Genomic DNA, 1,153,433 nt, shown 5'->3' on the forward strand with positions numbered 1-1,153,433 from the left:
GACAGTAAACTTAGTGCAAGAAAGTGTGAGAGAACCCTCCAAGAAAAAGCTCTTTGGAATATGAGCCAAGGATTACGCTGACTACTTTTAAAGGTCACCAGCCGCCACTAGAAGTAATGCCATCACTGGTAAGTGAGCATACTATGCTGATATGCATCCCGGATGTACACAGTACCCACTGACCAATGTTGCGCCCAATCGGTGCCCAGGGTGAACTAAAATCCATCAAACAGATCAGATGGTCACTGGAGGCCCAGGACAGCTTAAACCACCTGGTAGAGCACTATTTGGAGGAAGTCTCGAACAAGACCAGCAGGGACACTGTCAGTACCGAACTATACCCAGATTTGAAAACAATACTTCATGATGCTGCAAGGTCTGCTATGGCACCGTCCAAGTCCAATGCAGTCCTATTCAGAGTGCCCAGTTTGAAAAAAAAATAGGCCGCGGAAAACAAAATTAAATAAGGCTTTGAGAACCCAGTGCTACAGCAAAATAGGTAACCTGTCCACCAAAAATAAAATTAGATCATTAAGAACTTTTCACAGGAGAAGGATATATGGCAAAAACAAGAGAAAGGAAGAGGCAGAAATCAAATGGGCAAGATTAAATGAAACTATAAGGACAAAAGACCCAAGGAAGTTTTGGCCTCTAATAAATGGCTTGCCAAATGACAAACTTCAGATAGCAGCAATTAACATCGCACCAGTCAGCTGGGTGAAATATATTGATAACCTCTACCTCGACAATAGTCAAATGAGCCGCTCACCTTTTCCGCCTTGCCCTACGCACCAAGGGACCAACCTAGCAAGTGACTGTAAAGTATGTTGAGGAGAAAATTAGTTTTACGCCTCAGTCCTTAAATAGGCACCAGACAAGTGGGCAAAAATACTGACTACATTCTTCAACTCATACCTTGCAAGCAGCTATATCCCTGACAGCTGGAGGGGTTCCCTGTTAGTTCCAATTCTTAAAAAGAGTAAGTTCAAATTCCCGGCGAATTTTAGAATGGTTGCCCTCCTTGATGTTGAGTGCAAATGTTATGGTCGAATTCTGAAGCAGGAGGTGATAAAATGGATCAAAGAAAGCGAAATAATTACTTTCATCCAAACAGGCTTCCAAAGAGGATGTAACATCGAGGACAAGTTGGCCTGTTAATGCATCTGATGAACGTGACCATGGCGAAAAAAGACAAATTACTGTACGCGGCATTCATTGATTTTACCACCACCTTAGATCATGTGTTCTGAGAAATGCTCGAGATCAAATTAAACAAATGGGGCGCCCCTGCATCATTGCTAAAAGCTATAACTATATTGTATTCAAGCGTATGGGGTAAAACTAAAGTCAGCACCAATTGGATATGGTCTACTGAAATCCCACCAACAAATGTGTTAAAACAAGGGTGCATTCTAGCCCCCTTGTTATTTAACCTGCATCTGGTTGACTTTAAAGGGCATTTGGACGAGGCAAGAGCTTTTCTTCCCAATCTAAATGGCCAGAAAACCCAAGTGCTACAATAAGCAGACGATGCAGTGTTAATTGATCACACCGAGTTGGTCTTCAGAGATCCCTTGCCCCATTGGCCCATTATTGCGAATTAAAAAACAGGTCCATTATTTAACCAAAACAGAGGTTATGATTTTTTTTAATCATAAACTGATTGAAAATGGGTCTAGGTGTCTACAAAAAGGTACTATTGAGAAGGAGTTATCTTATAAATATCCATTGATATCGCTGAATGAAAAAAGCCAAATTGCACCACATGTCAAGGCCCCAAATGTACCACTAACTCTTTAATTTAGTCATTTTGCAAACTGCCCAGGTCATGGTTGTGCCCAGTTTAAGTGCCTTTGTGAAAGTGGTCATCAGCAAGTTAATGCTGTCAGTAGCCCATGGTCGGCTGGTCTTTAAAAATAGACTGGTCAACTGCCTGGAAATAATTAACATCTACTGCTTTAGAAAAATTATTTCGTTACCAGATTGCACTACACAAGTCCAAATCCAACTAGAACTTAATTTGACAAGGCAGCACTTGTTATTGAATGCAAAGTTCCTCTGCTACTGTTTAAAATTGAAAAGGGCCTCGACTGGGACTATAAAACAGCTTCTTTGGCCGGCAATAACAGGAAAATTCTCCATGGACAGTTCTTAGACACTTGTTGAACAGCCTAGAAGCCCACGAGTTGTGACCTCTTGATCTCCTACTCAAACAGACCTGGAAGTTCTTATCAAAGCAAGAAAAAATAATTTCTGCAGATCTACTGAAGGAATTTTTTTAGCCCCTTTCTATAGCATTGGAAAAACAGCTGATGAGACTAAGATTTTGGCTGACCCCCCTAAAATCATATTGATATGGTAGGAGGGGCATCGTTGCGACAATCAGTGTAGGCTCTGTCATTTGGGTTCGGAATCCCTTATTCATGTGGTTTGCATTTGTAAAAAGTTATTAGCATCCAGAAGACTTTGGTTACACCCAATGTTTAGATCACTGAATATAGTTACCTGCAATGAGCCAAACGAACGTCGTTTAAAGGGGAAATCCACCCACTTGCCCTCCCGTTTTCTGAAATTTCAGAAAACAATTATTATAGCCTTGTCAGTTGTCCCAGATGAACCTTCCTTAGGAGTCCTGAATCATCCCCGGTTTCATTTTGCTTTGAAGCAAGCTCGACATATGGGATACCACGTTAATTAGGAGCCCCGAAATCTCTCCCGTTTTGGATTTCTCCTGAAGAAGGTTTGCTATAGGGATAACGGGAGAGATCATTCGTACCTTACACATTGAGGCAGCAGTCTAGTAACCTTCTCTCGAGGAGTGAATCAGCCTTTGGTCGCAGAGTTTGCACTTAAAACATTTGAATTAGCACTTCTAAAGCACTTTAATTAAGCACTTTAATCGACATTCTAATTCCAGTTGCTGCACAGCTCAATTTATGATTAGACCTACACTTAGCACCTCAACATTTTTTAATAGCCCCCTCGTTGTCCCAACTACCTTTTATATTTGGTATTGAATGGTGTTTTCCCAGTCTCTTTTGTGATTTTAATTTGTGGTTTTTGGCTGTATCGCAGGTGTATGATGAATTTTAATATTAAATGTCATGTGATCGATTGTTGTAGTGCTTTTTAACAAATGCTCCATTTCATTTATTATGCATCAGTGACGCTCTCTCAAATGATACCTCACTCTAGCTGCTTGATCTCTGGTATTGTGACCTTGCAACCAACCAACACTGGTATGTTGGTTCATTACCAAATCAGAATGTTAGACCCTTTGTATTCGGCAAGTGTAAGATTTTTTTAAACGAAGTTTTAATTTTACCTGCGAATCATATTAGACCAACTGAGATTGTATTGTACATGCATGTTAAATATTCAGTGCTGCGTGATTTGTGTCCTGCTATTTTAATGTTTTTGTAAACACACCTACAGATGTAACAATTCAGACTATTCTAGGCCCCCAAAGCCATAAGAATGGCTGAGGCAGCAGATATTAGTCATTAGTCATTTTTAATGTATACTGAATTAATAACCAACTGTTGTGCTGATCTGTAAGTTAGACAAACAGTGCCACCAAGTGGCAGACTGTTATAAGGGCCGGTGTTGAAAATTGAATGCTGGTGTCAGCACTGGAAACCACCGGCTCAAATTAAGCACTGATTTGGTAGTTAGATCCAGGGTGTCAAGTTGGGTGTGGCAGTGCCTGTTTGTGATCAGCAGCTTTTGATATAGGCTGAAATAGGTGATGTCAAAATGCAGTTTGTAGATCACACACACGTCTCTGCAGCATACATATTATATCCCTGAACTATGATAGTATGATGTGAACTAGCTACCACAAGAGTACACATACACCAACACATAAACACCCTCCACATACACCAAACACACAGTATTTTATATTATTTTTCTTACAACATACGGGGCTCATGCATTTTATCCTAAGTTGTTTTTCATATAACATACAGGGACCCAGCACTTGGCAAAGGGCTTCTCTTTTTTATGTTTGACCACTTTTGTCAAGTTCTAACAGCGTTTTATATGGGCGATTGGGGTGTGCACAAGAATTAATACGTTTACAGTCATTTACATTGAGGCAGTTAATAACAGGTGTTACTCTTACTACACTCGTGGTACTAATCCGGATGACCTCCAAAATGTAGAAAAAACAGAGTTGGTCCATCTGAGATTCCAAACTTAGTTTTTTTGTTTACATAACCCACATTAGTGAGAGAAAGAGTTTCTAGCAAATGGTAGGAACTGGACAACGATTCATGAACATTTGGAGAATGCTGTGCGCAGGTTGAAAAGAACAGTTGTCTTGGATGTTAAAGTAATTTTTATGAAAACTGCAAATAACTCAGTTTGGAGATTTTAGCACACAATGGGATGTTGAAATAGACATACCTGAAAGAGCGCTCCGTAGTCAAGTGCATAACATTGGTTATTATACATGCACACTGTGGATGTCTCAGTACAAATACTCCAAAATTCAATGGAAATCAGGTTAAAGGTACACTGTGAAAATTATTTAGATGTCTCAGTAGGGTTGTACAAATGCTTTCTGCTGGCCAGACGGAGGTGCTTTCTAGGAACGTGGGAAATGACGCATTATTCAAACCATGGCATCTCTGTAGATGTTATGGTACTATAGTATGGGTAGGAAGAGAGGTTCATATTCGCATACAGACTGGAGATTCACACCGCACTATGGTAAATGTAGTTTATGTGGGGGAGAAGGCATTTTAATTTTTTTTATGATTTTGGGCCCGATTTAGAACTTGACAGACGAGTTACTCCTGTTCACCCAAATGTAAATCCCATAGGATATAATGGAATTTATATTTCAGTGGATTTATCACCATTGTGATGGAGTAACTCGTCCACCAAGTTCTAAATCAGGCCCTTTGTCTATTTATATTGCATTTAGGAAAAACATTGTGTTGTTTAGTCACAGCCATTTTGCATACCCACAATATGCTTATGCTTAGACAGAGAGTGTACTTGTGCTTCTAATGTATTCATTAGGGGTGGATGAAAAGTTCCAGTCTGCGGAGTTCGCTAAATTCTGCCATCTGGCATGTGGCAGAATTATTTTTCCATTTGTGCATGCAAGACTTGTTTTGGCAAGCGCTGGCAAACGCAATGGGATTTGCAGGTTTTCTAGCGAGCACACACAAGATTTGCTGCCCGCTGGCGGAGCTTCCGGTTGCCGCTGAGCCTTCTGGCACCATTTCCATGATGCTGATAAGTGGCTGCGGTTGCATCTTGAGCAGACTTTCTACTGAGAAGCAGCTAAATCTACTCAAAAAGATATTTTCTATGGAATATTCTACTCCAACTGTCCATACAGGTTGTTTTTTAGTGGGAAAAGCCTTTTTTTAATTTTACATCTCTTTTTTCAACAGGACAGAAGTATTCCAGAGACTCCAAGGTCCTCTTCCTGACCCGTGTGTTCTCCATCTCCTTGTCACTTTTCACTTGGATTTTAAGGTGGAAGGATCACTCGCTGTCTTCAATTCCAGCTGCATATATACCATTGGATTTTAAGGAATTTGTTTATGTGATACCACAAGTAGGTTGAAATACTTTTGTGTAAGGGTGTTGTTTGTTTGATAGAGGCATTCACCAGTACCAGTATTTATTTGTACTTGTATTCGATGTTTAAACTTGATTGTGGCTATGGTGGGTGGTCTGGAGTTTTAGTAGGGGCCTAGTTATTATTTTGCATTTAATTTGTCATCAATTGTAAGGAAAAAGTTTGCACAGTTAAGCACATTTTCTCCATGTGTATTAAATTTGCACTATTCATTTATTTTACTATGTGGGGTAGTCTGCCCCGTGGCCATACAGCCAGTCCTGGTAATGGGTATATGAAACAACTGTTTCTGTCATGTATGTTTTTTTAAAAACATCCTTTAGGACAGGGATGGCATTGAATTGAATTCAAAATGTGAGTTTTTTTAAATTTCATTTTTTTCTGCAAAAAGTGTATTTTGATGAGGTAATATTTGATACTGTGGGAGGATGTGTGTTGTAAACGTTTTAGCTCACTAAATTTCCATTTTTGGTATTGCTAAAATAATGGTAGTGTTTTATTCATTGTTTTTATGCCTCCTTTGTCTGGCCAGTGTGTGTGTGTGTTTGCTGCAGGCCACTGTTTGTCTTTGTTTATTCTCCATGCCATGTGGCTGGTGCCATTTTGTGTAGTCAGTGTCCATAGGCTTGCATGCATTTTTTGTTGTCCTTACCTCCTTGCTTGTTGTTTTACCATCTGGCTGGCAGCTATTTTGTGTAGGAAGTCAGTATTCTTTTGCCATGGGCCAGCATATGTTCTTTGTTCTCTAATGCCTCTTTGCTTGCTGTTGTTTCTGTTTGACCATGAGTATAGTGGCCATTTTCTGCAGGCAGTCAAGCGTGCTTCTGTCATAGACCTGAATGTGTTCTTTGTTCTTTAGTGCCTCCTTGCTTGCTGATGTTGTTGTTTGACCATGTTCCTGGTGGCCATTGTGTGCTGGCAGTCAGAGTTTGCATATTTTCTTTGTTCTCCAATGCCTCCTTGTTTGCTATTGTTGTTGTTTGACCATGTAGCTGGTAGCCATTTTGTGCAGGCAGTGAGTGGGCTTTTGCCGTAGCCCATCATATATCCTTTGTTCTACAATACCTCTTTGCTTGCTGTTGTTTCACCATGTGAAAGGTAGCCATTTGGTGCAGGCTGTTAGTGTGCTTTTGCTATAGGTCTGCATGTGTTGTTTGCTCTCCATTGCTTCCATGCTTGCTGTTGTTGATGTTGTTTGACCCTCTGCCCAGAGGCCACTTTGTTAAGCCAGCCAGTGTGTTTTTGCCATAGGCCTACATGTATTCTTCTTTGTTGTCTATGCCTCCTTGCTTGTTGTTTGATCATGTGGTAGGTGGCAATTTTTTTCTGAATCCACCCAGTGTGCTTTTTCCATAGGCCTGCATGTGTTCTTTGTTGTCCATGCCCGAGTCCCTGCTTGTTGTTTGACCACACGGCCAGCAGCCATTTTGTATAGGCAGTCAGTGTGCTTTTGCCATAAGCCTGCATGTGTTATTGTTCTACAACGTCTCCTTGCTTGCTGTTGTTGATTTTGTTTGACCATGTGGCCGGCAGCTATTTTATGCAGCCAGCTAATGTGATTTTGCCATAGGTCGGAATGTTTTCTTTGTTGTCCATGCCTCCTTGCTGCTTTTTGTTTGACCATGTGGCTGGTGGCCATTTTATATAAGCAGTCAGTGTGCTTTTGCCATTGGCCTGCATGTGTCCTTTTATATCAGTTTAATTAATATGCTTGCAGATCATTGTAGTATATGCATGAACAATGTTTAATATTGTATGTAGTTTTTTCCTTTTTTCACCTGCCCCTCCCTGCCTCTCAAATTTCAAAGGGCTCCTCGTAGCCCCCTAGTATACTAGCAATTCTTTTTTTTTTTTTAATTTATTTATTTTTTATTTTATTTTTTCATTTTTATCTATTCGTTTATTTATTTAAAAAATATATATATTTTAAATGTTTTATTTAAAAAAAAAGTTTCCCTCTATCCACCCCCTGCCTGGCATGGGTGCCTACACACCAGCACTAGTCTTTTAAGGATTGTCATTACTCATTTTACCCTGGACCCCTACCTGACATAGGTGCACAGTCTCACACACATCAACATTCATTTTTTAAGGATTATTCCATTTTCACCTGGACCTCCCCACCTGCCACAGTTGTCTCCCCTTAAATGCACCTAAAGAACAAGCATTGTCAAGCCAATAGGTTTTGCCTATACAAGAGCTATTGGCTTTGGCAATGTATTTTTCCATGTTGTACACCACTGTGGCTGCTGTTCAGCATGGCTAAAAGTTGGTGGTGTGGAGTGGGAGAGTAGAGTGTCATAGAGTGGATTTATTGGAATGTCGTAGAGTGGAGTACGAGGAATAGGGTGCTGTAGAGTTGAGTAGAGGGGAATAGAGTTCATTGGCAGAGCGTGTCGTAGACAGGAGTGGGGTGGAACAGGGTGGAGTGGGTTGGAGTGGATTGAGGTAGTGGGGCCGATTGGATTGGAGTAGAGTGAGGTGGAGTGGATTGGATTGGAGTGGGGTGGATTGAAATGGGGTGAGGGGAGTGGGATTTGAGTGGATTTGAGTGGAGTGGATTACATTGAATTGGGGAAGGTGGTTTGGCCTGGAGTGATAGGATTGGGGTAGGGTGGATTGGATTGGGGTGAGGTGGATAGGACTAAAGTGGGGTGGATTAGATTGGGCTGGACTGGGGTGGATTAGATTGAACTAGACTGGGGTAGATTAAATTGGCCTGGATTGGGATGGATTTGATTGCTGTGGGATGGATTGGATTGGATTTGTTTGAATTTGATTGGGGTGGGCTGGATGGTTTGGAGTGGGGAAGGCTGAATGGATTGGAGTGGGGTGGTCTGTACTGGGATGGGGTGGGTGGGTGTATTGGATTGGGATCGAGTGAGTGGATTAGAGTAGAGTGTGGTGGATTTGAGTGAGTGGGGTGGATTGGGATGGGGTGGATTGGATGGGAGGTGGGTGGATTGAAATGTGGTGGGGTGGATTGGATTGGGGTGTGTTGGGCAACAGTGGGATGGATTGGATTGGAGTGGGGTGGGGTGGGGTGGAATGGACTGGATTGGTGGGGTATGTTGGATTTGATTGGGGTGGATTAGATTGGGTGGATTGCATCGATATAGGGTGGATTGAAATGTGATGGAGTGGATGGATTGGATTGGGGTGCAGTGGACTGAACTGGGATGGGATGGGGTAGATTGTGGTAGAGTGGGGTGGACTGGAGTGGAGTGGGGTGGATTGGAGTGGGGGAGAGGGGATAGAAATGGGGTGGGGTGGGGTGGACTGGAGGGGTGGATTGGATTGGGGTGGGGTGGATTGTACTGGGGTGGGCTGGGTTGGATTGGGTTGGGGTGGATTGGAGTGGGGTGGATTGGATTGTGGTGGAGTGCACTGAGAATTGGATTGGCATGAGTGAATTGGGCTGGCATGGAGTGAATTGGACTGTAGTGGGGTGGACTTGGGTTTGTGGATTTAATGGGTTGGACCGGGGTGGATCAGATTAGGGTGTATCAGATTGGGTGAATTTGAGTGGATTTAAGTGAAGCAGATTGGATTGAGTGGGGTGGATTGGATTGGGGAGGGTTTGATTGGGGTGAGGTGGATTGGATTGGGGTAGAGTGGATTGTATTTGGGGGTGGATTGTATTGGGATGGGGTGGATTGGGTTGAGGTGGGGTGGGGTGAATTGGAGTGGGATGAGGTGTAGTGGAGTGATTTGAAGTGGTCCGGACTGGAGTGGGATGAATTGGATTGGAGTTTGTTGGATTAGATTGGTAGAATTGGTTGGATTGGTGTGGGGTGGATTTATTGGAGAGAGGTGTACTGGATTGAGGTGGGGTAAATTAAGGTGGTTTGGAGTGGGTGGATTGGACTGGAGCAGGGTGAATAATGTGGACTGGACTGGACTGGAGTGGGGTGGATTAACTTGGATTGCATTGGAGTGGGGTTGATTTAATTGGAGTGAAGTGGCCTGGGTAGCGGTGGACTTGATTGAAGTGGGGTGGATTGGATTGTATTGGAGTGGGGTAGATTGGACTGGAATAGGGTGAATTGGACTGGAGTGGGGTGGAATGGACTAGAGTGGATTGAGGTAGTGGGGCCGATTGGATTGGAGTAGAGTGAGATGGGTGGATTGGATTGGAGTGGGGTGGCATGGATTGAAAATGGGTTTAAAGGGAGTGGGATTTGGGTGGATTTGAGTGGAGTGGATTACATTGGATTGGGGAAGGTGGTTTGGCCTAGAGTGATAGGACTGGGGTATGGTGGATTGGGGTGGGGTGGATGGGACTGGAGTGGAGTGGATTAGATTGGACTGGACTGGGGTGGAATAGATTGAACTGGACTGGGGTGGATTAGATTGGAGTGGGGTGGATTGGATTTGTTTGAATTTGATTGGGGTGGGCTGGATTGTTTGGAGTGGGACAGGCTGAATGGATTGGAGTGGGGTGATCTGTACTGGGATGGGGTGTATTAGATTGGAATAGAGTAGAGTCTGGTGGATTGGAGTGAGTGGGGTGGATTGGGGTGGGGTGGATTGGATTGGGTGGGGTGGATTGAAATGGGGTAGGGTGGGTTGGATTGGGATGGATTGGATTGCAGTGAGGTGGATTGGATTGGAGTGGGGTGGATTGGATTTGTTTGAATTTGATTGGGGTGGGCTGGATTGTTTGTAGTGGGACAGGCTGAATGGATTGGAGTGGGGTGATCTGTACTGGGAGGGGGTGTATTAGATTGGAATAGAGTGGGTGGATTAAAGTAGAGTCTAGTGGATTTGAGTGAGTGGGGTGGATTAACTTGGATTGCATTGGAGTGGGGTGGATTTAATTGGAGTGAAGTGGCCTGGGTAGCGGTGGACTTGATTGAAGTGGGGTGGATTGGATTGTATTGGAGTGGGGTAGATTGGACTGGAATAGGGTGAATTGGACTGGAGTGGGGTGGAATGGACTAGAGTGGATTGAGGTAGTGGGGCCGATTGGATTGGAGTAGAGTGAGATGGGTGGATTGGATTGGAGTGGGGTGGCATGGATTGAAAATGGGTTTAAAGGGAGTGGGATTTGGGTGGATTTGAGTGGAGTGGATTACATTGGATTGGGGAAGGTGGTTTGGCCTAGAGTGATAGGACTGGGGTATGGTGGATTGGGGTGGGGTGGATGGGACTGGAGTGGAGTGGATTAGATTGGACTGGACTGGGGTGGAATAGATTGAACTGGACTGGGGTGGATTAGATTGGAGTGGGGTGGATTGGATTTGTTTGAATTTGATTGGGGTGGGCTGGATTGTTTGGAGTGGGACAGGCTGAATGGATTGGAGTGGGGTGATCTGTACTGGGATGGGGTGTATTAGATTGGAATAGAGTAGAGTCTGGTGGATTGGAGTGAGTGGGGTGGATTGGGGTGGGGTGGATTGGATTGGGTGGGGTGGATTGAAATGGGGTAGGGTGGGTTGGATTGGGATGGATTGGATTGCAGTGAGGTGGATTGGATTGGAGTGGGGTGGATTGGATTTGTTTGAATTTGATTGGGGTGGGCTGGATTGTTTGTAGTGGGACAGGCTGAATGGATTGGAGTGGGGTGATCTGTACTGGGAGGGGGTGTATTAGATTGGAATAGAGTGGGTGGATTAAAGTAGAGTCTAGTGGATTTGAGTGAGTGGGGTGGATTGGGGTGGATTGGATTGGGTGGGGTGGATTGAACTGGGGTGGGCTGGGTTGGATTGGGTTGGGGTGGATTGGAGTGAGGTGGATTGGATATGTGGTGGAGTGCACTGAGGTGAGGTGAATTTGATTGGCATGGAGTGAATTGGGCTGGCATGGAGTGAATTGGACTGTAGTGGGGTGGACTTTAGTTTTGTGGATTTAATGGGGTGGACTGGGGGTTGGCTCAGATTAGGGTGTATCAGATTGGGTGAATTTGAGTGGATTGGAGTGAGGCAGATTGGATTGAGTGGGGTGGATCGGATTGAGTGTGGTGGAATAGGGTTGGGTAGATTGGAATGAGTGTGGTGGATTGGATTGGGGAGGGTTTGATTGGGATGAGGTGGATTGGATTGGGGCAGAGTGGATTGTATTTGGCGTGGATTGTATTGGGATGGGGTGGATTGGGTTGGGGTGGGGTGGGGTGGGGTGGATTGGAGTAGAGTGAGTGGATTGGAGTGGGATGAGGTGTAGTGGAGTGATTTGAGGTGGTCTGGGCTGGAGTGGGATGATTTGGATTGAAGTTTGTTGGATTAGATTGGGAGAGTGGATTGGATTGGAGTCAGGTGGATTGGATTGGTGTTGGGTAGATTTATTGGAGAGGGGTGTACTTGATTGAGGTGGGGTAAATTAAGGTGGTTTGGAGTGGGTGGATTGGACTGGAGCAGGGTGAATAATGTGGACTGAACTGGAGTGGGGTGGATTAACGTGGATTGCATTGGAGTGGGGTGGATTGGATTGGAGTGAAGTGGATTGGGTAGGGGTGGACTTGATTGAAGTGGGGTGGATTGGATTGGAGTGGAGGGGGGTAGATTGAACTGGAATGGGGTGAATTGACTGGAGTGGGGTGGACTGGACTAGAGTGGATTGGAGTGGGTGGGGTGTATTGGATTGGATTAGGGTGAGGTGAGGTGTATTGGATTTGAGTGGGGTAGATTGAAATGGGCTGGCTTGGGGTAGATTGGATTGGTACGGGTGGATTGGATTGGTTTGGGGTGGACTGGATTGTATTGGGTGGATTGTGGTGGTTGGGGGGTGAATTGGGATGGAGTAGGGTGAGTTTGATTGGGGTCAGGTGAAGTGAATTGGATTAGAGTGGGGGAGGTTGTTTTGAATTGAAGTGGGGCAGATTGAAGTGGGGCAGGTTGTTTTGGATTGAAGTGGGCAGATTGGAGTGGAGCAGAATGTTCTCAATTGGAGTGGGGCAGATTGTTTTGGAATGGAGTGGGGGCAGATTGGAGTGAGGCAGATTATTTGATTGGAGTGGGGCAGATGGTTTTGGAATGGAGTGGGGCAGATTGTTTGATTGGAATGGGGCAGATTAGAGTGGCACAGATTGTTTTGGATTGGAGTGGGGCACACTGGAGTGGGGTAGCTTGTATTAGGATGGATGGGAGTGGGGTCAATTGGGTTGGAGTGGGATGGAATGGATTGGAGTGGGGCACATTGTTTTGGATTGGAGTGGGGCAGATTCTTTTGAATTGGAGTGAGGCAGACTGGAATGGGGCAAATTAGAGTGGTGCAGATTGTTTTGGATTGGTTGGGACAGACTGGTTGGGACAGATTCAAATGGGACAGATTGTTATGAATTGAAGAGGGCAGATGGGAGTGGGGCAGATTGGAGTGGGGCAAATTGTTTTGAATTAAAGTGGGGCAAATTGGAGCGAAGCAGGCTGAAGTGGGGCACATTGTTTTGGACTGGAGTGTGTCAGGCTGTTTTTGGATTGCAGTGGGGAAGATTGGAATGGGGTGAATTGGGTTGGAGTGGGGTGGATTGGAGTGGGCACATTGTTTTGGAGTAGAATGGGGCAGATTATTTTGGATTGGAGTGGAGCAGACTGGAATGGGGCAGATTGGAATGGTACAGATTGTTTTGGATTGGAGTGGGGGATATTGGAGTGGGGGATTCAAGTGGGCCAGATTGTTATGGACCGAAGTGGGGCAGATCAGAGTGGGGTGGATTGGAGTGGGGCAGATTGTTTTGGATTAAAGTGGGGCAGATTGGAGTGAGGTGGACTGGAGTGGGGCATATTGTTTTGGACTGGAGTGAGGCAGATTGCTTTCGATTGGGGGGAATTGGAGTGAGGCAGATTGTTTGGATTGATTGGGGCAGATTGTTTCGGACTGGAGTGGGGCAGATTGGAGTAGGGTAGATAGGAATGTGTGATATTGTTTTGGATTGGAGTGGGGAATATTGTTTTGGATTAGAATGGGACAAATTGTTTGTGATTAGAGTGGGGCGAATTGGAATGGGGCAGATTAGATTAGGGTGGGTTGGGAGGATAGGGGTGTGTTGGAGTGGACTGGATTGGAGTGAGTGGTTTGGATTGGAGTGTGGTGGGGCGGATTAGTATGGGGAAAAGTTGGGTGGATTGGAGTGGGTAGATTGGGGTGTATTGCACGATTATGTGTTAAAGCATCACTTCAGAAATTACACATAATAAAGAAACAATGTTGCTTTTCAATATTTCAAGAAGAGCACCCACAATATTTCGAGAAGAGGGCCCACGAGCATAAACAAAAAAAAAAACCTGAGTCAAAAGTGAGAAAAGACAACTTGGCAAAATAAAAGAAAGTTAGCTTTAAAAAAAAAAACGTTGCTATTTTGTTTGTCCTGCTGGGCACGTTTTTGCCATCTGTTTGCAGGGCACTACAAGTTACAAAGGGCAAAATAGGACATCAATCACGTCGGGAGCAGCGAACGGGTACTAATTACGTTGACTCAATCAGTGCTTGGTCCCTGCTCTACACAGGGGAATGGAAATGATGGCATGCCTGCTTTGACGAATTACGAGGCTGTAAAGAAGAGTGCCATGCAAACCATCAAATGGTGAGCTACAGGCAGGCTTCAAGCCATTTTCTGTACACAACAGTGTATCCCAAGCGCGACGTATTCACTAGCGCATGCACTCACAGGCTCGACCCTAAAAATGTTACATCTGTATGTTGTTATCCTGATTGAAATTAAATATTACGTTATGGTGATGTGGTCTGACTTTAGAATGGATACAGTAACCACATTAAATTATATTGTTTGTACACTGAATAATTAATGCTGTAAAAGTGCCACATTTCACTCAATGTTTTTCTTTCTTGTTTGCTTGTAGGTGCACAACTGACTTCACCCACAGAATACTGCCAGGCTGAAGGCTGTCACAAAGTGACTTGACACCAACACATGAGTCCTCCAGTCTCTTCCGCTTGTGCAGCTAAGTGCCACTGCCAACTGACAGAGCTTGAAGACGGCTCAAAGAAAGGTGCTGCCAAGAAAGTAGCAAGTGAATGCAGAAAAAGCAGACTTCCACCACTGGCATGCCGCCCCAAACCTTTTTCTGAAAACGTGTGCCTGCCGCACCTCCCTCAAGACAGCAAACTGGGAGCAGCACATCCGCATCAACAGCACCACCCCAACCTAAACCCAATGTATCTCAGCAAGGCAGTCACTGCTATCAGGGAGACAAACAGTGAGTCTGAACTGGAGTTCACTCAGCTACAAACTAGTACCCAATCATCATAGGAAACTGAGCCAAGTCGACAACAGAAGCCACAGTCTGCAATTGTATGTCTTCCAGATGTAGGAGCTGAACAGGAAGTTGAGCTTCCTGCTATGCAAAATGTAACTCTTCCTGAACGATTGGCTTCCCAATCTCCAAAGGAAGGGTACTCCCCCATGTTCTCCAAGCCCCCCCCTTCTGATGAACTGGACATGGATTGCACCCTGGTTGAGTCCGAGACCCGCCACAAAAGACAAGGGAAAAGGATAATTCCTGAAAGCCTTTGAATTATGGAAGGGGAGAAGGCAGACAAGCCAGTCATTGTCATGGGTCCTGGGTCTGAGGGCACTAACACTAACCCTCCTATTCAACCTGTTCCGAGAGATGTGTTGCTGGTACCACCACCACTGCCAGGTTCCATATTTGTTAAGCCCCTGGTGAGACCTGTATCTCAGCTGAAGTGCGCAATGCAGAGAGGCAATCGTCAAAATACCCACCTACCTCCAGTTCTTCGAGCATTGGCAGTGGCACCAGTGGCCCACTAAAAAGTTTCTCTTCCCCAGTTTGGGACTTCTTTATGATAACAACCAGGAGGATAATGTTGCAATATGCTTCATTTGCCACACAGTTCATCAAAGTAAACCCAGTTTACACTATGGTACTGGAGGCGAAATGACCCATATGAAAATACATCACACAATCTAGTGGGAGGAGCACCTTAAAAATTGCTGCAGGTAGTGATGGTGATGAGAGAGGGGATTCAGCTCTGATCACATTGGGTAGTGAAGGTGATGAGCAAGAAGACAGTGAAAGCTTTAAACAAAGCAGCCCTGTCCCCAGCAGTGTGCCAGTATCACCTGTCTTAGCAACCTCGAAATGGCACAAGAGTCAACTGGAGACATCACAGCATACAGTGACTGCCAAAAAATGCTAATTGAGTCTACTACCACCTAGTTCTTAGAAGTCTCCTGAGTGGCACCAGAAAAAAAAAAAATCCAGGCTACTATTACGGGCATGTTTAGGCAGGAGGGGCCCTGCGAACATAACCACCCAATGGCTTGTTTGTACAGTGAGAAGCTGGTTAAAATATTAGCACTGGACCTCTTCACTTTTTCATTCATGAAAGGAGTGAGATTTTTAGAACTTGTGGTGGCATCTTACCAATATGGAAGGTTCCTATTTTGCCAGAGTTGCAGTTCCAGGCCTCTATTAGGATGTGCTGCAATTGGTTGGACAAGCTTAGCAGTAGAGTGCTGTTCACACTATTCACCTGATGACAGACATGTGGACCAGTTGTCAAGCAACTGATTACATGTATATCCTTGCACACTTGGTCTCTTTTGCGGGGGTTAGCTAACGGCTGTCTACAGGTCTCAGCACTGAAAAAACTTTTAAGGGCGTACGGCATCATGCAATAGTAGCTATGTTCGTCATGGAGAAATTTTATACAGCTGCAAACATCTCAGAAGACTTTAACAGCAAGGTGTTTGAATGGCTACGACCCAGAGGTCTTACGATTGGATTTGTTGCCAAACAATGGCAGTAGTAAAGTTAAAGCCATGGCAGATGGTGGCAATTTCAGGGTCCTGTGTTTGAAGCATTGCATCAGTCTGGTTGTGTAGGTCATTTTCAAAAAAGAAGACATAATCAGAAGCATAAAGACCATCTGTAGGAGAATCTGCACTCATTGCAGCCATTGTTTTAAAGCCCGGAAACAGTTGAGGATCAATCAGCGTGCTAATAGAGTACCAGCTGAAGCCCTCATACAAGAGGTGCCAACATGTTGGAACTCGATCTATTAAATGTTGCAATGTCTGTTTGAGCAGACAAAGCAATTGGGAAAAACATGACCATGGATGCCGACAAATGGGGCCTACTCAAATGCCTGGCACAGATGCTACTTTCTTTGGAGGTTTTCTCATAAGAAGTCAACAAGGAGGACAGTATGATGAGCCAAGTTATCCCATTGTTGCATCTGCTACAGGACCATTTGAAAAAGGTGTTGCAAAGATTCTCCAGTGTGAACGGCAACAGAGAAGTGCATGAGTTGGCTGAGGGCCTAATCTTTCACTTGGCTGATAATCCAAGGATGCAAAGAGAAATTGTGTCATCCAAAGAGTGCATCTGTGCCACAATACTTGGTCCACGGTGCAAAAATAAAAATACTGGCCACTTGAATTCCTTTTTCAGAAGGGGATGTTTCACTATACAAGATGTGGGGTGTTGAGCAAGCAAGATACCTGGAAGAGGAACAGCTAGAAGTGTGAGGCCCAATCAGATGTTCTGGTGTGCAGCCTTCAACCTCCAGAGAGGGCAGTGTTGTTGTCTCACAGCAGCCAACATCAACAATAAGAACACCGGCAACAACAGCAACAGAAGAATCAGACCCAACCTTTGTAATAGCTTAGTTTCAAGCGGCAGGGCTTAAGTCAACTGCAGAGGTGAAGGCAAAAGAGGGCGAGCAAGTGGGAGCACCAATGAACCTTCAGAGTGTGTTCCAGGATTATCTGGATGACCCAAAAGCGATCTCTGTGTATCAAAACCGATTGGTCAATTGCGATGGAAGATGCAGCAATGGCCAGAGCTCAGTAGGCTGGCAATAAAGTATCGGGCTTGTCTGGTAGTCAGTGTACCTGCTGAGCAAGTTTTCAGTGCAGCTGGGGCACTGTCAGTACGTTGAGTCTCTCACCTCAAAACCTGGAGAAATTGACCATGATTAAAATGGACCAACACTTCATTCTACACAATTACACTGTTCCAGAAACACCACAAGAGGAGCAGGAAGACGAGGGAGATTGGTCAGACTCAAGTGCATTAGCTAGCTGACTGACTTGTGGACAAGCCCCCTGAGTTTGAGGACAATCTCTACTTCACTGACTGAGTAGGCCGCCATGAAACTTTCTGAGTACTGTTGAACTGCATTTCCCAACAAAGAAAAAATGGATATTGCTAGAGGAGCATTATATATTTTGTTTGTGTCTGACTTATGCAGCCCCACAATTTTTAAGCTCATGTATAGCCGGATTGGAGTTGTACCAGTGTGTAGTGAAGAAGCCTCCCTATTCCCTTCAATGACATTGGTGACATTTCCTGCCTCCATCACATGCCTATCTGTCTTTTTCCACCCCCTAGCAGGGATGCCCCAGTAAAGATCATTTGATTTATAAGACTGTCAAATGCAACTGTTTTCTTGCTTGCATCAAAGAGGAGATACACCATCATGCTTGGATTGGAACAGGTAACTATTGCACCAATGATGAGTGATATATCATTGAGTGATTTTGAATGATTATTGATGATTCAAGTGGTGGCAAAAAGTGAGGGAGGGTGTTCAACTAATTTGTAAACTTGATTTTGATGATTTGTAATGTTTGGGGTCTAATGGGTGATCATTTTTCTTGAAGGTTATTTGCTCTTTCATACTTAGTGAGATTTTCTTGCAGAGTCCACTCCTTTTTTTCTGGTTCTTCCGAGACCAGACCAGAAACTTTAGTTCACAAACATAATCTACACAAAATACTAAAATTTAGTTTCTCTTCTTGTTCTTCAACAGCAATGCATTATAGGTCTATCTTGCTTGGGTCGGGATGGTGTTAGACTGATTAGTTACTCAGAGTCAGGAGAAGAATGAAAGGACTCAGGGTGGGACTACCTCAATAGCCAGAAGAAGGAAGTTATCAACTTCAAAGGGAAGCCAACCAATATGATGAAGACTCTAAGGCCTACTAAGCTTTGTAGACTGGAGAGAAGTGTGTTGATTTGGGAAAGTGTGTGTGCTGGCTCAAATGTGAAACTCCTCTTATGTGGTTGTGGTTGGGAGGGCTGTTCGTTGTAACTGGAGACAGACTTGTGATGCAACATCATCATCATGTGATGCATGCACTTGGATAGATGTTATGGTGACACTTGTGAGATTGATCAGCCTAGTACGTGCAGCCACTTGTCCATGATTGGTTGTAAATTGCTCTCACTTCTCAGTTAATTGATCGCACATGAGTCATATAATGAATGATTTCAGCAGCCTATGCTCTTGCTCTGCCTCTAAGTCTTGGTATACTCTTCATGAAGCTTACCTTCTGTCCTTTTCCTTGACCGTACAATATTGTTTCTGTTTTACAATCTGCAGATCTTCTCTTGTCCTACACGAAAGGTGAAAGCTCCATAACACTACTGTTTACCATACTGGACTGGTGCAGCCAGGCACCCAAGACAGACATTCCGAGAAGAACGCAGACTGTCTGCATTGCATTTAACTGAACAGTGTCATTCCTTCATTTCCTTCCACAACAGATTGATGATGATGATGTGCTGCTCATCATCCTGAAGAATGTTGTTGTGTAGTGTTTGTCTTTGTCACACCTCTCCCCCACTCTCCTTTCCCATCCATTCATCAAATCCCTAAGCCTCTTCCCCCGGGCTATGTGATTGATTGAGGTGTGACTTAGTTTACACCCTAAATAGATTACACACTTAGTGGGGTGGATATGGTGAAAGTGATACCAACTCACTGTGCAGGATCTTCTGTTACCTAAGTAATAGCCCAAACAGCCGCACCTACTCACCCAGGCATAAAAGGGATACATATTTTACATATATAACATCAATTTTCAACATCATCATTCTGGCCTTGTGTTGTGTAAATGCTTAACTTTGTCCACACCTGACTCTGAGTCCACTTCTCATGACTCAAGGATTTCGTAGTTTAGTTTTAATTAAATACTAGCTCTCCATTGCTCAGAAGAAGTTACTTTTGCTAATTTGTGGTATAATATTAGGTCTTCTTTGTTGTGTCATAGTGGTAGGCTAGTCTCAGTCTTTATAAAGTTATGAAATAAATATAACCAACTAACTTCAGTTTTTTTTTCAATCTAGTTGCCTGTCATGGATAATCCTTTAAATTAATCCTACAGTTTACTTTCATCTAGTTGGCATTGGGACCTCACTTATGCCTTCCCTATTAGCATGCTAGACTGCTACTACTACCACCACCATTAAGAAGGTACCTTGGGAAGCCCTACAGTAAGGTTTTGGAAGATCGAAAGAGGTAGCAGCTGCAGCCTCATCTACTCAGGTAAGATAACTACTGCAGATAAGTAAGTTCTTGTTTATCTAGATTGTTGTAGGCAATATAGGCAATAGCAGCAAACCCCATATAGTCAGTATAGTTCCAGAGGGTAGTAGGGCAAAGGTATAACTAACTATAACTAACTGGTATACACTCTGAAAAGCAGATTAAAAACATGCTATGTGAAAAGGCAGCAGTGCAAAGTAAAAAAAAAATACAAAAGCATATTCCAGGCATAGACTATACGAATAATGTATTCTTTTATATTTTAGTTTCATGTTCAACAATACAAAATAAAACATCCTCCCACAACAGGCCCACCCCTCTCCTCAAACAAATCACCCTGTCACCAACGAATGTCCAAATAAAGTCCAAAGAAAACTAGTCAAAAAAAAAAAAAAAGTCCCAGTCCCTTCCCAATTCCCACCCTCTCCACCCACAACAAAAGTCCCTCCACCAAAGCAAAAAATAAAAAAAGTACTTCAGAAGAGGGCATCATCAATGCAGGTCCCAACCTCCTGCTTGAGACTTGCCACCTGCTGGCAAAGCAGAACCAGTTTGAGATGTTGGGAGCAGTCTGGGTATGGAAAGCAGCAGTGGTGGTTCGGGTGGCTCTCAGCTGCCGGTAGCCCTGGTGAAGTTGCGCCTGAGATGGAGGCACTGGTGGCTGGCTGGATGAGCTGAAGCCCGTGGCAGTGTCACATGACCCTTCAGCATCCTCCTCCTCCAGAACCACCAGACAACTGTATTCTGCCTGGATGGCCTCCATCTTCTGCTGACACAGCTGCGCTGCCATCTCCTGCCACATAGGTGGTGGTGCCGGAACAACAGGAGTAGCTGTATTAAGGAAGAAAAAAAGAAAAAACACAAATTGTAAACAATGTTCTATGCAAACACTTTAAAATTGTATGGAAGCACAGTGGCAGTACATTGCTGGTCCCCTATGGCCATTGCAATTTGATGTGATTAGGAGTCACCGGGCCATTTTTTACCCATACACATAAAATCACTGACTGGCTGCAAGAAAGTTAGCCAGAATATAATACCACTAGATTAAAAAAACAGTATTTTTTTTCTTTTAAAGGATTTCCTAATAAAAACCTAAGTAGACACTTTGGCCCATATTTCTACTTTTTTTTAGCACTGCATTTGCGACATTTTTTGATGCAAAAGCAGCACAAACTTCCAAAATACAATTGTACAAACTCCTGTCTAGAGATATACAGCGCTAGCTGCACCCACTAAGGTGAAAAACTACAGACTACAAAAGAAGTAAGCATGAATTTATACTGCATTTACCATAATGGAATAGAGCAAACTGCATGCTGGAGTGTGAGGCAGTGTGCTCCCAACTGTTTCCTGTTTAGAAAGGCTTCCTTGAGCCAGAAAGCTGACGAGCTTTGGTTGATGTAAACGTGTGCCAGTGAGTGGTACTGTGACCTGAGAGGACTTTGGCAGCATTTCCAGCAACCCCAGCAAAAAGCCTGCTGCTCTCTACTGATGAAGGGCTACACCCAGACACATGGCTCTAGAGATATACAGCACTAGCTGCACCCACTAAGGTGAAAAACTACAGGTTACAAATGAAGTAAGCACAAATTTATACTGCATTTGCCATAATGGAATGGGGCAAACTGCTTGCTGGAGTGTGATGCAGTGTGCTCCCAACTGTTTCTTTTCAATTCCACCCTGACTCCAAAGTGACTGATAAATATTAATGCCACTATGTCCCACACATCATGTATGAATTGCAGATATCCTGTCTGCCGTAAGTAGATGATGGCACTGCAGTACACGGAAAGGAATGAGATATAGATTTTATTTGGCACGTTCGTCACAGAGTATCCCATCCGCAAAATTCAAAATCAGGCACTTAGTACCTCATTATGACCCTGGCGGTCACCAGACCGCCAGGGTCACGGTCACGGTCGGACCGCAGCCACAGTGGCAGTCCAACCGCGACATTACGATTGTGGCAAAAGTGCCATGGTCGAATCTCCAGTACCGCCAGTCGACAGCCTGGCAGTCTCTGCTGTTGTAATCTGCGAGGGCAGCGCTGCTTGCAGCGCTGCCCTGGAGATTACAAGTCCCCTTTCTGCCAGCCGTTGCATGGTGGTAGCCCTGCCATGCAAAGGCTGGCGGAAAGGGAGTGCTGGGGGCAATTGGCATGGGCAGTGCAGGGACCCCCATGGACAACCCTGTCACACTTTCCACTGCCTGAATTACGGGCAGTGGAAAGTTCAATGGGTGCTGCTGCACCTGCCACACTGCCACTTTGGCGCCAGCTCAATTACGAGCCGGCGTCAATGTTAAGGCCCTGTTAAACGCAGGGCCGGCAGCTGGAAATGCTGTTTCTGCCTGCCAGCCCTGTGGTGAACTCCTAACAGGGCCAGAGGTGTTCTGGCCGCACAGGCGGCCTGATGGTGGTACAAGTTTGGTAGGTGGTCTCCGCCGCCCGCCAAACTCATAAAGAGGGCCTTAGTCCCACTTTACACCCTGGCCTCACCCTCCACCACAAATTATTTTCAACAAATGTATTTGTAGGGTAAGAAGGAAAGGAAACTTAACTTACTCTATTGCAGTGTAAGTTAGTGGGATTAGGCCGGGTAGGTAAAGGTTTTGCCACAGAATAGTGTGGTGTTATTGATCCTCACGTGCTAAGCTTTGGCTTAGTCAGTCACTGTTGAGGAATGTAAAAACTTGAAAGGGAAAACTTTGAACAGGCGTAAATTAGTTATGGGAGCCATTAAATATATGTACATAAATGACTAGGAAAGAAAAATGTGCCACATGCCAAGAATGGATTTTTCATTTTTTTGGTAGGCTGGGAGTGAAGTACTAGGAGGTGACTGGGTGGGTACTGGGAGGGAAACACCTTGTTTTCAATTTGTAGTGCATTGAAAACTTTGTAGATGCTGCACTAACTGAAGGAGATGCACATTACACAGCCAACAATGCAGTGCCGAACTGAACCATGCTGCAGACGGGTCATGAATGGCAAATTGCCATGGGCAGGGAGGTGATGTATGATGATGGGAGGGATATATATGTGCCTCGCTTAACAAATACAGTGAGTATAATCTACTATTTTTCACTTTTACTGCCCCTTCAACTGCCTCTGCTGGTGCACTGGTCCGTGTGGCAAGAGAAAACATTGCACATTTTAGATGCAAGATACACCTCCCCTTATTATTATTTTTTTCTAACAAAATAGAACCACAATACATCACTACAGTTCAGTTAGCGGTTTTTTCTATTGAAAATATTACTTTGAGCATTTTGTTGGTTGATAATGTTATGAAAGCCAGGTAGTCAAGCCAACCAAGAACTTTTCATAATAGAGGGGCAGACCTGATGACTATGAGTTATTGAAGTGCAATGAAGGAGTGGAATAAATTGGTCAATGAAGGACATATGGTCTTGGTTGCCAAATGTAATGGAAACGCATACTACTTTCCTTGCCATGCTGCACTGTCAGGGAGACTGCTAGAATAAAATGAATGATAACACAAAACTACATTGGGGGTGGGGGGTCCACCATGGCCACACTCTTGTTTTACTGTTTGAACATGAGCAAGAAGAAGAAAGCCTTCTCAACAAACGTGTAGAGAAAAATAGCTTACTTGGGCCTGCAATATTCACAGTAGAGGACCTAAAGTCTGTTTTCTTAGTCTTGCAGTACCAGTCCACAAGATGTATAAGGGGAGAGGGAAAGCTTAGTAGTAAACCAAAAGAAAGGTACAGACTAGTACTGACAGGAGGAAGTCAGCTACTGAAATATAGAAAAATGAATAATGCAGGGATAACAAGAATTTAACTTACATTGGATAGAGGAGGAGTTGTAAAAAAAAGGAGCCAGTATCGAAAAAATTAAACAAGGCAAAATTATTCTAAATGGGGAGAGGTAAAAGTTAGGGAAATAAATAATAACAGAACTTACTGAGGCTAGCGAGTCCATTAGGCATGACCACGGTGCTAGTGGTGGAACTTCCAGCCGCAGCTGCACTGGTGATGGCAGCCCCTTCACCCTGACCCTCTTTCGATGGTGCCCTCTTCTTGCCCTTTGGTGCTGATGTAAGAAATAAAGAAGATAAAAACATAGATTATTGGTACGGTTAATCTCCCAAAACCTATTTTGACAGGCAAAGGGAAACACAGTAACATTCTACTTTTCTAAATGAGACTGCTTAAAGTACTAGTATTGAGTAGATGTATTACCCTAATTTCCTACACCTAAACCATATTCCTAATTTCCGAAACCTAAACTACATTTGGATATACTAATGCATCGCAATAAGTGATTTTTATTTCTCACCCCCTTTGATGGGCCAACTCAGTCTCTCTTTTCAATCCATAGTGTGTACTACACAAGACTGAGCAATTGGGACTGTTTGAGCTACATAATGAAAGGCATAGAGAATGCTAACTCACTGATATTACAACCAATATCTTAGTGACAGGAGGACAGAGTCTGCATGACGTCTTAAAGATTGAGCCCCAGAGAGCACCTAAGAGTATGATTAGGTAGTGCCAAGCACAAGGCTAGCTAAAGCTGGATCAGATATTTGTAACGTTTCGTAAACTGAACCTACTTCTGAACGTGAGCAGCATTCTATTTGAAATAAATAAATATTGCCATTTTAGAAAACAAACAATAAATAATTACTCCCTGCAACCTCGAAGTCCAGCAGGTCAAGCAGGTCCTGTTCCCCACTGAATATGCCACCCAGCAAAGCATCAGCTGCTGCTTAGTGAGCTAGACCCCAGTGCTCCGGCACACACACTGACACTCTCCCACAGGGCGTACCCCCTCCAGGCCTACCACTTGCTCCCAGCATGGAGGGGAGAGGGTGCTGCTCATAAAAAATATTTAGCCACCTGCACCTCAGAAAAAATCGGCAGAGCTTCAGTTGTGGCTCGCGGTGTGCTGAAGGGGGGGCAGTGGGAATAAACATCAAATAAAACATTTTTTTTAAAACACTTGCCTGTATCGTTACCCTCATTGCTGCTGACACCACCGCACCACTCCTCTGGGACAGGCTCTCAGCCTGCCCTGTGGCCAATCCTGACACTGCTCAGAGCAGCTTCAGAATTGGCTGGGTGCACCCAGCCAAGCTGCTCCCAGGCAGACTGTGAGCCTGTGCATGCTCTCTCCAGCCCGGCAACCCAGTGCCGGGCTCGACTGAGCCCTGGGCGCAGATATGTTTGGTGGCCCGAGACGGCCGGCCAAACACACATGCACACTGAGAGGGAGTGCTGTGCACTCCCCCTCAGTGCTCGCCAGAGCCCCTGGCCCTGCCCCTTTACAAGAAAATGATAATAAACACAGTTTATTATTGTTTTCTTGTAACGGATTCTGCAGCTGCCACTGCTGGCTGGGGAGCAATGCTTCTCTGCCCTAGCGGAGGAGCCGCCGTTGCAGAGCTTCATTCCCTGGCAGCAAAGTGTGAGGCTAGCAATTCCTCAAACATGGCACTGGATCACAAAAGAAGACGGAAAGTAGGAAGGACATAAAAGAAGAGAAAGGGAGGGAAGTTGAAAGGACGAACAAAGGAAGTAGAAAGGGAAAAAAGGTACAAAAAGTCAAAGAAAAAGAATACAAACATGTAAAACACACAAACTCAAAGAGACACACTGATAAAGAAAAGTAAATGAGGGGTGGACGAGTGGGATGGGGGAGTATTAATAAGATATTAGAGGGATACCAAAATCAGGCCCAGCACCATGCAGAGAGCAGTATGCAGGCAAAACAAAATGACCACACCCATGTGGACTGTGTGGTGCCATTCACACTGATTTTTCAGTGCAGAACGCAATACTGGCACAAAAAAGCAGCGTGAACTGACTAGCTGAGCATTCTTCTGCCTGTTCTTTTGTCTGCAGAAATTCCACTGAGTAAAACTCTGCAAGTTCTGCCCAGTTCTAGTATTCTTTTTGTACTGGCACTTGTAAGTGGGGATTTACAAATAAATAGCTCAGCATCTAAGAAATCTATATTATCAGTATCTTTTCAAGGCCCTCTTGATCCTTCTTACCTGCTGAGGCTACCCCTTTCTGACTTCCAGTGTCTGTCACTTGCTTCTCTTCAATTGCTGTCTATGAGGCAACAATGCATAAAAAGTGTTGGATTCTGGGAGTTGCTACTATTATCTGCTCATTGACTAATGCAGTTGAAGTGCTGTCTCACTGAGTACCTATGTTTTATATTTTTGATTTAATAAACATGTTTAGACTTCATGTAGGTGTGAAGACCTAGGCTTTCTTTCACTTAGGTCAAGCAAGCCTCAGTGGCATTACTTAGTGAATTAGACAAGCTCTCTGTATCTACGCCAGGTATCAGTCAATAACACACCGTTTAGAGTCCATACTATTTTTAATTTGGTCACTGTTATCATTTCTCAAATGAACAACACAGCACTTTACCTGAACATTGTTTTCACCTGAGCAGGAGCATTCCCAGCAAGGGTTGCCTTAAAGAGGGCTGAATGGTGTGCGTGGACCAGCTGAGATAACATCAAGACTTCAGGGCTTTATGTGAACAGAAGAAGTTTATTACAAGCTTTTTGAAAGCACAGTTCATAGTTCACATTTCTATAGTAAATATTTTTTTTACATCTTTGTATTTACATACAGTTATGGTCTTAGGCACAAGGAAAGTGTGATTTACCCAGGACAACCAAATAAATCTGATCTTAGCTCACAGGCCTGACCATTAAAGATCAGCACCTCATCAACCAAAACACACCTTTGGGGGTGTGTGGCCAAGATGGCAACCAGAACAGACTCAGGCCCTCATTGCGAGTTTGTGGACCGTCGCGGTGGAGATGGCGGTCACACCACCGCAGGCCTAGCGATGCAGACCGCTATATTACGAGTACTGTGAAGGCACCTGCAGTACACAGTCAAGTTTCCACTCGGACCGCCATTGTGGAGGGACCACTGTTGCCGGCGGAAGGCCTCTTCAGGCCCACGGTCAGACAGTTTACACCCTCTGTATTATGAGATTCCACACCGCCAGGGCTTCTGGGGCGGTCTAACCGCTGCGAAAACCATGGCAGAAACTAACAACAGAAAAGGAAGTACCCACCTTCTGGAGCACAGGCACGTCCGTAGGCACCATGACACGCGAATTGCAAGTCTTTCCAATGCACCTGCTGGCCACTGACATCCAGGACCAGCGACGCCGACATACATACCAGCCGTAAGTACCCCAGCCTAGCACACACTGGAGGGAAGGACATTAGCACACACACACACATGCACAAACGCGCATTCACCACATATACATGTGCAAGGAAAGCCAGGACAAGCTATGTAGCATCAACACCAACAGTGCCATTGTAGATAAATATAATTTGATACATAAAAACCGTAATGAAAACAACTATTCACATAATGCCACAAGGGGCAGTGTATGAGTGTCCAAATGTCCCAGGCACACTGGGCATTTGAGGAGTGCCCAACTTGACTCCTGACTGCAATGTGCAGACCTCCACAGGGCAGGGGCATCAATGGGGCATGCAGGCACTTCAGGGATGGGAGGTTGGGAGGCTGATGGGTGTGATCAGGGTTTGTATGGGGGGTCCCTCCTCTTGTTTCTAGGCTTCCCCTCCTTACTGTCCTGCTTTATGGGGGATGTCTTAGCCTTGCCCCTCTTTCCTGCCTTCTTTGTTGGGATGGCGGTGGAGACCACGACAGCAGGGGACCCAGATGCAGTGGTACCAGGCCTGGAGGTGTGAGGGTCAGGTCTGCTTGTTGTAGAAGAACTGCAGACTGCATGGCTCAGCCCAGAGGAGGACAGGGAGGTGGAAGGCAGGAGTCTGGGAAGGGTAGCAGGGCTTTTGGGGGAAACAGGGACTGGACCAGAGGACGGGAACAGAGAAAACTTATGTAGGAATCTTTTTGTTCAGGGCAGTGGGCAGGTCATGGGTAAGGCGTTTGGGAGTTGAGGGAGAATGGATGGTTGACAGGTGTGTACATGGATGTGGTTTGGGTGCTGGTGCGTGGGTGTATGATATGTGTGTGCTGGGTGTGTGTGTTAGATGTACTGGGTTGAGGAGTAGAGGAGACACAGGGAGATGGCAGGGGTGATGTGTGAGTGAATGTTGGGTGGAGTGTGCAGGTAGGGTGGATGTGCTGCATGTGGGTGTGTTAACTGTTAGACATGCGGATGTGGTGTGTGGGGTGTATGTATGTATGGGGGTCTGTTGTTGTGGTGACGGTGGCAGTGACGGCACATGTGGCTGAACCTGGGACTGATGATGTGGCGTCTGCAGGTGTGAGTGGCGATGTGACTGTGAGAGGGGAGCAGGTGGGGGAGTCAGTGTAGGGAGTGGATGTTGTTGTGTGTGCATCTGAATGGTGGGTGTGTGCATGGCGGTGGTAGCATTTGTGGTGCATGTGATTGTCATTGCTCTCTGGGTCTGTTGCAAGGGATTCATGCTGGTAAGAAAGTGTACTTTGGATGGGAAATGGGAGAGGGATGTGGGAGTGGGAAACAGGTAGTTGGAGAGGGAGGGAAGAAGAAGAAACACTGGCTGCCGTCAATGAGGAGGCACCGTGAATGCCTTCCAGGAACGCATTTGACTGTTCCATCTGGAATGCCAGTCCCTGGATGGCATTCACGATGGTTGTCTGCCTAACAGAGATGGACCTCAGGAGGTCAATAGCCTCCTCACGGACGGCAGCAGGGCTCAATCGGGCAGGGGCAGAGGTGCCTGGGGCGAAGGAGATGCCCACTTTCCTGGGTGAGTGGGCACAGGCCCATTGGGTCATGGCTCTTAACGATCTCAAGACCCAAACTAAATACTCTACGGGCGTTTGGAGGCATACTTGCAAAGACACATAACCCATGCACATATAGCTGTGTGATGTGAAACCTCAGACTTCACAGACTACACATACTCCACATGCCAGCAGACAGCAGATGGGGATATGGCCCCAGCCACACTGTTTGGATAGTTGGGACTACAATGTGTGTGAACTCCAGAAGCAGGGACCCTGTCCACATAAAATACCCTGCTCATCTACTACACAGTTGCCATGTCATTGATACTACTTAGCAGTTAAGTTAACATCAACTCACATCTTGCATGGCCTTTTCACACATGTATGTAGCACATCTGGCCTCAGTGTGTCCCAAGACTAGTCCCACAGTAGCTACCTAGCACACATTCCACAGCCTTCACACACTGCACAGGTTGTACCTATCACTCACCACATAACCTATGTACGAATGTGAACTCACCCCCTTGTGGCTGCTGTACTGCTCTCAAGCGCCCATCCACCTCAGGGTATGCCACCGCCAAAATGCAGGACATAAGGAGTGGTCAGGGTCTGACAGGCACCTCTTCTTTGTTGGGAGGACATTCCCAGCTGGGCCTCACCGGTCTTCCTGGCCCAGCGTCTCAGGTCCTCCCACCGCTCCCTCAGTGGTTGCTCCGCCGGGTATGGACCCCCAGGGTCCACACTTGCTTGTCAATGGCATACCAAATCCCCTTCTTCTGATGGGCGCTCACCTGCATGGATGACACGGAGAAAATGAGACAGTCATGTAGCATGGCATCTTGGGGACTGCATTGGGCACAACACATCTCATGAACATACACACATTTCAACATTCCAGTTTTCTCACAGTCCTCAGGCACGTCCTTCCACAAGTCACTCATCCTCATCCCAAGGCCCCCGTCCACATTCGTACCACTCACAGACAGTACAATCACACCTGCTGCCCTGTTGCCCCATACAACTGGGTATACAGGGGTAGAATACCCTGTACAAGCTTCTCTAGTTCTTTATGTGAGAATGCTGGGGCCCTATCCCCTGCAGCACGTGGCATCTTGGCTACCAGGCTCAGCACACAGCAGCACACGTAGTGGAGGTCTTCTCAGCACGAATGCCAGGAGTGAAGTGAACATGAGCACATGAAATGACGGTTACGCCCTCCGCGGACATCACCGTCACCGCCGGCGGTGATCACCATTGGCTCATGTCTCCCACAGGCAACCATGTTAACCAATGAGGAATTGCACGGAGGTTGTGACCACCTACCACCATAACGTCTTAGGCCGGAGGGATTTGCTCACTTCTATCTGTCCTGTGCATGCAGGAAAAGAGGCTTCCATTTTAATTCTACAATGTTTATAGAGGGGGTTTATGAGTTGCATCATGGATGTATTACAGTGACCTGTGCACAGCTCCACTGTGTCCACACAGTCCTTAATGCACATAATGATTGCTACTCCGTCCTATTCCCAGGTACGGTGGAAGAATGATGGTGAGGAATGTTCCAGTCTACAGGCCCCTGGTAGATCTTACCACTCTTGAAGAGCGGCACGTCATCCAGTGCTATCGGCTGAACCATCAGACCATCACGGAGCTTGTGAGGCTGTTGGAACCGGATCTGCGGCCAGGTATTCGTCATCCCAATGCCATCACACCCACAGTGCAGGGGTTGGCAATCCTCCACTTCCTTGCCTCAGGGTCCTTCCAAATTACAGTGGGCTGGGCTGCTGGAATGTCCCAGACCATATTCAGCCACGTCTTGAAGAACATCCTATGTGCCCTACTCAAACATGTAGGCAGCTATATCAGGTTCCCCCAACGTGACGATCTGCCCACTGTGAAGGCAGCCTTCTATGCTGTAGCACATGTGCCACATGTGATCAGGGCTATTGATGGGACCCACATTGCCCTGGTGCCACCCAGGAGGAGTGAACAGGTGTTCAGGAACTGTAAAAACTTCTACTCAATCAATGTGCAGGTGGTATGTCTCACTGACCTCTATATCACACAAGTGACTGCCCGGTTCCCAGGTTCAGTGCATGATGCCGAAATTCTGTGGAAAGTAAAAAGAACAGTTGATGGACGGGATGTAGATCAAATCAAACATTCACCCCCACTCCATCATTTGTGTTTGTTTGCTTTTGTCTCCATAAGTGCGCTGGGTATGCCCAGACGTGGGTCTCGGACTCACTGCGCCACTGAATTCAAGCTAGCCTGGCTAATGAAGGGTGATACCCTGATACCGGTTGCCTGTCTCCGTCCAGGGAAGACCTGGCCTGGCAGTTCGGGCTGGACTGTTCCCATGGGGAGCAGGGTCAAGACTGATTTTCATTTGGCTGGGTCCAAACGGGGGTGGCATGGTGAGCAAAAGAGTTGATAGATGAAACCCAGATCTGTGACTGGGGGTGAATGTTTGATTGGTTCTGCATCGCATCCTTCATTTGTGTTTGTTTGCTTTTGTCGCCATAAGTGCCCCGGGTATGCCCAGACGTGGGTCCCGAGCTCACTGTGCCAGTAGATTCAAGCTAGTCTGGCTGATGATGGGTGATACCCTGAAACCGGTCCCAGGATGCTTGTTTCTGGTCCAGGGAACACCTGGTCTGGCATTCGGGCTGGACTGTTCCCATGGGGAACAGGGTCAAGACTGATTTTCATATTGCTGGGTCCAAACTGGGGTGGCATGGTGAGCAAAAGAATTGATGGATTAAACGCAGATCTGTGACTGGGGGTGAATGTTTGATTGGTTCTACGTTCCTTCCATCATTTGTGTTTGTTTACATTCTGTGGAACAGCAGCATCCCACACCTGATGGCACCACTGCAAAGGGATCATGTCTGGATCATCTGTATGTATTGTGTCATATGTGTGCCTCTGTATACTGAACACTCTACACACCTGCCCGATTTACCTACAGTCTTCAATATGCCTATTACCTCTGTGCACACAGGTGACTCTGGTTATCTCCACCTGCCACGGCTACTGACACCTCTCAGGCATCCGACTACAGCAGCTGAAAACCATTTCAATGAGGCCCATAAAAGGACTCAACGTCATTGAACACACCTTTGGAGTGCTGAATCCAGATTCCGGTGCCCTACTGTACAGACCAGCTAAAGTGCGCCAGATCAATGTAGCGTGCTGCGTGTTACAAGTTTGGCTCACAGATGTCACATCCAATTACTGGATGATGAGGAGGATGTAGCCGTGTCAGTGGCTGATGAAGGGGACATGGGGAGTGATGAGGAGGAGGATGAAGAGGATGCATCTGATTCCAGAGCAGAGCTGATACAACAAATACTTCCACTGATATGTGTAAAAGCCATGCTATGCAACCAGTAGCAATGTCTGCCATGTGCACGGCTGCCACCAGGGTTGTTCAATGTGGGTTTTGGGTGAACCCATAACTTTAGATGTGGTGCTGTTATCTGTATTTCAGAACTTGAAAATGATTACTTCCCTGTCTGGCACTATCACATACATTGGTGGGACAATGGTCTGCCTGTTACACATGTGATGGCTGTCTATTTTGTAATCATGGTAGATAAAGACGTAGGCAGTAACTGTGCTCAAAGGTGTTTATTTTTATAAGACAAGTGCAAGGGCTTATGAGTGGGGTCATGGTGAGTGGAATCACAAGAGTACATGGCCCATCTGTGGGGAGTCAAAGTCCAGTATGATGGTCATGTGAAAACGGAGTTATGACAGTGGACAGTCAACAGGGTGTCGCTGTGACACACAAGGGGGTATGTTCTGAAGTAGCTCACTTCCCGGCGGTGTTCTTGGCATCAGTGGAGGCTGGATGTCTGGTTGAACTTCCTCACTTGCGTGGGGGCTCCTCAGCTACAGGGGAAGGGGTGCTGGTGTCCTGCGTGTCCTGTGGCAGGGCCTCCATTCCACTGGCTGAGGCTGACGTGGAGGGCTCAGATGTGATCTGGCTAATGGTAGTGGCTTGCTGGTGGGAGGTGGATTGATGCAGGATTATGGTAAGTGCTGTCAGCACCCCTACTATGGAGGCCATGGTGGCGTTGTGGGTCTGCCACTGCCGCATGGCCTCCTTATGGTTCTCCCTCTGAAGACTCTGGGTCTCCTGCAGGGTAGCAAGGATCTGGGCCATGGTGTCCTGGGTTTTGTGGTATGCACCCAGAACTTGGGTGAGGGGCTCCTGGCCAGTCTGATGTTGTTACTGCCCCCTCCCTTGGACCACAGATCCTCTCCCACTACCGCTGGCCCCTTGTGCCTGGGGCCCTTGCACAGTGTGACCACTCCCAGTAGCACCAGGGCCTTCATTGTCTGGGGCGGGTGCCCTTGACTCAGGCCCCTGTGCTGTGGGGCACACCTCTAATTGAATGGTCCCTGAGGCACAGGTTTGGGGTGGAGGGGCTAGATGTGGTGTTGTAGCCACATGGGAGGGTGAGTCCGGGGTGTACAGGTTGGGGCTGCTGGGGGTGGACTGGCCAGTCGTCCCAAATGTCCCAGGTAATTTGTCATCCTCCAGACATCCATTGGGGCCTTCATCCTGGGGAGGGCTGTCCGACCCTGCCATCCTCTGCTGGGTGGCAGTAGCAGGGTAAGCTGTGGATGGAAAGGGTGAGAGTTAGTACGTGGATATGTCATTGTAGTGTCATGGTGTGCTGCTTGCAGTGGGTAGATTTGTTACCCAGGGATGGCTATGACATTTGCAGCAATGCAGACACTGCATGGTGAATGGGCTTTGGGCCATGCTTTTCATATCATATGTAGTTGTAGGTTTGCTGTTTGACATTGCTGTAATTGCCATAGTAGTGAGGCGGTGTTGGCTAGCAGTCGGGGTGGGCTGTGGGATGTGGATGATTGTCCATGCAGGTGCTCCACAGTAAGATGTGACTCGGATCCGGCGTGCGTAGTGATGGATTGTTGGAGTGGTAGTTGAGGAGATTGTGAAGGTTTAGCGTGCATTGTGTGGGGTGGGTGTGTGGATGGTGGGTGATGGGTGGTGTGGCATGCAGAGTAGGAAGGTGGGGTGATAGTGTGGGGTGCAGTCTTGTTGTTTGTGATAGTATGGGGAGTGGTGGGTGTTTGGGAGGCATGCAGGACTGGAGTGGTTAGTGCTCAGTGGGGGAGTTGCTTCCTTACCAGAGTCAATCCCTCCGATGATTCCAGTCCAGGCCCTACGGATGCATGTTGTCCAAGACCTTCTTCTCCCAGGATGTCAAGTCAAGGGAATGAGGTGGGGGTCCACCGCCAGTCTTGTTGAGGGTGATATTGTGCCTGGACGCCATGGAACAGACCTTCCCCCTGAGGTCGTTCCACCTGTTTCTGATGTCCTCGCTTGTGCGTGGGTAGCTGCTGACTGCATTCGCCCTGTAGATGATCCTCTGCCCTAGTTTGGTTTTCCTGGCCATAGATGTTTGCTGGACTTATGCTCCCATTAGTTGTGGCTCTACTCTGATGATCTTGTCCACCATGACCCGCAACTCATTGTCGGTGGAGCGTGGGTGCTTGTGGTATGGCATGTAGTGGGGGTGCGTGCACCGTTTAAAATAAATGCTCAATGTGCAGTGGTTGTGGGTGGTGTATCTCTGGGTTGTGGTGGTATTCGCAAGGGTGTGAGGGCATGTGTCTTATGGTGCAGTGAACAGGTGTTTGCAGTGTGTGTATGTGTTTCAGGTGTGGGGTATTCAACCTGTTCAATCTGGTATTGCCTTCTATTGGCGGTGATTTTCTATACCACCGCAGTGCGCACTGCCAATGGTTTCCCTCTGTGCATGTTCTACTGTGCTGAAATGTGACTCATAATGTGGCGGCCGGAATGGTGTTGGCGTGGCGTGCCCAGCGGGCGGACTGTCGCTTTTCGCCATCAGTGGCACTGGCGGTGTTGAATTTCTGGCCGTGTTTTGTCGGCTTGGTGATTGTGACTCGTAATACGGTGGCCACTGTACCGCCAACACTGGTGGGATGGTGGTGGCATTTTTCATGGTGGTCTTGCCCGGAGACCGCTAAACTCATAATGAGGGCCTAAGTGTACTAAGTCCGTACGAGGAAAAATTCTATGGCATCCAGCTTGCAGGTACCCACCGCCTCACTGAAAATGCTGCTGGTGTAATCCTTAAGGATTTTCCTGCTGTCCGTGGTCTTGCTGAGCTTCCTGGATGCTGCCAGGCGAGGTGCGGCATGGAAGGGACGGTGCTGCCAGATCATGGCCATGCACTGGGTGCGACAACACAGAACTGCATTGGCTCTGAACCTCAGAGCCCAGGGGAAGGGGATGGGAGGATCCTCATCATAAACTGACGCAGGAGCTGCAGTACGCACAGCTTTCGGAAGATTTGGGCTGGGTGCAGCCTAAAGCAGGGGAGTGAGCTGAATCACTGAATGGGCCCAGTGGAGGTAGGAGCTGCGCTGGCAAGGTCCGACCCAGCAAGTGGAAACTTGAGCACTCAACTCACCGGAACGCAAGGTAAGGTACCATCACTACATGAGTGTAACTCCGGGACTTGGGTTAATGAGACCACATGACCAGCATGTGCCATGTAACCCTGGTACCTCCAACAGGGCTGCTAACCATTTAGTGTGAGTGCACCACCTGGATGACGATTAGACACCTCCAAGGCCCCTCAACCAGCATAATTCCTTGAGATAACAGGATTTTTACCCTGTAAGTGACCTGGAGCATGTGGGCTGACTCGCTTCTCCACCCTTTTTTCCCACTGGACAAAGCACAGCAACAGGACTGCTGATGTGCGGAGGCTCAGTGCTTGTGAAGCGATGGGAAAACTGCACTGGAAACAAAAATACACACAGTCACCATAGAGGTAAACCTGCTCAGAGCCGACCACATAAAATTAACAGAACAAGTGGATGACGAACCAGCAACAACATTGATTCCCCCACGATGAAAGATACCCAAACCGAACTACTAAACATTAAAGTGAAGGTGAAAGAACTCCACTCCAAATGGGTGTGGAAGGATGCTCAGGGAGTAATAATATTCACCTGTTGGAACAGTTGAATGCGTGCTGAAGGACCAAATGTGGAACTCTCTTTTGAGTCATGGCCATCAGAGACGGTACTGGCTGGAAGCCTTCCATAATTATTCTCCATTTAAAGGGCACACAGATTCCTGGGAACACCCCAGCAACCAGGAGCTGCACCGCACGCCATCATTGCCAGGGTGCTCAGTTACAGAGACAGAGATCATATCTTGCAGCTTTTCTGAACCAAAGGCCCATGGCTTTTAGAGGGTATGTTTGTGACGGCCAACTCAGACTACACTGCAAAGCTACAAAAGTCATGCAACTCTTACATCGCAGTCAAACAACAGCTGCACAGGCTTGAAATACACCCTCTTCTTCCCGCTAAGCTGCAGGTGGTAGAAGGAGATACTGCACACTTCTTTTGATCTTCAGAGGTCCTGGTAGCAATCAATGGGAGCTGAAATCTATGCGTGGAATGCCGACTGGAGCAAGATGGGACCAAAACAGAGGAAATAAAGAGACAAAGCCAAAAGTCCCAAACTCACCCTACTGATGAGCAGGCAGCAACAACAAGAGCACATGTGGTAGCGGAAGTAACACAACACAGCAGAAACTTTTTTTCTGTACTGGAGTCGAATCATGGATCGAAATCTGAAACAGGAACCAAATGATCCATTGCCTCCAGTGGGACATGACAACAAGGCCCAATCCTGACCCCCAGAATAGCAGATGACAGCCTAACAGGTCAGACCACGCGTTCACATTTTGAGGACAATGCATGAGGCATTGCTATGATGGACAAAAGTAACATTGAATGGGGCTTGCTTGAGATGCTGACGGGTCATCAGGGGCCTTCAGCATTGGAGCGATAATTTAATTAGTGACAGACACCCACGTTCCGAACTGGAAACGGACATGGTCCTTTTGAATGCAATTTATGTCTTACAATCATTAGAACTTTTTGGCAGATTGTACGAGATACACCCTGCCAGGAAAGGTGATGTTGGGGAGATATTATTACAATTGTACCTGTTCTAATCAAGGCACATTATGCAAAACTGACTGTCATTAATCCTTTTCTGCAACCTCTGACAAGTGAGATCATGAAGGGTTGCATACATGGTGCTAAAGGGCCACAGCAGGAGCAGACATAAAGAAGAGTAGGCTCACTGTGGATACACTTGGGACACACGAAGGCAGGAGGATAACTGGGTGGCTACCCCTAAATATAACTTTTCAACATGAAACATAAGAGATGTGGCCATGCCAAGAAAACGGCACAAAGCATATACATATCTAAAATGCTGATGTATACATATAGCTTGCTTGCAGGAAACACACCTGGTACACTCAGAGTTCCAGAACCTGCATAAGCAATGACAGTGACGGATTTATGGTACGTCCTTTTCGGCGTTCACTCGAGATGGGCTGTTCTGGATTACATTGGGGGTCCCATTTGTGATGGATGTGAGTAAAATAGATCCTGAGGGCAGATATGTGATCGTAGAGGGATGGATGGATGGATGGAGATTTCTTGTCATTGTTAGCAATTTACATACCAAACAGCAACCTCTCAGTTTTTCTGGACCAGTTGATATCCGCCCTCATACACAATCCACAGGTCACATGCATTTAAGATGGATACTTTAATTGTGTTCTGGACACATCTACCCCTTCTCCCCCCATACTAAACACTAAATGCCATAGACAGACACAACACTATCATCACTGGATAGATAGTAGGCAGGTGTATGATGTGTTGAGTTTGATACACCCCAGCCCTAGAGAATACTTATTCTGTTCTCCAGTGCACCACATCCACACTTGACTAGATCTGTTTTTCTACAGCGAAACGCTGGGCTGCCTGTGCTCCACACATCTGGACGCAATGATGCTACAATGGGGCAGAGAAAGACCTACAATACTGATCTTGAAGCTAAGAACAGAGGTATTACACCACTCGCTAGTCCGTGAAATTATAGGAACACACACTTGACAGTATTTTAGCAAGAACAAAGGAAGACCTCTTCTAGGGCAAAAGAATGGGAAGCATTTGAAGTGGTTGTACGAGGACGACATTGCATGAACACAACACAGGAAATACAAACTCCTGCAACATGGAGACGGGGTGAGAGCAAGCAAGCTGCGGAGGGAAAAGACACAGACCCCAACTGGTGCTACTAGAGCCTTGGCGGGTATGATTGCCAACTCTCAGGATGACATAAATTTTGTTTACTACTTCAAAACAAAACACGCAGACCACACCCTGACCAAATATACATATATATGCAAGAGATGCCCGTCTCCTAAATTGACCCACTGCAACGTAGTGAACTGGGGGGTCTCCTACTGATAGAGGAGATTCCACCAGCCATATGTCAGATGGTGAGAAATAAAACCTCAGGAATAAATGGGCTTCCTATAGAATTTTACTGAATTTCAGTGTTCAGCTAATGCCAAAACAGCTTTATGTTTATGAGGTAGTGAGGGCAGCATGCCTGCTCCTAGAATCCCTCAGAGAAGCTTTCATAGGATTATACAACGAAACAACGACTTCAAAAACAACTACTGCCTTAACAACGAGGTCGGAACACCGACCTCGTTGCTACTACTAATGATTTTACCATGAATGCCTTAACAACGATATTTCGTTGTAAAGGCATTCCTGATAAAAGCATTAGTAATAGGCACCATTCACCCTACATCCCTCACCCCATTCCCCCAACCCCACCCCAAAACCTAAAACCCCCTGACCCCCCACCCCCTCCCCAAAACCAAAAACGCCCCACCCCCCCAACCCCACCCCAAAACCTAAAACCCCCTGACCCCCACCCCCTCCCCAAAACCAAAAACGCCCCACCCCCCCAACCCCACCCCAAAACCTAAAACCCCCTGACCCCCCACCCCCTCCCCAAACCAAAAACGCCCCACCCCCCCAACCCCACCCCAAAACCTAAAACCCCCTGACCCCCCCACCCACTCCCCAAAACCAAAAACGCCCCATCCCCCAACCCCACCCCAAAATCTAAAACCCCCCACCCCCTCCCTTCTTTGTACCTTAACCACGCATGTTCGTTGTTCAGAACATACGTAGTTAAGGCACAAAAAAACGGAGTTGTGGTTAAAAAAAGCGTTGTTGCGCTTTCGTAAACCACGACTTTCATTAAAAAAAAGTCGTAAAAAGGGATGTTTCCCCTTTGATAGTAGTGTTACCTAGGCCAGGGTGTGATCCTTCCGATGTGCAATCTTATTGGCCTCTAGCTCTCCTCAACCTAGATTATAAAACACTAGGGACATTTACTGGCAAAAAGACTGTTACCCGTCTTAAGGTCATTGGTCCACGCAGACCAAAATGGTTTCATACCAGGGAGGAACACTTTTGTAAACATTCACCACCTGCTGAGCTTGATGAGGGCAAGTGAAGCAGCCCTCAGGAATGCCTGGCTGTATCCCTGGATATTAAAAAGGCATTTGATAGCTCCAGCTGGGCCTACCTCCTAGCAGTTCTTGAGAGAATGGGAATGGTCCCAATATCCTTAACTGGATACGGACGCTAGTTTACAAAGTAGTGGACCACACCATGTAGAGTATAAAGTACATATGACTTGTGTCAAATAAAGTATTTTAGATCTGTATAGATAACATAAATTGATACATTATTAGTGGGATGATTAGTCAAGAAAACAAAAAACAGAAAACGGTGTTCATTCCTCTATTCTTCTAAACCACATAACACACATATATTAATAAAAATCTAGAATTTTTAATAAGTCAATATAAGAAATAAAAATACAAACAATCATGTACACTTATAACAAACATGATAATGTACAGAACAAAAACAATATGAACATATAAGACATACTAATGGATTAATTTCGGTCTGTTCCCTTTGAGGCGGATACCAGATATTCTTGGGGTCCAGCACCACAGACCAGGTTAGAATGGTGCTACAATATAATTAAATACTTAGGAGTTCACTTATACTACACTGACAGCGATCTTATAATCATCAGTCTGGCCAGAGTGCTCACATCAACCAATCGAGCCATCCCATTTTGGACTACTCTTCCACTCTCCTTTATGGGTCGGGTGGCAATAGCTGAAACGTTGATACTACCCAGACTACTATGCTTCTTTTCTGCCTTGCTGATATTCCTTCCAAGATCCTTTTTCAACTGCCTTCAGTCTCCTATTGGATGTAATGTGGGGAAATAGGAAGGAAAATAGATGTGCTGCACTTATTGCAGTGCCTACTGCAGGAAGGGAGCCTGGGTGCTCCCAACTACTCTTACACTATGCAGCAGCAGAACTTCAATGGTCCATGTGCTGGCTAAGAGAGAGTCACTGAGCGGAAAGAGCTGATCTTGATAGGTTCTTAATGGCGATATAATCCCAGCCTGAACAATGAATCCCTCGTAAAATAAAACTGCCCAAGAAGACTGACCTGTTGTGGACAGCGAGAAAATGTTGTCATAAATATATTCACAATTGCCCCACTGGTACCACTTTGGACAATGCCCAAACTAAAAGCTGCCACGCTGACATACGATGTGAAACCCTGTAGGGACACCGGGGTGACACCATTTGGAAATGTATATACAGAGGGGAGACTGCATACATTCCAAGACATTTGTGACAGGTACGACAGAGAAATAAGGTGCTAGACACTTTATAGCATATAGTGCAATACAACACGCAGGAGGCATCCGGTGGTGAGAGGGTCAATTGGAGGTGGCAATGTCAGCGCCCCTGCAGGGCTGTTTTCACATCCACTTGTAGTTAAGCGATCACAGCACTTTACCACCTACTTAACACACAGGAAAACACTGCTCACCCAGTACTCGGAGCCAAATGGGAAACCGACCTGGGCTATGAAATCTCCAATGAGAAATGGAAGAAAATCACAGGGCAGGCCAAGAGGGTTTCTCCGAGTTTGAGATTTCAGTACACTTAAATCAAATACTTTCACTGGACCTAGGTCACCCCAAAACACATAACCAAATCCTTGAGTTAGCATCCTCAGAATGCCCGCAGGACCGTCAAGCCAAGGATGGATTTTACCATATGGTCTATGTTAGAAATGGGGTTTTTGGTTGGCAGTCAGGTTGCCCTCCGTCCAAGCAAGAACCCTCACTCTAGTCAAGGTAAGTCACACACAATCCAAAATCAGCCTGTGCTCACCCTCTGGTAGCTTGGAACGAGCAGTCAGGCTTAACTTAGAAGGCAATGTGTAAAGCATTTGTGCAATAAATCATACAACACCATAGCAAACACCACAAAAATACACCACACAGTGTTTAGAAAAATATATAATATTTATCTGGGTATCTTCAGGTCAAAACGATCAAAGTTGCAATATGAATTTGTAAAGATATCACTGAAAAGTGATATAAAGGGGGTCATTCTGACCTCAGCGGTAAAAGGCCCTTACCACCGGTCAGAAGTCCGCCATACTACCGCCGCGGCCGCGGTCGACCGCCACGGTCATTCTGACCACCAACTGTGAAACCGCCAGAAATCCGACATCCAAGGAAGGCCGCCACATCAGCGGGCCGTGGAAAACTGGAGATGACCAAACCTCCACCGTCACGCCAACACAAACACGCCCATGCCATTCTGACCCACGAATCCACGCGGCGGTCTTTCAACCGCGGTATTCCATTGGCGGTACACACCGCTGCACTCAAAATACACACACAGCTCCTAAACACTGCCACATTGGACAATTTGAAATACGCACACCTGACACACATACAAACAACACTCCCACACATCCAATCAACTATAAAACACACACCCACATCACCCACAAACCCCCACTAGTTGGAAATCGGAGCGAAGGCGAGAGCGAGAGCGAGAGATAGCGATAGCGAGCACAGCATTAGAAAACCCCAACACACACAGGAACACAACTTCATCACCCACACCACATCTACGCACACATCACCACATATCACCACGCACATCACCACAAACACCACCCCACACCTCATCCACACCACCCCATGGCACCCCAAAGACACCCAAGGTTTTCGGACCAAGAACTCCGGGTCATGGTTGAGGAAATCATGAGGGTTGAGCCCCAGCTCTTCGGCACACAGGTGCAGCACACCACCATAGCAAGGAAGGCTGAACTATGGCAAAGGATCGTAGACAGGGTCAACGCAGTGGGACAGCATCCCAGAAATCGGGAAGATATAAGAAAGCGATGGAACGACCTACGGGGGAAGGTGCGCGAGATGATCTCCAGGCACAACATCGCTGTGCAGAAGACTGGCGGCGGACCCCCACCCACCCCACCCCAATTCACAGCATGGGAGCAAGAGGTGGTAAACATCCTGCATCCTGATGGCCTCGCTGGAGTACAAGGAGGAATGGACTCTGGTAAGTAGAATCTCAACCACTTCACCCCCCCCCCCAAACACCAGCATGCCAACCCCCCCCCTCACCCCCAATCACACCCCCCAGCACATAACCTCCCTGCCAATGTCTCACCAGCACAACCCACCCTAAACAACACCAACCCCTGAATGCCAACACAAACCATAGACAGCCACCACCAAAGGCTGACCCAACACCCCAACAACAACAGGGACCTGGGGGCAGTGGTAGTGGGCACACCGTCCAGGGGACAGAGGCCCGGGGAAACAGGGCAACTGGGAGGGCTGCTGTGCGACAGGGGGGGGAGGACAGGCATAGGGAACCGACTCTCCAAGAGGCCCTCACCACCATCATGGGAGCGTATCATCACTCCCAGGAGACGATGGCGACGGTACTGGCCAGGTTCACCGAGATCCAGGCACAGCAGGAGGAACGGTACATGGGGTTCAGCAATGAACTCCGGGCCATCGCTACCGCAATGGGGACCATAGTCCAGGCCCTAAACCGCATTGAAACCACATTGCGGGACCATGTGGCACCGCAAAGGGCCCCTGCCACTAGCCAGGAACAGCCTACCACTTCCGCCGGCTCTAGTGGTCAGGAGGCCCCCACAGAACGACGGGCCACCAGAACCCCACCTCCTGCTGAAGAACAACCACCCCGCAAGAGGAACCTGAGATCTCAAAGGAAGACAGAGTAGGATGCCAGGACCCCCGCCAGTCTAATATCCCCCCGGATGTCATTCCACTGTCCCACAGTGTCACCCTGTCCAACCTTGAACTGCCCCTGCTCCATCCTTCCACTGCCATATGAACAATGCACCTGTGCGACCGAGAACTGGACTCTGCCATGGACATAACTCACACCCTCACCCTTCACCGTTTAATATCATGTACCAAAATATAGCACTAAAAATAAATCACTCATTGCACATAAATCATTCTGGAGTCAGCCTGTATTATTTACAAATGTATAACACATTACTTATCAATAATGTTCTGTTATATATGTGTGGACAACATACCGATGTCAATAAGCATTAGTCCATGGGCTAACCAGGCAGAAGTCACGAAGTGGGTCATACAGCACTGAAAAGGGAAGGGAAAAGTAAACTTCAGGTAAAAAGAACTGGGGGGCAATACACAAAGTAAAGATGCAGGGGGCATTCACTAAATGGTAAATGGTAAATGGCGTGGGAGATTCCTACCTGTGTGCTACTGAAAATACTGTAGGATAACTCTGTCCCTGTTGTCTGGGTCGTCCTCTTCGTCTTCCTCCTCTTCACTCTCCGCAGGCTCCACAGCTGCTTCAACACCACCATCTGGACCATCCTCCTGCAGGAAGGGCACCTGACGTCGCAATGCCAGATTGTGAAGCATACAGCAGGCCACGATGATCTGGCACACCTTCTTTGGTGAGTACATCAGGGATCCCCCTGTCATATGTAGGCACCTAAACCTGGCCTTCAGGAGGCCAAAGGTTCTTTCAATGACCCTCCTAGTTCACCCATGGGCCTCATTGTACCGTTCCTCTGCCCTGGTCCGGGGATTCCTCACTGGGGTCAATAGCCAAGGCAGGTTGGGGTAACCAGAGTCACCAATTAGCCACACACGTTGTCTCTGTAGCTGTTCCATCACATAAGGGATGCTGCTATTTCGCATCACATACGCGTCATGCACTGACCCAGGGAACATGGCATTCACATGGGAGATGTACTGGTCAGCCAAACAGACCACCTGGACGTTCATCGAATGGTAACTTTTTCTGTTTCTGTACACCTGCTCATCGTCTTTTGGGGGTACTAAAGCCACATGGGTCCCATCAATGGCACCAATTATGTTGGGGATATGTCCAAGGGCATAAAAATCACCCTTCACAGTGGCCAAATCAACCTCCTCAGGGAATACAATGTAGCGCCGCATGTGTTTCGTCAGGGCAGACAACACTCTAGACAAGATTTTTGAAAACATAGGCTGAGACATTCCAGATGACATGGCCACTGTTGTCTGGAATGAGCCACTTGCCAAAAAATGGAGGACTGACAGAACCTGCACTAGAGGGGGAATTCCTGTGGGTTGGCGGATGGGGGACATCAGGGCTGGCTCCAGCTGGGCACACAGTTCATGTATAGTGGCTCGGTCAAGCCGGTATCGTAGTATGATGTGGCGTTCTTCCATTGTCGACAGGTCCACCAGCGGGCGGTACACGCGAGGATTCATCCTTCTCCTCGCAAGTCCCAGCGGACGGTGCCTAGGAAGGACAACATGGAGCACAGAGTCAAGCAAGTCACAGGTACATTCACCACTGCATGCACAGTACACGATAAGGTATGGATGGCTATGTTTGGATGTGTGGCAATGCAAGGCCTAGGCCTGTGTGACGCAGTTGAAATTAAGCCATGTGGGCCCTTGAAATGGCGGCTGCCTGACCGGTGAAGTGGGACAATGGGATGTGAGGTCAATGCGCTGGCGTGGCACACCGTGGCGGTAGGCGGTCGAAGACCGCTATACGAACCCGCATTGGTTAACATTGAACCCTATGGGATTCAGGAGCCAATGACGATGTGCGCCGCTGGTCGCGGTACGCACCGCCGCGGTACGCACCGCCGCGGCCGTGACCGCCATTTTCTATCTGCCTAATCACTCGATACCTGATCATCCACAGGAGAGGACCTATACTGCAAGTGCTGCTGTGACCTCGGTCTGGAAGTGACAATGGCTGCTGCGACTGGGGAAAGGGCCCCTGCCTTCACGTCTGAAGAGTTGGATAAACTAGTGGATGGGGTCCTCCCCCAGTATGCGCTACTCTACGGTCCTCCAGACCAACAGGTGAGTACACTGAGTGCACATTGAATGGGTTATGGCTGTGTGGAGTGGGTGGATGTAAGTTGTTGGGGTGGGGAGAAAATGAGGACTGCAACGCACAACAGATGAGAAAATGGGCCACATGGCAAGGTTGGGGAGGGGGGGGCATGTACTCCAAACATGCCGAAAATTCACGTTTTCTCTTTCCCACCCTGTACATGTCTAACAGGTGAGCGCCCATCAGAAAATCGACATTTGGCGTGCCATCGCCAAGGAAGTCCGGGCCCTGGGGGTCTACACCAGACGGGGCACCCACTGCCGCAAGAGGTGGGAGGACATCCACCGCGGAACCCGAAAGACCGCCGAGTCACTGCTGGGGATGGCCTCCCGACCTAGGAGGGGTGCCAGTCGTACCCTGACCCCTCTGATGTCCCGGATCCTGGCGGTGGCCTACCCTGATTTGGATGGGCGCTTGAGGACATCACAGCAGACACAAGGGGGTGAGTACCTGCACATTCTGCTATCCTTAAGCGCAGTTGAGGCGTCTGGGTGGGGGAGGAGGGCCGTGGGTGACACTAGGCCAGGGCGCATTCTGTAGTGTAGTCCCCTCCCTTAGACATGGCCCTGTGCCCCCGCACCCCACCTCTGTAGGGTGCCAAGTACAGCTATCCATGGTCCTGCATCACCCATGTGCGCGTCTGTTGTCCCTAGACCTGTTGGCCTAGTCAGAAGTACTGAGTAGTGTACCCCAATTTCGCGGCTTAGTGCATGAGGCACCTGTGTCTGTCCTCTCCGCCAACGGTATTGACAAGGCATACACTCAACTTTGTATTATTTCTCCCCCCACCTTTATTCTTTGTCTTCTTGTGCATCAGCATCATCAGGCGGAGGAGAATTGGCGTCGGAGCACGAGGGAGCTGCAAGTCACAATGCCCCGGTGGGCACTGGAACAGACACCGAGGGCACCAGTGATCCGGAGGGCGAGGGGAGCACCACAACGGGGACCGGTGAAGACACCAGCGACACGGACACGTCCTCGTTTGGGAGCTCCCTAGCGGGGGCGGCAACATCCGGGCCCCCCGCCTCCACAGGTACAGCCGCCACCCAGCGCTCCAGCTCCGCCCTCCCAGCAGCCCCTCAGCCTTCGCTCCGTGCCCGCTCGCCCAGGCAGGCGGGCGTCTCCTTCGCCCCAGGCACCTCAGCCCCTGCCCCAGTTACCCCTGCTGCCCTCAGTGCGGAGCTCATTGACCTCGTGAGGACGCTCATTGTTGGGCAGACTACCCTTTTGAATGCCATCCAGGGGGTGGAAAGGGAGGTGCATCGGAGCAATGCCTACCTGGAGGGCATTCATTCGGGTCAGGCTGCCCATCAACGATCGTTCACTGCTCCGGCCTCAGCACTGACGGCAGCCATTGTCCCTGTCACCAGCCTCCCTCTTCTAACTGCCTCCACCCTTTCTCTGTCTCCTGTCCCTCAGCCTATCCCATCCACACCATCAGACCAGCCTGCACACACCTCAACACCCAAGGCCAGATCATCCAGACACAAGCACCACAGGCACACAAGCATTCACCCCAGCAACACCCAGATGCAGACATTCCAACAGTCACTACCACCTCTGTGTCCCCCTCCTCCTCGTCTCCCTCCTCCCTCCCTGTGACGTCTACACTCACACCTGCATGCACACCACCATCAGCCAGTGCTTCCATCACCAGCACACCCTCCACTACAGTCCTCACACGTGCAGTCACCACCCCCACTGCCATCTACACGTCCCCTGTGTCCTCTCCCACTGTGTCTGTCACCCCCTCTTCCAAGACACATAAACGCAGGCAGACATCCAAACAACAGCCAACCACCTCACGACAGCCTACGCCTCAGTCAGCTGCACCCAAAGACAGCACACCTGACTCTCCTACAACCACATCCTCTTCCTCCACTTCCATCACCACTACTCCTACCCTTTACCTTGGTCCTAAGAAATGTTACCTCTCTAATCTTAACCTCTTTCCCTCCCCTGACCCACCCCCTCCATCGGTTAAGAGTCCCAAGAGCACCTCAGCCACCACCAGCCCAGCTTCGAGGGTCCAAGTGGTGCATGGCTTCTGGAGTCCACCCTTTGGAGGCAGTGACACTTCACTGAGCAGCAAGGGGACATCCAGCCCACCCCCAGGCAAGAGGACACGTAAAGTGAAGGGCCGCCGTGAGAGGACTGAGACGGCTGCCCCCAAGGAGCCAACAACGGCCACTTCACCTGCCACAACAGCCAGGGGAGGCAAGGGCCCGAGAGCCCCATCTAAGGAGCGAAAGGGCAGCAGGGCGGAGAGGTCATCCATCAGGAGCGCGGAGCTGGAGGGCCCCGCAAGCCCCATCCCGCCTGCAAGGGACGACAGCAAAGGGCCCAGGACTCCGTCCCAGAAGGGGCCTGCCACTGCACATTCGGAGGGCGAGTGATCAGGGTGTCCAGCCCAGGTCTGGCTCCCTAGACTTCCTGGAAGAGGACCGCTGAAGAGGGCACCGCCGTGCAGAAGAGCACCGCTGAAGAGGGCCCGCCGTGCAGAAGAGCACCGCTGAAGAGGGCCCCGCCGTGCAGAAGAGCACCGCTGAACAGGACCCCGCCGTGCAGAAGAGCACCGCTGAAGGGGGCCCCGCCGTGAAGACAGGCACCGCTGAAGAGGGGCCCGCCGTGCAGAAGAGCACCGCTGAAGAGGGCCCCGACGTGAAGACAGGCACCGCTGAAGAGGGCCCCGCCGTGCAGAAGAGCACCGCTGAAGAGGGCCCCGCCGTGAAGACAGGCACCGCTGAACAGGGCCCCGCCGTGAAGAAGAGCACCGCTGAAGAGGGCTCCGCCGTGAAGACAGGCACCGCTGAACAGGGCCCCGCCGTGAAGACAGGCACCGCTGAAGAGGGCCCCGCCGTGCAGAAGAGCACCGCTGAACAGGGCCCCGCCGTGAAGACAGGCACCGCTGAACAGGGCCCCGCCGTGAAGACAGGCACCGCTGAACAGGGCCCCGCCGTGAAGACAGGCACCGCTGAACAGGACCCCGCCGTGCAGAAGAGCACCGCTGAAGAGGGCCCCGCCGTGCAGAAGAGCACCGCTGAAGAGGGCCCCGCCGTGCAGAAGAGCACTGCTGAAGAGGGCCCCGCCGTGCAGAAGAGCACCGCTGAACAGGGCCCTTCCTGTCAAGCACCGCTCCGCTGGGCCCCGCCGTCTCAAGCACCGCTCCGCTGGGCCCCTCCTGTCAAGCACCGCTCCGCTGGGCCCCGCCGTCTCAAGCACCGCTCCGCTGGGCCCTTCCTGTCAAGCACCACTCCACTGGGCCCCGCCGTCTCAAGCACCGCTCCGCTGGGCCCCGCCGTCTCAAGCACCGCTCCGCTGGGCCCCTCATGTCAAGCACCGCTCCGCTGGGCCCCGCCGTCTCAAGCACCGCTCCGCTGGGCCCCGCCGTCTCAAGCACCGCTCCGCTGGGCCCCGCCGTCTCAAGCACCGCTACGCTGGGCCCGCCGTCTCAAGCACCGCTCCGCTGGGCCCCGCCGTCACAAGCACCGCTCCGCTGGGCCCTTCCTGTCAAGCACCGCTCCGCTGGGCCCTTCCTGTCAAGCACCGCTCCGCTGGGCCCCGCCGTCTCAAGCACCGCTCCGCTGGGCCCTTCCTGTCAAGCACCGCTCCGCTGGGCCCCGCCGTCTCAAGCACCGCTCCGTTGGGCCCCGCCGTCTCAAGCACCGCTCCGCTGGGCCCTTCCTGTCAAGCACCGCTCCGCTGGGCCCTTCCTGTCAAGCACCGCTCCACTGGGCCCCGCCGTCTCAAACACCGCTCCGCTGGGCCCTTCCTGTCAAGCACCGCTCCGCTGGGCCCCGCCGTCTCAAGCACCGCTCCGCTGGGCCCCGCCGTCTCAAGCACCGCTCCACTGGGCCCTTCCTGTCAAGCACCGCTCCGCTGGGCCCCGCCGCCGCAAGCACCGCTCCGCTGGGCCCCGCCGTCTCAAGCACCGCTCCGCTGGGCCCTTCCTGTCAAGCACCGCTCCGCTGGGCCCTTCCTCTCAAGCACCGCTCCGCTGGGCCCCGCCGTCTCAAGCACCGCTCCGCTGGGCCCCGCCGTCTCAAGCACCGCTCCGCTGGGCCCTTCCTGTCAAGCACCGCTCTGCTGGGCCCTTCCTGTCAAGCCCCGCTCCGCTGGGCCCTTCCTGTCAAGCACCGCTCCGCTGGGCCCCGCCGTCTCAAGCACCGCTCCGCTGGGCCCTTCCTGTCAAGCACCGCTCCGCTGGGCCCTTCCTGTCAAGCAACGCTCCGCTGGGCCCCGCCGTCTCAAGCACCGCTCCGCTGGGCCCTTCCTGTCAAGCACCGCTCCGCTGGGCCCCGCCGTCTCAAGCACCGCTCCGCTGGGCCCCGCCGTCTCAAGCACCGCTCCGCTGGGCCCTTCCTGTCAAGCACCGCTCCGCTGGGCCCTTCCTGTCAAGCACCGCTCCGCTGGGCCCCGCCGTCTCAAGCACCGCTCCGCTGGGCCCCGCCGTCTCAAGCACCGCTCCGCTGGGCCCTTCCTGTCAAGCACTCCCCAGGATATGGCAGTGGGCATGGTGGCCCCTTCGTGGGTCTGGCGTCGTGGACTCATGTGGCTGAGGTGCCCCCCCTTCCCTTCCCCCTGAGGTGCCTGTAGTTTTGTCATCAGATGCCCCTGCAGTGTTCTCCCCAAAGGACTCAGGTCTTGTGTGTGGGCTTTGCCCTTGTGTTGCTACACTTTGGCCCACGGACAAATCGTTACTACGTAAAATGTGCAGGACTGATTTCAGCAGTTGTCCACTGCTGTGTATATTGACTTTATAGATGTAAATATTCTGGCTAGTTGACCAATGCTTATCGGAGGCTATTTTGGACATAAATATTTATTGACAATTTTGAAATGTCATTGCATTTTTTACGGGGGTTTGGTTGGTGTCACTGTGACTTGTTGCTCTGCATTGGTGTGTACATATGGGGGGGGGGTTGCATATGTGTGTGCCCGTAACCTTTCGTCCTCCCCCCTCCCGTGTGTCGTAGGTGCTGTACTCACCGTTGACGTCTGCGCCGGAGTTCGTACTGTGGTAGATGAGCAGGTAGACGAGAGCAGGTATGATGTTCAATTCGGGTTCCATGCTGTCCTCCGTACTCGTGGAGTGCGTAGAGGTGAGCGTTTTCACATTCGTAGTCTGTTTCCGCCGTGTTTTTATCGGCGGGGCTCCCGCCCCGGAAAAGGTGGCGGATTGGTGGGTCATGATAGTGTGGGCGGTACATTGTCTGCCGCCTGGCTGTTGGCGGTGACCGCCTGGCTGTTGGCGGTGACCGCCGCGCTGTTTGTCGGTCCCGCCGTGGCGGTCGGAGTGTTAAAGTGGCGGGCTCTGTTGGCGGTTCCCGCCAGGGTCAGAATTCCATTTCTTGGACCGCCGGCCTGTTGGCGGTTTGGCCGCCGCTTTATCACCGACCGCCAGGGTTAGAATCACCCCCAAAGTGTCTTAAATCTTTAGAAAGTAAACAAAGTCTCTTTCAAACACAAAGTACCTGGTTTCTGGTGGAAAATCCCCTCAGAGGGCCACAGGAGAAGAGGTGCGTGGAAAACTGGTGTGTGCGTCGATTTCTCCTCAGCACACACGGACTTGCGTCGTTATTTTCCACGCGGGGAGTCGGGCGTCGTCTTCCGGCGCGCGGACAGTCTCTTACTGTGGTTTGCGGGGAGTACCAGATGTCCCGGGTCTGTGCGTGGATTTTCCTGCTTGTTCTCCGGCTGCGCGTCGGTCTGCGGGGCTGCGCGTCAAAATTACGATCTCACGGCAGGCGTTGCGTCGATTTCTCCTCTAGACTTCGATCTGCGGGGCTACGCGTTGAAATTACGATCTCACGGCAGGCGTCGCGTCGATTTCTCCTCTAGAGGTCGGGCGGCGTTGTCCTTGTGAGGCCGTGCGTCGGATCTTCGATCGTCCCAAGAGCGTTGCGTCGATCAGCGTCGGAGTGCGGCGTTTTTCTCGCCGCGAAACAAGCTGTGCGTCGAACTTTTCGGCGCACGGAGCGTCCAAGTAAAAGAGGGAAGTCTTTTTGGTCCTGAGACTTCAAGGAACAGGAGGCAAGCTCTATCCAAGCCCTTGGAGAGCACTTTCACAGCCAGACAAGAGTTCAGCAAGGCAGCAGGGCAACAGCAAGGCAGCAGTCCTTTGTAGAAAGCAGGCAGGTGAGTCCTTTGAGCAGCCAGGCAGTTCTTCTTGGCAGGATGTAGTTTCTGGTTCAGGTTTCTTCTCCAGCAAGTGTCTGATGAAGTAGGGCAGAGGCCCTGTTTTATACTAAGTTGTGCCTTTGAAGTGGGGGTGACTTCAAAGAGTCTCTAAGAAATGCACCAAGCCCCCTTTCAGTTCAATCCTGTCTGCCAGAGTCCCAGTAGGGGGTGTGGCAGTCCTTTGTGTGAGGGCAGGCCCTCCACCCTCCCAGCCCAGGAAGACCCATTCAAAATGCAGATGTATGCAAGTGAGGCTGAGTACCCTGTGTTTGGGGTGTGTCTGAGTGAATGCACAAGGAGCTGTCAACTAAACCTAGCCAGACGTGGATTGAAGGGCACAACAAGATTTTAGTGCAAAGAAATGCTCACTTTCTAAAAGTGGCATTTCTAGAATAGTAATATTAAATCCGACTTCACCAGTTAGCAGGATTTTGTATTACCATTCTGGCCATACTAAATATGACCTTCCTGCTCCTTTCAGATCAGCAGCTGCCACTTCAACAGTGTATGAGGGCAGCCCCAATGTTAGCCTATGAAGGGAGCAGGCCTCACAGTAGAGTAAAAACGAATTTAGGAGTTTTACACTACTAGGACATATAACTACCCAGGTACATGTCCTGCCTTTTACCTACACAGCACCCTGCTCTAGGGGTTACCAAGGGCACACATTAGGGATGACTTACATGTAGTAAAAGGGGAGTTCTAGGCTTGGCAAGTACTTTTAAATGCCAAGTCGAAGTGGCAGTGAAACTGCACACACAGGCCTTGCAATGGCAGTCCTGAGACAGGGTTAAGGGGCTACTGAGGTGGGTGGCACAACCAGTGCTGCAGGCCCACTAGTAGCATTTAATTTACCTGCCCTAGGCACATGTAGTGCACTCTACCAGGGACTTACAAGTAAATTAAATAGTCAATCATGGATAAACCAATCAGTAGTACAATTTACACAGAGAGCATATGCACTTTAGCACTGGTTAGCAGTGGTAAAGTGCCCAGAGGTCAAAAGCCAACAACAACAGGTCAGACAAAATAGGAGGAAGGAGGCAAAACGTTTGTGGATGTCCCTGTCAAAAAGCCAGGTCCAACATGACCCCCTACCAGCCTAAAGCCAGGGGAGAACAATCACTATCCTGATGTACTTCCCTGTTTGAGGCGACAGAACAAGGACCCAGGCCCACAACAGCAGGGGCATGCTCCAGTTCTTCGCCTTCCTGACTCCAATTGGATCACTCTGTCCATACTCTCAGGGCCCACTAAGCCAACCCATGGGGAACCTTTCTCCTTACCTGCGGATCCCATCTGTGCAGCACCTAACCTTACTTTGCTCACAGATGTATCCCAGGAGCAGGATAGTACCACCATGACCAACACAGTGGTGTTGCCCACTCTACCCCCGGGGTGTGACACTTGTCCCCTCCCCAGGGATAACTGTCCACCCGGACAGCAAGCCACAGTGATTAATGACAGCTGCCAGGGATGAGAGCCAGGCCCCAGGCCTCTCAAAGCTCTCCAACCACTGTGGCTGTGGAGAGTGGGGGGCGGTAGCCCCAGGTGCTGGGCACCCTTTAACCACCCTCTCTTCCACCAGGTCAGGGATGACAGCCTGAACCCTGGTCCTCCCCTCTGGGGCTCTGTACCCTCCCTCCTGGAGCGGTACCCCCAGAGTCCAACATGGTCAGGGTGCTTACAGAAGTCGCCCTGTACCATTCCTCCACCAGTGCAGGGCTGTTAACCTGCAACTGGCCCTCCAACCTGGGGTCTGTACCTTCAGGTTGGACTAGGGCCCGGGGTGAGGCTTCCCTCCCCCTGCCCTCCCTTCTGGGGTCCAGCACCCTCCAACTAGGAGTGGCCTCCTCAGAAGACAACATGGTAGGGGCACTGTTATCAGTAGCCCCTCCCTCCAGGTCCGGGGGGACACCCTGAACCTGGTCTTCCAGCCCAGGGTCTGTACCCTCAGACTGGATCACTGCCTGGCAAACCAGGACTTCCTGGGAGGCACACCTACCCCCCACCAGGTCAGAGTTTAACCTCTGCACCTGACCATTCAACTCAGAGTCACCACCCTGAAGTTGAACAATTGCCTGGCACGCCAGGACTTCCTGGAGGGCACACTGACCCTCCACCAGGTCAGAGTTTAACCTCTGAACTTGGCCATTCAATTCAGAGTCACCACCCTGAAGTTGAACAATTGCCTGGCACGCCAGGACTTCCTGAAGGGCACACTGACCCTCCACCAGGTCAGAGTTTAACCTCTGAACTGGGCCATTCAACTCAGAGTCACCACCCTGAAGTTGAACAATTGCCTGGCACACCAGGACTTTCTGGGAGGCACACCTACCTCCCACCAGGTCAGAATTTTACCTCTGAGCCTGGTTCCCCAACCCAGGGTCACCACCCTGAGGTTGGGCAATTGCCTGGCACGCCAGGACTTTCTGGGGGGCACACCTACCCCCCACCAGGTCAGAGTTTAACCTCTGAGCCTGGTTCCCCAACCCAGGGTCACCACCCTGAGGTTGGGCAATTGCCTGGCACGCCAGGACTTTCTGGGGGGCACACCTACCCCCCACCAGGTCAGAGTTTAACCTCTGAACCTGGTCATCCAACCCAGAGTCAACACCCTGAGGTTGGACAATTGCCTGGCACAGCAGGACTTCTTGGGGGGCACACCTACCTCCCACCAGGTCAGAGTTTAACCTCTGAACCTGGGTATCCAACCCAGAGTCACCACCCTGAGGTTGAACAATTGCCTGGCACGCCAGGACTTTCTGGGGGGCACACCTACCCCCCACCAGGTCAGAGTTTAACCTCTGAACCCGGTTATCCAACCCAGAGTCAGCACTCTGAGGTTGGACAACTGCCTGGTATACCAGGACTTTCTGGGGGGCACACCTACCCCCCAACAGGTCAGAGTTTATCCCATGAACCTGGTTAGCCAACCCAGAGTCACCACCCTGAGGTTGAACCATTGCCTGGCAGGCCAGGACTTCCAGGGAGGCACACCTACCTCCCACCAGGTCAGAGTTTAACCTCTGAGCCTGGTTCCCCAACCCAGGGTCACCACCCTGAGGTTGGGCAATTGCCTGGCACACCAGGACTTTCTGGGGGGCACACCTACCCCCCACCAGGTCAGAGTTTAACCTCTGAACCTGGTCACCCAACCCAGAGTCAACACCCTGAGGTTGGACAATTGCCTGGCACAGCAGGACTTCTTGGGAGGCACATCTACCTCCCACCAGGTCAGAGTTTAACCTCTGAACCTGGGTATCCAACCCAGAGTCACCACCCTGAGGTTGAATCTTTGCCTGGCATGCCAGGACTTCCTGGGGGGCACTCTCACCCCCCACAAGGGACACACTGTCCCCAAGGGCCACACAAGAGTCTGGTTGGCGCAGGTCTCCCGACCTCTGCCCATCCGGCAGAGTCTGGGTTTCCCCCAAACCAGAAACGGTTTCACCTGGGTCATTCCTGGGGGGCTCTGCTCTCAGAGCTGTCCCCTGACTCTCAAGGTCCTCCACTGGGGTCTGCAACCCCCTCTCAACCCTATGTCTGGACTTCTGCACCCCCTCACTAGGAGGGGTACTGCCAGGCACCAGAACTGTTGGGATGCTGGCTACAGTCACCCCCCCAAGTTCTTCTGACACTGCGGGGCTTCCCTCAAAAGGTGGCCCTACGGTACAGGCTAGGCTTCCCTCCTGGTGTTCCCTCATGGAACCCTCTAGGACCTGGGACCTACCTGGGACACTACAATCCTTTCCCACCTCACTCGGTTGGGAACCACCTATACCACTCCCTTCAGGAGCACCCCCAAATGCCTCTTCAGACTCTCTGGTACTCACCCAGAAGTCTGCCTCCATTGTAAGTTCCCTGGGGTCAGAGAACTCACACTCCACCTGGTGTTGGCGTAGCTCTGGAAAATAAGGACCAGACATATGCTCTCCAGCAATTACGTCACTCTGCCCTTCACATGTATTAACCACAGTACCCTTCACCCAACCACCCAGCAACTCAGCCTTGGAAAAGCACTCTACATCACCCTCCTGAGACTGGTGAGACAGTACCTGTCTGTCCCTGACACTCAACCCATACTCTTCTGGGATGTCTCTACACTCTATATCCAGGACGTCCACCAGGGGGGAACCCTTTTCTCTGTCACTCACTGCTAGAGTCAGTAAAGTGTTCCTCCCCCCAGTAGGAATATGACTCCCTGTGCCAGTTCCCCAATCCTTCGCAGGGACCCTATGCATAACGGGAATTACCTCATACCCTTGAACCACCTGGGGTGTGTCAACTCCCTTCTTCAAGTTGGGCACCACATCTCTGGGCTTGTGCCCTTCTTCAGCAGTACTGGATGCAAGATTTTTGCTGCCACCATCTGAACTGGACTCAGCCCTTCCGGCCTCCAGTTTCAGCTCTTTACAGCTCAGCTCTTGAGCTGCAATCTTTTCTTCTTCCAGGGCTAAGAGACTTGCTGCCTCAGCCCTTTCAAGCTGCTCATCTAGCTCTTCCATACACCGCTCTAGAGCTAGGAGCCATTCATCTCCCACTGGTTCTCTTTCCTCATCTGAGTAGTCTTCCTCCTCATGTGAGCAGTCTTCCTCCTCATGTGAGTAGTCCTCCTCCTCATCTGAGGGGTACTTAGTCATTTGGTTTCTTGCTGCCTCTCTCTCTGCCCATCTTTCTTCCCCCCAGACTATGTAGGCATGTAGCATCTCCGCCTTAGTAGATCTCCTTGCTACAGGAAGGCCCCATTTTCTGCAAAGCTTCCTTAGGTCAGCCTTAGTTAGGTGGTCAGTAGGCACAAAGAATGAGTAGGTAAGCAATCTCATTGCTGACAAAGTCTTACTGGCAAGAACCAAAATCCAAAGTCCAAAATATCAATAGTATATCCAGGAGGACATCAGAGAACCAAAAGCAAAAAAGATGAAAAATCAAGTTGACCTTCAACTGTGGGTTGGTAGTGAAATACTTAGCTACTGTATGTCACTGCACAAACACAAGTCCTATCCTCACAGCTGATCACCAATGTTAGAAATGGGGTTTTTGGTTGGCAGTCAGGTTGCCCTCTGTCCAAGCAAGAACCCTCACTCTAGTCAGGGTAAGTCACACACAATCCAAAATCAGCCTGTGCTCACCCTCCGGTAGCTTGGCACGAGCAGTCAGGCTTAACTTAGAAGGCAATGTGTAAAGCATTTGTGCAATAAATCATACAACACCATAGCATAACACCACAAAAATACACCACACAGTGTTTAGAAAAATATATAATATTTATCTGGGTATCTTCAGGTCAAAACGATCAAAGTTGCAATATGAATTTGTAAAGATATCACTGAAAAGTGATATAAAGTGTCTTAAGTCTTTAGAAAGTAAACAAAGTCTCTTTCAAACACAAAGTACCTGGTTTCTGGTGGAAAATCCCCTCAGAGGGCCACAGAAGAAGAGGTGCATGGAAAACTGGTGTGTGCGTCGATTTCTCCTCAGCACACACGGACTTGCGTCGTTATTTTCCACGCGGGGAGTTGGGCGTCGTCTTCCGGCGCGCGGACAGTCTCTTACTGTGGTTTGCGGGGAGTACCAGATGTCCCGGGTCTGTGCGTGGATTTTCCTGCTTGTTCTCCGGCTGCGCGTCGGTCTGCGGGGCTGCGCGTCGAAATTACGATCTCACGGCAGGCGTTGCGTCGATTTCTCCTCTAGACTTCGATCTGCGGGGCTGCGCGTTGAAATTACGATCTCACGGCAGGCGTCGCGTCGATTTCTCCTCTAGAGGTCGGGCGCCGTTGTCCTTGCGAGGCCGTGCGTCGGATCTTCGATCGTCCCAAGAGCGTCGCGTCGATCAGCGTCGGAGTGCGGCGTTTTTCTCGCCACGAAACAAGCTGTGCGTCGAACTTTTCGGCGCACGGAGCGTCCAAGTAAAAGAGGGAAGTCTTTTTGGTCCTGAGACTTCAAGGAACAGGAGGCAAGCTCTATCCAAGCCCTTGGAGAGCACTTTCACAGCCAGACAAGAGTTCAGCAAGGCAGCAAGGCAGCAGGGCAACAGCAAGGCAGCAGTCCTTTGTAGAAAGCAGGCAGGTGAGTCCTTTGAGCAGCCAGGCAGTTCTTCTTGGCAGGATGTAGTTTCTGGTTCAGGTTTCTTCTCCAGCAAGTGTCCGATGAGGTAGGGCAGAGGCCCTGTTTTATACTAAGTTGTGCCTTTGAAGTGGGGGTGACTTCAAAGAGTCTCTAAGAAATGCACCAAGCCCCCGTTCAGTTCAATCCTGTCTGCCAGAGTCCCAGTAGGGGGTGTGGCAGTCCTTTGTGTGAGGGCAGGCCCTCCACCCTCCCAGCCCAGGAAGACCCATTCAAAATGCAGATGTATGCAAGTGAGGCTGAGTACCCTGTGTTTGGGGTGTGTCTGAGTGAATGCACAAGGAGCTGTCAACTAAACCTAGCCAGACGTGGATTGAAGGGCACAACAAGATTTTAGTGCAAAGAAATGCTCACTTTCTAAAAGTGGCATTTCTAGAATAGTAATATTAAATCCGACTTCACCAGTCAGCAGGATTTTGTATTACCATTCTGGCCATACTAAATATGACCTTCCTGCTCCTTTCAGATCAGCAGCTGCCACTTCAACAGTGTATGAGGGCAGCCCCAATGTTAGCCTATGAAGGGAGCAGGCCTCACAGTAGTGTAAAAACGAATTTAGGAGTTTTACACTACTAGGACATATAACTACCCAGGTACATGTCCTGCCTTTTACCTACACAGCACCCTGCTCTAGAGGTTACCTAGGGCACACATTAGGGATGACTTACATGTAGTAAAAGGGGAGTTCTAGGCTTGGCAAGTACTTTTAAATGCCAAGTCGAAGTGGCAGTGAAACTGCACACACAGGCCTTGCAATGGCAGGCCTGAGACAGGGTTAAGGGGCTACTGAGGTGGGTGGCACAACCAGTGCTGCAGGCCCACTAGTAGCATTTAATTTACCTGCCCTAGGCACATGTAGTGCACGCTACCAGGGACTTACAAGTAAATTAAATAGTCAATCATGGATAAACCAATCAGTAGTACAATTTACACAGAGAGCATATGCACTTTAGCACTGGTTAGCAGTGGTAAAGTGCCCAGAGGTCAAAAGCCAACAACAACAGGTCAGAAAAAATAGGAGGAAGGAGGCAAAAAGTTTGGGGATGTCCCTGTCAAAAAGCCAGGTCCAACAGTCTAGGAATGGCCGGGGTTACATCAAGCATGGGAGAGTCAGTGATGGAAACAGTAACGGTGTCCTGGTAGATTGGACTATGTCGAGGACACCAGAACTGTGTTTGCTGAGCCTAGTGCCAAGAGCAAATACGGACAAATATATGTGTAGATTTATGGGTTTCACTCTCATATTGTTAAAACGGCACAGTGTAATGGCGTGGAAAGCCAGCAAACAGCCAGACAGAAAGATGTCTACATGACCTACACAAATGCGCCACAGCAGAATCAGATGTTATTACAATACTGTATGCCCACCTTACCTGTTGACCCGGGCTGGTTTTGATCAGTTTTCATCCACTGAGCGTCCGGATTGATGTACTCCACAAAGCTAATTACTGTGTTCATCTCCGTAAGATATGTTTCATACATGTCAGCATCCGGGATGAGATGGAATGAGAGGACAGAACGGCTACTGGGAGATCTGGCCTTCCTACGGTTGGGGCGTGGGCTCTGATCTTCTGGACTGGAATCCTGACAAAGCCAAAACACGCACAATGGCTTGCACAAACTCTTAGACAACTAACAAACAGGACTCTGTGGTCCGAACACATAAAGACACAAAAAGTAGTAGTATATACCTCGTTCAGCTCTCGTTTTAAACTCTGCGTCCTCTTTGTTTGGATTGTTGAAGACACAGTCTAATTGTTCAGATTGTATTCCTTGCTGGTAACAGAGCACTGAGGGCCTCAATTACACTCTTTTGGCGCAGGGCAGCACCACATCCCTTGTTGCTGTGCTGCCCTGCGCCAAAAGAAAAGGCCAGGAATGAACAAAGGCTCAGATTTAAGAAGGTCCTAGCGCCACATAAGCCTAATTTTTTTACGCTAATGTGGCGTTAGATTGGCAAAAATGCCTCACCAAATTTACAAAGTGGTGAAATGCACGCATTGCGCCACTTTGTAAACCCTTGAGCCACATTATGCCTGCGCCAGGCATAGTATATGCAAGAGGGCGTTCCTCTGTTAGGAGGCCCAGAAAAATGGGGCAATGGAATCTCTGAGATTCCACTGAACCATTTTCCTCGTCATTTTTAACACCTGCTCAGTGCAGGCGTTAAATTGAGGCACACCATTGTTTATAATGGGCTTCTATGTACTTTGCAGGATTAGTGCCAACATTTTTGGTTCTAATCCTGCAAAGTACCAAACTAGTATCAAAAATTATGACGCTATTGATCTTAACATGTGCTATGGTGTGCCATATCATTAATACGCTGCGCATATGATGGCAAATATGGCGCATTTCTCTCCTTTCAACCAGCGCCTTTGCACAAATTTCAGCTGAGCACCAACGCAGGCAACCTTGCACAATGGTACAAGGGTGTCTGTGTTGCTGGCATGATTGTTTTTGTGCAGGAAGGGACACCTTTTGCACAAAAACAATAAAAAGAGGTGTTTTCCTCATTTTATGTGTGCTGCAGTGCGACTTGCGCTGTGTTGTCTCACTCCATATCTAGAAGGCCATTAACAGCGACACAGGGTGGCTTTACGTGGCTTTGTAGATATGGCTCTTCAATGTGCGCCACTGAAGCGTCAGAAAAGTGACGCTCCATTGGCACACAGGTGCTTGTAAATAAACCCCTAAGTTGTTAAGGGACAAAAATCCCCTGCAAGTGGTCACATTCAGGATATGAATCTCAACTGTCTGAGGTAACAGTATTTTGAGAGGCTAGAGGTGTGCGAGCCACTGAAAGCTGGAGCTTGAAGCCTGGCACGGCTCAGCTCGAGGTCTTCTTGGCACCTCAAGTGCATTAATGAGCCAAACTTTCATGTGGCTTCTGCCTGCTCCCTTCACTTTACCCGAGATGTGGTATTACAACAAAAGCTGCCGACTTTGGAATTGGGGAAGCGGGTTCAAGTCTCAGCATGGCCTCCACATCCTCTGATTCTTAGAAATCGCTTTTCCCTGTACTTATAAAACAATAATGTGAGTTCCAGTGGCTTCGGATAGAGTTCGCCTAAATACAAGTTACAGAAAAATTCACCAACAGGTTAAACCAATGCATTAACATAAAAAGGAGAGACAGGAGGATACCCAGTTAGAGGCTGATTTGTACACAGTGAAACCAGAAAACCTGGATAAATCACAGCTTCCTCTTTTAAATTATGTTATCCTAGGCTAATATTTTATTTCACCAAAACTCTGTTTTAGGGTCAAGCCTGCAAAACTATAAACTAGCACATGCACCTTACTTGTGAGACATGTTGTTAACAAAAAAGAGCTTGGATCCTGCCTGTTACTTACCATTTGTTGGCTTGTGTGGCACTCTTCTTTACAGCTCGTAATTGGTCACTGCAGGTCTAGCATCATTTCCGCTCCTCTCTGTGGACCAGAGACCAAGTACTGATTGATTTAATTTAACCAGTGCCCGTCCGCTGCTCCTGACGTGATTGAGGTAGCCATGTACACAGAAAGCATGTGACTGGCAAAAACGTGCACAGCAGGACAAACAAAACATCAAAGTTTCATTTTTTAAAGTAAACTTTCTTTTATTTTGCCAAGTCTTCTTTTCTCACTTTGCACTAATGTTTTCTTTTGTATTGCTCGTGGGTACTGTTCTCAAAAGATAAGGGTTATCCTCTTCTAAATATTCCAAAATGACATTGTTTCTTTCTTATGTGTAATTTTGAAAGAATTCTCTAGCACATAATCGTGCAGTCCACCCCAGTCCACCCAACTCCAATCTACGGCAGTCCAATCCATGCCAATCCATCAACCTCACGCCACACCAATCCACCCCACTAAATCCAATCCACCCTCCACCAATCCAAACCACTCACTTCAATGCAAACAGTTCATTCCAATCCACCATGCGCCAATACTCCCAATCCACCCTACCCCACCCCATCCCACTCCAATCTGCTCCATTCTAATCCACCCCACACTAATTCGCTCCACTCCAATCCAAAACAATCTGCCCCACTCCAATATTCTGCACTCCAATCTGCCCCACTCAAATCCAAAACAATCTGCCCCACTCCAATCTGCCCAACTCCAAATCATCCCACTCCAATCCAAAACAATCTGCCCCACTCAAATCCAAAACAATCTGCTCACTCCAGTCCACCCCACTCCATTTTGCCCCAATCCAATCCAAACCAAAACAATCCGCCCCATTTCAATCTGCCCCACTTCAATCCAAAATAATCTGCCCCACTCTAATCCACCCTACTCCACACCAATCCACCCCACTCAATCCAATCCAGCCTCCACCAATCCAAACCACTCACTTCAATGCAAACAGTTCATTCCAATCCACAATGCGCCAATACTCCCAATCCACCCTACCCCCCTCTCCACCCCACTCCAATCTGCTCCATTCTAATCCACCCACCACTAATTCGCCCCACTCCAAAACAATCTGCCCCACTCCAATATTCTGCACTGCAATCTGCCCCACTCCAATCCAAAACAATCTGCCCCACTCCAATCTGCCCAACTCCAAATCATCCCACTCCAATCCAAAACAATCTGCCCCACTCGAATCCAAAACAATCTGCTCACTCCAGTCCACCCCACTCCATTTTGCCCCAATCCAATCCAAAACAATCCGCCCCATTTCAATCTGCCCCACTTCAATCCAAAATAATCTGCCCCACTCTAATCCACCCTACTCCAATCTGCCACATTCCAATCCTAAACAATCTGTCGACTACAATCTGCCCCGCTCCAGTCCGCTCTACTTCAAAACAATTAACCCCCCTCCAATCCGTCCCACTTCATCCCAATTCATGCCACATTAATACACCACAATCCAGCCCACTCCAATCTAATCCACCCCACACCAATCCAATACACCCCAATGCAGCCGAATCCACTCTGCCCCACTCAAATCCAAAACAATCATCCCCACTCCAATCTAAAACAATCTGCCCCATTCCAATCCACATAATATTTCCCACTCCAGTCCAAAACAATTTGCCCCACTCCAATATGCCCAACTCAAACCAAAACAATTTGCCCCACTCCAATCCACAACAATCTGCCTCACTCCAATACAAAACGTTCTGCACCACTCCAATACAAAACAATCTGCACCACTCCAATACAAAATAATCTACCCCACTTCAATCCAAACAAATCTGCCCAACTGCAATCCAAAACATTATGCCCCACTCAAATCTGCCCCCCTCCAATCCGCCCCACTCCAATCCAAAACAATCTGCCCCACTCCAATATTCCACACTCTAATCTGCCTTACTCCAATCCAAAACAATCTACCCACTCCAATCCACCCCACTCCAATTTGCCCCACTTCGATTCCAAAACAATCTTCTCCACTCCAATCCACCCACTCCATCTAACCCACTCTAATCTGTCCCACTACAATCTGCCCTACTCCTGTCCAAAACTATCTGCCCACTCCAATCCACCCCACTCCTATCGGCCCCACTCCAAAACAATTGGCCCCACTCCAATCTATTCCACTCCATCCACATTCACCCCACTCCAATCCACTCACTCCAATTTAATCCAACTCCCTCCAACCCAATACACCCCAATGCAGCCCAATCAAATCTAACTCCAATCCAAAACAATCTGCCCCATTCCAATCCAAAACAATCCGCCCCACTCCAATCCAAAACAATCTACCCCACTCCAATCTGCTCCACTCCAATCCAAAACAATCAGCCCAGTCCATTCCAAAACAATCAGCCCTGTTCCAATTAGCCCTACTCCAATCCAAAACAATCTGCCCCACTCCAATCCACCCCACTTCAATCCAAACCACCCCACTCCCATCTACACAACCCCACACCAATCCACCCAATCCCAATCTACCCTACTACAATGCACCCCAGCCCTCGCCAATCCACCCCAATTTAATCTACCTCAATCCAATCCACCGCCCACCAATCCAGCTCACCGAACCCCAATTCAATCCACCCCACCCCAAAACAATCTACCCCACACCAACCCGATCCTTACCAATCCAGTCAAACCCATTCTACCCCACTCCAATCCACCCCATCCCACTCCACCACACCCCACTCTACTCTAATCCATCCCACCCAACTCCAATCCAGCCCACCCCAATCCGGTTACCCCACCCCAATCCAATCCCCCCCACTCCAATCTGCCCCACTCCAATCCAATACAATCTGCCCTCTCCAATCCACCCAACTCCAATCTGCCCCACTCCAAAACAATTGGCTCCACACCAATTCATCCCACTTCATTCCAATGCACCCAACTCAAATCCACCACAATCCACCCTAGTCAAATCTATTCCACCCCTCACCATTCAAATACATCCCAATGCAGCCCAATCCAATCTGCCCCACTCCAATCCAAAACAATCCACCCCACTCCAATCCAAAACAATCTGCCTCACTCCAATCTGACCCACTCCAATCCAAAACAATCAGACCCACTCCAATCCAAAACAATCTGCTCCACTCCAATCCAAAACAACCCGCCCCAATCCATCCCACTTCAATCCAAACTACTCCACTCCAATCCAATCCACCTACACTGATTCAATCCACCCCAATCCAGCCAAACTCAATCTGCCCCACTCCAATGCACCCCAATCTAATCCACATCAATTCAAGCCACCATCCCAATCCAGCTCACCCCACACCAATCCAATTTACCCCAATCTAGCCAACCCCAATCTACCTCACTCCAATCCACTACTCTTCACACCACCCCACTCCAATCCACCTCAATCATCCAATCCAGCCCACCCTAATCCGGTTTATCTCACCCCAATCCAATGTATTCCACCCCACTCAATCCAATTCAGCCCCAATTCAACCCACCCCACTGAAATGCAATCCACCCTACTGCAATCCAATCCACCCCACCAGACCCCATGCCAATCCAATTCACCCCACTCCAATTCACCCCACTCTATTCTACCCACTACAGTCCACCTCACTCCAGTCCAGCCCACACAAGTTTATCCCACTACAATGCAATCCACCCCACTCAATCCATTTCACCTCACTCCAATCCACTGCACCTCAATGCAATCCACCACATCCCAATCCCTCTCCACTTCACCCCAATCCAACCCACTCTACTCCACCCCAATCCAATTCACCTCTCTCCAATCCACCAATCTTTTCAATTGGTAGATCAATGTAATCTACCCCATCCAGTCCACCCCACCCCACTCCAGTCCATCCCAATCCCTCTCCACTTCACCCCAATCCAACCCACTCTACTCCACCCCAATCCAATCCACCTCTCTCCAATCCACCAATCATTTCAATTGGTAGATCAATGTAATCTACCCCATCCAGTCCACCACACCCCACTCCAGTCCATCCCAATCAAATCCACCCCACTTCAGTCCAGTCCACCCCACTCCAGTCCGATCCACCCCACTCCAATCCAACCCATCCCAATCCTCTCCACTCTAATTCACCCCTCTCCAAACCATCTGACTCTAATCCAATCCACCCCATCCCAATCCAATCCGCTCCACCCAGTCCTATCACTCCAATTCAATCCACCCACCCAAACCAATCTAATTCAACCCACTTAAATCCGCCCCACTCCAATCCAATCCACCACATCCACTCGGCTCACTTCAATTCACTCCACTTCACTCAATCCAACCCACTCTAACCCAATCCACCCCAATCTACTCCAATTCAATCAATCCCACTACCTCAAGCCACTACAACCCACTCCACCCCATTCCACACCACTCCGTCCTATGCCACTCCACTCCACACCATTCCACTCTACAATACTGCACTCAATGACACTGCACTGTACGACACTCTCCGCCACTGAACCACTGAAAACTACTCCTTTCTACTCAACTCTATGAGACTCTAAGCCCCCTACTCGACTCTAGGACACTCTGCTCCAACAAATTCAGTCTACAACACTTTACTCCCTCCACTCCACTCTAGGACACTCAACACCACTAACATTTAGCCATGCTAAACAGTAGCAACACTTGTGTACAACATAGTAAAAGCATATTGCTAAAGCCAGTAGCTCTTATATATGCAAGACCTATTGGATTTACCAATGCTTGATTTTTATATAGCACAAACTCAGCCCAAGGACAGTGGAGCACTTTACATAAGCACCAGTTATATTACACAAGGTTACATTAATTTTTTAGGCATGGGGAGATTAAGTGATGTGCCCAGAATCACATGATGTTCAGCAATGCCGATCTTGAACCTGATTTTTCATATTTGTTATGAAAGCGCAAATATGTGAGTTCACAATACCAGCTGTACATAAAGCTATTATTTAAAGAATAATAATGTTGATCTACAATAATAAGGACCACATAGAGGGTTCACATGACAACTGTCCTGCCTCTTGGTTCACTAATGGCACTGGTTACACACCAACGCACCAAGGGTGGGGATTCAGAACCACACCTCCCGGGTAGTTCCTTACTAGTTACGATTCCGTGCACAGCATCCTTTGTCTCAGCCATTGGAATGATACTGCAGCTTTCCAGACACAAATTAAGATCTTCAACAGAAAGGTGCGCCTAAACAAATGGTCAGTCCACAATTCCATATAATTTTAAATTGTTCCTTTATTGTATTTCAAAACTGTTGTCTTGGATACTTTTATGGATCAATTTTTAAATACTTACAAGGAACAATTTGGAATGATACGGAACTGGGAACTGACCATTTTTTGGGGTGCACCATTCTGTCAAAGATCACTAATGGCACTGGTGCCAGTGTGGGGTTGGGGATAGGAATAGTTCTATGTTCAACTTTAAAAAGTATTGCTTTTTAAGAAGTGCTTTTTAGTGCAGTGTTATAATGCGGTGTATAAATGTCAAAGATTCCATATGTCAAAGAAATACAGTGACTTTTGAAGAGACTTTACCATATTTTAACTGATATTTGTTACATGTAGGGCTCAGCTTGTGCAGGGGCTCTAAGAGCAATGCCAGACAGACCCTTGGCTCGGCCCTGGCTCGACTCTCCTTGTTAATTTATTGGTTTGCCCAACTTTATTCAAGGCTGCGAAACAACTTTTCTGTATATTGTCTTGATGAGCATTATCTCTCTTTTTACTGAAAATTTCCTTTATTCCCATCGCACTAACTACATTTTTTTTAACACACTCAGTAGCCTCCTCACATGCTTAATATGGGCGGGACACTGACCCCGCATAAACTGGAATACAATGACACTCCCATTCCAATGAGGCCATTTCGGTGTTCCTGACCTTTACCTCACTATTTAGTCGCCCAAGTCCACTACACATGCTTATGGTACCACCCGGATGCCAGAATCCAATATCTCAAGCCAGAACACTCGCTAATTTCACCCACCCCCATCTCTGCCATGGTACCGTGGGGCCTCCCTAGGAACCCAAAAGAGATACAGACCCTTCCCACTACATGCCAGGCCTGGACCAAGTTGCAACGGCACTTGTGCTATGACACACTATACTCCCCGCATATTCCTTTCTCCACAACCCATGTTACCCCTGGCCTGTGAGTGCTTAACTCTACAAACTCTCATGACCCATATGCTTCACAGTGTTGGAGATATGTTCTCTGACTCCGTGGTGCAAACAGTGACTGACTTAATGGCAGAATGCTCTACCTTTCACATGGACCAGTTTATGTTACACTGTCTTCATAGCACTGTATGTGCCACTTTACCCACCTATCCTACCAAATCCAAAGATTCCTACCCTCTTTCTTTACTGATAACTACCCAGGATAACACCCATCTCATCTACCAAATGTACCACTGTTCTCTCCAAATACGCCCCAGTGGTGCATATCGCTTAAGGGCTTTCTGGGAAAAAGACCTAGGGTACCCCCTTTCTGATCAGATTTGGTATTAGTGCTGTGCTCAAACAAAGATGATCTCCAATAACTACTAGCATAAACTCATCCATTATAAATATTTACACTGCACCTACACTACCCCTCAGGCTCTCGCTAAACTTGACCCAACAAGATCCCATCTCTGCCCAAAGTGCGCAGTGGAGCAGGCAGACTTTGTGCACCTGTCCTGGTCTTGCTGAGACATATCCAAAATTTGGACAACTATTTTTTCAACATTATCCTGCATGGTTGAACCGGAACTCACCCCAGATCCTCTAACAGCCTTGCTGGGGTATGTTAAGCCCCTAGCTCCCTGCACATGCTGCTTTCCCGCACTGGTACTGTTATTGGCCAAGCAGAAAATTACCCTGCACTGGGGCAGCAGTACTCACCCCTTGGCACCTCCCTGGTTGCAAGACCTCACATACTGTAGCACCACTAGTGAGCTTTGCACATCTCTACAACCCCTATCCTCCAGACCCAAAGAGATAAGGCAACCACTTTGCACCTATCTCCTCTCTCAATCCCCCGCATCCCTCTCAAGCACACATGATATTTCCTCCTCTCGCATGGATGCAGGCAATCCTGTCACAGGATACACATGCAGGTTCCTTCACGGTCTCACCTAGCCCTTATATCACCCTCCTCTCTCCCCTCCTGTGAACATGATTTTTTTGTTTTTCAATGCTTCTCTTTTCCTATACAAGATGCACATTACTTTCCCTATCCTCTCGCTTATATTGATGATTGTACCATGTGCCTTTAGGGAGGGCAAATCCATGACATATCATCCACTGTACTTTTGTTTTTGTTGTTGTTATAGTTATGTTTCCTGCTCTGTGTTAACCAAATAGCTCTTAATAAACACATTTAAAAAAAAAGAAAACATCCTTTATTAGCATGGAAGCAAGCAAAAAATGTGCACAAAATGCACTTGCATTTTTTCTTGACTTTGTTGTATTTTGAGCTGGTGCCTCATTGCAGAATGATAAATACTAGAAAGAAGGCTGGACTCTAGTTTGCTGTCGCTCATGATGGGGAGACAACCAGGCGGGGCCTTGGTCAGGGTTTAGCACTACCATACCCAAGATGGTACCCAGTTCTTGTGGGAGTGCAAAATCCTTTGGGTGTCTTAAGGCTTGAAAATGAGACCCAGGAAAACACGCCTTGAGGTCATCTGATCAATGAGTGTGCATCAAGTGTCTGTTGGATTAATTTTTGGGTTCTTTTTTTTTTTTTGTCCTCATCTCACTAATCCATGCCAATAAAGGAAGGATCCACTACCCATTAGACCCCAGGTGTATAGCTCCACAATAATAACGGGCCACTCCACCTGCCTCTCCCTTCCGTGGATCCCTCCGCATCCTTGGCTACCCCTTACAGACTATCCGTCTGGTGCCAAACCACAACAATACACGGAAAGGGGGACAAGGTATAATCATCGGACTTCATATCTGATACTAAACACCACCAATCAAGTGAAAGTTTGACAATCTGTTGGATTAATTTTTGGGTTCTTGTTCTCTTTGTGGGTATTGTAGAATGCCACCTGGCCTCTACTATACTTTGTATCACCTACACAACTGGAGGGCAGGGAGCGACTCAAAGGTATAAATAAAGGCTGGGTGATCACTTGTGGTCACTCTGCGATACCCAGCTATTTGTGTCTGTGTCCATTAATTTAGAACACTGTGCACTGTAACTGTGGAGGCCTGTTCTGCCTGGCACAACATCCTGATATTGGACAGATGCCACAATCTGGCAGGCAGAAGGGCTGAGTGCATGGAGGTGGCGCTAGTGAGAGGCACAGCCCCGCCACCTGTGACCCGGAGAGTCAAGATCAAAGGTGAACAAGTCAATGCCATCCATCCAGAAATGGTCACCACACCAATCATCTCTGTCATCACCTAACAGCATTGGAAAGGATGCAGACTGATCCACACCAAGCCCAATGTGTGCCCAGCGGAAGGGAAGTCATGCTCGAAGTGTGGCCCTAGGAACCATTTTGCAAAAGTATGCAGAAGTGGAGGGCCAAACATAAGCATGGGATACCGGGGGTGGGGACATTCTACCCTCCTCGACAATGATGAGGCAAATCTTTGGTTCACCCTGATGATGACGACGATGATGAAGTGTTGTTGGTGTCTTTCACTGGGAGAACCACCACAGAAGACCCTCGCTCACGTGCAAGGTGCAAATTAGTTCAGCCCAGATCACTGCCCTCATCACCACGGGCATGTCTGTGAACGTTATGGACTCAACCCAATTCCGCAAACTCAAGCGGCAACTGAAACTGGCACCCATCAAACTCAGTGGTTCTCCAAACTCGACCTCAATGCAAGTTACCACCAGCTCGAGCTTGACAAGACAAGCAGATATATAACAATGTTTTCAACTCATGTGGGCCTCCGCAGAGACTGATGCCTTGACTTTGGGATTTCATCTGCTGCTGAGTCTTTCAAGACGTCATCTGGGAAACTCTGTCAGGGATGTTCAGCGTGCTGAACTTGAGCGACGACATCTTGATCTATTCTGACTAGCTAGAAGACCACCACGTGAGGCTGAGGGCCACATTAAAAAGACTAGCAGACTGTGGGGTGAGCCTCCACATAAAGAAGTGCTCATTCTACACAAATGAGTTTGAGTTCTTCAGATAACGTTTCTCAAGAAACGGACTGCAGGTCGATCCAAAGGAAGTAGATGCTATCTGGACTGCAGCCTCATGAAATGCTTCAGAGGTGAGAAGCTTCCTGGGGTTGACCAATTACAGTGGACAGTTTATACCGAATCTGGTCACACTATCAGAACCCCTCTGGGCCCTGACAAAGCGCGACTGCCTCTGGGCATGGAACATCAAGGATGATTGAGCATGCAGGAAGGTGAAGGAGGCACTTCTGGAATATGCAAAGGTGGCATACTTTTACCTTAAACGCAGGACAGAGCTGGTGGTAAATGTAAGCCCTGTGGGCCTTGGTGCCAACCTGCTGCAAGAAAAAGAGGGAGAATCATGGGTTCCTATTGCCTATGTCAGCCTACGCTTGACACAGTATGCCCAGATCGAGCACGAGGCACTGGCAATTCGATGGGCCTGCAGATACTTCCACCTGTATTTCTGTGGGCAGTAGTTCCAGGTGGTGACCGGCCACAAGCATTGATCCCCTTTTTGCTGGCACCACCAGAAATGGATCACCCCACCTAAGAGATGGGCTATGCAGCTCCAACAATACTCCTTCGAGTACACGTACCCACCGGGGGTCAATAATCTTGACGACTACCTATACAGACAGCTGGCTACACCAAAGGATAACAGTGCCTCAGGAGAGGATGAAGGTGCCGAGGAATTTGTGAGGATGATAATCCACAAGGTCTACCCACAGGTGATATCACTAGCAGAGATCTAAGAAGCCTCTAAAAGTGATGCAAGTATCTCCAAAGCATAAGAAGTGCTCCTCAAACCTCAATGGCAAAACTTCCTGGATGGAACAAGAACCCTCACCACTGACAAACAAACAAAGATGAGCCACCTATGGAGAATGCGAGACAAGCTCAACATGAGTGAGGGAGTTCTACTTCTCCGGGGATGACAGATTGTGATGTGGAGAAGCCTGTGGGCATGAGTAGTTGAGTTGGCACACCAAGGACACCAGGGCATCGCAAAGACCAAAGCCTGTCTCAGAGACAAAGTGTGGTCCCTGGCATGGACAAGTAGGTCAATGAGAAGGTCCGAAGCTGCCACTCTTGTTCCAACATGAGTGGGGATCCACTAGCTGCCCAATTAATCACTGAAGAAGCCTGCACAACACCGTGGTCAAGTGTGAGCACGGACTTTGGCAGTTTCCTTGATGTTTGGCTCACTACTGTAGTAGTGGACAGCCATGCTAAGTACCCTGTGGTGGGAATAGTATGATCCACAGCCTTCAGGTACACCAAGCCTGCACTGAAGAAAATCTTTGCAATACTCGGATTTCCGGATAAGATAAAAACAAAAAATAGACCTCCTTTTCAGGGGCAAGAATTCAAGTCTTATCTCAACAGTTTGAGCATAAGGCATTGCAAAGTGAACCCACAGTGGCTGAAGGCCAATAGGGATGTAGAGCATTTCATGCGCACCTTGAACAGAAGGCTCCAAATCTAAATGGAGTGCGGAGAAGATGCTGAGGGCTGCCTGCACCAGTTCCTGAGAGCCTACTGGTAGACCTCACACAGCACCCCATGGTGTGTCCCGAGTGATCTGTTTAAGAGGAGATGCGCTCGAGACATCATTCCGGTTAGACCTAGCTGGAGGCCACATTTATTGACACTCAAGCCACACAAGAGAAGAGGCAAGCCATGAACAACAATGCCAGCCAAGACCGGAAAGCTGTTGTCTTGGACCTCACGGTTAAGGACAAAGTGATCATGAAGGACTGACACTTAGGATGGAAGTTCCACACTCCATTCGAAAAGGAAATGTGGGAGATCACCAACATCCAGGGAACAATGGTAACAGTCCAACAAGGTCTGTCCATGGTATCAAAAAAAATATCCTGGTTCAAGAAAGAAAGGTCCATAGAGAATGAGCAGGACAATGGCTTGGAAGCAGTGAGTGATGCTTACAAGCCAGAGATGGACATGTTCAGCACCTGCATGGATGCAAAATCAGCTAGGCCAGACCGAGGGGGGGTGGTCCTGCAAGAGCCAAGTAACCAAATGCCTGCTTTCCAGCTGGGCATGAGCAATGAACGAACCATGAGTTAGTGAGCCAGTGGTTGCAGCCAAAAGTATGGATTACGGCCAATGCAACACCCAGGCAGAGACTGATAGACCATATGTGTCACATTCAAGTTCAATTAATGAATAGTTATCATTCCACAAAATTAAATGTTGAGAGGAATGTAGAGTGCCACCCGACCTCTACCATACTTTGTATCACCTACACAATCGGAGCGCCAGGTGCAGCCGGGAGGTACGGAATGTATAAATAAAGGTTGAATGATCACTTGGCCACATAAAGGTTGTGGTCACTTTGAGGTACCCAGCTATTTGAGTATTTGTGTTGATTTAGAATGCTGTGCTCTGTACCTGTAGTAGCCTGTTCCCCTTGTGCCACCCAACTTTACAGATATGGGCATGCTTGTCAGCTCAGGGGACTTGGGTTGTGACGCAGACAGAAGTCTACATCTGGGTTTTCAGATAAAGCTACACTTTTGCGGGCCCTGGTTGTCAGCGTACATGTGTGAATGAGTGTAGATGGTGGTAGTCATTGACATAGGACAAGCGCTGGTCTAGGAACTACCAGGAACTGGCTGCAAGGAGATCTACTACAGCTGCTTTTACTAGCTCTCAGTAGCCTGTGAGGGAGATATTCTGTGTGGAGTAGTGTGGTGTGGTGTGGTGCAAGATGTTTTGTCAGGATCCTCATCTGCTGTTATGCCTCTGCTCCCAGTGCTGACGTGACCTTTGTACCCAGACTCCTGTCCCCTCCTGCCCATGCCACCCTGGATAACCAACGCCGCAGGAAGAAAGGACAGACTAATGTTGAGCCCCACAGACTTCATATGCAAGACAAATCTTGCCACTGCCTTCATGCATCATGTTCTAGAAGTGGGGTTCAGTGTATGATGAGCAGCACTACCAGGGGCGTAGGTTGGTCAGTAAGATTTGGGGGAGGTGAGCTTCAGATTTTCCAACCATGATGCTGGCATATAGGCCCTCATTACAACCCTGGTGGTAAATCCTGCTTTCCGCCGTGCTGAAGACTGTCAACATACTGTTGCAGCGGCGGAAATCCGCTACATGTATTACGACCCACAGCTCGGAATCTGCCACATTACAGACACCCACACAAGTCCGCCACACCAAAGGTCAGTGATAAACTGGCGATAGCAAAACCCTCCCCGTCACGCCAACAAGAATACGCCCACACTATCACGACCCATGAATCAACGCAGCGGTCTTTCAACCGTGGTAATCCATTGGCGGTACACACCGCCGCACTCAAAATACACACACATTTACAAAACACAAATACATTAGACAATTCGAAATGCACACACCTGATACACATACACACACCACACCCACACACCCAATCCAACATAAAGCACACACCCACATTACCCATAAACCCTTACAACCAAAAATTTTAAAGAAGGCCAGAGAGAGAGATTAGCTAACCCAACACCAGCATCCACAGACACACAACACCATCACTTATACAACATCCATGCACACCAACACAGCCCCTCACACATCACAACAGACAGCACCTCACACATCACCCACAACACATCATGGAACCTCAAAGACACCCCAGGTTTTCTGAGGAGGAGCTCAGGGTCATGGTGGAGGAAATCATCCTGGTAGAGCCTCAGCTATTCGGATCACAGGTGCAGCAGACATCCATTGCAAGGAAGATGGAGCTATGGCGGAGAATTGTCGACATGGTCAACGCAGTGGGACAGCATCCAAGAACACGGGATGACATCAGGAAGAGGTGGAACGACCTACGGGGGAAGGTACGTTCTGTGGTATCCAGACACCAGATTGCTGTACAGAGGACTGGCGGTGGACCCCCACCTCCTCCCCCACAACTAACAACATGGGAGGACCAAGTCTTTGCAATAATGCATCCTGAGGGCCTTGCAGGAGTAGCAGGAGGACTGGACTATGGTAGTCATATCTTTACTACTATATACCCCCACCCTACCTGCATGCCATTACATACTCCCACTCTTACCCTCACCCCATCACACCATCAACTCCATATGTCCCACTATCACAACCCACACATCTCAATAGAAAGGCCCTGCATGCAAGACCTATGCATGGACCACGTCACCAAAGCATATCCAGTGCAGAAATCCACACATACTCCAAACCAAATATCACGAAAGAGCTAACACAATGACGCAAGCACAAGAGTAGAGGGTACCTCACCCAATGCACAAGATGGCACACGCAGATACTAAAATTATGCATTTACACCCCAACAGGACCCATACCGAACCTCACTGGACAGGAGGTGCCAGACATATCCAGTCCCCCCACAGAAGAGGCCCACAGTGATGACAGCAGCTCTCCACGCCTGGATCAAGGTGACCAGCCCAGCCCATCAGGGACCTCGGGACAGTCGGTTCTCCTGACACAGTCCCAAACCACCACAGAGCCTCCCCCCTCAGGAAACACCAGCACAGCACCCACCCACCGGGCCCATCCCTCTGTCCCCAGGACACGTCAATCAGCAGTGTGTCCACCAATACAGGGACCCCAGGCAAACCCACAAACCCAAGACAATCAGGGACCTGGGGTCAGTGGCAGTGGGCACACAGTTCAGGGGACAGAGGCACAGGATAACAGGGAAGCTGGGAGGACTGCTGTGTGACAGGGGGAGGACAGGCCCAGGGAACCCACTCTCCACGAGGTACTCTCCAACATCATAGGAGCATACCACCATTCCCAGGAGACCATGGGCACGGTACTGCCCCAGTTTCAGGAGACCCAGCGGCTGCAGGAGGAACACTACCTTGGGATCAGGGAGGACTTGAAGTCCATTAACACCACCCTGTTCACCATTGCAGGGGTGCTGGCAGACCTTGTCAACACCATGAGGGACCCAGTGGCACACAAACGGGCCCCTGACACTAGCCTGGATGATGAACAGCCCTCCACCTCCGCCGGTGCTAGTGGACAGGAGGCACCGCCACAGGACCAACAGGCCACCAGCACCCCACCCCTGCAGAAGGAGAACCACCATGCAAACGGTCCCTGAGATCCAGGAACAAGACAGAGAACATTGCCAAGACCCCCGCCAGGAAATAAGACCCTCCTGAATGTCACCCTTCTATCCCATTTTGTCAACCTGTCCACGTTAAACTGCCGTAGCTCCACTTCCTATGCCCCATTGGACAATGCACCTGTGAGACCGGACTCTGCCATGGACATTCCTCCACCATCACCCCAGGCCATTTCACACCCCCTCCACTTATTTGCACAGAAATAAACACCCTTGAATCACAAAACAATCTGGAGTCAGTCTGTGCTTTCACAAATGTGTAATTGCAAAATCTCTGGAATATAGCAATGTCAATGTACTTGTTCACATACCAATGTTACACAGCTGTAGGCCAGGAGTAAACATAGCAGAGGGCAAAATTGGGACCCAGAGCTGTGAAATGGAAAGCCAAAGGGACAAGTCAGGGTCCATGCACAGAGTGAAAAATGCAGACGTATGCTAGCTCCTACAATAGTATGAGATGAGGGAAACAGTTCCATCTTCTTACCTGTGTCTCACTGGAAGTATTGCATGATGATGTTGTTTCGGTTGTCTACATCTTCTTCTTCTGCCTCCTCTTCTTCACTGTCCACAGGCTCCACAGCTGCCACAAGACCAACATCAGGCCCATGCTCCTGCAGAAAAGGTACCTGGCATCGCAAAGCCAGGTTGTGCAACATACAGCAGGCCACGATGATCTGGCACACCTTCTTCGGTGAGTAGTATAGGGATCCACTTGTAAGATGGAGGCACCTGAATCTGGCCTTCAGGAGGCTGAAGGTGCGCTCGATTATCCTCCTAGTTCGCCCATGTGCTTCATTGTAGCATTCCTCTGCCCTTATCCTGGGATTCCTCACTGAGGTCAGTAGCCATTACAGGTTGGGGTAACCAGAGTCACCTGCAAATATCGAGGGACAACTGTTAGACATCCTCCAAACATTAGGGAATCTCCCATACCCAGACACCTAATGAAACTGTGTGGGGACTTTAGGCTCACCAATTAGCCATACACGGTGCCTCTGGAGTTGCCCCATCACATTAGGGATGCTGCTATTTCTCAAAGTGTAAGCGTCTAGCACTGAGCCAGGATACTTGCCATTCACATGGGAGATGTACTGGTCTGCCAAACACACCATCTGCACATTCATAGAATGGTAGCTTTTGCGGTTTCTGTACACCTGTTCATTCCTGCGGGGGGCAAATGCCACATGTGTACCATCAATGACACCAATGATGTTGGGGATATGTCCCAGGGCATAAAAGTCACCTTTCACTGTGGGCAAATCCTCCACTTGAGGGAAAACGATGTAGCTGCGCATGTGTTTCATCAGGGCAGACAACACTCTGGACAACACGTTAGAGAACATTGGCTGGGACATCCCTGATGCCATGGCGACCGTTGTTTGAAAAGACCCACTGGCCAGGAAATGGAGTACAGACAGGACCTGCACTAGAGGGGGTATTCCTGTGGGATGGCGAATAGCTGAAATCAGGTCTGGCTCCAACTGGGCACACCGTTCCTGGATTGTTGCACGATCAAGTCTGTAAGTGATAATTATGTGTCTATCTTCCATTGTCGACAGGTCCACCAGGGGTCTGTACACCGGAGGATGCCGCCATCTCATCACCTGCCCCAGCGGACATGCCCTATGGAGGAGAACGGTGAGCAGAGGATCATACAACACTTAGGTATCACAATGTTTTTTTGCAAAAACGTTACAGTTTCTCCATGTGCCTTTGCCTGTCCGTATTCCTGGCCTAAATACGTGTGACGCAGTTATTTGGCCTGCCATGTGGCCCCCTGAAATGGCGGCTGCCTGACCCGTAAGGTGGGAAAGGGGAAATGAGGTAACTGCGTTTGCGTTGTACACCGTCGCGGTAGGCATTGGTTAACATTGGGCCCTATGGGTTCCAGGAGCCAATGACGATGTACGCGGGTGGTGACGGTACGCACCGCTGCGTACGTGGCTGCCATTTTCTAACTGTTCACTTACTTGATACCCGACCTTCCACAGGAGAGGACCTACACTGCAAGTGCTGTGACCTGTGTCTGGAAGCGATGATGGCTACAGTGTCTGGGGAAAGGACCCCTGCCTTCACTTCGGAGGAGTTGGAGAAACTAGTGGATGGGGTCCACCCCCAGAACACGCAACTGTACGGTCCTCCAGACAAACAGGTGAGTACACTGTGAGCTTGGTGGATGGCACATGATTGTATGGAGTGTCGTGGATGAAAGAGGGAGGGGGACAGGCCAGCATGTGAGGATAGTGTGTATGTATGTCTGGGCCAGGGTGGGAGGTGTTCAGGCAATGCGTTAGTAGAACTGTATGGGATAGTAACATTCATTCTTACTTCACTTTTCCTCTAGATCAGCGCCCACCAGAAGAAGGGTATTTGGCGTGCCATTGCCCAGGAAGTGCAGACCCTGGGGGTCTACCATAGACGGAGCACCCACTGCTAGAAAAGATGGGAGGGCCTGCGCCACTGGAGCAAGAAGAGGGCGGAGGCCCAGCTGGGGATGGCCTCCCAACATGGAAGGGGTGCCCATTGCACCATGACCCCCTGATGTACTGGAGGTGGCATATCCGGAGTTGGATGGGCGCTTGAGGGCATCACAGCAGCCACAAGGGGGTGAGTACACTCTCATTCAGCTGACTCTGCGCGTTTGACGAGGTGTCTGGGTGGGGGTGGTGGCCTGTGGGTTACCCTAGGCAAGGGCATACGCGCAAAGGTAGATCCATTGTTTTGCAGCCTCATTCCCAGTCCAACCCCAAAGGTGGTATTTGTCCTCTACACCTAGTCAGGCTCCCATGGGTGCCCACTGTGCATGAAATGGGTCTAGACAGAGTCCACCTTGGGCATGTGCTTTTCCCCTGCACTGTTAGTGCATGGCTTAGTGCATAGGGCTGCTGCCTCTGTGTTGTGTCCGCCAACAGTAGTGGTGTTGCATGCACTGATCATGTGTCTCTTCTGTCTTTCCCCCCCTTTTTGTTTTGTTACCCTGTTCTTGCATGCATTAGCATCATCTGGCGGAGGAGCAGGAGGGAGCTGCATCCCACATGGCCCTGGAGGGTTAAGTAACGGAGTCTGAAGGCGCCAGTGGGACGGAGGGCGGGGGGAGCTCCACGACTGGGACAAGAGCATACACCAGCAACAGCGACTCTTCCTCTGATGGGAGCTCCCTTGCGGTGGCGGGCACCTCTGTGCCCACCGCTTCAACGGGTACAGCCGCCACCCCACCTACCAGTACCGCCCTCCCAGCAGCCCCTCAGCGTGTGTCCCGTGCCCACTCACCCAGGAGGGTGGGCATCTCCTTCACCCCAGGCACCCCAGCCCCTGCCCCAGTCAGCCCTGCTGCCCTCAGTGAGGAGGCTATTGACCTCCTGAGATCCCTCACTGTTGGGCAATCTACCATTTTGAATGGCATCCAGGGTGTTGAGAGGCATTTCCAGCAAACAAATGCATACCTGAAGGGCATTCATTCTGGGCAGGCGGCCCAACAGAGAGCATTTCAGGCTCTGGCCTCAGAACTGATGGCAGCCATTTTACCTGTGTCCAGCCTCCCCCCTCCAACTTCCTCCACCCAGACCCAATCCCCTGTACCTCAGCCTATCCCAAGCACACCATCAGACCAGCATGCACACTCATCAACACACAAGACTGGACATGGCAAATATAAGAACCACACATCCCACAGGCACTCACACAAGCACCATCCCCATGCAGGCACACCAACATCCACTGCCTCCACTGTGTCCCCCTCCTCCACGTCCTCCTCCTCCCTCCTTGTCTCGTCTTCACTCACACCTGCATGCACTACATCCTCATCCACTACCTCCATCACCAGCACGCCCATCACCACACACCGCTCACGTGCACTCACCATCCCCACTACCATTCACACATCCCCTGTCCTCTCCTAGTGTGTCTGTGAGCCCTCCTCCCAAAGTACACAAATGTAGGCACACACCCACCCAACAGCCATCTACCTCACAACAGCCTCCAGCCCATGCACCTTCACCCAAATTCAGCAAGCGTACACCTCCTACAACCACTACCTCTTCCTCCACTCCCAAACCCCCTCCATCTTCCCGTCCCAGTGTGTCTAAGAAACTTTTCCTGGCTAACATTGACCTCATCCCTACACCTCCCCCCCGTTCTTCCCCTAGGGCCAGGCTTTCCAGGTCCCAGCCCAGCACCTCAGCCACCAAATCCCCAAGCACAGTGGTGCCAACAACTCCAGTCTCATCGCGGGCGCCACCCATCAGGGCTGCCAGTGTGCCACCTAGCGAGGCCAAGGCGCAGGCCATTCCGCCACCTGCCAAGGTGAAGAAGGTGCCCACATGCCGGAGGGAGAAGCCGCACCTACCAGCAAGCAAGGACTCCTCCAAACCAAAAGGGGACAGTGGCAAGACACCAGCAGCAACATCAAGGTGAGGAAGGGACACAAGCCGAAGAGCAGGTCAGGACAGGGCACGGTGGCTCCGACTGAGGGACCAGAGTCACCCCTTCTGTCAACCACTACACCAACCTGTACGGCAGTGGACACCGCCACCTGCACCGCTACCTGCACCGCTACCAGCACAGCCACCAGCACCGCCACCAGCACCGCCACCTGCACGTCTGCTGCCTCAGCAACAGTCCCCAGCATCATCCCCAGTGGGCAACCATCCGAAGCTGCAGGAGACGTCCTGCTGTGTCCCTCAACAGGTGCAGACACATGCACCATCGCCAGCACCTCCGCCACAGACACCGCCACAAGCACCGCCACCAGCCCCGCGAAGTGCTCAGTCAGTGCCACCACAGCTGACATGGCAATCATCCCCAGTGGGCAGCCGTCCGAGGCTGCAGGAGACGTCCTGGACCCTGCCCAGCATCCATGAGGCATGACTGTTAGCACTGTTTGTACCAGCAGGTAGCAGGCGAAGTCACAGCAGGGTGGAGTGTGTCTCTGCCTCCATGGCGTATCATGCTACCTGTTCCCAGGCAATCTCGTGGCGCACACACCCATGTGAGGGAATGGGACCTGCCACACTGCATGTGAAGCACTCTGGGCACCAAGCCCCCTCCAGAACCAGTGGAGAGATACATCCACTACCTCAGTCCTTGGCAGGATGAAGCACTCTGGGCACAAAGCCCCCTCCAGAACCAGTGGAGAATCACATCCACTACCTCAGTCCTTGGAGGATGAAGCACTCTGGGCACAAAGCCCCCTCCAGAACCAGTGGAGAGATACATCTACTACCTCAGTCCTTGGCAGGATGAAGCACTCTGGGCACAAAGACCCCTCCAGAACCAGTGGAGAGATGCATCCACTACCTCAGTCCTTGGCAGAATGAAGCACTCTGGGCACAAAGCCCCCTCCAGAACCAGTGGAGAATCACATCCACTACCTCAGTCCTTGGCAGAATGAAGCACTCTGGGCACAAAGCCCCCTCCAGAACCAGTGCAGAATCACAACCACTTCCTCAGTTCTTGGCAGGATGAAGCACTCTGGGCACAAAGCCCCCTCCAGAACCTGTGGAGACTGACATCCACTTTTGAGACTGTGGCTTTGCACTCCCCAGGATAGAGCAGTGGGCAAACCACCCACTGGAAAGACTTGTGAGACTGTGGCTTTGCACTCCCCAGGACCAAGCAGTGGGCAAACCACCCACTGGAAAGACATATGAGACTGTGGCTTTGCACTCCCCAGGATACAGCAGTGGGCAAACCACCAACTGGAAAGACTTGTGAGACCGTGGCTTTGCACTCCCCAGGATACAGCAGTGGGCAAACCACCCACTGGAAAGACTTGTGAAACTGTGACTTTGCACTCCCCAGGACCAAGCAGTGGGCACACCACCCACTGGAAAGACTTGTGAGACTGTGGCTTTGCACTCCCCAGGATACAGCAGTGGGCAAACCACCCACTGGAAAGACTTGTGAGGCTGTGGCTTTGCACTCCCCAGGATACAGCAGTGGGCAAACCACCCTCTGGAAAGACTTGTGAGACTGTGACTTTGCACTCCCCAGGATACAGCAGTGGGCAAACCACCCACTGGAAAGACTTGTGAGACTATGGCTTTGCACTACCCACGATACAGCAGTGGGCATGGAGCCCCCTCGTGGAGCAGTGGCGTCGTGTGTTCATCCGACTGAGGTGCCCCCCCCCCTGAGGTGCCTGTTTCATTTCGATATGATGGCCCTGTAGTGTTCTCTCCGTTTCGAGTCAGGTATCTTGTGTGGGCTTTGCCCATGCATTTTGGGACACTGATCCACGGACGATGTTTGAATAATATCCGGACTTGTGTAGTTAGTGTACATATTTGTACATACTGATTTTTGAACTTGCACTATTTGATTATTATTGATTACAATCGTTACAATCATTTCCTTTTGTCCTTGGTTCTTCCAGGGGGTGAGGGAGTGTATATGTAATGTTGTGTGTATGGGGTTGTGGGTGAGGGTGGGGGTATTGCATGTTGCGTGTGTGTCACTCTCTTTTCCCTCCCACCCTCCCCTGTGTTGTAGGTGCAGTACTCATCGTGGTCGTCGATGGCGTCTTTCCTGCTCCTGATACAGAAGGAGGAAGACCAGCATGGGCAGGACGTGTAGTTTGGGCTCCATGGCGTCCTGGTTCCTCGTTGGGTGTTGAGAGGTGAGTAGTTTCCCTTCTGTATACTGTTTCCGCCGTACTTTTGATAGGGTTGGTACCACCCTGGAAAAGATGGCGGATAGGCCTCTTGTAATAGTGTGGGTAGTACTTTGTCCTCCACCTGTCTGTTGGTGGTGACCGCCACAGTGTTTGTTTCTACCACCGTGGCGGTCGGAGTGTTAAAGTGGCTGTCTCTGTTGGCGGTTTCCACCATGGTTGTGATTCCATTTTTTTTCCGCCGGGCTGTTGGCAGTTTTACCGCTGCTTTATCACCGACCGCCAGGGTTGTAATGAGGGCCATAATGTTAAAATGCATTATATGACAAGCAGGATGCATGAGAGGGGCTGAAGGGACAATGGATAGGGAGACAAATAGGTTTGGTAAGGGCACTACATGAGAGAAAACATAACATTTTGTAAACTAACCAAAATTATTGAAGACTAGATTTCAAAATAGAGTGGGTAAGGTGTGTGTGTAGTTTTGTCTGTATGTAAAAATTCCTGCTGAAATCCAGAAGCCACCTCACCATACACAACTGAAAGCACCTGTACCCAAATATTTAACATAAAATACATTAATTATGAAGGTGCAACACCCCAAACAACCCTCTGAAGCTATGCCCCTGAGCTCTACCTTTAGTGACTCTAGAGACCAAGGAGGCAGGATGCACACAGGTATGATGGAATACCATGGGACTCACCGACCTCACCATCATTTGCAAATACATTATCAAAGTTAAGTTGTTTTCTTTTTTTCTCTGTAGCATCAGGCTCCTTGAGAGCTCTCTACTGCTCAGGCGTTTACCTTAGCATTATAAGCTCCCTATTGTGGACTGGATGGTTGGAGCACGTGGTGCAAGTCTTACGAATAAAATGAGTAACATTAAAAAATGAGAGATGGCTCATTGTGAGGGGAATCCCTTCATATAAGATAGTGGCTGCATCACACTCAGGTGGTCCCATCATTATATATAAGGAGATTTCACTTACAATGTTCGTCTGTCTAGATTTGTTTTCAACCTAGATCAAGTGCTTGCTGGCCACAGCTGGGAAGCTGCTCATCTGTAATATCCCAACAGCAGTTTATTGGAAAGATTCCATCAAAGGCTCTTTTGCTAGTTACTGTTGTAAAAGTTGAAACTGTGCAATACAGAGGTGAATGTGAAGGATACTTGATATAAACCTTGGCTGAAGAGAGTAGATCCTAAAAACGCTTGTTGCTAAAATGATTGAGCGACCTCTGACCCTGCATCCTTGCAGGCAGGTCACTTCCTCCTCACCCCTGCTCTGGTAAGTGCTGCCATTGTTTTGGGCTTATTTGGGCTTGTCTGGGCTTGTCTTGGCTTGCTTGGGCTTTTTGGCTTCTCCTCTCCCAGAAGGCCCCGCCCCCCTCCCACCTCCTCAGAGCTCTTCCCACTCCTGAATCCTGCTGCCTCCGCCCCGCACTCCCATTGGAGGTTTCCCTCCCTCCTCCCAGCTGCCACTCCCTCTCACCTCCCCTCTTATGCCGGCCACAGCGCGGGCGCGCCGCTGGCGCACTGAAGGCGCACCGAAGGCACGCCAAAGGCAAGCCTGTCTGCGACCGTCTGCGCCAAGACCGCGCCCAGTGCCAGACTCCCTGGCCAACACGCCTCCCGCGCCACCAAACACCTTTACACTGCAAACGAACTCCACGCCCTTAATCCAGGACACTCCTCCATCTGCTTTCAGTCCACACCGACGCGCACCAAAGGACCCTTCTCCTGCAAAGCCTGCAATTTCACCTGCAACCTAACCTCCAAACTCCAAATCAAAACAGACAACCTCCTAGGATGCATCCTACTTAACACCTGCTCCATCCACAAACATGCAATTGAACTCTGGGACCTCCTGACCACATACTCGCCCGACGTCGCATTCCTCACCGAAACCTGGATGAATTCGGCCTCAGAACCAGACGTAGCCATAGCCATACCAGAAAACTACAAGATCACCAGAAGAGACTGAATCAACAGACCAGGAGGAGGAATCGCCATAGTCCACAAAAACACCATAAGAGTCTCCACCAACACCCACGACACCATCAACTCCGCCGAGCACCTCCACTTCAAAATCCACATCAACGCCAACAACACACTCAGAGGAACACTGGACTACAGACCCCTTGGACCCAGACCGCAGTTCTGTGACAACATCACCGACGCCATCAGCTCCCAAGCCCTCACCTCAACAGACTACATCCTCCTTGGTGACCTAAACTTCCACCTAGAAAATAACAACGATATCAACACCACCAACCTAATCGACAACCTCGCCAACTTCGGCCTCAAGCAACTCATCACTACACCCACCCACTCCGCAGGCCACACACTCAACCCCATCTTCTCAGCCAGCAACCACGTCTCGTTCAGCCACACCATCGAACTCAGTTGGACAGACCACCGCTGCATCCACTTCTCCTACCAAAAACCAGTCACTCACCACTACAGCACACAACCCCCCCGACGCAACTGGAGCAAAATATCAATGGATCAACTGATCTCCACTCTCGCCCGGGACCCCGGACCCCAACATAGCCACCACCAACCTGCATCGCTGGATAGAAGATTGCGCCAACACCCTTGCACCGCTCAAAAAAAAACCAAACACCTCCCACAGAATCAAGGCCAGCTGGTTCACCCCAGAACTACAGGAATCCAAACGGCTATGTCGCAGAATAGAAAAAAACTGGCACCTTGACCCTACCAACTCCAACCACATCGCTTTCAAGGATGCCCTACGCAAACATCACCAACTGATCCGCACCACCAAAAGGACCCACTTCAAAAACCGCATTGACGCCAACGCTCACAACAGTAAAGAGCTCTTAGGCATCGTCAATGAGCTCTCCACCCCCAGGACCTGCTCCGACGAACCCCCGCCATCACAGGAGTTCTGAAACTCACTGGCAACCCACTTCTGTCGAAAGATAGAAGAAATCCACAATAGCTTCAAACCCCAGACCCACCAGCTGACTACAAACACCCAAGAACCCAATGCTCCAAGCAACACCCACCTCCTCCACACCTGGACCCCCGTCAACATAGAGGACACCGCCACCACCATGGCCTCCATCCACTCCGGATCACCATCAGACCCCTGCCCACACCATATCTTCAATAAGGCAAACATCATCATCGCCCCCCACCTCTCCAAAACCATCAACAGCTCCTTCGAATCAGCCACCTTGCCAGAAAGATGGAAGCACGCAGAAATCAACGGCCTGCTAAAGAAACCAAAGGCAGACCCAGACGACCTCAAAAACTACTGTTCGATCTCCCTCCTCCCCTTCCCAGCCAAGGTCATCGAAAAAATTGTAAACAGCCAACTATCCCGGTTCCTGGAAGACAGCGAGGTACTCGACACCTCCCAATCCAGATTCCGCAGAAACCACAGCACTGAGACTGCACTCATTGCTGCCACAGACAACATTAGGACCATGCTCAACGAAGGAGAAACAGCAGCACTCATCCTCCTGGACCTCTCCGCAGCTTTCAACACGGTATGTCAACACACTCTTCGCACACGCCTCCACAACGCTGGAATCCGCGACAAGGCACTCGACTGGATATCGTCATTTCTCTCAGGCAGAACCCAGAGAGTCTGCCTCCCACCGTTCCTGTCAGAAGCCTCCAGAATCATCTGTTGCGTTCCTCAAGGATCTTCGCTCACCCCCCGCTCTTCAACGTTTACATTGCCCCCTCGCCAAAATCGCACGAACCCACCACATCAACATAGTTTCCTACGCAGACGACAATCAGCTCATCCTCTCCCTCATGAAACACCCTACAACTGCAAAGAACAATCTCCACAACGGACTTCACGCCATTGCCAGCTGGATGGAATCAAGCCACCTCAAGTTAAACACAGACAAGACAGAAATCCTCATCTTTGGAACCAACCCCTCAACTTGGAATGACTCCTGGTGGCCCACCACCCTAGGAACCACGCCCTCACCCACCACCCACCCACGCAACCTAGGCTTCATCTTGGACTCTACACTCACCATGACTCAGCAGGTCAATGCCATCTCCTCTTCCTGCTACAACACCCTCTGTATGGTCCACAAAATCTTCAAGTGGATTCCCGTTGAAACCAGGAAAACTGTCACCCACGCCCTGGTCAGCAGCCGATTGGACTACAGAAACGCCCTATATGCAGGAATAACAACCAAACTCCTAACAAACCTCAAAGAATCCAGAACGCATCCGCCCGTCTCATTCTGGACATCCCACGCCGTGACCACATTTCCCCCCACCTCAGAGACCTTCACTGGCTGCCAGTATCAAAGAGGATCACCTTCAAACTCCTCATCCACGCACACAAGGCCCTCCACAACACAGGCCCAGCTTACCTCAACGACAGACTCACCTTCCACGCCCCCACCTGCAATCTTCGCTTTGCCAGCCTCGCCCTCGCCTCCATCCCCCGCATCGGCCGCACCACCGCCAGAGGAAGATCCTTCTCTCACCTAGCCGCCAAGACCTGGAACTCCTTACTGCTCCACCTTCGCCAGACCCAAGACCTCTTGATATTCAGGAAACACCTCAAGACATGGCTCTACGACCAGTAGCTCCGCCCCTGCGCCTTGAGACCCTAATGGGTGATTAGTACGCTCTATAAATCCTTGATTGATTGATTGATTGATTGAGCTCAAAGCCTACTCTCTCTCTCTTTGAAAGTGTTGTTGAATTGAGAAAAAGCTGTCTGTAACCATGCCTTAAAACGACTTGTTTATTAGCTACTAATGCATGCCATGTTATAGTCTAGCAGTGGAGAGGAACCTCTTGACTGGCAGCAGACAGAGGTATGAGGGATGCCAGGCAGGGGGCCGTCTGCACTATGTGATGCGGCAGGTAGAGATTTGCATTCAAACACATAAAGTCATAACATTTGATTTAATAGATGCCCCGCAATTTCAGTTAATCTTGGACTTACCATGGCTAGCAAAACACAATCCTGTCATTTACTTGGGATAAAATAACAGTTATTTTCCCCTGTTTGCTAATCCCGGTGCTATTCACCTGATAAAGTAGATCTTGGGGCAAGAGATGCAGAGTACTTGTTTTCTCTTGGCCATGACCACAGAAAATAGCTAGCAACAGACACCATTTACTCTTCAGCAAATGATTCCATCGGAGTACCATGATTTTCTGGTTGTTTTCAGCAAGACTGAAGCAGAGACATTGCCTCTCCACCATTCATATGATTGCCAGATTGAATTGGAACTAGGGGCACTAGTATCATGTATCCACATCTATGCTTTAACTGATCAGGAAACCAAGCATTTGTGACAATATACTGATACCTACTTAGCCAATGGGTTAATCAGACCATCTCTGTCTCCCGCTGCCTCTTTCCTCTTTTTGTACCCAAGAAGGGGGTGAGCTGCGCATGTGCAATGACAATAGAGCATTAAACCATATCACCATAAAAATAGACCTTGCCTTTGATTCCAGTTTTGGTAGATCAGGTTAAGCGTGCTTCAATTTTCTCTAAGATTGATTTACGGGGAACATACCATCTAGTTCAAGTTTGAGAAGGTGATTAATGGAAGACAGCCTTTTGGAAAACATTTGGCCTATTTGACTATCAAGTTATGCCTTTTGGTCTTTGTAACACCCCATCTGCCTTCTAGTTGTTTTTTTTAATAAATGATGTCCTGTGCAAATTTATAGATTTGTTTGCTGTTGTTTACATTGACAACATACTTATCTTTTCTAACACCTTTTCTGAACATGTTCATCATGTATGTTAAGTATTGCATAGATTAAGAGAGAATCATCTCTTTGCAAAGGCCGAAACGTGTAGCGTCTATGTAAACTCTGTTAAATTTCTGAGATTTTTCATCTCTCAACATGGCCTTCAAAAGGATATGAGTAAGGTTAAAGCAGTGATAGACTGGCTCACCCCAAAGACAATTCGTGCCATACAAACGTTTCAGGGTCCTGCAAATTTTTATTGATGTTTTATACAAGGTTTCTCAAACATAATAATAGCCATCACTTGGATATTGAAGACAAGTATACCATATCATTGGGCAGCTGAAGCAGAAGATGCATTTGACAAATTGAAAGAGTATTTTATTACATCACCAATTTAAGGCATCCATGTACAACACAGTCCTTCTATGTAGGAGCTGATGCTTCTGATTTCACAATAGGAGCTATTCTATCACAGCCACATCCAACTGCTGGGTAATTATATCCTGTGGCCTTCTTCTCTAAAATAAATAAGCCCAACTGAATGTAATTAACGACACCATCACTGATTAGGAATTACTAGCTGTTAAGGCAGCATTCAAGGAATTAAGACATTATCTTCTGGGTTACGACACACCCAGTCACGGTGTACACTGATCACAGGAATTTGATGTTTCTTCGTTCAGCAAAAACATTATCAGCAAAACAAGTAAGATGGTCACTCTTTGTTTCATATTATGATTATGTTATTACTTATCGACTGGGTAAACAAAATGGCAAAGCAGATGGATTTCTAGTGCCAATAGTGCTATTAGAAAGGATCATAGGCGCATTGACAAAACAGAGATTCCGAACACTGGAAGAAGAAAATAAGGCTTCTCTTACACCACAAATGATACAATCATGGGACTCTCAAGGAACATCTTGAAGGTACAATCAAGGGTTACTATGGTACAAAAATCTTTTATATTCACCAAATCAAGAACTTCGGTTACAGGTTCTGCAGGAGACATGCGACTCCAAGACTGCAGGGCAACCGCGGGGTGACAAGAACTGAAGATTTGATCAAGAGAAATTACTGGTGGGACAATCTAAGAAACAACGTACAAAATTAAGTAAAGACGTGATATCTGTGTACAGGCTAAAAGTGTCTTGTGACATCCCTTACGGATTCTCCGCGACCATGGCACACGGTTACTGTTGACTTAATTGTGGATCTGCCTCCAGATCATGGTTATGACATGATCATGGTGGTTGTGAAAGCCATTTCGAAGATGGCACATTTTAACTCTACCAAACTTATTCCAACTACAGTACAAATAATTACATTATTTTTATAAAATATTGTATGACTACATGACCTTCCTTCTGTAATTCTGTCTGATAGAGGTTCTCAATTTGTTTCACATTTTTCCTGATTTTCTAAGTCTTTGGTTTGTATGTTCAAATTTCCTCAGTCTACCACCCTAAAAGTGATAGCCAGACAGAGCGTGTTAATCAAGATCATGAAACGTATGCTGTTTCATACAGTCACAAAATGAATATATGGATTTAGTACTGTTAGCAGAATTTTGTCAAAACAATAATAGACATCCTGCCATTGGATATTCTCCGTTTTATTGATTGGCAGTTTGCCATCCACACTTATTGCCTGAGGAAATTTATATTACTGGACATCCTCCCACGGGGGATGAACGTTTAACTATGTTATCTGTTATTTATAATTGTATTGTATTGTAATAGTATTTATATAGCGCTTACTACCCCTGACGAGGCGTCAAAGTACTTTTAGGGAGTAGCACGCTATTCCAGAACCCAACAAGAATTAGTGATGGATTAGTATTGGGAAATATGAGTGCAGTTTTAGTATTATTATGAGTTAATTTGAGCCGCGGATATGAGAGTTTGTTAGTTAGATTGACTGAAGTAATGGAGGGGTGGAGGTGGAAAGAATCCAGAAGTGTTAATTGGGAGTATATGGTAATAAGATTTAGGCTTGGTATGAGTAAAGGAGGATGGAGGAGGGAGGAGGGAAGAGTCTGTCGAAGGGGTTAGGGAGATCATAGTAGCAGGGTGAGATAAATGAGGGTGAATTTAGTAGGGTTGTTTGGGAGTTCATGGTAGTAAAGTGAGGTTTGGTGAGTTAGATGTGGAAGCGGAGGGAAGAGCTTAGGCAGAGTTATTTAGGAGATGAAAGTAGTAGAATGGATTTGGGAATGGAGGATAGATTAATAGAGACATGACATATGATGATGGGTAGAAATGTGTGGTACAAGATGAGAGCAGGGATTCATAGATATCTAGTATAACAACCCACCCAGGAGCCATGCAATGACCCACGAACATGCCAAGCACAGAACAACATACACTTATCCATATATATATATATATATATATATATACATACACACACACATGAATACACACACATATGCACACATATATGTACATACAATACATATTTAGAACCATACTTAGTTAAACAGGTTTAAAGAGTGTGTGTGTAGTTTATTGTTATGACATAGCAGCAATACATATTTTCTAAAGAACTATACATAACTAGAAATACAAACATAATTAGAAAAAATATTTATAAACATAGGCATATGCAGTCCATAGTTGTTTGAATATGGTGGTTATGAAGGAAAGAGCCAACTCTTTAGTAGTTTTCTGAAGACAAGAAACTTATCTGTGGCGCTAATAGCTGGGGGTAATGAATTCCATAGTTTGGCTGCTTGAATGGAGAATGATGTACCACCTATAGTAATGTGGGCAAGCAGTTACGCTTATCAAGCAGTTAGGCTTATCAGAGTGCAGTGCTAAGCATTTGTTGAACTCACAGAGGCAATAAATGAGACACACTCAAAGAATAAATCAGAGACCAAATTAGAAAAATAACACTTTTTTTATATATGTTTCAAAGTAAATAACTACATGGTGACTACGTATCATGCTATCAGCTACTTGTTACTCTGAGTGCATGAACAATCATCTTTCCACGCATGCATACACCGCGTTATCACAAGAAAATACTATAAAGCCTGTACTGCGGGCTGAGGTATTGCAATACTGGCACAGAATGCATCGTTCACTTTTTATATAGTAGTGAGCATGAAGCATGCCGCCTGCAGGTTACTGCAACACTGGATTACATACACAACAAATAAGGCTTAAGGCTGGGAATATACTGCTTTGCCCACTCTATTGGAGCTCAGGCTCTGGGGCCATCAGCCTACTTCTACTCAGCTCCAAATGAAAGATCAGCATCACTAGGCTATATTCTGACGATAGCTTACAGCAAACATGCAGCAGGAAACGATTATCACGCCTGAAGCAAGCAAAATTACCCACCTACTACATGTCAAATTGAAAACTAAACAAATAACACCAAGTTCTAACTAAAAGCGAGACCTATTGTCTTTGTCAATGAATGTTGACCCAGCGTTGCTCAAGGGGCCTGCAAGGCGAGTCGCATCCAACATGCAAGTAAGTCGTCTAAGGGGAAGAGACCTGAGTAGCCTAGAACGTCCTTACCGTTGGGTTAGTGTGAAGTTAGGAGAGCGTGATTTGGCATTCAGCCCCTCCCACCGTTAACCATAGCTTAATTTCATGGAAGCACTATTTTGATGTGGAAATAGCCCCTTTATTGCCACACATCACAGACTGTTCAGATGGAGCCTCACCCCCTCCTTGTCTTACTGTCAGGTGAAGAGGGAGGGGCATCCTTGTCACTTATAGTAGTTTAGAGGGCAGGACACACAGGATACTAGACCCATTATCCCTTCACCCCTCCATCAGCTCAGATTCTCCTGCTGGTTCCCTCTAGGAACTTGGCTGAATGGGGGGATTGAGCTCCAAAGGATAATAAGGTATTAGATGCACTAAAACAAGCTAAGGATTATTAAAAGAAACATGCTGACATGAAAAGATGGCCCCGTCTATATACAAGGTCGTAGATGCAGTATGGCTTTCCAAGATAGCTAGAATTACATGGCAAAAAAGAATATTCATCTTCAGTTTATTGGTCACTTTTCCATTATTAAGTTGATAAATCCAATTGCCATCAAACTAGCTTTACCACCAACAATGAAGATCCATCCAGTGTTTCATGTGTCATTGACCAAACCAGTGAGTTCAGGTACTCTGTTAACACAGCCCCCAGCTCCAGTGATGGATGGCACTGGTGTAGAATGTGAAATCCAGTCTATAAAAGATTCACGAGTAGTCAAGGGGAAGTTACGCTATTTGATACATTGGAAAGGGTATGGATTGAAAGAAGACTTCTGCAAACCTGTTGATAATGTCCATGGCACCTTCTTATTAAACCTGATTCATCATACGCATCCAAATAAACCAGGCCCTTGGATATGGCCTTGTAGGAGGGGTACTGCCACAATCATAAACACGATTATGCCACTGCCCTGTTTTACACTAGAAAATGACAGAAATGAGCCTTTTGTAAAGCATGGTGTCACAGGTAGAAATGGGCAAAAAACATAACATAATGTTAAGCAGGTTAAAGGGGGGTCATTGCAGCAGTTAACACATACACACACCAGCCTACATTTTGTAGCACAGTGCAAGCTTCAAAATAATAACTTAAGTTTAAAACCTTAACTTGATTTCATTCAGCTAACCAAAGTCAGAGTTTGAATCATCACATCATCTGCAGAGCTCTGTAAAAAAAATGAAACTGATGAGTCATCTTCATAGGAGACTTAAGTCACTTCTGCTACTTCGGATCGTTAAGCAGCTCGGAGACAAACATTTCTTGCTTCCCAAACATGCAAGTTAGAGAAGCCCGCTGTTGTTGTACCTGATGTGATGTATTCTTTTCTTCAAGGAGGTCAAACTGTTTCATTTTGTTTAATTGTTTTTCTGATTGGAAGAAAGATTTATGTTCCTTGAACTCTAGAGGAAGCTATAAGATAACTGTTGTTTACAGAGAGCTAAATGAGCTCTGAGGCAAGTTGCCAAACAATTCTTTATATGGATTTCTTGTTTTGTCAAAGATTAACCCTTCATCATAATTGAAACTTTGGTTTGTTCCTTATCCCACTCCTGTTGTGCTTGGTTTGTGTTTTTAACATGTTACAGACCGAAAGTAATAGGCATTTATACAGACCTTATATTTATTATTGATCTTTTAGGAGCAATATTTAAAAGACATCAGATGTCAGGGAAACCAACCCTGAGCAGGATAAGATATTCTGACAGGTTTTCAAATAAGGTTAAATTGCTACAAACTTTCATTAAAATATTTAATCTGATTCTTATTAGAACACTTACATTCTTTTGTGCATATTTTACAGCTTACAAGGTGGTATTCAGTTAAGTGTCCTGTATGAGCAGCAATCAGAAGCACATCAAAATCTACTACACTGCAAGCACATGTTTCTTCTTCCCCCATCCTATTTCCCCCCTGGGGTTTCCTTTAGTTCATTTGTGTATTTTGAGTGAGGTACTGGAGACTCCGATAGGAGAGTAAGGGCATTTACATTTTTCCATGATTTTAATACTGAGGTGAATCAGGTGAGAACCGTGACAAATTCTCATCAGTTATCATCCTATTAACAGGACTTGCCATTGTCCAAAAAGCCTCTTTACCTGTGAATTCCATCCAAAGTTAAACTGTTATGGAATTTAAGTCTCTACTTGTCTAATGCATTTCACCCCCATCTTTCACATCTTCAGTCCTTCTGATTTACAGACCTTCCATATACAACTCTGAACGTGCTGTTCCCTTAGTTGAAAGGGACGATTACATACCCGGTTTCATAAGGCTGACCTGTACTAGAATTAGTACTTCATCTTTAACCTTGAATATTAACCAATATCAACTGCTCTTTAGTTCTACACATACCGCCAGGCAGACATTTGACACAATAGAGGATCATCATAAAATCATCAAAGTTAATGGAAACATTTCCATCACCTAGACCAACTATTATGGTGTTCACTTAGTTAGTTAGTGAGATTGTACATAAGCACAGCATGCTCCATGCCATGGGTCTCTTGGTTCAGAAAGCAAAATAATGATATCAAAGTCAGACAGAAGATCTTACACTATCATCCGTGAGGACTACTATCCCACAAACTCCACAATAATTGGTAATGCCTGATAAAAACGTGACCTGAGTTCCTTTTACTTTTAACTAACCAACTCCTTTCCTAACAACCCAACAATAACAGTGCAGCAGATCCTCATCTAGCTGACATGCGTTCCTGACAACTGCATCCTTTTCAAGACCTTCTCTACTACTCAGCACCATTGAAAATGGTTGAAACCTGATTTAAGATGTCTAGCAACAAAGAAGAGAACCATGGAAAAACACTGGAAGAAAACTTATACTAAATTCCAACACTACTGCAAACATTTTAAGGGGAGTATTTAAAAAACCACTTTCCATTACTCCCTTGCATCTCAGAAGCTATGTGACGAGCAAAGGAACTTTACAAATTCATTACCTAATTTCAGAACCTGGAATTCACTGTCTCTATAGTTGCTCACTCTCAGGAACTGTGCTACATCTTGAAGGTAAATGACATTGGAAAATAACTTGAAGAAAAAGCCATACAAGATAAACCATTTAAATCAAATCTCATTCTTGACAATCACTGAGGTTACTCTCCTTCAACTTACGTTGTGTTACTTTATGTTATGTTTTGTTATGTTCATATTTATTTGTTTAGTTCATAACTACTGAGGTTTCTTGGCGCTCTTGTAGCTTAACAGTGAAATGGTGATTAATGGTCATGCACAGGGAAAATAAGGAATAAGTAGGTATTGAGCAGAAAGCTTTTTATGGATTTCCTGAAACAGCACTGAAGGCTGGTTTCTCAAATAAATAGGCAGTGCATCCCAAAGTTTTGTCACAGAGGCACAGAAAGATTTGTCACTGAACCCGACTGTCCTGACTGATGGTACTTAAAGGGAAAAACTTTTCTCAGAGTGCAGAGGCATTTTTGTGGGATATACTAAGAGAGATTTTCGTCCCAAGAATTATGTATTTTTTAGACAAACACATTTGGGCACCGCAGCTATGCTTTAAAAAATATGTTTTTGTGCACAGGTAGTCAATGTAAGGCTTTGACGGCAAAGGAAATGCTGTATTATTTCCTAAGATCTTCATAATGCTTCAGCTCGCTCACTGTGTGAAGTTGCAGATGAGCAATTAAGCCTATGTGGGCATTTTAAAGTGTTGTATTATCACAATTTAAGTGTGATTGAGTTCATACAATAATCACTGGCATCCTTCATTCCTTATCTAAAAACAGACATATTTTTTAAAGGTTTTCAAATGTTAAAAAATGGGTCTTTGCAACTTTAGTAACACCGGCTTGAAGTATAAGGTCAACCTGAAATTGATTTCCTAGGTTCTGGACTTGGGTGGCAGCTACTGGAGAAGTAGTTCAGTAGTAGGCCAGTACGGGTCTTTCATCTTAATTTTAGGAGATGTTAAAATAATCTCTTTTTTGCTGGTGTTTAGTTTCAAAAAGTTGGAGGCCATCCACCAACAAATTGCCAACATACACTTATGAAGCAGAGAGTGTGAACATGACTGGGGCAAAACACCAAAGACCAGCTGAGTGTTGTCAGCATAATGTAAATGTTAACACCTATCTGATGTAACAAAAAAGTCTAGGATTTCAGATACAGGTAACAAAGCAAGGAGGACAGGATGAACGCCTGGGTTACACCACAGTCAATAAGTCTCCATAGGAATGAATCCTAATATTTTGCTGTTAGTTGCTCAATAAGCCTTTTAGCCAGGCTAATGCCACAGCTGTTAGTCTAGTGAATAAAATGTTATGGTTAATGGTAATGAGGGCTGCAGAGGACCCAAGGATGACTAAAGTTCTCAGCACATGTGCACCCATCAATAATTCACCCAACCCAAATAGAGTGGCTGTTGCCCCAGGTGGGCATCGGGGCACTCACTTAATAAAACACATGCCAGCTCCCACTGGAACACACAGCGGGTGCTGGCTGGGGAGCCGGCGAGAGCATGGGGGCACTGGGATTCTTCCTTTGGCCCCCAAATGAAATTAAAAAGGTGGGTGTCCCAGGTAAACACCAGGTCACCCACAAAAATATAAACAACAAAAAAGTGAATAATAAACAAGTGTCAGGAGCCACTCATTTATTATTCACTGCTCCTTGAAAGAGCGTTCCATAATGCCCTGCAAGGGCTGTTTACACTTTCAGTTTCAGCTTGGTGATGTCCCTAGAAGGGGCAGATGCACCACTAGGCATTTGTTTTAATGTTGTAGGGGCCTGCAGGGAATGCAGCAACCCCCAGCAACATTACAAAAATTAAACAGTTAGTATCCAGGGCCACTAAATCCATGACTCCAGGAGATCTTACCATATTTTTCAAAAACACTTCTAGCTCAATTCTGTGCGCCTTCACTAGAGTGCAGGGCCATTTTGAGGTTACTTTTAATATTGTGTTTTGTGGGCTGAAAACTGTTAAAAGAAAGACTTAGAGACATGTAAGGTTTAATTTTTGAATAAAAAAACATGTTACGAATATTTATTTTAACATTTTTCAGCCCACAAAATGCAAACATAAAAACTGTGTTAAAAAGTGGCTCATAGGCATGTTGAGTTAATTTTTTTAATTAGACATTTATTAAACATTGCATTGTGTGAAATACTGAAATATACATTTGATCAAAAATATTGGTGATTTTTGAACAGAGATTATAGACCTGCTTTATATATATTGATGTGCACACCTCTCGATAAAGCCAATAGCCTACTTTTCATATTTTAGTTTTTGTGACACTTTGACAAAGTCAGTAAGACTGCATGATTGCACCCAGGACCTGTGAGACCAACTGCATGCTGCGCATGCCAGAAGGCGGTGTGCTGCGGAATGCATGTAGGGGGTTGGGTGCAAGGCCTGAACACAGGACAGGCCTTGCACCCAACCCCACACTGAGAACAGACAAAGCTAGTGCAAAGCAGGAGATAGGGCACTTGCAGGGGGTTAGGCACCCAACCCCATGTTGTGAACGGCTGAAAGCAGTGCGCTGAATGGCGTTGCTTGCCTGCACTGCCTGGCCCTGTAGCCAACCTCAAGCCGCACACAGCCAAAGGGCGTGAGCAGCATGGGGTTTCCATTACATATGGTAATAAACGTATCTTTATGTAACAAAAAACCTAGAAAGTCACTGAAATAAACAAAGGTTAAAGTTACCTTATAGATAGTTGAAAATGTCAGCTAATACCGTTTTAAACTACTGAAACCACTGAAATTCACCAGGTATAGATATCTCAAGCAGCCTTAACTCATGCCCTTAGGAAACTGTAAGTTGGCCCAGCGGGGATGTAGGCCGCAACACGGGAGCTGGCTCCAAATGGAGCTGGTGGTGTTGCGGCGGTGCGACGGGTGCACTTGCACCCGTCGCGCTTTTCACTGTCTGCTATGCAGTCAGTGAAAAGCTCCATGGGGCAGTGCCAGTGGGCCCCTGCACTGCCCATGCCAAAGGCCTGGGCGAGGGGCCCCGCAACTCCCCTTTCCGCTAGCCTTTTCATGGCGGTTCCTACCGCCATGAAAAGGCTGGCTGGAGGGGGACTCATAATCTCCTGGGCAGTGCTGCAAGCAGCGCTGCCCTGGGGAATTACAACCGCCGGGACCAACGTGGCGGTAAACCACCGGAACCAACGTGGCGGTAAACCACCGGGACCAACGTGGCGGTAAACCACCGGGACCAACGTGGCGGTAAACCGCCGGTCCCGGCGGTGCGACCGTCATAATGCCAAGGATTGCACCGCCAGCCTGTTGGCGGTGCAATCGTCGAAACAGCCCTGGCGGTCTTTGACCGCCAGGGTTGTAAGGAGGGCCTCAGTTTCTTAAGGTGTAATTTCTTTTCCTCCAGGACACCCTGGCTGCCGAGCATGGCAGACAAATCAAAAGCATAATTAATTTTGTTAATTATTATTCCATTTCCCCTGGACCACCTTGCAACCGTAGGTTATTTCATGGATTATTCCAGAAAGTGGCCAGTGAGAAGAAGCAGCTTTCCTCCAGTGGTGCTCCAACTGCAACCTTTTTCGGGAGGCATGTGCCTGCCACACCGGCCTCCGGGAAGGAACCTGCGAGCAGCATTCCCATATCAACAGCACCACCCTAACCCAAGCCCAAGGCCATGTGTACCAGTGTGGCAGCCACAGCAATCATGGCAACACCGACGAGCAGTGATGTTGAATTGGATTTGTCCCTTTCGCAAAGTAGTACCCAATCATTTCAGGAAACAGAGGAAAGTCGATAGCAGCCGCAGCCAGACCTTCCCGAAGTTGGAGCAGAACAGGAGGTCAAGCTTCCTGCTGAGCAACAACCTCTTCTTTCAGAGTCAATGGCTCCCAGATCTCCCAGTAAGAAAAAGGAAGGGTGCTACTCCACCATCTTCTCCAAGCACCACTTCTGATGATGATGATAGGGACATGGAGTGGACACTGACAGAATCCGGAAGACACCAGAAGAGACAAGGGAAAAGTTTCAGAAAGCCTTAGAATCATGGAACAGAATGATGATGAGGAGGATGATGACGATGAGCAAGTCATTGTGGAAGCTAGCCCAGAGGAGTCTGACATTACTATCCAACCTGCTCTGAAGGATGTGGCACAGGCAGCATCGTCAGCTCCCATATTTGTAAGCCTCCAGCAGAGACCTCCACCAAGATGTACCTCAGTAGAAGTATGCACTGCAGAGAGGCAACTGACACACCCACCTACATCTAACTCTTCTTCAGGCATTGGTAGTGGCCCAATAAGAAAGTACTCCTCCCAGTTTGGGACTTTTTTTTCACAATCAGCAAACAGGAGGAGAACATTGCCATATGCTCCATTTGCCACAAGAGTGCTCGTCAAGGTAAGCCAGGTTCACATTGTAATACTGGAGGCCAGATGACCGATATGATAAAACATCACACAATCCGGTGGGAGGAGCACCTTAAAAAAACGTCTCAACATGGTCGTGGTGGTGATGGTGAGGAGAGCCAGAAAACATCAGCTACAACTTGTCAAATCATGGTTGAAGGTGAGGAAGAAAAAGGTGTCATCCTCATGCAAAGCAGCCCTGTCCCCAGTGCAGCAGAATCACCCACCTCGGCGACCTCAAAATGGCACAGGAAGATTCAGAGTCAGATGGAAACACCACAGCATAATGTGACTGCACCACAACGCGCATTGAGTCTACCACCACCTATATCTTAAAAGTCACATGTGTCACTGGCCCCACAAAAGAAGACAATCCAGGCTACAAATATGGGCATGTTTACACAGGAGGGGCCCTACAACCACAAACCCTGAATGGCACATTTGTGCAATGGGAAGCTGGCAAAAATGTTAGCTTTTGACCTCTTCCCTTTTTCTTTTGTGGAAAGAGTGGGATTCTTAGAGTTTGTGGTAATCCTCTGCCCGAAATGGAAGGTTCCAAGTCGGATCTAGTTGCCAGAGTTGCTGTTTTAGTGCTGCATCACGATGTGCTGCAATTGGTTGTACAAGCTTTACAGCAAAGTGTTGTCCACACTATCCACTTGATGACAGACACGTGGACCAGTTGTCAGGCGATTGATTACATGTGCATCACTGCACATTTGATCTCTTTTGTGGGGTAAAGCAAAAACTATCTACAGCTCTTCGCACTGAAGACATTTTCATCTCGTCCAAAGAGTACATCTGTGACACCCTGCTTGATCCACACTACAAAAAATTATTTCCGCTTTCATTCCTTTTTCTGAAGGGGATGTTTCACAATACAAGAGGTGGATTGTTGAGCAAGCAGGAGAACTGGAAGAAAAACGTCTGGAACTTAGAGTCCCACTCCGTAGTTCTGGGGTGTTGCGCCTTCAACCTCCACAGAGGGCACTCTTGACTCACATCCACCAACAAGAAAACCTGTGACAACAACAAAAGAATCGGACCCAATTTCTGCATAGGCTTGGTTTCAAGTGGCAGGTCTCAAGTCCAGTGCAGAGGCAAAGGAAAAAGTAGTCGAGCAGGTAGAAGCACCAATGGTCATTCAGAGGATGTTCCAGGAGTATCTGAATGACCAGAGTTGTATGTGGATCAAAACCCATTGGTCTATTGGTATGAGAAGATGCACCAATGGTCAGAGCTCAGCAGGCTGGCAATAAAGTTTCTGTCTTGCCCTGTGGCCAGTGTGTCTGCTGAACGTGTGTTTAGTGCAGCTAGTGCAGTTGTTACAGTGAGAAGGATCAGTCTCTCACCTCAAAACGTGAAGAGATTGACCATGATCAAAATGAATCAGCATTTTACACTACCTGAATACACCGTTCCTGAAACACCACAGAAGGAGGAAGAGGATGATTGGTCAGAATCAAGCATGTTAACTGACCAACTTCTGGGAGAACCACCAGAGTTTGAGGACAAACGTGACTTCCCGTATTAAGCATTCCAAGGCCACCATGAAACTTTTTTATTATTTCTCTTTCAGCTTCTTTTTCTCTTTCTTCCTTTGCAAAAAGAAATGCTAGTGCAACATTATGTTTGTGTCACATTTATGCTGCCCCCTCTATTGATTTTATAGTCACATATAGGCCTGGATTGGAGTTGGACCCGCGCGCAGTGAAGAAGCCCGACATATCCTTCAGGACATTGGAGATGATGCCTGCCTCCCTCACATGCCATTGCCTATCCTATTTTTTTCCATCTCCTAGCAGGGCTGCCCTAGAAGATCATTGATTAAAAGACTGCCTGTGCCAATGCCTAATTCCAATATGTGTATACCATCAGAGAGGAGATATTCTGTTGAACCACTGTGCTTGGATTGAAAGAGGTAACTACTAAGTAACTATTGCACTGAGTGGAGATATATTGATTGATTGTGTATTTGTGAGTGATGACTGATGTATGTGGTAGTTGGCAGTGAGGGAGGGAGTTCAACAAATTTGTAAACTTGTTTCCAATGATTTGCAATGTTTGGGGGATTATGGGTTATCATTTTTTCCTGAAAGTGATTGGCCTATCAAAAGTAGTGAAATTTACCTGCAGGGTTTACCTTTTTTCTGGTTCCTCAGAACAGAACATCCACTTCAGTTACCAAACACAAATCTACACAAAAAATACTTGTTATGCTTCTCTATTTGTTCTTTAACAGCAGTGCACTTCACAGGTCTGCCTCGCTCTGTTTGGGACTGAGACGGATTTACTCTGAATCTAGAGGAGGAAGATGGAAGGACTCAAGGCGGGACTACCTCAACAGCTAGAAAGGAGAAAGTTATCGTCTTCAAAGAGAATACATGATGATGTTGAAGACTCTGAGGCCTAGTACTCAGCTCTATGAACTAGAGAGAGTTGCTTTGATTTGGAAATGCTGCTGAGTATGTGTTTGCTGCATTGCTAGCTCAAACAAGAAACTCCTTTTACATTCTTGCTGTGACTCTGAGTCTTCTTGGTGCAATACTGACTCCTCATGAAGCTTACCATGCTTACGTTTGTCCTTTTCCTTTACTCTGTAATACAGCTACTGTTTTTTTTAACACACAGGCCTTCTCCTAGTCCTCTCCTGTACAAACAAAACTTGCAGACAGCTCAAGACTCCAGCTTACCTACCGATCAGGTTCAGACAGACACCAGAGTGATGGACATTCCAAGAAGACTAGAGATGCATCACTCAATTTGGCAATACAGTATCATTTTCCTTTTAACAATCATCATTTTATAACTGATTTGGTTACATTCAATCTTCTATATTTCAAAACTAGAAGACATAACACTTAGGATATACTATCTAAGGTCTCTCTGAGGCAGAACAACTGTTTCCAATGCATTTACTGAACTGTGTCATACTTAATTATATCTTCGTTTCCTTCCACAACAGATTGATGATGGTATGCTGCTCAGTGATCCAACGAATACTGTTGTAGTTTCTTTTATGTAGTGATTGTCTTTTTCACACCTTTCCCCATATCCCCTTTCCCATCCATTAATTGAGACACTAACACTCCTTTCCGGGCTGTGGGATTTATTGAGATATGACCTAATTTTACACCATAAATGAATCACACACTTGCTGGGGGGATGTGGTGAAAGCAACACCAACTCACTGCATGACCTTCTACCTTCTATTACCTGAGCAATATTCCATACTGGCCCCAGCAATATCATCATCCATGCCTTGTGTGTGTGTTCCGTAAATGCTTAACTTGGTCCAACCACTCTTGAGTCTGAGCCCACTTCTCCTGACTCCATGATTTCATTTACTAAGTTTAGTTTTATAGCTCCCCATGATTGCTCAGAATAAATTGATATTGCTAGATTTTATTATCATATGGTCTTCTTTGTTGTGTGTCTAATGCTGTCATTGTGGTAGTCTAGTCTCAGTCTTCCTAAATTTATGACATATGTCCACAAACTCGCTGTTTTCCTTCAATCTAGTTGGTAGTGATGGATAACCCTTTCATTAATCTTGCAGTTGGCGTTCACATAGGTGGGAGTGGCACCTTCTGTCTTCCCTGTTAGCACGCTAGCCTGCTACTACTGCCCCTACTACCCCCTTAGAATGCTACCTTGGGAAAAAGCCTGCAGTAAGAAGACTCCCTCAGTTCATCTACTCAAGTAAGGGAAGAACTATAGATTGAAGTGAACTTGTTTAGTTAGTAATTAACTCCTACTGAAGGAGATGTTATCTGTGTGTACTGTGTTTTAGGCAAAATAGGCAAGGGCAATCATTCCCTAGTGTTCAATATATAGATGCAGAGGGCACTAGAGCAAGGGTATAAGTAAATGGCATACACTTTTAGCAGATTAGAAGAACAGGCTACACTAAAAGACAGCAGTGCAAACTAAAAGTCTAAAGCATCAAAATAAAGATCTGAGGCGCCAATGAAATAAAATAAATTATCCCCTTTAATTATTTACAAATGGAAAAAACTCCCTCTCCACCCACAACAGTCTCACCCCTCTCTCTGACTAAATAACCCCATCCCCAAAAATTCCAACCCACAAGTTCTGCCCACCAAAACAAAAAGATAAAAAAAGGGATTAAAAGAGGACATTGTCAAGATGGGTCTGGAGCTGCTCCAGACTGTGCTCAGTGCTGGCGAGCTGGCCCTCCATCCAGTCCATCTGCTGCAGGTTGTGTCTGCGCAATGCCCTGATGGAGCAGGAGGTGTGCTGTTCTGGTGGGTCTGAGGCAGCTGTTTTGGCCTCTTCCTCGTCCAGGATCGCCAGCTGCTGATATTCAGCCTGGGAGTTCCCCAGCCACTGATGTTGCAGACGGGCCACTATCTCCTGCCTGGTTGGTGGTCATTGAGCAGGAGTAGCTATATCTAGAAAAAGAAGAATAAAAAAGAAAAATTGTATAAAAATGCTCTGAACAAACACTTCTTCAAATTATAGGTAGTGGGTGGCACAGTAGCACTACATTGCTGGTCCCATAGGTATATTGGAATTTGATGTGATTATAATTATGAGAGTCATAGGACCAATATTTTATTTGTTTTCCTACACATCCTGCACATAAAAAACACTGACTGTCTGGTAGAAAATAATTCAGGCAGAATAAGACCAGCTTAAAAAACTGTGATTTTATTTTTTTCTTTTAAAGGCTTTTCCAGTAACTAAATAGACACATTTAGTCGAAAGATTAAAATGAATTACCTCTCATTTATGATGAGTAAGGCATTATGCACTTTGTGTCAAATAATTGGAGGCAAGCTAACCAGCGCTTCAAGTACTTTGCTACTGTCTGCAGCTTGGGCAGCTGTAGCTCACAATTATCTCTCTTTAATTCCAATGGCCCTGCTCTTCCCCACATGCCTTTCACTTAGTTTAGTTTCTACCTGAACTCCAAAGAGGCATATGAATAAATAAAATATGAAACACAGGTCATGTGTAAAATGTGGATATATTAATCCTGTCTGCCATAAGTAAATAAATGGGGAAAAGGAATGGGCTAAATAGATCATATTTGCCACGTTTGTCACAGAGTATCCCCTTCACCAAACTTGAAATCAAATCGGGCACTTACTAGTCCCATTTTACTCACTGGTCTCGCCTACCATCACAAGTTCTTTCCAACAAATTAATTCGCTGGGCAGTGAGGAAAGTAAAGAAACTTGACTTACTCTTCTGCAGAGTAAGGCAGATGGATTAGGCAGGTGGGTAGAGCTTTTGCTACAGAATAATAGAGGGGCATCATTGATTTCTCTACAGAAGGAGAGCTCCCTTCACCAAAATTCACAATACTTTATCCAGCCATTCACCATTCATTCATCCACCCTCTTTCAATTATCCTTTCACCCATCCATCCATTTACCCAATACCAATACTCACCCACGCATCCTTTTCAACCACCCACGCACCCTTTCCTTTCAGTCTTTGCAGCCATCCTCTATTACACAAAAAGAGAGATCTGGGAGTATCTCATGCCCATACTGTCTCCCTGACACAAGAATCAACAACACAACGCGTATGGGGAATTTTGGGAACAGGCTAATCTGTCCCATTCAACTAGTCATCAGATCACGGATGTGGTGATCTAATTATCAGCATGGAGTGTGGTTGTGGTGGCTGTGTGCTCTATAAAGGACGGGGCTGTTCCCCTTACGGAATAGGTGGTCTCACACATATTATAGTGTCATGCTTCATCATTTGACCACCAATCCCCACCCGGGTAGGATGATAGCACCTGGGCGGACTCAACCTCATCATTAAAAGAACTCTGAGGGAGTACTAAAATTAATCTTTCTGGATAAAGCGGGGATCCAGTTGACTGAGAATATAAGCTAAAATTACCTAACAGATCACCTGGTGTATCCTATTTCTTATTGACGGTATTTGTTGGTAAGATTAAAAACAACTGGGACACTCTTGAATATAATGGTTCAAGGTGTTGTCTAAGTCTATATGGCCAACATGTTTCTGCCCTCTCCTATAGCCAAACTGGTGTGGGGCATTCATCAGGTCCTAGGATCCCTCCTATATATGGGGATGGCTGGCTGAGCTAGAAAGTGAGCTAAATCGTTAAAATGCACATTGGGCCTACCTGAGGGAAAATTCAGTTAAGGAAGTCCTATAAGGGAAAGATAATAGTGGAATAAATTAAGAACACAGCGTGCACATGTTCGTGTGGGTAATCACTGCAAGCCACTTCACACAAATTGTGAAAAACATGCTAAAGGTGATGCGTACAACCATTGCTGTACACGGCTCATGTGGGACCCTAAATAACATACAAAGGGCATGATCTCTTACCCTATAAGGAGGGGCAATTAGCCCCTGGTCTGGGAAAGGGCAGGGGGTTGCCCCTTGTAGTCACACTCTGTGAAGGAATGAAGATACGAATCAGAAAGAAATACTAGTGGGGTATCATGACATTAGGTCAGAAATGCGGTACTCTAAATGAGGCAAAAAAAACTAAAGAAAATATGTCTAGCACATAGATGTCATAGATGACTAGTTACTGTCAATATAAGCATAAGTCAACACCGGAGAAAGGAGACGCAGGGAACTGCCCAAAACTCAAAACACAAAATTGGAAACCATAAGACGACAGTGAAGAGTAACAGAATACATAAAAAACATAATAAACAACATAAATCTTATCTGGTGGTGGGAAGAGGTCCCAGAGCGTCTGCTTGACGTGGCTCCCCATGGTGAGGCAAGAGGACCTACTACTCCAAAGGTGTCAATCCCAACCTAGACAGGTAAAATGTTACTCGTCTATGTGGTCTTATGGTTTCCACTTTTGTGTTTTGAGTTCTGGGCAGTTCCCTATGTCTCCTTTCTCCAGTGCCCGTATATTTTTCAGGCACCCCAAGGGACACCATGACCTGGGGCCCTCGCTGCCTCCCTGTGTGTACACCGATGACCGCCACTTTGGAAGGTCATCGTTCTAGTGTTTAAAATGTTTGACGCGCCCACCAGCAAGGATGCGTGAGCAGCATCTCACTTAAATACCAGATCCCAACGCGGATCGCAGTGCTTTCGGACCCCGGTGAGGTGAGAATTAGGCTGTAAGCGGGAGTGTCACTTTGAAGTAAGTGAGCGCAATGCCTCCGACCACTTGCCACAGTGGCGGCGCACTCGGTGAGTCTAACATTGCTGCATATGTATTTTTCAGTGTGTGACTACAAGCACACACCCCTCCCGGAGGATCTAATAGGGGATTAGCGTAGACATAAAAAGTAGGTCACGCATGCACCACGTTTGTTTTCCTAGAGGTGCCTCACGTGTGTTGCAGTGTTTTTCTATATGTAGTATGTCCCGTATTTGTCTTTCTATGTGTTTTACAAGTGCCAATGTGCTGGGTGATGGTGCCAATAGCACCACACCCCTATATGATGCAACTAGCAACTTTTATTCTTTCATCCTTCCACAGGTTTTCCAGCAGAACATCGAAACTAATGGGTACTAATGGGTATTACTTTTTTCTAGTTGTATATCCCTAACCATACCACAAAGCATGTAGTATTAGTGTTTTCACTAGTGGTAGGTGTACAAGGAGTGACACTAGTGAGTCCACCTTGGTCCTGATGAGGAGTCTAGGGGTAGACTCCAAAACATGCCGACCGCTTAGGAGGCAAGGTACATAATATACCCCCCCAACACCACCTTTTTAACCATACCACCCCTGTGAGACATATTAAATTAGTAATACCATCCAGAGGGAAGTATTTTTAACTCACCAAAAGAACCCACCACTCCTATCCCTTTTAGCATTCACATTGATGAAACCATAAGTGCTGCCACATATTTTGTTGGTCGCAGCACACCTCGTTCTGTAGCACAATGGAAGGAAACCCAATGATGAAGCATGCCACCAAGGGGTAACCCTGGTGGGTGAGGGTTTTCATATATAAAAAAAACTTTCTTTTCACCCAGGGGAAGTCCCTTTGGACCCACCCTTTATAGAGCACACAGCAACCACCACCACAACACCCCATGCCGATAATGAGATCACCACATCCGTGATCTGATGACTAGTTGAATGGGCCAGATTAGCCTGTTCACAAAATTCCCCATATGCTTTGTGTTGTTGTTTTCAGCCATCCTTTCTTTCACCCTTCCGTTCTTTCACGTTTCCATCAAGCCATAATTTTTTAGTGTACATTATGTATGCTTTTGCTGAGTTGCAGATAGAAGAGACCATAAATAACCCAACCACCACTGTAGCTGCAACATAGGGGACTTATGAATCCAATCAGGACAATGCCCTTATAACTAGTGAGTAATAGTAATTGTCAATAAGCAAGCAATGTGACTTACCATCGCCCATCCCTCCCATTGTGCCTTCCCCTGCTCCATCTGCTCCTGCAGTGGAAGAACTTAAGCTAAATCCACTGGTTGGTGTGGCTATAAAAAACAGTACACAGTTTTTAGATGTCAGGTACACCTCCCATTATTCATTTTTTAAATATAAAAAATGCAACCGCAATACATTGTTACAGTTCAGTTAGCACTGCAATATCTTCTCTCAAAAATATGACTCTGAATCATTGAAGAGTAATGAAGGGGTGGAATACAAAATGGTCAATGGAAGAAAGAAAAAAAAGATAATGCAAGGATAATAGGAATTAAGCAAAACTTGAATAGGGGAGTTGGAAAAAGGGAGACAGTATAAAAAATAAACAAGGCAAAATTAAAAGTAGTATAACCCGCCAGTGCAGAAATAAAGAAGATTAAAAAAATACTTTGTGGTACGGTTTCTCCACAAATGTATTATATAACAGCCAAATGCAATAAGATTATACTTAAATCATATCACTCATGGTAGTATGATCAACTATCATTGTATTGACTATACTCCTAAAATCCCTATTCCAAATTTCCTTAACAAAAGAACCATTTGGAAATAATACATTGCAAGAATGATCTTTCATTCTATTCTCATTTCTCAAGCCCCTTGATGGATCAACTCAGTCTCCCTTTTTTGCCATGCATGCATACTGGCATCACTGTGAAATTGCTTGGGACAGTACGAGCTACATAAAGATACAGAAAATGCTAACTCACTGATATCACTAATTCGCAATGGCTTCTTAAATAATCAGTCAAAGTGACTGCCTACGAGTACGATGATGTAGCGCAGAGCAACTGCCTAGCTCTAACGGGATCACATAATAAATAATATTCTTAACATAAATCAAACATAACTTACCTCTGGAAGCCGCATGCTATTCGTAAAAAGTGTTAGCGTTGTAGAACACAAACACAAAAAATATATAATCCTCACCAAGCCCCGGGATTTCGATGCCTAGCAGGTCGAGCAGATCCTGCTCACGGTAGATTATATCCGCCCAGAGGTGCGTCAGCTGCTGAGTGGGGTGATGGACCTGGGTGGGGGACCTGACCAACCAGCACACTCTAGCTCAAAGCTACCAGTGCTCCCGCAGGGGGTAAACGCCCCCAGGCCTGCCGCCTGCCGCCTGCTGCCAGCATGGAAGGGAAGTGGCACTGCACAAAAAACATTGCTGCCACCTCCTCCGCACTGGAGAGTTGCTGAGGCTGTACCGCTTGATGGCGCCGCTCACAAGGTAGGCAGTTGTGGTTACTCTGCTCTGCCATGGTGCTGGGTGGGGTAGGGTGAAGAAGAGAAGAAAAGAAACAGAAGGAAAAAGAAGGAAGAAAGAAATAAGGGTAAAATAAAAGAAGCAAAAAGCAACAAAAACACACAAAAAATTAAAACAACGTAAAAATATTCAGACACAAAGAGACTCAAATACAATAAATAAAAAATAGAGGTAGATTAAGTGTCAGAGTGGAGGATTGCAAAGATTGAGGTGGGATGAAAAAACAGGCCCAGAACCATAAACAGAGTGAAAAACAAGATGGTTGCGCCCATGCGAACCACATTATGCCTTTCGCATGTGATTTTGAACGCGAGTACGTACTTCACGTTACGTCAAACACAACGTGAACAGGTGCAATGGAGTACTCCACTCGCTCTAGACCTCCAATTCTGCGTAGTGCCACTCAGTGCACTCCGTCCAGGCCTAGTAAAAACCCTAAATTGTGAATTTTACTGTGGGAACATCAGTAGCCCCATTGGCAAGTATAGTGTTACAGGCTGACACCTCAGCCTTGCTAACATCTGAATGGGACTACTAATCCTCCTACTGTAAGGTATCAAAAGAATCAGTGCATTAAATCTGATTTAATGGTTAAATCAAATTTAATGTCACTGGATGGAAAAGTTCAACTTTAGAAGATGCCACTTTAGTTGCCCATGGTTTCCAGTGTCCATTTATTGTTATACTTAGGTTTTGTCCTGTGACAGCTTTCTGACCTCCTGGGGAGACATGCTAATGATGTCCAGGACAGGAGACAATAGGGACCTGCATGGGTGAGAGGTGCTACATCCCTCTTGCAGGAAACCACACTGGTGTTAGCCCACAAGCTGAGCATCAATGGAGAAAGGAGAAGCTGCTTTTGAAAGGCAAATAGCTAACAGTTGGAAGAGGGCCTATTGTTTAGCAGAAAGGCTGGCACTAGGGATAGGGAAGGGGGGCCAGTTGTCAAACCCGTTTCCAGGGACATGTAGCCTCTTTGGTAGCCACATCTCTGGGTTGGGCTAGGGAGCTCTGGACGATGAGAGAGGGCTTCTGCCATGTTTAGAGTGGACAGAATGGTGCAGCACCATGGATCAGGACCCGTTGCTCAAAGTTCCACTCGAGTTCTGTGAGCCCAGGAGAGTCGTTGGAATGCAGCTTGGTCGCTCAGAAGACGAGTTATCAGCCAGGGATGGATTTGGTTGTGACCCCGAGTTTTGATTCAGCTAGACTTTACAAGGAAAAGGCATTTCTGATTTGCCTATAACTTTTGACCCTATGGACAGAATTGCACCAAATGTGACAGTTGCTTCGCTGAACTCCAGTTTGCCAATTTTTATGGAAATCTGAGCATAGGAAAAAAAGTAAGAGGGGGTGACTAAAATGTGTTTTCCAAATGTATTTCCATAGGACATTTTGCTTGCTCCTACAGCCAAACCGTTGTCTGGATTTACACCACACTTGGCCTGAAAGTAGAACTTTGTGAGAGATTTGTTGAGATATTATTGAGATATTAGCACTTGAAGAACGATGCTGGTGGGCTTAAAGGGTTAGGGTTAACACTTCTACAGTTTGTCAGTTGCAAACTCATTTGTTGATTTATTTACAATTTTAACATGGCTTGATAAATACATAATAAATTTGGCAGACAGTATGTTGAGATTACCCTGGGTGTTTCAAATTTCTGCAGATCCATCAAGGGGGGGTACAGTTAAAAACGGGGAGCACAACAAGCATTGATTTGCTTGACGTTAATTTGTTTGACAATTTGTGTAACATCTGCACTAAAATGGGCAGAAGCTTCAAAGAATTCGATAGAAAGTTGGGGTAATAAAATTTTTGATCTACTAATAACATGGGCATCAAATAGGCAGAGACGTAGCTTGTTAAGCCTACTCTTGCGTTTCATTCTGGTTCGTCAAGGGTGTAAGCAGATGTTAAGGTGGGGGGCAAAAGAAGTGCACACAAGTGGGCAGACATTTAAAAGAATTAGCTTCTATTGAAAATGTCAACTTTTGGGCAGATCAGTCAAGAAAGGGGAAAAGATAAATGGGAAGCAATAAATGTTTCATTCATTCACTGCTAACTTTGGTACTGTTTGATGAAACTGCATGAAATGTAGCTGCCTGCCAGTTAAACCCAGTGCATGACCAGGCAATGTGTGCAACTATCCCCATTACATAGAGTTGAACCTGATTCGACGCAGAGCCTTGCTGAAGGGCGTAAACAACGCTGAATGAGTACAAGGCACAAGGCAGGTGAATGTAGTACACCATAACAAAACTGTAGGAACGTGGAGTATTATGTGGTGTGGGGGTTAGTCCTCACCATGTAAAACTCTCACAATACCTGAGAGATGATCCTTGGATCACACTAGTAAATCCCTAGCCCAGTTCACCTAGTGTAGTAAAGAGCAGTCAAGCTTTATTGAGAGGAACATGTGTTAAGCATTTCAGAGCATCAACATGGACGATAAGTAATTGACACAACTCAAAGAAAAGCAGCACCAATTTATAAAAGTAGAGCTTTTTTATCTTAATTTAGAACCAAATCAAACAGAATTATGCAGAGTTATATATTTTAAAAGCAAAATTAAATTGCAGCAGAGCTGACATTTAAACGTTGCACTGAAGTCTATATAGAAATAGCACTAGTTGCAAAACAGTATTTAGAAAGCCAGTTGCATGGAACCCTTTTGGGGTTAAGGTTAGGTAGTGCCTATGACCCGATCACGACAGTCAGTACTGGTTTACCTGGCCTGTTTCATCTGGGTGCATAGTTGTCCTGACTGTCTGTGGTGCTGAACAGGACTCTCATTGAAGTCAATGGCAGGGAGCCACTGTTGACAAAAGACTACCTGGAGGTTGAGTTGTGGGGAACCCTTAAAGGGTTAAGTTTGTGTGGGTCCTGGGACTAGGCCATGACAATCAGTAGAATTCTACCTGGTCCTTGGCATCCAGGTGAAGAGTTGACCTGGCTGTCTGTGGTGCAGAACAGGACTCACACTGGTGCTGGTTTTACCACTTACATGACAGAGGTAACTTGGAGGCAAGCAGGACTACAACTTCCAGAAGACACTGGACCACCTGGCTTTCGTCGCTCCTGCAGCAGGCCCAAAGTCCAGTGAAACTTCAGATCCTGTAAGTGTTTTTACTGTCAGTTTGCAGGGGACTAGTGCCACTAATCCATGGTAGTCTGAGGGTGCCTCTGGCTTCCACATGGGTCCCTCTGGTTGGGAGTGTCAAGTTTCAGCCAAGTACGAGGGTCGTTCACACAGTTCCCTGTCTGTTGCCTCAGAGACAGAGTATCCCTTTTTTGCCTTGGTGCACTGGGCAAAGACCGGTTGTCGGTGATGTAGAACTCTTTCTGGTCTTTCTAAGAAGTTGGTCAATCGGAACTGAGGTTCTGGTGTCAGCGGTGACCCTTAAATCCTGGATTTATGGGCATTAGAGGTGTGGAGCAGCCCTCCTACTGCCAGCTCCTACTGCTAATCCACTCCTTAGTGGTGTGGCGTATATCACCATTAGGTACCCAGAACCCTCTATTCTGCCACTCCTAAGATGACAGAAATCACAATTTAGTGCCCAGACCAGGCTGCTCTTCCTAGAGATGTGCTCAACCTGCTGGAGGTGTGCACTGTCCTGTATACCTAATGTCCCACCTGACCATGAGCAAATGTGCCTGGGGGTTGGAGGAGGGCTCTTTCCTCTGCTGGGAGACAGTACAGATGAAGGGGAAGCTCACTGCCCAGATGGCTCTATTCATCAGCGCGGCTGGGGACAGGAGGGGGAGACCTCCTTCCTGCCTCAGCCTTTGTCTCTGACTCCTGGGAGTGCCCATGCTGCCTGACAGGAGGTCAGAAACCTGTCTTGGTAGAAGCAAGTGCAGGAGAAAGCATGGGCTGAATGGCCAGCGCACAAAGAAGGGTGGCAAACAGGTGGGAAACCTCTAGTGTGCCAGCTGGGTACATTCAGCCGTCACTCAACACCAGATTTGTGTTGGGGGTGAGAAAGCAAGTTGTTTGACATCAAACTCGATATCTAGACAGTTCCATAATGGAGATAGCAGCCTGGGTCTGCTCGGGCTTAAGTCCCATGTTATCCTATGGACCGGCCTGCACTTATAGTTTACTTTAATGTAAAGGACACTATAAAGACATACAAGCTTGTGCTTACAAGCCTGCTCCTTAAATATAATGCACCATGCCTCCTGGGTTGCAGAGGCCTTCCTTATTGTTATTTCACATATTTATATGACAGTGCATGGGACTGTGCAAACTCATGGTGAGGGCACAGTCGAGTTCAAGCAGTTTGCCCCGCTCTGGCAGTCTGCAATGGCAGGTCTGCCGTCAACAATTTGTATGGGTCACCTTGGGTGGCACAAACTCATGATGCAGACCTGGTGACCCTTTTACCACCTATGCCCTGGTTACCCTTGGTACCATTTACTAGGAGCTTACAAGGGGGTAAAGTCTGTACCAATCAGGGAATTACCAAGTCGACAAGTCAATTTAGAGAGAGCACAGGCATTGTGGCCTGGTTAGCAAGCTTACAGTGCACTAACAGAGTCATACACATCAGCATTGGGGCAAAAAGTAGTGGATGACCATACATAAAGGGGCACTTTCCTTCAGAAACCTGTGCAATGCATTGAAAAAACAAATTAAAGGTCAGTTAGGCATCAGTGAGCACGAAAACCAAAAAAAGCCATGCAATTCACTATTAATGGTGTGCAATCCTCAATGCACACCATAACTCATGCCCAATACACACCATACTGCTATACTCAGTACAACCCTTTGCTGACGGCTTTTTAAAAAGGCTGTCTACAAAGAGCAAAACAAAGTTATAATCCTTGCACCAGGCTTCAAAGTTAGACTAATGTCTTGCTTGATTTGCCTAATAGATGGATGCCTTGAACTCTCAAAATACATAGCTACTTTGCTAGAATAACCTCTACGTGAAGCTAGGCTAAAGTTCAGCTTCTTTAAAATATTGCATGGTTGGTTTAGGAGATGGCCTGGTGTGTCATGAGTACCTAAGGTACTTACACCTTATACCAGGTCCAGGTATCCCCTCTTAGTGAAGTGTAGGCAGTGTCTAGAAGCCAGGCTCTCTAGAGGAAGCTGTGGACAAGTAGCCAAGGCTTATCTAGGAGACGTGCAAAGCTCATGCAATACCAATGTAGTCACACAGCACTTACACACATGAAAGAAAACACCAAGTTGTACAAAAATATAGGTACTTTCCTTTTTGGAACACAATGCCACAAAATACTAGAAGGGCAGCCCTCCAATAGGAGGTAAGTAACACACTAAATATATACACTAGTAATCAGAACCACACAGCTCAGGATGAGGGGAGATCCACGCAGCCGGTCGTTGTTGCAGCAGGTGCCTGCGGATGCAGGGGAGTGACACCTTCACTCCAATGGAGATTCTGTCTTCTTGTGCAGGCTGAAAAGTTGCTGTCTTCTGAGGATGCACAGCTGGGGAAATGTTGCAAAGCTGGCAGGACCGTGGAAACAAAGTTGCAGAAGAGTCTTCTTCGTTGATTGCAGCGTTGTCGGTTCCTGGAGGGTCCAGTCGTTGTTCCAGTGGCCAGAAGTCAAAGTGGAGGTTGAAGAGGAATCCTGCTAGAGTCTTGAAAGTCAAATCTGAGGAACCACCCAAGAGAGAGACCCTAAATAGCCCTGAAAGGGGGATTGGTCACCTATCCAGGTAAGCACCTATTAGGAGGGGGCTCTGACGCCACCTGCCTGGCCTGGCCACTCAGATTCTCCCAGAGTTCCCTGTCAACCTTAGAAACAAGATGCCAGAAACCAGGGACCCTCTGGAGGTGCTTTGAGCACCACCCCTGGGGTGGTGATGGACAGGGGAGTGGTCACTCCCTTTTCTATTGTCCAGTTTTGCGCCAAAGCAGGGACTGGCGGTCCCTGAACCGGTGTGGACTGGTTTATGCATTGGGGGCACCAAATGTGCCCTTTAAGGCATACCAGTGGCTTGGTGAGGCTACCACTCCCAAGTCAGTCACACCTATTTCCAAAGGGAGAGGGTGTTACCTCCCTCTCCTAGAGGAAATCCTTTGTTCTGCCTTCCTGGGCTTGATCAGATCAAGCAGCTGGAGGACAGAAACCTGTCTCAGGGGTGGCATCAGCTTGGGCTGCTTGGAAAACCCTGTAAGACTGGTGGTAGTATTGCTGGGGGTCCTCTAAGGAGCCCCCAGATTGCATGGAATCATACTTTCAATACTTGCAACAGTATTGGTGTATGATTCTGAGATGTTTGATACCAAACATACCTAGGTTCGGAGTTACCATTATGTAGCTGGACATAGGTACTGACCTATGTGCAGTACAAGCATAAAATGGAGTTCCTGCACGCTTGAAGCCCAGGAAAATGGAGCTGGAGTTCCTGGGGGCACCTCTGCTAGTGAAGGGGTGCTCTCACACACAGGTACTTGCACCCTGCCCTCTGGGCTTAGAGGGCCTACCATAGGCCTACCATGCGGTGACTTATAGTGACCTTGTGCAGTATGCAGACTTCAATGGCAGGCCTGCAGAACCCTTTGCATGGGCTCTCTATGGGTGGCAGAATAACTGCTGCGGCCGATAGGGATCCCTTGGAAACCAATGCCCTGGGTGCCTAGGTACCATATACTAGGGACTTATATGGGGGACCAGTATGCCAATTGTGGGAAGAAAAAGGTACAGTTACCAAGTTAAAAGGGAGAGAGCATAATCACTGGGGCCCTGATTAGCTGGATCCCAGATGCCACAGTCGAAAACACTGAAAATGTGGGTAACCATGCCATGAAAGAGGGCACTTTCCTACAGTTGGCACCTGGCTCCAAAGAAACTGAGATTAGCTAAAATGTGTACATCTTTGGATTGCTGCCACTGTGAGAAAAGCGGGAGAAGTATGCCCAGCCAGTTATTGTTGTACCTCTCTTTGTTCACTTTCTGGCAGAAAGTCACAGGGAAAATGAAAGGCAACAGTTCATTAGCCTTAAACGTCACACCAAAACTAGTATTATTACATGATACCTCTGATATTTCTAGTTTGACTTGCCACCTGAAACAATGGGTAGACATGGCAATTGAAGTGGCTAAAATGTGCATTTTAAGACACTGGATGCACTCCAACACATGAGAACTGGTTACAAGACATGTCAATAACAGCAATACATGAACATATAATCTACAGACTACTGAACGAGAAAAACATCTTTGATAGAATATGGAACTCATTCCTTTCCAACCTAAATAGATGACATGTTCTTTTATACACCTAAGACTACGGATCTTGGTTAAGATTGTTTCTGATCTCTTATGACATCCTGAATACTTGCCTCTAACAGTTAATACCAGCTAATGGTTATTCATAATATGTATATTGATAAGTGAGATAATTATTGTTCCTTTTTGATATAAACACTAAGGGGGTCATTCCGACCCCGGCGGTCCTTGGGGATGCGGGAGCACCGCCAACAGGCTGGCGGTGCCCCGCAGGGCATTCTGACCGCGGCGGTTTGGCCGCGGTCAGAACAGGAAAACCGGCAGTCTCCCGCCGGTTTTCCGATGCCCTCAGGAATCCTCCATGGCGGCGCAGCTTGCTGCGCCGCCATGGGGATTCTGACACCCCATACCGCCATCCTGTTCCTGGCGGTTCGCCCGCCAGGAACAGGATGGCGGTATGGGGTGTCGTGGGGCCCCCGTAAGAGGGCCCCACAAAGAATTTCAGTGTCTGCTCAGCAGACACTGACATTCGCGACGGGTGCAACTGCACCCGTCGCACCTTCCCACTCCGCCGGCTCCATTCGGAGCCGGCTTCCTCGTGGGAAGGGGTTTCCCTCTGGGCTGGCGGGCGGCCTTCTGGCGGTCGCCCGCCAGCCCAGCGGGAAAGCCAGAATGGCCTCCGCGGTCTTTCGACCGCGGAGCGGCCATATGGCGGTTCCCTCTAGGCGGGCGGCTCCCGCCGCCCGCCGGGGTCTGAATGACCCCCTAAATATAGCAAAGTGGATTAGGAGCTGCTGTTAGAATCCTTTGTCATAATTTTCTTTATGTTGTTTATGTCAAGCAGCAGGAGGGCAGAAACCTGTCTCAGGGTGTGGCAGCAGCTTGAGCTGCCTGGAAAACCCTGTAAGACTGGTGGTAGTATTGCTGGGGGTCCTCTCAGGAGCCCCCAGATTGCATGGACTCATACTTTTAATACTTGCAACAGTATGTTGAATAACATTGTTGTGAGCATAATCTCTTGTATCCTGTAAAAAACATCAAAGAATTGCAATGGGTGTACAAATCCAGAAGATCACAGGCAGCTCCAGCACTAGTTGCATTAGAGAGGGTCATGTGATGAAAAAAGTATCACTAACGTCACAGTCACATTCGTTCCCTCTTCTCCCCACCCAACATTATTTTCCAGCAACATCAGGTGGAGGAGAAAGGGGAAATGCTAAAAGAAGTCCCTATGGCCATCACAAGGACATACCATTCACCCTCCATGCCTGTACTCACTGACTCACTGTAAAAAGAGGGAAAATAGCACTTGCTGGGGAAGCATAACTGTCTAAATACGGAGAACTCCATCTCTGAGATTGAATTATTATAAATGCTTCCTACGATAGTACATAACTCTATGGCGAGGTGAAGATCCTACTCATCCATGTTGTTCACAAATACTCCCAACCTGGGAGTTAAGCTTTCATCCATGAAATTAGATTTGACTCAACTCAAGAACACATCTCCTCTTCAAATGCAGATATAAATGGATACCTTGTGCCTCCTTCTGTTGGATCAAATATACCTTTTGACATCTGGTTATCTGTGATAATTAGAATTGCCTTTTCCTGTAAATGAGGAACAAACTCTTGAAGACACTAAAATATGACTGACAGCTCTATCCAACTGAAGTAAAGACAAGCTTCCATTCTTGACCACGCCCCTTGAAGGTGAAGACACTCCAGAGTAGCTTACCACCACAGCACTTTGGCACTCATGGTTAAGAACTTCAGAAGTGGAAAAACGAATTACATCCTTTACTGAAGACACTCTATAACTAACCACCACTCAAGATGGCTCAATGGATTTAAGTGTTGACGAGCCTCGGGAACTACTGTTTTCTTGACGGCAATATCACTCTGGACTCTGAGACACTTTCTAGCTACAGCATCTTGAGACTTCAAGAGTTCCTCTGCTGGCTGTTTTTGACATGTATCCTGGCAAAAGTAAAAATGTTAATGTCCCATATGAATATGGCCTCAATGAAGGTTCTTTTGTGAGCAAATATCAGCTATCATTTTTCTGCATTTAGAAGACACCCCAGTTCCTTCAATTGCTGCATACTCGTCTAAATATGGATAAATCTATATTTCTTCCATCTGGTGGGAAGCGAATACCTTCACGCTCACTGGTACCATTCTGAAAATGTTAAATATAGGCCCTCATTACTGTTTTGACGGAAGCACCGCCAACAGGCTGGCGGTGCTTCACATGGGATTATGACCGCGGCAGAAGCGCCGTGGTCGCACCGCCGGGACCGGCGGTTTCCCGCTACATTGGTTCCGGCGGTTTCCCGCTACATTGGTTCCGGCGGTTTCCCGCTACATTGGTTCCGGCGGTTGTAATCCCCCAGGGCAGCGCTGCTTGCAGCGCTGCCCAGGGAATTACGAGTCCCCCTCCCGCCAGCCTTTTCATGGCGGTATGAACCGCCATGAAAAGGCTGGCAGAAAGGCAAGTCGCAGGGCCCCTGGGGGCCCCTGCACTGCCCATGCTTCTGCCATGGGCCCCTGCCACAGCCCCATGGAGCTTTTTACTGTCTGCATAGCACACAGTGAAATGCGCAACGGGTGCAACTGCACCCGTCGCACTGCCGCAACACCGCAGGCTCCATTTGAAGCCGGCTCTCGTGTTGCGGCCGAGATCCCCGCTGAGCCGGCGGGCGGAAACTAGGTTTCTGCCCGCCAGCCCAGCGAGGATCTCCAAATAGACACCGCGGAAGTGCGGCCGCATTGGCGACCGCGCAGCGGTTTCACCAAAGTTCTAATGAGGGATATAGTCTCCTCAGCTGTCTCCTTCCCCATGTCATTAAGGGAAAGCCAATTAATTTGTGATCCAAAATGTAAACTAACCTGGATTCTTTGGTTCCGATCCAGTTTCCAAAGATTTAGAAAAAATGACTCCTCTCTGCAACAGAAATTCCAGAATCCATGGCATATGGACAAATCAAATCAAATGACACAATTGAGATAAACGATTTAGCAACCATGAAATCCAGCAAGAAAGAGGGATCTTCACCATTTGAATACAATTGAAGATATATTAGAACTCTTTGAAAAGCAATTGTGCAGCATAGACAGGACACTACTTGAACAGCTAATTTTGAAGCATTAAATGATTTCTTAACAGCCGCTTCCACCTTCCTATCTATTGGGACTACTAAGGGAGCTTACTGAGATGCCAATAAGAAAGATGAGGTCTTCCTGGAGAAATTGTCTAGGACTGTACTTTGTGAAGGTGTTTCTAGTTTCCTAATTGATTGCCGAAGGCACATACTCCCAGTAGTCACAGTGCAGTACTGCAATTAATATCCACTTACAAGTGTCTCCTTAATCCTTTTACCCCTTAACCCCCTCCCTCCCAGTGCTGAGTCCTTTTAAGGCTATATGGGGTAGTTTGCACTTAGGGGTCTGTAAAGTTTTTTCCAGATAAGGTATCTGGAAACAAATGTATGCCCTTTTTTCTAACATCCTGGGGATTCTAAAGGCGCCCATGGTTTGTTAATTCCCCTGGAGAGGAACGAGACAACGGTCAAAATATAGAAAAACTTTAAAGGAAAAGGTGCTTCCAATAAAAGTGTTTTTTTCTACAAATGACATCCATGAACTGTTTGCTGTAGTAAAGTCACCATCTTCCAAGCTTTCAGGAACATGCAGAGCTGAATCAAAAAACCTAATTTTGTACCTCAGTTTTGGCATTTTTCTAAGAGGTAGCACATTCTCCCTATTTTTTGTTCTCTCAGCCTACTTCTAATCTTTGGTGGAAACCAATGTGTAACCCAAGGGTAATCCAGAACAGCTATAGATTTTTTTAAAGTAGATACAATTCTGAAATCAGCAAGGGGCCATATGTGTAGATCCCTCAAGGTTTCCCTAAGAAAAATAACTGCTGAAATAAAGAAATATTGGAAATGAATAAGAAAATATCAGCATTTGTGACAGCATTTTCATGGCCACGAGGATATATACGGTTTGTAGGCTTTCGAAGAACCCAAAGTACACAAAGCCAACTCATGAGCAGCACATAACAATGGGTTTTCATTGAGTTCCACGTAAAGACCATTTTATATAGCGAAACAGGCAGAAAGAAAAATGGGTATCAAGGAAACCAATGTATTTCTGTAATGGGCACAAGATATGTAGTTTAGGATCAGTGGTTATTTTTACATCTCTGAAATTGTGGGTGCCCATACCTGCATATTATTTACAGGGTATTTTTCGAAATGTCATCTTTCTTATACAGTGGCTTGCATTTGAAATGTTCTACTATTCTGTGTGGTCCCACAAGTCTTCCTATAAAAATGATACCTCACTTGTGTGGGTCGGCCTAGTGGCAGCAACAGGAAACGGCCCAAAACGCAGCATGGACGCATCACATTTTTCCACCAAAAACTGACCCTTTTTTCCAATTTGGGTAGCTCTAGATTTTCAATTGTAGCTCAACGGGTACATAGGGTACCTAGGGAAACCTAGCCAACCTGTACAGGTACGGGTATCCAGGGTGGACTGACTTGCTTGGGTCTTACCACATTTTTCTACCCAGAATCCCTTGCAAACCTCAAACTTTGACTCAAAAAAACAAATTTTCTTCTCATTTCTGTGATGGAAGGTTCTGAAAACTGTGGGGAGGCACAAACATCCTTCTACTTGGCATTCTCCAAACCTCCGATAAAAATGACACCTCACCTTTGTGGGTAGACCTAGGGGGTCATTCAGACCTTGGCGGAAGGCGGAGGCCGTCCGCCAAGGTACCGCCGACAAATGACCGCACCGCGGGCAAAAGACCGCGGCGGCCATTCAAACATTTCCGCTGGGCCGGCGGAAATGCCCCTGCAACGTGGACGCCGGCTCAGAATTGAGCCGGCGTAGTTGCAGGGGTGCGACGGGTGCAGTTGCACCCGTCGCGTATTTCAGTGTCTGCAACGCAGACACTGAAATACTAAGTGGGGCCCTCTTACGGGGGCCCCTGCAGTGCCCATGCCATTGGCATGGGCACTGCAGGGGCCCCCAGGGGCCCCGCGGCACCCCCTACCGCCATCCTGTTCATGGCGGGTTTCCCGCCATGAACAGGATGGCGGTAGGGGGTGTCTGAATCCCCATGGCGGCGGAGCGCGCTCCGCCGCCATGGAGGATTCAATGGGGCAGCGGTAAACCGGCGGGAGACCGCCGGTTTACCCTTTCTGACCGCAGCTGAACCGCCGCGGTCAGAATGCCCTTGGGAGCACCGCCAGCCTGTTGGCGGTGCTCCCGTGGTCGGTGACCCTGGCGGTCACAGGCCGCCAGGGTCAGAATGACCCCCCTAGTTCCTGCAACAGGAAATGATCCAAAACGCAACATGGACGCATCACATTTTACCAATGAAAACTGACACTTTTCCCCAATGTGGGTAGCTCTAGATTTTGGACCCTAGCTCAGGCAGCACGTAAACAAACCTAGCCAACCTGTAGATTTTTTTAAACTAGACACGTAGGGGCATCCAGGATGGGCTGACTTGCATGGCTCTCGCCACTATTTTTTAACCAGAATTCTTTGCAAACCGCACAATTTGTCTGAAAAAAAACAAATTTCCCTTGTGTTTCTATAATGGAAATTGCTGGAATCTGCGGGAGCCCCAAACTTCCATCCACTCAGTATTTCCCAAGTCTCTCAATAAAAATGGGACCTTACTGGTGTGGGTAGACCCAGTGACCACAACAGGCAAAACAGCCCAAAAAGCAACATGAGCGCATCACATTTTTCTCCCGAAAATGTAGCCTTTTTTTCCAATGTGGGTAGCTCTAGATTTTGGACTCTATGCCAGCCAGCACCTAGATAAATCTAGCCAACCTGTACAATTTCGAAAACTAGACACCTAGTGGTATCCAGGCAGGGCTGACTCGTGTGGGTCTCACTACATTTTTTTACCCAGAATCCCTTGCAAACCTCAAACGTTGAATACAAAAACACGTTTTCCTCAGATTTCTGTGATGGAAAGATCTGAAACCTGTGGGGAGCCACAAACCTCCTTGCACTTGGCATTCCCCTAAGTCTCCCAATAAAAATGGTACCCCACTTGTCTGGGTAGACCTACTGCCCCAACAGGAAACATCCCAAAATGCAACATGAGTGCATTGCATTTTTCCACCAAAAACTAACCCCAAGTCTCCCAATAAAAATGGTACATTACTTGTGTGGGTAGGCCTAGTCCCATAACAGAAACAGATCAAACCAAGGTCAATGAAAGAGTGATTCTGTTAACTGGTTTGAACCATTCCTGTAGCTGGCACTAGGCCCAGCCACATAAGTGGGACAGCGTTTGTAATAGCAAAAGTGGGGTAATGCAGAGTGGTAGGAATTTTGTGGATTCCTGTGGATTCCGGAATTTTCCCTTGCAGAAATAGAAGATAAGTTTGTGATTTCAGTCAGAGTTTGAGATTTGTAGAGCATTGTGGGTAAGAAAATCTTGTGGGATCCATGTAAGACACACCACCCCTGACTCCTTTGGTTGTCTAGTTTTAAAAAATGTTTGTGGTTTGGAGGTCTGAATAGGTGGCTCAAACTCAGGTCTTCAGCTCCTGAGGTGGGATCACCATACAAGATATTGGGGGTCATTACAACCCTGGCGGACGGTGTTAAAGCGGCAGTAAGACCGCAAACAGGCCGGCGGAAAAAAAGGGAATTATGACCGTGGCGGAAACCGCCAACAAAGACAACCACTTTAACACTCCGACCGCCACGGCGGTACAGACAAACATTGCGGCGGTCACCGCCAACAGACAGGCGGGAGACAAAGTACTGCCCACAGTATCACAACCTACCAAACCCCAACCCTTTCCGGGGCGGATTCAACGTGGATAAAAACACGGCGGAAACAGCCATTTCAGTGGGAAAACGCTCACCTCTACACACTCCACGAGGAAGGAGGGCACCATGGAGCCGGAACTCCAAATACTCCCTGCGATAGTCTTCCTGCTCCTGTATGATCATCATCAACGCCGGCGCCGAAGACAACGGTGAGTACTGCACCTACTACATAGGGGAGGCAAAACTCAGGGACACACACACGCAACACCCCCACCTCCCACTCCGACCCTCACCCCCTACAACACACACACCAATGCATATCCAAACATAACAGTAACAACCCCAAAAACCCCCGGAAGAATGCAAAGACAAAAGGAAATAAGTGCAACCATTGTTTTTTTGTTTTTTTAAATGTGTTTTTATTATTTTATCAGCCAAGTGGCAACATTTAGATGAAATTTAAGAAGTTACATTATGCATCATCGAACATTATACATATAATTATTGCGTATGGACATATCGCAAGTCCCGTGTGATTGCACCAATATCCGGGTTGGGCCTTGCGAGTTGCGCGATCACACTCAAGGTATATTCGACATGTGCGAGATTGTTCAAGAAACAAGAAACATAGAGAAGAGAGAGTTAGAAAGGAGCTGAGGCGGCCCCGGCGGCCACGCACCGATGGAAGGGGGGAGGGGACCAACAGCAGGGTAGGGGGAAGGCCCAAGAGGTCGGGGAACCAGCCGCCGGGGGGGGGGGCAAGAGGCGCACAACACGAACCGTATACTACAATTGCGCGAGCATCCCTGCGGTTTCGCCGCGTCAGCACTTAACCAAGCCACCCCAGGACCGCAGGGGACCGGCCCATTGTTGGCCGTAGAGCACCGCGCACGGGCATCGGGCCGCAGCAGGAGGGGATCAGCAGGGTGCGAGGACTCCCAGCCCCAGTACCCCCCAGCGCACCCCAAGACTCCAGCGATGCGCCCAGGGGCACACGCGAAGGGCGTCGCGATTTATATTGGTTCTTTTTTATTATTTAAAAAAAAAATGTATTTGTTTATTTATTTATTTATGTATCTATTTTTCTCTTTCTTTTCTCTTCCTCCTTCCTTATTTTCCCCTTCTCCTCCCCCGCTTGCCCAGATCGCCCCACGCACTAACGCCTCACTACGGCCATTGCAGTAATGTCAATTATCCCTTACACATTTGTTTAGGGAGGGCGTTCAGCGTCTTTATTTTCTGCAGCTGTCAAGAACGAGTTCCACACCTCTAGGCCTTTAACTAATATACCTTTATCCAGTAGATTCTGTAATGTCTGTGTTTATGCTTTGGTCCAACGTATTACCTCTTCACGCCACTGGGCAACACTGGGAGCGCCGGGGGCTTTCCACTTCATGGCGATAAGGCGTCTATACAGCACCAGCGCCAGGGCAATGCATTTATATGTATGTTTGCGTTTCTTGGGATGAGGTGTACGCAACTCCCTCCTGAACCTGCCCAGTAGGCACACCTCAGGAGTGGGAGATAATGTGGTATTTGTCCATTCAGCTTGTAACGTTATTATCTCTATCCATGTGTTCCTGATCGGGAGGCATTCCCATGTCATGTGGTAGAATGTGGCCTCTTCTGTGTCGCATCTGGGGCATGTCTGCGGTGATCGGGGAAACATGAGTGTTATGCGGTGTGGTGATAGATAGGTCTGATGCACATAATTAAACTGTGTGTATCGGAAGCGAGGGTTGCGTGAAAGCTCGCGAGTCATTTTCATCGCTTGTTCCCATGAGTTAAGGGATAGTGGTTCCGGTAGCACGCGATCCCATTTATTTTTTGCATGTTCCTGTTTGTGTTCAGCCTGGGTGGCGAGGATGTTGTATATATTTGAAATGCTAGATGGGGCGTTTGTGCATCCCATCAGTTCGTGTAGCAAAGGGGAGACATCCGGTTCAGACTTGCCTTTTCTCCAGCACTCTCTCATTACCTGCCGAATAGCTCCATAAGCTATAAAACCTCCCCGGCCAAGCGCGTGCCTATCGGCTAGTGCTTCATAGGTTTGAAGTTGCCCATCCTGGTAGATGTCTCCCAGTGTGTGTATGCCCCTGCTTCCCCATGTGTTCAGGCCCACTTTGGCTGCTATTTTTGCTAATGTCGGCTGGGCCAGCAGTGGGATCCTCGGTGAGTACTGCGGGTCTTTTGCGTTTTGCAACGCATATCTGCCCCAAGCCCAGTGTGCAGTGTACAGCAGCATATTGCTAGTGTTTACTGGATCAGTGCGATTCATGAGGTATTGCATTATTTCTGTGCCTTCGAGGTCCAGCAACACCCTCTGAGTTTCGGCCCCGGTTGGGTTTCCAACCCATGTGGATATCCATTGTATTTGGGCAGCTGCGTAGTACGCTTCAAATTTGGGGGCGCCCAGTCCTCCCAGTTTGAGCGGTAGGAGTACTTTTGTTAACGCAACGCGTCTGCGGCCATTGCCCCATATTAGGTCCGTTAGTAAGCCATTCAATAGTTTAAAAAAGGAGCTCGGAAGTATCAAGGGTAATGCCATAAAATAATAGAGTAGTCGGGGCAATACTATCATCTTTGCAATAGCTACTCTGCCCATGGGAGACAGTGGTAGTGAGCTCCAGAAGGGCAAGGAGCCCCTCGTTGATCTGACCACTTGGCCAAGGTTACCATCACTGAGATCTTGACTGTCATGGTATATATTTACACCTAGATATTTAAATGTTGAGTAGCACCATTTCAAGCCTCCCAGACCCGTTGGTGTTCTCAGTGCCTCGGGGACCGGACGCATAGGAAATATGCAGGATTTTGTCCAGTTCACTGTTAATCCGGCCACCGAACAAAATTTTTCTAGGAGTACCAGCAGGCCCGGTAGGGCTCCCACGTGATCACGTAGGAAGATCAGCGCATCGTCCGCATATAAGGATACTATCTGGTGCGACTGGCCATCCAAGACACCCCACGTGGGGGCCATTATGCGAAGGCGAGCGGCTAGAGGTTCAATAGCTCATGCGAATAACAGTGGTGAAAGCGGGTATCCCTGTCTGGTGCCTCTACCAATGTTAAATTTTTCGGAGATCGTGTCGCCCGTCTTAACCCTAGCATTTGAGTCAGTGTATAATGTTCTCACCCAACCAATGTATACTTGCCCGAACCCCATCCGCTTGAGTGTCTCTGTTAAGAAAGGCCAGCCCAACGTATCAAAAGCTTTTTCTATGTCCAATGATACTGCCACCTGGCGGCTGCCTTCTACCGGGGAGTTTCTCATAAGGCGCAGTAAGTTCCTGATGTTGCCGAATGTATTGCGACCGGGTATGAAGCCTGCCTGGTCCCGATGTACCAGCTCTGACACATAAGGAAGCAGGCGGTTAGCTAGTATTTTGCCGAGTAATTTGCAGTCAGTGTTTAGTAATGATAGTGGCCTATATGAACGAACATCCAAAGGGTCACGGCCTGCCTTTGGTAATACTGCTATCAGAGCCTCACGACATGTTTCAGGGAGCTGGCCCAGTTCCAGCGCTTCCTTTAGCATTGCTAGATATGGGGCTAAAATCTGGGATTGGAACGTGCTGTAGTATTCTATGGGTATGCCATCGCTGCCGGGTGCTTTGCCGTGTGACAACTGCAGCAATGCTCGTTGGATTTCAGCTATCTCAATTGGGCTGTCTAGCTCTATGGTTTGACCAGCTGTCAGGCTGCTCAGGGTTATATTGCTGAAGAAGTCGTTTAATTGGGTATTAGTAGGTGGAGGCCGTGCCTGGTACAACAAGCTATAATACTCTTTGAAAGCATTATTTATCTCTACCTGTGTATTGACTATCCGACCTGATTCCAGGCGGATAGCGCCTATGGGGGCGTTCCGGTGTTCGCTCTTTATAAGCCACGCTAATAGTTTACCGGATCTGTCACCCTCCGCATGTGTACGGGCCATGTGATGTCGATAGTCGAAGTGTCTGAGGCGACTGTCTGTCTCGGACCATTTGGAGCGCATGTTAGTGAGCACGGCCGCTGTTATGGCACCTTTAGCGAACCCGCCCTCAGCTAACTGAATTTCTTGTTCTAATGCTCGGAGTTCGCGCATCAGTGTTTGCCGCACTCCCACTGTGGTTGATATGCATACCCCTCTTATGACTGTCTTATGTGCATCCCATTCGATGGCTCTTGAGGTGGCCGTCCCTTCATTCGATGTGAAATATGTTGATATGTGTGTAGCAATGTCCTTCCTAAAAGGGGGGTCTTGTAAGAGTTGCGTTTGCAGTCGCCAGGTAGGAATGCATGAGCGAGGTCTGCCCCATCTTATTTGGACTATGAGTGGACAGTGGTCTGAGATTACCCTAGCGGAATACTCCGCTCTCGTTACTTTATGCGTTAGATTCTGTGAGGTGAGGATGAGGTCTATACGGGTATGTAATAAGTGTACTGGGGAATAATAGGAGTACACATTTTCATGTGGATGCAAGTGTCTCCATACGTCGGTCAGTCGACGTTCTTCCATCCATGCGCCCAGCATTTGGGAGTTTTTCATTGTTGGTGCGGCCACTAGCGGGGGATGTGATCTATCCTTATCTATGTGTGGGACACAGTTCATGTCCCCCCCCCATATGCATGATGAATTTAGATCATTGGTTAATTGTGAAGTCTTGGTTTGTAAAAATTCACCTTATTTGATGTTCGGTACATATAGCCCATTTATCACGAGTTCCTCCCCATCCAACAAGCCCTTTAGTTGTATAAACCTGCCCTCCTTGTCTTTTATGCTGTGTTGTACTGTGTAAGGGACACCTGGCGCTATCCAGACCAGCACCCCTCTGGCGAAGGATGAGTCACCAGCGCTGTATATTGAGCCCATCCAGCGCTTCTCTAACCGAACAGCCTCTGTGGGCGTAATGTGTGTTTCCTGTAGTATTGCTATATGTATATGGTGGCGTTTTAGGTACGCATGTATTCTGTGACGTTTGCTAGTCCCGGCCATGCCCTTCACATTCCAAGTCATGAGATTATAACTGGGTACCTTATTCATTGTGTTATGCTGAGGCGCAGGGAGCTATCTGATCTGTACCCGCCACGCCCATCCCCCACGGCCCCCCCGGCCCCATCCCCACCACACCCCCCCCGGACCCCAACCCCCCCGTCCCAGCCCCCCAGCTCCGAAGCATAAGGAGTAAGCCCATAGTGAGCTAAAGATAGAAAAGAAAAAGATAGATATAACAACCAAAAGGATATTACGGACTGTATAAGTCCGTTAAATAAAGTGGCACAACCGGTGCCTAAGGTGGCTTCCAGAGAAGTCAGTTCCATTCGGATACCGTTTAGGTATAAGGGGTCGTGGGTTACTTGACGTCTAGCCCTTGGGTGGCCCACTTGTAGGATACTTCACGATTCTGCAGTCCCATTCGCCTTTGTACAGTTTTTGCGGATTCAGTTGTAGTTACTCATATTAATGGCTGTTATTCGCTGTGGAACTCGGGGCGAGGGTCCCGATGTTGGTGTTTTGCAGCACCTTAATTGCTGTCGCCGTCGGCGAGGAGCCACGGATGCCAGAACTCCACTTTTAAAGTTCGTCCGCCAATCGTGGCGTAAGATCCGGGCCCGCCAGCAACGGGGAGGGGGATGGGCTTGTGTCTCCCCCGTGTGAGGCGGTGTCGTTGGTGTCTGTTTCACTCCTTGAATCCAGCGTCCCACGAGCGAATGAGTTTGTTTCTTTTAATATTTGTGCACGGTCCAATGCTATTTGCGCTTTTGTGGGGCGAGAGGATGTTTTGGTGTTTTTTTTCTTCTTTCTGTTGTTAGCAATGGTCCATTCTTCCGATACTGTATCTTCCTTGGCCGGGTCGGCCAATCCTTTAGCATGGATCCAAGTCCATGCATCTTCAGGAGTGGGGAACATTAGGGTTTTCTCGTCCATAACGATGCGCAGTCGTGCTGGGAACATGAGGGAGTAAGTGATGCCTTTCTCTCGCAGCAACTGCTTGATCTTGCTATACGCGATTCTCCTGCTTTGTACCTCCATTGTGTAGTCAGGGTAGGCAGTTACCCTGCTGTTCTCCATCATGATCTGGTCAGACGTTCTGAAGTGCTAAAGGACCAAGTCTCTATCCCTATAATTTAGGAAGCGAGCTATTAGTGGTCGGGGCGGTGCTCCCGGCCTAGGTGGTCTGCTCGGTATTCTGTGTGCTCTTTCGATCACTGGTGTTGTGGAAGGGTACTGCTCTTTAAGTGTGTTCCTCAGCCAGGTCTCTAAGAACACCTCTGCCTTAGGGTGTTCGATTCTCTCAGGAACTCCAATGAATCTGATATTATTCCGTCTGGAGCGACCTTCAGCTTCCTCTGACCTGCGTTGTAGTTGAGTTATGTCTAGTTCAATTTTTTGCATTCTAGTTCTCATTTCTACTACTTCTGGTTGGATAGTTTTCAGTGTCGTTTCAGTGTCGTGGACCCTTCCAGTTAATTTGCGGTGGTCAGCACGCAGCAATGAGACTTCCTGTACTGCAGCGTCTATTTTCCCTTCTAACGAGGATTTAGTGTCCATTATTGCTTGCATAATTTTGTCAAATTGAAGGGAGTGCGTGCGTAATGTTTCATTCAGCTGTAGCTGTGTGAGCGATTGCGTGTCCGCATGGCAAGTCGGTTGGGGAGGGTCTCCTTCTCCCGTGGACCCCGCTTTGGGGTGTTTTGGTTTGACCATGATTTCCTTACTGTTCTACACCAGTGCGTTACGACAGAGTTACCGGTCAGCTGTTTGCCGGGATTATCCTCCCACGACTTCGGGCTTCCTCCAGCGCGTCCCTTAGTTCTCTGAGGTTCAGGAGGGAGTTGCGTATCCTTTACTGATATTGGTGGCAGTTTAGTTTCACCGTTTTCTTACTCTGTCTGTTTTAGTTTGGTGCCTAGCCGATCCGTGCCGCATGGCACCCGCTGCTCCCGGTAGTCAGCAGGACCCAGATGAGCCCGATGTCACGCGTGGTGCTCCTCGCCAGGGGGGGGCAGCTCAATATTCAGTGCTCCCGGAGATTCCAGGTTGAAGGCAGTAATAGTGCCGTTAGTGACACCGGATGTCTGGTGGAGACGACGAGGGAACGGGGCAACGTCGCGTACCTGCCCATCCAGGAAAGTCATGGGTAGAGTTTACTACTTCCCCAATTCACTGTTGTCCACTTCGCATGAGCAGGCCTCAAGGGGGAGAGAGCGATCCCCCCCCCAACACCGCGAACCGATCCGTGTCGCCGAAAAGGGTGCAGCCTCCCGTCGTTCAAACAAGCCTGGGCGCCCGGGGCCCAGCAGGGGATCCCCCGAGCGGCCGCACTGGAAAGCGTGCGCGCGACGGCCTCTCCTTCACCGCATCGCCCAGGCCTACTGCTGATTTAATTTGAGTTTGGCTTTAATGGCCTCAGCTCAATCGGGCCGTGCTTATATTCCCCAGCCGGGTAGGGAGCCCCGCAGGTCGAGGAGCCCCAGCGCCGCCGCAGTCCTTCAAATCGCGCGGCGCCGGGCGCTCCGAGAGCTCCGGCGCCGCCGCAGCAACTCCGTCGCAGGTAAAGGGCCGCGGACAGGCGCACCGACGCGGCGCGATCCCCGGGGCGCGAAGCCCTCGATTCTCCGGCAGCCTCCGGCTCCCCGCGGGTCTCCCCAGACCAGCGCCGCACACCAGAGGCCCAGGGGTGGAGCCGGCCCACGGCCCCGGGCAGCAAGCTCACCAGCCGCGGCCGCCGGCATGACAGGCCGCCAGCTCCTCCTCAAGTCCCGATGCGACCCCGGCGTCACAGAAAGGGTCGCTGCATCGGCTGGTGGTGCTGATACGTTGGGCGGGCGGCACCTTCCTCAGGGAGGGCGATGGGCGCCGCACTCAGGATATTATTGTGGGCCAGGCACGGAGCTGCAGTATTATCCTGCCGCTCCGGTCGCCATGTTGGCCACGCCCCAAGTGCAACCATTGTAATGTAGCAAAATACAGTAAGCAAATATATACAGATATATATACACATTCAACAAAATATACATCACGATTAGTAGTGCAGGTATGCACCATTCAATATCCGTGGACCACTGGGCCCAAAATGCATGGGCGAGGCCCACACACGATACCTGAGCAAAACGGAGAGAACACTGCAGGGGCATCAGATCGAAATACAACAGGCACCTCAGGGGGAAGGGAAGGGGGGGCACCTCAGCCGGATGACAGCACCACGCCAGATCCACAAGGGGGTTCCATGCCCATTGATGTATCCTGGGGAGTGCAAAGCCACAATCTCACAAGTCTCTACAGTGGGTGGTGTGCCCACTGTACCATCCTGGGGAGTGCAAAGCCACAGTCTCTCAAGTCTCTACAGTGGGTGGGTTGCCCACTGTTCAATCCTGAGGAGTGCAAAGCCACAGTCTCTCAAGTCTCTACAGTGGATGGTTTGCCCACTGTACCATCCTGGGGAGTGCAAAGCCACAGTCTCTCAAGTCTCTACAGTGGGTGGGTTGCCCACTGTTCAATCCTGGGGAGTGCAAAGCCACAGTCTCTCAAGTCTCTACAGTGGGTGGGTTGCCCACTGTACCATCCTGGGGAGTGCAGAGCCACAGTCTCTCAAGTCTCACAAGTGGGTGGTTTGCCCACTGCTCTATCCTGGGGAGTGCAAAGCCACAGTCTCTCAAGTGGATGTCAATCTCTACTGGTTCTGGAGGGGCTTTGTGCCCAGAGTGCTTCATCCTGCCAAGGGCAGAGGTAGTGGTTGCCCACTGTACCATCCTGGGGAGTGCAAAGCCACAGTCTCTCAAGTGGATGACAGTTTCCACTGGTTCTGGAGGGGGACTGGTACCCAGAGTGCTTCATCCTGTTAAGTACTAAGGTAGTGGATGCTGTTCTCCGCTGGTTCTGGAGGGGGACTGGTGCCCAGAGTGCTTCATCCTGTTAAGGACTGAGGTAGTGGATGCTGTTCTCCACTGGTTCTGGAGGGGGACTGGTGCCCAGAGTGCTTCATCCTGTTAAGGACTGAGGTAGTGGATGCTGTTCTCCACTGGTTCTGGAGGGGGACTGGTGCCCAGAGTGCTTCATCCTGTTAAGGACAGAGATAGTGGATACTGTTCTCCACTCGTTCTGGAGGGGGACTGGTGCCCAGAGTGCTTCATCCTGTTAAGGACTGAGGTAGTGGATGCTGTTCTCCACTGGTTCAGGAGGGGGACTGGTGCCCAGAGTGCATCACTCTCCCCGTGACGGTCCCAGTTCCGTCACTGCCCCTGCCGCCCATGGGCTAGCGGTGCTTGAGTTGGCGGTGCTTGCCCTGTTCAGCGGTCCTTGCCCTGTTCAGCGGTGCTTGCCATGGTGGTCTTTGCCCTGTTCAGCGGTGCTTGCCCTGTTCAGTGGTGCTTGACTTTGCAGTTTCTGACCTGTTCAGCGGTGCTTGCCATGGCGGTCTTTGCCCTGTTCAGCGGTGCTTGCCCTGTTCAGCGGTGCTTGCCATGGTGGTCTTTGCCCTGTTCAGCGGTGCTTGCCCTGTTCAGCTGTGCTTGCCATGGCGGTCTTTGCCCTGTTCAGTGGTGCTTGCCCTGTTCAGCGGTGCTTGACTTTGCTGTCTATGACCTGTGCAGCGGTGTTTGCTATGGCGGTCCCTCATTGCCCAGCGGGGCTGTGGCTGCCGGGGCCCTCCTGGGCACTGACTCTGGCGGTGGTCTCCTGACCACTGACGATGGGACTGCCCTCCTGGGCACTGACTCTGGCGGTGGTCTCCTGACCAGTGACGATGGGACTGCCCTCCTGGGCAATGACATTGGCGGTGGTCTCCTGTCCAGTGACGATCGGGCTGGCAGTGGCCTCCTAGGCAGCGGGGATGATGGCGGCCTTCTCCGCCGTGCTGCTCTTCCCAGACTTTGGCGCTTTCTTCTGCCCCTTTCCCACCTTGGGAGGAGTCACAGCTGAGTGGACACTCCCCCCGGGACCCTTGTGAGCGGCTTTGCTGGCTGGAGTCTTCCCTCTATCCCGTCGGGCACTGTCCAACTTCTGGTGCTTCACAGGGGGGGGGGACTGGCTGTGCTTTGGCTCTGTGTCATACTGGCTGTCCTGGTGCCCGGTGCACTCCACATACCTCTAACAGGCACCACTGGTACCAGAGATTTTGTGGCTAAGGTGCTAGTACGGGAGTTATGAATTGGAGGGGGGGGTGGTGGGAAAGAGTTCAAGGTTGCTCAGGAACACTGGTACGGGTAGCTGGAGGGGGTCTGGGAGTGGAGGAAGAGGAGGTGGTTGTAGGTGTAACTTTTGATGATTTGGGTGCAGGTGCATGTGCTGGAGGCTGTCGTGAGGTGGATGGACGTTGGGTGTGTGTGTGCCCGCGTTTGTGTACTTTGGGAGGGGGCGTCACAGACACACTGGGAGAGGACACAGGGGACGTGTAAATGGTAGTGGGGGTGGTGAGTGCAGGTGAGGGGGTGTGCTGGTGGGTGTGCTGGTGCAGGTCCTAGTGACTGCAGTGGTAGTACATGCAGGTGAGAGTGTAGACGACACTGGGAGGGAGGAGGGAGACGACGAGGAGGGGGACACAGTGGAGGCAGTGGATGTTGCTGTGTCTGTATGTGTGTGATGCTTGTATGAGTGTCTGTGGGATGTGTGGTGCCTATGTTTGCCTGAACTTCCCTTGTGTGTTGACATGTGGGCAGGCTGGTCTGATGGTGTGCTTGGGATAGGCAGAGGTACAGGGGATTGGGTCTGGGTGGAGGAAGTTGGAGGGGGGAGGCTAGAGACAGGGACAATGGCTGCCATCAGTGCTGAGGCCAGAGATTGCAGGGTTCGATGATGGGCAGCCTGACCAGAATGAATGCCCTCCAGGAATGCATTAGTGTGTTGCAACTCCCTTTCTACACCCTGGATGGCATTCATAATGGTAGACTGCCCAACAGTGAGTGACCTGAGGAGGTCAATGGCCTCCTCACTGAGGGCAGCAGAGGTGACAGGGGCAGGGGCTGAGGTGCCTGGGGCGAAGGTGATGCCCACCCTCCTGGGTGAGCGGGCATGGGGCAAAGGCTGAGGGGCTGCTGGGAGGGCGGTGCTGGTAGGGGGGGTGGCGGCTGTATCTGTAGAAGGGGGGGGCACATATTTTGCCACCACCACAAGGGAGCTCCCATCGGAGGACGAGTCTGTGTCGCTGGTTGCTGATCCGGTGACCGCCGTGAAGCTCCCCTCGCCCTCCGTCCCACTGGTGTATTCAGAGTCCGTGGTGTGGCCCTCCATGGCCATTTGGTAAGCAGCTCCCTCGTGCTCCGGATGCACAAAAGAACAGGGAGAGCACAAAAAGGGGGGAGGATGACAGAAGAAAGACAGGTTGAGTGCATGGCTTACCGCTACCGTTGGCGGACAATACAGACACAGCAGCCCCCTGCACTACGCCGCGCTGTTGGGCTCTACAGATGCAGTTCCTGGGATATGGCCTACATGGCGGACATCAGCACACATAGATGACACAGGGGCATGCATACCTGTACTTGGCACTCTACAGAGGTGGGGTGGAGTGCCACATGGCCTGCATTACGGAGGGGCCTAGCCTACTGAAGTCGCCCTGGCCTAGGGAAACCCACAGCCCTCCTCCCCCACTCAGACACCTTCACTGCATGCAAAGTCCGCAGAATGATGTTGTACTCACCCCCTTGTGTCTGCTGTGATGCCCTCAAGCGCCCATCCAACTGAGGGTAGGCCAACGCCAGGATCCGGAACATCAGGGGGGTCATGGTGCGACGGGCACCCCTCCCACGTTGGGAGGCCATCCCCAGCTGAGCCTCCGCCGTCTTCTTGCTCCAGCGGCGAATGTCCTCCCATCTTTTACGGCAGTGGGTGCTCCGTCTCTGGTGAACCCCCAGGGTCCGGACGTCCTTGGCGATGGCACGCCAAATATCTTTCTTCTGGTGGGCGCTGACCTACATGACATGTACAGGGGAAGAAGATAAGTCATTACCAACTGCACTGTCGAAGTGAGTGGCCCACATCCCTGCCCTTGCCATGTGGCACATGCATTCACAGTCCTTCATGCTCGCAGAACTCTGCCCCCTTCCTTCTTACAACCAGCCCTCTCCACCCAGACATAGCCCATACAACTTGCACCTTATGTACTCATCTGTTGGTCTGGAGGGCCGTAGAGTAGCGTGTACTGGGGGAGGACCCCGTCCACAAGCTTCTCCAACTCCTGTGCAGTGAAGGCAGGGGCCCTTTCCCCAGACGCACGAGCCATTGTCTCTTCCAGACCGAGGTCACAGCAGCTCTTGCAGTATAGGTCCTCTCCTGTCAAAGATCAGGTATCGAGTGATTGAACAGATAGAAAATGGCGGTCACGTCGGCGGTGCGTATCATCACCGCCGGCGCACTTCGTCATTGGCTCCTGGGACGCATAGGGTCCAATGTTAACCAATGCGGCATTGCGCAGCGGTCTTCGACCGCCTACCGCGACGGTGTACAACGCCAGCGCAGTCACCTCACATCCCATTGTCCCACTTTAGAGGTCAGGCAGCCGCCATTTCAGGGGCCCACATGGCTTCATTTTCAACTGCGTCACACATACCTAGGCCTGGACTCAACACACTTACGGACAACTTTTTGGATTATGTTTCGTGTTCTGTGTAGCTGTGGGTACATACCTCTAAGTTGCTTGACTCTGTGGTCGCTGTTGTCCTTCCTAGGCACCGTCAGCTGGGACATGTGAGGAGATGGCGGAATCCTCCGGTGTACCGACCACTGGTGAGACCTGTTGACAATGGAGAAGCGACATTTAACCATCACCTACAGGTTTGACCGTGCCACAATCCAGGAACTGTGTACCCAGTTGGAGCCTGACCTGATGTCAGCAATCCGCCATCCCACAGGAATCCCCCCTCAAGTGCAGGTGCTATCACTGCTCCATTTCCTTGCAAGTGGGTCTTTTCAAACAACAGTGGCCATGGCATCAGGGATGTCCCAGCCTATGTTTTCCAACGTGTTGTCCAGAGTGTTGTCTGCCCTGCTGAAACACATGCGGAGCTACATCGTTTTCCCTCGGGTGGAGGATTTGGCTACTGTTAAAGGTGACTTCTGTGCCCTTGGACATATCCCTAACATCATAGGTGCCATTGATGGGACCCATGTAGCTCTTCCCCCCCCCGACAGGAGTGAACAGGTGTACAGGAACCGGAAGAGTTATCATTCCATGAATGTACAGCTGCTATGTTTGGCAGACCAGTACATCTCCCAGGTAAATGCTATGTTCCCTGGCTCTGTGCATGACGCCTACATCCTGCGGAATAGCAGCATCCCTTATGTGATGGGTCAACTCCAGAGGCACCGGGTGTGGCTATTAGGGGACTCTGGTTACCCCAACCTGTCATGGCTACTGACCCCAGTGAGGAATCCCAGGACCAGGGTAGAGGAACGCTACAATGAGGCCCATGGGCGGAGTAGGAGGGTGATCGAACGCACCTTCGGCCTCCTGAAGGCCATGTTCAGGTGCCTCCATATGACAGGTGGTTCCCTATTCTACTCACCAAGGAAGGTTTGCCAGATCATCATCGCCTGCTGTATGCTTCACAATCTTGCTTTGCGACGCCAGGTGCCTTTTCTGCAGGAGGATGGTCCAGATGACGGTGTTGTGGCAGCTGTGGAGCCTGTGGACAGTGATGAGGAGGAAGCAGAGGAAGAAGACATTGACAACAGGGACTCAGTCATCAAGCAATATTTCCAGTGACACACAGGTGAGAACACTTTCTTGCCTACTAAAAGTACTTTCACACTTCTACCTCTATCCTGTCTGTCAATTTCAAGCAGTATTTGGTAACTGAGTTGTACATTTCCATTACGGTTTCACAGGTGTGGTTACCAACGTGTATCATCTGCTTGCATCCTTCATGGACTTGTGATGTGTGACATAGGTATGTTGACATTACATTTGAGAACGGATTTTGTCACTGTCATAGCTAATACACATTTTCTAAATCACAGACTGACTCCAGATTGTTTTGTGCTTTAAGGGTGTTTATTGAACTGCTAAATATTGGAGGGGGTGGTAAAATGGTGAGGGGTGATGGTGGAGGAATGTCCATGGCAGAGTCCAGTCTCTTAGTCTCACAGGTGCACTGCCCATATGGGCATAGGAAGTGGAGCTGGGGCAGTTCCAATATGGACAGGGTTACAAAGTGGGACAGTGGGATGACAATCAGGGTGGTCTCATTTCTTGGTGGGGGTCTTGCCATCGTGCTCTGTCCTGTTCCTGGATCTCAGGGACCGCTTGCGGGGTGGTTCTCCGTCTGCAGGGGGTGGGGTGCTGGTGTGGTGGTCCTGTGGCGGGGCGTCCTGTCCACTAGCGCTGGCGGAGGTGGTGGGCAGTTCATCGTCCATGCTAGTGTCAGGGGCCCCTTGGAGTGCCACAGTGTCCCTCGTGGTGTTCTGCATGTCCTTCAGCACCCCTACGATGGTGCCCAGGGCGGAGTTGATGGTTCTGAGTTCCTCCCTGAACCCCAAATACTGTTCCTCCTGCAGGCGCTGGGTCTCCTGAAACTTGGCCAGGACCGTAGCCATCATCTCCTGGGAGTGGTGGTATGCTCCCGTGATGGAGGAGAGGGCCTCGTGGAGAGTGGGTTCCCTTGGCCTGTCCGCCCCCTGTCGCACAGCAGCCCTCCCAGTTCCCCTGTGTTCCTGGACCTCCGTCCCTGGACCGTGTGCCCACTACCACTGCCCCCAGGTCCCTGTGGTTGTTGGGGTGGTGGGTTATCCTGGGTTCCCTGTAGTGTTGGACACACAGCTGATTGACGTGTCCTGGGGACGGAGGTATGGGCCCGCTGGGTGGGTGCTGTGCTGGTGTTTCCAGAGGGTGGAAGGTCTGTGTTGGGCTGTGCCTGTGCGAGGGGAACCGACTGTCCCGAGGCCCAAGATGGTCCGGCTGGTCATCTGGATCCAGTTGGCCAGAGCTGCTGTCATCACTGTTGGCCTCTTCTGTTGGTGGGGTGGAGATGTCTGGACCCTCCTGTCTGGTGACGTTAGGTAGTGGTCCTGCAAGTATGCCCAACCATCAGACACTAGCACCCCAACAGTTTGTGCATTCCCCCCCCCTGCGCAGAAGCTAAGACCCCATCCTGGACAACTGTGGAGCCTCTCCACACTAGAACACGCTAGTTATCGGCGTAGGCAATAACTCAAACATACTGATTATATTGTCCGGACCTGGAAGTGTACGAGGTGTTCTTAGTTGTTTGTTTATCTTAATTTGTGCGAATTTAAAAGATCTACTTAAACCATCAATATCCTGTCATTGATAACACATGTATGTAGCACAATGTTTGGTTCTCTTGGAAAAATCAATAAAAACATGTTAAAAAAAAAGGTAGTGGCCCTGCAGGGGTGTAAAAGCATGATTATTGCATCTGTGTGTGTCATGGTGTGCAATGGGTGGGTGAGCGTGTACCCCAGTGCTACAATTCCTGTGTGGGGGCTTGTGTGATGATGGTTGGGGGGTGTTATGGGTATGTGCAGTGGGCATGCTTTAGTGAGGGGTGTCCATGCTTTGTTGTGTCATGCAGGGCTTGGTGTTGGGATGGGTGGTTTGTGTTATTAGTACATTAGTGAGGAGTTGGAGTGATAGGGGAGGGGAGGGGGTGAGGGTGGGGGTGTGTGATAGCATGCAGGTAGGGTGGGGGATATGATAGTTAAGATTTGACTTACCAGTGTCCATTCCTCCACCGACTCCTCCGAGGCCCTCAGGATGCATAATGGTCAAGACCTGCTCCTCCCATGTTGTTAGTTGTGGGGGAGGAGGTGGGGGTCCGACGCCAGTCTGCTGAACCGCGATGTTGTGCCTGGAGACCACGGAACGCACCTTCCCCCGTAGGTCGTTCCACCTCTTCCTGATGTCCTCCCAATTTCTTGGGTGCTGTCCCACTGAGTTGACCCTGTCGACTATTCTTCACCATAGCTCCATCTTCCTAGCTATGGAGGTGTGCTGCACCTGTGATCCAAATAGCTCTGGCTCTACCCGTACGATTTCCTCCACCATGACCCTAAGCTCCTCCTCGGAGAACCTGGGGTGTCTTTGGCGTGCCATGGGGTGGTGTAAGTGATGTGTGGGGTGGTGTATGTGGTGATGAGTGTGGTGATGTGTAGTGGTGTGGGGTGTTTTGTGCGTGGATGATGTGTGTGTGCCTCTGTGTGGTGGGGTTGTCTATGCTGTGCTCTGTCTCTGGCCTTCGTCAAAAAATGTTGGTCGTAGGGGTTTGTGGGTAATGTGGGTGTGTGTTTTATATTGTGTTGGGTGTGTGGGAGTGGTGTTTGTATGTGTATCAGGTGTGTGTATTTTGAATTGTCCAATGTGGCGGTGTTTTGGAGATATGTGTGTATTTTGAGCGTGGCGGTGTGTACCGCCAATGGAATACCACGGTTGAAAGACCGCCGCGTGGATTCGTGGGTCGTGATAGCATGGGCGTGTTTCTGTTGGCGTGACGGTGGAGGATTTGTTTTCGCCAGTTTATCACTGACCTTTGGTGTGGCGGTCTTGTGTGGGTGTCTGAATTTCGGCGGATTCCGAGATGTGGGTCATAATAGCTATGGCGAATTTCCGCGGCCGCGGCGGTGTATTGGCGGTCTTCTGCACGGTGGTAAGCGCCTTTTACCGCCAATGTTGTAATGACCCCCAATATGTTAGAAAGGGAACTCAAAAAGTTGAGAGTTGAAGAGACCAGACTGAAGCTTAAACAGCAACAGCTGGCCTTAGATAGGGAATCCTTGGACCTGGAGAAGGAGAGACAGAGATTGGGGTTAGGACCCCATGGTGGCAGCAACAGCAGTATTCCTGACAGTAATCCTGTTAGAGAGCATGATTCCAGGAATCTGCACAAGATAGTCCCCCCTTACAAGGAGGGGGATGACATCAACAAGTGGTTTGCACACTTTCAAACCAAGTAGAAATGTTGGTGAATAAGTCCTCCCACGAGGCATTTGTTTGACTTATTACACTTACTCTCGTTCTCATGGGCAAATTAGGGTGGTTCTTGTGTAGTATACATAAAGTCCCTAAAAAGCCCTTCAAAATCTAGTCAAGGCTTTAACATTTTGCCACACAGGGTACTCCATGATAACATGGCATATGCTCCATCCACTATTATGTGAAGTGTGGGGACTATAGTGCACTTGTCAATCAGCAAACAGAACACCTACGATGTTCTGACGCTGGATAAAAGTGTTGATCAGGCCATAAGGAAGTTGATGGTTTCCACAAGAAGAGGAACTAAAGTTCTGAGGCTGCTTGCCTAGCAAAGTAGTGGCCCAGGGGAGGTAGATATCCATGCACAGCCCCTGAAAGGTTTACCTAACAGCCGCTCCACCTCAATTTCCCAGTACTTTACTTTTGTAAGATACAGCATAAAACAAGTAGGAAAACAAAGCGCTGGCTGAGATGGGCACTGGGAACAGTAAACACAACTCTCCTGCCTCTTTCCCTGCTTAGAGCAGACTTTACAACAACAACAACATGGTCAAGCCTTTTTAGGTGTTTCTGAAAGGCGATCTGCGAAGTGTCACTCCTGCAGCCTTGCCACTTCCTCCGGAACATATGAAGGGGAGGCTGCTGCTTCTGTAGCAAAAAGACTTTAAATGACGGCCAATTAAAACTCATGGAAAGACATGAGTCTTCCTGTGGTTGTCTGACGATAAACAACATATGCATTGTGTGTTGCGATCTGGATCAGGTGGGTAAACAGGTTCTTGTACCAGGTGCGAGTTTTACGACTAGCATTGTATGGCTGAAGAACCTGGTCGTTCTTATCCACTCCGCCCATTTACTTGTTGTAATCAAGTAAAAAGGTGGGCTTGTGAACGTCAGCCATCTGACCCCAAACCTTCACGGGAGAAGCGCTCTCTTCATGAATTGTAGTGAGTATGCATATCATTTGAGATGTCATTAGTGATGTCATTAGTGATGTCACTTCCCATGTCATGAGTGATATATTATGTGAGGTCATAGGCAGTGCATTGCAGGGGGTGGCTAGCTCAGGTTACTGTAACTGCTGAATTTCACTGGTTTTGAGCTAGTTAAATGTGAGCCTAACTATATTGTCACTGTAACGTTCGTTATTTTCAGTGAATTTCTAAGGTTCTTTTTATTTTATTTACTAAGTATAATGTCCCTGTAACCTTTGGTGCTTTTTCAGTGAATTTCTAATTTTTTTCAAATGTTGTTTCATAACTATAAGTGAATTGCTAAGGGTTTTTAAGTGTATTTCCAAACTGTAACCACCAACCATTGACAGTGAGTGTATCTGTGAGAGCATAAGTGTCTCAGTAGGTCTATGAGTGTGTGTGAGAATGTCTGAGTGGGTCTGTCAGTGGGTGTTTGAGTGTCTGACTAGGTCTGTGAGTGGATGCCTCAGTCTCTGAGTGCGTGCATGAGTAGCTAAGTGGTCTGTGAGTGAGTGTGTGAGCATCTGAGTAGGTCTGTGAGTAGGCACATGAGTCTCCGAGTGTGTCGGTGAGTGAGTGCATGAGTTTCTCATTGGGTCTATGAGTGAGTGCATAAGTCTGTGAGTGGGTCTGTGAGTGGGTGCGTCAGATTTAGTTGGTCTGTGAGTGGGTGTATGAATGTCTGAGAGGGTAGGTTAGTAGGTGCATGAATGTCTCAGTGGGTCTGTGTTTGAGTACATGAGTCTCCGAGTGGATCTGTGAGTGGGTGCATGAGTGTGAGTGAGTGTCTGAGTTTGTCTGTGAGTGGGTGTGTGAGTGTCTGTGTGGGTGTGTCAGTAGCTGTGTGAGTGACTCGGTCACAAAGGAACCAGACCTGCTCGTTTATCCAAAAAGAGTCCACAGTTTTGCACAGAGTCAATCCAACTGGATTACTTTCTACTGGTTAGTAAGTAAGTTCTACTGTGTTGGGTAATTGGCCAGTGTCAAGGAGGGAGGCCACATGGCCCCCCCATGCCAGTTTTGGCCCCAGGGACCATATCCCCCGGGTCCCACTACAATTCAAGGGGGAAGGGGCCTCCTCTCCTTGGGACAAGTTTGAACCCGTGGACCCCATCCCAGGCCATATGTCCTGGGTGCCCCCAGGGGTGCCCACAGTGCAATGGGACCATGGGGAGGCCTCAAGGTTAAACATGCAGCTCCCTGTGTGCAAGAGCAAGTGTTTCATCTCTTTCCCTGCTAAGGTGGGGCTGTGCGGTTCCCCTCATTAATTTCATATTAAGCCCTGGGGAAGTGGTGGTCCCCAGGGAAGTCAGGAAGGCCACATGGGCCTCCCCATTCCAAATCACAATTTTGACCCAGGGAGGTGGTTGTCCCCAGGGCACGGGGCCATGCATCCGCTACATATTTTAACATAATCACGCCAAGGAGGTGGTGGTCCCTGGGGCTCAGTGATCCTGAGGAGAGGGGCCCAGTGTGCCACCATCCTTTTTTAAAGAAATGCCCCCAGGCCCTGGCCCACCTAGGGGATCTATTCAAAACAAGTGCAGGAGCCTGCATTTGTTTTTATTTTTTTTAATTTTCACTGGTTTTATGGCTCCACCGTGATTTCAGATAAACTTTTTTTTAAAAGGTTTTTTTCCCCCGGTGGGGTTCCCCTGGAACCCCAACACCAGAGCCAAGGGGTCAGGGTGTCCATACCCTGCCACCTTTTTTTGTTTGTTTACGTTTTTTCTGGGACTCGGCTGAAGCTGAGTCCCAAGATGGATGCCATCATTTCCTAGTTGACGTTTTGGAAGCCAGTGAGATCTCAGCACGAGATCAGGAGTATTCGCAAAGCCTTCATGCCTCCAGATATCTACATTTATTTTTCTTTTAACATCTCAAAAACTACTGAACGGATTTACACCAAACAACAAAAAGGCTTCGTTCTGGACCAATAGCTTCCTTTTTGGCAAATTTGGTGTAATTCCGTCCAACAGTTCAGGCTGTAGTCATGTTCACAACCCCTATGGGAATTATGGGTGCTTTGATGGGTGAGTGAGTGGGTGCATAAGTGGGTATAGGGCTATCTGAGAGCATGAGTTGTGAATGGGTGAGTACCTAGATGCATGAGTTACTGTCTGGCTGAGAGACAGAGTGTCTGAGTAGCTCCATCAGTGAGTGAGAGGGTGCATGAGTGGCTGTATGGGTGAGTGACACAGTGTGTGAGTGGTTGCATGGGTGAGTGAGTGGGTGTATAAATGAGTGTATGGGTGAGTGGTAGGGTGTGTGAGTGGTTGTATGAATGTGTATTGTTTGCATGAGCGGGTGTTAAAGTGAGTGAGATGGTGTGTGAATGGTTGTATGGGTGAGTACATGCATAAGTGGGTGTATGGGTGAGTAATTGGGTGCCTATGAGAATGTATGGGAGAATGAGCAGTGGCGGCTCCTCCGTTTGGGCGGAGGAGCATCGCACCCCCGCCCGCACCCCCGCCAGCAGCGGCAGCAGCAAGACCTTTTATCGCTTTCTTTAATAGGGGTGGGCCACAGGGGTAACGTGCACTGAGCACTCCCCCTTCACAGCGCATGTGTGTTTGGCCGGCCGTCTCAGACCGGCCAAAAACACATGGCTGTAGGCTCTCTCCAGCTCAGCAATACAGTTGCTGGGCTGGAGAGAGCCTTCACCGGCTCCTAGTCTGCCTGGGAGCGCCCTGACTGGGCCCTTCCAGCCAATCCTGACACTGCTCTGTGCAGCATCAGGATTGGCACAAGCTGGGAGCCTGTGCCTGTAGAGGCAGAGGAGCGTCGAGGGACAGAGGAGCACTTTAATGCAATTCAATGTTTATTCTCTCCTGCCTCCCCCAGTCTCCCTGCCCCACCCCTTCCACGGCCCTCGAGCCGCTACTGAGAATGAGTGTATGAGTGTCTGTATGGGTTCGTGAGTGGGTGCATGAATGGGCATATGTGTGAGTTAGTGGGTGTTTGAGTGGGTGTATGGGAGAGCGAGTACATGAGTGTTTGCGTGAATGAGTGACTGAATGCATGAGTGGGCCCATGTTGTGAGAAAGGGCCTCTTTTGACATGGTAGACCCCCACTTTGTGCCTGGAAAATTATGTGGTTTCAAACTGTGAGTGCCCTGGGCCCCTGCTAAACAGGTTCCCAGGGCCAGATTTCTATCTCCAAAACTGTACTGTTTGGCACTATAGCCACCCTTGTAAGTCCCAAGTAAATGGCACACCTGGTACCTAAGGCATGGGTACTGAAGTGGGTCCCCCAGAGCTGCAACACCCATTGTGCCACACTGAGAGGCACCACACCAGCCTCATGCAGACTGCCACTGGCAGTGAATAACAAGGTGTATTTAAAAGGTACAAATTCAACATGACATTCACCCAGAGTGCCCTGTCCACTAACACTGCATGCACTATAGGTAAGTCACCCCTCTGGCAGGCCTTGCAGCCCTAAGGCAAGGTGCACTATAATGCATTTGAGGGCCTATGTATGCATGAGCAAATATGCCTCTACTATGCCTTTACAAAACCTTAAGACATAGGAATTGGGCAGGGAAACCATAGCAAATACATGTGCTGGACACAGGTCACTACTGGTTCCCCAACTACTTGATGGCCTCTCTGAATACTGGGTTGTTCAGTACCAAACAAGTTAGAATAATAAACTCACACTGATGCCAGTGGTGAATTTATTATGCCATGTACCCATAGGGTACCTTAGAGGTGCACCCTGAAAAACCTACCAGCCCTGGCATGGTTTCTGACTGTTTTTTACAAGCCTGTCACCACTAGACAGAAGTCTGGACTCCTGGGGAGAGAGCCTCTGCTCTCAGGATTCAGAACACAAAGCCTTTCCTAGGTAGGTGGAGGTGTTACACCACCTCCCCAGAGAGGCACTCTGGCCCAGCAGTTAGCTTCAAATACTTTACTGCCTTTGAAATCTGACCTCTGCTTCTGCTGCTAGCAGCAGATGGGCACCCAATGGTTTTACCCCCACTTTGTGTGGGAAAACTAGCAAGGACAGGAAGAGTGGCCATCTCCAGTATGCATCACCCCTCAGATGTGGCAGGTGAGGTGACCACTCCATTTCATTTTCCTCCATTTTGGATGGCATGAAAAGAGCCAATCAGGGTTATGGATGTGACCCCTCCCACAGGAAGTGGTCCCTTATTGGGTGTAGCCACCCTAGGGAAGGTGGCCCATTGGCTACTACCAGGTACTCTCCCTAAACCCACGTAAATGCAGTATTTAGAGGGCATGCCTAGAGCTGCAGATCAGATTTGATGGACACAAGAAGACCAGAAACAAAGAAGACCCAAGCCACAAGAAGAGAAGTTCTCCTTGCGCAAATAAAAAGGTTCCAAACACTGCTTGCCGCTCCTAGGACTCAACAGTTATCACTGAGGTGTCACCTGGAAACGTGAAGGACTCTAGAAAACCCCAAAGCATTTCCAGTCTTCTGAAAATCACCAAGAACCTTCCTCAGAGTGAAGGCATCACTGTCCTGTAATGTACAAGCAAGGAACCAGTGAAGTCCAGTTTAATGATTGGCTGCTGACCAACTAACTGACCTCAGCAGCCCAACCATAACATACATGACAGACCCGAAGGACAATACCTACCAGTGTGCCAAGTTTGGTGGCACTGGGACTTTCACGCTGTGGGATGTACCATTGCCCAGGATACTAGACCTCTAACATTGAACATTGAGAAAAAAAGTCCACTCCAGACTCTCCAAACCCCAGAAGCAAGCACCAGTCAAGGGACTTCAGGACACCCAAGAACCACCCCCCAGAGTGGCTCTGCTAACCGATAATCTACCCTCCAAGTGACCTGCTCCTGGCTCCAAGGACTCAAAGACTCCTGGCTGACCTATTTACCCTGCACCAGGGCTCCCTGGCCCCTGTATTGTCAGACCAGCTGTGTGATAAGGGTCACTAACCCCTTGCAAACTCTGCCCTCCAAAGGAACCCACCGCGGGCTTACCTGTGAGGCTCTCACCCTAGTAGTCCCGAACATAAGTGGGTGTATGAGTGAGTGACTGGGTGCATAAGAGGATGTATGGGTGAATGAGTGTATGAGTGCCTGTGTGGGTGTGTGAGTGGGTCCATGAATGGGTGTACAGATGAATGAGTGGGTGTATGAGTTGCTGTATGGGTGAGTGAAAGGGTGTGTGACTGCTTGTATGTGTGAGTGAGTGAGTGCATGTACGGTTGAGTGACTGGGTGTACGGACGCATATATAGATGACTGAGTGCAGGAGTTCCAGTTTAGGTAATAGATCAGTATCAAGAAAACAAATTGCTAGCAAGACATCTGAAATACTTTCTATGGATGAACACTGTCCCCATAAGCGTCTGAAACAAATGTTTCTCTGCTACTACTGCTATCTTCATAGATTTAATGACATATGTTTCCAAACACTGTTGGAAAAAAAGAAGAACATAAATATGTTAGGATTATGCTTAGAAGAGATCTGATACAAAACAGTATACATTGCTGATGTGGCAGCAGTATATGACATTTTACTAAAACATTGTATTTTCCCTCTTTCCTGTTCTGTCTGTATACTAGTACATATAAACAGAGTACTGTATATATTGAACAGTGGGGAAAAAACAATCAAATAGATTGTAAAATAAAACTTCAGAACTCCACAGTATTTCACTACAAATAAGTAATACTGTGAATTGCACTCACAATTTTTACATTATTTAATTAAGCCACACTTACTACAGTAACCAAAAGACGGTATGCTAAAAACATTTTGGTTATTATTATAGCTGGTATAAAACTACAGTAACCAAAAGACTGTGGGGGTGATTCTAACTTCGGCGGGCGGCGGAGGCCGCCCGCCAAAGTTCCCCCACCAAAATACAGCTCCGCGGTCGAAAGACCGCTGAGGGTATTTTGGGATATGCCCTGGGCTGGCGGGCGGCCGCCAAAAGGCCGCCCGCCAGCCCAGGGCAAATCAACCTTCCCACGAGGACGCCGGCTCAGAATTGAGCCGGCGTAGTGGGAAGGTGCGACGGGTGCAGTGGCACCCGTCGCGTATTTCAGTGTCTGCATAGCAGACACTGAAATACTTTGTGGGGCCCTCCTGGAGGATTCTGCAGGGCAGCGGGAAACCGGCGGGAGACCGCCGGTTTCCCGCATCTGACCGCGGCCGAACCGCCGCGGTCAGAATGCCCTGCGGGGCACCGCCGGTCTGTTGGCGGTGCTCCCGCCGACCCTGGCCCCAGAATGACCCCCTGTATGTTAAAAACATGTTAAAAACATTTTGGTTATTATTATAGCTGGAACAAAACTATGAACAAATATAATCCACTCTTGAATATTCCACATTCTTTTGTAGACATCCCCCCCTAAGAGGTCGAATTATGTCTTAAAGAATGATAATCAACATAGCGAGAAGAATGTATATTCATGTTCTTCCAGAAACCCTATGAAGATATTTCATCCACACTTCATTTTTGGATATCCTTTTGTTGACATCACCACTGAAAGGCTGAATGATGTCTTACACAGTGATAATCCACGTAGAGAGAAGACCATATAGTCATTTTCTTACACAAATCCTATGAAGATATTTCATCCACACTTCATCTGTGGATATCTTTTTGTTGACATTACCCCTGATAGGCTGAATGATGTCTTAAACAGTGAGGATCCACGTATAGATGAGACCTTATAGTCATTGTCTTCCAGAAATTCTATGAAGATCATTCATCCACAGTTCATTTTTGGATATCCTTTTCTTGACATAATCCCTGACAGGCCGAATAATGTCTTAATCAGTGATGATCCATATGGAGAGAAAACCATATATTTCTCTTTTAGCAGAAATCCTTTGTACACATTTCATCTACACTTCATTTTTTGACATTGTTTTCAAGACGTGACCCCTGATAGGTTGAATGATACATTATGTATTAATGATCAACATAGAAGACTGTGGGGGTCATTCTGACCCTGACGGGCGGCAGAGGCCGCCCGCCAGAGTTCCCCCACCAAAATACCGCTCCGCGGTCGAAAGACCGCTGAGGGTATTTTGGGATTTGCCCTGGGCTGGCGGGCGACCGCCAAAAGGCCGCCCGCCAGCCCAGGGCAAATCATCCTTCCCACGAGGACGCCGGCTCAGAATTGAGCCGGCGGAGTGGGAAGGTGCGACGGGTGCAGTGGCACCCGTCGCGTATTTCAGTGTCTGCATAGCAGACACTGAAATACTAAGTGGGGCCCTCTTACGGGGGCCCCTGCAGTGCCCATGCCATTGGCATGGGCACTGCAGGGGCCCCCAGGGGCCCCGCGGCTCCCCCTACCGCCATCCTGTTCCTGGCGGGAGACCCGCCAGGAACAGGATGGCGGTAGGGGGTGTCAGAATCCCAATGGCGGCGGAGCGCGCTCCGCCACCATGGAGGATTCACATGGGCAGCGGAAAACCGGCGGGAGACCGCCGGTTTTCCGCATCTGACCGCGGCCGAACCGCCGTGGTCAGAATGCCCTGCGGGGCACCGCCGGCCTGTCGCCGGTGCTCCCGCCGACCCTGGCCCCGGCGGTCTCTGATCGCCGGGGTCAGAATCCCCCCCTGTATCTTATAAGGTTTTCGACAAATCTTTCTTTTCTTTTTTTCTTTTTTTTTTAGGTTTTGAAATATTTATTAACATTAAAGCATACAATGCCAACACTCAAACATCGATATACAGTGTACATTGGCAGTAACCCCGATTCCCGCTCTGCATCATGCCCAACACCCCACCATGGCAGCGAACCCATACCTGCAGTAGCTACAAATAGACATAGTAGCTCATGTCACAACTGTTAACAATGCTCAGCACTCCGAACAAGTCCTTTGAGGTGACCTGCCCTCAGCTGCATAAAGAAAGGAGGTAGTCAATAGTAGATAACATAACAGTAGACATAGGCATTCACAAATTTACTTTTCAGCACCCCAGTGGATGGCAGAGACACAGCAGACCCACCAGCCAAGGTTGTATGGTCCCCAAATATCCCAGGGGCGACAACAGCTGCAAAGGAGTGTGCCATTTGTGTCCGATTGCACATTGCAATATGTCATATCCCTTATCCACTCCCCCAATGTTGGTAGGGGCCCTCTGTCCCAGCGCACAGGCACCCGTCTTTTTGCCAATAGCAGCCCTATTGCCATCAAACACCTAACCGTGAGAAGCAGCTGCTTACCATAACCAAGTAGTGCCAGCATAGGGTCGGGCTCCATCGATTCATCAACAATAATACTCAAATCCCTGAAAACAGCTTGCCAGAAGTGATATATACCTGAGCCACCCCAAGCCATGTGTAGAAATCCATCTACTTCCTCTGAGCACTTGGAACACATCGTATTATCTCACAGCCCATACCTGTGTAATCTATTCGGGGTGTAAGACACCTGGTTAAGATATTAAAAATGTATGAGTCTATGCCTGCCATTGAGGGAGATGTTTTTTGTTATCATGCAACAGTATCCCCACTGTTTATCATCTATTAAGGTTCCCAGGTCATTCTGCCATGCTAACCGAGCCCTGGACACCCCCGGCCTACTTGCCTCCTGCGTTAAGGCGTACAGCCTCGATATGACATGACAAGGAGTGGAATGCTGCAACAGTGACGTCAGGCAGTGACAGGTGAAGGTTCAAGCAGATAGTCCCCCAATCCCACATCCCGGTATGTACTCTGTGGTGATAGAACCTCATCAATGGAGTAATATACATTTCGCCATGCTGCACTTCCCAGGAAGTGGCCATCAACAAACATGTCTCCCATGGTAACAATACCCAAAGCCCTTAGAACTTTAATAGCACCTTGCTCTTGTGTCAGTGGGAACCAAGTGCGCCAAGTCAGAGGCACCACAAGTGAGTACAGCAGGGATCCCGTCTGCCTCTCCAATAGTTTCTTCCAGGCAAATGAAGTCGTATCCAGCAAATCCAATACTCCATACCACTGCATCAGGCGACCAAACAGGAACCAAGGCAATTTGGTTGGGGCTGCCATCCCACGCTCCAGCCGGAAATGTGGCAGATCTGGTGGGCCATGTATCCAGTAATGTGCAAACTGAGACTGAGCAACCTGGTAATATGCCTCCAGGTCAGGTGCACCAAGACCCCCATATCATACAGAAGGGTCAAAGTCTGCTACCTCGCTCTGGGTTGCTTACCTGCTCACAGGAGAGCCCTTAATCTATCAAATATTGAGTGAGAAAGGATAACCGGGATATTCAAGAACAAAAACAGAAATTACTGCAGCACCACCATTTTCATAATTGCCGCCCTCCCCCCAAAGGAGAGAGGGAGCTTGATCCAGTGCTCAAGTGCTTCAGACAGGCCCAGCATAACTTCGCCATAATTGTCCTGCAGCACTATGGTCAGATCTGGGTGAATGTGAATCCCCAAATAGCAAATGGAATCCTCCATCCACTGCAACGGAGTGGTACCAGCCTAGTGATAGTAGTAAGACTTATCCCAGTTTATGCAAAGTCCAGTGTGACTCCCAAACAGTGCCACTTCTGCAACACTGGTGTTAAATTACGTTCTGGATCCTTAACAAAGAGCAAGGTGTCATCTGCATATGCAGATACTATTATTGTGCAATATGGGAATTGCAAACATCCATGCGAATAGTACTCCCTCAGCGCACTGTCCAGTGGTTCAGTGACCAGAGCATGAAGTAGAGGAGAAAGGGGGCATCCCTGCCTCATTCCTCTCTCTCTATAGAAATAGGGGGAGTCACTATACCATTAAGCTGAAGCTGGGCCACTGGCCGAGTATAAAGAACTCCGACAAACTATATGAACGTGTCTCCTACTCCAACACGTCGCAAAACCGCCTGCATGAAGCCCCACTCCACAGAATCAAATGCCTTTTCAATGTCCAAAAAGACTGCAACCGTTTTAACCCCCAGGTCTATATGCTGCAGTACACAAAAAAGGGTTAGAAGATTGAATGATAAATTGTGCCCTGGTGCAAACCCTGTCTGTTACACACCCACCACACAAGGCAAAAGGGGCGCCAGTCTGTTCGCTAGGATTTCAGCATGCAATTTGGCATCTACGTTAATAAGGGACAGGGAGTCTATATGAAGAGCAGCGGTCCTCCGATTTACCTGCCTTTAATAGATTCACCAGCAATGCCTCATGCATAGCGGGGGGCATACACCCATCAGCTGCCATCTCCTTGAAGAGACTGACCAGGTGCAATACAAGCAAGTCCTGGTAGGCCTGACAAAAAGCCACAGTTAGACCATCAGTGCCTGGTGCTTTTCCAGCAGGCATGTCTTTCAACGCAGCTTTAATCTCTTCCAGCCACAACAGGGCCTTTAGCCTATCCCTGTGCTCTGCTGTGAGCCAAGTCATGGCTATATGAGTGAGGTAGTAGGTAACGGCAGCCTCATTAAACTGTAAATGAGACTTCTATAGGTCCATATAATAGTCCCACAATGTGGACATTGTTCCTGCGAGAGGGGGCCTCTAAGTCCTCAGCCTTAGCCTGCAGGGTAAGAAGGAGTCTAGCCACCTTCTTCTAGGCCACCACCACTAAAAGCAAATCTTTCTTAAAACTTTGGCTGAAGAAATAACAGGTAAGAATTAGGAAGTTTGAAAGGTATTTTTTATTTGAACTAAAGACTACTGTCATTGCACTCCGTTTGAGTCTTCAAATATTCAGTATAGTGACCAGATGTAATATTAAGGCCTTTGTAATCTCGGTGTCCAAATTTGTTCCATCTGCATATTTTGATCACTCTTTTTTTATTAGTTTATCAAAAAACACACTATTGGAATCTATCAGAGTTAAGTAGAAAAACCGCATAGATTGGATGTCAGTGGTAGATGAGAAAGAACATTATTCACATTCATGGTTCCATGTATAACTCAGTCCAAATCTGTCATCAATATTTACTCCAAGGACCACCATAATAAATTCCTGTGCATCTTGTTGAGTTTAAAGTAAGTACTTAAGATCCACTATATTTGTCTACTAGTTCTCAAATGCCTGGAGTAGAATGTGTTACACTTCTGTCACAAGATAAAAGTTGAAGGCAATGAAACAGTGCTGTGTACAATATGTTGCGTGGGTTTTCTTGAATTGCATTTACAACAAGTGGTAGATGGAAGAGAACATTGAGAACAACGTTAGCATAGCAGTTTACACCATTAGTGTTATTCAGTGCTAACCTACAATATCTCCATCATTTTCCAATTGTCTTTTCTTGACACCTTTTTGTTTAGCCTTGTTCTCTTGTTCTCTGTCTTTTCTGTCATTTTCATTGAATCTGTTGTCAGTTCCTGCTTAGGATATAATACCCAATTTTCATAAAAAGGATACTGTCCTAAATGAGGAGCATATTTAGTTCTTAATCTGTTGTACTTTCTTATGCAATTTGCAACTGCACTAAGCGTCTTCTCATCAAAATCAACCAGAACCAAACCAGGGAATGTTCAAACTCATGACAATGGTACATGCGACATTCCTTCTTTAAATCCATTACTTCCAATATTAATAAATGCAGCATCAAAACTTAAATCTTGAGACTTTTGGATAGTTACAGCATACAGACTGGGAATGGGGACTGGCAACTGTTTTTGCTGGACATGTCCACCTTTTACAAGCAAAAAGCGCACAACACATCATCTAATTTGCTTAACACCATCAACCTGATCAACCTTTGTAGCTAAGAATTCAACCATGTCACGGTTAGGGTATTTAATGACTACTATAACCTTACCCATTGCACCATTTACTCATTCTTCTTCAGCACTTAAATTATGTCTTAAAATTACTGTTTTTGCAGACCCATACACACTTCTCTAGTCCAGCAAACCTGGATACAGATTTCTCCAAGGAGTTCAATTTATCTTGTAATTTTGCACTGAGTAGTACAGTTAATCCTTGGTGTTCCAATTTGTCGATATCAGTCACCTGTAAAATTTCCTCATTCTACAATTTTAGTAATTCTCTTCATTAAATACAGCACACTTTTGAAGTATAGGCATTAAAGAAACTATGGATGTTCCTTGTTTACAGAATTCTAACATTGGCTCTCCCGTCACGCTCTTACAGGAAAACAGTTTCTTAATAAACCAACTTTCCTACTTACATTTCCCCTCCTCTGTCAGAACTCCTATTCTAATGTCCTTGAGAATGTTTTCATATTCCATGTCAAAGGCTTGATGCACATTTTTCAGAAGTTCCTTGTATGTGAAATACTGCCAAATGTTTACATTGCCAATGCTTCCCAAAGGGTTCTGAGTTTTTTCATGTGAAAAAGTTCTGAAAACAGGCTGTTCTTTTACAGGAGTGAGTTGTAGTAGGCCACTAAAAACAATTAAATGCTTTCCTCCAAACAAGACATCGTTAAAATCTGTTGCATTCTCAGGTGAACAAAGGCAAGAATGAGATTGGAAACCATGCTTACCTCATCAATAAGTAAAAGCTTCAATTTCTTCAAAGCTCTTGTCATCTAATGACAGGTTTCACCAAATAACTTCTGGTTTCTAGCTTATTATAATGCTCTACTGGTAGCATAAGTAAGCTATGTCAAGTTATTCCTTTGATATTGTGTGCAGCTAATCCTGTTGGTGTTGTTACTACACACAATAAATTTGATTCTGTGGTCTGCTGTGGATAAGTGGAGAGACCTTTTATTAAAAAAGCTTGACCACTGATACATAAAAGTAATGGCTTGGGTGATGAGCAATTGCATTCTTTCTTTTTGTGAAGAATTACATTTTCATTTTGTCTTTTACTTCAATATAAATATCCTTCTGTTCATTGTTGAGTTGGGCAATTAACTGGCATACATCCACCATGTAGGAAAGTGTCCCTTGTTGCAGTTACCCCCCTACACACACTTTTTGCCTGATATTGATGCTGACTTGACTGAGAATGTGCTGGGACCCTGGTAACCAGGCCCAAGCACCAGTGTTCTTTCCCTAAAAATATACCATTGTTTTTTTCACAATTGGCACACTCCTGGCAGACAGATAAGTCCCTTGTAAAATGTAGCAGTGGTACCAAGGGCCCTGTGACCAGGGAAGGTCCCTAAGGACTGCAGCATGTGTTGTGCCACCCTAAGGGACCCCTCACCTAACACATGCACACTGCCATTGTAGATTGTGTGTGTTGGTGGGGAGAAAAAGGCAAAGTCAACATGGCATCCCCCCCAGGGTGCCGTGCACACAAAACACTGTCTGTGGCATAGGTAAGTCACCCCTCTAGCAGGTCCTAAAGCACTAAGACAGGGGGCACTATACCACAGGTGAGGGCATAGCTGCATGAGCAATATGCCCCGACAGTGTCTAAGTCCATTCTTAGACATTGTAAGTACAGTGTGTCAAAACGAACTCCACAGTTCCATAATGGCTACACTGAATACTGGGAAGTTTATTATCAAACATATCAGAATAATAAACCCACACTGATGTGTTGGATTTATTGAAAAATACACACAGAGGGCATCTTATAGGTGCCCCCTGTTTGTTAACCCAACTGCTAATGCAGACTGACCGGTCTTTGCTAGCCTGCCACTTTCAGACGAGTGTCTGACCACCTGGGGTGAGTGCCTTTGTGCACTCTGTGGTCAGAAACAAAGCCTGTCCTGGGTGTAGGTGTTTCTCGCATCCCTCTGCAGAAACTGTAACACCTGGCGGTGAGCCTCAAAGGCTCAAACCTTGGGTTACAGTGCCCCAGGGCACTCCAGCTAGAGGAGATTTCCCCCTCCAACAAAGCCCCACTTTTGGCAGAAAGTCCAGTGGGAAAATTAGGAAAACAGGGAGGAGTGACCACCACAGCCATGACCACCAGGTGTCCAGAGGTGAGGTGACCCCCTCCCTGCAAAATCCTCCATCTTGCTTTGGAAGACAGGGACCAGTAGGGATAGGAATGTGCCCGCCCCAAATGAAGTGGGCACAAGGAGGGTTTAGCCACCCTCAGGGACAGTAGCCATTGGACACTGCCCTCCGACCCCTAACACACCCCTAAATCTAGGATTTAAGGGCCTCCCTGAACCCAGCTCACCAGATTCCTGATGATCTCACAAGAAGAAGAAGGACTACTTAGCTGAAACCCCAGCAGAGAAGGAAAGGAGATAACAACTGACATGGCCCCAGCCCTACCGGCCTGTCTCCTGCTTCAAAGAACCTGCAGAAGAAAAGAGACGCGTCCTGCGGGTTCAGCAACCTCTGAAAAACCTCCGGAGGACAGCCTACATCACAGAGAATCAAGAACTCCTGTGGACAGTGGCCCTGTCCAAAGAAGAAGAGAAGAAGAAACCTCTTCTAAAGGACTCCCACTTCACTCCAGAAGCATGAGCCCTAACCACTCTGCACCCAACGCCCACGGCCCGAGTCCAGGTGGCCCAACCGACCAGAGAGGACTCCCAGGCGACATCGACCAAGTGCCCACCCTGGGTAGACCTCTCCACCCCTCCACGACGACGCCTGCAGAGGGAACCCTGAGGACGCCCTGACCGCGACTGCCCTAGATGAAGATAACCAACGCCAAAGGATCCACTGCACCCGCAGGCCTTGGAGAAATCGACACCCAGTGCAGCGACAATCAACAGGCAGCCCTCTTCCCTGTCCAACCAGTGGTGTGCCCGAGCCCCCCTCCCGGACATCGCCTGCAGTGCCTGAGTGACCCCCGGGGTCCCCTCATAGACTTTAATTGGAAACCTGACACCCTGTTTGCACCCTGCACCCAGCGGCCCCAGTGCCGCTGAGAGTGTGGGATTGCTGCCTACTTGGGGCCCCTCCAGTGCTCCTCTAATTCCCCCTGGTCTGTCCACTTACTTGCTGGCAGACCGAATTCCGAGTACCCCCTGTCTCTATAGGAGCCCTCATTAAAAAATTGCTCAACTTTGACCACTGCACCCAGCCGGCCCCGTGTTGCTGGTGGTAGGTGTTTGGGGTTGACTTGAACCCCCAACGGTAGACTACCATAGCCCTGAGACTGGAACTGTAAGTCGTGTACTTACCTCTAAAACTGTACTTTATTTTCTTTCTCCAGGAACTGTTCTGAAAATGCAGTGTCCACTTTTAAACTAGATATTCTCTGTTTTCATAAAAACTGTTTACTTAACTAAAGTGAAACAAAGTTACATTGATGTCTGTGCTAAGTACTTACCTGCAACAGTATTTACTTCTGAACTGAGTCTTGTGGTTCTAGTAATTAAGTAACAAAAACATATTTTTCTATATAAAATCCTATTGGTCTGGAGTTAAGTCTTTGAGTGTATGTTTCTTCTATTGCTTGTGTGTGTACAACAAATGCTTAACACTACCCTCTGATAAGCCTAATTGCTCGACCACACTACCACAAATAGAGCATTAGTATTATCTATTATCGCCCTTGTCAAGCCTCTTGGGGAACCCCTGGACTCTTTGCACACTATATCTCATTTTGATATAGTATATACAGAGCCGGCTTCCTACACACGGATTCCTATCTCGCTTGTTCCAATGGAGTTTCCACTTTATTCATAGCTATTGCAGCTTTGTTTTCAATAATAGGTTGTCTAAGAAGATCTTGACTTGCTGGTGCTGAACTTTGGCTGCTTTGAGAACTATCCTAACCTACTTCAGCAGCAATCTTTTCTTCTTTCTATAGCTCATCATTTAAGATTTGTAATTAGCTTGTGAAAACGGAACACTGAGTAGTATCTTTGAAAGCAATAAAAGAATCTTCATGGCAGTCATACTCTCCAAGTAATTCCAATTCACTTCGCCAAAGCTTGAACAGTTGAAGAAGAGCTAAGTAGAAAAACTCTCTTTTGTCAGGAGGTTGCCAACTACATTTTTGGTGGTTAAATAGATTTCCTTTTGCATGTTTGACTAAACAACCGTCAGATCCATGTAATGCATATTTCCTTTCTACTATATATTCACCTTCATTGCTTCGATATTTGTAATTTTGAAGAATTTCACAAAGGCACTTGTCTTTTAGATGTGGACTTATTCTTTGATAGTATATATCCAACATATTTCATTTCATAATGTCTGTACTTTGTGGTTCAAACTCTGCTAGGTACTGAATTTCTGGGAAAGACTTCAACACTTTGTTTCATGTATTAGCTAGACCAAGACTTACCCAGACAATTTCTTTTGATTTTGAGAAAAAACTTGCCAAACTCATCCTGGTACATGCTTCATAGGATCCCACGTCCCTATGGGAAATAATTTTCAAGCTAATGGAATACAATTTCTTGCTAAGTGTCTTCTCTGCAGAAATCTCCTCTCACATCTCCTTCATCTCTGTCTTTTCAGATTTAGTAATAATTGATGTAACATACTGAGCCACAGCAAAGTTGTCTGCAACAAATTGTATGTCCATATTAGCTTTCTCCATTTTCAAAATCACAGGGTTGTAGTAGTTAAAATATTTTGAAGCCTCTGTTCTTTTTAGATTATATGTGTTCTTTGGTGATTTCCATGTCAATGTATGACTGTCTGAAGACAATAAGCTGTTCACTCTTCATTTTTACTTGACAGGTTTTGAAAATCCAAATCTACATCTTGTGTAAACATTTTCTTTGGAACTGTGTTTACGATGGCAGTACTTCCCACATCTATGCATTTGGAAATGCAAAACTTGTTCTCTGCGACCTCTTTCACCAGTGTGTTTTGGTATGGTACGTGTACCATTATGTTCTATGAAAGATAGTACAGACTCATTAGTGTCTGCTCCAAATGTGGGTGTGTCTTTTATCCATAGCAGCATGAATATGAGGTGCACCTCTTGCCTGGTACTCTGTCAATCAAAAGAAATCAGTTACTTCTCCAAGAGGAGGATTGCTTTTGTTGCAGATAAAAGCCAGCATTGCTTGGAACCTGTGGTTGAAATATCAACAAACATTAGCAGGATCTAATGAGCAAAGTTCTCCAGCTGTCTTGATGTCTTTTAGGTTTGAATTTGCCTCTCTCAAGAACTGAAGGAGGTTGTCCCACACATACTCAGCACAACTGAGTGTCAGAAACCAGGTTGTTACACCCACGTTTCTCAGCATTCTTTTCAGTTCTCCATGACAGTGGAAGCAATATTCGCTGGTGCAATGTTGGTACGTCATTAGATTAATCAAGTTGTATTCTATGTTTTCATCCTTTTCTTGAACTTTGTTAACAAAATATCTTGCAGAGAGATTTTGAAGATTACCTCTGATTTTTCAAATGTGATTTACTGCATACGAAAGGCCAGACAAGTCACTCTCAAATAGAAGGTGAAATATGTATGGGATACACCATCTGAATTATGGATCCTCTGAATATAATCATACTGATCAGTATTCAGCTGCTGGCATTGTATGGGCAGACTGCAATGCAGGGATATTTTTGACGCACCTTCCTATGACGCTGATAAATGACATGCCGCCAGCTTTACGGCTGAAATCAACGCTTGACCTGCATTGCGGCTGGAAGATCAATGCAAGGTGGCTGGAGCCGCTAACGGAGGCTGATAACGATGCAAACCCCGTGCAGCACAGTTTTGTGATACAGTGCAAACCAATTTTCCACGCATCGTCCCTGGGCGTCAAAGTCAACCCAACTCTGCGTGGATCCGGGGTGCCTAATCCAAAAATCGATACATTGCTCTCTTTCGGGACAAAAACAACGCAAAGCCGACCCGACCAGAGAAGGAAACGGCGCACGGCCTCACTTGCGATTAAGGAATCAACGCATTGCTGACTTTTCTGATGCACGCTCTCCTGTGCGGCTTTATTTTTTATGCTAACCAGGTACTTTATGTACCAACAACATTCTCACTGTTTTCTAAGGATTAAGACTCCTATTGTTTTTAAAATTTATACTTTGACTTGTGTATCTTGGATTTTTGTCATTTTGGTCTTGTTTTGTTTAGATAAATATTGCCTATTTTTCTAAACCTGTGTTGTGTTATTTTGTAGTGTTTTCACTGAGTTATTGTGTGTGTTGGTACAAATACTTTACACATTGCTTCTGAAGTTAAGCCTGTCTGCTCGTGCCAATCTACCAAGAGGGTGAGTGGGGGTTAACTGAGTGTGATTCTCCTTTACCCTGACTGGAGTGATGGTCCTTGCTTGGACCGGGGGTAACCTGACTGCCAACCAAAGACCCCATTTCTAACACACGCTATATCCCAAACACTGTTTAAATTAAAAGGAACATCTGATTTTATTTTTAACACAAATTTCGGAGTCGCATCTCCGTTACAGATCAGCAAACCAAAAGCACAAATTCAATGCACAACACCCAACATATTGTTCATATGTCTTCGTTTCACTCTTTCCATGTCACAATACATTTGTGAATACCTCAGTGGAAGTCTAACGGGGTCTGTCTGTGGGTGCATGAAGTAACGGGTCTGTGACTGGGAGCATGAGTGTCTGAGTGGGTATGTGTATAGGTATGTGAGTGTCTGAGTGGGTCTTTGAGTGGCTGTATGAGTGTCAGTGGGTCTGTGAGTGAGTATGTGGCTTGGTTAGTGGTTCTTTCAGTGTGTGTGAATGTAGGAGTCTGGCTCTCTACATAGTATACAAAAATGATGTGCACTGTGCAGAGTCCAAGCAACCTCACACCTTGGTATCCAGAAGTAATAAGTAGACCACCTAATGCTCTATTTTAGTGGTAGCTTGGTTGAGCAGTTAGGTTAATCCAGGAGATGTGCTAAGCATTTGCTGAACCCCTTGTATCAATAAATATGGACATACAATCAAAGGAATAACTCAAGACCAATTTACAAAAATACTTTTTAAGTTAGGATTTTTCAAAGTTTAGCAAAAATAGTAATTTTGTGCATAACTACATATTTTAGGAATCAATGGGAAAAACTTAAAATGCATGCCATTGCTCTCACAAGTGTCACCTTCTGTTTTAGGTCGAGGTCGTCGAGATGTCCTATGGTCTTTTTTCTTCTTGCATCGGGACTTGTGTTTTTGAGCCTTGGGTCTTCTTTATGGTTGGTCTTCTTGTGCCGTCAAATCTGATGTGCAGGTCTAGGGATGCTAACTAAATACTGCATTTAGTGGGTGGTGAAGGAAGTACCTGGTGGTGGTCTATGGGCCACTTACCGTAGGGTGACTACGCCCACTATGTGACCAGTTCCTGTGGGAAGAGGTCACATCCCTAACCCTGATAGGCTATTTTCCTGCCATTCAAGATGGAGGATAATTAAATGGAGTGGTCACCTCACCTGCCACATCTGGGGGGGGGTTGGTGCAGGCTGAGGAGGCCACTCCTCCTACTCTGACTAAGTTTTCCTGCTGTTGTTCCTGCTCAAAGTGGGGGCAAAACCATTGGAGGGCCATCGGCTGCTAGCAAAGGAGTCAGAGGTCAGATTTCAAAGGCGGTAAAGTCTTTGAAGCTAACCGCTGTGCCTGGGTGTCTGTCTGGGGGAGGAGGTGTAACACCTCCAACAAGGAAAGGCTTTGTGTTCTGGCTCCTGAGAGTGGAGGCTCTCACCCCAGTAGGCCAGATTTGTGTCTGGTTGTGGCAAGCAACCATGCCATGGCTGTTAGGTTTTTCAGGGGGTACCTCTAAGGTGCCCGCTGGGTACATGTTATAATAAATCCAAAACTGGTATCACTGTGGATTTATTATTCTGAGTTGTTTGATACCAAACAAACCAGTATTCAGAGAGTCCATCATGTAGCTGGGGAACTCGTAACGACCAGTGTCCAGCACATGCTTTTCCTATGGCTTCCCTGTACACTTACTATGTCTTAAAGTTTTGCAAAGACACAATAGGGGCATATGTGCTCATGCAAATATATGCCCTCACATGCATTATAATGCACCCTGTCTTGGGGCTGTAAGGCCTGTCAGATGGGTGACTTACCTATAGTGCATGCAGTATTAGTGGACAGGGCACTCTTGGTGAGTGCCATGTTGAGTTTGAAACATTTAAGTACACCTTGTTATGCACTTGCAATGGCAGTCTTCATGAGTCAGGTGTGGTGCCTTTCAAAGAGCACAATTGGTGCTGCAGCACTGCAGGCCCTCTTCCGTATCTGTGCCCTAGATACCAGGGGTACCATTTACTAGGGACTTACCAGAGTGGCTGAAGTAGCAATACATAATACAATTTTCGGTGAAGCGATCTGGCCCTGGGAACCATATCAAAAGAGACCCTTTCTTACAGTGTATCAGTGTCAGTGGGTCTTGAGTGGGTGCATTGTGTGTGAGTGGGTTTGTGATAAGATGTGTGAGTATTTGACTGGGTTTCTGGGTGGGTGAATGAGTGTGTCAATGGGTTTCTGAGTGGGTGCATGAGTCTCTGAGTAGGTCTTTGAGTGGGTGCGTGAGTGTATGACTGGGTCTGTGAATGGGTGTGTGAGTGTGTAACTAGGTTTGTAAGTGGGTGCATGAGTGTCTCAGTGGATCTCTGAGTCAGTGTAGGAGTGTGTCTTTGAATGGCTGTATCAGTGTCTGAATGGGCGCATAAGTGTATGTGTGGATTTGTGAGTGGGTGTGTTGAGTAGTTCTTTGAGTGTATGAGTGTCACTGTGTCTATGAGTGGGTGCATGAGTGTCTGAGTGGGTCTGTGAGAAGGTGCAAGAGTGTCTGAGTGGGTCTATGAGTGGGCACATGACTGTGTAAGTGGGTCTCTGAGTAGGTGCATGACTGTCTGAGTGGGTCTTTGAGTGTGTGTGTGTGAGTGTTCTGTTGAAGCAAAAACAGCTCAGGTCAGCTCAGAAACCAAAGACTAGTCTGCTCTTGAGTTTAGAGATGAAGTAATTTATTACGTGCACACGGAGAAGGAACAGCCTGGGAGATCAAGCCCGAACAGTCCAAAGAAGGAAGTAATACATGATCTTTTATGCTATCAAACCACAAAGAAGTTTGTACATTGCATTGGTTCTTAACATTGACGTATGATCATTTCTTAAACATTGCTAAAGGTGTTACTGTTAATTCTTCATAATGCACAATATTTAGTAAACTAAAGCACAGGCAAGGAAATTACAAAATATGTCCTACGGGTCTAATATTGCGTGATACATTTTTCTACAGAACTAAGAACAACACGTACGCAGGATGGCACATTTCTAAAGAAAGATTGTTTCAGCTAGCATGCAATAATACTTTATGGAGGCTGTTCTAATAGCAAGCCTTGCAACTTAATGGGGGTCATTACAACATTGGCGGTAAAAGCCACTTACTGCCGTGCAGAAGACCGCCAACACACAGCCGCAGCAGCGGAATTCCACCACAGTCATTATGACCCACAGCTCGGAATCCGCCAAAATTTAGACACCCACACACCAAAGGTCAGTGATAAACTGGCGATAACAAAACCAACACCGTCACGCCAACAGGAATACACCCACACTATCACGACCCACTAATCCACGCGGCGGTCTTTCAATCGCGGTATTCCATAGACGGTACACACTGGCGCGCTCAAAGTACACACACACTTACAAAACAATACCACATAGGACAATTCGAAATACACACACCTGATACACATACACACACCACTCCCTCACACCCAATACAATATAAAACACACACCCACATCACCCACAAACCCCTACTACCAAAAATTCCGTAAGAAGGCCAGAGAGAGACACCACAATCTACAAACAAGCATTCACAGGCACTCAACACCATCACCCACATAACATCCAGGCACCTCACACAACACACCACTAAATATCACCCCACACATCACAACACACACCACCCCATGGCACGGCAAAGACACCCCAGGTTCTCTGAGGAGGAGCTCAGGGTCATGGTGGAGGAAATCATCCCAGCTATTCGGAGCACAGGTGCAGCACACCTCCATAGCTAGGAAGATGGAGCTATGGCGAAGAATAGTGGACAGGGTCAAGGCAGTGGGACAGCACTCAAGAAATAGGGATGACATCAGGAAGAGGTGGAACGACCTACGGGGGAAGGTGTGTTTCGTGGTCTCAAGACACCACCTTGCGGTTCAGAGGACTGGCGGCAGACCCCCACCTCCTCCCCCACAACTAACAACATGGGAGGAGCAAGTCTTGGCTATTCTGCATCCTGAGGGCCTCCCAGGAGTAGCTGGAGGAATGGACTCTGGTAAGTCAAATCTTTAATACTATATCCCCCACCCTACATGCATGCCATCACATACCCCGACCCTCGCCCTCACCCCCATCAATCCAACTCCTCACAAATGTCCCAATATCACAAACCACCCATCCCAACACCAAGCCCTGCATGGAACAACAAAGCATGGACACCCATCACCAAAGCATGGCCACTGCACATACCCATACACCCCCCTAAACCATCATCACACAAGGTCCCACACAGGAATGCAAGCACTGGGGTACACGGTCACCCACCCATTGCACACCATGGCACACACAGATGCAATAATCATGATTTTACACCCCTGCAGGACCCCTACCCAACGTCACAAGACAGGAGGGTCCAGACATGTCCACACCACCAACAGAAGAGGCCCACAGTGATGACAGCAACTCTGTCCAACTGGATCTAGACGACCAGCCCGGCCCACCTGGGACCTCGGGACATTCGGTTCCCCTCACACAGTCACAGGCCACCACAGAGATTCCCCCCCTCTGGAAACACCAGCACAGCACCCACCCAGCGGGCCCATACCTCTGTCCCCAGGAAACGTCAATCAGCAGTGTGTCCACCACTACAGGGAACCCAGGCTAACCCACCACCCCAACAACAACAGGGACCTGGGGGCAGTGGCAGTGGGCTGCTGTGCAACAGAGGGAGTACAGGCCCAGGGAACCCACTCTCCACGAGGGCCTCTCCAACATCATGGGAGCCTACCATCTTTCCCAGGAGACAATGGCAACAGTACTGGCCAAGTTTCAGAAGACCCAGCGGCTGCAGGAGTAACAGTATTTGGGCTTCAGGGAGAAACTCAAATCCATCAATTCCACCCTGGTTACCATCGTAGGGGTGCTGAAGGAAGTCCTCAACACCAGGAGGGACACTGTGGCACAACTAGGGGCCCCTGACACTAGCCTGGACGATGAACTGCTCACCACCTCCGCCGGCGCTAATGGACAGGAGGCACCACCACAGGACCACCACACCAGCACCCCACCCCCTGCAGATGGAGAACCACCCCGCAATTGGTCCCTGAGATCCAGGACAAAGACAGAGAACGATGCCAAGACCCCTGCCAAGAAATGAGACCACCCTGATTGTCATCCTTTTGTCCCACCTTGTCACCCTGTCCATCCTCAAACTGCCCCAGCTCCACTTCCTATGCCCCTTTGGACAATGCACCTGTGAGACTAATAGCTTGGACTCTGCCATGGACATTCCTCCACCATCACCCCTCACCATTTTACAACCCCCTCCAATATTGAGCACTTAAATAAACACCCTTAAAGCACAAAATAATCTGGAGTCTGTCTGTGATTTCAAATTAGTGAATTAGCAATTACAGTGACAACATGCTCTTTCAAATGTAATGTCAACATATATTACACAGCTCTAGTCCATGAGGAAACAAAGCATATGTCACACAGTGGGACCCACATCTGTGAAATCGTAAGGGAAAGTGAAAACTCAGTGACCATACATTGGGTGAAAAGGACAGACAGTAGAGGTAGTAGTGTTAAAGTACATGTACCAGGCAGGTTTGTCTTCTTACCTGTGTCTCACTGGAAGTATTGCAGGATCACTTAGTTCCTGTTGTCGATGTCCTCTTCTTCTGCTTCCTCGTCTTCACTGTCCACAGGCTCCACAGCTGCCACAACACCTCCATCTGGACCATCCTCCTGCAGAAAAGGCACCTGTCGTCACAAAGCCAAGTTGTGAAGCATACAGCAGGCCACGATGATCTGGCACACCTTCTTTGGTGAGTAAAATAGGGAACCACCTGTCATATGGAGGCAACGGAACCTGGCCTTCAGGAGGCCAAAGGTCTGCTCTATAATCTTCCTAGTTCGCCCATGGACCTCATTGTAGCATTCCTCTGCCCTTGTCCTGGGATTCCTCACTGGGGTCAGCAGCCATGACAGGTTGGGGTAACCAGAGTCACCTGCAAATGGCGAGGGACAACTGTTAGACACACACTAACTCTTAGGGATATCCCCGGACCCAGACAAACTATTCCCACTGATTTGGTTCCAGGTGCTCACCTAGTAGCCACACACAGTGCCTCTGGAGTTGCCCCATCACATAAGGGATGCTGCTATTCCGCAGGATGTAAGCGTCATGCACTGAGCCAGGGAATTTGGCATTAACATGGGAGATGTACTGGTCTGCCAAACACACCATCTGCACATTCATTGAATGGTAACTCTTCCGGTTTCTGTACACCTGTTCACTCCTGCGGGGGGGTACCAAGGCCACATGTGTCCCATCAATGGCACCTATGATGTTGGGGATATGTCCCAGAGCATAGAAGTCACCTTTCACTGTTGGCAAATCCTCCACCTTAGGGAAAACTATGTATCTCCGCATGTGTTTCAGCAGGGCAGACAACACTCTGGACAACACTTTGGAAAACATAGGCTGGGACATCCCTGATGCCATGGGCACTGTTGTTTGAAATGACCCACTTGCAAGGAAATGGAGTACTGACAGCACCTCCACTTGAGGGGGGATTCCTGTGGGATGGCGGATAGCTGACATCAGGTCTAGCTTCAACTGGGCGCACAGTTCCAGGATTGTGGCACGATCAAGCCTGTAGGTGATGATTACATGTCTTTCCTCCATTGTCGACAGGTCCACCAGTGGTCTGTACACTGGAGGATGGCGCCATCTCCTCACATGTCCCAGTGGATGTTGCCTATGGAGGAGAACAGCGAGCACAGAGTCAACCAACTCTGAGGTACTAAACACAGCTTGCTCAGAAAACTATCCATAAACCAAAATTTGCCTGTATGAGTGTTGAGCCAAGGCCTAGGTATGTGGGACGCAGTTAAAAATAAAGCCATGTAGGCCCCTGAAATGGCTGCTGCCTGACCTGTAAAGTGGGACAATGGGATATGAGGTAACTGCGCTGGCGTTGTACACCATCGCGGTAGGCGGTCGAAGACTGCGGCGCAATTCTGCATTGGTTAACATTGGACCCAATGGGTCCCAGGAGCCAATGACGATGTACGCCGGCGGTGACGGTACGCACGCCGTGGATGTGACTGCCATTTTCTATCTGTTCAGTCACTCGATACCTGATCTTCGACAGGAGAGGACCTACACTGCAAGTGCTGCTGTGACCTCAGTCTGGAAGAGACATTGGCCCGTGCGTCTGGGGAAAGGCCCCTGCCTTCAGCACGGAGGAGTTGGAGAAACTCGTGGATGGGGTCCTCCCCCATTACACGCTACTCTATGGTCCTCCAGACAAACAGGTAAGTACACTGGGAGCATGCTGTATGGGCAATGCCTGTGTGGAGTGGTGTGGATGAAAGATATGGGGGGAATGAGGCGTGCATGAAACGACAGTGAGTGCATGTGCCACATGCCAAGGTTAGGGATGCGGGCCAATGTCTATGACGGTGCAGTTGCTAATAATTTCTCTTTTTCCCCTGTACAATTCCTGTAGACACAAGAAGAAGGATATTTGGCATGCCATCGCCAAGGACGTCCGGACCCTGGGGGTCTACCACAGACGGAGCATGCACTGCTGGAAAAGATGGGAGGACATTCGCCGATGGAGCAAGAAGAAGGCGGAGGCCCAGCTGGGGATGGCCTACCAACGTGGGAGGGATGCCCGTCGCACCATGACCCCCCTGATGTTCAGGATCCTGGTGGTGGCGTATCCGGAGTTGGATGGGCGCTTGAGGGCATCACAGCAGCAACAATGCGGTGAGTACACTCTCATTCTGCTGATTCAGCGCGCACTGTGGGTGTCTGGGTAGGGGAGGTGGGCTGTGGGTTCCCCTAGGCCAAGGCGAGTTTGCTAGTTAAGTCCCCTTTTTCAGGCAGACCCTGTGGCACCCCACCCCACCTGGGTACAGTGCCAACTACACCTAGTCAGGCTCCTGTGACATCCATGTGTGCAGAAATCGGCCATAGCCTTGTAAGCCATGTCCCAGGGATTGAATAGTGGACCCCAAGTGTGCAGCGTAGTGCAGGGGGCTTCTGTGTCTGTCGTGTCCGCCAACGGTAGTGGTAATACATGCACTCAACATGTCTTTCTTCTGTCTTCCCCCCCCTTTTTGTGGTCTCCCTGTACTTGTGTGCATTAGCATCATCAGGCGGAGGAGCAGTGGCACCGGAGCAGGAGGGAGCTGCATCCCAGATGGCCCTGGAGGGCAAGACTACGGACTCCGAATTCACCAGTGGGACGGAGGGCGAGGGGAGCTCCACGGCGGGGACAGGAGCAGACACCAGTGATACGGACTCCTCCTCTGATGGGAGCTCCCTTTGCGGTGGCGGGCCCATCTGTTCCCCCGCATCTACAGTTACAGCCGCCCCCCCCAGCGCCGCCCTCCCAGCAGCCCCTCAACCTTTGCTCCGTGCCCGCTAACCCAGGAGGGTGGGCATCACCTTCGCCCCAGGCACCTCAGCCCCTGCCCCAGTCACGCCTGCTGCCCTCAGTGAGGAGGCCATTTACCTCCTCTGGTCCCTCACTGTTGGGCAGTCTACCATTTTGAATGCCATCCAGGGTGTAGAGAGGCAGTTGCAACAAACCAATGCATTCCTGGAGGGCATTCATTCTGGTCAGGCAGCCCTTCAGCGAGCTTTTCAGACTCTGGCCCAGCACTGATGGCAGCCATTGTCCCTGTCCCTAGCCTCCCCCCTCCAACTTCCTCCACCCAGACCCACACCCCTGTACCTCAGCCTATCCCAAGCACACCATCAGACCAGCATGCACACACCACAACACACAAAGGAAGCTCAGGCAAACATAAGCACCACACATCCTCAGGCACTCACGCACGCATCAGACACATGCAGACATACCAACATCCACTGCCTCCACTGTGTCCCCCCCTCCTCCTCATCTTCCTCATCCCGCCCAGTCTCGTCCCCACTCACACCTGCATGCACTACATCTTCAGCCACTACGTCCATCACCAGCAGACCCACCACCACACCCGCTCACATGCAGTCACCACCCCCACTACCATTCACACATCCCCTGTGTCCTCTCCCAGTGTGTCTGTGAAGCCACCTCCCAAGGTACACAAACGCAGCCACACACCCACCCAACAGCCATCCACCTCACGACAGCCTCTAGCCCATAAACCTTCACCCAAAGTCAGCAAATGGACACCTCCTACGACCACTACCTCTTCCTCCACTCCCAAACTCCCTCCATCTACTCGTCCCAGTGCTCCTAAAAAACTTTTCCTGTCCAACCTTGACCTCTTTCCCTCACCTCCCCCACCCGGTCAGTCTCCTAGGGCCCAACTCTCCAGGTCCCAACCTAGCACCTCAGCCACAACATCAGCGGGACCAGTGGTGCCAGTAGTCACCGGATTATGGAGTGCACCAGGCAGCAGGGCAGGCAGTGTGGCAAGGAGCCACAGCACGGACAATCCCCCACCTGTCAAGCATCAAAAGTTGGCCAGTGCCCGGCGGGAGAGGGGTAAGACACCAGCCACCAAAGCCGCTCCCAGGGGTACAGGTGGGAGTGTGGAGTCATCTGCGACACCTTCCAAGGTGGGGAAGGGGCACAAGAAAACCAGCAAGTCTGGGAAGATCAGCACGGCGGAGAAGACCGCCATCAGCCCGGCTGCCCAGGAGGCGACCGCCAGCAGCCCCACTGCCCCAGACAGGACCGCCAGCAGCAGCTCCTCTGCCCAGGAGGCGACCGCCAGCAGCCCCACTGCCCCAGACAGGACCGCCAGCAGCAGCCCCGTTACCCAGGAGGCGACCGCCAGCAGCCCCACTGCCACAGACAGGACCGCCAGCAGCTGAACGGCTGCCAAAGACACCGCCGCCACAAGCACTGCTGGCAAAGACACCGCCGCCACAAGCACCGCTGCCAAGGACACCGCCGCCACAAGCACCGCTGCCAAAAACACCGCCGCCACAAGCACCGCTGCCAAGGACACCGCCGCTACAAGCACCGCAGGCCCCTGAGCGCCAAAAGCTCTGACGCTACTGAGGCCGCCACAAGCAGGATGAGGCACTCTGGGCACCAAGCCCCCTTCGGAACCAGTGGAGATTGACATCCACTACCTCTGTCCTTGGCAGGATGAAGCACTCTGGGCACAAGGCCCCCTCCAGAACCAATGGAGGTTGACATCCACTACCTCTTCCCTTGGCAGGATGAAGCACTCTGGGCACAAAGCCCCTCCAGAACTAGTGGAGATTGACATCCACTTGAGAGACTGTGGCTTTGCACTCCCCAGGATACAGCAGTGGGCAAACCACCCACTGTAGAGACTTGAGAGACTGGGGCTTTGCACTCCCCAGGATGGAACAGTGGGCAAACCACCCACTGTAGAGACTTGAGAGACTGTGGCTTTGCACTCCCCAGGATTGAACAGTGGGCAAACAGCCCACTGTAGATACTTGAGAGACTGTGGCTTTGCACTCCCCAGGATTGAACAGTGGGCAAACCAACCACTGTAGAGACTTGAGAGACTGTGGCTTTGCACTCCCCAGGATTGAACAGTGGGCAACCCACCCACTATAGAGACTTGAGAGACCGTGGCTTTGCACTCCCCAGGATTGAACAGTGGGCATGGGGCCACCTCGTGGATTTGGCGTTGTGCACTCAACTGGCTGAGATGCCCACCCTTTCCCTTCCCCCTGAGGTGCCTGTTTTATTTCTATCTGATTCTCCTGCAGTGTTCTCTCCATCTTGTTCGGGTATCTTATGTGGGCCTCGCCCATGCATTTTGGGCCCAGTGGTCCACGGACTTTAATGGTGGAATACCTTGGACTTATATTATTGGTGTATATATTTGTTAATAGTGTATATATATTTTTTGAATACTGAATTTTAATATATTACAATCATTCACCTCATTTCCTTTTGTCTTTGCATTCTTCCAAGGGGTTGGGGGGTGTAACTGTTGTCGTGGGTGAGGGTGTTGCGTGTTGTGTGTGTGTCACTGTTTTTTCCCTCCCCCCTCCCCTGTGTCATAGGTGCAGTACTCACCGTGGTAGAGGAGCAGGAAGATAAAGGCTGGAAAGATCTGGAGCTCTGGTTCAATGGCGTCCTGGTTCCTCGTGGGGTGTGCAGAGGTGAGCGTTTTCCCTTCGAAGTCCTGTTTCTGTCGTGTTTTTTTTCGCGGTGAATCCGCCCTGGAAAAAGTGGCGGATTGTTGGGTTGTAATTCTGTGGGCGGTTCATTGTCCTCCGCCTGTCTGTTGGCGGTGACCGCCGCTGTGTTTGTTTATACTGCCGTGGTGGTCGGAGTGTAAAAGTGGCTGTCTATGTTGGCGGTTTCCGCCACGGTCGTGATTCCATTTTTTTTTCCGCCGGCCTCTTGGTGGTCTTACCGCCACTTTAACACCGACCGCCGCGGTTGTAATGACCACCAATGTGTTCTGTGCAATAGTAAAATTTAAGTAACCATAGTTCATGTAGGTCATTAGTTGTTCAACAGAAAACAGACCCAGTTGTCATTGTGTATCACAGGGCCCAACAGGCCCAAAATGGGTACCAGGAAAATGCGATTCCACATTCCTACCTATGATACTCAATGACAACCTAGACTTCCTGATGGAGGGGTGCCATTTTTGTGGTGTCACCCCTCCTGGCGTTGCCTTCTCTTCCTAGTTGACAGTGATTTGCTGTAGCCTTGCTGCAGGCATTTTCTACTAGTATTGTCAAGAAAGAGGGACAAACTCTTATCAGCACACAGAGTTATGAGTGCCACTATCCCTATCACCAGCACTTCTATCAGCCATGATCCCCAACCACAGAACAAGGCCCCAAATGTCCCCAGTATTCCTCCTACCTCTGTGTAGTGCCCAGGGCTGTTGCTGTGGAGCTCGCCAATGTTTCCACTAATCCTGCTAATTTGTGTATTTGATATTCTGAATGCATGACCCCTAGTGGTGGCAATAGTACTTCTAACGTAGCTATAGCCTTATCAACCAAGAGGGGGTCCTCCTTCTGCGTATTCACCGAGGGGCCTTATCCATTATGTGGGACAAACTTGGCACATCTGAAATGCATGGTAATACAAACGCCGGGTAGCAGCTTCCCCGCCACCCGGCTGGGAGCTTAAAGTATGCGGAATTTCCACACACAAGAAATATGCCCCGTGGCTCTAAGAGGCTCACTGATAAGCTCTTGGGGCAGTCCAGTATTTTGTCTAAATTGGAATATTTGTGGCATTCGCTGACGCCTACATCTATGTGGATATTGTAGTATATACCGGCATTTATACATGTGACTGATGTTGGAGAGAACAGGTGTAAGTATGTAAATGCATTATTCAACTTATTTTTCATGATGGCACTGCCCGTGTGGTATCAAATGGACCATGGTGCCTTTTTCTTCTCATTTATTCTAAGAAATGGGGTGTCCACCTCTTCAGATGTACCATCTTTTACATACCCCTTGTTCCTTTCTTCATTAAATGTGGCGAGGAGTTCATTCTCTCCCAGTCGAGAGCCCAATTTCTCACATACTATTTCATTTCCCTGTCCGTTTATTTTACAGTCTCTCTTTCTTTCTCTATATGGTCTAAAATTCTCAAAAAACCTTTTACTCGTTGTGCCATAAAAGCCATTTTTCACCTCCTTTCGTACCCTGGTGTGGCTTTTTATTTTTCCCTTGAGTTTCTTTTCTAAAATATTGTTCACCATATGGCATGCAACATATTGGCTAAGTGGAATTTGAGTGTAATTTGTAGTCCCCTGAACAGTAGTGGGCAGGTGGGTGCATATATGGCAATCTGAGACATTCGCAACTCCTGTATACAATCTAACCATTTGTACAAATGCGTTATCAGCATAAGTTTCTGCATCCTTGCCCCACAATGTCTGTCCCCTGCTCCCTACCTCTTACAGCAGGTCTGTGTACTTTCCTTCTAAAGTATTTGCATGCCCTTGTTCACTTTTATTTATATAATTGTCCTCATCTAAAAATAGTATATAAATTTCATTTGCATCTACTATAATTATTATTGACAATATTGTTCCTGGAACTGGGGTATGTATGGCAGTCAATACTGCAGGCCACTTCCTTTCTTCTTTCTTTCTTCCAGGCATTATCCTTCTTATTGATGAAACAGTATCATGGTCTATAGCTGTACTCGGGTCGTTACCTGGAGTCTCAAGTGCAATCCTTATCCTGCTCTCTTCTTTCCTCTTGTTCCCTCTTTGGTACCTCGCAGTGTGACATCAGAGGTTAACTAGCACTTGACTAGTACCATCCAAGGTACTTTGTAGATGTATTCAAACAGGACCCGCTTGCACCCTGTGTCTTCTGAGGTGTGCAGCACGAGCTGTCCTATGAAGAGCCACCACAGGACCCGCTTTCACCTCCTTGCTCCTGTAGGGGGTGCAGCACAAGCAGTCCCGTCAGTGTTGACTTGTCTGGCTGGTCAATCGAATATTGTACCTCTACAGTGGTGGAGGGCCTTTCAGCGGCACCACAGGTGGCTGTTGGAGGTCTGTTGGTCTCCCGGCCTTCTTGGTGTGTGAGCTGTGGGTCCAGGATGTCATCCCCTCACACTTGACCGCTGTAGCTGGGGTCAGTAGGATCTGGTAGGGTCCCTTCCACCTTGGTTGTAGACAGTGGCGCCCGGTCTGGGCATTGACACACATCCAATCTCCAGGCTGCAGTTTGTGATCTGGAGGTGATTCTTCTTCTTCTGGCAAGGCCTGCAGTAATTGGCAGTGGAGATAACATAATGTCTCTGTTATTTTTCTGCAATATTGTAACAATATATCATCTGTCACTGCCAGTGGTGCGAGGAACATATGGCCTGGTATGTGCATGGGGCGCCCAAATACCAACTCATGGGGGCTTAATTTTGTAACCATGTCAGGGGTGCTTCTCATAACAAGCAACGCCAGCGGTAGTGCATCAATCCAGGATAGTTCAGACGCCGCACATATTTTCCCTATTTTGTCATTTAGTACCCCATTTTTTCTCTCAACAGCTCCCGCTGCAGGTGGGTGGTATACACAGTGCAACTTCTGTGTTATTCCTACCCTTTACGAAGGCCCTGAATCACATGTTAAATGAATCCTGGTCCATTGTCAGAACATAAAAGAGTCAGTACCCCAAAGAGTGGTATTAGCACTTTTAGAAAGCATTTAGCAACTGTGCATCGCAGTTCTTGGTGGGGTACGCTTCAGTCCTTTTGCTGAACTTGCAAACTATTACTAAGACGTATCTAAATTTGTGCATGGGGGGCATTTCAATGAAGTCCATTTGAAGACTCGCAAAAGGTCCGTGTGTCGGTGGGAAGTGGCCTGGAGCAGTGGGTGTCCCCTTGCCTGTGTTGTACTGTGCACAGATAGTTCACTTCTTACACAAATGTTCTGCACATTGCCGGAACTTAGTATTGAACCAACACTGGAAAAACAGATGGATCATCCCATCCCGCCCCACATGTGAGGAGCCATGAAAAAGGCAGGTCATGGAGGGGAGTAACGTGGATTGCAAACATATCTTACCATTTGTGGCTACCCAAACCCCCTCTTTATTCTCTATATAGCCGGCCCTTCTCCATTCTTCTCATTCTTGCTCCCTAGCCACTGTTGAACATTTTTAGGATCAAAGTTTGTATGTTTTCCCTTGCCATTGGGGCAGGCGTGACCTGTACCATTTCATAGTCGCACCTGCTTAGTGCTATCCTCCTTGATTCCCTGTCAAGGAGTGCATTTCCCATGGAAATGTAATCCCTAGCGGAGGTGGGAGCTGTACATTTTACAATTGCAATCCTTTTTGGCAAATGTAGAGCTTGCAACAAATCAGCAATCAATAATGCATGCTGTATGCGTTGGCCAGCCGAGGTGAGTAATCCCCTCATTGCCCACAACTGGCCAAAATCATGTGTGACACCACATGTATAAGTGCTAGTAATTCTGCTTCCTGAGCACTTTTTATTGTGGGTAGCCTCCCTCCTTCCACTAATCTTCTGGCCGTCCCTACAGCATAAGTGGCCTACAGCGTCCCAGTGTGCTCCCTAATGCATGACCCATCGACAAACAAATCACCCGCTGCATCTGGGAATGGGGTGTCTCTGATGTCTGGTCTCACCTTTGTGTGCCTGTTGACTGCTATAAGACAGTCGTGGAAGGAGTTGTCTATGGAGGGGTCAACATGGTCATGTTCCGTAGGCAGAAGGCAGGATGAATTCAATGTGGTACACCTCTTAATAATTATGTGCGGTGCTAGCAATGTTAGCTCACATCGTGAGAGGCAACCATTTGTTAGATGTTGAGTCTTAGTGGTAGTTAATAATGAGTCAACTGCATGCGGGATATGCCACACCAGTGTGTGTGCCACTACAATATTCTCTAATTGTTCTACAGCCAGGGTGGCTGCTGCTACTGCCCTCTGGCACAACAGAAGGCCCGCCGCTACTGGATCTAATGTAGCCGAATAATAAGCCACTGGGCAGTAGAAGGCGCTGTGCTTGTGTGCCCATAATCCCAAGGAGCAGCCTCCTTTCTGATGACAAAATAGGTGGAATTCTTTGGTATAATCTGGGAGGCCAATTACTGGTGCTGCGCACAGTTCCCTCTTCGACTTTTGGAAAGCGTCCTCACAATCCACTGGCCATGGTACCTTGTCTGGTACTTCCTTGTTTGTGAGGTTCTGGAGTTGGTGTGCAATCAGGAAGAAATTTGGAATCCAATGTCTGCAGTAACCTGCCACCCCAAGAAAAGCCCTCACTTCCCTCTGTGTTTGTGGCTTGGGTATTGTGTTATAGTCGCCATTCTGTCTGGCAGCAATCTCCTTGTTCCTTGGGCCAGTTCACTTCCCAAGTATCGCACTTTCGATTGACAGAATTGTAATTTCTTTGGAGAAACCTTATGGCCCTTCTTTGCCAGGAGACATAATAGGGCCATGGTATCTTGAACACATGTCGTCCATGCCGGTGAGGCCAGTAACAACTCATCAATATATTGTACCAACGTGGACCCTCCCGGTAGGCGCAACAATGCCAAATCTGTTCGTAGTGCATTGGAAAATATCGAGGGGCTGTCACAAAACCCCTGGGCTAACCTTTCCCATGTTAGTCTCCTTGCTTTAGAAATAAAAGTGAAAAGACACTGGGATTCCCTATGGAGAGGCACGGAAAATAAAGCATTGCTGAGGTCTAAGACAGTGAAATGCCTTATTGAGTTCTCGCAGCTCTTGAACAAATCAGTACACTGGGGCCCCATCAGGCCCCTTGGTGGCCATCTTAACCAAGAGAATTGAGTATTGCAGGGGCTACTTCGTATCTCCTGCAATATCCCTTTCTTCAGGAGGTCCTTTATTACCGGGGCTATGCTCTCCTCCCCCTCTTTAGCTATTTTGTATTGAGGTACCTGTGGCAGTGATGCCCCAGGGTGCAGTGTCACCCGCACTGGGGGGTAGTCCAATATCTTCCACACATCCTTCGGACCCTGTGCCCAGACCTCACTAGGGACCGAGTCTTGTAACTCTAGTGGGAGGCCCTGGACTTGCACATTTTCTTGGAGTTCGCATCTCATAAATGCCTGTAACATTACCCCGTTCACCTTGCTTTACAGAAATATCCCTTGAGGTGAGCAACTGATAGTACACTGTGGGGGTCATTCTGACTCCCGCCGGGCGCGGTCACCGCGCGCCCGGCGGGAGCCGCCAAAATACCGTACCGCGGTCGGAAGACCGCAGCGGGTATTTTGAGTTTTCCCCTGGGCTGGCGGGCGGCCTTCAAAAGGCCGCCCGCCAGCCCAGGGGAAAACGACCTTCCCACCATGAAGCCGGCTCGTAATCGAGCCGGCGGAGTGGGAAGGTGCGACGGGTGCTACTGCACCCGTCGCGTATTTCACTGTCTGCTATGCAGACAGTGAAATACAAGCGGGGCCCTCTTACGGGGGCCCCTGCAGTGCCCATGCCATTGGCATGGGCACTGCAGGGGCCCCCAGGGGCCCCGCGACACCCCCTACCGCGGGAGACCGCCGGTTTTCCTGCACTGACCGCGGCCAAAGCGCCGCGGTCAGAATGCCCTAAGGGGCACCGCCAGGCTGTTGGCGGTGCTCCCGTGGTCGGTGGCCCTGGCGGCCACCGGCCGCCAGGGTCAGAATGACCCCCTGTAACTTGCATAGGAGGTCCCTTCCCAGCAAGTTGACTGGGCAATGTCTACCAAAGATGAATTGATGTTTTACAATGATGGGGCCTACTTTAAATTGCAGTGGCTGTGTTAGATATTCATTCACAGGTTGTCCTGTCATTCCTACAGCTGTTATTTGTGTAACCGATAGTGGTGCATCTGGAAGTTCAGATGCTTTCAGCATTGACCTGTTTGCTCCTGTGAATGGTACTGTTTTACTCAACACTGTCCCATCTATATATGGCCCGTCTTGATCAACTGATATTACCGGATCAATGAAGTATATGTCTGGAGGAGGCGGATATGGGAACCCATTCTCCTTCCTGTTCCATTGTCCAACACTGGTCCGAGGTGGTGGTGGGGGTTGAGATGTCTGTGGCCTATCTTAGTGTGTGCCGTTGGCGGGGGCATCAAATACATTTTCAGTGCAAGGCAGGGCAGTGTTCCGTGTTGTTGTCTCGGCTGACTCCTACCTCTCAGGACCTTGGTTAAAGGGGGGTATTCTGCTTTCCAGTGTCCTTGCTGGTTGCAGTGAAAGCATGCGGTGCCCAGAGGGGATTGGGAGGATGCTCGCTCATTTTGACCACTGCCCCATCCTCTGCCCCTCCCCCTGCCCTGGCTACTGCTGTAGAACCGCTCCTGCACCACCATTAACTTAGTCTTGTCTCTTTTTTTCTTTTCTTCATCTGCCTTCTGCAGATGTGTTTGAAAATCTGTGTAGTAACTGGCTGCTGCTAATACCTTGTCTAGAGGTTTGTGTTGCCAGCATACAAAGGATGTTTGTAAGTGCGTCTGTATGGGCTGTTGTAGGGCATTTACAAATGTAGTAACAAATGCTGGCATCGCCTCCCCTAGTGGATTTTTCATCCTGCTGCTTTGCTGGTATACCTGAAGGAGACGATCATAGGAACTGTTTACACTCTCATTTTTCTCTTGCTTCGTATGTATTATTTTTGACCAATCTAACTTTTCTGCTGGCACCTTTCCCTTTACATATTCCAATATCTTTTTTCGTGCCTTCTCTACTTCTTCTCCTGGTACACCCCCTTTTCCCCTCTGTGGCTCCTCTGTTGGCCACCCCACGACTTTCTTGCAGTCCTCCCATAAGTCTCTTCATATTATTAAATTAAACAATGTATCCAAGTCTTTCCAAAGTAACCCTCCTATTGCCACTACCCTATTCAGTTCTGTGTACCATTTGCAGGGTTCCTCTCGTAATTTGGGAGAGTCCTTGGTGAATGAAAATAAGTCACTCCGAGTCCAAGGTATACAGACGTAAGACCCTGTAGATAGCATTGGTACTTCTCCTAGGGGCAGAATTTTTACTGTCTCCGAATCTGTTCCTGCTTCTAGACCCTTGATAATCTGTGCTGTGTTGATGCCCTCCATCAACTATTTCCACTTCTGTAACTTTAGTTCTGCATAGTTCAATTTCTCTGTCAATTTAGCATTGTCCCAGAAATGCAACTCTGCATCTGTAAAACTCAGCTGGGAGATGTCCCAGCTGTACTTCTGTGGCAGTGGACCTGTTCTTTTGGTGTGTTGTATGTATTTCTGATGTACTTGAGGAGCCTGGGCCATTATTTCTGCATGCGCTAAGGTTATTATTTCTTCTCTGTATGCCCTGGTATTATCCCTTTCTTTTTCTGCAAGTATCGTCCTTTTATCAATGAGATCAGTCAGTATGGCACGAGATTGTGCGCTTTCTGATTTGAGAAACAATTTCTTCGGTAATACAGGAGAGCTGCACGGTGTGCTCTCCTTTGACTAGCTATTTGATATGCTGTTTCTCCTGCACCCTGATATTGCTGGAACTTGTAAAAAGTCTGTCAGGAGGTCAATGTTGTGTTGTGTATGGTGTGCATAGATGCATATGTCCCATATGACCTTCTTCATTTCCTCAATTCCCATGTTGCAATCCCCAGAGGTATCTTCAAACCTCTGCATCCAATTTTTTTTTATCAGGGATGGCTCTTTGCCACCCTTTCCCTCACTTTCTCCTAGTAATTGTTCGCTAATCTTGCTCAGTTTTCGTGCAGCATGGGCTGCTTCCTTTTTTATTTCCTGAAGCGACAGGCGGTCTGTCACAGCTTCGAGTTCTGTCTTTCATGCTTCCTCTTTTACCAGGTGCTTTGCCAAGGCACGAGCTACCGCCTTCTCAGCTGAATACAGCTGAGGAGGTTGGGTCCCTGTTGCGGAGCACTCGAGCTGTTTTCTTTTTTTGTCCGAACCAACTGTCTTGTTGCTATTTCCTAGCCTCCCCATCAGTATGCCTTCTATGAGTGGGTCCTCCCTCTGCTCCTCTTTCATCCCTTGTGCATCTTGTTCATGTGATGGTGCACTTACCAAACGAAGAGATGGGAATGTCCCCACTACTTCAAGCGTTTTTTCTCTTCATCCCTTCAATTTTTCTTTCCCTTTTTTATCTGAGTAAAACCCTTTTTTCAATTCAAACAACTCTTTATGCACTTTCTCTTACACATCACTGGTCGCATGCAAATCATGCAACACTGCATCCCACATCCAGAAGGCGTCCCATTCTAAAGTCCTTATTTTCCTCCCTTTGAGAATCAGAAAATATGACAACTTATTCATGTCATATGTGCCAGTCTTAGAAAACTGCAAATCCGATTCCTGTCCGTCAAAGTATGCCACTTGTCATGGAACAGTAATGTCTAAAGCTCTTTTTTAATAGCTACTTGATGCGCTGGGGAATCTTTAGGGAGGTTCGGATTTTGGGTATCCATCTGTTCCTTACTAAGAGGGTTCCTTACGACTTATCCGCAACTTTCCCTTATGACGCTACACAAACAACTTAGTTGTATTTGACGTGGAAAAACAAAAAGGATGTCAGCAGACTGTCCTTGCCACTCATTCCCAGTAAAACATGAGAGAGCAGACAATGGGTATCTCAAGCAATCAGACAGTCATCTGTCAGCAGCGTTTGTTATTAGTGAAGCAGATAGTGCATTTCAATTTTACCACACTACACTCTGTTCTTGTTCGCCGTAAGCATCCACAAGTTGGAAAGAGGTAGAGAACAAAGGTGCTGTCTCACCGGCGTCTTGTACAGCCAGACTGAAAGACGAAAGAAAGGTAAGGAAAGAAGTTCAGAATTCCACACCCTTGGGATCCTGAACAAAAGCATGGGGCGGCTGTATGAAATTTAAACCCAGCTCAAATCCATGGGTTGTAACACACAGGCGAGGCATAGGCGGTGAACTCTACACACAATTTCAATCCGGCCAACATAACACAAAAAGCAGGGGCTGGCCCTGAACCGTGCCTCCTACCCTTTGCATTGGGAATTCCTAAGAGTGGAGTACCTTAAACACAATGTGAGGGAAATAATCACACAATTTGTTATTACAATTGCAAGATGACAAAAGATATCTAATGTCATGTCTGTTATGTTTTCTACGTTACGGTCTCTATGGGGGTCATAATAATAATTATAAACATACATTTTGGTCCTGGTATAATAGCAGCCACAGTCTGTCAGTTCCTACCATGTACCAGTATACCCCAATGTTATTTCATCAACCTCTTCTACCAGGAACCCACTCACATTCACCCTGAGGTATACATTTTGAACTCATCCATATCATGAAACGTAGGCAACCGAAAACAATACAGCACACCACACCGTATGTAACACATTGAGGAGTCACTCATACTCCCACACCATTCAAAATAACGCACAATCCACTGGTGGTACGCAAACAGACACAAATCTGTATAAAACAGACAATAATCACAGAACTTCAATGCAATCGATAAAACAAAAATCATCAATGAGCCGGGCACCTCCTGCCCGCTCCACTGGAGTGGAGAACTACCACTCAAAAACACCTGGGCACCTCCTGTACCCTATACTGGGGTGAAGAACTACCACCCCTTCTGGCCAGAGTATTCCTCCCAAGTCCCTCTGCTGGGGATGCCAGTGCCTTGCACCCGACCCCTCCTGGCTGGAGGCACTGGTGTAACAGCTCCTCCGACTGTGACCCTAGACAGCTCCTCCAGTTGTGTACAACACGCAGCCCCACCGGCTGGTGTTAACCACAAAGGACATCCATACCATATACAAAATTGCAAAGAAAAAAGGAACTAAGCACTGAAAAGGAAAGGGAGGAGGAAATGCTCTAGTGAGAAAAAAATAATAACATTAATACAGAATCCCAAAATCTGATGAGTGGTGGATGGTCACCATCGGAAAATCCAAAGCAACCAGTGGAGGGGAGCAAATGTATTGGCACTGGCATGCCAGTCATGGCAAAGGAAAAACATAACAAGAAAGGAGAGCAGGCTGAATGAACAGGAACCCTCAATATCAAAAGAACTCCCAGCTCCATTTAAGAAGTTAATAAGGTGCTCCACCTCGTTCCACCCCATCCCCCCTTTAAATACACACCACACAACCCACAAAATGGGTGCTAAGAAACGCAAAATGAGAGGCGACCAAAGAAGTGACTGATACTCACGAGAGGCGCACGGTGGAAAAGCCACAGGTGCGGGTCCCCTCCCACATGCTGCCGCACTGGGGATACGGTCAATCTGAACACCGCATTCTTCACCAAGATGTTGAAGCGAAAACAGCTCAGGTCAGCTCAGAAACCAAAGACCAGCCTGCTCTTGATTTTAGAGATAAAGTAATTTATTACGTGCAAACGAAGACTGAACTGTCTGGGAGATCAAGCCTGAACAGTCTAAAGAAGGAAGTAATACATGATCCTTTATGCTATCAAACCACAAAGAAGTTTGTACATTTCATTGGTTCTTGACATTGAAGTATGATCATTTCTTTAACATAGCTAAAGGTGTTACCGTTAATTCTTCATAACGCATTATGGGGGTCATTCTGACCTCGGCGGTAAAAGGCCCTTACCGCCGGTCAGAAGACCGCCATAACACCGCCGCGGCCGCGGTTAACCGCCACGGTCATTCTGACCCACAACGGCCAAACCTCCAAAATTCTGTCCTCCACTGCAGCCCGCCACATCAGCGGGCAGCGAGAAACTGGAGAGGACCAAACCTCCACCGTCACGCCAACAGAAATACGCCCATGCCATTACTACCCACGAATCCACACGGCGGTCATTCAAACGCGGTATTCCATTGGCGGTACACACCGCGGCGGTCAGAATACACACACATCACCAAAACACAGCCACATTGGACAATTTGAAATACACACACCTGATACACATACACACACCACTCCCACACAATCAACCAACTATAAAACACACACCCACATCACCCACAAACCCCTGCGACCATAATTACTGAGAGAAGGAGAGAGAGACACAGCAGACAATCCAAAGCAAGACACATTGAGGCACACTACACCATCACACACACCACATAGTAGCACAAAGCACCACTCACCAACATACTCCTCATCACATACACCACCCCACACCTCACCCACACCACCCCATGGCACCCCAAAGGCACCCACGCTTTTCGGACCAAGAACTCCTGGTCATGGTGGAGGAAATCCTAAGAGTGGAACCCCAGCTCTTCGGCTCGCAGGTGCAGCACACCAGTATAGCCAGGAAGGCGGAGCTATGGCAGCGGATCGTGGACAGGGTCAACGCGGTGGGACAGCATCCCAGGAATAGGGAGGACATCCGCAAAAGATGGAACGACCTACGGGGGAAGGTCCGATCGATGGTCTCCAGGCACAACATCGCGGTCCAGAAGACTGGCGGCGGACCCCCACCCACCCCTCCTGAATTCACATCGTGGGAGCAAGACGTCTTGAACATCCTGCATCCTCAGGGCCTCGCAGGAGTAGCCGGAGGAATGGACTCTGGTAAGTCCAATCTCAACTACTATATCCCCCCCACCCCACCAGCATGCCAACCCCCACCCTCACCCCCAACCCCCCAGCACACATCCTCCCTGACAATGTCTCACCAGCACAACCCACCCATCCCAACACCAACTCCTGCATGCCAACACAAATCATGGGCACCCATCACCTAAGCATGACCACTGCACTAACCCCCCCCCACTAACTACCCTCACAACACCTCCCTCAAGGGAATGCCTGCACTGGGGGACAAGGGCACCCATAACACGCACGCTATTGTACACACAGAAACAATAACCAAACTCTCTTACCCCATGCAGGACCCGAACGACAACACACCAGCCAGGAGGGTCCAGAAGTGTCCATCCCACCACCGGAACAGGCCCACACTGAGGATAGCAGCTCTGTCGACAGTGAACCTGATGACCAGCCCGGACCATCGGGGACCTCTGGGCAGTCGGTTCCCCTCAGGCAGCCACAGGCCACACCAGACCCCACCCCCTCTGCCAACACCAGCACAGCTCCCACCCAGCGGGCCCATGCCTCTGTCTCTAGGACAGCTCAATCAGCGGTGTGTCTGCCACTACAGGGCACCCAGGCTAACCCAACACCCCAACAACAACAGGGACCTGGGGGCAGTGGTAGCGGGCACACCGTCCAGGGGACAGAGGCCGGGGGAAACCGGGCAGCTCGGAGGGCTGCTGTGAAACAGGGGGGGGAGGAGAGGCCCAGGGAACCCACTCTCCAAGAGGCCCTCACCACCATCATGGGGGCATACCACCACTCCCAAGAAACGATGGCGACAGTACTGGCCAGGTTCACTGAGATCCAGGCACAGCAGGAGAAACGCTACATGGGGTTCAGGGAGGAGCTGAGAATCATCGGGACCGCAATGGGGACCATCGTCCTGGCCCTCCACAGGATAGAGGACGCGTTGCGGGACCATGGTGCACCACACAGGGCCCCTGTCACTAGCCCGGACCAGGAACAGCCTACCACCTCCGCCGGCGCTAGTGGACAGGAGGTCCCAACACCTCAACAGCCCCCCAGAACCCCACCTCCTGCTGAAGAACAACCACCCCGTAAGAGGAGCCTGAGACCAAAAAAAAAGACAGAGTAGGATGTCAAGACCCCCGCCAGCAGGACATACCCCCTCAAGTCTTCCCACTGTCCCACATTGCCACCCTGTCCAACCATGAACTGCCTATGCTCCATCCTTCCACAGGCAAAAGGACAATGCACCTGTGAGACTGAGAACTGGACTCTGCCATGGATATTCCTCCACCCCCACCCATCACCCTTAGAATCACATGTACCGATATCTAGCACTGTAAATAAATCACATTTTGCACACAAATCTGTTTTGAGTCATGCTGTATTATTAACAAATGTATTACATATTACTGTTCGATTTCTGTTCTGTCAATTAGTCATGACAACATACCAATGTCAATACGCTGTATTTCATGGGCGAACCAAGCAGAAGTCAGGTACTGAGTCAGACAGCACTGAGAAGGGAAGGGAAAGGCAAAAATTAATGAAAAACATCTGTGGGGAACTACAGAAAGTACAGATGCAGGAGGCTATAAGCAATTGTGAAATGGCGTGGGTGATTCTTACCTGTGTGTTACTGGAAATACTGTTGTATCACTCTGTCCCTATTGTCTGTGTCGTCCTCAGAGTCTTCCTCCTCTTCACTCTCCACAGGCTCCACGGCTTCTACAACACCACCATCTGGACCATCCTCCTGCAGGAAAGGCACCTGGCGTCGCAAAGCCAGGTTGTGGAGCATACAGCACGCCACGATGATATGGCACACCTTCTTTGGTGAGTACATTAGGGATCCACCTGTCATATGCAGGCACCTAAACCTGGCCTTCAGGAGCCCAAAGGTTCGCTCAATCACCCTCCTAGTACGCCCATGGGCCTCATTGTACCGTTCCTCTGCCCTGGTCCTGGGATTCCTCACTGGGGTCAATAGCCACGGCAGGTTGGGGTAACCAGAGTCACCTATTAGCCACACACGCTGTCTCTGTAGCTGGTCCATCACATAGGGAATGCTGCTATTTCGCATAACATACGCGTCATGCACTGACCCTGGGAACTTGGCATTTACATGGGAGATGTACTGGTCAGCCAAACAGACCACCTGGATATTCATTGAATGGTAATTCTTCCTGTTCCTGTACACCTGTTCATCGTCATTTGGGGGGACTAAAGCCACATGGGTCCCATCAATTGCACCAATGATGTTGGGGATGTGTCCAAGGGCATAGAAATCAGCTTTCACTGTAGGCAAATCACCCTCCTCTGGGAAAATGATGTAGCTCCGCATGAGTTTCATCAGGGCAGACAACACTCTGGATAAGATCTTGGAAAACATAGGCTGAGACATCCCAGATGACATGGCCACTGTTGTCTGGAATGAGCCAGTTGCAAAGAAATGGAGGACAGACAGAACCTGCACTAGAGGGGGAATTCCTGTGGGTTGGCGGATGGGGGACATCAGGGCTGGCTCCAGCTGGGCACACAGTTCATGGATGGAGGCTCGGTCAAGTCGGTATCGTAGTATAATGTTGCGTTCTTCCATTGTGGACAGGTCCACCAGCGGCCGGTACACGCGAGGATTCCTCCTTCTCATCGCTAGTCCCAGCGGACGGTGCCTAGGAAGGAGAATATGGAGTACAGAGTCAATCCACTCACAGGTACGTACAACACAGCTTGCACAGTACAGGTAAATGTATGGTTTGATATGTTTGTATGTGTGCCATTGCAAGGCCTAGGCCTGTGTGACGCATTCGAAATTAAGCCATGTGGGCCCTTGAAATGGCCGATGCCTGACTTGTGAAGTGGGACAATGGGATGTGAGGTAACTGCGCTGGCGGGGCACACCGTGGCGGTAGGCGGTCGAAGACCGCTGTGCGAAGACGCATTGGTTAACATTGAAGCCTATGGGTTTCAGGAGCCAATGACGATGTGCGCCGGCGGTCGCGGGACGCACCGCCGCGGTACGCACCGCCGCGGGCGTGACCGCCATTTTCTCTCTGCTCAATCATTCGAGACCTGATCATCCACAGGAGAGGACCTATACTGCAAGTGCTGCTGTGAACTCGGTCTGGAAGTGACAATGGCTGCTGCTACTGGTGAAAGGGCCCCCGCATTCAGTTCAGAAGAGTTGGAGAAGCTCGTGGACGGGGTCCTCCCCCAGTATGCGCAACTCTACGGTCCTCCAGACCAACAGGTGAGTACACTCAGTGCACATTGAATGGGTTATGCCTGTGTGGAGGGGGGGGGGGATGTAAGTTGGTGGGGTGTGGAGGGAATGGGGAGTGCAACGCACGACAGATGAGAGAATGGGAACCATGACAAGGTTGGGGAGGGGGGGGCATGTACTCCAAACATGCAGATATGTGACGGTTTCTCTTTCCCACCCTGTCAAACAGGTGAGCGCCCACCAGAAAATCGATATTTGGCGTGCCATCGCCGAGGAAGTCCGGAACTTGGGGGTCCACAACAGACGGGGCACCCACTGCCGCAAGAGGTGGGAGGACATCCGCCGCGGAACGAGGAAGACCGCAGAAACACTGCTGGGGATGGCCTCCCGACCTAGGAGGGGTGCCAGTCGCACCATGACCCCCCTGATGTCCCGGATCCTGGCGGTGGCCTACCCTAATTTGGATGGGCGCTTGAGGACAGCACAGCAGACACAAGGGGGTGAGTATCCGCACATTCTCCTATCTGTATGCGCATTGGAGGCGTCTGGGTGGGGGAGGAGGGCTGTGGGTGACATTAGGCCCGGACGCTCTCTGTAGTGTAGTCCGCTCCCTTAGGCATGGCCCTGTGTCCCCGCCCCCCACCTCTGTAGGGTGCCAAGTGCAGCTACCCATGCTCCAGCATCACACATGTGCGCGTGTGTTGTCCCTAGACCTGTTTGCCTAGTCAGAAGTACTGAGTAGTGTACCCCAAGTTCGCGACTTAGTGCACGAGGCACCTGTGTCTGTCCTCTCCGCAAAGGGTATTGCTAAGGCATGCACTCAACTTTGTTTCATTTCTCCCCCCACCCTAAATCTTTGTCTTCTTGTGTTTTAGCATCATCAGGCGGAGGAGATTTGGCGTCGGAGCAGGAGGGAGCTGCAGGTCACCAGGCCCCAGTGGGCACTGACACAGACACCGAGGGCACCAGTGATCCGGAGGGCGAGGGGAGCACCACAACGGGGGCCGGTGGAGACACCAGCGACACGGACACGTCCTCGTTTGGGAGCTCCCTAGCGGGGGCGGCACCATCTGTGCCCCCCGCAACAACAGGTACAGCCGCCACCCAGCGCACCAGCACCGCCCTCCCAGCAGCCCCTCAGTCTTCGCTCCGTGCCCGCTCGGCCAGGAAGGCGCGCGTCTCCTTCGCCCCAGGCACCTCAGCCCCTGCCTCTGTTACCCCTGCTGCCCTCAGTGCGGAGCTCATTGACCTGGTGAGGACGGTCATTGTTGGGCAGACTACCCTTCTGAATGCCATCCAGGGGGTGGAAAGGGAGGTGCCTCGGAGCAATGCCTACCTGGAGGGCATTCATTCGGGTCAGGCTGCCCATCAACGAGCGTTCACTGCTCTGGCCTCAGCACTGATGGCAGCCATTGTCCCTGTCTCCAGTCTCCCTCTTCTATCTGCCTCCACCCTTTCTCTGTCTCCTGTACCTCAACCTATCGCATCCACACCATCAGACCAGCCTGCACACACCTCAACACCCAAGGCCAGCTCATCCAAACATAAGCACCACAGAAAACACAAGCATTCACCCAAGCAACACACAGATGCAGACATATCAACAGTCACTACCACCTCTGTGTCCCCGTCCTCCTCGTCTCCCTCCTCCCTCCCTGTGACGTCTACACTCACACCTGCATGCACCCCAACATCAGCCAGTTCTTTCACCACCAGCAAACCCTCCACTACAGTCCGCACACCTGCAGTCACCACCCCCACTGGCATTTACACGTCCCCTGTGTCCTCTCCCACTGTGTCTGTCACCCCCTCTTCCAAGACACATAAACGCAGGCAGACACCCAAACAACAGCCAACCACCTCACCACAGCCTACGTCCCAGTCACCTGCACCCAAGGACAGCACACCTGGCTCTCATACAACCACATCCTCTTCCTCCACTTCTCTCACCACTACTCCTACCCCTTACCTTGGTCCCAAGAAAAATTACCTCTCCACTTTTTACCTCTTTCCCTCCCCCGACCCACCCCCTCCAACTGGGAAAAGTCCCAAGGGCACCTCAGCCACCACCAGCCCAACTACTACAGTGCAAGTGGTGCATGGCATGTGGAGTCCACCCTTTGGCGGCAGTAACACTTCGGTGAGCAGCAAGGGGACAGCCAGCCCCCCCCCCAGGCAAGAGGACCCGGAAATTGAAGGGCCGCCGTGAGCGGACAGAGACGGCTGCCCCCAAGGAGGTGACTCCGGCCACTTCACCGGCCACAGCAGCCAGGGGAGGCAAGGGCCCGAGAGCCCCATCTAAGGAGCGGAAGGACAGCAGGGCGGAGAGGACAACCACCAGGAGCGCAGAGCAGGAGGGCCCCACAAGCCCCCTCCCGGCTGCAAGGGACGACACCAAAGGGCCCAGGACTCACTCCCCAAAGGGGCCTGACACAGCACGGTCGGAGGGCGACTGAGCAGGGTGTCCAGGCCAGGTATGACTCCCTTGACATACTGCAAGAGCACCGCTGAACAGGGCCCCGCCGTGAAGACAGGTACCGCTGAACAGGGCCCCGCCGTGCAGAAGAGCACCGCTGAACAGGGCCCCGCCGTGCAGAAGAGCACCGCTGAAGAGGGCCCCGCCGTGAAGACAGGTACCGCTGAACAGGGCCCCGCCGTGCAGAAGAGCACCGCTGAACAGGGCCCTGCCGTGCAGAAGAGCACCGCTGAACAGGGCCCCGCCGTGAAGACAGATACCGCTGAACAGGGCCCGCCGTGCAGAAGAGCACCGCTGAACAGGGCCCCGCCGTGCAGAAGAGCACCGCTGAACAGGGCCCCGCCGTGAAGACAGGTACCGCTGAACAGGGCCCCGCCATCTCAAGCACCGCTCCGCTGGGCCCTTTCTGTCAAGTACCGCTCCGCTGGGCCCCGCCGTCTCAAGCACCGCTCTGCTGGGCCCTTCCTGTCAAGCACCGCTCCGCTGGGCCCCGCCGTCTCAAGCACCGCTCCGCTGGGCCCTTCCTGTCAAGCACCGCTCCGCTGGGCCCTTCCTGTCAAGCACCGCTCCGCTGGGCCCCGCCGTCTCAAGCACCGCTCCGCTGGGCCCCGCCGTCTCAAGCACCGCTCTGCTGGACATCGCCATGTCATGCACCGCTGCGCTGGGTCCCGCCGTCTCAGGCACTGTTTATGGTTCACTGTGCCCACCATGCCTCCTCCTTGACCAGTGGACTCTGTAATCCACCTGAGAGACTGTGGCTTTGCACTCCCCAGGATGGCACAGTGGGCAACCCACCCACTGTAGAGACATTGAGAGACTGTGGCTTTGCACTCCCCAGGATTGTCCAGTGGGCAACCCACCCACTGTAGAGACATTGAGAGACTGTGGCTTTGCACTCCCCAGGATGGTCCAGTGGGCAACCCACCCACTGCAGAGACTTGAGAGACTGTGGCTTTGCACTCCCCAGGATGGTCCAGTGGGCAACCCACCCACTGCAGAGACTTGAGAGACTGTGGCTTTGCACTCCCCAGGATGGTACAGTGGGCATGGTGGCTCCTCGTGGATCTGGCATCGTGGACTCATGTGGCTGTGGTGGCCCCCCCTTCCTTTCCCCCTGAGGTGCCTGTAGTTTTGACATCGGATGCCCCTGCAGTGTTCTCTCCAAAGGACTCAGGTCTCGTGTGTGGGCTTTGCCCTTGTTTCGCAGAACCTTGGCCCACGGACATGTTAGATTCGTAGGATGTGCAGGACTTGTTACTTCAGTGATACACTGATGTGTATATCTTTTTGGTTTTTGTAAATATTTTTCACGGTTGCTCAATTATTTCCAGGTGCTATTTTTTGAACATGAAAATTTATTCAAAATTTGGTTGTGTCATTGTATTTTTAAAGGGGCTTTGTGTGGTGTCACTGTGACTTCCTGCTCTGCATTGGTGTGTACATATTGGGGGGGTGGGGGGGTCGCATGTGTATGCCCATAACCTTTCTTCCTCCCCCCTCCCGTGTGTCGTAGGTGCAGTACTCACCGTTGACGTCTGCGCCGGAGTTCGTACTCGTGGTAGATGAGCAGGTAGACGAGAGCAGGTATGATGTTCAATTCGGGTTCCATGCTGTCCGGATTCCGCGAGGAGTGTCTCGAGGTGAGTGTTTTCCATTGAAAATGTCTGTTTCCGCCATGTTTTTATCGGCGGGGCTCCCGCCCCGGAAAAGGTGGCGGATTGGTGGGTCGTGATAGGGTGGGCGGTACATTGTCTGCCGCCTGGCTGTTGGCGGTGACCGCCGCGCTGTTTGTTTGTTCCGCCGTGGCGGTCGGAGTGTTAATGCGGCGGGCTGTGTTGGCGGTTCCCGCCAGGGTCAGAATTGCATTTTTTTTACCGCCGGCCTGTTGGCGGGTTGGCCGCCGCTTTATCACCGACCGCCAGGGTCAGAATGACCCCCTATATGTCGTAAATTAAAGCACAGACAAGGAAATTACAAAATATGTCCTACGGGTCTAATATTGCGTGATACTTTTTCTACAGAACTGAGAACAACACATACACAGGATGGTACATTTCTAAAGAAAGATTGCTTCAGCTAGCATGCAATGATACTTCATGGAGGCTGTTCTAATAGCAAGCCTTGCAACATAATGCGTTCCATACAACAGTAAAATATCAGTAACCATAGTTTATGGTTACTGATTTAGCCATGTAGGTCATGAGTTGTTCAACAGAAAACAGGCCCAGTTGTCATTGGGTATCACTGGGCCCAACAGGTCCAAAATGGGTACCAGGAAAATGCGATTCCGCATTCCACCCTGTGATACTCAATGTCAACCTAGGCCCATATTTATACTTTTTAGCACCGCATTTGCGTCCTTTTTTGACGCAAAAGCGCCACAAACTTACAAAATACAATTGTATTTTGTAAGTTTTTGCCGCTTTCGCATCAAAATATGACGCAAATGCGGTGCTAAAAAAGTATAAATACAGGCCTTAGACTTTGTGATGGAGGGGGTGCCATTTCTGGGGTGTCGCCACTTCTGGTGCTGCCGTCTCTTCCTAGTTGACAGTGATGTGCACTAGCCTTGCTACAGGCATTTTCTACTACTATTGTCAAGAAAGAGGGACAAACTCTTACCAGCACACATAGAGTTATGAGTACCACTATCCCTATCACCAGCACTTCTATCAGCCATGATCCCCAACCATTGAACAAGGCCCCAAGTGTCCCCAGTAATCCTCCTACCTCTGTTGAAACTGACACTTCCTTCGCCCCCTTTTCAACCTTCCGTATATTTCCTATTGCCCCTCTTATATTACCACTGTTGTTCGGAATATACATGCAGCACTCTTGATGGATCACCTGACAAAAACACCACCATCTTTTGCTAGAATGATGTCTAACGCCATTCTATTTTGAATCACAAGAGCTCTTAGATCTGTAGGTTTCTCAGTAATATTCCCTAGGGCTGTTGCTGTGGAGCTCGCCAATGTTTCAACTTACCCTGCTAATTTGTGTATTTGATATTCGGAATGCATGACCCTAGTGGTGGCATTAGTACTCCTAACGTACCTATAGCCTTATCTATCAAAGAAGGGGTCCCCTGTCTGCGTATTCTCTGGGGGGCTTTATCCATTATTTGGGACAAACTTGTCACATGTGAAATGCGTGGCAATACAAACGCTGGGTAGCAGCTGCCCTGTCAGCCTGCTGGCAGCTTAAAGTAAGTGGAATTTCCACACACAAAAAAAATGCCCTGTGGCGCTGAGAGGCTCACTGATAAGCTCTTGGGGCCGTCCCATATTTTGTCTAAATTGGAATATTTGTAGCGTTCGCTGACACCAACATCTATGTGGATATTGTGATATATACCGGCATTCATACATGTTTCTGATGTTGCAGAGAACAGGTGTAAGTATGTAAATGCTGGGCATAATTCACTATTCAACTTATTTTTCATTATGGCGCTGCCCATGTGATATCGAATGCACCATGGTGTCTTTTTCTTCAAATTTATTCTAAGAAATAGGGTGTCCACCTCTTCAGATGTCCCATCTTTTACATACCCCTTGTTCCTTTCTTTGTTAAATGTGGCATGGAGTTCATTCTCTCCCGGTCGAGGGGCCAATTTCTCACATACTGTTTCATTTCCCTATCCGTGTATTTTACGGTCTCTCTTCTTATCGCCATAAGATCTAAAATTCTCAAAAAACATTTTACTCGTTGTGCCATCAAAGCCTTTTTCCACCTCCTTTCGTACCCTAGTGTGGCTTTTTATTTTTCCTTTGAGTTTCTTTTCTAAAATATTGTTCACTTTATGGCATGCAACATATTGGCTAAGTGGGATCTGTGTGTAATTTGTAGTCCCCTGGACAGCAGTGGGCAGGTGGGTGCATATATAGCAATCGGAGACATTCGCAACTTCTTTATACAATCTAACCATTTGTACAAGTGTGTTATCAGCATAAGTTTCCTCATCCTCACCCCATGATGTCTGTCCCCTGCTCCTCACCTCTTCCAGCAGGTCTGTGTCCTTTCCCTCTGAAGCATTTGCATGCCCTTGTTCACTTTTATTTATATAATTATCCTCATCTAAGAACGGTATATAAATTTCATTTGCATATACTATTATTATTATGGTCAATATTATTCCTGGAACTGGGGTACATATGCCAATCAGTACTGCGGGCCACTTCCTTTCTTTTTTCTTTCTTCCAGGCATTATCCTTCTTATCGAAAAAACAGTATCACTGTCTGTAGCTGTTCTCGGGTTGTTACCCGGAGTCTCAAGTGCAATCCCAATGCTGCTGTCTTCTTTCCTCTTGTTCCCTCGGTGGTACCTCGCAGTGTGACATTAGAGGTTAACTAGCACTTGACGCCAACTAAGGTACTTTGGTAATGTCTCTGTATTTTTCTGCAATATTGTAGCAACAGATCATCTGTCACTGCCAGTGGTGTGAGGGACATATGGTCTGGTATGTGCAAGGGGCACCCGAATACTACCTCATAGGGGCTTAACTTTGTAATCCTGTTGGGGTGCTTCTCATAGCAAGCAATGCCAAGGGCAAGTGCATCAATCCAGGATAGTTCAGTTGCCGCACATATTTTCCCTATTTAGTACCCCATTTTTCCTCTCAACAGCTCCCACTGCAGGTGGGAGGAAATGCTCTAGTGAGAAAAAAATAATAACATTAATACAGAATCCCAGAATCTGCCGAGTGGCGGATGGTCACCATCGGAAAATCCAAAGCAACCAGTGGAGGGGGCAAAAATATCGGCACTGGCATGCCAGTGACGGCAAAGGAAAAACATAACAAGAAAGGAGAGCAGGCTTAATGAACAGAAACCATCAATATAAAAAAAAAAAACAGCTCCATTTAAGAAGTTAATATGGTGCTCCACCTCGTTCCACCCCATCCCCCCCTTTAAATACACACCACACAACCCACAAAATGGGTGCCAAGAAACGCAAAATGAGAGGCGACCAAAGAAGTGACCGATACTCACGAGAGGCGCACGGTGGAAAAACCACAGGTGCGGGTCCCCTCCCACATGCTGCCGGACTGAGGAGATGGTCAATCTGAACACCGCATTCTTCACCAAGATGTTGAAGCGAAAACAGCTCAGGTCAGCTCAGAAACCAAAGACCAGCCTGCTCTTGATTTTAGAGATAAAGTAATTTATTACATGCACACGAAGACTGAACTGTCTGGGAGATCAAGCCTGAACAGTCTAAAGAAGGAAGTAATACATGATCCTTTATGCTATCAAACCACAAAGAAGTTCATACATTTCATTGGTTCTTGACATTGAAGTATGATCATTTCTTTAACATAGCTAAAGGTGTTACCGTTAATTCTTCATAACGCACCATATATCGTAAATTAAAGCACAGACAAGGAAATTACAAAATATGTCCTACGGGTCTAATATTGCGTGATACTTATTCTACAGAACTGAGAACAACACGTACACAGGATGGTACATTTCTAAAGAAAGATTGCTTCAGCTAGCATGCAATGATACTTCATGGAGGCTGTTCTAATAGCAAGCCTTGCAACATAATGCGTTCCATACAACAGTAAAATATCAGTAACCATAGTTCATGTAGGTCATGAGTTGTTCAACAGAAAACAGGCCCAGTTGTCATTGGGTATCACTGGGCCCAACAGGTCCAAAATGGGTACCAGGAAAATATGATTCCGCATTCCACCCTGTGATAATCAATGACAACCTAGGCCCATATTTATACTTTTTAGCACCACATTTGCATCCTTTTTTGACCCAAAAGCGCCACAAACTTACAAAATACAATTGTATTTTGTATGTTTTTGTCGCTTTTGCATCAAAATATGACGCAAATGCGGTGCTAAAAAAGTATAAATACGGGCCCTAGACTTCGTGATGGAGGGGGTGCCATTTCTGGGGTGTCGCCACTCCTGGCGTTGCCTTCTCTTCCTAGTTGACAGTGATGTGCACTAGTCTTGCTGCAGGCATTTTCTACTACTATTGTCAAGAAAGAGGGACAAACTCTTACCAGCACACACAGAGTTATGAGTACCACTATCCGTGTCACCAGCACATCTATCAGCCATGATCCCCAACCATTGAACGAGGCCCCAAGTGTCCCCAGTAATCCTCCTACCTCTGTTGAAACTGACACTTCCTTGGCCCCCTTTTCAACCTTACTTATATTTCCTATTGCCCCTCTTATATTACCACTGTTGTTCGGAATATACATGCAGCACTCTTGATGGATCACCTGACAAACACCACCATCTTTTGCTAGAATGATGTCTAGCGCCATTCTACTTTGAATCACAAGAGCTCTTAGATCTGTAAGTTTCTCAGTAATATTCCCCAGGGCTGTTGCTGTTGCTGTGGAGCTCGCCAATGTTTCTACTTACCCTGCTAATTTGTGTATTTGATATTCGGAATGCATGACCCCTAGTGGTGGCATTAGTACTCCTAACGTACCTATAGCCTTATCTATCAAAGAGGGGGTCCTCTGTCTGCGTTTTCTCTGGGGGGCTTTATCCATTATTTGGGACAAACTTGTCACGTGTGAAATGCGTGGCAATACAAACGCCGGGTAGCAGCTGCCCCGCCAGCCTGCTGGCAGCTTAAAGTATGTGGAATTTCCACACACAAAAAATATGCCCCGTGGCGCTGAGAGGCTCACTGATAAGCTCTTGGGGCCGTCCCATATTTTGTCTAAATTGTAATATTTGTAGCATTCGCTGATGCCCACATCTATGTGGATATTGTAACATATACCGGCATTCAGACATGTTTCTGATGTTGCAGAGAACAGGTGTAAGTATGTAAATGCTGGGCATAATTCACTATTCAACTTATTTTTCATTATGGCGCTGCCAGTGTGATATCGAATGCACCATGGTGCCTTTTTCTTCTAATTTATTCTAAGAAATAGGGTGTCCACCTCTTCAGATGTCCCATCTTTTACATACCCCTTGTTCCTTTCTTCTTTAAATGTGGCAAGGAGTTCATTCTCTCCCGGTCGAGGGGCCAGTTTCTCACATACTGTTTCATTTCCCTGTCCGTGTATTTTACGGTCTCTCTTCTTTTCTCCATATGATCTAAAATTCTCAAAAAAGTTTTAACTCGTTGTGCCATCAAAGCCTTTTTCCACCTCCTTTCGTACCCTAGTGCGGCTTTTTATTTTTCCTTTGAGTTTCTTTTCTAAAATATTGTTCACTGTATGGCATGCAACATATTGGCTAAGTGGGATCTGTGTGTAATTTGTAGTCCCCTGGACAGCAGTGGGCAGGTGGGTGCATATACAGTAATCTGAGACATTCGCAACTTCTTTATACAATCTAACCATTTGTACAAGTGTGTTATCAGCATAAGTTTCCTCATCCTCGCCCCACGATGTCTGTCCCCTGCTCCTCACCTCTTCCAGCAGGTCTGTGTCCTTTCCCTCTGAAGTATTTGCATGCCCTTGTTCACTTTTATTTATATAATTATCCTCATCTAAAAACGGTATATAAATTTCATTTGCATATACTATTATTATTATTGTCAATATTATTCCAGGAACTGGGGTACATATGCCAATCAGTACTGCGGGCCACTTCCTTTCTTTTTTCTTTCTTCCAGGCATTATCCTTCTTATCGAAAAAACAGTATCACGGTCTGTAGCTGTTCTCCGGTTGTTACCCAGACTCTCAAGTGCAATCCTAATGCTGCTGTCTTCTTTCCTCTTGTTCCCTCAGTGGTACCTCGCAGTGTGACATTAGAGGATAACTAGCACTTGACGCCAACCAAGGTACTTTGTAGATGTACGCAAACTGGACCCGCTTGCACCCTGTGTCTTCTTAGGTGTGCAGCACGAGCAGTCCTATGAAGATCCACTGCAGGACCCGCTTGCACCTCCTTGCTCCTGTAGAGGGTGCCGCATGAGCAGTCCCACCAGTGTTGATTGGTCTGGCTGGTCGATCAAAGATTGTACCTCTACAGTGGTGGAGGGCCTTTCAGCGGCACTACAGGTGGCTGTTGGAGGTCTGTTGGTCCCCTGGCCTTCTTGATGTGTGAGCTGTGGGTCCAGGATGTCAGCCCCTCACTCTTGACAGCTGTAGCTGTTGTCAGTAGGATCTAGTAGGGTCCCTTCCACCTTGGTTGTAGACAGTGGTGCCTGGTGTGGGCCTTGACCCACACCAAATCTCCAGGCTGCAGTCCGTGATCTGGTGGTGTTTCTTCTTCTGGCAAGGCCTGCAGTACCTGGCAGTGGAGATAACATACTGTCTCTGTTATTTTTCTGCAATATTGCAGCAATAGATCATCTATCACTGCCAGTGGGGTGGGGGACATATGGCCTGGTATGTGCATGGGGCACCCGAATACTCCCTCATAGGGGCTTAATTTTGTAATCCTGTTGGGGTGCTTCTCATAGCAAGCAATGCCAAGAGCAAGTGCATCAATCCAGGATAGTTCAGTTGCCGCACATATTTTCCCTATTTAGTACCCTATTTTTCCTCTAAACAGCTCCCGCTGCAGGTGGGTGGTATGCACAGTGCAATGTCTGTGTTATTCATAACCCTTTACAAAGGACCTGAATTACATGTGAAATTAATCCTTGTCCATTGTCCGAACTTAAATGAGTCAGTACCCCAAAGCATGGCATTAGCTCTTTTAGAAGCATTTAGCAACTGTCTGTGCATCGCAGTTCTTGGTGGGGTACGCTTCCGTCCATTTGCTGAAGATGTAAACTATTACTAGGACATATCTGAATTTGTGCGTGGGGGGCATTTCAATGAAGTCCATTTGAAGACTCTCAAAAGGTCTGTGTGGTGGTGGGAACTGGCCTGGAGCAGTGGGTGTACCCTTGCATTGTGTTGTACTGTGCACAGATAGTGCACTTCTTACACAAATGTTCTGCACATTGACGGAACTTGGTATTGAACCAACACTGGGAAAACAGATGGATCATCCCATCCCGCCCCACATGTGAGGGCCATGAAAAAGGCAGGTCATGGAGGTTAGTAACGTGGATGGCAAACATATCTTACCATTTGTGGCTACCCAAACTCCGTATTTATTTTCTCTGCAGCCGCCCCTCCTCCATTCTTCTAATTCTTGCTCCCCAGCCTGCTGTTGAACACTTTTAGGATCAAAGTATGTACCTTTTTCCTTAGCCAGTGGGGCAGGCATGACCTGTACCATTTCATAGTCACACCCACTTAGTTGTATCCTCCTTGCTTCCCTGTCAACAAGTGCATTTCCCATGGAAATGTAATCCCTAGCAGAGGTGTGAACTGTACATTTTACAATTGTAATCCTTTTTGGCAAAAGTGGAGCTTGCAACAAATCAGCAATCAATGATGCATGCTGTATGTGTTGGCCAGCCGAGGTGAGGAATACCTTCATTGCCCACAACTGACCAAAATCGTTTGTGACCCCGAAAGTATATTGGCTGTCTGTGTAAATGTTTGTCGACCTTCCTTCTATCAACTTGCAGGTTCTTGTAAGTGCTACTAACTCCGCTGCCTGAGCACTTTGTATTGTGGGTAGCCTCCCTCCTTCCAATAATCTTTTGACCGTCCCTACAGCAAAAGTGGCCTGCAGCATCCAGGTGTGGTTCCTAATGCATGACCCATCTACAAACAAATCACCCTCTGCATCAGGGAATGGGGTGTCTCTGATGTCTGGTCTCCCCTTTGTGTGCCTGTCGACGGTTATAATGCAATCATGGACGGGGTTGTCTATGGAGGGGTCATCATGGTCTTGCTATGTAAGCAGAAGGCTGGAGGGATTCAATGTGGTACACCTCTTAATCATTATGTGTGGTTGCAGCAATGTTAGCTCATATCTTGAGAGGCGAGCATTTGTTAGGTGTTGAGTCTTAGTGGTAGTTACTAATGTGTCAACTGCGTGCGGGACATGCAACACCAGTGTGTGCCAGTACAATATTCTCTGATTGCTCTACTTCTAGGGTGGCTGCTGCTACCGCCCTTTGGCACAATGGAAGACCCACAGCTACTGGGTCTAAGGTGGCTGAATAACAAACCACTGGGCGGTAAAAGGTGCAGTGCGTTTGTGCCAATACTCCCAAGGAGTAGCCTCCTTTCTCATGACAAAATAGGTGGAATTCTTCGGTGTAATCTGGGAGGCCAATTGCTGGTGCTGTGCCCAGTTCCTTCTTCAACTTTTGGAAAGCCTCCTTACATTCCACGGGCCATGGTACCTTGTCTGGTACTTCCTTGTGTGTGAGGTTCTGGAGTGGGCGTGCAAGCAGGGAGAAATTTGGTATCCAATGTCTGCAGTAATCAGCCACCCCAAGAAAGGCCCTCACTTCCCACTGCTTTTGTGGCCTTGGGTATTGTGTTATAGTCGCTATCCTGTCTGGCAGCAATCTTCTTGATCCTTGGGCCTGTTCATGTCCCAAGTATCGCACTTTTGATTGACAGAACTGTAATTTCTTAGGGGAAACCTTATGGCCCTTCCTTGCTAGGTGACATAATAGGGCCACTGTATCTTGACACATGTCGTCCGTGACGGTGATGCCAATAACAAGTCATCAATATATTGTACCAACTTTGGACCCTTCTGGTAGGCGCAACAATGCCAAATCTGTTCGTAGCGCATTGGAAAATATCGAGGGGCTGTCACAAAACCCCTGGCCTACCCTTTCCCATGTGAGTCTTCTTGCTTTAAAAGTAAAAGCGAAAAGATACTGGGATTCCCTGTGGAGAGGCACGGAAAAGAGAGCATTGCTGAGATCTAAGACAGTGAAATGGGTGGCTGTGCTTGGGATGTTGGATAGGATGGTGGCTGGATTTGGAACCACTGGGAATTACAGTATAACTGCCCTATTGAGTTCTCACAGATCTGTAACAAATCGGTACACCACGGCCGCATCGGGTCCCTTGGTGGCCTTCTTCACTGGGAGAATCGGAGTATTGCAGGCTCTACTTCGTCTCTCTCGCAATATCCCTTTCTTCAGGAGGTCCTCTATTACCGGGGCTGTGCCCTCCTCCCCCTCTTTAGCTAGTTTGTATTGAGGTACCTGTGGCAGTGATGCCTCTGGGCGCAGTGTCACCCGCACTGGGGGGGTAGTCCAATATCTTCCCCACATCATTCGGTCCCTGTGCCCAGACCTCGTTAGGAACTGATTCTTGTAACTCTCGTGGGAGGCTCTGCACTTGCACTTTTTCTTGGTGACCGCATCTCATAACTGCCTGTAACATTATCCCGTTCTCCTTGCTTTCCAGAAATATCCCTTCAGGTGAGCATCTGATAGTACACTATAACTTGCATAGGAGGTCCCTTCCCAGCAGGTTGACTGGGCAATGTTTACCAAAGATTAATTGATGCTTTACAATGATGGGGCCTACTTTAAATTTCAGTGGCTGTGTTAGGTATTCATTCACAGGTTGTCCTGTCATTCCTACAGCTGTTATTTGTGTTCCCGATAGTGGTGTAGCTGGAAGGTTGCATCCTTTCAGCATTGACCTAGTTGCTCCTGTGTCTGCTAAGAATGGTACTGTTTTACTCAACACTGTTCCATCTACATATGGGCCATCTTGATCCACTGCTATTACCGGACCCATGAAGTATGTGTCTGGAGGAGGCGGATAAGGAAGCCCATTCTCCTCCCTGTTCCATTGTCCACGGCTGCGCCGAGGTGGCGGTGGCTGCGGGGTTTGGGATAGCTGTGGCCTGTCTTGTTGTGTGCCGTTGGCGGGGGCATCAAATACATTATCAGTGTAAGGCGGGGTGGTGTTCCATGTTGTTGTCTTGGCTGACTCTTACCTCTCTGTCCCCTGGCTAAAAGGGGGCATTCTGCTTTCCGGTGACCCTGCTGGTTGCAGTGAAAGCATGCAGTGGCCAGAGGGTGTTGTGAGGATGCTCGCTCATTTTTCCCCCTGCCCCGTCCTCTACCCCTCCCCCTGCCCTGTACCGATGTAGAACCGCTCCTGCACCGCCATTAACTCAATCTTGTCTCTTTTTGTCTTTTCTTCATCCACCTTTGGCAGATTTGTTTGATAGTCTGCGCAGTACCTGGCTGCTGCTAATTCTTTGTCTTTAGGTTCAAGGATGTTTGTAAGTGTGTCTGACTGGGCTGTTGTAAGCCATATACAAACATAGTGACAAATGCTGGCATTGCCTCCCCTAGTGGATTTTTCATCCCACTGCTTTGCTGCTATACCTGAAGGAAACGATCATAGTAACTGTTTAACTCTCATTTTTCTCTTGCTTCGTATGTATTAATTTTCACCAATCTACCTTTTCTACTGGCACCTTTCCCTTTACATATTCCAGTACCTTTTGTCTTGCCCTCTCTACTTCTTCTCCTTGTACACCCCCTTTTCCCCTCTGTGGCTTCTCTGCTGGCCACCACACCATTTTATTGCAATCCTTCCATAAGTCTCTTGGCACTATTAGATTAAATAATGTATCCAAGTCTTTCCAAAGTAGCCCTCCCATTGTCCTATTCAATTCTGTGTACCACTTGTAGGGTTCCTTTCATAATTTGGGAAAGTCCTTGGTGAATGAAAATAAGTCACTCCGAGTCCAAGGTATATGGACATAAGATGGTGTAGGATCATCTTCCCCTGTAGATAACGTTGGTACTTCTCTTAAGGGAAGAATTTTTACTGTATCCAAATCTATTCCTGCTTCTAGACCCTTGATAATCTGTGCTGTGTTGATCCCCTCCATCAACTCTTTCCATTTCTGTAACTTTAGTACTGCATAGTTCAATTTCTCTGTCAATTTAGCATTGTCCCAGGAATGCAACTCTGTATCTGTAAAACTTAACTGGGAGGTGTCCCAGCTGTACTCCTGTGGCAGAGGGCCTGTACTTTTGGTGTGTTGTATGTATTTCCAATGTACTTGAGGAGCCTGGGCCATTAGTTCTGCATGTGCTAAGGTAATTATTTCTTCTATGTATGCCCTGGTATTATCCCTTTCTATCTCTGCAAGTGTCATCCTTTTATCAATTAAATCAGTCTGTATGGCAGGACATTTTGCGCTGTCTGATTTGAGAAACTTTTTCTTCGGTAATACAGGTGAGCTGCACGGTATATTCCCCTTTGACTGGTTATTTGATATGCTGTTTCTCCTGCTCCCTGATATTGCTGGAACTTGTTGTAAAACGTTTGTCAGGAGGCCAATGTTGTGTTGTGTATGGTGTGCATAGATGCATATGCCCCATATGCCAGTCTTCATTTCTTCAATTCCCATGTCGCAATCCACAGAGGTATCTTTAAACCTCTGCATCCAATTTGTTTCTAACAGGGATGGCTCTTTGCCTCACTTTCCCTCACTTTCTCCTAGACATTGTTCACTAATCTTGCTCAGTTTTCGTGCAGGATGGGCTGCTTCCTCTTTTATTTCCTGCAGCGACAGACTGTCTGTCACAGTTTCGAGTTCTGTCTTTCGTGCTTCCTTTTTTTACCAGGCGCTGTGCCAAGGCACGAGCTACCTCCTTCTCAGGTGAAGACGGCTGAGGAAGTTGGGTCCCTGTTGCTAAGCACTCAAGCTGTTCCTTTTTGGCCGAACCAACTGTGTTGTTGCTATTCCCTAGCCTCCCCATCAGTATGTCTTCTGTGAGTCGGTCCTCCCTCTCATCCTCTTTCATCCCCTGTGCATCTTGTTCCTGTGATGGTGCACTTACCACAGGAAGAGATGGAAATGTCCCCACTTCTTCAATCATTTTTTCTCTCCTCCAATCCCTCCAATTTTTCTTTCCTTTTTTTGTCTGAGTAAAACCCTTTTTTCAATTACAACAACTCTTTATGCACTTTTTCTTTCACATCGCTAGTCGAACACAAATCACACAACACTGCTTCCCACATCCGGAAGGCATCCCATTCTAAACTCCTTATTTTCCTCCCTTTGAGAATCAGCATCTGTCGCAAATATGACAACTTAGTCATGTCATATGTGCCAGTCTTAGGAAACTGCAAATCCAGTCTCCTGGCCGTCAACTTATGCCACTTGTTAAGGAAAAGTAATGTCTGAAGCCCTTGTTTAATAGCTACTTGATGCGCTGGGGAATCTTTAGTGGGGCTGGGCATTTGGGTATCCCAATGTTCCTTACTAAGAGGGTTCCCCATGACTTATCCACAACTGTCCCTTATGACGCTACACAAACAATTCAGTTGTACTTGATGTGGTAAAACAAAAGGATGTCGGCAGTCTGACCTTGTCGCTCAATCCCAGTAAAACATGAGGGAGCAGACAATGGGTATCTCAAGAAAGCTGTCACTCAGTGGGCTGAGGATTCAAAACCTTGTTTGCTTGGCAGTGTGTTTGTTTATTCACTAGTGTTCTGACTGTTAAACCTTCCTAGTAATGGAGCATTCAAGATTATTTCCTATCACATGTGTAGGTTAAATGTCATAGGTATTTCTGGAAACAGCAGCATAAGGAGTCATCTTTGGTGTAATGGTTAAGGTCACAGACCCTCACACTGAAAGTTGAGGGTACCATTCCAGGTGGTCTGTGGTCTTTTCCCTTCCCTTCTTTAATTTATTTTAAACTTCAAAAGTTAAAGGTTTATACTGAAAGTGATCTCACTCGTTTTAAATGACAAATACACTTTTCTTTTTCATTTTTCCTAAAATTTCTCATTCCACATATATCATTCATCAAAGCCTAAAAACCTTCCCTATCTCTCAAGTTCTTTCTGTCACTTTCTTTCTCTTAATTTCTCTCCCCTCTCTCAATCTCTCACTTTCCATCTCTCTGTCTTCCATCCAATAATGGGATGGAAGAAAGAGATCGAGAGAGAGATTGTTATTGCAATGGTCTCTCCATACAATGACTTCAAAGAGTCAGGCTAGCAAGAGGTTTAGTATGAATGGTATAGTTAATGGTATAGCTGCAGAGCAGAACATAGTTACTTGCAGTGTGTTTGTTTATGCTCTATTGTTGTACTGTTAAACATCCCTAATGATGGAACATTAAAGTTTTTTTCCCCTTAAAATATGTGGGCTGAATGTCATAGCTAAGTCTGAACACTGCATTATAAGGAGTCACATCTGGCCTAGTTCTTAAGGTCTCTGACATGCACACTAAAGGTTAAGGGTTCGAGTCTGTGGTTATTTCCTGCTTTCATTTATTTTCAACTGTAAATATTTAAGTTACATACTGAAAGGCCATCGCACTCTTTTTAATTGACAAAAACATTTTTCTTTTCAATTTGTCCAGAAATATCTCATTTTAAGTATATCATTCATCAAAGCCTAAATTGCTCTCTCTCAGTCTCTCTCTTTCTCAGGGGTGGGTGCCCTAAGGTAACCATAATTCATGCCTTCGCCATGCACAGCTAATTAGTCCAGATATATCTTTGATAAAATCCTTGATAATATCACTTTAACATTTGTTGTAAAATTCTTCATACAAACAATGTGCATGGCGGGGAGTGACTTAAAATAACTATAACTGGTGAATACATTGAGAACCTAACTATAATGGCCCTGTAACCTTAGGTTTTTTAAGTGAATCTACAGATATTTTTTTTTTTCACTGAAAAAACAAAGCTTACGTGGACATTATAATTAGGCTGACATTTCAAACATAAAAAAACATGGAAATTCAGCTGGTATAGTTAAACTCACAAAACTATAACGTATGCCCCTGCAATGCACTGCTAATAACTTCACATAAAACATCCTTCATGACATGGCCGGTGACATCACTGATGGCATCATCTCAAATGGCATCACTGATATCATCCAGTGAGTGTGAGTGTTTTGTAAAAGTTTCAGAGACTTAAACATATATAAGGTACTATTTGTTGTATCAGAGAAATAAGTGATAGTAATTGTAAAATAGGTAATATGAGTGTCTATGTTACTGTGTGTATAAGTGTATGAGTTGATGTCTTAGTTGGCTGTATGTGTGTCTGAGTGGATATATGAGTCCCTCTATGGATATGTAAGTGCGTTTGTGAGGAGCTATATAGGGCTGTCAATGGGTGTGTATGTGATTGTATAGGTCTGAGAATGGGTGTGTAAATTTATTTTGCATTTATATGTGGTAGTGTGACTGTTTGCATGGGTTTGTAAATGTTAGTATGGTTGTATGAAAGGGTGAATGAATTGTATATTAGTGTGTGAGTGGCAATGTGAGTAGTTGTATCAGTGTGCGAGTAAGAGTTTCAATAGCTGTGTAGATGCACGAGTGGGTGTGCAAGAGGGTGGATGAGTATGTGAGTTGTTTTGCTATATTGGTGTGTGAGTTTTTGTAAAAGTTATTCTTTGAGTATGTGAGTGGGTGTGTGACTGGTTATTTGAGTGGGTGTGTAAGTGGCTGTATGAGTGTGCAAGTGAATATTGGGTGTGAGTGTTCGGGGGTGTGAGTGGCTGTATGGGGTTGTGAGCAGCTGTGTGAGTGGCCTTATAGGTGTGTAAGTGAATGTGTAAGTGGTTGATTGCGTACCTGAGCAGGTGAGTGAGTGGTTGTGTGTGTAAGTGTGTGTGTGTGAGTGGTTTTATAGGTGTATCAATGGGGGTGTGAGTGGTTGTGTGAGTTGGTATCTGAGTGGTTTTGTGGATGATGTCATCAGTGATATCATCAGTGATGTCACCGGCCAATGTCATTAGTAATGTAATATGGGAGATCATAAGCAGTGCATTGAGGGGGCATAAGTTATAGTTAGGTGAGTTAACTATAACTGCTGAATTTCTATTGTTTTGAACATTTAAAATGTCAGCCTAACTTTAACATCCCTGTAACCTTTGTTTTTTTCAGTGAATTTCTAAGTTATTTTTAATTCTATTTCCTGATTATAATGTCCCTTTGACCTATGTTTTTTTAATGAATTTCTATGTTTTTTTAAACGCAGCAGAGGATTGTCTGCAAAACCCCTTGCATGCTTCCAACCGTATGTTATGATGGGAAAGCAAGGAGAAAGCAGTTAAAACTAAGGCAAAGCAATGAGAAGGCATAACATAAACTGGGAAAAAAGAAAAGAGAAAGCAGTGAAAACAATGAAAAACAAGGTGAGGACACATAAAATAAAGGAAAAAAATCAAGTCAAAAGCAGTGAGGGTGAACATTTCTGAAACCATATGATCGATCTGGTATATTTGTTGCTACAGAAATCAATTGGTTTACAATTTTGGTGAATCCGCTGATCCGTGGTCGAGATCTGCGGATCCGCTCGATGACAACAAGAAAATATCCCTTTCTTTTGGGTACTTTTTAACCACATCTAACTCTTTTATTAGACCACTCCAAAAGTAGAAATTTTTCTGCTGTCTCTTGTAGGAGAAGGACTGAACATCTATTGCTCCAGAAGAAAAATGGCAGAAAGCAAACCTCCTGCTCCATTTCAGGAACCAGAGGAAGATCCTAAAGTTCAGGGAGAGGCATCCACCTAAAAGAAGGAGAGTAATGTGTGGCAGTGGTTTTCTATCCCATGGGGAGACAAAAGGTTGTCTGCACGGTTCGTGGAATACAAGCTGTGTGGGAAACAACTGGCTAGAGGAACATATAAGAAGTACAGCCATGGTAACTTCCTCTGTGTTGAAGCACATTAAAAGCATTTGTGAATGTGCTTATATTTGGATGGTCAGGAAGAAAGCAACATTTACAGGTGGCACAGGAGCCCCAACATCTGGAGAAGCTCAACCTCCTGTTCAAGTTACCATGCCAGCTCGCTGCGTTGAGTTAAGAGGCATGGTGACACAGTGTGCCAAGTGTCACCAACTCATGGCACTTAAAACTTCTGATGTTGTGATGTTTTTTTATATTGCTAGTTGTTTTTGTTGTATTTTGCTGTTAGTGTTGTAGCACACTGTTTTTTTGGCCATCCAACAGTTTTGCATGGAGTTCATTTGCAATTTTGGCATTCTTGTTTCAGAAAATGTGAAAAAAAAATGGTTCTTGTTAGAACCACCATTTAATCCACCAAACAGCTAAGTCTGTCTCCTTTTTATTATTGTTAATTATGTGTGTGTTATAAGATGTGTGTATAGTTTACTATATTTTAGCAAGTTCAAATGTGTGCCTGGGTGTGTTAGTGTGTGTTTCAGTGTACCTGGGCTTATTAGTGTATGTGTCAGTGTATGTCTGGATATGTTAGTGTTTGTCTGGATATGTCAGTGTATATTACAGTGTATGTCTCATTGTGTCGGTGTATGCATTAGTGTGTACTGTGGTTCTGAATGTATGCATTTTTGTGCGCCTTGGTGTCTCAGTATAATTATCAGTATGTGCCTGGGTGTATGCCTGAGGTTCCCAATCTGTGCACCGCGGCACCCTGGTGCGCCTCCAAAACTACCCAGGGGAGCCGCAGTGTAATGCCTCAATATTCCGAGTGCAATTGCTTTCGTTTTTCAAGCTGGCATTCAAAACTATGTTTTGCTATAATGAAACTCCCTGTAGTAGCACTAGATGGCAGTGCGACATGCAAAATAGCACAGGAATTGCTCCTATCTGTCAGATCAGTTAACACAAACTATGAGCAATGCAGAGATATAAACACAGGCACGTATTGGACTTAAGTATGTACGGTGTCACTTTTAAGGAAATTGTGGTGTTGTTTCAATAATATATTTTATTTAATCCTGAAGGGCACTGTCTTTAGTCTTGTTAATGTTAGTTCGTGGGAAGACTTTTTAACATCTTTTGTAGTGTATGAATAAGTTCTTATAACTATGATAGTATGCAATATGTTTAATGCATAACTGAGTTTTTTTTTTTTTGTATGTGGACCTCCATCGGAGTTTTGTACCATAATAAGAACTGAATTGACACACGACTATAGTGAGAAGGAATCAGAGACTGCAGACAAATACTGAGGCCTGAGACAGGATGTTGTGTAGCCGTTTAAGTTATAGCTCCATGCACATTAGTTTAACACACTAGGCCGCTGTGCACTTTGAACTAGATATATTTTATTCGGCATCGCACTGTTATTTTTACAATACCCAGTTTTACAGTCTTGTTTTATTTTCATCTATCTAACTGTTTTTGCTTAGCCCAGCACTGTGTTCTCAAACAAGACATTCTTGATCACTTTGTGCTTCAGTCAAGGCTATAGTTTGGTACATTGCCGGTGAGTGTGGTAGAAGTTTAGTCTCCAACATTAGTAGAAAATACACATCATTACATAGAGACATTTTCTTAGAACATCAGCTGTGCTATTATAAAAACACTTCCTAGTCCCATTACACGTTAAGAGGGAGATTCCAGCCAGGGAACCACGACTGTATGCAGATTGCTGAATGCTTCACTGCAGATGCTAACGCAGACTACAGGCCTTTGCTCAGGTATGAGGGTTGATGTCCTCCTGGGGGGATTAGAGCTTAACATGCTGTGCTCAGATTATGATTTAGATACGAAATAGTCCTTAAATCCTAGTGACAATATGACAGCATTATTCTTACGCTTCACTCTCCTCGTCACCATTTTAATATTGTCATGTTGTGTCATCCTGGTTATTGCAGCTCAGGCTTTGCTATCCACAATGCAGTTGTTTTATTAAACCAGTCATGAAAACTTATACTGCTTCTTATTGTAATTTATATATGAGACCGAATTGTGAATGAGAAAACCGGATGCGACCTGAGTGACCACGACTTCCCTGAGAAGCCTAATATGTCATACGCTTGGCTGCCCAATTATGCCTATCTTCTGGTAGAGATGAGGCACTGCTAGTTAGCAGGAGCAAAACCCGGATTTAGGGCGACAGGTCCCCACCACAGTGGGTCAGACTCAGTCTCCCACACCGTGGACGATGCTGCTGCTCAAAATCCAGTAGTCTCATTAGAATAATGAGAGCCTACGCGACATGGTGCTGCCAATGTTTGGTCCTCCGGAGTATCTCTGTCTCATTATATATAATGACACCTCAATGCCGTATGCAGAGACGTCCGTGGTGCTGAGGATTTCAACCACAGCTGTGTAGGTAATCCTACTACAACTGGCGGTTGTTCAAACTTGAACTTTAAAAGGAAACCCCATTTTGGTGTGCCTTCTCTGAACTCATAGTGTTACTATCATGGCGAATCCCCAACAGGTACAAATAGCTGTTAATATGAGACAAATGGCCTAACGGCCCAGGGAGGTCCAGTCACATTCATGGTGGATGCCCATGCAGCTTATAGAAGAGAACAAACAGCAACAAACTCCTAAGAAAGAGAGGAGAGAATCTCCGCATATGGAGACCCCACAAAATTCGTTCCTTTCAGGACTCATCAGAAAAAAGAAATGAGAGAGGTGGCCGATCAGAGCGAAGAACAGAGTACGTGAAACCAAGACAGGAATCACAACGCTCTTCGGAGGTTTCTGTTAAAAAGGAAGAGAAACCCGCCCAACAAAAACAACAATTTAAAAAGAAAAAAGTGGCAGCAGTCGCAGTCCGACATGCCACACAGGAAGAGGGTCCTCTTGAAGAACAAGAATTGGGCTCTAGCCTTGCTATACAGAGTGGCAGAGGTCACATAGTTCACCGGAATCTTCTAGAGCACCTGGGGTGAAAGCAACTGATCACTTTATACAAGTAGAAACTGCGGACATGCATGTCTCCACGCCTGATAGGGTGTACAAAGTAACGCTACAGTTAGAAGGAGACATTGAACGCACAATAGATGCAATCTTTTGGGATCGCCTAGTAAAGTATATGATGTCTTGTTGGCCGAACAAGATTGGCCGCCTGACTTTGTCCGTACCTGCCCATATGGAGAAGATGTGATTAAGCCTTCTTTCTCGCCCCTTGTTCCAGAGGAACTCGCTGAATCCTATTCCATTGAATGGGCTTTGGCACAAGCACCTGCATTATACAGAAATCACGTGGGATGGGATAAAGAATCCCCCTACCATGTAATCCCAATTAAAAACGAACCTCAGCCACAACCGCAGTATCCTATAAAACATGAAGCAAAAGCACCAGTGAGAGAAATATTAATGCAATTAGAGTACCAGGGTGTGATAGAACCCTGTGTCTCACCAATGAATAACCCATTATTCTCTGTAGCTAAACCAGACCATTCATACAGAATAGGCTTAGACTACAGACATTTAAACAGTCATACACGTACCTATGCTATCCAAAATTCACATACCACAGCACTAATGAGCAACATAGTGCATACAAAATACTAAACAACACTAGACATTTCCAATGGGTTTCCTGCCAGAATATAGCACCTGAGAGTAGAGACTTAACAAGTTTCAGCGCACTAGGCTCCCAGAAAAAATTCTGTTGTTTACCTCAGGGGTATAAGAACAGCCCAGGACTGTTCGCAGCTCGTGTCACTGTTCTATTGCACGAGATTGACCCTGAAGCATTGTCCTATGTAGATGATATATATCTCACGGATGATGAACTATTACAACATTTAAGATGGGTAGCCCGCATTGTTGTAGGGCTTACAAAATTTGGCTACAAATTTAACTTCAAAAAAACAAAAATAACCTTCCTCAGCGTCCTGTTCCTAGGATATGAGCTGTCAAGTGAGGGGAAGAGCCTAGCGCCACAATTCTAAGAGAAGTGCGCACAGTTACAACCACTGAATACGATTAAAAAACTCCAATCATTATTGGGTTTCTTAAATTTTGGCAGAACCTACATTCCAGATTATGCTACATGCATAAAACCTTCATATGACTTAATAGGACCAAATGTTTCAAGTAAATTCTGGACAATTGAACATACACGCATTCTTCAAGAGTTGCAGGCAGACATGATTGCAGCACAACATTTACACACAAGAGACTATAAAACACATTTGGTCATCAGAGTAATAGCTGGGGCCATCGGTTTCACCTATGTGACGTTTAATGAAGGTGAGACAGTCCCGATTGCATACAAATCGCATTTGTACTCAACAGCAGAACAACGCTTTGCTCCCACAGAGAAAATTCTCACTGCTGTACAGATGGCTGTCATTAAAGAAAGACCTCTTGCCCAAGGAAAACGCATTATTGTCGTTTCTCCAATCCCAGCCCTATAGGCTGTTACAAAAGCTAGCGTTCCAAACGCAAAAGCATTACATCCACGTTGGATACAATGGGCTCCGTCTCTGACAGCCACTGATGTAGACTACATTTTTGACCCAAAGCTACAAACTCAGGAATTTCTACAATATGAAATAGAATATCCAGTTCCAGCAAATACTTTGTCTATTGATCAGTATCATAGAGTCATGTACACCGATGGCTCTGCACAACCTGCAATTGGAACTAAACATCAATATTCTGCTGCTTGCGCAGTCGTAAGTGGCTATATGGAGGGTGATAAATGTTGTCTTCTACATACCTTTACACAGACCCTAGGGGATTGTACAGCACAATTGGCTGAGCTAAAAGCTCTGCTGATGGCACTGGAACACACGAATCCTGCACAGCCTACGCTGATTGTTTGTGACTCATATTACTGTGTCCAGTCCTTTAATGAATACCTGCATTATTGGCGCCAGAATGGGTTCAGAGATTCCAAAGGCAACACCATTAAACATAGACTACTGTGGGGGAAAGTAGCTGACCTGAAAGAGATGCTACCAAATTTCCATCTTGTACACACACTTGGACACCAGCGCGCTGGAATACACGTTGCTGGAAATACACAAAGCCGCAAAGCCAGAAGTGGCTGTGGCTGCCGTAGCTGCAGTGACTCGTTTGAGTTCAAAACCGGACGCAGACATCTGGTCTGCCGTGACAGCTACGGCTGATGGTACACCCTATCCGAAAGGATTTCCTAACAAATATCACTATCGTATGGGAGGTATGCTGAAAGCTGAGGTTAAGATACCAGGCGTAGGTGTACAAGACATCCGCAACAAAGTCATAAGATCAAAATTGATTAAAGCAGCGCATGAGGGGGTGGCATCTGCCAATGCTGGTGTGGCGGCTACTATTTCGATCTTGCAGGCCCGCTATTGGTGGCCAGGTCTCTACAAAGAGACTAAGCAGTATGTCCTTTGTTGTGACATCTGTCAACAAATAAAAGTTTCCACTCCCAAGCGCCTGCGGCAGACACCTCTCTTAATTTCAAACAAACCATTACAATGTGTGTACTTGGACCACTGTGGTCCCTTATCAGATGATAGTGCATACAAATATATCTTAGTTGCAGTTGATTCATGCTCCAGATTTGTATGGGTGTGGCTACAACGCTCGGCTGACGTTCGGACTGTCATTAAAGATTGCGAATCTTTATCGGTACATATGCAGTTGCAGCTTTCCATTCGTACCAGGCCCCTGCTTTTGCCTCAAGGGCATTCAGGGTGCCATGGCTTCGTAGGGGGTCCAACTCCAGTACTTGTCTCCATTTCATCCCGAGGGAAATAGTGTTGTGGAGCGACTAAACCGTGATTTAAAGCAATCCTTCACAGTCAGAGTCTTAGGTACGGTTCGTAGTTGGCTTAATCACCTGTATGGAGTCCAGAGAGCACTAAATAATCTGCCTAGAAGGTCCCTGGGGGGTCGTACTTCAAATGAGTGCCTGTTCGGAACTCAAATTTATGTTCCGGATCTTGATGGTCCTGGCGTGGAGGCAGCAGAAACACCTTTTGACATAAATGAACGTGTCACTGTCTTACAGGAATTGCAATAGTTCTGTGATGATAATTCTTCCAAAACTGCCGCCTCCACAGGAATTGATGTGCCTGAAACATCTACCGGCTGGATTCACAGAGTTAGGGATTTTGTACGTGAAAAAGTCGCAGTGAAAAAGGAATTTGGCCCTTCTGATTGAGCACCAGTCCCTGTACTAGGGATACACTGTACCAGAACTACTATTTTACCACCGTTGGCAGGTGCCAAAGAAAATCGTTTTGTCTCTATTGACAATGTCAAACTACATCATGTGGCCGATCCTGCACAGCTGACCAAGAGGAACATCCAGAAGTTCCCGAATCCCTCTCCCTACTGGCAAAGAAGTTCCTCTACAAGTTGTTGACACCAACACCGACACCTCTCAGAGCATAGGGAGGGTGGAAGATGATCTTGCATTAGTTCCACTAACGTAAACTAATTTAGAAACATTTGACTGAGTCAACTCATCTTCAAGTCAAGCGGATGGTGCTGTCTATGGTGTGCCACCACAGGAAACACCAATTCCACCACTGACAACGGCTTCGCCATTTGCACGAACTGCCTCTGGTTATTTTGCCAACTTCAACGATGATTTCTCAGTCTCATTCGCCTCTTCGACAGCTGATTTGTCAAGTACACGTAAGCTAACAAACTGGCTTAAAGAAACGTATTTTATTTTTCCATGGAATTATCTATGGCTCTCTTTGACTGTCCTAGCCTTTCTACTTTGGATTGGTTTTGTTATTATTTTTCTCTTGTTAATACATGGTCATTTTTTACCTGAAAGATCGACAGTTGAACTGGTGGAAGAGGTTTTGAAACCACATTTTTCTTCACATAAAGTACGAAGAGACTTATCCTTTGTGAACATTTCCGCAGTGCCAATTCCTCATGGGATTGTTTGGGACAAAGTAATGTTTGATATATATGGTCCCACGGAAGTTATTCAAATACCGTATGTGTTCAAATTATCAATGAATGATATAGTGATACCAGGCATTGTTTCTGATGATTGGAATGTGAAACCAGTTGATTCCATGATGACTGAAATTGCAATATTATACTGTCTTTGAAAAAGAAGATGTTTACCAATTTAAAGAAAATTATGGTGATATGTTTAGCTATAATTACTATGGGCACCATTTCAAACATAGAGCGAGCAGTCCCAAAACTGTATTTAATTACACTCAATGGGAACATTGCCGAACTCCACCGCAAGGGAGTTCCAAAACATATTCTGAAAAGTTTGCATATTTTTCTGGGCACAATCAAAAGAATGCTGAGTCATATTATTTTAAGGTGCCACCTACTAAGGATATACACATGTTATTGACCAATACGAAGTTTACATATTCGGAATCCTTTGTTTCCCGGTTATCGATAGAAGGCATTGAATATTGGTCCAAATCAATTGATCTGAAAGTGTCTGGTGAACAAAAAATTGGCAAATTAAGGGAAAAGAAACATTGTTTAGAGCATGCCTCATTCCTGTACAAATGATCTTTCTAAATGAAACAGTGCAACAAACGAGTTGTTTAGACTTAGCAACAATCAAGGAATTAAACATGCCCAGTATACCTGGCCCCGCAAACGTTTACAAATGGCAAACATATACAAATGCAACTGAAGATGAGCTCGATGAGTGGGTCAAGAATGGTACGTTTAATGCTTCACTGACACATCCAGGTGTGTTATTGTATGCACCATTGTGTTCTTGAGTGTGTCAGTGTATATGTCAGTGTGTGCCTGGGTGTGTCAGTGCAGCAGTAGTGTGTGTACGGGTGTGTAAGTGTGTATCTAGGTATGTTAGGATCTGTATGAGTGTGACCTTGGGTTTTTCATTGTATACATGAGTGTGTACCTTTATATGTTATTGTATGCAAGATTGTATGCCTGGGTGTGTTAGTCTATATTTCGATGTGTGTCTGGGTGTGTTAGTCTAAGCATGATTGTGTGGCTGGTTGTTTCAGTGTATGCATCAGTGTATGTCTGGGTTTGTAACTGTATGAATGACTCTGTGCTTGGGAATGTTAGTGTATGTAAGATTGTGTGTCTGGGTGAGTTAGTATATAATTTGATGTATGCCTGGGTGCGTCAGTGTACGTATGATTGTGTGCCTGGTTGTGTCAGTATATGCATCAGTGTATGCCTGGATGTGTTATTGAATGCTTTACTGTTTGGCTGGGACTGTCAAATTCTGCATTTGCATGTGTCTGGATTTATCAGTGTGTGCCTGGGTGTGTTACTGAATGCATTAGTGATTGGGTGAGTGTGTCAGTGTATGCATTGCTGTATGCCTGGGTGTGTCAGTGTATGCACTGGTGTATGTCTGGATGTGGTACTGTATGCATGAGTGTGTGTATGAGTGTGTCAGTGCCTGCATCACTGTATGAGTGTGTGTGCCAGTGTATGCATTTGTGTGTTCTTGGGTGTATCAGTGTCTACATCAATGTGTGCCTGGGTGTGTCAGTTGATGGATTAGTGTGTGCCTGGGAGTACTATTGGATGCATTATTACTTGGCTGGGTGTGTTAGTATCTGCACCGGTATGTACTTGGGTGTGCCACCTTATGTGTCACTCTGTGCCTAGGTGTCTCCGTGTATGCATGAGTGTGTGTCTACATGTGTCAGTGGCTGCATAAGTGCGTGGGTGTGTCAGTGCCTGCATCAGTATGTTCCTGGGTGTGTCAGTGTCTACATCAATGTATATCTTGTTGTGACCATGTATGCACCAGTGTGTGCTTGTCTGTGTCATTGGATGAATTATTGTTTGGCTGAGTGTGTTAGTACCTGCATTAGTATGTGCCTGGGTGTGTCACTGTATGTGCCAGTGTATGCCTGGGTGTGTTACTGTATGCATGAGTGTGTGTATGGGTGTGCCAGTGTCTGCAGCAATGTATGGCTGGGTGAATCAGTGTATGCATGAGTGTGTGACTTGGTATGTCAGTGCATGTACATGTGGATATATCAGTGTTTTCATCATTGTGTATTAGTGTATCACTATAATTACCTATGTCTGGTGGGGTATGTTTACGGAGGGCATATGAATGGAGAAAGACATAATTGGTTATGTACATTACTGCAATAAATGGATCCGTTAATCTGAGTAAAAAAGAAGAAAACATAAATAGAAGTTAAAACTTCATATTATTGATGTCATCATTAAAGTTTCATAATCTGTAATGAAAAAGGTGTATTTCATAATAAATCACAACAAAATGTGTATCTTTGTGAAGCATAAGCATTTTATTTTCCGTTTTTTACTGTACTTAACTTCCATATTTATACACAATAAATTAAGTTTTGTGTAGAGTCTCATTGAACAGTGGGGAAAAAAATAACCATATAGCCTGTAGAAAAAAAAACATAATTTCATAGTATTTGATTGTAAATTAACATTACTATGTATCGCACTCACTACAAATAATTAGCTAACTGTTTTGCCAATACTTATTTCCTTATGTAATAGATATATGATTACGTTAAGTATTTTTATTGAGTGTTATAATACAATTAATATGTATGAAAGATAGCAGTACATGAAAAGCCTTATAAAGACATCATTCCTGGTAGGCCGCATGATGTAATGGAAATTGCAATCCATTAACCAGGAGTAGAGTATGTCAGTGTTCCAATTCTAATTCTTTTTACAATTTGTTTTATGATAGCTGTTGTTGCAGTATCTGTTTGATTGCGAGGTTCTTGTTATGACTTTTTGTTCATCTGGTTTAACTTTTTAAAAACAAGTTCAATATCCAGAAATATGTTTAACTTTAATAACTTTGGCAGTATTTCTTTCTCTATAAAATAGTTGTTTGTCCTGGTATTTAGTTTGAGATATCTGTTTCCAATTTACTGGTATCTTTGTTGTTTTGTTCAAGAAGTAAGTGCATATCAGTATTTGGAATACCTTATGTAGACATTAACCTTTGCTAGGCTGTATGATATCTTAACTGATTGTATTAGAAGTTCCAGAAGTCTACTATTTCATTTTTTCAGTGCTAATCCTTCTTAGAATTTAGGTTCAAGAAACAGAAGGTAGGAATTTGGTATTTTATAAGGCAATCTTTGCTTGAATGTAAAGTTGCTGTTGTTACACTTTGTCCATCCAATTGTATTTTTAAGTAGATGGTATAGTATCCAGATGTAATACTTAGTCCTTTGTGAAAAATAATAGCTATATGTTTTACCAGAAAAAAGAGATTTGGCCAGCTTTAAAATTTGTAATTTGTGTTTTCAATTTACTTGCATCTGCTGTGCATTGCTGTAGCATTAGGACTATGGGGGTCATTACAACCCTGGCGGACGGTGTTAAAGCGGCGGCAAAACCGCCAACAGGCTGGCGGTCTTTTTTTGAGGATTATGACCATGGCGGTTACCAGCATGGTCATCCGCCGCTTCTCCGTTCCGCCCGCCAGGGTGGAGACGACCGCTGGGCTGGAGACCTGGGTCTCCAGCCCGGCGGCCGTGACAATACCGCCGCCGGTATTTTGACCCGGCTTACCTCCGTGGATTTCCAGCGGTAGGAACCGCCATGAAATCCAGGGCGGTAAGCACTATCAGTGCCAGGGAATGCCTTCCCTGGCACTGATAGGGGTCTCCGTCACCCCCACCCCCACCCCGACCCCGACTCCCTCCCCTACACCCCCCACCACTCCTGCCACCCCCCAAAGGTGGCAGGACCCCCCTCCCCACCCCGACCCCCGACATTACCTTACACATACACACCCGACACGCACGCAGGCACCACCAACATACATACGCGCACACACACCGACATACATGCCAACATCCACACACACAGTCAGACACGCACACCCACATTCAAACATACATGCACACATCCATACAGACATACCCACAGACATACACGCACTCATTCCCAAAACATGCAACACCCCCGCAAGCATACGGCACTCACACACCCCCTCTACATACACCCACGTACACCCCCATGCACCCACACAACACACAAACCCCCCCACCCCCTCCCCTAACGGACAATCGACTTACCTGTTCCGTCGATCCTCTGGGAAGGGACGGGAGCCATGGGGGCAGCTCCGCCGACACCACACCGCCAACAGAACACCGCCACAGCTAATCACAGGACGTGATTCGCTGGGCGGTGTTCTGTTGGCGTGGCGGTGGAGGTGGAGCAACCTCCACTTCCCTGCCGCCCGTCACTATGGCTGTTGGTGGCTCTCCTTCGGAAAAACGATGTAGAGCGGCCAACAGTCATAATACGCTGAGCGGAAAACCGCCACCACTGGCGGTCTTCAGCACGGCGGTCCCTCAGCGGTCTTGTAAAAAGACCGCCGAGGTTGTAATGACCCCCTATATGTTTGCCAATTCTTCTTATATTCAAAGTTGAGAGAAGATCTGATTGACATTTTGTGCAGGTATTATTCTGTGAAGATTCTTTAAACAATTTGTCAAAGCTGACAGTTTTACAGTCTGGTGGAATTAAGTAGAGAAATTGTTTTGAATCTATTTGTGTTTTGAAAAAAGATCCATTTACACATCATGCTGCCATAAGTAACTAACTCTAAAAAGGTCATGAATGGGTACCATCGATTCTTCTAAGATTCTAAACAGTACTATCAAGAACTCTTGTGCATCTTCTTAAGTTTTTCGTGTGAAGTGAACAGATCCTGTGCACAGATTTGCAAGATCTCTCATACAAGATGCAGAATATATTTTTGTGCTATCACTATACAAGCATTCTAAAAAGGTGAGTGCAGAGCACAATCTTTTATCTTTTTTCTATTCAATCACATGAACCAGATAATGAAAAGATAATAGTGGACTGAGAACCACATTGGCGTAGCAGTTGACTCCAGAGGGGTTTCACAACTGGTAACCAACAATATTACCAGCTTTGTTAGCATTTATTTCTTCAAAACTTCTTTGTTCTCTTCTTGCACTTTTTCTCAGGAATATCACTGTGATCCTTTGAAACTTTTCATTTTGCTAGGATTCTAGGGTTTTTGTAAACTGGATACTGTCCTAAATGACGACCATACACACTTCTCAAGAGGTTGTACTCTTGGACACACCGTGAATCAGCATTTACTTTACTGTCATCAAATTCTATGAGAGAACCAGACAAAGTTCTAAACCTGACAATGCTACATATGACATAGCTTCCTTGAAGACGGCACTAATATGTTAATGAATGCTGCATCTACACTTAAAACTTGATATTTATGGATTGTGAAAGCATATGCTAAATACACTGGGAACTGCTTTCTCGGAACATACAATTCTTTTACAAGCAAGAAATGTGCAACAGACCTTGCTATTTGTTTTACACCTTTACGTTGATCAAATTTAATTGCTAGGATTTCAACCACATTCCTGTCTGGAAACAAAATGAAATCAATTATTTTACCCATTGCATCATTAACTAAACCTTCCTAGGCATTTAATTTACGCAGCAAAATTACCCTACATTTTTTAAAACGTGTTAACACTTTTCCAATCCTGCGGTTTTAGAAATAGACTTCTCCAATGAATCCAATTTTAATTGTAGTTTTTTAGTTAACACTACTGTCACTCCCTGGTGTTCCATTTGATCAATTGCTGTCAGATCCAAATGTATTTTCTCTCCAGTTGTGGTAATTGTTCAATAAAAGAGGAAAGTTCCTCAACAGTATCATTGGTTTACTTTAGAGCCTTCCTTGGGCACACATATTTTAGCTTAGGCCTGCGGCTGTGCCCTTTTACCTAGTTTCATGCTTCATTTCATGTATTCACTTTACTTAATTGTAGCATAATTGGCTTTTAGCAGGGATGTTTTATTTTTCTAATTAGCTGCCTTCATTGCATGACAGTTCACCATGTACCTCTGCCAAAGGATTGCTCAAGGCTGTACCTGATAATCTATCTAGTATTGCCACCACATGAATGCGCAACCAACCTTGACCCTTACCACATCAGATCTGTTTCTCAGAATACACACATTTTGTTATAAAAACATTACACAGGCCAGGGACAGTTAGAGAGGTCATTCCAACCACAGGAGCCATCCTATGCTGTGTGCCACTTCTTTGCCACTTTGCTGACCTACCCCCTGCCTCTATACACAACTGAGGAGACGGCGAGCAGACCCCAGTTTTTCAGATATGGGGCAGGTGTTCCTTCCATGGACTAAATACAGGCAGAGAAGGGCTATTTCCCTGAGAAGTGAGAATGTCATTCCTCGGGCTGCCACAAATCAACTTTACTTTCTAGATTTGGGTGAGGTGCTGCTAGCTAGCTGAAAGGGTTAGGGAGACAGTGCTAGATGGTGTGGGATTGACTCAGTCACCTACTCGCAGTGGTGCTGCTGCCCGAAACCAGCAGTCTTACCTCCATGGTAAGAGTCCTATGACAAGAATAGGCATTAGACACATAATGGAGTTATGCTGTTGAATAAGCTGCACATTATCTGTGCTGCAGAATTGTTTGTTGGAAATACGTTCTTTATAAGGTGAGTTTCCAAGCAACATTTTCCTTCTTTCGAGAAAACTCCTACTATAATTTCCTTCATAACATTTGCCTATTCCATGTCAGATATTTGACACATATTTCTAAGTAGTTCTTTGTATTGGAGATTTAACCAAATGTTTACATTTCCAATACTTCCAAAAGGATTTCAAGTTTCTTCCTGTTGAAGTGTCTTAAACACAGACTGTCCTTTCACAGGGGTAAGTGGTAATAAATCACCCAAAACAATTACATGCCTTTCACCAAAAAGTACACATAATCTGTCTTCAGAATCTGTTGCATTCTGAAGTGGACAAAGGCAAGCATTAAGTTTGAGACCATGCTCACCTCACTGATGATTAAAGTTTTAATTTCTTCAAAACTCTGGAAAGTTTGTGACACGCTTAACCAGATAACTTTTGGTACTCCTGTTTATTATTGTGTTCTACAGGTAGCATAAGCAGTTGATGCAAGGGAATTCTTTTAATGTTGTGTGCAGTTAATCCAGTAGGTGCTGTCACTGCACACAATAAAATTTAATATGTAGTTCTCTGCAAGTAAGTGGTGAGAACTTGGCATAAAAAGCTTTTCCCAGTGCAAGCTTGACCGCTGACATATAATAAAATTGGCTTGAATGTTGAATATTTACATAGATTTTTTTCATGGAGGAATCAATGCTCTATTTTTTCTTTCACTTCAATATGTATTTCTTTCTGATCATCATTCAGTTGTCCACCTAAGTGTTCCAAATCAACATTTTCTTCTCTTGCTTGTTGCATTGCATTGTCCACCTCATTCGTGGCTATAGCAACTTCATTTTTAATTATTGGCTGTCCAAGAGGATCTTGACTTAGAAGTCCAGAACTATGGCTGCTCTGTGAACTGTCCTCTGCTATCTTAATAGTGATTGCTTCTTCCTGTTCAATCTCATTATTTACCATTTTTAAGTAGGTAAGAAAGACTGAACTCTGAATGCTGTGTTTTGCAGCATTAAAAGAATCTTCACAGCAGTCATACTGTCCAAGTAACTCCTTTTCAGAAAGGCAAGGCTTGAACAGTTGCAGAAGTGCTAAGTAGAAAAAACTCTCTTTTCTCAGGAGTTTGACAACAAATTGTTTTGTGGTTTGTTAAACTACATTCTGCATGTCAAACAAAACAACTGTCACAACCAATTACAGCATATGTTCCCTCATCTACATTTTCTGTCACATTACTTCTGTACCCATAGTTGTAGGAGGCTTGCCCTCTATATAGTGTGCAAAACCAGGCACACTGTGTGGAGGGTCCGGGCAACCACACATTGGTTTACAGAGGGAAAAACTAGACCACCTAATGATCTATTTTTCATGGTAGCTTGGTCGAGCAGTTAGGCTAATCTTGGAGAAGTGCAAGGCTTTCATTGTACTCGCAGTATGAATAAATGAGGCCACACACTCAAAAGAATAACTCAGGACTAATTTACACAAATACTTCAGATTTCTATATAATTTTTAAGACCAAGATCATCAAAATCAGGTAGGTACTTTTTAAGATATGAATTTTCAAAGTTTAGAAAATGTCTCAGGTCTGTGCGTAAATACGCACCATAGGAATCAATAAAGAAATGCTTTACAAATGCATATAAAATCAGGCAATGCGTTTACCAATGTTTCCTTTTGGTTGCAGGTTGAGGTCGTCAGTGGGCCCTGTGGACCAGCTGGAGAAGTTCAGACAGCTCAGAGTTACAGTGAGAGCAGCTGCAGAATATTGTGGTGCAAGGCCACTGCGGGGGACCAATTGGAAAAGCACTGCACAGGTGGACTTCAAGGTGAGTCCTGTGGGTCCCCTTGGAGTGTCGAGGTTGCAAGGGGTGGGGGACCCTTATAGCACATCTGGATCTTCAGTGCAAGGCACAGGGTAGCAAAGTGCAGAGTGAATCAGTGAGCCAGGAGCTGTGCACAAAGATGCCCTTGGAAGCAGGAGGTAGGTCACTTTGAGGGTCACTTGCAGGTCAGCAGGGCACTCTGGTGGGAGGTCCTGGTGTTTCTTGAAGTCCCTCAACTGGGGCATCCTCCTGGTCCTGGTCCGTCTGGACTGGACTTCTGGGTGTCCGACGTGGAGTGACCAGTACCAGGGACTATTGCATGGTTTACCAAATGGGGGTAGCAGTGCCACCAAACATGGCACACTGGTAGATTTTGTCCTTGCAGTCCATCTGATGGAATTTGGTCCAGCCGCAGTGTCCGGTTCCTTGGTTGGCTGCCGATAAGTGAATTGGACTTTACTGGTCTTATGGTCTTTGTTGCAGGAGAGTGATGTCTTCACTCTGGAGGGAGATCTACAGCACTTTTTTTTTAAAGTGGAGGTCCTCTGGGGGTTTGTCCAATATCCAAGCAACCTCTTAGTGATGATTTACGAGTCCTGGGTGTGGTAGGCAGTGGTTGGCACCTTCTTCTTGGTACAGCAGGACTTCAGTTCTCAAGCCTTGGGTCTTCTTTATCGCTGGTCTTTTTTTGTCCTTGGAATCTGAATCTCTGGTTTAATGGGGCCCACTGAATACTGTATTTAGTGGGCATTTAGGGGAGTACCTAGTAGTGACCAATGGGTCAATTACCTTAGGGAGGCTACACTCACTAAGTGACTACTTCCTGTAGGCAGAGGCCACTTCTCCACACCTGATTGGCTATTTTCCTTCCATGAAAGATGGAGGAAAATGAAATGGAGGGGTCACCTCACATGCAACACTTTAGGGGTGGTGCAAGCTGGGCCTGACCACTCAGCCTGTCCTTTGTGTGTTTTCCCATCTTTGCTCTCATCAAAAGTGGGGGTTTGCAACAGGGGCGCCCATCTGCTGCTAGCAGCATGCTTAGGGGTCCAGTTTCATAGGTGGTAAGCCCTTTGAAGCTCGCTAGTAGGGCAGTGCACATTCCCACCCCAGGGCTCCAGAATCTTGTCTGGTGGTGGCAGGCCGGTTGTGACCAGCCAGCAACCATTCCAGTGTTGGTTAGCTTTGCAGATGCCACCTCTAAGGTGGCCCTTTTGTACATTTTGCAATAAATCCAATATTGGTACCAGTTTGGATTTATTATTCTGAGGTTCTAAGTGGCCATCATGTAGCTGTGAAACTCGCACTGACTAATGTCCAGCACATGCATTTAAAATGACTGCTCTGTTCACTTACTATTACTCATGCAACTATGCCCTCACATACAGTATAGTGCACCCTGCCTTAGGGCTAGAAGGCCTGCCAGAGTGGTGACTTACCTATATTTCATGCAGTATATTATGGACAGGGCACACAGGTTGTTTGCCATGTCGCAGGGCACACAGGCTGTGTGCCATGTCGAGTTTGCATTTTAGGATTGCACCAGGACACTCAACCTGCAATGGCAGTGCTGGGTGCATCTGGATGCATGGCCCTAGAGTGTGCCACAATCTGTGCTGTTGCCCTCAGGGGCCTACCCTTGGTACTTCATGTCCTGGGTACCTAAGTACCAATAACTAGGGACTTATAGTGGCAGCTAAGCGGGTTGCCAATTGTGCCAATGCATTACAACAGTTTTGTGAAAGAGATCTGGCACAGGGAACCTGGTTAGTATGGGCCCTGGGCACTAACAACTTTGAGACTACATCAAATACCAAGCAAAACGTGGGGGCTAACCAAGACAAACGAGGCCTTTTCTTACAAGAGTGTTGCAAAACCTCATAATGACATGTTTTCTAGGTGTGGACTTTTTCTTGGATAGAAACTATCCTATATATCTGTTTTCAATATATATGTTGTCTCTGGATCAAACTCTGCTTGGTACTGAACTTCTGGGAAAGATTTCAAGACTCTGTTGTGTGTGTTGGGAAGACCTAGACTGACCCAAACAATTCCCATAGACTTCAAGTACAAGCTAGCTGAACTCAGCCTGTCACAGAACTCTAAGGAGCTTATCTCCCTTTGCGAAAGCATTTTCAGGCTGAAGCTGTACAATTTTTTGGTTAGAGATTTTTCTGCAGAAATTTCCTCCCACATTTCCTTCTGTAATATATGAAGTGATATAGTGGGCAATAGCAATGGGGTTGTCTGCAACAAACTGTATATCCATTTTTGCATTCCAAAATTTCAGAATGACAGGATTATAACCAAGAGGCCTCTGCTTGTCTCAGATTATACATATTTTTGGTGATTTTCCTGTCAGTGTATGTCTGACTGCAGATGAAACAACTGTTTACTCTTCCTTTGGAAATGATAGGTCTTGGAAATCCCAAGTGACACCTTGTATAAAATGTTCATTTGCATCTGTATCTCCGAAAACAATACTTGCCATATCTATGTGTTTGAAACCGTAGCACTTGCTGCCTTAGGTCTTTGTCATCATTGTGTTTTGGAATAGTGCATGTAACATACTGTTCTATGAAAACAGTACAGAGTCATCACTGTCAGTTCCAAATTTAGGTGCATCTTCTGTCCATAAAAGCATGTGAATATGAGGAGCATGACTTGCCAGGTCTTTACGCCAAAAGAAATCTGTAACTTCATGAAGAGGAGGATTTCTTTTATTGCAAATGAAACCCAGCATGGCTTGAAAATTGTGCTTAAAATACCTATACACTTTAGCAGGATCCAAAGAGCAAAGTTCTCCTGGTGTCTTCAAATTAATATCCTTAATGTTAGAGTTTGCAACTCTTTTAAACTCATTATCATGCCATGCATACCCTGCGCACCTAAGTGTGACAAACCAAGCAGGTGCACCCACTTTTCGCAGCATACATTTAAGTTCTCCATAATGACGATGCCAATACTCGTTGGTACCACACGGGCATGCCATCAACTGAATTAAGTAAGTATTCCAGATTTCCGTCCTTACCTTGTACTTTGTCAACAAACTCTCTTACAGAGAGATTTTGCAGATTAACTCCTGTCTTTAGAATGTGGTTTACAGCATAAGACAGTCCTGACAAGTCACTCTCAACTAATAGACTGAATATATAGGGAATACACTGGCGAAATCTAGGGTCATCTGAATATAGTATTCTTGATCTGTACTCAGCTGCTGGTATTTGTACAGGTCAATCATCATATCGGCCACCTACTGAAGTGGGAAATAGCTCTGGAATACAGGGAGTCTCTACAGTTTTTTCCCCACACATTCATTGGAGCTCCTTTAGCTTGTTTCATTTAAAACAGATCAATGGCATCACCAATATCTTCTTTGGAACTAAGTCAATAGATACTGTAGTGCTCATATGTTCTGATATCTGTGTATAAATGTTTTCAGTCTGTCCACTTGATTGTAATACTTTATCATCAATACAACTTACATCTTCACAAATATCAACATTTTATTTAAAAAAAAACGTTATTTTCTTTCAAGTATAATGTGGCTTTTTTTTACTTTACTTTACTTTAACTCTTGCCAGATTTTTTTATTTTTGGTGGACACACCATTTAAAAGAATTATGAGTGGTTCATCAATATCTGTCTCAAAACCCACAGTGTCAACATTTTGTTTAAAATCTAAAGGTAAGTTGAAAAGTCTTTCTTTAACCCCTTCGCTGCCAGGCCTTTTCCCCTGAGGTGCCAGGCCTTTTTTTTTGCTATTTGGGGCAGTTCGCACTTAGACCCTCATAACTTTTTGCCCACATAAGCTACTCACACCAAATTTGCGTCCTTTTTTCCAACATGCTAGGGATTCTAGAAGTACCCAGAGTTTGTGGTTTCCTCTGAAGGAGACCAAGAAATTAGCCAAAATGCAGCGAAAAATTATTAATTTTTTTAAAAAGGGAAAAAAGGGCTGCAGAAGAAGGCTTGTGGTTTTTTCCCTGAAAATGGCATCCACAAAGGGTTTGTGATGCTAAAATCACCATCTTCCCAGCTTTCAGGAACAGGCAGACTTGAATCAGAAAACCCAATTTTTCAACACAATTTTTGCATTTTACTGGGACATACCCCATTTTTACATTTGTTTGTGCATTCAGCCTCCTTCCAGTTAGTGACAGAAATGGGTGTGAAACCAATGCTGGATCCCAGGAAGCTAAACATTTCTAAAAAGTAGACACAATTCTGAATTCAGCAATGGGTAATTTGGGTAGATCCTACACCGGGTTTCATACAGAAAATAACAGCTGAAATAAAAAAATATTGAAATTGAGGTGAAAGAAAAACCAGCCATTTTTCTCCACGTTTTACTCTGTAACTTTTTCCTGCGATGTCAGATTTTTTAAAGCAGTATACCGTTACGTCTGCTGGACTCTTCTGGTTGCGGGATATATAGGGCTTTTGGGTTCATCAAGAACCCTAGGTACCCCGAGCCAATTAATGAGCTGCACCTTGCAGTGGGTTTTCATTCTATACCGGTATACAGCAATTCATTTGCCAAAATATAAAGAGTGAAAAATAGGTATCAAGAAAACCTTTGTATTTCCAAAGTGGGCACAAGATAAGGTGTTGCGAATCAGTGGTTATTTGCACATCTCTAAATTCCGGGATGCCCATACTAGCATGTGAATTACCGGGCATTACTTAAATAGATTTCTTTTTTACACACTATCTTAAATTTGGAAGGAAAAAATGTAGAGAAAGACAAGGGGCAATAACACTTGTTTTGCTATTCTGTGTTCCCCCAAGTGTCCCGATAAAAATGACACCTCACTTGTGTGGGTAGGCCTAGCGCCCGTGACAGGAAATGCCCCAAAACACAACGTGGACATATCACATTTTCCCAAAGAAAACAGAGCAGTTTTTTGCAAAGTGCCGTCCTGTGGATTTTGGCCTCTAGCATAGCCGGCACCTAGGAAAACCTACCAAACCTGTGCATTTTTTTAAACTAGATGCCTAGGGGAATCCAAGATGTGGTGACTTCTGGGGCTCTCACCAGGTTCTGTTACCTAGAATCCTTTGCAAACCTCAAACTTTGGCCAAAAAAACACTTTTTCCTCATATTTCGGTGACAGACAGTTCTGGAATCTGAGAGAAGCCACAAATGTCCTTCCACCCAGTGTTCCCACAAGTCTCCCAATAAAAATGGTACCTTCCTTGTGTGGGTAGGCCTAGTGCCCGCAACAGGAAATGCCCCAAAAACACAACGTGGACACATCACATTTTCCCAAAGAAAACAGAGCTGCTTTTTTGCAAAGTGCATACCTGTGGATTTTGGCCTCTAGCTCAGCTGGCACCTAGGGAAACCTACCAAACCTGTGTATTTTTCAAAACTAGACACCTAGGGGAATCCAAGATGGGGTGACTTGTGGTGCTCCCACCAGGTTGTGTTACCCAGAATCCTTTGCAAACCTCAACATTTGGCTAAAAAAACACTTTTTCCTCACATTTCGGTGACAGAAAGTTATGGAATCTGAGAGGAGCTACAAATTTCCTTCCACCCAGCGTTCCCCAAGTGTCCCGATAAAAATGATACCTCACTTGTGTGGGTAGGCCTAGTGTCCCCGACAGGAAATGCCCCAAAACACAACGCTGACACATCACATTTTCCCAAAGAAAACAGGCGTTTTTTGCAAAGTGCCTACCTGTGGATTTTGGCCTCTAGCTCAGCTGGCACCTAGGGAAACCTACCAAACTTGTGCATTTTTGAAAACTAGACACCTAGGGGAATCCAAGATGGGGTGATTTGTGGGGCTCCCACCAGGTTTTGTTACCCAGAATCTTTTGCACAACCTCAAAATTTGGCAAAAAAAAAAACCTTTTTCTTCACATTTCAGTGACAGAAAGTTCTGGAACATGAGAGGAGCCACAAATTTCCTTCCACCCAGTGTTCCCCCAAGTGTCCCGATAAAAATGGTACCTCATTTGTGTGGGTAGGCCTAGCGCCCGTGACAGGAAATGCCCCAAAACACAACGTGGACACATCACATTTTCCCAAAGAAAACAGGCGTTTTTTGCAAAGGGCCTACCTGTGGATTTTGGCCTCTAGCTCAGCTGGCACCTAGGGAAAACTACCAAACCTATGCATTTTGTAAAACTAGACACCTAGGGGAATCCAAGATGGGGTGACTTGTGGTGCTCCCACCAGGTTGTGTTACCTAGAATCCTTTGCAAACCTCAACATTTGGCTAAAAAAACACTTTTTTCTCACATTTCAGGTGACAGAAAGTACTGGAATCTGAGAGGAGCCACAAATGTCCTTCCACTAAGCGTTCCCCCAAGTCTCCCGATAAAAATGATACCTCACTTGTCTGGGTAGGCCTAGTGCCTGCGAGAGGAAATGCCCCGAAACACAACGTGGACATATCAAAATTATCAAAAAAACAACAATTTTTTGTGAGGGGGTGGGGGCACCTGCGTTTTTGGTCCTGGGTTCAGTAGTATATAGGGAAACCTATCAGACCCAAACATTTATGAAAACTAGACACCTGAGGGAGTCCAGGGCGGTGTGACTTGCGTTGATCCCCCAGTGTTTTCTTACGCAGAATCCATTGCAAGCCTCACAATTTGGCTAAAAAAACACTTTTTCTTCACATTTCGATGACAGAAGGTTCTGGAACCTGAGAGGAGCCACAAATTTCCTTCTATCCAGCGTCCCCCCAAGTCTCCCGATAAAAATGAAACCTCACCAGGTGCCTGCAACAGAAAAAGGCCAAAAACCTGTAGAGATTGAGGGGATAGCACAGCGAGTTGACAAGCACATATTTTTCTTTCATACATCTTTAGGCTCACTCTGCTTTGGGGACCCACACAAGTGAGGTGTCATTTTACTTGGGAGGCTGAAGGGAATGCTGGGGAGTAGGAATTTTGTGCCGGAGCCATGATCCTACAAAGAAAAGTCAGGAAAATATGCTTTTTGAAGCAAATTTTGAGGTTTGCAGAGGAGTCTGGGTAAGAAAATGTTGGGGTATCCACACAAGCCGCACCTCCCTGGACTCCTTGGGGTGTCTAGTTTTAAAAAATGTCTGGGTTTGGTAGGTTTCCCTAGATGAAGGCCGCACCCGGGACCAAAAACATAGGTGCCCCCTCACCCCAAACACAGGTAGTTTTGTAATATATAATTTGATGTGTCCACGTACTTCTGTGATCTTCCAAACACTAAAATTGTGAAAAGAAACACACTTAGGTTATGTTAAAAAGACCCCTCACCCATCCACCAAGTTGGTGGCATGATTCTTCATTGGGGTCCCACCTGAGACACCTAGCGTGTCACAGGTGTGTTGCCACGCCTGATTACAGCGGAGCAGGTATTGTCATTTTTACCACACATGCTGGTTGGATTTGGCACGAGGGTGAGTGATGGTTCAGTAGATCAAATGTTATTAGCAAGAGATTTCACAAAAGTGAAATGCACTGTTAATAACTGAAAGGCCAAAAAACTGAGCCAATGACTCACAGCTCGTGAGCTGTAAAGCCGCATCAAACCAACAACCGTTTTATATTACAGTTCACACACCTTTATATACATGACATGCACAAGACCATTCACGCTGCCAGCCACGGGCCCAGCACGTTACAACACTTCCGTCGACAGACAGCGCCACTCAAGGGCCCATCTCTTACATACGCTCACTTGCCTGATACAGCAATCACACTAGCTGATGGGAATGTGTGGACAGACGTTTGGCTGGCACCACCACCCAGGCGCCACTCCACACACACCGCCAGCCAAGCGCTACTTCACGTGCACCACCAGCCAAGCGCCACTCTACACACACTGCCAGCCAAGCGCCACCCCACACACACTGCCAGCCAAGCGCCACCCCCCACACACTGCCAGCCAAGCGCCGCCCCACGCACACCGCCATCACTTTTTTTGTTTACAAACAGCAAAGAAACCACTAATAATAAAATAAGTACAAAACTACAAACACAAAAGCTTTCACTGAAAACATGACAGAAATGTGAAACTGAACATCTGAAAATATAAAACAGGCAGTTTACGCTGACGGTATTTCCCCAACAAATGTTTTGGTGTGGTAACTCCTGAAACAGCCGGCCACACACAGCCTAGGCTTTGAAGGGCAATTGGGGCAGTACATCCGGCTATCCCTCCAGATACCTCTTCGGGCACATTCTCTACATTTCTTAGTGGGCAAGTCTTTTTTGGGAGTGGGAGGAATGTGATCTGGAAAGTGGCGATCTTTCAATCTAGCCACATCCTCCACCACTGCTAATCTAGGAACTCTTGCCTGCTCCACCACAATAAGGCTCTCTATCACTGACTCCTGAAGTTTAACCAATTTCATCCTTGACTCAGGTGAACAATCCTTGAACACAATAAAAGCATTAAAAGTTGCCAAATGAAATAAATGTAGGGCCAACTTTTTATACCACGTGTAAGACTTACGAAGAGCAGTGTAAGGTTCCAACCTCTGATCTACTCTATCAACACCACCCATGTGCCTATTGTAGTCCAAAATGCACGTAGATTTGCGCACTTCAGCAACCTGATCCCAAACAGCCCCGGGGGAAGTACTCTCATTATGGATGGTAGATAGCATGTACACATCCCTCCTGTCTGAAAATTTCAGAGCTAGCAGCTCATTATTCCGCAAGGCACTGAACCGTCCCCTCTGAGGTTTTTTACAGACAAGCTCCCTTCGATAGCCTTTCCGGTTAGAACAGATTGTACCACAAACAGCAGTGTCCACTCTAAACAACTCCTTGAACAACTGCACTCCAGTGTAGAAATTATCTACGTACAAATGGTGACCTTTGTTAAACAGTCATCTACCAAGTTTCCACACAATTTTCTCGCTAACTCCAAAAGCGGGCGGACAACCAGGGGGACAGTAATGGAATCCCTACCAGTGTAGACCCGGAAATTATACACATATCATGTACTGCTTTCTGACAGCATATACAATTTAATTCCAGACCGTGCCCTCTTACTAGTAATGTACTGCTTAAAAACTAAATGCCCCTTGAACAGGACAAAAGACTCGTCCACACTTATCTCTTTGCCTGGAACATTCACCTCTGAAAACCGATCAACCAAATGATCAAGGTCAGGCATAATCTTAAAAAGACGGTCACAATCAGGGTGATCTTGTGGCAAGGCTAAAGCTTTGTCTACAAAATGCAGCATATGATGAAGAAGCAAATAGCGATTACGAGTCATAGTTGCAGGAAATATAGCCATTGCCGTCAAGGGACTCGTAGACCAATAAGAAGCCAGTGACGTCTTTCTTATCAACCCCATCAAAAATCATCTTCCAGATATGTGGGAACCCACTGAGTAGCTCTAGACTGAGGCCTAAGTCTGGCAGCATTGTCCCTCAAATATTGCCCCGCATACAAATTAGTCTGCTCAACAGAATATGACACTAAACCACTACTACCTAAACAACTACTACTTAAACAACGACTTCCCAACACCGAAAAAACCTATAAAACAAATTATTTTACAACAAAGTCTAAACAACGAAAAAAAACATTAACTAAATTATTCCTGAACAACGAACACCTATTTAACGACCACGAAAACCACTAAATCACGAATCTTCCATTAAACGACTACTATGTAAACCACAACTACCTAAACAACGACTCCACAAATAACTACTACCTAAACAACGACTACCCAAAAAAAAAATTACCTAAATAACGACTCCCCAAATAACTAATAACCAAACAAACTACTACCCAAACAACGAATACTTAAACAACGTATCCTAAAATAACTACTACCCAAACAAACGACTAGCCAAACAACGAATACCCAAACAAATACTACCCAACACCGAAAACGCCTAAACACCGAATATATTTAAAACGAACTCCAAACAACAAAAAATATTATTAATGAATACCACAACTAAACAATAACGATTAATAAATAAAATATTAAAACCACTACAGTACTACGTCAAAAAAAAACGACATTGAAAATAACAATATATTTCCTACATACAAAAACACAAAACATCACAAAAATCCAAAACATATAAACACCGTTTTAAAACAAAATAAATAATACTTAAATAATTATAAATAACACTAAAAAAAAAACTACATAAAACGATAGTCCTACAACACTTTCTACATAACCCAGGAAGTACTTCCTCTACTGAACAAACGAGAACGAACATAAAAAAAATACAAACTGCAAAACAAATACACTCCACAATTATATAAATCTAACATCACAAACGAATTCACAATAAAAAAACACATCCAAAACACATTCAATTTACAAATAAAACAATAGTTACAAAAACACATATAAATACCAACTACCTCCATTTTCTACTCATTACTACACCGAACAACTTACAGAGAAGACGAGCATATCATTACGGAAAATAATTAAAATATAATTTATCCAACACCGCCATCTACTGAGATAACAAGGTAAAATATCCATAAATAAATATAAAGAAATTAACTAACCTATACCACAGTGGTTAAAATAATATATAATTAACATACCTTTCGTACTATTTTGTTACAGGTATAAATATCAAGAATCAGACCAAAAAAACACAACACCTTCATCATCAAAGGTAAACCATGACCATTATTCAAAAACAATTTCACTAAACCATAAACAATTGCATTAAAAAAATTGTTAAATAACGGATACCATAATATAATTAAAATATATATATTAAATATTAAAACTACAAATTAGTTAAAAAAAGAAATAATTCACCTAATAAATTTAACCAAAAACCAAATATTATTCACCAAATTTGAAACCTACTAAAAAAATTACTTCTAAATCAAAATAACTAAATAATTAATAAAACAAAAGAATAAACTAAATAATACACTTTTTCTTATTTCTTTCAGACTCCAAGAACCCAAAAAAACACCAGAAGACATAAAAAATTGAAAGAAATAATTAAAAAAAAAATAACATCTGAAATAAGAAAAAAAAACTCAAAGTAAGTATAATATTTTCATTATAACATACAACCAGATTTTCTAGTTAAATAAAACTAAACAAACATTCTTATTCAAATACCCCTTAACATAACACCAAGCACACATAAATTCTATAAAATTAAAAACACTTCACAAACACAGTACATATATTATATAAAAAAATAACTATAACAACTCCACCAAACACTTACCTCTAAACAGCTGCTGCACAATAAACATAAATAAATTTTACAACAAAACACCAACTTCCAAAACAACTAGAGCCTTAACAACAAGGACAGACTACCAACCTTGTTCTTACTACTAACAATCTTACCACAAATTCCTTAACAACAATATTTCATTGTAAAACCATACTTGAAAAAAGAATTACTAATAAGCACCATTCACCCTACATCCCTCACGCCACCCCCCAACCACACCCCAAAACCTAAAACACCCTGACCCCCCACTCCCTCCCCAAAACCAAAAACATCCCAGCCCCCCAACCCCACCCCAAAACCTAAAACCTCCTATCCCCCACCTCCTCCCCAAAACCAAAAATGCCCCACCCCACCAAACCCACCCAAAAACCTAAAACCCACTGACCCACCACCCCCTCCCCAAAACCAAAAACACCGCACCCACCCAACCCCACCCCAAAACCTAAAACCCCCTCACCCCAACCCCCTCCCCAAAACCAAAAACACCCCACCCCTCAACCCCAACCCCAAAACAAAAAACCCTACCCCCACCCCCTCCCCAAAACTAAAAACGTACCACCCCCCAACCCCACCCCAAAACCTAAAATCCCCTGACACCACACCCACTCCCCAAAACCAAAAACGCCCCACACCCCGAAACCCACCCCAAAACCGAAAACCACCTCACCCTCCACCACTTCCCCAAAACCAAAAACGCCCTACCCCCCCAACCCCACTCCAAAACCTAAATCCCCCTCACCCTCCACCACTTCCCCAAAACCAAAAATGCCGCACCCCCCATCCCCACCCCAAAACCTAAAACCCTCTGACCCTCCACCCCTTCCCCAAAACCAAAAACACTCCACACCCCCAAACCCACCCCAAAACCTAAAACCCCCTGACCCTCCACCGCCTCCCCAAAACCAAAAACACTCCACCCCCCAACCCACCCCAAACCCAACCCAAAACCCCCGACCCCAACCGCCTACCCAAAACCAAAAACGCCCCACCCCCCCAACCCCACCCCAAAACCTAAAACCCCCTAAGCCCCACCCCCTCCCCAAAACCTAAAACCCCCCACTAACCTAATTAAACCCCTTGTCATCTACATTGTCCGCCTTCACCAACTCCCTTCTTTGTACCTTAACCACACATATTCATTATTCAATACATACATAGTTAAATCACAAAATAACATATTCATTGTTAAAAAAAGCATTGTTACACTTTCATTAACCACAACTTCGTAAATAAAACATCATAATAAAGGATGTTTCCCAAAATGTACTATAACAACTCCACCACATACTTACATCACAGCAGCTGCTACACAGTAAATAGCACTAAAATTACTATTCCTATTCCACCAAGCACTTACCTCATATCACATTACAAATACTCAAAACATTATAAAATAATCAAAGCAACTTCACTAGATACTTACATTAACATAAGTGCTACAGAATAATTATTAAATAATATACTATTACAACTCCACCAACTACTTACCTCATAACAAAAACTAGGAACACAATAGACCCACAAATACAAATCTAAAAGCAAAAATGACTTACCTCAATAAATAACACACAATCACCAAATATAAAAGATAACAAACCACCTACACCAAATACTTACAAATAGAATACATTATATATTAATTAACTTACTAAGTGGTAAACTAAATCCACCACAAATTTAATAATAAAAACTGCAAACTTCTTTTAACCTATTTCTTTTATATTATTTACAGATATTTCACAAATGGCATCACAAGGAGAAGCAAGTTACATAACCTCAAGAACCGGAAACCAGCTACTAAAGTATGAAGGTTATCTTTTTTGCAGAGACAAGGTTGTCAACCTCAGGAGCTATTGGAGGTGTGTACAATTCTACTCTTCACATTGTAGAGGCAGAGCTGTAACTCTAGAAAACACCGTTGTTAAGACAAGAGATCACAACCACTCTGCCTCTGCAGTAGAAATTGAAATAAGAGAAAACATACAAAAAATAAAAAACATTGCACATACCTCCAATGACTCCTGCGGACAGGTTATAAGGGAGGTAGTACAAAATATTCCAATACAGATTTCCGGTAGCATGCCTTCTGTACCAAACCTTAGGAGAATATTTCAACGAGAAAGACTGGCAAGTAATCCCCAACATAGAACACCACAAACCTATGAAGACATTAACATCCCCCCAGAACTAACAATTACCTTCTCCAAAGAAACTTTCCTCATTCACAACAACGAAAACCCTCAAAAAAGAATACTAATATTCAGCACAACATCCAACTTACTAATCCTACAAAATAGTGAAATTTGGATGATGGATGGAACCTTTAAATCTACACCCCATCCATTCACTCAAATTTACACCATACATGCCACAAACAATAACACTACAATCCCCCTAGTGTATGCATTACTGTTTGATAAACATTCCTCTACTTACAGTGAATTTTTATCAACAATCAAAAACAAAACATTAAATAAAACACCTGGAAAAGTAATACTAGATTTCGAATTATCAATGATAAATACAATACTAAAGATATATATCCACAAACCCAAATTCAAAGATGCTTTTTCCACTTTTTACAAGCATATTGGCGTAGAATACAAAAATCATCTCTAAGTAGAGAATATTTCTCAGATTGCATACTACAATTTGAATTCAAAAAAACTCACAGCATTATGCTTTGTACCACCTACAAAAGTAGATGAGTATTACACCGCAATAACAGAGTCTAACTATTATACACAAAATGAAGACAAATTAGAACCCTTACTAAATTACTTCGAAGAAACCTGGATTGGACACCTAAACAGATCTGGTCGCAGACGAAAGCCAAGATTTCCAATAGAATGGTGGAACTGCTACCAAACCTGTTTAAAAGGTGGTGCAAAGACTAATAATGCCATAGAAGGATGGCACAACGCTTTCAATAAAGTAATAGGTAAACCCCACCCAAACCTGTATCATTTCATGGAAATTTTTAAAAAGGAACAAAGTTTCCAAGAAATGAGACTTGCTCAATCACTGTCAGGTAGCCTGAATCCACGCACAAATGGATGATTAAATAAATTAAAGAAATTAAAGAAATGACCGAAAGAATTTTGGCAAAAATACAACAATTTGATACAATAACACCATCAGACTACCTCAACAGTCTAGCATATATTCTACATTACTAACAACAACTAACCTACTGAAAAAATTACTTGCCAGTTCTAAAAAAAAAAAAACACTGTGAATTAAATTGACATTTTTTTAAAAAAAATTACACTAAATTTGCACAACAAAAATTGTTCCTACCTTTGAAGTTTTCATGTCTTTATCCAAACACATGATGCTGAATAAATCTTCTTCATTAATATAGAAAGAAGCATCTCATACTGAGAAAAGAAAAAAAAAACATTAATCATCCAAAAACAATTAAAAAATATTCATATTAAATGGAAGATAAAAAAAACAACTCTATATACTATAATAACAATCAAAGAAATAAAATATAATACTTTACCAAACCAGAAATTCGAAAAATATCTAAAAAACGTAAAATACCAAATATACTTTTTTTTACCAAAAAAAAGTAAAAAAATTAATCACATACTAACCAAAGCCACATCATTAATTAAAACATTAACTATCAAGAAAAAGACATGAAAACGATATAAAGGATACTACTAACACAAAAAAAAAATAATCACAAAACCTATTACAATAAACTAATTTTTTTTTTCATAAACCGAACAACTGACTCCCTCAAAAATCCCCAAACTAAATTTATCAAAAAAATATTCAATTCTTTCCAACTACTACAAAAGCAGTATAATCATTTATAAGATATAACACTGCTAAACAAATTTGTTTACTTTTACGAAACCACTATCGTATACAAAAATATACGAAAAGAAATAATTAAACATAACAAACATAACAAACACCGAAAATCTACTACCTACCTTATAGCTACCTCCGACAACTATTTCTGTAATAAAAATACCCGACTACATACTATAAAAAAAATTATAATCCCACTTACCTGAACGAGGTCTCCGCTTACGTCTTATCTTGACCGCGACGCTCCTCCGACTGAATACAGAAGACGTCAAACAACGTAAACATGGAAGAGCACTAAAAATAGAAAACGGACTATTTCACTCATAGACTATAATAGGGAAAATAAGAAAATAACACAAAAAATAGATAAAGAAATATAAATAAATAAGTAAAAAAATTCTATAAATATGTACATTTTTTTTTTGCATTTTTGAAACTTGCTTATGTTCAAAATAAAAAATATTTTTAAAAAAATGAATGGTATTTAAAAAAAAAAAAGAAATTAGCATGAAAAAAAACATTATTGCACACAAAATCTATATAAAATCTACAAATAATTATTTAACTAATTAATTTTTAGAAATAATATTAAGACAAATTAATATATATAAAAAATTATACATCCTAAAAAATATTAAAAAAATATGAAGAATATTCATTACATCACATCAAAAAAAAAAAAAAAAAAACATTTTAACAAATTTTAAAAATCACAAAAAAAAATTACAATCTAACAAATATAAAAAAAATAAAAAAATTACAATTATTATATTCCAAAATCTACTATACCAACTACTATACTATTAAAAAATAAAATATAAATTTTTAAACATAACTATTTTTAAACTAATTTATTTTTACACCTTCAATAACAACAAAAAATACAAAACCTAAAAATATAACACAACAAAAATAATTCACCCATAATAAAAAATTATAAACTATCAATACATGTCCAAATCATAATTCACCAATAAACCAAATTGCATCCCAAAAATAAATAAATAACATAAATAAAAAAAAACCTCAAACATAGAAAAAAAAACGTAATCATAAAAACAATACCCCAACCATAAACCCTACATCCCCTATATCCCACCCCTAATTCTAAATATACTTTCAATTAAACAAAATAAACAATTAATCAAATACAATAAATAATACCAAACTACTAATATACTGCCAACCCATAACTCTTAGATCCCATATATCCCACCCCTAAACCCACAACATAAATGCCAAATTGTAATAAAATACAACTACTTAAATTAATACCCAAATATTAATACACTTCCCCACCAATAACCCCTACATCCCATATATCCCACAACAAAACCCACAACAAAAATTACAACAAATAAAAAACACAAGTACTTAAAATAATACCTGAGTATTAATACACCTCCCCACCCATAACCCCTACATCCCACATATCCCACCCCTAAACCCACAACATAAATTATAACATATAAAAAAACACAAGTACTTAAATTAAGACCTGAGTATAAATACACTTCCCCAGCCATAACCCCTACAACCCACATATCCCGCCCCTAAACCCACAACATAAATTACAACATATAAAAAAAACACAAGTACTTAAATTAATACCTGAGTATTAATACACTTCCCCACCCATAACCCCTACAGCCCACATATCCCGCCCCTAAACCCACAACATAAATTACAACATAAAAAAAACACAAGTACTGAAATTAATACCTGAGTATTAATACACTTCCCCATCCATAACCCCTACATCCCAAATATCCCGCCCCTAAACCCACAACATAAATTACAACATATAAAAAAATCAAGTACATACATTAATACCTGAGTATTAATACACTTACCCACCCATAACCCCTACAGCCCACATATCCCACCCCTAAACCCACAACATAAATTACAAAATATAAAAAAACACAAGTACTTAAATTAATACCTAAGTATTAATACACTTCCCCACCCATAACCCCAACATCCCATATATCCCACCCCTAAACCCACAACATAAATTACAAGATATAAAAAAACACAAGTACTTAAATTAATACCTGAGTATTAATACACTTCCCCACCCATAACCCCTACATCCCACATATCCTGCCCCTAAACCCACAACATAAATCACAACATATAAAAAAACACAAATACATAAATTAATACCTGAATATGAATACACTTTCCCACCCATAACCCCTACATCCCATATATCCCACCCCTAAACCCACAACATAAATTACAACATATGAAAAAACCCAAGTACTTAAATTAATACCTGAGTATTAATACACTTCCCCACCCATAACCCCAACATCCCACATATCCCACCCCTAAACCCACGACATAAATTACAACATATAAAAAAACACAAGTACTTAAATTAATACCTGAGTATTAATACACTTCCCCACCCATAACCCCTACATCCCATATATCCCGCCCCTAAACCCACAACATAATTTACAACATATAAAAAAAAACACAAGTACTTGAATTAATACCTGAGTATTAATACACTTCCCCACCCATAACCCCTACATCCCATATATCCCGCCCCTAAACCCACAACATAAATTACAACATATAAAAAAACAAAAGTACTTAAAATAATACCCAAGTATTAATATAATACCCCACCCATAACACCCACAACCCATAGAATCCATTACTTAATCCACACAATATACTTTAAAAAATTGAACATATAATAATTAAACCCTAAACAAATAAAAAACAAAACACAAAACTCACCTTAAAATTAATCAAAAAATAATTGACTTACCTTAAAAATCGTTGTTCTGGCATTAGTTGTTAAGGTAAAATCGTTGTTAAACCAGTAGTTGTTCAAAACTTCGTTGTTAAGACCCAGTAGTTCTTCAAGATTCGTTGTTAAAGCAAGTAGTAATTCAAACGTAGTTGTTCAGGTTGTTACCCGTCTCAACAATCTCTTCCAAAACTACATCGTCCATAAACAAGTAAAAGAAATTGACAGGCAAAAAGTTTTCCGCATTGACTCTACACCCTGGGAGACCAGTAAATGCAGGTAACTGTGGCTGCTCCATGTTTGGGGCAGGTCTTCTAAGGAAACCTTTCAGTCTCAGGCTGCTGCACTCTTGGCACATCAATGTCCTCCTCTAAAACAGGCCCTTCATCTGCACTGAGAGTGGCTTCCTCATCAGAAGAATCCTCTCGGACAGAAAACTCACTGCCAGAATCTGTCACTTCCTCCTCTGCCTCAGATGCAGAGTCAGTGTCATAATCATGGTCAGAAGACGACTCAAAAAGCATGCCAACAACCTGCTGAATGGTCACTCTGCGGCTAGCCATGATCCTTTCTAACAACAAATGGATTGTAAACAACAACCAGCACTAAATTAAGTAATAAACAAAGTGTAGCTTTATCACAAAGTTATGTACTAAAAAACTATCCCACTCACTTGCCTGAAAAAGCTACTCACCAGCAACTACTCTGCACAGACACAGCAGTCACCAATGATATCCCACTAAAAAGAAAAAAGCAAATTAGACATACGACAACACAAATATCATTGTGCTCAAATCTAAGGACAATTTCACACACAATCCTGCACTTAGTACACCACATACAAACATATCATTCTTACCTAAAACATGCAACTATGCAAACCGCAGGACAACTACTGCCAAAACCACAAGGATCCACAGCAAAGTAAGCAAAAGTTTTGAACTAGAACAAAAAGAAGAAATAAACTGTTATAATCACAAATACAAATACTTAGCCCGTTGACAAACATCCCGCCACCAAGAACTTAGAAATTGTCCCTGGTGCCTAAGTGGCTTCTGCCCCCCTTGAGGGCAGATGGGCCTAAAAAACAAATAGGCCGATCTGCCCCCAAGGGGAGCAGAAATGGCCATCAGTAATATGCCCCTCTTTGGGGGGCGACCCTTGCCAAAGGGGCCCCCCTCACACAAAACACACAAACACACAAGATCCCTGGTGCCTAAGTGGATTCTGCCCCCCTTGGGGGGAGATGGGCCTAAAATAATAGGCTGATCTGCCCCCCAAGGGGGCAGAAATGGCAACAGCTCTGTACCCCGTTTGTGGGGGCAATCCTGGCCAAAGGGGGCAAAATGGGGCACCCCCTGCACAAAAACACTTAGGGGAACAAAACTAAAATTCCCTCACGTCTTGGTGGCTTCTGCCCCTTGGGGGCAGATAGGCCTAAAAAAATAGGTAGATCTGCCCCCAAGGGGAGCAGAAATAGCCATCAGTAATGTGCCCCCCTCTGGGGGGCGACTCTTGCCAAAGGGGCCGCCCCCCCCCCACACAAAACACACACACATACACACACACTAGATCCCTGGTGCCTAAGTGGATTCTGCCCCCATTGGGGGCAGATGGGCCTAAAAAAAATAGCCCAATCTGCCCCCAAGAGGGGCAGAAATGCCAACAGGTCTGTTCCCCTTAGGGGGGTGACCCTTGTCAAAGGGAGCACCCCCAGCACACAAAAAAACAAAGGAGACCAAAAAAAAATCTCTGATGTCTTGGGGGCAGATGGGCCTAAAAAAATAGGGCGATCTGCCCCCAATGGGGCAGAAATGGCCATCGGTAACATGCCCCCTTTGAGGGGCAACCCTTGCCAAAGGTGCCGCCCCCCACACAAAACACACACACATGATCCCTGGTGCCTAAGTGGATTCTGCCCCCCTTGGGGGCAGATGGGTGTAAAACAAAAAGGCCGATCTGCCCCCAAAGGGGGCAGAAATGGCCAACAGCTCTGTGCCCCTTATAGGGGGCAACCCTTGCCAAAGAGGCGAAAGGGGGCACCCCAGCACAAAAAAACAAAGGGGGAAAGAAAATCCCTGGCGTATTGGTGGTTTCTGCCCTCCTTGGGGGCAGATGGGCCTAAAAGAAATAGGCCCATCTGCCCCCAAGAGGGGCAGAAATGGCCAACGCTAATTTTCCCCCTTTGGGGGGTCGACCCTTGCCCAAGGGGTGCTCCCAAGACACAAAACACACACACACAACACAATCCCTGCGGCCTAGTGGGTTTCAACACCCCCCAGGGGCGAGATCGGCAAAAAATTTGTCCGATCTAGCCCCAGGGGGGCCAAAACGTATGAGAAAAATATTGCCCCCGGGGCACCGATCCTTGCCTAAGGGGTCGCTGCCCAAAAACGTCATGAAAAATAAAATCCCTGGTTCCTAGTGGGTTTCGACCCCCCTGGGGGCAGATCGGCCGAAAAAACGTCTGATCTGCCCCCAGAGGCGGCCGAACCAGGATTTATTATTGCCCCCAGGGAGCGACCGTTGCCCAAGGGGCCACTCCCCAAAATAAAATCCAGAGGAAATCCCTGGTGCCTAGTGGGGATTCCTGCTCCACGATCGTGGGCCCCGTCCGCAAACGTGGAGCAGGAATTCATTGAAAACAGGCACGGGGGAAAGGGAAAAGAGGATGACTCACCTCTAAAAGGTCCATTCTCTCGACGCGCTGGAAGCAAATGGCTTACAGCGCGTTCTCTGCAGCTTCTGATGACGTCGGCGCGCTGTGAGAGTGCTGATGTCATCAGATTGCCAAGGCGGGGTTGGGGGTGCAAGGGGAAGCGATTCCCCTTCCATCCCCGACTGGGGGTGTGGGAGGGAGGCCCACGGGGGAGTGCTAGTGCTCCCACGGTGTGCCGGGTGCAGGATGAGCTGGTCTCGTCCCAGGCACACGGGAACCATGTGCCTGGACGAGATCAGCTCACCCCAGGCATCCAGAGGGTTAAGTTCTTTGTGTAACTCTGTTGGTGGTAGTTTCCCTGTCCTCAGTTCCATTCAAACTATTGCTTGAAATGGATGTATAGTTTGTATGACTATTGCTACATAACCATTTTATTGTTGAAGTTCTTCTGGGATCAATATCAATTCTAATCTGTTATGTACTGCTCTAGCTGGCATTTTATTATCATCTAACTTATCATAACAATACTTACATATTGTTTCCTTTGATGCTAAATCAAAGTGTTTCTCTACAAATAAATATGCACCAAATTCCTGCCTCCTATCTCAGTTTTTTTGCTCAGTTTTAGAAAATACAACTACTTTACAAGTTTGGCTTTTGTAATGTGTGGTGACAATAAATACAAACACACTCTGGTTTCTCTGAAGTTACTATGTTAAACTTTGCTATCTCATGTGCAAATGTTATAATAGTAATCTGTGTCCTGTAGCTCTACACCTCTAGTCACTATCTCCTCATTTTCCCTACACTCCTCTTCAGGACCAAAGAAACAAAACTGAACATCTTCACAAACGTTCTCCTCCTCTGCCACAGTACCTTTCAATACAGCTCTATTCATTCACCTCTCCTAACCATAAAGCTGGAGTTTTCACATAGTAGACTCCCAAGTAATTTTTTTTATTTTTGAATGATGCACTGCTAACATTTTAAAGTGATGAAAAGTGCTTCTGCACACTTTCTTTGACAGAAATGCCAGTGAATGCCCTTGTAAGTTAGTGCATTCCTAACTTTACATGGATCTAATCCTTGCAGCATTACAATTTTCTTTTTCAGACTTCTGCATGAAAATTATCTTAGGAAGGTTCTCAATTTATCAACTGATTCCTGATAGACAGTGCAAATACTGCTACAGCTCCATTTGTACACAGGGGCCCCTCTACACCTTCTTTGTACCTCTTCAGCTATCACTTTCTCTACCTTCCTAGGAACTATTTCTTCTTTTTCTATGGAGCTACCGTCTTTTACTTCATAACAATGATCAGTTGTGTCAACTGCATGCACTAATGTGTACTCTTGTAAGTAGTTCTCTTCATTAAAAAATAGCTCTGTACTAGATGTGTGCTTCCATTCACCTTTAAATAGTTTACAAAAATTACTTTTGTTAATAAGCCTTTTTCCTAATGTTTTTCCACATGCACAATACTGTTTTGTCTAATGTCTTCATTCTGTTCAATATTAAGATATAAAGATTCCTCTTCACAGCAAATGCTTTCTCAACTATAGTCTCAATATGTTACTTTTGCTAAAGTACAGCAATCCTCATCTTAAACTTCTTCAGCAAATTTTGAATTATTCTATTTTGAAACATTGCTACTCTTAAGTCCTTGAACTGTTTCTCTCACCAAGTCGAAGTCTCTGTTTTCCTATTCGATTTCCTACTTTTAACACCATGCACTTCTTGCTGTTTGTCAATACTTTTCAAACATTCCTTTTTAATTGACATCTTTCCCTCATTTTACCAGAGTTTCATTTTTTCCCTCCCCAAATTTTCCACCTATCTTCCTTTTTACGATCAGTTGTAACCAGATAGGACTGTTGTTTCTGGTTCTTCTTTGTGTTTTGTTAGGCATTGTCAATCTTCTTTTTTAAATGGAAGTAGGTATCTGCAAAACAAATAAAAAATACATTTACCTGTCTGTGAGTGTGTGTATAAGACTGTGCCTGGGTGTGTTACCCTATGCATCACTGTGTGCCTGTTTGTCTGAATGTATACATAAGTGTGTGCTTGGTGTGTTATTTGATGCATTAGTATCTCCTTGGATCTATTAGTCTATACGTCACTTTACACCTGGGTGTGTTAGTGCATTCCTAACTGTCTGCCTGGGTGTGTCATTGTCATTCATATATCATTCTATAGCTTAGCTTCATTACTGTGTATTCATTACTGTGATTGTGGCTGTATCCGTGTATAAATGAATATACACCTGCTGTGTCAGTGTCTATATCAGAGAGTGCCTGTCTGCATCAGTGTGTGCCCGAATATATTTAAAGGACTACTTGTGTAAATGGGTAACTAGCTTGCATCAGTACTTGCCTACATATCTGAGTGAGTGTATATATCCCTCTACAGGTGTGCCACTGGAATTTTAAATAAATATGGCAGCATACCTCTGGCTCTTTTTGTAAGTCTATCTGCCTCCAAATGTGTATGTTAGTGACTGTATGAATCGTTTGCTGGCTATGTTGGGGAGTACAGGGGTATGTAATTGTGTGTGCAACTGGCTCAGATACTGCTGGATGTATAACTGCTGTCTGAGTGTGTGCATGAATATATAAGTGGCTCTTTCATTGTGCGTTTGTGTGTACATGTGTGTGTGTGGCTCTATACTTTAGTAAATAGGGATGTGAGTTGCAGTATGGGTGGGAGGATGTATATATATCTAGGCACAGGGATCTGCAAGTGCATGTCTAAGTCAGTGAAACTCAGATGGACATGTTGTTCCTTTTCATCACAAAGGACCCTGCTCTAGTGACTATCTACAGCCTACCTGAAGGTGAGGTTTGTGTAGTAAAAGGAGAGTTTAAAGCTTGTCAAGCAGGTTTTCTAATGCCAAGTCGAGCTGACAGTAAAACTGTACACTCAAGCTCTGCAGTAGTATGCCTGAGCCATGTTTAAAGGAATACTTGTCTGAATGAGTGCATAGGTTGTGTGACTACTTGACTACATATCGGAGTGACTGTATCAGTTCCCAATTGGCTCTTATACTGCAGCATACATACCTGCTGTCTGGGTGTGTGTATGAATGTATATGTGGGTCTTTCCGTGTCTGACTGGGTGTGTGAGTGACTCCATCCCTTTGAAAATAGATATGTGAGTTGCAGCATGGGTGGGAGACTCTATATATAACTGAGCATGAGGGTCTGAAAGTATACATCTAACTCAGTGAAACTCAGAAAGATGTTTCACCTTTTAATCACAAACAATCCTGCTCGATGGTCTACCTACAGCCTGGGTGAGGGATGAATTTTGTGTAGTAAAAGAACAGTTTAAGGCTTGTCAAGCGGGTTTGCTAACGGCAAGTTGAGCTGACAGTAAACCTGTGCAGTCAGTCTCTGCAGAACTACATATAACTCATGTTGTGTCAGTACTTGGCTATATATCTGAGTGACTGTATATGTTCCTCTATGGGTGTGCCACCAGATGTTTAAGCAAATATGCCAGTATATTACTGACTCTTTTAGTAACTCTATAGGTCTTTAAGTGTGTATGTTAGTAGCTGTTGAATGGCTTACTTGCTGAGTTAGTGAGTATGGTGGTATGTAACTGTGTGTGCAACTGGCTCTGATAATGCAGGATACATAAGTGTGTGCTCAGTGTGCTAGTGAATAAGGTAGTGTGTTTGTGACTTTGTTAGTGTATACATAAGTGTAATCATAGGTATATTTGTGTATAGACCAGTTTCTTTGTATTTTTTACCATATGTGTATGCATCAGTGTTTGCCTTTAATTTCTTCTTTGGTGATCATTCTACTTTTCATTATTTTTATCACATACCCTCTATTTATATACCTTTTTGCTTCTTACCAACAACCAACTCACTTTCATTCACCTTACACACACTCATGCCTTTCTAACACATTTTAAATTAAACTACATTATAATTCACATACCTGTTAAGTGTGTTTGTTGGTCTGTATGTTGTCTCTCAGTATCAGATAGAATTTCTTCTCACTGAAAATGTGCATGGTACAAAGCTGTCATACAAGGCAACCATTAATGGCAACCTTTTTAACTTTGCTTTCAAGGTTACTCAATCAGAAAAACAATCATAATCTCCCTTTCATATTTAACTTATGTTATGCCATTTCTGAGTGGTTACTATAGTTAAACTTTTCCAACACTTCTGAAAAGATAGCCCAACTTGTTAGGAGTTTTGGGTAGATTCGCGGATCCACCATGGTGCTCAGCGCAGCCCCCCATGTAAATTTGCAGTGGATCTGCATATCCATGCGGGAGTACAAAATTCATTTTCACCATCTGTTTTCAAACAATGTCATTTATAATCCTATTTGCAAAAATAAATGTACTCATTTATACCTTGTAATTAATTTATTGCACTAGAACTGTAAATACAAACTAACAGTCTAGTTTTTTTTATTTCCCTTCCCCCTTGCTCCTGTAGCTGTGTTACCATGTTAACGTATTTTGAAACAATCTCTTTTAGCAGTAGGTTACAAGTTCATAACAGTTTCTGAGAGCACCGTGCTTACTTCTAAACCAAATGTAGGAGGTGTGGTTGAATATTTGAAATAATAAACATATCCTAAACAACAATACTTTTTTTAATTTCCCCAAAGCCAATCTGACATCTACTTCCTTTTCTCACAATTTCACTACCTAGTTTTAATCACCAACATATGTACAACAACCTATCAAATGTCTTCTTTCAAATTGTAACTAGTAGCCTCCATTTCAAGTGCATTTCATTTCAAAACAGCCACATTCAGATGCAGCCTTGTACTGTGTGATACTCCAACTTCCCTCCAAAATAGTGTGGAGTGTGAGTTATAGCTTTGTTTTTTTGGGTGAGAGAGAGTGCTACAAAGAGTGGCATTAACAGGGACCTGGGTATATCTAATGTGGATGTCACTTGGGTTGGCCAGAGAGGGTTAAAGTGTCTTCAATTGCTCTCTTTGGTTGAAAGCATTAAGAATTGCCAACATCCATACCTCATGATTGTGAAATGCGGTGGCCATGACCTGGGCACAGTTACTGAGGTAGGATTGGAAATCCTAATGAAAGATACCTTTGGAAAATGAATGGCACTTTCCTCATACACCACATTTGTTCCTTCTAACATTTGTCAATAGTGGAAGTGATCAAGTGAATTCAATCCTCAAGTGAACAAATCCAGAAAACATGTTGTTAGACCTGACAGCCCTAGGGTGGTCAACCCTAACTTTTTGCCTGCCTCCCTCCACTTTTTGGACACTGTTTTTGCTGGTTTTAGGACTTTATCACTGCTAACCAATGCTAAAGTTCATATTCTCTCTCCCTTAAAACATGGTGACATTGGTTCATACCCGATTGGCTTATTTATTCTACTTGTAAGTCCCCAGTAAAGTGTTCTACATGTGCCCAGGGCATGTAGATTAAATGCTACTAGTGAGCCTGCAGTACTGATTGTGCTACCCACATAAGTAGCCCCGTAACCTTGCCTCAGGCCTGCCATTGCAAGGTGTGTGTGTGCAGTTTCAATGCCAATTCGACTTGGCATTTAAAAGTACTTGCCAAGCCTTAAACTCCCCTTTTTCTACATACAAGTCGCCCCTAAGGTAGGCCCTAGGAAACCCATAGGGCAGGGTGCTATGTAGATAAAATGCAGGACATATACCTGTGTAGTTTACATGTCCTGGTTGTGTAGAACTCCTAAATTCTTTTTACACTGCTGTGAGTCCTGCTCCTTTCATAATATAGAATTAGGACTACCCTAATGTACTGTTTGAGTGGTAGATTCTGATGTGAAAGGAGTAACAAGGTCATATTTAGTATGGCAAGAATGGTAATACAAAATCCTGCTGACTGGTGAAGTTGGATTTAATATTACTATTTTAGAAATGCCACTTTTAGAAAGTGAGCATTTCTCTGTACTTAAATCCTTCTGTGACTTACAATCCACATCTGGATGGGTTACTTGTGCATTTCACTCGGACAACCCCAAACACAGGATGCTCAGTCACACCTGCACACATCTGCATACTGAATGGATCTTCCTGGGATGAGAGGGTGGAGGGCCTGACACTTATATGTCAAAGGACAGTGGCCTCCCCTCACACAATGGACTGCCAACCCCCCTACTGGGACCCTGGCAGACAGGATGGAACTGAAAGGGGACCTTGTCCACTTCTAAGCCACTCTGAAGTCTTCTCCACTTCAAAGGAACATTTGTGTATTTAAAAAGGGCCTCTGACCCTACCGAATCAGACATGTCTGGACAAGATACCACTGTTGAAGAAACTCTGAACCAGAACCAGCAACCTGCCAAGAGGAACTGCCTGGCTGCCCAAAGGACTCACCTGCCCCGCTGTTGCCCTGCTGCCTTGCTGCCCTCTGGCTCAGCTAAGAAGTGATCTTCAAGGGCTTGGATAGAGCTTACCTCCTGTTCCTTGAAGTCTCAGGAACAAAAAGTCTTCATCCTGCAAAGAACTCCTTGTGCGTCAAAAATATGGCGCACAGCCTGCATCGTGGTGAGAAAATCACTGCACACCGAACCAGAACGACGCAGCCCAGGTCCCCAAGAAGAGATAGACGCTGCACCAGCATTGCGACTGGAACCTTGACGCACAGCCCACTGGATCGACGCATAGCCGTAACTACAAAGCCCGACTTCCTGCGAGAAGAATCAACACAGCGCCTGCCGTGCAACAGAAATTTCCCTGCATCGCACACCGGATCGACACAGCTCCTGTGACTTCATCCTGCATGCCCAGGATTTATTTGCATTGTCTGCAGGGTGTCCGAATACCCAGCAACCTGAAGAGGATCCAAGTCTGCATGCCGGAAATCTATGCACAGCCTTCCCTGCATAGAAAATTATCGACACATCGTCTGTGTGTGCCCGGAGAAACCGGCGTACACCTCCCCGTTTTCCATGTATCTCCTCCTCTGCGGTCCCTTGTGGAGAATTTGAACGCACACCAGGTACTTTGTGCTAGCAAGAGACACTTGTGCTTTTTAAAGACTAAATCATCTTTTTATCATTTTCTAAAGTGATGTCTCAATGTGTACAAATCTTGATCGTTTTGACCTGCACTTAATCAGATAAATATTCTAACTTTTTCTAAACACTGTGTGGTGTTATACGGTGTTATTGCACGATTTATTATACAAATACTTTACACATTGCCTTCTAAGTTAAGCCTGACTGCTCAGTGCCAAGCTATCAGAGGGTGGGCACAGGTTAATTTGGATTGTGTGTGTGGGGGTAACCTGACTGCCAACCAAAGACCCTGTTTCTAACACATGTTAATAAAACTGTTTCTGCATTCCTCAAAGACCATAACATGGGCTCTATATACCACAATAATTTACAGTTTGATATGGATGGTATATATAGAAATGATGGAGTTCACCTGACAGACAAGGGCAACAGGGTGTTCCTCCAGAACTTGAAAGACTGCATCCTGTTTCATGTGTAGTTATCACCTAAATATCATAAATACAAATGCTCTTTTTAGAGCCAATCCTTTTACTATAGACATAGTTATTTATTTTTGTAATTCTTATTTTTGTAAATCTCATTCAGATCCGCGGATCCACCAGCAGATCTCTATAACGAAAAAATACATTTTGGGGCATTTTCTATCCATTACTTAATATTGTGCTACATTTATAGCAAGCCCCTGGGGTCAGGGAACTTCCACCCTAGTCCCTTCATATTCACTTCGGCCAATATTTTAGCCCCGGGACCCTTTTCAGATATAACAAAATGGTGGCTGCAACTCTCCCTGTCAGGTTGTGGCCAGCCATGAAGGTGTGAGTGTCTGTGTGAGTGTAACAGTGCATGTGAGAGTGGGTGAAAAGGTATGAGAGAGTTTGTGGGAGTATTTGAAGGGGTGTGAAAGTGGGTGTGACAGTGGGCGTAAGAGTGTCTGGTTGTGAGAGTGGATGTGACAGTGTCTGTGTTTGAGTGTCTCTGTATGAGTGTGTGACTGGGTGCGAGAGTGTATGTTTGGGTGTAGGATTGTCTCTCAGAGTGGGTTTGAAACTGTGTGGGTGTAAGAGTGGGTGTGAGAGTGTCTGTGGTTATCAGAGTGGTTGTGAGAGTGTGCGAGTTGTGTGTTTTAGTGTCTGACTGAGTGTGAAAGTTTAACCCAGGCTGTCACAGTGGTTGTGATAGTGTCTGGATGTGAGAGTGTCTGCCTGAGTGTCAGAGTGGGTGTGAGAGTCTCACCCTGGGTGTGAGAATGGATGTAAGAGTGTGTGTTCTGCTGTCAGAATGGGTGTGAGAGTGTCGATCCGGGTGTGAGAGTGGGTGCGAGAGGGTCTGTCTAGGTATGAGAGTGTTTGTCTGGGTGTGAGAATGGGTGTGGTAGGGTGTGACAGCGGGTGTGAGAAGGTCTGTATGGGTGTGAGAGTGGGAATGAGAGTGTCTGTATGGCTGTGTGACTGAGTATGGCAGTGTCTGTCTGGGTGTCACAATGGGTGTGAGAGAGTCTGAATGTGAGAGAGAATGTGAAAGTGTCTCTATGGGTGTGAAAGTGGGTGTGAGGGTATCTGAGTGTGAGAGTGGGTGTAAGAGTGTCTGGGTATATCAATGGGGGTGGGTGTCTGGGTGTGACTTTGGGTGTGAGTATGGGTGTGTGAGTGTCTGTACTGATGTGTGACTGGGTATCAAACTCTCACCCATGGTGTCCCATGGATGTGAGAGTGTCTGAGTATGAAAGTGTCTGGGTGGGTGTGTGAGTGAGTGTGAGAGTGTCTGAGTGTGTGACTGGGTGTGAGAGTGTCTCGGTTGTGAGACTGGGTGTGAGAGTGCCTGGATGTGAGTGAGTGTGAGAGTGTCTGGGTATGAGAGTCAATCAATCAAACTGTGCTCATATAGTATGACTTATCACCCATGAGGATATCCAGGCACTGGGCTGAGGGTCTCTGTTGAAGAGCCAGGTCTTGAGTCCCTTCCTGAAGCCTGCCATTGAGGGTGATGTACAAAGGTGGAGGGGGAAGGGCATTCCAGGATTTGGCATCGAGGTGAGAGAAGGATCGTCCTCCAGTGCAGCAAAAGCAGTTGTGAGTCCCCGAGGGGGGCGGAGCAGAGGTTTCTGGGTGGCTGGTGGAATTTTAGGCGGTAGTTCATGTAGGCTGGTCCCTGGTGATGGAGGGCTTTGTAGGCATCAGTCAGGAGCTTGAAATAGCATCTTCTCTGGATGGGGAGCCAGTGGAGGTCTCTCAGGTGTTGGGAGATGTGTGGGTCCTTTTGGACAAGTTGAGGATCAGTCTGACTGCAGTGTTTTGGATCATCTGGAGTCTTTTAATGAATTTGCTGGTGGTGCCTGGATACAGTGCGTTACCGTAGTCCAGACAGCTGGTGATGAGTGCCTGTGTCACTGTTTTTGTGGTGCCAGAGGGAAGCCATTTGAAAATTATTTGGAGCATGGGGAGCATGTGTGAGCAGGCTGAGGAGATGGCGTTGACCTGTTGTTTCATGGAGAGTTCGCTATCTAGGATGATGCCAAGGATGAGGGCATGATCTTTTGGAGTGGATCAGAGTCATGATGATCACCAGGAGTTGATCCAGTTGGAGGCGTGGCTGCCAAAGATCAGTACTTTGGTTTTGTCTGTGTTGAGCTTCAGACAGCTGTCCTTCATCCAGGGTGAGACTTTCTTCAGTTGTGAAAGTTAGTTGTCAAAGTAGTAGGGTCTGCTGAGAGTCAGAGGATGAGCTGAGTGTCATCCACGTAGGAAATGATGGTGTGGACTCTGGCAATGTCTTCTAGTAAGTCTATCGGCATCATGTAGATGTTGAAGAGGGTAGGATTCATGGACGAGGCTGGCAGGATGCCTCAGATGGGGTGCTTTGGCTGAGCGGTGAAAAGAGGGAGACAAATCTTCTGTGTGCGCCACAAGAGGAAGGATGCCATCCATCAAAGAGCATTGTCTTTGATTCTGCACTGGTGCAGTCGGTTGATGAATGTGTAGTGGGAGATAGTATCAAAGGCAGCTGAGAAGTTGAGGAGGATGAGGGCAGCAGATTCTCCTCTGTCGAGTAGGGTGCAGATGCCATCTGTCATTGCCATCAGGACTGTTTTGGTGCTGTGGTTGGCTCTGAATCCTGAATGAGAGGGGTCTGCTAGGTTGTATCTCTCCAAGTGTTTGGTGAGTTGGAGGTTGATGTGCCCAGGACCTTGGTGGAATATGAGAGTAGTGAGATGGGGCAATAGTTCTGGAGGTCATGGGCGTCTGCCTGGGGTTTATTGAGGAGGGATTGTACCTCTCTGTGTTTCCATGCATTGGGGAAGGTGGCTGTGGTGATGTCAGGATACTTCAATTCGATTTCCTCAGAAGCAGAAGATAACTCCTCAGTCCCGACCCGAGCTACTCACAACAAATTTTAATCCTTCGTGCTGAGTACCCCGAAGGGAGAAGGGGAATGAGATTGTAGAGAGACTGCCACAGAGATGATGAACATCAGTACTCAGTCTGCCTCTTCACGTCTAAGATTGGATGCAGCACCTGCAAGAGTCACAGTCGCAATTACTAGGGACATACAATATCAGTTTTACACTTTCTACTCTTAACACTTAATTCTCTTTAATTCTATTATTTCTTCACTCACCCTGAGTTCTCTGTAGCCTTGCTTCTCTCTATGAATGATAAGCTCTTCTTAAAAATGCTTATTACTGATTCTGGAAGAACTTCTCAACCTTTGTTAGAGATTGGTTTTATGTTGCAATATATATATATATATATATATATATATATATATAGTTGGTGATAATGCATTCTCCAAATCAGCTGATGTGAGTTGGTTTCTACTTTACATTAGAGAGTTCAATTACGCTTATTGCATTGGTAATTCTTGCTTGTGAAAGTTTGTTTCTCCTGTCTTATTTTGACTTCTGTCAATACTTGCATTTGTAAATGCTTGTTTATTAAAGTTCGCTTCTTCTTTCTTACTTCGACATGTGTTGAGAACTTGTATTTGTAAATGCTTGTTTATTAAAGTTAGTTTCTCCTTTCTTACTTCGACATCTGTCGATAACTTGTATTTGTAAATGCTTGTTTATTAAAGTTCGTTTCTCTTTTAAACTCTACTTTGGTTTATTACCGTTGCATTTGTAAATGCTTACTTGTTAACATTCATTTCTCCGTTAAACTCTGCCTTCGTTTATAACCTTGGAATTTGTAAATACTTGCTTGTTAAAGTTCGTTTTTCTTTTGACTTTGGTATCTTAAACAGGAACCTTGTAAACATAAGGTTTATTCATACATTAAACTCTGTAGCCTTGCCAAACCTCCACTGGAACGGTCTACTATCAAACTCCTCAAATAAACCTTGACAATATTTATCACGTTTTCTCTGAAGCGCGCTCTCTCTCCACACAGCTGATTCCTGTCAGACCTCAGTTGAAGTTCCAAGCTTCCAGCTGGTGAGCTCGTAACCTAGCAACCAACCGATTGCAAGACTAGAACTGTAACTAACCTTCAGGACTCACGACGGCCATCTTGAATCTTCTTTTCTTGATTCTTCCTTTGAAATAAGCGCAAGATTACTCTGCAAACCTTCTTCCAGTTTGGGCTTTGCTGTCTCCACTGAGGAAATCTCTTTGCTTTTCTCAAGCATTTCTTTGATTTGATTTGGCAAGTTTGTGTGGTCATGACAGTACTCCCCCTCAAGGAACAGTTCTCCAATTTAGGTTTGCTTGGGTAGGTTCTATGAAAGTTTCTCACTAATCTTGAAGCATGTACATACTCGTGTGGCTCCCAGGATCGTTCCTCTGGACCATAACCTTTCCAATCAATTAGATAATAAAGCTTGCCATTACGGATTTTGGAATCTAAGATTTGATTGACCTCATACTCTTCTGCAGAGCTAATCTGGATAGAACTTGGAGGGGAGTTTTGACGTAAATTTGGAGGACTGTTCTTTAACAAGGAGGCATGGAAAACAGGATGTATCTTTAGATGAGCTGGCAACTGCAATTTAACTGCCACTGGATTGATCATCTTGTCAACTTTAAATGGGCCTATAAATCATGGCTGAAATTTGCGATTTCCTTTGAGACGTAAACGACGAGTGGATAACCAAACTTTGGGGGTCATTACAACATTGGCGGTAAAAGCCGCTTACCGCCGTGCAGAAGACCGCCAATACACTGCCGCGGCCGTGGAATTCCGCCACAGCTATTATGACCCACATCTCGCAATCCGCCAAAATTCAGACACCCACACAAGTCCGCCACACCAAAGGTCAGTGATAAACTGGCGAAAACAAATACTCCACCGTCACGCCAACAGAAACACGCCCATGCTATTACGACCCACGAATCCACGCGGCGGTCTTTCAACCGCGGTATTCCATTGGCAGTACACACCGCCGCGCTCAAAATACACACACATCTCCAAAACACCGCCACATTGGACAATTCAAAATACACACACCTGATACACATACAAACACCACTCCCACACACCCAACACAATATAAAACACCCACCCACATCACCCACAAACCCCTACGACCAAAAATTTGAGGCGAAGGCGACAGAGAGAGAGCACAGCAATAGACAACCCCACCACACAGAGGCACACAACACCATCACCCACACAACATCCACGCACAAAACACCCCACACCACTACACATCACAACACTCATCACCACATACACCACCCCACACATCACCTACACCACGCCATGGCACACCAAAGACACCCCAGGTTTTCGGAGGAGGAGCTCAGGGTTATGGTGGAGGAAATTGTACGGGTAGAGCCACAGCTATTTGGATCACAGGTGCAGCACACCTCTATAGCTAGGAAGATGGAGCTATGGCGAAGAATTGTGGACAGGGTCAACGCAGTGGGACAGCACCCAAGAAATCGGGAGGACATCAGGAAGAGGTGGAACGACCTACGGTGCGTTCCGTGGTCTCCAGGCACAACATCGCGATTCAGCGGACTGGCGGCGGACCCCCACCTCCTCCCCCACAACTAACAACATGGGAGGAGCAGGTCTTGACCATTATGCATCCAGAGGGCCTCGGAGGAGTCGGTGGACGAATGGACACTGGTAAGTCAAATCTTAACTATCATATCCCCTACCCTACCTGCATGCTATCACACACCCCCACCCTCACCCCCTCCCCTATCACTCCAACTCCTCACTAATGTACTAATAACACAAACCACCCATCCCAACACCAAGCCCTGCATGACACAACAAAGCATGGACACCCATCACTAAAGCATGCCCACTGTACATACCCATAACACCCCCTAACCATCATCACACAAGCCCCCACACAGGAATGCTTGCTCTGGGGTACACACTCACCCACCCATTGCACACCATGACACACACAAATGAAATAATCATGCTTTTATACCCCTGCAGGACCACTACATAACGTCACCAGACAGGAGGGTCCAGACATCTCTACCCCACCCACAGAAGAGGCCCACAGTGATGACAGCAGCTCTGGCCAACTGGATCCAGATGACCAGCCCGGTCCATCGTGGGCCTCAGGACAGTCGGTTCCCCTTGCACAGGCACAGCCCAACACTGACCTTCCACCCTCTGGTAACACCAGCACAGCTCCCACCCAGCGGGCCCATACCTCCGTACCCAGGACACGTCAATCAGCTGTGTGTCCACCACTACAGGGAACCCAGGATAACCCACCACCCCAACAACAACAGGGACCAGGGGGCAGTGGTAGTGGGCACACGGTCCAGGGGATGGAGGCACAGGAACCCAGGGGAACTGGGAGGGCTGCTGTGCGACAGGGGGCGGACATGCCAAGGGAACCCACTCTCCACGAGGCCCTCTCCTCCATCATGGGAGCATACCACCACTCCCAGGAGACGATGGCTACGGTCCTGGCCAAGTTTCAGGAGACCCAGTGCATGCAGGAGGAACAGTATTTGGGGTTCAGGGAGGAGCTCAGGACCATCAGCTCCGCCCTGGGCACCATCGTAGGGGTGCTGAAGGACATACAGAAGACCATGAGGGACACCGTGGCACTCCAAGGGGCCCATGACACTAGCCTGGATGATGAACTGCCCACCACCTCCACCGGCGCTAGTGGACAGGATGCCCCGCCACAGGACCACCACACCAGCACACCAGCACCCCACCCCCTGCAGACGGAGAACCACCCCGCAAGCGGTCCCTGAGATCCAGGAACAGGACAGAGCAAGATGGCAAGACCCCCGCCAGGAAATGAGACCACCCTGATTGTCATCCCACTGTCCCACTTTGTTACCCTGTCCATATTGGAACTGCCCCAGCTCCACTTCCTATGCCCATATGGGCAGTGCACCTGTGAGACTAATAGACTGGACTCTGCCATGGACATTCCTCCACCATCGCCCATCACCATTTTGCCACCCCCTCCAATAATTAGCACTTCAATAAACACCCTTGAACCACAAAATAATCTGGAGTCAGTCTGTGATTTTGAAAATGTGTATTATCTATGTCAATGACAAAATCCTTTCGAAAATGTAATGTCAACATACCTATGTCACACATCACAAGTCCATGAAGGATGCAAGCAGATGACACACATTGGTAACCACACCTGTGAAACCGTAATGGAAATGTACAACTCAGTTTCCAAATACTGCTTCAAAGTGACAGACAGGATAGAGGTAGAAGTGTGAAAGTAAAGGTACGAGTAAAGAAATATTGCTGTATGACAGAGTCCCTGTTGTCAATGTCTTCTTCCTCAGCTTCCTCCTCATCACTGTCCACAGGCTCCACAGCTGCCACAACACCGTCATCTGGACCATCATCCTGCAGAAAAGGCACCTGGCGTTGCAAAGCAAGATTGTGAAGCATAGAGCAGGCGATGATGATCTGGCACACCTTCCTTGGAGAGTAGAATAGGGAACCACCTGTCATATGCAGGCACCTGAACCTGGCCTTCAGGAGGCCGAAGGTGCGTTCGATCACCCTCCTAGTCCGCCCATGGTCCTGAAATTCCTCACTACGGTCATTAGCCATGACAGGTTGGGGTAACCAGAGTCCCCTAATAGCCACACCCGGTGCCTCTGGAGTTGACCCATCACATAAGGAATGCTGCTATTCCGCAGGATGTAGGCGTCATGCACTGAGCCAAGAAACATAGCATTTACCTAAGTGATGTACTGGTCTGCCAAACATACCATCTGTACATTCATCGAATGATAACTCTTCCGGTTCCTGTACACCTGTTCACTCCTGTGGGGGGGGACCAGAGCTACATGGGTCCCATCAATGGCACCTATGATGTTAGGGATATGTCCCAGGGCATAGAAGTCACCTTTAACTGTAGCCAAATCCTCCACCTGAGGGAAAACGATGTAGCTCCTCATGTGTTTCAGCAGGGCAGACAACACTCTGGACAACACGTTGGAAAACATAGGCTGGGACATCCCTGATGCCATGGCCACTGTTGTTTGAAATGACCCACTTGCTAGGAAATGAAACACTGATAGCACCTGCACTTTAGGGGGGATTCCTGTGGGATGGCGGATTGGTGACATAAGGTCTGGCTCCAACTGGGTACACAGTTCCTGGATTGTGGCACAGTCAAACCTGTATGTGATGATTAAATGTCGCTCCTCCATTGTCAACAGGTCCACCAGCGGTCGGTACACCGGAGGATTCCGCCATCTCCTCACATGTCCCAGGTATGTACCCACAGCTACACAGAACACGACACAAAATACAAAAATCTTCCTGTATGTGTGTTGAGTCCAGGCCTAGGTATATGTGACGCAGTTGTAAATGAAGCCATGTGGGCCCCTGAAATGGTGGATGCCTGACCTGTAAAGTGGGACAATGGGATTTGAGGTAACTGCGCTGGCGCTGTACACCGTCGCGGTAGGAGGTCGTAGACCGCGACGCAATGCTGCATTGGTTAACATTGGACCCTATGGGTCCCAGGAGCCAATGACGAAGTGCGCCGGCGGTGATGATATGCACCGCCACGGACGTCACCGCCATTTTCTATCTGTTCAATCACTCGATACCTGATCTTCGACAGGAGAGGACCTACACTGCAAGTGCTGCTGTGACCTCGGTCTGGAAGAGACAATGGCACGTGCGTCTGGGGAAAGGGCCCCTGCCTTCACTGCACAGGAGTTGGAGAAGCTCATGGACGGGGTCCTCCCCCAGTACACGCTACTCTACGGTCCTCCAGACCAACAGGTGAGTACATAGGGTGCAAGTTGTATGGGCTATGCCTGGGTGGAGAGGGGTGGTTGTAAGTAGGAAGGGGGCAGAGTTCTGCGAGCATGAAGGAGTGTGATTGCATGTGCCACATGGCAAGGGCAGGGATGTGGGCCACTCACTTCGACGGTGCAGTTGCTAATGACTTCTCTTCTTCCCCTGTACATGTCATGTAGGTCAGCGCCCACCAGAAGAAGGATATTTGGCGTGCCATCGCCAAGGACGTCCGGACCCTGGGGGTCCACCAGAGACGGAGCACCCACTGCCGTAAAAGATGGGAGGACATTCGCCGCTGGAGCAAGAAGACGGCAGGGGCTCAGCTGGGGAAGGCCTCCCAACGTGGAAGGGGTGTCCGTCGCACCATGACCCCCATGATGTTCCGGATCCTGGCGGTGGCCTACCCTGAGTTGGATGGGCGCATGAGGGCATCACAGCAGACACAAGGGGGTGAGTACACTCACATTCTCATGACTTTGCGTGCAGTGGAGGGGTCTGGGTGGGGGAAGAGGGCTGTGGGTTTCCCTAGGCCAGGGCGAGTTCCGTAGGCTAGGCCCCTCCGTAATGCAGGCCATGTGCCACTCCACCCCACCTCTGTAGAGTGCGAAGTACAGGTATACATGCCCCTGTGTCATCTATGTGGGCAGATGACACTCATCACTGTAGGCCATATCCCAGGAACTGCATCTGTAGAGGCCAAGAGCACGGCGTAGTGCAGGGGGCTGCTGTGTCTGTATTGTCCGCCCACGGTAGCAGTAAGCCATGCACTCAACCTGTCTTTCTTCTGTTTCCCCACCCCTTTTTGTGCTCTCCCTGTTCTTTTGTGCATCAGCATCATCAGGCGGAGGTACAGGGGCACCGGAGCACGAGGTGGCTGCATCCCACATGGCCATGGAGGGCCACACCATGGACTCAGAATACACCAGTGGGACGGAGGGCGAGGGGAACTTCACGTCGGTCACCGGATCAGCAACCAGCAACACGGACTCGTCCTCCGATGGGAGCTCCCTTGTGGTTGTGGCACCATCTGTGCCCCCCACTTCTACAGGTACAGCTGCCACCCCCCCTACCAGCACCACCCTCCCAGCAGCCCCTCAGCCTTCGCTCCGTGCCCGCTCATCCAGGAGGGTGGGCATCACCTTCGCCCCAGGCACCTCAGCCCCTACCCCTGTCACCTCTGCTGCCCTCAGTGAGGAGGCCATTGACCTCCTCAGGTCACTCACTGTTGGGCAGTCTACCATTGTGAATGCCATCCAGGGTGTAGAAAGGGAGTTGCAACACACTAATGCATTCCTGGAGGGCATTCATTCTGGTCAGGCTGCCCATCATCGAACCCTGCAATCTCTGGCCTCAGCACTGATGGCAGCCATTGTCCATGTGTCTAGCCTCCCCCCTCCAACTTCCTCCACCCAGACCCAATCCCCTGTACCCCAGCCTATCCCAAGCACACCATCAGACCAGCCTGCACACACGTCAACACACAAGGGAAGCTCAGGCAAACATAGGCACCACACATCCCACAGGCACTCACACAAGCATCACCCACATGCAGACACAGCAACATCCACTGCCTCCACTGTGTCCCCCTCCTCGTCGTCTCCGTCCTCCCTCCCAGTGTCGTCTACACTATCACCTGCATGCACTACCACTACAGCCACTAGGACTTGCACTAGAACACCCAGCACCACAACCCGCTCACCTGCACTCACCACCCCCACTACTATTTACACGTCCCCTGTGTCCTCTCCCAGTGAGTCTGTGACGCCCCCTCCCAAAGTACCCAAACGCGGGCACACACACACCCAACATCCATCCACCTCACAACAGCCTCCAGATCATGCACCTGCACCCAAATCATCTAAAGTTACACCTCCTACAACCACCTCCTCTTCCTCCACTCCCAGACCCCCTCCAGCTACCCGTCCCAGTGTTCGTCAGAAACTTTTCCTGAGCAACCTTGACCTCTGTCCCACCCCCCCCCTCCAATTCATAGGTCCTGTACTAGCACCTCAGCCAAAAAAAGTCTGGTACCAGTGTTGCCTGTTAGAGGTATGTGGAGTGCACCGGGCACCAGGGCAGCCAGTGTGACATGGAGCTAAAGCACTGCCAGTCCACCCCCTGTGAAGCACCAGAAGTTGGACAGTGCCCGACGGGAGAGGGTGAAGACTCCTGCCGGTAAAGCCGCTCACAAGGGTCCCGGGGGGAGTGTCGAGTCAGCTGTGACTCCACCCAAGGTGGTAAAGGGGCAGAAGAAGTCGCCAAAGTCTGGGAAGAGCAGCACGGCGGAGAAGGCCGCCATCCTCCCCGCTGGCCAGGACGCCACCGCCAGCCCCATCGTCACTGGTCCGGAGACCACCGCCAGAGTCAGTGCCCAGGAGGGCAGCACAATCGTCACTGGTCCGGAGACCACCACCAGAGTCAGTGCCCAGGAGGGCAGCACAATCGTCACTGGTCCGGAGACCACCGCCAGAGTCAGTGCCCAGGAGGGCCCCGGCACCACAGCCCAGCTGGGCAATGAGGGACCGCCTTGGCACACACCGCTGCACAGGTCAGAGACAGCAAAGTCAAGCCCCGCTGAACAGAGCAAGCACCGCTGAACAGGGCAAAGACCGCCAACTCAAGCATCGTTAGCCCATGTGCGGCTGGGGCAGTGACGGAACTTGGACCGTCACAGGGAGCGTGATGCACTCTGGGCACCAGTCCCCCTCCAGAACCAGTGGAGAACAGCATCCACTACCTGAGTCCTTAACAGGATGAAGCACTCTGGGCACCAGTCCCCCTCCAGAACCAGTGTGAGTCCTTAACAGGATGAAGCACTCTGGGCACCAGCCCCCTCCAGAACCAGTGGGGAACAGCATCCACTACCTGGGTCCTTAACAGGATGAAGCACTCTGGGCACCAGTCCCTCTCCAGAACCAGTGGGGAACAGCATCCACTACCTGAGTCCTTAACAGGATGAAGCACTCTGGGCACCAGTCCCCCTCCAGAACCAGTGGAGACTGTTATCCACTTGAAAGTCTGTGGCTTTGCACTCCCCAGGATGGTACAGTGGGCAACCCACCCACTGCAAAGACTTGTGAGACTGTGGCTTTGCACTCCCCAGGATGGTACAGTGGGCAACCCACCCACTGCAAAGTTTTGTGAGACTGTGGCTTAGCACTCCCCAGGATAGAGCAGTGGGCAAACCACCCACTGCAAAGACTTGTGAGACTGTGGCTTTGCACTCCCCAGGATGGTGCAGTGGGCAACCCACCCACTGAAAAGACTTGTGAGACTGTGGCTTTGCACTCCCCAGGATGGTACAGTGGGCAACCCACCCACTGCAAGACTTGTGAGACTGTGGCTTTGCACTCCCCAGGATAGAGCAGTGGGCAAACCACCCACTGCAAAGACTTGTGAGACTGTGGCTTTGCACTCCCCAGGATAGAGCAGTGGGCAAACCACCCACTGCAAAGACTTGTGAGACTGTGGCTTTGCACTCCCCAGGATGGTACAGTGGGCAACCCACCCACTGCAAGACTTGTGAGACTGTGGCTTTGCACTCCCCAGGATAGAGCAGTGGGCAAACCACGCACTGCAAAGACTTGTGAGACTGTGGCTTTGCACTCCCCAGGATAGAGCTGTGGGCAAACCACCCACTGCAAAGACTTGTGAGACTGTGGCTTTGTACTCCCCACGATGGTGCAGTGGGCAACCCACCCACTGAAAAGACTTGTGAGACTGTGGCTTTGCACTCCCCAGGACTGAACAGTGGGCAACCCACCCACTGTAGAGACTTGAGAGACTGTGGCTTTGCACTCCCCAGGATATGGCAATGGGCAAACCACCCACTGTAGAGACTTGAGAGACTGTGGTTTTGCACTCCCCAGGATGGTACAGTGGGCAAACCACCCACTGCAAAGACTTGAGAGACTGTGGCTTTGCACTCCCCAGGATACATCAATGGGCATGGAGCCCCGTCGTGGATCTGACGTGGTGCTGTAATCCGGCTGAGGTGCCCCCCTTCCCTTCCCCCTGAGGTACCTGTTGTATTTCTATCTGATGCCCCTGCAGTGTTCTCTCCGTTTCTGGACAGGTATCGTGTGTGGGCCTCGCCCATGCATTTTGGGCCCAGTTGTCCACGGACATTTAATTGTGCATAGCTGCACTACTAATCGTGATGTATATATTTGGAATGTGTATATATTTATGTATATATGAGCTTACTGTATTTTGATACATTACTATGGTTGTACTGAATTCCTTTTTGTCTTTGCATTCTTCCGGGGGGGGTTGTGGGTTGTTACTGTGATGTTTGGAAATGCATTGGTGTGTGTGTTGTAGTGTGCTGCGAGGGTCGGGGTGGGGGTGGGGGTGTTACGTGTGTGTGTCCCTGACTTTTGCCTCCCCTATGTCGTAGGTGCAGTACTCACCGTTGTCTTCGGCGCCGCCGTTGCTGATGTTCGTAGAGGAGCAGGAAGACAATCACAGGGAGTATTTAAAGTTCCGGCTCCATGGTGCCCTCCTTCCTCGTGGAGTGTGTTAAGGTGAGCGTTTTCCCATTGCAAAAGCTGTTTCAGCCGTGTTTTTATCCACGGTGAATCCGCCCTGGAAAAGGTGGTGGATTGGCCGGTTGTAATACTGTGGACGGTACTTTGTCTTCCGTCTGTCTGTTGGCGGTGACCGCCGCGCTGCTTGTCTGTACCGCTGTGGCGGTCGGAGTGTTAAAGTGGCTGTCTATGTTGGCGGTTTCCGCCACGGTCATAATTCCCTTTTTTGTGCCGCCGGCCTGTTTGCAGTATTACCGCCGCTTTAACACCGTCCGCCAGGGTTATAATGACCCCCATTGTCTCCTTTCGAATAAATGGGTCTCTCTCTTCTTTTTCTATCAGCCTGAGTCTTATATGAATCTTTTCAATTGATCATCATGATAAGCCTGAAGAATTTTTTCTTGCAGCTCCACAGTCGGAACATACAGTGCACTTTTAAAGTATGGCAAACCATTTTTGATTTCTCTTCTTTGGCCTTCTTTGGACCACTTCAGCATTCCTTCGAATGTTAAGTTTTCTTGAATTTCTTTTGTTAAATCTTCATACAATATTGCAGATATGAACTTCTCTTGTGGAATAATCAGTTCTTTTTCTGGAGGCTCTTTAACTACACCGGTATCAATTCGAGATAGAGCATGTGCCTTCCCATTTACTTTTCCTGGTCTGAAAGTGATAACAAAATCAAAGTCTGCAAAATATAGGGACCAATGCAGTTGCCTAGCTGTTAGAGTTCGAGCTGATTTTAAAAACTGTAAATTTCGGTGGTCCATGTAAACGGTCACTTTATGCTTAGCTCCCAAAATGTAATGCCTCCACTCACGAAAAGTTTCTTTGACTGCTCCTTATCCGCAATTGAATAATTTATCTCTGGTGGTGTTAATTTTCGAGAGAAATAGGCCACTGGATGTAATTGACCTGTATCTTTATGACGCTGGGAAAGGATACCTCCTATGGCAACATCTGAAGCATCTGCCTCCACATAATATGGCTCATCCGGATTGAGGTGGAGCAAGATTGGAGCTGAGACAAAGGAATTCTTCAAAAAATTAAAAGCATTTTCAGCTTCTTTTGTCCACTCAAGCTTCACTCCTTTCTTCAACAATCGAGTAATGGGTGTAACTGTTTGAGAAAAATTGGATATGAATCTTCGATAAAAATTAGCAAGCCCCAAGAAACTCTGGATCTCTTTGACATTGCAAGGAGAAGGCCAATGTTGCACTGTCTTTATCTTGGTAGGATCCATACTAACTCTCTCTGGTGACTAAATGAATCCTGAGAACACAACTTGTTCCACATGAAATGCACACTTCTCCAATTTTACATAGAGATGGTTTTCTTGCAACCTTGTGAGGATGGATTGAACATGGGAAATGTGCTCCTGTAGATTGTCGGAAAAGATTAAAATGTCATCTATATAAACCACGGCAATCCGGTTGAGGAATTCTCGTAATATATCATTAACGAAATGCTGGAAAGCAGCTGGAGCATTGCATAACCCATAAGGCATCACTTGACATTCAAATAATCCGTATTGAGTCTGAAAAGCGGTTTTCCATTCATCCCCTGAAGCCACTCGTATCAAATGATATGCTCCTCGCAGGTCCAGTTTGGTGTAGATTCTAGCATTCTTTACTTGATCTAATAAAACTGACACTAAAGGCAGTGGGTATCGATTCTTGATGGTAACCTGATTGAGGGCTCGATAATCAATTCAAGTTCGAAGACCCCCATCCTTCTTTGGTATGAAAAATAGTGGGGATGACACTGGGGATTCAGAAGGACGAATAAAACCATTAGCAAGATATTGATCCAAATACTCCTTTAAATGTTGGTTCTCTGCTTCGGTCAATGCGTATATTCTGCTACATGGCAATATCACACCTGGCTCCAGTTCAATTTTGCAGTCGTAGGGTCGATGTGGCCGCAATTTCTCAGCCTCCTTTTCATCAAAAACGGCGACTAAATCCTCATATTCTTTTGGGATTTTTGTTGTTTTTAGTGCACAGATCATTGAAGAGTGTGATGATAAACAGGCCGCTTGGGACTTGGTGGACACCTCTACTCCATCATGAAAGCAATTCTCTTTGCAGTAAGAGGAATTCATCTTGATCGTTCTCTTGCTCCAATCAATTTGTGGATTATGTTCTGTAAGCCAGGGCAGACCCAAAATGAGTTGAAATTGTGGAGCATCTATCAAATTAAAGATTATCTGCTCCTGATGCCCACCAAAACCTTGCATCTGAATTGGTTCGGTCTCATGGGAAATGGGTCCTGGAGAAAGATTGGTTCCATCCACAGCTCTTACTACTTCCAAAGTAGATTTCTTGATAAATTGAATACCCATTTTACGAGCGTATTTGATATCACAGAAGTTGCCCGTAGCTCCAGAGTCTATCATAACTGAGATCCCTTGAATTTCCTTCTCAAGGGTCTTAACTGATACTGTTTGTACCAAATGTGGCGCTGCGGTTTGTAAGGTATTTGCCACTCGTTGATCTAAAGGAGTTGTCTTGGGTTCTGCTTTCATCAGGGCAACTCCCTCTACTGATGAAGCTGGCCTTTTCCCGACTGAACAGCTTTGGGTTTCTTGGGACACTTTTTAACAAAATGACCAGATGCACCACAATATACACATAGTTGATTCACTCTTCTTTTCTCTTTTTCTTCCTTAGATAAAGGACCTCGGATGGAACAAATTTGCATTGGTTCTTCTATCGTTATCCCTTCTCCGGCTCTTGTATGATCATTTCTTACACGATCAATTCTCAGGGGAAATGGTCGATATTCTCTTCTCTTTTCTGCTCTTCGTTCGGTTAACCGGTGGTCAATCTGTAACACAAGATCAATTAACTCCAAAATTTCAGTGGGTCTATTTGGAACTTGTGCTAAGGCATCTTTCAATTCATCTCTCAGTCCACGATAAAATATGGCGGCTCTTTTTGACTCCGGCCAGGCAGTCTCTACAATGAGTTTATTGAAATGAGTCAGACAGGCTACTAGATATTTATTACCTTGCCTGATTTCCAATAGTTAATTGTCAGTGGCTTGAGCTGCAGTTCGCCTATCAAATATTCTTAAGAACTCTTCCTTGAAATTTTGGAAATTATATAAAACAGGATCATTTCTGGAAATTATTGGCATGGACCATGCGGCCGCATCACCTGTCAGATAAGACAATATAAATGCCACTTTGGACTGGTCTTCGGAAAAAAAGACTGGTCTACATAAAAAATGCAATGAGCATTGGGTCAGAAAAATCTGCGCCTTATTTGGATCCACACCGAAGCGCTCGGGTTGAGCCAAAGGAATAATAGGGGAAACCGCATGAATTACTTGAGTGGATATACCTGCAGACTGTGAAGGGCTAGGGATTTGTGAAAACACAGATTCATTTGATTTAGCGGTGTTCCCGAACTCATTTATTCGCTGTTTTATTTGGACTGTTTCTTCTATGATGTTATTTAATTGTTTCTGTAACCCTTCCAAAACGGTGGCTAATGCTTATATATCAATTCCTTCTGCCATTCTGCTCAGGAGGAAATCTGTTTTTCCCTAAAATTAGGGTGATGGCACTTCAATCTGTCAGGATACTTCAATTCGATTTCCTCAGAAGCAGAAGATAACTCCTCAGTTCCGACCCGAGCTACTCACAACGAATTTTAATCCTTCGTGCTGAGTACCCCGGAGGGGGAAAGGGGAATGGGATTGTAGAGAGACTGCCACAGAGATGATGAACATCAGTACTCAGTCTGCCTCTTCACATCTAAGATTGGATGCAGCACCTGCAAGAGTCACAGTCGCAATTACTAGGGACACACAACATCAGTTTTACACTTTCTACTCTTAACACTTAATTCTCTTTAATTATATTATTTCTTCACTCACCCTTTGTTCTCTGTAGCCTTGCTTCTCTCTATGAATGATAAGCTCTTCTTAAAAATGCTTATCACTGATTCTGGAAGAACATTTCAACCTTTGTTAGAGATTGGTTTTATGTTGCTATATATATATATATATATGTATGTATATATATATATATATATAGTTGGTGATGATGCGTTCTCCAAATCAGCTGATGTTAGTTGGTTTCTACTTTACATTAGAGAGTTCAATTACATTTATTGCATTGCTAATTCTTGCTTGTGAAAGTTTGTTTCTCCTGTCTTATTTTGACTTCTTCAATACTTGTATTTGTAAATGCTTGTTTATTAAAGTTCGCTTCTTCTTTCTTACTTCGACATGTGTTGATAACTTGTATTTGTAAATGCTTTGTTTATTAAAGTTTGTTTCTCTTGTAAACTCTACTTTGGTTTATTACTGTTGCATTTGTAAATGCTTACTTGTTAACATTCATTTCTCCGTTAAACTCTGCCTCCGTTTATAACCTTGGAATATGTAAATACTTGCTTGTTAAAGTTCGTTTTTCTTTTGACTTTGGTATCTTAAACAGGAACCTTGTAAACATAAGGATTATTCATACATTAAACTCTGTAGCCTGGCCAAACCTCCACTTGAACGGTCTACTATCAAACTCCTCAAATAAACCTTAACAATATTTATCACGTTTTCTGTAAAATAGTCTTCAAGTGTAATTGTACCTCACAGGAGTTTCTGCTCTGAAGTGCGCTCTTTCTCCACACAGCTGATTCCTGTCAGACCTCAGTTGAAGTGCCAAGCTTCCAGCTGGTGAGCTCGTAACCTAGCAACCAACCGATTGCAAGACTAGAACTGTAACTAACCTTCAGGACTCACAACGGCCATCTTGAATCTTCTCTTCTTGATTCTTCCTTTGAAATAAGCGCAAGATTACTCTGTAAACCTTCTTCCAGTTTGGGCTTTGCTGTCTCCACTGAGGATATCTCTTTGCTTTTCTCAAGCATTTCTTTGAGTTGATTTGGCAAGTTTGTGTGGTCATGACAGGTGATGGATGTGTTAAGGATGGTGGAGAGCTGGTAGCTGATCTTGTCACTTCTGAAGTTGAAGAGTCGATGGAGGCACAGGACAGTGAGTGCTCCTGAGTGAATAGAGTTTATTGGGGCTTTGGTGTTCACCATGCCGAGTAGTTCCCATGTGGCGAACAGGAGGTCTATGCAGGCTTTTGCAGCAGTGGGGATGCTGAGGTCGGTGGCTTGGGGCTCCAAATTTCTGTAAATTGTATTTATCTTGTGGAAGTGGTCTGCAAGAATGTCGCAAAGATCTTGTGAGGAAGGGATTGTGTTTTCTGTGGCCAATGGGGAGGTGAACTCTGACGATGCAGAAGACTTCCTTGGTCTGGTGATGATGGGCTCGATGTGGTATGTCAGGGTCTTCTTTTTCGCGGCTTTGAGGAGATGGTGGTAGTTGTTGAGGGCAGACTTGAAGGTGGTTTGATCACTGCTGTTTCTGCTCGAGCACCATTTTCTTTCCAGTTGTTTGCATTGATGTTTAGGTGCACTGAGTTCTGGGGTGTACAAACTGGCTTATTTGGTGGGTCCGTTCGTTCTGGCTGGTTTGGTTGGGGTGACTCAGTCAGCGACACAGGTGATAAAGGCGTTGAAGTTCTCTATTGTTTGATTGAGGTTGGTGGAAGCGTCAGGCTGGGAGAGGCTACGGGTGTCTGTCCATTGGTGTTGGGTGATCTCGGCCAAGCTGTGGAATGGGGTGCTGTAGCAGTTTGGTGTGGTGCGAGGGGATCCAGTGATGGTAAATTATACAATGTAATCATCGGACCATGTAAGTTCTGTGGTGTGGCTTTATCTGATTCTGTTGTTGGATGTGAAGATGGGGTCCAGTGTGTGTCCAGCTCTGTGTGTGGGGTCTGAGACCAACTGCACAAGTCCAATGCTGTTCATATGTTTCAGAAGGTCAGTGGAGTTGGAATCTGTGAGGTCGTCCAGGTGAAAATTAAGGTCTTCCAGGAAGATGTAGTGTTTGGATTCAATGACGAGCTAGGTGATGAATTCTGTGATAACATTGCTGGGGCCGGTCTGTGGTCCTTGAGGTCTGTTTGCGAGGGTGTGTCTGATGGTGGTTTTGTTGTCAGTGTGGAGCTGGAAATTCATGTGTTCCATGAATGCATGGTTTCATCTTCGATGGTTGTACAGATGATTGCTTCCCTGTGTACAATGGTGATGCCATCTCCGTGTCTGTTGGTGCGATAGTGGTGTTTCATCTTATAGCCACAGGGAGTGGCAGTGGCGATGTCTGGGGCTGACACAGAGTGAGACAGGTCTCTGTGATGAAGGTTACGTCAGGGTAAGGGTGAAAATGGTGTCCCAGACTTAGGTGCCGTGTTTGCACAGCAATCTGGCGTTGATCAGGAGGCATCTGAGTTGATCCAGCGGGCCTCGGCTGGCATACGCAGTGTTAATGCGGGATCCTGTGGAGATGGTCGGACCATGATTGCAGGTGAAACAGCAGTGGAGACAGGTGAACGGTCCCACTGTGGAGAGAGAGATGCAAGGCAACTGTTGTTACGACTGGGGTCTAGGGTATGGAGATTGGCAGCGGAGTACATGTCTAGAGGGACAGGGTTCCTGGCGCCACGCACTGTCCAAGCACAGACGGGTTCAGATGGGCTTGCCTTTGGTGCGCCTTCAGTGTGGCAGCACTGCACCCTCCATTAAGTAGGACCTGGGAGGAGTGCTGGGGAGGTGGGAGAGTGGGAAGCTGGAGAGCGGGTAGCAGAAGAGCAGGAAAAATGGCGATCTGGTACAGCTGGGAAAAAAAACAGATGGCAAAGCTCCTGAGGGCTCTGGAGATCTTAGCGCTGATCCTGAGGACCCTGAGGAGGCTGTAATGCAAGCACTTACTGCTGCTGACTGGCTGTTATGTTAGGGCAAATGTCCGGTAGCTGGCAGCAGTCAGGAGGAGGGGACTGACGTTTGTGGAGCTGGACTGGACCTGCTCAATGGAACCACACTGCGGCCTCCATTAATTAGATCCTAGGAGGAGGGAAAGGGCTCCGGGGAGGTGGGAGAGCAGGAAGCGGGAAAAACAGTGATCTGGGGCAGCAGGGGAAAAAAACAGATGGCAAGTTTTGGAAATGTTTTTAATCCTGTGCTTAATTTCGTTTTTGCTGGCTTTAGGACTCTGGGCACTTTACCACTGCTGACCAGTGCCAAAGTGTAAGTGCTCTCTGTCTAAATTGTATTGGTGATTGATTTCTCCATGATCGGCATATTTAATTTACTAGTGAGTCCCTACTAAAGTGCACTATGTGTACCCAGGACCTGAAAATAAAATGCTACTAGTGGGCCTGCAGCACTGATTGTGCCACCCACATGAGTAGCCCTGAAAACATTTCTCAGACCTACACTACAGTGTCTGTCTGTGCACTTTTAAACTGCCATTGAACCTGATAAGTGCACCCACTTGCCATGCCCAAACATTCCCTTTTGCTATATGCGAGTCACCCCTAACGTAGGTCCAAGTCAGCCCAATGGGCAGGGTGCAGTGTATTTAAAATGTAGGACATGTACTGGTGTGGGTTACATGTCTTGATAGTGAAATACTGCCAAATTCATTTTTCACTGTTGCAAGGACTATCTTTCCCATATGGTTACATAGAGATTGCCTTGAAATATATTTTTAAGTGTAATTTCCCATTGTGAGCAGATAGAGATTTGGAGTTTGGGGTCTTTGAACTCACAATTTACAAATACACCTTTTGGTGAAGTTGGTTTTTGAATAGGTTTGTTAGAAAGTATACATTTTCTTGCTTAACCATTCCGTGCCTCTGCCTGTCTGCTGAGTACATGTCTGGGTCAGGATGACAGTTGGGCTGTTTGTCACACGAAGGAAGGTGTGTCCTGCATATCCTGATTGCCCTTCACCAGGCTGATGGGTTTTCCTGAGCTAGAGTGGTGGGAGGAGCTGACACTTGCACCTGAATCAGGCTGTGCTTGTCCTCACACAAAGCAGTCTCCAACGCCCTGTAGTGTGTTTGGGACCAGGGAAAGGCAGGGTCTTGTGCATTACAAAGATCTCTCTTTGAAGATTGCCTACTTCAAAGACAGAAATGGGTGTAAGTAATGGACCTCTGACACCACATAGAACCCTACTGGACTGAGGACATTCTGCCAACTTGATGCTGATAGGAGGGCCTCCCAAACTGTCTGTTGCTTTGTTGTGCTGGCCTGCTGCGTCTGTCCTGGGAGTGAAAGGACAGGCCTTTTTTTTCTACACCCTGCTTTCCAAGGTTCTCCAAGGGCTTGAACTGAGCTTGCCTCCTGTTAAGAATTCTCATGGCCATCATAGACTTCACTTGCCAGCAACTGGGGTCTCTTGCTGAGAGTTCTGACTTGCCAGGTTTTGCCAAAACCAGCTCCTGGGCCCTTGGAAGTGCGCTCTAGTGTAACCAAGAAGAAATGAAGCACACCGACTCCAGAGCGGCTTCGGAACCGGAAAGGTATATAGGCATGTTCAGCCCTTTATTTACTGGTTTTACACATTTCTATGCATTCCATGGAGTCAGGGAACCTCTACCCTGACCCCATCATCTCCATTTCACCCCACCGTTCAACCCGGGGACGGTTTCTTGATAAAAGAAAATGGCAGCCACAACTTCCGTCAGGCTGCAGCCAGTCAATAAGATTCTTGCATTGGCACATGGATCTGCCACTGATTGATCCGCAAAGCATCTGCATCCCTAGATCGCTCTATTGCTATCTCTAAAACTACTGAATGTATTTACACCAAATCACAAAAAGACCGATCTTCGCACCAAGATCTAGCTTCCTGCCAAATTTGGTATAATTTCATCCAATTTGGGTAGTAGTTGTGTATAAAGACCCTATAGGAAAATGCATGGGGAAAACATGTTTTGGGACCCCCAACCCTCCCTCCACTTGACAAATCATCCCAAAACGTTCAAGACAGCAGCTGAACAGACTGTCATATTAGTTTTGAAAATTTTGTGAAGATTCGTCAAACTGCACCAAATGTATTGGCAAAACATGCTTTTCCTATGTAAACTAGGTCCTAACTATAACTACCTACTGGCGACGCCCAGTAGGTAATGTATATATTTTCTACTGGCGGGGCTAGAGTTATAGTTACCTTAGGGCAGAGTAATAGGTACTTGAAATAACTAACTATAACTGCTGAATTTCTATGGTTTTGCACATTTGGAATGTGAACCTAACTAGAACATCCCTGTAACCGTTGTTTTTTAAAAAGTGATTTTCTATGTTTTAGTTAATTCGATTTCCCAACTATAACATCCCTGTAACCTTTGCAGTGTGTGTGTATATATATATACATATATATATTTTCCTCCAAACGTCCTGCTAATGCTGACTGCTACCACCAGCGATGTTGGTGCACAGCTCCGGGTGCAGGATCCGTGTATATTCACCAAACTTTCCCTATCCATGTTAAATCGAAGGAAAATGCCGGCACTCCAGACTTCATTTCAAGTCCATTATTTTTTTCAGTATATGACTGTACACACAGCAGAAGCATTTCAAAGTTCTAGGGCTGACACGTTTCAACCATGTCCGTCTTATTCATAGCCCACATTAACCAATTTCAAAAACAGACCCATCACCTCTCAACCTTATATCCTGTTAATTTAATAAACATAAACAAAATGCTCACACTAATACAATATGCTTATAACTTAAACTCATTAGATTCATTAAATTCATCAATACATTATTTTCTCTCATTTCCCTCTTTCAATTTCACTTTTTTATTTTATTTCTTCCTGCCAAAATACTAATTATGCTACCCTTTCCAATTTAAATAATGTATTCCTCTTATCATAAATAATCATTCTACTTCCTCAACTAAATACAAAAACTCTTGTTTCCTTCATTAATTTTAAATTTTGAATTGAGGGAAAGTTTGGTGGGAAAAAAAAAGATTTCTGCCAATCCATTCAAAAAGCAGAAAAAAGAAATCGCACCCAACGTGTCAGCTTCTCAGACTTCCCCACGTGAAAAATAACAACGCAAGTCCGTGTGTGCTGAGGAGAAATCGACGCACACATCATTTTTCCACATATCTCTTCTTTTGCGGCCCTTTGCGGAGATTTTCCACTCCAAACCAGGTACTTTGTGCTTGAAAGAGACTTTGTTTGCTTTTTAAAGACTTAAGACACTTTATACCACTTTTTAGTGATATATTTACAAATTCATATTGCATCTTTGGTCATTTTAACCTGCAAATACCCAGATAAATATTATATATTTTTCTAAACACTGTGGTGTATTTTTGTGGTGCTATATTATGGTATCGTATGATTTATTGCACATATGCTTTACACATTGGCTTCTAAGTTAAGCCTGACTGCTCGTGCCCAGCTACCAGAGGGTGGGCACAGGCTAATTTTGCATTGTGTGTTACTTACCCTGACTAGAGTGAGGGTTCTTGTTTGGACAGAGGGTAACCTGACTGCCAACCAAAAACCCCATTTCTAACATTAGATATGTTGGATTTTTGTTTGAATAACAATTTCTTTCTGTTTAAGGACACGTGGTATCGCCAGTTGATTGGGACAGCGATGGGAAGCTGCTTTGCTCCAAGTTATGCTGGTATTTTCATGGGTTGGTGGGAGGCTACTCAGGTATGGGTAGAGGAGAATGAGAAGTGGACCAGGCATATTTCGATTTGGACACGATATATTGATGATCGTTTTATGATCTGGGAGGGAACACGTCAGGATTTGGAAGAATTTCTGGATCATATTCCCCAAAATACTTTGAATTTGACTTTTACTAGAAAAATACATCCTACAAGAATGGAATTCTTGGATGTCTTGTTGGAAATTCAGGATAATAAGTTACAAACCAGGCTATTTCGCAAAGATACAGAGGGTAACAGCATCATACATGCAGCCAGTCATCACCCTACCAAATTGAAATGGAGCATCCCATATTGTGAATTGCTCCGGGTTAGAAGAAATTGTAGTACTCTAGAGTTGTGTAAAGAGGAGGAGACTAGGGTGGTGAGAAGATTGCAAGCAAGGGGTCCAGATAAGGTATTACGAATAGCCAGTGAAAAAGTAACAAAGATCAATAGGGAAACCTTATTGACGAAAACTAAAAAGAAAGACAATGTTATCCCCGAGATGAGGATTATCACGATTTATAATAAAGCTAGTCCAGCAATCAGAAGGATAGTGGTGAGACATTGGCATTTGGTTAAGCATGATCCTATTATTGGGAAAACTTTGGCTCCTTGGCCTCAATTTACATAACGCAAGGCAAAATCATTACATGACATTCTGGTTCAAAGCTATTTGCGTGGACCAGACAATAAGAATGTTAGTTGGTTTAATCAGCAGAATGGCTTTTACAAGTGTGGTAGATGTAAGGCGTGTAGGAACAGCAGGAATGTCAAGGTGTATAAGACAGTTTTGATTGAAACCAGAAGGATCAATAAAGCCATTTCATGTGTCTCAGATTATTGTATTTATATACTACAATGCCCTTGTGGGCTACAGTATGTTGGGAGTACCATTGGTCCTGTGAAGAAGAGGATTTTGGAACATTATAGGGCCATTAAGAATTATGATATCTCATACCCGGTTGCGATACATTGGTCCAAGACGCACAATAGAGATGCTGACTGTTGGTATATTTTGGTACTGATAGAATTGAAAGGAACTTATGTGGAGGGGACCGGGAGAGACTCCTTAGGATAAGGGAATCAGAATATATTATTCTCCTTGGGACCAAGACACCGGGGGCCTTAACGAGGATGGTGGACTTTATGTACATGTAGGGCAAATGTGACCATGTAATCCAATATATACATAGAGTCTCTTTTTCCTTGATCTTCCCAAGTAGGCGCTTTAGTTAGTTTTTTTTAATGTCAGGTAGTGATTAGAACTTGTGACATTTCCATTTGATTAATTTCATTAGTTTAATGGTCAGGCAGGAAGGTGCCTGTATTTCAATCCCAAAGATATTTGAATTGTGGCCACTTGGCCTAGACTGAGCTTTCTATAATGGATTTGCAATGCCTTATTAATAATGGAACGTGGTTTGATGAACTTATTCATGTGCTGGAAATATCACTTGAGCAATGTAATAAATGCCTTGGATTGTCTGTTAAGTTTTATTTTAATTTATTCTAATTTTTTTAATTTATTTTTCTCCTTGTTGTGTAGTAGGGATTTCCCTGTTTGTGGTAGTATTTTCTTTATGTCTATGAACAAGGGCTATATAAGGTCAGAGGGAAAAGTGCACAGGTTTTTTCAATTTGGCCATGATGAACACACTTTTGTGTTGAAACGCGTTGCCATCTTAGTAGTATATACTTTTTTGAATCAGATTGTTTTTTTGAATTGCTATTTCAAATAAAGCTTTGTGCTTGAGAAGCTGACACGTTGGATGCGACTTCTTTTTTCTGCTTTTTGAATGGATTGGCAGAAATCTCCTATTCATTTGTAAACGGGTGCTACACCCGTTTGTCTGCACCTGCCTCTTTTGGTGGATGTAGCAGGCTGTGAGTGGAACCTTTATTTGTTATTTTATATTATATATATATGTTATTTTAAATATATATATATATATATATATATATATATATATATATATATATATATATATATATATATATATATGTATATGCCTCCCATGTATATTACTTTACTTTTTTTAAATATGTGGTTGCCCTGTGGGAAGCGATTGGCCGTCAAGAGACGCACACATTTATTAAAAAATAAAAAAAGAATTTAGGGGTCCACGGGGGTCAGCCCATGCTCAAAAGGGTCGACCCCTGTCAGTTCTATTTTATTTTTTTCATGTTGTTACTATAATTTCCATTCCCCCAGGTGAGCAGGAGCGGTTGTGGGTGGATCGCTAGATCCAGCTAGAGCCCTGTTGCTAAAAAAGGAAACAAAAATCAGGGCCAAAAATGCATGAAAGAGAGCAATGAACTTTAGAAAAAAATGTGTTACATTGCATCTTTCTCAGACCAAAGCCTTTTTATACATAAAAAACAGGCAGGAAATGACATTATCTGACAAGAATTTGACATCATCTTGGATTGGTGATTTCAGTCAACAAATTCTGGGAAGGAAACCATCTTGGGTAGTAAATGCTTTAACACTAGTTTTGATCAATACTCCAGAAAAATGGTGGGTTCTAGGATTGAAAGACATGGGAAGAAGATCCTCATGTTTGTCATCCTTCCTGTCCTCCATGTTTCCTTAACTTTAGCTTTAGCCCGGTGCTCCACTTGACAAGCAAATCATATCCAACACTGGCTTGGTGTAATCAAAGAAGACTTCTCACCATGTGTTAAGCAAGATGACCTACTGTCTTCTCTTCCATGGGCATGAGGACAAGTGTGCACACTATCATCTGTGTTGACTCAGGTGCCCATATGTAATAGAACGTCCTTCTAATGCATACTGCCCTCCTCATAAAGACCTGGATTTATCGGGTGGCCACTGGACAAAACAACAAACCATCAAGGTAGAATGGAATGAAGAAGCCCTCCCCCTGACAATTCACTAGATGGATATTCTATCACTTGTATCAAAAATTGAAGACAATCTCTAGAGATTAGGGAATCACTGATTTCTTAAAACTCCTATTTCAGTCGAACTTGCACCACAATTGGTGGTGGTTCTTGTAGGAGACTGGTTCTCTATATAGTGTATGAAAAATGACATGCACTGTGAAGAGTCCAAGCAACTCCACCTTGGTATACAGAGGTAAAAAGCAGGCCACCTAATGTTCTGTTTTTGTGGTAGTGTGGGGGAGCAGGTAGGCTAATCCAGAAGATGTGCTATGCATTTGTGGTACTCACAGTATCAATAAATGAAGACACACACTTTACAAAAATATTGATTTTTAAGACCAAGATCATAATTTTACCGTAAGTACTTTTTTAGTTATGATTTTTCAAAGTTTAGAAAGTGTCCAGTTTTTGTGCATAATTAAGCACCACTGGAATCAATGGGGAAAACATTAAAAATGCATATAAAAACAGGCAATGTTCTCACAAGTGTCACCTTCTGTTATTAGGGTGAAATCGGGGAGAAGTCCCATGGTCCAGCCAGAGAAGTTCGGGCAGTTCCTGGTTTGAGCGGGAGCAGCGGCTGAAGTTCTTGAAGTTGGTGCATAGAGGAGAAGGGGGGCACTTAGAAACACACTGCACAGAGGGACGTAAAGATAAGTCTGCCAGGTCCCCTTGCATGGGGGAGGTCACAAGGGCTTAGGGACCATGAGCGCACAGCTGGTTTGTCAGTGCAGGGACCAGGGAGGCCTGTTGCAACGCAGATAGGTCAGCCGGGAGTTGTGCTTCTTTGAGTCCTCACTGTAGGGGCAGGCAGCTTTGAGGATGGATTGCAGGTCAGCAGGGCCACTCAGGGGTGGATCTCAGGTGTCCTGAAGTCCCTCAGCTGGTGCTTGCTCCTGTCCTTTTGAGAGTCCAGAATGGACTCTGCTTCTGGGTGTCTGACTTCTGGGGTCGGGTATCCCAGGTACTGGTACGCCGCAGCCCTAGAAAGTCCTAGTGCCAGTAAACTTGGCACAGCGGCCAGGTCTTGTCCTCTGGAGGTGTATGTTTTTTGACTGGGCTGCTGGGCCCGAGCCGTTAGTCAGCAGCAGGTCAGTAACCCAGACTTCATGGGTCCCTTGTCTGCAGAAGAGTGATACGGTCGGAGAGACGGCCTTGGCAATTTATTGAAGGCTGAAGGTGCTCTGGGGTTTTCTAGAGTTCTTCAGGTTTCCAGGCAACGCCTCCGCGGCAATGATAATGCCTTAGAGCAGCAGGCAGGGATTCGGGCCTTTTTAGGTCAAGCGTTAGCGTTCGACCTGCTGTATACTTTTAAGCATACTATACTGTGAGTTCCAGCGTTTTCATTTGTTGGTTCCAGTGTCCTTCAAAAACCCTTGCTTGCTAGTGGTCAGTCCTGCCTCTTTGTCCTGCCTTTTTCTCTTTGGGAGCAGTACAAAGTACTGTATAAATATGCTATGTCCCGATTATCTCTTCTGTAAGGGACTTTTTTTTTGTATTTGCTCCCCATGTAAACATAAACCAACAGCAGAGTGGGGCTTTTCCAGGGCCAGCTCGCACTCTTCCTCTTCCTGTTTTCAGTCTGTGGCAAGAAAAGTCCAGTCAGCAATTGACAACGCTAAGAGCTCTAACTTGAGCAAACACAAGACCACTGCATTCCAAATGTTTTTTTTCTTGCTGTCTGACTAATGCAAAGGCATTAATTTACAACTCTAACAGCTCTAACTTGAGCAAACACACTACCATTGCATTACACTCTTCTGTAGCACGTAATAAACAAGTGGGCATCCGCCCTCCCTTCCACCACCAGGAACTGCATGTAGGCACACTCAGCTCCACGAAGAGAAAATGTGACAGCCTGATTTACAGCCTTGTTTGGCCTTCACTACATTTCGAATCTCTGACCCTTGCTCTGCTCAAGGGTCAGGCAAAATCACTCGCTTTGGAAAGGCACACACGCTAATGTGCATATGCCTGCTGTCACAGGTTTTACAGAGCTTTCCTGATATCAGCTCTAGTCCTCTGTGCCCTGCAACAATGAAAGGTCATGCCCCCTTTGACATAGTGCAGCCTCACTAATTAAAAACAGTCTGGGCGCTTTAATACCTACGTTAACAAGAATGTTGTCAATCAGCAAGGCTTCAAAGAACATCTCACTTTCAAGATTAGCTCAATTTTGTTATTGTCTTCCGAATTTGACAACGATCTTCGTAGGTTTTTGACAGGCGATAAAGTACAGCTAAACAGAGTAAGCCCCCAGTAGTGGGTTTCGATTCTTGAGAGGAGAAGGCAGTTAAAAGGACAGCTGCTGGTCCCATTCAAGAGTAGAATTATGTTTTGCTGTTTCGCTCTGAGATTTGAAAAACAATCCCGGATCACGTGACAAGAGGGAATATTTGTCACAATCAGGCCTGCAGTGCGGAGGTTAAAAATAAGAATTTTTTTTTTTTTAAAAGGGACATTTTCAGTTTCTGCATGAAATACAAGCAACATCCCTCCTTTAAAGTGCTTAATTTTTGCTGTTGCATGTGGCATTGAATGGAATGCTTACTTAAGCTGTGGAACCAAAACACCATAGTGCCAATCTCTACGTTCCCGCTTAAAGAGGCAAAATCCTGGGCAAAACCCGGTCTTCCTTCTCCGTTTTGTTCGCTGCCAAAAAGCAATGCGTGTGTCCAAAGACCACCTTAAGGAGAGGTGTGTGTGCTGGCGGGGAGGGGAGCGGTTTAAACCACTTTGGATTTACTACATGATGAAGGGGGGCTTTCGGCCCACGGTGAGTAAATCAAAGGAGGGTAGAGACGCCACCTAGCTACAAGGGCACAAACCCTGCAAACAGCGATCTGCTGTCTCTCGGGCTAATGCCTTATTTTTATGCGACTGATAATAGCATTTCAAACCTATTGCTGCTTGTCATTATATAATGTCATGCTGTAGAAAGAGTGAAAGGAAAGTGTTTTTTGCCGCTATTATTTCCCACGCGAGGTACTAGTATTTTATGTAAAGAAGTTTCTCATCCGTTTTTTAACACCCCAATGTGTCTCTTTCCAACAGAAAGGAATATTTCCCACCGCAGGATGCACGGCTAGCCGATGTTTATCTCTAAATGGTGGTGCAATGTCAGTTGTGGAAATTAGAATGGTAAAATCAAATATACATTATAATCTTGGCTTTGCCCTGTCGCCAGACTCCGTGATCTTCGGCATAAGAACACGACAGCTCAATATGGTTCAGGCCACCGTGATAAAATGACAAAACCCAGCACTCACAGAAAAATGAGCATAGTAGGAGCTATATTTCAATACAGGCATGGGCTTTTAAAGCACGGAGAGAGTAAACACATTTCAATAATTAAAACATAGCTCGTTGATATAGCCCCCTACCCCTAAAAGAGTAAGATGTGCCACAGTGCAAATAAAAGTGACATGCAGCAAACTGGGTGGGGTCGACTAGAAAATGACCAGGTTTTACATTAAAAGCATCCAGGTTAACCCTCTCAAGGGAGAGTGAGTGAAGGGCTTCGACTGCACATCGAAGTGCCTGTTCTGCTCCTACCAGACTGTAGTGTCGGGAGCCGCCGTTCTTGAATGCCTCGCGCTGTGAATTCTGTGCGCGCACAGAGGCATTCGAGAACGGGGTGGAGAGGACGGTTATTGAGACGGACTAGGCAGCTGCACGTCTCCCTTCTGCGTTATACTTAAACGAAATAAAGTAATTAGAAAGTCTCTTCAGTGTCAGCAGATTCTTACAATTGGCGACGAGGAAAGTATCGACCCTACCGTGTTGTTGAACGTTGCGGCATGATGAAGAGCAGCAAATCTTGACAGTTAAGTGCTGGGAGGCACTCACGCTGCAGCCGAAGAACATCTTTCCTGTAAGCTGTTGTGAGTTGGGTGCTGTGCAGCATTTACTGGGCAGCTGATGATCGTCTTCATTGTGTGGGTGTGTACTACTACTGGTACTGCCTCTAACCATTACGTCATTCAATCTCAGCGGCCATTTTGGATTGGTGATGGTCGGTCACACGTCACTTAAAAGCGGCAGCCATTTTAGATTGGGACAGTTCTGCTGACAGAGGGGCAGCCATTTTAAGTCACACGTGAACAATTTGGAAGACATTTTAAATTGGGACAGTTCATTTAGATTTGAAAATTGGTTTATTAGTAGGTTAACTCATCATTTAAACCATTGTTAATACTGTTAACAGTTATATTAATCTTTAGAAGGGAGACAGTGCAAATACATGGCGGCGAACAACCCTTGGAACTTTTCACCACCACAATCATTTATTCCTGTTGCTGGTACACCAATATTGAAATGGGAAGAATGGAGTGAATATTTCAAGAATTATATTTCTGCCATTGAGGAGGAGGAAGAACTTCCTGCTGAGAAAAAATATAGTATTCTTTTGCATTGTTTAGGACCAGGTGGTCTGAAATTTTTTAAAAATATTAATAAGAAACTTAGGCTAGCTGGTGATGGTGACCTGTATAAGAATGCACTGGAAGACTTGGATAACTATTACAGACCTAGAGTTTGCATAGCTGTGGATCGCTATAAATTTTTTCATCGGAAACAAGGGAAGGAGGAACCAGTGGAGGATTACGTGTCTGCCTTGAAGAATTTAGCAATTAATTGCAGATTTGGCGATTTACATGATGAGCTTATTCGTGATCAGATTGTTATGCAATCATCAAACTCGAACATTCAAGACAATCTGTGGGCCAAAGGAGAAAGCTCTTTGCAGGAAGTCATTGATATTGTAAAAAGGGCAGAATTGACGGGAAGGTGTGCGAAAGAAGTTTTAAACGAAAATAGAGGAGAGGAGACCATAATTGCAAGAGTGAAAGGAAAAAAATATAATACAGATTCTAAAAAGAGAAGTGCAGGAAGAATAGGAATAGAATCTAAGAATTATAAGTCAAATGATAAAAAGAAGTGTTATAGATGTGGCAGTTTTGACCACTTGGCAAATGATAAATTGTGTCCGGCAAAGAAGCAGAAATGTTTAAAATGTGGAATTGTAGGTCATTTCCAAAAAGTTTGTCAGAGAAAGGGTGGAGGTAGCAAGATCCTAGATCTTGAAGACACAAACTCTTCAGAGGATGATGATGATTTGAACATGTGTATTTTGTGTGTAAATTCTTCTGATGAAGACACTATTCTTTGCATGAAACAAGAAGAGAAAAATAGAATGAAAAAACCAAGCTGTGAGATTATACTGGGAGGTGTGACTATGCGCATCGTAGTAGATTCAGGGTCTCCATATACTATTATTAATCAAAATGTGTGGGAGAGGTGTCTCAAGCTCCATTGAAACAGGGTCAGGAATTGGTCAACTAGTTCTGCAAAGATTCTCTAAAGTTTTCACAGGGAAGATTGGAAAAATGAAAGGCTTTATGCACCTCATTCATTTAAAAAAGGATGCGGTACCACAGGTGCATAAAGTAAGAAATATTCCAATTCCCCTAAAAGAAGATGTTAAGCTGCAATTGGGTAAATTACAAGAAGAGAAAGTTATAGAACCCATTGAATCTTCTGAGTGGGTGGCCCCATTGGTCGTGGTAAAAAAAGCTAATGGGGGTTTAAGATTATGCATTGACTTGAGGGAACTTAATAAGAATATACTAGTTGATCAATTTCCCCTACCACATATTAATGAAATGCTATCACGCACTAGAGGAATGAAATGGTTTTCCACTATTGATTTAAAAGCGGCCTATCATCAGGTACGGTTACATCCCAGTTGTAGGGATTTAACTGCTTTCATCACACCTTTTGGTTGTTACAGGTTTCGGCGAGTACCATTTGGCTTGGCGTCTGCAGCAGCCATGTTTCAAAGGTTGATGAACTCAATTCTTGCAGGAATAGATAATAATATGGTATTCCAAGATGATATCCTAGTGATGGGCAGGTCAAAGGATGATCATGATCGGACTTTATTTAAGGTATTGAATACATTGGATGAAAAGGGCCTGACAGCAGAATTTAGTAAATGCAAATTTGCTTGTGACCATGCCAATTATTTAGGGCATGTTGTATCTGCTCAGGGAATTAAACCCAAGGAAGAGTTATTGTCCGCAATAAGCAAAGCACCTAATCCTCACAATAACGATGAGGTCCGTGCTTTTTTGGGTTTAGTAGAATTCTATTCCAAATTTGTTAAGAACTTTTCTACGAAAACGTATGATCTAAGGCAACTGCTTAAAGCAAAAAACAAGTTTTTGTGGACAGACGCATGTCAAAATGCGTTTGACATGTTGAAAAATGATATTTGCAAAGCTCCACCATTGCAAGGCTTTGATTCTAGTCTTAAGTGTGTTATTACAAACGATGCTAGTTGCAAGGGAATAGGAGCAGTTCTCACTCAAATTAATAAGGAGGGGATTGAAGATACTATTGCTTTTGCCTCACGTTCATTAACTCCTCCAGAGGAGAAGTATTCAGTTATTGAACGAGAGGCGCTTGCATGTGTATGGGCATTTGAACATTTTAGACAGTATGTGTGGGGTACTACAGTCATATTAAGATGTGACCACAAACCACTGGTGAAAGTTTTAACCACGCAAGGATTGTATAAAGCTTCTCCCAGGCTTGCCAGAATGTCTGTGCGTTTGTTTGATTATAATTATGTGGTACAATACTTACCTGGAGTGAAGAATACGGTTGCAGACTTCTTAAGCCGCATGCCCTTGCCATCTAGCAACAGTGGAGAGTTTCAGTATACCGATGAAAATGGTAAAGATGACATGTGGGTAGCTGTTGTGGAGGAAGGTTTATGTAAAGGTATCATGCGAGATGAGTGGAATACAGAGCAGAATTTGGACGAGGTGATGGAAGAATTGAGTATCATGATAACTAAAGGGTGGCCGTTAAAGAAAATGATTAATAAAAATTTGCTACCTTTTTGGGAAGTAAGGGACGAATTAACCATAGAAGAAGGTCTATTTTTAAGGAATGGAAAGGTAATACCTCCCTTCACCTTAAGAAGGAAGATTCTTAAGATTTGTCATGAAGGCCATCTAGGCATTGGTAAAACTAAGAATAGAGTGAAACAGTGGTACTGGTGGGCGGGGATAGATAAGGAGGTAGAAAAAATGGTGAGGGATTACCATGTTTGTGATAATGCAGATAAAACGCATGTAATGTTGAAACCGCCTTTACATCCCATTCCTTCTCCCAACATGTCATGGGAAAGAGTAGGAATTGATGTCATGGGTCCAATTGGTGAAGGTGAAGAGCAAACTTTCCTGTTGGTGCTTGTAGATCACTTTTCCAAGTGGCCAGAGGTTGGTATTGTAAGGAAGGCTGATGTAAGTAGTATCATCAAATTTATGGATAACATTTTTGTAAGAGAGGGTTTACCAAAATGTATTGTGTCGGACAATGGGTCACAATTTACGTCCTCTGCTTTCCAAGATTATGTGGAAAGAAATGGAATAAAACATCATACTACATCAATTTATCATCCTGCAGGTAATGGTTCTGTAGAAAGGTTTAACCGTGTACTTAAAGGAATGATTCAATGGTCTAATTGCAATAATTTGGTTTGGAAAACAGAGTTATGGAAAACCTTGTGGGCCTTTAGAATTACTGCGTGTAATAGTACCAATGCTAGTCCGTTTGAACTCATGAGGGGTAGAACTCCCATGTCTAAAGATAATGTGGGTTGGCTCAAAGCTGCAAAAAGAGTAGAATGGAGTCCGGAGGAGGTGAAGACAAATATTGAGAAAGCTCAGGATAAATATAAGAAGTATTATGATGACATACACAAGTGTAAGGAGGTGAAGTTGTGTGTTGGAGATGTGGTGAGAGTCAAGAGCAATAAACACATTATTAAGGGACAAAGTAAGTTCTCTTGCCCCATGAGAGTAATCGCTGTATACAATAATTCGGCACGACTTGATGATGGTAAAGTGTGGCATATGTCGGCTTTGTCATTGTGTAAGAGTACCAGAGTTGTCTCGGGAATGGACTCAAGAACGGAGATGCCGAGGAGTCATATGTGGAAAGAATGGTTAGAAGAGAAGAATGAGGGAAGAGAAGAACGTGTTCATCAGTGTCAACATAGAGTGGATTCAGAGAGTACTGATGATCGCCATCTTCCATCAAATGACCTGAGATCATCTAACTGTTCCAGAGACTTTAGTGACCTGGAGGGAATAGGCTGTAGGAGTGGAAGATGGAGTAGATTTGGCAGGAGAATTGTAAAACCAAAGAAGTTAAAAGACTATTATTCATAGTAATGTTCTATAGAAATGGGTTATTGGAGTGTCCAACTGTTTTATTTATAGAGAACGGTTTATTTATAGATAGATATATAGTGTTTTTGCTTATATGTTTGTTTGTGAAAAGAGAGAAGATATGTAGTGTCGGGAGCCGCCGTTCTTGAATGCCTCGCGCTGTGAATTCTGTGCGCGCACAGAGGCATTCGAGAACGGGGTGAAGAGGACGGTTATTGAGACGGACTAGGCAGCTGCACATCTCCCTTCTGCGTTATACTTAAACGAAATAAAGTAATTAGAAAGTCTCTTCAGTGTCAGCAGATTCTTACACAGACAGACAGGAGGGAGAAGAGGGCAGCGAATGAGACCTTCATTTAAGGAGACACTGCTTTTAACTGCACGCCTTCAGATACGTTTTAGACTCGTGAGAACCCTGCAGCCTGTGAGTACTTTGGAAAGATGTCCCTTTAACTTGTGTACATTCCCACGCAACCCGACAGCTGGCCTGCTCTACATTCCACTGACAGCATAGGAGGGAGCAGTGCAGAAGTGGCTCATATGACCACAGCTTTCCCCACTCTCCGTCACATAAGTGTGTGTCTTGTCTCTTAATGGCAAGCTGCCTTGGAAACAAAACAGGGATGCCTCCATCGCCTATTCTGCCCCACTTCACATTCGCTCTCGAGGGTTGCATCCTCATAGCCTATTGCCCTTTTAAAATGTTTCTCATACCCCGCTGTACATCACTCAGCGTGGTGCTCCTATTAACACCTCACATACAGGTGATTTTCCAGGTCAGGGGCACGCTGGAATTATGTGGCAGAGAGGACCAAACTATGCAGCAAGTTTGACAAATGTATGTGGCAAGAAAAATCCAGTTATGTATTTATAATGCCAATAGCTCTAACTCCAGCCAATGAGAGTATTGCTTGTTCTTTGTGCAGCACAACTTCAGTTCTTGTGCCTTTGGTCTTCTTTGTCCTGGTCTTCTTGTGTCCGTTTAATACAAAGTTCTTTGTCAGGGAATACCCTCTATATACAGCATTTAGAGGGCATTAGGGGGATTACCTGGATGGGGCCAATGGGCTATCTACTTTAGGGTGGCTACACCCACTAAGTGACCACTTCCTGTGGGACGGGGGCACATCCTGACCGGCTTTATTTCCTACCATCCAAAATGGATGAAAAAGAAATGGAGTGGTCACCTCACCTGAGAGGCGGTGCAAGCGGAGGGTGGCCACTCCTATTCTTGCTAAGTTTCCCACCAGTTTTCCTGCCTAAAGAGGGGGTAGAACCATTGGGCTGCCTTCTGCTAGCAGCAGAGGTGAGGGTCAGGTTTCAAAGGGGGCCTTTGAAGCAGACTGCTGGAGCAGGATGTCTGCTTGGGGGAAGGAGGTGACATCTTTGTTTAGGAAAGGCAGATTCTTCTGGCTCCTGGAACAAAAGGCTATCATCTCAGGAGTCCAGTCTCTTGTCTGGTGGTGGCAGGCTGGTTAAGACCAGTCAGCAACCATGCCACAGCTGCTAGGTTTTGCAGTGGGCACCTATAAGGTGCCCTCTGGGTGCATTTTATTATAAACCCTGCACTGGTATCAGTGTGGATTTATTATACTGTTTGATAAACACCCCAGGGATCAAAGAGGCCATCAAGTAGCTGCAGAACTCATTGTGACCAGTGTCCAGCACATGCATTTGCTATGGCTTCCCTGTACACTTACTAAGATTTGCCAAAGACATAATAGGGGCATATCTGCTCATGTATGCATATGCCCTCACATGCATTAAAGTAGTAATCAATATAAATATAATTGCGAATTATGAAAGATAAGATAAATTGTAAAGGATCAAGGCAACTTCAGATAAAAAGCTACAGGATTAATCAGAAGAGTAATGAGAAAAGTGGTGTAGTTAAACTCGACTGCAAATGTGAACAGGAGAAAAATGGAAAAGAACAAAATCTTAACTCCAAGCGCAAACAAGAAGTTATTCTAGAATTGACAGATGTGCTGTTGACCTTAGAATAACAGACTTTGAGACCCATATTTTTTCTTTCTGCATGGTAAAGGAGGGAAAACTCTTGGATGGAAGCCTTGCAAGCAGAAAAATTGGGAATTCTTTGCAGCAGTATGTCGCACTGTTTTAAGAAAATTCACCTATTGACACACCCAAGGCCCACTCATACTGGAGTTGCATTGCAATAACAGCACTGTTCCAAACTTTGATTAGTTTGCTGTCTGGTCACTAGATTGGTGGTGATAATCCGGAGAAAGCGCTTGTTCAATTCTTAGTGCCTTGGAAAGAGTTCTCCAGAAGCACAACAGATATTTGATTCATGCATCAAAAATTATATGTTTTGGACCATGAAGACAAATGTCCATAAAAACAACCATTTTATTCAGCTACTGGTAGATTAGGCAGAGAGGGTGTGTAACAATGTTATGAGTGTGAGGCTAGACGATATTTTCTTGATCAGAATAGGCCTTTTCCAAGGGAGAGGGCAGCAGTGTGGGCTGCTCTCAAACCCTGAAAGACTGGTAGGAACAATACCGGGAGGGAGTTTTTTTTTTGGGGGGGGGGGGGCGCACAGGGGGTCCTTGAGGGAGCACCCATAGTGCATGGAATCACCACTAATACTGGGATTAGTATTGGAGTATGATTCCATGTTTGATACAAACATGCCTAGGTTCAGTTACCATTATGTAGCTGGACTGCTCTGATCTGTGGTCAGTACATGGGTGCAATGGCTTCCCCACACTTGCAAAGTCCAGTGCACTGGAACATGATTTCATAAGGGTACCTCTGCTCATGCAGGAGTACCCTCACACACACGGTACTGCACCCTGCCCTTTGGGCTGAAAAGTGCTACAATGGGAACGCCTTGCAGTGACCAGCAGTAAAAGGGTGCATGCACCTTTCCATGCAGGCAGACAGTTTGCATGAGACCCCATGGGTGGCATAATACATGCTGCAGCCAGGGGGACATCTGGTGTACCAATGCCCTGGGTACCCAAAAAAACCAATATACTAGGGACTTGCAAGAGTATGCCAATTGTGTGGTGTTAAGGGTACCAAAGCAACCAAATTTAGGAGTGCACAATCACAGAGGTTCTGGTTAGCAGGACCCCGCTGAAAAATCTAAGCAGTGACTGGCAAAATGTTTGGGTAACCACGCCAAAAAAGTGTGACTTTCCTACAACTAGCATATGATCTGTCCACCCATACCTGAAGTACATCAAACAGGCACTCAACTCCCTAACGGAACTCAAATGCATATAAGCTTATCTTATCACCATAGGCCGATATAGAATCTGCAACTGCATTTTTTCCTTCCTGTGATTATTGTAGGTCCCACTTAACTAAAGAGAACCACAGCTTTTGTATCCACCATTGGCCAAGGATGGACACATTCAGCAGACACTGCCCTGTCCAGCTCTGCACCTGTGCCCCTCAATAAACTGACACTTGCTGGGTCTTACGACTGCATTACTTCAGCATTTGCAGACATTTAAAGACAAATGCTACTTGTGGAACTCCCAATTACTGGGCCATCTACTGAATAGGTTTCATCCGAGCTCAAGCAAGCGCTGTCACGTGCTAAGATCTTTTGTAATAAAAACCTAAAAAAGGCCTTAAGCCTGCACATTATAGTTGGCGGGTTTTATGATCACCTAATTTCTTGCTGCTCATTGGCGAGAGCGTGCTAGCTTTCAGCAGGTTTGGTTTCTTGAAGTCTTTATTAGGGTCCGCCCAAGCTGCTCGCACTGTTTTTTGTTTTTAACTTTGCGTGCAAGCCATTTTGATTACAGGCTGGTGACAACTTTGCAGCATTGCCTTTTACCTACCCAAATGAGGTAAAAAAAAAAAAAAAAAATCTAAAAAAAAGTCCGGCTTACTTGCATCCATCCCTGAACCCTAACATCACCCTTACATATAACCGGAACCATAAAACACCCTTACCGTCATCCCTAAACTAGCATTTTCATATTAAAAAGGTGCCTTCACCAAAGAAACCCTGAATGGTTGGGGCGCCACCGGTTGTTTCATGTCCTGTATCTTTGGCATGCCCTTCCCCAGTTTGGCACTGCAGGCAACCCCCCCCAAACTTTTGGGGATCAAAAGGGGCCCTCACACCCGTTTTTAAGTGGCACTCATTGCCTAATTTGTCTAACCCAGCTCCCTCAGGCTAAAACTTCCTGCTCACCATAGAGAAAATATTGCTGGATAAGCATACTCTTGTCTTTTAGCTTTACGTTTGACATGGTGTTATTGTCAAACATCCCTGAAAATGTTTGCTAAGGCAGCAAGTAGTCCTGTACTAAGAAAACTGGTGTCCCTTAACAGCTAACATTGGCTGTGTCATAACACTTCTCCTTTCAGCCTTGTACTGCTGCTGTACAACAGTTAAGACACTGGCAAAGCCAATTGCTCTCCCATAGGTATGACTAATCCATACCGCAGCCAAGTCTTTCTGGCTCTCAAAGCACAAGCCAAGTGTTCAAGGGGGTGGGAAAATGGGGAATGGTTGGAAGAGGGGTAAGAACTTTACAACACCCATATACTTCTCCACAAATCTTGCTTTGGGTACTAGCGATGCCAAAGCTTTACATCCAAAAAGCTGAGGCCCGTGTGTGTGTGTGTGTGTGTGTGTGTGTGTGTGTGTGTGTGTGTGGGGGGGGGGGGGGGGGGGGAAAGGGAGGAGATGAAATGCAATTGCTATACAACTGCCACACTATAGCCAGTAACCACAGATTAAATTACAGTTTTGAAACAGTAGGAACCCTCTTTAAAACAGTAATATAAGAGTTCAAAACTGGTATCAATATTCGCATAGGCCTCCAAAAAAAAAAAACAAGAGTCGTCACTGGCTGCCCGTTATATAAAAGCAGTTCTCACCAACACGTTGGCTGAGGGTGCACAATAGGTTTAAGCACATGGGTAACTATGGTCTATAGGTTATTTTAACCATTCTCCAGTAGGCAGACGGAGAACCAACATATATGCATATTAAAAAACAACGTCTTAGCATCTTTGTGCTCTACGAAGTTTATTTATTCAAGTGCTCTGATCAATGTCCGTGTTTAGATTTTGTTGAAAGCAGCTACATCCATGGATTGCACAAAATCTTCAAAAGCCGTTATTTTCTCTTCCAAGATGTCCGTCCCGACTTTGTCATCCTCAACAACGCACTGGATTTGTAACTTCTTAATACCATAACCCACAGGTACAAGCTTGGCTGGAAAACAAGAAAAAAAAAAAAGTAGCGTTAAAGCGAGCCATCTAATTTCTGTATCGTAGAGCCATAAATGTATGGCAGAAGACAAAGGTATGAATAGGGGTAGCAGGGTAAAGGTGCCGTACTACACTGACCTTTTGGAGTACATCTACTGGGTGAACCCCCCTCGTTTTGAAACAAAATGTGGACGTGATAACGGATTCCGCGTGATTATTCCAAGACAAATTGAGACTGGGCAAGATGCCTATACACCGATGCCAATAATCCAGTTCAATTTGGCATCTTGCATGTCTCAAATTATTTATGCATTAATGTAACCACAGCTTGCATGTAATTTGAGCGGTGACAAGTGTATCACAAAATTATTGGCTTGTGTCAGAAACAAAATAATCCATCAGCAACAATCAGACGAAAGATGGTGATGTATTTATATCATCATGCAACAAGCCATTTAGAAATGGAAAATGCCAATAGGTTTCTACTTACACGACCCCCATAGTAAGCCATCCATCTGAATGCTGCGTACACATTCTTCTAGCTTCGCCATATCCGTTTCATCATCCCAAGGCTTCACATCAAGCAAGATTGAAGACTTGGCAATTAGTGCAGGCTCTGCAGGTGTTAAAAAAAACATTTGTCATCTTTTACACAAATCAATGGTGCATGTACTCGTTTGCAGGGCAACTGGAATTACGCTATTTATGCAACTTGTGAGACAGTATTTTTGCCATTTTATCGTTAACTGTCTGAATGACCGATAGCCCCACTTTAAGAATGCCATGCAAATTTTGCCTCCAGGAAAGACCACAATACAAGTATTTGCGATGCAATGGGTCTCGCGTTTGCTAGAGTTAGGGCTATTAACGTTGTAAATTCTTAACTGGACTTTGCGTGCCACAGTTTGAAAATGAAAAGTAACAGTTGACGTACACGAGTCGATGCAAAGCGCCCTGGCCGCGAAGGAGACAAAAGGAAAAAGTTCCCTCGCAGTCAAACTATCGGCAAACGTGAAAATATCCATTTAACAGGGTCGGAGTCCAAGGGTCTAACAAAACCGCCCCAATATGAGAAACGTAAAGCATGTACCAATAATAAAAAGATTTTTGAAAGGCAATATAAACGCGTGATAGTGATCGGCATGGTTAAAAGCTCACAGACCGATTACAACAGGTCAAGGCTCTGGAGCGCTCGACCTTACATAAAAAAGGAGAACTTATATTGATCCGTCAGTGGGGGCTATCCATTTATCACTAAGGGCAGCTATTTAGACAGGAAGGCCACCCCCCCCCCCCCCCAACTCGAAGCATGACGCCTGGTGGATAAGGTTAAAATGTTAAGTCCCCAGACCAAGGTATCACTGGTGCCTACTAACTTATTCTTAAGTGACATCCTGTGCACCATTCACGAGGTAGCATTGCTGGTAGTTTCTTTCTTGGACAAGGAAGGATACTATCTCCTTCCCCTCGAGTATATTTTGCTGCCTTTAGATATTTGACTCAAACATTTGTACTTCCGAAAAAACAAATTTAGCATATTGAGTTAAGAGCAAGTTAAATACAATCATGCACACCTGGAAGGCCAAGATGAATCTCTGTATTCAGTTTCATACAATGAACTTAAGCCACTGAAGCAGGCCAGTCATTTTATGTGTATGTCGTACAGCTCTGGCCCTTCCAGGCTCCCTGGAAGAGTTGTAGTACAACATTTTTTTTACCACAGGAGGAATACTGACACTGCTATTGTAAAGCAGTCTCAGACCAGTATCTGTGGACAATATACGTTCTGAACTCAACTCACAACTGCTTACTTAACCACGTTAATCAGCACGTGGACAGCATGCACGATTGTTCAGTATTGCTTGCGTTAGATTAGATATTTTACTAAACTGCACACTGTACTACCAGTTGTGCACCCTTCTCATTAGAAATGTAGGCTCGCTAGCTCTTCAGTTAAAGCAAGGTCCATTTTAAGCTCAGACAAGCTACTGATCATCTTGAATTGAAAATGTAAGGGATACAATAAGTGCGAAAAGGCTGGCCATTTTAGTAGAGCCCTGAACTCTGCCGTGACATATGGGCCCCTCATTATTGCACCTGGAGTCTAACAAGAGACTAACAAGTCTGTTTTATGGCTGGTCATTGTGCTGGGAGCAGCGTGAGGCTGCATAAAAAGGTTGTTTTAGAGGAGCGCTAGAATAAGACACCTAACCAGACAATTATATTGGCCTCAAGAATACCGTCGGCAATTTAAGTGAAGTTTTATTGCTGTAAGATAGAAGCTGAACAAAACCCATCTTTATTCTGTCGTTTTTCTAGGTGAAAGTTGATATGGCAACTTTTTTGCAGTTAATGGAAACGTTAGAACCCTTCTGCATGCTTCTGAACATTAATATAATAGGCCTTTAGGAAACCTTGTTAATATTAAACTGATTCTAACGTCTTTACAGAAATATTTAACAGCTCGTGGTGTTCAATTTTGCACGGGAGATTCTATTTTTATTCTTCATGTACTCCCTCAGATGAAAGCTACGCACCAATGACATGAGTGTTTTGGGGAAAGCAGAAGGTGGTACCATCTCTTATGAGGAATTAAGTATTCCCTGGCTGACAGGATATTTATTGTAAATCACCTCCGAGGTCGCTAATCTTAAGGAACTTAACCTTCAGACTTCTCTATACGGACATGGAACGCCCCGTGGAGTTGCAATGTTCCCCATGTACAGCCACCGATACATTATGTCGTGTAGCACAGACTACACTAAAAGCTTGGACCAATTTAACAGTAAACAGCAAGGCTCCATATCTAACGCTTCACACATTGCCTTCTGATGAAAAAGTGAGCGCAATTCAAAGCCACTGCCATTTATCAGAGTGCTGTGGAGCCAGACCCCTAACATTACTTCTAAAGGCTTGGCACAATGCTGTAGCAGGTTGTTGTGACCAATTGTTGCAATGCATCTTCTCCATAATCCCTGCTGCACAGCCAGTGCAAGTGTGATGTAAAAAATGTGGACAAGTGCCTGTCTGGGATGAATGCGAGCTGGAGTGTGGTCTCCTGGTGGGGTTTTTACTAGCTTGCATTAATCATTATTTATTACCAGTCACTAAGAAATTTTGCACAATAACCTTATAACCTACGCAAATGACTACCCAATTTCCTACATGCAAGAAGGCTATCTTTATTTAGGTCATAGCTCTTCGGATTGACGCCCCCACAAAGCTAGAGTTAAAGTTTCACTGTTGAGGCAGTCTGCCTGGCATGCTCGAGCCCATTTTTTTTTTTAATCTGGCACCTTGCAGGCAGCCTCTGCCCCAAACAAGAGCTAAAATAAATTCATAGCGCCAAACGCCTGCTCCCAGAAAAGTGTTAGTTTGTCTACACAGTGCTGGTAAACACCCCAAACCCTTTCGGGGTTATAGTGGTGGCAATGCTTTTAATCATACAAAACATCTCATTTACACCATCACTTACAAATATAGCTATTCAAATACTTACTCTTGGATTTCTTAGATTCATACTGTGCCAGTCGCTCCTCCCTTATTCTTTTTGCTTCTTCGCTTTCCTATGGGGGAGGGTCACAACAAATTAGTCTAGAACACTAAAAGAAACTCACCATAGCACAACACAGACTGTTAGGTCAGAGAAAAACAAATGCATCATAAATATCAGCCGAAAGATGGTGATTTGTTTTATTCATCATGCTTAACAGCAAAGTAAATATAGGAACATGGAATCAGTTCCGAGTCGTCAGGTTAGTGTTCTAAGAACACAGAATTATCTTTAATAACTCCACGCAGAAACTGTTCCACATGCTGACTAGATCAGCACCAGCTTTAATCACGTGCGATAAGGGTGGTTTGCACAACTCACCTCCTCTTCGTCGGACCCAAATAGGTCAATATCATCATCATCATCATCCTCCTTAGACTCCGCAGCTGCACTTCCTGTTGTGTCTTCAATGTCGGTGGGCCCATACTTGCCCAATGGTTTCTTCACACCTGGCAGACTAGAAATACATTTTCATCAAATTTAAGGCAATGCAAAGATAATGCACCTGTGTGCAGTGTATGTAAAAGCCTCTGCACTGCCTTCTGACTCCTAAGCTCCGTTTAAAACAATTCCGGATTTAAGTACAGACAACTACTAGGGATTTGGCAACTTGAGTGTTTGGTAAAGTGAGCAACTGTGCTGCCTAGGAGAGGCTACAGCAGCACAAGGCCAACTAATAGAACATGCAACCCAAAACAGATTGCAACTACGTGTGCAGTACAGTCACTTAGGGAAGGTAAGGAAAATGAATTAGGCCTTTGTTGAAATTCCATGTTACTCTTGATGCGAAAAGACTACGCAATTACACCCGTTCGCTTAACTGAGTAATTTGGCAAGAAATTCCTACCTTAGGAGTAAGAAAAAAAAAAGACAGTGAACGCAACCAGGTGCTGCTGGTCACGTTCAGTTGCATTTGGCGCGATTTTCTTCATGTGAAATGCATTCAAGGGTCCACTTTGAACTACAAAGATACCAATAAATATGTATGCTCTTTGCAAAAGAGCAGCCTTACTACACTACAGCAAAATATACTAATTCAACCACTCCTAGACAGTGGAGTACCAGCCTATAAGTCCTCCATAAGCTGATGGGCCGGGTTATAGTAGTAAAAAAAAAAAAAAAAAAAAAAAAAAAAAAAAAAGGATTATATACACCCCCCCCCCACCCACCAGTGCATCAAAAGCGTTCAGGTGCAACCAAGAAATAGGTCACGCAGACTACTTTTTTTATGACGACACCTCTGCCACTGTACAAGCACAGGCTCCTGTGAAGCCAATGCAGCTTTGTGTTGCATATTAAAAACCTAGACAATCCAGCGAATGCCGTATACGGGCAGGTTAAAGGAGAAGGGCGTAGACTTGTTTTACTATTGCAGGAATCAACATACCAGTACAGGGACTTATTTACAAGTTACTAAATAAAGCTACGTAGAAGTGAAATGTACAGTGGTTAAAAACAGCCAGCCCCCTCACCAGTCATTCAAAACATTTATCAGGATTTGTCCAAATAATAATGCATGTTAACATCCCCATACTCACTGAAACCCCATCAGACTTAATACCGATGCTTTAGATATGTTTTTTTGCGGGTTACTGTCAAAATAACATAAGCATGTTTCATACTAATAGTCAGTGTATGGGCATTCTGCACATGAACCACAGGAACCGAAAGAAAACTGACAAATAGTTGTGAGGGCTGAAATTACATTATTTCATGTATCCCTGTTGGTTTACCACAGAAAGAGTATTAACACAGAAAATAACTTGTGACTCAAAATGTACCTACTTGATTGGCCACCATCAGGCGAAGTTATTCATGAATAATATATTAACAAATATTAAGAGTTTCTATATCTATTGAAAATGTAGAAATCTGCCATACTTGCAGCTAAACGTTATGAATTTTACTTAGGCTAACTAAAATGACTTATTAGTGAGGCCCTAGCGGAAACTAAAATTTTGCAAAATACTGAATAATGCAATGTTGGTAAAATGATCTTATGTCTGCTGTATAACTAATCCTTTTTCTTAAACTTGTCCAAAACCTGTATTAACAGAATTTATTTATTCCGTGGAAATGTGCATAAGCCTGAAAGTTTATACACCATTGTAGCTGTTGACCTGAAGCGTTTGGGAAAGCAACGCTCTCATGAACTAACAACGGGCCTACTGAGAGGACAGACAGATCTACAAATGGATTCTTTTGGCATCAAGTGATGTATGCTGAGAACCAATCAAAGATGTGTTTAAGGCTGTCTAGTGTATCTCTGATTTGGATAGAAATTATTGGACAACAGTTTCTCACAAGATGCTTCTGAGAGAAGACAACGTGGGACAATGTTAACTTAACTAAACTGTTCTTGGAGTTCTGGGTTCATTTGTTTGCCATTATTCCCATGTCACCCCATGACAATCAGCCACTTTGCTATTTTGAGTTTATTTCTTATGTTCTATGCAATGATGCTAGTGCATACTTTAGCACTCTATGTTTTATAGCCTGTAGTGCTCTGCTGCCTGCCTTTAATATTAACTTGATGGTTTAGAGAACTTGGATCCCTATTTCTGAACCATCCCTTTCCTCTGTCCTGATGCTGATAGCCCCCTGAAGACAATGGCGCTTATGGATCCTTAAGGACAGGTATATTATGTCTTTTCTAGGTACATACTACTGCCTTTTGATAGAGCCATAGCTAGATGGCTTTCAAGTTTGTTACTAAACCTTATGTGCAGCCCAACATGCTAATCTGGAGTTCTCATTTTGACAAATCTGACAACATTCAATTGCGAGATCACATATACATTATTTCCATTATGCAGTTACGCTTGCTATTGATTTGTACTGTCGCTATTGAGTGTGTTAATGCTTTGATAAAGTCAAGATTCTTTAGAAGTTTCAATCAACCAGTGTTGTTCCTGTATCTTCACCACATGGTTTTAAAACTAATTTCCATAATCTTAACATTATTAATACAGGTAAATAAATATTCTAACCAATACTAAAAGGTGTGGTTGGTCATTACCGAATGGGTCATGGTGCCTAGTCACTGACTAAGGTGTTTATTTGATGATATTCATGTGATGTATAGTTCACGATGTGATCATTTTAAACAAATCAAAATGTCCCATCGGCCCAAGGACACGTCCCCTTATTATTAACATAAATAACCATATACAATAAATCTAATGATCTCAATGATTCGCCGAAAAATTATTTCTCATGATATATACACACACACAATACCTTGCTTTTTGTTTTTCATAAGATCTGATGTGATTGTACCACCGAAGAGCATGAAAAAGATCCGCTGGTGGAGCACAAGATAACGCTTCAAACACAGCAACGTCTGCTTGTGATGGTACAAACCTATAAAAAAAATAAAAACGACATTATTAACGCAAGGCTGTCAGTTTATTTCGTAGCCGGGATTTAAAAAAAAAAAAAAAAAAAAAAAAAAAAAAACACACACACACAATCCTAGTTTTGACCCAAATAAAAAAAAAAAAAAATGATCCTTAAGTAGCACTTCTATGGTCAACTACGCTGGATGGCTTGTTAAGTACTTCCAAACAGAAAGTACGGCAAGATAAACCAAAAAGAATAAAACGTGGTCTGAGCGGGGCGCGAATAAACGTATTTAAGGGCACATTTTAAACATCTTAATTGTTAGTGCGATAGAGAAGTAGTAAGCGAAAAGTTTACGCATGCGAAAACATTTCCCTTGTGCAAGGTTTTAAAAAATATATATATATATCCACATGGATATAACCGGGTCATCAGAAAAACGACATTTTTGGTGTGGTGGAGAATGGGGGGGGGGGTGGAGGAGGTTAAATACTCTGCAGCCACAAAACCATTTTACCGGGAACAGACACACGTTACATCGAAACGTTGACCCAAACTACAGACGCCATCTTGTCTCATCTACGTACAACTAATTCCACAACCATGCATTAAGTAGTTTTTACATCGCACTCTAATATGAAAAATATATATATATAAAACGCATTTACTTGCGGGACTGACCCCTCGATGTAGCTCCGGTCTGCAAGGAAACTGTTTAGCACCTGCAGACCAGCAGAGGATTTCAGATCGCCAAAGCCCATGGTGGCTAAAACAGACAACCAAGCCGCTCACTTGCACAAAAAAAGAGAAAGAAAACAGGCCCGTCGCCTCCTTTATATGGCAACGTCACCACGCAGCCGGAAAGACTATAGAGATATCAGCTAGGTGGCTAGAAAAGAGCTGCTGAATGATCAGTGTCTCCGGGGCTCCCTTGTTACGCCCCGGGGGTACTACTGTAAAAGTGATGTGGACGCTATTCTGATTAACACGGATTTCTTGTGTCTATTTACTATGTCCATGCTCAGTTTCTCCGGAGAGTACCGATTACTACCGAAGACAACCGAAGTTGCCATTTTGTCCGCTCGGGGGTGAGCCGGTCAAATAACCTTAAGGTGAGAGTAAACGTTGTTGGGGGTCGGGATGCTTATTCTAGGTTACTGCATATTAATCCGCTTCAAGACCCATACAGTGATAGAGTCAGTCTGGAATAGAGAGGCCCACGCTCGTCTTGCACCTAATGTGCCTCTGTGCCCTTGGTGGAAGAAGGTTGTTGATGCTATCGTCTTGCTTAGCAGGGAGTAGGTTTGTGAAACGTAGCATACTTTTTTTTTTTTTTTCCATTATTCCGCGTTATAACTTGTCACATTTGCACTTTTGTTTCTGCATGGCACACTGTACAGTGCGTGCTCTTCTGCTGAGCACCTGTGTGTTGTCAGTGTATAGTAAATCGTCTACTAGCCGTTTTTCCCCTTGTGTTATTCACATACGCTACCATCCGTGTGCAGTATTAGCCGAAAGTGTGTGCTTTCTTTGTGCGCTCCGTTTGTGGAGGTTCCTCAAATCAGGTGTTAGTGCATTATACTTGTGCTTTGGCTATGCATTGGTTTTGTGTGTTTTTCATTTGCATAGCACTTGAGTAGAGTCCTTTACCATTAATCCATGAGCACTGAAGAGGTATATATATATTTTTTTTGCGGACTATCGCTGTACTTTAAAGTCTCTTTTGGGCACAGTTAGATTGTGTCGTCACTGCACCTATCCTGAACAAACATTTGGAACCTAGGGTGCACCAACCATAACTTTCTAGCGACACCCAGACCACACTGTGTCGTCATCAATTTACGTTCCTAGTACCTTCTGGCTTTGGGGCAAGTTATCTATAGTCCAACACCTACTTGCCATTTGTAATCGTCACAATAAATTAACCCAACTCCATAATCCAGTGATACTTGTCAGCTTCAGAATTGCCTTTGACGCAAAAACACTCTTTTAACGAAGAGTGCCTATATAATGCGAGTTCTTTAATCATTGGTCTTAACAATGCATAAAGCAGTGTTATAAACATAGTATAACAACATTTCAAGGTACTGTAGGAAAAGCGAACACATATCTTACAGTATCTGAAGATTTTAAAGTGAATTCAATATTTTCAGTTTTTTTAAACGCAGTGGGTTATTTTTTAACACTTAAAATTCCAAGGAGAATTTAAGATGAGTAGGGAGTGTCAGAATTTAAATGAAAATGCTTGCTAAGGTGTAGTGAAGATGGGACGGAAACCAGAAACTTTCCAGAACAGTTTATTAGCCACAACCTGAAATAATGTAATCCTCCTAAGCCAGCCACAGAGTAACTGGCTCAGGTAGAACCAACGCTTCTCAGGGAACAATGTTCTACATTCCACTCCTTAACCCACTATAGTACCACACACCCCTCCCTTTATGCGGAACCTATAAAATAAAGAGAAACCAACATTAAAAAATGCAATGCCATAACATAATAAAAGTTGACATACAATTCACCAGCACCTCTGTACATATGCAGTAAGTACAAACATAAAATCAAGAAGAGATGCAAAAGATTAACTCTCCGGAACATAGTCACTCAAGTAAGTGGGAGTTATGAGAATGCTGAGATCTTTGGAAACAAGCCCCTCACCAACCTCCCTCCTGGGGAACGCTCCTGCCCAAGCCTCCAACATTCATACCTTCACCACTTCCCAAGCACCCAACCAAACTTCCTGTCAACTGTTTGTCACTCAACATGATGCAGTTTAGACCTTCATCATTGTATACTCCTTTGTCCTTTACTTCACCACCCTTTTGATAAAATGCTTTGCGTCTATTCCACTTGTTCCCATTGTTAAGAACAATGTAATATTTGTGTTCCCCTTTCCCCTTGTAAGGGCCCCAAAGCTTAGAAAGCCCACCATTCACTCTACTATGCTTCAGTTTCACCCAGTCTCCAACTTGAATTATGTCACACCTTGAAACGTTCCCTTGCCTCACACTCTCAAAAGGAGAAACCTTAGTTACACTATTTTGTGTTATGCAGTGAGCCCACACCATGCTATTTTATTTTCCACATCCCTGCCTGTTTGAATCGTCATGAGAATTGCTCCTTTAGCCAAGCGATTGCCCCCCCACACCCTCCAACCATGCCATTTAACCAGAGGTTATAAAGTGCTGTGCAATGATGTTTTATGCCACACTGTTTCAAGTGTGACGTTATAGGGTAAGTTCCATAGTCGCACAAATTCTGGCCTTGCCAGCTCAAAGCAACTAACAATCACAGAACATTCACATTTCCATCACAATTGAACTTTATAACATTCCAAGGCTCCATATTGGAGCTTAAGGTTACATTTTAAAATCTATTACATCATGTACCATTACAAGATATGACTTCATTTTACTTGAGGTAAGTTGAATCCCATTGTCTGTGATAAGCAATTGAGGAAAACCGTATCCAACACCTCAATGGTGCTTCTAGTAGTCTCCTCTTTCATGAATGTAAGAGTGCGCCTCATGCAGTGGACATCCACTATAAGCAACGCATTCCTGACCTCACCACGTATAGGTCCAATAAAGTCCATGCAAACTGCTCCAAGGCTTACCTGGATCAACAATATGCCCGACACAGCAACCAATTTTTTAGCCTTTTTTCACATTCTCTGCGCATAACACACGCTTCGACCCACTTAGTGATCATGACATCCATCCCTGACCACCAAAAAATCTCTCAGGCTCTTTTCTTAGTTATAGTTTGACCTAGATGCTCCTCATGGGCCAGGTCAGAAATCCTTCTCAAACCCTTAAGTGGCACAAATTTGTCATTCCTTATAAGCACCGACCAATGCTTAAGGTCAGTTCATCCAATGTTTTCACAAATGGTCTCACGGAAGGTGAAACTGTACTTTCTCTGCGCCCTCCTTCCACCACCATCTGTTTGACTACTTTCAAGACCAGATCTAACTCCATGCAGTCATTCCACTCTTTGGATGTGAACGCTCCATCTGCACATTCTTCCACATCCATTTACCATGCCACCGCTCCCTCTCCTTAGCCAGCACATTTTCTTTGTCCACCTCTGACCACTCCAAGGACATTTGTGACAGACAGTCGGCTTGAGCATTACACCACCCAAGAGCATGCTCTGCTTTGTACCTATGTTCCTGCAACGTGAAAGTCAATCTTGCCATCCTGCTCTTCCAGGTGACAAGATTAAAGGTTTGTTTTGAGTATGGACACACAACTCCAACCCCCACAGAAATGTCCCAAAGTACTCCACGCTGCTGCTAACGCCACACATTCTATGACTGAGTAATTACGTTCACTGTCAGTCAAGCAGCGTAAAGTAAGCTCCACCACAATTTCCACCCGATCATGACATTGAGATAAAATGGCACACACCACAGACACTGGCATCCACTGTCAAAATAGTCCTAAGGCAAGTGTCAAACAGTTTTAAGATACCTGCCTGACATATCTCTTCACAAATCTTGTCAAGACTCCTGTTGTTGCTCTCCCCAAACAAACATAACCCTTTCCTGAAAAGATGTCTAAACTTCGGAGTCTTTTCTGCAAAATTGACCACAAACTTAAAATAGTACTCTATCAGTCCCATAAAAGAACGTAACTGATCTGTAGGTGTGGGAGCTGAAAGAATAGCCTTAAATAAGTCCTCCTTGGGCTTCACACCCTCACCTGAAATCGTATGACCCAGGTAATCAATTGTCTCCACCAACAACCGGCATTTCTCCCTCCTCAGGGTCAACCCTGCTCCCTTCAGCCTGCCCAAAACCAGCCTTAATATGTCATTGTGTTGTAGCACAGCCTTTCCAAACACCAAGATGTCATCTTGGAAATAAATGGTGTTCTTAATGCCTTTGAAAATGTCCGACATCATGCGTTGGAAGACTATTGCAGCCGAGGCCGACCCGAAAGGCATCCTCGTGAACCTAAAAGTTCCCTCCATAGTGACAAATGCAGTCAAATCCTTTGAGTCCTTGTGCAAGCAAATCTGGTGTTGAGCACCCTTCAGATCAAGTTTGGAAAATAACTTAACACCGTTAAGCAGCATGAGAAGCTCACTGATATTTTGCAAGATGAATTTATCTGTCACAATGCTCTGGTTGAGACTTCTAAAGTCTAATGAAAACCTGTTTGCCATCTCTTTTTAGTGATCACAACTGGTGAAATCCGGCAGGAGGCTTCCACAGGCTCGATAATGCCTTATTTAATCATCTTATCAATCTTATCTTTCACTGCATCCCTTACTACCACTAGCACTGTATTCAGCTTGTGCTTCACACGTACTATCCCCTCCTTTAAAACAATCTTATGAACATATCCCTTCATTTTTCTGAAAGCGTTTGTGAAAACATCTGCCATCTCACTTAATACATCTTCAACTCTGACATCCTCTACAATAATGACTTGACTGGGCGCCTGTGGGTAAGTCCTTATGTGCAATTCATACTGATGTACCCAACCTAAAACTGGTGGGCCATTCTCCACTATGTACACCCTTCCCTTTTAATGTGTCTGTCCCTAAACTGGAACACAGCCTGAAACTACCTGAACACAACAATTGGTTTTCCCTTGGTACGCTCTGGGATAGATAACCTCAGGTAAAAGTGGTACAGCATGCCATTCCCTCTCAAACGTACTCTTCGGAATAATGGTTAAGAGAGATCCGGATCAGACCAACCTTGTAGTCAGCAATCTCAAACATAGCTTTAGGGCTGACATTTATCTCTCCTCCTGATTCTTGATCCACCACTAAGTCTAGATCTTTCTGCCTCTCCTCCAAAGCCCCTTCTGTGACTGCCACCCTTGACTTGTTCGGTTCCTTACAAACACAGGCATAATGTCCCTTGCGATGTACTTCCTACACTCCTTACTGGCTGCAAAACAATTTTTGGAATCTCCTGTATGGAACATACTTCTACACCTGTTGAAAGGTTTACCACTTTTGATTACATTGTTATTTATCCCTTTGCTACCATGGCTTACAGCCCCCATGGTCTCTAGACAGTCCTCTTTTCTGTTTAACATAACACCCTCCTCTCCAATACTCGCCAAGTCTTCCGTTCCAATCTCCTTCATACAAAGTTCGGATTCTTCCACAACCTTTGCTATGGCCAGAGCATCTTTTAATGAAGGGTTCTTCACAGCCCATAACAGTTCCTGCATTTTTTTTATTTGTTCTTGCACTGGACAAACAACTGATCCCTAATTAGGCCATCAGTCATCTGTACAGCAAGTTCTCGAAGATCAGAAACAAATTCATCCAGGGAAACTCCCGTTTTTTTGCGGTCTAGTGTAAAATTCATATCTGAACATCACAATGTTCTCTTGCTATGCAAACCTATGTTCCAAGCGTAACCTTGCTTCTTTATACACATCTTCCACGATTTGACCTTGATCATCCAGAGCAGGTTGAATGAATTTGAAGATGTGATACCCCTCTTTCCCCAAAGTACTTAATAATAATGCTTTCTTCCATTCCGGATTGAATCCTTGACCATCCAGAGCAATCAAGTAATTCACAATTAAGTCAATTCAGTCTTACCATTGCATTGATAAAGGCTTGGGGGAAAAAAAACTTGTAGACACATTTATTCTTGTTTTAGATAGTAATCTTTTTAAATCTCATTTGATGATCTGTGGGCCCAAAACAACTAAGACCAGGACACTGTGTATTAAAAACAAAATCATTGGGAGAGTTTATCACTTCTCTAGCATGGGGATTATGTTTGATTTAGCTAGTACCTGGTCTCTTTTCCATGAAATTTGCCCAATCTGTATGGTCTGTTTTAAAATTTGCCTCTAAACTGACACTGACACCTTTTGATCAGATGTTAGCGACTTATAAAATTAAGTGTGCCTTTATTTTGTGTTGTGGCACTGGTATTTAAGGGTATTCCTCGAGTGGCAAAATCCAACAGTTGGATCAGCAAATAAAAAGAGGAAAAAAACAACCATGTCATTATGTAGTTGTGCACATCCATGTTGCAGTCACTGTCACACTGACTCATTTAGTATGTTGTACATCATGGCAAAGTGTCAATGCCAATAAGTCCCAGAGGTGAGAAATGCGGGCTTTGCCAATGCTTGTTGTTTTCTTTCTTTCTGCTTGGTTTGTTGTATACTGCTCAGCCAGAGCGTAGCCTTTCCTAGGCAGTTCCAGTTGCATTTGTAGGTGTTAAGATAATATTTTAAATTAAATGGTTTTTATATTTTTCTGCACTTACCTAGAGTTGCTGGTCATGATTATGGTGCTTAACTAATCTCTGTATGCTCACTTTTTTCATGCATGAAGTGCTCAGCTGCAATTTTTGATCCTTGTAAATGTATTGCAATCAAGATTGGTGTGTTATGATGAGATGTTTTGTACTTCTGCCATTCATGTTTTGGTGCGCCACAATGCTGTTGATTTTGCAGTAAGTCTCTAACTATATGGCTTTGGTGTCGTGTTATGCACATCTGTGGATTTTGATCCTCACTGCAGCTTTAAGGTTTGGACTCTCAACACTAGATTAGCTACACTTTAATGCTAGAGAGAAAAACATTTAATTAAATTATTGTTTTTCTAGTTCTTTTAACCGGATCATGCCAATGCAGATTTGAATAACAATGTGTTACTTATTATAAAAGAACAACATAGTTTCAGTGGTAATCCCTTGACTTTCTCAGGCGTCTATATACTCCTTTGCCACATACTTTATGCAATGCTTGCACAAACATTGCAAGACCATTTCCGTCAACAGTCACTTCTTGTGTCCATGATTTATTTACATATATATTAACTAAAAAAAAAAAACAAAGGTTACAGGGATGTTATAGTTAGGTTCACATTTTACATGCACAAAACCATAGAGTTACCGTTAGTTATTTCAAGTGACTGTAACACGTACCCTAAGGTATCTATAACTCATGCCCTCACCACACACTGCTAATTGCCACATATTGCATCACTTGTGACATCTTATGTGATATAATTGATAATATTAGTGCAATATTTGCTGTAACATAATTGATATGAAAACCTTGCATGGCAGGGTTGCGAGTTATGGTTAATTGAGATAACTATAACGTCACTGTAACCTTTGGTTTTTTAGTGAATTATTACGTTTTTTTCCCAAATTTTATTTTCTATCTAGAACGTCCGTGTAACCTTTTGATTTTTTTTTTTCTCATTGAAAAATGTGTGTGTATGTATATACAACATCTTATGGTTTATGTCTGTATCAGTAGGAAAGTCAAGTTAAATAATGTGTATTACTATGCAAAGAATTTATCCCTGAACAAATAACTAGGCCTTTACTGCAGAATACAATTAAGTGTGTGTCTAAGGGCTGGTAATAACCCACCGGTTATGCAGTTTTGACCCAAGTTGCATGTTAGGGCCCATATCAAGTGTGGTAAAAACACCTTATTGATTGCTGTGATGGCAACCAGGTGCGGTGGATGCAGCTGCTACCATTAGGTCTCACCTTGGCAAACTGACACAGCAGTTATTTTTTCTGTTTTACTGCAGTCATATGCCACAAAAAAGGAAAACTAAGCATACCATAATCTAAATTCGACCTAATTAGACTTCTAATACACTGAAACATGTGATGCTTAATGATTTAAAAAATACATTTTTTGGTGTGTTTTGCATTTTATTTGTACAATTATTTATGAAAGAGACCAGAATAAATCCCCGTCTAAGGACTTTCTCAAATCATAGTCGGCTACAATGTTACGATATCATTTTACTACAAACATTATGTATTTGCAATGCAGTAGGTCTTGCGTTTGCTTGAGTTAGAGCTATTGGTGTTGTAAATGCATAACTGGACTTTCCTTGCCACATAGATTGGTCAACTCGCTGCATAATTTGGTCATCTCTGCCTCATAATTCCAGTGGCCCTGCATATAACTAAAGCACTTCCATTTACCTTCTTCCTCTATCTGCAGCAAAAAATGAAACTATTGCTATTTTTCATTTTATTTATATTATCATTTTGGGGTCCCCCCAACCTAGTGTGTGGACCCAAAGATGACCTAAACAGAAAAAGTGTCATGCTGAATAGTTTGGTGGTAGTCCCATTGTCCTAGGACCACCACAGGCTGAATTAAGGGCCAGAATGTTTTGTAAAAGAAATGCTCCTCAAAGCGTTATGAGACAAGTTTCCTGAGAGCATTGAATATTGTTGTATTGTCTCTCTCTCTGTGCTGCGATAGCTACATTGAGGATTTCTGTTTTTTTTCTGTTTAAAATGGGCCAGTTTGTATATTTTTCAACTGCTAAACTTGTATGTAAGTGGTACTCATATAGAGCGCTCCTCTGACAACTTCGCGCTATATGAAACTTCCCCAAAAAATATCCCTCCAGCTTGCAGCCTTTGGGTGCAGACACCACAAAGAAACAGCATGTCCAAAAACAAGGAAGAGGAAGAAACAACATACGGACATGGAGCTCGAAGTGGAGAGGCAAACGAAGAAGTAGTATACTGCACAAAGCAGCCTGAAGGCGGGACAAACGTAAAGCATTTACCTACAAAATCAAAGGAATTTCGAAAGGCAGGCCAAGGAACGAATGAAAATTATGGGCGTGGTGAAAGCCCACAGAGGTAGATTACAACATGTCAGTCAGTGCATGTGCGCTGCCTAGGCTCAACCAAAAGAGTAGTGCGGGCCAGCTGAAACTTAACAGTAATATAAAGCATACACAGAATTAAAAGCACACTAAACCAGCTTTGCAGCTGAAGAGAATGGGGTTACTTTTAGGCAAATGTGCACATGCTTTGAGCAAAGTGTAGGGTACCAGTGGGTATAGCTCGCTATTCTATTAGCACCAAAATAAAGAGTTCTTAGATTCATTTAATTCTGCTTGAAATGTATATTTTTATGGTTGATCCTCTCCATTCCAGCTCAAGTTTAAGTAAACATATGGTTGTTTGCTAGTCATCTTATGTCTCGTGATATTTTCAGGAGTAATGTGTGTGGGCTGCATTTAAGAAACTGCATGGGATGTAATCTGTAAACAAGGCAAGGCTATTTAAAGTGGTTATATAATGATGTGACTGCTTTTTTTGGACCTACTTGGGCAGTTTGTATGGTAATGATTGCCACTTCTCTGAGGATTGGCAATGAATCTGTTATTTTTACTCAAAACAGTTAAACAAGCATTGGTAATACCAGTAGGTCTGGCTTATGAACGAAAGTGCCTTTTGTGTCATTGATGGGTTAAGGCTCTCAGCAAGTCTTCATAAATGCACCATGGCACTTATCTTTGCACTCATGCATCCATTCATCACTCCACTGACTCATTTTTGCATTTATTCTTTGACAAAACCACAATAAACATCCACAAAGTCAGCCATATATGCAAGAGAAATAAAAAGAATACAAGTAGAAAGAAGAAAAAACACTGCCATCGAGGTGCGGTCTGCATGTGTTTGTTATAACAAAATTAAACGGACCAGTCAGTATATGTCTTGCAAAGTTATTGTAAATAGTCTACCGTTGTTTAAAGTTTAAGCATGGCCATTATATGTAGAACTCTCTTTGGCATCTTGGGATGGTAAAATGATAAACTGTGAACAATAGACTTCCATAATAGTATCCTTCTTTAGAGGAAGTGGCCACATGGGATATTGCGCACTGAGATAAAATGAGTGTCAAACAAGTGACCCGTTAGCACTTTTTGGAGACCTGTAGTATGCTTGTGAGGAATATTAAAACCTAAAGAGGAAAAGCAAATAAATGAAAGAGAAACTATAAAAAGAGAAAATTGAAAACCAATGGAATGTCCAACCAGCCATGACACTGAAGTACACTCATTTTCAGGTGGATTTACATACGTAATCAGAAAATTACGTGATTTACAGGTTAAGAGAGCCAATGACTGCTGCAGACTAAATCTTTGCCTATTCAGTTTACTGTCAAGGTTGGACCAATGTATAAATGACATTCAGACAGACCAGTGGCAGAAAACAACTGACCCAAAGGCCCTCTATATATATATTTACATAGATGCCTAAGTATATTTATGCAAACAGCTGAGAGGTTCTAGCAATTACAGTACAAATCATCTCCCCTAGGGTTTGTCAGAGAAGGTAACCAACACCAAACTCCTTTCTGCAAAGGTAATCTGTAGCATTTCATGTAACAAAATACCTATCAGTAGGCTTTAGTACAGAAAAATAACAATCCACCCTTAAATGTCTATTAAATTTATGTTTTTCACAACTAACCAACATCAGGCCTACTGTATTTACCATAACTTTAATAAACAGATCAGGCCCGTGACCCCTGAAATATTTTGCCCTAGCTGTTTTTAGCTTGTCCCCATAACCAGCTGAGGACTCGTGTGCTGAGGTTAAATTTTTCCACAAGGCAACCATCTGGCATGGTCATAAAATTGGTTGTATGATGGAACCACATATGCAGGAACAACGCATGCCTTAATGCCGTCGGAACCACGACTGTGTCGTTTCCACTCATGCTTTTACCACGCATGCCTTTTGTAGGAAGTTGGCTCTGTATGTGCTATTTCAAAGTAAGGAATAGCATGCACAGAGTCCAAGGGTTCCCCTTAGAGGTAAAATAGTGGTAAAAATAGATAATACTAATGCTCTATTTTGTGGTAGTGTGGTCGAGCAGTAGGCTTATCCAAGGAGTAGTGTTAAGCATTTGTTGTACATACACATAGACAATAAATGAGGTACACACACTCCGAGACAAATCCAGCCAATAGGTTTTTATATAGAAAAATATCTTTTCTTAGTTTAATTTTAAGAACCACAGGTTCAAATTCTACATGTAATATCTCATTCGAAAGGTATTGCAGGTAAGTACTTTAGGAACTTCAAATCATCAAAATTGCATGTATACTTTTCAAGTTATTCACAAATAGCTGTTTTAACAGTGGACACTTAGTGCAATTTTCACAGTTCCTAGGGGAGGTAAGTATTTGTTAGGTTAACCAGGTAAGTAAGACACTTACAGGGCTTAGTTCTTGGTCCAAGGTAGCCCACCGTTGGGGGTTCAGAGCAACCCCAAAGTCACCACACCAGCAGCTCAGGGCCGGTCAGGTGCAGAGTTCAAAGTGGTGCCCAAAACACATAGGCTAGAATGGAGAGAAGGGGGTGCCCCGGTTCCGGTCTGCTTGCAGGTAAGTACCCGCGTCTTCGGAGGGCAGACCAGGGGGGTTTTGTAGGGCACCGGGGGGGACACAAGCCCACACAGAAATTTCCCCCTCAGCAGCGCGGGGGCGGCCGGGTGCAGTGTAGAAACCAGCGTTGGGTTTGTAATGTTAGTCTATGAGAGATCTCGGGATCTCTTCAGCGCTGCAGGCAGGCAAGGGGGGGGGGGTTCCTCGGGGAAACCTCCACTTGGGCAAGGGAGAGGGACTCCTGGGGGTCACTTCTCCAGTGAAAGTCCGGTCCTTCAGGTCCTGGGGGCTGCGGGTGCAGGGTCTCTCCCAGGTGTCGGGACTTTGGATTCAAAGAGTCGCGGTCAGGGGAAGCCTCGGGATTCCCTCTGCAGGCGGCGCTGTGGGGGCTCAGGGGGGACAGGTTTTGGTACTCACAGTATCAGAGTAGTCCTGGGGTCCCTCCTGAGGTGTCGGTTCTCCACCAGCCGAGTCGGGGTCGCCGGGTGCAGTGTTGCAAGTCTCACGCTTCTTGCGGGGAGCTTGCAGGGTTCTTTAAAGCTGCTGGAAACAAAGTTGCAGCTTTTCTTGGAGCAGGTCCGCTGTCCTCGGGAGTTTCTTGTCTTTTCGAAGCAGGGGCAGTCCTCAGAGGATGTCGAGGTCGCTGGTCCCTTTGGAAGGCGTCGCTGGAGCAGGATCTTTGGAAGGCAGGAGACAGGCCGGTGAGTTTCTGGAGCCAAGGCAGTTGTCGTCTTCTGGTCTTCCGCTGCAGGGGTTTTCAGCTAGGCAGTCCTTCTTCTTGTAGTTGCAGGAATCTGATTTTCTAGGGTTCAGGGTAGCCCTTAAATACTAAATTTAAGGGCGTGTTTAGGTCTGGGGGGTTAGTAGCCAATGGCTACTAGCCCTGAGGGTGGGTACACCCTCTTTGTGCCTCCTCCCAAGGGGAGGGGGTCACAATCCTAACCCTATTGGGGGAATCCTCCATCTGCAAGATGGAGGATTTCTAAAAGTCAGAGTCACCTCAGCTCAGGACACCTTAGGGGCTGTCCTGACTGGCCAGTGACTCCTCCTTGTTTTTCTCATTATCTTCTCCGGCCTTGCCGCCAAAAGTGGGGCCTGGCCGGAGGGGGCGGGCAACTCCACTAGCTGGAGTGTCCTGCTGGGTTGGCACAAAGGAGGTGAGCCTTTGAGGCTCACCGCCAGGTGTGACAATTCCTGCCTGGGGGAGGTGTTAGCATCTCCACCCAGTGCAGGCTTTGTTACTGGCCTCAGAGTGACAAAGGCACTCTCCCCATGGGGCCAGCAACATGTCTCGGTTTGTGGCAGGCTGCTAAAACTAGTCAGCCTACACAGATAGTCGGTTAAGTTTCAGGGGGCACCTCTAAGGTGCCCTCTGGGGTGTATTTTACAATAAAATGTACACTGGCATCAGTGTGCATTTATTGTGCTGAGAAGTTTGATACCAAACTTCCCAGTTTTCAGTGTAGCCATTATGGTGCTGTGGAGTTCGTGTTTGACAAACTCCCAGACCATATACTGTTATGGCTACCCTGCACTTACAATGTCTAAGGTTTTGTTTAGACACTGTAGGGGTACCATGCTCATGCACTGGTACCCTCACCTATGGTATAGTGCACCCTGCCTTAGGGCTGTAAGGCCTGCTAGAGGGGTGTCTTACCTATACTGCATAGGCAGTGAGAGGCTGGCATGGCACCCTGAGGGGAGTGCCATGTCGACTTACTCGTTTTGTCCTCACTAGCACACACAAGCTGGCAAGCAGTGTGTCTGTGCTGAGTGAGAGGTCTCCAGGGTGGCATAAGACATGCTGCAGCCCTTAGAGACCTTCCTTGGCATCAGGGCCCTTGGTACTAGAAGCACCAGTTACAAGGGACTTATCTGGATGCCAGGGTCTGGCAATTGTGGATACAAAAGTACAGGTTAGGGAAAGAACACTGGTGCTGGGGCCTGGTTAGCAGGCCTCAGCACACTTTCAATTGTAAACATAGCATCAGCAAAGGCAAAAAGTCAGGGGGCAACCATGCCAAGGAGGCATTTCCTTACACAACCCCCCCCCAAACGAAAGAGGATGAGACTAACCTTTCCCAAGAGAGTCTTCATTTTCTAAGTGGAAGAACCTGGAAAGGCCATCTGCATTGGCATGGGCAGTCCCAGGTCTGTGTTCCACTATAAAGTCCATTCCCTGTAGGGAGATGGACCACCTCAACAGTTTAGGATTTTCACCTTTCATTTGCATCAGCCATTTGAGAGGTCTGTGGTCAGTTTGAACTAGGAAGTGAGTCCCAAAGAGGTATGGTCTCAGCTTCTTCAGGGACCAAACCACAGCAAAGGCCTCCCTCTCAATGGCACTCCAACGCTGCTCCCTGGGGAGTAACCTCCTGCTAATGAAAGCAACAGGCTGGTCAAGGCCATCATCATTTGTTTGGGACAAAACTGCCCCTATCCCATGTTCAGAGGCATCAGTCTGCACAATGAACTGCTTAGAATAATCTGGAGCTTTTAGAACTGGTGCTGAGCACATTGCTTGTTTCAGGGTGTCAAAGGCCTGTTGGCATTCCACAGTCCAGTTCACTTTCTTGGGCATTTTCTTGGAGGTGAGTTCAGTGAGGGCTGTCACAATGGATCCATATCCCTTCACAAACCTCCTGTAATACCCAGTCAAGCCAAGGAATGCCCTGACTTGAGTCTGGGTTTTTGGAGCTACCCAGTCCAGGATAGTCTGGATCTTGGGTTGGAGTGGCTGAACTTGGCCTCCACCTACAAGATGGCCCAAGTAAACCACAGTTCCCTGCCCTATCTGGCATTTGGATGCCTTGATAGAGAGGCCTGCTGATTGCAGAGCCTTCAAAACCTTCTTCAGGTGGATCAGGTGATCCTGCCAGGTGGAGCTAAAGACAGCAATATCATCTAGATAAGCTGTGCTAAAGGACTCCAAACCAGCAAGGACTTGATTCACCAACCTTTGGAAGGTGGCAGGGGCATTCTTTAAACCAAAGGGCATAACAGTAAACTGATAATGCCCATCAGGTGTGGAGAATGCTGTCTTTTCTTTTGCTCCAGGTGCCATTTTTATTTGCCAGTACCCTGCTGTCAAGTCAAAGGTACTTAGAAATTTGGCAGCACCTAATTTATCAATGAGCTCATCAGCTCTTGGAATTGGATGGGCATCTGTCTTGGTGACAGAATTGAGCCCTCTGTAGTCCACACAAAACCTCATCTCTTTCTTTCCATCTTTGGTGTGAGGTTTGGGGACTAAGACCACTGGGCTAGCCCAGGGGCTGTCAGAGTGCTCAATTACTCCCAATTCCAGCATCTTGTGGACTTCCACCTTGATGCTTTCTTTAACATGGTCAGATTGTCTAAAGATTTTGTTCTTCACAGGCATGCTGTCTCCTGTGTCCACATCATGGGTACACAGGTGTGTCTGACCAGGGGTTAAGGAGAAGAGTTCAGGAAACTGTTGTAGGACTCTCCTACAATCAGCTTGCTGTTGGCCAGAGAGGGTGTCTGAGTAGATCACTCCATCTACTGAGCCATCTTTTGGGTCTGATGACAGAAGATCAGGGAGAGGTTCACTCTCTGCCTCCTGATCCTCATCTGTTACCATCAACAGATTCACATCAGCCCTGTCGTGGAAGAGCTTAAGGCGGTTCACATGGATCACCCTCTTGGGGCTCCTGCTTGTGCCCAGGTCCACCAAGTAGGTGACCTGACTCTTCCTCTCTAGTACTGGGTAAGGGCCACTCCATTTGTCCTGGAGTGCCCTGGGAGCCACAGGCTCCAGAACCCAGACTTTCTGCCCTGGTTGGAACCCAACCAGTGCAGCCTTTTGGTCATACCAAAACTTCTGGAGCTGTTGGCTGGCCTCAAGGTTTTTGGTTGCCTTTTCCATGTACTCTGCCATTCTAGAGCGAAGGCCAAGTACATAGTCCACTATGTCCTGTTTAGGCTCATGAAGAGGTCTCTCCCAGCCTTCTTTAACAAGAGCAAGTGGTCCCCTTACAGGATGACCAAACAGAAGTTCAAAGGGTGAGAATCCTACTCCCTTCTGTGGCACCTCTCTGTAAGCGAAAAGCAGGCATGGCAAGAGGACATCCCATCTCCTTTTGAGTTTTTCTGGGAGCCCCATGATCATGCCCTTTAATGTCTTGTTGAATCTCTCAACTAAGCCATTAGTTTGTGGATGGTATGGTGTAGTGAATTTATAAGTCACCCCACACTCATTCCACATGTGCTTTAGGTATGCTGACATGAAGTTGGTACCTCTGTCAGACACCACCTCCTTAGGGAAACCCACTCTGGTAAAGATACCAATGAGGGCCTTGGCTACTGCAGGGGCAGTAGTCGACCTAAGGGGAATAGCTTCAGGATACCTGGTAGCATGATCCACTACTACCAGGATATACATATTTCCTGAGGCTGTGGGAGGTTCCAGTGGACCAACTATGTCCACACCCACTCTTTCAAAGGGAACCCCCACCACTGGAAGTGGAATGAGGGGGGCCTTTGGATGTCCACCTGTCTTACCACTGGCTTGACAGGTGGGGCAGGAGAGGCAAAATTCCTTAACCATGTTGGACATATTGGGCCAGTAGAAGTGGTTGACTAACCTCTCCCACGTCTTGGTTTGTCCCAAATGTCCAGCAAGGGGAATGTCATGGGCCAATGTTAGGATGAACTTCCTGAACAGCTGGGGCACTACCACTCTCCTAGTGGCACCAGGTTTGGGGTCTCTGGCCTCAGTGTACAGGAGTCCATCTTCCCAATAGACCCTATGCGTTCCATTTTTCTTGCCTTTGGACTCTTCAGCAGCTTGCTGCCTAAGGCCTTCAAGAGAGGGACAGGTTTCTTGTCCCTTACACAGCTCCTCCCTTGAGGGTCCCCCTGGGCCTAAGAGCTCAACCTGATAAGGCTCAAGCTCCAAAGGCTCAGTTCCCTCAGAGGGCAGAACTTCTTCCTGAGAAGAGAGGTTCCCTTTCTTTTGCTGTGTTGTAGTTGGTTTCCCAACTGACTTTCCTGTTCTCTTGGTAGGCTGGGCCATTCTTCCAGACTCCAGCTCTACTTGTTCACCCTGTGCCTTGCACTGTGCTCTTGTTTTCACACACACCAGTTCAGGGATACCCAGCATTGCTGCATGGGTTTTTAGTTCTACCTCAGCCCATGCTGAGGACTCCAGGTCATTTCCAAGCAGACAGTCCACTGGGATATTTGAGGAGACCACCACCTGTTTCAGGCCATTGACCCCTCCCCATTCTAAAGTAACCATTGCCATGGGATGTACTTTTCTCTGATTGTCTGCGTTGGTGACTGTGTAAGTTTTTCCAGTCAGGTATTGGCCAGGGGAAACCAGTTTCTCTGTCACCATGGTGACACTGGCACCTGTATCCCTCAGGCCCTCTATTCTAGTCCCATTAATTAAGAGTTGCTGTCTGTATTTTTGCATGTTAGGCGGCCAGACAGCTAGTGTGGCTAAATCCACCCCACCCTCAGAAACTAGAGTAGCTTCAGTGTGGACCCTGATTTGCTCTGGGCACACTGTTGATCCCACTTGGAGACTAGCCATACCAGTGTTACCTGGATCGGAGTTTGGAGTGGAACCTTTCTTGGGACAGGCCTTGTCTCCAGTTTGGTGTCCATGCTGTTTACAGCTATGACACCAGGCCTTTTTGGGATCAAAGTTTTTACCCTTGTACCCATTGTTTTGTGAAGAGGCTCTGGGCCCACCCTCCTGTGCAGGGTTTTGGGGGCCTGTAGAAGACTCTTTACTATTTTTAGTTTTGGTTGTCTCATCACTCTTCCCCTGGGGAGTCTTTGTGACCCCTTTCTTTTGGTCACCCCCTGTTGAAGTCTTGGACACCCTTGTCTTGACCCAATGGTCCGCCTTCTTTCCCAATTCTTGGGGAGAAATTGGTCCTAGGTCTACCAGATGCTGATGCAGTTTATCATTGAAACAATTACTTAACAGGTGTTCTTTCACAAATAAATTGTACAGCCCATCATAATTACTTACACCACTGCCTTGAATCCAACCATCTAGTGTTTTCACTGAGTAGTCAACAAAGTCAACCCAGGTCTGGCTCGAGGATTTTTGAGCCCCCCTGAACCTAATCCTGTACTCCTCAGTGGAGAATCCAAAGTCCCCAATCAGGGTACCCTTCATGAGGTCATAAGATTCTGCATCTTTTCCAGAGAGTGTGAGGAGTCTATCTCTACACTTTCCAGTGAACATTTCCCAAAGGAGAGCACCCCAGTGAGATCTGTTCACTTTTCTGGTTACACAAGCCCTCTCAAAAGCTGTGAACCACTTGGTGATGTCATCACCATCTTCAAATTTTGTCACAATCCCTTTGGGGATTTTTAACATGTCAGGAGAATCTCTGACCCTATTTATATTGCTGCCACCATTGATGGGTCCTAGGCCCATCTCTTGTCTTTCCCTTTCTATGGCTAGGAGCTGTCTCTCTAAAGCCAATCTTTTGGCCATCCTGGCTAACAGGAGGTCATCTTCACTGAGAGCATCCTCAGTGATTTCAGAAATGTGGGACCCTCCTGTGAGGGACTCACTATTTCTGACTAACACAGTTGGAGACAGGCCTTGAGGGGTCCTGTTCTCCCTATTTAGGACTGGAGGAGGGACATTGGCCTCCAAGTCACTAATTTCTTCCTCTGTGAGGTCATCATCAGAGGGGTTGGCTTTTTCAAACTCTGCCAACAGCTCCTGGTGCTGAATTTTGGTAGGTCTGGAGCCAATGGTTATTTTTTTGATATTACAGAGAGACCTTAGCTCCCTCATCTTAAGATGGAGGTAAGGTGTGGTGTCGAGTTCCACCACATTCATCTCTGTATCAGACATTATTTTGCTAAGAGTTGGAAGACTTTTTAAAGAATCTAAAACTGTTTCTAGAATCTAATTTCAAACTTTTAACAAACTTTTAAACTCTAAAAGACAATGCTAAACAGGGACTTAACACACAAGGCCCTAGCAGGACTTTTAAGAATTTAGAAAAATTTCAAATTGCAAAAATCAATTTCTAATGACAATTTTGGAATTTGTCGTGTGATCAGGTATTGGCTGAGTAGTCCAGCAAATGCAAAGTCTTGTACCCCACCGCTGATCCACCAATGTAGGAAGTTGGCTCTGTATGTGCTATTTCAAAGTAAGGAATAGCATGCACAGAGTCCAAGGGTTCCCCTTAGAGGTAAAATAGTGGTAAAAATAGATAATACTAATGCTCTATTTTGTGGTAGTGTGGTCGAGCAGTAGGCTTATCCAAGGAGTAGTGTTAAGCATTTGTTGTACATACACATAGACAATAAATGAGGTACACACACTCAGAGACAAATCCAGCCAATAGGTTTTTATATAGAAAAATATCTTTTCTTAGTTTAATTTTAAGAACCACAGGTTCAAATTCTACATGTAATATCTCATTCGAAAGGTATTGCAGGTAAGTACTTTAGGAACTTCAAATCATCAAAATTGCATGTATACTTTTCAAGTTATTCACAAATAGCTGTTTTAACAGTGGACACTTAGTGCAATTTTCACAGTTCCTAGGGGAGGTAAGTATTTGTTAGGTTAACCAGGTAAGTAAGACACTTACAGGGCTTAGTTCTTGGTCCAAGGTAGCCCACCGTTGGGGGTTCAGAGCAACCCCAAAGTCACCACACCAGCAGCTCAGGGCCGGTCAGGTGCAGAGTTCAAAGTGGTGCCCAAAACACATAGGCTAGAATGGAGAGAAGGGGGTGCCCCGGTTCCGGTCTGCTTGCAGGTAAGTACCCGCGTCTTCGGAGGGCAGACCAGGGGGGTTTTGTAGGGCACCGGGGGGGGACACAAGCCCACACAGAAATTTCACCCTCAGCAGCGCGGGGGCGGCCGGGTGCAGTGTAGAAACCAGCGTCGGGTTTGTAATGTTAGTCTATGAGAGATCTCGGGATCTCTTCAGCGCTGCAGGCAGGCAAGGGGGGGGTTCCTCGGGGAAACCTCCACTTGGGCAAGGGAGAGGGACTCCTGGGGGTCACTTCTCCAGTGAAAGTCCGGTCCTTCAGGTCCTGGGGGCTGCGGGTGCAGGGTCTCTCCCAGGTGTCGGGACTTTGGATTCAAAGAGTCGCGGTCAGGGGAAGCCTCGGGATTCCCTCTGCAGGCGGCGCTGTGGGGGCTCAGGGGGGACAGGTTTTGGTACTCACAGTATCAGAGTAGTCCTGGGGTCCCTCCTGAGGTGTCGGTTCTCCACCAGCCGAGTCGGGGTCGCCGGGTGCAGTGTTGCAAGTCTCACGCTTCTTGCGGGGAGCTTGCAGGGTTCTTTAAAGCTGCTGGAAACAAAGTTGCAGCTTTTCTTGGAGCAGGTCCGCTGTCCTCGGGAGTTTCTTGTCTTTTCGAAGCAGGGGCAGTCCTCAGAGGATGTCGAGGTCGCTGGTCCCTTTGGAAGGCGTCGCTGGAGCAGGATCTTTGGAAGGCAGGAGACAGGCCGGTGAGTTTCTGGAGCCAAGGCAGTTGTCGTCTTCTGGTCTTCCGCTGCAGGGGTTTTCAGCTAGGCAGTCCTTCTTCTTGTAGTTGCAGGAATCTGATTTTCTAGGGTTCAGGGTAGCCCTTAAATACTAAATTTAAGGGCGTGTTTAGGTCTGGGGGGTTAGTAGCCAATGGCTACTAGCCCTGAGGGTGGGTACACCCTCTTTGTGCCTCCTCCCAAGGGGAGGGGGGTCACAATCCTAACCCTATTGGGGGAATCCTCCATCTGCAAGATGGAGGATTTCTAAAAGTCAGAGTCACCTCAGCTCAGGACACCTTAGGGGCTGTCCTGACTGGCCAGTGACTCCTCCTTGTTTTTCTCATTATCTTCTCCGGCCTTGCCGCCAAAAGTGGGGCCTGGCCGGAGGGGGCGGGCAACTCCACTAGCTGGAGTGTCCTGCTGGGTTGGCACAAAGGAGGTGAGCCTTTGAGGCTCACCGCCAGGTGTGACAATTCCTGCCTGGGGGAGGTGTTAGCATCTCCACCCAGTGCAGGCTTTGTTACTGGCCTCAGAGTGACAAAGGCACTCTCCCCATGGGGCCAGCAACATGTCTCGGTTTGTGGCAGGCTGCTAAAACTAGTCAGCCTACACAGATAGTCGGTTAAGTTTCAGGGGGCACCTCTAAGGTGCCCTCTGGGGTGTATTTTACAATAAAATGTACACTGGCATCAGTGTGCATTTATTGTGCTGAGAAGTTTGATACCAAACTTCCCAGTTTTCAGTGTAGCCATTATGGTGCTGTGGAGTTCGTGTTTGACAAACTCCCAGACCATATACTCTTATGGCTACCCTGCACTTACAATGTCTAAGGTTTTGTTTAGACACTGTAGGGGTACCATGCTCATGCACTGGTACCCTCACCTATGGTATAGTGCACCCTGCCTTAGGGCTGTAAGGCCTGCTAGAGGGGTGTCTTACCTATACTGCATAGGCAGTGAGAGGCTGGCATGGCACCCTGAGGGGAGTGCCATGTCGACTTACTCGTTTTGTCCTCACTAGCACACACAAGCTGGCAAGCAGTGTGTCTGTGCTGAGTGAGAGGTCTCCAGGGTGGCATAAGACATGCTGCAGCCCTTAGAGACCTTCCTTGGCATCAGGGCCCTTGGTACTAGAAGCACCAGTTACAAGGGACTTATCTGGATGCCAGGGTCTGCCAATTGTGGATACAAAAGTACAGGTTAGGGAAAGAACACTGGTGCTGGGGCCTGGTTAGCAGGCCTCAGCACACTTTCAATTGTAAACATAGCATCAGCAAAGGCAAAAAGTCAGGGGGCAACCATGCCAAGGAGGCATTTCCTTACACCTTTACAATGAAATTAGTTGTAAAAGGATGCCTAGTAAAGGCATGTGTGGAAAAAGCTTGCAAAACGGCGTGCGTGATTCTGTCATGCAACCCCCACCCCCCGCCCTCAGGCTTAAAACTACCACCACCCGTAATACCTGACCTACCCCGCCCCCCCACCTGCCCTGAACACTAAAAAAAAAAAGACTATCCTGACTGCCCCAACCCGCCCTAAACCCTAAAAAAAAAAGAAATTACCACCACCCATTCCCCATAAAACTAAATTACCCTGACACCCCCCACCCACCTGGAGCCCTAAAGAAATAACTATCCTGAACCCCCACCCCCAAAAAGTAAACTACCAGACCCTCCTACCCGCCCTGAGCCATTAAAAAAACAAAAACTATCCAGCCCCTTAAAACTAAATTACCCCGATGAGCCCTTAAAAAAAAAAAAAAAAGTACCCGGACACCCCCACCCACTCTAAGCCTTAAAACTACCACGCAACCCTGCCCCAACCCCACTTACTCACCGCGTCCTCTCCCAAACCTTCCTGTTCTCTCCTCCCGCACTTCCTTAAACCTACCCCACCCCTTTAAAACTAAACTACCTTGCCCCCCACCCTAAGCAAAAAAATAAAAAATTACCCAACACCCCCCCAGCCCCGACCCTTAAAAAAATGTAAAACAAATATTCCGCCCCCCCCCTGCCCAGCTCCACTTACCTCACTGCGTCCTCTCCCGATTACCGCATGGCTTTTTCTGTGCCTTAGCCACGCACATGCGTAGTCAAGGCACAGAAAAAGCCATGCGTTTGTGCAGGCAAGCGTGATTATGCTTGCGTGGGAAATGTCCGCATACTTAAGAACGTGTGTTGTTAAGGACCCCCATAAAATTACTCTGTATACAAAAGTGCAGTTGGCAAAACAAAATACTGTCTCTCCTGAGAGCACGTAACAAGGATTTGGACGGCAAATGTTCTAGACCCACAGTTTGTCAGAATCCAGCACCAAAACCCTTGCCTATTACGGTAGTTAATCTGTGAGATTCCATGTAACGCATTACCTATCTTTAAGATTTAATACAAAGTAATAACAATCTACCCATAAATGCTTACTGACTTTAACATAAGCTTTTCATAATCAGTATATCAAACCTACTGCCTTTATCGTAATTTTTTATTGTAAAAAAAATCATGTTAATCATTGGCTTGTCGCCATAACAGATTCTAGCCAACAGTACTGATGTAAGCTTTCCACAGGGCTACTATCTGCCATACAGTCATATAAGTACAAATGCATACAAAATTACAGTTGGTAAAGCACTATCTCTCCTAAGGGAGCCTAACCAGGATTATTGTAGTTCATATCATCTATCTCCAGGTTTGTTCGGGTTGATCATCAACACCAAACCATTTCCCAGCAATACCTGCCTATTGGTCTAGCACAGTTCACTCTTAAAGCCTTTTATCTTTAGCACATGCTTTCACAATAAGTACGTCAGGCCTACTGGCTACGTCATAATGTTTGACAGTGAACAGATCAGACCTGTGAAATCTGTCACCACTTCTCAATTGACAGGTAGAGCCTTCACCCTTTCTCATTACACCTTACCCAACACCGGCCTATTCAATTGATCATAAACTGGCAATCATCATGCATACAGTTACAAAATTACCAATATGTTGAAAAATACAGTGGGTAGCAATGCCAAAAACTTGCCTACTATGATCATCTGTGAGATTAAATGTGAACTCAACGTAACTTGGTCTCCTCTTGCCTACAAAAATGATTGCCATTGTGTTTGTGCTATATAAAACTGCAAAGCAATGCACTATTTAAAACTGTAAAGCAAAAACAATAAAAATTCAGGAGGCATGTGAAATATAGGAATGAGCATGTGGCTGCTAGGCTATGTATAAAAGAGGCAAGCAGCAGTAACAAGGGAGGTGATGCCAGGATGGGTCAATCAGCAAAGGGGGAAGGGGTGGGGAGACAGGCAAGCAATGATGGGAGGATGCAACAACTATGTCTTTTTTTTTGTTTAGTGAACTGTGGGTATTTGTTGTAGATTTACTGTCAAAATCAACAACAGTTGATAACTAGCCACTCAAGTTATGAGCGGTTTATTCAGTCTAAAACCGTGTCCCTGAATGTAATTTATTTCAAATATTATAGGAGTTTTGTAAGTGCTGGCGTGTCACCTTCGTGTTACTTCAGAGTGCGGTCTATGGTTTCAATGCCTTTGTAGGCTAGGAGAAGGACAAAACAGTCAATGCTGCCATCTAGTAGTGACCATAGAAAGAGAATTATGTAGCTGCAATTCATTTAAATGGTACAGGCGGTGCCAGAAATAATTGCCTAGAGAAGCTTCCCAACTGCAGTGCTTAATATAAGCCGGTGGGTGGCAGTGGGGGCAACCGGCACATATTTTTCCACACCAGACGTTACTTGAGTGGAAGTAAGGGAGTGTTCCAAACCAGAAATACAGGGAGTAAAAAAAGAGACACAAGAACAGTCTGAAATGAAGACAGCTGGAATAGTGGATTAGAGGCATGAGGTGGTTTTTAAGACTACCTTCCTTGGTTTTCAATGTACTTGTGTTAAATTACATCTTCCATGGGCTCCTAAGCAAAGCAACCAGCACTTTATTTTTTATTTTTTTTGTTCTATACAAATTAAGTACTGCCTAACTGCCACTATGTATAACATTTAATGAGGAGAATGTGAAGTCGCCGCTTAGAAAGGCAAATAAACTGTAGTGAAGCCATTTTAGTGATGTTTGTGGGCACGTTATTTTAGCAACTAGGCCTGCTGTCTGTGCCCTTAAACCTACTAACATTTCATTTTATTTCGTTTTATTCTTTTAAAACGATCACATTTATGGTGGTGTTTTTTATTTTCCTTTATCTCGCTGTCCTTTTGCTTAGGAAAGCATTTACATTTCTTAGCACAACATTCTTTAACTCTGCTGTCTTCAAGGCTGCAACAAGGTAGGGTTGCCGGCACAAAGTGGTACACCTCGTCTCTTACATTTCACAGAAACATACATATTTTTTACGTGGGGATACTTTCTCAAGACATTAGCTGTTTTATTATAAAAACCTTTCTCTGTCCCCTGCACGTTAGAGGGGGGGGGGTTCCAGCCAGATGACCACTACCGCATGCTGTCTGACTAAGCTACAGCTGCTTGCTGAGACTGTTGGTTCCCTTGCCTATATAGTGGAAGGTGTCTCAATAGATGACAGGCTCCTTTGCTACTTTCATACCCATGTATGCAGGAAGATGTCTTCCTTGGGGGTACTGAAGGGCGGATTATAGCTTATCCTGCTGTGCTCTAAAATAGAACATTAGTGGCGTATGTAGGAATCTTGTATAGTGACAGTGTGGTGGAACTTTTCTTGTGTTTCCTTTTTTATTGTCACCATTCTGCTTCTAGTATTTTTTTTCAGCATAATTATTGCAGTTCATGTAATTTTGTTTAGGACGCAGCCGATTCAATAAATCTTATTGAACCATTCCCTGCTTCTGTTTGTCTTTGCATGTGTGAGACAAATGCAACTGACAGAAAAGGTTATGATCTGATCCATCACGATTTCCCTGAGAAGTCGCAATGTCATGCGCCCGGTTGCCACAGATCACCCCTGCTCTTGGGCATAGGTGAGGCTCTGCTAGCTGGCTAGAAACGGGTTAGGCCGGCAGATGTCCCTTGGTTTGTGTTCAAACTTAATTCCCCAGAATTGAGGCGATGCTACTGCCTAAATCCAGCTGCCTCATTTGTACTGTGAGAACTAACAAGAAGTTGCGCCACCAACGTTTGGTCTGGCACCGATTTGCAGATCTTTCTGTCCCACTTTGTGCCAAAGGCACCTCAATACTATCTACAGAAATGTCCGTGGTATTGAGGTGTTGTGTATCCATTTTAGTTATAGCTCCATGCACGTTATTTTAACACACTAGGCCGCTGTGCACTTTAACCTAGATATATTTTATTCAACTTCGTTTTATTACTGTTACAATAACCATTTTTACTGTCTTGTTTTATTTTCCGCTTATCTAACTGTTTTTGCCTAGGCCAGCACTCTATTCTCAAACAAGACATTCTTGATCACTCTGTGCTTCTTCCAAGGCTAGAGCACAGTACATTGCAGGTGAATGTGGTAGAAGTTTAGTTTCCAACATACGTAGAAAATACACATCCTTACGCAGGGACATTTTCCCAGAACATCAACTGTGTTGTTATAAAAACACTTCCTTGTCCCTTACACGTTAGAGGGAGATTCTAGCCAGGGAACCACAACTGTATGCTGATTGCTGAATGTTTTGCTACAGATGCTAATGCAGATCGCAGGCCTTTGCTCAGGTATGGGGGTTGATGTCTTCCCAGGGGAACTTGAAGGGCAGAATTAGAGCTTAACATGCTGTGCTCTATCCTAGCCTAGGTAGGAGCTAGTCCATTGACTATAGTGACAATATGATAGCATTGTTCTTATGCTTCACTCTTCTCGTCAGAATTTTAATACTGTCATGTTGTGTCGTCCTGGTTATTGTAGCTCACGCTTTGCTATCTAAGATGCAGTCGTTTTATTAAACCCATTATTGAAACATATACTACCTCTGTTTGTCATTTATATATGAGACTGAATTGTAAATGAGAGAAACTGATGAGACCTGAGTGACCACGACTTCCCTGAGAAGCCAAGTATGTTATGCTCTTGGCTGCCCAGTCATCCCTATCCTTGGGTGGAGATGAGGCACTGCTAGCTAGCCGGAGCAAAACCCGGATTGGAGTGACAGGTGTCACCCGCAGTGGGTTAGACTTAGTCTCCCACGCCACAGGCAATTCAATCAAAATCCAGTCGTCTCATTAGAATAATGAGAGCCGACGTGACATGGCGCCCAGCGTTTGGTCAGGCTCTAATATTTTGGGTCCTCCAGAGTATCTCTGCCTCATTATATACAATGACGCCTCAATACCGTATACCATGGGTACTCGCAAAGATTTTCCCGGGGGCCAACATTTTGGTCTGTGATGTGACCGAGGGCCGCATTTAACCCCTTAGCTGCCAGGCGTTTTCCCCCTCCTGTGCCAGGCCCTTTTTTGCCTATTTGGGGCAGTTCGCGCTTAGGCCCTCATAACTTTTTGTCCACATAAGCTAACCAAGCCACATTTGCGTCCTTTTTTTCCAACATCCTAGGGATTCTAGAGGTACCCAGACTTTGTGGGTTCCCTTGAAGGAGGCCAAGAAATTGGCCAAAATACAGTGAAAATTTCGTTTTTTTTAAAAAAAATTGGAAAAAGTGGCTGCAGAAGAAGGCTTGTGGATTTCCCCCTGAAAATGGCATCAACAAAGGGTTTGCAGTGCTAAACTCAGCAGCTTCCTAGCTTTCAGGAACAGGCAGACTTGAATCAGAAAACCCAATTTTTCAACACAATTTTGGCATTTTACTGGGGCATACCCCATTTTTGCAATTTTTTGTGCTTTCAGCCTCCTTCCAGTCAGTGACAGGAATGGGCATGAAACCAATGCTGGATCCCAGAAACCTAACCATTTCTGAAAAGTAGACAAAATTCTGAATTCAGCAAGGGGTCATTTGTGTAGATCCTACAAGGGTTTCCTACAGAAAATAACAACTGAAAAAGAAAAATATTGAAATTGAGGTGAAAAAACATAAATGTTTCTCTACGTTTTACTCTGTAACTTTTCCCTGCAATGTCAGATTATCGAAAGCAATATACCGTTACGTCTGCTGAACTCCTTTGGTTGCGGGGATATATAGGGCTTGTAGGTTCATCAAGAACCCAAGGAACCCAGAGCCAATAAATGAGCTGCACCCTGACGTGCGTTTTCATTCTATACCGGGTATACAGCAATTCATTTGCTGAAATATAAAGAGTAAAAAATTGCTATCAAGAAAACCTTTGCATTTCCAAAAAGGGCACAAGATAAGGTGCTGAGGAGCAGTGGTTATTTGCACATCTCTGAATGTGAATTATAGGGAATTTCTCAAATAGATGTCTTTTTTACACACTCTCCTATATTTGGAAGGACAAAATGTAGAGAAAGACAAGGGGCAATAGCACTTGTTTTGCTAATCTATGTTCCCCCAAGTCTCCCGATAAAAATGATACATCACTTGCGTGGGTAGGCCTAGCGCCGGCGACAGGAAACACCCCTGTAAAGAAATGGCTCCCTGTTGCAGTTACCCCCCCCCCACTTTTTGCCTGATACTGATGCTGACTTGACTGAGAAGTGTGCTGGGACCCTGCTAACCAGGCCCCAGCACCAGTGTCCTTTCACCTAAAATGTACCATTGATCCCACAATTGGCACACCCTGGCATCCAGATAAGTCCCTTGTAACTGGTACCTCTGGTACCAAGGGCCCTGATGCCAGGGAAGGTCTCTAAGGGCTGCAGCATGTATTATGCCACCCTAGAGACCCCTCACTCAGCACAGACACACTGCTTACAAGCCTGTGTGTGCTAGTGAGAACAAAATGAGTAAGTCGACATGGCACTCCCCTCAGGGTGCCATGCCAGCCTCTCACTGCCTACGCAGTATAGGTAAGACACCCCTCTAGCAGGCCTTACAGCCCCAAGGCAGGGTGCACTATACCATAGGTGAGGGTACCAGTGCATGAGCACTGTACCCCTACAGTGTCTAAGCAAAACCTTAGACATTGTAAGTGCAGGGTAGCCATAAGAGTATATGGTCTGGGAGTCTGTTTTACACGAACTCCACAGCACCATAATGGCTACACTGAAAACTGGGAAGTTTGGTATCAAACTTCTCAGCACAATAAATGCACACTGATGCCAGTGTACATTTTATTGCAAAATACACCCCAGAGGGCACCTTAGAGGTGCCCCCTGAAACTTAACCGACTGTCTGTGTAGGCTGACTAGTTCCAGCAGCCTGCCACACTAGAGACATGTTGCTGGCCCCATGGGGAGAGTGCCTTTGTCACTCTGAGGCCAGTAACAAAGCCTGCACTGGGTGGAGATGCTAACACCTCCCCCAGGCAGGAGCTGTAACACCTGGCGGTGAGCCTCAAAGGCTCACCCCTTTGTCACAGCCCAGAAGGGCACTCCAGCTTAGTGGAGTTGCCCGCCCCCTCCGGCCACGGCCCCCACTTTTGGCGGCAAGGCTGGAGGGAACAAAGAAAGCAACAAGGAGGAGTCACTGGCCAGTCAGGACAGCCCCTAAGGTGTCCTGAGCTGAGGTGACTCTAACTTTTAGAAATCCTCCATCTTGCAGATGGAGGATTCCCCCAATAGGGTTAGGATTGTGACCCCCTCCCCTTGGGAGGAGGCACAAAGAGGGTGTACCCACCCTCAGGGCTAGTAGCCATTGGCTACCAACCCCCCAGACCTAAACACGCCCTTAAATTTAGTATTTAAGGGCTACCCTGAACCCTAGAAAATTAGATTCCTGCAACAACAAGAAGAAGGACTGCCCAGCTGAAAACCCCTGCAGAGGAAGACCAGAAGACAACAACTGCCTTGGCTCCAGAAACTCACCGGCCTGTCTCCTGCCTTCCAAAGAACTCTGCTCCAGCGAAGCCCGGGACATCTTGTTTGGGGTCAAGGGCTACAAGTTTTTATGTTTACTTTGTCCTTGGGACAAGTAGGCCCAACCCCCTGCAACACAAACCCTTTGGCTGCCTGATTACAGAGAGTGGAACTCTCTGCAGTTGAGTTAATGTGTTTCCAAAAGATAATGCTGTTCGAACTTGTATTTATGGTTCATTATTTGAAAGTCTTCATTATTAGGGTGAGTGCTGTAAATAAATGTTTTAAGGTCACACTTCACTACTGACGTTGGTTCCAGTACAAAAAAAAAAAAACGTGTATACACATGTTTGAAAAGTTTAGGCTATGAGGCTAAGTTTAATGCTCCCAGAATGCTCTCTGATTATATGCAAATGAAGTGTCATTTAGTAAAATGTGTTGATGCATGCTAGTATTTCCCAAAAATATTTCTAATGGAAAATCAGTGTAACCATTTTCAACACGATTATGGGAAGCATGAAAATAAACAAACACTGACAAAGCCAACTGATCTGACATATTTTTATAAGTCTTTTAGTTTCATCAATGCGTGTCTTGTTTTGACATGGCTTTTGTAACACTTTATTGTTGTGGGAGCTACCAGGCCCTCAACATTGTAACAAACACTGGCAAACCCCCCCAAAAAAGTTTTTGAACTCTCTAAAAGCACACCAGCGGCATAACAAAGGCCCCGCAGCCGCCCTCCAGGGGGCCCCTTCAGCACAGCACCTGCCCGGAGTGAGTCTGGAGAGGGGGCTCCTCCATGTTCTTTACAAAGGGGCACCCTCCAGTTTAGTTACGTCACTGATTGCCACTGTAGTTCCTGACACTGAACAAAACTACTTTGTGTGGCAATATGCTCCTTGTGGAAGAGCAGAATGCGATCACTCACAGTAAAGCCGGCCGAAAGAGAGAGAAATAGAAGTTTAATAAAAACAAAATGTCTTTGTTAACACCAGACCTAATTAGGGACCAAGACCCACATGTAGGTAGCTTTTTGCATGTCGCAAACAGCGACTTTCGCTGTTTGCGACATGCAAAAAGCACACTGTGATGCACAAACCCAGTTTTGCAATTCAGTAACCTGGTTACCGAATCGCGAAACGGGTTTGCGACTCGCAATTAGTAAGGGGTGTTCCCTTCCTAATTGCGACTCGCAGTGCAATGTAGGATTGTTTTGTGACCGCGAACGCGGGTGCAAACCAATCTCAGTTTGCACCCATTTCAAATGGGTGCTAACACTTTCACAAAAGGGAAGGGACCCCTTCCCCATTGTGAATGTCACTGTAAACATTTTTTCATTTTTTCATTTTTCTTGTGGACCACTGCCTGCTCTGAAAAAATGAAACGAAAACGTTTCATGTTTCATTTTTGTTATGCATCTCGTTTTCCTTTAAGGAAAACGGGCTGCATTACAAAAAAAAAAACTGCTTTATTGAAAAGCAGTCACAGACATGGTGGTCTGCTGTCTCCAGCAGGCCACCATCCCTGTGAGGGCCGCCATTCGCGAGGGGGTCGCAAATTGCGACCCACCTCATGATTATTCATGAGGTGGGCATTTGCGAAGCCCTTGCGAATCACAGATGGTGTCAGGGACACCATCCTACATTCGGATTTGCGACTCGCAATTTGCAGGTCGCAAATCTGAACCTACCTACATGTGGCCCCAAATTCTTAAAGAAAGTCACAAAAGTGCACCCATGGTATATGTTGTACCCTATAAAATATTTGTGAACTGTATTTTAGCATGGGTAAATACGATGTGTAGATTTGCTCATGTAAAAATCTATTGAGCATTTGCAAGTTCATTTTCCCTCCAGCCACTTTCTTCCCAACCCTGGAAGAAGTTCTAATTCTGCCATTGTCAGGAGTAAATGTCCAACCTTTCTTATTATGGGAAAATATTAGAGAGAAGCTGGTAAAAATCTTTAAAACATGCAGGTTAGTAGGTTTGCAGACTCAAAGGCATTCCAGCCCTAGAACTATTGCTTACTGCTTCCTCCAGCCCCAGTATGCAGATCTGCAGAAAGGTGGCAAAATAAGGAAATTGTTACAGTAGGGATTGAAACTGCAAGTATTTAAGCCCTACTATGGTAGTAGCCCTGGCATAATCAGAGAGGCTATTATCAGAGCACTTACATAATGAGATTGCTGCCATAATTTGTCGCCACACTACATGGCACCAAAGGGACAAGTAGATCTTTTTACAGGACAAGTAGATTTGAGAAGCAACCTGTCCACTGGACAAGTAGATATTTTAATAAATTCCACACCCCTGCCTCTGAGGACTGCCCTGCTTCGACGACGACAAGAAACTCCCGAGGACAGCGGACCTGCTCCAAAAAGACTGCAACTTTGTTTCCAGAAGCAGCCTTAAAGAACCCTGCAACTCCCCGCAAGAAGCGTGAGACTTGCAACACTGCACCCGGCGACCCCGACTCGGCTGGTGGAGAACCAACACCTCAGGGAGGACCCCCGGACTACTCTACGACTGTGAGTACCAAAACCTGTCCCCCCTGAGCCCCCACAGCGCCGCCTGCAGAGGGAATCCCGAGGCTTCCCCTGACCGCGACTCTCTGAAACCTAAGTCCCGACGCCTGGAAAAGACCCTGCACCCGCAGCCCCCAGGCCCTGAAGGACCGGACTTTCACTGGAGAAGTGACCCCCAGGAGTCCCTCTCCCTTGCCCAAGTGGAGGTTTCCCCGAGGAAGCCCCCCCTTGCCTGCCTGCAGCGCTGAAGAGATCCCTTGATCTCTCATAGACTAACATTGCAAACCCGACGCTTGTTTCTACACTGCACCCGGCCGCCCCCGCGCTGCTGAGGGTGAAATTCATGTGTGGGCTTGTGTCCCCCCCGGTGCCCTACAAAACCCCCCTAGTCTGCCCTCCGAAGACGCGGGTACTTACCTGCAAGCAGACCGGAACCGGGGCACCCCCTTCTCTCCATTCTGGCCTATGCGTTTTGGGCACCACTTTGAACTCTGCACCTGACCGGCCCTGAGCTGCTGGTGTGGTAACTTTGGGGTTGCTCTGAACCCCCAACGGTGGGCTACCTTGGACCAAGAACTGAACCCTGTAAGTGTCTTACTTACCTGGTAAAACTAACAAAAACTTACCTCCCCCAGGAACTGTGAAAATTGCACTAAGTGTCCACTTTTGAAATAGCTATTTGTCAATAACTTGAAAAGTATACATGCAATTGAAATGATTCAAAGTTCCTAATGTACTTACCTGCAATACCTTTCAAACAAGATATTACATGTTAAATTTGAACCTGTGGTTCTTAAAATAAACTAAGAAAAGAGATTTTTCTATAACAAAACCTATTGGCTGGATTTGTCTCTGAGTGTGTGTACCTCATTTATTGTCTATGTGTATGTACAACAAATGCTTAACACTACTCCTTGGATAAGCCTACTGCTCGACCACACTACCACAAAATAGAGCATTAGTATTATCTCTTTTTACCACTATTTTACCTCTAAGGGGAACCCTTGGACTCTGTGCATGCTATTCCTTACTTTGAAATAGCACATACAGAGCCAACTTCCTACATTGGTGGATCAGCGGTGGGGTACAAGACTTTGCATTTGCTGGACTACTCAGCCAATACCTGATCACACAACAAATTCCAAAATTGTCATTAGAAATTGATTTTTGCAATTTGAAAAGTTTTCTAAATTCTTTAAAGTCCTGCTAGGGCCTTGTGTTAGTCCCTGTTAGCATTCCTTTTTAGAGTTTAAAAGTTTGTTAAAAGTTTGAATTAGATTCTAGAACCAGTTTTAGTTTCTTAAAAAGTATTCCAACTTTTAGAAGCATAATGTCTAGCACAGATGTGAATGTGGTGGAACTCGACACCACACCTTACCTCCATCTTAAGATGAGGGAGCTAAGGTCACTCTGTAAAATAAAGAAAATAACAATGGGCCCCAGACCTTCCAAACTACAGCTCCAGGAGCTGTTGGCAGAGTTTGCCAAGGCCAACCCCTCTGAGGATGGCAACACAGAGGATGAAGATAGTGACTTGGAGGAAAATTCCCCCCTACCAGTCCTATTTAGGGAGAACAGGGTCTCTCAAACCCCGACTCCAAAAATAGTAGTCAGAAATGCTGGCTCCCTCACAGGAGGGTCCAGCCTCTCTGAAATCACTGAAGGTAACTCCAGTGAAGAGGACATCCAGTTAGCCAGGATGGCCAAAAGATTGGCTTTGGAAAAACAGATCCTAGCCATAGAAAGGGAAAGACAAGAGATGGGCCTAGGACCCATCAATGGTGGCAGCAACATAAATAGGGTCAGAGATTCTCCTGACATGTTGAAAATCCCTAAAGGGATTGTAACTAAATATGAAGATGGTGATGACATCACCAAATGGTTCACAGCTTTTGAGAGGGCTTGTGAAACCAGAAAAGTGAACAAATCTCACTGGGGTGCTCTCCTTTGGGAAATGTTCACAGGAAAGTGTAGGGATAGACTCCTCACACTCTCTGGAAAAGATGCAGAATCTTATGACCTCATGAAGGGTACCCTGATTGAGGGCTTTGGATTCTCCACTGAGGAGTATAGAATTAGATTCAGGGGGGCTCAAAAATCCTCGAGCCAGACCTGGGTTGATTATGTTGACTACTCAGTGAAAACACTGGATGGTTGGGTAACTGGAAATGAAGTGTATGACTATGATGGGCTTTATAATTTGTTTATGAAAGAACACATTTTAAGTAACTGCTTCAATGAAAAGTTGCATCAGTATCTGGTAGACCTAGGTCCAATTTCTCCCCAAGAATTGGGAAAGAAGGCAGACCACTGGGTCAAGACTAGGGTAACCAAAACTTCCACTGGGGGTGACCAAAAGAAAGGGGTTACAAAGCCTCCCCAGGAGAAAGTGGGTGACACTAGAAACAAAGAAAAAGAGTCCCCTGTAGGCCCCCAAAAACCAGACCAGGTGGGTGGGCCCGGAGACACAACCCAAAACAAAGGTGGGTACCAGGGTAAGAGCTGGGATGCCACTAAGGCATGGTGCCATAACTGTAAACAGACAGGGCACCACACCAAGGACACTTCTTGTCCCAAAAACAAACCCCCTAGCAAAATCCCAGGGGTAACCAGTGTAGCCATTGGAGATGACTCCTCAGATGAGGAGGTCTTCATAGCCTTCAACTGGAAAAAGGGCCCAACAGGTGAGTTGGAGATTCCAGAGGGAAGTAGACACTTCCACCACCTACTGGTGAATGGAATCCCAGCCACTGCCCCGAGAGACACTTGTGCCAGTCACACTATTGTGCATGACAGGCTGGTGTTCTCAAACCAGTACATCCCAGGTGAGATGGCCAGAGTAAGAGTTAGCCCAGACAGGGTCACTAATAGGCCTGTGGCTTTTGTGCCCATAGAAGTGGGTGGAACTTTTAGCTGGAGAAGGGTGGTAGTCAGTACAGACCTCCCCCTTGATTGTCTCCTTGGAAATGACTACCCAGAGGTTAGTCAGAGCCTAAGGGAAGAACTGGTCCAGGGCCAGTCCTCTCCCAAGGAGTCTGGAGTGCCTACCTCTGCAGTAAATGCAAGTAGGCCCCAGAAGAAAAAGAAAAGGAAACAGAGTAGGAAAGGTGGACAACCTTTAGCCAAGGTTCCAGCAAGCCAAGGAGATTCTGCTCCAGTGGGGGAGAACTCCAAAAGTGGCTCTGATAAAATCCAACCTGACCCACAAGAAGTCCTGGCTAGTCAGGCAACTGTTAAGCCTGAGTGGGTGGCTCCTCAGCTAACAGAAGAAAGAGTGGAAAAAGGGTGTTTACTACAAGATGTGGTAACCCCCCACTCTAATACAGCAGACAGGCACCCTGAACCCAAAGAAGCCTGTAACTTAGCCCCTTCCCTTGTAGGTGAAGAGCTAAAGGTGTGGTTCTGGGCACTGACAGCTGTCAGTGGCCTCTGCTGGGTGTTAGCCTTTATGGCTGCACTATCCTTGGCATGGTGGTCTGACCCCATGCCAAATAGCAAGTTAGGCCCCCTGACCCTGTTGGTCATGGTGGGGTTACTCCAGCTCTGGGTAACCTCTTTGGGTAAGCTAGGGGTGACCCTGGCTAAGATAAGATTAGCAGAGGTGGATACCTCTGACCTCAAAATAGAGAGAATGGGTAAAGACATAAAAAGCACAGACAAGAGGCAGTTCAGACTAGGTCCTATCACTGTGGAAGTGGGTCAGTTCCCCAGAGGGAATGACCTGAACAGGAGGATGTAAGGCAGAGTAGGCCCTGCAACAAACCAGCCATTTCCTCTACTCTTCCTCGCCTGACAGACTAGGAAGACTCTTCCAGCTTTGGCTGAGTCTCCTGGCCTGTGGGCTGGGGGGGGCTTGTGTAAAGAAATGGCTCCCTGTTGCAGTTACCCCCCCACTTTTTGCCTGATACTGATGCTGACTTGACTGAGAAGTGTGCTGGGACCCTGCTAACCAGGCCCCAGCACCAGTGTCCTTTCACCTAAAATGTACCATTGATCCCACAATTGGCACACCCTGGCATCCAGATAAGTCCCTTGTAACTGGTACCTCTGGTACCAAGGGCCCTGATGCCAGGGAAGGTCTCTAAGGGCTGCAGCATGTATTATGCCACCCTAGAGACCCCTCACTCAGCACAGACACACTGCTTACAAGCCTGTGTGTGCTAGTGAGAACAAAATGAGTAAGTCGACATGGCACTCCCCTCAGGGTGCCATGCCAGCCTCTCACTGCCTATGCAGTATAGGTAAGACACCCCTCTAGCAGGCCTTACAGCCCCAAGGCATGTGCATGTGCCAGTGTACATTTTATTGCAAAATACACCCCAGAGGGCACCTTAGAGGTGCCCCCTGAAACTTAACCGACTGTCTGTGTAGGCTGACTAGTTCCAGCAGCCTGCCACACTAGAGACATGTTGCTGGCCCCATGGGGAGAGTGCCTTTGTCACTCTGAGGCCAGTAACAAAGCCTGCACTGGGTGGAGATGCTAACACCTCCCCCAGGCAGGAGCTGTAACACCTGGCGGTGAGCCTCAAAGGCTCACCCCTTTGTCACAGCCCAGCAGGGCACTCCAGCTTAGTGGAGTTGCCCGCCCCCTCCGGCCACGGCCCCCACTTTTGGCAGCAAGGCTGGAGGGAACAAAGAAAGCAACAAGGAGGAGTCACTGGCCAGTCAGGACAGCCCCTAAGGTGTCCTGAGCTGAGGTGACTCTAACTTTTAGAAATCCTCCATCTTGCAGATGGAGGATTCCCCCAATAGGGTTAGGATTGTGACCCCCCTCCCCTTGGGAGGAGGCACAAAGAGGGTGTACCCACCCTCAGGGCTAGTAGCCATTGGCTACCAACCCCCCAGACCTAAACACGCCCTTAAATTTAGTATTTAAGGGCTACCCTGAACCCTAGAAAATTAGATTCCTGCAACAACAAGAAGAAGGACTGCCCAGCTGAAAACCCCTGCAGAGGAAGACCAGAAGACAACAACTGCCTTGGCTCCAGAAACTCACCGGCCTGTCTCCTGCCTTCCAAAGAACTCTGCTCCAGCGACGCCTTCCAAAGGGACCAGCGACCTCTGAACCCTCTGAGGACTGCCCTGCTTCGACGACGACAAGAAACTCCCGAGGACAGCGGACCTGCTCCAAAAAGACTGCAACTTTGTTTCCAGAAGCAGCCTTAAAGAACCCTGCAACTCCCCGCAAGAAGCGTGAGACTTGCAACACTGCACCCGGCGACCCCGACTCGGCTGGTGGAGAACCAACACCTCAGGGAGGACCCCCGGACTACTCTACGACTCTGAGTACCAAAACCTGTCCCCCCTGAGCCCCCACAGCGCCGCCTGCAGAGGGAATCCCGAGGCTTCCCCTGACCGCGACTCTCTGAAACCTAAGTCCCGACGCCTGGAAAAGACCCTGCACCCGCAGCCCCCAGGACCTGAAGGACCGGACTTTCACTGGAGAAGTGACCCCCAGGAGTCCCTCTCCCTTGCCCAAGTGGAGGTTTCCCCGAGGAAGCCCCCCCTTGCCTGCCTGCAGCGCTGAAGAGATCCCTTGATCTCTCATAGACTAACATTGCAAACCCGACGCTTGTTTCTACACTGCACCCGGCCGCCCCCGCGCTGCTGAGGGTGAAATTCCTGTGTGGGCTTGTGTCCCCCCCGGTGCCCTACAAAACCCCCCTAGTCTGCCCTCCGAAGACGCGGGTACTTACCTGCAAGCAGACCGGAACCGGGGCACCCCCTTCTCTCCATTCTGGCCTATGCGTTTTGGGCACCACTTTGAACTCTGCACCTGACCGGCCCTGAGCTGCTGGTGTGGTAACTTTGGGGTTGCTCTGAACCCCCAACGGTGGGCTACCTTGGACCAAGAACTGAACCCTGTAAGTGTCTTACTTACCTGGTAAAACTAACAAAAACTTACCTCCCCCAGGAACTGTGAAAATTGCACTGTGTCCACTTTTGAAATAGCTATTTGTCAATAACTTGAAAAGTATACATGCAATTGAAATGATTCAAAGTTCCTAATGTACTTACCTGCAATACCTTTCAAACAAGATATTACATGTTAAATTTGAACCTGTGGTTCTTAAAATAAACTAAGAAAAGAGATTTTTCTATAACAAAACCTATTGGCTGGATTTGTCTCTGAGTGTGTGTACCTCATTTATTGTCTATGTGTATGTACAACAAATACTTAACACTTCTCCTTGGATAAGCCTACTGCTCGACCACACTACCACAAAATAGAGCATTAGTATTATCTCTTTTTACCACTATTTTACCTCTAAGGGGAACCCTTGGACTCTGTGCATGCTATTCCTTACTTTGAAATAGCACATACAGAGCCAACTTCCTACAACCCCAAAGCGCAACGTGGACACATCCTAAATTTTGGAAAAAAACAGAGGTGTTTTTTGCGAAGTGCCTACCTGTAGATTTTGGCCTCTAGCTCAGCCGGCACCTAGGGAAACCTACCAAACCTGTGCATTTCTGAAAACTAGAGACCTAGGGGAATCCAAGGAGGGCTGACTTGCGGGGCTCGGACCAGGTTTTGTTACCCAGAATCCTTTGCAAACCTCAAAATTTGGCTAAAAAAACACATGTCCCTCACATTTTTGTGGCAGAAAGTTCTGGAATCTGAGAGGAGCTACAAATTTCCTTCCACCCAGCGTTCCCCCAAGTCTCCCGATAAAAATGATACCTCACTTGCGTGGGTAGGCCTAGCGCCGGCGACAGGAAACACCCCAAAGCGCAACGTGGACGCATCCTAAATTTTGGAAAAAAACAGAGGTGTTTTTTGCGAAGTGCCTACCTGTAGATTTTGGCCTCTAGCTCAGCCGGCACCTAGGGAAAGCTACCAAACCTGTGCATTTCTGAAAACTAGAGACCTAGGGGAATCCAAGGAGGGGTGACTTGCGGGGCTCGGACCAGGTTCTGTACCCAGAATCCTTTGCAAACCTCAAAATTTGGCTGAAAAAACACATGTTCCTCACATTTCTGTGGCAGAAAGTTCTGGAATCTGAGAGGAGCTACAAATTTCCTTCCACCCAGCGTTCCCCCAAGTCCCCCGATAAAAATGATACCTCACTTGCGTGGGTAGGCCTAGCGCCGGCGACAGGAAACACCCCAAAGCGCAACGTGGACACATCCTAAATTTTGGGAAAAAACAGAGGCGTTTTTTGCGAAGTGCCTACCTGTAGATTTTGGCCTCTAGCTCAGCCGGCACCTAGGGAAAGCTACCAAACCTGTGCATTTCTGAAAACTAGAGACCTAGGGGAATCCAAGGAGGGGTGACTTGCGGGGCTCGGACCAGGTTCTGTTACCCAGAATCCTTTGCAAACCTCAAAATTTGGCTAAAAAAACACATGTCCCTCACATTTCTGTGGCAGAAAGTTCTGGAATCTGAGAGGAGCTACAAATTTCCTTCCACCCAGCGTTCCCCCAAGTCTCCCGATAAAAATGATACCTCACTTGCGTGGGTAGGCCTAGCGCCGGCGACAGGAAACACCCCAAAGCGCAACGTGGACACATCCTAAATTTTGGAAAAAAACAGAGGGGTTTTTTGCGAAGTGCCTACCTGTAGATTTTGGCCTCTAGCTCAGCCGGCACCTAGGGAAAGCTACCAAACCTGTGCATTTCTGAAAACTAGAGACCTAGGGGAATCCAAGGAGGGGTGACTTGCGGGGCTCGGACCAGGTTCTGTTACCCAGAATCCTTTGCAAACCTCAAAATTTGGCTAAAAAAACACATGTCCCTCACATTTATGTGGCAGAAAGTTCTGGAATCTGAGAGGAGCTACAAATTTCCTTCCACCCAGCGTTCCCCCAAGTCTCCCGATAAAAATGATACCTCACTTGCGTGGGTAGGCCTAGCGCTGGCGACAGGAAACACCCCAAAGCGCAACGTGGACACATCCTAAATTTTGGAAAAAAACAGAGGTGTTTTTTGCGAAGTGCCTACCTGTAGATTTTGGCCTCTAGCTCAGCCGGCACCTAGGGAAACCTACCAAACCTGTGCATTTCTGAAAACTAGAGACCTAGGGGAATCCAAGGAGGGGTGACTTGCGGGGCTCGGACCAGGTTCTGTTACCCAGAATCCTTTGCAAACCTCAATTTGGCTAAAAAAACACATGTCCCTCACATTTTTGTGGCAGAAAGTTCTGGAATCTGAGAGGAGCTACAAATTTCCTTCCACCCAGCGTTCCCCTAAGTCTCTCAATAAAAATGGTACCTCACTTCTGTGGGTAGGCCTAGCGCCCACAAAAGGAAATGGCCCAAAACACAACGTGGACAGAACATATTTTTTCACAGAAAACAGAGGTGTTTTTTGCAAAGTGCCTACCTGTGGAGTTTGGCCTCTAGCTCAGCTGGCCCCGGGAGGGGGGGGGGGGCAGAAATGCCCTAAAATAAATCTGCCAGCCCCCACCCCCCCTGGGAGCGACCCTTGCCTACGGGGTCGCTCCCCCTGCGTGACATTGGCGCCAAAAAACAAATCCCCGGTGCCTAGTGGTTTCTGCCCCCTTGGGGGCAGATTGACCTAAAATCGGCCAATCTGCCCCCAAGGGGGGCAGAAATGGCCTAAATACAATTTGCCCCCCAGGGGAGCGACCCTTGCCTGATGGGTCGCTCCCCATCTCGAAAACAAAAAAAAAAAAAATTGCCCTGGCGTCTAGAGGTTTCTGCCCCCCCCTCCCCGGGGGGCAGATCGGCCTAATATTAGGCCGATCTGCCCCCCGGGGGGGCAGAAAAGGCCTAAAATAAATTTGCCCCCCCCCCCGGGAGCGACCCTTGCCTACGGGGTCGCTCCCCCTGCGTGACATTGGCCCCAAAAAACAAATCCCAGGTGCCTAGTGGTTTCTGTCCCCTTGGGGGCAGATTGACCTAAAATCGGTCAGTCTGCCCCCAAGGGGGGCAGAAATGGCCTCAATACAATTTGCCCCCCAGGGGAGCGACCCTTGCCTGATGGGTCGCTCCCCATCTCGAAAAAAAAAAAACACAACAAAAAAATTTGCCCTGGTGCCCTGAGGGTTCTGCCCCCCCCTGGGGGCAGTTCGGCCTAATAGGCCGATCTGCCCCCAGGGGGGGCAGAAATGGCCTAAAATAAATTCCCTCCCCCCCCCCCCCCCCGGGAGCGACCCTTGCCTACGGGGTCGCTCCCCCTCCATGACATTGGCGCCAAAAAACAAATCCCCGGTGCCTAGTTGTTTCTGCCCCCTTGGGGGCAGATTGACCTAAAATCTGCCAATCTGCACCCAAGGGGGGCAGAAATGGCCTCAATACAATTTGCCCCCCAGGGGAGCGACCCTTGCCTGATGGGTCGCTTCCCATCTCGAAAAAAAAAAACAAAAAAAAACACCAAAAACAATTTGCCCTGGGGGCAGTTCGGCCTAGTAATAGGGGGGGGCAGAAATGGCCTAAAATAAATTTGTCGCCCCCACCCCGCCCCGGGAGCGACCCTTGCCTACGGGGTCGCTCCCCCTGCGTGACATTGGTGCCAAAAAACAAATCCCCGGTGCCTAGTGGTCTCTGCCCCCTTGGGGGCAGATTGACCTAAAATCTGCCAATCTGCACCCAAGGGGGGCAGAAATGGCCTCAATACAATTTGCCCCCCAGGGGAGCGACCCTTGCCTGATGGGTCGCTCCCCATCTCTAAAAAGACAAACAAACAAACAAAAAAAAAATTGCCCTGGCGCCTAGAGGTTTCTGCCCCACTCCCCCCCCCCCCCCCCGGGGGCAGATCAGCCTAATATTAGGCCGATCTGCCCCCGGGGGGGGGGCAGAAATGGCCTAAAATAAATTTGCCCCCCCCAACCCCCACCCCACCCGGGAGCGACCCTTGCCTACGGGGTCGCTCCCCCTGCGTGACATTGGCGCCACAAAACAAATCCCCGGTGCCTAGTGGTTTCTGCCCCCTTGGGGGCAGATTGACCTAAAATCGGCCAATCTGCCCCCAGGGGGGGCAGAAATGGTCTAAATACAATTTGCCCCCCAGGGGAGCGACCCTTGCCTGATGGGTCGCTCCCCATCTCTAAAAAAAGAAACAAAAAAAAAAAAAAAAAAAAAAAAATTTGCCCTGGCGCCTAGAGGTTTCTGCCCCCCCTGGGGGCAGAAATGGCCTAAAATAAATTGCCCTCCCCTAAGGGGTCGCTCCCTTTGCGTGAAATTCACGCAAAGAAAAAATTCCCTGGTGTCTAGTGGTTTCTACCCCCCTTGGGTGCAGATTGGCCTCATCAAAATAGGCCAATCTGCCCCCAAGGGGGGCAGAAATGGCCAAAATATAATTTTCCCCCAAGGGGAGCGACCCTTGCCTAAGGGGTCGCTCCCCACCAAAAAAAAAAGAAATGAAACATAAAAAAAATGGTCCCTGGTGCCTAGAGGTTTCTGCCCCCCCTGGGGGCAGAAAAGGCCTTCTCAAAAAAATGCCCCCCCTTTGTGTGTTTCAATAAAAAAAAAAAAATCCCTGGTGTCTAGTGGGGTTTCAAAAGACGGATTGCAAGCAATCCGGCTTTTGAAACCCTCGGAGGGACTTCAAAGGGAAGGAAATACTTTTCCTTCCCTTTGAAGCCCCTCCGGACCTCCCAAGTGATTGAAAAAGAAATGCTTTTGCATTTCTTTTTCAATCTCGCTGGAAGCAGAGCTTCCAGCGCGACTAGGGAGGCCCCTGTGACAAATCAGCGCGCGCTGACGTCACGGGGGGGGTGGGGGGATCGGGGGTGGAAGGGGAAGGTCTTCCCCTTCCATCCCGACTTGGGGGGGGAAGGGGGGTGCACGGGGGCGCGCTAGCGCGCCCCCAAGTTCCCCTGTGCCTAGGACGAGATGATCTCGTCCAAGGCACAGGGGAACTGTAGCCTTGGACGAGATCATCTCGTCCAAGGCACAGAAGGGGTTAAGCGAGGAACGGTAGTCGTGGTTGGGGGGGTGTTGGAAGTAAGGTGGGTTTATGGGAGTAAAGCATAAACATCTAGTGGCTGAAGTGCACAAAGTCAAAACAGAAAACCAGGCATTAATCTCGGCTTCCCCACTTTACGAAACTGTGTGATCTTATGCAATTTTTCCTTCCACTTTCCCTCCATTCTCACATATAAAAGGACTAGAAACACAGGATTTCAGGATGAGTGGTGTATGAAATTTTATCTTGTGTCTGATTTAATAAACAATATTGTTGTTCATGTATAACACAAAACCAGGCCACTTAAAGGGCCACATAACCACTGACGTGTCTCTTAGTTCACTATTGGCATTGTTTCCAGGATGGGGAAAGAATGAATGTTTCTAGATTCATGTTTCAAAAAAATCACTTCTCAATTTTCCATGTACTGATATAATCTGATTTACCAAGGTGAAACTGTTCTGCAAGTTAATAAAATACACTTTTTCAATTCTGAAGAGACTTCTATTTTTACCCTTTTGCTGCAAGATGTCTTTAAAAATTTAAAGTGTTCCTAAAGTTAAGGGGTGCAGGACACCCTAGTTATATCCTTTTTTTAATTGCAATTAACCTGTAAATAAAACACCTGTTTAGTTAAAAAAATTTTTTAATTAGTGCTCAGTCTGATAAAAAGCAGCTCAGTGCTGCTTTTGACCACAGGGCCACATGCAAATGCCTGAAGGGCCGCATGCGCCCCCTGGGCCGTACTTTGAGTACCACGGCTGTATACGGAGACGTCCGTGGTACTGAGGATTTCCAACCCAGCTATGTAGGTTATCCTATCTGAGGCTGGAGGTGTGCCTTCTCTGAACATATAGTATGTCTATGATGGCGAATCCACAGCAGATACAAATAACAGTTAATATGAGACAGCCAATGGCCTAATGCCCCAGTGGGGTCCTGTCACATTCGTGGTCGATGCCCATGCATCTTATAGAACAGAATTTTTTTTTTTATTCTTGGGTCACATTTCCAGCAGTTGATGGGAACACAAATACATTTCATCATTATACACTTGCAAATGCACCTGGACAATACAGAGCATACGCATATTTAGCAATACCATTATCTTATCAAGAACATAATAATTGGCTTGATGGCGCCCTACCACACACAATTTTATCAGTAAGGTTAGGTCCTCTAAGTAACGATGGTCCTACCTGGCCTTTATTGGCCACCTATACACCACATCAGGCAGTTGCAAATTTAGCAGTAGCTGAGGTTCGTCGCTTATATACACAATTAACAGCGATATATAGACGATTAGTACAATTCGTAATGCAAACATTAAATACAAAACCAGCACGTGCTGCTCCAGCACATCCACATGCAGTAACGGCAGGTATAAACCCTGCGACTGTACATTCGATCATGGGTAAAGTACTCGCCAAACGGGAGGAAATTCCGTTTTGGTTAGCACAAAAAATTAATGCGCTGGATGCAGTATTTCCCCATACGGGACCTCAGGATAAACATAGAATATTAACAATGTGCTTGCCTTTTGGGATGATCCCTACAGTGGATAACTGTAATACCTGGGGCACGGTATTTGCAGCGCTCTATACAAACGCACACGGTTCTCCAACACTTGCCAATTTACCAGAGGTGTTGAAGCAAATTCATGATGAATATGGGGCTGCCACAGCCCTAGATTTGGGGATCAATATATTAATACACGCCAATCTCGTTCCTTTCAGGACTCATTGGAAAAACGAAATGAGAGAGGTGGGCGATCAGAGCGAAGAACAGAGTACGTGAAACCGAAACAAGAATCACAACGCTCATCAGAGGTTTCTGTTAAAAAGGAAGAGAAACCTGCCCAACAAAAACCCCAATTCAAAAAGAAGAAAGTGTCAGCAGTCACAGTCCGACATGCCACTCAGGAAGAGGGTCCTCTTGAAAAACAGGAACTGGGCACTAGTGCTGCTAGACAGCGCGGCAGAGGTCACAATAGTACGCCAGAGTCTTCTAGAGCATCTGGAGGTGAAAGCAACTGATGACTTTCTACAAGTAGAAACTGCGGACATGCGTGTCTCCACGCCTGATAGGGTGTATAAAGTAACGCTGCAGTTAGAAGGAGACATCGAGCGCATAATAGATGTAATCTTTTGGGATCGCGTGGTAAACATATATGATGTTTTGTTGGCCGAACAAGATTGGCCACTTGAATTTGTCCGTACCTGCCCATATGGGGAAGACATAATTAAGCCTTCCTTCTCGCCCCTTGTTCCAGAGGAACTCGCTGAATCCTATGCTATTGATTGGGCTTTGGCACAGACACCTGCATTACACCGAAATAACATAGGATGGGCTAGAGAATCCCCCTACCATGTAATTCCAATTAAAAATGAACCCCAACCTCAACCGCAGTATCCAATAAAACATGAAGCAAAAGCACCTGTGAGAGAAATACTCACACAATTAGAGTACCAGGGCGTAATTGAACCCTGTCTCTCCCCAATGAATAATCCATTATTCCCAGTAGCTAAACGAGACCATTCATATAGAATAGTCTTAGGCTACAAACACTTAAACAGTCATACACGCACTTATGCTATACAAAACTCACTTAGCACAGCACTAATGAACAACATAGTGCGTAAAAAATACAAAACACTAGATATTTCCAATGGTTTCTTCTGCCAGAATATAGCGCCTGAGAGTAGAGACTTAACAAGTTTCAGTGCACTAGGCTCCAAGAAAAAATTCTGTCTACCTCAGGGGTATAAGGACAGCCCAGGACTGTTCGCAGCTTGTGTGACAGCAATTTTACATGAGATTGATCCTGAAGCATTGTCCTATGTAGATGATATCTATTTTACGGATGATGAACTGCTACAACATCTAAGACGGGTAGCCCGCATTGTTGTAGGGTTTGCGGAATTTGGGTACAAATTCAACTTAACAAAAATCGCCTTCCTCAGTGTCCTGTTTCTGGGATGTGAGCTGTCAAGTGAAGGGAAGAGCCTAGCTCCACAATTCTTAGAAAAATGCACACAGTTACAACCACCGAATACGATAAAAATAAATAAAAAAAATCCCATTTCTATTGAGTTTCCTAAATTTTGGCAGAACTTGCATTCCAGATTATGCCACATGCATAAAACCTTTAAATTATCTGATACTTCCTGATTTTTCAAGTAGATTCTGGACAATTGAACGTATATGCATTCTTCGAGATTTGCAAACAAACATGCTTGCAGCACAACACTTACACACGAGGGACAACAAAACACATTTGGTCATCAGAGTAATAGCTGGTGCCATCGGTTTCACCTATGTGACATTTAAAGGTGAGACAGTCCCGTTTGCATACAAATCACACTTATAATCAGCGGCAGAACAACACGTTGCTCCCACTGAGAAAATTCTCACTGCTTTACAGATAGTTGTCATTAAAGAACGACCTCTTGCCCAAAGAAAACGCATTATTGTCGTTTCTCCGATCCCAGCCCTGGATGCGGTTACAAAAGCCAGCGTTCCAAACGCAAAAGCATTACATCCACGTTGGATACAATGGGCTACGTCTTTGACAGCCACTGATGTAGACTACATTTGTGACCAAAAATTACAAATTCAAGAATTTTTGCAGTATGAAATAGAATACCCAGTTCCAGCAAATACATTGCCTATTGAACAATATCATACTGTAGCGTCATGTACACCGATGGCTCAGCACAACCTGCAATTGGCACACAACACCAATATTCTGCTGCTTGCGCTGTCGTAAGCAGCAACATGGAGGGTGATAAATTTTGTCCCCTACATACATTTACACAAACCCTAGGGGATTGCACAGCACAGTTAGCAGAGCCAACGGCTGTGGTGATGGCACTGGAACACACGGATCCTGCACAGCCTACGCTGATGGTTTGTGATTCATATTATTGTGTCCAGTCCTTCAATGAATATCTGCATTACTGGCGCCAGAATGGGTTCAGAGGTTCCAAAGGCAACACCATTAAACACATTTCTGTGGGAGAAAGTAGCAGATCTGAAAGAGATGCTACCAAATGTCCAAGTTGTACATACACTTGGACACCAGCGCGTTGGGATACACATTGCTGGAAACACATTGGCTTGCCACAAAGTCAGCAGTGGCTGTGGCCGCTGTAGCTGCAGTAACACGTTCAAGTACGAAACCGGACGCAGACATATGGGCTGCCGTGAAAGCTATGGCTGAGGTTACACCCTATCCTAAAACATTTCTGGCTAAATATTCCTACCGAATGGGAGATCGCCTGAATACTGAAGTTAGAATACCAGGTGTAGGCGTGAGGGACATTCCCAACAAAGACATAAGACCAGGGTTGATTAAAGCAGCGCATGAGGGGGGTGGCATCTGCCCATGCTGGTGTGGCAGCTACAATTTCAATCTTACAAGCGCGTTATTGGTGGCCAGGCCTCTACAAAGAGACCAAACAGTATGCCCTTTGTTGTGACATCTGCCAACAAATTAAAGTTTCTACTGCCAAACAGATACCCCTTTTGATTTCAAACAAACCATTACAATGTGTGTACTTGGATCATTGCGGTCCCCTAACATCAGATAGTGCATACAAGTATATGTTAGTCGCTGTTGATATGTGTTCAAACTATCAATTAATGATATTATAATTCCAGGCATTGTTTCTGATGATTGGGATGTGAAAACAGTTGATTCTATGATGACTGAATTGCAGTATTATACTGTCTTTGAAAACGAAGATGTTTATCAATCTAAAGAAAATTATGGTGAAATGTTTTGCTATAATTATTTTGGGCACCATTTCATACATAGAGCGAGCAGCCCCAAAACTGTTTTTAATTATACACAATGGGAACATTGTCCGACTCCATCACAAGGGAGTTCCAAAACATATTCTGAAAAGTTTACATATTTTTCTGGGTACGATGTAAAAAAAAAATGCTGCGTCATATTATTTTAAGGTACTACCTACTAAAGATATACATACACTAATGACGAATACGAAATTTATATATTTGGAATCCTTTGTTTCCCTGTTGTCTATAGAAGGCTATGAATATTGGCTGAAGTCGATCAATCTGAAAAGTGTATGGGGAACTAGACACTGGCAAATTAGGGGAAAGGAAGCTTCATTTAGAGCATGCCTCATACCTGTACAAATGATATTCTTAAATGAAACAGTGCAACAAACAAGTTATTTAGGCTTAGCTAAAATTAAGGAATTAAACATGCCCAGTATATTTGCCCCTGCAAAGTTTTATAAATGGCAAAAATATACAAATATAACTAAAAATCAGCTCGATGAATGGGTCCAGAATGGTACATTTAATGTGTCACTAACAAGTCCTGGCGGGTGGTTATTGTGGCCAATAGATACCAATGGGTGTCATCAACGTTTTATCTACTCCTCTGGGGGTTATAGAACTAGTAGGCCGGATCCTTGCTATATATCATCCGAGCATGTGGGTATAGTTACGACATATAGTGTAGGAAAATGGTGCCAGCAATCGTTAAGAACATCCTCACTAGATGCTGTTAGAGAACACCTCGGTCTCCTGCCTAATAAATCTGACTTACAGGACTTCCTGATAGGCCCCAGAAAACACAGAAGGAAGCGTTTCTTATATGTATATAATGAAATTTGGAAGTTTTCCCAACAAGAGACAGCTTCCCGGTTAAGGCAAATAGACCAGGAAAAGTTGAAAAAGGCATTAACTGTTGTGGATAATGGGATCAACACCTTGTCCGACCGGATATACACTTTAAATAACATTGTTTCTTCTGCTATAGACATAATACAAACAGACATGTCTTCTTTTCACCATGGGCAGAGCCAGCTAAGGTCCATCATGCAGTTGGGTTGGACACTTCAAACATTGAAGGCAGCATGTCAGTGCGAGGGAGATATTTTCTTCCTTCAATTTAATGCGACAACAACAACTGATGGCTAAGAAGGAAGCAACTTATGTCATGCTTAATATTGAGAAATTAGAAAAGTTGCCTTTTCCTGTGGCTGAACTACCATCTGCTGAGTGGCTAATATATGGGGTCATTAATCTGCCTCTTTCTACACTTCAATTTACCTCCTGTTTAAAACACATTTCGGTAGGTAGGTATGAAAGGCTGGGAGATAGTTACATCCATGAGGTGTGGGGGCTTCCCTTCTTGTACAAATGTCTCAGTGGCATGAAAGAAGTCTTTCTTAGCGGTAGTGAATGCAAGACTTCAGTCATCCATTCAGTGGTTTGTAAACACCTGTCCTTGCATGGGGTTTGTAACGCCCCTGCTGCAAACTTGGTTTGTCATCTGAAGGGAGTTCCAGTCCCCTTGATTAGACCTACGTTCCAGGTGCTTTCAAATGGCAGCTATGTCCTTCTCAATGGTGAAGACTGTTGTGGTATGCAAGCCGGTTTAGTTTACGTCGTTTCGGTCTCTAAGGTCGTTACATGCTGCAGGAACGTGCTTTTTCCCCCCACTAAAATGAAAGAGGTAGCTAACATTTGGCCTCACATTGCTACTTCAAATGTGAGTTGAGCAGACTCAAGGCTTTACTCTTTGAAAAGCATGTGGCCCTTACATCTGCGTGCGAGACCTACGCACTTCAGGTGGTAAGGCCGTCGGCAGAAATACAGTCCCTTTTAAATACAAACTTTCCGAGACACTTTGGTGAACTCGTGGGACGAATATTTAATGCGTCCAGTACAACTGGCATCGCACATTTTTTCAAAGCTGTTGGTTCTGGTTTCATTCACACCTCCGTATTCGGTTTGATACCATCAGCAATCCACTCAATCTTCTCTAGTATTTTCGGGGGATTTCCGATAACTTTGGCTTTATTAGCTGGCATAAAGCTAATAAAGCTGTCCAGCTGCAACAAGGAGGAATGAAGGCGCTCCCACCGCAGCTGTGTCGTGAACGCATGATGCAGTATTTTGGAGCAACACTCCTGGAGCAATTGGATTGTGGCTGGTCTTTGTCATTCAGACCGGTCTTGCATTGTGTGCAGACTGTGTTTCAGTGCCTCTGGTGCTCTTTCGAACACGCACTGGAAGTCTGTCTTTCGACGCAGCGCTTGCCTACATTGGACACTGATCTGTTTATGTTCTCGCTGAGGGTTCATTACCGGACATACGCATTAGGGTTGCTCTTGCTGCGAGAAGCTACTTAAGAGTTACCCTTCTTGGAAGATGTAACTCACGACTCATCGCTGGGCACACCACAGAATACCGCCTTGGCTGAGGCTGAGGCTACGGAACACAATAGCTCCTTGATCCTTCTTGGCGACGACTTTAAGATCGGCCGAAGTGGAAAATCTCCTGTTCTCCATGGCCCAAGAATCAATTGGAACTTTTCAAAATTGACTTGCCTTTTGGAATTCGGTTTTATGCCACATGCTCATGTTTTAAATTGTCATGTTTTTAAATGCTCGTGTCCTTTCGACTTGTCATAATTGACATTGCTTATATATGTATGTGTGTGTATATATATATATACGTGTGTGTATATATATATATATGCATATATATATATATATATATATATATATATATATATATATATATATATATATATATATATATATATAATCTCTTAGGTTGAGCTTTTTAGCAATCATTTTATATATCTTTGGCTTTAAACACTTTCAACTGATAATGGAAGGGTGTTGTGTAGCCATTTTAGTTATAGCTCCATGCACGTTAATTTAACACATTAGGCCTCTGTGCACTTTAACCTAGATATATTTATTCTGGAATTCTTCTCATGCTCCAGTGCTGCACAGCTGACTCCTTGTTTTCATTGTCGACCTGGTCCTGCATCACCAGAAGGGTGGGTAGTGGCTCCTGCCCCAACCGGACACTCCAACTGGAACTAGACTTGGTCCCCTTCATTTGCATGTCCTCTTCTGTCAGGATCCATCTTCTGTTTCTTCCAGTCTTGCTTGGGTCTTGCACAGTCCTTTTCCGAAGCTTACCTGTGGGTTTGGGGAAAAAACAGGTACTTACCTCTTCTCTCCTGGTCACTGGTGGGCACCCTGGTACTTACCTTTTGGGGTTCCTAGTTCCTCCAGCCCCCCTCTACAGATTCCACTTCCTTGGTTGTGGGGCTGCCTTTCTCATTCCACTATGCTTTGGTCTCCCCCTAGGGTCTCCATTATTTTCTATTATGTTACTGTTTACTATTGCTTTCTATGCTAATCTCTGATTTCTAATGTGTATATAATAGTGTGTTTACTCACCTCCTAGTGGAGTATTGCCTATACATTAACCGCTGTGTGGTTCTTTCATGTGTGTAAGTGCTCTGTACCTGTAGTGGTATTGCATAAGCTTTGCATGTCTCCTAGATAAGTTTTGGCTGCTCATCCACAGCTACCTCTAGAGAGCCCTGACTTCCTAGACACTGTCTACACTTCACTAATAGGAGATACCAGGACCTGAAATAGGGTGATAACACCCTAGGTGCTCACCAGACACCAGGCCAGCTTTCTACAACCAGAATTTGTCCGTAATCTCCCATATGGGGAAGAGGTAATTGAACCATCTGTGTCGCCACTAGTTCCAGTAAAGCTTATTGAGGCTTGCACTATTGATTGGGAATTGGCGCAGGCATCTGCGCTGTATCGTAACCATGTAGGGTGGGATAAAGATTCTCCCTAATATATCATGCCAAATGGGTCCCAACCACAACCTTAACCCCAATATCCAATCAAACATGAAGCTAAAGCACCCGTGAGAGAAATTCTCAGGCAGTTAGAATTCCAAGACGTAATTGAACCCTGTGCTCACCAATGAACAACCCGTTGTTCTCTGTAGCTAAACCGGACCATTCATATAGAATAGTCTTAGACTACAGGGTTAAATAGTCATACAAGCACATTTACTATTCAAAATGCACACAGTACTGCACTTATTGGCAATATAGTGCGCAAAAAATAGAAAACATCCTTAGATATTTTCAACGGTTTCTTCCGCCAAAATGTAGCGCCTGAAAAGAGGGATTTAACACTTTAATCTTGCAAAAAAGTTTTGCAGACTCCCACTGGGGTATGGAAACAGTCCAGGATTGTTTTCAGCTAGTTTTACTTCAATTCTACACAACATTGACCCTGAGGCATTGTCCTACATAGATGATAGCTACCTTACGGATGATGATCTCATTCAACATATAAGAAGGGTGGGATGCATTGTTGTGGGATTTGCCGAATTAGGCTACAAATTTAATTGAAAGAAAATTAAAAATAGCCTTCCTTAGTGTCATTTTTTTGGGATACGAATTGCCAGACGAAGGCAAGAGCTTAGCGCCCCAATTTCTAGAAAAGTGCACACAATTGCAAACACCATGAAAAAACTCCAGTCATTGTTGGGCTTTTTAAACTTTGGCAGAACTTACATTTCAGAATATGCACAACGCCTTAAACCATGATATGATCTAATATGTCCCGCGTTTTCAAGTAAATATTTGTAGGAGGCTGGCCTGGTTTGTAGAGGGTACTTGCACCTTATACCAGGTCCAGTTATCTCTTATTAGTGAAGTAGTAGTGTTCTAGCACCTTAGGCAGATAGAGGTAGCTATAGCAGAGCAGCTTAGGTTGAACTAGGAGAAATGGAAAGCTCATGAAATACCACATATAATTACACAGTACTTATGCACAAATAAGACAATTTTCTGTGCTACCAAAAATAAAGGTATTTATTTGGGTGACACAGTACCAAAATTATCTTAGAGACAATACTCCTTTTGGAGGTAAGTATTATACACAATATATACACTAGACACCAAAGTTAGATAAGTAAATAGTCATAGAACAATGCAAACAATAGGAAATGCTATAGATTGCAATGGGAGAAAATAGGTCTAGGGCAGGGTTCTGCAAAGTCGGTCCTGGAGAGCGGGGTCCATGCCAGATTTTTAGCATATCCATATTTAGAAACCAGATGTTTCAGAATTCTACATTTTTCTAAATGTGGATATGCTAAAAATCTAGCATGGACCCGGCTCTCCAGGACTGACTTTGCAGAACCCTGGACTCTTGGGGCAACACTAACCATATACTAAGAAAGTGGAATGCGAATCACAAATTTCCCCTAGACAAGTGTAGTGTGTGCAGAATCGCTGGGAGAGTAAGAATACAGTTAAGGTAAGTAAATTACCCCACCCCAGAGCCCACAAAAGCAGGAGTAAAGTACTGCAAGTTTCCTTAGGACACAGTACACCTTGTGATTGTGATTTTGCATTCACCAACCAAGTCTGCAAACCACTACCGCTGGATTTTTGGACCTGAAGACCTGCAAAAGAAGGGGACCAAGTCCAGAAGTCAAAAGAAGTTCCAGGAAGGACAGGAGCCTCTACCAACCCAGAAGAGGGTGCAAAAGAAGAGTCCCCGGTTAGTCGAAGACTACAGGAATGCACCCCAGGAAGATGCCAGCGGGTTCCTGTCTGATGCAAAGGATGTCCCACAACGTGAAGATGGATGCAGACGTGATTTCATGTTGTAAGTCGCCAACAAGCCTTGGTTATGAAAAAAGTGTGTTTTGCGTCAAAATGGCACTGGCTGGATCCAGGAGGGACCTGGGGGCCTCAACTCTGTGTGAGGAGGAAGAGGGGGCTCTCGGCACTTTAGAGAGCCCTCAGGATGCCAGGCAGCACCCACGAGAGTCCCAGACACTGGGACAAATAAGGTGCAAAACTCAGTTGGTGCAGCACAACAAAGGAAGGTCCCATGCCGCCGAAGAACAACTCAGCGAGTTGAGCGTTACAGGATGGAGTGCTGGGGACCTGGGCCAGGCTGTGCCCGAAGGAATTTTGCAAATAGTGCACAAAGGCCTCAGGAGGTGAAGAAGACGCAGTACACAGGAGTACAGTCTCTCTCAGGGAAGTCATAGTGTCAGCAGGGCCACAGGACAGTCTCTGTCAGTGGGGTCCAACCTCTGTGTCCTTAGGAGCATGCTCGTCGCTGTGAGAGGAGTCCAAGGGTACCCGTCATCGTCTTACAAGGTGCCTGCCGGAGCAGGGGAGTGACTCCGTCACCCCACGGGAGATTCCTCTGGTCCTTTTGGTGCAGGATAAAGACGGCGACTCCCCAGAGCGTGCACACCGTAGAAACTGTTGCAGGTGCTAGCTGGAGCTGAAGTTGCAGATGAAAAGTATCCCTTGTGGATACTTTGTTGCTGTTACAGCAGTTCCTGGAGCAGGCTGTGGTTGATCGGAGGTCAGAGGATGGTGAAGTAGTTGCAGAGGATTCCTGAAGGAAATTTATGAGCAGAATCTGAAGATAACCCACAGAAGAGACCCTAAATAGCCCTGAGAGGGGGATTGGCTACCTTATCAGGTATGGACCTATCAGGAGGGGTCTCTGACGTCACCTGCTGGCACTGGCCACTCCAAGCCCTCCAGAGTGCCCGACACCTTGCAAAGCAAGATGGCTGAAGTCTGGAACACACTGGAGGAGCTCTGGGCACCACCCCTGGGGTGGTGATGGACAGGGGAGTGGTCACTCCCCTTTCCTTTGTCCAGTTTTGCGCGAGAACCAGTGTAAACTGAGTTATGCAAGGAGGGCACCATCTGTGCCCTTCAAAGCATTTCCAGACACTGGGGGAGGCTACCCCTTCTCAGCCTGTAACACCTATTTCCAAAGGGAGAGGGTGTAACGCCCTGCTGTCAGAGGAAATGCTTTGTTCTGCCTTCCTGGGACTGGCCTGCCCAGACCCCAGGAGGGCAGAACCCTGTCTGTGAGGTGGCAGCAGCTGTAGCTGCAGTGCAAGCCTCAGAGAGCTAGTTTGGCAGTACTGGGGGTCCATGGTGGAGCCCCCAAGATGCATGGAATTGGCTCCCCAATACCAGATTTGGAATGGGGGGGGGGGGAGGGACAATTCCATGATCTTAGACATGTCACATGGTCATATTCTGAGTTACCATTGTGAAGCTACATATAGGTATTGACCTATATGTAGTGCACGTGTGTAATGCCGTCCCCGCACTCGCAAAGTCTTGGGAAATAGCTCTGAACTAGGTGGGGGACACCTTTGCTAGTGCAAAGGTGCCCTCACACTTAGTAACTTGGCACCTAACCTTCAGCAAGTGAAGGTTGCACATATAGGTGACTTATAAGTTACTTAAGTGCAGTGAAAATGGCTGTGAAATAGTGTGTGCACTATTTCACGCAGGCTGCAGTGGCAGTCCTATGTAAGGGTTTGTCTGAGCTCCCTATGGGTGGCAAAAGAAATGCTGCAGCCCATATGGATCTCCTGGAACCCCAATGACCTAGGTACCATATACTAGGACTTATATGAGGGGGTCCAGTGTGCCAGTTGAAATTGGTAAATGAAGTCACTAGCCTACAGTGACAAATTTTAAAAGCAGAGAGAGCATAAGCACTGAGGATCTGATTAGCAGAGCCTCAGTGGCACAGTCAAGCACTATACAGACACACACATTAGACCATAAACTATGAGCACTGGGGTCCTGACCAGCAGGATATCAGCGAGACAGGCAAAAACATACTGACATACACGTAAAATTGGGGGTAACGTGCCAAGGAAGATGCCAATATTTTCCTACACAATTGGACAGTCGAACACACACGTATTCTTAGAGCATTACAACAAGATATGCTTGCAGCTAAGCACTTACACACAAGGCACAGCAAAACAGTCATCAGAGTAATAACTGGTGCCATTGAATTCACCTCTATAACGTTCAATGAAGGTGATATTGTCCCTATTGCATACAAATCACATCTGTATTCCACAGTTGAACAACGCTTTGCTCCCACAAAAAATAATTCTGACTTCTGTTCAGGTGACTGTCATTAACGAGAGACCTCTGGCCCACGGGAAACGCATTATTGTTATATCTACGATCCTAGCCTTCGAGGCTGTCACAAAAGCCAGTGTTCCTAAAGCCAAGGCACTACATCCATGTTAAAATCAATGTGCAACGTCTCTGATGGCCACTGATGTTGATTGTAATTTAGGGTCAAAAAACAAAACTCAAACATTTCTCCAATATGAACTAGAATACCCAGTTCCAGCAAACACTTTGCCTATTGAACAATATCATACAATCATTTACACTGATGGTCCAGCGCAACCAGCAATAGGCACTAAAAATCAATACTCCGCCACCTGTGCGGTTGTGGGTGACTACATGAAGGATGGTGAATTCCATCCACAACATACCTGCGCACAGACCGTAGAAGACTACACTGCACAATTAGCAGAGCTCAAAACTCTGTTGATGGCACTGGAACACACAGACCCAGGACAATTAACATTAATCGTCTGTAATTCCTATTATTGTGCCCAGTCCTTCAATGAATACCTGCATTACTGGTGCCAGAATGGGTTCAGTGATTGAAAAGGCAACTCCATCAACCACAGATTACTGGGGATGTGGTGGGGAGAGTAGTGGATCTGAAAGAAACGCTACAAAATGTCCATGTAGTTCATACATTGGGGCATCAGTGTTTTGGAATACATGTTACAGGCAATACCTTGGCTGATGAAGCGGCCAAATCAGCAGTAGCTACGGCATCTGTTGCTGCAAAAACTTGTTCACAGACCAGGTTGGAAGATGAAACATTGGCTGCTGTGAAAGCTTTGGCTGAAAGCAAGCCCATGCCAACAGCATATCCTGCCAATTATTTCTACTGCATATCTAACCTAAATACTGCCCTAGTAACAATACCAGGGATGGGTGATCGTGTGATCCCAAACCAAGACCAAAGATCTGAGTTGATTAAAGCAGCACATGAGGGAGTTGCTTCTGCCCATGCTGGTGTGGCAGCTACTATTTCTGTACTGCAAGCATGCTACTGGTGGCCAGGTCTATACAAAAAGACTTAACAGTATGTCCTTTGCTATGCCATTGGTCAGCAAATAAAAGGGGCCACCATCAAATTCCCACCGCAGAACCCCTTCTTAATTTCCAACAAACCTCTACAATGTGTGTACCTGGACCATTGTGGTCCCATGACACCTGATGGTGCATACAAATACATCTTAGCTGCTGTCGGCTCATGCTCCAGATTTCTATGGGTATGGCCACAACGCTTAGCTGACGCTCAAACTGTTATTATAGAATTGCAAGCCTTTATCGGCACATATGCAGTTGTGGCTTTCTACTTGGATTGGTACCCTGCTTTCGCCTCAAGGGCATTCAAGGACACCATGGCTTTGTTAGGGATCCAACTGCACTGTTAGCCTCCGTATCATCCAGAGGGAAATAGTGTTGTGGAGCGAAGCAACCGAGACTTAAGGATTGCTTTAACAGCAGGGTTATTGGGCACTGGTCGTAGTTGGCTAAATTACCTGTATGGAGTCCAGAGAGCACTTAATAGTCCCCCCTGAAGATCCCTGGGAGGGCGTTCCCATACGAAGTCCTGTTTGTAGCACAAATGTATATTCCAGATCTTGATGTTCCTGGTAAGGAGGTGGCAGATACACCTTTTGACATAAATGAATGTGTCACTGTTTTGCAGTACTTATAACAGTTCTGTGACGACCATGCATCTCCCAGTGCCGCCTCCTTGGGAATAAGGGATGCACCAATAACCCCTGCCGGCTGGATTCTAAAAGTTGGGTATCTAGTGCGTGAAAAGATTGCTGTGAAAAAGGAGTTTGGTCTTTGTAGGAAGTTGGCTCTGTATGTGCTATTTCAAAGTAAGGAATAGCATGCACAGAGTCCAAGGGTTCCCCTTAGAGGTAAGATAGTGGCAAAAAGAGATAATACTAATGCTCTATTTTGTGGTAGTGTGGTCGAGCAGTAGGCTTATCAAAGGAGTAGTGTTAAGCATTTGTTGTACATACACACAGGCAATAAATGAGAAACACACACTCGGAGACAAATCCAGCCAATAGGTTTTGTTATAGAAAAATATCTTTTCTTAGTTTATTTTAAGAACCACAGGTTCAAATTCTACATGTAATATCTCATTTGAAAGGTATTGCAGGTAAGTACTTTAGGAACTTTGAATCATTACATTAGCATGTATACTTTTCACATAAAACACAATAAGCTGTTTTAAAAGTGGACACAGTGCAATTTTCACAGTTCCTGGGGGAGGTAAGTTTTTGTTAGTTTTGTCAGGTAAGTAAATCACTTACAAGTCTCAGGTTTGGGTCCAAGGTAGCCCACCGTTGGGGGTTCAGAGCAACCCCAAAGTTACCACACCAGCAGCTCAGGGCCGGTCAGGTGCAGAGGTCAAAGAGGTGCCCAAAACGCATAGGCTTCAATGGAGAGAAGGGGGTGCCCCGGTTCCGGTCTGCCAGCAGGTAAGTACCCGCGTCTTCGGAGGGCAGACCAGGGGGGTTTTGTAGGGCACCGGGGGGGACACAAGTCCGCACAAAAAGTACACCCTCAGCAGCGCGGGGGCGGCCGGGTGCAGTGTGCAAACACGCGTCGGGTTTTCAATGAGAGACCAAGGGATCTCTTCAGCGGTGCAGGCGGGCAAGGGGGGGGGGCTCCTCGGGGTAGCCACCACCTGGGCAAGGGAGAGGGCCTCCTGGGGGTCACTCCTGCACAGGAGTTCCGTTCCTTTAGGTGCTGGGGGCTGCGGGTGCAGGGTCTTTTCCAGCCGTCGGGAAATGGAGTTCAGGAAGTCGCGGTCAGGGGGAGCCTCGGGATTCCCTCTGCAGGCATCGCTGTGGGGGCTCAGGGGGACAGCTTTGGTTACTCACGGTCTCGGAGTCGCCGGAGGGTCCTCCCTGAGGTGTTGGTTCTCCACCAGTCGAGTCGGGGTCGCCGGGTGCAGTGTTGCAAGTCTCATGCTTCTTGCGGGGAGTTGCAGGGGTCTTTAAGTCTGCTACTTGAAACTAAGTTGCAGTTCTTTTGGAGCAGTGCCGCTGTCCTCAGGAGTTTCTTGTCTTTCGTGAAGCAGGGCAGTCCTCAGAGGATTCAGAGGTCGCTGGTCCCTTGGAAAGCGTCGCTGGAGCAGGTTTCTTTGGAAGGCAGGAGACAGGCCGGTAAGACTGGGGCCAAAGCAGTTGGTGTCTTCTGTCCTTCCTCTGCAGGGGTTTTTCAGCTCGGCAGTCTTCTTCTTCTTGTAGTTTCAGGAATCTAAATTCTTAGGTTCAGGGGAGCCCTTAAATACTAAATTTAAGGGCGTGTTTAGGTCTGGGGGGTTAGTAGCCAATGGCTACTAGCCCTGAGGATGGGTACACCCTTTTTGTGCCTCCTCCCAAGGGGAGGGGGTCACATCCCTAATCCTATTGGGGAATCCTCCATCTGCAAGATGGAGGATTTCTAAAAGAGTCACTTCAGCTCAGGACACCTTAGGGGCTGTCCTGACTGGCCAGTGACTCCTCCTTGTTATTCTCATTATTTTCTCCGGCCTTGCCGCCAAAAGTGGGGGCCGTGGCCGGAGGGGGCGGGCAACTCCACTAGCTGGAGTGTCCTGCGGTGCTGGCACAAAGGGGTGAGCCTTTGAGGCTCACCGCCAGGTGTGACAGCTCCTGCCTGGGGGAGGTGTTAGCATCTCCACCCAGTGCAGGCTTTGTTACTGGCCTCAGAGTGACAAAGGCACTCTCCCCATGGGGCCAGCAACATGTCTCGGTTGTGGCAGGCTGCTGGAACTAGTCAGCCTACACAGATAGTCGGTTAAGGTTTCAGGGGGCACCTCTAAGGTGCCCTCTGGGGTGTATTTTACAATAAAATGTACACTGGCATCAGTGTGCATTTATTGTGCTGAGAAGTTTGATACCAAACTTCCCAGTTTTCAGTGTAGCCATTATGGTGCGGTGGAGTCCGTGTTTGACAGACTCCCAGACCATATACTCTTATGGCTACCCTGCACTTCCAATGTCTAAGGTTTGGCTTAGACACTGTAGGAGCACAGTACTCATGTACTGGTGCCCTCACCTATGGTATAGTGCACCCTGCCTTAGGGCTGTAAGGCCTACTAGAGGGGTGACTTATCTATACTGCATAGGCAGTGTGAGGTTGGCATGGCACCCTGAGGGGAGTGCCATGTCGACTTACTCGTTTTGTTCTCATCAGCACACACAAGCTGACAAGCAGTGTGTCTGTGCTGAGTGAGGGGTCCCCAGGGTGGCATAAGATATGCTGCAGCCCTTAGAGACCTTCCCTGGCATCAGGGCCCTTGGTACCAGGGGTACCAGTTACAAGGGACTTACCTGGAAGCCAGGGTGTGCCAATTGTGGAATCAAAAGTACAGGTTACGGAAAGAACACTGGTGCTGGGGCCTGGTTAGCAGGCCTCAACACACTTTCAATTCAAAACATAGAATCAGCAAAGGCAAAAAGTCAGGGGGTAACCATGCCAAGGAGGCATTTCCTTACACAACCCCCCCCCCCCCCCCACCCCCCCAAACGAAAGAGGATGAGACTAACCTTTCCCAAGAGAGTCTTCATTTTCTAAGTGGAAGAACCTGGAAAGGCCATCTGCATTGGCATGGGCAGTCCCAGGTCTGTGTTCCACTATAAAGTCCATTCCCTGTAGGGAGATGGACCACCTCAACAGTTTTGGATTTTCACCTTTCATTTGCATCAGCCATCTGATAGGTCTGTGGTCAGTTTGAACTACAAAGTGAGTACCAAAGAGGTATGGTCTCAGCTTCTTCAGGGACCAAACCACAGCAAAGGCATCCCTCTCAATGGCACTCCAACGCTGCTCCCTGGGGAGTAACCTCCTGCTAATGAAAGCAACAGGCTGGTCAAGGCCATCATCATTTGTTTGGGACAAAACTGCCCCTATCCCATGTTCAGAGGCATCTGTCTGCACAATGAACTGCTTAGAATAATCTGGAGCTTTTAGAACTGGTGCTGAGCACATAGCTTGTTTCAGGGTGTCAAAGGCCTGTTGGCATTCTACAGTCCAGTTTACTTTCTTGGGCATTTTGTTGGAGGTGAGTTCTGTGAGGGCTGTCACAATGGATCCATATCCCTTCACAAACCTCCTATAGTACCCAGTCAAGCCAAGGAATGCCCTGACTTGAGTCTGGGTTTTTGGAGCTGCCCAGTCCAGAATAGTCTGGATCTTAGGCTGGAGTGGCTGAACTTGGCCTCCACCTACAAGGTGTCCCAAGTAAACCACAGTTCCCTGCCCTATCTGGCATTTGGATGCCTTGATAGAGAGGCCTGCAGATTGCAGAGCCTTCAAAACCTTCTTCAGGTGGACCAGGTGATCCTGCCAGTTGGAGCTAAAGACAGCAATATCGTCAAGATAAGCTGCACTGAAGGACTCCAAGCCAGCAAGGACTTGATTCACCAACCTTTGGAAGGTGGCAGGGGCATTCTTTAAACCAAAGGGCATAACAGTAAACTGATAATGCCCATCAGGTGTGGAGAATGCTGTTTTCTCTTTTGCTCCAGGTGCCATTTTGATTTGCCAGTACCCTGCTGTTAAGTCAAAGGTACTTAAGAATTTGGCAGCACCTAATTTGTCAATCAGGTCGTCAGATCTAGGAATGGGATGGGCATCTGTCTTGGTGACAGAATTAAGACCTCTGTAGTCCACACAAAACCTCATCTCTCTCTTTCCTTCTTTGGTGTGAGGTTTGGGGACTAAGACCCCTGGGCTAGCCCAGGGGCTGTCAGAGTGCTCAATTACTCCCAATTCCAGCATCTTGTGGACTTCCACCTTGATGCTTTCCTTAACTTGATCAGACTGTCTGAAGATTTTGTTTTTGACAGGCATGCTGTCTCCTGTGTCCACATCATGGGTACACAGGTGTGTCTGACCAGTGGTTAGGCAAAAGAGCTCAGCAAACTGTTGTAGGACCTTCCTACAGTCAGCTTGCTGTTGGCCAGAGAGGGTGTCTGAATAGATCACTCCATCCACTGAGCCATCTTTAGGGTCTGATGAGAGGAGATCAGGGAGAGGCTCACTCTCAGCTTCCTGGTCCTCATCTGTTACCATCAACAGATTCACATCAGCCCTGTCATGGAAGAGTTTTAGGCGGTTTACATGGATCACCCTCTTGGGGCTCCTGCTTGTGCCTAGGTCCACCAGGTAGGTGACCTGACTCTTCTTTTCCAGGATTGGGTAAGGGCCACTCCATCTGTCCTGAAGTGCCCTGGGAGCCACAGGCTCCAAAACCCATACTTTCTGCCCTGGTTGAAATTCAACCAGTGCAGCCTTTTGGTCATACCAACACTTCTGGAGCTGTTGCCTGGCCTCAAGGTTTTTGCTTGCCTTTTCCATGTACTCTGCCATCCTTGAGCGAAGGCCAAGTACATAGTCCACTATGTCTTGTTTAGGCTCATAAAGAGGTCTCTCCCAGCCTTCTTTCACAAGAGCTAGTGGTCCCCTTACAGGGTGGCCAAACAGAAGTTCAAAGGGTGAGAACCCTACTCCCTTCTGACGCACCTCTCTGTAATTGAAAAGCAGACATGGCAGGAGGACATCCCATCTCCTTTTGAGTTTTTCTGGGAGCCCCATGAACATGCCCTTTAATGTCTTGTTGAATCTCTCAACAAGGCCATTAGTTTGTGGATGATATGGTGTAGTGAATTTATAAGTCACTCCACACTCATTCCACATGTGTTTTAGGCATGCTGACATGAAGTTGGTACCTCTGTCAGACACCACCTCCTTAGGGAAGCCCACTCTGGTAAATATACCAATGAGGGCCTTGGCTACTGCAGGGGCAGTAGTCGACCTAAGGGGAATAGCTTCAGGATACCTAGTAGCATGATCCACTACTACTAGGATGTACATATTTCCTGAGGCTGTGAGAGGTTCAAGTGGACCCACTATGTCCACACCCACTCTTTCAAAGGGGACCCCCACCACTGGAAGTGGAATGAGGGGGGCCTTTGGATGTCCACCTGTCTTACCACTGGCTTGACAGGTGGGACAGGAGGTGCAAAACTCCTTAACCTTCTGGGATATGTTGGGCCAGTAGAAGTGGTTGACTAACCTCTCCCACGTCTTGGTTTGTCCCAAATGCCCAGCAAGGGGAATATCATGGGCTAAGGTCAGAATAAACTCTCTGAACCCCTGAGGCACTACCGTTCTCCTAGTGGCACCAGGTTTGGGATCTCTTGCCTCAGTGTACAGGAGTCCATCTTCCCAATAGACCCTATGTGTTCCATTTTTCTTGCCTTTGGACTCTTCAGCAGCTTGCTGCCTAAGGCCTTCAAGAGAGGGACAGGTTTCTTGTCCCTTACACAACTCTTCCCTTGAGGGTCCCCCTGGGCCCAAGAGCTCAACCTGATAAGGTTCCAGCTCCATAGGCTCAGTTCCCTCAGAGGGCAGAACTTCTTCCTGAGAAGAGAGGCTCTCTTTTTCTTGTTGTGTTGCAGCTGGTTTCCCAGCTGACTTTCCTTTTCTCTTGGTAGGCTGGGCCTTTCTTCCAGACTCCAGCTCTACTTTTTTACCCTGTGCCTTGCACTGTGCCCTTGTCTTGACACACACCAGTTCAGGGATACCCAGCATGGCTGCATGGGTTTTCAGTTCTACCTCAGCCCATGCTGAGGACTCCAGGTCATTTCCAAGCAAACAGTCTACTGGGATATTTGAGGAGACCACCACCTGTTTCAGGCCATTGACCCCTCCCCACTCTAAAGTTACCATAGCCATGGGATGTACTTTAGTCTGATTGTCAGCGTTGGTGACTGGATAAGTTTGTCCAGCCAGGTATTGGCCAGGGGAAACCAGATTCTCTGTCACCATAGTGACACTGGCACCTGTATCCCTCAGGCCCTCTACACTTGTCCCATTAATTAAGAGCTGCTGCCTGTATTTTTGCATGTTAGGGGGCCAGGCAGCCAGTGTGGCTAAATCCACCCCACCCTCAGAGACTAATGTAGCTTCAGTGTGACACCTGATTTGCTCTGAGCACACTGTTGATCCCACTTGGAGACTGGCCATCCCAGTTTTAGCTGGAGTGGAGTTAGAAGTGGTATCTTTCTTGGGACAGGCCTTGTCTCCAGTTTGGTGTCCAGGCTGACTACAGCTACGACACCAGGCCTTTTTGGGATCAAAGTTTTTACCCTTGTACCCAGAATTGTTTTGTGAAGAGGCTCTGGGCCCACCCTCCTGTGCAGGTTTTTGGGGGCCTGTAGAAGACGCTTTACTATTTTTGTTTTTGGCTGTGTCACCACCTTTCCCCTGGGGAGGTTTTGTGACCCCTTTCTTTTGGTCACCCCCTGTGGAAGTTTTGGACACCCTAGTCTTGACCCAATGGTCCACCTTCTTTCCCAATTCTTGGGGAGAAATTGGTCCTAGGTCTACCAGATGCTGATGCAGTTTGTCATTGAAACAATTACTTAACAGGTGTTCTTTCACAAATAAATTGTACAGCCCATCATAATTACTTACACCACTCCCTTGAATCCAACCATCTAGTGTTTTTACTGAGTAGTCTACAAAGTCAACCCAGGTCTGGCTCGAGGATTTTTGAGCCCCCCTGAATCTAATCCTATACTCCTCAGTGGAGAATCCAAAGCCCTCAATCAGGGTACCCTTCATGAGGTCATAAGATTCTGCATCTTTTCCAGAGAGTGTGAGGAGTCTATCCCTACACTTTCCTGTGAACATTTCCCAAAGGAGAGCACCCCAGTGAGATTTGTTCACTTTTCTGGTTACACAAGCCCTCTCAAAAGCTGTGAACCATTTGGTGATGTCATCACCATCTTCATATTTAGTTACAATCCCTTTAGGGATTTTCAACATGTCAGGAGAATCTCTGACCCTATTTATGTTGCTGCCACCATTGATGGGTCCTAGGCCCATCTCTTGTCTTTCCCTTTCTATGGCTAGGATCTGTCTTTCGAAAGCCAATCTTTTGGCCATCCTGGATAACTGGATGTCCTCTTCACTGGAGTTATCCTCAGTGATTTCAGAGAGGTTGGTCCCTCCTGTGAGGGAACCAGCATCTCTGACTATGATTTGTGGAGTCGGGGCTTGAGAGGCCCTGTCTTCCCTAGATAGGACTGGTAGGGGGGAATCACCCTCCAAGTCACTATCATCATCCTCTGTGTTGCCATCCTCAGAGGGGTTGGCCTTTTCAAACTCTGCCAACAGCTCCTGGAGCTGTAGTTTGGAAGTTCTGGGGCCCATTACTATTTTCTTTAGTGTACAGAGTGACCTTAGCTCCCTCATCTTAAGATGGAGGTAAGGTGTGGTGTCGAGTTCCACCACATTCATCTCTGCACTAGACATTATGCTTCTAAAAGTTGGAATCCTTTTTAAGAATCTAAAACTAGTTCTAGGTTCTAATTCAAACTTTTACCAAACTTTTAAACTCTAAAAGAAATGCTAAACAGGATCTGACACAAGGCCCTAGCAGGTCTTTTAAGAATTTAGAAAAATTTCAAATTGCAAAAATCAATTTCTAATGACAATTTTTGGAATTTGTCGTGTGATCAGGTATTGGCTGAGTAGTCCAGCAAATGCAAAGTCTTGTACCCCACCGCTGATCCACCAATGTAGGAAGTTGGCTCTGTATGTGCTATTTCAAAGTAAGGAATAGCATGAACAGAGTCCAAGGGTTCCCCTTAGAGGTAAGATAGTGGCAAAAAGAGATAATACTAATGCTCTATTTTGTGGTAGTGTGGTCGAGCAGTAGGCTTATCAAAGGAGTAGTGTTAAGCATTTGTTGTACATACACACAGGCAATAAATGAGGAACACACACTCGGAGACAAATCCAGCCAATAGGTTTTGTTATAGAAAAATATCTTTTCTTAGTTTATTTTAAGAACCACAGGTTCAAATTCTACATGTAATATCTCATTTGAAAGGTATTGCAGGTAAGTACTTTAGGAACTTTGAATCATTACATTAGCATGTATACTTTTCACATAAAACACAATAAGCTGTTTTAAAAGTGGACACAGTGCAATTTTCACAGTTCCTGGGGGAGGTAAGTTTTTGTTAGTTTTGTCAGGTAAGTAAATCACTTACAAGTCTCAGGTTTGGGTCCAAGGTAGCCCACCGTTGGGGGTTCAGAGCAACCCCAAAGTTACCACACCAGCAGCTCAGGGCCGGTCAGGTGCAGAGGTCAAATAGGTGCCCAAAACGCATAGGCTTCAATGGAGAGAAGGGGGTGCCCCGGTTCCGGTCTGCCAGCAGGTAAGTACCCGCGTCTTCGGAGGGCAGACCAGGGGGGTTTTGTAGGGCACCGGGGGGGACACAAGTCAGCACAAAAAGTACACCCTCAGCAGCGCGGGGGCGGCCGGGTGCAGTGTGCAAACACGCGTCGGGTTTTCAATGGTTTTCAATGAGAGACCAAGGGATCTCTTCAGCGGTGCAGGCAGGCAAGGGGGGGGGGCTCCTCGGGGTAGCCACCACCTGGGCAAGGGAGAGGGCCTCCTGGGGGTCACTCCTGCACAGGAGTTCCGTTCCTTTAGGTGCTGGGGGCTGCGGGTGCAGGGTCTTTTCCAGCCGTCGGGAAATGGAGTTCAGGCAGTCGCGGTCAGGGGGAGCCTCGGGATTCCCTCTGCAGGTGTCGCTGTGGGGGCTCAGGGGGGACAGCTTTGGTTACTCACGGTCTCGGAGTCGCCGGAGGGTCCTCCCTGAGGTGTTGGTTCTCCACCAGTCGAGTCGGGGTAGCCGGGTGCAGTGTTGCAAGTCTCACGCTTCTTGCGGGGAGTTGCAGGGGTCTTTAAGTCTGCTTCTTGAAACTAAGTTGCAGTTCTTTTGGAGCAGTGCCGCTGTCCTCGGGAGTTTCTTGTCTTTCGTGAAGCAGGGCAGTCCTCAGAGGATTCAGAGGTCGCTGGTCCCTTGGAAAGCATCGCTGGAGCAGGTTTCTTTGGAAGGCAGAAGACAGGCCGGTAGGACTGGGGCCAAAGCAGTTGGTGTCTTCTGTCCTTCCTCTGCAGGGGTTTTTCAGCTCGGCAGTCTTCTTCTTCTTGTAGTTTCAGGAATCTAAATTCTTAGGTTCAGGGGAGCCCTTAAATACTAAATTTAAGGGCGTGTTTAGGTCTGGGGGGTTAGTAGCCAATGGCTACTAGCCCTGAGGGTGGGTACACCCTCTTTGTGCCTCCTCCCAAGGGGAGGGGGGTCACATCCCTAATCCTATTGGGGAATCCTCCATCTGCAAGATGGAGGATTTCGAAAAGTTAGTCACTTCAGCTCAGGACACCTTAGGGGCTGTCCTGACTGGCCAGTGACTCCTCCTTGTTATTCTCATTATTTTCTCCGGCCTTGCCGCCAAAAGTGGGGGCCGTGGCCGGAGGGGGCGGGCAACTCCACTAGCTGGAGTGTCCTGCGGTGCTGGCACAAAGGGGTGAGCCTTTGAGGCTCACCGCCAGGTGTGACAGCTCCTGCCTGGGGGAGGTGTTAGCATCTCCACCCAGTGCAGGCTTTGTTACTGGCCTCAGAGTGACAAAGGCACTCTCCCCATGGGGCCAGCAACATGTCTCGGTTGTGGCAGGCTGCTGGAACTAGTCAGCCTACACAGATAGTCGGTTAAGGTTTCAGGGGGCACCTCTAAGGTGCCCTCTGGGGTGTATTTTACAATAAAATGTACACTGGCATCAGTGTGCATTTATTGTGCTGAGAAGTTTGATACCAAACTTCCCAGTTTTCAGTGTAGCCATTATGGTGCGGTGGAGTCCGTGTTTGACAGACTCCCAGACCATATACTCTTATGGCTACCCTGCACTTCCAATGTCTAAGGTTTGGCTTAGACATTGTAGGGGCACAGTACTCATGTACTGGTGCCCTCACCTATGGTATAGTGCACCCTGCCTTAGGGCTGTAAGGCCTACTAGAGGGGTGACTTATCTATACTGCATAGGCAGTGTGAGGTTGGCATGGCACCCTGAGGGGAGTGCCATGTCGACTTACTCGTTTTGTTCTCATCAGCACACACAAGCAGTGTGTCTGTGCTGAGTGAGGGGTCCCCGGGGTGGCATAAGATATGCTGCAGCCCTTAGAGACCTTCCCTGGCACCAGGGCCCTTGGTACCAGGGGTACCAGTTACAAGGGACTTACCTGGATGCCAGGGTGTGCCAATTGTGGAATCAAAAGTACAGGTTAGGGAAAGAACACTGGTGCTGGGGCCTGGTTAGCAGGCCTCAGCACACTTTCAATTCAAAACATAGCCTCAGCAAAGGCAAAAAGTCAGGGGGTAACCATGCCAAGGAGGCATTTCCTTACAGTGTTTCTTATCATTCACCAGCTCCAGTCCTGGGACTACATGGTACCAGAACTGTTATTCTACCACCTCTGCATGGTTCTAAAGAAAACCATATTGTCTCCTTCAACAATGTCAAATTACACTATATGGCCGATCCTACACAGCACACCTAGAGGACTCCTGGGTAGTCCCCGACTCCCTCTCACTACCGGGGATGTGCAATTCCTATAGGTCGAAGCCCGGGAAATATTGTTTGGGGTCATTGGCAACAAAGTTTCAGGTTTATTTTGTCCTTGGGATAAGTAGGCCCAACCCCTTGCGGCACAAACCCTTTGACTGTCAGTTTACAGAGAAGGGAGCTGTCTACTGTTGAGGTAATGTGTGTGTTCATATGTTAATGCTGTTAGAACTTATATGTATGGTTCATTAATGAAAAGCCTTTATTTTTACGGTGAGTGCTGTAAATAAATGTTTTAAGGTCGCATTGCATTACTGACAGTAGTTCCAGTAAAAATAAAAAAAAATAAAGTTTAACAATATGAGGCAAAGTATAATGCTTCCAGAATGCTCTCTGATTAGATGCAGATGTTTGCAGAAGCTTGTAAACAAGAGTAATGATACTCTGCTTTCAAAATAAAATGTTCAGAAAAAATGCAAGTAGGAAAAAAAACATTTTGCTACCATGAAATTTGATGTACTATTTCTTTGAGGCTCATAAGGTCTGTTGTGATTTGTCCCTATTGAATATTTCAGCTATACCAATCCCTGATGGAATTGTTTTAAGTGTTGTTTTAGTACAATCTGTTGATGCATGCTAATATTTCCACAAAAATGGAAAATCAGTGTAACCATTTTCAGCAACATTACGGGAAGCATAAAAATAAACAAGCAATGGCAAAGCCAGCCAATCCGATATTTGTTGTGAGTCTTTTGGTTTTGTTTAAGTGTATCTTGTTTTGACATGGCTTTTATAACACTTTATTGTTGTGGTAGCTACCAGGCCCTCACCATTGTAACACACTGGCAAAAAGCAAAAAAAGTTTTTTGGGTCTCAAAAAGCACACACTGCCATCAGTACATAAAAAAGGCCCCACAGCCCCTGTGGTGTGGGGGAACAGCCCCAAAAGGCCCCCTCAGCACAGCACCTGCCCTGAGTGAGTCTGGGCAGGGGGCTGCAGTGTAGTTATGCCACTGATACCACAGTAGTTCCTGGCACTGAACAAAACTAATTTGTGTGCCAGTATGCTCCTTGCAATCACTTACAGTGAGAGAGAGAGAGAGAGACACAGACACAGAAGTAGACCAGGAAATCGTACTCCTAGAAAATATTTGTGAACTGTATTTTACCACAAACAAAAATGCATGTGTAAATTTGCTCATGTGTAAATCTATTTAGCGCTTACCAGTTCACTTTCCCTCCAACCACTTTTTTCCCAACCCTGGAAGAACTTCTACTTCTCCCATTGTCAGGAGTAAATTTCTATCCTTTCTCAGTGTGGGAAAAGATTAGAGAAGAGCTGGTAGAAATCCTTAAACATGCAAGTTAGTAGGTTTGCAGACACAAAGGCATTCCAGCCCTGGAACTATTGCTTACTGCTTCCTCCAGCCCCAGTATGTAGATGTGTGAAAAGGTGGCAAAATAAGGAAATTTGCTATAGAAGGGATTGAAATTGCAAGTATTCAAGCGCTACTATAGCAGTAGCCCTGGCATAATCAGAGGCTATTATCAGAGCTCTTAGATAATACGATTGTTGCCATAATTTGCCGCCGAATTACGTGGCATCAAAGGGGCAAGTAATGTTTTTTTTTTTTTACAGGACAAGTATATTTAAGAAGCAACCTGTCCCATTGACAAGTAAATATTTTATTAAAATTCCACACCCCTGCACTACAGACGAGGATGTTTCTCTACAGGTGTTGAACATCAGGGCTGACACTTCCCTGAGCTTGGGGAGGGTTGAAGATGATCTTCCATTAGTATCATTAGCTTCTGCGACAAGAAACTTCCACAGAAATGAGCAATTGTTCTCAAATTCAACTAAAACGGATGGAATCATTTATTATGAACTACAAAGAGAGACTCCTGCTAGTTCTCCTCTTACAAACACGCTTCAGGATATTTTGCTGACTTCAGCGACTCATGCACAGACTCATCTGCCTCTTCTGCAACAAGACTGTCATGAGCATGTAAGCTGATATATTGGCTCAAAGTTAACTATTTCATTCGCACCTAGTTCTATAACTATCTGTGGCTCTTATTAACTGTACCTGCCTTTCAGTCTTTGGATGGGGGTTTGTCATTGTCTTTTTCTTATTAATATAATGTCATTACCTTCCTGAACGCTCTACAATTAAACTGGTGGATGATGTCCTAAAACCACATTTTTCCTCCGATAAGGTCTGTCGTGATTTGTCCCCAGTGAACATTTCGGCTATACCAATTCTTGATGGGATTGTTTGGGATGAAGTATCTTTTGATATATATGGTCTGACACAGGTTATTCAGATTCCATATGTTTTCAAACTTTCAATGATTGATGTAATAACACCTGGAGTTGTTTCTGATGATTGGGACTCAGGTGGTTATCGTGGCCAGTGGACACACATGGTTTTCATGATTGTCTCGTGAACTCCACAGTGGGTTTTAGAACAACTAGACCAGACCCTTGCTATGTGTCATCAGAACTTTGAGGTGTAGTAGCAACATACAGCATAGGAAAATTATGTCAGCAATGGTTAAAAACTTCCACACTCGATGCTGTTAAAGAACACCTCAGTCTCCTGTCTAACAACACAGACCTGCGGGGTTCCTGCTAGGCCCCAGAAGACAACAGAAAAAGCGCTTATTTGCAATTTACAATGAAATTTGGAAACCTTCTCAACAAGAAGCCGCGGCCATGTTAAGGTAAATGGGTCAAGAAAATTTACGGAATGCATTAGCCGTTGTAGATAAGGGGATTGACACCTTGTCTGACCGCATATGCATTTTAAACAACATTGTTTCATCTGCAATAGACATTGTACAGAGTGACGTCCTTTCTACAACATGGACAGAGCCAGCATAGGTCCATTATGCAGTTGGGACGGACACTAAAAACTTTAAAATATGGTCGCATTCCATGGCAACATGTTAGTGCAAGGGACATCTTTTTGGCATCTAACTTGACGCGACAGCAACAAATAATGGCTAAGAAGGAAGCAACTTATGTTATGCTCAACATCGAAAAGTTAAGAAAGTTGCCTTTTAACTGTGGCTGAAATATCAACTGCTGAATGGTTACATGGGTTATCAATCTGCCTATTTCAATACTGCAATTCGCATATTGCTTAAAACACATTCCAGTACGAGCAGATGTGAAAGGCTGGGAGATAGTTACATTTATGAGGTGTGGGAGCTACCCTTTTCACACAAATGTCTCAATGGCATGAAAGAGGTCTTAGCGGTAGCGAATGCAAGACTTGTGCGAGCCATTCAATGGTTTGTAAGCAATTGTCCTTGCACAGGCTTGCAACGATTCAGCAGCGAATTTAGCTTGCTATCTGAAGGCAATTCCAGTCCCTTTGATTAGACCGGCATTCCAGGTGCTTTCTAATTGAAGCTATGTCCTTCTTAATAGGAAGAGCTGTTACGTAATGCGATCCGGATTTGCTTATGTAGTTTCAGTCTACCAAATTGTCACCTGTTGCGGTAACATACTTTTTCCCTCCACGCAACAGACGAAAGCAGCACACATTTGGCCTCACATTTCTACTTGAAATGTGACTTTTGACAAGTTAAGCAGACTAAAGTCCTCTGCAGAGACTCAGTCCCTTTTAAGTACAAACTTTCCAAGACACTTTGCTGAACTTGAGGGACAGATTTTTAACACATGCTCCTTTGGTTTTCCTTGGCATCGATTTGATCACATTAGCACCTCCTATATTTCCTTGTTTCAGTTGTCCCGGCTGTTATTGGAGATTTTCAAAATGACACTGACATTTAAAATTCAGCTTTATTGATGCCCTTGCTAAATTTTTTAAACTGTTAATTTCAATTTTTAATTCGCCTGCTTGAATATGTTTTGTCTTGTCTCAGTTGTCCTATGTACATATGTTTTAAAGTACTGCATTTTAGTTGCTTTTACTTTAGGGGCTAGGCTGCTTTACCTTTTCTCAACCGACACTGGGAGAGTGTAGTAAAGCCATTTTAGTGATGTTTGTGGACATGTTATTTTATCAACTGGGCTTGCTGTCTGGGCCCTTTAGCCCAGTAACTTTTCATTTTATTTTGGTTGATTCTTTTAAAAACAATCGCATTTGTGCTGATGTTTTATTTTCCTTTATTGTGCTTTCCTTTTGCTTAGGAATGCATTTCCATTTCTTAGCATGACATTCTTTCACTTTGTGCTTTCTTCAAGGCTGCAATAAAATAGAGTTGCCAGCACAAAGAGATACACCTCGTCTCTTACATTTCACAGAAACATACGTATTTTTTTACATGGGGACACTTTTCTGAGAACACTAGCTGTTTTGTTATAAAAACATCTCCCTTCTCCCGGCACTTTAGAGGGATGTTCCATTAGAGGGAGGTTCCAGCCAGATGACCACTACTGTATGCTTTCTGACTTTTCTACAGCTGCTCGCTGAGACTACCGGTTCCCTGGCCTAAATGGGGAAGGTGTCTCAGTTGCTACTGTCATACTTGGGTCTGGGGGATGATGTCTTCCCCGGGGGTCCTGACGCGCGGTTCAGGGCTTATCCCGCTGTGCTCTAACATAGAACATTAGTAGCGTAGTTAAGAATTACACATCTTGTTTAGTGACAGTATGGTGGAATGTAACGTGTCTTACGTTTCACCTTTCTTGTCACCATTCTGCTTCTAGTATGTTTTATCATCCTGATTATTGCAGTTCATGTCATTCTATCTATTCCGCAGCTGATTCAATACATTTTATTGAACCATTACCTGCTTCTGTTTGTCTTTGCATGTGTGAGACAAATTTAACTGAGAGAAAAGGATGAGATGTCATCCACCGCAATTCTCTGAGAAGTCAGTGTCACGCGCCTGGTTGCCACACATAACACCTGCTTTTCGCCATAGGTGAGGTGCTGTTAGCTGGCGATAACCTATTAGGCTGACAATTATCACATGGTGTGAAATCGAACGCAGTTCCTCACAATTCAGGCGATGCTGCCACTAAAATCCAGTAGCCTCATTGGTACAATGAGAGCAAATGCTACAAAACAAACAGCCTACTCGGGTCCATCTACTCCGACTTCCTTTATTGTGCCCAGTACCACTTTGCGGCGTGCATGCACACTATTTTTTTTTTTTTGTAACAATTGTTTTCTATTTGGAGTCAAGCTGCATAACAGTGACTGCACTGCTGTTCAACATAGCTGAAAGTAAAGGAAAAATAGCACTATTGACACAACACTGGCATGGCACTGCTATGCTGCATGTCTTAAAAACATTGACAAAGCTAATAGATCCCACATAGACCAAACCTATTGGTTTTGGAAATGCTTGTTATTTTTTCTAATCATAGTGCTGATTGTCTCATTTTATTTTATAATATGTGGATGTCTATTTTACTCTGGTTTAGCTTGAGACTCTTCTCTTTTTATTTCCAGCATCATGCTGCGATTACCTGCTGTCCGCAGGGCCTTAACAGACTTTGCCCACTCTTCAAAAGGATGTCTGTTCTCCAAAACCAACGGTAAGACTCAGCCTCTTTGCAACGTGAGAGATTTGCTAGGGCATGTTTTATGCAGAGGAGGTGGAAAACTGATTGAGTGAAGCCCATTTCATTTGCAGCGTGGCAGCACATTTTGGGAAATAGCTGCATGCATCTCATTAGATGGACAGTATCAGGATAATATGGGTAAGTTATCAGGACCATGGAAGAGATTTCAGTGTCATTATTTTCCTTACAGGAGGGTAGGAATCGTTTTTACATAAGAAACAGGCATTTCTGTGTGAACGTGGCAGAAGTGTGTTCATTCACTTTTCTTTCAAATCACTAAAATGTAGTTTAACATATTGTGCGACCTGGCACGGTTCAAATTCAGTTCCCGACTTTTGTTCCTCCTTGTTGAGGGTCTGGCAGGGCGGGAAGACCTGCAAGCAGGTGGGAATGTACTCCTCTTTATAAGTAGAGTATTTGCACTTACCTGGCTACTTAGTGCAATTAGGTGTCAAGATGCTTTAAGGGTAGGGATACAAGCCTTCACTAGTTTATGATTTTGTTCAAAGGCTGCTTACCATTGGAATTTCTTTTTTTCTTTAAAAGGTGTTTTTTATTGAGTCAAATACAAGAACATTAAGTTAACATTGCCAGAACAGAAATATGCAGTTGTGGATATATATGAATAAAGAATATTGTACTTATAAATACATATTAAACATGTAATAAATACATATTAAACATGTAAATGAATTGGTCCTATACAGCACTATAGTATCAAAGACTCCAAGTTTGAATAAAGAAAGAGAAAGGGAGCGGGAGAAGAGCTATATGGATAGAAAATGGAATCCAGTGATAGCCATGTGGAGAAAAAGGTAATAGGCAATAGTTACAGCACATGTAAGATGAAATAAGTGTATATAAAAAAACAACAGGAAATATATTGACATTTTAAAAAAGGAGAAAAATCTATTTCCTTCACAGTGCGTGAGAGATAGTTACTTAATCGTAACAATAGCTGACGTTTGAAGAAAGTTCCTGTTGAATCAAGCTTGTAGCTGTCAAGTCTATGATGATAACTTATAGAATTCCACCACTGTGTGAGAGTAATGTTCTCTGAAGATTTCCAGTTAGAAGTAATAATAGAAATTGCAATAGAAAGCGAGAGGTCCACCAATTTTCAAAAAAGCTTGAATGAACTCCAAATTTCGTGTCTGCCACCCACAAACAGTAATTCATATGAAATTGGTAAGGAGATCTGAGCTATTGCTGAAATTCGAGACCATATTGAGGACCAAAAAGTAGATAGGGATGGACCCGAAAAAAACATGTGAAAGTAAGTACCCTGCTGAGTGTGGCAGTGCCAACAATTGTCATTTTGTGTAAGTTTGAGTTTGTAAAGGCATACAGGAGTGTAGAAAAGTCTAATATAAAAAAAAATAGGGTGTGCGTGAGACATGCAGTGGACTGTATCTTATACCATATTCTATCCTATGAAAAAGTTGGCCAAACACCACCAAGATCTGATTCCCACAATGTCTCAATAGGTGATTTGAGTCTAGGTGGAACAGATGTAATTAAAATGATATTTATTTTCTGATTGAAAAAACAGATGCGTCCGGTACCTGCACACAGCCAATTTATTTTAAACAGTGCTGTTACTCTTTCGGCTGCCTTCACGAATAACATTCAAGATATTTCAAGACATCAAGTGCATTTTCTATTGGTAGAGAAACATTTTGATTACCTTTAATCTGTGCTTAAAAACAGTGATTTACAGCTGTACCCGTGTACTCATACGCTTCAATTCAGAACGATTCCCTCCTCGCTGTTTCTGTGACCTACATGGACACCGTTATTCAGTCATTCCAAGCCTTCTTGAGGGCTTCTGAAAAATCTATTTGGCAAGTCAGGCACAGAAGGTTTGTAATCTTGCAATATTTCCATTGGGCTCAAAATGCTTAGCACGTAAACTGCATCACATCTTGTGTTTGGCAACAGCAGTGGTGCACTTGTTTCCAGTGTTTAATGGAATACCATTCCGAGCATTGTACTGCCTTGCGTTGTATAGATAAAAGTACTTTGGGAATTCAAACTCTGAAACTGCTTTTCATTGCTTCAGCTTAAAAACAAAATCACAATTCTACTCTGGGTGAGCTTTTGGAAGTTATAGTATATTTGTAGGACAACCCTAGTTGAAGATGGAAATACGTCTTGAAGGTTTCAATTTCCTTTAAGGCTGGTTTCAAGAAACAAATGTAGAGCATTCTTGTACCTTACTAATGCTATACTGCTAAAGTGCAGTTTTATGGCATTATATTCCTCTCTTGGCCTTTTCTCTCAATCAGCTCTCACTAGATAATTCATTAATTTAATGTGAGAAATTCATGTAAAACCATGGCTCCCTCCAGTACCTGGTAGGCAGCCTCGCACTTTGGGAGCATGCTAATCAGTTGATGATTTTTCTCTGGTGGCTTCAACATCATCCACCATAGCCACCTTGTATTAATTGTGGGTGAAGAGTGAAAGGAGCTTTCCAGTCTGGTTGAGAATAGCTCCCCAGGATGCCAGGTAGTTGCCTAATTACAGACTCTCAGGTCAAGTACACATCATACTAGTTAGCCAGTTTCACCCAAATCATTAAAGGAGTACTACATCCTTGTCACCCACAAAACGTCCATCTGAACTGGCAAGTGACACCTGACGCAGTGTAGCTTAAGGTTTCAAGTCCTGACTCCCTGCTATGAACCACACAGACAAAACATTTTGCCCACTCCTCATTTACACGAGTTAGCGTCTAATGTTCGACTACACACTCCATGCCTCCACCATTTGTAATATCTCCATGATGCTATCTGGCACCCTGCACTACCACCGACTCAGGTGTGGTTTGGGAATAAAATCTCTCAGTGGAGAAACTTTGCTGCATGAATTACAAGGACATGACGTTTCTGTGCAAAACTCCAAATAGCCAAATAATTGGCCAACACTGCGTTGGATAAATACCCAATAACGTAACTTAATGGCTCTTACATTAGCTGGTAATTGGTGAAGGAGCCCTGAATCCCTGACCTTGTGGTACTAGTTAAAGAGCACGCTATCCAAGTTATAACCAGGCCCATTAGAGTTAAACAGCAGTGAAGGATCTATTATGCGGCAAGGAAAGGCAAATTATTATGTGATATCATGCGCCACATTCTGTGTCATAATCTTGTCTTCTGTCATCTTACACATGGATAGAGAAGGGATCTAAACTGTACAGAAAAGAAAGGAAATAATATTCATCAAGAAGAGCCAATCCAAAGCGACATTCACCAATAAATATTCGTTTTTGTCTTGCACTGAAGCACCGGATCGCGGAAACAAAAGTACAGGTTAGGGAAAGAACACTGGTGCTGGGGCCTGGTTAGCAGGCCTCAGCACACTTTTTCAAATCAAAACTTAGCATCAGCAAAGGCAAAAAGTCAGGGGGTAACATGCCAAGGAGGCATTTCCTTACAAAAGGGTTTCACCCATTCTGTGTCTATGGGAAAATGTGTTTGTACATATGGCCCTTAGGCCCTCATTATGACTCCGGCGGGCGGCGGAGGCCGCCCGCCAGAATTCCGCCCTCCGTAATACCGCTCCGCGGTCAGAAGACCGCGGAGGGTATTATGAGTTTTTCCCTGGGCTGGCGGGCGGTCTCCAAAAGACCGCCCGCCAGCCCAGGGAAAAACTCCCTTCCCACGAGGATGCCGGCTCGTAATAGAGCTGGCGGAGTGGGAAGGTGCGACGGGTGCTGTTGCACCCGTCGCGTATTTCACTGTCTGCAAGGCAGACAGTGAAATACATTTTGGGGCCCTCTTATGGGGGCCCCTGCAGTGCCCATGCCGTTGGCATGGGCACTGCAGGGGCCCCCAGGGGCCCTGCGACTCCCCCTCCCGCCATCCGGTTCCCGGCGGGAGAACCGCCAGGAACTGGATGGCGGGAGGGGGAGTCGGAATCCCCAAGCCGGCGCAGCAAGCTGCGCCGGCTTGGAGGATTCCTTGGGGGCAGCGGGAAACCGGCGGGAGACCGCCGGTTTCCCTTCTCTGACCGCGGCTAAGCCGCCGCGGTCAGAATGCCCCGCAGGGCACCGCCGGCCTGTCGGCGGTGCCTCCGCGTCCAGCGGCCCTGGCGGTTACAAACCGCCAGGGTCGTAATGAGGGCCTTAGTGTCTTAGACTTGATGAGAAGTATTCCCCCAACTCTGTTTTGTCGGCAGATGTGTGTGTCAGAGGGACGCCATATAGCATCAAATTTAGCCACTCTATCCCTGAGGAGAGCAGTAAGCTTCTCCATTGCATAAAGATTCCACAACTTTCCTCACCATAGATTTAGTGTAGGTGCTTGAGCTTTTTTCCACATATGTGCTATGCATAATCATGCGGCTAAGAGTTGATGGGGAAAGAAATGGCCGCAGTTGAGACGACAACGGAAGGGCTCTTTCTGTGCCTAGGTAACTCAGAAGGGCCAATAGTGTATCACTGGGTAGTGTGTCATTAGTTATACTACATATGGTAAGAAAGACTTCATCCTAGAAGGGCTGCACTCTCGGGCATGACCACCATGTATGTAGGAATGTACCCCGTTCCTCGCAGCCTTTCCAGCAAAAAAAAGAGCTCCCAAACATTCTGTGTAGTCGTACAGGTGTCAGATACCAACATGTACGAAGTTTATAGGAGTTTTCTCTAAGGCAGAGGCAGATTGACGACTTAGACATCCTTTGCCAAATTGCACCCAATGTGCCTTCGGAGATGTCTATCTTTAAATCCCTTTGCAACTGCTTCATGTATGTGTGTTTCTCTGGTGGGGTGAGGTTGAGTATGTAGCAATACAGCCGCGAAATGCATTTGCGTCAGATATTTGCAAGATAAATCAATTCTATGGCCGTTTCTTCTATCTCCATGGCCAATGTAAGGCTTGCCCTACTTGATATGTGGCTCTTGAGTCAGAGCAAATTTCTCCCTCAAGGATTTGTTAGATCGTAACTCGCCATCCTCATAAAAGTCCCTCAATTTGGGGGCAGCGCACCAATCCCAGCAAAAGAGTCTCGGTGGAGTACCTCTGGTGGGAAGTCGGCATTGGGTGCCAACTGGGTAAGTGGGAAAGGGTAAGAGGGAAATAATTGTCTACCTTATACGTCACTCCAGTAAGCTAATGATGTAGAAGTCTCAACAGAGGAAGCCACAAGATGCTATCTAGAGGGATCGGGGAAAAAGCGTGTTCTACCTTGTACCCATGGTTTTTATCGGGTTTTAGTTCCAGTCCAATGAAGGCTGAAGCTGTGCACCCAGAATATAAATTGAAGCGTCATGGAACCCCCGGCTTCCCTCAGCCGTGGGTCTATACTAAGTCGCACTAGCTACTCATGGGGGCTTAACCCCACCCCAACAAAGCTAAGCATTTTGGTACAAATGTGTTTTTATCAATTTTGGTATGGCCAGGGGGAGAGTCTGGAGAACATAAAGCAAGCGTGGCATAAAGTTAATTTTGAGATAATTAAGTCGACCCAGCCAGGAGATTACCAGATTGCCCCATCGCTAGAGGTCCTTAAACAGGGTGGTGAGCAATGGAGGTATATTGCTATGGTATAGGTCTCTAGTATGTGATGGAAGCTGGATCCCTAGATATGTTATTGTTTAGTTTGTCCATTGGAATCCTGCCCTCCGAATAGGTTCCTTGTGGCTACCCTGTGGATTGGACACACCCATACTCCAAGATTTAGCAAAGTTCACTTTAAAACCTGATGCTTTTACAAACAGGTCGAGTTCCTTCATCAACGCTGGGTTGGAAGAGTCAGGGCTGGTGATGAAGCTTAATATATTGTCTGGGAAGAGGGCAGGTTTATGCTCTCTTTCGCCACTATGCATCCATTGGATCACAGGATTACACTGAATTCTTGCCTCCAGGGGCTCCATGGGGGGGGCATGCTGGTTCATCCCTCTCAAAAGATTGATAGTGAGTGAGAGATTGTCGTTAATCTTCAGTTTGGCCACTGGCTTCCAAAAGTTGGCTTATATACCAGTTTTCATCTTCGGGTCAATTAGCCAATTATATCCAATCACTGTATCAAACGCTTTCTCAGGGACTAAGGAGAGGAGGGCTAATGGTTGATGGGTAAGTTCTGCTGCTTCCATAAGTGCCACATGTAGGTGAGTATTATCATTAGCCTGCCTATTGTGAATAAAGAGAGATTGCTGAGGTTTTATAATTGTTGGCCAGATGTGCTGAAGACGCACTACGAGAATAGATGTAAAAATTCTAATATCACAATTTAATAGTGCTTTAGGAGTAACAGCTGGACAGGGGCTTATGGGGTTACAGCAGGAGCATTAAGTGGGATTCTAGCATTGTGCCAGTGACTGCCTAATGTTAAAAAATAATTAGACACTTGTGCCTGGGGTTCAACCAGGAATGACGTGAAAGACTTATTTAAAAAAAAAATTAAAAAAATGTCCAGGAACCCATCTGGTCCAGGAGCCTTACGTGTGGGGAGATTGCCAATTGCCACTCTGACCTCGTCTCGACTAATTTTGTCCTCTAGTAATCCCAGCTGCTCCCTTTGTCCAGGGTGCGTGTAATCACTAAGATATTCATCCTGCTGTTGTTCATAAAGGGTTTGGGCTCGATAAAGTGCTGAATAATAGTCATGGAAGAACAACACTGTCAGATATTTCAGAATGGGTCCGTCCCTCCTCATCACAGATTTAGGAAATGTAGTTGCCTGTGTAATGTAAGCGTATTTTATGGGTTAGAAGCCTGTCCGCCTTACCCCTGTTCATAGTATGTTTGACCCACATAGAGGAGTTTATTTGCTGCTTCTTTCATTAACATGTGCTCCAGTTCAATTCTAGTGTGTCAGAGGTCCCTCATGGTTCTCTGTTTGCCCATCTCTCTATATTGAGCCACTGCTTCTTGAAGCTGAATCTCGAGCTCTTGCCTGCGGAGCTTGAATAGCCTTCTAAATGCTGCAGTGTGTGATAGGAGTTCCTCCCCTATTGACCGCTTTCGCTGCATCCCATAAGGTCTCCGCAGTCACATCACCAGTGTCATTGTCCATGAAATAGTGTTTGATTGTATCTTTAATGCGGTCAGGAAGGATCGAATCGCGATAAGCCACCACATTTGTGACCCAGGGTTTTGGGAATGGGCTGCACAGAGCTAATGTCTAAGCTCACAAGGGTATGGTCGGACAGGACCTGGACATCAGTCGTAGAGTCAACCAAGCGAGGGAATAGTGATTGGGAGATTAAAAAATAATCACTACAGGAGTCGGTCTGGTGTACATTAGAATAAAATGTATTGTCCCGTTCGTGCGAGTGTAAGTGTTGCCACGCATCTATTAGGGAGAGGGACAAAAAGCCTTGGGTGAGAGTTTGGGGTGGGGAGGGGCCTCCCTGCTGAAAGAGAGCGCTTGCAGCTAGGACCAAGGAAGACGTTGAGATCTCCACCAAGGAGTAGGTCACCTCTTGCAAAAAAGGAGATCTTCGGGAAAAGGTCAGCATAAAAGACCTCTTGCTCATTCTTAGGCCCATAAATAGAGAAGATAGAAATGAGAGTGGTACCCCGAACGCTCTTAATACTCACCAGACAGCTTTTCTTATCCCTATGCGTGCTGTCAAGCTTGAACATAAGGTCACGGCGGAGAAGTATTGCCATCCCCCTTGTTTTGCTAGTGAATGAAGAATGATATTGCGTGGTGCACTAGTAGGAGTGTAAGCGCTTAGTGTCTTCATGGAGCAGGTGTGTCTCCTGTAAAAGAGCGACATCTACCTCACGTTTGCGCGACCAGTTCATCAAAGCCCTTCACTTGATTGGAGAGTTAAGGCCCTGCCCATTTAAGGTAGTAACATGGAAAATCATTATGGAGGTGTGAAGTGGTCATTGCGAACCCCAGGGAAAGTGCTGGAGGTGGGTGTATCCTCCCGACCCCCCATCCCCTCTCAGAAGAATATCCCATGAGTGTGGCAAATAGTGAAAAATAAACTTGAATTAACAGATAACTAAACAAGTACTCACAAAAAATCAAAATAGGGTGTCCCATCCTGCCCCAACATAATGGGGGGGCCTGATAATCCTCCCCCAGGAGAAATAGTGTATTATAAGAGACCTCAGTGCTAGTACCGTTATCCTTAAACATGTATGCCCTATTGGCTCATACAAAATTGGCTAAGCTAAATGTTACATGCAAGTCCCTAGTAAATGGTGCTCATGGGTTGTAAGGTAGATATTCTGCCCCATTTCCCCTCCACAATACAGGGTTTGTCCCACTGGTTGTGACGCCATGGGTGTGATATGAGTGAAACCAGGCTCCCAGCCCGCAGTTTGCAGGCTTGAAGAGCAGTTTAAGCTCCTAGCCCGACCTTGCCATTTAAAGTAATGGGCAAAGCCAGACTTCCCCGTGGAATATGTGTACGTCACCCCCCATGGCAGGCTTATCGAGTCCGAAGGCAGGTTGCAACACATCCCATAGACGCATCTAATTTTACATGTTCATATAGTTAAAAATGCCAATCTGTCATTTTTATTGTGGAAAGACTTGGTCGTCTGATTTGCAAGCAGAGTTACTCTCCGAGCCCTTAGCTGTGCTAACTCTGGAACATCGAGACCAAAGTGGGTCATGCAAGATATCAAACAACTTGTTACATTAAACCCGGCTTGATTCTCAGCTCAAAATAATGTAACAAGTTGCAATGTGCAGCTTTAGCAAAGTTGCCACTTTGTTGCCCTTATTTCTATGTGCCCATACCGGATGCACATGGGGTGCTGTCGCCGAGATAGCTTTCTGCCCTCCTGGGGAGATGTTCTAATGGCTCCTGGGAAAAGATACAATAGGGACCTGCTCTGGAAATATGTCACCTCCCTCCTACAGGAAGCCACACAGGTGTCGGCCAAAAAGACAAGCTTCAAAGGAGAAACCGCCATTGAAGGTCAAAAGGGTTATACTAGAGAGAGAGGCTGCTCCATTGTTCAGACATAGAGGCTGGCTCTAGGCACAGGTGAGGGAAAACCAGATGCCAAACTGGTTTTCCAGTGGTTTGTAGCCATACCTCGTTGTTTGGCTAGGGAGCTCCAGAGACCAGGGGAGAGGTCCTGCCTGGAAGTGGGTGGAATGCTGCAACCTGGTTGCCCAGATGCCACACTTCGCAGGAAGTAGTTATGAGGTGAGGGATAACCTATGAATCTATTGACAACCAAAATTATGCTATCCTGTGGGTATTTTCTGAGCATTAGTAGGGCACCCCTGGCACCCTAAACTCAAATCTCGACTGGAAGGAGGACTGAGGTATGGTTGCCCTGCTGCACTGTGAAATTGACAAAGAGAGGCTGCACAATCATGGACTGCACCTGATGACTAGCAACGGAGAGTGACTGTGTCTGCCATGTCCTACTTAAGGAAAAGACGTCTCCAGAGTCCAGCCAAAGCCAAGAGACTTCAAGGGCCAGCTTACTGGTCTCTGTCAGCACAGGTACACAAAAGCTGGAGAAGCCTTCTAGAGCAGGTTGGTAGCCCAAAGTCTTCAACCCGCTGCCAACCCCTGCCATGCAGCACCAGGGACCAGGACATGACACACAAAGTTGCACCTAAGTTCAAAATGCCCAGGAGCGCCAGCTGGTTCCCCGCCGCCGGGGATGTTTTATAGACTCAGGAAAGATTGACCGATATCCACGTGGCGACTGGACTTCTGTCAGCACCGATTGGAAATCCAGGGAAGTCGGTCCTGTGAACAGCATTATCTTACCCCCCCTCTGTGGACTGAAGAGTAGTCCTAGCAAGGCCCCATCAACCACATCAAATGCACAGCATCCTTGAGCAGCTTCAGCATCCTTGTTCCCTTGCAGCAGGGCCACTTCTGGACTGAAGACTGCTTCCCCTGCAGGGATAACTGTTTCTGAGGACCTTACTGGTTCCCCTGACTGGCTCCCTACCAGAGTTCGTCACCTAAGGTTACTCCAAGTGACCACATTACAACTAGTTCATACTTTTTTAGTGAAAAAAGTTTCTTAGTGTCAATTTTTTTAAATCTGCCAGTGCTTGTTTGCGGGTGAGTGAAATGCTTTGATTTAACATACCTTTTTCGTTGTGGTGTCTAAAATACATAAAAATACAGTGTTTATATAAATTGCTGTTGGCTTTCTTTAGAGTCTTGTTGATTTCTTGAATTGTTTTGTTGCTGTTTAAATGCCCTACACTTGTTGCTTTGTGTGCTTGCTTGGAGCCACGGCTACCCAGGTTTAGCTGGAGGTTTGACAGACTGTAGGAAACTGGACTGTCTCCCGACTTTTTGTCCACTTAAGAACTACTTTGTGCTGTTGTCGACTCTGACAGTGCACCAGGCCTGCTAACCAGACCTCCGTGCCCGTGCTCCTTCCTTTAAGCACAGAGTATGTCTGATTGTTTTACAATTGGTACAGGATTTTAGCACCCCTGTAAGTTCCTAGTAAATGGTACCCCTGGTACCTAGGGCATGGGTACTAAAGAGGGTCGCTAAGGACTGCAGCAAATCTTATGCCACCCTAAGGGACCCACACACAAATTGCATACAGCCTGCAATCGCAGACTGCATGTCACGGGTGCAAGCCCTGATTGAAACACAACATGGTGCACTCATTGTGTCCCATGATAAAGCCACTGCATGTATTATATGTAAGTCACCCCCACAACAGAGCTTAAGAGGCCTAAGGCAGAGTGCATTATAATGCATGTGAGGGCATGTCTTTATGAGCAGAAATGCCTCTGTGATATCTAGTTACATTCACAGATATTGCAAGTAACCTGGCAGCCATCTTAGAACATATACTGGACACTGGTCAACACAATGATATGATATGATATGATGGATGCAGAGAAAATAATGGTGTTTGGTATCAACGACCTAGTCTTAATAAATACACACTGATGCCAGTGTTGGATTTATTATGTCACCCCTCTGGATTTATTATGTCATGCGCCCACAGGGAGTCCTCTAGTGTGCTGGCTGGCTATCTTTCTGGCATAGTTACCCCTACTTTTTGCCAGATGTCGGTGTTTTTGGACTGTAGTTCACTGGGATCCTGCTAACCAGAACCCCAGTGACTGCTCTCTTCCCTTAATTGAGTTGCTAGTAACTTCTAACACCCACAATTGGCATACTGGTGCCCCCATGTAAGCTGCTTGTGTATGGTACCTAGGTACCCAGGGCTTTGCTCACCAGGGGACCCCACATGGGGTGCAGCATGTATTATGCAACCCATGGGAGCCCATGCAAACTGTGACTGCAGCCCTGCCATTGCAACCTGTGTGAAATGGTGCATGCTCCCGTTCACTCATAAACCGGACCATTGCACTTAGACATTATATGTCACCTCTCTGGTAGGCCTTTGAGCCTAATGCCAGGGTGCAGTTCTCTAAGTGCGAAGGTACCCATGCATGAGCAGGATAGCCGTACAGAGCCCAGGCCAATTTCTTGACTCTGAGTTTGGGGAAGCGATCTCAAAGTATGTAGTGGACACTGGCCAACACGAGTGGTCCAACTTCGTAATGGTTTCTTCGAACCTAGGCATGTTTGGTATCAAACATGTTGCAATCATGCAACTACACCGATTCCAGTGTTAGTTGCATATTTCCATGTACTCTGGGGGTTCCCTAGAGGATCCCCCAGTTCTGCCTGAGTAGCCTTATGGGGTCTAGCTGCCAGCCCACGCTGGTGCTGACCCCAGACACTGTTCTGCTCTCCTGCTGGTGAGCCAGGCTCAGGCCAAAGGAGCAGAACAAAGGATTTCCTGCAAGGGAGAGGTGTGGCCACCTCTCCCTGTGTGTTGTGTGTCTAAGGGCTGGGGTGTGGTGGCCTTCTAGCACCACCAAACTGCTTTGAAGGGCACATTTGTTGCCTTCCTTGCATAATCCGGTTTGCACCAGTTCAGGAACCCCTGGTTCTTGATCTGATGCGAAACTACACAAAGGCCGGAGGAGTGACCACTCCCACTCCACCTCAGTCCAGCTCCTCCTCAAGGGAGGTGCACAGAGCTTTGCCAGCGGACCACTTGAATCTGCCATCTTGGAAATAAGATGTGCAGAGGCCCCTGGGAGCATCTGACTGGTTAGGCCAGGTAGATGATGTCCCTCACTCTCTCTGAGAGGTTGGTCAATGCAGTGAGTGACCAACCCCCTTTTAGAGTTATTTAAGGGCTCCCTCGCGGGTGGGTCCTCCTTTTCATCAAGCAAGACTCTAAAAGGAACTCTCTGCAAGACATCTTCTGCTTCTGGCCTCCGGAACCGCTGCTTGTCTGTTGGAACCGAATAAGTCTGCTTCTGATGGAAAGGCACTCATCGCAACATTGTTTCTCCGAATGCTGCAAGAATTCTGCAACATCCAAGGCTGTACGTCCTTCAGGGTCACTAAGGCTCCTTTTGCACCAGGAAGCATGAAGGAATCTCCCTTGGAGTGACGGAGTCGCTCCTGTGCAACCGCAGGCACCTCAGGACAATGTTGAGTGGCTGGTGGGGGTCTGCTGTCCACGGACATCAGAAGATCCTGCAACCCAGGTGGTGAGTCTGTGGCCTCATCTGGATCCTGCTTGTCTCCTATCCAGGACTGTGGGCTCCTGCGTCTGCCACAGGACTGGCACCCCTCTGCACTGCGACTGTTGCACTTGCCAAGGCTTGTTGCTTCTTCCTCTGGGAGATGTTTAGTGTCCAACAAGCCCGGGCCACCAGCACTCAGCAAACCGGAGATCAGCTCTTGTTAAGCTACTTCTGCGACGTGGGACGTATGATTTTCTGGGCTGGTAAGGCCTCCTAGTGGCACCTGTGTGGACTTCTGTTGGCCTTCCTATGTGCGGAGGGCGAGCTCTGACTCCTTCACTCCTGGATAGAGTCTCCAGGACCTTGCTCGTCCCCAAAACTTTGCCATCTCTTTTGGAACTCCTGTTTGCATTTGCCAGTGCTTGCTGGTGACCTGGCTGGTCACTTACATTTCTGCAGTCCGGCAACCGTAGAGGGACAGCTCGTAGGTGACTCCTGGGATCATCTGCAGCTCCCGGACCCTGCAGCTGAACTTCTCCTTTCACCAACTTGCGGGAACCTCACCTTGAAGAGGGTGGGCATTGCCATTTGCACCACTTGGACACCTCCAAGGGTGCAGGACTCTGTCCCCTTCCTTTTCAGGTCCTCCACATCTGGAATCAGTCCCTGTGTTCCACCAGCCTGTTCCAAGGGTCGTGACAGCAGCTGGACAATCCGAGGCAACCACAGTCTTCAGAGAGAGACCCTTCTTTCCTCTGCATCCGTGTCCCTGGTGTAGGTGCTCCTGTCTTCTGGGCATCCTGGTGTGGGGGCACTCTCCATCCATCCATCCTCTTGCCTGTTCGTTTCCTCATGGGTTCAGTGGGAAAGGTCCTGAATTCCACAAACTACAATCACTACTCTCTGTTACCCTATGGGACAACTGGGTGGATAACTACCTTACTCCTGGTTGCTGGGGTCACTTACTGTACTTCACTCCGGTGTTCCTAACCGCCCCCAGTTCCTAGCGAACTACCACACTTACCTTGGCTGGAGTCACTGCTTCACATTTCACTTTTTTAAGTAGATGGTCTGGCCCTCCACTAGGGCCCTGTGTATGTTTATGCTGTTTCTGATGGTTAGTCTGTGTACATTTTGTGTGTAATATCTCCAAAGGTAGATATGCCAATGTCAGTTTAGTATCAGTGCTGTAATAAAGTATCCTTTATTTTTGTAACACTTGTGTGGTTCTTTCTTGTGAGTGAGTTACTGCCTGACTATTGTGGTATTGCAGATGCTTTACATTCCTCCTGGATAAGCTTTAGCTGCTTGCCTCAGCTACCCCTAGAGAGCGTCTACTATCTGAACACCTATTCACTATCACTAAGGGTTGCCAGGACTCAGTATAGGGTGTCACACCATAGACTGAGCCAGCCTCCTACAGTATTGACCAGCCTGCCACCACAGACAAGTTTCTGACTATGCTCTCGGAGGTCAGAAACAATGCCTCCCCTGGCAGGAGGTATCATCTCCTCTAGCTGGATAGCTAGTAAATCTTCATGCCAAGGCCAGAAGGCGTGTCACACAGGCTGAGCACAACCTTAAGTTGGGCAGCCTGAAGTGAACACGAAGAGGAGAATTTCACCATTTTATGTGTGGTGGAATTAGGAACTCTGGGACAGGATATACCCACTCCCCACAGGAAGTGGTCGTTTAGGGGGTGTAGTGACCCCAAGGGTTAGTTGCCCATTGACTACTACCCTTCACTCCCCTTAATATTGCTAAATTTAGTATTAGGAGGCCCCCTGACACCAGGAAAGCAGATCAAGTGAAAACTTCAACTACTGGGAACCGCGAAAGAAAAAAGAACGACCAAGAGAGCGAGAACTGAAGACCTGCGCCAAATATTAGTGCCAAAACCTGCCAGTCTGCTTTCACTTCGACATTCACTGAGCTGGACAACCTTCCCAAAACCTTGGAGGGCTGCCCCACACCTCAACAACCAGGAAAGATCTCCCTTGGAGCACAGGGGCTGCTTCCCTGCATCTGCAGACACCTACGCAAAGTCTGGTACTCTGTGCTGTTTGCCATCGGGCCTACCAAGAGAACCACACGCCAGGGCAGTATTGTTTGGAGCTCATGAGGTTAGCCCCGCCACTTCACCGAAGTCTTGAGAAGCTGACCCTTCCCGGAGTCTCCCTACACGTATACCAGGTGTGCTCGACGTCTTGCAGCAACCAAGGCTTGTTGGTGGTGCAATCCAGATTCCACAGCACCAAAGCAGATCCACTGTCGCGGGACATCAGGATTCTCCAGGCCAGTCAGGAAAGTGGCCCCTGTTTCCCCTGTTCACCAAGTCACCAAGACACAGAGTGAGTCTCTGACCACAGGGACCAGATGCCTAAAAGCACCACTGCACCCGAGCCCCACAGCCTGAGTCCTTGGGGGGGGGGTGGGGGGCGACTGTGTCAACGGAGTCCCGAGCCCCTCAGAGGCTGAGCTCACTCTTTCATTTGGCCAAACTGGTCTCTGTCGCCACCTGCAGCCTCTTTCTGCAGGGACCAAGAACTGTGAGTTTTCAGCTGTGCGAACTGACACCTCAATGCATCACTGCACACTAGCCTCACAGCCTGAGTTTGAGTGGACTGACTGTATCCCTACATGCCCAAGACCCTTAATATCTGAGCTCCTGCACCCCCACCTCCCCTCCCTCCAAATCCACTCTTGCAGCTTCTTTGTCCCAGGACTGTCCCATTAAAGTGAACGGGTCACCCAACGCTGTAATGCACCCAGGCACCTCAGTGCCTCATGATGTGAACCCTTGGTGCTGCCTCCGACTTTTCCCCATCCTCGCCTCAACTCATGAAGACTAGTCCTGTTAGTTGTTGTTAAATGCCTAAATGTAGAATGTTTCTTTTTCCCCCAGGAGAACATTACAGCTTGAAAGTCAATGCGAGTGTATTTTCTGTATACTTAAAAATTTCAATCCAAAAATTACTTGCCTGATTACGATCTTGGTATCTGAATTAATGTAAAAATCTATGTCATTTTTACAAATTAGTTTCAGATTTCTTTAATGAGTATGTGTCTTGCTTACTGGTGTTGTGTGCAATAAATGTTTAACACTATTCTCTGATAAGCCTAACTGCTCGCACACACTGCAGCAAAAAGAGAGCTTTTAGGGTTGTTATTTTAATCCGTGTCAGCCAATAAGGGTTGCCTTAGACTATCTCCATAGTGTCTCCTTACATTGGTACACTACATAGATAGCCAGCTTCCTACACAAACAAAATCTAAGGGTCCTAAAGGGGTAGGTAAGTGTATTAGACAATGAGGACACAAAACCACACCCATTTCCTTACATGCTTTATAGCATAAAGTACCCAAGTCTAGTATAGCTTCCTTCTGGTTAGTATGTTATTCCACTTTTTAGCTGAAAAACAACTGCAGAAGTATGATTGGATTTGTTGTGTGATTCTTTTCTTCTTACATTTTGCAGTACGTTCGACGGCCACTGCTGCCAGTAACCTAATTGAGGTGTTTGTTGATGGCAAGTCAGTCATGGTGGAGCCAGGAACCACAGTGCTACAGGTAAGATACTTATCCAGCACACAAATGTCCTCTCACTGCTCCACAAACGGAGGAAAGACGCAATGTGTGTCTAGGCTTTGAATCTTTATGATGTAACAAGTAGATCCTTCAAACTGCTGCTAAATATGTGCCTTTTGCCAATAAATCCAATCCACTGAAAGGTACAGTTTTATGTGCAACAGTGCTTAGAACTGTAGATTGGTAGACTTTGAGGAGGTGCTCAGTGCTTCACCCAAGCACCTTACAAATCCTTTTAAAGGTGCACACCTGATGAGCATTCACTGTCCAGTCTGGTGCACTTTGCTTCTTCAATTTCTCTTGGATACATGCTCTGCTGTTGAAATTGAAATACAGTGCACTTCGTCCCTCATTGCTGTCCCTGTAGGGATATGTAATACATTGGCACACGTACATTGCAAAACTGCTGGTCTGAATTATCTTGTTAATTGACCTGAAAGAAACACATAAGGAATGTATCAATGTGCTGGATGATGTGAGGCATGCATGATTTCTGGGAACACAGATTTATGGTGTACTTTGTGTTCCATGAAGGAAAGTTCAGATCACCAGTGCAGCACATAAAGAGCTTCCCACCCACTGACATGAAGTCCTGAGGGTTGTACTTATATACTGCAGGCAGAGGGAAAATGATCATCTGAACAACACTATTCAAACTATTGAGCTTTAAGGAGTTTAAGAAATGAGCCATGGGGTTTTGTTAAGAATGAGAGCCATGGTTGAGTATGTTGTCTGCAAAAGTAAATAGGTTCCAATGCAACCCTCAATCAAATAATTTATATTAGACATTTCATTAGAATTTAGATTTACTACTACGTTCTGATTAATAAACTAAGGGGGTCGTTATGACCCCGGCGGTGAGTGGTAATGTGGAGGCAGTGCCGCCAACATGCTGGCGGTACATACCGCCACATTATGAGTATGGCAACAGGGAATTCCTTCCCTGTCACTGGTAGGCAGCTCACCTACCCCCTCCCCTTCTGATCCCCTCACCCCACCCCATACACGCAGACACGCATCACGCATACACCCACTCACTCACACTGGCATACACACATTCATACATGCTTACATCCAGTCATGCTCGCACACATTTGTACACACATTCACACTGACATGCAGACACGCACTCACATTACCATTCTTAGACGCATTCACACACATGCATACACCCATGCAAACAACGCTACACACACTCATTCATGCACACAACCCCCCCCCCACACAACACCCACCACCCCCTGTCGGAAGCCCAACTTACCTTCTTCCAGGTGGTCTTCCGGCAGGGAACAGGAAGGGGCGCTGCTACCGCCAGCAGTGGCCACCAGCAGAACACCGCCTGGCTGTGTCACAGGTCATGATACGGCTGGCGGCAGTCTACTGGCGTGGCGGTGGCGGTGCTGGTGGTAGCAGCCCCGCCTTACCATCATCTGCCACTATGATCACTGCCGGATTTCGACCTTTTTTGTGGTGGAAGTCCGGCAGTGATCACAGTATGGCGGTTGGCCGGTAGCCGAGGTGACAGTCTTTTGGCAGCCGTCACCGCAGCGGTAGGTGTTTTTTCCTGCCAATTACCTAATCAGGGCCTAAGTCTTTAAGGGCTATCCCTTTCAAGTTACGTTTTTTTAGGCTTTGATGTAAGTCATCTTCCTGTTGCTACAGACTGATGCTTTGGACTGGTGTCACCCCACTGATACTGTGGGCATGAGCTTGATTAGCAAAGTTGGAAAGCTGGTGTTACGAGATGTTGACTTGGACTGCAGGGATACACATCTGAGACTATTGGCTCCAGTTATGGGCAATATAGCTGCCTGATGGCTTGTTATGTAGAACTATCACTCTTGTGAAACTGGAAGATGGTTTAGTTAGCAGAACTATCCCTGTGTTGTAACAAGCAGGTAGCTAGTCCTCTGATTTTTATGGATTGGTGGTTCAGTTAACAGAGCTGTTACTTTGATGATGGCTCTTTGATTGCGCATTTGAGCTATCCTCCAGTCATCTTGAATCATGAGATAAAGTATTTTCTGATAGATACGTCTATATGCAGATTCCCCTTCTTTTGAATTTCCCCAAGACTGTGTCCGGAAGGTGATTCTTCAACACCATTCCAAAAGTAACTAACAGTGCTGCGTATAAGTACCACTCATGCACGCTGATGTCAGTTCCTTTCCTTCTACGCCTTCAGATGGGGGTCCAGAGCGCTGCTTCTTCCTTCCTTTCTATTGTGCTAGAGATGTTTCTGACAGATCCCTTAGAGGTGTGCTTCTGGTGCTTGAGTTCATCTTAAAACTTCAAGGTTTGTGATGACTGTGCTTAGATGAACCCTATAGCCACCTGAGAGCATGAGGCAAAGCTCTGTGTGGGAATGGCAAAACACCACTCCAGGCTTAAGTCGAAAAAAAAGATCCACTCCTGCCCTCAAAGTCATTCCTAAGGCAGAGCTTCCTCGCTGCCAAATTCTTTGGGTAAGTTGAACATAAAATATAAAAAGTCTAAGCTGGACCTGGCTTTTACGTCACTCATTTTCCTGAGAAGGTGTGAGGGCATCTGTGTCTTCAGGTCTTGTTCCTTTTCCACCGAAGAGCTTATTTCTTCTTTTGTCCCAAAGCACCCAGAGTTCCTAGGTACATCGGCAACGTTTTATGTCGAGGCATTTCGAAATGCCATGCTGTGCATCTTTGGCACACTTCCGGTTCCCTCTGGTGCAGCTCCAGCCCCAAGGATCCTCAGCAAATCCTAGTCAGTGTACTGCCTGCATGTTTGCCCTCTGTGCTGGCTGGGCTCCTTTAACCTGGTTCGGGTTCTGTACTGGTGTCTGGACAAATGTTGAAAGATGTGCCAGTCCCTTGTGTGCCTATGCTGGCACAGACACCACAGGCGCTGGTGGAAGAACCACAACTCAGCCAGTCCTGATCAACTGAGGTGATGTCCAGATCTTGATGTGCCACAACCTTTATTGAATTAATCTAAATCTGACTCCATATCACTGCCTTGCAGTAGTGACACCAGATTTTTGGCTCAGACTCTGGCCTTATGGAGACAGCAATCGTGGGGATGGGAAAGAGCTTGCCTCTCTCTATGATAACAGATACATGGACCTATGGGATGCCAGTAGGTTGGATACCTAACCAGATGTTGGATTGGTTCCTCCCTGGGCCAGCAACAGAGGAAAGAACTTTTTGCTGCAGTGATCTGGACGGATACTGAAGTCCTTGAACTCCACCTCCCGATTATGGATGTAAAGACAAATATATTAACAGGTCCTACCACCTGACGAGGTACTGACCGAACCTCTCTCGCCTTTCAATGAAGCCTTCACTGACACACAGCTGAGCACTTGGCCTAAATCATGTCCCCACTTCTCCCTCAAGTCAACCGATAGGTTGCCTGCCACCATAGACCTGATCCAGGGGCCCAGACGTATTGTCACAGCATTTAACCCATGAAAGTCTGGTGGTATAGGCTTCCACCAATAGAGTGAACCCTAATGCTTTTCCAGCTACTCCCCCTGAGAAGGAGACAAAACGACTAGATGCTTTTGGCAAACGTATGTTCTTGCAAGCTGTTTACTAGGTCACTACACCCATGCACTGTGGGCATGGCAGGGGAGATCCTGCATGCAGTTTCAGAAGACTTATGGGCTTTCTTAGCCCAAACCATTCAAGATGGTTGGAATGCAGCCAACTTTGTTATCCAATTGGGCCTGGACACCACGGATTGTCGGGATAGGACTATGGGATTCAGTGTGGTGCTTCAAATCTGCACATAAGTGAAGTTCGCTATCTTCTCTGTAGACAGACAGGCGTCCTTGATGGGCATGCCTTTCGACAGCTGCCGCCTGTTTGGTGAGAAGGCAAATTCAGCCCCAGAACTTTTTTTATGAGACTCGAGCCACCACACATACTTTGGGCCATTAAGCTCCAGCCAGGTAGTCACCCCCAATAATTTCACCCTTTGAAGGGATATGACAGGGGCGTGACATATCAACAATGTAAGGCTTCACAACCCACACAGACTTCCCAGCCCTTTTGAGCTCAGGGATGTAGGCCCACTAGATAATGACCTGGCCACGGGCACCATGTATTTCAGTCTTCCGCCCGTTGGGCCACAACTTCCATGCCCCTTTAGTGTACAGGCATGCAGTAAGCAGGATTAGCCACTTCCTGCAGTGGTGGCAACACATATCTCACATATGGTTGCTGCAGATTGTTCAACAGGGCTACGCTCTGCCAGTACTTTTTGACTCACCACACCTGTAACCTGCATCAGACCATTTCTTGGAGGAGAAAGTGGCCAATTTATGCAGGAAGTATAGACTGTTTTGGCCACAGGAGCCGTATAGTGGGTGCTGGCATCTACTCTTCCTGCTATCTTCTTGTACAGAAGCCTCTGTCCTGTGCTAAATCTTCGACCTGTAAATGCCTTCTAGTGCAAGGACAAATTCAGAATGCTCACTCTAGTCCAGGTTCTCTCTGCCCTGGATTCTCAACATTGAATGGTTGCGTTGGACCTGCCCTGCGCTTATTTTCATATCCTCATCCTGTGTGCCCACAAGCACTTTCAGTTTGCTGTGCTTACTTTCAGCCTTACGTGTGGTGCTAGTTGCTGCCCATCTTTGGAGTTCAGGGTGCCAGCCTTCCTTTTATTTTTATACTTTGCACAGTCACCATCTTCCCCTTGGGAGGGCTTTATGGCATCTTTCATATGGTCACCCTCCCCATCCCCTCCAAATTGGTAGTTTTGGTCACCCTTGTTTTGACCCAGTGGTCTGCCTTCTTCCCCAATTCTTGAGGAGAAAGTAGACCTAGGTCTTCCATGTACTGATATAACTTATTTGAACAGAATTACTTAACAGATGCTCTTTCATAATTGAATTAAAAAGCCCTTCATAATGATGCACATTGATACATTTTAGCCAGCCACCTAGTGCTTTCACTGAAAAGTCCACAAAATCTACCCAGGTCTGACTCTGGGTGTTTTTTTTTTTTATCTCCCTAAACCTGATCCTTTACTCCTCAGTGGGGAGTCCAAAGCCATCAATCGGTATCCTTCATGAGGTCATAGGACCCAGCATCTGCCTCTTTCAATGTGAGGAGTCTGTCCATGCATTTTCCAGAGAACAGTTCCCAAAGAAGGGAGCCCCAATACTCCTGGATGATCTTCCTGGCTCTACGGGCTCTCTGAAATGCTGTGAACCATTTGGTAATATCACAATTTTCTGAGTATTTTGGGACAATCCCTTTGGGGATTTTAAGATTATAAGTGTCCTCCCTAATTATGAGTTTGCTGCCATCAAAGATGGGTCCTAAGCTCATCTGAGCTCTTCGCTCTTCTATAGCTAAGAGTTTGGCCTCTAAGACTATCCTCTTGGCTAGCTTCTGAAGATCTTCATCTCCAGTATCTAAATCTTCCGAGACATTACTAGAAGTGTTCTCAGTGGAGGTATTGTCTTAGGGGGTAGAGCTGGAGTCATCTTTGACTTCCTCCCTCTCTGCATTTCCCTCCTCTTCCCCGGTGGTGGGATTTCTACTTGCCAAGGTCCTATCATTCTCTGCCAGCAGCTGCTGCAGATAGGCTTTTGTGGGTTTAGGCCCTATGGCAAGTTTTTTCATGCTTTACAGTGTTCCTTAAGTTGGGGTAACTTAAGGTGCTCATAGGGTGCCAGGTTGAGTTCCTGGGAAGGCCTTGCTGAGACATGGTCTTAAAGCAGTTGGAAACTTTTTAAAGGACGCAAAAAAATGCTAAGTAATTTTCTAAAGGACCTAATTTACTTTACTATTTTAAATTCTAAAAAGTTTTGTGAGGGGACTTTCCCAAGGTCCTACAGCTAAATTAAAACAATTTAGAAAAAAATCTACAATTTGAAAAATTATTACCTAGAGACAATTTTTGGATTCCTCTGTGGAATCACTTATCAACCAAGTGGTAGAGTAGATGTGAAGTTTTGTATCACAACCGCTGCACCACCAGTGTAGGAAGCTGGCCTTTTAAGTGCCATGTGAATACTGTGTAAAGGGTCCAGGGGTTCCTCGGTGAGTGGACAGGGCTTGCAATGCAATCCCAAAGTGCTCTATTTAGGGGTAGTGTGGCTGAGCAGCCTTAGACTTGACACGAGTGAAAGACTTCTACAAATATATACAATAGTCAATAAATGAGACACACGACTTAAAAAGGAGATTCAGCCTAATACATTTTTTAAAAAAAATCAATGATCTTTTATAGCTTTAGGCATCAGAGAATAATCATTCAGGTAAGTACGTTCTAAAAAAGGAATTCTTTTCACTTTAAAAAGTGAACACAGTGCAATTTCTGAGTTCTGCCATGTTTTCATTTAGGAGGAAAAACAAGTTCTGCAAACAGGTAGCGTGCAGTGACTTACACAACCAATCTCCTGGGGTTAAGGTGAGTAGTGGGTAAGGTCCAAGGCAGCACCCACAGTACACCCTCAGTAACACGGGGGCAGCCTGGTGCAGAGTTCAAAACAACATTGGGTACCCAATGCGTTCTTATGTAGATTGGTCACTGCAGAAAGAGGCTGCAGGCTCAGGCCAGGAGGCCAGTAGGGCTGAACCAACAGCAGTCCTTTGAGGCTTGGCACCTTAGGAAGTCTACCTCCTGGGACCCTCCCGAACAAATGGAACCTGTCCTTGAAAGAAAAGGGGAAGCCACCTACCTGGTAGATTTGGGCTCTTGCAGGAACTCCAAAAGGGTTGTCCGTGTCAGTTGCCTTAAACCCTTTCATGACAGAGCGGAGATGACCGACAGTAAGCTGAGAGTGAACCTCTCCTTGATCTCCTCTCCAGCAACCCCAAAGATGGCTCAGTTGGAGTGGTGTTTTCAGACACCCTCACTGACCAACAGTAGACTAACTGGAAGCAGGCCTTGCATCAGTATGTTGAGCTCTTCTCTTTGGCCCCTGGTTAGACTACCTGGTGTACACATGATGTGGACACTGGGGACAGCTTACCTGTCAAAAATAAAATTTACAGACAATCTGATAACGTCAAAGAGAGCAGCAAAGCTGAAGTAAGCAAGATGCTGGAATAGGGAGTCATTAAACACTCTGAGAGCCCCTGAATCAGCCCTATTGTCTTAGTCCCCAAGCCTCATTCGCAGGGTGGAAACAGAGAAAGGTGGTCTTGTGTGGACTATAGGGGCCTCAATGCTGTGACCAAAACAGATGCACACCCGTTTCCTAGGGCTGATGAACTAACTGACAGGTTAGTGGCTGCCAAATATATCTGTACTTCAGATCTCATATCAGGGTACTGGTAGATAGGTCTGACCCCTGGAACAAAAGAAAAATCAGCATTTTCCATTGCTGATGGGCATCATCAGTTTACTATTATGCATTTTTGGACTACATAATTACCCTGCCACCTGCTAAAGGTTAGTGAATAAAGTCCTAACTTGGTTAGAAGACTTTAGTGCAGCATATATTGATGATATTTATGTCTTTAGCTCTACCTGGCAGTGCCACCTGTTTCACCTTGGCAAGGTCCTTGAGGCTCTGAAAAGTGCAGGCCTCACTATCCAGGCAAGAGATAGGGCCTGGGGCAGGTTCTATACTTGGGGCACCTCGCAGGTGGAGACCAAGTTCAACCACTAAAACCCAAGATCCAAACAACTCTGGACTGGGTAACTCCAACCACCTTGACCCAAATCGGGGCATTCCTTGGCTTGACTGGGTACTACAGGAGGTTTGTGAAAGGATATGTTACCATTGTGGCACCTCTCACAGAACTGACCTCTAAAAAGATGCACAGAAAGTGAACTGGACAATGAGCTGTCAAAAGGCCTTTGACACTCTGAAGGAAGCAATGTGCTCAGCACCTGTTCTAAAAACTTCAAATGACACCGAACAGTTCATAGTGCAGACAGATACCTCTGGACATGGGATAGGAGCAGTCTTATCCCAAATCCTTGATGATGGCCATGACCAACCTGATGCTTTCATTAGCAGGAGGACACTCCCCAGAGAGGAGCGATGGAGTGCCATTGAGAGAGAAGCCTTTGCTATGGTTTGACGCTTGAAGAACCTGAGGCCATACTTGTTTGGCTATCACTTCCTTGTTCAAACTGACCACAGGCCTCTCAGATGTCTAATGCAAATGAAAGGTGAAAACGCTAATCTGTTAAGGTGGTCCATCTCTGTACAAGGAATGGACTTTACAGTGGAACACTGACCTGGGACTGACCATGCCAGTGCAGATGTCCTTTCCAGGTTCTTCCACTTGGGGAAATCAGACTTTCTTGGGCAAGGTTAGTTTCATCTCCTTTCGTTTGGGGGAGGGGGTGGTCATGTAAGAAAGTACCTTTTTTGACATAGTTACTTCCACTTTTTGCCTGGTACATGATGTGATTTTGACTGAAAGTGCACTAGGTTCCTGCTAACCAGGTCCCCAGTGTCAGAGCTCTTTCTGAAAACTGCATAGCTGTTTAGCTGTTTCCCCAATTGGCAAAACCTTTAACACCCTCTGTACGTCTCTAGTAACTGGTACCCCTGGAACCTAGGTGATGGGGTACTAAAGAAGGTCCCAAAGGGCTGCAGCACAAATATTGCCACTCTAAGGGACCCTTCCCCAAGCACATGGCAGGCTGCGATTGCAGGCTGCGTGTCTTAGTACAGACAAAAGTGAAAACACAGCGTGGCATACACACACCTTGTGTGCCATGTCCCATAACACTGCCTGCAATATATGTAAGTCACACCTCTAGCAGACCTTACAGCCCTGAGGCATTATATTTCTTATGAAGGCATATCTGCACGAGCAGATATGTTCCTGCTATATATGCCAATTCTCAGACATAGTAAGTGACCAGGTAAGCCATTTTAAATGCATGTGCTGGACATTGATCAATACGAATTACCGAGCTATATGATGGCTTCACTGAAGATAGGGGTGTTTGAGGTGGGAAAACACAGCTGATTGCAGAGGCCCCTTGACTTTTTGTCTCAATTTTTCACTTTTTGCTGGTGCAAAACGAGTATGCAAATTAGGCTAACTATAATTGGCTAAGTCAGCCTACCTACAAGTCCCTAGTATATGGTAGGGCATGTAGGTTTGGGGACCCCAGCATAGGTGTTGCCCCCATAGGTGCACTGCTGAGGTGCCCAGTGTTATTTTAAAGGCAGACCTACTGTCGTGGCTGCTTTTAAATTAAAGTTACATGCAAATTCGACTTGGAATTAAAAGTAGTTCCAAAGTCTTAAACTACCTTATTGTTAAATATAAGTCACCTCTAAGGTGTGCCCTATGTGCCCCTAGGGAAAACAGCCAAATTGGTTTTCCCTCATTGTAGTGAATGGCCTCCATAGGCTAGAATGGGGAGACTTTTTATTTTAATTTTAAAAGTCCCCTTAAGTAAAAGATACCTCACGTTTGGTATCAAATTAATTGTTATGATAAATCCCATAACTTCCAGTTGTTGGATTTAATATAACTTGTTCAGGTAAAGAGTTTTAAACTTTACCTGAAAAGTTACCAACTTCAGCCCTGCAGTGTTTTTGCTGCTTTGCTCTGATTGGCCAGCCCCTGGCAGCCTGGCAAGGCTGTATTGATGAGGTGTGAAGTGGCCTGGCTCAACACGAAGAGATGTGTCTGGGGGAGGAGATCTTCCCTCAGCAGATGGAAAGGCAGGAAGGGGTGAGAGCTGCTAAACTGGTCTTCAAAGGCAGGGAAGGACATTTGGAGCAACCCAGCACCTCCCTCACATCCTGCAAACCCAGACAGTTAGGTGCCCCCCTGATTAGATTAGGAGAGGGCAGGAGAAGGGTGTGTTTACGATTTTTAGCTACACCAGTGGGTGGGCTCAGCCAGATGTAACCTCCAAAAATCACTTTCAGCCATGATGGATTTTTGAGGAGCGTTACTCTCTGGAACTGATTTTTGCCACACTTCTCAGTCATCACAGGGGGAAGGACCCTGCACCTTATTGAAGAACCAGGATTTTTCACCCAGGAGCAAGGATAAAACTGGCAGACCTGCACCCACGGATCCCTACCAGGAAGAACTACAGAAGAAGGACTGCCCTGCTGGACCCCTGACCTGCACCTGGACACTGCACTCTGGAGGACTGCACCAGCTACTCACTTGGGCTTCACCACAAGAAGGACTTTGCCTGGCTTCAACTGGTTCAAGGAGGGACTCCCTGTTTGCTACAGGTGACAAATTGCTAACCAGAGTCCCCTGCACCAACTCCTGAAGAAACTGGCCAGCTGACCACTGTCCAGTGGCCAAAGAGGAGTTTGCGCCAGGTCCATTCTGGGAGTTGTAGCCCGCACCCTCAAGGAGCATCTAAGTGCTTCTGGAACCTTTGGGTGAGCTGTGGACCGCAAAAGAACCTTACAGGAACATCTGTAGGAAGCTCCAGAAGTTTGGGGAACTTTTGGGAAAAAAACTCCATAAAGGGACCGACCCGTCGCACCAACTCTAGCCGGCTTGCCTCATCTGCGACCCGGCCTGGCTTGCAGGTTCGTCCCTGTGGAAAAAATCTCCGGATTAGTGACTAAGTCCGAATGTAGAAAGTTGACTGGGACCTCCCAGACAGCATATCCAAAGAGGGCTCCAGGGACGTCCGATCAAGATTCAGGTTTGTTCAGGTAAAGAGTTTTGAACTTTACCTGAAAAGTTGCGAACCTCAGCCCTGGAGTGTTTTTGCTGCTTTGCTCTGATTGGCCAGGCTGCCTTCATGTATTGTGAAGTGGCCTGGCTCAACACAACGAGATGTGCCTGGGAAAGGAGATCTTTCCTCAGCAGATGGAAAGGCAGGAAGGGGGGAGGGCTGCCAAACTGGTCTTCAAAGTCTTCAAAGGCAGGGAAGGACATGTGGAGCAACCCAGCACCTCCCTCATATCCTGCAAACCAAGACAGTTAGGTGCCCCCCCTGACTAGATTAGGAGAGGGCAGGAGAAGGGTTTGTTTAAGATTTTTAGCCACAATAGTGGGTGGGCTCAGCCAGATGTAACCTCCAAAAATCACTTTCAGCCATGATGGATTTTTGAGGAGCTTTACTCTCTGGAATTGATTTTTGCCACACTTCCCAGGAAGTGGTCATCACAGGGGGAAGGACCCGGAACCTGATTGGAGAACCAGGACCCCCGTATTTTTCACCCAAGAGAAAGGATAAAACTGCCAGACCTGCACCCACAGATCAGATCAGATCCTTACCAGGAAGAAATACAGAAGAAGGACTGCCCTGCTGGACCCCTGACCTGCACCTGGATTCTGCACTCTGGAGGACTGCACCAGCTGCACACTTGGACTTTACCACAAGAAGAACTTTGCCCGGTTCAAGGAGGGACTCCCTGTTTGCTACAGGTGAAAAATTACTAACCAGAGTCCCCTGCAGCAGCTTCTGAAGAAGCTGACCAGTGGCCAAAAAGGAGTTTGCACCAGGTCCATTCCGGGAGTTTAGTCCGCACCCTCAAGGAGCATCTCTGAGCTTTTGGAACCTTGGGGTAAGCTGTGGACCTAAAAGGAACCTTACAGGAACATCTGGAAGAAGATCCAGAAGTTTGGAGAAAAAAGCTCTATAAAGGGAGCGACCCGTCGCAGCAACTCTAGCCAGTTTACCTCAACCGCGACCCGGCCTGACTTGCAAGTTTGTCCCGGTGAAGAAAGTCTCCCGATTAGTGACTAAGTCCGAATGTAGAAAGTTGACCAGGACCTCCCAGGCAGTGTATCTGAAGAGGGCTCCAGGGACGTCATATCAATATTCAGGTTTGCCCCAGTCGAAGGATTTTCATCTCGAAAAAACAACTAAGTCCTAAGGTAAAAATCTCCACCGAGGGCTACTGCGACGTGTATCCCAGGAAGAGTTCCAGGAGGTCAGATTGGACTGGCGACTTTTTCCCGCTGAAGAAAATCTTCAAGAAAACAACTAAGTCCGAAGGTTAACTTGTCACCAAGGCCTCCCGCGAGCTGTAGCCGAGCAGGCCTCCATCACAGTCTACCTCAAAATTTGACTTTGCCCCGATAGAGGTGGGACCAGATGACTAGATTGGTGCTATTCTTTTCTAAGCGCTAAAAAGCATTTATTCTTTAAAAAATTCATATCTCCTGTTCCCCTTATCTGATTTTAATCATTTTAGTGTCATTTTAAAGATGAAAATATAATCTATTTTTGTAAATTGGTATTGGATTTTTATGAGTTTTGTGTTTGACTTATTTACTGTTTTGTGATTTTTTTTTTTTTTTTTTAAATGCTTTACACATATGTCTCCTAAGTTAAGCCTTGTCGCTCGTTGCCAAGCTACCAAGGGTTGAGCTAGGTTTAATTTACTGAGACCTAACTGGACCTAAGTGGAGGTTAATGGCCTACTGCTAAGTGTAGGCACTTACCTGCCCTTACCAATAACCCATTTTCCAGCATTTGATATCAAACATCTCGGATTAGTGAACTCACACTGAGGCCAGTGTTTGATTTACCAGTACGTGCAGCCATAGAGCACCATAGAGGTGCACCCTGAAACCCTACCAGCCTCTGGTGTACTCACTGACCAGTTTCTACCTGCCTGCCACCGAATGACAGTTCTGGCCACCTAGGGCGAGAGCCTTCTGCTCTCAGGAGATTCAGAACAAAAGCCTGTCCAGGAAGAGGGTGTAACACCCCCTCCAACAGGATGACCTGATGATTAGCGTTCCTAAGGCAGCAAGCCTCAAACAGCTGCCACTTTTGAAATGCAAAACTGGCTCCTCACAGTAGAGGAAGCCACCCCCTGTTCAGAGCCATTTGGGGAAAATTAGCTATTCCTTTGGCGTGCCACCTACAGGCTAGTACCACCGCTAAGGTGAGCTATTGCAAGGTAGCGCTTCCTGGCAAGATCATCTGAACCACCTTAGTAAGCCATCTTTGAGATGGCATACACAGGAAATCTGGGACAGGGTAATGCCCACTTCCCACAGTATGTAGTCTTGTAGGGGTCTTAGTGACCCCCAAGGGTCAGTAGCCCATTGGCTACTACCCTAAACATCCCTAATGCCCTTGAATTCAGTATTTAGGGGAGCTTTTGGCACAAGGGAACCAGATCCTGCTACCTAAGAAGACCAAGGACACCGAAGAGCACAACAGCAGCAGAAGGGGAGGAAAGAAGCAGCTGACCTGGTATCATCGGCCTGTCTGCATCCTTCATCGAAGTCTGCACCAAAGGCAACATGTCCTGCAGCTGTGACTCCAGAAACCTCGGAGGACTGCTTGCCTTTGAAAAGGACTCAAGACCTCCCGTGAAGAGCAGACCTGTTCTCCGACAAACTCCAATAGAGGGGACTCTGAAGCCTCTGGAACCACCAAAACCTGACACCTGAAGTCACCACTGCACCCGCCATCTCTGACCTGAATTGTAGTGGACCTTCGGTGCCAACAAGGATCCCCAGCCTTCCAGAGTTTGTCAGTCGTGGTTTCACCCCTCCTGGACTCCCCGACAACACATGCAGCCCCTTCCGAAAAACCCAACACCTAAGGACACCTCTTCACCTTTCTCCCCTGAGCCTGAGCTGTGGAGAAGAGGACCAAAGAAGACCCACTGTTGGTTCAGCGGGACTGGCCTCCTAGCCAGAGCCAGCAGCCTCTTTCTGCAGCGACTGATCGCCATAGAAATGCTTAGGGCACCCAATGCTGTTTTGCACTCTGCACCCGGCAGCCCCACCTGTCGCTGAGGGTGTACTGTGGGTGCTGCCTTGGACCTTTCCCATTACTCACCTTAACCCCAGGAGATTGGTCTTCTAAGTGGCATTACTCTACCTGTTTGCAGAGCTTGTTTTTCCTCCCATAGGATAACATTGCAGAATTCAGAAGTCCACTTTTTGAAGTGAAAAGAATTCATATTTAAAAATGTACTTAACTGAGCATTTTTTCCCTGATGCCTAAATGTATAGAGAGATACTTACTATTTGTTATAAATTGGTGTGGATTCCTTTTTTGAGTTGTGTGTCTCATTTATTGACTATTGTGTGTATTTGCAGGTGTCTTTCACTCCTCTGTGTTAAGCCTAAGGCTGCTCAACCACACTACCCCTAAACAGAGCACATTGGGATTGTAGAGCAAGCCCTGTCCACCCACTGGGGACCCCTTGGACCCCTTACACGGTGTTTACATACTACATAAAGGGCCAGTTTCTTACAGGAATGAATTGAACAGCATAGCTGTTTTGGGATACCAGATCCATGTTGCTTAGATTTTAGACCCATACTTCCCTCTTTATAGGCATGATCAGCTTCACTAATTTATTTTACCACATTCAGATGAATGACTTGCGGGCTTATGGTTTGGTGTTGCAGGTTAGTGGCGCGACTGCAGAGCTATGAATCTAATTAAAGATTCAGGTCAACAAGTCATTTTTTTCACTTTCTGGTTAGTAGTCTGATCAGCATATATATTCGTCTGAAATAGGTTGTCATCTCCACTTGCAGAAAAACCTGATGTGTCTAGTATTGGTGTTTGCAGCAAAATAATGCTTCTAATCCTCTAAATGTTTGTGCACGTAGGTGGACCAGCCCCACAGAGATCTGCTTTGTGTTTCTTCTTGATAGGTTAAATCTTATTTGTTCTGTTTGGATATGTTTGACTGTTAGAAGCTGTTGGGTTTGAGGTTAGTTGTCATATGTTAACTAATCACTTGGATTGTGCAGCAGATTTCCTCTGTTGCCGCCTATTCCTTTACACCAGCATTTCTCGAACTATGGTTCTTATGCTGTTTCTTGGGTGGGCCAGGAACGTCCGAGCAATAAATAACAATGCCCTTAATTTCTATATTTCTCTTTGTCACATTTTCTGGTGCTCCAGAGATGGATGTCAAATATCAGGCTATGTCTTCTGATAAAATGCTGCTTATTCTTTTAAAATGGGATTTGTGTTTAATTTTCTTTCTCTGACTGCAAATTGGGAGGAGTGAATTGTGTGACAATCTTGGTGGAGTACAGGGAGTGTGAAAAAGAAGGCTGTAGACTGTTTTGTTTGCAACACCCAATATAATGTAAATAATTCTAAATGAACTGTATGCATCAGCATTTAGGAAAGCAAAAATGCAGCACATTTGTAATTCTGAAGTGCACTGGAAACATATTTTAATGGGATCAAAACAAATAAAGCAATATACTTGGTGATGCCCAAATGATAAATATTTACTTAGAACCGCTTTCCACGCATTATCATTTGAGTGCTATATATTTTTAAGAGTAAAACTGTATCCATGCAAAGTTTGTAACTATTTCAATGCAAAATGTGCTGTGTGTAAAATGTCAATGCACTACCACATGATTCTTTAGATTGATTAATTCATTCATTTAGATCTTTATTCGATCTCATCAAAATGGATCATAAAAGAGAAGCAACACATCACATAATTAGCAAAAATTAAAAAATTGGATTAAAAAAATCAGCCCTCCTCGTGTCTGTAGGAAACTGGGTTTTGTTGCAGTAGTCACCCTCCACTTTTTGATGCAACTTTGAAGTGCACTGTATCCTGCTAACACGGTCCCCAGTGACAGTGTTCTTTCCCTAAAAACAAGATAACTCTGCAATTGTTCCATAATTGGCAATAACTTTAGCATCCCTGTAAGTCCCAAGTAAGGGGTACCCCGGTACATAAGGCATGGGTACTAAAGAGGGTGCCTAAGGGCTGCAGCACATATCGTGCTACCCTTACAGACCTCTCACCATACTCATGCAAACTGCAATTGCAGGCTGCATGAAATGGTGCAGACAAAAGTGCAAACACAACATGGCACACAGGCTGTGTGCCATGCCCATTGACACTGGATGCAATATACGTAAGTCACCCCGACAGCACGCCTTTCAGAGCTAAGGCAGGGTGCATTATAGTACATGCATGGGCATATCTGCATGAGCAGAGATGCCTGTGTTTTGTCAATTCTAGGACATTGTAAGTGAACAGAAAAGCCATTTTATGTACATGTGCAGAACACTGGTAATCATGAGTTCTCCAGCTAAGTAATGGCTTCACTGAAACCTATTGTGTTTTGTATCAAATACCTTGTATTAATAAACCCACACTGATTCCAGTGAAATATTTATTAATGCATGCACCCAGAGGGCACCTAGAGCAGTCTCTAGTGTACTGGCTGACTGGTCCAAGCCAACTTTTTTAATACAGGCACATTTCTGCCCCCCAGGAGGTGAGAACTCTGCTCTTGAAGGCCAGAAACAATGCCTGATCTGCAGGAGGTGTTTACACCTCTTCCAGACTGGGTGGCTAGTAATCAGCATACCAAGGACAGGCACTTCAAAGACCCTGCTGCCTTTTATGTGCAACCCCGGCTTTCCCCAGTCTTGGGAGAAGCCACCCCATGCCCTTAAGCCTATTTGCACCATGACAGACAGCAACTTAGGTAGACAGGAGGTGTGTTAATCACCCAGGCTAGTCACACCCCTAAGGTGGGCTACCTGGAGTGAACATGAAAGTTCAAATTCCACCATCTTGGTTTTGGTGGAAATAGGCTCACTGGGTCAGTGTTATGCCCACTCCCCTCAGGAAGTGGTCATGTAGGAGGTGTAGTCACCCTAAGGGTAGGTAACCCATTGACTACTGCCTAACACTCCCCTAAATTGAGTATTTTGGAGGCACCCTTCATTCCAGTAACTAGATTCTACCAACCTCTGAAGGACACCGAAGGGCTGCAAAAAGCAAGATCTGAGGAACAGCATCTGACTTGGTGCCAAACAAGCCAGCCTGCCTGCTGAACTAGACTATTGGGAAAAAGTTGTCTCATCCTGTAGCTGGTTTGCCCTCAAAAAGCCTGGGATGACTGGCAGCACTTCACGGATCAGCAGCAATCTCCCTTAGAGCAGAGGAGCTGCTTCCCTTCACGTTTGCAAGTACCAAATATCAACCCCAGAGTCTCAGATGGCCAAAAACCCTACACCGGAAAGCACCACTGCACCTAAGCCCCCCAGGAGGAGTTGAAGTGGATCAACAGTGCCAACTGGGTCCTGAGACCCTCAACAGCTGAGCCCCCCTTTGGGTTTGGCAGTACCGGTCCCAAAATCCCCTCCTGCAGCCTATTTCTGCAGGCTTGCTGGCTACCAAGAACTGGAATCTCTCCTGCAAAGCACCCCAGCTGGACAATAACCCACTCCCTATGAGCCCCTCCCCCCTCCCCCGACAGAGTTGCTGTGAAGCGATGGTGTACCTGCATGCCAGTGACCCCCAAGACCTTGAGCCTTCCTTTGGGTTCAGCCGAACTTGTCACCCAGTCCCCACTTGCACCCTCTTTTCCCCAGGACTGTTTTCCATTGAAGTGGATGGATCATCTGACGTTAAACACCTCTGCACCTGGGCGTCCCGGTGCCTCCCAAAGAGAACAGTTGTTGCTACCTCAGACCCTGCTCCATACCCACCTTAACTTCAGAAGACTGGTCCTGTAAGTCAGTGTTAAGTGCCAGTGTGTTGTATCTGTTGCTTTCCCATAGGATCACATTAGGGCAAAAACGCTAAAGAGCACCTCTGTACCCAGACGCCTAGGTGCCTCCCGAAGTGACCTTTTGGTGCTGCCTTGGACCTTGCCCCTACTTACCTTAACTACAGGAAAACTGTCCTATAAATAGTTGCCAAATACCCGTATGCAGTATATGCTTATTTTTATATAGGATAAAATTAATACATTAAAATTAATGCAACTGTGTTTGCTGTATACACCAGAACTGCTAACTTAAAAAGCACTTACCCAATCACGAAGGTCTCGGTATTAAAATGTATATAAAAATATGTGCTATTTTTCTAAAATTTTTGGATCTCCTTATTGATCGAGTGTGTATCATTTATTGATTGTGTGCATACAGCAAATGTCTAACACTCCCCTTTGTTTAGCCTAAGGTGCTCGACCCTATTACCACAAATAGAGCACATTTGTGCTTGTTTTATGCATCGAAGGCAATGGGCCATCTAGGTGGTCATGGCTGTATAGTGTCCATTCTCTTTGATCTAATACAGCTGTATGCCTTGCTTATTAATAAAATCAATTTGCCTGATCTGAAATAATTAGAGAATGCGAGGAAGCATGTTTTTTTTTTAACTGTTGAGATTCTCCAGCTCCAAGTTGGGCCCTCTGTGCCAGGACTGTAAGCCTTGTTGAATGGAGTGCAGCAGGGAGTTGCAATTAATTTGGCATCTTTGCTTTACAGTGTGAACTTACTTAACATCTAGGTAAGTAATCTATGTGTTAAGTCTAATTAATTGATACTTTTCATGTATTTGTTTTGCTTGATTTGTTGGAATCATAATGTTTAGTATTTGCAGTTTGGCATCCTAATACTGTGCCAGGGCAAGGATGGATACCGGCAGGTCCATCGTTGTTATCATGTTATCCTTGTACATTGCCAATTCATGGGTAACCAGGCCCATTCGTACACCCTGGATACTTCAGATTTTTAAAGAAAGCCCTGTCCACGTCTATGGAGATAGCATGACTTTTTACACCACATACCTCTTTTTGGTATACTATTTAAAGAGACAGCTTCCGACAGTGCCCACTAAAAGTGGGTGGACCCTAAACGTTTGTTGTTCTTAAAGTAGGTTGTGGTTCTAAAAAGTTTAGGAGGCACTGGTTTAGACAGTAGATAAATCGCCTGGTTGGTTGGATAGTAGAGTTGTCCTTCTGCTGCAGGCTGATGGCTTAGGCAGGAAAGCTGATTCTGTGTTACAGGTTTTTGCAATGATTGTTACCCACCTGATTGAACTATTATTCTCTTACAAGTGGTGACCTGAATCAGTAAGGCTGCTAAGTATAATGGGTGCATGCCTCCGAAGCACTAATTAAGAACAACAGATGTGAAGTGATAATTGTTTCACAAATAAACATTTGCTGTTGGTCTAGTATGTGATGTATCTCCAGAGTTTAGTAACATGAAGAAAAGTACTTGCAAATGAGTTTTTATTCCTTCTTACTTTTCTTATTTTAGGCCTGTGAAAAAGTTGGCATGCAGATCCCTCGTTTCTGTTACCATGAACGGTTGTCGGTGGCTGGAAATTGTCGGATGTGCCTAGTGGAAATTGAGAAAGCTCCCAAGGTAACTTAGGCATAGCAGATAAAGTGTAGTTGCCCGACATGGGCAAAATAACCCTTTGATCATTTATTTTAAATAATGGCATTCCTTTAACAGCTTCTACCAGGCTGTAATTTGAAGATTAGGCACTGGTGCTGCACTTGCAGTGATAGTTCTAAAAACATAATAAATTATGTCTCGTAGCCTAAGTATCAATATGCCTCCTAAAAAATATTTGCATGTAATGCCTAGGATAGACGGTCAATCAGGAAGTCAGCTGATTTCATTATAAATAGAAAAGCCACGTTTTCAGCATGATGCAGCATTCGAAGTGTTTTTTTTATTTTATTTTATTTTTTTTAAGTTTCAAAAAATTCTGGGAAAGAATTGAGCTCTTCGCATGGTATGAACATTGCTGCTGATGAATAGAATTTCAAGCAATGGTGAGAAAGGTGAGAGTAGGATTATCGGGATAATATTAGAAAATTATTTCTGTTAGATTTTGAGACCATCCTGGATACAGACCCAGTGAAACACAATTTTAAAGTGGCCTTGTTTCCTTGCTGTTAACAAGGGCGTGGCATACACAGACAAGGGGACTGGAATTTCACAGTTGACCGTTTTCTAGTAAGAGCATTCTAGATAGATTCTTTTTTTACGACAGTGGTGTTTACGCTGTACCTCATTACAGAAATCCTGACTGGATGAAACATGGCATATCCAGCTAATACACTTTGGAAGCAAAATCTGCTAGTTGGCTGTTGCAGGAACCAATCTCTCTGGGCTAACAAATGTCCTAAATAGCTTGCCCTGGTGAGAGATGGAGATTTCATGCAAGGAGGAGTGTGAGGCTTCTTAGACCTGAGGTGCCAACGTTTGAGCAGTATTCTGCTAGGGCCTGGTTCTAACCATATTACATTTGATAGTCAGGAGATGGGAAAGATTTATTCGGGACAGTACTAAACAGTAGTTCATAGTAATATGTGTACATCACTCATGTTTATGTATTTCTCATTTACAATTTAAGGCAGAGTGCGATAACTTGTTTGCCCAGAAGCATCAAACATGAGGTTAAGGGCTGAAGCCTGGATTAGAACGAAGGTCCCTGTAATGGGAAGGAGCAGTTAAGCCAGTATACAAACATCTCTTCTCAGAGCAATCTCTTTGCAGGCAATAGTGCTCTTTTGGCTTCGCATAACTTTTATGTATGTTTTGCCTTCGTTTGTGGAGTCACTTATGCCACAGAAAAAATAGTGGTCGGGACAGTGGGGCTGGGCTTCCTAGGAGGGCCTTTTATAAAATGGTCTCATGTTATATGTACGCTAGACACCCCAGATGCTGCTTAGCTTCTTGTTGTTTATGCAAAGATCATTGTGCATTTCTTGTCTCGTGCATGTTATTGTTGTCTTATTAGTTTTTATTTGTTCTAATCATGGTGGGTTGTTTGCTGACGGTGTTTTTCGTATCACTGCAGCCAGTTGCGGCCTGTGCCATGCCAGTTATGAAGGGATGGAACATTCTGACAAATTCTGAAAAGTCAAGGAAAGCAAGGTACCTTTTCTAGACTTATTCAGGTGCCCAGTTAAGTCTCCACTAACCGCCTGGAAGATAATCTATAATGACATTGCTTTTGTGCTATTATGATATTCGCTGAACTTATTTTTGACTCCATGTTCATGCCTTCTCTCCTTTTGGCAATCATTCCTCCACTTGTTATTCCTCTCCTGTGTCTTCTTGCTAGTGCCTGTCATGTTTTTTCCTGGCCCTTGTCTGTGCTCTAATTCCCTACCCACATATTTCTTGTGCCCTGGTTTCCACTCTGCTGCCCCTTCTTGTCATTGTGGCGCCCATTGCCTCTTTGATGCTTTTAACCCTTGGACCTCTGTGCCATCTATCACTTCCCTGTTCTCATCCTTTATTTCTCCTGACTTCGTACCCACTGTACCTCTCTATGATTGAAATCCAGATTAATTAGCAATGCCAGTGCTTGTTTTTAAATAGTTTCCAATGACAGTGTATAAAACTTAGTTTAGTAATGTAAAAAGGAATTCCCCAGCTACTGGTTTTACTTACTGTTTTCTGTAACAGACACACATATTTTTCCCCACAGAGAAGGTGTGATGGAATTCCTTCTGGCAAACCACCCTCTGGATTGCCCCATATGTGATCAAGGAGGAGAATGTGATTTGCAGGTAAATGTTTAAGACATGTTTTGTGATACTCTTGTTCACTATATTTTTCTTAATTTTGAAACCATCAGTTTAGTTACAGAATTTGGTGCAAAGAAGTCTGAACTCCTAGCTGCTGAAGCAACTTGGGCCAGATATGGATTGCGTACTTTTGAATGGGAGAAAGCTATATTGATTTTTCCCTTCTGTTCTTAAACTGTATTATCTATGCGCATGTGAAGGCTACTTGGCCACATTGTATGGTTCAAATGTATTTTTGTTTTCATATGAATAAGAACACACACGCACATTTGCCTACAACCATTAGCTGGCAAGGCATACACTTATTAACCACTTTTAATTGCAAAATTCCACTTTCCCCTGACTCCTCTGCTGACATCAGCCCAAAAAGTCTTATCTGGAGTGCAGTTCTCCATGATCTTCTCCGGGCTATCCCACTTGCCAGTTTGAACTCACACCAGTGCTTTCTGTCATTCTCTACTATTCTTAGTGCTCTTAAGTATGGAGGCACATGAGTTCTTTCATTTCCAGACCTCACAATAGCAGGAATTGGTGTCCAGTGAGTCTCATACCTGTTTTGCTATCCCCTCAGTTGTATTTAGTAAAAGCAACAATGGCTGCCCACCAAATCACCTTGTACCAGAATGCTAAAATTGTATTATAGCAATGGTTTCTGATGAAAGCTCAGGGTGTTTGCATAGGGATAACACAATTTTAGTAGAAAAGAGTGACAAATTACTTGTCAAAGTTTCACAAAAGAATAAAGAAACACCAACATGATAATTAGCCGCAAATAATATAAGTGCAGGAATAAATATTTAAAATGAGTGCTCCGGTGAATACAAGGGGCAAAGGCACATGAACAAATATTTAAAAAACAAAGTGCTTGTTTTATGCATCGAAGGCAATGGGCCATCTAGGTGGTCATGGCTGTATAGTGTCCATTCTCTTTGATCTAATACAGCTGTATGCCTTGCTTATTAATAAAATCAATTTGCCTGATCTGAAATAATTAGAGAATGCGAGGAAGCATGTTTTTTTTTTAACTGTTGAGATTCTCCAGCTCCAAGTTGGGCCCTCTGTGCCAGGACTGTAAGCCTTGTTGAATGGAGTGCAGCAGGGAGTTGCAATTAATTTGGCATCTTTGCTTTACAGTGTGAACTTACTTAACATCTAGGTAAGTAATCTATGTGTTAAGTCTAATTAATTGATACTTTTCATGTATTTGTTTTGCTTGATTTGTTGGAATCATAATGTTTAGTATTTGCAGTTTGGCATCCTAATACTGTGCCAGGGCAAGGATGGATACCGGCAGGTCCATCGTTGTTATCATGTTATCCTTGTACATTGCCAATTCATGGGTAACCAGGCCCATTCGTACACCCTGGATATTACCATTTCCTCAAATCCTCTCTACCAGCGAATTCTGAGAGAGAAAAAAAGGAGAGGTCAAAGTGGATGTCCATGCCTGGTGCTTCTTGCAATCCTAATGCAACTTGAGGCCAGGGCTTTTGGATTTGTGTAGCTGCTGAGGACCCAGCTTCTGAACTGCCTGCTAGGCCAGAGGTTGCCATTGTTCAGTCTAAGAATGACCAAAGTACCCGACCAAATGCCTTCTTGGTGTCTGGGGGGGAGGGGGGTGGGGGGGAACCAATTGTGGTTCTTTTTTTCCAGTATTTAGGATGTTGTCAGTCAGTTGTGCCAGTTTTTTGGTGGTGTAGCTGACGTTTCTGCCGGGTACAAAAGTTGGTCTGAATCTACCAGCATGCCTGTGAACAATTTTGGTCAGAAGTTAGCTGTGACATTTGTCAATACGAGCTGCATACATGTTTCTCTTTTCTGTGTCCTGTCTGGGTTGTCAGATATCCTAGTCTGGAACCGTGATCCTGTGATCTCAGTTTGCTCTGTAATCGCACAGAGCGATCGGTCAGCAAGGTTTGGCAGAAGATTTTCTAAAAGAGGGGTGTGAAACCATCTGAAATTTGAAATGTGTTCAGTTTTATTCTACTGATTCCTCAGATTTTGTTGATCTGTATAGGTTTCTCGATTCCATGCGCCTCTTAAGCCTTAAGCTTTCAATGGGTGCTTTAGAGAGATAATTGTCGATCTCTGAGGTGGCAAGGGTCTCTGAGCAGTACAGTTCTTTATTGTATTCCCGAAATGCCTCAGTTATGTTTTGGTTTCCAGAGCACAAATGACCTGACCTATTTTTAACCTCTTCCCTGCCAGGCCTTATTCCCCTCCGTTGCCAAGCCCTTTTGTGGCTTTTTGGGGTAGTTCACACTTAGGCCCTCATAACTTTCTGTCTACATAAGCTATCCACGCCAACTTTGCGTCCTTTTCTTCCAACATCCTAGGGATTCCAAAGGTTACCCAGTTTTTGTGGGTTCCTTTAGAGGAAGCCAAGAAATTAGCCAAAATACAGCTAAAATCTGTTCCTTTTGGGGAAAAATGGGAGAAAAGTGCTGCAGAAGAAAGCATGTGCTTTTTTCCCCTGCAAATGGCATCAACAAAGGGTCTGAGGTGGTAAAAACACAATCTTCCCAGCTTTCAGGAGCAGACAGACTTGAATAAAAAAAACTCAATTTTCAACACAATTTTGGCATTTAACTGGGACATACGCCCTTTTCACTATTTTTTGTGCTTTCAGCCTCCTTCCAGTTAGTGACAGAAGTTAGTGTGAAACCAGTGGTAGATCACAGACAACTAAACATTTCTAAAAAGTAGACAAAATTCTGAATTCAGCAAGGGGTCACTTGTGTAGATCCTCCAAGGTTTTCCTACTGAAAGTAACAGCTGAAATAAAAAATAAATATTGTGGTTGAGTTGAAAAAAAACAGCAATTTCTGTCCACGTTTTCTTCTGTAACTTTTTCCAGCTATGGCAGATTTTTTAAAGCAATATACTGTTGCGTCTGCTGGACTCTTGTGGTTGCGGGGATATATAGGGCTTGTAGATTCATCAAGAACCCTAGGTACCCAGAGCCAATAAATGAGCTGCACCTTGCAACAGGTTTTCATTGTATACCTGGCAGTGAAAAATAGGTATCAAGCGAACCTTTATATTTCCAAAATGGGCACAAGATAAGGTGTTGAGAAGTAGTGCTTATTTGCACATCTCGGAAATCGGGGGTCCCCATACTCGTGAATTACAGGGCATTTCTCAAATAGACTTATTTTTTACACTCTATCTTACATTTGGAAAGAACAAATGTAGAGCAAGACAATGGGCAATAACACTTGTTCTTCTATTCTGTCCCCTCCCCCCCAAGTCTCCTGATAAAAATGGTACCTCACTTGTGTGGGTAGGCCTAGTTACCCGCAACAGGAAACGCCCCAAAATGCAACATGGACACTTCATTTAACATTGAAAACTGTCCTATTTTTTGCAAAGTGCTTAGCTGTGGATTTTGGCCTCTAGCTCAGCCGGCACCTAGGGAAACATGGCAAACCTATAAAAAAAAAATTAAACTAGACACCTGGGGGAATTCAGAATGGGGTGACTTGTGGGACTCTAGCCAGGTTCTGGCATCCAGAATCCTTTGCAAACCTCAACGTTTGTCTAAAAAACACTTTTCCCCTCACATTTCGGAGCTGCAGATTTCTGAAACCTGAGGGAAGCCACAAACTTCCTTCCACCCAGCATTCCCTCAAGTCTCAGATAAAAATGGTACCTCACTTTTGTGGGTAGGCATAGTGCCCGCGACAGGAACACTCTCCCCAAAACGCAACAAGGACACATCAAATTTTTACATTGAAAACTGATGTGTTTTTTGGAAAGTGCCTAGCTGTGGATTTTGGCCTCTCGCTCAGCCGGCACGTAAGACAACCTACCAAACCTGTGCATGTTTTAAAACTAGACACCTTACAAAGATAGGCTGATCTGCCCCTGGAGTTTGGGGGGGGGGATGGAACAGAAATGGCCATTGGTAATGTGCCCCCATGCATGTGGAGCGTCCCTTGCCCAAGGAGCTGCCCCGCAAACAAAAGACACACACAAACCGAACCCTGGTGCCTAAGTGGTGTCTGCCCCCTTTGTGGGCAGATGGGCCTAAGGCCTATCTGCCCCCAAGGTGGGCAGAAATTATCAACAGTAATGTGCCCACGTGGAGGCAGATCAGCCTAATAGAAATAGGCCTGTCTGCCTCCAAGGGGGCAGAAATGACATAAAATAATATTTTAATAATAATAGTAAGGCTTGAGCTGCTGAGTGAAATATGGGGATGTTCAGTAGCATTCTGGCAGCAGTGTTCTGCATGATTTGCGGTTTATTCACAGAGATCTTTTGTAAGTTTTTTTTAAATAGTGTCTGTTGCAATAGTCCAAATTTGAGAGAACTAAAGCTGTGATCATTCTTTAACGAGTCAAATAGAATAAGATGAGCATTTTTTTAAAATAGTTTTAAAGACATAAAAAGAGGAGATGGCCATGTTGATCTGATTTGTATGAGTTTGTCATCCAAAGTGACACTAAGTGTAAAGAAATGGCTCCCTGTTGCAGTTACCCCCCACGTTTTGCCTGATGCTGACTTGACTGAGAAGTGTGCTGGGACCCTGCTAACCAGGCCCCAGCACCAGTGTTCTTTCACCTAAAATGTACCGTTGTCTCCACAATTGGCACAACCCTGGCACCCAGGTAAGTCCCTTGTAACTGGTACCCCTGGTACCAAGGGCCCTGATGCCAGGGAAGGTCTCTAAGGGCTGCAGCATGTCTTATGCCACCCTAGGGACCCCTCACTCAGCACAGACACACTGCTTGCCAGCTTGTGTGTGCTGGTGGGGAGAAAATGACTAAGTCGACATGGCACTCCCCTCCGGGTGCCATGCCAGCCTCACACTGGCTGTGGCATAGGTAAGTCACCCCTCTAGCAGGCCTTACAGCCCTAAGGCAGGGTGCACTATACCACAGGTGAGGACATAGGTGCATGAGCACTATGCCCCTACAGTGTCTAAGCAAAACCTTAGACATTGTAAGTGCAGGGTAGCCATAAGAGAATATGGTCTGGGAGTTTGTCAAAAACGAACTCCACAGCTCCATAATGGCTACACGGAATACTGGGAAGTTTGGTACCAAACTTCTCAGAATAATAAACCCACACTGATGCCAGTGTTGGATTTATTAAAAAATGCACACAGAGGGCATCTTAGCGATACCCCCTGTATTTTACCCAATTGTTCAGTGCAGGACTGACTGGTCTGTGCCAGCCTGCTGCTGAGAGACGAGTTTCTGACCCCATGTGGTGAGAGTCTTTGTGCTTTCTGAGGACAGAAACGAAGCCTGCTCTGGGTGGAGGTGCTTCACACCTCCCCCCTGCAGGAACTGTAACACCTAGCAGTGAGCCTCAAAGGCTCAGGCTTCGTCTTGCAATGCCCCAGGGCACTCCAGCTAGTGGAGATGCCCGCCCCCTGGACACAGCCCCCACATTTGGCGGCAAGTCCAGGAGAGATAATGAGAAAAACAAGGAGGAGTCACTGGCCAGTCAGGACAGCCCCTAAGGTGTCCTGAGCTGAGGTGACTCTGACTTTTAGAAATCCTCCATCTTGCAGATGGAGGATTCCCCCAATAGGATTAGGGATGTGCTCCCCTCCCCTCAGGGAGGAGGCACAAAGAGGGTGTACCCACCCTCAGGGCTAGTAGCCATTGGCTACTAACCCCCCAGACCTAAACACGCCCTTAAATTTAGTATTTAAGGGCTCCCCAGAACCTAGGAACTCGGATTCCTGCAACCTAAGAAGAAGAGGACTGCTAAGCTGAAAAACCCTGCAGAAGAAGACTAAGACACCAACTGCTTTGGCTCCAGCTCTACCGGCCTGTCTCCCCCCCCCCTTCTAAAGACACTGCTCCAGCAACGCTTTCCCCAGGACCAGCGACCTCTGAATCCTCAGAGGACTGCCCTGCTCTAGTAGGACCAAGAAACTCCTGAGGACAGCGGCCCTGTTCACCCAAGACTGCAACTTTGTTTCCAAAGGAGCAACTTTAAAACCACTACATCTCCCGCCGGAAGCGTGAGACTTGCTACACTGCACCCGACGCCCCGGCTCGACTTGTGGAGAAACAACACTTCAGGGTGGACTCCCCGGCGACTACGAGACCGTGAGTAGCTAGAGTTGCCCCCACAGCGACGCCTGCAGAGGGAATCCCGAGGCTCCCCCTGACCGCGAACGCCTGCTTCCCAGATCCCGACGCCTGGTAAAGACTCTGCACCCGCAGCCCCCAGGACCTGAAAGATCGGAACTCCAGTGCAGGAGTGACCCCCAGGAGGCCCTCTCCCTTGCCCAGGTGGTGGCTACCCCGAGGAGCCCCCCCTTGCCTGCCTGCATCGCTGAAGAGACCCCTTGGTCTCCCATTGATTTCCATTGGAAACCCGACGTGTGTTTGCACACTGCACCCGGCCGCCCCCGTGCTGCTGAGGGTGTACTTTCTGTGCTAACTTGTGTCCCCCCTGGTGCCCTACAAAACCCCCCTGGTCTGCCCTCCGAAGACGCGGGTACTTACCTGCTGGCAGACTGGAACCGGGGCCCCCCCTTCTCCATTGAAGCCTATGCGTTTTGGGCAACACTTTGAACTCTGCACCTGACCGGCCCTGAGCTGCTTGTGTGGTAACTTTGGGGTTGCTCTGAACCCCCAACGGTGGGCTACCTTGGACACAAACTTGAACCCCGTTGGTGATTTACTTACCTGCAAAAACTAACAAACTCTTACTCCCCCCAGGAACTGTGAAAATTGCACTGTCTAGTTTTAAAATAGCTATATGTGATTTATGTGAAAAGTGTATATGCTATTTTGATTATTCAACGTTCCTAAAGTACCTACCTGCAATACCTTTCATTTGAAGTATTACATGTAAAATTTGAACCTATAGTTCTTAAAATAAACTAAGAAAATATATTTTTCTATACAAAAACCTATTGGCCTGGAATTGTCTTTGAGTGTGTGTTCCTCATTTATTGCCTGTGTGTGTACAACAAATGCTTAACACTACTCCTTTGATAAGCCTACTGCTCGACCACACTACCACAAAATAGAGCATTAGTATTATCTCTTTTTGCCACTATCTTACCTCTAAGGGGAACCCTTGGACTCTGTGCATACTATTCCTTACTTTGAAATAGTGCATACAGAGCCAACTTCCTACACTAAGATTTTTTTTTTTTTTTTGTGGGAACAGGAAGTGACCCTAATTCTTGCGGCCAACAAGACGGGAACCGGAAGGATACGTTGTTGCTGAATACAATCAATTCTGTTTTGGATGAGTTTAAGTTAAGACCGTTGTCGTTCATCCAATTGCTGACTGCTGTCATGCAGTTTTGAAAGGTCTCACCAGTTCTGTGATAACTGTTGGAAAGTAAAACAGCAATCTGAGTATCATCAGCATAAGACACCAGTGAAAACCCGAAATGATGAATTAGGTTGGCCAAGGGGGTGACCTATATATTAAACATGGGTAGACTTAACAATGAGCCTTGTGGGACCTCACAGGGCAAAACAAAGGGCTTCTATGTCAATTTGCTAGGAGGCACTGCTTAGATCCTGTCTGTGGGGGAAAAAAATGAAGCAGGGCTAGGGCTTTGTCTTTGATCCCCGACTTCTGCAGACAGTAAATCAAACAAGTGTGATTGACCGTATCGAAAGCTGTAGACATGTCTGATAAGACAAGGGTTGCTCTGCCGCCCTTATCTATCGTGGATCTAATTTCTTCAGTGGCCACAAAAAGTGCGGTCTCCGTACTGTGACCACTGTGTAAACCGAACTGAGTTTCATCTAAGAGATTGTTTGATTCAGTAATTGATGTCAGTTGGGAATTCATGGCTTTTTTGGCCAGTTTGGCCAGAAAAGGAAGCCTCGATATGGGGTGATAGTTGTTGGTGTCATGAGGATCTAAATTAGGTTTCTAAATTAGTTGCAAAACTAAGCCCTTTTTCCATTGTTTGGGGAAATTCCCTGTACTAAACATGGTGTTAAAGATTTTAGTCAGGTGTCCAGCAATAATATGTGGGACGAGCTGAACTGTTGTGGGTGGACAGGGGTCAGATGGGGATCCTGATTTGGTAGTAAGCACCTTTGACTGATTTGCTCCACAGAGAGATAGGTAAATTCTCTAAAGGTAACTTGATTGTTAATCGCGAGTGAATCAGTATTGATGAACAGGTCAATGGCTCGACTGCTAGCTGAGAAACCATCAAGGCTCTCCTGAACTTTATGCTGGAAGAAATTTGCAAGGGCATTGCAAAAAGCCTGACTTATTCTCACTAAGTTGGCGGCAGGAGTAGAGGTAAGCTTAGTGACAGTGAGAAACCGCTCTTTGGTGGAGTTTTTAGCTGATTCAGTCTTTTCTGGTGAAATATTCTGACTTTACTTTTAAGATTAATGTTTTGTATTTAGCAATACACTGTTTATATTTTTCTTTTTCCACTATATTATAGTTCTTTCTCCATACACATTCCTGCCTACGACAGCATTGCTCAAGAGCTCTTAGGTTTTCTTTAAAGCACAGAGCGGAAGGCTTGCTTCTGTTTGACATTTTTGGCTTGGCAGGAGGGTGTTTATTGCTGTTTGCACCAATTTTTGCAATCCATGGATGCTTTATCAGGCTCTAAGGATGGAGCTAACTCAGATTCTGATAAAAGGAGATTAAGATCTGAGGCTTGTATTTTGTGCCACGGACAAGATACTTTTATATTGCAAGAAGTGGAAATTAAATAGTTTTAGAAGAAATATCTGTCTCGACGATCCCGCTTTATGATCAGACCAAGTCAAGTTGAGAATATCTATACTCTTCATATTAATGTTATTTGTAAAAACTCCATCGAGAGTGTGACCCTCAGAGTGAGTGCTGCCCTCAATAATCTGGGATAGCCCAAATCAGGACATAGTATCTAGTAGTTCTTCTGTCTCTTTATCTTCATTTATCTCTAGATGATAGGTAAAATCGCCTAATACCGTAAAGCCGGTTTAAGAGAAAAGTATTCCAGAAGAAGACCAATATCTTGGGACAACATGAATCTGGGCCCAGGAGGGCAATATACAAGAAGCATGTTAAAGGTTTGATTTTCAGATGATTCAGTATTAAAGATTAGTGATTCACATTCTTTAAGGGCAGCTGGTGATAAAAAGGCTGCAGAGGTGTTTCTAAAAATAATTGCCAGTCCTCAACGTCTCTTATATGTTCTATCAAGTCTGTGGATGAAGTACCCTTTATGAGTTGCTATGGCCATATCTGGGCCAGAGGTGGAATCCACCCAAGTTTCAGCTATAAACGCCAGATCAAACTGTTGGCTGTCTAAGAATTCTAAAAATTCAAAAGTGTGTTTTACCAAAGACCTGCCATTGATCAGAGCGCTGCAAATTTTGGCACTCAGTGTTCATATTTATGTTCATATCTACCGAGCTCTGTGCTCATATCCACTGATATATAGGACGTGCTGAATGTTCCTCATGTTTTGAGTGGGGGAGCAAAATGGCAGACACAGCTTGCATGCCCTGTGCTCCTCAGCTACCTAACAAAAATGTGCTGAAAATTGGTATTTCATGATCACTGCCGGAAATTAGCTTGTAGATTAGCATGATGAAGAGACATCTTTGGTTACTACTATATCAGTTACAAGTCCTTTGTATAGATTGTTTTGTAAAGCAAGGGGAGGCTTTACATGTTTACCTCTACATACCATATGCTTCTCAGTTGTATGGCTTTTGAATTTTTAAGCAGTACATCATTTTTGCTACATTGTCTGCAGGTGTTGATTTGGCTTCATTAAATCCTTTACAGGATCAGTCTATGATGTTTGGAAGTGACAGGAGCAGATTTATGGAGGGGAAACGTGCTGTAGAGGACAAGAACCTTGGTCCCTTAGTGAAAACCATCATGACTCGCTGTATTCAGTGCACACGATGCATCAGGTAACTCTTGCTTATCATTTTCAGTTCACTTCAGTTCAGCTTTCATATCACTTGCTCATAGTTGACTGCTCAGCCGCATTTGGCTATTACAAAGGTTATCTCCGTATGACTTTGAATCGATCAGTGTGGTGAAGAAGTGTCCATTGGCAGGACATTATCTCCTTATAACAGAGAAGAATTGAGGATGCCTTTCCATTGCTGTTGAGCACATTTGCTAAGAAATTATCTACACAGTGTGAATAGGATTACGGGCGAAAGGGGAGGAGATATGTTTTCACGAGCTACTGATTAATCCTTAAGTTTATTCTGATGACTTCTGTCTAATGATTACAAAAAATGTAAGTATCCTGACTCTCAAAGTATTTATTCAGTGCTCATGTAGACCTAAAAAAAAATACATTTATTTTCACCTTGCACTGTTGAGACAATCTATTATCATTATTATTATGGTCTTGTAGAGCACACAGCTACCCACATAGGGTTTCCCGGTGCTAAGCTATAGAAACAGTAATAAACAGATTTCCAATCTACAATAGCCACTTCTGTGGGCTTTGACGAAAATCAAGTAGTGTGGAACAATTTCTTAAGGCAACTGGGAGAGAGTTCCAGAGTTTAGGATCCAAAACTGAGAAGGAATGTGCGCCCATCCCGGCCAGATGAAACCCAGGCACAGTACATAGAGCCATATGCTGTGATCTCAGTGAACGAGCAGCAACACAGTCTCCTGAATGTAGTAAGGGCCACATCCAGCTCTAGCTTTCAAAACATAGCACAATGCTTTAAATTGAATGCGCTTAGTGAGCAAGAGCCAATGTAGAGCTTGAAGGAGATGGGCAACTGAAGCCTGCTTCAGAAGGTGAAACAAGAGCTGTTGGGCAGCATTCTAAACTGTTTGGAGGAGGCAGATAGAGGCTTGATCTATACCGAAGTAAAGGATATTGCCATAATCCAATCTGGACAGGTTGGAGCTTGGATTACTGTATTTTGGGCTGGTAGGGGAAGGATTCAAGTGATCTTTTTCAGCCACTTGAGCACAGCAAAGCAAGTAGAGGTCAACTTCACCACCTGTGGCGTCCTCAAGAGATGTTCATCCAGTATGAAGCCCAAGTTATTAACTTTGGGGAGACAAGGCAGGAAGAGGCCCAAGAGAAGCAGGCCAGTGTTAGGGGGCCCCAAAGTTGAGGATTCTTACTCAGGCTCATCACCGCCAGCTTATCACCGTTCAGCTTGGGAAAATTGTTACTCATCCTGGTGGCAAATAGTCTCAAGCCACGTTTGAGAACTGAGGGACCATGGTTGTGTGCTGACGACAAGAAGACAACAATTTTGGTGTTGTCTGCATAGGAAAAAAAGGTCAGGCCACAACTCTCCTCTACTTCTGCTAGCGGATGAACATAGATGTTAAGCAGTACTGGAATGAGCACTGAACCTTGGGGGACACCAGATGTTAAATGCTGAGTTTCTGCCACTGCGTTAGCTGAAAGGACCTGAAATGTCCTGTCATAGAGGAATGAAGTTAGCCAGGCAAGCGCAGTTCCCTCAAGTCTCAAAGCTGTCAATCTCTCAATCAGGATAGAGTGGGACACAGTGTCAAACACGGCACTCAGATCAAGTAAAATGAGAGCCGATGTACCACTTTCATCCAGGAACTTTCTGAGATGGTCTGTAACCCCTAGTAAGGCGGATTCCGTACTATGCCCTGCCCTAAATCCAGACTGTGAAGAATTAACGTAAATTTGAGTCTCCACATAGGATGTTAAAAAGGTATTTACATGTTTCTCTAAAACCTTGGAGCGGCAGGGCAACAAAGAAATAAGATGGATATTCAACCAGATGTTTGGGTCTAAGCTGGCTGGCACAAGATCCTCATGGAGAGAGGAGTTAATAAAGGTTCACCACTACCTGAAGTAGTTTTGAGTCCACAAGACCAGGCTTGGAAGATGGTAAGGAATCTAGCAGTGAGCCAGACTTAGTAGACCGTAAAATGCCCAACAAGGAGGGGGGACATCCAACTGGGGCCACAACCTCAGTTTAGAGGAGGAGTTAGGCAAGGGCATGCAGCCATTAAGCTTCATGAGAGTGGGTTTGATGTCACAACCCGGAATGACATATTACAAAACCGTTACTTCGCCTTTGAAGTCCTTAACTAGCTGCAGGGATTATCCACTACCTTTTTAGTGAAAAACAACCAAGAGTGAAGGCGGACGGCTGGCTAGGATCTGAGAGCTCTTGTAGCACAAAACCATAAAAGCACCAAGAATAGTGTAGGCCAACGATGATCGCACCAGTGTGAGTTCAATAATATTCAGTTTCCAGCCCTCAAACCCCTGTGAACCTATTGCTCAGGGATCACTTACTTTTAATGCACTATAAGCACTCTTTGTCATTCTGTGGGGTTGTAGCTCTTTTACCACATTAAAAAGTGTCTTATGACTGTTTTGGGCCTTGATAATTTTATCTGAGTAGAATAACACATGCGTTACTACAGTGCCTATGGTATTGTGTTATCGCTTTACTTTAGGAGGCTTTGGATTTCTCCTCATAAGACCTTCTCCAGATTCTTTATAAGACCTAATAGTGCTTTTTTCTCTAGTCACAGTGTGTCAATACAACAGGGAGCTGGTGGAATTGTTCTAGTTGAGTGTCTAAAAGCAGCATGTAGAGCTGCAAAATCTAAAAATGTCGACATGTTTAAAATTTAACAGTATAATAAATCTATTTTCAGTGTTCTGTTATAGGAAAGTAAATTATTTGGGATAGACAAGATGTCGCACAATGTAAATATAATTAATCTGTGGTCAATCCCTGGTAATGTGACACAAAGCAGTGAGGCTTAAGTCTAAGACAACGTGTTAAGTATTTTAGCAGTGCATATTCAGTATTAAAAGTCACACAAAACACAAAGTTTTAAGATCAAGAGAAAATGTTTATGAGTAAAATAAGACCAAAATGACAAAAAAACAATTAAGGGGATCTCGAGTTAAGATTTGTTAAAGATTTAAGTGAAAATGGAGCCAAAACCCACAAAGTGCCAATGATAGTCTATTGAAGCAGTGAACCAGGACCTAGGCATGATTTGAGATTGACCGTGATGGAGCCCTGGAAAGATACAAGTTGATTGCACCTCCTGAAAATCAGGAAATAAAAAAAAAAAAGAAAACATTTCAAAGGCCAAATGCAGAAAGGGACTTAGTCACTTTTTCAGAGTAAAATTCATTCTTGAGTGGGCTGTCTCTGAATTTGTAGCCAATGCCATGGATCCTTGACTGGATACTTAAAGCACATTGGTCCCGCCGGAGTTCTGGAGGATTGGAGGTTTTTCACCAAACCTTTTAAAGGCACCTTGCAAAATGGGACTTGGTAATTTTTTCAGAGGTGCTGGGAGTCCCTAGTACAGTGCACGGTGTGTGCCCAAGGCCTGTAAATCAAATGCTACTAGTGGGCCTGCTGCACTGATTACCACCCATGAGTAGCCCTTTAAACCTGGCTCAAGACTTCCATTGCAGTGCCTTTGTGCAGTTGTAAACCTTCTCTTTACTACATATGCCACCCCAAAAGAAGGCCCAAGGCAGCCCCCTGGGCAGGGTGCAGTGTATTTAAAAGGTAAGACACATACTGGTGTGTTTTACATGTCCTTATAGTGAAATACTGTTAACTGTGTTTTCCACTGTTGCAAGGACAATCTCTCCTATTTGGTAACAAGGGGATTTTTCTTGAAATATCTTTTAAGTGTAATTTCCCATTGGGAGTAGAAAGAGATCTGGAGTTTGGGGTCTCTCAACTCACAATTTAAAAATACAACTTTTGGTGAAGTTGATTTTTTAATTGAATTGAAAGTTTGAGAATGGCGCTTTTAGAAAGTGGCCATTTTCTTGCCTAACCATTCTGTGCCTCTGCCTGTCTGTGGAATACACACGTCTGGATCAGGATGATAGATGGGCTCTTGGTGCATTCACTCTAGACAGTCACACAAAGGGAGCTAAGGTGTGCCCTGCATATCCTGATGTCCCACCACCAGGTTAATGGGTCTTCCTGAGCTAGAGCGGTGGGATGAGCTGACACTTGCAACCGAATAGGGCTGTCTCTGTCCTCACACAAAGCAGTCTCCAACCCCCTGGAGTGTGCTTGGGGCGAGGCAGGGAAGTTTGCCTACTTCAAAAACAGAAGTGGGTGTAAGTACTGGACCTCTGACACCACGTAGTTAGAACACTTCTGGACTGGGGGCTTTCGGCCAGGAAGAAGAGATGGATGCTGTTGGAGGGACTGCAATTCTGCCTGTTGCTTTGCTGTGCTGGCCTGCTGCTTCTCGCCTCGGAGTGAAAGGCCTGGACTTTGCTTTCTTTATCCTGCTTTCCAAGGTTCTCCAATGTCTTGAACTGTGCTTGCCTCCTGTTAAGAAGTCTCGTCCAAAGACTTCACCTACCAGTGCCTGGGCTCTCTTGCTGAGAGATGTGACTTGCCAAGTGGTGCAAAATCCAGTTCTTGAACCCTCGGAAGTGAGCTCTGGTGCAACCAAGAAGAAAGTAAGCACATCGCCTCCAGAGTGACTTTGGAACTTGCAACGTTGTCTACTCCGCGCTGCTGCCTGCACCGGAGCCGTGGTCTCCGCTAAGTGCAACGACCGCGACCTGCAACACAGGCCTGACGCAGTGCCTCTGCAGTTGCGCCACAGCGTGAGTCTCGGGTGCTGTCACAGTCATCCGTGACACCCATCTCTGTCGCAGCACCTGTGGCCCCATATGTGGCCCCAAAGTCGGCGCTTCGCATCTTAATCTGCTTGATTTATCAACCCTGCCTTGTCGTAAGGAACCAATGCCTCGCCACTGACACCGCATCACCTCCCCTGCAACTGTAAGGAACTGACCACTCACCTCCCCTGCCTAGTAGTAAGGAATCGGCGCTGCACCGGTTCCAGCGATGCCTCACCTCCCCAACTCCATGTAATGTCTTTCTTTTATCATAGTTTTCCAAGGTACTGAGCTCAGAATCTGTGCGACTCTGTAACTGTCCCACACTCCCTCACAAGTGATGTTGAACTGTTGGAAGTGACCCCATCAAAAGGCTGTGATAACCTCAGTTGGAGCTATTGTGTTTCTAAGCGCTATGCTAAGATTTAATCTTTGAAAATGTGTATCTTCACTTGTATATGTTGGAATATTGTTGTTTTGGTCATGTTTTACTCTGATAAATATTTGCTATCTTTATAAACTGGTGTGGAGTACTTTTGTGGTGTTTTCACTGGATTTGGGGGGGGGTGTGGACGTGTATATAAATATTTTGCACATTGCCTCTGAGACAAGCTTGACTGCTCGTGCCAACGGGGGGAGCACGGGCTACCTTAGCTGTGTGGCTCCGTTACAATGACTAGAGTGAGGGTCCCTACTTAGACAGGGTGCAGACCACTGCCAACTAGAGACCCGATTTCTAACACAGGGAAATTGGAGACTCTTAGCGTGTCAGGCAGAATCCAACAGCAGAGTCTGGTCTAATTTCTGTCGCCAGTTGTCAGTGGGTGTGAGAAGGTAGCCTCTTTCTAGCCTTGTTACCCCCACTTTTGGCCTGTTTGTGAGTGTATGTCAGGGTGTTTGTCACTGTTTTCACTGTCTCACTGGGATCCGGATAGCCGGGCCTCAGTGCTCATAGTGAAAACACTATGTTTTCAGTATGGTTGTTATGTGTCACTGGGATCCTGCTGGTCAGGACCCCAGTGCTCATAGGTTTGTGGCCTATATGTATGTGTCACTGGGACCCTGTCACACAGGGCCCCAGTGCTCATAGGTGTGCATGTATATGTTCCCTGTGTGGTGCCTAACTGTCTCACTGAGGCTCTGCTAACCAGAACCTCAGTGGTTATGCTCTCTCATTACTTCCAAATTGTCACTGACAGGCTAGTGACCATTTTTACCAATTTACATTGGCTTACTGGAACACCCTTATAATTCCCTAGTATATGGTACTGAGGTACCCAGGGTATTGGGGTTCCAGGAGATCCCTATGGGCTGCAGCATTTCTTTTGCCACCCATAGGGAGCTCTGACAATTCTTACACAGGCCTGCCACTGCAGCCTGAGTGAAATAACGTCCACGTTATTTCACAGCCATTTTACACTGCACTTAAGTAACTTATAAGTCACCTATATGTCTAACCTTTACCTGGTAAAGGTTAGGTGCAAAGTTACTTAGTGTGAGGGCACCCTGGCACTAGCCAAGGTGCCCCCACATTGTTCAGAGTCAATTCCCTGAACTTTGTGAGTGCGGGGACACCATTACACGCGTGCACTACATATAGGTCACTACCTATATGTAGCTTCACCATGGTAACTCCGAATATGGCCATGTAACATGTCTATGATCATGGAATTGCCCCCTCTATACCATCCTGGCATAGTTGGCACAATCCCATGATCCCAGTGGTCTGTAGCACAGACCCTGGTACTGCCAAACTGCCCTTCCTGGGGTTTCTCTGCAGCTGCTGCTGCTGCCAACCCCTCAGACAGGCAGCTGCCCTCCTGGGGTCCAGCCAGGCCTGGCCCAGGATGGCAGAACAAAGAACTTCCTCTGAGAGAGGGTGTGACACCCTCTCCCTTTGGAAAATGGTGTGAAGGCAGGGGAGGAGTAGCCTCCCCCAGCCTCTGGAAATGCTTTGTTGGGCACAGATGTGCCCAATTCTGCATAAGCCAGTCTACACCGGTTCAGGGACCCCTTAGCCCCTGCTCTGGCGCGAAACTGGACAAAGGAAAGGGGAGTGACCACTCCCCTGACCTGCACCTCCCCTGGGAGGTGTCCAGAGCTCCTCCAGTGTGCTCCAGACCTCTGCCATCTTGGAAACAGAGGTGCTGCTGGCACACTGGGCTGCTCTGAGTGGCCAGTGCCACCAGGTGACGTCAGAGACTCCTTGTGATAGGCTCCTTCAGGTGTTAGTAGCCTTTCCTCTCTCCTAGGTAGCCAAACCCTCTTTTCTGGCTATTTAGGGTCTCTGTCTCTGGGGAAACTTTAGATAACGAATGCATGAGCTCAGCCGAGTTCCTCTGCATCTCCCTCTTCACCTTCTGATAAGGAATCGACCGCTGACCGCGCTGGAAGCCTGCAAACCTGCAACATAGTAGCAAAGACGACTACTGCAACTCTGTAACGCTGATCCTGCCGCCTTCTCGACTGTTTTCCTGCTTGTGCATGCTGTGGGGGTAGCCTGCCTCCTCTCTGCACCAGAAGCTCCGAAGAAATCTCCCGTGGGTCGACGGAATCTTCCCCCTGCAACCGCAGGCACCAAAAAGCTGCATCTCCGGTCCCTTGGGTCTCCTCTCAGCACGACGAGCGAGGTCCCTCGAATCCAGCGACACCGTCCAAGTGACCCCCACAGTCCAGTGACTCTTCAGCCCAAGTTTGGTGGAGGTAAGTCCTTGCCTCACCTCGCTGGGCTGCATTGCTGGGAACCGCGACTTTGCAAGCTTCTCCGGCCCCTGTGCACTTCCGGCGGAAATCCTGTGTGCACAGCCAAGCCTGGGTCCACGGCACTCTAACCTGCATTGCACGACTTTCTAAGTTGGTCTCCGGCGACGTGGGACTCCTTTGTGCAACTTCGGCGAGCACCGTTTCACGCATCCTCGTAGTGCCTGTTTCTGGCACTTCTCCGGGTGCTACCTGCTTCAGTGAGGGCTCTTTGTCTTGCTCGACGTCCCCTCTCTCTGCAGGTCCAATTTGCGACCTTCTGGTCCCTCCTGGGCCCCAGCAGCGTCCAAAAACGCCAAACGCACGATTTGCGTGTAGCAAGGCTTGTTGGCATCCATCCGGCGGGAAAACACTTCTGCACGACCCTCCAAGGCGTGGGGGATCCATCCTCCAAAGGGGAAGTCTCTAGCCCTTGTCGTTCCTGCAGTATTCACAGTTCTTCAGCCTAGAAAGAGCTTCTTTGCACCAACCGCTGGCATTTCTTGGGCATCTGCCCATCTCCGAGCTGCTTGTGACTTTTGGACTTGGTCCCCTTGTTCCACAGGTACCTTCAGACAGGAATCCATCGTTGTTGCATTGCTGATTTGTGTTTTCCTTGCATTCTCCCTCTAACACGACTATTTTGTCCTTAGGGGAACTTTGGTGCACTTTGCACTCACTTTTCAGGGTCTTGGGGAAGGTTATTTTTCTAACTCTCACTATTTTCTAATAGTCCCAGCGACCCTCTACAAGGTCACATAGGTTTGGGGTCCATTCGTGGTTCACATTCCACTTCTGGAGTATATGGTTTGTGTTGCCCCTATCCCTATGTTTCCCCATTGCATCCTATTGTAACTATACATTGTTTGCACTGTTTTCTAAGACTATACTGCATATTTTTGCTATTGTGTATATATATCTTGTGTATATTTCCTATCCTCTCACTGAGGGTACACTCTAAGATACTTTGGCATATTGTCATAAAAATAAAGTACCTTTATTTTTAGTATAACTGTGTATTGTGTTTTCTTATGATATTGTGCATATGACACTAAGTGGTACTGTAGTAGCTTCACACGTCTCCTAGTTCAGCCTAAGCTGCTCTGCTAAGCTACCATTATCTATCAGCCTAAGCTGCTAGACACCCTATACACTAATAAGGGATAACTGGGCCTGGTGCAAGGTGCAAGTACCCCTTGGTACTCACTACAAGCCAGTCCAGCCTCCTACAGTGGGTTACTGACAGGAAAAAACCTCTTGCAGCTTCTTGTGTCCCTGCAGTCACACACGTGTAGGAAGCTGGCTCTTTATATAGTGGACCAAAAAGAGATACACTGTGTAAAGAGTCTTGTGGGCGAGCAGTTAGGCATATCAGAGACTAGTGCTAGGCATGTAAAGTACACACATAGGCAGTAAGTGAGACAGACACATCAATAAGCAAATCCAACCCCACTTTATAAAAATAACACACATTTTTTTATATATATTGTAGGAAGTTGGCTCTGTATGTGCTATTTCAAAGTAAGGAATAGCATGCACAGAGTCCAAGGGTTCCCCTTAGAGGTAAAATAGTGGTAAAAATAGATAATACTAATGCTCTATTTTGTGGTAGTGTGGTCGAGCAGTAGGCTTATCCAAGGAGTAGTGTTAAGCATTTGTTGTACATACACATAGACAATAAATGAGGTACACACACTCGGAGACAAATCCAGCCAATAGGTTTTGTTATAGAAAAATATCTTTTCTTAGTTTATTTTAAGAACCACAGGTTCAATTTCTACATGTAATATCTCATTTGAAAGGTATTGCAGGTAAGTACTTTAGGAACTTTAAATCATAAAAATTGCATGTATACTTTACAAGTTATTGGCAAATAGCTGTTTTAAAAGTGGACACTTAGTGCAATTTTCACAGTTCCTAGGGGAGGTAAGTTTTTGTTAGTTTTACCAGGTAAGTAAGACACTTACAGGGTTCAGTTCTTGGTCCAAGGTAGCCCACCGTTGGGGGTTCAGAGCAACCCCAAAGTCACCACACCAGCAGCTCAGGGCCGGTCAGGTGCAGAGTTCAAAGTGGTGCCCAAAACACATAGGCTAGAATGGAGAGAGGGGGGTGCCCCGATTCCGGTCTGCTTGCAGGTAAGTACCCGCGTCTTCGGAGGGCAGACCAGAGGGGTTTTGTAGGGCACCGGGGGGGACACAAGCCCACACAGAAATTTCACCCTCAGCAGCGCGGGGGCGGCCGGGTGCAGTGTAGGAACAGGCGTCGGGTTCGCAATGTTAGTCTATGAGAGATCTCGGGATCTCTTCAGCGCTGCAGGTAGGCAAGGGGGGGATTCCTCGGGGAAACCTCCACTTGGGCAAGGGAGAGGGACTCCTGGGGGTCACTTCTCCAGTGAAAGTCCGGTCCTTCAGGTCCTGGGGGCTGCGGGTGCAGGGTCTCTCCCAGGCGTCGGGACTTTAGGTTCAAAGAGTCGCGGTCAGGGGAAGCCTCGGGATTCCCTCTGCAGGCGGCGCTGTGGGGGCTCAGGGGGGACAGGTTTTGGTACTCACAGTATCAGAGTAGTCCTGGGGTCCCTCCTGAGGTGTTGGATCGCCACCAGCCGAGTCGGGGTCGCCGGGTGCAGTGTTGCAAGTCTCACGCTTCTTGCGGGGAGCTTGCAGGGTTCTTTAAAGCTGCTGGAAACAAAGTTGCAGCTTTTCTTGGAGCAGGTCCGCTGTCCTCGGGAGTTTCTTGTCTTTTCGAAGCAGGGGCAGTCCTCAGAGGATGTCGAGGTCGCTGGTCCCTTTGGAAGGCGTCGCTGGAGCAGGATCTTTGGAAGGCAGGAGACAGGCCGGTGAGTTTCTGGAGCCAAGGCAGTTGTCGTCTTCTGGTCTTCCGCTGCAGGGGTTTTCAGCTGGGCAGTCCTTCTTCTTGTAGTTGCAGGAATCTAATTTTCTAGGGTTCAGGGTAGCCCTTAAATACTAAATTTAAGGGCGTGTTTAGGTCTGGGGGGTTAGTAGCCAATGGCTACTAGCCCTGAGGGTGGGTACACCCTCTTTGTGCCTCCTCCCAAGGGGAGGGGGTCACAATCCTAACCCTATTGGGGGAATCCTCCATCTGCAAGATGGAGGATTTCTAAAAGTTAGAGTCACTTCAGCTCAGGACACCTTAGGGGCTGTCCTGACTGGCCAGTGACTCCTCCTTGTTTTTCTCATTATTTTCTCCGGCCTTGCCGCCAAAAGTGGGGCCTGGCCGGAGGGGGCGGGCAACTCCACTAGCTGGAGTGTCCTGCTGGGTTGGCACAAAGGAGGTGAGCCTTTGAGGCTCACCGCCAGGTGTGACAATTCCTGCCTGGGGGAGGTGTTAGCATCTCCACCCAGTGCAGGCTTTGTTACTGGCCTCAGAGTGACAAAGGCACTCTCCCCATGGGGCCAGCAACATGTCTCGGTTTGTGGCAGGCTGCTAAAACTAGTCAGCCTACACAGATAGTCGGTTAAGTTTCAGGGGGCACCTCTAAGGTGCCCTCTGGGGTGTATTTTACAATAAAATGTACACTGGCATCAGTGTGCATTTATTGTGCTGAGAAGTTTGATACCAAACTTCCCAGTTTTCAGTGTAGCCATTATGGTGCTGTGGAGTTCGTGTTTGACAAACTCCCAGACCATATACTCTTATGGCTACCCTGCACTTACAATGTCTAAGGTTTTGTTTAGACACTGTAGGGGTACCATGCTCATGCACTGGTACCCTCACCTATGGTATAGTGCACCCTGCCTTAGGGCTGTAAGGCCTGCTAGAGGGGTGTCTTACCTATACTGCATAGGCAGTGAGAGGCTGGCATGGCACCCTGAGGGGAGTGCCATGTCGACTTACTCGTTTTGTCCTCACTAGCACACACAAGCTGGCAAGCAGTGTGTCTGTGCTGAGTGAGAGGTCTCCAGGGTGGCATAAGACATGCTGCAGCCCTTAGAGACCTTCCTTGGCATCAGGGCCCTGGGTACTAGAAGTACCAGTTACAAGGGACTTATCTGGATGCCAGGGTCTGCCAATTGTGGGTACAAAAGTACAGGTTAGGGAAAGAACACTGGTGCTGGGGCCTGGTTAGCAGGCCTCAGCACACTTTCAATTGTAAACATAGCATCAGCAAAGGCAAAAAGTCAGGGGGCAACCATGCCAAGGAGGCATTTCCTTACATATATATGTTCAATGGCATGTGTGGAGCAGATACACATGCTGTGCGTATACTTCTGCCATCTAGTGTTGGGCTCGGAGTGTTACAAGTTGTTTTTCTTCGAAGAAGTGTTTTCGAGTCACAGGATCGAGTGACTCTTCCTTTTCGGCTCCATTGCGGATGGACATCGACTCCATGTTAGATTGTTTTCTTTCCGCCATCGGGATCGGACTTGTTTCCTTTCACTCCGATAATTCGATTCCGAAAACTTTGAAAACGCTTAATTTTTCGACAGTATTGTATCAATCGCGTTACATCTTCTATTGACACTTCGGTACCGTTGGAACAGACATCTCTACTCGCCCTTCGGGGCGCGCGCGCCCAACTCGGGCCTGGTTGGGCCGACCGCGTGGAACACTCATGGATCGGACTCCATTCCGATTCTGTCCTCGGTGCCATGCCAAATTCCCTTATACAGACCACCTCATCTGTAATCTTTGCCTTTCCCCAGATCATTGGGAAGAAAATTGCGAGGCCTGCCGATCCTTCCGATCAAAGAAGACACTTCGGGACAGAAGAGCACAAAGGCTCGAGATGGCGTCAAAAAGCTCAGAACATCTCGACGTCGAGGAGGAGGAGATCATGCAGACCACAGTCTCTGTTCGAGGATCCGATTCCGACGAGGAATCCGAAGAAGACAGACAGGTCACAGCAGGACAGCACATGAGTACACCTGCCCCTGTACCATCTAAACCGAAATATAAGGCCTTTGGGACGCCACTGCCGGAAGGCCATGGCTCGACCCGAAAGAAGACACCCGGTGACCAAACCCCCCGGTTCGTCACCAAAAAAAGGCCACTCCTCCGAAGCCATCGGAGTCAACCAAAAGCTCCGTCTCCGACTCGAGCAAACACTGCTCTTCTGAGTCAAAATTTCGGCAATCCCTCTCGGAGCCGAGACCATCCACAACGCCATCATTTTTAATACCGAAAAAGCCAGCTTCGGAGCCCGAAAAGAGCAGGTTATACTGAGGAACATGGACTTTCTAAGACACTCAAAGAAAGCCATAAAACTACTGAGGAGGACTCCCAAATACAGCCAATACTGGAAGTAATGGATGAAAGGCAAGCCAGGATTCATATCCATAAAGAAACTGGCAGAATTTTAACAGCACTTCCTCTAAAACTGAAGAGGAAATTAGCCTTTCAGGAGGAATTGGACACTACACAGCCTCCAGCTAAAGTGCCAAAGACAAAGGACTAACTTCCGCCTCCTCAATTTTCTCCTCCTCACTCTCCACACCTTCATATCACTCCTACGACCAGTCCTACACCAATGCAGTCACCATCACATTCATTTGACTCGCAGCAAGACAATGTGGACCCGTGGGATCTTTTTGATCCAGACTTTATTCCCGACAATGACCCTGATTGCTATCCCTCTAAACCTTCACCACCTGTGGACAGTACAGGATACAATCAAGTGTTAGCTAGGGCTGCAGCATACCATAGTATCACCATGCACACTGAACTGTTGTTGGAAGATTTTTTGTTTAATACACTCTCCTCCACGTATACAACATACCAGTCGCTCCCTATGCTCCCCGGCATGCTAAAACATGCTGATCAAATATTAAGCGAGCCTGTCAAAGCAAGGATAATAACTCCTAGAGTAGAAAAAAAATACAAGCCACCTCCCTCTGATCCGGTCTATATAACTCAGCAACTCCCTCGAGACTCAGTAGTGGTAAGTGCTGCCAGGAAGAGGGCAAACTCACAGTCTTCAGGTGATGCACCCCACCAGAAAAAGAGAGTAGAAAATGTGATGCTGCAGGGAAGAGAGTGGCATCCCAGACAGCCAATCAATGGAGAATAGCCAACTCTCAGGCGTTGTTGGCTAGATATGACAGGGCCCATTGGGACGAGGTGAAAGACATAATTCAGCATCTCCCCAAGGAACATCAAAAGAGGGCACAGCAGATAGTGGAGGAAGGGCAAGCCATCACCAACAATCAGATTAGGTCTGCCCTAGACTCAGCAGACACAGCAACCAGGTGCATCAACACTGCCGTCACAATCAGGAGGCATGCATGGCTTAGGTCCTTGGGGTTCAAACCCGAAATCCAACAAGCAGTGTTGAATATGCCGTTCAACAAAAAACAGCTTTTCAGCCTAGAGGTGGACACTGCAATTGAAAAATTGCGTAATGATTCAGACACCGCAAAAGCGATGGGTGCACTATACACCACACAATACAGGGGATCCTTTCGGAAACCCCAGTTTAGCAGTGGATTTAGGGCTCAAACTGCAGAGGCATCCATATCGCAGACAAAACCGGCCTACCAACCTCAATACCAACGAGGTGGTTTTAAGAGCACATATAGAGGCCAGTACCCGAGAGGTAGAGGAAAATATCAAACACCTAAATAAGCCTCACAACACAGTAAACAGTGACTTGTTTCATTCCCTTCCACTCCGCACCTCCCCTGTGGGAGGGAGACTGCAAAAGTTCCACACCAATTGGCAAAACATTACCCCAGACAATTGTGTATTATCAATTATCCGCAATGGCTTTTGCCTAGAATTGATACAAACTCCACCAAACATTCCACCCAAACTACACAAACTATCCACAGAACACATCACTCTGTTACAGGAAGAAGTCAAATCTCTATTACTCAAACAAGCAATAGAACCTGTGCCACAAAATGAAGTAGGGGCCGGAGTTTACTCGCTGTATTTCTTCATTCCAAAAAAAGATGGCACCCTAAGGCCACTATTAGATCTCAGGGCCCTCAGTCTTTACATCCTGTCAGAACACTTTCACATGGTAACTCTCCAGGATGTTATCCTATTACTCCAAATACACGATTTCATGGGAACATTAGATCTCGAGGATGCGTATTTTCATATACCCATCCATCAAGCGCACAGAAAATATCTCAGGTTTGTCATTCAAGGAAAGCACTATCAGTTCAAAGTGTTCCCCTTCGGAATAACAACAGCTCCAAGGGTATTCACAAAGTGCCTAGCGGTATTCGCAGCCTACCTAAGGAGATAACATATACATGTCTTTCCATATCTAGACGATTGGCTAATAAAATCAAACAGTCATACGCAGTGTGAAAAGCATGTGCATTACGTAAAACAAACCCTGCACACGCTAGGGTTCTCAATAAATTATCAAACGTTGCAACTACAACCTGCGCAAATACAACAGTATTTAGGGACAATACTAAATACTCAAAAAGCGCTAGCAAGACCAAATACGCAAAGAATACAAGCATTCCAAAATGTATTTGCACAGATAGACAGGTCAACAGTACACTGTCAGGTTTGTCATGAAAATGTTAGGAATGATGGCATCATGTATTTCAATTGTCCCACATGCAAGACTAAACATGCGGCCCTTACAACAGTGCCTTGCACAACAATTGGCACAAGCACCCGTTCAACTTCAAGATCTAGTGTTGATAGACCGCCAAACATACATGTCCCATCAATGGTGGAATTCCACAAATCTAATCAAAGGTCGGCCATTTGAAGACCCTGTGCCTCAGACCATAATTACAACAGATGCATCAATGATTGGCTGGGGAGCTCACCTCATCAATCACAACATCCAAGGACAATGGGATGCTCAACACAAACAGCTACACATAATCACTTAGAGTTGTTAGCTGTCTTCCTAGCACTCAAAGCTTTTCAGCCTCTTCTCACTCACAAAAATGTCCTGATCAAAACAGACAACATGACCACCATGTATTACCTAAGCAAACAGGGAGGGACACATTTGTCCCAAAACTCCCTCCTAGCTGACCAAATTTGGAAATGGGCAATACACAACCAAATTCACATGGTAGCACAATACATTTTAGGGATACACAACCAATTGGCAGATGTTCTCAGCAGGAATCATCAACAAACACACAAGTGGGAGATTCACCCTCAAGTACTTCAGAAATACTTTCAACAATGGGGAACACCAAACATAGATCTATTCGCCACAAGCGAAAACGCAAAATGCCAAAACTTCACATCTAGACACCTTCATCCCCTATCCAAGGGCAATGCTCTACGGATCAATTGGTCAGGGATATTTGCTTACGCTCCCCCCCCCCCCCCCACCCCCCAACACAATTCATTCCATTTGTAGTCAACAAATTGCGTCAAAACACACTCAACATGATACTCATAGCACCAACTTGGGCACGTCAACCGTGGTACACAACATTATTAGTCCTGTCAGTAGTACCACACTCCAAGCTCCCAAACAGACCAGACCTGTTGACACAAACCAAAGGGCAGGTCAGGCACCCAAATCGCAACACACTCAATCTGGCAATTTGGCTCCTTAGGTCATAGAATTTGGGTATTTACAACTACCATCAGAATGTATGGAAGTGATTACGCAAGCAAGAAAACCCACTACTAGACAGTGCTATGCTAACAAGTAGAAAGGATTTGTATATTACTGTCAATCTAAACACATTGACCCTCTTACAGCATCAATTCAAGATATTGTATGCTATTTACTTCATTTACAAAAAAGCTAATTTAGCATTCCCTTCCATAAAAATACATCTTACTGCAGTTTCAGCATATTTGCAAAACGTACAGCACAGCTCCTTATTTAGAGTTCCTGTTATCAAAGCCTTCTTGGAAGGCTTAAAACGCATCATTCCTCCCAGAACGCCTCCAGTTCCTTCTTGGAATTTAAACATAGTGCTTACCAGACTTAAGGGCCCACCATTTGAACCTATGGTCTCATGTCAAATGCAATTCTTAACATGGAAGGTTGCCTTCCTAGTCGCAATTACATCATTGCGAAGAGTCAGTGAAATTCAAGCTTTCACTATTGAAGAACCATTCCTACAAGTACGCAAAAATACATTTCTACCAAAGGTGGTATCACTTTTTCATATTAATCAAACCGTGAAACTACCAGTCTTCTTCCCACAGCCAGATTCTGTGGCAGAAAGAGCTCTACATACATTAGACATTAAAAGAGCACTAATGTACTATATAGATAGAACAAAACCATTCAGAAAAACTACACAGCGATTTTGTAGCCTTTCAAAAACCTCATTCTGGTAACCCCATTTCAAAACAAGGATTAGCAAGATGGATAGTAAGATGCATCCAAACATGCTACGTTAAAGCCAAAAGACAACTCTTAGTTACTCCTAAAGCACATTCCACAAGGAAAAAAGGTGCTACAATGGCTTTTTTAGAAAACATACCAATGGCTGAAATATGTAAAACAGCTACTTGGTCAACACCACATACATTTACTAAACACTATTGTGTAGATGTTTTTAACAACACAGCAAGCCACAGTAGGTCAAGCTGTACTCAGAACATTATTTCAAACAACTTCAACTCCTGCAGGCTAACCACCGCTTTTAAGGGAGGACAAACTGCTTTGTAGTCTATGCAGAGGATGTGTATCTGCAGCTACACATGCCATCGGACGGAAAATGTCACCCGGTGTACATCTGTTCGTGGTATGTTCCGCTGCAGATTCACATGCACCCTCCCACCTCCCCGGCAGCCTGTAGTTGTTTAAGTTAACAACATTTGTACATATGTATATGTATGTGTATGTGTGTGTGTATATATATATATATATATATATATATATATATATATATATATATATATATATATATATATATATATATATATATATATATATACATATATATAATTTAACATTCCATTAGCATGAACATCTCTTTTCTTTATACTGTATCACTCCTACCTTACCCTCTGCGGGAAAACAATCTAATATGGAGTCGATGCCCATGCACAATGGAGCCGAAGAGGAGGAGTCACTCGATCCCGTGACTCGAAAACACTTCTTCGAAGAAAAACAACTTGTAACACTCCGAGCCCATTTATTATGTTTAGATGCCAAGATCACCAGAATCAGGTGAGCACTTTTTTTTGAGATAGAGATTTTTACAGTTTTCAAAAGTTGACACTTAGTGCAGTTTTTGGGTGCGGTAATGTTATCCTATGGGGAAAAACATGTACCGGATTCGCATCGCAGTGTCATACAGGACTGTTCACCAAGGCTTAAGGTGAGTGTTGTAGGAGGCTGGCTATTTATATAGTGTACAAAAATGATGTGCAGAGAGTCCACGCAACCCCACCTTGACTTACAGAGGTAAAAAACTAGACTACCTAATGCTCCAATGTTTATGGTAGCTTGATCGAGCAGTTAGGCCAGACTTGGAGAAGTGCTAAGAATTTGTTCTACTCACACTTTCAATAAATGTGGGCACTCGCTCAGAAGAATAACTTGAGAACAATTTACAAAAATACTTTAGATTTTTATAATATGTTTAAGACCGAGATTATCAAAATTGGGTAAGTAATTCCTAAGTTATGATTTTTCAAAGTTCAGGAAAATTGCCTTTTTATGCATAATCATGCACCATAGAAATCAGTTGGAGAAAGCTTTAAAAATGCATATAAAATCTGGCAATGCATTTACCAATGTCTCCTTTCATTTGTAGGTCAAGGTCGTAGAGATGCCCTGTGAACCAGCCGGGGAAGTTCAGGCGGCTCCCGGTTTCAGCAGGAGCAGCTGCTGAAAAGTCTTTGTAGCTGGTGTAGGACCACTGTGAGGGACTGTAGGAAGTTGGCTCTGTATATATTTTTTCAAAGTAAGAAATAGTGTGCACAGAGTCCAAGGGTTGCCTTTAGAGGTAAGATAATTCTAATGCTCTATTTTGTAGGGTAGTGTGGTCGAGCAGTAGGCTTATCGTAGGGTAGTGTTAAGCATTTGTTGTACACACACAGGCAATAAATGAGGAACACACACTCAAAGACTTACTCCAGACCAAGAGGTTTTTATATTGGAAAATATCTTTTCTTAGTTTATTTTAAGAACCACAGGTTCAAGATTTACAGTTAATATTTTAAATGTAAGGTACTTCACTTAGATACTTTAGGAACTTTGAATGAAAACAATATCTTGTACAGTCTTTGTAAAAATGGAAATAAGATATTTTCAAAGTGAACACAGTGCAAAAATCAACAGTTTCTGGGGGAGGTAGGTAAAGGTTAGATTAGGAGGTAAGTAAACCACTTACAAGTCTTAGTCCTGGGGCATAGGCTGCCCACCGTTGGGGGTTCAAGGCAACCCCAAAGTTACCACACCAGCAGCTCAGGGCCGGTCAGGTGCAGGGGTCAAAGAGGTGCCCAAAACACATAGGTGCCTATGGAGAACAGGGGTGCTCCGGTTCCAGTCTGCCATCAGGTAAGTACCTGTGTCCTCGGGGGTGGGGGCAGACCAGGGGTGTTTTGTAGAGCACTGGGGGGACACAATTAGGCACACAAAACACCCCCTCAGCGGCACAGGGCGGCCGGGTGCAGTGTGCAAAGCAGGCGTCGGCTTTTGTATAGGTTTCAATGGAGGGACCCGGGAGTCACTCTAGCGGTGCAGGCAGGCACAGGGGGGGCTTCTCGGGACAGCCACCACCTGGGCAAGGCAGAGGGTCGTCTGGGGGTCACTCCTGCGTCGAAGTTCGGTTCCTTCAGGTCCTGGGGCTGCGGGTGCAGTATTGGTTCCAGGCGTCAGGTCCCTTGTTACAGGCCGTCGTGGTCAGGGGGAGCCTCTGGATTCTCTCTGCAGGTGTGGCGGTGGGGGCTCAGAGGGGTTGTCTCTGGTTACTCACGGGCTCGCAGTCGCTGGGGAGTCCTCCCTGGGGTGTTGGTTTTCTGCAGGTCGAGCCGGGGGCATCGGGTGCAGAGTGTAGAGTCTCACGCTTCCTGCGGGAAACGTGAAGTCCTTGGAAGTTGCTTCTTTGTTGCAAAGAAGTAGCTGGTTTTGAACAGGGCCGCTGTACACAGGAGTTTCTTGGTCCTGTAGTCCAGGGCAGTCCTCTGAGGCTTCAGAGGTCGCTGGTCCCTGTCGGATGGTCGCTGGATCAGGTTTTCAAAGTTGGAGGCAGACCAGTAAGGCTGGGGACAAATCCGTTGTCGTCTTCCTCCTTCTCTGCAGGCTTGCAGGTCAGCAGTCCTTCTTTCTTCAGGTTGCAGGAATCTGATTTCCTGGGATCTGGGGAGCCCCTAAATACTGAATTTAGGGGTGTGTTTAGGTCTGGGAGGGCAGTAGCCAATGGCTACTGTCCTTGAGGGTGGCTACACCCTCTTTGTGCCTCCTCCCTGTGGGGAGGGGGGCACATCCCTAATCCTACTGGGGGAATCCTCCAAACTCAAGATGGAGGACTTCTCAAGGCAGGGGTCACCTCAGCTCAGGACACCTTAGGGGCTGTCCTGACTGGTGGGTGACTCCTCCTTGTTTTTCCTCATTATCTCCTCCAGCCTTGCCGCCAAAAGTGGGGGCAGTGGCCGGAGGGTCGGGCATCTCCACTAGCTGGGATGCCCTGGGGCGCTGTAACAATAGGGGTAAACCTTTGTGGCTCACCGCCAGGTGTTACAGTTCCTGCAGGTGGAGGTGAGAAACACCTCCACCCAGTACAGGCTTTGTTCCTGGCCCCAGAGTGACAAAGGCACTCTCCCCAGGTGGCCAGCAACATGTCTGGTGTGTGGCAGGCTAGCAGGAACTGGTCAGCCTACACTGGAAGTCGGGTAGGTATGCAGGGGGCATCTCTAAGATGCCCTCTGGGTGTATTTTACAATAAATTGCACACTGGCATCAGTGTGCATTTATTGTGCTGAGAAGTTTGATACCAAACTTCCCAGTTTTCAGTGTAGCCATTATGGAACTGTGGAGTTCGTGTTTGACAAACTCCCAGACCATATGCTCTTATGGCTACCCTGCACTTACAATGTCTAAGGTTTTGCTTAGACACTGTAGGGGCATAGTGCTCATGCACATATGCCCTCACCTGTGGTATACCCTGCCTTAGGGCTGTAAGGCCTGCTAGAGGGGTGACTTAAATATGCCACAGGCAGTGTGAGGTTGGCATGGCACTCTGAGGGGAGTGCCATGTTGACTTAGTCATTTTCTCCCCACCAGCACACACAAGCTGTGAAGCAGTGTGCTTGTGCTGAGTGAGGTGTCCCTACGGTGGCATAAGACATGCTGCAGCCCTTAGAGACCTTCCCTGGCATCAGGGCCCTTGGTACCAGGGGTACCAGTTACATGGGGCTTACCTGAGTGCCAGGGTTGTGCCAATTGTGGAGACAAAGGTACAGTTTAGGGAAAGAAAAATGGTGCTGGGGCCTGGTTAGCAGGGTCCCAGCACACTTTCAAATCATAACTTAGCATCAGTAAAGGCCTGCCTGCACCGCTAGAGTGACCCCCGGGTGCCTCCATTGTTTTCTACCTGAAACACGACGCCTGCTTTGCACACTGCACCCGGCCGCCCCTGTGCCGCTGCAGGTGTGTTTTGTGTGCCCACTTGTGTCTGCCCCAGTGCTTTACAAAACCCCCCTGGTCTGCCCCCCGAGGACACAGGTACTTACCTGCTGGCGGACTGGAACCGGAGCACCCCTGTTCTCCATAGGTGCCTATGTGTTTTGGGCACCTCTTTGACCTCTGCACCTGACCCACCCTGAGTTGCTGGTGTGGTAACTTTAGGGTTGCCTTGAACCCCCAACGGTTGGCTACCTATGCTCCAGGACTGAGACTTGTAAGTGTTTTACTTACCTCCTAATCTAACCTTTACTTACGTCCCCCAGGAACTGTTGATTTTGTTCACTGTGTCCACTTTGAAAATAGCTTATTGACATTTTTACAACGACTGTATATGATATTGCTTTTATTCTAAGTTCCTAAAGTATCTAAGTGAAGTACCTTACATTTAAAGTGTTTGATGTAAATCTTGAACCTGTGGTTCTTAAAATAAACTATGAAAATATTTTTCAATATAAAAACCTATTGGCCTGGAGTAAGTCTGAGTGTGTTCCTCATTTATTGTCTGTGTGTGTGTACAACAAATGCTTAACACTACCCTCTGATAAGCCTACTGCTCGACCAAACTACCACAAAATAGAGCATTTGAATTGTCTACTTTTGCCACTGTCTTACTGTAAGGAAATGCCTCCTTGGCATGGTTGCCCCCTGACTTTTTGCCTTTGCTGATGCTATGTTTACAATTGAAAGTGTGCTGAGGCCTGCTAACCAGGCCCCAGCACCAGTGTTCTTTCCCTAACCTGTACTTTTGTATCCACAATTGGCAGAGCCTGGCATCCAGATAAGTCCCTTGTAACTGGTACTTCTAGTACCAAGGGCCCTGATGCCAAGGAAGGCCTCTAAGGGCTGCAGCATGTCTTATGCCACCCTGGAGACCTCTCACTCAGCACAGACACACTGCTTGCCAGCTTGTGTGTGCTAGTGAGGACAAAACGAGTAAGTCGACATGGCACTCCCCTCAGGGTGCCATGCCAGCCTCTCACTGCCTATGCAGTATAGGTAAGACACCCCTCTAGCAGGCCTTGCAGCCCTAAGGCAGGGGGCACTATACCATAGGTGAGGGTACCAGTGCATGAGCATGGTACCCCTACAGTGTCTAAACAAAACCTTAGACATTGTAAGTGCAGGGTAGCTATAAGAGTATATGGTCTGGGAGTCTGTCAAACACGAACTCCACAGCACCATAATGGCTACACTGAAAACTGGGAAGTTTGGTATCAAACTTCTCAGCACAATAAATGCACACTGATGCCAGTGTACATTTTATTGCAAAATACACCCCAGAGGGCACCTTAGAGGTGCCCCCTGAAACTTAACCGACTGTCTGTGTAGGCTGACTAGTTCCAGCAGCCTGCCACACCAGAGACATGTTGCTGGCCCCATGGGGAGAGTGCCTTTGTCACTCTGAGGCCAGTAACAAAGCCTGCACTGGGTGGAGATGCTAACACCTCCCCCAGGCAGGAGCTGTAACACCTGGCGGTGAGCCTCAAAGGCTCACCCCTTTGTCACAGCCCAGCAGGGCACTCCAGCTTAGTGGAGTTGCCCGCCCCCTCCGGCCACGGCCCCCACTTTTGGCGGCAAGGCTGGAGGGAACAAAGAAAGCAACAAGGAGGAGTCACTGGCCAGTCAGGACAGCCCCTAAGGTGTCCTGAGCTGAGGTGACTCTGACTTTTAGAAATCCTCCATCTTGCAGATGGAGGATTCCCCCAATAGGGTTAGGATTGTGACCCCCTCCCCTTGGGAGGAGGCACAAAGAGGGTGTACCCACCCTCAGGGCTAGTAGCCATTGGCTACTAACCCCCCAGACCTAAACACGCCCTTAAATTTAGTATTTAAGGGCTACCCTGAACCCTAGAAAATTAGATTCCTGCAACTACAAGAAGAAGGACTGCCTAGCTGAAAACCCCTGCAGAGGAAGACCAGAAGACGACAACTGCCTTGGCTCCAGAAACTCACCGGCCTGTCTCCTGCCTTCCAAAGATCCTGCTCCAGCGACGCCTTCCAAAGGGACCAGCGACCTCGACATCCTCTGAGGACTGCCCCTGCTTCGAAAAGACAAGAAACTCCCGAGGACAGCGGACCTGCTCCAAGAAAGGCTGCAACTTTGTTTCCAGCAGCCTTGAAAGAACCCTGCAAGCTCCCCGCAAAAAGCGTGAGACTTGCAACACTGCACCCGGTGACCCCGACTCGGCTGGTGGAGATCCGACACCTCAGGTGGGACCCCAGGACTACTCTGATACTGTGAGTACCAAAACCTGTCCCCCCTGAGCCCCCACAGCGCCGCCTGCAGAGGGAATCCCGAGGCTTCCCCTGACCGCGACTCTTTGAATCCAAAGTCCCGACGCCTGGGAGAGACCCTGCACCCGCAGCCCCCAGGACCTGAAGGACCGGACTTTCACTGGAGAAGTGACCCCCAGGAGTCCCTCTCCCTTGCCCAAGTGGAGGTTTCCCCGAGGAATCCCCCCCTTGCCTGCCGCAGCGCTGAAGAGATCCCGAGATCTCTCATAGACTAACATTGCGAACCCGACGCTGGTTTCTACACTGCACCCGGCCGCCCCCGCGCTGTTGAGGGTGAAATTTCTGTGTGGGCTTGTGTCCCCCCCGGTGCCCTACAAAACCCCCCTGGTCTGCCCTCCGAAGACGCGGGTACTTACCTGCAAGCAGACCGGAACCGGGGCACCCCCTTCTCTCCATTCTAGCCTATGTGTTTTGGGCACCACTTTGAACTCTGCACCTGACCGGCCCTGAGCTGCTGGTGTGGTGACTTTGGGGTTGCTCTGAACCCCCAACGGTGGGCTACCTTGGACCAAGAACTGAACCCTGTAAGTGTCGTACTTACCTGGTAAAACTAACAAAAACTTACCTCCCCCAGGAACTGTGAAAATTGCACTAAGTGTCCACTTTTAAAGTAGCTATTTGTCAATAACTTGAAAAGTATACATGCAATTGAAATGATTCAAAGTTCCTAATGTACTTACCTGCAATACCTTTCAAACAAGATATTACATGTTAAATTTGAACCTGTGGTTCTTAAAATAAACTAAGAAAAGATATTTTTCTATACAAAAACCTATTGGCTGGATTTGTCTCTGAGTGTGTGTACCTCATTTATTGTCTATGTGTATGTACAACAAATGCTTAACACTACTCCTTGGATAAGCCTACTGCTCGACCACACTACCACAAAATAGAGCATTAGTATTATCTCTTTTTACCACTATTTTACCTCTAAGGGGAACCCTTGGACTCTGTGCATGCTATTCCTTACTTTGAAATAGCACATACAGAGCCAACTTCCTACATTGGTGGATCAGCGGTGGGGTACAAGACTTTGCATTTGCTGGACTACTCAGCCAATACCTGATCACACGACAAATTCCAAAATTGTCATTAGAAATTGATTTTTGCAATTTGAAAAGTTTTCTAAATTCTTAAAAGACCTGCTAGGGCCTTGTGTTAGATCCTGTTTAGCATTTCTTTTAGAGTTTAAAAGTTTGTAAAAGTTTGAATTAGATTCTAGAACCAGTTGTAGATTCTTAAAAAGTATTCCAACTTTTAGAAGCAAAATGTCTAGCACAGATGTGACTGTGGTGGAACTCGACACCACACCTTACCTCCATCTTAAGATGAGGGAGCTAAGGTCACTCTGTAAAATAAAGAAAATAACAATGGGCCCCAAACCTACCAAAATACAGCTCCAGGAGCTTTTGGCAGAGTTTGAAAAGGCCAACCTCTCTGAGGGTGGCAACTCAGAGGAAGAGGATAGTGACTTGGAGGAAAATTCCCCCCTACCAGTCCTATCTAGGGAGAACAGGGACCCTCAAACCCTGACTCCAAAAATAATAGTCAGAGATGCTGGTTCCCTCACAGGAGAGACCAACACCTCTGAAATCACTGAGGATAACCCCAGTGAAGAGGACATCCAGTTAGCCAGGATGGCCAAAAGATTGGCTTTGGAAAGACAGATCCTAGCCATAGAGAGGGAAAGACAAGAGATGGGCCTAGGACCCATCAATGGTGGCAGCAACATAAATAGGGTCAGAGATTCTCCTGACATGTTGAAAATCCCTAAAGGGATTGTAACTAAATATGAAGATGGTGATGACATCACCAAATGGTTCACAGCTTTTGAGAGGGCTTGTGTAACCAGAAAAGTGAACAGATCTCACTGGGGTGCTCTCCTTTGGGAAATGTTCACAGGAAAGTGTAGGGATAGACTCCTCACACTCTCTGGACAAGATGCAGAATCTTATGACCTCATGAAGGGTACCCTGATTGAGGGCTTTGGATTCTCCACTGAGGAGTATAGGATTAGATTCAGGGGGGCTCAAAAATCCTCGAGCCAGACCTGGGTTGACTTTGTAGACTACTCAGTGAAAACACTAGATGGTTGGATTCAAGGCAGTGGTGTAAGTAATTATGATGGGCTGTACAATTTATTTGTGAAAGAACACCTGTTAAGTAATTGTTTCAATGATAAACTGCATCAGCATCTGGTAGACCTAGGACCAATTTCTCCCCAAGAATTGGGAAAGAAGGCGGACCATTGGGTCAAGACAAGGGTGTCCAAGACTTCAACAGGGGGTGACCAAAAGAAAGGGGTCACAAAGACTCCCCAGGGGAAGGGTGATGAGACAACCAAAACTAAAAATAGTAAAGAGTCTTCTACAGGCCCCCAAAAACCTGCACAGGAGGGTGGGCCCAGAGCCTCTTCACAAAACAATGGGTACAAGGGTAAAAACTTTGATCCCAAAAAGGCCTGGTGTCATAGCTGTAAACAGCATGGACACCAAACTGGAGACAAGGCCTGTCCCAAGAAAGGTTCCACTCCAAACTCCCATCCAGGTAACACTGGTATGGCTAGTCTCCAAGTGGGATCAACAGTGTGCCCAGAGCAAATCAGGGTCCACACTGAAGCTACTCTAGTTTCTGAGGGTGGGGTGGATTTAGCCACACTAGCTGTCTGGCCGCCTAACATGCAAAAATACAGACAGCAACTCTTAATTAATGGGACTAGAATAGAGGGCCTGAGGGATACAGGTGCCAGTGTCACCATGGTGACAGAGAAACTGGTTTCCCCTGGCCAATACCTGACTGGAAAAACTTACACAGTCACCAACGCTGACAATCAGAGAAAAGTACATCCCATGGCAATGGTTACTTTAGAATGGGGAGGGGTCAATGGCCTGAAACAGGTGGTGGTCTCCTCAAATATCCCAGTGGACTGTCTGCTTGGAAATGACCTGGAGTCCTCAGCATGGGCTGAGGTAGAACTAAAGACCCATGCAGCAATGCTGGGTATCCCTGAACTGGTGTGTGTGAAAACAAGAGCACAATGCAAGGCACAGGGTGAACAAGTAGAGCTGGAGTCTGGAAGAATGGCCCAGCCTACCAAGAGAACAGGAAAGTCAGTTGGGAAACCAACTGCAAAACAGCAAAAGAAAGGGAACCTCTCTTCTCAGGAAGAAGTTCTGCCCTCTGAGGGAACTGAGCCTTTGGAGCTTGAACCTTATCAGGTTGAGCTCTTAGGCCCAGGGGGACCCTCAAGGGAGGAGCTGTGTAAGGGACAAGAAACCTGTCCCTCTCTTGAAGGCCTTAGGCAGCAAGCTGCTGAAGAGTCCAAGGGCAAGAAAAATGGAACACATAGGGTCTATTGGGAAGATGGACTCCTGTACACTGAGGCCAGAGACCCCAAACCTGGTGCCACTAGGAGAGTGGTAGTGCCTCAGCTGTTCAGAGAGTTCATCCTAACATTGGCCCATGACATTCCCCTTGCTGGACATTTGGGACAAACCAAGACGTGGGAGAGGCTAGTCAACCACTTCTACTGGCCCAATATGTCCAACATGGTTAAGGAGTTTTGCCTCTCCTGCCCCACCTGTCAAGCCAGTGGTAAGACAGGTGGGCACCCAAAGGCCCCCCTCATTCCACTTCCAGTGGTGGGGGTCCCCTTTGAAAGAGTGGGTGTGGACATAGTTGGTCCACTGGAACCTCCCACAGCCTCAGGAAATATGTATATCCTGGTAGTAGTGGATCATGCTACCAGGTATCCTGAAGCTATTCCCCTTAGGTCGACTACTGCCCCTGCAGTAGCCAAGGCCCTCATTGGTATCTTTACCAGAGTGGGTTTCCCTAAGGAGGTGGTGTCTGACAGAGGTACCAACTTCATGTCAGCATACCTAAAACACATGTGGAATGAGTGTGGAGTGACTTACAAATTCACTACACCATACCATCCACAAACTAATGGCTTGGTTGAGAGATTCAACAAGACATTAAAAGGCATGATCATGGGGCTCCCAGAAAAACTCAAAAGGAGATGGGATGTCCTCTTGCCATGTCTGCTTTTCGCTTACAGAGAGGTGCCACAGAAGGGAGTAGGATTCTCACCCTTTGAACTTCTGTTTGGTCATCCTGTAAGGGGACCACTTGCTCTTGTTAAAGAAGGCTGGGAGAGACCTCTCCATGAGCCTAAACAAGACATAGTGGACTATGTACTTGGCCTTCGCTCTAGAATGGCAGAGTACATGGAAAAGGCAACCAAAAACCTTGAGGCCAGCCAACAGCTCCAGAAGTTTTGGTATGACCAAAAGGCTGCACTGGTTGAGTTCCAACCAGGGCAGAAAGTCTGGGTTCTGGAGCCTGTGGCTCCCAGGGCACTCCAGGACAAATGGAGTGGCCCTTACCCAGTGCTAGAAAGGAAGAGTCAGGTCACCTACTTGGTGGACCTGGGCACAAGCAGGAGCCCCAAGAGGGTGATCCATGTGAACCGCCTTAAACTCTTCCATGACAGGGCTGATGTGAATCTGTTGATGGTAACAGATGAGGATCAGGAGGCACAGAGTGAACCTCTCCCTGATCTTCTATCATCAGACCCAAAAGATGGCACAGTAGATGGAGTGATCTACTCGGACACCCTCTCTGGCCAACAGCAAGCTGATTGTAGGAGAGTCCTACAACAGTTTCCTGAACTCTTCTCCTTAACCCCTGGTCAGACACACCTGTGTACCCATGATGTGGACACAGGAGACAGCATGCCTGTCAAAAACAAAATCTTTAGACAGTCTGACCATGTTAAGGAAAGCATCAAGGTGGAAGTCCACAAGATGCTGGAATTGGGAGTGATTGAGCGCTCTGACAGCCCCTGGGCTAGCCCAGTGGTCTTAGTCCCCAAACCTCACACCAAAGATGGAAAGAAAGAGATGAGGTTTTGTGTGGACTACAGAGGGCTCAATTCTGTCACCAAGACAGATGCTCATCCAATTCCAAGAGCTGATGAGCTCATAGACAAATTAGGTGCTGCCAAATTCTTAAGTACCTTTGACTTGACAGCAGGGTACTGGCAAATAAAAATGGCACCTGGAGCAAAAGAGAAAACAGCATTCTCCACACCTGATGGGCATTATCAGTTTACTGTTATGCCCTTTGGTTTAAAGAATGCCCCTGCCACCTTCCAAAGGTTGGTGAATCAAGTCCTTGCCGGCTTGGAGTCCTTTAGCACAGCTTATCTTGATGATATTGCTGTCTTTAGCTCCACCTGGCAGGATCACCTGGTCCACCTGAAGAAGGTTTTGAAGGCTCTGCAATCTGCAGGCCTCTCTATCAAGGCATCCAAATGCCAGATAGGGCAGGGAACTGTGGTTTACTTGGGCCACCTTGTAGGTGGAGGCCAAGTTCAGCCACTCCAACCCAAGATCCAGACTATTCTGGACTGGGTAGCTCCAAAAACCCAGACTCAAGTCAGGGCATTCCTTGGCTTGACTGGGTATTACAGGAGGTTTGTGAAGGGATATGGATCCATTGTGACAGCCCTCACTGAACTCACCTCCAAGAAAATGCCCAAGAAAGTGAACTGGACTGTGGAATGCCAACAGGCCTTTGACACCCTGAAACAAGCAATGTGCTCAGCACCAGTTCTAAAAGCTCCAGATTATTCTAAGCAGTTCATTGTGCAGACTGATGCCTCTGAACATGGGATAGGGGCAGTTTTGTCCCAAACCAATGATGATGGCCTTGACCAGCCTGTTGCTTTCATTAGCAGGAGGTTACTCCCCAGGGAGCAGCGTTGGAGTGCCATTGAGAGGGAGGCCTTTGCTGTGGTTTGGTCCCTGAAGAAGCTGAGACCATACCTCTTTGGGACTCACTTCCTAGTTCAAACTGACCACAGACCTCTCAAATGGCTGATGCAAATGAAAGGTGAAAATCCTAAATTGTTGAGGTGGTCCATCTCCCTACAGGGAATGGACTTTATAGTGGAACACAGACCTGGGACTGCCCATGCCAATGCAGATGGCCTTTCCAGGTTCTTCCACTTAGAAAATGAAGACTCTCTTGGGAAAGGTTAGTCTCATCCTCTTTCGTTTGGGGGGGGGGGTTGTGTAAGGAAATGCCTCCTTGGCATGGTTGCCCCCTGACTTTTTGCCTTTGCTGATGCTATGTTTACAATTGAAAGTGTGCTGAGGCCTGCTAACCAGGCCCCAGCACCAGTGTTCTTTCCCTAACCTGTACTTTTGTATCCACAATTGGCAGATCCTGGCATCCAGATAAGTCCCTTGTAACTGGTACTTCTAGTACCAAGGGCCCTGATGCCAAGGAAGGCCTCTAAGGGCTGCAGCATGTCTTATGCCACCCTGGAGACCTCTCACTCAGCACAGACACACTGCTTGCCAGCTTGTGTGTGCTAGTGAGGACAAAACGAGTAAGTCGACATGGCACTCCCCTCAGGGTGCCATGCCAGCCTCTCACTGCCTATGCAGTATAGGTAAGACACCCCTCTAGCAGGCCTTGCAGCCCTAAGGCAGGGGGCACTATACCATAGGTGAGGGTACCAGTGCATGAGCATGGTACCCCTACAGTGTCTAAACAAAACCTTAGACATTGTAAGTGCAGGGTAGCTATAAGAGTATATGGTCTGGGAGTCTGTCAAACACGAACTCCACAGCACCATAATGGCTACACTGAAAACTGGGAAGTTTGGTATCAAACTTCTCAGAACAATAAATGCACACTGATGCCAGTGTACATTTTATTGCAAAATACACCCCAGAGGGCACCTTAGAGGTGCCCCCTGAAACTTAACCGACTGTCTGTGTAGGCTGACTAGTTCCAGCAGCCTGCCACACCAGAGACATGTTGCTGGCCCCATGGGGAGAGTGCCTTTGTCACTCTGAGGCCTGTAACAAAGCCTGCACTGGGTGGAGATGCTAACACCTCCCCCAGGCAGGAGCTGTAACACCTGGCGGTGAGCCTCAAAGGCTCACCCCTTTGTCACAGCCCAGCAGGGCACTCCAGCTTAGTGGAGTTGCCCGCCCCCTCCGGCCACGGCCCCCACTTTTGGCGGCAAGGCTGGAGGGAACAAAGAAAGCAACAAGGAGGAGTCACTGGCCAGTCAGGACAGCCCCTAAGGTGTCCTGAGCTGAGGTGACTCTGACTTTTAGAAATCCTCCATCTTGCAGATGGAGGATTCCCCCAATAGGGTTAGGATTGTGACCCCCTCCCCTTGGGAGGAGGCACAAAGAGGGTGTACCCACCCTCAGGGCTAGTAGCCATTGGCTACTAACCCCCCAGACCTAAACACGCCCTTAAATTTAGTATTTAAGGGCTACCCTGAACCCTAGAAAATTAGATTCCTGCAACTACAAGAAGAAGGACTGCCTAGCTGAAAACCCCTGCAGAGGAAGACCAGAAGACGACAACTGCCTTGGCTCCAGAAACTCACCGGCCTGTCTCCTGCCTTCCAAAGATCCTGCTCCAGCGACGCCTTCCAAAGGGACCAGCGACCTCGACATCCTCTGAGGACTGCCCCTGCTTCGAAAAGACAAGAAACTCCAGAGGACAGCGGACCTGCTCCAAGAAAGGCTGCAACTTTGTTTCCAGCAGCCTTGAAAGAACCCTGCAAGCTCCCCGCAAGAAGCGTGAGACTTGCAACACTGCACCCGGCGACCCCGACTCGGCTGGTGGAGATCCGACACCTCAGGAGGGACCCCAGGACTACTCTGATACTGTGAGTACCAAAACCTGTCCCCCCTGAGCCCCCACAGCGCCGCCTGCAGAGGGAATCCCGAGGCTTCCCCTGACCGCGACTCTTTGAATCCAAAGTCCCGACGCCTGGGAGAGACCCTGCACCCGCAGCCCCCAGGACCTGAAGGACCGGACTTTCACTGGAGAAGTGACCCCCAGGAGTCCCTCTCCCTTGCCCAAGTGGAGGTTTCCCCGAGGAATCCCCCCCTTGCCTGCCGCAGCGTTGAAGAGATCCCGAGATCTCTCATAGACTAACATTGCGAACCCGACGCTGGTTTCTACACTGCACCCGGCCGCCCCCGCGCTGTTGAGGGTGAAATTTCTGTGTGGGCTTGTGTCCCCCCCCGGTGCCCTACAAAACCCCCCTGGTCTGCCCTCCGAAGACGCGGGTACTTACCTGCAAGCAGACCGGAACCGGGGCACCCCCTTCTCTCCATTCTAGCCTATGTGTTTTGGGCACCACTTTGAACTCTGCACCTGACCGGCCCTGAGCTGCTGGTGTGGTGACTTTGGGGTTGCTCTGAACCCCCAACGGTGGGCTACCTTGGACCAAGAACTGAACCCTGTAAGTGTCGTACTTACCTGGTAAAACTAACAAAAACTTACCTCCCCCAGGAACTGTGAAAATTGCACTGTGTCCACTTTTAAAGTAGCTATTTGTCAATAACTTGAAAAGTATACATGCAATTGAAATGATTCAAAGTTCCTAATGTACTTACCTGCAATACCTTTCAAACAAGATATTACATGTTAAATTTGAACCTGTGGTTCTTAAAATAAACTAAGAAAATATATTTTTCTATACAAAAACCTATTGGCTGGATTTGTCTCTGAGTGTGTGTACCTCATTTATTGTCTATGTGTATGTACAACAAATGCTTAACACTACTCCTTGGATAAGCCTACTGCTCGACCACACTACCACAAAATAGAGCATTAGTATTATCTCTTTTTACCACTATTTTACCTCTAAGGGGAACCCTTGGACTCTGTGCATGCTATTCCTTACTTTGAAATAGCACATATAGAGCCAACTTCCTACACTTACCTCTAAAGGGAACCCTTGGACTCCCAAGTATATACAGAGCCAACGTCCTACAGGGGCTAACCATGTCAAAAGGGCTCCTGTGCAGAGGTTCTCTGAGACATCGGTTTCGCTGTGGTCAGGGACTTGCTCTGGGTCTTGGTTACCTGATGAAGTAGGAAACAGTGCAGTGGGGACACTTTCCTGAATGGCCTTGTGGATCCTGACATCCCTCAATGGTAGGCCTGCTTTGATGCTTGTTAGAAATGGGGGTCTCTAGTTGGCAGTCAGTTTGCACCCTGTCCAAGTAGGGACCCTCACTCTATTCAGGGTAAGTGAGATACACAGCTCAGATAACCCCTGCTCACCTACTTGGTAGCTTGTCACAAGCAGTCAGGCTTATTTCAGAGGACCTTGTGTAAAGTATTTGTTCAAACCCACGCAGTAGTACAGTGAAAACACCATAAAAGGACTCCCCACCAGTTTAGGAAAGATAGCCAATATTTATCTAAATCAAACAAGACCAAAACAACAAAATTCCAATATACCGAAGCTGAAGTATGAATTTTAAAAGATTAAATCCCAATAAAAACTGTTACAAACACAACAGCTCCAACTGGGGCTATCGCAGCGTCGTTGACTGAGTCGTTCCCAATAGTCTGCCACTCATGGGAGGGCTGTGCTGGTGACAGTAGCACCAACCCCCAGGTACAGTACCTTTGGCAACCAGTAAAACGAGTCGGTACACAGAGTCGAGGATGTGAGGCATCTCAGGATCCTGTGCGGCGTCAGCTCTGTACCACAGAAAAGGGAGGTTATGCGGCATCAGTGGGAGGCATCGGTTCCTTATGATCTGGCAAGGTTGATGAATCCGGCGGGTCGAGGTGATGGGGTGACATGTCTGGACCCCGATCACGCTACTGGGTTACAGGCACTGCGGCGGAGTCAGGTGTCATGGATGTTGGTGACACAGCACTCAGGACTCAGTGTGTCGTGGGACTTCAGTGAGGCTGCTGCTTCATCGGATCTGCGGCGTTGGTCGAGTTCATTGAACTACAGCGGGGACAACGGCTTTGAGTTGCAGGCAACGGCACGGAGTCATGCAGCGGTGCCGGTTCTGGAGTCAGTGTGCCTGTTTTTTCTTGGTTTCAGGCCAACAGAGGAGAGACTGTCTTTGCACGGATGAAGTGCTGGAGGCCGGGAATTCTTGGAGCCGGAAGATCCCTTGGAGCAGGAGTCAACAAGCCTTGGTCGCTGCCAGAGTCACGGTGCACAGGGGTACTGGCAAAGGCTCACCGTCTCCCAAGTTGGACAGAGGGCAGAGAGGAACAAGAGGAGCACACAGCAGCACCTGTGTTGGAGGGTCCACGCAGTTCCTGTGGTGAGCAGATCCCAGCAGCCAGACATCGTTGCCTTAGGTGCCTGTGGATGCAGGGGAATGACTCCTCCTCTCCAAGGGAGATTCTTTCTTGCTTCTTTGGTGCAGCTGAAGTCTTGCTGACCCCAGAGGATGCATAACCGTGGAAATGTTGCAATTACTGGAAGGAGCCGAAGAAACAATGTTGCAAGGCGAGGTCATCTCGGGAGTTGCAGGCTTATTTGGTTCCTGTGAAGTCCAGCAGTGGTTCTGGTGGCCAGGAGCAGAAAAGGTCAATGCAGAGGAGTCCTGGTGGAGCTTTGCATGCCGAATCTGGGGGCCCACACCCAACGGAGTCCCTAAATAGCCCCAACAGGGGGCTTGGACACTGCAGGGTGACCACCAATTAGAGGGGGTCACTAACATCATTCACCTGTCCTGACCAACCAGATGCTCCCAGGGGCTGCAAGATGGCAGAATCAAGTGGCCACCTGGCAGAGCTCTGGGCACCACCCCTGGGGTGGTGATCCACAGGGGAGTGGTCACTCCCCTTTCCTTTTTGTGGTTTCGTGCTAGAGCAGGGACCAGGGATCCCTGGACTTATGCAAACTGGATTAAGCAAGGAGGGCACCAATGTGCCCTTCAAAGCAATCTGGTGGCGTGGGGAGGCTACCCCTCTCCAGCCATGTAACACCTATTTCCAAGAGAGAGTGTGTTGCCTCCCTTTCCCACAGGAAATCATTTGTTCTGCCTTCCCCTGCTAGAGCTGGTCAAGCAGCAGGAGGTCAGAAAGCTGTCTGTGGGGCTGCAGCAATGTGGACTGCCGGCAAACCCTGGAAGACTGGTAGGAGCAATACTAGGGAGTCCTCTAGAGGAAACACTCCCGCCCCTCCCTCCCGAGTACCTGGAGTCATGCCATCAATACTGGCATTAGTATTGGGGTATGAATCCGACATGTTTTATAGCAAACATCCCTAGGTTTGGAGTTACAATTATGTAGCTGGACCACAGGACCTGTGGCCAGTACAAGGGTGAAATAGCTTCCCCGCAAATAGCTTTCCCGGATGACGTCCAGTGTATTGGAACTGGAGTTCATAGTGGCACATCTGCTCATGAAGAGGTGCCCTCACACACAGGAACCTGCACCCTACCCTGTGGGGTAGGAGGGCCTACCATAGGAGTGACTTACAGTAACCTGGTGCACTGACCAGAATTGAAAGCTTGCATACACCTCTTCACACAGGCCTTCAGACATAGTTTGTATGGGCTCCCATGGGTGGCATAAGACATGATGCATTCCATTAGGGACCCCTGGTGCACCAAAACCCTGGATACCTAAGTACCATATACTAAGGGCTTACAAGGGGTATACCAGTGTGCCAATTGCGGGGTGCAAAGCAACTAAATTTAGAGGAGAGCGCACAAACAATGGGGTTAGCAGGATCCCATTGAAAACAGTCTAAACATGTTGATAAACAGGCAAAAAGTGGGTTAACCATGCCAAAAGGAGTGACTTTCCTACAGATGTGTATTCTGTAGTAAAGCAGAGGCACATCATGGTTAAGCAAGAAAATGCCCAGTTTTTCTAAGTGGCATTTACAAACAGACAATCTAAAAACCAACTCCACCAAAAGTTGTATTTTTAAATTGTGAGTTCAGAGACCCCAAACTCCAAATCTCTATCTGCTCTCAATGGGAAACGTCACTTAAAAGATATTTAAAGGCAATCCCCATGTTAAACTATGGGAGAGAGAGGCCTTACAATAGTGAATACCAAATTTGGCAGTATTTCACTATCAGGACATTTAAAACACAACAGTACATGTCCTATTTTTTTTTAACTACACTGCACCCTACCTATGGGGCTACCTAGGTCCTGCTCGGTGGTGACTTCCATGCAGTAAAAGGTGCGGTTTGGGCCAGGCAAGTGAGTACACTTGCCAGGTCGAACTGATAGTAGTTTAAAACTGCACACACAGACACTGCAGTGGCAGGTCTGAGACATGTTTACAGGGCTACTCATGTGGCACAATCAGAGTCAACAGACATGGATGGACTCTCAGCTACCCTCAAGAAACCTGAGAGCCCCCCACCCCCATTCAAAGGGAACCAGAGCTACCAAGCATTGGTGCTCCCTACTGCTACAACTTGGTGGACCATATTAGGGATTACTTACCTGTTTTTGAGACACCTGATGACAGCGGACTGTTGTCATACTGGCTCCTGTGTCTCTTTGAGCCCCCACCCGCCTCCGATTGATGGTCACCCACTGCCTGTATGTCTTTGTATTATCAGGCATGAGGGTTCTCTGGACCACCTCACCCAGGGAGACTAGGGTTAACTCGGCTGGCTCCCTACCACTAACTGGGGTCAACTCCTCTCCAAGCGCTACACCGGCCACCCCAAGTGACTGCCTATTGGGTGGGGCGCTGTGCCATCTTAGAACACTTGAGACTAACTCTGATGTGCCCTTCCTGACTACAGGCAGAGCACTTGATGGTTCCCCTCCTTACAGGCTTTCCTGAAGGGAACCAACTCTTCTTCTCAACGGGGGCTGGAAATCTTTACCCTGGGAAATAGTTTGGGGCCCTTTAGAGAACTCCTTACTTTTATCCTTGTCCCCCTCCTTCTTTTGTTGGTGACCCTGCCCACCCTTGAATCCCCCATACAACTCTTTGTGAACCCGGGTACTCACCCAATGGTCCGCCTCCTCAGCAAGCTTCCTGGGCTCAGTAAGCCTGCTGTCAATCAAGTACTGGCATAGCTCTGGAAAACAGACTAGACAAGTGCTCCCATATAGACAAGTTGTCAGATACTGGTAACATGTTACCTTACTGCCCTTCACCCAACCATCTAGTGCTCTGCAAAATGAATCTACACACTAAAACCAGGTCTGTGAATCCAGTTTTCTACTCTCCCTGGACTTCTTCCTGTACATTTCTGTTGTCAAGCCATGCCTAGTAATGAGGGCCTCGTTCTTGGTAGAGTAAGTGAGCTCGCTAGCTGTCTGTTGTGCTAACAAGGCATCCCTCCCTTCTGCTGTGAAGTAATTCCACAGGTCCACCCGCCAATCTCTCTCAGGAATCCCATGCATGTGGAGAGATGCCTCTTAGCCCTGAAACCACCTGTGGATGTCATCCTCCTTAGTGTACTCTTTCCCTACACTCTTTGGAAGGGACACTCTCCTCTCAGACAGCACTGAAGAAACACTACATCTGTGCTGGACCTGCTCCTGCAATTCAGCTCCTTGAAGCTCAGATACTGAGCTAAATGCATTTTCTCCCTCTCCATAGAAATCCTTTCTTTGTCCATAACAATTTTGTCTTTCTCCATCTCCCTTCGCATCCTAGCCAGCTGAAGCTCCTTTTCATGCTGTAGCTTGAGCTTCTCCATTTCCAGTTGATGCCTCCTGTTTTCCCACATGTCTTCCAGTTCCTCCTGGGTCAGGCCTTTGGAAGAAACACTACTGCCTGCTCTGGAGGTCTCAATCTCCTACTGTCGATCTGGGTCTCTTTTATATCTTAAGAAAACGAGGAAGGAGCTTTCTGGAAAAACCCTTCCTGCTGGCGCAAGAAGTATTCAAACATGCTGGCTAGTTTAGGTATGCTTTGAAAATAACACTTTGGGATTTGGCCCAGTCCCAAGATGTCAAGTCAAAGCAAGGCCGTTCCCTGCCATCTAAGTACATTCTTATCAGCCAAAGCCCTTGTTGGGAATTAATACGAAAACAAGACCAAATTAAAACAAGACAGTCAACGTGGAAAATCACTGGCAGCCTTTAACATGGCAGTGTCTAATGCTACGATAAATTCAATAGGCAGAATGAAGCTAAGGCTAAGCTGAATACAAAATGGAGTCCAAACTGGTGATCACTATTGTGACGGCGGACAGCCAAGCGAAGTGCAAAGTGGTGCAACACGAAGTCAGTGGTCAAAACACACATTTCACTACAGAGTCTCTTTGCTTTGGCTGGGCCTGGGAGACTGTAGGAAAGTACCATCTTGCCTGGCATGTTACCCCCATTTTTCACTGTATATATGTTGTTTTAGTTGTATGTGTCACTGGGACCATGGTAAGTGTGCCTGAATGTGTTACCTGTGTAGTGACTAACTGTCTCACTGAGGCTCTGCTAATCAGAACCTCAGTGGTTATGCTCTCTCATTTCTTTCCAAATTGTCACTAACAGGCTAGTGACCATTTTTACCAATTTACATTGGCTTACTGGAACACCCTTATAATTCCCTAGTATATGGTACTGAGGTACCCAGGGTATTGGGGTTCCAGGAGATCCCTATGGGCTGCAGCATTTCTTTTGCCACCCATAGGGAGCTCTGACAATTCTTACACAGGCCTCCCACTGCAGCCTGAGTGAAATAACGTCCACGTTATTTCACAGCCATTTTACACTGCACTTAAGTAACTTATAAGTCACCTATATGTCTAACCTTTACCTGGTAAAGGTTAGGTGCAAAGTTACTTAGTGTGAGGGCACCCTGGCACTAGCCAAGGTGCCCCCACATTGTTCAGAGCCAATTCCCTGAACTTTGTGAGTGCGGGGACACCATTACACGCGTGCACTACATATAGGTCACTACCTATATGTAGCTTCACAATGGTAACTCCGAATATGGCCATGTAACATGTCTATGATCATGGAATTGCCCCCTCTATGCCATCCTGGCATAGTTGGCACAATCCCATGATCCCAGTGGTCTGTAGCACAGACCCTGGTACTGCCAAACTGCCCTTCCTGGGGTTTCACTGCAGCTGCTGCTGCTGCCAACCCCTCAGACAGGCATCTGCCCTCCTGGGGTCCAGCCAGGCCTGGCCCAGGATGGCAGAACAAAGAACTTCCTCTGAGAGAGGGTGTTACACCCTCTCCCTTTGGAAAATGGTGTGAAGGCAGGGGAGGAGTAGCCTCCCCCAGCCTCTGGAAATGCTTTGTTGGGCACAGAGGTGCCCAATTCTGCATAAGCCAGTCTACACCGGTTCAGGGGACCCCTTAGCCCTGCTCTGGCGCGAAACTGGACAAAGGAAAGGGGAGTGACCACTCCCCTGACCTGCACCTCCCCTGGGAGGTGTCCAGAGCTCCTCCAGTGTGCTCCAGACCTCTGCCATCTGGGAAACAGAGGTGCTTCTGGCACACTGGACTGCTCTGAGTGGCCAGTGCCACCAGGTGACGTCAGAGACTCCTTGTGATAGGCTCCTTCAGGTGTTGCTAGCCTATCCTCTCTCCTAGGTAGCCAAACCCTCTTTTCTGGCTATTTAGGGTCTCTGTCTCTGGGGAAACTTCAGATAACGAATGCAAGAGCTCATCCGAGTTCCTCTGCATCTCTCTCTTCACCTTCTGATAAGGAATCGACTGCTGACCGCGCTGGAAGCCTGCAAACCTGCAACATAGTAGCAAAGACGACTACTGCAACTCTGTAACGCTGATCCTGCCGCCTTCTCGACTGTTTTCCTGCTTGTGCATGCTGTGGGGGTAGTCTGCCTCCTCTCTGCACCAGAAGCTCCGAAGAAATCTCCCGTGGGTCGACGGAATCTTCCCCCTGCAACCGCAGGCACCAAAAAGCTGCATTACCGGTCCCTTGGGTCTCCTCTCAGCACGACGAGCGAGGTCCCTCGAATCCAGCGACTCTGTCCAAGTGACCCCCACAGTCCAGTGACTCTTCAGTCCAAGTTTGGTGGAGGTAAGTCCTTGCCTCACCTCGCTGGGCTGCATTGCTGGGAACCGCGACTTTTGCAGCTACTCCGGCCCCTGTGCACTTCCGGCGGAAATCCTTTGTGCACAGCCAAGCCTGGGTCCACGGCACTCTAACCTGCATTGCACGACTTTCTAAGTTGGTCTCCGGCGACGTGGGACTCCTTTGTGCAACTTCGGCGAGCACCGTTTCACGCATCCTCGTAGTGCCTGTTTCTGGCACTTCTCCGGGTGCTTACCTGCTTCAGTGAGGGCTCTTTGTCTTGCTCGACGTCCCCTCTCTCTTCAGGTCCAATTTGCGACCTCCTGGTCCCTCCTGGGCCCCAGCAGCGTCCAAAAACGCCAAACGCACGATTTGCGACTAGCAAGGCTTGTTGGCGTCCTTCCGGCGGGAAAACACTTCTGCACGACTCTCCAAGGCGAGAGGGATCCGTCCACCAAAGGGGAAGTCTCTAGCCCTTTTCGTTCCTGCAGAAACCTCAGCTTCTTCTGTCCAGTAGAAGCTTCTTTGCACCCGCAGCTGGCATTTCCTGGGCATCTGCCCATCTCCGACTTGCTTGTGACTTTTGGACTTGGTCCCCTTGTTCCACAGGTACCCTAGATTGGAAATCCACAGTTGTTGCATTGCTGGTTTGTGTCTTTCCTGCATTATTCCTCTAACACGACTTCTTTGTCCTTAGGGGAACTTTTAGTGCACTTTGCACTCACTTTTCAGGGTCTTGGGGAGGGTTATTTTTCTAACTCTCACTATTTTCTAATAGTCCCAGCGACCCTCTACAAGGTCACATAGGTTTGGGGTCCATTCGTGGTTCGCATTCCACTTTTGGAGTATATGGTTTGTGTTGCCCCTATCCCTATGTTTCCCCATTGCATCCTATTGTAACTATACATTGTTTGCACTGTTTTCTAAGACTATACTGCATATTTTTGCTATTGTGTATATATATCTTGTGTATATTTCCTATCCTCTCACTGAGGGTACACTCTAAGATACTTTGGCATATTGTCATAAAAATAAAGTACCTTTATTTTTAGTATAACTGTGTATTGTGTTTTCTTATGATATTGTGCATATGACACTAAGTGGTACTGTAGTAGCTTCACACGTCTCCTAGTTCAGCCTAAGCTGCTCTGCTAAGCTACCATTATCTATCAGCCTAAGCTGCTAGACACCCTATACACTAATAAGGGATAACTGGGCCTGGTGCAAGGTGCAAGTACCCCTTGGTACTCACTACAAGCCAGTCCAGCCTCCTACAGAGACGACTTCTCCTCAAGCAAGACGCAGCAGGCACAGTCCCTCTTCTTTGCTAGCTACCAGGTGGAGCAGTTGTAATCCATGTTTGTGCAGCCTCTCTTCGCAGGCAGCTTGGTGCATTAGGGCCTTTTTCCATTCCAGTCGAGATCTGAGTTCTGGGTTCCAGGGGTCCCCTATCTATGTACTGAAAATGCCCTCTCAGTAGGATGCATTTGGGAGCTTATGGACTACCCTCCTGATGACTCCTTTCTGGGAAGTATGCCACCTGGCTATCCTAGGGTGCGCCATTCCACCAAATCTCAAAATGGCAGAACTCTCCTGTCGGCGTCCAGAGCTCCCTAGCTCAACGTAGAAGCATGGCTACCGAGGGGGGTACAAATCCCTTGAAAAACTGTTTGACCTCAGGTTTACCCTCTCCTTTCTTGGTGCCAACTAGTCGGCCTCAACAGTGAGGCTTCCCTGCTCCCCAGTGTTCCCCATTTTCCCTTCAGAGGCAGCTTCAGCTTTGAAGCTAGCCTTTTGGGCCGTCATGCATGTGGCTTCATGCAGAATGGAGGAATCACCTCTCACCCATGGAGGCCCCTCTTGTCTCCTTTCCTGACAGTAGTTAGCACGTCTTCCCAGGAGGTTAGAAAACTGTCTCAGTTCAAGCTTCAGTTGCAACTGGATGGAAGGAGATTGGAGATAAAAGGCAACAAAGAGGCAACTTTGTAAAAGTTGCACACTGTAACTTGTTTCATTAATTTTTGACTTGACGACCAAGCCATGTTTAATGAAACACGTTGTTTGATACCTTGGAGTATCAACTTTGGTTGCACAATTTAGGAGTTAGCACAGCTGAGGGTCAGCATGTAACCCTGCACATGCCAACGGGGCAACCAAGTGTTTCCAAAGAAAAAACAAATGTTTCTTGTTTTTACTGTCAGAACATGTAAAACACATGTTTTGCCTATGAAATATGCTGCACCCTGCTTTGGGGCTCAGGAGGCATTCAATGGGGGTAACTTACACGTTTCAGGGGACAGTTTACTTTGCCATGGCTTTTAAATTGCAAAGTCATGCTAGCAGTACCTCGCTCCCCAATGCTCTCCATTTTCCCTTCAAAATCTACTTCAGCTTTGAAGCTCTCCTTTTGGGTCATCACCCATCTGGCTTCATGCAGAATGGAGGTAACACATCTCTCCCATGCAGGCCCCTCTTGTCTCATTTCCTGGGACTTGTTAGTTTTCTGCCCTCCAGGGGAGACGTGCTATCTCGGTTCAAGCTTCATGTGGAACTGGTAAGGACATAGGGGATTGAAGGCAACAAAGTGGCAATTTCACAAAAATTTAACACTGTAACTTGTTTCATTAATTTCGACTTGACGACCAAGTCGTGCTTAATTAAACAAGTTGTTTGATACCTTGGAGTATTAACTTTGGTTGCACAGTTTAGGAGTTAGCACAGCTGAGGGCCAGCATGTAGCCCTGCACACGCCAACGGGGCAACCAAGTCTTTCCAAAGTAAAAACAACAGTTTCTTTTTTTACTGTCAGAATATGTAAAATACATGTTTTGCCCATTAAATATGCTGCACCCTGCCTTGAGGCTCAGGATGCATTCCATAGAGGTAACTCACACTTGTTTCAGGGGGCAGTTTACTTTGTCATGGATTTTAAATAGCAAAGTCAGGCTAGCAGTTCAGAACTGCCCTTCTGGTTTACAGTGGCGAACTGGGAAACTCATTTTACTCCTGTCACCCCTAGGGTGACACAACCAGTGGTGCAATCAGTGGACTGCCTTTTGTGTACCATATACTAGGGACTTCCAGGTAAGCCAGCCCTTGCCAGTTGAGTATAAACAATGTAACATTCATGTTTTTGGGGGTCTGGTCGCTTGGCACTGAGGTCTAGTTAGCAGTCCTCAGTGCTCTCAGTCAAAAATAATAATCAAGAAAATACGCAGGTGACCATTCAAAAGGAGGCATTTTCTTACTGCTATCACCACGGACGCACCCCTAGCTGGCTGGGGGGCACACCCAAAACAACATGACCATCCAGGGTATGTGGCCACCTCACCTGAATGCTTTCCACATTATCCAGTTGGCGCTGTTATCCAATCAACTAGCTCTCTCTTTCAAATTCAAGGTAATGTAGTCCTGGTGCATACCAACATAGCCACTTTGATTTACTGACTCTCCATCCCAGTTTGCCCCAGCCCAACACATTTAGCGCTGGGCTATCTATCACTGAGTTAGTCTCCTGCCAGAATAACTACCAAGGGTGAACAGTTCACTCTCTAAGACCTTCGTTGCACCCCTCCTTTTCTTGCTTCAAAAGGGACCTCAAATCTCTCCTGTCTAACAGTTGCTTCAGCACATGCACAGGTTGATCTTTTTTCTCCCAGAGAGCCGACCCTCATCAACAGGCTCTGTCGAGAAGGTCACCTGACTCTTCTCGACTGCCATTTCTGTAATGCTATATTGTTATTTATATTTGTGTCTACCTTGACTATCTTAAGGTTTTTTACCCTATACTTCCCCTCTGATTGTTTGACCCACACGATTCTCATGTACTTCATGTAAATGTATTTGCATAACTTGTAAAGCACTACGATACCTTTGGGTCTAGCTGGTGCTGTCTAAAACAAATAAATAATATAAATAAAAATAAACAATGACTTTGTAGACCTGTTCTGCAGGACGCAACAACAAGTTGTTGAACTCCACCCACAAGTCCAGCTCCACTACGTCTGTAAGTGGGCACCCTAAACATAGATCGGTTTGTCACCTCGAAAATGGCAAATGCCAAAACTTTGCCACCAGTATTCCACACCCTCAGTCTATTGAAAAAGCTCTGTGGATCAGTTAGTCATGAGTCTTTTCCTATGTTTTTCCTCCTCTCCCACTGATTCCATACTTGGTGAGGAAGCTCAGGCAAATATCCCTCACCCATACTCTGGTGGCTCCAGCATGGTCCAGACAGCCATGGTTCTCCACCATGCTTGAAATATCCATTGTCGCACACAAGAAACTTACCAACAAGCCAGCCCTTATCACTCAAAATCATGGCAAGGTCAGGCACCCACATCCCAGGCAGCTTGATCTTCAAACTTTGCTCCTGCAGTGATAGTTTGGTTACCTTGGGTTGTCACAGGAGTGCCTGGACAGTCCGTAGACTCACTACATACAGCTACTACTCTGCTAAATGTAAACGCTTTTTGCATTACTGTACCTTTAACAACATTAATCCACTCACCCCCACAGTGCAGGTTATTTGTTAATTCTTGTACTTTCAAAAGTCAGGTTTGGTTTACACTTCAATCAGGCTACACTTAGCATCTGTTGTGGCTTACTTGCAGAACAGCTTTCTCTTCTCTCTTCAAAATCCCTGTTTTTAAAAGCTTTCATGGAGGGCCTCAAGTGAGTAATCCCACCTAGGATACTCCCTGCCCCAATATTGTCCTCACCAGACTAATTGGGGTCACCCTTTGAGGCCTTGCATCTATTCCCTCTAAGGTTCCTCTCCTGGAAGTTTTCTTTTCTCATTGCAGTCACCTTGCTCAGGCGCATCATTGAATTACAGGCCCTCACTCTTCGGGAAACCTTTTGTTCATTGGCAGGTGTGACTGTAGACTGTGCACATTCTTTGCGTAATCCTGCCATCTAATGTTGGGTTCAGAGTGCTGCAACTTGTTTTTCTTCAAGAAGCATTTACGAGTCACGGGATCAAGTGGCTCCTGCTTTTCAGTGATTCTGAACACGGGCAGAGTACTTTGTTAGACTGTTTTCCCTCCACTGCCATGTTCAGACGTATTTAAGTCGCTCCGTATCTCACTGAAGATTCTCTTTCTGTCTTTCCTCTACATCAATGGTATTGTATTTCTGATCGCGTTTTTCCCAGTCTACATTCTGTCTTCTCGGTCCACACAGACCCACCTTGTGCCCTTCAGAGCAGGCTTCACCTGGCCTCGGGCCTACCTCCCCAAAGCATAGAAGAACGTGAAACCGTGATGGAAAGAACAACATTTTGGTTGTGCCCTCAGTGCCATGCCAAGTTTCCACACTCCGATCATCACCAGGTGTGTAATAAGTGCTGATCGTTTCGATCCAAGAAGACCCTTCGGGACCGACGAGCTTCCAGGCTGGGAATGGTGCACTCATCCCAGGAGCTGACCCCGTATATTGTCAGGGACGATCATTGGCAGGAGGAGACTTTCTCTATTCAGGTCTCAGACTCTGACCTTCAGTCCGATATCGAGAGCCAGAGCATCACTTCGGCACAGCCCGTGAGTACCAAATCCCCTCTTCCCTCCACAAAGACTTTCAACAAAGCCCCAAAAGACGTCTCCGAACAACCACTTCTCTCAGGCCATCATCATTCACTGAAAGTTGCTTCGGCCGCCCCGCCTTCTGGCTTGGCTCTGAAAGCTAGCAAGACTTTGGCTGTGTTTTCCATCTCAACCTTTTTTAGTTCAGTCTGAATGACGACAACTAAACCTTCAGTACTGATGACTTAGGCACCGAGGGGGAGTAGCACATCCATTGTTCGGCACCAAAAAAGGTCAGTTGCCTCAAAGCTTTGGCACCGAAAAGCCACACCACTGCTTGTTTGGAACGGATGGAGTCTACCTAAACCTCCAGCACTCCCATTGAAATCATCCTTGCAACCATGGATGTTAAAAAGCACTAGCTTCATATAGAAAGCATAACAAGATGCATTGTGGCTCCTCCATCCGCAACCTTGAAGAGGAGACTTACTTTCCAGGAGTCCTTAGACACCTCACCTCCTCCTAAGAAGCCTCACAAGGATAAAGCTGCCACCCTTACAGCCACACCTCCCACTCTTCCTCCTCCTCCTCCACCATCTTCATCACCCCCACTTCCTATCTCTCCTCGGCCTCTCTCTTCTCATTCTGCTGCCTCTTCTTCTGCAGAAGACTACACTCCACAGGGTTCACCTTTGTATGTTGGGGGACTTAGGGGACATACCGCAGGACCCAGACCCCTGGGACTCTTACGATACGGATCCTCTTATCTCTACTGATCCAGATCTTTACCCTGCACGCCCCTATCTTCAGAGGATACCACTCGATATCAGCAGATCATTGCCAGAGCAGCTGCCTGTCACAGTGTCTAGCTTCACAGGGATCCTATAGAGCAGGATTTTCTGTCCGGCACCCTCACATCAACACACAGAGACATCCAGTACCTCCCTATGCTGCCAGGGATGCTTCACCATGCTGAAGACCTCTTCAAGGAGCCTGTCCGCTCAAGAATAATTACACCTAGGGTGGACAAGAAATATAAGCTGGCACCCTTTGATCCAATTTTCATCCGGTCTCTGGTCCCACAGAATTCCATTGTAACTACCACCACCAGAAAGAGTGCTAACAGTACTGGAGACTCTTCCCCTCCGGACAAAGAAAGTAAAAAAAATTGAAGCAGCATGCAAGATGGTAGCTGCGCAAACGGCCAATCATTGGCGTATTGCCAGTTCGCAGACCATACTTTCATGCTACGACCGGGCTCACTTGGATAATAAGGAGAAACTCCTCCAATATCTCCCAGATGAGCTTCATAAATGTGCACAGCAAATTGTTTCCGCAGGTCAAACAAATGCTAACAATTCAGTCAGGTGTGCATTAGATGCAGCAGACACAGCCGCATGATGGGTAAACACCAGTGTCCTGCTCAGAAGGCATGCATAACTCAGATGCTGCGGATTTAAGCCAAAGGTAAAGCAAGCTGTACTTAATATGCCTTTTGATAAGGAGCACATCTTTGATCCTCAAGTTGAATCCACCCTGGACAAACTATAAAAAAGAAAACCAACACCGCAAAGGCTCTGAGAGTTCTACAGTCCCAAGCACACAGGGTTTTTTCCTCACCCATTGTACAGGGGTGCTTACAAGTCATCAGAAACATCTGGCCAATCTGCCTCACAACATCGACAAGCCTCATCCTCCTATTCCAAAGGCTCTTTTAGAGGAAAATACAGAGGAAACCATTCTAGAGGGAGGGGAAAACCACCACCACCCGTGGCTCACCGTTGTCCGCTAAACACTGACTACCTCCAACTCCCCACTTCTAATTACACTCTGGTAGGTGACCTCCTCCAACTTTATCACACTCAATGGACACACATGGGACCTTTGAGCCCGCTCCAGTATCCAACGTTGTTATTGTCTGGAGCTAACGTCATTACCTCCAAACATTCCACCGCTGTGACACACACTTTCAACAGACTACCTTGCTCTCCTGAGGGAAGAGGTCCAATCTTTACTTCTGAAATGGGCCAGTTCCTGTTCAATACCAAGGAACAGGTACTTACTCATTCCCAGAAGAGACAGGACTTTAACACCCATTCTGGATCTCAGACCTTTAAACAAGTACATCATGTATGCTCTTCAACGTCTTCAACAAGGTGACTTCATGACAGCCCTCGACTTGAAGGACGCCTACTTTCATATTCACTCTGCGCACCACAAATGCCTACAATTTGTGGTTGCTGGACAACATTATCAAATCAAGTTTCTCCCTTTTGGGGTCACAACAGCAGCCAGAGTGTTCACCAAGTGTCTAACTGTGGTCACAGCACATCTCAGAAGACAAAGGATACATGAGTTCCCTTATATAGACGACTGGCTCATCAAAGCCAGTACCTTACACCAATGTCAGTCTGACAGTCAAACAACAGTAAACCTTCTCCACAAGTTAGGGTTTATGGTCAAATCCTCAAACCACACATAGAACCTCTTCAAGTTCAATCATCCCCAGGGGACATTCTCAACGCAGAATTAGGGTTATCGTACTCCAATTCAACTTCAAGCATACAAACTCTCAGTTTCAGGAGAATCACACTTACACAGTCAGGACAGTTATGTGCCTCTTAGGTATGATGGCATCCTGTATTGCCATTGTTCCTCATGCCAGGCTACTCATGTGTCCTCTACAGCAATGTGTCTATCGCCAGTGGCTTCAATTACGGGGTCACCTTAAAGATCTGGTGGTGTTAGACCGCACAGCTTACCTCTCTCTGCTATGGTGGAATTACACCAACCAATTAAAAGGGTATTTTTTCAAGACCCTGTTCCTCAAATGATTCTGAACTCGGATTCAACTCTGACAGGTTAGGGTGCACACCTTCAGAACTTCGCAGTGCAAGGGTAGGGGACTCCAGCCACCAGTCCATGCACATCAACATTCTGGTGCTACAGGCAGTGTTTCTAGCCCTGAAAGCTTTTCTTCCTCACCTACTTCACAAGACTGTCCCAGTCCGTACAGACAACATGACAGCAATGTATTATCTGCAAAAACTGGGTGGGGGCCTCGATCACTCCAGCTGTCTCAACTTGCATGAGCAATATGGAAATTGGCTCACCATCACCACATTCATCTACTGGCAGAGTATCTCCCAGGAACTGACAACGATTTTACAGACCTGCTCAGCAGGGTGCATCAACAAGTACACAAATGAAAACTCCACCCAATAGTCCTCCAAAAGTACTTCCAAAAGTGGGGAACCCCTCAGATAGACCTGCTTTCCACTGCAAAATGCCCAAGCTTTGCCTCCAGGTACCCACACTCTCTCACCAGGGGCAATGCCCTATAGATCAACTGGTCAGGGAAATTTGCTCACCCTTTTCTGCCTCTCTCCCTCATGCCATTTCTGGTGTGCAAACTCAGACAAACTTCTCTCAAATTGATTCTTGTTACTTCCCACTGGGCTCGCCAACCATGGTTCACTACACTACTAGAACTCTCCCTCGTACCTCACAAGATGCTCCCCAACAGGCTGAAATCTTCTTAGACTATACCTTGGTCAGATCAGACATCCAGACCCCAAATCACTCAACCTTGCGATATGGCTCTTGAAGTCATAGAGTTTGGTTACCTACAATTACCTTCCGAAAGTATAGACGTTTTAAAACAGGCTTGTAGACCGACTACTAGGGCCTGTTACGTGGCACAATTGAACCATTATGTCTGCTACTGTCAGTCCGAACAAATTGATCCCTTAATACTGTCTCTACGAGAAGTCATTTGCTATTTGCTTCACCTGCAAAAAGTAAACCTGGCTTACATATCAATCAGATTACACCTCGCAGTCTTGTCTGTGTATTTACAAAACCGACAGCATACTTGTTAGAAATGGGGTCTTTGGTTGGCAGTCGTTAACCCCTGTCCAAGCACGGACCCTCACTCTAGTCAGGGTAAAAGAGAATCACCCTCCGCTAACCCCTGCTTACCCCCTTGGCAGCTTGGCACGAGCAGTAGGCTTAACTTCAGAGTGCTAGGTGTTAAAGTATTTGTACCAACACACAGAGTAACTTACTGAAAACACTACAAAATGACACAACACAGGTTTAGAAAAATAGAAAAATGTATCTTAACAAAACCAGGACAAAACAACAAAATTCCACAATACACAAGCCATCACAAAAAATGCAAAGAGTCTTCATGTAATTTTAAACACACACTAACGCGGTTAGCGTGGAAATGTACCTTGGGTGCGTCACAAATAACCCTGCATGGGCGAGTGTGCGTCAAAAAGGGCTTGAGATGCGTCAATTTCACTCACTCACAAGACCTTGCGTCGTTTCTCCTTTAGTTGGGTCGGCGTGCGTCATTTCTTCTCTCCGCAGGAGAGCGATGCGTCAATCCGGTCAGCACTCTCGGGTCCGGGCAGGCCTTCCGTCATTTTTACACGCCCAGCAGTGTTTGCGTCGGTAATCCAGCCTCACGATGATCCGAAAACCACCCAGTGCGGGTTGCGATCTCACCAGGCTCCGCCAGCAATGCTGTGCGTCGTTTCTCCAGCCCCGGGCGTCTATCGTCCTGTTGCGTTGCAGGTGAGCGTCGATTTTCAGCTGCGAAGCTGGCGGCGTGTCGATTTTTCAGCCGCAGATCAGAGTTGCGCCGATCGTTTCCACGCACGGCGGTCAGGCGTGGATTTCACACTATTGGGCTTCCAGCTTCTCTTCTCAGGTTCCCAGGAACTGGATGGGCACCACTTGGCAGAGTAGGAGTCTCTCCAGAGACTCCGGGTGCTGGCAGAGAGAAGTTTTTGCTGTCCCTGAGGCTTCAAACAACAGGAGGCAAGCTCTAAAGCAAGCCCTTGAAGAGTTCTTCACAAGAAGGAAGACAAGGTCCAGTCTTTGTCCTCTAGCACAGGCAGAAGCAGCAACTGCAGGAGGGCTCCACAAAGCACAGTCGCAGGCAGGGCAGCTCTTTTTCCTCAGCTATTCAGCTCTCCTCCAGGCGGAGGTTCCTCTTGGTTTCCAGAAGTGTTCTAAAGTCTGTAGTTTTGGGTGCCCTTCTTATACCCATTTTGCCCTTTGAAGTAGGCCTACTTCAAAGCAAAGTCTCTCTTGTTTGTGAAATCCTGCCTTGCCCAGGCCAGGCCCCAGACACACACCAGAGGGTTGGAGACTGCATTGTGTGAGGGCAGGCACAGCCCTTTCAGGTGTAAGTGACCACTCCTCCCCTCCCTCCTAGCACAGATGGCTCATAAGGAAATGCAGACTACACCCCAGCTCCCTTTGTGTCACTGTCTAGTGAGAGGTGCGGCCAGCCCAACTGTCAAACTGACTCAGACAGGGAATCCACAAACAGGCAGAGTCACAGAAATGGTTTAAGCAAGAAAATGCTCACTTTCTAAAAAGTGCCAATTTCAAACACACAATCTCAAAATCAACTTTACTGAAAGATGTATTTTTAAATTGTGAGCTCAGAGACAACAAACTCCACATATCTATCCGCTCCCAAAGGGCATCTACTTTTCAATCATATTTAAAGGTTGCCTTCATGTTAACCTATGAGAGGGACAGGCCTTGCAACAGTGAAAAACAAATTTAGCAGCATTTCACTGTCAGGACATATAAAACACATTACTATATGTCCTACCTTAACCATAAACTGCACCCTACCCTTTGGGCTACCTAGAGCCTACCTTAGGGGTGCCTTACATGTAAGAAAAGGGAAGGTTTAGGCCTGGCAGGTGGGTACACTTACCAAGCTGAATTTACAGTTTAAAATTGCACACACAGACACTGCAGTGGTAGGTCTGAGACATGATTACAGAGCTACTTATGTGGGTGGCACAACCAGTGCTGCAGGCCCACTAGTAGCATTTGATTTACAGGCCCCTTGGCACCTCTAGTGCACTGTACTAGGGACTTATCAGTAAATCAAATATGCCAATCAATGATGAACCAATTACATAAAATTTCTGTATAGGAGCACTTGCACTTTAGCACTAGTTAGCAGTGGTAAAGTACCCAGAGTAACAAAAACAGCAAAAACAGAGTCCAGCACACATCAACAACCTGTAAAACAGAGGCAAAAAGTTAAGGGAGACCACGCCAAGGATGAAAAGTCTAACAATACTTTACTGTCTAAATTTCCAGTTATTAAAGCCTTTATGGAAGGCCTTAAAAGAGTATTCTCACCCAGGCTGACCCCCGTACCATCCTGGAATCTTAATATTGTGCTCACTCAGCTCATGGGCCCTCCTTTTGAGCCACTTCACTCCTGTCCAATTTAGTTCCTTTCTTGGAAAGTGGCTTTTTTAGTCGCTATTACATCAATTAGATGTGTTAGTGAGCTCCAAGACTTAAAAGAACCCTTCTTTCAAGTACGCAAAGACAAGGTAGTCCTTCCTACAAACCCAAGATTTCTACCAAAGGTGGTCTCACAGTTCCACCTTAGGCAAACCATTGAGATATGGGTTTTCTTTCCACAATCTGACTCAGTGGCAGAAAGAGTGCTCCACACCTTAGATGTTACAAGAGCGCTCGTGTATTACATTGACAGAACTAAGGAATTTAGGAACAGCTTTTTGTGGCCTTTTCAGTACCAAATAAAGGCAATGCTATTTCAAAGAATAGCATAGCTAAGTGGATTCTAAAATGTATAGAGATCGCTTATGCTAAGGCAAAAAGACAATTGCCACTTACTCCTAGAGCTCATTTCACTAGGAACAAAGGTGCTAATATGGCATTTTTTAGGAAACATCCCTTGCGCTGATGTTTGCAAAGCATACACATCATACATTCACAAAGCACTATGTTGTAGATGTACAAGAGTATCAGCAAGCTAATGTAGGTCAAGCTGTCCTAAGAACACTTTTTCAAACAACTGCAACTCCCACAGGCTATCCACCAACTAGGAGGGACTGTGTATCTACATTCGCACATGCCATTGAGCGGAAAATGGTACTGACCCAGTAGACATCTGTTTGTGGCATGTAGTGCTGTAGATTCACATGCTCCCTCCCCCCCCCCGGAAGCCTGTAGCCATTCCAGTTAGTTTATACTTGTATCTAGTTGTACATAGGTACACTTGCATGAACATCCTCTTTTCTATACCTCTCCTATGCTCTATCTCTCACCCGACTGCGAGAAAACAGTCTAACAAAGGACTTGATGCCCATGCGCAGTATCACTGACCAGAAAGAGCAACTCCATCCCGTGACTTGAAAATGCTTCTCAAATTAAAAACAAGTTGCAGCACTCCGAACCCAGCACTAGATGGCAAGATTATACAAAGCATGTGAATCTACAGCACTGTAAAGAAATGGCTCCCTGTTGCAGTTTCCCCCCACTTTTTGCCTGATACTGATGCTGACTTGACTGAGAAGTGTGCTGGGACCCTGCTAACCAGGCCCCAGCACCAGTGTTCTTTCACCTAAAATGTACCATTGTCTCCACAATTGGCACAACCCTGGCACCCAGGTAAGTCCCTTGTAACTGGTACCCCTGGTACCAAGGGCCCTGATGCCAGGGAAGGTCTCTAAGGGCTGCAGCATGTCTTATGCCACCCTAGGGACCCCTCACTCAGCACAGACACACTGCTTGCCAGCTTGTGTGTGCTGGTGGGGAGAAAATGACTAAGTCGACATGGCACTCCCCTCAGGGTGCCATGCCAACCTCACACTGCCTATGGCATAGGTAAGTCACCCCTCTAACAGGCCTTACAGCCGTAAGGCAGGGTGCACTATACCACAGGTGAGGGCATAGGTGCATGAGCACTATGCCCCTACAGTGTCTAAGCAAAACCTTAGACATTGTAAGTGCAGGGTAGCCATAAGAGTATATGGGCTGGGAGTCTGTCAAAAACGAACTCCACAGCTCCATAATGGCTACACTGAATACTGGGAAGTTTAGTATCAAACTTCTCAGAATAATAAACCCACACTGATGCCAGTGTTGGATTTATAAAAAAATGTACACAGAGGGCATCTTAGAGATGCCCCCTGTATTTTACCCAATTGTTCAGTGCAGGACTGACTGGTCTGTGCCAGCCTGCTGCTGAGAGACGAGTTTCTGACCCCATGTGGTGAGGGCCTTTGTGCTCTCTGGGGACAGAAACAAAAGCCTGCTCTGGGTGGAGGTGCTTCACACCTCCCCCCTGCAGGAACTGTAACACCTAGCATTGAGCCTAAAAGGCTCAGGCTTCGTGTTACAATGCCCCAGGGCACTCCAGCTAGTGGAGATGCCCGCCCCCTGGACACTGCCGCCACTTTTGGCGGCAAGTCCAGGAGAGATAATGAGAAAAACAAGGAGGAGTCACTGGCCAGTCAGGACAGCCCCTAAGGTGTCCTGAGCTGAGGTGACTCTGACTTTTAGAAATCCTCCATCTTGCAGATGGAGGATTCCCCCAATAGGAATGTGCCCCCCTCCCCTCAGGGAGGAGGCATAAAGAGGGTGTACCCACCCTAAAGGACAGTAGCCATTGGCTACTGCCCTCCCAGACCTAAACACACCCCTAAATTCAGTATTTAGGGGCCTCCTGAACCAAGGAACTCAGATTCCTGCAACCTAAGAAGAAGAGGACTGCTAAGCTGAAAAACCCTGCAGAGAAGACAGAGACACCAACTGCTTTGGCCCCAGCTCTACCGGCCTGTCTCCCCCCCCCCCCCCCCCCCCCTCCCCCTTTCTGAAGAAACTGCTCCAGCGACGCTCTCCCCAGGGACCAGCAACCTCTGAATCCTCAGAGGACTGCCCTGCTCTAGAAGGACCAAGAAACTCCCGAGAACAGCGGCCCTGTTCACCAAAGACTGCAACTTTGCTTCCAAAGAAGCAACTTCAAGACAACTGCGTTTCCCGCCAGAAGCGTGAGTCTTGCAACTCTGCACCCGACGCCCCCGGCTCGACTTGTGGAGAAACAACACTTCAGGGAGGATTCCCTGGCGACTGCGAGACCGTGAGTAGTCAGAGTTGCCCCCCCTGAGCCCACACAGCGACGCCTGCAGAGGGAATCCCGAGGCTCCACCTGACCGTAACTGCCTGACTCCCAGATCCCGACGCCTGGAAAAGACTCTGCACCCGCAGCCCCCAGGACCTGAAAGATCGGAACTCCAGTGCAGGAGTGACCCCCAGGAGGCCCTCTCCCTTGCCCAGGTGGTGGCTACCCTGAGGACCCCCCCCCTTGCCTTCCTGCATCGCTGAAGAGACCCCTTGGTCTCCCATTGATTTCAAAGACCAACCCGACGCGTGTTTGCACACTGCACCCGGCCGCCCCCGTGCTGCTGAGGGTGTACTTTCTGTGCTAACTTGTGTCCCCCCCGGTGCCCTACAAAACCCCCTGGTCTGCCCTCCGAAGACGCAGGTACTTACCTGCTGGCAGACTGGAACCGGGGCACCCCCTTCTCCATTGAAGCCTATGCGTTTTGGGCACCACTTTGAACTCTGCACCTGACCGGCCCTGAGCTGCTTGTGTGGTAACTTTGGGGTTGCTCTGAACCCCCAACGGTGGGCTACCTTGGACCCAAACTTGAACCCCGTAGGTGGTTTACTTACCTACAAAAACTAACAAATACTTACCTCCCCCAGGAACTGTTGAAAATTGCACTGTCTAGTTTTAAAATACCTATATGTGATTTATTTGAAAAGTATATATGCTATTGTGATTATTCAAAGTTCCTAAAGTACTTACCTGCAATACCTTTCATTTGAAGTATTACATGTAAAATGTGAACCTTTGGTTCTTAAAATAAACTAAGAAAAGATATTTTTCTATACAAAACCTATTGGCCTGGAATTGTCTTTGAGTGTGTGTTCCTCATTTATTGCTTGTGTGTGTACAACAAATGCTTAACACTACTCCTTTGATAAGCCTACTGCTCGACCTCACTACCACAAAATAGAGCATTAGTATTATCTCTCTTTGCCACTATCTTACCTCTAAGAGGAACCCTTGGACTCTGTGCATACTATTCCTTACTTTGAAATAGTGCATACAGACCCAACTTCCTACAAGCATTACATGACACGAACAAATGTCCACTGGGTAAGTAACATTTTCCTTCCTACTATGCATGTGCAAAATGATTCTCAAATTCCAATCAAAGGTTTTTGCCTAAGGAGCTCTCTCCTTTCCACTTTTACCAATCCATTGAGTTGAGTTTTCTCCCAACAACCTGACTGTAGCTGAAAGAGCACTCCACACCCTTGATGTTAAAAGTGCTCTTATGTTTTATATTGACTGGACCAAACCCTTTTGTAAGACTCAACAGCTGTTTATAGCTTTTGCCCAACCTCATAAACGATGCACCATTTAAGAGACTGAGAATGCCAGGTATATTAAATACATCCATACCTGTTATGCTAAAGCCAAAAGAACCCTATCTTCCCAGACCACACTGCCCCCTGCAAGCATGTCACTACTATGCCTTTTCTGGGGAACGTATCCTTACCAGACATCTGTAAAGTTGCCACGTGGTCCATCCCACACACTTTTACAATGTTTTATTGTGTCAATATGTTACCAAGAGAGCAAGCTAGAGTTTGTCAAGCTGTTCTTAAGACTTTTTTTCAGACCTCTGCACCATCCACTGGCCAGCCACCTCTTAGGGAACTACTACATTTCAGTCTATGCACAGCATGTGTATCTACTGACACACATGCTACAAACAGAATATATTACTTACCCTGCATGCATCTGTTCGTTACATGTTGTGCTGTGCTCTTACCCTCCTCCCCGGGATCCAGTGTTTGATACAGAAATCTTCCTTTTAATAAATTATTTCTGCTTGCATTGTCACTTTTCTTTCCTGTACATACTACTATATATTTCGCCTCAACCATTAGGCAAAAAACAATCTTAACAATGGAGTCAGTGACCATGCACACCTACATCTAGTAGTCACTAAGACCTTGTGAAAAACAACTTGGAACGTCCGAGCCCAACACACGATGGCAAGAGTATGCATAGCATGGGAATCTACAGCACTACACTACATGTAATTAAAAGATGCTTACGTGGAAAGTAGGATTTTCCTTTTTTCTACAGTTCAAGAAAAAGTCAGCCTTGATTGAACATCAATTAGCCACCAAGCATTGTGCTGATGAATAGGACCCATTTAATGTAGGGTATTAATTGAATGATTTGGTATCTTCCAGGTTCGCCAGTGAAATTGCAGGTGTAGATGATCTGGGCACTACTGGCAGAGGGAATGAAATGGTGGTTGGCACTTATATTGAAAAAATGTTCACCTCTGAGCTTTCTGGCAATGTCATTGATATCTGCCCAGTGGGAGCACTGACATCCAAGCCTTACGCGTTCACTGCCCGTCCATGGGAAACAAGGTAGGCACTGCTTTTGAAGTTAACTGTTGGCTGCAAATACATAAGCAGCGATTTCTTCAAAATAGTCATGTTGTTTAATATCTATTATCGGTCTGGTATAATCTCCTTAATGTAGGAATTAATGTATAGCTGCTTTGAAATGTGTATTTTTTAAAAACATTTAGTGATGCTCCATTCCAATTATCTTCTTATTCTCCTCAACTAATTTGAAATGCCCATCTGCAAATGTAATAAAAACTGAGCACGGTTAATTTGATGTAAGGGTGTTGCACAATTTGTGTAATCTGTTCAGAACTATCAATATGTGCTCTTTCTATCAACTAGGAAGACCGAGTCTATTGATGTCCTAGATGCTGTGGGCAGTAACATAGTGGTTACTACGAGAACAGGAGAGGTGATGAGAATTTTGCCAAAGATGAATGAAGATATCAATGAAGAATGGATCTCTGATAAAACCAGGTATGAAGCAACTTTCCCTAATACGGTTTGATTTTTGCAGTTTTCTTCATGCTGAGTAAACGTCTCCTCCTATAATGTACTCTGTAACCTCGTACCCCGTGGCCACACAGTCTGCAGTAGGATTGGTGACTTCTGGTTTTTAGATGGTCATTTCATTGGACCAACGGTATTTTAGTGACCGCAAAAGGCTCCATTTTCAGTGCCTTTTGTGGAGGTCTTGTTTAAGCAGGTCAGTAAAGAGAACAACCCAATTTCCTTCATTTGTTACTCAGGTGTGCTTGTTCCGATTTTTTTTTTTTCCTCAGTTTTCAATAAACATACATCGGTAGTGGCAGTTTCATTATATTGATAAGATTCTGCAGTCAGTTAACCCCTTAGCTGCTGGGCCTTCCCCCCCCCCCCCCCAGTGCTGAGCCCTTTTTTGGCTATTTGGGGTAGTTCGCGCTTAGGGCTTCATAACTTTTTGTCCACATAAGCTAACCACGCCAAATTTGCGTCCTTTTTTTCCAACATCCTAGGGATTCTAATGGTACCCAGAGTTTGTGGTCTCCCCTGGAGGAGACCAAGAAAATAGCCAAAATACAGTGAAAATTTAGTTTTTTCCCAAAAAATGGGAAAAAAGGGCTGCCGAAGAAGGCTTGTGGTTTTTTCCCTGAAAATGCCATCAACAAAGGGTTTCTGGTGCTGAAATCACTATCTTCCCACCTTTCAGGAACGGGCAGACTTGAATCAGAAAACCACATTTTTCAACACAAATTTGGCATTTTACTGGGACATATCCCATTTTTACTATATTTGGTGCTTTCAGCCTCCTTCCAGTTAGTGACAGGAATGGGTGTGAAACCAATGTTGGATCCCGGAATGCTAAACATTTCTGAAAACTAGACAAAATTCTGAATTCAGCAAGGGGCCATTTGTGTAGATCCTACAAGGTTTTCCTACAGAAAATAACAGCTGAAATAAAAAATATTGAAATTGAGCTGAAAACAACAGCCATTTTTCTTTATGTTTTACTCTGTAACTTTTTCCTGCGATGTCAGATTTCTGAAAGCAATATACCGTTTTGTCTGCTGGACTCTTCTGGTTGCGGAGATATAAAGGGCTTGGAGGTTCATCAAGAACCCTAGGTACCCAGAGCCAATAAATGAGCTGCACCCTGCAGTTGGTTTTCATTCTATACTGGGTATACAGCAATTCATTTGCTGAAATATGAAGAGTGAAAAAGAGGTATCAAGAAAACCTTTGCATTTCCAAAATGGGATCAAGATAAGGTTTTGAGGAGCAGTGGTTATTTGCACATCGCTGAATTCCGAGGTGCCCATACATGCATGTGAATTGCAGGGCATTTCTCAAATAGACGTCTTTTTTACACACTCTCTTATATTTGGAAGGAAAAAATGTAGAGAAAGATAAGGGGCAATAACACTTGTTTTGCTATTCTATGTACCACCAAGTCTCCCGATAAAAATGATACCTCACTTGTGTGGGTAGGCCTAGTGCCCGCGACAGGAAATGCCCCAAAACACAACATGGACACATCCTATTTTTTTTATAGAAAACACAGCTGTTTTTTCCAAAGTGCCTACCTGTAGATTTTGGCCTCTAGCTCAGCCGGCACATAGGGAAACCTACCAAACCTGTGCCTTTTTGAAAACTAGAGACCTAGGGAAATCCAAGATGGGGTGACTCGTGGGGCTCTGACCAGGTTATGTTACCCAGAATCCTTTGCAAACCCCAAAAAGTGGCTAAAAAAACAAGTTTTCCTAACATTTCGGTGACAGAAAGTTCTGGAATCTGAGAGGAGCCTCAAATTTCCTTCCACCCAGCGTTCCCCCAAGTCTCCCGATAAAAATGATACCTCACTTGTGTGGGTAGGCCTAGCGCCCGCGACAGGAAACGCCCCAAAGCGCAACGTGGACACATCCAAATTTTTGGAAGAAAACAGAGGTGTTTTTTGCGAAGTGCCTACCTGTAGATTTTGGCCTCTAGCTCAGCCGGCACCTAGGGAAACCTACCAAACCGGTGCATTTCTGAAAACTAGAGACCTAGGGGAATCCAAGGAGGGGTGACTTACGGGGCTTGGACCAGGTTCTGTTACCCAGAATCCTTTGCAAACCTCAAAAAGTGGCTAAAAAAACAAGTTTTCCTCACATTTCGGTGACAGAAAGTTCTGGAATCTGAGAGGAGCCACAAATTTCCTTCCACCCAGCGTTCCCCCAAGTCTCCCGATAAAAATTATACCTCACTTGTGTGGGTAGGCCTAGCGCCCGCGACTGGAAATGCCCCAAAACACAACGTGGACACATCACATTTTTTCATAGAAAACAGTGCCTACCTGTGGATTTTGGCCTCTAGCTCAGCCGGCACCTGGGGAAACCTAGCAAACCAGCACATTTTTGAAAACTAGAAACCCAGGGGAATCCAAGATGAGGTGACTTGTGGGGCTCGGACCAGGTTCTGTTACCCAGAATCCTAAAAACTAAAAAAGGACACCGATACAGCCAAAGCCATGGGCGCACTGTACTCCCCGCAGAGCAGAGGCACATTTCGGAAAACACCTTTTAGGGGAGGGTTTCGAGGTCAACCCACAGAAACCAACACCTCACAAACAAGACCACCTACCTACCAGGAACAATATCAAAGGGGAGGTTTTCGGGGACAATACAGAGGAGACCAATTCCCAAGAAATCGGGGAAAATTTCAAGGTCCCAAAACCCCTCAAAATAAACAGTGACTCACAAGTCACACAACCACTTCACACAACACCAGTGGGGGGAAGACTAAGCCAGTTCTACAAATCTTGGGAGGAAATAACAACAGACACTTGGGTCTTAGCAATTATCCAGCATGGTTATTGCATAGAATTTATTCAATTCCCTCCAAACGTCCCACCGAAAACACACAATATGTCAAAACAGCATATAGATCTTCTAGGACTAGAAGTTCAAGCATTACTGCAAAAGGACGCAATAGAATTAGTACCAAGTCCACAGAAAAACACAGGAGTTTACTCACTGTACTTTCTAATACCAAAAAAGGACAAAACTCTGAGACCAATACTGGATCTCAGAACACTAAATACCTACATCAAATCAGACCACTTTCACATGGTCACATTACAAGACGTAATCCCACTGCTCAAACAGCAAGACTACATGACAGCATTAGACCTAAAAGATGCGTATTTCCATATACCGATACATCCTTCACACAGGAAATACCTAAGGTTCGTATTCAAAGGAATACATTACCAATTCAAAGTGTTGCCATTCGGAATAACAACCGCGCCAAGAGTCTTTACAAAATGCCTAGCAGTAGTAGCTGCACATATCAGAAGGGAGCAAATACACGTGTTCCCTTACTTAGACGACTGGTTAATCAAAACCAACACACTAACAAAGTGTTCATATCACACAAAGTATGTCATACAGACCCTTCACAAGCTAGGATTCTCCATCAACTATGCAAAGTCACACCTTTTGCCATGCCAAACACAGCAATACTTAGGAGCGACAATCAACACAACAGAAGGGATAGCCACTCCAAGTCCACAAAGGGTTCAAACATTTCACAAGGTAATACAGGCCATGTATCCAACACAAAAGATACAAGCAAAAATGGTATTAAAACTCCTAGGCATGATGTCTTCATGCATAGCCATTGTCCCAAACGCAAGGTTACACATGCGGCCCTTACAACAGTGCCTAGCATCACAATGGTCACATGCACAGGGTCAACTTCTAGATCTGGTGTTGATAGACCGCCAAACATACATCTCGCTTCTATGGTGGAACAGTACAAATTTAAACAAAGGGCGGCCTTTCCAAGACCCAGTGCCACAATACGTCATAACAACCGATGCTTCCATGACAGGGTGGGGAGCACACCTCAATCAACACAGCATCCAAGGACAATGGGACATACATCAAAGGCAGTTTCACATAAATCACCTAGAACTGTTAGCAGTATTTCTAGCGCTAAAAGCATTTCAGCCCATGATAACCCACAAATACATTCTTGTCAAAACAGACAACATGACAACAATGTATTATTTAAACAAACAGGGGGGCACACACTCAACGCAGTTGTGTCTCCTAACACAAAAAATATGGCATTGGGCGATTCACAACTACATTCGCCTAATAGCACAATTTATTCCAGGGATCCAAAACCAGCTAGCAGACAATCTCTCTCGAGATCACCAACAAATCCACAAATGGGAAATTCACCCCCAAATACTGAACACTTACTTTCAAATTTGGGGAACACCCCAAATAGACCTATTTGCAACAGAAGAAAACTCAAAATGCCAAAACTTCGCATCCAGGTACCCACACCAGCGATCCCAAGGCAATGCTCTATGGATGAACTGGTCAGGGATATTTGCGTGCGCTTTCCCCCTCTCCCTCTCCTTCCATATCTAGTAAACAGACTGAGTCAAAACAAACTCAAACTCATACTAATAGCACCAACATGGGCAAGACAACCTTGGTACACAACACTACTAGACCTGTCAGTAGTACCTCATGTCAAGCTACCCAACAGACCAGATCTGTTAACACAACACAAACAACAGATCAGGCATCCAAACCCAGCATCGCTGAATCTAGCAATTTGGCTCCTGAAATCCTAGAATTCGGACACTTAGACCTCACACAAGAGTGTATGGAGGTCATAAAACAAGCTAGAAAACCTTCCACTAGACACTGCTATGCAAATAAATGGAAAAGATTTGTTTGTTACTGCCATGATAATCAAATTCAACCATTGCACGCATCTCCAAAAAATGTAGTAGGATATTTACTACATTTGCAAAAATCAAATCTAGCTTTCTCTTCCATAAAGATACATCTCACCGCAATATCTGCTTACCTGCAGACTACTCATTCAACTTCCCTATTTAGAATACCTGTCATTAAAGCGTTTATGGAAGGCCTAAAGAGAATTATACCACCAAGGACACCACCTGTTCCTTCATGGAACCTCAACATTGTCTTAACAAGGCTCATGGGTCCACCTTTCGAACCCATGCATTCCTGTGAAATGCAATACTTAACGTGGAAAGTTGCATTTCTCATTGCCATCACATCTCTATGAAGAGTGAGTGAGATTCTGGCATTTACCATACAAGAACCATTTATTCAAATACACAAGAATAAGGTAGTTCTAAGAACAAATCCAAAATTCTTACCAAAGGTTATCTCACCGTTCCACTTGAATCAAACAGTAGAATTACCAGTGTTCTTCCCACAGCCAGATTCGGTAGCTGAAAGAGCACTACATACATTAGACATCAAGAGAGCACTAATGTACTACATTGACAGAACAAAACAAATTAGGAAGACAAAACAACTATTTATTGCCTTTCAAAAACCTCATACAGGGAATCCAATTTCAAAACAAGGCATTGCTAGGTGGATAGTTAGGTGTATTCAAACCTGCTATCTTAAAGCAAAAAGAGAGCTGCCTATTACACCAAAGGCACACTCAACCAGAAAGAAAGGAGCTACCATGGCCTTTCTAGGGAATATTCCAATGAACGAAATATGTAAGGCAGCAACCTGGTCTACGCCTCATACATTTACCAAGCACTACTGTGTAGATGTGTTCACTGCACAACAAGCCACAGTAGGTCAGGCTGTACTAAGAACATTATTTCAAACTACTTCAACTCCTACAGGCTGAACCACCGCTTTTGGGGAGATAACTGCTTACTAGTCTATGCACAGCATGTGTATCTGCAGCTACACATGCCATCGAACGGAAAATGTCACTTACCCAGTGTACATCTGTTCGTGGCATGAGTCGCTGCAGATTCACATGCGCCCACCCCCCTCCCCCGGAGCCTGTAGCCGTTTAGAAGTAGATCTTAAACAATTGTACATTTGTAAATATATTACTTTAAACCTTTATTATGTACATAAGTATTCATTCCATTGCATGGGCGCACTATTACTAATATACACAACTCCTACCTCACCCTCTGCGGGGATAACAATCTAAGATGGAGTCGACGCCCATGCGCAATGGAACCGAAAGGGGAGGAGTCCCTCAGTCTCGTGACTCAAAGACTTCTTCGAAGAAAAACAACTTGTAACACTCCGAGCCCAACACCAGTCGGCGGACTGTGCACAGCATGTGAATCTACAGCGACTCATGCCACAAACAGATGTACACTGGGTAAGTGACATTTTCCATATCTATCTACATAGATATATCTATAGATATATCCATGTACCTAGATATATCTATCTACATAGATATATATAGATCTATATATACATCTATTTTTTTTTTAGTTGTATGGTTTCCTTGGGGGCCAAAATGGCCCCCAGGGAAACCCTACAACATCTAAAAAAAAATATTGCCCCCACAGGGGGTCACCCTGCCCACGGGCGACCCCCTGTCATTTTATTTTATTTTTTATTTTATTTTTTTTGAAAAAAAAAAAAAATCCCCTGGGGGGGGCGCAATCGCGCCCCCCCAGGGGACACCTACCTTTTTTCAGGGGGGCCACCCCCCCAAAGTGAAATGCCTGGTGTCTAGTGGTGTTTCCTGGCCCCCGATCGCAGCTGTGCTGCGATCGGGGGCCAGGAAACAATTTCAGGAAGGCCTCGTAAGAAAGGGGAGACTCTCCCCTTTCTTACGAGGCCTTCCCGAACGTGGGAAAGGCCGTTTTCCCCATTAAAGCAGGAAGCGGCCGCAAGGCTGCTTCCTGCTTTGATGGGGAAAACACCTTTGAAATGTCAGCGCGCCTCGCGGCGCGCTGAGGTCACAAAAGGGGGGGTGGGGGGCAGGGGGAGACACGGAAGCTTCCGTGTCTCCCGGGGGAAGCACCCGAGGATTTATTAATACCCTTCCTGGTGTCGGCCACTGGTCGTGACCCGCACCAGGGAGGGTGTGTGGGCGTCGGCCAGTGGCCGACACCCGCACCGAAAAGGTTAAGCATAAGATTATGTCATAGTTCAGTGCTATGTTTACATACGCTTCATCTCCTTATTATCACATGTACACAAAATGATTCTTGATACACCCAAAATCTCCTGATTGCACCAGTACTTTATCTGAGGAGCAGGGCACTGCGCAGTGCATCACAAAACTGGCCAGCAGCTACCATTCCCCACAACATATCAAAGACGCAGACACTTAGACTTGGTTACCTCTCTCTAGTATTCCTCTAGGGACACACTAGCTTGTACACTGCTCTGCCTCCTTCATGCGTCCTTTCCTCTTGCAGAAAAATATGCTCAAAACCTGTCCCATATGTCACTAGCTCATGATGTGAGGGACAAAATTGTGGTTTGTGTGTCTGCAATATCATTACAGTAAACCAGATCTTATAGCCATGTATTTGTGGTTGGGTACGGTCTCATCCAAAGCAGGAGGCCACTCTCCTTTTGGCTGACATTGAGATCCTGGAAATATACCTTAGTAATGCTAGCAATGGGGATGGTTCTGTCATATTACCTTTCGTCTTTGACAAGATGTTGACTATGTCATGCCAGTATTTTATTACCTCGGGGCAAGCCCAGCCTAAGTGTACGAAGTCTGTTTCTGCCATGTGGCAATGAAAGCATAGTCTATACAGATATTTAAAGCATATTAGTTGGTGCTTGCTGTTTATTGAGATCTCACTGTTCTACAGGCAACAGTATGTCCACTGCTTATCTGAGAGGATCGTATTGCGTCCATGTGTCAGTGTACCATAACAAGAGCAAATGTCATTGTTCTAGAGTTTGATATGGTGACATATGTGTGGGATATGGTATGCTATGTGAGGTAAATATACAACAGATGCTTATGTCTCCATCTAAGTTAATCCAGTCGTGTGAGCTGTGTAAACGCATTCTGTTTAGTTGTCACCTGCAGACAGCATTTGTGTAGCAGTAGAAAGTCCTGTGAGTATATTGGGGCTTTCTTTATAGATTAAGTCTAGGAGTTGTTAAACAGTCAATCATGCTTTGCAATTCAAGCACTCAGTAGGATGCACAACAATACACCAAACACCTATAGTTTAGGTGGGAGAAAGATTTTCTTGTGGGTAGAGCCAAAGTGCATAGACTTTTCTCACTATATACCTACTTTCCATTGGTATTGTTTCTGATCGTGGTCTTTTCTATCTCTCTTGTTCCGTTCAAAGGCTGTCATCTTCATTGGGGTGACAAGCATTGACTGGGGCCTTTGTAGGCCCGCTCCCTTCGGGCACAGCTTCCATCTTTAGGCATTCCCCCTGCTCCATGTCCCCTCAGTGATGGAACGGATGCCTTTTTCATTCAGTCCTCGCTGTCACGCCAAACATCCTGGCACCGACCTTCACCAGGTGTGTAATTTGTGCCTCTCCCCCAAACATGGCAAGGTCAACTGCGAGGCCTGCCTTTCCTTCAGGTCAAAGAAGACTCTTAGTGGCCATCTGGATTGACATCTCGAGATGTTTCGATGGAGCGTCAACAACACACCAGACCTGTTTGGATCCGAGGACTTACAGGTAGAACTTCAGGCACAGATGCAAGATCTCCCTCTGCCTCACCTAGATGTGAGCATTGTGCTCCTTCCACCTCAGCATCGACCCAAGCAGACCATCACAAAGGGTCAACAGACCGGGATAGTGCCTTTGGCGGGCCACCACTGCCTTCGGGCCATGGTCAGTACCATCCATCTGTTTCAGATACGCCCAGCTCAGCGCTGAAAACATCAGCAAGGCTGCATGCTTCAGAGCTAACCCTTGCTGCCTCAGAGCCAAGTCGACCTTTGGAGGCAAAACCTCTGGCACCCAAACAGCGCCTGATATTGACGTTGAAAACGGCTGCTTTGGAGCCCAAAACTTCAGCATTGAAATCCTCCGCATCGAAGCTGAAAACCTGCACAGGTGCCAAAGCAGCACATTGGTCGGAGCCTGTGGAAACGGTGTTTCTAAGAATGTAGGAGACGATTGACTCAAAACAAAAGCATATTATGATCCACCCTGATACTGGATGCATAATTGCAAGACCCCCACTAGACTGGTGCACATCTCTCCAAAAGGCAGCTTTCCTTTGAGGAGGCCTTGAATGTGCAACCTTTACCCAAGCCAGGAAGAACATAGACAAGGCAACAAGCTCTGTGCACATTAGCCCACTACCTACACCAGCTGCATACCACAAACCATTACCACCTGCTTCATCGCTGCACCTGAGCCATATTCACTCTTACGTATGGGGTGGAGATGGCAGGGGTGCTTTCATTCTCCCACCACTAGATGTTCCCTGGGACACATATGATACTGGCGCAACAGCTGATAGAGACCCTTTCCCCCTACTGATACCACAACTTATCATGACTTGATAGATATAGCTGTAGCCTTGCATAAAGTGCAGTTGAATACAGAGTCCCTAGAGGATGTTTTATTATTTGAATAGACAACGCTGGGTACAATACCTGCCTATGTTTAAAGGCATGCTCCGCCACACCATTGACATCTTCATTGACCTGCTCTGATCTAGGGTCATAATGACACGGGTTGCTAAAATAAATAAAAAGCATCTACTAATGGACTCATTTACATCAAATTTAAACTTCCACTAGTCAATTTGATTGTTCTTGAAATTCAGTATATTGTTTTAATGTCATTGATGTTATTTCTGTTCGATATTTGAAAATTCAATAAAGAATTGCTACAAAAACAAAAAAAGTACGTAAAAAGATTGATGCTGCTGGAAAGAAAGTGACTGCCTAATCCGCCAATCACTGGTGGATTACTAACTCTATTGGCCTCCTTTCCAGATACAACAGGGCTCACTGGGACAAGGTGGAGGCGGTGCTTCAGTATATCCCAGATGAACATAAGAAATTGCCTCTGAGGGCAAGTTAATATCAAAGACTACCATTTGCTGCACCCTCGAAGCTGCCAATAATGCAGCTAGAGGAATGAAGTATACTGTTAAGAAACATTCTTGGCTTCAGGTGTCCACCCATTGAATGGGGAACATCTTTTTACTCCTCAAGTTGACACCCTCCTTGAGAAAATCAAAAAAGATAAAGAAACAGCTAAGATTATGGGAGCACTACATACACCATCTTGATGTGGCTTCTTTCGCCGTTCCTCTTATTGTGGAGGCTCTAAGACCATCTCCACCTCATATCCTCGACCTCAGGCCCAAACCACCTTGCCTAGGTGATATTACTGAGGCTCATACAGGGGTAACAATTCTAAGGTCAAAGGCAAGGGCAGATTTCCCAAGCATTCCCCCTGATCATAGAACACCTGTTGGGGGTTGACTACACTGAATATTAACTCCGACCAGCGGGAATTGGATATTATCCAGTGTGATTATTGTGTGGAGCTTACTTACACCTCCCAGCTCCACATCTTGCAAACACACACTTTCACCACAACATCAACAGTTGATCAGGGAAGAAGTAGAAGCACTCTTTAAAAAAGGAGCTATATAACATATTTCACTTCTCCATCAGGACACAGAGCATATTTACTTTTTTTCCTTATTCCCAAGAAGCACAGGCCATTTGACTAATGTTGGACCTCAGACCACTAAATTATTGCATTCTCTCAGAGCATTTTCCACATGGTCACTTTTCAAGATGTCATTCCGTTATTACAACAAGGTGGCTTCATGGCTGCACTCAACCTCAAGAACGCCTACATTCACATTCCTATTCATCCGGCACATCGTTAGTATCTGAGGTTTGTAATAAACCGTCAGCATTTCTAGTTCAAAATGCTCCACTTCAGGGTCACTACCACATCCAAGGTCTTCACCAAATGTCTTGCGGTAGTAGCTGCTCACTTGCACAGACAAAGTATGCATGTTTTTCCATAACTAGACGACTCTCATCAAAAGCGCAACTTATCAAAACTGCTTCCACCAAACTGAGGTCACCATAAACCTACTTCACGAACTAGGCTTTACAATCAACACCTTAAAATCCTACCTCCAACCCTTTCAGATCCAACCTTAACTAGGAGCAATTCTCAACTCAGAACCCGGAATAGCTTACCCCAATACTACTAGGTTACAATCCTTCCAGGCACTTATTCTCCATGTTCACCCAGGTTAACAAGTGAAGGCGAGGTCAGGTGTGTCTCCTTAGGATGATGGCTTCATGTATAGCCGTAGTTGCTCATACCAGACTCAATGTGCGTCTGTTTCGGGAATGCTAAGTGCACCAATGGTCTCCAGCAGAGGGTCAGTTGGAAGATCTAGTGTTGGTCGGGCGTCAAGCTTGCCATTCTCTGCAGTGGTGGGACACTAACAACCTGTTAAAAGGACGGCCTTTCCTGGCCCAAGTTCTGCAGAGGACCATAACAATGGACGCGTCCCTCACAGGATGGGGGAGCGCATTCCCAAGATTTAACTGTCCAAGGCCACTGGACACCAAGTCAAAACGACCTCCACAACAATCAGCTGGAGTTAGTAGCTGTTGATCTAGTTCTGAAAGTCTTTCTTCCTCACCTCTTGACAAGGTAGTCCTCATCAAGACAGACAGCATATCAGCCACCTATTATCCCCAAAAGCAAAGAGGCACCATGTCCCCTCTGCTTTCTCATTTTGCCCAGACCTTTTGGAGATGGGCCCTCCCCTATAACATTAACCTGTTAGCGGAGTACATAACAGGAGTGAACAACAACTTTGTAGATCTCCTCCGCAGGAGGCCCAACAAGACCATGAGTGGGAATGCAACCCGCAGGTCCTCTCCAGTACGTTCATTGTTGGGGAAAACCACAAGTAGACTCTTCGCCACAGCCGAAAACACCTAATGCCCAATCTTCGTCTCCAGGTTCCCACATCCACAGTCCTAGGGCACCGCACGATGGATGAGTTGATCCTGGATATTTGCTTACACTTTTCCACCTCTCCCACTATTTCCGTTTGTGGCTTGCAAACTTCAACAGACATTTCTCACCCTCATCTGGGTCGTTCTCACATGAGCACAGCAACCATGCTTAACAAAACTCCTCGAACTGTCAGTAGTTCCCCCATGAATTACTGCGGAACAGGCAGGACCACCTTACACAGAACAATGGAAAAATCAGACACTCGGACCACAGATCCCTCAACCTTGCGATCTGGCTCCTAAGGTCCTAGAATTTGGTTACCTTAATCTTTCATAACAGGGTATGGACATTCTTAAAGAAGCACGCAGGCCTACTACTCAGTACTGTTACGCTGCTAAATGGAAAAGATTTGTTCACTGTTGTCCAAGCACTTTGATCCCTTAGCAGTCAAAGTACACAACAGTTTGCTACTTATTTCGTTTGTATACCTCTGGTTTAGCTTTTACATCTGTAAGGCTACACCTAGGAGAGGTAGCCACATACCTTAAAAATAAGCAATGCACTTCCCTATTTAGACTTCCGGTCATCAAAGCCTTCATGGAAGGTCTTAAGAGACATTCCTCAAAGGAACCTCCATCTTTCACAGGAATCTCAAAATCTTATTAACAAGGTTAATGGTCCCTCCATTTGAGCCCCTCTACTCCTGCCACCTTCAGTTTTTATGCTGCAGGGTAACTTTCCTAGTCCTCATCACTTCACTTACACATGTCAGTAAGCTTCAGGCACTAACTTTAGAAGAACCGTTCTTCGAATAGCATAAGGATAGGGTTGTACTTTGCACCAACACCAAATTTCCTCTAAAGGTGGTCTCACAATTCCACCTGAATCTATTCAACTGCCTGTCTTTTTTTTCTCCAGCCTGACTCAGTTGCAGAAAGGGCTCTGCATACCTTAGACCTAAAACAAGCTCTTATGTATCACATTGACATGATATAATTTAGAAAGACACAATAATTATTTGTTGCTTATTCAAAATCTCATAGAGGAAGGGCCATTTCTAAATCAGGCATTGCACGATGAATTGTTAAATACATTCGAACATGCTGTGCTAAAGCTAAAACAACTTGTGCCCATTCCTCCTAGAAGTCACTCCACTCATATAAAAAAAAAGGCGGTTCAATGGCTTTCCTGGGAGACATACCTATTGCTGACATATGTATTCAGCTATATGGTCTATTCCACGTACATTTACAAAACATTGCCATGTAGATGTACTGACCCGTTGTAGGAAAGTGCCCCTTTTTGACATGGTCACCCCTACATTTTTTGCTATATATTTTGACAGAAAGTGCACTTTGTTCCCTCTAACCAGGTCCGCAGGGCCAGATCTCTTTGACTAAAACTGTGCAATTGTTCCTCAATTGGCAATGCTGTTTGACCCCCCCCAACCCCTGCACGTCCCTAGTAAATGGTACCCCTTGTACCAAGGGCATGGGTACCAAAGAGGGTGCCCAGAGGCTGCAGCATGTCTTGTGCCACCTCAGGGACCTCTCACCTAGCACAGGCAGGCTGCCATTGCAGGCTGCATGTCTTGGTACAACTAAAAGTGAAAATATGACATGGCACGCAGCCTGTGTGCTGTGTCTCTTAACTTGCATGCAACATATGTAAGTCACCCCTACAGCAGGCCTTAAAGCCCTAAGGCAGGATGAATTATATTACATATGAGGACATATCTGCAAGAACAGATATGCCCCTGCTATGTCTTTGTTGATTCTCAGACATAGTGAATGAACAGGGAAGCCATTTTAAGTACATGAGCTGGAGACTGGTAAGTACGAGTTCCCCGGCTACATGATAGCTTCACTTAAAATAGGGTTGTTTAATACAAGATGTTTGATACCAAACCCTTGCTAATGCCAGTGAAGGATTTATTAATACAAGCACGTAGCAGGGACATTGGAGGTGTCCCCTGAAAACCTACCAACTACCAGTGTGCAGACTGACTAGTTTTAGCCAGCCTTCCACCAACAGACCGGTTTCTGGCCCGAAGGGTGGGAGCCTTTGATCTTCGATGGACATTAACAAAGCCTACTCTGGCAGCGGTGTTAACACACTCCTCCCAACAGGATGACCTGAAAATCTTCATTCCAAGGCAGGGGGCTTCAAAGAAGCCCACTGCCCTTGGTATGCGACTCGGCTTCCCTCAGACAGGAGATGCTGAGCCCCTGCCCCAGGGCCTATTTGGCACCTGGACAGGTGGGAAATTTAGTAGTCAGAGAGGTGTGTCCACCCTTCTGGTCAGTTCCACCCCTAAAGTGGGCTGTGGGCATAAGATTTAGAAATGTGCTATCTTGGTGTTGGCAGAATTAGGAACTCTAGGACATGGTTATGCCCAGCTCCCACTTGAAATGGTCATATAGGGGGCGTAGTGACCCTAGGGTTAAATAGCCCATTGGCTACTACCCTAAACTCCCCTAAATGCCACTAAATTCAGTATTTAGGGGAGTCCCTGGCACCAGAAAATCAGATTCCTTTTGACCTACAAAGAAGGAGGGCAATGAAGAGCTGCAAATGCGGAGACTGAGGAAGAAACACCTTACTTGTCCCCAGTCCTGCCAGCCTGTGTAGTATTCTTGACAATTTATGCCAAAGTTGACTCATCCTGGAAGCTGTTGTGCCTACAAAAGCCTTGGAGGACTGCCTGCCTTCAACAAAGACCCAGGAACTCCTGTGGAGCAACACCAAAGTGGTCCCTCGACCCTCCAGTGACAGAGCCCACCTTGGACTTGCCCACTGTGGACTCTTTGACTCGGCCTGCAGCCTCTGCCTACAGGTCACCTCAACTGTGAGTGCTTCTGGTGGAGAAAACATGACGCCTTATGACACATTTGCACCCATCACCCCTGGCCTGTGGAGAAGAGGGCCCAAGTTTTTCCCATGTCCTCGAGCATCTCAAGTCTTGAACCCACCTGTTGGTTGTCCTCGACTGGATTCCCAGTCCAAACCTGCAGCCTCTTCTCAACTAGACTGATCCCCATTGACTGACATTGGGCACCTGATGCTGTACTGCACCACTGTACCCAGCCGCCTCAGTGCCACCTAGTGTGACCTACATGAACTGCTTGGACCTTGCCCTATACTTATCTTAAGTCCAGGAGATTGGTCCATAAGTCACTGTGAAGTGCCAGAATGCAGTACATGTTTTTGCTCCATAGGATAACATTGGGCACCTAGTGCTGAAAAGCACCTTTCCCCCCTCAGAGACCTGTTGGTGTTGTCTTGGACCTTGTCCTGTAATTACCTTAAATCCAGGAAATTGTTCCTGTAATTCTCTGTACTATACCTGTATGCACTGTTTGTTTTTCCTCCATAGGTTAGCATTGCTGCTTCTGAAAAATGCACTGTCAACTTCTGAAACCTGAAAGTATTTCTCTTACAAATAGACTTACCTGATAGTATTGATTCTGGTGCCTAAATATATATAAAGATACTTCTTATTTTTGTAAATTGGTGTGGATCTCCTTATTAGGTTGTGTATCTCATTTCTTGACTATGTAGCTATGGTAAATGTCTAACACTCCTCTCTGATAAGCCTAAGTCTGCTCAACCAAACTTCCCATAATAGAGCCCCTTGAGATTACCAGAGCAAGCCCCTGTCCTCTAGTAAGGGAACCCCTGGACTATTTGCACAGTATACCTTATTTTGGTATACTTTATTAAGAGCCAGCCTCCTACACCCGTCACCATGCCAATGTGGGCTAGGCAGTTCTATGTACACTATTTCAAATAATTGTAACTCCCACAGGTTAGCCACTGCTTGTAGAGGAGGCCTATGACAGTCTATGCTAAGCATGTGTATCTAGAGCCACACATGCCTTGAACTGAAAATGTTACCCAGTAAGAATCGGTTTGTGGCATATAGTACTGTAGTTTCGCAAGCACCCACCTCCCTCCCCCGACAACTGTCCTTGTGACAGTTACTTTCACTATTCTTTCACAAACTCCTTTCACATGAACATCTCTTTATTCTGCTGTCTGCTTCACGTTCGATCCTCACCCGCCATGCAGGAAAACAATATAACAATGGAGTGGATGACCATGCACATTACCAGCAGGAGGAGGAGTCACACACTCTTGTGACTTGAAAGACTTTCCTTGAAGAAAAACCACTTCCGCACATCAAAGCCCAACACTAGATGTCTGGTTTATACTAAGCATGTGAATCTACAGCACTTCATGCCACAAACAGATTCTCACTGGGTAAGTAACATTTTCCTTATGTGGCATTGATGCACAATGCCCATGCAGTGGAAACAGAAGGTGTGAGGATGACATAGATGCCACTGAGGTTTAAAAAACAGATCATTGACTGGCTAAATTACATTGCAGTGAACAGAACAAACGTGTATTTCTGTACTGACAACCTTGACTGCAGCGAAAACCCTATTGATTACCTTACAACATTAGTGTTGTATTTTATTGATGTGCTGTGAAACATGTTGCATTTTTTTCAAATAACTCAGATGTAACTGGCAGCATACTTACTGCCTCCTTGTTGAACTACTACTTTCCTTTCATGGGCTTAGGCACAGATGCAGATGGTGGTTAACAAATGCTCATGTTATGTTTTTGCTACCATTTTAATTACTTTTATCCATCTGTAAATTTAAGAAACGTGCTATGGTACATTGAAATGTTAAGGCAAACATTTGTGCCCTATGCTCAGTATGGGTGTGCCACTTTAACTTGGGTTCAAACCAGGCATTCTTGAATGTACACTCCAAGCGTTCTAGGTTGAGAGTAAAATTGGTCATTTGCAAGGCTTGATGGCGGATATATCTTTAGCCAGGAAGCAAGCTATGTGAAGGAAATTGTGCTGGTAAATTTCCACTTGGAATACATTGTGCTGCTGAACTTCCACGTGGAATAAGCTTCAGTGAACTACTTCCGAAGTGATTAGCTTACCCGAAAGAAAATCATTATGCATTGATAAATGAGCACATCTACTCACAGGGATACCCAGTTTATTCTGATGTTTCCTGGCATGCTTCGTCTTGCTGATGAAATTTTCAAGAAGCCATTCTGCTCTAGGGTTATCACCCCTAAAATAGACAAGAAATTTAGGCCTGCTCCCTCAAACCCATTATACAGTAGGTCACATGTCCCTCCAGGATCCATAGTAGCCACCACAGCATGAAAACATGCCACTTCATTTAGAAAGGGTCAACATCAGCATGGACCAATGGGTTCTCTCCATTATCCAACATGGTTATAGTCTGGAGCTCATTACCACTCCTCCAAATACTCCCCCTCACACTCACAGGCTATCCACAAGCATCTCACCCTTCTCAAACAAGACGTTAAATCCCTTCTTCTCAAAGTGGACATCAAGTTTGTTCCCTTACAACACCAGGGATCAGGGGTGTACTCCCTATACTTCCTCATTCCCGAAAAGGATGTCTCTCACATCTGTTCTGGACCTCAGACCATTAAACCAGTACATTTTGTCAGAACACTTTGACATGGTTACTCTTCAAGATGTTATTCCAGTTCTGCACCAAGAGGACTTTGACAGCTCTAAATCCACCCACACATCGAAAATACCTAAGGTTTGTTTGTAAGAGGCTGGCTCTGTAAATACTATACCAAAGTAAGGTAGAGGGTACACAGAGTCCAGTGGATGCCCAGAGGCTTTACTGAGGCTAAAGTAGATAATACTAATGCTCTCTTTTGAGATAGTGTGGTTGAGCAGATAGGCTTATCAGAGGGTAGTGCTAAGCATTTGTTGTACACACACAGTCAATAAATGAGGCGCACACTCAATGACTAACTCCAGGCCAATGTTTTATGTATCAAAAATCTACTTTGTTTCTTTATTTCTAGAACCAAAAGGATATTTGTTGCACGTAAGTACAGTTTTAAGAATGTATCACTTTAAAGTATCAAATGCACTTTGTTTAGAATTCACACGTAAAACACTTTACAAGTAAGTAATACCTTTCAGTTTCAAAAGAGGATACAGTGCAATTTCTCAAAGAAAGCAATGCAGTCCTAGGGGAGGAAAAGTAACAACACAATTCATAGGTAAGTACTCGATTTACAATCCCAGTCTTCTGGGGCTAAGGTGTCCACAGGCAAGGTTAAGGAAGACACCAAGGGTGCACCACAAGCAACACAGGGCGGCCGGATGCAAAGGTCGAAGTTGGTGTTGGGCGCCCAAGGAGACAGCGGCACTCATAAAGAAACTACTTGTAGGTAAGTACCTGCGACCTCAGGGCACAGACCTGGGGGTTTTAGATCAGCACCGGGGGTGGGAGAAGGGGGGTTCTACAGGTAAGCACCAAACACACACCCTCAGCGGCACAGGGGCGGCCGGGTGCAGGGTGCTAACAGTGTCGGGCGCCCAATCCTTTTCAGTGGGGGAACCCCGGAGGTCATAAAGACGCTGCTGGCGTGGTCCAGGGAGTCGACGGAAGAAAACCAACTGTTTGACAGGTAAGTAGAGAGCCCACTGGACGTTGTTGGACTATAGGTTGGGTTCCCCAAGGGGCAGTGTAACATGAGCCTTTGAGTCTCACCGCCAAGTGTTGCAGTTCCTGCTGGGCCTAGGTGTGAAGCACCTCCACACAGAGCAGACTTGGTTCCTGACCCCAGAGAGCACAAAGTTTATCACGGCTTGGGGTCAGAAGCTTGTCTGTTAGTGGCATGCTTGCACAAACCGATCAGCCTTACACTAAGGGGTTAAGTAAAATACATGGGGCAGCTCTAAGATGCCCTCTGTGTGCATTTTTTAATAAATCCAACACTGCAATCAGTGTGGGTTTATTGAGCTCAGAAGTTTGATACCAAACCTCCCAGTCTTCAGTGAAGCCACCATGGATCTGTGGAGTTCGTAATAACGAACACCCAGTCCATCCCCCAATATGCCACACTGCACTTACAATGTCTAAGAATGGACTTAGACTCTGTAGGGGCATATTGCTCATGCAGCTGTGCCCTTACCTCTGCTATAGTGCACCCTGCCTTAGGGCTATAAGACCTGCTAGAGGGGTGACTTACCTATGCCACAGGCAGTGGTTTGTGGGCATGGCACCCAAAGAGGGATGCCATGTCGACTTTACCTTTTTCTCTACCCACCAGCACACAGAAGCTACAATGGCAGTGTGCATATGTTTGGTGAGGGGTCCCTTAGGGTGATTCTGAGCATGTATCCACCCTGGGTGGACCCCTCAAGTCCACCACGATGACCCTTGCAGCCTGACTCCCCCTAACCACGCAGCACCGGGTGAAGATTCCCCACACCTAAAGGTACCCCTGCACCCGCAGCCCCCTGTCCTTGGGGAATCTGACCTTCGGTGCAGAATCGTACAGCAGGCGGCCCTCTTCCTTGTCCAGCCTCTGGTTTTCCGGAACAGACCGCCTGGACTTCACCCTGCAGCATCTTTGTGGCTCCCGGGGTCCTCTCATAGAAAAGCATTGGGACCCTGTAGGACCCTGTTGCTGTGTTTGCAGCCTGAGAGTGTGTATCTGGTGCTGACCTGTGGCCCTCCGGTGCTCCTCTAAACACCCCAGGTCTTCCCTTCAAAGCCACGGTACTTACTGCAAGCAGGCCTGATTCTGAGTGCCCCCAAGTCTCCATAGGAGCCAATTTTAAATCCAACAGCAACTTTGACCTTTGCATCCTACCGGCCCGTTGTTGCTGGTGGTGGGTGTTTGGGGTTAACTTGAACCCCAACCGAAGGACATTCTAACCCCCAAAGACTGTAAGTCTGGTACTGACCTTTAAAACCGTACTTTCGTTTTTTTATTCCCACTGGAACTGCTTCTGAAAATTGCACTTTTGAAATAGATACTCTGTGTAAGGAAATGCCTCCTTGGCATGGTTGCCCCCTGACTTTTTGCCTTTGCTGATGCTATGTTTACAATTGAAAGTGTGCTGAGGCCTGCTAACCAGGCCCCAGCACCAGTGTTCTTTCCCTAACCTGTACTTTTGTATCCACAATTGGCAGACCCTGGCATCCAGATAAGTCCCTTGTAACTGGTACTTCTAGTACCAAGGGCCCTGATGCCAAGGAAGGTCTCTAAGGGCTGCAGCATGTCTTATGCCACCCTGGAGACCTCTCACTCAGCACAGACACCCTGCTTGCCAGCTTGTGTGTGCTAGTGAGGACAAAACGAGTAAGTCGACATGGCACTCCCCTCAGGGTGCCATGCCAGCCTCTCACTGCCTATGCAGTATAGGTAAGACACCCCTCTAGCAGGCCTTACAGCCCTAAGGCAGGGTGCACTATACCATAGGTGAGGGTACCAGTGCATGAGCATGGTACCCCTACAGTGTCTAAACAAAACCTTAGACATTGTAAGTGCAGGGTAGCCATAAGAGTATATGGTCTGGGAGTTTGTCAAACACGAACTCCACAGCACCATAATGGCTACACTGAAAACTGGGAAGTTTGGTATCAAACTTCTCAGCACAATAAATGCACACTGATGCCAGTGTACATTTTATTGTAAAATACACCCCAGAGGGCACCTTAGAGGTGCCCCCTGAAACTTAACCGACTATCTGTGTAGGCTGACTAGTTTTAGCAGCCTGCCACAAACCGAGACATGTTGCTGGCCCCATGGGGAGAGTGCCTTTGTCACTCTGAGGCCAGTAACAAAGCCTGCACTGGGTGGAGATGCTAACACCTCCCCCAGGCAGGAATTGTCACACCTGGCGGTGAGCCTCAAAGGCTCACCTCCTTTGTGCCAACCCAGCAGGACACTCCAGCTAGTGGAGTTGCCCGCCCCCTCCGGCCAGGCCCCACTTTTGGCGGCAAGGCCGGAGAAAATAATGAGAAAAACAAGGAGGAGTCACTGGCCAGTCAGGACAGCCCCTAAGGTGTCCTGAGCTGAAGTGACTCTAACTTTTAGAAATCCTCCATCTTGCAGATGGAGGATTCCCCCAATAGGGTTAGGATTGTGACCCCCTCCCCTTGGGAGGAGGCACAAAGAGGGTGTACCCACCCTCAGGGCTAGTAGCCATTGGCTACTAACCCCCCAGACCTAAACACGCCCTTAAATTTAGTATTTAAGGGCTACCCTGAACCCTAGAAAATTAGATTCCTGCAACTACAAGAAGAAGGACTGCCCAGCTGAAAACCCCTGCAGCGGAAGACCAGAAGACGACAACTGCCTTGGCTCCAGAAACTCATCGGCCTGTCTCCTGCCTTCCAAAGATCCTGCTCCAGCGACGCCTTCCAAAGGGACCAGCGACCTCGACATCCTCTGAGGACTGCCCCTGCTTCGAAAAGACAAGAAACTCCCGAGGACAGCGGACCTGCTCCAAGAAAAGCTGCAACTTTGTTTCCAGCAGCTTTAAAGAACCCTGCAAGCTCCCCGCAAGAAGCGTGAGACTTGCAACACTGCACCCGGCGACCCCGACCCGGCTGGTGGAGAACCGACACCTCAGGAGGGACCCCAGGACTACTCTGATACTGTGAGTACCAAAACCTGTCCCCCCTGAGCCCCCACAGCGCCGCCTGCAGAGGGAATCCCGAGGCTTCCCCTGACCGCGACTCTTTGAATCCAAAGTCCTGACACCTGGGAGAGACCCTGCACCCGCAGCCCCCAGGACCTGAAGGACCAGACTTTCACTGGAGAAGTGACCCCCAGGAGTCCCTCTCCCTTGCCCAAGTGGAGGTTTCCCCGAGGAACCCCCCCCTTGCCTGCCTGCAGCGCTGAAGAGATCCCGAGATCTCTCATAGACTAACATTGCGAACCCGACGCTTGTTTCTACACTGCACCCGGCCGCCCCCGCGCCGCTGAGGGTGAAATTTCTGTGTGGGCTTGTGTCCCCCCCGGTGCCCTACAAAACCCCCCTGGTCTGCCCTCCGAAGACGCGGGTACTTACCTGCAAGTAGACCGGAACCGGGGCACCCCCTTCTCTCCATTCTAGCCTATGTGTTTTGGGCACCACTTTGAACTCTGCACCTGACCGGCCCTGAGCTGCTGGTGTGGTGACTTTGGGGTTGCTCTGAACCCCCAACGGTGGGCTACCTTGGACCAAGAACTGAGCCCTGTAAGTGTCTTACTTACCTGGTTAACCTAACAAATACTTACCTCCCCTAGGAACTGTGAAAATTGCACTAAGTGTCCACTTTTAAAACAGCTATTTGTGAATAACTTGAAAAGTATACATGCAATTTTGATGATTTGAAGTTCCTAAAGTACTTACCTGCAATACCTTTCGAATGAGATATTACATGTAGAATTTGAACCTGTGGTTCTTAAAATAAACTAAGAAAAGATATTTTTCTATACAAAAACCTATTGGCTGGATTTGTCTCTGAGTGTGTGTACCTCATTTATTGTCTATGTGTAGGTACAACAAATGCTTAACACTACTCCTTGGGTAAGCCTACTGCTCGACCACACTACCACAAAATAGAGCATTAGTATTATCTCTTTTTGCCACTATCTTACCTCTAAGGGGAACCCTTAGACTCTGTGCATGCTATTCCTTACTTTGAAATAGCACATACAGAGCCAACTTCCTACATTGGTGGATCAGCGGTGGGGTACAAGACTTTGCATTTGCTGGACTACTCAGCCAATACCTGATCACACGACAAATTCCAAAATTGTCATTAGAAATTCATTTTTGCAATTTAAAATTTTTCTAAATTCTTAAAAGTCCTGCTAGGGCCTTGTGTGTTAAGTCCCTGTTTAGCATTGTCTTTTAGAGTTTAAAAGTTTGTTAAAAGTTTGAAATTAGATTCTAGAAACAGTTTTAGATTCTTTAAAAAGTATTCCAACTCTTAGCAGAATAATGTCTGATACAGAGATGCAGGTGGTGGAACTCGACACCACACCTTACCTCCATCTTAAGATGAGGGAGCTAAGGTCTCTCTGTAATATAAAGAAAATAACCATTGGCTCCAGACCTACCAAAATTCAGCTCCAGGAGCTGTTGGCAGAGTTTGAAAAAGCCAACCCCTCTGATGATGACATCACAGAGGAAGAAATTAGTGACTTGGAGGCCAATGTCCCTCCTCCAGTCCTAAATAGGGAGAACAGGACCCCTCAAGTCCTGTCTCCAACTGTGTTAGTCAGAAATAGTGAGTCCCTCACAGGAGGGTCCCACATTTCTGAAATCACTGAGGATGCTCTCAGTGAAGATGACCTCCTGTTAGCCAGGATGGCCAAAAGATTGGCTTTAGAGAGACAGCTCCTAGCCATAGAAAGGGAAAGACAAGAGATGGGCCTAGGACCCATCAATGGTGGCAGCAATATAAATAGGGTCAGAGATTCTCCTGACATGTTAAAAATCCCCAAAGGGATTGTGACAAAATTTGAAGATGGTGATGACATCACCAAGTGGTTCACAGCTTTTGAGAGGGCTTGTGTAACCAGGAAAGTGAACAGATCTCACTGGGGTGCTCTCCTTTGGGAAATGTTCACTGGAAAGTGTAGGGATAGACTCCTCACACTCTCTGGAAAAGATGCAGAATCTTATGACCTCATGAAGGGTACCCTGATTGAGGGCTTTGGATTCTCCACTGAGGAGTACAGGATTAGGTTCAGGGGGGCTCAAAAATCCTCGAGCCAGACCTGGGTTGACTTTGTTGACTACTCAGTGAAAACACTAGATGGTTGGATTCAAGGCAGTGGTGTAAGTAATTATGATGGGCTGTACAATTTATTTGTGAAAGAACACCTGTTAAGTAATTGTTTCAATGATAAACTGCATCAGCATCTGGTAGACCTAGGACCAATTTCTCCCCAAGAATTGGGAAAGAAGGCGGACCATTGGGTCAAGACAAGGGTGTCCAAGACTTCAACAGGGGGTGACCAAAAGAAAGGGGTCACAAAGACTCCCCAGGGGAAGGGTGATGAGACAACCAAAACTAAAAATAGTAAAGAGTCTTCTACAGGCCCCCAAAAACCTGCACAGGAGGGTGGGCCCAGAGCCTCTTCACAAAACAATGGGTACAAGGGTAAAAACTTTGATCCCAAAAAGGCCTGGTGTCATAGCTGTAAACAGCATGGACACCAAACTGGAGACAAGGCCTGTCCCAAGAAAGGTTCCACTCCAAACTCCCATCCAGGTAACACTGGTATGGCTAGTCTCCAAGTGGGATCAACAGTGTGCCCAGAGCAAATCAGGGTCCACACTGAAGCTATTCTAGTTTCTGAGGGTGGGGTGGATTTAGCCACACTAGCTGTCTGGCCGCCTAACATGCAAAAATACAGACAGCAACTCTTAATTAATGGGACTAGAATAGAGGGCCTGAGGGATACAGGTGCCAGTGTCACCATGGTGACAGAGAAACTGGTTTCCCCTGGCCAATACCTGACTGGAAAAACTTACACAGTCACCAACGCTGACAATCAGAAAAAAGTACATCCCATGGCAATGGTTACTTTAGAATGGGGAGGGGTCAATGGCCTGAAACAGGTGGTGGTCTCCTCAAATATCCCAGTGGACTGTCTGCTTGGAAATGACCTGGAGTCCTCAGCATGGGCTGAGGTAGAACTAAAAACCCATGCAGCAATGCTGGGTATCCCTGAACTGGTGTGTGGGAAAACAAGAGCACAATGCAAGGCACAGGGTGAAAAAGTAGAGCTGGAGTCTGGCAAAATGGCCCAGCCTACCAAGAGAACAGGAAAGTCAGTTGGGAAACCAACTGCAACACAGCAAAAGAAAGGGAACCTCTCTTCTCAGGAAGAAGTTCTGCCCTCTGAGGGAACTGAGCCTTTGGAGCTTGAACCTTATCAGGTTGAGCTCTTAGGCCCAGGGGGACCCTCAAGGGAGGAGCTGTGTAAGGGACAAGAAACCTGTCCCTCTCTTGAAGGCCTTAGGCAGCAAGCTGCTGAAGAGTCCAAAGGCAAGAAAAATGGAACGCATAGGGTCTATTGGGAAGATGGACTCCTGTACACTGAGGCCAGAGACCCCAAACCTGGTGCCACTAGGAGAGTGGTAGTGCCTCAGCTGTTCAGGAAGTTCATCCTAACATTGGCCCATGACATTCCCCTTGCTGGACATTTGGGACAAACCAAGACGTGGGAGAGGTTAGTCAACCACTTCTACTGGCCCAATATGTCCAACATGGTTAAGGAGTTTTGCCTCTCCTGCCCCACCTGTCAAGCCAGTGGTAAGACAGGTGGGCATCCAAAGGCCCCCCTCATTCCACTTCCAGTGGTGGGGGTTCCCTTTGAAAGAGTGGGTGTGGACATAGTTGGTCCACTAGAACCTCCCACAGCCTCAGGAAATATGTATATCCTGGTAGTAGTGGATCATGCTACCAGGTATCCTGAAGCTATTCCCCTTAGGTCGACTACTGCCCCGGCAGTAGCCAAGGCCCTCATTGGTATCTTTACCAGAGTGGGTTTCCCTAAGGAGGTGGTGTCCGACAGAGGTACCAACTTCATGTCAGCATACCTAAAGCACATGTGGAATGAGTGTGGAGTGACTTATAAATTCACTACACCATACCATCCACAAACTAATGGCTTGGTTGAGAGATTCAACAAGACATTAAAAGGCATGATCATGGGGCTCCCAGAAAAGCTCAAAAGGAGATGGGATGTCCTCTTGCCATGTCTGCTTTTCGCTTACAGAGAGGTGCCACAGAAGGGAGTAGGATTCTCACCCTTTGAACTTCTGTTTGGTCATCCTGTAAAGGGACCACTTGCCCTTGTTAAAGAAGGCTGGGAGAGACCTCTCCATGAGCCTAAACAGGACATAGTGGACTATGTACTTGGCCTTCGCTCTAGAATGGCAGAGTACATGGAAAAGGCAACCAAAAACCTTGAGGCCAGCCAACAGCTCCAGAAGTTTTGGTATGACCAAAAGGCTGCACTGGTTGAGTTCCAACCAGGGCAGAAAGTCTGGGTTCTGGAGCCTGTGGCTCCCAGGGCACTCCAGGACAAATGGAGTGGCCCTTACCCAGTGCTAGAAAGGAAGAGTCAGGTCACCTACCTGGTGGACCTGGGCACAAGCAGGAGCCCCAAGAGGGTGATCCATGTGAACCGCCTTAAGCTCTTCCATGACAGGGCTGATGTGAATCTGTTGATGGTAACAGATGAGGATCAGGAGGCAGAGAGTGAACCTCTCCCTGATCTTCTGTCATCAGACCCAAAAGATGGCACAGTAGATGGAGTGATCTACTCAGACACCCTCTCTGGCCAACAACAAGCTGATTGTAGGAGAGTCCTACAACAGTTTCCTGAACTCTTCTCCTTAACCCCTGGTCAGACACACCTGTGTACCCATGATGTGGACACAGGAGACAGCATGCCTGTCAAGAACAAAATCTTTAGACAATCTGACCATGTTAAGGAAAGCATCAAGGTGGAAGTCCACAAGATGCTGGAATTGGGAGTAATTGAGCGCTCTGACAGCCCCTGGGCTAGCCCAGTGGTCTTAGTCCCCAAACCTCACACCAAAGATGGAAAGAAAGAGATGAGGTTTTGTGTGGACTACAGAGGGCTCAATTCTGTCACCAAGACAGATGCTCATCCAATTCCAAGAGCCGATGAGCTCATAGACAAATTAGGTGCTGCCAAATTCTTAAGTACCTTTGACTTGACAGCAGGGTACTGGCAAATAAAAATGGCACCTGGAGCAAAAGAGAAAACAGCATTCTCCACACCTGATGGGCATTATCAGTTTACTGTTATGCCCTTTGGTTTAAAGAATGCCCCTGCCACCTTCCAAAGGTTGGTGAATCAAGTCCTTGCTGGCTTGGAGTCCTTTAGCACAGCTTATCTTGATGATATTGCTGTCTTTAGCTCCACCTGGCAGGATCACCTGGTCCACCTGAAGAAGGTTTTGAAGGCTCTGCAATCTGCAGGCCTCTCTATCAAGGCATCCAAATGCCAGATAGGGCAGGGAACTGTGGTTTACTTGGGACACCTTGTAGGTGGAGGCCAAGTTCAGCCACTCCAACCCAAGATCCAGACTATTCTGGACTGGGTAGCTCCAAAAACCCAGACTCAAGTCAGGGCATTCCTTGGCTTGACTGGGTACTATAGGAGGTTTGTGAAGGGATATGGATCCATTGTGACAGCCCTCACTGAACTCACCTCCAAGAAAATGCCCAAGAAAGTGAACTGGACTGTGGAATGCCAACAGGCCTTTGACACCCTGAAACAAGCAATGTGCTCAGCACCAGTTCTAAAAGCTCCAGATTATTCTAAGCAGTTCATTGTGCAGACTGTTGCCTCTGAACATGGGATAGGGGCAGTTTTGTCCCAAACAAATGATGATGGCCTTGACCAGCCTGTTGCTTTCATTAGCAGGAGGTTACTCCCCAGGGAGCAGCGTTGGAGTGCCATTGAGAGGGAGGCCTTTGCTGTGGTTTGGTCCCTGAAGAAGCTGAGACCATACCTCTTTGGGACTCACTTCCTAGTTCAAACTGACCACAGACCTCTCAAATGGCTGATGCAAATGAAAGGTGAAAATCCTAAACTGTTGAGGTGGTCCATCTCCCTACAGGGAATGGACTTTATAGTGGAACACAGACCTGGGACTGCCCATGCCAATGCAGATGGCCTTTCCAGGTTCTTCCACTTAGAAAATGAAGACTCTCTTGGGAAAGGTTAGTCTCATCCTCTTTCGTTTGGGGGGGGGTTGTGTAAGGAAATGCCTCCTTGGCATGGTTGCCCCCTGACTTTTTGCCTTTGCTGATGCTATGTTTACAATTGAAAGTGTGCTGAGGCCTGCTAACCAGGCCCCAGCACCAGTGTTCTTTCCCTAACCTGTACTTTTGTATCCACAATTGGCAGACCCTGGCATCCAGATAAGTCCCTTGTAACTGGTACTTCTAGTACCAAGGGCCCTGATGCCAAGGAAGGTCTCTAAGTGTTGCAGCATGTCTTATGCCACCCTGGAGACCTCTCACTCAGCACAGACACCCTGCTTGCCAGCTTGTGTGTGCTAGTGAGGACAAAACGAGTAAGTCGACATGGCACTCCCCTCAGGGTGCAATGCCAGCCTCTCACTGCCTATGCAGTATAGGTAAGACACCCCTCTAGCAGGCCTTACAGCCCTAAGGCAGGGTGCACTATACCATAGGTGAGGGTACCAGTGCATGAGCATGGTACCCCTACAGTGTCTAAACAAAACCTTAGACATTGTAAGTGCAGGGTAGCCATAAGAGTATATGGTCTGGGAGTTTGTCAAACACGAACTCCACAGCACCATAATGGCTACACTGAAAACTGGGAAGTTTGGTATCAAACTTCTCAGCACAATAAATGCACACTGATGCCAGTGTACATTTTATTGTAAAATACACCCCAGAGGGCACCTTAGAGGTGCCCCCTGAAACTTAACCGACTATCTGTGTAGGCTGACTAGTTTTAGCAGCCTGCCACAAACCGAGACATGTTGCTGGCCCCATGGGGAGAGTGCCTTTGTCACTCTGAGGCCAGTAACAAAGCCTGCACTGGGTGGAGATGCTAACACCTCCCCCAGGCAGGAATTGTCACACCTGGCGGTGAGCCTCAAAGGCTCACCTCCTTTGTGCCAACCCAGCTAGTGGAGTTGCCCGCCCCCTCCGGCCAGGCCCCACTTTTGGCGGCAAGGCCGGAGAAAATAATGAGAAAAACAAGGAGGAGTCACTGGCCAGTCAGGACAGCCCCTAAGGTGTCCTGAGCTGAAGTGACTCTAACTTTTAGAAATCCTCCATCTTGCAGATGGAGGATTCCCCCAATAGGGTTAGGATTGTGACCCCCTCCCCTTGGGAGGAGGCACAAAGAGGGTGTACCCACCCTCAGGGCTAGTAGCCATTGGCTACTAACCCCCCAGACCTAAACACGCCCTTAAATTTAGTATTTAAGGGCTACCCTGAACCCTAGAAAATTAGATTCCTGCAACTACAAGAAGAAGGACTGCCCAGCTGAAAACCCCTGCAGCGGAAGACCAGAAGACGACAACTGCCTTGGCTCCAGAAACTCATCGGCCTGTCTCCTGCCTTCCAAAGATCCTGCTCCAGCGATGCCTTCCAAAGGGACCAGCGACCTCGACATCCTCTGAGGACTGCCCCTGCTTCGAAAAGACAAGAAACTCCCGAGGACAGCGGACCTGCTCCAAGAAAAGCTGCAACTTTGTTTCCAGCAGCTTTAAAGAACCCTGCAAGCTCCCCGCAAGAAGCGTGAGACTTGCAACACTGCACCCGGCGACCCCGACCCGGCTGGTGGAGAACCGACACCTCAGGAGGGACCCCAGGACTACTCTGATACTGTGAGTACCAAAACCTGTCCCCCCTGAGCCCCCACAGCGCCGCCTGCAGAGGGAATCCCGAGGCTTCCCCTGACCGCGACTCTTTGAATCCAAAGTCCCGACACCTGGGAGAGACCCTGCACCCGCAGCCCCCAGGACCTGAAGGACCGGACTTTCACTGGAGAAGTGACCCCCAGGAGTCCCTCTCCCTTGCCCAAGTGGAGGTTTCCCCGAGGAACCCCCCCCTTGCCTGCCTGCAGCGCTGAAGAGATCCCGAGATCTCTCATAGACTAACATTGCGAACCCGACGCTTGTTTCTACACTGCACCCGGCCGCCCCCGCGCCGCTGAGGGTGAAATTTCTGTGTGGGCTTGTGTCCCCCCCGGTGCCCTACAAAACCCCCCTGGTCTGCCCTCCGAAGACGCGGGTACTTACCTGCAAGTAGACCGGAACCGGGGCACCCCCTTCTCTCCATTCTAGCCTATGTGTTTTGGGCACCACTTTGAACTCTGCACCTGACCGGCCCTGAGCTGCTGGTGTGGTGACTTTGGGGTTGCTCTGAACCCCCAACGGTGGGCTACCTTGGACCAAGAACTGAGCCCTGTAAGTGTCTTACTTACCTGGTTAACCTAACAAATACTTACCTCCCCTAGGAACTGTGAAAATTGCACTAAGTGTCCACTTTTAAAACAGCTATTTGTGAATAACTTGAAAAGTATACATGCAATTTTGATGATTTGAAGTTCCTAAAGTACTTACCTGCAATACCTTTCGAATGAGATATTACATGTAGAATTTGAACCTGTGGTTCTTAAAATAAACTAAGAAAATATATTTTTCTATACAAAAACCTATTGGCTGGATTTGTCTCTGAGTGTGTGTACCTCATTTATTGTCTATGTGTAGGTACAACAAATGCTTAACACTACTCCTTGGGTAAGCCTACTGCTCGACCACACTACCACAAAATAGAGCATTAGTATTATCTCTTTTTGCCACTATCTTACCTCTAAGGGGAACCCTTGGACTCTGTGCATGCTATTCCTTACTTTGAAATAGCACATACAGAGCCAACTTCCTACACTCTGTTTTCTCAAAACTGTTTAACTTGCTAAAGTGAAACAAAGTTACATTGATATCTATGTTGAATACTTAATTGCAAAAGTACTTACCTTCAAACTGAATCTTGTGGTTCTAGAAGTAAAGTAACAGAACATATTTTTCTATAAAAGCCAATTGGCCTGGAGTTAAGTCTTTGAGTGTGTGCCTCATTTATTGCCTGTGTGTGTACAACAAATACTTTGCACTACCCTCTGATAAACCTAACTGCTCGACCACTCTACCACAATAGAGAGCATTAGTATTAGCTAGTTTAGCCTCTGTTAAGCCTCTGGGGAATCCCTGGACTCTCTGCACACTGTATCTCATTTTGATATAGTATATACAGAGCCAGCTTCCTACATTCAGTCTCTTCTCCCTCAGTTTCAGCGCACATACCCAGTCAGGGCTATTATGCACCTGTTTGGGAAGATGGCGTGTACTGCATTGCCATCATTCCATATTCCAGACTTCACATGTGTGCCCTACAGCAGTATCTGTTTCGTCGGTGGTCCCAGTCACATGGTCACCTGGAATATCTAGTGTTGTTTGACCTCCATACTCAATGCTATCTGCAATGATGGAACACTACCAACCCGTTGGAAGGGCAGCCTTTTTGGACCCTGCGTCTCAGGTCATTGTGACCACATCACTGACGAGTTGGAGTGCTCACCTTTGAGACCTCACAGTACAGGGCTTCTGAAATCTCAGTCACCAATACCTGCATATCAATTACAATTACCTCGAGCTTCAGGCAGTGTTTCTAGCTCTGAAAGTATTTTTTCATCGCCTGTCTCACAAGGTTGTCTTAGTCCGCATGGACAACATGACAGCCATGTATTATCTACAGAAACGCGGTGGGTTTGAACACTGTGTCATATTGTCACAACTCTCATAAACAATATGGAAGTGGGCTCTCAACCACCACTTTCACCAGGTGGCAGAGTATCCCGGATCTAGCAAAATCAAATCAAGGTTTATAAAGCACAGCTACTCCCATGTAAGGGTCTCAAGGTGCAGAGGGGGTTTGTCCTCTGAGCAACAAGTCCACAAATGGGATCTCCCCACGCAAGTCCTTCAAACATACTTCGCAAAGTAAGGAGCTCCTCAGATGGACTTTTTTGCCACAGCAGAAAACGCAAAATGTCCAAGCGTTGCCTCCAGGCACCCACACCCTCTGTCCAAAGGCAACGCTCTATGGATGAAATGGTCAGTAATATTTGCTTACGCTTTTCCACCTCTCCCTTTCATTCCATTTCTGGTTTGGAGGATCAGGCAAACTTCTCTCACCATGATTCTTGTAACTCCCACTTAGACGCGTTAGCCATGGTTCACTACATTTCTGGACCTATCAGTAGTTCCCCACAAGAAGCTTCCCAACAGACTGGACCTTCTTACTCAAAAATCAAGGACAAATCAGACATCCAGACCCCAGGTCATGCAACCTTGCGATAAGGCTCCTGAAGTCATAGAGCTTGGTTGCTTAGGATTGCCGGTGGAATGTATGGACATTCTCAGAGAAGTTTGCAGACCCACATCTAGAGCATGTTATACTGCAAAATGGAAACGTTGTTTGCTACTGCCAACCCAAACGTATTGGCCCTATTAAAGCTACTGTTCAAGGCATCGTTTGTTATTTGCTCCTTTTACAAAAAGCAAATTTAGCTTACACTTTCTTTCGCCTCCACCTCCCAGCTATAGCTGCATTTCTACAGAAAACATAGTTCTTTGTTCAGAATCCCAGTAATTTATGCTTTCATGGAAGGCCTTAAAAGGATCATTACACCCAGGGTGCCTTCTGCATCATCTTGGAACCTCATAATTGTGTTTGCCAGGCTCATAGACCCCTCCTTTTGAGCCACTTCATTCATGTCCTCTTCAATACCTTTTTCGGAAGGTGGCTTTCTTAGTTGCCATCACATCACTCAGGCTGTCAGTGAGCTCCAGGCCCTAACCTTGGAATAATCCTTGTTCCAAATTTAGAGAGACCAGGTGGTCCTTCGCACAAAGCCAAAGTTGCTTTCTAAAGTGGTTTCACAATTCCATATAAACCAATCCATTGAGCTACCAGTCTTCTTTCCGCAGCCCAACTCTGTTGTGGAAAGAGCTCTCCACACTGTAGATGTTAAAAGAGCACTCCTGTTTTACACTGACAGAACCAAAGAGCCTTTTCACTACCTCACCAGTGGCAGTTCAATATCAAAAACAGCATAGCTAGATTAAGTGCATGCAAACTTGCTATGTGAAAGCAAAGAGACAGTTACCTGTTACTCCTAGAGCACATTCTACTAGGAATAAAGGTGCTACTATGGCTTTCCTTGTACTCATCCCTCTAGCTGGCATTTGTAGAGAAGCTACATGGTCTACACCACATGCATTTACAAAACATTGCTGTGTGGATGTTCTACCACATCAGCAAGCCAATGTAGATCAGGCTGTGTTACAAACACTTTTCCAGTCGACTGTAACTCCCACAGGTTAACAATGTTTTTATAGAGGGACTGCTTTACAATCTATGCAGAGCATGTGTATCTACAGCCACATATGCCATCAAACGAAAAATGTTACTTACCCAGTAAGCATCTGTTCGTGGCAGGTACTGCTGTAGATTCACATGCTCCTTCCCTCCTCCCCAGATGCCTGTGGCCGTTCCATTTCCCTTTTATGTGTATATATTTGTACATATGTAGTTACATTTGCCTGGACATCTTTCTCAATAGTTCCTCTACACTCCTTTTCTCACCGTTCTGCTGGAAAACAATTTAACAAAGAATTTGATGCCCAAGCGCACTGTCACTGAGAGGAGGATTCACTCGATCCAGTGACTTGAAACGTTTCTTCGAAGAAAAACAACTTGCACCATGTGGGACCCACAACTGGAGGGCAGGAGTATGCAGAGCATGTGAATCTACAGCACTTGATGCCACGAACAGATGCTTACTGGGTATGTAAAATTTTCGATATATGACAAATCTCTATTGTGATTATCTTAATTGATAATCCATGATTATTTTCTGCTAACCAATGAGATAATGGTTTCAAGAAGTGTCCCAAGTCTTTTCTGTTGGTGCATTACTGTAGATGGCGTTACCATTTTTGTTTATGCTTGTTCTTTCTTTTGTACAGGTTTGCTTATGATGGGTTGAAACGCCAGAGACTGACCCAGCCCATGGTTAGAAATGAAAAGGGGCAGTTGATCCAGACATCCTGGGAGGATGTTCTTACCCGAGTAGCTGGAGTGGTATGTGTCAGTCAGGAATATAATGAGGGGAATAAAGACTACGTTGGGAACAGTTTGAAATTATTAGCTACATTTGTTTACTATGTTCCAGTACTATCGTAAGCATAGTCTTAAATGTCAGAACTTTATGTGGACCTATTTATATCTAAGTGGTGGTGATAGAACCTCTGTAATTACAGTTAAGCTATGTGCATTTAATTAGCTACTAACAGCATCTGTATTGTCCGCTTGTGCTTTTGAAATTGGGGCTCCCTTTGCAGTTGCGGGATACTTATTGACCAGAGTCAGAGTGCTCTGTTGTTGTTTTTGCATTGTTTTAATTTGAGTAATGGTGGATAAGAACCATCAATCTTGGCCACTGATGAATATTATTGGATATGGTTAGTCAATGTTTTTCATTCTTCACTTTTGATATTTAGAAATGCTTAAGGTGGGAAAAGATGGGCGGATTTGTCATTTTGTTTCTCATTGTGTTGTTTTGTCACAGCTGCAAGATTGATGATGGTCAGAGCAACACTAAACTGACTTCTATGTGCTTTTAGCATTTGATGTAATTCTGCCCATTATTTTTGGAGAACTTTGCTAAAAGTGCAGGAAAACCTTTTTTGCAGTTTAGACAGGAACGGTTCTGAAATGTACAGATGTCCAAGGACCTCCGAATTAGAATCTGAACTACGAATGTGATTTGACTTAAAAATGTTGCTCCACTGTTTAGGAGATCTGTGAAATTCTCAGCCCTCATTTTGGGGAAGGAATTACTGCGAGACTGGATCTCTGGAGAGTAGGCACATCAGTCTCAAAGAAGGGTTGGTCGATTCCCAGAGAAGTAGGAAATGCCCATTTCGCCAATGGCACCTCCAAACATAATTTAAGGGCTACAAATCATTATGCATATTTGTTCATCCTTTGCCAAACGTACACTAAGGTGGGTTTAACGTCTGTGTTGCTGTCAGCCCCAGGCGTAAGCACAATCCATACTTTGCTTTTTCATACACTGAAAAACAATAATGGCCTGCTATCTTGTGCCTCAGTTACTATCTAGTACCCCAGTTACTATCTAGTACCCCAGTTACTATCTAGTACTTGGAACAAAGCAACCATAGAAAATATAATTTGTATTGCATTTAACGTTGGTTCTTAGTGACAGATCTGCATGAAACCTTTCAAAACCCATTATTTTTATGTATGTTTGACCTTTAGAAGAGGAAGGGAGTTACAGTGGGCAGCAGAGCCAAATTGGAATTTTGCACTGAAATTACCATAGCAAACACTTTGAAATGGAGAGTAAAAAAACACTGCACTAAGCCCATTTTTAGTGAGCGTTCCCAGGAATGGTTCTGGGCAGGAAATTTAACTGATGCCTTCTCCCTAGAGGTTTCTGCAAACTGGAGGCAGGAATAGTTGACCTGCATTGTGTTTGATGGGTGATTGCTGTTGCTGTTTTAAATGGTACTGGGGAAGAGGAGTAAGTATTGCAGTATGACCTAAAACAGGAAAAACATTCTCAATTTAGTTATTTACGGATCATAATTCCAAATGGAAAACAGTTGATATTACCTGTCAGCCATTTACCTACTTTTGATCTTGCCATCCTATTTTATCTAAGTGTACTATGCGTCTTACTCAGTTGCTTCCAAATGTGCATCATGAAGCCAGCATCTCAAGATTGTTCCCATAGCCTGTGTTGTTTTTTCAGTAGGCACTCTCACTTCGTTTAAGACCACTAAGTGGTCAAATAGAAAACTGCTTTTATAGCTGTTAAAATACACAGCTTTGTGCACCTGTAGACTACACATGCAAATGTCCTGCACCACACTCAGTTCTTTGCATATGCACACCTTGCCAGCTTAGATCAGTAATAAAAAAGTATCCAATTTGTGGATGATTTTTATGTTTTTTAAAGTTCCTAAGAGTAATTCAGTCAATTTAAAGGAAACTTCATAATTTTCTGCGAAATGGCTCTTTCCCTTTCTTAAGCTCTTCATTGAAGCAGCAGCAATTGAGGACAAAAGAGAGTGTGGAAAAAGGGCCACATCAGTCAGCTTATATAAAAAGTTTATCCAGAAAGTTCTGGGTATATTTTGCTTTGGCAGGAAGCGTGTGGGTTGCCATTAGGTGACTAAACACGTTCTTCCGGATGGAGGTCTGACCAATAACATATTCCTTGTCCTCCAGTCTGAGAGTAATGAAGTTACTCTAAAGAAAAGTTTAACCTGCAAATAATAGTTAGGACCCCCTCTCCCTTTTTTTTTTTTTATTTAGGTCACAACCTACCAGACAGCCCAGCTGGCTGGTATGCTAAAGACCTCTCGGGAACTTTCAGAAAGTTGACCTAGGGATGCATTCGACTCGTTGATTACCATTGCCTTTATAACTCACACTTTCTGGCTTTCCATTTGCTTACTTTATTTTTTTAGGCTCCCCATGTTCATTTCATCCCTCCTCTTGCCTAAACTGTGTTTTGGTATTCTTCCACAAACTCACTTTCTGTTAACAGGCCTTTAAATCTTGTTCATATCTCGCCATGCTGTTCATTCAGAGATCGAGGCTAAAAGCCAGGTGCTGTCTTCCAAGGGCGCTTCTTTGCTTTTCTTTCTTTTAACTTCAAAGTGAGAGGATTTAAATGACAACCTTGCCGGGCACGTGGGATAGGAAAGCTTTAGCATGCAACAACGTTAAAATTAACTGTGTAAGTATTACAGAGAATATCAGAATTATGAATGCACAAATGAAGCACATTTATTTCTGAAGTTTTGTCTGTGCACTGTATAGTTTTATTAGTAAAACTGTATGTCTGTGCAAATGTAATGGTCATTTCAATTTAAAATGTGTTGTCTGTGATGGCAGTGTGCTACTGCACCATGAATACGCCACTCTGCGCCACTCATCTTTACACCAATCCATACCATTGCACTCTGTGCCACTTCACGCTACTCCTCTTTACCCTGTACCACTCGGCTCCATGCCTGTGCACTCTTCACCACACCACTGCACTCTTCGGCTCTGCACTCTACATTACTCCAGTTTAGGCCACACCAATCTACTCTCCACTACTCCATTCTGCGCCACTGTGCTCTACGCCACTCTGCAACACTGCACTCTATGGCAGTAGACTCTACGGCAGTGCACTGTACTCTGATCCTCTACTCTATGCCCCTGCACGCTACCCCAGTCCACTGTATACCACTCTAATGTACTCTGCTCCACTGAATTCTCTGCCACTGCACTCTACACACCCTTACTCTGTGCCACTCTACCCAACTGCACTCTACCCTGCAGTGCTTCTCTCTACGACACTTTACTCTACTATGAAGCAATCTACTCTACGTCACTGCACTCTGTGCCACTCTGCTCCACTCCTCTCTGTGCCATTCTACTCCTAACCATTGCTTCCTACGCCAGTGCACTCTGCACAACTGAACTTTGCACTCTGACACTCTACTTTGCAGCCCTGCACTATCTGCCACTGAAGTCTACTAAACTTCACTCTATGCCACTGCACTCTTTGGCAATATACTCTGCATCACTCCATGCTACTCTACGCCACTGAACTTTGTGACACTCGACTCTCTGCACTTTTGCCACTGCACTCTGCCACTCAACACTACTCTGCACCACTGCCTACTGCATCACTCAACTCTACGTCACTCCATTCTGCACCTCTCCACACCACTGAACTCTTCTATGCACCTCTCCACGCCACTGCATTCTGTGCACCACTCCACTCCACCACTGCACTCTACTATGCCCCACTCTAATCTACAACGCTGCCTTGTACACCGCTGAATTCAATGCCACTGCACTCAGTGTGACTGCTTTCTACACCGCTATACTCTACACCAATGCACTCTACACCAATGCACTCTACACCAATGCTCTCTACACCAGTACATTCTACTCTGCCACTCCAGTGTATCCCAGCCTATGCGATTCCACACTATACCACTCCAGTACACAACTCTCTTCCACCCCACTCTGCAATACTTTGATCCGCTCTTCGCCATTCCACTATACAACACTTCGCGCCACTCTCCTCTATGCCAGTAACTTTTAGCCTTGCTGAACAGCAGCCATGCAGGTGAACAACATGGCTAAAGCACTTTGCCCAAGGCAGCATTAGCTCTTCCATAGGCGAGACCTATTGACTTTCCAAATGCTTGTTCAATATAGACAGTAGTCTGATGGGAATGTCACTATATTTAGTGCACTAGTATAAAATCTGCTTGTTCTTTATTACCAATTTAGTGATTACATTTACAGTAGTCCTCCTGTGTACCGGTAGGTGGCGTCATGGCTGTGCGACGACAATGTTCCGCTCAGGAATTTACATGTGAAGTTGTAAACAGGTGCCACCCATGCGCCCTAGTATCAGTTCCTGTCTTTCCGCCCTCATAGTGTTGAGGCCATTTTTCTTTTCAAAAAGTTTCTTACCTATCAGTGTGCAAGTACAATATCATCCACCAAAACTATATGGTTTAATCCACAAACAAATATCTGTGACAGGTTTGCCTGTGGTGCCTTAGTTTGGATCATATCTCCGAGGCCTGCATTGAATGTGCCTTAACATACTCTAAGGCCATTCGGGAATGGAAAACAAAGCTCTGCATTGTGAAGCACCGAAAAACTCCATGCCATCACCAGTCGAAGTAAAAGTCCTGTTCCCAAAGTCGTCCCATGGCAGACCTTCATTGTGTCGAAGTCTTTGAGCAAGACCTAAAAGAAGCTGAAGAAGTCCATGTGGAACTTGGCCCCTTACCGCCACTCTCAATCTCCAGAGAAGGCACAAGGGCATAACAATGCCTCCCAGTCTCACACCTGAAGTCGATCCTCTGTTCCTATTCCAACCCTTGTTTCTTGGCAGCCCGAGTTTCCACGACCAAGGTAGTCTCTTCAACAAATTAAGAAGTTTTGTGAGCCCATGCTTTGTCTCTTTGGCCTTCCCACTGGGCATCTGCAGCAGGTCTGACCTAGGCACCAGCTGGGCCCTCTGGACCCGATACAGGTTCGGCACCAGCTCCATTGCCATCTTCTGTCTGACGCTGCAACATACACCAGAGCATGGCCCATTGACACCGAACTCTGCTGCAGCCTGTGACTAATGCCTCTGATTCTGACTCATTGACCTTGTCGCTTGGACAGGCACTTATTCTTGTTTGGCACTGACTCAGATAACAATGCTTTTGACGCTTGGGATGGGTTTCCTCACCCATATACTGAGGAAAACGTCTATGAGGACCTCTAGGGTGCCAGTGGACTCTACACTTCACCAGACCCATGCCTGAGCTCTCCTGCTGGCCCTTCACCAGAAGAGTGCCTCTTTCACAATGATCAAGCAAAGGGCGAGTGAGATACTTTTACCTATGCTGCTCACTATGGAAGTTCCTGCCCTGCCCCGTGTGACCTAGACTGGTTAACTCAGAACCTCACTGAGATCCTTGTCGTGCAAGCTCCGGCAAGCGGGGTTAATCCCAACTGCTTTCCTACTACACCACCAAATAGGGAATCTAAATGGATTGAGACATTTGGGAAACCTATGACTTTCACTTCATTCAGTCAGCAGCAGCTGCCTTTTGGGTAGCTATTGCTGTTTGTGGCACAAATCCTTCAAGTAGTCCTTGATGATGTGCAATCCACTTTAATGCAGGTCATACAAGGAGGTTGTGATGCTACAAAGGTCACAATTGGGTGTGGCCTGAGGCCTACCGATACTTAAGTCAGAGACGTGGATGCCATTGGAGCCCCTTTGCAGACATGCTTACATGCTGTCTAGAGGCTTCTCTGGTGACTTCCAAGCTAGCGTTCTGGATCTGCCCTTGAATGGCTCCTGGCTTTTTGGAAATTAGGTAGACTCGAGCACTGTGAAGACACCAGGGCCCACAGCCCCCCCCGGTTAGTGTGTCCTTATTGGCTTACTGCCACTCTGACGGAAGCAGCATCCATCAGTCTCTGCCAGGGTGGCAACCAGTCACTTCAGACAAGTGGGTCCTTCAAATTGTCCAGCGAGGCTATGCGCAGGGTCACTGGAATGCAGGGGAGCACCAAATTATGCATCCGGGTTTACTAACTAATTGGGCAAGAAAAGGCAAAATATGTGGCGTATTGGAGCACATTTTTGATAATATTGCTTCATTATTCTGTACTTCTTTCACATGTTAATACCAACTGAATCTAGAAATAAGCAACGGAAAGATAACCAGTTAACCTTTGCGAAGGGCATTTTTAGTAACTTTTGTTCCATTTGAGCTCTAAACACTTTTGTTTGTTAAAATCTGCAGAGTATGAATTATGTGGCAAATAAGGGCATACCCATAATTCTAAATAAAAAAAAATCTGTGGCTGAAGAATTACATAATTCCATTGGCCCTGGCTATGTCGTACCATTTCTAGCCACACTGCTGCACCTTCTACCATTCTCAGAATTGCTGACAGCGGCCACTCGTCCCTTTAGCAGCAGGAAGTACAGACCATGCTCGCCAGAGGATCCTTTGAGGGAGTGCCTGTATCAGAAGTAGGCTTGGTGGCTAGTTCCACTCTTTTCTGGTGCCAAAGAAGGGTGGAAAGGACACCCTCAATCCTGGAAGGTGGATGGTAGTGTTGGATCTGCAGGCCTCTTTATTTCCACATTCCTATACTGCAGGCCCACAGGTTTTACCTGCGGTTAACAGTGGACCATGAGCATTTTTAGCTTGTTGTGCACCCCTTGGTCCTTCCCAGTGCCCCTCGGGTGTTCACGGAAGTGGTGGCATGGGTGCAGCACACCTTTTGAAGTCCGGAGTCTGTCTTCCCCTACCATGATGACTGGCTTCTGAAGGCAGGCTCACCCCAGACAATTGACACCCACATCGACTGCTGGAGTTGACTGAAGTACAAGCTTATTTCAAAATTCAGAGTAGTCCGCCAGTCGGGAAGAAGTCTTCCTTGTCTGTATTCCTGGGCTATTCAGTCAGTTCAGGCACTCTGTTCCAGATAACTGCAGGTGTTATATACATTTGGGCTCTGTAAGGAAATGCCTCCTTGGCATGGTTACCCCCTAACTTTTTGCCTTTGCTGATGCTAAGTTTTGATTGAAAGTGTGCTGGGACCCTGCTAACCAGGCCCCAGCACCAGTGTTCTTTCCCTAAACTGTACCTTTGTTTCCACAATTGGCACAACCCTGGCACTCAGATAAGTCCCTTGTAACTGGTCCCCCTGGTACCAAGGGCCCTGATGCCAGGGAAGGTCTCTAAGGGCTGCAGCATGTCTTATGCCACCCTGGGGACCCCTCACTCAGCACATGCACACTGCCTCACAACTTGTGTGTGCTGGTGGGGAGAAAATGACTAAGTCGACATGGCACTCCCCTCAGAGTGCCATGCCAACCTCACACTGCCTGTGGCATAGGTAAGTCACCCCTCTAGCAGGCCCTATAGCCCTAAGGCAGGGTGCACTATACCACAGGTAAGGGCATATGTGCATGAGCACTATGCCCCTACAGTGTCTAAGCAAAACCTTAGACATTGTAAGTGCAGGGTAGCCATAAGAGTATATGGTCTGGGAGTTTGTCAAACACGAACTCCACAGTTCCATAATGGCTACACTGAAATCTGGGAAGTTTGGTATCAAACTTCTCAGCACAATAAATGCATACTGATGCCAGTGTGTAACATACACCCATAGGGCATCTTAGAGATGCCCCCTGAATACCAACTCAACTTCTAGTGTGACCAGTTTCTGCCAGCCTGCCACAACCAGACGAGTTGCTGGCCACATGGGGAGAGTGCCTTTGTCACTCTGTGGCCAGCAACAAAAACCTGCACTGGGTGGAGGTGCTTCACACCTCCCCCTGCAGGAACTGTAACACCTGGCAGTGAGCCTCAAAGGCTCACCCCCTTTGTTACAGCGCCCCAGGGCATCCCAGCTAGTGGAGATGCCCGCTTCTCCGGCCACTGCCCCCACTTTTGGCGGCAAGGCTGGAGGAGATAATTAGAAAAACAAGGAGGAGTCACCCACTAGTTAGGACAGCCCCTAAGGTGCCCTGAGCTGAGGTGACCCCTGCCTTTTAGAAATCCTCCATCTTAGTTTTGGAGGATTCTCCCAATAGGATTAGGGATGTGCTCCCCTCCCCACAGGAAGGAGGCACAAAGAGGGTGTAGCCACCCTCCAGAACAGTAGGCATTGGCTATTGCCCTCCCAGACCTAAACACACCCCTCAATTTAGTATTTAGGAGGACCCCAGAACCCAGGAAATCAGATTCCTGCAACCTGAAGAAACAAGAAGGACTGCTGACCTACAAGCAAGCAGAGAAGACGGAAGACGACAACTGCTTTGACCCCAGCCCTACCGGCCTGTCTCCTGATTCGAAAACCTGCAACCAGTGACTCATCCAACAGAGACCAGCGACCTCTGAAGCCTCGGAGGACTGCCCTGACCCCCAGGACCAAGAAACTCGAGTGAGCAGCGGCTTTGCTCAAAAACAGCTACATCTTTGCTACAAAGAAACAACTTCCAAAGAATTCACTCTTTCTGCCGGAAGCGTGAGACTTCACACTCTGCACCCGACGCCCCGGCTCGAGATCCAGAGAAACACCACCACAGGGAGGACTCCCCGGCGACTGCGACCCTGTGAGTAGCCCGAGATGATCCCCCCCCCCCGGTCCCCTACAGCGACGCCTGCAGAGAATCCAGAGGCCCTGACCACGACTGCCTGTAACAAGGGACCCGACGCCTGGACCAAGCACTGCCCCCGTAGCCCCCATGACCTGAAGGAACCGAACCTCAGTGCAGGAGTGACCCCAGGCGACCGTCTGCCGAGCCCAGGTGGTGGCTGTCCCGAGAAGCCCCTCCCCTGTGCCTGCCTGCACCACTAGTGACCCCCGGGTCCCTCAATTGTTTCCTATCTAAAACACGACGCCTGCTTTGCACACTGCATCTGGCCGCCCCTGTGCCGCTGAGGGTGTGTTTTGTGTGCCTACTTGTGTCCCCCCCCCAGTGCTCCTCAAAACCCCCCTGGTCTGCCCCCGAGGACGCGGGTACTTATCTGCTGACAGACTGGAACCGGAGCACCCCTGTTCTCCATAGGCGCCTATGTGTTTTGGGCACCTCTTTGACCTCTGCACCTGACCAGCCCTGACCTGCTGGTGTGGAAACTTTGGGGTTGCCTTGAACCCCCAACGGTGGGCTGCCTATGCCCAGGAACTGAGACTTGTAAGTGTCTTACTTACCTCACAATCTAACCTTTACTTACCTCCCCCAGGAACTGTTGATTTTTGCACTTTGTCCACTTTTAAAATAGCTTATTGCCATTTTAACAAATACTGTATATGATATTGCTTTTATTCAAAGTTCCTTACTTACCTATGTGGAGTACCTTGCATTTTCATGTATTTACTTCAAATCCTGAATCTTGTGGTTCTAAAATAAATTAAGAAAATATATTTTTCTATATAAAAACTATTGGCCTGGAGTTAAGTCTTTGAGTGTGTGTTCCTCATTTATTGCCTGTGTGTGTACAACAAATGCTTAACACTACCCTCTGATAAGCCTACTGCTCGACCACATTACCACAAAATAGAGCATTAGAATTATCAAATGTTTCCACTATCTTACATCTAAGGGGAACCCTTGGACTCTATGCACACTATTTCTTACTTTAAAATAGTTTATACAGAGCCAACTTCCTACAGGCACAGACAGCATCAGCTAATTGCTCCTGGTTGGCAGGCTGCATCCAACACCGGGTATGGTGCAAGGCAGGATTTTCGCTACAGTGGATAAAGCATGGAAGTAACATACATTCTGCCACAGAATTATAGGTGGGTAAGGTTTTCAGCCATGCACCCAAGAAAATATGATTTATATGTTGTACTGCACTTTGAGAATAAAGGCAACTTAGAAGGGAAACACCACCGAGGCAGAATCACATACTGTCATGACCCCATTCACAAAACATGTAAAACAACATAACATATACACTAGAGGCTATCACACGGCCATTTAGGGGCAATGGATGGATTTGAAGGTGATAGACCAGTCTTCACTCCAGGAATACAAGTAACATAGTATTTGACTGTACAGCTAAAATCAACTGTTACCAGCAGCCAGTCACTTCATTGCCTAGACGGTGCATTTGTGGATACACTTTTGTTGCATTCCATTACCAGTAAAGCCTGAGCTTTATTGTCAGACATCAAGCTAATCCAAGACCACCTCTTGTGGGCCCTCAGGTGAACATATCAGATGGGTGAAAACATAAAGGATGGCAGGAAAAAATTGAAGTGGGCAGGGAAGTACAGTCACTCAGTCAAGCTAGAATGTCACCCGCCCCCCCCCCCCCCCACCCCCACATGCCTTACTGACCCATGTCTACCTTCCATCACTCTATCCCAGCCCTTTGAAGAGAACAGGACTGCTGAGATAAAGGAGCTGGGGGGCGCATCTGCAGGATGAGCATCTTATGCAAACATGTCCCAAGACTATACCTTTCTGTGCGCAAGCATTTGTTCCAGTTCCTTTCCCCTGCGGCTTCGAAAGGACAGGCCAGGAGGGAACCGATCAATTAGCAGAAGATGCATTAGACCCTACTTGATTACAAATAAATGACATTTGGGCCCTCATTTGAAGTTTCTCAGAATTCCAGATTTGGGTGGAAACTAGTATCTTCTGAGACATCCGATTTAATTGCATGTCATATTGCTGCAGCCTAGTTTTCAGAAGACACGTAGTCATTTGTTCCTATAAAACTGCTCAGAACACAGGATTAAAGTGCAGAAAACTCTGTAAACCGTGACCTCTGTGGTAATTCTCGAATGCATAGGGAAATGTGACAAACCGTGCAGTAGTACCATACTCAAAAACTCCTGCACACTATGGTTTGGGGATTTCTGAGTGCAGTATTACCGCTCCAGGAGCCCTTCCAATCCTGTGAAAAGTGCTTCGCATCCTTTCCTGATTGACACCAATGATTCACCTCTGCACTGTACGTTATTGTGGTGGAACGTGAATTGATTTATATAAAATTATTTTAAATAGCAGCGAAGAATGCCGAAAGGAAGACTCTCTTTTTGACTTCAATCATTAATTTCGGTTATCGTGACTTGCTTGTGAAGGAATCTTGCAAGATTCACTACAGTGAGGAATCTCGTCTTTGTGTTCAACGCTTTGTTTTTGTCACAAAATGGTTATTTTTATAGCTTTGTTGTAAGACATATTTCTAATTGGATAGCATGCACAAAATTATTTTATAATACGTTAGTAAGTGTAAGGAAATGCCTCCTTGGCATGGTTACCCCCTGACTTTTTGCCTTTGCTGATGCTATGTTTTGAATTGAAAGTGTGCTGAGGCCTGCTAACCAGGCACCAGCACCAGTGTTCTTTCCCTAACCTGTACTTTTGTATCCACAATTGGCACACCCTGGCAACCAGGTAAGTCCCTTGTAACTGGTACCCCTGGTACCAAGGGCCCTGATGCCAGGGAAGGTCTGTAAGGGCTGCAGCATATCTTATGCCACCCTGGGGACCCCTCACTCAGCACAGACACACTGCTTGCCAGCTTGTGTATGCTGGTGAGGACAAAAACGAGTAAGTCGACATGGCACTCCCCTCAGAGTGCCATGCCAACCTCGCACTGCCTATGGCATAGATAAGTCACCCCTCTAGCAGGCCTTACAGCCCTAGGGCAGGGTGCACTGTACCACAGGTGAGGGCATAGGTGCATGAGCACTATGCCCCTACAGTGTCTAAGCAAAACCTTAGACATTGTAAGTGCAGGGTAGCCATAAGAGTATATGGTCTGGGAGTCTGTCAAACACGAACTCCACAACACCATAATGGCTACACTGAAAACTGGGAAGTTTGGTATCAAACTTCTCAGCACAATAAATGCACACTGATGCCAGTGTACATTTTATTGTAAAATACACCCCAGAGGGCACCTTAGAGGTGCCCCCTGAAACCTTAACCAACTACCTGTGTAGGCTGGTTTTTAGCAGCCTGCCACACTCGAGACATGTTGCTGGCCCCATGGGGAGAGTGCCTTTGTCACTCTGAGGCCAGTAACAAAGCCTGCACTGGGTGGAGATGCTAACACCTCCCCCAGGCAGGAGCTGTAACACCTGGCGGTGAGCCTCAAAGGCTCACCCCCTTTGTTCCAGCACCACAGGGCACTCCAGCTAGTGGAGTTGCCCGCCCCCTCCGGCCACGGCCCCACTTTTGGCGGCAAGGCCGGAGGAAATAATGAGAATAACAAGGAGTCGTCACTGGCCAGTCAGGACAGCCCCTAAGGTGTCCTGAGCTGAAGTGACTCTAACTTTTAGAAATCCTCCATCTTGCAGATGGAGGATTCCCCCAATAGGGATAGGAATGTGACCCCCTCCCCTTGGGAGGAGGCACAAAGAGGGTGTACCCACCCTCAGGGCTAGTAGCCATTGGCTACTAACCCCCAGACATAAACACGCCCTTAAATTTAGTATTTAAGGGCTTCCCTGAACCTAAGAATTTAGATTCCTGCAACTTACAGAAGAAGAGGACTGCTGAGCTGAAAAACCCCTGCAGAAGAAGAAAGAAGACACCAACTGCTTTGGCCCCAGTCCTACCGGCCAGTCTCCTGCCTTCAGAAGAAAACTGCTCCAGCGACGCTTTCCCCAGGACCAGCGACCCCTGAATCCTCAGAGGACTGCCCTGCTTCTAAGAGACCAAGAAACTCCCGAGAACAGCGGCCCTGTTCAACAAAGACTGCAACTTTGTATCCAGAGGACCCCTGCAATCCCCGCAAGAAGCGTGAGACTTGCAACACTGCACCCGGCGACCCCGACTCGACTGGTGAAGAAACAACGCTACAGGGAGGACCCTCCGGCGACTCCAACACTGTGAGTAACCAAAGTTGTCCCCCCTGAGCCCCCACAGCGACGCCTGCAGAGGGAATCCAGAGGCTCCCCCTGACCGCGTCTGCCAGACTCTGAAATCCCAACGCCTGGAAAAGACCCTGCACCCGCAGCCCCCAGGACCTGAAGGATCGGAACTCCAGTGCAGGAGTGACCCTCAGGAGGCCCTCTCCCTTGCCCAGGTGGTGGCTACCCCGAGGAGCCCCCCCCTTGCCTGCCTGCACCGCTGAAGAGACCCCTTGATCTCTCATTGAAAACAATTGGAAACCCGACGCGTGTTTGCACACTGCACCCGGCCGCCCCCGCGCTGCTGAGGGTGTACTGTTTGTGCTGACTTGTGTCCCCCCCGGTGCCCTACAAAACCCCACTTGTCAGCCCTCCGAAGACGCGGGTACTTACCTGCTGGCAGACTGGAACCGGGGCACCCCCTTACCTCCATTGAAGCCTATGTGTTTTGGGCACCTCTTTGACCTCTGCACCTGACCGGCCCGGAGCTGCTGGTGTGGTGACTTTGGGGTTGCTCTGAACCCCCAACGGTGGGCTACCGTGGACCCCAATTTGAACCCCGTAGGTGGTTTACTTACCTGCAAGAACTAACATTACTTTACCTCCCTCAGGAACTGTGAAAATTGCACTGTGTCCACTTTTAAAACAGCTAAATGTGTTTTATGTAAAAAGTATATATGCTATTGTGATTATTCAAAGTTCCTAAAGTACTTACCTGCAATACCTTTCAAATGAGATATTACATGTAGAATTTGAACCTGTAGTTCTTAAAATAAACTAAGAACAGATATTTTTCTATACAAAAACCTATTGGCTGGAATTGTCTCTGAGTGTGTGTTCCTCATTTATTGTCTGTGTGTATGTACAACAAATGCTTAACACTACTCCTTTGATAAGCCTACTGCTCGACCACACTACCACAAAATAGAGCATTAGTATTATCTCTTTTTGCCACTATCTTACCTCTAAGGGGAACCCTTGGACTCTGTGCATACTATTCCTTACTTTGAAATAGTGCATACAGAGCCAACTTCCTACATTGGTGGATCAGCGGTGGGGTACAAGACTTTGCATTTGCTGGACTACTCAGCCAATACCTGATCACACGACAAATTCCAAAAATTGTCATTAGAAATTGATTTTTGCATTTTGAACTATTTTTCTAAATTTTTAAAAGTCCTGCTAGGGCCTTGTGTTAGTCCCTGTTAGCATTTCTTTTAGAGTTTAAAAGTTTTGTGAAAGTTTGAATTAGAACCTAGAACTAGTTTTAGATTCTTAAAAAGTATTCCAACTTTTAGAAACATAATGTCTAGTACAGATATGAATGTGGTGGAACTCGACACCACCCCTTACCTCCATCTTAAGATGAGGGAGCTAAGGTCACTCTGTAAAATAAAGAAAATAGCAATGGGCCCCAGACCTTCCAAACTACAGCTCCAGGAGCTTTTGGCAGAGTTTGAAAAGGCCAACCCCTCTGAGGATGGCAACACAGAGGATGAAGATAGTGACTTGGAGGAAAATTCCCACCTATCAGTCCTAACTAGGGAGAACAGGGCCTCTCAAGCCCTGTCTCCAAACATAATAGTCAGAGATGCTGTTTCCCTCACAGGAGGGACCAACCTCTCTGAAATCACTGAGGATAATCCCAGTGAAGCGGACATCCGGTTAGCCAGGATGGCCAAAAGATTGGCTTTGGAAAGACAGATCCTAGCCATAGAAAGGGAAAGACAAGACATGGGCCTAGGACCCATCAATGGTGGCAGCAACATAACTAGGGTCAGAGATTCTCCTGACATGTTGAAAATCCCTAAAGGGATTGTAACTAAATATGAAGATGGTGATGACCTCACCAAATGGTTCACAGCTTTTGAGAGGGCTTGTGTAACCAGAAAAGTGAACAGATCTCACTGGGGTGCTCTCCTGTGGGAAATGTTCACTGGAAAGTGTAGGGATAGACTCTTCACACTCTCTGGAAAAGATGCAGAATCTTATGACCTCATGAAGGGTACCCTGATTGAGGGCTTTGGATTCTCCACTGAGGAGTATAGGATTAGATTCAGGGGGGCTCAAAAATCCTCGAGCCAGACCTGGGTTGATTTTGTAGACTACTCAGTGAAAACACTGGATGGTTGGATTCAAGGCAGTGGTGTAAATGATTATGATGGGCTGTACAATTTATTTGTGAAAGAACATCTGTTAAGTAATTGTTTCAATGATAAACTGTATCAGCATCTGGTAGACCTAGGACCAATTTCTCCCCAAGAATTGGGAAAGAAGGCGGACCATTGGGTCAAGACTAGGGTGACCAAGACTTCCACAGGGGGTGACCAAAAGAAAGGGGTCACAAAGCCTCCCCAGGGGAAAGGTGTTGAGACATCCAAAAACAAAAATAGTAAAGAGTCTTCCAAAAACCTGCACAGGACGGTGGGCCCAGAGCCTCTTCACAAACCAATTTTGGGTACAAGGGTAAAAACTTTGATCCCAAAAAGGCCTGGTGTCGTAGCTGTAATCAGACTGGACACCAAACTGGAGACAAGGCCTGTCCCAAGAAAACAACCACTTCTAACTCCACTCCAGCTAAAACTGGAATGGCTAGTCTCCAAGTGGGATCAACAGTGTGCCCAGAGCAAATCAGGTGTCACACTGAAGCTACATTAGTCTCTGAGGTTGGGGTGGATTTAGCCACACTGGCTGCCTGGCCTCCTAACATGCAAAAATACAGGCAGCAGCTCTTAATTAATGGGACAAGTGTAGAAGGCCTGAGGGATACAGGTGCCAGTGTCACCATGGTGACAGAGAAACTGGTTTCCCCTGGTCAATACCTGGCTGGACAAACTTATCCAGTCACCAATGCTGACAATCAAACTAAAGTACATCCCATGGCTATGGTAACTTTAGAGTGGGGAGGGGTCAATGGCCTGAAACAGGTGGTGGTCTCCTCAAATATCCCAGTAGACTGTTTGCTTGGAAATGACCTGGAGTCCTCAGCATGGGCTGAGGTAGAACTTAAAACCCATGCAGCCATGCTGGGTATCCCTGAACTGGTGTGTGTCAAGACAAGGGCACAGTGCAAGGCACAGGGTGAAAAAGTAGAGCTGGAGTCTGGAAAAAGGGCCCAGCCTACCAAGAGAAAAGGAAAGCCAGCTGGGAAACCAGCTGCAACACAACACCAAAAAGAGAACCTCTCTTCTCAGGAAGAAGTTCTACCCTCTGAGGGAACTGAGCCTATGGAGTTGGAACCTTATCAGGTTGAGCTCTTAGGCCCAGGGGGACCCTCAAGGGAGCAGTTGTGTAAGGGGCAAGAAACCTGTCCCTCTCTTGAAGGCCTTAGGCAGCAAGCTGCTGAAGAGTCCAATGGCAAGAAAACTGGAACACACAGGGTTTATTGGGAAGATGGACTCCTGTACACTGAGGCAAGAGATCCCAAACCTGGTGCCACTAGGAGAGTGGTAGTGCCTCAGGAGTTCAGAGAGTTTATTCTGGCCTTAGCCCATGATATTCCCCTTGCTGGGCATTTGGGACAAACCAAGACGTGGGAGAGATTAGTCAACCACTTCTACTGGCCCAACATGTCCCAGAAAGTTAAGGAGTTTTGTGTCTCCTGTACCACCTGTCAAGCCAGTGGTAAGACAGGTGGACATCCAAAGGCCCCCCTCATTCCACTTCCAGTGGTGGGGGTCCCCTTTGAAAGAGTGGTTGTGGACATAGTGGGTCCACTTGAACCTCCCACAGCCTCAGGAAATATGTACATCCTGGTAGTAGTGGATCATGCTACTAGGTATCCTGAAGGTATTCCCCTTAGGTCGACTACTGCCACTGCAGTAGCCAAGGCCCTCATTGGTATCTTTACCAGAGTGGGATTCCCTAAGGAGGGTGGTGTCTGACAGAGGTACCAACTTCATGTCAGCATACCTGAAACACATGTGGAATGAGTGTGGAGTGACTTATAAATTCACTACACCCTATCATCCACAAACTAATGGCCTTGTTGAGAGATTCAACATAACATTAAAGGGCATTATCATGGGGCTCCCAGAAAAACTCAAAAGGAGATGGGATGTCCTCTTGCCATGTCTGCTCTTCGCTTACAGAGAGGTGCCTCAGAAGGGAGTAGGGTTCTCACCCTTTGAACTTCTGTTTGGCCACCTTGTAAGGGGACCATTAGCTCTTGTTAAAGAAGGCTGGGAGAGACCTCTTCATGAGCCTAAACAAGACATAGTGGACTATGTGTAAGGAAATGCCTCCTTGGCATGGTTACCCCCTGACTTTTTGCCTTTGCTGATGCTATGTTTTGAATTGAAAGTGTGCTGAGGCCTGCTAACCAGGCCCCAGCACCAGTGTTCTTTCCCTAACCTGTACTTTTGATTCCACAATTGGCACACCCTGGCATCCAGATAAGTCCCTTGTAAGTGGTACCCCTGGTACCAAGGGCCCTCATGCCAAGGAAGGTCTCTAAGGGCTGCAGCATGTCTTATGCCACCCTGGAGACCCCTCACTCAGCACAGACACACTGCTTGCCAGCTTGTGTGTGCTGGTGAGAACAAAACGAGTAAGTCGACATGGCACTCCCCTCAGGGTGCCATGCCAGCCTCTCACTGCCTATGCAGGTATAGATAAGTCACCCCTCTAGTAGGCCTTACAGCCCTAAGGCAGGGTGCACTATACCCTAGGTGAGGGCACCAGTGCATGAGCACTGTGCCCCTACAGTGTCTAAGCAATACCTTAGACATTGTAAGTGCAGGGTAGCCATAAGAGTATATGGTCTGGGAGTCTGTTTTACACGAACTCCACAGCACCATAATGGCTACACTGAAAACTGGGACGTTTGGTATCAAACTTCTCAGCACAATAAATGCACACTGATGCCAGTGTACATTTTATTGTAAAATACACCCCAGAGGGCACCTTAGAGGTGCCCCCTGAAACCTTAACCGACTATCTGTGTAGGCTGACTAGTTCCAGCAGCCTGCCACAACCGAGACATGTTGCTGGCCCCATTGGGAGAGTGCCTTTGTCACTCTGAGGCCAGTAACAAAGCCTGCACTGGGTGGAGATGCTAACACCTCCCCCAGGCAGGAGCTGTCACACCTGGCGATGAGCCTCAAAGGCTCACCCCTTTGTGCCAGCACCGCAGGACACTCCAGCTAGTGGAGTTGCCCGCCCCTTCCGGCCACGGCCCCCACTTTTGGCGGCAAGGCCGGAGAAAATAATGAGAAAAACAAGGAGGAGTCACTGGCCAGTCAGGACAGCCCCTAAGGTGTCCTGAGCTGAAGTGACTCTAACTTTTAGAAATCCTCCATCTTGCAGATGGAGGATTCCCCAATAGGATTAGGGATGTGACCCCCTCCCCTTGGGAGGAGGCACAAAGAGGGTGTACCCACCCTCAGGGCTAGTAGCCATTGGCTACTAACCCCCCAGACCTAAACACGCCCTTAAATTTAGTATTTAAGGGCTCCCCTGAACCTAAGAATTTAGATTCCTGCAACTTACCGAAGAAGAAGACTGCTGAGCTGAAAACCCCTGCAGAAGAAGAAAGAAGACACCAACTGCTTTGGCCCCAGTCCTACCGGCCTGTCTCCTGCCTTCCAAAGAACCCTGCTCCAGCGACGCTTTCTCCAGGACCAGCGACCTCTGAATCCTCAGAGGACTGCCCTACTTCCAAGAGACCAAGAAACTCCCGAGGACAGCGGCACTGTTCCAAAAGAACTGCAAATTTGTTTCAAGTAGCAGATTTAAAGACCCCTGCAACTCCCCGCCAGAAGCGTGAGACTTGCAACACTGCACCCGGCGACCCCGACTCGACTGGTGGAGAACCAACACCTCAGGGAGGACCCTCCGGCGACTCCGAGTCCGTGAGTAACCAAAGTTGTCCCCCCTGAGCCCCCACAGCGACGCCTGCAGAGGGAATCCCCAGGCTCCCCCTGACCGCGACTGCCTGAACTCCATTTCCCGACGGCTGGAAAAGACTCTGCACCCGCAGCCCCCAGCATCTAAAGGAACGGAACTCCTGTGCAGGAGTGACCCCCAGGAGGCCCTCTCCCTTGCCCAGGTGGTGGCTACCCCGAGGAGCCCCCCCCCTTGCCTGCCTGCAACGCTGAAGAGATCCCTTGATCTCTCATTGAAAACCATTACAAACCTGAAGTGTGTTTGCACACTGCACCCGGCCGCCCCCGCGCTGCTGAGGGTGTACTTTTTGTGCTGACCTGTGTCCCCCCCCCGGTGCCCTACAAAACCCCCCTGGTCTGCCCTCCGAAGACGCGGGTACTTACCTGCTGGCAGACTGGAACCGGGGCACCCCCTTCTCTCCATTGAAGCCTATGCGTTTTGGGCACCTCGTTGACCTCTGCACCTGACCGGCCCTGAGCTGCTGGTGTGGTAACTTTGGGGTTGCTCTGAACCCCCAATGGTGGGCTACCTTGGACCAAAAACTGAAACCTGTAAGTGACTTACTTACCTTTGAAAACTAACATTACTTTACCTCCCCCAGGAACTGTGAAAATTGCACTAAGTGTCCACTTTTAAAACAGCTTATTGTGTTTTATGTGAAAAGTATACATGCTAATGAAATGATTCAAAGTTCCTAAAATACTTACCTGCAATACCTTTCAAATGAGATATTACATGTAAAATTTGAACCTGTGGTTCTTAAAATAAACTAAGAAAAGATATTTTTCTATAACAAAACCTATTGGCTGGATTTGTCTCTGAGTGTGTGTTCCTCATTTATTGCCTGTGTGTATGTACAAATAATGCTTAACACTACTCCTTTGATAAGCCTACTGCTCGACCACACTACCACAAAATAGAGCATTAGTATTATCTCTTTTTGCCACTACCTTACCTCTAAGGGGAACCCTTGGACTCTGTGCATACTATTCCTTACTTTGAAATAGTGCATACAGAGTCAACTTCCTACAGTAAGTGTGGGCAAAAATAATTAATGTAGTTAAAACTTACTAAACATTGTTCATTGGGCATCCAGCTATAATACTGGTAAAGCTATTGACACTCAGAATAAATACCAGCAGCAAAGCCAGTTGAAAACTAAGTGCCTCGTTCATTTTCAATAGATTATGGTATAACATATTGGTTTGCACAACTTCCATAATTCCTTTTTCTTTTTTGTAGACAGAGGGTGCATATATGGTGTCTGTCATATTATTCTGAATTTCTACAATTGTGTGTAGTTTCATTGACTTGTATGTCTTCTACTTTTTGCTTTCAGCTGCAAAGTGTGCAAGGCAAGGATATAGCAGCAGTAGCTGGGGCACTTGTGGATGCAGAAGCACTAGTGGCACTTAAAGATCTACTTAATAGGATGAATTGTGATGCGTTGTGCACTGAAGAGGTGTTCCCGAATTCTGGAAGTGGGTGAGTTAACAGTATACATTTATTTACCCACACCTACTTAATATCAAGGCCAATATAACAAAGCTGAAAATCTTGAGAGTTTAGCAATAGGTTATTCAGCATTTTATTTTGTTTTCATTGCCTGATTAGAGGTGATGGCAAAGAGGTGATCTAAAGCCACCCTCAGGTACAATAGCCATTGGCTACTGCACTCCAGCCCTAACACATCCCTAAATTTTGTATTTAGGGGCAACCCTGAACCCAGGAAATCAGATTCCTGACTACATAACAAGAAGAAGGACTGCTGACCTGAAAACCCTGCAGAGAAGACGGAAGACGACAACTGCTTGGGCCCCAACCCTACCGGCTTTTCTCCTGATTGGAAGAACCTGCAACAGCAACGCATCCTGTGGGCCCAGCGACCTCTGCCGACTCAGAGGACTGCCCTGCTACTACAAAGGACCAAGAAACTCCCGTGGACAGCGGCCCTGTCTAAAGCAACAAGAAGAAACCATCTTTAAAGGGGCTCTCACCTCACTCCAGAAGCATGAGTCCCCACCACTCTGGACCCGAAGCCCCTGACTCGTGTCCAGAGAAACCAACGCCGCAGAGAGGACCCCCAGGCTACTCCAAAGACATGTTCACCCTGAGCCGACCTCTCTGCACCCCCACGACGACCCCTACAGAGGGAATCCAGAGGACCTCTCTGACCGCGACTGCCCGGTAACAAAGAAACCTGACGCCTGGAAGAAGCATTGCACCCACAGCCCCCAGGCCTGTGAAAAACCAACCCCCGACAGTAGTGACCGGCAGGCGGCCCTCACCCTTGCCCAGTCTGTGGCTGGCCCGAGAAACCACCCTGTGCCCTGCCTGCATCGTCAGAGTGACCCCTGGGTCCCTCCATTGATTTCTATACAAAACCCGACGCCTTGTTTGCCCACTGCACCCGGCCGCGCCTGTGCCACAGAGTGTGTATTTTATGTGCCTAGTTGGACCCCCCCCCCAGTGCTCTACAAAACCCCCTTGGTCTGCTCCTCAAGGACGCAGGTACTTACCTGCTAGCAGACTGGAACCGGAGCACCCCTAGTCTCTATAGGCGCCTATGTTATTTGGGACCCTCTTTAACCTCTGCACCTGATCGGCCCTGTGTTGCTGGTGCTGTGTGTTTGGGGTTGCCTTGAACCCCAAACAGTGGGCTGCCTATGCCCCGGAGACGGAACTTGTAAGTGCTTTACTTACCTCAAATACTAAGCTGTACTTACCTCCCCCAGGAACTGTTGAATTTTGCACTGTGTCCACTTTTGAAATAGCTTATTGCCTTTTTATGCCAAACTGTGTATGTTACTATTTTGATTCAAAGTTCTGTCTATACCTATGCAAAGTACCTTACATTTAATATACTTACCGGCAATTTGAATCTTGTGGTTATAAAATAAATTAAGAAAATAATATTTTTCTATATAAATACCTATTGACCTGGAGTTGTCATTGAGTGTGTGTTCTCATTTATTGCCTGTGTGTGTATAACAAATGCTTAAAACTACCCTCTGATAAGCCTAACTGCTCGACCACACTACCACAAATACAGCATTAGTATTATCTATTATTGCCTCTGTCAAGCCTCTTAGGGGAATCCCTGGACTCTGTGCCCACTGTCTATCACTTGGAGATAGTATATACAGAGCCATCTTCCTACAGTATGCTTCAAATATAGTATTCAGTAACTTCACATATGTATATAGTTTCATAGTATAAATACCCAGTGTTATACGTTCCTACTATATGTCTGCTTTGGGACACAAGATCATAATCTTTCCATCATTTCACCTCCAAAGTCCAATAGGACTCCTCAGTGGAAACCATTTGGGGGTGGCTCCCTAGACCAATGGCATCAGTCCTGGGATGTTTCTATGCACATTGCCTTAAACTCTGAGGAAACGCATGTATCTAGTGGGGCAAGGATATCCCTACTACTGAAAAATAGGAGAAATATATGGAAGCTTAGAAGTCTGCCATATTATTACAGAACATACGATTATTCTTCCAGTCAACTACTTCCAGGCTGCCCCACTGCACGTTAATACCTTTCTCTTTGCCAACATTAGTGCTGCAACAGTCAACATGCACACTACGACAGTACTATCACCCACATACTCTACCAGAGAAGACCAGTGCAGTGCAGTTCAGTTAATTTATTTTAGATATCATCAAAACCACTACTGTAGTATTTCACAATGTCAGAAGAGATGTATATATTTTGCTCATTAGTAGTAACATCTCTTTCAGTCTGTCCACATCCAGGCAAATGTTGAACAAAAAAGAGGCAACACTGACTAATATTGAATGCACATTCCTCAAGTTTTCCATTCATGGTATACACGTTGATGGTGCTCATACACTATAGTACATCTGTTGCCAACATGTACATACTGGAATCTACAGAGCCAAACCAGTTAATCACAAAAGTAGAACAATAGTGGATCACACCATGTTTTCATTGTTAAACATGCAATTGTATGAGACCAGAGAAAACTATCAGATCCTATGGATAAGTAAGGAACTTTATTCCAAAATAAGCAACATGAATGGCTGGATGTTTGGTCTCCTAACCAGGTGATAACCACAATAGTGATCTACAAATCATAATTTATTTATTAGTGTACATAATAATAAATATACAATCCAATACAAATGTAAAAAGACACAAACAGTATACAAAAAGTATAGACAAAAATATTAGATTCCATTCCATAAATAATTTATATTTTTATGGTCTCAGATGTTCCAACTTTGAGAAAACTCAGCCATTAGGTATGAACTTCAGCCCATTGAGTATAAACTTCAGCCGACATGTGTTTCGTCCTAACAATGACTTTTTAAAGGCTTGCTCACAACATATACCGTAAATCTGAAAGCAGAAAGCTTGCAATATATCTCCACAATTGTCACCACGGGATGTCCACAACGAGCCAAGTCAGAATTCAATATCCTTACACTGGAATCTTCAAAATTTGAATAAGATGTTGCACTGTTTCTTGGGTGTATGATGGATACGTTTTAGGAGCTTGTAATGCAAGACCTTATTCTTTTTATGAGTTTTAGGCATTTGGTTAATACACAAGCGCTCCCTCACCTTCTCATCTAGCATACCGTGTTACAAGCATATAACCATCCTATTACAATAGGATTTGTTAGCAACATACATAAAGCAAGTAGTGGTTGTGTTTCAGCAGGGAAAGCTTCACATTTGCTCTGTAATGTTCCACATAATTGGTTAAACAAGAACATTTTCAAAGGATTGCAAATTTCCCGGACTTGCAGGGCCATAGATTGACATTCTAGGGAACCCGGATTAACAAAAGAAGCCGGGAGTAGTGTTCTTTGGGGTGAAATGGAATCCCCACCAAATTGCAGAATACATTCCATCATGTTTAATAGGTATGACCGTGTCCTTTTTTTGTATGAAAGCTACTGCACATTTTTGACTGGTGCACTGGTCTCAGGACGCACTACTGAATGCCTGAAGGCTTGCACTGTACACAATAAGGTGGTAACAATTTTTCAATGTTCACAACTTTAAGATGTGGTTCAGCACACCTTTATTCACATGGATGTGACATGTCAACTAAAAAAAATACAGTCCAAATGTTACAGCATACTTGAGATTGAAGTTTCACAAAAAATACTTCATGTAGAAATGTGAAGGACATTTCCAGTATGTACCCAATATATTTTGGGTTGGAACCCAATCGTCAGGGGTAACTATGAAAAATACAAAGTGTAGGAAGCTGGTTCTGCATATACTATACCAAAGTGAGGTATAGTGTGCACAGAGTCCAGGAGGTCCACATAGGCTAAAATAGATATTACTAATGCTCTCTTTTGTGGTAGTGTGGTTGAGGAGTTAGGCTTATCAGAGGGTTGTGCTAAGCATTTGTTGTACATACACAGAGAATAGAAGCAGCACACACTCAAATACTTCGCTCCAGACCAATGGTTTTTATATAGCAAAAATATATATTTTTTATTTATTTATAGAACCACAAGATTCAATTTGCAGGTAAGTACTTCAGTAGATTTGTATTTCACACATATATCAATAGCACTTTGTTTGAAATCAATAAGTTATACAGTTTTTGAAATATTGGCAATTATCTGTTTTAAAAATTGACATTGCAATTTTCAGAAACAGGTTGGGGTTCAAGTTAACCCCAAACACCCACCCCCAGCAACACGGGCCCGGCTGGGTGCAGAGGTCAAAGTTGAAGCAATTTTAATGTGGGCTCCTATGGAGACTGGGGGCACTTGGTTTCAGATCTGAAGACAGGTAAGTACCCGTGTCTTCGGGGGGCAGACCTTGGGGGGTTTAGAGGAGCACTGGGGGCCGGAAGTAGGCACCAAACATACACCCTCAGTGGCATTGGGGCAGCCGCTTGCAGGGTGCAGACAAGGTGTCAAGTTTCCAATGATTCTCCATGAGTGACCCCGGGGATGCCTCAGATGTTGCAGGCGAGGTCCAGGGAGTCTAGTGGGGCAAGCCACAGGCTGGACAGGGAGGAGGGCCGCCTGCTGAATGTAGCTGCACCGGAGGTCGGGTTCTCCAAGGCCTGGGGGTGCACTGGTCTTTTAGGTGTCGGATATCTTCGTCTGGAGATTTCTGGGTCTGGGGGGTCCTGTGGATTCCCTCTGCAGTCATCGTCATGGAGGGGTAGAGAGGTTAACCCAGGGTCGGCACTTGCTTGGAATCACCTGGTGATCCTCTCTAGTAAGTTGGGTCACCTGGACATGGGCCGTGGGCGTCGAGTGCATAGTGGTCAGGTCTCACGCATTCAGAGTGATGCTTGGAGTCCTTAGTAGTTGTTTCTTCTTGCACAGGACAGCTGTCCACAGGAGTTATTGGTGCTTTTGGGTGCAGGGCAGTCCTCTTGAGCCTGGCATAGGTCTCTGGTCCCGCTGGATGCATCGCTGTTCTTGTGCAGGTTCTTTGATGCAGGAGAAAGGCCAGTAGGGCTGGGGCCGAGTCAATTGTCATCTTCCTTCTTCTCTGCTGGGGGTTCAGCCAAGCAATCCTGCTTTCTTTTCAGGTCGCTAGTAATCTAGTGAGCTGTGTTCAGGGAGGCCCTTAAATCCTAGATTTAGGGGTGTTGTAAAGAAATGGCTCCCTGTTGCAGTTACCCCCCACTTTTTTCCTGATACTGATGCTGACTTGACTGAGAAGTGTGCTGGGACCCTGCTCACCAGGCCCCAGCACCAGTGTTCTTTCACCTAAAATGTACCATTGTTTCCACAATTGGCACAACCCTGGCACCTAGGTAAGTCCCTTGTAACTGGTACCCCTGGTACCAAGGGCCCTGATGCCAGGGAAGGTCTCTAAGGGCTGCAGCATGTCTTATGCCACCCTAGGGACCCCTCACTCAGCACAGACACACTGCTTGCCAGCTTGTGTGTGCTGATGGGGAGAAAATGACTAAGTCGACATGGCACTCCCCTCAGGGTGCCATGCCAACCTCCCACTGCCTGTGGCATAGGTAAGTCACCCCTCTAGTAGGCCTTACAGCCCTAAGGCAGGGTGCACTATACCACAGGGGAGGGCATAAGTGCATGAGCACTATGCCCCTACAGTGTCTAAGCAAAACCTTAGACATTGTAAGTGCAGGGTAGCCATAAGAGTATATGGGCTGGGAGTCTGTCAAAAACGAACTCCACAGCTCCATAATGGCTACACTGAATACTGGGAAGTTTAGTATCAAACTTCTCAGAATAATAAACCCACACTGATGCCAGTGTTGGATTTATTAAAAAATGCAGCCAGAGGGCATCTTAGAGATACCCCCTGTATTTTACCCAATTGTTCAGTGCAGGACTGACTGGTCTGTGCCAGCCTGCTGCTGAGAGACGAGTGTCTGACCTCATGCAGTGAGAGCCTTTGTGCTCTCTGAGGACAGAAACAAAGCCTGCTCTGGGTGGAGGTGCTTCACACCTCCCCCCTGCAGGAACTGTAACACCTAGCAGTGAGCTTCAAAGGCTCAAGCTTCGTGTTACAATGCCCCAGGGCACTCCAGCTAGTGGAGATGCCAGCCTCCTGGACCCAGCCCCCACTTCTGGCGGCAAGTCCAGGAGAGATAATGAGAAAAACAAGGAGGAGTCACTGGCCAGTCAGGACAGCCCCTAAGGTGTCCTGAGCTGAGGTGCCTCTGACTTTTAGAAATCCTCCATCTTGAAGAAGGAGGATTCCCCCAATAGGGATAGGAATGTGACCCCCTCCCCTTGGGAGGAGGCACAAAGAGGGTGTACCCACCCTCAGGGCTAGTAGCCATTGGCTACTAACCCCCCAGACCTAAACACGCCCTTAAATTTAGTATTTAAGGGCTTCCCTGAACCTAAGAATTTAGATTCCTGCAACTACAAGAAGAAGGACTGCCGAGCTGACAAACCCCTGCAGAGGAAGAACAGAAGACACCAACTGCCTTGGCCCCAGACTTACCGGCCTGTCTCCTGCCTTCCAAAGAAACCTGCTCCAGCGACGCTTTCCAAGGGACCAGCGACCTCTGAATCCTCTGAGGACTGCCCTGCTTCGAAAAAGACAAGAAACTCCAGAGGACAGCGGCACTGCTCCAAAAGAACTGCAACTTTGTTACAAGGAGCAGATTTAAAGACCCCTGCAATTCCCCGCAAGAAGCGTGAGACTTGCAACACTGCACCCGGCGACCCAGACTCGACTGGTGGAGAACAACCAACTCGGGGAGGACCCTCCGGCGACTCTACGACTGTGAGTAACCAAAGTTGTCCCCCCTGAGCCCCCACAGCGACGCCTGCAGAGGGAATCCCCAGGCTCCCCCTGACCGCGACTGTCTGAACTCCATTTCCCGACGGCTGGAAAAGACCCTGCACCCGCAGCCCCCAGCCCCTAAAGAAACGTAACTTCTGTGCAGGAGTGACCCCCAGGAGGCCCTCTCCCTTGCCCAGGTGGTGGCTACCCCGAGGAGCCCCCCCCTTGCCTGCCTGCATCGCTGAAGAGACCCCTTGGTCTCCCATTGAAAACTGAAGGAAACCCGACGCATGTTTGCACACTGCACCCGGCCGCCCCCGCGCTGCTGAGGGTGTACTTTCGGTGCTACTTTGTGTCCCCCCCCGGTGCCCTACAAAACCCCCCTGGTCTGCCCTCCGAAGACGCGGGTACTTACCTGCTGGCAGACTGGAACCGGGGCACCCCCCTTCTCTCCATTATAGCCTATGTGTTTTGGGCACCTCTTTGACCTTTGCACCTGACCGGCCCTGAGCTGCTGGTGTGATAACTTTGGGGTTGCTCTGAACCCCCAACGGTGGGCTACCTTGGACCAAAAACTGAAACCTGTAAGTGCCTTACTTACCTGTTGAAACTAACAATAACTTACCTCCCCCAGGAACTGTGAAAATTGCACTGTGTCCACTTTTAAAACAGCTTATTGTGTTTTATGCAAAAAGTATACCTGCTAAAGTAATGATTCAAAGTTCCTAGAGTACTTACCCGCAATACCTTTCAAACAAGATATTACATGTTAAATTTGAACCTGTGGTTCTTAAAATAAACTAAGAAAAGATATTTTTCTATAACAAAACCTATTGGCTGGATTTGTCTCTGAGTGTGTGTACCTCATTTATTGTCTATGTGTATGTACAACAAATGCTTAACACTACTCCTTGGATAAGCCTACTGCTCGACCACACTACCACAAAATAGAGCATTAGTATTATCTCTTTTTACCACTATTTTACCTCTAAGGGGAACCCTTGGACTCTGTGCATGCTATTCCTTACTTTGAAATAGCACATACAGAGCCAACTTCCTACATTGGTGGATCAGCGGTGGGGTACAAGACTTTGCATTTGCTGGACTACTCAGCCAATACCTGATCACACGACAAATTCCAAAATTGTCATTAGAAATCGATTTTTGCAATTTGAAAAGTTTTCTAAATTCTTTAAAGTCCTGCTAGGGCCTTGTGTTAGTCCCTGTTAGCATTTCTTTTAGAGTTTAAAAGTTTGTAAAAGTTTGAATTAGATTCTAGAACTAGTTTTAGATTCTTAAAAGCATTCCAACTTTTAGAAGAATAATGTCTAGTACAGAGATGAATGTGGTGGAACTCGACACCACACCTTACCTCCATCTCCAGATGAAAGAGCTAAGGTCACTCTGTAACATAAGAAAAATAACAATGGGCTCCAGACCTACCAAAGTACAGCTCCAGGAGCTGTTGGCAGAGTATGATAGAGCCAACCCCTCTGTGGATAACACAGAGGAAGATGATAGTGAATTGGAGGAAGATTCCCCCCTACCAGTCCTATCTAGGGAGGACAGGGCCTCTCAAGCCCTGACTCCAAAAATACTAGTCAGAGATGCTGGCTCCCTCACAGGAGGGACCAGCACCTCTGAAATCACTGAGGATAACTCCAGTGAAGAGGACATCCAGTTAGCCAGGATGGCCAAAAGATTGGCTTTGGAAAGACAGATCCTAGCCATAGAAAGGGAAAGAAAAGAGATGGGCCTAGGACCCATCAATGGTGGCAGCAACATAACTAGGGTCAGAGATTCTCCTGACATGTTGAAAATCCCCAAAGGGATTGTAACTAAATTTGAAGATGGTGATGACATCACCAAATGGTTCACAGCTTTTGAGAGGGCTTGTGAAACCTGAAAAGTGAACAAATCTCACTGGGGTGCTCTCCTTTGGGAAATGTTCACAGGAAAGTGTAGGGATAGACTCCTCACACTCTCTAAAAAAGATGCAGAATCTTATGACCTCATGAAGGGTACCCTGATTGAGGGCTTTGGATTCTCCACTGAGGAGTATAGGATTAGATTCAGGGGGGCTCAAAAATCCTCGAGCCAGACCTGGGTTGATTTTGTTGACTACTCAGTGAAAACACTGGATGGTTGGGTAACTGGAAATGAAGTGCATGACTATGTTGGGCTTTATAATTTGTTTATGAAAGAACACATTTTAAGTAACTGCTTCAATGAAAAGTTGCATCAGTATCTGGTAGACCTAGGTCCAATTTCTCCCCAAGAATTGGGAAAGAAGGCAGACCACTGGGTCAAGACTAGGGTAACCAAAACTTCCACTGGGGGTGACCAAAAGAAAGGGGTTACAAAACCTCCCCAGGAGAAAGTGGGTGACACTAGAAACAAAGAAAAAGAGTCCTCTGTAGGCCCCCAAAAACCAGAACAGGTGGGTGGGTCCCAAGACACAACCCAAAACAAAGGTGGGTACCAGGGTAAGAACTGGGATGCCACTAAGGCATGGTGCCATAACTGTAGACAGACAGGGCACCACACCAAGGACACTTCTTGTCCCAAAAACAAACCCCCTAGCAAAATCCCAGGGGTGACCAGTGTAGCCATTGGGGATGACTCCTCAGATGAGGAGGTCTTCATAGCCTTCAACTGGAAAAAGGGCCCAACAGGTGAGTTGGAGATTCCAGAGGGAAGTAGACACTTCCACCACCTACTGGTGAATGGAATCCCAGCCACTGCCCTGAGAGACACTTGTGCCAGTCACACTATTGTGCATGACAGGCTGGTGTTCTCAAACCAGTACATCCCAGGTGAGATGGCCAGAGTAAGAGTTAGCCCAGACAGGGTCACTGATAGGCCTGTGGCTTTTGTGCCCATAGAAGTGGGTGGGACTTTTAGCTGGAGAAGGGTGGTAGTCAGTACAGACCTCCCCCTTGATTGTCTCCTTGGAAATGACTACCCAGAGGTTAGTCAGAGCCCAAGAGAGGAACTGGTCCAGTGCCAGTCCTCTCCCAAGGATTCTGGAGTGCCTGCCTCTGCAGTAAATGCAAGTAGGCCCCAGAAGAAAAAGAAAAGGAAACGGAGTAGGAAAGGTGGACAACCTTTAGCCAAGGTTCCAGCAAGCCAAGGAGATTCTGCTCCAGTAGGGGAGAACTCCAAAAGTGGCTCTGATAAAGTCCAACCTGACCCACAAGAAGTCCTGGCTAGTCAGGCAACTGTTAAGCCTGAGTGGGTGGCTCCTCAGGTAACAGAAGAAAGAGTGGAAGAAGGGTGTTTACTACAAGATGTGGTAACCCCCCACTCTAATACAGCAGACAGGCACCCTGAACCCAAAGAAGCCTGTAACTTAGCCCCTTCCCTTGTAGGTGAAGAGCTAAAGGTGTGGTTCTGGGCACTGATAGCTGTCAGTGGCCTCTGCTGGGTGTTAGCCTTTATGGCTGCACTATCCTTGGCATGGTGGTCTGACCCCATGCCAAATAGCAAGTTAGGCCCCCTGACCCTGTTGGTCATGGTGGGGTTACTCCAGCTCTGGGTAACCTCTTTGGGTAAGCTAGGGGTGACCCTGGCTAAGATAAGATTAGCAGAGGTGGATACCTCTAACCCCAAAATAGAGAGAATGGGTGAAGACATAAAAAGCACAGACAAGAGGCAGTTCAGACTAGGTCCTATCACTGTGGAAGTGGGTCAGTTCCCCAGAGGGAATGACCTGAACAGGAGGATGTAAGGCAGAGTAGGCCCTGCAACAAACCAGCCTATTTCCTCTACTCTTCCTCGCCTGACAGACTAGGAAGACTCTCCCAGCTTTGGCTGAGTCTCCTGGCCTGTGGGCTGGGGGGGGCTTGTGTAAAGAAATGGCTCCCTGTTGCAGTTACCCCCCACTTTTTGCCTGATACTGATGCTGACTTGACTGAGAAGTGTGCTGGGACCCTGCTAACCAGGCCCCAGCACCAGTGTTCTTTCACCTAAAATGTACCATTGTTTCCACAATTGGCACAACCCTGGCACCTAGGTAAGTCCCTTGTAACTGGTACCCCTGGTACCAAGGGCCCTGATGCCAGGGAAGGTCTCTAAGGGCTGCAGCATGTCTTATGCCACCCTAGGGACCCCTCACTCAGCACAGACACACTGCTTGCCAGCTTGTGTGTGCTGATGGGGAGAAAATGACTAAGTCGACATGGCACTCCCCTCAGGGTGCCATGCCAACCTCCCACTGCCTGTGGCATAGGTAAGTCACCCCTCTAGTAGGCCTTACAGCCCTAAGGCAGGGTGCACTATACCACAGGTGAGGGCATATGTGCATGAGCACTATGCCCCTACAGTGTCTAAGCAAAACCTTAGACATTGTAAGTGCAGGGTAGCCATAAGAGTATATGGGCTGGGAGTCTGTCAAAAACGAACTCCACAGCTCCATAATGGCTACACTGAATACTGGGAAGTTTAGTATCAAACTTCTCAGAATAATAAACCCACACTGATGCCAGTGTTGGATTTATTAAAAAATGCACACAGAGGGCATCTTAGAGATACCCCCTGTATTTTACCCAATTGTTCAGTGCAGGACTGACTGGTCTGTGCCAGCCTGCTGCTGAGAGACGAGTGTCTGACCTCATGCGGTGAGAGCCTTTGTGCTCTCTGAGGACAGAAACAAAGCCTGCTCTGGGTGGAGGTGCTTCACACCTCCCCCCTGCAGGAACTGTAACACCTAGCAGTGAGCTTCAAAGGCTCAAGCTTCGTGTTACAATGCCCCAGGGCACTCCAGCTAGTGGAGATGCCCGCCTCCTGGACCCAGCCCCCACTTTTGGCGGCAAGTCCAGGAGAGATAATGAGAAAAACAAGGAGGAGTCACTGGCCAGTCAGGACAGCCCCTAAGGTGTCCTGAGCTGAGGTGCCTCTGACTTTTAGAAATCCTCCATCTTGAAGAAGGAGGATTCCCCCAATAGGGATAGGAATGTGACCCCCTCCCCTTGGGAGGAGGCACAAAGAGGGTGTACCCACCCTCAGGGCTAGTAGCCATTGGCTACTAACCCCCCAGACCTAAACACGCCCTTAAATTTAGTATTTAAGGGCTTCCCTGAACCTAAGAATTTAGATTCCTGCAACTACAAGAAGAAGGACTGCCGAGCTGACAAACCCCTGCAGAGGAAGAACAGAAGACACCAACTGCCTTGGCCCCAGACTTACCGGCCTGTCTCCTGCCTTCCAAAGAAACCTGCTCCAGCGACGCTTTCCAAGGGACCAGCGACCTCTGAATCCTCTGAGGACTGCCCTGCTTCGAAAAAGACAAGAAACTCCAGAGGACAGCGGCACTGCTCCAAAAGAACTGCAACTTTGTTACAAGGAGCAGATTTAAAGACCCCTGCAATTCCCCGCAAGAAGCGTGAGACTTGCAACACTGCACCCGGCGACCCAGACTCGACTGGTGGAGAACAACCAACTCAGGGAGGACCCTCCGGCGACTCTACGACTGTGAGTAACCAAAGTTGTCCCCCCTGAGCCCCCACAGCGACGCCTGCAGAGGGAATCCCCAGGCTCCCCCTGACCGCGACTGTCTGAACTCCATTTCCCGACGGCTGGAAAAGACCCTGCACCCGCAGCCCCTAAAGAAACGGAACTTCTGTGCAGGAGTGACCCCCAGGAGGCCCTCTCCCTTGCCCAGGTGGTGGCTACCCCGAGGAGCCCCCCCCTTGCCTGCCTGCATCGCTGAAGAGACCCCTTGGTCTCCCATTGAAAACTGAAGGAAACCCGACGCATGTTTGCACACTGCACCCGGCCGCCCCCGCGCTGCTGAGGGTGTACTTTCGGTGCTACTTTGTGTCCCCCCCGGTGCCCTACAAAACCCCCCTGGTCTGCCCTCCGAAGACGCAGGTACTTACCTGCTGGCAGACTGGAACCGGGGCACCCCCCTTCTCTCCATTATAGCCTATGTGTTTTGGGCACCTCTTTGACCTTTGCACCTGACCGGCCCTGAGCTGCTGGTGTGATAACTTTGGGGTTGCTCTGAACCCCCAACGGTGGGCTACCTTGGACCAAAAACTGAAACCTGTAAGTGCCTTACTTACCTGTTGAAACTAACAATAACTTACCTCCCCCAGGAACTGTGAAAATTGCACTGTGTCCACTTTTAAAACAGCTTATTGTGTTTTATGCAAAAAGTATACCTGCTAAAGTAATGATTCAAAGTTCCTAGAGTACTTACCCGCAATACCTTTCAAACAAGATATTACATGTTAAATTTGAACCTGTGGTTCTTAAAATAAACTAAGAAAAGATATTTTTCTATAACAAAACCTATTGGCTGGATTTGTCTCTGAGTGTGTGTACCTCATTTATTGTCTATGTGTATGTACAACAAATGCTTAACACTACTCCTTGGATAAGCCTACTGCTCGACCACACTACCACAAAATAGAGCATTAGTATTATCTCTTTTTACCACTATTTTACCTCTAAGGGGAACCCTTGGACTCTGTGCATGCTATTCCTTACTTTGAAATAGCACATACAGAGCCAACTTCCTACAGGTGTTTCAAGGGTCAGAGGGCAGTAGCCAATGGCTACTGTCCCTGATGATGGCTACACTCTTGTGTTCACTTCCTTTGGTGAGGGGGACGGAAACCTAACCCTATTGGTCCCTGTCCTCCAAACCAAGATGGAGGATTCTGCAGAGGGGGTCACTTCAGCTCTGGACACATTAGGGGCAGTCCCAGCTGAAGTGGTCACTCCTTTTTGTTTTTCCTAAGTTTCCCGCCATACTTGCTGCCAAAAGTGGGGCTTTGTCTGGGGGGGGGGGGGCGAGCATCTACACTAGCTGGAGTGTCCTAGGGCACTGTAACATGAGGCCGGAGACTTTGAGGGTCATCGCCAGGTGTTACAGTTCCTGCAGGAGGGGGGAGGTGTGAAGCACCTCCACCCAGAGCAGGCTATGTTTTTGGCCTCAGAGAGCACAAAGACCCGCACTTAATGGGGTCAGAAACTTGTCTGTTAGTAGCAGGCTGGCACAGACCAGTCAGTCCTACACTTGGAATAGGGTGAAGTATTGGGGCATCTCTAAGATGCCCTCTGTGTTCTTTTTAGAATAAATCCAACACTGGCATCAGTGTGGGTTTATTGTGCTAAGTTTGATACCAAGCTTCCCAGTATTCAGTGAAGCCATTATGGGACTGTGGAGTTTATAATGAAAAACTCCCAGACCATATACTTAATATGGGCACAATGCACTTACAATGCCTAAGAATGGACTTAGAACTTGTAGGGGAATCTTACTCATGCAGCTTTGCCCTCTCCTGTGGTATAGTGCACCCTGCCTTAGGGCTGTCAGGCCTGCTATAGGGGTGACTTACATGTGCCCTGAGGGGGATGCCATGTCGACTTTGTGTGTGTTGATGGGGGAGAAAAAGGCAATCTGCAATGGCAGTGTGCATGTGGTTGGTGGCACATGCTACAGTCCTTAAGGACCCTCCCTGGTGACAGGGCCCTTCGTACCACTGGTACCTTGTACCAGAGGTGTGCCAATTGTGGAGACAATGGTGCATTTTGAGGGAAGGAACACTGATGCTGGGGCCTAGTTAGCAGGATCCCAGCACACTCTGTCAGGTCAGCATCAGTACCAGGCAAAAGTGGGGGGTAACTGCAACAAGGGCCGGTTTCGTACACTTGTGGAATAGAATGTTGAATAGAAATTCTTTAGAAAGCAAAACATCTCTAGTTTGTTGTTAAGTCAGTTGGAAAGGAGACACTCCAACTGCTTAATCCAAAACATCTTGTGTTGAGTTAACAATTTGTGAGTATTGGTTTCTGGGTTCACCATGATGGGTCTAGAATAATTAACCATAGTTGTGAAATATTGTGGATGTGGTCCAGCTAATGAACTACCAAACGTGAGTTTGTTTTTGTTCCTGATTATGCTTTTGTGTTCTGTGATGTGCACTTTGATCTTCCTTTCTCTCTTGCCTACGTAAAGGTGACCACATGGACTTTTGATTGCGTAAATCACATTTGACGTGTTGCAATCAGACTTGTGCTGTAATTTCACTAATTTGCCAGATTTAGGATGGGCTTTAGTGTCCCCTATCATGACATTATTACAATGGACTCAATTGTAACATTTCTTCATCCCATTATGAACTGCAGACTCCACTCCACTTCTTCGGTTGATGGCAGAACCTCCTTAAGGTTTTTGGTGCGGGTATACGCAAAAATGGGTTTATTGGAAAAAAAGATCCTTAATTTCTGGTTTAGATTAAAGTAACTCTCATTGATGGCATATAATTTGTTTGATGGCTGTGAACTTACTAGAAAACTTGGAAACAAAAACTTTTCCTTGATGTCTTCACCGGTGTCTTTTGTTGTAAAAGGGTTGCTCGATCTGTAGTTTGAACTCTCTTACACGTATCTCAGCACGCGATTCGGGTAGCCGGCTGTTTGAACTGAGATTGGTAGGTAATCAGTGATTGTTTACATACTTCAACATTAGAAGTGATCCTTCTGATGCCAATTAATTAAGAAAACGCCGGTGTTTCAATAATGGTGGATGAAAACTGTTGAACAACAAAGTGTTGTTATGCCCATAGGTTTCTTGTTTACGCTTGTGGAAAGACCTGTTGGGGTAAAATCCAATTGAACAGCTAGAAACAAGATACTGATTTTGTGTATTGTATCGTTACACTGATTGAGAACAAAGATCTGTTGTTCCAAGAAGTCCATGGGACCTTCCCAAATCAGAAAAATGTTGTCAATGTATCTGCAGTACATGATCAAGTGTTCCTGACAGATGTCAAACGTAAATATGTAATGGTCCTCAAATGTAGCCATGAAAAAATTTGCACTGCTGGGACCACCAGAAAAACCTACTGAGGTGCACATTTTTGATAAATAAAAATTGTCCTTCCGCATAAAATATCCATGGAATAAACTGAAATGAAAGAGATCCAAGAGGAAAAATGTCTTAGCCCAAAACTCATCTTGAGCTCGCAAAGCCCATTCAGCTGCATCAATGCCCTCGTCATGTGGAATAGAAATGTATAATGCTGTGACCTCAGTGGTGCAAACCAACCAAGAATTGATGTTAGACAGCTGCAGTTGAGCCAAGTGTTTTAAATCAATTATTCATGTCCTTAGTGTGTGATTTGGAATTTTGGACAATGGGTTGTAGGAAAGTGTCCAACTGTTTACCCTAAGGTTCATGTAAAGAGCTACACCCGGACACGATGGGCCTAAATGGAGGGTCCAATGCATCTTTAGAGATCTTGGGATGCATATAAAGCTGAGGGCGGGAGGGATCATCAGTGAGAAGGTATCTTGTGTGTCCTCATTAATCCAACCCTTAGCTAAAGCATTATCCAAGATCAGCTTCAAGGTCACATGTAATTCAGGAGTAGGATTGTGAACCAAAGAGATGTAAACATTGGTGTCCATTATGAGAAGCAATCTTCTGTCCTTAGAATGTCCGATCCATAATGGCCATAGCTCCCCCTTTGTCAGCTAGTTGAAACGTGAGATTTTGATTGGGACCCAGGGCCAATAGGGTACCATGATCTTGTTACTATTTAGCAGTCTCTGGTAGTTAAAATTTGGGAGATCCTTTTTGACCAGTGCTTCAAAAAATCTGTTTTGTGAGATGATGGTGCCAGAAAAACACTTTTTGGTGTAAATTCCTGATATAGGGATTTATCATGTTAGATCTAATTTTTTGGTAGATTATTTTAAAAAATGATGAAGACGCGATTTGTACATAAATTCATATAAGGCTACCTCGCTTTCCAAGGCATTAGATTTATACACTGGCATGAATGAAGTGCCTTTGTTAAGGACTGAAGGTTGTGCGGAGGTCAAGCAAGTAAAAGAAATGTTGATAACTAGGTCTTCGACGAGCTCCTGAGATTTGTGCATCGCTCCGTGTGTCTTTGCCTTTCTCTGTCCTCTCTGGATTTTTTTGAGTGTATCTGGCTGTGACTGGTGGTTATCTACGGTTGATGTTTCAACGCTGGGCTGATCGACAAAAAAAACACACTCTTAGGTTGAGTTAGGTCAGTGGAAGAGGAAGATTACGTTTCAGTGGCTTTTATGATTGATGTAGCTGGGTGTAGGAAGTTGGCTCTGTATATACTATTTCAAAGTAAGAAATAGTGTGCGCAGAGTCCAAGGGTTCCCCTTAAGATAGTGGCAAAAGTAGATCATTCTAATGCTCTATTTTGTGGTAGTGTGGTCGAGCAGTAGGCTTATCAGAGGGTAGTGTTAAGCATTTGTTGTACACACACAGGCAATAAATGAGGAACACACACTCAGACAATTCCAAGTCAATAGGTTTTTATATTGAAAAATATATTTTCTTAGTTTATTTTAAGAACCACAGGTTCAAGATTTACATCAAACACTTTAAATGTAAGGTACTTCACTTAGATATTTTAGGAACTTTGAATGAACACAATGTCATGTATAGTCTTTGTAAAAATGGCAATAAGCTATTTCAAAAGTGGACACAGTGCAAAAATCAACCGTTTCTGGGGGAGGTAAGTAAAGGTTAGTTTTGAAGGTAAGTAAAACACTTACAAGTCTCAAAGTTGGGGCAGAGGTAGCCCACCTTTGGGGGTTCAAGGCAACCCCAAAGTTACCACACCAGCAGCTCAGGGCTGGTCAGGTGCAGAGGTCAAAGAGGTGCCCAAAACACATAGGCTTCTATGGAGAACAGTTGTGCCCCGGTTCCAGTCTTCCAGCAGGGAAGTACCTGCGTCCTCGAGGGGCAGGCCAGGGGGGTTTTGTAGGGCACCGGAGGGTGGGGGGGGGGGGGGACAAGAAGGCACAGAAAGTACACCCTCATCGGCACAGGGGCAGCCAGGTGCAGTGTGCAGACAGGTGTCTGGTTTTGTGTAGGAAGTAATGGAGGGACCTGGGGGTCACTTCAACAATGCAGGCAGGCACAGGGGGGGCTCCTTGGGGCACCCACCACCTGGGCTAGGCAGAGGGTCGCTCTTGCACTTGAGTTCGGTTCCTACAGGTCCTGGGGCCTGCGGGTGCAGTGTTGGTTCCAGGCGTCGGGTCCCTTGTTACAGGCAGTCGCGGTCAGGGGGAGCCTCTGGATTCTCTCTACAGGCGTCGCTGTGGGGGCTCAGGGGGGTCGTCTCTGGTTACTCACGGGCTCGCAGTGGCCGGGGAGTCCTCCCTGAGGTGTTGGTTTTCTGCAGGCCGAGCCGGGGGCGTCGGGTGCAGAGGGTAAAGTCTCACGCTTCTGGCGGGAAACGTGAAGTCTTTGGAAGTTGTTTCTTTGTTGCCAAGAGGTAGCTGGGTTTGAACAGAGCCGCTGCTCACAGGAGTTTCTTGGTCCTGGGGGTCAGGGCAGTCCTCAGGCTTCAGAGGTTGCTGGTCCCTGTTGGATGCGTCGCTGGTTGCAGGTTTTCGACTCTGGAGGCAGGCCGGTAGGGCTGGGGCCAAAGCAGTTGTCGTCCGTCGTCTCTGCAAGCTTGTAGGTCAGCAGTCCTTCTTTGTAGTTCAGGTTGCAGGAATCTGGTTTCCTGGGTTCTGGGGTGCCCCTAAATACAAGATTTAGGGGGGTGTTTAGGTCTGGGAGGGCAGTAGCCAAGGGCTACTGTCCTTGAGGGTGGCTACACCCTCTTTGAGCCTCCTCCCTGTGGGGAGGGGGGCAGATCCCCAATCCTATTGGGTGAATCCTCCAAAACTAAGATGGAGGATTTCTAAAGGCAGGGGTCACCTCAGCTCAGGGGGCTGTCCTAACTGGTGGGTGGCTCCTCCTTGTTTTTCTCATTATCTCCTCCAGCCTTGCCGCCAAAAGTGGGGGCAGTGGCCGGAGGGGTGGGCATCTCCACTAGCTGGGATGCCCTGGGGCGCTGTAACAAAAGTGGTGAGCCTTTGAGGCTCACAGCCAGGTGTTAAAGTTCCTGCAGGTGGTGGTAAGAAGCACCTCCACCCAGTACAGGCTTTGTTCCTGGCCACAGAGTGACAAAGGCACTCTCCCCATGTGGCCAGCAACATGTCTGGTTTGTGGCAGGAACTGGTCAGCCTACACTAGAAGTCGGATTGGTATTCAGGGGGCATCACTAAGATGCCCTCTGGGTGCATGTTCCAATAAATTGCACTCTGGCATCAGTGTGTGTAGGAAGTTGGCTCTGTATGTACTATTTCAAAGTAAGAAATAGCATGCACAGATTCCAAGGGTTCCCCTTAGAGGTAAGCTAGTGGCAAAAAAGAGACAATTCTAATGCTCTATTTTGTGGTAGTGTGGTTGAGCAGTAGGCTTATCAGAGTGTAGTGTTAAGCATTTGTTGTCCACACACAGGCAATAAATTAGGAACACACACTCTGACAATTCCAGGTCAATAGGTTTTTATATAGAAAAATATATTTTCTTAGTTTATTTTAAGAACCACAGGTTCAATATTTACAAACAATACTTTAAATGAAAGATATTTCACTCAGGTATCTTAGGAACTTTGAATCAACACAATAGCATGTACAGTTTTGGCAAAAATGGCAATAAGTTATTTTAAAATTGGACACAGTGCAAAATTCAACAGTTCCTGGGGGAGGTGCAAAATTCAACAGTTCCTTGGGGAGGTAAGTATTGGTTAGTTTTGCAGGTAAGTAGAACACCTGCAGGGTTCAAAGTTGGGTCCAAGTTAGCCCACTGCAGAGTGGAAAGTCTCACACTTCTGTCGGGAAACGTGGGATCCTTAAAAGTTGCTTCTTTGTTGCAAAGTTGCAGTTTCTTTGGAACAGGGCCACTGTCCTCGGGAGTTCTTGGTCCTTTTAGATGCAGGGTAGTCCTCTGAGGCTTCAGAAGTCGCTGGACCCTGGGGGACGCGTCGCTGTTGCAGTTTTTCTTGAAGTGGGGAGACAGGCCGGTAGGGCTGGGGCCAAATCAGTTGGTGTCTCCGTCTTCTCTGCAGGGCTTCAGGTCAGCAGTCCTTCTTCATCTTCAGAGTGCAAGAATCTATCTTCCTAGGTTCTGGGGGCCCCTAAATACTCCATTTATGGGTGTGTTTAGGTCTGGGAGGTTAGTAGCCAATGGCTACTAGCCCTGAGGGTGGCTACACCCTCTTTGTGCCTCCTCCCTGGGGGCAGGGGGGTACATCCCTAATCCTATTGGGGGAATCCTCCATCTGCAAGATGGAGGATTTCTAAAAGTCAGTGTCACCTCAGCTTAGGACACCTTAGGGGTTGTCCTGACTGGCCAGTGACTCCTCCTTGTTTTTCTCATTATCTCCTCCGGCCTTGCCGCCAAAAGTGGGGCCGTGGCCGGAGGGGTCGGGCATCTCCACTAGCTGGGATGCCCTGTGGCGCTGTAACAAAGGGGGTGAGCCTTTGAGGCTCACCGCCAGGTGTTACAGTTCCTGCAGGGGGAGGTGAGAAGCACCTCCACTCAGTACAGGCTTTGTTACTGGCCACAGAGTGACAAAGGCACTCTCCCCATGTGGCCAGCAACATGTCTGGTGTGTGGCAGGCTGGCAAAACTAGTCAGCCCACACTGGAAGTCGGGTATGTTTTCAGGGGGCATCTCTAGGGTGCCCTCTGGGTGTATTTCACAATAAAATGTACACTGGCATCAGTGTGCATTTATTGTGCTGAGAAGTTTGATACCAAACTTCCCAGTTTTCAGTGTAGCCATTATGGTGCTGTGGAGTTTGTGTACGACAGACTCCCAGACCATATACTCTTATGGCTACCCTGCACTTACAATGTCTAAGGTTTTGCTTAGACACTGTAGGGGCATACTGCTCATGCACCTATGCCCTCACCTGTGGTATAGTGCACCCTGCCTTAGGGCTGTAAGCCCTGCTAGAGGGGTGACTTTTCTATGCCATAGGCAGTGTGAGGTTGGCATGGCACTCTGAGGGGAGTGCCATGTCGACTTAGTCATTTTATCCCCACCAGCACACACAAGCTGGCAAGCAGTGTGTTTGTGCTGAGTGAGGGGTCCCCAGGGTGGCATAAGACATGCTGCAGCCCTTAGAGACCTTCCCTGGCATCAGGGCCCTTGGTACCAGGGGTACCAGTTACAAGGGACTTATCTGAGTGCCAGGGTTGTGCCAATTGTGGAGACAAAGGTACAGGTTAGGGAAAGAACACTGGTGCTGGGGCCTGGTTAGCAGGCCTCAGCACACTTTCAAATCATAACTTGGCATCAGCAAAGGCAAAAGGTCAGGGGGTAACCATGCCAAGGAGGCATTTCCTTACACCATACGTCTCTGAATTATTGACAGATGTCCATCAGATTCATTCAGATGACAAATGCTGAGAGAAACCTGTAGTCTGGAGTGAGTTCTCATGGCTGCCCGAGATGAGGAACATGCTGTTCGACAAGCTGTTAATATGGAGGCCAGTGGTGCCCTGAATGAGTAAGTCAACATGAAATGTAAGCAGAAACACAAAGCTGAAGGACACAGTGATGTCTCTGCTGAATAAGAAACTGTGCTTTAGACGTGGATTTTCATTTCCACATGAAGATAAATGTCTTACTATTGGACAAGTATGCAGAGATTGTGGAAAGGAGAACCATTTTGTAACGGTTTGTAAGGCAAAGGAAAAGCTAAGTGTGTTACGATGAGAAAATAAAAAGGATGCCCAGACGTTCCAAAAGCAACGTTCTGTGCTCGCCCACAAGGCCAAGAGGCAACATCAGCAGAGGCAAAACAACACTAAATGAAGTTGATCATCATCTAAAACTTCGCCCAAGAGTTCTTTAGTTTACCTGTCAAGTGACAGTGAGAAAGATGGATGGGCCATGTCCATGGGTACCTCTCCAAAACGTGCGCATGTCGTACTGGCCACATGCAAAGAAGAATTGGAGTCAAAGAAAGGTTTACAAGTAAAATCACAAAGGTCATTCAAACAATGTCTGAAGATGACACTAAAAGTAAACGGTTGCTCCATACATTTCATAATTGACAGTGGTGCGTCAAAAAATATTATGCATGAGAAGAAATACAATGAGCTATCTCCTTTACCCTGTCTCACACCATCATACACTGAAGTGTATACATGGGCTACGTCAACACTATTAAAGAGTCAAGGTTCTTTGTAGTAACCATGAGACACAAAAAGACAAAGGTACACCCATCTATTCATGTACTTCAAGATACTGCGTCCGGTGCGGGTTTACTCAGTCTAAATACTGCTGCTGATATGGGACTGATATCTGTAAACTGCAACAGGAATGTTCTTCACAAAATTGTAATTCAGTTCCCTTCCTTCTTTCACAGATTGGGAAAACTTAAAACCATGTGTAAAGAAATGGCTCCCTGTTGCAGTTACCCCCCACTTTTTGCCTGATACTGATGCTGACTTGACTGAGAAGTGTGCTGGGACCCTGCTAACCAGGCCCCAGCACCAGTGTTCTTTCACCTAAAATGTACTTTTGTTTCCACAATTGGCACACCCTGGCATCCAGGTAAGTCCCTTGTAACTGGTACCCCTGGTACCAAGGGCCCTGATGCCAGGGAAGGTCTCTAAGGGCTGCAGCATATCTTATGCCACCCTGGGGACCCCTCACTCAGCACAGACACACTGCTTGCCAGCTTGTGTGTGCTGATGAGAACAAAACGAGTAAGTCGACATGGCACTCCCCTCAGGGTGCCATGCCAACCTCACACTGCCTATGCAGTATAGATAAGTCACTCCTCTAGTAGGCCTTACAGCCCTAAGGCAGGGTGCACTATACCATAGGTGAGGGCACCAGTGCTTGAGCACTATGCCCCTACAGTGTCTAAGCAAAACCTTAGACATTGTAAGTGCAGGGTAGCCTTAAGAGTATATGGTCTGGGAGTCTGTCAAAAACGAACTCCACAGCTCCATAATGGCTACACTGAATACTGGGAAGTTTGGTATCAAACTTCTCAGAATAATAAACCCACACTGATGCCAGTGTTGGATTTATTAAAAAATGCACACAGAGGGCATCTTAGAGATACCCCCTGTATTTTACCCAATTGTTCAGTGCAGGACTGACTGGTCTGTGCCAGCCTGCTGCTGAGAGACGAGTGTCTGACCTCATGCGGTGAGAGCCTTTGTGCTCTCCGAGGACAGAAACAAAGCCTGCTCTAGGTGGAGGTGCTTCACACCTCCCCCCTGCAGGAACTGTAACACCTAGCAGTGAGCTTCAAAGGCTCAAGCTTCGTGTTACAATGCCCCAGGGCACTCCAGCTAGTGGAGATGCCCGCCCCCTGGACACAGCCCCCACTTTTGGCGGCAAGTCCAGGAGAAATAATGAGAATAACAAGGAGGAGTCACTGGCCAGTCATGACAGCCTCTAAGGTGTCCTGAGCTGAGGGGACTCTGACTTTTAGAAATCCTCCATCTTGTAGAAGGAGGATTCCCCCAATAGGGATAGGAATGTGACCCCCTCCCCTTGGGAGGAGGCACAAAGAGGGTGTACCCACCCTCAGGGCTAGTAGCCATTGGCTACTAACCCCCCAGACCTAAACACGCCCTTAAATTTAGTATTTAAGGGCTCCCCTGAACCTAAGAATTTAGATTCCTGAAACAAGAAGAAGAAGAAGACTGCTGAGCTGAAAACCCCTGCAGAGGAAGAACAGAAGACACCAACTGCTTTGGCCCCAGTCCTACCGGCCTGTCTCCTGCCTTCCAAAAGAACCCTGCTCCAGCGACGCTTTCCAAGGGACCATCGACCTCTGAATCCTCTGAGGACTGCCCTACTTCAAGAAAGACGAGGAACTCCCGAGGACAGCGGCACTGCTCCAAAAGAACTGCAACTTTGTTTCAAGGAGCAGATTTAAAGACCCCTGCAACTCCCGGCAAGAAGCGTGAGACTTGCAACACTGCACCCGGCGACCCCGACTCGACTGGTGGAGAACCAACACCTCAGGGAGGACCCTCCGGCGACTCCGAGACCGTGAGTAACCAAAGTTGTCCCCCCTGAGCCCCCCACAGCGACGCCTGCAGAGGGAATCCCGAGGCTCCCCCTGACCGCGACTGCCTGAACTCCATTTCCCGACGGCTGGAAAAGACCCTGCACCCGCAGCCCCCAGCACCTAAAGGAACGGAACTCCTGTGTAGGAGTGACCCCCAGGAGGCCCTCTCCCTTGCCCAGGTGGTGGCTACCCCGAGGAGCCCCCCCCTTGCCTGCCTGCACCGCTGAAGAGATCCCTTGATCTCTCATTTAAATCTACAGAGAACCCGACGCTTGTTTGCACACTGCACCCGGCCGCCCCGCGCTGCTGAGGGTGTACTTTCTGTGTGGACTCGTGTCCCCCCCGGTGCCCTACAAAACCCCCCTGGTCTGCCCTCCGAAGACGCGGGTACTTACCTGCTGGCAGACCGGAACCGGGGCACCCCCTTCTCTCCATTGAAGCCTATGCGTTTTGGGCACCTCTTTGACCTCTGCACCTGACCGGCCCTGAGCTGCTGGTGTGGTAACTTTGGGGTTGCTCTGAACCCCCAACGGTAGGCTACCTTGAACCCAAACCTGAGACTTGTAAGTGATTTACTTACCTGACAAAACTAACAAAAACTTACCTCCCCCAGGAACTGTGAAAAATGCACTGTGTCCACTTTTAAAACAGCTTATTGTGTTTTATGTAAAAAGTATACATGCTAATGTAATGATTCAAAGTTCCTAAAGTACTTACCTGCAATACCTTTCAAATGAGATATTACATGTAGAATTTGAACCTGTGGTTCTTAAAATAAACTAAGAAAAGATATTTTTCTATAACAAAACCTATTGGCTGGATTTGTCTCTGAGTGTGTGTTCCTCATTTATTTCCTGTGTGTATGTACAACAAATGCTTAACACTACTCCTTTGATAAGCCTACTGCTCGACCACACTACCACAAAATAGAGCATTAGTATTATCTCTTTTTGCCACTATCTTACCTCTAAGGGGAACCCTTGGACTCTGTGCATGCTATTCCTTACTTTGAAATAGCATATACAGAGCCAACTTCCTACACCATGAAAGTGAAACTTCATATCAATACATAAACCAATTGCAATTCCTCCACATAAAGCTGTTGAGGAAGAGCTTCAGACATTACTAAAGCATGATATCATTAAGCAATCTACTGGTCCAGCCCTGTGGGTTTCGCCCACATTGGTAGTGCTGAAAAAGAAGAGTAAAGGAGCTGTATTTATCTGTATTGATATGCTTCAAGCTGAGAAGGCAATTGAAAGAGAACAACATCCTTGTCCGCACATTGTCGACATGATCACACATCTAAATTGTGCCAAAGTCTTCACTCTCCTTGATCTCAACAAAGTTTATCCTCAATTGGAACTCGAAGAAAATTGCAGGTACATTACCACCTTTTCAACCCATATTGGTTTGTTCATATATAAGTGCTTGAGTTTCAATGTGTCATCAGCTGCAGACCTTTTTCACTGATTGGTGCTGCCATTGAGCACTCCAAAAAACTCACAGAAGAGATTCTAGACTTAAAAAACCAAATTAAAGAGTCCATTGTGATTACAGAGCTAAAAACCTGCTTGAAATTATTAAGCAAACAGTAACAGAATACACCAGATTGGAACAGGATATGAAAGCCGAAAAAGTTAAGAAAGATATCCACAATTATCAAATAGATAAGACCTATCCTTACTTGACTTATACACACAGGACATACAGTAATTCAAACTTTGGACTCCCTTGGGGCAGGTATAATGAGCACAAGACCATCGTATGTTTTTCAGACACATCAGCTGATTCTTCTGATAATTTAGGTGAGGACCCAAGTGCTTCCACACACACACCAAATTAAACTTTTTGGGGGAGCGGACAAATCAGGCCCCTCAGCCAAGGGAGGATGCATGGGCGACAATGGTTCAGTACCCCTGGGAGGCGCCAGATGCACCAGACGTATTACCAGAGTGACATCATTAATAACCACTAGACTGTCCACTGGAGTTGAGAATACGGAGACGTCTGACAATGTTATCTCCGTTCCCATTTTTAATTTGTCAAAACACCAGCTCTCATCAGCAGAAATTGCTTTACTCTGTAAGGGTCTTTCCTTTTTCCCTATCATTTGCCTTGATTTCATGACAGTGCAGTTGGAAATATTACGGTTCTTTAGAAAAATCCATTCACTCCTAGTGCTACTAATACTGACCTCTGTTCTCCATCCACATTTTCTCCACCCCGTAACACATTGACACCAGAATTTCGTACCTTTCAAAAACTTCTTCTTAAGGTAATCATTAAAATGGATCATCAACATGGTTTTATTCTTTGTAACATTTCCCTTGAAGAAAAACAGGCTTTGAACTAAACTGAACCAATCACTTACAATCAAGCCTGCAGAACAGGTGGCAGGATTGTTGTGCAGGAGAGGGAGCAATATAAATAAAAAATTGAGAGACAACTGGCAAATTAGGATCAATATAGTAAGCCCAACACAGACTCTACCAGTGAAATTCAAGCTCTTATTTAAATATTAGTGAGAAATACAAAACAGATGGTTTTCATAGTGAGAATGAATTTCTGTTTCTGAACACAAAACCACCACGCATGCCTGGGATCTACACCTTGCCTATGGCACACAAAAACCCAGACTTTCCTCCTGGCTGCTCTGTCGTCTCAGGTTACATCAGTGTATTTCTTAAAAACATTCTACCAAATACACTTAGCTACGTTAGGGATAGCTTGGATATGATTATGCAGGTGGAATATCTTCCTTTTGATTCAAATAATTGCATTGTGTGTGCAATGGACATTGAGTCCCTGTACACCAATGTTCCCCAATTGGAGGGTATTGACTTAATTTGTAAGATCATTGATCAAAGACCTCATCCACATATGTTTCCCAGTGCCTTTATCTTGGATCTTCTAACCCTCTGCTTGGCTCAGAATTTATTACTTTGATGGCCAGTATGTCCAAAAGATTAACGTGACATCTTTGGGGGACGTTTTTGCTCCTAATTTTGCTGTACTCTTTGTACATGACTGTTGGACATGGCCCTTATGGGATTTCCCAGAAACCTTTTGCTTTTTTCTCCAGTTTTTTTGCTGACTGTTTTCTCATGGCCTTAGGAATCTGGGCACTTTCCTACTGTACTGCAGTGGGAAAGTGAGTGTTCCCTTCTTACACATGTCAGGAAAGAGAGCTTATATGATTGGTTCAGGTGCTGTAACCAGGAGTGCCCTGTAAAAAGGTACACCACATACCCGGGGCGGGTACAGCTCTGCCCACTAGTGGGACGTCAAGCATGTATCTGGCCTGACAATACAGGCCTATGGGGGCTCAGTGGTGCTTGTGCTCACGTTGGCATGTCTAACTATGTAGCCAATCTTGAGTGGGCCCTTCGCTACCCCTCTAACTGCATAGCACCCCATGGAAGGCACAGCAGGTGGTAGACAGAAGGCGGGCTGTTACACATGGGTGTCTCATGCCCGGTAGGGAAGAACCCCCACATGGGTTTTCTCTACCCTAGGGAATTAGCTCTTCCCATATGTTTTGCTGATTCTCTATCCAGTGTCCTTAGTGGCCTGGGCACTTTCCTAATATAAGTACAGTGTGAAAGTGTGTAGGAGGCTGGCCTGGCTTATAGTGGGTACCTAATGGTACTTACACCTTGTGCCAGGTCCAGTTATCCCTTATTAGTAGATTAGTAGTGTTCTAGCAGCTTAGGCTGGTAGAGGTAGCTATAGCAGAGCAGCTTAGGCTATACCACTTATCATATAGCACTATATCATAAGAATCGCAATACTCAAGAGTTACTAAAAATAAAGGTACTTTATTTTAGTGACAATGTGCCAAACATATCTCGGAGGATATACTCCCTTAGGAGGTAAGTAAAATACACAAAATATACACACAAACCTAAATCAGGTAATTAAACAGTTAGAAAAGTAGTGCAAAGACTGTAGAATACAATAGGATGCAATAGGCCTAGGGGCAACTCAAACCATATACGAATAAAGTGGAATGCGAACCACGTAGGGACCCCAGGCCTAGTGTAGTGTGTAGAGGGTCGCTCGGAGTGTAAGAAAACACTAAGGGTGTCCAAGATACCCCACCCCAAGACCCTGAAAAGTAGGAGTAAAGTTACCCTACTTCTCTAAAAACAGACTAAAGTCGTGATAGGAGATTCTGCAAAGACCACAACTGACTGCAAAGCACTGAAGACGGATTCCTGGACCTGAGGACCTGCAAAGGAAGGGGACCAAGTGCAAGAGTCCTGAAAGTGTTTGGGAGGGGGGGGGGGTCAGGGGCAGTAGCCCACTAAACCCCGGATGAAGGTGCAAAATGTCTGCCTCCGGGTGGAAGAAGCTGAAGATTCTGCAATAACGGAAGATGCCAGCAGCTTCTCCTTTGCACAGAAGATGTCCCACAGCGTTCTGGAGGATGCAAAGTTGTTTCCACGCAGAAAGACCGCAAACAAGCCTTGCTAGCTGCAAAGGTCGCAGTTGAAGAAAATGGGTGCTGCCCAGGAAGGACCAGGAGGTCGCCCCTTGGAGGAGGGGACAGCAACACAGAGAGCCCACTCAGAAGCAGGCAGCACCCTCAGAAGCACTTGAACAAGTTTAAGAAAACTGAGCACGGCAGTCGTCTCAATACTACAAAGGAGGGTCCCACGAAGCCGGTGGTCAACTGACCGAGTCGAGCAATGCAGGACGGAGTCCTGGGGACCTGGGCTATGCTGAGTACAAAGGATTCCTTGCAGAAGTGCACAGAAGTCCTAGCAGATGCAGTTCATGCAGTACACGGGATTACTGTCTGGCGTGGGGAGGCAAGGACTTACCTCCACCAAATTTGGACAGATGGACCACTGGACTGTCTGGGTCACTTGGATCCAGCTCCTGTGTTTCAGGGACCATGCTTGTCAAGATGAGAGGGGACCCAGAGGACCAGTAAAGCAGAAGTTTGGTGCCTGTGTTAGCAGGGGGAAGATTCTGTCAACCCACAGGATATGTCTTCTTGGCTTCCACTGCAGGGTGAAGGCAGACAGTCCCCAGAACATGCACCACCAGGAAACCGTCAAGAAAGCCGGGAGGATTAGGCGCTACAATGTTGCTAGTAGTCTTCTTGCTACTTTGTTGCTGTTTTGCAGGCGTCCTGGAGCAGTCAGCGGTCTATCCTTGGCAGAAGTCGAAGAGGGAGATGCAGAGGAATTCTGGTGAGCTCTTGCATTTGTTATCTGATGAGAAACCCACCGGAGAGACCCTAAATAGCCTTCAGAGGAGGATTGCCCACCTAGTCAGGTAAGCACATATCAGGAGGGGTCTCTGACGTCACCTTCTGGCACTGGCCACTCAGAGGCCTCCATTGTGCCCTCACACTTCTGCATTCAAGATGGCAGAGGTCTGGGACACACTCGAGGAGCTCTGGGCACCACCCCTGGGGTGGTGATGGACAGGGGAGTGGTCACTCCCCTTTCCTTTGTCCAGTTTCGTGCCATAGCAGGGTCTGGAGGATCCCTGAAACGGTGTAGACTGGCTTATGCAAGGAGGGCACCATCTGTGCCCTTCAAAGCATTTCCAGAGGCTAGGGGGAGGCTACTGTCTCTCAGAGGAAATCCTTTGTTCTGCCTTCCTGGGACTGGGCTGCCCCAGTGGGTTGGCAGCATCAGTAGCTGCAGTGAAGACCCCAGAGATCTAGTTTGGCAGTACCCCGGGTCCATGCTGGAGCCCCGGGGATGCATGGGATTGGCACCCCAATACCAGATGTGGCATGGGGGGACAATTCCATGACCTTAGACATGTTACATGGCCATATTCGGAGTTACCATTGTGAAGCTACATATAGGTATTGACCTATATGTAGTGCACGTGTGTAATGGTGTCCCCACACTCACAAAGTCCGGGGAAATTGCCCTGAACTATGTGGGTTTACCTTGGCTAATGCACCTAACCTTTACCAAGTGAGGGTTAGACATATAGGTGACTTATAAGTTACTTAAGTGCAGTGTAAAATGGCTGTGAAATAACGTGGACGTTATTTCACTCAGGCAGCAGTGGCAGTCCTGTGTAAGAATTGTCTGAGCTCCCTATGGGTGGCAAAAGAAATGCTGCAGCCCATAGGGATCTCCTGGAACCCCAATACCCTGGGTACCTAGGTACCATATACTAGGGAATTATAAGGGTGTTCCTGTGTGCCGATCAGAATTGGTAAAAATGGTCACTAGCCTGCAGTGACAATTGTAAAGACAGAGAGAGCATAAGCACTGAGGTTCTGATTAGCAGAGCCTCAGTGACACAGTTAGGCACCACACAGGGTACACATTCAGGCCACAGCTATGAGCACAGGGGTCCTGGCTAGCAGGATCCCAGTGAGACAGGCAAAAACAAACTGACACACAAGTAAAAATGGGGGTGACATGCCAGGCAAGATGGTACTTGCCTACAAAGTGGGCGCGCATTTCCTACATATTGCATATGTTAGGAAGTGGCGTTGGCCAGTGTGTGCATGCATGCCCATTGGTGTTCCAGACATGCTGAGCCTGTCAAAGCAGACCTGTGTGTGCGCACTTGCACCTATGGTGTTCTGAAACGTGTGCCCAGCCTGTAATAGCAGGCCTGTGTGTGTGTGCACTTGAACCTATGGAGTTCTTAACCACGTGTCCAGCCTACCAGTAGAGGCTTGTTTGTGTGCAAGGGCACGTATACCCAGGGAGTGAAGAACACCCATGTGTGTTTTCACTACACATGAAAGCTGCTCTGCCTATAGGTTAACAAGGGGGATGTTTACAATTACTCCTAGCTGCAATAATGGATTGCAGTGAAGCATCCTCATAATGTTTACTATCCTTGGATTCGTCCTGATAAACCCCTTCCTATGGTAAAGATGGTTTTGTCAATAATAACTTAGAAATGGCACTTCTAGATTTTTAAATTTGACTATAGTCCACACAGGAGGCTGGGGGAGCAGATCTCGGCATTCCCAGCAGCAGCTATAAACCTTGGGCATCCAACTGGAACAACAGACCTCTGGCATCTGAGGGCCTGGCTGGATAGATTGGAAGGAGAGGTTTTGACACTTGGCATCTCGAAGCCAGATCATGGCTCCACTAAAGATTAAGATCTACATTCCATGACCCTATGGCAGACAGGACTAAAATTTAGGGGAGACATCTGTGGTTAAAAGGGGAACCCCCTGAACTTCCCCCCAGTATCAAAGGCACACTACAGTACAACTGCTGGTGCCAGACAGCAGCAAACTGGAGCTAAGCTTGTGGGGATGCAGGACCGGAGATACTGGACAACGTGGTGCACACTGCCAGAGGAATCTGTTGTGCACAAGGAGTAATTACTGCCCTTGGAAGGGACCACGCACCTTTCCTGAATCGTGGCTGGGCTGATTGCCTTCTGCCATGTGGCGGCCTGAAGTGAGCTCTCCAAGGGCTTGTTGACTTACCCCCTGTACTCTTGTAGAGGTCTCAGGTACATCATAAACCTGCAAGAGACCTACACCTTCTTTTTTATGTTTTCTTTATATATTTCAGTTTTTTAAACAGATTTTATTAATTTCCATTCATAGAGATTGATCGTCCTACGTTACGCAGATTCATCCCCCTGCATAAGAGATGTCAATTCATTTACGTATTGTAGGAAGCTGGCTCTGTATATACTATATCAAAATGAGATATAGTGTGCACTGAGTCCAGCGGTTTCCCAGAGACTTAACAGAGGCTGAAGTAGATAATACTAATGCTCTCTTTTGTGGTAGTGTGGTCAAGCAGTTAGGCTTACCAGAGGGTAGTGCAAAGCATTTATTGTACACACACAGACAATAGAAGCACACACTCAATTACTTAACTCCAGACCAATGGTTTTTATATAGCAAAAATATATTTTCTTAGTTTATTTCTAGAACTACAAGATTCAAGTTGCATGTAAGTACTTCAATAGATTCGTATTATACACATATATCAATAGTACTTTGTTGAAAATCGTTAAGTTATACAGTTTTTGAAATATTGGCAATTAACTGTTTTAGAAGTTGACAGTGCAATTTTCAGATACAGTTTCTGGGGGGAAGAAAAGTTAGTACGATTTCAAGGTAAGTACTTGACAGTTCCAGTCCCCGGGGTTAGGAAGCCCACAGGATGGGGTTCAAGTTAACCCCAAAGACCCACCACCAGCAACACGAGGCTGGCCTGGTGCAGAGGTCAAAGTTGAGGCAAAACTTACATTGGCTCCTATGGAAACTGGAGGCACTCTGAATCAGGCCTGCCTGCAGGTAAGTACCCGTGACTTAGGAGGGCAGACCTGAGGGGTTTAAAGGAGCACTGAGGGGGGGGAGGGCCACACGTAGGCACCAAACATACACCCTCAGCTGTACTGGGGCAGCCGGGTGCAGCGCTCAAACAAGGTGTCTGGTTTCCAGTGATTCTCTATGAGGTCGAGGGGGTCGACTCAGGCAAACCACAGGCTGGACAAGGAGTAGGGCCGCCTGCTGAACGTAGCTGCACCGGTCGGGTTCTCTAAGGCCTGGGGGCTGCGGGTTCAGTGGTCTTTTAGGCATCTGATATCTTTGTCCTGAGCTTTCGCTGTCAGAAGGGGGAGTCCTCAGAAATCCCTCTGCAAGCATTGTTGTGGAGGGGTGGAGAGGTGAACCCACGGTAGGCACTTGCCCGCAATCACCTGGGGACCCTCTCTAGTCGGTTGGACCACCTAGCCACAGACCGTGGGTGTCTGGCGCAGTGTGGTCAGGACTCACGCATTCGGAGTGTTACTGGAGTCCCTGGGTGTTGTTTCTTCTTAGACAGGGCCGCTGTCCACTGGAGTTCTTGGTCCTTTTGGGTGCAGGGCAGTCCTCTGGAGCTTGGCAGAGGTCGCTGCTCCCGCTGGATGCATTGCTGCTCTTGTACAGGTTCTTTGAAGCGGGAGACAGGCCGGTAGGGCCGGGGCCAAGTCAGTTGTCTTCCTTCTTCTCTGCTGGGGGTTCAGCTAAGCCGTCCTTTCTTGTCATGTCACCAGGAATCTGGTGAGCTGGGTTCAGGGAGGCCATTAAATCCTGGATTTATGGGCGTTTCAGGGGTCAGAGGGCAGTAACCATTGGCTACTGTCCCTGAGGGTGGCTACACCCTTCTTGTGTCCACTCCCTTTGGGGAGGGGGACACAAACCTAACCCTATTGGTCCCAGTCCTCCAAACCAAGATGGAGGATTCTGCAGGGAGGAGGGGTCACTTCAGCTCTGGACATCTTAGGGGTGGTCCCAGCTGAAGTGGTCACTCCTCCTTGTTTTTCCTAAGTTTCCTGTCGAACTTGCCACCAAAAGTGGGACTTTGTCCGGGCGGTGGGCTTCTCCACTAGCTGGAGTGCCCTGGGGCACTGTAACATGAGGCCTGAGCCTTTGAGGCTCACGGCCAGGTGTTACAGTTCCTGCAGGGGGGAGGTGTGAAGCACCTCCACCACCCAGAGCAGGCTTTGTTTCTGCTTGGGTCGGGGGTTATGTGGGACTGAATGAGTCACCTTCTGTGGGTCTTGCAGCTTACGGTGAGCACACAACTCATATGTGGCACTGGGAGGGACCAAAGCATTAGTCATGGTCCTCCAGGTGTTAGCTAACTGAACTGTCAGGGCTGTATACTCTCTCAATAGGAGTGCAACTCTTGCATGTACTTGTCCAAGCCACCCACCGCTGGGACCTTTTCCAGTCCTCTTGCTTCTTTTCGACTAAGTGCCACTGTCTCAGCTCTACCCAACCTCAAAACTGCTGCACACCAGTAGGAGATAGTCAGGAGTGAAGGTGATTTCCAGGAAAGTCAATAAAGCGGTTAGTCACTATCACTCACTTATGGCGTGCGAAAGAGGCCCAGTAGGGCACTAAGCAGTTTGTAAGTTAGTGCGTTTAGTTAATTCTGTGAGCGACTACATTATTTGGAGCCAGAACAGCGTGACCTCTGACAGGACCAAACCATGTGGATCATATCAGTGGTCGGATTGTGACAGCAGGGCAGTCTGAAAGGCAACCAAACATTGTGTGTAGTGCTGCTGGCGTAAGTCATGCCCTGTGTAGTATGCTGTATTGTATATATTGAAACCTGGCATTCTGCGATACGTTTTTATGCTATATCACTATTTATTTTATTTATTTTTATTTAATGCGTTTTTATATAGCGCGGACTTTTACCCGAAGGTGTCAGAGCGCTTCACAATAGGCAAAGTAAAGATACAAGAGGAGACAAATTACAAGTGAGCCTGTTACAAAAACAAGCGTTAAATTACAAGAGGCAATCGTGATAATTGTGCACGTATCAAGAGCAAAAAATAAATGAGGTAGCAAACGATACGTTATGAGAGGAAAAAGTGACGTGTGCAGGATACAAGAGAAAATAAAGTACGAATAGAGGTAAAAAAGTTGCAATCAATGGTAGACACTCAAAACACTAAAACAATAGTTACGTTACATGAGGCAGTGGTGGCCGTTGTGCATGTATCAAAAGCAAACAAGATATAAGAGGTAGCAAATGATACGTTGAAAAGGAAAGGTGCCGTGTGCATGTTACAAACGAGTACAAGATACAGGTAGAGGTAAAATACTGCACTAAATGGCAGACACTCAAAACACAAAAACACCCTGGGAAGGCACTTCTATAGGCATGGAGAACAGAATATCCTATAATGGAAGGACTTCCTTCTGAAAACAGAGGGCTTGAATTAACTTAGGAGGTGTCTTTGAAGGAGGAGAGCTTTGAGGTCAGTTTTGAAGGCCTGGGAAGAGGTGGTGGTCCGAAGCTGAGGCGGAAGTGAGTTCCAGATTCTCACCGCGTTGCCTGAAAAGGATTGGGCCATCAATCTTTCCTTCTTGAAAATGGGAGGTTCAAGCAATAACTTTTCTGCATTACGTGAAGGTCTGGAGCCCCCAGAGAGTTTCAGTTTATTCACCAGGTAGCGAGGGGAAGAGGAGTGCAAGGCTTTGTGGGTGATACATGCAGTTTTGTAGATCGATCTTGCCTCTATGGGAAGCCAACGGAGGGTGGATAAAATGGGTGTGATGTGGTCGCTTCTTTTGGCCCCATATATGAAACGCGCTGCTGAATGGAGAATAGACTTCAGGGGGGAAAGGTGGGATTTGGGAAGGCCAGTAAGAAGAGAGTTGCAGTAGTCCAATCTGGAGAGAACCAGCGCTTGGACCAGGGTTTTAAGGTCGTACTCCGGGAAGAAGCGACGAATCCCCCAAAGAAGGCGCAGTTGGTGTCGAGCAGACTTTGCTATGGAGTTAATGTGGGAGAGTAGATTAAGTTTTTTGTCGAGAATGACACCCAGGGATTTTGCGCTCTCGACAATGATGGGCTTATTGTTCATTAGATTGATCTGATCCATCCATGTTTGCACTGGGGGATGAGAAAGGGAGGAGGAAAGGAGGAGGAATTCTGTTTTGGAGGGATTCAGGATCAGTTGATGAGTTACCATCCAGTTTTGAATGGAGTCGAGGGTAGAGCTAAGGAAGGAGAGATCGTGATTGGAGGCCACCTTAAGGTAAATCTGAGTGTCATCCGCATATAGATGATAGTGGATCCCGGATTTACTCAGCAGATTTCCCAACGGTTCTAAATAGAGATTGAACAGTGTGGGTGCAAGTATGGAGCCTTGAGGAACACCTTGACTGACTGCTACAGGAGCTGAAAGACTGTTAGCTATTTTGACCATTTGGGATCTATCAGAGAGGAAGGAGGCAAACCATTTGAGCACAGTGCCCTCTATTGTAAGGAAATGCCTTCTTGGCATGGTTACCCCCTGACTTTTTGCCTTTGCTGATGCTATGTTTTGATTTGAAAGTGTGCTGAGGCCTGCTAACCAGGCCCCAGCACCAGTGTTCTTTCCCTAACCTGTACTTTTGTTTTCACAATTGGCACACCCTGGCATCCAGGTAAGTGCCTTGTAACTGGTACCCCTGGTACCAAGGGCCCTGATGCCAGGCAAGGTCTCTAAGGACTGCAGCATGTCGTATGCCACCCTAGGGACCCCTCACTCAGCACAGACACACTGCTTGCCAGGTTGTGTGTGCTGGTGAGGACAAAACGAGTAAGTCGACCTGGCACTCCCCTCAGGGTGCCATGCCAACCTCACACTGCCTATGCAGTATAGATAAGTCACCCCTCTAGCAGGCCTTACAGCCCTAAGGCAGGGTGCACTATACCATAGGTGAGGGCACCAGTGCATGAGCACTGTGCCCCTACAGTGTCTAAGCCAAACCTTAGACATTGTAAGTGCAGGGTAGCCATAAGGGTATATGGTCTGGGAGTCTGTCAAACACCAACTCCACAGCACCATAATGGCTACACTGAAAACTAAGAAGTTTGGTATCAATCTTCTCAGCACAATAAATGCACACTGATGCCAGTGTACATTTTATTGTAACATACACCCCAGAGGGCACCTTAGAGGTGCCCCCTGAAACCTTAAACCAACTACCCGTGTAGGCTGACTGGTTTTAGCAGCCTGTCACACTCGAGACATGTTGCTGGCCACATGGGGAGAGTGCCTTTGTCACTCTGTGGCTAGTAACAAAGCCTGCACTGGGTGGCGATGCTTATCACCTCTCCCTTGCAGGAGCTGTAGCACCTGGTAGTGAGCCTCAAAGGCTCACCCCCTTTGTTACAGCACCCCAGGGCATTCCAGCTAGTGGAGTTGCCCACCCCCTGCGGCCCGGCCCCACTTTTGACGGCAAGGCCGGAGGAGATAATGAGAAAAACAAGGAGTCGTCACTGGCCAGTCAGGACAGCCCCTAAGGCAACCTGAGCTGAAGTGACTCTGACTTTTAGGAATCCTCCATCTTGCAGATGGAGGATCCCCCCCCCCCCCAATAGGGATAGGAATGTGACCCCCTCCCCTTGGGAGGAGGCACAAAGAGAGTGTAGCCACTCTCAAGGACAGTAGCCATTGGCTACTGCCCTCCCTGACCTAAACACACCCCTAAATTCTGTATTTAGGGGCTCCCCTGAACCTAGGAACTCAGATTCCTGCAACCTAAGAAGAAGAGGACTGCTAAGCTGAAAACCCCTGCAGAGAAGACGGAGACACCAACTGCTTTGGCCCCAGCTCTACCGGCCTGTCTCCCCCCTTCTGAAGAAACTGCTCCAGCGACGCTTTCCCCAGGACCAGCGACCTCTGAATCCTCAGAGGACTGCCCTGCTCTAGAAGGACCAAGAAACTCCTGAGGACAGCGGCTCTGTTCACCCAAGACTGCAACTTTGTTTCCAAAGAAGCAACTTCAAGACAACTGCGTTTCCCGCCGGAAGCGTGAGACTTGCTACTCTGCACCCGACGCCCCCGGCTCGACTTGTGGAGAAACAACACTTCAGGGAGGACTCCCCGGCGACTACGAGAGTGTGAGTAGCCAGAGTTGCCCCCCCACCCCTGAGCCCCCACAGCGACGCCTGCAGAGGGAATCCCGAGGCTCCCCCTGACCGCGACTGCCTGCTTCCCAGATCCCGACGCCTGGTAAAGACTCTGCACCCGCAGCCCCCAGGACCTGAAAGATCGGAACTCCAGTGCAGGAGTGACCCCCAGGAGGCCCTCTCCCTTGCCCGGGTGGTGGCTACCCCGAGGAGCCCCCCCCTTGCCTGCCTGCATCGCTGAAGAGACCCCTTGGTCTCCCATTGATTTCCATTGGAAACCCGATGTGTGTTTGCACACTGCATCCGGCCGCCCCCGTGCTGCTGAGGGTGTACTTTCTGTGCTAACTATTGTCCCCCCCGTTGCCCTACAAACCCCCTCTGGTCTGCCCTCCGAAGACGCGGGTACTTACCTGCTGGCAGACTGGAACCGGGGCACCCCCTTCTTCATTGAAGCCTATACGTTTTGGGCACCACTTTGAACTCTGCACCTGACCGGCCCTGAGCTGCTGGTGTTGTAACTTTGGGGTTGCTCTGAACCCCCAACGGTGGGCTACCTTGGACCCAAACTTGAACCCCGTAGGTGGTTTACTTACCTACAAAAACTAACAAATGCTTACCTCCCCCAGGAACTGTTGAAAATTGCACTGTCTAGTTTTAAAATACCTATATGTGATTTATTTGAAAAGTATATATGCTATTGTGATTATTCAAAGTTCCTAAAGTACTTACCTGCAATACCTTTCATTTGAAGTATTACATGTAAAATTTTAACCTGTGGTTCTTAAAATAAACTAAGAAACGATATTTTTCTATACAAAAACCTATTGGCCTGGAATTGTCTGAGTGTGTGTTCCTCATTTATTGCTTGTGTGTGTACAACAAATGCTTAACACTACTCCTTTGATAAGCCTACTGCTCGACCACACTACCACAAAATAGAGCATTAGAATTATCTCTTTTTGCCACTATCTTACCTCTAAGGGGAACCCTTGGACTCTGTGCATACTATTCCTTACTTTGAAATAGTGCATACAGAGCCAACTTCCTACAATTATCCTGTCTATTCCTTATCTGGAAACTCCTTGCCTACATCCTGTTCCCAAATTCTGCGAATCATTTGCAAGTTTTTTTTATTTTTTTATTATTTAAATGTTGTTCTCTGTTGTTCTGTGGCTCCCACTTGTTATTTATATGTAACTAACACGTACGGATGTCTACTAGACTAAACAATAGGTTTGATTGCATTCCTATGTATAACCTATTGACCTTACATACTGCACAAGGGACCATTCTTTTTCGGAGAAATAGTTATAGCCCAGGTCCCTCCTTTCCCATGGGGTTCTTTCCTTGTTTTATAGAAACCAAACTTTTTCAAGACGTCCTTCGACGTATCATACAACCTCTCATTCAGTTTCTTACACAAGTGTTTCGTTTACTTTCTGATGCAGGTCTAACTGTGAATGCTTAGAAATGTGAGTTTCACAAAACTCATTATTTTGTTGTATATTTTCTGATGGGAGTATGATACCAGATCCAGCTTAGGTACAAGCACTATCAGCCACCAATACCCCACAAGGTGTCACCATGTTACGTTCATTCCTTGGCATGGCCAGTTACTGTTCCAGATACATACATGATTTTGTCACAATAAGTGCTCCCTTAGGAGACTTAACAAAAATAAATTATTTATTTTATTGCTCACACAAATGTGAACAGAGTATTAAGAAAATCACGCATGCAGTTGAGAATGCCATTGAAATGGCCTACTTTAATCCTAAGCTTCATACAAACATTGTTGTTGATGCAGTCCTGGTCAAGTTGGATGCGATTGTTGCCCAACACAATGCACACCCGAATACTTGAAGGCATATTGTGGCATATGCAAGCAGAAGTTAAGTTTGTCACAAACTGAACATGCCTATTCACAACCTGAGAGAGAGTGTTTAGGCAATCGAAAAGCCAACATGGCGCCCAGAATTGAATGTTGGGGTTTGTGACTACAGGAATATGACTACACTATCATGCACCAAACAGGGAAAGATCAAAACCCTGCTGACTACTTTTCACTAGTGCCAATACAGTGTCATAGTACCCCTTCCAAAGCTGCTGAAGCCTACATTAACTTCATTGTAAAGTCCAGTACTCCTGCAGTTATTTCTTCGGAACAAGTTATTACTGCAGCAAGTAAGGATAGTGGCATGTTGTTACTAAAAGACATTTTTGTACATCAATCCTGAAAACAGCAAACTAGACCTCTCATGTGACAGTGACTATCAGAAGTTCAAAAATGTGAAAGACGAACGGTCTGTTACTCAAGAAGGCATTGTTTTATGAGGTTCGAGAATTGTCATACTAAAAAGTCTGACAAGTAATTGAAGTGGCCCATGAAGGAGATTGTGGAATTGTTGCCACTGTACAAGTTCAACGAGACCGAGTTTGGTTTCCTCATCTTGACAAAAGAGTTGAAGGCCTGTCATTTGTGGATTATCTTCCAAAATCACGCACCATACCTTGAATATGTTGGATTTACAAAAACATGTATGGAAGAGAACTTCTGTTGATTTCTTTGGTCCTCTTGACAATAGACATGACATGGTGATTATCGAGGAATACTTCTGTTTTCCACTATTTGAAGATCACTCATCCATTAGTCAAGGAAAAGTGTCATGGAGATGTTTGATGGCATTTTTTACAATTTGGGGGTGTTCCCTCAGTTCTGAACTCTTACGATGGCCCGTCTTTCAACTGTCGAGAATTCAGAGACTTTCTTGATCTCAGTGTGAAGCATCAGAAAAGCACGATTCTTAGGCCACGAGCAAATGGCATTGTCAAACGCTTTATGAGCACATTCAGAAAGACTGTACAGTGAGCTAAACTGGAGAAACTTGCTCTGAAGTCAGCTCTCCATGTTACTCTTCAAGCTTATTGGTCGACTCCTCATTCAAGGATGGGGGAAAGTCCTGCCAGTATGATGTTTGGGAGAGCCATGACGACAAAGTTCCCACAATGAACCCATTGAAGATCTACAGCAGATGTTGAACTTGGTCGAACATACTTGTGTAGTAAACAAGTCAAAAGTATACGCCAAGAAGTGTTGATGTACCCAAGAACAATGTTTTCAAAGAAGGAGGTCGGGTATAGGTACGACAAAAGATAAAACGCAAATCTGATGCCCACTTTGATGCTGAACTTTTCGAAGTTGTAACTAGTAAAGGACATATGGCAATTGCTTACTGTCCTAGAAAGTACATTACAAACTATTCTTTGCATTTCAGACATCTTCCTCAATATTCACCAGTTCCTATTCGGAGATGAGACTGGTTCATTTGAGACTGTAGAGAGCCCCTAGACTGCTTCTGACACTTATCTTCTCTCTTCAGAGCCTCATAGGACACAATCTGGGCATTTCGTCAGAGCTCCACAACGACTTGTACATGAGTTGTAAGTTATATTTCTGTAAAAAAGTGGTATCTCTTATTTAACAAGGGGGAGATGTAATGTTTTGTGAGTAAGCAATGGCGGTACCCTTTTTGTTCCTGGTGTACTCCTTAGAAATGTGAGGTAAGTGGGTATGGTGAATATATTTCATGCTTAGAATGTTGAGTTTGCGGTTACATGCAGAGCAATAAAGAGGTGCGAGCTCTGTGTGTGGCTTGGTCATTTAGGAGTACCCCGGCTGGGGAGGACGCTACAGCTAGGCTTTGCAGTTTCAGTGGTGGCCTGATCTGAAACCAGATTGAAGTTAATTTTCATTTAAGTAGTTCTTTAGCTGCATGTTTTGCTTTTGTGTTTTCGAAACAAAGTGCAGACCTCTGATAAGAAGGTCATTTTTATTACAGTGAGTCACCCCCCAGGTTTCTGTTTTTGTTTTGAATAGGCATTATAACGCTCTATTTTGAGAAGATGTTAACAGTGTTGTGGTCGCTGACTGTATCAGGAGGCCTCTAGCTCTGTTTACTAATACCGCTATCACAATAAAGATCTTTGTTGTGCATTTGCAAACTAGATCTGTGAACACAAGTTGTGATGCCAGAACACCATGCACAGTAAGTGCCATTTCGTAAGTAAGGTTGCATGTGCAAAAGGTAGGGGGGCGTCCAATGCAAACCGAAGAATTCTGCCACGGAAACCAATCAAATCATTCATCAGTTATTATCACATATCAATGGCAACCGAAATTAGTTTGATACAATTGTGTTCTGTAATGACCAGACTGTAGCTGTAATGCAAGGTTGTGGTGCATCAGTCTAGTGCATCCATCATGGACATTGCCCATCAGTTCATTAAAAACTCCTTGATGGCCTAAACATGAATTATCTCCACACTATTACTAACCAAAGTGGTTGTACTTAGTTATGTTTGTCATCCTTTGTGTTCTCATCAGTCATCAAGTCCAGTTGAAAGATGTTGTTTTATGCAATATGTATTTGTTCATTTATTCATCACTGCTGCTTTTTCTAAAATGGTATTGTAAAGTTTACGGTATGGGCATTCTGCATTTTAGGACAGACCTGCGCTCCAACTATTTGCTGAATTCCAGAATTGCAGGTGTGGAGGAGGCTGATGCTTTACTTTTGATTGGCACTAATCCTCGCTTTGAGGCCCCACTTTTCAATGCCAGAATCCGTAAGAGGTATGTGCTTCTTTTCGTGCATGTAACATACTGCTTCGTAATTGACCCAATATTTTATAAACTGAATCACCATACCATACTCTTCATCTTTGCTGCTGGGGTATTACTACCTTAAGTCTGCTGTGCAAATTTAGCTTCAACTGATTTACCAAGTACTTTGCTCATCCACAGTATTGCTCATTGTAGTCTTAGGATAGGGCTTTATGGAATTGTTGTTGCTGTATGTGGTGCATAGCAGAGGTCTGTAGCACTAAAGTAGAGGTAGTGGAATTATCCAGCATTAGATCTTTTATAGTTGTTTATGCTATTCAAATGGGTCCCCACGTCATTGTAGGCATCCTAAACAAAACATGAACTGGCAAAGCAAATAGGCATGAACCTTTGTAATCCGTGTTATTGGCCTTGCCTCTGTATTTTGTGTTTAATGTGTAGCCAACGCAGACAAAATCATCTGAAAAATGGATGCTGTAGAAGAAAGCAATGTTTCTGTACCATTCATTTGTCCGAAGCTTTTATCAGTGATTGCTGTGCAGGGCTACCAGGCCACTTGCAGAGTGTATTATAATGTCATGTATTCAATTAGAGCCATATGGACAGAGATGAAGAGAAACGGAAAAACTATGACTCCAATATAGTCCTCTGGGCTGATCCTAGATGTGACTGGCTAAACGTTCCAGGTCAAAAGAAGCCAGTGGCTAATGAAGTCTGACCTAAAACCCCTTAAAGATAGCACAGAATATATTATGTTCGCTGTGAATGGTGCAAGAGCCTAGATGCTTCAGACCTAAAAAGGAACATGTTATGTCTTTAAATAAAATCCTCATAAAGGGTGTCTTTACTCCAGTCAGCGTGGTTTACTTTTAACCTTATCTCCCAGCCCTGCAGTAATCTCTCTGTGTAACGTTTTCTTTACTCGGCTTCTTTGGTGGTCATTTTGAGTGGCTATTTATTATTATTTCAGTTGGAATATTTGAGTTTTCTATTGAAAGTGAGAGTGCAGAAATGTTTTTCTTTTGCTGCCCTCGACACTCATTAGTACATTAATCCTGTATGCTTACGTGAAACAAATCCTCCATGTTATTAGTTGTGCACTTTTGTCCTCAGTAAAATGTATGCAATTATGAGCTTAGAGGTAGAAATGTATGTAGTAGCTCTGATTTCAGCCTGTCATGTCCCAACTAGGGGATCAGCTTGTGTTCTCACCTAATAAGTGTTTTTTGTTTAATAATGCTTTGTTGAGGCAATAAATAGCATACATTAGTACATTAAAAAATACTTAAATTCTGAGCAATAGGAATGTTGAATTGAACTAGAGATAGACATCAATAAACACTCCTAAAACATTTTATGTAATCAACAATGTTGGAATATTGTACTGTAAAAGAACTAACATTTTTACTAAGTTTTAATAAAGAGGGAAAAGAGAGAGAAAGGAAAAGAGAAGAAAATGATATTAAACATTGCAAAAGTGAAAATCACATTTGTATTAAAGCAACCTTATATTATAAAAGTAAAATCAAGGAGGTTCAAAAACTGTATCAGTAATGTAGAGAAAGGTCTTTTGTTTAACAACAAAAAAAAGTGAGAGGAAGCCATAGCAAACCTCTTAATTATCAATTGTGTAGAGTTAGCATTTGCACGATCCATTCTATGATTATAGCAAATTAAATTCCACCAAGCACTACAGATATTTTTGTGGACCACATAATAGTGACCTGAAATAACAACAGACCCTTTGTGTGTGTAACTCCTATCAGTGGTATTATGATAAGGCTTACCAGGAAGCTTGTATGGATCCTTTAATTGGACTGAGTGGCCCTCTTAGATGTAGGTTTACGTCTAGGGGTTCTCATGTGCTTCCTGTACAAAGTGTACATTACTTTTCATTTCAGTAATGGAGCCTAAAAACAAGAAAAGGGCTTTATTCAAGGCTTGTGCACAATGTGACTGCAGATGACTCCATGAGGGCCGTGGATGCAACTGCGTTATGATAGTGATGCCACTGACCATGATTTACTTCTGCAGGAAAGGCCCATGGAGGGACCTTGTTGACCTGGACTTTTTGGAATTCGCCTAGCTACTCCCCGCCCCCCCCCCATATACTCCTGTAGCTTTAGGGAACCTCCTCCCACTCTAGTCAACAGTGTCAGCTATCCCAGCCAACTTCTGATGTGGCATCTGATTCACTGAGGCAGAGAGCATGTCAGAATCCTGACTGCAACGTCACCCCTGCCCCTATTATTGGCAGCATCCATCCTGGCAGTGATAACAGTACCAGAAGTGTGGCAGGTGCAGGGGAGAAGTCCAACGGCTGCAGAAAAGATTGAGGGTTTAAATGAGGAGGAAAGGAAACAACTCCAGGTAAGAAAAAATGGTGAAGCAAAATAAGAGACTCTGCTTCAGGGAGAGATGTCTGTAACAAGTGGAGAGCTCACACCTCCCAGAAGACCTGAGGATGTCTGATGAATCTATTTGGTTGTTGAAGCAGATCCTTAAAGAATGCTAGGTGTGAGGTCCACTGGCACTCGGGAATACGACCAGGAACAGAGACCACATACATCACTAAAATTTAGCCCCAGTGAGGAGTAGGAAGTCTGAGGACCTCGATACACAAAGTACGCAGCATCTCAACTAGGCTAAGACATGGATGAGGAAAGCTACTATGAGCCCCACTCCCTGAAGCAGTCTGTGGTGTGGGACTGGGACTACTTGGCCCTATTGGGCGGGGAATCATCAGAGTTCCACCCATCATGCAGAGGTTAAGTATCTGCGCTTCCCCTTCACACTGAATCAGGAGTGAGAGAAAACGTTGCTGTCCTTTGGCAGAAACACATCTGGAAGAAGGGAATTGTGCTGTAGAGATTCACAACTTGAGTATCAGTGAAATATAGGGCCGTGGACCCTGTCTTCTGTTGCTGGAGAGGAGGTACTAAACCTTGTCTTAGTCTTGTTGGTGCTGCCGAGGAAACACGGCAGGAAGATGTAGAGAATGGAGAGGAAAGCTTCTGTAATATCCATCGCCATGCCAGTGGCTACTGTATTGGTGCTCCTCACTAGATAATAAACTGATGGAAATAGATGACAAAGCTACTCCTCTCTGTTGAATGACATACTGGATGACGGCAGAATTTGGCAGGCATGGCAGGCTCTAGATCTGCTGTGGTGTTCATAAAATTCTGTTATACTTGTCATGGCATTCTGACGGCCACTATGGCTAATGTGTACCGACCTCTGACCCCAAGGTACATGCCACTGTGCTGGACTTACCCTTTATTAGCGGGGAACTCTATTGCAAGAAAGCTGGTGGAGGCAGACATGACAAAGGTTGTGGGGGCACAGTCAGTGAGGTGCTCCTCTTCCTTTAATGAGAAGTAGGCTCATGTGGCTGCAGAGGTTTTCACGTCTACGGTATAATTAGCAGCCCGTCATCATATGTGGAAAAGGGGTTTCTAGACCCGTGGTTTCAAACCGGAGTAGGTGTGACCATCCAGCTCCAACCCACTCTCCCACAGAACACAGTAGACAGCTCTTCAAAAACACCGGAGCACAGGTATGCCATATGGTTGGGTGTCTGCATGCTTGCTAAAGGCATTTACCACTAAATAACACACATGAACTTCAAACACAGCATATTAGAACACTTGGCGCACCTCCAGCACAGCACAGGAACCATATAGGTAGATATAAAGTCCACAAAAGCATTCACATCTTCACATGCATGGACATAAAACAAAATACAGCTAAACTGAACTCTTTAACACCCACCCATTACAGTTCAAATGAGTCAGAAAATAGACATCAGGGCTCTGCAGCTCCACTAACATCTTCAGCTAATCTACACTGACAGACTTTCGAAACACTATGCAAGTTAAATAACTTTGTCATTGTGTAAGGTTTTTGGGTAAATCTTCGGAGACAGAAAGTGTAGGAAACTAGCTCTTTATGTGGTATGTCAGTAACTAGATATATACTGTGTAAAGAGTCCAGGGGTTCCCCAGTGAGTGGATGGGGGCTTGCTATGCAATTTCAAAGTGCTCTATTTGGAGGCAGGTTGGTCAAGTAGCCATTATGCTTCACACAGAGGAGTGCAAGACATCCACAGATACACACAATAGTCAATAAACGAAACGCTCAACTCAAGAAGGAGGTCCATAAGGTATCTTTATGTATGTTTGGGCATCAGAAAAATTATTTAGGTAAGTACGTTTATAAATATGAATTATTTTCACTTTAAAATATGGACACTTACAGTGCTATTTTCTGAGTTCTGCATGATTATCCTATGGGAAGAAAAACAAGTCCTGCAAACAGGTGGAGACAGTGACTTACAAGACTAATCTCTGGGATTTAAGGTGAGTGGTGTACAGGGTTCAAGGCAGCACCAGCAGTACACCACTAGCGGCATGGAAGCAGCCAGTTGCAGGGAGCAAAATGGCTTTGTGTGCTCAATGCGTTTTAGTGAAGATCGGCACTGTGAAAAGTGTCTGTAGGCACTGGCCAGGAAGCCCGTCTGGCTGAAGCACTGTGGGGCTCAGACTTCATGATGGTCAGTGTAAAGAAATGGCTCCCTGTTGCAGTTACCCCCCACTTTTTTGCCTGATACTGATGCTGACTTGACTGAGAAGTGTGCTGGGACACTGCTAACCAGGCCCCAGCACCAGTGTTCTTTCACCTAAAATGCACCATTGTATCCACAATTGGCACACCCTGGCATCCAGGTAAGTCCCTTGTAACTGGTACCTCTGGTACCAAGGGCCCTGATGCCAGGGAAGGTCTCTAAGGGCTGCAGCATGTCTTATGCCACCCTGGAGACCCCTCACTCAGCACAGACACACTGCTTGCCAGCTTGTGTGTGCTGGTGAGAACAAAATGAGTAAGTCGACCTGGCACTCCCCTCAGGGTGCCATGCCAGCCTCTCATTGCCTATGCCAGTATAGATAAGTCACCCCTCTAGCAGGCCTTACAGCCCTAAGGCAGGGTGCACTATACCATAGGTGAGGGCACCAGTGCATGAGCACTGTGCCCCTACAGTGTCTAAGCCAAACCTTAGATATTGTAAGTGCAGGGTAGCCATAAGAGTATATGGTCTGGGAGTCTGTCAAACACGAACTCCACAGTGCCATAATGGCTACACTGAAAACTGGGAAGTTTGGTATCAAACTTGTAAGGAAATGCCTCCTTGGCATGGTTGCCCCCTGACTTTTTGCCTTTGCTGATGCTATGTTTACAATTGAAAGTGTGCTGAGGCCTGCTAACCAGGCCCCAGCACCAGTGTTCTTTCCCTAACCTGTACTTTTGTATCCACAATTGGCAGACCCTGGCATCCAGATAAGTCCCTTGTAACTGGTACTTCTAGTACCAAGGGCCCTGATGCCAAGGAAGGTCTCTAAGGGCTGCAGCATGTCTTATGCCACCCTGGAGATCTCTCACTCAGCACAGACACACTGCTTGCCAGCTTGTGTGTGCTAGTGAGGACAAAACGAGTACGTCGACATGGCACTCCCCTCAGGGTGCCATGCCAGCCTCTCACTGCCTATGCAGTATAGGTAAGACACCCCTCTAGCAGGCCTTACAGCCCTAAGGCAGGGTGCACTATACCATAGGTGAGGGTACCAGTGCATGAGCATGGTACCCCTACAGTGTCTAAACAAAACCTTAGACATTGTAAGTGCAGGGTAGCCATAAGAGTATATGGTCTGGGAGTCTGTCAAACACGAACTCCACAGCACCATAATGGCTACACTGAAAACTGGGAAGTTTGGTATCAAACTTCTCAGCACAATAAATGCACACTGATGCCAGTGTACATTTTATTGCAAAATACACCCCAGAGGGCACCTTAGAGGTGCCCCCTGAAACTTAACCGACTGTCTGTGTAGGCTGACTAGTTCCAGCAGCCTGCCACACCAGAGACATGTTGCTGGCCCCATGGGGAGAGTGCCTTTGTCACTCTGAGGCCAGTAACAAAGCCTGCACTGGGTGGAGATGCTAACACCTCCCCCAGGCAGGAGCTGTGACACCTGGCGGTGAGCCTCAAAGGCTCACCCCTTTGTCACAGCCCAGCAGGGCACTCCAGCTTAGTGGAGTTGCCCGCCCCCTCCGGCCACGGCCCCCACTTTTGGCGGCAAGGCTGGAGGGAACAAAGAAAGCAACAAGGAGGAGTCACTGGCCAGTCAGGACAGCCCCTAAGGTGTCCTGAGCTGAGGTGACTCTGACTTTTAGAAATCCTCCATCTTGCAGATGGAGGATTCCCCCAATAGGGTTAGGATTGTGACCCCCTCCCCTTGGGAGGAGGCACAAAGAGGGTGTACCCACCCTCAGGGCTAGTAGCCATTGGCTACTAACCCCCCAGACCTAAACACGCCCTTAAATTTAGTATTTAAGGGCTACCCTGAACCCTAGAAAATTAGATTCCTGCAACTACAAGAAGAAGGACTGCCTAGCTGAAAACCCCTGCAGAGGAAGACCAGAAGACGACAACTGCCTTGGCTCCAGAAACTCACCGGCCTGTCTCCTGCCTTCCAAAGATCCTGCTCCAGCGACGCCTTCCAAAGGGACCAGCGACCTCGACATCCTCTGAGGACTGCCCCTGCTTCGAAAAGACAAGAAACTCCCGAGGACAGCGGACCTGCTCCAAGAAAAGCTGCAACTTTGTTTCCAGCAGCTTTAAAGAACCCTGCAAGCTCCCCGCAAGAAGCGTGAGACTTGCAACACTGCACCCGGCGACCCCGACTCGGCTGGTGGCGATCCAACACCTCAGGAGGGACCCCAGGACTACTCTGATACTGTGAGTACCAAAACCTGTCCCCCCTGAGCCCCCACAGCGCCGCCTGCAGAGGGAATCCCGAGGCTTCCCCTGACCGCGACTCTTTGAACCTAAAGTCCCGACGCCTGGGAGAGACCCTGCACCCGCAGCCCCCAGGACCTGAAGGACCGGACTTTCACTGGAGAAGTGACCCCCAGGAGTCCCTCTCCCTTACCCAAGTGGAGGTTTCCCCGAGGAATCCCCCCCTTGCCTGCCTGCAGCGCTGAAGAGATCCCGAGATCTCTCATAGACTAACATTGCGAACCCGACGCCTGTTCCTACACTGCACCAGGCCGCCCCCGCGCTGCTGAGGGTGAAATTTCTGTGTGGACTTGTGTCCCCCCCGGTGCCCTACAAAACCCCCCTGGTCTGCCCTCCGAAGACGCGGGTACTTACCTGCAAGCAGACCGGAACCGGGGCACCCCCTTCTCTCCATTCTAGCCTATGTGTTTTGGGCACCACTTTGAACTCTGCACCTGACCGGCCCTGAGCTGCTGGTGTGGTGACTTTGGGGTTGCCCTGAACCCCCAACGGTGGGCTACCTTGGACCAAGAACTAAGCCCTGTAAGTGTCTTACTTACCTGGTTAACCTAACAAATACTTACCTCCCCTAGGAACTGTGAAAATTGCACTAAGTGTCCACTTTTAAAACAGCTATTTGTGAATAACTTGAAAAGTATACATGCAATTTTGATGATTTAAAGTTCCTAAAGTACTTACCTGCAATACCTTTCGAATGAGATATTACATGTAGAATTTGAACCTGTGGTTCTTAAAATAAACTAAGAAAAGATATTTTTCTATATAAAAACCTATTGGCTGGATTTGTCTCTGAGTGTGTGTACCTCATTTATTGTCTATGTGTATGTACAACAAATGCTTAACACTACTCCTTGGATAAGCCTACTGCTCGACCACACTACCACAAAATAGAGCATTAGTATTATCTCTTTTTGCCACTATCTTACCTCTAAGGGGAACCCTTGGACTCTGTGCATGCTATTCCTTACTTTGAAATAGCACATACAGAGCCAACTTCCTACATTGGTGGATCAGCGGTGGGATACAAGACTTTGCATTTGCTGGACTACTCAGCCAATACCTGATCACACGACAAATTCCAAAATTGTCATTAGAAATTCATTTTTGCAATTTGAAATTTTTCTAAATTCTTAAAAGTCCTGCTAGGGCCTTGTGTGTTAAGTCCCTGTTTAGCATTGTCTTTTAGAGTTTAAAAGTTTGTTAAAAGTTTGAAATTAGATTCTAGAAACAGTTTTAGATTCTTTAAAAAGTATTCCAACTCTTAGCAGAATAATGTCTGATACAGAGATGCAGGTGGTGGAACTCGACACCACACCTTACCTCCATCTTAAGATGAGGGAGCTAAGGTCTCTCTGTAATATCAAAAAAAGAACCATTGGCTCCAGACCTACCAAAATTCAGCTCCAGGAGCTGTTGGCAGAGTTTGAAAAAGCCAACCCCTCTGATGATGACATCACAGAGGAAGAAATTAGTGACTTGGAGGCCAATGTCCCTCCTCCAGTCCTAAATAGGGAGAACAGGACCCCTCAAGTCCTGTCTCCAACTGTGTTAGTCAGAAATAGTGAGTCCCTCACAGGAGGGTCCCACATTTCTGAAATCACTGAGGATGCTCTCAGTGAAGATGACCTCCTGTTAGCCAGGATGGCCAAAAGATTGGCTTTAGAGAGACAGCTCCTAGCCATAGAAAGGGAAAGACAAGAGATGGGCCTAGGACCCATCAATGGTAGCAGCAATATAAATAGGGTCAGAGATTCTCCTGACATGTTAAAAATCCCCAAAGGGATTGTGACAAAATTTGAAGATGGTGATGACATCACCAAGTGGTTCACAGCTTTTGAGAGGGCTTGTGTAACCAGAAAAGTGAACAGATCTCACTGGGGTGCTCTCCTGTGGGAAATGTTCACTGGAAAGTGTAGGGATAGACTCCTCACACTCTCTGGAAAAGATGCAGAATCTTATGACCTCATGAAGGGTACCCTGATTGAGGGCTTTGGATTCTCCACTGAGGAGTACAGGATTAGGTTCAGGGGGGCTCAAAAATCCTCGAGCCAGACCTGGGTTGACTTTGTTGACTACTCAGTGAAAACACTAGATGGTTGGATTCAAGGCAGTGGTGTAAGTAATTATGATGGGCTGTACAATTTATTTGTGAAAGAACACCTGTTAAGTAATTGTTTCAATGATAAACTGCATCAGCATCTGGTAGACCTAGGACCAATTTCTCCCCAAGAATTGGGAAAGAAGGCGGACCATTGGGTCAAGACAAGGGTGTCCAAGACTTCAACAGGGGGTGACCAAAAGAAAGGGGTCACAAAGACTCCCCAGGGGAAGGGTGATGAGACAACCAAAACTAAAAATAGTAAAGAGTCTTCTACAGGCCCCCAAAACCCTGCACAGGAGGGTGGGCCCAGAGCCTCTTCACAAAACAATGGGTACAAGGGTAAAAACTTTGATCCCAAAAAGGCCTGGTGTCATAGCTGTAAACAGCATGGACACCAAACTGGAGACAAGGCCTGTCCCAAGAAAGGTTCCACTCCAAACTCCCATCCAGGTAACACTGGTATGGCTAGTCTCCAAGTGGGATCAACAGTGTGCCCAGAGCAAATCAGGGTCCACACTGAAGCTACTCTAGTTTCTGAGGGTGGGGTGGATTTAGCCACACTAGCTGTCTGGCCGCCTAACATGCAAAGATACAGACAGCAACTCTTAATTAATGGGACTAGAATAGAGGGCCTGAGGGATACAGGTGCCAGTGTCACCATGGTGACAGAGAAACTGGTTTCCCCTGGCCAATACCTGACTGGAAAAACTTACACAGTCACCAACGCTGACAATCAGAGAAAAGTACATCCCATGGCAATGGTTACTTTAGAATGGGGAGGGGTCAATGGCCTGAAACAGGTGGTGGTCTCCTCAAATATCCCAGTGGACTGTCTGCTTGGAAATGACCTGGAGTCCTCAGCATGGGCTGAGGTAGAACTAAAAACCCATGCAGCAATGCTGGGTATCCCTGAACTGGTGTGTGTGAAAACAAGAGCACAGTGCAAGGCACAGGGTGAACAAGTAGAGCTGGAGTCTGGAAGAATGGCCCAGCCTACCAAGAGAACAGGAAAGTCAGTTGGGAAACCAACTGCAACACAGCAAAAGAAAGGGAACCTCTCTTCTCAGGAAGAAGTTCTGCCCTCTGAGGGAACTGAGCCTTTGGAGCTTGAACCTTATCAGGTTGAGCTCTTAGGCCCAGGGGGACCCTCAAGGGAGGAGCTGTGTAAGGGACAAGAAACCTGTCCCTCTCTTGAAGGCCTTAGGCAGCAAGCTGCTGAAGAGTCCAAAGGCAAGAAAAATGGAACGCATAGGGTCTATTGGGAAGATGGACTCCTGTACACTGAGGCCAGAGACCCCAAACCTGGTGCCACTAGGAGAGTGGTAGTGCCTCAGCTGTTCAGGAAGTTCATCCTAACATTGGCCCATGACATTCCCCTTGCTGGACATTTGGGACAAACCAAGACGTGGGAGAGGTTAGTCAACCACTTCTACTGGCCCAATATGTCCAACATGGTTAAGGAGTTTTGCCTCTCCTGCCCCACCTGTCAAGCCAGTGGTAAGACAGGTGGACATCCAAAGGCCCCCCTCATTCCACTTCCAGTGGTGGGGGTTCCCTTTGAAAGAGTGGGTGTGGACATAGTTGGTCCACTGGAACCTCCCACAGCCTCAGGAAATATGTATATCCTGGTGGTAGTGGATCATGCTACCAGGTATCCTGAAGCTATTCCCCTTAGGTCGACTACTGCCCCTGCAGTAGCCAAGGCCCTCATTGGTATCTTTACCAGAGTGGGTTTCCCTAAGGAGGTGGTGTCTGACAGAGGTACCAACTTCATGTCAGCATACCTAAAGCACATGTGGAATGAGTGTGGAGTGACTTATAAATTCACTACACCATACCATCCACAAACTAATGGCTTGGTTGAGAGATTCAACAAGACATTAAAAGGCATGATCATGGGGCTCCCAGAAAAACTCAAAAGGAGATGGGATGTCCTCTTGCCATGTCTGCTTTTCGCTTACAGAGAGGTGCCACAGAAGGGAGTAGGATTCTCACCCTTTGAACTTCTGTTTGGTCATCCTGTAAGGGGACCACTTGCCCTTGTTAAAGAAGGCTGGGAGAGACCTCTCCATGAGCCTAAACAGGACATAGTGGACTATGTACTTGGCCTTCGCTCTAGAATGGCAGAGTACATGGAAAAGGCAACCAAAAACCTTGAGGCCAGCCAACAGCTCCAGAAGTTTTGGTATGACCAAAAGGCTGCACTGGTGGAGTTCCAACCAGGGCAGAAAGTCTGGGTTCTGGAGCCTGTGGCTCCCAGGGCACTCCAGGACAAATGGAGTGGCCCTTACCCAGTACTAGAAAGGAAGAGTCAGGTCACCTACCTGGTGGACCTGGGCACAAGCAGGAGCCCCAAGAGGGTGATCCATGTGAACCGCCTTAAGCTCTTCCATGACAGGGCTGATGTCAATCTGTTGATGGTAACAGATGAGGATCAGGAGGCAGAGAGTGAACCTCTCCCTGATCTTCTGTCATCAGACCCAAAAGATGGCACAGTAGATGGAGTGATCTACTCAGACACCCTCTCTGGCCAACAGCAAGCTGATTGTAGGAGAGTCCTACAACAGTTTCCTGAACTCTTCTCCTTAACCCCTGGTCAGACACACCTGTGTACCCATGATGTGGACACAGGAGACAGCATGCCTGTCAAGAACAAAATCTTTAGACAGTCTGACCATGTTAAGGAAAGCATCAAGGTGGAAGTCCACAAGATGCTGGAATTGGGAGTAATTGAGCGCTCTGACAGCCCCTGGGCTAGCCCAGTGGTCTTAGTCCCCAAACCTCACACCAAAGATGGAAAGAAAGAGATGAGGTTTTGTGTGGACTACAGAGGGCTCAATTCTGTCACCAAGACAGATGCCCATCCAATTCCAAGAGCTGATGAGCTCATTGATAAATTAGGTGCTGCCAAATTTCTAAGTACCTTTGACTTGACAGCAGGGTACTGGCAAATAAAAATGGCACCTGGAGCAAAAGAAAAGACAGCATTCTCCACACCTGATGGGCATTATCAGTTTACTGTTATGCCCTTTGGTTTAAAGAATGCCCCTGCCACCTTCCAAAGGTTGGTGAATCAAGTCCTTGCTGGCTTGGAGTCCTTTAGCACAGCTTATCTTGATGATATTGCTGTCTTTAGCTCCACCTGGCAGGATCACCTGGTCCACCTGAAGAAGGTTTTGAAGGCTCTGCAATCTGCAGGCCTCTCTATCAAGGCATCCAAATGCCAGATAGGGCAGGGAACTGTGGTTTACTTGGGACACCTTGTAGGTGGAGGCCAAGGTCAGCCACTCCAACCCAAGATCCAGACTATTCTGGACTGGGTAGCTCCAAAAACCCAGACTCAAGTCAGGGCATTCCTTGGCTTGACTGGGTATTACAGGAGGTTTGTGAAGGGATATGGATCCATTGTGACAGCCCTCACTGAACTCACCTCCAAGAAAATGCCCAAGAAAGTGAACTGGACTGTGGAATGCCAACAGGCCTTTGACACCCTGAAACAAGCAATGTGCTCAGCACCAGTTCTAAAAGCTCCAGATTATTCTAAGCAGTTCATTGTGCAGACTGATGCCTCTGAACATGGGATAGGGGCAGTTTTGTCCCAAACAAATGATGATGGCCTTGACCAGCCTGTTGCTTTCATTAGCAGGAGGTTACTCCCCAGGGAGCAGCGTTGGAGTGCCATTGAGAGGGAGGCCTTTGCTGTGGTTTGGTCCCTGAAGAAGCTGAGACCATACCTCTTTGGGACTCACTTCCTAGTTCAAACTGACCACAGACCTCTCAAATGGCTGATGCAAATGAAAGGTGAAAATCCTAAACTGTTGAGGTGGTCCATCTCCCTACAGGGAATGGACTTTATAGTGGAACACAGACCTGGGACTGCCCATGCCAATGCAGATGGCCTTTCCAGGTTCTTCCACTTAGAAAATGAAGACTCTCTTGGGAAAGGTTAGTCTCATCCTCTTTCGTTTGGGGGGGGGTTGTGTAAGGAAATGCCTCCTTGGCATGGTTGCCCCCTGACTTTTTGCCTTTGCTGATGCTATGTTTACAATTGAAAGTGTGCTGAGGCCTGCTAACCAGCCCCCAGCACCAGTGTTCTTTCCCTAACCTGTACTTTTGTATCCACAATTGGCAGACCCTGGCATCCAGATAAGTCCCTTGTAACTGGTACTTCTAGTACCAAGGGCCCTGATGCCAAGGAAGGTCTCTAAGGGCTGCAGCATGTCTTATGCCACCCTGGAGATCTCTCACTCAGCACAGACACACTGCTTGCCAGCTTGTGTGTGCTAGTGAGGACAAAACGAGTACGTCGACATGGCACTCCCCTCAGGGTGCCATGCCAGCCTCTCACTGCCTATGCAGTATAGGTAAGACAACCCTCTAGCAGGCCTTACAGCCCTAAGGCAGGGTGCACTATACCATAGGTGAGGGTACCAGTGCATGAGCATGGTACCCCTACAGTGTCTAAACAAAACCTTAGACATTGTAAGTGCAGGGTAGCCATAAGAGTATATGGTCTGGGAGTCTGTCAAACACGAACTCCACAGCACCATAATGGCTACACTGAAAACTGGGAAGTTTGGTATCAAACTTCTCAGCACAATAAATGCACACTGATGCCAGTGTACATTTTATTGCAAAATACACCCCAGAGGGCACCTTAGAGGTGCCCCCTGAAACTTAACCGACTGTCTGTGTAGGCTGACTAGTTCCAGCAGCCTGCCACACCAGAGACATGTTGCTGGCCCCATGGGGAGAGTGCCTTTGTCACTCTGAGGCCAGTAACAAAGCCTGCACTGGGTGGAGATGCTAACACCTCCCCCAGGCAGGAGCTGTGACACCTGGCGGTGAGCCTCAAAGGCTCACCCCTTTGTCACAGCCCAGCAGGGCACTCCAGCTTAGTGGAGTTGCCCGCCCCCTCCGGCCACGGCCCCCACTTTTGGCGGCAAGGCTGGAGGGAACAAAGAAAGCAACAAGGAGGAGTCACTGGCCAGTCAGGACAGCCCCTAAGGTGTCCTGAGCTGAGGTGACTCTGACTTTTAGAAATCCTCCATCTTGCAGATGGAGGATTCCCCCAATAGGGTTAGGATTGTGACCCCCTCCCCTTGGGAGGAGGCACAAAGAGGGTGTACCCACCCTCAGGGCTAGTAGCCATTGGCTACTAACCCCCCAGACCTAAACACGCCCTTAAATTTAGTATTTAAGGGCTACCCTGAACCCTAGAAAATTAGATTCCTGCAACTACAAGAAGAAGGACTGCCTAGCTGAAAACCCCTGCAGAGGAAGACCAGAAGACGACAACTGCCTTGGCTCCAGAAACTCACCGGCCTGTCTCCTGCCTTCCAAAGATCCTGCTCCAGCGACGCCTTCCAAAGGGACCAGCGACCTCGACATCCTCTGAGGACTGCCCCTGCTTCGAAAAGACAAGAAACTCCCGAGGACAGCGGACCTGCTCCAAGAAAAGCTGCAACTTTGTTTCCAGCAGCTTTAAAGAACCCTGCAAGCTCCCCGCAAGAAGCGTGAGACTTGCAACACTGCACCCGGCGACCCCGACTCGGCTGGTGGTGATCCAACACCTCAGGAGGGACCCTAGGACTACTCTGATACTGTGAGTACCAAAACCTGTCCCCCCTGAGCCCCCACAGCGCCGCCTGCAGAGGGAATCCCGAGGCTTCCCCTGACCGCGACTCTTTGAACCTAAAGTCCCGACGCCTGGGAGAGACCCCGCAGCCCCCAGGACCTGAAGGACCGGACTTTCACTGGAGAAGTGACCCCCAGGAGTCCCTCTCCCTTACCCAAGTGGAGGTTTCCCCGAGGAATCCCCCCCTTGCCTGCCTGCAGCGCTGAAGAGATCCCGAGATCTCTCATAGACTAACATTGCGAACCCGACGCCTGTTCCTACACTGCACCCGGCCGCCCCCGCGCTGCTGAGGGTGAAATTTCTGTGTGGACTTGTGTCCCCCCCGGTGCCCTACAAAACCCCCCTGGTCTGCCCTCCGAAGACGCGGGTACTTACCTGCAAGCAGACCGGAACCGGGGCACCCCCTTCTCTCCATTCTAGCCTATGTGTTTTGGGCACCACTTTGAACTCTGCACCTGACCGGCCCTGAGCTGCTGGTGTGGTGACTTTGGGGTTGCCCTGAACCCCCAACGGTGGGCTACCTTGGACCAAGAACTAAGCCCTGTAAGTGTCTTACTTACCTGGTTAACCTAACAAATACTTACCTCCCCTAGGAACTGTGAAAATTGCACTGTGTCCACTTTTAAAACAGCTATTTGTGAATAACTTGAAAAGTATACATGCAATTTTGATGATTTAAAGTTCCTAAAGTACTTACCTGCAATACCTTTCGAATGAGATATTACATGTAGAATTTGAACCTGTGGTTCTTAAAATAAACTAAGAAAAGATATTTTTCTATATAAAAACCTATTGGCTGGATTTGTCTCTGAGTGTGTGTACCTCATTTATTGTCTATGTGTATGTACAACAAATGCTTAACACTACTCCTTGGATAAGCCTACTGCTCGACCACACTACCACAAAATAGAGCATTAGTATTATCTCTTTTTGCCACTATCTTACCTCTAAGGGGAACCCTTGGACTCTGTGCATGCTATTCCTTACTTTGAAATAGCACATACAGAGCCAACTTCCTACAAAACTTCTCAGCACAATAAATGCACACTGATGCCAGTGTACATTTTATTGTGAAATACACCCCAGAGGGCACCTTAGAGGTGCCCCCTGAAACCTTAACCGACTATCTGTGTAGGCTGACTAGTTCCAGCAGCCTGCCACAACCGAGACATGTTGCTGGCCCCCTGGGGAGAGTGCCTTTGTCACTCTGAGGCCAGTAACAAAGCCTGCACTGGGTGGAGATGCTAACACCTCCCCCAGGCAGGAGCTGTAACACCTGGCGGTAAGCCTCAAAGGCCCACCTCCTTTGTTCCAGCACCACAGGGCACTCCAGCTAGTGGAGTTGCCCGCCCCCTCCGGCCACGGCCCCACTTTTGGCGGCAAGGCCGGGGGAAATAATGAGAATAACAAGGAGGAGTCACTGGCCAGTCAGGACAGCCCCTAAGGTGTCCTGAGCTGAAGTGACTCTAACTTTTAGAAATCCTCCATCTTGCAGATAGAGGATTCCCCAATAGGATTAGGGATGTGACCCCCTCCCCTTGGGAGGAGGCACAAAGAGGGTGTACCCACCCTCAGGGCTAGTAGCCATTGGCTACTAACCCCCCAGACCTAAACACGCCCTTAAATTTAGTATTTAAGGGCTCCCCTGAACCTAAGAATTTAGATTCCTGAAACTACAAGAAGAAGAGGACTGCTGAGCTGAAAAACCCCTGCAGAAGAAGAACAGAAGACACCAACTGCTTTGGCCCCAGTCTTACCGGCCTGTCTCCTGCCTTCCAAAGAAACCTGCTCCAGCGACGCTTTCCAAAGGACTAGCGACCGCTGAATCCTCAGAGGACTGCCCTGCTTCAAGAAAGACAAGAAACTCCCGAGGACAGCGGCACTGCTCCAAAAGAACTGCAACTTTGTTTCAAAGGAGCAGATTTAAAGACCCCTGCAATTCCCCGCAAGAAGCGTGAGACTTGCAACACTGCACCCGGCGACCCCGACTCGACTGGTGGAGAACCAACACCTCAGGGAGGACCCTCCGGCAACTCCGAGTCCGTGAGTAACCAAAGTTGTCCCCCCTGAGCCCCCACAGTGACGCCTGCAGAGGGAATCCTGAGGCTCCCCCTGACCGCGACTGCCTGAACCTAAAGTCCCGACGGCTGGAAAAGACCCTGCACCCGCAGCCCCCAGCACCTGAAGGATCGGAACTCCAGTGCAGGAGTGACCCCCAGGAGGCCCTCTCCCTTGCCCAGGTGGTGGCTACCCCGAGGAGTCCCCCCTTGCCTGCCTGCACCGCTGAAGAGACCCCTTGGTCTCCCATTGAAATCTACAGAGAACCCGACGCTTGTTTACACACTGCACCCGGCCGCCCCCGCGCTGCTGAGGGTGTACTTTTTGTGCTGACTTGTGTCCCCCCCGGTGCCCTACAAAACCCCCCTGGTCTGCCCTCCGAAGACGCGGGTACTTACCTGCTGGCAGACTGGAACCGGGGCACCCCCTTCTCTCCATTGGAGCCTATGTGTTTTGGGCACCTCTTTGACCTCTGCACCTGACCGGCCCTGAGCTGTTGGTGTGGTAACTTTGGGGTTGCTCTGAACCCCCAACGGTGGGCTACCTTGGACCCAAAACTGAGACCTGTAAGTGACTTACTTACCTGCTAAAAATAACAATACTTTACCTCCCCCAGGAACTGTAAAAATTGCACTGTGTCCACTTTTAAAACAGCTTATTGTGTTTTATGTAAAAAGTATATATGCTACTGTGATTATTCAAAGTTCCTAAAGTACTTACCTGCAATACCTTTCCAATGAGATATTACATGTCGAATTTGAACCTGTGGTTCTTAAAATAAACTAAGAAAAGATATTTTTCTATAACAAAACCTATTGGCTGGATTTGTCTCTGAGTGTGTGTTCCTCATTTATTGCCTATGTGTATGTACAACAAATGCTTAACACTACTCCTTAGATAAGCCTACTGCTCGACCACACTACCACAAAATAGAGCATTAGTATTATCTCTTTTTGCCACTATCTTACCTCTAAGGGGAACCCTTGGACTCTGTGCATACTATTCCTTACTTTGAAATAGTGCATACAGAGCCAACTTCCTACATTGGTGGATCAGCGGTGGGGTACAAGACTTTGCATTTGCTGGACTACTCAGCCAATACCTGATCACACGACAAATTCCAAAAATTGTCATTAGAACTTGATTTTTTGCAATTTGAAATTTTTCTAAATTCTTTAAAGTCCTGCTAGGGCCTTGTGTTAGTCCCTGTTAGCATTGCTTTTAGAGTTTAAAAGTTTTGTGAAAGTTTGAATTAGATTCTAGAACTAGTTTTAGATTCTTAAAAAGTATTCCAACTTTTAGAAGCATAATGTCTAGTACAGATGTGAATGTGGTGGAACTCGACACCACCCCTTACCTCCATCTTAAGATGAGGGAGCTAAGGTCACTGTGTAAATTAAAGAAAATAACAATGGGCCCCAGACCTTCCAAACTACAGCTCCAGGAGCTGTTGGCAGAGTTTGAAAAGGCCAACCCCTCTGAGGATGGCAACTCAGAGGATGATGATAGTGACCTGGAGGGTGATTCCCCCCTACCAGTCCTATCTAGGGAAGACCGGGCCTCTCAAGCCCTGACTCCAAGCATAATAGTCAGAGATGCTGGCTCCCTCACAGGAGGGACCAACCTCTCTGAAATCACTGAGGATAACTCCAGTGAAGAGGACATCCAGTTAGCCAGGATGGCCAAAAGATTGGCTTTGGAAAGACAGATCCTAGCCATAGAAAGGGAAAGACAAGAGATGGGCCTAGGTCCCATCAATGGTGGCAGCAACATAAATCGGGTCAGAGATTCTCCTGACATGTTGAAAATCCCTAAAGGGATTGTAACTAAATATGAAGATGGTGATGACATCACCAAATGGTTCACAGCTTTTGAGAGGGCTTGTGTAACCAGAAAAGTAAGCAGATCTCACTGGGGTGCTCTCCTTTGGGAAATGTTCACTGGAAAGTGTAGGGATAGACTCCTCACACTCTCTGGAAAAGATGCAGAATCCTATGACCTCATGAAGGGTACCCTGATTGAGGGCTTTGGATTCTCCACTGAGGAGTATAGGATTAGTCAGGGAGGCTCAAAAATCCTCGAGCCAGACCTGGGTTGATTTTGTAGACTACTCAGTGAAAACACTGGATGGTTGGGTAACTGCAAATGAAGTGCATGACTATGTTGGGCTTTATAATTTGTTTATGAAAGAACACATTTTAAGTAACTGCTTCAATGAAAAGTTGCATCAGTATCTGGTAGACCTAGGACCAATTTCTCCCCAAGAATGGGGAAAGAAGGCAGACCATTGGGTCAAGACTAGGGTATCCAAAACTTCCACTGGGGGTGACCAAAAGAAAGGGGTTACAAAACCTCCTCAGGAGAAAGTGGGTGACACTAGAAACAAAGAAAAAGAGTCCTCTGTAGGACCCCAAAAACCAGACCAGGTGGGTGGGCCCCGAGACACAACCCAAAACAAAGGTGGGTACCAGGGTAAGAACTGGGATGCCACTAAGGCATGGTGCCATAACTGTAGACAGACAGGGCACCACACCAAGGACACTTCTTGTCTCAAAAACAAATCCCCTAGCAAAATCCCAGGGGTGACCAGTGTAGCCATTGGGGATGACTCCTCAGATGAGGAGGTCTTCATAGCCTTCAACTGGAAAAAGGGCCCAACAGGTGAGTTGGAGATTCCAGAGGGAAGTAGACACTTCCACCACCTACTGGTGAATGGAATCCCAGCCACTGCCCTGAGAAACACTTGTGCCAGTCACACTATTGTGCATGACAGGCTGGTGTTCTCAAACCAGTACACCCCAGGTGAGACTGCCAGAGTAAGAGTTAGCCCAGACAGGGTCACTGATAGGCCAGTGGCTTTTGTGCCCATAGAAGTGGGTGGGACTTTTAGCTGGAGAAGGGTGGTAGTCAGTACAGACCTCCCCCTTGATTGTCTCCTTGGAAATGACTACCCAGAGGTTAGTCAGAGCCCAAGAGAGGAACTGGTCCAGTGCCAGTCCTCTCCCAAGGATTCTGGAGGCCCTGCCCCTGCAGTAACTGCAAGTAGGCCCCAGAAGAAAAAGAAAAGAAAACAGAGTAGGAAAGGTGGACAACCTTTAGCCAAGGTTCCAGCAAGCCAAGGAGATTCTGCTCCAATAGGGGAGAACTCCAAAAGTGGCACTGGTACAGTCCAACTTGACCCACAAGAAGTCCTGGCTAGTCAGGCAACTGTTAAGCCTGAGTGGGTGGCTCCTCAGCTAACAGAAGAAAGAGTGGAAGAAGGGTGTTTACTACAAGATGTGGTAACCCCCCACTCTAATACAGCAGACAGGCACCCTGAACCCAAAGAAGCCTGTAACTTAGCCCCTTCCCTTGTAGGTGAAGAGCTAAAGGTGTGGTTCTGGGCACTGATAGCTGTCAGTGGCCTCTGCTGGGTGTTAGCCTTTATGGTTGCACTATCCTTAGCATGGTGGTCAGACTCCATGCCAAATAGCAAGTTAGGCCCCCTGACCCTGTTGGTCATGGTGGGGTTACTCCAGCTCTGGGTAACCTCTTTGGGTAAACTAGGGGTGACCCTGGCTAAGATAAGATTAGCAGAGGTGGATACCTCTAATCCCAAAATAGAGAGAATGGGTGAAGACATTAAAAGCACAGACAAGCTGCAGTTCAGATTAGGTCCTATCACTGTGGAAGTGGGTCAGTTCCCCAGAGGGAATGACCTGAACAGGAGGATGTAAGGCAGAGTAGGCCCTGCAACAAACCAGCCTATTTCCTCTACTCTTCCTCGCCTGACAGACTAGGAAGACTCTCCCAGCTTTGGCTTAGTCTCCTGGCCTGTGGGCTGGGGGGGGCTTGTGTAAAGAAATGGCTCCCTGTTGCAGTTACCCCCCACTTTTTTGCCTGATACTGATGCTGACTTGACTGAGAAGTGTGCTGGGACCCTGCTAACCAGGCCCCAGCACCAGTGTTCTTTCTCCTAAAATGTACCATTGTATCCACAATTGGCACACCCTGGCATCCAGGTAAGTCCCTTGTAACTGGTTCCTCTGGTACCAAGGGCCCTGATACCAGGGAAGGTCTCTAAGGGCTGCAGCATGTCTTATGCCACCATGGAGACCCCTCACTCAGCACAGACACACTGCTTGCCAGCTTGTGTGTGCTGGTGAGAACAAAATGAGTAAGTCGACCTGGCACTCCCCTCAGGGTGCCATGCCAGCCTCTCACTGCCTATGCCAGTATAGATAAGTCACCCCTCTAGCAGGCCTTACAGCCCTAAGGCAGGGTGCACTATACCATAGGTGAGGGCACCAGTGCATGAGCACTGTGCCCCTACAGTGTCTAAGCAAAACCTTAGACATTGTAAGTGCAGGGTAGCCATACGAGTATATGGTCTGGGAGTCTGTCAAACACGAACTCCACAGCGCCATAATGGCTACACTGAAAACTGGGAAGTTTGGTATCAAACTTCTCAGCACAATAAATGCACACTGATGCCAGTGTACATTTTATTGTGAAATACACCCCAGAGGGCACCTTAGAGGTGCCCCCTGAAACCTTAACCGACTATCTGTGTAGGCTGACTAGTTCCAGCAGCCTGCCACAACCGAGACATGTTGCTGGCCCCATGGGGAGAGTGCCTTTGTCACTCTGAGGCCAGTAACAAAGCCTGCACTGGGTGGAGATGCTAACACCTCCCCCAGGCAGGAGCTGTAACACCTGGCGGTGAGCCTCAAAGGCTCACCCCCTTTGTTCCAGCACCACAGGGCACTCCAGCTAGTGGAGTTGCCCGCCCCCTCCGGCCACGGCCCCACTTTTGGCGGCAAGGCCGGGGGAAATAATGAGAATAACAAGGAGGAGTCACTGGCCAGTCAGGACAGCCCCTAAGGTGTCCTGAGCTGAAGTGACTCTAACTTTTAGAAATCCTCCATCTTGCAGATGGAGGATTCCCCAATAGGATTAGGGATGTGACCCCCTCCCCTTGGGAGGAGGCACAAAGAGGGTGTACCCACCCTCAGGGCTAGTAGCCATTGGCTACTAACCCGCCCAGACCTAAACACGCCCTTAAATTTAGTATTTAAGGGCTCCCCTGAACCTAAGAATTTCGATTCCTGAAACTACAAGAAGAAGAGGACTGCTGAGCTGAAAAATCCCTGCAGGAGAAGAACAGAAGACACCAACTGCTTTGGCCCCAGTCTTACCGGCCTGTCTCCTGCCTTCCAAAGAAACCTGCTCCAGCGACGCTTTCCAAAGGACCAAGGACCTCTGAATCCTCAGAGGACTGCCCTGCTTCAAGAAAGACAAGAAACTCCCGAGGACAGCGGCACTGCTCCAAAAGAACTGCAACTTTGTTTCAAAGGAGCAGATTTAAAGACCCCTGCAAGTCTCACGCTTCTTGCGGGGAGTTGCAACACTGCACCCGGTGACCCCGACTCGACTGGTGGAAAACCAACACCTCAGGGAGGACCCTCCGGCGACTCCGAGTCCGTGAGTAACCAAAGTTGTCCCCCCTGAGCCCCCACAGCGACGCCTGCAGAGGGAATCCCGAGGCTCCCCCTGACCGCGACTGCCTGAACCTAAAGTCCCGACGGCTGGAAAAGACCCTGCACCCGCAGCCCCCAGCACCTGAAGGAACGGATCTTCTGTGCAGGAGTGACCCCCAGGAGGCCCTCTCCCTTGCCCAGGTGGTGGCTACCCCGAGGAGCCCCCCCCCTTGCCTGCACCGCTGAAGAGACCCCTTGGTCTCCCATTGAAATCTACAGAGAACCCGACGCTTGTTTACACACTACACCCGGCCGCCCCCGCGCTGCTGAGGGTGTACTTTTTGTGCTGACTTGTGTCCCCCCGGTGCCCTACAAAACCCCCCTGGTCTGCCCTCCGAAGACGCGGGTACTTACCTGCTGGCAGACTGGAACCGGGGCACCCCCTTCTCTCCATTGGAGCCTATGTGTTTTGGGCACCTCTTTGACCTCTGCACCTGACTGGCCCTGAGCTGCTGGTGTGGTAACTTTGGGGTTGCTCTGAACCCCCAACGGTGGGCTACCATGGACCCAAAACTGAGACCTGTAAGTGACTTACTTACCTGCTAAAAATAACAATACTTTACCTCCCCCAGGAACTGTGAAAATTGCACTGTGTCCACTTTTAAAACAGCTTATTGTGTTTTATGTAAAAAGTATATATGCTACTGTGATTATTCAAAGTTCCTAAAGTACTTACCTGCTATACCTTTCCAATGAGATATTACATGTCGAATTTGAACCTGTGGTTCTTAAAATAAACTAAGAAAATATATTTTTCTATAACAAAACCTGTTGGCTGGATTTGTCTCTGAGTGTGTGTACCTCATTTATTGCCTATGTGTATGTACAACAAATGCTTAACACTACTCCTTAGATAAGCCTACTGCTCGACCACACTACCACAAAATAGAGCATTAGTATTATCTCTTTTTGCCACTATCTTACCTCTAAGGGGAACCCTTGGACTCTGTGCATACTATTCCTTACTTTGAAATAGTGCATACAGAGCCAACTTCCTACAGTCAGCCACAGGTAAACACCTTTGGTGCTCTTCTCCATGGCTCAGGGGGGGACGGTAGCAGAGGTGTCTTCAGGTGTCAAGTTTTCCTTATCAGAGCATGTGCGGTACAGGTGGGCTGCGTGCGGAGGCTGCAGGCATCGTCGAGGGCCAGAGCTACTGCAGGTGCATTAGTAGTGCTCAGGGGAATTGCTTCAGAATACCTGGTTGCATGATCCACTACAACTAGTATAAATCGTTTTCCTGATGCTGTTGGAAGGTCAAGGGGACCAACAATGTTAATCCTTACCCTCCCAAAGGGAACTACAGCCACCAGAAGTGGAAATAAGGGGGACTTTGTGTGACCACCTGTCTTGCCACTGGCTTGACAGGTGGCACAGGAGTTACAAAACTCCTTCACCTGGGACATACTTGGTCAGTAGAAGTGATTCACTAACCTACACCATGTTTTAGCCTGGCCAAGATGCCCAGCTAGGGGGATGTAATGGGCCAATGAGAGGAGAAATTCTCTAAACTGCTGAGGCACTACCCTTCTAATGGCACCAGGTTTGGGGTCTGTGGCCTCAGTGTAAAGGTGCACCTCCTCCGAATAGGTCCTGTGGAGCAACTGACATCTCCCTTTTCCTGATCAGCAGCTTGCTGTCGCAGGCTTTCAAGAGTGGGACAGGTCCTCTGTCCCTGCACAGATCTTCCGTAGAGGGTAACCTCAGGCCAAGAGCTCTTCCTTGTAAGGCCCAAGTTCCTGGGTCTCAGTTCCCCTCTAGGACTGACAGGCCTCTTCCCTGAGGAGAGGGGATCTGATGTGGTATCTATTTAGAAGCTGGTTTCCCAGTCTTCTTGCCCTTTCTCTTGGTAGGTTGGGACATTATCCCATGCTCAAATTCTGATTTTTCACCCTGGACTCTGCACATTAGCTGCAATCTTCCTTCCGGCGTGGGACATCACCTGCATCCTCCACAGCTACCTCTAGAGAGCCTGGCTTCTAGAATCAGTTCACTAATAGGGGATACATAGACCTGGTGTAAGGTGTGAGTACTTACGACACATCAGGACAGCTTCCTACAGTGCACCAGATGCATTATTTTTGTGGTGACAGGGGGCATCTTCAGTTTGGTGTCCAAGAGCTTTGCAGTCATGACACCAAACCTTTTTGGGATCCTAGTTCTTACTCTTGTACCCACCCAGGGATTGGGAAGACTCTCAGGGCCCACCCTACTGAGCAGGTGTTTGGGGGCCTTTTAGAAGACTTTGTTTTTATCTTTTGCTTGATCACCATCTTTCCCTTGGGGGAGAAACCACATCATAATCATACACACTGTTACCTTTTAACCAGCCACTAGTGCCAGACCTGCATAGCAAGGGTGGTGGGCGTGTTTGAAACTCCACACCTTGGAATACAGATGTGCAGGTCATCCTGTTGGGTGGAGGTGTGATTACCCCTCCCAGAGCAGGCTTTGTAGTTGACTGCCCGAGAGCAAAGGCTCTCATCTTAAGGGGTCTGGCTCTTGTCTGTTAGTGGCTGGCTGATTCAAACTAGTCAGCAAGCACACCAGAGGCTGGTAGGTTTTCAGAGGGCACCCCTAAGGTGTCCTATGGATGCATGTATAGATAAATCCATCAGTGGCATCAGTGTGTGTTTATCAATACGATATGTTTGATGCCAAACATCCCTATCTTCAGTGAAATCGTGATGTGGCTGGGGAACTTGTATTGACCAGTGTCTAGCATATGCATTTAAAATGGCTTCCCTGCTCACTTACTATGTCCAGTATTCGACAAAGACATAGCAGAGGCATATCTGCTCTAGTAGATATGCCCTCACATGTAATATAACGCACCCTGCCTTGGGGCCGTAAGGCCTGCTGTAGTGATGACTTACATATTTTGTGTAGAAAGCTGGCCCTTGATGTTGTATTTGAAAACCTTGTAAAGGGTCCAGGGTTTCCCCAGTGAGTGGCAAGGGCTTGCTATGCAATCCCAAAGTGAGCTTAACACAGAGGAGTGCAAGACATTAACAGATACACACAGAAGTCAATAAATGAGGCACACAACTCAAGAAGGAGATCCACACCAATTTTATAAAAATAGCAGGTATCTTTATATGTGCCTAGGCATCAGAGAAAAATCGTCCAGGTAAGTAAGTTTTTAAAAGAGAATTCTTTTCACTTAAAAAATTGCAATGTTATCCTATGGAGGAAAAACAAAGACGGAAAACAGGTACCTTACAGCGCTCTACAGGAGTCTCCTGGAGTTAAGGTAAGTATTGGGCAAGGATCAGGACCACACCAACAGGTCACACCGGGTGTCCTGGGGCAGCTGGGTGCAGAGGTGTAGTACGGTGTCGGGTGCCCAGTGTTAGTCAATAGGGATAGGTCTGGTTGAAAAGAGGCTGCAGGTTTGAACTAGGCGTCCAGTTCGGGTGAGCCACCAAATGGGCTTAGGTCTTGTGAGGCGCAAGGTCATAGGGACACCAGTGGTCCTCTTCTCTTCGGTCCGGGGCGTCCAGTTGCAGAGGGTTCTTGGACTGTCGGGTGGCCGTCACGGGTGGAGGGGTGCCCTCAGAACAGGCTGCAGGCATGGGCTGGGGGACCAAACTGGGTAAACCAACAAGTGGGCTCAAGTCTCACAAGCCTAGTGGACACAGAGACACTAGTGGTGGTCCTCTTCTCCTTGGTTCGGGTGCACAGGTGCAGTGGATCATCGGGGTTGCAGTCACTGGTCGCAGTGGAGGTAGCCTGCACAAACAGACAGCAGGTGTCGAAATGGAGGTTGCAGTTGGGAAACCCACAATAGACCCTGACTCTGGAGACGCTAGTGACAAGGTTGGCATCGATGGCCCACTTCAGCATGAGCTAGGAGGCTCGAGTGCAGTGGTGCTGTCTAGCGGAGGTTTTCGGCAATCCGGAGTTCTATTCAGCATTTCTGAGGTGCCTGCAAGGATGCAGGGGAGCAGTTCCGCTACTCCATGCAAGTTCCTTGTGCTGGTGTGAAGGCCGGCAGTCTTCCTGGGCTTTTGGAAGATTCAGCAGCTGGTGGATGAGGCATCTTTCTCAGTTGTCGAAGTCCAGAGGCAGGCTAGCAGTGCTGGTGCAGAGTCCGTCACAGATCTTTTCAGTTCTTTCCTTTTGCGTCTCTGGAGCGTCCCCCTTCAGGTCAGCAGGGATCTCCCGCTCTGGTGCCAGGCTCTCCTCTAAATAGTGATTGAAGGGGGCATTAAGAGTGTGCAGGGTAGGAGCCAATGGGATAGTGGTCCTTTGGGTCACTACGTCCCCACATGACCACTTCCTGTGGGAAGTGGGCATAACCCTGTCCCAAAATTCCTAGGTATGCCAACTCAAAAATTGCTACCTCTCAACAACTGTGTCTACCTCGCAGCCCCCACCTGAGGTGTGGTACTAGCCTGGAGGTGGCACACCTACCCGACTAGCTATGTGCCCACCTATCCAGGTGCCAAATGGGCTCTTTACAGGGGAGGCGGCTTCCGCTCCTGTTAAGGGAGCCAGATTCACATGTCAAAGGCGACAGCCCTTTGAGGCTCGCCGCCTTCGGACAACTATTGAGCAGGTCATCCTGACGGAGGGGGTTTTACATCCTCTTTTCGGGCAGGCTTTTGTTCTGGGCCTCCTGAAAGCAGAAGGCTGTCATCCTAGTTGTCCAGAATGGTGTCTCGGGTGACAGACTGGCAGAAATTGATCAGCAAGCTCACCAGAGGCTGGTAGGGTTTCAAGGGGCACCTATTAGGTGCCCTATAGATGCATGTATTGGTGAATTCAATACTGGCATCAGTGTGGGTTCATCAATATGAGATGTTTGATACCAAACATCCCTATCTTCAGTGAAGCCATCATGTACGTGGGGAACTCGTATTGACTAGTGTCCAGGACATGCATTTAAAATGTTTTCCCTGGCCACTAACTATGTCTGCGAATTGACAAAGACATGGCAGGGGCATATCTGCCTGTGCAGATATGCCCTCACATGTAATATAATGCACCCTGCCTTAGGGCTGTAAGGCCTGCTATAGGGGTGACTTACATATGTTGCATGCAGTGTTAGGAGACACAACACAAAGGCTGTGTGCATGTTGTGTTTTCACTTTTGTCTGCACCAAGACAGACAGCCAGCTATGGCAGCCTATCATGAGCTAGGTAAGGGGTCCTGGGTACCAGGCAAGAAGTTGGGGGTTAACCATGTCAAAAAGAGGTACTTTTCTACATATTCCATGCAGTGTTAGGGGAGATGGCACACAGGCTGTGTGCCATGTCGTGTTTTCACTTTTTCCTGCACCAAGACACGCAGCCTGTCATGTGCTTGGTGAGGGGTCCTTTAGGGTGGCACAATTTGTGCTGCAGCCCTTAGGGACCCTCTTCAGTACCTCAGGCTGTAGACTCAGGGGCACCATTTACTAGGGACTTAAAGAGGGTGCTAAAGGTTTGCCAATTGGGGAAACAGTTGCACAGTTTTGGGAAAGAGATCTGGCACTGGGGACCTGGTTGGCAGGAACCCAGTGCACTTTCAGTCGAAATCACATCAGGTACCAGGCAAAAAGTGAGGCTAACCATGTCAGAAAGAGGCACTTTTCTACAGAAAGCAAACTTTACCCTTTGTAAGTATCAACAACAAAACCCACAGAATCCTACAGATTATAACTTGCAGTCCCAAGACTTGTGTTTGAGGCTGATTCCTCAAACCCTTGAGAAGAAGTGCATGAAAAAACCCAGAGCAAACACTCCTTTTACATGTTGGTAAAGAAGAAAGTCTAAGAACTAGATTGGATAGCTGATCTCTCCTTCATTAATAGATTCATCTAAAAGTATACGTTCAAAATGGTTATGCCAGGAGAAGTCATTTTCCACCTACTTGGTAAGCGTTTGTCATGGTTGAATCTTGAGTACACTTAGAATCCCTCAGGTTTAGAGTGGCCTGAGAGCACTGCTAGTTCAAAGCAGCTGAACTGTGCTCTGGGGCTTCAACAAGAGCCTAGCATATGTACTGCTTCATATTTCTACTGGCAGCTTGTTTCCTCAGCACTCACTTGTACTACAGGATACAGACACCGTAACAGAATGTAAAGGCATTGCTGGAGAGAGGTTCGCTACAGAAAGGAAGCCTACTGTATTGAGCCACATCTCAACTAGCATCATTTTGAATACCACTAAAAGGAGCAGAGTGTGGGCACTGAAAGAATATTTTGATTGAAGAATAGCAGGATGAATTGCAGGTAACTGACGGGGTGACAGCAGTCCTAAACTAGTAGATCAGTCATCCAGCTGCCATCATGCCCTTCAACCCTCTGCGTCTGTGGTCATGGGGATCACCTTTACGTTTGCTCACTTTTAATCAGGGGACTAGGATCCAAATTTGAAAAGACACTGCACTTAAACATACTGAAGCTGGTTGTGTTCAATTGTGACCCTACAGCATTTCATGCAGTTGCTGAATAATTCTGGTCATCCCTAATTCGTTGAGGCAGACCAGTTCTCTGTCTCTTTCACATGTCTGATCAACTGCATGTGGTTAGAATACTGCATACTGCCCCATTAGTAAGCCTCTCTCAATTCCTTGACTTGACACCTCCAACCTTAGAAGTTAGACACTTGCGCTTGACACCAAAATACATGGAGCTGCTTACCACTGCCATGGCTGGGTCGATCAACTATGCATAAATCTGAAATGGAAAGTTGTTTGCTCCTTGTGCCCTCAGAATTGAATTAATAAATTTTAGGAAAAATGCATATACCCCTACTATACCTACTTGGCTTTGTCTAGTTGAGGTTAAACCATGGATCCCTAAGGGCTCATCTGGCAGTGAAACTGCTTGGCTAGAACATCATATTTGTGTGACTTGTAAATAGGGATTATCTCGCTGTGGTGCTGACTTTCACTGGTCATAGTCTTTTGGATCTGTGCATAACTCTGATGTCTGTTTTGTAACCTGGGCATTTGACAGTTACCTCTACCAGGAGTGCAAGGACAATTTCGGCATTCTCTTCTAAAGACTTCTGCATGCAAGGTCACATCCATCAGTGTCTTACTTCAGACACACCTGAGGTTCACTTTGAAATGCCCTTGCTGTTGTTATTCAAGTTGCCCATGTCTGTGGTGAGGATAGTGCTGCGTATGCTGAAAGTCGGGACACACACTTACTAACATTGACAGATTACTAATAGACTACATCAAGTTTGCATACCTGAAACTAAACAGACAATTGTAAGTGCCGGTAAGTGGCTATCCACTCAACGATGGGGAAGTGGATGCTGCAGAGTTTATGGTCAGTAGGCATCTGGTCAACTATTGCAGTCACCACTTGAATTCATCATGTACCTTAATGAGTAATACTGGTTCAATTCTGTTGCAAAGGCCAATGCCGAAGAACATGTTTTGCTGATGCTGCAAGTTTTGGTCCACTTCCCAGGTACCTACTGCTTGTGAAAAAATACTGTCATGTATAAACAATCCAGTTCTGCATAAGAATGCATTACAATGCATTACTTGTAAAAGGGGGTTCTCCGTCTTTGGAATAGTCTGTATGTAGATTCACATGCCTTACTTCCAGTCTCCAATGAGTTTGTTTTTTGATACTACATGCTTTCATTTGATGTGCTCAGAATCAAAGCAAGGTTGCTGGTAGAAGAAGGTATCATAACAGAGCAGCTAGAAATGCCCAGCTGCCTGTGTTAAAAAAAGAAAAAGAAAGCCCTTATGTGTGGTTTTGAAAATAGCCACGGATGTTAATTCAAGTTATGGGTGCAAGACTTGCTCCGTTCACACAGTTATATTGGAGTCAGCTCCATAAGTGCACCTATTTGGGTATAATGACCGCAGTTTTTTCCATTCTTCGCTACTAAATTTTGAGAATTTTCCCAGTTTTATTTATTTTGCATTTTGTTGACAAGAAACCCTGTGGTTTGATGGCATGTGTAACTGTAGATACACATGTGTTGCATAAGTCTGCCATCTCGTGTTGGGCTTGGAGTGTTACAAGTTGTTTTTCTTTGAAGAATGTTGTCAAGTCATGAGACTGAGTGACTCCTCCTCTCGGTCAAACTGCACATGGGCATCGAGCCCTTTGTTAGATTGTTTTCTTTCAGCCGTCAGGTTTGGACGTGTTTCCTCTTGTTCCAATGGATCTTGATTCTGTACTTCTGAACTCTATTCTACCTTTTTCTAATCACATTGGTAAAGTTCTGATCGCGCTTCTACTCTATAGTCAATACAGTTTAGATCGTCTGGTCGATTTTACGCTCTTACGGGGGCCTGTGCCCTTTTCGGGTCTACTTCAATGTCAGGCTGATGGAACGAACTCCGTTTCGATTCAGTCCTCGTGTCACGACAAACTCCCATACACCGACCAGCATTTGATGTGCAATCTATGTTTATCTTCCAATTATCGAAAAGAGACCTGCGATGCCTGTAGATCATTTCAATCCAAGAAGACTCTCTGGGACCGAAGAGCGCATCGGTTAATGATGGCGTCTAAGTCTACAGAAGACACACTCGATATTTTCGGAGAGGAGCACACGCAGGAAAAGATGAGACAGCGCACAACGTTCTCCCTCAGAGATTTGGACTCTGATCAAGATTCCGACGTTGACAGCCAGTCCATGCCTCCGGCGCAGTACGTGAGTACACTTGCCAAGTCACACCACCCAAAGACAGTCAAAAAGACTCCTGTACTGGTAATCGGTCCTCCACTGCCCTTGAGCCACGGTCGGAGCTGAAAAATAAATCCGGATGGCCAACCTTCGGGCACGGTACCAAGAACATCTAGGACCAAAGTGCGTTTGGTACCGACCAAACAGACTGCTGCAGCCGTTTTGGTTTCAAGCCGAAAATCAGAGACCTCGGAGCTGTGAAAAAAAAATATCAGTTTCAGAGCTGACTGTTTCAGTTCAAATCAAATACTTGGTGTCAAAGTCTTTGGAACCGAAAACCATCAGTAGCAAACATACTACAGCTACAGAGGACTCATCAAATATAGAACCTATTTTCGAGGTTATGGACGTGAAACAGCACAAACTTCATATTCAGAAGGACACAGGAAGGATAATTGCTTCTCCTCCAGTAACTGTTGAAAGAAAATTGGCTTTTCAAGAGACTTTAGCCGCTGGGCCCCCAACAGAAAAGGAGAGAGAAAAGGCTACTCAGCAACAGCAGCCTTCACCACCAAATTCTCTTCCGTCCTTCCACTCCTCCACCATCACCCACATACGAGACAGTTTTCACCACAGACATCCTCAGCATCACCTCACAGGAATGATCTTAGTGACGTTCAGCAAGATACAGATCCATAGGACCTATATGACTCTGATCCCATTCTTCATAATGATCCAGATTTATATCTTGCCAGACCATCTCCACCAGAAGATACCACTGGCTATAACCAGGTTATAGCTAGGGCAGCTGCCAACCATAATGTTCAGCTGCACACACATCCCATTGACTAGTATTTTCTATTTAATACATTTACAGTACACATAAAGAATAGCAAGGCCCTCCAATGCTTCGTCTGATGTTTGACTGGTACATAAAGTACCAGTTAAGGCCAGAATAATCACAACTAGGGTAGATAAGAAGTATAAACTTGCACCTTCTGAGAGTTTTTATCAGGACTCAGTTACCACCTGATTCCATAGTCGTTAGTGCAGCCAGTAGAAGGGCCAGTAGTCAGTCCACAGGAGATGCTCCTCCACCAGACAAAGAAAGCAAAAGGTTAGATGCAGCCGGTAGCTTCCCAGGCTGTAAATCACAGGAGAATAGCAAACTCACAGGCACTCTTGGCAAGATATGATAGGGCCCACTGAGACAAGATGGAAGAACTTGACAGTATCTTCCACTGAAACATCAAAAACGGGTACAGCAAATAGTCACAGAAGGGCAAACTATATCTAATAGCGCTATTAGATGTGCTACAGATTTAACTGATGCAGCAGCAAGAGGGATTAACACCAGTGTGGTGATTAGAAGACATGCTTGGCTAAGATGTTGAGGTTTTAAACCTGAAATACAGCAAGCTGTCTTAAATATGCCCTTTGATAAGGAGCATCTATTCGGATCAGAGGTGGACAACACAACAGTAGAAAAACTCAATGATTTGTAGACCGCAAAGGCTATGGGTGCACTATACACCACACCAACTAGAGGCAATTTTTGTAGGCCACAATTTATAGGTGGCTTCAAACCGTCAGCTACAGAGACAATAACCTCACAACAAAAACAGACCTCACATTTTTATACAAGATGATAGTTTAGTGGTTCTTATAGAGGATTCAATAATAGAGGAAGAGGGAAAGCATCTGCTTCCAGAGATTACTCTACCTCAACCAAGCAGTGACTTCCTGAACATCCCCACAACGCACATATATCCTCTGGGAGGAAGACTGGTAAACTTTTATCCACATTGGCACAACTCATTTCCACTCCGCCAAACATTCCACCTCTTTCACACAAACTCTCTCAAGACCATCTCACTGTACTGAAAGAGGGAGGTACAGTCCCTTCTGCTCAAAGGGACCATAGAGCCAGTACCTATATCCCAACAAGGACCAGGAGTATATTCAGTGTACTTCCTGATACCAAAGAAAGACTGCTCATTAAGACCAATTTTAGATGTCAGGACTTTCAACCTATGCATTCTTTCAGAACACTTTCATATGGTCACTCTGCAAGACGTTATTCCCCTACTACAGCAAGGGTATTACATAACAGTATTAGAGCTCAAGGTTGCCAATTTCCACATTCCCATATATACAGCACATCGCACATACATACGCTTTGTCATTGCAGGAAAGCACTACCAATTCAAGGTACTTCCATTCTAGGTAACGGCACCACCAAGGGTGTTCACCAAATGTTTAGCAGTAGTTGCAGCATTCCTAAGAAGACAACACATACATGTATTCCCTTATCTAGAAGACTGGCTAATAAAAGCTTGTACAATTCACACTTGTCTGCAACACACTTAGTACACTGTAGATCTACACGGTTTGGGATTCACAATCAACTACCTTAAATCGCACCATCACAAATCAGCCAACCATTACAAATGCTGCTGTATCTGGGAGCAATTCTGAACACCCAGTCAGGATTAGCATATCCAAATCCAATAAGAATTCAAGCATTTCACAATCTTTTCTCTCAACTACAACACAGTCACACTTATACAGTGAAGTTAGTGATGAAACTATTAGGAATGATGACTTCCTGTATAGCCATAGTTCCACATGCAAGACTGCACATGCGGCCGCTGCAGCAGAGTCTTTCCCAACAGTGGTCTCAGTCACAGGGTAAACTTCATGATCTAGTGTTGTTGGACCTCCAGACTCTCTGCTTTCTGCAATGGTAGAATCACACCAACCTCTCAAAAGGGCGGCCCTTTCAGGACCCTGTGCCTCAGACAACTCTTAAAAAAGATGAATCACAGATAGGTTAGAGAGCTCACCTCAACAACCTCACCATACAAGGAAAATGGGATTCCATCCAATAGACTTATCATGTAAATTACTTGGAATTACTAGCAGTCTTCCTAGCACCCAAAGTATTTCTGACCCAGATCTCACCCAAGGTAGTATTAATATGTACAGACAATATGATGGCAGTGTTTTGTGTGCAAAAACAGGGGGGAGGGGCGCACTCATCTCAGTTGTCCCTTCTAGCTCAGACAATTTGGAAGTGGGCAATTCACAATCAAATTCAACTACTGACAAGAGTATCTTCCAGGAATGGACAATGAACCAGCGGACCTGTTAAGCAAGTAATTCAAAAATACTTTCCACTATGGGGAACGTCAGACATAGATCTCTTCTCCACTGAAGAAAACTCATAATGCCAAAGCAGCACGTCCAGATACCTACGCCCTCAGTCCAAGGGCATGCTCTATGGATGAATTGGTCAGGGATATTTGCTTATGCTTTTCCGTCTCTCCCACTCATTCCATTTCTGATACGCAAACTGAAACAAACGTCACTCACTATGATTCTTATAGCCCCCACATGGGCACTGCAACTTTGGTATAAAACACTATTGGATCTGTCTGTAGTACCAGATCACAAGCTCCAAAAGGGATCAGATCTGTTGACTCAAAGGAGAGGCCAAATCAGACATTCAAATCCCAGCACACTCAATCTTGCAATATGGCCCCTGAGGTCATACAATTTGGTTACTTACAGCTTCCATCTGAATGTATGGATAGTCTGAAAGAAGCACGTAAACCCAAAACTAGATAGTGTTATGCTGCTAAATGGGAACATTTCGTATATTAGTGTCAAACCATAAATATTGATCTACTTAAGACTTCAGTGTAAGACATTGTATGCTATTTGTTACACTTAGAAAAAGTAAATTTAGCAAATTCTTCGTTTAGGCCTCATTTAGCGGCCATAGCTGCTTACCTTCAAAATAGACAACATCTTTATTTACAATTCCTGTCATCAAAGCATTCATGGAGGGCCTTAAGAAATTCATTCCACCGAGAGTTCCTCTGCCTCCTTTATGGAATCTTAATATTGTACTCGCACAACTTTTAGGTCCAGCATTTGAACCCATGCATCTGTGTACTTTACAGTTCCTCTCATTGAAGGTTGCTGTTTTAATAGCCATAACTTCAAGAAGAATTAGTGAAATTCAAGCGTTCACTCTAGAAGAACTTTTCTTCCAAATTCCCAAAGAAAAAATAGTCCTTAGAACAAATCCAAAGTTCCTACCTAAGGTTGTTTCACTTTTTCATATTAATCAATCAGTGGAATTACCAGTCTTCTTTCCGCAACCTGATTCACCTGCTGAAAGAGCTCTACATACCCTTGATGTGAAAAGAGCTCTCATGTATTACGTCAACAGAACAAAAGACTTTAGGAAATCAAAACAACTGTCAATTTTTCACAACCTCCTAAAGATAATCCTATTTAAAAAAAAAAATGCGTTAGGTAGATGGATAGTGAAGTGTATTCAAACTTGCTATCTTAAAGCTAAAAGACAGCTACCAATAGCTCCTAAAGCACATTCTACTAGGAAACAAAGAGCTTCAATTACATTTTAGGGAACATACCAATAGCAAATATATGTAAAGCTGCTACATGGTCTACACCACATACATTTACTAAACATTACTGTGTAGATTCCCTAGCTCACCAACAAGCAAATGTTGGACAACCAGTGCTTAGGACATTATTTCAAGCTACTCCAACTCCTACAGGCTATTCACTGCTTATTTGGGAGGGGGCTACTTTACAGTATTTGCAAAGCATGTGTATCTACAGCTACGCATTCCATTGAATGGAAAATGTTACTTACCCAGTAGACATCTGTTCCGGTAATGTAGTGCTGTAGATTCACATGCGTCCTCCTTCCCTGGAAGCCTGTTGTTGTAGTACCATATATTATAAATATATATATACATTGCATGGACATCTCTCTCTATATATATGTGTGTGTGTGTGTGTGTACATATACACACTCTTTACTTCACCCACCTGTGGGAAAGCAATCAACAAAAGACTTGATGCCCATGCGCAGTATCACCAGGACAGGAGTCACTAGATCTTGTGACTCGAAAACATTCTTCTAAGAAAAACAACTTGTAACACTCCGAGCCCCAGATGTCTACTGGGTAAGTAACATTTTCCTTTTATAGCACTATGTTGCAATAAATCATTGTGAAGTGTGGCTTCAAGCTTGTATGTGAGTGTAGAAGTAAGACAGCAATACCGGACTTCCACAAACTGTGCACTTGGTGAATCTGAAGAGTGCTTCTTACACCGACAGATGCACTCCCAAGATGCAGAGAGAGTAAGATGTTATACTTTTGGGTGACAATTACTAATACAGTGAGTTTCTGTCATTCTCCAAATTTAATAATTCGGAAGGGAAGAAAGGGAACCCCTTCCTCTCCAACACAAACACCATGAAGAACAAAAACATTGGCAAAGCTAATAGGTCTCGCATTTATACAAGAGCTATTGGCTTTGATAATGTTATTTAGCCATGTTGTACACCAGTGTGGCTGGAGTTCAGCATGGCTAAAAGTTAGTGGGTGGAGTGGGGTAGACTGGGGTAGACTAGAATGGGGTAGAGTGGTGGATAGATTGGCGTGGGGGGCAGGGTGGGATAGAATGATATGGGGTGGATTGGGGTAGATTAGAGTGGGGTGGATTGGAGCTGAATAGATTGGAGTACAGTGGGGTAGATTGGGGTGGGGTAGATAGGAGTAGGGTTGTTCAGGGTAATTTGCGATAGAGTGGAATGGGATTTATATTAGGGTAGATTGGAGTGGGGTAGATTGGGTGGATTATAGTAGGGTAGAATGGAATGGATTTGTGTAGATTGAGGTTAATCTGGAGTGGGCTAGATTGGGGTACATTAGAGTGGTGTGGGATAGACTGAGGTGGGTAGATTGGAGTGAGGTAGATTGGGTTAGATTGGGGTAGATTGGAGTGGAGTAGATTGGGGCAGATTGGAGTGCGGTGGAATAGATTGCAGTGGGGGAGTGGGGTAGAATGAGGTAGTTTGGAGTGAGTAGATTGAAGTGGGGTAGGTTGGAGAGGGGTAGGCTGGAGTAGGGTACATTGGGATAGTGTGGGGTGTGGTAGATTGGAGTGAAGAGGGGAAGAGTTGGGTAGAGTTTAGTGCGATTAAAGTGAAGTGGGGGCAGATTGGAGTGGATTGGGGCAGATTGGAGTGGATTGGGGCAGATTGGAGTAGGGTGGAGTGGAGTAGGGTAGATTGGAGTAAGGTATATGGGAATGGAGAGGAGTTGGATAGATTGCAGTGGAGTTTGGAGTGGTGTAAATTGGACAGGGGCAGAGTGGAGTGAGTTGGATTGAGGTAAATTGGAGTGGGGTAGGCAGGTCATTTGGAGCTGAGCTGAGTGGAGTAGATTGGATTGGAGTGCGGTCAATTGGGGTGGTATGGGGTAGATTGGACAGAGGCGAGGTTATCTGGGTTAGGTTGAGTGGTGTGGAGTAGATTGGATCGTAGTGGAGTGGACTGGGATAGATTGGGTAGAGTGGAGTGGTGTGGGGTAGATTGGATTGGAGTGGGTTAGATTAAGTGGAGTTAGGTGGGTTGGAGTGGAGTAGATTGGGGTAGATTGGAGTGGAGTGGGGTCGATTGGAGTGGAGTGCGGTAGATTGGGGTGGAATGGGGATAGATAGGAGTGAGATGAGTTTGACTGGGTTAGATTGAGAGGAGCGCTGGGTAGATTGGATCATAGTGGAGTGGACTAGAGTAGATTGGAGTGATGTGTGTGCCACAGTACTAAATAATCCTAAACATTACCCTATTTTGGGGGGCAATGAGTGCCAAAGGTGCAAAATGTCAGTTTGGTTAGAGCTCCAAAATCTTTTCTGTCAAGCTGTTGTTTTTATTGCTTGCTTTCTAAGTATTGTGATTAGCTGTGCCGTGCAAGGATATCAGTAAGTTGCAGTACAGCGAATCATTGAGTTAGCCCAGCCACTGTATGAACTTGTGACCAGTAAGCAGTACACAGATCCCCTACTGCAGGTGATCAACCGACTAAGCTGTAGAGACAGAAGTATCACAAATAGCATCACCCTTCCCAGATTTGGTTTGGAACTGGGGCTGGGTAGCTGATGGTTTATGCCAGAGTCCATCATGTAGCACAGTGCATGTTTCAACAGATATCCGGAACTGTAACTATTTCTGTCACTTTTTTATGAGACAAGATGCTGTTCTGGATACGGTTCAAACATTAAAGATGCAAGGCCTGGTGCCGTCATCAGTTCACACACTGTCATTTATCCGAAGCCCTCCTGTCAGCGGAGCTAGAGAAACCAGCACAGTACTGTCAGGCAGAGTACGACAGGTTGTGTCAGTGGTGTACCCAGAACCTGAACCCGAAATGCCATGTGTCAAGCGAACCAAGCAAAGATGACTACTGTGTGCTATAACCACAGTGTGCTACCAGATGAGCTCTTATATTTTTGCAAAATGGAAGGGGCAGACAGAGGAGATATTTCTCTTCTTCAAAATATTTGTCCCATGTGTTGGGCCACATTAATACCAACAGGCTGGACCTTCTCACTCAGTCAGTCAAATCAGACATCCAGACCCCAAGACACTCAATCTTGCAATATGGCTCAGAGGGCATAGACTTTGGTTATTCAACTCTCCCCATAGAATGTATTGAAATTCTTAAGAAGACAGTAGACTCGGTTATACTGCAAAATGGAAGTGTTTTGTTTATTATTGTCAACCTAAACACATTAAGCCGCTCAAAACCTCAGTTTAGGACATTGTTTGTTACCTGCTACATTTACAATAGGCAAACTTAGCATACTCCTCAATTAGATGTTGTAGGAAGTTGGCTCTGTATATACTATTTCAAAGTAAGAAATAGTGTGCTCAGAGTCCAAGGGTTCCCCTTAGAGGTAAGATAGAGGCAAAAAGAGATAATTCTAATGCTCTATTTTGTGGTAGTGTGGTCGAGCAGTAGGCTTATCAGAGGGTAGTGTTAAGCATTTGTTGTACACACACAGGCAATAAATGAGGAATACACACTCCAAGACTGATTCCAGGCCAATAGGTTTTTTTATAGAAAAATAACTTTTCTTAGTTTATTTTAAGAACCACAGGTTCAAGATTTACAAGTAATACTTAAAATGAAAGGTATTTCACTCAGGTATTCTAGGAACTTTAAATAATCACAATAGCATGCACAGTTTTGACAAAAATGGCAATAAGCTGTTTTAAAAGTGGACACAGTGCAAAAATCAACAGTTCCTGGGGGAGGTAAGTATTTAAGTTCAACTTACATGGTTCAAAGTTGGGTCTAAGGTAGCCCACCGTTGGGGGTTCAAGGCAACCCCAAAGTTACCACACCAGCAGCTCAGTGCGGTCAGGTGCAGAGGTCAAAGTGGTGCCCAAAACACAAGCTTCAATGGAAATAGGGGTGCCACGGTTCCAGTCTGCCAGCAGGTAAGTACCTGCGTCCTCGAAGGGCAGACCAGGGGGGTTTTGTAGGGCACAGGGGGGGACACAAGCAGGCACAGAAAGTACACCCTCAGCGGCACAGTGGCGGCTGGGTGCAGAGTGCAAACAGGCATCGGGTTTCGGATAGGAATCAATGGGGAGACCCGGGGGTCTCTTCAACGATGCAGGCAGGCACGGGGGCTCCTCTGGGTAGCCACCACCTGGGCTAGGCAGAGGGTCGCCTGGGGGTCGCTCCTGCACTGGAGTTCGGTTCCTTCAGGTCCTGGGGGCTGCGGGTGCAGTGCTGGTTCCAGGCGTCGGGTTCCTTGTTACAGGCAGTCGCGGTCAGGGGGAGCCTCTGGATTTCCTCTGCAGGTGTCACTGTGGGGGATCAGGGGGTCAACTCTGGCTACTCACGGGCTCGCAGTCGCCGGGCGAGTCCTCCCTGTAGAGTTAGTTTTCCGCAGGTCGAGCCGGGGGCGTTGGGTGCAGAGTGGAAAGTCTCACGCTTCCGGCGGGAAACGTGTGGTCTTTAAAAGTTGCTGCTTTGTTGCAAAGTGTTGCAGTTTCTTGAACAGGGCCGCTGTTCTCGGGAGCTTCTTGGTCCTTTAGATGCAGGATACTCCTCTGAGGCTTCAGAGGTCGCTGGACCTTGTGGGATGCGTCGCTGTTGCAGTTTTCTTCGAAGTAGGGAGACAGGCCGATGGGGCTGGGGCCAGCAGTCCTCCTTCTTTAGGTTGCAGGAATCTATCTTCCTCGGTTCTGGGGGCCCCCTTAATTACTCAATTTAGGGGTGTGTTTAGGTCTGGGAGGATAGTAGCCAATGGCTACTAACCCTGAGGGTGGCTACACCCTCTTTGTGCCTCCTCTCTGTGGGCAGGGGGGCACATCCCTAATCCTATGGGGGGAATCCTCCATCTGCAAGATGGAGGATTTCTAAAATTTAGTCACCTCAGCTCAGGACACCTTAGGGGCTGTTCTGACTGGGGAGTGACTCCTCCTTGTTTTTCTCATTATCTCCTCCAGCCTTGCCGCCAAAAGTGGGGGCAGTGGCCGGAGGGGCGGGCATCTCCACTAGCTGGGATGCCCTGTGGCGCTGTGACAAAGGGGGTGAGCCTTTGAGGCTCACCGCCAGGTGTTACAGTTCCTGCAGGGGGAGGTGAGAAGCACCTCCACCCAGTACAGGCTTTGTTCCTGGCCACAGAGTGACAAAGGCACTCTCCCCATGTGGCCAGCAACATGTCTGGTGTGTGGCAGGCTGGCAAAAACTAGTCAGCCTACACTAGAAGTCGGGTATGTTTTCAGGGGGCATCTCTAAGATGCCCTCTGGGTGTATTTCACAATAAAATGTACACTGGCATCAGTGTGCATTTATTGTGCTGAGAAGTTTGATACCTAACTTCCCAGTTTTCAGTGTAGCCATTATGGTGCTGTAGAGTTCGTGTATGACAGACTCCCAGACCATATACTCTTATGGCTACCCTGCACTTACAATGTCTAAGGTTTTGCTTAGACACTGTAGGGGCATAGTGCTCATGCACCTATGCCCTCACCTGTGGTATAGTGCACCCTGCCCTAGGGCTGTAAGGCCTGCTAGAGGGGTGACTTATCTATGCCATAGGCAGTGCGAGGTTGGCATGGCACTCTGAGGGGAGTGCCATGTCGACTTAGTCTTTTTCTCCCCACCAGCACACACAAGCTGGCAAGCAGTGTGTATGTGCTGAATGAGGAGTCCCTAGGGTGGCATAAGACATGCTGCAGCCCGTAGCGACCTTCCCTAGCATCAGGGCCCATGGTACCAGGGGTACCAGTTACAAGGGACTTATCTGGGTGCCAGGGTTGTGTCAATTGTGGAGACAAATGTACAGTTTAGGGAAAGAACACTGGTGCTGGGGCCTGGTTAGCAGGTCCCAGCACACTTTCAAATCATAACTTGGCATCAGCAAAGGCAAAATGTCAGGGGGTAACCATGCCAAGGAGGCATTTCCTTACAGGAAGTTTCAGACAACAGCCTTCTGCGGCATCCACCTCTCAAGCAAAACCCACCTACCAATCCTAATATCAGAGAGGGGGGTTTCGCAGCTCCTTCAGGGGACAGTTCCCAAGATCAAGGGGAAAGTTTCAGACCACTAAGCAGGCCACTAATAACAAACAGGGACTTGCCTGTCATCCTTCCCCAATACACATCACCAGTGGGGGGAAGACTAACATTTTACCACAAACATTGGTCAGACATAACCACGGACACATGGGTCCTATCAATTATCCAACATGGTTACTGTGTAGAATTCACACATTTTCCCCCAGATATTCCCCCAAGAGCGCACATGTTACAAATAGAGGTGCAAGCACTATTAACAAAACAAGCCATAGAACTAGTACCTCACCAACAAAAAGGAACAGGGGTTTATTCCCTATATTTCTTTATTGCCAAAAAGGACAAAACACTAAGACCAATTTTAGATCTCAGGACTCTAAACCTATTCATCAAATCAGAACACTTCCACATGGTCACACTACAAGAGTCCCCTAACTAAAACACGGAGAATGCATGTCAACGCTGGATTTAAAAGATGCCTATTTCCATATACCCATCCATCCATCTCACAGAAAATACCTCAGGTTTGTCATACAGGGGAAAAATTACCAATTCAAAGTATTGCCCTTCGGGATAACAACAGCACCCAGAGTATTTACAAAATGCCTTGCTGTAGTAGCAGCCCATATAAGGAGACATCACATGCATGTATTCCCATATCTAGACGATTGGCTAATAAAAGCCAACACTCAACAACGGTTTCAAAATCACACACAGTATGTAATAGATACCCTACACAGACTAGGGTTTTCTATAAATTACCATAAATTTCACTTACAACCATCCCAACTACAACAATACTTGATAGCAACACAACACGCAAGAAGAGATTGCCACTCCAAGCCCACAAAGAGTACAATCATTCCAAACCATAGTATCAAACATACCAGCACTACACAGTCAGATTTGTCATGAAACTCCTAGGCATGATGGCATCATGCATCGCAATTGTCCCAAACGCGCGGCTGCACATACGACCCTTACAGCACTGCCTTGCAAAACAATGGACGCAGGCACAGGGTCAACTCCAAGATCTAGTGTTGAGAGACCGCCAAACACACTATTCGCTTCAATGGTGGAACCCTGTAAATTAAAACAAAGAGCGGCCTTTTCAAGACCCTGTGCCTCACGCCATTCTCACAACAGATGCGTCAATGATTGGATGGGGAGCACACCTCAACAATCACAATATACAAGGGCAAAGGAACAGTCAACAAAGACAACTACACATAAATCACTTAGAACTTCTAGCGGTCTTCCTAGCACTAAAAGCATTTCAACCTCTTCTGGTTCACAAACACATTCTCGTCAAAACAGACAATATGACAACAATGTACTACCTAAACAAACAGGGGGGAACACACTCATCACAACTATGCCTCCTTGCACAAAAGATTTGGCATTGAGCAATTCACAACAACATTCGCCTAATAGCGCAATATATTCCAGGCATTCACAATCAATTAGCCGACAGTCTCAGTCGAGATCACCAGCAAACTCACGAGTGGGAAATACATCCCCAGATACTACAATAATACTTTCACCAGTGGGGGACACCAGACATAGATCTGTTCGCAACAAAACGCCGCATCCAGGCACCCACACCCTCAGTCCAAGGGCAATGCTCTATGGATCAATTGGTCAGGGATATTTGCTTACGCTTTTCCCCTTCTCCCACTCATTCCTTTCCTAGTCAACAAACTGAGTCAAAACAAACTCAAACTAATACTCATTGTGCCAACGTGGGCACGCCAACCGTGGTACACCACACTGTTGGACTTATCAGTAGTACCTCACATCAAACTCCCAAACAGAGCAGATCTGTTAACACAACACAAACAACAGATCAGACACCCCAATCCAACAACGCTCAACCTAGCAATCTGGCTCCTGAAGTCTTAGAGTTTGGTTACCTAAATCTTCCAAATGAGTGTATGGAAGTCATTAAGCAGGCAAGGAAACCTACCACAAGGCATTGCTATGCTAATAAATGGAAAAGGTTTGTTTACTACTGCCAAGCAAACCATATCACACTGTTAGATGCGTCCATACAAGACATTGTGGGTTATTTACTACACCTACAAAAAGCAAATCTCGCTTTTTCTTCCAGCAACATTCATCTCACTGCAAACTCTGCTTCCTTGCAGATTAAACACACAAAATCACTATTTAGAATACCAGTTATTAAAGCCGTTATGGACGGACTAAAAAGGATCATACCTCCAAAAACCCCACCGGTACCCTCGTGGAATCTTAATATTGTACTTACACGACTCATGGGCCCATCTTTTGAACCCATGCATTCTTGCCAAATCCAATTCTTAACTTGGAAGGTAGCATTTCTAGTAGCCATCACTTCACTACGAAGAGTTAGCGAAATACAGGGGTTCACTATCGAAGAACCCTTTATACAAGTACACAAACATAAAGTGGTTCTCCGCACAAATCCAAAATTTCTGCCAAAAGTCATCTCACCATTTCATTTAAACCAAACTGTGGAGCTCCCAGTCTTCTTCCCCCAGCCAGACTCAGTAGCAGAAAGAGCACTGCACACATTTGACATAAAAAGAGCTCTAATGTACTATATAGCCAGAACAAAACCTTTTCGTAAAACTAAGCAATTGTTTGTCGCTTTCCAAAAACCCCATGCTGGTAACCCTATATCCAAACAAGGTATAGCCAGATGGATAGTTAAATGCATACAAACTTGTTACCTTAAAGCTAAAAGAGAGCTACTCATTACACCAAAGGCACACTCCACTAGGAAGAAAGGGGCAACAATGGCCTTTCTAGGTAACATACCAATGACCGAGATTTGTAAGGCAGCCACTTGGTCTACACCTCATACGTTTACCAAACACTACTGTGTAGACATGTTAGCAACACAACAAGCCACAGTAGGACAAGCTGTACAAAGAACATTATTTCAAACAACTTCAACTCCTACAGGCTGACCACCGCTTTTGGCAGGATTACTGCTTTGTAGTCTATGCACAGCATGTGTATCTGCAGCTACACATGCCATTGAATGGAAAATGTCACTTACCCAGTGTACATCTATTCATGGCATGTCCCGCTGCAGATTCACATGTGCCCTCCCACCTCCCCGGGAGCCTGTAGCCGTTTAAGTTGCAATTAGAAATTGTTTATATCTAAATAAACATTCCTTTAGCACAAACTATGTAAATACATATCTATTCCATTGCATGGACAACTTTACTATTCTCATTCTACCACTCCTACCTCACCCTATGCGGGAAAACAATCTAAGATGGAGTCGATGCCCATGCGCAATGGAGCCGAAAGGGAGGAGTCACTCGGTCCTGTGACTCGAAAAGACTTCTTCGAAGAAAAACAACTTGTAACACTCCGAGCACAACACAAGATGGCAGGAACAGTGCACAGCATGTGAATCTGCAGCGGAACATGCCACGAACAGATGTACCACTGGGTAAGTGACATTTTCCATATGGCATCAAGTCCTTTGTTGGATTGTTTTCCCACAGACGGGTGAGGGAAGGAGTATGTATGTATGTGTATATATATGTTCGATGGCATGTGTAGCTGCAGATACACATGCTGTGCATATCCCGCCATCTAGTGTTGGGCTCTGAGTGTTACAAGTTGTTTTTCTTCGAAGAAGTCTTTTCGAGTCACGAGATCGAGGGACTCCTCCCCTTTCGGCTCCATTGCGCATGGGCGTTGACTCCATCTTAGATTGTTTTCTTTCCGCCATCGGGTTCGGACGTGTTCCTCTTCGCTCTGTGTTTTGGTTCGGAAACTTAGTTAGATAACAGAAAATTTGACGGTATTGTTTGCATTCGGTATCGGGTTAGTTAACGCAGATCGACACCGAATCAAGAAAAGCTCCGGTGGCCCTTTGGGGTTTCGATTCCCCGGCGGGGCCTGGTCGGCCCGACCTAGTGCGTCTTCAAGGCTAATGGAACGGACCCCATTCCACTTCTGCCCCGAATGCCACAACAAGTATCCTTACACAGATCAACATGTGGTCTGTAATTTGTGTTTGTCTCCCGAACACAAAGAGGATACCTGCGAGGCCTGTCGAGCATTTCGGTCGAGGAAAACGCTAAGGGACCGGAGAGCAAGAAGGCTTCAAATGGCGTCGGCGCCGTCAGGACACCACGAGGAAGAAGAGACTTTCTCCATTGCTGACTCGGACGAGGCCGAAAGCGAGCAGATGCCGAAAACCGTGAGTAAAACAGCCCCGGACAAAACTCACGTAAAAACCATGAAAGCCCAGGGGACGCCACCGCCGGCAGGCCATGGCTTAACCCGAAAAATCGGTGACCGTCCATCGGCACCGAAAAAGGGCACACATGTGTTGAAGTCATCCGACTCCGGTCAAGATACCGGCACAGAACAGACTCTGCACCGGGACCCTACTTCAGAGCAATCTCGACATTGAGATACCGGCACCGAGATGAGTCGGCACCAAGAGATCGGAACATCGAAACCCAAAAAAGTGGCTTCGGAAGCGAAAAAGACTGTTGATAAGGTTTCGATACCGAAACATCCGGCTTCGGAGCCGAAAACAAGTTCCTACACCGAGGAACAAGGCCTTTCAGCACAAATGCAAGGCCGTAAATTCGGACAAGAGCTAGAAGCAGGGGAGCCAGATTATACACAGAGAAGGCTCCATATTTAAAAGGAGACAGGGAAAATAAGAACTCTCCCTCCTATAAGGATGAAAAGGAAACTTGCTTTCCAAGACAAAGAGAAACAACCACAGGCAAAGGTGGCAAAACAAGTAACTCCGCCACCATCACCTCAACGCAACCATCACCAATTGCTACCCCACCTTTGATGCAGTCTCCAACGCACACAGGGATGAGCCAAGATGACCCAGATGCATGGGATCTTTATGATGCGCCTGTATCAGATAATAGTCCCGACTGTTAACCAGCAAGACCATCACCACCTGAAGACAGTACTGCTTACACACAGGTGGTGTCCAGAGCAGCTGCTTTTCACAATGTGACACTGCACGCTGAACCGATTGAAGATGACTTTTTATTTAATACTCTGTCGTCAACACATAGTCAGTACCAGAGTCTTCCAATGTTACCAGGAATGTTGAAACATGCAAAGGAAGTATTTCAAGAGCCCGTAAAAGGCAGGGCCATCACTCCTAGGGTAGAGAAAAAGTACAAGCCTCCCCCAACAGACCCCTGTGTACATCACGCAGCAACTGACACCTGTCTCAGTAGTAGTAGGCGCAGCACGTAAAAGGGCGAATTCACACACCTCTGGAGATGCACCACCACCCGACAAGGAAAGTCGCAAGTTCGACGCAGCAAGGAAAAGAGTTGCAGCACAAGCAGCCAATCAATGGCGCATTGCCAATTCACAGGCTTTGCTGTCAACATATGATAGAGCTCATTGGGACGAAATGCAACACTTCATAGAACATCTGCCCAAAGAGTTCCAAAAGCGTGCACAACAAGTGGTGGAAGAGGGCCAAAGTATCTTGAATAACCAGATACGATCGGCAATGGATGCAGCAGACACAGCTGCAAGAACTGTAAATACAGCGGTCACTATTCGGAGACAAGCATGGCTACGCACCTCAGGATTCAAGCCCGAAATCCAACAGGCTGTGCTTAATATGCCTTTTAACGGACAGCAGTTGTTTGGGCCGGAAGTGGACACTGCTATAGAAAAGCTAAAAAAGGACACAGATACGGCCAAAGCCATGGGCGTGTTCTACCCCCAACAGAGCAGAGGCACATTTAGGAAAACACAATTTAGAGGGGGGTTTTGGTGCCAAACCACAGAACCCTCAACCTCACAAACCAGACCCACATACCAGAGCCAGTATCAGAGAGGAGGCTTTCGGGGACAATGCAGAGGTGGACAGTTCCCTAAAACTAGAGGAAAGTTCCAAAGTCTAAAGACCCCTCAAAATAAACAGTGACTTCAGTGTCACAAATCCCCAACACATAACACCAGTGGGGGGGAGACTAAGATTTTTTACCAAAACTGGGAGGAAATAACAGACTCGTGGGTCCTAGCCATTATCCAACATTGTTATTGCATAGAATTCCTACAATTCCCACCAAATGTGCCTCCAAGAACACACAAAATGTCCAAACAACACATGGATCTATTACAAATAAAGGTCCAAGCTTTGCTGCAAAAAGATGCAATAGAACTAGTACCAAATCATCAGAAAGGAACTGGTGTTTACTCCCTGTACTTTCTCATACCCAAAAAGGACAAAACTCTAAGACCCATCTTAGATCTCAGAATACTAAATCTTTACATCAAATCAGATCACTTTCACATGGTGACACTTCAAGACGTAATCCCCTTGCTCAAACAACAAGACTACATGACGACATTAGATCTCAAGGATGCGTATTTCCATATACCCATACATCCTTCGCACAGAAAATACTTAAGATTTGTAATCCAAGGGGTACATTACCAATTCATAGTGTTGCCATTTGGGATAACAACAGCGCCAAGAGTCTTTACAAAATGCCTTGCAGTAGTGGCAGCCCATATCAGAAGACAGCACATACATGTATTCCCATATCTGGACGATTGGTTAATCAAAACCAATACACAAGAATGGTGTTCTCAACACACAAAATACATCATAGAAACCCTTCACAAACTAGGGTTCTCACTGAACTACCAAAAATCACACTTACAGCCGTGTCAAATACAACAGTACTTGGGAGCAACAATCAACACAAAAAAAGGGATTGCCACTCCAAGTCCACAAAGGGTACAAGCATTCGAAAACGTAATACAGAGCATGCACCCGAACCAAAGGTTCCAGGTAAAATTAGTAATGAAACTACTAGGCATGATGTCCTCATGCATAGCCATTGTCCCAAACGCAAGATTACACATGCAGCCCTTACAACGGTGCCTAGCAACCCAATGGTCACAAGCACAGGGTCAACTTCAAGATCTAGTGTTGATAGACCGCCAAACATACACCTCGCTTCAATGGTGGAATACTATAAATTTAAACCAAGGGCGGCCTTTCCAAGACCCAGTGCCTCAATACGTGATCACAACAGATGCTTCCATGGTAGGGTGGGGAGCACACCTCAACCAACACAGCATCCAGGGACAATGGGACACAACAGAAACAACTTCATATAAATCAGTTAGAACTACTAGCAGTGTGTAGGAAGTTGGCTCTGTATGCACTATTTCAAAGTAAGGAATAGTATGCACAGAGTCCAAGGGTTCCCCTTAGATGTAAGATAGTGGCAAAAAGAGATAATACTAATGCTCTATTTTGTGGTAGTGTGGTCGAGCAGTAGGCTTATCAAAGGAGTAGTGTTAAGCATTTGTTGTACATACACACAGGCAATAAATGAGGAACACACACTCGGAGACAAATCCAGCCAATAGGTTTTGTTATAGAAAAATATATTTTCTTAGTTTATTTTAAGAACCACAGGTTCAAATTCTACATGTAATATCTCATTCGAAAGGTATTGCAGGTAAGTACTTTAGGAACTTTGAATAATTACAGTAGCATATATACTTTTCACATAAAACACAAATAGCTGTTTTAAAAGTGGACACAGTGCAATTTTCACAGTTCCTGGGGGAGGTAAGTTATTGTTAGTTTTAGCAGGTAAGTAAATCACTTACAAGTCTCAGGTTTGGGTCCAAAGTAGCCCACCGTTGGGGGTTCAGAGCAACCCCAAAGTTACCACACTAGCAGCTCGGGGCCGGTCAGGTGCAGAGGTCAAAGAGGTGCCCAAAACACATAGGCTTCAATGGAGAGAAGGGGTGTCCCGGTTCCGGTCTGCCAGCAGGTAAGTACCCGCATCTTCGGAGGGCAGACCAGGGGGGTTTTGTAGGGCACCGGGGGGGGACACAAGTCAGCACAAAAAGTACACCCTCAGCAGCGCGGGGGCGGCCGGGTGCAGTGTGTAAACAAGCGTCGGGTTCTCTGTAGGTTTCAATGGGAGACCAAGGGGTCTCTTCAGCGGTGCAGGCAGGAAAAGGGGGGGCTCTTCGGGGTAGCCACCACCTGGGCAAGGGAGAGGGCCTCCTGGGGGTCACTCCTGCACAGAAGTTCCGTTCCTTCAGGTGCTGGGGGCTGCGGGTGCAGGGTCTTTTCCAGCCATCGGGACTTTAGGTTCAGGCAGTCGCGGTCAGGGGGAGCCTCGGGATTCCCTCTGCAGGCGTCGCTGCGGGGGTTCAGGGGGGACAACTTTGGTTACTCACGGTCTCGGAGTCGCCGGAGGGTCCTCCCTGAGGTGTTGGTTCTCCACCAGTCGAGTCGGGGTCGCCGGGTGCAGTGTTGCAAGTCTCACGCTTCTTGCGGGGATTTGCAGGGGTCTTTAAATCTGCTCCTCTGTAACAAAGTTGCAGTTCTTTTTGGAGCAGTGCCGCTGTCCTCGGGAGTTTCTGGTCTTTCTTGAAGCAGGGCAGTCCTCTGAGGATTCAGAGGTCGCTGGTCCTTGGGAAAGCGTAGCTGGAGCAGGTTTCTTTGGGAAGGCAGGAGACAGGCCGGTAGGTCTGGGGCCAAAGCAGTTGGTGTCTTCTTTTCTTCCTCTGCAGGGGTCTTTCAGCTCAGCAGTCCTCTTCTTCTTGTAAGTTGCAGGAATCTAAATTCTTAGGTTCAGGGGAGCCCTTAAATACTAAATTTAAGGGCGTGTTTAGGTCTGGGGGGTTAGTAGCCAATGGCTACTAGCCCTGAGGGTGGGTACACCTTCTTTGTGCCTCCTCCCAAGGGGAGGGTGTCACATTCCTATCCCTATTGGGGGAATCCTCCTTCTACAAGATGGAGGATTTCTAAAAGTCAGTCACCTCAGCTCAGGACACCTTAGGGGCTGTCCTGACTGGCCAGTGACTCCTCCTTGTTATTCTCATTATTTCCTCCGGCCTTGCCGCCAAAAGTGGGGCCGTGGCCGGAGGGGGCGGGCAACTCCACTAGCTGGAGTGCCCTGCGGTGCTGGAACAAAGGGGGTAAGCCTTTGAGGCTCACCGCCAGGTGTTACAGCTCCTGCCTGGGGGAGGTGTTAGCATCTCCACCCAGTGCAGGCTTTGTTACTGGCCTCAGAGTGACAAAGGCACTCTCCCCAATGGGCCAGCAACATGTCTCGGTTGTGGCAGGCTGCTGGAACCAGTCAGCCTACACAGATAGTCGGTTAAGGTTTCAGGGGCACCTCTAAGGTGCCCTCTGGGGTGTATTTCACAATAAAATGAACACTGGCATCAGTGTGCATTTATTGTGCTGAGAAGTTTGATACCAAACTTCCCAGTTTTCAGTGTAGCCATTATGGTGCTGTGGAGTCCGTGTTTGACAGACTCCCAGACCATATACTCTTATGGCTACCCTGCACTTACAATGTCTAAGGTTTGGCTTAGACACTGCAGGGGCACAGTGCTCATGCACTGGTGCCCTCACCTATGGTATAGTGCACCCTGCCTTAGGCTGTAAGGCCTGCTAGAGGGGTGACTTATCTATACTGCATAGGCAGTGTGAGGTTGGCATGGCACCCTGAGGGGAGTGCCATGTCGACTTACTCGTTTTGTTCTCACCAGCACACACAAGCTGGCAAGCAGTGTGTCTGTGCTGAGTGAGGGGTCCCCAGGGTGGCATAAGATATGCTGCAGCCCTTAGAAACCTTCCCTGGCATCAGGGCCCTTGGTACCAGGGGTACCAGTTACAAGGGACTTACCTGGATGCCAGGGTGTGCCAATTGTGGAATCAAAAGTACAGGTTAGGGAAAGAACACTGGTGCTGGGGCCTGGTTAGCAGACCTCAGCACACTTTCAGTTCAAAACATAGCATCAGCAAAGGCAAAAAGTCAGGGGGTAACCATGCCAAGGAGGCATTTCCTTACACAACCCCCCCCCCCCCCCCCCCCCCCCCCAAACGAAAGAGGATGAGACTAACCTTTCCCAAGAGAGTCTTCATTTTCTAAGTGGAAGAACCTGGAAAGGCCATCTGCATTGGCATGGGCAGTCCCAGGTCTGTGTTCCACTATAAAGTCCATTCCCTGTAGGGAGATGGACCACCTCAACAGTTTTGGATTTTCACCTTTCATTTGCATCAGCCATCTGAGAGGTCTGTGGTCAGTCTGAACTAGGAAGTGAGTACCAAAGAGGTATGGTCTCAGCTTCTTCAGGGACCAAACCACAGCAAAGGCCTCCCTCTCAATGGCACTCCAACGCTGCTCCCTGGGGAGTAACCTCCTGCTAATGAAAGCAACAGGCTGGTCAAGGCCATCATCATTTGTTTGGGACAAAACTGCCCCTATCCCATATTCAGAGGCATCTGTCTGCACAATGAACTGCTTGGAGTAATCTGGAGCTTTTAGAACTGGTGCTGTGCACATTGCTTGTTTCAGGGTGTCAAAGGCCTGTTGGCATTCTACAGTCCAGTTTACTTTCTTGGGCATTTTCTTGGAGGTGAGTTCTGTGAGGGCTGTCACAATGGATCCATATCCCTTCACAAACCTCCTATAGTACCCAGTCAAGCCAAGGAATGCCCTGACTTGAGTCTGGGTTTTTGGAGCTGCCCAGTCCAGAATAGTCTGGATCTTAGGCTGGAGTGGCTGAACTTGGCCTCCACCTACAAGGTGTCCCAAGTAAACCACAGTTCCCTGCCCTATCTGGCATTTGGATGCCTTGATAGAGAGGCCTGCAGATTGCAGAGCCTTCAAAACCTTCTTCAGGTGGACCAGGTAATCCTGCCAGTTGGAGCTAAAGACAGCAATATCGTCAAGATAAGCTGCACTGAAGGACTCCAAGCCAGCAAGGACTTGATTCACCAACCTTTGGAAGGTGGCAGGGGCATTCTTTAAACCAAAGGGCGTAACAGTGAACTGATAATGCCCATCAGGTGTGGAGAATGCGGTCTTTTCTTTTGCTCCAGGGGCCATTTTGATTTGCCAGTACCCTGCTGTTAAGTCAAAGGTACTTAAGAATTTGGCAGCCCCTAATTTATCAATCAGCTCATCAGCTCTAGGAATGGGATGGGCATCTGTCTTGGTGACAGAGTTAAGTCCTCTGTAGTCCACACAAAACCTCATCTCTCTCTTTCCATCTTTGGTGTGAGGTTTGGGGACTAAGACCACTGGGCTAGCCCAGGGGCTGTCAGAGTACTCAATTACTCCCAATTCCAGCATCTTGTGGACTTCCACCTTGATGCTTTCCTTAACTTGATCAGACTGTCTGAATATTTTGTTTTTGACAGGCATGCTGTCTCCTGTGTCCACATCATGGGTACACAGGTGTGTCTGACCAGGGGTTAGGGAAAAGAGCTCAGCAAACTGTTGCAGGACCTTCCTACAGTCAGCTTGCTGTTGGCCAGAGAGGGTGTCTGAATAGATCACTCCGTCTACTGAGCCATCATTAGGGTCTGATGACAGAAGATCAGGGAGAGGCTCACTCTCAGCTTCCTGATCTTCATCTGTTACCATTAACAGATTTACATCAGCCCTGTCATGGAAGAGCTTAAGGCGGTTCACATGGGTCACCCTCTTGGGGCTCCTGCTTGTGCCCAGGTCTACCAGATAGGTGACCTGACTCTTCCTCTCTAGCACTGGGTAAGGGCCACTCCATTTGTCCCGAAGTGCCCTGGGAGCCACAGGCTCCAAAACCCAGACTTTCTGCCCTGGTTGAAATTCAACCAGTGCAGCCTTTTGGTCATACCAACACTTCTGGAGCTGTTGGCTGGCCTCAAGGTTTTTGCTTGCCTTTTCCATGTACTCTGCCATCCTTGAGCGAAGGCCAAGTACATAGTCCACTATGTCTTGTTTAGGCTCATGAAGAGGTCTCTCCCAGCCTTCTTTCACAAGAGCTAGTGGTCCCCTTACAGGGTGGCCAAACAGAAGTTCAAAGGGTGAGAACCCTACTCCCTTCTGAGGCACCTCTCTGTAAGCGAAAAGCAGACATGGCAAGAGGACATCCCATCTCCTTTTGAGTTTTTCTGGGAGCCCCATGATCATGCCCTTTAATGTCTTGTTGAATCTCTCAACAAGGCCATTAGTTTGTGGATGATAGGGTGTAGTGAATTTATAAGTCACTCCACACTCATTCCACATGTGTTTCAGGTATGCTGACATGAAGTTGGTACCTCTGTCAGACACCACCTCCTTAGGGAAGCCCACTCTGGTAAAGATACCAATGAGGGCCTTGGCTACTGCAGGAGCAGTAGTCGACCTAAGGGGAATAGCCTCAGGATACCTAGTAGCATGATCCACTACTACTAGGATGTACATATTTCCTGAGGCTGTGGGAGGTTCCAGTGGACCCACTATGTCCACACCCACTCTTTCAAAGGGGACCCCCACCACTGGAAGTGGAATGAGGGGGGCCTTTGGATGTCCACCTGTCTTACCACTGGCTTGACAGGTGGTACAGGAGGTGCAAAACTCCTTAACCTTCTGGGACATGTTGGGCCAGTAGAAGTGGTTGACTAACCTCTCCCACGTCTTGGTTTGTCCCAAATGCCCAGCAAGGGGAATATCATGGGCTAAGGTCAGAATAAACTCTCTGAACCCCTGAGGCACTACCACTCTCCTAGTGGCACCAGGTTTGGGATCTCTTGCCTCAGTGTACAGGAGTCCATCTTCCCAATAGACCCTATGTGTTCCATTTTTCTTGCCTTTGGACTCTTCAGCAGCTTGCTGCCTAAGGCCCTCAAGAGAGGGACAGGTTTCTTGTCCCTTACACAACTCTTCCCTTGAGGGTCCCCCTGGGCCCAAGAGCTCAACCTGATAAGGTATCAGCTCCATAGGCTCAGTTCCCTCAGAGGGCAGAACTTCTTCCTGAGAAGAGAGGCTCTCTTTTTCTTGTGTTGCAGCTGGTTTCCCAGCTGACTTACCTTTTCTCTTGGTAGGCTGGGCCTTTCTTCCAGACTCCAGCTCTACTTTTTCACCCTGTGCCTTGCACTGTGCCCTTGTTTTGACACACACCAGTTCAGGGATACCCAGCATGGCTGCATGGGTTTTCAGTCCTACCTCAGCCCATGCTATGGACTCCAGGTCATTTCCAAGCAAACAGTCTACTGGGATATTTGAGGAGACCACCACCTGTTTCAGGCCATTGACCCCTCCCCACTCTAAAGTTACCATTGCCATGGGATGTACTTTAGTTTGATTGTCAGCATTGGTGACTGGATAGGTTTGTCCAGTCAGGTATTGGCCAGGGGAAACCAGTTTCTCTGTCACCATAGTGACACTGGCACCTGTATCCCTCAGGCCCTCTACACTTGTCCCATTAATTAAGAGCTGCTGCCTGTATTTTTGCATGTTAGGGGGCCAGGCAGCCAGTGTGGCTAAATCCACCCCACCCTCAGAGACTAATGTAGCTTCAGTGTGACGCCTGATTTGCTCTGGGCACACTGTTGATCCCACTTGGAGACTGGCCATTCCAGTTTTAGCTGGAGTGGAGTTAGAAGTGGTATCTTTCTTGGGACAGGCCTTGTCTCCAGTTTGGTGTCCAGACTGACTACAGCTACGACACCAGGCCTTTTTGGGATCAAAGTTTTTACCCTTGTACCCAGAATTGTTTTGTGAAGAGGCTCTGGGCCCACCCTCCTGTGCAGGTTTTTGGGGGCCTGCAGAAGACTCTTTACTATTTTTGTTTTTGGCTGTCTCACCACCCTTCCCCTGGGGAGGTTTTGTGACCCCTTTCTTTTGGTCACCCCCTGTGGAAGTTTTGGACACCCTAGTCTTGACCCAATGGTCTGCCTTCTTTCCCAATTCTTGGGGAGAAATTGGTCCTAGGTCTACCAGATGCTGATGCAGTTTATCATTGAAACAATTACTTAATAGGTGTTCTTTCACAAATAAATTGTACAGCCCATCATAATTACTTACACCACTGCCTTGAATCCAACCATCTAGTGTTTTTACTGAGTAGTCTACAAAGTCAACCCAGGTCTGGCTCGAGGATTTTTGAGCCCCCCTGAATCTAATCCTATACTCCTCAGTGGAGAATCCAAAGCCCTCAATCAGGGTACCCTTCATGAGGTCATAAGATTCTGCATCTTTTCCAGAGAGTGTGAGGAGTCTATCCCTACACTTTCCTGTGAACATTTCCCAAAGGAGAGCACCCCAGTGAGATTTGTTCACTTTTCTGGTTACACAAGCCCTCTCAAAAGCTGTGAACCATTTGGTGATGTCATCACCATCTTCATATTTAGTTACAATCCCTTTAGGGATTTTCAACATGTCAGGAGAATCTCTGACCCTATTTATGTTGCTGCCACCATTGATGGGTCCTAGGCCCATCTCTTGTCTTTCCCTTTCTATGGCTAGGATCTGTCTTTCCAAAGCCAATCTTTTGGCCATCCTGGCTAACTGGATGTCCTCTTCACTGGAGTTATCCTCAGTGATTTCAGAGAAGTTGGTCCCTCCTGTGAGGGAGCCAGCATCTGACTATTATGCTTGGAGTCAGGGCTTGAGAGGCCCTGTCTTCCCTAGATAGGACTGGTAGGGGGGAATCACCCTCCAAGTCACTATCATCATCCTCTGTGTTGCCATCCTCAGAGGGGTTGGCCTTTTCAAACTCTGCCAACAGCTCCTGGAGCTGTAGTTTGGAAGGTCTGGGGCCTATTACTATTTTCTTTATTTTACAGAGTGGCCTTAGCTCCCTCATCTTAAGATGGAGGTAAGGTGTGGTGTCGAGTTCCACCACATTCATCTCTGCACTAGACATTATGCTTCTAAAAGTTGGAATACTTTTTAGGAATCTAAAAACTAGTTCTAGAATCTAATTCAAACTTTTACCAAACTTTTAAATTCTAAAAGAAATGCTAAACAGGATCTAACACAAGGCCCTAGCAGGTCTTTTAAGAATTTAGAAAAATTGCAAATTGCAAAAAATCAATTTCTAATGACAATTTTTGGAATTTGTCGTGTGATCAGGTATTGGCTGAGTAGTCCAGCAAATGCAAAGTCTTGTACCCCACCGCTGATCCACCAATGTAGGAAGTTGGCTCTGTATGCACTATTTCAAAGTAAGGAATAGTATGCACAGAGTCCAAGGGTTCCCCTTAGAGGTAAGATAGTGGCAAAAAGAGATAATACTAATGCTCTATTTTGTGGTAGTGTGGTAGAGCAGTAGGCTTATCAAAGGAGTAGTGTTAAGCATTTGTTGTACATACACACAGGCAATAAATGAGGAACACACACTCGGAGACAAATCCAGCCAATAGGTCTTGTTATAGAAAAATATATTTTCTTAGTTTATTTTAAGAACCACAGGTTCAAATTCTAAATGTAATATCTCATTTGAAAGGTATTGCAGGTAAGTACTTTAGGAACTTTGAATAATTACAGTAGCATATATACTTTTCACATAAAACACAAATAGCTGTTTTAAAAGTGGACACAGTGCAATTTTCACAGTTCCTGGGGGAGGTAAGTTATTGTTAGTTTTAGCAGGTAAGTAAATCACTTACAAGTCTCAGGTTTGGGTCCAAAGTAGCCCACCGTTGGGGGTTCAGAGCAACCCCAAAGTTACCATACCAGCAGCTCAGGGCCGGTCAGGTGCAGAGGTCAAAGAGGTGCCCAAAACACATAGGCTTCAATGGAGAGAAGGGGGTGCCCCGGTTCCGGTCTGCCAGCAGGTAAGTACCCGTGTCTTCGGAGGGCAGACCAGGGGGGTTTTGTAGGGCACTGGGGGGGACACAAGTCAGCACAAAAAGTACACCCTCAGCAGCGCGGGGCGGCCGGGTGCAGTGTGTAAACAAGCGTCGGGTTCTCTGTAGGTTTCAATGGGAGACCAAGGGGTCTCTTCAGCGGTGCAGGCAGGAAAGGGGGGGGGGCTCCTCGGGGTAGCCACCACCTGGGCAAGGGAGAGGGCCTCCTGGGGGTCACTCCTGCACAGAAGTTCCGTTCCTTCAGGTGCTGGGGGCTGCGGGTGCAGGGTCTTTTCCAGCCATCGGGACTTTAGGTTCAGGCAGTCGCGGTCAGGGGGAGCCTCGGGATTCCCTCTGCAGGCTTCGCTGCGGGGGTTCAGGGGGGACAACTTTGGTTACTCACGGTCTCGGAGTCGCCGGAGGGTCCTCCCTGAGGTGTTGGTTCTCCACCAGTCGAGTCGGGGTCGCCGGGTGCAGTGTTGCAAGTCTCACGCTTCTTGCGGGGATTTGCAGGGGTCTTTAAATCTGCTCCTCTGTAACAAAGTTGCAGTTCTTTTTGGAGCAGTGCCGCTGTCCTCGGGAGTTTCTGGTCTTTCTTGAAGCAGGGCAGTCCTCTGAGGATTCAGAGGTCGCTGGTCCTTGGGAAAGCGTAGCTGGAGCAGGTTTCTTTGGGAAGGCAGGAGACAGGCCGGTAGGTCTGGGGCCAAAGCAGTTGGTGTCTTCTTTTCTTCCTCTGCAGGGGTCTTTCAGCTCAGCAGTCCTCTTCTTCTTGTAAGTTGCAGGAATCTAAATTCTTAGGTTCAGGGGAGCCCTTAAATACTAAATTTAAGGGCGTGTTTAGGTCTGGGGGGTTAGTAGCCAATGGCTACCAGCCCTTAGGGTGGGTACACCCTCTTTGTGCCTCCTCCCAAGGGGAGGGGGTCACATTCCTATCCCTATTGGGGGAATCCTCCTTCTACAAGATGGAGGATTTCTAAAAGTCAGAGTCACCTCAGCTCAGGACACCTTAGGGGCTGTCCTGACTGGCCAGTGACTCCTCCTTGTTATTCTCATTATTTCCTCCGGCCTTGCCGCCAAAAGTGGGGCCGTGGCCGGAGGGGGCGGGCAACTCCACTAGCTGGAGTGCCCTGCGGTGCTGGAACAAAGGGGGTAAGCCTTTGAGGCTCACCGCCAGGTGTTACAGCTCCTGCCTGGGGGAGGTGTTAGCATCTCCACCCAGTGCAGGCTTTGTTACTGGCCTCAGAGTGACAAAGGCACTCTCCCCATGGGGCCAGCAACATGTCTTGGTTGTGGCAGGCTGCTGGAACCAGTCAGCCTACACAGATAGTCGGTTAAGGTTTCAGGGGGCACCTCTAAGGTGCCCTCTGGGGTGTATTTCACAATAAAATGTACACTGGCATCAGTGTGCATTTATTGTGCTGAGAAGTTTGATACCAAACTTCCCAGTTTTCAGTGTAGCCATTATGGTGCTGTGGAGTCCGTGTTTGACAGACTCCCAGACCATATACTCTTATGGCTACCCTGCACTTACAATGTCTAAGGTTTGGCTTAGACACTGTAGGGGCACAGTGCTCATGCACTGGTGCCCTCACCTATGGTATAGTGCACCCTGCCTTAGGGCTGTAAGGCCTACTAGAGGGGTGACATATCTATACTGCATAGGCAGTGTGAGGTTGGCATGGCACCCTGAGGGGAGTGCCATGTCGACTTACTCGTTTTGTTCTCACCAGCACACACAAGCTGGCAAGCAGTGTGTCTGTGCTGAGTGAGGGGTCCCCAGGGTGGCATAAGATATGCTGCAGCCCTTAGAGACCTTCCCTGGCATCAGGGCCCTTGGTACCAGGGGTACCAGTTACAAGGGACTTACCTGGAAGCCAGGGTGTGCCAATTGTGGAATCAAAAGTACAGGTTAGGGAAAGAACACTGGTGCTGGGGCCTGGTTAGCAGGCCTCAGCACACTTTCAATTCAAAACATAGCATCAGCAAAGGCAAAAAGTCAGGGGGTAACCATGCCAAGGAGGCATTTCCTTACACAGTGTTTCTAGCGTTGAAAGCATTTCAACCACTAATAGCCCACAAACACATTCTTGTCAAAACCGACAACATGACAACAATGTATTACCTGAACAAACAGGGAGGGACACACTCGACACAGTTGTGTCTCTTAGCACAAAAGATTTGGCATTGGGCTATTCACAACCACATTCCCCTAATAGCGCAATACATACCAGGAATTCAAAACCAGTTAGCCGACAATCTCAGTCGGGATCACCAACAGATCCACGAATGGGAAATTCATCCCCAAATACTACAAACTTACTTCCAAAGATAGGGAACACCACAAATAGACCTATTCGAAACAAAAGACAACGCAAAATACCAAAACTTCGCATCCAGGTACCCACAGCCTCACTCCCAAGGCAATGCGTTATGGATGAGTTGGTCAGGGATATTCGCATACGCTTTTCCCCCTCTCCCACTCCTTCCGTATCTGGTAAACAAATTGAGTCAAAACAAACTCAAACTAATACTAATAGCACCAACTTGGGCATGACAACCTTGGTACACAACACTACTAGACCTGTCAGTAGTGCATCATATCAAACTACTAAACAGACCAGATCTGTTAACTCAACACAAACAACAGATTAGACACCCGAATCCAGCATCGCTCAATCTAGCAATTTGGCTCCTGAAATCTTACAATTCGGACATCTAGACCTTTCACAAGAATGCATGGAGGTCATTAAACAGGCTAGGAAACCTACTACAAGACATTGCTACGCAAATAAGTGGAAAAGATTTGTTTATTACTGCCATAATAATCAAATCCAACCATTAGACGCATCTGCAAAAAACATTGTAAGCTACCTACCACACTTACAGAAGTCCAAGTTAGCTTTTTCATCCATTAAAATACATCTCACAGCAATTTCGGCTTATCTGCAAATTACACATTCTACTTCACTATTCAGAATCCCAGCCATAAAAGCATTTATGGAGGGTCTGAAAAGGATTATTCCACCAAGAACACCACCAGTTCCTTTGTGGAACCTCAACATCGTATTAACATGACTCATGGGTCCACCATTTGAACCCATGCACTCCTGTGAGATACAGTACTTAACATGGAAAGTAGCCTTCCTAATAGCTATCACATCTCTCAGAAGAGTAAGTGAAATACAAGCCTTTACCATACAAGAACCCTTTTTACAGATACACAAACAAAGTAGTTCTACGCACAAATCCCAAATTCTTGCCAAAAGTCTTATCACCATTCCACTTAAATCAAACAGTGGAACTCCCAGTGTTCTTCGCAGAACCAGATTCTGTAGCTGAGAGAGCATTACATACATTAGACATAAAAAGAGCACTAATGTACTACATTGATAGAACCAAACAAATTCGCAAAACAAAACAATTGTTTGTAGCTTTCCAAAAACCTCATACAGGGAATCCAGTATCCAAACAAGGCATTGCTAGATGGATAGTTAAATGTATTCAAACCTGTTATATAAAAGCTAAAAGAGAACTGCCTATTACACCAAAGGCACACTCCACTAGAAAGAAAGGTGCCACCATGGCCTTTCTAGGAAACATACCATATCTGTAAGGCAGCCACATGGTCTACGCCTTATACATTTACTAAACATTACTGCGTGGATGTGTTAACAACACAACAAGCCACAGTAGGACAAGCAGTATTAAGGACATTATTTCAAACAACTTCAACTCCTACAGGCTAAACCACCGCTTTTGGGGAGATAACTGCTTACTAGTCTATGCACAGCATGTGTATCTGCAGCTACACATGCCATCGAACGGAAAATGTCACTTACCCAGTGTACATCTGTTCGTGGCATGAGACGCTGCAGATTCACATGCGCCCTCCCACCTGCCCGGGAGCCTGTAGCTGTTATAAGTTGATAAAATATTGAACTTGTACATTTATGAATATATCACTTCTAGTCACATTATGTACATACATACTTACTCCATTGCATGGGCACTGTTACTATATACACAACTCCTACCTCACCCTCTGCGGGGAAAACAATCTAAGATGGAGTCGACGCCCATGCGCAATGGAGCCGAAAGGGGAGGAGTCCCTCGATCTCGTGACTCGAAAAGGATTCTTCGAAGAAAAACAACTTGTAACACTCCGAGCCCAACACTAGATGGCGGGATATGCACAGCATGTGAATCTGCAGCGTCTCATGCCACAAACAGATGTACACTGGGTAAGTGACATTTTCCATATACTCCTTCCCTCACCCGTCTGTGGGAAAACAATCCTACAAAGGACTTGATGCCATACGCAGTATCAAGGAGAGGAGGAGTCACTCGATCTCATGGCTCGAAAAGATTCTTCAGACAAAAACAACTTGCAACACCCTGGACCCAATACTAGATGGCAGACTTATGCAAAGCATGTGAGTCTACAGCACTGCATGCCACAAACTTGGTAAGTAACATTTTCCTTTCCCATCTCCCTGGAGACATGCTTCAACCCAATAAACAAATATTTATTGACAGAAAGGAGCACTTGCACTTCATGATACATTTGGTACCATGGTATATTTTAGAAGTACAGCAGCTGTTCTTCATCTGCACTACTAGGTGTGCTCCTGGGTTCGCTGGGGTGTATTGAGGTGTGCCTGATTAATGTGCTATTTAATGGGTAGAGCAGTACCAACATTGATTGGGTTGCAGGTGTTTTTATTATGAACTGAGATCACAGTTCCAGCAGCAGAAATAACATTTTTAGCCACTGAGGGGAAGTGCGTCACCAAAGGGGTGACCGCAGGCTAAGTAGATAACCATAACCTGCGTTTATGTGATCATCCATGCATGCATCTATGCGGCTTTCTTTCTGGTGGAATAAATCGGAGTGACAACGGAGTATTAACTCTTACAGTTTGATCATTATGGTTACTGTAGCCCTTTCCTCAAAAAGCTGTCTCTGTTTCTTCCATGTCTTCCTCAGTTTTGCTATCTAGGCACACTTTGCCACGAAATCGAGACCTTGCTTGTGAAGCAAGTGATTAAGCCTGTATACAGTCCATGACGCAAACATGACACTGCAGATTATTTATTTTTGATTTGATTATTCTCTGGCTGTTTTCCTTTCCACTTTTGTGGAAGACGTATCCACAGCAGCTGAGGATAAAATTGTATTTAGGGATCTATACACACCCTGAAGATTGTTTCTATGGCGCTGACTGTCGTATCTGGTTATACTTTCCACCAACATGTGGTGAGAAGTACAGAGTGCCAGTTTGGTGCATGGGAACTGTATATTTTTAGAAGATTAAAAATCTAATTTCTTGAATTATGGGAACTTTCTAATATTCATTAACTTGCTTTCCTTATCTCAATCCATAGTTTGAAATTATTTTCCAATATGACTGTGGCACCCACATCTTTTACAAACAAGGGCAAACGTGGTTAATTTGCCGTCATCGATGGGCCAACTTTACTTTATTAAAGCTTAACTTCAAGGGCCCTCTGGATGTTATTGCGCACCCGCACACAATCATAGCATGACACAACATTAGCAATGTCTTTCTTTTCATCAAGAGAACCTAAACAAATGCCTGACAAATTAAATTTCCATAAGTTACAACAATGGAAAACTAATGTCACAGGTGAGTAACATTTTCATTTATCCACTGCTATACCACTGAGAACTGTAAAATGAAAAGGTTTTCAGTCTCTCTGTTTCAACAGTTTGCCCTTCCTTGATTTGCTAGCTGGCTTCACAATGACCTGCAGGTGGCTGTTGTTGGGAGTCCTGTTGATCTCACCTACACTTATGATCACCTGGGAGATTCTCCACAGATACTGAAAGACATTGCGTCTGGAAAGCACCCCTACACTAAGGTATGCAGCAAGGACAATATTTGGAATAATCTTACAGAATGTGCTGCTGTGTGGTTTTTCTCCATCAAGCTGAAATGTAGTGATTGTAGTTGCCCAACACTGGCTAAAGAGAACCATCCCTCCTCCACACTACCCAAGGAGATTACTTTTTTACTTTTTCCAAAGTGTGTTGCTGTTTTGAAAGTCAACTGTTTTCTTCCCTTCCGAAAATGGCAATAGTAACATTTACTTTGGAGTTTTAGAATATGCAGTCCACTTTAGGGAATATCCTTTAATGTGTGTGATCACATAAGTATACATTCCTTTGTACTGGGATCAGGCTTATGCTTTGTTCACCAAAGCACTCCCTTTTCCATCTGTCAGAAAAGACATCAATTTATGTTGCTAGTTCTGTGGATTTTTTGTAGTTTAAAAAAAAAAAATTATTAAGACATCAGATTAGTAACGTTGTTCAGCTTTGTTCATTTTTTTCACTGTAGTATTTGGTTTCCATTGTACCTTCTCCCCTGTATTTTTGTGTTATTTCTATTTAGAGCTATTTTATTATTTGCTGAAAAGCATTGTAAAGCAAAGGCACACACCAGTTTGAATCTTTGCAAGTTGTAATGACCATTTGATGTTTTCCCTGGGCAGTGACACAACATTGCAGGTTGTGAATTCTAAAAGTGGATATTTATACCCCTACCACAGATTAAAGAATCATTGAGGAATACATATTTCCTCCGCAAATGAGGCGTGGGTCTGTGATATGATGGAAAGTGCTTAAGATGTGAGTTTTGTGTTAAAAAAAATAGATTACTCCTCTGTAATAGTTTTAGCCCCATTCAACACAGAGGCTCTAAATATACTGTGATTCTATAATAAAATCTCACTGTGACTAAGTTGGGGGTATTCAAGGCACTTAGATCTGCCCTTTCTCATTTGACTTCGGCTCTGCCCCACCCCTTTGTAGTTACTTTATGCTTATCATTGTCGGCTGACATAACTGCATCGCCAAAGGGAAGGAAAGGAAAATTCTGCACACCATGGCTGGCTGTGAAAAATGGCCTCTTTGTACCACAGCACAGCTCCAACTCTTACTTGCTGCTGTCCCTAAGCTGTCAGTGTGTTAGCTGCTGCTGCTTATAATGTAAGCCCAAACAACCACATAATAGTTAAAATAAAATAAACTGCTCTTGATGCGGGTATGTGGAAAAAAGAGCTGCAGCTGTTTTCATAGATGACCGTGATGTGCTCGATTTGTCGTACCTGGTGTGATGGAGCTCCATTTGTTGATGCTGGAATGGTAATGAATGTAATGCCCTTTCATTTGATGCAATAACAGCAGTTGATTAATCTACTTCAAATTGCCTGGCATGTGTAGGAAGCTGGCCGTTTCCATAATACACCAAAAGAGAGATGCTGTGTAAAGAGTCCAGGTATCCTCTTAGAAGTGGACAGGGCATTCTCTAAAAATCCCAAGTGCCCTATTTGTGGTAGGGTGGTTGAGCAGCTTGGGCTAATCTAGGGGGAGTGTAAAGGCCAATAAATAGGGCACTTGGGATTTTTAAAGAAAGCTCTCTCTGCTTGTAAGGGGATTTCTGGACTCTTTACACAGCATACCTCTTTTTGGATTACTATATAGAAGGCCATCTTCCTACAGCATGTCCTGTTCCGGAGAAACAATATCACTGTTCCTTGGAGATGCAAGCCTTTAACAGTGTCCTAGTTTCATCACCTCACTGCCTTCTTAGGTGTTCCTAATGATACCCTTTTGTAAAGTGTGCAGACTCTTGTGATTGCAAGTATACTGCCATAATCGAATGTCAAAACTGGATGTGATAGCTCAGCTGTGCCCTCTGTTTAAATCAGGGTGTGCATTTGAAACATATACTGGCCATAGTGAGACAGCACATAGCCTAATGTAAATCTAAACAGAAAGTAAAATGGGGAACTCTCTGGGGGGCACACAGTCAATTAAGAAATATTGAGACTGATTTCTGTTAGCACGTTGCTATTTGCCTGGGACTTTATGAAATGTGACTCGCCATACTATTAATAATGAATCTTGAAACTAGCTAATACTGAGAATGAATATTAATTGCCAAGACTTATGATGTTTCTTACTCTTCATGATTAGCAAGACATTTATTAATTTCAATTAAACTTACCTTTAAATCTAACCCCACCCTGCCAGAATTAAGATACAAAATGAAACATAAATACCACTGAAATCAGCTGACAAATACCAATAAAAGAAAGCGGTCCATAAATGATGTACTAGCTGTATAGACAATGCTTTATGTAATCAGAGGGGACAGAGAGTGTCACAGAGCACATCAAAAGAGAATTTACTAACCAATAGGCACCTCTGTAGAAAAAAAGATACAGAATATCAAACATTTTGGCTCAAGCAACATTATCCCTAGGGAGAAACCTAAAAAAAAATGTCCTTGGTATTTAAGAAGTATAAGAGGGTGATGAGTGCACATTATACTTGAAAAATATCCTCTAAAGCTTACAAGTTCAAATGTGAAAAAGACTTTGTGATGGACGACACCCCCCCCTATTGTTTTTACAAGGGAAGTTTTTTTTCTTGGAGAAGTGTTTGTTCCTGCGGAATTGCACGCAGTCATTAAAACTTGGAAATTTCCCTACCAAAGCAACTGCGCTTGAATGTGAAGTCCCTGGAGGCTCCTCATTATTGCCTTATCTTTTTAACCTATGATTGGGTTTTTGACAGAATCTGGCTACACTAGGTAGAATTACGCAGACGATTGCCAATTATTTCATATGGACAATACCCTATGAAAAATTTCAAAACACCATGAGATTTATTGCTAGTTGGATGGTAAGCAACCAGTTAAAGTTGAATACTGTTGAGACAGAAATAGTGTTGCTGAAAAATAAGTCATACTATTTTGAGCAAGAATTGCTGGTCAAGGGATCTCTGACTAGTATCAACTCCTGCAACCTGCGCTATGAGTCTTAGTGTTGATAGGTGAAAACCTTACACTAAATTTCCAGATAGGTTCCATGGTATCCAAATGCTCTTTTGTATTAAAACACAGAGAAATATTGCACCTCTGCTATCACTTGATGCAAGGAAATTAATTGTAGCCTCAGTAATCAACTCAACATTTGATTATGCCTACTCTGTTTATGCAGGCCTTCCTCATACTGGCGTGCATAAACTTCAGATCATTCAGAATGAGGTTGCACAGTTGATTTCTCATTTTCCTCGGCATACATACTCCCTCACTTGTTTAAAAAAAGGAGCAAAGTCGAATAAATATGTTGCGTGGTGTTTAAAAAAATTGACCCAAACTGGTCCCACTTTTCTGTGAGGGAGGATGGAGAGGATTAAGAGGTGTAAATACCCTCATGCAAATTGGCACCCAGAGAAGCAAATCGCCTTGTTATCCCTAAAATTGATAAACACACGTCAGCAAGTCAAACGCTGTTCAGCAGTTGCCTCCTCTGCTTGGGATACTTTACCAGACAAAGTTTGTCTGGAGCAGGACCGCGGGTCCTTTCCCAGACTGCTGAAAACTTGGTTATTCAAACAGGCTTATGAAAGCAAGTGATATCTGGTTATGTTCCTAACCTATCTAGTATTTTCAAGTGCCAAGAAACCATTGATGAATGTGTGATGTACAAGTAGTATAACTTCTAGCTGCAGATTCCTTACCTTAGAATATTCCCCAGGTATCAGACTGGATCTGCAAATTTTCAAGCAGTAAGCCGGCACACTGGTAGGTGATGTCATTTGACTCTGGGTCGACGTCATTGGTGTTGGAAGTGACGTACACGGTGCCTATATAGGCACCACCCCAGGCACATACATCAGTTGTTTTCTTTCCTCTCCAGTTAGTGCTTATCCGTGAAGAGCTACCCCTCAGTCACTTTTGGCTGTTTTGCGTTTTCCTAAACCCTTTTCGCAACTTTCTTTGAGAATTTATTCTCCCGGTTCGACAAAGATCTCTCCAACTAAATATATTGGTTTCAAACCATGTGGTGCCTGTCGCAGGCAGATGTCTGTGACAGAGCCACATTTAGCTTGTCTGTTGTGCTTTGAGAGGGGACACGACTTAAAGACCTGTGAGGACTGCTCCTCGCTGCCTGATGTTCGACGACCCCTCAACGTTCACAATCCTGGTTGCCCAGAACGTCCCGGAACTACTACTGGAGCCTCTTCGGACAGTTGCCGTCTCTATCCAAGTTATCAGGTAAGACCCATAGTATAAAAGTAGTCCAAGAAGCCAAAGAGGTCTTTGACTTCCCCGCTGCACTCCAATTCCTCGGACGAGGCACAGGAGCTTCAGTACTCCAGGCCTCGCTCCTCTGCAGAGCTTATGTCAGGGTCTGCGCCACGCTACCCTGACAATTCTGGAGTCGGAGTGACCCTGCCCAACTAAAAGATTTCTATGAGGTTGTGCACCTCATATTTGGTCAGCCAACCACTCTGGAGAGCCTTTGGGCCCCATGGGTATGGGATGGGCCCCACTGGCTTCCTGCTGGCGGATTCATCCTTAGTGTCAGTTGGGTCCCTTGAATCCGGTGCCAGATCCAGAGCGGTGCCACCTACAAAACTGAGACCTTCCTCTGTGCCCGCTCCAGTGCGGCACCTTACCCTTTATCATTCCTTTTCAGTCGCAGCCAGTGCCTTTTTAATTCAACAGGCCTGGGGAAGGAGACAAATAGGAGTTGTCTGAGGACCCTTTTGATCCCTGCGCCTCCTAGATGAGACAGAGGGCAACTGGTATGAGGAGCTGGCGGATGCCTGTGGGTTAGACACCTGACCAGAATTTCGCTTGGTCTGTCCCCGTACCGTGGCTAAAGAGGAGGGTGCCTTACTTGCAATGGTGGCGCAAAGGGTAGCTAAGGGTAGCTAAGGTCTTGGCCCCTCAGTGTCAGTCAAGATGGATGTATTGATAAAGGTACTTCAACCAGGAGTTGACCTCTCCAAACCCACACTCCCATTTAATGATGCCCTGCTCGGGCCTAGCTCAAGACTAGAACAGAGGATCCTGTGCACAGGACAATTGCCTGCTGTCATCACCCTACTCCAGGTGACTCCAGTTTCCTCACCCAGCACCCCACCCCATAAAGCTAAGTTGTCCAAGCCTCTGCTTCCCGAGTCAATTCAGGTGCGTTGCCAACCACTTTACCAAATAAGAGGCTGGATACCTTCAGTAAGAGGATGTTCTCTTCTGGCAGCCTAGCACTATGGTCGGTGAACGCCGCATGCCTCTTGAGCCGATACACCCATACGATCTAGGACTTGTTTGCACAAGTGCTGCCCAAAGGCTCGGAGGAGGCCCGAGTCATACTGTTGCAGGCAGTTGCAAATGGCAGAGGGGCAGCAAGGTTCACCATCAGATGTGGACTAGATAAGACTGACTCACCAGGCAGAGTGATTTAATTGTCGGTGACCATTAGGCGCCACACCTGGTTGGGAACCGCTGATTTTTTTGTGGGGGGGCACCCAAGCTTCTCTCAAAGACATGCCCTTTGGTGGCTCTCGCCTTTTTGCTGAGGAGGCAGACTCAGTGCTGGAGTGCCTTAGGAATACCAGAGCTACTGCCTGGTCCCTGGGCCTATCCATAGCCCCTCCGCAACCCCAGTGTGCCTTCCAGCCCTTTTGTGGCTACAAAAGTGGCATCCAATCGTGTCCATTCCCTCCCAGCCACCAAGGCCAACGGACTCCCTAGCCTTTTAATGGTCGAGGATGCGGTTCCCACATACAAAGTGGGACAACTGGCCAGGTCAGTTCTCCGTCCCACCAGCTGCTGCAGCTTCCAAACACCTTATTTTGCCCTCTTACCACTACACACATCCAGTGGGTGCAGAATAAGCCATCGCCGGCACCACTGGCAGTCGATAATATATGACAGGTGGGTTTTACAAATAGAAAGGTTTTCTGAACACCCCTCCACCCATGTCGCCACTTATGACTGGCTGACGGAGGACCATATTGATTTACTCCAACAGGCCAAGAGAGCCATCAAGAGGCTGCTGACATCAGATGTAGGTCATGGTTGCTTTTCGCTACTTTCTGGTGCCCGAGAAGGACGGAGGCAGTCATCCTACCCTAGACCTGTGTCTTCTCAACTTCTTCCTGAGAAAGAGAAGTTGGAAATGCTCACATTAGCTTAATTCCTGTCTGCCCTGGATCCTGAAGACTGGATGGTAGCGTTGGACTTGCAGGACTTATACTTCAACATCCCCGTCCTGCCTGCCCACAGATGCTACTTGAGACTCATGGTGGGCCACGAGCACTTTGAGTTTGCTGTGCTTCCTTTTGGCTGTACCAGCACCCATCAGGTGTTCATTAAGCTGATAGCAGTGGTTGCAGCGCATCTTTGGAGGTTCCAGTTTCCCCTACCTTGACTATTGGCATTGAATGTTAGCTCACCGAAGCAGTTGTCTCCCATCTCCAGACTACAGTATACCTCTGCGTTCACTGGGGTTCACTATAAACGTCACACCTGACTTCCTCTCAGTTGCTCCATTTCATCTGGACACAGAGCAGTTTCAGGCCTATCCTCCCGAGCTGCAAGTCTGGGATATTCAGGCTATGATACAGATGTTTCAGCCTCTATCCTGGATTTCAGTGAGACTGCCTCTGAGGCTGTTTGGCCTCATAGCCTCCTGCATCCTGCTTGTGACACATGCGCATATGAGGCCTCTGCAGTGGGACCTGAATTTCCAGTCGGTACAGCATCTGGGGAATCTCTCTGACATGGTTGAGATCTCGGAGGGAACTGAAAAAAGCCTTGCAGTGATGGCTAATGGATTGTTATTGGTTCAGAGGCAGACCCCTCTCCATTACCCAGCCAGAGTTTACTTTAGTGACATATGCATCACACCTGGGATTGCTTGGGAAGGGGGGAGTGGGGGGGGGGGGCATGTGGGAGAGATGAAGATCAGAGGACTCAGGTCTCCGGCAGAGTCTGTGCTTCACATCAACTTGATGGACTCTGGGTGATCTAGCCGGCATCAAAAGCCTTTCTTCTTTCGATAAGGGGAAGGCTGGTGCAGGTATTCATAGTCAACATCACCGCTATGCATTACTGAAACAAACCGGGTTGAGCGGGGTGGGGTCATGGACCTGTTGTCAAGAGACAAACTCCACCGTCTATGTCAAGCGGATCACTAATGGTGTATCCATCCTGAGGAAGCACAAAGTCTCTTTCAAGAGTGGGGAGAGGCTCGGTTAGATCGGTTCGCCACTGCCAAGAACATGCAGTGTAAGCAGTTTTGCACCCTTGAGTTTCCAAAACGGCTCTAATAAGATGTTGTGCATCCTCGGACATCAACACTCTGTACCCCTTTCCCAAGTTTTACTATTTGATCTGTCTTTCACCCAGCAGGGCTCTGATCTGGCAAGTTACAGGCTATTTATCAGCCATTTCTGCTTTTCTGCTGTTGCCAGACTAAACCTCTTTTTTTCAGGTCACCTGTTTTGACTAGATTCCTCAAGGGCTCGAACATTTGTTTCCTCCCAGACCATTTATTATGCCCCAATGGGACTTAAATCTGGTCCTCACTTTTCTAAGGTGGCCACCTTTCGAGCCGCTGCACAACAGTCCACTATGCTCGTTAACCCTACTTCGACCAGTAGGGTGAGTGAAATTCAAGCACACTCTGTGCACCCTCCTTATACCCAGTTTTACCCGGACTGGTTGGTTCTCAGGACTTGTGCCTCCTTTCTTCTGAAGGTTGTGACACCTTTTCATGTAGGTCAGCACCATCACCTTGTTTACCTTCTTTGCTCCGCCTCATCCTTCTAAGGAAGAGAAGAGAGACTCTGTCCATCTGGACCCAAAAAGTATGTTGTAGCCTGTTTGGTCCTGTAGGATTTCTTAGTCTAATCTGTTTGTAGACCCATCTCTGGGGAGATGTTGCTTGGATATTTATTCTAACGTAAAGAATCTGCAGCTAGAAGTCTATCAGATGAACTGTCATTTACCTTCAGTAATGCCTTATCTGGCAAAGACTCCATCCTGCTGTATGTTCCTTACTAAACTTCCCATCCTCCCCGCTATGCGAACTGATTACATTGTAAGGGTCACCCTTCTAAAGGCCTTAGAAATTGATAGCAGTTGTCAGTATTCCTTGTGGCTCCACACTCCTGGCGTGCTAGGGTGGCACCTATATGGGCACTGCGCACATCACTTCCAGCGTAGATGATGAAGTCAACGTGGAGCCGGATGAGAAACGGACAGGGGTACTGCTCAAAAAGTTCCAGATCCACTCTTACACTTGAAGAATTGACTAAGGTAAGGAATCTGCAGCTAGATAGTCTCCACCAGATAAGGTATTACCAAAGATAAGTAACTTAAGCAACAAGAGAACCTGAAAATTCTAAGCCTGCACACCGATGAGAAAGATCCTTTGCTTTCCACACCTGTAATAAAATGAGAGCATCAAAAAAGATTCCTGTACCCCCTCATAAAATGTTTACCAATACACATCATCCAGGATAACTGTAGCCATCAAAAAGACTTTTTAGTAATGAGATCACAACATAAAAACCTCATTTTTGCTTTTTCTTTTAAAACACAACACAAGCATTTAAACACAAGCATTTAAAACCTGTTTGACCTAAGATATACATTGAGATAACTCATGACTTTATATTGACATGATTTTTTTTTTTTCTGGTGAACAAAAAGCTAAGATGTATTAAAAAAAATACCTGTGATGTTGAGATTTCACTTCTGGGGCCAATCAAGTCTCCCTTCAATGCACGTACTAAATTGTGACGGGAAACCCAACTTGGTCCGCCCACCTTTTTGTTTTTTACTCAACTGCTCCCTCTCCAACTACCATCTTGGTGCCACAGCAGGATTCAACTCAGCCACATAATCAACAATGCAAATTATACATAAACACTGTATCAAAAATCAGACATTGTATAGCAAATGGAACCAGCAGTACAGCACAATGAAAGAAATGTAAGGTATCCAGCAAAAAAGAAAATTATATTAGACCAGTAGGGTTTCCTAAGGAGGTGGTTGATCTGCAGAAAAGCGAGTTGGCTCTGAATCAGGGCTGCTTGTAGGTAAGTACCCGCGTCTTCGGAGGGCAGTCCTCGGGGGTTTAGAGGAGCACTGGGGGAGGGGGAGGGGGTGGGGGCGTGTGCACAGGTCAGCACCAGACACACCCTCAGCGGCACAGGTGCAGCCAGGTGCAGGGTGCAAACACAGCGTCAGGCTCCCAATGCTTTACAATAGGGGGACCCAGAGGGTCACACAGATACTGCAGGCTAGGTCCAGGGGGCGGTTCCGGAAAAACAAAGGCTGGGCAAGAAGGATGGCTGCCTGTTGGATGTTGCCTTACTGAAGGTCTGATTTTCCCAAGGCCAGGGGGCTGTGGGTGCAGGGGTACATTTTGGCATCTGGAATCTTCATCCGGTTTTCTCGCCGTCAGGGTATCCTCCGGATTTAGGCTGCAGGCGTTGTCGTGTTAGAGAGGTCAACCCAGGGTGGACAGTAGGTCAGAATCGCCTGCGGACCCGCTCTATTTGGTTGAGCCACCTGGACACAAGCTGTCGGCATCAGGTGCAGAGTGGCCAGGACTCACAGATGCCGGCGGTTCTGTAGTCCTTTGTTGGAGTTAGTTTTTGGACAGGACCGCGGTCCACGTGAGATCTTGGTCCTCTGGGTTGCAGGCAGCCCTCTTGAGGCTTTAAAGAGGTCTTTGGTCCTGCAGGATGTGTCACCTTCTTGTAGTAGGACTTCAGACGCTGGAGACAGGCCTGTTGGTGTCTTCAGTCTTCTCTGTTGGGGGATCAGCCTAGCAGTCCTTTCTTCTTGTTGTTTTCTTCGGGTCACCAGGAATCTGGTGAGCTAGGTTGAGCTTAAGTCCTGGATTTAGGGGCGTTACAGGGGTCAGAGGGCAGTAGCCAATGGCTAATTTCACTGAGTGTGACTACACCCTTCCGGTGTCCACTCCCTATGGGGAGAGGGACACAGACCTAATCCTCCAAACCAAGATGAAGCATTCTGCAAGGAGACACCTTAGGGGTGGTCCCAACTGAAGTGGTCACTCCTCCTTTTTTCCCCTAATATTTCTGCCAGACATGCCGCCAAAAGTGAAGCTTTATCCAGGGGCGGGCATCTCCACTAGTTGTTGTGCCCTGGGGCACTATAACAAAAGGCCTAGGTCTTTGAGGCTTACTGCCAGGTGTTACAGTTCCTGCAGGGGGGAGGGTCACCCAGTGCAGGCTTTGTTTCTGGCCACAGAGAGCACAAAGGTCCTCACCCCTTGGGGTTAGAAACTTGCCTGGAAGTGGCAGGTTGGCACAGACTGGCCAGTCCTGCACTAGAGGTTTGGCTTAAATAGTAGAGGCATCTCTAATATTTTCTGGCATCAGTGTATGTTTATTCTGCTGAGAAGTGTGATACCAAACTTCCCAGACTTCAGTGAAGCCATTATGGAGCTGTGGAGTTCGTAATGACAAACTCCCAGCCCATATACTCAGTATGGCCACACTGCACTTACAATTTCTAAGAATGGACTTAGACACTGTAGGGGCATATTGCTCATGCAACTATGCCCTCACCTGTGGTATAGTGCACCCCGCCTTAAGGCTGTAAGGCCTGCTAGACAGGTGGCTTACCTATGCCACAGTCAGTGGTTTGTGAGAGGGGTGCCATGTCGACTGTCTTTTTCTCCCCGCCAGCACACATACAAGCTGCTTTGGCAGTGTGCATGGCTTGGTGAGGGGTCCCCCAGGGTAGCATAATACATGCAGCAGCCCTTGGGGACCTTCCCTGGCCAAGAGCCCTTGGTACCATGTAGGATGTCAAGTTTTCACATTTATACAGCTTGTAAATGAATTGTGTCGGAATACATGAGCAGTTAGGAAAGCACATTTTCTGTAATTCAGAAGTTTGATGGAATATGATCAAAACAAATCAGAACAGTTTGCTAGATAATGTGCAAATGATAAATATTTGCTGAAACCCGATTTCCACACATTATCATTTGTAAGTTGCATAGTGTTATCAGTAAAAATTGCATGACTGTGGGAAATTTTGGAAGAATTTCCATGAAATAAACAAAAACATATTTTGTATAGCAGACATGCTGAACTCACATATTTGAAGATGCTTTGATATCTGATAATAAAAAAGTGTCTCAGTGAAGTAAAACAGTTGTCTCAGATCATGCAGTTTAAGACCAATTTATGGGTCAAGAGCACTACAGTTAGGTCGAGTAGATTATTCAAGTCAGCAGACCTGCTGGTCTGCTAACATTTAGGATTTATTGATGCTGATAATGGATAGAGCCCTGGATATGATGTGTGATCTTTTACAAGAGAGAGGTTAATTGTGTGTTCCTATTGTCTATGTATGGCTCTTTTAGCAGATGTCATTCAATTAATTTTGAAATTTCATGAGACTTGAGGCTGTTATGATGTTTATGGGGATGAGATCGTGTGGGTATAGCTAGTCTTTTCCTTGTTGCAATGCTTCAGTTCCAGTACAGCAGTATCCTGGTTCCTGGTTTGGTGCTGCCTGTCTGAGGATGTTACATTTTTGATCATAGGTTTAGTGGTTCAGTTTCTTATTGCCTTGTAGGTGACGTATATGATGCTGAAGATGATGCAGACTTGGAGGGGAATCCATATTGTTTCTTTAGTATTGCGGTGATGAAACTTTATCAGGCCTTTAAGAGGTGCTGCAGCATGTAAGAGGACTTTTGTGTGTGTCTGAGTGGTGTCTGGGAGGCCATTAAGCACAGCATTGCCTCCCATCTGATGTGCGATGCTTAAGGCTTGTACTGTTGGCCTTTAGGCTGTTTCAGGTAAGCAGAGTTTACAGGCTGCAGACTGGTTAGTTAGGTGGTGGTGTTTAGCAAGCTGGTGAAATTCCTTCTTTGTAGAGGTGAACTTTATATGGGTGCCTGACCTTCAGTTCTGAATTAGATTGAGGCATGTGTTGAATCGTTGGATGTTATGCGCCTAGGAGACTTTGAAATAGAGTTGTATGTCATAGGTTTGTTAGTGGATCTTATATTTAATTTTTATAAAAGATCATAACAGACACTAAAACCATGGAAATTATTTTTACATACATTGAACTCCATTCCCTCTCATTACCCTTACACAGTTTTAGTCGGTGAGGCCTACAGCCTTATCCGACTATACCCAGCACTCCTGTCTTCATACATAGAAATAGGTTACTTATTTTGGCATAGCACACACAATGTATCTGAGGGCTACATGCCACACATCACCTTATCGCCAGTAGGGTTATAGGTGGTTTGCTCAACCTGCAAGAAGGTTATGATATGACTCCCGCAGTGCTTGTGTGCGATGACCAGAAATGTCAAGTGGGCCTCAAATGCCCGAAGGGTGTGAACTTACTGGTTGTAACTTTCCATAACATAATGCCCGTGTGTTACATGTCCTTGATCTAGTCATCAACTTTGGGACTAGAAGACATGTACCTCATCAATGCAAGGAAAACTACTGTTGGAGATCTCTCCAATCGAAGGTAAAACGTGGCTGAAAGTCTGTCATAAGCTTGGTCCCAGTATGTGCTTGCCGCTAAGAAGATAAACATGGCTTGTGGGCCTATGCTTTTTTTTTTCTTTCATAATATCTGTGACCAGTTGCAGCATTTACCCTATATTATGTTATTATATGTTATCTGATGCAGGTACTTAAAATGGAGTTGTTTGCCTATAATTCATAAACTTTAGGGCTGTTTGGGTACATCAGTCCTGCCATGCCTTGTCTGTGGGAAGCTGGCTCTCTATATGGTGCACTAAAAAGAAGTACACCAGACAGACTCCAGTGGACCCCCAATTGGTTTGCTGAAGCAAAAGCAGATAGGGCTATAGTTCCATTTTATGGTAATTTGGCGAATTATTAGGCTTATCAGAGGGTAGTTCTAAGCATTTGTTGCACTCACAAAGGCAATACATGAGACATACACTCAAAGAATAAATCCAAATCCAATTCAGAAAAAGAACTAATTTTTATGTATACTGTAAACCCAAGAACTTCATTATAAGGTAGGTACGTTTCTCAGCATAAATGCTTATTATTGTTATTAGCCATTCGATATTGTGCACGAATCACCCCTGGGCGTGGGGGGTGGGTGGCACAGACTCATGCAAGGGCTCTCCAAACTTCGACTCCAGCAAGAGTGTGTAAAATTAAATACTGGACTGCCAGGCCAGGGAAAAACTTGCTCCGACTGACAAGACTATGGCATGGATGCGGTTTGACTTTCCCAAAGACATGGATATCGCGATGCTGGAACACTGGCCTAGGTGGAGAGAATAGAGGGAAACAGAACTAAAAGAGCTCAGTTTTTAATCGTTTATTTAAAAACAACATCTATCAGGATAGGCTTGAATATGCAGGGTGAGTTTGTTCCAATAGTGTGGGCCAAGATAGGAGAAGGCTCAACCTCCATATTTAGCTGTTCAGAACCGCCAGTGGCAGAGCAAAAGTTGATGTTTGGATCTCAGATTTCTACCCAGACAATAGGGGGCAAACTTATGCATGGCACATGCCAGAATAAGACTTGTATACCAGGCATAGGAGTTTAAAAATGACCAGTTTCATAATGGGAAGCCAGCTGAGAGATCTCATGGTGGGTACAGAAGGAGTTTGAGCAGGAAGGTTGCAGACTAAGCGTGCTGCGGTGTACTGCAGCACCTGAAGTTTGGAGAAAAGAGATTAATTTGCTGCTACCAGAAGGGAATTGCCATAAGGGCCTGTATGAGGGCCCTTCTTGCAATGAAGAAAGCCACTAAAATACTTTTTCAACATTTGCAAAACACCAAAGTGTGAACTGCAAGTGGAGACAACCTGTTCTTTCATAGTTAGACAATCATTAATAAGAACGCCAGGGTTCTTAACCATCGTTTTGGGTTGAGGCGTAGATCCTAGTGCTGATGGCCACCAGTCATCCAACCAGAATTCTCGAGCTTTTCCAAACAGTACTATCTCTTTCTTGTCGCTATTCAGCTGTAGACAGTTCTGCTTCATCCAGGATGCTATTTCCCTTATGCATTACCTAAATTTAGACTTGGTGGCATCTTTGTTAGGGCCCATAGAGATGATCAATTGAGTATCATCAGCGTAAGATATCAAATCCAAGTCACAAGATCTAACTACATGAGCTAAAGGGGCAACACGTATGTTAAACAGTGTCAGGCTTACTGAGGAGCCATGGGGTACTCTTTGTCCACTTGCATACTTTGAGATTTAACAGGGCCGAAATTGATGGTTTGCGTCCAGTTGCTTAAGAAGCTTTGGAGCCAATCACAGACTTTGCCCATAACACCAATCTTTGTCAGTCTTTGGACCAAGATGGAATGAGAGATGGTGTCAAATGCAGTCGACCGATCCAAAAGCACAAGAATTTACGGAGAACCATTGTCAAGGGAAAAGGCGCATACTGTCTAGCACTGCAAATATAAAGCTCTCTCAGTGCTGTGAGTGGCTCTAAAGCCAGATTGTGATGAATTGAAGATGGAGTTTCTTTCCAGATAGCATGAGAGTTGTTGGTTAACTAAGCATTCCATCTTACTAAGAAGTAGAAGGGATATTGGCCTATAGTTGGCTGGGATCTCGAGGGTAAATATTCAATTCAAAATAGTCAGAACATGCGCTGTTTCCCAACCTTGAGGGATGACCCCAATCCCCCCGCCACTTAAAGCACTTAAAGAAAGTTTGAACAAGGCTCTGCTCTCTGCAGGCAAAATATCAGTCAAAGTTAACATAATATGAGTGGTAACCGGATCTAGAGGAGAACCCGATTTAACTTTATAGATGGCTTCAGAAGCCATTTCCAGAGTGATAGTTTCAAAACCATCCAAAGTGGTGGACAGCTTATGCCAAGGGTAAAGATCAAGATAAATGTACCTACTTGCTAGGTGATTTGCCAAATTTTTGCATATTAACTCTATTTTGTCTTCAAAGTAGTTTACCAGAGAATAACACAGATGTTGAGATACTGGAACTGGAGTGCACCTAGTGGGCTTCAGGAAGTCATTAACTACTTTGAATAGTTCCTTCAATAAATTGCCGGCACTATCCATTTTATTTGTGAGATGTCGTTTCCGAGCATTCTTGTGACTTTTATGATAATTATTAAGGGCAAACTTGTATTTTGTCAGACGCTGATTTGGAATTATGCCAAAATCGACACTTGGTGAAATTTCAGAGTTCTTCAAAGTTCTTTAATGTTAACCTATGGGAGGAAAACACAGTCTGCAAACAAGCACTTATTGACAATTCAATGGGACCAATCTTGTAGACTTAAGGTGCGTCCTCGGCCATGGTCAGGAACACACCAACATGTCACTCCAGGCAACACTGGGGCAGCTAGGTGCAGTACGCGTCGGGAGTCCAATTTTTGTCAATGGGAATTGGTCTCTGTGGATTTAGGCTGCAGTCTCCGGCTGGGGGGCCAGTCTGGGACAACCAACATGTAGGTTGCAAACGTGGGGTTGACCAGGGACGTAGGTGAACCTTTGGTCCTCTTCTTCAAGGCCCAGGAGCGACGAATGCAGGGGTGTTCTCTGGCATCATGTTTCCTTGTTGAACTCAGGGGAGCCTGGGGACATCGTTGACACCAGGGGTCCGCTTCAGCTCAGGCCGGTGGCAATGGGTGCAGTGGTTGCTTTAGGTGTCTGGTTCTCTCACTGTAGTAGCTGCAGGAGAGGGGGCCTGCGGGCAGAAGCTGTAGGCAACTTCAGGAAGTCCAAGAGGGTGAGCCCATGATGGACTTGGATTTGGACTCTGGACAGCTGGGTGGCCTTACTGGCACCAGAGGTCCACCCACACTCGGGTCGATGACCGTGGCTTCTGTGGTGACTTCAGACATCGGGTCTTTGCTGTTCTGTAGGCTGCAGAGTTGTTTTTTTGGATTTGGTTGGAGAGCAGGTCCGCTGCTTACGGGAGACTTGAGTCTTTATCGAAGACGGACAGTCCTGCCAGGTTTTTGGAGGTTCAGTTGCAGGACGAGGCGACTTTTGGTGCAGAGTCCGTCGAGGAGTGCACAGAGGCCAGTGGGTATGGTACCAGGTTAGCTGCTCCTTCTTATTCTCTTCTGCTGGTGCAGCTCTTCTTCAGAGTTCTAGGGTTTAGGAGTGCCACCTAATACTCAATTTAGGGGTGCTACAGGGAGTGCCAGGCAGTAGCCAGTGGGCTTGACCACCTTTAGGGTGACTACCCCCTTTCTATGACCACTTCGGCTTGGAAGAGGGCATAATCCAACTCTAGTGACCTAATCCCTTCCAAACAAATATGGAGAAATTGAAAAAGTGGTGTCCATTTCAGCTCATCCACTTTAGGGGTGGGACTGACATGAAGTTGCTGCACCTCCTAATCTGCCTAATTTTCCTGCCTGTCCTGCCACAAAAAGGTCAGGACCGGTCGGTCGATCATCTCTGCCATCTGGATAGACAAGGGTTGCATTACAAAGGTGGCTAGACCTTTGAAGCTTCCTGCCCTTGAATGTCCTGCCTGCCTGGGTGAGGTGCTAACACCCCAGCCCAGCGCAGGCTTTTTGTCTCTGGCCCTCTAGAGCACTGGCTCTCACCTTTTTTTTTTGGTGGGGGGGTGCATAAACATGTCTAAGGCAGCTGAACTGGTCAGGACCTTCCGTTAACACACTAGTGGCTGGAAGGTTTTCAGGGTGCACCTCTAAGGTGCCCTCTGGGTGCATTTATTAATAATTCCTTCACTGGATTCAGTGAGGGTTTATTAATCTGATATGTTTGATACCAAACATCCTTGGTTTCAGAGAAGCCATCGTGTTACTGCAAAACTCGTAGTGATCAGTATCCAGCACATGTATTTAAAAATTGGCTTCCCTGTTCATTACTATGCCTTAGAATCGACAGACATAGCAGGGGCATATCTCGTCATGCATATATGTCCTCATGTGTGTCCTTATGCACCCTGCCTTAGGGGTGAGTTACACCTGGCACATGCAGTGGTAGGTGACCTGGCACACAAGGGTATGTGACAGGTCATGTTTTCACTTTTACCTGCACCAACACTCAGTCTGCAATGGCAGCACTGTGGGTTTGGTGAGTGGTCTCTGGGGGTGGCATAACTAGTGCAGTAGCCCCAGGGGCCTCCCTTAGTGCCCAAGGTACCAGGGGTACCATTTACTAGGGACTTACAGTAGGTGCTAAAGGTTTTTCCAATTGGGAAACAACTGTGCAGTTTTTTGGGAAAGTGATCTGCCACTGGGGACCTGGTTAGCAGGAACCCATTGCACACTCAATCTAAATTACATCTGATACCAGGAAAAAAGTGGGGTGCTAACTATGCTTTCCTACATTGTCTGTTTCTGAATCAGTATTTGTGTTCCTATGTTCTTATACCCCTTAAGGAGCTTCTCTCCCTAGCCTCACCCAGCATCATGTATAGACTAGCCACCTATTGTCTATGGTCAGATGATTGAATCATTTGTCTTAATGGCTAACATTTAGCTGGTTCATTCATTCTCCGTGAATTCGCCCATTAAGTATTTCACTGTATCCAAACTACAATGAAAGGGGAGTACTGTGTTTGACTTTGGCATTGCCAGTGTTGGGAGGAAGGGGAGGAATATGGATCTCTGCCAGTTTATAGAGATATTAACGTATGCCCTGAATCATATTATTCCCTTATAATTGGGGATTCTTGATAAACATTATGATCTTGTCAACACTGGCATTGATATGCTTCCTTCTGAGCCAGTACAACAGGTGGCAATGACAAAAAACAAAGGGGAGAGCGGGCAACCATGCCTGGTGACGCTGCCAATGTTAAGTCTCAGATGTGGAGCCATTGACTTCCAGTCTACCAACTGGTAAAAGATACATTGGAGTTCAGGTCTAGCATGTATTTGCACCTGCGGAGACTGTGAAGTGTGGTCAGCAAAACGTGCTATTCAACAGTGATAACCCTGTTCGGCATCAAGTTGTGCTGCCACAACCTCTATCTCGGTATCTAAGTGGGTGCAGGTTTACAAACCGGTTGTGTAGATTGACAGAGATGGCTCTGCCTTGTAATAAATTAACACTGATGATGAAGCAAGTTGTCATACACAAGTGGGAATACCAATCACCTTTACAAGGAGTTTAGTTTCGGATGGATACGTCTCACTGCAGATTCCTCACTTTGTGAATACCCCGAGCAAAGACTGGATCTAGAGATTTTATTCAGCATTAGTCGCATGCACTAGCAGGTAGCACCATGCAGTTTCGCATAGACTTCATTCCGCCCCGGATGTGACGCCAGAGCAACATATGTGCACCACCCCAGCATGCAGATGTAATTTCCGTACTTTCTTCAGCTTCGGAGGCAGATCCAGAGCTCACTCCCAACTTTCTCATCTTTTGATGAAATGTCTTTAAAAAAGGTTCCTACACATGTGCAAGAGAATAGGCCCCCTTGGAAATCAGCAGGATATAAACCTTGTAAGGATTGTCAAAGGCAGATGTATGTGACAGATCTCTACCAGGTGTATGTTTGGTGCCTAGGGCTCTTGCCCAACTCCAAGCCTTGTGAGTACTGTACCAGCATATATCCCAGGGTGATCAGGGACACTAAAGCTAAGCTTTAATCTCTAAACACCGTTGGAAGGCACATAAGGAGTCATTCCAGGTCAAAGTAGAGCACACAAACTTGTTTCCATTCTTGGTTGGTCCCGCAAAAGATGTGCCTCGCATTCCAAGTCATCAGGTAAGTCCAAGTCTAAGAAGAAACACAAGACGTTGAAGTGGGATTCTCCTTCGTACTGCCTCTATCAGGTTGTTGGGACATGAAGGTGCCTCTCAATCTTGGTCCTTGTTCCCACCAAGAAACTAATTCTGCAACTTGTTTCAATACACCTAGAGTTTCCGGGACCATTTGAGACACTGCAACAAATAGATTCTTTCAAGAAAGCTGTGTTGTGCATCTCTGGCACTCTTCTGGCTCCCTCTGGGTATGCCTTTGGGAGCTGAGGAGGCCTCAAGTAGAATACCATCAGGGGACCCATACTCTATGCCCTCTGTGCCTCTTGACTCAGCTGCAGGGTCCACTCCGACTTCGTGACCAACACCCAGCCATACTTGGATTCTGGAACCACAACCTTTGGCAGTCCCTGGCACATCAATGTTGACTCTGACATCGGAGGAGGAACCTATTATCTTGCCTGTCTCTGAGGCGAACCTGACACCACCTCAACTGGTGTTGTCCCCCTCCTCCACACACAGACTTTGACACATCCACTCCAATCATACTCTGATTCAGATGGTATTACCCAGAAATCTCCACACAAGCTTCCTATTCATTTTGCCTTCGATTCTGAACCTAGTCTGCATGGTCAGGACACACCCACCACCAGCACGTTCCACCCCACCTTCTTCTACAGAGGAGTCAGCATCTGCTAAAGTATTAGACCTGCATCTGTGAAGTCAAGACCAATGTCTTAAATGAAGACCTGCCACCACAGAACCACTTCTCCTCTTCAAGAAGCCTTAACAGATACATTAATGGGTTCTTGGGCTAAGGCATGTTATTTGCTACTGGTAAATAGGCAAGTGGCTAAAATGCACAGATCTGCCCCTGGTGACCCAACTTTTCTGATGTGACAACCTACACCTGATAGTTTTGTTGTCCAGGCATCCACCAAAAGACTGAACCCTAGATCACTCCCTTCTACATCTCCAGATAGGGAATCAAAACAAATTGAGGCATTTGGAAAGAGGATGTTTTTCTCCGGCACTCTCACTATGACTTCTGTGAATGCAAGCTGTTTCCTGGGATGATACATGCATTATGGATGTGATGTGCGAGCTCTTGCCAACAGTCCCTGATAAATACTGCTGCAACCTTACACGCATCATTCAAGATGGTCAGGATGTAGCGAAGTACATCACTAGCTTGTAGCTGAACAGCAGCAACCGCTTGGGCAGGGCAATCTGATAGGAACATCTAGCTGCAGAATCCTTACCTTAGAATTTCCCCAGGTGTCAGTGTCAATCCGGAGATTTTTCTTGAGCAGTACCTCTGTACACCGTTAGGTGGCATATATCAGCTCTGCATCATTTCTTTGTGTCGTCCTCACCAGACATGATGTTGTGGGTCCTATATAGATGCCACCCTGGTGCGCTGCTGTCCGTTCTTTTCTTTCTGCATCAGCCAGCACTGATCGGAAGAAGAGCTACCCCCTCAGTCACTTTTTGACTGGTCTTCTTTTTTTAACTTTTTGATTACATTTTTTGAGTGTCTACATTCCTGGTGCATTGAGGATGTCTTTGCGTAAGAAAGGGTTCAAGCCATGCGGGTCTTGTCTTCGGGCAATGTCTGTGACAGATCTGCACCTTGTGTGCTTGTGTGTCTGAAGCGCGACCAGGACCTGAAGTCATGCTCTGAATGCCAGGCCATGAATCTGAAGGCTTTCAGGGAGCAGTTCCTAAAGCCCCTTGCGGCCTGGCACTCGGCTCCACATAGGTCCCGATCTTGGTCAAGAGGACAGTCTGGGAATTTGGTTGCAGAGCCCCTCCTCTTCGTCTGTCGGGACACTTCAGTTGACACAAGAAGTCGAAGAAGAAAAATTGCTCACCTATCTGATAGAGACTTCTAGGTGCAGATTCCTTACCTTAGAATTTCCCCCAGGTGTCAGTCTGGATATGGAAATTTTTCTTCAGCAGTACCCCTGCGCACCATCAGGTGGCATCAGACGCCTCTGTCTGCCATCGGCGTCCTGCGCGCCGGACATGACATTGCTGTCCCGTCACAATGATGTCAGTTCTTTTCTTTACGCGCCCGCCAGCACTGATCCGAAGAAGAGCTCTCTCTCAGTCACCGTTTGACTGGTCTTTTCCAACTTTTTGTCAAAGATATTTGACTGTCTACACTCCTGGTGCATCAAGGATGTCTTCACGTAAGACTTGGTTCAAGCCCTGGGGATACTGTCATCGGGCAATGTCTATGACAGATCCTCACCTTGTGTTCTTGTGGTATCTGGAGTGTGAACAAGTGGCAGGCCATGAATCCGAAAGCTTTGAGGGAGCAGTCCCTAAAGCTGCTCATGTCCTGGCACTCTGCTCTGTGTCGCTCACGATCTTGGTTGAGAAGAAGGTACTGAGAATGGTCGCGGAGTCCCCTTTGATGGTCGTCCCACTCCACGTCCTCCGGAAGGTCGGGTATGTCGGGGCACAAGAAGGCAAAGAAGAACAAGCGTTTGTCGAGTTAACCCCATCTGTCAGCCGATGAGACAGGAGAAACGGAGCATTGTCACTTTAGGCCTCCATCCTTGGACCCTGTGTCCGGGTCAACTCCTACCCAGCTTAGAGTTTTATCAGGCCATGTGCCTCATTTTTGGGCAGTCTGACTCTGCTGGAGTGCCTTAGCGCACCACTGGGTCAGAAGGGGCACCCTTGGGTTCCACACCGGCGACTCCGGTCTCGGCTCCAGGGGGCACCCATATATTTGTTCCCAGATCCGAACCGGCGTTGGTTGTAACACCTCGACCTTCCGGTTCCAACATTGGGAGTGTCAATGTCACCCATGAAACCTGGGTGGCATCAATAGCATCCTTATTGCTGACTCCAACACAGAGCTGAATCTGCGACGTGGCAGGGGTATTCCCCCTATGTTGGATCCTGACCCTTATTCTTATGGGTTGGGGTACAGTGAGTGTAGGAAAGTGACATGGTCAAACCCCCCTGCTGGAGTGCCTTTGGGCCCCACTGGGTCAGCAGGGGCCCCCTTGGGGTCTACACCTGCGACTCCGGTCTCAGCTCCAGGGGGCACCCATGTATCTGTACCCAGATCCAACTCGGCGTTGATTGTACCACCTTGACCTGGTTCCAACATTGACACTCCCAATGTCGCCCATGAAACCTGGGTGGCATCAATCCCATCCTTTTTGCTGACTCCAACACAGAGCTGAATCTGCGACATGGCAGGGGTATTCCCCCTATGTTGAATCCTGACCCTTATTCTTATGGGCTGGGGTACAGTGAGTATAGAAAAGTGACATGGTCAAACCCCCTTCTTCCCCCCCCTCCATACACACACACATACACACACCCTCACACACTCTTACCTGATTTCTGGTGAAGTTTCAACTGAAAGTGCATAGGGTCTCTGCTAAGCAGGTCCCCAGTGCCAAATCTCTTTCCCTCAAACTGCACAGTTGTTTTTCCCAATTGGCAAACCTTTAGCTACCGCCATAAGTCCCTAGTAAATGGTACCCCTGGTACCCAGGGCATAGGGTACCAAAGGAAGGCCCCTGAGGGCCACAGCATGAATTGTGCCATCCTCAGGAACCCCCTCACTAAGTGCACACAGTGCTGCTTTCGCAGGCTGCGTGTCCTTGTGCAGAACTTAAATGAAACAACAATATGGCACACAGCCTGTGTGCCCTGTCCCCTTCACACTGCATGAAGTATATGTAAGTCATCCCTCTAGCAGGCCTTCCAGCCTTAAAGGCAGGGTGCATTATATTACATGTGAGGGTATACCTGCATGGGCAGAAATGCCTCTGCTTGTCTTTGCCGATTCTCAGACATAGTAAGTGAACAAGGAAGCCATTGTAAGTACACGTGCTGGACACTGGTCATTATAAGTTCCCCAGCTACATGATGGCTTCACTGACAATAGGGATGTTTGGTATCAATCATCTCGTATTAATAAACCCTCACTGAATACAGTAATGGATTTATTAATAATACATGCACCCAGAGGGCACCTTAGAGGTGCCTCCTGAAAACCTACCAACTCCTAGCTTGGGCACTGACTGGTCAAAAACAAGAAAGCCACCTTAGACAGAGTTCCTGCCCCCTGAGGTGAGAACCAGTGCTTTTGAGGACTCCAAACAAAAGCTTGCTTTGGAGTGAGGTGTGACCTCCTCTCCCAGGCAGGATGAACATTCCAGGGGAGAAAGCTCCAAAGGCCTTGCCGCCTTTGAAATGCAACCCAGGCCTCTCCAAATGGTAGAGCAGGCTGACCCCCAGTTCCTGTCCACACTGTTGGTGGGAGGACTGGTGGGAAAATTAGGCAGATTAGGAGTTGTGCCACTTCCTGCCAGTCCCCCCATAAAGTGGATGAGTTGAGGTGAGTAGCCTATTGGCTGCCACCTGGCACCCCCAGTAATGCCTCTAAAATCAGTATTCAGGTGGCACCGTAGAATCAGATTCCTGTCAACCTAAGAGGAGCCGGAGAACATAGAAGTTACTCCAGCAGAGAAGAATGAAGATACCAACTGACTTGGCCCCAGCCCTACCGGCCTGTCTGCAGCCTTCAAAGAACGTGCACCCAAAGCCTTGGGAGGAATGCCTGCCTTCGATAAAGACCAAGATCTCCCGTAGACAGCAGATCTGTCCGAAAGAAACCATCTCTAAAGAAGAAGTCTGCCTGAGGAACCCCAAAACCGCGACCTGGAACCACCTCTGCACCCGACACTCTTGCCCCATGTGCAGACGGCGCACCAGTCCTCTGAAGGTTCTCCAGTGCTTCATTTATTGCCTCTTTGAGTACAACAAATGCTTAAGCACGACTCCTTGATAAGCCTAACTGCTCGCCCACACTACCATAAAAAGAGCACTAGACCTATCTATTTCTGCCTCTGCAAGCCTTTGGGGATCCACTGGACCCTGCACAGTGTCCTTCATTTTAGTGCCCTATTGTAAGGAAATGCCTCCTTGGCATGGTTACCCCCTGACTTTTTGCTTTTGCTGATGCTATGTTTTGAATTGAAAGTGTGCTGAGGCCTGCTAACCAGGCCCCAGCACCAGTGTTCTTTCCCTAACCTGTACTTTTGTTTTCACAATTGGCACACCCTGGCATCCAGGTAAGTCCCTTGTAACTGGTATCCCTGGTACCAAGGGCCCTGATGCCAAGGAAGGTCTCTAAGGGCTGCAGCATATCTTATGCCACCCTAGGGACCCCTCACTCAGCACAGACACCCTGCTTGCCAGCTTGTGTGTGCTGGTGAGGACAAAACGAGTAAGTCGACATGGCACTCCCCTCAGGGTGCCATGCCAACCTCACACTGCCTATGCAGTATAGATAAGTCACCCCTCTAGCAGGCCTTACAGCCTAAGGCAGGGTGCACTATACCATAGGTGAGGGCCCCAGTGCATGAGCACTGTGCCCCTGCAGTGTCTAAGCCAAACCTTAGACATTGTAAGTGCAGGGTAGCCATAAGAGTATATGGTCTGGGAGTCTGTCAAACACGAACTCCACAGCACCATAATGGCTACACTGAAAACTGGGAAGTTTGGTATCAAACTTCTCAGCACAATAAATGCACACTGATGCCAGTGTACATTTTATTGTAAAATACACCCCAGAAGGGCACCTTAGAGGTGCCCCCTGAAACCTTAACCAACTACCTGTGTAGGCTGACTGGTTTTAGCAGCCTGCCACACTCGAGACATGTTGCTGGCCACATGGGGAGAGTGCCTTTGTCACTCTGTGGCTAGTAACAAAGCCTGCACTGGGTGGAGATGCTATCACCTCCCCCTTGCAGGAGCTGTAACACCTGGCGGTGAGCCTCAAAGGCTCACCCCCTTTGTTCCAGCACCACAGGGCATTCCAGCTAGTGGAGTTGCCCGCCGCCTTCGGCCACGGCCCCACTTTTGGCGGCAAGGCTGGAGGAGATAATGAGAAAAACAAGGAGGAGTCACTGACCAGTCAGGACAGCCCCTAAGGCAACCTGAGCTGAAGTGACTGACTTTTAGGAATCCTCCATCTTGCAGATGGAGGATCCCCCCAATAGGGATAGGAATGTGACCCCCTCCCCTTGGGAGGAGGCACAAAGAGGGTGTAGCCACCCTCAGGGCTAGTAGCCATTGGCTACTGCCCTCCCTGACCTAAACACACCCCTAAATTCTGTATTTAGGGGCTCCCCTGAACCTAGGAAATCAGATTCCTGCAACTTAAGAAGAAGAGGACTGCTGAGCTGAAAAACCCTGCAGAGAAGAAGGAGACACCAACTGCTTTGGCCCCAGCCCTACCGGCCTGTCTCCCTCCTTCGGAAGAAAACTGCTCCAGCGACGCTTTCCCCAGGACCAGCGACCTCTGAATCCTCAGAGGACTGCCCTGCTTCAAAAAGACCAAGAAACTCCTGAGAACAGCGGCCCTGTTCAACAAAGACTGCAACTTTGTTTCCAGAGGAGCAGCTTTAAAGACCCCTGCAATCCCCGCCAGAAGCGTGAGACTTGCAACACTGCACCCGGCGACCCCGACTCGACTGGCGGAGAAACAACGCTACAGGGAGGACCCTCCGGCGACTCCAAGACTGTGAGTAACCAAAGTTGTCCCCCCTGAGCCCCCACAGCGACGCCTGCAGAGGGAATCCCGAGGCGCCCCCTGACCGCGACTGTCTGAATCCAAAATCCCGGCGCCTGGAAAAGACCCTGCACCCGCAGCCCCCAGGACCTGAAGGATCGGAACTCCAGTGCAGGAGTGACCCGCAGGAGGCCCTCTCCCTTGCCCAGGTGGTGGCTACCCCGAGGAGCCCCCCCCTTGCCTGCCTGCATCGCTGAAGAGACCCCTTGGTCTCCCATTGAAACCTATTGAAAACCCGACGCTTGTTTGCACACTGCACCCGGCTGTCCCAGTGCTGCTGAGGGTGTACTTTCTGGGCTGACTTGTGTCCCCCCCCCGGTGCCCTACAAAACCCCCCTGGTCTGCCCTCCGAAGACGTGGGTACTTACCTGCTGGCAGACTGGAACCGGGGCACCCCCTTCTCCATTGAAGCCTATGTGTTTTGGGCACCACTTGGAACTCTGCACCTGACCGGCCCTGAGCTGCTGGTGTGGTGACTTTGGGGTTGCTCTGAACCCCCCTCGGTGGGCTACCTTGGACCCCAATTTGAACCCCGTAGGTGGTTTACTTACCTGCAAGAACTAACAATAACTTACCTCCCCCAGGAACTGTTGAAAATTGCACTGTGTCCACTTATAAAATAGCTATATGTGTTTTATGTAAAACGTATATATGCTATTGTGATTATTCAAAGTTCCTAAAGTACTTACCTGCAATACCTTTCAAATGAGATATAACATGTAGAATTTGAACCTGTGGTTCCTAAAATAAACTAAGAAAATATATTTTTCTATACAAAAACCTATTGGCCTGGAATTGTCTCTGAGTGTGTGTTCCTCATTATTGCCTGTGTTTGTACAACAAATGCTTAACACTACTCCTTTGATAAGCCTACTACTCGACCACACTACCACAAAATAGAGCATTAGTGTTATCTCTTTTTTGCCACTATCTTACCTCTAAGGGGAACCCTTGGACTCTGTGCATACTATTCCTTACTTTGAAATAGTGCATACAGAGCCAACTTCCTACACCTATATATATAGAGAGCCAGTGCCATACAGTGAGGGATGGGTGGGGTCGCTGGCCCCCTTTAAAATACCAGCTCCAAGACCCTATGAATTGGCAGATGGACCTGGGTGAGGCCAGTGGTCTAGATACTTCCCCTGACAATGGCATGGTTTCTCCCCCTACCATGGCTACAGAGGAGGGAGCATCCTATTTAGTGGTGGTTCGAGGAGAGCGACTGAGGTCCTGGACCTCGAGCTACCTTCAGTGGCAGTCGGGACTAACCTTCTGACACAGGTGCTTGAGCCTGGGGCTTCATCCTCTCAACCTCTTTTGCCCTTTAATGAAGCCCTTACAGATGTCCTGCTGGGTACCTAGTCCAAACCGAGCACAGAGGCTACTGTGAACAGGACAATTCCCTGCCACCATAGACCTGCTCCAAATGATTCAGTGTTCCTGCCGCAACACCCCACCCTTGAGAGCTTGGTTATCCAAGCCTCTACGTCCCAGGGCGTATTCCCTTCTGCACCCCCAGATAGGGAATCAAAGAGGCTTGACCAACTTTGGAAGATGTTGTTTTCTTCCTCCAGCCTGGCATTTGCGGTCCGTGAACAGCACATGCCTGCCTCAGGTCCCAGAGTAGGCTCGGGTCATTCTCTCCCAAGCTGTTGCTGATGGGAGATACACACCGAAGTTCACAATCAGATGTGGGCTGGACACGATCAACTCACTGGGCAGAGCAGTTGCGTCGCCAGTGGCCTGGTTGAGGACGTCTAGCTTTTCGGGGGATATCTAAACTATACTGATGGACATGCCCTTTGATGGCACCCATCTTTTCAGAGATAAAGTAGACTCTATCCTTGAGAGCTTAAAGTAGTTTTGTGCAATGGCCAGGTCCTTGGGCCTTGTGGCTGCCCTTTGCCCCTTCAGTCTGATTTTCACCCCTTTCGTGGCTACGGAAGGTGCACCCCACCACGTCTGTGCCCCTCTAGCCCCCGTGCCACACATGCTTTCTAACCTGGTCTCCGCCATCCTGATGGTTCAGGGAGCCAGCAGTCCAGCCAGTCCACTGCATTCAATCCCATTGCCCCCATTCCCCATACCCCCGCCCACAGCTGCTTCCAAACTTTCCCAGTCTGACGGCTCCCCACCAGAGACCAGTCGGAGGCAGGATTTGCCATAACCTAGTTCGCTGGAAGTCCATCATGTCAGACAAGTGGGATTTTCAAATAAACTGAAGGGGTTACTCCCTCCTGTAGGAAAGTGCCCCTTTTTGGCATGGTTACCCCCCCACTTTTGTGCCTGATATAGATGCTGGTTTGACTGAGAGTGTGCTGGGATTCTGCAAACGAAGCCCGAGTACCAGTATTCTTTCCCTAAACTGTACAATTGTTCCCACAATTGGCACACCCCAGGCACACTTCTAAGTCCCTTGTGAATGGTACCAGTGGTTCCAAGGGCTCTGTGACCAGGGAGGGTCCACAAGGGCTGCAGCATGTATTTTGCCAACCTAAGGGACCCCTCACCAAGCACATGCACACTTCCATTGCAAATTCTGTGCTGGTGGGAAGAAAAAGGTATAGTGGACATAGCATCCCTCTCAGGCTACCATGCCCACCAACCACTGCTTGTGGCATAGGTAGGTCACCTCTCTAGCGGGCCTTACAACCCTGAGGCAGGGTGCACTATACCCCAGGTGAGGGCATAACTGCATGAGCAATATGCTCCTACAGTTAAGTCCATTCTTAGACATTGTAAGTGCAGTTTCGCCATATTAAGTACATGGGCTGTGAGTTTGTCATTACGAACTCCACAGCTCCAATGTGGCTTCACTCATGGCTGGAATGTTTAGTATCATACTTCTCAGCACAATAAACCCACACTGATGCCAGTACTGGATTTATTCTACAATGTACCCATCGGGCATCTTAGAGATGCCCCCTGTATTTCACCCAATCCTCTAGTGTAGAAATGACACGTCTGTGATAGCTTGCCTCTAACAGACCAGTTTCTGAACCCATGGGTTTAGAGCCTTTATGCTCTCTTGGGTCAGGAACAAAAGCCTGCTCTGGGTGGAGGATCTGCAACATTTGGCAGTGAGCCTCAAAGGCCTCCTATTAAAGTGGAGCTAGAGATTCCCCTCCCCACACACGCAAGGCCTGAACCTTTTGCAGCAGGTCTGGCAGGAAAATTAGTAAACACCAGAAGGGCCACCCTGGCTGGGACCACCCCTAGGGTGCCCAGAGCTGAGATGAACCCCTCTTGCCAGAATCCTCCATCTTGCTTTGGAGGATGTTAGCCAATAGGGTTAAGAATGTGCCCCCTTTCCCAAAGGGAGTGAGCACAGGAAAGGTGTAGGCACCCTCAGGGACAGGGACCCCTGTAACGCCCCTAAATCTTGCTCTTCAGATTCCTGGCGACCTAACAAGAAGGACTGAAGAGACTCACCAGCGGAGAAGACAAAAGACATGGCAACACCCCTACTGGCCTGTCTGCAGCTTCAAAGAACCCTGCTACAAGACGATGACTCGTCCTGCAGGACCAGCAACCTCTACAAACCCACAGAGGACTTCCTGCCTACCCAAGGACCAAGAACCCTGAGGAGAGCGGCCCTGTCCACAAAGAAACCTCCAAGAAGGACTCCACAGCCATCCTGGATCAGCGAGTCCTGCCCACTCTGCACCCGGTGCCTACGGCCCATGTCCAGGTGACCCACCGGTGCAGAGAAGGTCCCAGGCGATTCTGACCTTATGTCCATCCTGGGCTGACCCCTCCTGACCAAAAAGACATGGTTTGCAGCCTAAATCCAGAGATTTATCCCCCTCCCCCCCCCCCCCCAACTGGCTCTGGTGAATATTTCCTGATGCCTAAATGTACTCCTGCACCTGCAGCCCCCTGGCCTTGTGGAACCCAACCAATGGCCCAGCAGCATCCAGTGGGCTCTCTACTTACCTGTCCAGCAGTTGGTTTTCTTCAGTTGACTCCCTGGACAACGCCTGCAGCATCTTTCTGACCCTCAGGGTTCTCCCATTGAAAAGCATTGGGCGCCCTACGCTGTGTTTGCACCCTGCATCCGGATGCCCCTGTGTCACTGAGGGTGTGTGTTTGGTGCTGACCTGTGACACGCACCCACCCCCCTGGTGCTGATATATATCCCGCCCCCAAACCCCTCAGGTCTGTGCCCTGAAGTCACAGGTAATTTCTTGTAAGCTGTTTCTTTCCGAGCGCCCCCTTTCTCCATAGGATTCCATTGGGCGTCCGACACCCACTTTGACCTCTACACCTGGCCAGCCCCGTGTTGCTGGTGGTGCACTTTTGGTGTCTCCCTAAACTTGGCCCTGTGGACACCTTAGCCCTTGAAAACTGGGATTGTAAGTGTAAGGAAATGCCTCCTTGGCATATTTACCCCCTGACATTTTGCCTTTTGCTGATGCCAAGTTATGATTGAAAATGTGCTGGGACCCTGCTAACCAGGCCCCAGCACCAGTGTTCTTTCCCTAAACTGTACCTTTGCTTCCACAATTGGCACAGCCCTGGCACTCCGTTAAGTCCCTTGTAAATGGTACCCCTGGTACCAAGGGCCCTGATGCCAGGGACGGTCTCTAAGGGCTGCAGCATGTCTTATGCCACCCTGGGGACCCCCTCACTCAGCACATGCACCCTGCCTCACAGCTTGTGTGTGCTGGTGGGGAGAAAATGACTGTCGACATGGCACTCCCCTCAGAGTGCCATGCCAACCTCACACTGCCTGTGGCATAGGTACGTCACCCCTCTAGCAGGCCTTACAGCCCTAAGGCAGGGTGCACTATACCACAGGTGAGGGCATATGTGCATGAGCTCTATGCCCCTACAGTGTCTAAGCAAAACCTTAGACATTGTAAGTGCAGAGTAGCCATAAGTGTATATGGTCTGGGAGTTTGTCAAACACGAACTCCACAGTTCCATAATGTCTACACTGAAATCTGAGAAGTTTAGTATCAAACTTCTCAGCGCAGTAAATGCACACTGATGCCAGTGTGGAATTTATTGTAACATGCACCTAGAGGGCATCTTAGAGATGCCCCCTGAATACCAACCAGACTTCTAGTGTGGGGCTGACCAGTTTCTGCCAGCCTGCCACAAACAGACGAGTTGCTGGCCACATGGGGAGAGTGCCTTTGTCACTCTGTGTCCAGGAACAAAGCCTGTACCGGGTGGAGGTGCTTCTCACCTCCCCCTGCAGGAACTGTAACACCTGGCGGTGAGCCTCAAAGGCTCACCCCTTTTGTTAGAGCGCCCCAGTGCATCCCAGCTAGTGGAGATACCCGCCCCTCTGTGCACTGCCCCCACTTTTGGCAGCAAGGCTGGAGGAGATAATTAGAAAAACAAGGAGGAGTCAACCACCAGACAGGACAGCCCCTGAGGTGCCCTGAGCTGAGGTGCCCCTGCCTTTAGATATCCTCCATCTTAAGTTGGGGGATTCCCCCAATAGGATTGGCGGAGGGGGCACAAAGAGGGTGTAGCCACCCTCCAGGACAGTAGCCATTGGCTGCTGCCCTCCCAGACCTAAACACCCCCCTAAATTTAGTATTTAGGGGCACCCCAGAACCCAGGAAATCAGATTCCTTCAACCTGAAACAAGAAGAAGGACTGCTGACCTGAAAGCCCTGCAGAGACGACGGAAGACGACAACTGCTTTGGCCCCAGCCCTACCGGCCTGTCTCCTGACTCGAAAACCTGCTACAGCGACGCATCCAACAGGGACCAGCGACCTCTGAAGCCTCAGAGGACTCCCCTGAACCTAAGGACCAAGAAACTCCTGTGAGCAGCGGCTCTGCTCAAGAAACAGCAACAATATTGCAACTTTTCTGAAACTTTAAAGGACTTCACTGTTCCCGCCGGAAGCACAAGACTTCTCCCTCTGCACCCGACGCCCCCGGCTTGAGATCCAGAGAACCAGCACCACAGGGATGACTCCCAGACGACTGCGACCTCGTGAGTAGCCTGAGACGACCCCCCTGGATCCCCACAGCGACGCATGCAGAGAGAATCCAGAGGCTTCCCCTGACCGAGACTGCCTGTAACAAGGAACCCGACGCCTGGACCAGACACTGCACCCGCAGCCCCCAGGACCAGAAGGACCCGAACCTCAGTGCAGGAGTGACCCCCAGACGACCCTCTGCGTAGCCCAGTCGGTGGCTGGCCCAAGAAGCCCCCCTGTGCCCTGCCTGCACCGCTAGAGTGACCCCCAGGTCCCTCCATTGAATCCAATACAAAACCTGATGCCTGCTTTGCACACTGCACCCGGCTGCCCCTGTGCCACTGAGGGTGTTTTGTGTGCCTACTTGTGTCCCTCCCACCCCTTTCCCCCCAGTGCTCTACAAAACCCCCCTGGTCTGCCCCTGAGGACGCAGGTACTTACCTGCTGGCAGACTGGAACAGGAGCACCACTGTTCTCCATAGGCGCCTATGTGTTTTGGGCACCTCTTTGACCTCTGCACCTTACCGTCCCTGAGCTGCTGGTGTGGTAACTTTGGGGTTGCCTTGAACCCCCAGCGGTGGGCTGCCTATTCCCAGGAACTGAGACTTGTACGTGTCTTACTTACCTCATAATCTAACCAATACTTACCTCCCCCAGGGACTGTTGATTTTTGCACTGTCTACTTTTAAAATAGCGTATTGCCATTTTAATAAAAACTGTATATGTTATTGCTCTAATTCAAAGTTCCTAACTTACTTGTGTGGAGTACATTGCAATTTATGTACTTACATCAAATCTTGAACTTGTGGTTCTAAAAATAAATTAAGAAAATATATTTTTCTATATAAAAAACTATTGGCCTAGAGTTAAGTCTTTGAGTGTGTGTTCCTCATTTATTGCCTCTGTGTGTACAACAAATGCTTAACACTACCCTCTGATAAGCCTACTGCTCAACCACACTACCGCAAAATAGAGCATTAGAATTATCTAGTTTTGCCACTATCTTACCTCTAAGGGGGAACCCTTGGGATTTCTTATTTTGAAATAGTATATATAGAGCCAACTTCCTACAGTAAGTACTTACCTGCAACTTGTGTTGTTACTTTTCCTTCCCTGGGACTGCATTGCTTTCTGTGAGAAATTGCACTGTCCCCACTTTTGAAATTGAAAAGTATTATTTACCTGTAAACTGTTTTACCTGTGAATTCTAAACAAAGTGCACTTGATACTTAAAAGTGATACATTCTTGAAACTGTATTTACCTGCAACAAAGAACCTTTTGGTTCTAGAAATAAAGTAACAAAGTATATTTTTTATACATAAAACACTGGCCTGGAATCAGTCACTGAGTGTGTGCCTCCTTTCTTGACTGTGCACTACCCTCTGATAAGCCTAACTGCTTAACCACACTACCACAAAAGAGAGCATTAGTATTATCTACTTCAGCCTCTGTAAAGCCTCTGGGGATCCACTGAACTCTGCACACTATACCTTACTTTGTTATAGTATATACAGAGCCAGCTTCCTAAAGGTATGATTGGCTTGCACCTGATAGGCACATTTAATTTATCCCTAAGCCCCTTGTACAGTGGTATTCTTTATACCCAAAGCCTGTAAGTTAAATGCTACTAGTGGGCCTGCAGTGCAGCTTGCGCCTCCACAGAAGTAGCCTTTCAAACCTGTCTCAGGCCTGCGACCACCAGGCCTGTGTGCGCAGTTTATTGCCACAGTGGCTTGGCATCTAAATATACTTGCCAGACCTGGAACTCCCCTTTTACTACATACAGGTCACCCCTAAGGTAGGCCCTAGATAGCCCTATAGGCAGGGTGCTGTGTAGGTAAGAGGGTAGGACATGTGCCTTATTGTATAGCCTGTCTTAGTAGTACAAACAACTTATTTGGTTTCTCACTGCTGTGAGTGCTGCCTTTCTCTTAGGTTTGCATTGTGAATGCCCTTTCGTATGTCTGAGTGGTTATATCTGATCTGTGAGGGGCATGTTTGGAATGGTAGTGAGAAATGCTGCTTATTGAAGTAGGTGGATTTTTTTTATTACTGTTTTAGAAATGACACTTTTAGAAGGTGGGCATTTTTCTGTGCTTATGACTCTTGCGCTTTGCAGCTTCAATCCACGTCTGGGGTAGAGTGACAGTTGGGCTTTATACATACTTTCCAAACAGCCATCACACAGGGAGGGGTGGAAGTTTGATAAGATTACATCTGCATACTGAGTGGCCTTTCTGGGCAGGGAGAGTTGGAGGTGGGGCACACTTGCTTTTGTAAAGGCTGTGTCCTCCCTCGCACAAAGAGCTGGTTTACCCCCTACTGTTGTCTGGAGCCAGGGCTGGAGTTGAAAGGGGGTGTTGTGCACTTCTGAAGTTCCTTTGAAGTGCCCCCTATGTTTTTGAACACTGCGTGGATTTAGCACCAGATGCTGCTGGAGGGACTTGCTAGGAAACCGCCATTGGGACTGCCATGATGCTGTGCTGACCTGTGACCTGATAGGTCACAATAAGGACTGCTACTGGACTCCAAACACCCTGATGTGTTGGCCTGCTACTTCCGACCATCTTGTGACCTAACAGTTGTCCCCTGGGGCTGGGTGGTGTGCCCCCTTCCTCCCCTGTACTCTACTAACTTTGTGCTATCTTTGTACGAGTTGAGCGCTGCACTTTTCCCCCTGTAGGGCCCTGATTGGCGTGTGGGGCCTCTACTGGGCCAGAGCGGGGAGGACCCAGGCATAGCACATGTGGAGCACTGCACCGTTGTAGACCCCGGACAGGAGGAGAAAAGGAGAGCCGCCAATAGCGTTGTGTGTGATGCACTCTTTGGTTGGTGCCCCCGGGGCACAAGCAGGCACCTGCATTGGTTCAGTCACTGCCATGACCCAGCTAAAGCTCAAGGAAGTGCCTCATTTTGGCCCAGGAACCCGTACAGCTGAGCATGCCGCTGGGGTAGGGTGGACGTTTGTGGCAGCGTGAGGATTGGGCCTGGTGTGCTGGGGTCGCCTAGAGGCGGGTCATCATTTTCTGCTGGAGGCGCACGTGGACGGCTGCCTCTTTAACCCAGGACAGCGCAAGTTGCAGCTGCAGTTCAAGCAGTACACAGGATTACTGTCTGGCGTGGGGAGGCAAGGACTTACCTCCACCAAATTTGGACAGAAGGGCCACTGGACTGTCGGGGACACTTGGACCCAGCTCCTGTGTTCCAGGGACCACGCTCATCGGGATGAGAGGGGACCCAGAGGACCGGTAAAGCAGAAGTTTGGTGCCTGCGTTGGCAGGGGGAAGATTCTGTCGACCCACAGGAGATTTCTTCTTGGCTTCCAGTGCAGGGTGAAGGCAGACAGCCCTCAGAGCATGCACCACCAGGAAACAGTCGAGAAAGCCGGCAGGATGAAGTGCTACAATGTTGCTGGTAGTCTTCTTGCTACTTTGTTGCGGTTATGCAGGTGTCCTGGAGCAGTCAGCGGTCGATCCTTGGCAGAAGTCGAAGAGGGAAGTGCAGAGGAACTCTGGTGACCTCTTGCATTTGTTATCTCCTGAGATACCCACAGGAGAGACCTGAAATAGCCCACAGAGGAGAGGATTGGCTACAGAGAAAGGTAAGCACTTATCAGGAGGGGTCTCTGACGTCACCTGCTGGCACTGGCCACTCAGAGCTGTCCATTGTACCCTCACACCTCTGATTCCAAGATGGCAGAGGTCTGGAACACTCTGGAGGAGCTCTGGGCACTTCCCCTGGGTGGTGCTGGTCAGGGGAGTGGTCACTCCCCTTTCCTTTGTCCAGTTTCTCACCAGAGCAGGGCTGGGGGGAAATCCCTGAACCGGTGTAGACTGGCTTATGCAAGGAGGGCACCATCTGTGCCCTTCAAAGCATTTCCAGAGGCCAGGAGAGGCTACTCCTCCCAGGCCCTTCACACCTTTTTCCAAAAGAAGAGGGTGTAACACCCTCTCTCAGAGGAAATCCTTTGTTCTGCCTTCCTGGGACCAGGCTGCCCAGGCCCCGGGGGGCAGAAACCTGTCTGAGGGGTTGGCAGCAGCGGTAGCTGCAGAGGAGACCCTGGAAAGTTAGTTTGGCAGTACCCGGGCTCTATGCTGGAGACCCGGGGATGCATGGAATTGTCCCCCTAATACCAGAATGGTATTGGGGGGACAATTCCATGTTCCTAGACATGTTACATGGCCATTTTCGGAGTTACCATTGTGACGCTACTTATAGATATTGACCTATATGTAGTGCACGCCTGTAATGGTGTCCCCGCACTCACAACGTCCGGGGAATTTGCCCTGAACAATGTGGGGGCACCTTGGCTAGCGCCAAGGTGCCCACACACTAAGTAACTTTGCACCTACCCTTCACTAAGTGAGGGTTAGACATATAGGTGACTTATAAGTTACTTAAGTGCAGTGTAAAATGGCTGTGAAATAACGTGGACGTTATTTCACTCAGGCTGCAGTGGCAGTCCTGTGTAAGAAGTGTCTGAGCTCCCTATGGGTGGCAAAAGAAATGCTGCAGCCCATAGGGATCTCCTGGAACCCCAATACCCTGGGAATTATAAGGGTGTTCCAGTGTGCTAGTCAGAATTGGTAAAATTAGTCACTTGCCTGCAGTGACAATTTTAAAAGCAGAGAGAGCATAAACACTGAGGTTCTGGTTAGCAGAGCCTCAGTGATACAGTTTGTTACCACACAGGTAACACATACAAGGCATACTGTATGAGCACTGGGGTCCTGGCTAGCAGGATCCCAGTGACACATAGGCAAAAACAGACATACATACAGTAAAAATGGGGGTAACATGCCAGGCAAGATGGTACTTTCCTACAGTGATGCTAATGAGCTGACCACTGCTTGCTTAGAAGGATACTACTGATTCATTTCATTTTGGTCTTTGATGTTTTGTGTTTATGCAATACAGTTTATTTTTATATAACTTATTGTGAAGTCTCTTTTTGTTGTGGATTTATTGTGTCACTGGGTTGTGTGTGTTGTGTAAACGCTTTGCACATTGCCTCTGGGATAAGCCTGACCGCTCGTGCCAAGCTACCAAGGGGGTGAGCACGGTTTATAATAGGTGTGTAGCTCCCTTGCCCTGGCTAGAGTGGTGGTTACTGTCTGGCTAAGGTGCCTGCCCTAGCCAACTGGGAATCTCAATTCTAACAGTGCTTAAAAAGCCCTGCAAGACTATGCTCTGCCATTCTTTTCAGATCCATGTTCCGTCTTCATCATAGTGGCTGTCAGAAGATCAGTTGTCCAATTTGTGGCAGAGGCGTCCATGTCCTTGTGGAGAAAGGAGCTATAAAGAGGGTCCTAGCATCAGAAATAGGGGCTGGATGTTACTCAATGTATTTCGTTGTGACGAAGGAGAACAGGGACATTTACCCTTTTTTTTTTATTATTATTTTTTTTTATCTTTACCCTTTCAATTTCTTCCTGAAAAAGGACAAATTTCTAGATGTTCACATAGACCCAAGTTCTGTCTGCCCTGGATTCTCAAGACAGCAAAGTGGTGCTGGACCTACAGGACGCCTATTTCACATTTCCACAGGTGTTACCTGTGGTTGAAGTTGGGCCAAGAACATTTCCACCTCTCTGAGCGTCCCCTTGGCCTCACCAGTGTTCCTAAAAGGGATGTCAGTGGTTGCAGCAACCTTCAGAGGTGGTGGGATATTAGTCTTCCCCTTACCTCTACAAATGGCTGTTGATGGCTGATTCGCCCCAGTCATTTGTAGAGCACCTCCAGACAACAGCAGACCTCTTAAAATCTTTGGGACTCATGACCAAACTGCCAAAGTTACACCTGACTCCTTTGTATTCCTCAGAGCTCTCCTAGATGCCATGCCGTTTTGAGCGTTCCCTCCAGTTGAGCATTCCCTCCAGTTGAGCGAGTCTAGGATATTCCAGCTAGATGCCGATGCTTCAGTTTCAATCATGGGTCTCGTGAGAGTGGCTTTGAGACTTTTTGGCCTATTTTCCTCCTGTATCTTGCTTGTGGCATATGCCAGATGGCACATTCAGGCTCTGCTGTGGGATCTAAATTCTCAGTTAACTCAGCACCAAGAGAACCTGTCAGATTCCATCCAGGTTTCAAAGGAAACTGCAAAAGACCTACAGTGGTGGCTGTTTGACCACAAGTGGAGCAGCAGCAGAGCCATCTCATTACTCCACCTAGAGCTGACAGTGGGGACAGACTTGTCACTCATGATTTGAGTAAGTCACCTGAGGGAGGTGAGGGATCAGATGACTCTGGTCTCCTACAGAGAATCTCTTCCACGACAGCCTGTTATAGTTTCTGGCAGTTTGGTTGGTGTTAAATGCCTTCCTACCGTCCATCAAGTGGGGTGGATAGGCTCATCCATGTTCACACTGACAACACCATTGCCATGAGGTACTGCAGCAAACAGGATAGAGTGGGGTCCTGGGTGCTGTGCATGGAGGCTCTGTTTATTGGGAACTGGCTGAGTCGACAAGAACTTGCTTGTCTGGAGGCTGTGCTGGTTCTATTGTAGTCCATACAATGGTGGCATTAGACATTCCATGAAGCTCCACTCTGTCATGAAAAGGTATGTCTTCATTGTGTGCTATATTTGGGAAAAGGGAAGGAGAAAGAAGGGTATTAGACCTTAGATGATGTCTGTACTTCTGATGTTTGGCATGTCTGGGTGAGTCGGGGTGTCTCCTTGTACAGGGTTCGAGTGCAGGTGACAGGTATTGAACTTACTAAGCAGTATGTTATGGTAATAGATATCTACTCACTTTATTTACCATGTTCAGATCCTTGCCTAAGCGTGTTTCTGGGCATGTGGTTTAAATGTCTTAGTACTATATTTAAGTGTAGTTTATTCTGTGTAGATCGTAACCTTTACCACACAGTGCTATGTTTTTCAGCTGTTCATGCTGATGTGCTCTCAAATATGGAGTTTTTGCTGTGACTTTCATTAAATACAGTTTCAGATGGATGCTTCTAACTGCATATTTCTCACTACCAGACTGGTTCTGGATATTTTCTTCCACAATGCTCCCACATGCTACTAGGTGGTGCTGTATGGCTCTCAAGTGACCTCTCGCTGCCTCCAAAGTGACATCCAAAGCCACAAATGGAAACCAATCCTGTGCCTTATGTCCATTGATTTCTTTTGGTGTCCTTCTATGTCGTATCAGTGCCACGCTCCCAAATTTATTGGACTGCTAAAATTTCTGCTAGGGAAATGTCTTACCCAAATCCAACAGTGCTAAGACATGCAGTAACTACAGGAAGCAGATGCTGGTCACTGACCCGCACAATGTATGTCTTAGGTGATTGAGCTCTGGTCACTACTCAGTCATGTGAAAAGTGTAAGAGATAAGAAGAGGTTCGGTTTGAAGCAGCAGTCCTGCTCAAAGTTGCAGGAGCATCCTGCTCAAATTTGCAGGGCCGTTCCTGCTTTTACTCGTGGGGTAGTGCCAGAGCAAAGTCTCTCTTCTGCACAGTCTTCCATAAAGTTAAAGTAAAAAATGTGCCATAAGTGCAAGAAAGCCATTCAGAATTCTGTCCCATGGGGCACTGAAAATCAGACCAGAAGTCGCCTCCGTTATCTTCAGACTCTGATCTGGTCCCACAGCTGTTGCCAGCATGCCCTCACATCCCTGGCCACCGTTTACTCCGTAACAGAAAGCTGCCTTCAAAGAAGCCATGCTGCAGAATTTTTAGACACTGCTCACTTCCTGTGCAGTTCCTTCGGTTCATAGGGACCTGTAGGGGTCTCCAATCAGACTTCAGTTGGCAAGTCCTCCCCTCAAAGCAGGCTTCCTCCTTGGAACCTGTTTGTGGACTCCTACCAATTGTGGCACCAAGATCTACACCAGTTCTTTCCATGCCAGTGCTGCTCCCGACTCTGCCAGACCCAAGTCTTACACCGATCTCGGATCTGGAAATCAGTTTGCGCCAGTCTTATGTCGTGGTACAAGATGAATAAAGGTGTGACAGTGGTCCTTCAACCAGATTCACAACCTGCCTCTCAATACTAATACAATTAGACACTGGAGGCCCTATTCAGATACTGACTTTGTACAAGTTAGTCAAAAGATTTCCTACTCCTCCTTGGCTTAGCTCATTCCTCAGACTCCACTAACTTTGGGAGGTACAGCTGTGATATCTATTCTAAAGCGGAAGAATCTGATTAGAAGTATCCACAACAAAAACAAGTTAGTTTACCTTTATTAACGCTATTTCTGGTCGATGCGCTAACCGCAGATTCCTCTCTGCCCTCCCATTTTCCTGTTCTTTTGCTTGTACTCCTGCACATCATAAGGTCCCAAGTTACAGTTAAGCACACTAATGTATCTAAATTGTTTGAGGTGCTCCACGTCTGATGCCGTAGAAGGGACAAGTTTAAGAAACTGATGTGAGCATGCCTATACGAGAGGTTGGTCCTTTTTTGTAAAACATTGTTTAAAAACAAAAGTAAATACAAAATTCAAAATGATAGAGGAAACTCAAACGCATATTTTAAGGTTTATGTTTCAAATACCTTTCTCACAAGAAGCTCTCAACAGAATTTAAAAGGATTTAGGAATTGTCAGATTTTAAGGAAGAATGCTTTTCAAGGCCTACTACCATTCCACAGGACACCGAACTGAAACAAATGGTCTAGCCATTTGGTTCTCTACAGCAGACTAGCGTTTAGATTTGCATAAGCAGCCTCCCCCTCCCAGTGCCATAAATGTTGCTTGCTTATGTGACTAGACCTGGACGTTCATGCGAGGCCCCCCCTCTCTGCAGGCCGATCTCGGCCCGAGGACTCCAACCCCCGGGGCCCAGCCCAATTATTTTTGGCAGGGTGGGGGGAGGCTTGCTCTGAGTTGGTGGGAGCTGTCCAAGTCAGAGCAAATAGCTTTCTCCTGGGGGTGGGTACCCTTGGACATAGCAGGAGCCATCCCTGGGACGTGACAGTCGACATGGCCATTAGTGGCTCCTCGAGAAGAACGGTAGGCACCCCCTCCAACTAAAATAGCCCCAGGGAGGTGTGGTGGTCCCCATGGCTCGGGGGTCCGAAACGGACCCCTTATCTGTTTAAAAAAATGTGTCCCGGGAAGGTGGGGGCCCTGTTTGCACCTGTCCTTATTTATTTGTATGCCCCCACCAGGGGGCTTGATGAAAAGAACAGGAAACCGCCTGTTTAAACAAAAACAAAAATCTGCCGGTCCCAATCCATGGATTGTTTGGACATTTAAAAAAAAAAAATTGCTTTTAAGCCCTGGCGGGGTCCCTCTGGAACCCCAGCACCAGAGCTAAGGGCTCAGAGTGTCCCTACCCTTTTCGGTTTTTTTGTTTGTTTTTTTTCCAGTTTTTTTTTTCTGGGTGTTGACAGCCAGTCCGATATCTGCATGGGGACAGTTGAATCTGCATCCCTGTGTATCTAATTTCTGTAAAACTACTGAACTGACTTACACAAAATCACAAAAATTGTACTTTCTGGACCAAGGTTTAGATTTCTGCCAAATTTGGTGTAATTCCATTCAGTGGTGCGGGCTGTAGTAGTGGTCACAATTTTAAACAATCCCATTGACACAGAATGGGGAAAAAGTGTTTTGGAACTGTAGGAAAGTCACTTTTTTGGCAGGGTTAGCCCAACTTTTCAGTGTATTTAGACTGTTTTCACTTGGATCCTGCTAACCAAGACCCCAGTGATTGTGCTCTCTCCTCTAAATTTGGTTGCTTTGGTACCCTTTACACCCCAAAATTGGCATACTTGTGTACCCCTGTAAGTCCTTAGTATGTGGTACTTAGGAACCCAGGGCATTGGTACACTAGTGGTCCCCCTTGGGCTATGCACCCATGGGAGCCCATGCAAACTTTGTCTGTCTGCCTGCCATTGCAGCCTGCGTGAAAAGGTGCATGCACCCTTCCATTGCTGGCCACTGCACCAGGTCCCTATAAGCCACTTCTATGGTAGGCCCTCCTAGTCCAAAGGGCAGGGTGCAGGTTCCATGTATGCTATCAAACATGTCGTACCTCAATACCAGTGCCAGTATTGGTGTCATTATTCTGTGCACTGCTGGGCGCTCCTCCAGCAATGCTCCTATCAGTCTTCCAGGATTTGCTGGCAGCCCACGCTCCTGAAGCCCCTCAGACAGGTTTCTGCCCTCCTGCTGCTCAACCAGCTCAAGGAAGGGAAGGCAGAACAAAGGATTTCCTGTGGGAGGGGAGGCAACACCCTCCCCTTTGGAAATAGGGTAGCATCCCCACACCACCGGCTTGCTTTGACGGGCGCATTTGGTGCCCTCCTTGCATAATCCGGTTAGCACCAGTTAAGTGACCCCCCGGTCCCTGCTCTGGTGCAAAACCACACAAAGGAAAGGGGAATGACCACTCCCCTGTCTACCACCACCCCAGGGGTGATGCCCAGAGCTCCTCCAGGTGGCTACTTGATTCTGCAATCTTTGAAACAGGATGTGCAGAGTTCCCTGGGAGCATCTGGTTGGTCAGGACAGGTGTCTGATGTCAGTAACCCCTTCTGATAGGTGGTGACCCGGCAGAGTGACATAGCCCCATGTTAGGGCTTTTTAGGGACTCCATTGCGGGATGGTCCCCAGATTCAGCATGCAAGACACCACCAGGACTCCTCTGCATCAACCTCTTCTGCTCCTGGCCACCAGAACCGCTGCTGAACTTTAAAGGAACCAAACAAGTAAGCAACTCCTGACACAACCTCACCTTGCAACATTGTTTCTTCAGCTCCTTCCAGTAATTGCAACATTTCCACAGTTGTGCATCCTCTGCGGTCGGAAAGACTTCATCTGCACCAAAGAAGCAAGAAGGAATCTCCCTTGGAGTAAAGGAATCACTCTCCTGCACAGAAGGGTGGGGAGTGGCTCCTGCCCAACTTAAACACTCCTTCATGAACTGGACTCTGTTCCCTTCTCTTGCAGGTCTGTTTGTTCTGAACTCCACCGTAGGGTTCCACTGGACTGGTCCTTGTCTAATCTTCCTTTTCGGAGTCCCCTTGTTAGTCTTTGGAAATATCAGGTAATTTACCTCTGCACTCCTTGTCGCGGGGAGTCACCTAGGTACTCACCTCTTCAGGTCCTGAGTTCTCTCAGCTCCCTTCTAACTATTCCGCATCCTTGGGTGGGGAAACCTAACTCCGCATTCTACTATTTCAGTATATGGTTTGGCCCCCTTATAGGGCCCTAGATATTTTCTGCTAATTCTTGCCAGTGCTTTTAGTTTTTCTGTGTTAATTCCAAATACTTACTATATGTATATCTAGTGTGTACGTACCTCCAGTTGGCTTAAGTAATCTAGTTCAGTGTTAATGTAATAAAGTACCTTTATTTTTGCATGGTACCTTTCATGTGTGATAAGTTACTTTGTGACTGCTGTGGTATTGCAAGTGCTTTACACTCCTCCTAGATAAGCCTTGACTGCTCACTACAGCTACCACAAGAGAGCCCTGGGTTCCTGAAGGTGCAAACACCATAGGTGTACCCCACACACCAGACCAGCTTCCCACCAGGACCCCCCTTTTTCTCGGCTCCCGCTTGACAGATCACCCCGAAACTTTCCAGAAAGCTGCTCAACTGACAAGTCTAAATTTCATCAAGCGCCGCTGAGTTATTGGCAAAACGAAAAACGCTCCATCTATGGTTAAAAAAAATAAAAATGTAAAAAATAAAAAAGTCCTAGCTATAACTATCTAGTGGCGACTGCCACTAGGTTTGATTGATATATATATATATATATATCACCATCAACTTTTCTCCGTATGAAAAGCCTGATCCAAACAGGGCGGTCACAGCACAGAGGGACGAAGAACCCTCTCAAACATTCCAACAATTGTTTGTGAGGCACGCAAAAAGGAAAGCACAGGTTATCTGGACTACAATTAAGAGGCATACAAGTATAAACAGCTGCAGAGTGTCTTAAAATGAAATTGGAGATTCAGAGACACTTTCCAAGTAAACTGAAGATGTTTATTGCCAAGCACTCTAAAAATGAAAGAAACATTGCGATGGAAACGTGGCAATGATTAAATGGGAAGCGATAAATAATATGAGCAATAATTTGATGATAAATATGGATATACAGTGTACTCGGACCGACAGAAATAAATATTGACACTTTGGCAGTGGAACTTTTGAACTTTGCCTTGCATGTAAGACTGAATAACTAAAAGTGACTCTGTGTCTTTAACGCCACAATATAAAAGAGGGGTTACATCACGTGGCTATTTTTAAACTGAAGCACCTATGATTAAGGCTGAAACTGAGATGCCGAAACGCGTCAGGGAAATGCAAGAACTTTTGCTTCTGTGAATAAATAATGCCTCATTTCACTTTTAACCAGAGTTCGGCACTTTTCTTCATGGAGGAGAAAATTGTTGGAATGTTTGAGAGGGTTCTTCGTCCCTCTGTGCTGTGACCGCCCTGTTTGGATCAGGCTTTTCATACGGAGAAAAGTTGATGGTGATTTATATGTTTGAAGCCAGATCCGCCCGTTTTTATCACATCATGTATTGAAAGGTATGGATATTCCGACCACGAAATGAATTACAGAACTGTGTTTAACATGAAAATCGGGCAAGGGATGGTTAATTAGTGTTTGTGAGGCACGCAAAAAGGAAAGCACAGGTTATCTGGACTACAATTAAAAGGCATACAAGTATAAACAGCTGCAGAGTGTCTTAAAATGAAATTGGAGATTCAGAGACACTTTCCAAGTAAACTGAAGATGTTTATTGCCAAGCACTCTAAAAATGAAAGAAACATTGCGATGGAAACGTGGCAATGATTAAATGGGAAGCGATAAATAATATGAGCAATAATTTGATGATAAATATGGATATACAGTGTACTCGGACCGACAGAAATAAATATTGACACTTTGGCAGTGGAACTTTTGAACTTTGCCTTGCATGTAAGACTGAATAACTAAAAGTGACTCTGTGTCTTTAACGCCACAATATAAAAGAGGGGTTACATCACGTGGCTATTTTTAAACTGAAGCACCTATGATTAAGGCTGAAACTGAGATGCCGAAACGCGTCAGGGAAATGCAAGAACTTTTGCTTCTGTGAATAAATAATGCCTCATTTCACTTTTAACCAGAGTTCGGCACTTTTCTTCATGGAGGAGAAAATTGTTGGAATATATATATATATATATGCATATATATATATATATATACATATATATATACATATATATATATATATGTTCTGTGGCATGTGTAGCTGCAGATACACATGCTGTGCATTATCCTGCCATCTAGTGTTGGGCTCGGAGTGTTACAAGTTGTTTTTCTTCGAAGAAGTCTTTTTCGAGTCACGGGACCGAGTGACTCCTCCCTTTCGGCTCCATTGCGCATGGGCGTCGACTCCATCTTAGATTGTTTTCTTTCCGCCATCGGGTTCGGACGTGTTCCTCTTCGCTCCGTATTTCGAATCGGGAAAGTTAGCTAAAGTATCGGAAGTTTGACGTATTGTTATCGTTCGGTACCGTGTTAGTGTTAGTGTATCGGCACCGACATCAAGACCGCTTTGGCGGCCCTTCGGGGCTTCCACTCTTCACTGAGGCCTGGTCGGCCCGACCACACCTGTCGTCCCAGACTAATGGACCGGACCCCCTTCCGTTTCTGTCCTAAGTGTCACACAAAGTATTCTTATACAGACCAGCACCGGGTCTGTAATTTGTGTTTATCACCTGAACACAGAGGGGATACTTGTGAAGCTTGCCGAGCGTTCCGATCTAAAAAGACCTTAAGGGATCAACGCGCAAGAAGACTACAAATGGCGTTGAAACCGAAAGAACAGCTCGACGTCGGAGAGGAGGAAAGCATCTCCATCCAGGAAACGGACTTGGATGAATCTGAAAGTGAACAACCCTCGACGATGCAACGAACCGTGAGTAAACCTGCCCCGTCCAAAACTCAGGGTCACACCAAAAAATGTAAGGCCATGGGGACGCCACCGCCAGCAGGCCATGGCTCAACCCACCGAAAGGAAGGTGACCAAACATCGGCACCGAAAAAGGCCAAAGAATTGCCGAAGACTTCCCACTCCGGTCGAGAATCTGGCAACGAACGATCTCAACACCGAGAGTTCGATTCGCCCAAAACAAGGACCATATCTTCGGAACCTAAAAAGACTGTAACAGAAACCTCTGTACCGAAAAAAGCGGCCTCGGAGCAAAAAGAAGCTCTAATACAAAAGAGCAAGGACTTTCCAGCCAATTCAAGGAAAGACATTGATTCGAACAAGAGTTAGGTATGGAAGAACCTGACCATACTCAAAGGAGGTTACATATCCAAAAAGCGACTGGAAAAATACAAACTTTACCTCCACTCAAATCAAAAAGGAAACTTTGCATTTCAGGAGACAAAAATGCAACCAAAGGCAAAAGTGGTTTGAGACAAATCTCCACCACCAATGTTCTCACCACAACCGTCCCCACCGCACTCACCACAACCGTCACCAGTGGGAACACCTATAATGCAGTCACCCACACATACTGGGATGACACAGGATGATGATGCTGATGTATGGGACTTATATGATGCACCGGTATCGGATTACAGTCTGGATTGTTATCCAACAAAGCAGTCACCACCAGAAGACAGTACAGCATATACGCAGGTACTATCCAGGGCAGCTACATTCCACAACGTAGCAATGCACACAGAGGCAGTGGAGGATGATTTCCTGTTTAACACTCTGGCATCCACCCACGCTTCCTATCAGAGTCTGCCAATGCTCCCGGGCATGCTCAAGCACTCGAAACAGGTCTTCCAAGAGCCTGTAAAGGGAAGGGCTATCACGCCTAGAGTTGAGAAAAAGTACAAACCTCCCCCAACAGATCCTGTGTTCATAACACAACAACTTACACCGGACTCAGTGGTTGTAGGGGCGGCAAGAAAAAGAGCAAACTCTCAGTCGTCAGGAGACGCTCAACCGCCTGACAAAGAAAGCAGAAAATTTGACGCAGCGGGCAAGCGAGTGGCAGCACAAGCAGCCAATCAATGGCAGATTGCAAATTCGCAAGCCCTACTTGCACGCTACCAGAGGGCACACAGGGAAGAGATGCAAGACATCATACAGCACTTGCCCAAGGAACACCAAAAACGTGCCCAGCAAGTAGTGGAAGAAGGACAGGCCATATCTAACAACAAGATAAGGTCTGCACTAGACTAGGCAGACACAGCAGCACGAACTGTCAACACGGCTGTAACCATTCGCAGGCATGCATTGCTAAGAAGTTCTGGATTCAAGCCAGAGATTCAACAAGCGGTGTTGAATATGCCGTTTAATCAACAACAGTTGTTTGGGTCGGAAGTCGACACAGCCATTGAGAAATTGAAAAAAGAAACGGCCAAAGCCTTGGGCGCGCTCTACTCCCCACAAGTCAGAGGCACCTTTTAGAAAACCACAATTCAGAGGAGGTTTTCGGCAACAAACATCTGAGCCTTGCACCTCTCAAACCAGACCCACCTATCAGGCACAATACCAAAGGTGAGGGTTTTGTGGTTCCTATAGAGGACAATTCCCAAGAGGAAGGGGAAAGTTCCAAACAACCAAACCAAGCCAGACCAAACAGTGACTTCAATGTCACAACACCCCAACACTTGTCAGCAGTGGGGGGGAGGCTAACCACATACTACCAAAACTGGACACATTACCACAGACGCATGGGTCCTATCAATTATCCAACATGGTTATTGCATAGAATTCACAAAATTCCCGCCAGATGTGCCACACAAAACGCACAATCTGTCCCAACAACACTTAGACCTATTACAAATAGAGGTCCAAGCTCTACTACAAAAACAAGCAATAGAGATCGTACCCAATCATCAGAAAGGAACAGGCGTTTACTCACTATATTTCCTGATTCCAAAAAAGGACAAAACGTTAAGACCTATCTTAGATCTCAGAACACTGAATCTCTTCATCAAATCAGACCACTTCCACATGGTAACACTTCAAGACGTGATTCCCTTATTAAAAAAGGAGGAATACATGACAACATTGGATCTCAAGGATGCGTATTTCCACATACCATCCATCCTTCTCACAGAAAATACTTAAGGTTTGTAATGCACGGCATGCACTATCAATTCAAAGTGCTACCATTCGGAATAACAACAGCCCCAAGGGTATTCACAAAATGCCTAGCTGTAGTAGCCGCTCACATAAGGAGACAGCACATGCACGTATTCCCATATTTAGACGACTGGCTAATAAAAACCAACACTCAACAACAGTGTCTTCTTCACACGCAATACGTTATAGAAACTCTACACAAACTGGGGTTCTCTATAAATTGCAAGAAATCACATCTGCAACCATTCCAAATACAACAATGCTTGGGAGCAACACTCAACACACAAAGAGCTATTGCCACTCCAAGTCCACAAAGAGTCCAATCGTTCCAAAATGTAAGGTCAAACATACAATCGAACCAACACTACACAGTAAGGTTTGTAATGAAACTTCTAGGCTTGATGTCCTCATACATAGCCATTGTCCCAAATGCAGGATTACACATGCAGCCCTTACAACAGTGCCTAGCAAAGCAATGGACACAAGCACAGGGTCAACTTCAAGATCTAGTGTTGATAGACCGCCAAACACACTCCTCGCTTCAATGGTGGAACCCTATAAATTTAAACAAAGGGCGGCCATTCCAAGACCCAGTGCCTCAAGCTGTTATCACAACAGATGCTTCCATGATGGGGTGGGGAGCACACCTCAACAATCACAGCATGCAGGGTCAATGGGACAATCAACAAAAACAACTTCACATAAATCATTTGGAACTGCTAGCAGTTTTTCTAGCATTAAAAGCATTTCAACCACTAGTAGCCCACAAGCATATTCATGTCAAAACAGACATGACAACAATGTATTATCTCAACAAACAAGGGGGGGGGACACTTGTCACAACTGTGTCTCTTAGCACAAAAGATTTTGCATTGGGCAATTCACAACCACATTCGCCTAATAGCACAATACAAACCAGGCATTCAGAATCAGTTAGCCGACAATCTCAGTCGATCACCAGCAAACTCACGAATGGGAAATACATCCCCAGATCCTACAGGATCACTTCGCCTGCTGGGGAACACCAAACATAGACCTATTCGCAACCAAAGAAAACGCAAAATGCCAAAACTTCGCGTCCAGGTACCCACACCCTCACTCCAAGGGCAATACACTATCAGTTGGTCAGGGATATTTGCTTACGCTTTTCCCCCTCTCCCACTCATTCCTTATCTGGTCAACAAACTAAGTCAAAACAAACTCAAACTAATACTCATAGCGCCAACCTGGGCTCGCCAACCTTGGTACACAACACTGTTGGACTTATCAGTAGTACCCCACATCAAACTACCAAACAAACCAGATCTGTTAACACAACACAAACAACAGATCAGATACCTGAATCCAGCATCGCTCAATCTAGCAATTTGGCTCCTGAAGTCTTAGAATTCGGACATTTAAATCTTACACAAAAGTGTATGGAGGTCATTAAACAAGCGAGAAAACCTACAACAAGACATTGTTACGCAAACAAGTGGAAAAGATTTGTTTGCTACTGCCACACTAATCAAATTCAACCACTGCATGCCTCCACAAAGTACATTGTCAGCTATTTATTACACTTACAAAAGTCTAATCTAGCATTTTCTTCTATTAAAATCCATCTCACTGCAATATCTGCCTATCCGCAGATTACACATACAACATCACTTTTTAGAATCCCAGTCATTAAAGCATTTATGGAGGGACTAAAAAGAATCATACCCCCAAGGGCACCACCAGTACCTTCGTGGAACCTTAATATTGTATTAACACGACTCATAGGCCCACCATTCGAACCCATGCATTCTTGTCAAATGCAATATCTGACTTGGAAAGTAGCTTTTCTAATAGCTATCACATTACTTAGAAGAGTAAGTGAAATACAAGCATTTACTATTCAAGAACCCTTTATACAAATATGTAGGAAGTTGGCTCTGTATTCACTATTTCAAAGTAAGGAATAGTATGCACAGAGTCCAAGGGTTCCCCTTAGAGGTAAGATAGTGGCAAAAATAGATAATACTAATGCTCTATTTTGTGGTAGTGTGATCGAGCAGTAGGCTTATCAAAGGAGTAGTGTTAAGCATTTGTTGTACATACACCCAGGCAATAAATGAGGAACACACACTCAGAGACAAATCCAGGCCAATAGGTTTTGTTATAGAAAAATATATTTTCTTAGTTTATTTTAAGAACCACAGGTTCAAATTCTACATGCAATATCTCATTTGAAAGGTATTGCAGGTAAGTACTTTAGGAACTTTGAATAATTACAGTAGCATATATACTTTTTACATAAAACACATTTAGCTGTTTTAAAAGTGGACACAGTGCAATTTTCACAGTTCCTGGGGGAGGTAAAGTAATGTTAGTTTTTGCAGGTAAGTAAACCACCTACGGGGTTGAGATTGGGGTCCAAGGTAGCCCACCGTTGGGGGTTCAGAGCAACCCCAAAGTCACCACACCAGCAGCTCAGGGCCGGTCAGGTGCGAGTTCAAAGTGGTGCCCAAAACGCATAGGCTTCAATGGAGAGAAGGGGGTGCCCTGGTTCCAGTCTGCCAGCAGGTAAGTACCCGCGTCTTCGGAGGGCAGACCAGGGGGGTTTTGTATGGCACCGGTGGGGACACAAGCTCACACAAAAAGTACACCTTCAGCGGCACTGGGGCGGCCGGGTGCAGTGTGCAAACACCCGTCGGGTTTCCAATGTAAATCAATGGGAGACCAAGGGGTCTCTTCAGCGATGCAGGCATGCAAGGGGGGGGGCTCCTCGGGGTAGCCACCACCTGGGCAAGGGAGAGGGCCTCCTGGGGGTCACTCCTGTACTGACGTTCCGATCCTTCAGGTGCTGGGGGCTGCGGGTGCAGGGTCTTTTCCAGCCGTCGGGATTTTAGAGTCAGGCAGTCGCGGTCAGGGGGAGCCTGGGGATTCCCTCTGCAGGCGTCGCTGTGGGGGCTCAGGGGGGACAACTTTGGTTACTCACAGTCTCGGAGTCGCCGGAGGGTCCTCCCTGAGGTGTTGGTTCTCCACCAGTCGAGTCGGGGTCGCCGGGTGCAGTGTTGCAAGTCTCACGCTTCTTGCGGGGATTGCAGGGGTCTTTAAATCTGCTCCTCTGTAACAAAGTTGCAGTCTTTTTGGAGCAGGTCCGCTGTCCTCTGGAGTTTCTTGTTCCTCTTGAAGCAGGGCAGTCCTCTGAGGATTCAAAGGTCGCTGGTCCTTGAGAAAGCATCGCTGGAGCAGGTTTCTTTAGAAGGCAGGAGACAGGCCGGTAGGACTGGGGCCAAAGCAGTTGGTGTCTTCTTTCTTCTTCTGCAGGGGTTTTCAGCTCAGCAGTCTTCTTCTTCGGTAAATTGCAGGAATCTAAATTCTTAGGTTCAGGGGAGCCCTTAAATACTAAATTTAAGGGCGTGTTTAGGTCTGGGGGGTTAGTAGCCAATGGATACTAGCCCTGAGGGTGGGTACACCCTCTTTGTGCCTCCTCCCAAGGGGAGGGGGTCACAATCCTATCCCTATTGGGGGAATCCTCCATCTGCAAGATGAAGGATTTCTAAAAGTTAGAGTCACTTCAGCTCAGGACACCTTAGGGGCTGTCCTGACTGGCCAGTGACTCCTCCTTGTTATTCTCATTATTTCCTCCGGCCTTGCCGCCAAAAGTGGGGCCGTGGCCGGAGGGGGCGGGCAACTCCACTAGCTGGAGTGGCCTGCGGTGCTGGAACAAAGGGGGTGAGCCTTTGAGGCTCACCGCCAGGTGTTACAGCTCCTGCCTAGGGGAGGTGTTAGCATCTCCACCCAGTGCAGGCTTTGTTACTGGCCTCAGAGTGACAAAGGCACTCTCCCCATGGGGCCAGCAACATGTTTCGAGTGTGGCAGGCTGCTAGAACCAGTCAGCCTACACAGGTAGTTGGTTAAGGTTTCAGGGGGCATCTCTAAGGTGCCCTCTGGGGTGTAGTTTACAATAAAATGTACACTGGTGTAAGGAAATGCCTCCTTGGCATGGTTGCCCCCTGACTTTTTGCCTTTGCTGATGCTATGTTTACAATTGAAAGTGTGCTGAGGCCTGCTAACCAGGCCCCAGCACCAGTGTTCTTTCCCTAACCTGTACTTTTGTATCCACAATTGGCAGACCCTGGCATCCAGATAAGTCCCTTGTAACTGGTACTTCTAGTACCTAGGGCCCTGATGCCAAGGAAGGTCTCTAAGGGCTGCAGCATGTCTTATGCCACCCTGGAGACCTCTCATTCAGCACAGACACACTGCTTGCCAGCTTGTATGTGCTAGGTAGAACAAAACGAGTAAGTCGACATGGCACTCCCCTCAGGGTGCCATGCCAGCCTCTCACTGCCTATGCAAGTATAGGTCAGTCACCCCTCTAGCAGGCCTTACAGCCCTAAGGCAGGGTGCACTATACCATAGGTGAGGGTACCAGTGCATGAGCATGGTACCCCTACAGTGTCTAAACAAAACCTTAGACATTGTAAGTGCAGGGTAGCCATAAGAGTATATGGTCTGGGAGTTTGTCAAACACGAACTCCACAGCACCATAATGGCTACACTGAAAACTGGGAAGTTTGGTATCAAACTTCTCAGCACAATAAATGCACACTGATGCCAGTGTACATTTTATTGCAAAATACACCCCAGAGGGCACCTTAGAGGTGCCCCCTGAAACATAACCGACTGTCTGTGTAGGCTGACTAGTTCCAGCAGCCTGCCACACCAGAGACATGTTGCTGGCCCCATGGGGAGAGTGCCTTTGTCACTCTGAGGCCAGTAACAAAGCCTGCACTGGGTGGAGATGCTAACACCTCCCCCAGGCAGGAGCTGTGACACCTGGCGGTGAGCCTCAAAGGCTCACCCCTTTGTCACAGCCCAGCAGGGCACTCCAGCTTAATGGAGTTGCCCGCCCCCTCCGGCCACGGCCCCCACTTTTGGCGGCAAGGCTGGAGGGAACAAAGAAAGCAACAAGGAGGAGTCACTGGCCAGTCAGGACAGCCCCTAAGGTGTCCTGAGCTGAAGTGACTCTAACTTTTAGAAATCCTCCATCTTGCAGATGGAGGATTCCCCCAATAGGGTTAGGATTGTGACCCCCTCCCCTTGGGAGGAGGCACAAAGAGGGTGTACCCACCCTCAGGGCTAGTAGCCATTGGCTACTAACCCCCCAGACCTAAACACGCCCTTAAATTTAGTATTTAAGGGCTACCCTGAACCCTAGAAAATTAGATTCCTGCAACTACAAGAAGAAGGACTGCCTAGCTGAAAAACCCCTGCAGAGGAAGACCAGAAGACAACAACTGCCTTGGCTCCAGAAACTCACCGGCCTGTCTCCTGCCTTCCAAAGAACTCTGCTCCAGCGACGCCTTCCAAAGGGACCAGCGACCTCTGAATCCTCTGAGGACTGCCCTGCTTCGACGACGACAAGAAACTCCCGAGGACAGCGGACCTGCTCCAAAAAGACTGCAACTTTATCCAAAGGAGCAGCTTTAAAGAACCCTGCAATCTCCCCGCAAGAGGCGTGAGACTTGCAACACTGCACCCGGCGACCCCGACTCGGCTGGTGGAGAACCAACACCTCAGGGAGGACCCCCGGACTACTCTACGACTGTGAGTACCAAAACCTGTCCCCCCTGAACCCCCACGGCGCCGCCTGCAGAGGGAATCCAGAGGCTTCCCCTGACTGCGACTCTCTGAAACCTAAGTCCCGACGCCTGGAAAAGACCCTGCACCCGCAGCCCCAGGACCTGAAGGACCGGACTTTCACTGCAGAAGTGACCCCCAGGAGTCCCTCTCCCTTGCCCAAGTGGAGGTTTCCCCGAGGAAGCCCCCCCTTGCCTGCCTGCAGCGCTGAAGAGATCCCTTGATCTCTCATTGACTTCCATTACGAACCCGACGCTTGTTCTAACACTGCACCCGGCCGCCCCCGCGCCGCTGAGGGTGAAATTTCTGTGTGGGCTTGTGTCCCCCCCGGTGCCCTACAAACCCCCCCTGGTCTGCCCTCCGAAGACGCGGGTACTTACCTGCTGGCAGACTGGAACCGGGGCACCCCCTTCTCTCCATTGAAGCCTATGCGTTTTGGGCACCACTTTGAACTCTGCACCTGACCGGCCCTGAGCTGCTGGTGTGGTGACTTTGGGGTTGCTCTGAACCCCCAACGGTGGGCTACCTTGGACCAAGAACTGAACCCTGTAAGTGTCTTACTTACCTGGTAAAACTAACAAAAACTTACCTCCCCCAGGAACTGTGAAAATTGCACTAAGTGTCCACTTTTAAAATAGCTATTTGTCAGTAACTTGAAAAGTATACATGCAATTGAAATGATTCAAAGTTCCTAATGTACTTACCTGCAATACATTTCAAACAAGATATTACATGTTAAATTTGAACCTGTGGTTCTTAAAATAAACTAAGAAAAGATATTTTTCTATAACAAAACCTATTGGCTGGATTTGTCTCTGAGTGTGTGTACCTCATTTATTGTCTATGTGTATGTACAACAAATGCTTAACACTACTCCTTGGATAAGCCTACTGCTCGACCACACTACCACAAAATAGAGCATTAGTATTATCTCTTTTTACCACTATTTTACCTCTAAGGGGAACCCTTGGACTCTGTGCATGCTATTCCTTACTTTGAAATAGCACATACAGAGCCAACTTCCTACATTGGTGGATCAGCGGTGGGGTACAAGACTTTGCATTTGCTGGACTACTCAGCCAATACCTGATCACACGACAAATTCCCAAATTGTCATTAGAAATTGATTTTTGCAATTTGAAAAGTTTTCTAAATTCTTAAAAGACCTGCTAGGGCCTTGTGTTAGATCCTGTTTAGCATTTCTTTTAGAGTTTAAAAGTTTGTAAAAGTTTGAATTAGATTCTAGAACCAGTTTTAGATTCTTAAAAAGTATTCCAACTTTTAGAAGCAAAATGTCTAGCACAGATGTGGCTGTGGTGGAACTCGACACCACACCTTACCTCCATCTACAGATGAGAGAGCTAAGGTCACTCTGTAAACTAAAGAAAATAACCATAGGCCCCAAACCTACCAAAATACAGCTCCAGGAGCTTTTGGCAGAGTTTGAAAAGGCCAACCCCTCTGAGGGTGGCAACTCAGAGGAAGATGATAGTGAATTGGAGGAAGATTCCCCCCTACCAGTCCTATCTAGGGAGGACAGGGCCTCTCAAGCCCTGACTCCAAAAATACTAGTCAGAGATACTGGCTCCCTCACAGGAGGGACCAGCACCTCTGAAATCACTGAGGATAACTCCAGTGAAGAGGACATCCATTTAGCCAGGATGGCCAAAAGATTGGCTTTGGAAAGACAGATCCTAGCCATAGAGAGGGAAAGACAAGAGATGGGCCTAGGACCCATCAATGGTGGCAGCAACATAAATAGGGTCAGAGATTCTCCTGACATGTTGAAAATCCCTAAAGGGATTGTAACTAAATATGAAGATGGTGATGACATCACCAAATGGTTCACAGCTTTTGAGAGGGCTTGTGTAACCAGAAAAGTGAACAGATCTCACTGGGGTGCTCTCCTTTGGGAAATGTTCACAGGAAAGTGTAGGGATAGACTCCTCACACTCTCTGGAAAAGATGCAGAATCTTATGACCTCATGAAGGGTACCCTGATTGAGGGCTTTGGATTCTCCACTGAGGAGTATAGGATTAGATTCAGGGGGGCTCAAAAATCCTCGAGCCAGACCTGGGTTGACTTTGTAGACTACTCAGTAAAAACACTAGATGGTTGGATTCAAGGCAGTGGTGTAAGTAATTATGATGGGCTGTACAATTTATTTGTGAAAGAACACCTGTTAAGTAATTGTTTCAATGATAAACTGCATCAGCATCTGGTAGACCTAGGACCAATTTCTCCCCAAGAATTGGGAAAGAAGGCGGACCATTGGGTCAAGACTAGGGTGTCCAAAACTTCCACAGGGGGTGACCAAAAGAAAGGGGTCACAAAACCTCCCCAGGGGAAAGGTGGTGAGACAGCCAAAACTAAAAATAGTAAAGAGTCTTCTACAGGCCCCCAAAAACCTGCACAGGAGGGTGGGCCCAGAGCCTCTTCACAAAACAATCCTGGGTACAAGGGTAAAAACTTTGATCCCAAAAAGGCCTGGTGTCGAAACTGTAGTCAGTCTGGACACCAAACTGGAGACAAGGCCTGTCCCAAGAAAAGTTCCACTCCAAACTCCAATCCAGGTAACACTGGAATGGCTAGTCTCCAAGTGGGATCAACAGTGTGCCCAGAGCAAATCAGGGTCCACACTGAAGCTACTCTAGTCTCTGAGGGTGGGGTGGATTTAGCCACACTAGCTGCCTGGCCTCCTAACATGCAAAAATACAGGCAGCAGCTCTTTATTAATGGGACAAGTGTAGAGGGCCTGAGGGATACAGGTGCCAGTGTCACCATGGTGACAGAGAAACTGGTTTCCCCTGGCCAATACCTGACTGGAAAAACTTATACAGTCACCAATGCTGACAATCAAACTAAAGCACATCCCATGGCAATGGTAACTTTAGAATGGGGAGGGGTCAATGGCCTGAAACAGGTGGTGGTCTCCTCAAACATCCCAGTAGACTGTCTGCTTGGAAATGACCTGGAGTCCTCAGCATGGGCTGAGGTAGAACTAAAAGCCCATGCAGCCATGCTGGGTATCCCTGAACTGGTGTGTGTAAAAACAAGAGCACAATGCAAGGCACAGGGTGAAAAAGTAGAGCTGGAGTCTGGAAAAATGGCCCAGCCTACCAAGAGAAAAGGAAAGTCAGTTGGGAAACCAACTGCAACACAGTCAGAAAAAGGGAACCTCTCTTCTCAGGAAGAAGTTCTGCCCTCTGAGGGAACTGAGCCTTTGGAGCTTGAACCTTATCAGGTTGAGCTCTTAGGTCCAGGGGGACCCTCAAGGGAGGAGCTGTGTAAGGGACAAGAAACCTGTCCCTCTCTTGAAGGCCTTAGGCAGCAAGCTGCTGAAGAGTCCAAGGGCAAGAAAAATGGAACACATAGGGTCTATTGGGAAGATGGACTCCTGTACACTGAGGCCAGAGACCCCAAACCTGGTGCCACTAGGAGAGTGGTAGTGCCTCAGTCGTTCAGAGAGTTTATTCTGACCTTAGCCCATGATATTCCCCTTGCTGGGCATTTGGGACAAACCAAGACGTGGGAGAGGTTAGTCAACCACTTCTACTGGCCCAATATGTCCCAGAAGGTTAAGGAGTTTTGCCTCTCCTGCCCCACCTGTCAATCCAGTGGTAAGACAGGTGGGCACCCAAAGGCCCCCCTCATCCCACTTCCAGTGGTGGGGGTCCCCTTTGAAAGAGTGGGTGTGGACATAGTTGGTCCACTGGAACCTCCCACAGCCTCAGGAAATATGTACATCCTAGTAGTAGTGGATCATGCTACTAGGTATCCTGAAGCTATTCCCCTTAGGTCGACTACTGCCCCTGCAGTAGCCAAGGCCCTCATTGGTATCTTTACCAGAGTGGGTTTCCCTAAGGAGGTGGTGTCTGACAGAGGTACCAACTTCATGTCAGCATACCTAAAACACATGTGGAATGAGTGTGGAGTGACTTACAAATTCACTACACCATACCATCCACAAACTAATGGCTTAGTTGAGAGATTCAACAAGACATTAAAGGGCATGATCATGGGGCTCCCAGAAAAACTCAAAAGGAGGTGGGATGTCCTCTTGCCATGTCTGCTTTTTGCTTACAGAGAGGTGCCACAGAAGGGAGTAGGATTCTCACCCTTTGAACTTCTGTTTGGTCATCCTGTAAGGGGACCACTTGCTCTTGTTAAAGAAGGCTGGGAGAGACCTCTTCATGAGCCTAAACAAGACATAGTGGACTATGTACTTGGCCTTCGCTCTAGAATGGCAGAGTACATGGAAAAGGCAACCAAAAACCTTGAGGCCAGCCAACAGCTCCAGAAGTTTTGGTATGACCAAAAGGCTGCACTGGTTGAGTTCCAACCAGGGCAGAAAGTCTGGGTTCTGGAGCCTGTGGCTCCCAGGGCACTCCAGGACAAATGGAGTGGCCCTTACCCAGTGCTAGAAAGGAAGAGTCAGGTCACCTACCTGGTGGACCTGGGCACAAGCAGGAGCCCCAAGAGGGTGATCCATGTGAACCGCCTTAAGCTCTTCCATGACAGGGCTGATGTAAATCTGTTGATGGTAACAGATGAGGATCAGGAGGCAGAGAGTGAACCTCTCCCTGATCTTCTATCATCAGACCCAAAAGATGGCTCAGTAGATGGAGTGATCTACTCAGACACCCTCTCTGGCCAACAGCAAGCTGATTGTAGGAGAGTCCTACAACAGTTTCCTGAACTCTTCTCCTTAACCCCTGGTCAGACACACCTGTGTACCCATGATGTGGACACAGGAGACAGCATGCCTGTCAAAAACAAAATCTTTAGACAGTCTGACCATGTTAAGGAAAGCATCAAGGTGGAAGTCCACAAGATGCTGGAATTGGGAGTAATTGAGCGCTCTGACAGCCCCTGGGCTAGCCCGGTGGTCTTAGTCCCCAAACCTCACACCAAAGATGGAAAGAAAGAGATGAGGTTTTGTGTGGATTACAGAGGGCTCAATTCTGTCACCAAGACAGATGCTCATCCAATTCCTAGAGCTGATGAGCTCATAGATAAATTAGGTGCTGCCAAATTCTTAAGTACCTTTGACTTGACAGCAGGGTACTGGCAAATAAAAATGGCACCTGGAGCAAAAGAGAAAACAGCATTCTCCACACCTGATGGGCATTATCAGTTTACTGTTATGCCCTTTGGTTTAAAGAATGCCCCTGCCACCTTCCAAAGGTTGGTGAATCAAGTCCTTGCTGGCTTGGAGTCCTTTAGCACAGCTTATCTTGATGATATTGCTGTCTTTAGCTCCACCTGGCAGGATCACCTGGTCCACCTGAAGAAGGTTTTGAAGGCTCTGCAATCTGCAGGCCTCTCTATCAAGGCATCCAAATGCCAGATAGGGCAGGGAACTGTGGTTTACTTGGGCCACCTTGTAGGTGGAGGCCAAGTTCAGCCACTCCAACCCAAGATCCAGACTATTCTGGACTGGGTAGCTCCAAAAACCCAGACTCAAGTCAGGGCATTCCTTGGCTTGACTGGGTATTACAGGAGGTTTGTGAAGGGATATGGATCCATTGTGACAGCCCTCACTGAACTCACCTCCAAGAAAATGCCCAAGAAAGTGAACTGGACTGTGGAATGCCAACAGGCCTTTGACACCCTGAAACAAGCAATGTACTCAGCACCAGTTCTAAAAGCTCCAGATTATTCTAAGCAGTTCATTGTGCAGACAGATGCCTCTGAACATGGGATAGGGGCAGTTTTGTCCCAAACAAATGATGATGGCCTTGTCCAGCCTGTTGCTTTCATTAGCAGGATGTTACTCCCCAGGGAGCAGCGTTGGAGTGCCATTGAGAGGGAGGCCTTTGCTGTGGTTTGGTCCCTGAAGAAGCTGAGACCATACCTCTTTGGGACTCACTTCCTAGTTCAAACTGACCACAGACCTCTCAAATGGCTGATGCAAATGAAAGGTGAAAATCCTAAACTGTTGAGGTGGTCCATCTCCCTACAGGGAATGGACTTTATAGTGGAACACAGACCTGGGACTGCCCATGCCAATGCAGATGGCCATTCCAGGTTCTTCCACTTAGAAAATGAAGACTCTCTTGGGAAAGGTTAGTCTCATCCTCTTTCGTTTGGGGGGGGGGGTTGTGTAAGGAAATGCCTCCTTGGCATGGTTGCCCCCTGACTTTTTGCCTTTGCTGATGCTATGTTTACAATTGAAAGTGTGCTGAGGCCTGCTAACCAGGCCCCAGCACCAGTGTTCTTTCCCTAACCTGTACTTTTGTATCCACAATTGGCAGACCCTGGCATCCAGATAAGTCCCTTGTAACTGGTACTTCTAGTACCTAGGGCCCTGATGCCAAGGAAGGTCTCTAAGGGCTGCAGCATGTCTTATGCCACCCTGGAGACCTCTCACTCAGCACAGACACACTGCTTGCCAGCTTGTGTGTGCTAGGGAGAACAAAACGAGTAAGTCGACATGGCACTCCCCTCAGGGTGCCATGCCAGCCTCTCACTGCCTATGCAAGTATAGGTCAGTCACCCCTCTAGCAGGCCTTACAGCCCTAAGGCAGGGTGCACTATACCATAGGTGAGGGTACCAGTGCATGAGCATGGTACCCCTACAGTGTCTAAACAAAACCTTAGACATTGTAAGTGCAGGGTAGCCATAAGAGTATATGGTCAGGGAGTTTGTCAAACACGAACTCCACAGCACCATAATGGCTACACTGAAAACTGGGAAGTTTGGTATCAAACTTCTCAGCACAATAAATGCACACTGATGCCAGTGTACATTTTATTGCAAAATACACCCCAGAGGGCACCTTAGAGGTGCCCCCTGAAACTTAACCGACTGTCTGTGTAGGCTGACTAGTTCCAGCAGCCTGCCACACCAGAGACATGTTGCTGGCCCCATGGGGAGAGTGCCTTTGTCACTCTGAGGCCAGTAACAAAGCCTGCACTGGGTGGAGATGCTAACACCTCCCCCAGGCAGGAGCTGTGACACCTGGCGGTGAGCCTCAAAGGCTCACCCCTTTGTCACAGCCCAGCAGGGCACTCCAGCTTCGTGGAGTTGCCCGCCCCCTCCGGCCACGGCCCCCACTTTTGGCGGCAAGGCTGGAGGGAACAAAGAAAGCAACAAGGAGGAGTCACTGGCCAGTCAGGACAGCCCCTAAGGTGTCCTGAGCTGAAGTGACTCTAACTTTTAGAAATCCTCCATCTTGCAGATGGAGGATTCCCCCAATAGGGTTAGGATTGTGACCCCCTCCCCTTGGGAGGAGGCACAAAGAGGGTGTACCCACCCTCAGGGCTAGTAGCCATTGGCTACTAACCCCCCAGACCTAAACACGCCCTTAAATTTAGTATTTAAGGGCTACCCTGAACCCTAGAAAATTAGATTCCTGCAACTACAAGAAGAAGGACTGCCTAGCTGAAAAACCCCTGCAGAGGAAGACCAGAAGACAACAACTGCCTTGGCTCCAGAAACTCACCGGCCTGTCTCCTGCCTTCCAAAGAACTCTGCTCCAGCGACGCCTTCCAAAGGGACCAGCGACCTCTGAATCCTCTGAGGACTGCCCTGCTTCGACGACGACAAGAAACTCCAGAGGACAGCGGACCTGCTCCAAAAAGACTGCAACTTTATCCAAAGGAGCAGCTTTAAAGAACCCTGCAATCTCCCCGCAAGAGGCGTGAGACTTGCAACACTGCACCCGGCGACCCCGACTCGGCTGGTGGAGAACCAACACCTCAGGGAGGACCCCCGGACTACTCTACGACTGTGAGTACCAAAACCTGTCCCCCCTGAGCCCCCACGGCGCCGCCTGCAGAGGGAATCCCGAGGCTTCCCCTGACCGCGACTCTCTGAAACCTAAGTCCCGACGCCTGGAAAAGACCCTGCACCCGCAGCCCCCAGGACCTGAAGGACCGGACTTTCACTGCAGAAGTGACCCCCAGGAGTCCCTCTCCCTTGCCCAAGTGGAGGTTTCCCCGAGGAAGCCCCCCCTTGCCTGCCTGCAGCGCTGAAGAGATCCCTTGATCTCTCATTGACTTCCATTACGAACCCGACGCTTGTTCTAACACTGCACCCGGCCGCCCCCGCGCCGCTGAGGGTGAAATTTCTGTGTGGGCTTGTGTCCCCCCCGGTGCCCTACAAAACCCCCCTGGTCTGCCCTCCGAAGACGCGGGTACTTACCTGCTGGCAGACTGGAACCGGGGCACCCCCTTCTCTCCATTGAAGCCTATGTGTTTTGGGCACCACTTTGAACTCTGCACCTGACCGGCCCTGAGCTGCTGGTGTGGTGACTTTGGGGTTGCTCTGAACCCCCAACGGTGGGCTACCTTGGACCAAGAACTGAACCCTGTAAGTGTCTTACTTACCTGGTAAAACTAACAAAAACTTACCTCCCCCAGGAACTGTGAAAATTGCACTAAGTGTCCACTTTTAAAATAGCTATTTGTCAGTAACTTGAAAAGTATACATGCAATTGAAATGATTCAAAGTTCCTAATGTACTTACCTGCAATACATTTCAAACAAGATATTACATGTTAAATTTGAACCTGTGGTTCTTAAAATAAACTAAGAAAATATATTTTTCTATAACAAATCCTATTGGCTGGATTTGTCTCTGAGTGTGTGTACCTCATTTATTGTCTATGTGTATGTACAACAAATGCTTAACACTACTCCTTGGATAAGCCTACTGCTCGACCACACTACCACAAAATAGAGCATTAGTATTATCTCTTTTTACCACTATTTTACCTCTAAGGGGAACCCTTAGACTCTGTGCATGCTATTCCTTACTTTGAAATAGCACATACAGAGCCAACTTCCTACAACTGGCATCAGTGTGCATTTATTGTGCTGAGAAGTTTGATACCAAACTCCCCAGTTTTCAGTGTAGCCATTATGGTGCTGTGGAGTTCGTGTTTGACAGACTCCCAGACCATATACTCTTATGGCTACCCTGCACTTACAATGTCTAAGGTTTTGCTTAGACACTGTAGGGGCACAGTGCTCATGCACTGGTGCCCTCACCTATGGTATAGTGCACCCTGCCTTAGGGCTGTAAGGCCTGCTAGAGGGGTGACTTATCTATACTGCATAGGCAGTGTGAGGTTGGCATGGCACCCTGAGGGGAGTGCTATGTCGACTTACTCGTTTTGTTCTCACCAGCACACACAAGCTGGCAAGCAGTGTGTCTGTGCTGAGTGAGGGGTCCCCAGGGTGGCATAAGCAATGCTGCAGCCCTTAGAGACCTTTCCTGGCATCAGGGCCCTTGAAACCAGGGGTACCAGTTACAAGGGACTTACCTGGATGCCAGGGTGTGCCAATTGTGTAAAACAAAAGTACTGGTTAGGGAAAGAACACTGGTGCTGGGGCCTGGTTAGCAGGCCTCAGCACACTTTCAATTCAAAACATAGCATCAGCAAAGGCAAAAAGTCAGGGGGTAACCATGCCAAGGAGGCATTTCCTTACACAACCCCCCCCCCCCCCCCCAAACGAAAGAGGATGAGACTAACCTTTCCCAAGAGAGTCTTCATTTTCTAAGTGGAAGAACCTGGAAAGGCCATCTGCATTGGCATGGGCAGTCCCAGGTCTGTGTTCCACTATAAAGTCCATTCCCTGTAGGGAGATGGACCACCTCAACAGTTTTGGATTTTCACCTTTCATTTGCATTAGCCATCTGAGAGGTCTGTGGTCAGTTTGAACTACAAAGTGAGTACCAAAGAGGTATGGTCTTAGCTTCTTCAGGGACCAAACCACAGCAAAGGCCTCCCTCTCAATGGCACTCCAACACTGCTCCCTGGGGAGTAACCTCCTGCTAATGAAAGCAACAGGCTGGTCAAGGCCATCATCATTTGTTTGGGACAAAACTGCCCCTATCCCATGTTCAGAGGCATCTGTCTGCACAATGAACTGCTTGGAGTAATCTGGAGCTTTTAGAACTGGTGCTGTGCACATTGCTTGTTTCAGGGTGTCAAAGGCCTGTTGGCATTCTACAGTCCAGTTTACCTTCTTGGGCATTTTCTTGGAGGTGAGTTCTGTGAGGGCTGTCACAATGGATCCATATCCCTTCACAAACCTCCTATAGTACCCAGTCAAGCCAAGGAATGCCCTGACTTGAGTCTGGGTTTTTGGAGCTGCCCAGTCCAGAATAGTCTGGATCTTAGGCTGGAGTGGCTGAACTTGGCCTCCACCTACAAGGTGTCCCAAGTACACCACAGTTCCCTGCCCTATCTGGCATTTGGATGCCTTGATAGAGAGGCCTGCTGATTGCAGAGCCTTCAAAACCTTCTTCAGGTGGACCAGGTGATCCTGCCAGTTGGAGCTAAAGACAGCAATATCGTCAAGATAAGCTGCACTGAAGGACTCCAAGCCAGCAAGGACTTGATTCACCAACCTTTGGAAGGTGGCAGGGGCATTCTTTAAACCAAAGGGCATAACAGTGAACTGATAATGCCCATCAGGTGTGGAGAATGCTGTCTTTTCTTTTGCTCCAGGGGCCATTTTGATTTGCCAGTACCCTGCTGTTAAGTCAAAGGTACTTAAGAATTTGGCAGCCCCTAATTTATCAATCAGCTCATCAGCTCTAGGAATGGGATGGGCATCTGTCTTGGTGACAGAATTAAGTCCTCTGTAGTCCACACAAAACCTCATCTCTCTCTTTCCATCTTTGGTGTGAGGTTTGGGGACTAAGACCACTGGGCTAGCCCAGGGGCTGTAGAGTGCTCAATTACTCCCAATTCCAGCATCTTGTGGACTTCCACCTTGATGCTTTCCTTAACTTGGTCAGACTGTCTGCATATTTTGTTTTTGACAGGCATGCTGTCTCCTGTGTCCACATCATGGGTACACAAGTGTGTCTGACCAGGGGTTAGGGAAAAGAGCTCAGCAAACTGCTGCAGGACCTTCCTACAGTCAGATTGCTGTTGGATAGAGAGGGTGTCTGAATAGATCAGTCCATCCACTGAGCCATCTTTAGGGTCTGATGAGAGGAGATCAGGGAGAGGCTCACTCTCAGCTTCCTGGTCCTCATCTGTTACCATCAACAGATTTACATCAGCCCTGTCGTGGAAGAGCTTTAGGCGGTTCACATGGATCACCCTCTTGGGGCTCCTGCTTGTGCCCAGGTCCACCAAGTAGGTGACCTGACTCTTCCTCTCTAGTACTGGGTAAGGGCCACTCCATTTGTCCTGGAGTGCCCTGGGAGCCACAGGCTCCAGAACCCAGACTTTCTGCCCTAGTTGGAACTCAACCAGTGCAGCCTTTTGGTCATACCAAAACTTCTGGAGCTGTTGGCTGGCCTCAAGGTTTTTGGTTGCCTTTTCCATGTACTCTGCCATCCTTGAGCGAAGGCCAAGTACATAGTCCACTATGTCTTGTTTAGGCTCATGAAGAGGTCTCTCCCAGCCTTCTTTAACAAGAGCAAGTGGTCCCCTTACAGGGTGGCCAAACAGAAGTTCAAAGGGTGAGAACCCTACTCCCTTCTGAGGCACCTCTCTGTAAGCGAAAAGCAGGCATGGCAGGAGGACATCCCATCTCCTTTTGAGTTTTTCTGGGAGCCCCATGATCATGCCCTTTAATGTCTTGTTGAATCTCTCAACAAGGCCATTAGTTTGTGGATGATATGGTGTAGTGAACTTATAAGTCACTCCACACTCATTCCACATGTGTTTCAGGTATGCTGACATGAAGTTGGTACCTCTGTCAGACACCACCTCCTCAGGGAAGCCCACTCTGGTAAAGATAGCAATGAGGGCCTTGGCTACTGCAGGGGCAGTAGTCGACCTAAGGGGAATAGCTTCAGGATACCTAGTAGCATGATCCACTACTTCTAGGATGTACATATTTCCTGAGGCTGTGGGAGGTTCAAGTGGACCCACTATGTCCACACCCACTCTTTCAAAGGGGACCCCCACCACTGGAAGTGGAATGAGGGGGGCCTTTGGATGTCCACCTGTCTTACCACTGGCTTGACAGGTGGTACAGGAGGTGCAAAACTCCTTAACTTTCTGGGACATGTTGGGCCAGTAGAAGTGGTTGACTAACCTCTCCCACGTCTTGGTTTGTCCCAAATGCCCAGCAAGGGGAATATCATGGGCTAAGGTCAGAATAAACTCTCTGAACTCCTGAGGCACTACCACTCTCCTAGTGGCACCAGGTTTGGGATCTCTTGCCTCAGTGTACAGGAGTCCATCTTCCCAATAGACCCTGTGTGTTCCAGTGTTCTTGCCATTGGACTCTTCAGCAGCTTGCTGCCTAAGGCCTTCAAGAGAGGGACAGGTTTCTTGCCCCTTACACAACTGCTCCCTTGAGGGTCCCCCTGGGCCTAAGAGCTCAACCTGATAAGGTTCCAACTCCATAGGCTCAGTTCCCTCAGAGGGCAGAACTTCTTCCTGAGAAGAGAGGTTCTCTTTTTGTTGTTGTGTTGCAGCTGGTTTCCCAGCTGACTTTCCTTTTCTCTTGGTAGGCTGGGCCCTTTTTCCAGACTCCAGCTCTACTTTTTCACCCTGTGCCTTGCACTGTGCCCTTGTCTTGACACACACCAGTTCAGGGATACCCAGTATGGCTGCATGGGTTTTCAGTTCTACCTCAGCCCATGCTGAGGACTCCAGGTCATTTCCAAGCAAACAGTCTACTGGGATATTTGAGGAGACCACCACCTGTTTCAGGCCATTGAGCCCTCCCCACTCTAAAGTTACCATAGCCATGGGATGTACTTTAGTCTGATTGTCAGCGTTGGTGACTGGATAAGTTTGTCCAGTCAGGTATTGACCAGGGGAAACCAGTTTCTCTGTCACCATGGTGACACTGGCACCTGTATCCCTCAGGCCTTCTACACTAGTCCCATTAATTAAGAGCTGCTGCCTGTATTTTTGCATGTTAGGAGGCCAGGCAGCCAGTGTGGCTAAATCCACCCCACCCTCAGAGACTAATGTAGCTTCAGTGTGACACCTGATTTGCTCTGGGCACACTGTTGATCCCACTTGGAGACTAGCCATTCCAGTGTTAGCTGGAGTGGAGTTAGAAGTGGTTGTTTTCTTGGGACAGTCCTTGTCTCCAGTTTGGTGTCCAGGCTGATTACAGCTACGACACCAGGCCTTTTTGGGATCAAAGTTTTTACCCTTGTACCCAAAATTGTTTTGTGAAGAGGCTCTGGGCCCACCCTCCTGTGCAGGTTTTTGGGGGCCTGCAGAAGACTCTTTACTATTTTTGTTTTTGGCTGTCTCACCACCCTTCCTCTGGGGAGGTTTTGTGACCCCTTTCTTTTGGTCACCCCCTGTGGAAGTCTTGGACACCCTAGTCTTGACCCAATGGTCCGCCTTCTTTCCCAATTCTTGGGGAGAAATTGGTCCTAGGTCTACCAGATGCTGATGCAGTTTATCATTGAAACAATTACTTAATAGGTGTTCTTTCACGAATAAATTGTACAGCCCATCATAATTACTTACACCACTGCCTTGAATCCAACCATCTAGTGTTTTTACTGAGTAGTCTACAAAGTCAACCCAGGTCTGGCTCGAGGATTTTTGAGCCCCCCTGAATCTAATCCTATACTCCTCAGTGGAGAATCCAAAGCCCTCAATCAGGGTACCCTTCATGAGGTCATAAGATTCTGCATCTTTTCCAGAGAGTGTGAGGAGTCTATCCCTACACTTTCCTGTGAACATTTCCCAAAGGAGAGCACCCCAGTGAGATTTGTTCACTTTTCTGGTTACACAAGCCCTCTCAAAAGCTGTGAACCATTTGGTGATGTCATCACCATCTTCATATTTAGTTACAATCCCTTTAGGGATTTTCAACATGTCAGGAGAATCTCTGACCCTAGTTATGTTGCTGCCACCATTGATGGGTCCTAGGCCCATCTCTTGTCTTTCCCTTTCTATGGCTAGGATCTGTCTTTCCAAAGCCAATCTTTTGGCCATCCTGGCTAGCTGGATGTCCTCTTCACTGGAGTTATCCTCAGTGATTTCAGAGAGGTTGGTCCCTCCTGTGAGGGAACCAGCATCTCTGACTATTATGTTTGGAGACAGGGCTTGAGAGGCCCTGTTCTCCCTAGTTAGGACTGGTAGGGGGGAATTTTCCTCCAAGTCACTATCTTCATCCTCTGTGTTGCCATCCTCAGAGGGGTTGGCCTTTTCAAACTCTGCCAACAGCTCCTGGAGCTGCAGTTTGGAAGGTCTGGGGCCCATTGTTATTTTCTTTATTTTACAGAGTGACCTTAGCTCCCTCATCTTAAGATGGAGGTAAGGTGTGGTGTCGAGTTCCACCACATTCACATCTGTACTAGACATTATGCTTCTAAAAGTTGGAATACTTTTTAAGAATCTAAAAACTAGTTCTAGAATCTAATTCAAACTTTTACTAAACTTTTTAAACTCTAAAAGGAAATGCTAAACAGGGACTAACACAAGGCCCTAGCAGGACTTTTAAGAATTTAGAAAAATAGCTCAAATTGAAAAAAATCAATTTCTAATGACAATTTTTGGAATTTGTCGTGTGATCAGGTATTGGCTGAGTAGTCCAGCAAATGCAAAGTCTTGTACCCCACCGCTGATCCACCAATGTAGGAAGTTGGCTCTGTATGCACTATTTCAAAGTAAGGAATAGTATGCACAGAGTCCAAGGGTTCCCCTTAGAGGTAAGATAGTGGCAAAAAGAGATAATACTAATGCTCTATTTTGTGGTAGTGTGGTCGAGCAGTAGGCTTATCTAAGGAGTAGTGTTAAGCATTTGTTGTACATACACATAGGCAATAAATGAGGAACACACACTCAGAGACAAATCCAGGCCAATAGGTTTTGTTATAGAAAAATATCTTTTCTTAGTTTATTTTAAGAACCACAGGTTCAAATTCTACATGTAATATCTCATTTGAAAGGTATTGCAGGTAAGTACTTTAGGAACTTTGAATAATTACAGTAGCATATATACTTTTTACATAAAACACATTTAGCTGTTTTAAAAGTGGACACTGCAATTTTCACAGTTCCTGGGGGAGGTAAAGTAATGTTAGTTTTTGCAGGTAAGTAAACCACCTACGGGGTTGAGATTGGGGTCCAAGGTAGCCCACCGTTGGGGGTTCAGAGCAACCCCAAAGTCACCACACCAGCAGCTCAGGGCCGGTCAGGTGCAGAGTTCAAAGTGGTGCCCAAAACGCATAGGCTTCAATGGAGAGAAGGGGGTGCCCCGGTTCCAGTCTCCCAGCAGGTAAGTACCCGCGTCTTCGGAGGGCAGACCAGGGGGGTTTTGTAGGGCACCGGGGGGGACACAAGCTCACCCAAAAAGTACACCCTCAGCGGCACTGGGGCGGCCGGGTGCAGTGTGCAAACACGCGTCGGGTTTCCAATGTAAATCAATGGGAGACCAAGGGGTCTCTTCAGCGATGCAGGCAGGCAAGGGGGGGGCTCCTCGGGGTAGCCACCACCTGGGCAAGGGAGAGGGCCTCCTGGGGGTCACTCCTGTACTGACGTTCCGATCCTTCAGGTGCTGGGGGCTGCGGGTGCAGGGTCTTTTCCAGCCGTCGGGATTTTAGAGTCAGGCAGTCGCGGTCAGGGGGAGCCTGGGGATTCCCTCTGCAGGCGTCGCTGTGGGGGCTCAGGGGGGACAACTTTGGTTACTCACAGTCTCGGAGTCGCCGGAGGGTCCTCCCTGAGGTGTTGGTTCTCCACCAGTCGAGTCGGGGTCGCCGGGTGCAGTGTTGCAAGTCTCACGCTTCTTGCGGGGATTGCAGGGGTCTTTAAATCTGCTCCTCTGTAACAAAGTTGCAGTCTTTTTGGAGCAGGTCCGCTGTCCTCAGGAGTTTCTTGTTCCTCTTGAAGCAGGGCAGTCCTCTGAGGATTCAAAGGTCGCTGGTCCTTGAGAAAGCGTCGCTGGAGCAGGTTTCTTTAGAAGGCAGGAGACAGGCCGGTAGGACTGGGGCCAAAGCAGTTGGTGTCTTCTTTCTTCTTCTGCAGGGGTTTTCAGCTCAGCAGTCTTCTTCTTCGGTAAGTTGCAGGAATCTAAATTCTTAGGTTCAGGGGAGCCCTTAAATACTAAATTTAAGGGCGTGTTTAGGTCTGGGGGGTTAGTAGCCAATGGCTACTAGCCCTGAGGGTGGGTACACCCTCTTTGTGCCTCCTCCCAAGGGGAGGGGGTCACAATCCTATCTCTATTGGGGGAATCCTCCATCTGCAAGATGGAGGATTTCTAAAAGTTAGAGTCACTTCAGCTCAGGACACCCTAGGGGCTGTCCTGACTGGCCAGCGACTCCTCCTTGTTATTCTCATTATTTCCTCCGGGCTTGCCGCCAAATGTGGGGCCGTGGCCGGAGGGGGCGGGCAACTCCACTAGCTGGAGTGCCCTGCGGTGCTGGAACAAAGGGGGGGTGAGCCTTTGAGGCTCACCGCCAGGTGTTACAGCTCCTGCCTGGGGGAGGTGTTAGCATCTCCACCCAGTGCAGGCTTTGATACTGGCCTCAGAGTGACAAAGGCACTCTCCCCATGGGGCCAGCAACATGTCTCGAGTGTGGCAGGCTGCTGGAACCAGTCAGCCTACACAGGTAGTTGGTTAAGGTTTCAGGGGGCACCTCTAAGGTGCCCTCTGGGGTGTAGTTTACAATAAAATGTACACTGGCATCAGTGTGCATTTATTGTGCTGAGAGGTTTGATACCAAACTCCCCAGTTTTCAGTGTAGCCATTATGGTGCTGTGGAGTTCGTGTATGACAGACTCCCAGACCATATACTCTTATGGCTACCCTGCACTTACAATGTCTAAGGTTTTGCTTAGACACTGTAGGGGCACAGTGCTCATGCACTGGTGCCCTCACCTATGGTATAGTGCACTCTGCCTTAGGGCTGTAAGGCCTGCTAGAGGGGTGACTTATCTATACTGCATAGGCAGTGTGAGGTTGGCATGGCACCCTGAGGGGAGGGCTATGTCGACTTACTCGTTTTGTTCTCACCAGCACACACAAGCTGGCAAGAAGTGTGTCTGTGCTGAGTGAGGGGTCCCCAGGGTGGCATAAGCTATGCCACCCTGCTGCAGCCCTTAGAGACCTTCCCTGGCATCAGGGCCCTTGGTACCAGGGGTACCAGTTACAAGGGACTTACCTGGATGCCAGGGTGTGCCAATTGTGTAAAACAAAAGTACAGGTTAGGGAAAGAACACTGGTGCTGGGGCCTGGTTAGCATGGTCCCAGCACACTTTCAAATCATAATTTAGCATCAGCAAAGGCAAAATGTTAGGGGGTAACCATGCCAAGGAGTCATTTCCTTACACAAGGTTCCTACCTAAAGTGATTTCTCAGTTCCACATCAGTCAAACCATTGCTGGTTTTCTTTCCACAGCCTGACTCACTCAGTGGCACAAAGAGCGCTTCACACTTTAGGCGTTAAAAGGGCACTCAAGTATTACATTGACAGGACTAAAGAATTTAGGAAAACTAAACAACTTTTTGTAGCTTTTTCAGTACCGCATAGGGGTAACTAAAATCTCAAAAAATAGCATAGTTAGGTGGATCATTAAGTGCCCACAAACTTGCTATTCTAAGGCAAGAAGACAGTTACCATTAAGTCCTAGAGCACATTTCACTAGGAAGAAAGGAGCCACTATGGCGTTCTTGGGAAACATTCCTTTAGCTGTCATTTGTAAAGCAGCTACGTGGTCTACACCGAACACTTTCTCAAAGCATTACTGTGTAGGTGTACTAGCACGTCCGCAAGCTAACGTAGGACAGGCTGTCCTAAGAACGCTTTTACAGACGACTTCAGCTTCCACACGCAAGCTACCGCTTTATGGAGGGACTGCTTTTCGGTCTATGCAGAGCATTTGTATCCACAGCCACACATGCCATCGAACAGAAAATGTTACTTACCCAGTAGACATCTGTTTGTGGCATGTAGTGCTGTATTCTCTTGCATGGACATCTTTTTTTCTATTCTCTCTCTCTCGCTCTCTCTTTCACCTGCCTGTGGAATAACAGTCTAAGAAAGAACTCCTTTCCCATGCACAGTATCAAAAAGAAGGAGGATTCACGTCATCTCATGACTTAAAAATACTTCTTCAAAGAAAAAACAACTTACAACACTCCAAGCCCAACGCTAGATGGCAGGAGCATGCCGAGCATGTGAATCAACAGCACTACATGCCGCATACAGATGTCTACTTGGTAAAGTAAAATTTTCTCTCTCTTTCTGTGTGTGTTTATTTATATATATATATATATATATATATATATATGTTCAATGGCATGTGTAGCTGCAGATACACATGCTGTGCACATCCCGCCATCTAGTGTTGGGCTCGGAGTGTTACAAGTTGTTTTTCTTTGAAGAAGTCATTTCGAGTCACGAGATCGAGGGACTCCTCCCCTTTCGGCTCCATTGCGCATGGGCGTCGACTCCATCTTAGATTGTTTTTTTTCCGCCATCGGGTTCGGACGTGTTCCTTTTCGCTCCGTGTTTCGGGTCGGAAAGTTAGTTAGAATCTCGGAAAAATCGTCGGTATTGTTTGCGTTCGGTATCGGGTTAGTTACAATAGATCGACACCGACTTTGGAAGAGCTCCGGTGGCCCTTTGGTTTTTTTTTCCATCCCCCGTCTGGGTCTGGTCGGCCCGGCCACGTGTCTCTTCAAGGCTGATGGAACGGACCCCATTCCGATTCTGCCCAAAATGTCACAACAAGTATCCGTATACAGATCAGCATCTGGTCTGTAACTTGTGTTTGTCTCCAGAGCACAAGGAAGATACTTGTGAAGCCTGTCGAGCGTTTCGGTCGAGGAAGACATTGAGACCGAAGAGCGAGAAGACTTCAGATGGCGTCGGCGCCGACAGGACAAGGGCGTTTCGAGGAGGAAGAAGAAACCTTCTCCATTCAGGAATCGGACTCAGACGAGCTTGAGCCCGAAGAAATGCCGAAAACCGTGAGTAAGACGTCGAAACATAAAACTCATGAGAAGACCACAAAAGCCCTGGGGACGCCACCGCCAACAGGCCATGGCTTAACCCGAAAAATAGGTGACCGATCACCGGCACCGAAAAAGGGCACGCTTGTGTCAAAGTCATCCGACTCCGGTCGAGATACCGGCACACAGCAATCTCGGGCCCGAGACAGCGGCTCCGAGCAAGTTCGGCACCGAGACAGTGGCATCGAAATGGGTCGGCACCGAGACACCATGACGCCGAAAATAAAGAAGGTTTCGTCGGAGCCCAAAAAGGCGACCGAAAAGGTTTTGATTCCGAAACACCCAGCCTCGGAACCGAAAACAGGTTCCTACACAGAGGAACAGGGGTTGTCCTCCCAAATGCAAGGACATAAGTTCGGACAAGAACTTGAATCAATGGAGCCAGACTACACTCAAAGGAGGCTCCACATTCAAAAGGACACAGGGAAGATAAGCACACTTCCCCCAATTAAAATGAAAAGAAGACTTTCCTTTCAAGAAAAGGACAAGCAGCCACAGGCAAAGGTGGCAAGACAGACAACTCCGCCACCATCTCCACCACCATCAATACACACATCACCGGTAGCCACTCCACCATTGATGCAATCCCCGACTCATACTGCAATGAGTCAAGATGATCCCGATGCATGGGACCTTTATGATTCCCCGGTATCAGATAACAGCCCAGACTGTTACCCTGCGAGACCGTCGCCACCTGAGGACAGTACATCCTACACGCAGGTGGTCTCAAGGGCAGCTGCTTTTCATAACGTCACCTTGCATGCAGAACCGATTGAAGATTACTTTTTGTTTAATACACTATCCTCCACTCCTAGCCAATACCAAAGTTTACCTATGCTCCCTGGAATGCTAAAAACACTCCAAACAAGTATTTCAGGATCCTGTAAAAGGCAGGGCAATAACTCCAAGGGTGGAGAAAAAGTACAAGCCACCACCAACAGACCCTGTTTATATTACGCAGCAGTTAACACCAGACTCTGTGGTTGTAGGGGCAGCTCGCAAGAGAGCAAACTCTCACATCTCGGGAGACGCTCCACCTCCAGACAAGGAGAGTCGCAAATTCGACGCTGCGGGGAAAAGGGTTGCAGCACAAGCAGCAAACCAATGGCACATTGCCAATTCACAAGCACTTCTGGCAAGATATGATAGAGCTCATTGGGACGAAATGCAGCATTTCATAGAACACTTACCCAAGCAGTTCCAGAAAAGGGCACAACAAGTGGTGGAGGAAGGACAAAGTATCTCAAATAATCAGATACGGTCAGCAATGGATGCGGCAGATACAGCTGCTAGGACTGTAAATACTGCAGTAACAATATGAAGACACGCATGGTTGCGTACGTCAGGATTCAAGCCGAAAATACAACAAGCCGTGCTGAATATGCCTTTTAATGATCAGCAGTTGTTTGGGCCGGAGGTGGACACTGCTGTTGAGAAACTTAAAAAAGACACTGATATGGCAAAAGCCATGGGCGCACTCTACTCCCCACAGAGCAGAGGCACATTTCGCAAGACACAATTTAGAGGGGGGGGTTTCGAGGTCAAACCACAGAAGCCACAACCTCACAAGCAAGGCCCACTTATCAAAGCCAATATCAGCGGGGAAGTTTTCGGGGGCAATATAGAGGGGGACAATTCCAAAAAAATAGAGGGAAGTTCCAAAGTCCCAAAACTCCTCAAAACAAGCAGTGACTTCCACGTCACAAATCCCCAACACATAACACCTGTGGGGGGTGGGGGGCAGACTAACCAAGTTTTACAAACATTGGGAGGAAATAACAATAGACACTTGGGTCCTAGCAATTATCCAGCATGGTTATTGCATAGAATTTCTCAAATTCCCTCCAAACGTCCCACCGAAAACACACAATATGTCAAAAGAACACATGGATCTTCTAGGACTAGAGGTCCAAGCGTTGCTACAAAAAGGAGCAATAGAATTAGTACCAATTCAACAGAAAGGAACAGGAGTTTAATCTCTGTACTTTCTCATATCCAAAATGGACAAGACTCTAAGACCTATATTAGAGCTCAGAACATTAAATACCTACATCAAATCAGATCACTTTCACATGGTGACGTTACAGGACGTAATCCCACTGCTCAAACAACAAAACTACATGACAACACTAGACCTAAAGGATGCATATTTCCATATACCGATACATCCTTCACACAGGAAGTAATCAAGGTTTGTATTCCAAGGAGTACATTACCAATTCAAGGTGTTGCCATTCGGAATAACAACTGCGCCAAGAGTTTTTACAAATTGCCTAGCAGTCGTAGCTGCACATATCAGAAGGCAGCAAATACCTGTGTTCCCGTACCTAGACGATTGGTTAATCAAGACCAACACGCTAGAACGGTGTTCACAACACACAAAGTATGTCATAGAAACCCTCCACAAACTAGGTTTCTCAATCAACTACACAAAGTCATACCTTCAGCCGTGTCAAACACAGCAATACTTAGGGGCGAAAATCAACACAGCAAAATGGATTGCCACCCCAAGCCCACAAAGGGTACAAGCATTTCACAATGTAATAAAGGCCATGTATCCAAAACAAAGAATACAAGTCAAAATGGTGATGAAACTCCTAGGCATGATGTCCTCATGCATAGCCATTGTCCCAAACACAAGGTTACACATGCGGCCCTTACAACAGTGCCTAGCATCACAATGGTCACAGGCACAGGGTCAACTTCTAGATCTAGTGTTGATAGACCGCCAAACATACACCTCGCTTCAATGGTGGAACAATATACATTTAAACCAAGGGCGGCCTTTCCAAGACCCAGTGCCACAATATGTAATAACCACAGATGCCTCCATGATAGGGTGGGGAGCACACCTCAATCAACACAGCATCCAGGGACAATGGGACACTCAGCAAAAACAGTTTCACATAAATCACTTAGAACTACTGGCAGTATTTCTAGCGCTAAAGGCATTTCAACCCATAATAAGCCACAAACACATTCTTGTCAAAACAGACAACATGACAATGATGTATTACCTAAACAAACAGGGAGGAACACACTCAACACAGTTGTGTCTCCTGGCACAGAGAATATGGCATTGGGCGATTCACAACCACATTCGCCTAATAGCACAATTTATTCCAGGGATTCAGAATCAGTTAGCAGACAATCTCTCTCGGGATCACCAACAGATCCACGAATGGGAGATTCACCCCCAAATACTGAACACTTACTTCCAAAGTTGGGGAACACCACAAATAGATCTATTTGCAACAAAAGAAAACGCAAAATGCCGAAACTTCGCATCCAGGTACCCACAAGATCAATCTTAGGGCAATGCGTTATGGATGAGTTGGTCAGGGATATTTGCATACGCTTTTCCCCCTCTCCCACTCCTTCCATATCTGATAAAAAAGTTGAGTCAAAACAAACTCAAACTCATACTAATAGCGCCAACTTGGGCAAGACAACCTTGGTACACAACACTACTAGACCTCTCAGTAGTGCCTCATGTCAAATTACCAAACAGACCAGATCTGTTAACTCAACACAAACAACAAATCAGACACCCAAATCCAGCATCGCTGAATCTAGCAATTTGGCTCCTGAAGTCCTAGAGTTCGGACACTTAGAACTTACACAGGAATGTATGGAAGTCATAAAACAAGCTAGGAAACCTACCACTAGAAATTGCTATGCAAATAAGTGGAAAAGATTTGTTTATTACTGCCATAATAATCAAATTCAACCCTTACACGCATCTGCCAAAGACATCGTAAGATACTTACTACATTTGCAAAAGTCAAAGCTAGCTTTTTCTTCCATTAAGATACGTCTTACCGCAATTTCAGCTTACCTGCAAATTACGCACTCAACTTCATTATTTAGTATACCAGTCATAAAAGCGTTTATGGAAGGCCTAAAGAGAATTATACCACCAGTTCCTTCATGGAACCTCAACATTGTCTTAACACGACTCATGGGTCCACCTTTTGAGCCCATGCACTCTTGTGAAATGCAATACTTAACATGGAAAGTTGCATTTCTAATTGCCATCACATCTCTAAGAAGAGTAAGTGAGATTCAAGTATTTACCATACAAGAACCATCTATTCAAATACACAAGCATAAAGTAGTTCTACGGACAAATCCTAAATTTTTACCAAAAGTCATATCACCGTTCCACTTGAATCAAACAGTAGAATTACCAGTGTTCTTCCGGCAGCCAGATTCTGTAGCTGAAAGAGCACTACATACATTAGACATCAAAAGAGCGTTAATGTACTACATTGACAGAACAAAACAAATTCGGAAAACAAAACAATTATTTGTTGCTTTCCAAAAACCTCATGCAGGAAATCCGATTTCCAAACAAGGCATTGCTAGATGGATAGTTAAATGCATTCAAACTTGCTATCTCAAAGCAAAAAGAGAACTGCCTATTACACCAAAGGCACACTCGACTAGAAAGAAAGGTGCTACCATGGCCTTTCTAGGAAATATTCCTATGACTGAAATATGTAAGGCAGCCACATGGTCTACGCCTCATACGTTTACCAAACACTACTGCGTGGACGTGTTAACAGCACAACAAGCCACAGTAGGCCAAGCAGTATTACGAACTTTGTTTCAAACAACTTCAACTCCTACAGGCTGAACCACCGCTTTTGGGGAGATAACTGCTTACTAGTCTATGCACAGCATGTGTATCTGCAGCTACACATGCCATCGAACGGAAAATGTCACTTACCCAGTGTACATCTGTTCGTGGCATGAGTCGCTGCAGATTCACATGCGCCCACCCGCCTCCCCAGGAGCCTGTAGCCGTTTCGAAGTTGATCTTGAACATTTGCAAATTTGTAAATATAACACTTTAAACTACATTATGTACATACATATTCACTCCATTGCATGGGCACTATTACTATAATACACAACTCCTACCTCACCCTCTGCGGGGAAAACAATCTAAGATTGAGTCGACGCCCATGCGCAATGGAGCCGAAAGGGGAGGAGTCCCTCGATCTCGTGACTCGAAATGACTTCTTCGAAGAAAAACAACTTGTAACACTCCGAGCCCAACACTAGATGGCGGGATGTGCACAGCATGTGACCACGTGCGTCTACAAGGCTAATGGAACCGACCCCATTCGGCTTCTGCCCCGAATGCCACAAAAAGTATCCTTACACAGATCAACATTTGGTCTGTAATTTGTGTTTGTCTCCTGAACACAAAGAGGATACCTGCGAGGCCTGTCGAGCGTTTCGGTCGAGGAAAACGCTGAGGGACCGGAGAGCAAGAAGACTTCAAATGGCGTCAGTGCCGTCAGGACACCACGACTTGGAGGAAGAAGAAATCTTCTCCATTGCTGATTCGGACTCTGATGAGGCCGAAAAAGAACAGACGCCGAAAACCGTGAGTAAAACAGCCCCGGCCAAAACTCACGTAAAAATCATCAAAGCCCAGGGGACGCCACCGTCGGCAGGCCATGGCTTAAGCGCAAAAATCAGTGACCGTCCATCGGCACCGAAAAAGGGCACACATGTGTCGAAGTCATCCGACTCTGGTCGAGATACCGGCATAGAACAGACTCGGCACTGAGATGCTGGTTCAGAACAATCTCGACACCAAGATACCAGCACCGAGATGAGTCGGCACTGAGAGATCGAACACCGAAACTCAAAAAAGTGGCTTCGGAGCCAAAAAAGACAGTTGAAAAGGTTTCGATACCGAAACATCTGGCTTCGGAGCCGAAAACAAGTTCCTACACCGAGGAACAAGGCATTTCCGCACAAACGCAAAGCCATCAATTCGGACAAGAGCTAGAAGCGGGGGAGCCAGATTATACACAGAGAAGGCTCCATATACAAAAGGAGACAGGGAAGATAAGAACTCTCCCTCCTATAAGGATGAAAAGGAAACTTGCTTTTCAAGATAAAGATAAACAACCACAGGCAAAGGTGGCAAAACAAGTAACTCCGCCACCATCACCACAACGCTCACCGCAACCATCACCAGTTGCTACCCCACCTATGATGCAGTCTCCAACACACACAGGGATGAGCCACGATGACCCATATGCATGGGATCTTTATGATGCGCCTGTGTCAGATAATAGTCCCGACTATTACCCTACAAGACCATCGCCACCTGAAGACAGTACTGCTTACACACAGGTGGTGTCCAGAGCAGCTGCTTTTCACAATGTGACACTGCACGCTGAACCGATTGAAGATGACTTTCTATTCAATACTCTGTCGTCCACACATAGTCAGTACCAGAGTCTTCCGATGTTACCGGGAATGTTGAAACACGCAAAGCAAGTATTTCAAGAACCCGTAAAAGGTAGGGCCATCACTCCTAGGGTGGAGAAAAAGTACAAGCCTCCCCAACAGATCCTATGTACATCACGCAGCAACTGACACCTGACTCAGTAGTAGTAGGCGCAGCACGTAAAAGAGCGAATTCACACACCTCTGGAGATGCACCACCACCCGACAAAGAAAGTCGCAAGTTCGACGCAGCGGGGAAAAGAGTGACAGCACAAGCCAATTCACAGGCTTTGCTGTCAAGATATGATGTAGCCCACTGGGATGAGATGCAGCACTTTATTGAACATCTGCCCAAAGAATTCCAAAAGCGTGCACAACAAGTGGTGGAAGAGGGCCAAAGTATCTCAAATAACCAGATACGATCGGCAATGGACGCAGCAGACACAGCTGCAAGAACTGTAAATACAGCTGTCACAATTCGGAGACACGCATGGCTACGCACCTCAGGATTCAAGCCCGAAATCCAACAGGCTGTGCTTAATATGCCTTTTAATGGACAGCAGTTGTTTGGGCCGGAAGTGGACACAGCTATCGAGAAGCTGAAAAAGGATACAGATACAGAAAATGCAGAGGCACATTTAGGAAGACACAATTTAGAGGGGGGTTTCGGGGCCAAACCACAGAACCCTCAACCTCACAAACTAGGCCCACATACCAGAGCCAGTATCCGAGAGGAGGCTTTCGGGGACAATACTGAGGTGGACAGTTCCCTAAAAATAGAGGGAAGTTCCAAAGACCCCTCAAAACAAACAGTGACTTCAGTGTCACAAATCCCCAACACATAACACCAGTGGGGGGAAACTAACAGATTTTTACCAAAATTGGGAGTTAATAACAACAGACTTGTGGGTCCTAGCCATCATCCAACATGGTTATTGCATAGAATTCCTACAATTACCACCAAATGTACCTCCAAGAACACACAACATGTCCAAACAACACATGGATCTATTACAGCTAGAGGTCAAAGCGTTGTTGCAAAAAGATGCAATAGAACTAGTACCCAATCATCAGAAAGGAACAGGGGTCTACTCCCTGTACTTTCTCATACCCAAAAAGGACAAAACTCTAAGACCCATATTAGATCTCAGAACACTAAATCTTTACATCAAATCAGATCACTTTCACATGGTGACACTTCAAGACGTAATCCCCTTGCTCAAACAACAAACAACAAGACTACATGACGACATTAGATCTCAAGGATGCGTACTTCCATATACCCATACATCCTTCACGCAGGAAATACTTAAGGTTTGTAATCCAAGGAGTACATTACCAGTTCAAAGTGTTACCATTCGGGATAACAACAGCACCAAGGGTATTTACAAAATGCCTTGCAGTAGTAGCGGCACATATCAGAAGACAGCACATACACGTATTCCCGTATCTGGGCGATTGGTTAATCAAAACCAACACACAAGAACAGTGTTTTCAACACACAAAATAAGTCATAGAAACCCTTCACAAACTAGGTTTCTCACTAAACTACCAAAAATCACACCTACAGCCGTGTCAAATACAACAATACTTAGGAGTAACAATCAACACAAAAAAGGGATTGCCACTCCAAGTCCACAAAGGGTACAAGCATTCCAAAACGTAATACAAAGCATGCACCGAAACCAGAAGTATCAGGTAAAATTAGTGATGAAACTACTAGGCATGATGTCCTCATGCATAGCCATTGTCCCAAATGCAAGATTACACATGCGGCCCTTACAACAGTGCCTAGCAACACAATGGACACAAGCACAGGGTCAACTACAAGATCTAGTGTTGATAGACCGCCAAACACACACCTCACTACAATGGTGGAATCATATAAATTTAAATCAAGGGCGGCCTTTCCAGGACCCAGTGCCTCAATATGTGATCACAACAGATGCTTCCATGGTAGGGTGGGGAGCACACCTCAACCAACACAACATCCAGGGACAATGGGACACTCAGCAGAAACAACTTGACATAAATCACTTAGAACTACTAGCAGTGTTTCTAGCGTTGAAAGCATTTCAACCACTAATAGCCCACAAACACATTCTTGTCAAAACAGACAACATGACAACAATGTATTACTTAAACAGGGAGGTACACACATCACAACTGTGTCTCTTAGCACAGAAGATTTGGCATTGGGCGAATCACAATCCCATTCACCTAATAGCGCAATACATCCCAGGAATTCAAAACCAGTTGGCAGACAATCTCAGTTGAGATCACCAACAGATCCACGAATGGGAGATTCATCCCCAGATACTACAAACCTACTTCCAAAACTGGGGAACACCGCAAATAGACCTATTCGCAACAAAAGAAAACGCAAAATGCCAAAACTTTGCATCCAGGTACCCACAGCCTCACTCCAAGGGCAATGCGTTATGGATGAGTTGGTCAGGGAAATTTGCTTACGCTTTTCCCCCCTCTCCCACTCATTCCGTATCCAGTAAACAAACTGAGTCAAAACAAACTCAAACTAATACTAATAGCCCCAACTTGGGCACGACAACCTTGGTACACAACACTACTAGACCTGTCAGTAGTGCCTCATATCAAACTACCAAACAGACCAGATCTGTTAACTCAACACAAACAACAGATCAGACACCCGAATCCAGCATCGCTCAATCTAGCAATCTGGCTCCTGAAGTCTTAGAATTCGGACATCTAAACCTCACACAAGAATGTATTGAGGTCATCAAACAGGCTAGAAGACCTACTACAAGACATTGCTACGCAAATAAATGGAAACGATTTGTTTATTACTGTCATAATAATAAAATTCAACCAATACACGCGTCCACTACACACATTGTAAGCTACTTACTACACTTACAAAAATCTAAGCTAGGTTTCTCATCCATTAAAATACATTTCAGCTAATCTGCAAATTACGCATTCAACTTCACTATTTAGGATCCCAGTCATAAAAGCTTTTATCAAGGGTCTAAAAAGGATCATTCCACCAAGACCACCACCAGTTCCTTCGTAGAACCTCAATATTGTATTAACAAGACTCATGGGTCCACCATTCGAACCCATGCACTCTTGTGAAATGCAATACTTAACTTGGAAAGTAGCCTTCCTGATAGCTATCACATCTCTCAGAAGAGTAAGTGAAATACAAGCCTTTACCATACAAGAACCCTTTATGCAAATACACAAACATAAAGTGGTTCTACGTACAAATCCCAAATTTTTGCCAAAAGTTATATCACCGTTCCACTTAAACCAAACTGTGGAACTCCCAGTGTTTTTTCCTCAACCAGACTCTGTAGCTGAAAGAGCATTACATACATTAGACATAAAAAGAGCTCTAATGTGTTACATTGATAGAACCAAACAGTTTCGCAAAACAATTGTTTGTAGCTTACCAAAAACCTCATACAGGAAATCCAATATCCAAACAAGGCATTGCTAGATGGATAGTGAAATGTATTCAAACTTGTTATGTTAAAGCTAAAAGAGAACTGCCTATTACGCCAAAGGCACACTCCACTAGAAAGAAAGGCGCTACAATGGCCTTTCTAGGAAATATACCAATGACAGAAATCTGTAAGGCAGCCACATGGTCTACACCTCATACATTCACTAAACATTACTGCGTGGATGTGTTAACAACACAACAAGCCACAGTAGGACAATCAGTACTAAGAACTTTATTTCAAACTACTTCAACTCCTACAGGCTAAACCACCTCTTTTGGCGAGATAACTGCTTACTAGTCTATGCACAGCATGTGTATCTGCAGCTACACATGCCATCGAACGGAAAATGTCACTTACCCAGTGTACATCTATTCGTGGCATGAGATGTTGCAGATTCACATGCGCCCTCCCACCTCCCCGGGAGCCTGTAGCCGTTATAAGTTGATTAAAATTAAACTCGTAAATTTGTAAATATAATACTTTGTCACATTATGTACATACATACTTACTCCATTGCATGGGCACTATTACTTTTAACTCCTACCTCACCCTCTGCGGGGAAAACAATCTAAGATGGAGTCGACGCCCATGCGCAATGGAGCCAAAATGGGAGGAGTCCCTCGATCTCGTGACTCGAAAAGACTTCTTCGAAGAAAAACAACTTGTAACACTCCGAGCCCAACACTAGATGGCGGGATATGCACAGCATGTGAATCTGCAGCATCTCATGCCACGAACAGAGTAAGTGAAATTTTCCATATATATATATATATATATATATATATATATATATATATATATATATATATATATTCGATGGCATGTGTAGCTGCAGATACACATGCCATGCATATCTTCCACCATCTAGTGTTGGGCTCGGAGTGTTCCAAGTTGTTTTTCTTCAAAGAAGTCTTTTTTCAATGTCACGGGCTCGAGTGACTCCTCATCTCAGTCATAGTGCGCATGGCCATCGACTCCTTTGTTAGATTGTTTTCCCACAAAAGGGTGTAAGAAGGAGTGATAGAGTGAAAGAATGTAAATGTGCTGTAAAAGTAATAAGTAAATAAGATGTCAATGTAAATATATATACATATGTACAAATAAGAAACTGCAACAACTACAGGCTTCCGGGGAGGAGGGTGGGTGCATGTGAATCTACAGCTACATGCCACGAACAGATGTACACTGGGTAAGTGACGTTTTCCGTTCGATGGCACGTGTAGCTGCAGATACACATGCTATGCATAGACTAAAAAGCAGTTGCTCTCCCCAAAAGAAGTGGTGGCTAGCCTGTAGGAGTTGAAGTTGTTTGAAATAATGTTTTTAGGACAGCTTGACCAACATTGGCCTGATGCTTTGAAAATACATCCACACAGTAATGCTTTGTAATTTTATGTGGTGTAGACCATGTGGCAGCTTTGCATATGTGTGTCATTGGTATGTTTCCTAAAAATGCCATAGGAGCACCTTTTTTCCTAGTGGAATGAGCTTTAGGTGTTACCAAAAGTTGTCATTTTGCCTTAATGTAACATGTTTGAATACATTTAACAATCCATCTAGCTAATCCTTGTTTAGAGATAGGATTACTTTTATGTGGTTGTTGAAAAGCAACGAAAAGCTGTTTAGTTTTCCTAAACTCTTGCTCCATCCACATAATACATTAGAGCTCTTTTAAGGTCAAGAGTGTGAAGGGCTTTTTCAGCAGTTGAATCTAGCTGTGGGAAGAAGACTGGCAATTCCACTGTTTGGTAAATGTGAAAAGGCGATACAACCTTTGTCAAGAATTTTGGATTAGTTCGAAGTACAACTTTATGCTTGTGTACTTGGAAGAAGGGTTCCTCCAGAGTGAATGCCTGTATTTCACTAACTCTTCTTAATGAAGTAATTGCTACTAAGAAAGCAACTTTCAAGTTAGAATCTCACACGAATGCATGGGTTCAAATGGTGGCCCCATTAGTCTTGTGAGTACAATATTTAGATTCCAAGAAGGAACTGGTGGTGTTCTTGGTGGAATATTATGTTTTAGTCCTTCCATGAAGGCTTTAATAACTGGAACTCTAAGGAGAAAGGTATGCTGATATGGCAGTAAGATGAATTTTAATGGATGAGAAAGCTAAATTTGCTTTTTGTTAATGAAGTAGGTAGCATACAGTATCTTGTATGTATGTATGTGTCTTGTATCAGGTGATAGGAGTCTCCCTGAGCTCTGCTCAGTCTTCTCTTCAGAATACAACTTCTACTGGATACTTTTCAGGTCATCTTTAAGATTTAATCTTGTTACAACTTGGAACACTCTGACCATGTCAGGAACTCCAAAAAAGGCCTTTTAAAAGCCATGTAACGCCTGTGGCAAAAGAGGCTTTATTCAGAAGATCCTCACAGAGAGTGTATTTGTCTACATCCACATCATGAAGTGGTGGACGGCAGACTTTGTAGAACTTTCTCACAAAAAACTCTTAAAGACAAAGAAGACTCCTCTTGTGGCTACAAAAACGTAAATCTGAGGAGGCATTCTCTGATGAAGAGAATGATGATTCTTAAAAACTGAAAAATCCCACAAGAGAGGAAGATCGTTGACAGTGGAGCCTTCAGAGCCCCACAACAAAGCACTTAAAAAATCTCATGGTAAAGAGATGGTGCCACGTAAGAAAGCCTCCTCAAAAGTATTTTCTGAGCCTTCAACACCAGCTACCAGAGAAAGTTCTGTCAAATTTTCAAAATCGCTTCCTTCTACATCAAAAATGGTTTTGGAGAAAAAAATCAAAGATTTAAAAAAATCTTGTCACCGTGGACGACGATATCAACGACATCTACCACCATGGCTCCAACTTTCACAACAGCTGCGTCGCCTATGATAATGTCCTCGTCTCCATTATCGTTGATGACCATTGTTTCCTGCAGGATCACAACAAAGCCTTTGTCGTCCAAGAAAACTAAGGCGGTACCGCCAACGAGCCCACCAAGACCTATAGATACGGGGATATCCTTACCGTCGACTATTCCACCGTCGACGAAGGGTCTAAAAAAGACATCTTAGTCAGCAACGCTAACATCGAGGACGTTTTCGTCAATGACACCATCCTCGACAGACCGGCGACACCATCCTCAACGAGACCACCGTCAACGAGACCAGTGTCGACGACACCACCGTCGGCGACACCATTGTCTGCCAAACCATCGTCGATGACACTACTGCCTACACAATCTCAACAACCTTTGATACCTGTTACTGGCCTGTCTCCTACAGACCGACTGCTGCTTCCAGAGCACACCTCAGTGAGTAAAGTCACACCATTTCCACCTCATCATCTTTTAGGCGACGAATCGGAGGAGGAGGGACTTTTTGGAGTAGCACGTAGCCCCTCTGAGCTGCACGTTAAGTGCCAGGATGACGATCAAGATGACGACCAATATCACCACTCCAACGTTTACATACCAGAAAACGTGCAGCACAGCTACCAGCCCAGTCCATCACATAATATTCAGGATCAGACAGTCCAAATGCCACAAATTTGATTTTTAACTTGCAAGCAATGCTGCAGGACTACTATAAACGCTTTCCCGAACCTGCTCAATCGGCACCTCCATCACAGCCCCAAACACCGGCGAGGTCACCTCACCAAATTCCGTCTACTTTGCTATCCTTTTCAGGGGTTCCGCTATCTACACTACCATTAGTGGATCCACCGTCAGGTGACCAACACACATCGCAAGATGAACAGGAGGAAGAACTAGAATTAAGAGACCAGGCCTCCACATCTTCAGAGTGGGACAATTATGTCATGCAACCACCATACCCACCACAGCCACCTCCGGTGGACTCCACACCAGATGACATTGGTGGTTTTCATAGTATAATGGAGCGTGCAGCAAAAAGGTTTCAATTACCTCTAAGTAGACAGACTGTTTCCTATATGATTTTAAGGAACCCTGAGAGAAATCGATGAAAGCAATACCCAGAATAGATTTCATCTGGCAGGAGGGTATTCGTACTATGAAGAATCCAACCACCATTTCAGCAGTTACGCTAAGCCTGGATAAAAAATATAAATTACCAGACAATGCACCAGCTTGTTTGATCGGACATCCGAGAACAGACTCTGTTATAAGTCAAGCTGCACAGAGGCATTCCAAGAACACATCAGCACCCATCACAACACCTCCTTATAGAGATGGGCGTCGTCTTGATTTTGTTGGGGAAAGATTCTCAAGCACTACAGGGCTTACAGTTCGTGCAGCAAATTTTCTTGCGAGGTTTGACAGAAAAATGTGGTTGGTCAGTTTATAGATCTTCTTCCAGACGATTCGAGAGACGAAGCAAAAAGATTCTCCTAAAAGGTCAGAAAGCTTCTGCAGAAATAATAGATTGGCCAATTGACATCTCCGCAACCGGGTTTCGACAGCTAGCAGTAGCAGCTGTACTCCGAAGACAGGCCTGGCTAAAGGCCACGTCCTTTAGGCCTGAGGTGCAGAGTAAGATTTTGGACATGCCTTATGATGCTGAATCATTATTTGGGAAGCATATAGATGATGCCTTACAGGCTATCAAGACTGATACCGACACAGCCAGATCTCTGGGTATGTTACAAACTAAACAACCATCTTTTCGAGGAGCCAGAGGTAGGGGTACCTTCTCCTTTCGGAGAGGGTTTCAGAGTTATAGGCAACAATATCAACCCTTCCAAGGACAGGTTTCGTCCTCAATACTCTCAACATTATAGACAGCCACCTCCTGCAACCTACAAGCAACCAGCTAGGGGGAAACACCCCACCAGAGGTAGAGACTCTTCCAGGAAGCAATGACCTAAAACCAGCGCAGACTACCCCACAGACCAAATTACCACATACATTAGGAGGTCGAATCTCCCAATTGTTAGACTAATGGGCTTCTATAACAACAGATTGATGGGTCCTAGATGTCATATCTCGAGGGCACACCCTTGAATTTATCAACAAACCACCAAATTGTCCTCCCAAGGGTCCACCCCCTCCACATTTAAAACAAATCTCCCTCATGTTATAAAAATGAGCAATAGAAAGAGTACTGTATACTCGGAAGGGACTGAGGTTTTACTCCCGTTTCTTTTTGATAAAGAAGAAATCAGTAGATTTGTGTCCGATATTGGACCTGTGCAAACTAAACAAATATCTGAAACAACAAACTTTTCGGATGCTTTCTTTACAAGACATTTTGCACCTCCTAGACCATGCAGACTACATGATATCTATCGACCTCAAAGATGCATATTTCCACATACCCATTCTTCCAAATCATCCACAATATTTGAGATTCCAGGTAGCCAATGCTCACTTTCAATTTAAAGTGCTCCCCTTTGGTTTAAAATCATCTCCTTGCACATTTAACAAAGATGCTAACCCCAGTGGCGGCACATCTCAGGAAAAGAGGAGTTCAGGTATTCCCATACTTAGACGACTGGCTGATCAAAGCACCATCACCACAGTCAAACACAGAGCACACAAACATGTGCCTCAAATTGTTCAACAAGTTGGGTCGCACTACAAACCTTCAGAAGCCTTCCCTCATTCCAAAAACAGAGATCACTTTTGTGGGAGCAGTTATCAACACTAGCACAGACAAGGCAACACTCCTGTTAGACAGACAGATGAAGATGCAGCAATTTGCCCACAAACTAATCAAAAGACAATCCATTTCAGTTCGGACATACAAATCATTCCTAGGAATGCTGCCTTCTTCCATCCCTTTGATTCTGAACTGCAGACTTCACATGAGACCGTTACAAGAGGAGTCAGACAAGCAGTGGAAACGATCTTGGGGCTCCTTCGACAACATTATACAAATAACAGACAAGAAGTCCTCCATACATTGGTGGGCACAGAGGAAGAACTTGGCAGAAGGTTTAACTTAGCGGTCCCTGATAACAAACTACGTAATAACAGATGCATCCCTACAGGGTTATGGTGCACACATACAGGACCTTACCATCAGCGGAAAATGTGACAATCCCGACAAGAAATAGCACATCAATTACCTCGAGTTAAAAGCCATAACTCTAGCGCTACGTTCGTTCCTTTCCAGAATTGCAAACTCTTCCGTGCTCATCAGAACAGACAGCACTACGTGCATGCACTACTTAAATAAACAAGGGGAACAAGATCACCGGGATTGTCGCATCAGGCACAAGAGATTTGGCAGTGGGCAATTTGCAAAAACATATCTCTCAGAGCGGAACATCTACCAGGAGCATCAAATGTGATAGCGGACACACTGAACAGATTATCCTCAACCTGCCACGAATGGGAACTCGACCAACAGTCACCTCAGAGCATATTCAGTCAATGGGGCGTGCCGAAATTAGACCTTTTCACCACCACAAACGGCAAATGCCAGTACTACGCTAGTTGGCGCCACCAAAAAGATTCGTGAGGAGATGCATTTTCGATCAGATGGTCAAAGATATTTGCCTCACGCTTTCCCCCAATCCCTCTAATCCCTCGAGTAATTCACAAGTTCAAGAGGGAACCATGCAGGATCATTCTCATAGCCCCCAACTGGTCCAGACAGTTCTGGTACACAGAACTTCTACTATCAGAAGATTACAATACTGGAGAACTACAGTTACAGGTACGTAACTTATTTTCGCGTGTGTGTGTGTGTATATATATATATATATATATATCTGCGATCTCACACCTGTGTAGGAATATTTTGATATTTATGACTTCAATGAAGAGTCCTGCGATAGACAATTCTGATAACTTGTCAGTTGCATGCATTAAATGCTACGATAATCTGCCCTTTCTTACTTTTTCTTTTAGGTTCTGAGCCAAGCCAAAAAACCTATGGTGGTTGTTGGCAGCACCGCTCTACAACGTGCTGATGGTGCTGCTATCCATGCAGCAGTTTCTGCTATTGCATACAACGCCAGGGCAAGTAGCGGTATTACCGGAGACTGGAAGGTTCTCAACATCCTTCACAGGTTTGTTTCTATTTGCACCATCCCTTTTCACTGTTATTCCTTAAATGCATGGGGCTTGTCTAGGTTAACTTTGTTGGTCAATTCAGGTCGTTATGTTCTGAACATATGGGCAGCAGTGATCTGGAATTTTGTAATACATTCAAGACAGTGCAAGCCCAAGCCACAATATACCTGATTTTTATGTCTGTTGCTATGGCTTTGAGTCACAGACAGTACAATTAAGTGCTGAACAAATTGGTGCGTTTTAACATGTGTCCAAGATACTCCGAAACCAAGATGACACATTCCACAAAATTCTTATGATTAGCTCTGATAAATCAGGTCTTCAGGTTGGCCAGACCTCCTCAAAGAATGTTTGAGTCTTCTTTGTTTTAGAGTCCATGGTTTTCTGAGGGAGAATCATACCGTATCCCTCTTGTGAAAGAAAACAATTACACTGCCCAAGACCCATCTTTTGAATTTTGCTTTGGTGTTTAGACAGGTCACTGAGTTCTAGAGTTGCGTCCACTATCCTATGAATCTATGTAATTTACTGCAACTTTGTATCAGTTTATTAAATAATATTTTGTATCTGGTAAATTCCACACAGTTCTTAAGTCTTTACTAGCATTTCCCTAGTGTTACACTGGCCAAACTGCATGATTTGTATGAATGTTTTTGTGAGAGAGATTTTTGGGAGTTCAGCGCATGGCTTCAGAGGTTCTGTATTGTAGCAACTCTCTTTATCTCTGCAGGATAGCAAGTCAAGTGGCTGCTCTAGATCTGGGTTACAAGCCAGGGGTGGAGGCAATCCGGAAGAATCCTCCCAAAGTGTTGTTCCTGCTAGGGGCAGATGCAGGATGCATCACCCGTCAAGATTTACCAAAGGACTGTTTCATTATCTACCAAGGTATGATGTTTGCTGTACCATTACTCTGGGAGAGCCATTTTAGTTTTGTAAATACTTGTAGTCCATAGACAATAGTTAATGTTCTTTTCTGTTAAGTGATTGTACTAAAACATTGGAACACTGCATATTGTCTTACATATGCCTTCAGCTGTTTCCCATAGCTTTAATGCCAGGAAACGTTCAGCACACACTTCCCATTTTAGGAGCTTGAGCATCTCTTGCTTTACTGCGCATCTTTTCTAGTTGAACCCAAAATTTTGATATTGTATGAATGGCACCTGCAATGTCCGCATCGCAGATAAGCAAAATAAATAGTACATGGGTAGGTGAAATCCTGCATAGTCCAGACCTTGTGAAGGTCATGCTTTAAAAGGGATTATATCAGCCAGGCAGAGTATTTAAAAATGTTTCCACGAGAATGACATTCACTTCTTTTTAGGTGTTAACAAAATAAAACTATTATTGTTTTTTTGCTTTTTGTGCTACGATTAAAGTGGTATGCTTTATTTGTGACCTTCAGATCAACGCATGTCAATGGCTATTGACTTTTTTTTGCAGGATTTCTATTCAATTGTGATGTGTATATTAGCTAAACTTGTATTCTATTTGTTGTCATGCTAGTCTGCAGCAAGTGGCTGCTTCAATTTTTCTCCTTTACTTCCCAGGACACCACGGTGACGTAGGAGCGCCAATAGCCGATGTTATACTTCCAGGGGCTGCCTACACAGAAAAGTCTGCCACCTATGTCAACACAGAGGGCAGGGCACAGAGGACTATGCTCGCAGTGACACCCCCTGGCATGGCTCGAGAGGACTGGAGGATCATCCGTGCAATCTCAGAGGTACATAGGAAGTTATAGCTAATATAGTTTACTGAGAACCAGGCTTTTGAAATTTTGCTTAGGAATATTAAACTCTGGGTCTGTGACCCATTTGGAAAGCAGTCATAGAGCTTGACATCCAGGGTGCATTGGGAAACTTCCTTTACTCATTGTTTGCTATGCCATAGTCACTGCATGTATTACATGTAAGTCACCCCCACAGCAGGCTTTTAGAGCCCTAAAACAAGGGTGCATTATAATACATGTGAGGGTTCTGTCAAGTTTCGTCAAGACTTGATTAGCAGAGAGAAAAATCTATTTTCAAATCCTACTAGACTTATGGAAAGAAGGGATATATACTAATTGTACATATGAACAATGTATGTATTTCCTTTATCCAGTGCACAAGACTTCATGCTGCAACATTTATTAAACCTCTACTTCCAAGAGTCTAAACAATAGAGAGAGGAGATTGGCACTATTTATGTCTGAGGCATGTGCAGCTGTAGATAAACATGCTGTGCATAAGCCTGCCATTTAGTGTTGGGCTCAGATGTGTGCAAATTGTTTTTCTTCTAAGAAAGTCTTTTTTGTCACGAGGTATTGTGACTCCTCTTGTTAGTAATGCACTTGTCATAGACTCCATTGTTTGTTTTCTTCCGCTGCCGGGTTAGGGCATGTGCTCTGGTTCGAGACCATTGAAGTGCACTTTCTCGGTTTACACAGTTCCTACCTCCATTGGCATTGTTATCTGTCACATTTCTGTTTCCCTTTCATTCAGTTATATGGCTCCTGAATCGACTGAGTGGTTTTTCCACCGACCTGGGGCCCATGTGGGCCTTCGCCATTCTGGGCCTTTCTGCAGTCCATAGGCATATCTCCCCCATCATGCTCACACAACGGTGGAACAGACTTCTTTCCGCTACGGTCTTCGATGTCAAGCAAAATACTCTCGGACCGATCTCCATCAGTCCTGCGGGTTTTTGTCATTTCCCTGAGCACAATGAGGCTGATTGTAGTGCTTGCTGCTCCTACTGTTTGAAGAAACTCTTTGTGACCGTCTGGCTTGACAACTCGAAATATCACGAAGAAGCAGAGAGGCCGCACTGGACCTTATAGGCCCAGAGGTCATAGAAGGGGAACATCATGCTGAAGCTTCAGCCGTGGACAAAAGGACGTTCACCCTCCTCCATCTCATTGATTAAGAAAACATTGAGGCCGACTACTTCTGCAGCGGCCGCTCCCGTCTCGGTGCTGAAACCATCTGCGTCAGAGCCAAGACCATCAGCGCCCTGCAGCAAGTTTGGTCATGGATCGGTGACTGTCCAACCAATTCTTTGTGAATTACAAGAAGAAATCGAGACCTGCCAGAAACACTTGATGATCTGTCCCCATACAGGCCGAGTCCTCACCCACCCTCCTGCTACTCAACTATCTAAACAGCGACTGTCCTTTGAAGAAGCCTTAGATATGCCACCTCCTCCAAAGAAGCACAAGAGAATGCACAATGCTACAAGCACTTTACATCTTAATATTACACCACCCCTACCTGCTCTACAATGCTCACCCCACCTCCTCCTTCTCCAGCAGACCTTAAATCATACCTACCTCAAGGGTTACCTCATTCAGATATATGGCGACAGGGCTATTGGGACACTTTTGACATCCCACCGCAGGATGATCCCTAGGATACCTATAACATTCATCCATCACTGGATACAGATTCTGACCTATGCCATGCAAAACCCTCCCCTCCCGATGATATCACTTCCTACTACAATCTCATTGGTAGGTATGCCACCTTCCATAAAGTAGACCTGCTTACTGAGCCTCTATAGGATGATTTCCTTTCAAATTTTTTGTTCCACACAACTTTCTGCTCAGTACCTCCTCATGCTCAAAAGCATGCTCTGTCACACACCAGACATCTTTCACAACCCAGTTCAAGCGAGGGTCATTACACCAAGTGTGAATAAGAAATATAAAGCTTCCTTAACTGGCCCAGTATACATCCAGGGTCACCTTCTACTTGACTCTCTAGTGGTAGCTACTGCAGAAAAAAGAGCTGCGAGAGCACTGGTGATGCTCCTCCACCAGATAAGGAGCGCAAAAGGATAGATGCTGCAGGCAGCAGGGTAGCCATACAGCCGGCCAATCTTTGGCAGATTGCCAACTCTATTGGCCTGCTTTCTCCGTATGACCTGGCCCACTGGGACAAAATAGAGGAACTCCTCCTATATCTCCCAGATGAACACGAGGAGAGAGGCTATGAGATCGTCTCTGATGGGAAGCATATCTCAAACAACACCATACACTGTGCCATCGATGCTGCAGATACTGCCGCAAGGGGGGTTAACTCTAATATCCTTTTATGTAGGCATACATGGCTCCATGTCTCCAGCTTCAAACCGGAAGTCCAGCAAAACCTACTTAATCTGCCTTTCGATGGGGAACATCTTTTTGGCCCACAGATAGATAACCTTATTAGAAAAAATCAAACAGGACAATGAAACATCGAAAGCAATGGGTGCACTACAAACTCCTACCCGTTGGTTGTGGCTGTTTTTGAGGCTCATCTTACTGTTGAGGCTCCAAAACCACTTTTCCTGAAAGTTCCACATCATACCAGTGACCACAAAGCCAAATACCTCCCCAGAGGCTATTTTCGAGGCTTCTACAGAGGGATTAATTGAAAAGGCGTCTGTCCCGAAGGAACTGCCGCCACCAGTAAGCTCTGACTTGACTCTTAATTCCTCCCCGATCACATAATACCTGTCGGGGTCATCTTCAAGGGTTCTTTCCCGCTTGGCAGAAAGTCACTAACAACCAGTGGGTGATATATATTATCCAGCATGGTTACTGTTTTGGGTCCAATTTTTACAACTCCCAACATTCCACCTGGCAAGTAAATTCTCCCCACAACAACAAAGGTTACTCAGGGAAGAGATCGAAGTGTTCCTGCTAAAATAATCTATAGAATCTGTGCCTCATCATCAGCTGGATATGGACGTTTACTCGCTATAATTCCTCATCCCCAAAAAGGACGAGTCCCTCAGACAAGTATTGGATCTAAATGAATGCATTCTCTCAGAGCACTTTCACATGGTCACTCCTCAGGATTTTATCCGCTATTACAAAAGGGCAACGTCATGGCCGCACTCAGCCTCAAGTACGCCTACTTCCACATTCCAATACATCCTGCACAACACCAGTACCTCAGAGTTCTAGTAAGCGGACAGCATTACCAGTTTAAAATACTCCCCTTCAGCGTCACTACCGCACCCAGGGTGTAAGGAAATGCCTCCTTGGTATGGTTACCCCCTGACTTTTTACCTTTGCTGATGCCAAGTTATGATTTGAAAGTGTGCTGAGGCCTGCTAACCAGGCCCCAGCACCAGTGTTCTTTCCCTAACCTGTACCTTTGTTTCCACAATTGTCACACCCTGGCATCCAGGTAAGTCCCTTGTAACCTGGACACAAAGGGCCCTGTTGCCAGGGAAGGTCTCTAAGGGCTGCAGCATGTCTTATGCCACCCTAGGGACCCCTCACTCAGCACAGACACACTGCTCGCCAGCTTGTGTGTGCTGGTGGGGAGAAAATGACTAAGTCGACATGGCACTCCCCTCAGGGTGCCATGCCAACCTCACTCTGCCTGTGGTATAGATAAGTCACCCCTCTAGCAGGCCTTACAGCCCTAAGGCAGGGTGCACTATACCACAGGTGAGAGCATAGGTGCATGAGCACTATGCCCCTACAGTGTCTAAGCAAAACCTTAGACATTGTAAGTGCAGGGTATCCATATGAGTATATGGTCTGTGAGTCTGTCATACACAAACTCCACAGCACCATAGTGGCTACACTGAAAACTGGGAAGTTTGGTATCAAACTTCTCAGCACAATAAATGCACACTGATGCCAGTGTACATTTTATTGTAAAATACACCCAGAGGGCACCTTAGAGATGCCCCCTGAAAACCTACCCAACTTCCAGTGTGGGCTGACTAGTTTTGCCAGCCTGCCACACACCAGACATGTTGCTGGCCACATGGGGAGAGTGACTTTGTCACTCTGTGGCTAGTAACAAAGCCTGTACTGGGTGGAAGTGCTTCTCACCTCCCCCTACAGGAACTGTAACACCTGGCGGTGAGCCTCAAAGGCTCACCCCCTTTGTTACAGCGCCACAGGGCATCCCAGCTAGTGGAGATGCCCACCCCCTCCGGCCACGGCCCCACTTTTGGCGGCACGGCCGGAGGAGATAATGAGAAAAACAAGGAGGAGTCACTGGCCAGTCAGGACAACCCCTAAGGTGTCCTGAGCTGAGGTGACTGACTTTTAGAAATCCTCCATCTTGCAGATGGATGATTCCCCCAATAAGATTAGGGATGTGCCCACCTCCCCTCAGGGAGGAGGCACACAGAGGGTGTAGCCACCCTCAGGGCTAGTAGCCATTGGCTACTAACCTCCCAGACCTAAACACACCCCTAATTTGAGTATTTAGGGGCCCCCAGAACCTAGGAAGACAGATTCCTTCAACCTGAAGATGAAGAAGGACTGCTGACCTGAAAGCCCTGCAGAGAAGACGGAGACACCAACTGCTTTGGCCCCAGCCCTACCGGCCTGTCTCCCCACTTCAAGAAAAACTGCAACAGCGACGCATCCCCCAGGGTCCAGCGACCTCTGAAGCCTCAGAGGACTACCCTGCATCTAAAAGGACCAAGAACTCCCGAGGACAGCGGCCCTGTTCCAAAGAAACTGCAACTTTGCAACAAAGAAGCAACTTTTAAAGACCACACGTTTCCTGCCGGAAGTGTGAGACTTTCCACTCTGCACACGACGCCCCCGGCTCGACCTGTGGAAAACCAACACTACAGGGAGGACTCCCCGGCGACTGCGAGCCCGTGAGTAGCCAGAGTTGACCTCCCCTGAGCTCCCACAGCGACTCCTGCAGAGGGAATCCAGAGGCTCCCCCTGACCGCGACTGCCTGCTTCAAAGAACCCAGCGCCTGGTAAAGACACTGCACCCGCAGCCCCCAGGACCTGAAGGATCCGACCTCCAGTGCAGGAGCCACCCCCAGGTGGCCCTCTCCCTTGCCCAGGTGGTGGCTACCCCAAGGACCCCCCTTGCCTGCCTACTTCGCTGAAGAGACCCCTGGGTCTCCCATTGAAACCTATTGCAAACCTGATGCCTGTTTGCACTCTGCACCCGGCCGCCCCTGTGCCGCTGAGGGTGTACTTTTTGTGCTGACTTGTGTCCCTCACCCCCCGGTGCCCTACAAAACCCCCCTGGTGTGCCCTCCGAAGATGCGGGTACTTACCTGCTGGCAGACTAGAACCGGGGCACCCTCTTCACCATTGAAGCCTATGCGTTTTGGGCGCCACTTTGACCTCTGCACCTGACCGGCCCTGAGCTGCTGGTGTGGTAACTTTGGGGTTGCCCTGAACCCCCAACGGTGGGCTACCTTGGACCCAACTTTGAACCCTGTAAGTGCTTTACTTACCTGAACAACTAACAAATACTTACCTCCCCCAGGAACTGTTGAATTTTGCACTGTCTACTTTTAAAATAGCTTATTCCCATTTTTTGCCAAAACTGTACATGTTATTTTGTTGATTAAAAGTTCCTAAGATACCCGAGTGAAATACCTTTCATTTAAAGTATTGATTGTAAATCTTGAACCTGTGGTTCTTAAAATAAACTAAGAAAATATATGTTCGATGGCATATGTTGCTGCAGATACACATGTTTCGCACAGTCCGCTGCCTGGTGTTGGGCTTGGAGTATTACAAGTTGTTTTTCTTCGAAGAAGTCTTTTTTGGTCACGGGACCGAAGGACTCCTCCCTCTTCGGCTCCATTGCGCATGGGCGTCGACTCCATCTTAGATTGTTTTTTTCCGCTGTCGGGTTTGGACGTATTCCTTTTCGCTCCGTGTTTCGGTTCGGAAAGTTAGTCAGAATCTCGGAAGAAAGCGTCGGTATTGTTCCGTTCGGTATCGGGATAGTTAGGTACATCGACACCGATCATCGGAAGACTTTGGGGTAGCTTCGATTCCCCCATCGGGGCCTGGTCGGCCCGACCGCGTGCGACATCGAAGACGATGGAACGGACCCCGTTTCATTTCTGCCCAAAATGTCACAGTAAGTATCCTTATACAGATCAGCACTTGGTCTGTAACTTGTGCTTGTCCCCCGAGCACAAGGAGGATACCTGTGAGGCCTGTCGAGCCTTCCGGTCCAGAAAAACACTCCGGGACCGAAGAGCCAGGCGTCTACAAATGGCGTCCACGCCAACAAAACAACGTTTCGACGACGAAGAGGAAACATTCTCGGTTCCGGAATCAGAATCCGGAGACTCCGACGTCGAACAACAGCAACAAAAAGTGAGTAAGACGTCGAAAATTAAAACCATCGAGAAGACAAAAGCCCAGGGGACGCCACTGCCAACAGGCCATGGCTCGACCCATAAAACCGGCGACCCGTCGAAGGCGCCGAAAAAGGGCACGCCCATAGCGAAGACACCCGACTCCGGTCGAGGGACTGCCATGGAGCAACCTCGGAGCCGAGATAGCGGCTCCGAGAGGCAAAAATAAGATGCCGGCACCGAAAAACATCGGCACCGAGACACACTGCCGAAAGCCACAAAAATTCTGTCGGTGCCGAAGCCGAAAAAAGATTCTCTCTCGGCGCCGAAAAGTTCCACACCTTCATCCTACACAGAGGAACAAGGAATAAGTGGCCAGATGCACAGATTTGGACAAGAGCTCCAAAGTGTAGAATCAGACTACACACAAAAGAGACTGTACATCCAGCAAGACACAGGGAAGATATCAACCCTTCCCCCAATAATAAGGAAAAGAAGGATCGGACTTCTCAAGGATGACGCACAACCACAAGCCAAAGTGGTTAAAAAAGTCACGCCTCCGCCCTCTCCACCACAACAGGCATCGCCGGCACAAACACCGCCACAAATGCACTCACCAGCGCAAACTACCATAAGTCAAGATAATCAGGATCAAGACGCTTGGGACCTATATGACACCCCAGTGCCGGACAATGATCCCGATTCATACCCCACAAAGCCGTCACCGCCAGAGGACAGTACCTCATACTCGCAACTGGTGGCTAGGGCTGCAGAATTCCACAATGTCCAACTGCATTCCGATCCTATAGAGGATGATTTTTTATTTAACACCCTCTCGGCTACACATAGCCAATATCAATGTCTCCCAATGCTACCAGGGATGTTACGGCACGCAAAACAAATTTTTGAAGAGCCCGTAAAATCAAGAGCCATCACCCCAAGGGTGGATAAGAAATACAAACCACCACCCACAGACCCAGTGTTTATTACTTCGCAGTTACCACCTGACTCCGTAGTAGTAGGGGCAGCTCGCAAGAGAGCAAATTCCCATACATCTGGCGACGCCCCACCTCCGGACAAAGAAAGCAGAAAATTTGATGCGGCAGGAAAAAGAGTAGCATCACAGGCAGCCAACCAGTGGCGCATCGCAAATTCTCAAGCGCTGCTGGCCAGATATGACCACGCACACTGGGATGAGATGCAACTTCTCGTAGACCATCTTCCCCAGGAATACCAAAAAAGGGCGCAGCAAATAGTTGAAGAGGGACAAACGATCTCAAACAATCAAATCCGCTCTTCACTGGACGCAGCCGATACTGCAGCGAGAACAGTCAACACTGCTGTCACCATAAGGAGACACGCTTGGCTCCGCACTTCAGGCTTCAAACCTGAAATCCAGCAGGCTGTCCTTAATATGCCCTTCAACGAGAAACAACTTTTTGGCCCTGAAGTGGACACAGCCATTGAAAAACTTAAAAAGGACACAGACACGGCCAAAGCCCATGGGCGCACTCTACTCCCCGCAGAGCAGAGGCTCTTTTAGAAAAACTCCATTTAGAGGGGGGTTTCGTGGCCAACCCACAGACACCACCAGCCAACAAACAAGAACCACACCATATCAGGGTTCATTCCAAAGGGGAGGTTTCAGGGGATATAGAGGGGGTCAATTCCCAAGGAGTAGGGGAAGATTCCAGACTCCAAAAACACCTCCACCTAAACAGTGACTTTCAAGTCACACAACCCCTTCACTCAACACCAGTGGGGGGAAGACTAAGCCAATTCTACCAATCTTGGCAGCAGATTAAAACAGACAATTGGGTATTAGCAATAATCCAACATGGCTATTGCATAGAATTCCACAAATTCCCACCAAACATCCCTCTAAAAACACGCAAAATGTCACCACAACATTTAGAACTTTTAGGACTAAAAGTTCAAGCACTACTGCAAAAGGATGCAATAGAGTTAGTACCAGTACAACAAAAAAACACAGGAGTTTACTCCCTGTACTTTCTAATTCCAAAAAAAGACAAAACATTAAGACCAATATTAGATCTCAGGACACTAAATACCTACATCATATCGGACCACTTTCACATGGTCACACTACAAGACATCATTCCACTGCTCAAACAGCAAGATTACATGACCACATTAGACCTAAAAGATGCGTACTTTCATATACCGATACACCCTTCTCACAGAAAGTACCTAAGGTTCGTATTCAAAGGAATACATTACCAATTCAAAGTGTTGCCATTCGGAATAACAACTGCACCAAGAGTGTTCACAAAATGTCTAGCAGTAGTAGCAGCACATATCAGGAGACAACAGATACATGTGTTTCCTTACCTGGACGATTGGCTAATCAAAACCAACACAGTAAAAAAGTGCACAAACGACACCACATATGTCATACAAACCCTTCACAAACTGGGTTTCTCCATCAACTATACAAAATCACACCTCGAACCGTGTCAGACACAACAATATCTAGGAGCAACCATCAACACATCAAAGGGAATTGCCACTCCAAGTCCACAAAGAGTGCAAGCATTCCACAAGGTAATAAGTGCTATGTTTCCAAACCAAAAGATACAAGCAAAATTTGTGCTAAAACTTCTAGGCATGATGTCATCATTCATAGCCATTGTCCCAAACGCAAGACTACACATGCAACCCTTACAACAGTGCCTAGCATCACAATGGTCACAGGCACAGGGTCAACTTCAAGATCTGGTGTTGGTAGACCGCCAAACATACCTCTCGCTTCTATGGTGGAACAGCAACAATTTAAACAAAGGGCGGACATTTCAGGACCCAGTGCCTCAATACGTTATAACAACAGATGCTTCCATGACAGGGTGGGGAGCACACCTCAATCACCACAGCATTCAAGGACAATGGGATGTACACCAAACAAAATTTCATATCAATTACCTAGAACTGTTAGCAGTATTTCTAGCGTTAAAAGCCTTTCAACCCATAATAACACACAAATACATTCTTGTCAAAACAGACAACATGACAACAATGTATTATTTAAACAAACAAGGAGGAACACACTCAACACAATTGTGCCTCCTAACACAAAAAATATGGCAGTGGGCGATTCACAACAACATTCGCCTAATAGCACAATTTATTCCAGGGATCCAAAACCTACTAGCAGACAACCTTTCGCGAGACCACCAACAAGTCCACGAATGGGAAATTCACCCCCAAGTTCTGAACAAGTACTTTCAAATTTGGGGAACACCCCAGATAGATTTGTTCGCAACAAAAGAAAACGCAAAATGCCAAAACTTCGCATCCAGGTACCCACACCGCGAATCACAAGGCAATGCTCTATGGATGAGTTGGTCAGGGATATTTGCATACGCTTTTCCCCCTCTCCCTCTCCTTCCATATCTAGTAAACAAGTTGAGTCAAAACCAACTCAAACTCATACTGATAGCACCCACATGGGCAAGACAACCTTGGTATACAACTCTACTAGACCTTTCACTAGTACCGCATGTCAAACTACCCAACAGACCAGATCTGTTAACACAACACAAACAACAGATCAGGCATCCAAACCCAGCATCATTGAATCTGGCAATTTGGCTCCTGAAATCCTAGAATTCGGACACTTAGACCTCACACAAGAATGCATGGAGGTCATAAAACAAGTTAGAAAAGCTTCCACTAGACACTGCTATGCATCTAAGTGGAAAAGATTTGTTTGCTACTGCCATACCAATCAAATCCAACCATTGCATGCCTCTACAAAGGACATAGTGGGATACTTACTACATTTGCAAAAAGCGAATCTCGCTTTTTCATCTATAAAAATACACCTTGCAGCAATATCTGCTTACCTACAAACTACTCATTCATCGTCTCTATTTAGAATACCAGTTATTAAAGCATTCATGGAAGGGCTAAAAAGAATTATACCACCAAGAACACCACCAGTTCCTTCATGGAACCTTAACATCGTCTTAACAAGACTCATGGGTCCACCTTTCGAACCCATGCATTCCTGTGAAATGCAATATCTAACCTGGAAAGTCGCATTTCTCATTGCAATCACATCCCTCAGAAGAGTAAGTGAAATACAGGCATTTACCATACAAGAACCATTTATTCAAATACACAAAAATAAAATAGTTCTAAGAACAAATCCAAAATTTCTACCAAAAGTAATCTCACCATTCCATTTAAATCAAACAGTAGAATTGCCAGTGTTCTTCCCACAACCAGATTCCGTGGCTGAAAGGGCACTACATACATTGGACATCAAAAGAGCACTAATGTACTACATTGACAGAACAAAGCTAATCAGGAAAACAAAACAACTGTTCATAGCTTTTCAAAAACCACACATAGGAAATCCAATCTCTAAACAAGGCATTGCTAGATGGATAGTCAGATGTATTCAAACATGCTATCTTAAAGCCAAAAGAGAATTGCCTATTACACCAAAGGCACACTCAACCAGAAAGAAAGGTGCTACAATGGCCTTTCTAGGAAACATTCCTATGAGCGAAATATGTAAGGCTGCAACCTGGTCTACGCCTCATACATTTACTAAACACTACTGTGTAGACGTACTAAATGCACAACAAGCTACAGTGGGCCAAGCTGTACTAAGAACATTATTCCAAACTATTTCAACTCCTACAGGCTAAACCACCGCTTTTAGGGGAGGTAACTGCTTTATAGTCTATGCGAAACATGTGTATCTGCAGCAACATATGCCATCGAACTGAAAATGTCACTTACCCAGTGTACATCTGTTCGTGGCATTAGTCGCTGCAGATTCACATGTGCCCTCCCGCCTCCCCGGGAAGCCTGTAGCCGTTTAGAAGTAGATCTTAAATCTTAAACATTTGTACATTTGTAAATAATTATTATAAACTTTTTATGTACATACGTATTCACTCCATTGCATGGGCACTATTTATAGCAAACAACTCCATCCTCACCCTCTGCGGGGAAAACAATCTAAGATGGAGTCGACGCCCATGCGCAATGGAGCCGAAGAGGGAGGAGTCCTTCGGTCCCGTGACCAAAAAAGACTTCTTCGAAGAAAAACAACTTGTAATACTCCGAGCCCAACACCAGGCAGCGGACTGTGCGAAACATGTGAATCTGCAGCGACTAATGCCACGAACAGATATACACTGGGTAAGTGACATTTTCATTTTCTATATAAAAACCTATTGGCCTGGAATTGTCTTTGAGTGTGTGTTCCTCATTTATTGCCTGTGTATGTACAACAAATGCTTAACACTACCCTCTGATAAACCTACTGCTCGACCACACTACCACAAAATAGAGCATTAGAATTATCTCTTTTTGCTGCTATCTTACCTCTAAGGGGGAACCCTTGGACTCTGTGCATGCTATTTCTTACTTTGAAATAGTACATACAGAGCCAACTTCCTACACAGGCTCTTTACCAGGTATCGTGCGATAGTGGTCGCTCACCTATGCATTCATGGAATCCATGTCTTTTCCTATCTGGAAAATTGGCTCATCAAAAATGTGACTGGTCTAAAACGTCACCGACAATCTCTGGTCACAATTAACCTACTTCACGAACTAGGCTTTACCATCAGCACTACAAAATTCCATCTCCAAACCCTTCAGATCCAACCGTATCTAGGAACAATTCTCAATTCAGAGATAGGCGTAGCCTACCCAAATGCTGCCAAGATACAATTCTTTTAGGCACTCATTTCTCTATTTCAACCAAATCAACAAGTTAAAGTCAAGACAGTTATGCATCTCCTAGGCATGAGGGCCTCAGCCATCACTTATATTGCCCCATGCAAGGTTACTTATTCATCCTTAACAGGAGTGCTTAGCGCATCTTTGGGCTCAAGCGGAGGGTTAATGGGAAGATCTAGTGTTGCTCGGCCATCAAACTTGCCACTCTCTGCAGTGGCGGAACACCAAAAACTTGTTAAAGAGACGGCCATTCCTAAACCCATTATTGTAGAGGACCATAGCAATGATCGCCTTCCTTACAATATGGGGAGGGCATTCACAGAATTTGACCGTCCAAGGTCAGTGGAATGCCAATCAATGAACTCGCCACATAAATCACCCAGAACTACTAGCTATTCACCTTGTGTTGAAAGCCTTCCTTCCTAATTTATTGGCAACATGACAGTCCTGTATTACTTTAAGAAACAAGGGGGCACCAGATCCTGTCCGCTCTTTCTCCCCTCACCCAGAACATTTGGCAATGGGCTCTCCATCACAAGATCCACTTCTTAGCAGAATACTTGCAAGGAGTGGAGAACAACTTTGCCAATCTCCTCGGCAGTATGCAGCAACGTGTCTATGAATGGGAACTCTACCTGCAAGTCCTCCATCACTACTTCCAACATCTGGGAGTACCAGATATACATTTATTTGCCATAGCAGAAAACGCCAAATGCCCAAACTTTGCCTCCGGGTTCCCACAGTCCAAGGGCAATGGACTATGATTAAGTTGGTCAGGGATATTTGCTTACGCTTTTCCTCCTCTCCCCCGGCTTCCATTTGTGGTTTGTAGACTTCTGCAGACATCTCTCACTGTCATCCTGGTGGCTCCCATGTGGGTGCACACAACAGCCATGGTTCACCACCCTCCTCCAGCTCTCAGTGGTCACACACAGGACATTCCCCAACAGGCAGGACCTTCTCACAATGAACCGTGGAGTAATAAAGCACTGGGATTCCAGGTCTCTTAACCTTGCAATCTGGCTCCTGAAGTCTTAGAATTTGGATACCTTAATCTCCCACCAGAATGTGTGGCCACTCTTAAAGAAGCACACAGGCCTACTACTCGTGCCTGTTAAACTGCTAAATGGAAAAGATTTGTTCAGTATTTATTCATTCCAAACCTATTGGTCTCTTATTAGCCAAAGTACAAGCCATTGCCTTCTACCTGTTTGGAAGTGAAACTCCTGGTTTAGCTTTCACATCCATAAGACTACACCTGGCAGTTGTAGCTGCTTATCTTCAGAACAGAAACACATTTCCCTATTCCAAATTCCTGTCATTAAAGCCTTCCTAGAAAGTCTCAAGAGTCATTCCACTTTGGGTCCCACCAGCCCGACCTGCTGGTGGTACCCAAAGTATTGACAAGATAAATGGGCCCCTCCACTCCTGCCATCTCCAGTTTCTTTCTTGGAAGATAAGTTTGTTTTGTCGCCGTCACTTCCCTTAGATGTGTCAGTGAGCTTCAGGCACTAACCTTGGAAGATCCCTTGTTCCAAACACACACAGATAGGGTTGCACAGCTTCATCTCAATTTATTGAACTCTCTGTATTTTTCTCAACCTGACTCAGTTGCGGAACGGGCTCTCCATACATTAGATGTTAAACGAGCCCTCATGTATTATATTGACAGAACTAAATAATTTAGAAAAACACAAAAGCTTTTTGTTGCTTTCTTCGAACCTAATACAGGGAAAGCCATTTCTAAATCATGCATTGTCAGATGGATCATTACATGCATCCAGACATGCTATGCTAAAGCTAATGGGACCTTAACTATCCCTCCTCAAGCCCATTCCACTAGTTTGTATGGCCTTTCTTGCAGTTTCTTTTTGCTGATATTTGTAAAGCAGCTACATGGTCAACACCACATACTTATACAAAACATTATTGTGTGGATGTACTAGCTCGCCAACAAGCCAGTGGTGGTCAGAAGGTTCTTCATACACTTTTCCAAACCACTGCAACTCCTACAGGGTAGCCACTGCTATTTTGGGAGAACTCCTTTATGTTCTTTGCACAGCAAATGTATCCACAGCCACACATATTGTGAACTGAAAAAGTTACTTATCCAGTAAGCATCTGTTTTTGGCATGTAGTGCTGTAGATTCAAATGCACCCACACTCCTCCTCGGACACCTGGGTTAGTGGCAGTCAATCTAATGTTTCTTACTTTCCTCTTGGCATGGCCGTCTCTCTATAATACGTTTTGCTTCACATCTCATCCTCACCTGCTATACAGTAAAACAGTCTAACAATGGAGTAGATGGCCATGCACATTACCAACAAGAGGAGTCACAAAACCTTGTGACTAAAAGATGTTCTTCAAAGGAAAACAACTTGCACACATCCTAGCCCAACACTAGATGGCAGGGTTATGCACAGCATGTGAATCTACAGCACTACATGCCACAAACAGTGCTTTCTGGGTAAGAAACATCTTCCTTACTGTGGAAAGAAATAACCCTTATTCTAAGAGGGATGCCTTCTCGTCGGGGAATGATTCAGTGAAAAGTGTTCCACCAATCATTTCCATGAAGGCAGTGCAAAAAGGAAAACATGGGGTTTCCAAAACTGGACAACTTTCAAACTAATGAACATCCACCCACCTTCTCAAAGGGAAAAAAATTGAGTTTTCTCCAGAAAACACTTGTGGAAAGACAACCACAACCTGTGCAAAAAATCCAGCTCCCTTTGATGCCCTCACTGTATTGCCGTCCACACTGAGTGAACTCTGTTATCCTTGGCGAAAGCAAAGAAAAAGCCACCTTTGTAGATAGCATCCTTACTGTCACCTGTGGGACAGGCCTCATTGACAACCAGGCCCTTGTCGACGAAGTCCCCAAGGTTGTCTCTCTGTCCACCATTGATGGCAACCCTGTCGACAATGCCTTATCTTTCACTGGTGAAATCTAGGTATGATGCCTACTACCTCATTACAGACAACCTTTTTGATAATACCATGGACTACTGAGTTTTCAATGCCAATAACCTTTTCACCTGTTAAGATGACGGCAGCCTCCCTACCTAGATTCTGGACTCTGAGCAGGAGGTAGATCTCAGCAACCAGGGCACCTCAAAGGCGGACTAGAGTCCTACGCAGTTGGAAGTGTTACATCCCTGATTTTTAGGAAAGGCCTCCTCAGACTTATAATAAGAAACCAGACGTCATGCAGGTGCCTGTGTTGTTTTTGTCAACTTTTCAGCAAATAATGGGTGCTTTTCAAAGTTAACGTCCTCCGCAGCCTGATGAGCAGCCTACGCCTGTGTCGCCATCACCCCCAGCCATACCTTCTCCACCATCTTGGCCTCCTTTAATCCTATGAAGATACCTCCTAGAGCAGCCCCTCTGGTCCTGTAAACACCATGGGGATGTAGGCTTATCAGATTCTGAATATTTCAATCTGACAGACTTACAGTAGCAGATTCCTTACCTTTGAATTTCCCAAGCCTTCTGACTGGATTCAGAGATTTTTCTTGAGCAGTTCCCCTGAACACTGTTAAGTGGCGTTGATAAGCTCCCCGTCTGTGGTTGGTGGCGCCCTCACTAGATATGACATGGTATATAGGCACCACACAAGCGCACTGACGTCAGTTCTTTTCTTTCCGTGCCAGCCAGTGCTGATCCAAAGAGTGCTACCTCTCAGTCAGTTTTTGACTGGCCTTTTTTTGATTTTTGTTGAAGATTTTTTCGAGTTTTCTACCCATGGTGCATCGAAAATGTCATCAAGGAACACTGGGTTAAAGCCCTGTGGTTCATATCATCGGCGATATCTGTGACGGATCCACACCTCTGGTATCTTCGGTGCCTGGAACTCCACCACAACTCAAAGTCGTGCTCAGAGTGTCTGGCCATGTATCCAGCATTGAGGGAGAGCAGTCCCTGAAGCTGATGGCAGCCTGACGCTCGACTCCACACAAGGTGGAGGTCTTGGTCTAGAGAAAGGTCCTGGTATCGGTCACAGAGTCCTCCATCGTCGTTGTTCCACTCCAAGTCCTTGGAGCAATGGAGTAAGCTGAGACACAAGAATAAACCTAATTAGTCGAATCATTCTTTGACTTCTCCTTGTCCGTCGGCCGGCAATACAAGTGAGTGTCAACGTTCTAGGCCTCGCTCTGAGAAGCCTGTGCCGACTTGGCACCTATTATAGTTTACAAGAGCTGGAGCAACCCCTGCTTAATCAAGAGTTCCATCCTATGAGACCATGTGCCTTATTTATGGGCAGTCGACACAGCTGTAGTCCTTCAGGCCCCACAGAGACTTTGGGTTCCATGCCTGGGGCTTCAGCGCCGAGGGGCACTCATTGATCCAGTCCTGGATCCACACTGACTACAGTCGTACCACTCTGACCGACACCGATGCTCCTGGCACTGCCTGCACCCATAGACCGAGTCATCCGCATTCTTATTCCCGATTCCAACACAGCCGGATGAGCGTTGAACGATATGTCGGTTCCTGAGCCCCTTTCTTATGGGCTAGGTTACAGTGGGGAATGGAAGAGGATGCTGGACCCTTTAGAATACCAGCTCCAAGATCCTATGGACTGAGTTGTATAGACTTGCTTGAAGCAAGCGGACTGGATAAGTCTCCAGATACTGTCATGCGTTCTATCTCTACTGTGGTACGGAGGAGGGAGCTTCCTATTCCATGGTGGTGAGAAGAGCAGCTGAGGTCCTGGACCTTGGATTGCCTTTGGTAGTTATCAGGACTAACCTTCTGACAGAGGTGCTTCAGCTTGTAGCTTCTTCCTCGGAACCCATGCTCCCCTTTGATGAAGCCCTCATGGATGTCCTACAGAGTACCTGGTCCAAACCCAGGAAAACCCCACCTTTTAGAGCATGATTATCCAAGACTCCACTTGCCGGGGCGTGTTCCCTTCTGCACGCCTGGATAGGGAATCCAAATGTTGGATAGGCTGGGGAAGAACATTTCTTTCTTCCACTAGCCTAGCATTGAGGTCTGTGAACATCTCATGCCTTTTGGGCCGTTACTCCCACACACTGGAGGGTTATGGTTGTACAAGTGCTGCCACAAGTCGCGTAGGAAGCGGGGGCTGTGCTTTCTCAGGTAGTTGCCATTTAGAGACAGATGAAGAAAAGTTCACCACGCATTGCGGACTGAACATGACTGACTCACTGGACAGAGTGGCTTCATCGACAGTGGCCCTGAGGCACCATGTCTGGCGGAGGACATCTGGCTTTTCAGGAGATGTCCAGGCTACTTTGGTGGACATGCCCTTTTGATGGCACCCATCTCTTCAGAGACAGGACATACTCTGCACTCAAGCACTTCAAGGATTCTCAACCTAAGGCCAGTTACTTGGGCCTCGCAGTGACCCCTTCTCCCCCTCAGTCTGCCTTTTGTGGCAATCGAAGGGGCCTCCACCTATGTCCATTCCTGGCCAGCCACTGTGTCACACATGCTTGACTTCGTGACTGCATGGGATTCACTGACCTCGTGGATCAGGGAGCCAGCAGTCTGCCTCCCCCCACCAGCAGCAGCCTCTAAGCCTTCCTAATCTGGCTCCCCACCTAGGGCCACTCCAAGGCAGGATCTGCCATCATCTGCTTTGCTGGCAATCCATCACGTCAGACAGGTGGGTTTTGCCGATGGGAGCTACTCCCTTTTCTTCGAGACTACCCCTCCATCCATGCCACCATTCTACTATCAGATGACTGAGGATCATCTGTCCCTTTTCCACAAGGAAGTTATGGCTCTTTTGGCCAAAGGAGCCATAGAGAGAGTTCCCGTGCTAGAAGTAGGTTGTGGTTGCTATTGCCGCTACTTTCTGATACCAAAAAAGGACAAGCGCCTGCACCCTATCCTAGACCTTTGATCCCTCAATCTCTTCCTCAAAAAAGAGAAGTTCAAAATACTCACTATGGCTCAGGGTCTGCCTGCCCTGGACCCAGGAGACTGGATGGTAGCGTTGACCTACCTGTCCACAGACATTACTGTAAGAGGCTGGACTGGCTTGTAGTGGGTACCAAGGGGTACTTACACTTTGCACCAGGCCCAGGTATCCCTTATTAGTGTAGAGGGGTGTCTAGCAGCTTAGGCTGATAGAAAAGGTAGCTTAGCAGAGCAGCTTAGGCGCAACTAGGAGACGAGTGAAGCTCCTACAGTACCACTAGTGTCATATGCACAATATCATAAGAAAACACAATACACAGATATACTAAAAATAAAGGTACTTTATTTTTATGACAATATGCCAAAGTATCTCGGTGAGTACCCTCAGTATGAGGATAGCAAATATACACAAGATATATGTACACAATACCAAAATATGCAGTAATAGCAATAGAAAACAGTGCAAACAATGTATAGTCACAATAGAATGCAATGGGGGCACATAGGGATAGGGGCAACACAAACCATATACTCTAGAAGTGGAATGCGAACCACGAATGGACCCCAAACCTTTGTGACCTTGTAGAGGGTCGCTGGGACTGTAAGAAAACAGTGAGGGTTAGAAAAATAGCCCACCCCAAGACCCTGAAAAGTGGGTGCAAAGTGCACCTAAGTTCCCCAAAGAGCACAGAAGTCGTGATAGGGGAATTCTGCAAGGAAGACCAACACTAGCAATGCAACAACGATGGATTTCCTGAATTGAGTACCTGTGGAACAAGGGGACCAAGTCCAAGAGTCACGATCAAGTCGGGAGTGGGCAGATGCCCAGGAAATGCCAGCTGTGGGTGCAAAGAAGCTGCCACCGGATGGTAGAAGCTGTGGATTCTGCAAGAACGACAAGGGCTAGAAACTTCCCCTTTGGAGGATGGATGTCCCACGTCGTGAAGAGTCGTGCAGAGGTGTTTCCGTGCAGAAAGACCGCAAACAAGCCTTGCTAGCTGCAAGGGTTGCGGTTAGGGTTTTTGGATGCTGCTGTGGCCCAGGAGGGACCAGGATGTCGCCAATTGCGTGAGGAGACAGAGGGGGCGTCCAGCAAGACAAAGAGCCCACTCAGAAGCAAGCAGCACCAGCAGAAGTGCCGGAACAGGCACTATGAAGTGGAGTGAACCGGAGCTCGCCCGAAGTTACAAAGGATGGTCCCACGACGCCGGAGGACAGCTCAGGAGGTCGTGCACCGCAGGCTAGAGTGCCGGGGACCCAGGCTTGGCTGTGCACAAAGGAAAACCTGGAAGAGTGCACAGTAGCCGGAGTAGCTGCAAAACACGCGGTTCCCAGCAATGCAGTCTAGCGTGGGGAGGCAAGGACTTACCTCCACCAAACTTGGACTGAAGAGTCACTGGACTGTGGGAGTCACTTGGACAGAGTTGCTGAGTTCAAGGGACCTCGCTCGTCGGGCTGAGAGGAGACCCAGAGGACCGGTGATGCAGTTCTTTGGTGCCTTCCTGGGCCAAGCCTGGCTGGACCCCAGGAGGACAGAAACCTGTCTGAGGGGTTGGCAGCAGCAGCAGCTGCAGTGAAACCCCGGGAAAGGTAGTTTGGCAGTACCCGGGTCTGAGCTAGAGACTCGGGGGATCATGGAATTGTCTCGCCCAATGGGCGACAATTCCATGATCTTAGACATGTTACATGGCCATGTTTGGAGTTACCATTGTGACGCTATACATATGTCGTGACATATGTATAGGGCACGTGTGTAATGGTGTCCCCGCACTCACAAAGTCCGGGGATTTTGCCCTGAACAATGTGGGAGCACCTTGGCTAGTGCCAGGGTGCCCACACACTAAGTAACTTAGCACCCAACCTTTACCAGGTAAAGGTTAGACATATAGGTGACTTATAAGTTACTTAAGTGCAGTGGTAAATGGCTGTGGAATAACGTGGACGTTATTTCACTCAGGCTGCAAGGCAGGCCTGTGTAAGAATTGTCAGATCTCCCTATGGGTGGCACAAGAAATGCTGCAGCACATAGGGATCTCCTGGAACCCCAATACCCTGGGTACCTCAGTACCATATACTAGGGAATTATAAGGGTGTTCCAGTATGCCAATGTAAATTGGTGAAATTGGTCACTAGCCTGTTAGTGACAATTTGGAAAGAAAATGAGAGAACATAACCACTGAGGTTCTGGATAGCAGAGCCTCAGTGAGACAGTTAGTCATAACACAGGTAACACATACAGGGCACACGTATGAGCACTGGGGCCCTGGCTGGCAGGGTCCCAGTGACACATACAACTAAAACAACATATATACAGTGAAATATGGGGGTAACATGCCAGCCAAGATGGTGCTTTCCTACAATTACCTGCCGTTCAGAGGGCCACAATCACTTCAGTCTTCCCCAGTCTCGACAACTGACTCCCACCTTCAGACTATGGCAGACCACCTGCATTCACTGGGATTCACTATAAACGCGCCGAAGTGCCACCTGACTTCCTCTCAGAGATGATAGCTTTCATCTGAGCTGTTCTGGATACAGTGTAGTTTTGCCCTTATCTTCCCAAGCGGCAAGTTTGTAGAGTTTGTACAGATATCAACTGCCCCCTCAAGAATGAATATATTTACTTGAGGGAACTACAACTGGAAATTATCCTCCTCAAGAGAGTGATAGCAACTGTCCTAAGATTTCAGAGAAAACACAAAATGTATTCCAAATTGGTGAACAAGTTCCTATAAAAACAGTCTTTTCAGATGGTAACACTCAAATAAGTCCTCATGATGCTTCCAGAAAGAAATTACCTGCTCTCCCTGGTTCTTCACAGTGCTTATTTCCTCCACTTCTATGGTGAGGCAGCGCTATCATTTTACGGCGCTTCCATTTAGCCTCATATCAACACTCAGAATTTTCACCAAGTGCCTGCCGCTAGTTGCTGTGTTACATAATGTAACTATACTTGGACCACTAGCTCGTAAAGGCTCCACAAAGCAAAGAGACAAAAGCTTCTATGACCTCCTTCATCAGACTGTTTCACAGGTGTTAACTGACTCTAAACATCAAGTCTTCTATGGAACCACTAACAAAACTTCAATTCTTGGGTGTAACACTAGACACGCAGTTGGGAAATTCTTTTTCCTTGGCAGATAGACGACTTGTGTGACAACACTGTCTTAAGGCACAAAACAGCTGAAGCAGGCACTGCTATGGTGGAAATGCCCCACAAATCTCAATGCAGGCTTCCCATTTCATCCCTCAGACAGAAATACTAATGATAGATACATCCATGGTGGGCAGGGGAGCTCCCATGCAGGAACTGTTGACCAGAGGCCTCTGGTCAGATACAGAAGTATGCTTAAGCTATGTGCCATAAGTCTGTCTCTACAATTGTTCCTCGAGAGTGTCAAATCATGACAAACAACACAAAATTGAAGTTTTAATTCATTAAGTATGGAGAAATTAGATATTTGCCTCTCTTGAAATAGAAATAGCTGCTACATATTAGGCCATCTCCACTAGGCATTGCTCTTGAACACCTACCAAGACACAGAAATAATCAAGCAGACTCATCCAAGAACTGTCAGATAACCAGGAGTGGGAGCTCCACCAGGGTCAAATAAACAAAATTTTCCACAAGTGTGGCTGTTCCACACTGGACTTGTTGGCCTCCCTGGGCAATAAGAAATGCAGGTGCTACTCCAGCAGGTTTTGGCAGCTAGGCACCCAGGACAATGCCTTTTCGGTCAAATGGACCAACCTCTTTGTATACACCTTTTGTCCGTTTCCCCCTGATCTCCAGAGTACTGAGGAAGGTGAATGTGGATTGCTGTACCTTGATTCTCATTACCTGGCATGGCCACATCAGCACTGGTACAGCGAGCTCCTAAACCGATCTGCTCTTTTATCAATACCTTTGAAAACGCTTTCTGGGCTCTTGTATATATGCAACGGAGAGCTACTTAATCACAACCTCAAGTCTCTGAACCTGACAGCGTGGCACCTGACCAAATACAGTGTGATCATTTGGATTTGGTAGCGGAATGCAGGAACATTCTGGCATAAGCACTTGGGGCAGCAATTATGAAGACATAACAGCAAGTGGAAAAATATATGTGTTGGTGAAGAGACAAAGGATTCTACCCATTGTCTATGACTGGATCTGAACAAGAGTGGACTCAATACAAGTCAATCTGGTGGCAATATCAAGGTTTAGAATATCAAGACACTTTTTTTCTACTCGATTCTCAAAAAAATAATGATAAACTATAAGGAAATGCCTCCTTGGCATGGTTACCCCCTAACGTTTTGCCTTTGCTGATGCTAAGTTATGATTGAAAGTGTGCTGGGACCCTGCTAACCAGGCCCTTTCCCTAAACTGTACCTTTGTCTCCACAATTGGCACATCACTGGTACTCAGGTAAGTCCCTTGTAACTAGTACCAAGGGCCCTGATGCCAGGGAAGGTCTCTAAGGGCTGCAGCATGTCTTATGCCACCCTAGGGACCCCTCACTCAGCACATGCACACTGCTTCACAGCTTGTGTGTGCTGGTGGGGAGAAAATGACTAAGTCAACATGGCACTCCCCTCAGAGTGCCATGCCAACCTCCCACTGCCTGTGGCATAGGTAAGTCACCCCTCTAGCAGGCCTTACAGCCCTAAGGCAGGGTGCACTATACCACAGGTGAGGGCATATGTGCATGAACACTATGCCCCTACAGTGTCTTATGGCTACCCTGCACTTACAATGTCTAAGGTTTTGCTTAGAGTATATGGGCTGGGAGTTTGTCAAACACGAACTCCACAGTTCCATAATGGCTACACTGAAAACAGGGAAGTTTGGTATCAAACGTCTCAGCACAATAAATGCACACTGATGCCAGTGTGCAATTTATTGTAAAATACACCCACAGGGCATCTTAGAGATGCCCCCTGAAAACATACCCGACTTCCAGTGTAGGCTGACCAGTTCCTGCCAGCCTGCCACACACCAGACATGTTGCTGGCCACATGGGGAGAGTGCCTTTGTCACTCTGTGGCCAGGAACAAAGCCTGTACTGGGTGGAGGTGCTTCTCACCTCCCCCTGCAGGAACTGTTAACACCTGGCGGTGAGCCTCAAAGGTTCACCCCTTTTGTTGCAGCGCCCCAGGGCATCCCAGCTAGTGGGAATGCCCGCCCCTCCAGCCACTGCCCCCACTTTTGGCGGCAAGGCTGGAGGAGATAATTAGAAAAACCAGGAGGAGCCACCCACCAGTCAGGACAGCCCATAAGGTGTCCTAAGCTGAGGTGACTCCTGCTTTTAGAAATCCTCCATCTTGAGAGTGGAGGATTCCCCCAATAGGATTAGGGATGTGCTCCCCTCCCCACAGGTTTGAGGCACAAAGAGGGTGTAGCCACCCTCAAGGCCATTGGCTACTGCCCTCCCAGACCTAAACACGCCCCTAAATTCAGTATTTAGGGGCACCCCAGAACCTAGGAAACTAGATTCCTGCAACCTTAACAAGAAGAAGGACTGCTGACCTGAAGCCCTGCAGAGAAGACGGAGACGACAATTGCCTTGGCCCCAGCCCTACCGGCCTGTCTCCCAACTTTGAAGGAAACTGCAACAGTGACGCATCTAACAGGGCCAGCGACCTCTGAAGCCTCGGAGGACTGCCCTGGACTAAGGGACCAAGAAACTCCCGTGAACAGCGGCCCTGTTCAAAAACGTGCAACTTCTTTGCAACAAAGAAACAACTTTAAAGACTTCCCACTCTGCACCGACGCCCCTGACTCGACCTGCAGAAACCCAACACCTCAGGGAGGACTCCCCGGCGACTGCGAGCCTGTGAGTAACTAGAGACGTTCCCCCTGAACCCCCACAGCGACGCCTGCAGAGTATCCAGAGGCTCCCCCTGACCGCGACTGCCTGTAACAAGGGACCCAACGCCTGGAACCAACACTGCACCTGCAGCCCCCAGGACATGAAGGAACCGAACTCCAGTGCAGGAGCGACCCCCAGGCGACTCTCTGCCTAGCCCAGGTGGTGGCTGCCCCAAGGAGCCCCCACCGTGCCTGCCTGCATTGTTGATGTGACCCCCGGGTCCCTCTATTACTTCCTATACAAAACCCGACGCCTGTTTGCACTCTGCACCCGGCCGCCCCTGTGCCGCTGAGGGTGTACTTTCTGTGCCTTCTTGTGTCCCCCCCGGTGCCCTACAAAACCCCCCTGGCCTGCCCCCGAGGACGCAAGTACTTACCTGATGGCAGACTGGAACCGGGGCACCCCTGTTCTCCATAGAAGCCTATGTGTTTTGGGCACCTCTTTGACCGCTGCACCTGACCGACCCTGAGCTGCTGGTGTGGTAACTTTGGGGTTGCCCGAGACTTGTAAGTGTTTTACTTACTTCCAAAACTAACCTTTACTTACCTCCCCCAGGAACTGTTGATTTTTGCACTGTCCACTTTGAAAATAGCTTATTGCCATTTTTACAAAGAATATGTGATATTGCTTTTATTCAAAGTTCCTAAAGTATCTATGTGAAGTACCTTATATTTAAACCATTACCTGTAAATCTTGAACCTGTGGTTCTTAAATAAACTAAGAAAATATATTTTTCAATTTAAAAAAAACCTATTGGCCTGGAGTAAGTCTTTGAGTGTGTGTTCCTTATTTATTGCCTGTGTGTGTACAACAAATGCTTAACAGTACCCTCTGATAAGCCTACTGCTCAACCACACTACCACAAAATAGAGCATTAGAATTATCTACTTTTGTCACTATCTTACCTCTAAGGGGAACTGTAAAGAAATGGCTCCCTGTTGCAGTTACCCCCCACTTTTTGCCTGATACTGATGCTGACTTGACTGAGAAGTGTGCTGGGACCCTGCTAACCAGGCCCCAGCACCAGTGTTCTTTTACCTAAAATGTACCATTGTCTCCACAATTGGCACAACCCTGGCACCCAGGTAAGTCCCTTGTAACTGGTACCCCTGATACCAAGGGCCCTGATGCCAGGGAAGGTCTCTAAGGGCTGCAGCATGTCTTATGCCACCCTAGGAACCCCTCACTCAGCACAGACACACTGCTTGCCAGCTTGTATGTGCTGGTGGGGAGAAAATGACTAAGTCGACATGGCACTCCCCTCAGGGTGCCATGCCAACCTCACACTGCCTGTGGCATAGGTAAGTCACCCCTCTAGCAGGCCTTACAGCCCTAAGGCAGGGTGCACTATACCACAGGTGAGGGCATAGGTGCATGAGCACTATGCCCCTACAGTGTCTAAGCAAAACCTTAGACATTGTAAGTGCAGGGTAGCCATAAGAGTATATGATCTGTGAGTCTGTCAAAAACGAACTCCACAGCTCCATAATGGCTACACTGAATACTGGGAAGTTTAGTATCAAACTTCTCAGAATAATAAACCCACACTGATGCCAGTGTTGGATTTATTAAAAAATGCACACAGAGGGCATCTTAGAGATGCCCCCTGTATTTTACCCAATTGTTCAGGGCAGGACTGACTGGTCTGTGCCAGCCTGCTGCTGAGAGACGAGTTTCTGACCCCATGCGGTGAGAGCCTTTGTGCTCTCTGAGGACAAAACACAACGGCTGCTCTGGGGCGAGGTGCTTCACACCTCCGTCCTGCAGGAACTGTAACACCTAGCAGTGAGCTTCAAAGGCTCAGGCTTCGTGTTACAATGCCCCAGGGCACTCCAGCTAGTGGAGATGCCCGCCCCCTGGACCCAGCCCCCACTTTTGGCGGCAAGTCCAGGAGAGATAATGAGAAAAACAAGGAGGAGTCACTGGCCAGTCAGGACAGCCCCTAAGGTGTCCTGAGCTGAGGTGACTCTGACTTTTAGAAATCCTCCATCTTGTAGAAAGAGGATTCCCCCAATAGGAATAGGGATGTGCCCCCCTCCCCTCAGTTAGGAAGCACAAAGAGGGTGTACCCACCCTCAAGGACAGTAGCCAATTTTCTACTGCTCTCCTAGACCTAAACACACCCCTAAATTCAGTATTTAGGGGCTCCCCTAAACCTAGGAACTCAGATTCCTGCAACCGAAGAAGAAGAGGACTGCTGAGCTGAAAAACCCTGCAGAGAAGACAGAGACACCAACTGCTTTGGCCCCAGCCCTACCGGCCTGTCTCCCCCCTTCGGAAGAAAACTGCTCCAGCGACGCTTTCCCCAGGACCAGCGACCTCTGAATCCTCAGAGGACTGCCCTGCTCTAAAAGGACCAAGAAACTCCCAAGAACAGCGGCCCTGTTCACCCAAGACTGCAACTTTGTTTCCAAAGAAGCAACTTAAAGACAACAGCAATTCCCGCCAGAAGCGTGAGACTTGCAACTCTGCACCCAGCGACCCCGACTCGACTGGTGGAGAAACAACGCTTCAGGGAGGACTACCCGGCGACTCCGAGACTGTGAGTAACCAAAGTTGTCCCCACTGAGCCCCCACAGCGACGCCTGCAGAGGGAATCCCGAGGCTCCCCCTGACCGCGACTGTCTGATTCCCAGATCCTGACGCCTGGAAAAGACCCTGCACCCGCAGCCCCCAGGACCTGAAGGATCGGAACTCCAGTGCAGGAGTGACCCCCAGGAGGCCCTCTCCCTTGCCCAGGCGGTGGCTACCCCGAGGAGCCCCCCCCCTTGCCTGCCTGCATCGCTGAAGAGACCCCTTGGTCTCCCATTGATTCCTATTACAAACCCAACGCTTGTTTGCACACTGCACCCGGCCGCCCCCGCACTGCTGAGGGTGTACTTTCTGTGTGGACTTGTGTCCCCCCCGGTGCCCTACAAAACCCCCCTGGTCTGCCCTCCGAAGACACGGGTACTTACCTGCTGGCAGACTGGAACCGGGGCACCCCCTTCTCCATTGAAGCCTATGCGTTTTGGGCACTGCTTTGAACTCTGCACCTGACCGGCCCTGAGCTGCTGGTGTGGTAACTTTGGGGTTGCTCTGAACCCCCAACGGTGGGCTACCTTGGACCCAAATTTGAACCCCGTAGGTGGTTTATTTGCCTGCAAGAACTAACAATAACTTACCTCCCCTAGGAACTGTGAAAATTGCACCAAGGGTCTAGTTTTAAAATAGCTGTGTTTTATTTGAAAAGTATATATGCTATTGTGATTATTCAAAGTTCCTAAAGTACTTACCTGCAATACCTTTCATGCAAAGTATTACATGTAGAATTTGAACCTGTGGTTCTTAAAATAAACTAAGAAAATATATTTTTCTATACAAAAACCTATTGGCCTGGAATTGTCTCGGAGTGTGTGTTCCTCATTTATTGCCTGTGTGTATGTACAACAAATGCTTAACGCTACTCCTTTGATAAGCCTACTGCTCGACCACACTACCACAAAATAGAGCATTAGTATTATCTCTTTTTGCCACTATCTTACCTCTAAGGGGAACCCTTGGACTCTGTGCATACTATTCCTTACTTTGAAATAGTGCATACAGAGCCAACTTCCTACAGGAACCCTTGTACTTTGAGCATACTATTTCTTACTTTGAAATAGTATATACAGAGCCAACTTCCTACATGACAATTGTTTAATCAATCAATCAATCATGTAATTTATAAAGCACGCTACTCACCTGTCAGGGTCTCAAGGCGCTGGGCGGGGGGGCTACTGTTCGAATAGCCATGTTTTGAGGCGTTTCCTGAAGGTCAGGAGGTCCTGTGTCTGGTGTAGGTGGAGTGGTAGGGAGTTCCATGTCTTGGCGGCGAGGTGAGAGAAGCATCTTCCTCCGGCGGTGGTGCGGCGATTGCGGGGACAGAGGCGAGGGCGTGGCTGGTGGAGCGGAACTGGCGGATGGGAGTGTGGAAGGTGAGTCTGTTGTTGAGGTAGGCCGGGCCTGTGTTGTGGAGGGCTTCGTGTGCGTGGGTGAGTAGTTTGAAGGTAATCCTCTTTGATACGGGTAGCCAGTGTAGGTCTCTGAGGTGGGCAGAGATGTGGTCGTGGGACGTCGAGGATGAGTCGGGCGGAGGTGTTTTGGATACGTTGCATTTTCATTTGTAGTTTGCCTGTGGTTCCTGCATAGAGTGCGTTGCCGTAGTCCAGTCGGCTGCTGACCAGGGCGTGGGTGACTGTCTTTCTGGTTTTGATGGGAATCCACTTGAATATCTTGCGGAGCATGCAGAGGGTGTTGTAGCAGGAGGAGGAGACTGCGTTGACCTGCTGAGTCCAAGATGATTCCCAGGTTTCGTACTTGGGTGGTGGGTGTGGGTGCGGCTCCTAGGGAGGTAGGCCAACAGGAGTCGTTCCAAGCGGAGGGGTTGCTGCCGAAGATGAGGATCTCTATTTTGTCTGTGTTTAACTTGCAGCGACTTGATTCCATCCAGTTGGCAATGGCGTGAAGTCCATTGTGGAGGTTGTTTGTGGAGGTTGTAGGGTCTTTTGTGAGAGAGATGATCAGGTGGGTGTCGCCTGCGTAGGATACTATGTTGATGTGGTGGGATCGTGCGATGTTGGCGAGAGGTGCCATGTAAACTATTGAAAAGTGTTGGGCTGAGGGAGGATCCCTGGGGGACGCCACAGATGGTCTTGGAGGATTCGGACAGGTAAGGTGGAAAGCGGACTCTCTGGCTTCTGCCGGAGAGGAATGAGGAGATCCAGTCGAGGGCCCTGCCGCGTATCACAGCGTTGTGGAGGCATGTTCGGAGGGTGTGGTGACAAACGGTGTCGAAGGCCGCAGAGAGGTCCAGGAGGATGAGCGCTGTGGTTTCGCCTTCGTCGAGCATGGTCCTGATGTCATGTGTAGCAGCAATGAGTACGGTCTCAGTGATGTGGTTCTTGCTAAATCCGGATTGGGAGGTATCGAGCGCTTTGCTGTCTTCCAGGAAGCGGGATAGTGTCTGTTTACGATTTTCGCAATGACCTTTGCTGAGAAGGGGAGGAGGGAGATGGGCCGGTAGTTCTTGGGGTCCTCTGGGTCTGCCTCGGGTTGCTTCAACAGGGCATTGACATCGGCGTGTTTCCAGCTCTTCGGGAAGGTGGCTGTCTCGAAGGAGCTGTTGATGATGGCGCGGAGGTGGGGGCAATGATGTTGCTGGCTTTGTTGAAGATCTGGTGTGGGCAGGGATCCGAGGGGGAGCCAGAGTGGATGGAGGCCATGGTGTTGATAATGTCTTCATTGTTTACGTGGGTCCAGGCACATAGAAGGTTGGTGTTGCTTGGTGCGTTGGGTTTGTGGCTGTCTGTGGTTGGCTGGTGGGTCTAGGGTTTGAAGCTGTTGTGGATGTCTTCGATCTTTCAACGGAAATAAGTGGCGAGGGAGTTGCAGAGCTCCTATGACGGCAGGGGTTCGTAGGAGCTGGTCCTGGGGTTGGAGAGTTCTTTGATGATGCCGAAGAGCTCTCTGTTGTTGTGGGCGTTGGTGTCTATGTGGTTTTTGTAGTAGGTTCTCTTGGTGGTGCGGATCAGCTGGTGATGTTTGCGGATGGCAGTCTTGAGGGCGATGTGGTTGGATTCGGTAGGTACAAGGCGCCAGGTCTTCTCCATTTTTCAGCATTCCTGTTTCTGGCCTTGTATCTGTGGTGGATGTCCGAGGGTTGTTTGAGTGGCGCGAGGGTGTTGGCGCAGTCGTCTATCCATTGGTGCAGGTTGGTGGTGGCTGAGTTGGGGTCCCAGGTCCTAGGAGTAGGTGCCTGGGCGAGGGTGGAGATCAGCTGTTCTGTTGTGATTCTGTTCCAGCAGAGGCGGGGTGGTTGGGTGGTGAGGTGGTGTGTGGTTGGTTTCTGGAAGGAGAAGTGGATGCAGCGATGGTCGGTCCCGTGGAGATCGGTGGTGTGGCTGAAGGAGACGTGGTTGCTGGATGAGAAGATGGGGTAGAGTGTGTGTCCTGCGGTGTGGGTGGGCGACGTGACGAGTTGCTTAAGGTCGAGGTTGTCGAGTAGGTTGGTGGTGTTGATATCGTTGTTGTTTTCTAGATGGAAGTTCAGGTCGTCGAGGAGGATGTAGTCAGTTGAGGCGAGGGCTTGGGTGCTGATGATGTCGACGATGGCGTCGCAGAAGTGAGGTCGGGGGCCTGGGGGTCTGTAGACCAGTGTTCCTCTGAGGGTGGTGTTGGCATTGACATGGATTTTGAAATGGAGGTGCTCGGCGGAGTTGAGGGTATCGTGGGAGCTGGTGGAAACTCTAATGGTGCTTTTGTGGACTATGGTGATTCCTCCTCCTGGTTTGTTGGTGTGGTCTCCTCTAGTGATCTTGTAGAATTCAAGTATGGCTATGGCTATGGCTATGTCTGTCTGGTTCGGAGGCCGAATTCATCCAGGTTTCGGTGAGAAATGCGACGTCAGGTGATGATGAGAACAATAGGTCCCAGAGTTTGATTGCGTGCTTGTGGACGGAGCCGGTGTTGAGCAGAATGCAGCTGAGGTGGTTGTCCGCGAGTCTGTATCGGAGCTTGGTGGTAAGGGTGCAGGTGAAGTTGCAGGCTCTGCAGGAGAAGGGTCCTTTGGTGTGCTTCGGACTGGACTGGAAGCAGCTGGAGGGGCATCCTGGATTGAGGGCGTGGAGGTCACTGGCTGTGTAGCGGTGATTGGTGGTGCGGCGGGGGGGCCCGTGGGCCAGGGGGACTGGTGCTGGGCGTGGTCCGGGCGCGACAGCAGCCGCCATTAAGAAGGGGAGGTGGGATGGAGGAGCAGATGGGAGGCGGGAGGACAGAGCGAATGGGGCTGTGAGGGGGGCGGGGCCACAGAGACGCATCGGCGGTAAAGGCAGAGAGGCAGAAACCGGCTCCGAGAGAGCTGGCAACGGAGCGCACAAGGGACAAAACATTGGAAATAAGGCACAAAACAGTGGAAATAAGGCACAATAAAACAGAAGCACAGAAAAATGCACAAGTCTAGGAACGCTTACTGGCAGCCCACTAGACACCAGGGATGAGGCGCAGGCGAGTACCTGCGGGTGGAGGAGGGCAGCTTGAGCGGGGGGTGGAGGACACGGGCACAACTTGGTGGAGCTGCGCAAATGGGGAGCGAGCGCTAGACCTTAAAGGCAGGTCAGAGGTCGCTTACTGCAATGCACAGCAGCCGCCATTTAGAAGGGGAGGTGGGAGGGAGGAGCAGCTGGGAGGCGGGAGGGCAGATCGAATGGGGGCGCGAGGTGGGTGGGGACGCAGTGGCGGGAAAGGCATAGAGGCAGAAACCGGCTCAGGGAGCTCCAGCAACGGGAGAGCACAAGGGGCAAAAACAGAGGAAATAAGGCACAATAAAACAAAAGCGCAGAAAAATGCACAAGTCTAGGAACGCTTACCGGCAGCCCACTAGACACCAGGGATGAGGTGCAGGTGGGTGCCTGCGGGTGGAGGAGGGCCTCAAACATGCGACAGCAGCGTGGGTGGGGGTGGAGGACACGGGCACAACTTGGTGGAGCCGCGCACGTGGGGAGTGAGCTCTAGACCTTAAAGGCAGGTCAGAGGTCACTTTTAAAGGGCTTTTGAGCGCATTTCCTCTTGTATGACATCCTCTGGTGCCCTGGGAGTTCAGCAATATCTGGAGCCCAGTTATGCTGCCTCCCTTCAATTCACAAAGCTCATCTAAAGTTTGTCTCTTGGAAGATGGGACTTTTCCTGGTGCTTACATCAGCAAATAAAGTAGGAGAGATGCAAGCACTTACAATGAAAGAACACTTTCTATGCTTTACAACGGATTAAGTCATATTATGGACCAACCCTAAATGCATGCCTAAAGTCCCTCTGGTTTCCATCTAAATTACTCTAATTTTGAGTTCACTTTTCCCAAATGTGACAATGTGAACTGCAAAAATCTTTGCATTTGCTAGATGTACACAGGCACGTTCTATTTTACATGAACAAGATAAGAGACATGTTCAATGGAAAAGTTGTTTGTGTCCTTCAGCCAGCAAGGAAGGGGCTAGCTCTAATCCAAGCGAAGGATAGCAGATTGGCAGTCAGCCTGCATGAGCTTATGCCACAGCAAATTGAAGCATCTACTCCAGGGCAGTGTGAGGGCGCAATTCACTAGAAGCATGGCAACAACTGTTGTGCTCTGCACCAGTGTGTCTTTACAAGACATCTACCATGCTACCACGTGAAAGAGCAGACACATTCACAAAGCCGTACTGCCTGCACATAAAAGCAGCATCTGACTCATCAGTGGGGGCACGGTGCTTCGCTAGCTATTTGAGTAAAGGTTAGCCAGAGTCCCACTTTAGTTTGACTATTACATACAGCTTGCTATTCTTATTCAAGCAGGTGGATATATGAACGCAGCAGTGCTGGAGAACTGGTCTTACAGGTAAATAACTAATTTATCATCTGGCATAAGTTCACAGTACACAAAATATACCAAACTCATCTTCTAGCCAGGATTAGGGATGTGTCCCCCTCCCCACAGGGAGGAGGCACAAAGAGGGTGTAGCCACCCTCAGGGCTAGTAGCCATTGGCTACTGCCCTCCCAGACCTAAACACACCCCTAAATTGAGTATTTAGGGGCTCACAGAACCGAGGAAGATAGATTCCTGCAACCTAATGAAGAAGAAGGACTGCTGACCTGAAGCCCTGCAGTGAAGACGGAGACGACAACTGATTTGGCCCCAGCCCCACCGGCCTGTCTCCCTAGTTTGAAGAAAACTGCAACAGCGACGCATCCAACAGGGTCCAGCGACATCTGAAGCCTCAGAGGAGTACCCTGCATCTAAAGGACTAAGAAGCTCCCGAGAACAGCGGCCATGTTCAAGAAACTGCAACTCTTTGAAACAAAGAAGCAACTTTTAAAGACCCCACGTTTCCCGCCGGAAGCGTGAGACTTTCCACTCTGCACCCGATGCCCCCGGCTGGACCTGCGGAAAACGAACACTACAGGGAGGACTCCCCAGCGACTGCGAGCCAGTGAGTAGCCAGAGTTGACCCCCTCAAACCCCCACAGCGACACCTGCAGAGGAAATCCAGAGGCTCCCCCTGAACGAGACTGCCTGCTTCAAGGAACCCGACGCCTGGAAAACACACTGCACCCACAGCCCCCAGGTCCTGAAGGAACCGAACTCCAGTGCAGGAGCGACCCTCTGTCTAGCCCAGGTGGTGGCTACCCTGAGGAGCCCCCCCTGTGCCTGCCTACATCGTTGAAGAGACCCCCGGGTCTCCCCATTGATTCCTATTGAAAAAATGACACCTGTTTGCACTCTGCACCCGACCGCCCCTGTGCAACTGAGGGTGTACTTTCTGTGCCTGCTTGTGTCCCCCCTCCCCCAGTGCCCTACAAAACCCCCCTGGTCTGCCCTTTGAAGTCATGGGTACTTACCTGCTGGCAGACTGGAACCGGGGCACCCCTATTTCCATTGAAGCCTATGTGTTTTGGACACCACTTTGACCTCTGTACCTGACCGGCCCTGAGCTGCTGGTGTGGTAACTTAGGGGTTGCCTTGAACCCCCAACAGTGGGCTACCTTGAACCCAACTTTGAACTTTGTAAGTGTTTTACTTACCTGTGAACTTAACAATGACTTACCTCCCCCAGGAACTGTTGATTTTTGCACTGTCCACTTTTAAAATACCTTATTGCCATTTTGTATCAAAACTGTACATGCTATTGTGATAATTCAAAGTTTCTAAGATACCTGAGTGAAATACCTTTCATTTAAAGTATTGTTTGTAAATCTTGAACCTGTGGTTCTTAAAATAAACTAAGAAAATATATTTTTCTATATAAAAACCTATTGGCCTGGAATTGTCTTTGAGTGTGTGTTCCTCATTTATTGCCTGTTCCTTGAGCTTCCATATCAGATCGGGCTCTTATTGCGTCACGCTTTTCGAAAGGTCAATGAACATGTATCTCCACAGGCCATTCATTATGACACTAGGCATCTGTATTTGGTATTGATATTTCTGATGGCAGCCCCATTCAGTCCCAAGCATTTGTGTGCATAGTGTCTGCACACACTGAGGACAGGATCTCTAGTAACCATAACATTGACTAGAAGAGTAGGAGAAATCCAGGCAATGTCAGCTAAGCCCCAAACACACTTTTCCTTCCTGCGCTGATTGTTTAGCAGTCTCTTTTACCTAAGATGATATCGTCTTTTCAGCTGTTACAAAAGAGGTTTGTCAACATTATTTTCACCACTGCAGCATTCCTAAGGTGACGAGGGCCTATATAGACTCGACCCAAGTAGGACACGGAATATTTGTGTGAATACAGCAAATGAGGTCAGAGTGCATGATGTGATTTTTATTGGTTTCCCTTCAGGAAAGAAAGTGAGAGATGGCAGAGTGAATAATATTGGCATTCTGCTGTATGCTGTCCCATAAAGAGTCAGCTAAATGAAATGAAGTCCATTTCATCAGATTTAAAACAGTTCTGTTGGTACTCTGAAAGTTAATATCTGACACAGACATCCCCAGGCCACAACTTTGTTGATGCTTCAAACACCACTGAACAAAACTATCCAGACTTGAGGAATTACTCCATTTTGCATTTGAATTTCTACAAAACGTCTTCATTTGGGAAGTTTTTTTTCGAACTCGCAGTCCCTCCTCCTGACGTTGGTTGGCTTTCAAAGAATAAGAATCTGCTGAAAAAAGGTATCCATCTGAAGCACAAATTACCCGTCTTTGGTAACACTTTCTAGTGGATTGTTTCAGCTTACCACAGTTTCTCCATTTACTTCCTGTCTATTCTGCTAATGCCTTTTATAGTTCTATGTTTGGCATCATCATTTTATCCTTGCCAGTATTCAGTGAGAATATTAGGTGGATGTAGAATCATCATTGTTCCTGAAACCGGTACCCTTATGAGCCAATAATGTTACTTTAAGGGCTGGGTCCAAGTGGAAGATACTGATGAAAACGTCCATAATAGACTTAGGTCTGGGGAACTGTTTTAGCTGAAGAATTATGCAGGAATGTAGAGTATAAACTACAAACATTGGTATGAAAGCTAAATACCTTCTGCATGATTGATTTAACTTTACCATGAACTATCATACATCTCTAGTGGAGTTCAAATTAAGATACATAATTTGTTTTGGTAAATCATTTCTGAATCTCACCTTATGCTCCTCTCTGTTTTTAAACTGTTTTACTTGGTCTTTCTCAAAGAACTGCTATTTTCATTCAGTTACTAATACATATACTGTATATTGAATTGATCTTAGCCAAGCTTTTTTACCAGCAGCCTCCCTGGGATACTCTCTTAATCTTAGAACTGTCATTACTTTATTTTGTAGTTGTCAGGTGTGACTCTCCCTTATGATGAACTTGACGAAGTAAGGATGAGACTACATGAGGTTTCCCCTAATCTGGTTCACTATGATGATGTTGAGGAGGCAAATTACTTCAAGCAGGCGAATGAGTTATCCAAGGTATGAAAATTAACATGGTCAGTTATAGTCTTGTCCGAAACGAGCTGTATGGCAAAATGTAGATTTTGATGTAAGATCTCTTGTGTCGAATGTTTTGATGTGTGCCGAATTGAAGAACTCAATAATTTTAGAAAATATGCTTGCCTTATTAACTTTCCCAAAAATAACCTATGAATTTTATCAGAATATATTGCTGCTTTGAGAGGCTAATGCTGAATTAATCCCCCCATGTCACCATCCAAAATACATATGCTTTCAGTCTTTCATCGATCAGCTTGTAGTATATAAACTGACTAATATGTTAAAGACCTAAATCTCTATGGAAAAATGAAGTGGTCCGTACAAATATCTTTCGGAGACAGAGGGAACTGAATGGGAAGGGGCTGAGGGCATGATTGGCAGCAGATACAGTGAGAAGTAGGCACTCAGACAGGTATTGATTAATATTTTTGATACTGCAAGTACTATACTCTTTCCATCACGCATCTAGTCTAAGAAGTACCTTTCACAATGCAAGGTGAGCAATGCCCCTTTCTGAGGGGGCTTTGCTGCTTCCGGAACTTACAGGGATGGTGGAGTACCCAGTTCACCACCTTTGTATAACGATCAAATATTTTGGAGGCACTGTACAAGACCAATACTATATTGTTCCTGAGCCTGACAAGGCCTGGGCAGACCATGTAACGATTAGACAAAAGAGTAGACCTCTGGGATAGATTGTAGTGGTGTCTCATGTTAAAATGAGGAGAGAAGTGAGAGTAGCTGGAACAGTTAGCTCTTTGGAGGAGAAGGATGAAAAGGAAAACAGAGAGGAACCCAAGGATAGGCATTCTACCAAAATCTATGTGTTTTACTTATGTTTGCTGCATTTTAGAAATGTTTTTATCTATGGGTCATGTAACAGGAACTGAAAAATTTAAAGCATTTACATTCTTCTAATGCTACACATCCCTACCAGTTTCAGTAACTCTGTATCCAATACTAAACTTGCAGATTATCAAGAGCATATGAATTTCGAGGGAGCTTGTTTATAAAATAAATGACAAAATAGAAACAGTGTCTCTTCTGTATTTACTAATACAGATGGTATGGTAACTCAGTGAGTAGCGAAAATTCTGCCCATTATTAGTTAGAACATGACAGGAAAGAAGAATTACAAAGAAAATACGGAACTCCGGGTCTGAATCCCCTGGTGATTTTTCATTTTTCCTCAAACTTTCACATGAAGATTTCAGCAGTTTACAGGAGTTGAAAGCTCTCTGTAAAAGTAGAACACTTTTAATTCGGATTGGGCCATTAATTGTCTTTATGAATCCTATCACAATTACCACAATGAGGGTCTGGGTGTGTCTGTGATATTTCACAAAATGAAATCCTGAGGGGGCAGGCACTAGATGAAGTCAGAGTTATGATTCAAAGTATTCATTCAGGTACAAAACCTCTTAGAAAGTTGGTTATAATATCATCAGGCATTACACATTGAGGAAATCAGAGTAGTTCTCTAACCTTTGTTCATTTGATTTCAAAAGTATTAATAGCTGGAAATAAATCTGAGAACACCATCCTCCAGGGTAAATGGTCATTCAGATAACAATATGGAACTAGTAGGATAATTGGTTTCAGTAATATCAGCCATGACACAATGGAAACTCTGACTAACCCAATAGCCACTATCATCATAATTTCAAAATAAGTAAGTAGTGGACCATGCATGGCAAGTGTTCAGGTGTTCTCATAATTTAAGTAGAGAACTCTGCTCTGGCCCTATGACAGAAACAGTCAATTCAGTAGATCAGTGTTGCTCAAACTGTGGTTTGTAATCCGATTTTTGGTGGGTCGCGACAGCAATCAATAAAGATGCGTTTGAAGTCTGTATCTTGTCATAATTGCTGCATTCCAAAGTCAGCCCAGGGCTTCTGACAAGTTACTGCTTATTATCTAACTTGGGGATTGGTTTTTAAAAACTCCTCTCACCTTGCAGTCAGAAAAAGATAATTGAATTATGTGACAGTCCTGCTGGGATACAGGGAGTGTGAAAGAAAAGGCTGTGGGATGCAGTTTTATAGATCTCATCTACACAGTGCAGGTGCTTTGCTGCAAGACATATTGTTTACAATTCAGTGGGCTTACAACCCGCCCACAGTATGCCATTAATTGTTTTCGTTGTCACTGTCATTTTCAGTCTTTCAATTGCTTAGCTCCCATAGGCTTCCCTTCCTTTTTTGTGTTGGCTCCTCCCTTGGACATGGACCAAGTACATATGTTCTTCCTTGCCTTGGTTCTTACTTGTTTTTCTTCTGGTCTTTTCACAAATAACTGTTTTTTTTGTTTTTTTAAATAAGCATTTTGAGATTATTCCCGAACATGCAATGTGCTTTCCTACTTTAAACACCGGTATACAGCTTATTTATGTTGCTTTCACCCTATCTGCTGGCTCTCTTGACGCTTTAGTTACCTACATTGACAAATGTACTACTGCATCATTTTACTCTGCTATTCCACTCTACTCAACACCATTCCATGCCATTCTATTTATTCTACGCCACTCCACTATGTGCCACCCTAGTTTTCGCCTCTCTTCTCCACACAATCCTACAGCACTCTATGCCACTTTACTCCCCTCAGTGCCACTCTACTCTGCACTACTGCATTCTAAACCACGTAACTCTACTCCACTCTCTCCCAGTCCAATTTGTTCTACTCCACTCTGCACCACTCTACGCAACCCACTCTACTCCGCTCCACCCCACTCTATGCCACTCCACTCTACGCCACTCTGCAGCACTTTACGCCATACTATTAACTTTTAGCCATACTGAACAGCAGCTGCGCTGCTGTACAATATGGCTAAAAGACATTAGCAAATGCAAAAGCTCTCAAATAAGCACGACCTATTGGCTTTGTCAATGCACTGTTTGTACACAACTACTCCGTGACTTCTGGACTTGGTCCCCTTCTTCCACAGGTCTTCCTCTTCTGGAATTCACCGCTGGTTTCTTCCAGTCTTGTATGGGTGTTGCATTTTCTTCTTTTCCTTCCTTTTGGGTGGTTTGGAGAAAATCCAGTAACTTACTCCTTTCTTCCTGGTTGCTAGGGGGCACTGTGGTACTTACCGTTGGGGTTTCCTAGTACCCCCTCTACGCATTCCACTTACCTAGGTGGGGATCCTGAATTTGCATTCCTTTTTTTAGTATATTGTTTTGGCTCCCTCAACGGTCACTATTGGTTGTTTGCATTTGCACTGTTTTCTATGACTTTTTATGCCTATATCCAATAACTAGTGTACATATTTAGTGTGTTATCTACCTCTGGAGGGTTGCCTCTCTAGTACTTTTTGGTATTATATCACTAAAATAAAGTGTTTTTCTTTCATGTGTGTGAGTGCTGTGTGACTACAGTGGTATTACATGAGCTTTGCATGTCTCCTGGATAAGCCTTGGCTGCTCATCCACAGCTACCTCTAGAGAGCCTGACTTCTAGACACCCCCCCCCCCCCAGCCTTTCCGGGCACATCGTAAGTCGGACGTTAAGGCGAAAACGGAAAGGAAGGGGAAAACAAAGGGGCAAGGGGCCCAATGGGGTGATTGCATCTTTCGAAAATCATCAAACGCCCGAGGTCGGAAAGTGGGGTTAAAAGGAGCTGCCCGGATCGAAGCACGCATTACGAATCGCGGGAGACCGGGCAGCCAAGGAGCAGATGACACCCACCCACCCACCCACACCGAACATGAACATCGGGCACCCAGAGCGTCGCAGGCTGGGTTAACAGACAAATGGCAGTAGTAGTTGAAAGGCGGAAAGGAGTGATAAAGAACTACAAAGGCCACACCCAACGCAGCGGGGTGGCAGGGCTACCTACCTTGGGATGCCTTACGGCAGGGTAAGGCAGTCAGGGGAGGTACTCGGAAACACTGCACTCGCAGCCCGGGTCCGCCAGAGAGCGGGACACAAGGACTAAAACAAGGTAGCGAGCTAAGCCTAAAGGGAAACGAGTACCCTCCTACTTAAAAAGGAATAACAGCAAAGGACCAACACGGGAGATTGATTGAAAGCAAAGCGCAAATGGCATGGTACAAGAAAATTATCGTCAAGTATAAAGTTGTTGAGATGCAGAGCAATGTATTATGACACAAATGTATCAAAGCTAAGCACAAACCATAGTTATTATGTCCATTTTGTGAGCCTCTGCATCTCCCCTGTGTCCTGATACAGCCCAGTGTTCAAGGATTGCAAAAAGATCTAGGTAAGTAGCCCTGAGATATTTTTGGGTAAAAAGTATTTTTTGTTCAAAAGTGTTTATTTCAGCTACCTGTCTCTGTTTTACTGTGGATTCTCTGTGTTTCAGGCAGCCTGGCCTCTTTTAAAGTTGTGTTTTCTTTTTTTAATTTGTTTTTGTCGTGACTGTGTGAATTTCCTTGCTAGTTTGTGGCACATAACCTCCCCACCACCCTCTTTTTCTTCTAAGTAAAAAAGGCTACATACATCTTGCAGTGTGTGTTTTTAGGAGACTGTTTTAATTTGTTTCAGTGATTTAAATTGTGTTTAAAAACTGTCTGCCCCCCTGTTTTTTTGCCTTTAAAAAAGCCTGATTTCAGAGTGCGCGGCCAGCACTATTCCAGTGTTTGTTTCTTAAACAATCTCTCCCTTACCTGGAAAGTAGACTCTGCTAGCTTGGAAGTGTGGATTCAGCCTGTCTGTAACCAAGGAGATTCTGAATAGAGCAGCAGTTGCCTTCCCCCTGAGCACAGGGACTGGACTTCAGTTAACCTGCTCCTTATATAAGGTCCTATTGGGTGTTGCATATGTTGTTGTGATAGGTTGTTGGGACAGGGTCTTTCCATTGGTTGCTGGGGTTATGATTGGTGGATAGGACTGAGAATCTGATTGGCTGTTGGTTCTAGGGCTGTGATTGGTGGATAGGTCTGGGATTCTGATTGGCTGTTGGTTCTAGGGCTGTGATTGGTGGAGAGGGCTGGGATTCTGATTGGTTGCTGGTTTTAGGGCTGGGGCTGTGATTGGTGGTCAGGAATAGGGCTAGGATTGGTGATTAGGGCTGGGTCTCCCACTCGTTGTTTGAATCAGGGCTAGAAATTGGATTGGCTAGGGTTAGGACCAGCTTCTTATTGGCCAGTAGGGCTATTTAAGCCTAGGACTCAGGATGTCTCGGCCCGGGCGTCGAGGACAAGGGCAGTTGCCTGTTTGGGACTGATAGGGACTAGGGCCATAAATGCTGCCCAATTCTCAATTGACCAGGAATGGTTTGAGCCCCTACGCATCCCTCAACATGCAAACACATATTCTACAAAGACATCCAACTCATGCATCACAAACTGACCACAGACAGATTGCATTGTCCCATCACCGAACACAATACCCTTTATACAACACATATACACATATCCCCGCAACTACAACAGTCAAACACCTTCATTCTCACAAGACACACTACTCTGTCCACTCCCACTAGCACAACCTGCCATCACCCACACAATACAAAACTACAGTATACATTACTCTCAGCCTTCCAGATACACACTCTCTGCTCATACTAACCAGCAACACTATCCGCTGTTTGCTCCACACAGACCACCTGTCATCATAACAATGCCCAAACCCTATCTTCAAACACACCATCTACAAACACTCTTCCCCTCTTTTCACCAATTACACACAACCATACAATCCCCACATTTCACTCCACACATATTACCTCTTCCAGTCATCATAACTAACACTAACTCCCCTGACACACAGCCATTACCTCTTACACACCTCGTACATTCATCTCCAAAACACATCACCAACCACCCCATCTAACACTCAAATTCCACTCACCAGCACTAACTCACATACAAATCCCTCACCAAAACAACTACACCAATATCCCCTCTCACTATTCCACAAAAAACGTACAGACCACAAACATCAGCACATCCAAGGACCACAAACTTACATTACACTTATCATCCTACCCACTCCCACCCTCAGGACTACACAAAGAATACAAATTCCATCCTATCTCCACCCCTACTTTCTCACTCTTCACAAACACCTACCACAAGCACCCCAACCCAGCAACTTTCATTCACTCGCCTCTCCTCCATTGCACAATTTAGAGCCTTAAATCATGATCCACATGCTCCTCCACCACCCCTAACCCATACTCCAGCCACACTAAACAAACACAAACAAAATAAAAAACATGCCACTCATAGCAACCTCGCATCCCCTTGTCTATTCCATAATAAGACTAACCTACAAAAAACAGTACACTCTTCATGGCTCTCTCAGCCACCAAGTCCACCACCCACACACATAGACCCAACAAAATGCCTCCTTAACCTGCTGGAAGAGGAACACTATATTGAAAATCAAGACTATTGTGAGCCGCAAACAGTTATCACAACCAGCAACACTCCTGCTTCAAGCTCACATTATACTACTTACCCTTCTCTTAAACAAAACAACACTACCACTGACACACCTTTTCTAAACTGCCAGCTCATAAATGCTCGATCACTCTCAAAAAACAAGCACCACATCTACGACCTGCTCACAGACACACAACCTGACTTACTATTCATAACTGAATCCTGGTTGGGAGATGACATGGCCCCAGTGTTGCACAAAGCTGTTCCTCCGGGCTATCAAACTGTCACACAAAACCGTATAGGCAAGAGAGGAGGTGGACTAGCTATTATATTATATTCAAACAGGCATTGAACCTCAGTAAAACAGACAACATCTCCATACAAGGTTGTGAAGCCCTCCTTACCAGATGCCACCCTACTCCAACTTCCACCTGTAACTTTCTCCTCCTTTACAGACCTTCACCTAACAACAGATGCTTTTCTAGACACAGTCTCAAACCTTATTACACTATACTCCAACCTATGCATTCTTGGGGATCTAAAGATTTGGTTTGACAAACCCAATATGCCCCATCCAAAAGCTATCACCACTGGCCTAGTCGCATTGAACCTACATCAGATTGTACACAATCCCACACACATCGCTGGACACATCCTAGATGTCATTTTCGCTAAGCCGGAACTTGTTACTATTCATAGCATCACACCAATCACTTGGTCAGACCACCATTTGATAACTTTCCGACATACAACTCTACAAATCAACACACCCCACAACTACTTACATACATACACCTATCGACCATGGAGCAAACTCAATTTGGATGACTTAGAAACACAACAACACAGATCTAGATACAATTAATTCTGTGCCAAAACTTTGAGTGGCTACAGGAAGCTTTTGGTATCCTAATACCACTCAGAAAAACTAAACACGACAAAAGAAAACCAACACCTTGGAGAAACACAACATAAAAAGATAAAGCAACAAATCAGAAAGTTGCAGCGGACTTGGCTCAAAACAAACAACAGTCGAGACAAACTGCAGCTACACAAACGTAACAGGATATACAAGTTAGCAATCAAAAAAGCTAAAAAAAAAAAAAGGTACTACTCAGACAGAATTCAAAATGCTCAATCTACAACCAAGGATTTTTATAAAATTCTCAATGAATTTCGAAAACCTACATGCATGGAAGGAAGTCATCCCACTACTCAAGATTTCACAAACAAATTGGCAACTCACTACACAACCAAGGCAGACACATTGGACTCCTATTTAAAACAGAAGAAAAGCATCAGCACCAACCCCTTTCCTGAAATACCCTCTAAGAATAAACCAACCCAACCTCTACAGTCCTTCAAACAAATATGCCAGGGTGAATTTGTGGATTCGGTCAAAGCAAGCAGACCTTCCGGTTGCCCTTCTGACCCTTGCCCACCACAAATCTTCAGGAACATTCTTCTATCTACTTCTGCTACCACACCTGTAAGAAGAATCATCAACAACTCTTTAACTTCAGGAACTTTTCCTGTAGACCTGATAAAAGCATACATACGACCATTATTAAAGAAAACAAACCTAGACCCACAAGACCCCAACAACTACAGACCAATCACAAATGGACCTTTCCTGGGCAAATTGATAGAAAGAGCAGCATTTGCCCAGATGTCACAATTCATTGAAGACAATTCTATACTTTCGGACTTCCAAACTGAATTCCGCCCAGGAAGAAGCACTGAATCGGCACTCATAGCAATCTGGGATGATCTTAAAAACACAGTCGACCAAATTGGAGTTGCTGCACTACTTCTCTTGGACCTCTCAGCTGCCTTTGATACGGTTGACCATGACACCCTAATTCAAAGACTCCACGAAGCCGGCATACAAGGGATTGCTCTCGACAGGATTACTTCCTATCTCCAAAAAAGATCTACTATCCTCCACTCACCCCCCCCTCCCCTTCTCGTCCGAACCCTACCTCACAAAAGCAGGGGTCCCCCAAGGATCAATCATCTCACCTTTGCTTGTCAACATCTACATGATATCTTTACCAGAACTGATCAATGATTTCCATCTCACATGCTACAACTATGCAGATGACACGCAAATACTACTTAAATTAGAATGCCCCAAAAACACTGAAAACTCACAAATCTTCAGTTGCCTCAGAGCCATTGATCAGTGGATGACCTGGAGCCATCTCAAACTAAATACCTCCAAAACAGAAATACTCATATGTGGTGGCTGGAAAAATTATGACCCTCTCGCCGTCTGGCCTGACGATCTCGGACCACCTCCTCTATTAACCAAGGAAGTTAAAAACCTAGGAATCACCATGGATTCCAAGTTAACTATGAATGCCCAAGTGGACAAATTAGCACGAACAAGCTTCATCACCTTGAAAACTTTACGACGCATCTTCCCCCACCTCTGATTTCCACACAAGGTGCAAGCTACTATCTCGCTTGTACTTACCAAACTGGATTATGCCAATGGCCTCTACCATGGATCATCTCTATCTATTACGAAAAAAACAACAACGTATCCAGAATTCCGCAGCCAGGCTACTATTACATGTAAAGCCGCAAGCCCACATGTCCCCTGCCTTGAAAGCACTACACTGGTTACCCGTTGCCAGAAGATGCACTTTCAAACTGCTTTGTATCACCCACAAAGCTATACATCGAACAGGACCGCTTTTTATCAGAAACAAAATAACTTTGAAATGATCGCACACTCTGCTGATCTGAACTGCAAGGGTTAATTGCCAAGAATGAATCGCGCACACTGTTGCCGATACAACTATCAAGATTTAAATGCCTCAAAATGATCGCGCACAATGCCGATCCGAACTGCAAGGGTTAAGTGCCAAGAATAAATTGCGCACACTGTAAATCACAAAGCCAAAAACTCAAATGTTTCTAGAAAACGGAGGCAAGGTCTATCCCGACCTCCGCCTTACTGCCCTGCTTGAAAATCAGCAAGATAATGAGGACAGGGCCAGGAAATGTCTAAGTAGGCCTCCGGAACAGGAGTCCTGGAAAATGCTGCTGCTCTGCCCTGGGACCTCTGAATAGTGAGCACGTGATGCTGGGCTGGGTTCCTTAAATAGACCCAAGCCCCGCCCACATGCCACACCCAACCAGGCTGCAGGAAAGGCTTGAAAATTAACAATACATTACAAACAGCATTAATGACATTTCAAGATAAATACCTGCAATGCAAAAAGTTAATATGCAATATCAACACACAATGCATGAATTATTACATTGCATAAGGTATGTCATTTTGCATTATGTTGCCCGTAGAGTGCGCACTGTCCTGTTGTTGACAGACAGCTATTTACAAACCATAGAATGGCTGACAGAAGTCTTGCAATCACTACCACTAAGAAAGATCTCTTTCATGCCACTGAGACATTTGTACAAGAAGGGTAGCTTCCACACCTCATGGATGTAACTATCTCCTAGCCTTTCATATCTGCCCACTGGAATGTGTTTTAAGCAGGATATGAATTGAAGTGTTGAAATAGGCAGATTAATGACCCCATGTATTAACCACTCAGCCAATGGTATTTCAGCCACAGTAAAAGGCAACTTTTCAGATTTTTCAATATTTAACATGACATAAGTTGCTTTTTTCTTAGCCATTACTTTGTCGCGTTAAAGTAAATGTGCAAAATATGTGCCTTGCGCTAACTTTTTGCCAGGGAACGTGACCTGCTTTCAGTGTTTGTAGTGTCCAACCTAACTGCATAATGGACCTTAGCTGATTCGGTCCATGGTGTAAAGATGACATGTGTAGGAAGTTGGCATTTTTATTATGTTTATTGCAGAAGAAACAATGTTTTTTACGGTGTATATCCGGCCAGACAGGGTATTAATCCCATTATCTACAACATCTAATGCTTTCTGTAAATTTTCCTGATCTATTTGCCTTAACCGGGCAGCAGCTTCTTGTTGAGAAAACTTCAAAATTTCATTATAGACTGCATATAAGAAGCACTTTCTGCGTTGTTTTCCTGGAGCCTAAGAGGAAATCCTGTAAGTCAGTGTTATTAGACAGGAGACTGAGATTTTCTCTAACAGCATCTAGTGAGGAACTCTTCAACCATTGCTGGCATAGTTTCCCTACACTGTATGTTGTTGCTATACCCGCATGTTCAGATGACACACAGCGATGACACATACCCATTGGTATCTATTGGCCACAATAACCACCCACCAGGATGTGAAAGTGAAGCATTAAACGTGCCATTTTGGACCCATTCATCGAGCTGATCATCAGTTGCATTTATATACTTATGCCATTTGTAAAATGTTGCAGGAATAGTGGGCCCATTCAAATCCCTAATTTCTGCTAAAACTAAACAGCTTGTCTGTTGTACAGTTTGATTAAAAAATATAATTTGAACAGGTGTCGGGCATGCTCTAAACAAAGCTTCTTTTCCCCTTATTTGCCAATTGTTTGTTCCCCACACACCTTAAGTCAGTCGACTTCAACCAATATTCATAGCCTTCTATAGCCAACCATGAAACAAAGGAATCCGAATAAATGAATCTCGTATTTGTCAATATTATATGCACATTTTCCATAATTGGCAATTTGAAATAATAGGACTCCGCATTTTTAACATTGTGCCCAGAAAAATGTGTACATTTTTCAGAATATTTAGAACTCCCTCGTGGTGGAGTTGGACAATGTTCCCATTGTGTGCAATTAAAAATAGTCTTTGGGGTACTTGCTCTGTAAATGAAATGATGTCCATAATTATTATAGCACACCATGTCACCTAATTCTCTTTGGATTGATAAACATCCTCATTTTCAAATACAATACAATACTGCAATTTATTCATCATAGAATCAACTGTTTTCACATCGCAGTCATCAGAAACCACTCTGGGTATTATGACATCGTTCATGGAAAGTTTAAACACATATGGTATTTGAATAACCTCAGTTGGGCCCGTATATATCAAATGTGACTTTATCCCAAACAATCCCATCAGGAATTGGTATAGCGGAAATGTTCACGAAAGACAAGTCTCTGCGGACCTTGTGAGAAGAAAAATTGGGTTTTAGGACCTCATTCACCAGTTCAACTGTTGATCTTTCAGGAAAGTAATGACCATGTATTAATAGAAAGAAAGTAATAACAAAGCCAATCCAAAGGAGAAAAGCTAATATAGCCAAGGAAAGCCACAGATAATTCCATGCGAAAATAAAGTAATTTGTTTTAAGCCACTTTACCAGCTTAAGTGTTTTTGGCAGTTCGGGTGTAGAATAGGCAAATGAGTCCGAAAAGGTATCATTGATGTCAGCAAAGTATCCAGAAGCAGTTCGTGCAAAAACTGGAGCCATAGTTGAGGGAGGAGAACTGGTAGGGGTCTCCCGCGGTGGTTCACTGTAAATGACGCCATCCGTTTGTGTAGAAGTGGAATCAAATTGATCAGCAATTTCATGTTGCTTATTGTAATATATATTAGTGGAACTAATGCAAAATCATTTTCCACCCTCCCCAAACTCGGAGAGGTGTCAGCGTTGGTGCTCAAAACTTGTAGAGGGACATCTTGACCAGTAGTGAGAGGGATTGTGGTACTACTGGTTGTTCCTCTTGGTCTGCTGTGTAGGATCGGCCACATGGTGTAACTTGACATTGTTGATGGAGACAAAGTGGTTTTCTTTAGAACCAGGCAGCGGTGGTAGTATGACAGTTCTGGTATTGTGTATTCCCACAACTGGGACCGGTGCACGATAAGGAGGACTGAACTCCTTTTTCACAGCAACTTTTTCACGTACTAGATCCCCAACCTTTGGAATCCGGCCAGTAGGTGTTATTGGTACATCCTTAATTCCTACGAAGGCAGCACTGGCAGAAGCATTTTCGTCACGGAACTGTTGTACTTCCTGCAAGACAGTGACACGTTTATTTATGTTAAAAGGTGTTTTTACTGCCTCCACGCCAGGACCATCAAGATCTGGAACATATATTTGAGTTCCAAACAGGCACTCTTATTAAGAACGACCCCCCAGGGACCTCCATGCAGATTATTAAGTGCTCTCTAGACTCCATACAGGTGTTTAAACCATCTACGACCTGTACCTAATACTCTGGCTGTTATGTATTGCTTTATTTCCCTTTGGATGAAATGGAGACGAGTAATGGAGTTGGACCCATAACGAAGCCATGGCGTCCCTGAATGGAAAGCCACAAATGCATATGTGCCGATTTAAAGACTTGCAAATCTTTAATAAACAGTCCGAGCGTCAGCAGAGCATTTTGGCCACACCCATAGAAATCTGGAGCAGGAGCCAACAGCGACTAAGATGTATTTGTATGCACTGTCCAGTGTTAGGGGACCACAGTGGTCCAAGAACACACATGGAAATGATTTGTTAGAAATTAGGGGGGGGTGTCTGCAGTGGGAGCTTGGCGGTGGATCCCTTAATTTGGTGGCAGACACCACACCAAAGGACATACTGCTTAGTCTGTTTGTATAGTCCTGGCCACCAATAACATGCTTGCAATAATGTATTGTAGCCGCCACACCAGCATGGGCAGAGGCAACCCCCTCATGCTGCTTTAATCAACTCTGGTCCTAGGTCTTTATTGGGAATTACTCGAACTCCCATGCCTGGTATTTTTACTTCTGCGTCAAGGAAGCCTCCCATTCAGTAGGAGTATTTAGCAGGAAATGCTTTTGGTGAAGGCGTGCCTACAGCCGTGGCTTTCACGGCAGCGCATATGTCATCGTCCGGTTTCGTTCTAGAATGAGTTACCGAAGGAACAGGAACAGAAGCCGTAGCTACTGCTGATTTGGCTGCTTCATCAGCCAGTGTATTTGCAGCAACGTGTATTCCAACGCGCTGATGTGCAAGTGTATGTACAATATGGACATTTGGTACAGTTATCTTCAGATCCTCTACTTTCCCCCACAGAAGTCTGTGTTTGATGGTGTTACCTTTGGAATCTCTGAACCTATTCTGGCGCCATTAAAGCAGATATTCATGGAAGGACTGAACACAATAGTACGAATCGCAGACAATCAGCATTAGCTGTGCAGGATCCGAATGTTCCAGTGCCATCACCAGAGCCCTTAGCTCTGCTAGTTGTGCTGTGCAATCCCCTAGGGTTTGCGTGAAAGTATGTTGTGGATAAAATGTATTGCCCTCCATGTAGCCACTTACGACTGCGTAAGCAGCGGAGTATTGATGCTTTTTGCCTATTGGAGGTTGTACTGAGCCATCCGTGTACATGACCCTTTGATATTGATCAATAAGGCAATGTGTTTGCCGGAACTGGGTATTCTAGTTCATATTGCAAAAATTCTTGAGTTTGTTTCTTTGGGTCAAAAAATATAGTCAACATCAGTGGCTGTCAGAGATTTTGCCCATTGGATCCAACGTGGAATCAGTGCTTTAGCGTTTGGATTGCTGGCTTTGGTAACAGCCTCAAGGGGTGGAATTGGAGATACGAAAATAATGCGTTTCCTCTGTACTAGTGGTCTTTCTTTAATGACAGCCACCTGAACAGCAATGCGAATTTTCGCAGTGGGAGCAAAACATTGTTCTGCTGTTGAATATAGATGTGAATTTTATACAATCGGACTGACTCACCCTCATTGAATGTTACATAGGTGAAACCAATGTTACCAGCAATTACTCTGATGACCAGATGTTTTTATTGTCTCTTGTGTGGAGATGTTGTGCTTGCAAGCATGCCGTGTTGCAGTGCTCTGAGAATGCATGTGTGTTCAACTGTCCAGAATTTACTGGAAAAGTCAGGACGTATTAAGTCAAATAAGGGTTTTATGCGTGATGCGTAATCTGGAATGTAAATTCTGGCAACATTTAGGAAACCCAATAAGGACTGGAGTTTTTTAATGGTGTTTGGAGGTTGTAACTGTGCGCATTTTTCCAAGAATTGTGGCGCTAGGCCCTTTCCTTCACTTGATCATTTGTATCCCAGAAACAGGATGCTAAGGAAGGCTATTTTTTTTTTTTTTAAAGTTGAATTTATAGCCGATGCAGGCTACCCGTCTTAGATGTTGCAGTAATTCAGCATCTGTAAGGTAGATGTCATCCTCATAGGACAATGCCTCAGGGTCAGTGTCGTGCAATATTGAAGTTACACGAGCCGAGAACAGTCTTGGACTGTTCTTATACCCCTGTGGTAAACGACAGAATTTTCTGGGAGCCTAGTGTGCTGAAACTTGTTGGGTCTCTACTCTCAGGCGCTGTGTTTTGGCAGAAGAAACCATTTGAAATATCCAGTGTTGTTTTGTACTTTTTTTATGCACTATATTCATAAGTGCTGTGCTATGAGAGTTTTGTATAGCATATGTGCGTGTGTGACTGTTTAAGTGTCAGTAATCTAAGACTGTTCTGTATAAATGGTCGGGTTTAGCTACAGGGAATAAAGGATTATTCATTGGTGAGACACAGGGTTCGATTACGCCCTGGTACTCTAGTTGTGTGAGGATTTCCCTCACTGGTGCTTTAGCATCATGTTTTATTGGGTATTGGGGATGCGGTTGGGTTGATTTTTAATTTTAATTAAATGAAAGGGGGAAATCTTTATCCCACCCTACGTGGCTGCGATATAACGCGGATGCCTGCGCCAATGCCCAATCAGTGGCGTAGGATTCTGCAAGCTCATCTGGAACAAGGGGAGATGATGGTTTGATAATCTCTTCCCCATATGGGCAAGTACGGACAAATTCAGGTGGCCAATCCCTTTCAGCCAGTAGAATATCATATCTTTTTACGAAAGATTGCATCGATTGTGTGTTCAATGTCTCCTTCTAACTGTAACGTTACTTTGTACACCCTATCTGGCGTGGAGACACGCAAGCCTGCAGTTTCAGCTTGTAAGAAGTCATCAGTTGCTTTCACCTCCAGATGCGCTTGAAGATGCCAGCAAACTATTTTGACCTCTGCCGCGTTGTCTAGCAGAGCTAGTGCTGACTTCTTGTTTTTCAATAGAGCCCTCTTCTTGAGTGGCATGACGAATCGTAACTGCTGCCACTTTCTTCTTTTTAAATTGGGGTTTTTGTTGGGGAAGTTTCTCTTCTTTTTTTAACAGAAACTTCTGTAGAGCGTTGTGATTCCTGTCTCGATTTCACGTACTCAGTTCTTCGCTCTGACCACCCACCTCTCTCACTGCGTTTTTCCGGTGAGTCCTGAAAGGAACGAGATTGGCGTGTATCAGTATATTGATATCTGTCAGGTGTTTTAATATTATCTCTATTCCTGAGATTATATCTATTTTCTGGGGTCTCTGTATGCGGAGAATCTCCCCTTTCTTTTTTTAGGTGTTTCTTGTTTTTTATCCTAGCGTTTTTTAGAACCCTCAAGTGCTTCCTTGGTAGAATCTTCATTAGATTTACCCTGAAACTGTGGTTTTGTGGGTCTGGACCAAAACTCGAGTAGGTCTCCATGATAATCTTTGACAGCTCACGTTCTTGATCCTGTGTAGGAACGTCCCGGAGCTGCGTGCGCACTGCTAGTGCAACTGCTTCCCCTTTAAGGTTACTTAATATAATTGAAGATACCGTGACAAAATCGAGCATAAGTTGCATCCCCAAGTCTAGGGCCAGAGCAGCCCCGTATTCATCTTGAATTTGCTTTAACACTTCCGGTAGATTGGCAAGTGTCGGTGTACCGTGTGCGGTAGTGTAGAGCGTGGCAAATACCGTGCCCCAAGTATTGCATTTATCTACTATGGGAACCATCCCAAATACCAAGCACATAGTTAATATTCTATGCTTATCCTGAGGTCCTGTATGGGGAATTACCGATTCAGGTGCATTTATTTTTTGAGCTAACCAAAACGGAATCTCATCTCGTTTGGCGGGAGCTTTACCCATGATCGAATGTACAGTCGCAGAATTAATACCTGGCGTTACTGCTTGTGGTTGCACCTGGGCAGCACGTGCTGGGTTTGTATTTGTTTGCATCACAAACTGTACTAATCATCTGTATATTTCTGTAAGTTCAGCATATAAGCGACAGACTTCAGGTACCGTCAAGGTTGCTGCATTGGGGTGTGGTATATATGTGGGCAATAAAGCTCAGGTAGGACCATCATTACTTAGAGGCCCTAACCTAACGTGAGATTGGCTTCTGGAAAAGCATTGACAAATTTCATTTCAGTTCTTCCCAATGACTCACGACTGATCATAGGAGTTGACTTCAGCCTTCCACTGGACCCTATAATTGACCAGAGCCCAAGAGCAAAATTTAGGCCTTCACCATCCCATAAACTATTACATAAGATATGTTCTAAATTCTCTCTTACAGACACATGGCTTATCCACTCCTCGATACAAGAGATTATACTTTTTGTTCCCCACACCACAGCAGTCATTCTTGAGAATCGACCACATAGTAATTAAGAACTTGCTGAGAGTGATTTCATATTCAACCATAGAACCCAGACTTGTCTCTGATCACTCAGTCATATTAGCATCATTGGACTGGGGCACAACCTCTCCTGTCTTCAAATCTTGGAGGCTCAATGCGGACATCCTGCAAGATAAAAAAAAAACCTAGAAACAATTTCCAAAACCATCTCAGTGTTCTTCCTTTAAAATTCCCCACAACTATTGCCCACCTCAAACACACTACGATGCCTTTTAGGCCACTATTAGTGATAATAAAGATAGGCGCTCACTTTAATAAACCTGCCTGCAAATGGCCAATTAAAAAAGTTAAAAACCGAGATAAAAACTTGGAGTTCAGGCTCCACTCGGGAGGGGGGCAGGGATGCACTCTCCTGTTGGACGTACTGAACCGGAAAAAATACAATTACAATACATTTCTTAGTACGAGGGATGGTCATTAGGTGACTAAATTCAATTTGATACAATTATGCTTAGGCAATTCTGCTGGCAAAATCTTAGCTCGATACCTAAAGAGTAACCAACCTATCACCGATCCAGAAATATCAGCAATTAAGTCCTTCAAAATAGGGAAGGCCCCCGGCCCAGATGGCCTTATTGCACAATTTTATAAATGTTTTACCAAAGAACTACGTAAGCCACCACTACTCCTTTTCCACAAATATGCAGATTTGGGTGTGTCGGTGGTACCATTGTGGAAGCCACAATAGCATTCATCCCTAAGGAGGGAAAATACCATACACATCCTAAAAACTACAGACCAATATCGCTCATTAATTTGGACTGTAAGTTGTACACTAAAATCCTGGCTAAATACATTGAAGGAGTTGTCCTACTACTGATTAGACCTTACCAAGCCGGTCCAAAGATAACATGAGACCGCTAGGTCATGTCCTAAAGATATCCAAATCCAAGAACTCCCCAGTAGCCTCTATTGCTCTCCATGCTGAAAAAGTATTCGATAAATTTTAGGGCCTTTCTTGATAGCCACCCTATCATGCTTTAACCAAAGTGAATCACCCATAAAAATGGTAGTGGCCCTCTACTCCAAACCCACCGCTAAAATAAGGACCAATGGAGTGTTGTCAGATTCATTCCGGCTCAAACAAGACAAGGCTGCCCTCTCTCCCCGTTGCTCTTTTTATTAGCCATTGAACAGCTCTTAATGTCTCTTAATGGAAAAAAAGAACTTCATAGGAATAAACATTAACCCCTTCGCTGCCAGGCCTTTTCCCCTCAGGTGATAGGCCTTTTTTTGGCTATTTGGGGCAGTTCGTGCTTAGGCCCTCATAACCTTTTGTCCACATAAGCTACCTCCGTCAAATTTGCATCCCTTTTTTCCAACATCGTAGGGATTCTAGAGGTACCCAGAGTTTGTGGGTTCCCCTGAAGGAGACCAAGAAATTAGCCAAAATACAGCTAAAAAAATAGTTTTTTCAAAAGAGTGGGAAAAAAGGGCTGCAGAAGAAGGCTTGTGGTTTTTTCCTTGAAAATGGCATCAACAAAGGGTTTGCAGTGCTAAAATCATCATTTTCCCAGCTTTCAGGAACAGGCAGACGTGAATCAGAAAACCCAATTTTTCAACACAATTTTGTCATTTTACTGGGACATACCCCATTTTTACTATTTGTTGTGCTTTCAGCCTGCTACCAGTTAGTGACAGATATGGGTGTGAAACCAATGCTGGATCCCAGAAAGCTAAACATTTCTCAAAAGTAGATAACATTCTGAATTCAGCAAGGGGTAATTTGTGTAGATCCTACAAAAGGTTTCCTGCAGAAAATAACAGCTGAAATAAAATAAAAAATTGAAATTGAGGTGAAAAAAACAGCCATTTTTCTCTACGTTTTGCTCTGTAACTTTTTCCTGCAATGTCAGATGTTTTAAAACAATATACCGTTACGTCTTCTGGACTCTTCTGGTTGCGGGGATATATAGGGGTTGTAGGTTTATCAAGAACCCAAGCTACCCAGAGCCAATAAATGGGCTGCACCATGCTATGGGTTTTCATTCTATACCGGGTATACAGCAATTTGCTGAAATATAAAGAGTGAAAAATAGGTATCAAGAAAACCTTTGTATTTCCAAAATGGGCACAAGATAAGGTGTTGAGAAGCATGGTTATTTGCACATCTCCGAATTCCGGGGTGCCCATACTAGCATGTGTACACACTGTCCTACATTTGGAAGGAAAAAATGTGGAGAAAGACAAGGAACAATAACACTTGTTTTGCTATTCTGTGTTCCCCCAAGTCTCCCGATAAAAATGGTACCTCACTTGCGTGGGTAGGCCTAATGCTCGCGACAGGAAACGCAACATGGACACATCACATTTTTACATTGAAATCTGACGATTTTTTTGCAAAGTGCCTAGCTGTAGATTTTGGCCTCTAGCTAAGCCAGCACCCAGGGAAACCTACCAAACCTGTACATTTTTTAAAACTAGACACCTAGGGGAATCCCAGATGGGGTGACTTGTGGGGCTCTCACCAGGTTCTGTTACCCAGAATCCTTTCAAACCTCACAATTTGGCTAGAAAAACATTTTTTCCTCACATTTTGGTGACAGAACGTTCTGGAATCTGAGAGGAGCCACAAATTTCCTTCCACCCAGCGTTCCCCCAAGTCTCCCGATAAAAATTGTACCTCACTTGTGTGAGTAGGCCTAGTGCCCGTGAAAGGAAATGTCCAAAACACTATGTGGATGCATCAAAATTTTCAAATACAAAACTACCTGTTTTTTTAGGGGGGGGAGGCACGGGGGGGGGGAACCTGGGTTATTGGTCCTGGGCTCACCAGCCATATAGGGAAGCCTACCGAACCCAAACATTTCTGAAAGCTAGACACCCGGAGGAATCCAGGGAGGTGAGACTTGCGTGGACCCCCCAATGTTTTCTTACCTAGAATCCTCAACAAACCTCAAATTTAGCTAAAAAAGAAATTACATTTTTCCTACATTTCTGTGTGGGATCACTGCACCGGGACAAATTATCTACCTCCCAACATTCCCCTCAGTCTCCCGGTAAAAATAATACCTCACTTGTGTAGGTGGGCCCAAGTGCCTGTGGCGGAGAAGAGCCAAAAACATGTTGAAATTGAGGGGGAATCAAAGCGGGTTACAAAGGTCAGTTTAAAAAAAAAAAAAATTTTATCGTTATAGATGATACAATGCTGGGTGGTAGGAATTTTGTGGATTCCTGCAGATTCCGGAAGGCTCCAGCACAAAAATGTGTGATTTCCAGCAAAGTTGGAGGCTTGCAGGGCAGTGTGGTTAAGAAAATGTTGCAGGGTGCACATGAAGCACACCATCCTGGACTCACCCAGATGTTTAGTTTTCAGATGTGTCTAGGTCTTGTGGATTTTTCTACATGGCAGCGTCCAAAAAGTGCAACCCAAGCCATTCCAAGTGGGACGATTTTGAGGGTTAGCCAAGCTCTCATGGGCCAAATGTAAAACTAAAACCCCAAATAACCAAATGTTCTCTTGCTTGCCGTGGGATAAGATGTTTGTGTGCGGGGGGAGAGCTGAAAGACAGTTACCCCCTTCAGTTGGGGTTGGGGCATAACCATGTCCATACTGGTTGGTAGCCACCACCCCACAATTATTTTTTTTTTTAGTAGACTTTCTGCCCCTGACCCCAAGCACCCCCCGTCTTCCCCCCCATTCACCCCCCCCCCCCCCCCCCCCCCCCCGGATGTGGATCAGGGGTAATTGCCCCATCTGCCTACTGATGGGCAGAAAAACTTTGGCCCCATTTATTTGGGGTGGGGGTATGGCCATATCCCCACCCTCTTACTTAAAAAAAAAAAAAAAAAAAAAAAAAAAATCTTCTCTGATGGGCCTTCCAAAAATTGCCCGGTCTGCCCCCAAGGGGGGCAGATATGGCCAACAGTAATATGCCCCCATGGGGAGCGGCCCTTGCCCAAGAGGCTGCCCCTCAAACGAAACACGCAATACCAATCCCTGGTGCTTAAGTGGCTTCGGCCCCCGCAGGGCAGATCAGCCTAATAGAAATAGGCCGATCTGCCCCCAAGTGGAGCAGAAATGGCCTAAAATAAATTTGCCCTCCCCCCCCAGGGGAGCGGCCCTTGCCTAAGGGGTCGCCCCCTTGCATGAAATTGGCGCAAAAAAAGAAATCACTGGTGCCTAGTGGTTTCTTCCCCCTTGAGGGCATATCGACCTAATAAAACTAGGCTGATCTGTCCCCAAGGGGGGCAGAAATGGCCTAAAATAAATTTGCCCCCCAGGGCAGCGACCCTTGCCTAAGGGGTTGCTACCCACATATATAAAAAAAAAATACATAAAAAAAAAATCTCCTTTGTGTCTTGGGGGGGGGGAGGGGGGCAGAAATGGCCTAAAAATAATTTGGCCACCTGGGGAGCGGCCCTTGCCCAAGGGGCTGCTCCCTTATGTGTAGATATAATTTCCTTTCATGCTTCTGCCTGCCCCCTCCTCCTGAGTGGAAGAGAAATGCTGAGCATTTCTCTTCCGCATCGCACTGGAAGCATGCTCCCCCCCCCAAGAAAGACTACGTATTGCCCTTAAAAACTTTGCGGGGCCAACCACGCTGATTTCAGAAAATACCAGCATGCCTTTATAGCGGCACAGGCAACTAAATAGCTTGACAACACCCCTGACTTCACTACTAGCATGTAACATCCCTATAATGTGCCTCTTAACTCTCTGTAAAAATCATCCTATCCTTGATAACTTAATGTTAAACCACAACAGATGTAGTCTCCTACAACTTGACCTTCGCCTTTTAAAGATAAAAATTAGACACATTCTAGAGTCCTCAATCTGGTACAATAGGGATATTAAACTCAACCCAAATTTACCCATCTCCAGCTCATGGAGGTCGAAAGGAATCTCTTTGGCAGACGACCTTGGCTCCAAAACACACCCTTGATCGTTCTACGATATTTAAAAAAAAAAAAATTGGATTACTCTCTTTTGTTTTTCTTACTTCCTCAAACTAAAGCTCCCAACCCTCCTGGCAATACTGCGAAAAGGCGGCCATATGGTCTCCTAGATTTACCCCAAACTCAGACCCATGTCCAGCTCATTATTTGAAACCATCCAACATAAATGGCAGGGTGACTGGTCCCAAGATGGCCTATGTAAACCCTTCAGTATCGACTGGCATAAACAGTAGTCCTCCCCATTCACCAAAACAATAACTCCGAACCTTTCTCAAACAAAACTACACATTTTATATAGAACATATTATACCCCACACCAAATTGCATCCCTTGGGCCTATTAGATAATGACAGCTGCTGGAGCTTCAATACCCCACACACAGACCTGCGCCTTGCTCCACAACTTCTGGACTAAAGTCCACAACACCATTGATAATATCTTACAAACTAAGCTCCTCAGATGCTTTTCATTTTTTGTCTGCAGAACCTTCCACCCCTCATACAACAGACTTATGGCGAGAACATCTACTTTTAGCTGACTTACTATTTACTCTTGCCCATTAAACATTCTTATCTATCTGGAAGTCATTGAGAAACGCCTCTAATAACACCTGGTGGGAGTGGTTAAGATACACTAGGAGCACCCACTCTATGCTTTCAACACAACACCCCTGGATCTTAACTGACAAAGCTCTATGGAACAATCTTGATAAATACCTGGAATAGATTAACCCTTCCCCCCCAACCTAATGTGCCGATCCCCCACCATTCCCTGGCTTAGCATGGATATTATCTATAATAATCTACTGTAGAGATATGATTGGGTCATCACCCCTCTCCCTCTTACTCCCCCCCCCCCCCCCCCCTTTCCGACTCTTACTTCCCTTTTGCTTCTCAACTTTTTTTTTGCTTTCTTCTACTCACTTCTTCTTTCCCTTTTATTTCATTCCCACCATGCGGTTGCACAGTTGTTATACTATTCCTTAGCTGAGTCAGAGGTTTACTGCTTACCAGAATTTACACCATCTAGTAAACTTTGGCATTCCATATGACTTATTAATTTTACTCAGATCTTGTCTATACACCAGCCACTTGTTTTGTATATTTGAAATCTTCAATAAAAATGGGTGAAATTTAAAAAAAAACAACAAAAAAAAACAAAAAAAACCTTCATTGACAACGCCAAAAGCTCGGAGCTTGGCCATTGCCGAAGCCTGTTGGCTTTGCCAAGGCTTGTTTATTGATGTGGTGTTCTGTTTATAGCAAATTTTACTCACCTATATGTGTGTCTTTTTACAGGCGATTTAAAAAAATAAAAATAAAAATTTCCTTACCTTTGGTCTGCATTGTAACGTGGACTGTTCTTACATTGGGTTACTCTTCCTCCCCTCTTACAGCTAAGATGGAATCGCTAGTAGGAAATCGCAAATAAGAAATTCCATGTCATTTGTGACAATGGGCTGGTTTTGCAGTTTACAGGGAAATCGCTATTTGGGAAATGCAAAACCAAGAATTGCTAAGGGCAAAAGTTCCCCCGGAATGCACCCCAAAAATATTGGTGCACATGTAGAGCACACATATGCCCAAGGGGCATGTCTGTACACTATTGCACTTAAAAAAAAAAAAGCATTTTGAGATGCTTTTTGGTTTTTTAAATTGCACATGGTTACCATCCACTTGAAATCAATGGTAATTGCATTTCCTAAATTCCCAATTCGCATTTAGGAAGTGCTTTGTACATCTGAATAGGAATTGCAAATAGGTAGTCCCTATTTGCGATTTCGTATTCAGAGGATTGCAAAGTGTGATTTCTACCAAGTAGAACATCTGAAAAGTCCATTATGCATTTCTTAACAGCCTGAAATAGCGATTCGGACCATTAAGAAATGCAAAAATGGTTTTGTCAATCTGGCCCATAGCGACATGTAGCATATTAATTCATTGTATTTCTGAGGTGGATTCAACAAAGTAGCATGATAAAAGGGCTAAACGTTAACTTAATAAACAAAATGACATGGTTGCTCATTTTTTATAGTTCTGTTCTTTTTTAAAAATCTTGCATTTATGTTGCCAATTGTAAATAATGCCAGTACTTTTTGTATTAAACAAGAAATAAATATCTTTGCTGCAGATTTACCAGTAGGTTGATTTCCTCGTAACAATAGCCAAGCAACAACAATTTTGAGTGATAATTTACTTCTAAAATGCCTCCCAGGAGTGGCCACTTCAAGCACCCTGCCAGCACCAACGTCCCCTATAAAAAGTTTAGTAATATGGCTGGACAGTTTCCTGTCAATGGAAGCACACATATACAATTGACTTGTACATGCTTCACCTTGCTGAGAACCTTGCACAAATTTCTGGACTTATTATCTAATCTTTCAAGAAGAATTGTAGTCCAGGCAAGGGGTGTGGAATTTATTAAAATACCTACCTGTAGATCTAAAATATCTACAGGTTGCTTCATAAATCTTCTTATCCTGTAGAACAAAATCTACTTGTCCTTTTGGTGCCATGAAGTTAGGCGATAAATTCTGGCAGTAATCTCACTATAGAACAACTCTGACAATAGCATCTCAGATTATGCCTGTTGTCATACAATAGGAGGGCTTTAGTACTAGCAATTTACTTATTTTTCTACCTTTCCGCAGATCTAAATACTGGGGCCAGAGGTAGCAGTAAGCAATAGCTCAAAGGTTGGAATTCCCTTTTGAGTCTGTGCAAACCTCCTAACTTGCATGTTTGGAAATGTACTCCTGATAAGGGCAGAAGTAAAGCTTCTTCCATGGTTGGGGAAAAAAAGTGTTTGGAGGGAAAGTGAACTTCTAAATGCTCATTAGATTTTCACATGAGTAAATCTATACATGCATATTTGCTTGTGCTAAAATACTGTCTACAAATGCTTTCTAGTAGTACGATTTTCTTGTCTACTTCTGTGAATTTCTATGAGTTCATGAGATAAGTTAATCTGCACTAATGCAAAGACATACCATGGGTGCACTTTTGTGACTTTCTTAAAGAATCAGCCCCTAATAATGTCTGACTTAATAAAGACCTTTTGTTTTATTAAAATTCTCTCTCTCTCTCTCTCGGCTGTTTTCTCTGTGAGTGATAGCAATCTGCTCATTCACAAGAACATTTCGGCACACAAAGTAATCTTGTTCAGTGCCAGAAACTGAATCAAAAAATATTTTAGTTTTTTGCCAATGTTTGTTACAGTGGCAAGGGCTTGGGAGCTCCCACAGCAACAACAAAGTTTTATAAAAGCCATGTCAAAACATGACGCATTGAAAAAACAAAAAAACGACCACCACTGTTGGACCTATTGACTTTGCCAATGCTTGTTTATATTCATGTTTCTTATAATATTGTTGAAATTGGGCACACTGATTTTCCATTTTTAATATTAGTTGGAAATACTAGTGTGCTTCAATACATTTTACTAAATGATGCTTCATAGAAATGGCACCTAAAATTTCACAGTAGTTTAGAAAAGCATTTTTTCCTTGTTGCCTTTTTTGTGAACATTTCATTTTGAAAGCAAAGGATCATCAATCTTGCTTTCAAGCTTCTGCAAATATTTGCATTTAATCAGAGAGCATTCTGGGACTTTTTTTTTTTTTTAACCTTTTATTATTAAACTTGGCAAATGTGCGTACACTATTTTTTTTTTTTCTGGAGCCAGTCAGTAGTTCAGTTTGAGCTTGCGTTTTATTTACAGCGCTCATCCTAATAACAAAGGCTTTCCAATATTGGATCATAAATACAAGTTCAAACAGCTTAAACATATGGACACAAACATTACCTCAACTCCAGACAATTCCCTTCCTGCTCCATAATGTGGTAATGTAAACTGGCAGCCAAAGGGGTTGTGCTGCAGGGGGTTGGGCCTACTTGTCCCAAGGACAAAGTAAACATGAAATCTTGTTGTCCTTGACCTCAAACACTATGTCCTGGGTGTCGGGCTATAGGAATTACACACCCTTGCCAGGCACCTATTTTGTCGCGTCTTGACTACAGGAACTCCTTTTATCTGGGCTCACCTAAATCAGCCTTGAATAGACTAAGTAATCCCAAATGCCACTGCTAGAACAATCTTCAAGTTGCCTAAATTTTGTTCACCCAAATGCCTTGGCCTCTTTGCACTGTTTATCGGTGGAGAAAAGAATAAACTTCCAAGCCCCTTTGCATAACTCACAGGGCAATTAATCACAGGCGACTTAACATAATTAAGGTTCGTCTTACACCCCCAATAGGATGTTATGGTCCTCTAACCCTGGTCTTCTGAAGGTTCCTCACATGCAAAAGTCCAGATGGGGAAGAAGGACATTCTCTCACATAGCCCCCAAATTTTAGAATTCATTGCCTATTTGCTTGAAAACAAAACCCAATGAACTCAAATTTAGGAGGCTTCTTAAAACATGGTTTTATGCAAATTCATTTCTACACACATTAATAGGTTAGAATAATGCTTACTCTCACAGTGTTGGGAAGCCTTAGTGTAGCTACACGCTTTTCAAATTCACATAATATAAGACTTCTCCAAGCAAACTAAGTGTAGCTGTAGAAATAGACATAAATACATTGAGGCACGCATGTTTCGATGCTCATGGATAGTGTGTGAGAAACTGCGAGGGCCTGCATACAACAGGTGCTTTCACCTTAGACACGTGGTTTGTGGGTGAAAATGGATATTTAATGAGTGGGCACATGCTTGCTGCCTTAACATGCATTGAGGACCAGCCACCAGTTAATGCAGGTACAGGAGAGGCGCTGGAGCTGATCTCATGGCATGACCTGCTCTTTTTCAACCAGTTCTGTTTGTGAAAGAGAGCCTAGAGCCAAAAAGAAATATACGCCTATTATTTGACAGATATTTTGCCCCTCAGGAACGCAATACACTTCTTTGTGATATAGAAAATGACAAGAGAATTCTAGCAGGGATGACACCGGTATCCATCATCAAAGAGCTGTAATGTTCAGTGTATAAGGGATCAGCAGCTAAGAAATCACAATTTGATGTGCTCAATTATTTTATATTCTATTTCGATTTAATATATTTTTTCGTGGAGATAACTTAATGTTGTAGTTATCAAAATCTTGTGACCGGCTTGTGTTGTATTGGTATTTTATCTCAAACCTAGGAGCACTTAACATTAAAAGAGGGGATGAGAGACTGGAACTCCTGGAGTAGTTATATCAGCATATTTAAATATTAATTGTGTAATAGTTCTCAAATGTAATTTGGCTTTCAGGTGTGTAATTTCTTTAATGAATAAATCTTTCTTAAAAATCTTTGTACCTAATCTTAAAATGTAGTATTTTCTACAGACCGTTTAATTGATTGGTATTTCCAGTTGACTTATATAAAAAGTAATCCCAATTGTTTTGTGACACTTCATTCTCCTGACTTACTTTATTTTATGTTATGTTTCTTTCAGCTGGTAAATCAACAGCTTCTTTCTGAACCGCTCGTACCTCCCCAGCTTTCAATTAAAGATTTCTACATGACTGGTTTGTACAGACTTCCAAATACATTTTTTAAATATACTTATTTGTTGCTTTAATAAGAGTGAATTCCGGCATAACTAAAAGGAAAAGTTCAAATGTTTGCATATCGAAACCTAAATTAGCCTTTGGTGCATAGGTACGTACATACAAGCTATTTGATTAGTTGTCTCTCTGAGATTAAATTACAAATGAACAGATAACAGTGTTATGCCAATTACGAAGAAGAATGTGCATGTCATTACAGCTCAATATATAGTATCAGGGAAAGAGCACTTAGTGGGGTATATAGCTGTTTTGACTGAGTGAATATTAAACAGTGTAGCCGTATGTTTATCTGCTTAGTGATAGCCCACCTGTATGGCGACTGAAATGTGTCTTACACACACCATTGCTATTTAGCAACTGCTTATGAAGTGTAGATGCTTCCTAGTCAAATGGTTGTAACTCACTTGAGCTCGAATGGGACCTGAGAATTTGGAGGAACAGAGGGAGGGGAATGGTTTATTCAATCTCATTGGTAGAGTTTAATAGCTTGTGATCTAAGGAAAAGTTGGCGGTTGGCTGACACGCTGAAGAGTGAAAGATCTGAATGGCTTGAGGGAAGTGGGGAGAAGGGAGCACTACTGGAAAATCAGGAGGATAATGTGGACCAATTCACTGGGCCGTTTGCTTTAACATCTTTGCTAACTTCTTGGCTAGTGGATGAAAGCGTATGTGAAGTTTCATCCTTCCTGGGCAATGACAACTAAGGCAAGAGGAGAGCCTGGTCTCGAGGGTTACACAGTCGCAAGACCTTGTGGCTAGAGAGAGAAGTAGTAAATGACAATAGGAATTAATCAGATGCTGCTGAGTCCATGCCCTTTCTAGGTTTTTATCATCAAGGCCAGGAACAAGAGCACCCTTTCACATTATGGGTTACCATGTTTTTAAACTGAGAATGGACTTTTTGTGCTGTTCAGCTTCTGAGTTTCACTAGGCCTTTGCCTAGCTCACACTCTTACTGTAGCTTTCTCCACTCTTGGTTTGTTGGTTTTTGTTCAGATCTCAGCTCTGTTAATTATCTTGCTTCAAGGACTTATGCTTATGCCATAGGCATGTGGTTTAGAGATGTCATTGTTGTAGTTTGTTACTCTGACACAAGACTCCGGCTACCACTGCTTTGAGGGCCCTGTACCTCATGCCCTTGTGCTTTATGACCAGCATCATTGCTGGTCCTGAAGAACTACCTAAAGAAACAGATTTTCAGGCCTAACACTGGTGTATTCCCATCAGTGGCAAACATTTTGTCTTAGGCTCATTCTGTTGAGGCTTTGAGTGTAGCCTTTACCAAGACTAACCCCATGGTCCTACTTTCAGGCACCAAGACTGTGATCCTACAGCAGAGCTGCACGGTCTTACACTTTGTTTCAGCCAGGGTGTCTTCGGGTCTGATCAGTGACCCTGCAGCAGAGATTTCCTAGGAGGCTGTGTTGGTGCAGAGAATCATCTGCCTACACAGTGTCTTTGAAGGTATACCAGCCCTCAACACTAAGTGGGAAAAGTGCAAGGAGTCGTCAAGGCTTCTGGCTTAAAGCACACTCCAAACTCGGTGTAGGAGGCAAGAAATGATCCAGGGCCCAGTTAGTCTGAGTTCTGGATGCTTCAGATGTCCGTTTGTCAAACTGGATGTCTTTCTGTCAGCAGAGAATCTTTCTGTCTGCTGAGAATCCAGTTATTTGCTTGCCTTCTCTGTCGACTTGACTTCAAACTTGGCCATACCACATCTCGGATCCTGAGGCTTATTTGTGGTCTGTGGCAATAAGTTGACCAACTGAGGGGATCTTTGACCTCCACTGAGTATTCTCTACAGAATCAGCCCCCACCTCTTCAGTATGCAGGGCGGTTACTCCCTTTGGGACATAGCCAGGGAACGAGATCCCACATGATCTTGTGCAAGTTTTCTTTGTCCCTGACGTTTTGGGGTATCCAACCACTCCCAACTACATTCTGTTTTTTGGGAGCACAAACCCTCTTTGCATGCAAGCCCTTTGTAGTTTGGTAGCCTGAAAATTAGATTACTGACTTTCAGGTTCCAGGTCCCCTTCTGAAGTAGCTCTAAGCAGCTTTGGATTGAGTCCAAAGTAATCCCTTGTTGTTCAGAGTAATTTACTAGTTGCATCTCTCACTTCGCTTGCTACCATTTATATTAAAACGTCCGTTCATATCTGAAGACAATTATCTTTATCTCTCCATCTACACTTCTAGCTACACCTATCGTACCAATAAGCAACATTTGCAATGCAATAGGTCTTGAATATTTCGAACAATTGTCATCTTTTGACAGCGGCTCCCACGAGCAAAAACAAAAGAAAACACGAGTGGAAACTGACAAAAGACGACATTACAAAATAAAAGAAAGTTAGCTTTAAAAAAATAAAACTTTGTAATTATGTTTGCCCTGCTGGGCATGCTTTTGCCAGTCACCAGCTTTCTGTTTGCGGGGCACTGGAAGTTAGAAAGAACAAAATAGTACCTCGATCACCTCGGGAGCAGCGGATGGACACTAATTAAGTTGAATGTATTAGTGCTTAGTCCCTGATCCAAACAGAGGAACAGGAATGATGCCAGATATGCCTTCACAAATCACGAGGTTGTAAAGAAGAGTGGCCACGTAAACCAACAAATGGTGAGCAACAGACGGGCTCCAAGCCCTTTTCTGAAGACAAGAGTGTGTCGTACGCGAGAGGCATGCTGTAGCGCATGCACTCGCAGGCTCGACCCTAAAAAGGTGTATGACAACACATAGGCGGTACTCTGATGACAAATGGCTGCAATGCACATGTTCAGCAAGTGAATGACACAGCATTCATTGCCCCTCTGTATTGATGGTTAAACGCACAATCACTAAAGCGCTCTGTAGCCAGACCTAATTGTGAAGCGTACCATTTTCTTATTGCTGTATGTATAGAAACTTGCAGAGTCCACATATTCATTAACTTAGGCATTTTTTCGGAGGGAGGTGTAGGACGAATCCTGATTACTTGGATGTTGGAAAGCAAATTAAAACTTTAGCTAACAATGTGTTTTTCTTTTCAGATCCCATCAGTAGGGCGTCCCAGACAATGGCTAAGTGTGTGAAAGCTGTAACCGAAGGCGCCCAGGCTGTAGATGAGCCATCGATCTGCTAAAGCTCGAGACAGTGGAGAGAAAGTCACAAAATATAAGTCTGCAACCTGTCTTATAAAAAACACATATATACGTAACTTTTGTGAGCTCCGGCTGCTTATGGTCATTTTTTCTTGGCCACAGTTAGAGCATTAATATATAAGCCTGGTAAACCACTCCCACTGCTGCTGTTGGAGGCCGTGAAGTTTTCTGTACCTGATAATCAGTTATACATACGTGGGTTGTGTACAAATTGTAATCTTATTAAAAATGGGCTGATTTATTTATTTACAGATGCAAACGCCCTTTTTTTCCAGAATGAAAATAAGTTGTGTTATTATTAACATGGAAAATGTTAGTACAGTGCAGCAAAAGTATTACAGACTCCCATTTCAGCTTGGCGGCTTTTGCAAAGAAATAAATCGTTAGGGACTTTGTAAAGTAAACTGTTTCTAACCAGGATCACAATTCCACACAGCATATTGGAAGCTTGGATAGGAGCAATGCAAGCTTTCCTAAGGTTACAATTCAAGCTCACACATTATTCAGCAGGAATTCAACTTCCCTCACGTTTGCTGACAGGTAAAGCACAAGCAACAGCAATGCAAGTACCTCCCAGGCACATAGAACAGATACAGCATGTGCAGAAACATTACCCGCTTGTTTCTGACAAATAAAGAAAAAGCTACAGCATGTTAAGAAGCAGTGCAAGCTTCTTTTAGTGGATGACCTCAAAGTGAATAAACCGCATCGTTATAAACAAACAGATGCTCCGGTTCAATGGAGAGATAATTAAAACGTGTAGAAAGTGGAGGTTATATTACAGTATCATAGTAGACATCTCTGCTAAGACCTAATGTAAAAACTAGATGCAGTTCTGACGAGTTTATCAGGAATATTGTCTGTTCTCAAGACCGCGTGTAGAGCGTTGCTACTAATTTTAGTGGCAGGCTTCTGGCATATTGTTTCCATTCCACAGATGCTACAACTGATACGTAAAACCCCTTACGGGATATTTTATCCAGTTCCTTGTGCTTTACCTGAAGCATTCAGACTTTGAGGCCGTGTCTGGCATATTGTGTCGCAGTTTCGATGTCACCCATGGCATGACGTGTGTCTTATTTGAGAATACATCTTGATTGAAACCTACATCATTTATGGAAACCAACATAATGTGTGCCAAGTTCAGATCTGCAGGCCACACTTCGAGTGCTTTGCGTTTTTGAAGATCACCTCGGAGACTGAGTGCAATTCATTAATTAAAAAACACGTTTCATGACTCCTTTCCTGTTGCAGCGTACTTACCAAAGCAAGAAAGTCCAACGTGATTTTTTTTAAAAGTAGCTTACTTATGTGCGAGCCAACATTTCTTTAGGTGTGTGAGGTGATATTTAGGGGATTCTGTGATATACTAAACTGTAACCGAAATTTGTTGTAGATGAGTATCCGCTTGACACCTTGCTTTTTTCAAAATTTCAAAATTGCTGTTTAAAAAAGCATGAGCATTATTACATGCAGTTTAAATAAAAATAAAAAATAATAAAACCAACCCTGTAAGCGGGAAATAGCTTTAAAAAAGAGAAGATAATGTTGTGTGTTCATATCAGCCTGCATTTTCAGTGGCCTTCTTCTGTATTCCTGACAATCTTTCAAAGTAGAGGTTGAAGATCCCGGATGGCAACGTCCAGGCCCCCAAGGGCAACACACTAACCCCATTCCCCCAATGCAGAACACCGCAATTTATCCTCAGTGTGATCTGGCACCTGGTTGGAGGCCGGATGTGTTATTACCTTCACAGGTGTGAAAGAATCACATCAGAAAGCTGGATGCTTTCAATTGTCCAGGATGGTAATGCCCTACCTTTCCTCTCCAACCTCCCAAACCTGCCACCTATACCACAACAGATTCCAGAGGACTACTTGTCTATCCTCTAGCGGGAAGTCTAAGCTTGGACAAGGGAGCAATAGATGTGGTGCCCACTTAACTGCTGGGCTGCTACTCCAGGGCTCTTTCAAGATGCACACTTGGGCCAAAATTCTGTCTGGCCTAAATACCGGTGATTAGTTGATGGCGTTGGACTTGCCAGGTACCTACTTTCACATGCCTGCCCTGCAGTCCCACAGGCACTACCTGTGAATTCAGGTAGGCCAGAAGCACTTTATATGTGCTCCCCTTCAGCCTTATCAAGGCACTTCAGGGGTTTACTAAAGTGATGATGGTGATGGGTACTTCTCTTTAGAGGGTTGGTCTTTAACCTCTGTGAGTAGCTGCTGAAGGTGGGTTCACCTCAAACATTTGTTGTCCACCTCCAGACAAAAACAAATCTGTTAACTTCTCTGGGATTTTCTATCAATGTGCCAACGTCAGATCTGACTCCTTCACAGAAGCTCCTTTTCCTTGGAGCAATCCTGTATAGGGTGCTATTTCAAGCTTTTCCTCCACAAGTCCAGGATATGCAGGCTATGATCCTGATGTTTCAATCTTTGGCCTGGGTCTCAGTGAGAGAGGCTCTGATGCCTCTTGGCCACCTGCATCCTATGAGTTGAGCATACCATGTAGCAAATGCAGGCTCTGCAGTAGCATCAAGTATCATTTAACTCAGCTCCAAGGGAACCTTCCAGACTTCACCGAGATGTTGGAGGAGACTGTGAAGATCTTTGGTGGTGGCTGCTAGACTGCAATAGGACCAATGCAGACCCTTCTGCCTGTCCCACCCACAGCTAAATGCGATGGATTCATTGTTGCTGAGCTAGAGAGGTGATCTGAGCGATGACACAATCAGAGGACTCTGGTCCCCAGCTGAGACCTGCCTCCATTTCATTCTGTTAGTCTTGCAGGTGATTAACTTAGTGCTAAAGGCCTTCCTCCCATCCTTCAAGGGTGAACGGATGGGTGTAGGTCCCAACAGGCAACACCACTGCCATGTGGTATTGCAACAAATGGGGTCCTGCGTTGAGGGTCTACGCTTCTGGGACTGGCTGAGTCACCAGATCTTCTCCTTGGCTGTACACCACCAGGCAGGATCTTTAAATGCCTGGTGAACAAACTCAGCCGGAGTTGTCTCGAAGATCATGAATGGTGGTTACACTCAGAAGTGGTGAATGGTGACTTCCAGCAATAGGTAGAACCCTGGCTTGATTTTTTTGCTACCTCTGAGAAAGTGCACTGTCCAAGCATTTGAGTGTTGGAGTTTCCAAGGCAATTCTCCCTCAGAGATGCCCTTCGGTTGTACAGGAGCTTGAAACTTCTGTAGGCTTTCCAGCCTCTACCTCTCCTGCCCAAAGTTCTTAAGATCAGGAATGGCCAGGCCCATGCCATCATACTGGCTCCAGACTGCAGAGAAGAGTGTGGTATCCAGAACTTCTAGCCGTGAGCATCAGTCCTCCGATCCAAGCCTCTTGGGGAGGAACTCCTGCCTCTGCGCCTGGATGACTTATACCTCCATGCTCGGGAGATTGGGCAGCAACAGTTGACTGCTTTTGATCTTACTCTTGAGCAAGTTAACGTCATTCTGGCAACCAGGCGTCCCTCTGTCAAAACCATTTATGCAGGAAGCTGGGAGAAGTTTGTTGTGTGGTTCTGTTCTAGGTATAGCCAGCCCTTTCAAGCCTGAATATCTGATGTCCTTCTTTTCTCCCTTTCAGTAGTTCAACGAGGCCCTGCTGTGGCCGCAGTTAAAGGTTATTTGTTGGCTTTATCAACTTTTTTGCGGTTATCCGATCAGCCATCTCTGTTTAAATCACCTCTTTTAAAGCTTTTTCTAAAAGGGCTGATGAAAGTTTCCACCAAAACCCTTTATGACCCCATTGGACCCGAATTTGGTTTTCACACTCCTGCCGGGCACTCTAGTCAAACCAATGCACAGTTTCCCTCTTATCTTACTGATCTTGAAAACTGTGTTCCTCATAGTGATCACTTAATCTTGTCATGTGAGTGAGCTCAAAGCACTCTGTCCAGAAGCTGTACACTACCTTTTTCCAGGACAAGCTAGTTCTTAGTACTACAGCACCATTCCTTCCTAAAGTTGTCACTCCTTTGGGGCGTCTATCACCCTGCTGGCATTCTTCGACCCTCCTTATCCATCAAAGGAGAAGATTCCACTGCTTAGACCCTAAAAGAGCTCTTAGCGTCTATATTGATCACACTAGGGCCCATCAGGTAGACAATTAGCTCTTCATTGGGTTCTCTGGGACAAAGAAGGGAAAGCCAGTGCAAAAAAAGTACCTTTCTCAGAAAGATTGTCCTTTTGTATAAAGAACTCGAATATTTCCGGACTTACCCCATAAAGAACAAAATAAAAAAAAATACAGTGTACATACAATATAACAGCAAAGCAAGATTTGTTTGCATAAATTATGGAAGACTTTAAAATAGATTAGAAAAAAAGTTGAATTCTCCAACCATTCATAAATAAAACATAAAATACACGGTTATCAAAGCGTAAAATGTCAATCTACAGCTGCCTCCTACAAAAAATGACATAAGCATAGCAGTATTGGAGTTGTACCATTTACATGACTCTCAATGGAGGCAAATAATTTTTAAAAACAAAAGTGGCGAAAAGGATTGTTCCAATACCCTCGTACTGATATACAGGGCAAAAAAAGAAAACATACTCAATTTTTTTAAATAACAGTATCTTTCCACAAGTTCCCCCAGTTAGTCTCATCAATGGGGCAAGTCTTGAATTAATACCTGAAACTCTTTATACGCAGAATACTATATCTAAAGTGTGTTTTTGCTTGGTTAGTTAATATTTCGTCCAAAAAACAATGCAAAATGACGATATGGTTTGAACCCTGGAAGTTTCCCAGTTAGGTTACTGTTTTGCATGCAGCCATGACTTCAGCACAACATGGTGCCAATAGGAAGCTTTCAAAATACCATTAGATGCCTGATTCATAAATCCGGGGCTCGTACCACATAGTTTCTAAACCCATAGCATTTAGGCAGTGCTTTATGTGGCATAATCAGGGCAGTGTGAAATCAAAGAAGTGGGCCCCTAAAAAAAGTGATTATGGGGAGGTGGAAGCAGGGGAAACTAACTTGAACTAAGAAGCAAACTCTGCCAACCCAATATCTTTAGCTTCTTACACATCCTATCATATTAGCTTGTTCATAACTTGAACATTGAACCAAACACCGGAATAATCTAAAAAACTTCTTAGAATATTTTCTCACAATCTTTTTATTAATTTTTTTGTTTTTCAATATCTTTATACTTAATTACACAAATGTGCTAATTATTTGTGTAAAATATTATAAGGTTGACAACAAATTCTCATTCATCCAATTGTAATAGAAAACATTTTTTTTTTTTTACAATAAAGTTCAGTGATGAGGATTTTTCCAAACTCCTAGGTCATGCCAGTGTAGGCACTAAACCTATAGTTGTATTTAGGGCCCAGAACAAAGAATGGAATAAGCTCCTTCACCTGAAAAAGAAAGCCAGAAAAACAGAGTCACATACTGGCTTTATCCTTGACTACTTGAAGGCAGGCATCATTCTTACAGGACTAAGAGAAACATCCTGGGAATACATACGTTTCTTGAGGAGTGGTCATTGATCGCCACCTGCTGGTACTGCAATTGAATGCTTCTTATTATTGAAACCGCTACGGAGGTGGTGGTCATCCTGAATAAGAAAATTGAAGAATTAGAAGAGGCTCAAAAGAACCAATGTGCTTGATGAAGCAAAGAAGATAATTCAAGAGGTCAAATTAGAACAAAACTCATTTTGCGACAAAAAAGGATACATTCAAAAAAAGATATAAAGCTTTTCTCCCAATAAGGGGTTTATCCCTATCTTTCAGAAAATTATTACAACATATCTCAAGAGGGTACATAGTTACCAGACAACCAAGGTTGGCCAAATAAGAAAATCGTTACCTTTTCAGGTACATCTGAATCAAAAGAAAGTAGCTTGAATTATTTTTTTTCCTATGGTAATAGACATGGACAGTAAGAGGGGCCAAACCACAACTGTTTTTTAGGACCCCGAAGGGGCAACTACAGAACAAGATTCCGGAATCAACAAAGGGGGGAGATTTCCTAATAAAGACCCCTCCCAGCGTTATTTACAGACCAGACCACTATATTGAAGGAATTGGGAACCATCCTCATATTTTCTTTGTCTACCACTACCCTTAACCAAGCAACTAAAGATCTACTTACGAAGGGGCTGTCCTTTGTTCCCAGCACTACGGCGGACACATTTGAACTTATTAGAGATTGTTATGCCTTCTTCAGATGTATTAGCTTGAAAAAATTATTTGTGAACAGGTAGATTGTGACTTGAGGCTGAGGGCAACATATCTGGCCTCAACCCACCCTCTACTTTTCTCCCAAGCTTAGACATACTTGACCAGAAGTTGAAATCTTCGAGAAAGCAGTTATCACCATAATTCAAGGGCGGTGTGGCCAAACGTCCAACATGGCGGACGCCTAATTCAGTGGCTTTGGAGCCGGGTCTTAACATCTACCCGAGATCTGTCCCCAACATCGTGAAGAAGCCGCACAACACACTGGGGAGGATCGGAGAGGTGCCCGGTATGCAGTGAGGCCTGGATAACAGCGGCGGCACCTGTGTGGTGACTGCGGCGGCCTGTGATGAGTCCTCCCTCCCGATACGTCGTCCTTCCTGCCGCCGAGCAGCCAACGCTGGGGCGTGGATGGCGGGAGTGGACTGAGGGCGGACCGGGAGCAGCCGGCCCTGATGGAAGCTGGGCGCGGTGCCTGTTAGCCACAACACGTTGAAGGAGGGCGGCGGTTGCGTGGCACATGGGAGGCCTGCTGACGGACGTGGGTCTTCGGGCATGCCGTGCTGCAGCCTACTGTTGTTCCCTGGGGGTGTCGGCGCTGCCTGCCCCAAAACCAGCGACAGAGTGGACGGCTTGGCGCTGCTACTGGTGACTGGTGAGGACTGGGGCCTGGTCGCAGGCCTGCGGCTTGGCGCGGCCTGCTGTGGACTAGGGGGGAACTGTGGAGGAGCCAGAGTACAGCATTGAATATGAGGCTGGCACCCATAGAAGTAGAAACGTGAACACGCTGTGTGTATGGACAGGCGGCGCTATTGAGATGGGATGTGCAGGGCTACCCTACGATATGGAGTACTGAAACAATGATACAGCGCTCATTTGCGAGGTGGCCCAGTGGCAAAGACCAGAGGCAGCGGCTGGGAGCAAGAGGATCTGAATGGCCTGAGGAGTAAGGCCCCCTGACCTTATGGGGACAATTCGTTATCAATATGGGGCGCAACAAAACTAAGCCCCCTAGGCTGGAGGAATATGAACAGCACCGTTCCCCACCCTCGGAAGACTTGATTTCCTCCACCCCACCTGAATGTGTTCCCCCACGAGAGCAGAGTCAAGCTAGATCCTATCTTGCAGGAAATACGGGACTCCAGAGAAATCATGTAACAGAAACTTGGCGCTATTACCACAGACTTCAATTTGACCAGCACAAATTGGCGGACAAAGTCAAATCGTCGGAACAAACATTGGCTGCCTTGGCACCGGCGAAGGCAGAGCACGACTCCATGTTGAAGCAACTGAGCAAACAAGTGGAACAACTTCAAGACCAAGCTGAGGATGGCGAAGGCAGAGCGCGCAAGAATAACATCCGGATAGGGGGCATTCTTGAAGCTATTTAGAGAAGAACGTCCCACACAATACATTGAGACCTGGCTACAATCGAAGGTGGGGCTTGAGGGCCTGTCCGCCCTCTTCACAGTAGACGGGCTCATCGTGTGCCTGCCAGGAGACCCATCCCGAGGGGCCCACAGCGGCCAATAGTGGCAAAAATACTGAACTATAGAGACAGACATGTTACTTCGGGCCATGCTGGAATGCGTGCCGATCACTGTGGACGGCTCCAGAGTATCTCTCTATCCAGATTACACAGTGATGGTCCAGCGTCGCTGAGCTTCCTTCTAAGAGGTTAAGAAACACCTCAGGGCACAAAGCCTTGTATACGCGTTGATCTTTCCTGCAAAGTTGAAAGTTAAACATGAGCATCATTCTCATATCTTTGATTCTCCAATGGCGGCCAGAGAATGGCTATATCAGAATTGCCAAGGAACGCGGAGTGACCAGCAACAGGAGTTTACATCACAGAACTCTGCCCGGCGGACTCAGCGTGTCTGCCGTAAACAGGACACCGTGAACAATGGAGGGGGAGGTCGGTCCCCACGGCAGGTGCGTAAAAGTCAATTGGAGGACATCCAACTCGCTACTTATCGGCGGGACCCCAACCGCAGGTCCAGCATAGAGTTGTCCATGGCCGGGGACTCAGATACTGAAACTGAGGGCAGTGTAGCATTGTTCCCAACTGTTATGCCACAGGCAGCTAACGACCTATGAAAGTGAAGGGCTGCCCTTATTGCTGCTCGTCTCTGCTTCAGGGATCCTGGTGACGCTGCTGGAAAGAACCTCAAGCTCTTTGCACTGTGACCTGAATCGCCGCTCTGATACTTCTCTGACACTGATTATCAACCGTCATTACATTGGCACTTTATCATCTATTGTAATATCCTTGTATTATAAGCCTAATGTTGGGGATACCTATGTGAGTAGCTAATTCCTGATGAGACCTGGGTCCGAACCTCGATGAGGTGTTATGGTTGTGGTGCAAATGTATAGTTTGGCGTATGAGCCACAGCACCCCACCGCCGTTAGCCTTGCTATCTTTATGTATCAGTTTGTTACATTGGTCAAGCACAGTGGACGCTGGACCGTGTATTGAGTAGGGTGGTTGCTTGTTATTGGTAAGCTTCCTTCATCACTAAAACACAGGGGGAATGCAGTAGGGCCATGGGGTTCAAATGGCTTGACAATCCATTCATTAATGGCAACGGCCACGATTACTAAATCATGCAATATAATTACTTGGAATATTAGAGGACTGGGAGCGCCCTATAAACGACACAGGGTACTAGCACAACTACACAGACGCCACGCTCATCTTGCCCTCCTGCAAGTAACCCACCTTACTACACCAGAAAAGCCCTAAAGCTACAGCGCAAGTGGTGGGGACAATTGTTTCACACCTCCTTCTCAGCGTATGCCTAGGGAGCAGCCATATGGATAAGGGCGAGAATTCAGTTTTCAGTCCAAGACACTAAAATTGAATCACAATGTAGCTATGTACTACTCAAGGGACTCTTGGATGGAGAACCGTTAGTACTAGGTTGTTTTTATGCACCACACCAAGAACAAGATGCTTTTCATACACGCTGCTCTACTGTGTTATCGGACTGGGCTCACATCCCTTGGGTACTGGGGGGGGACTCAAATGCAGTGCTGGATGGTCTCCTCAACTGTTCACACCCGCCTCTTTAGAGTGCGCACAGGTTCACCAGGCCAGAATATTGCGCAACTGCGTTGAGGGGTGGGACCTGGTGGATGTATGGTGGAATCATAATGTGTATGTGAAGGAATATTCCTTGTATTCCTACCCACATATGCTCCATTCCCGCCTAGACCGATTCTTGTGTACCTCCAGTTTGCAATCCCACATAACCCATGCCCCATATTTAGGTAAGACGCTGTCTGACCATAACCCACTCAAGATCCAACTGAATTAGGGAAGGATACCCATCCCGATACCCACATGGCACCTACAGCCCACGCTCTTGGAAGACACGGTCTATAGGGATACACTAGCTACTTCTATAGATACATATTTTTCAGAAAACACAGACACTGCCACCTCCCCATTGATTGAATGAGAGGCCTTTAAAGTGATAATACGGGGATCCTCCATGTCTATGTGGGTGGGAGCACGGGCCGAAATTCTGAAAGACCTCACACACCTAGGAAATAATCTGGGTGCTCTAGAGCAAGAGGCGACCCTAGACGACACCAAGACAGCACAATTACAAACAGCACGGATCCGTCAGGCGGACCTTCTAGAGCGCTTGCGAGTGGTAGATTATAGATCTTACACCCAAAGGACACATTTAGAAGCGGACAAACCGGGCACCCTTCTTACCAAACTAATCATGCCACAACAATCCCCCACGCTTATATCAATGATACAATCTCCACAGTTGAGTATAGTAAATAATCAAACTAGCAATAATGATGCCTTTCGTCTCTACTATGCTGATTTAAATGCCACACCGCCGCCTGCAGACCATCAGTCATTACATAGGTTTCAGCACCAACATCCGCTTCCGCAGGTGAACCATTAGAAAGAGGCGCTGCAAGCTTTAATCACGACTACCAAGGTCCGCAAGGCACTAAGAGATGGCACGTAATAAAACCCCTCGTTCTGATGGATTGTCAGAGGAATTTTATGTTGCATACACTAATTGCCTGCTTCCCCACCTAGAGAAGTTGTATAAGAGTTCCCTCGAAGAAGGAATGCTTCCAGCTACTACTCGAGAAGCAGTGGTGACCTCTCTTCTTAAACCGGATAGACTTCCCACACAGATGTCCTCTTATAGACCTCTGTCTATTCTAAATACAGAATATAAACTCCTTAGTAAAGTATTAGTGCACGGACTACTCCCACCTCTACTGCACATGGACAAATGCCACGGTACATCGATGAATATCTGCTTACTATTTCAGTTGATGGTTGAGTCGAAACACCAATATCCACATGCTGGCTGCTTAGGTAAGCGGCAAGCATTCAATACTCTCAGGAAGCCTATGGCATACTTGCAGATTTTATACGGTGGACAAAGCTCTTGTACACGGCCCGACTGCCAGGGCCAAGACATGAGCGCCTCTTACACCATTCACCGATGAACTAGGCAGGGTTGTCCTCTGTCCCCCCTCTTGTTTGTATTGGCATTGGAGCCACTGGCACAACACCTTTGCCGCAGAGCGAATGATTGGGGAATTGTGCTCAACTCCACTACCCAAGCTTTCTCCTTATATGCAGATGATAAGATACTTTACTATAGGGATTTGCGGCAAGGCACAGAGAGGATTGCACAGCTTTTTTTTTGATTTGCACTCCTTTCAGGGCTTCTAATTAATCCCGATAAACCATATGCATACTCCTTCCGGGGCACCTATTTGGAACCCACAGTCCAATTTGGATCCATGTCCATCACAATAGCACCTCTGTCTTTCTTGGTATATTGGTATTCGAATATACTGGGACCAAGCAGATCTGCTAGAAGGTCACTTAAGCCGGCTGATTACATCGCTCCGACCCCAAGTGGACTTCTGGATCACTCTACCCCTTTCAGTAGCTGGGAGAGTGGCACTGGCGAAAATGTTACTGTTACAGCGTGTCTTACACCATTTTGTGAACTTGACGCTTATGGTACAACCCTGCATATTTCGGACATTGAACTCCTTTCTGATTGACTTAAGATGGGGGGGAGGTCGCAGTCGAGTCGGCCTGACGAAACTACAGTTACCCCCAGACATGGGTGGCTTGGGTGCGCCAGACTTCAAGGCCTACTTTTTTGCGGACCAACTTCAATGGCTGTCTTACTGGTTATCTGGCCATAATCTGGAATAGATCAATTGTACAGCTGCAGTGTGGAAGAAGGGCTTCATTCACCGTTTGCTATGTTCTGGGTCCCCAAAATTACCCATCTGGGCTATCTTGCAGTTGCGTTTGGTGTTGGCTTTTTGGAAACTAACTACATGCTACAGGGCCTCAGCAACCCCCTATGCGCCTAACATACCATTATGCGGGGTCCCTACCGCCTCAGGAACTATCACGGCAGCTATGCTCAGGGTTTGGGAACAGCGGGGTCCACTTACCTTAGGAGACTTGTTTGAAGATGGCATGCTACTGCTGCACTCAGACTTTGTGCAAATACATGGTTTGTCGGAGACTCTTTTTAACTCATGCTAAAATACTGTCATATGTACGCAATCATTGGACACCACAGGGTACTGAACTGATAACACACAAAGCTCTTCAGGCTCTTCATACAATGGGACATGGTCGGCATCTTAATAGATTGCTATATCGTGAGATCTGGGCACATCTCCACAAATCCTTGGAAACGTTGAAGGCCACGTGGACAACTGATATAGGTAGAGACATTGCTGCCAAAGAGTGGTCCTTCCTATTACAAAATGCTAAAAAAAAGTGTAACGTAAAACTAGGTTTAAGCTGATACAGTTTTACCTTTTTCATCGAGCGGACCTCACTCCGCATATGGCTCATTAGGATCTACCACACTTTAACGGCGCAATGTCCTTGTTGTCAGACCACTGATGCCGACCTTCGCCATATGATTTGGGTATGTCTGTCCCTATCATAGTACTAGACTGCAATAGGAGCCACTTTGACAGAGATCACGGAGGTGACAGTAGAACTGATGCCCGCTTATGTCCTTCTGGGACTACACACTAGAAAACATAGCCCTAAGGTACTTACACGCTTCATGGACTTGGCTATGCTTTTGGCAAAACGACAGTTGACGAGGCACTGGAAGTCTCATCATCTCTCCTCTCATGGAGGGAAGAGGTATTACGTTGGAGACAGGCTGAAAGTTCAGCTCTCAGAAGAGAAGAATATAGAGGGCTGACGAAAAAGCAATATCTCTAAAGTGGGTCACATTAGTAGAAGCGTTTAGGGCAGAGACAGAAGCACAGGGTTGACTGCGCTTGGGCTAGTAGCGTCCTTTAAAAGATACTGGAGATTAATCTTTGTAGGAAACATGAGACTTCTGCATATTTTGAGTTAAGGGGTTCTCATCCTTCCCTTGCTCACATATGATTTGCTGGGAATGGTATGTAATAAGTTAGGGGGGAGGGCGATTGGGATAGAGTTTTGTTGTTCATCATCATTGTTAAATAATACAAGAATGCTCAGACATTCCTATAGATCTGATAAGCAGTTTGCTTGTTTAAAACTATGTTCTGTATGCAGAGCTACTTGATTTCTACACTGTATGTTGGCACAGTTAAGGCTGAAAACTAATACAATTTTGTTTAAAAAAAATAAAATAAAAAAACACCAAAATTCAAAATATGACTAAATATGTACAGGGGCCCCCCTACAGCCAGTCTCCCCAAGTGAAAAGGTCACTTAAAGAACTCCTAGAAAATTAGCAAATAATTCTGAAACCGTGTGACATGGGAGGAGGAATCATACTTCTCAATACTGAACAGTATAAGGATAAAATGAAAATGTTGAATGTACCTGGACACTCTCAAAAACTAAGAGGAGAGTCTGAGAAAAAAGTCATCATCCTGATCAGGACCATTAGTGCAGATGCTGTTCGCAAGGGTATTACCTGTAAGAAGGAATTTGAGTTTTTGAACCGTACTCATACCCGGATACTGGTAATCCATGGAGTTCCCAAAACTCATAAAGACGCACTAGACTCCCTTCTTAGCCCCATAGTATATATGATTGGTGCAGCCACAGGACTAGTATTAAAATTTGTGGATACTTTCTTCAAACCATTGGTCAACGATTTCCCGTTGTATATTAATGACATGGGTTATATGATTTTGAAACTTGAAGGGGTCAGTTCTGATCCGAGTAAGAAAGTACTGGTCACCATGGATATTGAGGCTTTATATACGCACAACCCTCAAAAGCAAGCTTATAATGCTGTTTAAGATGTCTTTACCTGTTCAATGGAGAATGCTCATCATACCGTTGTACTTCAATGTATGGAGCTTGTTCTCAACGAAAATGTATTTGAATTTGATGGAAAGGATTGAAAGGAGTTAGCATGGGGGTGACTTGTGACTCCAGTTTCGTTATGATTTACATGGGTATTTTTGAAGAGCAGCATATAGAAAACGAGATAGCTCTGTTTTTTGAGAATACCAAATTCTGGTCTAGATTTCTAACCATTTCATTTTTTTTTCTCTCTAATGTGGATAAGATGAACAACTCCCAAAAGTTCATGTTACTACAACCTCAGGTTTACTCCCAACCTGAGTAGAGAATGTGTGGAATACCTTGGCATATGGATACAACACGAGAATCTGCAATTACAAGTTTCTTTTATACTAAACCCACAGCCAGAAATCCGCTTCTACACTTCTACAGTTTTCACCCACGCTGTCAAAAGCAAGAGATTCCCTTTAGCTAATTTTTCAATTATGCAGAAATTGCACCAATATTCAAGTATGGCCTAAAAATGCTGAAGTCCTTACAGAGAAACTTCTAAACAGGGGCTATCCCAGACATCTGGTTTGGGACTCCCTTAAATGAGCAAGATATTATAATAGGGAGAGTATGTTCCAATCCAGAAGAAAGGAAGACAGTGACAAACGTGTGTGTCGTATGTCATTCAAACCTGGATCAAAAAAATCAGTAGCGTTTACCTAATACCAACATGGAGAATGGCATGCAGGAACATGCTTGTCAAATCCAATGTTAATAAGAACAACTATTGTCAGAAAACTATTACTGACCAATACTTGATAAGTGGCAACCACAAGTGTGAGGCATGTCATGCATGTGAAGGAGCTCTTGTAACCTTATCATATTGATTTCAGTGACAGGAAAATCACCTTGAAGGACAGGACCAACTGCAGAACATCTGAGGGTCCCTGGGTTCTGCCATCCTGTTTCCAAGGTTGGCAGAGAACTCTTGGAGCATCTGAGTGGTCAGGCCAGGCAGGTGACGTCAGAGCACTTCCTGATAGGTGCTTACCTGATTAGGTGACCAATCCCCTTTCCAGGGCTATTTGGGGTCTCTCTCCTGGGTGAGTCCTCCACGTGCAAGATTCCAGCAGGATTCCTCTGCAACCTCCACTTTGAGTTATTCAAAAGTTGTGAAGAAAAGGGGGGACAATGATAGGGATAGGCGCTAACAGAATATCACCAAAACATTTCTTTAACAATAAATAGTAAATACTGTGCTCCCGAACGGAGGGTCCTCCCAGCACCTCCAGTGTTTCTCCAATAGGAAAAACCAAACTGATTCAAAAGGCCAGGGCACTCGTATGAAATAAGATAAGAGTCTGTACAGTTAGGTTCTTGGTCTTCGGAAAATCAATATATAATCCAAACAGAGTTAAAGTTCAGTGTCTTTATTCTTGTGCAAGGTTTTCATACATGTTCATCACATCAGAAAGATTCCAGATGTGGTCATCACAAAAACATCCAACAGCCAACGCATGTTTCGTCTCAGAGAAATTAATTTCATTGATTTCCTCAGGGCTGTAAGAAACATGTGGTAGTCTCAGATCTGACCACCCCCCAAGAATTGGGAAAGAAGGCAGACAAATTGGTCAGAACAAGGGTGAGCAGAAAAGCTCACACAGTGGGTGACAGAGACAAGAAAAAGGAAGCAGGTAAGTCTCAGGACAAGGGTGGGGTCAAAAACAAACCAAAAGATTCTTCATCAGGCCCACAAAATTCCTTTGAAGGTGGGTCCAAAGCCCCTTCCTCCTCCCATAACAAGAAGCCTTGGTGCTATGTCTGTAGGAACAAGGGCCATAGGCCATTAGACAGCTCCTGTCCTAAGAAATGCACCAAACCACCCACCACTACAACCGCCACCTCTACCATTAGTGCCCCCAGTAACAGCAGTAGTGGTGGGTCAGGCAGCAATAGCCATTCAAAGGGTGTAGCTGGGCGCACTTTAGGAAGTGTGGTGGGGGCTGGCTTAGTTAGGGAGACTACTGAGGCTGTTTTAGTCTCAGATGGGGGCATTGATCTTGACACCCTTGCTGCCTGTCCCCTTAACATGGATAAGTACATGCAGCTGCCCTTAATAAATGGTGTTCAGGTAGAGGCCTACAGGGACGCGTGCCAGTGTCACTATGGTGACTGAAAAACTGGTGGCCCTGAGCAACACCTACTTGGTCATCAGTACCAACTGACTGACGCTCATAACACAACTGTGTGCCACCCCCTGGGCAGTTCTTTTCAGCTGGGGGGGATGTTACTGGCCCAAAGAAAGTTGTAGTGTCCACAGATTTACCTGTAGAGTGTCTTTTGGGGAATAACTTGGAGACTTCAGCTTGGGCTGAAGTGGAGTTGGAGGCCCATGCAGCAATGTTGGGCATCCCAGGGCATACTTTTGCTTTGACCAGGGCTCAGGCCAAAAAGAAAAAGGATTCTTGGAGCCTAGCACAATGGCCCAAGAGGCTCCCAAAGACAAGGGTAGAAAGGACAAAAAGTTGCCCCCTACTCCACTCTCCAGTGGGGATTCCCCCTTTGAGGAGGAGTAATCCACGTCCGTGTTAGAAACTACCCCTGAAGAGTTGAAAGCTGACACAGTTGAACTTGAAGGTGCAGGAGGGCCTGCCAGGGAGGAGTTCAGTAGGGCCAGCATACCTGTCCCACAGTAGAAGGGTTAAGATAGCAAGGTGTCCTTTAGGAAGCAGGAGATCTCAGTGGCACCCACAAGGTGTATTAGGAAGACAACCTCTTATACTCAGAGCCAAGGGACCCAAACCTGGTGGCACCAGAAGGTTGGTAGTACCTCTGCAGTATAGAGCATTTTTGTTGACCCTTGCACATGACATACCCCTGGCAGGTCACCTGAGGCAAAGCAAGACTTGGGACATACTTGTCTCACACTTTCACTGGCCACATATGTCTGAAGATACAAATGAGTTTTGTTGCTCCTGTGTCACCTGCCAAGCCAGTGGCAAAACAGGTGGCACCCCAAAGGCCCCCTTAATCCCACTACCAGCGATTGGGATTCCCTTTGAGAGGGTTGGGGTGGATATTGTTGGCCCCCTAGATCTGCCCACTGCCTCTAGAAACTGATTCATACTGGTGGTGGTGGACCAAGTATCCAGAGGCTGTACCTCTAAGGACCATTACAGCTCCTGCAATGTCAAAGGCCCTCCTGGGAATCTTCTCCAGGGTGGGCTTCCCCAAAGAGGTGGTATCAGACAGAGGTACAAACTGCATGTCTGCATACCTTAAGGCCATGTGGAAGGAATGTGGGGTAATTTACAAGTTCACCATCCCTTACCACCCCCAAACCAATGGTTTGGTTGAGAGATTTAATACAGCTCTCAAAGGCATGACTATGGGACTCCCTGAAAAAATGAAAAACTCAGGAAGAGATGGGATGTCCTTCTGCCAAGCCTCCTGTTTGCCTACAGGAAGGCTCCTCAGAAGGGAGTGGGCTACGGCCTCTTTGAACTTCTGTTTGGACACTCTGTTAGGGACCCACTTGCACTTGTAAGGGAGGGCTGGGTGCAACCTCTCAGGCCCCTTAAACAAGACATTGTGCATTATGTACTTGGCCTTAGATCTAGGATGGCCTAATATATGAAAAAGGTCACTAAAAACCTTCAGCCCAGCAACAAACTGCAGAAGCAGTGGCATGACCAGAAGGCTGTGTTAACTGTGTACAAGCCAGGGCACAAAGTGTGGGTCCTGGAGCCTGTGGCTCCCCTGGCACTCCAAGACAAGTGGAGTGGTCCCCATACCATAGTGGAGAAGAAGGGCGAGGTCACCTATTTGGTGGACCTTGGCACTCCTAGAAGCCCCCTAAGGGTGCTTCATGTGAACCGCCTTAAGCCCTACTGTAACAGGGCTGACATGACCCTGCTCATGGCTACTGATGAGGAAGAGAAATAAGAGAGTGACCCTCTCCCTGATCTCTTCTCCACCACTGCAGCTGATGGTTCAGTGGATGGAGTTGCCCTAGCAGACTGCCTTTCTGAATCTCAGAAAGAGGACTGCAGGAACCTCCTAGGCCAGTTCTCTGAACTGTTTTCTCTGACACCTGGTCAGACTACATGGTGTGAACCCACCATTGACACAGGGGACAGTCTGCCTGTTAAAAGTAAAATTTACTAGCAAACTGATCATGTTAATGACTGCATCAAAGCAGAAGTACAAAGGATGCCAGACCTAGTAGTGATTGAGCACTCTTACAGCCCCTCGGTTAGTCCAGTGGTGCTGGTTCCAAAACCTCTCTCCCAAAATGGGAAAAAGGAGATGAGGTTCTGTGTTGAATACCTATGGTTCAACACAGTTGTAAAGACTGATGCTCACCCTATCCCTAGGGCTGATGAGCTCATAGATACACTGGCATCTGGCAAGCATCTAAGCACCTTTGACTTGACTGCGTGATATTGGCAGATCATATTGTCAGGGGATGCAAAACCAAAAACTGCATTCTCAACCATTGGAGGGCATTATCAATTTACTGTTATGCCCTTTGGTTTGAAGAATGCACCTGCCACTTTTCAGAGGCTGGTGAATACAGTCCTCCAAGGTTTGGAAGCCTAGAGTGCAGCTTATCTGGGCGATATAGCTGTCTTTAGCTCCACCTGGTCCACCTCTGGAATGTCTTGGAGGATCTGCAAAAAGCAGGCCTCACTATCAAGACCTCTACGTGACGGATAGGGCAGGGGGAGGTTGTGAATCTGGGCCACCAGATAGGGGGAGGCCAGATTCAATCACTACAGGGGAAGATCCAGACTATTTTAGACCGGATCCCCTCTACTACACAGACCCAGGTGAGAGCCTTCTTAGGCCTCACTGGGTACTATAGGAGGTTCATTAAGAATTATGGTCCATTGTAGCCCCTCTTAATAACCTTGCATCTAAAAGAATGCCTAAAAAAGTCTTATGGACAGCTAGCTGTCAAAAAGCCTTTGAGGAACTCAAGCAGGCCATGTGCTCTGTATTAGTGTTAAAAAGCCCTAACTATTCCAATAAATTCATTGTCCAAACTAATGCTTTTGAGATAAGGGTTGGTGCAGTTCTTTCTCAGCTCAACACTGTGGGCCAAGATCAACCAGTTGCTTTTATAAGCAGAAGGTTGATCCCTAGAGAGGGGTGTTGGTCAGCTATAGAAAGGGAGGTCTTTGCTGTGGTCTGGGCCTTGAAGAAGCTGAGGCCACACCTATTTGGCACTCACTTCATTGTTCAAACAGACCATAAGCCCCTTCTATGGCTCAAACAGATGAAGGGAGCAAACCCCAAATTGTTGAGGTGGACCATATCTCTACAGGGAATGGACTATACAGTGGAACACAGACCTGGGAATAACCACTCCAATGCAGATGGACTCCCAAGATATTTCCACTTAGACAATGAAGACTCATCTGAGCAAGGTTAGCCTTCTTGTCCTTTGTTTGGGGTGGGGGGGGGCTTGAGTAATAAAGTACCCTTTTTATTGTCATGGTTACCCCATTTTCTGCCTGTTGTCAGGGCGTTTGACTATGTCTACTGTGATCCTGGTAACCAGGGCCCCAGTAGTTTTGCTCTCTCCTCTAAATTGTACCATTTTCTTCCCACAATTGGCCTACTGGTCCCCCCTTGTAAGTCCCTAGAATATGGTACCTAGGTACCCAGGGCATTGGGGTTTCATGGGATCCCTATGTGCTGCAGCAGTTATTTTGCCACCCATAGGGAGCCCATGCAAAGGGTTCTGTAGGCCTTCCATGGCAGCCTGCGTGAAACAGGTGCATGCACCCATTTTCACTACAGGTCTCTGCACTATGTCACTATAAGTCACCCCTGTGGCAGGCCCTCTCAGCCCAGAGGGCAGGGTGCAGGTAACTGTGTGTGAGGGCCCCCACAAACTCCAGATCCTTTTCCCTGGACCCTGTGAGTGCAGGGACGTCATTTTACATGTGTACTGGACATAGGTCACTACCTATATCCAGCTACATAATGGTAACTCCGAACCTAGGCATGTTTGGTATCAAACATGTCCGAATCATATCCCAATACTGTTGCAAGTATGGGAACTATGATTCCATGCACTCTGGGGGCTCCTTAGAGGACCTCCAGTATTGCTACCACCATTCTTACAGGGTTTTCTGAGCAGCCCAGCTGCTTCCACCCCTCAGACAGGGTTCTGCCCTCCTGCTGCTTGATCTGCCCAGGTAGGCAGAACAAAGGATTTCCTTTGGGAGTGGGAGGTAACACCCTCTCCCTCTGGAAATAGGTGTGTCTGGCTTGGGGGGGGTAGCCTACCCAAACCACTGGTTTGCTTTGAAGGGCACATTTGGTGCCCTCCATACATATACCTGTCCACAGCAGTTCAGGGACCTCCAGTCCCTGCTCTGGTGTGAAATTGGACAATGGAAAGGGGAGTGTCCACTCCTCTGTCCCCAGGGGTGGTGCCTAGAGCTCCTCCAAAGGGTCCATGGGTTCTGCTATCTTATTTCCAAGGTTGGCAGAACTCTGGGAGCATCTGAGTGGCCTGGGCAGGCAGGTGACGTCAGAGCCCTCTCCTGAGAGGTGCTTACATGGTTAGGTGACCAATCCCCCTTTCAGGGCTATTTAGGTTCTCTCGCTTGGGTGGGTCCTCAGTTACCGCTTGCAAGATTCCAGCAGGATTCTTCTGCAACCTCCACTTTGACTTCTGGCCACTGGGACCATGACTGGACCCTCCAGGAGCCAACAAACACTGCTACAACAAAGAAGACTTCTTAAACTTTGTTTCCACATCTCCTGCCAGCTTTGCAACAGTTTCCCGGCTGTGTATCCTCAGAAGACTGGAACTCTTCAGCCTGCACAAGAAGAAGGAATCTCCCTTGGAGTGAAGTAGTCACTCCCCTGCAACTGCAGGCACCTACAGCAAGTGATGACCAACTGTGTGGATCTCCCCTCATCTTGAGCTGCATAGATCCTGCATCACGGGTGGTGGTCTGGAGTAGTCCTCTTGGACCTCTCTGCCAGCTGTCTAACTTTGGTAGAGGTAAGCCTTTGCCTTCCCACCAAGGACAGTACCCCGTGCACCATATTTCTTGCAGCTGCCAAGGCTTGTTTGCATCTCCTGTAAAGGATCTTTAGGCGACCTGTAGCTCCAGCCCCCAGCACTCCTTCTTGCAAAGCACAGCCTCCTGCATGGTTCTCCAGCTGCATGGGAACCTCTTTTGTAGTGCTGTGTGGGCTTCTTCTGCAACTCTTGTGTCCCCGTCCTGTGGGTCCTACCTCTGCTCCTGTGGACTCTCTGCGATGCGGAGGGCCCCTTGTGACTCCCCCCTCCTGGGTTGAGTCCCCCTGGGCCTTGCTGGTCCCTGGCAGCACCTCTTTTCCACTAACCGCAAGTTTGCCTTTGCCTAGGCTTGTTGGTGGAATTCCTGCAACGACACCCATCTGCACTCTTCACTGCACCATGGGACATCTGCATTCATCAGGAACTCTTCTCCGGCTCCAGGGCTGCAGTGCGGACCTGTTCTTCATCACCGTCGACCAACTCCTGCAAGTACAGCTGGGTGAGTAGTAGCTCCTACTCCTCCTGGACTCCACTGTGACTCCTTGACTTGGTCCCCTCTCTCCACAGGTCTTCTTTCTTAAGGAATCCATCGCTGGTTTTCTTGCAGTCTGGGTGTCTTTCTTCTTTTCCTCCTTTTGGGTGGTTTGGGGAAAATCCAGTGTTTTACTCCTGCATTCTTGGTTGCTGGTGGTGGGGGGGGTACTGTGTTACTTACCTTTTTGGTTTTCTGTTACTCCCAGCTCCCCTCTACACATTCTGCTTACCTAGGTGGGGCTCCTGTGTTTGCATTGCATTTATTTAGTATATGGTTTGTGCTTCCCTTAGGGCCACTATTGGTTATTGCTCTTTGCACTGTTTTCTATCCCTACTGGGGCATCACTGCATCTCCCCAATCCTCAACTATAAGCTTTCCCACACATTCATCCTACCGAGTCCAGAGATGCTCCAATGTGGCAGGCGGGTTCATAGCCAATGTAAGGTATATCTGGGAGATGCCACCTTTCCCCATTGTACCTATCAGGGTCTTGGCCTCCAAGGGCGTAAATTCAGGGAGTGCCGTGCCATGTGGGTTTGCCAAGCATGCCACAACTGAAGGTATTTGTGAAATTGCGTTGGTGATAGCCTGAGTACCGGACCAGACATCGCCCAGTTGGTAGATGCCAATGGCATCCCATTGTGCGAAGCCTTCCAGAACAGTCATCTCACATGACCATGTATCGTGCCATAAGGGAGTCTGCTGTGTAATTTGGAATCCCAACCAGTATGGCACAGTGCGGCCCGCCAACCAAGAAAAAACACTCGGGTCACCTCTTGTCTGATAGTAGAGACACCGGCACTATACAACATGGCCTTGACACGGCCAAACCCCAACGAGGTTAGCTCTACCCCACAGGTTGGGTCAGACCACCCGCTCACTGAGCCAGTCGTTTATCACCAGAAGTTGAGATGCTACATAGTAGAGATGCATGTAGTGCCCAGTGGCAGTTCGAAAGGTCTAAGCGCAGCCTAGAGTTTACCAGACAAAGGACATTGCCAAGGAGTCCATCACTCTAAACCAATGGTGGGGTATTACTTGCGGGAAGTTCTGAAAAAGGTACAAGAACATCAGCAGCACCATCATTGTATAAAGACCAATCCTGCTCATCACTTTAAGCGGGAGGGATTGCCACCTTTTCAGATCCGTTTTAACTCTATGAATCAACGGGGTAAAGTTAAGGGACCAAGCCAACTCAAAATGTAACGCCACCTGTATACGTAGATACTGAAAATTCAACCTACATATTGGCATGAAAGTCTGCTGCTCAAGGCACTCCTGAGATGGAGATAGCAGGCCTAGTATCGATTTTGCACGAGTGACTTGTAGCCTGGATGCCTCAGCAAAGAGCTGAAGAAGGTGGCGGCAACGTGGGTCACTCATCTCAGGATTAGAAAGGAACAGAAGGACATCATCCACATACAGCGCAATGCGGTCCTTGTGCCCCTTATCCCATTCCAAGCCCAGTGCATCACACCGGATGCACCAAGCTAAGGGCTCAATCACTAGTGCAAAGAGGGGAGGTAGGGAGGGGGACTAGGGACAGCCCAGTCGAGTCCCACAATGGGTGGGGAACTCGTCAGAAACCACCCCATTGATGTGTATCTGCGCAGTCAGATCAGAGTAAGGCAATTTAACAAAGCTACAGAAGCAGGGGGCAGTCCCCGCTTTCCACAAGACTTGGATTAGGTAACCCCAATCCATCATGTCAAATGCTTTCTTAAATAGGGCCAGCAAGGGTGTTAGCAGGTGGCTATGGACAAGGGCTACGTGATGTTGCCTGAGGCAGTGCCTCTTGCTGACATAAACCCACATTGGTCTGGGTGTATGAAGGTCTGGAGAACCATTTTCAGACATAAGGCCCAGACTGTTGCAAAAATCTGGATTTCTCCACTGAGTAAGGAGATTGGCTGATACGCTGCACATGTAATAGGTTTGGGGGTTGATTTGATTAGGACAACAATAGCGGCCATTTCAATTTCCTGTGGAAAAAAACTGTCTTAACTGCCTCCTTGTAGAGATCAAGCAAGTAAGAAGCAAGAATCTTTCTATATTTAGTGTAGAATTCGGTAGGTGTCACTCAGGACCAGGCTTTTTCCCTGATGAGATAGCATCTCCAGGTTCCTCAATCATGATGGGCTGATCAAGCACTTGTCTCTCAGCTTGCTACACCTTAGGAAATAGTATGCCATCTAGGAGGGGAGGGTTGGATTCAGTCGGACTCATGCTGAGGTTAGACCCCTTCTAAAAAAATTAAAAAAAACCTCCGCCAACCCCAGCAAACTCAAAAATTACCACCCCATCTCACTGCTTCCCTACCTCGCCAAAGTCCTCGAGAAGGCCATCACCCACCAACTCACATAAAACCTAGGAAAACCAACCTGCTTGATGCCTCCTCATCCAGATTCCACTTCAATCACAGCACCAAGACCACAGTGATCACTGCAACTGACACCATCAGATCGCTCTTCAACATCAGTGAAACAGCAGCCCTGATTCTCTTCAAAATCTCAGTGGCATTAGACACCGTATCCAATCACACCTTTATCAACAGACTCGCATCCTTTCTCACTGGACAAGCTCAGAAGCCGCCTGCCATCCTTCACCTCATAACCCAAGAGGATCATCTGCGGTGTAGCCCAAGGATTGTCACTCAGCCCCACTCTGTCCAACACCTACATGACACCCCTCATTGACATTGTCAGGACCCACTGACGCGGAATCATATCATATACAGACACACTACTCATCCTTCCCAAAGGCCCCTCCACCACCAGAACAAACTTTTCAATGCCATGACCAGTGTTGTTGACTGGATGAGGACCAACTGCCTGAAACCCGTGGACAAAATGAAAGTGCTGATCTTCAAGAAGAACACCTCCCAGTGGGGCAACAACTGGTGACCCTTCGAGCTCAGAACCACACCAACAGACCACGCCCGGAAACTCTGCACCATTCCTGACAGTAAACTCCAAATCAATGCAATCACCTCCTCTTGTTCCACACCCTCTTCATGCTCCGAAGGATCTTCAGATGGATTCCCATCAACACCAGAAACACCGTCTCGAAGGCCCTCGTCACAAGATGGCTAGACTAGGGAAATGCACTCTACTCCAACATCACCATCCTACTCCTCAAGAGACTCCAGACCATACGGAACAGAGTAGCCAGACTCGTCCTCAACCTCCCCAAACAAACCCACATCACCCCCTACCTCAAGAACATCGACTGACTCCACATCCAGAAGAGATGCCAGTTGAAGCTACTGACACCCACCTCCAAAGCCCTACATGATCAGGGACCAGCATACAGCAACCACTGAGTGAACTTCAACCAACCCGCCAGACATCCGCGCTCCACCTCTCTCACTCTCCCACACACACCCTGCATTAGTCGCAGCCACAGCTGTGGTCATTCCTCTCCTACCTCACTGCCAAGGCCTTGAACGGCCTGCCCTTCCACCGACGAACAGCACCCTCTCTGGCAGATTACAGAAGGGGACTCAAGACCTGGATTTTTGACTGATAAGAGCAAAACCTCTGCACCTAGATACCCTCAGGTGTTAGAGCAGCACTTTATAAATGATTGATTGAGTCAGCGGTCGCTGGACTGCAGCATAAAGACGGTGGTAGTGCTCAGCAAATGTCTGGGCAATGGCCAGGGTAGAGAGCTGGGAGTTACTGTCGTTGTCCAATATCTCGAGTATCACCTGACCAGCCAGCTGCATAGCCAGGCAGTATAAAAGTTTGCCATTCTTGGCACCCCATCCATACACCCTCGCCGTTGAGGCATGCGCTGCTTCGAGCGACAAAAGGCAGATCTCTGCAGAGACTAGCTGAAACTTTTGGGATGCCTCCCCTTGGGGATCAGCAGGGAGTTGTGCCTCTAGCCGAAGGGCATAGCCTGCCAATTGAGTCATGTGTTGGAGTTTGACCTCCCTCCCTCCCTTTGAGAATACTTTTTGTGTACCCTCTGACGGTGGCCTTACAAGCAGTCGACAGGGTGCCAGCAGATTGCAGTGATCCACTGTTACCCTGACAATATGCTTGTATCTCATCTGCTAGAGCTCTGGAATATGTCTCATCTTGAAAACCCTAGGTGTTAAGCCTCCGTACTTGGGCCTGGGGCATCAGCCGTACTACCTAGATGCAGGATAATAGGGGTGTGATCAGAGATCCCTCAAAGGAGAATCCATACCTTGGACATAAGTAGGCAATTGGTGGCAGTCATAAAAATAAGATCAATACCTGTGTGGGAGCAGTGAGCATATCTTGTATGTGTGTATTTACGCTGCCTGGGCTTCCACAGTATTCATGTGTCATGTAACCTAAGGGCAGTCACCCAACTCGAAAGGTGACTAGCACCAATGTGGAAGTGCACAGAGGGTACACCAGATGAGTACACATCCGGGATAGGGACCACATTGAAATCTCCTCCCACCACAGTAAGACCTCCAGGAGGGAGCCCCAGAATTACAACTGTAAGAACAGTTAAGAATGAGTCAAGTTGGGGGGCATAGACACACGAGATTCAGCATGCAGTCTTCCACTCTGCCTACAAGGACCAGGTAATGGCCTTGAGGATCATGAGACACGCAGGTGACTGTCATAAGGAAGGAACAATGAAGAAGAATTCCCCCCCAAGGAATCTCTAGTGTATCTGGTGTGATAGACCCAATCATAGCTCTGACGAAGCCGCCCATCAAATGCATCTCTTGGAGCATTAGAAAGGAAGGGAGAAAACAATGGGCATATCACAATACCTTGGAGTCCTTAATACGATCTAGCAGACCATTAAAGTTTCATGACAGAATCTAAAGATCTGTTAATGATGGTATAGTAATAAAGTAGAGCCTGGAGAAGGTGGGTGTACCCAAGTAGAGACCAAGAGGCCAGCAGTGGAGTGCTGCACTGAAGTGTTGATGCAATGTCCTATTCATATGTTAATGTGACGTGACAATAAAATACAGTAAGAAAAAACAACCAACTGAACTTACCCTCCCAAACAACCCCCCTTTCCATACTTAAACTGGGAAGCATCTGTCACCCGTATAACTACAAGAAAAAACATAATAAAATTACTGTGTCAAATGTGGAGTGGTGGACACATCCTTGATATAGGATCTCAGATGGCCAGCATTCAGTAGCAATACAAACAACAGAGAAGTTAGCCTAAGATAAGTCACCAAACAGCACTATTAAAGCACAGGACGGGAACACAGCCCAGTATCATCATCAGCTGCGGAGTTGGGGGGTGGGGGGGGTGGGGACCAATTACTTCAGATCCCCACCCTCCGGGGCCAATGGGTGAGAGACCGCTGAATTTCTTGGTAGCTGATCTAGAGCCCTAAGCGGCGGACTGAGCAGTTGGAGTTTGGGGAGGGCGAGCTTGTCTTTCCACGTCAACGCCCTCTGCAGGAGCAGGTCATACTCTTCTTTGCTTCTGGACAGCATTCAACCCCGCCACTGAAGATGCAGGGTCGGAAGCAAGAGGTGATCATCCTGGGCGGTGGAGTTGTTTCTCTTCGGTGAGCCAGTCCCAGGCGGTCTCTGGTGTATCAAAGAAATGTGTCTTATTGTCGTAGATCACTTTGACGTGCAGGGAAGAAGAGCATGTGAGATAGGTTAAGGCCCTTGAAATTTTGTTTGACCGCTGCATCCCTTGTATAGTCCAGGAAGATTAAGATCTTCGATTCGTTTCATCACAAATCCAGAACGGTCTGTGATTTGCACAGGATGAAGTCTGTATCCTTGAAGTTACGAATGTGAGCAATTATGGGCCTATGTGGTGCCCCGGCGGGGCGACCTATGCGCAAGAGCCACGACGAACCAGGGAGAGAGCTTGGCATCCAGGACTTATTTCATTGCTTCAAGAATTCCGCAGACTGATCAACTCTGCACATTCTGGGAACCCCACAAATCTGAGGTTTTTACACCTCAATCAGTCTTCGGCCTCCTCCACCTGATGATGTTGTTCTACTGTTTGAGACTGTAGGCGAGAGACCGTCTTGAGGTCAGACAGTTCATCTTCTTCTGTCGAGATACTTCCCTCTGCAGTTCTGCCAGTGGCATTTCACAGGTCTTGACGGAGGTGCACCACATTCACATCACCTTCCACAATTTTAGTTTCAGCTGCCATCTAGAAAGTGTGGAATCTTGGCCAGGTCCTCCTCAGCAGGCGACAAGCTGTCTGTCGGGGCCCCCCACCAGTGACCGCGGGACCAGTCCTGAGGCCATAGTATATTGAATAATCCAAGGTTTGTATGAATGGGGGCAGGATGTCTAGTCTTTCTCCATGTTTATAATAAATGGTGTCCCTGAAGCAGCAGTGCAAGGACCCAGCCTGCTTGCCACAAGGCATGCAGCAGCATGACCAGCTAGGCTTCTAGCGGAAAAGTACTGGTTTGCGGAGGTAGGTTGACCACCAGCAGGGTGTCAAACAGCACCAAGGGTGGAAGAACAACAAAGGCCCATCACTGTCCACATAACAAGGAAGCAGTGAGGTTCCCAGCCCCCAGGCAAGTCACACAAATCAGCACTGGGAGTAATCTGTGCCAAACACACCACAGGCAGTCAGATGGTGAGACCGATCATCCAGTACTAATCCCTAGCGGCTAACCCACCACCTCTTCTCAGGCCTAGCCAGGGAACCAGGAATATCACGTGTTGCAGGATCAGTCAACACCAAGCGTGGGGACCAGTGCGCCCATGACCCCTTCGGTAGGCCTGAATCAACCTTTTGCAGGGCTGCTTAATCGCCAAAGACCAAACAGCAAGGCCAACAAAAGGCACAACACCCATCGGCTCAGTGGTGGTGGTCTCCTCCACCTTTGTCCTCTCTTTAGCTCCCAGACACACAACCAAGGGAAGGAAGGGAGGTTCTGCTTACTGTTAATGCTCGATCCACTCTCTGTCAGCGGGGTTGCCTCCAAGTGCCAACCAGGCCTGCCGCGAGGAGCAGGTCTGCAATACCAGGATCGCACCAGCATGCAGGTAGCACCATAATGGGGGAGGCGCATCAGGTTTATCATTGATGCACAGCTGTAGTAGTTCCAAGAGTCAATTGAGAGCGGCCTGGCAGTTCAGGCTGTGGGTGCTCAACACTCCTATTAGGCCACTGTGCTGTCTCAAGTAGACCCGACACGGGTGCTTAGCCACACTCACCTCTTTCAGTGCGCAGCTGCAGTATGAGAGAATGATCTCAGCACCCCGTTAGTTCACTAATCTCACTCCCAGTACCAGGCCGTCCACGATGTTCGCTCTACTCAGCAGGTTGACTCCTGATGGGAGATCACTGCAAGGCAGGATCTGGCATTTTGAGGCGGTCGGGACCCTCTTGGCATCATTCTCAGCCAGCAAACCATGCTTGGCGCCAGCAGGCACAGGTGCAGCACCAGGAATGTATGGTGCCTCTTAGGAGAAAACTGGAGCAAAGGAAACTTTGAAGTGCAATGGCTGATGGCGGTGGATGATGGAAGGGTCCGGAGTGTCCCAATCCCCTCTTGATCTCTCTGTTCAGTCGGTCTGGCGCACAGGGCTCATTATTTCCCCAATTGGCACTTCATGGCCTCCTGCATCATCAGGATAAACATCCCTCAGAACCCATGGTCCCGCTACACCTACCCTTTGGCAAGCCCCTTCTCAGACCCTTAAAACATTCTGGTGCTGTTGTTCAATTCGTTTTTTGGTTTGCACACTTGAGGAATGTGTTTCCCATTTTGGTTCTAACTGCCATGACCTATTGAATCCACCTGCTAATGTTAATTGATTCCACCTGCTTGCATAGAAGGTCAACCATTAGGCTGAAAGATGGAACCATGCTGTCTCCCATGTGAACCATGTTACTTTCAGGAGTCAGCCACACCCATGGAGTATTTAAACTTCACCTGAATCTCGAGTCTGTGTTTGGCCCCGTTTCTGTCTTGAGCAAGCATCATCCCTGCACTCACTCCTGAGTCAACCGGATTGCTCCAGCACTCTAGTCTTCCTTAGTCCAAGCCTCCCTGCAGCTCCTGTGATCCTGACGCCATCAACGCTTCTGTCATCTTTGCTTCCAGTGTGGCAGTTCCTCTTCAGCTCCCTGTTCTACAGCTACAAAGACTTCCTCTGAATTCCAGTTTAAGTAGGAGAGACAAGGCTAAGTATTTAATCACAAAATAGTGCACACTAATTCATAGATTAAGTTTAAGATTATCTATGAGACTGAGTTATGAATAGAGAAAGCTTGCTTTCTGGAAATTGGACACTATCTATGTTTCAATAGCTTTAGCATTCTCAACTCCATTACAGAGTTGGTGCTCCAGACTTGAGTTATAGCAGAAGTGAAATCCACTTACCAATAATTCTTAACAAACTGTTAAGAATGAGAGATGACTTATTAGAGCACACTATATATACACAAACTTGTACAGAGAACTGAATGTAAAATGAATCTTGGAAGGGTCAGAAACTCCAGCCTTAAATCTTTATTTGTACCTGCTCTCATGCAGTACTTGTGGTGACGTCTGTAATTGTACACTGTTGTGAATAGCTACGTTACCTTTGTATGCATAGGACTGTTGGTAAACTGTTCTTCTTGTTATTTCCAGTGCACTACATCCAAACCTGCACAAAGGGTCCAGGGAGTGCAGAACCTCTTATACATTGTCGCAAGGTAGCAGAGCAGGACTGGTGCCACAGGCCCATCTTTTCTTATTTTGTACTAACCCCTCTTTTCCCTCGAGGACAGTGTATGATTTAAGGGCTTAGGTTTTCTTGATCGTGGGCTGCCTCCCGGGCAGTTAATAGGTCCAGCATCGTCTCCGCGGTCAGAAGCAGGAGAGGGCATGACAAAAGGCCAACCCTTACAATTCTTCCACCACTCAGACGATATGGGCGACCAATTACATGTTCAAGACGTAACTCAGGCACTGTCAGAGGACAATCCAAGTGTGTTAGAATTAGCAACTGCATTATCTGATGTGCAAAAAGAAGTTCATCCCTTACAAGTCTGTTGCTTGAAGATAAACTAGTGGGATATCACCCCCACCATTTGCCCTGTTTTGCTGATGCTGGGGGCAACTCCCCAAGGTACGCATCTCGTTCTTCAACTTGCATATTTTGGAAATTTAGGGATTCAAACGGGTAGTTCCCCCACTGGAACTGTTAATCCGGTTCATGTCACTGTAACCACTTCAGTCCCTGTGCCCCTGGCTCTGCCAGGCTTTTTGCGGATAGTAATAAGTTTTATGCATTCTGGAGTCAGTGGCAATTACAGTTACTTGTAAAACCAGGAGTCTTTCCTTCAGCCACAGCTAAAATTGCCTTTATCATATCCTATCTCAAGCACAGCTGCTAAATGGGCTATTCAACTTATTGAAAATAATGACCCGGTATTGCATTATTTAGGAAGTTATAAAGAGGCAATGAACTCTCTTTGCCAAACACACCTTTGTTCAAGCTAGTGATAGAGTTATTATACTTACGTCAGAGCAACAAGGGTCTCCTGACTTACATTACAACCTTTTGTAAGCTGGTTACAGAAACCCAGTTGCCAAAAGAGAACTCCCTCTTTAATAGAGGGCTATGTGATGACTTAAAAGATTCCTTGACGCCCATAGTGGACCCCCCGTTGGATTGCTCCAAATTCATTGACTTAGTTGTCTGGTAGGGTCATACTTAATCAAAGGAAAGGGAGAACGTTCCAGGGAAGCCCAAATTATTAGCTGTATGAACTGAGGGAAAAGAGCCAGAGTCCAAGCATCAGGACTAAGCCTTTGCAGATGGGGGCTTGCTCGGCCCTCTGACCGCCGAGGATAAGCAACGTAGGAAAAGGTTACATTTGTGTTTGTATTGTGGTAAGGAAGTGTACTTTGCTTGAGAATGTACTGTTAAACCAAAAGGAATTTGAAAGAATGTTGCCCTGATTTGATGTAGGGAAACTAGGGAGCCCAGCTGACACTGGTCAACCAGTTGGGTGTAGCCTAGAACAGACCCCACATTACTTGGCAAACACCTCACATAAGGTTCCACAACATTTTACAATACTAGCCACCCTTATACTTTCATCCCAACAGCGGAAGGTCTTACCTATACTCCTAGACTCCGGGGCTACTGGAAACTTCTTAGACCTAACCTGTGCCAGTTCTTTACATTTTTCACCCATTAAGAAAAGTGAACCTGAACAGGTGAGAACTGTGGATGGCTCAGAGCTCTTTTCTGGGATGATCACTGTGACCGGGTTTGTCCGGAAGGATCACTCAGAACTCGCTTAGTCTATGTACAATGGTTTTATTAAGTTGTTTGGTAACTGGTAAGGGTACGTGCAGGTAGGTTTTTTCTCTTGCTTTCCATGTATGGTGGGTGGTATGGCTGTATCCTTTCGGGTTCTGGTCTTCTCTCTTTTCTCCTTATTTCACTGGCATCCCCGGGAAGCACATGTGGAGAGAATAAGATACATGAGGTAAGTGGTCTGGGTTTCTATGGGTGTAGTTTACCTATCTCTTTTCTATCTCTTCTCCTTTCTGTTCTCTCGTAGTTCGGTATCTGTCCCTCCTCTGTTTTCCTTACGACTAGGTACGGTCCTCACATACTTCGGTTGCCCATCGGCTATTGCTTCGGCCTTCTCTCTCTTCTGGTACCCTTAGTGCTCATGTGCGCGGTGCCTTTGATGTGACATATGCTCGATATAGTGCTTTCTTGTGCTTAATGGTGGATTCCCCAACCCCCTTTATTTGTGCCCGTGCTCTTCTCTCATTCCTTCCTCTCCCCCCCTTTCGTCCGCTCTCCTCTCTTCTCTCTCTCTCTCACTCGTACTTCCCAAGCCCGTTATCCCACGCACCTGGAAGTGCCACGCTTCTCCGGAAGCGCAGCGGGTTTTCTCGTTCCGTCCTCCCGACTGCCTGCCTTCGTGGGGTTCGCCTGGCGCCTTCAGCAGGCTTCTCACGGGGATGATGGGAGTCGCTATCTCTGTTTCTTTCCTCCTCCTGTGTTCGTTCGTCTCCCTCCTCCTGTGTTCGGTCGTCCTCCTCCTCCTGTGTTCGGTCGTCCTCCTCCTCCGATGTTCATGCGTCTTTCTCCTCCTGTGGTCGTTCGTCTTCTTCCTTCCTTGGTCGTGTCTCCACCGCTTCCAAACCACCGACACCTGTATGTTCTGATTGTGACAGTTTTAACCTTCCGGCGGCCCGCCACCAACGATCGTCCCACCAATCACGGGGCGAGAGCTTGTCAAGGTCGAGGACGTCAGAGCACCAATCACGGGGCGAGAGCTTGTCAAGGTCGAGGACGTCAGAGGCAGAGTCAGCACAAGACCGGGTCATGTACGGGCTATCAGGATCCAGCCCGTCACAATCACATTTCAAACTTTACCAATAACTCTAGTATGTGAGAATGGCAATACTGTAACCTTGACCTTTGGTGCAACATTAGGGGTCCCCAGTGTTTCAACTTCCCAATCTCATCATCGACTGGACTTTCCACCTGGTCACCCTTGGTACTCACTACTGTTGAACCCATTGTTATAAAGAGACACAGGAAGTTCTATCTCCTCTGACATGTATGGCCTTAAAACAAGAATCTATGACGCAACTCCCTGTAGAATATCAGGATTCTTGAGACCTCAAATGGCTATGCAGTTACCTCCATATAGGGAATATGATTGCTGTATTGACTTAATTCTGGGTGCAGCACTCCCTTGTAGTTGTGTCTATGCTCTCTCTGAACCTGAGACAAAACACCTAAAGAAATTCCTAGATGAGCTGTTAGCCCTAGGGTTCATTCCTCACTTTACTTCCCCTGTATCAGTAATAACTAAAGTGACCGTGAAGAATAGATATCCATTGCCTCTAATCCCAGTCGTGTTTGACCAGGTGCGAAAATCCACTGTGTACACTAAATTGGACCTGCGTGGTGCACACCATCTTATTTGCGTACTTAAATACACAGTCATGCCATTTGGGTTATGTAATGCCCCCGCAGCATTCCATTACTTTATAAACAAAAGTCTGCAGCATCTACTGGACGTTATATATTATACATTGACGACATCGTCATTTATTCACAAAACATGATAGGACACATATGTCATGTCAGGGAAGTACTACAAAGATTTTAAGAGAATGGTCTTTCTGATAAATTAGAAAAATGTACATTTCATACTCAATCTGTTGAATTCCTGATATATATTTTCTCTCCAGAAGGGGTAACTATGGATAGAAAGTAAGTTCAGGCAATATCAGACTGGCCAGCACCAACCACAGTTAAGGAGGTGCAAAGTTTCATGGGTTTTTCAGACTTCTACAGATTAATTAGTACCCATTTTTCTGACATTGTAAGTCCAATTACTAGGCTTTTAAGAAAGAAGGTACCCTTTTTGTGGTCCCAGGAAATGATTGATGACTTTAATCTACTTAAGGAAAGATTTACCATGGCACTGATAATTAGCCATCAAGTTCCCACGCAGCCTTACTTTGTGGAGGCAGATGCCTCTCAGGTAGCAGTTGGAGATATTCTGTCACAACGCAACAGCACAACTGGGCACATGCACCCAGTTGCCTTTTTTGCAAAAAAGTATTACCAGCCAAGCAGAAGTATACAGTTGCAAAATGAGACTTACTGGCAATCAAATTATGTTTCCAAGAGTGGCAGCAATATTTACTAGGCGCTCAACACATAGGTCCTCATTACAACCCTGGCGGTTGGTGATAAAGTGGCGGTAACTACCGCAAAATTATGACCATGCCAGAAAGAGCTCAGATACCACTTTACCACACCGACCACCAGGGCAGAAACAACAGCCACCACTGCGGTAGCCTTCTACAGCCAGGTGGAAGTCAATGTTTTGCCCACCATATAATGACAATCCAATCTGCCAACTTTTCCGGGGCGGTAACAACAACATCAAATGCCTGGTGGAAACACTGCACAAAAGGTAAAGGACTCACCATTGGCGACACGGGGAACAACCATGCCGCCATGAAAGTGAGTGTAATAATATAAATACATCAAAAATATGTACAGCCAATCTAAAAGTATATACATATGTACAAATCAAGGGACACTGCCCAGTCCTCAATGTGCGTGGGCCACAGGGCCACTTGACAGTCCAAGGCTCCACTTGTCTCCTGCAACAACACGGAGAGAACACTGCATGGGAATCAGTTTGAAAATAGGCAGGCACCTCAGGGGGACGGGGAATGGGGGGGGGGGGACCTCAGCCAGCAGATGGAACAACACCACTGGTCCTGGAGGGGGCAACATGCCCTGTGCTTGGTCCTGGGAAGTACAAGGCCACAGTCTCTCAAGTGGGTGATTTGCCCACTGCTTGGTCCTGGTGAGTGCAAGGCCACAGTCTCTCAGTGGGTGATTTGCCCACATGTGCTGGAGGGGCAACATGCCCTGTGCTTGGTCCTGGGGAGTGCAAGGCCACAGTCTCTCAAGTGGGTGATTTGCCCACATGCTCTGGAGTGGGCAACATGCTCTGTGCTTGGTCCTGGGGAGTGCAAAGCCACAGACTCTCAAGTGGGTGATTTGCCCACTGCTTGGTCCTGGAGAGTGCAAGGTCACAGTCTCTCGGGTGGGTGCCATACCCACTGGTTCTGGAGGGGGCATTGTGCCCTGTGATCTTCATCCTGGGGAGGATGGGGTGAGTGGGTGTTTTCCCCACTGGTTCTGGAGTGGGCATTGTGCCCTGTGATCTCCATCCTGGGGAAGATGGGGTGAGTGGGTATTTTTCCCACTAGTTCTGGAGGGGGCATCATGCCCTGTGATCTTCATCCTGGGGAGGATGGTGTAGGAGGCTGGCCTGGCTTGTAGTGGGTACCAAAGGTACTTACACCTTGTGCCAGTTCCAGTTATCCCTTATTAGTAGACTAGAGGTGTTTCTAGCAGCTTAGGCTGATAGCAGGTAGCTATGGCAAAGCAGCTTAGGCTGAACTAGGAGACATGCAAAGCTCCTACTATACCATTTATATCATATGCACAATATCATAAGGAAACACAATACACAGAGTTACTAAAAATAAAGGTACTTTATTTTTATGACAATATGCCACAAGTATCTCAGTGAGTACCCTCAGTAAGAAGATAAGTAATATACACAAGTTATATGTACACAAACCACAAATAGGTAAGTAAGAGTCAGAAAAGTAATGCAAACAGTGTAGAGTTACAATAGGTTGCAATAGGCAAGCATAAGTATAGGGGCAACACAAACCATATACTCCAAAAGTGGAATGCGAATCACGAATGGACCCCAGACCTATGGGAGTTTGTAGAGGGTCGCTGGGACTGTAAGAAAACAGCCAGGGTGTCCAAGATTCCCCACCCCAAGAGCCCGAAAAGTAGGAGTAAAGTACACCTACTACCCCAAAAGAGCACAATAGTCGTGATAGGGGGATTCTGCAAGAACCACAAACACCAGCGGTGCACTGAAAATGGATTCCTGGACCTGAGGACCTGCAAAGCAAGGGGACCAAGTCCAATAGTCTTGATAGTGTCCAGGTGGGGCAGGAGCCCAGAAAACCCCGGATGAAGGTGCAAGGAAGCTGCCTCTGGATGGAAGAAGCTTGGAGTTCTGCAAGAAAGAAGAGGACTAGGAACTTCTCCTTTGGAAGGAAGATGTCCCACGTAGTGGTGAAGCTTGCAGAGGTGTTCCCACGCAGAAATACTGCAAACAAGCCTTGCTAGCTGCAAGGGTCGCAGTAGAGGTTTTTGGGTGCTGCTGAGGACCAGGATGTCACCACTTGGAGGAGGAGAAAGAAGGGGTGCTCAGCAACTCAGAGAGCCCTCACAGAAGCAGGCAGCACCCGCAGAAGTACCGGAACAGGCATTTGGAAGATTTGTGAACCGGAGTCCACGCAGAGTTACAAAAGAGAGTCGCACGATGTCGGAGGCCAACTCAGCGGGTTGAGCACTGCAGGACGGAGTGCTGGGGACCCAGAATAGGCTGTGCATGAAGGAAATCCTGGAAGAGTGCACAGAAGCCGGAGCAGCTGCAAATCACGCAGTACACAAGTTTGCAGTCTAGCGTGGGGAGGCAAGGGACTTACCTCCACCAAACTTGGACTGAAGGGCCACTGGACTGTGGGAGTCACTTGGGTAGAGTTCCTGTGTTCCAGGGACTGCGCTCGTCAGGATGAGAGGGGACCCAGAGGACCAGTGATGCAGTCTTTTGGTGCCTGCGTTAGCAGGGGGACAATTCCGTCGACCCACGGGAGATTGCTTCTGGTGCAGGGTGAAGGCAGGCTACCCCCAGAGCATGCACCACCTGGAAACAGTCGAGAAAGCCGGCAGGATGAGGCGCTACAATGTTGCTGGTAGTCGTCTTGCTACTCTGTTGCGATTTTGCAGGTGTCCTGAAGCTGTCAGCGGTCGATCCTTGGTAGAAGTCGAAGAGTAAGATGCAGAGGAACTCTGGTGAGCTCTTGCATTCGTTATCTGAAGAATTCCCCAAAGCAGAGACCCTAAATAGCCAGAAAAGGAGGTTTGGCTACCAAGAAATGAGGATTGGCTACCAAGAAAGGTAAGAGCCTATCAGAGGGTGTCTCTGGCGTCACCTGCTGGCACTGGCCACTCCGAGCAGTCCAGTGTGCCCCCAACACCTCTGTTTCCAAGATGGCAGAGGTCTGGGACACACTGGAGGAGCTCTGGGCACCTCCCCTGGGAGGTACTGGTCAGGGGAGTGGTCACTCCCCTTTCCTTTGTCCAGTTTCATGCCAGAGCAGGGCTGGAGGATCCCTGAACCGGTGTAGACTGGCTTATGCAGCGATGGGCACCATCTGTGCCCATCAAAGCATTTCCAGAGGCTGGGGGAGGCTACTCCTCCCCAGCCCTTCACACCTATTTCCAATGGGAGAGGGTGTAACACCCTCTCTCAGAGGAAATCCTTTGTTCTGCCTTCCTGGGCCAGGGCTGCCTGGACCCCAGGAGGGCAGAAACCTGTCTGAGGGGTTGGCAGCAGCAGCAGCTGCAGTGGAAACCCCGGAAAGGCAGATTGGCAGTACCCGGGATCTGTGCTAGAGACCTGTGGGGATCATGGAATTGCCCCCCCAATACCAGGATGGTATTGGGTGTGACAATTCCATGATCTTAGACATGTTACATGGCCATGTTCGGAGTTACCATTGTGACGCTATACATAGGTAGTGACCTATGTATAGTGCACGCGTGTAACTGTGTCCCCACACTCACAAAGTCCGGGGAATTTGCCCTGAACGATGTGGGGGCACCTTGGCTAGTGCCAGGGTGCCCCCACACTAAGTAACTTGGCACCCAACCTTCACCAGGTGAAGGTTAGACATATAGGTGACTTATAAGTTACTTATGTGCAGAGGAAAATGGCTGTGAAATAACGTGGACGTTATTTCACGCAGGCTGCAGTGGCAGGCCTGTGTAAGAATTGTCTGAGCTCCCAATGGGTGGCAAAAGAAATGCTGCAGCCCATAGGGATCTCCTGGCAACCCCAATACCCTGCGTACCTCAGTACCATATACAAGGGAATTATATGGGTGTACCAGTGTGCCAATGAGAATTGGTAAATTTAGTCACTAGCCTGCAGTGACAAATTTAGAAAGCAGAGAGAGCATAAACACTGAGGTTCTGGTTAGCAGAGCCTCAGTGATACAGTTAGGCATCACACAGGGAACACATATAGACCACAAACCTATGAGCATTGGGGTCCTGGCTAGCAGGATCCCAGTGACACCTAACCAAACACACTGACAACATAGGGTTTCCACTATGAGCACTGGGCCCTGGTTAGCAGGATCCCAGTGAGACAGCGAAAACACACTGACATATACTCACAAACAGGCCAAAAGTGGGGGCAACAAGGCTAGAAAGAGGCTACCTTCTGACAGATGGGGTGAGTGGGTGCAAGACCCACTGGTTCTGGAGGGGTCATCGAGCCCTGTGATGCAGATCTTGGGCAGTGCAAGGTCAGTCTCTAGGGTTTGCTGGGGGCAGGCCGCACAACAGCCCATGGAAGCAGGACTACAGACTGTCCACCGATGGTGACGGCTGCTCAGTGGTTTTGCTGGTGGTGGTGGTAGTGGGGGGAGGCTTCAGCCCATCCCCTCCAGCCTCGGACAGCTGCTCAGTGGTGGTGCTGCTAATGCTGGTGGTGGTGGTAGTGGGGGGGAGGCTCCAGCCCATCCCCTGCAGCCTCGGACAACTGCTCAGTGGTGGTGCTGATGCTGATGCTGGTGGTGGTGGGGGAAGCTCCAGCTCATCCCCTGCAGCCTCGGATGGCTGCACCACCTTGGTTGGTGGTGGGGGCTCTGACTGAGTCCCAGCACCAGGCCCCTTGCCCTTCCTGACTGCAGCTGGGGATGGCTCCTTGCTCCTCAGGGCAACTGTTGGTGCAGGCCCCTTGCCCTTCCTGGTAGCAGCTGGGGATGGCTCCTTGCTCTTTAGGGCAGCTGCTGGTGCAGGCCCCTTGCCCTTCCTGGCAGCAGCTGGGAATTGTGTGGTATTTCCATCTGCAGTTTGTGTAGCCCATCCATCTCTTTTCATGGAATGCTTCTTGTGATATGGAATGTGAGGATGGAGATTCTAGTGGAGTTGGTTAAGACTGAGGAGAGGAGGAAAATGATGTGAGGAGAGCTGTGGGCTGATTTTCTGTGGATGAGATATTTATCCTGGATTTAATAAAAGACAACAGAGCACATCGACTATGGATATCGTTATTACACTGGCGACGAGGATGGGATACGCTCAATAGGATATCTCAACACAGCAGTTGGATCGTTGGATTTTCATTTGACAGTTGGATCCTATCTTACTATTTTCAGAAATTACTTTTGGTGAGTTCTTCCAGTTTTTTTGTTTGTTTTTTTTTCTCTCATCTTTTGGATCTATCTTTATACTAAAGAGTAAATATATTGAAAAAAAGAGGAGGGAGAAAAAATTGACTTTAAGGGACTATGAGATCCAATTAATCTACTGACTTCTTGAGAAAAAGGTTTACCTGAATGGTGTTATAAAAGTTGGATCTATTACGTGTTTTAATCAAGGAAAATACTTTTCTGTAATCCTGCCAAGCGCGTGTAACTCCTCGATGTTTTGTTTGTATTTGAAATACGGGATGCCTGCCGCGAACGCTGTCACGCTCCATCACACTTCTTGCATGATTTAAAGTAAGCCTGTGCGTTCCGCACCCGGGCGCCGCGTGTTTGTTTAGTCGCGCGGTCTATTTCATGTTGTTACGGCTCGAGGAACAGACTGGAGGCCGCGCGCTTGTTGTTACGGCTCGAGGAACAGACTGGAGGCCGCGCGCTTCCGTCCCATTAATTTTTACTGCGTGTCGCTGTTATTTACCATGAGCGCGTTAATTTCAGAATACTAGATACTAAACATTTAAAGTACGTACTCGTGGGGATGCAAAAAGCAGGAAAATAACTCACCGATCTCACCAGCGCTGTTCTGGCATCATCCCAGCTTGAAGTTTTCTTCACACATTACAAGATGAACTGCCTGTAGAAAATGGTCTTCATGTTTGAACTTTACTAATGAGTTTGATATTCTACAAAACATTCCATAGTAATTCAAAGGAAGCACATAAGGGAATTACTATAACATTATATATATAAGGAGGAACATTGATTTTATTTTATTTTGTTCATTTATTTATTTATTTTATCTTTCCTCTCTACAAAACAACTATAATGCAAAATATACCTCCACCTCCGTTTTTTTTTTACTGTACCTGGCAAAGCACCTATTATATGGTCAAAATGGAAAAAGTCGTTTTTGCACTATACAAGAGTATGTGGTTCATCATTATCAAATGAAAGTTAAGTTTCCCTTCTCATGCATTGTTTAGGATGTGAAGGACTGGAGATTTTTGAAACTTTACCTGAGCCGGAAGATGATGGAACGGATTCAAATGAATTTGAACTTTGTATAAAGAAACTAGATTTACACTATCTTCCTAAGATTAGCACAATTTTAGAGCGATATCACTTTGGTATGCGGGAACAAGCTCCAAATGAATCTATAGAGGAGTACATTACTGCCTTAAGGAAATTGGCGGCTACATGCAAATTTGGATTAACGCTTGAAGATTGTATAAGAGATCAATTTATGCTTAAGTGCTCAAGTGACAAAATTAGGCAAGAGCTTTGGAGTAAGGATGATCCATCTCTACAAGAAGTTGTGACAATTGCCAAAAGTGTGGAACATACCTTAGCATGTGTGGGGGAGTTGGAAAAAAACAGATTTCCTCCAGTAAATAAGATATTTCCTAAAAACGAGCAACAGGAAAGTCACGCATTAGTAGCCGAAGGAGGAAAGGATGACACAAAACTAACACAAATTCAGAGACCTAAATTCAAGGATACCAAGTGCTTTCGGTGTAGAAATTTAGGGCATTTCGCATCTTTTAAAAAGTGTCCTGCTATTAATGCTATCTGCAAAGTATGCGGAAAACGTGGGCACTTTGCCAAGTGCTGTAGGTCACAGAAGGATTCTGCAGTCAAAATGATACAGGACTGCATATTGATGGTTGATGAGCAAGGAAAGAAGAAGAATTATCCGAGAGACACTGTAACAATGTGTGGTATTAAGTGTGAAGTTCTCTTTGATTCTGGAGCATGGTTAACCTTGATGTCAAATGAGATATTTGATAAGTATTTGAGTCACAATATAAAATTGGAAGATCCTGATGTAATCCCAGGGGGCTATGGAGGTCAAACCATAGAGCTAAGGGGATACTTTGAATCTGAAATTATCTTCAAGTCGAGTTCCATTAGTGCCAAGATCTATGTTCCAGTAAAAGGGGACAGCGTCTTAAGCTGGCCCCATCAAAGAGAACTCAAGGTCATCTTAGATCCTAATAACTCTACACCTGTTTTGCTCAAAAAAGACTTTCTTAAGAGTATTAATGGTGTGTGTGAAATATCTACAGACGTTAATAAGGAAAGTGTACCAAACTTTGTGCATGAATTCAGGGATGTGTTTAGTGACACTCTAGGGTGTCTCACCAAATATGTACATCACATCAAACTCAAAGAAGGTGCAATTCCTGTGGCTTGTAAGGTGCGGCCAATACCGATATCTGTGAGGGATGATGTGGAGAAAGAGTTGAATAATCTGTGTCAGAATGGGATCATTGAACCTGTTGAGGCTTCAGAATGGGTTTCTCCCATTGTGGTCGCACGTAAGCCCTCGGGAGATATCAGACTGTGTGTCGACTTAAGGAATCTTAACAAGGCTGTTGTGAGTGATCTATTTCCACTTCCTAATATCACGGAAATGGTAACTCTTTTGCATGGTGCCAAGTATTTTAGTACATTAGACTTCGCTTCAGCCTATCATCAAGTGAAGCTTCATGTAGATTCAAGGGATCTCACTACGTTTATCACGCCTTTTGGAACGTTTAGATATATAAGGATGCCGTTTGGGCTGGTATCAGCTGCATCGGTGTTTCAACGGTTAATGCATGATCTATTTAGTTCTGAGAAAGGTGTGAAATATTTTCAAGATGACATTCTGGTATATGGACGAACTAGAGAAGAACATGAAGAAAGGGTTAGGAGAGTGTTAAGTATCCTAAAGAGTCATGGGCTCACGTTAAAGCTCAGTAAATGTCATTTTGGTAAGGAGGAAATAGAATATTTGGGACACAGAATTACTTCTACGGGTCTGTACCCGAAACAAGACTTAATAGAAAGTATTTTTAAACTACACTCGCCAAAGAACAAAGAGGAATTGCAGGCTTTCTTTGGTATGGTTGAGTTTCATGGAAAGTTTCTACCTAACTTAGCTATGAAAACAGAAAATATGTGAAGATTACTCAAAAAGGGTATTGAATATGTATGGAATGATTTGTGTGAAAACGAGTTTGTAGTTGTGAAAAATCAACTGTCTAGTGTGGGTTGTTTGAAATCATTCAATCCCAATGAGTTGAGTGTGATCATGACAGATGCTAGCACAAGAGGCTTAGGGGGTGTACTCTTACAGAAAGGAGAAGGACAGGATTGGAAACCGGTTGTGTATTGTTCGCAAACTTTAAAAGGGTCTGAAGTGAACTATTCTACAATTGAGAAAGAAGCGTTAGGTGTTTTTTGGACTATAAACGAATTAAAAAATTTTGTATGGGGAAGACTCTTCCATGTTTATACTGACCACAAACCTTTAATTGAAGTTTTCATGAAAAAGGGTCTTGACCAAATTTCTTCCAGGATAAGTAGGTGGGTGGTTAATCTTCAAGATTTCAATTTTCAAATGTTTTATGTTCCTGGAGCTTATAATAATACAGCTGACTGCTTGTCCAGACTTGCATCTGTTTCAGAAGAAAACTTGTGTGATAGCCAGGAAAACAATTTCAGTGTGTGTAGTGTAACGGAAGGGATTATTGGCCGTGATGACTGGGTTCGTGCAGTTGCAAATGATTCCATTTTGCAAAAAGTATGTAATTTCCTTAAGGACAAATGGGACTTAAGGAGTTCTAATATTTTAAAAACATTCTGGAAGATAAGGGATGAATTGTCAGTTTCAGATGATCTATTGTTTCGTGGAGGGAGATTAGTGGTACCGAATACATTAGTTGAGAAGATCATTCAACTTGGTCATAGTGGTCATCAGGGCATAAGTAAAACCAAAGCTAGGATTCGTATGAACTATTGGTGGCCTGGGATGGATTTATGTATTGAAAGAGTAATTAGAGACTGCCCTGACTGTTGTAATAGCGATAAAATCTACAAAACGAGAGTACCTTCAATGAGTATTAGGAGTTTTATCGAACAGGCCATGGGATGTTGTGGCTATGGATATTGTTGGACCTATTTATGGGAAAGGTGGGAGCAGTTATATTTTGGTTGATCAATGTAGGAAGTTGGCTCTGTATGTGCTATTTCAAAGTAAGGAATAGCATGCACAGAGTCCAAGGGTTCCCCTTAGAGGTAAGATAGTGGCAAAAAGAGATAATACTAATGCTCTATTTTGTGGTAGTGTGGTCGAGCAGTAGGCTTATCAAAGGAGTAGTGTTAAGCATTTGTTGTACATACACACAGGCAATAAATGAGGAACACACACTCGGAGACAATTCCAGCCAATAGGTTTTTGTATAGAAAAATATATTTTCTTAGTTTATTTTAAGAACCACAGGTTCAAATTCTACATGTAATATCTCATTTGAAAGGTATTGCAGGTAAGTACTTTGGGAACTTTGAATAATCACAGTAGCATATATACTTTTTACATAAAACACAATAAGCTGTTTTAAAAGTGGACACAGTGCAATTTTCACAGTTCCTGGGGGAGGTAAAGTATTGTTATTTTTAGCAGGTAAGTAAATCACTTGCAGGTCTCAGTTTTGGGTCCAAGGTAGCCCACCGTTGGGGGTTCAGAGCAACCCCAAAGTTACCACACCAGCAGCTCAGGGCCGGTCAGGTGCAGAGGTCAAAAGAGGTGCCCAAAACACATAGGCTTCAATGGAGAGAAGGGGGTGCCCCGGTTCCAGTCTGCCAGCAGGTAAGTACCCGCGTCTTCGGAGGGCAGACCAGGGGGGTTTTGTAGGGCACCGGGGGGGACACAAGTCCACACAGAAAGTACACCCTCAGCAGCACGGGGGCGGCCGTGTGCAGTGTGCAAACAAGCGTCGGGTTCTCTGTAGGTTTCAATGGGAGACCAAGGGGTCTCTTCAGCGGTGCAGGCAGGCAAGGGGGGGCTCCTCGGGGTAGCCACCACCTGGGCAAGGGAGAGGGCCTCCTGGGGGTCACTCCTGCACAGAAGTTCTGTTCCTTCAGGGGCTGGGGGCTGCGGGTACAGGGTCTTTTCCAGCCGTCGGGACTTTAGGTTCAGCCAGTCGCGGTCAGGGGGAGCCTCGGGATTCCCTCTGCAGGCGTCGCTGTGGGGGCTCAGGGGGGACAACTTTGGTTACTCACGGACTCGGAGTCGCCGGAGGGTCCTCCCTGAGGTGTTGGTTCTCCACCAGTCGAGTCGGGGTCGCCGGGTGCAGTGTTGCAAGTCTCACTCTTCTTGCGGGGAGTTGCAGGGGTCTTTAAATCTGCTCCTTTGAAACAAAGTTGCAGTTCTTTTGGAGCAGTTCTTTTGGAGCAGTGCCGCTGTCGGGAGTTTCTTGTCTTTCTTGAAGCAGGGCAGTCCTCTGAGGATTCAGAGGTCGCTGGTCCTTTGGAAAGTGTCGCTGGAGCAGGTTTCTTTGGAAGGCAGGAGACAGGCCGGTAAGACTGGGGCCAAAGCAGTTGGTGTCTTCTGTTCTTCTTCTGCAGGGGTTTTTCAGCTCAGCAGTCCTCTTCTTCTTGTAGTTTCAGGAATCTAAATTCTTAGGTTCAGGGGAGCCCTTAAATACTAAATTTAAGGGCGTGTTTAGGTCTGGGGGGTTAGTAGCCAATGGCTACTAGCCCTGAGGGTGGGTACACCCTCTTTGTGCCTCCTCCCAAGGGGAGGGGGTCACATCCCTAATCCTATTGGGGAATCCTCCATCTGCAAGATGGAGGATTTCTAAAAGTTAGAGTCACTTCAGCTCAGGACACCTTAGGGGCTGTCCTGACTGGCCAGTGACTCCTCCTTGTTATTCTCATTATTTCCCCCGGCCTTGCCGCCAAAAGTGGGGCCGTGGCCGGAGGGGGCGGGCAACTCCACTAGCTGGAGTGCCCTGTGGTGCTGGAACAAAGGGGGTGAGCCTTTGAGGCTCACCGCCAGGTGTTACAGCTCCTGCCTGGGGGAGGTGTTAGCATCTCCACCCAGTGCAGGTTTTGTTACTGGCCTCAGAGTGACAAAGGCACTCTCCCCATGGGGCCAGCAACATGTCTCGGTTGTGGCAGGCTGCTGGAACCAGTCAGCCTACACAGATAGTCGGTTAAGGTTTCAGGGGGCACCTCTAAGGTGCCCTCTGGGGTATATTTTACAATAAAATGTACACTGGCATCAGTGTGCATTTATTGTGCTGAGAAGTTTGATACCAAACTTCCCAGGTTTCAGTGTAGCCATTATGGTGCTGTGGAGTTCGTGTAAAACAGACTCCCAGACCATATACTCTTATGGCTACCCTGCACTTATAATGTCTAAGGTTTTGCTTAGACACTGTAGGGGCACAGTGCTCATGCACTGGTGCCCTCACCTATGGTATAGTGCACCCTGCCTTAGGGCTGTAAGGCCTGCTAGAGGGGCGACTTATCTATACTTGCATAGGCAGTGAGAGGCTGGCATGGCACCCTGAGGGGAGTGCCATGTCGACTTACTCGTTTTGTTCTCGCCAGCACACACAAGCTGGCAAGCAGTGTGTCTGTGCTGAGTGAGGGGTCTCCCGGGTGGCACAAGTCATGCTGCAGCCCTTAGAGACCTTCCCTGGCATCAGGGCCCTTGGTACCAGAGGTACCAGTTACAAGGGACTTACCTGGATGCCAGGGTGTGCCAATTGTGGAATCAAAAGTACAGGTTAGGGAAAGAACACTGGTGCTGGGGCCTGGTTAGCAGGCCTCAGCACACTTTCAATTCAAAACATAGCATCAGCAAAGGCAAAAAGTCAGGGGGTAACCATGCCAAGGAGGCATTTCCTTACAATCAATTTTCCAGGTGGGTGGAAATTGGTATAGTTAATAGTGTTGAAACCAAAAGAATAATCAATCTTCTGGAAGAAGTTTTTGCTCGAGAGGGTTTTCCCAATGCCATCCTAACTGATAATGGTCCACAATTTGTGTCCAAGGAAATGGAATGTTATCTGAAGAAATTGGGGATTAAGCACAAATTGTGCTCATTGTATCATCCTGAAGGGAATGGTATTGTTGAAAGGTTTAATAGGTGTGTGAAGGAGTGTGTGCAGTTGGAAGTAGCTGCAGGGAGATGTTGGAAGGAAGGCCTAAGAAAATTCTTGATAGCTTATCGCTTTACTCCACATTTTACTACAGGATCTGTTCCTTTTGAGTTATTCAGGGGAAGGAAACCCAATACTATGCTTGTTCCTGGTTGGGTTACCGGGGGTAAGGATAAAGCTGTCTCTTGGTCTCATGGAGAGTATGATAGGACGTTTGAGAAAAATTCAGTGGAAAAAAGAAAGGAGTACTTTGACAGAACGAAACGTGTATGTGATGTGAAAGTGAATGTGGGTGATGAAGTTTTGGTTAAGAGACCTGTTTTGGGTAAGAGCGAAAGCAAGTTTTGGGGTCCGTTTAGTGTAATGAAATTGTTCAAAAATGCTGTAAAAGTTAATGATGGCCGCATATGGAATCTCAATCATATTGTGATCTCGAAGAGGAAAAATATCTGATTTTTCAATGTGTTTTTACTGAATCTTGTTTTATAGTTTTTAATCACATCTTAAAGGATAGGTTATTCTTGTGTTCAATGTATATAGTTTATGATGTTTACTCCTTGTTTTTTTTTTGTTTTCTTTGGGGGAAAGGTGTGTGGTATTTCCATCTGCAGTTTGTGTAGCCCATCCATCTCTTTTCATGGAATGCTTATTGTGACATGGAATGTGAGGATGGAGATTCTAGTGGAGTTGGTTAAGACTGAGGAGAGGAGGAAAATGATGTGAGGAGAGCTGTAGGCTGATTTTCTGTGGATGAGATATTTATCCTGGATTTAATAAAAGACAACAGAGCACATCGACTATGGATATCGTTATTACAAATGGCTCCTTGCCCTTCCTGGCAGCAGCTGATGAGGGCTCCTTGCCCTTCCAGCCAGCACTTGGGGCAGGCACCCTTTCTGTGAGGGTGCCTGGTGCCCTGGATCCTTTCCCACCATGAGTTGCTGTGGACACTATTGAGCCCATGGACTGGGTGGGTGGCTGAGGTGCTTGCCTGGGTTTTACCCACCCTAGACAGACGTGAAGGACGTGGGAAGAAGTAGGGAAGAGCTCAATGGTGCAGAGGAAAAACTTCTTAGGAACATTGGGGTTGGGAGATGAGAAGGTTTGGGAGTGGAGGAAGAGGGAGTGGTTGGAGGTGTCTGTTTGCTGTGTTTGGGTGCAGGTGCATGGGCTGGATGCTGTTGTGAGATGGATGGCTGTTGCGTGTCGGAGTGCTTGCATTTGTGTACCTTAGGGGGTGGGGGTCACAGACACAGTGGGAGAGGACACAGGGGACGTGTGCATGGCTGTTGGGGTGGTGACTGCCAGTGAGGTGTGTGTTCTGATAGGTGTGTTGGTGATGGCAGTAGTGGATGAGGATATAGTGCATGCAGGTATGAGTGTAGACGCAACTGGGAGGGAGGTGAAGAAGGAGGCAGTGGATGTTGGTATGTCTGCATCTGGTTGGTGTTTGTGTGAGTGCCTGTGGGATGATGTGTGGTGCTTGTGTTTGCCAGCACCACTCTTGTGTGTTGGCTTGTGTGCATGCTCGTCTGCCCGTGTGCTTGGGATAGGTTGGGGTTGAGGAGAATGGGACTGGGAAGAAGAAGTTGGAGGGGGGGAGGGTGGTAACGGGGACAATGGCTGCCATCAGAGAGGAGGCCAGAGCCAGGATTGATCTCTGTTGGCCCGCCAAGCCAGTATGAATGCCCTCCAGAAATGTATTGGTTTGTTGCATTTGGGCTGCCAGCCCCTGGATGGCATTCACAATGGTTGACTGCCCAACAGAGATGGATCTCAGGAGGTCAATAGCATCCTCACTCAGGGCAGCAGGGCTAACTGAGGCAGGGCCTGAGGTGCCTGGGGCGAAGGAGATGCCCACCCTCCTGTGAGGGTGAACGGGCATGGGCAACTCGATGAGGGGCTGCTGGGAGGGCAGTGCTGGTACGGGGTGGCGGCTGTACCTGTAGCTGGGGTGGGCACAGAGGTGTCTACCACGACCAGGGAGCTTCCATCGGAGGAGGTATCTGTGTCCGAACTGTCCCCTCCAGTCTCTGCCGTGGTGCTCCCTTCCCCCTCCGTCCCACTTGTGCCCTCACCGTTGGTGGAGTCTCGCCGGTGCCTCTGCTCCTCTGCCAGATGATGCTAATGCACATAAGGACAGGATGACAAAACAAAAAGGGAGGGAAGAGACAAAGGAAACACGTGGTCAATGGCTGCACCAACACCACTGTTGGCGTACACAGCACACTCACAAACATGGAACAGCCCTAAGCACTATGCAATGCACTACCAGTAACAATGCTAGTCACCAGTGCATGGGGAGGGACACATACTGCCAACTGCAGCCCTGCCCAGTAGTAGATGCCTACTAATTAGGTAGGAGGATTATCAAATCAGAGCCCTGCCCAACATGGGACCTACTCTGCAATGTCAGGCCTGGTCTAGGGGCACCCAAAGACACACATCCCCCACCCAGATACCACCCCACCAGGCGTAAGCTGTGATGATGGGCACTGTATTCACCCCCTTGTAGCTGCTGTGATGCCCTCAAGCACCCATCCAGCTCCGGATAGGCCACCGCCAGTATGCAGGCCATCAGGGGTTCAGGGTTCGACGGGCACCCCTTCCTCGATGGGAGGCCATTCCCAGCTGGGCCTCCACTGTATTCCGTGCCCAGGGTGTTAGGTCCTCCCACCATTTCTGACAGTGGGTGCTCCTCCTGCCATAGACCCCCAGGGTCTGCACGTCCTTGGTGATGGCACGTCATATACCCTTCTTTTGATGGGCGCTGACCTGCAGAGGAAATACACACAGGGAAAGGTATTAGTCAGACCTTCCTGCCTGTACACTCATGGCCCACCAGACCCCTTCCCATCCCAATTTGCACAGACATGGCCCCGCACACAAGCTGCACGCCGCCCAGGGGACATCCACCAACCCCCCACCACAAGAGGCCTTCACACACACCACTCCATGCATTCATGCCCCATGTATCGTGTTCACAGTGTACTCACCTGTTGGTCTGGAGGCCCATACAGCAGTCCGTACTAGGGTAGGACCCCATCCACCAGTCGCTCCAACTCCGCCGAGGTGAAGGCAAGGGCCCTTTCCCCAGTCACATGGGACATGGTAGGTTCCAGACACGGGTCACAGCAGCACATGCAGTGTAGGTACACTCCTGTTGAAGGTCAGGTAACATGTGAGTGAACAGATAGAAAATGGCGGTGACGTCCACGGCGGTGCATATCATCACCGCCGGCGTACATCACCATTGGCCACTGTAACCCATAGGGGCCAATATTATCCAATGAGGTGTTGCGCGGCGGTTCCCGACCGCCTCCCGCAACAGCGCACATCAGCGGCATTACCTCACTTCCACACAGGACAGGCGGATGCCATTTCAAGGGGGGGGGCAGGCCTTGGATTATAACTGCGTCACAGTTCACAATTGTGTATACAGGACAAATGCCACTTATACGTCTCAATTTCACATCATGCATTGTACTGTTGGGGCTACAATGTACAGTTTATGACTGGCTCCTCACTCTTTTGCCCTATAGATTGCAACTGCTGTGGATGAATAGGAGATGGAGACATAACCCTATGTGCAGACCCCTGGTAGACTTGGCAACAATGGAGGACAGGCACATCATCCTCACCTACAGACTTGACAGGGCCACAATCACGGAGCTGTGTGCCCAAATGGAGCCTGACATGATATCTGCTATCCGTCACCCCACTGGGATCCCCCCTCTTGTGCAAGTCCTATCTGTGCTCCATTACTTGGCAACTGGTTCTGTCCAAGTGACAGTGGGCTTGGCAGCAGGAATGTCACAGCCAATGTTCTTAATAGAGCTAACAAGAGTGATGTCTGACCTGATAAAACACATGTGCAGCTACATTGTTTTCCCCCAGGTGGAGGATTTGGCCATAGTGAAGGCTGACTTCTATGCAATGGGACATATCCCCAACATCATTGAGGCGATTGATGGAACACATATTGCATTTGTCCATCCCCGGCAAAATGAACAGGTCTTCAGAAATCGAAAGAGCTCTCACACAATGAATGTCCAGATGGTGTGCCTTGCGGACCAATACATCTCCCACGTCAATGCGAAGTATCCTGGGTTGGTGCATGATGCCTTTATCCTGAGTAATAGCAGCATCCCAAATGTGATGGCCCAACTACAGAGGCACAGGGTTTGGCTAATAGGTGAGCCCTGGTTCCCACCCAGTGGATGTTGGTGTATGGGTATGGTGTTGGCCATAAGGGAAAGTGTGTGGCTAAATGTTCTCCCTCCATATTTGCAGGTGACTCTTGTTACCCCAACCTATCATGGCTACTGACCACTGTGAGGAATCCCAGGACAAGGGCTGAGGGACGGTACAGTGAGGCACATGGGCGAACAAGAAGGATCACTGAACGTACCTTTGGCCTCCTGAAGTCCAGGTTTCGGTGCCTCCATCTAACAGGTGGATCCCTGTGTTGCTCCCCCAAGAAAATCTGCCATATAATCGTGGTATGCTGCATGTTGCATAATCTTGCCTTGAGACGGCATGTGCCTTTTCTGCAGGAGGAGGAGGCTGGAGATGGCCATGTGGCAGCAGTGGACCCTGTAGACAGTGAAGATGAGGAGGCAGAGGATGAGGACAACAGAACTGTGGCTAGACAATACTTCCAATGACACACAGGCAAGACAGTGTAACTTCACATTTCATTGTCATTTTTTGTTTAACATAGTCACTGGCAGGATGTGAATTCCCACTGCTATGCCCACTCACTGTACCCTTTGGAAACTCTTTTTCCAGATGTTGGTGCCCCACTATCGCTCCTGGTGTGTTCACTGCAGCCAACTACAGGTCTTTCCTCTGTGTACATTACTGTACAGTTGAATTGTAATGTTTAAACCTTGTTAAACGAATACATACTTAAATCATTTGACATACTCCATACTTGTATTTTTTTTAAGTGTGTTTATTGCAGTGCTAAGTAGAAAAGGGGGAAGTGCAATGGGCTGGGGTGATGATGGAGGAAAGTCCAGGGTATTGTTTGTAGTACAAGTGCATTGTCCAAGGGGGCATAGAAAGGGGAGCAATGGCAGTTCAAGGTGGACAGGGTGACAGAGTGGATCACAAGGGTGACAATCAGGAGAGTCTCATTTCCTTGCCGGGGTCTTGGCAATAGCCTCTGGCTTCTGAATGGATCGCAGGGAACGTTTGCGGGGTGGTTCTCCTTCTGCAGGGGGAGGGGTGCTGGTGGCCTGTGAGTCCTGTGGCAGAGGCTCCGGTCCACTAGCGGCAGCGGAAGTGGAAGGCTGTTCAGTAGTCTGACTAGTGGTAGGGGCCCGCTGTTGTAAGACTGTCTCCCTCATAATGTTGCCCATGTCTGCCAGCAACCCTGCAGTGGAGACCAGGGTGGTTTTAATGGCCTGCAAGTCCTCCCTGATCCCCTGGTACTGTATCTCCTGCTGCCGCCTGTTCTGCACGTTGTCCAGAATCTGGTCCAGCGTATCCTGGGAATGTTAGTACGCTTGCACACCATCACGTCAGACAGGTGGGTTTTACAGATAGTCAGAAGGAGCTACTCCCTCCCCTTCGAGGCTTCCCCTCCATCCATGCCACCATCCTATGAATGGATGACACTGAAGAGCAGAGCAGGGATTGGCAAGCCATCTAACCTAGGCGAATACTGTATACAGTCCAAGAGCACCTTTATGACATTTGTAAGGAAATGCCTCTTTTTGCATAGAAAGCTTTTTGAATTATGCTGCTGTTATTTTCAGTCCTGCACTGCTAGCCCAACTTTGCAGTTGGAAGCAATGGCAAAGCATTTCCCCTGTACATCTGTGCAAGTCACCCTCTGGCAGGTGTACCATGACCTAAGGCAGTGTAGTTTACATGTCCTAACAGTAAACCCATAAACGACTGTTGCTACTGTGGAAAGGCTTGTTCGCACAATTGGCGAGCACAGGATTACATGCGGACCGATCAGCTGTGCTAACTCCTGAACAGTGCAACCAAAGTAGGCACTACAAGGTATCAAAAAACTTGTTTCATTAAGTCTGACTACTATCTCAAGACTAAATTAATGTAACATGTTGTAGTGTGCAGTGTTAGCCAGGCTGCCACTTTGTTTCTTTTACAACTTATGTGCCTTCCCAGGCATTCATGAAACCTGTTCCACAAAAAAAAAGCTTTCAGCCTTCCTGGAGAGACATGTCATTGACTCTTGGGAAGAAGAACATGAGGGAGTTCAGTCCAGGGAGGTGTTACCTCCCTCCTGCAAGATGCTACTTAGGTGTCACAGGCAGGCTTCATAGGGGAAGCCCTCTTTGAAGGGCAGATATGTGCCACTAGGTACAAGGGCTGCCTCATTGTTTAGGCAGAAAAGCTGGCATCGGGATCAGAGAGGGGAAACTGGTTGCCGAACCGTTTTACCCAGAGGGGTGTAGCCCTGAGGTAGACTCACCCCAGGGGTGGGCTAGGAAGGTCTAAAAACCCACAGTCTCACCATCTTGGGAGTGGGCAGAATGGTGCCTTTCAGGATAGCCACATTCCATACTCCACAGGAAGTGGTCAACAGGTGGTAGGGAACCTGGTAGCCCATAGTCTACCAACCCTATTCTGCCCTGGGGGCATTTTCTGAGCATAAAGGGGGCACCCCTGGCACCCAGACCTCAGATCCCAACCAACTTGGAGGAACGACCAAACAAGGACGGCCCTGCTGCACAGAGGGACAGAAAAGAGAGGTTGCACTGCTGAAGATTGCCCCTGCTGCAACTGCTGGCTAGCGAAGAGAGTGACTGTGCTTGCTGTGTCCTGCTCAAGGAGAAGCTGTCTCCTGAGCTCAGTAAAGCCAAGAGACTCCAAGGGCCAACTGACTGGCCTCCTGTTCACAGCAGAGGGACTCAACAGTTGAAGAAGCCTCCTGGGCCAAGTTGGTAGCCCCAAGTCTTCAAGCCACTACTTCTGCTACCATGCAGCACCAAGGACCAAGAACTGATGCACAGAGCTGCACCCATGTTCGCTGAGCCTGGGTGTGCGGTCAGAGAGTTGCTGGGACCCAGATAAGGTGAGTTATCAACCTAGGAATGACTGGCCTGTGACCGTGCCAAAGGGTGACTGGTAGTCCAGTGGTAACTGGACTTCAGCCAGACCAGAGATGACTTCAAGAACCTCGACCCTGCAGGCAGGACCCCATTACCGTCTTCGTGGACTGAGGAAACTCTGCAGAAAGACCCCTGTTGACCATGTCGCAAACACAGCATCCTTAAAGCATCTTCAGCATCCTTCATCCCTTGCATCAGGACCTCTCCATAGGAATCTATGAACTCAGGTTCAGAGAAGCCATGACGTAGTTGGATCACTTGTGTTGGCCAGTGTCCACTGCACACCTTAAGATGGCTTCCCCTCACTTACAAAGCCCAGGAAATGGAGTCTTGGTTTTATAGGAGTACAAAATTATACAAGAAGGCCACAGCACACAGAATGTAAAGTTCAATAGTGTTGCAGGGATAGGTATCCCTGGTGGTATGTTATTGAAGTGAAAGAGTTGAATGGAGTCTCAGGTCTAGTTTGCAGAAGGTGTCTTTATTCGTGGCAGCTAGAAATCAGAGTGCCATCAACGAGATACAGCCAACACGTGTTTCGTCACACAAGTGACTTTATCAAGGCTGCAAAACAGTTATCAGAGCACAGAATTTTTTTGGTGGCATGAAAAGGTGTAAATACTCAACAGTAAGCTCAAAGATGAGCATGTGAGAAAAGACTCAAAAAATTGGATCTAAGTGACCAATGATTTATAAGTGAGTTGTGTGGGCCTAAACAGATGAGTGGGTGAGCATCGAGAAAGCACGGCAAACAACATTCGTGATTAGAACCCATAGTGTGAAGTATGAGAGAGAAGAATTGAGTCACCATAACCGAGTGCTGAGTAATCTATGACCAAAGTATTGAGAGGTATAAACCCATAGTCCATGGTTTGACAGAAGTAACATTGTTTGTTGATTGGTGTAAGAAAAAAGAGGACTGTGAAGTGGGGTGAGACAGGTGAAAGATTGACGAAGGGCTGAGAGAAAGCTATTAGACAGGCAGGTGAGAAAGAGTACAACATAGAATTTGAGAGGTCAAAGAAGATAGATTAATAAGTGGAACAAAGGAAGAGGCAAGCGGGCCTGAATGCGTAAGAATATACCTGGGCCATCCGGCCAGAGTGGTACGTAACGAGGGTAAGTAGTGAGGGTGCCCCGTAATCAGTTGTATGGGCTTTTGGAAGGTCAATTAGAGCTGGGAAGAAAGGCAATGGTGAATGTGAATTGCCAGCAGTGGAGGAAAAAGTAACGAAAAGTGAATAGATGGAATGTATGGAGGATAAAAAGTAGAAAGAAGAACATAAAGTTTAAAGGAGTGGGATATAGACAGTAAATAGAGAGATAAACGAAAAAGATGAGTCACACCATACATACCTTCTAAGTGTGAGCCTATTAAAAGTATGGCTGAGTGGGGTCATGGATACGAAAGAAAAGGCAGGTGTAGCAGGCCCTGATAAGCCTGTGGTGATGACCTAAGTAAACGCCGGATAAAGGGAAAAGGAAAAGAGAAATGAGCCAGTAGATCATAGGTGAGGGAAAATGGGAACGTTGAAACGTGATGAAATCGGGAGCCACCATGTGGGGCAAGATGGACAAGAAAAGATAACTTAAAACATCTAGTTGAGGGGCTGAGAGGCGTGCATGTCCGGTAAAGCTTATCCAAGTAATACACTAGGAACCAAAAGTTAAAGTAAGCTATGCGCGTCCCCAAATGTTGGGGAAACTAGCGCCGGAAAAAACAATAAAAATGTGTGCGAAGTATAAGCGCACTGCAGCGTGAGTGGGGAAGCATATGTTAAAAATAAGCCCTTGTGTAGAGGGCTATGCTGTACAGCGAAGAGGCTGATGTAGCTGCAAGAGAGACTAAGGTGAGGTGAAACTGTAAGGTGAGTAAAAACGCGCGGTATGATGTAGTGTCCATATCGCTAATAAACAATTGTCTAAACACCATTTAAGTATACCCCTAAAGAGAGTAAAGTTAAGGCCGTGGTAAATGAAAGGTCTAGAAGCTAACAAAACCGCGATGTAAATAAATAAAACAACGCTAAGGTGAAGCTAAGTTGGGATATTGGCGGTAAAGGCGAGGATAAGGTGAAAAAAGTAATATGAGTAGAGTGCGCGGTAAGAAGTTGTGTCCACAGCGCTAATCAACAATGGTCCAAACAGCATTAAGTATATCCGTGAGAAAAGTAAAAATCAGGCCGTAGTGTAAGACAGGACTAAAAACTAGTGAGCACGCGATAAAAGCAAATATTGCAACACTACGGAAAAGTTAAGTTGGGATACTGGCAGTAAGGGCGATGAAACTAGGAAAGGTGGCGCAGGCATACCTGTTGAGACGCGTAGCAACATGTGGCACCAAGTCGTCAGATTGTATACTGGTCGAAGGAGAACATGGCATTCGTTTTAAGATCGTAAATGGGAATGGTATAGAGATAAAAGAGGGACTGGAGAGTAAGATAGAGGGCAGAATGGCGGCCATCTTGAAAGTATAAAAGGGCGGTTCGAAAGCATAAGAGTGGAAACGGCCGAGACGGTCGATGGGGTGTTCAGGAAGCAGCCATGTTGTAAGGTCCAGGCAAGTAGTGGAAGCCTGTTGTAAGGACCAGGCAAATAGTGGAAGCCTGGGCCTGGCATAATGTAAACGTCGGGAAACGGAATGTGAGATGAAGCAAAGGGAGAGAGAAAGGCAGGCTAAATAGAGATTAGATTAGAGAGTAATTCCAGGTTGAGGTAATAAGGTGTGTTGTGCAAATTGAAATTAGGTACAGTGAGTCAAGGTAGTAGCAGGCAAAAGTAATTATTGAGTAGATAGAAAGGTGGGTCCCGTGGGTGTAGTACTGGAGGAAAGTGATAGTAAAGAATTGGTAGGGAGAATAAGAAAATGCATAGTATAAATGAAAAATGCTCTGGTACAAAAGTAGAAATGCAAAGTACATAACATTTTCTAAGACATTGGAGCATATGTAGACCGAGGCCGGACTTAATAGTGAAAGGAACAAAGCAATATGGTATAACAGGTGATTGCATATATATATACGGTGGGTGTTGGGACACATGGTTAAAACAACACTGTAGGTAAATAAAACATTGTGACGTAAGATTTGAACGGACAGTATTCCATGAGTATTGCCCTTAAATAGTGAAAGGAACAGAGCGGCGTCTTTTCACCCTTACTACCCTTGTTTATAGGAGTACCTCTACTCACGCAGGGGTACCCTCACACTTAGGAGCATGCTCCCCGCCCTTGGGCTAAAGGGCCTACCAGAGGGCTGACTTACAGTGTCCAAGTGCAGGGACCACGATATAAGGCAAGCCTTATATCCGAAGTGAAAGGTGCATGCACCATTTCACGCAGGCTGAAATGGCAGGCCTGCAGACACAGTTTGCATGGGCTCCCAAGGGTGGCATAATCCATGCTGTAGCCCCTGGGAGACCCCTGGTGCACCAATGCCTTGGATACCTAAGTACCATATACTAGGGACTTACATGGGTTCACCAGTATGCCAAGTGTGGTGTGTATAAGTTTACCAGCAACCAAATTTAGAGGAGAGCGAGCAGACACTGGGGTCCTGATTAGCAGGATCCCAGTGTACTACAGTCTAAACACACTGAAAGATGCCACTTTCCTACACATGCATGAGGAGGGGGTCCCTTTTGGGGTTGGGGGGGACTACAAATGCAGCAGGGTGCAGTACCATGGCACCCTTTTCTTGGGTATGAGGGGTAAGTGTGCAACTTCCCTCCCACCCTTGGGATTTGAGGGATACAGGCTCACTAGACTATCAGAGGGTGGGTTTCATGCTTGGTGGGGTGCACTTTTTGCAAAAATTAGCCGGTTGAAAGCAAGTTCCAATGTAATTTACTTGAGTGGAGTGATAAGTGGATGTGTAAGTACAACTATGTTATTTAATAATGCATAAGTTTAAGCTGGTATCCTGCAGTGCTAATGGTATTTTAAATCAACACAAATATGGGGGTTTAGCAAGATAGCCATCACCCTTCAGCTCAGAAGTAATTTATCTTCAAGATCTCACTTAAAAAGCTATAATATGAAGGTTTATATTCTGAAGAAGTACTTCCATGCGTATGTTTCTTCAGTCGGCTTGCAATGTGGGGAGGGGTGCGATTTACCTAAGTAATGGTTTTGTTTGGGAGATAAGGAGATTATTAGGAACCCTGGAGGCAGATGCCTCTGGTTGAAAGTCATAGCTCAGGGGGTCCCATTAAACTTGGTTAATTACTATGGTCTTGTCAGCAATGAGATCGATTCACTAATACAGATGCACAGTATTGCTATGGGGCAAAAGGGTTCATGATCGTTGGGGGGGATTTTAACTATATTCAGGATCTCACATTGGATATGTCTAATCAAGAAAAAAAAACTGTTTAAACCTAAATCTAAAAACAAACTGTCACCACCATAAATCATGATTTTCAGTAAGTAGATCCCAGGAGAAAGGATCATCCAGGTTTCTCTCAGTATACTTGCTTTTCACATCTTTTTTAAACAGCGTTGCAACTTTACTTTTATTTTAATATCCCAGGGGATTAAAAGGAGGGGTTTAGAGTTTCTGGACAAATGCTTTCTTGGACCATTCTGCAATTTCCATTCTGGCAGAGATCTATACTCCTACTAGAGAAAGGCCTAGAGTGCAGCTCGATAGGTCTCTGTTGACTAACCAGAACTGGTTGGCAGATATGAGGATTTTTATTTACAAATATATTTCTCGCCAATCGTAATACTGCTTCAGATTTTACAGAATGGAATGCCTTTAAGGCTACTGTGCGCGGGTGGACACATTATAGCATACTACCACATTACGTGGTCCTTCAAACAGATCCTACCGGCCACTTACAGAATACTAATAAGGAACTAGTAGAGGAAGCTACTGACAATGAGTGGATCACAAAGAAAGTACAGGAATTCCTCATTACTACCGAGCCAAGGATTACCCAGTTTTACACCATTCCTAAGATTTACAAAGGTAGAAACGCCACCCACCATTCTGGAGAAAGAATATCCAGAGAGGATCATTGTCAAAGTATGCAAAGGGTCACAAAACATTCCTAGAGAGGCTGTCTTAGACACCAACATCAAAAAGGACAATAGTTCCCTTATTTTTGTAAGCATGTGCAACTCTTCATCTAATATTAAAAGAATTGTGAACAAACATTGGCACATCCTCACTTCCAACAAGCTGTCCTTCAACTAACCTTTGTTCTCATCAAGGAGGAACAGAAGCCTGAGAGACAGACTGGTGCATAGTAACACATGGCAAAAAACTTCAGAACGACAAACCACCTTGAGGGACCTTCCTCCTATCACAAGACATTTTCCTTGTGGAAGTTGCTCAGTATGCCTACTAACCAAAAAAGCAAAGCAATTGACCTGGGTCTTCCAGGACTGTGGGAGAGGTCTCACACCAACTGTAATAGCAGCAATGTCATATACACCATATCCTGTCCATGTGGCCTCCTCTACATTGGAATGACATCACGGAAGATCAGAATCCGTATACATGAGAAAAAGAGCACAATTAGGTGCAAAAAATACATAAACTAAACAGACAATATATTTTATTTGAAAAAAAAAAATAAGAATATTAGGTGGTCAATTATTGAGAAACTCAACCCTCAGGTGGGGATCAGCCAAAAGATACTAGAGAAAGAGCAAAGGTGGGTCTATAATTTGGCAACTAACAAAAGAGGTCTGAATGGCGAAATCCCATGCAACCAACTGAGCTACCGATAGTCCAAAGTTTCAATAAACCATATTTTATGGTTTGGAAAATTCATTAATGATTCTCTTATGATAAGGCTACTGACTAATGGTTCACCCCTAATTGTGACAAATTTGCGGTTGTTCCCCTTCGTTGAGAGATTAGTCAGTGGTACTGGCTAATGGTAATTGGTCTCGCATTTTCATTTTTTGCAATATCCAAAAAGTTGACTTCCCAAACTCATGGGCAGACGTGCCTTCTAAAGTTTATCATTATTGACTTATAATGATGCCTCAAACATTCTCCCGGGTTCACACACAGTGAGAGCCCAACTTTTCTTAGGGACCTCTCCTACTAACATAAAACACCCAGATTTTTTTGGAGCGGAATTGATTACCAGTAGCCACTTATATATTGGAAATAAAAAGGAAATGCATTAATTTTCCTTTTGCACAGTAGTTTACCTATGGAACATGCTGATTATACTGGCTGCCTTTTCGTTGGGACTATGGAGACTTCTACTCCCATGATCCTAGAGGATGGGGGAAAAGCGCAACTACACTCCCATTAGATGACGGCCTAATGTTTAGAAATCCAATCACAGAAACTGTGTAACGGCATACAAGGTAGTGGTGCCTGAAACACGCAGTGGCCCAGTAGAGGCATGTCGCACCCAACAGCAGTTGGATACCGTATCGGCACCAGCATGGCTGAGGTATGTCGAGAATGCGCGGCGTCCACTTTGGTGCGTCATGATTGGGCACCCGTTCCTACCACATCACCAGCAACACAGCTGAGAGGTATCAATGGAACTTAGCTCCAATCGGTTTTTAACCCCTTCGCTGCCAGGCCTTTTCCCCTCCCAGGTACCAGACCTTTTTTTTGGTTATTTGGGGCAGTTCACGCTTTGGCCCACATAACTTTTTGTCCACATAAACTATCCACACCAAATTTCTCCAATTGTATGTGCAGTGTGGGGACTATAATGCATCTTAATCATCAAACAGAACACCTACCACATTCTGACGGCAAATAAAGGTGTTGAGCAGTCCATAACGAAGTCCATGATTTCCTGAAGTAGATGAACTAAAATTCTGTTGCTGCTTGCCTAACGAAGTAGTGGCCCATGGACGTTTGGTACCCATGCACAGCTAATAAAAAGTTTACCCAACGGCAGTTCCACTTCACTCAATTTCCCAGAAGTTTGCTTTAGTATGATAGAACACAAAGCAAATAGGAAAACTCAGGGCTGGTTGAGATGGGCACTGGGGACAGTAAACACGCTCTCTTGCTTCTTTCCCTTCTTTGAGCACACTTTACATCAACAACATGGTCGATCCTTTTTGGGTGTTTTAGGAATGCGATCAGCAGAGTGTTACTCCTGCAGCCTTGCCACATCCGCCAGAACATATGAAGTGGAGGCTGCTGCTTCTGTAGAAGCAGTGAGGCTTTCAATCACAGACAACTGAAAGTCAAGGAAAGACATGAGTCTTCCTGCGGTTGTCTGACGATAAACTTATGTATTGTATGATGCCATCTGAATCAGGTAGGTGAACAGTTTCTTGTATCAAGTGTGAGTTTTATGACTTGCATTGTATGGTTGAAGAACCTTGTTCTTGTCCACTCTCCCCATGTACTTATTGTAATCAAGTATACAGGTGGGCATGTGGACTTTGGCCATCTGACCCCAAACCGTGATGGGGGAAGTGCTCTCATCATGAGTTGTAGTGAGTATGTATACATCAAGCCTATAAAAGACCTTGACTGCAAGAGGTTCATTTTAATGCAGTGCAGTACTCTGGGATTTCTGGAGCTTCTTGCAAACAAGCTCCTGTGAGAATCCTTTGCGGTGACAACAAACTGTACCGCAGGCCACAGTGCCAGCTTTATTGAGTTCACTGAACAGCTCTACTCCTGTACAGAAATTGTCGACATTAAGGTTATAACCTTTGTGAAGGAGTGGCTGGACAAGCTCCCATAGAATCTTTCCTTTGACCCCTAGCGTGGGAGGGCAACCTACAGGGTTTAGCATGGAATCCTTACCTTTATAAACTCTCAAGCTGTACACACAGCCAGTAGAGCTCTCACACAGCACGTACAGGTTGATGCCATAGAAAGCTCTTTCGCTCGCAATGTACTGTCTGAACAGCAGCCGCTCTTTGTACAGGATCAAGGACTCATCAACTGCTGTATTCTTTCTAGGAGTATAGAGCTCTGGAAACCTGGCAGACAATTGTTCCACAACAGGCCGAATTTTGAACAACCTGTCATGGTCTGGATATTCCCAGGGCAATGTAACAGAATTGTCATTGAAATGCAGCATGTGCTGCAACAGCAAAAAAGATCTCTGCTCATGTATGGTGCGAAGATGGGGATTACCCAAACCCTGTGAGTTGTCCAGTAGGACTGCAAGGTGGGTTTCTGCACTAACCCCATTTTGAGTGTAAAGCCCAAAAATATCTTCAACTCAGCCAGCGAAGCAGGAGTCCACTGGCGTGTTCAAGAATGGGGCACTAGAGTGTCTCCATGCTCCCTCAGAAATTGTTCAGCATGCAAATTTGTTTGCTGTACTATTTACTGAAAGAAGTCAACATCAAAAAAGAGATGGATGTAGTCAATTGGCCAAAAGTTTCCAGCATCACCAGTAAAAGGTGGAATTTGAGGCTGAGCTAAGTTGGGGGGTTGCCAAGAGAGCACTCTGTCTGTGCTTGCTTGCTCACACCTGCTCTCTGGGTTGGGCTACCCTGCTGTTGTCCCACTGCACAGACTGTGCTTGCAAAGGGACAGCACGACTGTCCTCATCATCTCCCTCAGAATCATTGGAAAAGGAGTCGTTGGATGGGACTCCGTTAGCTGAAAAATCACTCCCAGATTCTGCTCCATTGCCCTCTCCCTCAGATGCTGTTTCAGTATCCTCTGTCTCAGTCTCTGATCCTGCCTCACAGCTGTCCTCCATAACCTGACTTAGGGCTTGAGCACCAATCATCCAACGAGACTTTATCTCTGCTACTGGCTAAACTGTGCATCTAAAACAGTAGCCTATGTAGAAGGCAGATATGGTCACAAAATTGCTGGTGAGTGTGTGTGTGTGATGTGTGCAACAGTAAATGTCAGTCACCTTACCTTTGCTTCTCCGTCAATTAGCATATTGTTTGAAGACACTGAAAAAAACAAAAAAGACACACTATTACTTCACCTTGCCACATACCCATCATCACAGCCTTTAGCGCTGGTGGCACCCAGTACAACAATAATTTTTGGTGCTCCCCCTCCCATAACCTTTTCCTTGGATTTTCTCACTACCACCCAGCTATAGTGCCCTTCATTTCTCCATAGCCCCCTCGCACATACATTTAATTTGTTTTAAAGCACAGGTAACTGCTTGCTTTACTAATCCACTCAGCTATTCACATAAAATACAGATCTGTTCTATGCATCAGGCATATAAACCTTCTGTGCTACTTTATGTCGTCAAAATTGCCACTAGATAAAAGTCTTATCTCTTTCTCTAGCAGGAACATAATGTTGACATTTTTATTGCTGCCTGAAAGCTATCTATGCCTGAAAGATATAAAAATATCTCTTTCTATATATACATATATATGTAGAGAGAGACTCTCTCTCTCTCTATATATATATATATATATGTCATTTTTTTCTTATATATATGTGTGGTTTCCCTGGGGCCCAATCACTGCCCTCAGGAAAAACCACAGATGTATAAAACAAAGTGATTGATATATATATATATATATACATACATACATAGAGAGATAGAGAGAGTGTGTTTTATGGAAGAAAAAATGTATATTTTTTATCCCCTATGAGGGGGGCGGAGTGATTATGCCTCTGAGGAGGGATGCCAGTCCACTTACACGAGGGCCGAACCCCCATTTTGAATCCCTGGTGGCCTAGTGCCGTTTCCTGTCCATGGATCACGGCTGCGCTGCAATCCACGGCCAGGAAGGCATTGATGGAAAGGGGAGACTCTCCCCTTTCGATCGATGCCTTTCTGGCATCTAGGGAAGCTGTTTTGGCCTTTCTTTCCCCACTGGAGTGGGGAGAGGACACAACTGCTACTCGATCCTCTGGTGGGGAAAAACTGTAAGATCAGCATGCCTCGCGGTGTGATAACATCACATATGGGTGGGGGTAGGGGGTTGGGGCGACACAGAAGCTATTCCGCTCCTTCTGAGGGTATTTAGAAAACAAATCCTCTGGTGCAATTTTTTAAAGCCCTCCCTGGTGTCAGCCAATGAAGGTGGCCCGCACCAGGGAAGCTGTGCATGTGTTGGCCATTGGCCAACACACACACCTAAGGGGTTAACATCTAATATTTAATTCTGTTCCTGGCTCATCTCTATATCCAGGAAGATGGCAAATCACACTTCTTCACTGTCCCCAAGAACGCGTGAGCCTGGGTAGAAAGTCATGGATCGACAGGAATCCATCAAGGACCCGGAGCATTGGAAAGGGGTTAGGAGGGGGAGACACCGTCCACTGGTGGAAACCGATGGAGATGCAAGAGGTGGGGGTTACAGGCTGCTCTACACACGATCTGCTCCCCAAACTTATAGGAGGTCATCTGGCAGAGAAGGAGGGTGCTGCAGGCCTCAGCGTTCGCGACCCAACTCCACTGTATATCTAAGACGACAATGACTCCAAATCATTGGTGTAGTAAGTTGGTCTGGTGTGTGGTGGACACCTATGGTGTTGGCAACATATACCAGGTCCAGGCAACTCCTATTAAAGAAGTGTAGGCAGTGTCTAGGAAGCCAGGGTTCTCTTTAGGTAGATGTGGATGAGCAGCCAAGACTTATCTAGGAGACATGCAAAGCTTATGCAATACCACAATAGGCACACAGCAACTTATCCCACATGAAAGAACCACACAGTATCACAAAAATAAAGGTACTTTATTATAGTAACACAACACTAGATTACTTATAGGCAGTCCCCCACAACTGGAGGTAAGTACACACTATATATACATATATATATATATATATACACACACACACACACACACACACACACACACAATAACAATCAGTAAGCATAGAAACAATAAGCATAAGCAATAATGTTAGAGAATAGTGAGGGCCAAACCACATAGTAAAAAAGTGGAATGTGAAGTGAGGTCCCCCACACAAGGATGTGGAGTTGCTAGAGGGGAGCTGGAAGAACTAGGAACCCCAAGAGGTGAGTACCTGAGTTACCCCCAGTGACAAGTAGAGCAGAGGTAAGTACCTGGTCTTCCCAAGGACTAACAAAGGACTTAAAAAAAGGATTGTGCAAGAACAGGACCAGACCAGAAGAAAATAAAGGTGGATTCCAGGAGAAGAGGGCCTACAAAAGAAGGGGGGCAGAGTCTAGTCCACGATGGAGTGTCTAGTGGGCATGGGAGCTACTACCCACCCTTCTGTGGATGAAGAACCAGATAGAGGGGGAAAGAAGACCAGCTGTGGGACCCAGCAGCTGAAGAGGAGTCCTTGGAGTGGGGCAGATGGTGTCCCACATAGTTCGTTGGGTTGCAGATGGTCAGTGGTGTTGGAGAACCACAAACAAGCCTTGGCAAGTGTAAGAGGAGCAAAAGAAGAGTTGCAAGGCTGAAGAGGACCAGCAAGGTCCAGGGGACTTGACCCTTGGAGCGGAGTCCGGGCTGACCCTCAGCAGTTAGAAGAGCTAACAGAAGCAGTCACAGCCTCCGCAGGCAACCCACTGGCAGCAGACACAGTAAGTCACAGTGAGGCCTAGTCAGCACACCTGAAGGGGAGTCCCAAATCACTGGAGCAGCAAAGAGGAGACTGTGCTTGGCAGGATGGAATGCAGGAGGCCGGGGCTACATGGAGCCTGAAGATCCTTTGGAGTGCGAGATGACAAGCCTTGGTAACTGAAAGAGTCACAGGCATAGGGGTACTGCCCTGCAAAGGCTCACCAACTCCCAAGTTGGATAGCTGGCAGAGAGGACCAAGGGGTCCACTCCAGACCAACACCTGTGATGCAAGATCCACGCAGTTCTAGAGGAGAGCAGAGCCACGCAGCCGGACGTCGTTGCTGTAGGTGCCTGCAGATGCAAGGGAGTAACTCCTTCACTCCAAGGGATATTCCTTCTTGGTTCTTGGTGCAGGCTGAAGTCTTGCTGACATCAGAAGATGCACAGCCAGGGAAACGTTGCAGTTGCAGGAAGGAGCCGGAGAAACAATGTTGCAAAGAAAAGTTGTTGTCGGAGTTGCAGTCTTGTTGGTTCCTGAAGAGTCCAGTCGTGGTTCCAGTGGACTGTAAACGATGTAAAGGAATCCTGGTATAGTCCTGCATGTCGAATCTGGGGACCCACACACAAGGGAGTCCCGAAATAGCCCTAAAAGTGGGTTTGGTCACCTAGTAAGGTGACCACCTATCAGGAGGGGTCTCTGACATCACCTGCCTGACCTGGCCACTCGGATACTCCCAGAAGCCTCTGGACATCTTGGTTTCAAAATGTCAGAATCAAGTGGCCACCATGGAGGAGCTCTGGGCACCACCCACGGGGTGGTGATGGGCAGGGGAGTGGTCACTCCCATTTCCTTTGTCCAGTTTCATACCAGAGCAGGGACTGGGGGTCCCTGGACTGGTGCAAACCAGTTTATGCAAGAAGGGCACCAAATGTGCCCTTCAAAGCAAACCGGAAGCTTGGGGAAGCTACCACTCCCAAGCCATGTAACACCTATTTCCAAAGGATAGGGTGTTGCCTCCCTCTCTCACAGGGAATCATTTGTTCTTCCTTCCCCTGTTTGAGCTGGTCAAGCAGCAGGAAGGCAGAAACCTGTCTGAGGGGTGGTGGCAACGTGGGCTGCTCCGAAAAACCCCAGAAGACTGGTAGGAGCAATACTGGGGGGGTCCTCGAAGGCACCCCCAGAGTGCATGGATTCATACAACCAATACTGGCAACAGTATTGGGGTATGATTCTGACATGTTTGACACATTTTGCATCAGCTCCCATGGGCGGTACAATACATGCTGCAGCCCATGGGGAACCCCTTGTGCCCCAATTACCTGGGTAGTTAAGTACCATATACTATGGACTTCCAAGGGGGCACCAGTATGCCAATTGTGGAGTCCTCAAATGTCCTAGGCAGCTAAATTTATATGGAGAGAGCACAATCACTGGGGTCCTGGTTAACAGGATCCCAGTGAAAACAGTCTTAGCATACTGATAGCAGATGAAAAGTGGGGGTAACCATGCTAAAAAGAGGGTACTTTACTACACTTGTGAGATCAGGATTGTTTCACGTCGGACGTCTTCCTCCAGGTTCTGACACACTGCCCACAGTGACCACGCAAACAGCAGACGATGTCCTTTAAATTAACTGACCTTATGTTATTTGCATGTGAGTTTGCAAACAGCAAATCCCTCAGATTTCTTCTTTGGTCAACTCCCTTTCACCCTTTTGAGAAAATGGGAAGCGATGGTGGTCAGTTTTGTGCCTCGAAGCATAGTCCATATACACGTCTGACCGGAGGAGTTGAGGTGCCACTGAAACTCCCTCCCTCCCCAGAATAGGGTGTGGGCTGATGTGCTATATTCATACTTCTAGTTCCTGTTAGCTTAGCCCTGACCCACCACAAGAAGCTTTGACCAAGAGCACAGACACAGGCAGACCCTGCACATTTGCATTGCACTGTGGGAACTCCTGGGCATGTTGCCCGGAACACCTGGGGCATGCAGTTAACTCGAACTGTTGGGCTCGGTGGTGTAGACATGCTCTTTTTCCCCCCTAAACACTGCCCCCCTAAACAGTGTCACTGATGAACCTTTGGCATTCTTCTTCTTGGGATGCCATAACATTTCCCTTCCCCTGATTCCCCATTTCCCCCAGCGCATCGCTTGGGAGGTCTGGAGGCCTTCATGGCCATTTGCATCTCCATCTCATACAGGATGTGTCCACTGTCCATTCCTCTTCAACCACTGCCTGCCCCCTAGACCCAGCCCCTTCACATCATTCCCTCATTCTCTACATGTTTGGGCAGGTACCCATTGTATCCTGCTCTCGATGGTTATGCTTTTCTAGTTGTTTCTTTTTGGTTTACTGTTATGATATGCACTTACTCAGTTTACTTCATTCAGTGCGAGGCAGGCAATGCCCCACTGGGGTGGACTGGGCTCTTTTTATTCAAAGCCCATCACAATGACTACCACTAACATCATAACATCATACACATCCCCGCCTGGTGGTACGCTATGAACTCATACTTTTTTTTTTTTTTAAATCTGTTTATTAGTTTAACAACATATAAATTTTGTTGAACATGTCTCTGCTTTTTTCGACATTTTATCTTTACATTTATCGTTTTGTTGCCATTTACATATTATGTTGGTGTAGCGTTCAATGTACTATTAGCTGCCAAGTAAAACAACAAAGTTTAGAAGAAGTGAAAACAAAGAAAACAAAAAGAAATCAAACCAGCAAGAAAAAAACAGCTTCAAAACTTAGTAGCAGGTGATGCCATATATTAATTGTTATGTTTGTGCATGTTACCTGTTTGTGTTCAGTGTTATATGAGGAAATAATCCTTCAGGAAGGTGGGAGGAGGCATGTCCAGAGAGGGGAGGAGGAGGTGCATAATCCAAAGTAGTTATAGTTTTGCGGTTATTACTTGCATGTTGGCTAACATTCACTGGTAGATGGTGTACAGGCATGTTTGTTACTGGATTGGTCGTTTGTCCAGTTCAGGGGGGTCGGTTGTCGTTTTTTTGCTCCAATTGTTCTATGATAGTGTCCCATATATCTGTACCTTTGATTTCCACCCCATTATCGCGTAGTGTCTGTAACAATTGTGTTTCAGCTTTGGACCAGTGTAGCATCTCTTGTGTCCAACGGTGTGTGCTGGGTGATTTCCACTGTATTGCGATTAGGCGCTTGAATAGAATAAACACAAGGTCTGCGCTTCTGTGTTTTTGTTTGTCTGCTCCTTTTCGTGTACGTATTCCCAGCAGGCAGGACTCTTGAGTGGGGGTAAGGGGTAGTCTCGACCATGTGGCTGTTTGCGTCGTTACCTCTTGCCATATGCGATGTAACGGTGGGCAGCTCCACGTCATGTGTAAGAAATCTACTTTCGGTGTCCCACATCTTGGACATTCCGGGTTAAATTGTAAAAACATGCATTTGATTCTTGCTGGGGTAAGGTAGGTCTGGTGCAGATAGTTGAGTTGTGTGTATCGGAAGCGGGCATTACGTGATATTTCTTTTGTAGTTAGTAGTGCCATATTCCATTGTTTTGTGTGTATGGGTGTATGTAGCGCTGTCTCCCATCTGTTTTTTGTTTGTGTTTGGAGCTCTTTCGGTTGGCCCTGTAGGGTGCTGTATATCCAGGATATATCCACTTGTGTGCCTGACTGTCAATAATTCATGTAGAGTTGAAGCTGTAGTAGCTTCATTGCTGCCATTTCCCCATGTACTGCACACCACATGTTGTAATGCCCTATTTGAGGGAAATTCGCCTTTACCCAGGTTGTATCTGTTTATTAATTCTTCATATGCCAAGAAATGTCCTTCTTCGAATATGTTGCCAAGTGTGTTAATCCCTTTGTCTACCCATTTGGTTAGTTTAGATCGTCGTGTTGTGTTACTTAGTCCCGGGATTGCTAGTAACGGGATTTTGGGTGAATATGGTGGCTTACGTCCTGTTGTCATTACATATCGATGCCATATCCAATCCGCCATCCCCATTAGTAGATTGTCAGTCTTCGTTAGTTTGTCGTGGCTAATAAGTCAATGCATTGTGTCTGTATGTCCTGTTAGTGTGCTTACCATTTGGCTTTCTGGGCCATTTGGGTTACACGTCCAGTCCATGATCCAGTGTATTTGTGCTAGTGCATAGTATAGTTCGAATTGGGGTACGCCCATCCCTCCTTTCTCTAATGGTAAGTATGTCTTAGCTAGGGCTATTCGGCGGCGGCCTGTAGTCCATATCAAGTCTGTTAATAAGCTGGTTAGAGGCGGGAAGAAGCTCTTAGGGAGCTTAAGTGGTAGTGCTGAGAAATAATATAGAATACGTGGTAGTATGATCATTTTGGCTATGGCTACTCTCCCCATGGGCGAGAGTGGGAGCGAGCATCAGAAGGGCATTGAGTTTCTTGTCGCCCTGATCATCCGATCTAGGTTGCCTTCTCTAAGGTCTTGTTCGCTGTGATAGATTTGTACCCCTAGGAACTTGAAAGTGGTATGACACCATTGCAGTTTATGTGTAGGGATTATTTCCCTATGGAGGTCTGGTATTGGTTGCATCGGGAACAAGCATGACTTTGCCCAGTTTACCCGTAGTCCCGATATGTCTCCGAATGTGTCTAACAGGTGTAGTATGTCTGTTAGGGATTCCGAGCTACTACGCAGGTATATCAGTGCATCATCTGCATATAGCGAGATGACTTTGTAGGCCCCTCTGTCAGGTATGCCCCATTTTGGAGCCTCCTGTCGCAGGCGCGTTACTAATGGTTCAATTGCTATTGCAAATAGTAATGGTGATAGTGGGCATCCCTGTCTGGTGCCTCTGCCTATTTCGTACTTCTCCGATATGATTTTACCTGTTTTAACTCTTGCTTTCGGGTTTGTATACAGTATTGTTATCCATTTTATGAATGTATTGCCGAAGCCCATATTTTTAAGGGAACTCATCAGGTGTGGCCAACTCAATGTGTCAAATGCCTTTTCTATATCCAGTGATACTGCTGTCCTTGCGTAATCTATTTCTGGTGTTTCAGCTATGAGTCGCAGTAGGCATCTTATGTTTGTATGTGTACTACGTCCGGGTATTAAACCGGATTGGTCCGGATAAATCAATGTAGACATTAATGGGAGTAATCGGTTTGCTAGTACCTTCCCTAACAGTTTGCAATCAGAATTTAACAGCGATAGTGGCCTATATGACTGGACAGCTAGTGGATCACGCCCTTTTTTGAGGAGGACCACTATAGTTGCTTCGCGCTGTGACTCTGGGAGGTACCCACTATCAAATGCTTCTTGCAGCATTTCTAGATATGGTGCCATTGTTTGTTTTGCAAAGGTCTGATAGTACTCCGCTGGGAGCCCATCTCCTCCTGGTGGTTTATTATGCGCCATTTGCTTTAGCGCCTGTTGGATCTCATTTAATTCAATGGGTTTTTCCAACTCTGTCAATTGTTCTGCTGTCAGTTTAGTTAGTTGAAGTGTTTGGTAAAAGTCACACATTTGGTGTTCGATCGGGGGAGGGTTTGCTTTGTATAATGTTGCATAGTATTTTTTAAAGGTCTCATTAATTTCTATCTGTGTATTGACTATATTGCCCTCCTCTGTACGGATAACATTTATAGTAGAATGCTGTTGTTCGCCTTTTAGTAACCAAGACAACAACCTGCTAGATCCGTCGCCTTCGGAGTGCATACGCGCTGTGTAGTGGCGGTAATCGTATTTCCGTAACCGCGCATCAGTGTCAGCCCATTGCTATTTCAGTTCAATCATATTATCTGTTCCCTCCCTATTTTGCTCCATTGTATTTTCTACCACCCTCATTTCCCTCTCTATTTCACATAGTTCTTTATGTAGCGTCTTACGAACACCGCCTGATGTGGACATGCATAGGCCTCTTATCACCACCTTGTGGCCGTCCCATTCTATAGTTCGCGACGATGTCGTATTTGTGTTCGTTTTAAAGTATGAATCTATGCCCTCTGCTAGTTCCTCTCTGAAGGGGGGGGTCGCGTAATAGAGGTGGCTGTAGTCACCAAGTAGGCGCATTCGTGTGTGTCCTACCCCATCGTATCGTAGATACTAAGGGGCAGTGGTCTGATATTGTTTTTGCCAAGTAGGTTGCCTTGATTAGTAATGTTGTGAGCTCGTATGTGTATAGTTGCAAGTCAATGCGAGTGTGTAGTTGGTGTACTGGGGAGAAATATGAGTACTCTCTGTCCATGGCATGTAGATTCCGCCATACGTCATGTAATCTTCTGACATCCAGTTCTGCAGTGCTTGTGAGAGTCTTCTGTTTGGGGCACCCACTAGTGGAGGGTGTGATCTATCCATGTTGGTATCTGGTGCACAGTTGAAATCTCCTCCCCATATATTTGGAGTCAGTGGGTCCCATGTTAGTGCTGTATAAGTGGACTGCAGGAAGTCTATCTGTTTAGTGTTGGGCGCGTATACACCTGTGACGCTTAGTGGTTTGCCGTCCAGTTCCCCTCTTAAGTGGACATATCTACCATCTTTATCTATCTGTGTGTGTTCCACTGCATAAGGAACATCAGGGGCTATCCATATCAGTACGCCTTTTGTGTATGTCGATGTGTTGGTGCCATATATTTTTACTGACCATTTTCTGGCCAACTTATTTAAATCTTCAGTTGCTAGGTGTGTCTCCTGAGGTAGTTGTAGATTCTATTGCATTTATTTATATTAGCCATCCCCCTAACGTTCCAGGTTAATACATTGTATGTAGCCATAGTGTTAGTTTTATGCCACTAGATAATTGCATCGCAGTGGTTATGAATCTTTTAAAGTTTAGTGTATCCATTCTGGATCCCCTCCCCCCCCGTTTCTATCATCTGTGGCCACAATTGGAATATACATGCTGGCATATTATCGTAAACAGAAATCAAAACTTTAACAATACCAAACTGTGTGGCACAACCGGTGCTGTGTTTAAAATTTCTGAATTCCAAGTCCATTCGGTGACCCCGCTCGGTGTGGAGACGTGGTCAACGAGAGGGTCCCAGGCCAGCTATCGACCGTGGCCTACGTGGATGAATTCGTGTCCCTGTCCGTCACTATCGTCCAGGTTTCTGGTTTTTCCCTGCGCTTGGGGTTAGTTCGTACGTGTCAGCTTTTCTCGGTGTCCACCTGCTGTACGCATTTGCTGATGAATATGCTCTGTCCTGTATGTGTTGGTTTATATATTGTTTCTGGTCTGCTCCGGATCAATTATGCTTGCCATCATTTGGTGCGTCGCTTGCACATTCAGTGTCCTGGTTTGTCTTGTTTACTTGTGCGGCTTCATATGTCATCTGCTGTGCGTGGGGTCAGTACAGGACCAGGCATGAGTGGTGAAGGAGGGGGACTCAGGTAGTCTCGTGAGGAGTTTGAGTCTGAATCTCTGTTTCCAGTTCTGGGTACTGGTTGTGTGGATGTGAGTGTAGTCGCCAGCTTAAGGACCTGTGCCTGTGCGTCTGCTGCTTGCGATCTTGTTGGTCTGGCTTGAGTCCTGTTGGTGGTTTTCCTTTTCCTTCTAGGACGCTGTTCCAGCCACTCGTTACATCCGTCCGGCTGTGTTACTGGATCCACCAGTCCCTTAGCGTGGAGCCATGTCCACGTGTCTTCTGCTGATGGAAAGAAGAGAGTCCTGTCATCGTCTATTACTCTCAGCCTGGCCGGAAAGAGGAGGGAGTAGGCAATATTTTTGTCGCGAAGGGTTTGCTTCACTCTGGTGAAGGTGGCACGTTTGCGTTGGACCTCCATTGTGTAGTTGGGGTACGCTGTTATCTCGGCGTTCTCCATTCGTATCAGGTTTTTGTTACGAAAGCTTTGTAGTACTTGATCACGGTCCCTAAAGTTTAAGAACCGTGCTATCAGCGGGCGGGGCGGGGCGGGGCGCCCGCCGGGGCGGTCCGCCCGGGACTCTGTGTGCGCGTTCTATCGTTAATGTTTGTGCAGTGGTTTGAGGTAATACTGTGTCTTTAAGCCATTGCTCTAAATAGTGTTCAGCATTCGGAAGCTCTAGTCGCTCCGGAACCCCCATAAACTTTACATTATTCCTTCGCGAACGGCTTTCAGCGTCCTCCGCTCTGCGTTGTAGTGATGTTATGTCATTTTCCATGCGTTGGATCTGAGCTTTCAGCTCAGCTATTGCTGGTTGGGCCGTTTCTAGTGCCGTCTCAGTGGTGGCGACTCTTTTCGCCAGTTTCCGTTGATCGGTGCGGAGTAGGTTGACTTCCAGTACCACTGAGTCTATTTTTCCCTCTAATGAGGTCTTCGTGTCTAGTACCGCCTGTAGCACTTTGGTGAATTGTGCGGAGTGAGCAGCCAGAGTTTCAGACATCCTTCGCAAAGTATCCGTTTTAGTGTCCATTTCTCCCTCAAGGGGGGTCGTCTCTGTCTCTGTGTTGGGGTGTGTCTTAGGAGGTTTTGATTTGCCCATGTTTGTGCTTGTCGTGATAATGTTATTTATTGTATGAGGCAGTATTTTTCCTGGTGTCCTGTATTGTTTTAATTTTTGTGATATAACTCGCCGTTTGCTTCAGATTCTTTTTTTTTTCTTCCTCCTTTGTTTGATGTAGTCGTACAAATGGAGGCTGGGGCCTTATGTGAGCACAATTCACTGCTGGCTCCTATGGGGAGCTTATTCGTCAAGATCTTTTAACAATTCTCAGCCACTTTCCTCCTGTTACACTGCCTATTCTTTCTTTTGTTGTTGTTTCCTCTGTTCTTTACTTTTTATTTTATATTTGCGTTTTGCGCGCCCTCTGTCCTGCCCCAGCCCCCCTCGGGGGAGAAACCGTACCTGCCTCTGGTGTGGGGGGGGCGCCGTCCCGCTTCTTCTCCCCCAGGGAGCGGTGCAGGCCCCCGGGGGTCCAGTGTCGCCCACGCTGCTGGGCCCGACGGGCAAAGGCGAGGTCTCTCCCCGTCCGCCCGGGCTCTCTCGCAGGGGCCGTTTCCCGTCGTCAGGCACGTTGGAGGCGAGCCCGCCCCACTTATGGAGTCTCGGCCGGATCAGGGCCCAGCCCGCACCTCAGCGCGCGCCCCTCGCCCTCGCAGGGGGGCCGCCGCGGTTACATTTGATCCCCTTCAGGGGAGAAACCGCTTCCGCTCTCGAACGCTGGGGCCCATCCCGCTACCTCTGCGGGCTGGCACGGCCCTTCTGGCGTTCAGCGCCGCCTCCGTAGCCAGGTCCTCCAACGCTCCTCTGTAGCCGATCTTCCAGTTTAGCAGCGACGGTCGCTACTACAAGCTTGCTGTGTCCCCGCGCAGCCTTTTTAAGCTGCTGACGGCTGCAGGGACATCTTAAATTTGCCGATTAGTGGTGGGCCGTGAGCAGAGCTCAGATCATACGTCCGCTCCGGCCGCCATGTTGACCACGCCAGCGCTATGAACTCATACTTAACACTGTAGACAGACAGATACAGCCTTCCTACAGGAATCCCATATTACAAAGACAGAGACTTCACAGTTGCAGAAGCGATGGAAGGAGCAAGTAAATTCCATTAACTACTCCAACTATGCCCGGGAGGTGTTGGTGTGGATTATGGTGGGGATTCCTTTCACTGCCATCCAGGCGGTCATAGACCAGGAGAGTTGATACGTCTTGGTGGAGGGCTGCTTAGACTGTCACCAGATGCACATTGGTACAATATATATATATACCCAACACTGAGCAGGCACTGTTCCTAAACACACTGTCAATGATACTGGCACAGTGGTGCAGACGACTCTAGCTACTAGGCAGATACTTCCACAGTATCTTCAATGTGGCTTTAGATCGCTCGTTTCCGACTCATCCTGCACCACGGTCACCTTGATTGCTCACGCTCTGATCATAACCCATTACAACTGCAACTAAACTGCGAGTGCACACCCACTACTCCCTACCCTCCCGATTCCCATGTGTTGACTATAGGCATCAGCACTAGAGGATTCACCCTTAAGAGCCTCTGTCAGTGTTAATATAACACGGTATTTTGATCTAAACATTAATACCGATAAGTCCAGGCTAACGCTGCCTGGGAAACAGACTGAAAATACGCCCTCAACCTGACAGCAAGATCTCCCACTTGCAACGGCGGCTGCGACTTAAGAGTCTGGCTCGGTCCTTGGAGGCAGGCTGTACAAGGCTAAATAGGGCCTGACGAGACCACGCTGCACTTCTGGAAAGGTTGGGTTGTCTCAAATGTGTGGAACACATGCTGAAGCTGACAAACCAGAAGCATTGTTGGTGTGGCTGATACACCAGGAGCTACCACGGTGACCCATGTTGTCCATTCGGTCTGACAAGGGGGTCCTATTACATACACAAAGGGAGATACATACCTCATTCAAAAGCCATTATGCAACATATCAAATGTCGGTGATTGTGGCGACATATTGGGAGATTAGGGAGTTCCTCACTAATACCATCCTACCTCAGGCTCCAATCAAACACAGAGAGGAACTCAATAAGGATATTACAATCTTCGAGGTAGAAGCCATACGTTCGCTCGCCACAGTAAAACTCCCGGGCCTGACGGACTGCTGTCTGAATTCTATAAAGAGTATGCTGCCTCCTTTCTGGCCTCACAATTAAAAACAGTATATGATTAAGCTTTGTCAGTGATGCCCTACTCATCTGATTCCCAAGCGGGGGAGCGACAGGATGGAGCTTGAATATTTAGGCCCCTCGTACTTCTAAACCAAGACTACAAAATACTGGCAAAGATCCGAGCTGACAGAATAGCCGTCTTGGTTCCACAGCTGGTCCACCTGCCCAGAATGGCTTTGTGCCAGCCATGGGCAACTCACTGAACCTATGCTATTTCTTCAGGTGCTGGAAAATGTCACCCACTCCCGCCCACCCCGATGCATCCACAGTCTTGATGCCTGGTACTCGATCTGCAGAGGGCATTTGACTCCCTAGAATGGCTCTATTTATTCGAGGTACTCTCTTGATATGGTCTGAGAGTCCACTTAATCCGCCTAGTCAAACTATTGTATGCTATCCCGACAACAAGGATTAAAATAGGTTGCCATATATCAGACCCAATAAAGATACAGTGAGGCACATAATAGGGTGTCTCACTGTCCCCGCTCCTGATCACCCTGGCAATGGAACCTTTAGCCTACCTTCTTCGTACACAGGACCAACAATGGGGTATACTCCTCGGCGATGGCGTGCACTCGGTCTTGCTCTAAGCAGACAATATGCTCCTTTACCTTCCCAATATCCATGCAATCCCGCCCAGCATTGAGCAACTGCTTGCCTGATTTGCCATGGTATCAGACCTTAAGGTAAAATGGGCCAAATTTTGCCTTTTCCCATTCAAGGGTAATAAGCCTGACCCTGCACTTTCCATCAGCGCCATCCGATTTGACTGGAATTCATTCATGTTCTGATACCTGGGTATTCGTATTTATCATGCACCGGCAGACCTATGTGATAGTGAACTGGTCCACGTTGTGTCCGCTCTGTGGGCACAAATAGCGTTCTAGCAGACAGTGAAACTATCTGTGGTGGGTCGAGTGGCCCTCACTGTGTCTGCTGTATTATTTTTTCAACATGCCCTTATACATCAGCAAGCCCTTCTTTCACTACCTGGAGCATTTAACATGCACTTTTATATGGCCTGACACACCGTAAGGTGGCGCTCCCTAAGCTCTTTCTCCCAGCGGAACTCAGTGGACTAGGTGTGCCCAAATTTGAACACTATTACCTAGCCTCACAACTACAATGGGTGACGCTCTTATTGACTGGATGCTAACTGGATGACACTGCAACCGTAAGTTGCTCTACACTGGTCACCCACTAACTAGAGTGCCACTGCCACACATGCTTCTGCTTCAGGTTGAATGGCGTTGCTTTCATAGGCCCCTCTTTCTTACCGGATTTGTGACACCTTACACTCCTGCACTTCCACTGCTTGGTATACCTCAGGGGGAAGAGACGACCTCCCTCAGGGACCTGGGCCCCTGGCACACAGTGAGACTACACAGTATAGGTGATTTATACCAGGACGGGATCCTCATACCCCTAGAGGAGCTTCCTCTTGGACTATGATCTCCCACTGAGACAATTCCTAATACACGTTTCCTTTATCCAGTCATTGGGGCAGTGTTGGGGAGACATACAACAGGAGCGTTCAGAAAACCTTACAATCCAATACTTTCACATCATGGGGAGGGGCAGGGGCAGTCATCTGAGCCGATTGATTGCTAGCTCCCTGTGTCCTCATACTGGCATTCCCCTTACCGCTTTGCACCAACATTGGGACACTGACCTTGGCCGCCCTTGTACTGATAGAGAATGGCAGATAATATCAGCTTACCCTATCCTGCAACGCCTGCTTCAAATGGATACATAGAGCCTATTTAGCTCCCCACAAAATCAATTGACATTTTCTCTGCATAGTGTCTACCTGCCCCCTTTGCCTTACACCAGATGCAGATTTGCTACATATGTTTTCAACCTGTCCATCGCTGGTCGGATACTGGCTAGATGTTACGGCACACCTAGTGCAATGCACAGGCCTCACCATACTATAAATCTTGGAAGTGCCCCTGCTGGGTTTAATATGCAGCACCAAGGAAAAGAGGGTGTGACACGTTTCATAGACCTGGATCTTATCCTAGCAAAGTTGCTGCTCACCAGCAAGTGGAAAGTGGTGAACTTTCCAGTCTGGGCACTCTCCATGCTAGGCTGGGCACAGGCGAAAAGTAAAGCTGTCAGGCACTCTTCATGTTCAGGTCAGGCAGCCAGGAGCAGACATGTGCGATTTGTGCAGACTCCTGGCTGCCTGAGCTGAACTTTGCTGGGCTGAAGAGGTCACACTGCTCAGTAAAGGTGCCTCGAGGCCCTCCCCCGGGTGACGAGGGAGGCATCACCCATTGACTTCGACCTGGGCGCTTCAGGCTTAATCCCTGAAGCGCCAAGGGCGAGTGTCAATCAGTGACACCTCGTCACAGAGTGAGGTGGGGTCAGCAGTCTCACTGACCCCATCCCACTCTGTGACGAAGTTGGGACTGCTGCCTTCCCTCACTGGCTGACCTTGGTATTACAATTAAAAGCAAACCTTATAAAAAGTGAGAACCCCTTCGTGCTGATTATAGGTGTAGAAGGCTGGACCATCTCTATAGTCTAAGAACTCAGACCTGGCACTACTTGCGATATTTACTCTGGAATGAGCGCAGTGAGTGTCCATTCAGTTTCATAAGTTTTAAGCCTCTGTTGTACCAAAAGTAACATTTCTCCATTGTGAGGGCATCCTACAATCTGTTCAACCAGGATCTGAAGGTTGGTGTGTTGCTGTCTCCAGTTCATGATGGTTTGTGTTACTGTGACTAGTGTCACTGCCAGCAGTCTGCCTCTTTGAAATGTATAGGGTTTCCTTTCTGGATAAAACAAACTGAGAAAAATCACTCCCAGTTTTTTCCGGTGTTCCACTCCAAAAGCTTTCTTTACTTGAGTGAAAACCTAGACTCACTATATGACCAGTCTGGGAAGGTCTTGGTGTTTGTACAATATACTGTTAGGAACTTAAAAAATGTTGATATCTGTTTTTCAAACGTAGTCAGGGACTCCAGGCCCTTCTTTTATTGTAAGGTGTAAGATGAAAGCCTGACTTGCGTGAAGTATATCACTCTTTCTTCTGCTGGTATTGTGTAATCAGGTCCCCCAAAAACTCAAAATTACTATTTGCCAAAATGGAGCCCACAATAACATACTGTTTCTCTACCCAAGTGTGATAGTGCATTTTATCGAATGCAAGGGTGAAGTCTGAAGGGTGAAGTAGGTGAGAATGACGAGGGAAATTATTTTACTGGTAAGCACTGGAAAACTTTGTTCAATATTGCTCATGTAAGTATAGTCTTTTGCTTGCGAGTCTTGGGTTTTTACCTTGCCTGATGAAGACATTTAGGGCCTCATTATGACCCTGGCGGTAGAGAACCGCCAGGGCCAGCGGGGGCGGGAGCACCGCCGACAGGCCGGCGGTGCTCCCTTGGGCATTCTGACCGCGGCGCTTTGGCCGCGGTCAGAAAGGGAAAACCGGCGGTCTCCCGCCGGTTTTCCACTGCCCCTAAGAATCCTCCAAGGCGGCGCAGCTCGCTGCGCCGCCGAGGGGATTCTGACAATCCTTACCGCCATCCTGTTCCTGGCGGCTCGCCCGCCAGGAACAGGATGGCGGTAAGGATTGTCGTGGGGCCCCTGGGGGCCCCTGCAGTGCCCATGCCAATGGCATGGGCACTGCAGGGGCCCCCGTAAGAGGGCCCGCTAGTATTTCACTGTCTGCGTAGCAGACAGTGAAATACGCGACGGGTGCAGTAGCACCCGTCGCACCTTCCCACTCCGCCGGCTCAATTACGAGCCGGCATCCTCGTGGGAAGGGAGTTTTTCCCTGGGCTGGCGGGCGGTCTTTTGGAGACCGCCCGCCAGCCCAGGGAAAAACTCATAATACCCTCCGCGGTCTTTTGACCGCGGAGCGGTATTATGGAGGGCTGAATTCTGGCGGGCGGCCTCCGCCGCCCGCCAGAATCAGAATGAGGGCCTTAATGACGTTCGCAAGTCTGGTGGGATGGTAATGGAATTGTTTGAAAAAGATATAAAATTTGAGGCAAAAACTTCATCTCAATTATGTGACCATACCCAGCCATGAAAAGTGGACCTCTTTGGAACTCGTGTCTGATATCTTTAAGTAATTGAGTGAGACAATTTGTGTTGTTACAGGCTAGCTTAATATCCAATTATGCTGTTACATCCTGATATAATCTTCATATATTTTTTATTGTAGGTATCCCCTTTTGGATTATTAATGGTCATTTATTTAGGCGTATGCTTCAAATATAGATGCACAATTATTAATGTTGTTAAAGTATTTGTTTCAATGCAATGTGATAATTTAGTTTGCTCAACTATATTTGCTTTTTATCTTAGCATATCTTGAAGTTATTTTCTAGTTATTGTTTTTAAATAACAGAGCTTCATAGAATGTAATATCTTGATTTCTTAGTGTGTTTAAACAATAAGCCATGTTTTGTAGAATAGAAGTAAGTGAAAGCCAGAGAGGTTTTATTATTGATCATTATGTAGATGTTCAACAATGGAGAGACAGTATATAAAGGGAAAGAAGAATTAGATAGAAAGGAACTTGGATCCAGAGACTTGAGGCAGAGACTCATCTAGGGGCTATACACAGCTTTCTTTGCAGAAGGCTACAGAGAAGGCACAAGGATCCCCCTATGAGTTTATCAACCTGTACATTCCTTCAGTTGTTCAGAAAATGTATGGGGTGCAGGCCATTTGTGAAACTCGAGTAGGCCCCTTTTAGTTCCAAGTTTAGCTTCGCTAGCGGAGGGAAAGGACTGGGGATATTGATGTAAAGAAACCCTAACATACCATAATAATGTTACAATATTGTCTGTTGTTCTGCCTTTCAACAGCGAAAGGATTTTAATCTTAATAACTCTTGAATATCACTTCCTCACGTTCTTGAGTGTGTCTTTTCATGATGAAGGTGGGGTTGGGTTCGACTAACTATTCATGTGAATTTCACAGGACTGATTGTTACGTAATGTGTGTCCTACATATGTAATGCTCAGTGGGTTGTGAGGTGGTTCGTCTACTGAGTTTGCTTTCTCCTATTGCTACATTGACTTAGTACGCAGTGTCTGTGAGTGCAGAAGACCCCTTTATTGTGCTGCGTCCTGAAGAGAAATCCAGAGAACTTTCAATTTTATGAGTGAAATCTTGTGTATTGCCTCTAATTGGTTAGGCACTAGATAGATCAAGTGGACCTCCAACTTTGTACATTTATATCACCTTTAAGAAGCGAATTGGTGCAAAGGCTAAGATTCTTGCCTGGTTTGGGGGATCCCAACAACTTCCACCGTTAGCATGGAATAAGCTAGTTTCCATCTCCCTCTGAAGTCATTAAACAGCATTATAAGGATTAGGGCCAGTTTGGAACAATATAATTTATAGAAATGTGCGGTAAAATAATCAGATCCGGGGGATTTCCCTAGCATGAGTTTACTAATGGTACTAACAACCTCCTCTTTGGTGATGGGTTCACCCAGGGCATTTTTTTCAGTCTTTCAGAGGGCATAGTTAAGATCACTATTGATATATGTCTCCATTATAGCCACTATCACTGTTTCCCTAGCATTGCGGGACAAAAGGCTTTCACTATTAGGTCGTCTTCTTACACTGACTTGATACTTATTTTTTTACCTTGTCTATGTTAATCTTTGCTTTAAGTTGCACCACCAGGAGCCTCTCTGCTTTGTTACCTCTGGAGTATCTCTATAAGGTGCATTCCACCTTGTCCTTGTCTAGCACGCTAACCTGGGCCCTGAATGCAGTAATCTTGCGCTATAACTTATTTGAAAGCCTATTTGAATTCTAAATCGGGCCCTCTATCATAATGCCTTGGAGCTCAATCCCTCTACTAGTTCATAAAATTAGTCTTGAGTGCGAACAGTTACTATCATTAGAGTGTCAACTGTAAAAAGGGAGTGATTTGTTACTTAAAGTGGAATTAAATAGTATTTTGGGCCCTATGACACAAGCTGCAGTATCCATCAATTTTACAGATCAATGACCATCTACTGACCTGTGTTCCATAGAAAAGATTTCATAATCTCTTTCTGCCTGTATTCTCTTATCTGCAAAAATTGAGAACACTTACAAGCAGACTCAATTTAGGTAGTGAGAGTTATAAAAACAGATCTTGACAGTACCCCTACCAAGCTGGGCAGTTCGATAGGATAGGAAGATAGCACTACTCCTGCCAGATGTAATCTATTGGGCGAGTTTCAGCCATGGATCTTCAAGATTTGACATCTAGACCCAGCTTTACTAGATTACCAAAACACGCAGGTAATAAATGCTGCATTAAAAATGTTGGAAAAACACTCAAGAGAGTTGCATTCCCACTACACGAACCATGGGTTTTGATGTAAAAATCTACCTACTGACGATGGTAGATGGGACTTTCCTTAAAAAAAAAAAAAAAACACTTCCTCGAGGTAGGTTTTAAGTTGGAGAAATCTTGGGGCGTGGTTTGGGGTGTCATAATGGCGGTCGCACTCTGAGAGTGCTCCTCCATCTTTTGCTGCAATCCAGACCAACATTCAGCCACTTGCAAGAATCTGACTGACCTCCTAAACCCACAGCACACATCTAGCTGCCCATGGGCATCCACCGGGACACTGAGGGGATGAATGCAAAGATGAACATGAGTGGAGCAAGGCCGTTCAAAATGGTGCCTGTGTGCTGGGGCAATGAAGTGATACGAGCCCAGCAGCAGCTATCTTGGTCAATCGGTAGGGGCCCTTGGTTCCTTGAGAGGGGGCATGCAGACTCGGACTGCTTGGTCACCAGGGGCCAGGCCGCACCGAGTGCTGTTGCTCCACTTTAGAAAAACACAGCCCGCTGCCTCTGAGGTGCTGGACAGGTGGGCAATGGCAGTGCGCTCACCAGGACACCCATCAACCTGAGTTCTGGTCTTGTCAGGACCGCTGCAAGGAGACACCTGGGCCCCTGGCCGGCTGAGCAGGCCCAGAAGCACGTCAGACCGGAAGCCCACGCAGCTGGGTGTTTAAGAAGAGAGACGCTTGCCACCTTCTGATGTGGGCAGGGGCAGGCCTGGCCTGACCGCTACAACCAGCGGTTGCCTTCCCACCACTAACTTTGAAGGCCAGGGGCCCTGAGGGAGAGACGCACAGAGCCAGTAGCACCACCCTTGATGTCGGACCCAAGGGGCCCGCATCATAACACCGGCGGCTCACTGGACCTCTACACTCCACAGATACTATGCAGGCCGGCCGCTTCATGCGGCAAAGTGTGTAGTGGGGTGCCCTGGTCCGGGCGACTGAGGCCCAGGCGTGGAACCCGCAGTGCAGAAGAAGGCACAGTGCGACAGCTCTCAATAAAATCCTTCACCAGGCGGGACAATAACCTTTGGGTCTCTACCGGACCCTATGAATAACAATCCACCACAATAAGTCCATTGACTGCTTGCTTTAAACCGCCTGTGCTGGACCTCTGGAGGGCCAACCGTACTAAGACCCGACAGAAGCACCTTGTCGCACCTGCTTAGCGCACACCTGGTTGTGGCCACTGATTTTACTCCTGAAGGGGAGCCTCGCCCTCTCTGGCCAACACAACCCTTTGGGGTACGGGGTTTCCCCCATTACAAACTGAGATAAAAGTAGTGGAACCGCTGACTCTTTTAGACACCCAACTGGTTGTGCCGGTACCCCGTAGCATGTGAGCTTAGTGGGCTGCCTCCCGCTCATCTGGACTTTATTGCCATGGGTAAAGACAAGTTAACAAAGCCCCACACCCTTCAGTCTTACATTGATCGCTTCACCACCTCAAATGGAATGCAAGGAGAAGAGTCCACAGCAATCCCTGCCACGTTGCATGATGCCACTGACAAGATCCTGCAAGCAATTCAAGCTTCCCAATCAGCAGTCAAGAACAAGGTTGGGGAGGTCAGAGTGAACCTGGCCCTCCTGCGTCAAAATGTAACCACCTGTCTCACCGTGGCAGAGAGGAGAATCTCCACAGCTCAAGAAGACATCACCGACCTCAAGACCAAGGTACACCATTTGTTCAAGCACCCACAAACTTAAAAAACGGGTAGAAGATGCTGAGAACCGTTTGAGGCGTAACAAATTGTGCTTCATGGGCTTTTTAGAAGAGACGGAGGGCACTCACTCAACGGATTTCCTCGAGAATTGGCCTAAATCCTGGTAACCAAAAGACAAGCTCTCCCCTTGGTTTGCCGTAGAAAAGGCCAACAGAGCACTTACATCGAGGCCCCCATTGGGAGCGGCACCCAGGCCCATAATTGCCTGTCAACTAAATTTTAGGGACCTGGAAAATATACTACAGGAGGTGCACCTACACCCAGACCTTAGCTATCGGAACTCCAGGGTCCCTAGTTTCCCGGACTACACTCACGAGGTCCAAGCCCACTGCTGCACCTACGAACCAGTGAACCAAAAGCAGTGAACCAAAAGCAGTGCGCACTACAATTATCCTACATGCTGCTGTTTCAGGCCTGACTCTAAGTGATATACAAAGGCAAGGCTCATTTCTTTGAGACTCCGGAGGTCACCTGGGAATGGCTGACTGAGGAGCGGTGGCTTTGTGGTACTGGCTGCACTTCTCCTACCCATCCCAGCCCAGCCTCCACTTGACTAGCTGCAGGCAGAGGTGCAACCAATGACGGCTTCAAACAAGCTTGTACTTGGTCCCGAAAACAGAAAGGAAAAGCGCAATCACACCTAGGGTCGCGATCACTGAGTTTGGGCTCTTCCATGCCACTCGACTCATTTTTATTTCATGTTGGGGTAAAATTTCTGGGGCGATAGATGCTTCAAAGAGGGAGGTATGGGGAGGGGGGCAGTTTGGGGGGGGGTCATGTTTTTTTTTGCTGATTTGTTAATACAGTATTTTGTAGCTCTTTGTTTAACTTTGCTTTCTTCTACGTTGTCACATGGTCAGTATTCCACAAAGCCCAAGGCATCACACATATACCCACCTGCCTATGCACTGCACTTGCGTTCCAAAGCTCCCCATGCCACCACATCAGTACCACTCCTATGTGTATTCAGGCCACCACTCATCTCATGGCCCCATACTCAGCAGTATCTTGGAATGTAAACAGCCTGTTCGACTGAATTAAACGCTCACTCGTCCTTCAATATGCACAGAAACCCCTGCCCTTCATCTTACTACTTCAGGAGACCCACCTGATGAGAACATCTTACCCATTTCTGGCCCGTGACAGTTTCGACTGATGTATCATGCCGGCTTTACACACGGGGCTGAGGGGTAGCTATACTGTTACGTCGCTCCTTCCATCTAGTGGTGCACCACTGGGCTGACCCCCAAGGATGATATCTTGCTTTAATGGGAGGGCTGGAGGGCCGGCCAGTAAGTATCCTGAATATCTATGCCCCCCCACGACGCTCGACTCCTTCCTCACCTCCCGCCAGCCTCATAGGAGGGGACCTAAATGCCATTCTCAAACCTGAGCGAGATTCCACCAGTCTCCGTTGAACGCACATTGCTCCAGATGAGCATCTCTGCGTGGTTGGGTTGAAAGCCTAGGTCTCTATGATGTGTGGAGGACCTGGCATCCCAGAACTTTGCAATACACCTATACCTCGGCAGCACACCATAAACATACATGCATGGGCACATTCTTTATGCCAGCCACAGACTTATCGGCAGTCATGCACATACAAATACTAACATGAGGGATCTCGGATCATGCCTCTCTGCTACTTACCATTGGCTCCCCAGATCCCATTAGACGCTCCATGTGGTGTCTCAATGCCTGGCACTTCCAGGACTGGAAATATACTTGAGATAGTTGGCAAGAACTTGAAACCTATTTTACAAACAACACTAGGTCTGTTCCCTCCAAAGGGACCTGATAGGTGGCCTGTAAAGCCACAGTGAGAGGCCATGTTAAGGCATTCCTCAGGCGTAAAGAAAGGGCTCAACAGGACTGCCTGGCCCAGCAGTGCCCTTCACATTGAAGCACAACTAAATTCTACTCACCAATCTGAATCTGCCAGAACTCTGGCCTTAGTACGAGATGAAATGAGAGCCCAGTCACTAGAAGACACAAAACAAAATTAGCGCGCCTCCCAGGCACAGATCTATGGCTGGGGAGACCAGAACAGGAAACTGCTGTACTGGCTGCCAGCAACCAACAGATGAGACAAATTATACCTAAAGTAGCGGATGCCAATGGTGTCAATGGTATCATGCAAACCACTTCCCTGGGTATAGTCTCCGCGTTTGCTGAATACTACACCAATCTTTACATGGCCAATCCTCAAAGTGAGTCAAGGGGAACCACCCCGCTTATTGACGAGATTCCGCTGCCACATCTAACGTGCTCAACAAAAAGCACTAGACCGGCCTCTTACAGCAGAAGAGATTGGGGTTGCAATCTCTGCAATGTGGACCAGTAAAACACCGGGCCCAGATGGTACCCCACTGAATTTTATTTTAAGTTCAGGGACATCCTCCTTCCTCATTTGCTCAACTTATATGAGGAGGCGATTGCAAAGGGCAATTTCCCATGTGACCTTAACCATGCGATCATAGTGGTTCTATCAAAGACTCAACCCCATTCCACTTTCTGTGCTGCATATCGCCCCATCTCACTTATTAATGGAAAGATCAAACTTGATTCCACTGTCCTTGCAGCCCAGTTGCAGCAAGTCATCAGGACTCTGATCAATGCCACTTTATGCCGACCCGAGGCACCAGACATTGCCTGTGATGCCTACACATGGCAGAGGTTGGGCATGGGCCCTCGATTCAGACGTATGATACAACTACTCTATGCTGCACCGATGGCCCAGGTACAGGTCAATGTGATGGTCTCTGAGGCCTTTTCCACTTGCAGTACCCGTCAAGATTGTCCGCTATCCCCTCTCCTATTTGCATTGGCCATAGAACTTGTGCAGGGCAAAGACCAGATGGAGATGATGAACGGGACACCAAGAGTGTATATCTCTTTATGCCAATGATGTCTGACCATATCTTTCAAACCCGGCGGACAGCAGCCTGATGCCTCCCTCTACTGCAATTATTTGCAGAGGACTCTGGTCTGACAATCAACCTGGCAAAGTCCCTTACAGTACCCCTGATGGGCAACTGAGAGGCCATTGACTGGCAATCCAATATTCCGATCCGGCGTCTCAGCTTTCAGTACTTGGGTGTCACGGTAGCTCTCAAACTATTTATGACATGGTCCCTCAACATAACCCTAATGGTTTGTAAGGTCAAGGCAGACCTTAGCAGATGGCAATCACTAACACTGAATGTCAGGAGGCGCACTGTGCTTTTTAAAATAATGCTACTACATCACTTCTTATACTTATTCCAAAACTTTCCTATTAATGTTCCAAAACATTGGTTTCAGGAGATGCACTCATTGATTGGTGCCTTTCTCTGCCATAAAGGGAGATGATGTATGGCTATGACTATTTGCCAACGCCGCCAATTCGATGGGCTTATCTAACCTTCACTATTACCATCTTGTTTTCCAGCTCTTAATCACCAGTGATTGCCTCACTGGAGGATGGGCCAACTCCACTTATAGACTGGAACTAACCTCCTGGGCTTTTCCAGGGTAATGGAACTGCTATACGGTGGCCCTATATCCAACAATATCACAGAGGTCACCAGGGTGGTGTTTCAGAGCTGGAGAATGGTACTGCGGCACACTGGGTGCTGGGGAAAAATCACCCAATGCACTCTTTTATGGCATGGGACATGGCTGCAGGACGTGACTGAGCTGGAGGGCTTTTCCAAGTGGGACACTATAGGAATTTCCTTAGTTGGAGATGTAAGGTCAGGCACAAACATGATGTCATACCAAGAATTTTAACAGGCCTTCTCCCTATCCACAACGCGATTTCACAAATTCCCACATCTACGTCACACATTGAAGGTCCACATCTCCTGACACCTCCTTACCTGAATTCAGCCTCTTGGAGGCCAAAGTGATGATGGGGCCATAGGCAAAGGGGGTATCCCAGATATATTGCTCAATCCTATTGAACGCATGTGCAGAGCTACACGCTCTTAGATCTAACTAGGAGACGTGGCTTGGACCTCTAAAAGATGAGGAATGGCAAGACGCCTTAATGGCTCCCAGACCTATTACAATCTCTGCCAGACTATGACTTATTAAGACATATTATTTACACTGCCTTATTTCACCCCTGATAGGCTGTTCCGAGCGGGCCTTCTGCCCAGTTCGCAATGCCCATGCTGCTTGTGCTCTCTAGCCAACTTCCACGTGACCTGAGCCCGCCCGACCATTGAACACTACTGGAGGATGATACAATCTGAATTATCCGAGGTAACGGGGCAGACCCTGGATCTCTCTCCTCTTGTTCTCCTCGGGGTGGACGAGGGGGTGGGTGGAATGAGGGAGGATAAGAAGCTATTGAATACTGCTTTTTTGGTAGCTAAAAGAGACATTGCAGCACAATAGAAGGCTCCCACTCCACCTGCAGTCTCAAAATGGAGGCGAGGAGATGACTGGTGTGCCCAGATGGAACAGCCAGTTTGTGGCTCGGCGTTGTCCATGGAAACACGGTAAGATCTAGTCCAAATGGTTGGATGTCACAGGACTTGTTGAAGATCCACATCAACACTGCGGTGCAGAAATCTAGCCCTGAATCATTGGGAATGCTGTGCTGGAGATATACTTGCAGATGTAACCTGTGGGTACTGAAACTTCTAATTACCACTCTTCTAACATGTGAATGTGACAAAATGTTTATATATAAAACAATAAAATTGGTTATCAAAAAGGTTGAAGGAATCCTTTAATTTCTCCACATTTTTCCAACATTTCATGTGCGCTGCATTGTAGAGAACAATTTGAGAATAGTTTTAAAGTATGTCTAGGCATAGTATTTTGTACTTGAAGGGTACACATTCAGTACAAATTCCTTGCTAGACAGCACACAAACACATTTGAAAAATAGTGCAAAGGTGGGTGCGTGTGCTAGGCAAGATCGAGGGTGACATTGCTGGGGATGAGAACAGGAGCATCTTATCTTTGTAGATATGGCTTTGAAATGCTGTTACCTCCTGGAGTAAAACATGACAATTTTTTTTCTGCATTAAGCTATATATTATTAAATATTTCACCCTAGTTTTATAGTCTACTCACCAAAAGGTGACACGGTACTAAAGTTATTGGCTGTGAAACGAGCAGTGCTACATTGCAATCTTGGTTAAACCACGGAGCCGTTTTTTAAAATCTTTAGCTAATCATGTAGTCCCTGTGCATTTTTTCCCTTACCTGACATTATCTAAGAAGTTCAAAACAGGCTTAATTCAGTAGGAGCATTGTTTTAATTCATAAAATCAGTTTGATGTTATCATATTTTCCTGTTTAAATGGGGGATAGATTACAGATAAGGACCTCTCGGGCCGCCATTGTCCCAGATAAATAAAACACCATAAAACACTATTTAGTACTTTTACCAGATGACTTCATGTTACCAGGAACACTAGGTTCCAGTACTGGACTTGCCTTTTAGCTATCCTTGTTTTCAGCTGTTAGTCCAATTGGTTCAGTTGGAATGAACCAAAAATGCAACTCCCAGAATGCACCAGGTTTGTAACGAAAAGCCCAGGAATAGAAAATGGTTTCCAAAATAACATGTTGTTGTGCAGTAATCTTACTATTTAATCCCAGATGATGATGTTGCTCTTGCATTATATTAACAAAAAATGCTTGGGGAAATGTATAATTTACGATAAATCCCAGAGTAATGGAAAACAGATTCCATAGGTACCTGGAGTCACAAAGTTTAATTTTGCTGCTTTTTTTGCAGGGAGTAGGTTGGTCAGACTATTTGCTTAAAGCCGTACAAAGGTATCTGGGGGCAGATTTACTAAAATTTTGCATCAGGTTTGCATCACTCTTATGGTGCAGCCCTAATGCAAAATATTTTTGTTATTTACTAAGCCATCCACTTTACGTTGTTTAGTAAACACAAAGTGACACCATTCATTTCATTACCTTGCATTGTTAAGGCATTCCATGGGTGGAGTATGGGCGTTATCATGACATGCATCCACACATGGACTTTGGCATTTTCCCAAATGCACAAATACTTGTAAACCTGGAATTGTGTCAAAATGCTGCAGCTCGATTATTCTGTTGTGCGTCTCTAAACTGTCAATCTAGCCCGTTTGTTTTACATCTTCGTGACTGATGATCCACTTTGAGCAGATTAATCTGGCTTCTCAGAATCAACTGAAAGTCAATCTGTCTACAGCCATCACTGTAGAACAAAAAGTGTGTCTATAGACCACCGCTGGCTTTTGGACAGACACATCAAATGTGGGACAATCCTGCAAAGTCTGAGCTAGCAACCCCACCCTCATTTTATGCTATATCCATATTGCAACTTCCATCCCCTAGGACAACATTCAGAAGTTGCTTTTTACTTCAGATTCATGAAAGGTTTGGAGGATTACATTTGCTAGAAGCCTTGAACCTTGTGCCATTTCTGGAAACCATCACAGACTTAACTTTCACTATACAATGCATACTAGGGTTTGTGACACCCCTTACACTTTTCCAGCCAAAAACTGTATTTCCTATTGACCCTTGCTCACTGCTTTGACTTTTAACAGTGCAGACCAAGGATGGATGGAGGATTCAGCATGTCTGTAACATGCAGGAGATAGCTCGCTCACATCTGAGGCGTGTTATCATTAGTAAACTTGTTTAAATATGTTAAAGCCTCTGCTTGCTTCACTAAATCATTAGCCGCAGATAGTGTTTTTTACTGATCCACGGTTTCAGAGATTTCCTGATTCTTGTGCTATGTGAATAACAACTCTCTAAGCAACACTTTTTAGCAGAGTATCCTTTTTGTGATGGATATTTCTAACCACAGATTCCTCACAATAGAATACTCACCATAGCATGTGGCATCACATGGCTCCGTGCTAACTCCACACCGCCAAAGATACAATGGAGTGGAGAAGCATGTAAGCACTACCACTGCGTGCTGACGCCAGGTACATTCTTCCAGTGACTGTTGATGTGGATTAGGAGTTCCGCTCCTAACTTTGTTGTTTTTTCTAAGACTTCTAAATAATTTTACCAGTGTACTACAGAACGATGTCCCAAGCCAAAACAATTAGTTTAAAGCTATGCTATGACTGCAGAAAGCAGATGTCAATCACAAACCCGCACGAGGTGTGTCTTTGGTGTCTGGGCTCGGCACATTACTCCAAGTAATTTCATAAGTGCACGCTCATGAATATGAAGGGAATTTAAGATCACGCTGTGAAGCTGAATGTTGCTGAACACAAGAAGTATTAATAACCTTCAAATAGATCATGCTCGACGTTGCGGGTGCAGACTTCTCTGATCTGATCCTGCAACACTCAAAGTCAAACTCCAAGTGTAAACTTAAGAAAGCGAAGCTAGACTCAATGCCAACCCACCACCCTGAAACCAAAGAGAAGGTGCAAGGGTGTCACAATATCAGTTATACCATTTGAGGTGAACCTATTCCTCAACTGGTTCCAGTATTCTCCAAATTTCTTAGGCCATTGTCAAACCTGACAGATTGATGTCTTCAAGAAGACCATGTTGCAAATTTGTGATGCCCTTGTGGCTTTCTCTGGAGCTCTTTTGGGCCCTGAAATAGCAGAGACGCCTCCATACCCAGCCCAATCTGTCCCCTCGGGACATGTTACTAGGCAATCCACCAACCCACCAGCATTATTTTGTCCCCTTCACTACACACTGGCCAAGAAGCAGCCTTGTGAAGGCCTGAGAGCCTTTTCACAAGGGCTAAGGCTGTTACCATTGCATTGGCTTACAGAGTACCAGTCTTCGTTATTTGCCATGCTGCAATATGAGCATCAATACAGACATTCATGAAGCACTGCTTTAACAGCTAGGTTTGGTGGAAAGGACATTTTGCCCACTTGGTCTGAGTCTCCTCCACAGACCCTTCACTCAGGAAGGTACTGTTTTGGTATTTACTATAAGGTGAGGAATCTGTACTTAGAAGAATCCATCAAAAGACTAAGTTAATTACCTTCAGTAAGTCTGTTTCTGGGGGATACTCTATCTAACACCAGATTTTTTAAAACTGTATGTAAGACAATTACGCTTTTTCTATGGTCATCCCCAAGTTTGTTTTGACTGATGTTGCTGGTTCTTCGGCTCAAAGTGTACTCAGGCCTGCTGACCAGCTCTCAGTGCCTGTGCTCTTATCCTTAAACAGATATGTCAAATTGCCTTTTACCCAACTGGCTGAGCTAACTTACCTGTAAGTCCCTCTTAAATGGTCCCCACACTACCCAGGGAATGTAAGTTAAAGGGTTCCCCCCTGGGATTGCAGCACTGGTTGTGCTGCCCTGGGAGGGACACAAGTAAAAAGAGGAGACTACCAGCCGGCCAATCGCAGGCTAGATGAGCAGTTTTAACTTCCAGCCTAACTTTGCCAGGTAAAGCAATGGCATAGCCAAACTTTCCCTTGGCATCTGTGAAAGTCACTCCTGTGGCAGGCCTACCGAATCCTAAGGCAGGGTGCCACATATTCCATGGGCAGAAAATGTAATTTTACATATTTTGACAGCTTGGTGCCCAATTGGTGAGTGCAGAGTTTCACGCTGACTCTTCACCTGTGCTAACTCTGGAAAGGTGTGACCAAAGTGGATCATCCAAGGTATCGTACAACTTGTTACCTTAAGCCCGACTTGATTCTCAGGTCATAATCATTTTAATGAGTTTCAGTGTACAGCTTTAGCAAGGTTGCCCCTTTGTTGCTTATAGTTCCCTATGCCCACACTGGTTGCACACTTTTTTGCCATGACAACTTTCTGCTCTCCTGGGGAGATGTGCTACCAACTCTTAGGAAAGAACACAATGGGGCCTGCTCTGGAAGGAGGTATGACCTACCTCCTGCAGGAAGCCAGAGGGGTGTTGGCCCAAAAGGTAAGCTTCAAAGGAGAAGTCGCCTTTTGAAGGACAATTGGATTTGAAGGCATGGCGGAGGATTTAGGGGTTCCTTTGGCTCTTGAAAAATGGAAGGTCTAAGGACCATTTTAACCTAATGTGCAACACTCTCTGGGGTGCACAATATGTGAGTCTCTAACAAGGCAAACCTGCAGGAAGCCAGAGGGGTGTTGGCCCAAAAGGTAAGCTTCAAAGGAGAAGTCACCTTTTGAAGGACAATTGGAAAAATCTTGGGAGAGGGGCTGCTCTTTTGTTCAGGCAGACAGGCTGGCACTTGGGACAGGAAAAGGGAAATCAGTTGCCAAACTGGTTTTCTAGAGGTGTGTAGCACTCTTCGTAGCCACAACTCTGGGTGGGTTAGGGAGCTCCACACAGGTGGAGCTCCCTAGCACAACCCAGAGTTGTGGCTACCAAAGGGGCTAAACACCCTAAGAGAGGGGTCCTGCTATATTGGAAGTGGGCAGAATGGTACATTCTGGGATGCCCAAATGCCACACTTCACAGTAAGTAGTCATGAGGTAGGAGGGAACCTGATTGCCCATTGGCTGCCAACTTCATCCTGCCCTGAGGGCATTTTCGGAGCATAAGTTGGATACCCCTGGCACCACAAACTCAGATTTCAACTGGACTGGAAGAAGGACCAAAGGAGGACTGCCCTGCTGCACTGTGGAACCAGCAAAGAAAGGCTGCACCGGGATGGACTGCACCTGCTGGACCTGCTGGCTAGCAAAGCAGAAGGACTGTGCCTGCTGTGTCCTGCTCAAGGAGAAGTCATCTCCAGAGCCCAGCCAAAGCCAAGAAACTTTGAGGGTCGCTGAGCTGGCCTCATGTTCACAGGTCAGGGACACAACAGCTGAGAAGTCTGCTGGGGCAAGTTTGTGGCGCAAAGTCTTCACCGAGCCGCCAACCGAAGCCCCAGAGACCAGGGCCTGACCCACAAAGTTGCACCTGAGTTCGCTGAGCCTTTGAGTGCTGTTGGAGTGCAGCTGGGACCCCCAGAGGATGAGTTATTGACCCAAGAAGTTTTGGCCTGTGATTATGATTCTGGGCGACTGGTTGTCTAGGGGCCACTGGAGTTCTGGCAGCATGGAGTACGTCAAGGGATGTTGATCCTGTGATCATGACCGCGTCACCCCATTTGTGGACCGAGGCGTAGTCTACAACATCCTTTTGAACATCTTCAGCATCCTTCATACCTTGCATCAGGAACACTTCTATAGGAAAGCCCTGTAAAGGATAATGTTCCTGGAATTGACTGAAGACCACTTCACCTGCTGTGGTAACTGTTTCTGAGGACCCTACTGGTTCCCTTGATCAGCTCCCTACTGGAATTGGTCAACTAAAGTGACTCCAAGTGACTGCATTACACCTAGCCTAAACCTTTTAGTGGAAAGGTTTTTTAAGTGTCAAATTTGTTGAATTTGCCAATGCTTGTTCACAATTGAATGAAATAACTTGATTCACATACCTTGTAAATTCTATATCTCCGAAACCCTTCGGTTTATTTTATTCATTGTGGTGTCTAAAAATACATCAAAAATATGGTCTATTTTTATAAATTGGTGTTGGATTGCTTTGGTGTCTTGTTGATTTCTTCTTCAATTGTTTTGGTACTGTTTAAATGCTTTACACTTCTTCCTCTGATTAAGTCTTGCTGCTCAGAGCCACAACTACCCAGGTTTGAGCTGAAGGTTTGACAAGTGATACCTTAGGGTCCTAAAGGGGTTGGTAAGTGTATTACACACTGAGGTCGCACGGCAAACCATACAATATACCCCATTTCCTTACACTCTCCCACAACCCCATTCTGTGGAGAGCCTCTTTTTAACATCTAAAAAAAAAAAGGTCCCAAGTTAGGATTCAGCACACGGTTAGCAACAATTGTGCATTCTCTATGTCTCAGGACGAGGAAAGAGAACCCGGTAAGAAAGTGACGACAGAATGCATGTGGCTCTGTTTGGTCACTTCTATGATGATGTTGAGTTTGCATGGAGCAACACAATGCCACCTAGAGTTGTGCAAGGGCATTCCTGTGAAAACAAAGTTTTCTGGATCCAGTCTGGTACCTGGGGAGACTTCTAAGGTGATGAATCTGCAGGTTAGATAGCGAATCCACCCAAAAGAGTGTTACAAAGGTAACATGTTCTTTATGAGCTAACACTGTCTTGCAGAGAACCCTTGTTTCCTGCACTAGCATATTTTAGCAGTGTATCGTTTCTTAAGCTTGAAATGTGTTGCAGCGCCTTCTTGCTCCCAATTGAGCACCATTTAGCAGTGTGTACTCAATTTGGTGAGCCATCACTTGTTAACAGTATTTCCATGATTAAATGGCTAACATTAATTCGGTGCACTATTAATATTGAACTTTCACTAGATAATCTTTTTTTCAGTCCTTTCCCTTTTTCCTTAGATATGTTTCCCAGTGTACTCCCTTATAATCACTGCTGTACTAGATCCCAATATAATGCCTGTTTAGTTCCCAATTTCCTTGTGTGGCATTTGCTTGATTTCTGCCAAATCCTATTTTCACTTCTTTCCTGTTAAGAATCATTCCTCTCAAGTTGTCTATTTTGGCTGTGCATTATGCTGCCCTCTCTTGCCGTTACTGCCTTGTGTGGTTGCCAGTGTTCATGGGTACAGCTGACAATGCAGGTGTGTTTCGCATCCACTTCTCTATATTACTTTTTATGACATCACCAAAGCCATCATCTCCACAGACATTACCTACCCTTGCATGCATGTCCTTCATGTGGCTCCTGCGGGTAATCAACTTACTGAACTTTGGTATTACTCCACTACCTCTTTAGTATAAATTTTATCTGTAAGTCTATCACACCCTCAATGTTAATCTGAAAGTTGTTCTTTATGGTGTTTGTGGTTCTTTGTTACCTGGTGCAGGGCCTCATTACTAGGCCCCTCTTCTTCTCTCACTCCTTGTGTGATCCTTGGCACCTGTTACAAATATTATTTTAATTGTGTCTCGCTTGTTACAAGTCACTGTCAGAACATCAACGAAAGCTTTGTTCTACTTTCTCAGTCATGTGTTTTAGCTTCTGGTATTCATGATGGGACAGTACTACTCAGCAAACATAACGTACAGTACTCGCTGCCATACATGCAACATCTGTTCCTAACAATATTTATTGCAATTGTGGAAATTCACTGACTATACATATTATGGTCACTATTTCAGGCAGAGAACTTCCGACAGTGTATTGCAGATCTACCAGGATTTTGCATGGCACATTTTGCTGCATTACAATTCAAATGTTGTTGCCCAAAATCCGAAAATTTGTAAAACTGTGGCTGTCACAAAAATGCCACTCAGCTGTGGTTTGTCAATGCTGGAGACTCTGACAAGCCACAGTTACAATCTAGAGGAGCCACGGAGCAGCTCAGAAGACACAAGGGGATCATGGATGGATCAAGGAGGCAAAGGTCAGTGGGTGGGGGGAGGAATGGGAGGCACAGATATGGAGGGGGCTCAGTGATTAAACAGTTCAGCACAAGTGGCCGGGGCAGAGGTTACAAGGACAGCAGGCTGCTGTGAGGAAAAGGGGTCATTATAGAATGTGTACCATTATAGAAGTGACTTCCTTCCCTAAAAGAGTAAGGTGGGCCACAGTGTTAGCACAGGAGGGGGCCCAGTACATCTGCAAATAGTGTTACCAGGCCCGTGACAAAGGAAGTTGTGGTATCTTGGAAACTAATATCTGGAATGTTGTGGATGTAGAGTGCTGGGACATTCCAGGTTAGTGATGATCTGACCAGAGTTCTTCTGGAGTCAGAAGCTGGACCTGGAACATGTATGATTTGTGGATGGGCTGCTCTTAAAGAACCTTTGTAACTACATCTGGAGTATCAGCTGTTCTACATTGGTGACAAATAGGCAGGAGCACCTCAGTACTATTGTGCAATGTTTTGAACTTCAACGTGAATAGATTTGTATAGTTTAACAGATTTAAATGACATCCTGCCTTCGTTCTGTGCTTGTCATAAATCCTGAATTGGGATTTTTGTCCGAGCAGCTGTTACCGACATTCCTGGATTTCTCTACAGCAATTTGGCACACTTCTGAGTATTGTAAGTTATACTCCTGCTGCGACCAGAGATGCGGGAGGAGTCCTGCACACGACTTTGCTCATGTCACCGAGCAGTACGGAGATACTGTTGTACGTCAGGAAGTTCACACACGACTGAGCTTGGGTCACCGAGCATTATTCACATACAGTTCCACTGTGCGTGAGGAAAACCTCACATGCTTGTGGCACAGAGCTCTACAATAGACTGCAGGTGAGGTACTTGAGCGTGAGGGAAGCCCGCAGGCAACTGAACTTGTGTCACTGAGATTTATTCAAATCCAGTTTGCCGTGCGCAAGGAAATTCTCACGCGCCTGGGCTGGAGGTTTTTTAGGTGCCGTACTGCAATGTAAGAGCGCAGTATTGTATTGTATTGTAATAGTATTTATATAGCGCTTACTACCCCTGATGAGGCGTCAAAGCGCTTTTCGGCGAGTAGCACGCTACTCCAGAACCCAACAAGAATTAGTGATGGATTAGTATCGGGAAATATGAGTACAGTTTTAGTATTATTATGAGTTAATTTGAGCCGCGGATATGAGAGTCTGTTAGTTAGATTGACTGGAGTAATGGAGGGGTGGAGGAGGAAAGAAATCCAGAAGTGTTAATTGGGAGTATATCCCTCATTAGGAGGAAAGAGTCTGTGGAAGGGTTAGGGAGATCATAGTAGCAGGACGAGATAAATGAGGGCGAATTTAGTAGGGTTGTTTGGGAGGTCATGGTAGTAGAGTGAGGTTTGGTGAGTTAGTTGTGGAAGCTGAGGAAGAGTTATTTAGGAGACTAAAGTAGTATATGTTTCATATTGTGGCTTTCTAGCCTAATCAAAGGCTTCCATGGCATATTGGTGGAATTCATTACCATAATAATGGCCAATATTGACATTTTGTGGAAACTCCTGGCATTATACTGCCCGGCACTGGTAGCTCCGGCATCGTGGTGGTCATTATTGTGGTGCACTGAGTCACTGGCATTAAAAACGCCATCTTTGGCATGTGATTGTGTTGCACAGGGAGATGAGGCAGAAGCTGTCCATTTGGAGCTGCTGTATACTTACGTACTTGATGAAAAGAGAAGCTGATGTTTGGGGACCAAATGTAGATATACTTAAAAAGAACACTGATATTTCAGAGCAAAATATGTTTTTCTGGGAAACTACAACCTTTTGCTTTGGAGAAGGCAAGTTATTAAAAGGCTGTAATTGATAACAAAATGAGACAGTTTCTAAAAAAAGGAACAAAACGTGTTGGTTATAGCCGAATGTTTTGAATACATTAGGAATAAAAAATAAAAATGAAAAGGTTTAAAAATACTTGAGACATCGGATGCTTTTGTTTGAAAACCGGTGACCTATAAATTGGCAAGTTAATGCAAAACTAATTTTGTGCTGCCACAATTTAGAGTGGGTTTTTTAACAGAGTCTCTTGGAAGCAGGATGAAGCGTTTCTAAACACCCAAGAACTATGCTTAGACTTTACAAAACAGGATCACAGGATGTTATGTCCAAATAGAGTCAGTGTCACCTATTCTAATACATTGTTTAGCTGCCGTAAATACAAATCCCTATAAATAAGCAACTTTCAAGAACCAAACTAAAATGCCTGTCCACACCATCCAAGGAAAGACAGACTAACAGCACGGCACACCACAACATGTAGTTAGCACAACTAAATTAAGCATTGCAAAGCAAAAAATATTTATTTTACAGTTTCTGGGTTGTGTTTTTCTTACTATACCAGAAAAAGACAATTTAACAAACCCATATAGCACAAATCTTTTAAGATGCAAGCTATTGGACATTTAAAAGAATTGAATATTGTTACTTCAAATGCCGTTTAGTCCGGAGTTGGTAAGTAACTCAGGTAATTCTTGGTTGGGGGATATCGTCTGGTTTCTTCTTCCACCAATTCAGCGGCATAAGAACTACTTACTGCACATGCTTGCAGTACGGAGGGTTACGGGACCGACAACTCCTCTGGCTCTACTGGGGTGCCACAGACGGAACAGAATAAATCATGCGTCTTACCTCAGCCTCACTCTGTTCAGCCATTTCTAAACAGCATATTAGTGTCTGAAAGGGGAGGTTACATGGTTGTGATCATTTCTTCTCCCGCTCACCACGTTTTTCCTGGTGGAAGACAAGACTGCTGCAGTTTGAGTTGGGTCCAGAATTATTCATACCTACCTGTGTTTGAATTGTTGGTAGTTTTTCTTTGCTTTATTTCTACTAACATTTTTCCTCGCAGGAACAATCTTGGCAGAACATTGTTCCTGTAGCATTTTTTCTTACTTCGCCTGGTGAATCTCCAATCCGGTGGTTCAACTGGAAGAGGACTTTTATGCATTGTGCTAAAGTTTGTGACTCTAACCTTACCCCTGAAAGAAAATCATCATTGTTAATGCATTGTTTGGGCTGTGAGACAAGAGGTGTCTGAAAACTTGCCGGAGTTGGAGGAGGATAAAGAGTTGAGTGAATCTGATACATGTATAAAGAAACTGTACTTACATTGTTCACCAAACGTTCGTACAGTGTTGGAGAGATATTGTTATAGGACTGTTACCATGGGGGGGCAAGACTGTTTGGTTTAGCGGGGCAGCACCACCGCATGTGGTGACTGAGTCAGTTCCACACTGACTGGAAGCTGTCGGCCTGACCTTCTCGGTTAGCTTGCAGCACTTCATCCAGACCTGAAAGTAAAGGTGATTTGTGGCAGCCTAAAAACATGACACTTGGACTCCTCAAGGAAAGTGTGGTGGAACAGATCTTATACCTTTCTCTCTCTCATTTGCACAAATCTCTTGCATGCAAAGCCAGACAAAGAAATGCAGGATAAGTTTTAACACATTTACTGAAGCAACTGCATTGTATGATAAAAGGCATGAGCTGCAATTATTAGGAAGATTAAACATAGCATGGTGATGATGGTGACCATTAGAGTAAAACATATAAACAGTCCCAACATCCTGACATAATCATTAGTCTAAGAATTCCTACCTACACTCTAACATGAAAGCATAGCAGTGTTAGCCCTTCTGCCTGTACTAATCTATAGAAGGAGACACCCAACCACATATCTGGAAAAAAGCCAAGGGTCTGCCTGTTGTTCAGCTGGCACTCCTCATGGTTAGCTGGAAAGACAAGGCCAAGCTCAGAAAAGCTGTTGACACAGTCGGGCACAGCATAAGATGGCTGGCTGGAATGTCCCCTTTACCCTTCTTTGGCCAGTGTGGTGTTTATATAACAAAGTGTTGTGTTCTGAGAATAAGCCTGACTTGATGATATGTCTATGGTGAGAAGGTTGACTTTGTAACTCTTTGTAACCCTTGGATCGGCAATTTGAAATAAACTATTGTGTATAAATGTGACAGATACACCAGAAACCAATTCATGCTTAGGTGTCGTTCAAGGAGGAGTTGTGGTTGAAAGATGATTCCATGCTAAATGAAATTCTATCCATTGCCAAGCATTTAGAGCATTCATTAGCTTGTATAGAAGAATTAGATAAGAATAAGAAGATTACTTTAAGCAAAGCTGAGGTGAAAAGAGTAAACGTAAAGAGACTCAAACTTACCAATTTAAATTCAGAGGTGTATGTTTTAGATGTAGAAATCTGGATCATATTGCTTCCTTTAAGAAATATCCCACTGTGAATGTTATACGCAGGCTTTGTAATAAATAAGGAAGGGCATTTTGCTAAATGCTGTTTTTCGTTTTTAAAAAATGCGCCTGTGATTGTATTTTATCAGTTTGTGCTAGGGGAGAAAAGAAGAAATATCCCAAAGATCTATTTTCTATTGATGGATTAAACATGGAAACTCTGTTTGATTCTGGCATTTGCCTGAGTTTGGCATCCAATGAGATATTTGATAAGGAGCTCAGTGAAAAGATAATACTGAAATACCCTGATGTAATGATAGGGGATGGGGTATGGTGGACACACCAAAGACTTGAAAGTATATTTTGAAGCTGATACTGGATTCAAAACTACCAAAAGTTATGAGAAGATATTTGTACCTGTAAAGAGGGACTGTGTATTGAGTTGGCCACATCAAAGGAATCTTGGAGTTCTGCTGAATCCCAATTCCTTTTCTACAGTTGGGGGAAGATTACATTAAAGAACTGCAAACGAGTGCTGTGCAAAACTTAGAAATGGGGGGGATTGACAACCATGTCAAATTTGTGGATGGGCTTTCCCAAAAGGGATAATTTGAGGATTGAATGAGTGTGTGATTAGTGATCACTTTCCCCTGCTGAATATTACAGAAATTATCTGTTTGTTGCATGGGGCAAACATTGTTACCACGCTTGACCTAACAGCAGCATATCACCAAATAAGACTGCATCTGGATTCAAAAGCCCTTACCACTTTTATAACCCCTTTTGGGACATACTGGCTTGTACATATGCCTTTTGGGTTGGTGTTGGTAGCAGCTTCTTTTACAATGCATACTGTATAGGTGAATTGGGAGTTTAAATGGTGTGAAGTGTTTTCAAGATGACATCGTGATCTATGGTGAGACTCTACAGATTCATGATCTCAGAGTCAGACAAGTTTTGGACATATTAACGAAGGAAGGGCTAACACTTAAGTAATTGCACGTTTGGAGTGGAGGCTAAATACTACCCAGTTAAAAGAGAAGCTTTGAGTGTAATTTAAGATGTGAAAAAGTTTTTTAAAATTGCGTGGGGAAAACTTTTAGCATAATGACGAACCACAAACCTTTAGTAGAAGTGTTGAGTAAAAAGAGCCTTGATTTGGTCTCCATAGGGATTAGCAGATGGATTGCTAGACTGCAAGAGTTCAGTTTCCACATTTTTTATATTCCAGGGTCTTGTAACAAGGTTGTAGATTGTCTAGCTAGATTCAGTTCAGTAGTGGAGGAAGACTGTGATGATGACGAAGGGGTGAAAGTGTGTAGTATCACAGAAGGTAGTATTTCACAAGAATGGCTAGATGCTATTGGCAGGGATCATGTTTTACAAAAGTGGTTTAAGCTATATAAAATGGCTGGACTCCAGAGTTCAAAAAAGGATTCTGAGTTCGAAGGATACTGGAAAATTATAAATGAACTGTCTCGTAAAGATGCTATTATTTTGCGTGAGATGAGGTTGGTTGTTCCAATGGCATTGAGAGAAAAAATAGTGAAGCTGGGTTGTGAAGGACATCAGGGTATGAACAAGACCAAAGCAAGGGTACGGTTGAATTACTGGTGGCCTGGCATTAATACTGATTGAAAGAATGATTAGAGCTTGTCTGGATTGAGTGATGAGTGACAAGGTTTATGAGGTCAGAAGTCCCCCAATGGCTTGTACAGACATGCCCAACAAGCCGTGGGAGGTTGTTGCAGTGGATATTGCTCGGCCGTTACAGTGCAGAGGACTGTGCAATTATCTTCCCGTTTTGGTGGATCAGTTTTCCCGCAGGGCAGAAACAGGTGTAAGTGGTACTGAAACAAAAAGAATCCCGGAATTCCTTAGAGAGATTTTCAGTAGAGAAGTTTTGCCCAATGCCATTCTTAGTGATAATGGGGCGCAATTTGTCTCAAAAGAAATGGAAGACTTTTTGGGAGGGGGGTTAATCATAAGAAATATTTATTGTATTACCCTGAGGGAAACGGCACATTGGAAAGGTTTAATAGAGCTGGGATGCAATGTGTCCAACTGGAGATGAGTGCAGGGAGAAACTGGAATGAGGTTTTGAGGAGAGTTTTGTATAAACACAGGAAATTTAGTTATGATTAAGAAAACTGTAAAGTCAAGAGATATTTCCAAGTTCTCGTGTCCTTGGAGAATTGTAAAGCGGTTTCATAATGCCATTAAAGTGAAAGATGGGAGAATCTGGAATCTCAATATAGCGTGGTGGCATACAAAGGAAATCTTTCACTGTAAAGTATTTACGTTTTTACATGTAGTGTAAACTTTGCCAATGTGCATCTTTGTACCGTCCAGAGTTCTGTATATTTTGTCATTGAGCAATTTGTTTGCATTTCGTTTTCTTTGTAGATATGTCCATGTGTTTGTAGAGAAAGGTAAGTGAGGTATCTTGGAATGTAATAGCTGGAATGTTGGGGATGTAAAGTGTTGGGACATTCCAGGTTACTGATGATGTGGCAAGAATTCTTCTGAAGACAGTTGAAGCTGGACCTGGAACATGTATGGGCTGTGGATGGGAAACTCTTAAATAAAGAACCTTTTCAGCTACACATGGAGTACCACCTTTTCTACAGACATGAGCACATCTCTGCTGCCTGCTGGTCTGTTGCTCACTATCATTCTGTTGGCAAGCGGCAGGGAAGACCCAATATAAACAGTATCAGTCTCATTTAAATAAAAACTTTTTGATGATACTTTTGTAAAAATTACAGGATTTTTACAAAAATTACAATTTCATGTTTTTTTGTTTTGCAAATCTCAAAATCACAAACTCCTGGGGACTGGGTGCATACTACTGATTGTTAGTCGAATTATTTTAATGTAATATTCACTGGCACATGAATACTGATAGGAAATGCATCTTTTACATTTTGCTTTCTGATGGATTTTTTGGATTGGCATCATATTACATACCAGGGTTGTTTTATATTTCACAAACAAATTCTGTTTGTTCATCCACTGTTTTACTTGTCATAAGATGTATTGCATGGTGCAAATATGTCCTTTCATAGAGGAGTAGTTTTGGTGCAGTGGGAATCCATAATGTATATGGTTCTAATGGTACCTTGGCAGTCAACCCGGTTGTTGAAACAAAACATAAAATAAATCCACCATAATGCTGCTTCAATTGAGGAGCAGATTATGCAACATAGTTTATGAATAAAGTTAAACTATGTTACACATTCTGTGGCATTATTTACCTGTCTAAAATTTAAACATGAATTGAAAAAAGATATCCCTTACACAAAAGAATGTTGTTGTTTTTTTTTTTTACCCCTTAACTGCTGAAGATTCTATTTGGGGTACTTTGCCCCTACACCTTTTTTTTCACATAAGGTACCCTTATCAAATTTGCATCCTTTTTCCTTCTAGGGATTCTAAAGGTACCTAGTATTTGTAGATTACCCTAGAGGAACCAAGAAGACAGCCAAAATATAGAAATTCTTTGGGAGAAAATGGGATAAAGTGAATGTTTTTGTCCTAAAAATAGAATCACCGAAAGGTTTGTTGTGCTAAAATCACAGCTTACAAGAACAAGTGGTGCAGTATAAAAAAAAAAATCTTGTTTACCACAGTTTCCCATCTTCCTAAGAGGTGGTCCATTCATCCTCATTTTTGTGGTTTCAATTTACTTGGAGTTTATGGTGGAAAGAGGTGTGAAACCACGGGTGATCCTGGAAAGCTATACATTTTGAAAAGTAGACATATTTTTGAATTCAGAACGTGGTCATGTGTGTGGATCCCTGACGTTTTCCCAAATAAAGTAATCGTTGTGAAGACACCTCGATTACGAGCAAGTGACAATGCTGCTGCCCACAGGGGGGCACCAGCACCCTCGTAATGCGCACTTTCTGCACAGCAGACAGTGCGCATTACAAGGGTGCTGGGCAGGTGGGCGCCTACACTGCTGCCCATGACCTGGGCAGTGCAGCGGCCCCCTGTGGTCCCCTGCACCTGTTTTCTGCCAGGCTGGTGGAGAACCAGGTTATCAGCAGGGTGGCACTGCGTGCAGCGCCGCCCGGCTGATTGCAACCTGCACCCGCCATCAGCCTGTCAGGATCACCGATCCCGGCAGAGACAACAGTACCCTGGCATTCAGACCCCCACAGCAGCAGCAGTCCAGACTGCGATCGCGAGTCTGCCCATCTAGTGACCGCCAGACTCGTTATTTGGCCCTATGTGTGTTGAGGGCGATTGGCTGAGCCACACACAGGAGAAGTGTGGAAACATTGGATAGTAGGAGTTTTATGGATACCCACAGATTCTGGTCATCACAAAAATGGGAAAACAAGGTGTGACTTTAGCCATGCAGGCCACGTTTGAAGTTTGCAGGGCATTTTGGGTAAGTGTGTGGGAAAAATGATAGTTACACCACACTGTGCACTTCTGGGTGTTTAGTTTAAAAAATGTAAGTGGCTATTGTTCCTCCGAAGTTCATCCACTACTTTAAACCTAGCACTCCTGGAGGTGCTAAAGCCTAAGAATAAAAATTAATAATATCAGAATATTGAATCCATGACTACTGAAGGTGAGCCATAAAGCCTCATCAAGCCACCATCACTTTAAGGGCCATTCACCCAACCTCCTTCCAAGTGACACAGACAATGCCATTCATAACACCAATTATGGGCCCAACACAACACAGCATAACAATCACATCAACATACAACCACCATGGAAGGGCGCATCACATTCATATGCCACAGGACTGAATAACCAATAACCCCGCCTCTCTTTCAGTCATTGACCAACATGCCAACAAACACACCACCAGAAAACCTCTACACAAATACAGCTAGACATGTGGTAGGTCGGTGCTTCAACAAGCTGAGGAACATCCCAAATGAACAGAAACCTAGGCTAACTTTTTACTATCTGTCAAGCATCTGCCTTCCTCAAAGTTCTGAGCGATACTGTACGTGTGTTAAGTGAGCCTTTACTGATGCATAAATTGACTGCCATCCGTGGCTGCTTGCTCTCTGGATTAGGTTACTCTGCAACTGTCTCTCAAATGCACAGGTTGTGCTTGGAACGGGACGTCATGACCATGTTCATCAGAATCACTGGAAGACAAGGCATCGGATGGAACTCTGCTGTCTAAAAAAAAAAAAAAAAACACACATCTTCTGGATTCTGCTACATTATCCTCTCCCTTTGATGCTGTTTCAGTATCAGATCCTGCCTCAGAGCTGACCTCCATTGCTCGAGCTAGGGCATGGCCAGCTCTCACCCACTGAGACACCATTTCTGTTAACCGTCCAAAACATGACGAAAACCTTCCTTCTGTAACACTATGTCCTATATATAAGGCAAAAGTATGCCTACAAATGAGTGGGTGGGTATGTACGTGTGGGATATGTCAAAGCAGTGGAAAAACAAAAAAACACTTAGTTCTAAACTGCAATCCAAAGAACTTCTCCCAAGATGCTAAAAGAGACAAAAAAGAACAACTATTACTCCAACTTGCCACATACACAAGACCACATCATACATCATGGGATGAGAGGCTGAGCCACTTCCAGACAGGATTGCTACCTTTCCTCTAAAAACTAATACCAGCCGTTTATGCTATTCTGGAAAAGCCAACAGATGGTAGATAAAAAAAGTATTGATGTAAAATGTTAAAAATGCAAGTAAGTTTTCAGGATTCTTTTTTTTTTTTTTTAAATCACTGTTTTCTCTGAGAGCACAAGACTAATCCCAATTACCAAAAATAACTTCTAGATTACCAATAACTTTGTGTTTGTGCTGCCTTGCGTAAAGGGTAGTACTATATAGATGTAATCATAATACAATAGATGTGGGGAACAAAAAATACAGAGGAATCTTTTCACCATTGACCTATACTGCAGTGGAGACACTTTTAGGTAGCAGACAGCTAAATAAAGCCCTATCAGAGTCAGTCAGGGAGAGAAACAAGGTGCAGTGAAAGTGTCCACCATTAGCAAACCAAGTAGCTAACCAAGCAATGGCAAATCCAATAGGTCTAGAATTGTCTGCCAGGCTTTTGACTTGTAAATTCTTTTTTTCTTCTGTCATGGGTGTTTCAAAACTTTTACTGTGAAGGGTGCGGCTGTGTCCTTGCTGGCATACAACCAAATTGCCTAAAAGCAAAATCTCTCTATGGTCTTAAGAAGCACACATGGCAATAACAGCTCCTGGAACTGAAGAGTCCTACTTTGTATGTGGCTTGTTCCTTGTGAAAGGGAAAAATGCAGTCACTCACAGTGAAGTTAGCAAAGGTTGAAGTGGGCTAACCCCCTGCTCCATGCTGTATGCTCTAGAGGGTGGAAGAAACATGTTAATAGCAGACAAATGGATTAAGAGCGTGGGCTGAAAGCCCCTATAAGTATATTATAATTTTAGTAGAATCAAAAGGTCAAGGCTAACACCAGACCTAAAATTTATCCCGCATTTGCATATTGGGGCAGTTCTGAACTTGTAAAGACATGCTTTACATGTGTTTGCACGATGTACAACAATGCAGGTATTTGAGCTTGCTGCAGGCAGTGTTGTGGGACTACCAGGGACATCCACAGTAAAAACCTCCCCATCAGACCATAACTCCCAGATGGATCAGTGTCTTTCGCCTATTTTGATTTCCTGTGGGCGGGTGGGAGGCGCAAGCACACCCTTATTGGGGACCTGCTACCCACCCCAGGGGAAAATAAACAATCTTTATAAAAACCATTATGCCCTGCAGAGGGGTTGTCAGCCCATCTAGTATTCAGCATTTACAAAACCTGGCCACCGTTTTGATTATGCCTGGGTGGGGGGGTTTGACTGTGCCCCCAGGGGAAAACAAACAGGGGTTGGCCCGTATACCAGTAAACTGCACACGTTCAAAAGATCCTTTTTTCAAAGTTGCTCTCCACTAATTTATGATTTTGTTTCAAATGTATCCAAAGGTACACAAATTTAATAAGAATTTCCTCCACACTTTGGAGAGTAAACTATGTTGAGTAAAGCATGTACAAGGCTGCACTGAGCAGAAAACAAGAATGTGTGCCTTGTTTATTTGGTGCATTCCAGTTATGTTTTAAAACATGTCTTTAGTTGTAGGCTTACATACATACATAACTGCAAGCTAGTCAAGATATATTGTTGAGACGTTGGATCTTAAAAAGATATACATCACATTTAGAATTCTTCTAAAGCCTTAATGTCTGCTAAAAATAACTGCTTTTTTAGGACTAGTGTCTGTGATGTAAACATACATTTGTGTGAATGCTGAAACAAAACATTTCCATGAAACTCATTCTTTTCCCTGAGCTTGAATTACGTTTAAACACTGCTTCTGGTCTCTGCTGCTAAAAAAAGCCCATTTCGCATTTAAATATACCACCTCTTTAAACACCTCAGTCAAAAGGTGAGATGTGAGTAGTTGATTTTGAGACCTTCTATTTGTATTGAAATTATACATATGATATACTTATATACAGGGGATTTCAGCCAGCCCAATCCATCAACTGGACTTCCACCCACCACAGCATAGAGCAGTGGGTCAGAGCACTTTAGCAACTGGCTAATTTCCCTGTGAATGAAATTCGTTCTTCCCTTTCACAAGGAGCACTGCTACACACAAAGTAATTAAATTTTACAAATGAAACAACACAGGGCAAGAACAATGCAAGCACAATTATACATGATAATCTTTATAAGAGAATATCCACAGAAATACTCTGCATCAATTAAAGTATTTATACAGAGTTAGAATATACTCTCATAGCATATCAGTTTTTATAATGATATCTCGCATAGCACATATTTGGGTAGCTTTACACCATGTGATCATCCTTAGAGGAATCATCAAATTGCAAAGTGTTTTTTGCTTTTAACCATTTTTTAGGTCTCCGCAAGAAAGCGCTTGTACTGTCTCTTTGAGACATGTTCTATTTACTTTGTCAGCTTCAGCCTGCCCATAGGCTGCCCTTTTGCTAGCTCCATCGTTGGTCTCATATTCTTTCTCCCCATTTGTCAATGGCATACATTTACCATGCCTCTTGCTGTTTTTAGTCATCCCTGAGAGCAGTGACCAAGTTCTATATCTGTCCACTAGTCACCATTTTTGCATCTGCTTCAGGGACTACTTTTTTCTTTCTTGAAAAGCACTCCACACAATCAGACCTGTTTTCACTCCCTCTAAGCTCTGCTCAATTACTGTAAGCAAGCCTGTAAATCTTGTTCTTATCTCATCACATTTGCTGTCCATTCAAAGACCAAGATCAAATGTTTTGCCAAGGGCGCATTTTCTTAATGTCCTGGTGCTGCTTGTTCCATCAGCTGTGCATCCGTTTCTATGGCCAGGATCTACTTCCCCGGCTCCCAGCTGAGATAATCCATTAAATGCTGGTAAGCGTTGAGTAAGCTAATTTGCGTTGCACACTGTAACACCGCTGAGTTATGTACTTTCTTTGGTTTCTTCGTATTGTTGCTGCACACTTGTAAACAATAACCACAGCACAAACACAGCCTTGCACGGTTGGAGCTGCTTTTACTTCAGCACACACTGGCAAAGCAGACACAGCTTCACGTGCGTCACATCCAACTGAATTGCCTTATCCCCCTCCTTGTCCACCCTCCGCCCGCTGTCGCTTAGTCCCTCCCACGCACCTGACTCCTTGCCCTGTGCTTCTCTGACCGTCCTGCTCTTGGATTTTGATGCAAGACACGGTGAGGAATGTGCCCTTGGATCCTGCATGTTCTCGGGCCCTGCTGCTGCATTTATGATTTGCCAACCTCCCTGCAGGTACCAGCCTTTCCCGTGAGGCTTATGGCCAAGTGGGGCTGGGGGAGGGATGCAGACAACTGCAGTTTGCGCATTATGTATTTTCACGTGCGCTTGGATTTAGGGTCATCCTTTGTATGGAAGATGAATGGGCCACAGTTGGCAAATTTAGAATGTAACCCAATATATATGTATGGAGGATTCACAGTGTAGGCTCTTTACCTGCCACACATTACCTTCCCCTTGCAGAATAACTAGCTTTTCTCTTCCTTAAAGTTTTAGGTTTATCCAAGGGCAAATGTTGATAAGATGGCCTTGGTGCACACGGAGCACAAACTCCAGCGTAATTGGTCAGAATTCCTGTCTGTTATGCTCTGCCACATTAAATAAATCAAGTTAAAAGCTTATTTTTGATTATTTTAAATCGTAGTAACGTTACCAAAGTCAGCAATATGTTTATTATGTTTTTCATTGCTCCTCACTTCAGTTGCCCGAACGATGATGCCCAACTATATAGCCTGTTTTTAGGTGGAGCCTAGACAGAGCTTGCACTGTCGCTTAGCAACTTGTTGTATATGCTTCGTGGGGTTCAACTCCACCCAGTGATTTATGTCAGTGTCCTTAAAAACCCTTGCTTAGCAAAGGGCAATCCATCCTCTTTGTCCCTCCTTTTTCTTTTTGTGCTCTCCCACAGAGATCTGACCAAGTACTATATAAATACACTGCTCACCATTTCAGGATCTGTTCAGGGACTACTCTTATCTTTCATATGGAGCACTGGAGAGGAGTGCTTGTTGTTTCCGAGCTCTGCTGTACAAAGGGCTGTAAATCTTATCTGGTCAAAGATTGTGCATTCAAAGAGTGCAGTTGAATGTTAGAGGCTGTTTTCTGAGGTCACCTGTGCCCCCTGCCCACCCTCCCTCCCACCGCACTAAGAGTCATGACTACAACTATTTACATTGCTCTCCAGTTAAGCACTGCTGATGCACAGAGAAAATTTATACTGTTAATGATTTTTATTAACGTCACGGGTCATGATGAGGCAGTCTTGTCTCCCTTTCTCTGTTGTGCTTTACTGTTTCTTATGCCATTTCCTTGATGGTAGGCCCAGCACTCCCTTTTTGATGTGGTGGGCAAACACCTCAGAGGTGGCGCGCGAGGCGGGCAGCAAACCTGGTTAATGATTATTGCCCCAATTTAAGATGGCAGCTGCATGTCATGCTAATTACATTATTAATGCCATCCATCACGGCAAGACCGTCTTGTTTCCCTTTTCCTGTTGTGCCTTGCTGATGGCGAGCCCAGCGCTCCCTTTTCTGCAGTGGGCGAACACCTCAGCAGTGCTGTGCAAGGCAGGCAGCAAACCAGGTGAGTGTCCTTAACACACCGCCTGGCACATTATCTTGGCACTACCTGCTATCGCCCTTTTCTGAGATGTCTTCGAGACGTTTACACAGCAGGCGTGATATCAAAGTAGAGTTCTAAACACAGAATCCCACTGTGACCATGTGAAGTGATACAGGACAAGACATTTAATCTTGACTACACCTTTATCCTTACCTGCGAAAAGCACTATATAAAATACTCACCTTTTCTTTCATGCTCCAATCCTCCATCCTCTCGTCTTCTTTCGCTCCTCCTTTTTGCTGCTCTCCCTTTCTTATGCCCTGTCCAGAATTGTATTTGCTCTGCCCGATGTCTTCTTTTGTCCCAGACTCTATACCTTTACCCTGCCCACTTCTCTTAAAGTAATGTCCTGTTTCCCACCTATTCCAACTAAAATATGTTTGGGAAAGTTTTCCATTCCTGCCACCCTGACCCATCCTGCCTCCAGGATGTGATACATGCTGGAGCTGTGCCACCCTCAGGCTTGTGGTAGCCAGGGAGTTTGTCATGCTTGTTGGCTAGTATTGTTGGGAGTGACAGGGACTTATTAACATACCCACGGGCAGGTTTTCATAATGAGATTATCTCTCACTGTGTGGGTTTCATCTTTTGTGCTTAGGTTATGCCTGTTCATAAAATCCAGCACTGCAGTATGTGGTACTGAGTAGGCCCTGAAGGGTATAGAGCGGAGATCATTTGAGTGGAGGGGGCATCAAGGGTCATACTGCAGTAGTACGACCAAGTATGTTACACCAAGTAGAACAAATTCAGCACGCCTAATATGCTAAAGTCATTTACTCGGTTAAAACAGTGATAAGACTATCTCAAATGAAGAAAAATATACCTTTTTACTGAAACTATTACCTGGTTTAAAACAGTTAGACTGAAAGATGAATGGCTCTTATTTTTTACCAATGCCATTCCCTGGCTTAAAACTATATTTTCTAAGGTTCTTCTTGGCTTTATGCAGCCTTATGACTGTATAAAATCAGACAGGAACATTTTAAAATGCCTCAGGAATGTTTTAAGATTGTCTTAAGCCAGTAGAAAACAACTCATAAATCAGGGAGATTTTTTTCCTGGCTAAATACTCTAGTACTGTGTCAAGTTAGGCTCTAGCGTGGGGAACAATAAATAAATCAAGTCCAGCATGTTGAGTACAGAGACTTGTAGTCAAAGAACTAAACCCCCACAGTGCCATCTTATCCTTTCATCATTCTGCAACAAGACAAGTACTACTAACAATGGTTTAAATACCATCAGTCATTGAGGCACAAAAGACCTGTCTTAATAAAGTTTTATCTGCCTTAGGTCAGGCTTTAAAGCAAGGTTGGACAGTCTTAAAACTAGTATTATACTGCATTAAGCCAGTTCAAAACCATTCTTAAATCAGATCCATTTTTCATGATTCAAGACTATCTTAAGAATGTCTTAAGCCAGGGAAAACTTCAGTTAATCAGATTCTAGGAGTGCATGGTGTCCACTACACAAAGCGTAGATGAAATACAATGCTTATCACAAAGTGACAAGTACACCAATGGCATTATGGCCGTTGTGGGAAGAAATCTGATGTTGCCTGTGAAGTTAGGAGTTGCATTCTATTCAACTATTTTGTGGCAGACTTGAGGCTGTGCTTATACATGCCAGGAAGGTGTGAGAAAGAGTCAAATTCTCATGTACCATCATTATTTCTTATCTGGACTATTGTACTGCAAAGTGTAACTATGCAGGGCGCTGGGCTGGGCCTGGAAATTTCTCCTTTTATTCAGCCTGTTGATTAGATGTGGTCATTTTAGCCTACTCCTCGTGAAGTAAAAGTAGATGTTGTAGCACCCAGGATAATCTGCTGCATGGCTAAACAATTATAATGTCGTAAAGCTGAGACCAAATGGCTATACCAATGCTTGTTTAAAGAAGTGGTTCCCCGATGTACATGTTTTTTTAATTTTTTTAAAAGGACCGTGGCATGCTGTTTGAAAATGTGGAAGGATATTTTTGGTTAACAAAGCTCACCAGCAGCAATATGAGCATGCGGAGAGCGTGATAAGCACTCTCCCTGTTCTTTCAATAGCTGTTGTGTGTGTCAATGCCTTCTCTCACTGCCCGACTGTCCTGGTTTGTTCACCAGCTACTGGAGTACATGGGGCCCCTGGCTGCCAATTAGAGCGCTTGGCCTGGAGTTCTTTTTTTCAAAGCAGCTCCTAATGTAAATGTTTGATAATTATTTTGATTGTAATGGCAGTTATATTCCTGAAGTGAACCCAGAGTTTAAAATGATCTGGATCCTCCCAAGTTTCCGACCTAGCAGTAATTAAAAATGGACATTGAAACGGTTCCTATAGGGCCCCATACCCATGTCCCTAACTGTAAAGGCAAAAGCACACACGTTTTCTGAACAATTCATGTAAAAAAGTTAAGGTAATCAATGTCAGCAATTTAGTTCTTGGTTACTTTTTACGTTTTACTTAACCTTGCACTTCCCTAAGAGTGTTGGCTAATTCCAGGAAGTTGAGTTTTTTTTGTATTTTTGGTCTCAGCCTCTCTGCACGACGCACACAGCAATGGTCACATAGTCCAGTTCCAATTGGGATTCTGTGCAAATGTGTATTTCGAAGGTACACAGTTGTCAAAATAATTACATGGTGTAGGTAAAGCAAAATTACATTGTTATTTTATTTACGGATTTTGTAGAGTGCGACAGTCACCCCCTGGGATATCACAGCGTTAAAATGCTACCTGTCTTTTAGGAAATGGTACTAATGCAGTCTTCTCGCACACTACAGTGTTGTCCTTATGCTCTAAACAACCATGTTTTTAGCTTTTTTTCTTAATCTAATGTGCTCGTCAGTAAGGCAGAGATCCAAAGGTAGTCTGCAGGTGAGTGGGTGTATTGTGTGCTTGGGGGGTGGTAAAGTGAAGGAGTTGCGAGGAAGTGCATGCAGGAGAGAGTAAGAAGAGAGTGCTGAAGAGGTAAAAGATGAGATCCGAGATATGCAGATGAACAAGATGTGCAGGAAAAAAGGGCGTGTAACGTACTGAATATAACAGCAACCAAAAACCTAAAAAATTTAACATATTGCTAACTTTGGTAACATAACTAGGATTTAAAATGATCTAAAATAAGACAAACTTAACATACTGCATGCTGCAGACAAGAACAAGAGGGATTGAAGCAGTCTGACAACCACTAACCGTTCCATAGGTAATGTTTAATTTACAGTCTCACAATTACAGAACTGAAACATTTTCAACTGTATCAGGCCTTGAAAACTCATTAAAAAAAGATACCAGACCTGCAGGTCTAGTGACCGGATTAATCTACTCAACCTAACTGTAATACATATGACCCATAAACTGGTATTAAATTGTGTGATCCAAGACAAATATTTTATTTCAGTCCCCTTTTTCTGAATTACACAAGAACACTTTCAAATGTTTGAGTTCAGCATGTCTGCTGTACAAAAACCTGTCTGATTTAATAGACACAACTATTAATCTATGCGTAATAGGAATCTAGCCCACATGTAGGTTACACATGATCCCTGACTTGCCTCTCTTTTCACTAATAGCATTGTCATCAAGAGGGGGGCAGGAATGTTTCCAGTTCATGTTTAAAAATGTTCAAGTTTTTAAAAATCAAAAAGAAAAGTATAATGTGGAAGCACTCTGTCATTTACAGACATCACCAAGTGAAATGTTCTGATTTGTTTTGATCCTATTAAAATCCAAGAGTCCTTTAGCAAAACAAGAACAGTTGGTTTAATTAAACACTTTGGCCAGGAGAACATTTACAGAAACAGGGTCCTAGGACTGTCTCAAAGTGCAATCAACATGAGCGGTGTTTTACACATTTTTCTGAGCACCATAAAACAATTTCAGCGTTCCTTTACAGGTAAGGAATGTAGGCCATTTTCTTAGAGTCATAAGTAAGGTATTGATGACAAATGCTGGTGGGCCTTGACCGTTGCCTGGACACAGTGAGGGCCAGTGGGAATGTGTCCAGATGTCCGGCCTGAGGGGCGATGATCGTTATGTGTTGCTGTGCGTGCTGTGTTCTGACTGGCTGAGTGTTCCTAACTTCATGTGGGATCTGACTTTATGGTGTTTTGGGAATGCGCGCATCCCTCAGGCCTTGTGTATTTTATTGGGACCAATCTCCTGGGACCATTGTGGTGTTGCTGCGCCTATCTATGGGATTGATCTGAGTTTCCTGTTTGCCTGCAGGCTACATGCTACCCCACCAGTGATGTATCAGTCAGTAACCTCGGCCTAGGCCTCAGAGTCTGCCTGATCATGTATTTTGGAGAGGGGGTTGATGCAATATCGTTCTTATATGACTGTATCATTGTGTATATCGACATCAACTTTTTCAATATTAACATTTCCCCCCCCCCGTTGAATTTCATGACAGTGAGATTATTAAAGGCTGCCTCCCTAGTTACTTGCATTCTATCCAATTTGAGGACTGCATTTTTACAGCAGGAAATACCCACTTGCAGGAAACCAGACAAAAACAATATGGGCAACAGTGACGTGCACAGACCGGTCATCCACCAGGGGAGCAAGGAGAACCAGTTTGGGAACCACTCCTGCTCAGGGACACCTCCCTCCTCATGCATGTCTCTTTGTAAACAGTGCAATGCTTGGATGGCAAAAGTCAGAGTCCCATTGTCCATGCCATTACCTGGTATACACGTGCAGGAGGATGCACCAATCTTGATGCACACCCCTCCCTCCATTGGAGTCATTAAGTCCAACACATACCGATGTTGCATCTCCATGATGCGACGGCTCTCAGTTCTTCCTTGACTGAATTAAAGCTGAGCTGAATGCTATTCGTCATCTTGAGCACTTCCAACCTGGTTATTTGTAACCAGCGGTTGTTCGCTTTTCCCTGCACATGAAGGGTATGGACCCTCCTGTTGATAACTGTGCATCGGAAAACAGTCTGAATTCTTCTGGAATGTCCTTGTACTGAGCCCAGGCAAAATAATCAGCAGTTCTTTTTTCTCAAGCCTGATGCAACAGAGCAGTTTTCTTCAGCAGGTTTGGTACAACTCTGACAGAGGTTCTACGGGAATGATCAGGGTCAAGGTGTGTATAGTGATGAGGGGAGCAGAGGCCACACCACCCAGGTAAAAGTTGAGTGTAGGCAAACCCGCCACATTGCCAGTTTTCATTTGTTCCCAGTGGAATTGTTCCTTTAGTTCTGAAACACAAGGAATGCAGTGTAAGTTTCCATACAATGAGGGGTTGCCCCTTCCCTTCTAGCCACGCATATCTATCTGTGTCCCCGATCTACACGGACATGGGGTATCTATGCTGTTATTTAACATTCCCCAAGAGACTAATTTCCCTTCATATCATTCAGGTGGATGGCCCTACACTGGAACTTCATATTTGGGTCCACTTGTTATTAAATAAGGCAGCCCCAGATACACCACCCTTGGACCACAGATGGGACCGGATGTGTTTGTACACTGGTTTGATGGATTTGCTACCTCCAAGAATCTCTTTTCTAGAAAGTCTCAGGGCCAAACAGTAGCCTCCCCTATGGTGCCCTTTCTGCACATGCTATTTAGCTCGGCTTGAATATGGCTAGGTTTGGTGAGAAGGTACACTGCTGTGGGATATGTCTCGTAGCAGGTCAGATTTACTACTACTCTGCGGTTCTACTCTGTTGGGTTGTTTCATGGCCCTAATCCTACATAGGTATAGGTGGAGAAGGCATTTTTGTTTTCTGGGGTTACCTCGTGGGACAAGTAAAGCCTGTTGTAGGAGGCTGGCCTGGCTTATAGTGGGTACCAATGGTACTTACACCTTGTGCTAGGTCCAGTTATCCCTTATTAGTAGAGTGTAGTAGTGTTCTAGCAGCTTAGGCTGATGGAGGTAGCTATAGCAGAGCAGCCAAGGCTGAACTAGGAGACATGCAAAGCTCATGCAATACCACATATCATATAGGTACTATATCATAAGAAAGACAATACTCAGTGTTACTAAAAATAAAGGTACTTTATTTTAGTGACGATGTGCCAAAAATATCTCAGAGGATATACTCCCTTAGGAGGTAAGTAAAATGCACAATATATACACACAAACCAAAATCAGGGAAGTAAAACAGTCAGAAAGTAGTGCAAACACCGTAGAATACAATAGGATACAATAGGCCTATGGGCAACACAAACCATATACTAAGAAAGTGGAATGCGAACCACGAATGGACCCCTAGGCTAGTGTAGTTTGTAGAGGGAGCTGGGCGTGTAAGAAAACACTAAGGGTGTAAAAGATATCCCACCCCAAGACCCTGGAAAGTAGGAGTAAAGAACTACTATTTCCCCAGAAACACACTAAAGTAGTGATAAAGGATTTTGTTAGGACCACAACAGACTGCAAAGCACTGAAGACGGATTCCTGACCTGAAGACCTGCAAAGGAAGGGGACCAAGTCCAAGAGTCGCTAAAGTGTCCAGGGGGGGGGCAGGAGCCCACTAAACCCCAGATGAAGGTGCAAAATGGCTGCGTCTGGTTGAAAGAAGCTGCAGGTTTTGCAACAACGAAAGAAGCTAGGAAGTTCTTTGTGCAGAAGATGTCCCATGGAATGCTGAAGGATGCAGTGTTGTTTCCTTGGCAAAATACTGCAAACAAGCCTTGCTAGCTGCAAGAGTCGCGGTTGGGGGAAAAGAGTGCTGCCCAGGCCCAGGAAGGACCAGGATGTCGTCACTTGAAAGAGGAGACAGAGGGGGCCCTGAGCAACGCAGAGAGCCCACGCACAAGCAGGAAGCACCCACAGAAGTCCTTGAACACGGGTTCAAAAAGTCTGGACACAGCGGTCGTCTCAACACTGCAAAGAGAGGTCCCACAACACCAGAGATCAACTCAGCGAGCTGAGCATCGCAGGACAGAGTGCTGGGGACCTAGGCTCGGCTGTGCATGCAGGATTTCTTGGAAATGTGCACAGAAGCCCTTGTAGCTGCAGTTCACGCGGTGCACAGGATTACTGTCTGGAGAGGGGAGGCAAGGACTTACCTTCTCCAAATTTGGAAAGTTGGACCACTGGACAGTCTGGGTCACTTGGGTCCACCACCTGTGTTCCAGGGGCCACGCTCATCAGGATGAGAGGGATCCCAGAAGACAGGTGAAATTGAAGTTTGGTGCCTGCTGAAGCAGGGGGAAGATTCTGTCGACCCACGGGAGATTTCTTCATGGCTTCCAGTGCAGGGTGAAGGCAGACAGCCCCCCCAGAGCATGCACCACCAGGAAACAGTTGAGAAAGCACGGCAGCATTAGGCACTAAAATGTCGCTGGTAGTCTTCTGGCTACTTTGTTGCAGTTTTGCAGACGTCCTGGAGCAGTCAGCGGTCGATCCTTGGCAGAAGTCGAAGAGAGAAGTGCAGAGAAGTCCTGTTGGATTCTTGCAAGTCGTTATCTGAGGAAAATTCCACTGGAGAGACCCTAAATAGCCCTCAGAGGTGGATTTGCCACCTACCCAGGTAATCACCTATCAGGAGGGGCCTCTGACGTCACCTGTTGGCACTGGCCACTCAGATCTCCAGAGTGCCCTCACACCTCTGTAAACAAGATTGCAGAGGTCTGGGACACACTGGAGGAGCGCTGGGCACCACCCCTGGGGTGGTGATGGACAGGGGAGTGGTCACTCCCCTTTCCTTTGGTCAGTTTCGCGCCAGAGCAGGGACTGGGGGTTCCCTAAACCGGTGTAGACTGGCTTATGCAAGGAGGGCACCATCTGTGCCCTTTAAAGCACTTCCAGAGGCTCGGAGAAGCTACCCCTCCCCAGCCTTTAACACCTATTTCTAAAGAGAGAGGGTGTAACACCCTGCTCTCAGAGGAAATGCTTTGTTCTGCCTTCCTGGGACTGGGCTACTCAGACCCTAGGAGGGCAGAACCCTGTCTGTGGGGTGGCAGCAGCGATAGCTGCAGATAAAACCCCAGAGAGCTGGTTTGGCAGTACCGGGGGTCCATAGTGGAGCCCCCGGGATGCATGGAATTAGATCCCCAATACCAGACTTGGCATGGAGGGACAATTCCATGATCTTAGATATGTTACATGGCCATATTCAGAGTTACCATTGTGAAGCTACATATAGGAATTGACCTATATGTAGTGCACGTGTGTAATGGTGTCCCTGCACTCACAAAGCCTGGGGAAATGGCCCTGAACGATGTGGGGGCACCTTTGCTAGTGCAAGGGTGCCCTGACACTTAGTAACTTTGCACCTAACCTTCAGCAAGTGAAGGTTAGACATATAGGTGACTTATAAGTTACTTAAGTGCAGTGAAAATGGCTGTGAAATAACGTGTGCATTATTTCACTCAGGCTGCAGTGGCAGTCCTGTGTAAAGGTTTGTCTGAGCTCCCTCGGGGTGGCAAAAGAAATGCTCCAGCCCGTAGGGATCTCCTAGAACCCCCAATACCCTAGGTACCATATACTAGGGAATTATAAGGGTGTTCCAGTATGCCAATTGAAATGGTCACTAGCCTATAGTGATAAATGTAAAGGCAGAGAGAGCATGAGCTCTTAGGTTCTGATTAGCAGAGCCTCAGTGACACAGTTAGTTAGGCACTACACAGGTATACACATTCAGGCCACAAACTATGAGCACTGGGGTCCTGGCTAGCAGGATCCCAGTGAGACAGGTAAAAACATACTGACACGTAAAAATGGGGGTAACATGCCAAGAAAGATGGTACTTTCCTACACCTGTCTATGTCTACTGCATGCGCTATCAACAAACAGACGTAGCATGACCTGGCTGATGTCTTGGATCCAGGGCAGTCATGTGCTGATACCCTGTGTTGTGTAAGAGGGCACTGTATAGTGCATGTGGAATGCTGGTGTTGTGTTCGGTGTAATTGGAAGTGACATGGGAGAGGTTGCTATGCAAGCGCTGCAACATTTTCTGAGGGGACTGGATTTGACTAGGCAGTTCTTTGGCAAAGAATGGATGCAGCAGTACCAATAATGAACAGAGGATATACACATGTACAACAACACATAACCTTTTGAACATTTAAGGTATTGGGATGAATTCCAGGGGAGATATCTGTAGTCCTCTAGAGATTAGAATTTCTTAGTTTTGATAGTTCAAATAAAAAAATAAGTTTGCAGTGATGTTTGCAGTCACTTTTCCTGATGGAATTGATGATGTGGTACAGTTCGAGTCAAAAGTTCACACTACAGTTGATCCTGTTGGGATTACTGATGTAGTCACTGAAAAAGTGATGGTCCTCTGTAAAGGTGGTGCACTTGGAGGCTCAATTGCAGATCTGTTGGATAAGAGCTAGGTTTGCTTTGTTAATTTTGGAAAACATTGCATCACAGATTATTTCTTAGGGGTTCCTGTGCTTTTCTTTGGGGGGGGGGGGTTTCTTCCATACTTCATTAGGGTATCTATTTTGGAAAATATTTTGTTCATAAATGCATTAATTATATGGGTTGTTGGGCCTCCCCCCTCTCCTGACTCAGCGCCATGCTGTGCTTCGTGATCTGTTGGATTTCATGCATGTGCTGTGGAAGTTATGAGGTCTTGACTATCTCAAGCATACAGAAAACAGTGCTCCAGACACTGAAGGACAGTTTCTTTTTGGAACTAAAAGGATGCCTTCATTTATCTGGAGAGCTGGAGGCTGCTTATTTTCTGGGAGTGCTGCTGGGACCACACGCCATTAAAGAATTTGGTCCCGGGCTGGATGCCCGAGAATGGGGACCTTTTGATTTGATGATTGAAACCCACCCCAAATGATTTGTGGGTGTGTGGAACTGGGTGCCTGCTTTTAAGCACTGGTTGGGGAGCCGCCCTGCTCCGTTGTCAGACTGCCCTCCCCAGGGGGTGTGGCCAGCCAACCCCGCATGAGGGGGTGGGGCAGGTGTAAGGGGTCTGGTAGCAGATGAAATCAGCTGCAGAGTGGGACTTAGGCTGCCACAGGCCTCCTGAATGGCAGACTCCAATAAGGATATCAGATTGACAAAACACGTACAGCAGCCCAGAGCTTCCAGAACGCAAGTAAAGGTTTGAATGCCTAGTGTTGTCTTCGTTAGTCCTTTTTGAGTTTTGGGTATAGCGAATTTTGAGGTGTGCATGAAATGGATGCTTCACATTGGAGGTTTTAACTTACAGCATATTTGGGTTCTGCGTTTGTGTGAAGGCATTACTTCCCCTAACAATAACCCCTCCCTCCTGTGGTTGTTGTTGTTGCTACCAAGATTTTGTCCAACTACCTGACACTCTTGCAGTGGTGGGGCAGTGGACTGACTTCCTCCCTCTCCCTTCCCTCTAAATCCCACCTAGTTTTCCTCCTTCGTTCTGAGCTACGGATTGTTCTTTTTAGTCAGTTTAGTTTAATCTGACTTTATGATATTTTGAAAAATGCATGCACCCCTCTGGCCATGTGTGTTTTATTCGGACCAATATCCTGGGACCATTGTGGTGTTGCTACACCTATCTGAGTTTCCTGTTCCAGCATCTGTATGTGCTACCCTACCTGTGACCTGTCAGTCCGTAACTTCAGGACTAGGTCTCAGAGCCTGTCTGACAACCTATTTTGGAGTCGGGCTGACGGAGAGTTCATGACGGGGGAATTCGACATTAGTTATGCAATTCTGTTCTTATATGTGACTGTATCATTGTGTACATCGACTTTTTCAATATTAACAACACTTCTAAATTACAAAAAATTTGCTTTCCCAGCTACTGAAATATTTGTACGATTCATTTAAAAGCTATCTAAGTGTTGTGTAAGAAAATATTCTGACTGCCTTTAATTGCACATTCTCTCTACCCTAGCATGATTATAAGACAGTTCCCTTTACCACACCCTCTAACTTTGCAGAGAAAGGAAAGCAAACACCAATCTTTAGGATGAAATAAGCAGCAATTTGTAAGAAGACATACACTGAAATGTGACCTCCGTCTTTGATCACACAGCAAATGTGAAGAGATAAAATTAAGATTTAAAGGCATCATTATTGCTCTTTCACTTACTGAATCAACAGAGCACTCCTTCATTGCCAGTTGGCCCTACAAATAGCTCACTCTGATGAAAATCTGACTCGCCATATCGAGCGTGAGTAGATTTCTCGAGGCCTGATTATTTACAGCAAAATCATTGTTTTTATTCACTTTACACTGCTTACAATCATTGCCAAAGCCAACAGTCCAAGTCGGTTTTAGATGCATATCAGTTGTTGTGCTATCTATATGGGTACAATGGCTGAAAGATCAGCAAGGAACAAAGCTAACAGTTGGGTGGCACACTATGGGAAACACAAAAATGTAGCATACATGTTTAAACCACACCCTTAAATATTTAGGCCACACAACATTTACAGATTCACATTTTTATTGTCCCACATATAGACCTGGGTGTACCTTCTGTTGCGTGTCGTGGGCTACCAAAGTGGGTCTACCACACTTCCGAACACACTGAGAAGACAGATATTAGACTGTTAGGAACTCCTTTAAATAGTTAAGGGAGCTTTAAATAGTTAACACTAACAATACTGCATGTAGATTTGAAATACTATAATGTACTATATGTATATTTCTTCCCAGGATTGTACTCCACTCTGCTCTACTCCGTACCCCTCCGCTCTACGCCATGATGCTACGCCTCTCTACTCTACCACGCTACTCTATGCCAATGCACTCTTCACCACTCTACAGCACTCTTTGCTACTGCACTCTACGCCACACCAGCCTACTCTACACCACTGCACTCTATGCCAATACACTCTACGGCAATGCACTTTACTCTAACACTGAACTCTATGCTCCTGCATTCTACGCCAATCCAATGTATGCCATTACACTCTATGCTACTCAACGCAACTGCACTCTACCCTGCAACACTCCACTTTACAACAACCTACTCTACGCTACTGTACTCTCTACCACTACTTTGCACTCTATGCCCCTATACTCTACACCACTCGGCTACTCTACTGAGCACCACTGCACTCTATGCCACTCTAATCTGTGCCACTGCATTCTACAATGCTGAATTTGAAGCCACTGCACGCTGCTCCGCAACACTGTGTCAATGCACTCCACGCCACTCTAATATGTGCCACTCTATGCCACTTAAATACATGACACACTCTGCCACTCCACAACTTTCTACTCCACTCTTCGCCATTCTACTCTCCTCTCCGCCACTAACTTTTAGCCATGCTAAACAGCAAACACGCTAATGAACAACATAGCTAAAACAAATTAGCAAAGCCAACCGCTCTTGCATAGGCGAGACCTATTGGTTTTGCCCCTGCTTGTTATAGATTAGCGAGGGCCTGGCAGCTTTCCCAGCAATACAGTTTTGCAGAAACCATGACAAAAGAATACAAGCACTGACAAAGCAAAAAGGTTGGCAGCCAACACCAGACCTATTGACTTTGTTAATGCGTCTTTCAAAGCATCTGGAACAGAGATTGTAATGCTTGCTGTGAATTTACCGTCAAACGATGGGTTTTGTGGCTTGTGCAATGAATTCAAAGAACTCTGTTTATACAATAGCTCTGCCTAGAACTTGTCAGAGATTATATGCGGAAAAAACATGTTTACCTTCTCTAAATAAAATAATGGTAAATTCATAAAAGCATTAATGAATTGATGCATGTGCGTTACTTTCTATATTTAAAGGAAATCAATTACTTGTTTTAATTTCAGAAACAATGGCGCAAGAGCTCTTGGAAAACAGTTAAATACACACCTATTTCCATATTGATTTGAGCGGAGATTGTACTGAGACAGCGTTTCATGCCACTGACTGGTGAGGTAGCACTTTATTCTGTACATTTTGGACCATGAGTGAGAGCTCAGTGGGACAAATATGGACTTCATTCTTTGCTCCAGTCAAGTATAAACAAACACCACTGCAGGAACCACCCTGCTAGAGGTGTGTATTTGCATTGGTGGGAATATGATGCAACAAGGAGGAGTCTAAACATTTTCTCCACTTTCCCAATTTTCACCTTTGTGACTTCTCAACGTCACCTGAAAAATGAATTTACTCCTATCCTTCAGATGTGTAAAATTTGCATCAATTTGTGTGTCACAGTGGGATACTCCTTGCAAATTGTAGGTGAAAACTTACTAGTTTGTGATTGATCAGCAATATTTATAGGTGCTTACAGAATCCCCTAGTACGAGATGTGACCAGGCGGATATTCTATGTCAGGACCAGAGGTGAAGATTACGCATTCCTTTCTCACTTTATTAACCATAGTAGTAATTTTAAAGTCCACATCTTTAATAAACAAGAACCACATTTCCCAGAAACACACTGGGGGGGAAAAAGTAACCAACAACAGACTGCCCATCAGATAACAGATAATGCCTCCCTCTGTAACTTTATGGGACGTCTCTTTGTGGTTACTCTTCTCTTCACTGCTCGACAGTTAAAAATCACTTTGTTCTTCACCAACTCACTGGGTTTAAAGTAACACAGTGAGACAATTAATATGATCCAGCGAGGTAGGCTGGAGTGCTCACTATAAACAAATTTGCATGAGGGCCCTAGGCACTCCTGTCCCACACAGATATCGGGCCCTCTGTGAGACGAGAATAAATTGTTACAGGAGGGTGGGTGTGGCACATCGTGTAAAATCCCTCATAGGCTTTCCTCTTCAGGATTCCACCCCGCCTCAATGACATACAGCTGCAAGGATGAAAAAGCTTGAGGGCCCAAGACGCCACTTTGAGCACATTTTATTAGGAGCACTGGTGAGGGGGCTGCCACAGGTGTCTTGTGTGAGGATCTTCTGCAGTGCTCCCACCCTCATTAAATGGAATTTTTCAAAGGCCATGAATATTCCCACTAGTATGAGGGAAGAGGATGAAGAATGGCCCACTGAGGACCAAAGACTGCCCAAAGGAGTAGACAGAGACTTGGATTTAGCCAGATCAATGTGCAGCTCTAGTAAACTAGCAGAAGAATTGTCCAAAGCCTTTGAGAAGGATCATGGGAATACGGGGGCAGGCATAATACCCCCCCCCCCCCAAAAAAAAAAAAAAAAAAAAGAGAACACCCTCGCCAATTGTGAAGGGAGGCACCTGGAATGCTTTGACAAACTTCACAAAGTCTTTCATAAGAGTACATGCAAGTTCAAAAATGCACTTCACCGGGAGAAGTTTTCCACCAGGAAAATGACTACAACGTCATCACAAATAGCAATCTTAACACAGAAATTGGCACATCTGGGGAGGGGAGGGGAGGGGGTGGACACTGAGGAAGATGGAGGATCCTCCGTGCAGGAACTAGGCTGCAGCAGCCCACGGCGTCCCAGTCTGACTACGACATGTAAACCTGAGGGTGAGACAGGGCAAACATATGCTGGAGCTAAAATTCCTGTACCATCCCATGTTATCGGAGTGGATTTCCGACCACAAGGTTGCAAAAAAAGATAAGACACCTACTAAAGAGAAATTTAACAACCCGCCTGTGGGTGGAGTGCCCTTCACCATCCCTTGAAGGGAAAGTGACAGCGGCCCTGAAAATTGACCCCCCCAAAAATGCAATTCCTTTGGAAAATACATGAAGGGTTGCCAAAAAGGGATTTATCACTTGTGGAGGGCCAGTCAGGATAAACTTCTTGACATTGTAGGCCCTTTTACCAAGATCCCAGAAATTGGCTGAGGAGGCTAAGGCCTCGATTTACCGTATTTCAACAGAAATAATCTCAGGCTGGGCACAAAGGGCAATATGCCTTCTGGGCAATGCAAATTGTGTATTACCAGCAGAACGACAAAGATCCCTATTAAATAAAACAGACCCTAGGCTAGGAGACCTGGCAAAGTCTGAATTGGAGCCATGGTCCAGGGAAACCTCTTCGGCGACCCATCTGTGAAAGAATTGGGTAAATCAGTCTACTTCTCTGCACTGGACAAGGCACAGACTTCGATCAAGAAGAATTTTCCAGGAAAGGTTTTCTCTGGAGCAAGAAGAGACAGGGGGCAATCCCTGGCCACCCATATAAACAAACCTCCTATAGAGGACAGGGCAAAATAAATAAAGCCTGGTACCATGGATGCCAGCTGGTGACTTTTTTTCCCCTCCAGAGTATTCGGCAAAAGTAGCAGAGGCAGCAAAGGTAGAGCAAATGCCCCAGGAGGACACTCTGGCAAGGATTATACATTCTTCCCTTGAGAATTAGGGGGAGGCTAAGATGATTTACAGACAAATGGGGGGAGATTTAATTTGATACATGGGTACTGGAAACAGTACAAGGTTTTCATATAGGGTTTTATGTGTCTCCGCTGCAGTCCACCTGGCCAAGGCCCAGGAGATGACGGTTACAGAAAAGAAAGTCAGCAAACTCTTGCACTAGGGAGCAATCTACAGGTTAAAACTCCATCCAAGAGGCCTCTTGATGCTCACTGCTAGGTGTTACAGTTCCTGCAGGGGGGAGGTGTTAAGCATCTCCACCCAGTGCAGGCTTTGTTTCTGGCCTCAGAAAGCACAAAGGGTCTCACCCCAGGGGATCAGAAACTCGCCTCTCAGCCGCAGGCTGGCACAGACCAGTCAGTCCTGCACTGAAGGATTGGGTAAAATACAGGGGGCATCTCTAAGATGCCCTCTGTGTGCATTTTTTAATAAATCCAACACTGGCATCAGTGTGGGTTTATTATTCTGAGAAGTTTGATACCAAACTTCCCAGTATTCAGTGTAGCCATTATGGAGCTGTGGAGTTCATTTTTGACAACCTCCCAGACCATATACTTAATATGGCCACAACTGTACTTACAATGTCTAAGAATAGACTTAGACACTGTAGGGGCATATTGCTCATGCAGCTATGCCCTCACCTGTGGTATAGTGCACCCTGCCTTAGGGCTGTAAGGCCTGCTAGAGGGGTGACTTACCTATGCCACAGGCAGCATTTTGTGTGCATGGCATCCTGAGGGGGATGCCATGTCGACTTTGCCTTTTTCTCCCCACCAACACACACAATCTGCAATGGCAGTGTGCATGTGTTAGGTGAGGGGCCCCTTAGAGTGGCACAACATATGCTGCAGCCCTTAGGGACCTTCCCTGGTCACAGGGCCCTTGGTACCACTGGTACCTTTTGCAAGGGACTTATCTGTGTGCCAGGGGTGTGCCAATTGTGGAAACAATGGTACATTTTAGGTGAAAGAACACTGGTGCTGGGGTATGATTAGCAGGGTCCCAGCACACTTCTCAGTCAAGTCAGCATCAGTATCAGTATCAGGCAAAAAGTGGGGGGTAGCTGCAACAGAGAGCAGTTTCCTTACAGACGACGATGGTCAGAATAATGGATACTATAAATTACCTGGAATTTTTGGCAGGATCTTTTGCCTTCCGATCTCTCATCTGGGGCAAATTCTCTTGTGTCCTCCTGAAAATGGACGTCTCAGCAGTGAGACCAGTGAACTGCATGGTAGGTTTGGGTGGGGGAGAAGGATCAGACATCAGGAAGCATCTCTAGTTTGGTAATGCCAATTTGGACATAACAAGCCTGGTTCTCGGCGCTCCTGGAATTATCATAGGACCTACCAAAAAGAATACCGATAGTCCCTATCATCCTACAGGAGTTTCAAGGTCTGCCGCATCCTGTGAATCTGCAAAGACATCTTAAAACTCATGACCTGGAGGAGAAGATGGACAAATGTCTGAGGGAACTGCAAAGTTCAGTAATCAAGCATTGTAGGAGGCTGGCCTGGTTTGTACCTACACCTTATACCAGGTCCAGTTATCCCTTATTAGTGAAATGTAGGCAGTGTTCTAGCAGCTTAGGCTGTCTAGAGGTAGCTGTAGCAGAGCAGTTTAGGCTGAACTAGGAGACATGCAAAGCTCCTGCAATACCTTTGTGTATACAGTACACAATAAAAGACAATACTCAGTGTTATAAAAAATCGAGGTACTTTATTTTAGTGACACAAGGCCAAAAATAGCTTAGAGGCAATAGTCCTTCTGGAGGTAAGTATTATACACAATATATACACCAGAGACGAAACCAGGTAAGTAAATAGTCACAGAATAGTGCAAACAGTAAAACATACAATAGACTGCAATGGGCCTAGGGGCAACACAAACCATATACTAAGGAAGTGGAATGTAATCACAAATTCCCCCTAGGCAATGTAGTGTATAAAGTGATGCTGGGAGTGTAAGAAAACACCAAAGGTAAGTAAAATATCCCACCCCAGAGCCCAGGAAAGTAGGAGTAAAGTACTGCAAGTTTCCTCAGGACACACTACAAGTCGTGATAAGAGTTATTGCAAGAAACAAGCAAGACTGCAAGCAACAACTGGTGGATTCCTGGACCTAAAGACCTGTGAAGAGGGGATACCAAGTCCAGAAGTTGCAGAAGATTACAGGAAAGACAGGAGCCCCTGCCAACCTAGAAGATGGTGCAAAACAGGATTCTCTGGTTAGAAGAAGTCTGCAGAAGAGCACCAAAGAAGATGGCTGCAGGTTCTTGCGTGGTGCAGGAGATGTACCACGTCGAGATGTTGGATGCAGGCTGTTTGCATCACTGGATTCGTCCAACAAGCCTTGGTTCATGAAAGGTCGCGGTTTGCGTCAAAATGGTGCTGCCTGGACCCAGGAGGGACCTGGGGGCCTCAACTCAGACTGAGGAGGCTCCCAACACTGGAGAGAGCCCACAGATGACCAGGCAACACCCACTGGAGTCCCAGGACACGGGGACAAAGAAGATGCAAATTGCAGTTGGTTCAGCACAGCAAAAGAAGGTCCCACACCGCCTGAGAACAACTCAGCGAGTTGTGCGTCTCAGGATGGAGTGCTGGGAACCTGGCCTACACTGTGCACAATGGATTCTAGGAAGAAGTGTACAGAAGCCCAAGGAGATAAAGATGACAGTGCACAGGGGTACTGTCGCAAACCGGAAAGGCAAGCTCTTACCTCTTCCAGATTTGGACAGCTGGAACTTAGGACAGTCTGGGTCGTGTTGGTCCACCACCTGTGTTCCAGGGAGCACGCTTGTCATCAGGGGAGGAGTCCCAGAGAACGGTTCATCGTCGTGGAAGGTGCCTGCAGGAGCAGGGAAGAGACTCCGTCACTCCACAGGAGATTCCTTTGGTTCTTCTGGTGCAGGGTGAAGACAGGGAGTCCTCAGAGCGTGGACACCTTGGAAACTGTTGAAATGCTGGCTGGAGCTGAAGTTGCAGGTCACAGGAGTCGTCCTGGATACTTTGTTGCAGTTACAGCGGTTCCTTGAGCAGAAGTAGAGGATGCAGAGGATTCCTGGAGGAGTCTTGCAAGCTGAATCTGAAGAGACACCCACAGGTGAGACCCTAAATAGCCCTGATAGGGGGACTGGCTACCTACCAAGGTATGCACCTATCAGGAGGGGTCTCTGATGTCACCTGCCGGCACTGGCCACTCAGATCTCCAGAGTGTCCCCACACCTTAGAAAACAAGATGGCTAATGCCAGGGACACATTGGAGGAGCTCTGGGCACCACCCTTGGAGTGGTGATGGACAGGGGAGTGGTCACTCCCCTTTCCTTTGTCCAGTTTCGCGCCAGAGCAGGGACTGGGGGTCCCTGAACAGGTGTAGACTGGCTTATGCAAGGAGGGCACCATCTGTGCCCTTCAAAGCATTTCCAGAGGCTACCCCTCCCAAGCCTGTAACACCAATTTCCAAAGGGAGAGGGTGTAACACTCCTCCCAAAGGAAATGCATTGTTCTGCCTTCCTGGAACTGAGCTGTTCAGACCCCCAGGGGCGCAGAAACCTGTCTGTGAGGTGGCAGCAGCTGTAGCTGCAGTGCAAGCCGCAGAGAGCTGGTTTGGCAGTACTGGGGGTCCATGGTGGAGCCCCCAGGGTGGATGGGATTGCCCCCCCCAATACCAGATTTGGAATGGGGGGACAATTCCATGATCTTAGACACCTCACATGGCCATATTCAAAGTTACCATTGTGAAGCTACATATAGGTATTGACCTATAATGTAGTGCACGCTGGTAATGGTATCCCTGCACTCACGAGGTCTGGGGAATTGGCCCTGGACAGCATGGAGGCAACTTTGCTAGTGCAAGGGTGCCCTCACACTAAGAAACTTTGCACCTAGCCTTCAGTAAATGAAGGTTAGACATATAGGTGACTTATAAGTTACTTAAGTGCAGTGAAAATTGCTGTGAAAGAGTGTGGGCACTATTTCACTCAGGATGCAATGGCAGTCCTGAAAAAAGGTTTGTCTGAGATCCTTAAGGGTGGCAAAAGAAATGCTGCAGCCTAAAAGGATCTCCTGGAACCCCAATGCCCTGGGCACCTAGGTACCATATACTAGGGACTTATAAGGGAGGTCCAGTGTGCCAATTGGAATTGGAAATATGAAGTCACTAAACTATAGTGACTAATTTGGAAGCAGAAAGAGCATAAGCACTGGAGTTCTGGTTAGCAGAACTTCAGTGACACAGTTAAGCACTACTGACAACACACACATTAGGCCACAAACTATGAGCACTGGGGTCCTGGCTAGCAGGATCCCAGTGAGACAGGCAAAACACACTGACAAATAGGGTTTTAACTATGAGCACTGGGGTCCTGGCTAGCAGGATCCCACTGAGACAGTAAAAACACACTGACAAACACTCACTAACAGCCCAAAAGTGGGGGTAACCATGCTAGAAAGAGGCTACTTTCTCACAAGCATGGGCAACAGGAACCATCAAAAGGTATCACTCAGCATGGAGATGATAGGCTGGTTGGTGTATAGAGAGACATCTGGATCCCACAGAGACTGGAGTTGCCCATGTCCTGAATTTTCTCGTAGAGAGAGTTCAGCTGGCCTAGCTTATCCAATACCTTCTGATCTGCAATTTCCGCATGTCAAATCACCATTAATGACACAGCAGTATGAGAACATCCTTGGGTCTGCAAACTAATGAAGAGAGTACGTTAGAGAACCCCCCCCCCCCCCCCCAGCACCCAGATAGTCAGGATTGTGGGATGTCTATCTGGTTTTAAGGCCCCTTATAAGTCGGCAGGATATCAAATATTTCAGTCGCAAGGAATTATCAGCCAAACGTACAACACTACTGTGTGTGATTTCATGTAAAAGAGTTTGTGACATCAGGGCATTGGACATCTCAGGGCTTATTTTCACACCGGATGGTCTCTAGGGTGATGAGGCAAATACCATATTAGTATCATACCCAGCTTTCAATGATACACATATGATATGTGTTGTTAAATGCATTAATGCCTAAGGAGATATGATGACAAAGGTAAGACCGGCAGGAGAAAGGCACCTACTAATTTAGGTGAAGATTAAAGTTCGACAGTAAGTAAGTAACAAGTTATAATGATGATAGTATTTTCTGTATCATGGTGAAATTATAGTAATGCTGACATGAATTGAATTTATTAGTCGAGTTACACTTATGTTAGATTGGATGTAATGATTGTTTTCAGTAGGGATTGATGAGCAATCTGAATACTGTGGTTGTATAACTAGACAACCTTTTAGGATGACTAAGGATTTCATCCTTGCGGGAAGAAGAGGAACATGAACGGACATCATAGGAAGATATAGAGGGAGCCATTATCCAACTGGCACTCTGTTTATGGTTAATTCCTCACCTCCCCCCACTACCCCTTCCCACCTTCCCATGTATTCCTGGGAAACATAGTTCATATTTATTGAAGATGTGGACTTTAAAGCAAATGCTATGGTTAATAAAATGAAGGAAGGAATGCATAATCCTGATCCTGTGTTCTTAACAGAACTGAAACTTTCATTCTTGATAGCTAGGAAATTTTCATTCCACCATGCAGTGTTTCTCTTGATGCAAATGCCATTTCCAATAGTCAAAGCCCACTATTAATTTTACTACAGACATCTGTCTACTTGTACATAACTTCTATCAGAGTGGGTAAACATCCACAGTCATTCCAGTCTAAACACTGAAAATCTTTTAAGAGCAAGAGTCAGAGAAATATTTGGAATGTCCTACCCTTAGTTAGTCTTTTTTCTGAAAAAATAAAGTTTAGGCTTAAAATGGGGAATAGATCCTTCACAAAACTGAGTTTAAAGCACAGTGCATTAAAACAGTCAGCAGTTTGGATCTCACTTGCCAACTACCCAGTTACACTTTCCTCTTCAGCTTCACACTGATGCTAAGAAAATAAGATCCCAGCAGCCTTTTGGAATTTCACAAATCATCAGCTGTCAAATGATTGTTTACATGTAGTAGATGGCCAATCGGTAACCTCGCTGGCTGGAGCTGGTTTTCCTCTTCCTTCCTGCTGCCACCTTTTCAGAAAAGAACACAAAAGTAACAGAAGTCAAAGATAAATATTCAGTTGTATTTCAAAGGTTTGAGCACACAAAGTTCAGAACAGCATTCCTGATGAACACAACAATACTGTGTCGGTAATCACAGACTCAATGTTGCCCCAACCAGGGTTCTCATTCTCAATATTTGTTGAATAATCCAGCACATTCTGGGAAGTGTAGCCACTCAGTGGCTCTGGCTCCCATGCACTCCCCACTGCATGTGGAAATCCAACCCATTCTCAATGTACAGGCTCTTTGAGAAAGGGTCTGGAAAGACAGCCAAATAAATTGACAGTCTCTTCAGCAGTCTTTCTTTAAAGCATGGAAAACAATTTTCAGTGTGGTACATCGGTACATCTTGAATCAATGGGGTTCCTGCTGGATCTCAGCTGGCTGTTTCTTGACTATCAAAACTTACGGAATCACACAAAATATAACTAAGGGAGCAGAAGCTGCAGCTCATGGACAACCAGTGCCAAGTATGTACCCTGCTGGACTCATCTCACAAAGCATCCTCAATCAGTTACCTCTCATGGTCACTAAGGACCACATGCCCAGAAAAGATTCAGAGCAGACTCTGCCACAAGGGCCCAGTTCTTATGAAAAGTTCCAGGTAGTAAGATGAAGCTAAGAGGATTGCCAACTTACTTAGAAAAAAATGCCGGTAATTTATTATGTTTTGCTATTCTGGAACAGACAGGAGTTGGTAGGTGAAAAGTAATTTGCATAAAGTTGTCAGTATTCTTTTCTAACACGGCAATTATACCTCTTTTGGCTCTAATAGACATTCTGAGACAATATTTTTAACTGATTTAATAATTTTGTTTGCTGTTTTGGCTTTATGTTTTGAAAGGGAAAAAATACTGGATTCCACTGCTTGTCCCAATATTGTTACTGGCCTGCACTTAGAAAATACAGGCTAGGCCAGTAAAAACTGGCCATGTGGCAATCCTATCCCTGCAAAGATGCACATACCCACAACCATGAAGGTCCACGGAAAATACCCTGGAATTAAAGAACTGATCCCAACTCAACAATTAATGATCAACATATTTATAGATATTTACATCTACGAACATGGCTGGATGCCCAACTTGTTATCTCTTCAACTCCGAAAGCAGGCACCAATTCCTTATAATTTTTATTTAAAAAGAATAGGAGAGAAAAAAAAACAAAATAAAATCAGCATAGGGTTAGGTGCATCAAAGTCACCTGACCATAAAGACTGCTGCAACCATATTGCACCCTCCATTAAAATTGCAGGTGATTTACAAACAATTGTTTTTATTAATGCATGTAAATATACAATTTGCATTGCATATTTTCAGATATAAACCATGTGCTGGCATCTAAGAGGTTTATGATCATGTGTTTTATTGATGCCCTGGAGACATCTCCTGACTATTTGAGCACTAAACAAAATAAATCAGATAATAGTTTAATAGATAAAACGAATAGCTATAACTATTTACAAAAAGCCTTGAAATATAGACTTTAACAGCATAAGCCAAATCAGAAAGTCATTACAAAAATGGCATATTAAAAAGCCACAAAAAGTAATAAAAATAAATAAAAACTATTCATAAAAACAACGTGCCAATTGTAAAGAGTATAGGAAGCATATGAAGAGAAAGTCAACATCTCAGAAACGTCGACAGAATCCAGGTCCAGTGAATCATTAGGTTCCCGAAAGGAACCCTCATCCTCAGGCAGCAACGCAACAGGGGCCTGAAAACCTAGTCAGAGAACGAACAAGGTCAGTTCCAGCTCCATCAGCAGAAGTTGAAGGCAACAATGCCAGGAATGCAGCCTCAAAGGAGCCAGACAACCTTGTATGTAATAGCCTGTAGGGAGTGGCAAAAACGGTTCATAGAATGCATCTTGCAGCAAAGGTACCAAAGACAGCACTGTTGATGCATCAGCAATGGACGCACAAGCAGATTCACATTCGTAGACTGTGACAATTAGGCAGCAAGGAATAAATCGAGCTGGCACTCGAAAGAGCACCAGACAGCAGAACATAGGCTGCATCCTCAAACTATATGGGCCAGAAAGATAGGGACCAGTTCCCGTTCCACTGAATCAGTAAAGACACTCCAAAGTACTGCACCACGCGTTCATGGCCCAGCACAACGCGTGGCAGTTTCCATCACCGTTTGGCTTTGATGCGGTGCAGCCATTGCGGAGCAACAGAACTAGGACCTAGAAAGCAACCACAATAAAGAAAACAATTGGAATGGTCCCCAAAACTCGTGAAAACAATAAATGTAAAAAAGGACAGAATAATCCTAAGTACAGACTGAAATGTAGAACCCAGTCTAGACCCAATTGCTTTAAAAAAAAAAAAAAGAAAAAAAAAACAAGTGTGCCACTCTAGCAGAGTTAGAAGCATTACAAGTGTAATGTGTAAGGTCACCAAACTGTTGGGGCAATTGGGTACACAATAACGATAGTACTTCAGAAGAAGAGCTTACCACTTTTACATTAAAAGTGTCATGGGCAGATGCTAGTGCCACGCCCTTCTAAAACAACAGGGCTTTCAAATAGCTTAGACCACCAAAAGCTGAGCTGGGAAGAGGGACTGTCAGCCACAAGTTTATTTCCCCAGTGGAATTTGGTAGAGGATATAATACATTCATTCAGAAAATCACGATCTTTGAAACAGTGACCACGTATGGGACACCTGGTTTCATTCCACAGCAACCTTCATTATTCAAAAATTAAATAGCTGCTGATGGAAAGCAACAAAACAGATATCAACTTTGAAAAAGCAAGTAACCATTTCTGCGCACATGCTTAATCCACTGATGCTTTAAACTGTCTTCATTTAAAAGGTATTTTTGTTGCAGAGGATGGGAAAGGTGTACAGAATTAGTGGCTTTACACAATTACACAAGCCACTTTAGTCATACTGTGAAGTTTTCATAAGAGGTCAGAGCTTTCTATATAACCACTTTTCTGAATAAAAGGCTCCATGAGCAGACAGCATAAAGTCCTAGTGACACTTACCTCAAGATGAAATTCAAATTCCTTACATTGTAATTCAGATTTGGTGGTTTGAGAGGCAAGCACTGCTAGCGTAGGTAGAACATTCTGTTGGCTGGCCAGTCATCAGTTGGCCAAAACTGCACTGTCTCATCTGGAGTGTGCTCTATTCATTGGAAACAGCTGCTGAAGTTCTGGATATAGTGTGAACATTGTCATGTAGTGTTGAGCTGTGTCTGTCGGTAGAGATGCTGCAGTTTCAAACTCCACCCGAGAACAAAATTAAAACACTTTTTGTCAACGCTTCTGTTCCATAGAGAAGGTGAGGTCTCATTGTAAAACATTTGGCAAAGGACTTTAACACACGTGGAAATCCCTAATAAATAGTACCCAGGGCATGGGTGCTAAAGAGGGTCCCCAAGAGCTGCAGCATAACCTATGCAACCCTACGGCACCCACACACAAAATTCCCACAGAGACTGCCAGTGCGGGCTGTGTGACATGGCGTAAACCATAAAGTGAAAATATGACATGGCACACTCCTGTGTGCCATGCCAAAGTCACTGCATTTAATATAAGTAAGTCACCCCTACAGCAGACCTTTCAGCCCCAAGCCAGGGAGCAGTATATTTTATTTGAGGACATATCTGCATGACCATGTAGCTATGCCCCTGTGATGTCCAGTTCTATTACTAGATATTACAAGTGAACAGGAAAGCCATCTTAAGGTATGTACTGGGCACTGGTCAAAATGAGTTTTACCCAGCTACATATGGCTTCACTGAAACCTATGGTGTTTGGTATCAGACACCTTGTATTATTATTAATATTAGTAAACCCAACACTTTAAGGGGAGGGTGAACTCAAATATATTATAAATCTCTGTGGGATTATGAACTGCTGAAACAACACACTGGGCTCCAGCTCTCTTTGGTGATCATATCAGTCCTCAGTTTCACCCTAGGCTTCGGAGTAATTTGGTTCAACCATGCATACCTCTACCTGACACATGAAGGGGCTGACAGATGAAGGGACTGGTACAGAAAGATGTAAGAGACTTGGGGCCCGATTACGAATTTGGAGGTCCGACCGTCGGAGCGCCAAAGCCGCGGGGAGGAGGCCGCGGTGAAGCTAGAGGCCTCACCCCGTCGTATTACGATGTTTCCACTGGGCTGACCTGCGGAAATGTCATATTATGATGTTTCCACCGGTCAGCCTGTGGAAACAGTTGCACACCAGCACCCTTGGAATGCACACGGTCTGCCTAGCAGACAGTGCGGATTCTGACGGTGCTGGCAGCCCCCACACACAGTGGTGCAAATGCCATGAAAAGGCTGGCTTAAAGTGTCTTGATCAGCACAACGGTGCTGCTATGGATACCACTGTGTCTGACCACGTCTCTGATCGCCGCCAACTGGTCGGGATCCCTGATCCCAACAGAGGCGGCAGTCCTCTGACCACCAAACTCCTAATCGGGCCCTAAGAAACCTGATTACAGGATACCACAACATAATGGGGGAATACAGTGTAGGGGAGATACTGAGAAAAGACTAAGCATTACATCAGCCTAGTGATTGCTACTCGGCCAAGGCTCCTGTCGATTAAAGCCTGCTTCCCCATAGGTGCGCGCAATCCTTATTCACATCTTTACATGGATTTGGTAGGTAACATTGACCACTGAATTTCCTCAATCCTCCCGGGGAAGGCTCCTGTCTATTTGCTTGGGCCAAGTAAGACTGGTCAGGGGAAGTGAGGTGTGCAGATCCAGGCGGCATAAAGTCCCCACCAGGAGGCCAACCCTGCAGACCACCTCAAAGATCCTCCTCAGGACCAGTTCAGCCTATGGCCACCGGCCATGCAAACACCCCTTCCCCCTCCCAAACCACTCCTCCCACGAAGAGCTTCCAGGAGGCGAGTTGGCACAATGCCCCACAGCTGCTCCCCACACATCAGCTGAGAATCCACAGGGATGGGCCCAGCGCAGTCAGACAGTTTGTGGAGGGATCAGGGAGGCCCCAGAATGTAGCCGTAGGCAGAGTGTCACTATTGACGGTTTCTGTGTCATCTGGAGGCAAGGAAAGGTATAGACCCATGTACTATTAGCCCAGGCTGCTGTCATGCACTCATGTGCGGCTCAGGCATTGTGGTCCTTGCTCTATCACTGTAAAGGCTCACCCAGTTCACAGGGTGCAGTGGCACAGGATATTTCAGGCACCCCCAGCGGGCTCCAATCACAGCTGCTTCTTACCGTCTGCAACTCAAGTCTACCAGGCAGGGTTTTGGGGGAGAGGATATGTGGCTAGGACTTCAAAATGCCCCTAGTAGCATGTATCGGGCTTCGCGCCTCAGTTTTCATTGAGGGTCAAATCCAATGATGTCTTGCCAAGCCGATATGATGCAGATGGTGGACGCAAAGCCAGCACTGCAAACCGTTGTGTGGATCCCACCTCCACAGCCTTCAGGACAGGAAGCTGGCAAGATGTCAGTTCGGGCCCTCTGTGATCCGCTTAGATGAGTTGTGCATGGAGCCCAGGCAACACCAGCATTGTCAAAACCAGCACAGGGTGCTCCTCTTCTGTGCCTGAGCTCTGCCCTTCAGCTCTGGAAGCTGCACAGGTTACAGCAGAATTAGAAGAAAATGGCAGCACAACCCAGAGCAGCGACAGCTAGGGTCTGCCCCCCAGGACAGTCAGTGCAGAGCGGCCAAATGTCAATGGGGCCACTACAGTAGGCACAAGAGAGCTTTGAGGCCCACTGGAACCCAGAGCACAGACTCTGTCTTACTCCATTCCTGGCCAACCCCCACCCTCAATATAGTTTTATCAGTTAAAAACAGTATGCCAGTGGGAAATATTTTAGCAGTTTTAATGGAAAACATGCTGTTTGTAAATGCCCTACCACATCAAGCTTCAGTAATATAGTTTTAAAAGAGAGAGTTTTTAAAGCATAAACTGAGAAATATTTGTGTTCCAGCCCTGATGACAATGCTGTTAGTGAACTGAGAGGCAAGTCGGGGGTGGGGGGATGGCGGGGTGTCATGCGTACCTTGTATGTGGCCTAGATTCTTACTATACATGGAGAGAAAGTTTAGTCTTTTCAATTAAACAAAAAAGATTTTTGTACATCAGATATAGTGAACCCACATATTTGAAGGTGTGCTCACGTAATAAAGAAGAAAAAGGTGGCTCAGTAAAATAAAGCATTTTCCCCAGGAGCACACAATTTAACACCAGTTTATGAGTCAAGAGCATTACATTTAGGTCAAGTAAAATAATTTCATTCCCCCCCCTCCTCCCCCCCTCCTAAGAATTCATTAACCCAAAGCCCATGGCATATTGTTTGGTGCCAAGGACCACAAGGTTTCATGTTTATTTTGTCCTTGGGAAAAGTAGGCCCAACCCCCTGAAGCACCAACCCTTTGGTTGCAAGTTTACAGTACCACATTATGGATCAGAGAAGGGCATTGTCTGCAGTTGAGGTAATGTTTGTGTCCATATGTTAATGCGGTTCGAACCTGTATTTATGGTTCATTTACGCAGAGCCTTTTTTTATTCGGATGACTACTCTAAGAAAATGTTGTAAGCTAGGACTGCAGTACTAACAGTTGTTCCAGCATAAAAACGTGTAGACACGCTTGCAAAGTTTAATAATCAGAGGCTACGTATAAATGCTCCCAGAATGCTCTCTGGGTGGATCCAAATATTTGCAGAAGCTTCAAAGAAAGATCGATTCTTTGCTTTCAAAATAAAGTACTCATTAAATGCAATTAGAAAAAAAAACGTTTTGCTCAAATACTGTGAAGGATTAGGTACCATTTCTTTGAAGCATCATTTAGTAAAATGTGTTGATGCATGCTAGTATTTCCCCAAAAATATTCTTAATGGAAGAATCAAGTGTACCCAATTTCAACCAGAATATGGGAAACATGAAAATAAGCAAGCATTGACAAAGCCAATAAGTCTGACCTTGGTGGTCAGCCTTTTGGTTTTGTCAATGCATGTCTCGTTTTGACAGAGTTTTTGTAAAACGTGGTTTTTGTCAGAGTTGCTGGAACCTCACCATCATTCACTCACTTTAGGCAAAAGCAGACATAGGTTTTCATCTTAAAAAAACACACATTCGCACAGATGATCCTGGCACAGAATAAAACTACTTTATGTGCCGAAAATTCTCCCTGGGAAAGAGGAGAATGCGGTCACTCACAGTGAAGCCAGCTGATAAACAGAGAAAGAGAGAGAATTTTAATAAAAAACAAAAAGCTCTTTGATAACAATGACATGCTCAATTCTTAAAGAAAATATCAAAAGTGCACCAATGGTATATGTCCTTGCATTAATGCAGAATTACAACTTTCATGGATTTACAGACGTAGGCTAGGATATTTTACTTCTTGAAAATATTTGTGAACTACATTTTATCATGAGCAAATATGCATGTGTAGATTTGCTCATGCAAAAATCTGTTGAGCGTTTACAGGTTCATTTTCCTTCCAATCACCCTTTTCCCAACCCTAGAAGTTTTACTTCTGCTCTCATCAAGAGTACATTTCCAACCTCTCTCAGTATGGGAAAAGGTTAGAGAAGAGCTGATGAAAATCCCTAAAACATGAATGTTACTAGGTTTGTACAGACTCAAAAGGGCATTCTAACCCTGGATCTATTGCTTATCCCAGCTCCAGTATGCAGATCTGCTGAAAGGTGTAAAATAAAGGAATTGCTACTATTCAAACCCTACAATAGTATGTGCTCGGGCATAATCAGAGAAGCTATTATCTGAGCTCTTATATAATGAGATTGCTGCCATAATTTGTCACCGCACTACATGGCACCAACAGGACAGGTGGAATCTTTTACAAGACACGTAAATTTACGAAGCAACCGGTCCAATGGACAAGTAGATATTTTATAAAATTCCAAAACCCCAATTGTCCTTAACACTTCTACAGTTGACCTTATCGTACCTCCACTAGAAGCACCAGAGAAACTTATGCCAATTCTAAATTATTAAAACTGAAGAGGACAACAAAAAAATTATAATGGCTGCTTGATGCCAAAAAGAAGAAAAAAATAAAGATTTTCTAGAGAAAAAAAAATTATGGTAATATAATAAATAGAGCATGCATATACTTTGTGTCAGCTAAAGGGACAGGAAATCAATATGCCAAGCTAGGACGGAATAAACACTAGGCAGCAGACACTTTCGTTTTTTGTTTATTTTTTTAACCTTTATAACGTGCTCAAGACCGTCCCCTTCCCACCCCAGGGTGGTATACAAGGGGCGCGACAGCATATAAAAAAATAAATAAAAAAAAAGAGGCTAATCTTATTTTCATGAGGGTGTAGGGAAAGTTAAAAGCGCATTGTATCCATACAAAATATTCTGAATAAACAGGTAGGATGTATACACGAAGTTAAGGCTGTTGTGCCTATCAGCGCTGAGCGTCATGACAGCCATGCAGTGAGAAGCGGCGAGAAGAAAAGAAAAAAAAAAAAAAATAGTTTGCCCACGCTGAAGTATAGCAGCAATCGTGCAATTATCCATGTAACAGGGCCAGTTTGAACAGTGTGACAAAAACAACCTCAAGGCGGGATACACCTAAAGCATTTACCAATGACATCAATGAGTTCTGAAAGGCAAGCCCACTAACGAGAGAAAGTGATTGGCGTGGTTAGAAGCCCACAATAGTAATAACAGGTCAAAGCGCTTGCACGCTCGACCTGAAAATGGAAACAGGTTTCCAGGACTCTAGCAACTTCACTCATTACTTTTATGCAAAATAATTATGTTTATATCGATTACAATCATACATAAGGTGTAAAGACATGACAAAAGAACACATTTCTGACAACTGGTGACTACAACAAACTGAATTTAGGAGTTTTCCATCTAGTGACTATTACGGCAGTCAACTGTCTAGGATAATTTGCAGGTTTTTTCACTTGGTGGACAGTAGCACGGCATCCAACATGACGAATAGCACGTCATTGCAGCCCAAGTGTAACATCACCTCAGTTTGCACAATTAGGTTTCAGACTCCCACTGCAGTACGAACCTTCCAAACCATGCCCCAAAGTTATTTGTGAATTGCTATTAAACTGCCGCAAAATTTGAGTGTTACACTCGGAATAGTGCAATTGGTAGAAGCAAATAAATAAAAGGAACATTGGCTACAGGATTGTGCATTTATTACAGAGCGGGAGAACAGAAAAACTTTAAAGAAATCAACAATGGAATTGACGAAGATGTAAAAGGAATAAACTGTACTGCTAGCTAACACATGCTACAAAATTAAAGAGCCATCAGAGTTGTGCCACAACGTGATCAATAGTGGGGTGAAAGAAGTTTGTCAGGGTCGATTAAACCCCTGGCTATCACCAAATATAAAGATCCTGCAGACAGTGAAGACAGTTACTGGTGAAGCCTACGCTTTACAAAAGTTACTCTGCGACATAAAAACTAAATATCTTGAGAGCAGCAATGTCCGCTATGGAACAGAATAGGACATTAGCAGCCTGAGGTCAGCAAAACTATGGCCCTCATGACATGTAGCTGATGTGATATTTTTTGCACCTGATAAATCTGAGTCCAGTAAGCTTGAATGTATGGTTATGATAAATATCACCTAATTACTGGATATTACAGACGAGATGTGGCAGTATCGCTGTCAGCAAACTAAGGATATCTCCCCAAATGGAAAGTTTTAATTGGGGGCGGGTGTGTGTGTATTTTGTTTTTTTCCCCCCCAGGGCCGACTCAAGGAAATGACCATGTGTGCGAAATGGACTGGGGCTTATGCTGTCACACTTTCCAGTGCCTTAAGACCACGAGACTTTTAAGAGCCGCTATGGACTTATTTATCTGCTTTGGACCCCAGCTAAAGACTACATTGTTCCACCTCTAGGAGGTCATGTTAGTGAATCTTTCCCATACTATGTAAGATCTTTGTAGAAAGGTATGGGATAATTCTGTAGTTGCTGTGTCGCCCTTGTGTACACCTATGTGATCATTTTATTGATTGTAGGAATCAGTGTCCTTGCTTGCTATGTACTGATCTGCCTAAATGTTAAATAAACTGTTAACCCAATATGATTTTTGCGGGGATTAACATGCAGATTTTGGTGCTTATCCTGCCAAATTGTGTATACCCACTTAAATACAGGACATTTCTCCTGGATAAATACAGGCAGGTTTGACCTGTGGATATTCATGCCGAAACTTATAATTGAGCTATGTGCAGTAAGAACAGTTCACCACAATTGATGTGCATTCATCTGCCCCCATTTTTCCCTCATCTTAGACTCCATTGACTGCTTGTCTTTCCCTCCATCGTTTCCTGCTCTGTCACCCTGTTGTTTCACTGTACGGCTGTATAGCCACCCGAGAGCAGGGAGATAGACAAACAAGCAAGCAGGCAGGTAGATAAGTATTGGGACTACGGAGTTCATGGTAGTTCTTTAAATCAATACAGTGGCAGCAGTCTGGGGGTCCGTCCGGGGTGGGGCAAGGCAGGTTCAGTGCCACAGGTCTTGCAGGGCGTGGCAGAAGCAGCCAGCATTAGGTTGGTGCAGCTTGCCCCACCTGTTAGACTCACCCGCCCTTCCTCCTCCTGTCGCCTCTTTTCTTCTTTTCCTCCTCCATCAGGACTCCCAGGAGATGTCCCTGGATGAAAAAGAACTGCAAAAAGAACTACAGTGCGCCTTCTAGGATTAAGGACTAAGAACCAAGGTTCAAGGACAAGGGGGTCAGGTCAACTCTTATTAATAATGTGTGCTTGTATCCCTAGGACCACAAGGCGGCAGAAAGGGTAGCAAAAGGGCACGGTGACACTCCGCAACCGGACACCATCAATGGCTACTGGGAAAAACAGCAGTAGAGGAACAAAAAAACAAGTTATGACAAACAATACAAAAAAGGAGAGGAAAGTTAAAATAAAATATATAAACTTTTAAATCAATTCAAGTTAACCTCCCAAAATGTATGGAACAAGGGGGAAAAACAAAGAAGGTCAAGGAAGCCCAAATTTGCAAAGGTAACCGTTCTCATATTACGCTGGAATCAGCCACGATAAACAAATTCTGCAAACGACTGAGATGGTATTTTGGAGTGTTCCACTTCTAAAGGATTCGAAACTATGACATTTCTATTTCATCCCCTTCTGTAGTCATTGGTATTTTAATCCAGGATGAAAACGAGTCATTCTGGAGTGGCACAAGGCCCGGAAATATTGTGGGCAGTAATGCACGTTTGGAAAAGCATAAAAGTGCATCTAACTGGCAACAGAAGTTCGCTTCGGAGAAGGCCAACTCAGATCCTCGCAAAAACGAAGAAATAAAAAACAAGCATTGATCACTGACCAAATCACAATCAAAGGCTAAAGTACCTTCAAGACTCAAACAAAATGGCCTTGTGAACACTACAACCAACTACTACAATCACTGCAATCCTAACAGCGACCAGTTACAAATTACACCTACTCCTTCCTCTTCACCACCTGTTTCTTCTTCTTTCCCTGAGCTACAGAAAGGGGAAAGGGGATAAGTATGGCTTGAGCGGCTCAACGAAGACCATAATGGCGCAAGGACTTCTGTAGTAGCATTTCCATCGCCATCACTTCAATCAAACCTAGATATTCATAATCAGGAGGGCAATTCAAAAGTAAGAGAATCACCAGCACCTGAGGATTTACTTATGGAAGAGGCAACTCAGAACCAGGCATACCATAGTACTCAACCAGGTTCACCGTTTCCACCTAAAGAAAATGTATTCACACAAAGAGCCTGGAACAGAGTATGCCTGATCTTCAAGACCTCAAAAGGCTGCCTACTGAAATTGTATCTGCAGAGAGGACAGTAAGCAAAGCGTAACCAATTATATTGCAAGAAACACTGAAGCATGGCATTATATCTTAGACATGAAAGTCTTGGACAGGATAGAAAGCAAACTTGATCCACTTTTACTGGAGATGGCTCTTTCGAATGCAGGTTCTCTGATCACTAACAAAAAAAAAAAGTCAAATATTGTTTTAAAACCAAACAGAAAAAACATTGCAACGTCTGATAAATGTGAATCATTTACCCTCAGTTAACACTGGATGGCACTATATACTATGACCTTAGCCCTACTTGGAACTGTAGTTAGTACAAACATCCGTGAAAAGATACAAGAGCATCAGCAACTCCTTCAAAAATCTACCACACAATGCCGAAGGCTGGTTTGATGAGGAATGTTTACAATTAAAAGAGGTACTGTCCCTGACCCCGCCAAAACAAAAAAAACAACAAAAAAAAATCTACATTTGAGTAACAGTAACAAGAAAGTATTCATCGATCTTAGGCAGCAATACAAAAAGAAAAAGAAGGTACAAAAAGAAGTTGCACCTGGACAAGCTCTGGGAAAATTTCTTGGATACAATTTCCTCGAGAAACACAAGAAACTTCTGGGAACTAATCAGATGGGGCTGTGAAGGACCTCCAAAAATATCTGAAATTGAACATTATCCACAACTTTGGATGGACCACTTTACTATCTTGTATCAAAAGTAGGCAAAACTACAGTGAAAGGCTCTGAAAACCTATTAGCTAAATTTCAGGTGCTGAGTTGGGGGGGGGGGCTTAGGAGGGGGGCCCAATTCCGGGGAGATAACACAATCAGTGAAAAAATGAGGCATTATAGCCCAGTGGCACAAGCAGCCAGAGCACGAAACATCGGATCAGCCGAATAATGCCACCGCCCAGCCAATGTCCCTATGTAAAGCTTGGGGCAACATTTGTGCCAACAAGCAATTTCAAGAATTCAGCCAAGAGGAAGTTGCTCAAGCCATTCTCTCACAAAAATCACATAAGGCTGCAGGCCCACATAAAATCCCAGCAGATGTTTATCACAACCACCTAGCATTATGTCTACCAATGATAACTCGCTCCTATAATAACATTTGGTCCTCTGAAAAAATTCCTGCATCATGGGAAAAAAAAAAAAAAAAACAATTAGGATCTAGGGATCAAGTATCGAATTATAGGCCTATCTTGCTGCTTGACAGTGCCAGTAAAATCTTTGGCAAATTGATAGTTTCCCGTCTAGAACAGTGGATAGAAGAGAGAGACCTAATATCACCATGCCAAGCAGGTTTCAGGAGCGGCCAGAGCACTAGAGAGCAGCTCTTGAGGATGAATCTAATTTGTGCTAAATATGTCGGCCTAAAACCTTCCCCACTGTACATGGTATTTGTTGATCGCCAAACTGCCTTCGACAGTGATGATCGCCCCATCCTATATCAAATCTTAACCGAAATGAGTGTCCCAGAGAAGATCTTGAAGTTAATAATGTCCTTGCATATTGGCAAAACCACTGGGGTCAGATAAAGCACTAGGCATGAATATACATCAGAGATTCCTATTCAACGAGGCGTTAAGCAAGGTTGAGTACTTGCACCAACCTTATCTAACTGCTACATAATTGAGACTGTTCAAATCCTAAAAGACTTAAAACTTGATGTGCCAAAACTATCCAACGAGAGCATACCAATACTATTCTTCGTGGATAATGTGGTGTTATTGGCAAGAACAGAGTTGTCGATGCAGCGCCTAGTGAAAGGTTTTGAGTCATTTTGTGTTTTCAAAAAATGTATGATTAATGATGGTAAGACAAAACTTAAAATACTTAATCAGAAGCGGAAGCTGCGAGCCACTTTTAAGGTCAACAACAGGCCTCTGGACCAGGTGACCACGTATGGCTATCTGGGATGTCGAGTGGACAGAAAACTAGTATGGTCCCCGCAGGTATACAAAAGCAACATCTCCTTGGCCCAGCAATCTGGTGCGGTGCTAAGATTTGCAAAATCTAGTGGCAACCATTCTGTGAGATTGGTCATATTGGCGTACAAAATGAAGGCAAGGGTGTCAACGCTATATGGTGCCGAGATCTGGGGATTTAAGACCCCGCAATACAAATAACTGAAAATAACTTTACAAGATGATTATTACTCTATTGCTTTGGCACCGATAAAATACTGATTCTGCATCTGGTCCAAGGAGGAACAGGCCACATATAACACATCATTAGTAGATTTTATGAAGTTACAAAATCATCACAAGTTGCCACGGCTTATGCACGTGTCAGATGTTTTAGCTACCATTGGCCTAAAAGAACTGTGAGTCCATCCTGAAAACAATAGATGAAAGCCAGCTTATTAGTGGCTAAAAAGGCTTATTGGAATCATAATGTTTTGATGACTTGTAATGAACCTGGCCCTTTGTTAAATCATTATCTGTCATTCAACCAGGATCACGTCCCGGCCATCTACATTGATAACATCTGCCCTGCAGAAAAAAAGATCTCCATATATAAAATTTCACACATGTTTACTGCCAGTGGCCTCAGTGACCAAGAGGTGGTCCGCAAATTGTTCAGAGGGGCCTGATTGTTGCCCTAGTGCTTTGGGCGGTCAAGAAATGTTATCTCACTTTATTTTGTTATGCCATTTCCTGCTGCAAGCAGTATCTACACCCACTTTTTCAAAAGCACAGGATTAGGAAATGCAAGCAGGCTGAAGCCTTGTGCATGCGATCTGACGATAAAGACATTGTGATGGCTGTCTCTGCATACATTTTCGAAGCATGGAAATTTAGAACACATGTGTATCAAACTATTCGAGCAGTAACACAATGACTGGCAAGTTACAACTGTCACACTGTAATAAGTTCCTCTTGAGACTGATGTTCCATCTGGCAAAGTGTTGTGTAAACTTTTGTTCTAACTTTACCAAATTCACTAATTGCATTGAAAATGTTATGGGGGTGATTATCATTTTGTGTATATAAAATATTGTGTAACATGTTTGTCATGAATTGGCAGAAGGGCAGCGTCCTCAACCGTTTCTATCTGTTTTAATGATGATAGTCACTGTTGGCATAGTATTGGTTGAGGAAAACGTACCAGGCCTGTAGACTGGTTGTACTCTGGGTCATTCTGAATTGACTGCCTTTTATAGTTTTTTTTTTTTCATTTAAAAGTTTTATCATTGCATGCATATTATGATCAGAGTACTTTTAGATTGTGTTCAGGCATGACCTGCACAGAATGACACAAAATATTATCCTGAATGACCTTGGCCAGAAAAAAAACTTGCTTCAATCCAAGTCGGAAAGTAACTTAATTGTATCAAGGCAGACTTAGTCCTGGTCTGGGAAGGAGCAATGGGCCAATAATCTTCTGGGAGATTCTCTCTAGGGCGTTTGCATGGACTTAATTGAACGTAATTAAATGAACTGGTCGATTAAAAAAAAAAAGAAAATTACAAAAAAAAAAAAAAAAAAAAAAATGTAGAAGGCTATTGACTAAAATGCTCTTTTATTAGTTTGAGGTTATTTTCATTTATTTTGAGGATTAACAATTTTAATTGTTAAAGCCGGTTTGGCTGAAACAAAGATTTGATGATGCGCGTAAAGAGGGCCTAAGAAAATGCAGGGATGTGGAATTCCTATCGCCCAATGCCCAGGACATATTGTCGGGGTCAAGGGCAACAAGTTTTCATGTTTATTTTGTTTTTGGGACAAGTAGGCCCAACCCCCTGCAGCACAAATCCTTTACTGCCAGTTTACAAAGAAGGGAACTGTCTGCAGTGGAGGTAATACGTGTGTCCATATGTTAATTGCTGTTTGAACTTGTATTTATGGTTCATTAATGAAAATCCTTCATTATAAGGGCGAGTGCTGTAAATAAATGTTTTTCGGTCACACTGCACTACTGACAGTAGTTCTAGTAAAAAAAAAAAAATAATAATTTTTTAAGTTGACACATCTGAAAAGATTAATATGAGGCCAAGTATAATGTCACCAGAATGCTCTCTGATTAGATACAAATGTTTGCAGAAGCTTGTAAGCAAGAGTGATGATTCTTTGCTTTCAAAATAAAATGATCTGAAAAAAATGCAAGTAGGAAAAAAACTGCTTTGCTACAATGAAATTATAGGTGCTATTTCTTTGCAGCATCATTTACTAAAATGTGTTGCTGCATGATAGTATTTTAAAACAGATTCCTAAAGGAAATCAGTGTAATCATTTTTAACAAGATCATGGAAAGCATTAAAATAAACAAGCACTCAAAGGCATTCCAGCACTGGAACTATTGCTTACTGCTTCCTCCAGCCCCAGTATGTAGATCTGTAGAAATGTGGCAAAATAAGGAACTTGCTATAGTAGGGATTGAAATTGGAAGTACTCAAGCCCTACTATAGTAGTAGCCCTGGCATAATCAGAGAAGCTGTTATCAGAGCTCTTACAGAATGAGATCGCTGCCACAATTTATTGCCGTACTACATGGCACCAAAGGGGCAAGTAGATTTAAGAAGCAACCTGTCCCATGGACAATTAGATATTTTCTTAAATTCCACACCCCGGACGTTGTTTACAACACAGGATTGAAATGTCATTTTATAACCTAGGAACAATTATCAATGGTTGTATGAAATCTAACATATAAAAATTGAACTGGAAAACTTGCAGTTGTTATTTACAGAGGAGCTAAATGGAAAGTCTAGCCTAAAAGCCCCCTTGTAAAACAGGATTATGGGTGCTATGAGTAGTTGGACCTGTCCAAATGATTATAGTTTGATATGCTTTCAGACAAGCTAGGGAGCAGTTCAATAAATTCAATTTCACTTCATTCGGTCAAGTTATTCAAAAGACCATAAAAGTATAAGCACAAAAAGCGTGCTAAGATAGAACTGATAAATATAGACATAACTAAGATACTAAAATTGCCTATAAAATTTTAAATTACAAATTTCCAAAACATTGGATACTGTATCATTAAAAATCCTAGACCATATCTAGTAACTTGTCTGCTTCTCAGTTTAAAATGCATATTTCCTTCTAATATGTAAAGCGGTTAGCAAGTAATTTAAGACTGCTGAACAGATTTCCTCAGACGGGGGTCGCTGTAGGTAATACAACCCTTCATTATAAGATAAAACACCTTTGTTCAAAAGAATGGGTTGCTCAACTCTCCATCTAGGTGAGAAATATAGGGGACAAAACAACAGGAAATGTGTAGTTGTTTGCTCTGTTACATCTTCACAAGGACATGGTAACAGAGATGCATGCCACGCCCTCGCCACCAGAAAGGCGAACAAATAATGGACTATATTCAACCGTAATTGGGTGAGATAAAACCTATATTTGGGCTTCACTGTCCATGTTAAATAGGGCTCTAAGGTAGATGATGTGGTTACATGCATATATCTTATTACCGAAGACATGCCTAAAACACTTAGGCCCTCATTATGACATTGGTGGTAAATGCCGCTTACCGCCACGGTGACAGCCGCCAACATACCGCCACGGTGGCGAATATCTGTTCGCCATATTATGACACACACACACCAATCCGACAGAACACAGCCACATATCCGCCAGCCCAAAGGTCAGTGGAAAAGTGGCAGTCCCAGCACTCATTCCGTTACGCCAACAAAACAACGCCCATCACATTATGACCCAAGAATCATCACGGCAAACATTCAACGGCGGCAAACCACAGGCAGTTCATACCGCTGTGCTCAGAATGGACACCCACATACAAAACAATACTACATTGGCCAATACGAAAAACACACACCAGACACACACACACATATCACTATAAAACACACACACACACACTACCAACAACCCTTTACGATTACAAATTATTGCCACAAGACTGACACCAAGACCACTGCGACAACTAGACACACAACACTTACACCCATACATCCCTCACGCACCCCACATCGCACACCCCACCACATTACGCAACACACTCTCACCAACACACACCACACAACACCCATGTCCCCACACAGGCACCCCCGTTTCACTGATGAGGAATTAAGGGTCATGGTGGAGGAAATTGTCAGGGTAGAGCCACAGCTGTTTGGAGCACAGGTACAGCAGATATCCATTGCAAGGAAGATGGATCTATGGCGGAGAATCGTGGACAGGGTAAACGCTGTGGGACAGCACCAAAGAAGAAGGGATGACATCAGAAAGAGGTGGAATGACCTACGGGGGAAGATACATTGCATAGCAGCAAGGCACCAGCTCGCCATACAGAGGACTGGCGGTGGAGTCCTACCTCCTCCCCCACAGCTCACAGCACGGGAGGGCTCAAGTCTTGGCAATCCTGAGGCACTCACTGGAGTTGCCGGAGGACTGGATACTGGTAAGTCAACAATTACCACTTATCACATCCCATACCTGCATGCCATCTCACACCCTCACCCTCACTCCACTCCATCCCACATACTGCACCAACGCAGATGACTAACCCCAATGCCAAGCACTGCAAGCTATACCAATGCATGGACAGCCCTCCCAGCCCTGCATGGACACCCATCACAAAAGCATGCACAGCATAGGGGAACTAACAACCCCACAATACATCACCATACACAAGCAAAAGATGGCAGGGCAACACCAACCATAGAGGGGAAGCCAGGGATGTACAATATGCCACAGATATGAAGCATAATACATCACTTACATCCCCACAGGTGCCTCAGCCAATGTCAGTGGAGCGGAGGTGCCACGACTATCCAGTCCCCCCAACAGAAGATGCCCCCAGTGATGACAGTAACTCTGGACTTCTGGATCTGGATGACCTACCTGGCCCATCACGGACCACTAGGCAGCTGGTCACCCAAGCCCACTCACAGTCCACCACAGAGCCTCCCCCTTCAATATCCAACACCACAGCACCCACCCAGCATACCCACACCTCTGTCCCAGTGTGCCCACCTGTACAGGGACCCCAGGCCACACTTCATACCCAAGACAATCAGGGACCTGGGGTCAGTGGCAGAGGGCACATCGTTCAGAGGGACAGAGACACAAGCCATAAGGGACACTGGGAGGACTGCTGTGTGCCGGGGGAGGACAGGACTAGGGAACCGACTCTCCAGGAGGCACTCTCAGAGATTCTGGGAGCTTACCAACATTCCCAGGACACGATGGGCCAGATCCTTGATAACGTGCAGTAGAACAGGCGGCTGCAGGAGGTACAGTATCAGGGAGGACTTGCAGGCCATTAACACCACCCTGATCGCCATAGCAAGGGTGCTGGCAGACAGGGCCAACATCACAAGGGAGTTAACAGCACACCAGCGGGCCCCTACCACTCGCCAGTCGATTGACCAGCCCTCCACTTCTGCTGCAGCTAGGGGGCAGGAGGCCCTGCTACATGACCCACAGGCCACCAGCACCCCTCCCCCTGCAGAAGGTAAACCTCTTCGTCGGCGTTGGTGTTCCAGGTGGTGCATAATGTCGAAGATCATCAGAAAAACTTGCAGTTCAGGTTCCATGGCGGCGTTCTTCTTCCCTGTATCTCGGATGGTGAGTCACCTCTCTTCAGTGATGTGTTTCCGCCAGGCTTTTGATGGCGTTGGTACCGCCCCGGAAAAGGTGGCAGTTTACTGTGTCATAATATGGTGGGCGGTACTTTGTCTTCCGCCTGGCTGTTGGCGGCTGCTGCCGTGGTGAGTGCTGTTTCCACCCTGGCGGTTGGTGTGGTACATAGGCTGTCTATGGGGATTTTCACTGCCATGGTTATATTTTGGCGGTAGTTACTGCCAGCCTGTTGGTGGTATTACTACCACTTTATCACTCACCATCAGGGTCATAATGAGGGCCATAGTATACCAAGTTCTTCACTATATGACAGATAAGACTCAATCACCTTCACCTTACAACTTGGTGTAACAAGCACTGGATTTTCAAATAAGTGCCCACAACCCACCTTATAATAAACATTTTCTATATAGGTAAGCCATGGTATTGAAGCCCTGTAGTCCAGTTTCAAGCAATCTGACAAAATTGTCTGGAGAAAGTGGCCTGTGGCATACTTCAAATTTTTACCCGTATGAACAGGGTGACCAACGCAACACGAGCTTCAATATGACCCTCTCCTAATTCCATATGGGTAGTAAAGCTAGAAATAGTCCTAGGATTGGCCAGAAGCCTACAACAGAAGCTATTTTCGATGATCTGGAGTTCCCTTGCCCCAGAATAACCCCACACCCTAGCGCTGTAGGTCCCTACAGCTAAACATTTACTCTTGTACAACTGGACTAGGTCCCGTATTGGCTTTTGCCCTAATGTTCTTGAAAATCTGAATATAGCATAAGGGCCACTACTTTATCCCAATTCCCCTTCAAATCGAATAGGATGTGTAAATAATTAAACATCTGAGTTTTTGCAATTGGTCCAGACTTTTGGTAATTTATCTTTAACTTAAGGTCAGTCATAAAATTAAAAAAAAACATCTAGGAGTTTTTGCAGGTTGCCAGCCGTACATGCCAGTAGAACAGCGTCATCCGCATATGACAATACCAGGACCGGCTGATTACCAATCCTAGGAACATCATCTCTGCATTCGATTAAAGCTTTATCTAGGGCATTTAATTAAAATAAAAAGAGAAAAGCTGTTAAAATGCAGCCTTGTCTAATGTCCCTGGCTACACTAATCAGGGCTGTGCAATCACCACTGCAGGTGTAACGCACTCTAGTGGTAATACATTGGTGGATTGCTGAATAAGATCAAGTAATTAGTTATTTATGCCTGCTCGTTCTATCATATCCCATAGGGCCGTGCTGTCAACCATATCAAACGCACAGGAGAGATCCATAAAGGCCAAATGTAGGGCCCCATATTAAGCCATCACATACTTTACCCAAGATAACAGTAAGAAGTAAGATCAAGGGCCTGTTCCAATGTCCCTAATCCAAGGCAAAATCCGTATTGCATGGGGCTAAAAAAAAATTAAAGAAGGAGTATTTCTCTGCCCAAAATCTTCGATTAATCAATCAGTGAAATTGGGCAGTATCCCCTTTCTTGAAAATAGGAAAAATAATTGATTCGTTCCAAGAGGGGTTCGGGCCTGTCTTAATTGCAGCCCTCAGAACATTCGTAACCAGTGGGGCCCAGAGATCTATATCTGATTTAAACAAATCAACTGGGACTCCATCAGGGCCTGGTGCCTTACCCTGGGGTTGCACCTCTTATTGCATCAGAAACTGAGGCTAGATCCACAAGATCTGCCACTCAACATTCCTCCCATACTTGCGTCTCAACCTCTTTTATATCAGATTCCCCATTTCCAGGGTTGAATATTCTTATAAATTGGTTAACCCAATCAGGCTTGGGGATATGACATAAAATGTCACTTGGTTCACAGTCTGAAAAAAAAAAAAAAAAAAAAAGGGCAGTTTACTATATTCCAAAACAGCCTACTATCCTTTAATTTGGCTGCTTTGCATAAATCTTCCCATGCTCTTTTTCTGAGTTCTGCCTTTCTCTGTGTGAGGGCTTGTGTATACTTAGCGGGTGCTAAACTAACCCTTTTTTGGGCAAATAGCTTTTTTGAAACTACCTTACACAGATCTCTGAGACTTTTTAAGATATACAGGGGCTCATACAAAGGAGAGAGGCAGTGGATGAGAGTTAAAATAATTCAAATTAAAATTGACTAAAAACACATTGGGCAATATAACTTCAAAAATTGGTAACAAGGCCTTGGCTCCAAAACTTTCACTTTCAATGAGCTGAGGGGACTCGTTACAAAGACCGCTAATCCCCACCTTTGCTCTCCCAGCAACCGCTGGGATAGCACTTGAGCAATAACATCTAAATCCATTCAAGGGTATATTCTCTAAAGCACATGTTTCCTGACAGCAAAATATCATAGTCTCCTATAAAAGACAACCAATTCTCATCATTCAACCTACCACTAATCTTCGCAATATTCCAAGATAAAAAAATTAGTGTCCCTGGCTCCTCATATTTAATATTGAAATATCCGAGATATCAGAGGAACAAACATGGCCCTGACTCCTCATATTCTTGATGAACTGGAATTTTCTCTAGAACCCGATTGAGAGTATATGGGAAGGTCATATAGACCAGTGCATGTAAATAAATTGCTATTCAGCCTAGCGGAAATATCAACTGAACACAATGGAGGGGATACGACCAGAACAGGTTGGCCCATATCATTATCTTGTTAATTGTGAGACCCATAAGTTCCCTCACGTAGGAGTCAATCATTAGCATCTAAATCACTCAATATAGAGAAGCGATTTGCCAGTAAAGGCTGTAAAACCCGCTGACTGTTTTGGAGGCTGGAATATGGGCCCATCCTCGCTCTTGGCAGGACTGGCTGCATATGTCTTTTAAAAACAAAACAAACAAAAAACACAAAGGCAAGATCAGCATAGGCTTGCACTTTATCATATCTGCCCTCGCCAGTGACAAGATTCTCCGAACTAGTGCAGGTCTGCGAAAGTTTACAATAACAGTAACTCCTGGGCAAGTTTTCTTTAATGGGCCAATACCACCCACTCAACTTACAAATAAAATCTCATCGTCCATGTTCCACTGGAGGTCTAGCCTTTGGTTTAAGCAAAAAAACAACTTTATTTTTTTAAAGATACCGTTGACTTGATCTGGCCTGGTGGTAATTGGGGAACGTTAGCCAGTATAATAACGTATGGGCAGGAGGCTGAGGGAAGGTTAATAACAGCAAGCTGGTTGACGCTGCTAAGATTGAACTCCACCCGGCAACTTTTATCGTGTGCCGAATTAGGTACTTTCATCCTTGTTGATACCAACTGCTGAGGGTGCATTACTTGTAGGGGAATCAGAGAGGAGAGCTGCATCATCCAGAGGGGCCCCGGGATCACAAATACTTAAATTGCCTGGGACACAATTTTGCTGTATGGTGGGTTGAAAATCAGGAACAATTTTCGGGTGTCCATTACCCACAGAGGTATCAGAATAAGGTTCAAAACATATAGGTGGTTCTGTTGTTAAAACCGTCTGTCTCACCCTTCCCCCTCCTACCGAACATTTAATACTCAGTCTATATGGTTCTCTTCTATCCTTACTAGCCGGTCACAAACTAGGCTCAGTTTACTAAAAGCAATTCAATTTGGCGGTCTTTCACGCAATCAAAAGTCTCTGGAGGGGAATTTATTTGTACCAAAGACTGCTAGCCACCCACTTCCTGCATCTCCCGTTTCTTATTTAGAGCCCTCTTGACAGTCCCTTGACTCCGTTTGGTCGGCCTCTCCTCACAGAGTTCATTCTCTGCAGTACTTGAAATGGGGACAGTGGGCAATCTATCTACATAGTCACAGTCCTGCTGTCCTGAGGAGGTAGATACTCCATGACCTACAATATTATCTTCACTGTACCCCTGCAACTCTGTACTGGGAGTAAAACTAGGCATTGAATTTAAGCTGTTCCCATTGCCAACAGTACTGCCACTACTTGGTGGCACAGTCATCAGCATTAGATTTTCTGATGTCAAGGAGAGCCGAGGTTTGGCCAGTTTAATTTCATTCGTAACTAAATAAACTGCCCTCACTAAAAAGATATCAATAGTTGAAACTGGGGGATTTGATTGTGACTCCCCTCCCACTCCAGTGGCCACTTTTTTCTCCCCATTTGTCGGTAAAGTTAGTCAGTCAGACACACTTACATTGAAAACCTTAAAGGGATGATTTCAAATAGCAAAAAGGACCTACCCCAGTAGTCTGACAAATCAATACACACCAATTTTGGAAAGAAGAGTAGCCCAGAGAAACAGATTTTAGAAGAGGGGCCTGGCCTCTGTCTGCCTATGACGGACCTGTCTTGGCCCAGGTGCCTCGGCGCGTCGGGCTGCCCAGGCAAAAGGAAGGCTGGGGACAAAGTCCTACCCCTTCCGAAAGTGCCCAGAAGTCACACTGGCCAAAAGTCCTGCACTGCAGCAGAACTCTGGAGGGCAGAGTAAAGATTAATCTTCCTTCTGGCCAGTGCAAATTGGGATAGTGCTGCAGTGTAGACAGCAGAATTCCTCTGTTCTTTACCCTTCAGATGTCTAGCTCCACTCTGTTGTGCTTTTCTCTGGTTGCTATGGTTTGGCCAGGAAGAATTTACAATACACCTAGAGCACTGAATGATGGTCGGTTATTATTTTAGAACACAAAGCACTGCTGTAACCACATCATACCGATCCCATGAATAAAGCTTATATTGTACACCTGTTTAGATGGGAGGTGGTTTGTTATGTTTGTTGCCTTAATTTTCTAGAGGTCATTTTTAAGTCTTGTGGCGAGGACGTGCACAGCTCAGACTTTAACATCCACTGAACTGCGCTTGACAGCTTCTTCCAGGATCTGTCAGTTTATGTGCAGGTTCCTCTGTTGCTAACTGCACTGATGTTTTCCAGAATAGCAGCGCTCATTGTTGGTGACTGTTTTTTTTTTTGTGTGGATTTCGCAGTTTTATATTCGTTATTCGCGATAATTTCATGCATTCAAGGCTTGTTTTCTTGCTATTCATTAAGTCACCTTTGACACTTTCACCAGTTTGGCATCCAAAATTATTTTGTTGGTTGAACTTCCAACATATAACTGCACACATGGTGGTGTACAGAAAAACAAGTCTGTGGTGTTCTGCAGTTAACTAGTGTGTCCATCGCTGTCGGATCTCACATTCCCAACAATTGAGAGTGTTAGCACGTGTGTGCTTGTCATCGCTGACACACGCCAGGAAACATCAGGTATCGCACTGCATAAAAGCAGGAAGCGGTTAAAATAGCAGTAGGGAGAGAATCGAAACAGTTTCCCATAACAAACGTGCTATCCAGTCTCAGTAAAAGGTAGATAACTACCGCCCTGTATCCAAGTGCTGACAGCTATCACACCTGCCTTGAACCACGGGAACGAAGGCAGAAGGGCCCGGCTCTAAGTTTTTAAAAGCCCGTGACGGAATACAACCACTACTCACCTTCTTCACCTTAGGGCCGTTCTCCCCCCCCCCCCTTGTCCTCTCCTCCTGTGCTTACCTCCGTTATTCCTCGTTTCCTCCGTATCCACTATATCCTTCCTTCTTATCCACTTCGTTCTTCATAACTTCCCTATTGCCAAAACTGCAGTGAACAACAACTAAACAAAGACCAGCCTCCTCGGTCTTAGACCCGCTAGCTCCGCCCCCTCCGTGAGTCATTCTTTTCAAGTGGAAACCCTGGCTATAATGAATAGACCTTCAAGATGGACAGTACCCCGAGAACTTCTGATAGGACGGATCGGACAAAGGCACGTGAGTACCCTACACCCAATCAGAACTTCGAATGCTCGATGCCGCATTAGGATTGGTTAGTATATTCCACTGTCCCAATCCTAGATCATGTTACACATTAGCAGTACCGCCCTCTTCCAGAGTACTCTTAGAATATGTTCTGCTGTGGGATTGGTTGTTATGCGACCCGGAAGTGCTAAAATTAAGGACAAATGACATCCATTGAAAGATCGGCTACGGACGACGGACATGAGATTGAATTTACGGACGGTCCGTGTAAGTAGCGGATAGATAGTTAAGGTATCAATCCCCGATTTGTACCCTAGTCTCAAACTGATCTAAGTCGCCCACTTGCTGCTCTCCCTATTTGCATGGATAGGGTGACTAGCTATAAAATATATATATAAAAAAAAACGGTACAGGCCACAGACGTAGAAGTAGGACTAATATTTGGTACCGACTAGGTACATGGATTCGCGAAAATAAATATTTGCACCTTTGCCTCAAAGGATACAATATAGCGCATTCAGAACTAATTTGTTTAACTTCATGTAGCGTTAAATTCATTCAACTTTCACTTTATAGCGGACATAAGCAAACGCTCTATAGTAATGCTGTCATTGAAAAAACTCGCCCCTTGATCTTTCCCAGACTCAGATCAAACTCAGAGGGAGGGAGGTAAACTAGGATTTTGCCTGGAAGCATCTTTGTGATGCTGAGTGACCCTTCTTTAAATCTTGATTCACGAATGAGACGAAGCAGCACAGCATAGCAGTCTATACAACTATTACTCCGTGCAAGGTGCATTGCACAGAGAAGACCAGAGGGAACTTCATCATGCATGACACTACTAATGTAGTCGCACACACTCGATCCTCTCTTTAAATCTAGATATTTAATTATTTTAATTAAAACTCTTGGAATGCTAGGACAGACCCTGAAAAACTGGGACCTTCTGGAAAATCTGGGGACCCGTCTTTTGGATCTAGATTCCATTCAGCCCACTCCCAGCGTTAGCTGTCACTGTAGAGTAATGTTGGGGACCGGAGCCTCGGGACCAGACTAGTGTTGAACTGCTCTTCCCTTGTGTCCCTGATAATCCTATCCCATTTGTTTTTTTTCAAAAACTCACGTTTGGGACCCTCAGCCGTGACTACAACATACACTGCCACCTTAAACGAGGCGGCCATGTTGGAACCCAGGCCCTGGGACTACTTGCCCTGCTGGTCTTTTGATGCCTGCTTCAAGTACTAATACATGATCCTTTCCAGTCAACCCCCTAATATCTTTTGAATAGAATTTCACCTTCACTCATGTGTTCCGCCAGTCAGGCCTAGGCACGCAGTGCCATTGATGAGGATAGCTCCTTCTTGCAACACCTCCTATCTCCCTGGATAGGGACTGCTTAGAAAGCAATGGGACGTGAACTCCCCATTCCACTTTAGACCTTATTCCTTAGGCAGGAGGCTCTGTACCTGGCTTGGGCGCATTGCTGTCATTGTGAAAAAGAGGTTTGTTAGATTAGTCAGTTTTTGTATGTCCCAGTAATCGCCAATTCCCGGGTATTGTGGTCTGAGGACATCTCTGCATTGATTGTCATGGTAAGCATTATGGAGTGAAGGCAGGTCGTGCATCCATCTGATAGATTAATTTAAGCGTAACCATTGTGTCTTGGTATTCACAATGTGATGTGCTGGTAGTTTATTTCCCTATGTCAGGATGTAGAGGGGAGTTGGTGGCTGAGACAATGCACTAAATCTGAATATGTTCTCTATTCCAGTGCCCTTGTATCACTGTCTCATTGTCATTGTGATTCTTCATTTATTGTGGTTTTCCGTAGTGCGAACCAGACCCATTTTAACAGCTAGTGGTGTTTGTCATAGGTTGAAACAAACAAAACAAGTTTTCCCAGAGCATATTGAAACATATCAAATATACGAATTCAACGTTTTTTAATCTGGAATGTAAAATAGGATGCCACAATGAATAGCTTAAGAAAATATTGATGGCGTATCAGTGTATGTGTTTTTCTGTCTGTACATGTGTTCCAAGCATAGGCCCCTTTCCAGACCCAGAGTTTATTTAGAGACCCAGAGAGTATTTAATGTTCCTGCAAATTAGTCTTCTCTCGTTTGGTTCGTGCGCTTCTCTGTCCTAATGTACCTAATTTATTGTCGCTGTGCTTGTCCCATCATCATAATTATTTTGTCCTGTTGTATTTTTATCCTCTGTGTAGTGACTATAACCCTTTTTGCACATGTGTGTATGTACATCATGGCCCAGTCTGAGTGTGTATATCTGTAAGTCCTTTCCAGTATCGTTCTAGTCCTGTCCCACAGTTCCTTTCACTGTTCCGTTATCTATATATTCCCTGGCTCTGTCCCCCTGTTTATGACCATGCCCTTTTTTATATGTCTATCTTCCAATCCTCATGTCGCCCCAGTCCATAGTGTGGGTATCCCTGTGTCGCTATATTGACAGTGTAGCTGCCGATGTATCCCTTACTCAGTATTAATCTTTTCTTTGTTCTAGCAGAGATATATTCCCTACCCTTGTGTTTACTTGCCACATGGTAATTGTATTCCATCGCCTTTGTTCTAATACCTGTTGTGTTTGTGAAGTGTGTTTCTGAAACTCCCGTATTCTCAGTTCCATCAACTTTTCTTCTGCGTCTGTGGTGCAGAGAGTTGTTCCTTGTGGGAAGAGTACAGGCTGCCACAAAGACTTAACCGTGCCTTAATCAGAGGCGCAGAGAATTTCTGACACGGTTAGATGGCCTCTGTCCACATCAGTAGTCTGGTTTGTTGGTACATAGGGGATACTATGCAGCGACACAGGGTATGTGGTGGCCATCCCCAGAGGTCATTCAGAAGAGATACGAATGCCCAAGAGTCTACCTTGCTCAGATAGATTCTAGTGGTCTGTAATTGGAACGCAAGATACCTTTTGAGTGGCCACTGAGACCTGTTGAGTGAAACTGTTAGGTGGCTCCATCAATAGTACAGAGGGTGTCTGAGAGTGGGCAGTGGTTGCTGCTTAGAATCGTAGTGCTGATCCATCAATGGTAAAAACAATGTGATTGTGATGAGTTCATTTTGGAAAGTAGCTTTTGTCTTCTGGCTTCGGGCTTTCTGAATTTTAGGCACTGTAGAGCTTCAGGTCTTGCAATATTCAAACAAACCTGTGCAGGCCTCGAAAAATCATAAAAATGTTACTAGACCTGCTGGTTGATTAGCTTGAACAATCTACTCTACCTCACTGTAATGTACTTGACCTGGAAACTGGTCTCAAATTGTGTGATCCTATGCAAATATTGTATTTTACAGTCGCCTTTTTCTTCATTCTCTTATGAGTGCACCTTCAAATCTGAGAGCATTTCTGCTGTAAAAATGTCCTCTTTTGTTTGATTAAATACATTAAACGTTTGCTCCATGTATAATCTAGCCCACATATAGGGTACACATGATCCATGCCTGACTTGCCCCTTAGTTTACTGTTAACTTTGCCATTAGAGCAGGAGTGTTTCTCAGTTTGTTTAAACCTTAACTTTTAATAAGTACTAAAGTATGATGTGGTAGCACACAGTCATTTACAGACAGTAAATTTCCAATAAATGTCCAAAAACCATCCCAATATCTTGCAGCTTTACAGATATAACTATAGAGTGTATTAACAATCTGCGAAAATTAGACTTCCGAAAAATATTTATCATTTGCACATCACTAAGTAAAGTGTTCTAACTTTTTTTTTACATCCTATTAAAATATTTTTTTCATCACACAGTACAAAAAAAATGATCTTTCACAACTAGTGGAGAAGTGTGGCACAATGGTTAGAGCGGCAGACCCTGAAGCAGAGATCTGGCTCAAGACCAGGGTTCACGTCCTGCTTCGGCAGGTCTTGGGCTCAATTCCCTTGGACCAGATAATTCTCGCCTCGGTGCCTAATCTAATTAATGAGTCCCACTCTGCAACTCTGGGCAATAGCTTGCTTAATCTCCACAACGGCCCCAACAGCGCTTGGATGCCTGGCTTCACTCTGGGGGTGCCCAGGAGTGGGCACCTCACATGGAAAAGCCAGGAGGGGTTCCATAGTGGTATGAGTACAGCGCCTTGAGACCCTAACGGGTGAGTAGTGCGCTATACAAGTGCAAAGTTTACAGTTTTTACAGAAATATATTTTTAAATGTTCACGTTGACTTAGTTATATGAATGTTGTGTGTTCATAAAGACCTGATACCCACAGCCTTTCGTTTCACACAGCTTAGACAGTTCACCTTACAAAATCCTGGAACTCTGCTGTCACAAGTGAAAGTATTTGCATTGCAAGAAGACAACCTGACTTTTGACCTCTGTCTCTGAACACACAGCAGATATGACAAGAATAAGATCTAAAGGCATCTTAATTGCTAATTCAGTTTCTGTCTGAACAGAACACTTGTTCTTTGTCCACACGCCAGAAGGGGCGAGTAGGTTCTAAAAATAGCTCAAGCTCATAAAAAATGACTCGCCATAGCGAGTGGTCGGGTAGATTTTTGTGTGTGTGTGTGTGTGTGTGCGCATGCGCTCTGTGTCCCAGTGTTAGCACCTCACTGTCTCTTGCTGAAAATAATGTTGTAGAGGTACTTAAATGCTTTTTTTTTTTTTCTTCAAATTTTCACTCACTGTTAGTGATAATGTTTTTAATTAGTGATACTTGCTGATCCATAGGTTTCTATTGCATTTTTATGTGATTGCAATACATCTGTTTTGGATATATGTATGTACAATTTTGCTCGACATTGCCTTGATTATAACTTGAATCATTCAGTTTTTGTAATTCATGTAGACAACGTATTAAATAAAGGAAGCTGTTAGGATGAAAGTCCTAGCACTCTGCAGTCAGTGGCATTATACTGCCGTTTTTTTTTCATTTTCTCCTCCCCTGCCTTCGGTTCTATTTCTCCCTAAGAGGCCTCAACGTGAGAAGACAACCAGTTGGTCAGATTCTGTTTTGCATCCCAAGCCATAGTTCTAGTTGTGGACTTAGATTTGGAGGACATCCAGGTGTCCTTTAACACCAGTCTTGTTCTCTGTCCCTTGAGTAATTGTGATTGAATCACTGTTCTTGTTCCTTTCGTCACCAACAAAGGCTTTTGAAATTCTTCCTTCAATCACACTTCGTCTTCCAAACAGCCCGTCACAAGATTCAACACTGAAAAGGCAATCTGGCTTAGACTCAGGGGTGTGAAATTTAACAAAATTTCTACTTGTCTGCGGGACTGGTTGCTTTACAAATCTGCTTGTCCTGTACAAGTCCACTTGTCTAATTGATGGCATGTAGTGCAGCACCAAATTATGATACTAATCTCTTTATAAAAGAGGTCTGATAATAGCTTCTCTGATTATGCTAGGAGTAGTATAGGTGGGTTTGAATACTAGCAATTCCCTTATTTTGCCACCTTTCTGCAGATGTACATACTGTGGCTGGAAGTAGAGGTAAACAGTAGTTCCAGAGTTGGAATGTCTTTTTGAATCTGTAAATCTAAAAATTTAGGAGTTTTTCACTAGCTCTTCACAGATTTTTTTCCCCATACTTAGAAAATTTGGAAAGTTACTCCTGGAAAAGGCAGAAGTAAAACGTATTCCATGGTAGGCGGGGAAAAAGTGGTTGGAGGGAAAGTGAACTTGCAAACGCTCAACAGATTTTCACAGTAGCAAATCTGCAAATGCATATGTGCTCATACTAAAAGGCAGCCACAAATATTTTCTAGGAGTATGATATCCTGGCCTAATTCAGTTAATTCTTTTCAATTCATGAAAGCTGTAAATTGGCACAAATGCAAGGACATATGCCATAGGTGCACTTTCGTGACTTTCTTTGCAGAATTGGGTCCCTAATTAGGTCTGGCGTGAACCAGGACCTTTTTGTTTTTATGAAATTCAGTCTCTATCGGTTGGCTCACTTCACTGTGAGTGACAACATTCTGCACATTCACATCATGCATATCAGCACACAAAGTAGTTGTGTTCAGTGCCAGGGACACCTGTGGCGTTGTGTGCTTTTTGAGACCAAAATAAATTTTTCTTTTTTCTCCTGTAAGGTGTATTTATTTATTTATATATGTATGTATATATATATGTGTGTGTGTATATATATATATATATATATATGTTAGTATATATGTATGTATAATATTAGCATTTCCTAAGGAGTGCAGTTCAACAAAACATGTCTTGGCATATTGTGTATAGCCCTTGAGTTTCACCATTATTTAGAACCCTTGTAGTCAAGGTTTGTTTTAGCATTCCTTTCCCTTCTTTTGACTACTCGGTTTTAAATGGGCCTGAAGGGGTGTAAGAATTGGAGACTTACTCCTTCTTTAGCAAGTTCCTCTGCTAGAACTTAAGAAGTAAAAGCTGATCTTTGACCTAAGTAAAATGTAGGAATTCCACCCATAGCTACTAAACGGAAGTCTTTTTTTTTTCTTCTTTTTTTCTTTTAAACTGCGAGCCATCAAAGCCACATAAGGCTGCTGCCTTGACTGGGCTGAAATTGGCCAGGCAGACTAGTTGGAAGACAATTAGTGCTTTTTTAATTGAGTTAGTGGTGGACTTAAAATGATAGAATGCTTTATTTGTAATTAAGCACTAAATACCCCATATGAGCATTGAAGCACTTTTCGGCGAGTAGCACTCTACACTGAAACTAAAAAAAGATTAGTGGCGGATTAGTATAGGGAAAATAAGTTGTTAACTCAGGCAGTGTACATGTGAGTCTTAGTTGGATTTACTAGGGAAAAGAAGGTTAGAGGAAGGAAAAGTCTAGAAAGTGTTATTTGGGAGATCATAGTAGTAAAATGAGGTTTGGGATGAGAAAAAAGTGGGTTAGAGGAGAGAAGAGTCTAGAAAGGGTGAATAGGAGACCATAGTAGTACAATGATGTTTGGGATGACTAGGAGTGGAGGTAGCGGTTATAAAGTGAGATATGAAGTAGTGCATTGGAGAGTGCCCTTTTTTTATTTCTACAATAGGAGTCAAGTAATAAGTGTATGTGTGTATGTATGTATGTGTATGTGTATATGTGTATATATATATATATATATATATATGTATATGTGTGTATATATTTTTTACATAGAAAGTTATACTTTTATATGGAAATTAATACAGAGATGTAAAGTTGTATTAAGTCCCATATGTGCATGTATGGATACATAGTTTGAAACTCACTTTCAGGTGTTCCTGTATATAAAGTTAATTTATTTGTGTATTTTTTGGGTGGGGAGGAGTGATATTTTATGTATGTTTACAAGTTGAGATTACAAGCACATGTTTTATTCATTTGGATATAAACTGCTACCAATAGCACTAATTTTAGGTTGCAGATACTCCAGCATGCACAGATTCTTTTCCCTCATCAGTTCATTTGGTTGGATTACTAATTATGTTAGTCTGCAGTTTTGGAAATGTTAACTGTAGGGTTCCCATCTTGTCTGTGGAAGTAGTTTAACTTTTCAAAGCGTGGAGGTGGGGCCTTGTAATCATGCGATGATTGGGCTGCTGAGTAAATTTCAGTGTTTATTTTAGTTTTGTATCTGGTTATTGCTAATGCTGTACATATATCTGAACAGCAGATTTCATACTTTGGTTTGTGGCAGAGTTGAAATGGGAGTGTATTCCCTCCCTTCTAGTATCCTGGCATGTGCTGAACGTCCACCAGTGGAAGCTGTGTTTGGAAGGTAGCCATGAGATCCCAAAGCTAAGCTTTCATTGCTTTTATTTTTTATTTTTTTTAAAGAGTGTTTGCACTGATCCGTTGGCCAATGTTTGAAATACACATTGTACACAAATGATGGATAGAATTAGTGTAAAAACAGAACTATCTGTTTTATTCAAAAGTAAGAGGAGCACATTCAATTTGAGTGGTTGAGTCACATAAGGGTTGAGCATGTATATGCTTTATTTTGAATTCTGAATCCTCACATTTTCCCTGCACAACTGCTTGTGCTGGAAAATATTGCTTCTTTGTGTCTAACTGGTTCTGCTGATCCACTGTTATTGAAAACCTATTGATATTCATGCATGTATGTCATAGATGGGGATCTTTGTTACTACCTTTTAATATTTTTGCAATTCATGCATCCTTCATGTAGGATCATATTCAAATTATACATCTGTGCTGGACTGACTCATGGCCCATTGCACCAAGCACATGTGTAATGTATGGATGTTTGAATTGCTGGCCTTAGGAGCTGCTTTTAATGAAGATTCCGGTAATAATATAGTTTTCTCTCATGCAGATACGATGATGAAGCATGCCACTGAGGTGGATGAGGGTCTTGTACCCTAGAAAATATGAATCCCTGTCAGTTGTATATCACATGGTTCTGTTGGAAATGTGTCCTTTTGTGTAGGGTCACCTGATTTTGTCTTTTTTGGGAACCCTATCTTTGCTGGTTATATAGCTGTGCACTATACCCCTCCTAACCAGAGGTAACATGCTTGTGCTCCTCCTTTCAACATGATCGAATACAATTGTGTACTCCTGGTTGAGGTATTTAACTTGGCTATACGTCCCTAGTATATAGTACCTAAACTTTCTTGTAAGTTCCATGTTTCCAGTGGGCTGCAACCCATATTACTTTTCCTCCTCCCTGTGCAGGGACAGGACAAAGGAGACTGACTGGCTGCTATGTACAGCACAGCAGTGCAGGTTTAAACTGCTAATTTGACTTGTTAAAATAACCCCTTTTGATATGCCTAAAACTCTCCTTTTAAATATTTATAAGTCAGCCTTAGGTAATCCATTCTCCCCATTAAAGCAGGGTCCATGATATTTAAAAGTAGAACATGTGAAGGTTAGTATTAAACATGTCCTTACAGTGTACTATTTCAAAGCTATTTACACTATAGCAGGGCTGGCTTTTACATATGACATCATTGGGATACAATATTATGTTTAATACATTTTATAACATTCAAGGTTTCTTTTTCCTAGTTTTACGAAATCTGACTTTACTGTTATATTGGATTTTGCTTCACTATTGCCGAAAATGTACTTTGGAAAAGTTACCTTTTGCATGCTTGAAGACTCTGGATGCCTTACTGTAAATATTCAGCTGTCACCTAGCATCTTAATGACTCCCAACAGGGCTAGAAAAATCTACTTGACCACTATGAGGTCGAGCTATTTTTTTAACATTCTGGCGAGTTGACAAAGAAGAGTTGTTCTGGTCAGTCAGAAACTGAATTGGCAATTAAGATGCCTTTAAATCTTATTCTTGTCACATTTGCTCTCTGTTGAGAGACAGGTCAAAAGTCAGTTTGTCTTTTTGCTATGCAATTACTTTTCCTTGTGACTGCAGAGTTCCTGGATTTTGTAAGATGAACTCTGTCCTGTGTGAAATGGAAGGCTGCGGGTATCGGGTGTTTCCTAACACACATTTATATAACTAAGTCAACTTGACAAACGTTTCTGAATATATTTCAGTAGCTGTGAAAGACCATTTTTTGTACTTTAGTGTGATTAAAAAAAAAAAAAAAACTTTAATAGGATGAAAAAAAATTAGAGTACTTTACTTGGTGATGTGCAAATGACAAATGTTTTCTGAAACCCAATTTTCACAAATTATTAATACACTATATAGTTTTACCAGTAAAGCAAATTTTTAGTGTATTTAGTCAAACAAGAGGATTTTTTTTTAATTTTTATTTTTATTTTTACACCAGAAATGCTGATCTCATGTATTTGAAGGTGCACTCATATGCGAGAATGAAGGAAAAAGGCGATGCTGTAAAATACAATATTTGCCTAGGATCTCACAATTGGAGACTACTTTCTGGGTCAAGTACATTAGTTAGGTCAAGTAGATTATTCAAGCTACTTGACCTGAAGGTCTAGTAACACTTTAATGATTTCATTCCAGGCATGCCCCAGTTGTGACGTGTGAACTCCTCCCAAGACTGGGACGTTGTGCTTTTGGTGTGGGAAGAAGTTGTCCTCCTGTTGAAAGGATGGACATGAGGCTATGCTCAAATATTTGGTGCACTTCAAAGGGTACTCCCTAGGCACAGGCTGATGTGGCTCATAACTGGACATGCCTCTCCTTTTGTCCTAGTCAGCTAGGGGCTAACTCCAGTAAGAGGGAGGGCTGCTCTAGAATTGGCTTAGTTACCATGGGATGGGTCTGTGAGCATCCTCCTAGAGTTTCGAGTTCTGCCTGAATGTCACAGCCTGCTTGACGGGTCTGCTGCAGTCTTTCCATATAGATTTTTGGCTGTATTTCAAAGCAGGGAAACAATGGCAAAACATTTTGTGGGTATCCACTATCTGGTTGCTGAGAGATCGACTTGGATTTTACCAGATTTCTGTCTGAGTTTGTTGGGGGTATAGGGACTCCCTAAAACTGGATTTTAGATTGTGATGTAGGATCGCATCAAGATTACCTTTAGTACACACCCCACACACACACATCCAGCCATCAGAGCCCAAACTTAGAATGGCCAATGACTTCACTCATCTTAAAAAATTAGAGCAACAGGTTTTACAACCCAGTATTTACAATGCATTGTTTTTAACTTCACACATCCTTTACCACACAGGTACATTTCATGCAGGGAAGTATTTGTACTTTTACCACACACCTTTAGTACACAGATATGTATTTTTTTTTTTTATATATTTTTTAAACAGGTTTAGTTGTGAGTAGTGGTTAAGGGTAATTTTAGGGGTTGGGGTGGGTACTGGTGAAGGTAATTTTAGGGTTAAGGGTGGACAGAGAAAAAGGGTTGCGCTATTTATAGAACCTACTCGCCCCTTCTGGCGAGTGGACACAGAACAGGTGTTGTTTTCAGACAGAAACTGAATTAGCAATATAATGCCTTTAAATCTTAGTCTTGTCACATTTGCTCTTTAGTCAGATGTCAAAAGACAGTTTGTCTTCTTGAAATGCAAATAATTTTCCATGTGATTGCAGAGTTCCAGGATTTTGTAAGGTGAACTGTCCGACCTGTGTGAAATAAAAGGCTGCGGGTGTCTGGTCTTTCCTAACACACAACATTTATATAACTAAGTCAACTTAACAAACATTTCAAAATATATTTCAGTAGCCGTGAAAGACCATTTTTGTGTACTTGTGTGATGAAAAAATATTTTAGTAGGATGGGGAGAAAAAAGCCAGATCACTTTACTTAGTGATGTGCAAATAAATATTTTATTCTGATACCTAATTTTCACAGATTATTGTTAATGCACTATATAGTTTTATCAGTAAAGCTGCAGGTTAGTTGGAAGTTTTTTGACATTTCTTGGAAATTCACTGTCTGTAAATGACAGTACGCTACTACATCATGCTTTAGTAATATACTTTTTAAAAGTGAGTGTTTAAACATACTGTGACACACTCCTGCCCTGATGGCAAAGCTGTTAGTAAACTAAGGGGCAGGGCTTGCGTAGATCAAGTGTAGCCTATATGTGGGCTAGGTTTATAGTACATGGGAGCAAACGTTTAGTGTATTTAATCAAACAAAAGAGGACTTTTTTACAGCTGAAATGCTGAACTCGCATATTTGAAGGTGCACTCATATATGTGGGAATGAAGAAAAAGGGGACTGTAAAATAAAATATTTGCATACGATCACACAATTTGAGACCAGTTTCTGGCTCAAGTGCATTAGTTAGGTCGAGTAGATGGTTCAAGCTGCAGCTTTAGTAACATTTTTATGATTTTTCGATGCCTGTGGATTAATTACTTACTAGACTGTTGGCCAGATTTCTGAAGCCTAGCTGCCCAAGCATTGCCCATTTCTGTTCTTGAACCCATCTTAATAGCAGAAGAAATTGTATCAAGAAGGCTTCACATACCACAGCATTGATTTCTAAATTACCTGCTTGTATGCTAGATTGAATATTTACATATTGATGAGAAGTGATGCCTACCTTTTTCAGACAACTCCCAAGTGGCTCCATGTACAGATGCAGCAGTGTAGGCCACAAGCACAAGATTCTGATTTGCATAAAGTGACTAGACCGCAATAAAACAAACCAGTCCTACAGTCTCACATAAACTCTAAGCTTTTGCTGAAGATAAGATACCCCATAGTGTACTACATTGAAAGTTGTGGGAAAATCTAACTCCAGAAGACATGGTCCAGAACATTCTAACTTCTGTTGAGGAGCAGAAATTGTATTTGAATAAATGTGGCATGCACGTTAGCATCACTCTTCCTAGTTCTCTCAACACTCTTATTTTAGAGTTACTCAGAATAAGGTTAAATATAACGTCTGTAATGGTTTAAAGAACAATATTTGCTTCAGATTCACCTCCTAACCTCTTAAACATGCCTCTCTGCCTATCCCTTGTCCATGTTTCACCTACTTTTACTTTTCCTTGGTAAAAACAGATACGACTTTAAATTTGATTAAAGGTGTATTCTGACTGCGGTTATCTTCTGGTTTATCTTCATTTTGATTCTTACTTGTACGATGATAAAGATTTTAAACATGCACTAGTATCTTTTCAGCTGGTGAGTTTTCATGAAACCCCTGAGAACTGCATGTTTCTTCTAATTTCTTAGGTTAAAATTCAAACTTTAATTTTACTGTTAATAATATCATTATTTGTCTTTTTAGCAAACAAAGCACATTTAGATTTGTGTGTCTTTAAGGTAAGTGTTTTACACAGTATGACAGTTCCACATCCAGAGTATTACACACAGATGGCTTATTTTCTTTTTATGTCTGAACCTCAACTTCTCTTCAAAACTTGCCAAACAAGATCCTCATGTGGTTTGAACTAGATTTCCACTGATGAATAACTAGCACAATTCCTCACATGGTTGCTCTAGTGCTCTTAAGTTAACAATTTTATTCAAGTGTGTAGTCCGAATGGGCATAAACTGGATTTTCACCTCCCTTCTTCCCCCCCCCCCCCTCCCAATAAAACGCAGCTTCTCAATGGAAATGTCTGTCTCAACCCTGAAAACTATTGTAGTTTCCCAGTGCCCCATCATCTGTTAAAGGTTTCAAATTTTAAACTCTGGACACATCCACTTCAGCACACAAATGAAGGCCAATTTTATATCAAAATATTTACAATTTAAGTTCTACTGTGTCTTAAGACCTACTGAATGTCTGATATCCCAGCAATGCCCAAAATTTAAACTTTATAAAATGTATTTATTCTTCTAAAATTATAAAAACAACCACTCCTAGTGCAATCCTGGCCCTTTAAGCTACTAACAATTAAGTTCTGCCATTGTTACCCAGAAAAGCAACTTGTTTGGATTCATCATAGTGTGTATTATCACTTTGCTCAAACAACTAAATCACCTGTTGCCCACTTTCCATGAGTTTGCACTTTTCATGTTTTTCCTGATTAAACTGTGCTCTATTTTCCCTGTTCCTGTTTCTGCTATGTTATACTACTTGACCAATCTTCATTCTGTTCCCATACATGAATCAGAAAGGGCGCTAAGAAGTTTGTCACTCTTTATGAGCCCACCGTTTAACATTTAAATAGTCACATAAAAAGAGCCAGCCGTAATAGCAGCCAAAACGTTTTTTGCCACAAATGTTTGACTGAGCTACTTTCATGTCTGTGACTGATCTCTTTTATATAATCTGTATTTAATTTCGGTCCCAACATAGTAGCACGAGTTAAACATCTATATGTGTCCACCCAGTGTGAGATTCCTTGCAGAACCCAGTCAGTTGTGCACATCGAGTCCCATAAGTACTTTTCCAGCATGATGTTGATCGAATCCTGACCAGTAGCTGCGCCATTTTCAGCTATTTGCCCACTTACCAGGATGTGCAACATATTGGCCTATCATGTTTAATCCCCCTTTGCCCACTTATCTGTCTGCACCCTCCTCAGTCTCACTTTGCCTGCTAGTGCCCACTCCGCCATATCTTGACTCCATTTTGAGGCTGAGGTTGCTCACTGCTAGCTATTGCGATCCGATGCTTAGCCATCAATAGGCCTGGTGTTACAAATATATTCTGCATTTTTCTGCACTTATGTTTAGGAGCTAAGCAAGCACTATTCTACTGTTGTCAATAGTCTGTTCACTCTTCTGAGTTGTGTCACTATCTCCGTCCAATTTGTGAGGTTACGTAAGGAAATGTGGTGCTACAATCTCCACGGCATGGGCAAGTTGAGGGTCTATCTGGGGACGTTATGTGCTGTCAGGCTGGTGTCCAGTATGTGCGAGATATAAGTATTTAAACTGCGCCAGTTTAAAGGGGACCTTGCTTGCAATCTCCTGCACTTGCAGGCAGGATGCCATCCACTCATTTGTTATAGGGCTCAGCAAGTCATCGTCCAATGCTTATCTGATGTGCAGTGACCCACGGGGTTGGTACGTCTGAAAACATAGTCCAGACCTCCCTGGTTATCTGTGCTATTTTGGCAAACTGTAGGAACTGCCCTTCACCCACCCCAAAGGACTTGTGTGTGCCTCGTCAAATGTTATGAATTTAGTCTCTGGATACAAGTTACTGAGTGTGTGGCATCCTCTGCCTTTCCAAGGCGCCAGCATCAGTCTTCTGTAGGTGTTGGTGTGGTAATAGCGATTCATTTGGAAGGGTGGGCTTTTTAGCACTCTCTTGATCACCAAAAGCCCAGGCAGAGACCACCTGTCCTACCAGGCTAAGCAAATTTGGGGTTTGGTGCACTCCTCAAGTGGATGGACAGGGCGCTCTTTTGTATTATTAGTCTCATAAGTCTGATTTCCCAGTTTGAGCTCCCACCGCACCGGAGCATGGGACTGCGTGACCTGTAACTATAGTATATTGAAGCACAGATGCTGTCAGGACTACGGGCGGAGAACCTCTCGAAGTCTGGGAATAGCTCCCTATGGATGTAATGTACCAAAGCCGAGGAGCAGAGAAAGACGTACATCAGAAAAAAATTGTTATAGATTGTGCACAGGAGCAGGATAGTAAAGGCAGAGCAACCTTAGCGTGACCAAACAGAGAAGGAACCAAATGAATCAATCAAAATTAACAAAAAGAAATGCAGCAGAATACAGGTGTTTTTCTCAGTGATTGTAAAACCCAGCAATGTCTGCAATTTGGCCATTGTCCGGAGGTGGTCTGTGACTGCGGCAAGTTCGCCTTCAACAGCCAGCTGTATGGGAATAAGCATACTTCTGATCTTTGAAGATAGCTAGTGACCACTGCCATCACTTTCAATGATACTCAAGGACCTGACATAAGGGGGAAGAGGAGCACAATAACTTAAAACTATTCGTTTCCTTCCTTGACCTGCAGATAAAACCAGTGGAACTGCAGGGTGAGTACATGGAAATATGTGCCCTGTAAGTCCAAGGACTCCATCCGGTCCCCTGCACGCTGAGCTGATGGAATCTGAGACAAAGGGAGCATTCTGAACCTGTCCATCCTTAGAAAGGTATTCAGCAGGTGGAGGTCCAAAATTCCATCAGAACAACAAAGTAGTCAGAGTAACATATAACCCCCTCTTCTAGTATCCCCCTGAAGGTACATTAGGGCAATAGAGGGTTGACTTCCTGAATCAGAACAGAGTGCTCTTCAGTTGTTCTGGTGCAGGAGGAATTTGGGTCGGGACAAGAGATAGAACAGAACATGGCCCTTTTGAACATATCCACCTGTGTGGAGTGAATTAACCCCAGCTTGGGAGAGAATGCTGTATTCTGCCTCCTACTGCTTGCTATGATCCTGAGAGGGCAAACTAACTTGACTTAGCGGCTGTTCCGATAGGGGTGAAAGCATTTGAGGGTTGCTGCTCCTCCTGGTTTGAATGGTGTCTACCAGTGCTGTGTTTATGAAAAGAAAAGATCAGCGGTTTCATTTCAGGTTGGGAGTAAGATAGCTGCCTGGAATAGCATGTACATTTTCTGTTTTGGTGGGAAAATTGGTGTAAATAGACCAGGGCGTGTGCTGTAGTGCAACTATCCTTGAATCGTTCCACCACTGAATTCGCTTTCCACTAGTGCCACTTTAGAGTCCTAGCTCTGTAGTGTTCAGGCCAGCCCAGAACACACAGGGCTGCTTCCTGTCATTCATGTGCAGTTTGGGCCGAAGAAGCCCTGTCGTCCTTGAGGATGGTTGAAAAGATGTGGCTGGTCATAATCCATAATGCATGGAATAGAGACAAACAGTGATAGATCTAAAGACTAGACTAGTTGAAGAAAACATTATCTATTTGGAAGCATCATCATTTTTTATTCCCTATCCAGAGGATTGGTGGGGAATGAATTTCGATTGACTTTTGCAAGTTTAAACTTGAACAATCTGGCTTTCTGGCATGGGGGCTTGATCAGGAAGTCTGGGTCATTTAGAGCCGGTCTGTTAACTATTCATAGGTCAACTGACTTGCATGCATGAGCGTGGCTTGCCCCAGGTAGCTAGAAGAGCATCAGTAAGGGCCTCATTCAACGGTATTAATTGCTCAAATTTACCTGGTTGCAGTTGAAGTATCTCAGTTAACTCCTTAATTGTGGTCTCAATAGTGGGTAACTGTGGCTGTGGTGTTTCTGCTGCCCTCTGAACCGACAAGGCAGTCAAAGCACTTTCCTTTGTAGGTGGCCCACGTGGAGAGTAGAACTGTTTCAGGAGATGTCGAGCCCCCTGGCTTTTTGGAAGTCTAGATACAATGCATTATCAGTATAATGAGGAAGCATCTTTCTCATCATCTGCGTTCTTAGGTACACTAGATTCATGCCCTGGTGTGAATCTGAGCCAAAAAGTGTGTGAAACCTTTGCTGATACGGACATTGGGACAGAGGGCTGGGATTGGAATCCGGTTGTATAACCACTGGTTAAACTTTTGTGTACGATCTAGGTCTGGGTCGGGGAATGAATCATTGGGACTGAATAATTGAATGACTCCATCCGAGTGGGTCCAGCGCAGAAGGAACCATTGTTGACTGTGGTGCTGGAGTAGAAGTTAGTACCGAAGTCACTACGGACCCAGTAATGAGACCAGAGGGGTGGGGTTTGGTTGCTAAGTGTGTCTGGATGGATCCGCTGCTCAAGTCCCTTATGGTTCTCTGGCGTCCAAAGTCACATAGGCATTCGTGGTGTGCTTCAAGAAATCAGCTCCATAGCGTGTTTGAAGGCTACTTGCTGTGGGCTCGATGATGGCCTGGAAAACTTGGGCACACTGAGACTAATTGCAGGATTGGTTTGGACTCTTGGGACAGGAAAGTGCAATCTTGATAATTACTCCCTTGCGCCTTCTTACTAGACTTCAACTGGTGGCAGAGGTCAAGCCCGCTTGGCCTTCTTTAAGGTTGTGATGCAACTTTGACAATGACTTAACAGAAGACACTTGGTCTAGATCTCTTGGTGTGTCTTGTAAAGAGTTTATTTAAAACTAGCTCATCACCTTTGTGATGTCTTGTAGTAAGTGATTGCAAAATAACGGGCCCTGGAAAGAGAAAGCCCTGCAGCCTTTCGATTTTATTCTGACATGGGTACAAATTTCAAGCCTTTTGTCCTAACTTGTCAGCACTTTAGAGAGAATATATCACCAGTGGAAGATAATTCTAGTCTGGGATACCTGGTTTCTTACTCTCAGGCCTCCCTGGTCTTATTTACTGTAAACGTTGCCCTGGTGTCTTTATTAGCAGATGATACTATAGCCATCAAATATATTTTAATTACCTCAGTGTACCCATTTGTGAATCAACCTACAGCCCATTCTTGGTTTGTAACAAGACTATAGACTTAGAGGGTGAAGGGCAGATCTCGGCACAGGTTTTGGAAGTAGTTTGTGCAGGAAGGTGTGTGTATTTTTCATATATATACTGGAGCAGGTAATGAAGGGAGCTCCTTCAGATCTGAGGAGTAGTGCTCGTTAATGTCCAACATGATTTTGCTTTAGCAGTTGGGGGCAGTTACTTTCAATTTTAAGGCCTGCAGGTAGTACAGAATGCCACAGTGAGAGCACTTATAAGAGGCTTTCTTCTGTACTCTTGTTAAAAAGAGTATATTGCCTTTCCATAAAATCTGATTGAGTTCAAAGTTCTCGGCCTCGCACCCAAATACTTCTGTGTGATTATTGGTGTGTATCTGGATGAATCATCGTGGTCAGCTGATTACTTTTCTTTTGTTTGCATGCACACAGGTTTCCCTGTATATACCACAGATTCCCCACCTGCAGTCTGTTACATTACAAAATGTTGCTAGATGAGAATACAAAACACCCCAGGCTTATGCTGTATAGAACATCTCCGAGAACTTTTATACTTGATTTGATTCAGACCTGTTTGTGAATAAAGTAAATACGTGCACAGTTGTGTTGGAGTGTTTAATTTGTGAATTCTGTTTGCGATTTTGGTTTTTCTGTGGTTCGTTCCCCTTGTGTAGTTCAAGCATTGTTTCCACAATATGCTATGAAGATGCATAGTCAGTTATGTAAACTTAACCCAAGCTCCTGTGTATGCAGGTATGTTAATTGTTTGTTCCTCTTTCAGTAGGCTTCTCTGACCAGTGAGCTTGCTTTAGAAACTCCTGCTGTGTAGGGCCTAAAGAGACGCTCTTTTCTCTAATTTTTCTTTTCCTAATACATCTGTCTATTTTAACTTCTCTGGGGCCGTTTTAAGCAAGTGTAGTTTGGGTTCCAATTAAAGCTTGTGAGCAAAGGACAATATAGAGACAGTAAATACAAGTAAACCTGGGGACTGTTGGAATCCTTCTTTATACATTTGTTAATCAGAAATGTGAGTTTATTCAAATATATGTTGATATTCCGACCAAAAGCTATCTACGTCTGATAAATATTTAACAGCTGGTACTCCAGTTGGTGCCCCAGCACGCCATTCCCATGGCCTAGCCCCCATAATTCTTTTAGCATTGCAACATTAGAGGTTCTTCCCTATTTTGGGTGGGCACAGATTTTCCTGCCCTAGCCCACCATGCAAGGTGCAGAAAAAAAATCAGTGGCCTCTGCTTGCAGCAAGAAAGCTATTTGCACGTCAGGAACATTGTGGTTTAGTTTTCATATTACATAAACAAATACCCACGATGCAGGTTTGTTTCTGAATAAAAAAAATAAAAAAAAAGTAAACTTGGTGATTAGTCATGTGGAACAGTCTCCATAGGCCTTCTGAAGATATTTTCAAAACACTTCTGAAAACCTAGTTGTTTTAATTCTGTTTTTCTCGATGATCGAAAAGGTTTCTTGTGGACTGGAATCTAGCAATTGGAAACTGTTTTTAGGGTAGCTACATGCTTTACAAATCAGTTCATTCATTTGTTCAAGTGAGCTCCTGTGGCACAGCGTTCCACCAAGCTTAAATTGTCATCTATACCCTGGGAGCATATTTGATAAACGTTCATACCGGACATGGCAGGGACCTGAAAATGACAGGTGAGTCTCCACTAGGAATGTGGAGCTGGGCATTAAGCCACCTGGACCGGCTGATGAACCACCTGCAGGAGTCTAAATGGCCCCATACTCTGGTTTGATGTTAAGTCCTCTTTTATTTTTTTTCCCAATGGTTTCTTTTGAAAAGTTAATGCTTTTGTTATATCCACCATCTGTTTTTCTTTTTCTCAAGTTTGTACCTGTTATGGAGCATTTTCCCGTGTTAGCTATTTCTGTAACCCAACTATGACTTATGTCCAGCCTGTCATTATGATTCTAGAAATGTGGACTGATCAACTGAACACTGTCCTCCAGAACCAATTTCCACAACTGAGTAGATGGGCCTGATGCCTGTGGCTTCAAGAAAAGTACTGTGCAGTTAGGGCCCCTAAAACAAGACCCCATACTCGCAGCTGAAGCAGATAAATGAAGAGAGATTAGCCCAGGTGGAATTCAGACGTGCTGAATAAATTTAAGGTATTTATCTAGGAGCAGTTTGCAACTCTACCAGTGAGTAGTCAGCTTGGTGGCTTTTTATTTTTTATTTTATTTAACTACATGTTCTGCAGACCATTTAAAGGAAATGCCATTTATTTAATGCAAGCTGGTTAACTGCTCACACGCCAGGCGTTCTGTTGGAGGGATATGTTAGAGCTGTTGTGAGATCAAAATTCAACAAACCATTTCCTCACCCCTACAGATCTGGGCAATTTTCAAGCCATTCCTCCATTTGCCCTTTCCAGCCAACTTGTTGAATATGCAAGCTTGTGGAGTGCTAAAAACTTGTTTGATCTGTTTTCAAGAGGCCAGTTTTCAAAAAGAAGCAGAGTGCTATTTGTACTGACTGTGGGAAGATGGCAATGTCGTGGCATTAATATATTGTTGTCTTTGTAGTATTTGAGACAGTCTATCAGCTCCTTCTCAACCAGCCCATGGTATCTCTGTAGCTGGGATGTTGTGTTTTTTTTTTTTTTTTTTAAATTAGCCACCTTACAAATCTACTCAAGGTTGTTTGTTTGGGCTGGGCTCTGTGTTGTCACCATTGCTGTTTATTAGTGCATGCTTCTGCTTGCCATCTTATGGCACATAGGAGAAATTTTTAATACGTACATTGATCTGTCATGCAGATCCTTATTAGTTTAAACAATTACCAGCAATGTTATTAGGGTATTATCCTGCTCTACCATAATCGGCTAGTCGACGTCTGGCAATGTTCATGATTTAGACCCACTAAATAAATCTGCCAGTGGAGGGTCCTCCAGTATGGCCACCAGCACATTCACCACATGAAATAGTTTCATTCCCACCCCCAATAAATATGGTTAAAAAATCTTAGCGCAATTTTGGAGGCAGATGGATCACATTCTCAGCACATTATTTTAAGCCCTCAAGTCTCTTTATGCCATTGGTAACAAAGAACCAAGGGATTAAGGCAGCTAACGGCTTTATCCAGTCTCAACGTGAGTTGCGCAATAGTGCTTGTTTAGGGACCTCTGGGAATACATTATTCAGTTGATTTAGAATGTCTCAGCCCAGTGGGTTTGAAAAACCGTGCTCCACATATGTGGTTCTCTTGCTTGCGTATGATCCTTGTTTAAATACAGATCCTGTTTAAATCGGTGTGCATTTCACAAAAACTTATTGGCTAACACCCAATTTTTGTAAGATATTTCACCACTACGGGTCTTTTAGAAATGTATGGTCTAATGCTGGAAAACATTTTGGTATACCAAAATTCAGGTGAGTTGGAACTGAGGGAACCAGCCATTGGTGTCAACCCATAGCTGCAGTGCTAAGTAGTGGTCTTTCTTACATTGAGATTTGTGGTGGAACAGTAAGTTACGTCTCATGCCTTTGGGCTGTTCTGGCATAGTTTTGTGCACATAAGTGAGAAAATATTTCCCCATTTGCTGTGATTCACTGGATTTGTAATCCTCCCTTAGTTTATTAGAAGTGATTCTGTCCTACTTTTATAGGTAATATGATTTTCTTGAAATTGTCTTGTCAGATCATTTTGACATACGTGTGAAGTTAATTCAGGTGTATAAACCTTTTAGGAGAAAGGCTGCGTAGACCTGTAAACATTGTCATTTTGACAGGAAATGTTTGTTGCATAGGTACACATAAACACTGAGAACCAAAACGCACCTAGTCTAAGCCTAAGCAATGAATTACTGATCAAAAAATATATTCATAAATTTATTAATTCCGAATTCATTGGTCTCTCAATGCCACACCACTTGGGTAAGATCAGAAATAAATCTAAACATAAATTGTATAAACATATACGTAATTTCAAGAACGAGAAATTGAGAACAAAAGCAAACACAATCTAGCTCTCAACCACACAGAATTACTCAAACAACCATTCATGTCCTTTAATAAATAACAAGGCCCCTGCTTTAGTCACATAGTCTAAATGTCAAGGGGACAGTGTATATCTGATCTCATTTTGCTGCCTACAACAGTATGCAAATATAAAAACGTTGACACACGTTCACATCAGAACCAGGCAGATGACGGATGCTACAAAAAATAAAAATCTTCAATCACTAAACAAAAAAAAGGAAAAAATCTGAAAAACTAAATAAAATGACATTGGAGAATATACCATCAGTACAGCAAAGTTTCCATTGCAACTAATGCAGAAGGATCCCGTGTCTGCCTGTACAGCTTTGCAGGGTCTGCATGCCAGCCCATGCTGATGCCAACCCCAGGCACTGTCTCTCCTCCTGCTGTTGAGCTTAAGTCGGTCAAGGGAAGGCAAAACAATTGATTTCCTGAAGGACAGAGGTGTGACCACCTCTTCTTTAGAAATGGGTGTCTCTGGGCTCGGGTGGTGATCCTCTGAGTGCCACCAGACTGTTTTGAATGGCAAATTTGGCACCCTCCTTGCATAAACTGGTTTGTACCAGTGCAGGACCTCCTCATTCCTGCTCTGGTGTGAAACTGCAGAAAGGAAAGGGGAGTGGCCCCCTGTCCAGCTCCTCCCCTAGGCAGGTGCACAGAGCTCTGCAGATTCTGACAGAACTTCACCTGTATGCACCTGGGCTTCCTGGTGTAGGTACTCAACTGTTCTGAATATCCATGGTTGGGAGTAGGTGGGGGGGGAGGGGTGGCTATCCAACCTTCCTTGGCCCAACTGGTTTCCTCTGGGAAGGGCCCTAAAATATGAAAACTCCAACTGCAGCTTCCCCATGTTATCCTATGGACACTGACCTGAGATTTCTACTCTGCACACAGGAACCTGGGGAATCCTACCTACTTACCTTTGGAGCGTACTCCCCCAGTCCTAAGGGACCTTGGGTGGTAGTGTGGATTGGGTGTGGTTTTCGCATTCCATTTTTTTTTTTTTAGTATACGGTTTGGCCCCTTTTAGGGGCCCATGTTATTTGTATGCCTTAACTTACCTATTGCTAAGTATATTTTTGTATGATCATATCTCTAGTTAGTAAATATACCAAAGTTAGTTCTAGAGTGTGTGTTATAATAAATATTACTTATTTTTCCAACACTGTGTGGTTCTGGCCTGTGTGGTATTTGCAACTTCTTTAAACCCTCCTGGATAAGCCTTTGCTGCTTTCCGCTGCTTTCCACTGCTACCCCTAGGAGAGCTCTGGTTATCTAGAGCAACCTACATTATCACTAAGGGTTGCCTGGACTCAGTACAGTGTGCTTCACCAGCAGGTATACACTATATACTGAGCCATCTTCCTGCATGGAGCTCAGGCCTTTTATACTCCTTTCTGTCCATACCACTTCTGCCCAGAGTTCTGATGAAGAACGACCAGGCCCAAGTAATCCTTGTGGCTCTGGACTGGTCACGAAGAGTCTGGTATCCCGAGGTGTTGAGCATGGTCGGCGATCCTCCGATCAGACTGCCCCTTTGGGGCGATCATCTGTCGCGGCAGCAGGATAGGGTTCTCCACCCGACGTCTGTAACCTTATCGTTGTGTCCCTGACGTTTGTCAGTGACCGAGATTTGTACCATGGTGCACAGACAAGTCTCTGGCCCTCTTTGTGAGGTCTTCTTGTTTATACTTACTTTGGATCAGCAGGGCTCCACTTGGGGCACCTTCAAAGGTTGTCTGCTATCTCTGCATTTCTTATATTACCTGACCAACCCTCTTAGTTGAAATCTTCCTTTTTGCCAAAAGTGGGCATGCCTTTTCATGTAGGCCAATCCATCACTTCGCCTACTTTACATTACTGCCTGGACAGTCCGGTCCGAAGAGACAGGTACTTTACCTGTTCGGTTCTGCAGGATTTCCTAGTATGATCTTGGTTCGCAAACCCGCCTCCGTGGATGGTATTGCTTGGGTATCTATTGTAATGTAAGGGATCTGCAACTAGAAGTCTCTATCAGATGAACAAGTTACTTACCTATGGTAACGCTTTATCCGGTAGAGAACTATTCTAGTTGCAGATTTCTTACCGGTCCACCCATCGTCCCCCTTTGCAAACTGATTTCTAGGGACAGAGACTTCCCTTTAAGAGTCCTAGTGCTGACGCACCAGTGATCAGTGTTCTTCATGGCTCTATGTGGAAAGTCGTGAAAAGAAACGGACATCAGTGCACTGGTGTGGCGCCTATATAGGTCCTGCAGCATCATAACTGATGCGCATGATGCCGATTACTGACATGGGGTGGACTGCCGCCACCTAGTGGTACGCAGGGGTACTGCTTGAAAAAACCCTCTGGGTGCAGACTGACACCTGGGGAGGAAATTATAAAGTAAAGAATCTGCAACTAGAATGTCTCTACCAGATAAGGTGTTACTGACGGTAAGTAACTTCTTCGTTACAGGCTCTGATCAAATCATGGTGGCCGTATTTTAGTCTCAGATCGGAACATTACAGACCATTATTTTAGTAGTAAAGCCTATTAGTTTACCTCCAGGGACAGTGATTATCAGTTTTATTCCCTGAATGTTTTCATTACAGTTGGAAGATAACTGCATTTCTAATAATTGAATCATGCCATCATGAACACTGGTGCAGTTAGGAAGGGTCTGTTTATGCCTTCTGCATCCAAGATGAAAATTCTAATTAAAAGTTACCTTAATGATTAAGTAACTCGTCATTTTAAATTTCTCCCATTTTAGCAAAAATAAATTCTCAGTTATACATATGACACAGTGTCTACTTGCTGTTGGGAGCAAGAGGCCTGCTGTTTGTAAATATTACACTTTGAAATGGGAGAAAATTTAAAATGAGTTACTTAATCATTTAGGTAACTTTTAATTAGAATTTTCTCCCATTTAACAGCATTCAGAAACATCATTTTTTTTCTCATGCTCCAATATTGAGTTGGAAAGGGCTTCTGTTTAATAGTTAAATACCTCAGTGCTTCAGGGTCTTCACCTCTGTACCCCTGCAAGAGTCTGGGTCATAATTCTGACTGAACACTGCTCATTATCAGCCCCCCCCCCCGACCCTGTGCTTAGACAAAAATACATTTAAGGCAACAAGATACTCTGAAGGTGTCTGGGAGCTACTGGTAGCTCATAATTGACTAGTTGAAGACACCTGTCCTAGATAGTTGCTCAGGTTAAGCGGATTGGCTGTGACACATAAACAAATTAGCTGTGGCATTTGTTTTTTAACTCCAGTATCGCAACTTAGTTTCTTTAGATGTAAAAATAAATTCTCATCATGTAATGCTTCCAGAACGTCTAATAGAAAGTGGCATTTTCTATGGTAAGAAGACCAATCTAGAGGCCAACAGCTGTAACCTGCAGTTACGTTTAAGTAAACTAGGCGTATGAAGATGTTAAACCAAAATTCTTGTGATATCCTCATGGTGCTTTTTCAAAAGTAAATATGCCCTCTTCGATTGAAATGCTCCATCTTAAGGAAAGATATTTATTATGCTTTCAACCATACATCAGTGAAAGATGGATACATGCCAAAAAAAAAATTGATTCCCCCCTCCTTGAATTTTTATTTTTTATTTTGCATGTTGAGACACAATGTGTTTGTGTTTTTTTTTTGTTTTTTTTTTTTTGCATGCAAGAAAAATCTTCAAAGTAACCTGCAAAAAGTTTATTTTTCGTATTGTTCTGAACCCTGCTTTTCTAAAAACTGTTGGCTTCGTTTTGTATTTATTTTTTGTTTCAAATTAAATCCAATAGCTATATTATGCATCAGTTCTCCATCTAATTCTTATTAAACTAAAAAAAAAAAAAAAAGTATTTTGAGCCTCCTAGCCGCACAGCGGAGTATACACGATGTTGCTCTTGGTAATCTGATGTAAATTCTCCCGTTAAAGTTATTAAGCAGCAGTTCTTTCATGGAGGTTTTAAGTTGGATGGCTATTCAAATACACATCAGGTGAATGGTATTGTGGGTCCTTTCAATGATAAAGACCAGCCCTTTTTGAGACCATTATTATAATTCATTATTTACCTTCATAGGTAGGTTTTGCCATAAAAAAGCATCCTTACTTTCAAAGTATAGATAGGGGCTGTGAGAACTAGACGAAAGTCTTAACCTTCATCCTTTCCCGAGCCAGAGCCAGTGAAGTAGGCAGGTGCTAAGCAATTAGCTGTGATCGAAGTCAACAATTTAAATGCCTTACTGAAAGTAATGTTTTAAATTTTGAAAGTTGCGTAACCCCCTGAACTTTGAGGGAATCGTACCTTAGAATATCAGCATCCTTCTGCTCTTTTGGACAGTAATACTCATTTGCATAGGATTCAAATGAAGGCCTGTAGTAGTCGTTTACATGCTTGAATAGTTATGTCTGATTTATTGTCCGTGCAAGGGAGGATAAATCAATATGTTTTAGCTATTTAGAACGTGGGATTGGGTTGTGTTTGGACTCCAACATTACTTCATATCTACCGTATGTTCCTTTTTGCTACTTTAATTGGAGGGTTTTTTATTCAGTTTGGTTCATTGGTACATCTTAATTGTGACTTTCATTGCATGATGGGAAATGGTTTCTGTAAAATCATGTATTCAGTGAGGTGCTTCAAATCTTTAAGTTGTCCAAAGGAGGTCACTGTGTTCTGTTTTTTTTTTTTTTTGTTTTTTTTTTGTAATGTGGTTTTTTTTTTTTTTTAAACTGAACCACAGAAGAACACCTTCTCTAAATGCCTCCAATAGCCAAAACATGAGTTGTCACTATGTAACTTTGTCTTACATAAATATGCCTGCCTTGTTGCTTACCATCCAGACAAATCTTGTTTGGCAGTAACTAACAGGATGTTGTTTTTCAGACCTTGCTCCATGCAGTCCTGCTTCACTCCGGAAATCATACGTCCCGGGTGACGTTCTCTTCATATTGACATGGTACAGAAGGTTTAAAATCAGGTATCTGATGTGTAGATGTTGAGTTTGTGACTGCAGTCATGGTTTGTTTGTTTGTGTAACTGCAAAATTGTCTCCCCCTCCAGCTAATGTTCACAAGGACCCACGTCACGTGATGTTTGAAGGCAAACACATACACTTCTCAGAAGTTGACAACAAGCCCCTGTGCTCCTACAGCCCCAAGCTCTGCAAACAGCGACGGCTCAACGGCTACGCCTTCTGCATCCGCCACGTTCTGGAGGACAAGACTGCCCCCTTCAAGCAATGTGAATATGTGGCAAAGTACAACAGCCAGCGTTGCACTAATCCCATCCCGACTTCTGAGAATCGGAGGTGAGTGGAGCAGCTTCTCAATGAACAGTATGTTTGTCTGGAGACTTGGACTCAATACTGCAGCTGTTGCAAAACCTATCAAACACACACTTTTACCTTGCCAATTGCTTGCAATACAGAATGAGCATTTCTCTTTTTTTTTTTTTTTTTTTTTATGTGCCACACATCTGGTCTTATTAGTGCCTTTCCTTTCTAAATAGTGACTGCTTAGTTTTTGGGCTTTAGGAAAGCTTGAGAACCAACTGGTGTTTGCCCATCGAAGACCCATTTATTGGATTGTAACCTGCTGACCTGGCAGATTGAAAGGTGTTTACTGACCTGTAAGCCATTCCATCCGATACCAAATTTGACAAATTCCCACAGGGATCCACATCTCTTTGCAAACACCAACCTATCCATCTTGTCCATGCTGACTAGTGACATTCGGCTGTGCTATTGGCCCAAGCCTTGGAGCTAAGTTGTTCAGCTTGTTCTGAAAATCCTGGGATTTTCCAGCTTTCCCTGTAACCCTTTACACCATAAGGTGTAAAGTGCCTTCTTCTACCAGTTGGTTAGGATTCCCTCTTGTATCTAGTGGTTGTTCCTGAAATAGGGGAAAAAAGACTGGAGAATCTCAGGAAAGCTTCATGAAAGCTGGATACCAAACTTGAGATTTCCATATCTGGGCTACGGTGGCCAGGTCCACCTATTGTTTTCCCACCTGGGTGGGAACATGTATCTGTTTCCTTGATTCCAGTCCTGATAGAAGGCATCTGCCTTCATTGCTCCCTCATCTGGCTTCTAACTGAAATACCTTTGCACTTGGTGATTCAGTCAGGATGCAAAACAAATCTACTGAAAAGTGACACCAGTCTCTGCTTTTCTCCCCAAACGCTTCCAGAGGTTCTTGCTCTGAGTGTGGCAGAATGTCCTGTCTACAGCATTGTTCAATGATTGTTTGAGGATATTAAACCATCACTGATTGCCCAGGCTGAAGTTCCAGAATTTTTTGGCCAGATCCGAAAAAGCCTTGGATTTTTATCCACCTAGATGGTTGATATAGTGTACTGCTGAGATGTTGTCCAACAACATCTAAAACTTAAGAAATGAAAGCTGTGCAATTGTCTTTGTGCTGCGGTTACTCTAAACAGTAAATATTACTTGTGTTCTGCACAGCCTCACAATAGTCCAATACAGCAAAGTTAATGTGCACACCATGCCGTCTCGGGCTTTTGAAGGCACAGTAAATATGTTGATAGGATTGGGGGGGGGAGGAGGGGTCTGAAGATGCTGGGCTCTATTCTGATGAGCTAAGGTCTCTGGTCAAGAATTGTGGCAATGAGAATAAATAATTTCCTTACATAGCTCAGGTTCAATGAGGTGGAAGAATGTCAAGAACAACCATAAATACAAGAGTATTTATAAAGGCTAATTTGTGAGCTGCAAAGATCAGGTGAAACAAAAATTGGATGCAGGGAACCAGACCACCAAATTGAGAACTAAATCCAAAGGGGGGCGGAAGGGACCGGGAGATTATCTGGTCCAGTGTACAATCTCCCAACAGTAGTAAGTCATACAAAAGTACACTGTTCCACACGTGCAAAATTAGCCTAGGACACCTGAGATATCAGGAGCAAGAGCCCTCAAGCATCACAATGGATGGCTAGCATCATCATCGGGAAATGCTCCTCGTCAGGCCGGCTCTGCAACGCCTGACGGGCTCCCCAAAGGGGGCACTCAGCCGTACTGTTCTGATAGTAACTGGTGGCTGTAAACTAATCAGACAGATGTGCCTATATTCAGGCACCAGTATACGCACGGAGAGAAAGGACAAAATATTAAAATTGGTTATTCATCGCAAAGATATCTCATAATTTTAATCAATACAATAGGATGAAAACCAAGATTAAAATCAAGAGGAAAGTAATAAATTGAGTGATGCTCAATTACTCTCAAAGAGCAACAAACTACGGGGACTATAACTGTGATAGTACCCCTAAACCAGGGTCGACATGTTTTGCGTCGTGTGGTCCTCATGGATCCAATGACGCTTCATCAGGACCAATAACAAGGCATTAATCAAGTTCTTCTCCAAGTCCAGAAAAAATCTCAATATAAGGGTAGAAAAAAGTATATACCGTCATTTACATTAAAGTAAACTGGCTAAGTCAAAGTCAGGACACCCTAGGAAACAAAAAAGGGTTAAAATACACACACCCAGTCATACCTCAAATGTGGTTATAAAGGTGTAGGTGTGCAATCCATATGTGATGGGTCATACAGTCATTTGTGCAAAAAGACAGGCTTACCATCCCCAAGTCGGGATAAGGCTCCTTGGGAGGCACGTTCCAAGGACTCGGATACACTGCGTATGCTGGACATAAATCATCAACACAGATCAAAAGCAATTTAAAAAAAAAACACCAGTCTGTCGTATAAACAATATAATTGCTATCAGAAGCCCCATGAAAGACACATAAGGTAGTGTAAACAGAAGTGCAAAACACATATAAAGTATAGTGTTAAAAATAATCAACATGCCAGTATGATTTTTACAAATGTCATGTGATTGAAATTCATTGCTTCAGCGTAGCACTTAATGTAGATAAAAAAGGTATATGGAGCTCATAAAATGAAAACGCTATATAATGAGAAGTTCAGACTGAAAGATAACTATATTGACAAAAAAAGGTTTTTAGCTCAAGGATCGAGCTGCCAAAGCAGCTCCTTAGTACTTACAAATTGAATCCCGGTCTGTCATTAAGGACCTACCCCCTGGAAACGGCGTATCGCACATGTATGCGGCGGACGCTGTCTGAGCTTTAAAAAGAAGACGCTGCGAACCCGGAAATGGATCACTTTCCAAGGTTCGCGCGCGTCTAGTGGCATAAAAAGTAAAAAGGGGCTCCGGAAATCCGGGAGTCAGAAAAATAAAGAAAGGACTCGAAGTGTAGTCCGCCAAAGGCACTGAAAATAAAGGAAGGACTATCCGTAATTTTAACACTAGGCTTAATTCAGCTAGTGAAGTGATGGACATAACCCCAAAATAAATCTATAAATACTCATAACTTGGAAACAAGTGGAAGGTGGGCTGCAAAATGATTCTAAATGCAATTTCGAAAGGACTGGTTGAAAAAATCTAAATCAAGAGTTGATATATAGAACGCCAGGGACTTATTAGTAGCAAGATGTAGCTCATAACCAAGGACATTAATACCAATGAATCAAAGTAATATGATGTAAACCACTCGTTTCTCGGAAGGTAAATCAAGTTATGACAGTGAGGTCCAAGGAATATCATCGTTCAGACCATGTGTGTTGGTGCCTAATTTGAACACCCATCTTTGTTCAATTCTAAAGAGGTGACCTGTATCATAAGGAAGGATTCTAGGTGCCTCTATTACCACCCACCACAGGTCGTTAGGTGTGTGTGTAGCCTCCAGAAAATGCACACTAAGTTCAGTAGTGATTCTCTTACAACGGATGTTGCTTCTATGTTCGTTGATGCGGGTCTTGACTGGTCTCGACGTCATACCAATGTAACGTAAATCACAAGGACATGTAATCATATACACACAGTTCCAAGTGTTACAATTAGTATGTTTCTTAAGGTGCCAGGTACCTATGGGATCTAAATTAAGTGTAGTGAGGTGCTTAGTGAGAGCACAGACATTGCCTTTAAATCTTGTTCTTATGTCACATTTGCTCTGTGTTCACAGACCGACGTCAAAAGTCAGTTTGTCTTACAATTAATTTTCCTTGAATGCAGAGTTCTAGGACTTTGTAAGGTGAACTGTGTGACCTGCTGTTTAGAATTTAAAGTAAAAGATAATAGAGTATCAGATTTTCCCTAACACAATATTTAAATGACTAAGTCAAGTGTGCAAACTTTGAAAATATATTTTAGTAGTTGTGAGAGCCCATTTAAAACATTTTTTCTGTAATAAAAAATATATTTTAATAGGATGAAAACAAATCAGAATACTTTACTTTTGATGTGCAGAGAATGTTTTCTGAAACCCAATTTTCACAGATGGTTAATACACTATATAGGTGTATCAGTAACACTGCAAGTTAGTGGAGAGGAAGTACAGTGTTTAGATGACAATATGCAACCACATGAGTTAGTCATATATTTATTAAAATTGAGTGTTTAAGCAAACTGAGAAACGTTCCTGCCCTGATGGCAATGGTGTTAGTAAACTAAAAGAAGTCATGGTTCATGTGTTCCCTATATGTATCTTGTGATACATGCAACAAACTTTAGTCTACTTAAACAAGAGCTTATTTTTGTACTGCAGTATGCTGAGCTCACATATTTGAAGGTGCAATCATATGTGAGAATGAAGAAAAAGGTGACTCTAAACTATTTGCCTAGGATCACAGTTTCAGATCCATTTACTGGTCAAGTGCATTACAGTTAGGCCGAGTAGATTTAAGTTACTTGACCTGCAGGTCTAGTAACATTTGTGTGATTTGTCGAGGCCTGTGGTGGCACAAAACTCTCTAGGCTTTAGTTGAAAGACTTCACTTCCTCCCTTCTCGATGCATAATCAAGTGTTTACTGTATGCAGCTATGCCTTCCCCAAAGTGCTTTGCAGACATAGTCTCCTCCTTTTTGTTTAGTTTGACATTATTTTTAACAAAAAGGCAAAGCAACAAACTTCCTTGATGGTGCACAGTAGATAATTACTACAAATGTATTTTAAAACTATGTACTCACTCATAACCCCATGGGATCAAAGGTGCATAAAACATACAGAGCTGGTTTAAACTAATCAAAATATAAAAGGATATTTGTAGACGTTTCGCAAGACACCCTTGCTAATTCACTATTCAGTGAAACCAGGCATTCACTTGCAAATGTGAAGTAGAATGAATGTTTTTTTTTTTTTTTTTGGCATAATGGAAGTGCCAATACAGATGAGTATAATGTCAAGGTGTATGTTGCCTTTAAAGTTGTGTCCATGAATATTTTGCACATTTGTTTGGTTTTTGAATCCTTCAGTACAAAGCTCACTTTTAAAAGTAAAGGACGGTTGCATGCTCTTGTAGACTAACATGGTATAGGCTGTTGTGATTTGAAGGTATGTAAACTAATTGCTTAAAGAAAAGTTTGTAGGATTCTCGGTTAGAACTTTGCTTCTAAGTGACATTTATTTAATTATTAATTGGGCCAAGGTGAACAATTTGATCAGAAATGCTATCCATGACCACAAAGGTGGTATATTTCAGAATAGTCCCATTGAATTAGTTGCATAAACCATAATTAATTAGACCTACTGTACGAAGGAGCTGTAGTAAGAGGAGGAGACACTAAATACAAGATGCAGTCTGAGCACCGTAATGAAATTATTCTTTTCCGATCACAATGGGCGCATTTTCTGTGAATGAGGAGCATCTTTTGATGTCTGGAAAGAGTTTCAGTCCTAAGGAGACCTAAATGGAAAGATTAGATGTTGCAGAGGAAGGTTCTTGTAGTGCCAAGAGATTGATTAGCTGAGTGAAGATTTTTGTTAGGGGCATAAATATTAAGAAATCAGTCTGGTAGTCACATGAGACTGTTACTGGGTTTAACACATAATTGTCAATAGTTAGTATATTGGCTTCAGGCAGTGGCACATCACCTCCGACAAAGTGAGTACTCCACATAATCTGACAGTTATTGCACAGAACGTTTAAACACACAGCCACCAGTGAGACCCCAAAGCCAGAAGAATATCCTACACTTAAAGGAAGTTGTGGACCAGCTGTGGAAAAGAGCCATAGAAATTATACCAGTGTCAGAAAAAGGACAAGGAGAATGCTTGGGCTTCTTGGTGCCAAAATCAGATGGATCCCTAAGGCCCATCCTAGACTCGAAGCCCTGATCAGATTCATCAAAACTCAGAGGTTTGAGATCGAAACAGTGCAAAACATCATCCCACTTTTTAGAAAGGGGGGACTACATGACAACAAATAACCTCATGGATGAATAACTACACATGCCAACTAACAGAAGACATAAGAAGAGACTAGTCCTAAACCAGGTTCACTATCAGATCATGGTGTCCTGTGGGTTACAATTGGCATCCAGGGTGCTCACAGAATGTCTGGCTGCCATGGTGGCACATCTAAGGAGGAGGGGAATCCATGCCTATTCCTACCCTTTATGGACGATTGGCTCAAGTCAGTATTTTATGGCTGTGAAGGGACTGCCCAAAAAGATGGTCATGCAAATGCTGCACACACACATTGCCTCTCCATTAGCTTGGAAAAGTCATCCACAGTACCAGAAAGAGAAGATCTTCTTAAGAGCCAAACTAGGCCCAGCAGAGAAGGATCCAGGCAATGGGCAGAGGAGTGTATATCTGAATGGGCAAGCTCCGACATTGAGAACTCATGGGCATGATGGTATCATGCATACCATTCTCACAGAACAGAAGGCTCCAAATGAGGGCGGTCCATAGATGTCTGTAGACACTGTTCACAGGCAGTGGGGCCTTAGGAAGATCTATTAGTTGCAACAGAGAAGAGTGCATATGGAAACGGGCAGACCTTTCAGACAACCCACTCCCACGGTCACTATTCCAGTAGATGCAGCCCACACTGTGGGGGGAGTGCACATGAACAATTTAAACATCAGGGACCTGGGAAGCCGGAAAGACACTGGAAACATAAACATCTTAGAGCGCAAGACAGTGTCCTAGCCCTCAAGACCTTCCATTCAATACCGAGGAGAAGGTCACCCAAATACAAACTGACAACATTACAACAATGTCCTACCTCAAACAGTGGGGAGACAAGATTATGCATGCGATCTGCCCTAGCACAGGATTTATGGTCATGGGCGCTACAGAGGAGCATAAATCTAGATGCCATACATCTACTGGGAGAGATAAACACAGAATAAGACAGACCAAGCAAACATAAATAGTGCCTCCCATGAACGGGAACTAAACACAGTTAATACACTAGGCCTCTAGGAGGTGGGGAACATTGCACATGGATCTGTTTGCAACAGAACAAAGTGCAAATTGCTAAGCAGCTTCAGCAAGGTATCCAAGCCACCAGTTGCATGGCAATGATCTTCCCAATAGGGTAGTTGGATATTTGCATATTCCTTTTCACCAATTCCATTGATTCCACCTAGCAGTGGAGATATTCAAACCGGCAACCATCACCACGTGATGGTCGAGACAAGCATGGTTGTCTGACCTAGTGGAGCTGGTGCACTGGAAATGTGATGTCACTACCAACACAAGTGAATATTCTAACCTAACCATGCAGCAAGGCAAAGTATTTAACCTGGAACCAAAACACCCGCTTGGTAGCGTGGCTCCTGAACACCTAGTTTGGACACCAAGCTCCCCAAAAAAACCATGGGGGGGGTCCGCAAGGAGATCGTCAACATGGACATGTTGCTCCAATAATGCATAGGTTTATACAGTGGTGTGCTAAACACTAAGCACAGCCTGGGACAGAAGATAGCCCCGTCCTACAGTACCTCACACACCTACTGGATGAAAGGCATTTCTACGCAATGCTTAAAGTATACCTGACAGCCAATGTAGTGTACACTAGAGGCATCATAGAAAGGAGTTTCTTCCTAATGATGGTGGTCAGAAGGTTCCTGAAAGCGACCAAAAGTCCGGCACTGCCCAGCGCAGCGCCCACACCCACATGGAGCCTCATCCTGGATTCTCACACAACTGATGAAGCCACCCTTTGAACCCATGCAGAGTACTGAAAGACCTACAGTTGTTTCTGAGGGGTCCTCTACTCAACTGATTCGTCATATGTTCCTTAACTTACCAAATATAAATGAGGTTCTGGGTCCTCGAAGACTTTGAGAACAGTGAGAATTATTTGCATGGTGATTGACAAAGGAAACTTTCTGCATTTAGGTTTTAAAATGCTTGGAAATAACTTCGTTTGTAGTTGTCGCTGTGCCTCCATGAATAAGTGAACAGAACTGCCCCTGGAAAGTACATTTTGAAATGCTTGGAAGATATGGGTTTTGAGACTGTAAGATATTGTTGGTACCGATTGCCAGGGAAGAGTTCATTAACTTCCATGCAATGTTTTCTAATTCTTATGATCGCCTTACAATTGCCATTGTTCACCCATTGAGTTTGATACTGATACAGAATAGAGATCTGTTTCTGTACAAATGAAGACCCACACAAATGGGGTTTGCGTTGGGTGATAAAATATTTTGGAACATTAAAGAAGAGAAAGTGTTTGTATAGCTGATATAATGTATTTTGCTTTCTTTCCTTCGTACTTCTCAATAACTAGTTTAGGGTTCAGGTTGTATTTCATGGGTGACGTGTTGCATATGCTGCTGTAGATCACATACTCTGCACACTCCTGCCATGTAGGGTTGAGCAATGCCATTTGTAAGCTTATTTTTGTTTGAAAAAGTCTTAAATCTCATAACTTCTGAATTTCCTAAGGAGCTTAGATTTGATGTCCTTCTTGAACTCTGGGACTGTTCAGCAGCAGTCTCTGTTTCGCTACTGTGAATGAATTTTCAGTAACCGCATCTGAAGAGTCCGCTTTAGCTTCACTGCTTTGAATTCGACCCAGTTTGGAGCGGTTTATGAAACCAGGTTGTATAAGCAATATGTTTGAGGTGTGAGGGGATGCAATTTGAAGTTCCTGTGGTTGGTCTGACACCAAATGAGCAACCTTGGTTTACCTTGAAAGACCACAAGGAAATTACCTTGGTCTGGCATGTTTCTAACAAAAAATAAAGGCACCAGGGCCTTGTGGTGATCACTAATTCATGCAGTAACGAGCCCCATCTGAGTCAATGATGTTCTTTGGGCCTGAAAACCTTGAGGGAAACTGTTATGAGGAGGGAAGGCCAGTCTGAATTACTGCCGAATCAAGCAGAAGAGTCCTAACGTCCTCTCCTCTGATAACTCTAATGTTAGAGGAGAGATCTTTTTGTGCAAAAGGAAAGCTGCACCAAGGACAGACACAGAGGACATCCATACTTTGACCAATACTTGAGACCTGATCCTCTGGTGCTTGCCATCAAAGAACCTTGTACAGAGGCTGAGCACCTCTTTCTCAGGGGAGCCAGTAATTGAGTCCACAACTACAGCCAAGAGGCCTCGACTATTGCGTTGATCACTACCACAAAGTCTGCTTAGCTCCGAAATACATCTTCAGCTCGAAAGTACCCTCAGGCCTAGAGCTCCAAGCTGCTACTCTAGTGCAAATCTTCCTTGAAGATTATCTAACACATTGATTTTAAAGTCTGCTTTGACACAGGCACTGAAGCAGGTCTCTGCTCCTGCCTTTGAATCGAGTGACACAACCAAGCCTATTGAGATTCACGATCTGCATGATGTCAGACGAGGGGAGCTTTACAATTATCCATCTCCCAGAAAGATTTTGGTTCATCTGCAAGAGCCAGACGCAAGGCCCCTCAACAGTGGAAGACTCCTTTTTGAGGAGGCCATCTCAAGAGGAACTCTAACACTAGACACCTGCGCTGCCCCACATCCAACACCAAGCACTGTTCCATGAGCACCACAAGGTTGCCTTCACCACAAGATTGAAGTCACTTGCACACTTACTCAGACCATGATGGTCCGCATGATCCAAGCAACCCATACTTTAATGTAGGCCCACCAGAAATGGGGGGAGATCTTTGGAAGGATTACTACAGTCCCCTAGGATGACTCCTACCTTGAGCCATATCCAGTAAAGACCTTGCTCTGAGAAGACTCCAGCAGCCTACCATGCTATCATTCATGTTTTGACTGATCAGTGGAGTAAGTGAAGCCTTCTTCTTAAATAAGACCTTTTTGAAACCGAAATGACTGCAGTTCCTGCCAGTGCTGAGGAGCATGAAAAGGTGTGTGGCATGAAACTTCAAAGAGCTGGTAATGGCCAGATTAGTCACAACTAGAATTCAAATGAAATGCAAGCCTCCTTCAAATGACCAATCTACATTAGGGTGACTTGGTTCAGTACTCCTTTTTTGCCCATAGTGTTAGCAAGAAAGTGTATTTTTGTGGCGGCACAACACAGCAGTTAGTCTCGTCAAGTGATGACGGGCACCATTTGGAGTAAATGGAACAACTTGTCAAGTTCTTTTGGAGGCATATGTCAGAGAGGCACGGTCTTCAGGGATTGAACAAAATATTCCTTCATAGACCTGCTTGGCTAAGGGTCTCGACTAGATTCCATTTGATGGCAAGTAACTCTTCAGGCCTCGGTGGATACAATGCTGTAAGGAAATGCCTCCTTAGCATCAGCAAAGGCAAAAAGTTAGGGGGTAACCATGCCATGTTTTGATTTGAAAGTGTGCTGAGGCCTGCTAACCAGGCCCCAGCACCAGTGTTCTTTCCCTAACCTGTACTTTTGTTTTACACAATTGGCACACCCTGGCATCCAGGTAAGTCCCTTGTAACTGGTACCCCTGGTACCAAGGGCCCTGATGCCAGGGAAGGTCTCGAAGGGCTGCAGCATATCTTATGCCACCCTGGGGACCCCTCACTCAGCACAGACACACTGCTTGCCAGCTTGTGTGTGCTGGTGAGGACAAAACGAGTAAGTCGACATGGCACTCCCCTCAGGGTGCCATGCCAACCTCACACTGCCTGTGCAGTATAGATAAGTCACCCCTCTAGCAGGCCTTACAGCCCTAAGGCAGGGTGAACTATACCATAGGTGAGGGCACCAGTGCATGAGCACTGTGCCCCTACAGTGTCTAAGCAAAACCTTAGACATTGTAAGTGCAGGGTAGCCATAAGAGTATATGGTCTGGGAGTCTGTTTTACACGAACTCCACAGCACCATAATGGCTACACTGAAAACTGGGAAGTTTGGTATCAAACTTCTCAGCACAATAAATGCACACTGATGCCAGTGTACATTTTATTGTAAAATACACCCCAGAGGGCACCTTAGAGGTGCCCCCTGAAACTTTAACCAACTACCTGTGTAGGCTGACTGGTTCTAGCAGCCTGCCACACTCGAGACATGTTGCTGGCCCCATGGGAGAGTACCTTTGTCACTCTGAGGCCAGTAACAAAGCCTGCACTGGGTGGAGATGCTAACACCTCCCCCAGGCAGGAGCTGTAACACCTGGCCTCAAAGGCTCACCCCCTTTGTTCCAGCACCGCAGGGCACTCCAGCTAGTGGAGTTGCCCGCCACCTCCGGCCACGGCCCCACTTTTGGCGGCAAGGCCGGAGGAAATAATGAGAATAACAAGGAGGAGTCACTGGCCAGTCAGGACAGCCCCTAAGGTGTCCTGAGCTGAAGTGACTCTAACTTTTAGAAATCCTCCATCTTGCAGATGGAGGATTCCCCCCAATAGGGATAGGAATGTGACCCCCTCCCCTTGGGAGGAGGCACAAAGAGGGTGTACCCACCCTCAGGGCTAGTAGCCATTGGCTACTAACCCCCCAGACCTAAACACGCCCTTAAATTTCGTATTTAAGGGCTTCCCTGAACCTAAAGGTTTAGATTCCTGCAACTTACAGAAGAAGAGGACTGCTGAGCTGAAAAACCCCTGCAGAAGAAGAAAGAAGAGACCAACTGCTTTGGCCCCAGTCCTACCGGCCTGTCTCCTGCCTTCTAAAGAAACCTGCTCCAGCGACGCTTTCCCCAGGACCAGCGACCTCTGAATCCTCAGAGGACTGCCCTGCTTCAAGAGGAACAAGAAACTCCTGAGGACAGCGGCCCTGTTCCAAAAAGACTGCAACTTTGTTTCAGAGGAGCAGATTTAAAGACCCCTGCAATCCCCGCAAGAAGCGTGAGACTTGCAACACTGCACCCGGCGACCCCGACTCGACTGGTGGAGAACCAACACCTCAGGGAGGACCCTCCGGTGACTCCGAGACTGTGAGTAACCAAAGTTGTCCCCCCTGAGCCCCCACAGTGACGCCTGCAGAGGGAATCCCGAGGCTCCCCCTGACCGTGACTGCCTGACTCTAAAATCCCGACGGCTGGAAAAGACCCTGCACCCGCAGCCCCCAGCACCTGAAGGATCGGAACTCCAGTGCAGGAGTGACCCCCAGGAGGCCCTCTCCCTTGCCCAGGTGGTGGCTACCCCGAGGAGCCCCCCCCTTGCCTGCCTGCACTGCTGAAGAGACCCCTTGGTCTCCCATTGACTCCCATTGGAAACCCGACGCTAGTTTGCACACTGCACCCAGCCGCCCCGCGCTGCTGAGGGTGTACTTTGTGTGTGGACTTGTGTCCCCCCCGGTGCCCTACAAAACCCCCCTGGTCTGCCCTCCGAAGACGCGGGTACTTACCTGCTGGCAGACCGGAACCGGGGCATCCCCTTCTCTCCATTGAAGCCTATGCGTTTTGGGCACCACTTTGAACTCTGCACCTGACCGGCCCTGAGCTGCTGGTGTGGTGACTTTGGGGTTGCTCTGAACCCCCAACGGTGGGCTACCTTGGATCCCAATCTTAACCCCGTAGGTGGTGTACTTACCTGCAAAACCTAACAATACTTTACCTCTCCCAGGAACTGTGAAAATTGCACTGTGTCCACTTTTAAAACAGCTAAATGTGTTTTATGTAAAAAGTATATTTGCTATTGTAATTATTCAAAGTTCCTAAAGTACTTACCTGCAATACCTTTCAAATGAGATATTACATGTAGAATTTGAACCTGTGGTTCTTAAAATAAACTAAGAAAATATATTTTTCTATAACAAAAACCTATTGGCCTGGAATTGTTTCTGAGTGTGTGTTCCTCATTTATTGCCTGTGTGTATGTACAACAAATGCTTAACACTACTCCTTGGATAAGCCTACTGCTCGACCACACTACCACAAAATAGAGCATTAGTATTATCTCTTTTTGCCACTATCTTACCTCTAAGGGGAACCCTTGGACTCTGTGCATGCTATTCCTTACTTTGGAATAGCACATACAGAGCCAACTTCCTACAGATGCTCTTTAAAATATAGACCGACACTGATACTGCAAAAACCATGGGAACACTACAAATGCAACTTGGCAACTCCGTTTTTCAGTGTCGGCAGACTCCAGGGGCTGCCAAAGCGACAGCATTGCAGCAGGTCAGCTACCAGCAGCAGCATTCCTTTCAGAAGGGACAGGCCCACAAGTCCGTGTTTTTTTTTTTTTTTTTTTTTTTTTTTTTTTTTTTTTTTAAATATATATATATATATATATATATATATATATATATATATATATATATATATATATATATATATATATATATATATATATATATATATATATATATATATATATATATATATATATATATATATATATTTTTTAAATTTGTTTTCCATGGAAGATTTGGAGGCAAGAGAAAGGAAAGGGGTGGAGGTGCCTTTGGCAATGTCTCCACTTCTGATCAATGACTAACCAATGACTCCCTGCTCTCCAATCACATAACACCTCTCCAGTGGGATGAAATAACCTCTGACAGTTTGGTCTTTTCTGTACTGCAGTAAGGATATTACTTGGTGGTTACAGCATATCACAGAACATCCCACCTTGCCATTGTGCAATCAATCTGAAACATCAACAACTGCTGCAAGAGCAATTGCAAGCACTGTTCAGCAAACGTACTATCAAAGCAGTGCCCGCACACCAGCAGGGTCAAGAAGTGTTCCCTCTGTATTGTCATTCCATCTAAAGACTGCACCTTGCAGTGCATCTTCAACATCAGGCCACTAAACTACTACATCCTGTCAGTATTTGAGGATGACAAACTAGCAGAACATAGCTGCTGTGCTCTGCAAAGGGGAGACCACTTGGCAGTCCGCCATCCCAAGGACGATTGTTACACACTTAGACGCTGTGCGTGGTCACATCTGTCAAACACAGCTTGGACGATTGTACCAATGACCCAACGCATGTTGCACTGATCTTGCGAACTTCAGCAAATACTCTTATTAGGATTCATGACCCTGCACCTTGATGAAGTATACCCTGGATGGTTACTGGTTTTGCAGAAACTTGTGACTTTAGTCAGTTTTTGACACCACATTTTGGAATATTGTAGGAAGCTGCCTCTTTATATGGTATGCCAAAATGAGGTATAGCGTGCAGGGTCTAGGGGTTCCCTTATAGGTGGACATGGACTTGGTCTCGCAACCCGAAGGTGCTCTCTTAGTGGGTAGTGTGGTTTAGTAGCCTTAGGCTTGTCAGAGAGGAGTGTTAGGCATTTGCTAAAGGCACACAGTCATTAGATGATACACAGGACTGACTCAATAAGGAGATCCACAACAATTTATAAAAATATCAGGTATTATAAAAATATCAAATGTATGTATACATACATACATACATACATACATTTGGGCTCCAGAATCAGTACATTTTGCAATAGAAATTATTACAGTTTTAAGAAGTGGACACAGTGCAATGTTCTGAAGCTGCAACGTTACCCTAAGGGAGAGAAAACCTATACTGCAAATAGATAGTCCAAAGTGACTTACAGGACCAATCTTCCAGACTTACGGTGAGTATAGGGCAGAGTCCTAGGCCACCCCAGCAAGTCACATCTGGTGGCACTGGGGCGGCCATGACCAGTGGTGCAGTTCAGCATCTGGTGCCCTGTTGAAGTCGATGGGGGATCAGTCTGGTCAAAGTTGCTATAGGTGAGACCTTGGGAGGGGGGCAGTCTGTGTGAACTAGCAAGGGGTTTTGGTTCTTGTGATGCTTGGGAATGTGGAGACACCTTTTGGGCCTCTTCTCGGTCCAGGGCAGCTAGATGCAGAGGTGTCTTGGACCGTCCGGTTTCCATCACCTGAGGTGGTCGCTGTAAATAGGGGGCCTTCAGAAAGGGTCCATTCCCACCAAACGAACAAGTGGACTCTGGTCTCTTGAGGCTCTGGGACGTAGGGTTACTTTTGGTCCTCTTCTTGGTCCGGGGTGGCCGGGTGTACAGGACTGTAGGGTTTCTGTTACCAGAGGCGGTTGCAGTAGAGGGGGAAGCTTGCAGAAAGACGCAGATGTTGCCTGGAAGTCCACAGTGGGCAAACTCAAGGTGGGCTTCATCTCTGGAAGACCTGGAAACCACGCAGACACCATTGGCCCATTTCAGCTCCGGCTAGGAAGCACAGGTGCAGTGGTGCTGTCTGCTGTTGGGTTTTGACGGTCCGGGGTCCTTTTTAGGTTTTGGGATGCCTGCAAGATGCAGGGAGTAGTTCTGCTGTTCCATGGTAGTTCCTGGTTCTAGGATAAAGGCTGGTAGTCTTCCCAGGCTTTTGGAGGCACAGGCAGCTGCAGGATGAGGCGCCTTTGGCACGATTGTAAGTCGGCAGAAGGCTGGCAGGGTTGGCGCGGAGTCAGTCACTGGTCTTCAGTTTTCTTTTACGTCTCTTCATTGTCCTTCTGATTTTCTGGTTCCAGGGGCTCCCCTAAATACTGAATTTGGGGGGTGAGGAGTGTATAGTAGTAGCCAGTGGGCTACTAACCCCTTCAATCACTACGTCCCCTACATGATAACTTCCTTAGGGGTAGGACTGACCTGAGTGGTGGGCACACCTCTCTGAGTACTAGTTTTCCCACCTATACAGACACAAAACGGGCCCTGGGTCAGGAGGTTTGCATCTCCTCACCTCTTGGGGAAGCCACATCTGCATACTAAGGACAGTGGGCTCTTTGAAACCCCCTGCCTTGGAATGCAGGTTTGCAGGTCATCCTGTTGTAAGGGGTGTGGTAAAACACCTGCTAGAGCAGGTTTCGATCCTGACCACCCGAGAGCAGAGGCTCTCACCCTTTGGGTAAGAAACATGTCTGTTGGTGGCAGGCTGGTTAAGACTAGTCTGCCAGCACACCAGTAGTTGGTAGGTTTTTTTAGGGGGCACCTCAAGATACCCTCTGGGTGCACGTATTAATAAATCATCACTGGATTATTGAGGGTTTTATTAATACAAGATGTTTGATACCAATCATCCCTAGTTTCAGTGAAGCCATCATGTAGCTGGGTAACTCGTATTAACCAGTGTCCAGCACATATACTCATGATGACTTCCCTGATCACTTACTATGTCTAAGAATCGACAAAGACCTAGCATGGGCATAACTGCTTTTGCAGATATGTCCACACATGTAATACAAGTAGGACGTCCGGTTTTCTATTTTTAAGGTATGTGTGTATATGTATATGTATGTATGTATGTATGTATATACAGGGAGTGCAGAATTATTAGGCAAGTTGTATTTTTGAGGATTAATTTTATTATTGAACAACAACCATGTTCTCAATGAACCCAAAAAACTCATTAAGATCAAAGCTGAATATTTTTGGAAGTAGTTTTTAGTTTGTTTTTATTTTTAGCTATGTTAGGGGGATATCTGTGTGTGCAGGTGACTATTACTGTGCATAATTATTAGGCAACTTAACAAAAAAAAATATATACCCATTTCAATTATTTATTATTACCAGTGAAACCAATATAACATCTCAACATTCACAAATATACATTTCTGACATTCAAAAACAAAACAAAAACAAATCAGTGACCAATATAGCCACCTTTCTTTGCAAGGACACTCAAAAGCCTGCCATCCATGGATTCTGTCAGTGTTTTGATCTGTTCACCATCAACATTGCGTGCAGCAGCAACCACAGCCTCCCAGACACTGTTCAGAGAGGTGTACTGTTTTCCCTCCTTGTAAATCTCACATTTGATGATGGACCACAGGTTCTCAATGGGGTTCAGATCAGGTGAACAAGGAGGCCATGTCATTAGATTTCCTTCTTTTATACCCTTTCTTGCCAGCCACGCTGTGGAGTACTTGGACGCGTGTGATGGAGCATTGTCCTGCATGAAAACCATGTTTTTCTTGAAGGATGCAGACTTCTTCCTGTACCACTGCTTGAAGAAGGTGTCTTCCAGGAATTGGCAGTAGGACTGGGAGTTGAGCTTGACTCCATCCTCAACCCGAAAAGGCCCCACAAGCTCATCTTTGATAGCCCAAACCAGTACTCCACCTCCACCTTGCTGGCGTCTGAGTCGGACTGGAGCTCTCTGCCCTTTACCAATCCAGCCACGGGCCCATCCATCTGGCCCATCAAGACTCACTCTCATTTCATCAGTCCATAAAACCTTAGAAAAATCAGTCTTGAGATATTTCTTGGCCCAGTCTTGACGTTTCAGCTTGTGTGTCTTGTTCATTGGTGGTCGTCTTTCAGCCTTTCTTACCTTGGCCATGTCTCTGAGTATTGCACACCTTGTGCTTTTGGGCACTCCAGTGATGTTGCAGCTCTGAAATATGGCCAAACTGGTGGCAAGTGGCATCGTGGCAGCTGCACGCTTGACTTTTCTCAGTTCATGGGCAGTTATTTTGCGCCTTGGTTTTTCCACACGCTTCTTGCGACCCTGTTGACTATTTTGAATGAAACGCTTGATTGTTCGATGATCACGCTTCAGAAGCTTTGCAATTTTAAGAGTGCTGCATCCCTCTGCAAGATATCTCACTATTTTTGACTTTTCTGAGCCTGTCAAGTCCTTCTTTTGACCCATTTTGCCAAAGGAAAGGAAGTTGCCTAATAATTATGCACACCTGATATAGGGTGTTGATGTCATTAGACCACACCCCTTCTCATTACAGAGATGCACATCACCTAATATGCTTAATTGGTAGTAGGCTTTCGAGCCTATACAGCTTGGAGTAAGACAACATGCATAAAGAGGATGATGTGGTCAAAATACTCATTTGCCTAATAATTCTGCACTCCCTGTATATATATATTTACAGATGAATATAGACAGAAAACAAATTATTTATTTATTTTCTGCTGTGTATTTATTTTTAAATACAGTAAAATGCGGTAAATAGGCCTTCTTTGGCTGCTTTTTTTTTTTTTTTTAATCTGCTGTCAAAACTGAGTACCAGGTCAGTTGGTGTACAGATTGAGAGTGGGGAGATGAATAAAGACATTAAATTTTCTAATTAAACTTGAGTGCAGAATTAGTTATGCTATTCTACAATGCAAGTGTTTTCAGATCACACTATTGCATTGTATACTGCTGAAACCTTTTGTACATTCAGTGCGAGTGCACATTTATCAGTGAAATATGGAAAAATACCCATTGCAGCTTCATTTATACAGTAAACAGAAGCAAAAATAAATAAATACAGAACAAATGAGCACAAAAATAAGTATGGATAAATACAGAGGGAAATGTCGATTAAATAAATCCTATAAAACCAGCAGCCTTAAATATAAAGCACCCTGCCTAAGGGCTGGAAAGGTTGCTGTAGTGGTCACTTAAATTTATTGCATGCAGTGTTGGCCTGGCACATTGGCTATTTGCCATTTTGTGTCTTCACTTTTAGCAGCACCAAGACATGCAGCCTGCAATGGCAGTCTGCATGTGCTAGATGAGGGGTCCCAGAGGGTGACACAATACATGCTGCAGGCATTGGTGGACCCTCTTTGGTACTCATTCCCTAGGTACCTGGGGTACCATTTACTAGGGACTTACTGTAGTACCAAAGACATGTGAGGGCTACTGTACCTAAAGTACTGTTTCCGATTTTAAGTTGTTCAAACTTGTATATATGATTCATTAATGTATAAGCCTTACTGTTAAGGTGAGTGCCTTAGGAAAATGCAGTGAGCTCACTTTGCATTGCTGACAATGATTCCAGTACAAAGGAGTGTGCGTATGTTTACAAAATTTAAACAATGTAAAGTTCTTCGGAGCTAATTTTCTGATTGCTCCATAGGTATATGCAGCTGCATGTAGAAGCATGAGGGCAAGAATGCGTTTTAAATAAAATGTGCTACAAAAAAAAAATGCAAATTGTGGGGGAAAAAAATGGATAGACTATGGTGCAGTCTTGAATTTAATTTCTCAGAAGTGTCATTTAGTGAAATATTTTTGATGCATAACTGCATTTTCTTTAAATGGGGGAGCTGGGGGCATATTCTCCAGGAATGGAGCATCTTCTTGTAACTTGTGCCAGTTTAAACTGTGGCTTATTTGGTTGTGGGAGGGTGGGTAGGGGGTGGGGAGGGGGGGTTGGTTGGTGGGTGGGTGGGGGGTGGGGGGAGGGGGGAGGAGGAGGTTGAAACCGAGGTAGGCAAATTGTATCTCTGTGGCTATTACAAAAGAACTGGCAGCCAAGGTCCGAGTGATAACGATGACCCATTTATTCTCATCTCTGGTCAGAGTGGTGAGGGGGGGGGGGGTTGGTGGGGAAGAGTCTATCCATCATGAGATGAGGACAGCTTCCACAGGTGTTTGTCCCATGCAGAGGCGATAGGATGACAGTAAATGGCTCTCGCCTCCTCCCTACTCAGGGCTACAGCCTTGGCCCACTGGATCAAAGCCTTCCGCCACTGATCACTAAGGAGGGGAGCTGGGACCTTCCAGGGCATGTTACACTGTGCGTAGGGCTAAGTGTAAAATAAGAGGGGTTTTGCACTTTTTAGATCGTTTGTAGAGGCCTGGTGCACTTGCTTCCCAGATGTCTTTCGTGGTCAGACCTGTAATGGTAGAAAGTGTCAGGGTCACTTCGGCCCATTACAGACTCTGCCTAGGTCAGTCCCAAAGGACATCTTTTAAAATCTACTGCTGAGGTGTTCGAGGCATCGGGGAAGCTTCTATGTATGTTGGCCTGAGAGTAGTAGGCTCTATGAAATATATATAACTGGATTAATTTAAAGTAAGCCTTCTGTGAAAACTTCAAGGGATTTTCTAGGACCCTAGACCATTCCTAAGGTAGAGATCCGCCTGTTCCTCTCCTATGTGTCCCCAAGGAGTTGCAGCGAAATCTAGGAATGAGCTACCAAGGCCCAAATAGCCAGGTTATGAGTCTCTGTCCCATCCGCAGTGTGTGCGGGGTATTAGTAAGCTAGTTAGTAGCTGGTTCAGATTCCCCTTGCATTCTGAGGGAGCCTGAGCTTGACTGATTCGATCATGTGATGAATTGCCACCCCCACACCCCAACCCACCACCAACTTGCTCAACTAATTCTGCAGAGGTTTAGAGTACACCATAGCAAAAAAGGTCCCCCCAAACATGGAGATGTCTGCCTGGTCCCAGTATCGCAGTTCCCGCATAGTCAGGTGTACCTGCCAAGACTCTTCAGGGCCCCCAATAAAATGTGGGAAATCAACCAGACAATGGCCTCTGGGAGCCAATACTGTTAAAGCCTAAAGCAGTGACAAAATGGGGGTTCTGGGTGCTGGTAGCTTTCAAGTAGGGCCTTGATATCCAGCGAGTTGCCCACTGCAGCTGAGTCACCAAGTAGTAGCACTCAAAACTAGGGGCTCCCAGACCTCCGAGTATAGTGGGAGCTGCAGTTTGATGGGGCTGCAGCATGGCAGAAGTTTTGCCAGATGACCTTGCCAAGTAGTCGGAGCTCTTGGAAAACATGCTCGATAAGTCCCAACGGAAGGTTGAAAAGGTAATACAAAAGTCGCTGGAGTCATCTTCTTGGAGACAGTGATGCGGTCCAGTGGGCACTGGGAAAGTGTCTTCTAAAACACCACCTGCAAACGGAGGGAAGTTACTGCTGCTGTATGGTTACCATGCAGGAGGTCCTGATCTTTATGAAAAATCCAGTTCCCTAGGTACTGGAAGTACAAGGCCTCCCAGCATATTGAAACCCCTCCCAGGTGAAAGTCCAACTGCGCCACTGCCAGCAGGGACAAGGTGAGCAAATACGATTTGTCTCAGCTGACCCGGTGACCTGATAATGTTTCAAAGGTCGACATGAGTTCAAAGATCCCATCCTCAGCCAGGTCACTGATACAAAATAAGACATCTGTGTACAGTTAGTGCATGGGTTCTGCGAGGTGGGGGGAAGGGTGTTGGGGAAGCATTCCAGCCCCCTGCCCCAACGTCACCTAATCTGTGTGTGGGCAACCAGAGGCTCCATTTGCAGGGGTGTTGTAACAAGCCAGATCTCTGAGAACCACTTTAAAAGCCTCCTAATCTGTGCCGGGTCGGTGGATCCTACATTATGCTCAAAGTAGTCTGTTATGTGCTTGTCTAGTGAGCCCTGGAATGCGGAGTCCTCCAGCACTGAGGGTTGGCGTTTTCTCCAGCAATAGGGCAGTGTGCCCTGCCACAGGATAAACTAAACACTAAGGGATTGTGGTCCGAGACCATCATACAATAAGACGGTGTTGGGGAGTGCCTGACTTAATGTAGATCAGAGCAGATTAGTCAGTGGTGCCCCTCCGGTGTCTCTGGTGCTTATCGCCCTCAGTCTGTGTGAAATGGGATTCCTGCAGTAGTGCTATGTGCATCCTTAAAAGGACGAAGTGGATTGTGTATCACTTGGTCGTAGTATGCATGCCCCTAATGTTTCAGGAAAGTGTGTGATACTGTTGGGCAGGCATTAATACCTTATTAGGGTCAGTCCCGGAAGTTCCCATGCAGGAACAAGAGTTCTGCAGTATGCAAGATTTCACAGCTACCTGGATGTGTGTGGTAGTTAAGGGTGGAGTTACCAACTCCAAAAGAACCTGACTTGAATCATGAAGCGGAAAACCAGAACAGAGCATCCCAAAAATAAGACCAGGGTCAGTGGGCTAACGTCCAACTGCCCTAATAAGGGCATAGATCATGGGGCGGGGGCATTGTAGTCTGGGGAAGTAGCCCATGCTCTTTGTGGTGGTTAAGTGTAACATAGAGAATACAGCAAGTGAGCAGAGTTGCAGCCCCCAGCGAGGAAGCCCACGAACCTCCACCCAGGATCCTGGGGTGATGGAGGAGTGCTGGTGGGTGTTTGGGGAAGTACTGCCTCAGTCCTCCAGCCAAAGGAGGACATCTGCTGTTTGGAGGGTAATCCTAGGAAGTGGCTCAGTCTCCAGTATTACTCTAGAGGAAGTGTCTCCATCGTCTGAGGCCTCTCAGGATGAACTCGAAGGGTTCCCCCGGGGCCTGCAGAATATCACGGTCATCACTAGGGCTGACCATCTGCTGCTACGGACCTGTTCTTGTGAGGAAGATGTGATGGAGACTGAGCTCCCACCTCCTGGCCTTTGAGAGCTTAGTCGGGCCTTTCAACCAATATTGAATATCTCCTGATTATTGGAGGGGGTGGTATAGTTCAAGAGTATCGGAATCTGGTGATTAGCCATCAGAATGGGATCGGAGTGCTGTGTTCAGTATTGCATCCCTGTCTTTATAATGGAATATTCTGACCACTAAGGGGTGCAGAGGGCTCCTGCTGTGGGGCTGGCCAGGGGGCTGATACCCAGTAAGCTCTCTTGATGGAAAAGTAGATGTAACATTCTGGTGGGTAACAAGGTCTTTCAACCAGTTCTCGAGGTACTTGAGCAAATTGTAGCCTTCACAGCCCTCCCTCAGAACAGTGTTGTTGCGGCTGGAGAGGCCCTTCCCATCTTCCACCCTGTGTTCCAGGGTATGGACCTTGTCTTGTACTGGAGTACGTAGGTCTGAGGTTCGAAGCTGTAGCTCAGCCAGTTTTGTCTGAATGGGTGACATGCTCCACAAAGGCACCTGTGGGCATCCTGGAGGAGATTCACATAGATTCACAGCTTCCCACTTCCCTTCCAGGGAGATGCAGAAGGTCTCTGGTTTTCAGTGTAGTGTCTAGTGGTGCTTCTGTGGCTGCCAGGCTGAGGTGGGGGCGCCAGTCGTCTTAGTCGGTCCCATAATGTAGGCAGGTGCTAGGAACTGCAAAGTGGGTGGTGGTGTGTTTTGGGTCCGTCACTCCAGATAGTTGCTCTCAGGCACCTGTCCCGAAGTGGGTGCAATCGAACCTCCAGGTTCTGGGCCTGGAATGCACCCCAGGCCTGGCGTCTGTCAGATTTGTCCCAGCCACCAGAGATTTCCTAACTGTTATGCCTTCAGGCCAGTGTCGGGCAGTAAGTCCAGGTCCTTCACCACTCTCAGAAACCAGACTCACTAAGATAGCCACAGGAGTGCTAGGCCGGTAGCTGCTTCAGTTCAGGGTGGGTGGAGGTCGCTTCAGAGCCCCCCCGGGAGGCTGGCCCCCAGCTGCATCAGAGTGGAACACCACAGTATTACGACAAGGTTTCACATACTCACCACGCTGCTGTTGGATCTCACTGGGCCTCTGACTTCCTGCTTCATGCCACAGCACCACTGATCCATTGTGTGGCTGCTTGTGGGGGAGGTCCACAGTTCACAGCAGGCCTCCCTGGGGCCTCCTGGCCATCTCCAAGCAGCTACCCACTGAGCACTTCACCCTCAGATCCCGTCCGTGCTGGACTCTGGTGTCTTCACTCCGCCTCTGGTTCATGAGGCCTGACAGCCAGGGTATCTGCCTAGAGGAGGACCAGGAAAATAGTTGCAGTGTCCCCCAACCCACCCTCACCAGATCGCTGACTCTGGAGCAAAATATTTGTCAGTTGATCTGAATGAACTCCGGATTACAAGAGCTTTTGGCTGGGAGACTTGCTTTAGGTGTCCACCATTTTGACCGTACAGGCTATGACCCCCCGCACTCCAAAACCGCCTCCTCAGCCCTCACCCCATCCTAACTTTACAGCAACTTTTGTAAGTAGCTGTCTCCAAAAGCAAAGTGCAGTATTTAGAATCGTAAGCATTTAATATGGCACAATCTTGCTGAGTTTTATTTCGATTGCAACAGTTTGGGTGATCTGCACCAATTTTGAGGATTTAAATAAAACTTGGACCAAAAGGCTCTACCATTTTAGTGGCCTAAATAAAAATAAAATACGATTTTTACAGTTCCTTGGGAATGCTGTTCTTATGTAATGTTTGTTATTTAGTTTTTCCACCAGCTCCCTCTTTAGTGGTGTTTCAATTGATGTTGGCCCTTCTGATTTGCTACTGGCAAATAAGCCTCGAGTTCTTTGCATTGGTCTGGTAGCCTTCAGTTGACTAATGTGTGTAGTCATGAAATGGTTTGTAGCTAATGCTTCCTTCTGTTTTAGGTACTGCAACAGTCACCTTCAGGTGCTTGGCTTCATACCCAAGAAGGAGAGGAAGAAGAAGAATGATGTTGTGGAGGAAGTGAAGGCAAGGAATCAAATGGATGCATTGACGTTCAGCCTGACTGTGCCTACGCTGGCCTTGAAGATGCCTAACGGACTTGATGGGCTGTCCCTCTCCCCACCAGGGGCGAGGCTTCCACTTCATTACCTGGAAGCTGACTTGGAAGATTCTTTTTCTTTCAATGAGGATGAGAATGAATTGAAGAAGGTTACATCGGTGAGAAAGAAGCTTCAAAGCAAACTGGCCCAGAACCGGCAACGTCAAAGAGAGACTGAAATTTTAAAAGTTTGCCAAGAGCACTTTAGTCCCCCTTCAACCCCTCTACAGCAGCAGTCGCTGCAGCATCTCTCTTTGCAGCAACTCTCACACCTGCCACCTTTAACGTCTCCCTTGAAACCCACAGAAATAACCCAGAACCCTGACTGCAAATCCCCTCCTCCTCAGAACATCAGCATACATGGGCTAGAATCAACTCCCACCACAAATTCGTTAGCACAAACAAGGCTGTTACCTAGCAAGAGGCCGCTCCCTGCCCTTTCTCCTGCTCAGACCCCAATTACAAACTCTCCTAAGACTAACCGGGTCATCCTCAGAGCCACGGCCTCCACATCGCACTCTTATTGCATGAGTCGTTTGCAGAGATTGGTGAAACTGTCTACTCGAAAGCAGCAGCTAGACAAAGACTTGTTTCCCCATTTAGGTAGGTACAAGCATCTACCACGCTGGCCACAAAAGATAATTGTAAAGTTAAACGGGATGATGGCATCTGCCAAACAATGTAACTAGCCTAACCTGTAGTGTATGTGGCATGGACGTGGTGTCAGTGAGGTTTTCGCAATATTTTACAATATGTTTGAAAGAATAAGGGTTTAATATTCAGGCAATAAGCTAGCACAATGAATGCTTCCTCCTTTTTGCAAACTCTTACTTCTGTCTGTACTTGCTAGTGTGTGTAGCATATATTGTACCTTTCAATAAACATAGAAAAGTCTGTTATTGCCACCACATTTTGATAAAATACGTGGTGTTTGACATTGGACCTGCATAAGGGTTAGATTGCTCCATATCACAATAGAATTCTGTGCATAAAGCGGTGTGTGGCACTATGTATTTTTTGCAACTGCTGAAGGACAATCTTAGCAGAGAAGAAGCACAAGCATATTAAGCTTAACAAAGCTGCATGCAACTCCTACGGAAATAAATGTTTGTGGTCCGAGTTCCAGATACTTGTCTTCTAAATGCAAATGATTAGAAATATGGAGAAAATCAAAAGGTGGTTAATTGATTGCTTGACATATCAGCCTCTCCTGATTATCGTACTGTTAATGCTTGAAAAGGGATCTCAGCCCAAACTGCTAGGCCTTGAACCCTATATATCAAGAACATGATTAATCCTCATGGGCTTATCTTGCTGGGCCTTATCGGGGAGGTGTAGGTTGAGGTCTAGTTCATTTTGTTAAGGGACTCCAGCCTAGGCATAACTGAGTGACTCACTGAATGACCCAAAAAGTGATCGATGGAATGTTTTGAATTAATAAAAACTACTGCATTTAATTTGGGGTGCATCATCCCATTATGCAAGGTGGGCCTAGACTCATGCATATGATTGGATATTGTCTGTAATGGCACAGATAGACTAAACAATGCAATTCGAGATAGACTAGAGTTATTGTGGGTGATTTAGAGTATTTGAGCTATTCCCTTTAATCACTTATTTTGTTAGCTGTGAAGTAAAAATATTGCACATTTTCACCTGGGTTCTTAATTTTGGAGTCCACCAGTAAGGTGTTGCCGCATAATCCCAGAGTAAGAATTGGTACTGCAAAAACTGCTGTCCATTTGTTCTGTAAAGTTTCAAAATGTCACCTAAGGTTGCTTTGTAGTCCTATATTTGGATATGTGAGTGAACCTAGTGCAGTATGGGCCAGTTACACCTTGAATTCTGATTAATCTTTGTTAGGTCTCCGAGGGTGGGTTTATGCAGGGCTATGATATTGAATAGTATTTCTGATCGAGCCAGACTGTAAAATGAGAGTTTTCTTAAACAGTGTCACTTCTTTGTTCTCTTAAAGATGACTGTTTAAAAAGGGATGGTAGGTTTTTAATTTCTGCACTGGAGCCTAGGCTGCTCCTTACACAGGTTAGTGGTACAGTGTCAGCCAATGATGCCTCTTTCACCAGAATGACGATTGTTAGACCCAGCTAGGTACATATAGATTTCCTGTGTTCCCAAGAACTTAGGGCAGCCACAGAGGTGCAGTCAGTCCCTCTCTCGTCTTGAAGATGCGAGACGAGTGATGGAATAATTGACAACAAAACACTGACTTTAGAGTCAGGAAAAATGGGGCAATGTGGTATAGCTTGCCACGCAAGCAGAGAGTTCATCCTTATTTGAATAGTTTGGTGAGGAACTGGTGGTGCCAGTTCTGCACTGCTGACTGCTGTCAGTATTGAGACTGGGAGGTCTGATTTAGCTCAAGGATTCTCTCTGTAAGACTAGTTTAGTTTTTCAGTCCCTCCTGATAATTTTAAAGAAACAATTGCCTTTGGTAAGCTTTAGTAATCATGAGTGTGCCTCCCAAAATGCATTTGTGCACTTAAATTGAATAGATACATCCATGTGCCTCTTTAAAGCTTTTTTTGTGAGTGTGCTCAAATAAATGGAGTTATTAACACTTAATGTTACACAGCCTTACTCCAGATTGTAGGCATTTCAAGGCATGTTTGTCTGCAAAGTAGCAAACACTCAATATGTAGAGAGTGTGGTTATTTACGAACAGTTGGATAGGAACATTCTTATTCCAGTTAAGGCTCGATATGTCCTCCAAAGAAAAACATATTCAACTGTGTTTTTATGTTGAGAATGAGGACAGGAGGGATGGGAAACGTCCCCAGCATTGCGATGGATAGATGTGGCATTGTTTGTGTAGCTAGCCATGACTGACGTGTTTCACAGGTTTGAGTTTTAGTCCTTAATTATTACTTCACCGTAACTGGTTTTAAAGGAAGTTGATTTTTTTTTTTTTTTCTTTTACATTGACGTTATTGTGGTCTAAGCAGCAGAAACAATACCTTAACTTTAACAACGTTCCTAGTGACCTTTTGGAATTTTTAATAATCGACTGCATCCAACCTCCTCTCTGAATAGCATTTGTTTTTGCACAGCATTGATTTGCTGCAGGGATCTGTGCCTAGTCTGTCATGCATCCATTCTCCTGCACAAACAACCACCGAGGCATGTCACATGCAGCATGAATTTACCTCATAGACTGGCCTTCGGCCTGGTCCTATACCCAACCACTATTGCATTCAATGTCCTCTACAACCAACCTTAGTGATGTAGGGAATATGTTGAATCCAATCGGGGTTGTTCTTTTGCCTGACTCTGCAGGACTTCCTACATATACAACCAGTCTGCCTTCAGTTATGCATAGCGTACTTGGGGTGCAGCCTTGGGCCATTGAATCAACCGTGTAATCCTTAATCAGTGTGCTGCATACTGTGCTTTAGTTTGCCCCTGCATCAGATCAGGTTTTGTACCACAGAATTTGCGGAGCATGGCCTTTGGCCGTGTAGAGCAGCCACTGGGCATTGTCTGCCAGTCTGTGGTTCCACAGTTCTCCTTGTGCCCTGACCTTTCCATACATAGTTGATCTGTGATTTTTTTTTTGTTGATTTTTTTTATTTTTTTCTTGTTACAAAAGATATGCAAAAAAAAAACTGCCCCTCAACACATGAATTGGCAGACCGATGTTCTGAACCGTGAGGAAAACGTTTTTTGTTGGGGTGGGGGGAGGTGGACAGTATCTGCATTTGTGGAACTCTCCACATCAATTTTTAGGATGAGGAATGCTCCTGTCATTTTTATTGTTTTATTTAAGTTTTGGGCTACATTTTCTAAGTCCGGCTACAAGCCACTTTCCTCAAATCCTAAAACCCTCTAGGATCTGTAAATCCCACAGGGAATTCACTGAGCAACTTGTGCCTGGTGTTACACGTCTGCTGAAGATAGTGGGTTGCTGTGCCTGAAGGGTATTCCATTGTCTTGTACATATGTTTGATAAATACTAATGTTTCAATTTTTATTCTTCTGCATTCTCATCTCTTCACCCATACCCAAGGACTGGACTGGTCTGAAGATAGTGGAGAGGAGTCGGATGAATCTGAGCTAATGTCACCATATCGGGTGGCTTTGTCAATTCGTGACACCCTCCGTCAGCGAAGGGAGTAAGGATGGCTTATCATAAAATGCATTTTTCAATTGCTTGTTAACAAGGTAGAACAACATTACTTTTGTAGGGAAGGAATTTCAGACTCCTGAACAATGTAGCATTGCAATGCATTTAGTGAGACCGGTGTTTATGGTCAAATACATTCTACTGGAACTGCTAGAACAAGTGAAGTAATCAGAGTGTGTGTGTGTGTGTGTAAGTGGTCAAAGTCGGGAAGTAATAGGAAGCTGAGATCTGGGTGGTTAATAGGATTGTGATGTAGCTTTCTTTGAAGAGGCAAGACTTCAACTCTCTTCAGAACTGGAGCAATGTTTGGTCAGGTCTGATGGATGTGAGCTGTTGGTGAAGATCCTGGATGCGTACATGAAAAAGGCCCTGTTGTGTTTTTCTTCTTCCTTTTTTTTTTTTTTTTTTTTTTTTTTACACTTTTAGTCTGCAGTGTGGTGGTGTCCTGGCTGTAGGTGTTTTGTGTGTTTGGTGGTCAGTACTACCCTAGTCCCTGGTACCTTTTCTTCCATTTGGTGATGTGAATTTTTATATATATTTTTTTTGTCTGTTTGGACAGATTTGGATCATCCACTTCTAGCACATAAGTGGTGATTTCTGCATCATTACGACCAACTTGTTAAGATTTTTAAATTGGTCTGCCTTTTTCTACATTTCTTTTGTACATTTGTACAACTAAATTTCTCCTGTACATTGGTTTCTCTTAACCTTATTTTCATTTTTGTCTTTCTCTTCTTTTGTTACCATTCACTGATGCCAGTTACTTTCTCCCTTCCTAAGGTATCTGTCTCTGAAGATAAATGAGGTCAGGGTCATCTATTCTACCTTAGTTGAAAGTCTACACAAGAGTATTTTTATAGTGTGTTTTTACAAAGGACAAATACATACATTTTTTGAATAATGTGTTCTGCTTAGGATATGGGTTTATGGGCTTTGTGTATTGCTGTCTTTTTGGGTTTTAAAAAAAATCCCCTTTTTTCCACAGACCGCAGAATGACACTTCATGCAGTAGGAGTTCCAGGGTGGCCCAACTTTGCACTTACTTCCAACAGAAATACAAACACCTTTGTCGCCTGGAGCGGGCAGAATTTGGGCCTAAGAAGTACCGGCACACACTCCGTAATGTCTTGGTGCAAGCAGCTAGCAAGGACCCAGACTGTACGGGGCAGCTGATGCAAGAACTTCGAGGGGAGCCTGCTCTGCAAACCAGGTGCAGGACTTGGACACAGTGCCGCTGAGTAATCCTGGGGTTTAACCTAGCAAATCTAGAAACTGCTTGTTATTGATGATAGATAGATATACCCATATCCCTGCTCCCTTCACCACCCAGACCCAATTTTTTTGTTTGCCTGGTAATTTCGCCAAACATTGCTGCTCAAAGCGGTAGACTTACTTGGTGACACCTGTCAAAGATACAAGAGCTTCAAAGCATAGTCACAGAGAAGCCAGTCACCCACAATTACCAGTTTCTGAGATTTAAAAAGGTATTATTCATCGATAATGGTTTTTCAAGCTGTTGTGGCTACAGAATAAAAAATGGAAGAGCGCATCAGATGTCTATTTTGAAAAATACACTACATTTTAAAAAGTTGTTGGCTAGTCTAAGGATGAGTGATGGATGCTGTTTGCCAGTATAGCCTTTCCACAGATAACTTTTTTAGTTAACCATGTAAGATGCTGTGATGTGAGATGGTTGGGTGGACTTCAAGTTTTGTCCTGGGTTTAGGTGACAGGGCTGTGGATTATTGCATGGCCTGCCTAATGTGTTTCTATTTTATTTTAGGTCTAGTCAGCCTGAACTGAGAGGAGCAGAACAAGTGCTGTGCTGTGGAGTGGTGAAGGGTGAAAATTGCAAACGGAAGTCCCTTCCGTTTACCAGACACTGCTTCCAGCGTATCCTTTTCTACATTCTTTGTTGAGCACAAAGGAAAAGCACATATTATAGCTTCCCTTTTTGCAGAGACGGTCACATAATACTTGATTCAAATGGTTCTTTTTTTTTTTTTTTTTTTTTTTCAAACAGAATTTTGTTGATTTCTGTTCACAACGTGTCCATATGCTTGGTATAGATTTTCCACTTGTTTAGATACCCTCTCTCCCAACACGCTCCTTGGGAAACGAATTGAGGCAGTTTTAGACAGAATTCCATTTTTCAATACATATTGGGGCACAAGAAGAGCGGACTGCCCACAATCTCACAATTTTAGGCCGAGTAACCCCGAATTCGAACCCTAGTCTCTGGAATGAAAGTTAAACAGCTAGCCCAGTTGAGCAAATTGTATCCTATTGGATCAGTAACTGCTTATTGTCCAAAACCACAACCTCATACAAATCCGTTTTTTTTCTTTTTCTTTTTTAAAGACAAACACTTGCATTGCGAAGGAATTCATATTCTTCAGTCTATGAAGTTTTTAGGCTGCAAGTAACAAAGTATGTAAATTCTAATTTCCCACAACTGAGAGAATGCAGTATACACTTAGATTTAAAAGTTCTCAGTACCATGGCATCTAAAATAGGGGTGTCTGATATAAGGACGTATGTTTGGAGACAGTGATTTTTGTGTTAGAGTTTTCTATTTTTTGTTTTTAACAGAATGTCATTCCACAACCTTGGGCATATAACTTCAAATGTCTAGATGATATACACTTTTCAAGTGGTAACTCAGGAACTGCTTTCGTTTGTGTATTAAATGTAATGTATTAAACTAACTAGTAAAGCTTCCATTAGAAATGTTTAGTATTTATGGACCTGAGCTGTAAGCCCACAACTGAACACAAACATCTGTCTTTCACAGCTTGTGGCAGCACCTTGCTTTCCATCTTAGTTTGAAATTCCGTGGCATTTGCTCAATGGGTTCTCCTTTACATATGTACAGATATTCTCTCAAACCGTTCCCAGCAGATTTTTTCCAGTTGTACGGCCAAATTTGCAGATGGGCAGCAGTGTTCTGTGCCAGTTTTTGACATCACACACCAGACCCCTCTGTGCGAAGAACATGCCAAGAAAATGGTAAGTAAGCATGCATTCCTCTTTCATATGCTGCATTTAACAGCTAAATTCCTTATGTGCTGTGATATAATATGCTGGCTTAGTCATTACTTCACTACTCTGCTTAGCTATGAGGACACAGATGTTTGAGGTGTTACTGCAAGACTGGGCTGGCAGTTAAGAGTGTACTAAGAGGATGCGGCTCCTGGTGGGGCTTTCACTAAGTAACTTGTAACGGACCTTCTATAATATGACTAAAACCGGTTTTAGCTCCATGAGGTGGCTACCTTACTCCCGCCTACAAATATTATCCTCCATAATAACACTGGTGATTATCAGAAAGCAAACCTACATGTTTTTGAGGCAAAGAAAACAATAAGAAAAGGTAAGCAAGTATAAAAATACAAGAGAAAAAGGAAAAAAATAATCAGATATGTGGCAGGTCCAGAGCCATACAATGTGCGCTAAATCTGCATTGGGAGTGAGGCAACTGGGGCATTAGCTCAACAGCGTCAGGTTTATGGTGTGAAGTATTCGGGGGGAGGTACGATCTTACTGTATTGTAGGAACTGTCTTGGCCCAAGACGAAAGGTGTTGAATGCCTCTGCCATTATAATAAATCTTTTCAGATATGTCACCCAGGGTACCACATACACGCTGGCCCAACCTGGAGGCAGTTATTTTACGAAACGGCTGTAGCGCCCAGAGGGGCATGTCTGGGGCGTATGGGACTTGACGGATTACTCTTTTCACTGCATTTTCCCATACACTTGCCACCTGCTGTATCAGACATGGGGTTCCCTAGGGGATCCCGGAATCATGCATCAATAGAGCCTGTAGTGCTCCCACTAAATGCGAGTCATGGAGTAGGGCTTTTTCCCAGGAGTCTTCCGGATCCAACCACACTATCGCGTGTTGGAGATGTGGCTACATAATAAAGCTCTATGTTGGTGACCTCAGTCCTTCTCTTTCCCACATTCTTTGCATTATGGAAAGGCTGGTGCATTTCTGTTTTTCTGATGGATACAACTACCTGTGGATTCCTCACCTAATGAATACTCCCATGGCGCCAGCATTCGACGGAAATCTTCTTACTAGTCTCTGCACGTCGACGAGGACGTCACTCTAGCCCACGCGACGCCGTCTGAAGTCATACAGGCAATAAGAGGTCCTCGACGACGTGCGGACGTCAGTTCCCTTTTTTCCGTGCATTCGAAACGGTTATCTTCGAGGGAGCAACTGTTACTTTTTTGGTTACAGTGTATTTTTGCTGCGTAGTCTTTCGCTGTGGTAATAATGTCGCAGAGAAAGTCTGGATTTAAGCCTTGTCGTGAGTGTGGAGGCAAGATGTCGGTGACGGATCCTCATTCCGATTGCCTTTGGTGTTTGAGCTCCGACCTCGACGTCTCGACTTGTGATTCATGCCAGCACATGAATCCAAAGGCCCTCAAGGAACGTGAGGCGAAGCTGTTTATGGCTAAATCGAAGGAGAAGCATCACAAGAAGTCTTCTTCTCCAAGACATCGGCGTCATCAAGACTCCCGGCGCCGTAGAGAATCTCGGCGTCATTCGAAGGAGACTCGTTCCAGGTCTTCGGATCGGCGCCGAAGGACATGGGAGATCAGTCCTACGGTTACGCCGCATCCTTCGACGCCGTTGCCCTCTCCGGCGTCTCCGACTTCACCTGGACAGGCGTCGGTGATTGAGGTATTGGAGCCTCAGGTGTTTTCTCCGGCGCAGACGCCGAGGCCGGCGTCGGGGTCGCCTCCGAGACAGGCACCTCAGTATCTGGCTTTTCCCACCCCTGGAGCCGATAGTTCCGCATTCTTGAATGCGATGTATGCCATCTTCCAACAGATGGCTCCAGGGGGTGCTCCGGCTGGGCCTTTGGCCTTTTCTTTGGGTGATCCTGCGCCTCTTCGGCCGGCACCCTTTATGCCCTTTCTCCCTTTTGGGAACGTGGGCTCGGCGCCGGTGGCTTCAGAAGGATTGGCCCCGGGGATTTCCATCCCGTCGACGTCGAAGTCGGGATTTCGGCCTGTGACTCCGGTGGGTCCATCTGTTTCAGCTGCTCTTTTGTCGGCGCCGAAGTTACCTGTGGCACCGGACGCGGCGTCGGTGGCTTCTGAAGATCGGCGCCGATCTTCGACTTCGGCGGAGGCATTGTCGACTCCGCGTATTGAACAGCGACTTCATTCCAGGAGACGTGCTCTCCGTGTATTAGAAGAGCAGGAGTACCAACGAGCTCTGGAGGAAGGAGAGCTAGAGGACTCGGGTGATGGGCTGCGTGGACTGGAGTCGGCCAGTGGGCTGGACACTTCCCCTGAGTGGGATCTTTCGTCCCCGGGGGAGTATACTGAGGAGGCTGCTTCCTTTCATGCAGTGGTACGGAAGGCAGCTAGTTTTTTGGACCTGCCTTTGCCGGTGGTGGAGGCTAAACAAAACCTTTTAACAGAGGTGCTACATCCGGCCTCAGCTGCGGCGGAGCCTCTGTTGCCATTTAATGACGCTCTGCTGGATCCGGTGATAGAGGTGTGGAAGAGGCCGGCATCTTCCCCAGCAGTTCACAGAGCCGTGGCCAGGAGGTATCGGGCGGCTCCGACTGACCCTGGGTTTCTATCTAGGCACCCTACGCCGGAGAGCTTGGTGGTGCAGGCCTCCTGTTCAGCCAAGTCAGCGCCTGGTTCTTTCCCGACGGTGCCTGGGGACAGAGATTCAAAGAAGCTAGAGGCGCAGGCGAAGAATTTTTTTTCGTCCTGCAGTCTGGCGTTAAAAGCCAACAATGCAACCTGTATCCTGGGGAGGTATATTCATGCTCTGATGGATGACATTTCCTCATCGTTTACAGAGCTTCCCCAGGGTCTTTTGGATCTTGTCTCAAATGCCCAGGCTGCTGCGACCCAGATTATCCAGACGGGACTGGATACCACCGACTCGGTAGCCAGAGCAATGGGCACAACTGTGGTGGCAAGGAGACAGGCCTGGCTCCGTAACTCGGGCTTTTCTGCAGATGTACAGTCCACATTGTTGGATCTCCCGTTTGATGGGGACAAACTGTTTGGAGCCAAGGCTGATTCAGCCTTGGAACGTTTTAAGGAAAGCAGGGCCACGGCTAAGTCGTTAGGGCTCCAAGCTCCTTCTTCCACGGCCTCTTCCAGATTTTTCAGGAGGTTTCGTGGATTTGGGCGTGGCTCTTCCTCCTCTTCCTTTCGGGGAAGATATCAGCAACCTGCCTCTTCCCATCCCTATAGATCTTTTTCAGGGGGAGAGGTAGGGTCCGCACCAGAGGAGCCTCTCAGCAGCACTCTGCCTCTTCCTCATCCTCTGGCGGGGTGCAGCAGGGGAAGCAGCCTTAGGCTTCCACCATTTCCCACTCACTCCTCTCCTGTAGGGGGAAGATTACAGCATTTTCTCACCAAATGGAAGACTGTTACAACGGACACTTGGGTTCTCAGTATTGTGGGAAAAGGCTACACCCTTCCCTTTCGGGAGTTCCCGCCCCGCCCTTCTTATTGTTCAGAAGAACACCTCCTGTTGCTAGAACAGGAGGTACAAGCCCTCCTTTCCAAGGGCGCGGTGGAGTTGGTCCCAGAGCAGGAAAGGGGTCGAGGATGTTACTCAAGGTATTTCCTGATTCCCAAGAAGGATGGTCGTTTGAGACCAATTCTGGACCTGAGGATCTTGAATTGGTTCCTCAAGCAGGAAAAATTCAAGATGCTGACCCTAGCACAGGTGCTTTTGGCGTTGAACAAGGAAGACTGGATGGTGTCTGTCGACTTGCAGGATGCTTACTTTCATATCCCGATACTCAAGTCACACAGGAAGTATCTCCGGTTTGTGGTGGGATCGCAACACTATCAGTTTGCGGTCCTTCCGTTTGGTCTTACTTCAGCACCTCGAGTCTTCACGAAGGTGATGTCGGTGGTTGCGGCAGAACTCAGAAGGAAGGGGATAGCAGTATTCCCTTACTTGGACGACTGGTTGATCAAAGCCAAGTCCCCGGAGCTTGTGTCGCATCATCTGCAGTCAACAACCCAGTTGTTGTTCGACCTGGGTTTTTCGGTGAACGAGCCCAAATCTCACCTAGGGCCCTCTCAGTGCCTCCTGTTCATAGGGGCAGTACTGGATACAACATTGGGTCGGGCCTTTCCTCCGCCTCAGCGGATTCAAGATATTCAGGATTTGGTTCCAATGTTTCGAAATGGAGCGGTAGTTCCAGTCCTCAAGGTCCTTCGTCTGCTCGGTCTGTTTGCCTCCTGCATTCTGTTGGTCACGCATGCTCGCTGGCACATGAGGGCTCTTCAGTGGTGCCTCCGAAGGCAGTGGTCTCAACACAAAGGGGATCTAGAGAGTACTGTCAAGATCTCCAGAGATGCTGCTGTGGATTTGAAGTGGTGGATTGCAAACAACAATCTTTCACGAGGAAAGCCGTTTCAGCAGTCGCCCCCAGTGGCCACAGTCATAACGGATGCTTCCACTCTAGGGTGGGGAGCTCATCTGGGGGATCTGGAGATCAAAGGTCTTTGGTCTCCAGAGGAACAGATGTTTCACATCAATCTGTTAGAGTTACGGGCTGTACGTCCGGCTCTCAAGGCCTTCCTCCCTTCCCTTCATGGTCAGTCGGTACAGGTCCTAACAGACAATACTACCACGATGTGGTACATAAACAAGCAGAGAGGAGTGGGGTCGTACCTTCTCTGCAGAGAAGCTCTTCGACTATGGTCCTGGGCAAAGGACCATCAGATTTGCTTGATAGCAAACCATCTGGCCGGAGTCTTGAACGTGCGTGCGGACAGTCTCAGTCGCCAATTCTCGGCAGACCACGAGTGGCGTCTCCATCCAGATCAAGTCAGTTTAATCTTCCAGAGGTGGGGGTTTCCTCGGGTAGATCTGTTTGCCACTCGAGAGAACGCGCATTGTCCGTTATTCTGCAGCCTCCAGTATCCGATGCAGGGAGCGTTGGGGGACGCGTTTCAAATAACCTGGTGCGGCCAGTTGCTTTACGCGTTTCCTCCCATACCCTTGATTCCTCGAGTATTGAGGAAGATTCGCCAGGACCGGGCTCTAGTCATCCTAATAGCTCCGGATTGGCCAAGGAGGGTATGGTACTCCGACCTTCTCCAACTCTCAATGTGCCCTCCGCTCCGTCTCCCTTTCAGGGCAGACCTCCTCTCGCAGTCGCAGGGGCAGGTTCTACACCCCAACCTCCAGAGTCTGCACCTACATGCCTGGAGATTGAACGGGGCAACCTGAGTTCCTTCTCTCTCCCGCCTGAGGTAGTGGATGTTATATTAGCGGCCAGGCGACACTCCACTAAATCTATCTACGCTAATAGATGGTCTAAATTTGTTGCGTGGTGTGGAGAGAGGCAGATTGATCCTTTGCATGCTCATCTATCGGACGTTTTGTCTTTTGCTCTGTCTCTAGCGCAGAAAGGTTGTGCAGTGGCTACCATTAAGGGTTATTTATCGGCCTTGTCAGCCTTCATATGTCTTCCAGACCAACCATCTTTATTTAAATCCCCTATTGTTATCAGATTCCTGAAAGGTCTTCTAAATAAATATCCTCCAAAACCATTCGTTATGCCGCAATGGGATTTGTCCTTGGTCCTGACTTTCCTTATGGGGTCCCCTTTTGAACCTATGCATTCTTGCCCCTTAAGGTATTTGGTTTTAAAAACAGTCTTCCTGATAGCTATAACATCAGCAAGGAGAGTGAGTGAGTTGCAGGCCTTATCAGTAAAGCCCCCTTATACAACTTTTTATGGGGATAAGGTGGTGTTGAGGACCAAGGCTGCTTTCCTCCCGAAGGTTGTTTCACCCTTCCATTTGGCTCAGGCAATTACTTTGTCCACGTTCTATCCTCCGCCTCATCCTTCCAAAGAGGAAGAAAGACTGCACCGTCTGGACCCAAAGAGAGCGTTGAGCTTCTTTATTGATAGAACAAAGGATTTCAGGCTGGAGGATCAGCTGTTTATTGGATACGTGGGCAAGAGGAGAGGAAAGGCAGTCCACAAGAGAACACTATCCAGGTGGGTTGTTCTTTGCATTAAAATCTGTTACTCTTTGGCAAAGAAGGATCCTCCTGAGGGCATTAGAGCTCATTCCACCAGAGCTAAGTCGGCCACTTCGGCCTTGGCCAGGGGTGTTCCTGTGGTTGACATCTGCAAGGCCGCAACTTGGTCGTCCCTTCACACTTTTGCAAAACATTACTGTTTTGGATTCTGAGGTTAGAAGAGACGGCCATTTTGCACGGTCAGTGCTGCAGGATTTCTTGGTTTGACTATTTAGGCACCCACCGCCGGGCGTGGTACTGCTTTGGGACTCTATTCATTAGGTGAGGAATCCACAGGTAGTTGTATCCATCAGAAGAACGAGTTACTTACCTTCGGTAACGACTTTTCTGGTGGATACATTAGCTACCTGTGGATTCCTCACGGTCCCACCCGCCTCCCCGTTGCCTTTCTGGTCTTTCCAAGTAATCCTTGAGTGCGCTCCTCTTGGTCTTTGAGGGTGCAATAGATGTTGTATATAATATATTTATATATATGTATATATCTTTGTGTATATACTTGATGTGTGTATATATTTTTTTTTGAGAGAGATATATATATATATATATATATATATATATATATATATATATATATATAAAAGATTTACAGTTATTCATGCAATGTTGTGTATTTTTACAATATAATGGGATGTTGCCTTGCTCTTTCATTGCATTGCCTGGTTGTTCTCATGCACGTAAAAAATGATTGGTACTGACGTCCGCACGTCGTCGAGGACCTCTTATTGCCTGTATGACGTCAGACGGCGTCGCGTGGGCTAGAGTGACGTCCTCGTCGACGTGCAGAGACTAGTAAGAAGATTTCCGTCGAATGCTGGCGCCATGGGAGTATTCATTAGGTGAGGAATCCACAGGTAGCTAATGTATCCACCAGAAAAGTCGTTACCGAAGGTAAGTAACTCGTTCGTCTGCCCATTTCAAGTCCATGATGATACTATTAATCTATTTGAAATACTCCCTGGGTATTATATAGAATAAACCCTGAAGGGTGTAAAAACAGCGAGGGAGCAGAATCATCTTGGCGACCGCGATCTATCCCATAAGAGATGGGGGCCGCTCCCGGCAAAACTATAAAGATGTCCGTAGCACCTGTATACTTGGCAGTGGTTGCCAAGCGAATCTCTAGGTACTGGATGTTGGTAAGCTCCCAAGGTATCATTAGCAGAGGGAGACTCTCCTGGGGGCAGCTCGATAGGAACCCTAGGGGGGGGGGTATAGTCTAGATTTGGTGGCATGACCCTCAAGACCAAAAACTTTTTCAAAGTCCAGCATTTTGGACATAAGGAAGGGACCTGACACGGCTGGCTCGCGGAGGAATACCAGAGTGTGGTCAGCATATAGGGATGCCACATGAATGGTCTCCCCCATGGTAATGCCCCAGGGATGTAGGGTCTGCCGGAGATGTTTGACTAGGGGCTCCATCACCAGCGCGAATAGAAGTGGCGAGGGGGGCAGCCCTGCTACGTTACCCTACTCAGACTGAGTAGGGCGGACACATCCCTTCCCGTTTTCACTCGAGCGCATGGGTCGATAAATAATAATTTAACCCATCGTATAAATTTAGGGCCAATCCCGACCTTTCTCAATATTTGCTATAAATATGACCAGTTCAGGGAGTCGAAGAACTATGCTATTTCCAGGGTAACACATTGATTTGTTTTGGAAGCAGTTCCATGATGTTTAGGAGCAATGATTCAGTGTTTGGTTTTGAACCTGTAGACAATTTATAGTGGATGTGCTAAACAACGTATAACCGGTTGCTCACCCGACATGTCTTTGGGCACATTGAGGTTGTGTGCTGAAGTAATAATATCAATGAATTGTTTTGTTGCACTGTTTCTAGCACAATATTGCACTTAATGAAATCTCATTGGATTTTGTTGAATGTTAGATGCTATCCCAGTTGCATTCACTATACTGTGGAGTTTGAGGTATATGTTTGCATGATGCATATGGGCATGAGACATTAGGAGCACTGTATTGTTTTTGGCCTGAAACTGGGACAGGATGATGTTATCCCAGTCTTTTGTCTGACATGTTCGTGGTATGTGAAGCTGTAGATACGCATGCTCTGCGTACTGGTGCCATGTAATATTGGACCTGGATGTGAACAGCCAGTTTTCTTCAGAGAAATCTCTGGAGTCCTAAGGTGTAGCAGTGACTGTTGTGACTGGGGAATATGCATGGGCATCAGCTCCATTGTCAGATGAAGATACCCTATCAACATCCTGAGAGATTTTGCCCTTCTGCCTGCCAACCAGTTCCTTTCATTTCAGAGCAGTTTCCCTTCAGGCTTTGAGACCTAAGACCAGAGACCCCCCCCCCCCTCCGCATGCTGGGCCAATATCAGGAGAAGTCCACCATGAGTACAGTTCCACATCGATCCATACAACAGCTTGACCCCCCCCCCCCCCCTTCACCCCCTCGCCCACACAGCCAGCAGCCTTCCCCCCCCTCCTCCACTGCCTCCCAGCTTTGGCAAGCACAGTCATAAGTGTTCAGAGTGGCCTCCGAGTCAGTCCCCGGTGCGGAAACAACCGCCCCGTAACTGTTTGTCTTCAGCGCAGACAGCTGCATCAAGTTCCTTGCTCCCAGCGCAGACTGGCTCTTTAAAGGTGAAACACCTTTCTGCATCAAGACCTTCCTTAAAGACAAAACAGACTTCGGCGTCCAGTCGACCTTCCACGGCTCCTTCCTTAGTAGGCTCCAAGGAACATGACCTAATTCAGCAGTGCCTCCAAGAGGAGTTGGACACTCAGCAGAAAAGATGGTTTATTCAACCCCCATGCCCCCCACCCCCTTCAAACTGGCAAGATTTCTCATAAGCCAAGACCAAAAATGCAGGAGACTCTTCTTTGCAGAAGGAAGCTTACCTTTGAGGAGGAGCTTGCTTTAGAGCCCCTGCACCTTCCCAAGCTGAAGAAATAATATCAAGATGGAGGCATTCGTCCTCTACCCTCTTGCCAAGTTCCTCTTCCTTATCCACTGCAAATCCCTCTTCCCACCACCCTCCTCCCACCCCCCTTTCCACCACCACCACATAGGCTACTTCTGTCCCCTTCACCAAAGGGTTCGCAGCACTCGTCCCGCAAGGAGGGTAGTCCTCTGCATCATCTTGACCTTTATAATGCTCCATCTGAACCTGAATCCCAGGATGATCCCTGGGATGATTGTCACCTGGGTGAACAACGTCATAATGTTTCAGACTTCTATCCAGGGAAGCCACTTCTCACATGACTTATGAGTTTAATCACAGGACAGCCACCTTTCACAAGGTAGATCTCCACACTATTCCCGATGAGGATGACTTCCTTGTAGAAATGATTTCCGATCTCCCAGTGCTTCATTCAATACCTCACCATGCTCAAGGGCATGTAAGGGACCACCCAGGACACATTTAAGGACCCTGTGAAGACCATAGTGATCACTCTGAGGTGGGTAAAAAGTACAAGCCATCTCCCTGGGAACCACATTACACATGGGGTCTGCTTCCACCGGACTAGTTTGTGTATACTGCTAATGCCCAAGGTACCAGGAATGCCCAGCCGCAAGGTAAGTAGAGTAAAAAGATTGATGCAGCGGTTGAAACGGGTGGGCACTCAACCTGCTACCCATTGCACATCGCCAGCTCGTTGGCTTCATCTCCAGTTATGACAGGGCTTAAGGGGATCATATGAGGGGGGGGGGGCTGATTAAACACCTCCCAGATCTGTATGGACAAGTAGACATGAGTTGGTCCCACAGGGTCCAACATCACCATCAAGTGTGTTCTGGATGCTGCTGGTGCTTCCACCGGAGGTATAAATTCAAGAATCCTTATCCACCTTAATACCTGACTCATTGCCTCTTACTTTAAGCCATAAGTCCAGCAGCATCTGATCAACCTACCCTTTGATGGGAGACCGCTCCTTTGGCCTCGGGTCGATCAGATGCTGTAGAAAATCAAGGACACATCACAAAGGCAATGGTGGGCTCTTCTGTTCCCATCACCACATGGATCATTTCGCAGGTATCCGTTTAGGGGTTGTCACCAAAGCAACCTCACTAGAGGTTCCACTTCCTATCAGAGGCTGGAGCAGCTTCAGCAACCCTCCTGAGGTTTTTCCATTGGTGCCTATAGAGGGAATAACTCCAAGGACAGAGGGGGTGTGGCTAAGGGAGCTGTATCCACCAAATAGGTACTGTTATGCTCCCACAACTACACACCACCTTTCGGAGACGACTGCAGGGGTTCTCCTCACACATTGGCAAACTATCACTTCAGACCAATGGATTCTTTCCATTACAGAGCATGGCTATTGCTGCTCCTCCACATTCAAGCAGTCCCATTTCTCCCCCCCCCCCCCCCCCCCAAAAAAAAAACACTCCCTCTGCACAACACCAGTGCCTCCTCCAAGAGGAAGTACACATGCTCGTACTTAAAAAAGACAAAGCCTGTGTCACCACACCGACAGAGGGCTGTACTCCCTGTAATTTCTAATCCCCAAAAAAAGACGGACCACTCAAGCCTAGACTCTACCTCTGGACCCCTCAACATGTATGTCCTGTTGGAGTACTTTGTTATGGTAACCCGCCAGGACATCATTTATCTATTACAACAAGGTGAGTTAATTACCACCCTCAACCTGAAAGACTCTTATTTTCACATTATGATCTACCATGTGCCTAGTTACTATCTCAGGTTCGTGGTAAGTGAACACCACTTCCTTCAGGGTATATAACTCCCAAGGTCTCAACAAAGTGCCTTGCAGTGTTAGCTGCTCACCCCTGGAGGAGAAGCCTCCACATCTTACCGTATCTCAACGACTGGCTGATAAAGAGCACAGGCAATCAGCAGTGCTTGGCCGACACCCAGGTCACCTTAGATCTTTACACAATCTCTGTTTCACCATCAATGTGGGCAAGTCTCAGTCTCACCTCCCCCTTCAAGAGCCCTTTGTAAGGGCAGTTCTCAATTCCAATACTGGGAAAGCTTATCCCTGCCTTGCAGGAGTTCAAGCCTTCTAGCTTCTGATGCCTTTTTCAGCCAAATCGCCACCCAATGGTCAGGACAGTAATGTGCCTCAACAGCATGATGGCTTCCTGCATTGCAATCGTTCCCCATGCTGGATTGCATATGCGTCCACTTCATGAACGTCTTGCGGCACACAATAATTACAAGCGGAGGGTCTCTGGGAAGATCTAGTGTTGACTTGGGCCAACAGCTTTCGCATTCTCTAGGGGTGGAACAGCAACAACCTGTTGCAGGGCAGTCCTTTTCTAGACCCGATTACCCAAGCTACCATTACCATGGACGACTTTCTAATGGGATGGGGGCACACTTGCAGGATATGACCTTTTACGGCCTGTAGACTAAAATTCAACAGAGCTTCCACGTTAGTTACCTAGAGTTACTGTCAGTTTAATTGGCTCTCAAGGCTGTCTTCAATGTACATCACAGAACTGTCATGCTCAAAACCGACATGACTGCCAGGACTACCTTCAGAAACCAGGAGGCAACCCTTCTCCCAGTGCTCAGTGTTCACTCAGAGTATTCGGTGTTGGGTGATCCACCACAGAGTACATCCGTTACTGAAGTACCTTTCAGGCGTGGATAACAACTTTGCAGACCTGTTCAGCAAGATGCAGCAATAAGTCCACAAGTGGGAACTCCACCTCAGTTCTGTTACAGTACTTTCAACATTCTGGGTTCCAGGTTTCCAAATCTGCGGTCCATGGTGTAGGAAGCCTGCTATCTAGGTAGTGTACCAGTGTAGGGGGTATGCCATGCAGATAATGCAGTCGTCCCTTATTGACTTGAAGGGCTTACATTTTATAATCTCAAACGCTTTTTTTGCAGTAGTGTGGGTGAGCAGTTTAGGCTTATCCAAGGGTATTGTTAAGCATTTGTTGAACACAGTCAATAAATGACGCACTTGGGAAGAAACTATAGACCAAGTAATAATAATAACCTAGGTTTTATATTAATTTAGATAACAAGATCTTCAAGATATGGTAAGAAATTTTTGAGTTAAGAATATTTCAACACACAGACAATACAGCTGTCAGATTTGAGGTATGAGCCTCCAACGTGGAAATTTTATCCTATTGAGAAAACGTACACTGCCTTGGGTCACTTGTAAACTACTTTCAGGTGTTATCTTCTGGACTTTGGTAAGTAGGGTCCAATGTCATTAGATCCTCCCTGGTGTGTCCAGGTGCAGAGGTGCTGGTCTTGAGGGGTAGTCTTGATTGCTACCACTGCAGTCAATGGGGAAGAAGACCTGTAGGAAAGGGGCTGCAAGTGGGGACTGGGGGGCCAGTCTGGTAGAACCCAAAGGGGGAGAGGGGGCTTGTCATGGTCTCGGGACCACAGAGACACTATCGACTCTTGAGCACGGGGTGGGGAGCTCTGGTGCAGAGGTGTTTTTTCCAATGGGTGACTTTTATTGGAGGCTGTAGGGAACTGGGTTTTTGTTTCAGTACTCCACCCCCAATGTTTTGCCTAGTATTTGATGCAAGTAGACTGAAGTGCACTGGGTCCCTGCCAACCATGTCCCCAGTGCCAGTGTTCACTCCCCCAAAACTGTATGATTGGCAAGACTTTTAGCACCCTCTGTAAGTCCCTAGTAAATTGAATATCTGCTCCCCAGGGCCTGAGGTGCTAAAGAGGGTCCCTAAGGGCTGCAGCCTGTGTGTGCTCCATATCCCTAAACACTGCACGTAATATATACGTCACCCCTTGAGTATGCCTTACAGCCCTAAGGTAGGATCATTATATTACATGTGAGGCATTTCTGAGGGCACCTTAAGAGCCCCCCCCCCACCCCCTGAAAAACCTACCACTTACCCATTTGCTGGCTGACTAATTCTAACTGGCCTGCCACCACGAGACATGTTTCTGACCCCCAGAGGTGAGCGCCTTTGCTTTTGGGCAGACTGAAACAAAGCCTACTCTGGCAGGGGTGTTGGCACACACCTCCCAACAGGATGACCTGCAAATTTGCATTCTAAGGCAGAGGGCTTCATCAAGCCCATCACCCTTGATATGCAGATCTGGCTGCACTCAAAGGCACCCCCTCTCCCACCCTGTCCCGGGACCATTTGGCACCTGGACAGGTGGGAAAATTAGTAGTCAGAGGTGTGCTCACCACTCTGGTCAGTCCTACTCTAAGGTGAACTGTCTGATGTGGACACAACGTTTGAAAGTCTGCCATCATGATGATAGCAGAACTAGGAACTCTGGAACAGGGTTATGCCCACGTCTGACAGGAAGTGTCCATTTAGGGGGTGTGGTGACCCCAGGGGTAAGTAGCTCATTGGATAGTACCCTACACACCCCCAATGCCCCTAAATTCAGTATTTAGAGAAGATCCTAGCACCAGGAAATTGGATCCCTGCTGACTTGAAGGAATGCCCAGAGACGCAAAAGGAAAGAACTGAAATCCAGTGACTTACTCGGCACCAGCCTTGCCAGCCTGCCTGCTGATTTTGACAATTGCAAGAGACTCCTCGTCCTCCAGCTGCTGAAACTTCTAAAAGGCCAGGAAGACTGCCAGCCTTCACCCCAGCACAAGGAAGTCCTGTGGAACAGCAGACGGTTAGGCCACCTGGACTTGGGCCATGTGCGTTTGGTTTAGAGTGGACAGGACTCTGGGATCCGGGGAGGCTCTTGGGTCTTTGGACAGGGCTGCTGTCCACAGGAGTTCTTGGTCATCTGGGTTGAAGGCTGTCCTTTGCAGGCTTTTCAGGGGTCGCTGGTCCTGCAGGATGCATCACCCTTTTTTTTTTTTGGCAGGACCTTAGAAGCAGGAAACAGGCCGGTAGGGCTGGAGCCAAGTCAGTTTGCATCTTCAGTCTTATCTGATTTGAATGGGGTGGGAGGGGGCTAGCTTAGCTGTCCTTCTTACTTACTGTGAGGTTGCCAGGAATCTGACAAGCTAGGTTAAGGGGAGCCCTTAAATCCTGGATTTAGGGGCGTTACAGGGGTCAGAGGGCAGTAGCCAATAGCTACTGTCCCAGAGAGTGGCTACACCCTTCTTGTGCCCACTCCATTTGGGGAGGAGGACACAGACCTAATCCGATAGGTCACTGTCCTCCAAACTAAGATGGAAGACTTTGCAAGATGGGGGTCACGTCAGCACTGGTCACCTTAGGGGAGGTCCCAGCTGAAGTGATCGCTCCTTGTTTTTCTAATTTTGCTACCTGACTTACCAAAAGTGGGGGTTTGTCCAGGGGGGCGGGCATCTCCACTAGCTGAAGTGACCTGGGGGCACTGTAAAAAGAGGCTTGAGTCTTTGAGGCTCACCGCCAGGTGTTAGTTCCTACAGGGGTGAGCCTTACATTCGGGTTTCTAGGCTCTGAAGCAACAAAAAAAGTTTCCTACCTTTTGCATGATACCCAAATAACAGTACACTTAACTCCCTCAAATGAGCACCTAGACTCAGGGTACCAGGCAGAGGTCCCCAGCAAAGTCCTGTGCAAGTTAAGATCTATTTGCCACTGGTGAGCTAGGAGTTGTAAGAAAACGGCCTCTTACAGCATTTTGCCTCTGTAACCACACAGGAGGTCAGCCAGCTGACCCTTTGAGTCCACTTCTTTTTCTTGGCTTCAAGGGGGAGCAGATCCAGACTTTCAGAGCTCATCAGACTACAGGCATACTTCTTTTCTGTTCTTCTGCGGGTCCAGGAAGTATTCTGATAAAGTCTGGGTGAAGGTCCAGCTTTTTAGGGGTTACCAGCCTGTTGGCAGGGAAGGCACTTGGGCATAAGGGATAAAAGTTCCCTGAAGCAACCCTACCCATGTTATCAGCACTTGCTCTTTGCCCTACTGCAATCTAACTGCTCTTTTCGCTCGCAAAATCCCAGATAGAGAAATCCTTTTCCCCTTGTGAAGAGCCTGTGTCCTCCATTTACCCCCCCCCCCCCCCCCCCCCCCGGGTGTGTCCAGAGTACCGAGCAGTACTGTTTGTGGTCACAAAATATTCTGGGTGTAGCTTTTCTCCCATTGTTTTGGGCCAGCCTGTTAAGTGAGCTAAAAGCTGAAGCTTTCCAAATGTCATCTAACATTTGCTTGTGGCAGGGCAGGCCCCCCTCTAAAGTTTAGTTCCCTGGCCCATGCCAGCTGGTCTTCCTGCCAGTAGAAGAAACCTCTCCCTTCTCCCAGGACACTGTCTCTGCTCTGGGAGCAGCTTTCACATCTCTCATACCCAATTCCATTCAAGGATAGGCTGGGAGGTTTGTGGAGAGATAATGTATATTGACCTCCAGCAGCTTCAGGCAGGGTAAAGGTAACTTTCTGAAAGTTACATTTCCCATATATTTAATAAACATTAGAGTTTACCATTGGATTGGAGTTTTATCGCATATACATAGTCTTTACAAGTGTATAAGCTATACGTTGACTTTTCCTATGTGCCAGCTACAGCCTGACAAGCAACAATGTTGTTTTCGCTCCTTGTCACTAGGAAACATGTCATTACTAATGTGGCACATGTTCTGCTTTTAAATAATATGCTTTCTGACTTGTGGACAGCATAGAGCACATAGGGGGTTGTATAAAAGTCCCCTTTTTGTCATGGTCACCCCCACTTTTTGCCACTGGTACTGATGTTGTTTTTTGACTGATGTGCACTGGGTCCCTGCTAACCAAGCCCCAGTGCTCTTTCCCTTAAAACAATGTAAAATGATCTAATTGTAACCCAGGTGGCACACAATTAAGCACCCCTGTAAGTCCCGAGTGAATGGTACCATTGGTACCTAGATACCTATGGCATGGGTACTAAAGAGGGTTCCTACGGGCTACAGCATGTATTGTGACGCCCAAAGGAATGCCCATCAAATTGCATGCAGCCTGCCATTGCAGACTGTGTCATGGTGCAAACCATGAGTGAAAACACAAAATCGGCACTCACTGTTTGCCATGCCAAAGTCACTGCATATAATATATGTAAATCACCCCTATATCAGGCCTTGCAGCTCTAAGGCAAGGTGCATTGTATTTTATGTGAGGACATATCTGCTTGAGCAGATATGCCCCTGTGATGTGTAGTTATATTGCAAGTGATCAGGCAGCAATCATAAGGACGTACTGGGCAGTGGCCATCACGAGTACCCCATCTACATTATGGATGCACGGAAAATAGTGCTGTTTGTTATCAGACACTTTGGCTTAATAAATCTATACTAATGGCTATATTGGGTTTATTATGACATGCACCCAAGGTCACCTTAGAGGTTCTCCCTGAAAACCTACTAGTTGGTTGACTGGCTACGACCAAAGTGCTACTACAGACACGTTTCTGACCCACTGGAGGACCGAATCAATACCTGTTCACACCTCTCCCAGCTGGATGGCTAGTGGATCTGCATGCCAGGGACTTCAAAGTCACTGCTCTGAGGCCCATTTGGCACCAGGTTTGGAGGGGAGGGGGTGGGGGGGGGGGGGGGGAGAGAAACTACAGGGAGTGCATAATTATTAGGCAAATTAGTATTTTGACCACATCATCCTCTTTATGCATGTTGTCTTACTCCAAGCTGTATAGGCTCGAAAGCCTACTACCAATTAAGCATATTAGGTGATGTGCATCTCTGTAATGAGAAGGGGTGTGGTCTAATAACATCAACACCCTATATCAGGTGTGCATAATTATTAGGCAACTTCCTTTCCTTTGGCAAAATGGGTCAAAAGAAGGACTTGACAGGCTCAGAAAAGTAAAAAATAGTGAGATATCTTGCAGAGGGATGCAGCACTCTTAAAATTGCAAAACTTCTGAAGCGTGATCATCGAACAATCAAGCGTTTCATTCAAAATAGTCAACAGGGTCGCAAGAAGCGTGTGGAAAAACCAAGGCGCAAAATAACTGCCCATGAACTGAGAAAAGTCAAGCGTGCAGCTGCCACGATGCCACTTGCCACCAGTTTGGCCATATTTCAGAGCTGCAACATCACTGGAGTGCCCAAAAGCACAAGGTGTGCAATACTCAGAGACATGGCCAAGGTAAGAAAGGCTGAAAGACGACCACCACTGAACAAGAAACACAAGCTGAAACGTCAAGACTGGGCCAAGAAATATCTCAAGACTGATTTTTCTAAGGTTTTATGGACTGACGAAATGAGAGTGAGTCTTGATGGGCCAGATGGATGGGCCCGTGGCTGGATTGGTAAAGGGCAGAGAGCTCCAGTCCGACTCAGACGCCAGCAAGGTGGAGGTGGAGTACTGGTTTGGGCTGGTATCATCAAAGATGAGCTTGTGGGGCCTTTTCGGGTTGAGGATGGAGTCAAGCTCAACTCCCAGTCCTACTGCCAGTTCCTGGAAGACACCTTCTTCAAGCAGTGGTACAGGAAGAAGTCTGCATCCTTCAAGAAAAACATGATTTTCATGCAGGACAATGCTCCATCACACGCGTCCAAGTACTCCACAGCGTGGCTGGCAAGAAAGGGTATAAAAGAAGGAAATCTAATGACATGGCCTCCTTGTTCACCTGATCTGAACCCCATTGAGAACCTGTGGTCCATCATCAAATGTGAGATTTACAAGGAGGGAAAACAGTACACCTCTCTGAACAGTGTCTGGGAGGCTGTGGTTGCTGCTGCACGCAATGTTGATGGTGAACAGATCAAAACACTGACAGAATCCATGGATGGCAGGCTTTTGAGTGTCCTTGCAAAGAAAGGTGGCTATATTGGTCACTGATTTGTTTTTGTTTTGTTTTTGAATGTCAGAAATGTATATTTGTGAATGTTGAGATGTTATATTGGTTTCACTGGTAATAATAAATAATTGAAATGGGTATATATTTGTTTTTTGTTAAGTTGCCTAATAATTATGCACACCTGATATAGGGTGTTGATGTCATTAGACCACACCCCTTCTCATTACAGAGATGCACATCACCTAATATGCTTAATTGGTAGTAGGCTTTCGAGCCTATACAGCTTGGAGTAAGACAACATGCATAAAGAGGATGATGTGGTCAAAATACTCATTTGCCTAATAATTCTGCACTCCCTGTAGCTATATCCTCCAAAAGCCTGAGAGGCCTGCCTGCACATTGCCAACCAGCCGGCATCTCCCTTGGAGTTAAGGAGTCACTTCCCTGCCCCAGCAGGGACTAACCGCAACAGCCCAGTTCATTTTGCTGACCATCGGGTCCTCAGAGGGAGCATCTCGCCAGGAAGAGGACCTAGAGTGTTCAGCAGTGCTGCCCTGTCAACCCGTCCAGCTTTGAGATGCTAAGCCTGCCCGGAGCCTCCCTGCACCACTACTTGGGGTACAGACACCAGTTGCAATCCCAGAAGTTGTTCTGCCATGTTTCGTTCCCCTCTTCTGCAGGTATCAGAGTACATTCACTGGGCACTGGATAGTAGTGTCCCAGTGTTGGAGTTCACATTACCAGCTGGTGAATTCCATTACTTAAAAAAAAAAGAGAGAAACTGGGGATGACCACCCAAGAAGGGGTCACTTTGCAACATGTGTTGAGAAATAATTGAGAACGAAAATGTGGACTTATTACTCTCCATCCAACCACTGGCGATACACATTTTGATTACTTAGAAGTTGCTTGGCCTTCACTAAATTAATTCCTGGATGGGTTTCCCTTTAGGTTCATAGGTTATGAAGATGGAAATGGTTATTCCTCACGCTGGACCTCAGAGCAGCTAGGATGGCCATTAGAGTGGGCTAAGCAGAGAGGGTGCTGATTTTGGTAGGGCATTCACTAAGTAACGTGTAACAGACCTTCCTCAATAGATCTGCAGCCTATGTCAGCTGACTAATGGATTCCTGTCTAGGAAGAGTATCCTCCAATAGAAAATACTCTTCAGTACCTCCTTGCTGATTGAACGGGCTTGCAGTTGGAAGAGAAACCCAGTTGGTAAGTGTTGCATAGTACCTGTCTGCAAGAAGGTTGCATACCAGTCTCAGCACCAGCTGTTGACTGACATATGATTAAACAAATGTTCTGCATAGTCTTGGTCTCTCTGCCATCTTTGGCCAGAAAAGAACTGAACTTGAGTCAAATTAATTGCCACATCTGACATCAAGAAAATGCTTCACACTGGCTTTTTTTTAAATGTAATTATTTATTTATTTTTGGTCAAAGTCTACCAGACAGCTGAGCCAGTCTGGTTTGCTTAAGACTTCTTGGACGTTCTGAAACGTAAGAATGCATTCCACCTATTGCTTACCATAGGCTTTGTGGTTTGGCACTGAACTTTGCTTGCTTTTTATTTGCTGGCTTTATTTGTTTTATGCTTAATGTTGTTCTCATCTTGTTACGTTTCCTATGCATTTAAAGGCCGAGGTCAAATATCGGACTCTGTCTTCTAAGCGAGCTTGATGTTTACTTTTCTTTCTCTTAATTCAAAGTGAGAGGATTTATCTGACAATCTAGGGATGTGAAAGGAAATGCTTTTTTCTAGCGTACAACAAAATGTAAATATCTTTTAAACTGCAAGTATTTCAGAATTTATCAGCATTAGGAAAGCACAAATGAAGCTTTTTTTAAATTTGGTGATCCAAATTCTTTTAAGAAAATAAGATTAAAATTATTGCGGGATGCAGCAATGTGTTGGCACCAGGTGAAATACAGCATTAAGATAGATTATTATAATCAGCGAGCTCCGATCTGGGATTCTCCGGGTACTCCAGAGTGTTTGAAAGATGCTTTGGCCAAACCAATAAGGGAAGGCGGTTTGGAATATTGGGGAGATCTTTTACAAGAGACGAGGTTACTTCCCTGGAATGAACTGAGAGATAGTACAGGGGGAACCCTGCCTAGGTTCAAATACATTCAATTGGCATCCTGGGCACATTCTATTCGACGAAGCCGGCAGGGAGAAAACCCCTTAGCAGAAAATATTTGTAATGGCTCCCCCAATGGTAGCAAGGTTGCAAGGTGGTATTGGGAGATTCTGGAGTCGATTGATGGTGACTTTAAATTGCCTGAGCAGTTATCGCAAGGAACTATGATGAAAAACAGCGCAGTTAGGATGGCAAGAATCCATGAGAATCTGCTTTAAGGTAGTAAAGACTGCCCAGTTGAGGAAAAACTATCTGTATGTGAGAGCTTATATCATCCCAGCAAAACTAATTAAAATAAAAAAAAGGGGAAGTGGTGAATTGCGTTAAATGTGGAGTTCCAAATGCCACGGATGTACACATGTTTATGGACTGTCCAGGAGTTGCTGCTTTTTGGACTGAGGTGGTGGGAACGCTGTCGCAGATTATAGGGAAGAAAGTTATCGTAAATCCCCCCCACCCCCTTATCTTTGGTAAACCGAATGATTTGGTTGGGTGGTTGAGAAACAGTAGGAGTCTGCTGTTCTTCGCTTTTCTATTAGCCAGAAGGGAGATTTGCTTGAAATGGTTGGCGGCCCCCTCTGTACATAGGAGCTGGCTTCATATGCTAGTGAAGACAGCTATATTAGATCTGAAGGTGGGTGGCCCGGAGCAGTGGTTGGGAAAAAAAGGAAGCTATGGTCTCCCCTCTTTGCAATTGTCCCCCTCTTTACGGGAGTATTGTCCTATGATTTGAAAAAAATCCCTCTTTTCATCCGTGCCAGCCACCTGGGGACAACCCCAGGAAGGCTGAGCAGGTGACATGGGAGCCTCCTTGGGTGGTGTCCACTTTTGTTTTGGTTACAGAAGCAACAACCGGCGGAATTAAGGTGTGACAAACCTGTGAGGTGTATGAGGACTTGTGAACCTGGTTACCTTTACGTCCCCTACACAAGGGTCTCCATCACAAACCCAGAAGTATTAAAGTAGGCAAAACTGTGGTCTGTCAAACAAATAGTTTTGTATCAATTTTATGGATACCACAGAAGTCACCTTTGTCCTAAAATCCTTTGTCGCTCTTCCGAAGGACATTGTTTCTTGTTTACACCATTGTCATCACAATGGTGCACTGCCTGACCAATGAGGGTTTTCCCTAGTGGCTCCCCATTTGCCAGCAGTCCATGGTCACTAGGAATGCTACCTCAACCAACGCAATTTCATGGTTGCAGAGGTTATGGATGCAACCAAATGGACATTGGAGAGAGCCATTACTTTATCAGGTAAGAGCCAGGCTAGCCTTTCTCAAAGGACTGAGTCAGCTAACGTTTTTCTAGCAACATCTCAAATGCAAATGTGCTGTGCCACAGTGTGAAGAAGACCCTAAATGAATAACATTAACCTGCTGAACTCTGGCTGTTGAAAATACTTTTTGGTAAATTTCTAGAATGAGTAAACCCCTTTTCCGTGATATGTGAAGAATTTCAACAATAAAAGGCACAAGGAAAGGGGAGATGGAAAGAATGAAACACGAAACCCAGTAGGGAGAAAAAGCACGAGGACAGAGGGGTCTGGGGGCTCATGAACATGTAGCAGAGTATTGGGAGGGTGGAGGATAAAATTCATAATAACTATAGATAAGGGTAGAAGTACTTGGTCATAGGCAATTAGATTAACCAAAACATAGGGGAAGCAGTACTTGGATTTCAATGTAGAGGTACTAGGGTATTCAAAATATAAGTGTGCATTTGGGCGTCGTTCTGCTGTATGTAGAAAGAGTTGTTGTAGTAGGGAAAAGGTATAGGAACTAGTATATAGGCAGGAGCAGACAAGACACAAATATAGTTCTGGGGAGAATATTCCCTGGAACACAGGAAGTGGGATGAATAAACAAAATGTGTGGGAGTACTAAAGGGGGGGGGGGGGGCTTCTATTCACTAACAAGACAAAGAAAAGATTGGATTGGGAGATAGGGGACTGTGGGTGCTCCCCTATCCATTTCCAATAAAAAGAATGCCGACGATCTGTGGAACAGTGGAAATATTTGTAGGGAACTTTTGAATATGAAGCACATTTACCAGAATTGATGTGGTATCGCGAGACTGTCATTTGAATAAATGTGAGTAAAAAAGTAATTTGAGAGACTGGTTTCCTTAGGTATATTTTTCCGAAGAATCCAATGGAATGGTATCAAACCCAGTAATACTGGGGCTCCTCTGTGCTTGGGAATCATCATGAAGACTGATTAGGACTTAATGGCGTCCTCAGAAGGGCAGTAGAAACTGTTATTGTGTGGAATGAGTAAGGCTCAATTTATTAATGTCGCGTAGTCGCTCATTCTAAAGAGACAACTGGATTTTGGCCGCAGAATCACTTGCATTGTGGGGGACTGAGTCTGAACCCACTGCAGGTGACACTTGTCGGCCAAATCCGGGTTTTGCTCCGGCTAACTAGCAGTGCCTCATCTCGACCCAAGAGCAGTGAAGATTGGGCAGCCAAGCACATGACACAATTGATTCCTCAGGGAAATCGTGGTCACTCAGATGGTATCCGTTTCTCTCAGTTACATTAGTCTCATATATATAAGGATAATCGGAGGCAGTATATATTGCAATAAGGTTTTAATGAAACAACTGCATCTTCGATAATAAAGCATGTACTGCAATTACTAGGACGATGAGGCATGACTGGATTAAAATAGTGACGAGGAGAGTAAAGCATAAAAAGAACGCTACCATATTGTCACTAAAATCATTAAAATAATTCCTACCTAGGCTATTTTAGAGCACAGCATGTTAAGCTCTAGTTCTGCCCTTCAGGTTCCCCTGGGAAGACGACATCCCTCATTCCTGAGCAAGAATCCTGTAGTCTACATAAGTAGCTGTAGCGAAGCACTAAGCAATCAGCATACAGTCGTGGTCATCTGGCTGGAATCTCCCTCTAACGTGTATGGGACAGAAGTGTTTTTTTTTTTTTTAATAAAACAGCTGATGTTCTGAGAATGTCCCTACTTAAGGATGTGTATGTTTCTATGAACACCAGAGACAAGGCGTTACCACGTTTACTGGCAACACCTTATTGCAGCCTTGAGAAAAGCACGGAGTGAAAGAAATGTCTTGTTTAAGAACGCAGTGATGACCTAGGCAAAGAATAACTAGATATAGAAAAATAAAGCAAGACCGCAAATGTGGCTATTGTTAAAATAATAAACTAAGCTGAATAAAATATCTAGGTTAAAGTGCACAGCTGCAGGCTAGTTCGCTAAACTTACATGTTTGAAGCTATACCTAAAATGGCTACACAACAGTAAGAGCAATACGCTGACTAAACACTGTGTATTTGTATTTGACATTTTAGTGCTAAATGTACACATCATTGATGACTTGAGTAATACTGTATAAAATGTATAGGAAAAGATACAAACATTTTATTCTTATGTTTCTTTGGAAAAAAATTTTAATGTGTTTTATTTGATATGTAAAAACTTACTATCCGGTCGGAATCAGTTGCAAAAAATCTCAGAATGTTTTATTATGCAAACCAGTAAAAGGCAGCACTCAATATTAATTTTAACCTCCTAGCCGTTCAGCAGTTTAGAAAGCAATTGAAGACCCTCCTCTCTAGAGGACACTGCATCCTACATTGATATGATTTATTACCCAAGGACATCTTGCTTCATTGTGAATAATCCCAAATTGCAACTAAAGGCTTTCATCCATGTTCAGCGTTCGATTGCTCTCTAGCTGTATTCACACTCTATAAATACAATGCTAAGTTGGATTGGGGAAATCGTTGAAATTGCGTTGGGGTGAAGCAAAATGTATGGTGTCAAAATGGTCATTTTGGCAATTTTAATTTGATCATTTTCTTTTCATCCTCTTTCTCGTTATGGCTTCTAGGCATGCTATATAAACCATTTCTTATATCCAAGAATTTACATTAGTCCAACTCAATTTTTTCCAATTACACTATTTATCTTGTCGATCAAACCTCCTTTTATTTACACCTCTGTATGATATTCAGTACGGGCACATTAAATCCCACTACTTCAGCCTCTGCAAGCCTTTCATTAATCCTGTGATGACTGGGAACTTAGCGAACTGGGGAATACAATTTGCCTATTGCTCCCCACACCTACACTCCTATGAAACCAATATATAGTTGATTTTTATTTTGTAATAAATGGTACTTGATGTTTGCAATAAATACTACGAAACTGAACACCAAGTGTCACGTTTTTCTAGTGCCAATGGGTTGGTGTGACTTCATAGTCATATTGATTCCAGATGGAGTCTACCTGCCTATTGAAACCTTCTGCAAATGATATTTACTTTTTTTGCTAGGATAATTTCCTACGAGGAGACAGTTCCCGCCGAGTGCAGCACCAAAAACCGCGTAAACCTCGGAAAAAAACAAAGCCACCTGCACTTACCAAAAAACACAAGAAGAAGAAGAGAAGGGGGCCGTGCCGCCCGCAGAAACCTATACCACCAGCATTGCCCCAGGGTAACCTCTGCATGCCTGCCACTGTCTCACTGCCAGTGGCCTTGTCACGTGTAAGGTCAGTGCAAACCATTTTATCTTTTACCACACAGCTAAAGGAATTGCTATTACATGAAGTTTATTTCTGTCCCTTACATTGAATTGCTATTGACTAGTCTCTGTATAAAAGGATTAGACTTTGCTGTCTGTGTTAATTTTGCATTGCGCTGATGTGAGTTGTGTATCTGTGTCAAAAGTATATTCAGAAGAAGGGCAGCAAGGACGAGATCTGGGGAATTTCTTTGTAATAGGTGAGAATAGGAAGCCGAAACAACGCTGCGCAGCCAAGGTTTTCTTGCTCCGGAGAAGGGAATGTGAATCCTTCCTGGAGCAAATATGACTATTCAAACAGTTACAGGTTAAGTCCTGGTTAAGTATTTATATCAAAATACTCGCACCCAAAAAGTAGCTTTTTATTGCAGTACCCTAATAAATTATCCATCCTCACTTTTACAATATTGATTGCAGGCACCAGGAGCTAGATGTGCAAAGTGTTCATTCAAGAAAATTCTGTTTTGTCACTTCAATTTTTTTCTTTTTTGCGAGCACACTAATTTTGTCAACAGGCCTTTGTATTCTGTCAGTTTGCAAAATAACCGTGTGGGGAGAGGAGGTCACAGAACGATCTGTTTTATAAACATGAACTGAAATGGTCACAGTTCCAGACCTCCCTGTGATACGGTACAAACAGGTGGATGGTGACCTGCAAGGGACTACCATGCCTGTGTTTGCATTTTCAAACTGCAAACATTATTTTGGTATATGGTGCTGCTTTGAGCAGAGTTTTTATTCTGTTGGATACTTCTAGCTGCATATTCCTCACCTGTAGAATACCCACAGGCACAAGACTGGATCCGGAAGATCAGCAAAGCCCTTGCACGCCAGTATGTAGGATCATTCGGCTCCTTCTGGGCTCTGCTGTGCCCTTGAAGTGATGGTTGGAGCCACTTATAGGCGAAACCCAAGCATGCTTAAGTCTTGTTTCTTTCCATGTCTTTGTATGCAGAACCAGAACCAGCTCCTGTTTTTATTTTCCCATTAGTTGCCAAGCTTCGTTTTTCAAATTCTTTTCCAATGTGCAGGGTAGTGTCACCTCTTAAAAGTAGGAGGTTTATGACTTGTAGTGGCTGTTGCAAATAAATGTCTGTGAGAGGTCACCACAAGGTGTCTCTGGGGTTGTACACAACTCTAAAGTTAGGTGGAAAGTGCACCCTGATTAAACCAAAGGTGGTTTGAGATGAGACCAAGCTTAATGTAGCCAAACACTGCCGGAAGTCATAGAAGGCCCGCTCCTGCTCGAAGTCAAGGGCACAGATCCGTTCCTTCTCTAGGCTGGTCCCGCGGCAAGTCACCATCATGGTCCAAGTCTTCGGGAAAGTCCAAGTCTAGGAAGAAGCACAGGAAGTCCAAGCGGGCCTCCTCCCAACCTCGCCATGCTCTGTCCGAGAAGTAATGAGGACATCAAGGTTGCGTGTCTATCGTTCCTGGACCTCTACCGAGGAGCTGATTCCAGTACTGGACAAATTTGCAGGACTATCTGACACTACAACAAATTGAGGTGTAGAGAAAGGCCCTGCTGCACAGTTTCACCATCTTACAGCTCCCTCTGGCACATCATCAGGTCCCACCGATCTGCAGAGACCTGCGGTAAGGTTTCCGAGAGGTGTGTCCTGCAGATAGTCCAAAGAGGCTATGCCCTGCCATTTCTTTCCATCAGGTGCATCTTCGACTCTCATCCCAGCGGGTTTCGGGGAAGCATTTGTCTGTTTTCCTGCAGGAAGGTTGTGCTATTTTGTACAAAGGTTGGGCACTACTTTCAGATCAAGGTGGACCACAGGCATTTTTAATTTGCAGTGTTCACTTTTGGCCTTACCATTACCCTTTGGGGTCCATAAATATGATGGTGTTGGTCTCTGTGTTCCTTCAGAGGTGGGGGTCCCAGTTTCCCCCCTACCTCGAAGACTGCTAAAGGTGGGCTCTACATGTGACAGTACCCCTTTTTGCAGTGGTCACCCCCACTTTTTGCCTGGTAATTGATGTAATTTTGATTGAAAGTGCACTGGGGTCCTGCTATCCATGTCCTCAGTGCCGATCTTTACCTAAAACTGCTGTTGTTCCCCTGTAAGCAATATCTTTGCCACCCCCTGTAAGTCCCTAGTAAACTGTGCCCCAAGTGCCTAGGGCAGGGGCACCAAGTAGGATTCCCAAGGGCTGTAGCATGTATTGTGCCACCCTCAGGGACCCCTCACCTAACACATGCAGGCTGTTATTGCAAGCTGCGTGTCTTGATGCAGCTCAAAGTGAAAACATGACGCTGAACACAGCTTGTGTGCCATGCCCACTAACACTGAATCCAATATACGTAAGTCACCTCTACAGTAGGCCTTCCAGCCCTAAGGCAGTTTGCACTATATATTATACGTGTAGACATATCTACAAGAGAAGTTATGCTCCTGCTGTGTCTTTGTTGATTCTTAGACATAGTAAGTGATCAGGGAAGCCATTTTAAGTACATGTGCTGGACACTGGTCAATATGAGTTCCCAAGCTACATGATGTCTTCACTGAAACTACCGATGTTTGGTATCAAACATCTTGTATTAATAAACCCTCACTGATGCCTTAGAGGTGCCCCTTGAAAACCTACCAGCTGCTGGTGTAGTATGTACAAGTATTAGCCAGCTTGCCACCAGAGGACATGTTTCTGCCAATTGCACTGATTGACTTTTCAAAGCTGTAAGAATTTCTTCTGCAAAACGTAATTACCTTATTGGTGTCTGAACATATATAATGATACTTGCTATTTTTGGAAAATGGTGTGGATCTCCTTCTTGAGAGGTTTGTTTTCTTTCTTGACTTTGTGCCTATGGTAATTGTCTAACACTCCTGTGATATTTAAGCCTGCTTGACCACACTACCTCCTATGAGAGCACCTTGGGATTTCTAGAGCAAGCCCAAGCCTACTAGTATGGGAATCCCTGGACTCTTTGCACATTATCTCATTGTGATATACTATAAAGAAAGAGCCAGCTTCCTACATTGGTGGTGCAGTGGTTGGATGCATTTGTGGGATACAAGACTAGACATTTGCTGTGCCACTTGATTAATAAGTGATTGCACAAAGGAATCTAAAATTGTCTCTAGTTACGAAACATTTTTCCTATTTTTCTACTTTTCTAAATTGTTTAAAAATAGCTGTAGGGCCTTGTGTTGAGTCCTCCAGTCCAAACTGTTTACTTAGGCCTTTTATAATTAGACTTCGATTTGTTGAGTTTCAAATAAGGTCCCAACTACTTTAAAACAATGACTGAGGCAGCAGGACCATCCTGGGAGCTCAACATGTGTCCCTCCAAGAACCTTACGTCAGCCCAACTTAGGGCCCGCTACCAAGCATGGAAGATAGCTATGGGGTATAAACCCACTAAAGCACATCTGCAGCAGCTGCTAGCGGAAAATGAGTCAAAAAAATTATCTTTATTGGGGAAGAGGATGCTGAGGAGGGTAGTACTACCAGCAATCCTAAAGACTGCATCTGTGGTACTGTCAACAGTCCTCCCAGTGGTGTTGGTGACAGTGAGGATGCTGATTTGCAGAAGCTATCTAAGAGTATAGAATTAGAGGCTAAACTCTTACCAATAGAAAAGTAAAGAGCTGAGATGGGCATAGGATCAATCTCTGGTGGCAGCAACATTTTAAATATGGAGTTAAAGGAAGCTTTTGACCCTAACATTCCCCAAAGGGATTGTCCTCAAATATTCCGAGGGTGATGATATAACCAAGTGGTTTTCGGCCTTTGAGAGGGCTTATAAAACGAGGAAACTCAACCAGAAGTATTAGGACTCTGAGCTGTTCTCAAGAAAGAGGAGGGATAGACTCCTGACACTGAGGCAGATGGTGAGTCCTATGTCCGCATGAAGAATGCCCTGATTGAGGGCTTTGAACCTGATTCTGTACACCTCACTTGAGTCCAGAGTGACGGGTAAAACCACCTGTCAACCCTGGGTAGAGTTTGACTTCTCAGTCTAAACACTAGGTGGCTGGTTGAAAGGGAACCAGGTGCAAGACTGAGCTTTATAATCTTATTATATTAAGTAACTAGGTTAATGACAACTTTCATCAGTGCCTGGTAGGCCTAGCTCTAGTTTCTACTGAAGAATTGGGAAAGAAGGCAGACTGAGTGAAGGCTAGGGTCACCAAAACAACTCATGGTGAGTGTGACCAAAAGAAAGAGTTTGCTAAAGCCGGCCCTAGGGAATGAAGATCGGTCTAAGGATAAAAACAAAGCCTTCTAAAGGCCCCCAAAAGCCTGTTCAGGAGGGTGAGCCCGAGTCAAGACACAGGCCAAGGGTGGGTACTAAAGTAAAGGCTTGGTGCTTCAATTGCAAAGCCAGTGGGCACCAAACTGGAGACCCTGTCTGTCCCAAAAAGAATCACCCTAGTGCACCTGATGCAGTGGTAAGTCTCCAAATGGGATCCCAGGCGTAGGAGGCTGGCTTAGTTTATGGTGTACATCTGTGGTGTGGCACCCTATACAGAGCCCAGGCAATCCTTTGTGATAGTGAATAGGTGTCCAGATAATAGAATCTCTCTAGGGGTAACTGAAACGAGCAGCTAGAGCTTATCCAGGAAGAATTAAAAGCACTTGCAATACCACAGTAGTCCGGCAGTAACTCACTCGCAAGAAAGGACCACACAAGTGTTGCAAAAATAAAGGATACTTAATTACAGCACTACTGCAAAACTGACATTGTTGTATCTGCCTTTGGAGATATTACACACAATATACACACAAAGTAACCATCAGAAATAGCATAAAAATATACAGGGCCCTGTGGAATGTGAAATAGTGACTCCAGTCGAGGTACGTGTGGTAGTTAGCTAGGTGCTGGGGCAGTTGGGAACACCAGAGGCAAGTACAGTTAGTGATCCCAGCAACCAGGAGTAAGTTATATAACCACCTAGCTCTCCCATAGGCTACATAGAGTTTAGTTGATGGAGTTTGTGGAATTCAGGGCCCTTTCAAGCGGACCCAGAGGAAACCAGCAGGCAAAAGGATGGATGAAGTATGTCCCTACCTCAAGATACCCAGAAGTACCTACACCAGGGACGCAGAGTGCCTGCAAAGGAAGGGGACAGTCTAGCACCCTCGGAGGTGCGCAGGTGGTAGTGCCCACCCTCCTGAAGATGAAGTTCCTGCAGGTCGGTGGAAGAAGTCCAGCTGCGGGGTGCAGGAGCTGCAGACGATCCCAGTAGACCCCAGTAGACTCCTATGAGCTGTCCCCGAATGGCAGGAGGATTAGTGACCAGCCAAGTCACCAACAAGCATTGGCATATGCAAATGGGCGTTGCAGAGGAGCTTGCAAAGTTTGTGGGCCAGCAAGGTCCAGGGGACTCTACCCCAGAGGGGGGGGGAGTCCGAGATGGCCCTCAGCACACAGGGTGGCCAACAGAAGAAGATGGAGCCCCCACGTGTGACCCAGAGGTGCTGGGCACAGGGAGTCACAAGGATACCTTACCAGCCCAGCAGAGCAGAAGTCCCACTTAGCAGGAGTTGCATGACAGGAGCTGATCTTCGGCTTGCAGAGTGCTTAGGGTCTGCGCTTCTTGGAGCCTGAAGATCTCCTGGAGAAGGAGTCAACAAGCCTTGGCAAGTGCAACAGTCGCGGTGCCAGAACAGGGGCCCATATCTCCCAAGTTGGATAGCAGACTAGCTGGACCCAGAGGAGGCCAGACTCACCACCTGTGAATCAGGATCTTCAGGTGTACAGGGACAACAGACCCCCACCTACCGGTCAACGTTGTCTTGAGGTGCCTGTGGTTCCAGGGGAGTGACTTCTTCACTCCAAGGGAGATTCCTTCGTGCTTCCTGCCGCACACAGAGTACTTGTGACCTTGGAGGATGCACAGCCTTGGTTGTTGCAGAATTCTTGCAGGGTCCAGGGAAACAAAGTTGCAATGAGAGCCTTCCTACCAGAAGCAGGCTTTTTGCTTTCCAGCAATGACCAGCAGTGGTTCTATAGGCCAGGAGCAGACAATGTCTTGCAGAGTTCTATGTAGTCTTATTTGATGAATCTGAGGACTCACCCGCTAGGGAGCCCTTAAGTAACCCTAAAAGAGGGTTGGCCACTTTCTGCAGTCACCCACTTATCAGAGGGCAGGCCAGGGACATCATCTATCTGGCATAACCAGTCAGATGCTGCCAGAGGCCTCTGCTCATCTTATTTCCACTATAGCAGAATCAAGTGACTACCTGGCAGAGCTCTGTGCACCTCGCTAGGGGAGGAGCTGGACAGGAGGTGGTCATTCCGCCGATCCTCTGTTTAGTTTTGCTCCCGAGTGGGATTCTGGGGCTCCTGAACTGGTGCAAACCAGATTATGCAAGGAGGGCACCAAATATGCCCGTCATAGGAATGTGGTGGTGTTCGGAGGCCACCCCAGCCCTTAGATATCTAATACTCTGGGAGAGGTGGTCACACCTCTCCCTTGCAAGAAATCCTCTGTTCTGCTCCTTTGGCCTGAGACAGGCTCACCAGCAGGAGGGAAGAACAGTGTCTGATGTCAGCAGTAGCTTGGGCTGGCAGATAGACCCCATAAGGCTGCACAGTTAGAACTGGGGGAAATCCCCTAGGGAACCCCGAGAGTACATGGTATCATGCAGCTAACTTTGAAATCGGTATAGCTCCAGGATTTCAACAAGTGGATACCAAACAGGTCTAGGTTCAGAGTAGCTATTACATCGTTGGGCTACTCGTGTTAACCGGTGTCCACTACATACCTTAATATGGCTTTCTCGCACTTAGAGTCCAGAAATTGGCCTGGGGTCTGTACCCTGCTCATGCAGGAGTACCCTCACGCTTGGAGACTTGCATCCTGTCCTTGATCTGAAGGACCAACCAGAGGGGTGACTTATATTGTCTAACTGCAGTGGTCAGGTTTGGCAGTAAAAGGGTGCATGCACAATTTTACACAGGCTGCAGTGGTCTCCCATGGGTAGCATAATACATGGTGCAGCCTATGAGGGGGACCACTGGTGTACCAATGCCACTGGTACCTAGCTACAATATACTAGAGGTTTACATGGGGTATGCCAATTGTGGGTGTAAAAAGTTACCAGCAACTCAATTCAGGGGAGAGCATAGTCTCTGGGGTCCTGGTTAGCGGGGAGGGGGAGGTGTGGGGTGAGTGTGTATGCTTGCCATACGTTTGAGGATGGTGGAGTACATGGAGAAAGCATTCAAATTTCTTGAGGCCGGCCATGAGCTCCAGAAGCTCTGGTATAACAAAAAGGCTGCCATGGTGGAGTACCAACCAGGACAGAATGTATGGGTACTTGAGTCTGTGGCTCCCCAGGCACTACAAGAGGAATCAGGTAGCCCTTACCCAAACCTAGAGAAGAAGGTCACCTATCTGTTTGACCTAGGCACTCCCAGGAACCTATCTAGTGTCATCCATGTGAACCGCCTAAAGCTCTTCCATGACAGGGCTAATGTGGCCATGGTGTGATGGTACCGGATCAGGAAAGAGATTGAGCTTTGCCCTGACCTCCTCTCTCTCAGCCCCAAAGATGGATCACCCTCACTGCCCAGGAGCAAGCTGACATTGTATATATGAAATGATACTAAGTAGGAAACAAGTATTATACGAATTGGCTGTATTAAGCTTTTTAATTACTCGCTAGCAAATATTAGAAATTACTTGAAAGTTTAACGCGCCATTTAAAAAAAAAAAAAAAGAATAAATTACAAATCCACATTCATAGTTCCAAATAATTTAAAGGTGCCTTATATTTGAAATTGTGCAAATACACGATTAAGAACTAGTTATATATCATCAGCATAACTTATTGCAAACAAATGAACATAAAAATTAGTTATACATCATAAACACAAATAATAAAAGACAAAGCAAACGAGCAACATTCGTTGACTTACAAAGGGACACCCAGCCGCCCTATTGCCACCTGGGGTGACTGTTGGTGTGGCATAGGACCCTGCCCCGTACTCACCTTAAGTCCAGAACATTGGTCCTGTAAGTCACTGCTGATTCCTTGTCTTCCGTATATGCTTTTCCTCTGTAGGTTAAAATTGCAGCTTCAGAAAATTGCTCTAATTGTTGACTTTACATTTCTTCTGCAAAACCTACTTACCTGATCGTGTTGATTCTGGTGCCGAAACAAATGTAATACTTGCTATTTTCGTAAATTGGTGTGGCTCATCTCCTTGATTTATTTCTCTAATTTATTGACTGTGTGCCTCTGGTAAATGTCTAACACTCCTTTCTAATAAGCTTAAGATTGCTCAAACACCCTCCTCCAACCGAAGAGCACCTTTGGATTGCTAGAGCAAGCCCCTGCTCACTAGTAAGGGAACCCCTTGGCTCTTTACACAGTATATCTCATGTTGATGTACTATATGAAAAGCCAGCTTCCTATTCCACACAGTCCGTCTTGGACCCCCTCCAGACTATGGCAAACTTCCTTACGTCACTGGAGTTACAGATCAACATGCCAAAGTCAAACTCACTCCCAAGAGGCTTTTATTAGAGCCGTCCTAGATGCTGTACACGTCCCTCTGGATTAACGGGTCCAGGACATTCAGTGTTTCAGCCTCTGCCCTGGGTCTCAGTGAGGATGGTTTCTTGACCTGCTGGCCTCCTGTATTCTGTTTGTCAACCCTGCCCGATGGCACATGCAGGCTAAGTAGTGGGATCTGAAGTGTTAGTTAGCCCAGCACCAATGCAACCTACTGAATTTCACTCAGGTTTTTGAGGAGACTGCAAGAGATCTGCAGTGGTGGCTGCAGAACCACACTGTCAGTGGCAGACCCCTCACCTTAACCCAGCACAATCTAACACTGATAACCGATGCATGGCTTTTGGGTAGAGGAGGCCATCTGCAAGAGCTGTTAAGATGCATCTGGTCTCCATTGGAGGCCCTGCACACAAGGTATTTTCCACAAAGACTCTTGGCTTGATATTTAAGCCACTGCAGAACATGCAATGTCATCACTTTTTTGTGCTTTGGAGTTTCCAGGATGGCTCTCTTGGAGTAGAGCTTGGGACCCATTTACACCTTCCCGTTACTACCTCTGCTGCCCAAAGTTTTAAATAATATCTAGAATGACTGAGCCAAGTTATCCTAGCTGCACAAGATTGGGCAGAGAGAATGTGGTACCTGGAACTCCTGGGCATAAACCACTGTGCTTCGATCAAACTGCCGCTTTGGATGGTGTGGCGATAGAAGTTCCTCCCAGAGTCTTTCCCCTTGGCGCAATCTTTACTTCCATGCTTTAACATTGAGCAGCAGCAGTTGATTCCTGTAAGGAAATGCCTCCTTGGCATGGTTGCCCCCTGACTTTTTGCCTTTGCTGATGCTATGTTTACAATTGAAAGTGTGCTGAGGCCTGCTAACCAGGCCCCAGCACCAGTGTTCTTTCCCTAACCTGTACTTTTGTATCCACAATTGGCAGACCCTGGCATCCAGATAAGTCCCTTGTAACTGGTACTTCTAGTACCAAGGGCCCTGATGCTAAGGAAGGTCTCTAAGGGCTGCAGCATGTCTTATGCCACCCTGGAGACCTCTCACTCAGCACAGACACACTGCTTGCCAGCTTGTGTGTGCTAGTGAGGACAAAAACGAGTAAGTCGACATGGCACTCCCCTCAGGGTGCCATGCCAGCCTCTCACTGCCTATGCAGTATAGGTAAGACACCCCTCTAGCAGGCCTTACAGCCCTAAGGCAGGGTGCACTATACCATAGGTGAGGGTACCAGTGCATGAGCATGGTACCCCTACAGTGTCTAAACGAAAACCTTAGACATTGTAAGTGCAGGGTAGCCATAAGAGTATATGGTCTGGGAGTTTGTCAAACACGAACTCCACAGCACCATAATGGCTACACTGAAAACTGGGAAGTTTGGTATCAAACTTCTCAGCACAATAAATGCACACTGATGCCAGTGTACATTTTATTGTAAAATACACCCCAGAGGGCACCTTAGAGGTGCCCCCTGAAACTTAACCGACTATCTGTGTAGGCTGACTAGTTTTAGCAGCCTGCCACAAACCGAGACATGTTGCTGGCCCCATGGGGAGAGTGCCTTTGTCACTCTGAGGCCAGTAACAAAGCCTGCACTGGGTGGAGATGCTAACACCTCCCCCAGGCAGGAATTGTCACACCTGGCGGTGAGCCTCAAAGGCTCACCTCCTTTGTGCCAACCCAGCAGGACACTCCAGCTAGTGGAGTTGCCCGCCCCCTCCGGCCAGGCCCCACTTTTGGCGGCAAGGCCGGAGAAAATAATGAGAAAAACAAGGAGGAGTCACTGGCCAGTCAGGACAGCCCCTAAGGTGTCCTGAGCTGAGGTGACTCTAACTTTTAGAAATCCTCCATCTTGCAGATGGAGGATTCCCCCAATAGGGTTAGGATTGTGACCCCCTCCCCTTGGGAGGAGGCACAAAGAGGGTGTACCCACCCTCAGGGCTAGTAGCCATTGGCTACTAACCCCCCAGACCTAAACACGCCCTTAAATTTAGTATTTAAGGGCTACCCTGAACCCTAGAAAATTAGATTCCTGCAACTACAAGAAGGACTGCCCAGCTGAAAACCCCTGCAGCGGAAGACCAGAAGACGACAACTGCCTTGGCTCCAGAAACTCACCGGCCTGTCTCCTGCCTTCCAAAGATCCTGCTCCAGCGACGCCTTCCAAAGGGACCAGCGACCTCGACATCCTCTGAGGACTGCCCCTGCTTCGAAAAGACAAGAAACTCCCGAGGACAGCGGACCTGCTCCAAGAAAAGCTGCAACTTTGTTTCCAGCAGCTTTAAAGAACCCTGCAAGCTCCCCGCAAGAAGCGTGAGACTTGCAACACTGCACCCGGCGACCCCGACTCGGCTGGTGGAGATCCAACACCTCAGGAGGGACCCCAGGACTACTCTGATACTGTGAGTACCAAAACCTGTCCCCCCTGAGCCCCCACAGCGCCGCCTGCAGAGGGAATCCCGAGGCTTCCCCTGACCGCGACTCTTTGAATCCAAAATCCCGACGCCTGGGAGAGACCCTGCACCCGCAGCCCCCAGGACCTGAAGGACCGGACTTTCACTGGAGAAGTGACCCCCAGGAGTCCCTCTCCCTTGCCCAAGTGGAGGTTTCCCCGAGGAACCCCCCCCCTTGCCTGCCTGCAGCGCTGAAGAGATCCCGAGATCTCTCATAGACTAACATTGCGAACCCGACGCTTGTTTCTACACTGCACCCGGCCGCCCCCGCGCTGCTGAGGGTGAAATTTCTGTGTGGGCTTGTGTCCCCCCCGGTGCCCTACAAAACCCCTCTGGTCTGCCCTCCGAAGACGCGGGTACTTACCTGCAAGCAGACCGGAACCGGGGCACCCCCTTCTCTCCCCTCTAGCCTATGTGTTTTGGGCACCACTTTGAACTCTGCACCTAACCGGCCCTGAGCTGCTGGTGTGGTGACTTTGGGGTTGCTCTGAACCCCCAACGGTGGGCTACCTTGGACCAAGAACTGAACCCTGTAAGTGTCCTACTTACCTGGTAAAACTAACAAAAACTTACCTCCCCCAGGAACTGTGAAAATTGCACTAAGTGTCCACTTTTAAAACAGCTATTTGTCAATAACTTGAAAAGTATACATGCAATTTTGATGATTTGAAGTTCCTAAAGTACTTACCTGCAATACCTTTCGAATGAGATATTACATGTAGAATTTGAACCTGTGGTTCTTAAAATAAACTAAGAAAATATATTTTTCTATACAAAAACCTATTGGCTGGATTTGTCTCTGAGTGTGTGTACCTCATTTATTGTCTATGTGTATGTACAACAAATGCTTAACACTACTCCTTGGATAAGCCTACTGCTCGACCACACTACCACAAAATAGAGCATTAGTATTATCTCTTTTTGCCACTATCTTACCTCTAAGGGGAACCCTTGGACTCTGTGCATGCTATTCCTTACTTTGAAATAGCACATACAGAGCCAACTTCCTACAATTCCATTCTAGTTTCCTCCCCCAGTTGTTGACCTCATCTTGGCAGCCAGGTGTCCCTCCACTAAATATGTATAACCCTATCACTGGGACAGATTTGTGGCTTGGTGTGGTACTCCGCAGACTAACCTGCTTCAGGTAAAATTTTCTCAAGTGTTGATTTATGTGTTGGTCCTAGACCAACAAGGACTTGCTCAGGGTGCAGTTAAAGGTTACTTGTCTGCTCTTTTGGCTTTTTTGTGTTTGCTGGATCAGCTCTTTTGTTCAGTCACCTTTCATCATGCCTCAGTGGGACCTGAAATTAGTTTGTACGTTGCTGATGTGTACCCCATTAAGGCTGCTGAACAGCTGTTCATTGCGGCGCCTCACTCTGAGAAATCTGCAGTTAGAAGTAACTACTAGAAGAACAAGTTACTTATCTTCAGTAAGTTTCTGGTGTACACTCTACCCCAGATTCTCAGACCCCCCCCCCCCCCCCATGACCTCCTTCTGTGATTTGCCCTCTTTCCTATCTTAAATGGTTCCAAGTCCTATTTTCATATCCATGTCCTGAAGGCCCATATGGGCTTTCTGGTGTTCATAGTGGCAAAGAGTATTTTTAAGTTTGCAAAGCTCCAATTTGGACTCGCCAGTGCTCTTGGGTGTTCACTAACTTGATAGCAATGGTCCCAGCACACGTATTGAGGTTGAGCGCCCCAATCCTTCCAACTTTGAAACTGGCTGTTGAAGACTGGCTCGCCTTAGCAGTTGTCAACCACCTCCAGACAACTGTGAAATCTTCTAATGTTATTTGGGGTCACTATCAATGTGCTGAGATCACATCTGACTCCGTGGGAGAACTATTTTTCTTCCTTTCAGGGAGTTCAATGGGTATGTCAAAGGGTTGTGGAGCCCCAGCATAGTGTAAGCAAGCAATCTCAGGATAGTGGTAAAGAAGAACGTATCTGTATCCTCTAGGATTCGTTCCCAAAATTTGACCAGCTTTGGGCAGTGCCATAGAAAATGCAATAAAGTGTCTGTACCACCACAACCCCTCCAGCATTATTTATCTTGCCTCGGGGGCCAGGCGTGAAGATGTGTACCAGTAAGTCTTTTTTGTATGCTGTCTCTGTACTTGCTTTGTGTTTTGTGTTTTCAAGTTCAGAAGTAAATATCTTTCCACTCTTTGGGTGGTGAGTACCCTGCCCAATTCTGCCTCCCATCGCCTCTGACCTGCTGTTTAGTCTAGTGTTTTTGATCCTCACCCCCCCACCCCAGGAGTGTGCAAAGCTCGATTTATAATTAGTCTGTCTTCCCTCTAGAGACCCACCTTTTGAAAGGTGTCTGCTCAGCTTTCAGCCTGACAGTCCGTTGCATCACCCAGTGCCCGATTTGTAGGTACTGGATATGGTCAGTCTCCTCCAGGCCTACGCCGTGGCCGGAGGGAGCGGGCAACTCCACTAGCTGGAATGCCCTGTGGTGCTGGAACAAAGGGGGTGAGCCTTTGAGGCTCACCGCCAGGTGTTACAGCTCCTGCAAGGGGGAGGTGATAAGCATCTCTACCCAGTACAGGCTTTACTATCCACAGAGTGACAAAGGCACTCTCCCCATGTGGCCAGCAACATGTCTCGAGTGTGGCAGGCTGCTAAAACCAGTCAGCCTACACGGGTAGTTGGTTAAGGTTTCAGGGGGCACCTCTAAAGTGCCCTCTGGGGTGTATGTTACAATAAAATGTACACTGGCATCAGTGTGCATTTATTGTGCTGAGAAGTTTGATACCAAACTTCCCAGTTTTCAGTGTAGCCATTATGGTGCTGTGGAGTTCGTGTTTGACAGACTCCCAGACCATATACTCTTATGGCTACCCTGCACTTACAATATCTAAGGTTTGGCTTAGACACTGTAGGGGCACAGTGCTCATGCACTGGTGCCCTCACCTATGGTATAGTGCACCCTGCCTTAGGGCTGTAAGGTCTGCTAGAGGGGTGACTTATCTATACTGCATAGGCAGTGTGAGGTTGGCATGGCACCCTGAGGGGAGTGCCATGTCGACTTACTCGTTTTGTCCTCACCAGCACACACAAGCTGGCAAGCAGTGTGTCTGTGCTGAGTGAGGGGTCCCCAGGGTGGCATAAAATATGCTGCAACCCTTAGAGACCTTCCCTGGCATCAGGGCCCTTGGTACCAGGAGTACCAGTTACAAGGGACTTACCTGGATGCCAGGGTGTGCCAATTGTGTAAACAAAAGTACAGGTTAGGGAAAGAACACTGGTGCTGGGGTCTGGTTAGCAGGCCTCAGCACACTTTCAAATCAAAACATAGCATCAGCAAAGGCAAAAAGTCAGGGGGTAACCATGCCAAGGAGGCATTTCCTTACACCGTTCTACCCTGACCACCAGCTTCATGACGTTTCCCCCCGGTGTCATTGTTCTGGAGGAAGTGAGGAATCACTTCATGTATCTTGGCAGCTGTGAACTCTGACTGCAGGGGACTGTCCAGAAGCCTCAAATGAGGGCTGACCAGAATTATTGTGTACCTGAATAACCAGCGAGAGGGGGGCATGATCTGAAGGTGACATGGGAGCAATGGACACTTCTTGGACAAGTGCTTGTATTGTGGGGAAGGCAAGGTAGTAGTCTATGCTGGCATATGTTTATGGGCTCCACAGTAAAATTTCCAGTCTCGTGTGATGTGGTGCGGTGCGAGAGTTGCCACAGGTCATCTAAGCCTCAGTCACCCAACCAGCGGAGACTGAGTCGAGGTCACTAGAGTGGCCGAAGTGTTGGCCAGAATATTCTAAGTCCGTGTCCATAACCAAGTTCAACAGCGTTGGATGATTCCAGAACGGAAGTGAGGGCTTCCACAATTAATTCTTCCTGATGGTGTTTTGGTGCAGATAGGAAAGTGAGCATGATGTGGCGGTGAACCACCTGTAGTCTGTAAGCAAATAGGCGCCCTTTTGATTTTTTGTTGTGCTACGATAGTCAGGATTTCAGTGCATATCTAATTTCACTGAGGCCTCAGAGGGTGATGGAACAAGAGGTGTAGCTTGAGCTTCCATCAACACCCAAGCATATGGAGAAGGAAGATGGCGAACTCTTCTATAAAGTCTGGGGCTCCTAAGGAAGTCATTTTGGCCAGAGTTGTCTCCAGGATCCATAGGCAGCAGAGGAGGGGTGGCAGGACTTGGAAACCGATTCCCCTAAAGAATGTGTAGACACTTACTCCTCCAGGCCATCATCCCTTGTTGACATTGCAGTGTATGTTGCTCTGGTTAAATTGCCAGTGGGTACATGTGGGGTGCAGCTAGATGGCTAGAAAAGGTCATGTCATTCCTGGATGTCCTCCTGCTAGTACAGAAGATAAAACAGTACCTCTGTGTGATACCCAGTGTTCTGGATCACAGATGGGAAGACTTAGGGAATCAGCTGCAGTCAAAGGTGTACATCTGAGACAAACTGGCAGCATACTCTCATTGTTGGTACCTCATGCAAACGAGCCAATGCTCTTACCCCATTGGCTGCCCACCAAACATGAGAATCCAAAAGATGGTGATGTGGAGTGGGGGAGGGGCAAAAAATGGACACCATGGTGCACCCCCAACTCTTAATACCCTTCTCAAAAGGTACACCACTGGTATATTTTGCATAGTAGTACAAAAGATTGCAAAGAATCTTCTAGAGGTGTTAAGAGGGTCCTTACGAGGAGGAAAGAGGCAGTTTTGTGCCACTGCTCAGCTCTAGAAGCTTGCCATCTCAGTGACAAGTACCTAGGTGTACACCAAAGCAGCTATTTTGAGTAATAGTGATGGGGGGGTGGGGGGGGGGTGGGGGGAGTTACTGCTCTGGGAGGAGAAAGGTGTGCAAACAAGTGACTTCCCTTCCGGCTCCCCCCCTGCATCTAACACCATGGGAGGTAGAAGCAGCGCTTTTCTCCAGGAAAGGAAAACGGTCATCTCCAACAAATGGACTCTAAACATAATGCAGCATGGCTATTGTATAGAATTGTTAAGGTCTTCCTCAAACATGAGACCAAAAAGGTCTTTTAAAACACTAACTTAGCAAAGATGTGAAAAACCTTGTAAGCAAACAGGCAACTTGAAAGGCCTAGAAAGATTAGGAAAACAAAGAAGTCTATTCTGTATTTCATGGTATCTAAAACCAGACACTCGGACCCATTCTACACCTGCATGCTTTAAATAGATTCATAAAGGTGCAAAAGTTCAAAACGGCACACTGCAAGAGGTCAGCCCTCTGCTACGGATGGAGGAACACATGGCAACATTAGATCTCTAGAACCGTGGTTACCAACCTTTTGACTTCTGGTACCCAGGGACCCCCACTGAATCCTAATTCAAATCTGGGGACCCCCTACTGAGCCATTACTGAAAGCTGGGGACCTAATATGCTAATATTTAATTTTCTAAGCAGTTGCGGACTCCCGGAGGAGGCTTTGCAGACCCCCAGAGGTCTCCCTGACCACAGGTTGGGAACCACTGTTCTAGGACACCTACATGGATGTGCCTTTAAACTACACTACAAGCTCTGTGTACTGCCTTTTGGGATTCAATCTGTCTTGCTGTAGTCACAATACACATGAGAAGACCAGACATATGTCTACTCTTACTTGGACGACTGGCTAGTAAAGACATAATAGTTCACACAGTGGCAAGAGAGCATAAACTCATTCAGACACTCTGCAAATTGGTGTTTTCCCTAAATGTGGGGAGATCATCACTAGTGCCAGGAAAAGAAACCATGGTTTTAGGGGCAAGGCTATACACTGGTCAGGCTAAAGCCTGTCTTCAGGAGTATCCTGTATCTTTACCAGAGGATATAGCCTGGCTGAGAGCATTGGGGAAACTAATGGGTGTGTTAGCATCTCACATACCCTTAACACTTGCATGGTTACACATGAATTCACTGCAGGAATGGGTACAGTGTCGGTCACAGGCCCGAGTAACCAGGAGATGGGAGAACCTAGTGGTTGCCACAGAGCAAGTACAGAGGTAGATAAAGTTGTGGAGCACAGGGGCCTTTACAGTAAGCAGACCTTTCAAAAGCCCAACTCCACCAGTGTCCATCACAACAGATTCATCCCACATAGGATGAGGGGTGCACATAGTGAAATTAAATTTAGCACTGGAGCTGAAGTCAATCTTCTTGACCCTAAAGACATTCTAGACGCATGTCAAAGAAAGAACAGTTCAAGTACAGACAGATGACATTACCACAGTGTTCTATCTGAACAAACTGGGAGTAACAAGGTTGCATGCACTGCCCCAGCTATGTCAGGACATATGGATGTGGGCCATCCAAAGTATGTTAGCATTGGTAGTGGTCACCTAGGCAGAAAAGGGCAAAGCCACCCATAGACCTATTAGCAGCACAGAGGAACCTGAAATGCCAAAACGTTGTATTTATGTGCCTCGGGCCATGGAGGAATGCCCTGTCGATAGACTAGTGAGGAAACTTTGCAAACTCTTTTACCTTCAATCCCACTGGTGCTAAACAGATGCAGACAGATGTCCATGACATTAATTCTCATCACCTCTTAGTGGTCCAGCCAGACATTGTTCTTGGAACTTGTGGTGATGGCACAAGGCATGGTGATGAGACTGCTTCCTGATCAAGGTTAATCAATGCAAGGGGTACAGCTATAATCTCAGAACTAACGACGCACGAGCATGGTTCCTCAGGACTTAGTTTGGTCACAGGTAGCTCCCACACAGAACCATTGAGGCCCTTAAAGAGGCCACACTGGTGCAACAAAGCACAGCTCAAAAGATAGTGGGACACAAGCTTCTACTGTTGTGAAGTACCTCACCCACTGGCTAGATGAAGGTCTAGTATATGCTTCTCTTAAGATTTCTCACTCTGGCAAAGTGTCTTAAACTAGAAGGATCATATGAAGAAGTTTCTTCAGCTCCCTGGTGATTAGGAGATTGCTAGTGTTAGTAATCGGGTCTTTGCCTGGCAGTCAGGTTACCCCTGTCCAAGCAGGGACCCTCACTCTAGTCAGGGTAAAGGAGAATCGCACTCAGTTAACCCCGCTCACCCCCTTGGTAGCTTGGCGCAAGCAAGCAGGCAGGCTTAACTTCAGAAGCAAGGTGTAAAGTATTTGTACCAACACACAGTAACTCAGTAAAAACACTAAAAAATAACACAACACAGGTTTAGAAAAATAGGTAATATGTATCTAAACAAGACCAAAACGACAAACATCCGACGTACACAAGTCAAGTTATGAATTTTTTAAAAAGAATAAGTCTTCATCCTTTGAAAACAGTGAGAATGCTGTTATTTCACAAAAGTACCTGGATATCATCAAAATAAAGCTGCAGAGGCGAGTGTGCGTCGAAAAAGGCCAATGATGCTTCAAGTTCTCAACTGCAAGCGATAATGTGCCTCGTTTCTCCTTCAGTCGGGTCGGTGTGCGTTGTTTCTTCTCTCCCGCAAGAGAGTGATGTTGATCCTGTCAGGCACCTAGGGTCCCGGCAGGCTTTTCATTGATTTTCCGCACCCAGCAGTGTTTCATTGAAATCCATTCTCAGTGTCAAGAAACCGCGCTGTGTGGGGGCTTGCGTTAACAGCAACATCTGTGGATGTTGCACATCATTTCTCCAGCCGCATTGCAGCCGTGATACGGGTGGAACGTCTGTTTTACCCGTGAGGCCGGCGGCTCGTCGTTTGTCAGCTGCAAGCCAGGTGGTGCATCGAAGATTTCCCGGCACTGCAGTCTTTGCGTGGATTTCTTTCCTTTTCCACCAGCTTCACCTTTCAAGGGCCCAGAAATAGGTTAGGACAATACTTGGCAGGCAGTACTCTCAGCAGAAAGCCCAAATGCTGGCAGAGAGAAGTCTTTGTTGCCCCTGAGACCTCCACAGGAGGCAAGCTCAGTTTAAAGCTCTTGGAGATTCTTCACCAGTGGGAAGTCACACAAGTCAGTCTTTGTCCTCTCTCGGGTAGAAGCAGCTTCTGCAGGCCAACCCAGCAAAGAACAGTCACAGGCAAAGAAAGGGGTAGTACTTCGCTTCCAGCTCTTCTCCTTTGCAGAGGTTCCTCTTGGTTCCAGAAGTAATCTGATTTTCAAGGGTTTGGGGGGTGTTCTTTTTATACCCCTTTCTGCCTTTGAAGTAATCCTTCAAAGAAAAGTCAGTTTTCAAGATCCTGCCCTGGCCAGGCCCCGACATGCACCAGGGGGTTGGAGACTGCATTGTGTGAAGGCAGGCACAGCCCTTTCAGGTGTAAGTGTCAGCTCATCCCTCCCCTCAGCCTAGATGGCCCATCAGGATATGCAGTCTGGGAATCTTCACAACTAATGTGAGTCCTAAAGCTGTACCCGGGAGTGCGGTGGGAAGTGGGCGACTTGAGGGGTGAGAGACCATTGCAATCTATACGTCAGAGTCTTGAGGCTGCACAATTTAGGACACTGTTGGTGTGCTATTCTGAATGTATTCAATGCAATAAAAAAATTCTTTAAAATGAATGTTATGGCATTTTTATGTAAATATTTTGCAGTGTGGTATGAGCAGCTATGCATCCAAGCAGCATTAATTCTGATTTCCTACTATTTGAGACCAACCAGATCTTGTTGAGCCAGCCTTTACTGATAGCTATATGTTCAAAAATTGCGCATCTTCTATAAGCTTTCTAGCAATGAGAAAGAATAAAAGGGTACCGTGGCCACAGGTATGAGAACCCCAACTTCAATTATTGCATATTTCATGCAAAAGCTGCATATACAGGGAGTGCAGAATTATTAGGCAAATTAGTATTTTGACCACATCATCCTCTTTATGCATGTTGTCTTACTCCAAGCTGTATAGGCTCGAAAGCCTACTACCAATTAAGCATATTAGGTGATGTGCATCTCTGTAATGAGAAGGGGTGTGGTCTAATGACATCAACACCCTATATCAGGTGTGCATAATTATTAGGCAACTTCCTTTCCTTTGGCAAAATGGGTCAAAAGAAGGACTTGACAGGCTCAGAAAAGTCAAAAATAGTGAGATATCTTGCAGAGGGATGCAGCACTCTTAAAATTGCAAAGCTTCTGAAGCGTGATCATCGAACAATCAAGCGTTTCATTCAAAATAGTCAACAGGGTCGCAAGAAGCGTGTGGAAAAACCAAGGCGCAAAATAACTGCCCATGAACTGAGAAAAGTCAAGTGTGCAGCTGCCACGATGCCACTTGCCACCAGTTTGGCCATATTTCAGAGCTGCAACATCACTGGAGTGCCCAAAAGCACAAGGTGTGCAATACTCCGAGACATGGCCAAGGTAAGAAAGGCTGAAAGACGACCACCACTGAACAAGACACACAAGCTGAAACGTCAAGACTGGGCCAATAAATATCTCAAGACTGATTTTTCTAAGGTTTTATGGACTGATGAAATGAGAGTAAGTCTTGATGGGCCAGATGGATGGGCCCGTGGCTGGATTGGTAAAGGGCAGAGAGCTCCAGTCCGACTCAGACGCCAGCAAGGTGGAGGTGGAGTACTGGTTTGGGCTGGTATCATCAAAGATGAGCTTGTGGGGCCTTTTCGGGTTGAGGATGGAGTCAAGCTCAACTCCCAGTCCTACTGCCAGTTCCTGGAAGACACCTTCTTCAAGCAGTGGTACAGGAAGAAGTCTGCATCCTTCAAGAAAAACATGATTTTCATGCAGGACAATGCTCCATCACACGCGTCCAAGTACTCCACAGCGTGGCTGGCAAGAAAGGGTATAAAAGAAGGAAATCTAATGACATGGCCTCCTTGTTCACCTGATCTGAACCCCATTGAGAACCTGTGGTCCATCATCAAATGTGAGATTTACAAGGAGGGAAAACAGTACACCTCTCTGAACAGTGTCTGGGAGGCTGTGGTTGCTGCTGCACGCAATATTGATGGTGAACAGATCAAAACACTGACAGAATCCATGGATGGCAGGCTTTTGAGTGTCCTTGCAAAGAAAGGTGGCTATATTGGTCACTGATTTGTTTTTGTTTTGTTTTTGAATGTCAGAAATGTATATTTGTGAATGTTGAGATGTTATATTGGTTTCACTGGTAATAATAAATAATTGAAATGGGTATATATTTTTTTTGTGTTAAGTTGCCTAATAATTATGCACAGTAATAGTCACCTGCACACACAGATATCCCCCTAACATAGCTAAAACTAAAAACAAACTAAAAACTACTTCCAAAAATATTCAGCTTTGATATTAATGAGTTTTTTGGGTTCATTGAGAACATGGTTGTTGTTCAATAATAAAATTAATCCTCAAAAATACAACTTGCCTAATAATTCTGCACTCCCTGTATACGAAAGTGGATTTTATCCAAGTTTCCAAAAAGACTAATTTGTAATATATCAAAACATCCATGTCCGCCTTCCATTTTCCTGATAGTTCCTGTGCCGCAAAATCTTGTGGTCAACCATAAAGAGGCTGAATAAAGGTCCAATATCACGAGTAGTGATGCAGTGCTTTTAGCTGCTGCCTTAGGAAATTCCTTACTCTCATCTATTGGTGGGTATTCTTCCAGCTCCAACCTATGACTGCCAATCTCCAATATGATCATACATTTCAAGGTGGTTGTTTACTGCAGGTTTGTTGCAGAGTAACATTTCAATAACTTCACAGAATATGAGGCTCTTCAAAGGGATTACTGGTAGCTCGATCCACAGGGCTCTCTGATGGTTTGTTTTACAAAAACATAACCCAGGAGCGTCTGAGGCAGCCGGACAGGACACTGAAAAGCATCCGTGCAAAAACTTCTCAAATCACTGCCAAATACTGCTAAAACACAATTAAAAAAAAAAATCAATTCACTACATAGGGGACATGCGTGTAGTATTTATTACAACACATTCAACTATGGTGCCCCTTAAAGGCCAGGTTTGTCTGGAAAGTTGCAAAAGTAGACTAAACCTTACTGGAAAATCCTTTTTCAGGCTACAGGGACACTCACCAATCAGGGTGGTATGCTTCATCATTGGATCTTGCTCCTCGCTAGGTGGGATGTGCAATCCCGAATGGGTCCCTTATATACCACTTTTCAGAAATCTTATATCCTGTGTTCTTAAGTGTCAAGAACACACCGAAGATCCCATTAAAAAAAAATTGTTGTAAGTGACTGAAAAGGAAGTATAGATAGAGCCTTACTCTGGAAAATCCTTACTCTGGAACCTTACTCTGGATGAACCTTACGCTGGAAAATCCTTTTTCATGATACAGTGAACCTCACCCACCAGGGTGGCATGCTTCATCATTGGTCTTGCTCCTCGCTAGGTGGGACGTGCAATCCTAAATAGGACCCTTATGGACCACTTTGCAGAAATCGTATTCAGTTTTCTTAAGTCACAAGGACACACCGAATATCCCTTTGCAAAATTAATGTTGTAAGTGACTGAAAAGGAAGGATGGATTGGGCCAGTTCAGTTAGTTATCTATGAATATCCTGAACTGGAACTGTAATATCAATTCCTGGAGGAATCCATGTTTAAAAAAAAAAAAAAAAGTCTCTTCAGGTAATTATTCAAGGAGTCACTAGTAGGTGGTCGACAATATGATCTTTATGTAATACATACGTGCTCATATATTAATTAATGTCAACAGTTGGACTAGAAGCATTTTAATGATTTGTACATAATGTCTTCGGATGTGGGAGGTAATTGCCTCTAATGTCATGTGGCAAGCGAGGTTGATTTCACTGTACATTTACGGTCGATAGCAGCAATACTTTGCATAATGCAACACCAGAGGCAGCAAAACATGTTTTGATTCAGCAGACTTCTAAAATGGTATGTGTAAGATTTTGTGATGGGCAATGCTATTTTGTGTGTTGGACAACTGCATAAGGCTATTTGAAACAATCAAAACCAAAGGGTTGAACTTTGCATACTGCTTTCCTTGCTGCTAACTTGGAACATATACAGTTTGCAGATGACCTAGTTAATCTGAAACAGTGGCAGCATGTTTGTGAAGTAATACTCCTGTTCATTGTATGACTCCACCACTATGTTATGCAGATTTGTAGAGCAGACTATGACCCTGCAGGGGGTCATGGCGCTGACCAGGTGGGACTCTAGGTACAACTAAGGCGTAGTAGGAGACTTCAAAAAGCCTGGTCTTCAGCAACTTGAGGAATTCAAGAAGTGAGGAGGCCCTTAGGTGTAGTGACAGGTCATTTGATGTTTTTGGCACGATGTAGGAGAAGACTTGACTGCCAGATCTGAATTTCCATGTGTGTGGGCTGCGGACGAGTGAGGTCTGAAAGGCTTGTAAAAGCAGATAATTGTTGAGGTATGCTGGGCCAGTGTTAAGCATGGCCTTGAAAGTGTAGGTAAGGAGTTTGACCTGTGCTCGTTAGTGAATGTTGGGCCAGTTGAGTTCCTTTAGGTGTGGTGTGATGAATGCGCCATGAGAGGGTTTGTGTGATTCTGGCTGCCAAGTTCTGAACAGTCTGCAATCTTCTGGTGAGTTTTGTAGATCCCAGCATGGAGAATGTTCCCATAGTCTAGCTTGCTTGTGACCAGGGTGGGGGTGTCTGTTTCCAGATGTTGACTGGGGGATCACTTGAAAATCCCAAGGTTCTTGGTTTGTAGGGGTTAGGAGTGGGTGTCTGCCCTAGCACTGTTGGTTTCCTGTTTCGACAGGCTTGCCAAGCATTGATGCAGGGCCCTTGGACTGGGATGGGGATGCTGAACTTGACACTGGTATTTGTTTATTCAGGGGACTGGTAATGGCTCTTCTGCTCAGGTGTTGCTGAAATTGTTAATCAGGTCCAGGAGGTGTCCCACAACATGGGTAGGCCCCTTTGCTCGTTGGATGAGGCCCAGGGTTTCAAAGTATTTAATTACAACTGTCAAATTGGGAGGGACAGGTTGGTCTTTCAGGTGGAAGTTCAAGTCTTCAAGTAGATGTCATTGCTAGCATCGAGGGAAAGTGGTATGGCAAAGTCTGTTATTGTGTCAGTGAAGTTGGTGTGCAGTCCTGGTGGTCTGTAGAGGAGGGTGCAACTGAGGATGAAGCTGGCTGTTGTAGGAAACTGAACTTCTCTTTGCACATGTCCCCCACTTTAACCCCCATTTGAACAACTGGATGCTGGTTTAAAACTCTGACCGTGCACTGAAACCTGCTCTTTCCCCTAAAAAGAAATGCTCAATTGTGCACAATTGGCACAACCTTTAGCACCTGTGTAAGTCCCTACTAAGTGGTACCCCTGGTATCTAGTGCATGGGTACTGAAGAGGGTCCCTAAGACTGCAGCATGTATTATGCCACCCTAAGGGACCCCTATACAAATTAAATGCAGACTTCCACCGCGAAATGCATAGAATGGTGCAAACCATTCTAGACACACACACCACACACCCCACACCACCCCACACCACACGTGAACAGGTAAGCCATCTTCAGGTATGTACTGGGCACTGGTCATCACTTGTGCCCCAGCTATACAATGGCTTCACTGAAATCTGTGGTGTTTGGTATCAAACACCTCGTCTTAATAAATCAATGCTAATGCCAGTATTGGATTTATTATGACATGCACCAAGAGGGCACCTTAGGGGTGTACCCTGAAAACTATTAGTCTTCCAGTGATGTTGACCAGCCTGCCAACACAGACGAGTTTCTGACCCTCTGGAGGTGAATGCTTCCCCCCTCTCTGAGGCCAGAAATAATGCCTGGCCCACTGGAAGGTGTCACACTTCCTCCAGCAGGATGGCTAGTGAATCTGCAACACAGAGACTTAAAAAATCCCTTCTGCCCTTGATATGCAACCCTGGCTTCCCCCCTAGACCTGAGAGAAACCACTCCCTCCCCAGAGGCCCATCTGGCACCCGGACAGGTGGGAAATTAGCTATGCAAGGAGGCGTATTGCACTACCAGGCTAGTCACACCCAACTTGACACCAGGAACTTCTATTCATCTGAGAGGAGGAGGAGGAGGAATAGGAGGAGGAGGAGGAGGAATAGGAGGAGGAGGAGGAATAGGAGGAGGAGGAGGAATAGGAGGAGGAGGAGGAATAGGAGGAGGAGGAGGAATAGGAGGAGGAGGAGGAATAGGAGGAGGAGGAGGAATAGGAGGAGGAGGAGGAATAGGAGGAGGAGGAGGAATAGGAGGAGGAGGAGGAATAGGAGGAGGAGGAGGAATAGGAGGAGGAGGAGGAATAGGAGGAATAGGAGGAATAGGAGGAATAGGAGGAATAGGAGGAATAGGAGGAATAGGAGGAATAGGAGGAGGAGTAGGAATAGGAGGAGGAGTAGGAATAGGAGGAGGAGTAGGAATAGGAGGAGGAGTAGGAATAGGAGGAGGAGTAGGAATAGGAGGAAGAGGAATAGGAGGAAGAGGAATAGGAGGAAGAGGAATAGGAGGAGGAGGAATAGGAGGAATAGGAGGAGGAGGAATAGGAGGAAGAATAGGAGGAGGAGGAAGAATAGGAGGAATAGGAAGAGGAGGAATAGGAATAGGAGGAATAGGAGGAGGAATAGGAATAGGAATAGGAGGAATAGGAGGAGGAATAGGAATAGGAATAGGAGGAATACAAGGGGTACCGGAGCAGTAGCAAGCAGTAAGGCTTGTTTGTGTCTGGACCAGACACTACTGCTGTTAAAAGACAACCTGCCCCCGAATGACAACTGATTCAACGAGGCTGCCCACGAGAGTCGACTTACTGTTTTTCTACCCCCTCTTCTGCTGGTGGTGGTGTTTCTCCCCCCTCCCCACCCCCCTAGGACCCTAAGACTCAAAGGGGACCCCGGGATACCACTGCAAGTACCCACATGCATTGTTTCTTCACCTTGGAAAAGCCTTACCGTGTAAAAGCGCATTTGTGTATAATACTTACCTTACTGTGTAAAGTAATAACTCCAACACTACTTGCCATATAATGAAAATTTTTGGTGTCTAAAAAATATAAAATGTTATATTTTTCTAATTGGTCTCAAGTTTTTTCTTGAGTGTCATTTATTGACCATGTTCAACAAATGCTTAGCAATACCCTCAGATTTGACTAAACTGCTTGCCCACACTACCACAAAACAGCATTTAGCGTTATTTTAACCTCTGTCAACCAATGAGAGTCGCCTGTACTATCTGCTTAGTGTACCCCTACATTGGTACACTGCATAGACAGACAACTTCCTACAGCTGTGACGTGGAACTTTAATTGCAGGTGTTCCATGTTAGAGAACATGTGTCTGTGGATTTGGCGCAGCTGATGGTGTTCTTGTGGATGGCGGCGATTCCGCTTCTGGACTTGTGAAGTATGTGTTGCCTGTCAATCTTGTAGCTGTGTATTGGGGCAGGAAGGGGGGAATGCCTGTGAGGATGTAAAGTGCAGATTCAGGGTTTAGCCAAATTTATTAGAATATGATCAGTGTCTCTACACACCTACTTTGTTGCATTGTTTCCCTATCGTTTACCAAGTAAAAGCACAGAGGACCTATTTTATAATTTGTCTAGGTCACTTAGAAGATGTTTTAAGTTCAGAGGAAAAACATGTGGATTACTAAATATAAATACACTGGCTTCACTGAATCCTTGTAGGTTTAAAAAATTCAGAGCAAGTGTTCAGAGCTCTAATGGAATATGAGCAATATGGTTACTTACCTCTAAGAGTACTTTTGTACCTTGAAGAATTTTCTGGGTTCACATGCTGTGCATCATGCCGACATCCAATTGTTAGGTCTAGAGCTGTATTTGATGTCGTTTTTTTTTCTTTTTTTTTTTTCTTCCGATAATCTGGGCAGCGTCTACCATTTGCTGTCCTCTCAATCCCTCTGTGTAGTCATGAGTCCACCCTGTAAGCCTCCCTGCATGGTTTCCATCTTCAGATTCTTTTCCCCTTGGCTACTCCCCTCTTTGTCATTGCCTCCTAATCTTTCTAAATTTTGCTTAGACCTTTGGTGTTCAGCAGGCTCCTCATTTTTGGTGTGCTGGGAGGGTTGCATGTGAATGCTTAAAATTACTCAAGCTGCAGTACCATTCCTACAAGTAAATAACCATTTTGTATAGCAGTGCCAGCCTTTTCTGGATTCAGATGCTGTGCATGGATTGTGTAGCAATATTTACCGCTCTTGGGAGTCTGGGATGAAATGAGTTTGTTGTTGTGAACAGGTGCTTTAGTACTCTGTCCCACCTGAGCTTCCTGGTTTGCTCTGTAAAAGTATGGGTAGAAGACCATCTAAGCTGCCTGTGATAGATTTATGAAGACATTTGCTATGAATGCCAGATTTGCTCCCTTTTTCCTCTTAGTCTTTAACCCAGCTCCTCACCTGTTGGATAGTACATACAATCCAGACATGTTACAAGACCGCTCTGCAGTGGTTCCCTTTGTAACCGGTGAGTCTTTGCTTGCTGCTGCAAAAGATATGAAGAATTTGTTACCCCCTCCTCACAGCTCCTTGTTTTTTTTGCAAGTAACACATGACCACCCGTCTGATATCCACGGTGTGCAGGGCTCTTTCTGCTTGCTTTTAGATTCTGAAAAATCTCTGGCAGCTGTATAGCCTGAATGCCATGTAAATGCAAGATGACCTTTGGCAGAAATTGCGGTTTTGCCTACATTAGCACCCTGTCTTTGAGAGTATTTTTAAGTGGGGTTCTTGTGTTGTGGGTGCCTGCAGCTCAATAACTTTCCAGAAGGATGGAATGGCTATGAAGAAACTGTTTTGAGTATTAAGACACTTGACCCTTGCTTTAAGCATCCTTCGAACCGGGAATTCATGAGCTGTGTTAGCATTAGGTTTAGGTCCCACAGAGGTGCAGGCACCAAACTTTGTTGGGCCACACTTTGTGCCTCTTCTAGCTGTTAGACTTGGCATAATTGGCATGGTCTCCCCTAACTTTTTGCCTCTACTTCCCAGGTTGCTTCTGTGTGCTGGACTGTTTTTGCTGTTTTGTTTGCTCTGAACACTTTACCACTGCTGACCAGTTCTAAAGTATAAGTGTTCCCTGTATAAATTATATATGTGCATTGGTTTATCCATGATTGGCATATTTGATTTACTAGCAAGTCCCTAGTAAAGTGCACTAGAAGTGTCCAGGGTCTGTAAATCAAATGCTATTGGTGGGCTGCAGCACTGGTTGTGCCACCCTCATTGGTAGCCCTATAAACGTGGCTCAGACCTGCCACTGCAGTGTCTGTGTGTGCAGTTTTAAACTGACAATTCGACTTGGCAAGTGTACCCACGTGCCAGGACTAAACCTTCCCTTTTTATGTAAGGCATCACCAAGGTAGGCCCTAGGTAGCCCCATGGGCAGGGTGCTGTGTATGTAAAAGGTGGGAGATGTACTGATGTTTTACATGTCCTGACAGTGAAATCCTGCCAAATTCGATATTCACTGTTGCAAGGCCTATCTCTCTCATAGGTTAACCTGGGTGCTGCCTTTAAATATTATTAAAGTATAGATTCCCTTTGAGAGCAGATAGACATATGGAGTTTGGGGTCTCTGAGCTCACAATTTAAAAATGCATCTTTTAGTGAAGTTGGTTTATAGATTGTGTGTTTGAAAATGTCACTTTTAGAAAGTAGGCATTTTCTTGCTTTAACCTTTCTTTGACTCTGCTTGTTTGTGGATTCCCTTTCTGACAGTGCTGGTTGCACCTCTCCTCTAGACAGTAACACAAAGGAAGCTAGGTGCTTGCCCCTTCCTCCCTCCCCCCTGCCATTGACACAGAAGAATATACTGGCACAAGCCAAAACAGCCTCTAAGATCTTCAACAGCTGGAGGAAACACTGAGGTACAAGAAGAACGCAATGTGCATGAAATGGCACTGGTGCAAAATGTGAAATTCCCTGCCACTGTTTAAGACAATCCCCCAAAATTCAGTTTTCAAAGGTTGGAAACAGTTTTTATGCAAGGGCTGCTCTGTTCTTACTCTTGAATGTAAGTGTCTTCATTGCTTTTGGTCTAGGCACTTTAATTTAGGCACTACTCGTTTGTATTTTTCAGAATGTAACTAATTATGGTGTAGGGGGTTTATTGCTTATCCGTTTTTTTTGTTTTGTTTTTACTTCCCCTCTCTGCATGGAGGTTTGCTTTCTGGGCTTAAAGTAAAGAAAGGATCGCTTGCCGTCCGTTTCATTCCTTACCTTCCTTACTCCTCACTCGCCGATTTAAATCACTCTGGGGTATTCTCATAGTGCATGAAGGTGTTTCATGGGCCTTATGGTTTAGCTGAGAACCTTTCACTATCCCAGTGCCCATAGTTATATATCTGCCACACATTCTTCTTCTTCGTACTTTTCATGTTTAATAGGTCTGAACATGTTTTAATTGGTAAAAAAAAAAAATCTTGTGTTTGCTGGTTGGGATTGAACCAAAAATAAAGCTTTACAAAAGAAAATTCTCCATTGTATTTTGCTTTTACCTCTGATGGCTATTTGGTTGCCTTTACTAAAGTTAAATGCCTCTAAGAACAATAATTGTTTTTTATCTGCAGGAGCCCTTCAACGCCAGATCTGAGTACAGATGAACTGCATGATGACATTGCAGACATTCCTCATGACTTGGAATTGAACCACGAGGACTTTTCCGATGTCCTGCCACGGATTCCCGATGATCTGCAAGACTTTGACTTCTTTGAAGGTAAATCTCACCCTTTTACAAAAAAAAAAAAATCAGAGGGAACTGCTCCAGCCCATTTGTAACAGACTACACAAAGACCATTAACATGGCAAAATACAGTCGATATACAAGTCTCCAAAGATGGAGATTCCTGGGAACAATGCTGATCGAATTATTGGAAGACCTTTCTCATCAGGGTTGCTGATAATTAGTGCATGAGAACATCATTGGCGGAATAGCATTGCCTATGGAGCAGTTTGACACCTGTTATTGGGCTGTAATTAACCAGCATTTGCAATGACTAGCCAGTGCAAACTGAAATCTATACTGACAGACCAGTGTAAAATAAACATTTTCATTATCCAAACAGTCAAATGCAATTTGTACTGACTGGCAGCAAGCAATGGCAATAAGTGTAGCATTTGAATAAAAGTGCCTTTTAGCATTTGTGTATGGGCACTCAAGTAAGTAATTATATGAGCGCTTGGTCACTCCTCCTTGCATTCATACATCTATTCTTCCATCCACTGCTTCATTCTTGAATTGACCCCATGACACTAGTGAAATAAAACACACACAAATGTAACCTATGCAAGATAAATTAAAAGAATTCAAGTAGGAAAAAAATCTGATCTACCCACGGCGGCATTTGATTGCATTAACAAAACTAAATATAATCTAGTCTGTCTGTTGTGTAGAGGTAGTGTACATAGTTTATTGTGGTTTTAAAGTTCCAGCACAGTTGCCTAATTTAGAACCTTTTTGTGTTGACAAACTTGTAATGGTAATCTAATGATACACTATGGACATTGACACTCTATTATGATCTCCTGATTAAGTGTAAACGACAGTGTTGCATGCAGTGCACTACAGATTAAATTAATGGCAGACAAACGACCCATTAGCAGTGCCTAGAGAGCTGTAGTATCCTAAGAATAAAATAAATAGTAGAGAAGCAAATAAATGAAAGGGGAACTAAAAAGGAGAAAACTAAAAGACTGGCCAACTAGGCATGACACTGAAGCACACTGATTTTAAGGAGGCTGTGTACATGTGAGCAGAAAAAGCAGTCATTCATGGGGCAAGAGAACCTATGTGGACTGAACCATTACCCGTGCAGTATGCTGTCATAGATACAACCAGAGTGTAAATGACACTCAGACCAGTGGAGGATTAGAGCTGCCCTAAACCTCCTCTATGTATCTATATAGACACATACATCCACATTTAAATAAATATATATTTTTGTTTTATTACAACACCCTAGCAATCAGCTAAACCTGTCAATCGTCCAAACAGATACTGGCAAGAAATATTAGCTTGCAAATCTTTAACCATTAGGTTTTGCCTTTCTCTACAAAGTAAATCTAAGATTTCAAGTAAAATAAATCTGTAACCTTCAATAGAAAGAAAGAATAATCCACATTACATGCCTATTTGCTTTAACAAATGCTTTTCACTATCAATATATCAGCCTGCTGCCGTAATTATAAATAGATTAGACCTATGATACATCTGAAATATTTTCCTAGTGTACGGATCAGCTCTAGAGCAGTTAATGCTGGCATGTCACCTTAACCAACTCGGGATTCCTAGACTGCGCTTAAGCTTTCCCACATAGCATCCATCAGGGATACAGTCATTAAGTTACAAAAATGTATAAAGTTACGGTTGGCAAAGCAAATACTGTCTCTCTTAACTAGGCCTAATATGGATTTTCATTGTGCAGATCGTCTATCCCCACGGCTTGTCAGAGGGGATATCCTGCACCAAAACCCTTGTCTTTTAAGCTAAACAGTGGGAGTCCATTAAACATAATCCTTATCTGTAAGCTTTTTGCTGATTAATAACAATCCACCCTTAAATACATATTGACTTTAAACTGTTTTTTGCAATGGATATCATATTGACTTTATTATAACTTTTCATTATAAGCAATCAGGCATATAGCCTTTATCATTAGCCTGTCCCCATAAACAACACAGACCTATGTTGGTTAAAAGCCTATGTCCTATGTGGCAACCATCATGTATACCATAATAAATTACAAATATGTACTAAATCACAATTGTCAAAACAATATAAAATCCCTAGTGATAATTCCTGATGAGGACTACCACAGTACACATATCCTAGCCCCATGGTTTGTTCAGGTGGGTTACCAAAACCCTTGCCTCTAGAACGGTAATCTGCGAGATTACATGTTACAAAAAAATCTGCTTATAGACTTTAGCACATTATAGTTACAATCAGCTTTTAAAAGGATATATGCTTTTCACAATAAGGAGGTAAGGCCTACTTGCTTTGTCACAAATTTTCATTATAAACACATGTAGGAAGTTGGCTCTGTATGCACTATTTCAAAGTAAGTAATAGTATGCACAGAGTCCAAGGGTTCCCCTTGGAGGTAAGATAGTGACAAAAAGAGATAATACTAATGCTCTATTTTGTGGTAGTGTGGTCGAGCAGTAGGCTTATCAAAGGAGTAGTGTTAAGCATTTGTTGTACACACACAGGCAATAAATGAGGAACACACACTCAGACAATTCCAGGCCAATAGGTTTTTGTATAGAAAAATATCTTTTCTTAGTTTATTTTAAGAACCACAGGTTAAAATTTTACATGTAATACTTTAAATGAAAGGTATTGCAGGTAGGTACTTTAGGAACTTTGAATAATCACAATAGCATATATACTTTTCAAATAAATCACATATAGCTATTTTAAAACTAGACACAGTGCAATTTTCACAGTCCCGGGGGGGAGTAAAAATTTGTTAGTTCTTGCAGGTAAGTAAACCACCTACGGGGTTCAAGTTTGGGTCCAAAGTAGCCCACCGTTGTGGGTTCAGAGCAACCCCAAAGTTACCACACCAGCAGCTCAGGGCCAGTCAGGTGCAGAGGTCAAAGTGGTGCCCATAGGCTTCAATGGAGAAGGGGGTGCCCTGGTTCCAGTCTGCCAGCAGGTAAGTACCCGCGTCTTCGGAGGGCAGACCAGGGGGTTTTTGTAGGGCACCGGGGGGGACACAAGTTAGCACAGAAAGTACACCCTCAGCAGCACGGGGGCGGCTGGGTGCAGTGTGCAAACAAGCGTCGGGTTACCAATGGAAATCAATGGGAGACCAAGGGGTCTCTTCAGCGATGCAGGCAAGGGGGGGGGGGGCTCCTCGGGGTAGCCACCACCTGGGCAAGGGAGAGGGCCTCCTGGGGGTCACTCCTGCACTGGAGTTCCGATCTTTCAGGTCCTTGGGGCTGCGGGTGCAGAGTCTTTTCCAGGCGTCGGGATCTGGGAGTCAGGCAGTCGCGGTCAGGGGGAGCCTCGGGATTCCCTCTGCAGGCGTCGCTGTGGGGGCTCGGGGTGGGGGGGGCAACTCTGGCTACTCACGGTCTCGTAGTCGCCGGGGAGTCCTCCCTGAAGTGTTGTTTCTCCTCAAGTCGAGCCAGGGGCGTCTGGTGCAGAGTTGCAAGTCTCACGCTTCCGGAGGGAAACGCAGTTGTCTTGAAGTTGCTTCTTTGAAAACAAAGTTGCAGTCTTGGGTGAACAGAGCCGCTGTCCTCAGGAGTTTCTTGGTCCTTCTAGAGCAGGGCAGTCCTCTGAGGATTCAGAGGTCGCTGGTCCTGGGGAAAGCGTCGCTGGAGCAGTGTCTTTTTTGAAGTGGGGAGACAGGCCGGTAGAGCTGGGGCCAAAGCAGTTGGTGTCTCCGTCGTCTTCTTCTGCAGGGTTTTTCAGCTTAGCAGTCCTCTTCTTCTTAGGTTGCAGGAGTTCCTAGGTTCTGGGGAGCCCCTAAATACAGAATTTAGGGGTGCGTTTAGGTCAGGGAGGGCAGTAGCCAATGGCTACTAGCCCCGAGGGTGGCTACACCCTCTTTGATACCAAACTTCCCAGTTTTCAGTGTAGCCATTATGGTGCTGTGGAGTTCGTGTTTGACAGACTCCCAGACCATATACTCTTATGGCTACCCTGCACTTACAATATCTAAGGTTAGGCTTAGACACTGTAGGGGCACAGTGCTCATGCACTGGTGCCCTCACCTATGGTATAGTGCACCCTGCCTTAGGGCTGTAAGCCCTGCTAGAGGGGTGACTTATCTATACTGCATAGGCAGTGTGAGGTTGGCGTGGCACCCTGAGGGGAGTGCCATGTCGACTTACTCATTTTGCCCTCACCAGCACACACAAGCTGGCAAGCAGTGTGTCTGTCATGAGTGAGGGGTCCCGAGGTTGGCATAAGACATGCTGCAGCCCTTGGAGACCTTCCCTGGCATCAGGGCCCTTGGTACCAGGGGTACCAGTTACAAGGGACTTACCTGGATTCCAGGGTGTGCCAATTGTGAAAACAAAAGTACAGGTTAGGGAAAGAACACTGGTGCTGGGGCCTGGTTAGCAGGCCTCAGCACACTTTCAAATCAAAACATAGCATCAGCAAAGGCAAAAAGTCAGGGGGTAACCATGCCAAGGAGGCATTTCCTTACAACACAGCTTACCTAAGGATTCTAACACAACTTTTCCCAGTGACCCGCTACGGTTTATAGAATAACATTGGCTTCACACTATATCCAGCACTGGCCCAATAAAGTGCATAAACTGGTAACCATCAGGCATACAGTTACAAAATTACAAATATGTCCAAAATTACAATTGACAAGCAAACAATCTCTCTCAGTATGGCTGCCTAGCAAGAATCATCACACTGAAACTCCTGCTCCCAGGTTTTGTCAGAGGTGGTCCACCACTGAACCTCTTGCCTACTATGTTAATCTTTGAGATTGCATATAACAAAATATCTTTCTGATGGAGACTTCTAACTGCAGATCCTCACCTTTTGAATACTTTTCTGGAGTCAGACTGGATGTGAAAAATCTTAAGCAGTATCCCTGCCAATCCACAAGTAGTGCTCCAATGTCGCTCTGCTCCAGAAGTGATGCATGGAGCCCTATACAAGCACCACCCATGCATACTGACATTGCTACTTTCTTTCCATGCAAGCAAACACAGAGCCCTCGTCTCTTGAGAATATCATTTTGACAAATTTCTACAGTGTGTATGGGACTGTCCTCTTGCAAATCTGGAGCTTTCAACCCATGTGGGGAATTTTGCAAACAGATCTCGGTGAGTAACCCGTTAATGGTTTGCCTGGGATCGAACCATGACTCCATGGCTTGCAGTGATTTCACCATAATGCACCCGAGATCTTGTAGTGATTGCACCATAATGCATCCCATGTCCATCCGGGACTGGGAAACAAAGCTTTTTGTGGTTAAACACCGCAAGACTCCATGTCTGGATCGTTTGAGGTCCAAAAGCAGGTCCCACTCCCAACTCCCACCCCACTCACAAGGTTAGTCTGAAGACAGATTGCCATCACAGTCCAAATCCTCCGGTAGGTCCAAGAAAAAAAACGTGGAATTCAATGCAGGACTCTGCCCCACCCTGGTGCACTCGAACTCCAGAAAAGATGCAGCTGTGTCATTGTGCCTCCAGGTTGCGCTCCTGCAGTTGTTCCACTTCAGAGCCAATTTCAAACTTTGCTTGAGTTTCTGGGGCCATTGGCAATGCCCCAGCAAATTGAGGAATTCCGCAAAGCCTTGCTGATTCTTTTCATCTTTCATTGCCAGCTCCATCTTGTGTGCCTTGGGCCCCCAAGGAGCCAAGATACATCCCACCTGGGCGTCTGCTGGCTGGTCTTCTTTCTGCTCCCTCTGGTTTTGTTCCAGATTCTGCACAGATTTTGGTGCCAGTTCCCTCTCTGCCCACCCCACACTGGACCGAGTTTCACTGATTCAAATGCCTGTGCCATTGGCTCTAGATGACTAACAATCCGTGTATTCCATTTGATGCCAAAACAGTGCTCCCCTGACCAAGGCCGCACGCTGCTTTATCTGTGCTGCAGCCATTTAACCTCCCTTCTGACACTGTGCCTCTCTCCTCTGGGAGAGCTTCGGCCCTCCACAAATTGTATGACACACATTCGGACAATAGTGGTTATGATGCTGGGTGTAGGAAGCTGGCTCTATATAGTGCACTAAAATGAAGTGTACTGTGCAGAGAGTCCAGTGGATCCCCAAAGGCTGGTAGTGGGGGTGAGCAGTTAGGCTTATCAAGGAGTTGTGTTTAGTATTTGTTGTACAGACACAGGCAATAAATGAGACACAAACTCAAATCTAACACCAATTTGAAAAAATAATAGTTGCTTTAATATATGCTTTAGCCGAAGAACTTCGTTATAAGGTAAGCAGTTTTTAAATTAAAAAAAAAGATGTATATGTATGTATCTGCAGCTACACATGCCATCGAATATATATATGTATGTTCGATGGCATGTGTAGCTGCAGATACACATGCTGTGCACATCCCGCCATCTGGTGTTGGGCTCGGAGTGTTACAAGTTGGTTTTCTTCGAAGAAGTCTTTTCGAGTCACGAGATCGAGGGACTCCTCCCATTTTGGCTCCATTGCGCATGGGCGTCGACTCCATCTTAGATTGTTTTTTTTTCCGCCATCGGGTTCGGACGTGTTCCTTTTCGCTCCGTGTTTCGGGTCGGAAAGTTAGTTAGAATCTCGGAAAAATCGTCGGTATTGTTTGCGTTCAGTATCGGGTTAGTTAAAACAGATCGACACAGACTTTTGAAGAGCTCCGGTGGCCCTTCGGGGTTTTTTCGATCCCCCCCCGTCGGGGCCTGGTCGGCCCGGCCACGTGTCCCTTCAAGGCTGATGGAACGGACCCCATTCCGCTTCTGCCCAAAATGTCATAACAAGTATCCATATACAGATCAGCATCTGGTCTGTAACTTGTGTCTGTCTCCAGAGCACAAGGAGGATACCTGTGAAGCCTGTCGAGCGTTTCGGTCGAGGAAGACATTAAGAGACCGAAGAGCAAGAAGACTGCAGATGGCGTCGGCACCGACAGGACAAGGGCGTTTCGAGGAGGAAGAAGAAACCTTCTCCATCCATGAATCGGACTCGGACGAGCTCGATCCCGAAGAAATGCCGAAAACCGTGAGTAAGATGTCGAAACATAAAACTCACGAAGAGACAACAAAAGCCCAGGGGACGCCACCGCCAACAGGCCATGGCTTAACCCGAAAAATAGGTGACCGATCATCGGCACCGAAAAAGGGCATGCATGTGGCGAAGTCATCCGACTCCGGTCGAGATACCGCCACACAGCAATCTCGGGCCCGAGACAGTGGCTCCGAAAAGATTCGGCACCGAGACAGTGGCACCGAAATGGTTCGGCACCGAGACACCACGATGCCTCGGAGCCCAAAAAGGGGACCGAAAAGATTTCGATCCCTCCCGAAACATCCTGCCTCGGAACCGAAAACAGGTTCCTACACAGAGGAACAGGGATTGTTCTCCCAGATGCAAGGACATAAGTTCGGAGAGGAACTTGAATCTGTTGAGCCAGACTACACTCAAAGAAGGCTCCACATTCAAAAAGACACTGGGAAGATAAGCACTCTTCCCCCAATTAAGATGAAAAGAAGACTTGCCTTTCAAGAAAAGGACAAGCAGGCAAAGGTGGCAAGACAAACAACTCCACCACTATCAATGCACACATCACCGGTAGCCACTCCACCACTGATGCAATCCCCGCCTCATACTGCAATGAGTCCAGATGATCCTGATGCATGGGACCTTTATGATGCTCCTGTATCAGATAACAGCCCAGACTGTTACCCTACGAGGCCGTCGCCACCTGAAGACAGTACATCCTACACGCAGGTGGTCTCAAGGGCAGCTGCGTTTCATAACGTCACCTTGCATTCAGAACCAATTGAGGATGACTTTTTGTTTAATACACTCTCCTCCACTCATAGCCAATACCAAAGCTTACCTATGCTCCCGGGAATGCTAAAACATTCCAAACAAATATTTCAGGATCCTGTTAAAGGCAGAGCCATAACTCCAAGGGTGGAAAAGAAGTACAAACCACCACCAACAAACCCTGTTTATATTACGCAGCAATAAACACCAGATTCTGTGGTTGTTGGGGCAGCTCGCAAGAGAGCAAACTCTCATACCTCGGGAGATGCACCACCTCCAGACAAGGAGAGTCGCAAATTCGATGCTGCGGGTAAGAGTTGCAGCACAAGCAGCAAACCAATGGCGTATTGCCAATTCACAAGCACTTTTGGCAAGATACGACAGAGCTCATTGGGACGAAATGCAGCATTTCATAGAACACTTACCCAAAGAGTTCCAGAAAAGAGCACAACAAGTGGTAGAAGAAGGACAAAGTATCTCCAATAATCAGATACAGTCATCAATGGACACAGCAGATACGGCTGCAAGGACAGTAAATACTGCAATAACAATAAGGAGACACGCATGGTTGCGTACGTCAGGATTCAAGCCGGAAATACAACAAGCCGTGCTGAATATGCCCTTTAATGAACAGCAGTTGTTTGGGCCGGAAGTAGACACTGCTATTGAAAAACTCAAAAAAGATACTGATCCCGCAAAAGCCATGGGCGCACTCTACTCCCCACAAAGCAGAGGCACATTTCGCAAAACACAATTTAGGGGAGGATTTCGAGGTCAACCTACAGAGGCCACAACCTCACAAGCAAGGCCCACTTATCAAAGCCAATATCAGCGGGGAACTTTTCGGGGGCAATATAGATGGGGACAATTCCCAAAAAAATAGAGGGAAGTTCCAAAGCTCCAAAACCCCTCAAAACAAGCAGTGAGTTCCAAGTCACACATCCCCAACACACAACACCTGTGGGGGGGAGACTAAGCCAATTTTACAAACATTGGGAGGAGATAACAACAGACACTTGGGTACTGGCAATTATCCAGCATGGTTATTCATAGAATTTCTCAAATTCCCTCCAAACGTCCCACCGAAAACACACAATATGTCAAAACAACATATAGATCTTCTAGGACTAGAAGGTCAGGCATTACTACTAAAAGACGCAATAGAATTAGTACCAAAACACCAGAAAAGAACAGGAGTTTACTCTCTGTACTTTCTCATACCCAAAAAAGACAAGAGTCTGAGACCTATATTAGATCTCCGAACATTAAATACCTACATCAAATCAGATCACTTTCACATGGTGACATTACAAGACGTAATCCCACTACTCAAACAACAAGACTACATGACAACACTAGACCTAAAGGATGCATATTTCCATATACCGATACATCCTTCACACAGAAAGTACTTAAGGTTTGTATTCCAAGGGATACATTACCAATTCAAGGTGTTTCCATTCGGAATAACAACTGCGCCAAGAGTTTTTACAAAGTGCCTAGCAGTAGTAGCTGCACATATCAGAAGGCAGCAAATACATGTGTTCCCGTACCTAGACGATTGGTTAATCAAAACCAACACGCTAGAAAGGTGTTCACAACACACAGAGTATGTCATAGAAACCCTCCACAAACTAGGTTTCACAATCAACTACACAGTCACACCTTCTGCTGTGTCAAACACAGCAATACTTAGGGGCGACAATCAACACAGCAAAAGGGATTGCCACGCCAAGTCCACAAAGAGTTCAGGCATTTCACAATGTAATACAGGCCATGTATCCAAATCAAACAATACCAGTCAAAATGGTGATGAAACTCTTAGGCATGATGTCCTCATGCATAGCCATTGTCCCAAACGCAAGGTTGCACATGCGGCCCTTACAACAGTGCCTAGCATCACAGTGGTCACAGGCACAGGGTCAAATTCTAGATCTGGTGTTGGTAGACCGCCAAACATACACCTCGCTTCAATGGTGGAACAGTATAAATTTAAACCAAGGGCGGCCTTTCCAAGACCCAGTGCCACAATATGTAATAACGACAGATGCCTCCATGATAGGGTGTGGAGCACACCTCAATCAATACAGCATCCAAGGACAATGGGACAATCAGCAGAGACAGCTTCACATAAATCACTTAGAACTATTGGCAGTATTTCAAGCGCTGAAAGCATTTCAACCTATAATAACCCACAAACACATTCTTGTCAAAACAGACAACATAACAACAATGTATTATCTGAACAAACAAGGAGGGACACACTCAACACAGTTGTGTCTCTTGGCACAAACTATGGCATTGGGCGATTCACAATCACATTTGCCTAATAGCGCAGTTCATACCAGGAATTCAGAACCAGTTAGCAGACAATCTCTTTCGGGATCACCAACAGATCCACAAACGGGAAATTCACCCCCAAATACTAAAGACTTACTTCCAAAGGTGGGAACACCGCAAATAGACCTATTTGCAACAAAAGAAAACGCAAAATGCCAAAACTTCGCATCCAGGTACCCACAAGATCAACCTCAGGCCAATGCGTTATGGATGAGTTGGTCAGGGATATTTGCATACGCTTTTCCCCCTCTCCCACTCCTTCCATATATAGTAAACAAATTGAGTCAAAACAAACTCAAACTCATACTGATAGCACCAACTTGGGCACGGCAACCTTGGTACACAACACTACTAGACCTCTCAGTAGTGCCTCATATCAAGCTGCCAAACAGACCAGATCTGTTAACTCAACACAAACCGATCAGGCACCCAAATCCAGCATCACTGAATCTAGCAATTTGGCTCCTGAAGTCTTAGAATTCGGACATCTAGACCTTACACAGGAATGTATAGAGGTCATAAAACAAGCTAGAAAACCAACCACAAGACATTGCTATGCAAATAAGTGGAAAAGATTTGTTTATTATTGCCATAATAATCAAATCCAACCTGTAGGAAGTTGGCTCTGTATGTGCTATTTCAAAGTAAGGAATAGCATGCACAGAGTCCAAGGGTTCCCCTTAGAGGTAAAATAGTGGTAAAAATAGATAATACTAATGCTCTATTTTGTGGTAGTGTGGTCGAGCAGTAGGCTTATCCAAGGAGTAGTGTTAAGCATTTGTTGTACATACACATAGACAATAAATGAGGTACACACACTCAGAGACAAATCCAGCCAATAGGTTTTGTTATAGAAAAATATCTTTTCTTAGTTTATTTTAAGAACCACAGGTTCAAATTTAACATGTAATATCTTGTTTGAAAGGTATTGCAGGTAAGTACATTAGGAACTTTGAATCATTTCAATTGCATGTATACTTTTCAAGTTATTCACAAATAGCTATTTCAAAAGTGGACACTTAGTGCAATTTTCACAGTTCCTGGGGGAGGTAAGTTTTTGTTAGTTTTACCAGGTAAGTAAGACACTTACAGGGTTCAGTTCTTGGTCCAAGGTAGCCCACCGTTGGGTGTTCAGAGCAACCCCAAAGTCACCACACCAGCAGCTCAGGGCCGGTCAGGTGCAGAGTTCAAAGTGGTGCCCAAAACGCATAGGCTAGAATGGAGAGAAGGGGGTGCCCCGGTTCCGGTCTGCTTGCAGGTAAGTACCCGCGTCTTCGGAGGGCAGACCAGGGGGGTTTTGTAGGGCACCGGGGGGGACACAAGCCCACACAGAAATTTCACCCTCAGCAGCGCGGGGGCGGCCGGGTGCAGTGTAGAAACAAGCGTCGGGTTTTCAATGTTAGTCTATGAGAGATCAAGGGATCTCTTCAGCGCTGCAGGCAGGCAAGGGGGGCTTCCTCGGGGAAACCTCCTCTTGGGCAAGGGAGAGGGACTCCTGGGGGTCACTTCTGCAGTGAAAGTCCGGTCCTTCAGGTCCTGGGGGCTGCGGGTGCAGGGTCTTTTCCAGGCGTCGGGACTTAGGTTTCAGAGAGTCGCGGTCAGGGGAAGCCTCGGGATTCCCTCTGCAGGCGGCGCTGTGGGGGCTCAGGGGGGACAGGTTTTGGTACTCACAGTCGTAGAGTAGTCCGGGGGTCCTCCCTGAGGTGTTGGTTCTCCACCAGCCGAGTCGGGGTCGCCGGGTGCAGTGTTGCAAGTCTCACGCTTCTTGCGGGGAGCTTGCAGGGTTCTTTCCAGGCTGCTGGAAACAAAGTTGCAGTCTTTTTGGAGCAGGTCCGCTGTCCTCGGGAGTTTCTTGTCTTTTTCGAAGCAGGGCAGTCCTCAGAGGATTCAGAGGTCGCTGGTCCCTTTGGAAGGCGTCGCTGGAGCAGAGTTCTTTGGAAGGCAGGAGACAGGCCGGTGAGTTTCTGGAGCCAAGGCAGTTGTTGTCTTCTGGTCTTCCTCTGCAGGGGTTTTCAGCTAGGCAGTCCTTCTTGTTGTTGCAGGAATCTAATTTTCTAGGGTTCAGGGTAGCCCTTAAATACTAAATTTAAGGGCGTGTTTAGGTCTGGGGGGTTAGTAGCCAATGGCTACTAGCCCTGAGGGTGGGTACACCCTCTTTGTGCCTCCTCCCAAGGGGAGGGGGTCACAATCCTAACCCTATTGGGGGAATCCTCCATCTGCAAGATGGAGGATTTCTAAAAGTTAGTCACCTCAGCTCAGGACACCTTAGGGGCTGTCCTGACTGGCCAGTGACTCCTCCTTGTTGCTTTCTTTGTTCCCTCCAGCCTTGCCGCCAAAAGTGGGGGCCGTGGCCGGAGGGGGCGGGCAACTCCACTAAGCTGGAGTGCCCTGCTGGGCTGTGACAAAGGGGTGAGCCTTTGAGGCTCACCGCCAGGTGTTACAGCTCCTGCCTGGGGGAGGTGTTAGCATCTCCACCCAGTGCAGGCTTTGTTACTGGCCTCAGAGTGACAAAGGCACTCTCCCCATGGGGCCAGCAACATGTCTCTAGTGTGGCAGGCTGCTGGAACTAGTCAGCCTACACAGACAGTCGGTTAAGTTTCAGGGGGCACCTCTAAGGTGCCCTCTGGGGTGTATTTTGCAATAAAATGTACACTGGCATCAGTGTGCATTTATTGTGCTGAGAAGTTTGATACCAAACTTCCCAGTTTTCAGTGTAGCCATTATGGTGCTGTGGAGTTCGTGTTTGACAAACTCCCAGACCATATACTCTTATGGCTACCCTGCACTTACAATGTCTAAGGTTTTGTTTAGACACTGTAGGGGTACCATGCTCATGCACTGGTACCCTCACCTATGGTATAGTGCACCCTGCCTTAGGGCTGTAAGGCCTGCTAGAGGGGTGACTGACCTATACTTGCATAGGCAGTGAGAGGCTGGCATGGCACCCTGAGGGGAGTGCCATGTCGACTTACTCGTTTTGTTCTCACTAGCACACACAAGCTGGCAAGCAGTGTGTCTGTGCTGAGTGAGAGGTCTCCAGGGTGGCATAAGACATGCTGCAGCCCTTAGAGACCTTCCTTGGCATCAGGGCCCTTGGTACTAGAAGTACCAGTTACAAGGGACTTATCTGGATGCCAGGGTCTGCCAATTGTGGATACAAAAGTACAGGTTAGGGAAAGAACACTGGTGCTGGGGCCTGGTTAGCAGGCCTCAGCACACTTTCAATTGTAAACATAGCATCAGCAAAGGCAAAAAGTCAGGGGGCAACCATGCCAAGGAGGCATTTCCTTACACAACCCCCCCCCCCCAAACGAAAGAGGATGAGACTAACCTTTCCCAAGAGAGTCTTCATTTTCTAAGTGGAAGAACCTGGAAAGGCCATCTGCATTGGCATGGGCAGTCCCAGGTCTGTGTTCCACTATAAAGTCCATTCCCTGTAGGGAGATGGACCACCTCAACAGTTTAGGATTTTCACCTTTCATTTGCATCAGCCATTTGAGAGGTCTGTGGTCAGTTTGAACTAGGAAGTGAGTCCCAAAGAGGTATGGTCTCAGCTTCTTCAGGGACCAAACCACAGCAAAGGCCTCCCTCTCAATGGCACTCCAACGCTGCTCCCTGGGGAGTAACCTCCTGCTAATGAAAGCAACAGGCTGGTCAAGGCCATCATCATTTGTTTGGGACAAAACTGCCCCTATCCCATGTTCAGAGGCATCTGTCTGCACAATGAACTGCTTAGAATAATCTGGAGCTTTTAGAACTGGTGCTGAGCACATTGCTTGTTTCAGGTTGTCAAAGGCCTGTTGGCATTCCACAGTCCAGTTCACTTTCTTGGGCATTTTCTTGGAGGGGAGTTCAGTGAGGGCTGTCACAATGGATCCATATACCTTCACAAACCTCCTGTAATACCCAGTCAAGCCAAGGAATGCCCTGACTTGAGTCTGGGTTTTTGGAGCTACCCAGTCCAGAATAGTCTGGATCTTGGGTTGGAGTGGCTGAACTTGGCCTCCACCTACAAGGTGGCCCAAGTAAACCACAGTTCCCTGCCCTATCTGGCATTTGGATGCCTTGATAGAGAGGCCTGCAGATTGCAGAGCCTTCAAAACCTTCTTCAGGTGGACCAGGTGATCCTGCCAGGTGGAGCTAAAGACAGCAATATCATCAAGATAAGCTGTGCTAAAGGACTCCAAGCCAGCAAGGACTTGATTCACCAACCTTTGGAAGGTGGCAGGGGCATTCTTTAAACCAAAGGGCATAACAGTAAACTGATAATGCCCATCAGGTGTGGAGAATGCTGTTTTCTCTTTTGCTCCAGGTGCCATTTTTATTTGCCAGTACCCTGCTGTCAAGTCAAAGGTACTTAGGAATTTGGCAGCACCTAATTTATCTATGAGCTCATCAGCTCTTGGAATTGGATGAGCATCTGTCTTGGTGACAGAATTGAGCCCTCTGTAGTCCACACAAAACCTCATCTCTTTCTTTCCATCTTTGGTGTGAGGTTTGGGGACTAAGACCACTGGGCTAGCCCAGGGGCTGTCAGAGCGCTCAATTACTCCCAATTCTAGCATCTTGTGGACTTCCACCTTGATGCTTTCCTTAACATGGTCAGACTGTCTAAAGATTTTGTTTTTGACAGGCATGCTGTCTCCTGTGTCCACATCATGGGTACACAGGTGTGTCTGACCAGGGGTTAAGGAGAAGAGTTCAGGAAACTGTTGTAGGACTCTCCTACAATCAGCTTGCTGTTGGCCAGAGAGGGTGTCTGAGTAGATCACTCCATCTACTGTGCCATCTTTTGGGTCTGATGACAGAAGATCAGGGAGAGGTTCACTCTCTGCCTCCTGATCCTCATCTGTTACCATCAACAGATTCACATCAGCCCTGTCATGGAAGAGCTTAAGGCGGTTCACATGGATCACCCTCTTGGGGCTCCTGCTTGTGCCCAGGTCCACCAGGTAGGTGACCTGACTCTTCCTTTCTAGCACTGGGTAAGGGCCACTCCATTTGTCCTGGAGTGCCCTGGGAGCCACTGGCTCCAGAACCCAGACTTTCTGCCCCGGTTGGAACTCAACCAGTGCAGCCTTTTGGTCATACCAAAACTTCTGGAGCTGTTGGCTGGCCTCAAGGTTTTTGGTTGCCTTTTCCATGTACTCTGCCATTCTAGAGCGAAGGCCAAGTACATAGTCCACTATGTCTTGTTTAGGCTCATGAAGAGGTCTCTCCCAGCCTTCTTTAACAAGAGCAAGTGGTCCCCTTACAGGATGACCAAACAGAAGTTCAAAGGGTGAGAATCCTACTCCCTTCTGTGGCACCTCCCTGTAAGCGAAAAGCAGACATGGCAGGAGGACATCCCATCTCCTTTTTGAGTTTTTCTGGGAGCCCCATGATCATGCCCTTTAATGTCTTGTTGAATCTCTCAACTAAGCCATTAGTTTGTGGATGGTAAGGTGTAGTGAATTTATAAGTCACTCCACACTCATTCCACATAGGTTTCAGGTATGCTGACATGAAGTTGGTACCTCTGTCAGACACCACCTCCTTAGGGAAACCCACTCTGGTAAAGATACCAATGAGGGCCTTGGCTACTGCAGGGGCAGTAGTCGACCTAAGGGGAATAGCTTCAGGATACCTGGTAGCATGATCCACTACTACCAGGATATACATATTTCCTGAGGCTGTGGGAGGTTCTAGTGGACCAACTATGTCCACACCCACTCTTTCAAAGGGAACCCCCACCACTGGAAGTGGAATGAGGGGGGCCTTTGGATGCCCACCTGTCTTACCACTGGCTTGACAGGTGGGGCAGGAGAGGCAAAACTCCTTAACCATGTTGGACATATTGGGCCAGTAGAAGTGGTTGACTAACCTCTCCCACGTCTTGGTTTGTCCCAAATGTCCAGCAAGGGGAATGTCATGGGCCAATGTTAGGATGAACTCTCTGAACAGCTGAGGCACTACCACTCTCCTAGTGGCACCAGGTTTGGGGTCTCTGGCCTCAGTGTACAGGAGTCCATCTTCCCAATAGACCCTATGTGTTCCATTTTTCTTGCCCTTGGACTCTTCAGCAGCTTGCTGCCTAAGGCCTTCAAGAGAGGGACAGGTTTCTTGTCCCTTACACAGCTCCTCCCTTGAGGGTCCCCCTGGGCCTAAGAGCTCAACCTGATAAGGTTCAAGCTCCAAAGGCTCAGTTCCCTCAGAGGGCAGAACTTCTTCCTGAGAAGAGAGGTTCCCTTTCTTTTGCTGTGTTGCAGTTGGTTTCCCAACTGACTTTCCTTTCCTCTTGGTAGGCTGGGCCAGTCTTCCAGACTCCAGCTCTACTTGTTCACCCTGTGCCTTGCATTGTGCTCTTGTTTTCACACACCAGTTCAGGGATACCCAGCATTGCTGCATGGGTTTTTAGTTCTACCTCAGCCCATGCTGAGGACTCCAGGTCATTTCCAAGCAGACAGTCCACTGGGATATTTGAGGAGACCACCACCTGTTTCAGGCCATTGACCCCTCCCCATTCTAAAGTAACCATTGCCATGGGATGTACTTTTCTCTGATTGTCAGCATTGGTGACTGTGTAAGTTTTTCCAGTCAGGTATTGGCCAGGGGAAACCAGTTTCTCTGTCACCATGGTGACACTGGCACCTGTATCCCTCAGGCCCTCTATTCTAGTCCCATTAATTAAGAGTTGCTGTCTGTATTTTTGCATGTTAGGTGGCCAGACAGCTAGTGTGGCTAAATCCACCCCACCCTCAGAAACTAGAGTAGCTTCAGTGTGGACCCTGATTTGCTCTGGGCACACTGTTGATCCCACTTGGAGACTAGCCATACCAGTGTTACCTGGATGGGAGTTTGGAGTGGAACCTTTCTTGGGACAGGCCTTGTCTCCAGTTTGGTGTCCATGCTGTTTACAGCTATGACACCAGGCCTTTTTGGGATCAAAGTTTTTACCCTTGTACCCATTGTTTTGTGAAGAGGCTCTAGGCCCACCCTCCTGTGCAGGTTTTTGGGGGCCTGTAGAAGACTCTTTACTATTTTTAGTTTTGGTTGTCTCATCACCCTTCCCCTGGGGAGTCTTTGTGACCCCTTTCTTTTGGTCACCCCCTGTTGAAGTCTTGGACACCCTTGTCTTGACCCAATGGTCCGCCTTCTTTCCCAATTCTTGGGGAGAAATTGGTCCTAGGTCTACCAGATGCTGATGCAGTTTATCATTGAAACAATTACTTAACAGGTGTTCTTTCACAAATAAATTGTACAGTCCATCATAATTACTTACACCACTGCCTTGAATCCAACCATCTAGTGTTTTCACTGAGTAGTCTACAAAGTCAACCCAGGTCTGGCTCGAGGATTTTTGAGCCCCCCTGAATCTAATCCTATACTCAGTGGAGAATCCAAAGCCCTCAATCAGGGTACCCTTCATGAGGTCATAAGATTCTGCATCTTGTCCAGAGAGTGTGAGGAGTCTATCCCTACTCTTTCCTGTGAACATTTCCCAAAGGAGAGCACCCCAGTGAGATCTGTTCACTTTTCTGGTTACACAAGCCCTCTCAAAAGCTGTGAACCATTTGGTGATGTCATCACCATCTTCATATTTAGTTACAATCCCTTTAGGGATTTTCAACATGTCAGGAGAATCTCTGACCCTATTTATGTTGCTGCCACCATTGATGGGTCCTAGGCCCATCTCTTGTCTTTCCCTCTCTATGGCTAGGATCTGTCTTTCCAAAGCCAATCTTTTGGCCATCCTGGCTAACTGGATGTCCTCTTCACTGGGGTTATCCTCAGTGATTTCAGAGGTGTTGGTCTCTCCTGTGAGGGAACCAGCATCTCTGACTATTATTTTTGGAGTCCGGGTTTGAGGGACCATGTTCTCCCTAGATAGGACTGGTAGGGGGGAGTTATCCTCCAAGTCACTATCCTCTTCCTCTGAGTTGCCACCCTCAGAGGGGTTGGCCTTTTCAAACTCTGCCAAAAGCTCCTGGAGCTGTATTTTGGTAGGTTTGGGGCCCATTGTTATTTTCTTTATTTTACAGAGTGACCTTAGCTCCCTCATCTTAAGATGGAGGTAAGGTGTGGTGTCGAGTTCCACCACAGTCACATCTGTGCTAGACATTTTGCTTCTAAAAGTTGGAATACTTTTTAAGAATCTACAACTGGTTCTAGAATCTAATTCAAACTTTTACAAACTTTTAAACTCTAAAAGAAATGCTAAACAGGATCTAACACAAGGCCCTAGCAGGTCTTTTAAGAATTTAGAAAACTTTTCAAATTGCAAAAATCAATTTCTAATGACAATTTTGGAATTTGTCGTGTGATCAGGTATTGGCTGAGTAGTCCAGCAAATGCAAAGTCTTGTACCCCACCGCTGATCCACCAATGTAGGAAGTTGGCTCTGTATGTGCTATTTCAAAGTAAGGAATAGCATGCACAGAGTCCAAGGGTTCCCCTTAGAGGTAAAATAGTGGTAAAAATAGATAATACTAATGCTCTATTTTGTGGTAGTGTGGTCGAGCAGTAGGCTTATCCAAGGAGTAGTGTTAAGCATTTGTTGTACATACACATAGACAATAAATGAGGTACACACACTCAGAGACAAATCCAGCCAATAGGTTTTTGTATAGAAAAATATCTTTTCTTAGTTTATTTTAAGAACCACAGGTTCAAATTTAACATGTAATATCTTGTTTGAAAGGTATTGCAGGTAAGTACATTAGGAACTTTGAATCATTTCAATTGCATGTATACTTTTCAAGTTATTGACAAATAGCTACTTTAAAAGTGGACACTTAGTGCAATTTTCACAGTTCCTGGGGGAGGTAAGTTTTTGTTAGTTTTACCAGGTAAGTAAGACACTTACAGGGTTTAGTTCTTGGTCCAAAGTAGCCCACCGTTGGGGGTTCAGAGCAACCCCAAAGTCACCACACCAGCAGCTCAGGGCCGGTCAGGTGCAGAGTTCAAAGTGGTTCCCAAAACACATAGGCTTCAATGGAGAAGGGGGTGCCCCGGTTCCAGTCTGCCAGCAGGTAAGTACCCGCGTCTTCGGAGGGCAGACCAGGGGGGTTTTGTAGGGCACCGGGGGGGGACACAAGCCCACACAGAAATTTCACCCTCAGCAGCGCGGGGGCGGCCGGGTGCAGTGTAGAAACAAGCGTCGGGTTTGTAATGTTAGTCTATGAGAGATCTCGGGATCTCTTCAGCGCTGCAGGCAGGCAAGGGGGGGGTTCCTCGGGGAAACCTCCACTTGGGCAAGGGAGAGGGACTCCTGGGGGTCACTTCTCCAGCGAAAGTCCGGTCCTGGGGGCTGCGGGTGCAGGGTCTCTCCCCGGCGTCGGGACTTAGGATTCAAGGAGTCGCGGTCAGGGGAAGCCTCGGGATTCCCTCTGCAGGCGGCGCTGTGGGGGCTCAGGGGGGACAGGTTTTGGTACACAGTCGGAGAGTAGTCCGGGGGTCCTCCCTGAGGTGTTGGTTCTCCACCAGCCGAGTCGGGGTCGCCGGGTGCAGTGTTGCAAGTCTCACGCTTCTTGCGGGGAGCTTGCAGGGTTCTTTCCAGGCTGCTGGAAACAAAGTTGCAGCCTTTCTTGGAGCAGGTCCGCTGTCCTCAGGAGTTTCTTGTCTTTTCGAAGCAGGGGCAGTCCTCAGAGGATGTCGAGGTCGCTGGTCCCTTTGGAAGGCGTCGCTGGAGCAGGATCTTTGGAAGGCAGGAGACAGGCTGGTGAGTTTCTGGAGCCAAGGCAGTAGTCGTCTTCTGGTCTTCCTTTGCAGGGGTTTTCAGCTAGGCAGTCCTTCTTCTTGTAGTTGCAGGAATCTCATTTTCTAGGGTTCAGGGGAGCCCTTAAATACTAAATTTAAGGGCGTGTTTAGGTCTGGGGGGTTAGTAGCCAATGGCTACTAGCCCTGAGGGTGGGTACACCCTCTTTGTGCCTCCTCCCAAGGGGAGGGGGTCACAATCCTAACCCTATTGGGGGAATCCTCCATCTGCAAGATGGAGGATTTCTAAAAGTTAGTCACTTCAGCTCAGGACACCTTAGGGGCTGTCCTGACTGGCCAGTGACTCCTCCTTGTTGCTTTCTTTGTTCCCTCCAGCCTTGCCGCCAAAAGTGGGGGCCGTGGCCGGAGGGGGCGGGCAACTCCACTAAGCTGGAGTGCCCTGCTGGGCTGTGACAAAGGGGTGAGCCTTTGAGGCTCACCGCCAGGTGTTACAGCTCCTGCCTGGGGGAGGTGTTAGCATCTCCACCCAGTGCAGGCTTTGTTACTGGCCTCAGAGTGACAAAGGCACTCTCCCCATGGGGCCAGCAACATGTCTCTGGTGTGGCAGGCTGCTGGAACTAGTCAGCCTACACAGACAGTCGGTTAAGTTTCAGGGGGCACCTCTAAGGTGCCCTCTGGGGTGTATTTTGCAATAAAATGTACACTGGCATCAGTGTGCATTTATTGTGCTGAGAAGTTTGATACCAAACTTCCCAGTTTTCAGTGTAGCCATTATGGTGCTGTGGAGTTCGTGTTTGACAGACTCCCAGACCATATACTCTTATGGCTACCCTGCACTTACAATGTCTAAGGTTTTGTTTAGACACTGTAGGGGTACCATGCTCATGCACTGGTACCCTCACCTATGGTATAGTGCACCCTGCCTTAGGGCTGTAAGGCCTGCTAGAGGGGTGTCTTACCTATACTGCATAGGCAGTGAGAGGCTGGCATGGCACCCTGAGGGGAGTGCCATGTCGACTTACTCGTTTTTGTCCTCACTAGCACACACAAGCTGGCAAGCAGTGTGTCTGTGCTGAGTGAGAGGTCTCCAGGGTGGCATAAGACATGCTGCAGCCCTTAGAGACCTTCCTTGGCATCAGGGCCCTGGGTACTAGAAGTACCAGTTACAAGGGACTTATCTGGATGCCAGGGTCTGCCAATTGTGGATACAAAAGTACAGGTTAGGGAAAGAACACTGGTGCTGGGGCCTGGTTAGCAGGCCTCAGCACACTTTCAATTGTAAACATAGCATCAGCAAAGGCAAAAAGTCAGGGGGCAACCATGCCAAGGAGGCATTTCCTTACAGCATTCCACAGTCCAGTTCACTTTCTTGGGCATTTTCTTGGAGGTGAGTTCAGTGAGGGCTGTCACAATGGATCCATATCCCTTCACAAACCTCCTGTAATACCCAGTCAAGCCAAGGAATGCCCTGACTTGAGTCTGGGTTTTTGGAGCTACCCAGTCCAGAATAGTCTGGATCTTGGGTTGGAGTGGCTGAACTTGGCCTCCACCTACAAGGTGGCCCAAGTAAACCACAGTTCCCTGCCCTATCTGGCATTTGGATGCCTTGATAGAGAGGCCTGCAGATTGCAGAGCCTTCAAAACCTTCTTCAGGTGGACCAGGTGATCCTGCCAGGTGGAGCTAAAGACAGCAATATCATCAAGATAAGCTGTGCTAAAGGACTCCAAGCCAGCAAGGACTTGATTCACCAACCTTTGGAAGGTGGCAGGGGCATTCTTTAAACCAAAGGGCATAACAGTAAACTGATAATGCCCATCAGGTGTGGAGAATGCTGTTTTCTCTTTTGCTCCAGGTGCCATTTTTATTTGCCAGTACCCTGCTGTCAAGTCAAAGGTACTTAAGAATTTGGCAGCACCTAATTTGTCTATGAGCTCATCAGCTCTTGGAATTGGATGAGCATCTGTCTTGGTGACAGAATTGAGCCCTCTGTAGTCCACACAAAACCTCATCTCTTTCTTTCCATCTTTGGTGTGAGGTTTGGGGACTAAGACCACTGGGCTAGCCCAGGGGCTGTCAGAGCGCTCAATTACTCCCAATTCCAGCATCTTGTGGACTTCCACCTTAATGCTTTCCTTAACATGGTCAGACTGTCGAAAGATTTTGTTTTTGACAGGCATGCTGTCTCCTGTGTCCACATCATGGGTACACAGGTGTGTCTGACCAGGGGTTAGGGAGAAGAGTTCAGGAAACTGTTGTAGGACTCTCCTATAATCAGCTTGCTGTTGGCCAGAGAGGGTGTCTGAGTAGATCACTCCATCTACTGAGCCATCTTTTGGGTCTGATGACAGAAGATCAGGGAGAGGTTCACTCTCTGCCTCCTGATCCTCATCTGTTACCATCAACAGATTTACATCAGCCCTGTCATGGAAGAGCTTAAGGCGGTTCACATGGATCACCCTTTTGGGGCTCCTGCTTGTGCCCAGGTCCACCAGGTAGGTGACCTGACTCTTCCTTTCTAGCACTGGGTAAGGGCCACTCCATTTGTCCTGGAGTGCTCTGGGAGCCACAGGCTCCAGAACCCAGACTTTCTGCCCTGGTTGGAACTCAACCAGTGCAGCCTTTTGGTCATACCAAAACTTCTGGAGCTGTTGGCTGGCCTCAAGGTTTTTGGTTGCCTTTTCCATGTACTCTGCCATTCTAGAGCGAAGGCCAAGTACATAGTCCACTATGTCTTGTTTAGGCTCATGAAGAGGTCTCTCCCAGCCTTCTTTAACAAGAGCAAGTGGTCCCCTTACAGGGTGACCAAACAGAAGTTCAAAGGGTGAGAATCCTACTCCCTTCTGTGGCACCTCTCTGTAAGCAAAAAGCAGACATGGCAAGAGGACATCCCATCTCCTTTTGAGTTTTTCTGGGAGCCCCATGATCATGCCTTTTAAGGTCTTGTTGAATCTCTCAACTAAGCCATTAGTTTGTGGATGGTATGGTGTAGTGAATTTGTAAGTCACTCCACACTCATTCCACATGTGTTTTAGGTATGCTGACATGAAGTTGGTACCTCTGTCAGACACCACCTCCTTAGGGAAACCCACTCTGGTAAAGATACCAATGAGGGCCTTGGCTACTGCAGGGGCAGTAGTTGACCTAAGGGGAACAGCTTCAGGATACCTAGTAGCATGATCCACTACTACTAGGATGTACATATTTCCTGAGGCTGTGGGAGGTTCCAGTGGACCAACTATGTCCACACCCACTCTTTCAAAGGGGACCCCCACCACTGGAAGTGGAATGAGGGGGGCCTTTGGGTGCCCACCTGTCTTACCACTGGATTGACAGGTGGGGCAGGAGAGGCAAAACTCCTTAACCTTCTGGGACATATTGGGCCAGTAGAAGTGGTTGACTAACCTCTCCCACATCTTGGTTTGTCCCAAATGCCCAGCAAGGGGAATATCATGGGCTAAGGTCAGAATAAACTCTCTGAACGACTGAGGCACTACCACTCTCCTAGTGGCACCAGGTTTGGGGTCTCTGGCTTCAGTGTACAGGAGTCCATCTTCCCAATAGACCCTATGTGTTCAATTTTTCTTGCCCTTGGACTCTTCAGCAGCTTGCTGCCTAAGGCCTTCAAGAGAGGGACAGGTTTCTTGTCCCTTACACAGCTCCTCCCTTGAGGGTCCCCCTGGGCCTAAGAGCTCAACCTGATAAGGTTCAAGCTCCAAAGGCTCAGTTCCCTCAGAGGGCAGAACTTCTTCCTGAGAAGAGAGGTTCTCTTTTTCTGACTGTGTTGCAGTTGGTTTCCCAACTGACTTTCCTTTTCTCTTGGTAGGCTGGGCCATTTTTCCAGACTCCAGCTCTACTTTTTCACCCTGTGCCTTGCATTGTGCTCTTGTTTTTACACACACCAGTTCAGGGATACCCAGCATGGCTGCATGGGTTTTTAGTTCTACCTCAGCCCATGCTGAGGACTCCAGGTCATTTCCAAGCAGACAGTCTACTGGGATGTTTGAGGAGACCACCACCTGTTTCAGGCCATTGACCTCTCCCCATTCTAAAGTTACCATTGCCATGGGATGTGCTTTAGTTTGATTGTCAGCATTGGTGACTGTATAAGTTTTTCCAGTCAGATATTGGCCAGGGGAAACCAGTTTCTCTGTCACCATGGTGACACTGGCACCTGTATCCCTCAGGCCCTCTACACTTGTCCCATTAATAAAGAGCTGCTGCCTGTATTTTTGCATGTTAGGCGGCCAGGCAGCTAGTGTGGCTAAATCCACCCCACCCTCAGAGACTAGAGTAGCTTCAGTGTGGACCCTGATTTGCTCTGGGCACACTGTTGATCCCACTTGGAGACTAGCCATTCCAGTGTTACCTGGATTGGAGTTTGGAGTGGAACTTTTCTTGGGACAGGCCTTGTCTCCAGTTTGGTGTCCAGACTGACTACAGTTTCGACACCAGGCCTTTTTGGGATCAAAGTTTTTACCCTTGTACCCAGGATTGTTTTGTGAAGAGGCTCTGGGCCCACCCTCCTGTGCAGGTTTTTGGGGGCCTGTAGAAGACTCTTTACTATTTTTATTTTTGGCTGTCTCACCACCCTTCCCCTGGGGAGGTTTTGTGACCCCTTTCTTTTGGTCACCCCCTGTGGAAGTTTTGGACACCCTAGTCTTGACCCAATGGTCCGCCTTCTTTCCCAATTCTTGGGGAGAAATTGGTCCTAGGTCTACCAGATGCTGATGCAGTTTATCATTGAAACAATTACTTAACAGGTGTTCTTTCACAAATAAATTGTACAGCCCATCATAATTACTTACACCACTGCCTTGAATCCAACCATCTAGTGTTTTTACTGAGTAGTCTACAAAGTCAACCCAGGTCTGGCTCGAGGATTTTTGAGCCCCCCTGAATCTAATCCTATACTCCTCAGTGGAGAATACAAAGCCCTCAATCAGGGTACCCTTCATGAGGTCATAAGATTCTGCATCTTTTCCAGAGAGTGTGAGGAGTCTATCCCTACACTTTCCTGTGAACATTTCCCAAAGGAGAGCACCCCAGTGAGATCTGTTCACTTTTCTGGTTACACAAGCCCTCTCAAAAGCTGTGAACCATTTGGTGATGTCATCACCATCTTCATATTTAGTTACAATCCCTTTAGGGATTTTCAACATGTCAGGAGAATCTCTGACCCTATTTATGTTGCTGCCACCATTGATGGGTCCTAGGCCCATCTCTCGTCTTTCCCTCTCTATGGCTAGGATCTGTCTTTCCAAAGCCAATCTTTTGGCCATCCTGGCTAACTGGATGTCCTCTTCACTGGAGTTATCCTCAGTGATTTCAGAGTTGTTGGTCCCTCCTGTGAGGGAACCAGCATCTCTGACTATTATTTGTGGAGTCAGGGCTTGAGTAGCCCTGCTCTCCCTAAGTAGGACTGGAGGGGGGGAATTTCCCTCCAAGTCACTATCTTCATCCTCTGAGTTGCCACCCTCAGAGGGGTTGGCCTTTTCAAACTCTGCCAACAGCTCCTGGAGCTGTACTTTGGTAGGTTTGGGGCCCATTGCTATTTTCTTTAGTTTACAGAGTGACCTTAGCTCTCTCATCTGTAGATGGAGGTAAGGTGTGGTGTCGAGTTCCACCACAGCCACATCTGTGCTAGACATTTTGCTTCTAAAAGTTGGAATACTTTTTAAGAATCTAAAACTGGTTCTAGAATCTAATTCAAACTTTTACAAACTTTTAAACTCTAAAAGAAATGCTAAACAGGATCTAACACAAGGCCCTAGCAGGTCTTTTAAGAATTTAGAAAACTTTTCAAATTGCAAAAATCAATTTCTAATGACAATTTTGGAATTTGTCGTGTGATCAGGTATTGGCTGAGTAGTCCAGCAAATGCAAAGTCTTGTACCCCACCGCTGATCCACCAATGTAGGAAGTTGGCTCTGTATGTGCTATTTCAAAGTAAGGAATAGCATGCACAGAGTCCAAGGGTTCCCCTTAGAGGTAAAATAGTGGTAAAAATAGATAATACTAATGCTCTATTTTGTGGTAGTGTGGTCGAGCAGTAGGCTTATCCAAGGAGTAGTGTTAAGCATTTGTTGTACATACACATAGACAATAAATGAGGTACACACACTCAGAGACAAATCCAGCCAATAGGTTTTGTTATAGAAAAATATCTTTTCTTAGTTTATTTTAAGAACCACAGGTTCAAATTTAACATGTAATATCTTGTTTGAAAGGTATTGCAGGTATGTACATTAGGAACTTTGAATCATTTCAATTGCATGTATACTTTTCAAGTTATTCACAAATCGCTATTTCAAAAGTGGACACTTAGTGCAATTTTCACAGTTCCTGGGGGAGGTAAGTTTTTGTTAGTTTTACCAGGTAAGTAAGACACTTACAGGGTTCAGTTCTTGATCCAAGGTAGCCCACCGTTGGGGGTTCAGAGCAACCCCAAAGTCACCACACCAGCAGCTCAGGGCCGGTCAGGTGCAGAGTTCAAAGTGGTGCCCAAAACGCATAGGCTAGAATGGAGAGAAGGGGGTGCCCCGGTTCCGGTCTGCTTGCAGGTAAGTACCCGCGTCTTCGGAGGGCAGACCAGGGGGGTTTTGTAGGGCACCGGGGGGGACACAAGCCCACACAGAAATGTCACCCTCAGCAGCGCGGGGGCGGCCGGGTGCAGTGTAGAAACAAGCGTCGGGTTTTCAATGTTAGTCTATGAGAGATCAAGGGATCTCTTCAGCGCTGCAGGCAGGCAAGGGGGGGCTTCCTTGGGGAAACCTCCTCTTGGGCAAGGGAGAGGGACTCCTGGGGGTCACTTCTGCAGTGAAAGTCTGGTCCTTCAGGTCCTGGGGGCTGCGGGTGCAGGGTCTTTTCCAGGCGTCGGGACTTAGGTTTCAGAGAGTCGCGGTCAGGGGAAGCCTCGGGATTCCCTCTGCAGGCGGCGCTGTGGGGGCTCAGGGGGGACAGGTTTTGGTACTCACAGTCGTAGAGTAGTCCGGGGGTCCTCCCTGAGGTGTTGGTTCTCCACCAGCCGAGTCGGGGTCGCCGGGTGCAGTGTTGCAAGTCTCACGCTTCTTGCGGGGAGTTGCAGGGTTCTTTAAAGCTGCTTCTTGAAACAAAGTTGCAGTCTTTTTGGAGCAGGTCCGCTGTCCTCGGGAGTTTCTTGTCTTTTTCGAAGCAGGGCAGTCCTCAGAGGATTCAGAGGTCGCTGGTCCCTTTGGAAGGCGTCGCTGGAGCAGAGTTCTTTGGAAGGCAGGAGACAGGCCGGTGAGTTTCTGGAGCCAAGGCAGTTGTTGTCTTCTGGTCTTCCTCTGCAGGGGTTTTCAGCTAGGCAGTCCTTCTTCTTGTTGTTGCAGGAATCTAATTTTCTAGGGTTCAGGGTAGCCCTTAAATACTAAATTTAAGGGCGTGTTTAGGTCTGGGGGGTTAGTAGGCAATGGCTACTAGCCCTGAGGGTGGGTACACCCTCTTTGTGCCTCCTCCCAAGGGGAGGAGGTCACAATCCTAACCCTATTGGGGGAATCCTCCATCTGCAAGATGGAGGATTTCTAAAAGTTAGTCACCTCAGCTCAGGACACCTTAGGGGCTGTCCTGACTGGCCAGTGACTCCTCCTTGTTGCTTTCTTTGTTCCCTCCAGCCTTGCCGCCAAAAGTGGGGGCCGTGGCCGGAGGGGGCGGGCAACTCCACTAAGCTGGAGTGCCCTGCTGGGCTGTGACAAAGGGGTGAGCCTTTGAGGCTCACCGCCAGGTGTTACAGCTCCTGCCTGGGGGAGGTGTTAGCATCTCCACCCAGTGCAGGCTTTGTTACTGGCCTCAGAGTGACAAAGGCACTCTCCCCATGGGGCCAGCAACATGTCTCTAGTGTGGCAGGCTGCTGGAACTAGTCAGCCTACACAGGCAGTCGGTTAAGTTTCAGGGGGCACCTCTAAGGTGCCCTCTGGGGTGTATTTTGCAATTAAATGTACACTGGCATCAGTGTGCATTTATTGTGCTGAGAAGTTTGATACCAAACTTCCCAGTTTTCAGTGTAGCCATTATGGTGCTGTGGAGTTCGTGTTTGACAGACTCCCAGACCATATACTCTTATGGCCACCCTGCACTTACAATGTCTATGGTTTTGTTTAGACACTGTAGGGGTACCATGCTCATGCACTGGTACCCTCACCTATGGTATAGTGCACCCTGCCTTAGGGCTGTAAGGCCTGCTAGAGGGGTGACTGACCTATACTTGCATAGGCAGTGAGAGGCTGGCATGGCACCCTGAGGGGAGTGCCATGTCGACTTACTCGTTTTGTTCTCACTAGCACACACAAGCTGGCAAGCAGTGTGTCTGTGCTAAGTGAGAGGTCTCCAGGGTGGCATAAGACATGCTGCAGCCCTTAGAGACCTTCCTTGGCATCAGGGCCCTTGGTACTAGAAGTACCAGTTACAAGGGACTTATCTGGATGCCAGGGTCTGCCAATTGTGGATACAAAAGTACAGGTTAGGTAAAGAACACTGGTGCTGGGGCCTGGTTAGCAGGCCTCAGCACACTTTCAATTGTAAACATAGCATCAGCAAAGGCAAAAAGTCAGGGGGCAACCATGCCAAGGAGGCATTTCCTTACACAACCATTACACGCAACTGCTAAAGACATCGTAAGCTACCTACTACACTTACAAAAGTCCGTTAGCTTTTTCAGCCATTAAAATACATCTCACCGCAATTTCAGTGTATTGCAAATTACGCACTCAAGTTCATTATTCAGGATCCCCGTCATAAAGGCATTTATGGAGGGCCTGAAAAGAATTATCACACCAAGAACACCACCAGTTCCTTCGTGGAACCTCAACATAGTCTTAACACGACTCATGGGTCCAAATTTTGGACCCATGCACTCATGTGAGATACAATATTTAACATGGAAAGTAGCATTTCTAATTGCCATCACATCTCTAAAAAGAGTAAGTGAAATAAAAGCATTTACCATACAAGAACCCTTTATTAAGATACACAAACATAAAGTAGTTCTGCGCACAAATCCTAAGTTCTTACCGAAAGTCATATCACTATTCCACTTAAATCAAACAGTGGAACTACCAGTGTTCTTTCCAGAACCAGATTCTGTAGTGGAGAGAGCATTACATACATTAGACATCAAAAGGGCATTCATGTACTACATTGATAGAACAAAACAAATTCGCAAAACAAAACAGTTGTTCGTTGCTTTCCAAAAACCTCATACAGGAAATCCAATTTCTAAACAAGGCATTGCTAGATGGATAGTTAAGTGCATTCAAACCTGTTATCTTAAAGCAAAAAGAGAACTGCCTATTACACCAAAGGCACGCTCAACTAGAAAGAAAGGTGCTACCATGGCCTTTCTAGGAAATATTCCAATGATCGAAATATGTAAGGCAGCTACATGGTCTACGCCTCATACGTTTACCAAGCATTACTGCGTGGATGTGTTAACAACACAGCAAGCCACAGTAGGTCAAGCAGTATTACGAACTTTATTTCAAACAACTTCAACTCCTACAGGCTAAACCACCGCTTTTGGGGAGATAACTGCTTACTAGTCTATGCACAGCATGTGTATCTGGCACATGCCATCGAACTGAAAATGTCACTTACCCAGTGTATATCTGTTCGTGGCATGAGACGCTGCAGATTCACATGCGCCCTCCCACCTCCCCGGGAGCCTGTAGCCGTTTTTAAGTTGGTCTTGAACATTTGTAAATTTGTAAATATATCACTTTAAACCACATTATGTACATATATATTTACTCCATTGCATGGGCACTATTACTATAATACACAACTCCTACCTCACCCTCTGCGTGGAAAACAATCTAAGATGGAATCGACGCCCATGCGCAATGGAGCCGAAAGGGGAGGAGTCCCTCGATCTTGTGACTCAAAGACTTCTTCGAAGAAAAACAACCTGTAACACTCCGAGCCCAACACTAGATGGCGGGATGTGCACAGCATGTGAATCTGCAGCGTCTCATGCCACGAACAGATGTACACTGGGTAAGTGACAATTTGTTTTTGTTTTTTCACTTTTAAAAATTGGCACAGTGCAATTTTCAGTGTCTTCAATGGTAGCCTATGGGAAAGCAAGAAGGCAGTTTTGCAGAGAAGTACACAACTTACAATTCCAGCCTTTGGGGTTTTAGGTCCACTCCAGGCAAGGTTCAAATCGATACCGAGAGTGCACCCACAGTGGCACAGGGGCGGCCGGGTGCTCAAAGGTACAGAGACTGGGAGTGAGTGAAGATTCCCTGCTCACAGGTAAGTAAAAGCAGTGTCAGAAGTTGGTCTACTGGGGTTAAGCATCGGGGGGGCACAAGGCAGCACCAAACTCACACCCACAGGGGCGGCCAGGTGACGAGAGGTAACCAATGAAGAGGTGCTCACAGGTGAGTAAAGCGGGGTCAGAGGTCTGTCTCCTGGAGTTGAGGTAAGTACAAGGGAGGACACAAGGTACCACCAACCTTACACACTCAGTGGCACGGGGCGACCAGGTGCAGAGTGGTAACACAGCGTTGGCCGCCCAGTGTTATCCAATGGTGGAGATAATTTTAAGTAACAGGCTGCAGGCTCTGGCCAGGTGAGGACAATCCACAGCTGCCCAGGTAAGTAGAGATGCCAGGGTTTGTAGGGACATTAACTGTCCAGCTTCCCAAGGACCAGAGGCTCCTGGCGCAGAGTTGTCACCCTCTTCTACCATTTGGAGAGCCCTGGATTGCATTTCGAAGGTGGCAAGGCCTTTGAAGCTCTCCGGCCTGAAATGTCCATCCTGCCTGGGAGCAGCCTTTTTTTCTGAGCCTGCAAGAGCATTGGCTCTCACCTCAGGGGGCTAGAACTGTGTCTAAGTTGGCTGTACTGGTTTTGACCAGTCAGCGCCCACACTAGGAGTTGGTAAGTTTCCAGGGGGCACCTCGAATGTGCCCTTTGAGTGCATGTATTAATAAATTCATCACTGGATTCAGGGAGGGTTTAATAATACGAGATGTTTGATACCAACCATACCTATTGTCAGTTAAGCCATCATATAGCTGGGGAACTTGTAATGACCAGTGTCCAGCACATGTACTTAAAATGGCTTCTGTATCCACTCACTACGTCTGCGAATTGACAGACATAGCAGGGGCCTATCTTCTCATGCAGACATGCCCTCACATGTAATATAATAATAAAAAGGGGACAGGGCATACAGTTTGTGTGCAATGTCGTGTTTTCATTTTAGTTCTGCACCAAGACACGCAGCCTGTGAAAGCAGTGCTGTGTACACTTACTGAGAGGGTCCCTGAGGTTGGCACAATTCAAGCTGCAGCCCTCGGGGGGGGCTTCCTTTAGTACCCCTTTCCCTAGGTACCAGGGGTACCACTTACTAGGGACTGACCGCTAGTTCAGTAGTGACTGGACTTCTGCAAGACTGGAGAGGAACTCATGGAGCAGCAACCCTGAAACCAGGACCCCTGCACCATCTTCATGGACCGAGAAGTGTCTGCAGGAAGACCCCTGTGTAAGAAACAGCCTCTTTTATCATGGTGCGCACCCATTTTTTGCCTGGTATTTGATGTAGTCTCATAGTTGTGAGTGCCCAGGGCCCCTGCTAACCAGGTTTCCTGGGCCAGATATCTTTCCCCAAAACTGTTGTGATGCATTGGCACAATTGACAGCACCTTTAGCTGCCACTAAGTCCCTAGTACATGGTACTTACGTACCCATGGCATGGGGTACTAAGGTTAGGCCCCTGATGACAGCAGCACAGATTTTGCCACACTCGCGGGACATACATCCAGAAGCACTCAGCACTGCCATTGGAGGCTGAGTGTTCTGAAGCAATCCTAAAAGACAAACTCAACATGTGCCTGTCCACTAATCACTGCATGCCCTATAATTAAGCCACCCCTCTGGCAGGCCTTCCAGCACTAGGGCAGGGTGCTTTATATTGTATGTGTGGGCATATATGCATGCGGGGGGGGCTAGGGGGAGTGAGGTCCGGTTACTGCTCGTAAAGCCATGTTTTTTTTGGTGCTTTCTGAAGGTTTAGGAGGTCCTGGGTCTTGCGTAGGTTGGTGGGGAGGGAGTTCCAGGTCTTGGCGGCGAGGTGGGAGAAGGATCTGCTGCCGGAGGTGTTGCGTTTGATGCGGGGAACTATAGGGAGGGCGAGGTCTACGGGCTGTCGAGTTGGTATGTGATATGTTGAGGTAGGCTGGTCCAGTGTCGTGGATATGTGTTTGTGGCGAGGGAGGTTGAGGATGAGACGTGCGGCTGCGTTCTGGATTCGCTGCAGTTTTCTTGGAAGCTTGGCTATGGTCCCTGCATAGAGGGCGTTGCTGTAGTCCAGTCTGCTGCTTATGCGAGGGCGTGAGTGACTGTTCTTCTTGTTTCTAAAGGGATCCATTTGAAAGTCTTGCATAGCATGCGAAGGGTGTTGAAGCAGGAGGATATGGTGTTGATTTGCTGGGTCATGGAGAGACGAGTCCAGTATGATGCCAAGGTTGCGTGCGTGGGTGGTCGGTTTTTTGAGGGTGGTGGGCCGCCAAGAGTTGTTCCATGCTGCCTTGTTGGGGCTGAAGATCTTTGTTTTGTCTGAGTTCAATTTGAGGTGGCTTGCTGACATCCAGTTGGCGATGTCTGAGTCCGGCGTGCAGGTTAATTTTGGCAGTGGCTGGGTTCCTAGTGAGGGAGATGATGAGCTGGGTGTTGTCAGCGTATGAAATGATGGTGATGCCATGTGGGCAGAGGATGTTGGCGAGCGGAACCATGTAGATGTTGAAGAGGGTGGAGCTGATGGAGGATCCTTGGGGGAGCCCACAGATGATCTTGGTGGCTGTAGACCGGAAAGAAGTGAGGCAAACTCTTTGGGTTCTTTCGGAGAGGAATGAGGTGAGCCAGTCCAGGGCTTTGTGGTGAATTCTGGCATCGAAAAGGCGTCTGCAGAGGGTTTGGTGGCATACAGTGTCAAAAGTTGCAGAGAGGTCTAGGAGGACGAGGGCAACGGTCTCGCCCTTATCTAATCTGGTCCTGATGTCGTCTGTGCAGGCGATGAGAGCAGTCCCAGTGCTGTGGTTCTTGCGGAATCCAGACTAGGAGACGTCAAGTATGTTTTCTTCTAGGAAGCAAGACAGTTGTGCGTTTACTATCTTCTCCGTGACCTTTGCGGGGAAGGGGAGAAGAGAGATGGGTCGGTAGTTTGTGAGGTCTTCAGGGTCTGCTTTGGGTTTTTTGAGAAGCGCTTTGACTTCAGCGTGCTTCCAAATATCTGGGAAGGTTGCGGTGTTGAAGGAACTGTTGATGCCGTCCCGGAGCTGGGGAGCGATGATTTGGCTGGCCTTGTTGAAGATATGGTGGGGGCAAGGATCTGTTGTGGAGCTTGAGTGGATAAAGCTCATGGGTTTGCTCATTTCTTTGTCGTTGGTGGGGTCCAGGTGTTCAGTAGGTTGGTGCGGCAGGGTGTTGTGGTGTTGGTTGTGTCGGTGATGGTGGGTGCTGATGATGGGAAGCTGTTGTGTATGTCTGCGATTTTTGCGCTGGAATTAGTTGGAGAGGGAGTTGCAGAGGTCTTGGGAGTGTGGGGGGTCGATGGTGCAGGATTTGGGTTTGGTGAGTTCTTTGATGGCAAAAAGTTCCTTGCTGTTGTGCGTTCTTTGTCGAAGGACAGTTTGGTGGTCCGGATGAGTTGCTGGTGTTTGCTTATGGCTGTTTTGAGGGCGAAGAAGTTGCTCATTGAGGGTTCTTGGTGCCAGGCTTTCTCAATTTTTCGGCATTCTCTTTTGGAAGACTGAAGTTCTGTGTTAAACCAGGGGACGGTCTTGATGGTGCGGGTGTTGTGGTTTGTTTTCAAAGGGGTGAGGGGTCCTGGTGGTCTGTAGATGATGGTTCCTCGAAGGGTGGTGTTGTCGTTGATGTGTAGGTGTTCTGCGTTGTCTAGGGTGTCGGTGGAAATTTTGATGGAGTTTTTGTGTATTATGGCGATACCTCCTCCTGGTTTGTTGGTGCGGTCTCTGTGGGTGATTTTGTAACCTTCTGGTATCAAACTCAGAATTATAAAACCAAATTGATACCAGTATTGGACTTATTCTAAAATGTACCCAGGGCTTACCTTAGAGATGTCCTCTACAAAAGCTAACTACCCTGGCATGGTTGCTGACTGGTCACAACCAGCCTGCCCTCACCAGACAAGATTCTGAGCCGCTGGGGTGAGAGATCCTGCTCTCTGGAACTCGGAACAAAGCCCTTGCTGGGTGGAGGTGCCAACACCCCCTCACTCAGGAATGTGCACTGCCCTGCTGGCAAGCTTCAAAGGGCTTAACATGCTTGAAACTCAACCCCCAGGCCTGCTGCTAGCAGCATATGGCCACCCCTGTTGCAAAACACCCACTTCTGGTGGGAGCAACAGCAGGAAACCAGACAAAGGACAGGAGTGGTGGTCACTCCTGGCTTGCACCACCCCTACGGTGTTGCATGGGAGGTCACCTCTCAATTTCATTTTCCTCTATCTTGCATGGAAGGAAAAAGCAAATCAGGTGTAGGAAATGACCTATGCCAACAGTAAGTTGTCATTTAGTGGGTGTAGCCACCCTAAGGTTGATGACGCATTGGTCTCTACTAGGTACTCCCTAAAACGCTCACTAAATACAGTATTTAGTAGGCATCCTTAGGCCAAGAATTCAGATTCCAAGGACAAAAGAAGACCAGCAGCAAAGAAGACCCAAGGCTTGAGAACTGAAGTCCTGCTGTACCAAGAAAAGGCGCCAAACCCAGCCTGCTGCACCTAGGACTCGACAGTCACCGCTGAGGGGTTGCTTGGACGTTGGACAGACTCTACAAACCCCCCAGAGGACCTCTACTCTTCATAGAGCAGCAAATATCTCCCTCCAGATTGAAGGCATTACTCCACACCAAGGAACTAAAGATCCAGTGAAGGCCACTTCACTGACCGGCTGCTGACGAAGGAACCAGATGCCACAGCCGGACCAAAGTTCGCCTTTCTAACCGTACGGACAAACCCTGCAGGTGTGCCATTGTGCCCTCCAGTGGCCAGAATGTGCAGTATGCCTAGGTACTGGTCACCGCACGTCAGACACCAAGAAGGACAGTCCCTACCATGCGACAAAAGGACCAGGAGGAAGCCGCAGTTGAGGGACTTCTGAAACCACCAGGATCTGCCACCAAAGTGCCCCAGCTGACCTGCAAGTGACCCTCAAAGAGACCTTACCTCCTGCTTCCAAGGGCACCTTTGCGCACAACTCCTGGCTTACCGATTTGCTCTGCATGTGGCCACCCTGTACCGAAGATCCAGCTGTGCCCTAAGAGTCGCCCACTCTGTGCGACCTGGACAATCCAAAGAGACCCACCAAACTTGCCTTGAAGTCCACTTGTGAAGTGCTTTTCCAAGTGGTCTCCTGCAGTTGCGTGGCACCAGCTAAAACGACTTTCTGTAGCTAGTCCTGCCGAAACCTGGAGCCACCTGAACTTCTCCAGCTGGACGATTGTGCCCACCGACTACTTCGAGAAACCTGCAAAAGGAGGAATAGGTAAACACGCAGCCTGATTTTTATATATTTTCTCCATTTATTTCTGGTGTGTACTTATGCACAAAGACTATTTTTATTAAAACTTCAAAAATGCTTAACTTAAAAAGCACTTACCTGATTTCATCTTGGTCTTAACCATTCTGTAAAGATCTGAAGTATTTTTGTAAACTGTTCTCGAGTTATTTTGAGTGTGTTCTCATTTATTGATAATTTCAGTACAACAAATGCTTTGACCTTCTCCAATATTAACCTAACTGCTTGACCAAGCTAACATAAAAATTAGAGCATTAGGTGGTCCAGTTTTTTACCTCTGTGATCCAATGTGTGGTTGCCTGAATCCCCTGCACGGTGTGCCTAGTTTTGCACACTACTTGGAAGCCAGCCTCCTACACCCTGTCAACCGTGTCACATCCACAGCATACTCGTAGTATCTTCAGCATCCTTTATCCCTTGCATCAGAACCACTCGATTGGAATCCATTAATGTGGACAAAGTGCCTGTAACTGCTTGAAGACTGCATCTTCTGTAGAAGTAACTGTTATTGAGGCACCTTGCTGGTCCCACTTACTAGCTCCCTGCCAGTTGTTTGTTCAAGTACTTCTATTCGACTGCATTGACACATACCCAGGTTTTTGTTAAAGTTTCGAAGTTTCCAATTCATTGAATTTGTAAAGGCTTGTTTGCGGTTAAGTGAAAATGCTTTGATGTATCATTGTTTGTAAAATCCATATCTCCTGAACCCTCTGGATCTTTTTTGTTTGAGTCTAAATTCTTATTAAAATAGTCTATATATATATTTTTTTAAATAAATTAATGACAGTTTTCTTGAACGTCATGTCTGTTCTTCAGTTGTTTTGGTGATGTTTAATTGCTTTGTAAGACTTGCTGCTCAGTGCCACAGCTACCCAGGATTGAGTTGAGGATTTGACAGATGAAATTTAAGGGCTCTAAATGGGTTGGTAAGCGTTACACGGTGAGGTTGTACAACCACACTATATAACATTCCATTTCTTCAGATCAGAACATGGTTCTTGCTTTCCTTGTGTGCTCCTTTCAGACCTCTCCACAGCTGTCCCCTGTGGCTCATAGCTCTCAAAATAGTGTTTCTTGTATCCATAACATTGGCAAGGTGGGTAAGTGTGCTCTAAGGCCTCTATCAACATACCCTGCTCCACTTTCTCACAGATATACTGGGTCTATAGACTTGAGTCTTTTTCCTCCTGAAAGTAGTGACTGTGTTTCATGCTTTACAGAATATGACCTTCCGGGGATTCTTTGCTCCACCTTGCCCCTCGGAGGAGGAGAGACTCCATTGATTGGATCCAAAAAGGTCACTTTGTTTGAGTGTACCAGAGATTATGAGGTGAACGGTCATTTCTTAATTAGATTTGGTGGATGCGAGGACACTACTGCTGTCATGGCAAAGGGAGCCATAGAGAGAGGGTTCCTGTGCCAGAAATAAGTTGTAGTTGCTATTCCTGCCACTTTCTGGTGTCCTTAAAGGACAATGGCCTCCGCCCTATCCTGGACCTTCGATCCCTCAATCTCTTCCTCTAGAAGTTGTTCAAAATGCTCACTCTGGTACAGGTTTTATCTGCCTTGGGACCCAGGACACTGGAAGGTAGAGTTGGAGTTGCAGTTGCAGGACGCTTAGTTACATATTCCCATTTTGCCTGCCCACAGACATTACTTGCGGTTCACGGAAGGCCACGTGCACTTTCAGTTCACCATGCTCCACTTTGGCCTTACCAGCATCCTGCAGGTGTTCACCAATTTGATGGCGGTGGTTGCAGCTCATCTGCACAGGTCAATGGTGTTAGTCGTCCCCCTATACCGATGAGTGGCTGTTGAAGGCGGGCTTGTCCCAGGCTGTCTTCTCACCTCCAGACTACGCCATTTGCTGGAGGTTCACTATAAATGTGCTGAGTCATCTGACTCTGACGCTCCCTTTCATTGGAGTTGTCTGGACACAGTGCAGTTTCAGGTTTATCCTCCCCAGCTGCGAGTCCAGGATATTCAGGTTATGACACAGATGTTTTGGCTTACATCTTTGATTTCGATGAGAATGACTGAGGCCGCTGGGCCCCATGGCGACTGCATGCTGCTAATGACACATGCTAGATTGCATATGCAGGCTCTGCTTTAGGACCTGAAGTTCCAGTGAGCGCAGCGTCAGGGGAGTCTCTCTGGCGAGGTCCAGATCGCAAAGGGAACTGCGCATGATCTACAATGGTGGTTAACAAACTGCAGTTGGGTCAGAGACTGATTCCTCTCCCTTCCCCAACGAGATCTGACAGTAGTGACCGATACGTCACTACTGGGATGGGGAGGCCATCTGGGGAGGCCATCTGGGGGAGGTGGCGGTCAGAGGCAGAGTTCTTACTCCACATCAACCTGTTGGAGCTCCATGCGATCCAGTTAGCATTGAAGGCATTTCTTCCCTCTGACAAGGGAAAGATTATGCAGGTGTTCACGGACAACACCACCCCCATGTGGTACTGTAACAAGCAGGGCAGGGTGGGGGTGGGAATCATTGAGCCTTTGTCAAGAGGCTTTGCACCTCTGGACATGGCTGGAACAGCCGGGAATATCCCTGGTGGTTCAACATCTGGCAGGCTCTCTGAACTCCAGAGCAGACAAACTCAGCCAAAAATACCTAGTGGATCATGAATGGCTTACCTATCCAGAGGTCTTTCATCAGTGGGGAGAATCTTGGTTAGATCTGTTTTCTTCCACAGAGAACGTGAAACATCAGTAGTTTTGTGTGTTGGAGTTTCCAAGACGGCAACAGCTCTAAGGTGCTTTTTTGTCTTCAGTGGAACTCTGGCCTCCTTAACGACTGGGCCCAAATAATCCTTGTGGCTCAAGACAAGGTACGGAGAGTCTGAAATCCAGAGCTGTTGAGCATGTCCATCAATCCTCCGATCAGAATGCCCATTTGAGAGGATCATCTGTGGCAGCAGCAGGGAAGAGTTCTGCACCTAAAACTGTCCAGGCTCTGCCATCTTGCATGCCATCTTGCGGCAGTTGATACCTTTTGACCTTCCACCCGAAGTCTTGGCAGCCAGGCGTCCCTCCACCAAAACTTTATACTTCTGTCATTGGAAGAAATTTGTGGCATGGTGCACTTACAGGTCTGACCACCTTTCTGCCCCTCTGACTGAGGGTCTGTTTATACTTTCATTGGCCCAGCAGGGCTCTGCTATGGGCACTCAGGTTCCTTAAGGGCCTTACACATATGATTTGTCCATCTCTATCTCTATTCATTATTCCCCAATAGGACTTGAACTTGCTTTTAACCTTCCTGATGTGCGCTCCTTTCGAGCCTTTCGACCGTTGTCCTCTCAGGCTTGTCACTTTGGAAACAACCTTCATTGTGGCCATTACATGTGCCCCCAGGGTGGTGATCTACATGCATTGTCATTTATTTTGTTCTTCCTTTCCATCTACCCTGACAAAGTGGTGCTTTTCACTAGGGCCTCCTTGCTACTAAAAGTGGTTACACCTTTCCATGTAGGCCAATCCATTACCTTGCCTACTTTTGATGCACCCCCCACATCCTTCTAAGTAAGAGGAGAGACTGCACTGACTGAACCCAAAAAGATCATTGACGTTCTACCTGGATCATACAAAAGATTTCTGGGTGGATGATCAACTCTTTGTCAGTTATGTGGGTGCGAAGAAAGGTCGGACAGTGGAGAAGTGGACCATCTCCAGATGGCTTGTACTCTGCATCAAGATCTGCTATTCCCTGTCCAAAAAGCATCCACCTGAAGGTTTGCTTGCTCATTCTACCTGCGCTACAGTTGTGACCACTGTTAGCATGTGGAATTCCAGTCCTTGACATTTATCAGGCAGCAACCTGAGCTTTTCTGCACACATTTACCAAACACTACTGCCTGGTCAGTCTGGTCCGTACGTCTCTATCAGATGAAAAAGAGGCTTAACTTTTAATAGGTTATACACTACCTGGTAGAGACATATTCTAGTTGCATACTCCTTACTGAAAAACACCCACCCTGCTCGCTCTATGAACTGATTTCTAGGGACAGGGCCTCCCCTTTCAGGGCCTTAGTTTTGACACACCAGTAGTCCGTGTTCTCAATGGCTCTACGCTTCTGGTGTGGAAAGTCGTGAAAAGAAAACTGACGTCTGCTTGCGAGGCTGGTGCATATATAGGACTCTCCATGTCCTTTCTGGGACTGACAACAGTGACAACTGACGCATAGCTGATCGACGTCACCTAACAGTGCGCAGGGGTGTAGTGCTCAGAAAATTCTCCAGATCCAACTAACGCCTGAGGGAAAATTCGAAGATAAGCAATCTGCAACTAGAATATGCCTCTACCAAATAAAGCATTACCGAAAGTAACTTGTTCTTGCATATCCTCTGGTTGCCGTAGGAGGTAACCAACACCAAAACCCTTTACTACAGTGATGAGTGAGATGTAACAAAATACCTAGTCCATCCTTTAAAGCCTATTGACTTTAACTTATGCTTTTTCTCAGTAAATGTTAGGCCAACTGCCTTTAGCATAACACTTCATAATAAACAGTCAGTCCTAAAGCCTTGATAATTGGCTTGCCACCATAGCCAATTCAGTGTTGCTATTGAGAGTCCATGCTTTGCTGCAAACCAAAAAGTGCAATAAAGCACTCTTTTTAGTGGAAGCACACAAATTCAGCCCAGTCACATCCCGTAATCCCTGTACACATACCAACATGTGGATGTAGCCTAAGTCCCTCTCAGTAATACCCTGAAAACCTTTTTTTTTATTTTTTATCACATACGTTTAGAAACGAGATACACTGTCAAGTCAGACCTAAGCATACGTGTATGTTATTGTAACCGTAGGTATCTCATACTGCTCCCAAACACACAACTGCGCTTTGAAGTCTAGAGTTAATGATTAATAAAGGAGAGGGTGCTGTGACTAGAACACAGCACTACATTCCTCATGACTGCCCTCCCAACTGTGCTGCTGCTAAAAAAAAATAAAAAATGAACACTAATTGTTCTACTTATTTAAGACTTTAACAACATTCTAGTGTCATGTGGGTGCCTCAGAAGGTGATGCTCTAGCCCAGTGCAAACTTGACACTGTAAGCGTGTTGGTGAGACCACTCTAGGCACTCATGCTGCAGGCTCAGGCAACAGGACAAATAAAACCCAATCATTAACAGATCCACGGCTATGTGGTGGGAAAGCACGTTTTTCTGTGGAAGCACAGGGCTTCTGCCCAATCAAACCATGTACTCCTGTTCACCCACATTTGAGTGGAGCCAATGCCCCTATGTAGTAACCCTGAAAGCTTTATTTTTTTTTAGGGCGCTTATAAGGTCGGGTGACCAATGCGCTGTCAAGCCAGACCTAAAAAAGGTTTCTTGCAGTGGTCTGATTGCACATATGCAGTTTTCCACTAGTCAGTGCAAATTTGACATTGTCCAGCCACTGGTGCAGGCTATATAATCTTGTTCTGTGTGTGCTGTACATATTATATTGTGATTTCACATTCATTTCAAGATAGAAATTCATCATTGAAAATATGCTACCTGTTTCTTAATGTGTTTGATTTCTGCCATTTATGTTTTTTTAGGTAAGAATGGTGATCTTCTACCCACCAGAGAAGAAGCCGAGGAACTGGAACGGGCCTTGCAAGCTGTGACATCTCTTGAGTGCTTGAATAATATTGGTGTGCTTTCCCATTCAGATGGTGTATCAGTGGGAGAGCTGACTGACCGAGGTATTGGAGTATTCTCCACAGGGATTGGACCTTCAGGATTACAGTCCTTGACTCGTGATGTCCACACAGATCTGGGGGAACTCCTTAACGGGCGGATTGTGCATGATAACTTTTCCAGCCTGGACCTTGATGAGACCTTGCTCCGCTCTTCAAGCTTGTCAGTCTCATCTGCACCCTTGGTCAGGCATATTCATGGGCAATTCTCTGCCCCAGCCAATGTCAGCCTTACTTCTGTCACATTATTAAGCCCGAGTGGCCTAGGGGAAAGGACGTTTCCAGGATCATTTCATGGACTTCACGACAGCAGCCATTCCTCTCAAAGGTCGCTTCCTGCCCAGCTGCTGAGCAAAGTGGAAGACCTGATCACTTCGAGGCAGCACTACAGCAGTGACCACTCACGCTCTTCTCCCCCTGGAAACCATTATGACAGTGAACATGTGCCCTCCCCCTACAGTGACCATATCAGATCTCCCCATAACGCCTCTTTCACTGGTGATAATTTGGCAGCTTCGTTCTCATCAGAAGGACCCCTGATGACACAGCACTTGCTTAGCACCCACCTAGAAGTCCCACTTAGCGGAGTTAACCCAAGGACTCATTGGGGAAGCCTTCCTGTCAATCTTGGCGATGGCTCACCTTTTAGCAACCTCCTAAGTGCAGATGGACACCTTCTTTCCACTTCCTTGTCCACACCCCCTACCACCTCCCATTCTGAGGTCATCCAGCCTGCCTTCTCGACTGTAACCCCCAACAGCACTAGCGTGCTCCCGGGGTTACCGCAGACCAGTTTTAGTGGCCTGGGTCCCTCGTCCACAGAGATTGTGACCTCCACATCTAAGCTGCAGCTCCCCCAATTCAGTGCTGCCTTTGGCCACCAGCTCGGCCCTCATAGTGGCATTCCCAAGGATCTGCAGCCTAGCCACAGCTCCATAGCACCCCCAACTGGTTTAACAGTAACAGGAGCCACAGCTACGAGTACAAACAGCATGCCTGCTTCCTCATTCACCACTCCTAGTTGAGCGCATTTAATTTTTTTCTCTGTGTGTACATAGGCAGGTGGTTGCAGGGAACTTGTGATTCCTTTCTCTAATGTTCTCTCCTCTTTCTTTGAGCATATAAATATACCTAGATATATATATCTATATATATTATATAGATATATGTATATAAATGCACACAAAAACAGGGTGATAAAATCCTCTTTCAGCTTTCTGAAGGGTTATCCTACTGCACATCATTATGCCGTATTAAAGCTATTGATAGGCTCTCTTCTTTCTAGCAGACTCCCTGTGCCCAGTACTTTTGTTTAGGAAGTGGTGAAGGAAGGGGTTGTTGGAGGACATTTGTGATCTATGCGGTAACAGCATCAAATGGAAAGATACCTCACATTTATTATTGCTCAATACTATTCATTGTGGATGTTATTCATTGCGCTATCTGCCATGTCAAATGCTGGTGTTGTAGGAGGTCTGCTTCAGGAGGACCGAGGACTGATGAATAATCGGAAAGAGGGGTGAAAACTCAAACCGTGCCTCTGTATCCTTGTGACATTCTCATGCTGGGATACTTAGAACAAAAAGCCATTGTGAAACTTCTCTTTTCAGCAATCCATGCAGGTTGTTTCTAAAAACATATTCATGCTCTTTATGGTACAATTGGTGAGAAGCTACACAGTCGAGGTTTTGGGGTTGAAGACTAATCCTTGGGTTAACTAGATGTTGGTGTGTGCCTCAGATTTAATGGAACAGTGAATAGTCTCAAATTTGATGGTTTTCGTATTTGAAATTTGAACTGATGTTACCAGTCAATAAAATAGAAAGGAATTGTGGCCGAATGAGCATTTCAGAAGCGTTGGCAGCAGTTTTACATCAGAAATTGCTGCTGGGCTGCCACAATTATCTTTTGAAATTGTTTCTTGTAATGTCCGTCTTTCTTTGGACTCTCTGCAAATGTGTTATGGCAAGCACATCTGCAATTTTGCAGTCAATGTTTCTTGCTCGTTAGCACAGGAAGATTGTTAATTCTAGCAATGTTCTACAATAGACCGCTTCCCATTTAGTGAGTTGAGTGATAAGTCTTGAGGTAGACAGTTGTGTTAGATGCCACTATTGATACGCTTGCTTTGTGCAAATATATTTACTTTGTATCAAAGGTGCTTCAGGAAATTAGTCCTTCTCGAACCCTCTTGCTGCTATTGTAATATTGTAAAAACTATCCTTATGAAAATAAAATGCTAAATATCCTGCATCTTCAATGCAGTCAATCTCCCTCCCCTCCAGCCTGTTCAGTCTCAACTTGTGGTACTCCTAGAATTCTGTGTATTACAAATTTAGGAGGTTTGTTTCAATTTGGCACGTAAAATGTTCTCCTTAGTGTGGAGTTTTGGTTCAATGTGTTTATAGGACTGTGGGTGTAATCAGTTTTTGGGAGTAATCAAATTTGACCGTAGCAACAGCTGCAAATGAAAAGCGATTTCTGTGGCAGAAGTTCTGCAAAGTTAACTTTACCTTGGTCTCTTTCAACTGACCAGTTCCTTTCCTCACGACTCTTAATGGTGTTTATGTGAATTTTACAAAATGAAATTAAGTGCTTGAGAAAGATACCAATCTCTCCCGGCAATCTTTTTCACCTTATACTCAAATTCCGGATGTAACCCTTCTGATAGCTGCATCCTGTCCGGCTGGAGTATTACAGCAACTGGGCTCATGCAGTTGTTTTAGACACCTAATCAGCGGACCGATGGCTTTTCTCATAGTGCACATATGCTCTCTACTAGTACTTGAGATGAAACGGAGCACAGTGACTGCTCCTACAAAAGACCAAAAAAATTTTTTTTTTTTATTGGGGATCTATCATGACTGCAAAATAATTGGTAGTAATATATTTATTAGGCAACCATGCCACAGCGGTGCAACCTCTCTAAAAGTTGTCTTTATGCATGCTTCTTGCATGACTAGAGCACTGGCCTAACTAGTCAGTTCAGCATCTGCATCCTTTTTTCCATTGACCTGTACCCACATTTTCTCAGTTCTGTAATCAGCATATCTAAACTGGAAGTGCAATATCTGAGCATTCGATTAGCACAGTTCTTGTAGTTTTTATCAGTATTACCCCTTTGCCATTAGAAGTTTGATTTATGTCCGAAAATTTGCAAAGGAACTTTCTTAAGAGAACTCTTCTAGTGTACTGTAATACAGAATTGTTTGCTTGTTAGTGCCTGACTGAGACAGGAGTCCTTTTGTTGGTTTACCTCTTGTTGAAAGGTAGTTCTGATAATAAGTTCTAGCATACTTTATTTAATTATGAAATGGGCAGTATCTTGTCTGACTACATACATACTCTTGTACTTTAACACATACATGTAGTAGTTCAAAGATACCTCAGATGCATGCAGCCAGTTAGTCTGAGATGAGGCTGCTTGACTAGAAAGAGAAGTTCATTCAGTGAATAAGATCAGATATGTTTTCACAATTATTAAACACTTATTAACTCTGTAGGTATGAAAGGCCTTTGAGCATTTAGCTTTCATCTTTTTAATGATAACCACAGAACCTTGGTTTTAATCCACTTTTTAAAGAATCCACGTTGCAGGGACGTCTTGTATTTCTGGTGGTGTATAGTATAGCTGTTTGTTACGTCTTGTGCTTAGTGTGTTTAGAGATCATGTCCAAGATTGAAATGAAATGATGAAGTCAAATTAGATTTTCTTGTTCACTGTGTAATGTGCTTCTGCCACAACATGTCATAGAAACATAACCGATACCTTTGTTTTATTCAAACTTCATACAGTTCTAAATTTACTACGATTTCTGGTCAGCCAGTTTCTTCTCTTTACGATGGGATTGTGAATTTGCAATGTACTGCACCACCAATTTTTAACCGTGACTTTTTGATCTATTTGGAAGAAAGATATTTGTAGAACTGATGGCTCAAACACTTATTCTGTGCTTTTCACTCTAGTCTTCCAGAGCCACCATGTCTCCACTTTAGTTGGAAAATAAATAAATGTTGCTGCTAGTATTGTCACAAGGTGCTTAGAACTAAAATATTTTGCCCCCCAGGATTTCAGCTTTCTAGCTTTCAGCTTAAGATTTCAAGTGAAATTGGCCTTTCCTTAAGGTTGCCATAATGTGTGTTAACGTCCTCAGTGGAATAAGCGTTTGGTGGCTATGTGGAGGCAAGATCGAGATCATTGCTTCCATCAAACTCTTTTAAACCTTGCAACACCCGAAAAATTAAATATCCTGTTTTTTTTTTTTATTTAAATTTTTTATTATTATTTATTTTTTTATTTTGCCATAAATGCCTTTCAGCTCATAGAAGGGAGCAATCCCGAGTCCAGTACTATCACATTTAAGGCTTATAATTTGCATGGACCCAAGGGTTATTAGAAACTACGAAATGCATGTTAGACTGGCCAAAGACATGGTTTGAGGAAGGTACTTTGCCATTGCAAATGGATCGCATTTTTTTTTCATTCAACTAACTGCATGGTGTTACATTTCCAGTTGCAGACAGCATTGGTCCTCTTCTGTTTTTTTTTTTCAGAACAATGCTCACTTTACTGGCCCACATGTGGTTGAAAATTAACAGGTTGATGTTGTAACTTGTAGCTCCCCAGTCACCTGGCCTTAAGCATGATGTTATCACGATGATAATAGCCCAGGCTTAGTTTAATTTTCTTAAGACATGTTATCAACTTACTGTTGCATTTGAAGGTGACCTGCACAAATATGTATTCCCTTAAATATGCAGACTTACTTTTTACCATTAATGCCACTCATTGACTAAGCAATACCTGGCTCGGCCTTGCTAAGCGGTTGTCTGCATTAGGGACATGAATTTACCGGATACATTACAGCCACAATGCACTATAGTGAACAGGAATATTCACTGGTAGTACGGTTTGTGATGTTATCGGCCCTGTTGAGAGTTTTGCGATTAGCACCCATGGTCACCAAAGAGTCAGTGTGGCAATTTTTTTTGTAGAATATTTATATGTGTAGTCTTAACATGAATTGAAAGAATAAAAATGGTCAAGATGATTCCTTACGTCTTAATTTCTTTCTAGAGATTGTTTTCTTTTAGTAGAAAGCCGGTATGTTGGTGTGTTTTTTTTTTTTTTTAAACCAGTGACACCACATGTTTGCTTCTAGGATTTATTGGCGCATTTATGTTCTTTCTTGCAATAACTTAAACTAATTTTCTAGTTTTCAGTGTCCATCAGGGAATAAATCAGTGTTTGGAGATTTATCACGACCTTTTGTATTGTTTATAGTTTATACATATATACATATACATAAATATATATATATAGATTTGAGAAGTTGTATATTCCGATTTACTACAGTTTTAGATAAGCATAATTATAGAAATTAAATATATATATACATTGACATTTGGTTCTTATCCCTCAGCCTTTAATTGATGTCATTAAGTTCCCAGTCCTCTGAAGTTGTAGTCTAAATCATTAATAACCAAGACGACAGCGCTGATTGACTTTCTAAAAGCATTCCAGCAACCTGTGGTCGGTATCTCAAAGTGACTAGAGTATTTGCTGAAAACGTTTCAATCTTTCGTTAGCATTGTGATGTAGGTTATACTGATAGCATCTCGCAATGCAGTAGAATAGCCCCCTCCTTATAGAAAACAAACGCGTGCCTGCTCATAGTTAATTGAACAGGGAGGGAAAAATAAAAGGTTGTTTTTATTAAGTGTTGTGCCAAAAGTGTCATTGTGTGCCAGAAGCTGTGTTCGATTACCAGGACAGGGCATTCTCTTCTGCTCTCTAAGCAATATAAAGTTATTAACTGTTCATCAGTTCCTGTCTCTGCAGATTATTTTTTTCAACCAAGACCTGAGTGGTTGTATTTGTAATTGGTGTAAACTGTCCAGTTCAGCGGCGGACACAACATTCTGTAATGTTCATTGAAACATTAAATGCCTGAGAGAGAGGCCCACAGCACTATCAGATGATGCACAATAAGTCATTGCTCTCCCTGCCAAATCTGCCAAGTAGACTTGTGGTCTCCATTTGATTCTTTTTGGAGCTATCAAACACCTATGGTCAATCCCTGATCCTTTGCTTCAACTGTTGATCCAGAACAACATCCACAACAGCTGCCTTCTCATAGCAGACCCATAATCAGAACACTTTCAACATTCTTACTAAGCTTGCTTTGTGTAATCCATTCACTTAAACTCCAGCAAAGTCCTCTGAGGCAGCTGCAAATAGTACTTTATAAAACAGAAATAAATAGTTACATCTAATTGCCACTGTGAGGTGGGCTTATTAGACTGGAGTATGAACTTTAACAAGTAGTTTAACTCCATGTTTGGGGTGCATCTTCATTCTGAAAAACTGCTCTTTTTAACAGAACTTCCAGTACGCCCTGGGACATCCCATTTTTTTTATTTTTTATTTTTTTATAAAGACTTCACAGCCACTCTTGAAAAAAGTTTAATCCAGTGAGGGTATCTCAGCCTTTGTCTGTTACATTTACGTAAACTCAGTAGGCTAGAGACTTCCAGGTTTCAGAAAGAACATCATGAACGGAGTGAATCGTGGTCATGGTGGGACTTTGTCTGTTTTTAACCAAAACTTTGTCTGGTTCATAGCCATGTCAGAAAATGCAGTTGAGGTGGTAAAGTCTTAAATGGCCTTTAAGCGTGCAAAGTGGAACTGGGTCTTTTGGTCCAGTTTTGGGTCATAAAGTAGTTGCTTTTTGCAATGAAGTGATAGTTTTACAATAATCGTATCAGCAATGTACGAAGTGTAAAATGTCCATTGCAACATTTTGCATAACTGTTGATTGATATTACTTTATTTCCTTAAATGTATGGCTACAGACGTATGATGAAATGCACTCATTTTTAAAGTACATTCATTGGTTTGATTGGTGCTCTTCTAGGTTAGTAATTATGTTCAGGAAACTGTATAAAAAAAATGTTTAACACTGGTGCCGCTAATAACTTTTGTCACGTAGCCCACTGCTGATCCTTCTGTTCTTTTTATACTGACTGCTGAAAGAAAGGTGGGCAATCCCATTTGCAAACTTCTCATTGTGCCTTGTGTAAACATAGCTGCTTTCCAGGAAAACACGTGACTAAAGTTAGGGTGTTTTTTTTTTTTTAATGTCCATGACACTCTGTGGCATTTGATCTTTCGCTTTTTGGATGATGGTAAATCAGCCTAGCCCCATACTGTCACCTTTTGTTCTAATTGTTAGATTTTGTGATGCCTTATTCCTCCAATTGGATTCCCACCTACTACATCGATTTTGCATTGGATGCTGAAGTTACTGTCCGGCTCATTTGTTTGCTCCTTATCACTTTCTTTGGTAACAGCTCCCATGCATCTAGTAATTGTACTTGGATTTCCCGAGGATAGCTTTGATGCCTTTTTCCTGTCAAAAAGCATTTTGATTTAAGGAAAAAGTAAAGAAAAACTTTCTAAGGACTTTCATCTGTGGAACTGAAAACAGTGGGCTTAAAATCCATTGCTTTCAAGGCCACTTTAGAAAGGGCCCCATTTATTCCCCCCCTCTAACGCTTTGACAGCATGCAGGGGTGATGCGTGAAGTCCTATTTTGGGATGGAGTACTGTTTTTTTGGTACGGCTGCTAGGGTAGCGACTTGTTCATATGGTTCTTGAATTTTTTTTTCCTTTGCTGGCTAATTTACCAATGCCACCACCCAGTACCCCTGCACTTCCATAATGTCTACTATCAAATCAGTCCTATGTTTTACCCATTCAAAGGGGGTGCTTAGCAGTGTCTGTTGGCACAATTTTGACTGTTTTGATAGCAATTATCAGTCCTCCGTCCTTTCTTTAGAGCTAAGTCCATACATAAATGACAGAATGCGTATGATTTGGGCTGCACTCTAGACACTTAACCTATGCATAGGGTGCTTTGATGTACATTGATTCTTTGTGAAGAGGAGACCAATGGACGCCTACTGTAAGGGTCGGATTTCTTTTTTTTCTTATATGGAGAATAGTGTATTCAGTATAGTCTGTCTTACAGCATCATTTCATATGGCAGGGTGAATATTCAGAGCTTTGGTCCACTGCCAGTCTCAATGGTTCTGAGTGAAGATGGTACGCAATGGAATGTTGCCATTTATTATTCATTAGTTTACTATGCCAGAAGAGCAGGCAAGCTTGGAGCGGTTTGGAGAGCGATTTTGTCGGGGTTGAATTCTATCAGTCTGTGAGCAGTGTTTTAAGCCTAATGGTGTCTGATTCAAGGCTTACGTGGACAATTTCAAGACTGATAGTTTAAATTTAATATATGGTGATCATCCATCTTTGGCCACGGTTTATTCTGTAATACTTTTAGGCCTGGGTTTGTGGAACCTTTGAGTAGTACAATACAGTTATGATTTCTCGATAGTCCTAGTTAATGTGCATAAGACCAATTTGCATACAGTCTCCTTCAGTGGAGAGTATTTGCGTGTTAACAGTGGAAGATCCACCTTTGGACAAAGGGGAACAAGGGATACTAGACCCCATAACCTGGATCTTTTCCTTTGGCCCCAGTTGCCGCTTTTTCGCTATCTCTGGATCTTAGTCTCCCTTTGTCATGTGCTCGATTCAGTGGTCTTGCCTAAAATTGAGTGTGATGATAGTCTGGTGAGGGTGGCACCTGCACGCTGTATGTGTGATTAATTGAATTTACACAGTGCAAGCAGCACTGCAAAATGCCCGCAAAATCCTTAAGCCATCTGTTTTAGTTTTGGAATGGACTGGCTAAGCCCCAGTCATTCTTTCCTACAGAACTCTTTGCCGTAAATCTGCCAGTAGCTCACTTGTACCATTTGGTGAGGAAAAACCTTGGCTAAATTATTTCCTTATAATGAAAATGCAAACTTGATGTTTAAATTGACATCAGAGCCTGTTCACTTCATCTGCTACTCACCTATTATGGTAGTTTACCTTTATTAGTTTAGCATCATGGTTCTACAGAAGAGTGAGGATCCTCACACAACTTGCATGGCAAATGGACAGTGAAAAATCAGGAACGACTTGTATGTTGACTGCAAACGTGTTGGGCAAAAGTAAAAAACAAAACAAAAAAAAAACAAGAAACAGCTTACATGCTGCGAGCACACGAAATGTATCAAAGTAAAATATAAGAATCCGCTTACATGCCAAATTCACAGAAGCTGTGACAAAAGTAAGAAACCTCTTTCATGCTGTGTACACAAGAGCTGTCATAGTGAAAGCCGGAAGGCTGTTGATGCTGGCAGGATGGAACTAGCTTGAATGGAATAGACCGGTGAAAGGTGCCATAGCATCTCTTCTTTTTTTAACACTCCTTTCCTTTATATAAATGTTAGCAAACACACAGGAACTGATTTGCAAAGTGTAGAGCCAAACTTACAAAGCCCACCAGTTAGAAGTTACATGCATGCATGGTGGTACATTGTGAATTTTTTGAGGGGGGTTCAGTTGCAGTCCCTGTTGCAATGTAAGAAATCATTGCATTACATGCATCCTACTCCTATACTATGGAGTGTGTCCCCATCTTTTCTAATCTTATTTATACAGTTGCAGAATTGTATAAAACGGGCATTCACACTTTTCCATTCCTCCTGTGCGAATAATGTATGCATGCCTTGATTCCATTACACGCATGCTTACTTGGATGCAGACATTGCACACCTGTGCACTCATGCATCTGTTTTGAAGTACTGAGAACTTTACGCTAGGAGAAGATTTCTTTGTTCACTCTGCAATCTTTTTATTTCCCACTCTTTTAAGCTTTAAAACTATATTTTTACTTAAAATTAGTCTACCATAATTTGATTTTAGGGTGCGCAACATACATGTTAATTAACTAATTTATGCTGAAATGCCTCCAAGTCTCTTGCCCTAGATGCATGGTGCTGTATTTTGATAAATCTGTTTTTGAAATTGATTTCCCCCTTATATAATTTTTTTTTAAAGTTGCTAGGAAAATAAAGAACACTTAATATTTGCATGTCTTTCGGTGCTGGAGTCCTTTTGTTCTTTAAAATGATGAGCTGAAGAACCGAGAGATCCAACATCACACCCATACCGGTGCAAATCGATTGGGTAACGTTTTCCAGTATGCTAGTTTTATTACTCCTCTTAACTATGAAGCATTGCAGGTCGGATGGCTAATTCTGTCTTGCCGAAAAAGAATAATTTGTGTCTCTGTATTCTTGTGGCTTTCCCCTAAATTAAGCTTTTCAGCCTGTGGTAGTGTCCTGACTGGAGTCCGAGGCCATCACGCACAGTAGATCTGGTTGTTTGTGTAGTCTCGGTTATGGACTTTGAATCAGTCATTGGATGAATAAGTCCCACATGTACCTCTTCTGATTCATAACTGTCTAACCAGTGTCTTTTTGAGAGACTAGCACTGAACCACCATGTTTCATTTCTCTGTATTGAGGACATCGCAGTTGTAGGTGGTACAAAAGTAATGCCACTGTAACCCCACCACCTAGAGCATTATCTTTTTTGAGGTTTATGGATGCCCATATCTTTGAGTTTCTATGGGTGCATCTTTCTTTGATACATGCTTATACGTGTAAGTGTTGGGATATGTGTGATGCAATTGTGCATGTGTTTTAGTTTACACATTGCTACACACTCGCTCTCACTCTCTCTCTCACTCTTTGGAAAGTTGGATACATGGGTGAATGAATGTAAATGTTGACGATCCTGTATTGTTGAAATTTCACTGTACCTTATTACTGAATTTCAAATGTTCTCAAACAGTCTGTGTTTCCAAGGTTTCCTGATGCTTGTTATGGCTTATCAACCCTTATCAGTTTTATGCATGGCCCGATCCTAAATGTCTTCATTTTTGTCTTAGAAAGAGGATGCCAATTAAGGGAAACTTGGAGTTGTGCACAGTGATTGATGTTTGCTGGTGGTGGGCACTGACAAACATTTTAGGGACCAAAATGTATTTTAAACGTCGGATTTTGAGAAAAGACAGAAATGGAGAACAGAGGAGTAAGAGAAGGATAGGAAAGCAAGGACAAAAAGAAAATGCAGAGGTTAACAAAAGCTGACCTACAGGAAGAATAGAGGGTTGGAAGAAAAGTGTGAAATGAAATCAAGACTAAGAAAACGTGTTATATTGCAATCCCACTACTTGGAAGCACCAATTATTTATCATATTACTAGTGTGTATTTATTCACAACTCTTCACACATCCGTAAAATATTTGCTCCCAACAAGAGTTCTAGAATAACCCACCTAGCATTAGTTGGTGCTGGGTAACAACCACTCCTGTGAAGGAGCATGCCACCTAGCGTGGATGGGGGTTTGTGGCTTCTTGTTTAAAACAAAAAAAAAAAGTTTAGGCAGAGGTACATAAGCAACTCTATCCAGTAAAGAAATAGAACAATTTACCTTACCGAAAGGAGCCTGTTCTCAACATGGCCTTATGTAATAGGGCATCAGATTAGCACAAATTACAAATGTTGCAAAATGGATTTGCTCCATTTTTTTTTTTTTTTTTTTTGCACTGATTGAGAATTTTAAATGAAAATTGAGGACTTATAAGAATCTAGCAGCATTTTTCATGGGTATCCCAGATCAGTCTGTGTTTTGGTTGTGAATAGAGTTGAACACATCCTTGACGTTTGTACCAGAATAGCCATTTCATTCATGGACATTAATATAGCAATGTATGTAGCTAATCCACATAATAGTCAGAAGTGTGGGTGACTTTTGGAATCACTTGCTTTTGAAGGGCTGATCGAACGTGCAAATAAGGACATTTTATTCTACAAAATCACTGGATTTTTTTATATTGACATAAAATTTACAAGCAAAGTCACCAAAGCCTGAAAATGTGGATTGACCTTCTATTCCTTCATGAATCTTTGTGCTCTATGCCATCTTGGTAATGTTTTTCTATTGCGGTTGAACAAACCACTGCTTAAGACTATCCTTCTCGTTTCCCCTTTCAATCCATACTCTTAATAGGGCAATATGAGCTGGTAATGTCAGCAGTGGGATTTTTCACAAGGTGTAATGGATCCTTCCCTCCAAACAGGACCATCTTCCTCAAATGTTGAAATTAATTGTGTGGGACTTGAAGGCAACAGTTTAGTAAAAAGACCTTTCCAGTGCAATCAGTATAACCCTGTCTTACTAAATTAAAACATGTTCATTGATATTGATAGGATCATGGCATAGAGTAAGAAATTACTTTGCAATGGTGGTGGGAAAGTCACTGATTGTACCATGGTTTGGTCAGTTGGGGCAGCATTGCAATGAGAGCAGGATGAAAAGCATTGCTTTGTTACAACTCCTTAGAAAATCCACAAGCTGAATACCCATTTTTCTTCTTTCTCTGTACTTTTAATAATTTGTTAATTTAGGAGGTAACCCATATTAGCCTAGGGAAGCCTGCCCGAAGGCCTTATTTTTATCCAGTCATATCCAGGGTGCTATGTGCTTTTCCATTTTGCAGTAAAACATTTAAAGAAAGATAATTTGGGATTCTACAAGGCATAAGACTGTTTTAGACTTTAGAAACGGATTTGCAACGCATAGCCTCATGGAATATATGTATAAAGAACATATATTATCATTCTGAGAAAGCCAAAATATAATTTATTAGAGATGTGTGTTTTAATCTATATAAAGGGTATATGTACATATGTTTTAATTAGCTTTGGACTGTCCGGCCTCGTTGCCCATTCGGTCCCGGTTTTCAGGAGCCATGACGATCAAGGATAATTCTTGTTCTTTAATAGTGAACATACTTCAGTGTTTCAGGTAAATTGAACTGTTCAACCCTCCGATTCTCCTGCTAGTAATTTTGCATGTTATTCTTTGCATTTTTAATAGCTGCTGTTACTAATGTTGCTTCAGTTTCTGGGCCTGCATTTTATTGTTGGTTCTGAGAAAGCTAAGAACTTATTTGAAGCACTGCATAGACTACTGACTATCAAGTATACAATTTGAGGTTTAAGCATTCTTGTTTGGTGGGGGGAAGCTTAACCATCCATTGCAATTGTGTGGCTGCGGTGAATAGTTGTTTCTTCTTTTTTAATAATAATGTGTTGTATGCCCCTCCACACCCAGACTTTAACAGATTCAGTGGAGATTAGAATATTTTGTAGTTACTAACACAAAACCGTTCCTAACATCTCATTTCTGCAGTTGTCCTCGTGGTTAGGGTTTCCTTTGGTTTGGTAAATTCATAGATAGGAATTCTGGTGGTCTTGTAACTTAGTTTGTACGGCATTGACATGACATACCAGCATTGACATGGCATAGCATACATCCAAAGAATCTTATTTCCATTAATTATCACTTTCATTTCTTTGGGAGGGGGTGTAGGGGTTAGTCACGTGTAACTCTTGAGCATGTATTTAGAGTGCATTGTCTTGAAGCCAATAATGTCTGTGCTACGCGGTAACTGAAAGGGATAGGCAGTGCTTTCAATGCCTTCCCCCAGAGGTTTCTTCGGACAGACCTGGAGATGCCAGTTAAATTACATTTTTAATTATGACATGATAGCAGCAGTAGTGGTGCAGCCTTCTACTACAAGACACCCTATTTACAGGGCAATTTAATGTTGAAGTATGTACCATTGCATCGAGCTACTAATATTTTTCTTGTTTTCCTATCTGCATGGTGGCAGGGGCATTACATTTTATACACTTCTTCCTCTCCTCACTGATGTCTCCAGTCCAGTATATAGTGTGTCCCACCATATATTTAGAGGTTTAAAAAAAAAAAAAAAAAAAGTATTACTTCATAAGAAGCAGGAACACAGATATGTACCCTGATATCTTCCTCCTCCTGAAATGCATCTGACGAAAATGGGGATAAACGTTAAACCAGACAATTCAAGTGACTTTTTTTTATTTTTTAAGAAAAATGATAGTGTGAATGTCCTACTGTTTCCATGAAACACAACATTCCTCTCTGTATTCTGTTGTGGGAGCCACATTTTAAAATTGGGAAGGGAAGTATGTTGATTTCCTAGGACATTAATCTCTCCAATGAAGCCAGAGCAAAATGTCACAAAAGTTAGAGCGTTTTTTTAATTGAAATTGAATTTAATGTGATGATATTGTGATGTATGAAAACGTTCCGAAGTTTTCATTGTGCAGTATAGTGTTTCCATGGTTAAGAAATTGTCTTTTTTTTTTTTTCTTTTGTTTTTTTTTTAGCAAAACATTTCTAAACTCACTGTGACAGAGGGAACTGAAATCTTTTCCTTTTTTTTTTTTTTTTTTGGCCAAAACTTTTGTTTGAATTCACCTTTAAAATACTATTGTTGCTGTTAACGAGGTTTGTTGCAAAGCCTAAGGATTTGGCCCATTTGTTAGCAGAAAACACAGATGCTTCTGCTAGTGCAGCAGTTGTGCTCAGCATTAAAGAGAGACAGAAGGATGCATCACTTTGTATAATTCTTTAGAAAACCCAAGTTGAACTCCCCCGCCCCCCCCCCCCCCCCCCCATTTTACTTCTCTTTCGATGAATGTACTGTATTGACATTTTTTTAAATGATGAACTAATGGATTGGTCTCCTTTTGTTATCTGGTCCTTGTTTAATTTGTTTAAGGGTTTTTGTACACAAAGGTTTACATTTTTATGTATATTTTTCTTGTGTAAAGACTGAAGTAATGTGTATAAAACACTTGTATTTATTATCTGTATATAGTGTGACAAATATTTTCTTTCTTTTGGATGTATTAATAAACCTTGCTGTGAAGTAGTTTTATCTTTTTATATTTCAATGAACTGCATTTTAAACGCCTTTCTGAGATAAACAGCCTTGTGGGATTCAGGGTAACTCTGGGAATGAGACTTGCTTAAAGCTGAATCAAAGACTTTGCCCAAAAAAAAGTGTTGGATTGTTTTGGACAAAACACTTAATGAAACACATATATGCTTAGCTTTGGCGTCTACAACAAAAATAGTTGCTAACGGATTGTCACAGTTTAATATTCTTTCCTTTGAACGGTATTGTAATGGCTGGAAATGCTTTCCACCTGGAAATATTCTGATCCCAATAAGAGTAATGTACTTACAAAACATGGCATGCAGATTTATATTTTTGAGTGTCTAGTTAATTTAGAAACCTGGCACCTTGAGATTGGGTGGGTTATTGATTTTGTTTTTTTGCCAAATCCCATTTTTTGTTAATGTATGCTATCAATGAAGGAGTCCACAAACTTTAAAGAAATCCTCAAAACAGGGAATTAAATGTAAGTGCAATAACACCAGTTTGGGTAACCATAATTGTACCTAGATTATCATTTGGTCTGAAATTAGACGTTCTGTCAGGATCAGATATTGACATGTGATCTTGTTTTGGCCTTCTATATCACCTTTTACATGTAGTCATTTGATTTCTGTTTGGGTGTGCTTGTTTTCTAGGTCATGTAATCCTAAGCCAGTTCTACGTCTTAACTTTTTAAAAACCCATAAAAAATAACTGAACAAACATGTTAGTTCAATCCAGTAAACAAATTGGTGTACGATGATGTTGGCTCCCTTCTATATTTAAATTGTACAATGTAGCCAGTTCACAATTTTAACTTGGCAAAATTATTGATTTTTACTGTTATTCTGAATCTTTTGCATTGTACCCAACCTAAAATAATTGAAAAATATGATTTTGGCTTAATTGGTCCAAAAGTGTAGGAAGTTGGCTCTGTGCATACTATTCCTTACTTTGAAATAGTGCATACAGAGTCCAAGGGTTCCCCTTAGAGGTAAGATAGTGGCAAAAAGAGAATTCTAATGCTCTATTTTGTGGTAGTGTAGTCGAGCAGTAGGCTTATCAAAGGAGTAGTGTTAAGCATTTGTTGTACACACACAGGCAATAAATGAACACACACTCAGAGACAATTCCAGGCCAATAGGTTTTTGTATAGAAAAATATATTTTCTTAGTTTATTTTAAGAACCACAGGTTCAAGATTTACATGTAATACTTCAAATGAAAGGTATTGCAGGTAGGTACTTTAGGAACTTTGAATTAGCAAAATAGCATATACAGTTTTCACATAAATCACATATAGCTATTTTAAAACTAGACACACTGCAATTTTCAACAGTTCCTGGGGGGAGTAAGAGTTTGTTAGTTTTTGCAGGTAAGTAAACCACCTACGGGGTTCAAGTTTGGGTCCAAGGTAGCCCACCGTTGGGGGTTCAGAGCAACCCCAAAGTTACCACACCAGCAGCTCAGGGCCGGTCAGGTGCAGAGGTCAAAGTGGTGCCCAAAACGCATAGGCTTCAATGGAGAAGGGGGTGCCCCGGTTCCAGTCTGCCAGCAGGTAAGTACCCGTGTCTTCGGAGGGCAGACCAGGGGGGTTTTGTAGGGCACCGGGGGACACACAAGTCCACACAGAAAGTACACCCTCAGCAGCACGGGGGCGGCCGGGTGCAGTGTGCAAACACGTGTCGTGTTTTCAATAGGTTTCAATGGGAGACCAAGGAGTCTCTTCAGCGATGCAGACAAGGGGGGGGGGGGGGGGCTCCTCGGGGTAGCCACCACCTGGGCAAGGGAGAGGGCCACCTGGGGGTCGCTCCTGCACTGGAGGTCGGACCCTTCAGGCCCTGGGGGCTGCGGGTGCAGAGTCTTTACCAGGTGTCGGATCTTAGAAGCAGGCAGTCGCGGTCAGGGGGAGCCTCGGGATTCCCTCTGCAGGCGTCGCTATGGGGGTTTAGGGGGAGCAACTCTGGCTACTCACGGTCTCGCAGTCGCTCGGGAGTCCTCCCTGAAGTGATTGTTCTCCACAAGTCGAGCTGGGGGCGTCGGGTGCAGAGTGTCAAGTCTCACGCTTCCGGCGGGAAACGCAAGTTGTTTCAAAGTTGCTTCTTTGTAGCAAAGTCGCAGTCTTGGGTGAACAGAGCCGCTGTCCTCGGGAGTTCCTGGTCCTTCTAGATGCAGGGCAGTCCTCTGGGGCTTCAGAGGTCGCTGGTCCCTGGGGAGAGCGTCGCTGGAGCAGTGTCTTTAGAAGGGGGGAGACAGGCCGGTAGGGCTGGGGCCAAAGCAGTTGGTGTCTCCGTCTTCTCTGCAGGGTTTTTCAGCTTAGCAGTCCTCTTCTTCTTAGGTTGCAGGAATCTGAGTTCCTAGGTTCTGGGGAGCCCCTAAATACTGAATTTAGGGGTGTGTTTAGGTCTGGGGGGGGTTAGTAGCCAATGGCTACTAGCCCTGAGGGTGGCTACACCCTCTTTGCCCCTCCTCCCTGAGGGGAGGGGGCACATCCCTATCCCTATTGGGGGAATCCTCCATCTGCAAGATGGAGGATTTCTAAAAGCCAGTCACCTCAGCTCAGGACACCTTAGGGGCTGTCCTGACTGGCCAGTGACTCCTCCTTGTTGTTCTCATTATCTCCTCCGGCCTTGCCGCCAAAAAGTGGGGCGGTGGCCGGAGGGGGCGGGCAACTCCACTAGCTGGATTGCCCTGGGGTGCTGTAACAAAGGGGGTGAGCCTTTGAGGCTCACCGCCAGGTGTTACAGTTCCTGAAGGGGAGGTGTGAAGCACCTCCACCCAGTACAGGCTTTTTTACTAGCCACAGAGTGACAAAGGCACTCTCCCCATGTGGCCAGCAACATGTCTGGAGTGTGGCAGGCTGCTAAAACCAGTCAGCCTACACGGGTAGTCGGTTAAGGTTTCAGGGGGCACATCTAAGGTGCCCTCTGGGGTTTATGTTACAATAAAATGTACACTGGCATCGGTGTGCATTTATTGTGCTGAGAAGTTTGATACCAAACTTCCCAGTTTTCAGTGTAGCCATTATGGTGCTGTGGAGTTCGTACATGACAGACTCCCAGACTATATACTCTTATGGCTACCCTGCACTTACAATGTCTAAGGTTTTGCTTAGACACTGTAGGGGCACAGTGCTCATGCACCTGTGCCCTCACCTATGGTATAGTGCACCCTGCCTTAGGGCTGTAAGGCCTGCTAGAGGGGTGACTTATCTATGCCTGAAGGCAGTGTGAGGTTGGCATGGCACCCTGAGTGGAGTGCCATGTCGACTTCGTTGTTTTGTCCTCACTAGCACACACAAGCTGGCAAGCAGTGTGCCTGTGCTGAGTGAGGGGTCCCCAGGGTGGCATAAGACATGCTGCAGCCCTTAGAGACCTTCTCTGGCATCAGGGCCCTTGGTACCAGTTACAAGGGACTTACCTGGATGCCAGGGTGTGCCAATTGTGGAAACAAAAGTACAGGTTAGGGAAAGAACACTGGTGCTGGGGCCTGGTTAGCAGGCCTCAGCACACTTTCAAATCAAAACTTAGCATCAGCAAAGGCAACATTTCCTGGGTAACCATGCCAAGGAGGCATTTCCTTACAATCTGCAAAGTAGTGGAGTTGAATATTCATCATAGAACCTACTATAACAATGCTGCACTTATTGTTGAGTTTGTAAGTCCTTAGGAAAACACTTTTTTCATAATGACTTTGGCCCTGTTTGACAAATTTACATGAAAGTTTGCAAAACAAAAGTGCATGCACTTGTTTTGTGCTGATCAATTGCCCTCTGTTACAGAACAGAGCAATAAGGAGGTCTGACAATGTGTGCTTTACAGAGGAATGTCTGAAAGATAATTCGAACTGCAAATTCCTTACCTTAGACTATTCCCCTGGTGTCAGAATGGATCCAGAAAATTTTGCGCACTACTCCTGCATGTCGTTAGGTGGCATAGTCCAATGCTGGAACTGACGTGCATGGTGCCTATATAAGTGCCACCTCAATGGGCTGATGTCAGTCCTTTTTGCACCCGTTAGCACTGATCCTTGTAGTGCTATCCCTCAGTCACTTTTTGACTGTTTTTTTTCCTTTGCTTTGGAACCAGTGCCTTTTTCATTCAAGAGGTCTGGAGAGGGAGACAAATTGAAGGGGTCTGAGGCCCATCACGGATAACAGGATCCACTAGATGACACAGAGGACGACTAGTCTGAGGAACTGATGGATGCCAGTGGGTTAGACTCCTCACTGTACACTGGCTTGGTCTGTCCCTCTACCGCGGGTAGTGAAGAGGGTGCCTCATTCATTAAGGTGGTGTGAAGGGCAGTTGAGGTCTTGGACATCCAGTTGCCCTCAGTGGCAGTCAAGACGAACGTCTTGACGGAGGTGCTACAGCCGGATTGTGTCTGTTCCCAACTGTTACTCCCATTTAATGAAGGCCTTACCAAGGTCCTACATTAGGCCTGGTCCAAGATCTGCACAGGGGGCTTATGATCGCAGGACATTTCCTAGCTAGCATCGCCTAATCCTGGGGACCCCAGTTTTCCTCACCAAGGACCCCACCCTAGAGTGCTTGGTGGTCCACTCCTCTACTGCCTGAGTCAACCCTGGTGTGTTCCCTACCACTCCAATGGATAAGGAATCTAAGAGGCTGGATACCTTCAGTAAGAGGATTATATCTTCTGCCAACCTAGCACTACAAATGGTGAGCACTGTGTGCTTCTTGGTCATTACCATTATGATCTGGGACTTGGTTGTGCAAGTGCTGCCCATAGTTTCGGTGGAGGTCCGAGCCATACTGTTGCAAGCAATTGCAGATGGCAGAGATGCTGCTAAGTTCACTATTAAATGCGGAGTAGCTCCGACCGACTTGCTAGGCAAAGGAATTTCTTCCTTGGTGGCCCTTGGGAGCCATGGCAGACTGAGAACTACTGGCTATTTGGGGATGTCCAAGCTTCGCTTATGGACATGCCCTTTGATGGCGCTTGCCTTTTTTGGTGAGAAGACTGACTCAGTGCTGGAGGGCTATAAGGATAGCAGAGCTACAACAAGGACATTGGGCCTATCCATGGACCCTCGCCAGCCCCAGCCCCAGTTCCCTGTCCTTCCCTTCTGCGTTTGCAGAAGGGGCTCGCAGACACGTTTGTTCCTACCAAGCTGCCATGGCAAACAGGCTTCCCAACCTTTTTGGGCTGAGGCCATGGTTCCCACGGACCAGGTGAAGCTATTAGCCAGAGGCCGATCCAGTCCACCACCCCCAGGCAGCCACAGGTTACAAACCCCTTTAGTGTGCCCTCATACAAACATGGGCATCCAGTGGGGGACAGAATATGCCATTGCCTGCAACACTAAAAGTGGATAACATCCAACAAATGTGTTTTACAGATGGTCTTGAGGGGCTACTCCATCCCCCTGTCTGGACACTCCTCCACCCAAGCCACTTACTGTTGACCAGCAGACCGAGTACTATTGCTTCTTGCTACATCAGAAGTGATGACTGTCTTGGCCAAGAGAGCCATTGAGAGGGCATTGGCATTAGAAGTAGGTCATGGTTGCTATTCCTGTTATTTTCTGGTGCCCAAGAAGGATGGAGGCTGTTGTCCTATTCAGATCTGTACCTTCCTGAAAAAGGAGAAGTTCAAAATGATCGACTTCTGTCTGCCTTGGACACCAGAGACTGGATGGTAGCGTTAGACTTGTAGGAAGCATACTTCCACATTCCCAACCTGCCTGCCCATAGGAGTCACCTGTAGTCACGGTGGGTCAAGAGCACTTCCAGTTTGCCATGCTTTCTTTCAGCCTCACCAGCGCCCCAATTGTATTGACCAAAGTGATGCCAGTAGTTGCAGCACATCTGCGGAGGTCAGGGATCCCAGTCTCCCCCCAACCTCTACGATTGGCCCTTTGAAGGCAGGCTTGCCCAAGACAATCGTCTCCCACCCACAGACTACGGTGGACCTCCTGCATTCGCTGGGCTTCACTATAAATGTGCCAAAGTCATACCTTACTCCATCTCAGATGCTCCCTTTCATCAGAGGTTTGTGGACTCACTGCAGTTTCAGTCTTACTAGGCTATGATACTGATGTTTCAGTCTATATCCTGTATTACGGTGAGAACGACTCTGAGGCTGTTGGGCCTCATGGCTTCCTGCATTCTGCTAGGTATGCAGGCTCTACAGTGTTACCTGAAGTCCCAGTGGGCACACCTTCAGGGAAATCTCTCCAACATGGTCCAGATCTCAGAAGGAACTACAAAAGACCGGCAGTGGTGGCTGACGAACTGCAGTAGGATCAGCAGCAGATCCCTCTCCCTTTCCCAGCCACAATTGACTGTAGTGACTGATGCTTCACTCCTGCCTGGAATGGCCATATGGGAGAGGTAAGAGAACTATAGTCTGCAGCAGAGTCCAGGCTCCACATCAACCTGTTGAAGCTTTAAGCAATCTGATTGCATCAAAGGCCTTTCTTCCCTTGATGAGGGCAAGTCTGGTGCAGGTGTTCAAGGACAACACCACTGCCAATTGGTACTACAATGAACAGGGAGGGGTGGGGGGGGGATCAAGATGCCCTGCATCTCTGGAGATGTCTGGAATGTCGGATCATTTCCCTGCTGGTCAACGCCAGGGGGGCTTTCTGAATGCCAGGGAGGATGACCACAGCCATCAATGCTGAGTGGATGGTGTCTCCATCTGGAGGCAGTGTTGTTTCTTTCCAGAATGGGAAGAATCTTGGTTAGATCTGTTCGCCACTAGGCACTTCTGTGCGCTAGAGTTTACAAGGCAACTGTTGCTCAGAGAAGCTTTTCATGTCAAGTCTAGTTCAGGCCTCCTGTATGCCTTTCCCTGAAACCACTCATGCCTGAGTTCTCATGAAAATGGGCATGACTGAGCCCAAGTCATTCTTGTGGCTCCAGAATGGGCATGGAGAGTCTGATATCCTGAGCTATTGAGCATGAGCACCAGTCCTACGATCAAGCTGTCTTTTCAAGACTATCTTTTGTTGTGACCCCAGGGGAGGGTCCTACACCTGAACCTGCGCACCCTCTGCCTTCTTGCATAGAGATTGAGCAGCGACAGTTGGTACCTTTCACCCCTTCTCCTGAGGTCTGTGATGTAATTCTGGCAGCCAGGCATCTGTCCACCAAGGCAGTATATTCCTGCTGCTGAGACAAATTTGTGGCATGATGTGCATCCAAGATCATCAACCCTCTCCACACTCTTTCTAAGGTTTTATAGTTTTTCTCCTTGGCCTTGCAGGGCTCTGGGCACATTTAAGGGGCATTTATCAGCCATTTTGGCACTTTTGCAGTTGGTCTAGTCGCCTGTTGTGCCTAGGTTCTGTAAAGGTTTTCAACATATGTTTCCTCCCAGGCCATAAAACATACCCCAGTGGGACTTAAACTTAGTGCTGAATTTCCTAATGTGCATGTCTTTTGAGCTGCTGCACAACTGCCCAATGCAAATGCTATCTATAAAGAGAGCTTTCCTCATGCCCATAACATTGTCTAGGAGGGTCCGCAACCCTTCCTTATAGCACCTTTTACCCACACAAGCTGGCCCTTCAAACATGTGCCTCCTTCATTCTGAAGGTAGTGATACCCTTTCATGTTGGTCGAAATATCACCTTACCCTATCCTCTTTGTTCTGCCTCTTCTAAAGAAGAGAGATTCCACCACCTGGACTTAAAGAAGAGCTTTGTCATTCTACCTTGTCATACCAATAAGTTTTGGGTGGACAATTAACTCTTCATAAGTTATGTTGGAGCTAAAAAGGGAGAATGCAGTGCAGAGACAGACCATCTTCTGATGGGTAGTGCTACAGGGAGTGCAGAATTATTAGGCAAGTTGTATTTTTGAGGATTAATTTTATTATTGAACAACAACCATGTTCTCAATGAACCCAAAAAACTCATTAATATCAAAGCTGAATATTTTTGGAAGTAGTTTTTAGTTTTAGCTATGTTAGGGGGATATCTGTGTGTGCAGGTGACTATTACTGTGCATAATTATTAGGCAACTTAACAAAAAAAAAAAAATATATACCCATTTCAATTATTTATTATTACCAGTGAAACCAATATAACATCTCAACATTCACAAATATACATTTCTGACATTCAAAAACAAAACAAATCAGTGACCAATATAGCCACCTTTCTTTGCAAGGACACTCAAAAGCCTGCCATCCATGGATTCTGTCAGTGTTTTGATCTGTTCACCATCAACATTGCGTGCAGCAGCAACCACAGCCTCCCAGACACTGTTCAGAGAGGTGTACTGTTTTCCCTCCTTGTAAATCTCACATTTGATGATGGACCACAGGTTCTCAATGGGGTTCAGATCAGGTGAACAAGGAGGCCATGTCATTAGATTTCCTTCTTTTATACCCTTTCTTGCCAGCCACGCTGTGGAGTACTTGGACGCGTTTGATGGAGCATTGTCCTGCAAGAAAATCATGTTTTTCTTGAAGGATGCAGACTTCTTCCTGTACCACTGCTTGAAGAAGGTGTCTTCCAGGAACTGGCAGTAGGACTGGGAGTTGAGCTTGACTCCATCCTCAACCCGAAAAGGCCCCACAAGCTAATCTATGATGATACCAGCCCAAACCAGTACTCCACCTCCACCTTGCTGGCGTCTGAGTCGGACTGGAGCTCTCTGCCCTTTACCAATCCAGCCACGGGCCCATCCATCTGGCCCATCAAGACTCACTCTCATTTCATCAGTCCATAAAACCTTAGAAAAATCAGTCTTGAGATATTTATTGGCCCAGTCTTGAGGTTTCAGCTTGTGTGTCTTGTTCAGTGGTGGTCGTCTTTCAGCCTTTCTTACCTTGGCCATGTCTCTGAGTATTGCACACCTTGTGCTTTTGGGCACTCCAGTGATGTTGCAGCTCTGAAATATGGCCAAACTGGTGGCAAGTGGCATCGTGGCAGCTGCACGCTTGACTTTTCTCAGTTCATGGGCAGTTATTTTGCGCCTTGGTTTTTCCACACGCTTCTTGCAACCCTGTTGACTATTTTGAATGAAACGCTTGATTGTTCGATGATCACGCTTCAGAAGCTTTGCAATTTTAAGAGTGCTGCATCCCTCTGCAAGATATCTCACTATTTTTGACTTTTCTGAGCCTGTCAAGTCCTTCTTTTGACCCATTTTGCCAAAGGAAAGGAAGTTGCCTAATAATTATGCACACCTGATATAGGGTGTTGATGTCATTAGACCACACCCCTTCTCATTATAGAGATGCACATCACCTAATATGCTTAATTGGTAGTAGGCTTTCGAGCCTATACAGCTTGGAGTAAGACAACATGCATAAAGAGGATGATGTGGTCAAAATACTCATTTGCCTAATAATTCTGCACTCCCTGTATGTATAGAGATTTGTTTGGGTAAAGCCTATAAAGGCACTGTACACGTCACTTCTGGCGTGGATACTAACGCGGAGCAGAATGACACCACCTACTGGCAGGCAGGGGTACAGCTTTAACATTTCCAGATCTAGTCTGATGCCCGGGTAATATTCTAAGGTAAGAAGTCTGCTGCTAGATAGTCTACCTGATAAGGAGTTACCGAAGGTATGTAACTTCTTCATACCTCAGTGAAACAGCATAAACTCCTGGATGGATTTGCACTAAAGTTTGACAAGTAGCATTTGATCCATCATTTGATATATTTTGCATGTTTTAAATTTTTACAGCGTTTTTCTTTTTTGGGGGGGGGGCGTGGAGGGGTATTATGCAAGATTAAAATCTGACATGTACTGACCTGTAAAATAATTCACAATCAAACTCTTACTCTACCTGGCCGCAAAGAGTTAATTGTTTTTTCCACAGTTAAATTGTATTGATCCCTATCCTCTGTGTGGACTGAGGCAACCCAGGCAGAGCCAAGGAAATACCCAGAGTGCCCAAAAAGCCATTTTTCCCATACAATGGCCACAGGATTCATAAACTAAATGTTTGGTGCTTGTACTGATAGGACATTGTATTTCACGCTCTGCTAAGTTTAATGCAAGACTGTATTAATATCGCTGTACCTCCTATATCCTTCCTAGCTCTAACAAAATGCAATGTGCTCGCGGTATGACCTGTCTCTAATACTACTTAGGACCGTGCGTAGTGTTACATTGTACAGTCACAGAAAAATGTTTTTAATTGCTTCTAGTTTAGACTCCTTGTGATCTATCTGTATATAATCTGCAGAAAGCATATGCCCACCTGAGTTTGATCTCGGAAAGTAGTAGGTAAGTTTGTCACTGGGTAATGTTGTAAGAGGATTGCCATAGAGAATTCTTGAAAAGTTAGAATGCAAAAAGAAAACGTTTCTTTATTTTGGTATCTATCTTTCTGGTGGATACTCTGTTTGCTTGTAGATTTCTCACCTGTTAATTGTTGAGTAATTCCAGGCATCTGACGGGATCCAGAAAACGTCAATGCTCTGACACTGGTACAGGGAACTGGCATTGCGTTGACTAAGTAAGTGAAATTAGATGATGTCACAGAAGCCATATATCCTGCATCATGGCACAATGTTAGTTTGTCCATTTTTTTTCAATGCTTTTGAGGTGAGCAGATTGGGGGTGGTGTGGGGGGGGGGGTGAGCAGGCTGTGCCGAAATTGGAATCCTATTGATCTTTCCCTGTATCTATCAGATGGTGAGGTGGATTGGATCGTTGAGGAATCTGCGTTGGCACCAGATCGGTACAGAAGGGAAGTAATTTTTTTTTTTTCTTCTGATGGATACTTTTACTTGTAGATTCTTCACCTGTTGGACAGATACCCAAGCAGTACGTTTCCCAGAGAAAGGCTGATTGCCATGTCCGACTTCCTTGTTTAACCATCAAAGTGTCTGTCCCTATGCACCTCCGAGTCCAAGCACTATTGTTTGGCGAAAGTGTGTAGAGGTACCTATTGTCCTGCCTTGTAGGTTTCTGCAACCGGAAGTCCTCTTGCGAGTGCAGAAGACAAGGACTTTGGTCTGGTGGAGCAAGCTTTGATTCCTTTTGGCAGTTCCTTTATGGCAAGTGCGTAGCTCATGGTGGAGTTAGTAATTCAAGCTGACCATCTGATGTTTGTAGTATGGCAGAAATAAAAGCTAATGCTCACCTACAGCCCAGGCAATTAAGCCATTCCTCCTCCTCCTCCTTTATGGGATGGGGCTGGGGATAGAAGGATGGGAGGGTAATGGATGGAACCAGCTGGAAAGTTTAACCAATTTTGAGAGGAAACTTGACCTGATTCACAACACCAGCTGGTCAGAGGAAACAATTGTAAATAGCAGGCAAGTAGACACTTGGTGCCTGCAGCTCACAGACCTCTCTTGCCAAAGTGATTGCCATCAAAAGGACCATCTTAATGCTTAACAGCCACAACTCTAATGAAACTCAAAGACCTCTTAAAAAAAAAAAAAAAAAAAAAAAAGTCAAAGCAAGATTTAGGTCCTACTGGGTCGTAACAAAGGAGGTTGCAGGGTATATATTGGTCAACCTGCTAAGGAACCTCATCGCAGTAGGATGCTTGAACAGATAAGTGTAGTGTAGGAGATAGAGGCATGCCGACAATACAGCCATATACCCTTATACAGTGGCCACTTCACAACCTCTTTGAGCTAGAGTGTGCAAACTGGAAGGCATCTTATAATCGTTCTTGTCAGTGGTCTTTTTTTTTTTTTTTTTTGATCTGCACACCATGAAACAAAATTGTTCCATCTCCCAGAACACAAATTGTTGGGGCAGTGGGGCTATGAGCTGACAGGCGGACTTCCACCACCCCCTAGTGGCAACTGAAAGTAGCTTGGATGTACCCGCTCAATGTTTAAACATGGATCGTGCCCAGCACCAGGAACCCTGGTCCTCCCCTCAACCCTGCCGCTCTCCTCTGCACTCTAAACCCTTGCCACCACTTGCTGCTCTGCTTCCACACCGCTCAACATGGGAGGGAGTGTTCACATGCACCTTCTGCTAGTTCACATGCATTCTCCCTCACCCTATACCTACACTCCAGCACCATACTCGTTCACACAAACCAGCCAGCTGCTCCACAGACCACTCACTTGCATTGATGCTCCTCAACACCTGTGCCACAGATATGGGACCTACTGTATGATTGCACTTCGGACCTGCTCTTACTCACAGAAACAAGCTAAACCCAATCTCTGCACTGGACTTTGGCCCAGAGGTAGAGCTGCCATCATATTCTAAATCAACATTTGTCCTTCAATTCCCCCCCCCCCCCCCCCCCCCCCGCAGATCCCCTCCAAAGACACCCCCCACCAGGTACATGGTTTGCCTCACATTCAAGATCAGCATCGCAGCCAACATCTCCTTGGGCAGAACCCTCACATACAGACCACCAGGCACCAATTCCCCATGTGACAGACTTCGTTGAACCACCTCCACTGAGACCTTAATTTACACTTAGTGCACCAACCCCTACTCAACGGCCCTTCTAGAAAACCTCAGCCAGCATGTTACCTAACCGCTTACACCAGTGAACACCTATTGGACCAAATTTTTCTTCTCAATCACCAACATCACAGTCAACAAACCAGCAACTGTGACCTGGTCCGATGACACCCTCATCACGTTCAGCATACCCATCCTGCACCACCATAGACCCACCACCAACAAACCCACCTGTTGCAGCTAGAAAAGTATCACAGGAGAGGACTGGTTTCTGCCTTCTCCACCTGCCAGCCTAAGCACAACAGCAACTTGTCGAGCCATCAAGAACTTCAACAGCGGGATCACTTCATGTGCCCACATGCAGATTCCTCTCAAGTGCACCCCAAGGGCAAAAGCCTGACCACAAGCCAGTTGGCACACACTGTTTCTCAAGCTGATGGAACCCCACTGAAAGCAACTGGAGTGCAAATGGAGAACATTAAGGCACCATGGGAAAAGTCATATTAAAATCTTCCTTACTGTGCTACAATCAACAGAAACCAAATGCACAGCTCTTGCAGACCAAATCAAAGCCACTCCAAACCGCAATAAGGAAATTGTTGCGATCATCAAAGATTTCACCACTTCTCCTGCCACCTCTAACAATATCACCTCTTGCAAGACCTTTGCTGCAAGCTTTTGGATTTCTTCCTGAACAAAATCATCTCCATATATGGCAACTCCGGCACTCAACTGGACTCCATCACAGCTTATCTTCCCATCAAGGTAGAAGAACAAGCTCTGACCTCATGGCCCAATGTCTCCACAGTTGAAACCACCAATATCATGAAGACCATTCACTAGGGGACCCCATCTGACTCTTGCTCTACCACACGTTCACCAAAGGACTTCTACCAATTGGAGAATACGGACATCCATTCTCTGCGCCTTCATCTACTTATCCACATTCCTGGACCCCTGGAAGCATAACACTGTTATACCCCTGCTCAAAATTCCATCTCCCTCCAACAGTGTCTGGCCAAGGTCTTAAGAACATTAGTAAACAGACTCCTCATTGACCACCTCAGCCACCACCATCTCCTTGAAACCACGGAGTGTGGATTCAGGCCAACAAATGGTACAGAAACTGCACTCATTGCCTTCTGCATGATCCTTGACCGAGGAGACATGGCAGCCTTCATTCTCCCTGACATCTTTGCATTTGACACAGTCTCACACCCTGTTCCCATCAAGTGCCTGCACAAAATTGTCATCCAATATCCTGCTCTCCACTGGATCTTCTCCAAAGTATCAACCTGGCACCTCACTCGTCTGCCGTGTCTCATCATTTTAGACTGCATGCATCAGGGAGAGTGGGAGCACATAGTCCTAGTGGCCAATGTCATCCACTCACAAGACATCCATATCCTCCAACACAGGTGACGTGGAACTCATACCCTCCCCCCTCGGAGGGAACCCTATCACAAGAAACAAGTTCACAGCATTCATGACTGAAGTCACTAACTGGATAAAAGCCAACTGTATCAAGCTCAGCATCCATGAGACAATAGTAGTGAACTTTGGCAAGACTACCGCACCATGGGATGCCAGATAGTGGCCAGCCAAACTCTAACCCACACCAAGGTCCATGCACCTTAGAATTATCAGCAAACTGGGCATGACCACACAAGTCAACGTTGTCACTGCACCCTGCTCCCACACCTTGAAGATGTTGAGGAAGAAACTATCACTCATGTCCTAGTCACCAACAAGTTGGACTATGCGAACACCCTCTATGCCAAAATCACCAAGCAACTTACCAGAAGACTACGAATCATCTAGAATTCAGGAGTCGGAACTCCTATTAAACCACGCAGCGGGAAGCTGCATTGGCTCCCAATACACAAATATGCCCACTTCAAATTCCTCACACACATTCAAGGCACTACACAACTCGGGCTCCGCCTATCTGAAATGTTGCATCTCCTTCTACCAACCACCCAGCCGCCACTGTTCTGCAGGACTCCTTCTTGTACACATCCCAGGCGCACACGTAACCAGATCAGGACAGGTGTCCTCTTATATCGCTTTGAAAGTGTGGAAAGACTTCCCACTCCACATCAGAGCCTCATCCTCTCTTTTTGAATTCAGCTTGTAACTAAAGATCTTGCTTTTCAATAAAAATAAAAAAAAACTACTCTAGGCATACACACCTTCTTGTTGCCAGGATACCCTTGCAAGTTATAATGCACTTTACAAATACAGTTGACATGACATAAGAAGGGAGATGCTTTGCAGACTGGGGTGCAGCACCATCCCCTCTGAGTGGGAGAGAAGGTCTGTCCTGGATGGCAGTCTGAGTGGGGAACAAATTGAAAAGAAAAAAAGATCTACATTACCACAGCCTCCTCAGCCCATGTGGGTCAATTAGACTGACTTGTGTTCGGTCTTGGCGAATCTTCCTCTAAATTCAAGGAATCAAGGGTATCGGAGAAACCTGCAATGCAGCTGAAAGTTTCACCTCAACTCAAATGTGTTACCCAAAGCTCCACTCAATGGATACTGGATGGCGCAGAACTTCTTCCAGTGAGCATTTTTTATGAGGAGGCGAAAAAGTCCACCTGAGAAGTGCCTCACTTGGAGAAGATGCCACTCGCAATCTGCAAGATAATGCCAGCTCAAGCTGTCTGCTCTGGCAGTTGGGGATCCTACTGGGTGATCAGCTGTTAAACAAATCCACTGATGTGTGCTCAAGGCCACAGCCTCAATGCCAGTATACACAGGAGTTAAAACACTACAGCCCCTTGTTTGTACATGTACTACATCAAAGTTGTATTGTCCATCAATATATAGACAAATCAACCCTGGGTGGATTGGGGAGGGGGAGGCCTTGATCACCAGCTGAATCAACTGCAGCCTTAGCAAGTTAATATGAAGCACCTGCTCCGCTAGAGGCCCCTGATCTCCAGATGAGCCTCCAACCCTAGAGTAGAGACTTTTGTTTGACCATAGTTTGAGGGGGACTGAAAGATATCCCTTGTGAAGGCTTGCCTTGTTACCCCACAACACTGCCTTCACTGAAACATCCCAGGAGACCACAGTGGTGTCCAACAGATCTGTGTTGAAACCACTGCAAATCCCTCATATGATGTCACATGTGAGATTAGAAGGATCCAGAAATCTAGAAGACGTAGCAGGGGTAAGGTGTGGAACCATCTTCTGGATATCGTGGATCCACCGAGGAGCAGGAAAGGCATAGAAAAGGCTAGTGTCCAGAACCTACACTGTGAGCAGGAGATGCTGGGAGGGCTCCAGGTGATATATATTTTTTTTTAAAGCCCAGATTGAACAGCAGAGTTGCTATTGACAACAGATAATGCAGCACATGCTCCGGCTACTCTGCCATGAGGAGCCAATCATCCAGTTATGGGAAAATTGGCATACCCGATCGTCCTAAATGAGACGCAACCACTGCCATCACATTGGTGAAGAATCCTGGTGTTGATGTCAAACCAAAGTACTGCAGATTGGTAGTGGCTGGAACCCACTAGAAAACACAGATACTTTCTTTGCAGTTGCATAATCTAGATGTAGAAGTATGCATCCTGCAAGGTGAGTGACACTATCCTGTTCCCCACTTCCAGAGCCAACAGGATCTGAGCTATGGTCAGCATCCTGAACTTCTCTTTCCTGACGTATAAGCTGAGGACCCTGAGGTCTAAGATCTGGTGCAGACTGACATCCTTATCGGAAAAAAAGAAGTAGTGTGAATAGCATCCTTGCCATATCTCCTGCTCTGACGCTACCTCCACCGCCCCTTTCAGAAGGAGCCCTACCACTTCTTGCTGTAAGGTAAAAAACTGGACCTTTGACAGGGAGGCGGTGCGTGAAGTAATGGTAAGGTATCACACTTTTTCTTAGCTGAAGGACCAACTGGTCCAATGTAAATGGCTTGCAGGCTGCCAGGAAGGGCACCCAGCTTCGCACCAGCTCCTGAGGTGCTTGCAGAAGCAACCTGCTCTGTCAGTTTGGGGTGGATTATTCCTACTGGAGCAAATCAAGACTGATTTGTATAAGACTGGATCCAAATTGATTTGGCATTGTGTGTGCAAAATAACGATAGCCACTGGTAATCACTCTGGGTGGCATTCCCAATCAGATTAATTCCAGTATTTCACCCATCGCTTTTCTTTGTCTGGCATATGTAAGCGCAATGCCCTAAGTGCAATGAGTATGCTCCGAAATGGGCTCCATGCTTACTGTGCTACTGGAATCACGCTCCACCTGACTGAAGAGCCCCAATCGAGGCTAAACCAATCGTGGCTTTCTTCTGTTCTGGTTCATGGAGGGCCTGGCAGTTTAGGCAGGACTGTTCCATTTGGAGCAGGTGCAAGACTGATATGCTTATGCCTCGGTCGAAACTGAGGTGGCCTGGTGTACAAAATAACAATGGACTTGGATGCGACTCTGAGGAATTACCAGTGGCTGACCTTAATTCAAACATTTTATCCTTCACTTTTTGTATTCTTTATTGTGTCGCCCTATGTGGGAAGGGCATGCCTGGATGTGGTTCCCCCTCACACTCTAATTGGAGCAAAGCTATACCTGGCTGCCCTAGGTTGCTTATGTTCCAGTTCAGGGAGGGCCTGACATTTTGTGTTGGGCTGTTTCCATTGGAGGAGGGTTGAGAGTGTATTGACATGATGTGCAAAATAACAGCATACTGAGATGCAATCCTGAGTGATAACCGGTGGCTGAAATTAATTCAAACATTCCATCCATCACTTGTTTGTACACATCTGATAAAGACTTCTAGTTGCAGATTCCTTACCTTAGAATTTCCCTCAGGCGTCAGTCTGGATCCAGAGACTCTTCTCGAGCAGTACCCCTGCATGCTGTCAGGAGGCGTCGGTCAGCTCCATGTCTGTTATCAGCGCCGTGCATATCGGGTATGACATGGTGGGACCTATATAGGCACGATAACGCTGACATCAGTTCTTTTCTTTCTACGCCAGCCAGTGCAGATCCGAAAAAGAGCTGCCCCTCAGACACCTTTTGAAGGGTCTTTTTTTTACTTTTTGAGTATCTACACTCCTTGTGTGTCAAGGATGCTGTCATGCAAGACCGTGTTCAAGTCCTGCGAATCCTGTCAGTGGGTGATGTCCGTGATGGATCTGCAGCCAAAGTTGTTCTCTGAGTCTCGGGCCATGATCCCGAAAGCTTTGAGGGAGTGGTCTCTAAAGATCATTGCAGCCTGGTGCTGGACTCCGTGTCGCTCCAGATCTTGATTGAGAGGAAGGTCCCAAGAATGGTCGCAGAGCTCCTATTCATCGTCCCACTCCAAGTCCTCGGGATGGTTAGGTAAGTCAAGACACAAAAATAAGTTGATGAACAAGCATTCTTTGATTTCACCCCGTCCATGGGCTGGTGCGATGAGGTAAAAGGAGCATCGTTCCAGGCCTCCATCCTCGGAGCCTGCGTCTGGGCTGGCTTCACACCTCCCTGAGTTTCCGGGAGCTGGAGTGGCCCCTGCCCTACTATGTGAGCTTTAAGGCCATGTGCCTCATATTTGGGTAGTCTGACTCTGCCGGAGCGCCTTCAGGCCCTGCAGAGTTGGCAGAGGTCCCCTTGGGTTCCGCACCAGTGGCTTTGGCCATGGCTCAGGTGGGCAACGATGGATCCATTCCTGCATCCAAACTGGCAATGGTTATACCACCTCGACCTTCCCTGATGATGGCTCTGTCGTTGTGCAACAGCGATTCGGAGTTAAACGGGGACCTTGCTCTCTAGGTTGGTTCCTGACCTTTATTCTGTTGGGTTGGGGTGCTGTGAGGATTGGGAGGAGTCGATAGACCCCTTGGAATACCAGCTGGAAGATCCCATGGACTAACAGATGGATCTGGGTGAAGGCAGTGCTCCGGACTCGTCTCCTAACACTGGCATGCTTTCTCACCCTTTCGTGGCTACAGAGCAGGGAGCGTCCTATTCACTGGTGGTGAGAAGAGCGGCTGAGGTCCTTGAGCTTCCTTCAGTGGTGGTCAGGACTAACCTTCTGACAGAGATGCTTTGGCCTGGGACTTCCACTTCTGAACCCCTTCTGCCCTTCAATGAAGCCCTCACTGATGTCCTGCTCAGGACCTGGTCCAAACCCAGCACAGAGGCTCCTGTAAACAGGACTATCACCTGCTGCCATAGACCAGCTCCAAATGACCCAGTGTTCTTAAGGCAACACCTGACTCCTTAGAGTCTGGCAATCCAAGCCTCCACGTCCCAAGGTGCATTCAGTTTTGCACCCCCACATAGGGAATCCAAGAGGCTAGATCAGCTTGGGAAGAATATGTTTGGCAATGGGGTCTGTGAACACCGCATGCCTTTTGGGCTGTTACATCCATACTTTATGGGACACAGTTGCACTGCTGCTGTCACAGGTCCTGGAGGAGGCCTGGGCCATTCTCTCACAAGCCGTTGCTGATAGGAGAGAGACAGCGAAGTTCACAATACGATGGGGGCTGGATACGAACGACTCACTAGGCAGATTAGTTGCATCGACGGAAGCCTTGAGGCGCCAGGCCTGGTTGATGACCTATTGCTTTTTGGGTGATGTCCAATCCACCCTCATGGACATGCCCTTTGATGGAACCCATCTCTTTGGAGGCTAGGAGATTCGGTGCTCAAGTGCTTCAAGGAGTCCTGGGGTATGGTCAGGTCGTTGGGCCTCACAACTGTCCCTCGCTGCCTCAGTCTGCATTTCACCCCTTTTATGGCTACAGAAGAGGCACTCAACCACTTCCATTCCCCTTCAGCCACCGTGCTGCGCATGCTGGCCAGCTTCTGCATGGCTGGGCACATGGGATCTAATGCCCTTGTGGATCAGGGAGCCAGCGGTCTAGACAGTTCACGGCCACCAACCCCTCCCCCCAACCCCCCAAATCCACTGCAGCAGCCTCCAAACTTTCCTAGTCTGATGCTTCCCCACCCTGGTCCAGTTGGCGGCAGAATTCGCCATCATCTGCCCCACTGGCAGTCCATCACATCAGACAAGTGAGTTTTGCAAATAGTCCGAAGGGGCTACTCCCTCCCCTTTGAGACTACCCTTCCTCCATATCACCATCCTATGATCGGATGATAGAGGGTCACCTGGTACTTCTCTGTGAGGAGGTTACAGCTCTCTTGGCCAAGGGAGCCATAGAGAGGGTCCCTGTGCCAGAAGTAGGTTGAGATTGTTACGCCTGCTACTTTCTGGTGCCCAAAAAGGACAAGGGACTCTGTCCTGTCCTAGACTGTTGGTCCCTCAATTACTTCTGCTGGAAGGCGACGTTTAAAATGCTCACTTTGGCTCAGGTTCTATCTGCCCAGGACCCAGGAGACTGGATGGTAGCTTTGGACTTGCAGGACATCTATTTCCATATTGCTGTCCTGCCTGCCCACACACGTTACTTGCGGTTCATGGTAGGCCACAAGCATTTTCAGTTCACTTTGCTCCCCTGTGACCTTACCACTATAAATGTGCCAAAGTCACACCCGACTCCCGCCCAGATGCTCCCTTTCATCAGAGCTGTTTTGGACATGCTGTTCGGGAGTATAAGCCCAAAACCGCACCAAGTCCAGGATATTCAGGCTATGACACTGATGTTGCAGAACTCTATCCTGGATTTCGGTGAGAAGGACTCTGAGGCTGCTGGGCCTCATGGCTTCCTGCATCCTGCTGGTAACACATGCCAGATGACACATGCTGGGGTCTGCAGTGGGACCTAAAGTTTCAGTGAGTGCAGTATCGGGGGAATCTCTCCAACATGGTCCAGGTCTCTGAAGGAACTGCGCAAGATCTGCAGTGGTGGATCATGAACCACAATTGTGTTAGAGGCAGATCCCTCTCCATTCCCCACCAAGACCTGACAGTAGTGACAGAAGCATCACCCCTGGGATGGGGTGGCCACATGGAAGAGGCAGAGATCAGAGCCGTCTGGTTTCTGGAGGAGTCTGGGCTCCACATCAATCTTTTGGAGCTTAGGGCGATCAGACTGGCATTGAAAGTATTTCTTCCCTCTCTAAGGGAAAGTATTGCAGGTGTTCATGGACAACACCACCGCCATGTGGTACTGCAACAAGCAGGGCAGGGTAAGGTCGTGAACCCTTTGTTAGGAGGCTCTGCATCTCTGGACATGGCTGGAACATCAGGGCATTTCCCTGGTGGTTCAACAATTAGTGGTCTCTCTGAACACCAGAGCAGAGAAAATCGGCTGACAATGCCTGGTCGATCATGAATAGCATCTCCATACGGGAGTGGCGCAAGGTCTTTTTCAGCAGTGGGGAGAGCCTTGGTTAGATCTATTCACCTCCACATAGAACGTGCAGTGTCAGCAGTTTTGTTCATTGGAGTTTCCAAGGCAGCACTTGCTCAGCAACTCTACTTCTCGAGTGGAGTTGAGGCCTCCCATACGCCTTTCCGCCCATACCACTTCTGCCCCCAGTTCTCAAGAAGATCAGGAACGACTATGCCCAAGTAATCCTTGTGGCTCCGGACTTGGCACGAAGAGTTTTGTATGCCAAGCTATTGAACATGGCCATCGATTCCCCCAATTAGACTGCCCCTTCTGAAGGATCTTCTGTTGCAGCAGCAGGGGAGGGTCTTCCACCCAAACCTGTCCAGTCGCCTCCTCCTTGCCTGGAGATTGAGCAGCGGCAGTTGACAGCTTTTGACCTTCTGCTTGAAGTCTGTAATATTATCTTGGCAGCCAGGCATCCCTCCAAGAAAACGGTATACGCCTGTCGATGGAACAAGTTTGTGGCATTGTGCACAGAGAAGTCTGACTGCCTCTCCCCCTCTGCTCCTTCTTCTAAGGTCCTCCTCTTTATACTTTCCTTGGCCCAGCATAGCTCTGCTTTGGGCATCCTCAAAGGTTATTTGTCTATCTGTATTTCTGAGATTACCTGACCAACCCTCTTTGTTTAAGTCTCCTAAACTCACTAGATTCCTTAAAGGTCTTACCGATATGTTTCCTCTATCACCATTCATAATGCCTCAATGGGATTTGAATTTGATTCTTACTTTCTTAATGTGCGCTCCTTTTAAGCCACTCCATAATTGTCCTCTCAGACTTCTGAAGTTAAAACAGCCTTCCTGTGGCTATTACTGACAAAGTGGTGCTTCGCACTAGGGCCTCCTTTCTACCACAAGTGGTTATATCTTTGCATGTAGGCCAATCCATCACCTTACCTACTTTTTATGCACTCCCCCACATCTTTCTAAGGTAGAGGGGAGACTCCACCGACTGGTCCCTAAAATATTGTTGGTTTTCTACCTTGATCATACAAAAGAGTTCTGGGTGGATGATCAACTGTTTGTCGGTTATGTGGGTGTGAAGAAAGGTCCGGCAGTGGAAAAGCGGACCATCTCCAAATGGATTGTACTCTGCATCAAGATGTGCTACACACTGGCTAGAAAGCAACCGCCTGAAGGTTTGCATGCTCATTCTACCCAAGCTACAGCTGCAACCACTGTGTAAGCATGTGGCGTGCCAGCCTTTGGCATCTGTCAGGCAGCAACCTGGGCGTTTCTGCACATGTTTACCAAACACCACTGCTTGGACAGTCAGGCCTGTAGGGATGGGTACTTTGCCCGGTCAGTCCTGCAGGACTCTAGTATGATCTAGGTTCGCAGCCCTACCTCTGTGGATGGTATTGCTTGGGTATCTATTCAAAGGTAAGGAATCTGCTACTAGAAGTCTCAATCAGATGAACAAGTTGCTTACCTTTAGAAACGCCTTATCTGATAGACCTATTCTAGTTGCAGATTCCTTACTGACCCACCAATCCTCCTCGCTCTGTGAACTGATTTCTAGCGACTTCCCTATCAGGGCCCTAATTTTAACGCACCAGTGGTTAGTGTTCTTCATGGCTCTGCACTTCTGACATGTAAAGTTGTGAAAATAAACTGACATCAGCACACCAGATTGCCACCTGTATAGGTCATGTGACATCCTATCCAGCAGGCACGATGCCAACGCAGACGCTGAGCCGACAGTTGCCTCCTGACGGTGCACATGGGTACTGCTCAAGAAAAATCTCCGGATCCAGACTGAAACCTGGGGGGAAATTCCAAGGTAAGGAATCTGCAAGTAGAATACGTCTCTACCCGATAAGGTGTTACCGAAGGTTATTAACTTGTTCTTTAGTAATTTTGAAGCAAGGCACAAGCAGACTGATGTTCAGGCTTTGGGTGTCAAATGGAACTGTATGTGAAAGGAACACCAGGGGGCAAGAGAACATATGGCTTTAATTGGAAACCATGATGATTTGTATGCTCAGCTTGTTGGGCAGCAGATACAGCAATGGTGCAGTGAATGGAATAGGTAAAATTAGTATGTATGTTGCTGCAAATTTATTGGCTGGGCATGCTGTTGGTGTGCACATTATTGCTTCATTCAGTGCTGTGGATGTAGGCAGCATAGCCAATCTCAGGGGTGCATTTGCATTCTAAATCCCTTGGGAGGTTATCAGGAAAATTGCACTTGCATTATTCAATCACGGGGGCCACAGCAACACACAAATATACACAATGGATTCTTTTGAAAAGGTTTGGATTAGCCCCTGAAGACTATTTGATTTTTTTGTTTTTTAGATGTTAGTGACACAAGCATCCTGAGTAATGGATGGACAAAGCACTAAAATCACTGACTGCCTGGATAAAAGGCAACCTGTAACAAGTTTCTGATGTGTGATGGGGAATAAAATCTTGTTCCAGCAGAGTCTTATACTTAGTATTGGATAGACACTTCTAGCTACAGATTGCTCCAGTTCCTCATACCAAGTGTCCTCTTGTTCCTTAAGGGGGTGAAGGTATCCATAGGGGTGCTCAGACTCCTCCTAATCATCTTCCTCTGCAGGCCTATCAAAGGAAAAAAATCACTGTCTCAGACCAAGAAGGCATGGTACCAGTTGGTGTCGGATGACACCCATCTAGCTCCGTATCGAAGTCAGCTATGATGATGGGGCCTGCGCCATCATTGGGTGCCCGGGCACCAGGAATGGGGACGATGGAATGGGTATTGAGAAAGTTCATGGTCTTGTGGGCAGAGCCATTCCAGATCCAGCACCTAATCCATGGGGCCTGAATGAGACAGAGGGTGGACCTGCTGGCAGGAATCCGGTAGGGGCCCTTCCCGAACCCATGAGGCTCAAAGGTGCTCCCAAAGGGTTGAGGGTCATGACCTCTAAGAACTCTTTTAGTTGGGCCAGGGGGTCGCTCCGGCTCTTGGAACCTCTGAGAGGCACAGAACAGACCCAGGCACAGGCTCCACAGAGGAGTGAGACCTTAGGCGCTGTTGTCATTCCTACGCTTTATCCGATGACTTTGACCAGTGGGGAGAATAACTTCAGCTTGTGGGACTTACCTGATGATTTAAACTGGGATAATGATCAGCAAGACGGGCTCCACAAGTGGTGCCGGGACCTTCTACTCGACCGGGAGCGCCCGATGTCAGGCGACTTCAGGTTCATGGCACGGCAGTCCTGTCAGGTCGTGGAGTCAAGGTCCCACTTCAAGCACCATAAACAAATATAATGTGGGTCTGTCACAGACTTATATCTGAAACCTGTACGTTTCTTAGGGGATATCACTAGCGCCCAGGAGAATAAATTCTCAAAAATATCTTTGACAAAAAGTAAAAAAAATACATTAAAAAAAGTCAGTCAAAAAGTGACTGGGGTTAGCTCTCTAAAGATCGGCACTGACTGGCGTGGAAAGAAAGATTAACTGATGTCCGCACTCTGGAGTGGCGCCTATATAGGCCTCACACACATGGCTGAAGCAGAGACAAATAAATAACCCCATTATCGGCACACAAGGGTACTGCTTGAAAATTTCCGTATCCAGTCTGTCACCTAGGGATAGTTCTAAGGGAAGGAATCTGTAGCAAGATAGTCTCTACCACATACGGCGTTACTAAAAATATGTAAATTGTTCAATTGTTTCACAATTTCTCCAACACTTTGTAGACACCAAGTTGAATTACCTTGGGGAGATAGTGGGGCAGCTGATTGGGTTAATTCAGGAAAGTCTCTGGGGGAACGGTCACTAAAAGGTTGGGTTGGACTACCAGCAGTCTAACCGGGTGGAAAATGCGAATTGTTTTCAAGGCCTGACAATTCATCTATGGGGCAGATGGAATGACAGAACACTTATGGATAGAGTAAAAGTTAATGGACTGAAACAGTAAGGGCCCCAAATACAGGAATGGGAACAAAAGCTAGGCTGTCAAACCACCTACTGAGATGTCCAATGAGAATTCAACTGCAAATTTTAATTGAATGTATAATATCCTTGCTATTGGAAGGAGAGTGGAGTACCCCTTAAATGCGATAAATAGGTCACAGAGGTACACAGAGGCCCCATGGGATGGATTGTCATGCTGTGAGATACCATTTTAAGGCCTAAGTTAATGTGATACCTGTGATTTCCATAAAACAGATAACTGTCACTCACACCCTAGAGGAAGGTAAACCTGTGGACCTGGTTAGAACACAACATGGAAGAGGTCTAGGGAACTGGAGATTCTAAACCCTGTGCATTATTGGCCAGTGGATTGGGAGCTCAATGAAGTGGCAGACATTTAGTGCCAAGAGGGATAGTTATGTCCACTCCATTTCTGCTAATAGAGTTCATCCATGCAATGTTTTGTGCAGTTCTTAACTAGGATTTGTAGCTGGCTATATACCACTCTCAGAATCGCTCAGCAGGTTATGACACTCGGAAAATGGGCTCAGGAACCACAGGAAAACATGATAGGTATGAGGCTAGGGAAAACCTTAATAGTGGTCCGCTTGTTGCATGCTCCTACAGAAGCTCTTTGATTTGGTACTTTAGCAGAAGACCCAACCTAGAAGGTTATTGCATGGCAAAGGATGGGTCAGATCTCCTCGAGAACCACTGGAGAAAAAGAACTGCAAGCCAAGCAGTGGAAACTAGAGTCATGCAATACAGTCACTTCCAGGAAATTAAATCTATGCTGCCTCAGTCACTAAAGAACAGGTATGGTTTAGCAGCACTTCCAGGCCAGAATGGGTAAGAATTCTTTAAAAAGTTGTGGTGATATACTATATGATATGGCTGTTGGACCTTATCATTTAGTACGCTCACAAATACTGTCTTGGGTCCATTTAGATACGTTTACTTAACATTAAGCTCAACTCTGGGTGGCTGTGAGCAGTAAGGCTTAGCAAAAGAACAATGTGTAGTGCGTTTAACAGCAGCAAACAACAAAATAAGAAAGGAACAACACATGAAAGCGAGAAGATACCATTTTTATGAATTTTTAGAAACATTGAACAAAAGCCACCATAGGGTTCCGGGGATACAGATTTTTTTATATTAATTTTAAATGTAACCGCCAACAAGCATTGGTCAACAAAAACTTTGGAAATTTTTGAAAAGTTTGAAACAGTTAGTTCAACTACTCTGGCACATGCTGGGTGACCAACTACATCAGGACAGAGGTATAGGGGACCAGAGTGGACACTAGACAGTTACCTGACCACTAGAGAATTTTCGAAGTAAAATTTAAACTTTAGAGGGCAACTGCCATAGATGACAATGAAGTGATCCTGATGGATGCAGGCAAAGGATGCTCTGGATGTGGTGTCGTCAACGGGGGTGTCCCTCAAACTCCTCTGAGGTGCAGTAGCAGGCCAGTTGATGCTGGGCCACTGGTCAGTCTGCACCGTGGTAGGGGTGGAATCCTTAGGTGGGGGCTAGTATTCCTTGGGTGCAACAAATCCAGACTTTGATTACACTCCAGAGTCAGACAGACTCTGCAACTTTCGGCTATCTCGGATTTGTCCTCTTGGGTGCCTGGTCAAACAATCAATGCATTTATAGAGCGCGCTACTCACCCGCAAGGGTCTCAAGGCGCTAGGGAGGGGGGGGGAGGGTAACTGCTGCTCAAAAAGCCATGTCTTGAGGCGCTTCCTGAAGGCGAGGTGGTCCTGGGTAGTTCTTAGGTGGACGGGGAGGGAGTTCCATGTTTTGGCTGCCAGGTAGGAGAAGGATTTACCTCCAGCAGTGGTTCTGCGGATACGTGGGACGGTGGCGAGGCTGGCTGATCGAAGCTGACGGGTGGGCGTGTAGAACGAGAGGCGTCCGTTGAGGTATTCAGGGCCCATGTTGTGGAGGGCTTTGTGTGCGTGGGTGAGGAGCCTGAAGGTGATCCTTTTGTTGACGGGGAGCCAGTGCAGGTGTTTCAGGTGGGCGGATATGTGGCTGTGGCGCGGTATGTCGAGGATGAGGCGTGCGGAGGCGTTCTGTATGCGTTGAAGACTTTTTTGTAGCTTTGCGGTGGTTCCTGCATATAGGCTGTTTCCATACTCCAGGCGGCTTGTGACGAGGGCGTGGGTAACTGTTTTTCTGGTTCGGCGGGGATCCATCTGAAGATTTTTCGGAGCATGCGAAGGGTGTGGAAGCAAGAAGACGAGACGGCGTTGACTTGCTTGGTCATAGTGAGGAGGGGGTCCAGGATGAATGTGAGGTTGCGTGCGTGGTCTGTTGGGGTTGGTGCGCTGCCCAGAGCCATGGGCCACCAGGAGTCGTCCCAGGCGGACGGGGAATGTCCGAGGATGAGGACCTCCATCTTGTCTGAGTTCAGCTTCAGACGTCTTTCATTCCTTCCTGTAGGTTAGTTTTGGCGGTGGTTGGGTCTTTGGTGAGGGAGAGTATCAGCTGGGTGTCGTCGGCGTAGAAGATGATGTTGATATTGTGTGTGCGAGCGATGTTGGCGAGGGGGCTCATGTAGATATTGAAGAGGGTAGGGCTGAGCGAAGAGCCTTGCGGTATGCCGCAGATGATCTCGGTGGGTTCTGAGCAGAAGGGCGGGAGGTAGACTCTTTGGGTTCGGTCCGAGAGGAACGAGATTATCCAGTCCAGGGCCTGTCCTAGGATTCCAGTGGAGCAGAGGCGGGTTATTAGGGTGCGATGGCATACGGTGTCGAAGGCAGCCGAGAGGTCCAGGAGGATGAGGGCGGTTATTTCTACGTTGTCCATCAGAGTCCTGATGTCGTCGGTGACTGTGATGAGGGCGGTTTCCGTGCTGTGGTTGGCACGAAAACCTGTTTGGAAAGGGTCGAGCACATTGTTAGCTTCAAGAAAGTTGGTCAGTTGCTTGTTGACGGACTTCTCGATGACCTTGGCCGGGGAGAAGAGAGATGGGGCGGAAGTTCTTCAGGTCGTTGGGGTCAGCCGCGGGTTTTTTCAGGAGAGCGCTGACTTCCGCGTGTTTCCAGCTCTGGGGGAAGGTGGCAGATGTGAACAAGCTGTTGATGATGCTCTGGAGATAGGGGGCGATGATGGAGTCGGCTTTGTTGAAGATGTGATGGGGGCATGGGTCCGAGGGGGAACCGGAGTGGATGGTGTTCATGGTGGTTCTGGTCTCTTCGGAGCTGATGGGGGTCCAGGCATTGAGGGTAGTGGCGGGGGCTGTTGGTTCAGTGGTGGACGGCGGGGTCTGGGGTCCAAAGCTGTTGTGTAGGTCAGCGATCTTTCGATGGAAGAAAGTAGCGAGGGAGTTGCAGAGTTCTTGTGAGGGCGTGATGGTGTTGGAGCTGGCGCTGGGGTTGGAGAGCTCTTTGACGATGTTGAAGAGTTCTTTGCTGTTGTGGGTGTTGTCAAGTCTCTCTTTGAAAGATGCCCTTTTGGTGGAGCAGATCAGCTGGTGGTGTTCACGGGTGGCGATCTTGAGGGCTGACATGTTTTCTGCGGTGTGTTCTCTGTGCCAGGTTTTTTCGAGGGTAATGGAGGATTTCTTGGATTCTTTGAGGGCGTCCGTGAACCACGGGGGTTTCCTGATGTTGGTCCCTCTTGGGTGGCTTTTAAGTGGGGCGAGGTTGTCGGCACAGTTGGTGATCCATTGTGTGAGGCTGAGGGCTGCGTTGTTGGCATCGGTGGTGATGGCTGGTTGGTTTTGGTTCAGAGTTGAGAGGAGCTGCTTTGTGGAGATTTTGCTCCAGGGTTTGCGGGGGATTTGTTGTGTGCGATGGTGGTGGGTCTCCCGTTTGAAGGTGAAGTGGACGCATCTGTGGTCGGTCCAGTGTAGTTCAGACGAGTGGCTGAAGGATATGTGGTTGCTGGCGGTGTGGGTGGGGGTGTTCACTAGTTGCTTGAGTCCGAGGTTGTCGAGCAGGGTGGCGGTGTTGCTGTCGTCGTTTTTCTCCAGGTGGAAGTTCAGGTCCCCGAGAAGGATGTAGTCTGGTGAGGCTAGGGCGTGCGGGCTGATGAAGTCAGTGATGGATTCGCTGAATAGGGCGCGTGGGCCCGGGGGCCTGTAGACGAGAGTTCCTCTGAGGGTGGTTCTGGGGTCGGTGTGGATCTGGAAGTGTATGTGTTCGGCGGCGAGGGGGGTGTCTTCGGTGGTGGTCGTGATGTTGGAGTTCTTGTAGATGATGGCGATTCCTCACCCGATTTGGTTGGCGTGGTCCTTCCGGGCGAACTTGTAGCCGTCGGGGATGGCTAAGGCGATGTCTGAAGCCGAGGAGGCGTTCATCCAGGCTTCTGTGATGAAGGCGACGTCTGGTGCTGTTGTGTCCAGGAGGTCCCATAGTTCGATGGCGTGCTTGTGGACGGAGCTTGTGTTGAGAAGGATGCACTTGAGGGAGTTGTTGGTGCGAGTGCCGGTAGGAGGTCTGCAGGCTCGGTGGAATGTGTACTTGCAGGCTTGACAGGTGAAGGGTCCGTGAGTGCGTTTAGGGCTGGCTTGGCGGCAGGTGGCTGTACGTCCGGGGTTGAGGGCGATGAGGGAGGCGTCGTCGTATCTTAGACGGGTGTTTTGAGTGCGGTGGGGGCCAGGGGTTCTGGTGCTGGGCGCGGTCCAGGCGCGGACGGGCTTGCCTTTGGCGCACCAGCGGCGCGGCTGCGCAGCAGCCGCCATAAGAGGGAAGGGGGGGGAGAGGAGGGGTCAGCTGGGAGGCGGGAGGGAGGACAACGAATGGGAGCAGGGGGCGCGGGACCACACGGGGGCAGCGGCGGGAGAGCGGGAAGGCAACAGGAGAGAAAAAGGCAACAGGAGAGAAAAAGGCAAATCCAAAGCAAAGCGCAACAGGAGAGAGAAAGCCAACAGGAGAGAAGAAGGCAAATCCGATGCAAAGCGCAAAGGTAGAATCTAAGACTTACACACAAGTGGCAGGGGCCTGGGCAGGTGGAGCTGCAGCGGCGGGGAAGCGACCTACCCGAGGGTCAGGGGTCGCTGTCTCTGCCGCGCAGCGGGCGCCATAAGAGGGAAGGGGGGGAGGAGGGGTCAGCTGGGAGGCGGGAGGCGGGAGGGAGGACAACGAATGGGAGCAGGGGGGGGCGGAGCCGCATGGGGGCAGCGGCGGGAAAGCGGGAGGCGGGAGAGCGGGAAGGCAGGAGAGCCGGAAGGCAACAGGAGATAAAAAGGCAACAAGAGAGAAAAAGGCAAATCCGAAGCAAAGCACAACAGGAGAGAGAAAGGCAACAGGAGAGAGAAAGGCAACAGAAGAGAGAAAGGCAACAGGAGAGAAGAAGGCAAATCCGATGCAAAGCGCAAAGGTAGAATCTAAGACCTACACACAAGTGGCAGGGGCCTGGGCAGGTGGAGCTGCAGCGGCGGGGAAGTGACCTACCCGAGGGTCAAGGGTCGCTGTCTCTGCTGCGCAGCGGCCGCCATAAGAGGGAAGGGGGGAAAGGAGGGGTCAGCTGGGAGGCGGGAGGGAGGACAACGAATGGAAGTGGGGTGGGGCTGCACGGGGGCAGCGGCGGGAAAGCAGGAGGCGGGAGAGAGAAAGGCAACAGGAGAGAAAAAGGCAACAAGAGAGAAAAAGGCAAATCCGAAGCAAAGCACAACAGGAGAGAGAAAGGCAACAGGAGAGAGAAAGGCAACAGGAGAGAAGAAGGCAAATACGATGCAAAGCGCAAAGGTAGAATCTAAGACCTACACACAAGTGGCAGGGGCCTTGGCAGGTGGAGCTGCAGCGGCGGGGAAGCGACCTACCCGAGGGTCAAGGGTAGCAGCAAAACATCTGTGTTGGCTACCAACTTGGTGATTTGGGCAACTTTAGCTCTTGTGTCCCTGGAGCTGGTTCCAGGAGATCAGCTGACTGATCCTTGGAGTCACTGCTGCTGTTGGTTGTCGGGAATCAACTTTTCCCTGAGCCAGTAGCCGTAGGTACAGTCCAAACTTTGCTAGCCCAAAGTGCAGCAGGTGAAATGCTTCCAAGTGTGCAGCAGGTTAAAGGGCAGCTGGGCAGTCCATCTTCAGTCCTCTCTCTGATTCAAGTGTGATCTGAGGGTCAGAGTGCCACAGGTGCCATATTTATCCCAGGGAAGTGCCCTCAGGGGACCCTACAGTCACTAACCAATAGGCTACTGGGTCCCCTCCTACCTAGTGACAAGTTCTTATTGTAGGAAAGTCCTCCTTTGTGCCCTGGTCACCCCCACACTTTTTGGACAGGTAGTGGTGGTTACTGACTCTTGGATGTGCCCTGGGTACTGCTTACCAGTCCCAGGACCAGTGCTCTGTGTAAAATGGATATGCAAATTAGGCTAATTATAATTGGCTAAGTTATCCTACCTATAAGTCCCTAGTATATGGTAGGGCATGTAGGTTTAGGGACCACAGCATAGGTAGTCCACCCATAGGTGCACTGCTGAGGTGCCCAGTGTCATTTTAAAGGCAGGTCTGCCTTGCTGGCTGCTTTTAAATTAAAGTTATATGCAAATTCGGCTTTGGAATTAAAAGTAGTTCCAAAGTCTTAAACTACCGTATTTTTACATATGTCACCCCTAAGGTGTGCCCTATGTGCCCCTAGGGCTGGGTGCCATGTAACTATAAGCAGGGACCTTATAAAAAATAGTTTTATAAGCCCTGGTGAGGTAAAAACAGCCAAATTCGTCTTTCCCTCATTGTAGTAAATGGCCTTCATAGGCTAGAATGGGGAGACTTTATTTTAATTTTTAAAGTCTCCTTAAATGATGGATACCAAGAGTTTGGTATCAAATCAATTGTTGTAATAAATCCCACAACTTCCAGTCCCCGTAAGAGGGCCCCTAAAAGATTTTCAGTGTCTGCCATGCAGACACTGAAAATCGCGACGGGTGCTACTGCACCCGTCGCACCCTTCCCACTCCGCCGGCTCCATTCAGAGCCGGCTTCCTCGTGGGAAGGGGTTTCCCGCTGGGCTGGCTGGCGGCCTTCTGACGGTCGCCCGCCAGCCCAGCGGGGGAAACAGAATAACCGCGGCGGTCTTCTGACCGCGTAGCGGTATTCTGTTGGGGGAACTTTGGCGGGCGGCCTCTGCCGCCGCCAAAGTTAGAATCACCCCCTAAGTCCGAAGGTAAAAAGTTGACCGGGACCTCCCAGCCAGCGTATCCGAGGAGGGCTCCTGGGACGTCGGATCAAGCTCCAGGTTTACCGCGGTCGAAGGATTTTCACCTTGAAAAAACGACTACGTCCGAAGGTAAAAATCTCCACAGAGGATTCGCGCATCGTATATCCGAAGATGGGCTCCAGGAGGTCGGATTGGACTGGCAGGTTCGTCCCTCTGAAGAAAATCTTCAAAAAAGAGACTAAGTGTGAAGGTAAACTTTTAACCGAGGCCTCCCGCGGCCTGTAGCCGAGCAGGGCTCCATCGCGGTCTGCCTTAAACTTTGACTTTGCCCCGGTCGAGGTGCAACCAGATGACCCGATTGGCGCTTTTTGTTTCTAGGCGCTAAAAAAACAATAATTCTTTAAAAATTCATATCTCCGGTTCCCCTTATCCGATTTTATTCATTTTTGTGTCATTTTAAAGATAAAAATATAATCTATTATTATATACAGGGAGTGCAGAATTATTAGGCAAGTTGTATTTTTGAGGATTAATTTTATTATTGAACAACAACCATGTTCTCAATGAACCCAAAAAACTAATTAATATCAAAACTGAATATTTTTGGAAGTAGTTTTTAGTTTGTTTTTAGTTTTAGCTATGTTAGGGGGATATCTGTGTGTGCAGGTGACTATCACTGTGCATAATTATTAGGCAACTTAACAAAAAAATATATATACCCATTTCAATTATTTTTCATTACCAGTGAAACCAATATAACATCTCAACATTCACAAATATACATTTCTGACATTCAAAAACAAAACAAAAACAAATCAGTGACCAATATAGCCACCTTTCTTTGCAAGGACACTCAAAAGCCTGCCATCCATGGATTCTGTCAGTGTTTTGATCTGTTCACCATCAACATTGCGTGCAGCAGCAACCACAGCCTCCCAGACACTGTTCAGAGAGGTGTACTGTTTTCCCTCCTTGTAAATCTCACATTTGATGATGGACCACAGGTTCTCAATGGGGTTCAGATCAGGTGAACAAGGAGGCCATGTCATTAGATTTCCTTCTTTTATACCCTTTCTTGCCAGCCACGCTGTGGAGTACTTGGACGCGTGTGATGGAGCATTGTCCTGCATGAAAATCATGTTTTTCTTGAAGGATGCAGACTTCTTCCTGTACCACTGCTTGAAGAAGGTGTCTTCCAGGAACTGGCAGTAGGACTGGGAGTTGAGCTTGACTCCATCCTCAACCCGAAAAGGCCCCACAAGCTCATCTTTGATGATACCAGCCCAAACCAGTACTCCACCTCCACCTTGCTGGCGTCTGAGTCGGACTGGAGCTCTCTGCCCTTTACCAATCCAGCCACGGGCCCATCCATCTGGCCCATCAAGACTCACTCTCATTTCATCAGTCCATAAAACTTTAGAAAAATCAGTCTTGAGATATTTCTTGGCGCAGTCTTGACGTTTCAGCTTGTGTGTCTTGTTCAGTGGTGGTCGTCTTTCAGCCTTTCTTACCTTGGCCATGTCTCTGAGTATTGCACACCTTGTGCTTTTGGGCACTCCAGTGATGTTGCAGCTCTGAAATATGGCCAAACTGGTGGCAAGTGGCATCGTGGCAGCTGCACGCTTGACTTTTCTCAGTTCATGGGCAGTTATTTTGCGCCTTGGTTTTTCCACACGCTTCTTGCGACCCTGTTGACTATTTTGAATGAAACGCTTGATTGTTCGATGATCACGCTTCAGAAGCTTTGCAATTTTAAGAGTGCTGCATCCCTCTGCAAGATATCTCACTATTTTTGACTTTTCTGAGCCTGTCAAGTCCTTCTTTTGACCCATTTTGCCAAAGGAAAGGAAGTTGCCTAATAATTATGCACACCTGATATAGGGTGTTGATGTCATTAGACCACACCCCTTCTCATTACAGAGATGCACATCACCTAATATGCTTAATTGGTAGTAGGCTTTCGAGCCTATACAGCTTGGAGTAAGACAACATGCATAAAGAGGATGATGTGGTCAAAATACTCATTTGCCTAATAATTCTGCACTCCCTGTATATTGGTTTTGGATTTTTAAACTGTTTCCTGTGTTTTATATAATTACTGTTTTGTGATATTTGAATGCTTTACACTCTGGGGGTGATTCTAACCCTGGCGGTCGGTGTTAAAGCGGCGGCCAATCAACAGAATGGGAAGAACAGTTTAAGGGGAAAAGAAAGCGCTCCCAACTGTCCCCTATAGTATAAATTTAGGTGCTCCCGGTCCTAGAGGATTCTTCCCTTCCTCCAAAATCTGTGAAAACACAGCTATAACAAAATTTGTATAAGACAGGACCTAGGCACACTATAACAATAAACTAACCATTACATTTTTAGAAATACACAATCCAACAATAATGGATAAAGAAACATTATAGAAAAAAGTAAAAAAGATCCCATAAGCATATTCAATCCGTCTTTAATGTGGTGAAAGGCAGCGAAGAACAGCCAACACGTGTTTCGTCGAGGGGAGTATACTCCCTTTGACTTTTTCAAGGCTATAAAACATAACAAAAAGCAACATTTACCATTGTAAACAAAATAATGATAAGAAAGAGCATCCATATACATAGTACAGACAACTGAAAATAGGTATCTCCCAAAACTCAATGGTGTCAAAATTTATATCAATAGCAGTTATATAAACACCACTAAGTAATTAATTATACCTTATATGTACAAATAAATAATTAAACCTCACATCCGAAAGGTGAAAATGATCAACCACACCGCAAAAAAGCGCGAATGACCGCAAAATGGTGAATATCAATAAATAATTGTCAATATTAACAAGTGACTATCACCAGCAACCAAATAATGTGTGTATCCCCATATCATCACCTAAAGTCAACAATACAAGATAACATACCTCGCTGACATTCAAAATTGATTCAAATACACCAACCAATAGGCGTTTAGAGGAACACTGTTGTGCAAAAAGGATATAATTAATATCAAACTTACCATATAAGAAGTTAATCAAAATAAAAAACAAAAAACAAAATAAGATTATATGTGCACCACCAAAACCCAAAGTGCAAAATATTCAAATAACCTACCCGTACGTCGCAAACTACAATCATCAAAACATAAGGCTCGCAAATCCAATCAAAAACCATAAAATGAACCTGAAATAATCAAACATAGGACTCAAGTCACCATAACTAACAGACAAAACGGGGCTTAATTAAAATAATAATGCCCCTCTCGAACTCACCCACATAAGTTTTCCAAAAAGCAGGAGTCCGAATATTCGGTCCCGCGTTTGCCCGATAAGCGTTTACCGCTGCCGCCATTGGTAAACGCTATTAAAGCAAGCTGGTACGCGCATGTGAATTACAGCGCGTCCACAGATCAGCACTACTGCTAACCTACGGCAGAGCACGGGCGCCATCTTAGAGTGAGACGATATATATTGACAAATATGTATAATACGTTACCACAATGACAATAGACGACATATTGTCCATAAACAACACAATGAAAATGCTAATTAATGTGAAAAACTATAAACAAACAGCAATTAACCATGCAATTTACACAAAAAGTAACAATAATTGAAATACACAATTTTATATTAACAAAATGTAACTAATCAGAAAGGCTGTATCCATCACCCTGCAGTCAAACGCACGTTCGCGTCATGGTGACCACCTCCCATTTCAGGATGCGAGGTATTACAATCCAATAGACATAATAAAGAAAATAATACAGTTTATAACAAAGACAAGTTGGGAATAGCATCTTATATAAATGTAAATGGAATACACGATATCATAAATATGTATAACTATATACTACAAATATTTGAAAATATAACCCATATTCCATGGTTCAATAATTAACAGTAATACAACACAACAGTTTATGTATTGGATTGGATAACTAATCCAAGAAATATTCCATTTCGTAGTTCGAATTGAGTCCTGTTTCCACCGCTCTAAGTTTAAGAATCCATAGGCAACAGGCTGGCGGTAAAAAATATGGGATTCTGACCCTGGCGGGAACCGCCAACACAGACAGCCACCTTAACACTCCGACTGCCACGGCGGTACAAACAAACAGCGCGGCGGTCACCGCCAACAGACAGGCGGCAGACAATGTACCGCCCACACTATTCCAACTCACCAATACGCCACCTTTTCCGGGGCGGGAGCACCGCCGATAAAAACACGGCGGAAACAGACTACGGACGGGAAAACGCTCACCACTACGCACTCCAGGAGGAAGGAGGACAGCATGGAACCCGAATTAAACATCCTACCTGCTCTCGTCTACCTTCTCATCTACCACGAGTACAAAGTCTAGCGCAGACGACAACGGTGAGTACTGCACCTACGACACACGGGAGGGGGAGGACAAAAGGTTACGGGCACACACATATGCGACCCCCCCCCCAACTATGTACTCACCAATGCAGCGCACCAAGTCACAGTGACACCACCCAAACACCCCTGAAAAATGCTAGGACATAATCATATTTTGAATAAATATTTATGTACCAAAAAGCTCCAGAAAATTAGCGTACAACCATGAAAGATATCCACAACAAAACTAATGACACACACATCAGTGTATAACTGAAGTACCAAGTCCTGCACATCCTACGATTTCCGCATGTCCGTGGGCCAAAGTCTTGAGAAACAAGGGCAAAGCCCACACAGGAGACCTGAGTCCTTTGGAGAGAACACTGCAGGGGCATCAGATGTAAAAACTACAGGCACCTCAGGGGGAAGGGAAGGGGGGGGGCACCACAGCCACATGAGTCCACGACGCCAGATCCACGAGGAGCCACCATGCCCACGGGACCATCCTGGGGAGTGCAAAGCCACAGTCTCTCAATGTCTCTACAGTGGGTGGATTGCCCACTGGACCATCCTGGGGAGTGCAAAGCCACAGTCTCTCAATGTCTCTACAGTGGGTGGGCTGCCCACTGGGCCATCCTGGGGAGTGCAAAGCCACAGTCTCTCAAGTCTCTGCAGTGGGTGGATTGCCCACTGGACCATCCTGGGGAGTGCAAAGCCACAGTCTCTCAATGTCTCTACAGTGGGTGGGCTGCCCACTGGACCATCCTGGGGAGTGCAAAGCCACAGTCTCTCAAGTCTCTGCAGTGGGTGGGCTGCCCACTGGACCATCCTGGGGAGTGCAAAGCCACAGTCTCGCAATGTCTCTACAGTGGGTGGGCTGCCCACTGTACCATCCTGGGGAGTGCAAAGCCACAGTCCATCAGGTGGATGACAGTCTCCACTGGTCAAGGAGGAGGCATGGTGGGCACAGCGAACCATAAACGGTGCTTGAGACGGCGGTGCCCTGTTCAGCGGTGCTTGAGACGGCGGTGCCCAGCGGAGCGGTGCTTGAGACGGCGGTGCCCAGCGGAGCGGTGCTTGAGAGGAAGGGCCCAGCGGAGCGGTGCTTGAGAAGAAGGGCCCAGCGGAGCGGTGCTTGAGAAGAAGGGCCCAGCGGAGCGGTGCTTGAGACGGCGGGGCCCAGCGGAGCGGTGCTTGAGACGGCGGGGCCCAGCGGAGCGGTGCTTGAGACGGCGGGGCCCAGCGGAGCGGTGCTTGAGAGGAAGGGCCCAGCGGAGCGGTGCTTGAGAAGAAGGGCCCAGCGGAGCGGTGCTTGAGAAGAAGGGCCCAGCGGAGCGGTGCTTGAGAAGAAGGGCCCAGCGGAGCGGTGCTTGAGACGGCGGGGCCCTGTTCAGCGGTGCTCTTCTGCACCGCGGGCCCTGTTCAGCGGTGCCTATCTCCACGGCGGGGCCCTGTTCAGCGTTGCTCTTCTGCACCGCGGGCCCTGTTCAGCGGTGCTCTTCTGCACCGCGGGCCCTGTTCAGCGGTGCCTATCTCCACGGCGGGCCCTGTTCAGCGGTGCTCTTCTGCACCGCGGGCCCTGTTCAGCGGTGCTCTTCTCCACGGCGGGCCCTGTTCAGCGGTGCTCTTCTCCACGGCAGGGCCCTGTTCAGCGGTGCCTATCTCCACGGCGGGGCCCTGTTCAGCGGTGCTCTTCTGCACCGCGGGCCCTGTTCAGCGGTGCTCATCCAGCAGGTCAAGGGAGCCAGACCTGGCCTCGACTCCCTGCTCAGTCGCCCTCGGACCGTGACGTTTCTGGACCCTTCGGGGACGGACTCCTGGCCTCCTTAGTGTCCTCCTTCCCAGCTGGGATGTGGCATGTGGGGGTCCACCTTCTCCGCGCTCCTGCTGCCCTTCCGCTCCTTTGATGGGGCTCTCGGGCCCTTGCCTCCCCTAGATGGTGTGGGTGGTGAAGTGGCCGCACATTGCTCCTTGGGGGCAGCCCTGTCGGTCCTCGCACGGCGGTCCTTGTTTTTGCGGGTCCTCTTGCCGGGGGGGGGGGCTGGACGTGTCCTTGCTGCTGATCGATGTGTCACTGCTGGCAAAGGGTGGGCTCCAGAACCCAGGCACAACAGTGACACCCGAAGCTGGGCTGGTGGTGGCTGCGGTGCTCTTGGGACTCTTTGAAGATGGATGGGGGAGCTCATCGGGGGGAAAGAGGTTAAGGTTAGCCAGGAAAAGTTTTTTAGGGCCAAGGTAAAGGGTAGGAGAAGTGGAGATGGAAGTGGAGGTAGAGGAGGTGGTTGTAGGAGAGTCAGGTGTGCTGTCATTGGGTGAAGGTGCTGGTGCTGTAGGCTGTCGTGAGGTGGATGGCTGTTGGGTGGGTGGCTGCCTGCGTTTGTGTGTCTTGGAAGAGGGGGTGACAGACACAGTGGGAGAGGACACAGGGGACGTGTACATGGCAGTGGGGGTGGTGACTGCATGAGTGTGGACTGTACTGGAGGGTGAGGTGGTGATGGAAGCACTGGCTGATGTTGGGGTGCATGCAGGTGTGAGTGTAGACGTCACAGGGAGGGAGGAGGGAGACGAGGAGGAGGGGGACACAGGAGTGGCAGTGGCTGTTGGCATGTCTGCATCTGGGTGTTGCTCGGGTGAGTGTTTGCGGGATCTGTGGTGCTTGTGTTTGGATGAGCTGCTCTTGGGTGTTGAGGTGTGTGCAGGCTGGTCTGATGGTGTGGATGGGATAGGCTGAGGAACAGGAGACAGAGACAGGCTGGAGGCAGTCAGAAGAGGGAGGCTGGAAACAGGGACAATGGCTGCCGTCAGTGCTGAGGCCAGAGCAGTGAACGCTCGTTGATGGGCAGCCTGACCCGAATGAATGCCCTCCAGGTACGCATTGCTCTGTTGCACCTCCCTTTGCACACCCTGGATGGCATTCAAAAGGGTCGTCTGCCCAACAATGAGCGTCCTTACCAGGTCAATGAGCTCCGCACTGAGGGCAGCAGGGGCAACGGGGGCAGGGGCTGAGGTGCCTGGGGCGAAGGAGACGCGCGCCTTCCTGGGTGAACCGGCACGGAGCGAAGACTGAGGGGCTGCTGGGAGGGCGGGGCTGGTGCGCTGGGTGGCGGCTGTACCTGTAGAGGCGGGGGGCACGGATGTTGCCGCCACCCCTAGGGAGCTCCCATCCGAGGACGTGTCGCTTTCGCTGCTATCACCAGCGGTCCCCGTCGTGGTGCTCCCCTCGCCCTCCGGATCACTGGTGCCCTCGGTGTCTGTTCCTGGGCCCACCGGGGCCTTGTGTCCTGCAGCTCCCTCGTGCTCCGATGCCATATCTCCTCCGCCTGATGATGCTAATGCACAAATGCACAAGAAGATGAAGAGAAAGGGTGGGGGGAGAAAAAAGAAGACCAGGTTGAGTGCATGCAATGTCAACACCGTTGGCGGAGAGGACAGACACAGGTGCCTAATGCACTAAGCCGCGCATTCGGGGTACACTACTCAGTACTACTGACTAAGACAACAGGCCAAGAGACGTCAAACGCGCACATGGGAGATGCTGGACCTTCAATGGCTGTACTTGTCACCCTACCGAGGTGGGGGCCGGGGGCACAGGGCCATGCCTAAGGGAGAGGACTACACTACAGAAAGCGCCCTGGCCTAATGTCACCCACAGCCCTCCTCCCCCACCCAGACGCCTCCACTGCGCAGAAAGATAGGAGAATGTGCTGATACTCACCCCCTTGTGTCTGCTGTGATGTCTTAAAGCGCCCATCCAATTCAGGGTAGGCCACCGCCAGGATCCGGGACATCAGGGGGGTCATGGTGCGACTGGCACCCCTCCTAGGTTGGGAGGCCATCCCCAGCAGTGTTTCTGCGGTCTTCCTTGTTCCGCGGCGGATGTCCTCCCACCTCTTGCGGCAGTGGGTGCCCCGTCTGTTGTGGACCCCCAAGGTCCGGACTTCCTTGGCGATGGCACGCCAAATCTCGATCTTCTGATGGGCGCTGACCTATTAGACATGTACAGGGTGGAAAGGAGGAAATCATCAATGACCTGCATGTTAGATGTAATTGCCCCCCCCCCCCCCCCCCACTTTGCCATATGGCACATGCTCTCATCTGTCGGGCGTTGCACTCCTCATTCGCCCCCCACCCCACCAACTTACATCCACCCCAATCCACACAGGCATAGCCCATTCCATTAGCACCCGGTGTACTCACTTGTTGGTCTGGAGGACCGTAGAGTAGCGCATACTGGGGGAGGACCCCATCCACGAGCTTCTCCAACTCTTCAGACGTGAAGGCAGGGGCCCTTTCCCCAGTCGCAGCAGCCATTGTATCTTCCAGACCGAGGTCACAGCAGCACTTGCAGTATAGGTCCTCTCCTGTGGATGATCAGGTCTCGAGTGATTAAGCAGATAGAAAATGGCGGTCACGTCCGCGGCGGTGCGTACCGCGGCGGTGCGTACCGCGACCGCCGGCGCACTTCGTTATTGGCTCCTGAAACCCATAGGCTTCAATGTTAACCAATGCGGCTTTGCGCCGCGGTCTTCGACCGCCTACCGCCACGGTATGCCCCGCCAGCGCATTGACCTCACATCCCATTGTCCCACTTCACAGGTCAGGCAGCCGCCATTTCAAGGGCCCACATGGCTTAATTTTGACTGCGACACACAGGCCTAGGCCTTGCATTGCCACACATACACGCCTTTCAACCCATTGCCATTCTTTAACTGTGCAAGCTGTCTGTACGTACCTGTGGTTTGGCTGACTCTGTGCTCCATGTTGTCCTTCCTAGGCACCGTCCGCTGGGACTTGCGATGAGAAGGAGGAATCCTCGCGTGTACCGACCGCTGGTGGACCTGTCGACAATGGAAGAACGCCATATAATACTTCGATACAGACTTGACCGTGCCACTATCCATGAACTGTGTGCCCAGCTGGAGCCAGCCCTGATGTCCCCCATCCGCCAACCCACAGGGATTCCCCCTCTGGTGCAGGTTTTGTCAGTCTTCCATTTTTTGGCCAGTGGGTCATTCCAGACCACAGTGGCCATGTCATCTGGAATGTCTCAGCCTATGTTTTCTAAGATTTTGAGCAGAGTGTTGTCTGCCCTGATGAAACTCATGCGGAGCTACATCATTTTCCCCGAGGAGGGTGACTTGCCTACAGTGAAGGGTGATTTCTATGCCCTTGGACATATCCCCAACATCATTGGTGCCATTGATGGGACCCATGTGGCTTTGGTACCCCCAAAAGACGATGAGCAGGTGTACCGAAACAGAAAAAATTATCATTCGATGAATGTCCAGGTGGTCTGTTTGGCTGACCAGTACATCTCCCATGTAAATGCCAAGTTCCCAGGGTCAGTGCATGACGCGTATGTGATGCGAAATAGCAGCATCCCCTATGTGATGGAGCAGCTACAGAGACAACGTGTGTGGCTAATAGGTGACTCTGGTTACCCCAACCTGCCGTGGCTACTGACCCCAGTAAGGAATCCCCGGACAAGGGCAGAGGAACGCTACAATGAGGCCCATGGGCGTACTAGGAGGGTGATTGAGCGAACCTTTGGACTCCTGAAGGCCAGGTTTAGGTGCCTGCATATGACTGGTGGATCCCTAATGTACTCACCAAAGAAGGTGTGCCATATCATCGTGGCCTGCTGTATGCTTCACAACCTGGCTTTGCGACGCCAGGTGCCTTTCCTGCAGGAGGATGGTCCAGATGGTGGTGTTGTAGAAGCCGTGGAGCCTGTGGAGAGTGAAGAGGAGGAAGACTCAGAGGACGACACAGACAATAGGGATAGAGTGATACAACAGTATTTCCAGTGACACCCAGGTAAGAATCACCCACGCCATTTCCCAATTGCTTCTAGCCTCCTGCATCTGTACTTTCTGTAGTTCCCCACAGATGTTTTTCAGTAATTTTTGCCTTTCCCTTCCCTTCTCAGTGCTGTCTGACTCAGTACCTGACTTCTGCTTGGTTCGCCCATGAAATACAGCGTATTGACATTGGTATGTTGTCATGACTAATTGACAGAACAGAAATTGAACAGTAATATGTAATACATTTGTTAATAAGACAGCATGACTCAAAACAGATTAGTGTGCAAAATGTGATTTATTTACAGTGCTAGATATCGGTACATGTGATTCTAAGGGTGATGGGTGGGGGTGGAGGAATATCCATGGCAGAGTCCAGTTCTCAGTCTCACAGGTGCATTGTTCTTTTGCCTGTGGAAGGATGGAGCATAGGCAGTTCATGGTTGGACAGGGTGGCAATGTGGGACAGTGGGAAGAGTTCAGGGGGTATGTCCTGCTGGCGGGGGTCTTGACATCCTACTCTGTCTTTTTCTTTGGTCTCAGGCTCCTCTTACGGGGTGGTTGTTCTTTAGCAGGAGGTGGGGTTCTGGGGGGCTGTCGAGGTGTTGGGACCTCCTGTCCACTAGCGCCGGCGGAGGTGGTAGGCTGTTCCTGGTCCGGCCTAGTGACAGGGGCCCTGTGTGGTGCTCCATGGTCCCGCAACGCGTCCTCTATCCTGTGGAGGGCCAGGACGATTGTCCCCATTGCGGTCCCGATGATTCTCAGCTCCTCCCTGAACCCCATGTAGCGTTCTTCCTGCTGTGCCTGGATCTCAGTGAACCTGGCCAGTACCGTCGCCATCGTTTCTTGGGAGTGGTGGTATGCCCCCATGATGGTGGTGAGGGCCTCTTGGAGAGTGGGTTCCCTGGGCCTCTCCTCCCCCCCCTGTCGCACAGCAGCCCTCCGAGCTGCCCGGTTTCCCCCGGCCTCTGTCCCCTGGCCGGTGTGCCCGCTCCCACTGCCCCCAGGTCCCTGTTGTTGTTGGGGTGTTGGGTTAGCCTGGGTGCCCTGTAGTGGCGGACACACCGCTGATTGAGCTGTCCTAGAGACAGAGGCATGGGCCCGCTGGGTGGGAGCTGTGCTGGTGTCGGCAGAGGGGGTCGGGTCTGGTGTGGCCTGTGGCTGCCTGAGGGGAACCGACTGCCCAGAGGTCCCCGATGGTCCGGGCTGGTCATCAGGTTCACTGTCGACAGAGCTGCTATCCTCAGTGTGGGCCTGTTCCGGTGGTGGGATGGACACTTCTGGACCCTCCTGGCTGGTGTGTTGTCGTTCGGGTCCTGCATGGGGTAAGAGAGTTTGGTTATTGTTTCTGTGTGTGCAATAGCGTGCGTGTTATGGGTGCCCTTGTTCCCCAGTGCAGGCATTCCCTTGAGGGAGGTGTTGTGAGGGTATTTAGTGGGGGGAGGGGTTAGTGCAGTGGTCATGCATAGGTGATGGGTGCCCATGATTTGTGTTGGCATGCAGGAGTTGGTGTTGGGATGGGTGGGTTGTTCTGGTGAGACATTGTCAGGGAGGATATGTGCTGGGGGGTTGGGGGTGAGGGTGGGGGTGTGGGTTGGCATGCTGGTGGGGTGGGGGGGATATAGTAGTTGAGATGGGACTTACCAGAGTCCATTCCTCCGGCTACTCCTGCGAGGCCCTGAGGATGCAGGATGGTCAAGACCTCTTGCTCCCACGATGTAAATTCGGGAGGGGTGGGTGGGGGTCCGCCGCCAGTCTTCTGGACCGCGATGTTGTGCCTGGAGACCATCGATCGGACCTTCCCCCGTAGGTCGTTCCATCTTTTGCGGATGTCCTCCCTATTCCTGGGATGCTGTCCCACCGCGTTGACCCTGTCCACGATCCGCTGCCATAGCTCCGCCTTCCTGGCTATACTGGTGTGCTGCACCTGCGAGCCGAAGAGCTGGGGTTCCACTCTTAGGATTTCCTCCACCATGACCCGGAGTTCTTGGTCCGAAAAGCGTGGGTGCCTTTGGGGTGCCATGGGGTGGTGTGGGTGAGGTGTGGGGTGGTGTATGTGATGAGGAGTGTGTTGGTGAGTGGTGCTTTGTGCTACTATGTGGTGTGTGTGATGGTGTAGTGTGCCTCAGTGTGTCTTGCTATGGATTGTCTGCTGTGTCTCTCTCTCCTTCTCTCAGTAATTATGGTCGCAGGGGTTTGTGGGTGATGTGGGTGTGTGTTTTATAGTTGGTTGATTGTGTGGGAGTGGTGTGTGTATGTGTATCAGGTGTGTGTATTTCAAATTGTCCAATGTGGCTGTGTTTTGGTGATGTGTGTGTATTCTGACCGCGGCGGTGTGTACCGCCAATGGAATACCGCGTTTGAATGACCGCCGTGTGGATTCGTGGGTCGTAATGGCATGGGCGTATTTCTGTTGGCGTGACGGTGGAGGTTTGGTCATCTCCAGTTTATCGCTGCCCGCCGATGTGGCGGGCTGCAGTGGAGGACGGATTTTTGGAGGTTTGGCCGTTGTGGGTCAGAATGACCGTGGCGGTTGACCGCGGCCGCGGCGGTGTTATGGCAGTCTTCTGACCGGCGGTAAGGGCATTTTACCGCCGAGGTCAGAATCACCCCCTCTGTCTCCTAAGTTAAGCCTTGACGCTCGTTGCCAAGCTACCAAGGGTTGAGCTGGGGTTAATTTACTGAGACCTAACTGGACCTTAGTGGAGGTTAGTGGCCTATTGCTAAGTGTAGGTACCTACCTGCCCTTACCAATAAC

At 46.2% G+C, this 1,153,433-nt stretch overlaps 3 protein-coding genes, 2 long non-coding RNA genes and 2 other non-coding genes across 9 annotated transcripts; 2 read left to right on the forward strand and 5 right to left on the reverse strand.

Annotated features, from left to right (window-relative positions):
• Positions 1–286,916: 286,916 nt before the first annotated feature.
• On the reverse strand, positions 286,917–294,849 carry EEF1B2 (eukaryotic translation elongation factor 1 beta 2). Its single transcript, XM_069225984.1, has 6 exons — positions 294,695–294,849; positions 293,912–294,034; positions 290,993–291,128; positions 290,618–290,684; positions 287,609–287,734; positions 286,917–287,122 (listed from the first exon to the last, which is right to left on the reverse strand). Exons 1-6 carry the CDS (start codon positions 294,772–294,774, stop codon positions 286,968–286,970), a joined length of 687 nt encoding a protein of 228 aa, XP_069082085.1. The 5' UTR covers positions 294,775–294,849; the 3' UTR covers positions 286,917–286,967.
• LOC138286270 (small nucleolar RNA SNORD51) lies at positions 287,492–287,569 on the reverse strand. Its single transcript, XR_011201930.1, has one exon. It is a non-coding gene; the product is annotated as a small nucleolar RNA SNORD51 (small nucleolar RNA).
• On the reverse strand, positions 290,752–290,831 carry LOC138286268 (small nucleolar RNA SNORD51). The gene has a single exon (XR_011201929.1). It is a non-coding gene; the product is annotated as a small nucleolar RNA SNORD51 (small nucleolar RNA).
• A 143-nt stretch (positions 294,850–294,992) lies between the features above and the next one.
• NDUFS1 (NADH:ubiquinone oxidoreductase core subunit S1) lies at positions 294,993–785,200 on the forward strand. Of its 3 annotated transcripts, XM_069225982.1 has the most exons (20): positions 295,074–295,125; positions 363,752–364,121; positions 367,548–367,633; positions 383,604–383,695; positions 402,632–402,739; positions 404,190–404,266; positions 404,826–404,907; positions 414,670–414,800; positions 470,514–470,699; positions 471,024–471,158; positions 504,368–504,482; positions 524,572–524,717; positions 566,229–566,357; positions 628,891–629,020; positions 717,411–717,571; positions 718,306–718,460; positions 719,126–719,301; positions 754,424–754,558; positions 781,700–781,772; positions 784,845–785,200. In XM_069225982.1, exons 2-20 carry the CDS (start codon positions 364,075–364,077, stop codon positions 784,934–784,936), a joined length of 2,256 nt encoding a protein of 751 aa, XP_069082083.1. In that variant the 5' UTR covers positions 295,074–295,125; positions 363,752–364,074; the 3' UTR covers positions 784,937–785,200. The 3 variants fall into 3 exon arrangements, with proteins under 3 accessions (XP_069082084.1, XP_069082083.1, XP_069082082.1); XM_069225983.1 differs by lacking the exon at positions 363,752–364,121 and having other exon boundaries at positions 294,993–295,125; XM_069225981.1 differs by lacking the exons at positions 295,074–295,125; positions 363,752–364,121 and adding an exon at positions 295,195–295,315.
• A 5,029-nt stretch (positions 785,201–790,229) lies between these two features.
• Positions 790,230–791,737, reverse strand: LOC138283470 (uncharacterized). Its single transcript, XR_011201260.1, has 3 exons — positions 791,497–791,737; positions 790,458–790,548; positions 790,230–790,348 (listed from the first exon to the last, which is right to left on the reverse strand). It is a non-coding gene; the product is annotated as an uncharacterized lncRNA (long non-coding RNA).
• Positions 791,738–897,860: 106,123 nt separating this feature from the next.
• LOC138285708 (uncharacterized) lies at positions 897,861–940,978 on the reverse strand. The gene is made up of 3 exons (XR_011201634.1): positions 940,794–940,978; positions 915,858–915,925; positions 897,861–899,881 (listed from the first exon to the last, which is right to left on the reverse strand). It is a non-coding gene; the product is annotated as an uncharacterized lncRNA (long non-coding RNA).
• Positions 940,979–941,222: 244 nt separating this feature from the next.
• On the forward strand, positions 941,223–1,107,884 carry INO80D (INO80 complex subunit D). The gene is made up of 11 exons (XM_069225986.1): positions 941,223–941,302; positions 967,585–967,678; positions 967,762–968,008; positions 991,847–992,607; positions 996,029–996,134; positions 997,131–997,355; positions 997,929–998,038; positions 999,021–999,154; positions 1,023,304–1,023,521; positions 1,052,918–1,053,063; positions 1,093,968–1,107,884. Exons 3-11 carry the CDS (start codon positions 967,791–967,793, stop codon positions 1,095,131–1,095,133), a joined length of 3,084 nt encoding a protein of 1,027 aa, XP_069082087.1. The 5' UTR covers positions 941,223–941,302; positions 967,585–967,678; positions 967,762–967,790; the 3' UTR covers positions 1,095,134–1,107,884.
• The last annotated feature ends 45,549 nt before the right edge of the window (positions 1,107,885–1,153,433 follow it).

This window comes from Pleurodeles waltl, chromosome 3_1 (assembly GCF_031143425.1).
Source record: "Pleurodeles waltl isolate 20211129_DDA chromosome 3_1, aPleWal1.hap1.20221129, whole genome shotgun sequence".
NCBI classification, from domain to species: domain Eukaryota; kingdom Metazoa; phylum Chordata; class Amphibia; order Caudata; family Salamandridae; genus Pleurodeles; species Pleurodeles waltl.

Bases quoted from the DNA above. Each gene is read 5' to 3' on its own strand.
- EEF1B2 (XM_069225984.1), bottom strand. From the start codon at position 294,774: ATGGGCTTTGGCGATCTGAAATCCTCTGCTGGTCTGCAGGTGCTAAAC. The intron at 294,035-294,694 runs GTCAGTCCCGCA...TTTTTTTTATAG, and splicing joins GACCGGAGCTACATCGAGGG to GTTTGTACCATCACAAGCAG. The intron at 291,129-293,911 runs GTATTGTGTGTG...ATGTATTTCTAG, and splicing joins TATGAAAAACAAAAAGCAAG to TCTGCCAGGTGTGAAGAAAC.
- NDUFS1 (XM_069225981.1), top strand. From the start codon at position 295,251: ATGTGCCTCTGTGCCCTTGGTGGAAGAAGGTTGTTGATGCTATCGTCT. The intron at 414,801-470,513 runs GTAACTCTTGCT...GGTATCTTCCAG, and splicing joins CAGTGCACACGATGCATCAG to GTTCGCCAGTGAAATTGCAG. The intron at 471,159-504,367 runs GTATGAAGCAAC...TCTTTTGTACAG, and splicing joins TGGATCTCTGATAAAACCAG to GTTTGCTTATGATGGGTTGA.
- INO80D (XM_069225986.1), top strand. From the start codon at position 967,791: ATGTTTGAAGGCAAACACATACACTTCTCAGAAGTTGACAACAAGCCC. The intron at 996,135-997,130 runs GTAAGGATGGCT...TTTTTTCCACAG, and splicing joins ACCCTCCGTCAGCGAAGGGA to ACCGCAGAATGACACTTCAT. The intron at 998,039-999,020 runs GTATCCTTTTCT...ACATATGTACAG, and splicing joins TACCAGACACTGCTTCCAGC to ATATTCTCTCAAACCGTTCC.